This window comes from Ictidomys tridecemlineatus, chromosome 12 (assembly GCF_052094955.1).
Source record: "Ictidomys tridecemlineatus isolate mIctTri1 chromosome 12, mIctTri1.hap1, whole genome shotgun sequence".
NCBI lineage: Eukaryota > Metazoa > Chordata > Mammalia > Rodentia > Sciuridae > Ictidomys > Ictidomys tridecemlineatus.
Window position 1 is genome coordinate 102,769,742 of NC_135488.1, and position 1,153,433 is coordinate 103,923,174.

The 1,153,433-nt window shown below is 42.5% G+C and overlaps 14 protein-coding genes, 8 long non-coding RNA genes and 2 other non-coding genes across 61 annotated transcripts; 16 read left to right on the top strand and 8 right to left on the bottom strand.

Annotated features, from left to right (window-relative positions):
* The first annotated feature begins 76,462 nt into the window (after positions 1-76,462).
* Positions 76,463-202,812, top strand: Itsn2 (intersectin 2). Of its 10 annotated transcripts, none has more exons than XM_005322591.5 (40): positions 76,463-76,659; positions 98,630-98,693; positions 104,339-104,431; positions 105,957-106,020; positions 107,112-107,275; positions 109,407-109,613; positions 109,736-109,832; positions 110,733-110,872; positions 119,820-119,883; positions 120,554-120,691; positions 121,548-121,633; positions 122,297-122,559; positions 123,548-123,697; positions 125,412-125,552; positions 126,888-126,975; positions 133,027-133,166; positions 134,366-134,446; positions 142,707-142,843; positions 145,847-145,983; positions 146,936-147,033; positions 150,837-151,012; positions 151,372-151,513; positions 154,392-154,597; positions 156,838-156,902; positions 158,891-159,057; positions 162,208-162,253; positions 162,340-162,461; positions 163,500-163,596; positions 164,253-164,444; positions 186,931-187,052; positions 189,774-189,880; positions 190,698-190,881; positions 193,433-193,531; positions 195,255-195,422; positions 195,810-196,025; positions 196,537-196,658; positions 197,439-197,521; positions 200,655-200,738; positions 201,210-201,383; positions 201,890-202,812. In XM_005322591.5, exons 2-40 carry the CDS (start codon positions 98,663-98,665, stop codon positions 202,045-202,047), a joined length of 5,049 nt encoding a protein of 1,682 aa, XP_005322648.2. In that variant the 5' UTR covers positions 76,463-76,659; positions 98,630-98,662; the 3' UTR covers positions 202,048-202,812. The 10 variants fall into 10 exon arrangements, 9 of the variants coding, with proteins under 9 accessions (XP_005322648.2, XP_040127307.2, XP_077885703.1 ...); XM_040271373.2 differs by having other exon boundaries at positions 76,655-76,773; XM_078029577.1 differs by lacking the exon at positions 76,463-76,659 and adding an exon at positions 76,968-77,108.
* On the bottom strand, positions 189,731-220,675 carry Fam228a (family with sequence similarity 228 member A). 2 transcript variants are annotated; one of them, XM_078029595.1, is made up of 8 exons: positions 219,137-220,675; positions 216,929-216,997; positions 215,480-215,671; positions 212,493-212,580; positions 212,229-212,373; positions 207,246-207,384; positions 204,001-204,165; positions 189,731-190,008 (listed from the first exon to the last, which is right to left on the bottom strand). In XM_078029595.1, the coding sequence occupies exons 1-8, from the start codon at positions 219,221-219,223 to the stop codon at positions 190,006-190,008; spliced, it is 888 nt and encodes a 295-aa protein (XP_077885721.1). In that variant the 5' UTR covers positions 219,224-220,675; the 3' UTR covers positions 189,731-190,005. The 2 variants fall into 2 exon arrangements, with proteins under 2 accessions (XP_077885721.1, XP_077885722.1); XM_078029596.1 differs by lacking the exons at positions 189,731-190,008; positions 204,001-204,165 and adding an exon at positions 205,424-206,694.
* A 181-nt stretch (positions 220,676-220,856) lies between these two features.
* Positions 220,857-246,654, bottom strand: Fam228b (family with sequence similarity 228 member B). 9 transcript variants are annotated; one of them, XM_005322593.4, is made up of 10 exons: positions 246,509-246,634; positions 245,963-246,090; positions 240,547-240,615; positions 237,225-237,416; positions 236,509-236,589; positions 233,389-233,476; positions 233,144-233,294; positions 228,461-228,565; positions 221,147-221,230; positions 220,857-221,057 (listed from the first exon to the last, which is right to left on the bottom strand). In XM_005322593.4, the coding sequence occupies exons 2-10, from the start codon at positions 246,056-246,058 to the stop codon at positions 220,967-220,969; spliced, it is 957 nt and encodes a 318-aa protein (XP_005322650.3). In that variant the 5' UTR covers positions 246,059-246,090; positions 246,509-246,634; the 3' UTR covers positions 220,857-220,966. The 9 variants fall into 9 exon arrangements, 8 of the variants coding, with proteins under 8 accessions (XP_005322650.3, XP_077885714.1, XP_040127325.1 ...); XR_013429186.1 differs by lacking the exons at positions 220,857-221,057; positions 221,147-221,230 and adding exons at positions 224,932-225,492; positions 226,973-227,235; XM_078029588.1 differs by lacking the exons at positions 220,857-221,057; positions 221,147-221,230 and adding an exon at positions 224,932-226,470 and having other exon boundaries at positions 246,539-246,654.
* A 464-nt stretch (positions 246,655-247,118) lies between these two features.
* Positions 247,119-255,634, top strand: Pfn4 (profilin family member 4). Of its 2 annotated transcripts, none has more exons than XM_078029601.1 (4): positions 247,119-247,962; positions 248,558-248,695; positions 249,584-249,689; positions 250,857-255,634. In XM_078029601.1, exons 1-4 carry the CDS (start codon positions 247,846-247,848, stop codon positions 250,883-250,885), a joined length of 390 nt encoding a protein of 129 aa, XP_077885727.1. In that variant the 5' UTR covers positions 247,119-247,845; the 3' UTR covers positions 250,886-255,634. The 2 variants fall into 2 exon arrangements, with proteins under 2 accessions (XP_077885727.1, XP_077885726.1); XM_078029600.1 differs by having other exon boundaries at positions 247,119-247,278; positions 247,834-247,962; positions 249,584-255,634.
* A 1,868-nt stretch (positions 255,635-257,502) lies between these two features.
* Positions 257,503-265,362, bottom strand: LOC120885062 (uncharacterized). The gene is made up of 4 exons (XR_005727556.2): positions 264,957-265,362; positions 262,776-262,924; positions 262,578-262,657; positions 257,503-260,082 (listed from the first exon to the last, which is right to left on the bottom strand). It is a non-coding gene; the product is annotated as an uncharacterized LOC120885062 (long non-coding RNA).
* Tp53i3 (tumor protein p53 inducible protein 3) lies at positions 257,747-264,941 on the top strand. Of its 2 annotated transcripts, none has more exons than XM_021724647.3 (6): positions 257,747-257,901; positions 258,285-258,427; positions 260,537-260,804; positions 262,502-262,714; positions 263,560-263,756; positions 264,627-264,941. In XM_021724647.3, the coding sequence occupies exons 1-6, from the start codon at positions 257,892-257,894 to the stop codon at positions 264,807-264,809; spliced, it is 1,014 nt and encodes a 337-aa protein (XP_021580322.1). In that variant the 5' UTR covers positions 257,747-257,891; the 3' UTR covers positions 264,810-264,941. The 2 variants fall into 2 exon arrangements, with proteins under 2 accessions (XP_021580322.1, XP_077885720.1); XM_078029594.1 differs by having other exon boundaries at positions 257,780-257,901; positions 258,289-258,427.
* A 60-nt stretch (positions 265,363-265,422) lies between the features above and the next one.
* Sf3b6 (splicing factor 3b subunit 6) lies at positions 265,423-272,368 on the top strand. The gene is made up of 4 exons (XM_078029602.1): positions 265,423-265,604; positions 268,294-268,412; positions 270,990-271,128; positions 271,312-272,368. The coding sequence occupies exons 1-4, from the start codon at positions 265,575-265,577 to the stop codon at positions 271,399-271,401; spliced, it is 378 nt and encodes a 125-aa protein (XP_077885728.1). The 5' UTR covers positions 265,423-265,574; the 3' UTR covers positions 271,402-272,368.
* Positions 272,369-274,828: 2,460 nt separating this feature from the next.
* On the bottom strand, positions 274,829-285,415 carry Fkbp1b (FKBP prolyl isomerase 1B). 2 transcript variants are annotated; one of them, XM_078029604.1, is made up of 4 exons: positions 285,213-285,415; positions 281,490-281,537; positions 276,640-276,752; positions 274,829-275,479 (listed from the first exon to the last, which is right to left on the bottom strand). In XM_078029604.1, exons 1-4 carry the CDS (start codon positions 285,247-285,249, stop codon positions 275,435-275,437), a joined length of 243 nt encoding a protein of 80 aa, XP_077885730.1. In that variant the 5' UTR covers positions 285,250-285,415; the 3' UTR covers positions 274,829-275,434. The 2 variants fall into 2 exon arrangements, with proteins under 2 accessions (XP_077885730.1, XP_077885729.1); XM_078029603.1 differs by having other exon boundaries at positions 274,829-275,434; positions 285,213-285,409.
* A 1,828-nt stretch (positions 285,416-287,243) lies between these two features.
* Positions 287,244-314,748, top strand: Wdcp (WD repeat and coiled coil containing). 6 transcript variants are annotated; one of them, XM_040271368.2, is made up of 5 exons: positions 287,245-287,362; positions 295,546-297,346; positions 302,384-302,498; positions 304,674-304,741; positions 311,877-314,748. In XM_040271368.2, the coding sequence occupies exons 2-5, from the start codon at positions 295,565-295,567 to the stop codon at positions 311,985-311,987; spliced, it is 2,076 nt and encodes a 691-aa protein (XP_040127302.2). In that variant the 5' UTR covers positions 287,245-287,362; positions 295,546-295,564; the 3' UTR covers positions 311,988-314,748. The 6 variants fall into 6 exon arrangements, with proteins under 6 accessions (XP_040127304.2, XP_077885711.1, XP_040127302.2 ...); XM_078029584.1 differs by lacking the exon at positions 311,877-314,748 and adding an exon at positions 308,624-309,055 and having other exon boundaries at positions 287,246-287,362; XM_078029583.1 differs by lacking the exon at positions 311,877-314,748 and adding an exon at positions 292,715-293,180 and having other exon boundaries at positions 287,249-287,362; positions 304,674-306,490.
* Positions 301,464-301,948, top strand: LOC101963795 (large ribosomal subunit protein eL30). The gene has a single exon (XM_005322598.5). The coding sequence runs from the start codon at positions 301,549-301,551 to the stop codon at positions 301,894-301,896; it is 348 nt and encodes a 115-aa protein (XP_005322655.2). The 5' UTR covers positions 301,464-301,548; the 3' UTR covers positions 301,897-301,948.
* On the bottom strand, positions 309,059-322,406 carry Mfsd2b (MFSD2 lysolipid transporter B, sphingolipid). Its single transcript, XM_021724652.3, has 14 exons — positions 322,155-322,406; positions 318,574-318,699; positions 317,321-317,445; positions 316,704-316,827; positions 316,293-316,371; positions 316,078-316,208; positions 314,058-314,148; positions 313,822-313,943; positions 313,315-313,398; positions 312,984-313,064; positions 312,679-312,788; positions 312,247-312,390; positions 311,724-311,900; positions 309,059-310,281 (listed from the first exon to the last, which is right to left on the bottom strand). The coding sequence occupies exons 1-14, from the start codon at positions 322,239-322,241 to the stop codon at positions 310,257-310,259; spliced, it is 1,506 nt and encodes a 501-aa protein (XP_021580327.2). The 5' UTR covers positions 322,242-322,406; the 3' UTR covers positions 309,059-310,256.
* A 3,511-nt stretch (positions 322,407-325,917) lies between these two features.
* Ubxn2a (UBX domain protein 2A) lies at positions 325,918-363,572 on the bottom strand. Of its 2 annotated transcripts, XM_078029597.1 has the most exons (8): positions 363,434-363,572; positions 353,153-353,229; positions 348,788-348,841; positions 343,836-343,974; positions 338,272-338,378; positions 334,730-334,867; positions 333,025-333,183; positions 325,918-331,058 (listed from the first exon to the last, which is right to left on the bottom strand). In XM_078029597.1, the coding sequence occupies exons 3-8, from the start codon at positions 348,826-348,828 to the stop codon at positions 330,866-330,868; spliced, it is 777 nt and encodes a 258-aa protein (XP_077885723.1). In that variant the 5' UTR covers positions 348,829-348,841; positions 353,153-353,229; positions 363,434-363,572; the 3' UTR covers positions 325,918-330,865. The 2 variants fall into 2 exon arrangements, with proteins under 2 accessions (XP_077885723.1, XP_077885724.1); XM_078029598.1 differs by lacking the exon at positions 353,153-353,229 and having other exon boundaries at positions 363,434-363,568.
* LOC144369435 (uncharacterized) lies at positions 330,529-359,808 on the top strand. Its single transcript, XR_013429187.1, has 2 exons — positions 330,529-330,629; positions 358,439-359,808. It is a non-coding gene; the product is annotated as an uncharacterized LOC144369435 (long non-coding RNA).
* LOC144369433 (uncharacterized) lies at positions 360,582-365,373 on the top strand. Its single transcript, XM_078029599.1, has 2 exons — positions 360,582-362,993; positions 363,083-365,373. Exon 2 carries the CDS (start codon positions 363,156-363,158, stop codon positions 363,867-363,869), a length of 714 nt encoding a protein of 237 aa, XP_077885725.1. The 5' UTR covers positions 360,582-362,993; positions 363,083-363,155; the 3' UTR covers positions 363,870-365,373.
* A 3,530-nt stretch (positions 365,374-368,903) lies between these two features.
* Positions 368,904-508,685, top strand: Atad2b (ATPase family AAA domain containing 2B). Of its 5 annotated transcripts, none has more exons than XM_078029606.1 (29): positions 368,905-369,526; positions 389,245-389,396; positions 397,278-397,327; positions 397,689-397,842; positions 400,043-400,145; positions 400,951-401,059; positions 401,913-401,954; positions 403,123-403,239; positions 413,035-413,110; positions 415,655-415,753; positions 418,528-418,639; positions 420,539-420,654; positions 422,780-422,954; positions 426,186-426,274; positions 436,107-436,266; positions 440,184-440,274; positions 445,174-445,485; positions 448,034-448,169; positions 456,791-456,977; positions 467,588-467,773; positions 476,246-476,381; positions 478,167-478,363; positions 481,643-481,802; positions 494,303-494,425; positions 498,257-498,394; positions 502,075-502,758; positions 505,768-505,895; positions 506,219-506,347; positions 508,399-508,685. In XM_078029606.1, the coding sequence occupies exons 1-29, from the start codon at positions 369,311-369,313 to the stop codon at positions 508,438-508,440; spliced, it is 4,419 nt and encodes a 1,472-aa protein (XP_077885732.1). In that variant the 5' UTR covers positions 368,905-369,310; the 3' UTR covers positions 508,441-508,685. The 5 variants fall into 5 exon arrangements, with proteins under 5 accessions (XP_005322701.2, XP_077885732.1, XP_021580328.2 ...); XM_021724653.3 differs by having other exon boundaries at positions 478,167-478,348; XM_078029607.1 differs by lacking the exon at positions 401,913-401,954 and having other exon boundaries at positions 368,906-369,526.
* Trnaa-ugc (transfer RNA alanine (anticodon UGC)) lies at positions 410,882-410,954 on the bottom strand. The gene has a single exon. It is a non-coding gene; the product is annotated as a tRNA-Ala (tRNA).
* A 3,562-nt stretch (positions 508,686-512,247) lies between the features above and the next one.
* LOC120885058 (uncharacterized) lies at positions 512,248-526,883 on the top strand. The gene is made up of 2 exons (XR_013429188.1): positions 512,248-526,175; positions 526,552-526,883. It is a non-coding gene; the product is annotated as an uncharacterized LOC120885058 (long non-coding RNA).
* Positions 526,884-528,176: 1,293 nt separating this feature from the next.
* On the bottom strand, positions 528,177-807,908 carry Klhl29 (kelch like family member 29). 5 transcript variants are annotated; one of them, XM_078029609.1, is made up of 14 exons: positions 688,537-688,616; positions 688,044-688,232; positions 655,651-655,980; positions 589,004-589,145; positions 585,504-586,013; positions 549,719-549,857; positions 542,265-542,467; positions 540,836-541,095; positions 538,376-538,574; positions 538,034-538,216; positions 537,657-537,837; positions 531,614-531,807; positions 531,136-531,280; positions 528,177-530,330 (listed from the first exon to the last, which is right to left on the bottom strand). In XM_078029609.1, the coding sequence occupies exons 2-14, from the start codon at positions 688,140-688,142 to the stop codon at positions 530,147-530,149; spliced, it is 2,769 nt and encodes a 922-aa protein (XP_077885735.1). In that variant the 5' UTR covers positions 688,143-688,232; positions 688,537-688,616; the 3' UTR covers positions 528,177-530,146. The 5 variants fall into 5 exon arrangements, with proteins under 5 accessions (XP_077885735.1, XP_077885738.1, XP_077885737.1 ...); XM_078029612.1 differs by lacking the exons at positions 688,044-688,232; positions 688,537-688,616 and adding an exon at positions 807,306-807,908; XM_078029611.1 differs by lacking the exon at positions 688,044-688,232 and having other exon boundaries at positions 688,537-688,666.
* LOC144369437 (uncharacterized) lies at positions 539,006-543,280 on the top strand. Of its 2 annotated transcripts, none has more exons than XR_013429191.1 (3): positions 539,006-539,127; positions 539,492-539,577; positions 542,238-543,280. It is a non-coding gene; the product is annotated as an uncharacterized LOC144369437 (long non-coding RNA). The 2 variants fall into 2 exon arrangements; XR_013429190.1 differs by having other exon boundaries at positions 539,011-539,127; positions 542,259-543,280.
* LOC120885059 (uncharacterized) lies at positions 606,337-610,794 on the top strand. Its single transcript, XR_005727551.2, has 2 exons — positions 606,337-606,556; positions 610,337-610,794. It is a non-coding gene; the product is annotated as an uncharacterized LOC120885059 (long non-coding RNA).
* On the top strand, positions 633,790-636,792 carry LOC144369436 (uncharacterized). The gene is made up of 2 exons (XR_013429189.1): positions 633,790-634,159; positions 636,526-636,792. It is a non-coding gene; the product is annotated as an uncharacterized LOC144369436 (long non-coding RNA).
* On the top strand, positions 659,791-662,067 carry LOC144369438 (uncharacterized). The gene is made up of 2 exons (XR_013429194.1): positions 659,791-660,042; positions 661,522-662,067. It is a non-coding gene; the product is annotated as an uncharacterized LOC144369438 (long non-coding RNA).
* LOC120885057 (uncharacterized) lies at positions 662,102-673,836 on the top strand. 2 transcript variants are annotated; one of them, XR_013429193.1, is made up of 4 exons: positions 662,102-666,128; positions 667,304-667,644; positions 668,308-668,381; positions 669,266-673,836. It is a non-coding gene; the product is annotated as an uncharacterized LOC120885057 (long non-coding RNA). The 2 variants fall into 2 exon arrangements; XR_013429192.1 differs by having other exon boundaries at positions 668,308-668,377.
* A 227,757-nt stretch (positions 807,909-1,035,665) lies between the features above and the next one.
* On the top strand, positions 1,035,666-1,035,774 carry LOC120885148 (U6 spliceosomal RNA). Its single transcript, XR_005727655.2, has one exon. It is a non-coding gene; the product is annotated as a U6 spliceosomal RNA (small nuclear RNA).
* Positions 1,035,775-1,153,433: the final 117,659 nt, after the last annotated feature.

Consider the following 1,153,433-nt stretch of genomic DNA (forward strand, 5'->3'; position numbering starts at 1 on the left):
CACAGAAAGCCAAAAGGATGCATTGTGTTACCATTCTCCAGATCCCTTCTCTGTTCCATGCCCATTCCTCTAAAGGAAAAATGGGCCTTTGCTTCTCTTTCACACACAGGGAACCGAGACCTAGAGAGGATGAGTAGCTTGCCCAGGCTCTCTCCATTTTAGAGTGACAGAGGCAGAAGTCTGGGAGTTCTGGAAAGAGCCTGAGCTAACCCGAGTTCATATCAGAGCTCTGCCATTTAGACATGACTTAGTGATATTTGCAGTCTCCATGGGCCTCCTCTTCTTCCGTAACGATGAATAACAATGCCTACCCCATAGGATTATTCTATTCCAAGGACTAAATTACAATAGGGTGAAGTGGGAGAGTGTGTACACATTAGATAAACAAAAATAATAGTTTCCTTCTATCCCCAGAGTGGAAACAGCAGAGACAATTTTGTGAAGATGATAAGACTATTGGTTATTTTTAAAAGTCAATCTGAGGGGCTGGGGCTGCAGTTCAGTGGCGGAGAGTACTTGCCTAGCATGTGTGAGGCACTGGGTTCAATCTTCAGCACTGTGTTAAAAAAATAAATAAAATAAAGACATGCTGTCCACCTACAACTACAAAATTTAAAAAAAATAATCTGAAATCTAAGATCACACGCATAATAAATCAATATTTATGGTTAATTTAAAAGGCACTTCAACAATGTTAATTCTTATGTCTGGAACACACACACACATGCACACACATGCACACATACACACATACACACACAGAGGCACACGCACACATCTTTCCTTCCCCATTAACCAGCTTGAGGTGTCAGCCTGCAGAGAGGAGCAGACAGGGACCCAGGAAACAAGGGTGAAGAAACTCCCGAATCAGATGGGTTCTGAGACAGTTTTTCCCTTCCCTCGGGCTGAGATATTCTGCCATCTGTTTTGATTAAACCTTTCAAAATTCAACTTGTGTTTTTCCTTCCATTCCTTTGAAATCTCCTTTAATTCAAGACTCTTTAGGCTTTCTTCTTTCCCTTAACCACCATCTGGTGTTTCTATTAAAAAAAAAAAAAAGAAAAAGAAAGAAAGAAAAGAAAAGAAAACACATACAACAAACACTTAGAGTTCCTTGGAAGAAAGGTATAATGATGAGGATAATTTATTCCCATAGTGAGGCCCATTACTATTTCCATGGCAACAGACTGTGATGTTCTGAACATGGGACTCTGTGATCATCACAAGAACAGAATGGCAAAAGGCCCTGTTCAGACTCTTTGTCCTTATCGGATTCTTTGGGTAGTCAACTTAGTGGCTCCCAAGTGCCTGGGAAATTAAGTGTGAAGGACTTAGCATGGCATTCAAGGCCCTCTCAATCTGGTGCAATCGTTCCAGGCTCATTGTCCACCCACCCCAGGGCATGTGGGTCTCCGGCCATTCTCTATTCCATCTGTGCCCTGGACATATCACACACGCTCACACCCCCATGCATTTCCTTCTGCTGTTCCCACTCTTTATCGGATCCTCCTCTTTTTTTAACCTAATGAAATCCTCCTCAGTCTGAAGATTCAGCTCAAACATCATCTTCTCTATGGACTTTCTATGGCTTACCCAGGCCATAGCAGAACTCTGCTGTGTTCCTAGCATCTTGCTCAGACAGATATAATGACACACATGATTTTTGTATCATAGGTTTGATACCCTTCATTATAATCTCCCTCGTTTGAATTTGTATGAATCACTCTCAGATCCATATGTTTCATTTTTGTAGACCACCTTAAATATGTCATATGATTTCTAAATGATTCTAAGGGAGGTGTTTTGTCCCCATTTTCACCAAAGTTTAGAAAATAAAAGTGACTTTGATGGGAGGTATGTGGCAGAGCCAGAGCTCTACCAAGGGAATGAAAAGAATATGGACTTGGAGTCAGGCCTATTTGGGCTCCATTTACGGGCACTCTTTAAACCTTCCCTTCCTTCACCTATAAAATGAAGATAAATGAAATCATATGTAATAGATATTCAAGTAATGTTCATTTTCTTCCCTTCAGATTCTACTTTTTGGCAACATCTAGAAATAAAACCAATTTTTAAATTCTATTTTGTTTCTAAATTTTCATATGATGCTGAAACTAAGATGGGCAAGGAAATGAATGTCTTCAGCATCTTCCAAAGAAAAATTTCACCTTAATTCCCTCATCTGTAATCTAGTTTAATAAAAGAGGCAACCAAACAGAACTTTCGTAAAAAGCAAACGCTTTTCACAAGGACTGCAGGAAGCTCTTTAGGACAGTGTTCTGTACACAGTAAGTGCTCAGGATGTTTGCAATTACATCATCATCATCATCACCACCACCACCATTATTATCATTACTTTTTATATGACAGAACAATTGGCCCTGTGAGGATTGCAGAAATTAACAAGACAGTCTCATGGCTCTCTGCCTTCATGCTTTTCTTACCACAGCCTGTCTTTGGGCTATTGTCAGATGTGCAGTCATTTCCCTCTACAAGATTGTGAGCTTTAGATAGGGCTTCTGTGTCTTCTATGTAGCTCTTTCTGTTGGGTGGGCCTAAAACAAAACCTTGCACAGGAGAAGCCTTCAGTAAAATTTGGTCAAAAGAATGCTGAATGATGGTTTTCCAAAAATGAGCACTAATGCTGAAGTTAGACTTCAGAGCCTAGACTCTCTCACCACCAAGATGCTGATCTACAGTGGTGGCAAGGTGACTGGGAGGGACATCTTTGTGATAGTTGTAGACATCTATAGATTTTGAATAGATCTTTTGAATACTTTAGATATTTACATTTACAGCTTTTTGTAATCTTGATATGATCTTTCCTCACAGAACATTCCTAGATTAGGAAACAGACTCAGTTCCTAATCACTGGGGGATGGAGGGCGGGGTCTAAAAAATTGACTCCTAGAAAGCAAGTCAACCAAGTGTCAAGCACAGCCCCTGCTGGATGACCTGGTGGTGGTATCACTTGAGTATCCATTCAGGAAGTGTTTATTGAATAGTTTTTTCATATTAAGTCATGTTCAGCTAAGCAACATAATACTCCACCCTTATCTGTACAGGATATGTTCCAAAACTCACAGTGGATGCCTGAAACCCCAGATAGTACAGAACCCTATATATACTCTGTTCTATTCTATACAAACACATCTATGATAAGGTTAAGAACTTTCACCTTTTACTTAAAGAAAACACTGTACAACTTTTCTTCAGAATATCCAAAAGTACATTTGTCTTGTACTTTTGGGTCATTATTAAGTATTATCTAAGGGTTATCTGGATATAAGCACTGTAACAATCAATCCAGATGGCTATTAATTAAGTGACTAAGTCAGGTAGCATATACAGTGTGGATACTCTGAATAACGGAATGATTCACATCTAGACAGAATGGAATGCGAGAATGTGAATTTCCTCACACTAATTAGAATGACTTGCTATTTAGAACTTACAAATTGATTATTTCTGGAATTTTACATTTAATATTTTTGGACTATGGTTGCCTTTAGGTACATTAAACCATGGGAAGTGAAACTGATTAAGGGGTGGCTACTGTACAATGAAATCCTGTTTAGTGATTAGCACCCCTCCACCCCACCAAACCAAACACCTAGTAAATAGGATATTATTACCTTCAGCAAGGAGAAGAATGGCTGAGAGTTTAAGCGATTTACCCTGATAAAATGTCAGAGGAAGAATGTAAATTGAAACCCAAATTTCTGAGACACCAGAGCTCATATGCTTTCCAAGGTGCATACCTCCCACCCTGGGCTCCAGGTTCCAGGATAACTTGCAGGTGCCCTAAGAGGCTTTGCTGGTGATCACTTCCCAGTGACAGACACTGGCCAACTGCTCCATTTCCTTGCTGTCCATCATGTTAGAGCTAGGATTGGGGTTAGTATTCCCTCTGGACATCACTTAGATTGTGGTCTCTGGTCTGTGCTTGCTTAGGCGTAGGCAGGGCCTTCAACATTCAGGGTACAAAGGGTCACAAGAGGAGGTTCATGGTATGTCCTTTAGTACCTCTTCTTTTAGGGTTCCCTTTTCCCTTTTATTCCTCCCCACTACTGATGGGAGGGGCATTGATTCTGACTCACTACACACTTTGAGAGTGTCTGACTCATCTCAGTGCTGGTGTTCTTCCAACCCTGCTCAGTACACTGTGGGTGCCCTTCCCCAGCTGGCTACGATTGGCCAGGCCCATTCAGATGTGCTTGGTTCAGCCCTAAATGACACCAAGATTCATTAGTAAATTAGACACACACACAGAATCAAAGACTCCCCAGCAACCAACAGGGATTAGGCAAGTTTTGCACTGTGTTGAAGCCAAGATTAATCGGCAATACCATTAGAATTAATGAACTACTTTGCATTCAACCATATCGCTTATATTTATATGGGTTGTATATTTTAAAAAGCTTTTAATTTTATTTATTTAAAAAAAGTTTATAAAAGTTAACTACAGGGCTGGGGATGTAGATCATTGGTAGAACACTTGCCTAGAAAGTACAATATCCTGGGTTCAATCTGCAGTACTTTAAAAAAAAAAATAGTTAACTATAAATAGTAAGTATTGGGAGTTGGAAGTTAAATGTTTACATAAATTTTGAAAGATAACCAATAGTTAAAAGAAAAAAGCTCTCTTTAGCCAATAGTTTATATATCTAAAAATAAAATATTCATCTCAATTTGGGGAATTCACAAAAGATCCTACTTATCACAAGACATGGCTTGAATTCAGCTGCTTAAAGAATTATCCTTTTGATTGTTCCCCTATAGTAAATTACAAGTGTTTTCTCAAGTGTATGAAGGGCTCTAAGTTTATTTAGTTGTCCTTGATTTCTATTTTAGTCACCGTACAATAATTCTATTTCAAAAAGAATTTTGTCTTTGGTAGAATTCTGCCATTCTCTTTTCCTTCTTTCCTTGAGCCTGTTCTGGTTCAGGCTCTGGAGAGCAAAGCTTTCCTCTGCTTATTTACTGTCAAGAGTGCTTTGCCTCAGCCTCTGACTACTTATTTACTCTACCAGTAAAATTTCAATTTCCAGCAGTTATCCTCTTTTGTGAGGTAGTTTTAACATTAGTATCAAAAATGGTCTTGGGGGCTGGGGTTGCGGCTCAGTGGTTCAGCGCTTGCCTGGAGCCTGTGAGGCACTGGGTTCCATCCTCAGCACCATATAAAATATAAGTAAATAAAATAAAGGTATTGTGTCCATCTACAACTAAAAATATATATATTTTTAAATGGTCTTGGGCCAGGGTTGTGGCTCAGTGGTAGAGCACTACCCTATCATGTGTGAGGCACTGGGTTCGATTCTCAGCACCACATATAAATAAACAAATAAAATTAAGGTCCATCGACAACTAAAAAGCTGTTTTAAAAAATGATCTCATCCCGTAAAGAGTGTTCTGTATAATTAGCAATGAATAACTTCTTTGGGGGGGGGGGATGAAGTTGGCTTTAACTCTATTTTTAAGAGATGTTTGGGGCTGGGGTTGTGGCTCAGTGGTAGAGTGCTTGCCTCACATGTGTGAAGCACTGGGTTCAATTCTCAGCACCACATATAAATAAGTGAATAAAACAAAGGTCCATCAACACTAAAAAATATTTTTTTTTAAAAAAAGAGAGATGTTTGTTTGTATGTTTTGATGAACCCTCATCCAGAATCTCTTCTGATTTCATTTCTTTGGGTTCAACACCAAGCTTCTCGTTTTATACTTGATCTGGCACCTTCTTTTTTATTTACTGAACCCACTTAAATGCTTATTTGTAAAGATATGGCTATGGTGAGGAACGAAGATTTTCCTTACCTCCCTTGGCCATATCTTTAAAATGTTTCCTAGTAATTTGTGTTCTGCAAGAAATGAAACTGAGCCATGGTTCTGCAGAAACTTGATAATGTCCTCCCTGGAGAGCTCCTGATTGCTCAGCCTCCCAAGGACTGGCCACCCCAATCTTGCTTCAGTGTGGGCCCTCAGCATGTGTGTTTTAGAAGTATTTGGAACCAAAGAGTTTGGTAGGACAAAGGATGTTTTAAGGATTTAGAGAGAAAAGGAGCCGCCTACACTGAACTCAATCCCGTGCTGAAGTTATTGCAGTCTCTGCCGCTGACTCCGCATGTGTTCTGGCTTTTAGCAGGATTTTTCTCCCCAGCTTTGCTCTGAAACGTAAAGCCCCATTGCCCACTGCAAGTCTTAATGAAAAGCAGCTCATAAGCAAGTTACGTAACCTAATTGTAATCCAGGGATCAGCTTGGTTATATTATTTAAAGAAATAGCATCCATTTTCTGTGACCTGATTTAGAAAAGAAACACAAGGAAGAAAAAAAAAAAATTACCCAGTTCAGCACTTGGCTTCCTGTACTCATTCTAATGAGAACACTGGTAAATAATTCAAAAACAATGACTTTTAAGAACATTAAACCCAACTTAGCTCTGGATCCTATCTCAAAGCAGCTAAAGCTGCTTAGAGCAAATTATAAATCATCTTGAAAGATGGAGCTTATTTTTGCAGACAATTTAGTCATTTAGTAAGTTTATTTCCTCCTCAATTCAACACATGTGGAGCACTGACCATATGCAAGATGGGAAATGCTACTGGGAAGTTAAAATCTGGTTAGGTATAATAATAATGCATCAATATTGGTTCCTTGGTTGGACAAATGTTCCACAGTAACCTGAAGTGTTAATAACAGGGAAAATGGGAGAAGACATTTTAGAAGAACTCTCTGACCTATCTTTGTAACTATTCTATAAATCTAAAAAGTATTCCAAAATTAAAAGTTTATTTTTAAAAACCTGGTTAGGGAAACACTTGAGTACACAAATAGAAACACATTCATCCTTGTTGCCTCCTTTTTGGAAAGAAAACCAGGCCTGTATAATAGGAGGCTTCATAAATGGTAAGATTGTTCATGAACTTCAGGACAAAACTGGATTAATCATAGTCTTGATGGATGATCATAGTGAGTCATGAATCCAGGGGTCTAACTGGTCCTTTGCTCCTTACATAAACCTTATTTAATCGATTCACACTTTGTCAAGTATTATAATAATATAATAAACTACTCAAGGACCACTTCTCAACCAAGAGCTCGAAATCCACTGTGACTTACATTGACCTATTTATTCCTTCCCTGTGCCATTCTCCAATCTTCCCCCTCAGCATTGACTGCTCTCTTTAAATTTGTTTTTTTGTTATGCCCTTGCTCTCCTTTATATTTTTTAAACGTATGTGAGGGCCTAGGTTACACTAGATTTGTTTTTGAACTTATTATATGTAGTCCTCTGGGATTTGTTCTTTGGGCTCAACATTGTTGCTAAGGTTTATCAATAAGGTGATCACGGTGAATTCATTGTCACCGTTCTATAATCCTCCACAGTGGGAATGTACCATAGTTTATTCAGTCCTTTTCATCAGTTCTTCATAATTTTTTGCTGTTACCAATGAATTGCATCGTGAGTACTCTTGCATGTGTGTCCTAGTAAACATGTGATATTGTCCCACTGAACTTGAGAATTTATGAAACTGGACAGTCTTTAAACTGCACATACAAATCAAAGCCCAACAGTTAATTTACAGAAATTATGTTAAGCGTGGCTGGGGGAAAGAATGTAAATTTTTCATCATTGAGGCAAAGAAAAAAATGATACCTTAGTGTAATAAATAAATAAAATATCTTAATATCTATAGGGGATTAGTTCCCAGACTCCCCTCCCAGGATACAAAATTTGAGGATTTTCAAGTCTCTTATATAAAATGGTATAGTATTTGCATATAACCTGCGCATATCTTCCCATATGCATCTCTCAATTACCTATAATGCCTGATACAATGTAACTGCTATGCAAATAGTTATTCAGAATAGAGGTAATTTATTTTCCTAATATTTTTGATCCAAGGTTGGTTGAATTCACATATGTAGAATCTGTGCATATGGAGGGTCGACTCTGTATGCTAATTCATGTCAGCTAAGACTTGATTCAAGCTGGGTGTGGTGGCACATGCCTGCAATCTCAACTATTTGGAAAGTTGCAGCAGGAAGATACCAAGTTTAAGGCCAGCCAAGGCAACTTAGTGAGACCCTGTCTCAAAATAAGAAATAAAAAGGGCTGGGGATGTGGCTCAGTAGTAGAGCACTTGCCCACCATGCATGAAGCCATAGGTTTGACTCCAGCACAGCAAAAAAAGAAGAAGGAAAAAAAAAAAAGGAAAAAGAAAGAAGGAAAAAAAATCAACAAGACTTTAGGTTGAGAAATAGAAAGAAAATTATAAGCACTGATAATCATGTCATCACCTGATTATCACTATTGACTTTTTGAGATATATTCTTCCTCCAGACTATTTAATCTATATATGCAACTACATATTTATCTACAACATAGCCATAGTTATATCTATGTTTATATCAATATATGAACATGCTATAGACAATGTGAATTAGTGTAGTCAGTCAAAGGTAAAGATGGTTAGGTTATTTTTTAATTTATTTTTGGTAATCTGCCAGCTTTACAGTATTTATTTATTTATTTATTTATTTATTTATTTATGGTACCCGGGATTAACCCCAGGGATACTTTACCACTGAGCCACAACCCCAGCCTTTTTTTTTTTTTTTTTTTTTTTTTTTTTTAATTTATGTTTTTATTTTTATTATTTTTTTTTTATTGATTGTTCAAAACATTACAGAGCTCAAGACATATCATCTTTCATACATTCGACTCAATTGGGTTTTGAACTCCCCAAATACATAATACAGACTCACTTCTGTTACATACTCACATTTTTACATAATGCCCAGCCTTTTTTTATTTTTTATTTTGAGACATGGTCTCACTAAGTTGATTAGGGTCTTGCTAAGTTGCTGAGGCTGGCCTTGAACTTGTGATCCTCCTGCCTCAGCCCCCCCCCGAGTTACTAACCAGCCATCACCCCTGGCTGGTTAGAATACTTTTCCCCATTAATTTTTTTTAAAATTGATATATTTTATTTAATTGTAGTTGAACACAATACTATTTATTTATTTATTTATTTATTATATGGTGCTGAGGATCGATCCCAGGGCCTCACATGTGCTAGGCAAATGCTCTACCGCTGAGCCAGAACCTCAGCCCACCCCCCATTAAATTCTTAATTAACTCCATGGGACATACAACATTGGAGCAACTAAAGAGGATAGAAAAATGTGGTCCATAATTGATTTTTTATTATTTCTCAAAACAACTTTAGATGCAAACAGGGTACTCTGGAATAAAGATATAGAATTGGATTTAAGTGAAAAATGATTTCTCATTCCAGAAAATTGCAGGCATGTCTTCCTAAGAGAGGGTAGAAAATTTAATGAGTACAGAACTTTGGGGAAAATCCAGATCAATGGAATTTTCCAGACCATAGACGAGATAGCAATAACTCTAGTATTTACCCCTAAGCGTACCTTATCATATGAGCACAAGATAGGCTCTTTGGTCTGCCTTCTTTTATAGAGTCTCACAGATAGTGAGCCAATATGGCATACGGCTCTTGATTAAGAAAAAGGACAGAGCTATAAATTCACTCCACACACACTTACTAAGACTTACATGGAGACCACAAGACAGTAGGTCAGACAGAGGTGCCTACAGAGAAGAATTGATATTTACCATGGGTTAGACATTGTACTAAACACTTTACATGCATTATCTGATTAAACAACTTTCATCATTGAGGCGATAAATACATAAAACAAAGTTTATAGGCTAGAATTTACTTGAGGTCACAAAGCTAATAAGTGGCAGAGCTGAGAATCAACACATAGGTCTGTCTGACTTTAGAGTCCTTGCTCCAGGCTACTGAACTGAACTGTCTTAAAGACCAAGTAGTCAATGTAAAATAGAAGTTTGTACTAAATTCTAGGGAACACAGAAAAAGCAACAAATATCTGCGAGAAGAAAACCTGCATTGTCATTGTTGTTGAAACTGCTATAGCAACAACAAACTGCATGGGGTGGCTTATACACAACTAAAATTTCTCTCAGTTCTGGGGGTTGGGAAGATCAAGATCAAGCTTTTGATCAAGACCAAGATCAAGATGCAGGCAAATTCCACATCTGGTGAGGGTCCTCTGGTGAGGCTGTCTTGTCACTATAATCTCGCATAGTGGAAGACAGGAGGGATCTCTCTGGAGCCTCTTTATGAGGGCACTCACTGATGAGGGCCCTGTTTTTATGACTTAAATACCTCCCAAAGATTCCAACTTCAAAAACACTCAACTTTGGATATTAGTTGCAACATACCAATTTACAGGGCACACAAAGATTCATCCCAGTACTACAGAGATAAGAAAATATGAAGGGTAAACATAATATCAGTGAGTGTTGAAATGATGATCAATATCAGCATTGATAAGTAAATGAAAAAGATAAGGTGTCTGCACAGGAGCTCATTAAGGCTGCATTTTACAAGTAGCTTTCTTTTTGATATTGGCTACATAATTCAATCTTCTGTCATCCAATATCCTTATTTTAGTAGTTAATTGTAAATTGATACCATTGATTTATATTAGGCTATTTTGTGAGATTATTGATTACTGGTTCAGAGAAAGCAAAATGAAACATGTCTGATTTTTTGTTGTTGTTGTTTTTGTTCTGGTGACTGGGGTACATTCTAGCTTATAAGGCACTGAGTAGGTGCTGGGGTTGAAATAATATCCACTTATTTAAATTTGATTCAGAATGACACTTATAGGAGGAAAGCAAAGAAGATCCAACATATGAACAACTAGAAACTATGAAGAATGAAATGTTTATTAGTGACTAGGCCATAAAAGTCAGAGGGACTCATCTCTCAATCAATCTCTCTCTCTCTCTCTTCCCCACCCCGTCTCTCACATAGGTGGAAACCTTGTCCTGAGCAGCTCATGTGGCAAGCAACTGAGATTTCTTGGATTAGCCACATGCATAACATAGGAAGTGGATCCTCTAGCCCCAGTGAAGTCTTCAAAGACTACAGCCCTGGCATCTAGATTGACAGCAATCCTCCCCACAACACCCCCGAAGTACACAGATTCCTGAAATTTTTCATAAATTATGTGTGATAGTAAATGTCTATTGTTTTAAGCCACTACATTTAGGCATAATTTGTTAAACATTGGCATATAGCTCATATCTTTCCATAACAATGTAATGGTTAACATTGAACTTTGAAACTTAGACTACCTGTGTTCAAATCCTTGTTAGGCTACTTCCAAGCTGTGTGACCTTGAGCATGTAATTTAATTTATCTGTGCTTCACTTTCCTCAATTATTAAATAGGAGATAATATTACCTGCCTCACAAGATAGTTATAAGGATTCAGCAAACACAAACAAACCATTTTTAAAAATTAAAATAAACTCCAAAAAAGGCCTAGAAATAAAGGATGAACTGAGTCTACATGTCAAAAGGAAGATACAGGGCTGGGGTTGTGGCTCAGTGGTAGAGCGCTCGCCTAGTACGTGCAAGGCTCTGGGTTCAATCCTCAGCACCACATAAAAATAAATAAATAAAGGTATTGTGTCCAATCACAACCAAAAAATAAATAAATATTTTTAAAAAGGAAGATATAGAGCTAATATGATGACCAGATGGGCCAGATTGTATAGGTACTTGCAGGTCACCATAAGAAATTAAAGTTTCATTTTAAATGCAATAGGGATCCTTTGGTGGATTTAAACCAGAGAAGAAGAAGTGTATGCAGACTTGAAAAGCATTAAGTATGAAAATGAAGAAATGCTTTTGCTTTACAGTGCAGCCTTTCTATGTCCACTTCAGTGTGGCAGCTCTCACATTCTCTTCTTGCATAGAACCCCTTCTTCCATTTTTCAAAATTCTACCCATAAAGTGACAAGCTTTATGCTAGCTTTTCTGGTATGAAGATTTTGGGGGACTAAACATAGCATGTGGTTTTGGGATTAAGGGCATAAAATTAGCATCACCATTGTTTAATAAGCTTGTTTAGCCTAGCCAGTTGATGAGCCTGGGAAGTGGCAAGGTGATCAGAAGCCAGTTGTCATGTTAGAAGAAGAGATTTAGAATGATAACTCAGAACTGGGGGATGAAAGGGTAAGAGAAGGAGTTTTCAGAAAACAAAATTCAGTCCAGGCATGGTGATGCATGCCTGTAATCCCAGTTACTAGGGAGGCTGAGGCAGGAGGATCACAAGTTCAAGGTCAGCATGAACTTGTCTCAAAATAAAGTTTAAGAAAGGGCTGTGGGTGGAGCTCAGTAGTAGAATTCTCAACTAACATGTAAAAGGATCTGGGTTCAATTCTGGGGTTGGGCTAGGGGGAGAAAACAAAAGTTCTTGACAAGGACAAACTTTACTTTCAGCATACCCCAAGGAATCAAAGAAGGCGATTCTATGAAAGTGAGGGTGGTATAAACGGGACTAGAGGAAAAAATTCTGAGAAAGATCAAAGAAAACTTGGTGCTTTCCATCCAAACCTATAACTGAATGGGTTGAAAACCATTAGGAGATTCCCTGTCAAACATTTGTCCATTTTAACATCACTATCTATCTTATTCTTCTTTCAATTCTTTTTTTAAAATATTTTTTTAGTTGTAGATAGACTCAATATCTTTATTTTTATTTATTTATTTATTTTTATGAGGTGCTGAGGATTGAACCCTCAGCCTCACACAGGGGAGGCAAGTGCTCTACCACTGAGCCACAACCCAGCTCCAATTCTTATTTGTTCTTAAGTTTTATTCTCTAAATCTCAAATTATGTGTAACTTCCTGCAATGTTAAAATACTTACATGGGGTGTTTTGGTTCCATGAGATATTATGCTAATAGGAACCAACTCTCACTATGAATATATTAAAATGCTATAAAATAATACAATAATTTAATGACATAGTCAAGTCTGAGATAAAGAAAGAAGGGGGGAAAAAGAAGAAAAGAGAAACTACAGAGGCCAAAAAATGTGAACTGAAATCAAAGCAGTAAATTCCAGTTATACTATAGTAACCTGGAAAATAGGATACTGGATCTGGATATAAGGACATAGGGACGGAGGCTAGGGATGCAACATGAACACAGGGGAAGAATACATGGCCACAAACTTGAGAAAGGCAAAGGGTTAGTACCAGGACTCCTACTTAAGTCCCGCTTAACTCTTGCTAATAAGTTCATAACAAAGGAATGAAAAAACAAGTTACACCAATGGAAGTAGCAAAGTTGCTCTGTACCTGGTACAAGATGGATAAGGTCTCCAGTGGGGGAAGAGGAAGTCCAGACTGACTAAATGAGGAGATATGGTCCATATTTTCATGTCCTTGAGGTCTATTAATCTCCAAACCAGTCTAGGACCCATAACATTTTTCAAACTTTTATAGAAGAGTGACTCCCACCGTTCAGGGTACAAAGATGAAGAAAATACACCCTCCCTCCCCTAACCAAAGAACTCACAATATACATGAGAGTCTCAGACATGAACTAGCATGAGGGAAAGCTCATTTATACAACAATGGAAAGAATCTGTATCCTAAAAACTAGTTATAACAGCAAATCATAAAGAGACCACAATATTTAGGTTAAAATGATTAAGGAGTTGACAGGAAATGCATGATTCATAAAAGGAAAAAATTAATAAATTGGATATCATCAAGATGTAAAACTTCTGGTGGGGGTGTAGTTCAGTGAACAGAGCATGCATCAGACTCTGGGTTCGATCCCTAATGCCAAGAATCAACAAGAAAAACTTTAAACTGCTCACAACTTCTGTAAAGATGATTGAAAGATAAGTCACAGACTGGGAGGGAATTAAAAGGAATTAAAGAAAATGGGAAATGTGTGAGAAAGGTAAGAGACACAGAGGGCACTACATCTCTAACAGGAACTCCTGAGGGAGAAAACCAAGGGAGAGGCAATGTTCAAAAACATAAGAGGTCAAAATTTACTCAGGGAAAGAAATAAGTCCTTACATTGAAGAAACCAACAGGAAAACACACACACACACTCCACACAATGGTAAAACTATACAATACAAAATACCAAAAAGACAGTCTCAAAAGCTACCAGAGACAAAGGACATATTACCAAAAAAGAATAATTAGTAGACAGTCAGCAGATTTCTTAGCACCAGTAATAACATCTTAAAGACTAGGTTAATATCATGAAAGAAAAAGAGAAAATAACTATTTAACTTAAAATCACATTCAGAATTAAAGTGTCTTTTAAGGGCTGGGGATGTGGCTCAAGCGGTAGCACACTCGCCTGGCATGCGTGCGGCCAGGGTTCGGTCCTCAGCACCACATACCAACAAAGATGTTGTGTCCGCCGAGAACTAAAAAATAAATATTAAAAATTTCTCTCTCTCTCTCTCTCTCTCAAAATAAATAAATAAATAAAGTGTCTTTAAAAAAAGAGAAATAAAGACAATGTCATAGAGATTGAAATAGAGAATAAGGTTATTACTCACAGGCTATCACTGGAAGATCTATGAAGATCTTCCTGGAGTAATAGAAGAAAGAAATTGAAACCAAAGTGAAAAAATGAGATGCAAAAAGCAGTTGAGAAATAAATTGGTAAGCATATAGACCAAATATGTACCAATCTTCATTGCAAAAAGTACAATAAAAATATTGAAAACTAGTGGTTAGAAACAAAGTGCAAATAAAGTAGCAATCAAGAGTAACTTATCAAATGGGAGGATAGGTAAACAAATGAAAGAATATAAGGCTCTTGAATGTGTGGGAAAAGGATAGAATTCTTAATTAACTTTAAGCATTGTTAAGTTAATTGCACATTAAACATTAACAATAACAAAAAAACTCCTCTGAAAGTATAAATATAGAATCATAAAACTTCCCAATCAATAGAGAAGAAAAGAGGACTTTAAAAATCAAGACAATATATGATAGGAAAAAATACAAACAGAAAATACAAAATAACTTGCTAATATTAATACCAAATATATCTGGGCTGGGGCTAGGACTCAGTGGTAGAGCACTTGCCAAGCATGTATGAGATACTGGGCTTGATTCTCAGCACCACATATAAATAAATAAATTAAATAAAGGTCCATCAACAACTAAATATATATATATATATATATATATTTAAATACCAAGTATATGGGCTGAGGTTGTGGCTCAATGGTAGAGTGTTTTCCTAGCACATGTGAGGCACTGGGTTCAAACCTCAGCACCATATAAAAATAAAATAAAGACATGTGTCTACCTAAAACCCAAGTATATCAATGATCAAAATAAAAGAAAAAGATTACATTCTGGATTAAAAGTCAGCAATTCTCAGACTGGACTTAAAAAACAATCAAGTTGGGCTGGAGTGTGGCTCAGTGGTAGAGAGCTTGCCTGACAGGTGTGAGGCCCTGGGTTCTATCCCCAGCATCAAAAAAACAAGTCCTGCTATAAGCTTATGAAGACAAACATTTAGGAAAATATACAATTAAAAAATAGGTACACTAATATTATTATATAAACATTTATATGTATTGGTAGTGATTAAGAGCATTTGTTACATAAATAATAAAAGAAATGTCTTTGTTTTGTTCAGTGCTGTTTTTTTTCACTCTCTTGAACAATGTGTGGAATATAATAGATACTCAATAAACGAATCATTAATTTAGTTGTGAAGAAGCTCAGATGTTAGAGCATAGCCTTAAAATATGTGGATAACAACTTTACAAAAGTCAAGTTATTGATAAACTCATAATCACACTTGAACAATTTAATATTCTTTGCATGGGAAATAAGATCCTTGAATTTAGTTTAAAATACAGATGATGTGTATAATTGAGTTAATAAATTCAATGGACACACATAAATGCTATATTCAACAATTAAAGGGGCTGGGGATGTGGCTCAGCGGTAGCGCGCTCGCCTGGCATGCGTGCGGCCCGGGTTCGATCCTCAGCACCACATACCAACAAAGATGTTGTGTCAGCCGAGAACTAAAAAATAAATATTAAAAATTCTCTCTAAAAAAAAAAAAAAAAAAAAAAACAATTAAAGATTAATTTTTCAAGATCATTTATCCCATGTCATAAGGGAAGTCTTAACAAAGATTAAAGAATCTATATAGAGATCATGTTTTCTTGACACAGTGTGATGAAGTTAGAAATTAATAACAAAAATAATTTTTAATTTTTTTTTTAGTTGTTGATAGGCCTTTATTTTATTTATTTATATGTGGTGCTGAGAATCAAACCCAGTGCCTCACACATGCCAGGCAAGTGCGCTACTGATGAGCCATAGCCCCAGCCCCCAAAATATTTTTTAATGTTAGGAAATTTAAAAACATACTTTGATAATTCCATCTTCAAAGAAGAAATAATAATGAGTGTTAAATACATAAAACTGAATGGCAATGAAAATATCACTTCTCAGTATAAATGGGATAGAAAGAAATTACTACCTCAGGTATATATACATATTTTTTAAAATAATGAAAATTAAGAAGTTGTTTCTAAATCTAGACATTAGAAAATGAATCATAGAAGGTAAAAAGAAGGGATAATAAGAATAATAGTAGAAACTCATTATACGATAAATGAACTCTATAACAATACTAATCTTTTGAAGAGGCTAAGAAGGTACCATATTTTATCTATTTTTAGACACTTTTTTCATATTTTAGTATCTTTTTTTAGTTTAATTTTTTTTTTCGCTATAGGTAAACACAATGCCTTTATTTTATTTATGCAATGCTGAGGATCAAACCCAGGGCCTCACACGTCCTAGGCGAGCGCTCTACCGCTGAGCCCCAGCCCCAGCCCCAGCCCATGTTTTAGTATCTTTAAAATATTTTACAATTGATGGTATCTGTTTTAATCAGTTTTTTTGTCGCTGTAACCACAACAAGTAACTTAAAGGAGGAAAAATGTATTTGGTGCTCATGGCTTCAGAGGTCTTATTCCATTGCTCTGGGCCCAAGGTGAGGCAGAACATCACACCAAGAGTGTGGAGAAGGAATGCAGCTCAGAACTTGGCCACCTGGAAGCCTCCAGGGCTCTCACTGAGGAAGAAAATATAAATCCCAAAGACACACCCCCAGTGACCTGCGTCCTTGGGCTGCACCCTATCGGTCTACAGTTACCACCCAGTTAATCCATTGGAGTGAGTTAATACACTAATTAGGTTAAGGCTCTCATAACCCAGTCATTTCACCTCTAAACTTTCTTGCATTGTCTCACATATGTGCTTTTGGGGGACCTGTTCTATCTAGACCATAATAGTATCTAAGAATCAATAAGTTTTCTAGACAAATTTCTGGTAAGGCTGATTGATCTAAAGAGAGAGAGACAGTGCTAGTAAACAACAACAAAAAAATGCTTTAACCCAATTAGCACCAATAATTTTGAAATGACATTATTTAAATATATGTATATATGTTTCATATATGTATATGTATATGTATATGTATATATACATATATTTCCATTGAGAAGTGGAAAATATAGTAGGCCTATAATCATAAGAGAAACTAAATAAAGAAAACCACAAAGAAAACATGAGGTTCATATGATTTTATAAACAAGTTCATTTCCAGAAAATGAACTCAAAAATGAAAAGTTCATTTTATGAGGCTAGTATATCCTTGATACCAAAACCAGACAATGATTGCATAAGAAAGGAAGATATAAATCAATCTTAGTTAAAAACATAAATGTAAAAAAAAAGTCCTAAACAAAATAACAGCCATTGAAATCCAGGAATGTGATTTTTTAAAAATCATGACCAACCTGGGTTTATCATACAAACACAATGATGAATACTATAAGAAAAAAATCTATTTCATTTCAACACATTAATAAGTTAAAGAAGGAAGACCATGTGATGATCATCTCAGAGGATACAGGAAAAGCAATCAATAAAATTTAATGACCATTCATGATTTTTAAAACCACAAAACTCTTAGCTAAACTAGAAATAGAAGATTTTTCTAACCTTAAAAAAAATAGTATTTCCCCAAACCCTACAACAAACATTATAGTCAATAGTGAAATGTTACAAACATTTTTAAGTTTAGGGAAGAAAGGATGATTGTTACCACCACTTCCACTTAACATTGTATCAGGATCCTGTGCAGGACACATGTAAAATGTGTAAGAATTAGACTTATAGACATAAGACTATAATAACATATTAATCATAGTTGTTTTAAATTTTCAGTCTGACAATCCCAACATCTCTGCCATATCTGAGTCTGGTTTTGATGCTTGCTCTGTCTCTGTGAACTGTTTTTTTTTGTTGTTGTTGTTGTTGTTCGTTTGTTTGTTTGTTTTTATGTGTGTGTGTTAGAATGCCTCATAACTTTTTTGTTGAAAACCAGACATAATATACCGAATAAAATGAACTAAAGTAAATAGATCTTTAGTGGGAGCATTTATATTTATCTGGCAGGAGGGTAAGCTGTATTTACATTTTTCTCTGATGTCCTTGTTTCTGTTTCTTCTATTGGCTTTAGGTTTCGCTAAAATAGGTTTCATTAAATAGTGTCTGACACATGCAGACACACAATTGCTTCAGTTGTATTCCCTGGTGTTATAAAGGGGCTCAAGTGCTGGCAGGGTGTAGGGAAAGGGGAAGGAGTCTGTTAGATCTATGATTAGGTCTCAGAATTTTAGCGAGCCTGTGTGCCTGGGCTGTGACCTTCACAAGTGTTACTTGGTTTTGTTTCATTTTTGTTTTGCCTCCTTTAAATGAAACAGGAAGGCTAGAGGGAGATGGAGTTGGGGATTTCCCTTTACTACAACTTCAACAAGTGGAAAGATAGTGGGCGCTGAAATTGAGTATTCCCCTTCCCTTGGGTCACTTAATTTTTTGGTAAAATCTCACTTAGGCTCAGATAAATAATTTTTCTTGAGGGCAGACCTTTCTAGGAAGAACAAAATGCTCTGGGCATATGCCTCTCCCTGTCAGAAACACAGGGGAAATTTCTCTGGTATTCGCCATGAGAATATAGAGGACTCCTGGAGGTAAAACTCATGAAAGTGTAGGGGTTCCACTAAGGCTGGACCCCGCCACAGTTTTTAATTCTCTCCCACGTCCACATCAAGCCTCCAACAACTCATCAGTTACAGCCTTGTTTCCCAGCCTCAGTACTGGTTCTGAGGGCGGTTCCTACTCCTGGGCCTCCCAGGCCTCTGCTGGGGTAAGTTGGATTCTCTGTTTCCACCTTTCTGAGCCTTCAATTTATGAGGCAGTAGTTTGCTCTGCGGCCTCAATTCTCTAAAGAATGTTTTGAAAAGTGTTGATTTTCAGTTTGTCCAACTTTTTTCTTTTGTGGACAGGAATGATGACTTATAACCTTCCACTGCGAAGACCAAAAACCAGAAGTCTCCAACAAAACTGGCTTTATTCATAAATTGTATGATTGTTTATATAGAAAATCCAAAATACCCTATTACAAAAATTTGAGTAAGGTTTCCAAATTTAAAATAAAATATACAACATTCAATATCAGTATTATACACCAAGAACAACTGAATGGAAGGTGAAGTTAAAGATTCTATTTGCCAGGGGGCTGGGGTTATGGCTCAGTAGCAGAGTGCTCACCTAGCATGTGTGAGGCACTGGGTTTGATCCTCAGCACCACATAAAAGAAATAAATAAACAAAATAAAGGTATTGTGTCCATCTACAACTAGAAAAGAAATTCTTAAAATAAAAAAAGATTCTATTGCTGGGCCTAGGTTTGTGGCTCAGTGATAGAGTGCTTGCCTAACATGTATGAGGCACAGGATTCAATTCTCAGCACCATATATATATATAAATTAAATAAAGGTTCATTGACAACTAAAAAATATTTTTTTTAAAAAAGATTCTATTTTCTATTTAAAAAGTCTATAAGGTACCTCAGATTAAATATAACAAAAGATGAATAAAACATTTATGAAGAATATTATTTTAGACAACTTTTTAAAATCTAAATAAATGGAGATATAAACCATGCTCAAGGATAGGATACCTCAATATCACAGGCTATATAATGGAAAATATTAATGAATATAATGTAAATATTAATGGGTTTAAGGTTTTAAATGTCTGTATCAGGACACACAACCTCAGCTAAAAGACAAGTACCATGTTGGTCAGGGTATGGAGAAACAGGAACTCTAATACACTGCTGGTAGATATCTAAAAGGGCTCAATATCTTCGAAGAACAATCTAGTGTTATCTTGTGAAGTTGTAGCTGTCTATCTCCTAAGTCCCAACAATTCCACTCCATACTACTTGCCTTTATCAGTGTGTTTTTAATTTGCCTTTCCAATGCGAAAGAAATAATGAGTAAAATTGTTGGTGCTTTAGCACAAATCAAGGTAGAGATTTCAAACTATTCTGGGTCATTATCATATTCTTTACTGTCATGTGCTTGAATAAAAATAATGATACTAATAATTTAATTTTACTTAACTTTATACATGAAGCAATAAAATTAGTAAGAAATCTTATTAAATCCCAGACCCACTTTTGAGTACCTGTCTTTTCAATGTTAATATTCTGTGTAATGAAATGGGAAATGTATATAAAAGCACTCTGCACACCAAGGCATGAATTTTTCTCTCAAGGAAAAATAGTTGTGCAATGTTTTGACCTATGAGCTGAAGTAGCCACTTTTTTCATAGAATACCATTTTACTTGAAAGACTGACAAACCATGGTTATTCAGACTTGGCAGGCATTTTCTCAAAAAAATGAACAAAGTGAGCCTGTCACTTCAAGGAAAGAGACTGACTGCATCTGTTGCCAATGATAAATGTTCAGCTTTCAAGAAAAAAATTTGAATTTGGAGAATTTGTGTCCACCACCATGAACTTTATAGTTTCCCAATTTTTAAAAACTTTGATGATTAACTCTGTGGTGATATAAATAAATGTGTATTTTTGATATTGCATAATGAAATCTGTCAACATTTGTAAGACATGCATAATTCAGTGAACTAATGTTTTCCAAATGACCAAGAAAGATTAGTGGGTTTCATGTAACAGAGTACAATTACATTTATTTGATTTCAGATTCCACATTACAAGTAACCTTTAAGAAACTTGCTGGATTGGGGTTGTGGCTCAGTGGTAGAGCGCTCGCCTAGCACGTGTGAGGCACTGGGTTCAATCCTCAACACCACATAAAAACAAATAAATAAAATAAAGTCACTGTATGCATCTACAACTAAAAAACAAATATTTTTTAAAAAAAGAAATTTGCTGACTTTTGATTTAGTTTCCAAATTTATCTGAGTTTAGTAGAATGTTCCTCCCTTTTACAACTACATATCTGTGTGAGACCCATGTTTCTTCATATATTTCAACCAGACAACATATTGCAACAGATTGGATACGGAAGCAGATAGAGAATCAGCTGACTTCTATTAACAAAGACATTAAAGAGACTTGCAAAAATGCAAAACAATCGCCCTCTTCTTGCTTATTTTTTCCTGTGGTAAAATGTGGCTGTTTTTTATTTAAAAACATGTTACTTGTGTTAAAATACATTATTTGTGTTAATATACAGTAGGTTTATTTATTGCTATGTTTAAATGAATTAATACATGTTTTAAAATTTCCCAATTTTGATCACTATAAATATCAGTAGATATAATATACATAAACAAAAGCTATTTGGAGACCTTAATAATTTTAAAAGGATAAAGGATCCCAAGAGCAAAACTTTGAGAACTGTTGCCCTAGAGAGAAAAAAATCTGTCACATGTTCCCCCAAGAGAAACATAACACTATTCGTTGTAGCGACGTTGATGATTTCCCTCCAAAATAAATCACTTAATCAATAAGGGAATGAATAAATACCGTTTGATATCATCATATAATAAAATGCCTTTTTGAAGTTAACATGAATGTGCTAAATTTATTTGTATTTACTTTAGGTGGTTGATTCTGAAACATTTTGAGAGAAATAAAAATATGTTGCAAAAGGAGAGGTACAGAATGATACTGCTTACAGACATTCCAAAAACAGAGAGAAGGATGTCATTGCTTAGGGTCCACCCACATGCAGTAACAATGTACACACTTGGTTGTGGATACCCAGGAAGATCCATACCAATCCCATGATGGGGAGTGGGGAGTGAGGCCAGGGGAATGTGGGGACATTTTAAGTGTACACACAAACTATTTAGAAAAAGATGTAAAGTAAATGTAGCACAAAGTTAACTTTAACTGATCTGGGGCCATTGCCATTCATTTGAAAAATTCCAGGGTTAAAATATACTTAGTTTTAAGTGCCTGTGTGCATTTCTCTCCGTGAGTGAAGGTAGATCCAACTGGCTAGTCCTAGTGAAATACATTTCTCCACTCAGGGCCTGACGGGCCAGCTGCCCTGCTTTTTGCCGGCTGCTGGTTGAGCCTAATAAATGACTTGGGCTAGTTGAAGGGTAATGTCTTTTCTGGCTGCAAAGCTCTTGATCCTGGGTTCTCAGTCATGGCTGCAAAGGAAATTCTCCCTCAGATTTCTTACAGAACTCCTGCAGCTGTCAGGCAGGGCAAGAAGCCAGAATACCCAGGGAACAACTTGAACAGGCACCAGCATAGTTCCCGCTCGCTCAGTGCAGGACTCTCCACACAAAGTCTCCTGTTCCTTTTCCTTTTCCTTTTGAAGCCAGAGAGAAGCCTTTGATTTGTGTGGTGGTGATATCATGTCGCCTGCTGGGTGTAGCTGGCTCTGGGCGTGGAGGCACCTAATTCCCCCAGCACCCCCAGCGCTCCCTGGGCCTCCCGAGCCCCACTGGATAATTCCATCTTAGAGCTCAGATTATATTTTTGCTTTTAAATCCATATGTTGTGCTCCGAAGTAGCTCCGCTTCCTGGTGTTTTTATTAAGAATACCCCTGGCAATGGTTTTTAGACTTCATGGCCTCTGATAAGGAAGAAAGAGCTTGATATTCTGGTTTTGTTTCTGTTTGAAGAGTGTATGCCCAAAGGAATTGTATGTGTCCCAGATTCAACACAGCTGTTAATTAGAGCTGAGAACACTTGGTTGACCCCTATGTGGCTAATTGCTAGAATTGAGAAGCATCTCTAAGGGCCTCGTATGATAACAACTGAAAATTGTACTGAGCCTCACCTAACGCTTCTGGATCCAGTTCAGGACGGGAAGCAATAGGCTCCCTGCGGTTTCTGGCACGGGAAAGACAGCTATGTGCTGAAGGAGCAGTATTAAGGATTCTCTTCAGTGATTAAAACACCCACATTTCACTTTGGATGTGTGACTTGAGGCAGTGTGCTCGGAAGAGCTGGTGGGGGAGCTCCAAACTGTGCAGTGTAGCATGTGTGGCCTACTTTGGGGGCTTGAACTGCTCCCTAACATTGCGGCTTTATATCACCAGCATCACCACTACTTTCAAGTCAGATCTGTGTGGCAGGGTATAAGGGGACCCTGTCTTTGTGTGTGTGTGTGTGTGTGTGTGTGTGTGGTGCTGGGGATTGAACCCAGGGCTGTGTGCATGCAAGGCAAGCACTCTACCAACTGAGCTACATCCCCAGCCCCGACTCCTGTCTTAAAACAAGAAAAATGTATGGAAATCACCTGGCTCCCCCCTGGACCACAAGGATGGCAATTACTTCCCTGTCCCCTGTTGGTTCTTTGGGCAGAACACAACAATGGAAATGACTAGAAACAGAAAATAGACTGACGGAGCAGGTGAGAGCTGAGCTAAGTGGGAAGAAGAGGAGATGACTAACAGAGGAGCGAAAAGTAAAGCTGAGGGCTGGGGTGGTGGCTCAGTGGTGGAGTGCTTGCCTCGCATGCGTGAGGCACTGGGTTTGGTCCTCAGCACCACAAAAAAATAAATAAAAATAAAGATATTGTGTCCATCTATATTAAAAAAAAAAAGAGTAAAGCTGAAAACCAGAAAGACTGCCAGGGACAGTGGCCAGGGAGAGGAGAATGGACACAAAGAAATGGGAAGAAGAAGAGGCAGGGTTGGGAAAGGATGGATGAAACCAGCAGGTAGTGTTAACAGAGGTGACTCTTCCTCCTTTCTCCCCAGGCCCCGGGGAGAAGGAAAATCAGCAGAGCTGACAGTAGCGTTTGGCCTTCTCAGTCAAGAGGCCCAGAGCACACCTCAGATAGTTAGTGCTCTGGCTGACTCCATTCCCCGATCCTGGCCCAAGGAAGGTGGCCTGGAGCCAGCATGTAAGGAGAGACTCATGATCCTTTTTCCAGAAGAGGTTCAAACCATGGGTCCAATTCCAGGATGTGACAACAACAAAAAAAGCAATCCAGAGTCAGCCTTGCCCAGGGCCAGGTTGGGGAGAGACCAAAAAGGAACTGGAGGAAAAGAAATCAATTTCATTGTCCTTTAGACCCTAGATTATCTGTCAAGGGCACTCTGCTTCAGGGACAGCTGGGGACTCCACAGGTCTTGAGTCTCTAATTGGACCTTTCACATTCTCCTCCTTCCAACAGACATTTCTCATTAACAAACATATATGGAGTGCTCAGGCTGTGTTAAACAAGAGTAGGGGAAATAGAGATGGAAAACATGGCTGCAGTCTGCAGGCAACATCCTGGAGAAGAAGATCAAATGCACCAAGAATCCTACTGTGTAAACAGAAGAGCATCGTGTTAATAGCTAGATGGTGCAGTGGAGACTCAGTCTGTTGGAAATGGAATGGGACCAATGAGGGACAAGTAATTGGAGACTTCACGTGGGTGTGGGACTTGAGAAATGGAGACTCAGAGGATAAATGCAAACATAGAAGGGTTTAACTTGGATAAACTGATAAGGCTGATCTCCCTTGGTTGGAAGTTCATGGTAGAGAATGACAGAAAGTCATGGTCCTTTATTGTCATAAATGTACATGAACTTTTGTGTGTTGAGACTTCGCATCCAAGTTCTCCTAATGGCTCCCCACCAACCTCCCCCCTACTCCTCTGCAGTGGTAGAGATCCAGCCAGGGCCTTGCACATGCTCAGCAAGCACTCTACCACTGAGCTACAACCTCAGTCTGCACACAAAGCAAGAAATAATTAAGAAATAATTTTTAATTTCAGAATTGGAAAACAGCTTAGATTTTATCTTCCAGGCTCCCCACTTCACACGTAAGAAAATGAGTCCCAAAGAGGTCCAATGACCAACTCAAGGTTATGCAGTCATCTAGAGCCAGGACTTGAGACTTACTATTCTTCAGGCATTTAGTAAGAGCAACAAAGGACTTGTCAAAAATTTTATAAATGTGGTTTTCAATTATAAGGAATTATTGTTTTTCTCCCATGGTGCTGAGGATAAAACCCATACATTAAATTATTTTCTGAAATAGATATCTAAGCAATAATTTTAAATGTTTTGTTTTCTTATAATTAAATAAGCACATAATCATAGAAAATTTTAAAAATAAGCCAAAAGGTTAAAATCACACATAATTACAGCATCCAATTCATAAGACTTTTTAGTAATTATTAACATTTGTAATGGAAGTGCTGGGGAGTGATACAGACCAAATTATATTGTTTTATTGTGTGCATGTATGAATATGTAACAACAAATCCCATCATTATGTATGACTATAATGCAACAATAAAAATGTGGAAAAAATGGTTATTATTTTCGTCTGCTCCTTATATACAAGAAGTTTTATTTCAGAAGCAAATGTGTCTTGTCCCTTTAATGAGCAACATTTTAGGCAGGCTAATGTGGTAGGGAGAACACAAGATTTGGAGGCTAGGATCAAGGCCTATCCAGTCATTAATAGCTGTATGATTTTTCCCTAAGTCAGTTAACTTCCCCAGGCTTTGGTTTCTCATTTGCAAAATGATGGAGGTCCAGTGATCCACTTCAGATGCCTGCTCTGAATCTGAACTTCAAAACTCAAGCACTGTAAACTTGGAACAGTTATTTAAAACAAAACAGTATCTGATGTTTTAAAAGGAATGTAACAGCATGTTAAAATAGGCCTCTTCCTCTCCCAGAGTTTTGGCTGAGGCTCCAAAGCTCAGAACAATAGGTTGAAGTCCCCCCAGCCAGCTCCCACCTCCACATCGTGAGGTTCATGACTGTCTAGGCAGGACTTGCAAAGAGATGGCCTAGAGCTTATGCTGCCATGATTAGGCCTTGCACACATCTCCAGATTCCATAAGAGAAGGGACCCAAAGTCTGCCCTCTGACTTCACCGGAGAAAATGTATTCAGTAAAAGGCTCGCTTTAGAGATCTCAGGCGACAGAGAAAAGCCAGTGAGACCCAGAAGGAACAAGCTGCCCTTGTAGAAACAGTGGGGAGGATTGTGCCAGGTGGACATGAGAAACAGAGTTAGACTTGAGTCATTTTATATACTCTACCTAAGAGGCCCTTCTAGATGATTCCCACAGAAGAAACACAATGTGGGATGGTATGCTGGAATCCAGATTTTTTTCAGTCAAGTTTTTGTTGCTCTTACTAAATGCCTGAGAAAAACAACTTAAAGGAGGAAAGATTTATTTAGGTTCATGGTTTCAGAGGCTTTAGTCCATTGCCTATTCCAGAGAGGCAGAAACACCATGGCGGAAAAGCGTGGCAGAGGAAAGCAGTTCCCTTCATGGCCTCTGGGAAGCAGAGAGATCAAAAGGGACCAGGGACAAGATAATACCCTTCAGGGCACAGCCAGTGACCCACTTCCTGAAGCCTCCATCATCTCCCAATAATGCCATCGAATCAAGAATTCCTCAATGCATCAATCCATTGATGAGGTCAGAGCCCTCATACTCCAATCAATTCCCAAAATCTCTGCCTCTGAACACTGAAGCACTGGGGACCAAGATTTCAACACACGGGGGACATTCCAGATACACTCAGAACAAAGATAATAAGGGGGAAAATTTAAGATCCTAGCTCAAGTGGGCATTGTTCAGACAAAAGAATGCTGTGGTAGGAAGTCCAAGAGAGGAACAGTCTTTTAACAAACCCTCAAGCAAAGCACCCCACCAGAGAAACACTCATTAGATCTGCTACCTACCGAGACACTGTGATCACACCTGAGAGACTCAGAAGTCCTGGCCTCTTTTTTCTCTACTTCTCTCTCTCTCCTGAGCACAGCTTGTACCAGAGGAGGCGAAACAGAAAGAAGAAAATGAACATAACCCCTTCTTCACCATGTTTGCACTTCTGGGTAGAGTCCACACTAATGGAGGGAAGAACTTGGGAAAGAAATTCAAGTTTTGGGGCTGGGGATGTGGCTCAAGCGGTAGCGCGCTCGCCTGGCATGCGTGCGGCCCAGGTTCGATTCTCAGCACCACATACCAACAAAGATGTTGTGTCCGCCGAGAACTAAAAAAAAATAAATATTAAGAATTCTCTCTCCTCTCTCTCTCTCTCTCTCTCTCTCTCTCCTCTCTCACTCTCTCTTTAAAAAAAAAAGAAAAAGAAAATTCAAGTTTTGGTGTTAGATTGTACTGAACTTTTATTTATTTAGGTATTATGGATTGGCCCCAGGGGCTCTCTACCTTTAAGCTGCATTCCCAATCCTTTTTATTTTGAGACAGGGCCTCACTAAGTTGCTGAGGCTGGCCTTGAAATTGTGATTCTTCTGCCCCAGCCTCCTGAGTAGTGTGTATTACAGGCATGTGCCACCATGCCCAGCTGGACTGAACTTTTTAATACTTGATGGTAACCAGAAAACCATGAGTAGGGAAGAAAGATTTGAGAGAGCAGCTTTAAAGAGACAATCCTAAGACAGAACAAGTTACTTTCTGCTTGAACCCTCCCAAGTCCATCCTTTTAAATATATTAATTACAGGAAAAACATTTGGATGAGTTTGGGGAGGACTTAGTGCAAAGAGGTGAGAGACTGGTGGCTGTAGTCTAGAAATTAGGCATCAAGGCATTGGGGGCTGAGGATATGCCCAGGGTAAATCGGCAGAAATCTTAATGAATGCTTAGGTAGGGAAGGGAAGTGTGTGGCTGATTCATATGAGATTCTAAAGTTTTCAGCCTGAGAGACTGGAAGATAGTGACTTGATGGATAGCAATCCCATTTCTACTTTTAAATGTGACCACATGCTTAGGTCAACGATGCTGCATTTTTGGAACTCTTCAATTGAGTTCTGAGCCAATGACTTCTGAGCCAACTTATGAGTCATATAAAGAAATCAATCTCATTACTTTTCATTTCTCCTTTTTTTTTCATTTAATCCATCATGTAGCAAGCTGTTCCCTATGCATTATGTTCCATATGCTGTGCTGGTCACTGCTAAAAAAAATTAGCAGGACATTAGGTCTGACATTAAGGAACCTTATCTGCCCCACCTATTCCAGTTAAATATTGGAGAAACCCTGAGTTTTGTGGTCATAGCCCCTTTAATTCCTTTATGCCATTGTTCTTCATGTAAAAAGAACAGAGCATGGTGAATATTTGGTATGTACCATCATAAATATATGACCTTATCATATTTTGTCCATGTTGTTTTATATCCTGCAGAAGTTAGGCTGTTGTGACCACATGGTTGAGAAATTTGATCTTTGTCCAAATTTTCACTTTGTAAATGTAAGCAGATCCTCAAAATCAGTCTAAAAATCACTGGCAAAATATGTACCCAAACAGTCTACAAATGTGTTCTCTTTCTTTCCAACTTCCTGTATTCTCTCTCTCTCTCTCTCTCTCTCTCTCTCTTTCTCTCTCTCTCCCCCTGCCACCGCCTCATTGATACCACTCAGATTCAGTTCAATCTCACAATGATATATGTTGTGTGTGTGTGTGTGTGTGTGTGTGTGTATAGTTCACGAAATATCAAAGTTTTGTCCTAAGTCCCCTAAGGGATAGAAAAACTAGAAATGTAGTTCTTTCTTTTCAGAAGCCCATAACTTAGTTGGAGGAACAGATACATGTATAAACAGGTATAGGTGATGCAAAGTAAATAGTGAAGTGATATAAAAAAGAAAGCAAATTAACAAGAGAGAAATAACCTAAAATAATCCCCTACATTTATTTATTTGTTTGTTTATTTTTGGTCCTCAGGTTCAGAGATCTGAGTTGATCATGATCTTCAGTTTATTAACAAACATTTTTTTAATACCTACTATGTAACAGGTACCTTTCTAAGCACTGAGGATGTGCAGCTTTTATTCAAGTTGGGGATACAGTCAATAAACAAGAAGGTGTCTGACAATAATGACTCAAGGAAGAAATAAAAGCAGGATGATGGGACAGAAAGCTATCACATGGCTCCTTAGTTCGGATGGTCAGAAATGCTTTGTCTAAGGATACAATATCCAAGTGTGATCTGAACAACAGGAAGGAAGTCACCTCCAAAAGGACTACCAGAAGGTTGAATATCCCACACAAAGACGTGCAAAGGTTCCAGCTAGAATATGTTGCATGTACTGGAAAATCCAAAAGAAGGCACAAGCACCTGATCACTGGAGGCAAGGTGGGGATGAAGTTGGAGAAGTGGGTAGAACCAGATAACCCAAGGCCAGATTTTAAAATATAAAGTTTGAGTGATCCTTAAGTACTTTCTGCACACAACACACATGCGTGCACACACACACACACACACACACACATTTCCAAAAATGTTTCAAGTATTGGCAGAACAGATAGAATCTAAGACTTTGGAAGAAATAACATTCATTTGGATGAAGTTTAAAAACTCATATTCACATTTAATACTTAATTTGACTGGAAAAATCTAAAGAACAGAAGGCTATTTGCAAACTATACATGAACTTTAAGCTTTCTCAATGGTATTGCTGGATAGTCTAGAAAAGACCAAACTCCCTAAGAAAGATTTGAAAACAAGAAGCCCCATGATAGTAAGCAGGATGAGTAAAACAATTCCCGTCATGAGGATGAAGAATGGCTGTTTCTATTAGGCTGGAGTGTCTGTGCCACATTCTCATCTCTAGTTCGGGATGAGGCCCTGCTCCTATTTTATGTTGCATTTTTATCAATCTTCACTTTCACAGGTATCCTCTCTAGTATTTTTAAATTTTATTTAAAATTTTTCTTTGTATTTGTAGATGGACAGTGTGCCTTTATTTTATTTTTGTATGCAATGCTAAGGATCGAACCCAGTGCCTCACACATGCTAGGCAAGCTCTCTGCCACTGAGCCCCAACCCCAGTCCCTCTAGTGTGATTTGAATATATCCTCTGACAGGTGTTGAACTTTGAGGGACATACCAGTTGTTTCCCACAAGTGTGATTTTAATTAGCTAACATGGTATTGTTCTATGATCTTGTTCTGTGTCTTATTTAATTACTCAAGACAATGTTTTAAATGTCTACCCACATTTCTCTGTGTAGCTCTAATTGCCATATAACTGCTGCAGGGTATTTTGTCATAAGCATCCTTCACATTTTAGTTATCAGTTCCCATAGAGATGGATATAGTTTGCTACACACATCCTAGATGCAACGAACATCCTCACAAAGGTGACCTTATGGGCCTGAGGTAAACTTTTCTCTTGGGGATTGCAGGGCCATAGGATTACTCTCACTCTGCTTCTTTGTTAAGGCTGGATTTTTTTTCCCAAATGATACACTAGTCCATGGACCATTATATTTTCATAAATGATTTATACAGAATGCACTGAGTCTAAGAGACATATTGTGACATATTCAAGGTTAAACATAGATGTTTCAGAATCAAGATCCAGGTATTCTGATTCATCTCTAAACCTTTTTTTCCACTGGGAAAATGCTTTTCTGAAAAAAACAACACAAATGCAAAGTTTAGCAAAATTACTCTTTAAGGAGTATAACTGTCCTTCTCTGCCTCCATTCAACAATTACTTATTGAAAGACAGCTAGAGAAGACAGTTTTTCTTTTCCTTTGTGAAGTGAAGGTTTTATTTCCTTCCATAATTAAAGTACCTGTACCAAATAGGTATACACCTGAAGGAACTTACAATCTAATTTCCTTTCATAACCATGGCCAACACTGATACAGGTAACAGGTTCACCAAAGCTTTTCTATAGTTCTGTTTTCTTGCATCTGTGTTTCATGGTCTCAGAATCCTTCAAAATTGACAGCTTTACCAGGTTCCTGTTCTCTATTTCCAGAGACCACAAACTCCCTCACACTTCAGGTGCCAAATACCAGAATGATTCAGGAAGACATTTGCAAGGCTAGTGGTCAGCGCTCAGTGGGTAGCACTGTGAGGTTGTTAGTTTGTACAGTGCTTTGTTAGCAAGTATGGCAGAGCCATAAACTGGATCCATTTTAACTATGGTTGGTTATGCCCTTGGCTTTGACATAGTTTGACATAATTACTTTCTTAGACATGTGGTTCCCAGATGAAATTCATGCTATGATTTGATTTTTTTAAATGCAAAAAAAATCTAGCAGAAATTCATCACCAATATGTTAAGGAATTTGACGACTAAAAATAATCTCTCTGTAGAGTGCATTAATGTGGTGTGCAGATTTGAGAAAAGAGTGAACACATCAGGGAGTCTATATGAAAGAGAATGACATCAACAATTAACTGGGGGCCATCTTTTAACTGGCATCAAAAGATAATCCCACATACCCCCAAATACATTTGAATCTATTAAATAATAAATGATTTCAAATACTTAACTATAGATACTTGCTTTTGAATCAAATTAAATCCATAAAGACAAGTTAAAAGGCAGGGAGAACCACTATGGAAAGCAACATGGAGATTCCTCAGAAAACTTGGAAGAGAACCACCATTTGACCCAGTTATCCCACTCCTCGGTTTATACCCAAAGGACTTAAAATCAGCATACTACAGTGATAAAGCCACATCAATTTTTATACAGCTCAATTCACAATAGCTAAACTATGGAACCAAACTAGGTATCCTTCGGCAGATGAATGGAAAAAGAAACTGTGGTATATATACACAATGGAATATTACTCAGCGTTAAATAAGAATGAAATTATGGCATTTGCAGGTAAATCAATGAAACTGGAGAATAAGTGAAATAAGCCAATCCACAAAACACAAAGGCCAATTCACAATAAGGTGGTGCTAATTCACAATAAGGTGGTGGGGGATAGGAAAGAATAGAAATACTTTGGATTACACAAGGGGAATGAAGGGAAGAGAAGGGGAATGGGAATAGGACAGATAGTAGAATGAATCAAACATTACTATCCTATGTGCATGTATGATTTCAAGACCAATGTAATTCCACATCATGTACAACCAGAAGAATGAGAAGTTATTCTCCATATATGTATAATACATTCTACTGGGCTGGGGTTGTAGCTCAGTGGTACAGTACTTGCCTAGCATGTGTGAGAAACTGGTTTTGATTCTCAGCATCACATATAAATAAATTAAATAAAGGCCCATTGACAACTAAAAAAAAATTGAAAAACACATCTACTATTATATATAACCAATTAGATTAAATTTAATTTTTTTAAAAAGTCGGGGAGAATCTAGCATAAAATATGCATCTCCTTCTAGATTCTGAGATGGAAGCTGCATATGTGTCAACTCTAAACACAGTTAGGGGCACCTACTCTTTCCCCTCAGAAAATGGTTCTTCTAGTTCTTGGAGAAAGAGACCACTGAGTTGCTTCAAAAGAAGAAGAGCATCAAAGCCAAGAATTATCCTGGCGTAAGCAGGCAGCAGTGGGTAATGGAAGGCAGAAGCTGAGAACACTGACGTATTTAAATACTAAGACTCAAAGCCCAAGGCCATTATTAAGGCTCTAGGGATCTGGGGCCAAATTTGTCTGCAAATTTGTTTTTTCCTTCCATCTTGGTCTTAGTTTCAAAGTGTGGAAGGATTTTTTAATGTCCTGGGAAAGGCATGAAATCTCTAGTTAGCCCCAGTTTCCCCCCACTCCCAACTATTTTGTATCACTCCACCCTACTCTGTGATGGTCAGTTTAAAGTACCAATCTGGATGTGCCACGGTGCCCCAATATTTGTTCACACATTATTCAAGATGTTTTCTGTACACATGTTTTTTTTTCAATAAGATTAATATTTAAATCTGTGGGCTTTGAGTAAATTGATCTCCATCATGTGGGTGGGCTTCATCCAGTTGAAGTCCTAATAGACTGATCTCACCTAAAACAAGAAGGAATTCTGCCAGCAGACTGCTTTTACATTCAACTACAATTCTTCTGAGAATCTTAATTTACCTTCCTTCCTCATCTGATTTTGGCATCACAAGCCTCCATGACCACATGAGCTGATTCCTTAAATGAAGTCTCTGTCTCTGTCCACCCCACTCCCTGACCCCACCCCCGCTGCTACACAAACATATACCCTGTTGGTTTCATTCAGGTTATATACCCGGCCCCTGGAAGCTGTGGAATTTGCAGCCATTGTTCAAACAAGTATGCTGTTTTGGAAAGATGATTTTAGTCTGTGGTCCCAAACATCTATTTCCCATCCTTCATCCCACCATTAATTACATATCCCTGGGGGGGGGGAAAAAGAACTGACACTGTAGGTACATTAAGGCAATAATGCAGACCTCAGAACCTCGACTTTTAAGCACTTCAAAGACAGGGACGTACTAGAACATGAACTCCCTGAGAGCGGTGACAGGGTGCTGTTTGCTTATGTCTCCCCAGTATCAAACAATCTTTGGCACCTGAGAGACACTCGATAAATATTTGTGGAATGAACAAACTCCAGCTTCTGCTTCCTGTCTCTGCAAAGCTCTGAGCTTGGGAGTCCATTTTGAGGCTTCTAAGAGCTTTTCCTTCATACATATTTGCCATCCATCCAAGTCAACGTGCTTTTCATGTCTGGCAAATAAGAAGAGTCAGGAATACACCTGTATACTCTTAAAAAAATTTAAAAAAAAGCACATACATGAAGAAGAGTTGGGTTCAACACTAGGGTCACATAAAGCACAGAGAACAACACAGAGAAAAATACCACCTCCAGTTCTTTGATTAATTCTAAAAAGAGAGAAGGGCAGGCAAAGCCCAGAGAGGGGAACAGAACAGATGACAAGATTTCTGTCCTGTTGATCCTTCTCTTGACTGTTTAACTCAGCACGGTCCTGTAGAAATATGATGTTAAGTCTCACATATAATTTTAAATTTTCTAATATCACAAAAAGGTAAACATGGAACTAGTGAGAGTAATTTTTTATACCTTTATTTTATTTATTTATTTTTATGTGGTGCTGAGGATCGAACCCAGGGCCTCACACATGCGAGGCGAGTGCTCTGCCACTGAGCCCCAGCCCCAGCCCCGAGAATAATTTTAGAGATAGGGTCTCGCTGGGTTGCTAAGTGCCTCAGTTTTTGCTGAAGCTGGCTTTGAACTCACAATCCTCCTATCTCAGCTTCCCAAGGTGCTGGGACGATAGGCATGCGCCACCACACCTACACCCCAGGGCCACCCAATACCCTGTTCTGTGATTACAGATTTCAACTATAACATTTCCTTTCATGGTTCTAGGTTCCTCCTGCCACAAACCCCACCTCTCCCACCCAGACAAAAATCTCACTTGCTTTTTCCGTCTGGTTTTCTCCAGGGCCCCAAACCCATATCTGGCCTTCAGCAACATGCTCACTTCACCATCTCTGATGGGAGGTGGTGGGATTTTCCTCTTTCCCTGTCCCATCTCGGCATCCCTGGCATCTAGCACACTACCTAGCTCAACGAACGGCCTCACGTGAGGGTGGCTTTGAGGGACTTGGACAAGAGGGAGGTTGAGAGGATCCCTGTAAAGGTGAAATCACAAACGCCAGGCTGTCTACACGGGCTGCCTTCGTGAGCTCTGTTTTCACTTTTGAGACAAGCTCTCACCCTTGGGCTTTCCCCCTTCAAGCTGGCTTCTTCCAGGAAAAAGGAAGGTTGAGTGTGGGGCCCAGAGCCTCCCCCACAGTGGGACTCAGCAATGTCTGAGAAACCCAACTGAATCGACTTCAGGCAGAGAGAAGCGTCCAACTGTGGGGCTGGCCTGAGACCCAGGCAAGGTCTGACATCCATCTGGGAGTGGGCCCAGGCAGGGAGGATGCAGTTATGGGGTGGGGGGAGCATTCTGTGCAGGGCCAGGACACTCCTGCAGTGGGAGACAGCAGCTCATGGTTCAAAGGAACCGTCTTTGACAGCAGTGACAGCAGGGATCTCACCAGGCCAGTTCTACAATTTGGTTGAGATCAGCCTCAAGCCTGTTCTTCCAGCCTTTCCAATGCTTACATGAGCTACTTAATAAATTCCTCTCGGCCTAAACTAGTTAGTATGGATTCATTGTTGAAACCAAGAACCTGACCTAATTTTTGGTGATGACAATATCAGTCTTAAGGTTTTCCTTTGTACTGTTAACTGTATCAGAACCTCTGTTGTCTGATTTATCAGCTTTAAATGGAAAAAAAAATTGAACCTCTGATTATTAAAGATTGGGAATTCAACATATTATCCTGCTCAATTTTTATATAATTTGTTTCTGGCTTCAAATTCTGGGCAGCTGGCTTTCCTAGATAATTCCTGTAACTAGTTATAAACTCCAGATCTGGATTTGTTTTCTTTTTTCTTTCTTTCCCCCTTTTTTTTTTAGGTAACAACTTGTTTTTGGTTTTGATAGTATTATATGACATCAGGATATATTTGTTATTCCATTCTTTTTCATTCATACAATTGTAGGATTCAGTCTTTCAAGTACTTACTGATACTTAGAAAAATTGACCACACATTGGCCACAAAACATGGCTCAATACATGTACAGAATGGAAATATTACACACTATGTTTTCTGATAACAATGTGATTATGTTAGAAATGGAAAAAAAAAATCATAAAACTGGGAAATACAAGGCTGGGGTTGTGGCTCAGTGGCAGAGCACTTGCCTAGCATGTGTGAGGCACCAGGTCGATTCTCAGCACCACATATAAATAACTGAATAAAATAAAGGTCCTTTGACATTAAAAAAAAACTGGGGAATACACATGTGTGTTTAGAAATTAAGAAATAATCATTAAATAGTATAGCCTTTAAAGAGAAATTATAATGGATAAGTCAATATTTCAAATAAGAATGATAATGAAAATAAAACATTCAAAACATATGGTATACTTTTAAATCATTAACTGGAGGGAATTTTAATTTAAACTTTTCTCTTATTCTACATATTTATCATTTACAACATGAAGTTTTGAAATATGTATTATGGAACAGTTAAATGAACCCAACATGTGCATTACCTAACATATTCCAAATCTAGATTTCTTGGTGCCGAGTAGTCTGATTGTTCTCCCACAGAAAAACTGATTTTATGCCTGCCCTACCCGGAGGAAGAGCAGTGGAGAAGAAGAGACACCTTTCACCAAACTCAAACTCACCCTTGTTCGGCTGCTCATCCAGGCCTTGCTGTCTCTCCATGATGAAAAGATGGGAGACTACTCACCTTTTGCTTCTTGCTGGCTCCAGATCCTGGGTTTCTACAATAAAATATGATCCTTAAGCCTTACTACAGGATGTTGAGGAATTTCTCTGAGCTCTGTTTCACTATGAGTGGTGACCAACAAAGCCTCACTTTATATTACAGTGAAGATCCTGTTTCAAAATCTAAAAACCCCATAAATCGTCAAAGATCCAAAATATCAACTTTGTAAATATTTTTAAAAATAGACAAAGCAATAACAATTACAAGTAAAAAGGCAGATGACCAATTGGGAAAAATATTTACAAATTATATTACAAATAGCTGTTTTCCTAATATAACGAGTTCCTGAAAAAGTAATAAGGCAGAGACCAACAAAACCCAATAAAAAAACTGGGCTAATGGTATGGATAGTTTATAGAAATTCAGTACAAGAGAAACACTAAGACAAATGACTCAGACACATGAAAAGAAAAAAATGTGTTTAAAATCCTACTACTGAGACTCCTTTTTTATCTCTTAGCATGGGATAGACAAAAAGGTATGATAAACCATAATGTTGGGGCTAGGGTTGTGGCTAGCGGCAGAGCACTTGCCTCGCATGTGTGAGGCCCTGGGTTCGGTTCTCAGCACCTCATAAAAATAAATAAATAAAATAAAGGTATTTTTAAAATAAATAAATAAATAAACCATGATGTTGGCAAGGGTCTGGGGAAAGGAGCATGCTTCTTAGTGGGATGATAAATTGGTTCAATTTCTAGAAGGACATTTTGGTAAAATCTATATGGATTATAACTATACATATCCTTTTAGCCAGTATTCCAGTTATAGAGATTTATTTTACAGATAAGTCTTGTGCACACACAAACTTAATTGTGTGCAATTATACATTGTTTTTGAGAAGAAAATACTTTTAGATCATCTGAAAACAACATGAAGAATAAAATTTCTTTCTGAACCTTAATAGGTATGAAGGAAGGCTATCTATCCTGTGTGGTTAGGTAGGGTAAGAAGGAGGTTCAGATGGAGAGCTGGAGATCACACATTACAGGCAGATCTGGCAGGACTCAAAATGCTCAAATGCAAGTGAATTCTGAGATTCAAAATTAACAATAAGTAGTTCAGAACGAGCTTTGTGCAGGCCAGCTCTCCATACTCCCTTGGACCCTATTTGAAACCACAGAGGGGCAGAGGCAGCAGGGTGAGGAAAGAATCTTACGGCCCACCATCTTGGCACAGTGGCACAGGGTGGGGAAGAATAGCTGTAGTAACCAGCAGCCCTACAGTGGCAACACTTTCTCTGAGGAAGAGGAGAAGCTAGACTAGCTCACACAAACACACATACGATCCAATCAGGCTCATGGGGGCTCAGGCAGAGGTCTGGCACACTGCTCTGGTGCCTTCCCTGCAAATACTTCAGCAAACAGGTTGTCTAGGCAGCGGGGTCTCTAGGAGACACTATTGGCATTGTATTCCACTTGAATGGCGCCCCCTGGGGAGAGTATAATTTGGATGTTGTCCATTGGAAATATACAGTGTGTGTCAGCCCTGCAGGAAAAGGTGCCCTCATTCAAAGGTGAGAAAGAATCGAAAGGAAAACTGCACAGATCTTTTCAAAAACACAAGGTAAAAGATAGAAATCAAAGGGAGAAATGATTGGGAGATAAAGAACACACAGAAAGATCTAGCCACAAAACTGGTGAAAATCATGACCAAATAAATCTCCACGAACATTAGGCACCAAAGAAAAAATAATCTCTATATAACTAGCACTGAAAGCAGAGGTGACAGGGTTCAAAGGAAACATGACAATGCAACTAAAAATGACAAATGAGTTGGCATCTTTTTCTTTGAGATAGAATTACATGAAGTCTTAGATGGATAGCATGACAAACTTTTAAAAAGTAACCACGCCCAAGTAACCACCAGTCTGACATAGACATGGAGCATCACCCACACCCAGGAAGGCTCCTTCATGCCCCCTTCCAAAGGCAATTGCTGTTTTGATTTCTATTGTAATTTTATCTCTTGTTGAACATCCTGTAAGTAAAAACATATAGTAGGTCCTCTCTTTTATTCACTTTACAGCGTCTGTGAGATTAATCCACATTGCTTTGGAGAGGAACAGTTTAGTTTTTTGAATATTACATAGTATTCTATTATATGAACATGCTATGTTTTTTCATCCATGACTTATTACCATTTTTTAATTAATATGAACAAAAATTTAGTGAAAATTTTGTACATGCCTGTGGTGGATACAAGCGTTCGATTTTTGCTGGCAATATACAAAGGAGTAGAGTTTTTAGGTCATAAAGCAGCTAAGGCAGGAGGATCTCAAGTTCCAGACCAGCTTCATCAACTTTGTGAGATGCAATCTCAAAATAAAAAGGTAGGGGATGTAGCTCAGTGGTAAGAGCAACCCTAGGTTCAATCCCCAGCCCAGCAAAAAACAAAAACAAAAAACAACACAGGGAACTGGGGTTGTGCTAGCATGCATGAGGCTTTGAGTTTGATCCTCAGCACCACATAAAAATAAAGATATTGGGTCCACCTGTAACTAAAAATAAATATTAAAAAAAAACAACTCAGGGTGCAGAATGGTGTATGTAACATATTTCTTTTAAGCAAATACAAATGATGTCACACACTTAATAATATCTATATAGAGACTGATAAATATGGTTTCTTTTGTGTGTGTGTGTAGGTGTTGGCAAGTATTCCACTAACAGTAGCCACCTCTAGGGAGGGAGCCTCAGAAATGAGGGGTAGGAAGACTTACTTTTCACTGCAGATATTTTCATTTTGTTTGAAAAATTTTTTACCAAAGTATCCATTAATTTTCCAAGTATAATAAACACACCCACACTCACACACATTCCCAGCAAAATAGGGAGAAATTACAAACATGTATACCTTGGCCCAAAATTCTACTTCTAGAAATTTACTCCAAATATATACTTGCCCGAGTGCAGATTGACTTATGTACAAGTTTGTTCATTACAGCATTCTTTGTAAGAACCAGAGTTTGGGAGTAACTAAAATGCCCACCAATAGGACACTGTTGAAATCATAATATTAAAATTGAAGGATACGTACAGACTACCAAAGAGAATAAGGAAGTTCTTCTGTACCAAAATGGAAGTAAATCCAACATATCTTCAGTGAAAAAGAACAAGACGCCCTATTGTTGAGGTAAAAAGGGAAGATAATATGTACATGTATTTGCTTAAATACGTGTAAAATCACTCTGGAAGAACATATCAAAAGCATAAAATGAATCACCCCCGTGGAGGGGAACTAGACATATGAGAAATGGGAATGAGAAGGAAATTTTTTTCTTTTTTTTTCCAAATATGTATATACTTTTAGTTGTAGATGGACACAACTTCTTTATTTATCTTTTTGTGGTATTGAGGATTGAACTCAGTGCCTCACACGTGCTAGGCAAGTGCTCTACCACTGAGCAACAACCCCAGCCCCAAGAGAAGGAAAATTTTTGCATATATTTATTTGTATCCTTTGAATTTAGAGCCTTGTGAATGAGTATAAAACAAACTCTTAAGTTTCCCTGGTCTAGTGTTACCAATATAGCTGTGAAATACACAACAGAGGTGCTCATTTGTGAAGATAGCCTCAATCAATAACATAATCGATGCATTCCTTATCACATAAAGAAGTGGATATTACCATATGATTTACATCAGGCATGAAAATAAACTGAGCTGTTCCTAGGGAACGCTCCCCAGGGGTAAAGCGGTAAGCCACCTGTCTTAGGTTGACATCATCATGGCCAACCACAACAGGACTCTCATAATTCAACAAGGATGTTGAATGGCAAAGGTCTCCATGAGGAAAGCTAGTGGCTTTCCAAGGAACTTTTATGAAGGGGGAAATTCTTCACAGTTCTTTCCATCTCCAGGCACAAATAGCCCTCAGCCAATCACAGAGATTGTGGCACAACAGATGGGGCAGACTGGTGTTTCTGTTTCCCAAGAGGCAAAAGAAATGTCCAGGAAAATTCAAGCATCACACTCTACAGTCACCACTTTAAAATAAGAGGCTTAATGTATATCAATAATTTGTCAGTATTTCTTTGTGTGTTTGTGTGGTACTGGGGATTTAACTTGGGGGCACTCTACCACTGAGTTACATCCTCAGCCCTTTTTTATTTTTTTGTTTTGAGTCAGGGTCTCATGAGGTTGCTGAGGGTGGCCTCAAATTTGCTATCCTCCTGCCTCAGCCTCCAGAGTCACTGTGATTACAGGCATGTGCCACTGTGCCTGGCTATTTATCAATATTTCTAAATGTAGTCAAGATTATTTTATTCCATTACAATAATAAATAATTTAGATTTTAAAAGGAAACAAATATACATGCTCAGTTTGGAGGAAACTATCCACAGAGCACATGGTCATAATGATTAAAATGCATTAAGTATATAATTTCAAGACTACTGAATTATTTCATGTTGTATTTCATGACAAGTGGACATTACTATTTGAAGGAAAGACAGTAAAATGTTGGATATAATTAGTTATAAGTGCATTTTCTCTCTAAGTATGTTTCTTTTATGATATATTCAGTATCTGAGAATTTTCTTGATCATAAGATATTCTAAGCCAATGTGTAAGTTAGAACTCTTTTGGTTCCAAGTGAGACAATATCTAACCCAAACACTGACTTAAAACAGGATTATAAAACAAATAAATGTCTAGGGATAGAGGCTGCCATTAAGTTGGCTTAAAGGCTGAAATGCATCATCAGCGTGTCCCTCTTTCTCCCCTCCCCCTGCCTCCAGCCCCCAGCTTTGTTCACAGACTGGTTCCCACTCAAGCTATCAAGACTGTAGCAGCAGCTCTGGGACTCATATTCCTTCAGGAAAAAAAAAAAAAAAAAAAAAAAAGTTCAGCAGGACTGAGAATCTTTCCTCCAGAGTCCCAGCAACCATGACTCTTATTGGCTCTGAGTGAGGTTCCTATTCATCCATCAGCTCAGCCAAAGGAATGCAATTTTTGGATTGATTTAGATCACAATCTCTGTGCCTGAGCCAGGGTGTGAAGCCCCAGCCAAAGCCATCACACTGGGGAGGCAGGGATTTCCACAGAAGGGTGGCTGCATGGTGGGCAGTGAAGAGAACAGCTGTCAGTAAACAGCTGTAGCCTGAGATAATTGGTGTGCAATGGAAATCAAATAGGAATGAGGGTCGGCAAGAACAAGAAAGGAACACTGAAAGAAAGAAGGTACATTAATATTTTAAGTTAAAGAAGTCAATGTTTCTGGACTTGACATGTAATTTCGAAGAGAAAGAATAATTACTTTATTCAAAACTTAAAAAAAAACTTTTATAAAATTATCTTGAGAAGAAAATTTTATCCTGAGAATTACTGCAAATATGATTACTCTCATCTAAAAGCATGTCAGAAATGAAAGACAGTGCTGGGAATGAGCGGCTGTCAGTTCTAGATGGAATGTCTAATTTGAAAATGACTTATGCTTTTCCATTTAAGGCTCTAGTCTACAATATGTAAATTGAGGTGATTCTCACAATGCACATAGTGGTGAAGTCTGGGTTCGAAGCAGTGACTTTTAAAATAGTTTTATTGTTAATTTCTACATTCATCAAGTCTTTGATGGCAGGGAATTTAGTCCATAAAATCTTTTTAAGTCACTGCGGAGAATTAGTAATTACCAAAGGCGGAGAAAAAAACATTTCTGAAGAGACACTGGTCTTGACATAGGCCCCAGGGAATTTAGCATGCATAATTTCTCCTGAGCTCCTCTGGCAGGCACTATTGGTAGCCTTCCCAACAGCTATTTCCCACATCTTTCTTGCTTAAAAAAAAAAAAAATTAAATATGTAAGTAAATTAAAAGCCCTATTCTGATGAACAGTGTGCCCAGCTCTGGGTACATCAGAGTAAATCACATCTCCTTTTCTGTCAGTCTAGTGATGGGCACGTGATTAAGTTGTGGCCTTAAAAGTCTGCTGGGAACCTCAGGCTTTCCTTCTGCTTTGGGGGACTTTTAAAAGAAGAGGAAGAGAAAGCCCTTTGCTCCGCTCCTTCCTTCCTGCAGCAACGTGGACCTTTGAGGTCCACAATGTTCCGGGCAGCTTCGCCACCTGGTGGCCGGAAAGGGAAAGCCAGGAAACTGCGAACCTGCCCAGACCCATCTCCGCGGCGCACCACCCCGCGGCTTCCAGAGGTCAGTGGCAGACCGTGGGGTCCTGTGGGTGGAGCCAGTTTTAGTTGCATATTTTGTTCCTTTCAACGAAAGTGATTCTTAAATGACTTGGCTCCTCCCCGAATTTCTGATTCGTGGTTGCTATGCTAAACACCACACAGCTAAATTTTATGGAGATTAAATATTTGCCTTTCAGAATCTAAAACAAAAGAAGGACCAAGTTTCAAAAAATTCATTCTTGATGAACAACTGTTTCTTAAACCAACCTATTGACTCAAGTTTGATCCCGGGGTCTAAAAAGATCACATCAGACCCTCTGTATCATTTCCTTTGGAATGCCATTAAATACATTTATCAAGAAAACATTCCCTCGCAGCTGACACCTGCTCTCCTGTTTCAAATGCGACAGTGACATTTGAGGAGGAAAGTTTTGAGCTCATGAACAATTTCCACTCCAATTCACACCCAGACGCGACAGGCCGCTCCTGAAGATAGTAGGGGGCCTCATGAGAGATTGACAATATAAATGCAATGACAGGAAATTGGTAAAGGAAATATTTTTAATTCATTTAACTGATACAAAAAACGTAAAAGCTGTACGTATTAATGGTTACCTGGTAATGCTGAGTGTATGTGTACATCGTGTAATGTTTAAATCAAGCCAAACATGTTTGTCTCCTCAAACATTTATCATTTGTTTGTGGTAACAACTTTCAAAATCTTTTCTTCTGGCTCTTGAAATATATAGTACATTCCTGTTGTCTGTACATAAAGAAAATTTAAGTGTCAGATGAAATTCAACTAGATGATCTTTACAGTTCCTCTCAAATCTGAGAATCAAATGTTTAAAAGGGTATATGTCCCCATGGGCCAGGATTGTGGCTCAGTGGTAGAGTGCTTGCCTAGCTATGCATGAGGCACTGGGTTTGATTCCAGCACCACATAAAAAAATAATAATAATAATAAGTAAAGGTATCGTGTCTATCTACAACTAAAAATAAATAAATAAATAAAGAGTGTATGTCCCCAAAATCTTAAAAGGGAAAACCAAATATTTTTGTTTGATTCTGCCAAACTACTTATATAACCATCTACTCTCCTTAAATATTTGACATATAGAGGTTTTGGGTTGTTTTTTTTTTTTTCTGCCTTCTAACTGCCTTCTCCTTATCCTTAATATCATAAAACTCAAATTCTATCAGCTACCTTTGTACTAAAAGTTTTCTTGTTTACTGATGACACTGAAGATTTAAGTGAAATCCAACACATTTTTCTTAATCTTTAGCCTCCCTGGACTCTATTACCTCTGAGTCTTTTTTCCAACCCCTGCTTGAAATTGTCTTCTTCCTTTTGTAACCGTCTAGGCTTTTTCTTTTCTTTTCTTTTCTTTTCTTGGCAATCTTTGTAAGATATAACTGAATCATGGGGGGGGGGGGGTCTTCAAGAAAATTCTATCCAAAATCCAATCTCCATTACAAGAATATTGATTCAGTGATTAAAATGTGGGGTACCTTTAACCAAATACCTTATGTTTTTACAGTTTACATTTCCGCTAATCCCTTTTCTGTGGATTCTGTTGTGTAATGAGGGAGGCAAATGGGTAATAGATGCTGGTTAGACAATACAGTACAGTTAAATTTGGATCTTAAATTACTGAGGGTAAAAGCCTGGCATGTTTTCTAAAAGGTGATCAAAGCCAACTCCTTAAATAGAAAAAAAAATCCATTAACCATAAAACAAAACAGTGATAAATTAAGCTATGTTAAAATTAATAACCTCTATTTATTAAGACCCCATTAAGAAAGGAAAGGTGGGGCTGGGGTTGTGGCTCAGCTACAGTAGAGCTCTTGCCTAGCACGTGTGAGGGGCTGGGTTCAATTCTCAACACCACATAAAAATAAATAAATAAATGTATTTTTAAAAAGGAAAGGTAAGGTAAGCCACAGAATGGGAAATCAAATTTGCATCGAATATTATCAAAAAGACTTGTATCTAGAATATATAAAGAACTTTTACAAATCAACAAAAAATGTGGACAACCCAATAGATATTCTTGAAGAATTCTGGAAGTTTCCCTTCAGGGCTGCTTTCAAACATTTATTAGTCCTAATATGAAACCATCCTAGAAAAATGTCAGCCAGCTAAGGACTCTTTTCTCTTCATCTTGCTTTCCTGCCACTCCCATTCCCACCTCTCCCCTAGCTCCCTGCAGAATTACTAACAAAGAGCACATAGCTCCTGAGTCCAAGAGGAGAGTGCAGAAAAGATAAGCTGGCACCTGTGGCAGGTCCCAGAGGGAAGTCATTTAATTACTGAACTGAGGCTGTTTTTACAGTGTTTCAGTGATATTTTCACTGGGGGGTGTCAGTAGGTTGACCCCTATTTACTTCAGCTCATTAAAAGCATCCTTCCCTAATCTTTTGGCTTCCATAATTGCTGCTGAGAAGTCAGTGGTTCCTCTAACTATCGGTTTTTCTGAAGGTCAACTTTTTATCTCTGGTGGTGCTTAATAATTTCTTTTAGCCTTTGGCTTTGTTTCCCTATAGGGTGTCTATGTGTGGCTTTCTTTTTGCGTGTTCTTGAGATTCACTGGACTTCTTGTGTTTCTATGTCGATATCTAGAGCTGAAAAATTCTCAGTTATTATCTCATTAAATGTGGCTTCTGTCACATTCTTTTAGACCTCTTCTTTCAAGACTCCATTTGAGCATATTAGACGTTGTTATTCCGTTCTAGCTTTTCTTTGTTCATTATTTTTTTCTCTGTGAGTTTTCTTCTGAATGACTTCTTCTGACTTGTCTTCATGTACATTCCTTCTTAACCCATTAAGTCTAAGTTTTCTTTTTTTCTTGTGGTACTGGGGATTGAACCCAGGAGTGCTCTACCACTGACCTACACCCCCTGCTCTTTTAGTTTCTTATTTTGAGACAGGGTTTTGCTAAGTTGCTGAGGCTGACCTCAAACCTGTGTTCCTCCTGCTTCAGCCTCGCAGAGTGCTGGGATTACAGGCATGCACCACCATGCTCAGCTCTAAGTTTTCACTTCTATGAATGTTTCCACAAATTTGGCACAGGTGCATTAATATAGGGCATAAGTCATAATATAGAACTTTTGTTATTATATCAACTAATATTAATACCATAATTATAAATTATAAATTATATCTTATAGACTATATTTCAGTTTTTATAAGTGTTCCACATCTGGGATAATGGGACAAAATGTGTTAACTATGTCTAATTTGTTCTTAAATCCATCCATTGCTTTCTTGATCTAGGTTACTCTATTTTTTACTATTTGAATTTCTGTTTGGTTCTTTTAAAACTCAGGTGGGTTCTTATTTTATTGGTTTCCTTTTTTGGGGGTGGGGGCATGATACTGGGGATTAAACCCAAGGCCTATGCATGTGAGGCAAATGCTCTATTACTGAGCTATACCCTCAATCCCATTTGTTGTTATACTTTATAGTTCAGTTCTCTTCTAAAATATTCAAGCTTTGCTTTTATCTACTTAAACTTGATGAGCACAGTTGATTTACAATTTGTATCTGGAATCTTTGAGGGTCTGTTTCTGTAGTCTGTTGTATTCACTTTTTCTTGTTCATGGTGTTTTATTGTTTTGCATGCTTGGTATTTTTCCTGTGTCCTGATTATTGTATTTTTAATTATTTATAAAAATAATTTCTGGCTCAGTGGTAGAACACTTGCCTGGCATGCACTCTACCAACACATATAAATAAATAAATACATGAAGGTCCATTGACAACTAAAAAACTATTTTAAAAAAATAATAATTTGAGGGGGCTGGGGTTGTGGCTCAATGGTAAGCGCTTGCCTAGCACGTTCGAGGCCCTGGGTTCGATCCTCAGCACCACATAAAAATAAATAAATAAATAAATAAATAAAAATATTGTGTCCAACTACAAAAAAAATTAATAATAATTTGAGGAATTACTCTGATGTTCTCTTTCTCCAAAGAGAATGTTTATTGCTTCTGCCAGGCACTTGGGGGCATTAGCAATATAACATTACCCTAGTCAAGTTTTAGAGCTGGTTTGCCTTCAATTCACCCTTATTTCTAGTGTTTGTCCTTATAACCCCCAGCTCGGGCTATAAGGGGACTTGCCCCTGGTGGGCCCTACACTCCCACTTTTGTCCTCTGGGCCCTCAAGGTACCATTAAGCCTCTGAAGCACCTGATCTGGATTACTAAATTATTCTTAGGACAAAAATGCCTCCAGTACCAAGCTTATCACTGCAGATTTTCATCTTGTCCAGCATCTTAGCCTAGTAATTACTCACTACTTTGTCTGCTATTTTTAGAAGATGATTTTATATTTGGTCCCAGCTTTCTCCTTGTCTTCAGTGGGAACATTTATCTAAATTACTTCTCATTCTTGGAAGTGGATGTCTAATCTCAATTTTTCATCTCTTCATCTGATCCGACCTGTAACTCTTAGAGGAAGCATAGACACAGAGGAAAGAAGGAGCTGGTCTTGTAATGCCTTCTCCACCAGTTTCTTGTATGTATAGTGCAAGTTGCCTAACCTTTGACTCTCAATTTTGCGGATACAAATTAAAACTAAATCCCCTCCTCTTTAAAGGAGTTAAAGGGAATTAGTGAAAAAAATAAATCACCAAGTCCTAGAAGAACTTTTGTGCTATTCTCCAAAAATTATTTAGTTTGTGCTGACAAGGTAACAAATTTACAACCTATAAACTAAACAAAAATAATTTCAGTTGCCTAATTATTCCGACTGAGTCAAGATCTAAGACAAAATTTGACGGTACCAAACACAGGAGACATTTTAACTTGGGCTCTCTTCTCACTCAAGATGAAAAAATAAGAATTCCTTTGCTGTCAAACTTTATCAACAAGAGATGGTTTTATCCTTAGGAATCTTAAACTTCCAAATCAATATGGATATCAATGATCATAAGCTATGTTTTAGATAATTGTGCAAAGTTTAAAACATGGTTAATGTAAGAGAGAGTACTGTTAGTGTATTAGCCAGGATAGATTAGATTACGTTGCGGTAATAAACAATCCCCAAATTGTATTGCTTTGACTCATTGTAGTTTATTTTTCACTCACACAAAGTTGCAGGTACCATAGCTCTTCCCATTATCTCCCTTTAAAGTAAGTTATTTCCATCTTTTAGCTATGGTGTCTCAACATTTGGCCTTTGCTATTGCTGTGGCTAGAAAAGAAAGTCATTAATAACTAACAAGTGCTTTTCTCTCTGTGCTTTGTCCCAAAAGTGACATGTGTCAGTTCCACTCACAGTTCATTTGTCATAACTACTCACATAGACCTACCTAACTGCAAGAGAGCTGGGAAATGTGGGGGAGTACATGGATATTCAACGACTAATAAATTATAATAAATTATATCACTTCAGATGTAATTGAACTTCAAATGAACTCCTTGAAGTTTCTCCAACTAAAAGTTATTTCCAAAACAATATAAAAACCATGGTGTGATCTCCAGTATTTGAAGAAGCAGTCTCCATGCTGTCTCCCTCCTACAGTGGCTAATTTTTTAAGAGGTTCTTACAGCTTCAAAACATAAAGCACAGCGTGGAACTTCTTTTATTCTTGGATAGTTGCCTTATATTCAAAAGAAAGCAATAGGATTGATTGATTGATTTTTAATGTCACTTGAAATTATTTTTTAACTAATAAAACTAGTTATTTTTTAATTTTAACTTGAAATACACTTTTTTTCAACATTCTGAGTTTTTTTTTTTTAAGCCAAAACTGAAATTATACACTATAAGCTTCAGTCCTTTGGGGAAAAAAAAACCATCTGTTAAGATAGTTGGAGATATGGGTAAATTTTATGCATCTGGCTTATGTCACATAGGCTGTCTGTCTAAGGACCTTCATTTTTCTAGGCAATATAAATTAAAGAGTAGAAGCACCATTCCTCACATTCAATGGTAAAGGGTGAGTCCAGTTTCTTTAAATAATTAACATGAGCTTTCCATCATTAACACTTTGCTCTCCATATATAATTTAGTATGGCTGGGTTTTAGAGAAGTCTTTGGTAAGAGAATTTTGCTAAATTTGTTAATAATGTTTCCTTTATTGTGTTTATTGGTAGGAGATTGAGGGACTGTTGGTAATAGTTTAAATTTGTGGTTACAAAGTCAGATCCTATAGGCTCTAAACAGGTAACATAAATAATGAAACACACATGTGAGAGTTGTGGAAACAATCAAAACTTAGACCAAGCTTGTTTAAAGTGGGGACCCAGTACCAGTATATTGTTGTTACCCATGAATTTGGGACCAATGTGGCCAGATCTTCCTAAATGTCATGAGAAAAATAGAAAGCAGTAAAGGATATTTATGTAAGCTTTCTGATTTCTACATGTATGCAACAAATTTTTAAAAAATTAAAAATCCTGTGAAGGTCAAAGGAAACAAGTCTTTTGTGGGTCAACAGTCTGCCACTTCTGTTCTACATTTTCTAAGGGGTTTGGCAAGACAAATGTCCTGGTAAGTGCTGCCAGGGAAGCTTTGGCCAGGAGCCTGGTGGCACAGAGTTCCTGCAAAGGGAGAGCCCTTGGGGAAATGGGGAGGTAATAAGAGAGAAAAAGAAGAGTGAGGATGATGATTAAGGGAAAGAGAAGTTGAGGAGGAGGATGGCGGCTGAGAAGGGAAGGGCCTGGGAGTGGTGGGGGAGGAACGAAGCCTCTAGCTTTCTTCCTACTCTTTCCTTCCCCTTCTCTTTGATGAGAGAGAGAAACTAAGAAACTAAGAAAGGGAGAATTATAACATCACTAGGCTCTCTTAGAGGGTGCTATAGTTTGGATCTGGAATGTCCTTGAGATGTCCTTTTTGAAGACCAGAGGATCAAATTCAGGCCCTTGCACATGCTAGGCAAGGGCTCTACCATGGCGATGCCCTTTTGGCAGCTCCATCCTTCATATGTTAAAGGCATTCAGTGCCCCTGGGAGGTGGTGGGAGGTCTTCCAGTTATGGAGGGTGTGGCTTTGAAGGGGAACTGGGACTCCAGCCATTCTCTCTTTTTTCCAGTCATGAGGCAAATGGCTTTGCTCCATTGTGCAGTCCCTGTCATGCTAGGATGCCTCGCCACAGGCCCAAAAGCAATGGGTCTGCCCAGCCACAAACAGCAATCTCCAAATTGCCCTCTCGGTGTTAGTCAGCTTGACATCACTGTGACAAAATACTAAGAAAAACAACCTAAAAGAGAAAAGATTTATTTTGGCTCATGGTGTCAGAAGTTTCAGTCCATGGTCGGCTGGCACATTTGTTTCTGGGTCCGTGTGAGGCAGAGCGTCCTGGCTAAAGGGCACGGCAAAACAAAGCTGCTCACCTCACAGTGCCCAGGAAGCAGACAGAGCAAGGAAGGGGCAAGGGCGTGCCCCCTGTGATCCACTTCCTCCATTTATGTCCCATCTCCTATACTTTTCCATCACTTCCCTATGATGCCATCAAATCATGACTCCCTCAATAGATTAATTCACTGATGGGATTAGAATCCTCCTGATCCAGTCCCTTCCCCACTTCTGAACATTGTTGCCCAGGGGACAAACCCTTCAACACGTAAGCCCTTGGGGGACATTCCAGATCCAAACCATAACACTTTATAAATTGAGTATCTCAGGAATTTTGTTTCCATGACAGAAAGCTAACTAACACTGAGGTCAAGGACCAAAATATAAGGGGCAAAGATTAATAACAATAGTAATAGCGGTTACCATACACCAGGCAATATTCTAAGAGCTTTACCTGTATTTTTTCATTTAATCCTCATAACCACTGTGTAGTAAGACGTTTGGCCTCCAAACTGAAGGCCAGCCTTTATCCAAGCTCAAGGAGGTAACTAACCTATAGATATTTGAAATTTTCCAGGTGACAGGAATGTCTTTGTTATTATTGTGAGTCCCTTGGATCATGCCTGACAATTTTTAATAACAAGGCCACCTGTAGTGGCTCCCCTAGATAGTTTATGATAACAAGATGATTCAAGGCAGGGCGGCCATAGCAGAAAGATGAACGTGTCATTAGAACCCTGGAACTTTCAGTCATGTGATGTTGACCTGGCTTCCAGGGAAAGGAGAGAGACTAACAGTTGGGATCAATGAGGTAGGCAATAATTCAATTATTTGTATCTATGTAATGAAGCCCCAATAAAAATTTGGGATGTCAGAGCTCAGGTGAACTTCCCTGGTTGGTCATACTCTCTTACTACCATCCTATTTCATTGCTCAGTAACACATTCTGAGGATGATGGAAGCTTTGCCATATTCTTTGCTTTCTTTGACTGGTTTTAATTTGCATTCCGTACTCTAATAAATGACCATGAGCATAAAAGTTTTCAGGGAGCTTCATGAGTCTTCTAGTGCATTATCAAACCTGGGGATGATCACAGGAACCTCTGATTTTGCAGCCAGTTGTTTTGAGGGTGGCTCCAGGGTACTCCAAATTTGCTGCTGGTATCTGAAGTGAGGGCAGTTTGGGAGGGATTATGCCCTCTATGCTGGTTGCCAATCTCCTTCACAAGCCCCCTAAAAGATTTTTATTTTTATTTTCCCCACATTTTTATTGGTGTATTATAATTATACATAATGGGATTTGTTGTTACATATTTGCACATGCATACAATATAATAAATAATGTGATTTGGTCAACATGATTCTCCAGCAGTTCCCCTTTCCTTGCTCTGTTGGTCTCCCTCTTATTTTCATGAGATTCCCCTTTTTCCCTCTTCCTTCAACATATAATAGAAAACATGATCCTTCACTTTCTGGGTTTGGCTTATTTCGCTTAACATAATGCTCTCAAGTTCCAACTATTTTCCAGTAAATGTCTTCATTTTATTCTTCTTTATGGGTGAATAAAACTCCATTGTGCACATATATTATAGTTAAAGCATCATCCCGGGGTTTCATAAACTGACTTCCAGACCACTTATGTATTATTGAATCAAGCCTTTATTGAAGCACACCGGTGACGACTGACCAGAACATAAAGCTGTTCCTCTGATCAGCCCTGAACAATTGTAAGGATGCCCCTTTTAAGCCTGAAAACCACAAAAAAGGATGTTTGGGGGTCCAGTCAATGTAAGCAAGCCAAGTAACAGAAGCAGGAGAGTGCAGTCAGGCGGCCGGACTCTTAGCCAATCACAATTAGCCCCAGTCACCCCAGTTACAAAAACAGAGCCTTGTTACCCTAGCTACAGAAACAATGCCTCATTAGGTAGTTCCCTGATCTTAAGGGTTTCTATAGCAAAAGGAAAAGAACAACTTGCCCCAGTCATGACCTTTCTATTTGGCATAGTTGTTTTACAAAATGCAGTCACTTTGGCTTAACCATCACTCATACACCACATTTTCTTTATCCATTCATCTGTTGATGGGCACTGGGGATGGTTCCATAACTTGGTTATTGTGAACTGTACTTCTGAAACATTGATATGCTTGTATCACCATATTATGATGATTTTAGTTCTTTAGAATAAATACCAAGAAGTGGTTATTCTATTCCCAGTCTTTTGAGGAAACTCCATGCTAATTTCCACAGTGGTTGTACTACTTTACAATCCCCCCAACAGTGTGGAAGTGTTCCTTTTTCCCCATATCCTCCCCAGAATTTATTATTGTTTGAATTTTTTTGATACTTGTGTATGGACAGCATGCCTTTGTCTTATTTGTTTATTTTTATGTGGTGCTAAAAAACCATCGAACCCAGTGCCTCACACATGCTAGGCAAGCACTCTGCTACTGAGCTACAGCCACAACCTTATTGTTTGTATTTTTGAAGACCGCCATTCTAACTGGGGTAAGATGAAATCCCAGTGTAGTTTTGATTTGCATTCCCCTAATGTTGTTGTTACATATTTGCACATGCAAACAATATAATGAATAATATGGTTTGGTCAACATGATTCTCCAGCATTTCCCCTTCCCTTGCTCTGTTGGTCTCCTTCTAATTTTCATGAGATTCCCTTTTCCCCTCTACCTTCCACATGTAATAGAAAACAAAATCTTTTCCTTTTTTGCCATTTGTATTTCTTCTTTTGAGAAGTGTTTGTTTAGTTGATTTGCTCACTTACTAACTGGGTTATTTCTGCTTGTGCTGTTAAGTTTTTTGAGTTCTTTCTTCACGTCATTAATTGTTGCCTTTGTTGTGCAGAACCTTTTTAATTTGATGCCATCCCATTAACTAACTCTTGGCATTATTTCTTGATCTTTATGAGGTCTGATTGAGAAAGTTGTTACCTGTGCCTATATATTGGAGATTTGCTTTTCTCTAGAAGTTGCATAGTTTCTGGTCTAATTTCTAGGTATTGGATACATTTCCAGTTGACTTTTGCGCAGGGGGAGAAATAAGGATCTGGTTTCATTCTTTTACATATGGATAACCAGTTTTCCTAGCACCATTTAATTTTCTTTTTTTTTTTTTTAGTTTCAGGTGGACACAATATATTTATTTATTTTTATGCAGTGCTGAGGATCAAACCCAGTGCCTCACACGTGCAAAGCAAGCACTCTCCCGCTGATCCACAGCCCCAGCCCATAGCCCCATTTGTTAAAAAGTTATCTTGTCTCCAATGTGTGTTTTTGGCACTTTGGGCTATAATCAAATGAATGTTATCTCTGTGAGATTTATCTCTGTATTTTATTCTGTTCCATTAGTCTATGTGTGTGTTTTTCTGTTTTATATATATCTATTTTAGTTGTTGATAGACCTTTATTTTATTTATTTATATGTGGTGCTGAGAATCAAACCCAGTGCCTCACACATACCAGGCAAGTGCTACCGCTGAGCCACAGCCACCGCCCGGCCACAGCCCCCTATGTGTCTGTTTTTATTCTAGTACTGTGCAGTTTTTGTCACTGTAGCTCTGCAACATGATTGGAAATCAGGTATTGTGATGACTCTGACATTGTTTTATGCCTAGAAATGCTTTGGCTATTCTGAGTCTTTTATTCTTCCAAATGAATTTTAGGACTGTTTTTTCTAGGCTGCCAGTACTTTAATGGGGATTGCATTGAATCTGTATGTTATTTTTGTATTATAGACATTTTAACAATATTAGTTCTATCTACCCATGAACAAAAGAGATCTTCCCACCTTCTAATATCTTCTTTAATTTCTTTTTTCAGTATTCTATAATTTTCATCATAGAAGTCTTTCACCTCCCTGGTTATATTTGTTGAGTTTTTTTTTTCTTCTTTTCTTTAGGCTATTGTAAATAAGATAGTTTTCCTGATTTCTTAGCCTATTCATTATTGGTGTATAGGAAATTTTTTTTTGTATCCTGCTACTTTGCTGAATTTGTTTATTAGCTCTAGCAGTCTTCTGGGGCTTTTTGGATCTTACAAGTATAGGATCATATCATCTGCAAACAGTGATAATTGGATTCTTCCTTTTCTATTTTCATCCCTTCTATTTTCTTCTTTTGCCTAATTACTCTGGCCAGAATTTCTAGTAGTATATTGTGTAGGAGTGGTGAGAGTGGTCATTCTTGTCTTGTTCCAGATTTTGGAGGAATGCTTTCATTTTTCCCCCATTCACTATGATGTTGGCTTTTGGTTTGTCATACATAGACTTTATGATGTTGGGTAAGTTCCTTCTATCTCTAGTCTTTAGTGTTTTTATCAGGAATAGGTGGTGAATTTTGTCAAAGGCTTTCTCTGCACCTACTGAAATGACTGTGATTTTTGTCCTCAATTCTATTTATGTGGTGAATTACATTTATTGATTTGCATATGTTAAACCACCCTTGCATCTCTGGAATGAAACCACGTTGGATACGATGTGCACTCCTCTTAATGTAATGTTGAATATAATTAAGTAATAGTTTATTAAGGATTTTTGCATCTATGTTCATGAGGGATATTGGTCCATCATTTTGTTTCCTTGATACGTCCTTCTCTGATTTTGGTATCAGGGAGATACTGGTTGTATAGAATGAATTTGGGAGTGTTACACCTCCTTCTATTTCATGGAACAATTTGAGAAGCATTGCCATTAATTCTCCTACAAAGGTTTGGTAGAATTCAGCTGAGAATCCATCTGGTCCTGGGCTTTTCTTTGTTAGAAGGCTCTTTATTACTGCTTCAATCTCATTGTTTACTTTTGGTCTGCTTACATTTTCTAAATCCTTTTGGTTCAATTTTGGCAGGTCATATCTGTTTAGATATGTATCCATTTATTCTAGATTTTCCAATGTACTTAAGTGTAAATTTTAAAAACATCCAAGAGATTTTTATGATGAAGGAATATTCTAGACATGGAGAGGTTAAGTAACTTTCATGGTGTCATACAGCTAATAAGTGGGAAAGCCAGAATCCATACATGGATATTGTAACCATCATACATACTTGATTACTTTAAGCAGTAAGAACGCATAACCAGCTGCACTTAGTGGTGCACACCTATAATCCCAGCTACTCCGGAATCTGAGGCAGGAGAATCACAAATTTGAGACTAGCCTTTGATATTTCAAGCAAATGTTTTAGGGAATTCATATATTCTTTCATTCTAAAAAGAAAATACATGAAGAAACTGCATGGCTAAATCTGGTGACTGCATCCCTTATACTCTACTTTTGTGGCTGTGGCATCCATGGTAGCATTATAACTCCATCACAATTAATTTTTTAAAATATTTTCAGTTGTAGACGGATATGAGAACTTTATTTTATTTATTTAATTTTATGTGGTGCTGAGGATCCAACCCAGTTCTTCACACATGCTGGGAAGCACTCTGCCACTGAGCCACAACCCCAGCCCCTGCAAATTAATTTTTGAACAGCGAAAAATAGATGGAAGAACTAACTTTGAAGTACTAAAAGACACATAGACACATTTTAATGACTTTATGTCCACTTGTAAGTGATCTTACTAATTATTAAGAAGAGAAAAATATTGTAAAATCTATGTGTTATCTAGAAAATAGGATTTAAAAACTTGCCTGTGTATCTATCATACAATTTTAAAAATAAAGAATATTACATCACCTCTGGCCTTCTTTGTTCCCATTTCCTTCTTTCAAAAAAAACACTATCCTAAATTTTTGTGTTATCTTTCAATTCTTAGAGCTTAAACACTTGTATACTTATAAAATATATTTATTTAGTTCTGCGTGCTTTTGAATTTTACTTGAATAGTATCATATTCTATGCATTCTGTGACTTGACTTTTTTGACTCAAATTCATATTCCCAAGATTTATCCATGTGGCTGTAACTGTTAAATTTTCACTATTATATATTATCCCATTCTTTGAATTAAGCTATGATGCGTCATTCTACTACAATGGACATTTGCGTTGTTTCTCTAGTGACACTACAGTGTCACTCTGATTGGGTTATTCCATTTCCCCTAATGCACGTTTGAGAGTTTCTTTAGGACACGTATCTAGAAGTGGGAACTCTGGGTTTTTTGACATGCACATCTTTGACTTTACTAGATAATGCCAAATTATATTTCAAAGTTATTATCTCAATTTATACACCCACCAGCAAAGTATTCGAGTTTGTATTATTCTGCACAACTGCCAATGCTGGATATTATTATCAGCCTAATGTGAATGATGCTGAGCATTCTTCCATGTATTTATTGTGGAACTGGGTTTTCTCTTCTGGGTTAGCCAGCTATCCTTTATCAACTTGTAAAATGGAAAGGATTCTTTTGGTTCATAGCTTTGGAGGTTTCCATTTATGATTGGCCCATTGCTTTGAGCCCGTGGTGGCACATCATGTGGGAGCACATGGCAGAGGAAGCCTGTTCATCTCCTGTCAGGGAATCAAAAGAGATTAAAAAAGAGCAGGACCCCTCAGTCCCCTTCAAGGGTTTGTCCCCAGTGACCTAAGACCTCCCACAAGGCCTTACTTCTTCTTTTTTTAGTTGTTATCATTTTTTAAGTTGTAGTTAGACACAATACCTTTATTTTATTTATTTATTTTTATGTGGTGCTGAGGATCGAACCTGTGCTAGGTGAGTGCTCCACCACTGAGCCACAGCCCCGGCCCCAAGGCCTTACTTATTCTTAACATCTACCACCTCCCCAAAGTGTCAAGCTGAGGACCAATCCTTTAACACATGGGCCTCTGGGGGACATTCTAGATCCAAATTACAGGAAACTATATCCAAATTAAAGCAAACTTGATCCAAACTATATAGTTTTTGTCCATTTTTCTACTGCGTTTTCATCTTCATAACTTTTCACATGTGTACTTAACATATTCTCTTAAAGAAAAATATGCAATAGTAAGATGATCTTCAAACAAAACTTCATCCAAAATATTGGTATGGAATTTCCTGAAGTTTTTAGTTTATTCTTCTGCTATTCTGAATTTGTAAGTTTAAATCAGGAAATTTAAAACTATCCAAACAACTCATATATTACTAGAGCTTCCTTTGATTCCAAATATTCTTTGATATGGAGCTACATTTCTCTAGGAAGATATCACACTGGGATTACATGTGAGTCTCTTATGTTCACAGTGGGATGAAAACTAGGGTTAGAGAAGAAAAACTTTGGACAAAACCAAATATTGTGGGTGAAAACAGAGGAAAATATGATCGGAAAGCAGCTTGTCAAATGGAATGTTTTTAAAATTAATTTATTTATCTTATTTGTACATTATGATTATACATAATAGTGAGATTCATTATGTCACAATCATGCATGCATATAGAGTAATTCCATCCGTCTCATTCCCTCATATGCTCCCTTTCCCCTCCTTCCTCCCCTGGATCTCCTCTACTGATCTCCCTCTTACTATTATTTTACTTAGTGAATTGTGATTATTACTTTACTTAGTGCATTACAATATAATAGTATAATTGTAATAATATGTATATATTCATTATATGTAATGATATGTATATTTAATAATATTATAATAGTAATAATATGTATATATTCATTGTGTTATATTCATACATGAACATAGCATAATTTGGCAAATTTCCTTCTCCAATGCTCTGCCATGGCCTCTCCTCCATCTCTCTTGATTCCCTGCCTCTAACTGTCTAAATGGAGTTTTCTTTATGGACCTGATTTCTTGCCAGACAGAGGACAAAGCTTGTTACTAGAGTTTGGCAATGAGAAAAGAAGATAAACATTGAAAGTATCAAAATACAAATAACAAGCTTGGTGTGGTGGCACATACCTGTAATCCCAGCAACTTGGGAGGCTGAAGCAGAAGGATCACCAGTTCAAAGCCAGCCTCAGAAAAAGTGAGGCGCTAGGTAACTCAGTGAGACCCTGTCTCAAAATAAAATGCAAAATAGGGCTGGGGATGTGACTCAGTGGTTGAGTGCAACTGAGTTCAATTCCTAGTACCAAAAAAATAAAATAAAATAAAATAACAATGACTTCAGCTGTACAGCTCAATAAACATGTTTTTTTTTTAAATTCTACTAGTAGTTTTTGTGAATATAGACAAGCTGATTCTAAAATTCATGGAAAAGACTAAAGAACTAAAATAGCTAACACCATTTTAAAATGAAAGAAAAAAGTTGAAGGAATCTCACTACATAATTTTAAGACTCACTATATGGCTATTGTAATCAAGAAAAATACAATGAATTCCATCCTGTGTTCTAAGATAAAAGGGTTTTAATAAAAGAGAAAAGTTTTTTAAAGCTAAAAACTCTTATTTATTTAATTAATTATTTACATATTATCTCCACTGAGTTCCAAAATTTAAAAACAATTCAGCCAGACTACCAAAACAAATATGGTATTGAATGAATAAATAAAATATAAGTGAACACCTAGGGGTAAAACAATGACGTCCAAACCTATTAAAAGTAACATATGAACACACAGAGTGGAAGGCCTTCATTGCTCCCTGTGCAATGCAGATTTAGCTAACAGCTTTGTAGCAGCCAGCCACCCCACCCCCTCAAAAAAGAAGCAAAGTCAGTTACCTGTCCACAGTATTTATTAAAGATGTTCAAGAAAGAATATAGTTTTCTGATTCTGCAAAATGAGAAAAACTTCTCCCATTTAGGAAAACACAACCGTGTGGTCTCAGTGAGGATGCAAAACGTCAACAGCTGTGGAGCCAGCAGCTTTAGCAGTTGCAAAAAGTAGTGTCACTGGCACAAACACCAACCATTGGACACCAGGTATGGCAGCCCTGAGACAGAGATCAGTGACTGTCAACCCACAAGGGTGTGGCCTTCAATTGGCCTCTGAAGAAAAAGAGAAAGAAGAGAAACTGCAACCGAACACAGGTGAGATACTTATTAAACAAGGATCCAAGGGCTCTGTAGGAGGAGTCAGTGGTTACTGAATGGAAGGGAAACAAGAGAGAGACTAATATTCCAGGCCTCTGGCTATGCGCCTGGTATGTTCTTTTCTCACTCCGGTTCCCTCTCCCCCTTTTTTCTTTTTTAAATTAAACCAAGGGATACGCCTCTTTTAAAATGTAAATAGACCTTATTAGCTTATAGTAGAATTCTACTCTGATCCTCATTCTCAAATTCCTATTCCTCTTAGGCAACTACTTTCAATGTTTTTGGCTGTTTCTGACTGAGTTCTCCAACTCCCTGGGTATAAAACTAAAGAAACACTTGTAAATGGGCTGAATTACCCATTTCATGAGTTCCAAGTGGAGAACAAACAAGAATCAAAAAACCAACTGCATTAAGGTACAGACAGGATATTTCTGATACCCTGCTAAGCTCCCCAGAGGGGAAAGCAATACTTTCTTGACTGAAACAGCCACAAACCCCCATGCACAATTTGCAGTAAATAGTGGGTGTGCGTGCTCTCCTCTAGGGGGCGTGCAAGGACTTCCTCACACAAACCCTGTTGCTGGGGGGGTGGGGGGCGGGTCTTATACCGGTCAAGGACACTTTGGGGTTTTATTGCTGAGGGTGGAACTAAGAATGGAAGAAGCAAAGGGATTAAAAAGTATTTGCTTCTGCAGGGACTGACCTTTCTTCCTGGCGTTTTTTAGGCCTTTGGATTTTAAAAAGTGGTTCTTTGTGGTAGCCTGGGCTGGATTTGCCATGATTATTAAAGAAAAATTATTCTGACAATTGTTTAAAAATAGTAAGGCAGACTAATTCCGGGAGACTACCACAATGGAAGCCGTGCAGCAGGGCAAAGGGATCTGACTCAACTCTACAAGGACAGTTGGAAATTTATAGCCACCAAACTGTGTGAGGGGGTCAGTAGATGGAAAATTACCGAGACAGAGATTTTTGCTAAATGGACTTGATAAGATTCTTGCAAAAGGGCGAGTCATAAACTTTCAAGATGGAGGATGAAGAATTGGATCAGCTACCAAGGGTGACCAGATATCCAGGGAGGGGATTCTCTCTAAATTGACTCAGCAAGATTTTGCTAAAACTCACAGTACAACAAGGACAGGGACCAGGGTGAAGGACTCATCTAGAAGAGAGTTCAGAGGAGACCAACTGAAGTTTGGTCAAATGAGAGTTTTAGTCAAGCTTATGGAGAAAGGGGCTCTTTTTCTCCTGGTTTCCTTTTCCATTGATTCTCAGGACTGAGGGAAAAGCGTGGCCCTGGAGGTGAGAAACCCAGGAGACCTGCTTCCCCCACAGGCATTGGTACTGAAATCCTGCGTGGCCTGTGCAAGATGAGTCACATACATGTCTCATCCTCCATGTATGTTTTTTTCCCCAGAGATCTATGGGGGTGTCTACATTTATGGTTGCTGGAATATTTGGGGATCCAGCGTCCAATATTTCTCCTTCACACACAGGACAAACCTGGATGATACAGGTGTTCCTGGACTCACAGTGGGGTTGTGTCCCAATGAACCCATCATAGTTTGAAAATACCACACATCACAAGATGCCTTTAATAGTCTTAACCTTCCAAACATCAGAGCTTAGCAACACAGCACACCATGAAGTATCAGTTGTTTTCCCTTGTGACCATGTGGCTGGTTGGGAGTGTGGCTCTCTGCCACTGCCCAGGATTGTCAGAGACTGTTACGCTGCATTTCTCACTAATCTCAGAAAAGATCACAATTCAAAATATGAAGTAAACTTTCTACTGAATGCATATAGCTTTCATAGCTTTATAAAGTAGAAAAATTATAAGACCAATCATAAGTTGGGGACTGTGAATATATAGTACATACACATTCATTCCAATTTTAAATGTATGTCTAAAGTCTCTTTAATGTATTTTCCTAGACCTAGAATATAGATTGAATTGTACACCCAGCTTTAACTTAAGACTCCCCAGAATGTGTCACAAATAAACAAAAATTGAATGACCTAGAGAGTAATCCACCCTGAAGACTGTCCTGTGGGCACTTTCCCACCTGATACGGAAATGGAGAAGCCCTGGGTTGTGCCAAGGACCACGCCTCTTATTTCATCACTTGATGGAGACTGTATGACTTCTATAAAGATAAGAAAACGGTTTTGCCCAATAACTTGTCCAAAGTAAAACAGGTGGAAAGGCAGAACTTGGAGTTTAATTGAGGTCTGATGGCAGAACCTTAAAAATTACTCGTTATCCTTGAAACACTTGAAACAGAAATGGAATCATAACACATGCTTTGTAACTGATTTTCTCCAAATGATATGTCATGAATGATCTCCCCCTTTTTAACTTTCAAAGATACCTTTTCTAAATAAAGATTTTATACTTCTGAGAAAAGATGTCAGCTTGAAAAGTCATGGTGGATTTCTTTCCTTCTCATTCCAAAACAAATAACAAAGTAATATAAAGTGAGGGAAAATATCTGTCAATGCTAATAATGGAGGAGTGACAGACAAATATCAGATACTTTTGGAATTTTGCTGAATTTAGGGCAGATTGGAGTATTAAAATATTCAATAATGTTGTTAAATTTAACAAATAAAAATTCAAAACACAGGGGCTGGGGATGTGGCTCAAGTGGTAGCACACTCGCCTGGCATGCACTGTGCGTTGGGTTCAATCCTCAGCACCACATAAAAATAAAATAAAGATGTTGTGTCCACCTAAAACTGAAAAATAAATATTAAAAAAATTCTCCCTCTCTCTCTCTCTAAAAAAAAAAAATATAAAACAGGGACTATAGCTGTAGCTCAGTGGCAGAGCGCTTGTCTAGCATGTGTGAGGCATTAGGTTTGATCCTCAGCAGCACCACATAAAAATAAATAAATAAAATAAAAGTATTCTGTCTTTAACAAAATACAAAACACACAGTCAAATTTGAATTTCAGAGAAACAATGAATACTTTTTAGTATAAATAATTTTTAATGTAAAAATTTAGGACTGGGGAATGTAGCTAAGTGGTAGAATTATTTGTCTAACATGTTTGAGGCCCTGGGTTTGATTCCCATTACCACCATCAAAAGAAAGAAAGAAAGAAACAAACAAACCTGTATTTAGAGTTCCAATTAGTTTCTGAAGACCCAATGAGTTGTGTTAGCCCTAAGATCCAGGGATTTCATGTAATAATAAAGTTGCAGAAATTCTAGAGTGAAAAAATGGGCCCTCCCAAACAATGCAGGTAGAGAGATGAATGGGTGCAACTTTTTTCTGGAGGACAATTTGGTAACATATCAAAAGATTTGAGATATATATATATAATGATATCTAGGGATCTATTTTTTAAACTAATTTTTTATTTATATATGACAGCGAAATGCATTACAATTCTTATTACACATATAGAGCACAATTTTTCATATCTCTGGTTGTATACAAAATATATTCACACCAATTCATGTCTTCATACATGTACTTTGGATAATAATGTCCATCACATTCCATCATCATTTCTAACCCCCTGGCTCCTCCCTTCCCCTCCCCACCTTCCCTATCTAGAGTTTGTCTATTTCTCCCATGCTCCCCCTCCCTACCCCAATATGAATCAGCCTCCTTATATAAGATAAAACATTAGGCATTTGTTTTGGGGGGATTGGCTAACTTCACTTAACATTATCTTCTCTAAATCCATCTATTTACCTGCAAATGCCATGATTTTATTCTCTTTTATTACTGATGATATACAATCAATCAACAAATGTATGAAAAAATGTTCATTATCACTAGCAATTAGAGAAATGCAAATCAAAACCACTCTAAGATTTCATCTCACTCCAGTCAGAATGGCAGCTATTATGAAAACAAACAACTATAAGTGTTGACAAGGATGTGGGGAAAAAGGTACACTCTTATATTGCTGGTGGGACTGCAAATTGGTGCAGCCAATATGGAAAGCAATATGAAGATTTCTTGGAAAATTGGGAATGGAACCACCATTTGACCCAGCTATCCCTCTCCTATACCTAAAGGACTTAAAAAGAGAATACTATAGGGACACAGCCACATCAATGTTTTATAGCAGCACAATTCATAATAGCTAAACTGTGAAACTAACCTAGATGCCCTCCAGTGGATGAATGGATTAAAGATGTGAGATATATATATATATATATATATATATATATATATATATATATACACACAATGGAATATTCTAGGGATCTATTCTAAAAGTAACAATTACGTTCTTTAATGCATGGTTTATAATAGCAAAAAAAAAAGGACACAGCTTCAGAATAGGAAAATATTTAAATTATGTTATATACTCAGTCATTAAAAATGAATCCATAAATTATTTATTTTTATTGATAAAGATTTTCACCATATACTATGTTTAAAAAATAAGCTACAAAAATGTATTATAGTAAGATACCATTTTTATAAGAATATATATATATATACGCACATATCTATGCATATGTATATGTGTATGTATATATTACATGCATTTGTATGCATGTAAAAATGTCTGAGAGGGTATATACCAATATGATAACAAAGGTTTTATCTAAGTAATCCAAATATGGTTATTTTTCCTTTTTGCTTATATCTATATTATATTTTCTTCAACATGTACATTACCTGGGTGAGTTTTTTGTTTGGGGCAGTACTGGGAATTGAATGCATGCTAGACAAGTTCTTTACCACTGAGCTATATACCCAGTTCTACCTGGGTAAGTTTTCAAAACTTAAAAAAAAATCTGAGCATCTATTTTTATTAATTATGAGATTGTAATTATAGAATGGGCTTTATTATTATTAAGGATTTCTAGTTCAGATAAAAGCCTGGCTCTATGCTTCAAAACTGGGGCTAGAGATGAATTGGACACATACTCTGCCCTCCACACAGACAAAAGGTCACATTCCACGGTGATGTTCCTTTACTCCTAGTCTTCCTGGCTCAAAAACCCCATTTGCCAACCTACTTGATCTAATTTGTGTGTGTGTGTGTGTGCTGGGGTTCCAACCCAGGGCCTTGTGCATGTAAGGTAAGCACCAACTCAGCTATATCCCCAGCCCCTGTCAACCTACTTGAGATCTTCTCTCAAACTCATAGAGGCTGATGAACAAACTGAGATAATGCATTAATTTGTACTCAAATAATCATAGTCTGTAGGTCAGAATAATATTTCAAGCGTCACCAGCATTTTTCCCTGTGAGGTGACCTACCTAAGAAACCAAATTATGATTAGAATGTCGCTTGCTCAGCCTAGCATACTAGTGGCAGGTAGTAACTGAAGAGTTTAATGGAGGCTAGGCATGGTGGTGCATGTCTGTAATCCCAGTGGCTCCTGTGGCTGTGAGGCTGAGGCAAGAGGATTGCAAGTTTGAGGCCAGCCTCAGCAACTAAGCAAGGTCCTAAGCAACTTAGCAAGACCCTGTTTCAAAATTTAAAATAAAAAGAGCTGGGGCTGGGGTTATGGCTAGAGGTAGAGCGCTCACATAGCACGGGCAAGGCCCTGGGTTCGATCCTCAGCACCACAGAAAAAACAAATTATTTAATTAAAGAGATGTATCCAACTACAATTAAAAAATAAGTATTTAAAGACTAGGGTTGTGGCTCAGTGGTAGAGTGCTCTCTTAGCACGTGCAAGGCCCTGGGTTTAAAAAAAAAAAAAAAAAAACGGTATCGTTTCCAGCTACAACTAACAAATATTTTAAAAAGTAAGTATTTAGAGGCGGGAATTGTGGCTCAGTGGTGGAGCGTTCACCTAGCACGGGAGGGATCCAGGTTCAATCCTCAGCACCATATAAAAATAAAGGCATTGTGTAGTATCCATCTACACCTAAAAAATAAATATTTTTATTTTAAGTTTCAATTACTTCAAATTTCACCATTTTGGAGCAAGTCAGAGTCAGGGTCTATGTATTACATATTTCTTTTCCTTACTATCCCATTAAACATTGAGAAGTTGCAATACTAAGAATGGGAATTATGACCATGGAAAGAAAATTAAATCTCTTCAATGGAAGATCTAGCATTTGAATTAACCATTATACGAAAAATTAACTTCTGAAATCTTCACACTACTACCCTTCCAAAGTTAATGCAAGTCATTGGGCTTTAAAAAATAAGTTGCCAAACTAGTTATAATCACATGAATCAAGACACTTAAATACAGATAGGATTCTTAACACACACACACACACAAAAAAAAAAATAATAATAATAATATAATAATAATAATAAATATTTTTTTAAAAAAATAAGTATTAAAACATAAATAAAGGGCTGGGGTCGTGGGTCCTGGCTCAGTGGTAGAGCGCTTGCCTAGCATGTGTGAGGCCCTGGGTTCGATTCTCTGCACCGCATATAAATAAATAAAGTCCATTGACAACTTTAAAAATATTTTTAAATAAATAAATAAATAAATAAAAAGGGCTAGGATGTGGCTCAGTGATTAAGCACCCCTGGGTTCAATCTTTAGAACCAAAACAAACAAACAAACAAACAAAAAGAGTAGTGAAACCCAGCTAAAAAGAGAGAGGTAATAACTCCTCAATGAAAAAAATCTTGGCAATGGAACCATAAATACCACAAGTCTAAGATTTCTCTTCCCAGGATAGTGATTGGATGATGTAAGGATACAGGAAAAAACAAATTCAGCTTCTCCTTGTATACTCTAACGATACAAATGAGACCCTTCCCACACAGGTAATTATTTTTATTTTGTATTTTTATTTTTTGTGGTACTGAGGATTGAATCCAGGAGAGCTCTGCTATTGAACTACATTCCCAACCTCTCTGTTTTTTATTTTGAGACAGGGTCTACATTAAATTGCCCACGTTGACCTCAAGCCTGTGATCCTCTGCCTCAGCCTCCCAGTTGCTGAGATTAGAGGTGTGTGCTACCGTGCCCGGCCTACAAGCAATTAATTCTGCAGCAGATTCTCCAATGGACACCAGCTGGGGTTCTTCTAATTCCATTTAACTCTGACTCGTCTACCTGGAAATAACGTGAGACCCCACAGGTTGACCGCTCAGTCTCACAGTATGGGACACCCCACTTCAGATGCCAACCACAAGTTTGGGCTGCTGAATTTCTGACCAACTGATTATAAATTAGGGTATCAATGACTCTCCTTATGTTTAATTAATTTGCCAGAGTGGCTCCCAGAACTCAGGGAAACACCTTCTCACATTTTCCTGTTTAAAGGATATGATAACAGACACTGATGGGAGAGATACAGAGCACACTGTGTGGGAAGCAGCAGTTTCCATGCCTTTCTGGGCACCGCCTTCCAAGTACCTCCACTTGTTCAGCTGTCTAGACCCTCCTGAACTTGGTCCTCTTGAGTTTTTATGGAGGCATGAATAATTAAACCATTGGCCATAGGCAATCAACCCAGTCTTCAGCCCTTCACCTCTTCCCAGAGTTGGAAGAGTGGAGCTGAAAGTTTCAATCCTGTAATCATGCCTTGGTCTTTCTGGTGACCAGGATCCATCACGAAGCTACCTTGGGGCTGCCAGCCACCAGTCACCTTGTTAGCATACAAAGACCCTCATTACTCTGAAGATTCTAAGAGTTTTAGGAGCTGTATGTCAGGAATGGGGATAAAGACCAAATATATATTTCACAGTATCCCAGGTGGGCACAGAAAAATTTATCTCAGTGATTACCCTTTTATAAAAATATGTTCAGGCTAATACATTTCCATTTATTATATTTTTTTCTTTTTTGAAATAATAAGGGGTGCTCTACCACTGTGCTATACCCCTAACCTGCCGCAGTCTGGCTGGGTACAATTCAGGTGCCACTTGTCAAAAAAAACAAACTTTATTTTTAGAACCACACACAGCCAAACAAAACAGCTCCTCAGGAAAACCCCTCAGAGCCCAATTGCCACCACCGGCTTCCCACAAGCCTCTCCCCCAAACACACCTCACCACCTCCCCCAATCCTCCTGCTCTTGAGGCCGATTGGCTGGGTCGCATGGGCAGAGCCAAAGAAGTCCCCCAATGAGCATCACCACAGAGGAGCCAATCAGCTAGATGTGCTGGGGCCGCTGTGAGCCAATCATCAGCTGGCAGTCTGAAGGGCAGGGAAACAGCCCAATGAGCATCACCACAGAGGAGCCAATCAGTAGATGTTGCTGGGCCGCTGTGAGCCAATCATCAGCTGGCAGTCTGAAAGTTTGCTGGCAGCTGGAAGTTTGCTGGGGCCCCTTCGGCTGTGGCTCTCAACAGCTTTTTACATTTCACTTTCATCAAACATCAAAATAGTTCTCAAAGTTAATTATACTTAGATTCAGGGTTTTGTGCCAAATATCTAATACCGAACCATTAATTATTATTTTCCAAGTATTGAAAGTACAGTATAAGCCGTTAAGTGCATGTTAAAACCTGGTCCCTACCCCCATAGCTTACCATATAAATTACAAAACCAAATAAATCTAGATTATACACTACATCAAATGAAAGGCATGGTTAAATTTGAAAGGCACAAAATTCCAGGACCATTTTATAAACCTCTAAGAATTTACTACAATTCTTATCAGTGTTTGTTGGCTTGTGGGTAGAACTATGTATTGTCGTTTTAATCTTCTAACAATGCCATGGCTCCTGTTTAGGAAAGAACATTGAACTTAAGAGAATGCCCTGTGATCCAGCTATCCCACTCCTGGGTATGTAGTCAAAGTAAATTAAGTTAGCATCAAAAACAAATACCTGCACACCTGTGTTCATTTTGGTACCATTCCCAATAGCTAAAATATGAAATCAGTCTAGGTCCCTGCCAACAGATGAACAGATAAAGAAATATGGTATATACACAATAGAGTATTATTCAACCATAAAGAAGAATGAAATCCTCTCATTTGTGGAAAAATGTATGGAAGTGGAGGACATCATGTTAAGTGAAATAAATCAGACACAGAAAGACAAGTTATCACAGGTTCTCTTTCATATGTGGAAACTAAAAAAAAAAAAAGTCAAACTGAAAGTAGAAGAGAGATCACTAGGGACTGGCAAAGTTAGTGGTGGGGTCTGGAAGAAGAGTGAATGGATGTGATCAATGTGTGCTACATGGACATAGGGAACTATCACAGGGAATTCCACTAATTTGTGCAATTAATATGTGTTAATGATAATTTTTCAAAAATAAGAGAATGCTAGAGTTGTAATGCAATTTCAGAGAGTATAAATAGTTCATGGAAGGAAAAAATTCTCATAATAATTTTATTACTTAAATAAGAAAGAGTAATTTTAATGCTGACCATCAGTAATGACAAAAGAAAAACAAGTAAAACTAAAAAGCCATTTCCCTTGTAAATAAAAACCTTAAATGATTTGAAATAGAGTTTCAAGGAAGATACAGTGGAATTGGTATCTTCCTATGATGCTATGGCAGTCTTAATTATTTTTATAGAAACTATCAATAATTACTTTCATGCAAAAATTAAAGTTCTAAGAATTCATTCTAAGGATAGACAAAGAAGAAGGTATTTTAGCAAGCTTTCTGTCACTGTGAAGAATACCTGAGATAATCAACTTAAAAAGAGGAAAGGTTTATTTTGGCTCACAGTTTCAGAAGTTCCAGTCCGTGGTTGATTGGTCATATTGCTTTGGGCTTATTGTACTGAGTACATCATGGTGGGAGCATGTGATGCAGAATAGGCCTGCTCACCTTATGGTGGCTGGAAAGCAAAGAGAGAGACAGGGTAGTGTTGGGTCTCAATACCCGCTTCAGTGGCGTATCCTCAATGACCCAACTTCCTTTCACTAGGCCCTACCTCCTACAGATTCTTTTATCTCCCCATAACTCCAGGGACCAGGGACAAGTGTTTAATCCATGGGTCTTTGGGGGACATTTCATTTTCAATCTATAGCAGAAGGGAAAATGACATATATGAAGACTTTTTGTGAAATGTTTATTATTTACATATTTAGAAATGTTTATTATTTATAATAATAATAATAATAAAGAATCAGCCAGTATCAGGATACTCATTAAGTGAATTATAGTACTCCATTCAATAAGTACTCTGCACTTTTATAAGAATATAGAAAATATATCATTCTGAAAGAATTCTTATATGATGTAAAGTGAAAAAAATAAAATAAAATACAATTGTTACACTATCATTACAAAATATATATATTCCTAGAAGGAAAATGAAATAAATCTGATTGTTTGAAATGTAAAAACAATTCCTTATTTTCTGAAGAAAAAAGTGAATTTTGTAAAAAAAAAAAAAAGATAGTTAAAGCATGCTAGATGTGGGTAGTTTGGTCAGCAACTTTCTTAAGTACCAAAACAATGCTGGCATTTTTTCAGAAGATAGCATTGAAAATTCTTAGTATAGTAAAACAAAACAAAACAAAAACTTGAAATTATTTTTGGAACAAAGTTAGGGATGGACAGGTAGATGAATGTGTGACACATACAAATTTTCATTAAGTGCTTTTTGATGAAAATGTTTAAGACAATCTCTTAAACATGATGTGTGTTAGGGCTGGGAATGTTGCAGAGTGGCAGAGTGCTTGCCTAGCATGTGTGAGAGGACCTGGATTTATTACTCAGTGCCAAACACACACAAAAAATGGCAGTCTGAAATCTTTAAAAAATTCTTCCTCCTACAAATGAGTATAGTCAATTCTGCAAAAGAAGCCAGACATAGATGATTATATATTTTTGCTTATACTTTTATAAAAATCTAGGGCTGGAAAATTTATGATGTGTATACTTTTCTACCTGAAAAATATATAAGAAGAAAAAATGGTCAGTAATCAGATAAGATCATTTTGCAGAACTGAAAATCAGACACAGACATTAAGATTTTATTTTCTTTTTTAAAAAATATTTATTTTTTAGTTGTAGTTGGACACAATACCTTTATTTCACTTATTTATTTTTATGTGGTGCTAAGGATCAAACTCAGGGTCTTGCCCGTGAGGCAAGCACTCTAACGTTGAGCCAAACCCCAGCCCCAGATTTTATTTCCTTTCAACTGTCTATTTGGAACATAATGAAGCTTCTCTAAGTATTGTGAGTAATCTGACCTTCCTAAACTATCTTGAGTCAATGTGAGTGGTCATGAATGGCAAAGTGTTCATTTAATGAGTTATTAAGGCTCACACTGGTTAGACTACATGTACAACTTTAAGGTCATTACTGCTCATTCCTCTTTAAATGCTTAGGTAGATTGTCTTCTCTAGAGAGCAATCAGATTTCTTTCATTTTCCTTCTAGGAAAATTTATTCCTTAAGTGCTATTCACTTGTAAATAACATGATTAGCACTTAAAGGAATCTAAGACAAAAGACCGTGTAAGTCACACCCTGGCAATCCATGTCCAACACAGAGAATGTGGGCCTTCAGCAGAGGGAGGAATCACAAACACTAGGAGCGTCACACGGTGTGAATGTGAGGTAACATATTTTGGGTAACTGTTCTTTCAAGATAAATTATTTTGGAAGTTCATACTCATGTACATTTAATACAAAACAGAGAGGAGAAATTATTAACAGTTGTAATATAGTGAACAGAAGTATTGTAGATTAGAAAGAACATATGTTTTACAATTATAAAAATCAAGAATCAAATTCTAGTTTCTGAACTTCCTAAATGTGTAAAGATTAGAGAATATATGTACATTATATATACAAGTGTGTATGTATATATATGGCATATATATATATCATACAGACATTTACATATATGCGCACACACACACACACACACATGCCTGGCACACTGAGCAAATGATGGTGATGATAACTGTCAGGAGAACTGAATACTAGCCATTCTCAGTATTCAAGGCTTTGTTCAAGTAGTGGAGTTTCTCCGGCATTCAAGAATTTTCATTTACAAAAGTATCCCCCCCCCAATTCACCTGTTGTAGAAGGCTTCTAAGACCACCATTTGACCCAGCTATTCCCCTTCTTGGACTGTTCCCTAAAGACCTTAGAAGAGCGTGCTATAGGGACACAGTTACAACAATGTTCATAACAGCAAAATTCACAATAGCTAGACTGTGGAACCAACCTAGATGCCCTTCAATAGATGAATGGATAAAAAAAATGTGGCATTTATACACAATGGAGTATTACTCTGCACTAAAAAATGACAAAATCATGGAATTTGCAGGGAAATGGATGGCACTAGAGCAGATTATGCTAAGTGAAGCTAGCCAATCCCTAAAAAATAAATGCCAAAAGTCTTCTTTGATATAAGGAGAGCAACTAAGAACAGAATAGAGAGGAAGAGCATGAGAAGATCACCACTAAACAGGGATGAGAGGGGGGAGGGAAAGAGAGAGAGAAGGAAAATTGCATGGTAAAGGAAGGAGACTCTTGTTGTTACACAAAATTACATATAAGAGGAAGTGAGGGGAAAGGGGGAAAAAAGCAAGAGAGAGAAATTAATTACAGTAGATGGGGTAGGGAGAGAAGACGGGAAGGGAGGGGATGGGAGGGGAGGGAAGGGGAGGGGAGGGGGGATAGTAGAGGTTAGGAAAGGCAGCAGAATACAACATACACTAGTATGGCAGTAGGTAAAAATGTGGATGTGTAACCAATGTGAATCTGCATTATTATATAGGGTAAAAATGGGAGTTCATAATCCGCTTGAATCAAATGTATGAAATATGAAAAAAAAGAAGGCTTCTAAGGTTAAACTAATTTGCAAGCAATTGATTTTTTGTTCTTTCTTGTTCTTCTATATGTGTAGGGCATGATGTAATGTGGGACATGTTGCATCAGAAAAGAGGAAACTTAACTTGCTGGCTGCTACCGGCTTCCCAGTCCTGGGGCCACACGTGGCTAAGATTGCGCCTGGTGATTAGCCAGAAGGCATTGCCATAGGTTGTGATGAAGAATCGGACTACCTCTAGGATAGGCTCAGAACCCTTCTACCCTCATGGACAGCTCGTGTCTCCCATTACTGCTGGTAGGATGGGTATAGATGTAAATTCTCCCCACCCTGCTGACCTTTACCCTGATTGGCTCCTGTACATTATGTCAGCTGTGTGTGTTTTCTCAATAAACGAGATCCTGCTTTGACTGTTCTCCCTGGCGCGTCTGATTGTCCTCCAGCAAGGAGGGAGGGCTGGGTGCGGGCGGCCAGTCGACCTTTACCTTTCTCGGTTCCTCCTGATTGGGCGTGCTCCCCCAATCTCTCCCGCAGGTCAGGAGGGGGGGGGCTAAAAGCCCTGACATATATGGTTCTACTGAATTAAGCATTCCTAACCTAGAGGTACTAGAAAAGGAAGGGGGAACATATTCATTGTATACATGCAACAAGAAAGGAAATATTAGAAATGGCAAATAGCACCAAGCATCCAATCCTGATCTCCACCTGAACCTTATGCAGGAAATTCTCCTGATCTGGCCTCCTACCTAGGGCAGATGAGGATGTTGACCAACTCGAGGTTTCAGACTCCTCTGGACTGTAATTTCATAGCTCAAATTTTTAGAAGTTCATCTTGTTTTCTTAAGGGGAGTCAGGACGGGTCAAGTTTCAAGCATATAATTTAAACAATTGAAATGTGCTCATAGGGGCTGAGGGTAGAGTCCTTGCCTAGATTGTGTGAGGACCTGGGTTCCACACCCAGCACTGCAAAGACCAAAACAAAATGTAGGCTCACATTCATCTGTGGCTTACACTGCTATAGTGTTCTACCCTCTGGCACCAGAGCAAGGGCAAGTACACCATCTCTCACTCTCAAGGGCCAAGGGAAAGAACAGTTATCTTTCTTAAATTTCATTGGCTCAAGTCATTGTCTTACACAGAAGAAAATAGCAAGCAATACTAGAAATAAAAATGTTTGTCTGGCCAGACTGGTCCAAGCAGAACAAAACAATCTGGTCCACTTTGTGTCTTTTAAAATAAAACATTGTTGCTAACTGAATTTAGAAGAGCCTGTCCTGAGTTTCTCTGTGTAAAGGGAAAAAAGCTGAGTATGGGAAAATTCCCCAAAACAAAAGGCTGAGACTGATTTTACCTCTCCTTCTTCAATATCAACCAAGATTAGGTGATCACAAACAGAACTCTCTAGTTAGCAGGATTATTGTGAGGACAAAATGAAATAAAAAAAAAATAGTAGGGGATTGAAAGTGTAGCTCAGTGGCACTGCATGTGCTTGGCACCCACAGGCCCTGGATTCCGTTCTCAGTACCACACACACAAAGGTACTCAGTGCACAATGCTACCTTATCATTAGTTTGATTATTAAAAGGAGGGAATTGGTATCACTCCAGGTTTGTCTGCAGACAGCAGCCATGGAATAAACAGACAGCTGGGCATATATGCCAGACAGGAAGCATGTCTGACTCTTGAATCAGACTGGATTCCCTTTCTCTGAGCTACACCTGCCACACTGGAAGCCCCTGCTGCTTCACTCATGAATGAGCACATCCTGTCCAGGGCCTCCAGGCTTCACCCAGTCTGGCCTTTGGCTCCACCCTGCAGTGCTGGCCTAGGGCCAAGTCTGGGCTAACTTCCCCCTTCAGCTTCCCTGGCACTGCCTTTCCGGTACCATAGGCATCAGGCCAGAGTCTCAAGTTATGCACAACACAAGTGGCCCGAAGATGGGAGTACTCCTTTCCATGCCAGGGTAATTCCCTTCCCTTCTCTTTCCCCTAAATCACTCCTATTTTCATTTTTCTGCTTCTCTTCCAGCATAGGGTCCAGAATAGGGTAAATTCAACAAACTGAGCCAAGGACCAAGTTTGTACCATTGACCATTCCTGTGAATTAATAACATGGGAGGTTTTTTAATAACTATTTAATTAATTAAAACAAATATCCAATTAGTGAATTGACAACAGTTAAATGAAGGCCTAGCCCTTTTCCTCCACCCTGATCCCCTTACTCTGGCATGCTTTTCATCTGCTCTTATGATCAAATAATGTGGCAGCCTCAGCCTGGTTTCCCAGATTGACTTGAGTTTTTTATCCGCAAAAGATTATTGTCAGCACATCTGTTCTTTTGTCTGGGTTTTGAGAGGAAAAAGAAATCGAAAAAGGAACGAACTTCACTTTTCACCTATTTCTCAAAGGGGTAGAATCGATGTGACAGTATATAAGCATGTGTACGTGTGTTTAGGAGTGGGATGGAGAGATTGTGACTTTTTTTTTTTAACAGATTTAAACAGTTACCCTAGATAGAAAGCACAGAGACTGAACATAGATGGACTAATTCCTACCAAAGAGAGGTAAAAGCAGCACAGCTTTAAAAGGGGCATATTTTCATCAATCAGAGCCAGGTGTTTCTGACACTCCATGGTGGAACATGGCTAGACTATTGGGACACATGTAATATGAACCTCAAATGATATTGAACAGTTAAATACACATGCAGGGCTGGGGATATGGCTCAAGCGGTAGCGCGCTCGCCTGGCATGCGTGCAGCCCGGGTTCTATCCTCAGCACCACATACAAACAAAGATGTTGTGTCTGCTGAAAACTAAAACAAAATAAATATTTAAAAATTCTCTCTCTCTCTCTCTCTTAAAAAAAAACAAAAAACAAACCACACATGCAGTTGGAAAGCCAAGAAGAGATAAGGGAGAGAAGGGGCAGAAAAATGTATTTGAAGAAATAATGATTGAGGGGCTGGGGCTGGAGCTCAGGGGCAGAGTGCTTGCCAAGCATGTGTGAAGTACTGGGTTTGATCCTTGGCACCACATAAAAACAAAACAAAACAAAAAAAATATGGGCTGGTGTTGTGGCACTGGGTTCGACCCTCATCACCACATAAATGTAAAATAAAGATATTGTGTCCACCTAAAGCTAAAAAATAAACATTTAAAAAAATAAAGGCATGCTGTCCATGTACAACTATATAAAAAAACAACTTAAAAATGCTTGAAATTTTTAAAAATTTAATGAAAATCAGAAATTTGTATCATCAGCTGGTAGTAGGGGGTGAACAAGAGGAAGAGGTGGTGGCATTTGGAAAATACTAGGGAGGAAATTTACAGTTCCCATTTCAAGGCCTGCCTGATGAGAAGAGCAAGTCAGTGAACTAGGACAGTGGGTATGTCACCTATGTGAATCATGAATACCTAAAGACACTAAGAATGATGAGGGTTCTAGATGGAGAGGACTACTACTCCAGGTGCTGAAATTCTTGATAAACTGAATGCCCTGGAAGTTGGTAAAATATAGGGATTGTTAGGTTGGTTCAGGGATAAAGATAGCTGGTGTTAAAAAAATTAAAGAAGGACTTTTGCATGTGAGTGGAAATGATCTAGAAGTTGCAAGAAAAGCAAGCATGTTTCTTTGGTCATTTCTAAGGTCTGTGCTCCCCTCCTATATTCCATTCTTGTTCAAGAGAATTATCATTACTTAGGCCTACTTAGAAAGCTAAGAATCTTTTACTCCTTTTCTTCCCTAATTACTTATATCTAACAGCCAAATGCTTAATATTATCCAAATTCTATATACTTGTGGGGATAGATAATTGAATGAATCTTGTATTTGGGGCTGTGACAGAGTAGAATGGGATGGACAAAGTGGCCTCAAAGTTCTGAAGGAAACCCTGGGATATAGTTTTAGTGCTTGGTCTATGTACAGTATGCCAGTTCCTATCAGAGGTTATTATCTTTTTAGTTTATTTTAGAGAGGCGATTCAATGTTTTTTTTTTTTCTTAGTAAACATCTCTTCCTACAAATTCCACTTCTGTCCAGCCAAGGATTTGGCACCTTGATCAGAGAGAATGAGGACTCAGGGTGAATTATACCAGGTCCAGAACCTTGAAACACAAATGACATTGATCAATGATGGGAGGGAAATGGAGATTGGCTATCTGCCTATTAAGAATAAAAAATAGGTTTGATGTTACCAAATGGTTGGGAAAGACTCAGAGGTTTAGACCCTTGAATATGAGCTCCCAAAAGAACCACTACAATTAATTGGTGAAGACTGAAATGGAAATGAGACCATGTGCTCAAGAGTGGTTTGCTTGCAAAGGAGAACATATTGATTGGTCTCACCAGGAAGTGAGGGACCTCCTAGACTAATACCAAGGAGTCAGACCTTTCTAAGTCATAGACACTCAGGACTTGTCTGTCAGGAAAAACCCTGAGTGTGGGAGCGAGAAAAGCCTGTTCATCACTGTTGATGTTTGCTAAATTCCTCCCGAGAGTTGGCTGGCCAGTTTAGGTAGGCCTGGGCATTGCTGCCAGCCTTGCTACCTTCACCTGCCGCAACAGGAAAGAAATGGTAAGGAAGCCAGAGTCATTTGACCTCCTGCATCAAAGGAAGTCATATGGATATGAGTTTTGTACCTCAGACCAGTCCTGTCCCTGCTCTAAAAACCAACAGACATCTCTATTTTGCTCATTGGGAACTACTGACTCCTTCCTCACCTCAATCACAAAGAAAGCCTTTCTCTGGAGAGCAAGCTGTGTCAAGGGCAAGCCCCGGGCGCAGGCTGGTGGATCAAGTCTGGTCTTTTGGGAGGAGACCGGGAACTGGGAGCGGGTAAAATTCCGAGTTTGAGAGTCACCGTCCGGTGCCTGTGGGGTGGTTACTTAGCTCCTGCGGGCAGAAGGGTCTGGGGGAGGCAGTTCTGGAGCTGGTCAGAGTACGCGGGGAGTTGCTAGAGTGAGTGGGGTAGAGGGTTCTCCCCGTCGGCCCTTTCTGAGAGTTAGGGAAGAGGATGAGGGAAGGGCAATGGGTGATGCTTGGATACGGTCAAGTCCTGCAGCGGTGCCTGGGACCGGTTCCAGAGGCCCGGAACGGTCCCGTGACCAAGGGTGGGAGCCACCTCTTGCCAACGCCCGTTCCCCAATTCCCAGGGCATCGGTGCCCCCGGATCCGTGGCGAGACCTTCCGAGCGTGCGAAGGCTCCAGGGAGCGTCCCACGTAGAGAGAAAGGGACGAGCTGGGCACCGCCTGGCCCTTTCCGAAACCCTGGGGTCCACTGTGGCAGGAAACGCACCACCCAACCTCAGCATGTCACCTCGGGGAGGAGGAGCCAGGTGGGTCGTCGCAGCTCCAGGAAGGGCTGCCAGGTCCGAGGCTTCGCAGCCTCTCGGAGGACAGAGGAGACTTCGGGCAAGGCCCGCGGGGTCCGGCGCCTCGGGGCTCCGGGGGTGAGGAGCCGCGCCGGCCGCGTGGGGCTCCCGAGGGTGGGGAGCCGGTGCCCGGCAGTGCCCGGCGGGCGGGCCATCGGCTGCCCGGCTCGGCGCCCGCCTCCCCGCCCCCCGGCTTCCTGCGGAGGCCGCGGCCGCCATGTTGTTGTGGGGCTGAGGCGGCGCCGGCGGAGCCGAGCGGCCGTGACAGGCTGCGCAACAGGTTCGCGGGCGGCGGCCTTACGACCAACCGGGCGGCGGCCGAGCAGGGTCTCCCGGCGCCCGCCCGCACCCGCGCCGGGAGTGCTGAGGAGCGCGGGGTCGCGCCTGACGTGCAGACGCGGCGGGGACGCCAGGTGGGTGAAGCCGCTCACCCGGGCTGCCGCAGGGCGCGGGGCAGGTGCGGGTGCCGCCGCCGCCGCCGCCCGAAGCTCGGCGGGCCGGGCTGTGGCGGCGCGCGTCCCGGACGGCCGGGGCGGGGGTCGGGAGCCCGGGCGGCCCCCGCGCTAGGCCCCTGCCGGGTTGGCCGCGCCGGGCGGAAACCTCCGGCCCCGGGTTCCTGCCCCCGCGCCGCCGGGCGGACGCCGGGCGGGCCGCGACCCGCAGCCTGCTCCCTGCGGCGCGCCGGGCCCCAGCCGCGCGCGGCCTCGTCGGGCAGGTGGCGGAGGCCGCTGGGGGCCTGGGCGGCGTGGCCCCCCGGCTTCCGGGCGGAGGCAGAAGACCGGCTTAGGGGCACCCGCACGCTTCCTCGGGGGCCCATTTTATTTTGGCGGAGTGGGTTTTCCCCTTTGGTAGTGGTTGGTGCAGAGTGTCAGGTGAGCCGCATCCCGGTGCGTCAAAGTGGCCCGAGTCACGGGAGGACGACGGCAGGAGGATGCTGGGCGTCCGCGCTCGCCGGGAGCCAAAGTTGGGGAAGGTGAAAATCCGACTGGGGCGTTGCTGAGTTCCAGGGTCTGCCCGGGGCGCGGAGAGGTGTGATCTCTGAAGCCAGAATAAAGTTTATTGCTCATAAAAACGAGGAGGACGCCTGCCTGTGCCTAATGAATGGGTAAACCGAGACTGAAACTGCAGAGGGCTTTCGTTCTGCAGAAGTAGGCTCTGTTGGGTTGATGGGTCTTGTGCTTTGTTGCTGAACTATTGCCGAGAGCCAGTAGGCTTCGCTTGAAACGCAGATTCATAGTGAGTTAAGAATATTTTTGACAGAGCCAGCCTCTTGACGGTAGGAATTAAGGTTAGCACAGAGATTAGGGCTTTACTCCGTGCTCCTGGTCTGTTTTGCTAGTGTTGACCTGCTTGTGCAGAGATAGGCAAGGTGTGACTTGAAATTTTGTGTTGTTAGTCAGCTTAATTTAGGTACCAGGACTGTACGTTAAGCTTCTTAAGCCTCTCAAAGAAATTAATGGCCACTCTCTCCTCGGTGCGTGCGGGTAGTACTGTATTGTTATGCAGCGATACATCTAAAAAAAAAAAAAGTGATAAGACCTAGAAGCAACCGAGAAACATCACACAAAATCTTTATACGAATTAATAATGGAATCCTTCACAATTTGAAGTTAGTAGCAACTCTGATGTGCTCACCTTTAGGTTTGGAGGCCGTGTCTGTGATTGCCTTAAATTTTTAAAGTGGAAGTATTTTTGAAGAACACTGGGGTTAGGGGATGTGTATTGCTGCTGTAGTACTAACAAGCAGCTGAAAAGCTTGCATTTTTTACCCTTTAATACATTCAGTAAGTATTCCCTGTGTTCACTTTTATATTGAAAAGTAGACTGGTTTAGTTAGTTCAACACATCTCGAGGCTCAAATCCTGATTTCTCCCGAGTTTGAGGAAATATGTTAGGCTCATTCTGGGGATTTATGACTTAAAATTTTTGTATTTTCACAAAAATAGAATACACTAATTACCCATGCTTGACAGCTTTCAAGGTTTTCTTTATCCATCTCTTTCATGTTTTCCTATTTTTATCTTTTAACCTATGTAGTTAGTATATCTCTCTTTAAAAAGTGGAAAATTTCTTACATAACCTTAGGATTTTTAGTATTCTGTGTGTGTATACACATACATGTTTGGAGAAAGATAACTGGGGATCACCGCTGAGCTACATCTCTAGGCCCTCCCTAGATCCAGACAGGTTCTCACCAAGTTGCTGAGACTGGCCTTGAATTTGCAGTCCTCTTGCCTCCGGAGTGGCTGGATTACATGTGTAGGCCGTCACACCCCTTGGATTTTTAGTTTTAATATATCTTTAATATAGTGTTTCACAATTTTCTATCTTTTTAATAAGAGAGAACATTTATCAGCCATCTCTTTCAACTATACTTTCTTAAGTATTATAAGGTGTCTATTGTGGTTGTCATTTTTAAAGTACTTAACTAATTTTAGGCCCTGTGCTATTTTTTACATAATTATTTAAACTCATCAAGACCCTAGAAGTAATTATTGTCCTCCCATCAAATAAATAAATGAAATGTTAACCTGGAGTTTAACTGACTACGTCTCTGAGCTTCTAAGTATAAGAGCTAGATTTCAAGCCAGGATCCTTCAGCACCTGTGTCCACTCATCTTGGTTCAGGGAAAAAAAAGTTATATGAGCATTCAATAATTATTTATTGAGTGAATGAACGAAAGTACATACTAGGTATTGATAAATAACCAACATTTTTATACACTGTACTTATAAAACATTTAAAGTTTAGAAATGATTTAGAATAAGTTATTTACATTACTAAAATGTGAAATACTACCATTTAACAGTACATTTCCTTGTTTCACTTTTTAGTTTTTGGTATTGGTGATTGAACCCAAGGGTACTTAACCACTGAGCCATATTCTCAGCCTTATTTTTAATTTTATTTTGAGACATGGTCTCTCTGAGTCACTTAGGGCCTCGATAAATTGCTGAAGCTGGCTTTGAATTTGCAATTCTCCTGCTTCAGCCTCCCAAGCCACTGGGATTATAGGAGTATGCCACCACACCTGGCCTGTTTTTAAAATTTCTCATTTATGGGAAAGTTTGTGGAAAAAATATTTTGAAAAACAGGCCAAGAAATTGTGAAAGGCAGGATTCCACGTGTAAAGCAGAAAAATAAGAATGTTTAGAATTAGTTCTGCAGTTGCATAGATCTAAAGCAGAAGATGCATTAGAAATGCTCTTTTTCTGCTTGAGTTCATTTTTTAAGTTTGTACCACCCTACAGTTATTGAGCACAGACACTAAAGTTTGCGTTCTCTTGGGTAAAGCATGCATATATATATTCTTAAGAAAGAGGAACTTAACTGGTCTTAAAGGATATGAAGGCAGAGCGGAAGTTGGGGAGGAAGGGAGGAAACTGAATAGAACTAGGACAGTGAATACATCAAGAATTAATGTATTTTCACAATTCCTAAGAGGGCAGCCTATTTCATTTGAAGAATGTATAGTAGCATTTTGAGAGATTCAATTAAAAAGAATTTTACAACTACATCAGAACACTGAATAATTTAGTTGTTTACTGTGGAGCTAACTCAGTAGTGATTATGGTGTAGACATTTAGGGGTCTACTTCCAGATGGTAGACATTTAACTTGTCTTATTTAACCAACTGTTTTATGTTTTCTGGATTCTTTTATTTGTGAATGTATGTTTATTTTAGAAAAAGTATATGTAGTTTAGTAAAAATTTTGCATATTGTCATCATAACTATACTAGATGAGAATACAGGCTCTCAAATTAGACCTCCTACCCCTAGCCCCAATACTAAATAACCGTACGACCTTGGGCAAATTACTCTAATTCTCTAAGTTACTGTTTCCACATCTGTGAAATGGGGATAGATCTCATATCAGTGCTGTACGTAATGGGCTTAGTGGAATGACTGCTGCTTAGTGTAAGTGGGTAATGTTACCTGTTATTATTCCAACTTGCTCAGTCAGAAATTTCAAACTAATTTAGCTTATTTCTTTGTTTGGGGAGGGAGGGATCTTTGTTTTAGTAACTGGGAAAGAAATTAGCTTTTTGCCCTTCATTTTAATCTTATCAAAATAATCCATATAGGAAGTCTGGAAAATAGAGTAGCAGAACTGACACATATTCCCATCTCCTAACACCCAACAAAGCATCTGCCCATTTAGTCCCTTTAATTTCTATTACTTTGGATTATCACTTCAAAATTTTTAAATTCAGGTGAAAAGAGGACTTGATTAGAGAGACTGATGTTGGGAAAGAATAGTATCAAATTGTGCAGGTCCAAATAGATAAGGAGCCCGCTGGGTTTCCACTGACCCTTAGGAGGGCCCTGGTAACCTCTGCTTTGCAATTTCATTTTTGCTGAAGCACTGCCATATTTGAACACTTAACCACACTACTACCCCTTCTTCCTCAGTCTTCCATCTAATATGCCTTGTGGCGCTTGTAAAATGACCACTTGAATATAAGAATTGAGAAACTGAAGTTATTAAATCTCACAACTTATATGACATTGGTGCCTTTACTTTTTAGTAAACTTGAAACACTTTTAGGGAGTTTAAGTAAGAACTTCAAAGATTAATGAAATTTGTTGAGAGTGATATGGATGGGTTGGGAATGCAAATGTAGCATTCCTTCTTTAATCTTTTAAATTAAGTCCTGAAAATCCAAGTGATAGAAGAAAAGCCTTCTTACTAGAAGCATTTTAGGTTTTCCTTTGCTAAAGTTCTAGTGAAATGCTTATAAATGGATTTTTGTCTTGCTGCAGAGACAATCTATATTGGAAGGCATTCCCTGTCCTTCCATCATTCTCAGCATGTCTGGTTCTCATTCCATTGATTCTTTCTTAAAGTTTTTACCTTCTTCTTTCAGCATCCTGGTTCCTACTCTTAGGGTTCCACTGTGTTCCAGAGAGCTGAGTAACTTGGATGATTGAGTTGGAAAGAGCCATTTAGATTAGATACCCTGTAACTCCAAAGCTCTCCAGTACCTGAGCTTTATGGTCTTTATAACATGAGGTAATTTGCATTTTGAAAGAGCACATGCTGCAGTTTACTCTTAAATCTATTGTTGATCTTGTTCTTTTCATGAGGTTACTTTTTCTCGTCTTTATCTTCACTGATTAACAACAACAAAAAAAAAGGGCTGGGAATGTGGCTCAAGCAGGAGCATGCTTGCCTGGCGTGCTTGCCTGGCAATACGTTCGTTCTGCCCGGGTTTGATCCTCAGCACCACATGCAAACAAAGATGTTGTGTCCGCCAAAAACTAAAAGATAAATATTAACAAAATTCTCTATCTCTCTTAAAAAAAAAAGTCTTTCTCCCCTTTCTGCTTTAACTTTCTTTATTCCCAATTACTTTCTTTCCTCTTTAAAAGTTAAGACCAACAGAAGTTACTTACAATTCATGGTGTGGAATTCATTTGTTCATTCTCTCATTTAGCAAAAACCGAATGCTCATGTGTTAGAAACTGGTCCAAACACTGATCCTGTAACCAGTGAACAAAATATACAAAAAACTCTGCTTTAGTGGTACTTACATTCAACAAAGGGAGCAGAGACAATAATGTGTATAGAAATTAGAATTGCTAAGTGCCATGGAGAAAATAAGTGGGAAGTGTGGTAGGGAGTGTGTCTAAGTAAGGGAAGTGATTGAGGGAAGCTTTTTGTGGCCATAAAAATTAGGAATTCAAAATTAAAGGATTATTATGGATATTTTATGAGTAAATGGTATCCTTAGTGTAAAATCAGAAACTTAAGAGTATTTCAGAATACCGCATTTTAAGATAAATGTTTATTATTTTAGTAGTATTATTTGGTTTGTGCCCCACAGATCACTGAATATTTCATTTTTCTATTCACTTAAGCCAGATGGAAGAAAGAAAGAAAGAAAATCTCCAGGCACATTGTGAGCCTAGAATAGAGATTTTTCAAATGGTTTAAAATAGATGCTTTATTTTGATTTTTCCTAAAAGTGCTGCATTGTGTTTGTTTTAAAATTCTATTGATTTTTTTATGTGTACTATTTTTTATGGTGCTGAATAATAAATGTTCTGTGTAGAAAATTGGAAAGCTGTAGAAAAATTTAAAGAGCATAATAGTCACGAATAATCATATTATCTAGAGATAACTATTGTTATTTTATTTTATTTGTTTTGGTACCAGGGATTGAACTCAGGGGCACTTAACCACTGAGCCACACCCCAATCCCTTGTTTGTATTTTATTTAGAGACAGGTTCTCACTGAGTTGCTTAGCACCTCACCAATTTGCTGAGGCTGGCTTTGAACTTTCAATCCTCCTGACTCAGTCTCCTAAATTGCTGGGATTACAGGCATGCACCACCGAACCCAGTGAGCACTGTTAATATTTTCATAGATCTCCTTCTAGGATTTTTTCTTTGCAGATGATAGAATGAATTATATCATGTATTCTCTTATGTAGCTTACTATTTTTGGGGGGGGGCAGTTTTAGGGATTGAACCCAGGGTCTTAAACATGCTAGGCAAGTACTATACCATTGAGCGACATCCCTCACCTGTTGTGTAATTTACTTTTTAGCTTATTGGCATTATCAAAACATTGTTCTATTTCACTATATATGTATCTACAATATCCTTTTTTATTTTTTTTTGGTACTGGGTATCGAACCCAGCGGTGCTTTACCACTGGAGCCACGTCCCCATCCCTTTTTATTTTTTTGAGATAGTCTCACTCAGTTGCTGAGACTAATCCCAAACTTTTGATCCTCCTGCCTCAGCCTCCTGAGTTGGCTTTATGATATGACCCTGCTACTACTGAATATTTGTAATATCTAACATTTAGTAAGTATTTAGTATATCCTAGTTATTTTTTTGAGATACTATATGTATTTTTACTCATTTAGTCTTTAGCTTCTCTGTAGCAGGTATTCTGTTACTTACTTTACACTTGGGAAAATTGAGCAAGGATAGGTTTAATAATTTGCTTAAGATCACACAGCTAGTGATTGGTAGATCTAGGATATGATCTCAGTCTGACTTTGATGCTGTGCTTTACTATATTGTTCATCTAATATTAAGGTAGTTTCTATTTTTTGTTATTTTAAATTGTGCCATATTCAATGTCCTTGTAGCTGTATTTTCGTTCACACCTGTGATTAATCCTTATAATAAATTTCTAGTAGTGGAAATATTGGATTAAAAGGTATGGGTATCTCTAAGGCCCATGTAAATATATCACTGAGTTGTCTTTCAGAAAAATTCATAAGTATCAAAGTATGAGTAAAATCAGTCTTGTTTCGCCATATCCTTGGAAACATTGACTTAAAAAAATCCAGTTTTGACTATCTTTTTTGAATTTCTCTCTGAGTAATTAAAAAAGGTTCTGATTTTTTCATTTTTCTTGAGAAATACTGATCTCTGCCTTTTTCTTTTTTTCACTGACATGCTTATTTCGTTTATTTCTAAGATTTTTTGCTGTTTTTATGATGTTGGGAATCAAACTTAGGGCCTTGCACATGATAGGCAAGTGCTATATCCCTAGTCCCTAAGAATTCTTTATATATTAAGAGTAAAACGTCTAAGGTATAGGTTTTATCCCCCTACCCCCAAGTTGTTTCTTAGTTCTTTTTTTTGGGTAAGTGTGTGTGTGTGAATTTAAAAAATAATAATAGCTAACATTTATATAGTACTTCTTTAAAAAATTTTTTTAAATTATAGATGGACATAATACATTTATTTTATTTATTTTTATGTGGTGCTGAGGATTGAACCTAGTGCTTCATTAAATGCTAGGTAAGTGCTCTACCACTGAGCTACAACCCCAACCCTGTATAATACTTCCTATGTTAATATATACTAATTGTTTTACATTTATTCATTTAATTTTTACAGTTTTTCCTATGAGGTAGTGCTAGAGTAGCCCCATTTACAAAGTCCTTTGACATTGTCTTTTAAATTGTCAGACTTTCTGTGTGCTGTTGGCCATTTTTCTTTCCAATTCCTAAAAATCTCCTTCCTTCTTATAGCCAGCTACTGGATACCTGTTGATAGTCTTTTGTCACGCAGTTTAGGAGTCATTTCCTTGGGGATTGTTCATCTAATAATTTTGTACTTTCCTAAGGTGTCCTTCTTCTATCTTTTCTTCATAATTATAGCAGTCATATGGAATTATAACTTTAGGTCTTTTTCTTCTTCTGCATTCCCTTCTCTTATCCTCTGATGACACAGTAAAAAATTGTTGATTTGAGTGCTCATGGTGATGCTGGTGATGTCAAGAAGTGAATCAACCATCTTAGTATATAAATAGAAAAACTTACACTGAGGAAATAATATTGAAACTGGGCTTTGCAGGCTAGTGGGGGAGAAGGGAAAGAGGAAGAAGCCCAGAGACTAAACTTGAGTGAAAACAAGTTCTGAGAGGTTGTTTAAAATAATTTAGAGGATTACTAACCTTGCCTGTGGGAAAGTCTAAGGAATAAATCCTTTGACCCCAGTATATTTTCTGCATTTCAGAATGTTTGAATCTTCTAGGTTGTATATCTGTACTCCCATAAAACAGCTTTAAATTTCTCTTCTGATTCCCCCCTTTATTAATGTAATGGGAGAAGTTGGAGGGAGAGTTCTGACCTCATCTTGGTAAGATTCTGAAAAGCATTGGGAAGTTTGATGAATTGATAGGCTAGTCCACTAGAAGCCTTCACCAGAAGTCCCAGAGAACAAGCCCTGAGTTTTTAATCTTTGGGGACTTCAAGTTCCTTTCCTATCTTTTTCCAGGCTGTGAACACATTTGATTAGACCTCAACTCTTTTTCTCCCCAGTCTGTTTTGTTTCTGACTTCTGTTCTGGCTTTGATAAGAGATGTTCTCTTAATTTGCTAATTTAATTTTGAGATATACTTATTGCTGGTCGTGAAGAAGAATAAATGAGCACTTAATACATATTAACAATGTAATTGTCATTTAGGGTAAATTCAATTCCTTTATAAATCTTTTTCCCCCCTTTAAATTTAACTTTGTTTCTCATATGTAACTTAAACACTTTTATGAAAGCAATATATGCCAGTTGTTGAAACTTTGCAAGATAGTTAAAAAAAAAAAGAAGTCATTCCAAATCTATCATCCACCGACAATTATGTTTTGGTGTCCCCTTTCCTGGGTCTTTTTTATTTGTTTGTATCTATGTATATATTGTATACATATTACAATGTAACATTGTAGTAAGGAACAGTGGGTTTTACTAATTGGGATTTTAGTTCCACCTCAGCCTATTAACTTTGTAAGTATAACAATTTCACTAAACCTCAGGTTTTTTCTTTAGAAAGTGAAGATTTCAGCCAGGTGTGGTGACACATGCCTGTAATCCCAGCTACTTAGGAGGCAGAGGCAAGAGGATCACAAGTTTGAGCAGTGTTGGCAACTTAGCCAGACCCTGTCTCAAAATTAAAAATTGCTGGGGATGTAGGTCACTGATGGAACACTTGCTTATCATGTGTGAGGCCCTGGGTTCAATCTCCAGTTCTGGAATAAGAAAGTGATATCATAATAATACTTATCTTTGTTGTAGTAAGGATGAATAGGCAATATATTTGATATGACCATATCATAATAAATATAATAGTAATAATCAGGCCTGTCCATTGGTTAGGTTAACGAGGACTGCTGCTCTGTACTACTGTCTGAGTCAGGGGCACTATTAATCTTGCTTTTCTTTTCTGAAATAAAATTCAGTTAAGTCTCAAAAATTTGTTTTTAACATTCCCAAGGGCCTATGAAAATGTTTAGTGAGGCTTCATTTAAAGTGTGATTTATCTTGGGTCAGTCTTAACAATTAGTGAGTGCCTAAGGTCTGGAGACCCTCCTAGGGTGGCCCTCATAATGGTGTTATCAGTGATAGCAAGGGCTTGGCACTTGATAAGTATTGCTTTTTGGCTACTGTTTTTCTCATAATGATAAATATACACATTTAAATTCTAAGAACATAAGCAGTTTTCATGTTATATGTTTTTTTAGTTGTTTCACATGTGCTAGGTAAGTGCTCTACCACTGAGCTACAACCCCAACCCTATATAGTACTTCTTATATCAATATATTCTAACTGTTTAAAAAATTAGTTTTATTAGGATTTAATTAGGATTTATATGGATTTGATTTTACAAGGTGGTAGCGTTACACTTGGCTTAGTATATTCCATTGTTGGACACTTAACATTATTCTTATTTTTTTCTGTAATTACTAATGCTGCCATGAACATCTTTGTAAATAAGCATTTTTCATATTTACTATTATTTCCTTATGACAGATTAAGGAAATGAAGTTGGTAGGATTCTTTTCTTTTTTAAATAATTTTTTATTTGGAGATGGACATAATTCATTCTTTCTTCCTTTCTCCCCTTATTCCTTTCCTTCTTCCTTCCTTTCTTTCTTTCATTTTTATGTGGTGCTGAGGATTGAACCCAATGCCTCACACATGTGAGGCAAGCACTCTACCACTGAGCTTCAGCCTGGGATTCTTGGTTAATATTTTCAAATTACCTTCTGAAGAATTATTCTGATTTTTACTTCTTTAGGCTATGTCTACAAGCACCCAGTTTCTCTCACCATTGCTAGCCCCTGGGTATTAGCCAAGGTGTTTTTTTTTTTTTTTTGTGGTACCAAGGATTAAACCCAAGGAAGCACTTTAACCACTGACCCACATCCCCAGTCCTTTTTTTATAGTTGTTGATGGGCCTTTATTTTATTCATTTATTTATATTCATTGCTGAGAATCGAACCCAGTGCCTCACACATGCTAGGCAAGTGCTCTACCACTGAGCCACAACCCTAACCACCCCCCCCCCCAGTCCTTTTATTTTTTAATATCTTTACTTTATTTTTAATTTATTTTTATGTGGTGCTGAGGATAAAACCCAGTGCCTCACATGTACTAGATGAGCACAACCTAGCCCCCTGTCCTTTTTTAATATTTTATTTAGAGACAGGGTCTCACTGAGTTTTTAGGGCCTTCCTAAGTCTCTGAGGCTAACTTTGAACTCACGATTCTCCTGCCTTAACCTCTCTCAGACTCCTGAGACCCTGGGATTACAGGCATATGCCACTGTGCTCAGCTTTTTTTTTTTTTTTTTAATGTAAGTTTATAAGCAGAAACAAAACAAAACTTCGTATTCATTTTCTTTCTTATTAGTAATGTTAACATTTATTAGCCAGTTTTATTTCCTTCAGTAAATTATTTGAGGTCTTAATGTATTCATTATCTATTTTAATAGCTCTCTGAACATTAAAAATATTAATTGATCATAATAATGTGTCGTGATTTTTCCCCATTTGTTTACCTTCTAATTTTGTTTTTGAAGGAATTCTTAAATAGTCATATAGATGAATGTTTATTCTTTCCTTGTGTCTTCCTTGTATTTTAGAGCTTTAAAACTCTGAAAATTATCTTTGTTTCGAAGAGGCGATATTTTACGTGAAAGTGATGCATCGCTCCAAATTTTTCCCCATATTCATTTTGAGTCAAGTAAATAGTTTTGCTTTTATGTTTACACTTCATATCAGACAGATGGGAATAGGCTAAATATTGCCCCCCCCCTCTTCACAACAGTGGAAGCTGAGTCACATGCTATTGTTAGGTGTTTTTTCCCTTTTGTGTGGGTGAATTCTCACTAGTTCAGAGTTATTGACTGATTCGTCTAAAATCAGTTTAATTTATAGCTTCAACATAATTTTACTAACTGCTTCAGTATTAATTTATCATTATTTTCTTTTATGCCCTCTTGTTGATTATTTGTGGGCAAAACTGAACATTTATAAAAATCCATGCTTATAATTTGTGTTTAAACATCCTAAACTGCAGAGACTAAGTTGCAGAAATAGAACTGAGAATTAAATTTGTATAGAGACATTTATCTTCTTTGAAGCCAAATATTAATAGAATTTGTACTGAAAATATTAATTAAAAGTATGTTTTTCTCAAATATTTAAATGAGAAAAACATTCTTTTCTTTTTTATTTATTTGTTTATTTTTTTAGTTGTAGGTGGAGACAATGTCTTTATTTTTATTTATTTATTTTGCAGTGTTGCGCTGAGGATCGAACCCAGAGCCTCATGCGTGTGAGGCAAATGCTCTACCACTGAGCTACAACCCCAGCCCTATTTTTATTTAAAAAAATTTTTTTAGTCATAGGTGGACACAATATATTTGTTTATTTATTATGTGGTGCCGAGGATCTAGCCAGTTCCTCACATGTGGTATAGCCCCAGCCCCAGAGGAAAACATTCATTTTTGTATAAGTGATACGACTATGTTTGTTGGTTCAGTGAAATCGTGTTGGTTAATGACTAGTTTAATTAATATTGATTAACAGTTGTAATAGCCATCATTTACATGCACCTTCTATTTGCCACATGGTGTCTGAGCCTTAAAATAACTTGGCATTTAGGTACAATTATCCATATGTATAAATTAGCAAATTGAGGCTATATCATGGCTAAGTCCAGAAACCTGGGGGGAGTCATTGCACTGAGATTAAGATTCAAGTTGGTTGATTTGTTTTCAAAGTTTAAGTTCCATTGTATTAGTCTGCTTGTCCTCTGTGCAGTTGAAAGTATGCTCATCTCTTATAATCAAGGGTTTATGCTTGAAGAATATTTTAGTGTCTACCATGTGGTTGACTGCTTGGCACTAGGTATGAAGACGTTAATAGGAGCTTACAGTCTAGTAGAGGTAGGGCAGGCAGGAAACAAAACCTTTTAATGTTAGATAGTATTATATTAATGAGCTAAAGACAAGATGAAATGTAGCAAAGGGAGTTTTCATAGAAAAGGTGGCAGTATCATTGAGGAGGCAGGTAGTTCCACAATAGAGAGGGTACATGGGAATAAGATGGAACTGAGGTGGAGTGGGAAGTATTTTAGTTCTTGAAAGGTAGGGGTAAAACCTTCCATTCTGTCTAATCACAATGGAATGAAATTAGAAATCAATGATATAATAAAAAATAGAAGCTACTCTAACACTTAGAGACTAAATAATATGTTATTGAATGATCAGTGGATAGCAGAAGCAATCAAGGATGAAATATAAAAAATAGAGGCAAATGAGAATAGTGACACAACATATCAAAATCTGGGACACTATGAAGATGGTTCTAAAAGGAAAGTTCACAATCCTGAACTCATTCATTAAAAGACTAGAAAGTCTCCAAATAAATAACTTAAGATAAAATGACATCATAAGACTCTGGAAAAAGAAAAACAAATCAATGCTAAACACAGAAGATGACAGGAAATAATAAAATCAGAGAATCAATGAAATTGAAACAAAAATCAAAACAAAAGTTTGGTTCTTTAAAAAAATTAATAAAATTGATAAACCTTTAGCTATGCTAATGAATAGAAAGAGGGAAAAACTCAAATTTCTAAAATTCATGATAAAAAGGAAATGGACACCTCTGAAATACAGAGGATAATCAGAAACTATTTTGAAAAACTTATACTCCAATAAAATAGAAAATCTTGAAGACATTGACAAATTTCCTAGAGACATATGACCTACCCAGATTGAACCAGGAGGACATGGTAAATTTAAACAGATCAATTTCAAGCAATGAAATTGAAGATACTATCAAAAGTCAACCAAAAAATAAAAGCTCAGGATGGGATGGATTCTCAGTTGAGTTCTATGAGACCTTCAAAGAAGAACTAACACCAATCCTCTTCAAACTATTCCATAAGATAGAAAGAGGGAACCTTTCCAAACTCATTCTATGAAGCTAGTATCACCCTGATCCCCAAACCAAAAACACATCAAGGAAAGAAAACTTCAGGCCAATATCCCTGATGAACATAGATGCGAAAGTTCTTTTTCTCTCTCTCTTTCTCTCTCTCTTTTTTTTTTTTTTTGGTGGGGGGATGGGTACCAGGAATTGAACCTAGGGGCACTTAACCACTGAACCACATTCCCAGCCCTTTTTTCTATTTTATTTAGAGACAGGGCCCCTGAGTTGCTGAGGGCCTCATAAGTTGCTGAGGCTGACTTTGAACTCTTGATCCTCCTGCTTCAGCCTACTAAGCCACTGGCATTACAGGTGTGCACCACTGTGCCCAGCAAAATATTCTTAATAAAATACTCACAAATCACATACAAAAACACATTAAAAAGATAGTGCGCCATTGTCAAGTAGGTTTCATTCCAGTAATGCAAGCTTGGTTCAATATACAGAAATCAATAAACGTAATTCACCACATCAATAAACATAAATACAAGAAACACATGATTATCTCAATAGATGCAGAAAAAACATTTGACAAAATACAGCATCCATTCATTTTCAAAACAGTAGAGTGACTGGATTTTTTTTTTAAAATCATCAGATAAACTCTTACAAAGAAGCCTCAATATGAAATATTTAAAACTAGAGCTCCTCTCACTGAAGTGATTATTACTTCCCAACTTTTTACTCTTTTTCTTTACTCCATTTTTGTTGAACCTCCTTTAAACTTCTAGAACACTAGGGAGCACAGTTTGAAGACTGCTGGGTTCTTTAAAGTCTCTTAACTCTTAAGATTAAGTTAATTCTTCAAAATTACATTACTTAAATCACAATGTCTTTAGGAGACAGTAGGAGTGGTCCTATTGTAATACTGGCTCTGTCCTTCTTTCAACTAGTCACTCTCTTTGGCTCAGAAACTAACTTCCTTTGTAACAGTTCCTGTCCATTACCTGTACAGTGTCATTCATTCCAAGGACACTGGAGTTCACTCACTTTGTCACTAGTCTCATGTTAGGTAATTGTTAGACAAATATTACCTCCTTTGTAACATGTCCAATACTTTGATTTATTTCCCAAGTAGTGAGAGGTCTATTCTCTGGGTTCTCATAGTATTTCTCAAATGTTTTTATTATAATGACCCTTCATATTTGATGAATGAATGAAAAAAAATGAATGGGTAGATGGTGAATAAGTATGTACTCTGAATTTCTTCCTACTGTAGAAACTAAAGTAGAAGGCACTTTTGCTCCAGTCATTCTTATATAGAAGTGACTTTGATCTCTTTGGGAACTAGATGAAGCTGGAATAATTTTCTAAACTAATCTCAAGTATAGTTTTAGAATTGTCCTTGTTTACCTACCATGTGCTGGAGTGGAGGAAACACTAGAAAGTTTTATAAAAATATACCTTCAGGAACTTGACTGTGTTGCTTTCTTGAATGTCAGGTCTTTCCTCAAATTTAAAGCAAGCTGCATTTAACTAATATGATTCAAAGTATAATTGAAAAACCCAAACTTTCCTCATAACTCCCAAGCAAAAGCCTGCAGAATTCAATGAGAAATAAACTTCTGTTTTTAAACATATACTTTATACTTAAAAGAAGCAATCATGTTACAGAATAGCTATTTGCAGGAGACAGTTTGGTTTAATTTCCATGGCTCTGGTGTCTGTCTAGTTTTGAGGAAGCAGTTTGGAGTATTATCTGCTTTGCACCAGACCTTTCTGCATGTTAGTTTGGCTTTGCCTTGTTCCCTGCTTCCTTTGCTTTGTTTCCGTGTCAACCATATTACCCATCTACTCAGTTTATTTGTTTAGCAAATAAATCTTGTTTTCTCTGGGAAGTCTCATTTATGAACTAGTCATATAGAACTAAATAAGGAAAATGTGAAATGGAAATGCAGTGAGCTAAATGAGGTTAATATGCATTGAATTAGTATTACAGACATAACTAGGAGACAGTGACTAACTGCTAGAGAGGATAGAAGTCTTTTAAAGAAAAATGACGTTTGAGTTAGGAGTTGAAGAATCAGAAGAAAGCACTGTGACCACGATAGATGGAGCAGTTCTTTATGAAGGAACAGGGAGAGAAAAAAAAGAAAGGTCATCACTGTTTCAAGAAAAGGTTGGTGTACCGAGGACCAAAGAATCAGGGAAAGTGTCTTCAAGTGAACGTGTTAGAGTAGATTGGGGTGAGATTCTTCATACCAAGAAATTTGGACTTTAACTTGTATTCATTGGAAGACTTTACGTAGGATAGAAATGTTAATGAGTGTTTTAGGAAAAAACTAGTAGCTCTGTGGATGGGTCCTAAAAATGGGAAACTGTTTTAGGAGGTTTTTGTTCTAATTCACATTATAGCCTAGTGATCAGAATCTCCAAATGATGGACCTGGACATCTATAGAATTGGTCAATGTCCCAGGTGTTGTGATTGGGCAAGTTGGGAAATTGTTTTAAAAATAGGGCACTGGACATGCATGTTAGAGTTGTGGTTTTTGAGACTAGTTTTGCTATTTAATTTGTGAGTTTGTATAAGTCTCTTAGTTTTCTCTTCTTGAAAATTGTGTAGTTTTGTAGTAAATAATTACTATAAGTCATCATTTCTATAGTTCTCTGCTTCTGAAGAAAAATCTGACTGTAATTGAGCCACTTCTTATAATGGCTAAGATTTGTGCCACCCCCCCCCACCTTACTGACCTTTTGTAGATGATTTCCTACTTCTGTCCTAGCATTTCTATTTTTCTTAATATGAATACATTTTCCTAATTCTTCAAATTATATTTGGTGATTTCTCCAAATTGCATTTGGATTATATTAAATCAAAGCAGTCTCCTTTGCTTTATACCTTGGGTTGAACCCATGATGTTTTACCAATGAACTACATCTCCTGCCCTTTTTGTTTTTATTTGGAAATGGGGTCTTGAGAAGTTGCCAAGGTTGACATTGAACTTGCCATCCTCCTGCTTCAGCCTCCCTAGTTGCTGGGATTATAGAGATGTGCCATTACATCCTGCTCTAATACATATTATCTACCAAGTATATTTTCTTGGTTTCTACAAATGGTATGGCAGTTCTGTATTATTTTTTTATAGAGCAGAAAAATCTCCACATGAATATTCTAAATAGATAACTAGCACAGTTCAAATTATGATGACTGCAAACTTTCAAAAATGCCCCTAGTAACATGTCATTCCTTCTATAGAGTAGAAAAGGGTGTTTGTTGGACAGCCACCAGGCACGTAACCGAGATGTTGGTTACTCTTTTTCTTCTTTTCAGAGGATTATACCAAGAGGTAAGTTATCCCCAGTTTAGGTATGTGATTGATGTCCTGTGTGTTAGGAGACAGCCTCAACTTGTTTTTCTTTTCCCCTACAAAGAAATACACCAACATTAAGTTTACCTGTGCTTACAGGAACTTATGACCTACTCATCACTAATTGCTAACTCTGTTTAAAAGAGAAGAGAAAGGAAGTTTGTGGGCTTTAGAGTTAGATTGACATCGGATATCATCCTGGTGTCATGACTGAATTTGGGCAACTAATCTAACCTCTTAGCTTCATCATCTTTGAGATGAATATAATGTCATCTGACTTGCAGGGATCTTGTGAGGAGTATGAAATATTATTAACAAGGGTGTATAAAGCTTCTTGGACAGAACCTGGAAGGTATTGGATTCTGTGAATATTAAACATGACATGTGTAGATCAATAGAAGTGTGTTGAATTAATAGTAAATACTAATTATTAACTATTATAATTATGTGAAGTAAAACATAATTGTGTTTTAAAAATGTAAAACATAGTCTTATATAGCTATTGTATTTTTCAAAATTTTATTTTTAATTGCAAGTAGACTAGAATTGTTTATTCATGAGGTAATTATTCCACAGTGGGGCAGAGAGAATTAGTCTAAATATAACATATGCAGTGGTATGCTTTAAAAATTTAATAATTCCAACAAGTTATTCTATTATATATTTATTTATTTATTTTGTGGTACTGGGGATTGAACTCAGGGCCTCACATATTCTAGGTAAACACTCTACCATTGAGCTACATGTATTCCAGCATTTTGATTTTGTTTTGAGACCAAGTTGGGTGTTGCCAGGCTGGCCTTGAACTTGCAACCATCTTTCTTTAGCCTTCTAAGTAGGTGGGATTATAGGTATGCATATAGATGCCAGTGCCTGGCATGCTACCATATTTAGATATTATTGTGGTCAATTAGATGTTGTATACATATGTAATGTTACCAATACACATATGTATATGTGGAGAGCAAAATCCCACATAGGAAGCAAGGAAGATTCTGTAATATTAAGTACCTTCAGTTTATCATAAGGGATTTGCCCTTCCTGTCCATCATTTTCTGGTTAGGACCATGCCTGTGATTATTGAGCATTTACCGTATGGCACTGGTATACTCAAAGAATATATGGTGACTAGCTAAAGATTCTAGATAGATGACTTATAAATTTACACCTCCATACGATAGATTAAGGCTTTATGACCATGGCATTCTATTCCCCATTTGTCTTTCTGTTTGTTCAAACCATCTTTAGTAATACACTTGCTGACATATAGACTTATGTGTTATATGTAATACTGTTGGTGAATTTTCTCCTGTTTTAAAATTGTCTTAGTCACAGAAAGCTAACAAAAGAGAGGTGCTTGCTACTGCATGTTTGTAAATAGGTAGTTACTCTGCAGGTATACATCGTATTTTGGCTTTACATTGCTTTCAGTAATTTAATATTGAGGAAGTAAAAATGTTATGCTTGTTTGTGTTGAACCACAACTCCAGTTTTGAATCAAGTTAAAGCAAGCTTGTATATGTATACTCAGGAACTGGCTAGGACTGTCTCTCCCAAAATCCCAGGCTAGTAATCAGTACCCCAGCTCTCCAGGAACATGGTTTTATAGCACAAAAAGTTGCAGAAGGTGGGTGTCTTGAGTACTAACATATAACAGGATTTTGACAAGCATAATATAAAGGCAGATAGTAGGTTAATGATCTACATGGCATGATGATAGGTAGGGCATAAATTCAGATCCCAACATCAGAATTTATGCCGCTGAGGTTTCAAAGAGGGTTGTTATCTGGTCAGGGGGAGCCAGGACTTATAAGGCGTCAGGAAGATTTTAGAGAGGGTTCTTATCTGTCAGGGAAAGCCAGGCATGGGTGAGTTCAAGGCATTCCAAACAAGTTTAGAAATCAGAGTAATTTATAGTAAAACAGAAATTAACTTTTCATGACTTTGTGATGTGATGGCTTCCAGTCTTAAAATGGAGTTAGCCTGGGTTCATCAGTCTGTAGAATTTCAGTATTTTAGGAAGTTGTAGTCCTAACTTGGTTTATAAGACTTCCTTTTGTGTAATTTTTTTAGCTGGTCACACCTCAGTTTACCCAATCTCACAAATTCTGAGAGTTATCTCTTTGATTCCTTTTATTCCATAGTCCCTCATATCTGAAGTCAGTGAATTCTGCTTGTTTTGAACTCTTCACTGTTTCTCCAATTCATCCCATCTTTGTTCTTGCTGCCACTGTTCTAGATCTAGTGCTGGGTGTTGCTCTCAGCTCTTCTGTGATTGATCTCCCTGGTCTTGTGCTTTTCTTCATGTTGATTGTCAATCTTAAATATAAGTTCTTCTCCTTAAAACCATGTAAAACTCTTGTTACCTACAAGTTCAAGTCCAAGATTCTGAAACTTACGGTTATTCCCAACTCTTACTCATCCTTAAAGTTTCAACATAGTACCTTCTTTAGGAGTTTCAACTACCCCTCAACAGTTTTGGCATTATTTTTCTAAAAACAAGTCCAATACCCAGAGTTCACCTTTTAAGAAAGGAATGAAGAAAACCAACCCAAATATAGGTGAAGTTTCCTCCTACCTAGTAAAAGTAGACAGGTGAAGTCTAAGTGTGGTAACAGGTTTAAAGCTCCATTGCAGTAAAGCTTATTACATAAAGAAAGAATATACACTCTGGCAGGGAGGATGATATTATAATAGCAATATATAGAAAAGCTAGGAGTCAAAGGCGGTGCCATTCAAAAGTCTCAGTGAAGGTTTACTCACCCCTATTGCCCAGTCCTGGCTTATCCTGATATAGATGGATGTATCAGTCCCTGATTCCATTAACCATTCTTATGTAAGTTAAATCCTTTTGCTTATCACACAGTGATATGGTTAAAATGTAATAAATGGCCTGAGCACAGTGGGACATGCCTATAATCCCAACTACTTGAGGGGCTGAGGCAGGAGGATCACAAATTTGAGTTGAATCCGGGCAATTTAGACCCTGTCTCAAAATTAAAATAAAAAGGGCTGGGGATTCAGCTCCGTGGTAGAGTGGCCTCTGGGTGATTCAATCCCCAGTACTGAAGGGGGAAAAAAAAGATTAAATAGTTTGCCCTATAGGGAGAAAAACTGCTGCTAGTTGTCATGTAAATAAATGAATTGGATTTATGTACAATTTTTTCTGTTAGTCTGAGTCACTGAATACATATGAAATACAGTCGTATTTCTGCTCATTAAAACTGAGGATTAGATTCATAAGCAAACTGCATTCACTAAGATAATAGTACCTTGTAACACTTCCTGGCTGCTAGTTAGCTAGTTTTACTGGTGACACCATCTGTCATCATGTGTACCACTTTATGCCTGCTTTGTTTAAAATGGCCTGTGCAAATATTTTTCTTAGGCTTATAAAAATACTAATATTTAAATGACTTGGAGAAATGAATGAAATGCTAAGTGGTCTTTTGTTGCAGTATTGTTTTCCTTTTTTTCGGGGGGAATACTATGGTTTGAGCTGAGGGACACTTTACCACTGAGTTATATCCACAGCCCCCCTTTTTAAAAAAATATACATTTTATAGTTGTAGTTGGACACAATACCTTTATTTAAAAAAATTTTTATTTTTTTAGTTGTAGTTGGACACAATACCTATATTTTATTTACTTATTTTTATGTGGTGCCGAGGATCAAACCCAGTGCCTCACATGTGCTAGCTGAGCGCTCTACTGCTGAACCACAACCCCAGCTCCCCCTGAACCGTTTTTGTTTTTTTTTTTTAATTTTGAAACAGGGTCTCCCTAAGTTGTTGAAGTTGCCAAGGTTGATCTTGAACTTGTGATCCTCCTGCCTCAGTCTCCCAGGTAGCTGAAATTATAGAAGTGCCACATCTTGCCCAACTCCATGGTTTTAATTACCAAGCACATTACTATAAATTTGCTAGGCCTTCATTTTCCCTGGCTAGTCCTACCCTCAAAATCCATGAGACAATGCTGAATTTCAAATTTATTCACAGTTAAATGATGAAGTCAGATTTCATTCTCCCTTTCTAGATGTTATGCAAAATAACAAACCATTTATTAAATACACACTATATGTCAGGTAGTGAGTGCACTGGATTATGGTTAATATTTTTAAAATATCCCTGCAGAGTATTTTTATATAGATGAGAAATTTGAGACTTAAAAAAAGGTTAAATAACTTTTTCATGATCACAGCTAGGAAAATAGATTGAATTTGAACCCAGAGCTATTAATTTCTGGAGGCCCTTCTCTTACTAGTAAAGAATGCTTGCCCAGCACATTTAGTTATGTTTAAATAAATGTGTATTTTAATAATTATATTTGTATTTTAAACTAGTTACTTTTAGACTTTTTTTTTTGCAGTGCTGGGGTAAACATAGGACTTCACACATGCTAGGCAAGTGTGGTATCACTGTGCTATAGCTCCAGTACCCTAATTTAGACTATTTTTTTTTGGATATTTTTATTTTTTGGGATTTTTTTTTAAAGAAGAGTATTATGGATTTTCATCTATTTTTACATAATTTCCCTGAGATAAATTCTTACATAGTTATAACAGCACTTCCTCGCTCCTAAACTAAATTTCTGTAAGAATGTTGGTTCATACCAAAGGTCTATTTATTCAGTATTTGCTATTAAATATGTGGCTGTTTCTTTTAAATGGTTATGTATTTAAGGCAGCACCGTTATCCAACAAAATCTCCCACCCTTCCCCAAATGTAAATTCTGCCTGTTCAGCAGCAGCAGAAGCTCTGCATTGTTTCCCCTTAGAAGTGTGAACTGAAGGGGACAGACATTCCTACTGCTTATTGAACGTACTAAGCTGTGATCTGCCCTTGTTGTATTATTAATGGCACCATGTTTTTATGTTGCAGATGGATAAGAGCTAGCAAGAAAAATTCAGGACCATGATGGCTCAGTTTCCCACAGCTATGAATGGTAAGGAGCTTTGTGCTTGTGGCAAGATGAGTAGGATATGGGCTTTTCTTGGTAGAGATTTAAAATATTTGTGTAGATAATTTTTCTTGACCTTAGAAATATAAAATTGAAATATTCTTGTTGAAAATATTAATTAATAATTTATTTCAGAACACTGCATGTATCTCCCATTAGAATATTATGCACTACATTTCACATATCTAATAAGCAAGTTCTGCACTGTCATCTGGAATGTGTGCTTGTCATTGAACAGTTAAGAATAACTTGTCATTGAACAGTTAATGATATTGTGTTTTGTGCATAAAACTGGAGGACAAAAAACAGAGTGTTGTTAGGTGAAGAGTAAGGATGTTTTTGATAGTGTGATGATTGAAGACAGATGAAACCAATAAAAATTCATTTACTAATACACATATAAGATTAAGTTTTCCCTTTACAAAGCATTTTATATGCTGACATATATAATTGCTTAACATGAAACATTTTAAAAGAAAATGTGTAAGTAATTTTAGTAATGAAAACTTTTAAAGCTTATGTTCTGATTCTAATTTTTTCCAAATACAAATAAGCTACCCTTAATTCTTAAGTTATTGTGAATATTTTTTAGAGTTGAGAAAAATGTACTAGATTTTTAAATTGCTAAAAATTCTAGATACTAAGTTATTAATGTTGTGGTAAATTTCATTAGCTAACTGTAGGTAAATATAAGGTTATAGAGAGTAAAGTCAATTTTTTAACATTTAAATTGAAAACAATAATATTAAACATTTTTTTAAAAAAGAGGGAAGAATCACCATTCCATCATCTTCACAAAGCAATTCTGTTTTGATGCTACCATTTAGTGTAAGGGTATTGTGATTTTTTTTTTTCCCTTTTCAGAACTATTATTTAAGAATTTATGTAAAAAAAGTCTTTCATAAGTCCCTATTATTTTGGATTATCTGTCACCCATAGTTGAACTTAATTGTAAAAAATTATCTACAGATGCATTCTTAAAAGTTTTTTTAGAAAAAGGATTAATGTAAGCATTGCTTCCATTGTGGAAATGGTGTGGAATTATGGAGATTGGTGCCATAGATAAATTTTTAATATTGAATAATAATTTTTTTCCATAGGATGTATATATGTAAGTTTAAATTAAGGCAGTAATTTTAGTAACATGCTCTACTCAAGTTTGAGAATTTCCATGCCTGGTATGAAAGAGTTTACATTAAATACAGTTTAGTTATAAGTTTCAACTTCAGGTTTTACAAACAAAATGAACATTAAAAAAAAGCAGGATGGGCCAAGGCTATAGCTCAGGGACAGAGCACTTGCCTAGCATGTGTGAGGCCCTGGGTTTGAGCCTTAGCACCACATAAAAATGAAACAAGTAAAATCAAGGCATGCTGTCCATCTACAACTTAAATAAATAAATAAATAAATGGAGGGGTTGGGGTGGTGGCTAAGTGCTAGAGTGCTTGCCTAGCATATGTGAGGCACTGGGTCAATTCTCAGCACCACATAAATAAAATAAAGGTCTACCAACAATTTAAAAAATGTTATAAAAAATAATATTGGAAACAATTGAGATATTCAATAACAAAAGAATATCTTATGTTAATAATGGTCCAAAGTGTTAGCTTATTTAGAAGTATTACATAAGAAATAAAGATAGTAGTTGTTTCTTTTGAAGAATTGATAGCAACAGAGATTTGTACTTTCCTACTAAGCTTATAAAGTAAGTGAAGATTGGAAATAACTTACGTATATCTAATTTAAGTCCGGTTCAGGAGCTTATTGAAAACAACACTCATGTATAGCACAAAGGCTTCAAAAGTGGTATTTAGTCTTCTAATCAATCCTTAGACATAGTTTGTTCAATTTTCTGATGCTCAGAGCTATTGGGACTTGTCTGTAAAGTGTGCCTAGACTCAGTTGTTTGTCTTAATGCTTCTGATATAGTCCTCCAATTTTTCCATGAATATACTTTTGCTGAGATGAACTAACTCCTTTAAAAAATTTTTTTTGTAGTTCTAGATGGACAGAATGCCTTTATTTTATTTATTAATTGTTATGTGGTGCTGAGGATAGAACCCAATGCCTCATGCATGCTAGGCAAGTGCTTTGCCATTGAGCTACAGCCCCAGACCAAACCAGAGCCTTTTTATTTTATTTATTTATTTATTTAAATATTTACTTTTTGGCTGTAGTTGGACACTATACCTTTATTTTATTTATCTATTTTTATGTGGTGCTGAGGATCAAACCCAGGGCCTTGCACTTGCTAGGTGAGTGCTCTATCACTGAGCCACACCCCCAGCCCCCAGATCCTTTTTATATTTCTTTGGCTTACTACAGAACTGTGCTATTGTAGTGGCCTCTAGCCCTTCAGTTTCAATTCAAATTAATAAAAATAAAATAAAATTAAAAATTCAGTCTGCATTTCAAGTGCATGAAATAAACACATGTGGCTAGTGGCTACCATATTGTACAGTGCAGATATAGAAAATTCACATCATCTCAGAAAGTTCTTGTGAACACATATTCTTTCCTTAGTCTCTTTGCTTTACTTCTCATCTCCTTAATAGACTTACAAAGGGTGACTCTACTACTGGTGTCTTTTAAGCTGTCTTTAATCATGGTAGGCTTGCTTTCTGCTTTTCACAAATTTGATAAAATTGAAAATTCAAAGGGCATGATAGGTGAGCCTTCTGATAAATGTTGCTACCAGTTGATAGTATAGTGTGAAGTGTCTTATTTCAGCTTAAAATTGTGGAGTACTGAAGACTGATTAAGTGAGAAAGAAATTCTGAAGCCTGTTAAAGGGGCTGTATCCAAAATCTGGAATAGGGGAGGAGGCAGTGGCAATAGGGACAGCCAATGAATTTAGGAAGAAAACATATTTTTAGAACTTTATGTCCTTTTTAGAGCTCAATCTTTTCAACTGTGTAGTTAAGAAATTGCTGTGAATGGATCTGTAGAATCAAGTAGAAAATTGTACTGCATTTATAAGTTGTTTTCTTTTTTCCCCCGGTACTGGGAATTGAACCCAGGGTGCTCTACCATTGAGCCATATCCACAGCCCTTTTATTTTAAACTTTGAGAGAGGGTCTTACCACATTGTTGAGGTTGGTCTCAAAATTGTGATTCTTCCACTTCAGCCTCCTGAGTAGCTGGGGATTACAATTGTGTGCTACCATGGCTTGCACAACCTAAGTTTTTATTCTTCAAGTCCCTACACCATGTGGACCAGTATTCCATTGTATTTTAGAGATTTAAATTAGTATTAAGTCAACATGTATCATTCGACTGTTTAAACTAGAGAAAAATAACCCCTGCAGGCTATTTCTTTTTTCTTTTTCTTCTTTTTTTAGTGGACACAATATTTTTTTTATGTATTTATTTTTATGTGGTGCGAGGATCGAACCCAGTGCCTCACACATGCAAGACAAGCACTGTACCACTGAGCTATAGCTCCAGCCCCCGTGTAGGCTATTTCTGATATTTAGTTATTACAACATATAGGTAAGATATAACATGTTTTAATTATGTGCTTTCAGAATTATGTTAGAATACTGCCATTTTATCACCTGGCTGTGTATATTTTTATATGCATACAAATAAAAACAGGAATGACACTACTCCCTGTATAGAATCTAGCTTATAATAGTTGTTAGAAAATGTGGGTTTTTTCTTCTGCATTGATCATAAGAATGTTTAACAGAGCCAGTAGGTGAGAAGAGAATAAGCAACAGAAATCTTTATGAAAATACCACATTCTCAATTTAGAGATGAGTTGGGGGAAGGGGATAGAATATCAGTATATTCCTAACATGATTATCTGAGAATGTGAAGGGTTGTTAAGCTTTTAAAGGAAATATTAGACATCAGCCCCCAAACTTACGTGTGTCTGCCTTTCTCTATGGCCTCTGTATGGCTTACAAGACAGAATTTTTTTTACTTGAGTTGCAAAATAACAAACTTGGCTCTTTCAAAGAATCTAGTAATTACATATTCTAAATAAGAAAAATTGGAGTAACTATTTTTAAATAGGCTTTAAATTACATGTGTCTCCCAGTTTTGTTATTTCTGTGTTATTTCATTTTCTAGAAAATTCTTGGTGCATTGATATCTTTTAATATGGCCATTTGTTTTGAAGTGTTCAAATTTGAAGATTATTCATCTTTGTACCCCATAAACATTTGTTGAATGAATGAATATGAAGGAGTCAGGTAACTAATTGTTCTCATAAGGAATTAAGTGGTTAACATTAACAGGTAGGTTGAGTTGGCCATGTGAAGACAGGTAGCCAAGGAAAAGGAAGATGTAGTGGTACACAAGGTGTCGTACTGTGATAGGATCTGTGCTGCTGTCCTGATGCAGCAGACTGTTTTCATCTTAGGACAGCAGTAGTCAGTCATTGCCTGGGGATACACAGCCATGGATGTTAGGGCAGCTCAAACCTTCCTAACCAGTCTCTCCAGACTTAAAATAGTCTTAAGGTTTCTGACTAAAAAGCCTGTCAGTATTATCTGGCAAGAGTACCTTAACAGAAGGAAAAAAAATCCTTAAAAAAGTTGAATGCTTTACTTCTCTCTTTTTTTCTTTTGGTGCTGCAGATAAAACCCAAGGCCTCATGCATGATAGCACAACACTCTACCATTGAACTACACCCCCAGCCCTGACTTCCCTTGGGATAGGGTTGAGTAAAGAAACTTAACTTACTGGGTTGGGGTTGTAGCTCAGTGGTGGAGCGCTTGCCTCACATGTGTGAGGCACTGGATTTTATCCTCAGGACCACATAAAAATAAATAAATAAAATAAAGATATGGTGTCCACCTACAACTGAAAATAAAAAAGGAAAGAAAGTAATTTACCCTCCATGTGGCAGGCATATATTATTTATTTGTTTGATTATTTAATTTGGGGTGGGGCATGCTCATTATGTTGTCCAGGCTAGCCTTGAACTCATGGGCTCACGTTATCCTCCTTCCTTTTTTTTGGTACCTGGGATGGAACTCAGGGGCACTTGACCATTGAGCCATATCCCCAGCCCTATTTTGTATTTTATTTTGAGACAGGGTCTCACTAGGTTGCTAAGTGCCTTGCTTTTTGCCAAAGCTGGCTTTGAATTCGCAATCTTCCTACCTTTTTTTGTTTTTTATTATTGTTTATCATTATTTTTTTATTCTATATATTTGTTATTTGTGACAGCAGAATGCATTCTTAACAGCACCTCCCCCTCAGCTGCTGGGATCACAGGCGTGCGCCACCACACCCAGCAGTAAGGCTTTTCTTACATGTGTTTCTGCTTAGGTTTCTTTTTCACAGGTTAACACTATAAATGGTGGAGATTCTTTTCTAAGAATTTGTTGAGAATAGGAATAACATTTTATACATCTTTTTATTGTCAGGTTTAGCTTGTTCTAGTGAATGGTATACAGTAATTGTTCAGTAGAAGTTAATTGAGTGAGTGAAACTGTTAGGGCTGTGCTACTCATGGTTGGTAGAGCTCTGTTCTTTGTGTCACTCACAGGTTAAATGCTGTCTTTAAATGGATGCTTATGAGTCATAGTGCATTTTAGAATTGAGCATTCTCACATACACACTATTTTGAGCACTCCCACTTACACACTTTAATTTGTCTTTCATATATATTGTAGGAGGACCGAACATGTGGGCTATTACCTCTGAAGAACGTACTAAGCATGACAAACAGTTCGATAACCTTAAGCCTTCAGGAGGTTACATAACAGGTATATTTATAATCGTGTTTATAATTTGTTTTAGTTTACTTGTAAATTATGCTCCTTTTAGGAACTGATAAATTTGTATTGATAAAATTCTAGAATTTAAAAGGAAAAAAAAATAAGATAGTTTCTTATTTTTCCCGAAACTATCTTGATTTGTTGTTTTGAATTTGGCATATAGAAGATTTTTTTTCTTGACTCTTAAATGATAGTCAAGAATTTCTGCTTAATTATCTAGTTTTCACATCTTAATATTATATCTAAAAGTTTTCAGTTTATTTCTTAGATCCATTTCCTGGAGGGTAATCTAGAATTTTTTTTCTGGAATGCATTTTTATAATATTAGTTTTTTATCTTTGAGACTGTGCAAACCATTGATTGTTGATGCTAGCCCTTGTTTTATAAAAAAGAGATAATTTAGGTGTGTCTTTCAAATTGTTTTCTAAAAATGAAACTTTTATTTTTGTTCCAAAGTAGTATAGCTTTATAGACAGTAATAGTCATGATAATAACAAATATCCTTCTTCTTGAATTTGACTAATGCCAGATTTTGTGATAAATATTAGCTGTTGTTTTACCTTGACAATAGCCCTGTGAGGTAGATACTTACGGTTGGTAAAACCAAGACTTCAAAATGTTATGGAACCTGCCTAATGTTATAAAGATGGCTAGTGTTGATCTGTGTTTTGAAATCTTTCACTGTGACTTTGGGAATCCATCCTCTTAACCATTATAGTTTGTTATTTATATTTCTCCTATAGTGACCTCTTTACCTCGTCTCAGGATTCGATAGCTTTGCTTACAAGTCAATATTATGGCCTGTTATTGTTCATGGGTACTGGTGAAACACCCAAAATTCCCGAGTCAGAGACCAAAGAATTTGTTACTAATAGCACATATAGCAACATGAGCATGAGCATGTTTCTTTTGGATTATTAGTCCTATAAAGATAATGCAGAACACTCAGAAAGATGCTGGACATGTATTAGTTTTGTAGCAAAAGACAAACACTGAACTGAGGGAACCCATCATCTTGTAGCAAGCAGTAAAGCAGATTTGTTATTTGTCTCCGTGGGAGACATTATCTCATTCCTCAAGCTTGCTCACTTACAAGCACCATTCTGAGAAATGACCTAAGCATGGAGGAATTAGGATTTTGCATTCTTGTCACATACAAGAGGAAACATAGATATATGCAAAAACCATGGAGGACTCTCTCTCTTAATACTTTTTATGTTAAAAGTACTTTTTGTGTTAAATGGAAATATTATCCCTAATTGTGGAAAAATCTAAGAAATTATGTAATCTTACATCACTGGTTGATATGTAATATCACTTCAGTTGTGATTTATGTTCTAAAACATCTTCTTAAAGTAATATAAATAATTTCATATTTGTATTTCTACTTCATTTACTCCATGACTGGAATTAAAATTTTAATAAATCAATAATGTGTTCCCATTGTTATTCAATGGCACTAGAGGAATTTATTTACTAATGACTACTTGGTTTATGTTTTTATTATCTTCAGGTGATCAAGCCCGCACTTTTTTCTTACAATCAGGTCTGCCGGCTCCTATTTTAGCTGAAATATGGTAAAATTTCTTTTTGTTTTGTTAACAAATGTACTTATGTTTCTGATGGCCTGTTGTTTTTTATAATATGGTGTTAACATTAAATTATTTTTATGTGTACTTGATTATTGTTAAGAATATTTTTCAATTTTATTGAGCACAGGACAATTTTCTAATTTTATTAGAACTTTTTTTCAGCCCACAGGACAATTTTCTAATTTTATTAGAACTTTTTTTAAAAGTATTTTTTAGTTGTAGTTGGACACAATATCTTTATTTTATTTTTATATGGTGCTGAGGATCGAACCCAGGGCCTCACATGTGCTAGGTAAGCGCTGTGCTGCTGAGCCACAATCCCAGCCCAATTTTATTAGAACTTCTAAGGAAAAAAGATGTATATATTATCCAGAAATATTTGTTAGGCTAGGATTGTGGCTCAGTAGTAGAGTACTTGCCTAGCATGTCTTAGGCACTGGGTTCAATTCTCAGCATTACATATAAATTAAAAAATAAATAAATAAAAGTTCATCAACAACTAAAAAAAGATATTTTTTAAAAAGAAATATTTAATTGGGCAGAATCTCAAAATTTTCTTTCTCTTAGTTTGTAGTGGTTAAATTATTTTGTCATTTATAAACTCAAAAGTAGCCCTTCACCTTTTAAAAAATTTATTCTCTAGAATATATGGGGTTGTGTTTTCCAGTGTATTTACAATAAATAACAACCACTACCCTTTCTTCCTTTCCTCTTAGAATATTCCTATACTTAAGAGAATGCCAAGCACATAACATGCATTTAATAAACATTTGAACAAACAAATAAATTTAAAATGATTCTATTCTTGAATCATTTCTGTCTACCTATGGGAATTCATCATATAGGTCTCTATATTCTATATAGATAGGTAGTATTTTATTAGATGCTGTATCTGGTCAGTGTTTCTTAATGTATAGGGTTTTTCTTTTTGTTATTCATATATATTTTTAATTAAGTGGTGATCTACTTGTGAATGTGAAGTCCTGGTTTTTATTTTGTTAACCTTAATAGTAATGTTGGTTTTCTCACCACCACCCCTGCCACATACCAACCTGCCTACCTCATACTTCTTTTAGGGCCTTATCAGACCTGAACAAGGATGGGAAGATGGACCAGCAAGAGTTCTCCATAGCTATGAAACTCATCAAGCTAAAGCTTCAAGGCCAACAGTTGCCCATGGTTCTTCCTCCCATTATGAAACAACCCCCTATGTTCTCTCCATTAATTTCTGCTCGTTTTGGTATGTATTTATTAATTAAGTTGTCTGTATTTGATAGTTCACCTTGATTACTAGAATAATACTTGGGGATAAGAAAAGAATTTTTTTTAAACACAAAATGACAAACCCCAAACTCCCAAATTAATTTTTTATGTTTAAGATAAGAAATATTAAATTCAATGTCATTGCGAGAGTGTCCATGTGTTCCAGTTTTCCAGAATAGTTCTGGTTTATGCCTTTTGTCCTGACATCTGGTCTAGTCAGTGTCCCCTTTCATAACTCCCAGTTGGGTAATAATTATATGCTCCCTTTAATTATAGTTGATCCTAAATATTATTCTCATTTTCTCTATGAGCTCATCCAAGTAGAGAGTAGGATGGTGATTACCAGAGTTGTAGAGGGAGGAGAAGGGATGACGATGAGAAAATGGTCAGTGGGTACAAAATTACAGTTACAGAGGAGAAATAAATTCTGCTATTCTGTTGCACAATAGAGTGACTATAGTTAACAGTTTTTTATTACATATTTCAAAATAACCAGAAGAGAGGACTTTGAATGTCCTCAGCACAAATAAATGATAAATGTTTAAGATGATAGATATGCTAAATACCTGATTTGACCATTACACAATGTGTACATGTTTCAAAACATTATATTGTACCTCATAAATATATGAAATTATTATGTGTCACTCAAACATCAAATAAAACAAAAAAAAATGAATAACTTGAGATTCACTTGAAAGCGTTTACTTGGGAAAATAATTTTAAATTATAAGAAATTATTAAGTTTCTATTAGAAATTTCTTTTAAGTTAAGTGTTAATTAGCACTGGATGTGGTGGTGCATGCCTATAATCCCTGTAACTCAGGAGCCTGAGGCAGGAGGATCACAAGTTTGAGGCCAGCCTCAGCAGCTTAGTGAAACTCCATCTCAAAATAAAAAATAAAAGACTGAGAATGTAGCTTAGTTAGAGTGCCCCTGGGTTCAATTTCCCAGTACCAATAAATGAAGGAATAAATAAATTAATGTTAATTAACCAACTGAATTGAGGGCCCAAACTTATAGACGTTGTGCTGTTTACATATTCATCAAAGATATGTTGATATGTTTCCTATTAATTTTGATTATCCAATTTTTTACTATATATGAGAAGCACTCATTTTGAATGGAACATTCAGTTAGCTGTCTGTGTTTTATGTAAACTAAAAAATATTCTGCTATATTTTAATCAGCCGACTTTTTGCCTTACTTTGCCTTTAAAATATATATTTATGCTGGGCATGTATGTGCATACCTATAATTCCAGCAACTTGGAACTCTGAGGTGAGAGGATCATGATATAGAACTATATCTTTCCTTCACTCCAGATGTTAGATCTTAAATACCAATTACACTGAGATTTAGAGATAAATACCAAATCACTATGTGACTGTATTCATATCTTGGGCTTAGTATTTTTCAATTACTATACAATGTCTTCACTTTGCTCCTTTAAAAGAATTTTCCTTGAATTCTAAATACATTGCTTATAAAAAAATATGTGGCATGCTTTCTTGCAAATAATGCAAATGTGTAAGTGGGTTTCTAAAGTATTTACTAATTAGAACATTTTTGTTTGAGGAGTGTGTGTATATTTGTGTGTGTATTCGTGTGTGTGTGGGTGAGTCAAGTAACTTGGCACTTGACTTACATAAACTTAGTTTTTTTAATGTTAAGAAAAACAATTGATCACTAAAGTAGTCTCTCGTTGAGGGTACTAATACTTAATTGGAAAAGGCTGCTTAGGTTTAATCACAATTAGAGAAGAAAATCTTAACTGATTAGTAGGCATCTTCTTAGTTCATATAGGTCAGAATATTAGTTTTTAAAGCAGTGATTTACCTTTCTCACTTTTGATTCAAGACTGCTTTAGGGAATTTTTTTTTTTTTTTTTTTTTTTTAAACACAGAGCCTTGTGCATGCTAGGCAAGTGCTGTACCAACTGAGCTATATCCCCAGGCCTGCTTTAGTGAATTTTTACCAAACAAATATCTTAATTTGTTTAGTTTGCCCATGGTGTTCCTGTTCACTGTACTGTGAACTTGCTATTTGGCATGTGCTTTATATTTGACTTAGTAGCACTGGAAAAATGTATTCTCTTTTGTCTCTAGGGATGGGAAGCATGCCCAATTTGTCCATTCCTCAGTCATTGCCACCAGTTGCACCTATAACAACACCCTTGTCTTCTGCAACTTCAGGGACCAGTCTTCCTCCCTTAATGATGCCTGCTCCCCTAGTGCCTTCTGTTAGTACATCATCATTACCAAACGGAACCGCCAGTCTCATTCAGCCTTTATCCATTCCTTATTCTACTTCAAGTAAGTGTCTAATGAGTCAGTATTTCATGTGAAGAAACTATTGGATTTGTGTTCAATTAGATACACATTTCCTTCTTTGTGAGACTGCTTAGTGTGAACTTATGCCTTTTTTGTTTTTTTAGCATTGCCTCATACATCATCTTACAGTCTGATGATGGGAGGATTTGGTGGTGCTAGTATACAGAAGGCCCAGTCTCTGATTGATTTAGGATCCAGTAGGTATGAATATTTAACACTTAAACAACTTTCTTTGCTTTTAGTAAGGAATATATAATAAGCTCTGAACTTATCCAGGTTTTACTTTGTAATAGCCAAATGTAGTTATTTAAGGTAAATCTGCTACTTATAACTCACATAAAGTAAGTTTTTTTTATCTTCAGAATTATTAAATGTAGTGTTTTGAAAAAAAATGTAAACAAAAATATTCTATGTTTCAATCAGTCAACTTTTTGGCCCAAGATGTGTACTTTGCCTTTTTAAAAAGTGTGTATATTGGGCATGGGTACACACCTGTAATCACAGCAACTTGGAAGACTGAGGTGGGAGAATCATGAGTTCAAGGCCAGCCTGGGCAACATTATTTCAAAACAAAACAAAACAAAAATATATGTTTCTCAAAATGTCTCATAATCATTATACATTGTTAATTTCTTTCTTGAGTAGCTTCTGCTGATTGAGTGTCTTTTAAATTTTAGAAATCACAAAAGCATCACTTCTCTTAGAGGTCACTGTTAAGCTCTTCAAAGCAGTGTGAAAAGAGTGGTAGCTTTGACCCATAAGAACAACATTCCAGTCACAGCCTAAACGTTCACTGATTTTTGTGACCTTATTTTTTCTTAATATCACTGAGCCATAGTTTATTCATTTAAAAGATGGGGACAATAATATCTTTTAAGTTGGTTGGGAAGATAAGAAGTTATATTTGTAAAGGCTGTAGCATAGTACAAGACCTGGCACTTAGTGGCTTATTGGTATGTGATAGACCTTTGGAGTTTTGTACATTGTATGGTACCTGCTTTACTTAGAATTATTATATAAGATATGATTCTTATTGTTTATCTTACAAGTTTTAATTAAAAGTATTTAGTAACAAAACATTTTAAATTAATTTTGTTATAGCTCAACTTCCTCAACTGCTTCACTCTCAGGGAACTCGCCCAAGACTGGGACTTCAGAGTGGGCGGTTCCTCAGCCTTCAAGATTAAAATACCGGCAAAAATTTAATAGTCTTGATAAAAGCATGAGTGGATATCTCTCAGGTAAGCCATATACAGTGCTATTAGAGATGAGAATTAAATTATTATTAAATTATTTTATACAGATTTTTTTTTTTTTAAAGAGAGTGAGAGAAGGAGAGAGAATTTTTAATATTTATTTTTTAGTTTTCGGTGGACACAACATCATTGTTTGTATGTGGTGCTGAGGATCGAACCCGGGCCGCACGCATGCCAGGCAGGCGCACTACCGCTTGAGCCACATCCCCAGCCCTTTTTTTATACAGATTTATTTGAAAAACTGTAATTTGACTTTGTACTTTGTAGGTCAACTAAAGTTTTAATACTCCAAAAGTTTAGATGACATTTGACAAATAAAAATATTATAAGGTGTATGAAATTCAGAGATGAAATCAACTTGATTGCTTCTTCAAAGTTCTTACAATCAAGTTGAACATGTTAGTATACACCCAACCTTTTGGAAAAAGACCTGTCTCTCAAGTATATCAGCCTCATCCTCTAAGCTTTTCAATGCATGAAGGAACCTCAAGTCACTAGGTGCCATGTGTGGAATTTAGCCTTCACTTACTTTCCCTATTGGATCTTTCCTCTGCCTGCTCTTTGCAAACCTCAGACAAGCATTGTTCACCATCCTTTAGTGCTCTAACCCAAATGTGCCTATAAGACTTGGTCTTAGATCCTTGTAAAACATTTGAGTCCAGGCTAGAACATTATCCAAACTTTACTAAGTGAGGATAGTGAAGGGGATATACACAGAGGCTAATAGGCAAGCAGAGTTCTTAACCTCTGACTTTCTCACTCCCTCTTCACTTAGAAACTATGATGTAGGTCAGAGTAAAATAAATATTTAAAAATAATAAAGCTTTAACATGTCAGGGAATGTAGAATGGGAGAAATTAATACTGAAAGGCTCAGATAAAAGAGAAAGGGTTAGGATTTAGACAGAAATTGAAGATGAGGGCATTTGAGATTGACAGAGAAGAAATCCTAGGTAAAAAATACATGGACTAAACCAGCACTACAGAACTTAAAAATATTCCATATAAAAGATATAAAAAAACAAACCCAAGAGCTCACAGATGAACAAACCTCATTTGAAGAGTAGCTAAGCAAATGAGAAACAGGACCCAATTAAATATGATAAACAAATCAAAATGGAAGGAATTAATAAGCATCTCTCTGTAATAAACTTTGAATATAAATGGACTGAGTTCTCCAATGAAAAGACATAGGCTGGGGGCGAGCTTGTAGCTCAGTGGTAGAGTATTTGCCTAGCACATGTGAGGCACTGGGATTGATTCTCAGCACCACATAAAAATAAATAATAAAATAAAGGTATTGTGTCCATCTACAACTAAAGACATCATCTTAAATAAAAAAGACATAAGCTGGCAGGATGAATTAAAAAACAAGATCCAATTATATGCTGTTTACAAGAGATGCATCTTACAGGCAAAGAAAGCCACAGGCTGAAAATGAAAGGGTGAAAATTAGTAAACCATGTGAATGAAGCCCTGAAACAAGCAGGAGTGGCTACTCTCATATTTGACAAAGCATACTTTAAACCACAATTAATCAGAAGAGTCAAAGAAGGTCATACTGGTAAAGGGAAAAGTGCAAAAAGAATATATAAAAGTAATAAATATTCATGCCTGAACTGTGGGTTCAACTAATTACATAAAAGAATAGAGACACTGCTCAAATTAAAGCCTAAGAAAGACTCTAGTATAATAATAATATGGGTGATTTCAGCATACCTCTCTCACCATTAGATTAGGTCATCCAGATATAAACTTAGTGAAGACTCTTTGGACATGAAAAATTGTATACATCAAATGAACTCAACAGACATTTATAGAATATTTCATCCAATAGCAGCTGAATGAATACACTTTATTCTCAGCAACTCATGGAATCTTCTTCAAAAAAGACTATTTTAAATCACAAAGCAACTGTTAGCAAATAGAAAAAAATGATATAATTCCTTGCATGTTATCAGATCATAAAGGAATGAAATTAGAAATCAGCATGACAAAACCCTACAGAAACTATATAAACACATGTAGACTGAACAATACTGTTTTAAATGGATGATAAAGAAATCAAGGGAGAAATTAAACAATTCTTAGACTCAAATGAGAATAGTGATATAACATATCAGAACCTCTGGGGCACTATGAAGGCAGTTCTAAGAAGAAAACTTATAGTGTTGAGAGCCTAGATAAGAAAATAAGAAAGATCCCAAATAAACAGCTAATGATGTATCTCAAGGCCTTTGAAAAAGAAGAACTAACCAATTTCAAAATCAGTAGAAGAAAATAATTAAGATCAGAGCCAAAATCAATGAACTTGAGAACAACTACAACAACATAATACAAAGGATCAGTGAAACAAAGAGTTGATTTTTTGAAAAGATAAGGAAGATTGATAAGCCCTTAGCCAAACTAACCAAAAGAAAAACAGAAAACACAAATTAATAAAATTAGAGATGAAAAAGGAGAAATCACCACAAACATTCAGAAATCTAGGAAATTATTAGGAACTATTTTGAAAACTTACACTTCAAAGAATTAGAAAATCTAGCAGAAATGGGTACATTTCTAGACAAATACAATCTGCCAAAACTGAACAGGACATAGAAAATTTAAACAGACCAATAACTTATAATGAGAGAGAAGCAGTAATAAAAAGCCTTTCAAAAAAGAAAAGCTCAGGATTAGATAGAGTCTCAGCTAAATTCTATCAAATTCTTAAAGAAGAACTGATGCTAATATTCTTCAGATTATTCCATGAGATGGAAAGGGATGGAACACTTACAAATTCATTCTGTGAAGCCAGAACACTCCTACCCAAACCAGATAAGGACACATCAAGGAAAGAAAACTATGACCAATATCCCTGATGAACTTAGATGTAAAAGTACTTAATAAAATATTAGCAAATTGTGTTCAATGGCATATTAAGAAGATTGTTGTAACCAATGTGATTCTGCAATCTGCATTTGGGGTAAAAATTGGGAGTTCATAACCCACTTCAATCTAATGTATGAAATATGATATGTCAAGAGCTTTGTAATGTTGTGAACAACTAATAAAAAAAAAAAGAAGTTTGTACACCACAACCAAGTTGGTTTTATTCCAGATATGCAAGGAATATTTAATATATACAAGTCAATAAATATAACTAATCACATAAATTGAATTAAGGACGAAAACCACTTAGTAATCTCAATAGATGCAGAGAGGCCTTCAACAAAATTCAGCACCCATTTATGATAAAAATATGAAGAAACAAGGGATAGAAGGAACCTACCTCAACATCATAAAGGCTACAGATGAAAAACCCAAAACCAATCTCAGAGTAAATGGAGACAAACTGAAATCATTTCCTTTAAAGTATTGGATAAGAAAGGGATGTCTACTCTCACCACTCCTATTTAATACTAGTGCTAAAAATTCTAACCAGAGCAATTAGGCAAGAGAAGGAAATAGAAAGGATAAAAATAGGAAAGAAAGAAAACAAATTATCACTGTTTGTGGATGATATGGTCCTATGCCTAGAAGATCCAAAAAGTTCCACCAAAAGACTGCTTAGATCTCAAAAACAAATTTAGCGAAATAGCTGGTTACAAAATCAACTTATGAAAATGAATAGATTTTCTGTATATCAACAATGAATCTGCTGAGAAAGAAATCAGGAAAACAGTTCCATTCTCAATAGCCTTAAAGAAAAAAAAAAAGAAGAATACCCAGGAATAAATCTAACCAAGGAGTGAGGAGTGAAATACCTCTACAATGACATTCTTCAAACAAGCAGACAAAAACAGTCCTAAAGTTTATTTGGAAGAACAAAAGACTCTGAATAGCCAGCCAAAGCATTTCTAAGCCATAAAAGTAATGTTGGAGGCATCACAATATCTGCCTTCGAATTATACTACAGAGCTGTAGAAACAAAAATAGCATGGTACTGGCATAAAAACAGAATCATAAATCACTGGTACAGAATAGAAGATACAAAGATAAACCCACACAGATACAGTTTTCTGATCCTTGACAAAAGTGCCAAAAACATACATTGGAGAAAAGACAGCCTTTTTAACAAGTGGTATTGGGAATACTGGTTATCCATATGTAGAAAAATGAAGCTAGACCCTTCTCTCATTCTGTACAAAAATCGACTCAAAATAGATCAAAGACCTAGGAAACAGCCCAGAAATTATGCAGCTCCTAGAAGAAAACATAAGTCAACACTCCAACATATGGGCACAGGCAACAACTTTCTCAATAGGACCCCTAAAGCTCAGGAAATAATACAAACAAGTAATAAATGGGATGACATCAAATTTAAAAGCTTCTGCACAGCAAAGGAAACAATTAGGAATGTGAAAAGAGAATGTATAGAATAGGAGAAAATCTTTGCCAGCTACTCTTTGGACAGGATTAATATCTAGAATCTATAAAGAACTCAAAAACCTTGACACCGAAAAATCAAATAACCCATTTTTTTTTAAAAGTTTTTTTTTAAGAGAGAGTGAGAGAGGAGAGAGAGAGAGAGAGAATTTTTTAGTATTTATTTTTTAGTTCTCGGCGGACACAACATCTTTGTTGGTATGTGGTGCTGAGGATCGAACCCGGGCCGCACGCATGACAGGCGAGCGCACTACCGCTTGAGCCACATCCCCAGCCCCCAAATAACCCATTTAATAAACGGGTAAGTGAATTAAACAGACCCTTCTCAAAAGTAGAAACACAAATGTCCAACAAAATATGAAAAAAAAGTTCAACAACATTAACAATTAGGGAAATGCCAATCAAAACTACCCTGGATTTCATCTCATACCAGTCAGAATAGCAGTCATCAAGAAAATAAATAATAATAAATGCTGGAGAGGATGTGGAGAAAAAGGAACACTTTTACACTGGTGAGTGTGATTTTAAATGAGTACAACCATTATAGAAATCAGTATGGAGGTTCATCAAAAAACTAGGCATGAAACCACCATATGATCCAGCCATAACACTTCTTGGTATTTATCCTGAAGAATTAAAGTCATAATACTACAGTGATACATGCCTACCCATAATTATAGCAGCACAATTCACAATAGCCAAACTATGAAAGAGGACTAAGTGTCTATCAATGAGTTAATGGATAAGGAAAATGTAGCATATATACGATTTCTCTCATATGAAAGCTAGAGAGGAAAAAGGAAAAGAAAGGTTAAAGTGGGTAGGGATCTCATGAAAATCAAAGGGGTATTAGTAGAGGAAAGGGACCAAGGAATGAGAGGTGGAGAGGAAGGAGGGAAGTACTGGGACATGATAGTGACCAAATTATATTGTTATACTGTGTGCATGTATGAATATGTTACAACAAATCCCTTCATTATGTGCAACTATAATATACTAATAAAAAATGGGGGGAAAGTACGTGGCATGTTTGGAGAATCAAAAATAGCCTGTGGGGTTAGGGTTGTGACTTAGTGGTAAAGTGCTTGCCCAGCATGTATGAGGCACTGGGTTCTCAGCATCGCATATAAATAAATTAAAAAATAAAGATCCATTGACAACTAAAGGTATGTTTTTAAAAAATAGTCTGGAGTATAGGGTCTGTAATTCTGCAGTAGGGTAAGGGTGCAATGAGACTTGGAATTAACTGAACAAACAAAATATACAGTGTTTTTTTCCAAAGATACCTACTTGCATAAATAAAAACATTTTTTCCTTTTAAAGCAAGGGAATTAATTAAGCCCACGAAGTTTTGGATAGTGGGGCTGTTTTATTATTGTATTTCATAACTTACATATTATACTATGTGTTTTTACATATGCCTATTTTTACCTAAGTAAAATTTTCTACTTTTTAATCAAATGATATAAAACAAGGTATATTGTATTTTTCTTTTCCTGTCCTGGAGATTGAAACCCAGGAGAGCTCTACCACTTAGTTACATCCCCAGCCCTTTTTATTTTTCATTTTGAGACAGGGTCTTCCTAAGTTGTCCAAGCTGGCCTTGAATTTGTGATCTTTCTACTTCAGCCTCCTAAGTAGCTGGGATTATAGGTGTGTGCTTTCATGCCCAATTATCTGTATTTTTTAGATACATACTTTTATAAAATATTTTATCTGAAACTGGCCTGTGTATTGCCTAAAGCGGTGTCTTGGTGTACTATGTCATAATTTTATGACTGTTTTTTCTTAGTGTATGTGTGTATATATATATAAAGTAATGAAATGTTAGATTGTATGAGATGTGACATTGAAACTTAATTGAGATAAATGTCATGATTCCCATTTTTTGAAAAAATGAACTTCTTTGGACCCTACATTTTGCATTAAAGGAGTATCTTTTTCAACTTCAGAAGAGTGTGTTCATATGGGCTTTTCTTAGTAACATACTCTGCTGGCTGGCTGTGGCCCTTTATATTATTCAGACTTTGCTTGTCCTCCTGCAATATTTTTTTTTAACCATTTACATCCTCCTAGCTTGTGTCTGTTTGCTCTTTTGCCTAATGTGAGGGGATTTTCTTTCAATCCTCTTTGTCCAAGAGCTTAAATATTATTAAATCTTTTCAAGTTTGAGGCAGTCTTCCATTTGTATTAGAAGAATCCTGCTCTTAACACAAAGACCTCCTTAACTCTCATTTCCTATGTGAAATTTAGAGAGAATCTATGAGGTATATCCAGAATTTTTTCTTATCTGATTTCTCATAAATAGCCAGATTAAAAATAGAATGGAAGGCTGGGGATATAGCTCATTTGGTAGAGTGCTTGCCTTACATGCGCAAGGTCCTGGGTTCAATCCCAAGCACCACAGGGGGGAAAATTTTGAGTAGAAAATATTTAAAAGTTACATAATATGAACAATCAGCTGCAACTTATAATACATGGTAGCTTTGATTAGCAAGTCCTGTGTATTCAAAGTCCAGTGAACCAATGGGGTTAGCTCTATTTGTGTTGGCTTTGTAGTGGGAGCTGTTCCTAAGGAAGAGTTGTTTAAACTCATAATGTATGTAGAATTGTGTTGGATAGACCTTGTTTTAGACTGAACCCGAAGTCGAGACCAACTCTTCTGGTGCTCATGGCTTAGTCACCTAGAGGTGGGAGGTGAGGTACCTGCTTTACTGACTAGGAAACCATCCCCGGAGAAGCCACTATTCTATCCATAGTCTAGCAAGCCACAGACTAGCTTACTATCAGTGAATGCTAATTTGAAGAAGACAGGGATTTTTTGTTCTGGATTGTATTCCTGAGCTTTCTGTATGTCTTTTTCCTGGATGTGACTTTCTGTATCATGAAATCTATTACAAAAAAACACACTTTTGATTACTGAGGGAGAGAAAAGAATTTGAATATTTTATTACATACACTAAATATTCAATAAATATTAGTTATCATTCTCAGATGCTATCACATAAGTCCTCATGTACCTTAAATAGAGGAAAACTCTGGACTCCAACTTCATGAATTATTTTATTAAGCATCCATTTTCAAGGTATTGGGTATGCACTAGCGAATAAGCAGTCCAGGTTTTTGTCTTCTTAGAATGTAATAGCATTGTAGGGGAAACAGATGAGATAAACAAGCAAATAAAAATTATATTACCAGGGTTGAGACTGTAGCTCAGTGGTAAAATGCTTGCCTCACATATGTGAGGCACTGGGTTCAATCCTCAGCACCACATAAAAATAAATAAAGATAGTGTGTGTTCATCTACAACTAAATAAATATTTTTTAAAAATTACATTGCCAATTGTGATAGAAGATATGAAGGAAACAGGAAGTGTATTGAATGATAGGGTGGACTGGGAAGACCTGAGAAAGTGGCATTTTAAATTGAGACAAAGTGGGGAGGATATGAAATGACATGGATTTGTAGGACTTGATGTAGGATAAAGACGGGAGAGAAAGGGATCAGGGGACCTTTTGGATTCCTGACTTGAGCCACTGGGTGGACAGTGATGTCACTCATAGAGAAAAGAAGATTGGGGAGAATGATTTGGGGTGAAAACTGAGAGACATGGAAGATCATATGGAGAGTTTTATATGTATTGGTTTGAGATGACTGTAAAATATCTAAATAGGTAAAGAAGTATAAATTTAGAAGAGAGATTTGGACTATGGATATACATTTGAAGATCATCAGGTTCTAGGTGCCTGTTTAAAGCCATAGAAGTGGATGTGACTACATAGAGACAAAGTGCCCAGAATAGTTCCTTAGAGGGATGATATATTTACAGATCACTTAGGAAGAAATAGAGACAAAGACATAACCAGAAAAGAGAAATCTAAGAATGTGTTAAGGAAGTCATGCTTCAAATTGCATGGGAGTACAAGAGGGCTGAAGAACCTCTCATACTGTCTCTGCCTGGTGACTTTTTCCTTTATGTCAACTACTTGTGTGTACTGCTATTTTTTTTTAAATTTCTTTTTTAGTTGTGGATGGATACAATACCTTTATTTTGTTTTGTTTATTTTTTAAAAATATTTTTTTAGTTGTAGGTGGACACAATATCTTTATTTAAGTTATACTGAGGATCGAACCCAGTGCCTGACACATGCTAGGTGAGCGCTCTACTACTGAGCCAAACCCCAGCCCATGTACTGCTATTTTGATGAAAGAATATGGGGGAAGCACTTGAACTCACTAATTCTAGATTTTTGACTTCTTGGAGCAAGTACTGTGTTTGATTACTACTGAATGCTCAGTTTGTGGCACATGGTAAGAACATTTTGATATTAAAAGTTCCCAAGGGGGAAAAAAAAAAAAGAAATGTAGCATTAAGTAAATCACAGGGAAAATAAAACTTATAAAAAAGTAAAAAAAAAAAAAAAAAAAAAAAGTTCCCAAGATACCAGCAGTGTTATATTATTGTTGTAAAATTATATAACATATATAATTGTTATGTTTAGGTTTGCATAACTCTAAAGAGGCTAAAAAATTTTTTCTTTATGGTTTTCCCTTCAACCAGGTTTTCAAGCTAGAAATGCCCTTCTTCAGTCAAATCTTTCTCAAACTCAGCTAGCCACTATTTGGTGAGTTTATCTATTAATTATTATTTTAAACTATACCTCCTCTATTATAAGAAAGATATTGTTTCTGGAAAATTGTTTCTATAAAAGTTTGTAATTTAAAGATTCTCCATAAAAGCAGCCATTTGAAAGTTAATGTTGACTTTAAAACCAAACATACTTGTGCAAAGCATTGTTCTTGAGAACTTAGCATTTAATTATTTTACAAGAAAAGTATACTTTTCTTCTATATAATGACTTCTATGGAGAATCAGACAATATATCATTGTAGGTAAATGTGGTTAGGTAGATGAATTGAACATGACATAAGCCACCTTCTCACAATGGGTATTTCCCATTCTGTTTCAAAGTCTTCCCTCTTTTATGTTATGAAAATTAAGGGTTAAAATTAATTCACTTTTTTGTATATATTTTCATTTCACTAAAATATGATAGCCCATTCGTTTTATCATCATTATTCTTTTTTTTTTTTAGTTGTTGATGGACCTTTATTTTATTTATTTGTATGTGGTGATGAGAATCGAACCTAGTGCCTCGTGCATGCTAGGCAAGCGTTCTACCACTGAGCCACAACCCTAGCCTCCTCATCATTATTCTTTTAAAAATAAAATTTGTTCAAACAGTATTTTATTCCAAATGGACTTTGTAAGTATGAATTTCACATTTTCTTTAGGTCTCTGGCTGACATTGATGGTGATGGACAGCTAAAAGCTGAAGAGTTCATCCTTGCTATGCACCTCACTGACATGGCCAAAGCTGGACAGCCTTTGCCACTGACTTTACCTCCTGAGCTGGTCCCTCCTTCTTTCAGGTGAGTGTCTCTAAAGAAGAGCTATGGTTTTTCATTACTTGGCAGGTGTGCTTTTAGTTTGGGATTTGTTAGGGTTTGTTCTGTACTTTAAAGGATAGAGTTAAATATTTGTGCTGGCATTTGATTTTAATATCCAACGAGTTACACTGGAAAGGAGTACATATTAGAAGGTATGTTTTCACCATGTTACAGACAGGAAATTGGTAACTAAAGAGATTAAGAGAAACTTGCCTGGCCTGGGAATGTGGCTCAAGTGGTAGCATGCCTGCCTAGCATGCGTGAGGCACTGGGTTCATGCGTAAGGCATGGGTTCGATTCTCAACACCACATAAAAACAAAATAAAGACATTGTGTCCACCTAAAACTAAAAAATAAATATTAAAAAAAAAAAGAGATAGAGCAACTTGCCCAAGAATAGCAATTAGCTTGCTGGGTGCAGTAGCGTGTAATCCCAGTGGCTCTAGAGGCTGAGGCAGGAAGATCTTGAGTTCAAAGCTAGCCTCAGCAACTAGCAAGGCCTTAAGCAACTCAGTGAGACCTTGCCTCTAAATAAAAAGTGCTGGGATATGGCTCAGTGGTAAAGTACCCCTGGTTCAATCCCTGGTACCCCCCCTCGCACCCCCCCCCCCAAAAAAAAGAATAGCAGTTAGCTGAACCATAATTTGAATTCAGATCTCTGGCTTGAAGTCCATATACTGCTCGCTGTACATTGTAACTATAAACCATACTGTGTTTTAAATATCTTTAATAGTATTCTAAATATTAATTTGTAATAATCATTGGTAGTTTATATTATCTTGTCTGAAAATTCCCAGACTGCATGATATTAAATTTGTTTGTTATTTGCTTTTCTTAGAGGAGGAAAGCAAATTGATTCTATTAATGGAACTCTGCCTTCTTATCAGAAAGTGCAGGAAGAGGAACCTCAGAAGAAATTGCCAGGTATCATTGAATGTCTGAGTTGTATGTTTATAGTGAGTTCTTTAAAGTTTTACTTTGAAATGTAGATGCATATTTAGAATTTTTGCATTCTTTAAATTTCATATTACTATATGAGAAAACTATATGGTGAATGAGATGAATTTTGATGTCAATAAAATTTAGCTAGGCAAAATGAGAAGACTGAAAGAAGAAGAGACAGTGTCCAAGTTAGGGTGTTTCTCCCACTTAGGCAGAATTAGTGAGCAAACTTTGTGATGAAATCTTTAGCATTAACTTTTTTTTAAAGATATTAGTTGAAAGAGTACATACGTAACTGTTTTAAAATATTTAAAAGTTAATGAACATGTATCAAACAAAACAAAGGTATAGCCACACAACTTTCATTATCCTAGAAGAAAACTCTGAGAAAAAAAGCTAAAACAGTATTTAATTGACAAAGATAGTAAAAATTATTTTTCTCTTGGATGAATTCAAACATAAAATTTGGTTTTTTTTTTAATGAATATATTTAGAAGTAAATATTTTCCAGTTTACATTTGAATTAAAATTATTCTTAGGAGAAGTAGCCAAAGAATGAGAGCACACAAATGATCACAGGGTGCAAGTATGTTGAACTAGATTACAGGTCCTGAGTGGGGACAGCTGACAGTGTGCCTTCTTTAGTTACCTTTGAGGACAAGCGGAAAGCCAACTACGAGCGAGGGAACATGGAACTGGAGAAGCGTCGCCAAGCCTTGATGGAGCAGCAACAGAGGGAGGCAGAACGTAAAGCCCAGAAAGAAAAGGAGGAGTGGGAACGAAAGCAGAGAGAATTACAAGAACAAGAATGGAAGAAACAACTTGAATTAGAAAAGCGCTTGGAGAAACAGAGGGAATTGGAGAGACAACGGGAGGAAGAAAGGAGAAAAGAGATAGAAAGAAGAGAGGTTATTTTTAAGTTATTTTATTTCCTAAGAAATCTTTCATTTAATAAGAAATTACATTTCATGTAACAAAAACATGTTTTTTTGTTTGTTTGTTTTTTGCATTTTTATTGTACTTTTTCCTCTGCATCATTTCATTCTAAAAGATAGGAATCTCCCTTCCTTTAAGAAGGGAAAGAGGACCCTTTCATGTAAGGGCTTTTCAAGGCTGCTAAGTGTAGAGACAATCACTCTGCAGTTGATAGCTCAATCAAAAGAGAATTAACTGTCCTTCCTGAGTTCAGGGAGGAGCTAAGGATAGTGGTGAGCGAGGAGTCAGGCTGAGCCAAGACATTAGATGAAAGCAAGTTTAGGATTCAGATTTTACAATCTAAGGACTTGGAGGAACAGAAGGACAAGAGTGGGAAGGTGAGGGTCTAGAGAGAAATCAAGAGGGTGGTCTTGTGTAGGTGCTCAGGATAGTGTTATATGGGATCCCTGGGAGGACTGGCTGTGTATTAAAGGGTGAGGAATGGAGCACTGTAAATTATAGTGCACTGAAAAAATGTAAATAGATATTTTTTTTTCTCTATAGAAGAATAGAGATGTAATTATTCCTCTTACCATTTGTATTTATGAAGTATCATTTTTGCTCTTAAGAGAAAAATTCCTATATTTAAATGATGGTCCAGTGAAGCAATCAGTGATGGCTATAGCTCAGTGGTAGAGCCCTTGTTTTGCGTGTGTGAGGCACTGGGTTCGATCCTCAGCACCACATAAAAATAAATAAAGGTATTGTGTCCATCTACAACTAAAAATTATTTTTTTAAAAAAAGGTGATGGATAAAGTAGTCACTTTGGTGGGAGTCTTTAGACCTATTGATAAAGCTAGATTTGCCCACCTAATCTTTAGACACTGTGGCCTATGAAGTGCAGAACACTGTCATACCTTCAGTTTCTGAAAGTTGCAAAGTTTTTAATTTAAAATTTAACTTTAATTCATTATTCTCAGGCAGCAAAACAGGAACTTGAACGTCAACGTCGTTTAGAGTGGGAGAGAATTCGTCGACAGGAGCTTCTCAATCAAAAGAATAGAGAACAGGAAGAAATTGTCAGGTTAAACTCTAAAAAGAAGAGTCTTCATCTTGAGTTGGAAGCACTGGTATGGCTAAAGTTTTAGTGGAATTTATTTGAATGATGCTAAAGTTACCTGTTGAAAAATATAATTGTTTTTTAAAATCATATCATAAATAAATTTTGTTTAATGTAATTACTAGTTTTATTTTCAGATATGCTTTCAATAGATTTGACAGTATAGTTTACTAAAAAAGGCTAGAGATTCAAAATGCTGAGAATTCTGTTAAAATTTTAGTTTAGAGGCTGGGCAAGACATTTTCTTCCTCTGTGTCTCAACCTTGCCTATGTATAAAATAAAGAGTGTACTAATTCAGTAATTTTTAGCTTTCAAATCAGTCTCTAGAAGAAAGCCTACAAAGGATACTACCCAACAGATGGCTCTATATTTATCTGCTTTATTTTTATTAGCGTTTTATCTAGGATTTGGTTGGATAAAAGGATTCTTTTGAGCTGGGAATGTAGCTCAGTTGCAAGGCCCCAAGTTCAAACCCCAGGAAGGAGGTGGGGGAGTCTTTCTTTGTTAACAATTTTTAAGTCATTTTTTTTTTTTATCTAAATGGTCTCTTAAAATTACTTCCAGTTCTATATGCAGAGTTTAGAAAGGTCCAGAACCTATACTTAGACATATTGAAGATTGTAGTGTGAGCTCTAGGAAGAATACAGCATATTTAGTGTGTATTCCTCAAATATGAAACAATCTTCAGTAAAACTTCCATTATTTATGATTTTTAATCAGGGATCACATTTCTCTTCACTCTATTGGTTTGTTAGGGCTACCATAACAAAATACTACAGGTTAAGTAGCTTAAATAGCAGAAATTTATGTTTTTTACAGTCCTGGAAGTTAGCAGTTGAATATCAAGGTGTCTGTGAGTTTAGTTTCTCATAAGGTCTCTCTGGCTTGCTGGTGGCTACCTTATTCCTGTGTTCATAGTCTTTTCCTCTGTGCATGTGCATATCTGTTATGTTTTGTGTCTAGATGTTCTCTTACAAGGACACTAGTCAGATTGGATTAGGACCTGCTCATATTACTTCATTTGACCTTAGTTACCTTTTAAAAGATTCTTTCTCCAAGTATAGTCATATTCTGATGCACCAGGGTTAGGACTTTAAAGAATTTTGTAAGGGACACGGTTCAGCCTATAACGCCCCAACTCACCCTTCTTCTTAGGCCCCATTGAAAATTTCTTATTTTCCTCTCCCTCCTCAGAAAAGAAAGGGAAGAGGTTACTCAGTGATTAAGGAACGGAGTACTATTATAGGAAAAGAGAATTGTTTTCAAAAAGGTTCTCTTAGATACTGTTTAACTAGAGGAAATTAGACAATAATATTGAGAGTAGGAATAAAAACTCAGAGAAGGTAATGCTAAATGTTACATATAAACATTTATTCCTTCTCATTATTCTTTGAAATTGTCTCTGATATTAATATTTTAAGTATATGCCTAAGTGCTGAATTCAGAAAAAAACTAAGTATATTTGTGCTTTCTCATCTTAACATTTGATCTCTTATGCTCTGAGAATGATGTATTTTCTTCCAATACTTTTCTTGAGTTAACAGATGCAACTCTACAACATATTTCACTTAGTTTTAGACCTTTATTTCAGAGTGAGTATAAATAATAAGTGGCATTTAAAATTTTAACTAAAAACAAATTTTATTCTGGTAGAACATTTCCTTTTAGCACTTTATGTAAATATACGCAACCTTATACATATGTTTGTATGGTCTTCCTCCAGAATGGCAAACATCAGCAGATTTCAGGCAGACTTCAAGATGTCCGACTCAGGAAGCAAACACAAAAAACTGAGCTGGAAGTTCTAGATAAGCAGTGTGACCTGGAAATAATGGAAATCAAGCAGCTTCAACAGGAACTTCAGGTAAGTCCTTTGTTGATAAATTGTCCATAAATGTGTAGTTATTCACAGTTCTTCCAATAGTGTGATTGCAACTTTTGGGGTAAACCTGGTAAACCTGTAATGTCAATATACACAGCCTTATACATAATATCAGAAATCGTATGTCTCCTAAAACTCTGCTAGAATTTATATATTAATATTAATATATAAATATTAATATTCTGCTTAATATTTATATGTAAATGGACATTTACCACTTTGAGTTTTAACTCTTTCGTAAAAGAAAAAAAATGTTTATATATATTTGTTTTGGTCTATTCATGCTGTTATCAGAATATCTTAGACTGGGTAAGTTATAACACCAGAAACTTACTGCTAATAGTTATAGAGGCTGGAAATTTGAAGACCAAGGCACTGCAAGTCAATGTCTGGTGAGTTTACTCTCTGCTTTGAAGATGTCATCCTGCACTTCCTCACATGGCAGATGGGGCAGGGCAGCTCCCTTCCTCTTGTTTTATAAGAACACTAATCCCATTCATTAGGGAAGAGCTCTCATGATTTAATTACCTCCTAAAATCCTACCTATTAGCACAATTGCATTGGGGGTTAAGTATCAAAATATTAACTTTGGAGAGGACACCAGCATTCATACTATACCATACATCAAAGTAAGTTTATAGCTACCTTGAAATTTTGACATACTCTTTTTAGAATTGTGGCAAGAATGTTAAATATGTCCCCCAAAAACCTGGTAATTCTGTTCTTTGTGCAGTAGGGTGTGTGTGATCCAAGGACTATTTTTGCAGAATAAGGATTCTAAGAAGCATTCATCTCTAGATAGTCTTCTTACCCTAATTCTCTTACTGGATGGTCTGACAATCAGACTTTTCCCTGTGTCACAGCATATAAACAAAAGCCAGAAAACATTTCATGTCTATCTAAACCTGTTTCCCTTGTTCTCCCTGAATTTTTGGTCCTTTTTTGATAATCACACAGGCAGCACTCTGGAGTGACGTGCTCTGCCCACACATATATCTGGTACAGGTGGCAGAGGCACCCCTTATGCTCTGCCCACTGTCAACTATTAGAAAGTTAAAGATTGTAGACTTCTAGACACACCCTCTTGTTGTGGCTTCTTTATTGTCTTTTAATCTCATCCAGTTATAAATGGATGTTTAAGTGTTTGCTTTTTAATCCTGCATAGTTCTATTCTAGTTTGTTCATAAACTAGAAGCATGTTAGAATTATGAATTATCACTGTACTAATTTCATAAGTGATTAAATCATGTTTAAAAGTTTTCAAAAAGATTCTTAGGTATTATAACCTTAATTAGATATAATTTTTCTTTTTATAAGGAATATCAAAATAAACTTATCTATCTGGTACCTGAGAAGCAATTATTAAATGAAAGAATTAAAAACATGCAGCTCAATAACACACCTGGTAAGTCTCTAGTTTTGTTTATTCTTTTCTGAATGATTGTATCATTGTATGTATATGTATCACATTTTCCTTATCTATTCCAGTCATTGATGAGCACTTAGGCTGGTTGCATAGTTTGGCTATTATGAATTGTGCTGTTATAACCATTGGTATGCATGTATCACTATAGTGTGATGACTTTTTTTCTTTAGGATAAATACCAAGGCTGATTGTTCCATATCTAGTCTTTTTTTTTTTTTTTTTTTTTTAAATCAGAGATTGAACTCAGGGGCATTCAACCACTGAGCCACATTCCCAGCCCTATTTTGTATTTTATTTATTTAGAGACAGAGTTTCACTGAATTGCTTTGGGCCTTGCTAAATTGCTGAGGCTGGTTTTGAACTTAAGATTTTTCTGTGTCAGCCTCCCAAGCCTCTGGGATTATAGGTGTGTTCCATGCCTGGCATACCTATTCTTTTGATGAATGGTGAACCTCCATATTGATCCCATAGTGGGATCATACTAATTTACAATCCCACCAAAAGTGTAAAAGTGTTTCTTTTTCTCCACATCCTCTCCAGCATTTATTATTATTTGTATTCTTGATGACTCCCATTCTGACTAGAAGTATTATTATTAAAAAAATATCATTATTCTGGGCTGGGATTGTGGCTCAGTGGTAGAGTGCTCACCCATCATGTGTGAGTCCCTGGGTTTGATCCTCAGCACCACATAAAAATAAAATAAAGATATTGTGTCCAACTACAACTAAAAAATAAATATTAAAAAAATCATTATTCTATCATAAATAATATTTTTTCCAATAAATTAAATTTTCAAAATAATATGGAAAATATTATTATAGATAATAGAGCACTTTTGTGATAAAATGAAAAGTAATTATTGTATGTCTTCCTATATTGATATTTTTATTTTTTATAATTTAAATATCAAATAAGATATTTCATTATTGATAATGCTGATGTTGGACACATGGTTTATCTGAGAGTGTACAACTGCATCTATAAAACATTTCCTGAAAAGTTCAGACTCCAGAAAGCAAAGGCTAGGAAAAATCTAGGTTATACATGCTCAGGTTCTTATTTTCAGCCTCCCAATTTATGAAAGGGTAGAAAGAAGCTGGGAATATTGTACCAATTTCTTCACATGGAAGAAACACCAGAATAAAAAGTTTATTTTTGTGAACTATTCTTAGAATTGTCAGTTGCCTTCTACTGATAGGGTTTATTCATATCTCCTCTCAGACTGTCTTCTTTGCATCTGATTCTTTTCTGCTTAAACTATATTACCCCCCTAACTGGGCACAATTGCTCACATCTATAATCCCAGCAACTTGGGAGGCTGAGACAAAAGGATCACAAGTTAGAGGCCAGCCTCAGCAACTTAGTGAGACTCTCAACAAATTAGCAAGACCCTAATGAAAATAAGAAAATAAAAAAGACTGATGATTCAGTTGAGAGGTAAAGTGCTCCTTAGTTCAATCCTTTGTACCATAGTAATAATAATAACAACAGCAGCAGCAGCAACAACTATATTAGTCTCCTACTGTGTCCTTCCATGGATATTCCAAACGTAGTACAAGCCATCCCTCTTGAACTATGCAGTGAAAGAAATATATCATCAACATCATTGTTGTTGTCATTGTTGTGCTGTTTGTGCTGTGAATGCAGCAATGTTTACTGTATTTTATTTGGAACCTGGTAGAACTACTCTTCTCTGTGGAATATGATCCATTCAGCTTTATTTATCCATAGTCCAATTAAAAATACAAAGCTTTTGTTTGGGAGTTAAATAGTACCCTGTATCCTTTTGATTCTTCTCTTCATAACAGTTACTATTTATGATTACTGACTGTTTGTCAGATACCGTGCTAGGCAGTTTTCATGCATTATTTTTTTAATCTGTGCAACAACCCTGTAATATAGTAATTCCTATTGTGCAGTGCAGGAAAACTCAGCTTCAGAGAGACTAAAGAATTAATCAAGATTGTTTAGTGGTATTACTCAAATTCATGTCCATCTGACTCTAAAGTCACTATACTATCACATTGTCTTCCACTGATCTAATGTAGTGTTCATATACAATTAAATTTGGTATTAAAACATGCATTATTAGTGATGTCCATTGTTATGAACAAAGAAGAAATATTTAGCTATAAAATTTTACTGATAGACATAAAACATTTCTGAATAAAAAGACATTTTATGTTCATGAATGAACTTGCTCAGTGCAGAAGTACTATGCCAGTTCTCTCCTAATTCATCCATACATTCAATTCTATTCAGGTTTCTTTAAATGAAATTTGACAAGATACTTCATAAACTCACTTAAAAAAATTGTAGAAGATTAAGAAAGACTGGGGAAAAAAAAAAAAAAACATGGACAAACTGGGTGTAGTGGTGCAAGCCTCTAATCCCAACAATTCAGGAGGCTTAGGCAGGGGGGTCCAAGTTTGAGGCTAGCCTTAGCAACTTAGAAAGAACCTATTAAAATACAAAAGGGCTGGGCATGTAGCTTGTAGGACAGCACACTCCTGAAAATCCCTAATACCATTAAAAAAAAAAAAAAAAAAAGAACTGGACTTGTAGCTCAGAGGTAGAGTTCTTGCCTTGGATGTGTGAATCTCGGTGTTTAAGCCTCAGTACCACCAAAAAACCTTCTTTACAGCAAAGGAAAAAATCAAGAGCATGAAGAGAGTCTACAGAATGGGAGAAAATCTATACCACCTGTACTTCAGATAAGGCATTAATTTCTATGATATACAGAGAACTAAAAAAAAAAAAAAAAAACACTAGGGCTGGGGCTGTAGCTCAGGGGCAGAGCATTTGCTTAGCATGTGTGAGGCACTGGGTTCTATCCTCAGCACCACATAAAAAAATAAATAAAGGCATGCTGTTCAATCTACAACTATTAAAAAAAACCAAATAAAACAATAAATCAGTAAATGGGCAAAGGGACTAAACAGAAACTTCTCAAAAGAAGTAATATGGTCAACAAATACATGAAAAAATATTTAACATCTCTAGTAATTAGAATGGGAATTAAAACTACACTGAGATTTCATCTCACTCTAGTCAGAATGACAGTTATCAAGAGGCTGGGATCGTGGCTCAGTGGGAGAGCACTTGCCTGGAATGTGTGAGGCACAGGGTTCAATTCTCAGCACTGCATATAAATAAGTAAAGATCCATTAACAACTAAAAAAAAAAAAAGAGAGAGAACACAAGTCACAATAAATGTGAGTGAAGATGTGGAAGAAAAGTTTAACTCATACATTGCTCATGGGACTGCAAATTGCTGCAACCACTCTGGAAAACAGTGTGGAGATTCCTTAGAAAACTTGGAATTGAACCATCATTTGACCCAGTTGTTCAACTCCTTAGCATGTACTCAAAAAAAGAAAAAAATTCGGCATACTCCAGGGACCTCAATGTTGGTAGCAGCCCAATTCACAATAACAATGTTTATAGCAGCTCAATTCACAATAGCAAATCTATGGAACCAACCTAGGTACCCTTCAACAGATGAGTGGATAAAGAAAATATGGTATTTATACCCCAAAAGAATATTACTCAGCCATAAAAAAGAATGAAATGATGGCATTTGCTGGTAAGTGGATGAAACTGGAGTCTGTCATGCTAAGTGAAATAAGCTAATCCCCCCAAAACAAATGCTAAATGTTTTCTCTGTTATGTGGATGCTAACCACATCCGCCCACAGTGGGGGAAGAATAGAAGTCCATTGGATTAGACAAAGAGGAATAGGGAAGGGAGGGGGATAAAAAATGAAAGACAATGGAATGAATCTGACATAACTTTCCTATGTACATATGTGAACACACCACAGTGAATCTCACCATCATGTATATCCATGAGACTGGGGTCCTAATTAGAATAAGATGTACTCCATGCTTGTATAGTTTTTCAAAGTGCACTCTACAGTCATGTGTAACTAGAAAGAACCAATAAAAAAATTTAAAAACCAATAATAAAAATGGGCAATAGATACTTGCAAAGATGCTCTATGTTACAAATAATGGGGAAATGAAATCAAAACTACATTAAACTGTTATTATTATAATGGATGTTATCTTAAGAAATGACTGTGAAGAAAAGGGAACCCTTGTACTCTGTTGTTGGAAAAGTAAATTGGTGCAGCCATTTTGAAAAATAGGAAATTCCTCAAAAAATTAAAAAGAGAATGGCCATGTGACCCAGCAGCCTCACTTCTGAGTACATGTTTGAAGGAAATAAAAATCACTGTTTCAAGGAGATGTCTGTATTATCATGTTCACTGCAGCATTATTCACCACAGCCAAGATATAGAAACAACTTATATGTCCATCCACAGATAAATGGATAAGGAAAATGTGATGTGCACCAGTACACACACACCTCACATAAACCATGGAATATTATTCAGCTGTGAAAAAAGAAAATCCTCCTATTTGTGATACACATGAGTGCCCTTGGATGATATTATGCTAAGTGCAATAAGCTAGGCCTGGAAAGACAGAGACTGCATGATCTCACATGTGGAATTTAAAAATGTTGAACTCAGAAAAAGAGTAGAAAGGTGGTTATCAGGGTCAGAGAGTAGGGAAGATGTTACGTTGGTCAAAGGGTACACTCAATTAAAGATGAATAAAGTTCTAGAGACCTAATATATAGTATGATGACTAGCTAATAATAATGTATTATATACTTAAAGTTTGCTAGGGAAGTAGACTTTAGTGCTCTTTCTAAAAGAAAAGGTAACTATAGATGGATAGTAACCCTGGATATGATGTGATGGATATATTAATTTGCTGCACTGAAGTAATCATTTCACTATCAAAGCATCATATACTTTAAATAAAAACAGTAAATTTTTTAACATAAATGTTTTTATCCTTTTGCAGAGCAATTCTTTACTATCTAGTCTTATAAAACACTTAGACATGTGCATTAAAATGTGTGTACAGGGGTATTTATTGCAGCATTTTTATGTAATGGTAGAAAATTAAAAACAATCTAAATGATAATTGAAAAAGGAAATGGTTGCATTAAAGAGGGAATGGCCATAATGTAGACTAAGATGGAGTAGTTTTAAAGACTATTAGATCTGTATGTCCTGCTTGATGATATAACTTAAAAACAAGTTGCAGAGTAGTGTAAACAATATATTCCTACTAAAACCCATGGGACCAGGCGTGATGGCATATACTTGTAATCCCATGTTACTCCGGAGGTTGAAGCAGAAGAGGGCTGGGTACCCCTGGGTACAATCCCTTGTATGTCCAAAAAAAGATTGTGCACATATGTAAGAATAAGTGCTTACAAAGGGAATAAGCTGGGCTTTGAGCTGAAGGAAGACTTTTAGCTTTTTACTCTAATGCTTCATTTGATTTAAATTATACTTGATTTCTATATTTTAATACAGTTTAAAAATATACATTTGAATTGTAATTTTTTAATATAATTGACATTATAGATTTGTCCCTGGTTTCTCCATCCTTGTGTGAGCATGTAAAAAAAAAAATCATATAAAATAGAGACCCCTGTTCTTACCTCCTAAAATAATGTTACTAAATAATCCAGTTGGTAATATGTATTGAGTCCTTGCTGTGAATATTCCCCAGTTCTTGGGAACCTTATGAATAAATAGAAAGCTATTTTAGCAAAACATGTTATTAATTGAGTAATTGGTGTAGGCTGGATACTATGCTTGGGTTTTATTTCTATCACCACATTTAATGAGATGGATGGTGTGATGCCCATCGAGTAGAGAAAGATCTGAGGACCAGATTGGTGAAATACTTTATCCAAAGTAGAGTTTCACTTCAGTTCCTGGTCTTTTTGAGTACAAAACCAATGCTTGGTACCCATTTCCTCTGAGGATCTTCCCAGTATATGATCTGGGAAAAAATGACCACTGAGTGTTTTCTCCTTCACTAGTCACATAATATGGGTACATTCTATGTATTTCTAAGTTAGCCAGATAGTAAATGACATACTGGTAACAACATAGGAAATTCTACCAAATGTAACTGTCTGATGTTTGTATTTCAGATTCAGGGATCAGTTTACTTCATAAAAAATCTTTAGAAAAGGAAGAATTATGCCAAAGACTTAAAGAACAATTAGATGCTCTTGAAAAAGAAACTGCATCTAAACTTTCAGAAATGGATTCATTTAATAATCAATTGAAGGTATTTGTCCTCTATTATATTCATTTTGAGGTAGCTGCCTTCTCACCTTCCTTATTTTGATTGAATAGAATGAATAGCTAAAGCTGTTATTGCTATATGTTATTGCTATTATGTCATTTCATAATTTATGTTATGATTTTCAACTATACCAGAATTGCAAGATCATTTTTAATGTTCTCTAAAATGTTACATTGTAGCATAACAAATATGTCATTTACCATATTATTTACCAGTTTTTGATGACTTTGTTGTCTTTTTGTTGGCATCTATACATTTTAAGAACAATTACCTTTGTCAGTATTACAAAACTGATGTCAGTCAAGATGATCTCAAGCAATGTTCTAAAATGGAAAATATGGAAACTTTAAAAAATAGTTCTTGTATACATTTTAATTAGGATCCCAGTCTTGTAGTTGGATTAAAAAAAATAGGTCTGGTGGTAGCGGCTCTTTTAACATGGTAAATTATTATTATTTTTTTGTTAAAGTATAATTTGATTACCCTTTATGAAATAATGCAATGATCAAGCAGAATCTAGCACTTTTGCATGAAAAGTTAAATTCTTTATAGCCAGAAGAATGAGAAGTTATACTCTATTTTATGTATGATGTGTCAAAATGTATTCTACTGTCACATATAACTAATTAGAAGAAATTTAAAAAAGAAGTTAAATTCCTGATTCATTGTTTGCGTCAATGGCAGAGCAGATGTTCAAAGCACACTGAGTGCTTATCTTTCTGTGTAATGTTAGTTGTATATGAAGCCATATCTCTGAAAAAGAGAAAATAGAAGCTAAAAACCAGACTTTTAGCACAAAATTCAAATTTGGAAATAGTCTTAGTTATTATTTTGTTAACTAGGCATAAAGTTTTTAGAGCATAAAGTATATAGCATAAAAGTTATTTCTTTGTGTGGTTTTTATCTTGCTGACTTTATTTAAAATAACATTAACACTAATTATGGAGTAAACAACATGACAAAGAAAACACCATGGTGGCTTCAGTTAAGAAGGAGAAACTTGAGGTGAATAATGTTAATAATGTACTTTACACAGCATATCCTATATAACAATTTTTAAAGAAAACAAAATAACTTGTCATTGATGGTCAAACAAACCAGCCAAGTTATCTTCCCTACGTTTTTAATTTTTTTTAATTTGTACATAGTTTAACTGGCTTTTTGTCTGCCTTATCTTACAGTGTGGGAATATGGATGACTCTGTTCTTCAGTGCCTTTTGTCTCTGCTAAGCTGTCTCAACAACCTCTTCCTCTTACTTAAGGTTATTTTCTAATATCTAGCTCCTTTTTTTTTAGTTACATTACTATTTTCTTTTTTCTTTTTAACTAGACTATTCTTTGCCTTTAAGTATCTTTGTTTGAAATAACATACAATAAAGAATTTTTCTTTCTGCTTGCTTGAATATCCTTCTGCTGTCTTACTGCCTGTTTGAGTCTAATGCCAGAAATCAGGAAGATTACACACAGTTACCTTTCTCTTGAGGAGCCAACTGGTTCTCCTGCATCATCCCCAGGAGTGGGACTAACTCATGGGATGATTACTAATTCAACTCAAAGGAAAACAAGGGAATGTGAGATTAAATCACTTTCCCCATCACTGAGAACCATTGTTTAAACTTATACCTTCTGAAATCTAGGGTATAGTTACATGTATAGACTAGGCTGCATCCTACTTCTACTATAAGTAAAAGTTTTAAAGAACCACTAATATGGGGCAGTTTTACTTAGGTCTAGTTACCAGGCTTCATATTTAGATATGCTTGGACTCTAGCTAAAAATATTTCAATTATTTATGTAAGTTATTTGCTTTCCCATGTATAACACAACAGAGTATTAAAAATACTCAATAAATTCTTCTTTAGCATGATTTAAAGAAAGGTGCTTTATTTATATTTACTACTTGTTTACCCTAGTATATTTTGACTGCACATTCTACTTGGTACTAAAATGGGTGGAAACAGGCAGTTGCACATATATTATGCAGTGAAAACCAGAACATTGTAATATAGCTGATTTGTTACCTGAGCAAAGGTAGGGGACTTTGGAAAGTTGGCAGTAGCATCGTCCCCATTTATTAGCCTCTACGTTTATAGCATGACTGGCCAGATTATCTGGTTTTCGAATTTTTGCTACAGATTGCACAGAAACTTAAACCTGAATTTTTCTGTAAATTGAGATACAATGATGATTTGTGGACTGTGTTTACTCACATAGTCTGATTCTTTCAGTTCGCATTTGATTCTCTACAGGCCAGCAGATTTTTCTTGTCTCTTGTTTTACTTTCTTCCTTTTGCTTCCTGCCTTCTAGTCTTTTACTGCTTGTTGTTAATTTCATCAGAGGCAATTTAGGAAAATACAAGGATGAAAATATTCTGTCAGAGTGATCAGGAGACTTGACTGTGTTGTCATAGAAAGCAAGAAAAGAGGTCTTCTGTAGTCATTGTAAAATGATACAGAGTGATCAGAGAGCAGTATTGAAAAGTATCTGTTGACTGTCAACAAGGAGGCTTTGAAGACCTTGCTGAAAGTGCCATTTCAGTTGAGTGATAAGCAGAATGTGGATTGCAGTGGATGGAGAATGAATGGGAGCAGAAGAAGGATTAAGTGAGTAGGAACAACTCTGAGGAGCAGGAAGAGAACATGGAGTGAACAGAGAACTGGAGGGAGTTGGTGGTGGGAGGTCGGGGGGAGCTTTAAAGAAAGACTTGAGAGGAAAGGAGGGAAAGGGAGATGGAGATTGAAGTTAAAAAGTGGTGATAATTGAAAGAGCATGGTCCCTGAGGAAGTAGATATAGAATCCAGAGCATAGATTATAGGAATATCTAAAAAAGTATTTTCAGTGTTGCATACAGGGGAAAGATATATATGAATGCAACTAAACTCGTTGGTAGAGAGTAGAAAATTGACAGATTCAAGATTTAAAGTTAGAAGTGAATTGTACCATCACAAAAAAAATGTGTCTGGGTGAGTGAGGAAATGGAATAACACCTTAGACCTGAATAAGGGGGGTATAGATACAAGAAGTGTTGCTGATTTGAGATGGACAGCTGAGGGACTTCTGGTCTGATGGCTTGATGAAGCAGGGGTTTAGCTGATAGTGAAGAGAATGATGGAAGGTGAAAGATGTTTCAGGAAAGAGAAGTAGACATAAAATAGACATATAGAGTGAGGGTGGTGCAGGCTTGGTAGAGAAAAACAGTAAGTGTTTTGAGCTATGTTAGTTGCCTCTTTGAAGTTGAAGGTCACACCTAATTGTATGATTTTTCTCTGTTAATGTTCAGCTGCTTAGATATAAGCACAGAGAAGTCTAATGAAGTGGGTTTGGAATTTTAATAGACATGGGCCAAGAGGAAGGGACAAAGGAATCACAGATCTTAACATAAGAATTATGATAAAAGATGAACTCTGAAATATGAACCAGATATGATAGGAAGGGAGTGCTGATGAAGAGAAAATGATGGGGTCAACAGAATGGAGGTCTCAAGTTAAAAATTTGTTTAAATACCTATACCAGGTATAAGAAAAGATCAAAGGCTAAGAACTTATGCTTGAGAATTGGGGTGTTTATCAGTAGTAGTTCTGTTTCTGATGGTGATAAGACCTGGAGTTTACTAATGAGAATGGTAGATTAAATGGAATAAAAAGGTCATTGGTGAAGAGATAGCCTCATAATTGAGGATTGGGCCATGGGGGTAGGGGGCTGATGAGGATGGAACCCAAGCTTCACACATCCTAGGCAAGTGCTCTATCACTGAGCTACACTGCCAGCCCTAAAGTTGAGGTTTTGATTGAGTCATCTATCTATGTGTATATCAGATTTAAGAGAATAGTGAGGATGAGTGAATGAGGATCAGTGACCAGGTGATCAATAGGTGACAATAAAAACGAAGGGAGAGAGTGATATTGCTGGATAGTTATGAGTCTCAGAAAAGCATCTAGTTTATAAGAGTCTAGGAATGGCAGTGAGCCAGCAAGGAAAATGCTACAGTTTTTCCCTGGCCCTGATGTGAATAGAGTATGAGAGATCAGCTAAGAAGGTAAGGGAATTTCCATTCAGAGAAGACGTGTTCATATGAGATCCCCTGGTCACAAAGAGCAAGTTCCAGGAGAGTGAAACTGTTGGGGAGATTATGTGTGAGGAATTGAGTCAGATCATGGGATAAACAGAGATGTGACTAAGAATGACAAGAGGGTTTTGGAGGAAGATAAGTACTTTATTCTAATGCTGTGGCCCTTTGTGACAGTTGAGCATCTGGAGTGATTGATTTTTCTTTTAGGCTAATTGTAGTGAAAACAGAAGTATAACATTTAAAAATATTTATCTTAGAAAGTTATGTTTTATTTATTGACCGTGTAATACAGAATCGGTAATAATTTTTACTCTTTTAATCAAGTGATACCAAGACACACAGCAAAACCAGTAGGTTCAAAGGTGAAACATTGAACAGGCCATTATTCATTAAGAAAATTGAGGGGCTAGGGTTGTGGCTTGGTGGCAAAGTGCTTGCCTAGCATGTGTGAGGCGTGGGGTTCAATCCTCAGCACTACATAAAAATAAATAAATAAAATAAGAAAAAAAGAACATTTTTTTAAAAAAGAAAGGGGCTGGGCTGTAGCTCAGCGGCAGAGCTCTTGCCTAGCATGCATGAGGAACTGGGTTTGATCCTCAGCACAACATAAAAATAAACAAATAAAATAAAGGCATTCTGTCCATATACAACTATAAAAAAATTTTTTAAGAAGAAAATTGACATGTTGTTCAGTAGTTAGCAGTCAAATGCAAAGAAAAAATACTGGCCTAGAAATCTGAAAAAATGAGTTCTAGTCCTATCTGTGCCATTGGCTAGTTGTATATCCTCCAAATTTTGCTTTCTTCATTTATAAAACAAAACTCACTCCTCTTCCTTGTCTTTTTTGCAGGGTCTTATGATAATTAAAGGAAACAGCACACACACACAGAAGTGCTTTGTGAACTCTTAGGTGCTGTACAAGTAGTTTTGTTATTCAGGAAGAAGCTGTCCAGAATCTCCAAAATACCTTTAGTGTGTTGGCAAGTCATCACTGCTGACTTTGTGTAATGACTGGGAAAATGCTTTTCCTTAGGGAATAGAATCTGTCAACATCAGAATTGCAGCTTCTTCCAGTGGGCTAGGTCTTCTCCTATGCTCCCAAGGATATGGGATAACTGTTAGTTACATCACTCCAGGTGGCAGATGAAATTTTGATTTACGCAGGTAACAATAAGACTAGTTTGGGAATGAGGAACACTAGTCCTTTGGGTTGTAAATTAAAACTTAAATGAAGTATGTGCATTAGATGTTACAGAAAACATTTCCCAAACTCATAATGTAGTAATTAAGGAAGTATTTCCTTTCTTCCTTCAAAGATTTTTAGATTTGCCTTTGGAACCTCTTTTCTCCAAAATGGGATATAATAGGAGGAAGTGAGAGCCTAAAGAACTGCTGGGAGACATATAAGAACTGCTGGATAGAAATAGAAACATAGAAAAATAGAAACATGGTTTCTAAAGCACAGCCTCTTAACCATTTTTATGCCATGGACTCTTTAGCAGTTTAGCGAAATCTCTAGACCATTTGTCGAAATAATATTTTAAATGCATAAAATGAAATAAGTTGGATTGTTTTTTAAATTACAATTCATAAAATATTTTTAAAAACATTTTGACACATTTATATATATGTGCTTCTATATTAATAAATAACAAGATCTAGTGTTAGATATACCATTTTTGAGTCAAGAAATATATATGTATCAAGTTATCTATGAAATAAAAATCTGATTTTTTTGGTGAAAAATGTCACAAATACAACTAAGTAGTACTACTGTAGTAAGTTGCTTATATTTGAACTAGAAGAAAATCTGTATTTCAGAAAAAAAATAGTGAAAGTTAAGATTAATTTGTGTTTCAGTTCATGGACCTAAATTTTGTTTAAAAAATTAATACCTTAAAAACTAAGTAAATCAGTCTAACCAAGTGATCAAATGTAATATTATCAAAGTGGGACAAACCTGTGTTGTGTTTCTCCTGATGGTGCAGTATATCTGAGAAAGTCAACATCACTTCGATGCTACTTTTGCCAGAAATATGAGTCCAAGTGTGAGGAAATGGAGAAACCACATTTTAGTTTGTTCTATTAAACAGCTGATTAGCCCAACCATACTCTAAAGATGAGAATCTTGTAAAATGTGGAAAAACTCTTCCAGAGTAAAGGAAGCTAAAGAGCCGTGTTAGGAGGAGACGAAGATGTGATAGCTAAGTGCAGATCCTGGATTGGATCATGGATTTTTTTAAAGTCATTACCAAGGCAAATATTTACAGTTAGGGAAATTTTTTAATATGAACTCCATATTAAATATGTCATGTTTAGTTTCTTTAGTTTGGTACTTGCATTTACATTGTAGATATGTAGGAAAATGAAGAATTTAGGGTGAAAGCAATCAGTGTCCACAATTTAGTTAATTTTCTGTAGTTTTGAAAGTTATTAGAAATAAAAAGAGAAAATTTAGAGTTAGGAAAAACTCTCAAGTGTTTGTGAAACCTATAAAAATATATTATAAAGATATAAAGGTAATAGGTAAATTAGCCAAGGGCAAATAACAGTGTTGAGAAATGGAAAAGAGACAGAATGTAAATGAGCTGATTCTTCATATTTCATATCAAGAGTAAATAACTTTTTCTAATTCACTAATCAAGTTATACTAACAATAGCAAGTATTTATTAATGGATTTCTCAGTGGTGGCACTATTCTAATATTAATTTATTTTATCTTAACCCTATCACAGAGGTACTATTCTTGTTTACATTTTACATAGGAGCTAATTAAGAAAAAGAAGTCAGTCTGCTCAATGTCATACAAACTAGTAAACGGCAGAGCCAAAATTCAATCCAGACAGTTAAGGTGTTACCTTAAGTGGTTATATTAGAGGAGAAAAGTTTTCTACTTAAGCTAGAAAAAGAATAGCATGATATCAATAAATAAACCAAAGAAAGTAGAAGTAAATTAGTGAAATAGAAAACAAAGACATTTAATACAGAGAATCAAGAAAGCTAAAATTTGATCCTTTTACTAATAAGATGGGGTTAGGCTTGTGACTCAGCAGTAGAGCGCTCACCTAGTACGTGCGAGGCACTGGGTTCAATCCTCACCACCAAATAAATTAATAAGATAAAGGTATTATATCAACTACAACTAAAAAAATTTTAAAAAAGAATAATAAGATTAACAAACTTTTGGAAAGGCCAGATTAAAAAAGAAAAAGCAGAGTAAAGAAAATTAGGAGTAGAAAGGAGATATAACTACATATACTACAAACACTAAAAGATAAGACAGTATGACACAATTTTACATACACATACAAAAACTTAGGTGAAATGAGCAAGTTATAATTTTCCAAAAGTGACTCAAGAAGAAGCAAAATATCTAAATATTTCTGTCTATATTTAACATTTTAAATCTGTAGTTGAAAATGTTCCTTAAAAAAAGTATCCAGATCCAGTGATTTTACTAAAGGCAAGTAATTCCACTTGTATGTAGCTGTTTCAGACTACAGTTGTTTAACTGTTTACACTTGTTTAAACTTAATATTCTCCTTATTTATGATTTCAACCAGTAATAATAGCTAATATTTTTGAGGATTTAACTATGAGTCCTTTGCAGTTGTAAGCACTTTACATGTATTAACTCATTGTATCCTCACAACTCTGTGAGGCATATATAGATGAGGAAATTCTAACTTTCCTTAAAAAAAAAAAAAAAAAAAAAAACTGTTTCGTCATTGACAGAGCTTAATTTAAACCTCAGTGGTCTCAATATAGACTCATGCTTCTTATCACTAAACTATATTGCTTATCCATAGATTGTAGCCACTACATTTTTTGCTTTTTGATAGAATTTAGGGAAAAGTGCAACAAATAAAAACTGAAGCTGAGCACTGTGGAAACTTTGCTGTGAATGCATTATTTATATTATTGACTTACGTTGCAAGTGTTTTTGTTCACACGTTTTGGATGAAGCCTCTGGACACAACATATACTTAGATTTACCATTTTAATCAAGTTGAAGGGGCTGACCTATAAAATAGTTTATTTCTGGAACAAAAAGAATCTTGTTTGGTTTTGGTTTGGAGTTTTGTTATTATGCGTTGGTAGATACCAAAACCATTTTTTACTACAACATTATACCTAAATATTGTCTTGGTCCCACTTTCGCTATGAAGTTTCTTTTGATTACTTTTAGGTTTTTTGTTTGTTTTCTCTTTCCTCCAACCTTCTTGTTCTTCTCTCTTGTTATGGATTTTGTAGATTCCAAGCAAAAGAAATTCAGTTCAAAATGGATGAGCTAGTGAATGATTATTGAAAGAATATCAGGATGACTGAATTGTTAAAAGAGCTGCTGGCCAGGGGCAGTTCTAGTACACTGAGCAGTGTCGGTGTCCCTTATTCCCCTTCTCTCCGCTTTCATCTCTGGTCTTTTCTTTTTATGTACATTAACTTAATTCCTGCCGCTCATGGGTTTGCTTGGTAACCAAACATGTCCAGCTGTATTTTATCTCAGCTTAACGAGCCCAGAGAAAGGAAAGATTCTGGCCCCATTTGGTCCTTTAGACCAATCATTTTGTGCAGGGAGGTGAGGTACAGTGGTCATTTAGAAAAAAGTAAATGATTGACCCTGGGTAGGAATGGGAAGACAGATCTGCCAAAAAAAATGGGATGGGGAGGGCAAGGAGATCAGCTTCCCAAAGGAAGAGTGCTTAAGAAGGGGGAAAGAAAACAAGTTTCTGCTAAGGCACTTAACTATATTTCACATTTGATACTTTTCTCTGCTTTGAGATTATATGCTCTTTGAAGGGAAAGACTGTATACTTGAAAGTCAAGCAACTTGGGATTGGATCCCCTTTTAATCCATTACAGTACTTTGCATACAACAAGATGCTCAATAAGTATTTCAATTCCTGCTTGGAATACATTTCGTTATTTTGGCTTATTTTAGTCATGGTTTTAGGCAAACATTATCTTTTGCATTTTTAGTTTTGGACTAAATTGTTTAATAATTGCTTCTATGTTTAGTTCAATATCTTATTGGATAAAAGTTACTGATAACTTGATATAAAAAGCATAACCAAACAAAATTCCTCTTAAAATGTTATTACAAGCAGATTGTTCCACCACATTTTTAATGAATTGCTTTTTTACTTAAAATGACTTTCCAAATCATTTTGGAAACAAAGAGTTGTTTGGTTAAATAATCTGTGTTCCTTAGAAATGAACTGATGTGAAAGTAGGTAATTTTAACCTGTATTTGTCTCAGTGGCTACGTGGCTTAAATACTACTGTATTTAAGATTTTTTATCATCTAGAATATTTTTTAAAATGTTAAATCTTTTAAATTTAGTTTGACTTGCTTTAGGATTTTTGTCCTTTAATGCAAATGTCACATTATTACATTAGATAAAAATATGTAAATTATTTGAGTGTTGACTTATTTCCATTTTATCCTTAGGAACTGAGAGAAAGCTACAATACACAGCAGTTAGCCCTTGAACAACTTCATAAGATCAAACATGACAAGTTGAAGGAAATTGAAAGAAAAAGATTAGAGCTAATACAAAAAAAGAAACTAGAAGATGAGGCTGCAAGGTAGTATACTTGATAAATTTATTATACTGTATTGTTATTAGAATTCTGATTTTGTTGCCCATATCTTTAATTTGTCTGAAAATTTAGGGGTGATAAAAGGATTATGCTAGGATGCTAATCAGAGTCTAAGTTTTATGAATTCGATCCTTCTTATAGGGACCAAGTTCTCAGTAGCCAGTTTTATATTCCATTCCAAATACAGCCTTTGAAGTCAGATCTGGATTAGAATTTTTAGTCTACCACTTACTACCTAAGTGACCTTGATTAAGCCATTTTACCATTCTGAACCTCAGTTTCTCCATCTGAAAAGAGTCATTAATGCATTCTTGTAGGTAATTGAGTATTAAATAAAGTAATATAGCTAAAGAACCAAGTATATGCCTATAAATACATACAGTTGTAATTTTTTAGATTTAATTCTGTTACTCAAGTTTTTTGTTTTGAGTGGTGTATTGTAATAATGCATTTATAATCAAATAAATTTATAAAAGTGAAAAAAAGAATGAAGTATAACATCCTGCATATAATAAGCACTCGTTAATTCCATTTCTCTGTAGTTAATCTGTTACTTTGTTCTGACAGGTTATAAATATGAAATAGTTAACTCTCTCAAGTAATTCATGTAATTCTCTTTATGCCACTGAAATATTGAATCGTCATATATGGAAGCCTAGAACCATTCATTTAGAGACTTTGCATTTTTTTTCTGTCCATAAGATTCTATTTTAAATATATTTCTTTGTTTCTCACAAGTTCTCCACTGTGTGATTATTCAACAAATATAATCAACAAATATTATCTACTCTTCACTTTTCCTTAGTGAAGAGTAGATAAGTTTATGTCTGTGAAAGAGCTCATTACTAGGGAGGCAAAAGAGACACATGCTACCATTTAGCAGACTTCTATTCTTTTTTTTTTTAACTGTCTATTTTTATAGGGTTCCTCATACATGTTAGGGAAGCACTCTACCACTGAACCCCACCCCCAGCCCTAGTGGACCTCTATTCTAAATAGCTTCAAAATAACTTTGAGCACATTTTTATTGAGTGCTGCTGCTATGTTGCAAGTGGACACAATACCTTTATTTTATTTATTTTTATGTAGTGCTGAGGATCGAAACCAGCGTCTCGCACATCCTAAGCGAGTGCTCTACCACTGAGCCACAACCTCAGCCCCTGTATTCCTTGTAATTTTAATAGGGGATTCAGACAATTAACTAAATTGCTGTAATACTTTTTACTTTAATACCCACATTTTCATGGTCTCCTAGCCAGAGATAATAGAATAATATAGAAGTAGATATAGAGGAGTTCTTCATTTGTTAACTTAACATTACATAAAGGAACTATGTAGTTTATATAACTACATATAATCACTATGTCGGAATTTTCTTTTGATATACATGAAATTATCATTGATAATTATTCATCTCACAATTCTTTTCAGGCCAGTAAACCAAATTAATAATACATGTTTTCATTTCATTAGTAATACATGTTTCATATTAGTTGAAATTAAGTAAGGACTACAAGTAAAAGTACTGTCCTCATTTCATTCATTTTTCTTGCACATAATCTTACCCTAGGGTAGGAAAGAAATCAAAGAGAACAGAAGGACATGTAGGATCTAATTGATTCAGAGCTAGGTGACAGTACTACATTTTGGTTTGCTTGTTAATTTGCCCAGGTATGTTCCCTTCTTGTTCCAAACTATTGGTAATAGGTTCTCACATTGTAGATGTGGCATCTTTGCCTTTTGTCCCCTTTCTGAGGCATCTTCTGGCACTGGACCAATTTCTCATTCACTAGCTCTTACATAAGAAAGTTTACTAGAATTTAATGAACTTTCTGATGTTTTCAGTGTCCAACTACATATGTGGTAAGTACTCTGATAATGGTGTTCATAAGACTGTGGGAAGTTAGTAAAAGTCAGTAGATATCCTGGTCTTGGGATCGTGTCAGGGAAAGTTACAGAGGAACTGGGAAAGGGAATATTAGTTGAAATTAAGTAAGGACTACAAATAAAAGCACTGTCCTCAAGGGAGCCCCACATTTCAGTTATGGAAGCTTCTGGAAGAAGTATCCTAAGACATGATAGGGTATATAGGAGGATTTAGGAAGGGTTGAAAGGAAGCTAGTAGCAGGATACTGGGCCAGTACTATGAAGTATAAGACAGTTTGGGACAAAGAGAAAGAATTAATGACTAAGAGCCTACAATTTATGTTTTATTCAGGATTTCCAAATTCCTTCAGGAATAGACTGAGAATTAAGCCAAGATTCCCACTTTGATGGGGTATAAATGTACCCTAATCCATGGTATAGCTGACCATGGTCTCACCTGCCCCAAATAATATTAAAGTTTAAAGAATAATTTAGTGGTGTCTACTCCACATCTGAATACAGTCATAAAAATGCATGCAATGGAGTACTATGATGTGCATTAGTTCTAATGCTAAAATAATTAAGTCTAATCACAAATCATCTTGATTGTCATATGTCCCAGAAAAATGCACAGAAACATGACTAAGTGAGAAAAAAAATGCTCTATAAGCTAGTGTGAAAAACTTTTTGAAGGGAAAATATAAAAAATAAACTTTCCAGAAGCATTTCAGCAGTTGATGAGTCCATAAAACAGGGGCAGATAGTATAGTAGGAATGAAAGCTAAAAGGCAGTCCTTGTGAAGAATCTAGAGAAAAAGGTTCGTTTCAACATTTTTTTTTCTTTTTGGGGGGTTGGGAAGTTGAATGGCAAGAGGAATGGGAAGGTATGGAAAGTTGTTCAGTCATACTATCCAGCTCACCCATAGTTTTAAGTTTCCTCTTTTAATTGATTGGTTGGTTAATTGACTTCGCTTCATCCCTGAATCCCACTGTTTCTCCCCATCCCTGTAGTACTACTTTTTTACTAGTTCTCCAGCTACTTAAAGTAAGAAATGTTTTGTATTTTCACTGAGTACAAAAATAATTTTTTAGGACATTATGCAAACTTTCTTTTATTTAAAGGAAAGCAAAGCAAGGAAAAGAAAACTTATGGAGGGAAAGTCTTAGAAAGGAGGAAGAAGAAAAACAAAAACGACTTCAGGAAGAAAAAACACAAGAAAAAATTCAAGAAGACGAACGAAAAGCTAAGGAGAAACAATGTAAGGATATGGCTAAAAGGTTTGATTTTCAGAGGCAAAGCAATAAAAGCAATAATAAAAGAGATCTGATGAGAAACAAAAGAAGAAAAACAAACAGAAAGATACTAATCTTGGAGTTAGATAATCTTTTTAAAGTTAAACTTGGATGAGAACTATATAGAGATATTAAAACAGACTGAAGGTAGAAATCTGAACATAATGGGAAGAAAAAACAGCAAAGACCATGTCATGGTTTTCAAAACTGAAATAAATTGTTTTGAATATTTTACTCAACCAGTATAACTAAACTATTTTAGTGAAACAACAGTAAAATTTTAAGTAATTTTTTTCCGAAGATATACTTTGTTTTTGTTACACTTTGGAGTCTGTTCCTAAAATACCTTAATATTATATCCTCTTTCTGATGCATAAGCTTTGAATTCATATTAATGATACAGTGTGTTCAAAATTTTTACAAGTTAAAGCATGTATTCTAAAAATTTAAAGTAAAACATTTTTAATCTTATCAAGTCCAGTAAATTTGGAAATTCTTCTACTGTTTTTTCCTTTAGAACTATACTGATAAATCTATAAATCTTTCTTCAGCCAACCCTGTTTACTAGCTGATATTCTCATTGTGACACCCTTTGTGTGCTTTTCTTTTGTAATATTCTGACCTCAACACGTGTCCCCTTAGTCACCTTCTACTTGGCCTGCCTGCACTCCCACAGACCCACATGCGTACTTCAGACTGAAGCCGTCTCTCTGTTTTGCTGCCTCCCATTTTACTTCAGATGAATATCCATATTTGCTTTTTTAGTGGTTATAAGTAGTGAAGATACTTAAATCCTCACAAGTCTTTAGCAAAAGGATTTTCACAATACTTTTCTATTAGATTTTAAGAGCTCTTTATTGAATCATAGCAAAGATTTGAATACATGAAAACAAATTGTGATAATTTTCTTCTCTTTAGGTGAGACAGCTAGTGCTTTGGTGAATTATAAAGCATTATACCCCTTTGAAGCAAGAAACCATGATGAGATGAGTTTTAATTCTGGGGATATAATTCAGGTAGGAAATAAAGTCTTTTTTCCCTCTCATGAATAAACTAAATACATTATAATACATTGCTTTCTGTAATAATATTGATTATACTGAATTTTTTTTTTTTTTTTTTTTGGTAATAGGAATTGAATCCAAAGACACTTAACCACTGAGTCACAAGCCCAATCCCCAGCCCTTTTTATTTTTTATTTTGAGGCAGGGTCTAGCTAAATTGCTTAGGGCCTGGCTAAGTGGCTGAGGTTGGCCTTGAACTTGTGATCTTCCTGTCTCAGCCTCCTTTCACTAGTATTACAGGCATGTTCCACCACACCCAAGAAATATTTTAAGAAGATAAGTAACTATTGATTTATCATTTGGCCCTACAACATACCTTAGAGCTACATGGGACAATTATTATTACTGTTATATTCTAGGAAGGAAGCTTAGACTCACACAAATTGTATCTGTCATCACAATGCCAGAGAGGGATACAAGTGTGTGTCTTTTGATTCCAGTTTCAAATCTTGTGTTCTTTCCACTATGCCATATTGCGTCACATCATAAAAAGTGATATTGATTTTGTTAATTTAATAAATTAACAATAAAATATTGAGAAGCTGGTTGTTTTTTGGCAACTGTTGAAAGAGTTGAAGGTTTTAGATGCCGGCCATTTGTTCCTTGGAATAATAGGTCTTTATTGTATTCTCATAATCCACATAAAATGGATGAATAAGAGAAGATGCAGGGAATTGTGTTTGTTAGATCACTGTGATGCAATTCTAAAGTATAGGCTTTAGAAACACAAACTGGATTTTAATCTCTATATAGTATGTGAATTATGTATCAGTAAGACATTATTAAACAAAGAGTTGGGTTGCGGTTGTGGCTCAGAGGTAGAGGGCTTGCCTTAGCACGTTTGAGGCACTGGGTTTGATCCTCAGCACCACATAAAAATAAATAAATTAAATAAAGGCATTGTGTCCATCTACAACTAAAAACAATTAAAAAGAGAGAGAGAGCTGGATACAGTGATATACTTCTGTAATTCCAATTACTTGGAAGGATGAGGCAGGAGAATTGTAAGTTCAAGGGCAGACTATGCAACTTAGCAAGACTCTGTCTCAAAATAATTTTTTTTAAAAAGATCAGGGATCATAGCTCAGGGGCAGATTGTTTGCACAAGATGTGCTTGTTAAATCCCCAGAAATGGAAAAAAAAAAAAAGTTAAATATGTACCTACCATATGAATCAGCCATTCCACTCTTAGGTATTTTACTTAAGAGGATTTAAAGCATATATTCACTTAAAGACAAATGTTCTTAACCATTTTATTTGTAATAACTAAAAACTGGGAAAAACTAAAATGTCGAACGGAGGGAGTTAAAATGGTATATCCAATCAACGTAATTGCATAGGAATAAATCATACTTACTGCAACATGGATAGATTTAAAAATAAATACATTAAGAGAAAGAAGGTGACAAAAAGGATATTGTATGATTTTATTTATATAAAACCCTAGAAAATGCAAACTAATCTATGGTGACAGAAAGACCAGTGTTTGTGTAGAGACGTGGAAGGAGCAGTAGAGGAAGGAGGGAGGACTTATAATGGAGCAAGAGGAAACTTTGGGGAATGATAGATATGTTCATTATTTTTATTATGGTGATTTTTACAGTCACATGAACATGTTAGAACATGAAATTTAGCAAGTTAAAAGTGAAGTTTAGGTTAATTATACCTCAATAAGTTGTTTGTAACCAGGCACACTGGTGCACACCTGTAATCCCAGAAACTCAGGAAACTGAGGCAGGAGGATTGCAAGTCTGAGGCCAGCTTGGGCAACCTAACTAAGAACTTCAGCAATTTAGCGAGACCCTTTGTCAACATAAGAAATTAAAAGTTTGGGGATGTAGGTCAGTGGTAAAGTGCTCCTGACCTCAAAAATGTTAATGGATTCTATATGATTTTAATAGATGTAACTCTGTCAAATCAGTGGTTTGCAAAGGTATGGGAAGTAAAGTGGAAATAAGCAGATACATACTATGCTAGATGGAGTTAATGAAAAGGCTCCACAGACAAATGGAGGAGATTATATGTACATCAATAATACTGTATGAGGGGCTGGGGTTGTAGCTCAGTGGTAGAGCACTTGTCTAGCATGTTGAGGCACTGGGTTCGATCCTCAGCACCACATAAAAATAAGTAAATAAATAAAAGACATTGTGTTCATCTATAATTAAAAAAAGTTTTAAAATAATACAATATGATAATTCTGATTATGATGGTATATATAAGATAAGTTGCTGGGTTGAGGGCAAAATCTTGAAGGATGAGTGAAAGTTACAATTATCTTAGGTATTATATAATAAATTCTACCATAGATTAGTGAGGATGGGGTTGAAAAAAGTTCAGAAGTTTTTAGTGCAAGGCTAGGAGTTTGGCTGCAGAAGTATAATAGAGGTAAGAACCACACATTTTTTTTTTTATTTACAATGACTAAGTCATTGGTGGTAAGAATAATAGAAATACAGAAAAATTAGGTGAAGGATGGGCCAGGGGTGAGGAGGTGTAGAGAAAAGTTCAGTCTTAGACTTCAGTTGGAAGTTTCATGGGACAGCTAGTTGAAAATATCCTCCAAGGAGTTGAAGGTGTAAGTGGAAATCAGTTCTGAAGATAGAGCTGTAGGGTTAATTATTGCAGAGGGAACTGATCAAACTGAGGAGCAAATGGGTTTGTTAAAAACGTAGAGTGTGAGGCAAAAAAGCCAGTGATGAAACTTGTGTTAAAGGGACAGGAACCAAGAAGCAGAGCAAGAGACACTGATGAATGGAGGTTGTCTTACTAGGAGGGAAATATCTGGGAGAAGTGAAACTGGTAAATCACCTAATACATTTCTCTAGTTAGAGAACAGTATGCAGAGGTTTTTCTAGTTCTGTTAGTTCAGGAGTTCTGTAATAAGCTGGATATGGTAGCACAAGGCTGTAATCCAAGGTACTTGAAATGAGACAGATGGATCACAATTTAAAGACCAGCCTCAGCAACTTAGCAAAATCTGGTCTTCAAAAAATTATTTATTTTTATGGACCTCTGTTTTATTTATTTATTTATATGTGGTGTTGAGAATCAAACCCAGTGCCTCACACATGGTAGGCAAGCACTCTACACAACCCAACCCTAGCCCTCAAAAAAAAATTTTAAATGAAAGTAGAGGCTAAGAATGTAGCTTAGTGGTAGAGCATGTGCCTCAGTGGTGGCATACATGAGGCCCTGGATCAATCCCCAGTATTGTGGAAAAAAAAAAAATCTATTGGAAAATTAAAAGTTTACAAGAAAAGAAATGTAATCAGAACATTGCATGACTCAGATGTGAAATATTTACATAGTCATAACATAACATTAAATATAATTTAACCAAAAATTATGATGTAACAATATTGGCAGTGTAAGAGGGTGTAGTGAAAGAGGGGTAAATTTTAATTTTTCCATAACCATATCTTATTTAGAAATATAAATGGTAATAAGGAGAAACAACTAAATGGCATGTTACTGTTAGGAATGGAAGTCAGGGCATAAGGACCCTTGAAGTGGGGCAAGATTGTTTTCTCTCATAAGCTATTAACTGTTTTCATTTATTAATTTGGATAAAATCTAATTTAAAATAATAACTTGTCAATTCTTGAAATAGCAACCTAATTATTTAAAAATTCTTTAGCTATTTAGTTAAATGGATTTAATTCTGTAAAAGAGAATATTATACAACAATCTGCATATCTTTCCATTATAAATGTGTAGATTTCTAAGCACTGTTCACCTCTTTGTTTCTATAGGTTGATGAAAAAACTGTAGGAGAACCTGGTTGGCTTTATGGTAGTTTTAAAGGAAATTTTGGCTGGTTCCCCTGCAATTATGTAGAAAAAATGCCATCAAGTGAAAAAGCTGTATCTCCTAAGAAGGCCTTACTTCCTCCTACAGTATCTTTATCTGCTACCTCAACTTCTTCTGAGTAAGTTTTGAGCAAACAGTGGGATTTATATAGTTCTACCAACTAATGTAGTATGCTAATGTGGAGCAGGTCCACCTGATGCTTCCTCGTGTTGTTAATCCGGGCTGTACTCCCCCAAGAGAACCTTTTTTATTCCATATCTAATGCTGAAATTTTAAAAAGGAAAACATAGGTCAGTAGTTTTTACATGAATTCTGTTTTTCCACAAATTATGCTTAGTGTATATAATATACACTTGGATAGTACACTTGTAAATATAGTATGTATTAGGGAGACCATATTAGTCTATAAAAATTGATAGTACTTTATTAGATTTTTAAACAATTAAGTATACTTACATTAAAGTGTTACGTTTGCAGACCACTTTCTTCTCAACCGGCATCAGTAGCTGATTATCAAAATGTATCTTTTTCAAACCTAACTGTTAATTCATCATGGCAGAAAAAATCAGCTTTTACTCGCACTGTGTCCCCTGGGTCCATATCACCTATTCATGGACAGGTATGTTATTCATAATTTTTGTGTGCTTTATTCTTTGAATTTGCTTCTGATTCATATGAAACAGAATAAAGATTTTTGTACAAAAACATCATTCACTCATTTAACTAGAGTTTGTAGCATTTGGTTTCTGTTCTTACCATTCACTTAAAGGAGTGATTATTACCTAAAGGATTCTCATCAATGATTCATTCCCATAGTATCAAGTAGAAGATAAGCTGTTTGGGGCTTGAGGTTTTTTGTTGTTTTTTCTTAAATTTAAGTAGTTTGAGAACCCTGGAAAATATATATGTATACATATATAAATTTTACATACATACACATATATATGTACACACATATATATATAATATATACATATATTTATTTATAACTTCTGATTTAGATATAAACATTCAAAGTATTGATACATTAACATTGTTAAAAAGAAATTTCAGACTCCATTAAAATAAAGCCCTACAGATTCACTCAGGAACGTTTATTACATGATTATAGGTGCCAGCATTTTATTATGAAGTAGAAATTTAAGGAAAAATAAGTCAAAATACCTTTCAGTTAGTAATTCATAAATTAATAAGGGAGACAGATATAAATAAGTGTAAAATGTGACAAATTATATAAAGATATCTACAAATCCCTGAGGGGGAGAGAGCATGTTGTTCAATCTGTGTGAATTGGAGCAGTCTTCATGAAGGGAATGTATTTTAGTGGGACCATCAAAGATAAGCCAGATTTTACCAAACTGAAGGGGAGTTACTCAAGTGGAAGATCATTTTGAGAAAAGTCACTGAGGCACGTTAATGCACAGTGTTTGCAGGAAGCAAGAAGAAATACATAGTATAGCTGTAGTATAGGGTTCATGGAGAAGTGAAACTGGAGAGAGAGGTTGAGGTTTATTAATAAGGGAAGCATTTACCACCCTGCTAAGCAACTTGTCAGTGAAAAGCCAAGAAAGGTTTTTAAGAGAGGAGTTGAGGTATATGCTTAAGAAGGATAACCCTGGCAGTGAAGTAGAGGCCAGACTGGCAGAAAGGAGCAAAGCAAGGGAAACCGTTGTGGCAGGCTGTTAAGCAACTAAGTAACAAGAGATGCTGGTGCGAACCAGGGTATAGTCATGAAAATAGAAGAGGAGATGGCTTTAGAAAAGTGTTAGGACTTGACACGAAGTAGATCGCCAATTGAATGTGGAGAGTGAGGAAGATGGAGATAAAGATAATTCTTCAGAATCTTTAGCTTGAGCAACTGAAAGGACAGTGATAAGTTGTCTTCAGTAGGCAGTGGATGAGGAGTGGGTTTGAGGGGTTCTAAAAATGGTTACGTTTCAAACAGACTAAGTTCAAGGTATATGTAATAGACAACCTGGTAGAAATACTAGTAGGCATTTTGGTGTAGTACCTGGAGCTCAGGAGGTAAAGTTATCCTGAAAATACAGATTTGAGGTCTTGGGCTAACATGAGGTTATTTAAGGAAAGCATGTGGAATAGTGAGGGATGAGGGCTGGACAGAAGAGGAGCCCTCAGTCACCAGGGGGCATGCTTTAGGAACTACAAGGGTTTTAGTGATGTCAGCACTGCACAGAGATCAAGGAGAATAAAGATTTCTGAAGGAACTTTTTGTTTTGATGTCATTATCAATAACCTTTTCTGGAAGAGGTTCAGTAGAATGATGGTGCAGAACCTAAATTAGAAGGGGTCAAGGGGTGACACTGGAAAGCAAGTTGAAGACTATTTCTTTCCAAATTTAGAAGTAGAAGAAAGTAGAGAAGTAACAAAGGGAATTGAAGGCTGCAGAGAGGAATTTAATTTTACAGAATATTTTTAGAAAGTGAAGGGGCATAATGGAATATTTATAGGACAAGAGAAGAGGTTAACTTTATTAAAGGAACAAAAAATTTCCTTCCTCTGAGTGACAAAGAAAAAAGAATGAACATGAATTTGAACAAGTGAAGAACTAAAAAGCAGAGGGAGGTTGAGCATAACTCCATTTCCATGCCTGCTGGAGTAACTAAGTCAACTGCAGTTAGGAGGCACCGGAAGCTGGAGGAGAGAAAAGATTTGTAGTACCTCTTTCCCTTTGTTCCATGATATATATGAATGACAGGTTTATGAATACTTCTTTAGTACTCACTGTTTACCTTCTGTGCCAGTAATGATATTTCCTTAGATAGTAGGTATTCAAGAAGGTTACACATTGTTCTTTTAATTTGAAGTCAGTCAGTAAATTAAGATTATGTCACCACCATACCTAGTTTACTGTTAAAATAATAATTATAACTATATTATGTATGAGGAAACAGAAATCTTAGTTGCTGTGGTCTTGCATTTCCTTGTTTGTGGCTCAATGTTCATTGTGGCTCAATGTTCATAGCGGCTCAGTTCACAGTAGCTAAGCTATGGAACCAACCTAGGTGCCCTTCAATAGATGAATGGATAAAGAAAATGTGGTACATATACGCAATGGAATATTACTTGGCCATAAAGAAGAATGAAATTATGGCATTTGCTGGTAAATAGATGGAAGTGGAGACTATCATGCTAAGTGAAATAAGCCAATCCCCCAAAACAAAGGCCAAATGTTCTCTCTGATATGCAGATGCTGACCCCCAATAGACTAGGGAGTGGGAGTGGAGGTTCACTGGATTGGACAGAGGAATGGGGGAAAGTGAGGGGAGATGAGAATGGAAAAGACAGTAGAATGAGTTGGACATAACTTTTCTATGTTCATATATGAATACATGACCAGTGTAACTTCACATTATGTACAACCACAAGAATTGGAAGTTATTCTCTATGTATGTGTGATATGTCAAAATACATTCTACTGTCATGTATAACTTAAAAGAACAAATTAAAAATACTTGTTTGTGGCTTTATATTCGTAGGGACAGGTTGTAGAAAACCTAAAAGCACAGGCACTTTGTTCCTGGACTGCAAAGAAAGATAATCACTTGAATTTCTCAAAACATGATGTTATTACGGTCTTGGAACAGCAAGAAAACTGGTGGTTTGGGGAGGTGCATGGAGGAAGAGGATGGTTTCCAAAATCTTATGTCAAGATCATTCCTGGAAGTGAAATAAAGCGAGAAGAGTAAGCATGCCGGGTGTCCCTCGGGGTGTGGGTGTCGGTGTTCCATTAATGAGCCAGCCATGGTCTGACTGACTGTGTGATAAAAGAAAAAGTTCATGCTTAAGTTTGAATATCAGAAAGGTAATTCCTGGGGCGATAAGAGCATACTTCAGATGTTTGTGCCAGTTTTATAATATCTTTCATTCTACTCATTTCAAATTCATGAAGTTTTCAAAGTACTGTATTTAGAATTTTAGATGTGTACCTGAAGATCAACTAGAAAAGCAACTTTGCATTTCCTTGGAGCATTTCTCCCTTGTTTACTATATTTTTTCAGTATTTAAACAATTCTTTGCTTAGGTACTCCCCTTTACCAGATTGGGGCATTCCCTCTGGGCCTCTAGGGTTCCTTAACACTAATCTCTCCATTGCTCATACCTACATCCTTTTAAGTCATGAGATATGTTACTTATTTTTCAGCTTTTCTATGCCTATTAGTCTTAATGCATAGTAGCTACTGAATTCTATTAGCTCAAGGAATGAGGAAAGAAGAAAAAGAAATGCATTTTCAAATGAGCAAAACTAAAAACTAGATAGGTTAAGATCTCTGACCTTTAATTCCCAGTAAAAGTCCAATTATCAAATATCTTTAATACAAGGAAATAAGCACTAAAATAAAGCTGAGTTAACTATCTCTGTTTGGAATTTGATCTAAATAGAAAAGCAGTGTAACATAATGAAAAGGTACTGGTTTTGGAAATAAAGAGACTTGAGTTTGATTCTGCCGTTTTTTTGCCAGACAATAAGAAGTAACCTATTTGGTCTGCAGTTTTCTAATTGATTGATGAAAAGATTAACTAATCTTTAAGAATATTTTTAGTGCTGAAATTGTTTATCAACATTTAGTTCAAATATAGAAATTTACTGACGTGGACTTTTGGAAGCGTGAAATAATAGCACTAACAACAGTACATAGTTGACATCTGTGTGCTGTGTGTGTTACACCCTTTTTAAGAATTATCTTATTTAATTCCATAGCACTTGACAGAAAAGAAAATGTAAGCAAAAGGAGATTAAGTTTAATTGTGTTAGAAGGCATTTCTTCTAACTTTCCATTCAGTAACTGACCTTTTAAGTTGAAAGGTAAATCTTTCAACTTGAAAGCCTGCAATAATGAAGAATCAGCACTAATGAAGGCAGCCCCTCCAGTTGTAGCATGAGATTTAGTAAGGTTCCTTCTTTGTTGGCTTGAAAACTGCCTTACTATATAATTTACTCATGGGACCTGGGGAGCCTTTGTGCATCCCACAGGTATCTAGTCTTCAACATTCCGCAGGTATCTGGTTGACCAGTCTTCTAAATTTCTGAAAAGTTTCCCAGATTAAAATGGAAATTGTTACATATATTCTGATACTTTTAAAAATTTTTAAATATTTTTAATGTAATACATTCTAAACAACTAATAAAATTCATATATTGCCCTCACTTTCCTCTAAACCAAGCCAAGTGCCTTATGTGCTTTATCAAAAGACTTCCCTTTTACCGAAGTCCAGTTGTCTCAAAAGCTCCTTCAAAAAGGCAAAGTACCTCTACCTCACATTTGAAAAACTATAAATCATATTGAAGTTACTTTAGTGGATTTTTAAAAAAATTTTTTTTAGTTGTTGATGGACCTTTATTTTATTTGCTTATTTATATGTGGTGCTGCGAATTGAATATCGTGCCTCACGTGTACAAGGCAAGTGCTCTACCACTGAGCTACAACTCTAGCCCTACTTTAGTGTTTTTAAAACATTTAAGTTTATAATTAGGCAGTTCTTATTTCAGAAGGATTTTATTTATTTATTTATTTATTTTTATTTTTTGAATTTGAATAAAATAATTTATTTTTTATATCAAATCTTTCTTAACTATGTGTTTTCTTTTTTTAAGATTCTGTTTTATTTATTTTTTTATTAGCTACACATTACAGTACAATGATCTTGACAATTCATACATTTGAATCAAATGGAGTATAATTTCTCATTATTTATTTTTATTTATTTTTATGTGATTCGATTCTCAGTACCACATAAAAATAAATAAATAAAATATGAGAGCATTTGTAGTCTGAATATTAAGACAGTATTTAGATTAATTTGAGGAAGCTCCAAAGGAATTCACTGATGAAAACTGCTATATCCATCAAATCACCTTCCTTGTTTTTTGCTTGTGGTTTTTTCTGTTATTGTTGTTAATTTGTTTGTGTCTTTATTTGGCAGGCCAGAAGCTTTATATGCAGCTGTAAATAAGAAAGCTACCTCCACAGCCTATCCAGTTGGAGAAGGTAAGCTTTTGCCAATTCGTAAATCAGATAGGGGTCAGTTTAGCTACTGGCTAATTATTTAACTATGCACAATTGTTGTTCTCTTGTTTCTGTGTCTTTGGTATTAAAGTAGGTTAGAAAAGCTGCCCATGTCTACTTCATGTGAATATTGACGATATAAAAAATATGATTGATAGTACTTGGCATTTTTCGAAAGTCAGTGCTATAAAAATTCAGCCTAGATTGGCTCAATAAATAAGATTACAAATAAAAAATGTTTTGATGATTGATTATATAGGTATTTAGGAAGTAATGAAATTTCAGTACATTAGTTTATAATTAAACTGCATTTTGCTTAGTGTGCCAAATAAATAAATAGGATTTGAAGTCAAGGAACCCTTTGTTATAAATATTACAAAGAAATTTTTACTATAGTACTTTGTATTGTTTGGTTAAGAAATTTTGATTATGTTAATGGGATGAAAAATCAAAGATTGTCTACCCTAATTTCAGGTAATATTTGATTTAACAGCTATATAGATTTTATAAATGAAATATATTTTCCATTATAAAATTAATTGACTAGTTGAAGTGTATTTTATTTTGCTTAAAAAATAAATTTTAGGGCTGGGGTTATGGCTCAGTGGTAGAGCACTCACCTGGCATGGGTGAAGTACTGGGTTTGATTCTCAGCACCATATAAAAATAAATAAATAAAGGTATTGTGTCCAACTACAACTAAAAAAAATTAAAAATAAATAAGTAAATTTAATGGCAAATGAAATTTTATTCAGTAACCATTAAGTTGAATATTTTATTTTAGAGCCTGAAAGACACAATAATAAATAATATATAGTCTCCAAAGTGCTCACAATAGAATGAAGAGGATAAGCCTATAGTTATGATAAATTCTACAATGAGTGAACAAAAACTATTTTGAGAAGGACCTATGAATAGCAATGTTGCATCATCTTAAACAAAAAGTAGGATCTTAACATAGTGGCAAAGGAAGAAAAAGGACTTCTGGACAGAGGGAAGAGAATGAATCAAGTTAGGGCCATGAAGTTGAGGGAACTTTAAATCACCAGTTAGGCTGCAGCCATAGGTGTACTGTGAATGAGTGCTCTCAGACAGGCCTAGGAAAATAGTGAGGAGCATTTTGGAAATTACTTATTACAATTTAAACATTTTAGTTGCTTTTTGTTATATCAGCTAAGTTAGTAGCAGGAATGAATGTGAAGAGTAGATAGATTATAGATGGTGTTTCTCATCCTTTCTAGTATGATAAAAGATCAAATTGCATGTTAGCAAATATAAATAAAACTTAAAAAGAAAGAAAAAGACTTCTAAAGCATAGTCACTGTTTTTTCTAAATAATAACAATCACAGGAACAAGAAACAAAGCCAATGTAGAAACTTGGACATTTCCCTCAAGGTAATTCATTAATAGTTATTTGTTGAGCATCTGCTTGGAACCAACCACTATGCTTGAAGCTGGGTCATTGTGATAGGTCTTGGCTTCTGGTACCACTGTCTGCTAGATATTGGGCATTTCCATAACTGTATATATAAAAGAAAGAACAAAGAATTTAGCAGATTAAAATACATTTTGTAAAAGGAAGTTAACATTTTTTTCATATCTTGCTTGACTCCATTATCTCATATTGAGTAACTTAATCGTATTAAGCCTCAGTTTCATTGTCTGTGGATACTAAATAACTCTTTGTAGTTTTAGGTAATTCTTTATGATTAAAAAATAATGGTGATTATAACAAGGCTGTTGGAAAAAACTCATTGAAAAGCTTTATGTTAAATAATCTTTTACTAAGCAATTGTTATAACTTCTATTCCTTTTTCTATCTTCAGATCTTTTTGTATTGGGTTTTCTTAAGACATAGAGGTCTTTTACAGTAAACTTACACAAGATCCTAGAGATTAACCTAATTTCTTTTTTTTATTTCTATAAAATCAGAATTAAAATCTACTTCCTTTTGCTTTATTCCCTACAGAATATATTGCACTTTATTCATATTCAAGTGTAGAACCAGGAGATTTGACTTTCACTGAAGGTGAAGAAATACTGGTGACCCAGAAAGATGGAGAGTGGTGGACAGGAAGTATTGGAGATAGAACTGGAATTTTTCCATCAAACTATGTCAAACCAAAAGATCAAGAGGTATTAAAAACAAAATCACTCCATTCTTGTTGATCAAGATTAGTATTTAAAACAGAGTCCATATATGGTTTTGACCAGGCTACTTGCTTACAAGGAAACTACTCACACTAGCTTCAGTACCAGAGTTTATTTTAGGCATCCAATTAAAGAAATAAGAGGGACAGGATTTCATGAAATTCGAAGAACAAAAACCACATGTAGCATTAAGCCTCATGATCACTAAAAACAAGGAGTGGTTCTGGACTCTCAGCAAAGTTTACAAAGGACCACCTTGAAGGAGTCTGTAAATCTTTACTTTAAGACTCTAACATTAGTGTAATTCATCTTACACTCTGAAGTTCCTGCTTCTTTTCATCCCATAATGTTGTACAGAAGTTCTTAAGACTTTTTATATACTTAAAATTTTTTAAGGGCTGAGCACAGTGACACACACTAGTAACTCCAGAGGCTGAGACATGAGGGTCACAAATTCGAGGCCAGCCTTAGCAATTTAGTGAGGCCTCTGCAACTTAGCTAGACCCTGTCTCAAAAAACATAAAATAAAAAGAACTGGAAAAGCATCCCAGTGGTAAAGCTCCCTTAGGTGAAAGCCTTAATAAATAAATAAATAAGTTGCCAGGTCTGGTGGTACATGCCTGTGCCTATAAATCCCAGGAGCTTGAGAGGCTGAGGCAGTAGGTTCACAAGTTCAAAGCTAGCCTCAGCCTAAAGCAACTCAGCAAGACCCTGTCTCTAAATAAAACATTTTTAAAAGTGGGGTCACTCACTGGTTAAGCACCACTGGGTTCAATTGCTGGTACCAAAAAAAAAAAAAAAAAAAAATTGAGTACAGAAGGTTTCTTTTTAAGTATATCGGTTATATCTAGTGATATTTACCACAAATCGAAACTGAAATTATTTAAACATTTATTTAAACATTTACTCATTTAAAGCTATTATAAAATAACATAAATAATTCACTCTTTATGAAAAGCAACTGTATCTTTCAAAAAAAATTAGAAGAGTGGCATTATTTTATATTTTTGACAAAAATCTTCAATGTCTCGCCTAATGGTAGATAGCTAGATGCTCATGTGTCTGTGTTCAATCTGATGTGATATGTTCTTTTGATTGAAGTATGTGAACAAAATTCAACCTGATACCAAGAGTGGAGAAATGGAGAAGTATTTTAATGTTTGCAAATATCTGTGAATATTCTTCTTTGATTCTGTTACACCAAAACTTGACGAATGTTTATGTTTATAAAGCACCAATTAGAAAACAGTAAATAAATAGAAGACCAGTAGAACAGAGGAAGAGGAGCAGGGAAGGGTGGAGAGGAGGGAAAGTAGAGGAGGTAGAGGAGGTAATGGAGAAAATGATATTCATACATGTGTGAATGTGTCAAAATAAATCTCACTGTTGAAAAACTAGGGGTGAACCACAATATGACCCAGCTACCCCTCTCCTTGGTATTTTCTCATAAGATCTAAAATCAGTGTACTACAGTGGCATAGTCACATCAGTGTTTGTAGCATAATTCACAATAGCTAAATTATGGAATTGACGTAGATGTCTATCAGTAGATGAATGGATTAAGAAATTGTGTATACACACACACACACACACACACACACACACACACCATGGAGTTACACTCAGCCATAAAAAAGAGTAAAGTGGATGGAGAATATCATGCTAAGTGAAATTAGCCAGACTCAGAAACTAAAAGGTCAAATGTTTTTTCTCATATGCAGAAGCTAGAGTAAAATAAAGGAAAGAAAGGAAGGATAGGATAACATAAAGAACAAAATTCAGGGGCTGGGGTTGTGGCTCAGTCATAGAGCACTCGCCTAGCACATGCAAGGCACTGTGTTCGATCTTTAGCACCTCATAAAAATGAATAAATAAAAATAAAGGTATTTTTAAAAAAGAACAAAATACAAATTAATAGGGGCTGGGGATGTAGCTTAGTTGGTAGAGTTGTTGCCTCACATGCACAAGGCCCTGGGTTCAATTCCCAGCACCACAAAAAACAAACAAACAACAACAAAAAAAAAAAACAAATTAATAGACAAGTGAAAGAAAGTCTAGTAGAATAGGAGAAGGAGAAAGAGAGGGAAAGGAGGATGGGAGGAAAAAGGGGAAATCATGAGCTGAAATCAATTTCCATGCACATACTGAGTTTATCAGGGTGAACTTAACTCATGTATAATAAAAAATAAATAAAGCTCTAATCAAAACTGGAGGCAATCATAATTGCTTAATAGTATTATTGTGAAAACTAGTTTTTAAAATTTTTTTTAGTTGTAGATGGACACAATACCTTAATTTTATTTATTTTTTTATGTGGTACTGAGGATCAAATCCAGTGCCTCACACATTGTAGGCAAGCGCTCTGCCACTGAGCTACAACCTCAGCCCATGAAAACTAGTTGACTAGTGTGATCTCTTAGAGTAGTGCCTGTTATACAGTACTCAAAAAAATGTTAACATTCACTGCCATCAACTCTGTGTAATACTTTTACTGCAGCTGTGTATCCTAAGAAAAAAATTCTTTTTGATCCCATCCCTTTTTTTTCTTCAGATTTCTATAAAATAGGAAATACGTTTGGTCCAATTTATCTTTTAACATTAAACAGAAATCAGAGTTTGTCTACCCACGGTGTGGTATTTTTGTTTTTAAAACAGTTCAATTGGTATAAATGGTAACCTGGTTAAAAAAAAAAAAAAAGGTGCCTCTTACTCAGCAGGAGCTATAGGATGAGTCAGGGTCCCTAGAGAAAGCAGGAACAAACTCACACGTGTCTAAACATATCCAGGACACACGTGTTGTATCTAGTGGGCATTGATGTTAATCCCATTAATGACTGGGGTACACTTGGCCTAGATATTCATGTTTAATATTCAAGAAAGATTGAGATAATGAGCCCTTTTTGTTTGAGTCAGTGATGACATCACCCACTTGCATATTATATATTCCATTAACTGACTAGATCTCCTTGTTGGATTCTTTACTTATTTGGTTTATGTAAGGTTAATTATCATTTTGAGTTGCATTTAAAGAAAGAAAAATCCTGGGAATTAGAATTCTTTAAATCCCAGTAACCTTTGTACTTTTACCTCTGGATTGTTGGAAATGATTTTTTTTTAAATGTCTCTTTCTTGTAGAATTTTGGGAGTGCTGGAAAATCTGGAACATCAAACAAAAAACCTGGTATGTATAATAGTAAGCTTGAAAAATTACTGAAGTGTTTACTGTGTCATATCTTGAGTTCATAATTCTGTTTTTCTTCTTTTCAGAGATTGCTCAAGTAACTTCAGCTTATGTTGCTTCTGGTGCTGAACAGCTTAGCCTTGCACCAGGGCAGTTAATATTAATTTTGAAAAAAAATGCAAGTGGATGGTGGCAAGGGGAGTTACAGGTAATATTTTTAACATCTATTGATTTTATTACAAAAATAATGCTTGCTCATAAAAAAAATCAATAAAAATTTTGTATCACCCATAATCAGTACCAACATTATAGCATATTACATTTAGTGTACTATGTTTCCCTCTAGTCGTCGTCATCTTTTTTTTTTTCTTTTTGTAGCTGTAGATGAACAGAATGACTTTATTTGTTTATTTTTATGTGGTGCTAAGGTTCAAATCCAGTGCCTTACACATGCTAGCAAAGTACTGTCCTACTGAGCCACAGCCACAACCCTTCCCTCTAGTCTTTTGCCTCTACATTTTTAGTACAATTGAGTTGATATAATTATAAGTAATAATTGAAAGAACAATCTTCTCTGAAGACAGTTGTCTTCCAATAATGCATGCCTTACTAAAACCTCAATCACCTTCTTAAAGGAAAGCATAGCATCATCTTGGCCTGGGATAGGCCCAGGTGTAGTCTGCCCTCTAGGAGAAAGACTTGATTCAGGCAGTGTACTCAGAAAATAATGCATTACACTGTCCTCCAGTAATCTTAGGTTTTTGAAGCAGCAGTGCAGGGAAACAGAATTCAGACCTAAGTGAGTCTGTTTTTTTCTAAAAATGTCAACAGATGGCTGCAGCATGTTTTGAGAGAGAAAGAGCACTATTCTCTCAGTTCTAAAATGCCCTTACTAGTTTTTTAGGGTTGAATGATGAGCGGTATAACTGTATTTTTATATAAAATTAATAATGGTTATTAATGCAGAGATAAACATAGCTTCATTCTTGCAAATCAAAATCTTATGACTCCTAGAGATCAGTGGGGGCCCACAACTCCCATAAACTAAGACACTTATTAGTCAGAATATGCCAAGGATTTAGAGATGGTTACCTTCCAGTAGCCCAGTGCAGACACCTGACCTATCTTTGAACAAGATTAAATTATTTATTATATGGCCAAGATTTCTGTAATTTTTCAAGTTATGTCTCAGTGATTGTTTCTGATCTCATCTTTAAATTGTGTATTTCTTTTGCTAATTCCATAGGCCAGAGGAAAAAAGCGTCAGAAGGGATGGTTTCCTGCCAGCCATGTTAAACTTTTGGGTCCAAGCAGTGAAAGAACCACACCTGCCTTTCATGCTGGTATGAAAATGGATTAATTTGTACTTCATCTTGGAGAGCTTTGTTAAAACTCATCAACTTCTTAGACTAACTCTTTGGAAGATGAAAAATGTGTCCCCTCCATACATCTGCTTAAAAGTAACATGCCACTGATAACTTCCTTTCTGAAAAGTTCCATGTAGGAACAGCCAACTGCTCGTTGATAACTTAAGCCACTTTACTCCTTGAAATTTTTCAACATGGAATTCCTACACCATTGTACTTAAAGTGAAGCAGTTCTCTTGGATTTTTAACCAGAATTTGTTAATTCTTCTTTTTGTAAGACAAGAAATGTGGGTAGGAAGGTAGGAAAATTTTAGCCTATTTTAATATTGAATGTAGGGGTAATTAAAATTCTAGAAATTTTTGTTTTTGTTTTTTTCTCTTTCACATTTTTTATTGGTACATTTTAGTTGTATATAATCAGGGGATTCTTTGTTATTTATTCATATATGCACACAATTCAACAATATAATCTGACCTATATGACTCCCCAACACTTCCCTCCTTCCTCCTCTCCTCCCACCCCCTTGTCCCTTTTATCTACTGATTTACCTTTGATTTTCATGAGATTCCCCACTAGGAATAGTTTTGATCCTTGTAGGATAATTAATTTGTTTAATTATTATTTTTGATAGTATGTCAGGTGATTGCCATGTATGACTATGTTGCAAATAATGAAGACGAGCTCAACTTCTCCAAGGGACAGCTTATCAATGTTATGAACAAAGATGATCCAGACTGGTGGCAAGGAGAAGCCAATGGAGTAACTGGTCTCTTTCCTTCAAACTACGTTAAGATGACGACAGACTCAGATCCAAGTCAGCAGTGTGAGTAATATCAAATTATTTACCTCTCATCTGGTGTGAAAACCTTAATATGCAGTACAACATTTATTACTGCCCTAGATCAGCTCTTAAACTCAGCACTCACAGCAAATGTAGATTAATGTTTAAAGAAAAAGCAAAAGGAGACATTTTACAAGATCAAAAGTTACACTGTTTTAAATACTTTTTCCTAGCCTTCAACCTTAATTTTAGATTTTATCTGAAAAAATGTATAGGGGCTAGGGTTGTGGCTCAGTGATAGAACACTTGGCTAGCATGTGTGAGGCACTGGGTTTCATTCTTAGCACCACATAAAGATAGATAGATAGATAGATAGATAGATAGATAGATAGATAGATCAACAACTTATAAAAATATTTTAAAAAAAATTTTTTTTAAATGTATAATTTCTCTTATGGGTTCTTTGGTGTGATATCCATCTACACTGCAGCTTCCCTTCACCATCAACTTCTTTTTTCAGTGTCCAGTGCTCTTTTTCAGCTTAACAAAATATAGCAAGTAACTATTATGCCCTATCCATCTATTCAGAATTAGCCTTTTAGTGTACAGGTGCCATTAATTTTGCAACCTTCTCATTTATTTCCCAGATATTTATTCATCATCTAGGTTGGAAGAAAATTAAATAAGCTGTTTAAACTGTTTGCAAAACCCTCATTAGATGATTCTTTAGATAGCCACTTCATGCCACTGAAAAAAATGTATGAATCAAGGTTTGTTTTACTATTTTCAGAACAGTGGTCCAGACCTCAGAGTGTGAAATTTGGTATTATATAAAATTATCTCACTAGACTTAATGGTGCATGCCATGCCTATAATCCCATCAATTCAGAAAGATCTCAAATTCAAGGCTAACATGGGCAACTTAGCCAGACCCTGTCTCAAAATAAATGGGCTGGGGGTGTATCTCAGTGATACAACACCCCTGGGTTCAATCCCTAGTAACCATCCCCTCCCAAAAACAAAGCTGTATGTAGTGGTGTGCATTTGTAATCCCAGCAACTCAGCTCAGAAGAATCAAGTTCAAGGACAGCCTCAGCAATTTAAGCAAAACCCTGTCTCAAAAATTTTTAAAGGAGGGTGAGGGGCTAGAAATAGAGCTCAGTGGTAGAGTGCCCCTAGGTTTAATTCCCAGTACCAAAAAAAGAAAAACAACATCTCTTAGTAGTTACCTATCCTTTATAGTCGACAGTAAACACAGTATTAATAATAAATTAGTGGGGCTGGGGATGTGGCTCAAGCGGTAGCGCGCTCGCCTGGCATGCGTGCGGCCCAGGTTCGATCCTCAGCACCACATACCAACAAAGATGTTGTGTCTGCCGAGAACTAAAAAATAAATATTTAAAAAAAAATAATAATAATAATAAATTAGTGAATAAGCCATACTTGGAAATAAATTTTTACTTTTATAAAATGTATATTATTTTTCCCTATCCTTTCAATTTTTAATTTTGTTTACAAAATAAGTCATGATTTATATTTTTATCACTGTAGTGAAATAATTAAGATTTAGTCTTTCATTTTCTTTTAGCTGCTGAGAACACATATGTGGTAACTCAATCAAAACTGAGATATATTTGTGATCCAGTTGCACACTGGATAGTTATTCTTTACCACATCTGTGTTTTCACTGTAGAGCTTTGTAAAGATAGTTCTGATCTTGGGAGAAAGTATGCCTTTAGTAAATCAACTAAATCTTCAAATTTGGAAAGAGGAAGAGTCCAGGTTTCAGGAGAAGTGGTAAAGAAAATGGTAATAATTTAGATTGCCTGATGAATGGCCATTTTTAAGTTCTGCCAGTGATAAATTAGAAATCCATTTATAATTAGAATTACCTGCAGCACCTTTCTGGGAGCTGAGAGTGGTTGATACTTTGAGACTTAACTGTGCTGAAAGATCTTTGCTAGTGATCTCTGATTAATTTCATCCTCTCTGTACATTTAGCTTTTGTAGCATCTATGATCTAAAGTAATGTTTTTTAAAATTTTTGTTAGTTATTTTTAATCTCATTTTCCAGTGGTGAAATACTTTTTTTTCCAATTAAGCCTCATACAATGAGGAATATAAATAACAGATATAAATAACAGCTTATTCTAAAGGAAGGGCAGCATCATGTACCATTCTTTCCCTTTCTTTCCCCTTATTCCATGACAGTCCTTTCAGGTTCCCTTCTAGGGAAATTAACCTTTTCAGGAAGTTGTGACAACTTTTTATTCTTAAACAGCTTAATAGGTTGCCAATAAATTGTTCAATACACAAACGATACAGAAAATAGATAATCAAACTAGTTATCCATACAGATTACTTTTGGTCAGAGAATGCTTTGTGTACCACTCTTGTGTGGGTAGAACTGGCAGAGCTTCAGTCTGCCTGAAGTGAGGCCCCCATCTGTGAAGTTCTCTCGGATAGAACTTTCTATAGTGACAGAAAGAGTCTATATTTGCACCATCCAGTACAGTGGCCACTAGCCACATGTACCTTTTGAGCATCTGGAGTATGGCTAATATGACTAAGAAACTCAATTTTTAATTTAATTTTAATTAAACCTAAATAGTCACTTGTGGCCGGTGGCTACTGTATTGGGCAGCACAACTTTAGAAGACAACCACTTTCAAGCCTTCCCTGAAGGAAAATAAGAAATAGCAATTTTGAAACATAGAAATAAGAAAAGGCAAAGTAAATGACCTACACAATAATTTTAAAGGAACAAAATTTCTATGTGCTTCAGATTTTATTTTTTATGATGTTTTCAGATTTTATGTCAACATTTCTATTCATTGAAAAAATTTATTCATTTCATAAATATTCTTTAAATGTCCTCTACATACTTAAAAGCATTGGGAATATAAGCACAAAAATCCTTGCACCAATCCTTCAGTCCTTGATGTGAAATAGATTGAGTGGTGGAGAACAGACATTCAGATAAGTATAACAGTGGCTATAAAGAGTATTTATACAAATAGGGGATTTTCCCTAATCTGTGTTGGGGAGAAGGCATGTCATCATTGGAAGACTTCACAGAGGGCTTTTAATCTGGAACATGAAGGACAAGTAGTAACAGTTTGCTAGAAAGGCAGATGTTGGGGATGGGAGGAGGCACCAGTTATTTTCTTGATCATTTTATATATTGAGAGCTGGGAAAATAGAATGCTTGAGGTATTATTTCAAAATAGAAGAAACTTTGAAGTTCTCTTTGTTATAAATTTATTACAAGTAACTTAACCTTTTACCTTATTTTTGGTTGATATATATATATTTTTTTTTAATTTGAGCATATTGAAAAACTGAATACTTTATTGTTTTGCCTCAACTAATGACCAATAGTCATCATCCTTCCTGGAATAAAAGAGCTCTCAATTCTGTAATTCTCAAGACAATTCACAAATAGATTCTTCTAAGAAAGCTTCTTGTTTGAATAAAACAACCATTTAAATCACCTAGGAGACCAAAGAATATCAGTTTTGTTCACTTGCAATAATTGTTTATTAGAAACTTAAGAGTCATAATTGCTTTTTCAAAGATGAAAAATAGAGTTAACTGTATTGGTAGCTATGAAATTCACATTGAGTTTATATAAACCCATAACTTTAGTAGGAAATGGTTCAGAAAATGTTTAATCCTTAAAGTTAGGAAGTGATTTGAGACCTTTTTTACACTATCTAGATTTTAAGAAATGAATCATATGTCTATAATCTTTGCATGAGGCTTTAAGAGCTGGTTAAATTATAGATTACCACTTGTGTTTCTCTGGCCCTTATAAGTATTATTTTCATTTTATTATGTAACTAGAACATTTTTAAAGATTGAGATTTTTAATAGTTCAAATTTGTTTAGTTGATGTTGCATGTTATTATTAGTCAAATTTTTTCTCACCCACCTAATTTGCGTTATGTTCATTTTATTCCTCATTTTTCTTTTTTTAGGACCCAATGTTGTCTTCCAGTTGTGAAAGCACCCCAGAGACCCACTATCCAAGTTTGACTCTAGCGTGGAGTCAGGGCAGGCAGCCCTGATCAAATATCTCCTACACAATTCATTTACTTCGTTCGAATGTTAGAGCCACTTGTGATTATTTCTTTGTGTTTCTGATTTACAGTTAAAATTTATTTGTAACAAGTTCAAGGATAGTGGGTCTTTGTGTGGCTTTCCCTGCTGTTCACTCTGGCATCCTTTAGCATTTTTCTTCTTTTTTAATTTGGCAATTGTAGGTCATTAGCATGCATATTGAGTTTGCCCTTACATGGTGGGAGTTCAAACACACAAAGACCCACTATTTGCACAAACTATTCTCTCTGGTTTGGAATCGGCTGCCATGCTTTTCTAGTATTATTGCAACATGTATGTTCATTACAGAATTGAGGTGAAGTTTTCTTATGTTCCACTATTATGTTTAATCTAATCCTAAACACAATGAGCCCTTAATTGGCTCACTCGGTGATCTGCCCTGAAATATACACTGTATATTACTTTCTAATATGCCACTATATGAGTGTCAATATTCAGATTGTTGAAAGGCCAAGAACTGGAAATAACATTTTCTCTATTTTTTGGTGTAATTGGAGTGGGAGCAATAACATTTAGGTGGAGCTTTTCTTATCTCACAGAAGAGGAAAGTGGCCTGCTCTGGTGGGTGTGTGCTTAGTGGGCTGTGTATGTTTAGTCTGCTTCAACTGCCCAAGAATAAGCACTGTACTTTGGTAGTTCCTGTAGGATCTTTGTGTGCTCTGGGCTGATGAAGATACTGTATCATGAGCTGTAGCATTTAGTTTTTACTTCTTTATTGGTAATCTAAAAATGGATAATTTTTCAGAAATGAAAGATTCCCACATTGACTGTGAGACATGAAACCCTCCCTAGCTTAAATATCTCTAATATTTTTTAAAGTCAAAATTCACATTATCTATTTTAATTAGGTGACTACATGCCCAGAACACAAAAGGACGCTAGTTGGCACTCTTAAATGTATTTAGTAAGGATCATAAGGAATCCTTAAAGAGTGTAAATTTCCCCGAAGCAGGCATACAGGCTCTAATCAAGGACTCAGTGAAGGAAGGATGTTTAAGAGCTGGCATTCCTCTATGTTTGTGAAGCTTCTTTGAGGCTAGGAAATTGATTTTACCATCCCAGCTTCTCTGGCAGGGATCTGTTGTTCAACCACATTGACTGCTTTGGCGTAGGATTCTACTTCTCCTCGAGTGGAAACACTTCTGAAGTAATAGACATTATTATGAACTAGTAGATGTGAGAGTACTTAGCTGAAACAAAAAGAAATTTTAATAGACAGTATTATACTATATTTGAAAATCAATGAGAGTTTATGCAATTTTAAGTGTTTACAAACTGCAGTGCAATCTGTTCATGAATGTCTAAGTATTATCAGGAAAAATGTACATATAATCAGTCTTATTTGCTCACAGAGTTCTTTAAGAAAATCGAAATGTTTTTATACCTCCCAGTTTAAGTTAGAAGTATATTTTGAGTAATATTTATGTTAATGTGCCTATACATTATGAATGAATTATTTTAGTCATAAATTTTTTAAATCATAACTTTACAACACGAGAAAGAATCAGTAGTTTAGTTAAAACCTCACAAAGTTCAAATGTCTGTGTTCCCAGATATTTCACATTTTTGGAGTATAGAGAGATGTATGTGTGCTCCCTGAGATGGGGAGCACATGTTTGGCATTTGCCATCATCACCATATTTTATAAATACGACATTAATAGGAAAGCAATAATAATATCATTTTACAGGTAGAATAATATATTTGCCTGCAGTCACTAAAAAGAGACAGTGCAAAGACTGAGTCCTTGTGAATTCAACTGACTTTTCCAAATTATATGGATTACCTGGTCTTGCCTTTTACCTTCTGAACTTTCTAATTTTGTACTCTTGAGTTAAGTTTAAGGACAGTTACTTTAAATACTGACAATAAAAATCAGACCACTGTTAATTAACCACATTAGTTGCTCTTACAGTTTTTCCTTGTAATTTTGAATGGGGCTTATCTGATATACTGATAAGTTATTTCGAAGGTATTTCTGTATCTCAAATCACTTCACTTTTACACTGATAAATATAGATTATTAGGAATGACATTCAGGTGCAGCTTAACATCTATAATCAGTCTTAAAATAACGTGTTCATCGGGTACGTATGGATTAAATCGCATAGTGTTGATGAATGTCAGTCTGGAAAAACACTTAACTGTACTAACTGAAATATCTTTTGTATAGTTACTTTGTCATATATTTTTGAGAGAAAGCTAAAAAGAAAGGAAATTATATGACATATATAGTAATATATGAGACTTATTTAAAAGTGCATGCAATCCTTTGCAATACCTCATTCAGTCGTGTATTTGTTCTCTTCCTCATTCACTATAAGGCAGCTTTCAATTTGCTTAGAAGGAAAGAGGTTATTAGAAACAGAGTTTTTAAATGGGAGTACAACTGAATAAATTCGAACCCTGTAGGAGGAAAAGAATAAAAATACCTGTTTATATTTTAGTATGTGATAATTACTTTTAAAGTATGTAATTAAACTTGACCAGTTTTCCAGCCATGAAAAATCAGTTCTAAAACCAAAGCTGATTTTGAAAAAATTTAAAAATTAAAATCAACCCTATTCATTATATAGTTTCTCCAAAACTTTGAGTCCTTTTGAAATAATCCAACTATTTTAAAAAGTGTAATTGCTATTTTTAATGTTTCAAAATGCACTATGAATACTGTAGTTTAAAAGAAAGAATGTGGGAAAGGAAAAGTAGAGAAAGAAATGCCAGTTCCAGTCCAAAGCTTTATTTGCCAAGTTTTCTTAGAATGAATTTACCAAGTTATGAATTCTTGTAAATAAAATCTATAATGGAAATATTGAGAGACTTTTGCCTAAAGTGGCATTATTTGATGCTACTGTGATGCTACTGTAATGTAATAAATTATTAAATTGTTGCAAAGTGCTGTTTTTGCCTTAAATTTTTATTTTGTGTGTCTTGAAAACTATAGTATTAAAGGTATTGAGATTGTGCAAATGCTGGGCACGCTTGGCATGAGATAATCTGTTATTTTTACAAAATTGTAATATAACTATGCAAGTGTGTTTATTAAAAGGACACAAACTACATTACTTGTATTGTGTATTTCTTTTGAAGCATCCTTTAAAATTTATCTTTAATTGTTACATGTAGGTGTGATTAAATGTCTTTGGAATTTCTTTTTTTCTTAATGTAGTCTCTGGGTATAGGCCAGCAAATTGTTTTGTGTCACAGGGGCAAAATAAATTGAGATTATTTGATCTATGATAATCATACTTACCTCAAGCAAAAAGAAATTTTGATTTTAATATGCAGTTTAATTACAAAAATTAAAGGAAAAATAAAATCTAAGATATGGATAGACTTTCGTGTTACTGAACAATTTTTACTACAGCTTTTTTTTTCTAAAAAGGAACTTACAAATTAATACTGCAAATGTGAAGTAAGACTTTGTAGTAGGAATTAGAAGTCTATATAAAAGAACCTTCAGTGAATGCTTGGGGCCATCACAGTCAAACAAAATATTACACTTAAGTAATTAAGTTGGTAGTTCTATATGGCCTTGGGTGAAAAGAAAAATATGGATCAAAATCTAAACCATCAACGCATACCATAAATAACCTCTTCTAAAATACTTTCCTCATCCCTGGAAAGTTATCCAACTAACACGTATTGAGTATTTGCATGAGTTCAAACAGAGTACCGGGTACTAGAGATACAGAAATTATTGTGATGGGGTCTTAGACTTAGGTAGTGCATAGCTCTGTGAGGGAATCAGGTGCAGAAGCAGTTAATTAAAAAAAAAAAAACAGCAACAGATACTTACTAGCTCCATGGGAGTACAGAGGAGGAATACCTGATTCAACCACAGACTGGTGAGAGAGGAAGCAACTACCAGATCCCTATGATAAGTAGGGCAAGCCAGATTCTGGGGGCTGGAGGTGTGATCATAAACAGTTCAGTATTGCTAGAGGCAGTGCAAAGCCAGGACCAGTGGAAGTTGAGGCTTGAGAAACAGGCCAATGGTTAAATCATAGATTGCCTTGTTTTTCTAGGGAAAAAAAACTGTCAATGACTTGGTCCTGAATGGCCTGAAGTTCAGCCTGTGCATGGGGATTTTTTAAAGTTCCCCATGTTATTTTGACATACAGCCATGGTGGAGAAAAACCGAAGAAAGAGTTCTGAGGGAAAATTAGCAGGAGTTGAAGATCAGTGGAATGTGAGAGTAGGTAGAAGAGTCAGTTATTCCCAGGTTTGTATCTTGAGTAAACAGTGGGATAATGGTGCCACCAATTGCAGTAAAGAACCAGAGTTAGGGGAAGAAGATGAGTTAGGATTTTATTTATAAGGTGCCTGTGGGATATCTAGATAGCATTGTCCAGAAAAGTGGACAGATATAAATAAAATACACAGCATCAGAAAGACATCAGCTGATGGAATGGTATACTACCGTGCATACTGGTGGCTGTCAAACCAGAAAAAGGTGATGAGATTTCTTGGGGGAGAAGAACAGACCTTTAAGACCCACAGTTAGGGATGGAATACTGAAAGGAACAAATGAAGACAGAAAACACTTTCGGCAAGAATAGATTGTTATGCTAATGTCACCCCATTTTTAAAAAGTAATGAAATTTTAGCTGTGCAACCATTGCTAGTACCAGAAATGAAAAAGGTAAAGCATTCTCTTTTTTTTAACTTTTATTTTATTTATTTACCTTTATGTGGCGCTGAGGATCAAACCCAGTTCCTCACATGTGCTAGGCAAGCGCTCTACCACTGAGCCACAACCCCAGCCCCCGGAAAAGCATTCTTTATTGAGGACTTATTAGTGTAAGTACTTTTCTAAGATCCTTCAGTGTACTTCACTACTTTTATTGGGGTGGGAAGGGGGTAAATACTGGAGATTGAACCCAGTGGCACTTAACCACTGAGCCACATCCCCAGCTTTTCTTATATTTTATTTTACTTACAGACAGGTCTCACTGAGTTATTAGGGCCTCACTAAATTGCTGAGGCTGCCTTTAGATTTGCCACCTTCCTACCTCAGCCTGAGCTGCTGGGATTACAGGCATGCACCACAGCACTCGGCTCATGAGATTATTGGCTATTTCTATATCTTTGGAGAAATGTCTATTCAGATCTTTAGCTTATTTTCTAATGGAGTTATTATTCTGCATAATCACTTTTTAAGACTTTGGATCAGTTTTAGGTTCACAGCAAAACTACAAGGAAGGTTTATATATTCTCCACCCCCACAGATGCTTAGCCTTTCCATTATCTACATCCCCTACCTCAGCAATACATCTGCACTGACATGTCATCATTGCCTAAAGTCTTGGTGTTAGACACTCTGTAAGTTTGGACAAATCATAATGACATGTATCCACCATTATGGTACATTTCAGAGTAATCCTACTGCCCTGAGAATTCTCTGTGCTCCACATGGTCATTCCTCCCTCCCTTCTAGACCCTGACAACCACAGATCTTTTTGCTATCTCCTTGGTTTTGCTTTTACAGAACATTACATGGTTACAATCATACAGCATTTAATCTTGGCTCTTCTAGTAATGTGCACATGTTTCCTCCATAACTGTCATAACTTGATAATTCTTATTTTTGATGCTGAATAATATTTTGTTGTCTGGAGGTATCAGTTTGTTTATCTATTCACTTACTGAAGATATCTTGGTTGCTTCCAAGTTTTGACAATTATGAATAAAGCTACTATAAGTATTTTTGTGCAGGTTTTTATGTGGACAAAGGCTTATAGTTCCTTTGAGTAAATACCAAAGAGCATGATTGCTGAATCATAGTCTATGTTTGGTTTTGTAACAGCCAAACTGTTCCAAAGTGGCTGTACCATTTGGTATCCCCCTAGCAGTGAGTTAGAATTTCTATTGCTCTACGTCCCCTGTTTCAACAGCATTATGGATAGTGGCCATTATAATAGGTGTGTAATTGTGTCTTGTTTTAATTTGAATTTCTCTGAGGACATCTAATGTTGATAGCCTTTTCATATGCTTATTTTCCATCTGCATATCTTCTTTGGTAAGGTTTCTATTGAGATCTTTGGCCTATTTTAAAAATCAGGCTGTTTTCTTGTTTTTAAGAGTGCCCAGTATACTTTGGAAAATAAATGTCTTTTACACATATTTTCTCCCAGTCTGTGGCTTATCTTTCTTGACCATGTCTTTCACAGGGCAGAAAGTTTTAGTGAAGTCCAGCTTATCAGTTCTTTCTTTTATAGACTATACCTTAAAAGTTTTTACCAAACCCAAGGACAGGTAGATTTTCTCCTAAGTTATGTTCTATGTTGTGTTTCATATTTGGGTCTTGGGACAATGGTGCATTTTAGTTTTCATGAAGGATATATATGTCACTTGTTCAGCACCATTTGTTGGAACTATTTTTCTTTTTTGTTGGTGCTAGGATTTGAATCCAGGGCCTCGTGAATGCCAGGCAAGTAGTTTACCACTGAGCTACCTCCTCAACCCCTATTTGTGGAAACTAAATAAGCCTTGAGGTTGAGTAGTAGTGTCCTCAACCTTTGTCTTCTATAGTATTGTATTGGCTATTCTGGGTCTTTTGCTTCTCTATATAAATTTTAGAATTAGCTTTTAAATCTTTTTTTTTTTTGGTACGGGGGTATTGAACCCAGAGGTGCTTAACCACTGAGCACATCCCCAGCCCCCTTTTTTATATTTTGTTAGAGACAGGATATCACTGAGTTGCTAGGTGCCTCACTAAGTTGCTGAGACTAGCTTTGAGCTCTCGATCTTCCTGCTTCAGCCTCCTGAGCCACTGGGATTACAGGCATGTACCACTGAGCTCAGCTTAAATCACTTTTTAATGTTAGTCTTTAACAACAACTTATGAAGGATGTTCTTAAGGAAGACATTATTAAGGCTGTTATTAACAGGCAAAAATCACTTAGTCTTTCAAAGAGGGTAATAAAATGAGCACAGTGGGAAATAGAGTAGCTTTGAACCCTGGTTCTACCCTCTGAGCTTTAGCCTTGTCTGTATAATGAGGACAGAAATACCTACAGTGAGGGTTAGGCATTTGTAAAGCATTAGTTCATTGCCTGGCTCATAATAGATGCTAGAGATAATAATTAACATGTAATAAACATTTGCTGTGTACCAAGTGATGCAGTAAGCATTTTGATACCATTATCATCTTTCCTGGGGACTGGCTGCTCTTCCAAACTAGAAAAGCAGAACAATCATCAGTTAATTCAAGATGGAGGTGAGAAGAGGGTGAAGAAAATTAACTGTGTTAGATGAGTCCAGGCTATCCTGGAAGAACCTTCCACTGGATTCCTATGTCACCTGTAATTATCTGTTAGCCACCATGAAATCAGGATCAGGAAGTGGTAGAGAATGAGTATGTCCTAAATTCAGCACTTTGGGGCAGATTCTCCAGTTACTTAGTCATAAACAAGTTGAAAATGAATTGTATAATCATACCATTGGGGGAAATTAGAGGTGTAGTAGGCTTTTCAATAATACCAAGAGAAAATATATGGGCTTATGAAACTCGTATTGCCCCAGGATAGTACTGTGTAACTGGTGTACTGGTAGAAAGTGCTACAGTATATAGATTTGTAATTAGCTATTAGCTACATAGTCTAAGTATGTGCAGTAGAGGAGTGTATAAAGGAACCAGTTTCTTTACTTAGACACAAACAAGATTTAAAGGAGAGAAAGACCCCCATTGGTTTTTGCAGTGCCTTGGGCTATTTAGCATTCAGAAAAAAATATTCTAAATCCTTTTCCCTCCACAATTCATTTTGGCATAAGACGAGGTCAGGTTTATACACACTGTCTTCAGCAGATGCAGTATAAGCACCACTTAATACAGCTTGCTCTTTCCAAGTGGAAGAGTGGAATCCAGATTGCTAGATTTGAAGATCTGGTAGTTCTGAAGTCTACAGTAAGCCACTTACCACCAAGCTTCACGTGCTCTATTTATTCAGGAGGGGTTAAAGTTGCCTGCGTTATAAGATAGATCACATGTGGGTAACTATTTTTATTGTTGGAATTGAAAGTTCTATGTTGGGTAAACATGAAGAAAAATGTTTCATGACTTCTCTTCACAACAATCTAAATTCTGGGGCTAAGCACTTGCCTAGCACATGCAGGGCCCAGTATTTAAAAAAAAAAAAAAAAAAGGCAGCTTCATAATAAGAGTGCATTAATTCCCTCAATTGAGTTCGGTGATAGGACTCTGGCATGCTAGAAAGAGTACAAATACAGCTTGAACTAACTGCTCTAGGAGCCTGGGTCTATAGTTTAGTACTTCAGCCTTTGTTAACCTTAGGCATATAAAATTTTATAGTAGATTAAAAACTAAAAACAAATCCAATAAAATTTTTCTTTAACCCCTTGAATTTATCAACAGACTTGCTTTGATAGTTCTAGAATACAGTTTCCTGATAGCCATGTATCTGCTTTCTGATAGTCTATGGCTTTAAATTGCAATAAGAATTTGAGTTTAAGTGAGCAACATGGTAACTGATGACAAAAACAACAACAACAAATGGTAGTCATCAAAAGACACAGTAATTTCGAAATTTGTCCAAAGGAGCTGAGGATGTAGCTCAGTGGTAGATCTGTTCCCAGCACTACTGGAAAAAAAAAAAAGTAAAAATTTGTTCAAGAATTATTTAAATTTTCAAAAATAAAAACACAATATACAGGCTTTGTGGTATACTGTACTTAATAAATATTTGCAAAGTAGATAAAAGGCTATTATTCTTTTTTTTAAGAGAGAGAGAGAGGAGAATTTTTTTAATATTTATTTTTTTAGTTTTTGGTGGACATAACATCTTTATATTATTTTTATGTGGTGCTGAGGATTGAACCCAGAGCCTCACACGTGACAGGCGAGCGTGCTACCGCTTAAGCCACATCCCCAGCCCAAAAGGCTATTATTCTTTTACAAAATAAAATATCCAGTGCCCTAATAAAATTTCAATATAAAGGCAACCTGCAATATAAATGCACCTGGTTTAGTCATCTGGATTTACTGTTAAAATCTTATGTTTTCACTGAGCTTAAACACAGTACAAAACCATTATGTGCTACTCTGACTACTTAACTGAGTACACAGAGAATAGCATTATTCTAGGCCATTGCTCAGAATGGGCCAGCACTTGTCTGGGACTTATTACATAATCTGAACAAGCCTTCTCTGTTTTAGTCAGCACTTGTCTTTTGTCCTTCATCTTTTGGAATCTTCTAGATCTTTTCTCCTCTCCTAAGGATCTCTCTTTGGCTTCTTGTTATTGCTTGTACTATAACAGCACAGTGGTCCCCAGCTGTGATGGTGGGACACAGAGTCTTCATAACTTGTCTCCCTATCTTCATATTCTGCCACAGTGAGAGGGTCTTTTGGCCCAACCCACTGCTAATTATTTCTCTGGGAACTTTGAGCTGATAGTAACCATGATCTCTTATTTTTCTTCTTTGCCCACCAGAAAAAAAGTCTGTCAAGAAGTTTTCATCAGTGTCTGTGACCATCTCTTCTTAATGTTGCTGTACTGTCCTCTGAAGCTCAAGTTCATCTTCATATCACATCCTATAAGCATTTATTGATATAGGGGGGGGCGGGAGGTGTGTAGCCAATTATAAGACAGATAAAAATCCTGACCTCTTGGAGATAGCAGTTGAGTAGAGTGAAACAGAAAACAAGTAAAGTGAGTAGTGTTTAGAAACAGAATAGGGAAGTGCTGAGGGGGACATGGATCAAGGGATTTCATTTTAAATATATTCAAATGAAGCTTCTTCCTAATAGTGATGTTGAATCAAAGACCTGAAGGGAATAAGGGATAGCTGTAAGGAGCCAGGTGGCTGTCTGGAGGATCCTTTGAGGCAGAGGGACAGACAGCACAGGCAAAGGCTCTGCAGCAGAACTGTGCCTGTAATGAGAACAGCATGGCGGCCAGTGCAGGGCGGAAGAGAGGGAAGATCATTAGAGGGAAATGAGGAGGATAATTGAGGAGGTGGGAGAGATTATTGAAGTTTTTGTGTGCTGTTTGTAATAACGCTGGCTTTTGCTTGCAGTGAGAAAAACCTTGGAAGGGTTTTACTCATAGGAGTGACATGACCTGAGATAGTTTTAACAGGGTCACCCTGGCTTGCTAGATTAAAGTGGGAGGGGGGAATGATCAGAAGCAAGGGGGTCCATTAGGACACCAGTTCAGTAATCTGAGTATGAATGATGGTGGCTTGAATTAGGATGAAGTGATAAATGTGGTGAGAAGGTTCAACTTATGGATGTATTTTGAAGATAGAGCCAACGGGGGAATTGAATGTGGAGTGTGGTAAGAGAGGTATGAAAGATGTCTCCAAAGATCTTGGCCTGAGCCACCAGAGAGATGGTATTACCATTGACCTAGGTGGAAAATAATGAAAGAGGAGCAGGTTGAAGCAAGATGATTAGGAGTTGGCTTTTAATTGTTACCTTGATGTGCCTTGTAGACATCCAGGTATGTAGAGGTGGGGTATAAATTCTGGAGTATTTCAGTACATCCCAAGTCAGGAGAGTGAACTAGATCACCAAGGCTGTAAGCACACAGAGTTCCAGGAATTGAAGGAGAGGGCACTCAACATTAAGGTTTCAGAAAGGAACCTTAAAGGCTGAGCAGGGAGGTGGGAAGATATGAGAGAGTACTAACTAGAAGCCACCAGAAAAAGGATTTTAAAGAGGAGGAAGAGGACTGTGGAGATAGCTCAGTTGTAGAGTGTTTACGTAGTTGCATAGCACAAAGAGAGAGGGGGAGGGTATCACTCATCACAAGGATTAGTGGGTAGGTCAAGTAAAATGAGTACCTGTTACTAAAGGAGGAAACTACCTGGGATATTAGGAAGCTTCTCTTCTTTAAAGCATTTGAAAATAATGTTAAGTCTACATTTTTCTTGCTATATTTGGTAAATCTTTTGCCCATAGTAATACAAATTATTGATATTTGTTGAAACTGGTTCTGTGGATTCTTAAAAAAAAAAAAAAAAAAAGTATTTTCTTACACACACCTGTAATCCCAGTGACTCAGGAGGCTGATGATGCAGGATGATCTCAAGTTGGAGGACAGCTTCAGCAACCTAGAGAGGCCCTAAGCATCTTAGAGAGACCCTGTCTAAAAATAAAAAGGGCTAGGGATGTAGCTCAGTGATAGAGCACCCCTAGGTTCAATTCCTAGTACAAAAAAAAAAGTGTAAAGTGTATTTTCTTGTATAAGTGTTCATTATATCAAGGTTGTTAAAGGTGTTCAAATCTTTCAGTGTCTTAAGAATTTTCATTGATACAGATATTAAACTCCTATGATTATGGATATCTTATTTTTCTTAAGGTCAGTGAGGGTGGCAATAATTCTGTTCACTTTTTATTTTGCACTTTGAGGCCTTTCTGTTAGTTACAAATTATTACATTTTCCAGTTGAGTTATTGCTATTGCCTTGTGCAGATATTTTAAAGCCTAATTTGTTGCTGATGAAGGCTCCCTAGCTGCTTATTGAGAATTTATGTTCATATAGTTTTTTTTCCAGCTCTCTACTTCCAACATTTCTATTTTTAGTATTTTTAATCTAAAATCTTTAGTTTTACTGACAGATTCAAGCCATTTTCATTGATGAGGACAATTTAATACTTTTTATATTTGTCACATTATAATATTTTCATTTTCCATGCATTTTCTTTGTTTCTTTTGTTCTACCAGCACAGACTTCCACTGCATTGAGCAAGTTTCTTTATTTCCTGTACTGATTTGGAAATAGTGTGTTGACTATTCTGTCAGTAGTTACTTTTCCATTTTTACCATATGTTTGCCTTAATGAAGTCTAAATTTGATCAGTATCTTCTCATGATCAATGCAAACAGAATAATTCTCCTCTTTCAGATTACTATGGTTTGTATTTTAACCACTTTTTATTTATACCCACCAACTTAGCCATTATTATTTTTTTATATATAGTCAATGGTTATTTTGAATTTTCACCTATTACTATCTTTGCTCACCAGTCTTCCTTATATCTCATTTTTTCCCTTCCTAGTCAATTTCCTTCTTCCTGAAACACACCTCTTAAATATTTCCTCAGTGTGTCTGTTATTGGTAAGTGCCTGCTGACTTTGCCTGAAATGTCTGTTTCTCCCCCATTCAGGAATGGTAGTATAACTCAGTTTCTAGACTGACAGTCGTTTTGTTCCTCTGCACTCTGTTGTTGTGTAAAGGTGTACAGCCACTCTAATGGCTGTTCCTGTGTGATTATTTTGGGTTTTCTTTTCTGTTTAATCATTTTTTTTTTGCCTCCTTGGTATTCTATAATCTGAGTATGGATTTATTTTATTTTTTCTAAGCAGAAATAATTGTTCCTCCTTTAAGAAATTGTAAGGAGTTATATCATCAATTCTAGAAAAGTCTCAACCATTGTGATCTCAATATTACCTCACTGCTTTCTTTTATTCTCTGATATATGAGTTAGGCCACAGTCTTTGTCTTGTAACCTCCATTTTTTTCTATCTCTTTCTTTCTGGGCTGTTTTCTTTAGATCTGTTTTCAGATTTATTAATTCTTTCCTCAGATGTGTCCATGATAATATTTGTTATTTTTATTCCTTTTTCAAATCTGCCTATTCTTATTGTTAGAAGCCCTTCATATTGGTCTTATGTTAAACATATTTTACATCTCTTCTTATATTTTGTTATGTTTGGGAGGTTCTAATTCTCTTTTTTATTATGGTGGATTTGATCCTTATTTTGGGGGGTGAGGGTTACTTTTTTTTTTTTTGCTTTCATTCATCTTTAGGTTTTCTGTGGAAATCCTTGAGAACCAAAGTACTGAGAGTGATCCTCCAGACCAATCATACACATTCTTTGGCCAAGTACCCTCAGGGTATCACTAGCCAAAGACCAATTTTCATATTGATTCATCAGTTGAGGAATTCTTGAACTCCAAGATATGCAAGCCCAGCATTTCCTTCTTCACTCAGCAGAGACGGAAGCTTTCTTACCATCTCACTGTTCTGGTGGGAGGATTTTTTTCTAGTCCCCCCTGTTATCTTCAGTCTCCTGCCAGAACCTCTTCTCATTGGCCAAACCTAGGCAGAAGCCAACTAAAAGGAAAACTTGTCTTCCTTGCAGCCAGAACAAAGCAGGCAAAGGGGAGAAATGGATCTGGGGATAAACAAGACAAGAACCATATTATACCACTTAACAAATGTGGCCTGACCCCCGGTGGTCAGAGCTCTGTGCCTCGTCTTATTATAGACCTGTGTTAAGACAAAATCTTCAACCTCCCGTGGGAAACCTGGATATAATAACTATACAGATTAAGAACAATATGAGGGCTGGGGTTGTGGCTCAGCGGTAGAGCACTCCCTACCTCGAGATCCTAGGTTTGATCTTTAGCACCACATAAAAATAAACAAAATTAAGGTATTGTGTCCAACTACAACTAAAAAATAAATATTAAAAAAGAAAAATATGAGGGGCTGGGGTTGTGGCTCAGCGGTAGAGCGTTCACCTAGCATGTGTGACGCCCTGGGTTCGATCTTCAATACCACATAAAAATAAATAAAATAAAGGTATTGTGTACAACTAAGAAATATTTTTTAAAAAAGAATAATATGAGTTATATTATACGAATTTTAAAATGCAGATACAGGGGCTGTAGCTCAGTGGCAGAGCACTTGACCTGCACATGTGAGGCACTGGGTTCGATCCTCAGCACCACATAAAAATAAACAAATAAAATAAAGGCATGCTGTCCATCTACAACTACAAAAAAAAAATTTAATGCAGATACGGAGGTGTTGGGGTTGTGACTCAGTGGTAGAGCGCTTGCTAGCATGTGTGAGACACGGGGTTTTATCCTCAGCACCACATAAAAATAAAATAAATAAAGGCATGCTGTCCATCTACAACCACAAAAGAATTTTTTTTTTTTAATGCAGATACAGGGGTGGAAAGCATAGTTCAGTGGAGAAGGCATGCTTAACTAGTGGGAAGCCCTGGGTTCAATTCCCAGCAACCCACCCTACACCCCCCCCCAAAAAAAAAAAAAAAGAAAAATACCATGGAAACACAAAGGAGAAGCTAGTCTAGGGACCGAAGGATGGGAGAGGTTTCCCCAAAATAATATCCCTTTACCTGCACCTCAGAGGCTAAGTAAGTTGGTTCTATGTGGAGAACCAGGCTATGGATAGTAGAAGCAACAGGAACAGCAATGGCAGAGCCATGGAAAGTGTGTATGACCTCTAGGAGAACCAAGCCTCTGCCAGGGAAATGAAAAGATGGGTGGGGCCAGACTATAGAGACCCAGAGCCCTCTGCTGCTGAATTAGCACTTCTGTTTGCAACTTGTGGGAGCCACTGAATATTTTGTGAGGGAAGAAACATAAAAAATATGCTGGCTAGCTTAAGCTGCTCATCAGAAATTTAATGTGAATCACAAACACAGCCCAAATATAAATTTAAAATTTCCATCAATCACATTTTTTTTAAAGTAAGAAGAAATCAATGAAATTGCTTCTGATATTTAATTAGTCTGGTATACCCAAAATATTCCAATATATAACTAATATATTATTTATGCGATATTTTACTTGTTTTTGGAAATTGGTCTTCAAAATCCAGTGTGTATTTTACATCTATAGCATGTCTCTTTGGGCTAGTGACATTTCAAGCATTCAGTAGTAACTTGTTGCTAATGGCTACTGTATTGTACAGTGCTGGTATAGAGATGGCAAAGGGGTGTGTTCTATCCATAAATCCGTAATTCCTTAGTTTCTCAAGATTTACCCTCCCTTCCTTCAAAACAAGAAGGTTCTCTGGTCAAGTGTGGGTTGATTAAGTTGAATACTTCTTTAGTGCAGGACTTCCCAGAGCTTATTAAGCTAATGTGCATTGTGGCCCTAAGAGAGCATGGCCCACATTCATTTGATCTTACAGGACAGAAACAACCATTTCCTACTTCAGTATTTGCTAGCAGAGAGCCTGGTGGCAGGCAGAGAGAGAAATGCAGAAGCAGGCACCAAGGAAAGGAGAGTCACAAAGGCTGAGAAAGGAGGGTCTCAAGCCTCCCAAGAGTTGGTTCATCTGAGGTGCCAGTGCTGTGGGCAGGTAGAGGAGGCCACATCCAGGAGGGGTCATTGAGCTTGGCAATGCTGAGGTCCTCCTTGTCTAACTGAGAGCTGTGTCGAGTGGGGGAGGGGACAGGAGGCAGGATCAGAGCAGTAACAGGGAGCACTGTAGACCCCCTTTGTGACTTTAGCAATGAGACAGAAAGAGAAATACTAGGGAGGGATCAGGGTTGAAGGAAGGATGCTGTGTTTGTTTTAAATAGTGGGTCAGGAGAAACACCTAACCCTGTTCACGGCCTAAGAAGGAAGAAGTAAAGTGCAGATTGCATTATGAAGGGTCCTGAGGAGAGGGCAAGTTAAGGATGCTGGACTAGGACTCCCTCATCCCCTGACCCGGAAGGAGTGAGCAGCAAGTACAAGGGGCACTGCATCTTTATTTTTCTCCTGAAACTTGTTGTGAGGGGAGGGCAGGAGTCAGACTGGAAACCTGAACAGAGGAGAGAAGTTTAAGAGCCATGTAATGAAAAGCAAAGGCGTCACTAGGCATAGTGGACAAGGGTTGTCCTCGTGCTCATTGATGAACATATGTTACATGTGTTCCAACTTGGTAATGATCAAGTACCTGAGGCTTTTCTCATTGTTCCAAGCTATTATTCCAGAAGAGGCCACTATTTTAATATAAATCACTCTTTCCTGGAGTGTGATGCAAACATCCCATAGTACATAAGGCACTGGCGTGCAAAACAGTGCCCAGGTGGACCCATTTTATTTTAATGATTGTGTATTCAATGACTTTAAGAAACATAACAAGCACATTCAACTTCAAACATGAGCAAATTTAGAGGAAAATATTAAGTAAATAATACTAGAGCTTGAATGTAAAACCTAAATGACTGAAGTTTGTAAAACACCAGGTAAGAGCTGGGATAACTTTAGAAACCGTTCTAATTGCTTCCCTCAGTCATGACCAGTGCCTGGTGGTACCACAGGCAGCACTCTTTCACAGGTGTCTGGCCTTGTGTCTGGTCTTGCTATACAACAGCCCAGTTGTGCCAATTAGCCTTCCCAGCTCACTACACTCAGTCACACTCTGCAGATCTCCCTGACAAAACAGAATAAAATGCAGTCCCCATTAAAGCTTAATTTGAACATGGCAGAAACATTATGATTTCTTCTTGGTAGCACTACACATCACCTGCCGTCTTCAAATCCTCCCCAAACCACCCACCACACAGTGGGAGTAATTTTTAAAAATATGTTGTCCCCATCTACAGGAAATAGAAAAGCTATCTTCTTTAGATGTATAAGCTCAAATCCATACAAAAATATTATAAAAATTCAGAAGAAATCAGAAAAAGAAACTCCCTTTAAAAAAAACAGCGTCAAGGGGCTGGAGCTGGGGCTGTGCCTCAGTGGCAGAGCACTTGCCTAGCATGCATGAGGCACTGGGTTTGAGCCTCTGCACCACATAAAAATAAACAAACAAAATAAAGGCATTCTGTCCGTCTACAACTATTAAAAAAAAAAAAAAAAACACACAATGTTAAGATCCAGCCTGGAGGCACATGCCTGTAATCCCAGCAGCCTGGGAGGCTGAGGCAGGAGGATCACGAGTTCAAAGCCAGCCTCAGTAACTGGGAGACACTAAGCAACTCAGTGAGACCCTATCTCTAAATAAAATATGAAGTAGAGCTGGGGATGTGGCTCAGTGGTTGAGTGCCCCTGAGTTCAATCCCTGGCACTCTCCCTACCCCCGCCAAAAAAAAAAAAAAAAAAGTGTCAGGCTGAGGATGGAGCTCAGTGGTGCTTGCCTGGTATGCCTGAGGCCCTGGATTCAATCCCCAGTAACACACACACATAAAAAAAAATTTTTATGTGTGTGTTAAAATTTTTTTTTTAATGTGTGTGATCCTTGCATGTTCTACTTCTGGGGCTTCCCTGTGAGGTGTGTCTGCATCTGTCACAACATGCCCTCCATTCCCAAGGCCCTGCTGCCCTTCCTGACTGCTTCCACTACAAAAGAGTATCCACACTTCATTGGGTCTGTCTCCCATCACCCCTCACAGTTTTCTGAAACACACTGCTTGCTGCCCTATGTTGATGCTTGCTGGGTACTGTTAGAAGAGAAATTCCTTAGACCAATTAAACTTAGAGTTTACTTGTACAAAGAAATATAAAACCAGACAAAAACAACTCACGAGTTAGGTAGCTAGCAGAACGGGTTCTGACCAATAATGTGAACTGAAAGCATTTATAGAAGATGGAAGCGAGGCACAGAAGACAACTAACTGGCTACAACTCCATCAAGTTGTCAATTGATCATTGCTTAACTACCTAGTTTTTTATAGCTTATTTACTTAATTGACAACAGGGCCTCCTGCAGCCAACCAAAATTCAGTTACTGTGATTAAGTTCTCTATTGGTTTGGTCTGTTGGATGCCCAGTTCCAAGCAAGGACTCCCACACATCTTATTGCACCTATCTGCTTTTGCTTTTTGCCGGCAGAGAAGCTGCCTGAGCTATTCCTTGCCCCCTGTGCACAGACCAGCCCTCAGCTACTTGAGAATGATTCTGGAATATGTCAGTTCACAGTGTGACATTTAGTTCTGCTCCTGATGGGCCTATAAATTGATGCAAAGTGAATGCAATACCCCTCTCCCTCGTGTGAGGCTGCTGGGGACTTCCCTCTCGGTGACTCCGGGCTGGCTGCAGTGTAACCACAGCTAGAACTCCTGTGTTCCAGTGGCTTAAGGCAGTGGTCTTGTTGGGAACCTCTGGGTCCTGAGAATTTTAGGTTTTCTAACCTTAGAACTTTCCTCTGAGAAATCTAGAGACCTGATTCTCAGACATGTTTTTAACAATAACTAAAAGTAAGACATACTTTATATCCCCAAATACCTACATAATTTAGAACTTTAATAATACTTAAAAAAAACTGTGTACATGATAGTCTATTTAATTTTTTTAATGCTAGGCCTGACCAGCATTTTAAAAAATTAAATTAATAATGACCCAGTGATGGCAGTTTGGAAAACATTTCAATAATTTAAAAAATGTCTTGAGGTGGTGAGATTCTTCAGAAACTTAGTGTAGTTATCTCTTTGAGGCCTTTTCTAAAAATCCTTTAATCCTGTCATTGCTACTCAGAAAGAAATCAGGAGCACATTGAAATATCACACATGTGGCTAATTTACCACTTTGGCACACTGAGTAGTAGGTTATTAACTCAAGCAGTGGGTCGGTCTCTGTGTGTCACACTCTTTGGAAAGATTGTCAGCATAGCTTATTTCTGATAACTGTCTATTTCTACAAAGACAACCAAAATAATATTTTAAGCCCTACCCTGTTTTCCCACAGGGTGTGCTGATCTCCAAGCCCTGGACACAATGCAGCCAATCGAGAGGAAAAGACAGGGCTACATTCATGAGCTGATTCAGACGGAAGAGCGGTACATGGATGATCTGCAGCTTGTTGTTGAGGTGAGGGGCTATTGCCAGCTAGCTCAGGACCATCTGCTGTCTTTTGTAGGGGATGGCAGGTGTCAGTCTCAGGGCCTCTCCCACTTGGAAGCAAAGCAAGGCCTCACATTTTGTTTTGTAATGCTGGGGATTGAACTCAGGGCCTCGCTCATGCTAGGTATGCGCTGTACCAGTGAACTACATTCCTCCCCCCCCTTTTTTTGTGATACTGGGAATTGAGCCCAGGGGCACTCTAACACTGAGCCTCATCCCCAGCCCTTTTTTAATTTTAATTTTTAGTTTGTCTCTCCCTAAGTTGCCCTGGCTGACCTTGAACTTGAAATCCTCCTGCCTTAACCTCCTGAGCAGCTGGGATTGCAGGTGTGCACCATCACACCAGCTAGACCTCACTTATTTTTTTTTTAATATTTATTTTTTAGTTGTAGTTGGACACAATGCCTTTATTTTATTCGTTTATTTTTATGTGGTGCTGAGGATCGAATCCAGGGTCTTGCACGTGTGAGGCAGGTGCTCTACCAATAAGCTACAATCCCAGCCCTGTACCTCACTTTTGATGCACAGATTCACAGACAGTGGCAGGGACTTGCACAGCCTCAAAATGCCATCTGCGCCAACTGGGTAATGTTGGATTGAAAGTCTAACGAGGGTATCTGCTCTCTTCCAAGCTAGCTCATTCAGAGCAAAGAGAGAACAGGAGGGCACAGAAATGCCACAGTTTGAAGTGGTAGAACCAATCAAGGAAGGACAAGGGACAGAGTGGGTGTAAAGCTCCAAAGCAGACTTGACCTCACATTTTTACCTAACTATATTTACACTGCTGTTTTGACACCTGACATTTTCATCAACTTTGGTATTGCCAGAGGAACTACAAAACAGTGGAGATGTTTGCCTAATGTTTGTATCAGTTTAGAAAAATAAATAGGATCAAATTGTAAAATATATTCCAAATATATCTTCACTGTTGGTTTATATTTTTGCCTATTAATGTTACCAGTGACCTTTAAGCTGTCCTTGTTAGAGAAGCACTTTATAATGGTTTATATTGGATGAGGGAAAAAAAAAAAGATTTTGTTTCCATGGCTCTTAGTTCCCAGTAAACATGTCAAGGCACTTAGGCGAGATGTCTTAAACTACCCAAAGAGGACACATGCACCTCACACCTGTCATGATCTGTCTGCATCTGCCTCCCAGCAAGGCCTGCTCCACCTAAGTGCCCCTCAGTGCAGGTGCTCTGTTCCCATGGAAGTTCCCAGAGGCCTGACTGACTTATTCACTCTGCTTCCCTCGCAGAACCTGATACAGAACTGCTATATAGAGTTAAGAAACAAAGTGACATAAATTAATTTGTTGATAAAAGGACAGCTAGAAACCAAAGCCGTTCCTGTCCTTAGTGGCAGCCTCAGAGCAGAAAGACTGTCTTTCTAGGGTCAGTCTCATAGGAATATCCTGGCATCTTCAGTCTTCAGAGGGTATCAGTTCATAGCATTTATATCTTCATTCTGCGAATCCACATTCAACTCAATTCAACAAACATCAACCTAGTGCAAAGCACTATGCCAGAAAACAGAGATGAAAAAAGGAAGTTTGTGTCCTCAGGGAAGTCACAGTCCTGTTGGGAGGCAGAGTGGGATGCAATAAAGGCTAGCTGCCAAAAGAGGGGACCACCCCCAGCCAGGAAGGACTCTTCCAGCTGTGCTTCAGGAAGCAGAAGTGGGAAGGTATGTTGGGGTTAGGAGCCCAGAGGTTGTGCAGTATGGCCAGAGTGTCAAGTACCTGAGGGCCAGTTGGTGAGGTCAGAGGGGGCAGATCTCACAGGCCTGTGAATCTCTGGAAGGAGTTGCAGCTCAGCCCACTGCCAGTAGGGGAGCCTTTGAATGATTTCAGTGAGGAGCAGTAGGTCATGTATTTTGGAAAGATCACATATGAGAAGCGTAGTTCCAGATAACCATTCTATGTCCTTAAGATTTTAAAGTCATTTCCTAGATGTCGGATTTGTGTATTGGAAACTTGGACTTAGAATCAAAAAGAGCTGAATTTTTTTTTTTTAGCTGCTCCATGTTCTAGCTTTGTGACCTTGATCAAATGACTTGGTAAGCTTTTATTTCTACCTGAGCCAATTGGGAATAATTAATACCTGAATCTCTTTATCTGTATCATCTGAGAAGTTCTGTGAGAACTGTATACACACCACACACATGTGAACACACACATCTGCATATTTATACATATGGAATGCAGTTGGAGAGTGTTTTTCCTTCCTCTCAGCCAGCCAGCCTCTGCGTTCCACACCTGCTTGGGGATTAGTCTGGGGGCCCACTCTGTTTCTCTACTGAATTCATCACAAGCCATTCCCAAGAACTCTGGGATGCTCAATCCAACAGTAGTCATGCTTCCTCAGTTCTGTAAGATCTTACACTATGTAGATAACACATAGATACCCTGTGTTGGGGTCTATTTAGCCTCCATAATGTCCCTGTGAGATGAGTAGGAGAATCTCCTGTGATAGCGGTTGTTACCAGATTCACTCCTTAGAATCACCCTTGATAGAACCCAAATAGCAAAAAGTAGGGAAATTATGCAGTTTAACAATCGTAAATGTGCTTATTTAGAATACCATGATCTTACTAGTTTGAGTGTATGAAGACACTGTTTAATTTACAGCACACATAAGGCATGTATCCACCCTAAGGTTAACTTATTTATTCTATGTTTTGAACTTAGGTTTTTCAGAAACGGATGGCAGAGTCAGGCTTTCTCACTGAGGGAGAAATGTCCTTGATATTTGTTAACTGGAAAGAGCTCATCATGTCCAACACAAAGCTGCTGAAGTGAGTCATGAGCATCCGGGTCACTGCTGCCACACTGACTTTGTCACGCATCACCCCCTGCAGGGGCCACTTCACAAAGGAATCTTCAACTGTCTCTGCTCCCTCAAGCTTTGTAAAATGCCCAGTCACTGTAAAATACATAATTATTGAGGAAAGTCAAGAAATATAACAAAGAATATATTTGATTAAACAAAGACATGATTAAATCATTAAGCAAGTGCTATGTTAATATAATTCCAAAGTGTAAGACATCTGGCTCTGGCAGGAGGATAGTGAGAGTCAGAAGAGGAGCTGCCGCTCATGCCCCAGATGTAATCACCGAGTGTGGCAGTATCCTAAGTCCTGGTGTGAAATTCCACTGCTCAGGTCACTTGTCATCCTTGACACCTAGGGGAGAAGGGCAGTGGGGCTGGGCTCTGTCCCTGCTGATCTACCTCTGCCCTGGCCTCTGCAGCTCTTGTGCCCTTTTTCCCATACAGACAGTGACAGTGCCCTTCTTATTGGTTCATTTGAATTGGTTAGGATTTTTCAGAAGAAACTTCACTAAGAAACTGAAGTAAAACCGAAATAGGCCTAAGAAGCCCAAGTGTATAGACGTCATTTTTTTTCTTTGCTAACATTTCCCCTGGTTGACTTGGTCAGCAGAGCTCTAGAACTGCCCATGTGCCTCTCCTTCCTGCTGACCTTTCCCTCCCAGTGCCAGAGGTGTCCTAGGTAACTCTCTGGGTGTCATTATCTTTGGTCTCCCATGACATTCACCCTTTAATTGCCAGGGACATTCACTGAGAAACACAAGGTGAGACTATGTCATTTGCAGGGCCTTGCGGGTACGGAAGAAAACTGGGGGTGAGAAGATGCCAGTGCAGATGATTGGGGACATCCTGGCAGCCGAGCTGTCCCACATGCAGGCCTATATCCGGTTCTGCAGCTGTCAGCTTAATGGAGCTGCTCTGTTGCAGCAGAAGACAGATGAAGACTCAGACTTCAAAGAATTTTTAAAGGTAACTCCATCTGGGGCCTTGCAGGTGTCTTTTGCTGGGATAGTAGGCAGGCCAGCCCCCTTCTGAGCTGAAAACAGCAGTGTACTTGGCCCATAGGGAATCTCAGCAGTAGAGAAAGGGTCCCCATCTATTTCCAAAGAAAACACAAACATGGAGAGAATTTTCTGATAGCTTTGTGTTTGTTGCCTTTTCTTGGCACTGGGACCATGATTTTGCCCATTGAATAGCAGAGTATTTTGTTTCTTAAGCAAACTTATTTATCAGCTACTTGATTTTCCCAAAGAAAGATTTGTAGAGCTATTTGATTTTTAAATTGTAATTACATAATATTCATCTTTTCCAGAAGGAATATAAAATAGCACACTTAAATGTATAAAATGCAACAAGATATGGGGCTGGGGTTGTGGCTCAGAGGTAGAGCTCTTGCCTACCATGCATGAGGCACTGGGTTTGATCCTCAGCACCACATAAAAATAAAATAAAGATATTGCATCCACCTATAGCTAAAAATAAATATTAAAAACTGCAACAAGATAAAATAAAACTTACTTAAAATAAGCAGATAGCCAGGTATGGTGGCATGCACCTGTAGTCCTAGCTACTCAAGAGCTACTCAAGATGTGGAATGATCACTTGAGCCCACAAGTAAGGAACCAGCCTGGGCAACACAGTGAGACTGTGTCTCAAACAAAACAAAATAAATAGAAAAACAAACTGTGTCAAAAGATACCAGGAATTATTATAATGCATAAAATGCGTATTTGTGATCCTATACATATACCAGAAGTGTGCAAAGGTGTTATCAAAGTTTCCAGAAACTGATGAGAAGAGGCAAAAATGATCAGTTCTATGATGCCATGGTCATAAATTAAACACTAGAAGTAAAGTGAGGCTAGACAGACACCTGTAATCCCCAGTGGCTCAGGAGGCTGAGGCAAGAGGATTGCAAGTTCAAGATCAGCCTCAGAAACTTAGCAAGACCCTAAGCAACTTAGCGAGGCCCTGTGTCAAGATAAAAGAAATAAAAAGGATTGGGGATGTAGCTCGGTAGAAAAGCAACTATGCGTTCAATCCCCAGTACCAAAGTGGGAGTGGGGAGGTTAGAACTGTCCTCAGAAAGAGAACACTCCGTAGAGATAATGAGCCACCGACTACCTTGTAACAATACAGTAGTGAACTTTGTATAGCTGGTTGCTGGACTAAAATGTCACATTTGGAAAAGTTCTTTTCACTGATGCTGCTCAGTAATACAAACTATTAACTCCACATGTTAAAAGGTTGAGGGAAATGAAAGCAAAATCTGTTTTCTTGCTCTTCTTTACATTTCTTTATGGTTCTTGTTGTTCATGAAATACTGCATTTTGGGATCTATTATGGCAATAACCTGTATCCCAAAATATTACTTTTTAAAGAAGTAAAAACATGAAGATGCTTGTTATAGCAGCACATATAGACATCTATCCAAAAAACAAAAGGAGGAGCAGTTTTAATGTCCAGTAATGGGGAAAGATAAATAATCATGCATGTATTTTTCAGTCATTAAAAATGAATATTCTAGACACTAGCTACTCTCTTCAGGTGCTGTGCTGGTACTGGGAGTAGGAGCAAACAGGATTGGTCCTTGGCCCCCCAGCCTCCACAGCCTAATGAGGGACAGAGACACCTAAAACTTGATGCCTCTACCTGCATTGCCCAGTTCAAGTATGGTATATGCTAAAGGTGGCCAGAGAAGGGTCATGGAGAGGAGGGAAGGCATCCGGGAGAGAACCTAGCCAAGGGAAGCTGACCCAAGCTTGAGAGATGGGTATGAATCAGCCAATTGAAGAAAGGGCCACAGAAACAGTATCAGCAAGCTCACACCTTCAGCACGCAGCACACAGCAGGTGCTCGATAAATGGAAGCAATTGTTTCAGATGAAGTAGAGACAGTGAGCATGATGGGGTGAGGAATCAAGAGCCCTTCAGGAGACAGAGATGGGAGTCAGTGACATCTCCCAGATGTGCTTGTGGGTTGGTGGCTGCATGTCAAAGGTTGCTGCCAGCTCAGGAATGGAGGTAGAAAAGATGGCTTTTACAAGGGAAGATGACTTCATTTGGAGTATGTTGAAACTAACGTGCCTTTGGAACATCAGGTAAGGAGGAATGTCACATGGGAGGGTGGAACACCAGAGAACGTCTGGGTTACAGATGCTGGGCCTCAGCTGCAGGGCATCTGCAGTAGTAGCTACAGAGAGTGGGCAGAGGAGGGGAAGGATGCGAAGACCAAGGCCAACGGGCTGGGAAGGCAGCCAGGGGAGAGTAGTCTTAGAAGCAGAAGAGGAATGGCCACACAGGCTGCCAACGGCATGTGAGAAAGAGCCCGAAGCAGCCTCTGGGCTGTGAGTACATGGCTGAGGGATTTCAGCTGCTAACCTGATATGAATCATTTTGGATCCCAAGTTATTATAAGAAATTTGAAATCTGAAAGGTGGTCAAAGGCAGGGGTATGGCTAGGGTTCCCCTTGTTTGGACTGGGGCAATGAGTTCCTCATAAGCCTCTCAATTGTTTGCAGAAGCTGGCCTCGGACCCTCGGTGTAAAGGAATGCCCCTCTCCAGCTTCCTACTGAAGCCCATGCAGAGGATCACCCGCTACCCGCTGCTCATCAAAAGTGTGAGTGCCACACTGGGCGGTCTTAATCACACTGGGCTGTCCAAATGTCTGCATAGGACCTGTAGAGATTCACAGAGGCCAGACACTGAGGGGTTTCAGTGTGCCAACCTCGCCCTGCACATGTGTGACCCTGGAAAATAGGTCCACTGTCGCAAAGACCATGCTCCTGTGTCTCCATATGCATGTGCATGCATAGGGACATACACACGCAATTCAAAGGCTAAAGCCTAATGGGCAAATAAAAGAAGCATCTAATGTCATCCCACTCTCTAGAAACTGCCAAAGCAGCCCAGTCTCAGTGTGCTTATCTGGGTAAAGTGAAGGCCTCTCTAAGTGTGTAGCTGTGGGGACTTCCTTGGGTCCAGAGATTGGGCAGAGTCCCCTACCTCGGGCCCCATAACCTTGGGCCCCAGTCTTTCTTCTGAGATGCAAATTCATCTTCCAACTGAGCACCTTTACCCAGATGACCCAGACATCTCTAACTCAACGTAACCTGGACAAACTGGGATCAGCCCTCACTACATCCCTCATCAGCTTGCTGACCAAACATCCCTTCCAAAATTCCATCCATTTTTATTTTTGACATAAGCAGTTTAGGCATCTTGAAGCAGTACACCTTCAAAGGAGAAGGCAGACTTTCCAAAGGACTATTCCACAAAAAATCATTTATATAATTTACAATGAAAAACAGTAGTAATCACATAGGACTGATACTTCTATTGATTATTCCTCAGCTTTTAGTCTATAAGCTATGTAAACTCAACATAGACCCCATATTACAGATACCTATGCCATGGCTGGGGAGCTGGATTAATTAATTACACATTAATCCAGCTCCCAGCCCTGTAACTGAAACATCTGGGGCCAGATATGTTTCAGAATTCAGAAAGTAATTCAAATACCATAAATTTATTACACAGCAGCAAGACCAGGGCAGCACTTGAGACCAATCACTAACATTCCTACAAAGGAATACAGGAGCCATCAGGGAAAACAGAACAAGCAAACACATCTCTTCCATTCAAGTGAGGTTTGCCACCAACCAGTGCTGAATAAGAACTTGAGGCTTCCGGACTTTTTGCAGTTGGTCTTATAAACAAAGGACTGTGGGCCCATCAGACTACAGTGCGGGATTCTAAACAGTGGTGGTCTGCTGATGGGCCTTTAATTTCCAGAGACCCCACAAAGTTGTGCTGGCCTCTGTGAAATCACTTCAGAATGGACTGAGTGCACCTGCTGAAGGTGTGACTTCACTGCATTTCTCCTGTGGAGGGAAGTCATTGCTTTCATCAGAATCTTCAAAGAATCATTGACCCTCAAGATGTAACGAACCATTGCTCTTCAGCAAGTTAACACACTTGTCAATTTATATTGAAGGGCTCACCACCCTAAAGGCACAAGATACGTGACCAATTAAGGGTGGACGTAGGTCGGTACCCTTTAACATAAGGCCTATTACCAGACCCAATCAGAGCTACAGATCCATAGAGTATCTGTCGCCCCGTTCCACCACATTACCTGTCCTTCTGTCCCTAAGGGATGTGGACTGTGAACTTCTCAAGGGCAGAAACATGATGTTGTTGGCTCTGGTATCTCCAGAGACTGCCTGGCCCCACCCACGTGAGCAGGCAGTGACGCTCCGTGGGTCAGCAGTCGAGTGAGCAGCTATTAGGTGGCTGAAAGGCACAGAGCCTCCCCCAGGACACCGCCTGCTCTCTTCCAGATTCTGGAGAACACCCCAGAGAGTCACGTGGACCACTCCTCCCTGAAGCTGTCCCTCGAGCGGGCTGAGGAGCTTTGTTCTCAGGTGAACGAGGGAGTTCGGGAAAAGGAGAATTCAGACCGACTGGAGTGGATCCAGGCGCATGTCCAATGTGAAGGTCTAGCGGAGGTGAGGCCTGTGCAGCTCAGCCAGATGCCACTTGGCAGACACTGGGTGGGGACCCAGCTTCTCACCTTCCCCTAGTATGGAAAGTACACACCTGGATCAGGTGTGCAGGCACCACCCTGCGTTTCTTCTCGGTCTGTCACCTTCCTGTCTGTAGAGACGATCTGAGTTTTGTTCTAAGTTCTCAGCTGGTAGAACCAGTATTCCAAGATGTGCATGCGTGTCCATTTCCGCTGGGCCATGTGCAGGTCTCCTGTGTGGAGGCAAGATGCCGGCCACATCGTCTCCTAGAGAATCCCACCACAGCATCCTCGGCCCAGGACCTGGCCTCTCAGGGATGCTGGGATGGTTCTGGGGGACTTACGAAGTGACATTTTCTTTCTCTTTAAGCAACTTATTTTCAACTCCCTCACCAACTGCCTGGGGCCCCGGAAGCTTTTACACAGTGGGAAACTATACAAGACCAAGAGCAATAAGGAACTACATGGATTCCTCTTCAATGACTTCCTGCTGCTTACTTATATGGTCAAGCAGTTTGCTGTTTCCTCTGCCTCCGAGAAACTTTTCAGCTCCAAGTCCAACGCTCAGTTCAAAATGTATAAAATGGTGAGTACTGCCCACCAGCCACAGCACCACGGGCCCGGCCAGGCTTCACCTTGACCTCAAGAGCCTGCCCTCCTGGAACTCTTCGCCTGTTTCAGGTGGCTCACGCTTCTTTTGCCTGGAAGGAGTCCAGTGTGGTGGGTTTTCCTTGTCCACTGATGGCATCTGCAAAATCCAGCTTTGGATTTTGGCTTCCTCCTCGAATATTGACACCTGGTCCCACCTGTCCATATCCAGCATCTGGTCTCTATAAACAGCCTGACACAGGGCCAGGTGTCAGTGTGCAGAGGAGAGCCTGTGGCACTCAGAGCTCCTGTCCCCAGTTCAGCAACGCCTAATGCACCCCAAGTGTACACAATGGAGGCCATTTGTTTCTCCCTGGGTAAAAGACCTTAAACGCCAGACAGTCTCCTTTCTACTTCTCCACAAGGCTCTTCAGAACAGAGACTCTAGACGTAGGTGAGTGGAGCACTGGCCCATCTCATAGTGTGTGTTTTGGCCCTAATTCTTTCAGCCCATTTTTCTGAACGAAGTCTTGGTGAAACTGCCTACAGACCCTTCCAGCGATGAGCCCGTCTTCCACATTTCTCACATTGACCGGGTCTACACCCTCCGAACAGACAACATTAATGAGAGGTCAGTCCTGCCCATGTGTGTCCTGCCTTGACATCTAGGAGAAAGCCTGGACCTGTCCCTCTGCCGTGAACCTGTCTCCGCCCATGCTCACTTCCTACTAACTGTCCTCCCCTCTCTTACCTCACCCCACTCCACTCCAGTCCCACGGCAGACCCTGGTTTAGATGTACCGGGTCAGGCTCCTCCTACCACGCCCCTCCTCACTCCCCTCCCCACAAGCTTTCATGGTGGCAGACCCAGGGCCTCAGTCTCCACTGAGGTCCTATCAGGGCTGCCCTTGGGTGGTGGTCCATGGCCTTCACTGGTTTCTGAGGTCCTTCCTGTGCTGCTCAGCCTCAGTCCTCCCTGAACCCCACATCCCTCAGACCTGCACTCCGCTAGCCTGCTGTCCCCCCCGTCCCCATCCACAAGCCACTGGCCAGCCTTCCTGGGAGAGCGCCTTAGCCGCTGCCTCTGATGGCAAGCCGGTGCACCCCTCCTCCTCTGCACGGTTCTCGTGCTGTGCTGTCATCTAGGTGATTAATTTCGTCTTTAGCTCTGGGTCCCCAGCACCTTGCAAGGGTCTGGTGTTTTGTGAGCAGCTAAGAACTGTCTTTGGAAATATCCAATTCAACCTCAATTAGCAACCAGGTTTTTCATCTGAACTAATATCAGGTGTACGATTGGAAACTTGCTAATGCTGAGATTAGCAAGAGGAAAAAGAAGGGCAGAATGTGGGGCTGTGGTTGAGCCCCGGAGGTCCTGGGAAGTCCCCCATGGCTGTGCTCTGCTTCTCCTGCAGGACAGCGTGGGTCCAGAAAATCAAGGCAGCCTCTGAGCAGTACATTGACACAGAGAAGAAGAAGCGAGAGAAGGCTTATCAAGGTATCTGGTGGTGCCCTGGAGGGTTGGAACCAGTTGCCAGGGGAATGTGGGCAGGGGGAGTCTGGCCCAGGGGACACAAGATCCGCCTCTGCAGTGACAGGTAACGGTGACATGAGCTAGCAGAGCCCTGGCACCAGCCCTTCCCACTGCAGCTGTTCCAAAACTCCCTGAGCCCCCACCACAGACATGGGCACCGGGTACCACCTCTGGGGCTTCCCTTCTCCCTGCAGCGGAGACTATCCTTTCTCTTTCACCACCAGTTCTTCACTCCATTCACCACTAACCTCACACCTGCGGGACTCCTTCTGCTCCCCCGACTCCACTTCCTGGGCTCTGGAACACTGCTCCTTTGCCCACAGCTCAGTTCCACCTTGGCCTTCCAGGGCCACGTCCTGGGCTCTCAGTCTGCTCCTCCTCACTTCCACACCCTGTCCCAGAGCTGGGGAAATGGCTTTTTCAAGGGCATCAATGACCTAATCAGGCTTGGATCACTTCCTTGCTGAAGCTTCCTGGCCCAGAGGCTGAGGTTCTAGGCTCCTCCTTGCCTCTGGACCCCATCACTTCCCGGAGGTCCTCCTAGCCCCAGTCTTCTTTCTCCATCTCCCTCCCAGCTCTTCCTGCCCTTTTACCAGAGTCCGCCCTCCTGAGCACTCTCTCCCTGGGGACCTGCCTCCTCTCAGTGAGGTCCCGGCTGCCCTGTCCTCCAGCTCTGACACCACTTCCTCCCCCCACCCTGCTCAGCTCTCCCCTCCCCTGTGCCTGTTGGCATTTCCAGTGGGGTGCACAAGCCTCCTTCCAACAGTGGCTCCCCCTCCTGAGAAGCTCTGTGGACGGGAGCATTGCCCTTGACCATCAGACTGAAACCTGCCCTCTGCCTGCCCCCCAGCCTCTCATCTCATCAGCGGCTGAGGCCTGTCCTTCTCCGCCATCATCCTTCCCATCTGCCTGGGCCTTTCCTTTCCAGTGTCATAGACCTTCAGTCTCCCCCCAGGTAGAGCACAGGCTCCCTTTCCCCACCCATCCTCTTCATTTATGTAGTATTCTGTTTACAGAGCTGCTCTTAGCATGCTTCCCTTACTTAGGTACCTCCCCTTTTGCCTCTGAAATGGAAGACAAATTTCTCATGCTAAACTCAGGGCCCATCCCCAGCATTCCCTCCTGCCCAGCCCATCACCCACCATTTTCTAATCCTGGCCTGTGCCACTGCTGATTGACCCACTCACGGCACCCAGTCAGGCCTTCCGTGTTCGTGCTACCTGTCCACCCGAAAGGCTTCACCCACTTCAGCGTCCTTCCCCTTCTTCAAGACCCACGTCAGTCACTGCCTCCTTCCTGCTGCCGTAACCAGCCTGGAGCCCCCACTGGGCTTGCGCCTGTACCACACTCTGAACTTGAGTCCCCAGTTGCTCTGCTTAAGTCCCCTAAGCCACTTTTCTGTCTTCATGACCCTCAGCATCCGCAAGGCACCTCTCTTCCCTCATGTCCACTGGGGCTCCGTATTGGTCACAGTGATTGTGTTCACTCTGCTCACAGATCCTCACCAGCTCAGTGTGGCGCCTCCCCACTCCTGGCCCTCTGACACTCTCCCTCACCTCCATGTGAATGCCAGGCCCCTCCCAGCCACCCGTCCCAGCTGTGCCCAGACCTGCCCTTGGTCTCCTCCCCAGTGGAGGCCAGGGCTCCATCCACCCATGCCGCGCCCTGTCCCCACCTCACTTCCTCCTGCCTTCCCAGTCCTCCTGCCAGGCCCCTGGCACTGCAGTTGCAGCTCTTTGTGTTTTCATTCAGGTTTCCCTTATTTTTAAGTTCTGTGCTCCTGAAGGGACGTGTGAACTGGCTTTCACCAATTGAATGTTATTTTAGAGGTACTTTAAAAGCTTGCTATTGAAAAATCAATGAATCATTTCATAAAGCATATAATGATGTCTTAATTGGTCAAAGATGTAAATCAAAATTTTTCTTTTGAGTTTTGCTTACCCTCGATATCTGTACATATTCTGCATTATCCCTGTGTTCAATTCCTTAGACCTATGTCGATTACTTACTCTGTGTCAGGCTCAGTGCTACAAGTAACTGATTCTACAGAGAAGAGTAAGGACAGCCTCTGCCTTCAGGGGGACTGAAGGCACATTCTGAGGTGGAGAGAGATGGACCTTTCTTAGAGAAGGCATACATTCTTAGAGCTAAAAAAGAAATCAGTAGCTCACCAAGCATCCTGTTTTTGAATACTAACCTGCTTAACACCTGCTTAACTTCATGTTTATCAAGATGAGCCCACTGACTCATCTTTCTCCATATTAAAAGCATTCTGAGTCCCTCAAATAGAACCAGACCTTCAGTCAAACTGCCTTCTAAGCTATACTGTTTATGTACATGTAATTGGAGTTTCGGTGAATGGTTTAGACTTTGGTACCTGATGTTTACATTTTGGCCCTGCTTCTTAAAAGCTCTGAATGGAGTACATTATGGTCCTTTCTCAGCCTCAGTTTTTCTCATCTATAAAATGGGAAGCTACATTATTTTATGCAATTTAAATATATGTAGAGATCTAGCACATGCTTAAAACAGAGTAAGAATCCAATGTTATTTGCTATGAAGTGCTGAATAAATGACATGCATTATTGCTTTGTTAATATTACTACTTGCTAGGTAATTAAGGGTTAATAAAGGATGAATACAACAGTTTATGTACCACATGGCTCCTCTTTGGCAGAAGAGACAGATATCATACAGAATCTCAGACCCAGTAGGCTGTGGAATGCTCATAGTCAGAGTAGTGAATACATGGAGGAGGGAATGGGCCGGGAGGTAGCTATGAGATTGATGGGTGGTGAGGATGAATAGGATGAGGGGCAGGGACTGCAGGTAATGCATTCCTGACAGACAACACCGCCCAGGTGCAACAGCCTGTGAGGATGGAGTAGTTTCATGTCTGGTTAGAAAGACAGACTGTGAGGGCTGGGGGTGTAGCTCAGTGGTAGAAGTGTTCTTAGCACTCACAAGGCCCTGGGTTCAATGTCCAGCATCAAATGTTTTTAAAAGTATCAGGAGAGACTGAGGGTCCACAGCTCATCATCACCGCACAATCTGCATTCAAAGAGAAATTAATATAACTCATCTCCCTCTTTTGTAGCCCGCTCTCAAAAGACATCAGGCATTGGACGTCTGATGGTGCATGTCGTTGAAGCCACAGAATTAAAAGCCTGTAAACCAAATGGTAAATGCTTCTTTCACTCAACAGACATAGCAATGCCCTGCTCTTTGCTGGTGACCCTCTGCACTCTGAATGATGGGATGCATTTTTAAAGTAGTGTTCCCAGTGCCACAGAGATGTGATAATCCACTTATTGGACCAGTATTGTCACTCTGGCTCCCCACTAAGTACCAATGCCTGCCTTCCTCAGCGCTTCTGCATTGAAATGCACAACGCAGGTTGCACTGGCGTTGCCCAGGCTCATGGGGAGGGGGGTTGGCTTTAGAGCTCACAGTCGCTTCCAAGGGTTACAGTGAGGCTTCATGCTCGGGAACAGAGGCTGTACTGCCAGATCACAGAGCAGACGGGGTCTCTCAGGCAGTGGCCCTGCTGCGGTAGTCTCTAGTACTGCAGACCTGGTTCTGCTTGAGGACGGCCCTGTTTGTCAAGCATTTCACCTACCACGCTACATGTCTGTGGTTCATTTCTGTTTAGGAAAGAGTAATCCATACTGCGAAATCAGCATGGGCTCCCAGAGCTACACCACCAGAACCCTCCAGGACACACTAAATCCCAAGTGGAACTTTAACTGCCAGTTCTTTATTAAGGATCTTTACCAAGATGTGCTATGTCTCACTATGTTTGACAGAGACCATTTTTCTCCAGATGGTAAGTATAACTTGGCTTGGAGGTCAAAAGATGTTCCTAGTTTTCTAGAACTTAGGGTCTGTATCCAGGATGCTCAGCCATTCATACACCCCATGACTACTATGGGAAATGACACAGATTTGTGTCATCTCGTTTTAGCCACGGTGGATGCCCTTCCTCGGGGGGAGGGGACCGTGTCAGATGCATTTCAGGTCTTTGACCAGAGTCACTACCTGCACACACCAGCTAAACCCTGTGGGATATACTGAAGGAGTAGAACGTTCTCTGACCAGAGAGGCTTGGACTACAAATAGGCAGCTGCCCTTAGACAAATCTTTGTCATTGTACATGCATCTATTCAGAGTATCAAACAGCCATAGCCAAAAGAAGTTACTTGTTTTGGATGTAAAAGTTTTGTGAACCTCTTTTAGACACTTCTCTTGAGGTAGTCTTTTTTTTTCCCCCTGCATCTAATAGTTTTATAAAGAACAAAGACTTTGGACCTTTACATGATGTTTATTCACCAGATTTCCTAGGTCGTACTGAAGTTCCAGTGGCAAAAATTCAAACAGAACAGGAAAACAAAGGCCCTACCACCCGGCGACTACTGCTGCACGAGGTCCCCACGGGGGAGGTCTGGGTCCGCTTTGACCTTCAGCTTTTTGAACAAAAAACTCTCCCTTAGGGGATTGGGGAGGACAGCACCAGAGGCTCTGCCCTGAGACTGGGGCTAGAGAATAACAGAATGGGCTCTCCTGGGACTGAGGAGCATCACTCGGCTTCATCCATCACAAAGCCATGCAAGCTGGGGCCTGTATTTTATTGCACACTAAATTGCTAGCAATCTATGCAAACATGACCTTTCCTCTAAATAAACAAACCCCACAGCACAGTGCCTTGTACTAGTGTTAACATGTTCAGCTGTGTTTAGATGCCAGGTTTCCATTTTCAGGGCTATAAAAGTATTATGTGGAAATGAGGCATCAGACCAACAGATGTTACCACTTGGTGAATGTGTCTACCAGGGGGAGTGGTTTGGTGACACTGGACCATTCCACACATTGTGACCTCTGCTGGGTCACGGCACTCAGGAGGTGAAGGGTTGGGATGAAACGCTGCAGCCTCAGCACTCCCGCAGCTGATACTGATAGAGCGTCTACTCGTGCACTGAATAAAAACAGAAACTTGATCCTTTCCTTCCTAACTAGATTTTATCATTCTCTGCTATGACAATATAGATTGAAATATAAAGGGGGAAGCTTGATGTACTTTAAATACTGTGAATTCTAATAATGTGGAAAATATTTTTCAACTTTAATTTTCTGAAGTATAAATTATTTATGTAAATTCCTTGTTTGCATATTTCATAGGACATGCATCTTTAAGCTTTATCATTGCCAATATGTACAGAAGAGAATAAAAATAAAAGTTTATGAAGTTATCTTTCAAAGTATGACTGATTTATTTTCTACATGAAACACTTTTAAAAGGTAATTTCAGAGGCTGCTTATAGTGAAACCAAATTTCTTTTCTGGTACAATGGGGAAAAACCAAAGATGGGGTGACACTATGGCCAAGAGACCCAAGGCCTAGCTTGACTCTGCCATCAACTTGCTTTGTAACTTTGGTGAATCTGTGTTTCATGTTCCTGGGACAAAGTTTCTTCACTGGCCACAATGGAAAAATATAATTCAATATATTCAAATTTTTTTAATCCATCATTGACTCATTCCATGTATTGGTCCTGGACAATGATTGGATAAAACAGACAAAAAGAAGAAGAAACAGCATTTGGAATTGACAAAAACAACTGAACATTTTGCTCACTGACAGCAAAGTCTGGCAGGTCAGCACAGCCTCACTGAGCAAGCAAACTGCTGGCCATCTCTCAGGTTTGGAAAAATGCAAGTGTTGGTTCTGGAGCTAACTGTGGGCTAATGTCAGAATGCCTGCCATGTCCCTAATGATCGGGCACGTTTAAAACCAGTTCTAGGGTTTTTGTTTGTTTGTTTGTTTGGTTTTTAGCTGTAACTGCAGAACAATCCTCCTCTTCCAAGGACTACTGGGGACTTTAATTCTCACTAGATGAGCTGTGACTAGTACCATTTCTCCATCTTGAGACAAGTCAGGGTTCTTTAGGCAGATTTAGGACAGGGTCACCTGCCTGATCTGAGCAAGATGGCTTCAGTGACCTTGGAGGATAATGCCCGTCAGGAATGCACCCAGCAACTCCATCATCCTCTGGAAGGACACTTGGCCAAAGGGTAACTCCACCTTCCTAAAGAGGATCCGCTTGTTAGCCACCTGGCTTTGTTACCAAGTGTGTCAGAGGAGAAAGTGTCCCCTGGGGCATTACTGGGACTGACTTGGAGTGGGACACTATTCGTAAAACCTGGATATTGGCTCCCAGCCAGCACTGTGCCTCTCTGAGCATCAAATATTAGGGGATAATAATCCATCTTGCTATTAAAATTCTCAACTCAAGGTTCCTGTTTCATTACCAGAGCTCCATAAACAGTAAGTGCTACTATCTGGACATTTCTTGCAATATCCTTCCACTCCTCGAGGGGAAAACCATTTTCCCGATACTTTAACTATTGCAGGATATGGCAGACCGAAGTCCGTGAAGCTTTATTACCTTGTGCCAATGATGGCCTTGCCTGGCCATCCCCTGCAGGGAGGCCAGGTGCTTCCCCAGGACCTCGGCTGTCATCACTCTTCTTTCTACGGGCTGTGGCCCCCATCTCTGTTCATGATCCCCAGCTGCCCAGGAGCGGGGTCTCTGCTGCCGGGTCCCTAAAACCTAGTGACAGAAGAGAAGGACTGAGTGTGGTGTAAGGCCGTGGAGGCTCACTGGAGCAGGGGGACCCAGAATCCTGCCCCACACCCGGTCCTTCTGCCAAGCTGAGTCTCAGGGGGCTCTGCACCACCTCCTGCCTCGCTTGTCTCCTCTGCTCTCTGCGCTCTCCCGTGAGATCTCCATCCTCAGCTGCGTGGACCTTAGTGTGCAGAGACCTGCTGTCCACATGGGATCCCCTGCCACTGTGCTCAGACCAGCCAGGTGTTCCCAGCACCCTCGCATCCTTCAGTTAGGGACAACTGTGACAGGGTCCTAGCCTACAGATCAGAGGAGTGGCGTGCGTACCTCAGGCCTGGCCCACAGATGCTAGGGCAGAACTCATCCCAAATTGCTTCCCCTTTATGGTTGACATGAATGAGTTTCCTGGAAGCCAGGTGCTAAAGATGACAAAGGCCCATCAGAAGGCCCGAACAAGAGCAAACCTCTGTGTGTTTAAACCACTATCTACTGTTCGGTGACAGCAAATAACCTTTGCTACCATAAGAGTAGAGCGGACTAGTCACATGAAGATCTGAAATAAACAAGTGGATCATCACACCAAAAAGCTTCTATACAGCAAAGGAAACAAAAAATGAGGAATAGGAGAAAATACTTGCAAACTATATAGCCAATAAGGAGTCAGTATTCATAATACATGAGGAAATCATACAACCCAATAGCAGAAAAGCTAAGAACTCAATTTAAAAATGGGAAAGAGCTTGAATAGATTTGGGGTATTTACCCAGGGATTCTTTACCACTGAGCTACATCCACATCCCTTTTTATTTTTAATTTTGAGACACGGTCTCACTAAATTGCTTAGGGTCTCACTAAATTGCTGAGGCTGGCCTTGAACTTGTGATCCTCCTGCCTCAGCCTCCTGAGTTGTGAATAGATATTTTTTAAAGAAGACAAATGATAATAGCCATAAGAAAAGATGCTCAACATCACTAATCAGGGAAATGTAGATTGAAACCACAGTAAGATACCATATCACACCTGTTAGGTTGTCAGTTATCAACAAGTCAAATTAACAAGTGTGGGTGAGTATATGGAGAAAAGGGAACACATGTCCACTTTCAGTAGAACATAAACGGGTACAGCCGTTATGAAGAACAATATGGAGGCTTCCCAAAATTTAAAAACAGAACCTCTATACCGTCCAGTTACTTCACAACTGAGCATATATATTTGAAGGAAATAAAACCATGTCTTGAATAGATATTTTCACTGCCATGTTTATTGCAACATTATTCACAACAGCTAAGACAGGTAAACTAAGTGTCCATTGAAAGGTGAATTGGTAAAGACAAGGAAGTCCTATCATTTGTAACAACATGGATGAACTTGGAGGACATCATTCCCAATGAAACAAGCCAGTCCCAGAAAGATTAACACTGCAAAAACTGGTTGATGTGTGAAATCTAAAAAAGCTGAACTCAGAGAGCAGGTGAGAGGTGGGAAAAGGAGGAGACCTTGGTCAAAAGCTGTCCACTTTTAATCATGACGCTCTAGAGACCCACTGTACAGCATGGTGACTAAGTTATTAATACTCTATTATATACGGTTGGACTTCCCTATTCATGGATTCCTCATCCATGGATTTAATCAACTGCAGATCAAAAATATTTGGGGGAAAAACTATCTGTACTGAACATTTAGACTTTTTTCCCTGATCATTACTTTCTAAACGATACATCAGAACTATTTAAAAGTGCATTTATATTGATCTAGGCATCTTAAGTAATCTAGAGATGACTTAAAGTACATAGGAGGATGTGCATGGGGTATGTGCAAAAATTACACCGTCTATCTAAGGGGCTCGAGTGTCACATGCTGTGGGATTCAGAGCATCCTAGAAACAATCCCCACAGATACCAAGGGACAACTGGACCTGAAACTTGCTGAGAGAGTGGGTCTTAAGTGTTCTCACCACACACAGTCACAAGGTGGAGTGAAGGATATATTATTATGTACATGAAATCATCACCCACATTCAATATTTTAAAAAATTGAATGGGGGGGGAGCTCCTTTGCTCTCAAATATAATTATGCTCAGAAAGAGCTGATGAGGAAAGCAGTCTGGTAACCTGCCATCTAAGGAGAATTCATTTGGCTCCAGAGAGACTGGGAGAACAACAGGCTGAGGAGAAGCTGGGTCCCAAAATATCCAACCAGGTTTTCAAACTGGAGAGAGGAGATGGTCCTTGGCCCTCTGCGTGTGGCTGGTGGAAGGAGAAATCAAAGACGTGCCGCTGTCCACTCACACCAGGTCCTGGACCCTTGGCCTACGGCAGGCGCTTCCCCAGGGGCTAACCTCAGGCCTCAGGGCTGTGGGGGAGGGATGGGGGCGCAGGCCAGGAGCTGCTGTGCCCACCAAGCCGTGAGCACTGGGTGGAAAACTGATGGCAAAATCCCTGCATATAAAACACCTCTTAAGGCTGGGGCAGCTCTCCTGGCAAGCACGAGGCCTGAGGTTCAATCCCAGCACCACTAAAAGAAAATAAAGGTAAAATAAAAGACCTTTTAGATATTTAACATCTCATTTTGCTTTACCCCTTTTTGTATAAATTTCAGTTCAAAAAATCCCCACCTACTGTGGCTGAACTGAAAACAAGATTTTTGGTCAGGCTTGGATGTGAGAAGTGATCAATGGTAGAAAAATGGTGGGAGGATGCAGACTCATGGAAAAGAGCTGAGACCACCTTAGAGGGCAGCTCCTTCTGCCAAGGGTCTCTTGAAAGTGGGTTCCAAGGTCCCACATCTGCCACCATCTGAGCCTCATGACCCAAGGCTTTCCCACCCAGAGTGTCCCCCCAGCAGCAGCTCCAAGTCAAGGCAGCCCACTGTTTTTTGTGCATGGAGCCACTGTCCCCTTCTGCCGGCTCCTCTTTGCCCCTTTCCTGGGCTACTGCCCCCTCTGCCCCCAGGAGCCTAGTTTTGAGGGAAGGCTTTGCTGGGGGCTCTGCTTTTGAGGTGGAGAATACTGTTTTGGGGATGCTGCCAAATCCTGCCAGCCGGGCCCTGCCCCAGGTCTCGCTCACCAGACCCCTCTTCTCAGCCTCTTTGTTCTTGCGGAGCTGGGAGACACGGAACTGCCTTTCAAAAGCAAGCTGGCTGAGGTCGGTCGTCTTCTCCTTACCAAACAGACGCTTCTTTTCCATACAGAGAGGCCTTTCAGGACTTTGGAGAAAAGAAGAAACATTAACTCAGAACAAACTGAACTGTACCATTCTAAGGAATTAATTTAGTGAACTCTGTGTTCATTATAAAAAGGAAAAGCCATCGAGACATCAGTGTTAGCTGTCCCTCTGCTATGGATTGGATGAGACCCCTAAAGGTCCTTACTGAACTTATGTTCCCAGGTTGGTAGTACGGGGAGGTGCTGTGAGGCCTATTGGGAGGGTCACAGGTCTTGGGTGCATGTCATTGAAAGGGACCATGGGACCTTGGTCTTTTCCTTTTTCTCTCTCTGCTTCCTGACTCCTGATGTGAGCAGTTTGCTCCTACAAGTATTCTTGCCATGATGTACTTCCCTCAACAATGGCCCAAAGCAGTTGGGACCACCTCATCCTGGACTTGAACTTTGAAAACTGAGCTACGTAACCCTTTTCTCTTTGGAGGCTAATTGCTTCAGGTATTTCACTGTGATGAAGTGAAGCTGGCTAATACAGCTCTCAGTCTCTCTCTGCCCCCCCACACCCCTGCTGGCACAGTCTGCAGATAAGCAGGTGTCCTGGGACCCTTCTCCAGCTGTGGCTGAGGCACAGAGAGAGTTGTGATGAGGGATTAATACACAGCCTCCAGTGCTCAAGCCCAAAAGTCAGCAAAACTGGAGCATCTGCTTCCTACACCTGCAGAGAAAGCAGTGTGCACAGAAACAGAAATGAAGCAGGTTCACAAGAAGTGACAGTGAAAACCACATAGTCCCCAAAAGGAAGGGACTGATCTCTTGTCCCCCAAGCAGTCTGGCTTTCTGGCCTTGTCTTTCACAATATGTTGGTGCTTTCTAACATATGTACCTCCCCTGCCCCCCATTTCTTTAACTTGAGAAGGATTATGTTCTTTGTTAATCATATTGCTTCTGACTCATCTGACCACCTTGTGCTTAAGTCCTTTCTTACTTGGTCAGCTGTGTGAGGCACCCAGAGGGCTGTCACCAAAAGGCTGCAGGTAACCCACCCCCATCTCTTTTCTCCCTCCATTTACGTGTCCCCCACCACTCTCTAGCTGAGCACTGGGAACACAGCCCTGCCCTCAGGGGCTGGCTGCTGGGAGGGTGGGCCATGCTACTGTGGGACTTTCTTGCAGCACTGAAGTGGCCAGTGATAGAGCAGGGACACTCATGACCCCAAGGGTCAGGAGCTGTAAACATGCAGACTTGACCAGAGACTCCTGTGGATAATATGTATTTCTTTTCTTTAAGGAAAAGGGATTTTTGAGATGAAGCCAGAAAGGGTGTCAGGGCCCAGATGGCACCTCGTGTGCCTAATAAGGAGACTGCCTACGTTTGAGAGGGTTATGGGAAGCTACCAAGAGTTCTCAGCTGATTGCTCCTGAGACATCACTCAAGCTATTAGGCAGAGACTCTGGAAGAGACCAGATTAAAGAAGAAGGATCAGCTGAGCACTGCAACATCAGGGGCTGGGGAGCCAGAGAGGAAGAGGAGATGAGAAGTTAGGTTATTATTAATGTTCAAATAAAAGTGGTTTTAAAAAGGGCTGGGGATGTGGATCAGTGATAGAGCACTTTTCTAGAATGTATATAAGGCCCTGAGTTTGAACCCCAGCACCATGACACTTCCACTTGGTAGTGAGTGTCCAAATTTGCATTCTGCTGCAACAACTAGTGGGAACCAGAAAATCTACCCCAAACACTCATAACTGTAAAGCCACTGGATGTCTGTGGAAACAATTCCAGAACGGGGACAGGCTGTCAGGACTGAGCTGACACCCTCCAGCTAAGCCCTGCTTCCACACTTCCCTTGGAGCATTTCGAGTACCAGGGCAGAAACTGCCTCCTCTGTGCTCTGAGGATCTTTGGCGGGTTATTTTTCCTCCTGGGACCAGGTAGCTGTCCTCACAGTTAGGCATTTAATCTTGTTCTCAACGTCTCCTCCCGCAGTGGGCAAGTCAAGCTACGTATTTGAGTTAGGTTCCCCAGTGAAGTGAGGGTGGTGACTCTCCAGACCCCTGAGCACAGACAGCCCTCTTCAGAACGTTTTCCTATGAAAAGAACCAAATAGGAATTCTAGAACCGCACAACAAAATGGCTGAAAATAAGAACTCAGCAGATGGGTTTAACAACAGATTATCAGACACAATGAAAGAGATTTTAAAAAATCTAGAATCAAATATGGAGAGACAAAAAGAATAGAAAATTCACAAGAAAAGTAAGAGCCATAAAAGGTCACAGTGAGAAAATCTAAAATATGTTTAACTGGAGTACCCAAAAGAGAAGAGAGAGAGAATATAGCAGCAGTAACAATCAAAGAGAAAATGACTCAGAACGTTCCAAAATCAGCTAAAGACATGAATCTACAGACACAAGACAAACCATGAATTCCAAGTAGAAAAAGAAATCCACATCTGGAAACATCCCATAACAATACAAAAAAAAAATCAAAGAATGAGAAAATCCTAAAAGTATCCAGGGAAAAGAGATAAATTACTTTGAAAAAAACAGCAGTAAGACTGGCACTTGATTTCTTAATTAAAAGAGTGACAACAGGATATATGTTAAAACAAAATAACTTCCAACCTAGTATTCTTTATTGTGTAAAAGCATGCTTTTATAAATGAAGGTGACTTTACTGTCATGTATATCTAAAAAGAACAAATAAATTTTTTTCTTTTAAATGAAGGTAGGGGGCTGGGGTTGTGGCTCAGCAGGAGAGCTCTTGCCTAGTGCCTGCGAGGCCCTGGGTTCAATCGTCAGCACCACATAAAAATAAATAAATAAAAACAAAGGTATTGTGTCCAACTACAACTAAAAAAAAAATTTTTAAATGAAGGTAAGCCAGGTATGGTAGTGCACACTGTAATTCTAGTGACTGAGGAGGCTGAGGAAGGAGGATCACAAGTTCAAAGCCAGCCTCAGCAACTTAGGGAGGCCCTAAGCAACTTGGTGAGACCCTGTCTCAAAATGTAAAAACAAAAAAGGACTGGGGACCCATCATTATGCACAACTATAATGCACCAATAAAAAATAGGAAAAAATTGGAGGGAGGGCTGGGAATGTAGTTCAGTGGTAAAGCACCCCTGGGTTAAATCTTCAGTAATAGATAGATAGATATAGATAGATAGATAGATAGATAGATAGATAGATAGATAGATAGATAGATAGATAGATAAATGAAATGTGAAAGACTATTTACTATATAATTCCAAACATATGACACTCTGGAAAAGAAAAATCTATGGAGCTAGTAAAGAGATCAGTGGTTGCTGAGAATGGGGGCAGGGGATAAATTGGTAGAGCACAGATGATTTGGGGTATAGTGAAACTATCCTGTAAGATACTGTAATGAGAGCTGCACATCACTATACATTTGTTAAATCCCATAACATGGTATACCACCAAAAATGAACTGTCACATAAATCATGGACTGATTATGTCAATGTGCTTTAAATCCCATAACATGGTACACCATCAAAAATAAATTGTCACATAAATCATGGACTGATTATGTCAATGTGCTTTCATTGATTGTAATGCACTATTGTGGCAAAGGATGTCCACAGTGGAGGAAGACGTGTATCTGTGGACAGAGAATATAAAGGAACTGTCTCACTATTTTATGTGAACATAAAATTTTCTGGAAAACTAAAATGTATTATGTTAAAAAGAAAAAATAAAGGATAAGTAAGGATTTTAAAGCTAATAGAAGCTGAAAGGGTCCCCATAAGCAAAAACACACTTAGGAAAATTATAAAAATGATTTTTGTTTGTTTACTAGTTGTGAAGGATAAACTCAAGTATTTATAAATGATACAACTTGAGGCCTAGAAATACTTCTAGAAAAGATTTGCTTCAGAAAAGAAAGAACAAAAGTTATAGTGAAACAGGCCCAAATCTCCGTCATGTCAGAGGCCCTGTTAAAAGACTCCTAAAGCATAAGAAGTAAAATCAAGAATCAATAAATGGGATGGATTCAAACTAAAAAGCTTCTTCTCAGCAAAAGAAATAATTGATGAAGTGAAGAGGGAGCCTACAGAGTGGGAGCAAATTTTTACCACACATACCTCAGATGGAGCACTGATCTCCAGGATGTCTAAAGAACTCAAAAAACTTAACACCAAAAAAACCAATAACCCAATCAATGAATGGGCTAAGAAAATGAGCAGATTCTTCACAGAAGAAGATATACAACAAATTTATGAAAAAAATGTTCAACATCTCCAACAGTTAGAGAAAAATCAAATCAAAACTACTCTAAGATTTCATCTCACTCCAGTCAGAATGGCAATTATCAAAAAATCAAGCAACAATAAGTGCAGGCAAGGATGTGGGGGAAAAAGGTACACTGATTCATTGCTGGGATTGCAAAATGGTATAACCAGTTTGGAAAACAGTATGGAGATACCTTAGAAAACTTGGATTGGAACCACTGTTTGACCCAGCTATCCCTCTCCTCTATACCCAAAGGACTTAAAATCAGCATGCTACAGAGATGCAGCCACTTCAATGTGTATAGCAGCTCAATTCACAATAGCTAAACAGTGGAAGCAGCCTAGATGCCCTTCAATAGATGAATGGATAAAGAAACTGTGGTATAGATACACAGTGGAATACTACTTAGCCTTTTATTTTTAAATATCTTCATTTTATTTGGGATCTGTTATTTGTGTTTCATGCTGTTCTCTACATATACTGCCTAACACAAAGGTGATGATAGTAAAAACGAGAAAACCAGAAGTCACTAAAAAAAAAAAAAAATGACTAGTTACAAAACTTACATTAGGAAGTACCCTAAACTGCAGGTGCAACAAGCATTTGCTTGTTCATTTGGGTGCTCTCTCCGTACCTGAATGCCTTACTTTTCCTGGGTACCCCAGAGGCTTTATGAGACTCTTTCGGAACCACGTTTTGCAGAGTGAAAATGAACGGGGGCCATTTGGCGTGCAGTCTGTCCTTGGTTTCCTTGAGCTCTTTGGCGAAGTATTGTTTTCCTGTAGGAAAATGAAACATCTAAGTCAACACTCTTAAAAACAGCCCCAGTGGGTCTTGGGATGGAGCATCATTTGACAATTGGCAGTCTCTAAGCCCGAAGTCCCTGACCCCAGAGCACCTGTCTCATATCGACGGCTGGCTCTGGCCTCTTCCTCTGCCTTTTGCTGTCTTCGCAGCAGAGGACCACAAAACGGAGGGACTGGAGCCTGCAAAAAAAGTGACACTCTTTGAGACCCAAAATGCCTTAGTATTAGGCTGTTCACACCTGGGCAAAGCATTCCAGGCCTTTGTGTACCCTGAGAACAGAGGCCCAGGAGCACCCTGTCCACAGAGCCGGCAGAGTAGACAGCGGCTGCCTCCATGGAGCAAAGGGAAGGAGGTGGCCTGCTCCCTCTGGCGCAGTCCTGCTGTGGCTGGGCCACTCCACGCCACGCCCAGGCCAGGTCTTGACCTGGAGGGTCTCTCAGTCTAGAACAGACAGGTCACACACAGTGACCATCTAGTCTTGAGAGAAGCCAGCTCAGGACACTGCAAGAGCACAAGGAGCGCTCCAACCACCGAGGGGGAAGCCGCTGCAGAGGGGAACGTCTTTCTCCCCTCCTGATTATAAGCCTTGGGCTTTTCCCTGCAGTTCCTCACAACACTTAACCCAATGCTGGGCCCCAGGGTCTGGGTGCCGTGCCAAGCATCTCAGACAGGACTCTGCACCTAATAGAAAAAAAAGCAGGCCCAAACCTCCACCATGTCAGAGGCCCTGACTTCCTTAACAAGACTCCTAAAGCGCAAGAAGTAAAATCAAGAATCAATAAATGGGATGGGTTCACACTAAAGAGCGCATGACCAAAAGAACCTGATCTGGCTTGGGTTTCTGCAAGAAGCAAAATAAACCACGCCTCTCTTCAGGGTGAGACATATCATTAAAACAAACAAACAAAACAAAACAAAAAACCCCACAACTAACAGCAATATCTGATGCCTAATTCTGCTGCCCAGGAGCAAAACTAAAACCTGCATCTCGCTGTTTTAACTGGTTCACTGGTAGGATTCCAACTCTTGGCTCTTCTGGGCACCCTTCCTGCGACCCCACACACCTTCTGCAGAGGGGAGCCTCCTAAGTCCCATTGACTCTGTATAGATCCTGTGACAAGTCATGCTCCACTGTACACACTGTCCCCGGGCCTCTCTTCCTCTGTTGGAGGCCAGTGAACAAATGAATAAATGAAAGAGCAAATTTCTCACGCAGATACATTATGCAACCATCTAAGTTCTTTGGGTTCCTATTCTAATAGTCAGGGAAAGGCTTATTTGGATATTTAGCAAAGGGATAGAGAATAACTCTGAGAACTCGCAGGCTGGGGGGGGGTAGCTCGGTGATAGAGAACTTGCCCAGCATGTGTGAAGCCAGAGCTCCCTCCCAGCACACACACACACAGAAGCACTAAAATGACCAGGTTTTCCCAACTCCAGCACTCCTAAGGATAAATAAATAAAAGACGCCTACCGTGCTTTTCCATAATTTGGTTTCTTTCTCTTCCTATAGAAAGGATCATCATAATGATCCCTAGATACAATTTCTTTTAGGAAAACAACACACCTAAGAGCAAATCACTGTACAAGAACTGTTTGCAAGATTCATAAAAACCAAATAGCCAAATGCTCATTTTTAGATAAACACACAGCTTCAAAGGGTTATAAGAGGCTTTGGCAGAAATTTAGACTGCAGTGAAAGTCCACCATCTTTTACAAGGAATCATTCAGTTTTAGTCTGAAATCACCAAAGAGCCTTGTTTTGAGAACTTTCTGCTCCACAAGGCAGTCGCTCTTTTGGGTCATTTTAATCATGAGGAAGTTTATCCTTAGACTGAGGGTGATTCTGCCTTGTAACTTCCTGGTGCAGACGTGAGTTCACACGCCTGCCCATCAGTCACAGGTCTGCCTTGCATACACTTAGTATTTACTCCCCTTCGGGCCAGCTCCTGGGTAAACACCCACCTCTCTCCACTCTTCCTGCTATGAAGTGGGGCTGAGACTCCACCCTCTTCTAAAGGTTCTATAGCTGTGTGGCAACAGGAGTGACAGGGCCAGACAGGCTGGGTACAGCCTATTTCACCTGAGAGCGCGGATGTTTTGGTGGACGCCAGCTCACGTGGCTCACACTAAATCACAGACACTCGAAATCACTTGGACTTCAACATGTTATTTTTGAGAAGTGACTTTCCTGTGGTACACGTGTATGATCTCACTTCTGGACATAACTAAGATTGTGCACTTTGATCGTGCACTCATAGGGTATGTAGGTATTTAACATATATATCAGAAATGTTGTTCACAAACACACTTCAGCACTCTGACATCCCAACTAAACTGTTCTACATCTCAGTAAATACCTAAGGAGGGGGACCAAAAACAAAATGAAGAGTGGCTGGATATGGTGGCACACGCCTGTAATCCCGCTGCTCGGGAGGCTGAGACAGAAGGATTGCGAGTTCAAAGCCAGCCTCAGCAATGGCGAGGCACTAAGCAACTCAGTGAGACCCTGTCTCTAAATAAAATACAAAATAGGGCTGGGATATGGCTCAGTGATCGCTGGTTGCGTGCCCCTCGGTTCAATGCCTGGTATTCACCCACCCCACCCCCCCCCAAAAAAAAACAGAGTGAAAATACTGTAGATAAATTTGGTACTGCAAATAGGTGGGCTTAAATTCCTAAGGAGACTTCTGACCTCAAAAGTTAAAAGAAAAAAACATCTTCAAAGTAAGAAACCAAACGCATGTTGTTTTGTAAAGCCAGTCTGCAGAGCTGCACTGTTAGCCCTGTATCAATGGCTGGCTGACCACAGAGATTAGAGAGGCTCTCTCCTGACCCTGCGTGGACACATGACCCAGTCCTGGCTCATGAGAGCTATGGGAAAGCTGGGTAGGGGATCCCGGGACCCACTGCTTCCTGATCAAGAACAGGGAGGAGAAGAGTCACTAGCGCCTCCCCGCTGCAGCCGTAAACACCATCAGGCAAATGTGAGTAGGATGAGATGAATGGAAAATATGAAGAAATATTATGGATACAAAAATAGAAAAAACTGACATTTATTAAAAAAAAACTCGGTACCGTTTTATCTGTGGATTTTAAAAAACATTCAAAGTTCTCTCGCTTTTTTTTTTCAGCTCCTCTGTTTGAAGTTACTTTTCCCATAATTCTCTGTTGAATGGGCTCTGCGACATTCATAATCCATTTTCTGTGTAACATCTCTTTTCTTCTTTCCTTAAAAGTATCCAGATGCTGAAAAAATGTATCCAATCTCTATTGAATGCAAACAAAACAAATTATTAAGAGATTTTCCATTTATGGGGATTTGAATATGGGGTGAGGGGAAGACACACTTCTCTATTCCTGAGCTCTCCACCACAAGTCCCAGCACAAGATCCTGAGAGCACGGAGCAGGTAGAAGTCATAAACAGTCCTAAGGCACGCTGTGCCTTCATACTGACCTGCTTTTCACTCATTAACCAGATTAAACTGTTTCTAGCTCACCAATTTTTTTTTTTTTTTTGCTTCTTTTTAAGGATTTCAAAACATTTTCTGGTTACCCAGTCCATGTCCAGCCCTTATCATCAGAAAAGGTTGTGACTAAATTGGGAGAGCAAAAAAGAGCACCAAATTTGTTTAGACACCTCATTCCCATCTATAAACAGGCTTCCCACCTACCACCTTTGATGCCCAAATGAGAACATATGTGTATTTTCTTCAAACTGCAAACCACAATACAAATGTCAAAGTATTATTAGAACTCCCAATTTCAACCCCGCTCACTAAGATCAACCCCCCCTTAAGTTTATTAATTCCATAGTGATGACGGATGGTTACTCTTGAATACTAATTCGTTTTGGTGGTTTTAGGAGATACAGGAGAAGGAGGCAAGTTTCAGGAGGAAAGAATTTCTATGTAGTCCCAGGACCAAGAAGGGGAGCAGTTAGAACAATCCCTCAGACACATTCAAACAGGATTCAGGACTCTTAGTGATCCTGCAAGGAGGTGGCACAATCTCAGGTCTCTGCAGTATAAGGAGTGAATCAGAGAGCCTCATTCTCCCTGCAAAATGAGTCTCTTTGACGCGGTGCTACAGTTTGGACAGTAAGTCCTCCCAGAGAGTTGAATGCTCGTCCCAGCTGACAGCACTATTGGGGGTGGTGGAGGCGAGGCCTTACTGGAGGAAGTAGGTCATTGGAGGGTAGATTGAGACCCCTGCCCCTTCCTCTCTCTCTTTTTGCCCCCTGGCTGCTGTGAGATGGGCAACTCTGCTTCACCATGCACTCCCCACCATGAAGTCCTGCCTTGCCACAGGCCCAAAGCCATGGGGCCAAGTGACCACAGACTAAAACCTCTGAAGCTGGGAGCCACAATAAACCTTTCTTCTTTTTAAGTGGTTTATCTCAGGTATTCGTTGCAGTGAAGAAACCCGACTAACCCAGGGTGACACCAGCTCTCGGCCATGCTCTCTGCATCCCTCTTGCTCCCCCCAAGCACACTTAGAACACACCGTCTGTAGCCAGCTCTTACCTTCACAACATAATTTTCTCTAAATAATATTGCATGTACAGCTTCATCAATGTCTTCTCTAGCTAATACCTAAAATTACAGAATTGGAGAGGAGGAGGTTAATCCTGAAGAAACAAACCAGAATGACAAGTCTCAGGGTAGGTTACCCATAGCTTTAGTGTAAATCTAATGGCTGCACCTCAAAGCACAGTGTGTGACTTTTTATTAAGGAAAATTGTGAAAACTCATCATCTAGGTTCATCAATGATCAACTCACAGTCAATTTCATTTCATCCAAATCCCTACTCATTTTCCGCCCTCCACCCAGATGACTCTGAGACAAATCCTTGACATCAGGACTGGGCTTGTGGCTCAGAGGTAGAGCGCTTGCCCAGCGTGTGTGAGGCGCTGGGTTCAATCCTCGTCACCACATTAAAAAAACAAATAAATAAAGGCATTGTGTTCATCCACAACTGAAAATATTCTTAAAAACCCTTGACATCACGCCATTAAGTCATTTTTTAAGTAACAATAAGCTTACTGATTAAAGGGATCCTGTACAAATTGAAGCCTCTTTTCGGGTACTCATTCATTAGGTATGTTTTAAAGGGCCCTTGGCGTCTCCTATCTTGTGAAAGGTCACTTCATAGGTCAAAAGCACAGGGAGTTCTGTTGAGAGCAACACCTAGAGTCTCCAAGCTACTTGTCCCAGCTTCTGACTTCTTACAGACCTTGTCTCACACGAGGGACTTGGTTTCCATTATGAGTCTGAGTGAAGCTGATGCCTTAATATTCACTGTGGGCCTTTTCGTTTGGATAAGTATAAACTGGTCTGCAGTTTTGATTCCTATATTGCTAAGGAGGAAAAATGAAAGGGCAATAAAAAGCCAGTCTCTGAGCCTGGCACTGTGGCCCATGTCTGTAATCCCAGCGACTTGGGAGGCTGAGGCAGGAGGATCACAAGTTCAAAACCAGCTTCAGCAACTTTGCAAGGGCCTGAGCAACTTAGCAAGACCCTGTGTCAAAATAAAATTAAAAAGGACTAGGGATGTGGCTCATTAGTTAAGCCTGGGTTCAATCTCCAGTAAAAACAAAACAAAACAAACACACACACACACACACACCAGCATCTGGAAGAGATACACTGTCACCTGGAATAATTTTATCTAGTGAAAAATCATACAGGTGGGGCTGGGGTTGTGGCTCAGTGGTAGAGTGCTTGCCTAGCATGTGTGAGGCACTGGGTTCAATTCTCAGCACCACATATAAACAAATAAATTCATAAAGGCCCATCAATAACTAATAAAAGTTTTTAAAAAAAAAAAAATCATACAGGTTCTTAAAATGTGGTTATTCCATCTCTGGTTCTTCTTTCTGTTCCTGCCATTTTTGCATCAAAGTCAACTAAACCCCAAATCAAAATACCCCATCTGTAAATAAAGACATCTCAGAAAGGAGAGCTTTATTTTTATCCATAGTTTCATATCTTCATGTGAAATCTAAAATGATATTTGAACAGCTAGTTGGATAATCTCCAAAACGAGCTCTTTATAGTGTAAACGGAATCTCACTTCAAAGCCTCCTCAGACTTATTTTAAGAAGGAAACTGAAAACGTATGTAAAACAAACACGTTTCCCGATACTAAACTATAAATTTAGAACCAATCATTCTATTTGGAGAAGTAGAAATCTGACAACTGTCTTGGGAACCCCCCACCCACCCCCAGCCACCCCAGAGGAGGAGGAAGCAGATGTCACACACACTGTCGCTTGTGCTGTGCGGCAGGCTGAGCCCAGGGCGCAACCCCGGAGCCACCTCCCCAGCCCTTTGGATTTTTATTTTGAGACAAGATCTCTCTAAATTATACTAAAGCTGACCTCGACCTTCAGACGCTCCTGCCTCGGCCTCCCAGATCTCTGGGATTACCGGAGTGTGCACGGCGCCGGCGCCGGGTCAGGTTGTTAAACCACCTTTTTTTGTTTGTTAAAGAAATGGGCAAGAAAATAGGCAGAACTTTCCTTACAAGGAGGCCAATCAGAGGGCGGTAGAGACAACCACGCTTTGCTCACGAGGGAATCCTTACCGGACCTGGGTGCGAGGAACTGCCCGGGAGCCCCTGCGGGGCCAGCTGGCCTCCCCCGCCGGCCTCCCCCGCCGGCCTCCCCCCGCCGGCCTCCCCCAGCCCGGCCAGGTGTCCCGCCACCCCGGGCGGTTGATGGGCGCCTCACCTCCATGAGCGGCAGGGACTCGGGCTGGGGCCATCTTTTTAAGTTCTCTGGACTGAAATGTTCAGCGTAGTTGGACGTGGCAGCCATAGACCGGAGTCCTCGGGGGACAAGAGGCAAACTAGGGACGCCCGGGGCCTCGCCGCCCCTCTCCAGCGGCCGCAGGTCCCACCACGCGCCCGCCTGGTCCTGGGCAGTGTCCTGGTCCGGTGCCAGGAGGTCGCACGCCGCTCGAGGCGGCCTCTAACGCCCGCCCAGGGAATCATGGCACAATGTTTGGTCATGAATTCTGTCTGGTGGGTGTTTGTGCCATCCCCTCCCCCACTTGTTTCCTTGCTGTGTTTTATGCTGTCTCTGGACCTCGTGCCAGTTCGTTTTTGACGACTCCTCTGTGAATGAAGTGAGTGTTTCCCAAACTAACTATTTGCGGGAAGTTTCAGTGAAAGAGACCCTTGGGACTGTGCCCCACGCTGGTAGGGTTTTCCCTGTAACCTGGGATTTCCTGAGTTCCTTTAGCTTTTCTTCTCCTTGGCCAACAGGGACAGGCAGCCAGAGGACTGTCTGGGTCGTTCTTCTACCACTATCACAGGAGCAGACTCTTGCAGTCAAATGTCTGGCCATGAGATTCTTTGTTCGGGTCCCGGGATGCTGGGAGCTGGGGGTCTTGCCTCTGCCTCTGCACTGCAGGGTGACCCTCAGCGTGGGGAAAGCCCTTGGTCGGTGCATTCTGTCCCCTGCAGCCAAAGCCATCGTCTGTCTTTCCTCCTAGTCTCCTGCTTTCTGAAAATCTGGCAGTTTCAGGTAAACCCAGCTGTATGCTGCAGGGGGTTCAGAAGCCCCTGTTTCCCCCATCCCAGGGCTGTCTGATTTCAGCAGCCACTGACTGCTGCTGTAGTGTCTACCACCTCGATCGCCCTGCTGTGTCCACCTCTCTTCTTCCCTTACTAGCCAGGCGACCTTTGGCAAATGACGTCTTCCTTCTGTGCCTCTATTTGTACATCAGTAAAGCAGATATAATAATTCTTCAAGTCCTTTAAAAAGATCCCCTCTGCCTAAGGAAGGCTAAATTCTGCTCCCCTGCACTGTGTCCTGTGCTTTACCATGACAAGGATTGAAACTCCACATGAGCCCCAGGGTGATGTTCAGAATGCCAATCAGCAAGTGAGTAGTTAGGATGAACTTTTAAGTTCTCTAGAGAATACTGGGAAAACCTGGGGAGGATATGTGGATGTGGATTTTAAGGGTGCCTGTCCAAAGGAAACATACCTTAATTTAGAAACAATAAACGGGAACTCAATAAGATCACTAACATTTTTATTAGACCTTTCAGCAACAATTTTTAAAAATTTATTCATTTTTAAAATTTATTCTAATTTGTTATACATGATGGCAGAATGCAAATCATTTCATATTACCCATTTAGAGCACAATTTTTCAAGACACTGATTGTACACAAAGTATTTTCACACCATTCGTGTCTGATACATGAACTTAGGGGAATGATGTCCATCTTATTCCACCACCTTTCCTACCCCCTTGCCCCCTCCCTTCCCCTCCCTCCCCTTTGCCCTATCTAAAGCTCCTCTATTCCTCCCATTATGAGTCAGCATCCTCATATCAGAGAAAACATTCGGCCTTTGCTTTTTTGGGATTGGCTTGATTCACTTAGCGTTATATTCTCCAACTCCATCCATTTACCTGCAGATGCCATGGTTTTACTCTCTTTTAATGCTGGGTAATGTTCCATTGTGTGTATGTGCCAAAGTTTCCCTATCCATTCATCCACTGAAGGGCATCTAGGTTGGTTCCACAATTTAGCTATTGTGAATTGTTTCAGCAACATTTTTTAATTTCTGGGGAAAATACCTTTGCAATAACTGTCCATCCATGGTATTGCCGTCTCTTAATTGCTGTAGGCATTGAGCTGAAAAACGAATGATAAAAAAAATAAATTTATTGCAGATGTTTTCCTTAGAGATAGAACAGGATGTGTGGGCTCTCCTCAGTCCTCACCTGCAGGATTCCTGCTTGCAGGTAAACTCCTGAAGCAGCTGTCCTGTGTCCCCTTCCCACTGTATGCTCCTTGATTGCTGAGACCTTTGGAAGGTGACAAAAGGGAACAGTTGAGTGTGCTGCAGTGGCGAGGGGCTTGCGGTAGTACAAGCAGCTAAGCTGAGCAGAGGCCCTGGAGCCTGGTCCTGGCAGAGCTGAGTGATTCATCTTGCAGGCAGGTCTCCTGAGTCCCCTGCCTCCGCCTTGCCTTGCTCTATCTCGATTCGGAAACATGGAAATACTCAGGGACAGAGCCAGCCCTAGCGTGGATGGAGCAGGTCACCAATGCGTGATATGATTGGAAGGACCCCCAATGGTCCTGCTTTCCGAGGTCAGTAGACTTGGAGCAGTAATTTATACTAAGATGGTTGTGATTTAGAAAATACTAGATTCCATTCTTTGGTCAAACCTCTAGATCTCTAAACCCCACCTCACCATCAGCTGATGACCTCACGTCATTGAGAAAATGAGCAGAAATAAACCATCTTCCTTCACGGAATCCGCCCAGCTAACATCATCTCTATCCAGACTCTGCTTTCCTTCCTTCCACTACAAGGAAACTGAGTGCCCTCGGCTTTAGCCCAGGGGAGCCACCGTGAACCTCTGGAGAGTCGTTTTCTTTCATGGTGCTGGGGATTGAAACCAGAGCCTTGGGCATGCCAAGCAAGCACTCTACCAGCTGGGCTATATGGTCAGCTCCTCTTTCTTAGCTTTTATTCCACAGCCAGCCCATCCCCTGAGAGGAACCTGGATTCTGTCACCTGCACAGGCCACAGGGGGTGGGGATGCCACCTCTCTATCTGCTGCTCTTCCCGCCAGCAACCCCGCCCCAGCTTCATCAATTTGCTCTCCCGCTGGTGCATTTCCAATCATGACATCTGGCATCTGGTAAGAACATTGCCTTGTCCCCGACCCTCTCCAGCCACCAACCCATCTCTCCACTCCCTTGATAGCAAAATTCCACAAAAGTTTCACTGTCTTCCCGCCCTCACCCTGTCCTCTCTTGAATTCCCTCTCATCAAGCTTTCCTTCCAAGGACTCCACGGTAACTTCAGTGATAAAGTCACCAGTTGCTTCTCAGTCTTGCTGAATGCAGAGGAAATCCTCAGTCCTCATTTTGCTTGCCGCCTGGAGGCATTGTGACATGGTGGTGGTGCCCTCTTTTTTGACACCCCCTCTCTCTGGGCCTCTGCGACATCACGCTTTTCCTTTTCTTCCTACCTTGGTGGCCAGCCACTTGCTCCTTTCACATTTTTTCCACTGGCTCTGCCTCCTCCTGCCAGCCTCTAAATCTTGGAGTTCCTCGGGACTAGTCCTCATCCTTCTCCTGACATTCACTGCCATGTGAGCTCCTAATCAAACAGCATCTCTGTGAAGATGGCTCAAAGTCTCATCTCCACCCAAGACTGTCCTCCCAGCTCCAGCCTGTGCGTGCTGCTGCCCACTGCGTGGCCCTGGGGAGGTGGAATGGGCAGGTCACAAGTACGGATGGACGCGCACCTGATTCTAGTCTCTGAGTCTCTTAGGCAATAGATGCGATGTTCTAAAGAGAGGTGTGGAGACCACTCTTCAGGATTTGCAAAGTAGAGGTGAAACTGGTGTGGTGTTTAACTACTCAGCCACATGAGGGGTAGTCAAAGGTCAGAGGCTGGGACTGTAGCTCACTGGTAGAGCATTGCCTGGCATTTGTGAGGCACTGGATTCGATTCTCAGCAACACTTATGAATAAGTAAAATAAAGGTCCATCAACAACTAAAATATATATATTTTTAAAAAGATGGGCTGGGGTTGTGGCTCAGTAGTAGAGAACTTGCCTCGCACACGCGAGGTCCTGGGTTCGATCCTCAGCACCACATAAAAATAAATAAGTGAAATAAAGGAATTGTGTCCAACTATAACTAAAAATATATATATTTTAAAAAAGAAGTCAAGAATTTAAACTGAATAGGAGTGTTGTTTGTTTTTTTTTTATTTTTATATTTTTTTTTTGCAAAGAGTTGTTGGTGTTTTGCGAGCACTCCTGACAACACTTCAGGTGTTGGGGTGCATGTTTGCAGTATGTCATTTACTTAGAGCCCACCTAAGTAAATGGACCCAGGCTGTGTTGGCTTGGATCCTGCCTGAAGGAGCAAATCTCTGCAGAAGGAGTAGTGGGACTTGCATCAGAGGCTGAGGGGTAGGGTCATAAGCAACCAGCTGGAAAAGAGACCCTCAGATGAGAAATCTCCAGCAATAGGAGTTTTCTCTGAAGCTCACTTGAAAGTGTCCTAGAGGATGCTTTAGACTAAACTAGGTATCATAACATTAGAGGTAAGAGGAGCTGGGTGAGGTGGCACATGCCTGTAATCCCAGCAACTCGGGAGGCTGAGGCAGGAGGATCACAAGTTCAAAGTCAGCCTGATCAACCTATCGGGACTCTAAGCATCTTAGCGATATCCTGTCTCTAAATAAAATATTTTTTTAAAGGGCTGGGGATGTGACTCAGTGGTTAAGCACCCCTGCATTCAATCTCTGATACCAAAACAAACAAACAAAAAACTTTAGGGATAAGAGACTTCCTGCCCCACTACCTCTTTCCCCCCTCCCACTAGGACTCTGAAGAAGACTAGAATCACAGTGGCATGATGCAGAGATAAGAAATAAAGAGGAGGATGGGAAAGAGAGGAGATGTCTACCCCACTCTCCTGTCCTGTACTGCCAGCCTCAGCAGCCCAGGCCAGGGCGAGAACGGAGAGAAATGAAGATCAGCATTGTTGCCGTTAGACCAGAGAGGCCATCTTAACTACCTAGGGGAGACTTTGTAGCCAGAAGACTTTACCTTCTGAAAAGCCCAGGACAGGAGGAAACTACCCCAAACAGAACATGCTTAGGTGGCTGGTGAAGGAAACCTGAGTGGCTTTGTAAGTACACCTGGCAAAGCTCCTTCCATGTTGCACTGGAGGCCGGGTGCCCCGAACTGAGCCCCACACAGGACGGCTCTGCTCACACTTCTCTCTTCAGTGAATAGGTCCACAGGCCACCAGGCCCCTCAGGACAGAAATCTAGGAGAGGGCTGTCTTTGACTCCTGCTTCCCCCCACTCACCACGTCAACAGGAAGGAGCTCTGCCAGCCTGTTCACCTCCCGCTCCCCACGACCGCCCCGAGCTCCGGCCACCATGCTCCTCTGCCCAGTCCCGGCTCCTAGCTGCTCTCCTGCGCCTATGATAGGGTGTACAGCAGCCTTATTCTTTCGCTGAAAAGGTTGTTGTTTCTCCTTGGAGAGGCTTCCCATCCCACTTTGCCTTGTATTCCAGCTCCCTGTCGTGGCCTGTGACCCTCATACAGCTGGGCACCTGCCTCCCCCAGCCTGTCCCCTGCCTTTCCCTCACACTGTGTCGCAGCCTCGCTGGCCCTGGCTGCTTCCTGAACATGCCAACTGCAGTCCCGTCTCGGGCAGTCTCCTGTGCCGATCCAGGTGTCTGGCTCACTTCCTCAGGCTGCTGCTGCGCACGTCTCTTCAGAGCACCTTCCCTGACTCCCCTCCTGGCCCATCCCCGCCCCACAGCCCTGTCCTTATTACTAACTTGCAGGATGATACAGGGACTTTTGGTTATCGTCTGTCTCCCCATCGAAATGCAAGTGCCACTGACGAGAGCTTTGCTGCTTTGTGCCTCGTTAAGTCCCCAGCCCCTCCAACGCCACCTGGCTCAGAGCAGGTCTAGGTGCACGTTAAAATTTTGAGAGAGCAAACAAACACTGGGGAGGGTACTGAAATGTGGCAGTAAAAGGAACTGACACAAAATGAAATTTTAATAAATTTTCATGAGTTTAAAAAAAAATCCATTAGGGAGGAGGGAAATGGAAAGACAGGAAAGAAGTCAGCCGGACAGATCGCCAAGTGAGACACAGGCTCTTCACGTTTCTCCATCTTTCTTTTTTCTTCCACAGGCGATCCTTTGTTGAAATATTGTCTAGCTGGGCATCCTGCTGTTGACGTCATCTATGATACCCTCAGGGTGGCGGCCATCAACATTGCAGCCTACAGTCTGGCCAGCCCCCATGATCTCTTGAAGAATTCCAGAAAGTTCTCTAGCTAAAGGCAGAGCCACATCTGTTGGGCAAGTTTGATAATGTCATCCCAATTGATGTTACCACTGTGTTTAATGTTTTTTCGTTTCTTTCCGTCTCTCGAAGGTTCCTTGCGGGCTTTGATGGTCAGGGTAGAGACAGAGGGTACAGCCTTGATCTGGGCCTGTCTGAACCATCAGTTTCACAGTGATTCCCAGGCCCTTCAGCCACCAGCTAGCTTGGCAATGTCACCACCAACCTGTGGAAGACAGACCCAGGGGGCTGATCTCGGGGGCCATCAGTGCACCTCAGGTTCACAGACTTGATCTTGATGGGCTGAACTTGGGCAGCATGGCACATACCGGCTGGTGTCAGATTAAGGGCAACCACAGGAGTCGAACCTTGACCTCCTCTGAGCTGCGCGCTCACTGATGAATTCTAACTGGGAGGGGAGGAGGAGGAGGAGGAGGAGGAGGAGGAAGCATTTTGACCTCTCTAAAGCCACTCCCAAAAGAGGCAGGGGACAGCTGGTGGAGAGAACTGAGGAAGAGCTCGCCGTCCTGGAAGCGGTCTGGGCAAGGTCGGCAGGTTTCACTGGGGCTCTCCTAGGAGAGCTCTGAACGCTAGACACCTGTATTTTCTATAGTTTACATTTGGGGGCTTTTATTTTTAAATTTCACTACTTTAATTTAGTGTTGGTCCTTTGGAAAGTTTTCTGTCTTGATTGAATTAAAGGAACAAAACTTTGGCCTGGCTTGGGTGTAAGTGGCAAATAGTAGAGAACTGGTAGGAAAATAGACAGGTGGGACCTCAGGAGAGGGAGCCAGGGAAATCCCGCACAGCAAGGCCCCCAACAGACGGCGCCTCCATGTGCAGCTCTGCCAAGTTGCCGGGATGGAGCCGACAGCTCTCCGTTCCTTCTGAGCACAGGACACCGCCTCTCAGTTTCTCCTGTCCCACCCCCACCCCACCCCGACTAGAGCAGGTGTCCCCTGCCTCCTCTCCTCTGGGAAGCCCGCCACACGGTGCAGTTCCCCGCTGCTCAGACTGCGGTGCCTGCAATGGCTGCCCCGTGTGCTGCCCTGGCTCTCGCCCATCCTGGTCTTCATCCTTTTCTGCCTCCTGCTTGACATTTAAGGAAGGAAAACGTTCTTCAGAGTTGGCCTCTGTAGTACTTGGGTTCTTTCCCTCCTGATAACAGAGAGGTTCTTTTTCTGGAAAGGATGGCCCTTTGTTTCTGAAGGGAGGAACCAGGAAGGAAGGGATTCTCTTAACTCTCAACTCAATTGTAGCACATTACATTTTTTTTTAAGATTGAATTTACATGATTTTATGAAAAATAAACCCAAATAAATGGAATTACCTTACCCTAGTATTCTTTGCATCTTACCTCAATACGAACTCCCAGGTTCCCCAACAAGGTGATATTCCCCTTCTGATCTGGGTCACCCTCTGCTACAAGAGGTATTTGAAAACAAAATCTCTCTCTTTTTTTTTCCAATTGAGAGAATTTAGAATGCAGATATTGATTATCCTTAAAATCTTATCCAGACATGTTATTCTGTTTGAGACTGCAGCAGTCAGGGTACAGAGAGAGGCTTATTCCTTTGGACTCTGACATACACAAGTGATTCTGAATCGTTCTATATTTTAAGGCCTTCAGCCACTGAGCAAATAGGGCTTAGTTCCAGTACTTCCTTTATCCAGCGCTGCCTATTCAAGGAACAAAGCTGCCTCACCTCAGGGACTCTGAGAAGTGCACACCAGTTAACTCCATCTCTGACATCATCCGTTTCTATTTTTTCTTTTAATTTATTTTTTCCCGAGACAAGGTCTGGCTGCGTTGCTCAGGCTGCTCCTGAACTCTGGACTCCATGCTTCTGCCTCCTCAGCCTCCGCAGAACCACTGAGAGCCACGGGCAAGTACCCTGCCGGCACCAAGCCAGCTGCCCTAAATGCCCCCAGCTGCAGCCGCCTGGCATTGACAAACCAAGTTCCAAACCTATTCAGGAAAAGGAAGGGAAATCAGGGCTGCTTACGCTGGCACTTTTTGGAACAGGGACCTGTAGGCCAACCTCCTGCCCAATGAAATGTAAGCTCATTTTTCTTCCACTTTGTTTTTTTACAGCTTTGCTGGGTACAGTTTACATGCCACAAAAGCCACCCATTTTTAAGTGTAAAGTCAATGGTTTTCAGTATTTTCACAGAGCTGTGCAGTCATGACCATGATCTAATTTTAGAACATTTCCATTGGCCCAAAACCTCATGCCTATCCACAGTGACTTCCATTCCCCGCCACTGGCAACCACTATGCACCTTCTACCTCCATAGACTTGCCTTTTCTAGGCATTTCATATGAAAAATAATCACACAATATGTGGTCGTTTGTGATTGGCTTCCTTTGCCGAGTCTAATGATGTTGTATCAGTACTTCTTTCCTTTTTATTGCTGAATTATATTCCATCATATGGCTACTCCTTGTTCATCCATTCATCAGTTGAACCTTGAGTTGTTTCCATTATTTTATTTTTGCTATTGTGAACAATGTTGCTATGAATGCTCACATCCTGACATTTATATGGACATAAGTTTTTATTTCTCCTAAGGAGAAAGCTATTTGTTGAACTGCTGTGTCATATGGTAATCTAGTGTTTAGCATTTTAAGAAACTACCAAACTGCTTTCCAGAGTTGCTGTACTTTTTCACATTTCCTCCAGCAATGTCTGAGGGATTGCATTACTGTGAATCAGATTACTACAAGTTATGTAATTACATACAGAAATCTCTTTACTTTTAATTGCATAACTAGTTAACTAAGAGGATAACTAAGAGGATCCATGTTTCATGTGGTTGTAGGCACCACTTCTCTGCTTATGACATCTTTTCAGTCTGGATTCAATACTGTAATAGTTACCATCTTCCAAAACTCATCCCAAACCCTGTATACTGTTTCAATTTAACTAAAAATCTCCTAACCTTTAACAAGAGGTACAAGAGTTCAAGCATTTCCCCCATTTCTATACTTGTTATTTATGTTATTTATTCCTTAAGCCAGAGGAAAGTTGTCACCTCACCCAGACACCACGGTGGCAAGTGCCTGATGTCAGGTGGCACCGGAGCCTGGTGAGGCCTTGGCACAGATGCCAGCAATTGAAAGGATGGCAGGGTGACAGCACAGGCAAGCATTTAAATGGAAGGAGAGCAAAGCCGAGCAATAGCAGGCTTACTTGTAAGTGACTGACTTTTCTTCTTGGTATTCCGTCAGATGAGGCGCTCTTGCCGAGGGTTTCCAATCAAGACTACTAGCATTAACATTCACTTTCACTTTTAACCTGTAACCGAAGAACATGTGTGAGGATGTTTTGAAAACAATATCAGGTTAAATTTATGCAGAAATCATTGTTATACACTGACTGCTTGGTATCTGCTCAAAAATACCATTACTTAAAACTGGACAAGATTAATTAAGAGTTTCTGAAATCATGATGGGGATTGATCTACGATTCACTGAGGACAAAGAATCAGCCAGGCAAAATTTAAGCCACTCCCTATCCACTGGGAGCTTACACTTGGATAGAAAAAGAAGTTGTAAAGATGTGTCATTTACAAGGATAAACATAAAATGTTTTTCCACAGAGAGAATCAAGCTTTCCATTTCCCAGTCTCCCTTGCTATGAGGTGCCAGATGGGTGCCTTAGGTTCCTCCAGTCTTGCCCTCAGAGTTGATTAGAAGGTGGTTTTTGCCCTGAGTAGGGCAACTTGATGGCATGGATAAGATACAGATGTGGTATGGCAATGCATAAAGTATTTAAAGAGAGAAAGGATCCAATCGGCAAGACAGCAAAGTTGTGAGACCCTGTCAGAAATAAACAAACATGATAGGGGCAAAGAAGAAACTTTAAAAAAATTAAAATTTTAATATTCAACACCATGAAGAAAGAATTAGCAAACCGGAAAATATATCCAAAGAAATTACCTAAGGCGATACAGAATATAGAAAATATATTAGGAGACAGGAAATGTAAAGCATATATTGAGAGACATATATATGAGTATTCTGAATCCAGAACCAGAATGGAAATAATGAGGGGAAAAAAGCAATATTTAACGTGATTGTTGCTATGTTGCTGTGTTCCTGAACTGGTAAAACATATAAATACAGAGATCCAGGAAAAACAACATGTACCAGTCAGTTAAAGAAAAAGAAATCCATGCATAGACATCTGTAGAAAGAACACAGAATGCTAAAGACAAAGCAAAGTTCTTAAAAGCAATCACAAAGAAAGGACAAAAAATCAGAATGGCAGAAGACTCTAAAAAACAACAATAGAGGGCTGGGATGTGGCTCAGGTGGTAGCGCGCTCACCTAGCATGCATGAGGCACCACATAAAAACAAAATAAAGACATTGTGTCCACCTGGAACTAAAAAATAAATATATATTAAAAAACAATAGAGATCAAAAAATTATATAGCTTAAGCATTAAGAGGAAATAAATGTCAACCTAAAATTGTGTACTCAGTCAATTACCTTTAAAGAAAAATTGAATTCTAAGGCTGAACTTCAAGGATAAGGAAAATGGCCCCAGAAATATATAAAATGAGATGAGGCACATATGGATTCCTCCCTCACTGACTGTTAACTTCTCAGAGGACGCTTCACCTTGGATGTACCCAAAATGGAGATAATATTTAAATTAATAAAAGTATGAAATAGAACATTGAATGATTTTAAGTCTTTTTTAAATATATATATATATATTTTTTAATTTTTAATATTTATTTTTCAGTTTTCGGCAGACACAACATCTTTGTTTGTATGTGGTGCTGAGGATCGAACCCGGGCTGCACGCATGCCAGGTGAGCGCGCTACCGCTTGAGCCACATCCCCAGCCCAATTTAAATCTTAAGAAACTAATTCTTCTCCTTATTTTTCCATTTGTATCCAAGATCCCCCTCTTATCTCTTTTCTACTAGTTTCTATGAGGTGTCTCTCTTTATGCTTCCGTAACAACCTGTGCATGTCAGTGCTATTGCATTTGCCACATTATGATAGAATAATCTACTCAAATGTCCTCTGAATTAGATTATGGTTCTTTAAAGGCAAGTACAACTGGTACAACTGTATGCATAATTCTTTGATTGAATGAATTACTGTGGTGTTGTGGGTTGAACTGTGTTCCCCTCCAAAGATACATTCAGTTCCTAATCCCTTGTATATGTGAATGTAGTGTTATTTGGAAATAGGATCTTTGCAGAAGTAATGAAGTTAAAATAAGTTACACTAGATTAGGGTGGGTCCTAACCCAACACCAGATTTCCGATAAAAAGCAGAAAACCTGGACACAGACTCAGAGACAATCAGGTGATGAAGGGGGCAGAGGTTGGAGAGAAAGGCTACCAGCCAGGAATGCCAAGGACGGCCAGCAACCACGAGTAGCTAGGAGAACGGCAAGGGAGAGTCCTCCCCGGAGCCTTCGGAGAGAGCACGGCCCGGCCAACACCTTGATCTTAGACTTTTAGCCTCCAGAACTGTGAGAGAAAACTTTCTCTCGTGTTAAGCAACTTAGTTTGTGGTGATTTATCATGGCAGCCATAGGAAACTAACACACACGATGAAAACTCAAAACTTAAGCGGCCGGGGTGTGGCCCAGTAGTTAGAGCGCGTCTGCACAGAAACTGTTGTTATTACAGATCAGCCAGTGGAGTACAGATGTAGTGTCTGGGATTGTTAAGGAAGGGGAGATTAGAAGAAGATGTAAGAGTAGGCATGAGAGGGTTCAGTGCCGAATTAATTAAAGGGATTAGAAAAAGAGATAAAGAAGCAGCCAGGCCCAGTGGAGGACACCTGTTAATCCTAGCAATTTGGGAGGCTGAGGCAGAAGGATCACAAATTCAAGGCCACCTCAGCAATTTAGAGAGGCCTAAAGCAACATAGTGAGTCCTTGTCTGAAAATAAAAAGGGCTGAGGAGCTGGGTTGTGGCTCAGTGGTAGAGCTCAGTAGTGCCTAGCATGTGTGAGGCCCTGGGTTCAATCCTCAGCACCACATATAAATAAATTAAATAAAGGTACTGCATCCATCTACAACTAAAAATATTTAAAGGGGGGGGGGGGCTGGGAATGTAGCCCAGTGGTAAAGTGACTCTGGGTTCAACCCACTGTACCAAAAACCGAAAGAGATAAGGAAGAATCCTAATGTTTCCTATAATTAACAACACAAAAGAAGCAAGTTTAGGTGCATAAAATGATTAAAATGACTAGTCCCCCCTCAAGCACAAGGCAAAGCAACTTACCACTAGAGGCGTTTGAGGCCCTGTACACTAGCGGTAACAATAACCATAGCTGTATGCAAACTGATCAATTTCTGACAATATAGCCCAATTGTACACACCAATGATTGACAGATGCAGCACATTCATTTCTAGGGAAAAATATTAGTCTATACTATTCTTCCACTTCAAATATCTGGTATTCAGTCAAAAATTATAAGGCATGCAAAAAAAAGCAAGATAAAATAACACATTGTACAGAGATGAAAAAAATCCACAGAATCAGATCTATAAGTGATCCTAATCTTGGAACTATCAAGGAATTTAAAATAATTGTGATAAGTATGGTTAAAAAAAAAAATCTAGTGGAGGGGCTGGGGATGTGGCTCAAGTGGTAGCGCACTCGCCTGGCATGCGTGGGGCACTGGGTTCGATCCTCAGCACCACATAAAAATAAAATAAAGATGTTGTGTCCACCAAAAACTAAAAAAAAAAAAAAAAAAAAATCTAGTGGAAAAGGTAGACAACATGTATTAAACCAATGATGAATTTCAGGAAAAGTGGAAACTTTGTGGAATAATATAAAATGAAAATGCTAGAAATAAAAATCATGATATCAGCAATGAAGCGCTCTTTTGATGGACTCTGCAGTAGATGAGACACAGCTGAGGAAAGTCTCAGTGAACTTAAAGATATGTCAGTAGAAATCATCTAAATAAATGCAAAGAGAAAAAATAAGAGCTATAGTAATGTGGACATTGTCAGCAGTGGTCTAACAGACATAATTAGATTATCAGAAGTGAAGAAAAAAAAAACCAAATAGCAGACTGGGGCATAAAAAAAAAAAAAAACTGAGGTAAGAATGTTCTAGAATCTCCCCAAAATAGACATAAAACCACAGATACAAAAATCTGAGAGGGCTGGGGGTGTAGCTCAGTGGTAGAGTGCTTACCTAGCATGCATGAGGCCATGAATTCAATCCCCAATACCAAAAAATAAAAATAAAAACTAATTTCAGAGACCCTTAGGTAAGACAGAAACAAATAAACAAATCTAAAAACATCATAACCTAGTTAATGAAAACCAAAGATAAAGAGAAAATCCTGACCATACCCAAGTAAATATCACAGAGAATCAAGGAATTATAGATTTTTCATTAAAAATGAAAACTTTTAAAAATAATAACTATGAGGGGTAGGATTATAGCTCAGTGGTAGAGTGCTTGCCTTGTGTGAGGCCCTGAGTTCGATCCTCAACACCACATAAAAACAAATAAATAAGAACAAAGATATTATGTCCATCTACAACTAAAAAAATCTATTTAAAAAACAATAATAACTGAAAATATTTTATCACTATCTCAAGAAAAAAATTTTGCTCAGTGTGGTGGCACATGCCTATAATCCCAGTGGCTCAGGAGACTTGAGGCAGGAGGATCATGAGTTCAAAGCCAGCCTCAGCAATTTAGTGAGGTCCTAAGCAACTTAGTGGGACCCAGTCTCTAAATAAAATATAAAACAATGGCTGGGGATGTGCTCAGTGGTAAAGCGCCCTTGGGTTCAATCCCTGGTACCACCAAAAAAGAAAGAAAGAATTTTCAAAGCCTAGAATGTTCGTAATTTCTAGTATATCAGCCATTACCTGCTCCTTTTACAAAATTCACTTTCTATGTATCTTGTAGGCAGTTTCAGCCACTCATTTGGAGTCATAAAGTGCCTCGAATTAGAAATTATTGGGAATCTGGACTGGATCTTCTCAATTTCTTTAAATTCTTTCATTGTATATAGTTTGCCTGCAGGAAGACGAGTAATCCAAATTAGCACACTTAAATGCAACTGTCATTGCTCTTGGACTGTGAAACCACGTAAAAACTTGAAGCTGAGTACCAGTCTCACACTGAAGGAGAGTTCTTCTTTCATCATCCTTGTCACATTGTGCTTTTTTCAGAGGGTCACGAAACGGTGGGATGATAACCTACAAGAGAAGCGCTTATTTGAGGACTGGATTGCAGGTCTGAGGAGTAAACGTTTTCATCTATTGTAGGTTATCCACATATGGCTCTTATACAGAAGATTCAAGAATACAGTGTCCACATACTAATAGCAGGATCTATCTAGCTATCTATCATCTATTTACTATCTATCATCTACCTATCTCTATAACATATATCTATTATGTAGACCCTCTGTATATTTTTAACCATTACAAAGAGATGGGGTACTGTAGTACTTCTCTTAACAAGGCCCTATAGTCAAAAAGGCAAGATTAGTTCTTGTTTCAAAGTGTGGGTTCTGTTTTCAAAACTTCTTTTTTTTTTTTTTTAAAAGAGAGAGAGAGAGAATTCTTAATATTTATTTTTTAGTTCTCGGCAGACACAACATCTTTGTTTGTATGTAGTGCTGAGGATCGAACCCGGGTTGCACACATGCCAGGCGAGCGCGCTACTGCTTGAGCCACATCCACAGCCCCTTCAAAACTTCTTTTACATTATCATATATTCCTAAATTTTAAAATCCCTTTACTGTTCACAAAAGGAAAAAATGTATCCACATATTTGTCTTTATTCTAGCATCCATAATCACCAACATAATTAAAAATTATGCAAAACTTTACCAAAATGCTATTCAAAATGTAAATCATCTGGGCTGGGATTGTGGCCCAGCGGTAGAATGCTCGCCTAGCATGTGCAAGGCCCTGGGTTCGATCTTCAACACCACATAAAAATAAATAAATAAAATAAAGGTATCACGTCCAACTACAACTAAAAAATAAATATTAAAAAAATGTAAATCATCTGTTAACCACAATAGTAAAGCACTAGATCTATTTTAATGGCCAATGTTATCACATGACAGTTTTTTGTTTTTTTTTTTTTTTTTTTTTTTTTTTAAAGAGAGAGTGAGAGAGAGGGGGACAGAGAGAGAAAGAGAGAATTTTAACATTTATTTATTTTTTCTTAGTTCTCGGCGGACACAACATCTTTGTTGGTATGTGGTGCTGCTGAGGATCGAACCCGGGCCGCACGCATGCTAGGCGAGCGCGCTACCCCTTGAGCCACATCCCCAGCCCCACATGACAGTTTTATATAAGAAAACAGAATTCAGCAACTGTCACATTCATGGCTTAGACCCTAGTCTGAAATTATACTGGGTCATCTATGTATCTTTCTAGTAATAATCCTGGGATAAATAGAATGCAAAACATGACTTTTAGAGTTAAAATACACAGCGCTCAGACTGCCCTTTAAAATGGTGCTTTTACAGAAGTTATGAAGAGTGCTACTTATAAAGAGAAGACATCAACTTGCTATAAAAAGAGACAATATGAGCAATACTATCATTTTAAAGTATTTTTATATCACCTAGTGATTTATGCATAACAAATCAATTTTTAAACTTTAAAGAGAGAAACAACATTCTGCATAGGACTTGGCACATGCTAAGATAATAGAAAAATGGGATTCTAGTATTTGCTATAGTCTGAATGTTTGTGTCCCTTCCAAATCAAATATGTACAAATTCACCAGTGAGAAGGGCCCTTTAGAAGGTGTTCAAGAATAGCACCTTGATCTTGCACATCCCACTAAAGTTTTTGATGTTAATAAACAATATATCCAGTCTAAAGTATTTTGGGATAGAAGGAGGAACAAACTAAGATAGTATGAAAAAGATATAGTTTAAAATCTCAATATCTGTGTTCCTGATAAGTGTGTCTAAAACTCTAGTTCTTAAATTCTCAGTTTAATTTTCACCTATAAAATAGGGACTGTGGTATGCATGCACAGACACACACAATTTTTTTTAAAAAGATCTAGAATTCCAGAACAAATGTCAGCGGCTGAAAAATGTCTATGGGCCCAAAGGAGTTTTGGGGAAAATTTTATTTTGTTTAATAATATCCACCATTAGCCAAATGCTGGAAAATCGGACTCTGCTGGGAGTATAGGTTACACAGCCTATCTGGAGGACTGTCCAGCAGTATGAATCAAAATCATGCACACCCTTGAACTCAGCAATTCTACTTCTAGCAACTTGGCTGTGGGGAAAACAACAAGAAATATCAGGCTACAGAGATGTGCATCATAAGTCATTTATGACAGCAATACTCAAAAACAATCTATATGTTCAAATGGGGAATCTGCTAAAAGGAGGCTGTATGGTAAGTACATGATTAGAAACACATTTACACTCTGCTGTTTGCTGTGGAGTGACTTTGACACATAACCTATCTGTGCTTTGCTTTTGTCATCTGTGAATTACCTTATACAGTGGGAGATATTGAGAAAAAAAGTTCTAAGGCTTGGTTAAGGCTTCAGCGTAATATTGTGCAATGATTAAAGTTATGGGTTTCTATTTATTGACAGAGAAGCAATCCATAAATTGTTGCTGTAAGTGACAGCATATTGTAAGATCAAATGTATGACATAGTCTCATTTACTTAAAAAAGTTTCTTTTTTTTTTTCTTGATATTGGGAATTGAACATAAGGGCACTTAATCACTGAGCCATATCCCCAGCCCTTTTTTGTATTTTATTTAAGAGACAGTATTTTGTATTTTATTTAGAGTATTTTTGTATTTTATACATATATGTGTGTGTGTGTTTGTGTGTGTGTGCACATAAATATAGAAAGTCTAGAAGGATATACAGAAAAATGTTCATGAGTTAACTCTGGGTAATGGAATTATGACTGTTTTTTATTTTCTGCATTTGAAAAATCAATATTCTCATTGATCTATCGTGAAAATGGATTATTTGTGTATCAAATTTAAAAGTCTAAGGAATTTTTAAGCATTACCTATTACCCAATTATTATACAATATTTTCAAATTTTATAAAGTTTTAATTTACTTTGGCCTTTTGGATTTTTCTTAAGATATAGAGATGAAGAACTATTCTTAAACTCTTACTGCATTTTTAAGGAATCATTAAAGGACGAGTTATATAGTAGGGCCACTCAAAACAACCAGACACATACCATCAACACTAAAATGAGAAATTTACCTACTTTCATGAAATTGGGGTCTTCTTTGCTCATACAAAACGGATCATATTCTTTTGGATCATAATGTTGTATAAATGCATTTCCCTATAAGATGGAAATAAAACCACATGTAAGAATAAAAGGTACACAATTGGTTTTGAGCATGGCAGGACTAGAGTCAAACACAGTTTCATTCTTGTGCTTCAAAGTGGCATCATCAATGACAAATGCAATAAGAAAGAGAAGACTAAATTGGAAATTAAATTTAATTTATTCCAGTAGTAAATACATATAATAGTGATGAAAGGAATCTAGTTAAAATTTGTAAGATTTTAATGAAGCCTGTTGGAATACCAAAGGATTTGGAAATTTGTTTATAACAAACATCTGCAATCTTTTAAAAATGCAAAAAGAACAGAAATATTTAATAACTTTTCAACTAATCAAGTTTCAGAGCAAATTGAAAAATATATCCTAAACCTAGAGTCCAAATTTTTTAAATTGGCAAATAAAATAAACAATTTCAAAATGGTTTCCATGTACACAGTTAAATCCGGGCCTCAACCTCCTCCTCCATTCTTTCCCATGTCCTGGAGGTAGGAATGTTTTCTGCTGTCACAGGTATGTGTTGCACATACATAGGAGGAGAGGGAGCAGACTGCATGACTAGATAGTAAGCAAACAAAGACAATCATAATGTTTAAACTCAATGAAAAAAGCATTAAATGATTTCTTAGTACCTTTTTATTTACGTAGTTCAGAAAACTATCTAATTCCTCTTGTCTCCTTTTTTTAATCTTCTTATGTGAACAAACTTTGTCTATAATTTTCTTCTGGAGAGGATCTGCCACATGGTCAACCCATCTTTTATATAACATCTCTTTTCTTCTCGTATTTAATAAGTCATGATGTTGCAAATACTTATCAAATTCCTAGTAAACAGGGATAGAAAAGACAAACATTATCCTAAAACTTTCGATTTATGAAATTTTTAAAATTTCATAAATCTCAATTATTCCTAAAAATGACCCACACATGCTTTCATTAAATCAAATACCTATTTGGCTCCTACTGTTTGATACATACTGTGCTGAAAACAAGGAGTACAGGAATAATTGAGAGGACGTGTCTGCTCTCCTTGGGGAGACAAACTAAACAACTCCAACAGCAGAGGAGGACAGAGTAAAGAACATGTGTATATTTAGAATATCACACATATGGGCCACACAGTAATTGAAGAAGACATAGAAGAGAAAAAAAAAATTTTCTGGAGTCTTAAAAAATTCCTATTTTGGTGTTTCCTCAAGAAAATTAAACAGAATTACTATACAGCATAGCAATTCTATTTCTTATGTCACCAGACAGGGTTTTATGAAGGTCCCTCCTAGGGGCAGTGGGACCTCAACTCAGCCCAGGGAGGTTCTTAAAATGAATTTCAGGACAAATTCAAAAACAAAGCACAAGCAAAGACATCTTAGCAAAGAAACTGCAAAGCAGAGCAGGGTGTGGGTGCCCCTCACGTCTCAGAGAAGAAAAGGGACACACCCTGGGATGGGCCGCCCTCTAACAAGAGAAGAAAAGTGCAGGTTCCCGGGTAAGCCTTTGTGAGGATCAAATCCATGTCAATCGTTTGCTATCTGGGGTTCAGACCTTCTTGGTTAAGCTGTCTAGCCATTAAATCAGTTGTGGGCACATTGTGCAGGTCTTTGAATCTGGAGCCATTTAAATGGGTCTTGTTTTTGTTCTAGTTGATCTGGTACAAGCACATGCAGGAGTTTTTGCATCTAACTAAAGAGACAAGCATGGGGCTGGGGATGTGGCTCAAGCGGTAGCGCGCTCGCCTGGCATGCATGCGGCCCAGGTTCGATCCTCAGCACCACATACAAACAAAGATGTTGTGTCCACCGAGAACTAAAAAATAAATATTAAAAAATTCTCTCTCTCTCTCTCTCTCTCTTCCCCCCCCCCACTCTCTTTAAAAAAAAAAAAAAAGAGATAAGCATGGCTGGTCATGATTGTAGATCTGGGTCTCCCATCAAGTAAGGGTGTCCCCACTTCTCTCTCTCTCTCTCTCTCTCTCTCTCTCTCTCTCTCTCTCTCTCTCTCTCAGCCCAATCTCTCATTTAGCTATACACTCAAAAGAATTAAAAACAGGACTTAATTAGATATTTGCATACCAGGATTCATTGCCACATTCACAGTTACCAAAAGGTGGTAAGAACCCAAGTGCCAATCAAAAAAATAAATGGATAAATAAAATGTGGCATACACATACAAGGGAATATTGTTCAAGCATAAAAAGAGGTAAATTCTTGGGCTGGGGATGTGGCTCAAGTGGTAGCATGCTCGCCTGGCATGTGCCAGGCGCTGGGTTCAATCCTCAGCACCACATACAAATAAAATAAAGATGTTGTGTCCACCAAAAACTATATTAAAAAATTATTTCTCTCTCTCTAAAAAAAAAAAAAAAAACAGCGGGGGGGGGCGGTGGTAGATTCTGGTATAAGGTACAACATGGCTGAACCTTGAAAATAGCATGCCAAAGTGAAATAAGCCAAAGAAGGACAAATACTGCAGGATTTCACCTATGTAAAATATATGGAATAGGCAAAAATTGTGGAGCTGGGCATGGTGGCACTTGCCTGTTGGGAGGCTGAGCCAAGAGGATTAAATCAAGGCCAGCCTCAGCAAGTTAGTGAGCCCCTAAGCAACTTAGTGAAACCCTGTCTTAAAATAAAAAATAAAAAAGGGCTGGGGAATATACTCAGTGGTAAAGTGCCCCTGGGTTCAATCTGTTTTGTAGAAACAGAAAGTAGATTAGTGGTTACCAGGGGCTTTGGGAGAGGTAAAAATAAGTAGTTAACTGCTTATTGAGTACAGTATTTCAGTTTAGGGGTAACAAAAGGATTTGGAAATAGCAGTGATGATTGCAGAATTATTGTGAACATATTTAATAAAACTGATGGTACACTTAAAAGTTGTAAAATGGCAAATTTTATGCAGTACATATTTTGCCACAATAAAAAAAAAGTGATTTACTTTAAAAAAAAAAAAGATTTTCAAAGTGAGAGACATTTGGCCTGGGCCTTAAAGAATATAAAATTATTTGATTATGCAATAATAAAAAAGAATGGCAGAGAATGAGGAAGGAGAACATTCTATGAGGAAAGAGAAACGTAAATGCAAAAGTGTATTAGAACCTTTTAAAGAAGATGCCTAATTAGACCATAAACTAAACATTCTCACTAAAACCTCTCATCTACCTTTCATGTAACAAATAAAATTATGTGATTGGTAGCATCATCATGAAATCAAAAGGAAAAAAAATATTAGAAACCCTGAGATGTTCTCTGGGTCTAATACTCTTCAGTTATCCCCAGTGATAATTTCTTTTCTTTTTAAAGAATATGATAGAAAATTCTTGTGTGTGTGCGTTACTGCAATTGAACCCAAGGGTGTTTTGCCAGTGAGTGACATCCTCATCCCTTCTCATTTTTTATTTTGAGACAGGGTCTCACTAAATTGCTGAGGGTCTTACTATGTTGCTAAGGTTGGACTCAAAATGGCAATCCTCTTGCCTCCAGTCTCCTGAGTCAATGGGATTAACAGCTTGTGCCACCATGCTTGTCTAAAGAAAATTCTTAAAAATAGAGTGACAGTTTTATTATACTTTGCATGGATGTTCTCTTAAGCTCATCCTGCTACAGTTAAATCCAGTGCTCACCCATGCATATCTGAGTAATAATTAATAATCAACCAGGCGTTCTGATCACACTCTAAAAATTAGGTGATTCACAGTGACTCAGTAGAATCCTTATAAAATGAAGGAACAAGTGAGTAAGCAGATATTCTTCAGATGTATCTATTAAAGGAATTCCCCCCCACCTTGTAGGAAGAAAGAAATTCTATAAGAAACACTCCCAGGATCCCTTAAAGTTAATCCCAGTGCTAAAAAATGTTTTAGATTCTATTTTCTAAAATTCTTTACAGGGTACATTACATTGAAAGTGAAAAAAAAAGTTTAATTTGTTCATTGACATAAGTTTTGTAGCCAGTTCTTACCTTAATTATATACTTTTCTCTACATAAGATAGATTGAATAGCTGCATCAATGTCTTCTTTAGCTAAGGCCTAAAAGAACAGAATAAAATGTTGAATATCAACTCTTGAAAAATTAAATTACTGGTACTATCTGAACTCATTGACAGACATATGCGTGAAAGGTTCTGATTTTGAAGAAGAAAATTCAGTTTTTCCATTTCTCTCTTTTTTTTCCTCTTTCCACATTTTTTATTAGTACATTACAGGTATATATAATGATGGGATTTGTTATTACATAGTCATACCAGTTTCTCTATTTCAAATCGTATCTCCAAGTACCTTTTTAAAGAGTATTTTAATCTTTCTGCTCTTGATTAGAGCTTATTCTAAGGGAAAAAATAAACTCAGCTCTCAGGCATTTTGAGTCCCATAACAGTAAAATGGCTTGCCCAGAGTCACAAAGTAGTTAGAATCCATTTTTTTTTCACATCCAATAAAATGTTTTTCCTTTATGGTTTGAAATACACACAAACAGCTTCTATCAACTAGATAAGACAGACTGGTCTTCCAGCTTTAAGTTTTACAAAACCATCTAAGAATTTGTCAACAGTCTCATAAAATGCTTAGTGCCACCTAAGACAAGTGCTATACCTATAAGAAATACCACTAGTGTAAGATAATAAAAGGTCTTAGAAAGAAGTTCTATTCAATCCCCTGTTCTTCTTTCTGTTCTTCCATGGTGAACTCACCCACTAATTTTGTTTTTCAAAATTGCTTAAATATAAGCTAAAATAGAAAAACTGTTCATAAAATAAATCAAGGAAGAGTTATATTTTTATCCATTAACTTACACCTATTCATGAAATGTAAAATCATATCAAATGGGTGATTGGATCTTCTCAAAAAGAAAAAGATATCTTATTGAAACAAAAAGAAACTTGCTATCAATCAAGGTCTTCTTTCATTCTTTCAACTAATTTTTCCATGACAACAAATTATCTGAACTTTTATCAGACAGTAAGGATATAAATATAATTAAATTAGTTTATCATTAGTAAAGACTCTTTAGCTATCAAGTAAATATTAATAATAAATAATATTTTGTACACAATGCATATCTTCAGATTTTAAAGCAATATAATCTTTAGGGACTTGTTCATAACAACATTAACTTTTCCATTTTCATAACAAACCTTCCACAATTAAATATTTGCCATTAAATACAAAAGTTAAATCCTCTCATAATCACATAAATATAAAATATTCTCAGGGCTGGTGCATGTTCTACATGCATGTTCTCAGCATGTACAAAGCCCTGAGTTCAAGCTACAGCACCACAAGTTAAAAAGAAAGAAGTCAGGCAAGGTGACACATGCTTGCAATCCCAGTGACTTGGGAGGCTGAGGCAGGAGGATCACAAGTTCGAAGACAGCCTCAGCAACTTAGCTCGAGGCCTTAAGCAACTTAGAGAGACACTTTCTCAAAAAAAAAAAAATTAACAGGATTGGGGTATACATCAATGGTAAAGCACCCTTGGGTTCAATCCCCAGTACCAAAACAAAAAGAAAATATTCTCAGGTTAACTGGTGGTGGAAATAATTCTGTCCCGCTACTTTTTATTTCCAGAACAGATGAGTAAAATTTCATAATCAAAGAACTATCTTTTCTAATTAACCCCATAGAAGTTAAGGTCATAGGAGTTTCCTAGAAAATCCTGAGCTAAACCACAGTTTAAATTCAAGTGTGTCTGGGCTGGGGTTGTGGCTCAAACACTTGCCTACCATGCATGAGGCGCTGATTTCGATCCTCAGCACCACATAAAAATAAAATAACCATATTGTTATAGCTAAAAATAAATATTTTAAAAAATTCAAATGTGTCTAATTCAAAATTCATTCTTTCTTCTTTTTGCCTAATAGAATTACTATTCCTGTCGGATCTGTTGTTCTCGACTATGATGGGGGCTGAACCAACATTCTAGCTCCAGCCAAAAATAAGAAAAAGACATTGAAGACACTGGAAAGTGACCAAAAGCAGGGCCAATGGAAGGTAGTGAACACTTGGAAATAGACAACAGCCCTGGATGAACTTTCAGGTTTTTGTGGACTTTGAGAACAGCGATTAATCAGAGCTAAAGGAGGTAGCTAAAACTCAGAAAGAAACACATACACTGGTTCAGGAATTAGTTGAAGGCAACCATGTGAGCTGGGAGGTGAGAGGAGAAATACCTAAAAGAAAAGAGCCACAAATTCTTCAAATGAACTCTGGCCAAATCTCTAGCAGAGTCTTTTTGGGGGGGCACAGGAAGGTCCCAGGGATTGAACTCAAGGGCACTCGACCACTGAGCCAAATCCCCAGCCATATATATATATAATTTTATTTAGAGACAAGGTCTCACTGAGTTGCTTAGTACCTCGCGATTGCTGAGGCTGGCTTTGAACTCAGGATCTTCCTATCTTGGCCTCCCAAGCTGCTGAGATTATAGGCATGAGCCACCCTGTCTGGCTTCTAGCAGAGTCTTTCTTGATCTATATACCCACAGGGCAAACTCCATGCAGCCCACCTAAAGGTAAAAAAAGGACTAAACAGTAACTTTATTCACTACTAACCAAGGAAAGACAAAGTTTGGAGTTCAAGTTCAGCTAAATTCTTAAAAAAAAAAGTTCAATACCTACTTAAAAAAAAAAAAAGTTCAATATTCTTCAGAGGACTATAACAGAATCCAGATCCTCTATGATGTATCACTTATAATATCTAAAATAAATTGAGAATTGTGAACACACAAAGAAAGAGGAGAAGCAATCACTGGAGAACAATTCTGAGATGGCCAATACATTAGAATTAGGAGACAAGGATTTTAGGACGCTATTATAGCTACGCTTAAGAACTTAAGGAGGGGGCTGGGGATGTGGCTCAAGTGGTAATGTGCTCGCCTGGCATGCGTGCGGCCCGGGTTCGATCCTCAGCACCACATACCAACAAAGATGTTGTGTCCGCCAAGAACTAAAAAATAAATATTAAAAAATTCTCTCTCTCTCTCTCTCTCTCTCTCTCTCTCTCTCTCTCTCTCTCCCCTCTCTCACTCTCTCTTTAAAAAAAAAAAAAAAAAAAGAACTTAAGGAGGGCTGGGATTGCAGCTCAGTGATAGAGAACCTGCTTAGCACGTTTGAGGCACTGGGTTTGATCCTCAGCATCACATAAAAATAAATAAATAAAATAGAGGTATTGTGTCCATCTACAACCAATAATATTTAAAAAAGAACTGAAAGGAAATATGCCCATAGTCAATGAATAGAAAATCTTATCAGAGAAACAGAATTAAAAAAAAAAAACTAAGTAGGAAAATTCAATTATTAAATTTAGACAAACAAATCTGAGTGGGTTTAACAGCACATTGGAGATGACATAAAAAGAGTCAGTGAACTTGAAGAAACAGTATTAAAAACAATTCAGTCTTGTGGGGCAGGGGTTGTGGCTCAGTGGTTGAGCGCTTGCCTAGCATGTGCGAGGTGCTGGGTTTGATCCTCAGCACCACATATAAATAAACAAATAAAATAAAGGTATTGTGTCCAACTACAACTAAAAAAAATTTAAAATGAAAAACAATTCAGTCTAAAAAAAGTGAGAAAAAAATTGGAAAATAATTAACCGAGCCATAGTTGCCTATGAAACAATGTTGAAAGAGTTAACAAATGGGTAATCAGATTTGCAAAAGTAAGGAGTAAAAAAAAAAAAAATGGAACATCTGAAGACAAAAACGGCTGGATAAGAACTTCCACTTTCAGACATAAGAGTAACAAGGAATAAATGTACCCCTCCCACCCCAAATAAGTAAAAAATATTAAATAAATGAAACAGTCATTTTTAAGATATTGAACACCAGCCAATGAAGGATAGAGGCCCCTAAAAAGCAAAAACCAAAGAGCCCATGTGTCTCCCTAAACTGAGAAGGATCTAGGAGTCGGGGGGAAGCCCAGGAAGATAGTAGGGTACGTGGGGAAGACAAGCCACAAAAAGGCTCTGGAGATCTGCAAAAGATCAGAGCTACAGAAGGTCCCCCTGAGCCTTCAGACGAGTTTAACCCTATAAGCACGTGGGAAACCCCTAAAGAAACACTGGGGTTGGGGTGGACAGTGCTGAAAGAATTAGATAACCAATCCCAAGAGGTCACATAGACCCAGGGGTACTTCCTTTAAATCAGCTACAGTGCTAAACCCCACAGTTCACAGATCAAATCAAATATCAGTTAGAATACAAAAAACTGAAACTCTCAGATATTATTACCGGGAATGTAAAGTAATTAATGACTTTGGAAATCAATTTGACCCATTATAAAAAGTTAATTTCATTTACCATATGATCCAGTCATTCCTCGCCTAGATACCTACTCAAGAGAAATGAAACATGTGTCTGTAAAACAACATGTTCGTGAGTGCTCACAACAGCTTTATTTATAAAAGCCAAAGATGAAACAACCCAAATGTCCATCCATACAGTGGACAAATTGGGATATACCCATCTAATGAGATAACATTCAGCAAAAAGAGAAATCAAACATTGGTGAACTACAGAATAATTATGATGAGTGAAACAAGCCTGAGAAAAAGACTACATACTGTAAGATTCCATTTGCATTAAAAATGTAAATGCAAGGGCTGGGGTTGTGGCTCAGAGGCAGACTGCTTGCCTGGCATGTGTGAGGCACTGTGTTCAATCCTCGGCACCACATAAAAAGAAAATAAAGGTACTGAGTTCACTACAACTAATATATAAATATATATATATAAAAAATGTAAATGTAAATTAAATTATAGTGACAGAAAGCAAAGCAGTGTTGCAAGGGGTGAAGAGGTGGATTACAAAAGGACAGAGGGAGATACACACACACACACACACACACACACACACACACATCTCCAAACCCCAAAATGTACACTTTAAATATATGCAGTTTATTGTGTCAATCATATCTTAGTAAAACTGTTTAAAAAAAGAAATTAAAACATATCAAAATTTGGGTAAAGCAGTACTTCAAGAACTTACAGCTTTGTTGAGTTAAAAAAAAAAAAAAAAAAGTAGCTGGGTGCAATAGCACAAGCCTGCTCCCGAGGCTGAGGCAGGAGGATTGAAAGTTCAAGGCCAGCCTCAGCAACAGCAAGGCCGCTAAACAACTCAGGGAGACCCTGTCTCTATATAAAATACAAAATAGGGCTGGGGATGTGGCTCAGTGGTCAAGTGACCCTGAGTTCAATCCCTGGTACCCCCCCCCAAAAAAAAAAGAAAGAGAGAGGTCAACGACCTATATAATTCCACCTTAAGAGGCTAAAAAGTGAAAAAGCAAAGAGACCATTAAATAGAAACAGAAAGCAACAGAAAAAATACCATGTAGCACAAGCCATCGCCTACTGCACCCACCCACCTAAGAACCTCAATGTACCTCGGTGAAGGCAAGCTGTGGTTCCAGCCATTCTTTTGAGCTCTTGACTCTGGGAAGTGTGGCAGTTACCAGATCACGGCTGCCTACGTTTTTCATTGTGGCCACGAGTAACAGAGACCCTAGAAAAACTAAAAGTCGTTTAGTAATTAAAATTCACAGACATCATCTTTTCTGTTTAACAACCAATACTTTTGACTTTGAGCGGATGTGAAATGGGGTTTGAACACTAGCCAACCACGTTTTTTCTAACAAGAGGCTTCCCCACAAGGTGTGATTTTTTGTTTTAGACAAGCTCCCACTAAGTCGCTTTGCTGAGGCTGGCCTCGAACTTCCAATTCTCCCGCCTCGGCCTCGAGAGCCGCTGGGCCTGCACCGTGCGCTCTGCGCCCAGCCCCCGCAGGCTTTAGACGGCGTCTCCAGAGCCAGACGTTTTGCAGCAGGTGTGACTCTCTGAACTCACGCCCAACCTCTTCTCCTACAAGTGCCCCCAAACCAGCCAGCGGGCAACAGCCTGGCCTCGAGGGTGCCGTGTGCAGCGTTCTCTACCTTTTGTAGCCCTGTGTGCGAGAACCGCACCTTTCAGGCTACCGGCGCGCAGGCCGAGCTCCTTAGAGAAGGGAAGCTGGGGCTTTGGGCAAAATCTGCGAGTCCTCAAACTCCGAGAGACCACGCCTCCCCAGGGCCTGCGTCTGCGGCAGAGGCTGTCGGTAGGCGCACGGGCAGATCTAGGCGCCCTCTCCGGCACCTGGGGCGCGGGGCGCGCGCGGCCTCCCCAGACCTGGGCTCCGCGCCCTCGGCGTGCACCGGCCACTTGGCTGCGCCGCACCACGCTGGGCCCCGGGCCCGAGAGCCGCCCGCCCAGGCCTGCGGCCTCAGCCGAGCGCGCGCTTTGGAACGCACGGACGTTCGCTTCCAGTGTCCCCGCGCCGCAGCCCCGCGCGGCCCCTCCGCCGCGGAGGACGTCACCAGGCTGCGCAGGGGACGCCGAGGCGGGCGGAGGACTGCGAGACCCGGAGCCGCGCGACGGTCGCGGTTCGGCCGACTGGTCGTAGTCCGTGCTCCTCGGCGACAGGCGGCCGTCACAGCCAATCCCGCCGCCTTCGCCCGCGGCGGTTGACCTGCCCGACCTCGCCACGCCCGGCGTCTCTGTACCCAGGCGTCCGCTCCCTCAAGTCCTCGGTGCCTAGCGTGCGTCTCGGGGCCAACGGGGCTGGAGATTAGCCGCCCGCACCCCGCTCCCAGTCCGGCTCCGACCCCCCGCATCCCCGTGACCAAACTACTGGAAGGGAGCGGTGGGGAAGAGGCGTCTGCCCTCGGTATCCCCGCGGTGGATGAGTTGAGCTGCTGAGCACCGTCCAAGATGTTGGGTCTTGGGCGGGAAATGTTGGTTTAAGGGACTTTAATGTTGATTTAAGGGACTCCTTTTTACTCCCGGGGTGTTGATCAGTGTCTATCCTTGGCGCAGGTGCTGGTCAGCGGGAAGGGAACGTTGAGGATTCATAACTCATTTAGCTCCGTAGTTTTCTGTTCTGGCTGCTTTGGATTTCAGGGTTTTGGGTTTGGGGGTGCCACCATGTTGAGTTTGTTTTTAAATCCCAGGTGATTTTCATGCAAACATAACTGGAAAGCGCTGATCCTATGCGATTTTCCAAACAGCCTCATAACCCACTCTGTGTGAACAGTGATTTTCTATGGTTCTGTTTTCCTCCTTGAGGGGTGGATGATGGGCCACCATTTCCACTCTTCATTTTTTTTCAAAGTACCCACGCTGATATTAAAGCTGTAGGGAATGTTTTAGAAACATTTTGCATTCTCAGGCCTTTTTAAGAGGTAGCCAGAGTAGATGGCTTCATCTGTAGTTCCCATTTCAGATCTAAGGGAGCATGAGCCACTTGCAGAACTTATTGTTAGATAGTCTCCTGGGAACGAAGCATGTGGACAGCGCAGCCCTCATCAAACTACATGAGCGGAGCGTGTGTGTCGCATCGCCAGGATTTAGTGTAAGAAAAAAAAAACAAGTTTGGGCATAAGACTTTTAAATGAACTTTTCCTATAAAGAGCTAGCATAATTATATGGGGTTTATGGGCCACATAGTCGCTGTCATTCTACTTTGCAGGAGTAATGGAAAAACTAAAAGAATGGGTGTGTCTATGTTCCAATAAAACCTTTAGGGGAGCCGGAGAGGGGAGAGGGGGGTTTGCTGGGGATTGAACTGGAGGGCACTTGACCACTGAGCCACATCCCCAGGCCTGTTATTCATTCAGGAGATGAAATTCATGTCCATATTTCATTTAGAGACAGGGTCTCACTGAGTTGTTTAGTACCTCGCTTTTGCTGAGGATGGCTTTGAATGCACCATCCTCCTGCCTCAGCCTCCTGAGCCCTTGGGATTATAGGTGTGGGCCACCAGCACTGGCTAACACGTTCTTTATAAACACTGAAATATGAATTTCACATGTCACAAGGTGATGTTCTTTTGATTTTTTTCCCCCCAACCATTAAAAAATGTAAGAACCATCCCCAACTTTCAGATCACAAACAGGCAGTGGCTACTGGCATAGTTTGCTAACTCCTGGTCTATTTAACCTCCACAGCTAATGCCGAGTGATATCCGGACACTTGTGAATGGATTTGCCAAAAACCCTTTGCAAACCCGCAGAGAAGGGTTGTATTTCAAGGAGAAGGATTACAAATGCGTCAGGGCAGATGACTATTCTCTTTATGCTAAGAATGTGAGTGTTCAAAATTTGAAGACAGCTGTGTAAAAAGCTTAAGAATTTGACTCTGATTTTCTTTGTACTTCCTGAACATCTCCATAAAACAGATTAACCTCATCACTGCCTTGAACAGTCTAGTGCCAGGAAGGCATATCTGAAAGAAAGTACTATCAGAAAGCCTTGTTCGACAAGCATTCATTCCAGAAAAATCAACTGAAGCTCGCCTGAACTCTCTCTTTCCAGGACAGTCCATCTTCATACTCTACTTCTTCCTCCTTAAAAAAAACAAAATGATACTAGTTGATTATTTCTTATCATAAACGCTTAAGACCAGAAGTGTTGCAGATTTTAGAATCTTTCATATTTTGGGATATTTGCAGATATATAAGATTCCTTGGGAATGGTACACAAATCTAATCATGAAATTTATTTGTTTTATATAAACCTTCTAGACATAGCCTGAAGGTAATGGTATACAAAATTTCAGTGTGCCTGCAACTGTACTGTGACCTGTCACATGAGGTCCATGGGTAATTTTCCACTTCTAGTATTTAAAACTTTGGAGAATTTCAGATTTTGAAATTTTTTTTTTGATTAGGACCTCTTGGTGTTCTCTTACCTATAAGGAATTCAGGAGATGAAATTCATGTCCATTGGATGTCTCATATTATGAGTTCAGCACACTTCACATTCTAAACAAAATAGCCTCCTTTTACAGAGGAGGCAAAGCAACTGAGGCTTTAAAAGGATAAATAATTCCTCCATAGTCATGCAGCAGAAAATGGAGGTTCTAGAATTCCAGCCCAGAGCCAACGAATTCCAAGATGTATTGCCTCTGTGTTATGTCAGTTGTTCCACTGGGTTAGGACCTTTGCAGGGCTTTCTATTTTATTCTTTATCCAGGACAACAGAGGTGTGATTGTTGTGAAGACCCATCTGTTTCTTCTGGTGGCCACTTATATTGAGGGAATGTATCCAAGTGTCTGTGTAGAAGCCACAGAGAAACTGGGTAAGTTTGCCTCCCCATGCCTGTCATTAGTTCCTGTGTGTCAGGTCTTCTGAATACAAGTAACAGTGACCCAATTCAAACCAGGTAGGGGAGAAAGGAGGAATTTACAGAAAAGATATTGGGACTGTTGAATCACTGTTGAAAGAATAGTCACTGAGTCACAGGCAAAGCAGATGCCAGGAATGGGAACACTGCTAGGACTCTTGTCTCTGCTTCCAACTCAACTTTATTCTGTCCTGTTACAAACTACCTCTTTCATGGCTGGTATCAGGGCCAAGCCTCCCACCCTATCCCTTAATTTCTTCTCTTAGGACCCTGACTTGACAAGTCCAGGATCATATGATTTATCCCATTATTAATCAACTATGGAGGAGGGGTGGAATGAGGGAGCAGGTTAAAAAGCAGATAAGTAACTGCTGGCCCACCTTCTCTGAAGGAACCTTTTACAGAAAGTTACTAGAAGCCAAGTAGCCACCTTGTTGGTGTGCATATCATTCCTCGTCTATGTCTATACCTGGCCCCCCCCCCCAGTACTGAGGACTGAACCCAGGGCCTCATACGTGTTAGGCAAGCACTGAACTATACCCCACCAGTTATTATTATTATTATTATTATTATTATTATTATTAGTTGTACACACAATATCTTGTTTATTTATATGTGGTGCTGAGGATCGAACCCAGTGCCTCACATGGGCAAGACAAGCGCTCTACTACTGAACTACAACCCCAGCCCAAACACCCCAACAGTTTGAAAATTTTATTTTGATATAGAATCTCACTAAGTTTCCCAGACTGGCCTCAAACTTGCAATCCTCCCGTCTCAATCTCCCCAAGTAGCTGAGATTACAGGTGGACACCATTATACCTGGCTTTGTCTATACATTTTTAATATAGATCTAATAGAGAACTAAGGCAAAATTTGAGGTTAGTAAATAGCAAACTGTTCTGTGTTTTATAGTCTTCTAAATTTCAAATTCTTTTAAAAAATTATTGAAATTACATAAACACTCCTTTGAAATAGTAGACATGTCTTGCAAGGAAAGCCATCCAGTCATCCTTGTGTCTCCAGTGCCTCGCACATAGTAGGCACAACATTGTTTAAATAAATAATATGGTAAGATAATTTGCTATTCATTAATAATTACCAAGCTATGTTTTCTTTCAGGAGACTATCTAAGAAAAAAAGGACATTAAGTCATAAGAGGACTATAAAAGACAACTTTTTCATTTTAGAAGAAAACTATAGATCCCAAAGAAACAATGTCTTATTTTGTGGTTGGAAAACACAAGGCAGAAGATACCCAAAAAGAAGACTGAGTTAAGGGGGCAATTTTTCTTATTTCAATAGATTATCTTTGATTGGAATTACTTGATTAACTTCTTTTTCTTTATTGTTAGTTTTGTTTTATTTTGTTTTGTCTTGGCCATTGGCATGACAAAACAAAATGTGTGAGAACACTGAGAAAACTGTTGGGAGTTTTATCTCTATGAGGCTCTTGTACTCCTCACACCAGATAGACCAAGAATGCAAGGCCCTAACCACTCTTTATCTAGATGACTACTCGGAATGACACTGCAGCAAGCAACCTTAAAAAATGATATGTTTCCCTTCAAGGTAAAGAGCAAACTTGGTCATTGCTTGCTATAAAATAAGTAGAGTCCCTGAGCTCAACATTCCTCTCCTATAATGTAGTTTACTGAATTTGTGACATCCCTCTGGTCTATATCACCAGTGTGGGATCTAGAAGTAAGGGGAACTTAATGCCACCCAGCAATGGGCCACTAGTCAAAGTGTTAGATGAACATTCCATATTCCATCTGAAAACATTTGGTATTATTGACTATTGTGCAGGTCTTCTCAAAAATCAGGGATTTCTGACTCTACTTCCCTCACTACATCCTAGTCCACACTACTTAATAAGAAAAAATGGTCACTGAATGCAGCCTTTCCAAGAAAGGATTCATCTTCTTCTTGGTCAGTTCCTGGATAATGATCAAAATGATAAGTTAGGGGCTAGGGTTATAGCTGAATGGTAGAGCACTTGCCTCGCACATGTGCAAGGCACTGGGTTTGATCCTCAGCACCACATAAAAATAAAATAAATAAAGATATTGTGTCCATCTTTTAAAAAAAACTTTTAAAAATGGTATTTAAAGAAATACCATTTTGGAAATTTTGGATTTACTCTGACCATTCCTGGACATGATATATCTTTGTTTCTCCAAAAGGCAACCCCAGGACAGTCTGATTAGTATACTAGTATAACTAGACTGTTAGTATACTCTTCAGATGTTCCCTAGGGAGGGTATGACTTAGACCACTGGCCAAGGCAGAAGAGACCTAGGAAATTCAAGCAATTTTTAAAATTTTTTTTTTTTACTTATCAATGGACCTTTATTTTATTTATATATGCAGTGTTGAGAATCGAACACATGCTAGGCAAATGCTCTGCCATAGAGCCACAACTCCAGCCCCCAAACTTAATTCTTGATTAGCCAGCATGGACTGGCATGATTCTATATCATAAGGGTAATGACTCTCTAAAGAGCATGCTGTTTTCCAGGTCCCTCTAACTGTATAATACATGGGTCAAGTGGGGATATAATGGGTCCCTAAATTTTGTAAAGCTACCCCTGACCCTCTCATGTCTGACCCTTCCAAATAAAATGTCTGGGTGCAAGTAGGGCATGATTGGAGAAAAATGTAGGTATAGCAACTGGGATGGGATATACCAATTATATGGCCATGGAGGCCCTGGTACCTGGAAAGAGTACATCTTAGGCCTCCCAAGATAGGGAAATGCAGAAACGCCTTAATCCTTTTTTTTTTTTTCTTCTAGTGCTGAAGGTCAAACTCAGGGTCTCATGCATGCTAGGCAAATGCTATACCACAGAACTACATTTTCATTCCCTCCTTAATACTCTTTTTGTCCCCTCAACTTGGTAAAATAGTTATATGGTCTACGTTACTGACCTTGGTAAATAGATTGAAATGAAATCTTAGATCCTTTGCAGTTCTTTACACCAATAGGCAGCAAAGTGCAATATTCCAAATTCCAAAGATAGTGTGCTGGGGAAAATCGTGTTTTTTAGTGTTTATAAAATTCTCTCATTTTCAGGTTTTGTGTAACAGTTGTAACAGTCTTTCAAAGAATTTATTTCCAGTATCATTCCTTTTCTGAGTGTGGGTGTTAAGAGCCAGAGATTTTTTTTTTTCTTGGTCAGCCTTATTACTAGTCCAATTCGTTTGTTAATTCAGTTGCTTGATTCTTATTTTGGATGAAAGCTTACAATGTAAGGATTGTAGGGTGCCAAAAGAAAGGAAAATTCCAAATATTTTAAAATGTAATAACCTTTTCATTCTCTATTGTTCAAAAACGCATCATATGGCTGGACATGGTGGTGCTCTCTTATAATCCCAGTGACTCAAGAGGCCGAGGCAAGAGAATTGCAAGTTCAAGGCTATTCTCAGCAACTTAGCAAGACTGTGTCTAAAAAACAGAAAGAAGGAAAAAGGAAAAAGAAGGACTGGAAATGTAGCCCAGTGGTAAAGTAGCCCTGGATTCAATCACCAGTACTGAAAAAAGAATCCTATGAGATTCTTATAACAAAAAGGAGGGCTGGGGATGTGGCTCAAGCGGTAGCGCGCTCGCCTGGTATGCGTGCGATCCTCAGCACCACATACCAACAAAGATGTTGTGTCCGCCGAGAACTGAAAAATAAATATTAAAAATTCTCTCTCTCTCTCTCTCTCTCTCTCTCTCCTCTCTCACTCTCTCTTTAAAAAAAAAACAAAAAAAAAAAAAACAAAAAGGACAGTCCTTTTCCAATAAGAATGTCAACAGATTTTTTTTCTTTTCTTTTTTTCTTTTTTTTTTTTTTTTTTGGTACTGGGGATTAAACTCAGGGGCACTCAACAACCACTGAGCCACATCCCCAGCCCTATTTTGTATTTTATTTAGAGACAGGGCCTCACTGAGTTGCTTAGGGCCTCATTAAGTTGCTGAGGCTGGCTTTGAACTTGCAATCCTCCTGCCTCAGTCTCCTGAGCCACTGGAATTACAGGTGTGCACCACAGATGTTTTTTATAAATGATGTATGTCTGCAGTTCCAAGATATTAGTGAAAATATATTTAAAGCATGTGATAAGATAAACAGATATGATCAATAAAATAGCAAAAAATATATTGGAATTAACATTTTTACTTTTTGAATCCTCCTGAGTATGTAAGTGTAAACAAGGTGCACTAAATGAAAAAAAAAAGATATAATTTATAATCATGATAAGTCTTCAAAAAGCTTATTGGTATAATTCCAGAAACTGAGAACTTGAATGACACTTTTGACTGAGTAACAAATCCTTTACAAACTGGATGGTTTCCAAGTCTTCGCCTTTAACTAAATTGGAGCAAGACCTAATTAAGCTGTTAGCTAATAGATCATTGAAAATAATTTTTGATAGATCATTATATGGTTTTTATCATATAACTCAGATATTCAAAGAAGTAGCTGGCATTTCTATAATGGAATTTCTTATCTGATTTATGCAAACTAGGTTTCTCAGAGCTTGCCTACTCAAATGAAATATTGGAAGAGAATTAATGTTGAACTCAGTCCCATTGTAGCAATAACTATTTGCTATAGTCATAACTATATAACTATAGATATGACTATTTGTTTACTTTCTGTTTAATAATTACTAATATTTAAAATAATACATGTTTTCGTAAATTGTAGACTAATAATATTGTAATGATAAATAAATACAGAAGAAATTTAACTTTTAGAATCTGCTGGTTATAGGAAATAATTTTTTAAAATTAGTTTCAGTTTATATACATATTTTTGTTGAAGATAAGAATGATGGAGGGGGCGCTGGGGATGTGGCTCAAGAGGTAGCGCGCTCGCCTGGCATGTGTGCGCCCGGGTTCTACCCTCAGCACCACATACAAACAAAGATGTTGTGTCTGCTGAAAACTAAAAAAATAAATATTAAAATTCTCTCTCTCTCTCTCTCTCCCCCCCCTTTAAAAAAATAAGAAAAAAACTTTAAAAAAATGATCAGGGGGCTGGGGTTGTGGCTCAGCTGTATAACACTTGCCTAGCACATGTGAGGCACTGGGTTTCATTCTCAGTACCACATAAAAATAAATAAATAAAATAAAGGTACTGTGTCCAACTACTACTAAAAAAAAATAAAAATAAAAAGAATGATCAGTAGGCCAGGTACAATGGCACATACCTTTAATCCCAGCTGCTTGGGAGCCTGAGGCAAGAGGATCGTCAGTTCAAAACCAGCCTTCACAACTTAGTGTGAGGCCTTTTAAGCAACTCAGCAAGATCCTATCTCTAAATAAAATATTTTTTTAAAAGAGGGGCTGGGGATGTGATTCAGTAATTGAGTGCCCCTGGATTCAATTCCTGATACCAAATAAATAAATAAATAAAAGATTGACCAGTAAAAGCTCGGCATGGTGGAACATGCCTGCGATCTCAGCTACTTAGGAGGCTGAGGCACAAGGATTGCTTGAACCTACAAGTTTAAGATCAGCCCAGGCAATATATCAATATCTTGGCTTAAAAGAAAGCATAAAATGTAGCAGGATATAATTCTATGAGAAAACCTGCTGAGAGCCATAGCCAAGTAGGAATGAAGCATGGCATTTTTGGTTGAAAGGTGATGATAATGATTAAGATGTGCATTCAATTGGAGATTAGACCCCTGCTGTCCGCCTAGGCCTGCTACTTTGGAGCTCTCAAGGGACTCCTGGAGAGTTCCCATTGGTTGGGGAAGTGTGGTAGGAGGGAATTCCGGAGGAGGGATTTCCTGTTGGTGTAGTGTGTTCTGTGAGAACACTGAGTGCGTGGTTCGCGGGAGAATTCCCGGGGAGCATGTGTGGAGTGTGCTGGTGGAGTTCAGAAATAAAGTTTGTACCTGCTTGAGTGGCTCGTGATTTTGTGCCCAGCCAGACTGTGGCAAAAACCAGAATAAAAGTATGGGTACTACAAGAAAAATGAAAATATAAAACTTCCAACTGCTAAAGAAGAGCCTGTTTGAGTCTTTTTTTTCTTTTTTTTTTTTTATTGGTTGTTCAAAACATTACAAAGCTCTTGACATATCATATTTCATATATTAGATTCAAGTGGGTTATGAACTCCCATTTTTACCCCAAATACAGATTGCAGAATCACATCAGTTACACATCCACATTTCTGTTTGAGTCTTTAGTGAAGTCTTGTAAAGAAATCAAATTCCATTTTATACATTTAAAAGTGTGAAATAAAAAGAAAAATGAAATTATGTCATTTGAAGGAAAATGGGTGAACCTAGAGACCATTATATTAAATAAGTCAAAATCAGAAGGTTAAGGGTCCTGTGTTTTCTCTAATATGCAGAAGCTAGAAAAGAAAGAGGAAAAGAATGGTAGGGGCCAGGATCTCATGAAAATCCAAGGGAGATCACCAGAGGAAAGAGGGTAGGAGGTGGAGAGGAAAGGGGGAAGTGATGGGGACTAATCTTGGTTGAATTATACTGTTATATAGGTATTGGGGGCATGTACGAATATGTAACAGATCCCATCAGTATGTATAACTGTAACACCAATTTAAAAATGTAGAACAAAAATAAAACAAAAGTATAAGAAATTAAAATGTCAGTATTGATGACCAGAAATCAATATCTTTGGCAACTATTTAAGATGAAACATTTTAGATATCAACCTAAAAAATATAAGTGTAAGATCAGGCAAGGTAGGCAGTGACCAAAGGAGGCAGATTTAAAAAGTCCACCCAAGGAGACTTTATTGAGATATCACTCCCGTGAGGAACTCATCAGACCGACAGAGTAGATAGGAGAAGGGTCTGAGGAGAAACTATGTGGGAGCTTGACTGGACTGGAATTTTATGGGGGCTTAGGCAGGAAGGGAAAGGCTTGGGACAGGAAAAGGTGTTTTTAGGTCCCTTGTCCCACTGGAGTTGGTCAGGGGAGCTGGCTGAACTCCAGGATTGGCCAGGAGGTCTTGATGATTGACAGGCATTTCTGTCAGTGCCTGATTGATTTCTTTTCCATGCTGCCTGCTTTGTTATAAGTCACCTCCACCCACCTAACAATAAGAAGGAACACATAGTTTTTGAAAATTCTTTTTGTCTATATGAGAATTAAAAAGTGTGAAGAGCACCACCAGATTAAGAAGAAATACCTTGGCCCCTGAGTCATGGAGGATGGGTGCCCAGGAAGATGGCAAGTAGCTAAACAGGCAGCCTCGAGAAAACTGGGGTAGACCCAGGGGCCAACAGGCCAACTTCGAGTCCTTTCCTCTCCCAGAGCCTTCCCAAATCCTGGGTCTTGGGATTTGCTGGATCAGCCTCAGGGTAAAATGCCATGGAGACAGGGGAGGAGGAGCCCAGAGAAAGTCCTGCAGGCACAGAAGCGGGTATGGTACCCACAGTGAATTTCTCTGGCTTCCCCAGGGAGAGTGTTAGTCCTTAGGCTGTCCAGACCATGAATCACTGAAGCCAGATTTAAAGATAGGTAGTTAGTGTAGTTACAGGTCTAATATCAAGTAATGAATGAAGGCCATATTAAGAATGGAGTCCAGGAAAAGGAGAATTGAAAATGTTCTCAAGGAAATGTTAATGAAGCAGCTGTCCCTGGCCAGATTACACCTTTGGCCTACCTGTCTCCCACCCTTTGGGCCTTCCCCACCTACATTCCATCACTACAAGATACAAAAATGCAAGTGACAGGAATGCAGGAAATCTAAAAATAAACCTTAGCTATAAAAAAAGGGAAGAACTTCCCCTTCCATGGATTTCATCTCTTGAGTCCCCTTCTTCCTCTGGGGAGAAGTCTTTTCTGCTGTCCTTAATAAAGCTTCTACTTTCCACTCTACACTTGCCTCGGCATGCTTCTCTGGTGTTATACTTCAGCATTGGGGAAGCAAGGACTCCTCACTGGTAAACAGCGGTAACATCACCACTGAGCTACCGGGCCACCAAGCTAGGTCTTGGAACTAGAGAAACTACTGCCTCAAGGTGACTCAGCAGAACTTCACGGTGTAATGCAGGTTGCTTAAGATGAACAAACAGACAGCCCAGAACAAAGTCCCTCCCTGACCTGGGCCTGCTGCAGCAGGTTGCACCTATATCAGGAGGTGAGGCCCAGGCACCCCGGTTCTAGGAGGGAAACACTCTTGGCAGGATGGCTTCAGGTATGGCTCTCTTCCTTCTTAGCTTGTTGTACCCTCCTCTCTGGACAGTGTACAACTCCCTGGGAAGGCAGGCTGAATCTCAGGGAAAGGGCAGGGGCTGCACTGCACCACACCCTGGGCCACAAATTATGTCATACTGGCTAAATCTCCATTTCTTTAATTCCAAAACCAAGTAGCTGCATTACTTGTCCTCTTCATGCTGGAGAGGACTCAGGATGCGTAACCGCTGGAAATTTAGGGAGGGAAGTCACAGGTAGTGAGACATAAGGTGGCTGCAGTGACATAATAGGCCATGGGAGGCTGGTGTCAGGTGACCCTGATTTGATGAAGGGGCTTCTTTCACACCTGTCCCAGTCTCCTGCCTCTTCCCCATTTCTCCTCAGATAGAATGCTAGCTGTGTACTTCGACAACCCTGGGGGACCAGAAAATCTCTACATAAAGGAGGTGCCCAAACCGATCCCTGGGGAGGGTGAAGTCCTTCTGAAGGTGGCTGTCAGTGCCCTGAACCGCGCGGACTTACTCCAGGTATCGTCACTGGGGAATGGTAATGGGAGAGCTGCCTGAATAAGGAATTGACCCTCCAGCAGGTGGAGCCAGGTGTATCCAGATGGGTGGTTTGGGTTCTCCTCTAATCAGATTCCCGAGGGCTTCCAGCAACCCTCGATGCCTCACTGAGCTGGCCTTGGACACCCCATAGAACCCCACCTGAGGGTGTGCTGAGAGCGTCGGCATGGAAATCAGCAAGTAAAGAAACTGGTTCGTTTGGTGGCTGCAAGTGCCTCCACACTTGCAAGTGGATTCTTTTCTTTAACCCTCTCAGCTATCAAAGGAGACAGGTATTTTGATCTCCATGTCAGCGATGAGGAAACTAAGAATAGCCAGCAAGCGCCTTAAGCCAGAAACCTGGGATTCATTTGGTTTCTCTCTCTGCTCTTGCATCCATTTCATTAGCTTGCTCGGTGGTTTCCACCTCCACAAGAGATCTCAAATCAGGCCAGTTCGTCGTTTCGCTTCTGAAATGATGAGTCCTGGCCAAAGTCATCTTACCCCAGCGCTTGCAGCGCCCTCTGCAGTACATTCTCCAAATGGCAACTGAGGGAACAGACCGAGATCCCTATGCGCTTGGGATAAAATGGAAATGGCTTACCCCCAAGGGACCTGCAGCTTTGGAGGGCAGCACATCCTGCACCAGAGCTGGAGCTACTTCCCCTCCCCACAGCCATCCAGCCACCTTCACAATCCTTCCTGCCTCAGAGCTTAGTGTTTGCCTTTGTCTCTCAACCATTCTTTGGCTGTCTGCCTCCTTCTTTCATAGGTAGCTTGGCATTATGTTTATAGACCTTACCTTAGTCTGTATTTACATATTTATTTGTTGACTTCTTTAAAGTCTGTCTTCCCCCACTATATGTGAGTTCTAGCAGGTCAGAAGCCATCTGCCTTGCCTAGCACAGGGCTTGACACCAGGAAGCATGCAGTATTTGTTGTATGACAGATTACAAAGTAGAAGTTGGGTACAGTGATGATGCTTATAATCCCAGAGAAGTGGGAGGCTGAAGCAGGAGGATCACAAGTTTGAGATCAGCTTCAGAAACTAATCAAGGCCTTAAGCAATTTAGTGAAACCCTATCTCAGAGTAAAAGAAAAAGGGGGGAGGGGCATCTGGGGATGTAGCTCAGTACATCTGAGTTCAACCCAGATTGAACCCCTGATTTCAATCCCTAGTACCAAAAAAAAAAAAAAAAAAGAAAAAAAGAAAAGAAAAAGAAAAGAGCAGAAACAAAGTTTAAACCCAGATCCATTTGACTCCAAAGTCCACAGAGCTTGCTTTCAAGAAAGACGGAATCATTTGGGCACAGGAAGAAGCTATCTCCCCTACCTCCCCTGCTGTACCAGAAATAACACTGGATCCCCAAGCTAGGTTAGAATGGTTTCATGTGGAAGTTCAGAATCATGGGTAGCAGACAGAGGGCCTGTGCACATCTTTTTTTTTTTTTTTTTTTTTTTTTTGTACCAGGGATTGAACCCAGAGGCACCTCAAGCCAGTGTAAAACCAGAGGGACACAGGTTCCTTTGTTTGGACCCTGTTTGGCTCCAAGGTCCCAGATTTTGCCAAGCAGCCATAAACTGAGTGCCTCACATGCTGTTGGCTGAAGTCCTGTGCCACAGAGGTGGGCCAGCACCTGCACAGGTAGAGAGAACATGAAAGCTAGTTTGTATAACATTCACTGCTGCAAGATAAAATTCTAGCTAGAAAAGATCCTGTGGTAGCCCACTTTATTATACAAACTAAGTTCAGAGCAGGAGACACAGGGCTGAGATGGCAAAAAGTCCACTTGCCAGCCCACCTCTAACCTCACCCTTCCTCTGGGGCCCCACTGACTGCTGGACTGAGACTGAAACTAGGGAGACATCATCTTGGATGGCTTTCTCTGGGGTTAATTATTTAAGTGACCATCTCTAATAAGGTTCCTTACGACAACTGTTTTTTTTAAAGACTATCCAACTTTTCTCCAATCCCAAAAGACAATACTTGAATTCCAAGCAGACAGCTACCTTCTCCCTCCAACAACAAGGAGGGCTGATACTTGACCCCATGTATCAGACCCACTTACTTGTCTGTCCCTCTCTTTGCAGAGACAGGGCCAGTATCACCCGCCCCCAGGAGCCAGCAGCATTTTGGGACTTGAGGCATCAGGACATGTGTCAGAGCTGGGGCCTGGCTGCCAGGGGCACTGGAAGATTGGGGACTCAGCCATGGCTCTGCTGCCTGGTGGGGGCCAGGCTCAGTATGTCACTGTCCCTGAAGAACTCCTGATGAGCATCCCAGAGGGACTGACCCTGCACCAGGCTGCTGCCATCCCAGAAGTTTGGCTCACCTCCTTCCAGCTGTTACATCTTTTGGGTGAGGATGCCTCCTGCTCACTCCATGAGACAAGGCTCAGCTCCCCCAGGAATCAGTCTCCTCAAACTCCATTAGTCCTCCAGCCCCAGTGCCCTAGCTCCCCTGCTGTACCAGAAATAACACTGGATCCCCAAGCTAGGTTAGAATGGTTTGATGTGGAGGCTCAGAATCATGGTTAGCAGGAGACAGAGGGCCTGTGCACATCTTTTTTTTTTTTTTTTTTTGGTACCAGGGATTGAACCCAGAGGCACTTAACCACTGAGCCACATCCCCAGACCCATGTATGTGTATGTATGTGTGTGTGTGTTTATATATATATATATATATATATATATATATATATAGTTAGTTAGTGAGTGAGTGACAGGATCTTGCTGAGTTGCTTAGGGCCTCTCTAAGTTGCTGAGGCTGGCTTTGAATTCGTGATCCTCCTGCCTTAGCCTCCCGAGTCACTGGGATTACAGGCATGCTCCACCACTCCCAGCTTGTGTACATCTTAACACTGTGCACAGCAACAGTTCTGGCTCCTCAAAATCATGCTGAGCCAGTGCATCAGAAGGGGTTGGAGACATAGCTCACTGCAGGGCACTTGCCTTACACACTCAATGGCCTGGGTTTGACACCCAGCACTGCAGAAACAAAAAATTCAGAAGGGGCCAGTCAGTTACCTTGTTTATTCCTCCTCAATCCCACTGAGATCAGACAAGAGCTCATGTGAGAGAGCCTAAGAAAACTTGATCCCTGCCATCAGAGAGCTCAGTGTTACTTGGGACCTGTGCACAAAAATCAAACAACCATAGAGTTTGGAAAGGTATCCTGTCTCTAACTGAGATGGGAAAAGTTGGAGTGGGCAAGGGTTTTCAGAGGTGGGTTTGAGAACAAGAGGACTTAGTGTGAGTGGAATTGTAATATACAGAAAGCACATCAAGGTGGCCAAAAAAAGTATCAAGGTGAGGCCAGCTACTCCACTCAGAGGAGAAGGTGACTGTTGTGCAGACAGATTGTGGTGGTTTTGAATGCCAGGCTGCCTGGACTCAAAGGCAAGCCAGTGGAGAACCACTTTCCATTTGGGGAAGAAGTATCATAATGAGAGTTCCATTTTGGGAAAAAGAGCCTCGTGCCTCTATGTGGTGCCTGGATATGTAAGACCACTTGGAGGCCAGTTTCAGGCTAAAGGACTGGCTTCAGGTGGTGTCAGTGGGAATGGTGGCTATTCTTACTGAGTAGGTCAGACATGTGCATTTTGGTGTTATTTCATAAGTAAAACAGAGATTATGGATGTGGCTGCTAACAACCTTATTTTATATATATATATATATATATATATATATATATATATATATATATTTAGTTGTAGTTGGTCACAATATCTTTATTTATTTTTATGTGGTGCTGAGAATCGAACCCAGTGCCTCACATGTGCATGGCAGGCTCTCTACCACTGAGCTACAGCCCAGTTTCTAAAGGTCATTTACTACTAACAACCTATTTCTAAAGGTCATTTACTACTAACAACCTATTTCTAAAGGTCATTTACTACTTTGACCAGAGGGAATAAGACAAAAAAGAACTATTGATATGCTCAGAAAGCAAGAGATTAGGCATTTGGTCCAAAGGTCAAGTGATCATGGTAGAATGCCTATGTGTGAACATGTAGTAGTTGGAAAGTAGAATTGCTTCTGTGGTTTCTGTCACAGGAAATGTACAGGCTGGAGAAACTGTGCTAATCCACGCAGGGGCAAGTTCTGTGGGCATAGCTGCCATCCAACTCACCCGGATGGCTGGCGCTATTCCTCTGGTCACAGCTGGATCCCAGAACAAGCTTCAAATGGCAGAAAAGCTTGGAGCAGCTGCTGGATTCAATTACAAAGAACAGGATTTTTGTGAAGCAACACTGAAATTTACCAAAGGTAAAAAACTGCTTCTACAGTTCAACAGGAATTTCAGAGGTGATTAAACAAAAATCCTCACCAGATCCAAGGCTGCCAGTCCTCTCCATCAGTCTTGCCTCGGCTAAATACACTACAGCTGCTCTGGTCAAATTCTAGTATTCTTGTGTTTGACCACGGGAGACAGGCAGCCAGTACTTATTTAGGTCTAAGATGTTTTCCATGTGCATTCTTGAATGATATGATTCATGCATACTTTAGAAACTGGATAATCAGGCAGATTATCCTGATTATTATTCCCAACTAGCCAATCTTCAGTGAGTTAACAGGAAGCCTAAGACAGAGTACACTCATAGTAGGGTTTGTGTGGGAGCTTCCTAAATGAATGAATAGATGGGTTTATGTCTATATACCAAGACCAAATATGGATATTTTTTGCTAATTCCTTTTCATTTTTCATATGAGAAGAAAGGGACCAATAAAAACAAAGTTAGGAAGTCTGTGATTCTGATGTCCCAGTGCATAACTTCCATGTTAGCCTGCCTTATAACCTGAGGTGGCTTTCCTCTGTTCTGCTCTTGCTCACTCCTGGGTGAGAGGAAATACCAGGTTATATTGTTGTACTATTTCCTTCTTATGGTGGGTAGTGATCAGAAAAGATGAACTCTATTATACATGCTATGATAGAGTTCATTACCTAAACTCTATTCACAACAATGTTTCTATGACCAATGTTTCTAGTTCTATCATACATTTACCATTTGCATCTGTATTTATTTTTACCCATATATCTACAAACATACCATGGAATTGTATTCCAAGTTTTCTGTGGCTGATTAATATTACAAATCTGTTTCCTATGGAAGGTGCTGGAGTGAACCTTATTCTGGACTGCATAGGTGGATCCTACTGGGAGAAAAATGTCAACTGCCTGGCTCTTGATGGTCGATGGATTCTCTATGGTCTGTTGGGAGGAGAAGATGTCAATGGGCCCCTGTTTTCAAAGCTATTTTATAAACGAGGAAGTCTGATCACTAGTCGGTTGAGAAATAGGGACAAGAAGGTGAGTGAGGAATGAAAAGAAAATGTGACTGATCTATTTACCCAGAAAATTGTGCTTTGTTTACATTATACCCAGAATTGAAAGCCTACAAAGAAACCTGCCACCTTGTGGATAAATAGTTTCAGAGAACTAATTCACATCAGTCAACAGAAGCTTCTGCATCTTGAAAAGAGTGTAGCTAGTACTTTGTATACATAACTTTCTAACAGAATGGACAAAGCTTTGACCATATTAGGAAGACTTCTAAGAGTTCCAAGACTTTGTTTTCAAAGGCAGAACTCTTCTCAGTGTGCTAAGAAAGCTTATCAAGCAAGTAAGTCCCTAGCTTCAACAGATTATATGTTCCTACCATTTTTTCTGTATGATATTCTAACAGATGCCAACTTTGGGAATGTCTCCCACTAAAGGGATTCACATCTTTAGGGGAGAGCGAAGTTTAGCGTTCCTTTTGCACTGACACTACCTGAGTCCTGTCTGTGTCTGCCTCTTGCATGACACCTTTATTTATATATATATATATATATTTATTTATTTTTAGAGAGAGAGAGAGAGAATTTTTAATATTTATTTTTTAGTTTTTGGCGGACACAACATCTTTGTTTGTATGTGGCGCTGAGGATCGATCCCAGGCCGCATGCATGCCAGGCGAGCGCGCTACCGCTTGAGCCACATCCCCAGCCCGATGACACCTTAAGTCTTTACCTGGTATTGTACAGAGGTTACACATTTGGGAGCATGCAGCTACATAATGGGAAGTGAGCAGATGTGCTTTTTTACACGTAGGTAGGGCATTAAGGCTAAGCAGGAGAGGAAGTGAGAGGTTGGGTAAAGCCTCTGTCCAAACTCACAGTCTCCTTTTCTTTATCTTAGTACAAGCAAATGCTGGTGAAAGCGTTCACAGAGCAAATTCTGCCCCATTTCTCCAAGGAGGGACCCCAACGTCTCCTGCCAGTGCTGGACAGAGTCTACCCAATGGCTGAAATCCAAGCCGCCCATAAGTACATGGAGGCTAACAGGAACGTGGGCAAAATCGTCCTGGAATTGCCCCAGTGAAGAAGGGGGCGATGCAGGACACCCGTCACCCCGGGCTTTCCCAGAGTGAACTTGGAGAGGGTGCTCCTCTCAAGTCCTCCTCGTCAACTGATCGTGTAAAGCTGGTCTAAGTAAATAAAGAGTGGACTTGAAGGGTGGCGTACTCACTATAGGCAGCCACAGCTCACGGGCTGTGGCAGGAGTGAGGGGGGGGGCGTTCAGGCCCGTCACTTGATGCTGGACTGAGGCCCACACCACCGCTGGGGTGCCGGGTACGGTTACAGCTTAACCACGACACACACAGCCAGAACTACACACTTGACTTCGCGCACTGCTGAAGGGCCACGTCCGCTCCCGAGTCCCCTGCGCTCGGCTGTACTCCGACTACTCAACCAGGGCCTTGTCCTACCTAGCCTTCGCTGCCCAGACCCCGCCCCTCCGACCGGCCCCTTGCTACACAGAGCTGTCCCGGCCAGAACCCCGCCCCTCGTAGAGCACAAGCCCCGCCCTTTCCGGCTCATAACCCGGAAATGTCTTGGGCGCTCTCATTTTTACCTTCCGGTCTGTCTTGGATCTCAAGCTAGATTGATACTGGGAGAGTGGGATGCTGCGTCAGCACGTCTCGGCGTGAGGCTGTTGTATTCCGGCAGTGCTGTAACAGCTTCCGGCGGGATCTGGGTGTTAACACTTTACCTCAGAAGCCGTGTTGCGCTCGAAGGCAAACGCATTCCGGAGAGGTCCGGAGGAATTCTGTGTTTGCTGCGGTAACCTCTTCAGCCCGCCAAGATGGCGATGCAAGCGGCCAAGAGAGCGAACGTGAGTACCGTGCCATATGCGGAATAGGGGAAGGACTTCGCTGCTTGGCTTTTGGCGGCCTCGGTCAAAACGTCCTGCCCTTCTCCTTCCCCCAAACGGGGAAGTTAAGAATTTTCCATCGGGGGGGGGGGGATGGTGTCCAGGGCCTGTCCTCAGGGGGCCTGTGCCTGAACCACACTTCCGCCCCACCCCCTTTGGAGTTCCTCGTCTTCTGGCGCCAGTGACCGGTTGGCTCTGCAGCCTGTTGACTCTCCCCCAGGATCTGGTGTTAGGATCTTCTTTTTGGCCTAAAAGTCGATAGCATAGACTAGTAAGCAACTCTGTGGTTCACTGGCAACTAAAGCCCGGGATTCTCAGGTCATGAAGCTTTTGGGTCCTTCATTAACACATTAATCCAACAATTTTATTGAACACCTGTTGTGTACTTGGCTTTCGAGTTGGGAAGCAGTTCATCAGTTTTACTTATTGAATTCCGACTCTGTGCCGGACACTAGTCTTAGGTACTAGGGACACAGTAGTGAATAAAACAAAAAGTCCTATGCTTGCATTCTAAGAGAGTGGAATGTTATGGAAACATTTTAAAAATAAAACCTCAAGTAAAGATGAAGCCAGGTAGTTAACTTGATATGTTGAGATGTAGATTTTTGTGTGTGTGTGTGTGTGACTTTGATGATAGCAAATATTTCACTGGATGAAAACTTGGTTGTAGTAGGATGAAAAGAGGTGAAAGTTGAGAAAATGAAGACAACAAAGAGCTCTTTCCATGAGTCTTTGTTATGAATAGAGAACAGAGAAGTTGGGTGATAGTTTGCTTTAAAAAAAAAAAAAGATACATGACATGTATTTGTATTCCAGTGAGAATACTCCAACAGATTAGAAGAAACATGGTATGGAAGAAAGACAGGTTTTGAGTACATGAACGGATGGCATAGTAATAGAAGGAATGTGGATGGAAATAGATGAATGACGTTTGGTCAGTTCAGTGATAGGAATATAAAGTACTTACTATTTTATCTCATCTATTTTCTTCAAGAAGCAAGAGCCAGGGTCATCTCCTGGGATGGGAAGGGAAGAGTGTACAGTCCAACTCAGATGTGAGAGGGAATGATGGTTTAAGGTATGCAGAGAGAAAGTGTAAGATGGTGCTTAGCAGAGTGAGAAAACAAATCTCCTAGAGAAGTATATATTATGATTGGTGGTGTCAATTTTTGTACTTAACCTTGAATCTTGAAATCTAAAACCTTATTGTAATTTTTCATTTTATTACCATTGTTAGTTTGAAGACAGGGAATAGTATATTTTTTAAAAAATTTATTTATGTGGTGCTGAGGATCCAACCCAGTGTCTCACATGCTGGGCAAGCACTGTATCAGTGAGTTACAACTTCAGCCCAGGGAATAGTATCATAATCTTCTACTAATATGATACTTAGCTTAATGGTAAATATTTTTGGTTTTCAGTTTAATAAATACTTTTTGAGCAGATTTGTGTCTAGTATGTAATAGAACTTGTTAACTACAGAGAGTCATCACCATAGACCAAAGAGTATGAAGAATCAAGGAGAGTATACAGCAGGTCAAGAAAAGAAGTTGACAATAAAGCCCTGTGGAACAACACATTTTAATGTCAAAGAACACTGAAAATAAATAGCAAATCAAAATTAGGAGAAAATAGTGTCACGAAGGGACTAAACAGCAGTGTCAAAAGTCTCAGAGAAGTTCAAGAATTGAACACTGCAATTAAAAAGTCTTAGTAAATAAGAGCTCTTTTAGCAAAGCGCTGGGGTGGAAACTTAGGTTTGAATGTCAACACAGTAAAGAACATGAGTCAGTTAATATAGACTTTTTCTATATGCTTGACAAGAAAAAAAAGAGAAGATAGGATATAAAGAGAGAGAGAAAGCTGTTAAGTTCAGAGAAGGCAGAACTCTTGTCTTTTTTTCTTTAACTGTCTATTCTTAATATCTTCCCTGGTATAAACATAAAAAAGGAACTAAGTATTTGTTGAATGAATGAAGAGGGATCCAAATAAGCATTTTGTGTAAGGATTGGCATGAGCACCTGCTAATATGCGGAACAGGAGAAGCCATTGGGGAGGGAAAGCATGTAAAGACAAGAGAGATCATTGATATAAGAAGTTTGAAAAAAACCAAAGAAGGGTTACTAGTGGAAGTTTTATTGTGTGGCAAATAGGACAGTTCCCTTCTTTCCTATAGAAAGGTGATCTGAGGCTTCAAGGATTTTTGAGTAAACAATGATTGAGTTGGAAATCCTTGTTAAACTGTAGCGACCAAAAGCCTGGTTTTTGTAATAGCCCCTTTTTAGTTCCTACTAATGGTCTTCCCTTAGAATCAATGCTCTCTTGTTTTGCTGAAGATCATTGCATTTTTAGTAACATCAGATTATACTTCTAATTCTTGGCATTTTATTATTATGTATCATTGAGATTTTTTTTTTTTTGGGGGAGAGAGAGAGAGAGAGAGAGAGAGAGAGAATTTTTAATATTTATTTTTTAGTTCTCGGCGGACACAACATCTTTGTTGGTATGTGGTGCTGAGGATCGAACCCAGGCCGCACGCATGCCAGGCATGGCGCGCTACCGCTTGAGCCACATCCCCAGCCCGAGATTTTTTTTTAATGGTAGCACTCTTGCCCTCATTAAAATGACTTGTACATATTTTTCATTTTAGATTCGACTTCCACCTGAAGTAAATCGGATTTTATATATAAGAAACTTACCATACAAAATCACAGCTGAAGAAATGTATGATATATTTGGGAAATATGGACCTATTCGTCAAATCAGAGTGTGAGTCTTACTGAGATTGAAATGTCATTTAAAGAAAATGATTGCATAATCTATAATCTCAGAATTGTAGCTGACAGCAAGGCTGTACTTTGTATGTTGCAGTGATGTTGTCTGTTTTACAGGTGAAACTACTGAGGCCCTTGAGTCCAAGTATTCTTCTCATCTCACACAGTGCTTAGTGATAAAATCTTCTGGTTCTAAACTGAACCTCTTTACTTCACAGTACCATAGCTTCTGCCACGTAAAAGTCACAATGAAAGGATTTCTAAAGTTCTTGTATTTGGTCATATTTCATTCTTTTTTTTTTTTTTTTTTTTTTTAAAGAGAGAGAGAGAGGAGAGAGGGAGAGAGAGAGAATTTTTAATATTTATTTTTTAATTCTCGGCGGACACAACATCTTTGTTGGTATGTGGTGCTGAGGATCGAACCCGGGCCACATGCATGCCAGGCGAGCGCGCTACCGCTTGAGCCACATCCCCAGCCCATATTTCATTCTTAATACATTTTCTTTTGTGACCTGAGAGCTCCTTTTAAATGCTCACCATCACTCCAGAGAGAGTGAGTAAACCAAGAGTTGGCAATGTATGATCATTGATATTCATATCACGGTGAAAATGAAAGTGTTGTAAATCAGCTGTCCTTTTGGGAGATTTCACTTCTTGAAGCATCTAAGAGCTTTGGGTCCTCTCCACAGAATACATATAACATTTTGCCTGTATCTTGGGGTACATGGACTTTACAATGGTTAATCCTATTCTAGATACAGAGAATGGTATCTAAGGATCAGGAGTCAAGATTCTACTTAAGGCCTTGTAACTCTTTTGGTACTGGGATTGAGCACTTGCCTAGGATGTTTAAGACCCTGGGTTGCATCCCCAGTACTGCAAAAATAAAACAATCCTACCCTTTTTAGCTCTTAAGAAGATATAAGAGGAAGAAAGATAATTCCAGAGGCTCCAAAGGCTGTTCAAAGCCAGCCTCAGCAAAAAAGTGAGGCGCTAGGCAACTCAGTGAGACCATGTCTCTTGAATAAAATACAAAATGGGGATGGGGCTCAGTGATTGAGTGTCCCTGAGTTCAATCCCTGGTTCTCTCTCCCCCCTCCCCAACAAAAAAAAAAAGAAGAAGAAGAAGAAGAAGCTTCCCGGAAAACATACATATGAAAGAATTTATAGGAGATAGTAGATCTCTACCTTTCAAATACATATTAGCACTTGCTATATACCTGGCACTGTGGGAATGCAATGAAGTATAAAATAACCTTTGCCCTTAAAGAACTTAAAAATCTGTTTTTTTGTTTGTTTTGTTTTGTTTTTTGTTCTTTTCTTTTTGGCAGTTGTCAACTTCCATACCTGATTCATTCTTGAAAATGAGTAAGCTGTTAAAAGGGGCATGCACAAGGCCCTGGGTTCAATCCCCAGCACCACCAATAAAAAGGAGAGGGGGCATGGTGGCTCATGCCTGTAATCCCAGCAGCTCAGAAGCTGAGACAGGAGAATTGCGAGTTCAGAGCCAGCCTCAGCAAAAAAAAAAAAAAAAAAGGCGCTAAGCAACTCAGCAAGAACATATCTCTAAATAAAATACAAAGATGGGCTGGGGATGTGGCTCAATTGATCGAGTGCCCCTGAGTTCAGTCCCCAGTATCCCCCCTCCCCTGCAAAAAAAAATAAATAAAGAGTTAATAGTATTCCCAAGCAGTAAAGATCCTATAAAATCCTTCTTAAGGCCCATACAACCTAACAAAGTAAGCTCATTCATCGACACTGGCACCTTCTGGTCACCCCCACACTGTATACCTATTCCATTTCCTTTTTGTAGGAAGCATAAGCTCTGAGCAGGGCCTACACTGGAGTTCTGTCCTAGATCAAGTCTAAGCAGATACCTCCCCTTACCGTGGGTCTGTTACCTTTTCTTGGCCCCATGTAGGAACTGTGGCAGATGGTGAATCATCCCATAGTCTTAACTTTCATTCCATAGTTGTGTGGCTGCAGCCAGACAGAGGCAAGGAGGCATCTTCATTACATCAGAGCATTAGCAGCGTGGGATCTCAGTCCACTGTCCCCACTAACAAGCCCATGACTGTCTCCTGCATGCAATTCAGTACTCCTGTTGTTTCTCACACTTCCCTATGTCTCTCAGAACAAATTTATGAATTTAAGAGAATACATGGCAAGGAACACCTACACTAGAATCAGTCCTGGTATCTGTAAGTTCCAGCTTCCACTTCTAGCCACATTCCAGCATTCTGTCCTGGCTTATAGATAACTCACAAGTGTACTTATACCCCCATCTTAGCAGAAGCTGAGCCCTTTTTCTCAGCCAGACAGGGCTATGTAATGCATTAGGGTTTGGATTGTTTATAAAATGAATATATGAGCCAGGCACCATGACATGCTCCTGTAATCTCAGCAGCTTAGGAGGCTGACGCAGGAGGATCACAAGTTCAAAGCCAGCCTCAGTAACTTAGTGAGACCCTATCTCAAAATTAAAAAATGACTAGGGATATGGCTCAGTGGTTATCAGTTATCAATGTTTGGGTAAATATGTATTTTAGTTTCATTCAGTTTATCTTTGCAGGGGGAATACACCTGAGACCAGAGGAACAGCCTATGTGGTCTATGAAGATATCTTTGATGCCAAGAATGCATGTGACCACCTATCAGGATTCAATGTTTGTAACAGATACCTCGTGGTTTTATACTATAATGCTAACAGGGTAAGTACAGCAAAGTTCTTATCACATGATAAGAGAATGAATGTAGAACTGTACCTGGGAGGGCAATGAAAGGCTTGTATTTTGTTTATTTGGTTTTTGTGAGGTTTTTTGGCTGTTTCTTTGGTGAAATTCATTTAGCTGTAGATTTGTACCTGTTAACTTTGGTGCTTCCCATATTTCCAGGCATTTCAGAAAATGGACACCAAAAAGAAGGAGGAACAGTTGAAGCTTCTCAAGGAAAAATATGGCATCAATACAGATCCACCAAAATAAGTGTTATCTGCATTTTCACTTTGGACTAAAACCTTTTTTTTTTTCCTTTTAATTCTGATTATTGTGATTTCTCATTTGAGATTCAAAATTATTTGCTTGAAACTTTGATATATACTAGAATACGTTTATAAACTTGAAGTGTTTTGTAAAACATGTCATTGTTTCCTGTTGAACTTTTCCCTTCTGTTTGATATCAGGAAAAAACTAAAAAGTTGACCTATAGGAAAGATTGTGCGTGGGCCTATGGACTCTTGAGTTTCTTAAGAGCAGGGACCTTTTTATATTATTAGTGCTTACAGTGTCCAGTCTAGTGATTAGTCATTAAAAGAATTTGTTGTAATCTTGTCATTTATTGAAAATCTATTGATAATGAACTCTTCATTACAACAGTCCATATAGGCATCAGCATGTTTCTGGTGAAGAAACCAAAGTTCATCATCATGCTGGTTGTATGAGTAATATGCTTTCATAAAAAGCCAGTATAACAGCAACCAGTTATTAATCAGGACTACACATTTGAATAATACTTGCTTTACAGATAACCAAACACCTTTGACAGTATGGGTACCCTCGTCCCTAGCATAGAGGTCTCTCATAGCAGTGGCTTTTCAGGTGACCGCACATTGTTAGAAATTTGAGAGCAAGAAGCCTAGGACATGGTGATGTTACATGTCTGAGATTGTATTTAAGTAGCTTTTCATTTTAGTTATTAAGAATTTGTATATATTTTGGGTCTTATCTCACAGTATATCTTTGCTGTAAATAAATTTTTCATGTTTCTTTTATGAGTTCCTATGACATGGAAATAGTATGGTTATTACCACATTCATTATAGCTTGGCAGCTCGGGAAGACAGAGCTATAATTTTCTTCTTATGGTTTAGGCAGGGGCCAAATGGAAAAACATGAACTAATTGTTTTGTGTATAACTAAAACCTAAAATAAATTTAAAAAGTACATACACTAAATCATTTAAATGGACAAAGAGCATCTATTCTAATTAAATAGACTATACTTTTTTGAACTGTCTTTTCAAAACTCACTGTTGAAATAATTGTCCTATTTATTAATTATGGCTGAGTTTTTTGGTATTTTTTTTTTTTTGAAAGCACTGTAAGAGAAATAGTCATTTCTAAGAGGGGTGGGCAGACAAAAAGGAGCCACAGCTGTAATTTTCTTGTGAATGCCTTTATGAATTCCTTAGAAGTTTTGCAATGTATGGTATAACTTTATTTATAAATGTAAAAAGAATTTTCTGAAAGACTTTTTGTTGAGGGAAAACTGAAATTAGACTTACCTACTTAGAGTGTTAAGAATTTTAAAGTTTTCTTCTAATTGTTTGGAAATTCTGTAGTTAACAAGAACTTTCACTCAGTGAACAAATATTAAGTTCCTACTATGTGCCAGGTACTATGAACTGTGAAGCAGAAGCTGAGGCTATAGTTAACCACAAATCTTCTGTATCAGGCTCCTAAAGCTCAATTTTCCAAACTGCATTTAAGAGTGTAGTGGGTGATTATGTCCATGTAAACATACACAGGCACATGTGCTCAAGCTGCTTTTCTTTCTTCTAGGCTAAAGCTCTTATTTCTAAGAATTTGTATGAATAGAGAATTCATTGTTTGAAAACAACTGATAGGACCCAGATCTCATTACTCTCCTGTTTAACTTTTAGTGGCTCTCACAAGACAATGTCCAGACTCTTCAGCATCTGTATCTTAACATTCTACTTTTTTTTTTGGTAGTACTGGACAAGGGATTGAACCCAATGGTGCTCTCTATCCCTTAGCTACATCCCTAGTCCTCTTTATTTTTTATTTTGAGATAGGATCTTACTAAGTTGCTGCAGCTGACCTCAAACTCAGCCTCCTTAGTAACATTACAGGTGTGTGCCACCATGCTTGGCTCTGCAGCATCTTGTAAGAGCTCCAGTAAAATGGGTCATTTTCTCAACTTACTTATAAAGCTTAGCATATCCTCTCCAGGTTCTAGCCAATGGTGTTTGATTTTTAGGGAGTTCTTGGTGCATGTTTCCTTTTATCATCTAGGCTATAAATACTTTACATCTTTTATATGCAGATGTAGAGTGGGCACCTGAAATAGTCTTAGATGTGATTTTTAGTTATCCTGTTGGTGTGATAGCAAAAAATGCGGGTATGTGTTTTATACAGGCTGAACTCTGAGAAATTATCATAGGCATTTGCTCATCAAGGGTAGCAGGGAACCAAGACATTCTAAAGGCATTGCCCCATAGAAGAATAGGTACTTCAGCCTTTAACAAGTACAGCACCCTCTGTCTGGTCTGGTCCTACCGTGAAGGTGAGTTCAGGACTGTGGGTAATTAAAAGAAGATAGTTCCTTTCTTACTTCTTTTTCTTCATCCTAAATACCTCCTATTCATTAACTGCTAGGCCCTCAGCAGAGGAATTAGCCACAATCTCTTGGAGACAAGAGGGTTGGATGAAGTAACCAGGGTGACATGGCCCTGTATCCTATATATGACATTATGTGACATATATCAGTGTATTTTTGAAGGAAACTTCAGGGTACTGTTACCAGCCCCTCTCTCCTCCATGTCATCACTAATTATGGCCAAGAGCTTATCTCACTCTATGCCAACAAAAAGAACATTGTCCTCGCTTTCTCTGGTCTATAAAATAACCCACAGCAATACGGACTGATTTTAAAATCTAACCAGGGATTCCAGTTTGTTACAGGAAATGTTGATGGAAATAAGTAGTATAGCTGGGCATGGTGGCATGTGCCTATAGTCCCAGCTGTGTGAATAGCTGAGGCAGGATTACTTGAATCCAGGAGTTTGAAACCAGCCTAGAAAACATATCAAGACCCTGTCTCAAATCAAAAAAAGAAAAAGGAAACGAAGCAGTACATGTGGAAACAAGTTCAGAATCATATATCTCAGAAATAATTTCCCTAATGTAAGAGCAAATCTGGGATGAAACCAGCAGTATATGTGAAAATAAGTTCAGAATCACACATTCTTTTCAAAAGCATCTTCCCAATGTGAGTTTTGTATGGTTCCAAGCTTTTAATACACTTATATTTATTTAGATGCTGAAAATGTTCCCATCTAGGGGAAGGGAAGCTTATCCTTTTTACTCTAGTCCAAACAAATAGAAATTGTAAGATCATATGAAGTGCATAAATCCCACAATGGACTGCTTGGCTTGTGGGATTAGTTATTCTGAGCCTGTTAGATGAGTAATAGGAAATATCTACATTGCAGGGTTGCTTAAAGGATCAGTGATTTTATTTATTTAAAAGTATGCAGACAAGGCCCAGCATGGACAGTGCTCACATTGTATATTAAATGTATTACCACTCTCCTAACCACTTGAAACTCTCCTTTCTACTCTTTTCCCCAAGGCACTTGGCACTTCCTACCTACAAGAAGGATGGACAGGAAGTTGTCAAGCACAGAGCCTTTATTTTACATATTATTTCCAAAGAGGACAATTGTTTAAGTGAGTAGCCAACAGAATTTATAAGTGACAGCAAAGGTAACTGGCTCAAGTCCCTCGTGTACACCATGTACATTGCGTGTCTGAGCACCTTTTGTATCTGGCTTAAGTGAAGGTAAGGCAGTGTAGATTGTGCAAACAAGAAATCTGTGGTCTGTGATCAGAAATAATTACTACATGCATCACATAAAATGCACAATCTGACGTGTTGATTTGCAGCTGAAGTTTCCTCAAGCAAAGATGCACATGAACAATGACAAACACATATAGAGCAATTTGGGCAGAAAGAATGGATAATACCGAAGGGCAGTGAGGTTAGCACACTGATCAAGAGCCCCAAACAGGAGGAGCCATCCCAGTGGCAGAGCAGGCTAAGAGGGTGAGCAGCAGCCATCTCCAGCCACCTCGAGTTCCTTCCTGCCTTCACTCTAAGTTGAGCAGCTCCACGTCAAAGATGAGGGTGGCATTGGGAGGGATGACACCAGGGTGGCCTGTGGCTCCATATGCCACATCAGGGGTGCAGGTCAGCTTCGCCCTCTGCCCCAAGCTCATCTAGCAGGGATGGGGGCAGATGGGGAGAGGAGAAAGAGGACCCAGCTTGATTTAAAAGAAAAAAGAGATAACTATGGCATTTTCCCAAACCATGTTCATGGTAACTGAAGATCTGAGATGAATTTAATATATGGCATGTTGAAATTGTGCTAAGTATAACAAATATGGATTCTGCCTCAAAACTGCAGATATGACTATGGGACAATAATTCACAAAGTAGTCTCAAATTTATTAATTTAACAAACATTTCTAGTTATTCAATTAGAATATGGCCCAAACAATTTTATTTGCTCACTCTCATTCAAAGAATCATATTACTTATTATACACATGGGTGGCAAGGCAGCATATTAAAGAGGTTCAGGGATTAGAGGCCACAGCAAGATTGTGAGGGTGGAGAGGCCTACTGTGATGGAATGTAATATGCTTCATAGATAAGGAAGAAGAGCTTTAGCCAATGTTCATCACAATAGTTGCCTAGAACCCACTGGGCATTGCCAGGTAATCCTAGTTACCTATATTGCATGCAGATAATCCTAGTGACTCTGGGAGCTGAAGCAGGAGGATCACAAGTATGAAGTCAGCCTGGCAACCTAGCAAGATCTTCTCAAAAAAAGGGATGGGGATATAGATCAGTGGTAGAGCACCCCTGGGTTCCATCCCCAGTATTGCCAAGAAAAAAAAAAATGCACTAGGCATGAATGGAACACTTGGTGATTTTTTAATAAGTTGAATTTTGAATAATTAAAAACTTTGAGTAGATTGGCTAATAGTGTTTTATCAGTGGTTATGTAAGATGTAACCATTGGGGGAAGCTAGATTAAAAAATGTACAGGAATTCTGTGGTATTTTTGCAATGTCTAAGGTTGTTTTTTAAAAAATTAAAAGACAAAACCAAAATACCTTCTTGGCCTACTCCACTCTAACTCCTCTGCTGCCTTAGGCCTGGACAGTTGGTTCACCACCTCAGCTAGTAACAAGCAAGCCTAGGAGGATGTGCTTGAGATATTGCCCCAGTGACAAAAAGCAGGCATGTTGGCAACCAAAGGGGTGAGGACACAAAGCTAGGAGTGAACACTAGGTGGCGCTGTCATGCCCTAGCAGAGTAAAAGCAGTAGTTTGGTCTGTGATAGAGGTTGGAGGTGCTGAGCCCAGACCTTCCACCCCAACTCTTTAGGCTCCCTTTAATGAGTAGCCTCATCCTACCTGGGCTGCACCCTCTTCAAAACCTTTGATGACTTCCTGTTTGCCAATTCTGAACTTGAAAGGTTTGTTTCTGTCTCTGGATGAATCGAATTTCTTCCCATTTTGAAGCATTCCTGTCAAAGCAAGAATAGGGTGGAAAAGAGCTGTGGTGTAAGTTAACTCCCAGTTCAGATTCAACATATCTAAATGGAATTCTTATTCTGCACAAATCTGCTCCTCCAGTCCTCCTATTCTGCCCTCTTGCCCAAGCAAGAAACCTGGACACTTCCTCTGTCTCACCCCCATATACAGACTACCACCATGCCCCAAATCTCTTTCGAATCCATTTTCTCTATTCCTATTGTCACTACCACCTTGTGATCTGAGTCACCATTAAGTCTTACCTGTGGACAGGAACAACATCCTAAATGGTCTTTATGCTCTAATCCTACTTCTCTGTTCCATTATCTACTCCACAAGCAGATAGATTTTTTTTCTTTAAACAAAAGTCTGATCATCTTACTCCTCTACTAAAAATATTTTAGTAGCTCACCAGGGCAGACTCCATATGCCTACATTGCCTGCAGGCACTTCAAGATCTGGCTATTACCTACTTCATGACCATCTCTGCTCTCTTCTATCCATCCTGCCCTTGTGTCCTATTTAGGTCATACCATTCTCAAATGCCTCTGCACTTTACAGGTTTTCATGCTGTTTCCTCAGCCTAAAGTTCTCTTTTCTCAGGTATTCTAGCCTTAGATTGAGATCTCATCTATGGTTCCTAAGGTTTTCACAATGCAAAACCCAAAGGTTACATCATCCCCTGCTGCAGTGAACACTATAAGGTAACCTTGCTGATCAGTGGTAGCTTCCAGAACTGTCTGACACCAGAACACCCCAGTAGTGTCTCTAGCAGTTCAGAGTACTCCTTGTTCTCTAACTGCAGAAGCCTGGTCATCCCTAATGTATGTGTGTGGTCTCCTTCCAGCAGGCCAAGGCCCAAGAACTGCTTTTCTATTTTCACTTCTTATTGGTGATTCTCAAAGATCAGAGCTTCTGTACACAGTGCAATTCCACAACTCCATGCAGTCCCTGGACCACTACAAAATGTAATTTGCAACCACAGGAAGACCTGGCCTGTAAATTCAGACACTGGGTTCTGACTTTAGTCTGGCACTAACTCATTGTGTGAGGTGAGGCAAATCACTTCCTCTGTCTGGGTCTCAGATTTTCCATATTTAACACAGGAGGCTCTGCCAACTTAGTGTCTGAACATCTATAATTTTGCTTCCGAATTCAAACAATTTGTGTACTAGAGAAAGAACCTTATTACCTACCTTCTGGGTACAATAAATTGGGCTCTTGCCCTGAGATTTAAATGAGGCAAAAGAAAAAACCCTTCTGGTTACCTAGAGATATATAGAGAGGAATGCTAAGATCATCAAATACAAACCCACACATACATACAGGTGGCTTAGATATTCAAATACACAGAGCTACTTATGCATGCTCACATGCTCCTTATACACACACATATACACACACACAGGAGGAAATCCCTGATGGTCAAACAGATGCTAAGAAAATATTTAGATACACAGATTTACATACATTCACAGACACATACTTGAACAAATTTGTGGAAATGCACACACAGGCACACATTCCATTTATAGACTGTTTCATTCCCTAATCTCTCCAAGCTTCCTATAACCAAATCTACTTAGGACTATATATCTATTGCTGCAAGTTCAGACCAAATGACAAAATCTAGAAATAGGACTACATACGTGTGGTCACTCAGTCTGACAAAGATGCCACTGCAATGCATTAAACAAAAGATAATTTTTTGGATTGAAATAGTGATTTTGTAAATTACTGTTGCTGGATGAACTGTATATCCATAAGGGGGAAAAATCGAACCTTGATCCCTACCAAACCCACACACAAAAATCAATTCCAGGTGTATCATAGATCCAGATATGAAAAATAAGATTTAAAGCTGAGGATGGAGCTCAATGGTAGAGTGCTTGCCTGGCATGAGCAAGGCCCTGGGCTTGATCCCTAGCACTGCAATAATAGCAGCAGCAACAACAATAATAAATTTACTACAAGGTAATATGTAAAAAAAAAAAAAAAAGAAGAAGAACCTTCATGACTTAGATATAGACAAAATTTCTTGAATTGAACACAAAATATAAACCATAAAGGAAAAAAAACTGGTAACTGTGACTTCATTAAAATAAGGAATTTCTGGACTGGGGTTGTGGCTCAGTGGCAGAGCACTTGCCTCGCATATGTGAGGCACTCGGTTCAATCCTCAGCACCACAGAAAAATAAATAAAGATTGTGTTCATATATAATTTAAAAAAAATTTTTTAAATAAGGAATTTCTGCTTAAATGATCATGAAGAGAGTAAAAAGGCAAGTCACAGAGTGGGAAAAGATGTTTGGGATAGGTATATCCAAAATATATAAAGAATAGAAATCAATAAGAAAAAGAATCTAATTTTTTTAACACATTTTTTTTGCTTGCTTTTTGTGTGTTGGGGATTGAATGCAGGGCCTTGTGCATACTAAGCACATGCTTTATCACTGAGTTACACTCCCAACAACCTAATTTTAAAAAAGGACGTTTGAGCAGTCTAAAGAGGCTATCTAAATGTCGAGTAAGCACATGAAAAAGTGCTCAACTTCCTTATTCATCAGGGAAATGCAAATCAAAACCACAATGAGATTCCACAAGGCACCCCTAGAATAGTCCAGAAACAAAACCCTGACAATACCAAGTGTAGTGAGGGCATGAGGTAACTGGAACATTCGTATCCTGCTGACAGAAGTGGAAACTGGCACCACTTTAGAAAACTGCTTGGCAATACTGCTGAAACTGAACAGAGGTGTAATCCGGAACCCCAGAAGTTCTAGTTCTGGTTATATACTCAGTAGAAACATATACACATGTGTACAAATGTGCAATACAAAACAGTTCACAGCAACACCATTCATAGCCACTGAAAACCATAAACAACCCAAATGTTCATCAATAGTAGATGAGAGCCTGCCTAGTATTCACAAGGCCCTGGGTTCAGTCCCCAGCACCAAAAAAAAAAAAAAAAAAAAAAGATGGGATATGTACATTCAGCTGGGTTCAGTAGCATGTGCCTGTAATCCACTGATTCAGGAGGCTTAGGCAGGAGGATCATAAAGTCAAGGTCAGGCTCAGCAATTTGGCAAGGCCCTAAGCAATTAGCAAGACCCCTGTCTCAAAAAATAAAAAGGGCTGGGTTGGAGATGTAACTTAGTGTAAACCTTCCCTGGGTTCAATCCCTGGTACAAAAAAAAAAAAAAAAAAGAAAGAAAGAAAGAAAAGAAAGAAAACCCTGTAAAAGAAATCTCACAGACATAATCTTGCTTGCCTAACATCTGCTGGGTTTGATCCCCAGCACCACTACCACCCCCACCGGCAAAAAAAAAAAAAAAAAAAAATTGAGCTGTACATTGATTATGTTTTCTACTTTTTTGTGGGGGGGCGTGGAAGTTACTGAGGATTGAATCAGATGCACTTAACCATTGAGTCACATCCCCAATCCTTTTTTTTTTTTTAATTTATTTTTTATTTCTTGTTGAGTTGCTTAAGGCCTCACTAAATTGCTGAGGCTGGCTTTGAATTTGCGATCCTCCTGCCTCAGCCTCCCAAGCTGCTAGTATTAGTTTTAATTTTTTAAAGTTTATAAAAGTCCCATATAGTCCCCTGCTGTGTTTTATCAATCTCTCCCCATACCAGTCACTTGGAGCTGATGTTAGTGTTTAATGCACATTGCCTGTGAAAAGTACATATGTACTGTGAAAAGACTTTCCAAAAGGATGTTGTGTTTTCAGTAATTTGATAAATACTGGTCTATCTGCAACATGTAGAACAGATAAATCAATTCCCTGGGTCAGAGGGCCCAGAGGCCCCATGGTAATTAGGTCATATCACCAGGAGATAAAACAGCCCCAGTCCACTGACATCAGCGACAGGCAATGTAACTGTTGAGAAACAGCCGCACTGCTAGAACTAACCTGGTGCTTCACACTGGCCCTGAGAACTGCTAAAAATGGCCCCATCCAACATGTCCCAGGAATTTAGCTGGGCTTGCTGTATGCTAAGTGACTGTCACTCACTGAGTCTGCCACATTAGGAAGCAGGTCACAAAGCAGAGCTCTCATCCCCCTTGGAAAAATACCTGCTCATGATCTTCCTGCCAGCAATCCTGAAGAACTCATCTAGAATGAATGCCCCTTGGCCCACCTGGCCTTCAGATACATAGCATCCAGGAGGAGACAGCAAAAACATGGAGCTCTCCTTGGGGTTCCCCCAGTACTGGGAGACAAGCACCACCAACATTCTACCCCTCACACTGCACCAGAGGCTCCAGGTGACTGTCCTAACTACAGACCCCGTGAAAGTAGGCATGTCACACGGTTGGTGTCCGATAACAGCAGATTGAATTAAGCAGTGTATTTCTGAAAACAAGAAATTGTGAGGCCAACCTCCTCTTCTCGAATGATACTGTAGGATGAAAAGGGAGTCTGCTGGGAGTTTGGGGGCTCTCCAATCTTTCAGAGAGACCTCCAGCTATCAAGACAAAAATCAGGAAGGTCAGAGCACCACTCTGACCCCAGTGAGGGAAGGGGACTGGAGATGCTTGATTCAGGTATGGGCTGGCACCATGAGGGCCTTTGTGGTATGAAGAGAAGAAGACTGGTCACAGTCCTCCTTTGCGGGGGCTTCAGGCCTGATCTGGAGACAGACATCTCAGGAGAGGAGCTCAGAGGACCTTCCTGCCTTGGGAGTGGCAGGCTGGTGAGGCTGAGAGAATGAGGCCTACCTGTGTAGTGTACCACGCATGTTTGGCCCTTCTTCGGGAATGTCCTTCCTGCAAGGAGACACGAGGGAAGATGAAGGAGTAGGGTATTAGAAAAACTCACCTGTGACTTTCAAGTATGATTCTGACCATGTCCCCATCTATATCATGAGTTGGTCCTTGGCCCATGGCCCCAGTTCTAACTCTATGCCTTGTATGAGACAGAACTAATCACATCATCTTCTGGCTTGGAATTAAACCCTTTTTTTTTTTTTGGTACCATGAATTGAATCCAGGGGTGCTTAACCACTGAGCCATCCCATCCTTTTTTTATATTTTATTTAGATACAGGGTCTACTGAGTTGCTTAGGGCCTTACTAAGTTGCTGAGCCTGCCTTTGGACTCATAATCTTCCTGCCTCAGCCTCCCAAGCAGCTGGGATTACAGGGGTGCACCACTATGCTTGGCTCTGGAATTGAACTTTATGCCATTGGTTTCCTCAACTCTAATCTCCCTGCCTGCCCCACCTGCACACACACTTTCTTTGATTGATCCTTTTGCTTTCCTTCATTTATTCCAAGAACATTTATGGGTAAACTAGTATATGCCAGGCCTGGACTAGATTCCAAAGATATAGAATAATATATGAACTCATGAGGAATTTATGGGAAAAGACTCATAGATCCTAGATTATATAGAATGATGACTGTTATCAAGGATGAGTAAAATTATTCACAACTATTTACTGAGTACCTACTATGCATCAGGCCTGTGCCTGATTCTGGGATATAGTTCCCTGTTCTTTTGGAGTTTACATTCTAATGGAGGGAGACAAACAATACTCAAATAAACAAGGTAATTACGGATGGTGATAAGTACTTTAAAGAAAATATACACCCCTGAGTGTGTATATGGCTATAATACTAGCAACTCAAGAGACTGAGGCAGGAGGATCTCAAATTCAAGGCTAGAATAGGCAACTCAGAGAAACTCTGTCTCAAAAAATAAAAAGGGCTAGATATATAGCTCAGTGGGAAAATAAATAAATAAATAAAAATAAAAAAAGAAAGTAAGAAAAAAAAAACAGCCAGGCTTGGTGGCACACATCTATAATCCCAGCTATTCTGGAAGTTGAGGCAGGAAGATTACAAATTACTATTTGATGATAACTTGTCTCAAAAAGGGCTGTGGATGTAAACCAGTGCTAGGGCACTCCTGGGTTCAATTCCCAATACAAAAAAAAAAAAAAAGAGAGAGAGAGAGAGAAAAGAAAAGAAAAATAATCACAGTGATGAAATAAAGAGAAATATCATAGGCAATTTTAGAAAGGATAATCCAGGAGGGCCTCTTGGAGGTGATGACTTTGAACTGAGATTTGAGGGAAGGGGAAACCAGTGTACAGATGTTGAGGCAGGAAAAGATTGATGTATTTGCAGAATTGATAGGAGACTAGGTATTTGGATGGAGGGAGGGAAGTGGGAAAGAGATGAATCATGCAGCTTGTAGAGTCAAGTTCAATACTAAGTGCAACAGGAAACCACCAGAAGGTTTTAAGCAAGAGAATGTCATAATCTGAATTAAGATTTTATAAGATCACTCTGGCGGTTTTGTGGGGGATGGACAGTTAGGCGTCTGTTGCAATAATCCAGACAAGAAATCAATGGTGGCTTGAATTAAAGTGATGGCAGCTGACAAGAGAGTGAAATACATTGGAGACATATTTTGGAAGTGGAGCTGACAGGGCATGCAAATGGACTGGAGATGGGGGAAAAGGCGAAAACAAGAATGATGCTTGAATTTTAAGTTTGGGCAAGCGTGATGGGTGGTGGAGCTGTTTCCTGAGATGGGAAAGATTGAGGAGGAACAGATTTGTGAGGGTGGCAATCTTGAGATGCCTATTAGACATCTGAGTTTCTACTGCAAGTAGGCAGATGCAGAGTCTGCACTGGAGGCATAAATTTGGGTGGAATTTAAAGCTACTGGGCTGGATAATCAAACCTGAGAATAATGACTCTGCCAACATTTAGAAAAAAAACTCTTCGAACCAGGAGAAGGGAGCAACTAAGTGACTAAAGGAGCCAGGGAAAGCATCAGAGCAGAAAAGGGTTCAACTGGGTCTTTGAAGATGAGTAAGAGTTTGCCCGAGGAAGTAAAGGGACCTACTCTGGGAAAGGGGATAACATGTAAGACATGTTCAAAGGCCTAGAGTCCAGCCAGAGCCAGAGCCCTGTCTGTTTGACCGCTGTAACCCTAGGGTCTAGCACACAAGTACATGCTTCATAAATATTTGCTGAATGAGTGGTGTGTTTAACAACTTGCAAGCAGCTTGGCAAAGCTAGAGGAAAGTTGGTGGTGGACATAGGGACAGTACTGACAGAAGCTCTAGGGTGGAAGGTTAGAACAGCCCCTAAGGGCAGGGTGCCTGCAGAAGGAGAGCAAAGAATCATGACAAGATTTTCTGCCTGAGGGAGGGCCCTGGTCAGATATATTTTTCTCTCTCCTCTCCTATTCTTTTGTAGTAGTAGGGCCTCACCCATGAGAGGGAAGCACTTTGAGTTACATCCCCAGCCTCCAAACATGCGTTTTAAAAAGAGGTCTCAGGCTGCCGTGAAGAAAATGAGGGGAGTGGGTGTGAAGAGAGACCAGACTGAAGGCAGGGAGGTGAGACTGAAGGTGGGAGGACAGTTCAGAGGCTATGAGATGGGGGAAGGGTGACAAAGCTTGGAGAGATGCACCCTGGACCCCAGCACCAAGGTTCTCTGAGTGGTGAAAGAAGCATCAGGGATGATGCGGCTCATGGCTGGGACTTCTAGGCACCACTGCCTTTCAACAAGAGGGTGTCTGGAATCAAAAAGCCCTCCAATTTCCTGGGAAAGGGAACATCTAATAGAAAGTTTGCTTGTCACGACCTGCAGACAAGGAAGTTTTCGGTTTTAATTAAATTTTATTTAAGAATTGGCTATTCCTTACACACCCAGAACCAATTATTATTCAAGAGCTTAGGAAAGTGAAGGCTGCCTGTTCCCAGTCAGGGTACAGGAGGACCCAGAGGAGCACTCTTGGGTGGGGAAGGTGGTGGGGATCGCGAGTTCTGCTCCGCACTTGCTGACTCTGAGGGCTCTCTAGGCAGGTCACGCAGCAGGTCGGAGGTCTGGGCTGCGAGTCTTAAACGTGGAGGCCATGGCGGTGGACAGGATGGCCAGGGACTGAGTGGGACGGGGACGATGAAGTGTGATGCAGTGAAGTGGCGGAGGGAGCGCTTCCCCTTCCCAGACTGGCTCTGTCCCTACAGCTTGCCGCTGCCCGGTTCTCCCAGGGCCGCCAGACGGGAGGCCGGGTGTGATGGGGCGCGTTAGAAGGAGATGCCCCAAGCAGCAGGGAGCCCCAGGCAGGTCCTTCCCCGGCAGGTAGGGAAAGCGGAGCGGAAACCCGACCCTAGGAAGTCAGCAGTAGCGGGTAACTGAGAGGTTTCAGCCCCTGCAGCGGCAGCTGCGGCCCCCGGGGCGGTGGCGGGCCGCAGACCCCCGTCGCGGGCCGCCGCCTCCATTCCCCTAGGTGAGCGGGCGCGGAGGGGGTGGTGGCGAATCGCCTCCCAGACCCCCTAGAATCGCGTCTGGGGTCTCCTCCAGCCGCCAGCGTCTGGGCCCGCCCCTACTTCGGTCCCCTGCCGACCCCTCTGAATCCGACCCCTGCCCGCCGGGCTCCGCCCCGGGACCCCTTCTCCTCCCCGGCTCCGCCGCCCGGTACCGTCTCCCGGGGAGATGGTCTCGATCTCCACGCCCATCGCGCTCCCACAGGCCCCGCCTCCGGGGGTCCTCGCGGTTACCCCGACCCCGGCTCGGATTCGGCCCGGCCCCGCAGGCGCTCCGGCTCGCCTCCCTGCCGCCTCTGCAGAGCCGGAGGAGGTGCGGCTGGAGTCGGGACCTGCGCGGGGAGGGGCCACCGGGAAGGGGGCGGCGGGGTGGAGCTGCGCGACAAGGTGGGGTCGGCCGGGGCGGGGCCCTGGGGAAGCTACCCTGACGTGGCTGCTCCGGAGCCTGGCCCGGCTAAGGGTCACTAACTCACTGGCCACGGAGGGCGGTGAGGGTGCGAGACATACAGGCACCCGCACATCCACATATCCACCCATCGATCCATGCATTCAATACATATTTATTCAGCATCTATTCTGTGCTAAGCTGGGGAGTCAAGCTGGTCCTACAGTCCAGGAGAAGGCCGGCAATGAAACATTTTAATTAGATGTTCTCAGCGCCATCGAGTTCAGGGCACTATGGGAGTCTGAACCAGTTAGGCTTCGTGGGTTTGTAGAAGGACAGAGGGTAGGGAGGACATCAGTTGTTGACTCTGCCCCACCCACCTTGAACCCCTATTCACTATCCCGTGCAGTTCTACTCCACGCATGCACGTGTATTGGGTTCTCACTTTTTAAAGCCAAGATGCACCCTGGGAATACAAATTGAATTAAGACAGGATCCCTGTCTTCACAGAAACTGAGTTAGAGACGCTAAGGACTCAGCTACAGCATCAAGTAATGAACAAGGTGGAAGGAGTGAACAAATTCTACTCTTCACTTCCACCTAAAAGAAATCCAGGTATCTAGGGCTGGTAGAGTGCTTATTTGGCGTGAGTTAAGTCTTTGGGTACAACCCCAAGTACCTCAAAAATAACAGGGGGGAAGTTTACGGAATCTAGAAAGACATTGTCTGTCTTCCACACCCTCCCCCTTTCTTTTCTTCTACTGGCATCCAGGTCCTCACACATACTAAGCTAATAGGGGTTATACCCTCAGCCTCTAGAATTGTTTGAAGGAGGTAATATTTGCTTGAAGTTTGAATGAGACTCTTAAAAATGCCCCCCCCCAATTCTTGTATATATTGTTCCAAAAATTGATGGAAATTTTATTCTGTCAACTGGCTCTGGAAGGTAGGTACAGGGAGAAAAGCCTGAGCAAAGGTACCCAGAGTGAATCCTCAAGGTATTGGTCCTCCATTTCCCCAACTCCAATTTTCCCAGATGGCTAGATCATAGATATGGGTATCAGCATCCCTGAAAAAGAACTGACTGTGGTGTTCAGGAAAGATGATGGTCAACTGTAGCATGCCGATCAGGATCTGAAATTTCTTATGAGCTGCTCCAAGGTGTGGCTCAATCTTCCATAGCTGGAAGCACCAGCTCCAGGGGCTATGGCCATGGGCAGGTAGTTTGGAGTAGGTGTAGAACAGAGATTTGTAATTTGCATAGGCCTATAAAGCAGCTTCATTTGATACTCAAAATTTTGTTAAAGGATAAGAACAGTTTTCTGGGAAGATTTTATCAGATTTAAAAAGAGTTCCATGGGGCTGGGATTGTGGCTCAGTGGTAGGGCGCTCACCTAGCACGGGCAGGACCCGGTTAGATCCTCAGCACCACATAAAAATAAAGGCATTGTGTTGTGTCCATCTACACCTAAAAAATAAATTAAAAAAGAAAGAAGAGTGAAATTATTAAAAAAAAAAAAGGGTTCCTGATACCCTACGCCCCCAATAAAACAAGGTAATGAAACCATGACCTTAGGGCTCCAACTCTCTTAGACTAAGAGAACCGATGAGAAGTGGAGGAAGGTACTAACGCGCTTAAGGGAGATCCAGGCAGGCTTGGGTAGGTGGTTCCGCGGGAACCACAACTCCCAGCTACCCGTGCGGCAAAGCCTGAGCTTATTGGCCCGTGGGAAAGACCTTCTCCTAACGTGACACATTCAAAAGCCAATCGTTAGGGGAATTGAGGAGCCGACCTGGCCTACGCTCACCTATCAGAGGGCCGGGGGGCCGATGCTTCCGGTAGCTGTCCAGGACTTCTCACTCACGGTCTTGCGAGGTGCCCGGGGAGGTTGGTTTTTCTATGGGGCAGTGAGACCAAAGGTACTTTGTCTCCTCTGCTTCCGGGCTTGGCGAGTGTGGGGAGGTAGGGGTGGGCTGCGAGGGAGTGGGACCGGCGCTTGGTGGGCAAAGACGGGGAGGAGATCCCGGTGCGGCGAGAGGTGCGGAAGAACAGGGAGGGCCCCGTGTGAGGGGCTGGAGGAGGAGCACCGGGTTTAGACGAGGGAATACGTTTCTCGTGGTTCACGAATGATGTTTCTGAGACTGTCCTAAGGAAGTCTGGATTTTTTTTAAAATGCTTTATGCATAAAGATCTTTATCACAGCGTTATTTTTGTTTATTTTTGGTATCGAGAATTGAACTCAGGGGCACTGGACCACTGAGCCGTATCCCAGCCCTATTTTGTATTTTATTTAGAAACAGGATTCACTAAGTAGCTTAGCACCTCGCGGTGGCTGAGGCTGGCTTTGGACTCGCGATCCTCCTGCCTCAGCCTCCTGAGCTGCCGGGATTACCCAGGGCCTTACTTAAAAGCCACCGCGCCCGGCTCACAGCGTTATTTTTAGTAGAATAAAATTGGCCACGACCAGGGCTCTCCAGCGAGTAGAGTCCGGGCGCGGTGGTGCACACCTGTAATCCCGGAGACTTGGGAGGCCAGGATCGCGTTGGCAATTTACCGAGACTCTTGTGTCAAAATAAAAGTGTAAAGGACCGGGCCTGTATGAAGGTCAGTGAAAAAAAGGGTGAATTCAACAAATCATGTAATTTCACTTTATGGAGTGGCTTCCAAAAAATATTTATAAAACTTTTAATAACATAGAAAAATATAATATATAATCTTAAGTAAGAAAGATGTTATACAGCGTTGCACAGTGTTAAATAAAATTTTGTAGGAGCCATTGACGTGAACGAGACTCCTGCACTGGGCCCAACAGACCGAACTAGTTTAATCAAAGTAGCTGAGTTTTAGTTAATTGAGGGAGGCTCTGTAACCAATTTAGCTGTAGCCAATTACGTTGTCTCTATACTTAATTTCCCTTTTCTATAAATGCTGTCATGATGTTCTAAGGATTTAGCAGAACCTGTTCTGGTTCTAGGGACTGCCCACAATTTAATTTTTGTTCTGTTTATAGGAAATTTTTGTGGTGCTGGGGATTGAACCCAGCCAGGACCTTGTGCATGCAAGGCAAGCACTCTACCAACTGAGCTGTATCCCCAGCCCTGTTTATAATTGCTCAAATAAACTTTTTTCTTTTTTACTTTTTTTTTTTTTTAGTTCTGGGGATTGAACCCAGGGCCTTACTTAAACCAGACAAAGCACTTTACCAGCTCTTTTCTTTTTCTTTTTTTTCTTTTATTTATTTATTTATTTATTTATTTTATTGGTTTTTCAAAACATTACAAAGATTGCAGAATCACATCGGTTACACATCCACATTTTTACATAATGCCATATTAGTAACTGTTGTATTCTGCTACCTTTTCTATCCTCTACTATCCCCCCTCCCCTCCCATCTTCTCTCTCTACCCCATCTACTGTAATTCATTTCTCTCCTTGTTTTTTTTTCCCCATTCCCCTCACAACTTCTTATATGTAATTTTATATAACATTGAGGGTCTCCTTCCATTTCCATGCAATTTCCCTTTTCTCTCCCTTTCCCTCCCACCTCATGTCTCTGTTTAATGTTAATCTTTTCCTTCTGCTCTTCCTCCCTGCTCTGTTCTTAGTTGCTCTCATTATATCAAAGAAGACATTTGGCATTTGTTTTTTAGGGTTTGGCTAGCTTCACTTAGCATAATCTGCTCTAGTGCCATCCATTTCCCTGCAAATCCCATGATTTTGTCATTTTTTAGTGCTGCATAGTACTCCATTGTGTATAAATGCCACATTTTTTTTTATCCATTCATCTATTGAAGGGCATCTGGGTTGGTTCCACAGTCTAGCTATTGTGAATTGTGCTGCTATGAACATCGATGTGGCAGTGTCCCTGTATTACTCTCTTTTAAGGTCTTCAGGGAATAGTCCGAGAAGGGCAATAGCTGAGTCAAATGGTGGTTCCATTCCCAGCTTTCCCAGGAAATCTCCATACTGCTTTCCAAATTGGCCGCACCAATTTGCAGTCCCACCAGCAATGTACAAGTGTACTCTTTTCCCCACATTCTTGCCAGCACTTGTTGTTGTTTGACTTCATAATGGCTGCCAATCTTACTGGAGTGAGATGGTATCTTAGGGTGGTTTTGATTTGCATTTCTCTGACTGCTAGAGATGGTGAGCATTTTTTCATGTACATGTTGATTGATTGTATGTCCTCCTCTGAGAAGTGTCTGTTCAGGTCTTTGGCCCATTTGTTGATTGGGTTATTTGTTTTCTTATTGTTTAAATTTTTGAGTTCTTTGTATACTCTGGATATTAGGGCTCTATCTGAAGTGTGAGGAGTAAAAATTTGTTCCCATGATGTAGGCTCCCTGTTTACCTCTCTTATTGTTTCTCTTGCTGAGAAAAAACTTTTTAGTTTAAGTAACTCCCATTTGTTGATTCTTGTTATTAACTCTTGTGCTATGGGTGTCCTATTAAGGAATTTGGAGCCTGACCCCACAATATGTAGATCGGAGCCAACCTTTTCTTCTATCAGACGCATAGTCTCTGATTTGATATCAAGGTCCTTGATCCATTTTGAGTTAACTTTTGTGCATGGCGAGAGAAGGGGATTCAGTTTCATTTTGTTGCATATGATTTCCAGTTTTCCCAGCACCATTTGTTGAAGATGCTATCCTTCCTCCATTGCATGCTTTTAGCCCCTTTATCGAAAATAAGATAGTTGTAATTTTGTGGATTGGTTTCTGTGTCCTCTATTCTATACCATTGGTCCACCTGCCTGTTTTGGTACCAGTACCACGCTGTTTTTGTTACTATTGCTCTGTAGTGCAGTTTGAAATCTGGTATCGCTACACCTCCTGATTCACACTTCCTGCTTAGAATTGCTTTTGCTATTCTGGGTCTTTTATTTTTCCATATGAATTTCATGATTGCTTTATCTATTTCTATAAGAAATGCCGTTGGGATTTTGATTGGCATTGCATTAAACCTATAGAGGACTTTTGGTATATTGCCATTTTGATGATGTTAGTCTGCCTATCCATGAACAGGGTATATTTTTCCATCTTCTAAGATCTTCTTCTATTTCTCTCTTTAGGGTTCTGTAGTTTTCATTGTATAAATCTTTCACCTCTTTTGTTAGGTTGATTCCCAAGTATTTTATTTTATTTTTTGAGGATATTGTGAATGGGGTGGTTTTCTTCATTTCCAGTTCAGAAGATTTGCCGCAGTCTGGCTGGGCCCAAGATCACGAGCCACTCACAGCTTTGTAGATTCAAACAGCAATTCTTTATTCTCCAACTCACACCGGCCCTCTACAAACATGTTCTGAGGAAAATCAGGTTCTGCCCGCAAAATTCACGTACTCCACCAGGCTTTGAATCCCAAATACTTGGGGCTGAGGATGTGGCTCAAGCGGTAGCGCGCTCGCCTAGCATGCTTGTGGCCCGGGTTCGATCCTCAGCACCACATACAAAACTAAGATGTTGTGTCCGCCAAATACTAAAAAAAAAAAAAAAAAAAAAATGAATCCCAAATACTTTCTGAATTCCATGAGAACTCTATGGGGAACTCAGGCAGCAGGATACGCCCTATTCCCAGCAGGAATAACCTTAAACCTGGAACCACCCTAAACCCAGATTGTCCTAAACCAGGAACGCCCTAAACCCAAGGAGTGGGATACTCCCTAAAACCTGCAGGATACACCCTAAACCTGGATCCACCCTAATCCAGTAGGATCCTCCCTAAACCCGGATCCACCCTGGTCCTTGAGCAGGGTCACCTTTCTCAAACATACGAGCAATGTCACAGCGAATGTCCAAGGCAAGTCCATTTCCACGAGTCCTTCCTCTAAGCAACATGGGGTACACTGGCAAGGAAATTTCGATGCGTCATTCCTACTTGGCAATGGCCCTCAGCAAAGATTTGTCGCTGATATACAGGAATGCCTTTGATTTATGCGTGTTGATTTTATATCCTGCCACTTTGCTGAATTCATTTATTAGCTCTAGTAGTTTCTTTGTAGATCCTTTTGTGTCTTCTAGGTATAGGATCATATCATCCGCAAATAGTGATAATTTAAGTTCTTCTTTTCCTATCTTAATGCCTTTAATTTCTTTTGTCTGTCTAATAAGCACTTTACCAGCTCTTTTCTATTTTGAGATGGGGTCTTGCTAAATTGCTAGGCCGGCCTTGAAGTTATTAGTCTCTTGTTTCAGCCACACATGTAGCTGGAAATACAGATATATGCCACCATACCTGACTTCTTATAGACAACTTAAGTGAAGCACATATAATACTAAATTTATCATATTTCACCCACTTCTCACCCCCCTCCCCACTACTGGAGTTTGAACCCAGTGACTCTGTACTACTAAGGTACATTCCCAACCCTTTTTTATTTTTCTTTTAATTTTTATTTATTTATTTATTTTTAAAGAGAGAGAGAATTTTTTAATATTTCTTTTTTAGTTATTGGCAAACCCATCGTCTTTGTTAGTATGTGGTGCTGAGGATCGAACCTGGGCCGTGGGCATGCCAGGCGAGTGCGCTACTGCTTGAGCCACACCCCCAGCCCCCCTTTTTTTATTTTTTGAGACAGGGTCTTGCCAATTTGCCCAAGTTGGCTTCAAACTTGTGATCCTCCTGCCTCAGCCTCCTGAGGCACTTGAGATTAAAGGTATATGCCACTGTGTCCTGCCTCTTCTCACTTTTGAAGCATTTCCTACCTTCTGTATCTTTGGTTAGTGGGTTCAGCATTTTCCAAGCTAAAAATCTGGATATTCTCCTTAGTTCTTTCCTCCTCTCATATGCTATCTGATATGATCTGTTCCCTCTGTTTTAGAAGCATCTCCTGAATCTGGCGCTCTTTCTCTACTGAAATTGCTACAAACTTGGTTCTCTTTCAGACCATTGTGCCATTCCGACTATTTCATGGCCTCTGATGAAGCCTGTCTCTTTTTTCTCAGGTCCATCCTGCACATTGTCTTATGAATGTGCGCTACTTACCTCAGATTCCTCAGCCGGCCCTTTATGATCAAAGAGCTGAAGTTGGACAACTATATCCATATCAGATAGTATACAGCCTAAAATGCCTTGCTAATACATTTTGAAATAACTTTTTAATTTATTTTTTAATTAATTAAAAAAAGTTTTGGAGCCGCCAGGTCCTTATGCATGCTAGGCAAGTGCTCTACCACCGAACTACATCCCTAGCCCTGGGAAGAACTTTCTTCTTTTTTTTTTTTTTTTAAGAGAGAGAGAGAATTTTAATATTTGTTTATTTATTTTTTTTTTAGTTTTTGGCGGACACAACATCTTTGTTGGTATGTGGTGCTGAGGATCGAACCCGGGCCGCACACATGCCAGGCGAGCGCACTACTGCTTGAGCCACATCCCCAGCCCTTTTTTTTTTTTTAAATTTATTTTTTAGTTGTAGTTGGACACAACACCTTTATTTATTTTTATGTGGTGCTGTGGATTGAACCCAGGGCCTCGCACTTGCTAGGCAAGCGCTCTACCGCTGAGCCATAACCCCAGCCCATGGGAAGAACTTTCTATACACACTGAAGACTGTGGCAATTCTTCAAAAGTTTTTGAAGAAAAGAACAAAATATTCAGAGCTGTCCTTTCCCTCTTCCACCACTGAGCTACATCCCTAGCCTCTTTTTTTATTTTTACTTTTTAATTTTTGAGTCAGGGTCTTGCTAGGCTGGCCTTGAACTTTCTGTCCTACCACAGCCTCTGGAGAAGCTGGGATTACAGGTATGTACCCCAGTGCCCAGCAGAGTTATGCTTTGTAGAAAGATTAATCTGCCTGACAACACATAGCATTCAGGCTCTTTTGGAAAGAAGAGACTAGAATCAAGGACACTTTTCCTTGTTCTACCCTAATAAAAAGTGAAAGGTGGTCAGGTCCTGGTATAGCATAGGCAGAGAAAAGAATGGAGCAGATTTTAAAATTTATTATTAGGTTTCTGAGAAAAAAATGTCAATTTTTTTCTTGTTGTTAAAGATAAAGACAGTAAAATTTATTTTTCTAAAAACTTCATTAAATTTATTATCATGTTTTCCCCGGTTTATTCACAAGTTCTTTTCTTGTGCTACTCTGTCCACACACACTCTAATGACATTAGACTAAATTAGGTGGTCTAAAATATGTCAGATAAATTGCCTTTCATACATTTAGTCCATTAGGAATTTTTCTGTCCAGGAAAATGTATTATGCATTATTTATCAATAAAAGACTTTTAAAAATACATAAGTGGATATTAGCGAAAACCATATATTACAGAAGACCAATGGGATAGAGATTGCTGTTTTTGTCATTAGCAACGACAGGGGACTTTTTCTCCATTTAGCAAGCCACTGCAGAACCATTTAATCTGACATCATGTGTAGAAGCATAACAGACCAATTATTCTTAGTACAAGATCCTAAAAGCAAGCATGAAGCTAATAAAGAAGTATGAGAAGTCATTTACAGAAGAGTTAAAAGCAGATTACCAGGCTGTTTGGCAGAAAATTCATTTCTTTGGATTTAGAATCTGAAGACAGTTTCTCAAGTTCTGTCTTTGACACTGGCTGCTCAGTAGAATAGGCTGAAAGGATTCAGTGACAGGGATGGCATTGGTGGCTTGGTGAGTGTTGCTTTGGACGAGAAATTGGTAAAGGAGGGGATTAAGAAGTGAATGATGGGGCTGGGGCTGGGGCTCAGTGGTAGAGCACTCACCTGGCACGCTTGAGGCACTGGGTTCAATCCTCAGCACCACATAAAAATAAAATAGAGGTATTGTGTCCACCTACAATTAAAAAAAGAAGAAGAGGAAGAGGAGGAGGAGGAGAGTGGTAAAGAAATGACCTTTCCAAGTTAGATGATTCTTTGATGGAATTTCAAAATGTTCTTGGCAATTTTTCACTCTTAAATTGAAGAATATTTATTTATTTTGCAAAAGTGAAAAAGGACTTTATGTGGGGTCTTAGGAATTGCAGTTTGGGAAATGCAGGTTTACTTAGCTATAAATCAGTGTTTCAAAGAAATTAAAGAATAACATTCTTTTTGGGGGTTGTGTGCCGGGGATTGAACTCAGGTACTGGGGGATTACACTCAACCACGGAGCCACATCCCCAGCCCTATTTTGTATTTTACTTAGAGATAGGATCTCATTGAGTTGTCATTGCTGAAGCTGACTTTGAACTCGTGATCCTCCTGCCTCAGTCTCCCTAGCTGCTAGGATTATAGGCGTGTGCCACTGCACCCAGCAAGAATAACATTGTTTAAAGAAGAAATTAAAAAATATTTATTTCAAAGTGAATATTCATATTTTTAACTTATCCCAATAGTATTTCTTATTACTGATCTTATGTGTCATAAATATGTATGAACACATTCAAGTTCAAAGATCCTAGAATGATGGTAGAGTAGAGGTTGAGATATTCAGCCTTCTAAAAGGTTGAAATCCCATTAATGCCAATGTAGCCTAAGTATGAATTCAATAATTGTTAACATTTTGTTATATTTGTTTTATCTATCTATATATAAAATTTTTTTTCTAAACCATTTGAAAGCATGTTCTACATATCTTGAAACTATCCCAAATACTTCAACGTATATCCTCTAACACATTTAATAAAGATTAACAAGTCTACTGTCCCTTCTTTTTTGTGTGTGTGGTGCTAAGGATTGAACTCGGAGCCTCACACATGCTGAGTTCATGTTCTACTGCTGAGCTATATCCCTCGATCACATATCTTCTTAATCATAATTCTTCAGTTGTAAAAAATACATTTTTTGAGACAGAAAATTTTATATCCTCAATTCAAAATCAAGCCAAAGTTTTTACATTGCATTGTCTTAACTCAGCAGTCTCTCTCTTTAATTTTTGTTTTTATATTTTATTTTTTTGTAGTGCTAGGGATGGAACCCAGGGCCTCATTCATGCTAAGCAAATATTCTACTACTGTGCTGCCTCCCCAGCTCTCAGTAGTCTCTTAATTTACAACATTATTCCTGTCTTTTTATCCCCCTACAAGACTGACCTGGGTCCAAGTCAGTTATCTTAAATAGCCTATATTCTGGATTTTTAAAATTATTTTTTTCATGGTGTAACTTTCCTTCCTAATCATTTCAGATAACTTTTATCACAAAGGATGGAGTTGGGAAAAGGAAAACTGCTCAGGACTGGACTGAATGTGTTGTATCAAGCAATACACCCAAACCATGGCCTTGCCTGGACGGATGGGAATCAAGTATTTCTGACTGATTTACAGCTTCACAATGGAGAAGCCAAGTTTGGGAACTCCAGAGTCATTGGACAATTTGAACATGTCTGTGGGTTATCGTGGGCCCAGTCAGCAATGACTGACATGCCTACTCTACTTGCTATCCAGCACAAGAAGCATGTCACTGTGTGGCAGCTGTGTCCCAGCACTGTGGGGTCAAGCAAATGGTTGGTGTCTCAGACCTCTGAAATTAGAGAATCACTTCCTCTCCTTCCCCAGGGCTGTGTGTGGCACCCCAAAAATGCTGTCCTGACTGTGATGACTTCACAGAATGTCTCTGTTTTCCCTGATGTTCACTGTGACAGTTCCCGGATAAAAGTGGACATCAACACTCAGGGCCGCATTCACTGTGGATGCTGGACCCAGGATGGCCAGAGGCTAGTGGTTGCAGTAGGCAGCAGCCTTCATTCTTTTGTTTGGGATAGTCCTCAGAAGATTCTTCACAGGTCCTCCTTGTGTCCAGTGTTTGATGTGGACAGCTACATCTGTTCCATGAGAGCCACTGTGGATTCACAGGTTGCTATAGCTACAGAGCTTCCACTAGATAAGATTTGCAGCTTAAATGCATTGGAAACCTTTGATGTTCCACTTAGCGGTGAAGATACTCATCTGCCTACTTTTCCAGTTATTGATGAAATGCCTTCTGTGGATAAGGGGGAAATTGCTTCTGAATCAAATTCTGAAATATCAGTTTCTCCTTCCTTTTCAGAGCCCTTGGATCTAACTCATATACATTTCAACCAAGCTAGGTCTGAGGGGAGTTCTCTTATTTGCTTAAGACAAAAGAACTACTTGACAGGAACTGGCCAGGATTCTTCACATTTGGTTCTTGTGACTTTTAAGGAAGCAGTTACCATGACCAGAAAAGTGACTGTTCCAGGCATTTTGGTTCCTGATTTAATAGCATTTAATCTTAAAGCACAGGTAGTGGCAGTGGCTTCCAACACTTGTAATATAATTTTGATCTACTCTATCATTTCATCTTCTATGCCAAACATCCAGCAAATTCATTTAGAAAGTAATGAAAGACCCAAAGGCATATGTTTTTTGGCAGACAAATTATTAATTTTGGTAGGAAAACAAAAGTCCACTGATTCAGCATTTCTTCCTTCTTCAGAGTCTGATCAGTATATCCTTCATCTGATTGTTAGAGAAGTATTGTTGAAAGAAGAATCTTCAGCCACATCTAACAAAAGCCAGAGTGCTCCTTCTATTTGCAGTGCTCTGTTAAATAGGAAAAAGTTGATTAGAAGTCTTTCCCCAGATTTTTGCCACCAAAACAGAGGGCTTTTATTAACAGCTAATACTAATAGTCAGAATAAAAGGCCTGGAAGGCCCCTTATTAAAGAAATCAAAAGTCTCCCATCCAGTATCACTGATGATTCCATTGCCTTGGAAACACTCTCAAGGCCCAGCAGAACACTAGATCACTCCAGCACACCAAAACCTCCTGATGTGTTTCAAAAAGAGAACTTACAAAAGGAAAAGGAAACTTACCAGCTACCTAAGGAACTGGGAATTTTGTCTAGAAACCTGATTGAATTGCAACAGTGTCTTTCTGAACTCATGGATTTTGTACATAATGGGAAGAAATCCTCTCCAGTGTATCCACTCTCTAAGGATCTCCCTTATGTTCACATCATTTACCAGGTAATTGCCCCTTTGAGGAGCTACCACTTTACATTAAAGCTGCTGCATCCAGTGCAAGAAGTTTTAATGAAAAAGAGGTACTCTAACTGAACTTCACTAACCTGGGCATGTATATTACAAGCAAGGTGATAAACCTTTGCAGGTTAGCTTACCAAACAGATAGGCACACATAACCAATATATGTTGTGATTTTTATCTTGTGTTTGGTGTGAAAAAATGAATGACTACACTTTGGCAATTTATATGTAGGAAAAAAATTGTTATTGTGTTAGGAAAACCTTTTCCTTTTACAGTAGAGACATTCAGATATTCAAAAACATGGGATGGGTATAGAGTAGCTTGCCTTGCATGTACAAGGCCCTGGGTTCAATCCACAGCACCACCAAAAAATAAAAAATAAAATGTTTTGGATGCATCTCTATGTATACATATGCAAGTACATATTATTATTTAGGTGGGATTATATCATACATGTGGGTACTTTATTGTGGATACTTCTTTCCACATTGAATATGGCCCCAACCCATCCTCCCCATAATCCACTTTCACCAGCAGCTTAATGTGTATCCTTCCATGTTTTTCTTCATACTCATATAATCTAACACAGATCTTGTATACATAGATATATACTGTATGTGTGCAAGGGGTGGTTTGTCATTGTTTTGCAAAAATAGTCATATGGTGCACTCCATGCTGAGTATGCTATTTTTTTTTAAACATGTACACAGAATTTTTCTGAAGAGTATATATAGATAACACCTCAACCTCATTAGCCATTAGAGAAATGCAAATTAAAATCAGAGTGGACTATCACTACACTTCGAGTTAGTTTTCTGAGACAAAAGAATTTATTTGTTGCTTAGCAATATAGAGTTTTGTCATTGAGTAAGTACAATAGCCTATCTTGGTGGAAATTCAGTGTTTTTTGTTTTTTGTTTTTTTTAAAGAGAGAGGAAGAGAGAGAGAGAGGATTTTTTAATATTTATTTTTTAGTATTTGGCGGGCACAACATCTTTGTCTGTATGTGGTGCTGAGGATTGAACCTGGACCACAGGCATGCCAGGCGAGCGCGCTACTGCTTGAACCACATCCCCAGCCCGAAATTCAGTGTTTTCACTGGGTTTTATGTTGCTTTATATGATGAAAGCTAGATTGATTCTTAAAACCCAGAAGAATTTTATCAGGTTCTAATGGTCTCGATTTCACATAGTGGGTGAAATCATATATGAACAAGTCTTGGTGAAGTTTTCCTTAATATAATTGTGGTTTTTTTTTTTAGGTTCTCTTCCAAGATTTGTTATATTCTCTGAATCTGAGATTTTATGCTTTTTGTTATATCTCAGGAATTCTCAGAAATTGCCCCTGTGCATTCAGCTATCCCCTTGTTGATCCACATTCACTTTGTTTTCCATCAAGGGCCACTCCAAACAGTGCTGAAACAGTGTGTGTGTCCATTTGGTTTAGAACTTGTATTTGGAGGTGTAAATTTGAAGACTATGTATGTTTGTGCTTTTGATAGAACTGCAAGATTGCCTTTTAGAGATTTTCTTTTAGGGGCTACGGTTGTGGCTCAGTGGTAGGTAGAGTACTTGCCTAGCATATGTGAGGCCCTGGGTTTGGTCCTCAGCACCACATAAAAATAAATCCAGTCTAGGGACTGGGGTTGTAGCTCAGTGGTAGATCTCTTGCCTTGCATGAAGTGAGGCACTGGGTTCGAATCTTAGTACCACATAAGAATAAATAAATAAAGATATTGTACCCATCTACAACTAAAAAAAATATTTAAAAATAAATCCAATTTAAATATATTTTTTTAAAAAAGATTTTCTTTTTTAATATTTATGTTTTAGTTGTAGTTGGACAACTAAATAAATAAGTGAAATAATGCCTTTATTTCACTTATTTATTTTTATGTGGTGCTGCAGATCGAACCCAGGGTCTCTCACGTGCGAGGCGAGTGCTCTACTGCTGAGCCACAACCTCAGCCCCCAAAGATTTTCTTTTAACGTTACAGTGCACTATCTCACACCCATCAGCAACATATGACTATCCTTTTCCTCACATCTCTCCAATCTGATCAGTGTGAGGTGTTGTTTCACTTATTCATGATTAGTGAATTTAGTGTGTTTTCATGGTTTTTGCCAATTGAATGTGAATTGCTTGTATTTATTTTCCTTATTAGATTTAATAGATATTTGCAGCATGTTGATAGTGAAATCAACATGTATAAGCATCATATAAATTACTCTTTTAATACTGGTCAAAAAGAGGTATTTTAATTAGTGTTTACTTAATATTACTACTGTACCAACTCAAGGATATATGTTTTTCAAAGAATAGTTTAAAACTAAATTTTTAAAAATTATAGGTAGAATTTTAGGGACCTTACTTTCTGCATTACAAATTTTTGTTTTTTAAAATGGTGATTATATCTTCCTTTTATAATGACAAAAGTCAGAAAAAAAGCAAAATAATGAAAAGCATAGGACAGTGTCTCTTATAATTTCAAATGTTACATTTCATGAATTAAACAATTAGCTGCTTAGGACTTTTACAGTTTATTCATGTGACTTTGTTTACAAATGTTATTAGTATACATTTTTGAGTGGTTTGCCCTACCATAAATGGAGTATAATTTATCTTTTTAAGTTGAAATCACATTTCGTAGCATTCAGAAAATGAACTGTGAAAATTTTAATAAAACAAATTAGACACATAACTTACTTACAATACTATTCTTTAAATACTTGAATGAAGATATTATTTCAAATAATACATAATTAGAAGTAATTTTTCTTTATTTTATGTTTTGTGATTATGCCTTTGGGCTCTTAATGTGTTTTAAGTTAAGAGTGATAATTTTAAAATATTTTTTTATACTCTAGCTATATTTGAAACCATTTCTAAAGAAGATTAATTTGTAATGACTTTTTACATTTTAAAAATGATTTTCCTTTATACTTTTTCTAAGCTAAGTGAATTTTGACCACAGTTTGTTTGTTTTATTTGTGCAAATGCTCAGATATTTTACCACTAGGTCAGTCTTTCTTTGCATTTTCTCCACTAAAGCAAGTGTGAAGTTTCTTAGTTCTTTTTAAAACAGCCAGGGAATTGTTCTTCAGGATTGAACTGTGCTACTCTCCATCATCCTATAGTGTCATTGGTCACGTCCTAGGAAAGCCAGTTCCTAGAATTAGAGTTTAGAGAAAGAGGGAAAGTACCTTAGGGATTGTATTTTGTTCTGATCCTGTAGATACGTTAAATAATGCAGCAGAACTAAGAATACAAACAACAATAAGTGTTGATGAGGATGTGGGGAAAAGGGCACACTCTCACATTGCTAGTAGGACTGCAAATTGGTGCAACCAAACTGGAAAACAGTATGGAGATTCCTTGGAAAACAGGGAATGGAACCACCATTGACCCAGCTATCCCACTTCTCAGTTTATACCCAAGGACTTAAAAACAGCATACTATAGGGACACAGTCACATCAATGGTTATAGCAGCACAATTCACAATAGCTAAATTGTGAATCCAACCTAAATACCCTTCCATAGATAAATGGATAAAGAAAATGTGGTGTATATGCACAATGGAATATTACTCGGCATTAAAAGAGAATAAAATCATGGCATTTGCCAGTAAATGTATGGAGTTGTAGAATACCATGCTAAGTAAGCCAATCCCAAAAACCAAATGCCGAATGTATTCTCTGATATAAGGAGGCTAATTCAAAATGGGGATGGGGGGGGCAAGGGAGGAACAGATGAAATTTAGATAGGGCAAAGGAGAGGGAAGGGAAGGCAGGGGGCATGGGGATAGGAAAGTTGGAATGAGACAGACATCATTACCCTAAGTACGTGTACGGAAACATGAATAGTGAGACTCTACTTTGTGTACAACCAGAGACATGAAAAATTGTACTCTATTTGTGTATTATGAATTGAATTACATTCTGCTGTCATATGTAACAGAATAAATAAAATAAAATAAATTTTAAAAAAAAGAAATGAAAAGAAAAAGAATACAGCAAGAGCTCCTTAAGATTTATAACTGAAGTATAGTTGATAGTGATAATAGACAAGGATTTTCAAAAACTGTTTCACATTCTGTTCTTAAGAAATGTTAGCCCTTTCTAGCTCTCCAGCCATCTTGATGGCTGCTCTAGGTTGGGGGCCGTCCCGCATTTAAGGCAGGAAGATGGTGGCTGCAAAAAAGACGAAAAAGTCCCTGGAGTCGGTAAACTCTTGGCTTCAGCTTGTTATGAAAAGTGGAAAGTATGTACTGGGGTACAAGCAAACTCTGAAGATGATCAGACAGGGCAAAGCGAAATTGGTCATCCTTGCCAACAACTGTCCAGCTTTAAGGAAATCTGAAGTAGAGTACTATGCCATGTTGGCCAAAACTGGTGTCCATCACTACAGTGGCAATAATATTGAACTGGGCACAGCATGTGGAAAATACTACAGAGTATGCACACTGTCTATCATTGATCCGGGTGATTCTGATATCATTAGAAGCATGCCAGAACAGACTGGTGAAAAGTAAAACATGTAAAATTTTTCTTTAATAAAACTTGGCAGAGTGTGTTTTAAAAACACTGCAAAAAAAAAAAAAAACGGAAGAAATGTTAGCCCCATTTCTATTCTTTTTTTCTTTCTTTTTTTTTTTTTTTTTTTTTAGTTGTCAGTAGAACTTTATTTTTATTTATTTATATGCGGTGCTGAGAATCAAATCCAGGGCCTCAAATTGCTAGGCAAGCACTCTACCACTGAGCCACAACCCCAGCCCACCCATTTCTATTCTTAAGAAATGTTAGCCCTAGGGCTGGGGTTGTGGCTCAGCAGTAGACCGCTGGCCTATTATGAACAAGGCACTGGGTTCTATCCTCAGCACTACACCAAATAAATTAAACACATTGTGTCCAACTACAACTAAAAAAAGAAAAAAAGAAATGTTAGCCCCACTATTTTTGTAATAGTTTAGCAACATTTGTTTATTTGTTTATTTATTTGTTTATTTATTTATTTTGAAGAAACCTTGCTATGTAGGTCCTGTTGAAAGAAGAGCAGTGCTTCTCTGCAATGGCAAGCTAAGGCTCAGTGCAATTCAGCAGATGTTTGGCCTCTCTCTTGTTGAAATGCTGCATGGTAGGTTAAATTCATAACATTCCTCCCTTTACCATCCATTCTGTGGCTTCCACTGGTAACAGAAATGAGGTATACCAATCATTCAGTAATTTGCTAGTTAATTAATATCATTAATTGCCTAGTGTATAGCCAGCCTATTAGAGATAACACATGAAAATATTGGTTCTGCCCTTAGGAAACTTACAGCCTAGCTGGAAAATTTAAATGTACACATGATAAGACTAGAAAAGTTACAAAGCAATGTATAACAATGAAAAGGAAATCACATAGCAACCTCACACCTCACGTATACTTAACTTATTGCACTAAAATGTAAAAATCATAGCATTGCAGAATATTTCTTAAAAGAAGTTGTTCTGATATGGAGCAGGCATGGAGACATGAAGGACACTCTCAGATGGTATTTGATTGAGTAATACCCACATTAATCAGATGTAGAGCATGATTGTTATGCCTCATTTTATTTTTCTTTTAAACATAATCTTAAATGTTTTTAAATAGCCAAATAAAACATCATGTCACAGAATACATATATTTACATTGATTTAAATGTCCCAAGCACAATATAGCAGATTTTATTTGTTCATATAATTTAAGATTTACCTTTGCATAAGCATAGGAGCAAATATTAGTCTGCTAGAACAAAGGTTTAAGAAATTATTCAGACATTTTGATATTAACACTTCTATATTCTTGTTAGGCTTCATTCTTTTAACAGTAGCCAACACACTGAACATAGAATATCATTTTATTTTTTCCCATTTAACATTGTAGTATTAGCATTTTTCTCTTTTTTTGTTTTGGCATTTGCATTTATGATGTAGCTTCATAAATCACTTTTTTTAAAGTTAGTAGATATTCTTTTTTTTTAATTTTTAAGACAGAATGAGAGTGAGAGGGAGAGAGAGAATTTTAATATTTATTTTTTAGTTTTCGGCAGACACAACATCTTTGTTTGTATGTGGTACTGAGGATCGAACCCGGGCCGCACGCATGCCAGACGAGCGCGCTACTACTTGAGCCACATCCCCAGCCCCATAAATCACTTTTTTTTTTTAATATTTATTTATTTATTAGTTATTGGCGGACACAACATCTTTGTTTGTATGTGGTGCTGGAGGATCGAACCCGGGCCGCACACATGCCAGGCGAGTGCGCTACCGCTTGAGCCACATCCCCAGCCCCCCCATAAATCACTTTTAAAAATTGTTTTGCAGTATTAAGAATTGAACCTAGGGCCTTGCATATGCTAGGTAAGCGCTCTACCACTGAACTACATCCCAGCTCTTTGTTAAAATTTTGGAACAGGGTCTTGCTAAGTTGCCTAGACTTCTCTCCTGTCCCAGTCTTCCAAGTAGCTGGGATTTTGGACATGTATCACCATGTCCAGCTCATGATTCTCATTTTTAATGGATAAGTTAATATTTCATTCTGAGCTGTTCTGTATCTTATTTGTGATGTATTCTTTGACCCAGTTAGGGGGTTTTCAACTTTTCACCATTATAAATAACACTAAGAAAAACCCTCTCTGCATATTTTATGTTATTCTTGGGAGTGTAGATTTTCAGAAGTGAAATCACAGGGTCAAAAAGTAAGACACATTAGACTTAAAGGAACCAGAAAAGGTCCAAGCATGTGTTGTGCTAGTGGTTCCTAGGTTACCCTGAAACAAACCATTCAGGATTATCTGGGCAACTATATTCTAACTAGTCATTTCAATCTCCTTGAATGTCTACAGGTTATTATGGATCTACAAAATAATGAATGTTTCTCCATAGATTAACTGCTTCTCAGATTCAGATAGTTTCTTGAGAAACTGGTGAAGAGCACATAGATAAGGGAGAAAACTTCTACATACAACCCTTAATGTATGTGCATACACAAGCTTGTATATATAGCACTGGGTGATAAATGCCGGGCCTGGGTGAAAGTGTATGTCCTTTAACTCTACCTAAGTGACCAACTTTGGATGACTGTAAGTCACTGACATCCTCTTCCTGCCATGTAACCTGACCCTCAGTCCTTTTAGCCCACCATTCTCTGTAAAATCCTATGATGATAAGGCTTGATATCAACTACTGTATTCCACTAAAAAAAAACCCACCTTATTTGTTGTCATCATTCTCCTTATAGAATTAGATATCCTAAATTGTCTTTGTTTATTTTACTTCACAGATTCCCATTGGATTCTTCTCTCTGCTGATAGTGAGGGCTTCATCCCATTAACTTTCACAGCCACCCAGGTAATCATCGTGAGAGATGGCATCCTGTCCAGGTCAGATGTCTCCAGGGACCCTCTTTCTCACAGTCAGGATCCTCTTCCTTCACCCGAAGTCTTTGGAGACCTTATTGCCCAGGGTTTACATACCACTGGCTGTTCTAATCATTTAGACGGCGTGGCCTGATATCTGTTTGCAGACTATTTGCTGTATAGCTTTTCAAATGAGATCATGACAAGCAAGGTCGTTTTTGTACTGTGGACTCTCACTGGTGAGATTTGTACTGTCACTCAGGTGAGGCATTGCCATGGCTAGCTCTGCCACCTTTCTGCTTTTTCCTCTGGCAGAGGTACTCTGCTTAATAGCAGAGCTTAGTCATTGTTAGATGGCTCAGAAAGTGGTTGTTTATGTATTCATGACTATGGTTTTGCCTAAGGTCAGAATTCCCAGAACAAAACAATACTATGGTGCCAAGTGGATTGTTTTGTGGTTTATCTGAGGCTTTGTGTCCCTTGCCCAAAGGAGTGTTAAAGCTGTCTTAGGAGCACTTACAGTATACTTCAGTGCTGTTACAGTCTTTTTCTTGGTTTAGAGATGAGGGTGAGGAGTGCCACTGGAGAGCAGATGCTCCAATGTGTCCTTTTTAACCTAAACCCAGCAGGAATCAGCAGAGTGCAAAGGAAGCCAAAAACCTGGTTTTTGCTCCCAGGGCTGCCTGCAAAAGGAGGTTATACTGGCATTGGCCTTACCTTCTGGGGTTTAAACCTAACCTTCTTGCTACCCTAAACAATTCTGACTGGCAAAGGCCCAGATACTGCTAACCACTGACCCTAGGCAACTTTTTAATGGAATTTTAAGCAATTTGATTCCTGAAGGGTCCTTCTGAACTTGGGCTGATGCTACTAGTACAGTGCCAAGCACAGGCCAGGCCTAATACTTGTCACCATTCTTTTGTGTTTGTGTACAGGTGTGGTGCTGGGGACCAAACCCAAAGCCTTGAACTTGCTAGGCAAGTCCTATACTACTGAAACACACCCCAGCTCAACTTGTCACTTTGATTTTGATATCTTTCTTTTTTTTCCTTTAAAGTGTTAGAAACCAGCCTAGATGCTGAAAGTATTTCAGACAGTTGAAAATTTCACTGAGAATCTGAGATTGTTCTAAAAAGTACCAGTTTATTAGACTTATAGGTGAAGTACCAGCTTTGTATAGTGGAAAGAGCCTGAATCCCTTTGGGTGGATGTACCACTTTTCACTCCCTTCAGACAGAATCACAGATTGCAGGCATTTCAGCAGAGCACATTGATCAAGGTGTGGCTAGACAGAGCACATCTGCAGATAAGTTGTTTCAGCTAGAGACGCTCCATTAGCACATACATGGTTTCCCTCTTTTCCTTTAAAATTATTTAGAAAGAAAATATTTTGTGCCCTTGGGGACTCCTGTCTGTCTGTTACCATTTATTTAGATGGAGCTGGACAGGAAAGAAGCAAGGGTCCATTTTGTGGTTCACATGCATTAGATAGCTGCTGGGATAATGGAAGGAGAGGCCACTTGTCTGTAATCAGCAGCCTGAGAATAGTGGCTCAGGACTGACTTGAGGCCTGGCTCCATTTGCAAAGGAGGTATCTGGGGTGTGATGAAATCACAATTATTAGGAAATCTAAAGGAACCCCCTAGATAAGATCAGTATGAATGCCTCAGCCTCAGATGTGTGTTATAATTACCATTTCTTGGCAGAGTCTTCTGGGTCTTCAATAAAGTCACTAATTGTGTTTGTGGCTGTTTTGGTATTTTCTTTGCAGTTGTTAGTGGTATAGAGAAATGTTCTTGATTTTACATATGTGTATGTTGTTTTTGTGTTTCTGCTTCTTGTGAATATAGTCCAGAATATAAATTATATCTTTAAAACATCTGAATCCATGACAAGTCTTATACAAAAGATGTTTCCTTGGCCTCTGCTATTAGTGTAGTCATTGGAACAATAGAAAACAACCCAATATTTGTTGGCTCTGGTGTTAGGGGAAGAAGAGCTAAATCCTTTAAATTGTTTTTGAATATTATATTGAAAATATTTTGCAAGAAAAATGGTATTTACAAATTACATTTTATACCCAAATTTTCTCAATTTTTGAATGGGTATTATTTAATTCTTACAATTATATACAGAATAGGATAACTTATAATTAAAGAGCCCACTACCTAATTTAAGAACCAGGACATTACCAGAAACCATTTAAGCCCCCATATCCTTACTTAATCCTGACTCCATAGTACCAGAGGTAACTAATGTCTTTTGCGTGTGTGTGTGTGTATGTATGTGTGTGTGTGTGTGTGTATGTATGTGGTACTAGGTATTGAACTCAGGGCCTCATTCATGCTACATAAGCACTCCACCACTGAGCTACATACCTAAACTATTTTGAAAAATTAGAGACAAACTCTTGCAAAATTGTCCAGGCTGGCCTTGAAACTGCAATCCTCCTGCTTTAGTCTTTTATTTATTTTTTTTCATATATATATTTTTTTTAGTTGTTGATGGACCTTTATTTCATTTACTTACTCAAACCCAGTGGCTCACACATGCGAGGCAAGTGTTCTGCCACTGAGCCACACACCCAGCCCTGCCTTAGTCTTGTGAGTAGCTGGGGTTGCAGGTATGCTTCACTGTGCCCAGCTATCATTAACATCTTGATGGTTGAAATTATCATTTCTTCATTCATAAAAAGGAGTTTCACCACCATATATTATGAATTGGCCTAAAAATATAATGTTTATTTTTCCTTGGCTTTGAGTTTTATACAAATAGTATCATATTGTATGTAGTCTTCTTTGAATTGCCTTTTTTCATTCAACATTATTTCTAAGATTTAGTCTTATGTGTCTGGTATCTTTCACTGTTTAGAGTTGCCACAATTTATCCATTTTCCCATCATGGACATTTGATCCCTGGTTTTATTTTTGAAATTTAAGTCATATTGCTTTGAATATTATTGTAAATATATCCTTAAGCAAGTGTTTGAGGTCTTTCTAGTGTCTTTTATCTAGAAATAGAGTTGGAATCACAAAAGTATGTAAATTTAACTCTGATTTTTTAATTAGAGTTTTTTTAACTTTGTTTTTGTGGTACTAGGGGTTGAACCCAGGGATGCTGTACCACTGAGCTTCATCACCAGCCCTTTCTTATTTTTTTTTAATTTTTTAATAGTTTTTAAATATTAAAAATAGTTGTAGATGGACACAATACCTTTATTTTATTTATTTTTATGTGGTGCTGAGGATCAAACCCAGTACCTCACATGTGCTAGGCAGGTGTTCTATAACTGAGCCACAACTTTAGCCCCTCTGTTTTTCATTTAATACAGGTTCTGACTAAGTTACCCAGGCTGAACTCAATGTGGCTTAATTTTTGATAGCCTAGTAATTTTTTTTAATTTTTAAAAAATATTTATTTTTTAGAAGTAGTGAACACAATACCTTCATTTTATTTATTTTAATGTGGTGCCGAGGATAGAACCCAGTGCCTCGTGCATGCTAGGTGAGCATTCTACCACTGAGCCACAACCCCAGTATAGCCTAGTAATTTTAAATGGTATCTTACTATGATCCTAATTTTTTCTTACACACCAGAGATGATCTAGATATTTATTAGCCATTCAAGTTTTCTGTTTTACAAAATGCCTATTCATGTCTTTTGCTCAAATTTTTGTTATCTTTTTCATGTTCTAAGGACTTTTGTTGTTGTTGTTTTATGTATACATAATGGAGTTTACTTAGCCATAAAGAAAAATGAAATTATGTCATCTGTTGGTAAGTGGATGGAACTGGGGAACATCATGCTAAGTGAAATAATCCAGACCCAGAAAGTCAAAGAGCGAATGTTTTTTTCATTTGTCAATGGGTTTCAGAGGATCCGTCCACTGTCAGCTGACTCCATAGCTGTGGGCCTGGAGTGAGGCAGAACATCATGGTCAGAGGGCCTGGCAGAGGAAAGCAGCCCAAGACATTACAGCCAGGAAGCAAAGAGAGTGTGTGTATGCAAGCAAGGTTCTTTTTTATTATTTATTTACATTTAAAAATATTATTTTTAGTTGTAGATGGACACAATACCTTTATTTTATTTATGTTTATCTAGTTCTGAGGATTGAACCCTGTACCTCACATGTGCCAGGCAAGCGCTGTACCACTGGAGCCACAACCCCAGCCTCAAAGCAGGGATTCTTAACAGATTCAAGATGTCATTAATATTTGTTGCCAGTTATCTTTGTCCATTTTCTTTCTTTATGGTATTTTTTTTTTTTTTTTTTTTTTTTTTTTTTTTTTTTTTTTTTAAAGAGAGAGTGAGAGAGAGGGGGACAGAGAGAGAGAGAGAATTTTAACATTTATTTATTCTTAGTTCTTGGCGGACACAACATCTTTGTTGGTATGTGGTGCTGCTGAGGATCGAACCCGGGCCGCACGCATGCTAGGCGAGCGCGCTACCGCTTGAGCCACATCCCCAGCCCCTTTATGGTATTTTTTTGAACATTTAATTTTTTTATAACTCATAAGTTTTTATTTTTATTTATTTATTTATTTTTATTTATATAAAACAGTGAAATGCATTACAATTCTTAATTTTAATGAAGTCCTGTTTATCTTTCCTTTTTATGGGAATTTTATCTTTCACATTTATGTCTTTAATCAGTATTCTGCTGTTTTCTTCTAATAATTCCTTATCTTATAAATCTTAAATCCATTATGAGTGGATATTTTTTTTTTTTCTTTTGAGGTACTGGGGATTAAACCCAGGAGCATTCTACCACTGAGTTCCATCCTCAGCCCTCTTTTTTATTTTTTGAGGCAGGGTCTCACTCAGTTGCTGGTGTTGAACTTGTGGTCCTCCTGCCTCAGGCTCCAGAGTGGCTAGTTTCTGTGTCTTCAGATGTCCACTGGAGCCTCAGAACTAGAGTCTGTATGTCTGTCCTTCTGTTGGAATTTTGCCATCTAATCATCTTGGTTGGGCCTAGTATTACCGTAGAGAGTTGTAGGCCAGGCTGGATAGGGCTTCTTTTTTCCAGAAATAGTTGCTATTAGGATGATTTTCACATCAAAGGCTGCCTGGGGCTGGGTAGTCAGAGGTGCAGACCTATGTGAGAGAGTCTGGTTGACAGGTGAGAGATGCCATGTTGGGATTTTGAAGCCCAGACCAGTTCCTTTGGGAGACTCAGGGAAGATTTACTGAAGACTCCACACGCCAGTAAATGCTGTGTGCTCAACTGCTAGGTAGGTGCTCAAGGGCTGAGTCGGGAGAGGGACTTAAGACCTCTAAAACACAGGTTCCTGCTGTCCCAGCTCATGGGAAGTTCTCTCACACTTCCTTTTCTGGTTCTGGGATTGAATCCAGGGGGTGCTCTACCACTAGCTATATCCCTAGCCCTTTTAAAATTTTTTATTTTGAGACAGGGTCTTCCTAAGTTGCTCAGACTGGCATCAAACTTGTGATCTTCTTGCCTCAGACTCCTGGGGTTGCTGGGATTACAGGTGGGTGTCCTTCAAATTTTAAGCGAGGCTGTAGCTGGTCCTCCTGTAGAAAGGGAAAGACAAGGAGAAAGATGAGGGTCAGGTGAGCCTCTGCCCTGCCACAGAGCCTCCTGGAAGTCTGAGTGGCAGTTCCTTATCTTCCAAGCAACCTCCCTTTTCACAGCCCCCTTGAAGCTGCCACCCTCTTCCTCCATCTCCCACCAAACATTTCCCTGCCTGGCGGGCACTGCCTGGGTGAGGTGCATGATCTCAGTAGTACTCTTTTTCTTCTTTTTTTTAAGTTGTAGATGGATACAATGCCTTTATTTTATGTGCTGAGGTTCAAACCCAGTGCCTCACTCTACCACTGAGCCACAACCTCAGTCTTCAGTATTACTCTTTTGAATAGTCCAAGGACACCAACACTGAGCCGTGAGGAGCAGATGATGCCACTTACTGCCACCCTGTGTGGTGCTGTGTGTGGACACTTGCCCATGTGCTTTAAGTGTAGGATATCTGCTTGCTAATGAGTCTGCTGGGCTGGATGTGGTGATATGGTTCGTGCATTCCCTGAGTACCTACTTGGCCTCCGGTCGTATTCCTCTCCTAGGGTACAAAAATGGATAGAACAATAGTCCTAGCCTTCAGGACCCACACATTTTTCTGGGAAGACCAGACAGTGAGCAGACCTTCCCGGTGCAGTGGGACTGTGCTCTGGCAGGGGGAGGACAGGCTGGGAGGACTGCTCCATGGGAAGGAAGCGCAAGAGACTTCCGGGTTTGGCTATAGAGTGGATGTTGGTGCCATTCACTGAGACAGATGCAGGAGGAGTTGAGGGGAAGCAAAGAGTTAAGTTTAGGGCCCACTGAGCCTGACTGTCATGCTGTGGGATAGCAGGTACACATGTCCAAATGAGTGAAATATGTGGATGTGGAACTTGAAGTTCAAAGTAGAGGGCAGCTTTAGGAGCCATCAAGTATGAGGTGCTCTAGGTCACACAAGTAGATGAGGTATGAGGGGGATGGGAAACAAAAGAATAGAGGATCAAAGAGGGAACCCTCACATACCCCCATCTACTAGATAGTCCTAGGAACATCAGAAAGGGCGCCAGAGACCGAGGGTGGTGATGCAGGCCTATAATCCCAGTGGTTCAGGAGGCCGAGGCAAGAGGATTGTGAGTTCAAAGCCAGCATCAGCAAAAGCGAGGCACTAAGCAACTCAGTAAGACCCTGTCTCTAATAAAATACAAAATAGGGCTGGGGATATAGCTCAGTGACCAAGTGCCCCTGAGTTTAATCCCTAGTACCCCCCCAAAAAAAAAAAGAAAAGGCAAAAAAAATAAAAAGAGACCAGAGTAGAAGAAAATAGAGGACCAAATGGTGTCACTGAAGCTGAGTCTTCTAAAGGCAGAACGGCTCAGCTGGGTGCACAGCAGAACTATAGGCTGATGTTAGGTCATTCGTGTGTCTTCCTGTCTGTTTTGATCAGTGTACCCGGGCTGCCTACCTCCGAAGGCTTAGCTGGAAGGAGGTGTCCTGACTTGGCACCTTGGGAGTGGGGCCAACCATGAGGATGCACAGACCAGCCAGGATCATGCAGGTGGGCACAGCACCGATGAGGACTTTGAGGGTGACCACTACTTCCTCTGTCTGCTTGCAGGCTCCTGCCTTATATCCTGCAAACCTGGAGAAATACCACCCCACCCCAACAGTCATATCCTTCAGAGCCTGGGTAGGGGGCTCACAGATACCTACCCCCACACTCTCCTGAAATGTGACTTAATATTTCCTGGCCAGATCAGCCTAATGGTGGAGGAGGGAATGTCGAGGAGAGCAGGAATGAGTGCCAAAGGAGCCAAGAAGACTGGCAGCAGGGGCTTGGGAGGTGGTACAGACTCTAAGAAAGGCTCCAAGTCATGTGCACCAGGTTCCCCACACTCTCTATGGGTAGCCCCTAGTTGGGAAGAGAGGGGGATTTGCCCTCTTCCCACTGTTTTTTGTGCCTCTGGTATACCCAGCCCTGGACTGACTGCAGACTGAGGGTGGAGATGCCCAAGGCGCCAGCGCTTGAAAGTTTGGTGAAGAAAACATAGGATGCATAGAAGATGGTCTCTAGACCAGGGCCGTGCCGGTGCTGCAGCTGGAAATCATCCACCACATCTGGCAGAATGGACCTGGGAACAGGTGCATGGAGTTAGCACTCTTCATCCCGTTGACAGCAGCAGCCTATGGGCTCTCTGGAGACAAATGTGTCAGTCTTCTGTGCTCAAAACCAGGACAGACCCCCAGAGAGCCAGCAGTTTGTGTGCTTGTATTCCCCACCCCCACCATTCTCGCCATTGGTGCCCTTTAGGAGGATTCTAAGGAGGGAACTTGTGGCCTTTATCTCCTGCTCAGGGTGACCCAGGACAGCAGGTTGGCCCAAAGGAATGGATATCCCCCCTTCCCTTCACCCAGCCTACCATGGTAGCAGCAAGGACACAGCAGTGCTCACACCAGAGACAAAGGCCACAACATATGCCACAGGTGCTGTGGGCATAGCAGCCAGTAAGATTGCAAAAGGCACCATCATCTAGGGAGACAGACACACAGGCTGGTCCCTCCACCCACTATCTGGGCTTGTTCTTTCATTCCCACACTCTCTGCTCTTTGAGCCCTGGGCCTGGTCCACAGACACAAAGTCCAGACACAGATTGAGCCCTGCTGGCTTCAGGAAGCCCAGGCACGGTCACCTCCCCAGGCACCCCTAGCCTTCCTTCTCACTCACAAAGATCCCGAAGGCTGGTGTCCTCTTCCCAAATCTCTGGAGAACCCACTCCCACAAGGGGGTGCTCAGCACAGCTGAGACCTGTGGCAGACAGCAGCATCACAGCAAGGCCCTGCAGCCAGCACTCGACCCAGCACCTCAAAGCCCAACCATGATCTTGCCCCTGGTTTGAATTAGCGGCTATTAACCTCGGCTCTGCTCCCAGTTCCACCCTCTACTGTAGGTGACTAAGACCAAAGCCAACTACAGAATGTTGACTGTTAGAACAATGGCCACACATCCCCAGCTCAGGGCCTTAGGTGCCTGGCCTTCACCACCCAGGTCCCCTCACCAGGATGATGAGCACCAAGTTTTGGACGTGGTCGTGGAGCCGGGAGGCGTGAGTACAGAACAGGACCAGGTAGCTCTGCTCCACCTGAGGCGGTGAACGGGAGGTGGGCATATGCAGGGAATGGCAGAAACTCAGAAATCAGGGGCAGGGACAGGGTCTCAAGTCTGGCCTCTTTGGGATCTTGAGCTCAGATCACTGTCAGCATCATGCAGTCACCCCACAAAAGAAGCTTTTCCCCAACAGACAGAAGCACTATTCCTAGTTTATCATCACCCCCTGCACAGCTAAGACCAGTTGGACTTGACTAAACTTCAGGTAACATAAGAGAAAACCACCCCAGACACTGTCAGCTTCCTAGGGCTTAAGGCCCCCAATCTCCACCTGACTCTTTTCCCAGCACATTTCTCTGAGCCGAAGACCCACCCCAGGTTCCCCCCTACAAAACTCAAGCCGAAAGACTGAACTCTGGACCTATGCAAGAGAGGGGGATCAGGTGGCCAGAGATACCTGAACAGCAGTTGAGATGAACAGGAAGGAGACCACTAGCTTCAGATAGGGTGGGTGCCGGGCAGTGAGGCCCAGCCCAGCCAGGAAGCCCAGGCCTTGGCCTGAAGCAGAGGCAGAAGGATCTGCAACACAGGAAGGTGACATCTTGGCTTGGTAGGATTCAACACCAAAACCCACCCCCAAGAGGAGTCCTGCTTCCAGTTCTGGCCTCCCATTTCCTCGCAGTGCCTCCATACCTGGCTGCTCCTTCACCCCTAGGCAGAGCAAACCACTGCAAACGTGGTAAGTCACCACCACCACAGCGGCTGCAATGGAGTAGAGACGAGTCTGTGGGACAGGACAGAACTGGGCTGGGGGTGATGTCTCCAACCCAGGGAGGCAGGGCCGGAGTACTTCCCAGTGGAGCAGAGGAACCTCAGCTCAAGCCCCAGGTGCTGGGTCCCTCTCTTCCATATCACTCAGAGGTAGGTCTAAGGGCCCAGAATGGTCCTTCACACACATCCAGTTCTGCTGACCCTGTGCTTCCTGCCTGGAAAGGAGGCATTGATGCCACCAGAGGTCAGAGCATTCACTTTCTCATTTCACTTAGCAAACATACATTGCCAATGACGTCTGCATGCTAGACCCTGAGGTTATGATGATGAATAAGTGACCTGGCCCATCCATGATAGGGGACTGTGTGTGTGACAGATCTGTGGGTAGACATTTATAGCAGTGTGACACACAATGACCAGATGAACAAAACAGAACAGCACTACCTATTCAGGGGAAATACATAGGTAATAAAAATTGCCCTGGAAGGGGAGGGTGGGGTAGCTCTCCCAGGTGCAGTGCATACAGTTCAGCAGGGTACTGTGCTTGGAGTTTAATGCTCTCTTGTCATGGTCTTGAGAAGCTTGATAATTAAATTTTTTTTTTGTAATTGTAGATGGACAGATGCCTTTATTTTATTTATTTTTATGTGGTGCTAAAGATTGAACCCAGTGCCTCACACATTAGGCAAGCGCTAGGCAAGCACTCTGCCACTAAGCTATAGCCCCAGCCTGAAAGCTTGATAATTTTATCTGTGAATTTGTATTGATAAGTGAAGTCTGATGGGACAACAGAATGTGAGTTACCAAGAGTTTTGGCCTCTGCTAACATGAGCATCCACCTCTGCAGATGGGTTCTCAGCCTGTTGCTCTTACTCCTTATAAATAGGAAATACTAATTTAAAAGCAAACAAAAATACCAACATGAAAGGGTTCAGAGAACATAAAGAGGAGCCCCATAGCCAAGCCTGAGGAGGGGTGGGCTGTACCTAATCCTGAAGACAAGGGCTACCCATATTCAAACTCTGAAAATGTTCCTTGATGGGAGGCTGAGGTAGGAGGATCTCAAGTTCAAGGACAGCCACAGTAACTTAGTGAGGCCCTAACACAAAATAAAAAAGGGCTGGGAATGTGGCCCCCAGGTTCAACCCCTAGTACCAAAAAAAAAAAAAAAAAAACAAGAAAATGTCCCCTGACTCTGCTGCTGGGGCCAGTGGGGGCCTGGAGGAGGCTGATGTAGTAGCTGGGGTGGGGATGATGGGGACCTGGCCAGTGAATGGCAGGGCAACGTAGGCAAGCTGAACAGCTTCTAGGTTTGTGGCTGGAAAAGCAGACAGAGTTTATAGTAGTTTGGATGGTTCAGAGGGAGGAGTAAAGGTTTGCCTAGGGTTCTGGAGGATAACAGTGTCATTTGCTTAAGGAAAAAGGGAAGACATAGAAGATAAACATGATGGATAAAGTAGATGTGCATCCCCTAATTGCTGAGGAAGGACCTACTCTAAGGGGAGAGGAAGAAGCTTGTTCCCCGTTTCCACTTCTCGCTTCACACTGGGGTCAGCTGGTTGGGGTTGGGGTTGGGAAAGGGCCATAGGAGGACCATGAAAGCACAACAAACCCTTCTGCCCCCTCCCTGCTGTACACTTCCTGCCCCTTCCTGGTGTGCCCCTTCCTGGTGTGCCCCCTCAACAGTCCTTTGTCTGGTGGTAGCCTCCTCCCTCCAGGTGGCCTGCTGACCCACTGTTTTATGATGAGCAAGAACCCAGGGTTTAGCAGAGGGCAGTGGGCCTGCACTTGGGACTCATGCACTTAGCTAGGGGAGCAGGGAAGGAATGAGGGTGCAGTGAGCCCCCTGCCTCAAAGATGAAGAGACAAGGTGTGGAGAAAAGTAGCCCTGGAGGAAGGAAGTAACTCCGCAGAGGGGATCCTGGCCACCTTGGACACTCACGGCATCCGGGGAGATAGCAGCAGGCACTGGGAGCTCAGTGTCCACACAGTGGTTGGACCGGTGGGCACCAGACACAATGAACCCATGGACAGTGGCTCCCATCAGTGTCCCCACCATCTCCATGGTCATCCCTGGAGACAGAGCATGTGCAAGGTGAGTGAGCCAGTAGCAGTTCCCAGGGCATCGTCCTCACCCAACCCCAGGGCTGCACTTACGGTATGCGGTAGCAGAATCCCGCTCCGTGGGACTGGGAGTGAGGAGCATAGTGAGCGCTGTGTAGGGCACCTGGAAGAACTGGGGAGGCCAGCAGAGCTCAAGATGGCCCTCACCATGCAGATCACCAAGTAGAACCCCCACTTTGCCACACAAAGGCCCACAGCCATCCCTCCCATCCTGGTACCTAGGAATCAATCTGCTATATGCATGCTGGTTACCTAAGCTCAGAGATAGGGGCTTAAAAGCAGGAGAGGGCACCTGGCCCAAGTAGGGACAGCAGAGCTAATTTTAAGTGTCTAGGCACTGGTGGGGAGGTGAGAGCAGTGTGGTTCCCAAGCCCCCAGTCCCAGGATTGGCCACAGCAGTGAGGTTTCTCAGAACCAGGGCAGGAAGGGAGGATACCTGCTTACCGTGGCCATAGCCTGGAACAGGCAGTAGAAGGTGGTATACCAGAGGCCACGCAGGCTGGTGAAGGGGGGCAGGAACCACAGGAAGAAGTAGGCCAGGGCGATGAAGGGTGTGCAGCCGAGCATCCTAAAAAGCACACAGTGAAGCACCTGCAGCACCAGGTTGGGGACACCCTTCTCTGCCCCTGGGGTTGCCCTGGGCTGGGGCTCTCAGAGTGGGAGCCATGGAGAGGGAAGCAAGGAGTAGAGTGGAGAGTTGGGGACGGGGCATTCATTGCCGGGACTCTGACTGGGGCACGTGGGTGCTCAATGGTGCCAGTCCCAGTTTAAGAGCACTGGGGCACAAGCCAGTTGCACTTCCTCTGAGACCTTCCCTGGCTTCCACTGAGCCACAGGCCAGGTCTGGGAGCCCGAAGAGACTTGTCTAGTCCTATGTATGCCCTCTGCTAAGGAACAGCCCCCAAGAATGTCTCTGAACACGGCACACAGGCCGACCCCAGTGTACCAAACAGTCCAGTCTCATCCTCTAACCATTGGCAGGGTGTCCACTAACAAGCTGTGACCAATACCTCAGAGACAGGGGTAGGTGCCTGGATCCTAAAAACCAAAGGGCTGCTCACCAGGGCATAAGTCGTCCAGACCCTCTCCTCCTGCTTCTGTTGATGAAGAATCCAGCTACAGGGTCGGCAGCTGCCCCAGACACCTTCCCTCCAAACAGGACAAGTGACACGTAGGCAGCAGGAATCTGAAATCCATAGGGGAGGGGATTAAGAGCCAAGACCCAATAGAGCCAGAGAGGGTATCCAGGCTTGTCGGTCAGCAAGAAGGGGGACCTGGGAACATCTGGGGCTAAAGCCACAGTGGAAAATGCTGCTCAATGACCTCCTGCCCAAGAAACCAATCCAGAAGCTTCCAAAGGTACATCTGTGCTAGTGAAAAGGGTTGGGGAAGGAGCTGATTCCTGTGCATTGGCACTTTGCCATTATTACTGGGTCCAGTCACTTTTGGACAAAACTTGAGGTGCCTTCACCTGGAGGTGGCTCCAAGCAAGAACGGTGCACCTAGGGTGATAGAGGTAGCCATTTTTCCACAGTAAAAATGTTTGTTTTTCTGACTATATAAATGATGCAGTCTTTAGAAGAACATTCAAGTAATCCAAACAATAAGCAAAATGCATCTGAAATCCCATCATCTTGAGACAATTGCCAAAAGCATTTTGAAAATCATCCTTTCATGCATTTATGTGCACCTGAAGTTATAAATTTTATCTAAATGGGATCAGATCTGTGTCATTTAAAAAAATCATGAGTACCTTGTTGTTTTTTTTTTAAAACAGTTGTTCTTGCTTACCTTTTATCTTGCACCATTCCACCCTACAGCCAACATGAACAACCCGGTGCATATCCTTCTATAATTTTCTCTGCACTATTTTAATCACATACTGACACATGTATACTTATGCACACACGCGGTGCACATCTTTGTTTTGCTAAAATGGAGCCATTTTATATACTCTACAACTAGCTTTTCATTTTTGACAGTGAATCATGAAGTCCCTCCATGTCAACTGGTATAGATCTCTCTTGTGAATGGCTGCAAGCACAATAATTTTAATTATTTAATTTTAATTTTGTGGATTAATACCACTTACTTTCTAAGTAAGTGGCTTATATATTGTTGGGCATCCAACAATGTTTCTTATTTTAGCATTATAAACAGACTGCAGTAAACATCCTTGGGAGATTCACTAAATAGCATTTGGCTTTTTGTTAGGTTTGGATCAAAGGACTGTCATCAAGGATGGGAGGGTGAAGGACAAGTGGGCATGAAAGACCAGACAACCAAGGGGCCCCAGGCTACTGCCCACACTCACCTGTGCCACATCAAGCAGGAACAGCTGTAGGTAAAAGGCTATGGCGCTGGAAGCTACCTGGTTGGGGATCCCACCAAAGCCATAGCACACCTTCGTACAGAATGAGAGGCGACCAGCTCTGCTGACCTGAGGAGACACAGTAAGTCATCCCTACCCAATCTGCGAGTCATAAAACATCTCCCCAAGCCCCCGTGACTTCCATGGGCATCCTTGAGTTCCTATGATGTTTTTTAAAAAATACCTTGTTTTTATGTGGTGCTGAGGATTGAACCCACTGCCTTACACATGCAAGCAAGCATTTTACCACTAAGCCCCAGCCCCCTATGAGGTTTTGATGGTGTTTCTAGCAACCTCTTAGCTCCATCTTGTCCCAAAATGATCCTAATGGGAAGTGAGAGAGAATTTACAACAAAAAAAAATTTCTAAACCATGACCTCTAAACCTTTCCAGGGGGAAGTTCTTTCTTATATTTCCCCCCACACTTCCTGCTAGACCCTGCTTTAATTTATTGAATCAGCAATCAGAGTGGACTGTGAGTCAGGAGACTTGGGCTTGAGTCCCTTCTGTGCCATCTACTCTCTGTGTGACATTGAATAAATCACTCTCTCTTTTCAAGTCTTGTCTTCCTCATTGGCCAAACATAATATCCTTGCCAATTTCACAAGGTTGTTTTGATCAGTGAATGAGGCGGGGGCTTTGAGAACTGAGGACTTCTGCAAGCTAGTTCTTGAACCCCTGAAATCAGCTATACTGAGGGTATTTACAAACATTATAATTTAGAGTCTCTAACTGCCTTTTCTCTTCCTGGAGAGACAGTTTATCAGTCCATCACTGACACAATGTTTATGAGCAGAGAGTGTATGTATCTATCCCACAAGCCCAGAGCTATCCAGGGAGCTCCTGAGGATTTGACTGCCTACCCACAATCTCCCAATGGACGCCTGATAAGCATGAGCCTAGTGTGGCTCCTGATTTCCATCCCACAGTCTAGACCAGCTCCTAACCCTGTTCCTATTGCATTAAATGGCACCAGTCTGCTTAGTGGCTCAGGCCACATCATTGATTCCTTTTTTTCCACCCCCAGTTCCCCTGTCTAATCTATCATTGAGAGACTCGTAAGTGGCGTCTCCACTTCTGCATCTGTTCCTTACAACTTGACCTCCCATGAAACAGCTGATGTGGGTTTTTATATAGTCCAGTACTGGAAACTGGACCCAGGGGCACTCTAGTATTGAGTCACATCCCCCGCAAGTCACCTTTTTAAAAAATCTTGAGACAGGGTCTCACTAAGTTTCTGAGACTGGCCTCAAACTTACAGTCTTCTTGCCTCAGCCTCCAGAGTTGATAGGATTATAGGTGGGTGCCACTGTGCTTGGCTAGCCAGTGATTTTTAAAAACATAATTCAGATCATGTCTTCTCTGCTTAAAATCCTCCAAGAGCTTGCCATAACATCTTGAATGAAATGTCAAGTCTTCACCATAGCCTGTAGAACCCGTGCTGATCAGCCCCCACTTCCCTATCCTCTTCACTTCAAATAGCCCTCCTTCAGCAGGAGCCAGGTCCACCTGACAGTCCAAATGACCAAGCCTGTTGCTGCCTCCGGGCCTTTGTACTTCCCATTTCTTTGCCTATCTTCTGTGTCTTCCAAGAGCTGACTCCCTTTCATTCAGGTCTGAGTTTAAATGTCACCTCATCAGGCCTGGGGATGTAGCTAAGCTGTAAAGCATGAGGCACAAAAAAGGAAGAAAAAAAAACTTGTAAATGTCACCCTTTATATTCCCTGACGACTCAAGGTTCTCAAGTGTACTGTTTGGTATATTTTCTATTTATTCCCTAACAGAATGTAAGCTCTCTGAGAGCACAAACTGTAACTCACCGTGGTATCTACAGTACCTAGAACAATGCTTGATATATCGTGAGTGTTCAATATATATTCTTGGAAGCAGTGAATGGCTAGCAACAATTGGACGCTATTTCTTGCAAAGATGTTGGGGCTCCTCTTTTCTCCTTTGCTTGGAGATAGGAGAGAATTGGAAGAAGTAGAGCTTGCCTATTTTGGTATCTTGAACACTACAAGCAGGTTCTTCTGAAGGGAAGGTCGTCCCAGATAAAGGTTTATCATACCCTTTGCATACTTCCTATGCATGGGGGAAAACCACACTTGAGGCAGGACATGTTATATTCTGACATCTGTGTGAACATTATTTCAACTTCCAAAAAAAGCTAAACAACAGAATTCAACATGATAGCCTTCCTCTCCTCCATAATAGAAGTCTTGTTCACCCCTAAATGGGCCTAACAAGTTTTTAGAACATAAAAGGCCCTCAAGAAAAAAAATTGAATTATGGTTAAGCCGGGTGCGATGGTGCACATTTGTAAGCCCAGCTACTTGGAGGCTGAGGCAGAAGGATCACAAGTCTGAGGTCAGCCAGGGCAACTTAACAAGACCCTATCTCAAAAAATAAAAAGGACTGGGGATGTAGCTCAGTGGTAGAGCACCCCTATGTTTAATCCTCAGTGTGCGTACGTGGCTGGGGTGTGGGGAGGCAAAAAATTCCAACTGACACTAAAGATACAATCTTGGAGTCTTCAGGAAGACAGTTTTACCAACTTAAATCATTAGCCCTTCACAGTCCACAGAGTTTTATAATTAGGCAAACTAGCTGTGTGAACTTGCTGAGCTGTTGTGTCCTCACACTAAATATGCATCCTCCCACATCCTGTTAGGAGGATGCGGGCACTTCATTGACAGTTAGCAGTTGTTTCCCCCTTTTGCCCTTAATCTCAATCCAAATTTCTAAATTTCTCTAGAAAATAAGAATATTCAGCCTTCTCATTCACTTTTTTTTTTTTTTTAAATTAAAGAGAAGGGTTCTGCTATGTTGCCCAGGTTGGTTCTGAACTCCTGGAATCAAGTGATCCTCCTGCTTCAGCCTCCCCAGTAACTGGGTCTACGTGTGTGCCACCAAGCCCTGCTCTCACTTCTTTGTTGGAGGCCATAATTCCTGGCCCTGAAAGTAAGCACCAGGTCAAGATAGGGAACTGAGATGGTGGTCAAATGAAGCACAGAATACCTTGACTATGGGGCTGGGAACACATGTTGCATTCAATATCACACCATTTGGAGGTTCCTAACCTCTTGGGCCCTCAATCGCACCCCAAGAGCCGACTAGGAGGTCATCTCTGGGGCCAGTCTCCCTAAGGAGAGCCTAGTGCCTGGACAAGACCAGGGTTTGAGGCAGAGACTGAGGCCACAGGATCTGTCTGGACTCTGGGAAAGGGAGGCAGCCCTCTCACGCATAGCTCAAAGCCCTCCCTGCCCAGGAGACTTGTAGCGTGTGGACAAGAGCCATGGCCTGGCAATAAGACCCTCTGGACCTGCCCTGGTCCTGCTGAACTGTTTGAAAGAATCCAGCAAGTTATTTCACTTAGATCATTTCCCATCCTATAATCTTTGGGACACCTAATGTCCTCAGCCTCCCTGCTAGGTCAACCTGAAGAAGGGACTGCGAATGGCCATGCACAGCCTCCGCTCTCAGCCCGGTCCAGCCCGCTCCCTCTTGCCCTGCTTGGCGCTCACCGAGCCCATCTCCACCGTTTGCTCCCCGGGCTGGGACAGCGGCGCCTCTGCAGCCTGGGCAGATGGGGATCCAGGGGGCGCTGCCATCGTGCAGCAGTCCAACTGCGGTGGTTGTCCTGGATGTCATCAACGGCGGGAGTGGTGGCCTCAGCCCAGTGGGCGCGGCCGGGGCGGGGAGAGCTGGCTGTGTGCGCCCTCAGAGACGCAGCTGCCCCAAGAGGCAGCACGCAGGGAAAGCCAGAAACCCCGGAATTCGTGGTTTCATTTCTACCAGAGGAAACACAACGGACCAAATTCACCAGGCTAAGGCCCCGTAAGTCCTTCGGGACCATGTTGTGGATCCCAAAGGAGTGAGTGCTCTGCAGAGGGAAACCCTTCAGCTGAATCCCCAGGGATGAAAGCCAGCATATAATAATAGTTTATTTTTTAAATGAAGCAATAAGCCATCGCAGGGGAGCACGCTTGTAACACCAGTTAAAAGCAAGCCTGTGTTGAAGCTCAGCGCTAGAGTGCCCCTGGGTTCAGTCCCCAGTGTCACAATAAACAAACAAGAAGCAACAGAATCGACTTGCTCAGAGTAAGATTATGACTGAATAGGTTTTCAACCTGATTTGACAGTGGATGCCTGAAATGCACATTTTCCAGTCTCTCATGCAATGATTATTATGTCCCTGTAACCAAGTCTGGGTCAGAGAACAAAAGCAGAATGGTGTGTACAACGTCCCTGAAAGGGCCTTAACACAGAAGGGGCTACACAATGTGCAAAAACTGAAAACGTACCCCGGAACTTAATATGAGGTTACAATGATGAAACTCTTAGAAAATAGGAGCAAATCTTCACCATATTAGGGTAAACAACCGTTTCTTAGAATACCACAAGCACAAGCTGGATTATATCAAAATGAAAAATGTGCTGCAAGTAATTCCAATGAATGAAAAGAATGGGAGAAAATACTTGCAAATTTTCATGGATTTGTACTGAGATATATACATAGCTCATAACATTAGGAAAGCAATCCAATTTAAAAACATACAAATAGACAATAAGCACATAAAAAGATGCTCATATCATTAGGGAAATAAAAAATCGAAGCTACACTAAGGCTTTTATAATAAAAAAGACAGACAACAGGGGAGAATACAGAGTAACTAGAATCTTCAAACACTGCTGGTGGGAAGGTAAACCAGTGAGGCCCTTGGAAAAGTCTGGCAGTTCCTCAAAATGTTAAGCAGAGTTTTTATCAATTCCACTCCTCTGTATAACCCCTAGAGAAATGAAACATGTTCACATAAAAACTAGAACACAAATGTTAATTAGCAGCAATACACACACACACCTCTGATACATACATAGATATAGATGTATACACACATATGTAACATGTAAAATAAATTTGCCCCAAACTGGAAAAAACTCCAAATGACCTCAGGTTATGAGTAGATACATAAAATATGGTATATAAATATAATGGATTATTTCTGGGCAATAACAAGGAATGAAGGGTTGATACCTGCTACACCAAAGTGAATCTTGAACACATTATACTAAGTGAAAAAAAAGCCAGTCAAAAAAGACCAGCTATTGTGATTCCCTTTGAAATGCCTAGAATAGACAAACATAAAGAATGCAGATTTGTGGTTGCCTACTACTGGGAGCAGGGAGTAGCTATGAGGTTTCTTTAGGAGAGGATAAACATTTCCTGAAATTAGATTGAGATTACATGGTTGTACAATGTTGCAATATGCTATACTAAAAACCAATGATCCCACACTTTAAATGGGTGAACTGCATGGTATGTGATTTATAGCTAAATAAAATTATTTATATTTTTGTGGTTTTGGGGATTGAGCCCCGGGGTGCTCTACCACTGAACTATATCCCCAGCCCTTTTTTACTGAGACAGTTGCTGAGGCTGGCCTGGAACTTGTGAGGAGTTACTGAGATTACAGGTGTGTACCACCATGCCTGGCCAGTAGTCAACTTGTGCTGAGATTACAAATGAATGATATGGGAGTCTGATAATTTCCTGAAGTTATCCTATCACCCTGACCTACTGCTCTCTGGAATTTTGCATGGGAAATAAATTTTATTTTATAAGCAACTATTTTGGATTTTCTTTCATAGCGAAACCTAATAAAGGATGCATTACCTTATCTAGAGCAAGTCATTTTTTGTGCCTCAGTTTTTTAATCTAAAAAAATAATTTGTTTGCTTCATTGAAGTGGAAGTGCTAGCCAGGCACAGTGGTGCACACTTGTAATCCCAGCTACTTGGGAGGTTGAGGCAGGATGTTCTCAAGTTCAAGGTCAGCCTCAGCAATTTAGGGAAGCCCTAGAAACTCAGTGAGACCCTGTCTCAAAATGAAAACTAAAAGGATGTAGCTTGATGGTAAAGCACCCTTGGGTTTGACCCCCAGAACAACAACAGCAAAAAAAAAAAAAGGTGAAAATTTTAATCCCTTGGAAATTAGACATTAACTAAAGATGAAATTTCTTGAATAATCTCCTCACCCCATCTTTGGTAGTGAGGACTGAACCAAAGCATGCTTTACTACTGAGCTAAATTGCCAGTTCTTCAGGCAGAGACTTGCTAAGTTGCTGAGGGTCTTGCTGCACTGCTAAGGAATCACTTGCTTGTGATCCTCCTGCCTCGCTGCTGGGATTACAGGTGTATGCCACTGTACCCGCTTGACTAATCTACTTTTAGATACATAATTTTTATTATGCAGTTTTTGCATGTTTGGGAAGACTTTATTCACAGTACTTGTACTATTTGTGTGTACTAACACAATTTAAAAAAAAAACATTAAAAATTTTTTTAGTTGTAAATGGATAAAATACCTTTGTTTATTTTTGTGTGGTGCTAGGATGGAACCCAGTGCCTCATGCATGCTCATGGAGCGCTCTACCACTGAGCCACAACCCCAGCCTGTACTAACACAATTTTGAAAGAAAGCAGGTTAAAATCAATTTTTACTGCACAGAAACATAATCTATTTTTTGAAGTTCTGAGGATTGAACCCAGGACCTTGTTCATCCCTCGCAAGTGCTCTGCCATTGAGCTACATCCCTAGCCTGTGCACAGAAATATAATTAGACGGCATTTTTTCCTAATGGCTGTTATTCTACTTGAAGTGATGGTATGCTTCTGTAATGCAACTTTTAATTAAAAAGACAAATTAGATTTCAAGAGAGAAAATAGCCAAATAACCAAGGCAACTGCCTCTTAATTAAAACAAAAGGAAGAACTGACACACTGTGTTCAGTTAGCTTTCTGTTACTGTAACAAATACGTGAGATAAATCAACAGAGAGGAAAGGTTTGGGGAGGTTTCAGTTCATGGTCAGTTGATGGTTGCTTTTGGGTCCGGTGGTGAAGCAGTGCGCCTGAGTGGGAGAGTGTGGTGGAAGAGGCTGCTCGCCTCACAGCCCCTTCAAAGGCATGTCTCAGTGACCCAAGTTCCTCCCAGTAGGCCCCACCTCCTGAGAGTTCCACCACCTCCTAATAGCACTGGAGGCTTCAGACCAAGCCTTCAACACATAGAATATTCAACCATAGCACATCTGAAAGAATTCACACCAGAACGGAATCAGTGGTTCTCTCTGATCGGTTGAATAAGATCAGGAAATTTAAAGACCACTTTAGCATATCTGCATTTTATAATTTTCTATAATGAACACAAATTACCTGTACAAAAAAACACGTAAAACAAATGACAAAGAGCCAAACATTAATCTATGGAATAAGCCATTCTATTTGATGATTTAGTGTAATGAGCAATTTTATTTTTTTTTAACCTAGTTTCTACTTTGGAAGAGAAAGAATAAAGGAGAAACTCCTACTAACAAGCCTTCATGCTAGTTCAATTCAGGATACAAGATGATTTAAAGTAATGCAACCATTAAGTTGGTACTAAAAATACCACATTTTTACATTTCTGGGTATTAAATCAAAGCTATGTTGGTTAAAGCAAAGGCACCTAATATTTTGTTGATTCTCAAAAGTAAATGACTCAAACAAAAATGACAAATGCATCCATGTGTAGCTATTTTATAACAAATGTAAAGTACTTCATAGATCCTTTTAACGGACAGCATTTCATTCCTAAGAGAACAGTTCTTTAACCATTAGCAAAATATTGCATTCAAAATACTTTAAGGCACTGAAATAAACTGATACACCCATATTATCAATACACTGAAACATCATGAAAAGTACATAAAATAAGTTTTAACTTCAATAATGCATAGTCATTTAACTATTCAATCAAAAATTTTAAAATGAGAATATGCTTCTATATATTAGCCCTAATTATTTTCAAGAAATTGATGACGGCTTTGAAACAACTGTTTAGATATTTGCTTATTTTCAAGTTTTCCTTCTCTTGGCAAATCCAGTTTGTTTTCCAACCAACCCGCATTACGTATTCTGTGCATTTAATAATTTTACAATATACAAACATTTCAAGTAAAATGCTTTACCAGATGATTAACTTTTCACAAAATGTTTGAGATTATTATTCACATTAACACAAGTTTTCACAGTTAAAAAAATGAAGGTTATTGCTGATGATAAGTCTTTATAGGCACCTCTTATTGGGGCAAACACTATATGTATACATAAGAAAGTTCCATTTTATCTCCTGGTTAATGAATTATAAACTGGAAACTCCACAAGGTGTGTGTGGGGGTTTCCTGTAGGTATCTAACACTCTTTTTTTTTTTTTTTGGTACCAGGTATTGAACCCAGAAGTGTTTAACCACTGAGACACATCCACATCCCTTTTATTTATTTAGAGACGGGTCTCACTAAGTTGCTTAGGGCCTTACTAAGTTGCTGAGGCTGGTTTTAAACTTGTGATCCTCCTGCCTCAACCTCCTGAGCTGCTGGGATAACAGGTATACGCCACTGCCCCCAGTGATATATATATTTAACAATCTCACCCTAAGAAAGGCTGCTTGTACAAATATTTGGAGAATCATCTATTCATTTTAATTATGCAAATAAAAATACTTCATGATAGGCCTATATGAAAAATCTTACAGATTCCCGAACATATATGAATAATCATAAATTATTTCCCATATTTGAAAGAGAAGTTCATTGATTTCTTTTTTTTTTATAAGAATGTCATTATTTTTGTCTTATTAGAGAGGACTCTTAACACTGTTGTATGTTACTGACAGTAAATATTTATTTTGTATTACCTGCCCATTTCCTAGGGTAAAGGACAAAGGGAAAAAGGATCTCCTTTCTTCCTCTTTTTCCAATAAAAAGACCTCTACCATATGGACAGCTGGGAACTATGAAAGGAAGTGTCCTTAAAATAGACCACAAACTAGACAGAGAAGCCATGCCATCTAGTTATGTAAGTAGTTCTCTTTTGTTATTCCTGACCCTTTAGGAAAAAATCTCATTCAAATGATCCAGCCCTGTCTCATTGGAGTTACAGGAGACAAAGCACAGGATTATGTCACGATTACTTCAGGTTAAAGGAGGGAGGGCTCTCTGTGAGAGCAAACTGTGGGGCTAGAGATACAGCAGCTCTCTCTGGGAGTCTTCCACCGTCCATGGTGACATATGCTGGTTTTATTTTCTTAGGATAGAAGCTTAGTGCAGGATTTTCTGAGGATGGTACAGCCACCACATCCCTCATCATCACTCAAGATTTCAACTGCAGTGATTTGGGACCTACCCCAGAAAAATGCATCATGTTTGTGGTAGGTGGCAGGAGTGGGCATTTTTCTTTTTTTTTTTTTTAAAGAGAGAGTGAGAGAGGAGAGAGAGAGAGAGAGAGAGAGAGAGAGAGAGAGAGAGAGAGAGAATTTTTAATATTTATTTTTTAGTTCTCGGCGGACACAACATCTTTGTTGATATGTGGTGCTGAGGATCGAACCCGGGCTCCACACATGCCAGGCGAGCGCGCTACCGCTTGAGCCACATCCCCAGCCCGGCATTTTTCTTTTCTTCTTTTTTTGGTACCAGGGATTAAACTCAGGGTCACTCTATCACCGAGCCACATCCCCAGCCCTTTTTTGTATTTAACTTAGAGACAGGGTTTCACTGAGTTGCTTAGTGCCTTGATAAGGTGCTGAGGCTGGCTTTGAACTTGTAATCCTCCTGCCTCAGCCTCTGAAGCTGCTGGGATAGGAATGGGCATTTTTGAAAAGCCAAATGATTCTTACACTAAGGCTTGAGTATTATTGTAAACTATACATTGCTTTAAAGGACTGAATCTTAGAGGATCACTGGGGGTTCCTGAGAGCCATTCGGGGGGTTATGCTGTCAAAACTCTTAGTAATACTGAGGTGTTATGTGCTTCACCTCTCACAAATGTACGGTGGTGTCTTCCAGAGGCTACATGGTGTGTGCTATTACAGGAGTGAACGGAGAAGCAAAGAGGACAAGCTGTCTGAGGTTGGGGATATAGCTCAACAGAGGAGGGCTTGCCTACCACGTGCCAGGCCTGGGCCTGATCTCTAAACAAAAACTCCTCACAACAAAAGAGAATCCATCATTAAGTCAGACATAAAGGATATTTGCAGAAAAAGAAAATGCCACTTTCTCACTTAAATCTTTTTATGTTTTGGAAGTTATAATTATCATTATTTACTATTTATTTATTTATTTATTTATTTATTTATTTATTTATTTATTTATTTATTTATTTATTTTTATGTGGTGCTGAGGATCAAACCCAGGGCCTTGCACATGTGAGGCGAGCGCTCTACTGCTAAGTCAAAAAGCCTGTACTTTTTAGAGACAATCATACCGTTCACCAGACTGGACTTGAACTCTTGCTTGAGCAAATCTCCTGCCTCGGCCTCCCTGTGTGGCTGGGACTACAGGCACATGCTTCAAAGTCATTATTTTTAAGTAAATAAATTTGGTAGGAATTGAACTGAGGGGCACTCGACCACTAAACCACATCCTCAGCCCTATTTTGTATTTTATTTAGAGACAGGCTGTCACTGAGTTGCTTAGCACCTAGATAAGTTGCTGAGGCTGGTTTTGAACTTGCAATCTTCCTGCCTCGACCTCCTGAGTTGCTGGGATTATAGGCCTGTGCCACCATGCTGAACTAAATAAATATTTTAAAACTAAATTTTTGGAGCCAGTGCTGTAGTACATGACAGTAATCATGCCTACTGGGGAAGCTGAGGCAAGGAGGTTCCAGAGTTCAAGAAGTACCTGGGCAACAGAGCCAAATCCTGTCACAAAAATAAACCAATAAGTAAATTTAAAAACTTTGACTTTTTAGTATTCTGTTGATATATATATAACCCACATAAAACAAAAGAAAAGGTCTTGAGACCAAAAGCCTTACAGCATCCATCCAGCACTCTATGAACATTACTGTTGATATAGGCCACTTAATCCGCAGCACATTCAACATATACTCTGATATGATTCATTTGCCAAAAAGCTTCCTATGCTTACTTCTAAGCCAGGGGTTTTAATCTGATTGAAATTTTGAAGTTTAACTGGTTTTAGTTAAAAGCCTAAGATGTTTTGGTGACATTAGAATGTAATAAATAATCTTTTAATGTATACATAAGGGATATATGAAATAGAAAAACTGACTTCACGTGATACATTAAATTCCTACCCAGGCACAGTGGCACATACCTGAAATCCCAGAGACTTAGAAGGATGAAGCAGGAGGATTGCAAGAGGCCAGCCTCCAAAACTTAGCAAGATACTGTCTTAAAAATAAAAAGGGCTGGGAATGTAGTTCAGTGTTACAGAGCCCCGGGTTTGATCCCAGCACCGAAAACTAAACCAAAACAAAACACCACCCTGCTAAAAAAAATTAAAAACCATCCATCTATCCATTCCTAATTAAATAAAAGATAGAGGGTACTGAGGATGTGGCTCAGTAGAGCACTTCCCTAGCATTTGGACACACTATGTTTGATCCCCAGCATTGCAAAAAAAAAGAAAGATAAGTAAAAATAAAAAATTATACAATTAGAAGTACAGAAATGTGTGGATATGTTAATATTGACATTATATTAAGATACTCAATTTTATTCCTAAATAAAAATATAACTTAGATATCGTTGCCAAATTAATCTTCCTACACTTTCGATTATATCCCAGTTATAAAATAATTACATTGATGCCTTTAACCTGCCATGTATAATTTTTTAACATATTGCTATTTAAAAACTCTTGTGATAGCTAACATTTAAAATAAATACCTGCTGTTTGGAAATGTTTCAGTGATTAAAGCAGTGAATATTTTTATTTGTTTATACGATATTAATATTCTAAATGATATAGCTACTTAACATACTGTATGTTATGAATTGTTTTTTAAAAAATATTTTTAGTTGTAGACAGACACAATACCTTTATTTTCTTTATTTATTTTTAGGTGGTGCTGAGGATCAAACCCAGTGCCTCACACGTGTTAGGCAAGTGCTCTGCCACTGAGCTACAACCTCAGCCCTGATGAACTGGTTTTTGAAAGTAAGTATATTTTTCTTTTTGAGTAGCCTTCTGGAAAAAGTACATTAAATATAGCTTCTAGTCATGTTACTTCCTTAACTTAAAATTATTCAAAACTCTTTTCCTCAGAAGAGGGTTAAATAGCACTCACACCAAAAGTCACGTGAATCTGATGTGTCCTCTCTCCCATTTTTGCATGTCCACTTACAACCGTCATTTCTCTGCAAAATTTCTACTTAGTCTCTTAAAAATCAGTTCTATGAAAATTCTCTGAGAGGTTCGGCAGTTTTTTTGAGTCTCTGAATAATCACAGCATTCTGTAAATCTGCTTCTTCCACTGTGAGTGTCTCATCTAGCAATTTGAGGACAGGAAGAGCCGTTGCCAGGGAAAAGGGAGAACTTCTTTGAGATCCTTGGTATTTTTCAATGAAGTCTTTGATGTGGCTTACCCTGTAAAAGAGTACAAATGAAACCTTGAAATTAGCTAAATCTAAGGCAATAACAACTTGTGAAGCTCCTGGGTATGGAAAATATAGAATAATCAAAATATTATATGATATCAGTGGTCATCATTTGGGATTTTTTTTTTTTTTTTTTTTTTTTTTTTGCAGTGCTGGGTATGGAACCCAGGGTCCTGCACATGCTAGGGAAGGAAAAGATCTACTACTGAGCTACATATCTAGCCTAGGACTATCCTTTTAAAGGTTGACCCTATATATCTGACGGTAGGAAGGAATTACTATTAGTTTTCTTAGGTATGACAAGGGTATTATGGCTACATTTGAAAAAAAAAAAATCTGGGGCTGGGGATGTGGCTCAAGCGGTAGCGCGCTCGCCTGGCATGCATGCAGCCCGGGTTCGATCCTCAGTACCACATACAAACAAAGATGTTGTGTCCGCCAAAAACTAAAAAATAAATATTAAAAAAATTCTCTCTCTCTCTCTCTCTCTCTCAAAAAAAAATAAAAATAATAAATTAATAAATAAATAAATAAATAAAATAAGTTCAGAGCTGGCCTCATCAACTTAGCAAGAACCTGTTTCAAAAAATAAAACAGGTTGGGGATGTGGCTCAGTGGTTAAATGCCCCTGGGTTCAATCCCTGTCACCAAAAAAGGAAAAGGAAAACTATATATGCATTTTTTTCTCTTTCTTTTTTTTTTGCAGTGCTGCGAATCAGAGTCTTACACATGCTAAGCACATGTCCAACTAAGAGCTACACACTCCCAGCCCCTCTACTTTTAATTAAGATGAGAACCCCCCCTTTTTTGTGGTATTCGGGTAAGGGTGCTTTAGCACTGAGCTACACCCCCAGACCTTTTTATTTTTTATTTTGAGGCAAGGTCCTACTTAGCTGCCTATGTTGGCCTGAACTTGTGATCCTTCTGCCTCAGCCTCCTGAGTCACTGGAATTATAGGCCCCTGCCACCACATCCAGCCTAGGGTTGATCTTGAACTAGCAATCCTCCTGTCTCTGCCTCAGGAAACTTCTGTTAAGAGAGATAAGACTAAATAAGAATTACTTGATCTAATAATACTGGTTATCTTTAAGTGGTGAAATTTATATTGACTTTAATTTCTTTCAATACTTTTCTTATTTGCACTCTTTTACTACAATTAACAGGAAAATATATACATAATGCTTATTGTTTTCTTTCTTTCTTTTTTTGAGATGGGATCCACTATGCTTCCCGGGCTACTCTTAAATTCCTGGGCTCAAGTGATCCTCTGTCTTGGCCTCCAGAGTAGCTGGGACTTTAGGTATATGCTACCATTCCTGGTTTGCAAATGATGCTTATGACTGATTTTAAAACACATTAAAAATAATTCCTTTAAAACAGGAAACTAATCAAATGACCAGCATGAAAATTCTTAAAACAAATTAAAAGTATTTCATTAATGTCCAACAGTTTCCTTTGTCTTGACATATTAAATTTGGAAGACTATTCATTAAAATCATTCATTATGGGGCTGGGATTGTGGCTCAGCGGTAGAGTGCTCGCCTAGCATGTGCAAGGCCCTGGGATTGATCCCCAATACCACATAAAAATAAGTAAATAAAATAAAAGTACTTGTCCAACTACAAAAACAAAAACAACAACAAAAAAACCCTTCATTAGTTTTTTTTTTTTTTTAAAGAAAGAGTGAGAGAGAGGGAGAGAGAGAGAGAATTTTAATATTTATTTTTTAGTATTTGGCGGACACAACATCTTTGCTTGTATGTGGTGCTGAGGATCGAACCCGGGCCGCACGCATGCCAGGCGAGCACGCTACCGCTTGAGCCACATCCCCAGCCACCCCCCCAAAAAAAAACCTTCATTAGTTCTTAAAAATTACTGTTGACTAATCTTAAAAGAAATGAAATTTAAATTTGGAAAAAAAAAAAATCAGGCAAATACTGACCCGGAAGACTCACCTATGAGATGTATTGAATTTCTGGACAATCCTTTTCCCATTGGCTAACCAGATCTGTATATTAGTGATGGGCTCCAAGTTGTTCAGTGAAACAGTAGACAAATTATTTTTATTTTCAACTTCAATACTCTTTGCTTTAGAAACAATTTTTGGTGTGGCACTAAGAAAATCCAGACAACAAAGTCAGACACAAGTTTTTCCATTACTATAAAAACTTTACTTTTAGAAAGACTTTAACTATAAGTCATTAACTATTTCCCTAATAACAACATAAACATATACTAATTATGTCCATAATATATAATGATTCTAAGAATTTAATGAAATTATGAATACTTAATTAATATGTAAGCTTAAAAAGTGCTATATAAATAAACTGCTGCTAGTATTATTTGAATAGTGCTTTACAGTATAGTAATTTTACAGGGTTGATGTATCTATAGACTTTAGCTTTACCTACTGCCTAGAATAAATTTGTAAAAGAAATTACAAGTTCTCTATAGATATAGTTCTTGGGTTATAAAGGAAAAGGAAACAGAGTATTTTGAAAGACACATCTAGGTATTTTTCTATGTATGAATGAATATGTATGCACTTTACCATTTTTGTATTGTTTGGTAGGACTGACCCCAGGGGTGCTTTACCAGTAAGCTACATTTCCAGCCCTTTTTATTTTTTATTCTGAGATAGCATTCACTAAATTGCTGGGGCTGGCTTTGAACTCACGATCCTCTTTACTCAGTCTCCCAAACTGCTGGGATTATAGGCGTGAGCCAGCACGACCAGAGTGCATTTTACCAATCTTGATAATTAAAATATGAGAAATCATAAAAACCAAAGTGATCCTATATCTAACTGTAGTAATTCCATCATAAGGTATAGTTAGATATGATAAAAATGGAAAACTGAAATAATTAAAGCCTTTTGTGTCAATATTAACGTTATCAGACTTTTTCTTTTTTCTTTTTTTGGGCAGCACCATGGATTGAACACAGGTGCACTCCACCACTAAGTTATATCCCCAACCCTTTTGATTGTGAGACAGGGTCTTGCTAAATTGCCCAAGCTGCCCTTGAACTTCTGATTCCCTTGCCTTAGTCTCCTGAGTAGCTGGGATTATAGGTGAGTGCTATTGTGCCTAGCTTTCTTTTCTTTAAATTTTCTTTTTCAGTACTGGGGAAAAAATAGAATTGTAATATTGAAAAGTTAGCATGGGTACTCTGTAGCACTAATGGCAAAGCTTGGTGGTAAAAGGGAAAGTAAATGATTTATACAATTTTGTCCTAAATAGGCCAGGCTCTTTTGACCTGATAAAACCAGGAAAAGTCTCTGTGATTAGTGCCAGCCTATTTTAATATCACTAAAGTAAATGTGACTTAGGAATCTCCATAAAAACTCACATAAAAAACTCATTTCTCGGGCTGGGGATGTGGCTCAAGCGGTAGCGCGCTCGCCTGGCATGCGTGCGGCCCAGGTTCGATCCTCAGCACCACATACAAAGATGTTGTGTCCGCCGAAAACTAAAAAATAAATATTAAAATTCTCTCTCTCTCCCTCTCTCTCTCTCTCTTTAAAAAAAAAAAAAACTCATTTCTAGTAGGAGAAATGGTAAGTTATATACATGTGTCTACATGTGTAAAATAATGTCAAAATCAATATTAGTCAAGCCTCTGCTTATGGCAAAGGCAGATAATAGACACACTTACCTTCCCAGTCTGTGACCCTGTCCTGAGAAGGGTTGGAACACAGGCTTTGTAGACACACAAAGTTCACTTTTTTTATCTTCAACTTTAACATCCACCTCTTCTTTATCAAAAATTCCTTGTAGTTCTGAAGGTAACTCCCTTGGAAGGCAAGAAAACAAAATGATAAAGCTTCTAATGCCTTTTCTTTCTCTGAAAAATATTCTGTTTTTATGCCAAAATATTTTATGTAAAAGAAATAGACAGGGCTGGGGTTGTGGCTCAGGGATACAACGCTCGCCTAGCAAGCATGTGAGAGGCCCTGGGTTCGATCCTCAGCACCACATAAAAATAAATAAATAAAATAAAATAAAGGTATTGTGTCCAACTACAATTCAAAAATAAATATTAAAAAATAATTGGACAATATGTATAACAAAGAAGCATAATATATCTCTATAATTAAATAACTAAATGTATTTAAGTACAGGACTTGAACTAAAGTCTTGGCTTTGTCTAACATACCAAATGCCTCTATTTTTTTTTTAATATTTTGGTTTTTAGTTTTAGTTGAACACAATACCTTTATTTTATTTTTATGTTGTGCTGAGAGTTGAACTCAGTGTCTCATACATGCTAGGCGAGCACTCTACTGCTGAGCCACAACCCCAGCCCCCCCAAATGCCTCTCTTTTGAACCACATAAGCTATAGGACAGCAGGGACCACATCTGTTTTATTCATAAATATATTCCGATCCCAGGAACAATATCTGGTAAAAAAACACAAATATCTTTTTTGATGTTAACAATGTTATGGCACATACTTAATATATAAGTAATTAATTTCCATGAGGAGGTTTCCACAAAGGAAAAACTATAAAATAACTGATTTTTTCTAACAAATAACATAAATTCACTTAATATATTTTAATTGTGTACATTTATTTATTTATTTGGGTACTGGGGATTTAACCCAGGGGTGCTTGGCTCCTGAGCCACATACCTTGTCCTTTTTTAAATTTTGAGATAGGGCCTCACTGAGTTGCTGAGGTCTCAAACTTGTGATCCTCCTGCCTTAGCCTCCTAAATTGCTGGGATTAAGGAGTGTGCCAGCCCACTAGGCTCTTGTGTACTTTTATGAAATATACTTTCACACATATATAAAAGTTTTAAATTTTTTATTGAATTTTTTTCTAAAAATATGTGAATTAAAAATGTAAATGTATAAAATTAAGATGTGAATGTCTGTCAGTTTGCAAACCTTGGTATAGACTCTCCTAGATTTTCTCTATATTTATTATTCCATATAATTTAATTGTTTTTCCATTTGGGTTGAACATCAACTCAACGAATGGGAGAAGATATTTGTAATCATGTATCTAATAAGGGAATTGAATCTAGAATATATAAAGGGGCTGGGGATGTGGCTCAAGTGGTAGTGCACTCGCCTGGCATGCGTGCGGCCCGGGTTCGCTCCTCAGCACCACATACCAACAAAGATGTTGTGTCCGCCGAGAACTAAAAAATAAATATTAAAAATTCTCTCTCTCTCTCTCCTCTCTCACTTTCTCTTAAAAAAAAAAAAAATAGAATATAGAAAGAACTCTTCCAGGGCTGAGATGTAGCTTAAAAGGCCCTGGGTTTGATGCCCAGCAACACACAGACATATGGAGAATGCTGGCAACTCAGTAAAAAGGCAAATAATCCAGTTTTAAAATAGGCAAAGAAAAAAAAATGACAAAATTTGACCACGCATTTTTCCAATGAAGATATGCAGCCAATAAACCATTCAATATTACTGATCAATAGGGAAATGCAAATCAAAACTGGAATGATATACCACTCTACATCCACTAGGATGGCTATAATTTTAAAAAGCAGACACTGACAAAGGTTAGTGGGGATATGGAAAAACTGCAAACCTTATACAGTGCTGTTAAATGGGGCAGCCACTTTGCAATCCAGCTTGGAAGTTTTTTGTTAAATTAAACATAGAATTAACATTTCCAAGGAGAGACAGTGGAATGAATCTGACAGAACTTTCCCATATACATATATGAATATACCACAATGAATCTCACATTGTGTACATCCACAAGAAACTAATTTAAAAAAAAAAAAACTATGGGTAAATGGCAGAAAGATCAGAAGAGGAAAGGGAGGAGGAGATGGGGAGAGGGAGATATATTCCATGGTTTTATAATTATGTTAAGATGAATTCGACTGTCATGTATAACCAAAAAGAACCAATAAAATGATAGAGTGCCTGCCTAGAATTCATGAAACCAGACACAAAAGGCCACACACCATGTGATTCCATTTATATGCAATATCTAGAATAGGACAATCCATAGGGATGGAAAGCAGATAACTGGTTATGAAGGGCTAAAGGGAAGGGGAAATGGAGAGTGACTTCTAGTATCAAGTTTCTTTTTGTGATAATGAACATATTCTAAGTGAAAACTGTTGCACAACTCTGTAAATATATTAAAAATACTGAATTATACACTTTAAAGGTATGAATTATGGTAACCTCTCAACAAAGCTGTTATTTAAAAATACTTAAATTCTAGAACAGTCAAAGGTGTTTTTATTTATTTATTATGATGTTTTACTATTTTGCAATACTGGGGGTTAAACCTAGGGGTGCTCTACCACTGAGCTGACATCCCCACCTTATTTTATTTTGAGATAGGGTTGCCCAGGCTGGCCTTGAACTTGCAATCCTCCTGCCTCAGCCTTCCAGCTAATTAGTATTACAGGTCCAGGTCTGTGCATCTGCTTCCAGCTCAAATACATATAAAAATAAACAGATAAAATAAAGATATTGTGTCCATCTACAACTAAAAAAAAAAATTTTAAATCCCTTTTGAATGTTAACAATGTTATGGCACATACTTAATATATAAGCAATTAATTTCCCTGGGGAGGTTTTCACAAAGGACAAATTATAAAATATGTGTTTGATAGGAATTGAACACAGGGTCTCATGCATGTCCTCATAGATATTTTTGTAGTAGTAAAATTAGCCTAAATTTCTAAGAACAATTAAGTCTGTATACATGTATGTATATATCTGTGTGTGTGCATACCTATACATACACATATAAATAAATAAAATAAATAAGGGTCATTGTTGTGATAAAATAATTTGTAGATATATTGAAATATTTCACAACGATGTTCAGAAAATAAACATGCATATTGTTTATAAATCTATACACGAAAATGACAACGAAATTCAACAAAAATGTTAATAGAGTTACTTCTGGGTTGTTAAATAACACTTAGAATCACAAATACATTATAAAGCACAATTTCATAGACTCTAAAGACAACTAAACATAAGTATCAAATAACAAATAAGAGGTTGATGAGAATTTAAGTCTCTAAATTTTTTAAAAATTATAGTGTGGCTTTCTTAAGAAAACTTGTCTTATAAAAAATGCTAATTCACAAAAGTATCTGTGAACGTATAGTGGTGTATGATCAACATTAAAAAGGATTCTTCCATAGAATCCTTTAAAGTTGCCTAAAATATCCTTCTATTTACAAAGACTGCTTACCCTTTTTTGATAGAGTTCAGAAACTGCTGACTTGCACCATCAGAATAACTTCTAAAATCATCATTGACTGTAAATCCATTTTTCCATAATTTTATACTTACATCTACCTGCAAAGCAGTAAGAAGAAAAATGTATTATGTTAATAAAATGTAATAGTAATTTAAAAGTTCTTTGAAAATTTTTATCATTATACATTTTATATATTAAGAACTCCAAATGTAAAATATAAAAAATTATGTCTATACATAATTCATATGATACGAATTATGTTTCATAATGAAGATAATTTAAAATAAATACTTTTAGAATGCTTTACTACTGAGCTACATCCCCAGCCCTTTTATAATTTTTTTTTTTTTTTTAATTTTGTGACAGAGTTTCGTTAACTTGCTTACAGCCACTCTAAGTTGGCTGCTGGAATTATAGGTGTGCACCATCATGCCCATCTTTTAAAAAATTTTATGGATTTTTTTTTTTTTTTGGTACTGAGGATTAACCCAGGGGTGCTAAACCACTGAGCCACGACGTCCCAAGCTCTTTTTGAGACAGGGTCTCATTAAGCTGCTGAGGTCCATGCTAAATTGCTGAGACTGGTATTGAATTTGCAATTCTCCTGGCTTAGCCTTCCAAGTCGCTGGGATTACAGGCATGCACCACTGTATCTCATTTTCTAATTGTACTCTTAAAGAGACAAAAAGCAACGACCAATTAATCACTATTCCCTCATATATAAAATACTATTGTTAGACTATTTTTATCAATATTTCATCTCTTAGTGTTTTCTGCTTATAAGAACAATATTTATTTACTCATTTAGTCAAAGAAGCAAGGTAAGTCACTATAGAAATATAGAAAGGTTTAGAAATACAGCAGAATGCATGGATGCTTCAGGCTGAACACAAGACTGAAAAACTAGACAATATTAAAAGAAGACCAACATCATTTACATTTATTCAATTTATTATACATTCAATATATGTTTAATGAGTGTGTAATATGTAACAGACACTCATTAAGGTGCTGGGGGAAAATAATAATAGCATAAACAGTTGGCCTTCTCTATCTATGGGTTCCACACACATGCATTCAAGCACCCACAGATCAAACAGGAAGAAAATTTATATTTATAATAAACATGTACATTTTTGTCATTATTCCTTACACAATATATCACACAACAACCATTTAATAGTATTAGGTGTATCTAGAGATAATTTGAAGTATAGGGGAAGAAGTGAGCAGATTGTATGCAATTTGAATTCCATGGGATTCAAACTGGGTGTGGGAAGCATGCACCTATAGTCCCAGAACTCAAGAAGCTGAGGCAGAAGGACCACATGATCTCAGGGATTTGAGAAGACTCTGGATAACATAGTGAGACCCCATGTTTAAAAAAAGAAAGAAAACTGAAAACAGGAACTTAAGCATCCTCAAGGGGTCCTGGGACCAATCTTCTGCCAAAGATTTACTAAATACTAAGAAATTAGAGTATTGTTAGTATATACGGTGTGCAGGTACATGCCCACACACAGTCGTATGTATATACATACACATAGAGAACACTGTATACATATTCAATGTGTACCAGACACTGTTAAGAGGCACTCTCCCTATGTAACCTTATTTATTCCTCCCAACATCTATATAAAGTAGGTATTATTATCTTATTTTTATGGACAGAGAACCAGAAACACAGAATATTAATTAAATTATCCAGTGCTAAACAGCTGGTAAGGTGTGGAGCTGGGACATGAACCCAAAGAGGCTATGCCCAGAAGCCATATTCTTTCCTTTTCAAGAGGTTGAAGGGTACTAGGGATTGAACCCAGCTCCCTGTGCATGCTTAGTCTGAGTTCCACAGTGAGGAACACTCCCAGCCCCACAGCCTGTCCTCTTAGGTCACTGTACTTTACTCTTCTTTAATGCCTGACAACCAAACCACCAAGTCTCTGCTTTCATGTACTCACATAAGACTGAGAACAAATAGAAAAGAGCACATAAAAAAGACACTGAAGAGAAGAAATTTCAAAACAAAATCCCCAAAGTGATCATTAATATGATCACATAAGATGATTATTCAGAAAGGGAGTGGAAAGGAAAAATTCCAGGAACAAGAGAGGTCTTGAAAACTGAATACAACAGAAATGAAGTAAAAGAATTGAATTTAAGGTTCATAAAACATTAAAATAAAACAATAAAAGTGAAAACAGAAAAAATAAGAAATGAAGAGGCTCAGTCCAAGAAGTCTAAGTTGGAACATTTACAGACAGAACAGGTAACAGAGGAACAAAAGAGCAACGAGAAAATGTCCCCGAATGGTAAGGCACATTTCTGGATTGAATGAGTGGAAAAGGACCCACATCATGGCCCATAAGAACACCAGGTTACAGGGAAGACTCCAAAAGCTGGCAGGGAGCCAAATGCTGCATACAAAGGCTCAGGTGTTGGAATGCCAGTCTGTCAATCAAGTATGAACGCAGAAAAGAGGAAAATTCAGGCTTACAGGGTTTTAACTCATGCATTCCTCAGGTTCTCTTTTTTCACACACACTTTTGCCTTGTTTCCCCCTCATCTGCCACCCCTTCCTCAATCCCTCAGGCCAAGGACCAAACCCAGGGCCTTGGGCGCTAGTCAGGTGCTCTGCCTGAATTAAATAATCCCAACCCCTGACATGCCACCACTCCCCCACAACCCGGTGAGCCCCCCAATACTGAGGACTGATCCCAGGGGCATTCCCACTGAGCTACGTCCCCAGCCCTTTTCATTTTTTATTTTGAAATATGGTCTTGCTAAGTTGCTAAGGGTGGCCTGGAATTTGTGATCCTCCTGCCTCAGTTCTCCAGTTGTTGGATTACAGGTGCATGACATCAAGCCTGCCTCCACATATACACTTTATCATAAATCTACCGCAAGAATTTCTTGAGGTAAAACCTTATTAATTTCAATGAAAAATTTAAAAGCAACATGGAAGAGAAATATACTACAAGGTCATAAAAGACATAACAGTGATAACTGATTTAATCCCAAATTAACTATGATAGACTAATGAGACGAAGTGGTTCAGGAAGAGGGAGAAGGCAGATAATGAGAGCTAAATCCTCATTTCTTTTCTTTCTTTTTTTTTTTTTTCTATTTTTGTGGATTGAACCAAGAGTTTCCTATATTGTATCCAAGCACACTACCACTGAACTTTTTCCCAGCCTACTAAATCATTATTTTCTATAATAAAAAGTCAACGCACATAGTTTGACAATCTGAAAAAAATCAACAGCTATCATTATTAGTATATAATTAGAAACATAAAGCTCATACCAAAAGAAATAGCCAGAATTGTAAGTAGCTGTCTCCTGGAAGTGAACATAATGGTCAAGGAGGAACAGGTCTGCTATTTTTTGATATAAGCCTATCAGAACTCTTAGATGTAAAATTTTTACAACTTTTTTCCAACTTTGATAAAATTTTAAATCAATTTAAAAAGTGAATCATAATCAAGGTTTTCTTTCACAAATACTTTTAATATCAGACTTCAAAAAGTGAGCTGAGAGCTGGGGATGTGGCTTAAGCGGTATCGCGCTCGCCTGGCATGCGTGCGGCCTGGGTTCGATCCTCAGCACCACATACCAACAAAGATGTTGTGTCCGCTGAGAACTAAAAATAAATATTAAAAAAAAATTCTCTCTCTCTCTCTCCTCTCTCACTCTCTCTTTAAAAAAAAAAGTGAGCTGAATTTTCATAATTGTTACTGCTTTTAGTTAGCTGTGAAGTGTTATTTTTTTTCCTTTTTAAAAATATTTTTTAGAGGTTGATAGATCTTTATTTTATTCATTTATTTGTATGTGGTGCTGAGAATCAAACCCAGTGTCTCACACATGCTAGGCAAGCACTCTATCACTGAGCCACAACCCTAGCCCACAAAGTGTTATTTTGATTGAAAAATATATATGTATTTTTAAATCAGCCAGGTGCAGTAGCATATGCTTATAATCCCAGTGACTCAGGAGGCGGATGTAGAAGAATCTCAAGTTTGAGGCCAGCCTGTGAGACCCTGTCTCAAAAAGAAAAAAAAGAGTACTGGGGATGTGGCTCAGCTGTAGAGTGTCCCCAAGTTCAATTCCAAGTATCACAAAACAACTGAAAAACAAACAAACAAAAAAACCCCTAACCACCTTGTAATATAGATATGTAGTTAATCAAAGCAGCTATTATTTTTAAACATATTTTGTAGTTGTAGATGAACATCATAATTTTATATTTTTTTTTATGTGGTACTAAGGATGGAACCCAGTATCTCACACATGCTAGGCCATAGCCTCAGCCCTCAAAGCAGTTATTTTAATAACTTTTCCAGGATATTCTTTTGACATGTCATCAAAATTTAATAAGTGGTAATACCTCAAAATTTAGTTGAGAATTTTAATGTGAAACCTGAAACTTTTTAGTGTTTTTTTTTCATATGCTTGTTAAATTAAAATCCTTTAATATATGTGACACTTTCACTTTTTAACTCATGCTTGATTCTATAATGTTCTATACACTGGTCATCTGGATAATACTGATTCCTGAAGTTCATTATATGATAAAGCTATAGACATTAAAATGACACTGATCTCATCAGGAAATTCTGTAAATGTTGAGAAGTTGCCAAGTACATGATTGAAATGTTCCAAAATTCTTATTTTTACTACAAAAGTTGGTTAAGTAAAATTTTACCATTTGCACACAAATACTAAAAGTTGAATTCCTTCAAGTGCCAGGCTCTCTTTATTTATTATGAGAAAATACCTGCCAAAATCCCACATTTGAATAACTGTAGTCTATGCATAAATCATTCTTTCAGACAAAAATTATATGCCATGAAAAAGCAGATAGTTCAAAAAAAAAAAAAAAAAAGAAAAAGCAGATAGTTCAATCTGTACCTCAAACAATTGCACTTTTCCATATGATATTTCTGTATACTGCAGAAATACTTTCTGTGGGGCTGGGGATGTATGTAGCTCAGTGGTAATGTGCTTGTCTAGCCTAAGTGAGGGCCTTCTAACTCTAGCACCACCAAAAAAAAAAAAAAAAAAAACAAAACCACACAAACACACACACAGAATTGCTTTATGTTTATTTCACATTTTGTCAAACAGAATATTAATGATATATATTCAATGTTTGGGATTAATAAATCTTTGATTTGCTGGGTGTGGTAGTAAACGCATGTAATCTCAGCTACTTGAGAGGTTGAGGTAGGAGGATCACAATTCTAGGCCAGACAGGGCAACTTAGAGAGACTCTGTTTCAAAATAAAATTTAAAAGTTTTACTGTTTCATCAGGGTATTAATTGAAACCAGTGTTTTTTCTTTATAAGAATACAATAATTTCTACTTCAATTTGCTGTCACTGCCTTGAATCCTGCTAAGATTTGCATAATTTTACCCATCATTACTTCTGCAACATCTATGAAAGATCAACACAGTGTAGGTGGTAAATAATACCTTTACTATTAGGAAAACAGGGCTCCTCTAAAAGATCCCTATTTTGAGAAATACCAGAAGATTAAAAAGTAATAGACATTTACCTCTTTCTTCTGTTCAGTAGGGGACAAGCATTTGGCACCAACCTTCTGGGCTTCCTCAAAAAGGCTATTAACAAAATATTCACAATTTGTTTGTTGATTATCACTAAGAGGTTGATTGTTGGATCCTGTTTCAGAAACCCTAAGCAAAGAAAGAAAGAAAGAAAGAAAGCACTACTCATTACCAGAGCTCCAAAAATATACAGAAGTTCTTCTAATTATGGGATGTTGAACTGAGATGCTACCTCCAAGTCTGTGGTTCAGGTCCCCTTCTAAGTTAATATAAAATGTCACTAAGATGTAGACCCTACCACCTATCTCACAAAGTGGTTGTGAAAATTAAATGCAAATACATATAAAAGTCTGTAGATGGTCTATAGTTAAGTCCTGTACACGTATTGGCACACAGAAAGCTTACAAATATTATATCATTATAATCACTTTGTACTTTCTGATATCTGCTTCTTTTGTTCAGAAAGCAGTTGGTGCTTAATAACTAATTAACAAACACAAAGCCGCTAAAGCTGAGCAGGTAGAGTAGCTTAATTTTTATTCCTTTATATTATCTATTAAACTTTATCTTGTGGGCTGGGGATGTGGCTCAAGTGGTAGCGCGCTCGCCTGGCATTCGAGCGGCCGGGATTCGATCCTCAGCACCACATACCAAAAAAGATGTTGTGTCCGCCGAGACTAAAAAATAAATATTAAAAAAAAATTTTTTTCTCTCTCTCTCTCTCACCTCTCTCATTAAAAAAAAATAAACTTTATCTTGTGAATTCAAATGAATAAGAAATAGTTTATAAGAGGTTCAGAGTCGAGTGAGTGGAGATACAGGAACAGATATAATACAAAATGAATATAATAAGAGATATTTATGAAATACAGCTTAAAAAATCAGAGTTCTGGCTTCACTGAACAGGTGACAATGAGTTTCACATGTAAGAAACTATAAGGGGACAGAAAAAAAAAGGGTAGGAAAGGCATTATGAACAATTCTATCCCACAAAAAAATTTAACTTAGATAAAATGACTAATTCCTTGAAAGGTAGAATCTATTGAAATTCACTTAAGGAATAACAGAAAATCTGAATAAACTTGTGTATTAATGAAATAGAATCAATAATTCATAATTTTCTAAAACAGAAGCACACAGGGCTTGTATGCGTTCACTTATTAATTCTACTAAACAATTAAGGAAAAAATGATACAGATTCTCTACAATCTCTTCCAGAAAACAGAAGCAAACAGAAAACTATGAGAATGGCATTACCCTCATACTAAAACCACACAAAGATATTTATGAGAAAAGAAAATATCAGAAAATGTCTTTCATGATCATGGATGTAAAATCCCTCCACAAAACATTAACTAATTAGGTGGGTACTGTAATCTCAGGGACTTGGGAGGCTGACGCAGGAGGATCACAAGTTCAAAGCCAGCCTCAGCAAAAGAAAGGTGCTAAGCAAGTCAGTGAGACCCGTCTCTAAATAAAATACAAAACAGGGCTGGAAATGTGGCTCAGTGGTTAAGTGTCCCTGAATTCAATCCCTAGTACCCACCCCCCAAAAATTAACAAATCTAATCCAACAATGTGTTAAAAGGATTATATACCACAACCAGGTAGGATTTATTGTAGTTTATGCAAGTCTGATTCAATATCTGAAAATCAACTAATGTAATCTGTCCTTTAATAGGCTAAAGAAGAAAAATAATATGATTAAAGCCAATATATGAAGGAAAAAGCACTGACAACATCCAACACCCATTCAGGATAAAAGCTCCATGGCCTAGGAATACAGGAGACTTCCTCTACTTGCATTTCCCTGATAACTAGTGACACTGGACATCTTTTCTTGATGTGGTGGTGCATGTCTGTAATCCCAGTGACATGGGAGGCTGAGGCAAGAGGATCTCAAATTCAAGGCCAGCCTCACCAACTTAGTGAGGCACTAAGCAACTTAGGGCCTATCTTCAAATAAAAAATAAGAAGGGCTGGAAATTCAATGGTAAAGCACCCCTGGGTTCAATCCCCAGCACAAAAACAAATCAACAACAAAGACATTGGACATCTTTACATAATCATTGGCCATTTGTATGTCTTCGTTGGAAGTCCTTAGCCCATTTTAAAATCAGATTATTAGGTTTTTGCTTTTTTTTGCTTTTGAGTTGTAGGAGATAGTTAACCCTTTATCAGATACATGGTTTGCAAATTCTTCCCATTCTGTAGTTTGTCTTTTCATTCTGTCCATGTTTCCCCTCTTTTGCTCACTTGCTAATTCTACCTGGTTCTCTATAAATAAGAGTATCCGCTGTTGTCCAAATAAGTGAAGGATTTGCATCTATGTACACTTTGGTAGCACATACAATGAATATAGAGTTTCACTATTGTCTTTGAACTGTTGAACAGTTTTTTTTTTTTAAGAAATCAGTCTTGGGGCTGGGGATGTGGCTCAAGTGGTAGCACGCTCGCCTGGCATGCGTGTGGCCCGAGTTCGATCCTCAGCACCACATACCAACAAAGATGTTCTGTCCGCCGAGAGCTAAAAAATAAATATTAAAAAATTCTCTCTCTCTCTCCTCTCAAAAAAAAAAAAAAAAGAAATCAGTCTTCAACTTTTACCTACTGTTGTTTTTAACAAAATATTCATTGGGCTGGGGATTTGGCTCAAGTGGTAACGCGCTCGCCTGGCACGCGCGGGGCCCTGGGTTCAATCCTCAGCACCACATAAAAATAAAATAAAGATGTTGTGTCCACCGAAAACTAAAAAATAAATATTAAAAAAATTTTCTCTCTCAAAAAAATTCATTCATTCATTTATTCATTTATTGTGGTACAGGCATTCATTCTTTCATTGTGATACTCCAGCCCTTTTTATTTTGAGACAGGGTCTTGATAAATTGCACAAGGTGATCTGGAACTTGCAATTCTCTTGCCTCAGTTTTCTAGTTGCTGGGACTGCCAAGCATCTGCCACTCTGCACAGTTTAAACAAATCAATTTGTAACATTTAAACAAATCAATTGAAAAATTTAAACAAATCAATTTGTCACAAAAAAAGATTACAAATGTGCCAGGTGCAGTGGTTCACACCTGTAGCCCCTTATACTTGGGAGGCTGAGGCAAGAGGACCACAAGTTTAAGACCAGCCTGGACAAAATAAAGAGACCCACATCTTATAAATAAATAAATAATAACAGCAGCCCAAAGCAACCCTAGGCTCATCTCCAATAAACCTGCATGGTAGACAACACTTCATATGTGTTATCACAACTCATTACTAGGGGAATTAAGTGCATCCTGTGACTCCACTATCAGAGAACTCTTGAAAGCTTGTATATGATTTGCCCTAGGCAATGTCCCACGTATTTTAGCACCTTGTAACTCTTCATTGCAATTAATTATAGCCATAAATAAGACTATGAAGACTACATACTAAATCCTGTGACTCCTCCTAAAAAACAAAAATGAAACCTGAGAGTGGTCTTGTTCTCAGACACAATCTCACAATTATATAATAAATAATTAAATTTATATAAACCAATAAATGCCCAAATAGGGGGGATACAAATATTTCTTTGGTGTGGGGTATCTATCTTTTTTTTTTTTTTTGTACCAGGGATTGCTCAATCACTAATCACTGAGTCACATCCCTGGCCCTCTTTTTATTTTTAGACAGGATCTTACTAAGTAGCTGAGGTTAGTCTTGAATTTGTGATCCTTCTGCCTCAGTCTCCTAATTTTTTTGTTGTGCAACATGCCTGGCCAGTTCTGACTTCTTAAAATGTATTGTAAATAAATGAAATTTACCTTGCCAAGTTTTTAAACAATGAGGATAAGACAAAAATAAATATTTAACTTTAGATAAGTGAGAATAAACATCCTATATTGATAAGAGCCATAGACTTTGCACTTACCATTTACTGAGGGCCAATACATGCTAATACTTTGCTAAGTGTATTGTATTCTTTATGTCATTCTCATAAAAACCATTTAGATAGGTAGATATTTACATTCCCATTTTATAGACATGATATCGAAACTCAATGAATCTACCTAAGTTGCCCATAGGTCAAAAAAGAAATAGAAGGCAAAGATAGGATTTAAACCTATGTTTATCAGACTCCAAAACCATCATATTTCTACTATGTCTCCAAGATAGTATAAGAGGCTAATGAGGTAGTTAAACTTTTCACTTCTGAGAGGTAATGTGTGAATAGAGAGAAATTCAACACCTGTTTCAATTAATGAAAGATTTAGGGTTGGGGTTGTGGCTCAAGGGTAGAGTGCTTGTGTAGCATGTGTGAGGAACTGGGTTCGATCCTCATCACTGCATATAAAGAAATAAAATAAGGGGCTGGGGATGTGGCTCAAGCGGTAGCGCGCTTGCCTGGTATGCGTGCGACCCAGGTTCGATCCTCAGCACCACATACCAACAAAGATGTTGTGTCCGCCGAGAACTAAAAAATAAATATTAAAAAAAAAAAAAAAAAAAAAAAAAAAAGAAATAAAATAAGTAAAGGTCCATCAACAACTAAAAACAAAAAAAATTTTAAAACAAAATAAAAGATTTAAAATTTTATTACAATCTGTTCAGTGAAGATATGGTTTAAAAAACTACTTCAAAATATAGTATTTATACACTAACATTTAAAAACTATTATTGTTTTTGCCTGTGGCTGCAGGTATTGCTCAGTGGTAGAAAGCTTGCCTAGTATGTGTAGGCTCTGGGTTCCATGCCCAGAACTGGGGATATATATATATATATATATATTACTATAAGATATTTACTATTATATACATATTTTATGATTAGATAATTACCATTAGATATTTACTAAAGAAAATATACATACTTAAAACTTACTTTATTATCTTTGCCAGTGACATGTAATACAAATAGAGAATAATAATAACAAAAGCATTAACAAAGAAATTCATAATTTTAATTAACTTACCACTTCTCTTTTATACTTTCAAGATTATCTACTTCTTTCATTCTCTTTGTGTTACTATAAAAGTAAAAAAACAAAAGCAAAAGTTCCAATTTAGTATTTTAAACAAATCATTATTATGTATGCATCAATATATTTCAATATATAAATTATCAGGTAAGTCTGAAGTGGCATTAAAAGGGTCTTAGAAACAAGTGACCAAACTCAGAATTGTCATTTTTCATGTATAAAAAAAGCAATAATAAATACTAGCTTTGTATATAACTATCAAGATAGCCATCTCCCAACCCCTGAATAAAGTCTTTAGTATGTGTCATTTGAATAAAATTATCATATATATATATATATACACACACATATATATACTTACACACATATATACATACGTGTATACATATATATCTATCTACTCACATTTTTTTTTCTAATGGTACGAAGGATCGAAATCAGAGGTGCTGTACCACTGAGCTACATTCCATCCCTTTTTAAATTTTGAGTCAGAGTCTAACTAGTTTTTTATTTTGAGTCAAGGTCTCACTAATTGCTAAGGCTGGCCTAGAATTTGTAATCCTGCTGCCCCAGTCTCCTAAATCACTGGGATTACAGGCATGTGCCACCACGCCCAGCTGAAGAGTAATTTTTTATGTGCTAGTATGAAGAACCCTAGGGGAAAACAAGAGCTTCCAGCATTCAAATTATTAGTAATATTATGGGTTTTTTTGTTTTGTTTTGTTTTGTAGGTGGACAGCATGCCTTTATTTTATTTGTGTATTTTTTTTAATGTGGTGCTGAGGATCAAACCCAGTACCTCTCACGTCCAAGGCAAGCACTCTGCCTCTGAGCTACAGCTATAGCCCATGGTTGTTTTTATGAAACTATAGTACAAGGATAAAGGAGATGTCTCCACCAGGAGACTCTCAGAGGATAGATGGCAGTCAGTAGCTAGAGATATTTTTGATTGTCACAACTAAGGAATAAGAATACTATTGCCCCCACGAAAAAGAATTATTCTTAGGGGCTGGGGTTGTGGCTCAGTGGCAGAGCGCTTGCCTCGCACACGTGAGGCGCTGGGTTTGATCCTCAGCACCACATAAAAATGAATAAACAAAATAAAGATATTGCATAAAAAAAAGAATTATTCTGCCTGAAATACAATAGTGTTTAAGTTGAGAAACCTGGGATAAGGCAAAGAAGTAATTATAATTATTGCTGAAAAGAAAAAAAAAAATCAAGATTTTTTTGGTTAAAGAGATATATAACAATCAAAGAAACCAAGGAAAATTCCTATTATCTTAAATTTTAAATTGGAAATATCAATAACCTCCTGTATTTTTTTCTTAAAAAATTACATATGAGTTCTGTCCACCTGAAAAGGCCCCAAAGCAACAATCAATCCAATTAACAATGAATAACTCTGGTGACAGATGTATGGTCTCCTAATATCATTTCCCACTAAAAGGAATCAACTTTTACTAGAGAAAAGGCTGACTTCGGATCTGGGATAGAAAATGTGCACTGGGTACCTGATATACCTTGCCATCTTGGATTAGTGTCAAAGGGATTCAGAAGTCAATTTGAAGAGGTTTATTTCTATTGGCCAGAGAATGGACCAAAAAAAAAATTTAAAAACTTAACATGAATTGAAACACAAGTATGAATTCATAAGATACTCATTTTAAAAAAAGAACTTGTTAGTAGTCTTCTTTCAAGAATTCTAGAGTCCGAGTGAGGCACAGTGGTGTATACCTGAAATTCTAGTTACTCCAGAGGCTCAATCAGGAGAAGTTCCAGGCCTGTGTGGGCAACTCAGTAAGACCCTATTCCAAAATAAAAATAAAAGGGCTGGAGGTCGGGGTGGGGCTGGGGCTAGGTGGTAGATCGCTTGCCTAGCATGTGTGAGGCACTGGGTTTGATTCTCAGCACCACATAAAATAAAGAAAGAAAGAAAGGTATTGAGTCCATCTACAACTAAAAAAATATTTAAAAATAATTAAATAAAAGGGCTGAGGAGATAAAATAAAACTAAAAAGTCAGGTGGTAGAATGCTTTCCTTCACGTGTGAGGCCCTGGGTTTAACCCACCACCACAAAAATAAAATAATAATAATAATAATAATAATAATAAAATCTGGACTACTAGGATCCCAGCTCTGTGTATGTGGGGACTGAACCTAAGGGCGCTTTACCATTGACCTACATCCTCAGTCCTTTTTATTTTGAGACAGGGTCTCATTAAATTGCTGAGGCTAGCCTGGAACTTGCCACCCTCCTGCCTTAGCCTGAGTAGCTGGGGTTACAGATTGTGCCACCTGCTGCTGATGCTTTTTTTTTTTTTTTTTTTTTTTTGAGGTGGGGGTCTTGTCACATTGCCCAGGCTAGCTAGTCTCAAAATCCTGGACTCAAGTGATCATTCTGCCTCAGACTATTGAGTAGCTGGGACACAGGCACCTGGATTCCCAATTCTTTAATTTGAAAACTAATAAATAAGGGAAAGAAACAAATAAGCATCCTGCTGTACATTCTCAGTAACCAAAGAGTTTTAATGCAAGAAGCTGTCTTTGTAAATAACTCCACTTAATTGAAATTGTATAGAAATAGAACACCTCCAATTTGCAACTGTAATAATGGATCTAGACAATATCAATAACTGCTGACAGCACAAAAAAGAGCTAACCAAAAATAAATGTATGCCTCAGTCTACAATTTTTCACCACCCTTTATAGAGAATTCTTGCCCAAAATGTGAATCTGAATCCATTCAAGCCTCTAGATCTAACTACCATATTAGAGGAAATACAGGGTATAAAGGAACATAATCAGATGATATCATGAGGGAGGATTTAATCAAATATTTAGAATGTGGGAAATTCTGTGGGATAAATGATACACTTTCTTCAATATATATATAGTACTAGAGAGAAAAACAGGTGACGTAGATTTTTAAAAAGAAATTTATCAATGTATTATAACATGTGGATCATTATGTAGGCTCTCCCCCGCCGCATCCGAGTACCAGGGATTAAACTCAGGGGTGCTAAATCACCGAGCTTCATTCCCCAGCCTTTTTATATTTTATTTTGAAACAGGGTCTTGCTAAATTATTCAGAGCCTCCCTAAATTGCTGAGGCTGACTTTGAACTTGCAATTCTCCAGCCTCAGCCCTCATGAGCTGCTGGAATTGAAGGCTATAGATTTTATTTAATTCACCTGACCAAAGGAAAAAAGAAAAAGTATGGAATCAGGAACATATGAATATTTGTTGTGACTGGATATTTGATGTTACTGCAGAGTAAAAATTACCTTAAAATATATATATTTGGTTAGCCATGATGGCACACACCTGGAATCCCAGTGATGCAAAAGGCTGAAACAGGAGGATCATAGGTTTAAGGCCAGTCTCAGCAGCTTAGCAAGACCCTGTCTCAAAGTAAAAAACAAAAAGACCTGGGATTTGGCAACACATGTACACATATACACATTTGGCTGGGAGTGGCGGTGCATGCCTATAATCCTAGCAATTTGGAAGGCTAAGGCAGGAGGCCAGTGATACAGCAAATGGGTTCTCCATTATAACAACAAAATAAAAAATAAAAGTAAACACACACACACACACACACACACACACACAACCACTCTCTCTCTCTGTCTCTCTTACTCACACACTTAATGCTGAAGCAGAAGGATTACAATTTCAAGTTTAAGGCTAGCCTGGGCAACTGTCTAGATCCTGTCTTAAAACTTAAAAAATGTAGAAAGGGTTGTGGGTGTAGCTTAGTGGCAGAGTGCCCCTGGATTCAATCCCTAGCAGCATACATATGCGCACACACACCCACACAGACTTAAAGATAAATTTGTAAAGAGTAAAACTAAAAAAGCGTAATAAGACATATGGTTTACTCATGGCTTGAAGGTAATGTGGAACAGTTAGAAATTTTAATAGTACATGGAAGTGCTATGTGAAGTCAACACAGACAACAGTTATGAACTGCCCATTGGGAAAAATCAGCCTGTTCTAGCTAATCTGGAATGTTTGGGGTAACCAAACTGAGGAAAACACAACTAGATTGATTACAGAAAGAAAGAAAGAAAAAAGAAACACAATAACTTTTAAACATTTTAAAGTTGAACTTTAAGGATAGCAAACTGAGTATAGACTGGGCAATTTATCAAGACCCTGTCTCAAAAAATTAATTTATTTATTTATTAAGATTAAAAGGGTTGGGAAGTAGTTCAATGGTAGAGCACTTGCCTAGTATACATGAGGTCTTACATTCAACCCCTGGTACAAAACAAAACAAAACAAAACAAAACAAAACTAAAATAACTAAAAAGTTTTGGAGTGCAGCCCAGCTGGACATTGTGGTACATACCTGTAATTCCAGCAACTGGGAAGGCTGAGGCAGGAGGATCACAAATTCAAGGCTGGCCTTGGCAATTTAACAAGATCCTATTTCAAAATAAAAATAAAAAAAGAACTGGAGATATAGACAGTTGAAGAGAGCCTGGGGATTAAACCCTCAGTACCAGAAAAAAAAAAAAAAACATAAAAATGCCAAGTTTTAAGCATATTTAAGAATGCAGATCTGCTCATTAATAGTCACTGAAAAATCCATCAGATTCCACTCCAACCAGTTCCAGAAAGTCGGCACAGAGTAACATTCTATTACTCTCATTCCAAATCTTCAAAATATCTGGAGGTGATTTTAATCTGAGCCATTGAAAATCAAGCTGAGGATTCCCTCCGATATAATCTGTCTGGATAAATCCTGACCTCTGCTTCTAGCTTCCTGTGGCTAATGGAGCTGGGCCTGTAACAAGAGCCCATTTGGCAGAAGCAATGATTCACATTTAGCCCCTGTTTTGCTGGTACAAGCTGCTCCTTGTACCCTAGTTGTTACAGAGTTTGTTATTAACTAGGACATGAAAGAGGAATAGAATCTTGACAAAATTTAGATCTGGGAAGAAATAATGGCAATAAAAGGCATTCAAGATAGAGGAAGGGGAGGTGTAGCTCAATGGTTGAGCACTTGCTAGCATGCATGAGGTCCCCGGTATGATCCTCAGCACCTTAAAAAACAGACTTTTCAAGGAATTAAAGTATGATAGGGAAGTACGCTCTTGAAAGTACACTATCTAGGGCTGGGGATGTGGCTCAAGTGGTAGCGCGCTCGCCTGGCATGCGTGTGGCCCGGGTTCGATCCTCAGCACCACATACCAACAAAGATGTTATGTCCGCCGAGAACTAAAAATAAATAAATAAATATTAGAAAAAAAAAAAAAAAAAGAAAGTACACTATCTAATCCCAGCAACTCCAGAGGCTGAAGCAGGAGGATCACAAATTCAAGGCCAGCCTCAGCAACAGCAAGACCCTCAGAAACTTTGGGGAGACCCTATATCACAATAAAAAATAAAAAGGGGTGGGGATGTATCTCAGTGGTAAAGTACCTGTGGGTTCATTTCCCAATAAGCCCGGAAAAAAACTCTTTTATTTTCATTATGAATGAATATAAACTAAGTTTCTTATCCTTTTTAAGAGAAAATTATAATTCTAAAAATCAAGGAAAATGTGAAAGGAAGGAAAAAGGAGGCTTTGCAATGGGTCAGAGTGAGCTTTGGAGAACATAAGGTGGGGGACAGCACCGACAATGTTTCCAACAATGGTGACTGAACTTCACACTCTACCTTTTAGCTAGAGGTTAAAGCAGGAGTCAATAGAGCCACATCATCCACGGTGAGCACCAACAATTACCGCAAATTGGATGCCCCCATTATCTCAAGTGGGTAATTTTTGTTTCTGAAGACTTCTTAATTCTTTCTGTACTGCTCTTCAAGTCTATTGCTCAGACTTAATAAAATAAAGACTATTTCATTCAAAGAATCTTAGTTATATATACACATTAGATTTACAATGTACTGAATCAGATAAGTGGGAATATATATATATTTTTTCAAAGGACTGAATTTATTTATTTATTTTTTCTTTTTTTCTTGGTTGTTCAAAACATTACAAAGCTCTTGACATATCATATTTCATACATTTGATTCAAGTGGGTTATGAACTCCCATTTTTACCCCGTATACAGATTGCAGAATCACATCGGTTACGCATCCACATTTTTACATATTGCCATACTAGTGACTGTTGTATTCTGCTACCTTTCCTATCCTCTAATATCCCCCCTCCCCTCCCCTCCCATCTTCTCTCTCTACCCCATCTACTGTAATTCATTTCTCTCCCTTGTTTTTTTATTTTTATTTTTCCCTTTCCCCTCACATCCTCTTATACGTAATTTTGTATAACAATGAGGTTCTCCTTCCATTTCCATGCAATTTCCCTTCTCTCTCCTTTTCCCTCCCACCTCTCATCCCTGTTTAATGTTAATCTTTTTCTCATGCTCTTCCTCCCTGCTCTGTTCTTATTTGCTCTCCTTATATTAAAGAAGACATTTGGCATTTGTTTTGTAGGGATTAGCTAGCTTTACTTAGCATAATCTGCTCTAATGCCATCCATTTCCCTGCAAATGCCATGATTCTGTCATTTTTTAGTGCTGAGTAATACTCCATTGTGTATAAATGCCACATTTTTTTTTTATCCATTCATCTATTGAAGGGCAGGGAATATATATATATATATATATATTTTTTTTAATTTGCTCAGATTTAGAAACTTAGGTCAACATTTTTTTTTTAAAGAGAGAGGAGAGAGAGAGAGAGGAGAGAATTTTTTTTTTAATATTTATTTTTTAGTTTTTGGCAGACATAACATCTTTATTGGTATGTGGTGCTGAGGATCGAACCCGGGCCGCAAGCATGCCAGGCGAGTGCGCTACCGCTTGAGCCACATCCCCAGCCCGGGAATATATTTTTATAATATCAAAATATAACATCTTAAAGGGATTGTTGGGTTTTTTTAAATTTTTTAAACTTTATTTATTTCTTTTTATGGTGCTGAGGATGGAACCCAGTGCTTCACACATGGTAGGCAAGTGCTCTACTACAGCCCCAGCCCCTAACAGTGCTTTTAAAATGCAGTCATTAAAGATAATTGTTAGATATGAGTAGAATACTATAAATATTTTTGAGTCTGCAAGTGCTTATTACATTTATTCAATAAATAAAATTATACTTTCCCCCTGGTCAAGAATGAATGATAATGCACATTTTTACTTATTGGTAAAAACTAAACTAAAAAAAAAAAAAAACTAAACTAAAACCGTTAAAGGGTGTAAGAACAACAAGAGAGCTAAAATGCTTATCTATCCCAAGAGCAATATAAAAGGCAGTGTCCAAAATTAGTAACTCAAAAAAAAAAAAAAAACCACACTGTTAAGAAGTATAATTGTGAATAAAAAACAGCTATGAGTTCAAAGTTGTTTCTAGAGAAAAGGAATGAGAATATTTTTCAATTTTAAGACTTCTAACACCATCTGCCTTTTAAATTATGTAAATTTTTTTTAATATTTAATTTTTTTTAGTTTTCGGTGGACACAACATCTTTTATTTTTTATGTGGTGCTGAGGATTGAACCCAGTGCCCCGCGCATGCCAGGCGAGCTGAGCCACATCCCCAGCCCCCTTTAAAAATTATTTTGATTAAAATTTTTTTCAACTAATTTAAAAATATATTCAGACTTAATCAGATTTTTATGACCACTACTGTTTTTTCCCTAGACTTCTTTCTTCCCACCTCACATTTCCAAAACCATTTAAAAATGTCTAGGACTTGGGGAATAACTTTGGGATAGAGTGTTTAGCATTAGCAAGATCTGGGGGGTCCAATCCCTAGCACCACAAAAATATAAATAATAATATTTGTATTTCAAATACAAAGAATAGGGGGCTGGGGATATAGCTCAGTTGGTAGAGAGCTTACCTTGCATGCACAAGGCCCTGGCTATCCCTAGCACCTTAAAAAAAAAAATCACAACAACAAATACAAAGAACAGGGAAAGATAAATGACAACACCGACAATTCAGATTTAAGAAATGTTTACATTTTTACTTATTTCTTTTTGTGTAGTAAATAAAGCATTATAGATACAGTTGTGCCAAGCCCTGGGGATACAAAGTGAACAAAATAGAAAAAAAAAATCCAGCACTTGTGGACATTATGTTCTTGTGGGATCTCTACTTTCCCCTTGACATTTCTCCAACATTATTTATTTAGGTACTAGGGACTGAACCAAGGGGTACTTAACCACTGAGTCACATTCCCAGCCCTTTTTTATTTTGAGACAGGGTCCTGCAGCTCAGGGATGATCCTCTTCTTTAGCCTTCCAAGTCACTGGGATTACAGGTGTGAACCACCAGGCCTGGCTTTAACTAATTCAAAATATAAAATAATTAATAATGATATATTGTATATTTTAAACAAGCTAAAATAATTGAATTTTAAATGTTCTTAGCATAAAGAAATGATAATCATTTGGACATGTTGGATATTAGTTAGCTTGATTTGATTATTCCACAATGTATACATGTATCAAAACATCACACTGTATCCCATAAACAGAACACAACTTAGAAACATTTTCTTTAAATATGATCTTTTTTGTCTCATAAACACAGCAAGTTCACTACACTTTTTTGTGTACGTTATAATCATCCTTCAAGGCATTCAAGACATCCTCTTCTAGAAAAAACCATTAATGGGAGAATTATATACTCCCAAGGACCAAAGAGATGGTGACAGCACTAATTTAGATGAGAAAATCATACAGGGGAGGCATAATTTAGGTGGATATTGGCAAGGTTACTGAGTCAGTCAACCCCCCCCTTTTTTAAAAATATTTATTCTTAAGTTTTAGGTGGACACTATATCTTATTTTACACTTATGTGGTGCTGAGGATTGAACCCAGTGCCTCGTGAATGCTAGGTGAGCACTCTACCACTGAGCCACAGCTCCAGTCCCATCAGTCAACCCTTTGACACCAACATATTTTCATGGAAGGGCTCTGTACCTGGAATGTAAATCTACCTTGCAAAAGGTTTCTTTTAGAAAACATTTTATGGGGCTGGGATTGTGGCTCAGCGGTAGAGCGGGCGCCTAGCACAAGTGAGGCCCTGAGTTTGATCCTCAGCACCACATAAAAATAAATAAAAATTAAAAGGTATTGTGTCCAACTACAGATAAAAATTAAAAAAAAACACACAACATTTTATGATTCCTCCAACTATCCTTCAAGTCCTAGCTCAAGATCCATTTTCACTGAAAGGTGAAATATTAAACCTTTATTAAGGGGCTGGGCTGTGGCTCGGGGTAGAGCACTCGCCTAGCATGTGCGAGGTGCTGGGTTCGATCCTCAGCACCACATAAAAATAAATAAATAAAAATAAAGGTTAAAAAAAAACCCCTATTCTCTAGCACATTACTAATAATTTTCATAAGCCTCTAATAAATTGTTTTTATTTGTACTATAACAGTAGAAAATAATTAAAGTAGAATTTGGAGATTGTACATGTCATTTAACTTCTGTACCTGTTATTTAACTTATATATAACTGTACATGCTATTTAACTTCTCTGAGTCCCAGTAGCCTAATTTATAGATGGCTGTAATTGTCTTCCCCACAAGGTTTTTTGTTTTTGGTACTTGGAGATTGTTTTGGTGCTTTGTCATGGAATTACATCCCCTGTCCTTTTTATTTTGTGACAGGGTCTTGCTAAATTGCTGAAGCTAACCTTGAACCTCCATTCTTCCTGCCTCAACCTCCCATGTTGCTGGGATTACAGGTGTGAAACACCTTGCCAGCTTCATGTTTGTTGTGTGTAATGGGGACTGAACCCAGAGGCCCTTTACAACTGAGTCACATCCCCAGTCCTTTTTGATTTTGAGACCAGGTATGTATAAATTGCCCAGGATGGACTTGAATTTGAGATCCTCCTACCTCAGTCTCCTGAGTCACTGGGATTACAAGCCTGTGCCACCAAACCAGGAACAAGGTTGTTTTGAAGACTAAAGGAAATACTGAGAACTTTTTTCTCTTTTCTCACCCCTCTATTATAATCTCTGCTACAGGGATCAATAAAAAACATCCTCAGACTTCTAAATTCCATCCCTGGTATACCTTCCCCTGAAATGTATATACTTAGTGAATTTCCCACCACTATGTGTAAGGCATTGGTTAAGAATTAATGATAGAAGGATCAATATGAGGGCTGGGGATATAGCTCAGTTGGTAGAGTGCTTGGCTCTCATGCACAAGGCCCTGGGTTCAATCCCCAGCAACACACACACACACACACACACACACAAAAATAAATAAATAAATAAAAGAGAAGTATCAATATGACAGTCCTTATTGCCAGAATTTACAGACTAACAGGGAAAAAAGTGACTAAGTTACTAATTCCAAACAGGTGTTCACTTTGGCAGCACATACACTAATTGCAAACAGCACTGAATCATGAAGTTAAATTTAATTGTAACATGGAAGCAAAGTCACCATTACTTTAAGTGTTTCCTATCATAAAATTAGCAATATTCAAATGAACATGTAAATTTTTCTTTTCTTTTTTTTTTTTTTTAAGAGAGAGAGAATTTTTTAATTTTTATTTTTTAGTTTTTGGCGGACACAACATCTTTGTTTGTACGTGGTGCTGAGGATCTAACCCGGGCCGCACGCATGCCAGGCCAGCGCGCTACTGCTTGAGCCACATTCCCAGCCCCAACATGTAAAATTTATATAAATTGAAGGATGCTGAGAGCCATTGCCAAGTAGGAATGAAGCATGGCATGATCTAGGTCATTCGCAGTGACACTGCATGTAAGGTGACCTTGCTCAAGGACTAGGGCGGATCCCGGTTTAGGGCAGATCAAGGTTTAGGGCGGTCCCAGGTTTAAGGTGGATCCTGCTGGGAATAGGGCGTATCCTGCTGCCTCAGGCTAGCCCGCTCCTTTAGTTCTCGGGATTCAGAGAGTATTTGGGATTCAGAGCCCAGTGGAGAGTGTGGATTTTGCCCAGAATGTGTGTGTAAAGTGCCGGTGACAGTTTGAGAATAAAGAGTTGCTGTTTGAATCTACAAGGTGTGTGGTGGCTCGTGATTTTGTGCCCAGCCAGACTGCGGCAGAAGGAGCTTCTATTAATGTGTCACAGTTAAACCACACGAAAGAAACTATGTAATGAGGTATAAGGCATACTGCAGTGAATAAAATAAGCTACCTGACAAACATCCAACTTATCAGCATTAAGTTGGGCCTCAGAATGGACAGATGAACAAAAGTTCTTTCATTTTTCTCCCATCTTAGATTTGTATTGTATATTACAGTTTACCAAATACCTTCTCAAATATTATCCTACCTACTCCCAACAGCAGTGATAAAATCAGAAGACAAAGTACATTGAGTTTTATGAAACATATCCATTGAAAGGAAAATCTAGTCAAATAGATTTAGACTTTGTAACATACACATAATCTGAATTTTTAAAATTTCATATTATTGCACAGCCTGGCAATGCAGCCTGTCATTCTAGCAATTTGGGAAGCTGAGGCAGGAGGATCACAAGGTTGAGGAGACCCTGTATCTTTTTTTTTTTTTTTTAAAGAGAGAGTGAGAGAGAGGGGGACAGAGAGAGAGAGAGAGAGAGAGAATTTTTTAACATTTATTTATTCTTTCTTAGTTCTCGGCGGACACAACATCTTTGTTGGTATGTGGTGCTGCTGAGGATCGAACCCGGGCCGCACGCATGCTAGGCGAGCGCACTACCGCTTGAGCCACATCCCCAGCCCCCGAGACCCTGTATCTTAAAAAAGAAAAAAAAAAACATATTACCAATTTCACTTTTTTCCACTTTTTTTTTTTTTTTTTGGTGGCCTTAGGGATTGAATCTAGGGCTTCATACATGCTAGGTAAGTGTTCCACCACTGAGCTGCACCCCCAGTCCCAATTATACTTATCTTCATAAATATAAACTTCAGGCTACATGTTTTTTTAGATTAGGTATTTCTCTAAAGATATTATGCAACTGAAAATGCTATCTATATATAGAAGCTGAATCTCTCTTTAAGGATAAGGCCAGGATGGTATTAAACAGGAGGAAAAGAAAACAAAAATCACATTTCCCTGTGGGGTTTCTCTTACTCCGATCTTCTACGGAATGTGATTATGTGTCCAAGTCTCCAAGAGCAACCTGACCATGATAGAATCAGAACCGGACACTTTATTATATTGTATTATGAATTCTTATTTATTAAATACTAAATGGAAAACAAATTTTTTTGTAAGTTTCAGCTTATTTTACTGTAACCACTGTAATAATAATAATAATAAAACACATTTTTTCAGCTGGATGCAATAGCACATGCCTATAATCCCAGTTATTCAGGAGGCTGAGGCAGGAGGATTGCAAACTCTTAGCAAGACCCTGTCTCAAAATGAAAAATAAAAAAAGGGCTGGCAGGGCTGGGGATGTGGCTCAAGCGGTAGCGCGCTCGCCTGGCATGCGTGCGACCCGGGTTCAATCCTCAGCACCACATACCAACAAAGATGTTGTGTCCGCCGAGAACTAAAAAATAAATATTAAAAATTCTCTCTCTCTCTCTCTCTTCTCACACACACTCTCTCTCTCCTCTCTCTTTAAAAAAAAAAAAAAAAAAGGGCTGGCAATATAGCTCAGTGGTAGAGCTCCTCAGGGTTCCAGCCACAGTTATCACTGGGCTGGTGGTGGGAAACTATACAGAAAACGTTTAATTTAGGTAGAGATTGACAAGGTTATTGAGTTAGCCATCCTTTGATGCCAGGATATTCTCATTTCAGGACTCTATAACTGAAACGTGAATCTACCTTGCAAAGCCCATTTTGAATAAAATTTCCTTTAAAAATCTTCCATGATTCTTCCAATAAATGAATTCACTAACATACTGAGGGAAAAAATCAGCTAGGCACCCTTAAATTTACCATATTTTCACTGCTACAACTGTAGTCTCAAATACCCTCATCTCCATTCTTGTCCTAGTTCAATCCAGTTTCAGCACAGCACCGGGTGACCTGTCGAAAATATAAATCTGGGGGCTGGGGTTGTGGCTCAGCAGTAGAGTGCTTGCCTAGCACGTGTGAGGTCCAGGGTAAATAAATAAAGGTCCATCAATAACTAATAAAAAAATTTTTTAAAATTATAAATCTGATTGTCTTTCTTCTTTGCTTAAAACTCTTTAATGACTTCCCATTGTTCTTAGAATAAGGTCCAAATCCTTTGGGTAATATTACAGGAAATTCAAATAGATGTCTCAATACATTTGATTGGTTGGGAATTTCTGTATTAAAGTTAAAAAAATAAAATAAAAAAGGAAAGAAAAGAAAGAGCTGGTCCCAAATCATTAACATTACTTAAAAAAGCCCACACCATCTGTCTGTCCCTGACCTATCTTACTATAGTTCCCTTTTGCTTTCCGCACTCCAACTGTTGTAATGTGACCTTTAAGTTCCTGAAATGGCCAACTTCCTAGTGTTTGGGTAAGTCCTTTCCTTTGCTTGGACCTGTCCCTTTTTTGGAATCAGTTTTCACCTAATTCCTGCTTACCAGTAAAATCTCAGTTTAAAGATTACAATCCTAGTAAAACTCTACCTGATTTTCTGTTATGTTCCCTCACCAACATTTTATTATATTATCCCTTTTTAGCTTTCAGTTTCTATTTTGGTGTAGTGATATTTATTCGCATGATTATTTAACATGTTGTTGTCAGGTGACAATGTACTTTCTATAATTGTCACTATCATATTCCTAGCACCCAGTATATAATACTTACAAAACATTCAATAGCTAAGTTATTAAGACATTGAGTGTTTAGTAACTAAAGCTTACTATACTTAACTTCCTGCACACAATTCTTACTCATTTTTTGATCCCACCAATGACTACCACTTACTTTAGTATTATGCAAATATGCTCAATATTCACTGAATTTATTGTCTTTTAAGTAAATAAAATTTCAGCGTATTTAGAAGACACAATATCCACTTTAAAAGAGCTTTTCCCACTAAAACCAAATTACGATCAGGCATAGTTTATAGTACCATGTTATTCCTTCCTGCATCAAAAATCAATATAGACTAACAGTTTCCTGTGTTTTTAATTATCTCAAATTATGTACAAATGAACCAACCCTGGACGCCACACTGAAGTTCAGCATTCTTGACAAGACAAACTCTTCTAGTGTCGCGAGTGAAAAAGGAGAAAGGAGACACAGATTAAAGACCTTCAAAATGTCAGGTGAGTTGGGGGAGACGGGTGAAGGTGCCAATCACGGGATGCCCACCCAAATAACAAACATTCTGTGTTTCTCGATTGTGCTTTTGCAGCGTTTGCCTTTGGGAAAATGTCTTGATGGCACATAACTAGAAGTTTCTGAGCGCCCTTCCAAAGAACCGAGTGATGTGCTTCCCCTGGGTTCGCGAGCCGAGAGGCCAGGAGAGCGGGGAGCCCGGGGTCTGCGCTCACCTGGGCTGGGCAGGAGCCTCGCCCGGCCTCCGCGCGCGCGACAGCGCCCCTCCCCGGCCGCAGGCGCGCAGTCTTCAGACCCGGGCTCACCCCGATCCCGATCCCGGAGGCCGAGACCCCAGGGGCCCCGGGGGAGACGCCAGCCCACCCCGGCGGCGGGGGGACCCCGGCCCCCCACCCGACGGAATGCGTCTCAGCAGCAGGAAACTCACCTCTGGGTGCGGCCTCGTGGCCCGGTCCTCAAGCGTCCACAGCTCGCGGGCACCGCCCCTGCCGCTAGACTGGAGCCCCTCCGGGCTGCGCGTCGCCGCCCCAACACCCTTTCAGGCTCTGCGGGCCCGCAGCACCGATGCGGCCCGCCTCCCTCGGTGTCGCGGGGTGCCGCGCGCGTGCCAGGGCCGGCTCTGCGCTCTCCCGCGGAGCGCGCCGCGGGGGCGGGGCCGCAGTGCGCGCGCGCTCGGCGGCCTCCTCCGGCTGGCAGTGGGCGCTGCTGCTACTGGCCTCCTCTCCGGGTGCGGAAAGTTCAGGGCGTTAGGTGTGGGCTCACCTGAGAATCCGGCATCTATTACCTATCTCTTTCCTCTTCCACCTCTAGTTGAGTCCTTGGAGAGATTTCTCTGCATTCTGATCAAGTGGAACTTTTCATGAGACTTGTCATTTGCAGGGTGACCTTAAAGAATTCCCTCCACTCCTTTGTGTTTCTGAAAGGGCTTATTGCAAGGACTACCCTTCTTCAGAGGACTTAGATTCGGACTCCTGCATGCCCTCTTGGTTACTAGTGACGAAGTCAGACGCAGACTCTCAAATTCCCATTATTTACCTAGTAAATGGTTAGCTGAACTACTCAAACTCATTATCCGGGCAAAATACCAGCAGCCCAGACTTGCTCAGACTTTAGTGAAACAAGCTGCCTTTTGGCACCTAATCTTTTTTTTCTCTCTCTTCCTCTCTCTTTTTTAAAATTTTTATTTATTTTTTTTAGTCATACATGACAGTAGAATGCATTTTGATATATAATACATACATGGAATGTACATACATCAATCATATTGTCTATTCTATTCTGCTGCCCTTCCTATCCTCCCTACTCCTCCCCTCCTCTCCCATCCTTTCTCTCTATCCAATCTAATGTGACACACTTTTTTTTCCTTTTTCTCATTACAACATCATATATGTATTCTGTATAACAATGAGGTTCTCCTTCCATCTTCTGTGCAACTCCCCTTCTCCCTCTTTTTCCCTCCCACCTCTCTTCCCTATTTAGTGGTAGTCTTCTTCTCATGCTCTTCCTCCCTATCCCATTTTGAGTCACCCCCCCTTATATCAGAGAAGACATTCTGCATTTGTTTTTTAGGGATTGGCTAACTTCACTTAGCATAATCTGCTCTAATGCCATCCATTTGCCTGCAAATGCCATGATTTTATTATTTTTTAGTGCTGAGTAATATTCCATTGTGTATAAATGCCACATTTTTAAAATCCATTCATCTATTGAAGGGCATCTAGGTTGGTTCCACATTCTAGCTATTGTGAATTGTGCGGCTATAAACATTGATGTGGTTGTGTCCCTGTAGTATGCTCTTCTAAGGTCTTTTGGGTATAGTCCGAGAAGGGGAATAGCTGGATCAAATGGTGGTTCCATTCCCAGCTTTCCAAGGAATCTCCATACTGCTTTCCAAATTGGCTGCACCAATTTGCAGCTGGCACCTAATCTTTGATCCAGAAAATATCCTATCAAGTATGCTGATCACTGACTCCAAAGCCCATTCATGCCACTTCCCCACATGCAGATCTTTTTATCCTTGTTTGCTGTTCCCCATGAAGGAAAAGCCCTTTTCAGCCTGGCTGATTGCGTATCTCATGGTTAGATAGTAGTTCTCTCCTTTGCAACAATCTTTCTCTCTATTTTGAAATTATCTCTGCTACTGAAGTCTCTTTTTATGTAAATCTAGATTTGTTGCAGAGTTTAGAACCCAGGACCTCTGCCACTGAACTACATACCAAACCCCCAAACCCACGTCAGTACCTTTTTCATTTGACAGTTCAGTTCTCCCTATAGTAGTAATCCTCTTCCCTTATTGTAATAGTGTCTCTCCCCCCACCACCCATTGCAATAATCATTTCAAATAAAGTCTCCATTTGTCTAAATTGAGATTGGACCCCTGCCATCTCTACCCAGGTAAAGGCAACTTGTGATTCTTGAATTCTCTCTTGTTCCATGAGATTTGGGAATCCTACAATAAGTTCAACTCTCAAAACCTCTCCTAACCTCCTTTCTGCAAAAAAAAAAAAAAAAAAATTGAAAGCAGTTACTTTGATTCCTTTGGGCAAAGAAACATTTCTTTGAGCCTTTTGTCAGGGCTCTTCTGTTTTTAATTTTGTTCTTGTTTTTGTCCCAATACCTTGGATGAAGAGAGGATTTTTTAAATTTTTATTTTTAGTGGCAGGGGGACTGAGGATGTAGATTAGTGCTAAAATGTTTTGCCTAGTGTGTGGGATTCTCTCGGTTCAATCCCCAGTAATGGAAAAAAAAAGTATGTGGGGGGAAATGGAGCCAATTTGTAAATATTTTCGTCTTTGCAAGTCCCATATGGCCTCTACCACATTTTTGTTTTTAATTTTACAATCTGTTAAAAGGGTAAAAAAAAAAAAAAAACGACTCAGCTCATAAACATATAAAAAGAGGCTACAGCTGGTAATGGTGGCACAGGCCTATTATAATCCCAGTGACTCCTGAAACTGGGGCAGGAGGAGCACAAGTTTGAGGCCAGCTTCAGCAACTTAGTGAGACCCTAAACAACTTACACTAAAAAACGAAAAGGGCTGGGGATGTGGCTCAGTGGTAAAGCCCCCCTAGATTAAATCCCCAGAACCAAAGAGAAAAAAAAAAAAAAAGATCTTCCGACCTTTTATTACAGGACTGGGGCCTCTCAGGAAATTTAGGCAATATAAACTGAAAGGAAAGTGACCACAACACTGGGAGCAACCAAAAGATCTTTATTGCAGCAGTGCAACAAAGAGAAAAGAAGGAAGGAAAGAGAGAGAGAGAGAGAGAGAGAGAGAGAGAGAGAGAGAGGGAGAGAGAGAGAGAGAAAGAAGAGATGAACAGGGAGAGAGCAAGAGCAAGAGAGAGGAGGGCCTGGCAGGAGGGAGTTTTTATAGCCCAAATCTAATGGGGCCTCTGGGTCTGCAAGCTGCCTTGTTGGCCCAAGGGGGGTTGAGTGCTCAGCCTTGAGGGAGACTTGACACAAACAGGTGATAAAGGACCAGATAGAGGGGGGTTTGAGTGCGTGGGCTATCTTGCAGCCAACATCTGTTCAGCCTGCCCTGTAGACAACACAGTTCAGCCTGCTCTGTACCCAACACAAACACCCCCTCTCCCTTCAAACCCCAATTCTTATGATCAAGTCAGAAAGATTTCAGACATGTGGCTCAAATTAATAGGCATGAGTTTATTGAAGGGAAAGGAAAAGGGAAATGGGATACTCTTGGTACTTCTGGTTATCGGTGATGAGTTCTGCTTCCTCACATGTTGAAGTTTGAACATTAGAGAAGTGCGAGGAGGCAAGCATATAAAGCAAGGTTTATCTAAAAAGGGGCAACAGACTTCTTCGTGAAGGGATTAGGGGCCATAGCTGATATTCTGGTATCCCCAGAAGCAAGGTATTCTTCCTTTGTTCTCCTGCCCCCTTTTCCTTATCTTTCTCCTTCCTGCATACTTGACTAGGCTTTTGACTAGGCCTAGGAAATGCTCAGTGGGATGGCCCAAATGTGGCTAGGGGGATGGTGGCTTGGGGGACGATGGCTGGGGGAAGGGCAGGAAGGAGCAGCTAAGGACACATTCATTAAAAACCTTATAGCTTCCTGTAGGGAGGGGCAATTCCTGGGACAAGTTACCTCCGCTATAGGTTGGAGTAGGGGTAAGTTCTTGATAAGGGTGGAGGAATGGCTCTGGTGTCCAACTTGCTGAACTCACTCAAAATTGGCCTCTTTGATCGGACCTGTCTCAATTTACCCTTCTATACTGACTGCCTAATTCTGGTTTCACTCTGAAGTAGGTCTTCTCACTCCAGTTAATTGGGGACTCCAGAGAAGTTTTCAGAGTTCCACCTCTTGACTTTTGACTGACAGCAGGATGATATCAGACTTGCAATTCTCCACTGCATGGTAATGATAACTCTAGGTCACTTTTCATGCTAACAGGTTCTAATTGTTTTATTTATTTATTTATTTATTTTGGTACTGGGGATTGAACGCAAGGCTGTTTTACTACTGAGCTAAGTCCCCAACCACTTTTGCTTTTTCACTTTTTAATTTTGAGATAGGGTCTAGTGAAATTGCTGAGGCTGGATTCAAACTTGCAGGCCTCCTACCTCAGCCTCTCTGGTTGGTGGGATTACAAGCATGCACCACTACGCCTGGCTCTAATTGGATTCTTTTTTTTTTTTTTTTAATATTTATTTTTTAGTTATTGGCGGACACAACATCGTTGTTTGTATGTGGTGCTGAGGATCGAACCCGGGCCGCACGCATGCTAGGCAAGCGCGCTACCGCTTGAGCCACATCCCCAGCCCACTAATTGGATTCTTAATCATAAATTCTTATCGATTTTATGGTTGGGAGGAATTATCCTTATCTCCCAAGTTTGAGATCTGGTCTGCAAAAAGGGCCCCAAAGTTTTCAGGGTAACTTGGGTTCCTCTTATTGACATTATTCTGGGCCTGCATTTCTTCTGCAAACAATGGGAATGTGACAAAACATTGGGGAATGTGACAAATCCTGTCCAATTAAGACAGGCAAGGCTGCAGGTAAATTGCTTCTTAGAAAAAAAGCATGTGGTTGGTCAGCTCAGTGGCTGCATTTTATGGAATTATTCACTTAACCTCGTGTTCCCACCACTTACATCTGTCTGTCCCCTATCACTATGAACAGTAGGTTATCTCTAATGAACTCTGCATTTTTGAAATGACGACAATTCCTGCTTTAACACCAGAGCATTTCATATTGACTGTACAGCTTGTTTCTTCGTAAATTACATTACAAATTTTGATCTTTGGGTTCTGCTTTTACTTAATTCCTCTGCGGGAGGAAGTAGGGGACTGGTAAACCCGGTTCTTGGAAAGATTCCCGCCTTAGATCTGGTTAAGGTTATAGGACTCTGCACCAATTTGTTGAGAGAATTAGAGTTCTCGTGTATCTTCCCCACCCTCATTTCTTCTTAAGCGTATTCTGTGCCAGATACCGCGTAAACTTTTTTTTTTTTTTATTGTTAATCACAGCTGTCATTCTCAATTTTACAGCCTTGAAAAGTGCGGCTCAAGTTCAGTGACTTGCTGAGGTAGCTCTGGGATTCTAAGCCAGCGCCTTTTCGTCCTTATCAGCGATCCCCTTCCTCCCCGCGCCTATGCGGGCGGTTCCTAGCTCCATCCTGGCCATTTGGGATGGTGCGGGTGTATAGGGTAGTCCGTCCTAGACTTGGCGACTTGGATCTGGTCCCAAGTTCCACGCCGGAACTCGCCTCGCAACCAATCTGGCTTTTCCCATCCCCCAGCCTGGAGGCCAACGAGACCCGGGGAAACCACTGAGCTGCGAGCCCAGAGCGTCGCCATCCCTGGCCGCCGCGCGCTGACGCTGCGCCGGGGGCGGAGCCTGCTGGAGGCGAGGGGAGAGGAGGGAGAAGCCGGCGAGGGGAGGGCTGCCTGTCCTTGCAGCGCCCCGCGGTGGCCGCGGCCGGAAGCGGTCTCGTCGGCCCTGCGGCGCTGGAGACCTGACGCACAGAGCTCGAGAGCGAGAACGAGAGAGAAAGGGGCAGAAATGGCGGCTCCGCTCGGCTCCCGCTGAGGAGGGTGAAGCCGGCGGAGGGTCTGTGCTGCCGACTTGCAGCCTCGTTCTCGCCTCTTGCTGCCTGCCTTCTCACGCCGCTTTCCCTTCCTCTGCCCTGCTCTCGCCTGTCCTCGTCTGCGCTCCGGAGAGTTCGAGCCGGCTCGTCTCTCCCGGCCCGGCTCCGCTGGCCCTGACTGCCCGGCCGGCGGGCCGGCCTTCCTCTGCCCTCCCGGGCGCGGCGTGTGCCTCGTCCTCCTGGCTGGACCATGGTGAACACCCGGAAGAGCTCTCTGCGCCTTCTCGGGTCCAAGTCTCCCGGGCCCGGGCCTGGGCCTGGGGCCGGAGCAGAGCCTGGGGCGACCGGAGGCAGCAGCCATTTCATCTCCTCTCGGACCCGCTCCTCCAAGACCCGCGCTGCCAGCTGCCCCGCCGCCAAGGCCGGGGGAAGCAGTGGCGCCGGCGTCGCTCTGGATGAGGCCCGGGTAAGAGCGCGGCGGCCCGCGACCGGAGGCTAGCGAGCACCGGCCGGGCCGCCCGGGCTTTGTCTGGCCGGGTTGGGGGCAGAAAGCCTCCAGCGGAGGCGACCCGGGCGGCCGGAGACTCGGGGTGCGAGTGCGGGTGCGGTGGAGGCTGGCACCCGTAGAAGGGCCTCGACTCGAGCCCTTTTGCTTTGCCGGCCCGGTTCTTTTGTGTAAGAACAGCACTTGAGTCCGGTGAGAAGGCTTTGGAGGTCCTTTTCGGGGGCATTAGGACGATCTGCTTTCCGTGTCCTTGTCCTGTCTTAGAGGGGAATTTTAGAGGGAAGCGTCAGCGAAGGGCCGGGGTCCCTGAGTGAAAGGGCGGAGAAGAGAAGTGAAAGTTTTCTGCGGTGTCAAACCCTCTTGAAAGTGTGTCAACTGCCGCTGTCTAACTCCAGCTTACTCTTGAGTTTGGGGGTGGTTCAAGTTGGTGAGGAAGTGAGCAGAGCTCCAGTTGGCAGCCAGGCAGGGATGCTGAAAAAAGTTTGTAGCTGCTCCGGCACCAACTTTAAAAACAAAATCAACGCTATCGCCTCTCCAGGCAGGAGAGATCAGACATGATACGGTTGCTGGAGAACTAGCCAGCCAGCCAACCAAGGTTCTGGTAGGGACCGGAGCTTTCAGGTCACAAAAAGACATATGTCGAAAGAAACATGTTTAATGGGCACCATCATCCCAAAATTATATGGTTTCTGGGATGTCTACATTTTTTGCTAGAGGAATAGTTTACAAAATGTGAATCAACATCGTTGTTGTCATACACTTGCAAAAGTGACATTGAAGAAGATGATTCAGTTCTTAAAAAAAAAAAAGATAAGATTCTTGAAGTTTTATTGCTCACAGTGTGAAATGCTAAGCTAGCACAGAGATTTATCACTTTAAAGGTATTGACAAGTTTGTTATTATGAGATTGGTTCTGAATTTAGACACAAGTAAAATGCTTCTGTCTAGAGAGAGGCTAACTTGGCTAAAAGTAATTTTTATGGAAAATGCTTTTCATTTAAAATACTCCTTTAAATCCACACCATTTTGTTGTTGTCATGCAGGGAAAGCAATATTTAAGATTCTCTGGGGATTTACAAGATTGCAGTTTTTATTCCTCTTTGTGTTTCATACTGTTTTGACACTAACAAGGAATCTGAGTACATACAACAGAAATCTTTTACCATACTTCTATGAAATACATTTATTTTATCTTACAAAATGATTGTTTTGCTTTTATTTGCTAAAAGTCTGGAAAATATTTTAAAAACTTATTTAGCAGACTTTTTTGGATTTCACCCATCTCTGAGGCTGAAATAAGAAAACTAATGCGGAAGTTGTGCAAACTATTCAGAATAAGTATTGAGAAGACTTAGCTTATTGTGGAAGCTATTCTAAACATGCAAGTTTCTTGACTTACTGTTGCTATCATATTTTCAGATGATTCTAAGGAAAGATTTGCCTCTACACTTAAGTACAAATAAAATATTTAGAGCAAGCAAAGCATACAATTGTATCATGCTATGAATGACTAGTCTATTAGAGCATTGTCAAGACTCCTCTGAAGCAATTAGCTCATCTCTCACAGATCAGTTTGTGGTCCCATTTTTGAATTCATGGATATCATGCTGTCCTTACCCCCTGAGGAATAAGGTGAGGTAATTTGTCAAGCAGCTGTTATAGAGATGTTAAAAGGCAAGGAATCAATAATCTAATGTAGAGATGAACATTTGTTAGCTTTTAAATTGCCAGAAGAATGAAAGCTCTTTCTAGAAGTATACTTATGAACATTGTTTTAAGAACCTTTTTGAAGTGTTTTAAAAGGCCATAAAGAACAGGCTACTGAGGATTGACTGAAATACGTAGTTTTCAGTTTTAAAAAGATTTGAATTTAGATGATGGAATAATCTAATTACTTTCTCTGAAAGACTTTTTTTTTTTTTTTTTTGTATTGGAGATTGAACCCAAGGGCACTTAACCACTGAGCCACATCCTTAGCCCTTATTTATTTATTTACCTACTTACTTACTTGGTTCTGGGGATTGAACTGGGGTGCTTTACCACTGAGTTATATCCTCCACCATTTTTATTTTTTATTTAGAGACAGGGTCTCACCAAGTTGCTGAGGCTGGCTTTGAACTGGCGATCCTCTTGCTTCAATCTCCAGAATTGCTGGGATTACAGGTGTGTGCCACAACACCTGGCTTATTTTTTATTTTGAGACAGGGTCTCACTATGTTGTTTAGGGTCTCAGTAAGTTGCTGAGTCTGGCCTCAAAGTTTCGATTCTCTTGCCTCAGCCTCCTGAGTTGCTGGGATTACAGGTGTGCAACACTCGCCTAGCTTGGCTTGATGTTTTGAAACAGGGGTCTTGCTGTGTTACCCAGGTTGGTCTTGAACTTGACCTCAATTAAACCTCCTGCTTCAACATCCTGAGTAGCTCAGATTGCAGGCACATGCCTCTATTTCTGTCTTCTCTTAGATATTTCAGAGACTTCTAATGTTATAGTATGAGTGATTGGACCTTTAGAAGAGGATAGTTATAATTCTGAATTTATTAGGTTTAGGGATGCAGGGTGTATATTTCTTGGCTTTATATTCCTGAAGTGGATTGTTTTGAATTAGTTGTTCTTATCTGATTGGTTTTTATATTATAGGAGTTTAGCATTCCTGAATACTTAAAGGAATACTTAAATTCCTTAACATTAAGGAATTTAAGTATTCCTTTCTGGCATACTTAAAGGGACTTTCTTGAATATGGGATCTGGAATAGACCTTTGCTTTTGTCTGTAAAGTCTTATTTGATGGAGAATGGGGTTTCCCATGTTGTTGATTTAGAAGATTGAACCTTGTAGCCCTCTCTTATGCTAGACAATTGCTTTACCACTGTGCTACATCCCCCGCCTGAAGACCTTTTTTTTGTTGTTGTTGTTACTGGGCATTGAACCCAGGGGTACTTTATCACTGAGCTTTATCCTTAGCCCTTTATTTTTTATTTTGAGACAGTGTCCTGCTGAGTTGCTGAGGCTGGCCTTGAACTTGCAGTTCTTCTGCATCAGGTTCTGGAGTTTCTAGGATTATAGGCATGTGCCACTACACCCAGCAAGACCCTTCTTTTTGTAAGAAGAAATGTATTGCTCTTTTTCTGCTTTTGGGCTATATTCTTCACTCTATATTTGCTTCTGACTTTTTTCCTTCTTTCCCTCTGTTTTAAAATCATTTATTTACTATGTCTAGAGACCATTTCTTCTGCTTTTTAGAAAAAAGCCATATCACAAAGAGCTATTTGTAGAGTTTTGCGTTTTCCCCAAATGATATATGTATAGGATAGGGAAATAAACATATGATATGTTCTCCATGTTTTATTGAAACTATTTTCTTTTGTCCCCCCTAACTTTCCCTAGGGTTAAAGTTTTTTATTTTTGTTAATATTTTTGACATGAAAAAAGTTCTACCTAATGTATATAATTTGATGAGTTTGGTGAAAAGTATACACCTGTGAAACCATCACTACCATGAAGACTGCAGACATGTCTATCACTCCCATAGTTTTCCTTCCCCCCCTCTTTTATACTATTATTATTATTATATTATCTTTTCTTTGGTGGTAAGACTCTTAATGTAAGATCTACCTTCTTAGAAAAAAAGTCTTTTTTTTTTTTTTTTGTACCAGTGGTTCAACCCAGGGGTGCTTAACCAATGAGTCACATCCCTACCCCTTTTTTAAATTTTTATTTTGAGATGGGTCCTCACAAATTTGCTCAAGGCCTCCACTAAGTTGCTGAGGCTGGCTTTGAACTTGCGATCCTCCTGCCTCAGCCTCCTAAGCCACATGGATTATAGGCGTGTGCCTTCTTAGAAAATTTTGTATATACAATATGTATTCTTAACTGTAAGCACTATGCTGTGTAGTAGATTTCCAAAATTATTTATCTGGCATAAGTGAAATTGTTGCCTTTGACTATCACCTCCTCATTTCCTCAACCTTTTTCCTCCTGGCAATCACCTTTCTTTCTATTCTGCTTCTCTGAGTATGGCTGTTTTTGGTTTCACACATGAATAAGTTCATACAATATTTGTGTGTGTGTGTGTGTGTGTGTGTGTGTGTCTTAGTTCATGTAGCATAACGTCTTTCAGATCCATTCATGTTGTCACAAATGGCAGGATTTCCTTTTTTTTTTTTTTAAATATTTTCTTAGTTGTAGGTGAACACAGCACTTTTATTTATTTATTTATTTATTTATTCATTCATTCATTCATTTATTTTTATGTGGTACTGGGGATTGAACCCAGTGCCTCACACATGTGAGGCAAGCACTCTACCACTGAGCCACAATCCCAGCCCAGGATTTCCTTCTTTTTTTTTTTTTTAATTTTTTTTTTTTTTTTTTTAAAGAGAGAGTGAGAGAGGAGAGAGAGAGATAGAGAGAATTTTTAATGTTTATTTTTTAGTTCTCGGCGGACACAACATCTTTGTTGGTATGTGGTGCTGAGGATCGAACCCGGGCCGCACGCATGCCAGACGAGCGCGCTACCGCTTGAGCCACATCCCCAGCCCGGATTTCCTTCTTTTTAAAGGCTGAATAATATTCCATCACGCATATTTGTATTATATTATTTGTGTATATAGATACACACACATACCCTCATATACATATTCTTTATCCATTTATCCATTGTCTGGTATTTAGATTATGTTCATATTTTGGCTTTTGTTTGTAATGCTACAGTGAATGTGGGAGTACAGATATCTCTTTGAAATTCTGATTCCAGTTCCTTTGAATAAATAAGCAAGATTGCTTTATCATTTGGCAGTTCTATTTTATTTTTCTGAGGATCCTACTACTATTTACTGTGGGAGTTGCTCCATTTTGCATTCCCATTGATGTGTGCTGGGGTTCCCTTCACATCTTTATTTAACACTTGTTGTCTTTTTTTTTTTTTTTGGATGATACTCATCTTGTAAGGTAAGAGGTGATATCTCATTTGGTTTTTTGCTTTGCATTTTTCTTAAGATTAGTGAAATAGAGCAGATTTTCTTGAACCTGCTATCCATTTAATATGTCTTATAATGTCTGTTCAGGCCTTTTGTCTCCTTTTTCCCTGCAGCCCTGCAGTATTGCGGATTGAACCTTGGAGTGTTCTACCACTGAACTACATCCCCAGTCTTCTTTTTTGAGACAGGATCTCCTTAAGTTACCCAAGCTCCCTCAAACTTATCCTTCTGCCTCAATCTCTTGAGTAACTGGGACTACAGGCACCATACTTGGCTTGGCCAATAGTCTTTTTTTTCTTTTTGTATTGGGATTGAATTTAGGGACACTTTACCACTGTGCCTCACTCCTTTTTATATTTTGAGACAGGTTCTCACTGAATTGCTGGGGTTCTCACTAAATTGATGAGGCTGGCCTCAGATTTGCAGTCCTCATGCCTCAGCCTCTCTCAAATCTCTGGGATTATAAGCATGTAACACAGCACCCAGGTTGGCCAATAGTCTTTTAAAACACCCTTTGATAGATTCTTAGGTCATTAATTGTATGACTTCTAAATACCCACTATAGATAAACCCATAACCCTGGAAACCAGTTGGACAAGTGGTAGGGTTACCACTTGATATCAGAACCAAAGAGTCAAACCATTACTTTACCTAATAAAGAATGATCCTTTCTTTTCAAGGAGCCATTTCAGAAAAGTACCATATTATTTTGAATTGTGTTGGGTATTTCTTATAGGCAATATACAATGAAGTTTCACTTGTGTGCATTTTTAATTTCATTTCTGTGCAAAACTTATTTTTTCTTATTTAGATTTTTGATCTCTTAATAGGAACATCACACACACACACACACACATACACATATTTTTGGTATAAGAGATGAAATCCAGGAGCACTTAACCATTGAGCCATGTCCCTAGCCTCCAGTCCCTTTTTTGAGACAGAGTCTTGCTAAGTTGCTGAGGTAGGCTTTGAACTTGTGATGCTCCTGAATCACTGGGATTTCAGGTATGTGTAACTGCACCTGGAGTGGAATATTTAATACTTTTATATCTCCCTAACTGCTCTATTCCTAGGGCCTAGCCCAACATCTGACACATAAGATGCTCAACAAATATCTTGTGAATGAATGAATGAATAGCATATTGAGGAATTGACCCATTTTGTGAAAACCATGATGATAGGACTTTGAGAACAGAGGATAAATGAAACAGTCCCTACCTTCAGGGTATGCATATGATAAATTATTAGCGTGATAAATTGTTTCTGGGTAGGTGCCAAAATGATTAGAGATATAATCTTTTACTCACTGAATGTTTTGGCGGAACTCTTTTCATCTCACCTCTTTCTATGGGTGTTTTGTCTTGCTACATTGGCCAGGATGGCTTTGAGTTAGAACTTGTGGTCCTGCTATCTCAGCCTCTCTTGTAGCGGGTACTGCAGGTTTGTACCACCATCTTACCTAACTGGTTCACTGTTTTAGGGCTGACATGCTGCAGAAGTTGAGAAGTACCATTCACTATGTAGTCTGTGTGAATCGCATTCCCTAGAATTGTGCAGTATACTTGTATCACATGCTTCTCTGAATCCCCGTAAGTGACATGGTTGTTGGGATGAAGCAGGTGGAGAACAAAACATGGTAAAGTCTAGTGTGGGGGAGACAGAAATGTGTTCTATTAAAAAAAAAATTGAGGGCTGGGGCTGTAGCTCAGTGGTAGAGTGCCCGCCTTGCATGTGTGAGGCATTGGGTTCGATCCCAATACCACATAAAAATAAATAAAGATATTGTGTCCAACTACAACAACAACAACAACAACAACAAAATATTGACTCTTCAAGTCTAATAACTTTACATCTACACTTATTCACACGATTTAACACCCTTTCTTTGGCTGTTGCTTTCACACTCAGCTCCTGTTTTAGAGGGGGCCAGAAGCACTCTAAAATTGTTTTTTTTTCTAATCCTTATATTGAAGTTTATACCTATTCTTGCCTCCTTTTAGACCTTTAAGGTCTTTAACACCTCATTTTGTGGCAAATTTAGAATTAGGTGAAGAAATAAAAGGATGTTATTGTAGAGATTGGATAGAAACTTATGGTTAGAGGGAATTATGTGCCAGCCAACTTCCTTGCACATTCTATGGTTAGTGACAACTATGATCTGGTTTTGTGGTTCAAGTATTTGGGAGAGAATGATTGAAACAGTCTGAAAGTTTTGGACTTGAATTTAGAAATTTAAAAAAAAAAAAACTTGTCTGTCAGCCATTCTGTTTTGTTTTTTTTTTTTTGATAGGAACCTAAGTAATTTCAGAAAAATAGAGGAAAATTGAACTTTTTAGATTAACATTTTAAATTGATACATTACTTAAAAACGTTTGGCAACTTTTTCTCCTCTCAAAGTGGTGAAGATAAATCAATTACAGAACAAAATTGATCTTTGAAAATGTATATAGAAAGAATAATCTAGCTGGGCACAGTTGTGTACACCTGTAATCCCAGTGATTCTAGAGGATGAGGTAGGATTGCAAGTTCAAGGCCAGCTTCAGCAATTTAGCAAGACCCTGTCTCAAAATAAAAAGCATTGAAATCTAATTCTGTGGTAAAGTGCCCCTGGGTTTGATCCCCAGTACTGGGGGAGGGGGAAGATATAGTGTGAAACTGTGCCCTATTTTACAACTTTGTGGAATGATTGCTTTTTGAATTTTTAACTCTTTTTAAGTATGAGCATTATATACTGAAGAATTTTCAGTAAGAAATCTCATATTGAGAGGTTGAGATGGTAACAGAAGACACTGAATCATGTTACAGAATTTTACTAATGAATATAATGCAATTAATTTGTAAGTATTCATCTTGAGGAATGATCATAACTATAAATAATTTATATTAGGGATATAGCATGTCTGTGGTTTATATTTCACTGATGATATGACATCCAAGCATTCAGCATAGTTAAAAGCAAAATAACAAATTGAGTTTATCTTCTTCATCAAGATTTGTCTTCCTAGGTTAAAGAAAATAGTGGCTAATATGTAAGGGGACCATATGTCCCTGTTAGCCCAGGATAGTTCTGATTTGACTGGCCCAATCACAGATTGTGCTTGTTGTCTGGAAAGAATGATTAGTACTGTAAACGCTCTTCTGTTTAACATGTTTGGGTGATAGGTAACCTAGCCACTGTATTGGTTTATGTCATGTATTTCAAGTTGATGTAGGTGATACTTAGCTCTAGAAAAAGTTTTATTTTTCATCATTCAGTGGCTGTGTGTATATAGTCACTCCATCTAATTACTGCATAGTACCTCATAGAGTACATCCATTGCATTTTAACTACACACTTTCAAGTGATAGTTACTTGGATTCCTTCCAACTCCCTGCAAGTATTGCTACATTTAATACCCTTATACAGTGTCTCTTGTGGATTTAGTATGAGAATTTCTCTGAGAGCTATCCAGGAATGGAATAGAGAGTACATGTACTTAAATATTATCTCCAGATTTGCTGCTTTAGACTCCATTCTTAGTACTAGTGGATGAGAGTTCTTGTATCCCCCAAATTCCTGCTGATGCTTGGCATTATCTAGCTTATTGATTGCTTTTCTTAGATTATTAATGAGTTTGAGCAACATTTTTTTAATTTTTAAATTTTTTTGGTTCTGGATATTGAACCCAGGAGTGCTCTACCACTGAGCTACATCCACTAAGTTGAGTCACTAAGTTGCTGAGGGTGGCTTTGAACTTGTGTTCCTGCTTTAGCCTCCTGAGTAGCTGTGATCACAGGTTTGCACCACCTTTCCTGGCTCCATTGTCATCATTACTGTTGAAGTCTTTTTCTTTTGTAGGCATTCTATTCTCTTTTGAAGCTTATATAAATTTTTCTTTTCATTCATAAATTTTACTGTATTTCTCGGTATGGGCTTTTTCTCACTTCCCCCTCCCCCATCTTCTATCTTTCCATCTGTGGTTTTTCATTTTTTTCTTTGATTGTGGTAAATTTATCTTCATAATTTCTATAAACGATATTTCTTTTTCATTTTTTTTTTAAAGAGAGTGAGAGAGAGAGAGAGACATTTTTAATATTTATTTTTTAGTTCTCAGTGGACACAACATCTTTGTTGGTATGTGGTGCTGAGGATCGAACCCGGGTCGCACGCAAGCCAGGCGAGCGCGCTACGGCTTGAGCCACATCCCCAGCCCTTTCTTTCTTTTTCATTCCTTCTGGAATTCATTCTGTTCAGATGTTAGCACTTGGAAGAAAAATTTGTCCTTAAACTGATAAGGAAGCACATAGTTGTTAACACCTTTGATGGCATGCTGGAGAAATTTGCTGACAGTTACTTGGGCCTTCCTGAAGTTGACTTCTGTAGACCCTTTTGGTGCACATATGCTAACTGGCCCCCTTGTCAGAGGATAAAATCTTGATGTTACTTGATGCAAAGTTCATTTCCTTACAATTTAAGAACACCCTTTAACTAGCTTCTCCAGTGTATACACTTTGGATAATACACTTTGGATAATGAGTATTGTAGTTGTGTACTTGATTGTGGAAGGTCAAGGAATCCAGTTTAAAAAGTAAAACTGCAAAAAAAAGAAAAAAAAACAATAAAAAAAAAAGTAAAACTGCAGTAAGGAACTACACTTTCTCAATCAATGATTCATTATCAGAAATGGAAATGTATGCATAGAAATAGTTGGAGAAATGCATTAAGACATTTGCACAAATGAAGGAATCTGGCAGCACAAGTTCATGAACCTGGGTAGTTTTATGTTAAAAATTTTTACAGTATAGTAAATATTTAATTATTTTCCCCCAATTTTTATTATTTCAATTCAGTCTCCAAATTTATTAGATGGGAGAATTGGGAGAAAGTGATATTTGTCCAAGGACATGAAATTTTTAAAAAGTAGCAGTTCAAATGGAAGTGGTGTTTTAAATTGCTATAATCTAGTAACTACTCTGTGCCATGCACTGAAGATAAGAGTATGTAAGACCCTTCACCTCAGCTGTGTAGCAAAATATTTTGTTTTTATTTAAATATTGGGAAGTATGGCAATGCACAAGAAGAGGAGGAAAAGCCTTTCCCTGCTCCAAATCTTCTAGTTCATTGTTTCTAGAGGTAACCACTGTTAAAGCTGGATATTTCCTTCCAGACCATTGCACATGTTTGTATGGGTTGTTTATATTTGTACTTTTAAACAGATAAGGAATCAAATTCTATATGATATTTCTATTTTCAAGTCAGGATCTTGCTGTGTTGCCCAAGTTGGCTTCAAACTCGAGATTTTCTCCTTCAGCCTCTTAAGTTAGCTGGATTTACAGGCATGGGCCACTGACCCAGAAATATGCTATTACTGATAGTTGATTTTCTACTATCATGTACATTCTTTCATAAGTTTATCATTAAGGGTTTTCTAATATTTCATTGTATCTTTTTTTTTTAAAAGAGAGTGAGAGAGAGAGAGAGAATGAGAATTTTTTAATATTTATTTTTCAGTTCTCGGCAGATACAACATCTTTGTTGGTATGTGGTGCTGAGGATCGAACCCGGGTCGCACGCATACCAGGCGAGCTCGCTACCACTTGAGCCACATCCCCAGCCCCTCATTGTATCATTACATCATTATTTATTTAACCTTTATTGGTACACAGATTGTCTTTATGTTTTTGACATAATAAACAATGTAGCAGGAAATGACCTGCTACATGTCTTTCTCTTTCAGGTAAAGTGAGGTTTTTGAGTCAAAGAGTTGTTCTACAATGAGGCTAAATAAATTTGTTTTCCATTTTCCTGTACGGTTAGCACTGTTTTTTTTTTTTTGTATACTGGAGATCACAGCCAGGCCTTGCATGGTGAGCTCCGGTCTCCTCCTCTTATCTATTTATCTATTTATTTATTTTTGAGGCAGAGTCTCACTAAGTTGCTGAGGCTGGCCTCCAACTTGCAGTTCTCCTGCCTCAGCCTTAAGTAGCTGGAATTACAGACATCAACCACCACCATGCCTGGCTTCAGCACTGTTAAATTTAATATACTATGAGGCTGGTGTTGTGGCTCAGTGGCAGAGTGCTTGCCTACCTAGCACATGTGAGGCCCTGGGTTCGGTCCTCAACATCACATAAAAATAAATAAATAAAAAAAATAAAGACATTGTGTCTGTCTACAACTAAAAATTTAAAAACTATTTATTTATTTATTTATTTATTTATTTATTTTTAAAGAAAAAGTGAGAGAGGAGAGAGAGAGAGAGAGAGAGAGAGAGAGAGAGAGAGAGAGAATTTTTAATATTTATTTTTTAGTTCTCGGTGGACACAACATCTTTGTTGGTATGTGGTGCTGAGCATGGAACCCAGGCCGCACGCATGCCAGGCGCTTGAGCCACATCCCCAGCCCTAAAAAAAAAATTTAAATATACTATTAAGGCTGGTTTAAATTTTAATATGATTATGGTTGCTCAATCACGAATATCTTTAGTATCACAAAAATAGGTGCTTAATAAATGTTATTTGTGGAAGAAATGAATCACTGAAGATAATTAATAAATTTATAAAATTATATTACTCCTACAAAGCCTAACAAGTATCTCTTCTTGAGACGGTTTTATCTACTGTCAGCCGGTGGGTATAGTATTTATTATTTTCACAGCCTCACCTGATTCTTCTGTCTTAAGTCAGGGATGGTGCTGCAGTATGGGATTGGTTCTTACTTCCAAGTCAGTGGCAGTTTTCAGGATTCATGTCACTTTTTCATTTTAAGTAAGTAACATTTTCAAGTTAAGAACAAAACTAGACCAACAATAAAAAAAAAAAAATAAATAAATAAAAAGAACAAAACTACCCTCTAGAAAATTTTATCTGGAAGAAAACTGTATTTTAGATTATCATGGGCTGGCTGGGTTTTATTTTTGTTTTGATACTGAGGATTGAACCCAGGGCACTTTACCACTGACTTGCATTTCCAAGCCTTTTTTTTTTTGAGACAGTCTCACTAGGTCTTGCTAAATTGCTGGGGCTGTCCTTGAATTTATAATCCTCCTGCCTCAGCCTCCCTAGTCACTGAAATTACAGGTGTAATTCTCTGTGCCTATATTTCCTAGGATTATTTAGAAATACCAAATTAGTAATCCTTGCTCTTGGGATATTTGAGGAAAACTCAGGACATTTTGTGTGCTTGAAGTTTCAGGACTTTGTAGAATAGTGTTGGTCAGAGTTTTCTTTTCTGCTGTCATGGCAACCACTACCTCTGTGCATTCTTTTTATAAATGAAAGAAAAATCCACTACACTTCTGAGCTTTCTCATGAAAGCTGGAGTACTTTTTTTTTCTAGAGACAAAAAGACTGTCTTATTAAGGAAATTGGAAAAGATTGACTGCACCCATACACTTTCTGATGTAACTTTGGGGAAAATGTTCCTATTCTGTTTGTTTTTTCCTCTCATTTTTGTCTCTTTGAAGATTTTCTCTCATCAGTTAAAATTTATTTATTTATTTATTTTTTGGTATTGGGGAGTGAAACCAGGGGTGTTCCACCACTGAGCCGCATCCCTAACCCTTTTTATTTTTTATTTTGAGAGAGGGTCTCGCTAAATTGCTTAGGGCCTAAATTGTTGAGGTTTTCTTTTCAAAGGCAAGGTCCTAAGAAACTTAGTGAGACTCTGTTTAAAAAAAAAAAAAAAACTTGGATATGCAGCTCAGTGGTAAAGTGCCCCTGGGATCCTCTTGCTTTATCCTCCCGAGCTGCTGAGTTTACAGGTGTGTGCCACTGTGCCCAGCTTATTTATTTATTTTTTTTAGTACCAGGGATTGAACTCAGGGGCACTCGACCACTGAAACACATCTCTAGCCCTACTTTGTATTTTATTTAGAAACAGGGTCTCACTGTGTTGCTTAGCGCCTCACCATTGCTAAGGCTGGCTTTGAACTTGGGATCCTCCTGTCTTAGCCTCCAGAACTGCTGGAATTACAGGCATGCACCATTGCGCCCGGCCTGGTTTATTCTTTAAAATAATACTTATTCTTTCCTATGGTTTCTTCTCTTCTGTTTAAAGGAAAACATGTCATTTTATCATTTTATTTCTATTTTTATTTTTTGGTACTGAGATTGAACCTGGGGCGCTTAACCTCTGAGCGACATCCCCAGCCCTTTTAATTTTTTATGTTGACATAGGGTCTTACTAAATTGTTGAGGCTGGCTTTGAATTTGTGATCTGCCTGGCTCATTATATCATTTTTAAAAGAAATTCCTTTTATCTACTTTGTAACTTCTTTAAACTTTTTTTTTTTAAAGAGTTTTATTTTTTAGTTTTCGGCCGACACAACATCTTTGTTTGTATGTGGTGCTGAGGATCGAACCCGGGCCTCACGCATGCCAGGCAAGCATGCTACTGCTTGAGCCACATCCCCAGCGCTTTAAATTTTTTTTATTCTGTATTTATTTATTTACTTATTTATGTATGACAGTGGAATGCATTACAACTCTTATTACACATACGGAGCACAATTTTTCATACCTCTGGTTGTATACAATATATATTCACACCAATTCCACCAATTCGTGTCTTCATACATGTACTTTGGATAGTAATGACCATCACATTCCACCCCATGTCCCCTCCCTTCCCTTCCCACCCCTCTCCCTATCTAGGGTTCATCTGTTCCTCCCTTGCTCCCCCTCCCTATCCCACTATGAATCCGCTTTCTTATATCAGAGAAAACATTCCCGCATTTGGTTTTTTTGGTATTGGCTAACTTCACATAGCATTATCTTCTCTAACTAAACTTTTATTTCTCACTTAATTCTGATATTTCTAAGACTCTCTCTATCTACTTTCTCACCATTCACCCAGCTTTTTGAAAAAATTGCCCTCTTAGAGGGAACAGTGCCCTCCTAATTACGAGTACCCTAATTATCAGATTCTGTTAAGTTCTTTATTTTTTGTTTTGAGATGGGTCTCACTAAGTTGCTGAGAAGTTTTTTTAAATTGCTGAGGCTTACCTTGAACTTCTATCTTCTTGCCTCAGTCTGGTCTCCCAGTTGCTGGGATTACAGGCATGCACCACCATGCCCTTCTTTCCCTGCTGTTTTAGTGAGACATTATATTTTTCTCTGGTTTCTATGATAGATTCTTTGCACATTCCTTTAATGTAGGTATTTTTTTTTAAGGTTTTGACTTCTACCCCCGTGGTCTTTTTTATTCTGTGTATTACCTGAGATCCTTTCTTTTGTTATCTTGTTTCATGTCCATCTCTATCTGACTTCATCTCTGAGCTTCATTTCCCACAACCTGATAGACATCTCTCTAGGTTTTTGGCTAAATATTCCAAACATGTCTTTCCAAATCAGGCTTCAGGTTACACTTCTTTATTCGATAACTGTTCTCCGGCTATCCCTAACCACACCCCAAACAACAACCGTCTTTTGTACCTGTTTTTATTACCTTTATTTTGAATATGGCTATCTTTAATCTAGTTATTCTGCACTCTTGAACCAATTTCTTATTTTCTGTTTCTGTTTTTGTAATTCCTGATGAGACTGTCAATCATTTGGTCTGCTAATTCACTTATTTCCTTGACTTTCTTATTTTAAAATGATCTTAGATTCATTCTTTTTGTCTTTAGATTAAAACCCAAATTCTAAATTTCTGACAAATATGGATCTGGACATGATATCTTCCTTGAAAACCAGAGCAATGTAAATTGTTCTGTTTCCTTGTTATCAAGTTCTATTGCTTAATTTTATAAGATTTGTGGCAGAATAGTGGTCAATATTTGTGGTAGTTGAAAAGTATGCCTTAAGAGATACTTAGACTTGAGAAAATTATTTCTCCATATTGGAGAAAATGATCTATTTCAGAAAATGAAAGTTGAGGACAAACATTAAATTGGAATTATTATATCCTTTCATTGTACTTTTACCTCTTGTAGCATTTGATGATTTTTACTATTATGCTTGCCTTAAAAGTTATGTCATCCTTGAATCATGCTCTACTATTTTATGTGTTCTATTATTAAATTGTTACAAAATGTTTTTCCATTGCCATAGAAAACTCTACATTTTTTTAATAAATATTTTTTAGTTATAGATGGACACAGTACCTTTATTTTATTTATTTATTTTATGTGGTGTTGAGGATCCAACCCAATGCCTCACATGTGCTAGGCAAGCGCTCTACCACTGAGCCACAACCCCAGCCTTCTACATAATCATTTTAAATTCCACATCATTATGATGTCTTTGTCTCTACTAGTAGTTGTCGTTTCTCATTTTTGGCTAACAGAATTTTGTATAATTTATTATTAACTGTTGTTATTATAACTGTTTAGTAGCCCAGTAGATAATCTATTGAGGTCAAGTAGGTTCTCAATAAATGTTTGTTAAATGAAATGATTCCCTTGGTTTTAGATACCTTTCCTACTTATGGATTGTTATGACTTTGACACGGGTTACTAAATGGCTGTGGGTAGCTTGCATAATCTTTTTGAAATATCTTTGTCATGAAACTAGTAACGCCTTCCCTCAAAGGAAGAGTTAGGTTATAATTAGCTAGTAAAATGCTTTGAGGATGAAAAAATTAAGGTTGAGCATTTTGATCATCCTATTAAAGGTGAATTGTTATTATCAGGTGTAGATTAAAGCTTTCCCCAAAGTTGAAGTTAATTAAGTAGTACAGAAGTAACTATTTTTGTAACTATTTGCAACTTGGTTATTTGCTTTACTGAAATCCCTAGATTGCTTTGGAGAGAAGGAGCTTTTTGTAATGCAATTCATTCCTAGGTCTCTGTCATAGAGCCAAGTAAGGTGTAAAACCCTCTCATAATAAGAGCAGTAAATATGCCAGTACAGTGCAGCAGTTAGGATGATGTACCTCATATCATGCTTAAACTATGTTGTTTCCCTGTGGTTCTCAAATTTGTGCTTAAGCATCATTTGGAGGCCCTCATTAAAATGTTCTACATCCAGTGATTCTAGTTCAGCAGGTTATACTGCTGTGATGACTAATACAGGTGATTTCTAATTCAGGTAATTATATAGACAACAGTTTGAGACTAACTCCTGAATAGAACTTGATGTCCAAAGACTTACATACTGAGAATGTTTTAAAAATTGCTGGGCATCAGATATTTTACTATTTTGTTTTGTGTTTAATTCCATAGTATATAATATTTGTTTCCATAGTATGTTTGGGAAACTGTAGTACTTGCAGATGAACTATGAAAAAAAGAGTTTGATCAGATAAGTTTGTGGAAATATTTATATATAAATATTGTAGCTAATAGGGGGAAAGCATCAATTTAGGTTTGATTCTTCAGGATGGTTTCATGAAAGAATGGTATTGAAGAGATGGTCTTTTTTTTTTTTTTTAAAATATTTATTTATTTATTTTTTAGTTTTCGGCGGACACAACATCTTTGTTTGTATGTGGTGCTGAGGATCGAACCCGGGCCACACTCGTGCCAGGCGAGCGTGCTACCGCTTGAGCCACTTCCCCAGCCCCAAGAGATGGTCTTGAAGTGATTTTATTAGAAGGAATAATGTTGGCTTGGAGTATCTAAATTGGCAAAGGACGGATGTAGGTGTAACTGAATGGTAGAACACTTGACCAACACGCACTAGTCCCTGGTTTCAATCCCAAGCATTCCACAATAAATAAATAGATGGAGATCTAAAGTAGTTTATATATATTAATTTCTAATTCACAAATATACCTTAGCTTAGAATACATGATGTTGTTTTCTCAGTGACTAAGTTTTCAGTATGTTATATAATAATGATTTTCAAAGCCTAATGTGCACATGGAGCATCTGTGGATCTGGTTAAAATGGTTTCATTTTCAGTAGGGCCAGGTGTGGAACCTAAGATTCTGCATTTCTGTGTAGCTTTTTTGTGGTACTGGGGATTGAACTCAGGGGTACTCGACCACTGAGCCACATCCCCAGCCCTATTTTGTATTTTATTTAGAGCCCTATTTTGTATTTTATTTAGAGTTGCTTAGTGCCTTGCCATTCCTAAGGCTGGCATTGAATTTGGGATTCTCCTGTCTTAGCCTCCCAAGCCACTGGGATTATAGGCACATGCCACGGAGCCCGGCTCTAAGATTCTGCATTTTTAATGAGCTACAAGGCAGATGATGCCCATGCCATTGGGCATATTTGGAGTAAAGAATGTCTAGGATGAGTAGTTGTATTAGGTCAGCTTTAAGGCACATAACCTTGGGAGACTATAAATATCCTAGGGTAGAGTATCTGAGGTAGTATAAAGAAAACTGCACTGGAAACAAAAGGACCAAAGTTCTAGGGGCTTTTTTGATTAGTCATTTGTTAGTTATGTGGGCTAGACCTTGAGCTAGTTCACTTACTTCGAGCTTTAGTATTTACTCTCTTTTTTTTTTTTTTTTTTTTAATATTTATTATTTTTTAGTTCTCGGCGGACACAACATCTTTGTTGGTATGTGGTGCTGAGGATCGAACCTGGGCCCCACACACGCCAGGCAAGCGCGCTACGGCTTGAGCCACATCCCCAGCCCAGTATTTACTCTCTTAAAGGATGGTGTTGGAGAAAGCAAAGGCCTAGGGAATTGTATCATTAAAAAAAAGTCTTTTATTAATAAAGTATTATTACATAATTTAAAAATTTCATTTTTTTTGTACTTAACATTGAAACTCAGGGGTGCTTAACTATTGAGCAACATACCCAGCCCCATATTTTTTTTTGCCTTTCAGAATCTTTATTCATTCATTAACATTAGCCATGCTGTTTTTTTCCCCACTTTTTTTTATTGGTACATTATAGTTGTACATATTGATGGGACTTGTTACATATTTGTACATGTACACAATGTAACACTATAACTTGATCACTGTCACTCTCCAGCATCTTCCCCTTCTCTCCTTACCTTCAATCCCTTTGTTCTTTTCCTCTGCTGCTCTCCCTTTGATTTTTAGGAGATTCACTCCCACCTTTCTTTTTCTTTTTCCTCTCTAGCTTCCCTATATGAAAGAAAACACAGGACCCTTAACTTTCTGAGTTTGATCCCAGCCCTTTTTGAGATCTCACTAAGTTGCATAGGGCTTTACTAAATTGCTGGGGCTGGCCTCAACTCAGCCTCCAGAGTGGCTGGGATGACTGGCACGCACCTCCATGCCTTGCTGTTAGAATTTCTAATTGTCTCCCTGCCTTCCTTCTTTCCTCCTTTCTTTTTTTTTTTTTTTACTGGGAATTAAACCTAGGGCTGCTCTACCAGCCACTGAGCACACGCAAGCCTTTTTTTATTTTATTTATTTATTTATTTTTAGTTTTATTGATTTTATTTTTTTAAATACGTAACAGCGGAATGCATTACAATTCTTATTACACAAAGTACAATTTTCATATCTTTGTATATAGAGTATGTTCATACCAATTCATGCCTTTATATGTGTACTTTGTTTTTTTTGCATTATAATTTTTATTACACATATATACCACTATTTTTCATATCTCTCTTCATATATAAAGTATGTTGCCACCCAGTTAGTGGGAGAGATTTGGTCAGGAACAGAATATTGGTGAGTTATCAGAATAATATCTAACCAGATAAAAAGGGGAAAATAGTAACTTTACATTGTAGAAACTTGACAGATACCAACTTGACCAGGCCATCATGGCTAACATCCTTAGTGATAGGAAGGATATAGTATGCAAGGCATTATTTCCATATAGTCTTTCCAAAATGTGTACCCTAAATCTGATTATGAAGAACATCAGCTAGACCCAGAGAGAAGGGTTGTCTTAGAAAATGAGAGGTCTGTACTCTTACAGTCAAGACATGAAAGACGGATAGGGCAAGACTGAAATACTGTTCCAGGGTGCAGGGGAGGGAAGATCTGATAGCTAAATGCAATATATGTTCCTGGATAGGATCTTGGATCAGAGAGACATTGTTGATACACTTGGTAAAATTTGAATGTTTGTTGATTGGCTTTACGTTATACCAGTGTTGATTTCCTGATTGTGAGGATTAGTAATATAAATTGTATTATAATTTATATAAATATAATATAAGAGTATAATATAATGTATATAAATATAAATAAATAATATAAATATAATTTAAAATATAATTTAAAATTTATAAATATAGTGTAAAATATAAATATAATTTATATAAATTAGTAATATAAATAGTAATATAAATTGTCCTGTATTTTGGGAAGTGTACACCAGAGTTTAGGACATTTGAAGCATTATCTTATAGAAAGATATGTAAGTATCCCAAGCAGTCATACACCTTTTCTTGAAACTTAATTCAAATTAAAACCAATAAATGAAATATGTTTTTCTAGCTATAATTTTTTTTTGGGGGGGTACCAGGGATTGAACTTGGGGGCATTGACCATGAGCCACACCCCCAGCTATTTAGAGACAGAGTCTTATTGAGTTGGTTAGGGCCTCAATCTTCCTGAAGCTGACTTTGAACTCATGATCCTCCTGCCTCAGCCTTCTGAGCTGCTAGAATTATAGGTGTTTGCCACCATACCTGGCCTCTAGCTATAATTTTAATCTTCCTTCCTTTCTTGTTTCTATATTTATAAATAATTATATTTTCTATATTTGTAGTATGATTTGGTCAATACATACTGGTTGAAAAAAATACTCTCCTTAATTATCCAAGAATAGTAAGTATTTTGTTTCTTAATGGGAATAATAAATAAATTTTTAATGATCTTTTTCAGAAAGCTGAAGTTGATGGTAGTTTAAGTGATAGCCACGTATCTCCTCCAGCCAAACGCACTTTGAAACAACCAGATTCTGTTTGCAAAGACAAATCGAAATCTCGAAGTACTGGTCAGCGAGAAGAATGGAACATAACAACTGGACAGACCAGGTGAGAAGGGAGGATTTATTCATTGCTTTTTCATGAATTATTTGATGTGATTCAGAGTTGATATTAATGCTAATGTCTTAACTTCTAAGTCAACTAGTATCTTAAATACTTGTAGATATAAATTAAGCTAGTTTTATAATATTTTGTCTGTAAATTTATTTTCTCCAAATGTTCTGTAAAAGGTATATGTGTTATAAAGATATATAGTGTGTAATAGAAACTATTATTTTAATGGATCTTGAGTGGGCATTCATATTTATAGTCCTGAAAATTTATGACTAGCTTAATAAACCTAGTTTTATTTATTTATTTTTAAAAATATTTTTTAGTTGCTGATAGATCTTTATTTTTTTAATATGTTGTGCTGAGAATCGAACCCAGTGCCTCACACATACCAGGCACATGTACTACCATTGAGCCCCAGCCCCAGCCCCAGCTCCATAAATCTAGTTTTAATAATAAAACATATGATTAGATTTATATTTTTTAATGGAAAATAAATAAAATCTCCCCTTTCTAAGATTATTGAATGTTTTACTTGAATTGATATACTATAATGTAATGAGATTTCAATTATTATAAAAAAAATTTTTTCATGCATTATCTTGTTTTCAATTAAATTTGCTTTGTGTTTGGTTCAATATGTATCAGAAGAACTTAATTTTGCTCTGTTTCAAAGTAAATGGTAATAACTTAATGTAGGTTGGATAGGTGTGCACACAAATAAAAAAAGATTTTAATATTGAACTATAAATCTTTAGCTGTTGCTTCTCCAAAGTCTTTGATGTACAATTGCTGATGAAATACAGAGAACAAACTAAAGGGAAGTCCTTTGTTTTCATTCTTTTTCAAGTGTTTAAAGGTATCTTAATTTCATAAATGGAGGCAAATTCTGGATACTGTTGCTTTTTTTTTTTTTAAATATTTTTTTAGTTGTAGGTGGACATAATACCTTTATTTATTTATTTATTTATTTGTATGCGGTGCTGAGTATTGAACCCAGTGCTTCACATGTGCCAGGCAAGTGCTCTACCACTGAGCCACAACCCCAGTCCTGAATACTGTTACTCTTTAATCAAAATCTTGGTGTTATACAGACTTTGATGGGCTGTGTACATAAACTCTCTAAGGATTTATATTTAATACAGTATGTTCTATAAAAGATATTACTTTTAATTTTTAAAAATTTTCGTCAGGAGACTGAGGCAGGAAGATCCCGTGAGCCCAGGAGTTAACATAGTGAGATCCTGTCTCTTAGAAAAAGAGTACTGCTGGGCTGGGGATGTGGCTCAAGCTGTAGCGCGCTTGCCTGGCATGCGTGCGGCCCTGGTTCGATCCTCAGCACCACATACCAACAAAGATGTTGTATCTGCCGAGAACTAGAAAATAAATATTAAAAATTCTCTCTCTCTCTCTCTCTCTCTCTCTTCTCTCACTCTCTCTTAAAAAAAAAAAAAAGAAAAAGAGTACTGCCATTTAATTATACTTTATACTTAACCTATCTGTTGTAATATGTATTCTGCATTTATAAAATGAATGAGTCAGGCTTTTTTCTAGAAAAACATTTCTAATAATGTTTTTTTTACTAATGTTAATATTAGTGTTAGTATTTATTCAGTTGTACATATGCAATGTGCTATATTTTTCACAGCCTATCTGTCCAAAAAGGCTTTATGTAAATTGATTTGGATCCTGTTCTTTCATATGAAAAGTCTTCAAAATATATTGGAAGGATAGTTATATTTCCATTTAGGTATCTTACAGTTTGATATTCCTCCCCCCCCCCCCCCCCAGTGGTACTGGGGATGGAACCCAGGAGGGCTTTACCACTGAGCTACATCCCCAGTGTCCCCCAACCCCAATTTTGAGATGGGGTTTTATTAAGTGGCTTAGGGCCTTTCTAAGGTGTTGAGGCTGGCCTCAAACTTGCGATCCTCCTATCTTTGCCTCCTGGGGTTACAGCCATATGCCACCAAGCTAAGTGCTTTTAAAAAAGTATATTTCCATAAAAAGCTTAAATAATGAATACTAATTAATTTGTTTTTTGTTTTGGTAGAAAAATTATTGTTGACAGTTTACACAATTTAAGAAGTGTTTTTATTTTTTTATTTTTAAATTTTTTTTTTTAGAGAGAGAAAGAGAGAGAGAAAATAGAGAATTTTAATATTTATTTTTCAGTTTTCGGCAGATACAACAACTTTGTTTGTATGTGGTGCTGACAATCGAACCCGGCCGCATGCATGCCAGGCAAGCGCGCTACCGCTTGAGCCACATCCCCATCCCCTTATTTTTTTTTAAAATCTTTATTTAAAAAAATTTTTTTTGTTTTAGTCATAGATGACATAATTTTATGTGGTGCTGAGGATTAAATCCAGTGCCTCACACATGCTAGGCAAGCACTCTGCCACTGAGCTACAGCCCTAGCCCCCTAAGAAGTGTTTTTAGTTGCTTCATCTAGGAATATGAATAGTGCTGCCCTGTTAGAATAAAGATCTTTTGATGTTTTATTTATTTTCACTTTTTTATTTTTTTAAAAGATTATCCTTTTTTTTTTTAAGAGAGAGAGAAAATTTTTAATATTTATTTTTTAGTTTTCGGTGGACACAACATCTTTGTTTGTATGTGATGCTGAGGATGAAACCTGGGCAGTATGCATGTCAGGCGATCGCGCTACCGCTTGAGCCACAACCCCAGCCCCCTTTTGATGGTTTAGATGGCCTGAAAAGAAAATGTTATTTGACTTATTGCATTCAACACAATTGAGTTTCTTTTTTTTTTTTTTAATTTAATTTTATTTTTTTTTAAAATAGAGAGAGAGAGAGATTGAGATTATTTAATTATTTATTTAGTTTTCGGCAGACACAACATCTTTGTTGGTATGTGGTGCTGAGGATCGAACCCGGGCCACACGCATGCCAGGTGAGCGCGCTACCGCTTGAGCCACATCCCCAGCCCAACACAATTGAATTTCAAGAAAGACTTGTAGTTAAAAATATTTTAGATTTTGAGATAATACAAAAATCAGGATTATAGATTTTTGTAGATAAATATAACATCAGGATTTATTAAAAGTCTTGGATTTTTTTTTTAAGAGAGAGAGAAGTTTTTCATATTTATTTTTCAGTTTTCGGCGGACACAACATCTTTATTTTATGTGGTGCTGAGGATTGAACCCAGCGCCCCGTGCATGCCAGGCGAGCGCGCTACCGCTTGAGCCACATCCCCAGCCCTTGGATTTGTTTTTATGTAATGAACTTGAAATTTTTGATTTCTTTATTTTGGTAACCCAGCTCTATGAGTATGTAAGGTAAAATTATTGAAGTCCTTTTAGAAAAATAATTCGTTAGGAATAAGATTCATTTACAGGGAAATTGAATATGGGCAGGAATTTTATCAGCCTAGAGAAGCAATGAATCCTAAAGAAGTTTGCAAAGACAGCTAACTTCTTTAAAGAAATTATTCTTTAAAAATTTTTTTTGGGGGGGCTGGGGATGTGGTTCAAGCGGTAGCGCTCTCACCTAGCGTGCGTGTGGCCGGGGTTCGATCCTCAGCACCATGTACAAACAAAGATGTTGTGTCCGCTGAGAACTAAGAAAAAAATAAATAATTGTTAAAATTCTCTCTCTCTCTCTGTCCCCCTCTCTCTCTCACTCTCTCTTTAAAAAAAAAATAATTGTTTTTTTAGCTCTTGATAGACCTTAATTTTATTTATTTATATGTGGTGCTGAGAATTGAACCCAGTGCCTCACACATGCCAGGCAAGTGTGCTACAGCTGAGCCCCAGCCACCAGCCCTAAAGAAATTACTCTTAATTGTTGAAATAAGTTTTCTTTTTAGAGATAGGTAATTGGATGAAGATAAAGTGGATCTGGGGTTTTTGAATTTCCTTTTTCTTTTTTTTTTTTTTTTGGTGCGGACTGAACCTAGGGGTTTTTCACCACTGAGCTACAGTCCCAGTCCTTTTTAGTTTTTGTTTTGAAACAGGGTCTCACTAAGTTGCTGAAGCTGACCTTGAATTCGAAATGTTTCTTCCTCTGCCTTCAGAACAGCTGGTATTACAGGTGTGCGTCACCTTGCCTAGCTGTTCAGACATTTATTTAATCTGCAGCCTGCGTGTGTACTGTGTGTGTGAGTGTGGTGGTGATGGTTTTAGGAGAGGAGGCCTAGAGAATGATGTCTCTAGAATAACAGAATAACATACTTTTAAGATAGTCTTATTAAATATTTAATTTTGTCTAACAGAACAATTATAGCATGCCTGAAAATTTCCTTTTGTGGTAAGGTGATGAGGGAGTAGTGAGATTTGGCAGCAGTGACCACTATGTCAGTCTGCTGAGGCACATTAGAATTGAAAGGTGGTAGTGACTGTGTATGTTCTGTCAGAACTGGGACTTTTTATGAATCAGGGTTTATAACCCTCACAAATCACTAATTGCCTTGGCTTTATATGAGAAAAGGAAAATAAGAAATGACATATTTTTTTCTTTTGGTGGTGGGGATTTAAAGTAGGGCTTCACACATTCTGCCGTAGACCTATGCTCCCAGCCAGTAATGAAATTTTTGTTGGTGGTATTGGGGATTGAACCCAGGACTTCCTGCTTGCTATACAAGTGCTTTACCACTGAGTTATGTCCAACTCTTTTTTAAAATGTATATTTGTTTTTTAGTTGTATTGAACACAATATCTTTATTTTATTTATTTTATGTTGTGCTAAAGATTGAACCCAGGGCCTTGCACATGTTAGGCAAGCGCTTTACCACTGACCACAACCCCAGCCCCTTTGTTTTTATTTTGAAACAAGGTCTTGCTATAAACTACCTAGGCTAATCTCAAACTTGTGATCCTCTTGCCTCAGCCTTGAGCTAGTAATTTTTTTTTTTTTTTTTTTTTGGTACCAGAGATTGAATTTAGGGGCACTTAACCATTAAACCACATTCCCAGCTTTTTTTATTCTTTATTTTGAGACAAGGTCTCACTAAGATAATTAGGGGTTCGATAAATTGCTGAAGCTGGGTTTGAATTTGGGATTCTCCTGCCTCAGCCTCCCAATCCTCTGGGATTATTGATGTGTACCACTACATCTGGCATTAATGAATAGTATTATGTTGGTGTGCACTCAGATTGTTTAAAGCTGTAGAAAAAACTAATATAATAATCATTTAATGAAAGGCAAAACTATCTTCAATTAAAAATTTAGTAGGGCTGGGGGATTGCTAAGCATTCATGAAATCTTAGATTAGATTCCCACCAAATCATACACCCATGGGTGGTGGGGCAGGTAGAAAAAGAAAAACTGAGAAACAGATATAGGGGAAAAAAAATTCTCTACCAACCTCCACTTTAAAAAATAAACAAAGGAACCTTCATATCATAAATAATCTATGGAAGATTTGTTTAAGCAATGACCCTACTTGATTGCCTTGCTGTAAATGGAATTTAAGGTCTTGTGTATGCCCTACCACAGTCTACACCCCAAATTCCTGATCATATTTTTAGTGATTACTTTTGAGAACATTGATGTTTAAAGACTTTTTAGGCTCATACATTATTTCTTGGCAGGTCAACTCTTTAAAATCTCAGTATTTCCCTCATTATATTATCCAAGTATTTCATGTCCTTTTTCCTTCTTTGTTTCTCCTTTTTATAAAGAGAAATGATAAAGGAGAAATAACAGAGAAGTAGTAGTTAGTCGAATAGCATGATGAACTAACCCCCTTCCCCCCAGTCAGAAATGGAACCCAGGATCTTGCACATGCCAGACAAAGATTCAGCTATGTCTCTAGCCATTTAATTTTTTTTTTTGTTTTGAGACAAGGTCTCCCTAAGTGCTTAGGATGGCCTCTAATTTGCAATTATCCTGCCTTAGTTTCCCACATAGATGGGATTATGGGCATGTCCCACCATGCCTGAATAAGCTTTGTTTTTTAAAAGCTAATCTTTTATTAGCAACAAAAATTCCCAAAGTATGCATTGTCTTCTTTAGAGCAGCAAAAAATTCTTACTTTGCTTCTTATCCCAATGATGTTGCCATTGTTCAGAAAAATTTTTAGGTTTCTTTTGTGGAACGATTTTAAGGTCTGCATTTTATTGTTTTGAATAATTTAAGTGATCTAAAATATCAACTATTTGTCCTTGTGTCCAACCAAAATTTACTTGGCACCAAGACTTCTGAATAAACTGATAATTTCTGAATAAACTGAGTTAATGTTATATTGATTCTAAAACCAAAAAGATTTTTCTATGTGGTTTTAAGTGGATCTTACAAGGGTTCTAGAGAATTCCAGAAATGCATTGTGCAATAGCAACATTGTTAGAAATACATATTACATTAATTATTTTATAGTTACACATAAAAGGTGGTATATTAGGACAAGATTTTGTATTCCAGGGAGAAAGGGGGATTGAAAGGTTTTTTTCTTTTATTTTATTTGTGTGTGTGTGTGTGTGTGTGTGTGTATTTTAATATTTTTAGTTGTAGATGGACACAATACCTTAATTTTGTTTATTTAGTTTTTTTATGTGGTTCTGGGGAAAGAACCCAGTCTCTCATGCATGCTAGGCCAAGTGCTCTACCACTGAGCCACAACCCCAGCACCCTGTGTTTGTTTTTTGGCAGTCTGAAGAAATGCATACTTGTCTGCATTTTTTTTTAAAGAGAGAGAGAGAGAGGGAGGGAGGGAGGGAGGGAGGAGAGAGAATTATTTAATATTTATTTTTCAGTTTTTGGCGGACACAACATGGTTGTTTGTATGTGGTGCTGAGGATCGAACCCGGGCCGCACGCATGCCAGGCGAGGGCACTACCCCTTGAGCCACATCCCCAGCCCTTGTCTGCATTTTTGTTTATACCTGATATTCATGTTGGTTGTAACCTTTGCTGGCCCAGGGCTTTTATTATTATATATATTTATAATTGAAAATGAAGAGTGCTAGAGTAACAACCAAAAATGTTCGAATATTTTAAATAAAAATTTACATGAACCATATAGACTAGAAAAAAGTCATATGTATATATTTGCTGTTTAATGTTTTTCCCTTGTTTTTTATCTTAAAAAAATTGTATTTCAAAACTATTTTAGTTTGCATTGATAGCTCTTTATTATGTACCAACTTAGTTTTTGTTTTTAAAATCTCTGATTATACTGAGAATACTGTGACTTCTTAAGCTCTCATGTTTTGATGACCTTTTTAGTTTCTTTCTAATGGCATTTTTCTCTTCCTCTCCTGAAACAGGAGAATTGTAAAATGACATTTCTGAGAAGTCAGCAAAGTTTTCATTTGTCAGTTTAAAATGTGTAATAAAATGTTTCAAAGAAATTAATAAATAATATTGGTATTCAAGTACTTTTTTCCCTTACAGTTTGAATAAATTTGTTATAATTTGGAATGTATTTTGTCAACCAGAGTCAATCATTATTAGTTGTCACTGTTACCTACAGGTTCAGTTGAGTCTGTGCTACATGTTAAGCTAAGCCTTTTCACTGGAATTTTAATTCACAGTGTTGACAACACAGTGAATTCAGTTTATAATCTTTTATTAAAACTTTTTTTGAGGGCTGGGGTCGTGACTCAGCGGTAGAGCACTCGCCTCACACATGCAAGGCCCTGGGTTTGATCCTCAGCGCCACATAAAAAACAAATAAATAAATAATTAAGATAAAGTTATTAAGAAAAACTTTTCTTGAAATAATAAAATGACTCTTAGCTAGTATGCTATTAGTTGGTATGCTATCAATCTCAGTAAAAAATGTTATCTTCACTGTAAAGCATAATATATCACTAACATTTTAAAGATTATGAAATAATTCCATCAATATTGAATTTTTTGTTTATCTAAACAAATGTTGATGTGTTTGCATATTAAATATAACTGTGTTCTAGGTTAACTTCTCAGCCTGGTGCTACGTTACCAAATGGACATAGTAGCTTATGTGAGTATTCTGTTATGAAACTGGTTGGTATTGAAATTTTTATAATGGTGTTAGATTTAAGCATTAAAGTGGGGAAGAAGAGAGCAATTTAATACTGTGCTCTTATATAGTTGGAAGTGACCTGAATTTCAGACATAGCAAAAATGTACATAATCATTGAATTTTGAAAAATCAGTATAACTGAAATAATTAAAATATTATGATAGATTATAGAAGTTATAAGAAAATTTAGATTATTGAGTATTAAAGCCTTTTAAGAGTTCAACTTTTGTAGTCTTTTAAAAGTAATTGTTAAATATTTTTTTATTTTCTTCCTTTTTGAATTTTGTACTTTGAAATGGAAATCTCTCTCTTCTTGTAGCCCTTCGAAGCCATCCCCTTAGAGGGGAAAAGAAGGGAGATGGGGACCTTTCTTGTATAAATGGTGACATGGAAGTCAGAAAAAGTTGTCGTTCCAGGAAAAACAGATTTGAAAGTGTGAACCAGAGTTTGCTGTTTGATCAACTAGTAAATAGGTATGAATGTTTATGTAGTAAGCAATTTTATTTAATTATTTGATTTTAAGCCTGTTTTTACAAAAATGATTTAAACACCCTCTGCAATAAACACAATTCTTTTAAAACTTAATCTGAATTAACAAAGGCTGGCAGTGACTATAAGGGTTTTCGTAAGGTTAGTATATTTAATATAATGTGTATAATAGCTAAAATTTTCTTATCAAGCGCTTGTGAATAGATGATAAAACTAATTTTATTTAAATTTCAATACTGTAGTCCTTTGATTATTACTCATTTCACATTTGTGTTTTTGACAGTTTTCAAGCAATATTAAGCTTCATTACTGACAGTGAATGGAAAGCTGGGGGTAAAACTTAGTGATAGAATGTTTGTATAGCATGTGCATGACCCTGGGCTGGGTCCTGTGCACTAGGGGGAAAAAAGATAATGGTAGTTTTGCTTAGTCATAATTTTGAATTAAAGATGTTTTGAGCCCGAGTACTTAGCGTTGAGTCACTTAGCTGGTGAGTGAGTTTCACCAATTGTCAGCTCATCATCTATATTCACAAAACTAGTCTTCTCAGAAAATATATTGTCTTAGTCCTTTTTTTTTGCTATGCTAAGAGACTGGGTAAATTATAAAGAAAAGGAATTTATTTCTCATGATCGTGGGGGCTAGAAAGTCTAGCTGAGACTCTTGAGGGCCTTCTTCCTGCATCAGAACATGGTGGAGGCATGGCATGGCAAGAACATGCAAGAGAAGCAGGGAGGAAGAGAAGAGAGGATAAGGGGAAAGGGGGCTGAACTCCTCCCTTTTATAACTAATACTGTTGTAGTAATTACCTTAATCCATTCATAAATATGGTGACCCAGTGACCTAATTACCTTTTAAAGGTCCTACCTCTCATTTCTGTTACATTGAGGATTAATTTTTTAACTCATGAACTTTGAGAAACATTTAAATCATAGTGTACATCATTCTACTTAGCCTTTAGATAGTTTTACAATTAGTATGATCTCCATTTCAGAGGAGAGGAAATAATAATATAGAGATAAATTTTCATATGTTATTATTTGTTAGGCACTTAGATCAGAACCTAGGCACATAGCAAATGTTATGAGATTGTTTATAGTATAAAATAAAAATTGCTAAGATATCAGCGTGTATTTCTTGGATACCAGTGTTCTACTGTAAAATTTCTAAAAATATATTCAGTTAATCTTTTAAAATATATTTCTTAGTTGTCAATGGATTTTTATTTTATTTATTTAAATGTGGTGCTGAGAATTGAACCCAGTGCCTCACACATGCTAGGCAAGCACTGTATCTCTGAGCCACAACACTAGTTCCAGTTAATCTTAACTGTTTTAAACCTTTTTTTAATTGATTTTATTTTTTAAATACATGACAGCAGAATGCATTACAATACTTATTACACATCTAGAGCACAATTTTTCATATCTCTGTATATAAAATATGTTCACACGAATTCATGTCTTCATATATGTACTTTCATCGTTGCTAATCCCCTGTCCCCTCTAATTCCTAATCCCCTCCCACCCCTCTGCCCTATCTAGAGTTCCTCTATTCCTCCCATGCTTCCCCTCCCTACCCTACTATGAGTTCGACTCCTTATATGAGAGAAAACATTTGGCATTTGTTTTTTGGGGATTGGCTAACTTCATTTAGCCTTACTTCTCCAACTCCATCCATTTACCTGCAAATGCCATGATTTTATTACCTTTTATTGCTGAGTAATATTCTATTGTGAATATATGCCATGTTTTTTTAATCCTTTCATCTACTGAAGGGCATCTAGGTTGGTTCCACAGTTTTGTTTAAACCTTTTTGTTATTTTTTTTCTATACATTCCTAATAATATCTTCAAGTTGAAAGATTTTTACTTAGTTTTTGTTTTTCAGTCCCATGGTTCTGGTAATCAGTTGTTTATAGTGCCATTATGGATTTATTTATTTGGAGCCTTATAAACAAAAGCCTTATATTAAAATTTTAATAAGTACATTAAGATAGAAGATGTTCTGGTGTCATCTTTTTTTTAATGCAAATTGTCTTCTGAAACTAGTTATGAAAGTTATTAAATCATATATTACATATCAGAGATGATTTAATTATGCTTTGCTGAAGAGACTTTGACATGTATGATGTAGTGTGTGGTCTCACTATTATCTAAACTTTGGATTTATTATATAATTTTAGTACTGCTGAAGCTGTACTACAAGAAATGGACAACATTAATATCCGACGGAATCGACGATCAGGAGAAGTGGAACGACTTCGAATGTGGACAGATACAGAATTTGTGAGTACATTAGCTGTAGTAATCTTTTCATTTTTTTTTTTTTATAATTGCGATGAATAAGGAATTCGAAGGGAGAATGAACAACAGTGGGATTTTTTGAATCAACAATTGTTCTTTTCAACTTAGTTTGGAATTTTTTTGCTTGCTTTCTTCATTTCATTCTCTTCTTGCTGCAACCTTCCCTAAAAGACCCTTTATGCTTTTGCCAGATGAATCATCTTAAAGTTTACTTCTCTCACTGCTCTATTTTGAACATTTAATGGTTTCTGAATTATTCACTGAGTTAATTAAAAACACCTTGACCTTTGTAATCTGGCTTCAACTTTATTTTCTTACACATCATCGCCCAAATACAAACAAATCATTTTCCTCCATATATTTTACTCTTGCTAATATTTCTGGTTAGTGACTGATGTAATCCTACCACTTATTCAAGGTTCCTCACAAATGCTGCCTCCCTTCCACTCCTTAATAAGAGGAAGAATTTCTATTCTTTGGATTCTGGTGTACTCTTTACCTCTCTTTACAGCATTAAACTTGTTTTATTTTATAATTATCTTACTTGTCTTACTGTCACCTATTAGGGTACAGTTTGCTTGAGGGAGAAAGTATGTTTTTCATATTTTGTAAGTTTTTTTTCCATTTTGTCCTTTACAAATTCAGGAATCTCCATCCTCATAAATCTGTGCCTTATAAATAGGTGCTCAGTAAATTTTTATCAAGCTGGCATATTTCATTGGGTTGATATTATTTATAGCAAAGAATAAATGCCGTATTAATATCTGATGATTTCTCTCTTTAAAAGGAAAACATGGATATGTATTCAAGAGTGAAAAGACGAAGAAAATCACTAAGAAGAAATAGTTATGGGATTCAGAATCATCATGAAGTTTCTACTGAGGGTGAAGAAGAAGGTTTGTAAAGCACCTTATGAAGTAAATACTAGAAAGTTTAGGTGGGAGGGAAGAAAAATATTATGTACAAATTATAGTTGTAAAATATTGCTAGGGAGGTAATTTTTGACTTTTGAGGTCTATATTCTATAATTTGAAGTAATTTAAACTCAGTTGGTATTCTGGGTTTTCATTTCCTTCATTTGGGAAAATGCTTTTAACTACATTATAAATATTTATGTAATATATTAGTAATTCTTGGTTAGTGCTTGTGGGATCTAGTATGGAAGTGGTATTTGCCATAAGTTAATTAGCTTGTTAGGTGAGGCCTCTTTAGTATTTAGACACCTTCTAACTGCAATGTTAATTTGCTCTCCAGAGCCTCCAAATTTTGTTATTTGGATTTCAAAGTTAGTTATAGACTGAGGAGTAAAAGGTGAAATTTAGAGAAAGTGGAACTACTAATACTAGTGAAGTAGTCTGTATTGTTCAGTGAAGTAGTCTGTATTGTTCTTTACTGAGGCCTTTCTGGGTTTTGAACTGAAGAACCTAAACTGAATATTTTAGGCCTAAAACTGGGTACATGAAGAAAGCACATTGACTCCATGGATTATAATTGTTGAGCAGTGTACTATAGGGTTTAATTCCCCAGATATTGATCTTTATAGAAATGAATTTCAGGAGACTTGATGTACTATTGATATAGATTAATAGTACTTTACAAGGGAATCTTCCTAGTTTCACTGTATGTGTAGCTTAGATGAAGAAGAATACATTTATTTCTCAAATTCTGTGTTTAATACATTAGCTACTTTTGAAGAGTTGATATTTCTAATGAAGGTACCTTATTGAGCAAATATTATTGTTGTTACAGCTAGAACCTCTATATTGCTTCCTTTGGAGAAAAACAGTATAGGTGAGACAGATTTAAATGCGATTTTGCCTTTTCATTAACTGAATACATTTGTAGAGTTTCCAAAGTAAATATGCCATATATAGAATTTTTGCTCATAATGAATAATGTGTTATATGCAAGTTTTTTTTTCAGTAAGTAATTTTTTGAAGGCTTAGAAAACTTATTTGGGCACAAATATTTTATAGTATTACTTAGATAAGTAATATTGATTTGCTGATTTTCTCTACAACCTAACAGTAAAAATTATTCAAAACTTGAAATAAACTTTAAGAGACATGAGTAAAATGTAAAGTCCTTTGGAGTTTTACTGTTCTACTTCACTCAGCATTATTGGCAACTTTAAAAATTTTTCTATGCCTTAATTTGATTGTGTTGTATTAACAATTCTTGTGATAACAAAGTTAATCATAAAGTATATTGCATTTGGGGATGATATGCCTATAAATTTTCTTTATGCTTTTTAAACTATAAATAGATGCTACATCATAACTATAACCAAACCATTTTTTTAAAAAATAGGCTTTTAGGATTTATTGTACTTTATAATTCATTTAACTGCACGGATAGTGGATAGATGAATTATTGTGAGTTACCACTCATGTCAAGAACTAAACTATCATCAGTTCCGTAAAAGTCTGTTTTATACTTCCTTCCAGTTCCTGTCAGCATTTTCCTACCAAAGTGTGATTAACCCATGCTTAACTGTTGTCAACAGACCTATCAAATTATTATACTGCCAAAAAAATTTGTTCTGGCTATAATACCAGTGATTACCTTATAAGCCAATTTTTTTTTGATTACCAAGAGGTATTTGAGTCCAAATCATATTTGGTTTTAAATTATGCTTTGACTGAGCTTTGCTGTAGTTTGGAAAAATTTTAAGTCATGTTCTATTTTTTTTTATGTTTAAAAGTTCTGATGTAAATTTTTAATTTTTGCAGAAATCTGTATTATCATTGGTAGGAAAAGCAGCTTTTTTTTTTTTTTTTTACAGTTACCCAGGTTGATTTTTAATTGTATTGATTTATGCTATATAATAAAATGTTGACACTTTGAATGTCACCTGTGCAGAAATGGATAAAATGTAAATATTCACTTTTAGAGTGGGATCAATTCATAAGGATTAAAATAGTGCCTTTTTTATTCCTTTTTGTGTGGGGAAAACTAGAATCTCAAGAGGAGGATGGAGATATAGAAGTTGAAGAGGCAGAAGGAGAAGAAAACGATAGACCATATAATTTAAGACAAAGAAAAACAGTGGATCGATACCAGGCACCTCCAATAGGTAGGTGACTCTAAATAACCTCTTTATTTTTTATAGTTACATAGTTTATATTGCTCCACTGCTTTTTAAAAATACAGTATTTTGCTAGGTGCAATGATATGTTCCTGTAGTCCCAGTTAACTTAGGCAGCTGAGTTAGTTGGATCACTTGAGCCTCGGATTTCAACACTAGCTTGGGTAATGCAACAAGACGTGTCTCCAAATAAATAAATAATTAATTAATTAATTAAACAAATAAATAGATAAATAAATAAATAAATAAATAAAATTTCAGAATGGAATCTCTTATATGTTTTACATATCTTTTCCTATTTATATTTCCATGTACACATGCAACTAAGAGAACATTAAAGTACATGGTAGCAACATCGAATTACTTACAGCAAGTACATTTTATTTATAGAAGTGTAATATTTAATAACAAATTCTGCCCATGCTTTTGTATTATTTATAGTTTATTGAACACTTTTATTCATAATAGTTATTAGGTAAGCATCTCCATGTCCTAAAAGACGTAATAACTCATCCATGGTCACAAAAGTGGTGTACAGCTCCAATTTTGCAATAGTAGGTTGTCTTGTTTTTTGGAGAATTGTTGAAAGTTTGTCTTAATACTGTTGAATCTAATGATATGTAATCAGTTTTGCAGGTACTATTTTGTTGCCCTTATTCCAGTTCTTGGGAAATTCCATAATTATCGATCCTCTAATTATTATTATTTAAAAAAATTTTTTTTTAGTTGTTGATGGACTTTTCTTTTTTATTTATATGTGGTGCTGATATTCAAACCTAGTGCCTCATGCATGGTAGGCAAGAGGTCTACCACTGAGCCACAACCCCAGCCCTCCTTGTTTTTTTTTTTAAATGAGATGTAGCTAAGTTACACTTCCTCCTTTCCCTCAACCCCTTGACAACCACTTATATTCTTTCTGTCTGTGTAGATTTGCATATATATGATTTTTTGTCTTGCACTTAGTATAATGTTTCCAAGATCTAGATTTTTTTACTCAAACTTTTATGGTCTAGCTGGGTACAGTGGTGCATGCCTGTAATCCCAGTGATTCAGGAGGCTGAAACTGGAGGATTGCAAGTATGAGGTGAGCCTCAGCAACTTAGTGAGATCCTTTCTCAAAGTAAAAAATAAAAAAGGGCTAGGGATCTAGCTCAGTGGGAAAGTGGCCCTTGTTTCAATTCCTAGTACAAAAATAAAAATCTAGAACAGTGATTGGTGCTCTGGAAGGGGTATATCAGAGGCATCTCACTAGAATGTGCCCAAGTACGCAGACATCCCTCTATTCCACTGTCTCAGCCTTGTGACTAATGAGAGAGGTATGTTATGACAGACAGTTGGGAATCATTGTTCTAGAGTATTATTTTTTTTTTAAAGAAAGCTTTATACTTCAGTATAAATGAAAAAAAAATATAGTTCATTTCACGTATTTATAGAATATAATTAGTCAGGTTTTATAATATGTATATTCCTGTGGAACTGTCACTGTAATCAAGGTAATGGTCATGTTCATCACCCCCCTGAATTTCCTCATTCCTGTGTAATATATCCTTACTACTCCCTTTAAATAAACAAAACAAAACAAACAAACAAAACTTTGGTGGTGCTGGGAATCGAACTAGGACCTCACAGGTGCTAGCTAAGCTCTGTATCACTGACTTACATTTCCAGCCCTACTCACCATTTTTTATTTTGCTTTCCCCTCTGCCAGTCTCTGGGCAGCTACCTATCTGATCTGTTTTCTGTTCCCTTAAATCAGTTTATATTTGCTCTCATTTTATATAAATGGAATCATGTAGTATATTCCATTTTTGCCTTACTTTTTCAATTCAGCATAATTATTGTAAGACTTATGTGTTGTTGCATGTAACAATAGTGAGTTTCTTTTCATTGCTGAGTAGATATTTTAGTGTATGGATAGCACTGTGTGTGTGTGTGTGTGTGTGTGTGTGTATGTGTGTGTGTGTGTGTGTGGTGCTGGGGATGGAATCCAGAGCTCCCCATATGCTAGGAAAGCACTTTACCACTGAGATACATCCTTAGTCCTTATCAATTTTTTTTTTTTTTTTGTGTGTGTGTGTGTGTGCAGAATGTGAGGTTGAACCCATGATCTGGCATATGCTAGGCAAATACTCTACAAGTTATACTGAGTTACATCCCCCAGACTTTTTAATGCATTATTTTATCCATTCTTTTTTTTTTTTTTTTTTTTAATGGTACTGGGGATTGGACCCAGGGAAGCTCTGCTACTGAACTGCATCTCAAGATCTTTGTATTTTTTATTTTGGGACAACGTTTCCCTCAGTTTTCTAGACTGGCCACAAACGTGTGATTTTCCTGCCTCAGCCTTTTGAGTTTTTGGGATTACAGGTATGGGATGCTATGCCGCGTTCCATTCATTTGTTGATAGACATTACGATTGTTTCTAGTTTTGGGCTGTTATAAATAAAGTTGTTATGAACATTGTAGAAATTTGTTTTCATTTTTTTAATACTGAGGAGATAATGAGTGGATTTTGTGATTAGTTGGTTTGTGTGTGTGTGTGTGTGTGTGTGTGTGTGTGTGTACACGCTCATGCGTGCGTTCGCATGCACACTTCTGCTTATTTATTATTTTAGTGGTACTGGGAATTGAATTTAGGGTGCTGTACCACTGAGCAACATCCCAGCCCTTTTTTTAGTTTTTATTTTATATATATATATATATGTATATATATATATATACATATATATATATATATATATATTTTTTTTTTTTTTTTTTTTTAAGAGAGAGCCACATCCCCAGTCCCAGTTTTTATTTTTGAGACAGGATTTCACAAAAGTTGCTCAGGCTGGCTTTGAACTTGTGATTCTTTCTGCTTTAACCTAACAAGCTACTGCACCCAGCTTTTTAAGTTTAACTTTCTAAGAAATAGCTAAACTATTTTCCAAGGTGTTTGTGCCGTTTTTCATTAATAGTATATGCTCTATTTGTTAGAGATTTTAATTTATGTGAAACTTCTCAAGCAGAATCAAATCTCTTCTTGGAGAAGAGGTGAGTAGGTGGGATAGATGAGATCTTATATGAATAGTACCAAAGCATTACCACACCATGGAAAACACACTCTTAAAAATGTTAAACTATGTGCAAGTCTTCAGGATGGCACGAAACAAAGGTTAATGCTTCTTGGAGGGCTTGTCCAAGTGTGTAAATAATTGACTTTATTTGTGTTACATGACTAGTGACTTCATTGAAATCTTCACAATTCAGTTTTAGCTCTGGATTACTTCAGTTGACCTTTGTGAAGGTTCTATCTGCATGGAGTAGGTGTTTGATTTGACTTGTTTTAACCTGTTGGGGTTTTTGGTTTTTTTTCCACTATTTACAGTAAAATTTACTAAGAAGTAACGTGTGTTCATGCTAAGGGGATTAGTGTTGGTTTGGCTTCTTTTAGTCAGGCTTTCTGAACATTGAGATATGCTGAATCTGGAGCTTTTAATTCTAAAATCCTCTCATTGGCCCCCCCTCCCCCTCAAAAAAATAGTATATGCTCTTTATGTGTGCCAGCATTTGGTATGGTCAATCTATTTAATTAATGTAATAGGGATTGTAATTTTAGTCTGCATTTCCCTAATGATGTTGAACATATTTTTATGTGCTTATTTGACAATGGTATACCTTTTTTTTTTCTTTCTTTGGTTGGGCTAGAGATCGAACCTAGGGCCTTGTGCATTTGAGGCAAACACTCTACCAACTGAGATATATCCCCAGCCACACAATGGTATATCTTTGATAAAATATATGTTTAAATCTCTTGGACATTTTTTCAGTTGGGTTGTTTTTTATTATTTTTGAGATTTCTAATTGTGTCCGAAATACCTGACAAGAACAGTTTAGAAACTGGACGTGGTGGCAGAGGTTTATAATCTCAGCAACTCTTAATCCCAGTGACTTGGAGGCTGAGGCAGAAGGATCACAAGTTCAAAGCCAGCCCTAGCACCTAAGACCTTGTCTCAGAAACATAAAAAGGACTGGGGCTGTCGCTCAGTGCTAAAGTGTCCCTTAGTTAAATCCCTGGTACCCAAAACAAAACAAAACACAGCTTAAATGAGGAAAAGTTTAGTTTGGCTCATGGTTCCAGAGATCCTCCATTGTTGTGGGCCTGAGGTGAGGCAGAACATCATGGAAGAAGAGCATGCTGCTCTGGAAGCTGGGGTGGGGGGTGGCTCAGGGAAGATAGTGATTTTTAGGGCACTCCTGCAGTGACCTATCTTCTGTAGTCACATCTTATCTGACTACAGCTAGCACCTTGCACAAAAATCCTTCAAATTATCACTCCTTCAACTGGATTAATTCACTGAATAGATTATAGCTCTCATAATCTAATCATTGCACCTTTGAATATTCCTGCATTAACATAGAAGCTTTGGGGGATTCCTCTTAGCTAAACCATAATACTTGGATATTCTGGGTATTATATTTTTAACAGATGATTTGCAAATTTTTTTCCTAGCCTTTGACTTGGCTAGTCTCTAAATAATGATCTTTGAAGAATAGAAATCTCTAATTTTTAAAAAAAATATTTGTATTAGTTATTGGTGGACCTTTATTTATTTGTTTATTTATTTATATGTGGTGCTGAGAATTGAACCCAATGCCTCACACGTGCTAGGCAAGTGCTCTACCACTGAGCCGCAATCCCATCCCCAAATTTCTAATTTTGATGAACTTTAACTTATTTACTTTTTTATTTTGTTCTTTTTAGGTATACATGACACTAGAGTACCTTTTGACATATTATACATACATGGAGTATAATTTCCTGTTCTTGTGGTTGTACATGATGTGGAGTTACACTAGTTGTGTATTCACGTATGAATATACGAAAGTTATGTTCGATTCATTCTACCGTCTTTCCTATTTCCATCCCCCTCCCTTCCCTTCATTCCCCTTTGTCTAATTCAGAAGGTCTATTCTTCCCACTCCACCCCCTCCTTATTGTAAGCCAACATTTGTATATAAGAGAGAACATTTGACCTTTGGTTTTTTGGATTTGGCATATTTCATTTAGTATGATAGTTTCTAGTTCCATCCATTTACTGGTAAATGCCATAATTTCATTCTTCTTTATGGCTGAATAATATTCCGTGTGTGTGTATATACATATACATATATACGTGTATACACACAAATACACACACACACATTTTCTTCATCCATTCATTTGTTGAAGGGCACATAGGTTGGTTCCATAGCTTAGCTATTGTTAATTGAGCTGCTATAAACATTGATGTGGTTGCGCCACTGCAGTATGCTGATTTTTAAGTCCTTTGGGTATATATCGAAGAGTGACATAACAGGGTCAAATGGTGGTTCCATTCCAAGTTTTTGAGGAATTTCCATACTGCTTTCTAGGGTGGTTGCACCAATTTGCAGTCCCAGTAGCAATGTATGAGTGAACCTTTCCCCCATATCCTTGCCAACATTTATTGTTATTTGTATTCTTGATAATTGCCATTCGGTGTAGTTTTAATTTGCATTTCTCTAATTACTAGAGATGTTGAACATTTTTTCATGTAGTTGTATTTATTCTTCTGTGAAGGGCCTATTCAATTCCTTTGCCCATTAATTGATTGGGTTATTTGTTTTTTTTTTTGGTGGTAAGTTTTTTGAGTTCTTTGTATATCCTGGAGATTAATTTGTGAGGTGCAGGTGGCAATGATTTTCTCCTATTCTTCATTTCAACTTACTAAAAAGGGTGTTTTTTAAAAAAATTCATTTTATTATTATTTTTTAAATTGACAGATTAAATTTTATGTATTTATTGAATCCCAAAAAACGAAATGCTGAATGTTTTCTTTGATATAAGGAAGCTGATTCATAGTGGGATAGGGAGTGGGAGAATGGGAGGAATAGACTAACTCTAGATGGGGCAGAGGGGAGGGAGAGGAAGGGAAGGGGCATGTGATGGTGGAATGTGATGATCATTATTATCCAAAATACAGGTATGAAGACATGAATTGATGTGAATGTAGTAGGTATATAACCAGAGATATGTAAAATTGTGTTCTATGTGTGTAATAAGAATTATAATGCATTCCACTATTATATATAAATATAAAAAGAATCAAACTGTAGTAGTATGTTTTGATTTCTTGCTTTAAAAAAACCAGTTTTTTTTGAATTTTACAAATACTTGCATATATTTATGAGATACAATGTATTGTTTCTACATATGTAAATATATCGTAGTTTATTCAAATGAGGGTAATTATATTCATAACTTCAAGCATCCATAAATTCCTTGTGGTGAGAGTACCCAACCTTTAGCTATTTTGAAATTCACAATACATTAAGTATAATCTCTTTGTCACCCAACAAACAGGAGAACCTATTCCTGTTATCCAACGTAGTTTTGTCCCTTGCCTACCTACCTCACTCACAACTTTTCTGGTAGCCATATTTTCTGGTAGTCATATTCCATAACTTCTTTTTTTTAATATTTATTTTTTAGTTTTAGGTGGACACAATATCTTTATTTTATTTTTATGTGGTGCTGAGGACCGAATCAAGTGCCTCATGTATGCCAGGCAAGCACACTACCACTTGAGCCATATCCGCAGCCCCCATAACTTCTTTTTTAAATTCTACATATAAGCAAGATCCCATGGCCCTTGTTTCTCTGTGCTTGGCTTATTTTACTCAGGATAGTATCTTCCAATTCATCCATATTGTTGAAAATGATGGAATTTTCTGACTAAAATACATTTTAAAACAACTTATAGCTAAGGAAAAATATTTATAAAAATAAGTCTATGATAAAATGCAGTATACCAAAATAAGTGAGACATAATTAAATCATTATATATTGACAGTTTTATAGGTTTCAGTATTTACATAGTTCAATGCTAGAGTCCTTGCCTAGCGTGCCTCTTAAGAATGTGGATTTGATCCCTGGCACCATGATTAAAAAACAAAACAAAACTTATAAACTTCTATTTTTATATAGAATTCAGGGCCTGGGGATATATATAGGTCATTAGTATAGTGCTTACGTGACATGTGTTTGTTTGAGAATGTTGCCTGGTACAATATTCTTGGCTGGCAGTTTTTCTCTTCAGCACATTGAATATACAATCCCACTGTCTTGGTCTGTAAAATTTCTGCTGAGAATCTGTTGCTCAGTGTACCAGAAAGTCTATTATATGTTATTTGTTTTTTTTTTTTTTTGCTGCCTTCGGAGTCTTCCCTTTTCTTTGATCTTTGACAGTTTGATTATAATATGTCTTGGGATAGTTTTATTTGCATTGAATCTGAAGAAAATATTTGACCCCCCCCATACCTGGATATTTATATATTTCTCCATATTTGGAAAGTTTTCTGCTATTATTTTTTAAAATATGCTTTCTGCTCCTTTGTCTTTTTCTTACTTATCTTACTCTCTTGAATGTCAATGACTTTGTACATTTACTCTTTCAGTGCTGTCCAATGAGTCTTGTAAGCATTTTTTATTTTTTTCATTACTTTTCTTTTTTCTCCTTTTAGTGTATATTTTCAAATAACCTATCTTCAAATTCACAGATTTTTTTTCTTCTCGATGAGTTCTGTTTTGATGCTATTCCTTTTTTTTTGTTTTTGTTTTCTTTTTTTTTGGTGGTACTGGGGATTGAACCCAGGGCCTTATGTGTGCAAGACAAGCACTTTACCAACTGAGCTATATCCCCAGCCTGCATTTTTTCATTTGTTCATTGCATTTTCCAGCTCTAGAATGTGTGACTTTTTTTTCAATGATTTGTAAAAACAATATTTTTAAGTTTTTGTTGGATCTTTATTTTATTTATTTGTATATGGTGTTGAGAATCGAACCCAGTGCCTCTCGCATGCTAGGGAAGTACTCGTCTACTGAGCTACAACCCCAGCCCCAATGTGTGACTTTTAAAAAATTAATTTAATCTGTTCAGTTTCTTTTTCTGGTCACTTACTGTTCTCTTTATTTTTTATTTAAAAATTTTTTTTTGTTATAGCTGGACACAATACCTTTATTTCACTTATTCAATTTTATGTGATGCTGAGGATCTAACCCAGGATCTCGCACGTGCTAGGCGAGTGCTCTACCACTGAGCCATTATTAGTTCCCTTAAAACCACTCTTTTGATGTTTTGTCAGGCAGTTTGCGCATCTCTGGCACTTTATTTTGTCCATTTGCTGGTGTCATGTTTCTCTAATTATTCTTGATCCTTGTGGTTGTACATTGATGTGTGTATATTGAAAAGGTACTTTTGGAAATCCCAACAGACTGGCTATTCATGGCACCATCTTTCAACTGTAAACTTGTCCAAAGATTCTGGGTTGGCAGTGTGGGGTGTTTCCTATGCCCATGGCTGCTGCAGTTATTGCAGTGCCAGCAGATATCTTAAGCTGCAGACTGTAGCTCAGTGTTGGCCTGGAATACCATGCATGTAGGCTGGGGCAGTACACACAAAGCCCATGGCTGCTGAGGTTCTCACAACAATGGACCATGTTTAAAACCGCAGCCACTGGGACCTTCTTTTCACTGTGGATTACTTAGGGAGTCAGGCTTCCATAATTCACTGACAGTGTCATGTGCTAGATCTTGAGTCTGTTTCACGGTGGCTATAAATTCCCATCTGGTTTTGAGGTAGGTGCATAGGCTAAGTCCATATGAACTAGCCTGAACTGTGGCACGCCTGGTATTGGGGACAAAAACAAAATCCTAGGTTCACTTTGCTGTCCTTCCTCCAAGTGGATGGCATCTCTCTTCATGCTGTGCTGCCCGGGTTTGAGGGAGACGTGATATGGGTGATATAAAACCTTCCTTAGTACCTTTCTAGTATATATTTTCTTACTAACTAGGTACTGTGATCTCTAACCTGGGTTCCTAATCTTTTATGAAGGTGTGTTTATGTTTGAATAGTTCAAATTGATGTTTCTGTTGGAAATGGAAATAGCTCTATTTTGATCCTTCCTTCACAAACAAAAAAAAAATTTGTTTCTTTGTAGTTGTAGTTGGACACAATAACTTTATGTTATTTATTTATATGTGGTGCTGACGATCAAACCCAGGGCCTTGCACGTGCAAGGTGAGCGCTCTACCTCTGAGCCATAACCCTAGCCCCCTTAAAATTTTTTTTTTTTTTTAAAGATAGAGTGAGAGAGGAGAGAGAGAGAGAGAGAATTTCCAATATTTACTTTTTAGTTCTCGGCGGACACAACATCTTTGTTGGCATGTGGTGCTGAGGATCGAACCCGGGTCGCACGCATGCCAGGCGAGCGCGCTACCGCTTGAGCCACATCCCCAGCCCCCCCTAAAATTTTTTAATGAATTATTTTTTTGGTGTTGTATCTTAGAAATCTTTGTATAATCCAGTGACAGTTACTGATTTATTTGGTCCTGAGAATTGAACCCAAGGGTCCTCTACCACTGAGCCAAATCCCCAGCCTTTTTATTTTTTATTTTGAGACAGGATCTCACTAAATTGCTTAACGCCTTGCTGAGTTGCTGAGATTGGCCTTGAACTTGTAATCCTGCCCCAGATGTGTGGTCACTGCACTTGGCAATCACAATTATTTAAACTAAAGTCTATTTAGAATGTTTATTTGCAATTTCATGGTATTAACACAAAGCATTTATTTTTGTATACCTCCAGACAGATTTTGAAGTTGAAAACACATAACTAGGTCCTCTTCAGAATGTTAACAGAAGTAATTTATGTTCTTTGAATACATTAACTTATTAACATTTATTATTAGTTATTTCTATCTTATCTTATGTTTTTCTTTTAGTGCCAGCTCATCAGAAGAAGAGGGAAAACACACTGTTTGATATTCACAGATCTCCAGCAAGAAGAAGCCATATCAGGTAACTTTTATTTTTGAAAATGGGAAATATTTGTACCTTTCAGTGAGAGAATGAGACGCTAATGCCCGTCTTAACTTATTTTTTTTAATGTTTTTTAGTTGTTAACACACCATTTTATTTTTATTTATTTATATGTAGTGCTGAGAATTGAACCCAGTGCCTCACACATGCCAGGCAAGTGCTCTACCACTAGACTAAAACCCCAGCCCTAACTTATCTTTTTTAAGAAGAAATTTTTTAGTTGTAGGTGGACACGATACCTTTCTTTTACTTATTTATTTTTATGTGGTGCTGAGGATCGAACCCAGTGCCTCGCATGTGTTAGGCAGGTGCTCTACCACTGAGCTATATAGCCCCAGTCCCTTAACTTAAGTTTCTGGTTGTTTTTCTTATTTGAGTTATCCTCTGGAGTCATTTCTTAAAATCAGTACAACTTTGCCTCCACCAATCTCCTTATGTGCTGTTATTGACACATTACTACATTTCTCTACATAATAGGCCCAACATATGCACATGTGCGCGCGCGCACACACACACACGCACACACACACAGGCACACAGATACTTTGGAGAATTTCCTGATGAAGAAAAAGAAGTAGAAGAGGGGGCTGGGCTGGGGCTCAGTGGGAGCGCACTTGCCTGGCATGTGTGAGGCACTGGATTTGATTCTCAGCACCACGTATAAATAAATAAAGGTCTATCAACAACTAAAAATTAAAAAAAAAAAAGAAGAAGTAGGAGAGAGGATAAATATCAAAATTGCCAAAAATGAGTAGATTATTGTTGGTAGCTGGTTTTGTGAAGAGTTAGGAAACATTAAAAACTGATGCAAAATGCACTGAAAAGATTTGTGGTAGAGATCTTCTTTAAGGATCTTAAGGAAGTTTGGAGAATCTGGGTTACTGTTGATAATAGTGGGTACTGGAGTGGTGTGCAGTGATTCAGCTTTTCTGATTATGATTGGAGTTCTTTTTAATACATGAATTGGTACAGGGTTGGAATTTACACTTACAATGGAAGAAAAAGGGGCCAGATTCAGTGAGGTTGGAAGAATAACAGTGAAATAATAGGTCTTAAGTTGAGGCTGGACAGTACAAAAACTTATCCAAGAAAAGAAATGATAGATTGTGAGTAAATGGGTGCCTAGGGACAGCAGGCCTTGAGAAAGTTGAAAGAGTTGGTATGTTAGAAACTCATGTTCAAAGAATAGGCCATTACTTTTTAATTTTAAGATCATTTCTTGGGGCTGGGGATGTGGCTCAAGCGGTAGCGCACTCGCCTGGCATGCGTGCGGCCCGGGTTCGATCCTCAGCACTACATACCAACAAAGATGTTGTGTCCACCGAGAACTAAAAAATAAATATTAAAAATTCTCTCTCTCTCAGTCTCTCTCTCTCTCTCTCTCTCCCTCTCTCACTCTATAAAAAAGAAAACAAACGAGCATTTCTTTCCATAATGAGGTGATGTTAGCCTGATAAATTATCTAATTAGTCCATAGCACTTAATAAAGTATTTCTTTTTAAATTAAAAATGTTTTATATATTTTATTATAAGAAATTTAGAAAGGATAGAAGTATCTTTTTTGGGGAGGGGGTGCCAAGGGTGCTCAACCACTGAATCACATCCCCAGCCCTTTTTCTTTCTTCCCTCCCTTTCTTTCTTCCCTCCCTCCCTTCGTGTGTCTGTTTGTTTCTCTTTCTCTCTCTCTCTCTCTCTCTCTCTCTCTCTCTCTCTCTCTCTCTCTCTCTCTCTCTCTCTTTCTTTCTTTCTCTTTCTTCTTTTTTTTTTGTGTGCTGGTTATTGAAACCAGGGCCTTGTGAGCTGTATCCCTAGCCCTTTATTTTCTTATTTTGAGACAGGATCTCACTAAGTTACTTAGGGCCTCGCTAAGTTGCTGAGGATGGCTTTGAACTCAAGATTCTTCTGCTTCAGCCTCCTGAGTTGCTGGGAAAATTGTAGGCTTCTTATTTGGTTTGCTTTATTTTTTTCTCTGTAGCATTACCACCTTTATACCTTGTTAAATGTTAAATGTAGGAGGGCAAAGATCTTTGCTGGGAGAACGAATGAATTTTCTCCTGAACTAATTGTTGATATTATGTGCTTCCAATGTATTCTTTTTTTTTTTTTTTAATATTTAGTTTTTAGTTGTAGTTGGACACAATACCTTTATTTTATTCATTTATTTTTATGAGGTGCTGAGGATTGAACCCAGGGTCTCTCATGTGCGAGGCGAGCGCTCTACCACTGAGCCACAACCCCAGCCCTTCCAATATATTCTTTTTTTTTTTTTTTTAAAGAGAGAGTGAGAGAGAGGGGGGGACAGAGAGAGAGAGAGAATTTTAACATTTATTTATTTTTTCTTAGTTCTCGGCGGACACAACATCTTTGTTGGTATGTGGTGCTGCTGAGGATCGAACCCGGGCCGCACGCATGCTAGGCGAGCGCGCTACCGCTTGAGCCACATCCCCAGCCCCCTTCCAATATATTCTTAAAAGCTGTTTGTTATACTATAATGTTTTAAAACATCTTGCTCTCTTTGGACAGGAGAAAGAAGCATGCCATCCATAGTAGTGACACGACTTCTTCTGATGAAGAGCGCTTTGAAAGAAGGAAATCAAAGAGCATGGCGAGAGCAAGAAATAGGTCAGTAAATATTTTAGTATTTTTTCCATGGTAGAAAAAAGGAACACATTTAAAACAAAACAAAATCACACAGAAAAAGTTTTTTATGTATACTGAAATTTTGATAACATTGATATTCAACAGTAATTTTAGACTTTATACTTCTTAAAATGGAAATCTAACCTTGGGAAATGTTCCCTAAATTAATTAGTCTGTAAATACTTGTGATCAAGTAATTTGGGAGGGGAGAGGAAGGAGAGCTAAGAAGAGGCCAGCCTTTGTGAAAGCATCTGTCTATCCCTCTGCACTTTCCTTCTCATTCATATCCATTTAATTTGGCTTTTTTTCACACTCTAATGAGAATAGTGCTCAGAGAAAGATGCATTCTGATAGAACTATCTGAGGAGGCTTTGGATTTTCTTGAAAACTTTTTTTTTTCCCTTCCTTTCTTCCTTCCTTTTTTCATTGTTATTGGTTGTCTATAGTGATCTTTTCCTGACTCCAGTAATTGACTGATTATTACATGGCTCACTAAAACTTCAGTGAATTTTTGCGTAGGAAATAATCAAATCATTTAAAAATAAAATGATCAAATAATCAAATCATCAAATCATTTAAAAAAATTGTGTTAATTTTTGAGCTTATATATATTATAATAATAAAGAAAAATTATATTTAGAAAATGGACATTTAGCAGACCATTTCTATAATTTGGCCTTACATGTATATTGTAGAAATATCAAGTTTTTAGTTAGCAGATTTTAGAATCAGGTTTGGATTGGTGTAGATTGTATGCTAAAAAAACTCCTGTGTTTAAGAGAGTCTTCTGTCTTGCCTTTTGATTAACTAGGACAGCAGGTGCATGCCACTGTGTCTGGCTTAAGTTTAAATTAAATAATTCAAAGCCTGTTTAATCTGAATTCTTCTTTTTTTTTTTTTTTTTGTTATTTTGGTACTGGGGATTGAACTCAGGGGCGCTTCACAACTGAGTCATATCTTCGGACCTTTTTAGGTTTTAGTTTGAGACAAGGTCTCACAAAGTTGCTTAGGGCTCTCTAAGTTGCTGATGTTTAGCTTTGAAATCATGATCCTTCTGCCCCAGTCTCCTGAGCCGCTGGGATTATAGGCATGTGATGCTGTGGCTGCTTAATCTAAGTTATTCTGATAATTTTGGAGATATATTTTTAAGGTTCATGAGGATTCAGAAATGTCTACTTTCATCATAGAAACTGAGCTTTTTTAAGGCTCTTATGTCATTTTTGGGGGGTGCGAGTACCAGGGATTAAACTCAGGGGCACTCAACAACTGAGCCACATCCCCAGCCCTATTTTATATTTTATTTAGAGACAGGATCTCACTGAATTGCTTAGGATCTCACTAAATTGGGGAGGCTGGCTTTGAACTCAAGATTCTCCTGTCAGCCTCCCGAGCTGCTGGGATTACAGGGATGCGCCACTGTGTCTTCCTTTATGTCATATTTTGATTTTACATGTGGTAGTCCTTTTTTTATATCAGTATATTAGTATAATGAAATTTCTGAGACTGGGTTTTTTGTAAAGAGTAAGGATTTATGTATTCACAGTGTTGGAAGTTAAAAGAGTTAAAAGTGCAAACATCATGGTGCATGCCCTGATGATGGTTGCATTACATCATAGCACATGTTATCATGGTGGAAGCATATGAGACAGGAAGTCAGAATCTGAGACTGGGTACCAATTAAGATCTCACATGACCTATGTAAGGGTATGTCTTCTGAAGGTATGTCTCTGGTGACCAAAGGACAACCTTTTGTTACCCTATCTCAAAGATCCCACTACCCATATTACCACACTAAGGAACAGACTCCCAACACGGACCCTGGGAGATAAACCACACTCAAATCATAGCATTGCTCAAAGTTAAAAGAGAAATTAGATTACATTTACTTGGGATAACACAATCAAAATAATGTAGTAGTATAGGATTTTAGGTGGCTAAATATTTATTTTTAAATATTTATTTTTTAGTTATAGGTGGACACAATATCTTTATTTTATTTTTATGTGGTGCTGAGGCTCAAACCCAGTGCCTCACTTCGTGATAGCGAGCGCTCCACCTCTGAGCCACAACCCCAGCCCTAAATATTTCTTTTAAGATAGTTTTATTAAAGATAAAATTTAGTTCTAAAGTTATGATCAGGAATTGATTTTTTTGAATAAAAGGGAAAGTAATTTCTTAAATCATATAAACTGATGGGTATATCCTCAAAATTGGAGAATGAATCTTAAGTATTATAATATTGACCTTATTTTGGTTTTAAATTGTATAGGACATATAAATTTACCTTTATAGCTGATTAATATGAAATGTTAATTATATTAAGAGTTTTTTCCATATTGAGATAGTTTGACAAATAGAGTAGTATCTTATTTACCTACGAGTAACTCTATTTTTGGACAGTTGAAAACAGGAAAAGTAGTTTAAAGTATGCAATTATGAGAAGTGCAGTGGAGCACACCTATAATCCCAGTGACTTGGGAGATTGAGGTGGGAGGATAGCGAGTTCAAAGCCAGCCTCTGCAAAAGTGAGATACTAAGCAACTCAGTGAGACCCTGTCTCTAAACAAAATACAAAATAGGGCTAGGGATGTGGCTCAGTGGTTGAGTACCCCCCACGGAAACGCAATCACTTGTTATTTTTAGGTTATGCAAAAAGAGGGAAAGATGAAAGTGCTTAAAAAATATCAACTCAACTTATTTTGGCATTAAAAATGTGAAACCTTTAATGCTGTTAACTTTGATTTTTATAAATTCAGGTGTTTGCCTATGAACTTCAGAGCAGAAGACTTAGCTAGTGGTATTCTCCGAGAACGAGTGAAAGTGGGTGCAAGCTTGGCTGATGTTGACCCAATGAACATTGATAAATCAGTAAGTTCTGTAAATGTAAAAAAAGTTTTTCCTTATTTCTAAAGCAACATATGATATAAATAGAAACTTTTTAATATATGGCCACTATTAATGTTTTCATATGTTGTTAAACCTAAGAACCCTAGTCTCATGTGATGCTTATTTAGGTGGGTTTGTTTCTTTTTTCCATTTCAGTTACTAGAATGTAGTAAGAATGAAGCTGAAAGGATAGTGAGGGGCTGCATAAGCCATAAACAATTAAACTACTTATAAACTGATTTTAGGTGGCTCATTCTGGCTATGGTGTTGTTAAGCAACAAGCAAGGCTGGCATTACAGATACTGGTTTGGATGTCATTTGCAGGCTAGTAATCTGGAGTAATGGTAGAAAGTAGGTTTAGTAGAGAAAAGTAGATGGAGTTGAGAAAATTAAGGGTTGAATTAGATTTATGACAGGATTTGGTGAATTAAGAGGTATTGGAGAATGATAAAAACAAGTTGAGGTTATTACCCAGGTTTTTAGCTTAAGTGAATGGGTAGATTGGATGGATGATGGACGGCTTCATTAGCTGAAGTAGAGTATGTAAGAGAAGGCGTGAGAGAGATGGGAAGATGGTTTAATTAGTTTTAGAGATATCTGTGGTATACCACAAGAAGTAACTTGCAGGCAGTGTGTTGTTTGGGTTTGGCATTATGAAAAAAATCTATGGGCTAATATGCAGCTTGAAGGTTATTTTCCACTGTTAGTAGTTATCTTACTTTGGGGAGTACATTGGAGTAAGATTACTGTATAAACAAGAACTTATTTTTTTCTTGTTTTCTTATGCATTTCTATACAACATGTTTTAACTGATTCCCATATGAGAATTATCAAATAGGATTGCATATATATATATTTGAAAATGAAAATTATTCCAATCTGAATTTATAGATTAAGATATTCATTTAACTATTGAGGAATTTCAGTGTATAAATATTTCCAAAATCCCTAGAAAATAATACCTTTTCTCAGAGTACCTTACCTTATTATGTTCACTTATTTGGTTTACTAGCACCTTACTCTCTTGAATCTATTAACTTAAGATGTCTCTACTAATTAGAATAACATACTTCCTTATACATAGGAAAATTTAGCTTCTTTTAGAAGGTTTCTGTTATTTAATCTCTACTTTAATTTTTCTATTTTTACTTAAGGTTTTTCCTCTCATAGTAATATATTCATTGTGAAACAGTTTTAAGTACCATTACTGAATAAAGAAGCAGGGAAAGAGATCTACCATAATCCAGTAGTCAGAGGCAATCACTGTTTACATTTTGATAAAATTTCCTTTAAGCATTTTTTTCTCTACACATTTTTCTTTATAAAGTATTTTAGCTACTTAAACTATCATGGGTGAGAGGAACAATCTTTGTTGCTTCTTATGATTGATTGGTGTTACTCTGTTTAATTATTGTCTCATATCTCATACGTAGAAAACTTTCTAACTGGAGAAATTAAATATTAGAGAATATGATTTGTCAAACAGTTTTAGAGAACCATTGTAATAACCAAGATTTTTCGCTTCCTACCTATAAGCCAGTTTGTCCTGTAAGCCAGTAAGCCATACCTGCCGAGAAACATGAGATATATGATTTTAAAGGGGTTTCTATTAGAATATAAATATAACATCTGTTGTAGATACTCAGTGTTTAGGATGGGCACTAATCTTGCTCCCGAGTTAGTAGATTAAAGAGTGGAATTTGCCTGATGTGAAATGTAAACTTGAATTTTATTATTGATTTTATTTTTGTGTACTTATTTGTATGTACTGATGTTCAAAATCTGCTGAAGGCATGCATTTCTGAATCATAAAACTATTTTATAAATTTCAAAAATTCTCTGAGATTATTCTGTTAAAATTTTCCTTTTTCTTTCCCTAAGGTACGATTTGATAGCATAGGTGGATTGAGTCAGCATATTCATGCACTAAAGGAGATGGTAGTATTTCCACTTTTATATCCAGAAATTTTTGAAAAATTTAAAATTCAGCCTCCCAGGTATGTAAGATATTTATTACTGTTACTACTGTTAATTTATCAAATTTTAAGCAATTAGTAAATGATTATAATGTAAATATTTCTTGTGTATTTACTTGACATATTCTAGCAGTGAGGATTAGGAATGAAATTTTATTATTTTGGGGCTCAAAAGCTATGGAAGTAAGTGTGCTCTTGAAATTTCCATTTTAGGATTTAGGAGTCAGGCACAAGATAAGATTTTTTATGTGGTCCCTGAATATACAACTGGGGTGCCCAAATGGATTTTTCTGAATTTGGCTTCCTACGAGCATCGAATTTGATGCTATGTGTTGTTAGTCTTGCAAGTATAATTTCATTAAAGTGTTTCTTTGACTTGATGATGGGTAAGCTTGATAACTTATTTTTTATGATCAGATTGTGTCTGATCATGAGATGGTTAGCTAAAGTAATTCTAATAGCTAAACTATTAGAAAAGGCAATGAGAAATTATGTTAAATGAGCTTGGGTCGAATAAAATAATTCTGAAGATATATATTTAGATTGCTAGATTTAAACTGATAAATGTTTTCATAGAGGAAGTACTTTTTAATTTAGATTTCATTCTAACTTATTTTCTATGTTTTTAAGGATATGGAAAATTGTATTAATAGTCACTTTCTATTTAAATGGATTAAAAATTGGCCTTTAATTTTATAGTGACTTTTAAAAATCAAAATAGCAATTATTTGTCTTTTATGTGACTTAAATTTAAAAAATTATATTACTTTTTTTAAAAGCTATTAATGTAGTGTATCCTTGGGAGAAACTTAAATAAAACAGTGTTGTGAGCAGAAAATATGCTATCAAATTTCCCACCACTAAGATAATGGTATCCCTATTCCTTAGAGATGAATACTTTGGTATATTTTTTATAGATTTCTTTTATGCATATGTTATTTATATTTTACCTATATTATACAGCATAAACATTAAAAATATAAATGATATTATTCATTGATAGTCATGTGTAACTTTTTGATTTTCACTCTACAACATATTCTAGACAACTTCCCATATCAATAATGTGCTATTCTGGTTTTTTTTCAGTTTTTAAAATATTTTTATCTTAACATTTTTTATTTGTATTTTTTATTTTAATTTGTTATATATGACATCAGAATGCATTACAATTCATATTACACATATAGCGCACAATTTTTATTTTTTTATATTTATTTTTTAGTTTTAGGTGGTCACAATATCTTTATTTTATTTTTATGTGGTGCTGAGGATCAAACCCAGTGCCTCATGCCTGCTAGGCGAGTACTCTACCACTGAGCCACAACCCCAGCCCCTAGAGGACAATTTTTCATATCTCTGGTTGTATACAAAGTATATTCACACCATTTGTGTCTTCCTACATGTACTTAGGTTAATGATATCCACCTCATTCCACCATCTTTTTTGACCCTCCCTTTTCCTCCCACCTCTGTGCTATTCTTTTTGACACCTTACTAATTTTTTAATTTTATAGATGGAATAGCAAATTTAACTTTCCCTTATTTATTAAATAGCAGTTTTTTTCAAATTTTTGTTGAACACTTATTAAAGCTATCTTCATTCTCCTACTTAATAGAATTTTTTTTTTCAAATTTTTACAATTAGAAAACCATGCTTTGTTGAACACTTATTAAAGCTATCTTCATTCTCCTACTTTTTTTTTCTTTAAAGAGACATGGTCTCCTCGTGTTGCCCAGACTGGCATCAAACTCCTGGGCTCAAGAGATCCTCCTGCTCCAACTTCCCCAGTACCAGAGTCTAAGGTCTTTGGTACAACTTTCCCAATACAGGGACTAAATTTCTGTATAATGTATTCTAAGATGTGAAGTTCCTGGGTCATAGGGAAACACATTTAAAATTTTGCATTATCTTGCCAAGTTATCCTGTGTTTCAACCGTTTCTTACCTACCAAAGATTGGTACTTTAAAGACTCAACAAAGTGAAACTTTTTTGTATACTGGAAAAAAATTTATCAATGCTTAATAATTATAATATACATTAATATAAAATTACATGGGGGAAGAAATGTCCTTTTAAATTGGTTGTCAGTAGTGATAAGATTAATTTACTTTTTTTCTTTTTTAAAAATTCTTTATTTCTCTAGGGGCTGTCTGTTTTATGGCCCTCCTGGCACAGGTAAAACCTTGGTTGCCAGAGCATTAGCTAATGAATGCAGTCAAGGAGACAAAAAAGTGGCTTTTTTTATGCGAAAAGGAGCGGATTGTTTGAGCAAGTGGGTTGGTGAGTCTGAAAGGCAACTTAGGCTTCTTTTTGATCAGGTAAGAGAAATCACCTAAATGGAAAATATTTTTTTTAGACCATTAGTACAATTTGCCTGCAATTACAGTTACTGAGGAGGCATATTTTCTGAGCATTATCTGTAATTTAGGGTCAATAATCTGAAATTATATGCCTTAGAAGTACATTATTTCCTCATTATCTATGGGGGATTGAGTCCAGGACCCTCCAAGGATATAAAAATTTGCAGATATTCAACTTCCACATATAAATTAATGTAGAATTTGCATATAGCCTTCGTGCATCCTTCTATAGGCCGTATTTTGGTGGGGGGTACTTATTATGGGGATTGAACCCTTTACCCCCAAGCTACATCTCCAGTCCTTTTTACGTTTTAATTTGAGAGGGTCTAATAAGTTGCTGAGGATAGCCTCAAACTTGCATTCCTCCTGCCTCAGTCTTGCAAATCACAGGATTATAGACATGGGCCATAGTGCCTAGCTATACTCCTACATATCTGAAATCATCATTAGGTTATTTATAGTACCTAATACAATGTAAATGATGTATAAATAGTAGTTACATTGTATTGTTTAGGGAATAATGACAGTAAAAGAATGTGTATGTTAAGTACAGGTGCAGTTTTTTTCTTCAACATTTTAAAACACACACACATAAGTTATTATAAACATAATACACACATAAAGTTATCTCATATATTTATCACATATATATAAAAATAAATAAAGCTATTATATATATATATATAATAGCTTTATTTATTTTTTTTATATGGTACAGAGGATCGAATCCAGTGCCTCACCTGTGCTAGGCAAGCACTCTACCACTGAGCTATACCCTAGCCCCTTCTTTTTTTTTTTTTTTAAAGAGAGAGTGAGAGAGGAGAGAGAGAGAGAGAATTTTTAATATTTATTTTTAGTTCTTGGCGGACACAACATCTTTGTTGGTATGTGGTGCTGAGGATCCAACCCGGGCCGCACGCATGCCAGGCGAGTGCGCTACCGCTTGAGCCACATCCCCAGCCCCCCTAGCCCCTTCTTATACATTTTGATCTGTAGTTGAATCCATGGATATGGGAAGGCTTATTTTATTTCAAATCTGTTTTACTAACACTTTTGAATATTTGCGATGATTCGTAAAACATTTATTGAAGTTGCCAACAGGCATATAATACTGTATTAGGTGCTTTTGAGAACCCAGGATTTAGTATAATCATTAGATTATAATCAAGTTGAGGAAATAGTTCAGCATAAAATGTTGGGTATTTGTGAAAAAAGTTTCCCAAAGTAGTATGTTATTTATTTTCATGAGTTGTTAGTTTTGTTACTATATAACAAAATACCTGAGAAAATGTACTTATAAAGATTATAGGTTTATTTTGACTTTTGGAGGTTTCAGTCCATGATTGATTGGCTCCTTTGGTTGGAGGCCTCTGGGAAGATAGCAAGCACATCATGGCAGGAGTATTTGTTAGAGCAAAGCTGCTTACCTTATCATCTAGGAAGCAAAAAGTTAGAGAGGAAGAGGCCAATGTCCTATAGTCAATCCTCTTCAAGGACATGCCTCAGGTTTTGAGTATCTGGCACTAGATTCTACCTCCTAAAGCTTCCACCACTTCCTAAATTAAGCACCACCTTAGGGACCATGCCTTCAAGACATGGACCTTTGGGAAACATTTATCCAAACCACATCCAATTTAAAATTTGTTGCCTAATGAATTCAGTAATAAATGAATTATTTTAAAAGGCAGAGTGAGATGAATGAATGTTGTATAGGCTATCTCTACTTTTTTATACAAAACAATAACTTTAAAAATGTTATTTCCTAACATTCCTAACTGCAGCCCAACTACTTTGGGATACTGGGAGGATCACTTGAGTCCAGGAGTTCAAGACCAACCTGGTGAGACCAGGTTGAGACTCTGTCTCCAAAAAAATAAAAAAGTAATTATTTTTCTATACCTTATAGAAACTGGTCTTCATATAAATTTACTTATGGTTAAATTAATAAAGGAAGCTGATCATATTTGGCAGTTCAGTTTATAATGATTTTGTCTAAGCAGATAAATATGAAGTACAAAATGCTTTCAAGCATTTATTCAGCACCTATTTCTGAGTTGAGGTGTATGAAAGTCCTTTGTTATTTGTAAAGAAGTTCAAATGTGTAAGAATTATTATTAGTATCAAAAATTGTTATAATCTAGGTAGTAGATATAGAGGATAGGTAAGAATCTTCAAGGTGTTCAGTGTCTAGTGAGAAGTCAAACGTATACAGACTGAATACTTCAAAAGTTTAGTAAAAATTGAAAAATATAAATGTAAACATAGCCAGGTGTGGTGGATCAAGCCTGTTATCTCAGGTACAGGTAGGCTAAGGCAGGAAAATTACAAGTTTGAGGCTAGCCTGGGCAACTTACAGAGACCCTATTAAGAAATAAAATAAGGAAAGGGCTGGTGATATGCTCAGTGGTAGAGCATTTCCTAGTATATCCTAGGCTCAATTCCCACCATTGCACAAAAAACAACAACAACAAAAAAGAAAAGAATTGACTTAGGAGTACAGGCATATTATCCAATGAACTCATTTAAAAATTTTTGAGCTTTTTTCATCAATTTATGTTGGTGATTTGAGTATAACTTATTTTCATTCAAGACTATGGCCCTAAATCTTGTAGCTTTTTATATCTAAATTACTTTATTTCTATTTTATAGTTTTCTTGGTAAGTAGGGCTAGATGAAATGTTTGCTTTTTTAAAAAATATTGCTGATAGTTATGATTTTTTAATGATAGGAAAATATGTGGAAGCTAATTAAGATATATTGTTATATTAATAAAAGATATTAGGGCTGAAATGGGGGGTGCAGCTCAATGGTAGAGCTCCTACTTAGCATAGATGACAACCGGGGTTCCATCTACAGTTGTATTAAAAAAAAATTCAGTTAAAATTCATGTTACATGGTAAAAGGAATGTGTTTAGTGTACTATTTTTTTTTTATGTTATAAGAACACATTTTCATTTGAACATTTAAATAGGTATGGAAGAATAAGCAAACTGAAAACAGTAGTTGCTTATTCTTGGGACCTTATTTTGTGGTTGGGTGGTAAAGAGGTTTCCTTTATACCACATACTCTTTTGTAGAATATGCTGCATTTTGTACCATTTACTTATAGTACTTTTAAGAAAATACAACAATTAAATTTAAATATGAGAATAATATAATAAACAACATATATGTGTTTTTTTTTGCTAGGCATACTTGATGAGACCTTCTATAATATTTTTTGATGAAATAGATGGATTAGCTCCAGTTCGCTCTAGTAGACAAGATCAGATTCACAGGTATTTTCTTCCTAATATAACTATCTTGACTTCTTTTTATTCATTTATGTAGTATTTAAAATAGCCTTATTAGCATTTGGCTGAGTACTTCGAAGCTTACAAAGAATTTTAAAGTCTATTCTGTTTTTTTGAGGAATACTTCTTTTACTTAGCACAGGTGTCAGCAAACCATACTCTATGGGTCACATTCAACTGTCTGCCTGTTTTTGTAAATGATGTTGTATTCGAACACAGTCATATTCCTTCCTATGCATTGTCTATGGTTGCTCTGTGGTATAAGAGCAAAGTTATGGGTAGTTGTGACAGAGAGACTGTATAACTTGAGAAACTTAAAAATTTTACTGTCTGATCCTTTTTAGAAAAAGTTGCCTAATTCTGAATTTGCATATGTTTTGAAATTTATCCATGCTGTGTACACTAATATTTTGTCCCTTTTAATTTCTCAGTAATATTCTTTTGTGTATATATGTATGTATACTTCAATTTATGTATCTGCCATCTGATGGAGATTTGGATTGTTTTTATTTTTGATAATGGCAACATGAATATTCCTATATATGTTTTAGTGTGAACTCATCTTTTCCTTTCTGTTGGGTAAATACCCAAGAGGAATGAATGTGTCCTATGGTAAATATATTTAATTTATAAGGTAACAGTATACTGTTTTTAAAAAATGGTTGTACTATTTTATGTTCCCATAATGTGTAAGAATTTCAGTAGCTTCTCAAAGCTTGGTAGCAGTTTTTATTATTACTCTCTAACTTTAGCCATTCTAGTGGGTCCATCTAGGAGTGGATCCAGTTACATTTATCTGATAACTAATAATGAGCATTTTTTTTTTGTGCTTATTGCTCCTATTGCAAGAGTGTATTCTAAAAACAAGAGAAAAAAGTGCCAAGTCTCATTTAAGGGGACCTTTATCAGACCAGTAGTGGGTTTCTCAACAGAAACATTATAAGTCAGGAGGGAGGGAATGGGATAATATATTATACATCCTGGGGGGAAGAATAAAAAAAAGAATCCTAACCAAGAATACTTTATATAGTAAAGTTATTCTTTAGAAATCAAGGAGAAATAAAGACCTTCTAAGATTGAAAAAAGTGAATTTACCACCGTCAGACCAGTTTTCCAAAGAATGTTTAAGGGAGCTGAATATACAGAAGTGAAAGAAAGGTAACTGCCATCATGAAAACACACAGAAATATAAAACACACTAGTAGAGCATGAAGAATCAATCTTTATCAACACAGTAAACTACTAAACCACAAAGATGAATAGCAAGAGAAGAACAAAGGATATCCAAAACATAAGAACATTTAACAAAATTACAGGAGTCTTTTACCTAACAATAATAACCTAAAATGCAAACAGACTAGATGCCCCAATTAAAATTTATGGACTGGTGGAATAACATAAAAAAAGAAGACCCAAGATACTTTGCCTAGAAGCAGCTCAATTCATCAGTGGAGAGAGACAGAGACTGAGAGAGAAAGGTTGGAAAAAATAATCCATTTGAATAGAAATTAAATGGAAGCAGGCAGGAGTAGTTATACTTATATCAGACAAAATAAACTTTTAAGACAAAAAAGAAATAGACACTATATAATCATCAAGGGATCTATTCAACAAGGAGATATAATTGAGTGTATATGCACATAGCGCTGGAGCACCCAGTTTTATAAAACAAAGTTAAATCAAGAGGGAGGGACAGGCTCCAGTGCAATAACAACGAATAATTTCATCACCCCACTTTCATCACTAGACAGATCTCCCAGACAAAAAAAGCAAAAAACATCAGTTAACTCTGTTGTAGACAAAATGGGCGTGACATGTACAACACTTTTTATCCAACAGCTGCAGAATACACATTCTTTTCATCAGCATGTGGAACATTCCCTAGAATAGACCATATGTTAAGGCACAATGGAATTTTAAAGAACTTTAAAAAAATTGAAATCATATTCTTTTGATCACAATGGAATAAAATTAGAAATCAACAAAAGAAATTACACAATACGTGGAGACCGAATAATACAATTTTGAATAAACAATGCCTTACTGAGTTAAAAAAGGAAATTAAAAAACTTCCCAGGGTCTGGATGTGGAGCTTAGTGGTATAGTGTTTGCCTAGCATGTGGAAAGCCCCAGCACTGCAAGAAAAAGAAAAAATAACTTTTCTCAAATATGTTAAAAATGAACACACATCACACCAAAATCAATTGTCTATACCGAAAGCAGTACTAACAAGGATATTTATAGCAGTAAATGCCTCCATAGAAAAAATAGATAGATTTCAAATGAATAACCTCATAGTGCTTATGTAGGAACTAGAGAAGCAACAACAAACCAAACCCTTAATTAGTAGAAGAAAAGGTAAAAAAGATCAAAGCAAAAATACATGCAAAATGTTAAAAAATATATAAAAGATCAATGAAAGGAGAGATGGTTTGTTTATTTTATTGGTAAGAGATAGTTTTTGAAAAGATAAAACCAACAAACCTTTAGCTAGACTAACCAAGAAAGAGACTCAACTAAATACAATTAGAGATGAGAACAGAGACACTACCACAGAAATACAAAGCATTGCCAGTCACAGTGGCATATGCCTGTAATTGCAACTTTTCAGGAAGTTGAAGCAGGAGGATTATATGTTCAAGGCCAACCTTGGCAATTTAGGGAGACCCTGTCTCAAAAAAAAAAAAAAAAAAAAAAAAAAAGGATTGGGGATGTAGCACAGTGGGAGAGTTCCCTGAGATCAATCTCATATACTGCAAGGGAGAAAAAAAAAATTACAACAAAGAGAAACCCAGGACTGATGGCTTCACTGCTGAATGTTACCAAACTTATAAAGAACTAATGCCAATTTTTCTCAAACTGTTCAAAAAAATTGAAAGTGAGGGAACCCTTTCAAAATCATTCTGCAAGGCCAGCATTAGTTAGAAACCAAAACTAAAGATACAACAACAACAAAAAAACTGTAGATGAGTGTCCTTATTGATTATATGCAAAAAATTTCAACAGAATACTAGCAAATCAAATCCAATAGCATATCAAAAATATTATTCACTATGACTAAGTGTGATTCATCCCAGGAATTTCAGGATGATTCAATATATGCAAATCTGTAAACAGAGTTTATCATATCAACAGAATTAAGGACAAAAATCATGATCATCTCAATAGATGAAGAAAGAACACTTCATAAAATTTTATGATTAAAGCTTTTATGACTAAAGTATGATTAAAGCTCTGAACCAATTAGGTAGAGAAGGCTCATACTATACATAGTAAAGATTACATATGACAAATCCATAGCCAACTTCACACTGAATGGGGAGAGTTTTAATGTTTCCTCTACGATCTGGAAAAAGATAAGGATGTCTACTCTCACCTTATTTAACAGAGTACTGAAAGTTTTAGCCAGAGGAATTAAAAGAGATAGAAAAATAGGCATACAAATAGGAAGGGAGGAAGTTATGTCACTGTTTGCAGATTATATGATTCTCTATATAGAACAAACTAAAAAATCTATCAAAAACTATTAGGACTGATAAATGAATTCAGTAAAGTTGCATGATACAAAAATCAACATAAAAAAATAAGTAGCATTTTATACACCTTTAGTGAACTTGCTGAGAAGTAAACCAAGGAAGCAATTCCATTCACAATAGCTACAAATAAACAAAAATACCCAGGAATAAATGTAACCAAGGAAATGAAAGACTTCTACAATGAAAATTACAAAAATTTCAAACACCGTTGAAAGAAATGAAAGATAACATTAAAAAAAACACTCATGTTTATGAATTGAAAGAATTAATATTGTGAAAATGTCCATACTACCCAAAGCAATCTACAGATTCAGTTCAATCCTATCAAAATACACCTATGATATTCTTCACAGAGTGGGAAAAACTAAAATTCGTATGTAAGCACAAAATATTTCAAATAGTCAAAGCTATCTCGAGCAAGAAGGACAAAGCTGGAGGCATCAAGATACTAGATTCCAAGGCATAATAGAGTCACATTAGTTAAAACAGCATGATATTGGCACAAAGCAGATACGCAAGCCAATGGAATAGAATAATGATCAAGAAATAAACCCACACAACATCTACAGCTAAAGGATTTTCCACACAGATGCCAAAGTATGCCTTGGAGAAAGTACATCCTCTTCAACAAATGGTTCTGGGAATACTGTATGTCCACATGGGGAAAATTAAAACTTTATCCCTGTTTTCCACCTTTTACAAAAACCAGCTCAAGATGGATCAAAGACCTACATGGGGCTGGGGATGTGGCTCAAGCGGTAGCGCACTCGCCTGGCATGCGTGCGGCCCGGGTTCGATCCTAAGCACCACATACCAACAAAGATGTTGTGTCCGCCAAGAACTAAAAAATAAATATTAAAAATTCTCTCTCTCTCTCTCTCTCTCTCTCTCTCTCTCCTCTCTCACTCTCTCTAAAAAAAAAAAAAAAAAAAGACCTACATGTAAGATCTGAGACTACTAGAAGAAAATTTAGGGAAAACACTTCCAAGACATTGGTACAAGCAATGGTTTTCAGAATAGAGTTTCTAAAGTACAGGAAACAAAAGTGAAAATTGACAAATGGGATATACCCCGAAATCAAAAACTTCTGCATATCAAAGCAAACAAAGTGAAAATAAAAATAGAATAAGAGAAAATATTTGCCACCTGTTCATCTGACAGAAGGTTAATGTCAAGAATATATAAAGAATTCAAAAAACTTAACAAAAAGTACTAGTGATCTAATTAAAAGGGGGCAAATGATCTGAATAGACATGTTTCAAAAGAAGAAATACAAATCTCCAACAAGGAGCTGGGATTGTGGCTCAGCGGTAGAGCACTCGCCTAGCATGTGCGAGGCCCTGGATTCAATCTTCAGCACCACAGAAAAATAAATAAATAAAATAAAGATATGTGTCCAACTAAAAAATAAATATTTTTAAAAAATCACCAACATATATATTATTAGCCATCAGGAAGTGCAAATAAAACTATAATGAGATATATCACTCCACTTAGGAAGGCTAAAAGCAAAAATAAATAAATTCTGGCAAGAATGTGGAGAAAAATGTACTCTTATACACCTGATACACCTGATTATAATGTAAATTAGTACAGCCATTGTGAAGAACACTATGGAATACTGTTCAGAATAGCCAGACATGGTGGCACATGCATGTAATCCCAGTAGTTCAGCAGGCTGAGGCAGGAGAATCTTGAGTTAAAAGCCAGTTTCAGCAACTTATCGAGACACTGTCTCTTAAGTAATAATACCAAAAAATGGACTGGAGATGTGGCTCAGTGGTTAAGTGCTCTTGGGTCAATCCCTGATACACACACACACACACAAAAGAAAAAAGAAAAGTAGATTTACAATATGATTCAGCTATCCTACTGGGTACACATCCAAAGCAATAAAGTCAGTATATCAGAGATACTTGCACAACCATGTGTATTGAGACACTAGTCACAGTAGCTAAGAGATGGAATCATCCTAAGTGCTCGTTGATATAAGAATTGAAAAAAAAGAATGTGATACATGTACACAATGGAGTATTATTCAGCCATAAAGAATACTGTGAATGGGTAATTATGAATGTAATGCATTCCACTGTTGTCATGTATGAAAAAAAAAAACAAACACAAACAGTCCTGGGCTGGGGTTGTAGCTCAGTGGTAGGGCACTTGCCTCCCATGTATGAGGCACTGGGTTCCATCTTCAGGACCACATAAAAGTAAATAAATAAAAAAGATATTGTGTGCATTTACAGCTAAAAAACAACAACAACAAAAAAGAATACAGACCTGTTATTTACAGTAAAATGGATGGAACTGAAGGACATTATGGTAAATGAAATAAGTCAGATGCAAAAAGACAGATACTGTGTGTTCTCTTTCAGTATGAAAACTTTATAAAAAAGTTCAACCTGGAAGTAGGGCAGTGATTACTAGATATTACTAGATAAAGTTCAACATCTTTATTTTATTTTTATTTGTATAGACAAAGCTATACAAGTTATGTGCCAATGGGGAGTGTGAGAAAAGGGAGGTTGGACTTGATTAGTGAACATTGTGTGCATCTATGAAAATATCACACTGATCTCCATTAATATGTACAATAAACATTCTTAGTTTTGAAACTTGAAAACTTTTAATTTGGGGACTATGACAAGCATGATTGCTGTGAACACTTCTGATCATCATAGATTCCAGTCTATGATCTGGTAAGACAAAGCTGTACAAGTTATGTGTGTTAGAGAGGCAAAAGTGATACTGTTAACTTTATTGATGATAGCATTAGTGTGTGGAAATTCCAAAGCAATTTATAGATAATTATTAGCAAGTTAGTTCAATAAATATAAATATGAATTTTATATTTATCAATAATTGTGCAGATATGATATTGCTATTTACAATGTGATTTTAAAAAGAAGTTACTAGGAATGAATCAGAAAAATTCTCATGTCACATTTATGCAGAAAATAATAAAGCTTCATTGACAAAACATTAAAGAAAGATTTAAGTGGACAGAAGTATACATTAATCCGTGGATTCAGTACAATTATTTTAAATCATTTTTTAAAAAATTTGACAAGATGATTCTGAAATTTATGTGAAAATACAAAAGATTAAGAATAGTGATAGGCTGGGGTTGTGGCTCAGTGATAGAGCGCTTGCCTAGCGTGTGTGAGGCACTGGGTTCAATCCCCAGCACCACATCAAAACAAACAAATAAAATAAAGGTATTGTGTCCATCTGCAACTAAAAAAAAAGAATAGTGAAAAGTTTTATGGAAGAACAGTTGCCTACCAAAGCCTCTTATAGTTAAGATAATTTCATATTGATGGAAAACTAGACAAATAGACTAATACAACAGAACCTAGAACTGTAACTAAATGCATACGTATTGGGGTATGGGTGGTTGATTTTTCTAAGGACAATACAAACATGGGAAAGGAGCCTTTTCTATAATGCTGGGAAAATTGTATATAGATTTTTGAAACATAGCTAGACCTGTTTGAAGAAACAACCTACCTTCATACCATAAAAAGCAGTTAATTCCATTTGGGGTTTAGTTCTATATTTAAAAGGCAAAATAACACTTTCAGATAATGTAGGAGAGAAGGTTGGGCACAGGCAAGTAGGCCTTGAATGGCATGTTAAACAGTTTGGGCTTTATTTTCAACATAATAGGGGTTAGTTAAGGATTCTGATTGCTCACATTTTTTTTTTTTTTTAAACAACTTTTGGTAGAATTTAAGCTAGATTGTAATTCTGTTTCTAGTCATGTTTGAGACTATAAATTGAAAACTGCTGATAAAGTACAAATTGTACTTGAAATACCTATTTTTTAATTTTATTATTTTATTAATTTTTTTTTTAGTTTTCGGTGGACACAACATCTTTATCTTATTTTTTTTGTGGTGCTGAGGATTGAACCCAGCGCCCCGCGCATGCCAGGCGAGCCTGTTACTGCTTAAGCCACATCCCCAGCCCTGAAATACCTATTTGTGATTTGAAGATACCAAAGAAAATTTCAAGGTTAAATATGAACTTTACGATGCTCCTCCCCTTTTTATTTCTTGACACCTAGGTCAGAAATTTTCAGTTTTTCAGTTAGAAAAATACGAATCACAAATCTTTTTTAAATACAAACACTGAGTATCTTGCATTTTGATTTTGTTTATACATTTTTAAAACACAGCTAGAATAGTGTTTTTGGGAAGTTTGGGAAAGGAGACACCTGTGGCCCAAAATTTAAAAAATGTTTTTTTTTAATACTATCGGGCTTTTGATGGTTGGGCATGAAGGTACACTCCTGTAATCCCAGTGACTTGGGAGGCTGAGGCAGGAGGATTCAAAATTCAAGGCCACTCTCAGCAATTTAGCAAGACTGTTTTAAAATTAAAAACAACAGAGGGCTGAAGATGCGATGGAAAGGCAAGAGCCTCTGAGTTCAATCCCCTGAACAGAAATAGAGAGGAAGAGAAAGAGGCTCTTGCTATGTTGTTCAGGATGTCCTACAACTCCTGGGCTCAAGCTTCCCCTGCCTCAGCCTCCTTGAGTAGCTGGGACTGCAGGTACATGACATTGTACTTAAAACAAAAATAAAAAAACAAAGATGGCTTTGTTGAGATACATAGCTGTGTGTTCATAGCTGTGTGTTCATAACTGTGTATTCACTTATTTTAATTCATTGACTTTCATTATATCTACAGAGTTCTCTAACCATCACACAATCCATTTTTTTTTAAGTTTTTTCGAGAGAAAGAGAATTTTAAAAAATATTTATTTATTTTTTCACTTTTCGGCGGACACAACATCTTTGTTGGTATGTGGTACTGAGAATCGAACCCGGGCTGCAAGCATGCCAGGCGAGCTCGCTACAGCTTGAGCCACATCCCCAGCCCTCACACAGTTAATTTTATTGCCTTGGAAACTTGATACCCTTTAGCCATCACTCCCAGTCTTTCCATCATGCACTGAAGCTCTAAGAAACCATGTGTACTTTCTGTTACAGGGTTTGCCTGCTTTGGATAGTTCATGTAAATCGAACTTTACATTATGTGGCCTTTTATTTCTGTTTTTTCAGTTAGCATAGTGTTTTCAAGGTTCATCCATGTTACATTGTCTATTGCGTTTTTCTTCTTCTTTTTTAAAAATTAGTACTGGGGGATTGAACCTAAGGCCTCATCCATGCCAGGAAAGCACTGTATCACTGAACTACATTTCCACCCCATTTTATTTTATTTTTTTGAGGCAAGATTTCCCTAAGTTGCCAGCTGGCCTCAAACTTGAGATCCTCCTGGAATTTATAGGTGTGTGCCACCATACTTGGCTTCATTTTTATTGAGTATTATTTTATAATTTTATAATAACTTTTTGAGTATTATTATTCCACTTTTTGCATGTATTTTATTTATTAGTCGATAGACATTTAGCTTTTATTCCCTTTTTGGCTAGTATGAATAAGCTGATATGAACATTCATGTATAAATTTTTGGGGGGCATTGCTGGGTCATATGGTAACTGTTTAATGGTGAGGTGGACTGCCAGACTCTTTTCCAAGAGGCACACCACTTTTCCTTTTCATCACATGTTTGAGTGTTCTTCTTTCTCAACAGCCTTACCAACACTTGCTGCATCTGACTATAATAAGTCATCCTAGTGGGGTCAAAGAGCACCTTATTTGGTTTGATTTGCATATGCCTAGTATAATGATGTATCCTTTGTATATCATCTTTGGAGAAATGTTATTTCAATCTTTTGCCTGTTTTTAGGTTTGATTATTTGTCTTTTTATTGTTCAGTTGTAACAGATATTTCCAAATCTAGATCTTTATTAAATATATTGTTTGCCAATAGTTTCTTCTTTGGGTTTTTTGTCTTTTAACTTTCTGGATCACATTCTTTGAAGCAGAAAAGTGTTTAAATTTTTTTGCTTTTTATTATCTATTTATTTATTTATGGTCTTGGAAATTGAACCCTGGCCCTTGTGCATGCTAAACACGAATGCTGCTACTGAACCACACTCCCAGTTTGGTTTTCAGTTTTGACCAAGTCCATTTTATCTTTTTTTTTTTTTTTTTTTTTTTTTACTGCTGTGCTTTAACTTTTTGTTATAGTATTTTCTGGGTGCTTTCAAAAATGATTTCTGTAATCACTTGATGTTGTATTAATAGGCATTTGCAGTATAATCATTTTATTAACATTTAGGAGTGAAAAAAAAGTGTAATCAGCAGTATTTACAGTTTTTTTCTGTCATTTAACATTTTTCAAATTTTGTCTGAAAATTTTTTGCAGCTCAATAGTGTCAACCCTCCTTGCTCTAATGGATGGATTAGATAATAGGGGCGAAATCGTTGTTATTGGTGCTACAAACAGACTTGATTCTATAGATCCTGCACTCAGGAGACCTGGTCGTTTTGATAGAGAATTCCTTTTCAACTTGCCTGATCAAAAAGTAAGAGTTTTTGTTTTTAGTATGTTAATATTTATATGTAACTCAATTATAAAGTAAGAGTGTGTGCGTGTGTGTATACATAAATATGTGCACACCGGAACACACACCTACTCTGGTTGATATTTTATGAATTTTCATTGTTCAAATTTTTTAGTTAAAAATTTATAAACCTTATGCCTCCATTATTAAACAATTTATTTTTTTCCTATTAGCAATTATCATAAAGTTTATAATTTTTAGGAAGTAAGAGGAAAGTTTTTTTTTTTAACTATTTTTTAGTTGGTAATGGACCTTTATTTTATTTATTTGTATGTGGTGCTGAGAATTGAACCCAATGCCTAACACATGCTAGGCTGTACTCTACCACTTGGGCTGAGGCATAACCCCCGCGCAAGAGGAGAGTTCTTTTTTTTTTTTAATATTTATTTTTTAGTTCTCAGCGGACACAACATCTTTGTTGGTATGTGGTGCTGAGGATCGAACCCAGGCCGCACGCATGCCAGGCGAGCGCGCTACCGCTTGAGCCACATCCCCAGCCTAAGAGGAGAGTTCTTGATTATCTTATTGTAGATGCTTACTTACTCTTTTCTTTAGTTTTCCAGAATGTAGTAATTATCTTGCATGGTGATTTTGTGTCTCTAGTTAACCAAAATAGTTTTTATCTTATTAAGGACCCAGTATCCAAACTTTCATAGTAATAATCATATATTTAATTAAAAGCAGTATATGTTTTTCATTACAGTGAATTTTTTAAAAGAGTATGTATTATTGTATGGCTTTGATCTTAGCATTCTATGTGAACTGCCTGGTTTACATACATAGTTGTGAAAGGCTTTGTGATTAGAATTGTGAAGAACACTATAGCAAAATGAAGGCTCCCCTGTGTAGAACAGTTAATACATCAATTTGACATCAGTTTGCATAGTTGATACTTGTTGACTCAGATTTGTATTTGAGTCCAGGCAGTAAGATAACTTTTCTTTGTCAGGACAGGAAACTTATATGTCATTTTTGTTGCCCAGGTACAACTTCTAGGAAAGTGCCCCAGTCATAGAAGGGAGTTTAGTTGTAGGAGACAAGGCAAAAGTGGTAGGTGTAGTCTATTTTGGCATGGAGAAAACATCTATTTTGGCATAGAGAAAACATATAACAGTCTAAGCACAGAGTTTTGGCTGTACTAGTACAAAGGGAACACGTTTAGTTCTAAGAGATACAGACAGTGTCCCTACAGCCCAGGAAAGCTATTTCCTTGATTTCCCTTGTTTAAGAGTAAACAAGGGCCAGAGCAAAGTTATCTGATAAAACTTTTTGTGATGAAGAAAAATGTATTATTTCCATTGGCCATTGATGCACCATCTAGTATGATAGCTGCTACCCAAGTTACTATTGAGCACTAAAATGTGACTAATGTGACTAAAGAAGCTATGTTTATATTTTGTTAATGTTCGCTAATTTAAACTGAAAATTCCATTATGAGACCAATGACTTCCTATATTGTATAGATCTCAGACATAATTTTTGCCCATTAGTTTTCTAGCACGTCAAGGAAACTATTCTTTTTATTTATTTATTTTTTGGGTGCTGGATATTGAACCCAGGGCCTTGTTCATGCGAGACAAGCACTCTACTAACTGAGCTATATCCTCAGCTATATGTAAGACTGAAATCTAGCATCATTTTCTCAAGCTTGGGTCTTTGGAAAAGGCTGTTTCCCTTTTTCTCTTACATAGTATTTAAGGGCATGAGATTAGATGAGATTATCATGCCTTTTGTCAGTTAGGTAAAAGGAAGAATGAGGAGAGTGTGATATTTTGGAAGCCATTTGAGAAAAAGTTTATCAGTGGGGGCAGTGTGATTTACTGTGTCACATGATGCTAAGTCAAATCAGAAAAGGACAGAAAATTGGTCATTGTGTTTAACATTATATATAGATGGCCATTGATTGTCATGAGAGAAGTTTAGTAAGTGGTTGGTGTAAAAGCTTGACTTCTATAGAGTTAGTTCAAGAGAGAACTGGAAGAAATTGGTGGAAGTTAATATAGGTAAGTTTTTCAAAGAATTTTGTTAAAAAAGGAATCACAGAATTGAGCTGATGTTAGGGAAATGTCAATGAGAGAATGTCTTTTGTTGTTTTTAAGTTGAGAAATCCTCAGTAGAAAAGGAAGTTTTTATGATGAAAGTTAGAGGTAACCTTACTAAGCAAGAGAGGATAGGACTTAGTGATCAAGTGGCAAGAGTGACTTTAGACAAGAATGATTAGTTGATCTCTGACAATAGAGGAATACAAGACTTTTTAGATACACAGTCTGGTGGTGTGGAGAAAATATGGAAGTCTTTCCGATTGTTTCAGTATTCTCTGAGTTAGGAAGCAAGGTCATCAGCTGAACATGAAGCTCTGCCTTAAACTATGTGCCAGGACAATATCTTAATTAATAGCCTAGAGAAGGAAGTATTAAGGGTAGTAATAAGAATCTATTTAAGTCTCTAATTTAAACCAACAGGAGTCAGTGACTCTTATTATGCTATGGTTTTGGCAATAGAAAATCGTGACTCTGGCCATTTCACCAAGTAAAAGTTCAACAAAATTAGGTTTTGATTCTAGATTTTAATAATTTCATTAACTCTTCTTTACCATAAAATAGTAATATCTTCTATGTGCAACAACGCTTCATTTCTTTTTTATTTTCCTTTGTTGTCGTAGCTGTCATTATCTTTACATATGTATATGTATGTGTGTACTTGTGAATCCTAAAAAGTGAGAGGTTTGAATTTGCCTTAGGTGTCATTGTTGCTTAACAAAGCTCAGTGATTATATGCCTTAATCATTGAGTGCTGGGTATCCTTAATGTTACTACAGTGTCTTCTTTTAAGAGTCTACCCTTCTCAGAAATTTTATTAAGAAAAATAAGCTTAAAGTTAAGAGAAAAAGGTCATGTCAAAGGCAGGACTGTAGTCTTTCACTTCATAGATAAGAAGGTACTTTGTATTAGGGGAAGCCATATGACTTATTATTCTATATGCCTTGGAGATTAAAAAACATAATAAGCACCTCCTCGTTTCTTCATTTAAATCATTTTTTTTCTTTATGTCTTGATTTTAGTATAGTAAAAGAAAGGTGAGTCTGATTGGGTTATATAAAGAGCATGTTACTTAAATGTTTTAGAGACCTCATAATAACTTTCTGGTCTTAGATAATTAATTTTAGTATGTCAGACCTTCATTACTTATTTCATAAAATGAGGAGATAGGATAGATCTTTTTGAGGTATATTTAAGGTTACATTTTTTTGACATGTTTTTGATGCTCTAAGGGTCTAATAATAAGCAGTAGCTATGCTGCTAATGAAATCTGTTTAGATTCTTAATATCATAGGGTTTATAAGCTGTCATATAATATTTTTCTTGGACTTTGATTTTTTACTTTTTGTGGATCTAGTCAGGCAGATACTTCAAGGTGGAAGAAAATAAGTGTCATGTAGCTGGAACTCCTAACTTTGAACTTGCAATTGAATCTACGGCTATTAATTCTAGATTTGGTCCATTTTTTGAGCAAGATTTATCTTTATGATTTTGAAGTTGTTCGTCTTTTGGTTGTTGGACCCTAAATTCCATATCAAGTCAGTAAGATTGTCTTGATTATGATTTTTCATGTTTCAAGCAAGCACAGGTAGCAGTGTTGAGGAAATAAGATTGTTTTGGTTGCTGGACCCCAGATTCCTCATCGAGTCAGTAAATTTATCTTTTTTATATGATTTGTTTTGTGTTTGAGGGAATAATGCCTCAGGTTGACATGGATGTTAAGGTGTTTAAATTGCTTTTAAAATAAAAAATCATTTTTTGGTGGTATGGCTAGTCAAAATTTGTTCCAGCTAGTATATTTGAGGAGTTGATGGTATTTATTCATCTTCTTCTTCTTAGGCAAGAAAACACATCTTACAGATCCATACCAGGGATTGGAATCCAAAATTGTCAGATGCTTTTTTAGGTGAACTAGCCGAAAAATGTGTTGGTGAGTGCTACTCTTTGAATTCTTTGATTGTCACTGTTTATTCTGTTCAGCCTCCTTTTCCCCTTATGTTTGAAATGTGAACAAGTATAGTTATATCTTTGGTTGTGCAATAAGATGGCTCTGGCTTCATAAAACTTGAAAGTTATTTCATTCAAAGTTTCAACACTTCCAAGTTAGAATTTTAACTATCATTAGGTTTTGCTTAACAAAGCTCAGTGATAATATGCCTTTCATTGAGTGCTGGATATCCTTAATATTACTACAATGTTTCCATTTAGGAACTGACCCTTCTCAGAAATTTTATTAAGGAAAATAAGCTTAAAGTTAAGAGAAAAATGTCCATGTCAAAGGCAGGACTGCAGTCTTCCACTTCACAGATAACAGAAATGGGCTTATCTTTATTCCTATGGTCTGGAAACAAGTTGGGTGGGTTGGGTCTTCAAAGAAAACACTTAGTGGTATTTAGTAATATTTTCCCAAATATAAAACTTTCTTAATTAGTTTTAAATTCATCACAGAATGGAAGATCTCCCTACAGAGTGACTAGACACTACTATCCTAAAAGGATGGGGTGAGAGAGCATTTATATACACAGGAGATGGAATTCAGGGTTTTGGCTCTAATTAGGTCTGAAATAAAAAGAAATACAATGTTAAGGACTGGAGTATACACACAGGAATTTTTGCTTCATTAATTTTCTCTCTTTTTTTTGGGTCTGTTTTTCCCTCATGCTCTCAAAATATAAATTGAAAAAAAAATCTTTCTCCATGAACTTTTTAAGCATTATGAAGAAATCCCCCAAATAAGTTTTGGGAAAACTTTAAAGTTACCAAAACCAAAAAAAAAACATCTTAATTAAAAAAAAATCATTGTAATCCACCATCAAATAATTAAAACTTAAGTAGAAAATTAGTCCATTCAGTTAGCTACATCCGAATTATCCTCTTCATCCACAGGGACCTCCATCTCCGAAGCAACATCCCTCAGCTTTTGAACCACAAAGACCTCGACTTCTTCTGGTGAGGAGAAAACGTAAATCTCTCCAGCACTACTCCAGTTTTAAGCTTTGCCTGGTATAAGAGAGCATGCGCCAAACCCATTTCATGTAAATTTGGCTTGACCTTTGCAAAGCCTTGTGCTGCTTAATGGGAGAGGGTGGTATTTGGTAAAAAATCCAGTCTTTCCCCTTTTTGAAATTTGTCCCTTTTTATTTATTATATTGTATCATAATTCAAATCAGATTGGGAAATATTTGTAGACTTTTCTGTGATTCTTATCACAGAATGATCCTTAACTGAAATAAGCAGAAATCTTTAGATAATTTTGGAGAATCCCTAAGAGATAGATATTCTAAAATTATTTTCTATTATCCAGTCTACCATCTGGAATGTTAGAATATTATACCCTCTAGTTTAACTCTTTATCCCAAATATTAGAATCCTAGTTTCCCTTTGCATTTCCGTAGGTCAGTACTTCTCACCTTTTCAAGTGATTTATTGTAGCTTTTAGTTTCTTAAGTTTTAAAATTGTAATGAGAAAAATTTTTACTGGACTGGGTGGCAGTAAGTAAATACAGAATCTGCTTATATTGCCATTTTCTTTCAGGATAATGAAATAAAACTCCATTGTAATTAAATGACTTTTGTTTTTGGGTGTGACATTTATTCCATCTAAGAAACCAGTTCATATTTAAAAAAAAATCAATTGCACATCTTCAAATAGGAATGAAATAGTAATAAATTTAAAATCCATTATGAAATAAGTTTTTGTATCCCAAACATGTTTACCCATGTATTGGTTCAGTTCAGTGAAATTTATGCTTAACAAAAAAATATGCAGTCTTGGTGAACAACTTTAAAAGTAGCTGACCTCTTAGAAATTATAGATTTGTATACCTTGAAATTAATTCCCTGGCAGTTGGAAGTTTTTGCATGCATAGTATGTATGATTTTTTTAAAATACTAAAATATTTCTCAACATACACTGGTATGAAGAACATTCACACGATAGTAGGAGTTTATGATTAATGAAGAGTTTATCCCTAATTATATATCTCTATTTTAATATTCAGTGACAGGGCTAAAATAATGAAAAAGTTTTAATCGACTGTCTATATACTTCAGTTTGTTTGATGTTGTACTTACAAAAACAATCTCATAAACTTCTGTTATGGCCTTGTTTTTAGTCTAACATCTTAACAGCTGTATTTTTAGTCTTTCAGAAACTTTTCTGTCTTAATAGAATCTTCTTTACTATCCAGATATTTGTGTTCAGCATAGTATTAGAGATGTAGTATTAGAATTAGGATGGGTTTATTGTATAAAAACTTTTAACTCTTTGAAAGGTATAATGTCTTTTTGGTGTAACTGGAATGATTAGATCCTGAAATTTTGAATAACAGGACAGAAGGCCTAACTGAGACATGGAATCACCCTAAGTGTAACACATTTAGCTGTGGTTATCCTGTACTTTTTTTCTTTTTCTTTTCTTTCTTTCTTTTTCTTTCTTTCTTTTTTTTTTTTTTTTTGTGGTACTAGGGATTGAACCTAGGGCCTTATGCATGCGAGGCAAGCACTCTGCCAACTGAGCTATATCTCCAGCCTGCTGCACCTTTAATTCTAGAGTCTACTTAAGGAAGTGTATTAAGTCAGTAGTTATCAATTTTTTAATTTGTGTCAGAAGAATTTTTAAAACTTTCTCAAAATACACATTTTAAAATTTCAAGCCCATAGAGATTCTGTTCACTGTTTGTTGTGGGACTTGGGAATCTATATTTTTGTTTCAGTTTTATCATTCACTCTGATGAATATAGACCAGTAATTTTTTTTGAGGGGAGGGTGCTTATCCTGAGATTTATTATGCTTCTTAAAATACCACTTTATCTTTCTAATTATAAAACATTTTTATGTCTGAGACTTACTCATATCTAATGATTCATTTAGACTTAAAAATCTCTTCCATGTTGCTAAGAAGTTTATCCTTACTAATTTGGAGGAAGTCCATAACCTAGCTGCATTAGGTTTTACATGAACTGTAGAAAGATGCTTTAATCAGGTGACTGAATCACCCCCAAAGGAGTTTCTAGTCTAGTCCCAGAAGCAATATGCCACCCTGGGCAGCACTACTTGGTTAGACCAGTAATTCTTAATCACAAGCAAAATGAGAAGGTCTTTCCTATCTTTTTTAGCCTGTTGGTTATAATAATTCATGTGAAAATTTACTTCAGTGAATGGAATCTATTATTATTGCTAAGCTCTTTACCTGGAATAAATTAGGAAAAAGTAAACAATATATTGTTACGTATATACTTAACATTATGGCAAACAAATGTTATGGATAACATTTAACATTTACATAAAATGCCTTTTTGTGGCTGTTCACTTTTTTTGTTTGTTTGGTTTTTGTTTTAATTCTTTTTTTTTTTAAACCTTGGCACTTGAATAGGACAATGCAGTAATTTTCTAACTATGCATATACTTTTAAAGAAGAAAAAGATTTTTAATTGTTTATATTGTTTGAAGATGGTAGTTTTTTCTTTCTTTACTCTGATATGGAGGATAGAACTCTCATGTTTTAATCATTCTTGAATTATTTTAATTGTAACTTTGAGCAGATGATTCATATTCATTTTGTTGAACATAAAAAATGTGTATGTCAAAGGAAAATAATTTTTTCAGCTTTATTAATTGAGAAGTAGAAAATAAAATGAGGCTAGTATGGTAAATCCGATTATTCTGAAGACTTATTTGAGAGATAAATTGCTATCATTGTATAATATTGATGTTTAATGTGTTCATAGTTTTCTGAGTTGAATTCTCACAGGAAATATTTTTCCCCCTAACTCTGAATAAATTTTACTTTGTAATCACCATTTTTATTTCAGTATTTAAGTGCTCCATGAGGTATACCACTGTGAGGTATACTAAGGGGAACAAACCTGATAATATCCCTTGGGGCCAGTGTTCTATAAAATGTTTGAGTGGTTCCCTCTGCTGGCAGAACTGATAAAGGAAGCCAAGTGTAGTATGATATAAGATAATGTGGCTAGTTTGAATTTTACCTCCTTTTTGTGATGAAGACTTAACAGTTCATGTGTTTTTGTATGTATTTGTTGCTCAGATGAATTAAATGTTGTTTAACTGCATCATCCATTAAATATGGATAGTATATTATACTTCGTAATATATTATACTTTGTATTGATATAGCCTGTGACATTTGATTTCATTCATTTTAAACTAAATAGATATATAAAGAAAGTTAAAGCGGAAAATCAATTGAACTATTTTTTAACATTCTTATTCCATTTAATGCCCTTTGAGCTAATAGATTAATTATAATTTAAAGTTATAATTTTTAGGTAATTGTTAACTCTAGTGAGTTACACTTAGGGTTGGCAATGCATTAGCTGTTTTTGAAGTTTCTGCTTCTGTACTACTTTGCACTACCATTTCATTTATGTTTAGAGCATATAGTTTTAGAAAAAAATAATTTATAGGCAAGCTCAATGTCATGAGAACTAAACTAATGATTGACAATATTGATGAAAGATTGAAAAGAAGTTTTAATTCTTTTAAAACCTTTCCTGAATAAAGTTGTACATTTTAATCAGTGTTTTTGACACTTAATACCTGGCTTGTTTTGTGTTAATACTTTTAGTTTATCCTTTTGTTAATTTAAAATATTCAAAAACATTTTTGTCTTGAGTATTTAGCCCTCAATTCAACAGTTTTGTTAAGTGACATTAAATGGTCAGTGTTTATTTTTCCAATAAAATTATATATAATTACTGATTTAGTATTTTTATTACTTTGCATAAAGGTGTATATATTTACAAAATATATATGGGAACTTGGAAGAATAAACTTACCTTTGTTATCCTTCTTCTTTTGTGCATTAGGCTACTGTGGAGCTGATATCAAGGCCCTGTGCACTGAAGCTGCCCTCATTGCTCTTCGGAGGCGATATCCGCAGATATATGCTAGCAGTCATAAACTGCAGCTGGATGTTTCCTCAATAGTGCTCAGTGCCCAAGATTTTTACCATGCAATGCAGAATATAGTGCCTGCTTCCCAACGTGCTGTGATGTCTTCAGGACATGCACTATCACCTATTATAAGGCCACTGCTGGAAAGGAGCTTCAACAACATTCTAACAGTCTTGCAAAAAGTGTTTCCTCATGCTGAAATTAGCCAGAGTGACAGGAAAGAAGGTACTTTAAATAACTTTTTCATATTATTTAAATGAAATGAATATAGATGTAGTTTCTTCACAAGTGTGTGTAACTCTTTTATATTTGCCATGAACATATAAAATACATCTCCTTCACTGACCACTGTATATTCTAGGCCTGGCATATTGCCCAGTATATAGTATATTGCTTGTTGAATATTTAAAATGAATGAATGAATGTTCACTCTTGGATTATTCTAACCATTATAATGTAGGAGTGTTACTATCTTTAGAAAGTTGATTATAATATTAGTACCTTAGATTTGTTATTATAAAGCACTTAAATAAATAATCATTAATTAATTCTCATCACAGTCCTATGGGTTAGCTACTCTAATTATATAGAGGTGAAGACTGGGAGACTTTGGATAGTCATTTGGTTTACCAAGTAAATTCTGGGGGCTAGCTCAAACCCAGGAAGCCCAATTCCACAAACTATGTTCTTGCCTTCATCACCATTATGCCCCTGTGAATTCAATTCATCAAATGTAATTTGTTGGTAGGGCACTCTGCTGTATGCTTTGCTGATTGGAATGTAAAGCTATTGGTAAGAGAGTAAATTAGAACCTGGTTGTAGAGGGTCTTGAATTTGATTAAGCCTCAGATCATACTTTGGACACAAGATAAAAAGAGAAAACTGCCTTAAAAAATCAATCATTTGAAAGAAAAAATTAGAAATTTAGGTTGGCATGCTAATCAAAGTAAGATCTGTGAACTTTGAAGGAAAAGTAATGTCTTTTGGTTATCTTGATGCCCCTGGTTTGTGGAACCTTGTTTGGGATGTAGTTTGCACCAAATAGAAAATTCTATAGAGAATTATACTAACATTTGAAAATATTATATAGTAAAAGTCATGAATATGGTTCAATTAATTGTTCAGGAACTTAAATTTTTTTAGGGATAGACTTGTATGAAATACTCACAAAGTACTTAATTTCTTAAATTTGATAGATAGAAGGGAAAAAATATTTTAGTAAATATCTGTGAGCCAGGCACGAAGCCACGATTTGTATATTTTTTATTTCTGTTTTTCATAACTAGGAATGTGTATCTTTTTTCAATTTTTAAATAACTTATGTCACTTTTAGAAAGATCAAAAAATCTCACTTTCTCTTCTAAGAGAATATCTCCATTTGAAAATGATCATTTTTTGGAATATACTCTGCCTATAATTTTTTTCATAAGAATAAAATATGCTTTTGTTTCAATTAATGGAACTAATAGCATGTACCAGTAGAGAAGAGCAACCAAATTTTATTTAATTAATGGCAATTAATTTTTAGTCTTTTAGATGTATTCTGGTTTGTTTTGGTCTTTAATATTTTTTTGTAGACAAATATCCATTCCTTTTGAATGAAATTATCACTCAAAAAGTACTCAGTTAATTTTCAGATTAATTAAAACCTATGAGATCTCTGTCTGCACAAATCTGTATCTCATTTTATAAAGCATTCCTCTATTTTTTCCTTTATTTTGGAAAGCTATGATTTTTGTCAGTCTTTATTTTATTTTTGAGATGGGGACTTACTATGTTACTTATGCCATCTTTGAGCTCCTGAGCTTAAGCACTCCACTGGCAGTAGCTGGGATTATAGGTGTGCATCTATACAGCACTTAGAGTTGATTTCTGTCAATCTTAGTTCTCCCCTGTATCTACATACATTGCATTTTTCTCTGTTGAACAAATTGGCACTTTTTTCTTAAAAAAAAAAATCCTTTTAGTTATACATGGACACAATATTTTGTTTATTTATTTTTATCTGGTGCTGAGGATCAAACCCAGGGTCTCACACATTCGAGGCAAGGAGGCGAGAGATCTACTGATGAGCCACAACTCCAGCCCCCAAATTGGCACTTTTGATGGCATTTGTGTGAAATATAAATGTTAATCTTTCAGGTTGTAGTCCAGGAAAAGTTTTTTAAGTATTGCATTCTCAGAGGAATTTTAGTTCCAATTGGTCCACTGAGCAGTAGCCTAAGGCCCATAGACAGACTAATGCTGATGGAATGAGTACATTTTTAAGATGGGCTTGAACTGAATTCCTGACTCCACCTTAATTAGGCCATGTTTTCCTTGAAAAGTTGTATGCCGTTTAAAAAATAAGGGTCAATTTTTTCTTTGTTGTTACTTTTGTAAGTACTGTCCTTGACTCATCTACCCTATTAATTGAACCCAGATATAAAGCAGAATGATTTAGGTCCAGTTTAACTCAGTTTTCATTAGTAGGTGAGACGTGATGAGAGTGCTGCTGCTTTTCCAGATGTATTTTCGTAAGCCACATTTCCCAAATTATATCTCACAATACTTAAGTGGATAGTTTATAAAGTGAAAGAATTATATGTAATCCCATTATAAAGTATTCAGAATATTATAGTTTGTCAGTTTGCTGATCAATCTGTATTATTTGATAGATAACTTGTTAGTTAAGGTCACTTAATTTTTAACTCAATTTTCCTTATCTGGGTAGAGAACTAAAATTAAATCTTCATAAGCCTCATAATTCTTGTGCTTTTTTTTTTAAACACAGATATAGAAAATCTAATTTTAGATGATAGTGAAGATGAGAATGCTTTATCAATTTTTGAGACTAGTTGTCACTCAGGATCACCAAAGAAACAGTCATCAACTGCTGCTATACATAAACCCTTCCTTCATTTTACAATGTGAGTAATTCATATCAAATTTCCTTCAATCTAGAATGATTTTTTTTTTGCTACTTTACTCTTAGAATTACATTAATTTTTACGTCTTATAATTCTAGGGCTTTGTTTTTCTCTTGTTTGGACATAATTCTGGAAAACTTTTACTGTGTATGTTTTTTTTGTGTGGTAATAATTAAGTTTTTGGTCAAATACTTAAAGTTGTTTTTTCTCAAGCAGAGTCTTATCTGTTATTTTGCCCCCCTCCTTTTTTTAAACAAAATGATTGTGTGTGTGTGTGTGTGTGTGTGTGTGTGTGTGTGTGTGTGTGTGTAGAATGGGGAAGGATTACCCTTTGGAAATCAACTCGTGGGCCCCAAATTTTATTGCTTTCAGTTTGAACTAAAATGGTCAGAAATGAATTATTAACCTCATTCTAGAGCACTTTTGATAAGTTTCAGATGATAATTTATGAAATCCAAGGCTACTAAAGAGATTTTGAATTAGAAATTGCTCAGTAATTAAAAAACTTTTTGATTCTTTAAAATGTTATTGGTTTACACTTTTGTAATTTAGATTTTATGGCTTTTCTATTTACTTTTAGCTTTGAATTATGTTAAAGTAGCTTTTGCCATTTACTGTAATGGATAAACACTTTTAGTACAAATGTAATTTTAAATTAAGAGACCAAAAAGTTTTCAAATACTAATAGCATCATTACTTGCATTTACATAATTAACACCATAGTTGAAGAACCATAAACCTCCAGTCAGGTAGGTCTAATAGCACTTGTATTCGAAGAGGCTTGATTGTGTGTACTTCTAAGTAATTTTTTCTATAGAGGTATTTTGAACAAATTCAAGTCTTCAACTTGAGTCAAAGTTTCCCCATGTAGATTTTGGTGAAATGTTTTTGATTATTTGCATTGATGACTCTTTCTTTTTTCTGGTGTTTTAAAAATGGATCTAAATTATTTTCATCTATTCTTTTTTTCTTGATTTGACTTATTTATTTATTTATTTCTGAGATATGAACCCAGGAGTACTTTACCTCTGAGCTATATCCTCTGTCTTTTTTTCCCCCCTCCCTTGACAGTCTTGCTAAGTTGCTGAGGGTCTCAGTAAGTTGCTGGGGCTGGCCTCCAGCTATCCTCCTGCCTCAACTTCACAAATTGCTGGGTTATAGGTAGGAGCCTCCAGGTTCAGCTCTTGATATATTCGTTAACAGCATAGCATGTTCTGTTAGATTTTTCTTGTTTTCTAAGTTCTTTCTTTTATGTTCCTAGGGAAGTTTTCTTGGACTCTTCTAACATTTTATAGATCAATTTTATTAATTACAGGCCAGTTAAATAATTTTTAAATTTTTAAAACATAGTTAGCCTGTTTGTGTGTGTATTGTTTTGGCAGTCTTAGTTGTTTGGATTGGAATTATGTAATAGCAGGAGCTAAGGAACTATTAGAAGCCTTATATTTGCTCTTTAGTCAATAAAGAAATATAGAAACAGTTTTTGATGTTAGAAAGCTTCATTTCCAGTTTGACGTTTTATTGAGAACATTCTCTTCACTGATTTGATGTGTGTCACTAATATAACTCTTTAGCTTAGCTTTTCTAAAAGAATTGGTTTATCTTCTTTTATATAAGCTTTTCTAGTTTTTAAAAACTTTATTATCTAGATATTATAGAACAAGCTTTTTTCTTAGATATTTCATGTAAGTTAATATTTATTAACTTATATCTCTGTTCACCCACTCTTTCTTCCAACTTTTGTTTACTGTAGTAGGTGCTGAAAACACAAGCATGAATAAGATATAGTTCTTACTCTATAGAAGTTCTTGTTATTGGGGTTGCAAAGATTGCAATGTTACTAAAATTCTATGAGAGCAAAACTAATTATGTTGGAAAGTCCAGGAAAGCTTCACAGGCAACAGCGACATTTGCTCTCCTTTAAGTATAAAAGGATGAGAGTTAGCATCTGAGTGCTTATTACAGACTGGACATGTGCATTTGTGATATCATTTTATAGAAGAGGAAACTGAAGCAGAAATAAGTTAGTTGTTCAGGATTGTGCTAACAAATTCAGAGCCAAACTGTTCTATTTGTTTCCTGGGATCATGTTCTTTCCAAATTGGTTTCTACATTTTACAAATAGATATGGAATTGTATTGCTTCCTTGGGTAAATTGGGTATGATTTTTCACACTCTCCAAGAAGCATGCTCTTTTGAATAAAAACCACACAAAGGGTAGCTACACACAAAGGCCACACATAGGGATGTTTTGTTGTTGTTGTTTAGCATGCCAGATCAGTGTAGAAAAAGGTAATGGCAAGAAGACCTTAGTGTTGCTGAAGCTCTCCAGCCATAACAGCCTGGGTATTACTGGCGGGTTTCTCAAAGTAGTGTCCTAAATCAATGTTGAAACCTCTTTAAAAGATTTAAGATACAGTAGAAGTCAAGATAATTAAGGTCTCTCAATCTGGTAGAGAGGCCCTATGATAGAAAGTAAGTTTTCTTTGCTTTTTTGTATTACCAAAAGGGGATTAAAAACAGAGCTTTCTTAAAGTTTTTAAAATGAAAATAGCTTTGTTTTTTTTGATTAGAAAGATGATATACTCTGTAGAAAATTCAAGTAATAAAGAAGAGCATAAAGAAGAAAGTAAAAATTAAAGTCCCAGCAGCTGAAGGTAATATTTTTTCAAGTTTTGGTGACCACCCCTCCATGTACTCTATTTATAAATAGACCTACATATGATTTTATGCAGACTATATACTCCTATAAGGTGTTAATGTAACTTGCTTTTTTATCCACTATGCTGGGAATGTTATTTCATGTTCGTATGTTTAATGTAATACTCTAAAGATAACTGTGTAGTTTTAATTTTTGGATGTTCCAAAATTTATAGAATTAATAAAATTTGAAGTTTTTCATTTTCCTCTTTTATAAACAGTGTGACAATAGACGTCTTTTTGAGTATACGCCTTTACATCATTGTTTGATTCAATACTCAAGGTAAAGTTTAAGAATCGTGATCACTGTGTCAAAGGATATATATATTTAAAACCTTGATACAGATTGCTAAGTTGCTTTCTACAAAGATTTTACCAATTTACCCTCTTACCACTAATGTTTGAGAGAGTGGTAAATGTAATCTAATGTAAAAAGACTTTTGTCAATTTTGAACATTGTTTGTCCTATTTTTTTTGGGTAGTGCTTGGGATTAAACCCAGGGCCTCATATGTGCTAGGCAAGCAGTCTACCCTCTCCTCTGTTTGTCTTTTTAAGTCTTAATTAACCAGATAGTTGAAAATAATATTTTTTTTGTTCGTTCATTTCTTCTTTCATGTATTCATTCATTCATTTAAATATTCTGTATTAGTGCCTATTATATGCCAGATATATTCTAGGTACTTGGGATTTGTCACTGAACAAAATGGATAAAACCCCAACCCTTGTTTTACATTTAAGTAGAGGAGACAGGCAGTAAAATAATAAATGTTATATATATGAAATGGTAGAAGATAAGTACAATGAAAAAAATGCTGAGAATCATAAGAATTTAGGAAATCCTTGGGAGTAGGGTAAGATATAGAATATTTTTGAACATACATTTTGACATATTTTGACTTGTCAAATACAACTTCAGAAAAGGTGTGCTTTTACATCCCCTGTCCCCCGCAGTAGATGTGAGAATACCGATTTTTGCATCCTTTCAGTAATAATTAGTATTAGTTAATTTTTAATTTATCAATGTATCAGATAAAAAGATTTTTATTGTTTTTATTTATATTTTCTTTGTTTTTAAAGAGAGTGAGAGAGAGAGAGAATTTTTAATATTTATTTTTTAGTTCTCAGCGGACACAACATCTTTGTTTGTATGTGGTGCTGAGGATCGAACCTGGGCCGCACGCATGCCAGGCGAGCGTGCTACTGCTTGAGCCACATCCCCAGCCCTTTATTTATATTTTCTTAATTTTTTTCATCTGTGTATTAATGACTCCCATATGATTTTTGAAGCCTAGGTCACTCTTGAGTTTCAGACCCTGTTTAGCTCCCTATATCTCCTTCATTGTACCATTGGTCTTTCTGCATATTACTGTACTGTATCTCTGATTCTTTTCCTCTGAGGCCTGTAGCATCCATTGAGTTGTCCCAGCTAGATTTTGACACTATCCTTCACTTTCTTCTTCCTTTCTCTATCTAGTTAATGATGAAGTCCTCTTTGTCTTACCAAATAAGCCTCAGGTCAGGCTATTCCTTCTCACATATTCTGATGTTATTTTTATTTAGACTATCATTAAATTCTCATACCTGGGTTACTATAGCAGACCTTTTACTGATCATCTCTCCTCTCATTTTGCCTTCTTTCAAAACTGTTTTTCATCCTGATATATTGGCTTAGAGTTATCTTCTCAAAAAATATAGTTGTCCTTTAGTATCTTTGGGACCTTGGTTTCTGAGCCCCCTTCAGATACTTTAATTTGCCAGTGGTAAAGTCTACTGGGAAAAGAGGTGGTATTTGCAGAAAACCTAATGTTTGAGAGAGTGGTAAATGCAATCAAATGTATCCTCCTATATGTAAATCATTTCTAGATTACTTATAATTCCTAATGTATTTATAAATACTATGTAAATACTTATTATACTGTACTGTTTAGGGAATAATGACAAGAAAAAAGTATATACATGTTAAGTACAGATGCAACTTTCCCCCTCATATTTAGTTAAATCTATGTATATGGAATCCATGGATACAGAGGGCCAACTGTCTGAGGACCCTTAAAGTATGTATGTTAGTGCCTCATTGTTTTCAGTGCATGTTCCAGACTTTTAAAATGGCTGACAAAATCCATCATAGCCTCTCACCATTTGTCTCTCCTTCCCTTTCTTCTCTCCAACTCTAGTCCTTTACTTCTATGTTGCTTCAATATATGAGAAGAAACTTGCTTGTGTGAAGTACACCCGTTACCACAAAGGCCCACACTCATTTTAGCTTCTTTTTTTTTTTTCCACATCCTGTTTTTCTTTTTTGTAACCCACCCCTTCTGTCTCAGATCTGTTCAATTTCTGGTTTAGTAAAGCTTTTCCAGGAAAGCCTTTTGTGTGTCTCTAGACAGGGTCTCCCATAGTACTGTGTACTTAAATATTACCACTTATTCATCACATTGAATTATGGTAATTCGTATGCTAAGTACCATTAAGTTACAAACTCAATACTAACAGCGATATTGTTGGATGCCTAGGATCAGGACATTTAGCATAGTAGCCTTTCTACAATTGTTAAATGAATAAACATTAAAAAAATTACCTCTTTCTGTTTTCCTTTGCAGGCATCTATATCTTTTGCCCATAGAGGTTGTTGGGTTTTTTTTTTTTCTTGTTTTTTAAACTATGTACATACATTCTTTATTCTTTAAGAATAATTCCTGTTGGGGCTGGGGATGTAGCTCAAGCGGTAGCGCGCTCTCCTGACATGCGTGTGGCCCGGGTTCGATCCTCGGCACCACATACAAAGATGTTGTGTCCGCCGAAAACTGAAAAATAAATATTAAGAAAATATTAAAAACAAGAATAATTCCTGTTTATGGTAAATTCTTTGTCCTATTTGGTTGCTTGCCATATAGTTCAGATTATGTATTTTGAGTTACAAAAGTGTTTTTAGATTTCTGTGAATTAAAAATATATTAAGGCTGGGCATGTGGTAGAGCACTTGCCTAGCACACATGAGTCTCTGGGTTTGAGCTCCTGCACTCTCATATATACATACATACACACACACACACACACACACACACACACACACACACACGAGTCTTTTTTAAAAAAAATATTTTTTTTTTAGTTGTAGATGTAGTTTATTTTTATGTGGTGCTGAGGATCAAACCCAGTGCCTCACATGTGCTAGGCAGGCACTCTACTGCCTAAGCTACAGCCCCAGCTCCTGAGTCTTCTGTTTTTCTTACTTTGTTTTTGGTTTAGAATTCATTTTGTCAGTGCTTTGAAATGAGGATCTGAATCCTCTTTTTTTTTTTTAATGTTTATTTTATGATCCATTCTTATTGCATTTTTTTCTTTTATAAAATTAAAATTCTTTCAATTACTTTGACTTGTTTCCTGGTCTGCTTATTATGGTTCATTGTTCTCTTTCTTTTCATTGGTGTATCCTATTTTCTATTAATTGTTATTCTATGTTTCAATATAAGTAGCCTGGGCTTTGTAACCATATGATCCTGAATGAGAATATGGTCTCCTTTTACTTCTTTCTTCTCCTTTCTTTCCCTCCCCACCACTGCTTCTCATTCTCTTTCTTCTGCAGTTCTGGGATTTACACTTTATCCTGAATAAAAATTTTAATTCTGCCACCAGTTTGTTCAGTCTTATAACTAACCTCTCTGAGCTTTAGTTTCCTCATCTGTTTAATAAAATGAAACTGTATTTCATAAATTGTTAAGAAAATAGAGCAAGAAATCCATATAACATGCTTGTTACTAATACATGTTTGAGTGCTGTAAAATCATTAACATACTTTTCCAAAATTTTTTTGACGATCTTAGTTGATTGTTTTTTTTTTCAGATAAAATTCTTTAGGGATTTTATTTGAAATTGTTGTTTAAAATAAAGTATAAATGATGAGGAAGACTTTGTATATTTAGTCTTTGTGTTCAGGTTGTTTGTAATTCCTGATGTAATTAATGTTTTTTCCTCGTTTTTAAAGTGCATAATCTTATTCTTTAAGATTCTTTAAGATTATGGTATCAGGGTTTTCTTAACCTTTTTTTTTTTTTCTCTTTCACTATACTAGGCAAGTGTTCTACCATTGAACCATGTGTCCAGCTCCCTACTTCTTTTTATTCCCTTTTCATTTTGCTTTATTCTTATTGTATTACCTTAGAATTCCCACTGCTAACTACAATGACTAAATGTGTTTCATTTGTTACTTTAATCATTTTGTAGAATCTTCAAACTACAAATTAAGTTTGATTTAATATATTTTCTTTCTCTAGTGTATGGCTTTATATGTCATATATTAGAATAAGAACAGTTAGTTTATATTGTGACATAAACAAAATTTGCCATAGCTGCAAAAGCCTTCTTTTCTGTTATTAAAATTATGATGGTTTAAGACTACTCTTGACACTCTAACAAAATACTTTAGACTGTGCAATTTATAAACAGCATAAATTTATTGTTAACACTTATGGAGGCAGAGAAACCCAAGATTAAGGCAGCATTATGTTCAGTGTCTGGTAAAGGCTCAGTCTCTGCTTCTAAGACAGCATCTTGAATGCTTGTTCTCCATGGTGCAAAGGACCAAACAGACAAGCTAGTTCTCTTGAGCCCTTTTATAAGGCTCTGTCCTCATGATGTAATCACATTATAAAGCTCTACCTCTGAATACTTATCACTTATGATTAAGTTTCAATATTAAATTCATGGAGGGCACATTCATACCATAGAATTGGGAAAATAATGCATAGAATAAAATTTACTATTTTAACTGATTTTAAAAAGTCTTATATTTGGGATAATTTGCAGATCTCCCCACTTGTTTGAGAATTGAAATTCTTAACATTTGACCTTTGATAATTAATAACTAAATGACATAGTCTTTTCCACTCTTTACATTAATAAACACAGTATGACAGGATGAAAACCAAGGTACCTTTTCTTTCCTTTAGAATGGATTTTATTTATTTATTTATCTATCTATTTATTTATTCTACTTAGATGTACATAACAGCAGAATGCATTTTAATTCATCATACATAAATGGAGAGCAGCATTTCAATTCTCTGGTTGTACATGATATAGAGACACACCATTTGTGTAAATATACATGTACTTAGGGTAATGATGTCCATCTCATTCCACTGTCTTTCCTGTCTTCATAATCCCTCTCTGCCCTCCCCTTTGCCCAATCCAAAGCTCCTCCATTTTTTCCATGTCTCCCACCCCCCATCATAGATCAGCATCCACTAATCAGAGAAAACATTGGGCCTTCAGTTTTTTGGGATTGGTTTACTTTGCTTAGCATAATATTCTCCAACTCCATCCATTTACCTGCTAATGCCATAATTTTATTCTCTCTTAATGCTGAGTAATATTCCATTGTGTATATATACCACAGTTTCTTTATCCATTCATTTATTGAAGGGCATCTAGCTTGGTTCCACAATTAAGCTATTGTGAATTCAGCTGCTATAAACATTGGTATGGCTATGTCACTATAGTATACTGATTTTAAGTCCTTTGGATATAGACCTAGGAATGGGATAGCTGGGTCAGATGGTGGTTCCATTCCAAGTTTTCTGAGAAATCTCTACACTGCTTTCCAAAGTGGTTGCACCAATTTGTAGTCCCACCAGCAATGTACCTTTTTCTCCACATCATCTCCAACACTAATTATTGCTTGTATTCTTGATAACTGCCATAGAATGGATTTCATTCTTTAACATCTTAGTTATTAATTGTCAAAAATAGTCAACATTTTAGAATCGGAATTAATGAAAAATATGATTATACTAAAAAAGATAATAAAGTTTTCTTAATTTATAGTTTAATTCTTGTAATGTATTTTCCTATTGTTCTCACATTGATCTTCAGAAGGTATAGTTTTGAAATCACTATTATGTTTTTATGTGTATTACAGGTCACCATACCATCAGCCAACCTCTTACAGACCACGATTATTGCTATCTGGAGAAAGAGGCTCAGGTCAAACTTCTCACCTTGCTCCAGCACTTTTGCATACTCTAGAAAGATTCTCTGTGCATAGACTAGATCTCCCAGCACTTTATTCAGTCAGTGCCAAAACACCTGAAGAATCATGTGCACAGGTATGTTCATGCCATCTAAATACATTGCTTATGTATCTTGTTGGAATGTAGACATGGTGTATAGTGTTTCTAGATAAGTTTCTTTCTTTCTTTTTCTTTTTTAAGGATAATGATATAAACATAAACTTTTTTTGGTTATTCTTTATTATTCTTTTGTTTGGAGGGGTACTGGGATGAATCCAGGAGTGCTTTACCACTGAGCTGCATCTCGAGTCGTTTTTGTTTTTATTTTATTTTTTGCATAGTAGGGATTTAACCCAGGGGTGGTTTACCACTGAGTCATATTCCTGGCCTTTTTTATTTTTTATTTTGAGACATGGTCTTGCTAAGTTGCTTAGGGCCTCACTCAGTTGCTGACGCTTGCCTCAAATTTGGTGCCTCAACCACCCAACTCACTGAGATCACAGGTGTTTGTCGTTGTGCCTGGCCTTTTTAATTTTTTTATCTTGAGATAGAGTCTCACTAAATTGCTGAGGTTATCCTTAAACTTGTGATCCTACAGTCTAAGGAGCTGCGGGATTATAGGCCTGTACCACCATGCCTGTCTATTCATTAACATTCGAATATTAATGTAGAGGATCCTTTTGATGTGTAATATTTTTTAAAAATTAGCTCATTGTTTTTCTATTGTCACTTTCTTCCTTATTGAAATTTTAATATCTTGTTTCTGTATTTAAGCCTTATCGTAGAAAGGAAAATTATACTCAATTGGAGACATAAGGATTTAACATTAATATAAACTTGAGGTAGCTATTCAAAGATTATGGATATTGGTATCATTAGCTTAGTCTATTCAATATTTAATTTTCAACTCTTATGAAACTCTTATGGTTTATGAAGCAAGGTTCTAGTGTGGCTGTATTTCTTGAGGTTTTTATGTACAACCCCGAATATATTATAAGTGTATCATGCTGGTTCTAGGGGTGAAGGGAAATATTAAGTCTTTTGAGCCAAGGGACCATGTCTTAACTATTTCTATATCTCTGACATAGTGTCCAGCTCATAGTGAGTTCTTCTTCTACTGTTTTTGATATGGGGTCTCTCTTGTTGCCCAGGCTGATTAAACTGCTGGGCTGAAATGATCCTTGTGACTTAGCGTTCCCAGTAGCTGGGAGTGTAGGCATGTACAATAGCCCCTGGCAGTGAGTGTTTATTAAATGTTTGAAAATGATGCTTCTAATAAATAAATGTGAGAGAAAAATGTCTCACTATATACTTTGATACTTAGGCTACTTTACAGTGTAGATAACTGGAGAAGTAACACTTAAGAACATTTTACCCAGTTTTGTTATTATAAGTTGTATTTTATGAATACTCAACAGATACAGTATTTATTTGACTCAAACCATTCCCTACCTTATAGCAAGAAATATGCATCTGTTGCAGTTCATAGTAGTGTTGATTTAATTTCTCTTTTATTCACAGTTCTCTGGGTATGAACATCCTAGTAGCAGTTCATTACTTATAAAGCTCTGTTTAAAGATTTCTTTTCAAAACCCATGGCCTGAATAAAAAGCTGTATACCAGTATTTGCTCCCAGTTTGACACATTTAACTCATCCTGGCTGTGAGTGTTTTCCAATAATGTTGATTTATATGTTTGTTCATATTTTTTCAGTTTTGGTGAGACAAAATTATTGCAGATTTATGCAAGTAAGAATTATTCAATATTATTTAAAATAAGTCTTAAGAATTTACTAGGAAAATATAAATGATCAAAATTTACCCCGGAGAATAGAAAATCTAAATAGGCAGTAACTGTTGAAGAAGAAATTGAGCAAGTATCATAAAAGCACTAAACTTACACAGTTTCACAGGTGGATTATTTTAATTTAAAGGATAAGATTATTTCAATGCTAAACTATTCCAAAGCAAAGGAAGGATGAAAGACATGAGATGGACAAAAAAATCATTGATACCAAACCTTCCAAAAAAAGTTAAGGACCAGTTTCACTTAAGCAATAATTATAAGGAAAATATTAAAAATGGAATATAGTAGCAAAAGAGTTATATGCCATAAAGCATGAAAGATTGATCCAGACATTGAGAAATATCAATACTGGAAAGAGTGCATTAAAGTTATAAGTATTTGCCAATGATATGACTGTATATTTGGAAAGCTTACATTGTCAACTAAAAAATGGTACAAGACAATATGGGAGATCTGTAAGGCAGACACATCTATAGTTAATGTTCTAAAATTGGTAGGGTTTTTTTAAAAAATGCAAACCATAGTAAGTTAGAAATAAAATGAAAGTATAGGGCCCATTTAAAATGACAAATAAATTCACCAAGGAGTTAACCAAAACAACTAATATTCAGGGTCTAAAAGAAGAAAAGTAAAATTCAGTTGAAATGGACAGTTGAATAAATGAAAGACACTTTGTTTTCAGGTACTTTATTCTTCAGAGTATGGGTCTAACTCACATTACACAGGGTAAAATATCAGCTACTTTTCTTAATAGTTGTTACCTGGGACAAGTTGCTGCAACTCTTTGAGCCTTAATTTCCTCATCTATCAAATGAAGATATGACACTCAGTACAAAGGTGTTGGGAATATTAAAGTAAGCACATCGAGTAGGCTTGGCACATAGCGCTCAACACTTGTTTGCTGTAATCATGTATCACTACATACTGCTGCTATTGCTGCTGCTGGTAATACCAAAATGGGAAAGCTATGAATTCTTTTCTCAATTAATGCATAAATTAAATGTAATCACATTTATAATCCCCCAAATGTAGGAGAAACCCAAGAAGGACTCTGTGTTTCTTCTAGATGATGTATTTTTTTCTAGATTCAACATGAATTCTGGAGAAAAATGTAATGAAAAAGCCTAACAAGATTTTTTATAGGTATACTAATATACAGTAATAAGTGATTTGTATCTGTACAGGGATAGAAAAATTAAGTATAGAACAAAAGAAAAAATTCATACTGAGATGTCTGTAGAAATAATATATGATAATAATGACCTTGATAATGAATGCATTTCATATCAGTAGATGGAAGGAATGATTTATTTGTAAATGGTCTTGGAAAACTGGCTAGCTCTAATGGGGCAATGGAAAGACAAAATAAAACTGGATTCTCTACCTTTTTCTCTACCCCCAAATAAATTCTAGATTATCAGTAGGACTGTAAAAGTGCTAGGAGAATCACATATGCTCATTATCTTGTGTAACAAAGTAATTTCTAAGCAGTGTTCAAAAGCTAGAAAACATTAAAGAAGATCTGAAAAATTTTTACTTTGTATGATTTTTAATTTTGTATAGCAAAAAAGCATTCTTTAAATAAAATTAATAGACATAGGTAAAAGGTCTATTGGGGAAAAGGCATACTTGTTATATACATATTAAGAACAAGTTTTCTAAAAAAAAAAAGTGTTAAAATCAGTAAAAAGAAAGAATACAGTCTAACATAAGTTTGTAGAATAGACCAGTAGAGTAAAGGAAAGTGATCTGGGGGAGGGAGGAAGGGAAGAGAAAAGGGAAGCACTGGGGATTAAAATGGAGCAAATTGTGTTATTTGCATTTATTAATATGTCAAAATGAGCCACACGATTATATATAGCTATAATGCACTAATAAAGACAGTTTTTATATTGGCATCGTAGAGCTGGGCATGGTAGTACATGGTGAACTTGTGATGCTCCTGCTGCAACCTCCTAGTGTTTTGGGAGGTTGCAGCAGGAGCATCACAAATTCAAGGCTAGCTTCAGCTACTTAGTGAGATCATCAGCAACTTAGTGAGTTCACATTAAAAAACAAAAAGGGATTGGGGTTGTAGCTTAGTGGTAAAACATCCTTCGGTTCAATCTTTAGTACCAAAAACAAAACAAAAATTTAGTGAAATAGTAGCATGTCATGTAAAAAGGAAAAAGAAAAAGCAAACCCCCCCTCCCAAAAAAAGTCTTTTAGCTTCAATTGTAAGTGAAAATAAAATATTAGGTTTGATTTTTAAAAAATCCAGGAAATTTGATAATGCCAGTGTTAGAGATATGGGATACTTACACTTGTTTAATGGAAATGTTTATTTATTTAATGAGTTTGTAGTATAGTTTGGCATTATTTTTAAAAATTTAAAGTACATACACCTTTTGACCCAGGAATTCCATGTTTAAGATTTTTTCCTAAAGATATATTAGCTACAAGTTTTCAGTGGCAAATGTACAAGGATATTCTTCATAGCATTATGTGTAATTCCTCAACAAAATTAAATGTAAAACAAACTCAAACTGAATGTCCTTTACTGGAGGACTGCTGAAATAAATTACGGTATTTCTTGACATACAAAGAAATACTGTGAAGCCGCTAACAAGAAGGGGGTTGATTTATATGGGCTAATATGGGAATATGAAGGAGATATTGGTGATAAAAAGCAAAGTATCACCCCGAATTATTCGTAATGGTTGTTTTGGCTTAGGGGCAGGAATTTGAAGGACTTGGGATTCTGTAAACTTTGTGTGGACACTAGTTGGACATGTATTACTGAAACAGATGTCAGTGTTTATAACATTGCTCTGCATGTGGTGTGAGTATGGGGAGGTACAAATTCTGGAAATTTCTTAATGACATAAAAGTGTTTGCTTCTTTCCTTTATCTTAAATGGAAGAAGACTTATGTCATCTATAAAGAGCTATATTTACCTGTGATAAAGTGAAAGGGGAAAGAACCCTTCTTGAGATTCTTTATACTAGTCGATCTTGTTTAATTGTATGTCTATCTTTTAAAACCTACACGTACGTGATAGAGTTTCCTTTCTACCATGTGTCTCCGTCAGCTTTTGATTAAGATTATGATTTGGGGAGAGAGATATTATAGGAATTAGTGACTACTAGAGGGTTATTCTCATTATTCCTTAAAAGTTAGTGTGTAATAGAATCTTTTGGAAGTGCTTTTAGAAATTTCTGATTCCCTGGCTCCACACTCAGAAGTTCTGATTCAATGGATTTCAGTTGGGCCCTAGGCATGCATACTTTGTTTTTGTACCAGGGATTGAACCAGGGGCATTTTACTGCTACCAAGCCACACCCCCCAGTCCTTTTTATTTTGAATCAGGGTCTTGCTAAGTTGCTGATGCTGGCCTCAAACTTTCAATCCTCCTGCCTCAGTTTCCCTTGTTGCTGAGATTACAGGACATCATGCCTGACTCAGGCATTGTACTTAAAACATGCATACCAGGTGTTACTATTTTAGGTTTTAAGTAAATTATGTTTTGGGATTAGTACTTTAGCTAATCACTGGACACTAGTTGGACATGTATTACTGAAACAGATGTCAGTGTTTATAACGTTGCTCTGCATATGGTGTGTGTATGGGGAGGTACAGATATTACTGAGAATGGCATAATATCCCAAGACTAATGGAAAGCCTTGTTTTAGCCTGGCATATTTATGGTTGTTTCCCCCCTGCAAGGTCATAGTAATTTTGAATCCTATAACAAGGCAGGAGATGTTTGTACCTTATTGATTTTAGTACTTGAAAAAAAAAAAAAGCAACAACTTTGTTTTCTTTTTTTCTGACATCCTCAGATTTAACTGTTGTCTCCTATGTTATTTCTACTTTTGAATTAGGAAAAAAGAGACTGATGAGTGTGTTGTATCTTATCTTTTTCATTAATAAGTTTGATGGAATTAATCAGTCTCTGTTCTATCAAAACTTTGGAGTGTAGGTACTACATGGTATTATGAATAATTTCAAATGGTGAATAAGGTCTTTTAAAAAAATTTTTTTTTGTAGTTGTAGATGGATGGCATATCTTTATTTTAGTTGTTTATTTTTTTATGTGGTGCTAAGAATCGAACCCAGTGCCCCACAGTGCTACGTAAGCGCTCTGCCACTGAACTACAACCCCAGCCCAAATAAGATTTTTTTTAGTGAAAGTTTTAGTGTTTTTTGTTTTTGTTCCTCAGGAAGAGATTATATCTGGAAATTCTTAGGAGGGAATCCTTTTTTCTTGAGTAGCATTAAGGAATTAATCTATTTACCTATGTGTATAATTTTGTGTTTGTTCACAATTGGCTAGGTTTAACAGTACCTCCCTACTTTCTGTTGTCACAATTACTGAAATGCTTAAAGTTTTTAGGAAATGAAAATATCAGAAAAGAATTTAGGCAATTTAGTTTTCATAAAATGTTTGTATTACTGCCAAAGTATTTGTGTGTTCTATAACAGGCCGATTTTGTTCGCATATGAAGAGATTTTTCTTTCTTTTTGCTTTTTTGGTACTGGGTGTTGAACTTAGGGACACTCAACTACTGAGCCATATTCCTAACCCTTTTTTGTATTTTTCTTAGAGATTGAGTCTCTGAGTTGTTTAGGGCCTTACTAAGTTGCTGAGGCTGGCTTTGAACTCACTATCCTCCTGTCCTCAGCCTCCTGAGCCATTTGGATTACAGATGTATTCCACCACACCCGGTTGTTCTTTTTTTCCTGAATCCTGAATATTCAGAGTAAAGATGATGTATTCTTTTCACAGAAAATGCTTACTAAATCTTAGGTGAATGGAACATAAATGGAGTAAAATAGAATAAGTGGAATAAAGATGATGTGGAGATATTATTTATTTTAATATTTTGTGATAAAAAGATAAAAAGAATCAAACTTATTTTATTAATAAATATTTTAAATTTTTTAAATAAAATTTGAGAATGTTTTAGCTCCCAATTTTTACTTTTACCTGTGTTTTATAAATTTAATATGTTCATAATACTGTTTAACTGATTGAGACAAATTCTGGAAATTTCTTGATGACATAAAAGTGCTTTACTCTTTCCTTTGAAGCCTCTTTTTGGCAGGTGAAACTCTACTGGTTTTGAACTTTTTGCTTCATTCACATTTGGGTTTAATTTTTTTTTCTATATTTCAGTTTTTAAATAAAAAGTTTTATGGGGTTATAAACTCTGAACTAAGAAAATACACTGGGCTTGGAGTATATCTTGCTGGTAGAATGCTTGAGGCTCCTGGGTTCAATACCCAGCACTGTCTGCTACCCTCAAAAAAATGGGTGGGTGAAAATTTACTGGTTTGGTTTTGTTTCTTTTTAGTGCTAGGGAATTGAATCCAGGGCCTTACCTGTGCTAGGCAAGCAATCTACCACTGAACTATCCCTAGCCCCTGCACATGTTTATCTGATGGTGAAAACATTGGCTTCAAAGTTTAGCTTTAAGATGATTAGAACTTTTGTAAATACAACTGCAGTTTATATCATTGGTTCTTCCTTGAATGGATACTTCTAACTTCAGTGGCCTGATTTTTGCCTAAGATATTAATCTTTCAATATTCAGTAGGTGTAGTTTGTAATATTCTTTAAAAAATGAAGAAACTTAAACTAATTAGTTATGTAAGGGACTATGATGTCCAGGGCAAGAAGAAGGCCAGAAGAAAATGGAATATATTGTTTAAATAAAAAATCAAAATGAACAGTTCACGGACTTCAGTGTTCGTTCATTTTACTTGTGCAAGAGTGCTCTGGTCATGTCAGAGGTATTTTGAAACGGTTGCTTCAGTAATTTGGCCTACTATCTTTTTTTCTCTATAACAGTTTTTCTGTTTTCTACTACACCTTGCACATCCACCAATCCAAGACACCCTATAGGTGAGTATTTTTCTAGTTCTCAAATGGCATCATTTGTTCCCAGCCAGTTGCCACTTCATTAAAACTAGACTTTATTTTTCTACTCTGAATTATCTGGTTATTTGATTTCACAGAGAGTGTTCTACTCCACTACTTTAAACATTATCAGCAAACTACTGAAGAACTGTTTTTATATTACACCTCCCCCTCATTTGACAATAAAATTAAACTTTTTTTCCTGATATTTATCCTCTAGTAGTTTTTGAAGTGCTATTCTTGGACTCTGTTCTTTTTTAAATTAAAAAAAAAATTTTTTTTGTAGCTGTAGATGGACAGAATGCCTTTATTTTATTTGTTTATTTTTATGTGGTGCTGCGGATTGAACCCAGTGCCTTAGGCATGCTAGGCAAGAGCTCTGCCACTGAGCTATAGCCCCATTCCTCTCAGACTCTGTCTTTTTGAGTTTTTTATTATAAGAACTGGAAAAATAGGGGTTGTGGTTGTGGCTCAGTGGTAGAGTGCTTGCCTAGCATGCACAAGGCACTGGGTTCAATCCTCAGCACCACATAAATGTAAAATAAAGATTGTGTCCACCTAATGCTTAAGAATAAATATTAACAAAAAAAAGAACTGGAAAAATAGAACAAGCCAGTTACATATTTAAAGACAACATGAAGGTTTATTTTAATATTCTGAGATTACAAGTAAGAAATTAAAATAAAACTTATTTTAGTGATGCTTTTTAATTTTTCTCTAAGGATGGTTTCTACCTAAAGAATTAGGAGAAAAATTACAAAAATGTTCTCTGGATATAGTTATCTCATGTAGTTAGTTAGGTTAATTCTCAGTTCACTTAATTATACTGATGAATCAGAAATCCTAAATTTTTTTGCTTTTCTTTGTCTTAGATTTGTCTGATTATTTTTCTGTTTTAGGTTTTAAATATAATTTTAAAAGTCTACCAAGAAAATGATATTTTCCTCAAGGTTTTGGAAATAGGGAGAATATTATGTTCAGTTTGTTAATTTTGAGAGGCTTAATGAAAAGAAGAAAGAAGTAAAAACAAAACCCCATCTCTTTTCAAGCTGGTGATGCTTTTATCTAGTTCAGCCTTTTAATGTAGTTGAAACACTTATAGTACTGCAGTATTTAACTTCTGGCTCTGTGAAGTTCTTATTATCCCTTAACCTTCTTTTGCTCTGCTCATCCTCTCTCACACTTTGTAATGGCTGGATATTCTCTACATGTATTCCTGGAAAACCTAACCTAGAAGAACTGACATGAAGTCAAAATTCATTTTTTTAAAGGCATGTTTTCTCATTTCTCTTGCACCCTGCGCATGTGGTGACTTGCATAGCTGAATTAGGTGGTTAGGTTTATAAGTTTTTTCAATAAGCTATATAGCTCCTTATTCTTTTTCATAAGATCATTTTTCTTTCCTTGGGTTCTCCCCAATTTTTCCTGCAAAGAGTGGAGAACTAGAAAGCGACAAAATGTGTTGGTCACCATCTTCTTCATACCATGCCTGATTTGAGTGGCATGTAATAATTTTTTGTTTTTTAAAAAAACAAATATCTCAGTTGCCTTTGTGCTCCTGTATGTTTATTTCCTTTTGACAATATTGATGTTTGGTTTTTTTCTTACTTTTTTTTTTTTTTTTTTTTTGAGTAAAAATCCTTGGATTTTCATGATTCAGGATAGGAGAGTGTATGTACGGAAAAGGTCAAAACTTGAGACTCCTGAAGAAGTTGTACTGTGCAGCTGTTCTGGATTGGTGGATATGCAAATATTAAATAAGGGAACAAATATTCCTTTTGATATGAGAGATCATAACATCCACATCTCTTCAAATTTGGGGAGAAATTTTTATTTGAGCTTTGTTCATCTGGTTTACTACTGAATTGGCCCTGCATTTTGTTTTCTACAGCAGATCCAAACAAAGTAAAATATTATTTAATAAATCCATGTAAGTGGTAAGCTTACTCATTAAAAAATAATAATTCTTTTGATTCTTAGGGAATTTTCTGATAATCCTAATCATTTTTTAATGTTAAATTCTTATTTCTGTATCTGCTACATTACATTGGTGAATCAAAGTGTATTACAGTAAGGGAGAATCAGTGGGGAATTTTAGGAATAGAATTCTCACATTAAATTGGAAAAGGATAGTCAGATTTTTGCATTCATACCTAAATTTGTTAAAAGTAATGAAGAGATATAGTATTAACATTCAAGAATTTTTTGATGGACTATTGAGCTGTTGACTTACATGTGGAGGATTGTAGTTCTGCTTGGCAGTTTGCTAATCGCCAAACCTGAACCTTACTGGTATATGTTTGCAGAGTGTGACTGAAACTGTGATTCAGAATCTTTTTAATTACTGAGGAAAACTTCATTTTGTATTTTCGGACAATGAAGATATCTCAAGAGTTTTTTACTAATTTACTTATTGGACTTTAGAGAACTAAGAGTATTTTATGACTACTTTATGAAAGATTGAAGTTAAGGTTATGGGAAGAGGTGAATAAGTGTATCAGCAGGTAGTTCATTTTAAGTTCTAGGGTGGTGCATCTTGGCTAAAAATGTTTATTTAATTCATATATTGAGTGATTTTAGACATTGTGCACAAACATTTCAATTGTGTTGTCCTTTTCTTCTTTATGTAAAGCTGACTGATAATGCTCTAATGTGGGTGACTGGTTGTATGTTTATCTCTTTATTTGCAGCATATTTTATAGTGAAGTTTTGCTTTATTATCTCTACATGATATAGATAAGCAGAGTAATTTCATACTTTTATACTATTAATATATAGCAAATAGGAATAGTTAAGTGGCAAAAAATACCCTTTTTTGTTGGGGCAAGAGTATAGAAGCTTATATAAAGCTTGTGCATCATAGCTTGAAAAAGTTAAAATTGGGGACTGAAACTTAGTGAAGAAACAAGCCTGAGACATTTTATATATCTAGGCGTTGCTGGGTAGACTGTAGAATAATGAATTTGAGTTTTTAAATGCCAATTCTTTCCTTAATTAGATATTTCGAGAAGCTCGAAGAACAGTACCTAGTATTGTTTACATGCCTCACATTGGCGATTGGTGGGAAGCTGTCAGTGAAACTGTGAGAGCAACTTTTCTGACATTGCTACAAGATATACCATCATTTTCACCCATATTTTTATTGTCTACCTCTGAAACCATGTACAGTGAATTGCCTGAAGAGGTAAGAACTAATTAAATATTTTTTCCAATTATATTGTTTATATACAAAATGTCAAGTTTCGTATCCTGGTTATACTACTTATTAGCCATGTGAAACAGGCAAGTTATTTAATGTTTCAAATTTCAGTTTCTTTCCTTTTTAATTTATTTTTAAAAATATGGACACAATGTCTTTACTTTATTATTTTTATGTGGTGCTGAGGATCGAATCCAGTGCCTCACGTGTACGAGGCAAGCACTCTGCCGCCTAGCTATAACCCCAGCCCTCAGTTTTTTTTTTAGTATAGTAGTAATGTCTTCGTAAGTTTTGAAGATTGTGATGATTCATGCTTAGAACAGAATCTGACATATAGAGAGAGAGCCTTCTAAGAAAATCTTAGCTCTTTCATCATCTGTTGCCTTATAATTATTTTAAATTACCTGTGAGGAAATTTGGTGGGATTTGACTTTTTAGTTCTTTTATTAATAGCATCACATTAAGTTGTATATTATCTAATATGTATATTTTTAAAACATGAAATTTAGCTTTTGAGTTCAAATCAAAGGGAAAATCACAATTGATTCAGAAAAGAAATTGGTGTATCAACTCATGTGAATGAGATTATTTTTAAAAAATTGTCTTAATATTCTATGCTTATTGGGTCATCGAATAGTCTCCTTGAGAAGTGCTTAGAAATATTTTGCCTAGTTGACACAGTAGGAATGATGATATAAAGTATTTAGATGTTTTAATGTTATAATATAAATCCTGATTATGTTAAATTTTATGATTAAGGTATTTGTGTACTGACTTCTTTTATGTCTCAGCTTTCATTAGCTATTTTGCTAATATGAATTTGAATTATTTACTGCTCTTATAAGGAAGTATATTAAGTTTAGAAAAATTTATTTTTGGTTATTCAAAATCTGATAGTACATGAAAACCATTAATCAAAATGTTTATAATCATACAGGGCAATGAAATTTAGCAGTAAGAGTCAGAAAAACCAAGGTACTAACTTATTATAGTCTTTTGATCTTGGATAAATATATGAAGATAGAATAATCTCAAGTTTCTTATTTATAGAATGTGGATATTAGATAGTGTTGTTAGTATAAGCCAATGTATGGAAACTTATTTTTCAGATCATAAAGCTATAAAATGTTTAGTATTAGTATTATAAAGTATGAATGCAGTTGAAGTTGATTTGAAAGAATGGACTGAATCTGGACATAACCTAGGAACAACTTTTAAAGTTAGATCCTCTCTGTCAATTAGTTTTAAAACTTTATAAACAGAAAGAGAAAACATAAAAAAAATATTTGGGAAATTAAACATTCCAGTTGAGAACATAATAATTCCCTGGAAATTTCCTTCTATATTGTCTTAAAATTTTATAAAATAAGTCTTTTGAGCCATGCGTGGTGGCACATGCCTGTAATCCCAGCAGCTTGGGGGCTGAGTCGGGAGGATCATGAGTTCAAAGCCAGTTTCAGCAACTTATTGAGGCCCTGAGCAACTCAATGAGACTCTCTCTAAATAAAATACAAAAAAGGGCTGGGAATGTGGCTCAGTGGTTAAGTGCCCCTGAGTTTAATCCCTAATACAAAAAAAAAAAAAAAAAGACAACTTTTGAGTTTATTGACTTGCTACTGTTGCTTGCTACTGTTGTGCATGTACATATGTATTTGTTACTTTCGGTTTAATATTTCAAAGCTAACATTATTATATCATATACATTTTGAAAGTTACTATGTTTTCGGACTTTTAAAAAATTTTTTCTTTTTTTAAACCTTAATTTAATTAATTTATTTATATGTGGTGCTGAGGATTGAACCCAGGGCCTCACATGTTCTAGGCAAGTGCTCTACCACAGAGCCACAACCCCAGCCCGCTGTTGTCGGACTTTTCAATGGATTCAAAGAGTGTACTGGGTTGTAACTCAGTGGTAGAGCATTTGCCTCCCATGTGTGAGGCCCTGGGTTTATATCCCAGTGCCACATAAAAATAAATAAATAAAATAAAGATATTGTGTCCACCTACAACTAAAATTTTAAAAAATGTATTCTGACTAAATAAGGTTTTTCATTATTTGTTTACCAGTACCCTAAATTAGTATCTAAAATATTAGTAATTTACTAGCATCAAATCCTGAGAGTACAACTTTCTTTTCTCACTTTATGTTCTGTATATTTAGCCCTTATTAATCAAGTACTAATGTTACTCATATTTTGTGAAGTGAGTATTATGGAAATTCTCTGAGACTTCTGATCATATAACATGCTTTTTAATTGTCATTTTGTAAATCTTCTGGAATCAATGCTACTCTTCTAATCAGAAAACAAATCCATTATTCAAAGATGAAAGGAAAAGGTTTAAGGTTTTCTCAGCTTTTAAAAATAAAAAAAAAAACCAAAAGAATTATTTCCGGCTGGGTGTGGTGGTACTTGCCTGTAATCCCAGCAGCTTGGGAGGCTGAGGCAGGAGGAATGGGAGTTCAGAGTCAATCTCAACAAGAGCAAGGTGCTAAGCAATTCAGTGAAGACCCGTCTCTAAATAAAATAGAGGGCTGGGGATGTGGCTCAGTGGGCGAGTCACCCTGAGTTCAATCCCTCCATATCCCTCCCCCCTCAAAAAAGAATTATTCCCAGTGGAAGTAGTGCTTTGATAGAGAGCCAAAATGACAGTCTCATCTTTTAGAGCCCTTTTTACATTGTCTTGTAAATGTTTCTTTGTATATATCTTTCTCTCTTATAGTCCAGTTGTTCCCCCAAATAAGTTTATACTTTTATTCATGTTTATTTTTCAAATTGTCTTAAATATTTTGTCTATTTATGTTTTATAATAGAAATAATAGAATACTGTATTTAGGTAAATATTCTGGAGAGAATATTTTCAAATTTTAATTGATATGATTCTAAACTTTTTTTTGGGAAATCATTGCTTTAGATTAACTGGACTCACAGACTAACAGAAACTAATGGGAGTAAAGTAACTTGCCTGGGGTCTCACAGCTAGTATGGGAAAGTAAATATTTTACCTCAGGTTTTCCTAATTCCAAAGGTCGTGTACCTAAATTGCCTGACATTCTCTAAGACTCCATAGAAGTAGTTACTGGATGTTGTGATGCTGAGGAGTGATATTCATCAAGTTAAAATCATTGTTCATTCAGCAAAAATTTATTAAGTGCCTATTATTTGCAATGCAGTGTACTAGTAAGTCTGAATTTACTTAAGGCAGGTCAATCTCTGTTTTATTTTTAAATTTTTTTCAGTTGTTGATAGAACTTTATTTTTTTTTAAATTTATTTTTATGTGGTGCTGAGAATCAAATCCAGTGCCTCACACATACTAGGCAAACACTCTACCACTAAGCCACTACCCCAAACCCCAATTTCTGTTTTCTTTAGTCTTCTGTCCACAGTGTCTAACTCCCTAACACAGTCTCTGGATATTCATATAAACACAAACAGACCTATATATGCATACATATTTCTAGTACAGTAAATCTTTGTTGAATGAATGAATAAAATAGGTGAGAAACAAAAAGACATTTACTGCTCCACGAGAATTAAAGTTGAGTGGGAAGAGAGACATTAAAAAATTAAAATACAATAAATGTATTATGTCCATCTACAACTGAAAAAAATTAGAAATAATTAAAGTATAATAGATGTGCAGTTATAGTAATAGGACATATAAAAAGTATGATACATAAAAGAAAAAAATAAAAACTCTACTCTTAGAGTGGGGTTATGGTTCAGTGATAAAGCATTTGCCAAGCATGTGTGAGGAGGCACTGGGTTCAATTCTTAGCACCACATATAAATGAATAAATGAATAACTGAATAAATAAATAAATAAATATTAAAGGTCCATTGACAACTAAAAAATATTTAAAAAACAACAAAACCAAAAAATAGTCAAAAAACTCTACTCTTTTAAGAGAGAACATTTAAAAAAAAGAAGAAGAAGAAAGAAAATGTATGCTGGTGATGTGCTTCAGGAGTAGAGTACTTGTCTAATATCCATGAGGCCTTGGGTTCAAGTCCCAGGATGCAACAGGAAAAAAGAAGCAAGTCAGAGATTGGAGAAAATATATCAAATAGATCACCTATCTGATAAATGACTTAAATCAAGCACATATAAAAAAACTCTTAAAACTTAATAATGAAAAGACTCCATTAGATGATTTTTGACAAGGGTTTCAAGACCGTGCAATGCAGAAAAGATGGTCTTTTCAAGAAGCAGTACTGGGGAACTTGGATAACCACATGCAAAAAATTAATGTTGGATATACAAAATTAACTCAAAATGGATCAAAATCTAAATTTAATACCTGAAACTTAAAGAGTATTAAATGTAAACATAGGAGCAAAGCTTTAGGACTCTGAATTTGACAGTGAATTCTTGCATATGACACCAAAAGTACAGACAAGATAAACTAAGTAGGTTGGAACTCATAAAAATTAAATTTTTTTTGGCATCAGTGGGCGCTATCAACAGAATGAAAGCAGACCCACAAATGGGAACAGATACTTGGAAATCATAAATTTAATAAGGATTGAGTTCTAGGGTGTATAAAGCACAGCTTAACAATGACAAGCAAAGCATAACAAAAAACGTTAAAAAAATAAAAGTGATTCAAAAATCAGTGAAGAACTTGAATAGATATTTCTACAAAGAAGATATACAAATGGGACAACAAGCATGTAAAAAGATGCTCAGCATCTCTGGTCATTAGGGAAATGCAAATCAAAACCACAGTGAGACACCACTTCATACTCATCAGGATGGCTATTATTTAAAAACACACAAACTACAGAGAACAAGTGTTGGGAGGAACGTGAAGACATTGGAATCCTTGTGCATTGCTGGTGGGAATGTAAAATTTTGCAGTTGCTATAGAAGATACCAAGGCAATTACTTAGAAAATTAAACACAGCTTCCATATGATCCAGCAAGACAATTTCTGGGTATATACCCAAAAATGTTGAAAGCAGGGACTTGAACAGGTATTTATGTACTCGAGTTCATGGCAATATTATTCATAGTAGCTAAAAGTGGAAACAACCATAATGTCTATTGACAAATCAATGAATAAATAAAATGCGGCATATACAAACAATGGAACATTAAAAAGAAAGACATTTTGGTACATGCTGCAACATAGGTACCTTGAAGGCATTATGCCAAGTGACATAAGTCATTCACAAAATGATGAATATTGTATGATTCCTCTTTTGTGATGTTCATATGAGAATTTATAAATGGCTAATAAGCCTGTGAAAGGTGCTATGTCATTAGTCATCCAGGAATGAACTACTGCTGTAGCCCACTAGAATAGCTATATTCAAAAAGACAGATAGTGCCAAGTGTTGGCAAGGATATAGAGAAACTTGAGTCCTTGTACACTGCAGGTGGGATTGAATAATGGTACAGCCACTTTCCAAAGTTAAACATAAATGTATGGAGCGACTCAGGGGTTCTATTCCTAGGTATCTACATAAAAGAAATGAAAACATTAACACAAAGGCTCTTGTATGTGAATGCTCCTAGTGGTATTATTTATAATAACCAAAAAATGAACCAGCCTATATGTTCATTACTTGATAAATGGCTAATGTAATGTGATATGTACATAAAGTCAAATACTGTTCAGCAATAAGTAGAATGAAATAGTGATACACACTAAAACTTGGACAAACCTGAAGATACATGTGAGCAAGAGAATCTAGATACAAAAGATAACATATGATATGAAATTTCTAGAAGAGGCAAATCTCTAGAGACGGAAAGTTTGTCAGTAGTCATTGGGTTGATATGTATGAGTATAAGTGAGGATTAATTATAATTAGACATGAGGAAGCTTTTGGGGATTAATAAAAATGTTCTAAAACTGGCATGTGATATTTGTACAATTGTACAAATTTACTAAAAATCATTAAAGTGTTTAAAAAAAAAAAACTTGATGAGAAATATCGAATGCGTGCCTAGAAAACCCAGGAGTCTCCCAGAAAGCATCAGTTTCTAATAGCATGAGTAAGGGTTTAGGATTAATGTAACAAGAACAAGAAAAGAAGGTGTTCAGTAGAGTAGAGCAAGTGGATCTTTCCAGGAAAGGTACTAGAGAAAGAGATAGATTATTATGTCAGTGTGTGTGAGTGTGTGTACGCGTGTGCATGCACGCAGCCATATGCACACGCATGTGTGTTAGGAATATGACTTAATGGATCCCACTGTTGTGTACAGTTCACTCCACCAATTACAAAAAAAAAAAACATTTGAAGAAGGAAAAAATTAAAAGATTTCAGGAAAGAAAATAGCATGTACCAATGAGAAAGAGAGCATGGTTTATTCAGGGAATTATAAGAACCATTCTTCAGTATGAATTAATGTTGAAAATGATCAGAAGAAAGAGTATTTAAAACTAAAACTAAAGAGTATTAAAAAAAAAACCGTGACTCTTGAATAGAATCATGTTATTTCTGTTTACTTTTTAATATCCAGTCAATGTGTAAGCCCTTTCTGCTATATACTATGTAATGCCTCTGTACCCCTGCCCCTCGCAGAGTCTCCCCTGTGTGTTTGCTACCCCTCTCATAGCTCTTCCATCATGATATTATGTGCTTTCTTCTGAGACTCTAAGATCTTTGACAACAAGAAGCAAGCATGTTTTCTTCAATTTTATAATTGCAGTGTCTGGCATGATGTTTGGCACACAGTACATGCTATAGTAAATTTGCTTCCAAAATTTTCAAAGAAGGGCCAGCAAAGCATAGATCAAAGGGTTGGAGGGAAATGTGCATGAAGGTAGCCTACACAAAACACTAGAAGGAAACAAGTGAAATTTAAAAATCTTTTAAATGACTTGGATTTGAGTTGACATAATAATTCCTCCTCCAGATTTTAAATTCTGATGTCTACCTTTCCTTGTTTCTTTTCTCAGAATTTCAGAGCTGGAAAAGGCACTTAGGCTTTATGCACTTTGTGACCTTGAGCCAAATAATTTAAAATCTTTCTGACCCCAAATTTCATCATCTGTAAATAAAGGAATAATACATACCTCATTGTTATAAAGATTTAATGATGTAACATTTATGAAATTCTTGTGTTCACTTCATAGAATTAATCCAGTAGGTGGCTAGAAATGGCAAACCAAATAAATTATCCAAAGTTTACCACAACTGTATTGGCTGTATTGAGGTTAGAATCTGATATCTTGAATCCTAATCCAGTATTTCCACATTGTTATGGTTGGTACTTCTTAGTTCTTTTTTATTTGCTTTTTCCAATTTGACATGGGTTGGGTAACAAAATTAATAAGAATGTATTTACTCATTCAATACATGCTTCTTAAGAATTGTTATAGCTGGGCACAGTGGTTCATGCCTGTAATTTCAGCTATTCAGGAGGCTGAGGCAAGAAGATTGTAAGTTCAAGACCAGCCTTGGCAACTTAGCAAGACCATGTCTCAGAATTAAAAAAGGATTGATGATGTACCTCAGTGGTAGAGCACCCTTGGGTTCAATCCTCAGTACTGCCAAAACAACAGCAGCAACAACAACAACAAATGCTATATTCAATTGATAGTGGTATTATAGAAAAATAAATGAATAAGAAATGGTGTTTGCTCACGAGGAGTTTGGTGTCTAGATGGCAAAAGATAGACCTTCCAAAAAAATATAAACTGAAGTGTTAACTTAATGGTGAAAAATAAAGATGATGTAAAGAGGACTTAAATTGCATATCTCAGAATGGGAAAATCTGGGGTCAAGTCTTTATAAAGCAGGTAAACAGATGTGAGGTAGGTAATCACCAGGTTGAAGGAACTGGGGAATGTGAGAATGACTGGGTTTTTTTGCTTTAGAATTTTCATGGAAGGTGGTGTCAGAACACTCTGTGAAGAGGTCAGAGGTCTAGTTTATTTGCAATAGAAACAGGATTCCAGAGGATACAGTGAATTAGACTTGGTATAAAAAAGAACATAGGCTATGAAGTCAGTGGATAGGAAATACAAAGAAACATAAGGATAAGAGAAGGTAGCTTAAATGACCTTCTAGTTCCTATTGTAGATTTGAGTTAATTACTTTTTCAGCTCTTATGTAAAAGCTCTTCAGGGCTGGGGTTGTGGCTCATTAATAGAGTGCTCATCTAGCATGCATGAGTCACTGGGTTCCATCCTCAGCACCACATAAATGTAAAATAAAGATATTGTGTCCACCTATAAAAAAGCTCTTGAGGGTGTTGCCATCTGAATATTATCAACTTTTTGCTACAATCATTTTTGTTATTATCATACAACTCTTCCAGATATAGTATCATTTATTAGTGTTTTGGGTAACTGGACAATCTTCTATTCTTGTTCAGTTCATGAATGTTATATGAATATTGAAAACAGTACTGGAAGTTGAAGAAATTGCAATTTGGTATATGTGTGCTCTTAATTCTCTATATATTCAATGTCTTTGTGTGTGTGTGTATGTATGTGTAGGTTAAGTGTATCTTTAGAATACAGTATGAAGAGGTCTTGTATATTCAAAGGCCTGTTGAAGAAGACAGAAGGAAATTTTTCCAGGAACTGATTCTCAATCAGGCATCAATGCCACCACCACGAAGGAAACACACTGGTAAGTTCCTAAAGCTGTTAGGAAAATAAGGGAGCATGGAGTTAAGAACTACACTTTCTTGGAGTCAATTTTTTTTTAATCCTTTCTTTATACAAGTGAAGACAGTTTGTTAGATTATTATTTATTTTTAAAAAGTGGCCATTGTCTTTACCTGACAGATTGGGAAGTATAGCCTCATTAAAGCTTTGTTAAAAGAGAACTTCTCATCCCTCTCATCCAGATCCTCAGTTAGATTTCCCAGGATGTGAACTGGTACACTGTGAATACCAGGTGTTGTGCTAATGACTTTGTGAACCAGGGTAGGTTAAATTCGCTGGTTAGAACATTAGTCTTTCTTTGTTTATTTATTGATTTTTCAAATACCTATTTAGCAACCATTATGTAGCATTTGGCCTATCATAGCTTTGTTTTAAGCATTAGATTTTTCTTGGATTCAAACTCATAGCTTTAAGAAGGGTTTAAGAATATGTCAGATTTCAGTTCCTTATTTTAGGTAAGGACTGCATTCTGAATCACTCAAAAAGATTTCTTTTCCCATTTTTGAAGATGCATAAAGGAGAAGATTGGCTTTCTTAATCTTTCAGCCTCTTCTTTAAAATAGCAATTTTCCCGCTTTCCCCTTGTTTTTTCAATGTTTCTTGTGTCCTTGTAGGATATTAATTATATTTCCCATCCCTGCCAAATTTCATAATTTTCTCCCTTTTTGTTTTTCATTGGTTATATTATTTAGCATTTTGATAATTTTGCCCTTTTTTGGCTCCTTTCCAAATTTTCTCAGTGTTTTAATAATGAACGCCTATCCAGATTGCTATAGTTGTGGGTCTTTTTCTTCAAGAAACCTTGGGAAATTCATTATGTAAGTTATACTCTCTGATTATTGGTGTGGCTTCCTGTGAAAATAAATATCAGTATTTTAAATATTTCATCATAAAAATGATTCATTTTAGTCCTTCATACACTTAGATATATTTTTAGTTCCAAAACTCTGAATTTTTTTGTTTAAGGTTAGTGTAATTCTTTTTCTTTTTGAATTGCTTCTGTTGACTTTTGCTTTCATCTTAACAGCTATTTAGAAATTAGTAAAAATATGTATCATTTTAATCCTGAGTTTCAGTGTCATGACAGAAAGATTGTATTATGTTTAGGAAAGTTAATATTTTACCTTCTAAGAAGATTTCTGGTTTGTCTTAGGGTACATACTATTATACATATAACACTTTAGACTGGCTTCCCATCTCTTCAATGACTTTGGGATTCCTTTTTTAGTTTCTACTTTTTTTGTTGTTGTTCCTTCCTTAAAAGTGTTATTTACTATCCCTACTTTGTAGTGGTCAGAATATCAGGGTAAAAGGACCTGTCTTAAATTATAATTCTTTTGGGGATAGGAGGTATCAAAAAATTGTCACTTGCCCACTAGATTTCTCATATATGGCTCCTCCATTTCAAGAAGCCCCATATATGGCTACAAGGTTGGCTTAAGAAAATCTGTATAATATTTTAAGGTATTTATGTTAATTTGAAGTATTTTTTATAAGTTGTATGTAATTAACATTACAAATTATTTAAAATCATGTAATTTGTCCTTTAAAGGGGTCCTATTGTGAGTTATTTTATAAAATGAAGCCAAACTTTTTGTTTCTATTCAAATTTTTACTTGCTGGATTTGCATGGCTCACATATATCTAAAATTCTCCTTCTCTTTAAAGAATATTTTGAGAGGGTACCAGAAAAGTGATTGAGGTTCCACCCTGCTGGGATCTTAACATTTTTTTCTCTTTTATTTAGCTCTTTGTGCTATGGAAGTGCTTCCTCTTGCACTACCTTCTCCACCTCGTCAGTTGTCAGAATCAGAAAAAAATCGGATGGAGGACCAGGAGGAAAATACTTTAAGAGAATTGCGGTTGTTTCTCAGGGATGTAACCAAGAGGCTGGCCACAGATAAACGCTTTAACATCTTCAGCAAACCGGTGGATATTGAAGAGGTCTTGTTTCAGTAGTGTGCAAACAGTGAAGTTGAACTGGCTAAAAGAAAAAAAATAATGACATCTTTTTTTGGAAGGAAAAAAAGCAAAGGCATGGATGAATATTACCCCTAGCCTGTAAAATTTTAATCCAAGTGATAACTATCAATGTCATCAGCAAACATCTGGTGACTTTTGGATGAAATGAGTGACCAATTTGTATATGTCCTCTTAATTATTATTGATCTTTGTGATCTCATACTCTTTAAGAGGAGGATTAAAGGTTATTTTAATGAAATGTCCATACTACACTATTTTTATTCCAGGATAAATCCTGCTTTCAAAGAGTATATTAGTATTAACCAATTAGCACCAATTAATATTGGCATTTCCCAAATTATGTTTACCTCATTGAAAGAGGTGCCTGAGGAACCTGAAAATTTCTTTATCTTTCATATTTTGGAAATGCCTGTAGCTGTGATGCTGTTTGAAATTAAGCACATCTGATGCACCTAAAACTTTCTCTCCAAGGATTTTCTCTGCTCCCAGTGGAAAATTTCTCACTTTCTATATGTATTGTTTTGTGTGCTTGTGGGAGCATGGTTTGTCATAACGAGAAAAGGAATTTTCCATTTGGAATCTACTGTAATACTCTCGATTAAAAATTTTTTTTTTTAAATTTTATCCTGGGATAATATAGTGTGTGGATGAATACAATGTAATCTTTACTGGCCTTCTTAAAGTTCAGACTCCATGTTTGAACAGCTTTGGTGTTTTTAGTTTTTAAGTTTTTTTTTTAATTTCTTTTTTTTTTAAACTTGAATTATAAAATGATTCAGAGTTTAATGTTGCGTCCTAATTGTGAAATCTGTGCTTTTGGTGAGCAGATTCCTTTGGATCCATTACCTCATCTATGACTGTGAAGAATGAGTTAGCATTATCCTTCATTCCCCCACCCCTGGCAAGTCTAGCAATACCTATTTTCCAATTCATGGAATAAAGAGACTATCTAAAATTTTATTTGAATATTTTATCTGCAGTACATAGCTTTGTTAATTTGCTCTTGCAGGGTCGTTATTATTCTTACATTGCAACTGAGGAAATTGAAACTTTTTGGCAAGTGATATAGCCAAGACTTGAAAATTTTTTTGAAAATTCAAAGCCCACATTCTTGTATTTTAAATATATTTTTAAAATATTTTTTTATATATTGATGGACCTTTGTTTTATTTTATTTATATGAGAGTCGAACCTAGTGCCTCACACATGCTAGGCAAGTGCTCTACCACTGAGCCACAAACCCTGCCCCAGAGCCCACATTCTTTACGTTATATCATGGCTCCCTTATATCTTTTCCCACTAGAATAACAGGACATGCCTAATTTGCATTTTAATTAATAAATAGCAAATTATATTTGTGGAGCATTTTTCTCCTAGTGTGTTTAGATAATCTTAAAATCAGCAACCAGTTTGGAAGATTGTTTTAAATAAGCAAAGAAAGCCCTCTCCACTTTTATATTTGGATTCTGACACTTTTTAAAAGCATAAGTCAGTTTCCTCTGCTGGGAATAAATCAGTTTTGCTTTTGCTCAAGAAAACTCTTTTCTTTCTAATCAGAAAAGATTGTCAGATTTTAAATAATATCTGTCTGTAATAAAATGAAAGTTTTATAAATCATGGTAAAGCAGTGCAAGAGAATAGAAATACTGATCAGATATTAAGTTTATTTTAAGGGTTTGCTTCTCTTATTTTCTTCTTCGTTCTTCTCAGGTTCACTCTGTTGCTGGTTTTTGTCTGCTCTTAAAATTGAATACACAGGAATATATGGAAAGGATAGAGAGGGGAAAGCAGGCTAACACTGAGATAGCCTAAAGCATAAACGTTATGTGCTGATAATGAATTTAAAGTGTCTAAAAACTTTCTTCAATTCCAAAACAAACTGCAAGACTTCAGAAAAATAAAACCTTAGAGACTTTCAAGTTTAATATTAAGCATATGTGCCTAAATTACATAGGCTTTATTAAAGTATTACTATACTTTTTCTAGTGTTTTTCAGTAATTTCTACTTGTACACAGACCATGCCCGGAACCAAGAGTCCAACTATCTTCTGTGGCTCCATTGATGCCCTAAAAGAGATTAACTGGGGCTGGGGATTTGGCTCAAGTGGGAGTGTGCTCACCTCAAATACATGAGGCACTGAGTTCAATCCTCAGTACCACATAAAAATAAATAAGTGAAATAAAGGCATGCTATCTACAACTAAAAAATACAACTACAAAATAAATATAAAAAAAAGATTAACTGGCTTTTTAGCTCTAAGAGACTGAAAAATAAATTAATTCACACATATCCATACTTAATATTTGTATAAGTAATCTTGAAATTTGAAAAACGTATTTACAAATTATACATATGCATCTGTGTACACCTGTGTATCAACTTAAAAATCATGGCATTGATGCCATCTGAAACCATGAGGAAACCAACCCTAATTTTCACAGAGTAGAAATTGCCCTGTGTTCAGAAATCAGTTCTTATAGATACTCTTGCAAGATTGCTTTTATATCAAACCCTGTTATTTTATTTGATTTGAGATTTGCAATAGATAGGTATGTTGAGAATGTTTTCTTTTTTGGTTAAGAGATATAATATCTCTTATTTTGGGTTATCTCCCAGAAAATTGGCATCTAAAGCAAACAAGTTTTTATTTTTCTTTGTAGATTTGTTTATATTAGAGACAAGTCCAGCAAATCTTTCACTAATTATAGAAACAATACTGAGTTTTGTTATTTTATTGATTCAGAATGTTTGTAATGACTCCAAAGGAGTGGAAAATACTTTCCATGAAACAATTCACTGTATAAAACTACAAAAGAAAACTTTTGCTGAAAAATTTAAAAAGATTTACCGGAAGAACTTTGCATTTTATTTTCCTCTGTTTTTTTTTCTTTTCTTTTCTTGAGATAACATTTAATGATGTTTATTGGGTGCTTTTACCCATACATTCTCTTCTCAGATAAACCCAAGGATTAAAAAATAATACTAAAGGTATCAATGTTTCAAATTTCAAGATGAGCAACATTTCAGAGTTGATTTACATCTGACTTAAACTGAAGCTTTTCATGGAAAGTATGTTAGGGAATAAACTTAATAACATAAGTAGCATTAAATTTACTCTTATGTATACTTATTTCTTGAATATCTAGATTTAATTTTTGAAGAATTAGTACTGTTTGAACTAATAGATCATATGAAAATTTTAAATAATTTTCATTAAAATATTCTGGTTTTTTTTTTAGGTTTCAGATTATCTTGAAGTAATCAAAGAACCAATGGATTTATCAACAGTAATAACTAAAATTGATAAACATAATTATCTTACTGCTAAAGATTTCCTGCAAGATATTGACCTAATCTGTAGCAATGCTTTAGAGTACAATCCAGATAAGGACCCAGGAGGTAAGAATCCTTAGCATCAGGTACACTTTGATATTGGGATTTTCTTCAGATTAATGGAAAACTGAGCAAATGAGAATTCAATTCAAAAACTCTATTTATTTATTTTAGTCAGCATCAGTAGACCTGATGAACACAGGGAATTTTGAATTTGTGGGAAGCTACAGTAGGATAAGTTTATATGTCAGAAAACTTTTCTGTATAGAATGATACCTGTTCTATAGGTATCATTAATACCATTCTATAGGCATCATTAATGTAATTTTATTATTTTATTCCTAATCCCAGTTTATACTTAAATCTTGTTATTGCTTTCTAGGGAAGTTCACCAGAGATATAACTATAGTTAAACAAGATAAGTTGATAGTAAACAAAGAGGATTTTTATAGCATGAAAGGTTGTGCATCATGGGGAACCATATGGGGTTTGTGCCTGTTAAGTAATTGGATAAAGTGTAAGAGAGTGGGACTTTGCAAGGAATTGGATGCTATTAGGAAGTAGGATAATTTTGAGAATGGGATATTTTAAAATCCTAGACAGGAAGAAGAATGGAGCAGGGCTAAAGTTGTAATTGGTAAAGGAATAGCAGTCATTCATATTAATGCAAATAGGATTATGGTTAGGTTCTTTTTTTGGTTAGGGCAATGCTCATAATTTGTCTATGTTTAGACCTGATTGCAGAGTAGGCTTGCTATTGTCTTAGCCCATCACGATGATGCAACTGGCCTTGTCTGATGCTGCTATTTTGCAAAGTTGTTCATGTTTTACCTGAATACACAGAAGCCAAGCTTAGAGTGCCATGCCAACTCCCAGCTCTCAGGAGCAGTTTTTTCTCATTCTATTATTGAGAATTCTGTTTCTTTAAGACATCATACACAAGTAAAATGCTTCTTATTATTAAAACATGAAGTTTCTATCATCTAAAGATATTTTAAAGTACTTTTGTATTTTGGGGTAGTGAGTTTCAACCTAGGTCATGTATTAGAATGACTTGGATTTTTCCTGAATTTAGACCATGCTAGTAAGTTAAATATACTAATTCCAAATTGAGAGGCATAATAAAATGTTTGTCTAGCAGAATTTGGTATTTAACAGTTCCTAAGGTTTGTATTAGCATTTAACTCTTAAAGCTTTTGTTTGCTTACTTTGCTTTTTGAATCTTGATTTTATGTATCTTACAGAAAAACTTATGAAAACTAAGAACCAAAGGAGAAAAGTAGAATAATTGGCAATCCTATCCTAGTGTTATTCCTTCCCCTTACCCCACGAATGTATTGTACATCAAATATATACTGCATTTTTTTTACTAAAATGACTATATGACTTGTATAAAATTTGTCATTCCTTTAATATTTTATTAAACAGCTTATTCATTAATGAATATATTTATCCCATGTTAAAAAAATGAAATATAATAGCCAATACCCTATTATTGGCCATATTAGGTATTTTAGGTTTTTTTTTCCTGTAAAAACAGTGATAAATATTTTTACAACACATGTTTGGGGTACATATTTAATTATTGCCTTATAGTAAATTATTAAGAATGAAAAATTTTTGGATCAAAGAATATGTATCTTTTTTTTTAACGATTTGTTTTTTTGTTGTAGTTGGACACAAATACCTTCATTTTATTTATTTATTTTTATGTGGTGCTGAGAATTGAACCCAGGGCTGCATAAATGGGAGGCAAGTGCTCTACCACTGTGCCAAAATCCCAACCCCAATTATGTATCCTTTTAATGAAGATTTTCAATCTGTAATATTAAATTTTTCTCTTAAAAATGTTTTAAATTACTTATATGAGCAGCATGAAGAACAAACGAGAAAAGTAAAATAATTGGCAATTATTTTACTGTTAGCTAATGTAGCAGTTTTGTGTGTGAGAGAGGAATCTCCTTTAGCATGTATGTCATTTCGCAACAGGATAGGTTGTAAGAAATGGGCTGCATGCCAGCATACTTCCTCTCCTTTGCCTTGCTGGGGTCTTCTGTTGTGGACAGATTGCACAAGTGTCTGCATGGGGTTTTGAACAGTATATGAGAGAACTTGTGTGCCAACGCCTTCAGCCTGTTAGCTCTTTAGGATCTTAAGACTGTTGATGTTGTGTAGAATGGATGCCGGGATGTGGGCTCTGTATTTAGACCTGGACTTTAATCCCAGTTCTGCTGTTCCCTACTACCTTAGCTTTGATCAACTTAAATCCTCTAAATTTAGTTTCCTCATCTGTACAGTAATGTAATAATAGTATTCTTGATTTGTGGTGTTTATAAGGATTATATGAGAAACCATATTAGGTTCAATCTTATGAAATTGCTTTTAATATGATTTAATCTAAATATGTTAAGCTCACGGCATAATACCCAGGACATGATAAGTGTTTCATAAAGGTTATCAGTTAATATTTATGTTCTTGGGGCTGGGTTTGTGGCTCAGCGGTAGAGTGCTTGCCTAGCACGGGCAAGGCCCTGGGTTTGATCCTCAGCACCATATAAAAATAAATAAATTAATTAAAGATATTGTGTCCAACTACAACTAAAAAGTAAATATTTTAAAAAAATTTATGTTCTTGTTATCATCATTATTTAAATCATACTTTAAGTTTCCTGAATTGGTTCATTAGTAGGTACCTGTGTATACGCTCTAGAATGACCCCTTATACTTAGTAATTTTTATATTCCCTGGACTACACTTTAATTTAATCTTATTATGGAACAAATCTAGGGACTATGAAATGAATTTGAGTGCTTGAAGAGAGTCTTGAGGGTATTAAACCAGTTTTTCCCCGTAAGTAAGTAATTATAATTCCACTGATGTTTATATTACTTTTAAGGAAAGAGGCTATAGTTTCTGGTGCACTATAACCTTATATAATCTTATAACCTTATGTAGTTTTATAAATTAAGGAATCTTTAATTCTTTCATAATTGAAGAATATGCTAGCTCTATCTCATGGGTAAACATGATATATTTGTATCTTTCCTCCTTTATTCTTTCAGATAAAGGCAAAGAGTGATGCAATTCAAAAGCATTATTTCATCTCTGTTCAGAATTTTTTCCTATCTTTAGTCAAGAGGTAGTTTATTTCTTAGCAACAGAACCACTTGTTATGCACCAGAAAAACAACCTCAGGGTCTGTTGTGTAGCAAGTGGAAATTACATGAATGTTGTAGTACTTTTACAAGTTCCCATGAGTATTTGAAAGCTTGCAGTGTTCTATTTTGCAGCATACTTGGCCATTTGGGAAAAAACTAGCATATACATAGAAGACAAAAGCCAACATTTTGAAAGCTATACATGTTCCTAAGTGTTTACCCAGATTCTGTCCCTTAAGGATAATGTGAACAGAAATTAAATATGAAGTGAGGAAATGTACCTTGTATGTTATATGACCAGTACCAGATATTTGACCCTAATTGTCATCTTGTAAATATGGTAAATTAAGTTAACTGCTTACCATTTTTGGTTCTTGCAGTATATCCTTTTCCTACTCCAAGGTCCATTCTTACATGTACCATCATTTGACTAATTTTGCTGAAATTTCATCCCTAATCTTGTTGTTTTCTAAGAATCTTCTGTTTTGTATAAATTGTGCAATAAAGCCCCCAAATTCACAGTTTTAGAGCCCTCTGTGGTCTGATTTTAATACATTTCCAGCTTTGTTTGCAGCAGATGAATTTTATGAGTTCTAAAGCTTCAGCCAAATTCATTCTTACTTCTTTTAGTGAGAATGAATACCATGTGCTAATTGCTTAGCTGGGTGTTTAGAATACAAAGATGACTATGACAGTTCTTGCCCTTTGAGAGAGAGAGGAAATGCATATTGGTATTATGACAGATAAATAATATATACCAAATAACTACTATGTGGCAAACATTATTCTACAGTTTTTTTATTAGTCTGTTAGGGTTGCCATAACAAAATATGCCAGACTGGGTGGTTTAAACAACAGTTTTATTTTCTCACAATTTTGAAGACTGATAGTTCAAGATGAAGGTTTTGGCAGATTTGACTTTCCTTAAGATGTCTCTTTCTGGCTTGTAGATGGCTCCTTCTCTCTCTGGTCTTCTCTGTGCTTGTGTCCCCTTAGTGTCCTGATCTTTTCTTCTTACAGGATATTCATCAGATTGGATTAGGACTCATCCTTATTTTTTTTACCTTAGTAAAATTTTAAAAAGCACTATCTCCAAATATAGCCACATACTGAAGTCCTGGGGATTAAGGCTTTGACATGAATTTGGGGGGCAGGGGGATGCATCATTCAACTCATAACAATATAATCCCTACTATCTAGAAATTCAGTTATTTGTAATACAACCCCTACTATCTAGAAATTCATTAATTTTTAGAGATGAGAAATATACTTTTCTAATTATTAATGATTATACTAATAGATTATTAATAGAGAGATAGCATAGAGGTAGCAGTAATGAATAATGTCTTGAGGTGGCAGCAGATGATTATAATGCAATGTTATAAGGTCTAAATTAGAAATATATGCACAGGGAGAGTAGAGTTCAGAGAAGACACAACTTAGAGATGAGCAAGACTGGGACAGGCATTCATTCCAAGCCGAGGGAAGTAGGGTATTAAGGTAGAAAGAAAGCATGTCCCAGAATAGAGTGCCTCTGTGGAGCAGTAGAAACAATATCACTTCTCTACTCACTGACTTACCAAATAATTCTCTAAGTATAAATTGTGTTTAGGAATAGAGATTTACAGATGATTAAGTGAAGCCCTGGCCTTTAGTATCTGTTTTGGAATAGAAGTCAAGAATAGTGAAATGGAGGTTGGGAAGATTCAGTTGCAGTGGCTGCAGAAATTGAATTCAGAGGATTTAGTGACCAACCAATTAGATATGGATGACAGAAATCTAGAATTACTTCTGAATTTTTGGTCTAGATGAAGAAATCTAGAAAGGAAATCAATGAAGGAACTACTTTATAAACAGGATGCTAAGTCGGCCTGGGTGACATTTAATATACTTGGATAAAATGAAGATGTTGCATAGTAATGCTAGTTGTATTATCCTGATTCTGGATATCTGCAGATGTTTGGACTAGAAACATGGTTAATTATTAGTATAAGAGACTGAGTGAGAGGCCGAAGGCAGTTTGTTGGATGGGGAGAGGGGGGAACTGAGGAAAATATAGGTTTCAGTTCTCAGTATAAATCTCAATCTTCTTATTTCAATATCTTTGTTAAATGTATTGCCTTTTTTTTGAAATGTATACATTTTTTCCTTTTAAAATCAGTTTTATTGGGCTGGGGATTCAGCTCAGTTGATAGAGTGCTTGCCTCACAAGCACAAGTCCCTGAGTTCGATCCCCAGCACCATCCAAAAGAAAAAAAAATCTAAAGTCAATTTTATTGAGGTATAAATTATATACAAGAAAATATACCTAGCCAGGAGCAGTGGCACATACCTGTTATCCCAGTGACTTGGAGGCTGTGATCAGGAGGATCACAGGTTCAGAGCTATCCTCAGCAAGTTCATGAGGCCATAAGAAACTCAGTGAGACCCTGTCTATAAATAAAATACAAAAAAGAGCTGGGGATGTAGCTCAGTGGTTAAGGGGCCCTGGGTTCAATCCCCAGTACCAAAACAAACAAAAAAATCCAAGAAAGTACAGTTTTTAAAAGTTCGTTGTTTAAAAACCACACATAAAAAAATTCTGCTTTCTCTAAGGAATATTAAATGCTAAGTTTGTGAAATTTGTTCTGAGTTCCTTCCAGTTTTAGCTCTGAATCCCGTAGCTTGTAACTTTTCTGAGACACTCATTTCTTTTTGCTTAAAATAGTTATTTATATATTCTTACTGCTTGTTTTAGCTTGTCTGGAGCATGTTCTTAATTAGTGTGGCCAGTGAATAAATTTTATCAACTATTTGCTTATTAGATACGAACTCAGAGTCTTGGATTACATAGTAAATTTTAAATGGAGGTATAATGATATAATGCAGATTAGAACATGCATTGATATTGATAATATATAAATATGATTTGAATCAGTAAATACAGCAAAATTTTTATTTAAGAAATAATCTGCAGTGAAACATTATACCATGAAAATTGGTCTTTCTTAAAAATATTAATATTTTAAGATAATTTTACTGGAAAAAACTAGCTCTCTAATATATTTCTGAATTTTTGTAGTGAATTGAAAAATGAAAAGTTACCAAAATACAAAAGATATTGGTACATTGAAATAGTTACTACTTTTGGGAAAAAAAGAAAAGAAATAGTCACTACTTTTGTTAGTGATTTTATTAATTTTATAGATACTCACTGATTGATCCTAATTAGCCATTACTTTTGTAGATGACAATGCAGGTAGTAATAGCTTTATGTTAAACATAAGGGAGCTCAGAGAGGTTATGTAATTTGTATACAAATTCAAAAATTTGTGACAAAACTGAGTGGATTGAGATATCTCTTTTAACTTCAAGGCCAGGGATGGATTGCTTTTTGTTTTGTTTTGTTTTTTGTTGTTGTTTCTTTTTTTATGATTTCAAATTGCATGGATTTGGACAATCTTAAATTAAGAGATAAAGTCAAAACTGGTAAGTATGTAGCTTTCATTTCTGTACAATTTTAAAGCAAAGTGTGTCTGAATGATTCTCTGAACAGCTACATAGAAAACTATATGCATGTGTGCTTTCCAACCTTTATTTTATTCTTTATAAAGATCCAGGATACTCCTCTGTTCCTCAAAAAGTTTAAGAACCCAGAATTTTCATGGACATCCCTGCTGGTTTTAATATTCTTTAAGCTAATGATTCTATTCTATATACAATCTTAGATACTCTCATAAACTAAAATCATTTGAAAAGCATTATAATGATAGGCTCGTGGAAAAGCTTTTTTCTGCTGTCAAATGTAAATTTTTCTCTCTGTCAGTGTATCTCTCTAAAAGATGTTCTTTAAAATATATTCCTTGTCCTTCTTTGTACCCCTTAGAAATTTTTATGGAGTTATTCATTTTTCTTTCTTAACTGAAGGTGGGGAATGTTTTTGTAGTTTTTTATGTGTAGTGGCTAAAATTGGAAGCAACTTAAAATATTCTTTGAAAAATTTAATAATTTTGAAAAATTTAGTTACATCCTACTTTGGATTGTTGCACAACTATTAAAATTTGGTTTTCAAAGAATATTTAAAAGATATTGGGAGACTTCTGCATTTGGCCAAGATGGAATGATAGGGACTAGATTTCCCCTCTCACTTGAAGCAATGGGGGGAAAAATCCTAAACAAAATATATTTTAAAAAAAGATTTTGAAGACATTGAACATTAGGCAGCACAGGGTAGTGATCTCCAAAAGATGAAAAGCAAGTAAGATAAGTGCCGTGGTTGCCTGCACAGAATTTCCATAGTGTACTCAAGGAAGGACAATGAAGCATAGTCTGAAGTTTTCCCTGAATTGAAGAAACAGATTTGGAACTGTTGGAAGTTGAAAGTGGCTGGAGTTTGTGGTGGCAGAGTTCCAGAAAGAGGAAAGCTACACAGAGATAGCACTTGGTGTCAGCAGAACATCCTCTCGTGGTCTTCAACAAAATACTGATCAGCTCACATATAAGAAAGAAGTACCAGAGGTCAGAGGAAGAAAGGGAATATTCTTTGAAACTCACACTAGGCCAGCAATAGTGCAGCAAAGAGCTAATGAACTACCAAGCAAAGGTGTCATCAAAAGGTACAGAGTAATTTCAGAAGTGAATAAACAGAAAACCATAAACATATGGGACAAGCAGAAAATAAAGCAACCATATCAGTAATCCTGTAAATCATTAGAAGTAATAGTCTGATCTGTGACAAAGCTATAAGCAAACTATTGTCAGGCTGACTGCCTGTTTTTGTGATTGAAGTATTTTTTTTCTTAAATAGGAATACAGTGTCATTGTCATGGCTTTTTTTTTTTTTTTTTTTTGGTGCTGGAGATTGAACCCAGGGCCTTGTGCATGCTAGACAAGCACTCTACCAACTGAGCTATATCCCCAGCCCCATGCTCATGTCTTTACATCTTATTAATGTCTGCTTTTGTGCACAAACTCAGCTTTGAGTACTTGCCATAGAGACCTGATGTTCTGCAAAGCTTAAATCTCTTTTGTCTTTTGCAGGAAAAGATTGCAGAACTCTGGCCTAAATACCCCAAATACAGGCAGAAAGTGTCAGATTGGATAAAAATGTAAGACTTAACCATAGGTTGCCTATAAGAAACCCACTTTAAATGTAAAGTGCAAATAGATGTAAGAAAAAAGCATTTTAAAAGTATATTATGCTAACACCAAGCAAAGGGAAGTTGGAATGGTTATTTAAATATCATATGAAGTAGATACCATACCCAAGACTATTATTTGGAGAAAGAGAGCTCTTTCATAATTTCTTATTTTGTAATCATCGAACAGGCATAACAGTTCTAAAACTTTTTGCCTGTGATAAAATAGCTTCCAAATTCATGAAGCAAAACTGATAGAACTGCAAGGAGAAATAGAGAAAGTTGTTGTTAAATTGAAGAATTTAGTACCCCTATCTGTATAATAGAAGAGCTAGTACAGAGAAAAGTAGTGAAAATATAAAAGGCTTGATTGATGTGCAGACTTCAGTGCTCCTCTTTTAAATAATAGGATCAGTGTATAGAAAATCAGTGAAGATCATGAGACTTGAATAACCTTACGAACCAACTTGACCTAAGTGTCACTTATAGAGCACTCTATCCAGTGACAGAAGACATATACTTTCTTTTCTAGTGTACTGACTGGAATATTTATCAAGGTAGATCATGTTTTGGGCCATAAAACGTTAAATAATAAAAGCATTTAATCATACAAAGTATGTTCTCTGACAACAGTAGAATTTATTAGAAATCAATGACTGAAGGCTATCTGGAAATAAAAATATTTGGAAACTAAATACCAACTTCTAAATAACACTTGGGTAAGATAGCAATCAGAGGATAAGTTCAAAAGTTTTTGAATTGAATAAAATTAAGATATATTCACATTTGTGTGATGCAGCTAATGTAGTACTTTTGGGGGGTAGGTTAGCACTAATTAGCTAAATTAGAAAAGAAGAAATATCTCAAGCCAGTGACTCCAGTTCCCCCAAAGAAGAGCAGATGAAACCCAAAATGAAATACTAAAGATATGAAGTTAGTGATCTGCAGAAATTAATGAAAAACAAAAATAAAATATATAGAAAATCAACAAGAATCAAAGCTGGTTTTTTTAGGTCAGTAATTGATAACCCTCTAACTGGACTAATTAGGTTAATGGGAAAGAAGACAAAAATAACTGATAACAGGAATGAGGAGGTGAACATAAATATTAAAAGACCCCTAAGGGAGAAAATCTTTGCCACCTGCCCCTCAGAGTATTAATCTCTAGGATATATAAAGAACTAAAAAAAAAAACAACAACAACAACAACAAAAAAACCCCCACCATAAACAAACAAACAACAACAACAAAAAAAAAAACCCAACAACCCCAAAATAACACAAAAAATGGGATCAGTGTATAGAAAAATCAGTGGTCAACAAATATATGAAAACTATTCAACATATCTAGCAATTAGAGAGATGCAAATTAAAACTAAACTGAAATTCCATCTTAGTCCAGTCAGAATGGTAATGATCAGGAATAAAAGTAACAATGTTGGTGAGGATTTGGTGAACTGTAAATTGGTGAAACCTCTCTGGAAAGCACTATGGAGATGCCTCAGAAAACTTGGAATGGAACCACCATTTGATCCAGTTATCCTACTTCTTAGTATATACTCAAGTATGTATATAATCAGAGAGTCCCCCCCTCAACACACATACACACACAGATACATATACACAAAATTATAGAAGTTATAAACTGATTTATAGTAACAGAAAGGTCAGTGGTTTTCTGGGAATGGAAGGTTATAGGAAAGGTTGGAGGGAGAGAAAATAGGGGAGCACAAGAAAACTTTTGGTGGTGATGTATTCATTATCTTGGGTATAGTGATGATGTTATGGATGTATGTGACTTATATCAAAACATCAAATTATATACTTTATATATTTGCAGTTTATTATGTATCTATTGTATCCCAGGAGATTTAAAAAGACTTAGAGAAGATACAATATGGTAATAGTAGATAGATTACAAAATCATTGTGGTTCTTTCATCATAACAAGAATTGTTGAGATCTATATTTATTTGCCTATGTGATATTTCCATTGAGGTTTCCCCCCGCTGTACTAGGGATTGAACCCAATGGCACTTTACAACTAAGCCATATCCCCACCCCTTTATCATTATTAATTTTGAGACAGCGTCTTGCTAAATTGCTAAGGGCCTTCCTAAGTTGTGGTTTGCCTTAAACTTGTGATCCTCCTGCCTTAAGCCTCTCCAGTCGCTGGCCATGTCTGGCCATTGAGATATTTTTAGGCATCTCAAAACTGAAATAGTCACAACTTAAAGTCTTTTAAACTAATGTTTACCCTTTTTATCCCTTTTTCCTTCTTATTTTGTAGTTTTTTCCATCTTTATAAATAGTACTTCCATCCCCCATGTTTCATACAAGAAGCTAGGAGAATTAAATATCATCTTTGATATTTATTGTACTACCTCTTTTGCCTTATCACCAAAATTATCATTGAGAGCACTTTCCAAGTCAATAATAATTTCTTCCTTTATTATTACAACCACCACCACCACCATTGCCCCAGATGAAAAGGGCCTTGTGATTATGCTTATGGGTTTGTGTCTTGACTCTTCTCAATCCATTCTCCAGGCACAAGCCCAGAGTAAACATTCATGGATGTAAACTTGGATCCTGTTATTTCTTTGCTCACATCTTTTAAAATTATTTTTCATTGCTTGTAGGCTAAAATCTATATTTCCTTTTGCTTATTATATTCTTACCATATAGGCTACATTTCAGTTTCTAAAATCTCCTAGCTTTTTTTCACTCCAGAATTTTCTCCCATGGTATTGCCTGAACCTGCATTGATTTCTCTCTGGTCTTGCCGTGGCTCTTCTATGAATGCTCCATGTGCCAGCCTAAGGGTCTCTTCTTCAGAGAGGCTCACCTTGATTTGCCCAGTTGAAATTGTCACTCAAACTAATACACATAAGTTTTCTTCATAGCTCTTTTTTTTTTAAGAGGGAGATATTTACATGTATGTATGAGAAATAATTTGTTTTAACAGCACTTTCCTGTCTAGTATGAAAAGCTTGAAGGTTGGGACTGCATCTGTTTCTTTCTTTCTTTCTTTCTTTCTTTCTTTCTTTCTTTCTTTCTTTCTTTCTTTCTTTCTTTCTTTCTTTCTTTCTTTCTTTCTTTCTTTCTTTCTTTCTTTCTTTCTTTCTTTCTTTCTTTCTTTCTTTCTTTCTTTCTTTCTTTCTTTCTTTCTTTCTTTCTTTCTTTCTTTCTTTCTTTCTTTCTTTCTTTCTTTCTTTCTTTCTTTCTTTCTTTCTTTCTTTCTTTCTTTCTTTCTTTCTTTCTTTCTTTCTTTCTTTCTTTCTTTCTTTCTTTCTTTCTTTCTTTCTTTCTTTCTTTCTTTCTTTCTTTCTTTCTTTCTTTCTTTCTTTCTTTCTTTCTTTCTTTCTTTCTTTCTTTCTTTCTTTCTTTCTTTCTTTCTTTCTTTCTTTCGCCCTTTTTTCATAAGATTTCTACAATGAGTTGATAAAACTTTCTAATTAGGAATGTTGTAAATAAAAGATCTTTTTTAAAATATTTGTCCATATATAATGCCTTTAAAAGAAAAGAAAAAGAAGATGCTATTTTTGACTTTGGATTCTCAATACTATTAGCAAATAAGTTTCCTTGAGGTATTTTCTCACCTTTTCACATGTCTAAGTCGAACATCTCTAGAGGGCACTGTTGACATTGTCTTTATTCATGAATGGGGCCTTGTGGAGCAGAGATTCTTCTTTTTAGTGCCATTTTTATAGTTTACCTAGAACCATTTTTGTAGTTCTCTTCTTAATCTGCATATAGTTTATATACTGTCTTGGACACTTGAGCTTAAAGAGTTTTTTTTTTTTTTTTTTTTTTTTTGTGGTGCTGGGGATTGAACTCAGGTCTGAGCTCTATCCCCTTAAAGAGTCTTTCTGTATTTGTTAATAGGTCTCCCTTACTCAGGATATATCATATTCTTTGGCACAGTTTTGACCAGTTTTAACTGGTAGAGAAAATTAAGATTTTTCTGAGCTTTTAGTATGTATCTAGAACTGGGTGTCAATGAAGAGCCTCTGAATTCTGTTTATACTTTTATTGAAAATCATTTTTACTTCCAGAAGTTTAAAAAAAATCTATATGTGTTTGAGATAATGATTTATTTAATAGGTTTAGTACTTTGAGGTTCTAAAAGTTCACTTTTCACAGAATTATTAACTTCATTGTGTAACTTATATTTATTTTTTAAAATTTTTTATTTAAATGTTTGTGTACTTTTGCTTCTCTTTTGAAGATGTCCTGTGTTAATGTTATTTCATTTGTGCCTATAATAAATTTTATGACCTTTTTAAACAGATAAAATAATTAGACACAGAGCTTGTACCCTGAAGGACACTGCACATGCCATCATTGCAGCTGAATTAGATCCAGAATTTAATAAACTCTGTGAAGAAATTAAAGAAGCAAGAATAAAAAGAGGTAAGTTGTGAAAATAAACTTGCTTCTGAAGTCTTGCCTATCATTTCACACCAAGAGTTATTGAATGATATTTCTTTGGGAATTCTGGTATATGAAAATAATGTGTTTTGAAGTTTAACCTGTACTTAATTTATTTACTTATTTATTTCTTCTTTTGGTAGTTGTCAGTGGACAGAATACCTTTATTTTATGTGCTTATTTTTAGATGGGGCTAAGAATTAAACCCAGTGCCTCACACATGCTAGGCAAGTGCTCTGCCACTGAACTACAGCCCCAGCCTAAATATCTTTTCTAAAGAAGTTTATTTCAGTTTTCCTTTAATCACATAATATTTATACATATTTATGAGGTAACATAATGTTTTAATTCATGTATACACTGGGTTAACTCAGGATAATTAACATGTCCTTCACCTTAAACTTTTATGGTGATTACATTCAAACTCCTCTCTTCTAACTATTCGGAGATATATAGTGCATTATTATTAGTTATATTCACTCTGCTATACCATAGAACACCAGAACTTATTCCTTTTCTCAGACAATAACATTGTGCCCATTACTTAACTTATGATACTAATATGTATCATGTAAATACTCACGAATTTAAAAATTTTACCTTCTATGAAAATTTCAGTGCAAGTGCATAGTACAGAAATAAAGTGAAATCTCTTACAACTTTGTTGATCATTTATATCTCTTTTTAGAAGATTTAGGTATTAGATGTGCTTCCATATCTGAAGAGGTTTTAGTTTTCATCAGTTCACTGAGACCTTAAAAAAAATGTTTTAGGAATACTTTTTCTTCTTCCCTTTTGAAGCTTATGTGCAATTTTGTTCTTAGAAACACAGGATTAGCCAGGCACAGTAGTACACACCTGTAATCTCAGTGGCTTTGGAGGCTGAGGCAGGAGGAGTCCAAGTTCAAAGCCAGCCTCAGCAGTGAGACCCTGTTTCAAAATACAAAAAAGGGCTGGGGATATGGCTCAGTGGTTAGGCATCCATGGGTTCAATTCCCAGAACCAAACCCCCCCACAAAATTAGCAAATGTGATTTGTTTGATTTGTGTGCTTGAGGAACTTGAACTTTAATAGGAGAGAGAGAATATAAAGCAAAGCAAGTACAGGACATTACATGTACTGGTTGAAGCATGTGTACTGCACAGAGAAGAGAGACCTCCTGGTCAGGAACCCAGCATTTTGATTAGAATGTAAAGAGTGACTATAGGAGCATAGCCTCCAGTAGACAGGGGAAGGAAGGCAGTGACAGGAGGAGGTGTTCAAAGTGATAACGCAGATAAAGGCATAGAGGCATAAAGTAGCCTGGTGTATTGGAAAAACATTAAACTATTTGGTATTACTAAAAATATACAGAATACTAGAAAATAGGGCTTAAGAGGTGAACTGGCTCCAGGATAAAAAATTATGAAGAAACTCTTTTTCTATCTCTTTATGGAGCCCTTCTCTGGCCCCCTAATCCAGTATAGGTTATGGTTATACTTGGCATCATGGTGGGTCTTTTTTTTCTTTTTGATACTGGGGATAGAACCCTGGGGTGCATTACCACTGAGCCACATCCCTAGCCATTTTTATTTTTTATTTTGAGACAAGGTCTTGCTAAGTTGCTTAGAGCCTCACTAAGTTGCTGAGGCTGGCCTCAAAACTTTCTATCCTCCTGCTTCAGCCTCCCTAGCTGCTAGGATTTCAGGAATATGCCTCCATACCCAGCTATGTTGTTTGTTTTTTTTGCCATCTCTTCCTTATTGAGAATTTAAGTACTGTGGATGTCTTTTTTTTGTCCTAATCCAATCCCTAGGACAGTGTCTGGTATATAATAAATCTTCAGTAATTTGAATGTATCATTGTCATGCTAAGGAGCTTGGACTTATGGGATAAAGTCCTATAAGTCCTGTTTTTTTCAAAATGTGTGGATACACCGGTTACATGAGTCATCCTAGAGCTAGCAAATTAGATTTATTAACCCAAGGGGCTGGGGTTGTGGCTCAGTGGTAGAGCGCTCACCTGGCGCTTGTGAGGCCCAGGGTTTGATCCTTAGCACCACATAAAAATAAATAAATAAAGGTGTTGTGTTCAACTATAACTAAAAAATAAATATTTTTTAAAAATTAAAAAAAGAATATTAAGCCAAAAAATCTGCATTTTAACAAATTATTGATGTGGTTTTTGTGTTCCTGTAAGTTTGAAAATCCATTGTCATGGGCAGTAGAAGTTATCGAGGATGTTAAGCAGTGGAATGAATTGGTCAAATTACTTTGGTAGTAAGAAATAGTAGGGTCTCAATGTATCAGGGCAGGAAAATGAAAGATAATTTTCAAAGCTGTTGGAGCCACTTTGGGAAACAGTTTGGCAGTTTCTAAAAAGTTAAACATAGATTTACTCCATGACCCAGTGATTCTGCTCCTTGGAATTTACCCAAGAAAAATGAAAATATATGCCCACGTAAAAATTTGTACATAACTATTTGTAGGAACATTATTCATAATAACCAAAAGCTGGAAATAACCTAAATGACAGACAACTGGTGAATGAGTGAGCAAATTATAGTATATCCATACTACGCAGTAATAAAAAAGGAACAAAGTACTGGATACACAGTACAACATGGGTGAACTTGAGAAGCATTATGCTAAGCAAAAGAAAGCAATCACAAAAGACCTTGTATGATTCCTTTATGTGAAATGCCTAAAAATGGGAAGTCTGTGATGACAAAAAAATCAAGTGGTATTGTCTAGGACAGTCATTTAAAATTTAATTGCTGTGATGATTGTACAGCTCTATGCATTTGATAGAAATTATTTAACTGTATGCTTAAAAGTCAGGCTGTTTTTATGTTATGTAATTGTATCTCAGTAAAATTGCCTCGGGGAAAAAGCTGTTGGCATAGTCCAGGCTTTTAATGTAGTGCAAGTGGAATTAGACAAGCCGAACATAAGAGAGATGTCTCTGCAGGGGTAGAGGGCATTGTGAAGGGAAGAAATATTACTGGTTGGATGAGTAGATGCCTATACCACCAAGCTAGATTGAGAATATTTAAGGACAAACATTTTTTTTTTTTAATGGGAAAAGATAAACCAGTTATCTTCAATTTGACCTAGCTTTAGGATATCCATTTGGAGTTATCAGGTAGGCAGTAGAATATATGGGCCAGTAGTCAAGAGATCTTTGGACTAAAAATAACAGATGTGAGAATTATTATGTAACAGCGGTAGAAGCTGAACACATAAGTGAGGCTTTATGGGGAAAGGTGTAGAGTAAGAAGAAAAGAGTTTATAGGGAGTGCTGAGACACCGATATTTTAGAGACCACATGGAAGAAAAGATTCTACTAAAGAAAATTGATATGGAATGGTTACTCTTAGGAAGATAATGCAGGAAAACCAAACATACCGCAGTGTGCTGTGACAGGCGACAGATATCAGATTGAAACAATTTGTGGGACTGGAATTTAGTGGCCCAATAAATACTTATTGTACATTCTAAGATCGAAGAGATTATGACATTTAGACAAAGCATAATCTTATTGTCCCACAAGCATAATGTGAAATGTATCCCTATGTGAATTAAAATGAGTAAAATTAGGGTTCTTTTGGGGATTGAATGTAAGCACAGCCTGGCAGGTGTTTTATTTTTATGATTTTATATCTAGTTTCTTTCCCATCTTAAAACAAAAGACACTGTTTCCATCAGAATTACAAACTGTCCAACTATAATTAATGACTTTAAAATTCAGTTTTGTATTTCAGACTTTTTTTAACCTCGTTGGTTTATGTAGCTGAGAATATTTAAATAGGTATTGCTTATCTTCTGCTTGCAGGCTTATCGGTAACAGCAGAACAAATAAATCCTCATGGCACTGGAGCTCGGAAGACAGAAACTAGAGTTGAAGAGGCATTTCGGCACAAACAAAGAAATCCAATGGATGTCTGGCACAACTCTGCAAATAAATGTGCATGTGAGTATTTGAGACCATGTTGTCCACTAGTGGGAACAGCTGAGAATGGTACATATTTGTCAGGAAGCATAAACGGAAATGCAGCAGCTTTTCTACAGCTCTTAATCTTCTATCTTTCCAGAGGTAAAGTTGGTGGGATAAGATACTGTATCAGAAATATACTTCCTTAAACTTATTTTTCATTTTCTATACTTTTTCAGTACTTGCTGTTATAAATTGAGCCAGAGTTAAATGTTTTTGGTGTTCAACTTTGGTTTTTGGATTGAGATATGGAGGTGATCGACTTTTTATCTACCTTTGTCCTCATCATCCACATCTTGTTGCATGCGGTGCAGGGTGCTCTCTTAATTAGTAAGAAAAGAAAACTCATATGAAGGTGACTGATTTGGCAATAGGCTGTTGATTCTTCTGAAAGAATATTTTGTGCTCATTTTGAAAAATCTGCACACCCTTCATTATTTGTTTAGTTTGGTGTGATGTGTTTAGAGAGAAAATTCAGTGTTCTAGATTTTCCTCATTTTAATTATTTATGTTGGTCACTTTTTTGTGTGTGTATGTGTGGTATACAGGCCATGGGCACTCTACTACTGAACTACATTCCCGGTCCCCACTTTTAGCCTTTTTTTTTTTTTTCTGTATTCTTATGAGATAGGATCTTGCTGAGTTGCCTAGGCTGGCTTAGAGCTTGCAATCCTTCTGTCTCAGCCTCCCCAGTTGCTGGCAATATAGGCATGCACCATTGTGCTTGTGTGGTCTATAATATTTCTAAGTCAAATGTTAATAAACACCACATTTTTCTAGTGTAATCTTTCTGTTTTACTGAAAATAGCGTGCCCTGGAAGATGCCTACTGTTCTTCTGGTTAATGGTGATTATATTGCTCTGTTGACTTGAGAATGTGGCTCTGTGGTATATTCCTTGCCTACTAATGTATGAGACCTGGGGTTCTATCCCCAGTTTTGCAAAAAGAAAGAAAAAAAAAAACACCCAAATATCTGTTAACAAAGCTAGTTTTAATATGATCTTTCTTCAGTGGTATTGAAATTTGAATGAATGAGTCATACCCACTTTTTAAAAAACTTGCCCTCTTTGGATTGTATTCATAGGTCAATTTGAGAAAGGGCTTAAAAGTGCATTTAGTTGCCTGAAACTGATTAAAGCTATTTGGCCTAGTTGTATCTCAGATCGTGACCTGGATTGTATAATACTGCACTTAAATTTATTAAACTTTGAAATCCTTTACATTCTTTGCATTTTTATTTAAATATCTACTAATGAAAATACATTGAATATTTGCTTTAAGAAGTATAATTTCCTTAAATATTAAAAAATATTACTTTAATCTATAGATAAGAGTTTTGTTTTACCAGTAGATGGCATATGTGACACACTATTTATCTGTTTTACGCTAACTTACTCAAATCATAAATCTAAGTGTCCCCTAAGAGACAGGTCTTGGTTTCGGAAACAAGCTCAGTGATATTATAAAAATTGACTCTGAAGATTATGTTCCTAAATGAACTTTTCACACACAGCACCCTTGATAAAGGAAGTGGCATATGAAGGAGTAGATCCACCAGTACACATGCTCCTGCCAGGAATTGTGACGATACAGCAGAGTAAACAAAAATCTATATTCTTGTAGAGCTTATATGATCAGTTCTCTTTCTTTCTTTCCCCCTTCCTTCCTTCCTCCCTCCCTCTCTCCCTTTCTTCCTTCTTTTCCTTCCCAGCCTCTTTCCCTTCCTTCCCTCCTTCCCTTCTTTGTTTTACCAAAATTCTAGTAGTCCTTAGAAATAATGCATTAAGGAGGAGTAAATACCTCTTTTCTCTTCCAAAGAATAAGAACGTTTTCTCTATTATTTGCCATGATGAAAGCATTAGAAGTAAACTCATTTCAATGGCTCTCCTTTGATTTGTGTTCTATGTGTAAATAAACTGAGCTGGCTCTCAATTTGGTAGAGTTGAGCCTCTTTTTGCCCTAGAGTCCCATGGCTTAAGAAAGAGAAAGGGACCCTCTCATGCTTTTGGTTAGTTGGCTTGAGAATAGGAGAGGTTACAGTGTCAGTAGTGGATTGTCAATAGCAAAAACACAACAGCTCCACCTGTTGAGTTCCTAGTAAGATAACTGTCTTTCTTTAGTTTTTAATGTGAATTAGATTAAGTTTTTTCTAATTTTAGTGGGTTGGTTCAGATGCCTGTCACCTGAACCTGTGTGTCAGCTTTTAACAGAAAAATAATAAATTTTCTTGTTCATCCCAATTACCCTATAACTATAAATTATAAAAGTAGGAATTAGGGAAAACCATATCACTATAAATTATAAAAGTTGAAATTGGGGGGAAAGATGAAGAGTTCTAATGATACTGTAGTTTTGAAGGGAAAATAGTCTTTGAGCCAAATGATTAAATAATTTGAATTTTAGAGATGATGTGAGAAAACTTTAGTAGCTGTACTCATATTTATAACTAAATGTATCCATTCCTTATTAATAAGTTGGTGTCTTTACAGACACAGTAGGGGTTAAAGTAAAAGGTTGAAAGCAGTATATAAACATACTCTGCACTGCTGGAAGACTACAAGTCCTTATTAAACAGTGCGAGTAGTCCAGCTGGGTAGATTGCCTAATCAAACTACCTTTGACATACATAAAAGAAATAAAAATTTTGGGGTCCGTTATCACCTAAAAGCCCCACCTTTATTCACAGACCACATTGTAGTTTATATCATCTTAAGAGTATAGTCTTTACAACTTTTATAGATCTCACTTTTATATAACTGACTGAAGGTTTGTTTTTGATATTTTGTTAATGTCACAACAACCTTGATAGCAGAGGACTTGGTTTTCCTTAAGTAACTTTGTAAGTTCTTAGGTAACTTTGTAAGAAACTGATGCTGCCAGATGAACCATTTGTCTTAAAAGGAAGTTAGTAGTTGATATGGCTTTTGGTTTCTATCCACAATCATGTGTACTGTGGACGATTCCTTTTTCTGGAATGAGAGACAATGGAGATTTCTTTTTTTTTTTTTTAAATATTTATTTTTTAGTTCTCAGCGGACACAACATCTTTGTTTGTATGTGGTGCTGAGGATCGAACCCGGGCCGCACGCATGCCAGGCGAGCGTGCTACCGCTTGAGCCACATCTCCAGCCCCAACAATGGAGATTTCTTTGTGGGGATATCTGTAACTATTTTATCATGCTATTTTGGCTTTTGTGTTCATATCCCTTCATGGTTTAGAAACCATCTCTTGATCTTGCTGGCAAAGCATCTACCTTTCTGGTGGAAAGATAGGGCTGTGGCTCAAACTTCCTGGGAATCTTGGTAATGTGATCATTCCCCAAATGTATACATTATAGGGTTGGCCCCTAGATGTTTAAAGTTAGGAGCCACTTTAACATAGAATCTAAGGTAATAGAAAAGATTAGTGCTGAGTAAACTCAAATTCATACAGGAAGCAAAATTTTTAGTTTCCATTATGCAGAGTTGATCTTGACTTCATACCCATTCTGCTTATAGGTTTTAAGGATTAGTCAGCATGGATGTCAAGAGCCAAGAGTTTTTGTTTGTGTGTTAGACCAGTATGGGTTTACCTTCTTTTTGGTCCTTTTTAATAAACATATGTAAACTAGATATTACATTCCAAGTTATACACATTTTTTTCCTTCCTCATAAAATAGTTCGGGTACGGAGAAAATCAAGGCGACGATCACAGTGGGGTAAAGGAATTATTAAGAAAAGAAAAGTTAATAATTTAAAAAAAGACGAAGAGGATACCAAATTTGCGGACTATGATAACCATACAGAGGACAGAAAATTGCTAGAGAATGGAGAGTTTGAGGTAAGCACTGATTGCCATGAGGAAAATGGAGAAGAGACTGGGGACTTATCTATGACCAATGATGAATCCTCATGTGACATCATGGACATGGACCAGGGGCAGAGGCTAAACAACGGAGCAGGCACTAAAGAGAACTTTGCATCCACAGAAGAAGAAAGTTCAAATGAATCTCTGCTCATCCACAGCAGCAGTACTCTTAATCCAGAACAGACATCTAGGAAGGAGCCTTTTCTTAAAGGCAGCTGTCTGAATGGTGAGGCCTCCACTGACAGTTTTGAAGGAATACCTGTTCTGGAATGTCAGAATGGTAAAGTTGATGTCATTCCTCTCTGTGGTAGTGGAGATAAATGCAGTTCAGAACAAAAGATTGTCCTGGAAAACCAGTTAAAAGAAAAACCAGAAATTTCAAATGAAAATCATGGAGATGATCCTGAGAAACTAGAGGCACCAGAATGTAGCAGTACTGAGAAATTAGAACCTGGCCCTGATGTGGAGGTTAAAGATGCAGAATTGGATAAAGAAGGTAAAGCTAATATTTTAAAACATCTTCTGAAGGTTTAAACTCCGGAGTTAATTCATTGCAAAATTTACCTGATTTCTAGTAGTAGTAGTTGATGAATAATTATACTTTCATCCTCCTTTTGAGAAGAGTATGCACATGCACATTAAGTTTTGCTGAACTTTTCAGAGGTTTTAGAATCCAAAATGCACTGTTTTCATGACTGCTCACTTTTCTGTCTCTTGGGTGATTATTACACTATCCTAAGCGATATATGACTAAAAGCTGAGTAAATCCACAGGTGTTAGGAAGATGGAATTACAACAGAAGAATTACTAGAAAGGGTGGGGTGGACAGAGAAGATGTGGCTATAGCAGTATAGTATATTAGAAAGAATCATGCAGACTTAGATTAAACCATCACTTTGATTCATCATAATCATGTGACTTGGCACTAGTTGTTGATACTCCTCAAGCCTGGTTATTCGTCTTATAAATTAAACTTCAAAAATGGCCTTGTTACAGGCATTACAGTAAGTCTTTTATAATTATTGCCTCTTGTGGTTACTGGAACATGCCAAGGTTGGCTTATTCTAGGCAGTTGAATCTGAGAGATGTTTAGTATAAGAGACTCCATTGGTTTGTAACGCCAAGACTGGAGGAAAGACACAGAACTTTCACAGACAGTTTTACTTTGTTCCCAGTGAATTGGAGCATTCTGCTTGCTCCTGATTTCTTGTGACTGTATGGATATCTACCTTGTTCAACACATTTCTTCCTGGACAGGTCCTTTCCTAATATTAGGTTATCTTGAATTTGTATATTTTCTAAATTGGATAGAGTACACAAGGATTTGGGCCATGAGAGAACTATTTTTCCCTACCAATTTTTTAGTTTGTTTGTTTGTTTGTACCAGGGATTGAACTCAGGGGCATTCAGCCACCAGCCACACCCCCAGCCCTATTTTGTATTTTTTTAAATTTAGAGAGGGTCTCACTGAGTTGCTTAGTGCCTCACTTTTGCTGAGGATGGCTTTAAATTCACAGTCCTCCTGCCTTAGCCTCCTGAGCTGCTGGGATTACAGGCATCCGGCTCCCTACCAGTTTTTTAAGCCCTATAGTAGAATTAGGAAGTAGGAAAGTGTTATTCAAAGTCTCGCCAGTTTAAAAAAAATGGGTAAAAGGAGATTTGCTATTCTTAAATGTTCCTTGTTGAGAATTTTTATTTTTTCTCAATATTTAATAATAGAAATTAATTTTAAGAACAGTACTTATTCTGAACTTTCTTAGAACTTAAAAAGTGTGTTAAAGTGAGATTTAAGTAATGAATGGAACAGGGTGGAAAAGAGGGATAAACTTGCGGTATCAGGTAGAATGAGTACAGGGAGAGGAGTCCATTTTGATACTACTTCTCTAGCAATTTTAGTTAAGTTTGCTTAAATTAATGTTATGTTCAATCTGAAAGTTTTAAAGATATTGTTGTACAAAAGTGTGACTTGGGCTGGAGAGATAGCTCAGTGGTAAAGCACCTGCCTAGAATGCATGAGGCCCTGAGTTCAATCCCCATAATCACATAAAAAATAAATAACAACAATAAAAAAAAAAAGATTTTTTTTTTAAAAAGAGCCATTCATTTAAAAAAAAAAAAAGTGTGACCTGAAGTTTTCATTTGGAATTATCAGTACAGTATTACTTAATGCAGTGGTTTTTAATCTGAATTCTCAGACCTCTAGAATTCATGGATATAATAAAGAGGATCAGTATAGCTTTGAAAAAACTCCTGGAATATGTTAATTGGACTATCAAGCCTTTCACTTTTTTTTTTTTTTTTTAAATACCTGGGATTGAACTCAGGGGCACTCGACCACTGAGCTACATCCCTAGCCCTGTTTTGTATTTTATTTAGAGACAGGGTCTCACTGAGTTGCTTAGCATCTTGCTTTTTCTGAGGCTGGCTTTGAACTCTTGGATCATCCTGTCTCAGCCTCCTGAGCCACTGGGATTACAGGAGTATGCCACCGTGCCTGGCAAACCTTTCACTTTAAAGGCTGCTTGAAATATAAAATTTCTCTGATATATCACCATACATATAATGTTGTCAAAGGCAACACTTGGGTTCTTTTACTGTTTATTTATAGAGCGGGCTTTGAGGAGAAGAAGGAAGAGTTTAAAGACTTGTGAGTAAAAAGATCAATGGAGGACAGAGGAGGAAGTTTCCTCTTAATGTCCCTAACATGAGCCAGGTCCTGTGTGAACTTCTGAAACAGCCCAGGTTTTCTTTAAGTTCCTTCCCTGTCAGTCTCCAGAGTAGTCCTACTTTGGGGGACATAGTGTTGTTGCCTCCCTACTCCTCTAAGTGCCCGGAACTATGAAATTAAGCTTACTTACCCCAAATTTCTATTTTTTTTTTCCAGTCTGATTAGTCACAGCAACATATTTGGAGGAAAGTAATTAGGTTATACTAATTTACTACAAGGTAGGAAAGATTAGCAGCCCTGTTACACTTATAATGGGTTTATATTTTTATAAAAAATGTCATAACTCAGACCAGTCTCTAATAGAATTTTAGGCAATATAATAGAAAAAAATTTTTTTAAATATCATGTAATGTTGAGGAAAATATTTTAGGTTGGGAAGCTAACATGTAGACAAGCTGACCCCATTCAGTGTCTGCTTTTCTAGGTTGCTTTCTTCCTTTATCTAGTTTTGAAAGCTTCTACTTTTAAAATGATAGCAACCATGAAGAGAGTTGAAGGCTGTATATAAGTCAGTACATAGAGGCAAAGATTGCTTTTCTGTTCCTTTTAATGGATATGCTTATTAGACTGTATCCTAGTATGTCTTGGCTTTCATAGTTGTGTTTTAGTTCTCTTTAGTTTGGATTATGTATTCTTACAGAAAAAAAAAGTTATCATTTAAAGAATATAATCTTCCTCATCCCAGAAAGGAGGTGTGGTGGGTAAAAGAATTTATAGATGCATAAGACTTATTTTCTTAACTTGCTGCATTGCATTTCCCTTCCCCCTTAATTTTAGGTGCTTCTAAAGTAAAGAAATATCGTAAATTAATTTTAGAGCAGGCAAAAACAACAAGCCTGGAACTGGTTCCAGAAGAGCCGACAGAGCCTGTGCCACCTCTTATAGTTGATCGTGAGAGATTGAAGGTAAGCTTAGCTATTCCCAGTCAGTTCTAAAGGAATGGAAGGATTTTGAATATTTGTAGGCATTGAATAAAATTATTTTTCAAAATCTTCTGATTTAACCAGGGATATAATTGTCTCAGGGCTTCTACTAAAGAAGAGTTATATACATTTTGAGGGGTTGAAAGTATGGGAATGGTCCTGGTAATAACTAAGCCCTAGAATCTTCTAATCTCAGATCTCACTTTTATACTTTATGATGTTTGCTCTTTATCTATTTGAATATAATTGTTTCTGTTTGACCAGGGAAATCAAACTACTTTTTATTCTCTTGTAATTTTTCTTAGAAATTGCTTGATTTGTTGGTAGATAAAAGCAACAATTTGACAGTTGATCAGCTTGAGAGATTATATTCTCTTCTTAGTCAGTGCATCTATCGTCATCGTAAAGATTATGACAAATCACAACTTGTAGAGGTAAGTGCTTAGTTCATCTATGTAATAAATAAATATGTGCTGTTACATGTCCTGAAGAAAAGAGAAAAAAAGTTATTTTTCCTAAGTCTGTTGTTTTTCATTAGCTCAAGAAAGTCGTAAAGATTTTTAGAAGAATCATTTTAGGTTATAGTTTGAATAAAGCCTTTCTGTGCTGTTTTGTCTTTGAAAAGAAGTAACTTGGGGTTCCTTGTTGGTCAAAAGACAGAAATCTATGGTTTTGGGTAGTTGAATACACAGAATGTCACAGTTCTCTGAACATGTCACTTGGGCCTGTTGGATGTTGTGTAGCTCCGTAATCCTTTCCACTGCTCCCTAGGCAGTTATTGCTGATGTAAGAAGGTAGCAGGGTCAATGAAACCCATTTGCCACATCATTAATAGTTGGAAGAGAGCTAAAAGTCATCTCATCTAATCAAACTAGTCCTGTAAAATAGCCACATGAATCAGTACTTATATTTTTGCTTAGACACTTTTAGAGATGGACCATTCCTTTTTTTTTTTTTTTAAAGAACCATAGGGAAGGTCTTCCCTTATAAATGAGCTTCTAGCTCTATTCATATAATTTACATCATTAAACCACACTTCTGATTTTTGAGATCATTTGAGCAACTGTAATCCCCTACCTATACTGAATGGCTAAATGGTTTAGATTCTGTTGGTTCACTTGCTTGTTATGGTCTGGCTATTAATTATTTATTGAGTAACCTAGAGTGCCAGCTACTGTGCCAGGTATTTGGGATGTAAACTATGATAAAGACAAAGTACCTGTTCCCAAGGGTAATTTCTTTTGGTAAAGATATTAAAGATTTATACTTAGGAAATATGGCTGTTTCTCATGTGTAATAAAGAGTATTAGAATTAAAATGAGAACTTTCAAAATTTTTATGAGTTTCATTTTTACAAAACTATACTATGTTGTGTAATATAATAAAATGTTTAGCAGGACTGATTTTAATTGATCATACAGAAGAACTTGTTGATCAGACAATAACTTGTTAGTATAGCCTATTAGTTCTACAGAGATGTAGAATAGAATTTCATTGGAGCTATTTAAAGAGAGAAAAGAAAACCAGGTATCTTAGGTGTATTTGACATTTGCCCATCCTAGTGAAATACGCATACAGAGTACAATTATTTACATTTTTATTCTAGAACTTTTGTTCAGATGGTTGTGGTTTCACTAGCTTGAATTGAATCATCATTTTGCAGTGAAATATTTCAGAATGAGTTTTGAAATCTAGTTTAAGGAGAAAGGGAATTAATAGCAGAACCAGCAGTAATGGCTGCCACTCGTTCTGTCTCTCCCCATCACCATCCTTTTTTGGCTCTGGTTGGAGGAGATAGAGTGAGAACAGGGTACATTCTATTTCTTGGCATATGTTTTGCTGCACTTCATTTAATTTGCTTTGGGAGTTAATAGAATATAGGACTCAGGCTCTGAAGTGAGTCTGCTTGTCTTCAAATTCTGACCCTGCCACTTATTGGCTTATTTAGATTGCCCCTCTGTGCTTCACTTTCTTTATCTATGAAATGGGGCTCATAATATTATCTATCTTCAACCTTACATGTTATTGTAGAAATGAAGTTAAATAATATATAAAAATTTTTATATATTTACATAAAAATATATCTTATGTGTCTACTGCATTTACGTATTTATGTGTGTGCGTGTGTGTCTATTTCTTAGTACAATACCTGGCATAATTAGCTTTTCATTGATTGTTATTATCACCATCTTCATTCTCATATTCATATGACTTGTACCCTCTTTCTTATATTACTTCCAAGTTACTCATAGAGTGTTAACTAGCTTCATCATCCTCATTTGCCTAAATATCAAATAGGAGGTACTTGGAATTGCATAGGGCAGATTGTCTTACAGAGTAGCTGTGGTATTGTAATCAGGAAGATGTTCCAACTTGAACTTCTATCTCAATTTTTTTCTCTAAAAATTTAATGTGAATTTAATCCATAATGAGGAGTACCTTTGTCTTTCCCTTAATAGATAACAAGCATTTCTTTCTCTTACAGGAGATGGAAAGAACAGTTCATATGTTTGAGACATTCCTATGAACTTTTCAAGATGAGTGGTTGATCCTCTCCAATCTGCTCCTGACAGAGCAGTCTTCTGAGCCATTCACTTTCAAATTGCACCAATTATGTGCAGAGCCTTGGTGTAAAGTGCTCTCTCACTCATTCTCTCTCTCTGTTGAATTTGGTGCTATTGTCTCAGGTACCTGAAACCAACCAGCCTACAAGAACCAAACAGAACTTCAGAAATTTGTTGTATTTTCCACAAATAAAAAAATACAACCCCACAGCTTGGAGATTTTGGTGCTACAGAAACTGCTTTTGCTTCTGCTCCTCCTTTTCGTGCACTGTCTTCTGGAGATTCTCTTAGGGAGCAGACCAGCAGCAGGAGGAAGCTGGGTGGGCAGTTCTAACTGTGTTGGATTGTTTAAACAGTGGGCAACCTGTTTTTTGGGTTTCACTTTTTTCCCCCCCTTCTTTTTCCTTTTTTATCTCTTATCATATTTCCCCCTCTCTGGGTAATGGACTGAAGCCTGTTTTAAAGTTGGCTATGATATATTCTGGTGGGAAACTGAAGAAACCAGATGGAATTAGATTAGGCTCTTTAGAACTGCCTTTAATGTGCCTTTTTATTCATTTGAGAAAGATAAGGCTAAATGGATGAGCTCATTTGTAGCAAATAAATTAAAATATTTTCTTTGGTTACAACCTTGACAATAAGTTTCAATACTCTGTATCATTAAGAGACAACTAATGTTTTGGTATTGATGCCTGTCTTGTTCTCAAAGCTCAATCAAGACACTGAGTAAACCACATAATATACTAAAAATGGTAAGTTTTTCTGTTTCTGTGTAAGAAACATGTGATAAAACAATGATAAATAATGCACAGTCCATAACAAAAACTCACACACTTCTCCTTATTGCTGACAGTGATGACCAGAGAATGGATAGTAGCCATTCTTCTGTCAGTGGCAATTTAATAGTTCTTCGAGTTCCCAGAGAAAAATGATTTTCATGTGTAATAAATTGTTATTGTTTTGTTTTAAAGCCAGGACTTGCCAAATGAACAGAAAAGAGGAATTTGTCAGAGGCTCCATAAAATTCATTTTCTGTATAATTACAAGTGAGCTCTGGTATGGTCCTTGAATAACAGTATTAATGTTTGAATCCCTTCTCATAAGCTTATCTTCACAACTCTTCATTTTGGTTGGAATCTATTTTGGATCTTGTTGAGTGATTTCTGTGAATTTTACTTACCTGAAATTAATTATGGGTTACTAGTTTTACAAAAACTTTCTATAAATTTGGAGACACAGTCTAGGCAGTTGCAAAGAGGCAAAGGGAGTGCAGTAACATTTTTTATCAGATAATTTTTTTAAAAAGTGTAGAAAATTTTGCCGACAAGTTGGCTTGCTATCTTCATTTATTATAGCTGTTAGCTGCAGGTGTGTCTTTCCAATATATGCAACACATGTAGTTTGAGTTTTAATTAGGGCACATGGTCGTGGACTACTGCAGAGATACTGAGCTACCTCAGCTTTTTGTGTTTTAGTTACCAACAGTGTTTACAGAGTCCTGTAATCACTTTACCACCGTTTACATGCTGAAGCTAAGGTACTTGTCTCCTTGTCTCTGGCTGTCTGTAGTGTGCAGAAAGCACACTTTGGCCTAGGCTACTGCAGTAATCCCAAGTGCTTCTTTGCATTTACCTTTACATTTACTGCCTTCTAGTTCTAGCTTCATTTTTTTTCCTAAAATGCCACTTCTTTTCTTTATGCGTAGTCTATGAAGTTTTCATAATATTCAGTTTATCATATAATTCAAGATGATACCCATGTAGACACACTGTATTTTTAAGGTGGGCAAGTGCGATTAACGATGAACCATTTTAAAGGGGAGGTTATTTGAAACCTCTAATTTGATTATTGGGAGGATTTTCATGCTTTCTTTAGTATTTATTACCATCATACCAGTTCAAACTATTTTACTGTCTAATACATTAGCATTTTGTATTTTGATGGAAATTGTTACAGAATTTAAAGATTTGATGAAATAAGATGTAGCAGATTTTTTGTAGCAAGTTTCTGGTAAAAGGGTTTTTTGCAAGTCTCAGGTTCTTGCTGCACTATTTTTTTTTTTTTTTTTTTTACTATTTATTCCAGTTACTCTAATTCAGAAGCATTCTGTTCAAGTAACAGCAGCACTTGTGAAAGGAAAAAGAAACAACGCACATGTTCTTAGTAGATTACTAAATTTATAAAAGTTAATTAAGATTTTAGCCATCAGTGAGTTTGACAAGGGAAATTTATTTATGTCTGGCATTAAAATGCTTCCAAAAGATCAAGATTTTGTTTTTGTTTATCCTTCATGTAGATGGAGAAATCAGAGGCAACCTCAGTATAGGAACTGCCACTTTGAACAGTTTAGGTCTTAAAGAGAAAGCCAATTTCATGCCAGGGGGAGAAAAATGAGCTGAAATTGTACCAACTCTTCAGACTCCTTTTCCCCCTAAGAAAGAAACACACTACAACCAGTTTCACTTATTTTACAAATACCTGGTGGTTCTATAGTTTAAAGCAGCTTGTGAAATTATCCAAGTGGACTCAATTTTGTTTACCTTTCTGTAAGTTCTTAATTTTTGCTGTATAGCATTGGCAAAAATATGTACAAATTGACCTCTGTTCTTATTTCCTATTGTGAGCATTATAAATGATAAGCTCCAGTGTAAAATCTTGCTCTCAGATCAGTAAAATACATATCACAGCCCAGCCCAGCAGTAGTTCATGCTCAGCTGTAGGGACTCTGGGAGCATTTTGAAGATGATAGAACCACATTAGGGTTGAAACTGATGGCTGTGGAGTTAATTGTGTTTTTGAGCTTGAATCTTACCTGTGATTGAGTTTTTTTTAATGTCCTTTTATGACTTGATTTTTCTCATATGCCAATGTATTTGTAGGTTTACTGGATTTTACTTTTAGGGAGTGGGGTGGTCATTTCTTCCCTTTTCTGATTAAGTTGATTCAGCTATGGTGCTATTCAGTAGGTGTCTTCAGTGTCAGGTCCCGTAGCTGAATGCCATTGTTATTATAATTATTATTTGTAATCATATTGTAAGCTTGAATTTGGGCTTGTACTTGCATCTTTTGTATTTTGTACATTTGGTTACTTAGATTTGGGAGTCCTATTTGGTTTCAGTCATGTATGTCTACTTTGTAGATTAAGTAGACTTCATCAACTATGGTCTATTTTGGGTTTGTAGTTTAATTTAGAATTGTGTTAAATTGATGTTTTACATTTGACTTCATTTTACCTTAGTTTGAAGTAAATTATTTAATTTTTGAATTCTGGAATTTGAACATTTACTGTAATTTGTAATATAACTGCTGTGAAATACTTGAATAAAGATGATAAGAAAAACACAGTTTTCTTTAGCTTAATTATGATGACTGTTGGCTGCAAATCCTGTGCTACTTTTCTGTTGGTGTCATCTATTTTACAATTAGAGGATATAAATGTGTATTAAGTGCCTCGGAAAATCTTGTTATATGCTTCTTTTTGATTCTGAGTACACCTGAGGATTTTTTTTTTTTTTTTAGCTGAAAGCTTTTTCTGTTGAGAAAATGTGGTTTTAATTTAGTTGAAGATTGTCTAAACTAGACATCAAATTGAATGGAATCAAATGGATGACTTTTGAAATTTGTTTTTCTATCTGAATATTTAGATAAAGACCTGATAATTGCAGTTGAAGCTCAATCAAGATTTTAGAACTTTGGAGATGAAGTTAAGCTTTATTTATCCAGATTTAGTTCCCAAAGGACTCAAAACTACAGTAAAATCAGAGGTTAGTCTTAAAATATGTATTTCATGTTATCCCTATGCCCTAGCACCTGCAAAGTTATCTATTGAATATTTTTTAAAAATCTAAATTCCCTCTCTTCCCTCTACATTCATATGTTATGTCCCAGGTACTGTGCCAGGCATGTGGGACACACAGAGGATACCTTCCGTTTCTAACTAGCTTCTATTTGGCTAATGCAAAGTTGAATAAAAGTTGAATACTTTAATATTGTTTTTTATTCTTTTAAGAACCAATCCTGAAATTTTGTAGTTTGGTTGGTTATTGTAATAGAAGTCTCAATGGGAGTGCCTTAGTGTGTTATATTATTTTTACAAATGATTTTGAAGTTTTTGAATAACTACATGTACTTTTTGTTCTGTCTTATTTTTGCCCTATTAATTTTCCTTCCACTAGTCGCTCATGTTATAAATATAAGAACTCAGAGGGAATTAGATATTCTTTGGAAGATTTTGCACTGGTGATCCTCTCCTTCCCTTTTAGTAGCACAGTTACCTTCAGAGTGTTTGGAGGTGTTTGAGTCAGACTTTCTTCTTTTTTTGACTTAATGCTAATCATTAGTGCCTACTATTTTCCTGATTGCACCTCTTCTTCCAAAAACAAATAGTTGGTCTTTGTAGGGGCACTTAGGAGGAGGTAATATGATAGGATCAAAAGACCACACACCAAAGGTTTCAGGACATTGATTTTCTTACTGGAATTCTGGCCATCTAGAACTTATTCATGTTAGAATTTTGATTGACAAAAACAGCATAGCTTTTGGGAAAGAAATCCTACACTAGGCACTTCTTTCTTCCTCATTTCTGATGAGCTTCAAGCTGTTCAAGGTGAAGGAAGGCTGGATTGGAGGAAAAAAAGGTGGGTAAGACAGAAAATAAAAGCTCAATGTTTTTCTTAATATAATATCTTTTCTGAGTTGGACAAAAGTTATCTAAGCTTTGCCCCTACTACTCAATTGCTGGTGACATGGAAGTTATTTCTGACTGTTCAATTCAGGATTCCATTACAATGCTTTTAATATCATACAGATCCTGGGTTAATTGCTAAGGAGTTACTAAGTATTGATTTTAAAGGGCTGGAATTTTATGGGTTCTAAAGGTATGGGGAGGCAGAGATCAAAAGGTCAGTTTGGAAAGCTGAGTAGACTAGTTTAGAATCAAGGGTAAATAAAAGGAAGGAGTGTGGTGCAAGATAAAACTGTGTAGATAGTGTGGAGTTTTGTCATGGGGGATAAATGTAAAGATATTTGTACTTTATAATGTGACAAGCCTTAAATGTTTTTGAACAGCATCATGATGTGATGAAAATCAAATTAAAACTTGTTCATTTGGCAGTAATAAGTGGAAAATAGCTACCTCCTTTTAACAAAATATATTATACCTGCCTCGTGCCAAGTCTGTGCTAAGCACTAAAAATATAAAGATCAGTAAAATAGTCTCTGCCCTTGGAAATAACTGTTCAGTAGAAGAAGACATTAAGAAAAATTAAAAATAGATTGGGTAAGTGCAATAATAACAATGTAGTTGAGATGCTATGGGGTATAGAGGGAGAGAATTTAACCTATCCTGGGCTTTATGAAGGTTTTTTCTTTTCCTTTTTTAAGTACTGGCATTTGAACCCAGGAGCACTCTACCTCTGTGCTACATCTCCAACTCCCCCCTCCCCCCTTTGAGTGAGAGTCTGGTCTTGCTAAGTTGCCCAGGCAGCCCTCAAACTTGCAGTCCTTCTGTTTTAGCCTCCCCTAGTCATTGGGGTTACAGGCATGCGCAACTTTGCCCAGCTATGAAGTTTTTTCCCTGGTTATGGTATCTTAACAGCATCTTGAAAAATGAAGGAATCTAATAAAAAGTTGAGAAAGAACATTCCAGGCAGAGGAAGCAGTATAACAATATATACAAACATCAAGCATGTTAAGTTCAGGCAACTCTGGGCAGTTCTACTTTGCTTTAAAATAAAGTAGAAAAGAAAGTAGCTTTAGAAGTCTGCAAGGACTTCTTATTCCCTTTTTGTATTCCAGATGAGAGATGCTGCAGGCCCCAATTAGGGTGGTTATAGTAAAGATGAGAAAGAAATAATTTCTAAGAAATTTATAGGTAAAATCAGTAAGCCCAATGATTGGATGTTGGCGAAAAGGATAGAGAAGAGACCTAGAATTGCACTTGGGTTTCTGCCATGGTGGTCAGGTAGATAATAATGCATTACCGGAGAATGAATAGGAGGGAGGAACAAATCTGAAGTGAATGCAGTATTGGGCATTTTGACATCCAGGTCCAGCTGGTATTTAGGTAAATACTATCTAAAGCTTATAAGAGTTCAGAGCTGGAAGACTTAGGTTAGCTGCCTGTAGGTACTTATTCAAACTGTGAATACGAATCAGATCACTTGGACAGTACTTTCAAAGTGGAATGAAAATGACAAATAGAAGGACAGCAGCATCTAAGCTGCAGGTACAGGGTATTTTAGAATTGATGATAATCATATCATCTCAAAAGCAGGACAGCTAAAAGAATAGTGTCACAGAACTCAAGGTGGAGAGAATTGGGGTTAAAAACAACAGTATCAAATGCTCCAGTGGAGGCAGTAAAATATGTATTAAAATGTTGCCCATACATATAGCAGTTTGGTGATCTGTGATGCTTTAAGGCAAAAGGGAAGGAGTACACAAGTAGAGAGGGACATGGAGTTAAGGAAAGGATTTAGATGAAACTGGAAAACCTGAGTGTATGTATGTGTATACTGAAGGTATGGAGGTGATGGTGGAGGTGGCAGGATAACGATAACAGCTAATCTTTATTGAAAATGCACTAGATTCCAGGCTCTTTCCAAAGGGATTTATGTATATTAATTAAAAAGTAGATCAAACCTATGACTTAGGTACTCTTATTTTCCTCCTTTAATGAGGAGAGTTAATCACAGACAGATTGTTACTTGTTGAGGATCAGACAACAAGTTAAATAGTATAACCAGAATTTGAGCCCTGGTTTTCTGAAATAAGAGCCCAGTTATTTGCCATTTTCCTATAGTGCCTCAATAGGAAGGTGGAGATAAAGATGGAAAAGAGAAATGATGATTAGTGGGCCAGGAGTCCTGAAGAGACTGGAGGGGGTGTTGGTCTCAAATAAGAGTAAAGATATTTTATTCTAGAAGATTAGAAACTGGGGGAATAGAGGTGTTAAGTTTGGGGATAGGGTGTGCTATTGTTTTGTTTTGTTTTTTTTTTTTTTTAAAGAGAGAGTGAGAGAGGAGAGAGAGTGTGTGTGAGAGAGAGAGAATTTTTAATATTGATTTTTTAGTTCTCGGCGGACACAACATCTTTGTTTGTATGTGGTGCTGAGGATCGAACCCGGGCCACACGCATGCCAGGTGAGCGCGCTGCGGCTTGAGCCACAACCCCAGCCCCAAGGGTGTGCTATTGTTAATCTCAAAATTTTCCATCTAATATGTATTTACTGAACATTTTAATTGTAACATAACAAATGGAAAACTGCTTCAAACAAAAGGTATAGATTTGTATGGATTCATCTTTTATAAGATGCACACACTTTATTAGATAGCCCAGAAGCTCTCCTATGCTTCATTCTGATTAAAACCTCCATTTTTTCCTCAAATGCAACCAGTCCACATTTGTGATAATGACTTCTTTGCTTTTCTAAATTATTTTTATCACTTGTGTGAATTTCTAAACATTACATTTCTGATTTTCCTGGTTTTTTTTCCTCCTCCTCCTCCTTTGATTTTAAATCTCTTAGTCTACAGCTTCCTCAATCTCACCTTTTTCCTTGCCATTAATTTGTTGAAGAAACCTATTGAATTTCCCATAGTCAGGATTTTGCTGTTCTAATCCCTATGGTGAGGTTAACATGTTCATTTGACTATTTATTTCTCATCAATTGGTTCTTGGATGTGCTGTACTGTGCATTATGGTAGCAACTAGCTACATATAGCTATTGAACACTTGAAATGTGTCTAGTTCAAGTTAAGATGTGTTGTGAGTATAAAATTCATAATAATTTGGAAGATTTATTACAGAAAACTATGTACTATTTAATACTTTTTATATTGATTGTTGAAATCATATTTTTAATTGTTTCGCACCTAGTTTGTTTTATTATTTATAATGTGGTTACAAGAAAATTTAAAAGTATGTATGCCGTGCATTATATTTTTGTGGGTCAGCACTGATCTAGTGCCTTAATCGGATTCTGGTTTTACTTGATTTTATTATTGCTTTTCACAAGACTGCCATAGCATTAGTATTCTATGAACATGAGTTTCAACAGCCTAAATACTGACTTCAAATGACACTGGGATTAATCTGCTTTTCATTTTCCTGCATTTACCCTGATGATGTTACTTTTTGAAATAAAATTGAGTTAGATAGTTTTAGTTATTGTTTGAATTCAGTTTTAGGTTTCAGTCCACCCTCATTGATTATTTTTTGCAGTATGTAAAACATTAACATAGGCAGAGAAGTTAGACCAAGTGTCAGTGCCCTCTTACTTCCACTGTGTAGGTAACTAGTCTCATTAGTTTTTCTTTGTCTAGTTTTTCTTTTGCTAAAGTAAACAAGAATATGTATATTTATTTCCCCTCTTTTTTCTTATATCAAAGGGAGCTATTCTAGACAATTTTTTGCATACTTTAAATTATGAGACTTTTAAAAATAGTTTAAATTTTCAGAAAAATTGAATATACAGGGTTCTCTTTTATCTCTTGCCCACTTTTATCTCTTCCTCCACTTCCCCATTATTAACATCTTACATTATTAATGTGATACATTTATTATAACAAATATTGATATATCATTATTAACTAAAGTTTTCATTAGGGAATCAGTCTTTGTATTACATATTCTATGGGCTTTGATAAATATATAGTACCATGTGTCTCACTGCAGGATCATTTAATAGTTTCATTGCCCTAAGAATCCTTTGTGCTCCACCTATGCATTCTTTCTTTCCTCTCATTAGTAATCACTGATGTTCTGTGGGGTTTCTGTGGTGTTTTGTTTTTATTTTGCACTACTGGGGATTGAGCCCAGGAGCATTCTACCACTGAGCTACATTCCCCAGCCCCCCACCCTTTTTTTTTTAAGAGAGAATTTTTAATATTTATTTTTTAGTTTTCGGCGGACACAACATGTTTGTTTGTATGTGGTGCTGAGGATTGAACCCAGGCCGCACGCATGCCAGGCGAGCACGCTACCACTTGAGCCACATCCCCAGCCCAGCCCTTTTAATTTTTTAAAAATTTGAGACAGAGTCTCACTGTATTGCCAAGCTGGCCTGGAACTTGTAATCCTCCTCCATTAGCCTCCAGAGTAGCTGGGATTATTGGCATTTGCCCATATACCACTGACATTTTTATTGTCTTCATGGTTTTCCTTTTCCAGAATGTTATATACATAGAACAATACAAATATGTGGTCTTTTCAGATTTGCTTCTTTCACTTAGCAATATACACTTAGGTTACTTGATAGCTCATTTCTTTGTAGCACAGAATATTATCTCATTGCGTGGATATGCCATTCACTTATTGAATCACATCTTGGTTGCTTCCAAGGTTTGGCAGTTGTGAATAAAGATGTGAATATTCATGTACAGGTTTTGTGTGGGCATGTTTTCAGCTTATTGGGTAAATACCAAGTACTGTGACTCCTGGATTACATGGAAAAGGGTATGTTCAGATTTCTAAGAAGCTGCCAGACTGTCTTCCAGAGTGTACCATTTTGCATTCCCACCAGCAGTGAATGAGAGTTCCTGTTTCACATTCTCACCAGCATTTGGTGGTGTCTGTGTTTTGGGTTTTTTGTCCTTCTACTAGGTGTAGTAGTAGTGTCTCATTGTTGTTTTAATTTTAATTCCATATTGAATTACAAATTGAACATCTTTTAAAAATTATATATTTTAATTGTTAATGGACCTTTATTTTATTCACTAATTTATATATGGTGCTGAGAATTGAACCCAGTGCCTCACACATGCTAGGCAAGCGCTCTACCACTGAGGGCAATAACCACACAACCCCAGCCCACAAATTGAACATCTTTCCACATGTGAATTTGCTCTCTGCAGATGGTGCAGTATCTCTTTAGATCTTTTGCCGAGACCTTTTTGAGTTGTTTGGTTTTTATTGTTGTATTTTAAGAGTTCTTTGTATGTTTTGGATACCAATTTTTTTTTTTTTTAGATATGTGTTTGCAATTATTTTCGCACAGTCAGTGGCTTGTTTTTCCATTCTCTTAACAGTCTTCATCATTTTACTTTTAATTTATCTTTATTATATTAAGATTTATAACTATTTTTTTTTGGTACATTGTAGTTGTACATAATGGGTGTGTTGTTATATACGCTAACATGCACACAGTATATCAATATAATTTGGCCAGTATCATTCCTTATTATTTCCCCCTTTCTCTCCTCTCTTCTCTCCCCCTTAAACTTATAATTTATATAAACTATAATTTAGAGTTATAGATGGAATGCTTTTTATTTTTTAAAATCTAACAGTCTTTTAAAATTGGTGTGTTTGGGTTAGTTACATTTAATATATGTATTTTTAATTGTGCTTAATTTTGTAGCACATAATTTGGCATTCTAACTGCTTTCAGTGGCATTAACTGCACTTACATTGTTGTGCTACCACCCATTCCAGAGCTCTTTTCATGTTGTAAAACTGAAGCTCTGTACTCATTAAACAATAACTCCTCACTCTTTGCTTCCCCATTCCCTGGGGAATCCACCTTTCTATTTTTTAGAAAGGGGAGGTCCCAGGAATTGAACTCAGGCTCAACCACTGAGCCACCAACTCAGCCCTATTTTGTATTTAATTTAGAGACAAGTTGCTTAGCATATGGATAAATTGCTGAGGCTGGCTTTGAACTTGAGATCCTCCTGCCTCAGCCTCTTGAGCTGCTGGGATTACAGGTGTGCTCCACCATTCTACTTTCTATCTCTATGAATTTCATGACTCTTAGAGCCTCATATAAGTGGAATCTACAATATTTGTCTTTGTGTCTGACTTATTTCACTCAGCCTAATGTCCTTAATGTTCATCTATGTACTAGCACCTGTCCGAAACACATTCTGTTTATCCCTTCATCCTTCAGTTGATATTTGGGTTGCTTCTACCTTTTGGCTCTTGCAAATAATACTATAAATATCTCTTTGAGTTTCTGAGTTGTTGTCTGTGAGTGTGAGTGTGTGTGTGTGTGTGTGTGTGTGTGTGTGTGTGTGTGTGTGAGATATATCTTTTATGCATATATGCCAAAGTGGAATTGCTGAATCATGTGGTAGTTCCAAATTTAACTTTTTAAGTGTTTTCTTTAGCAGCTACACTGTTTTATATTCTCATTTACTGTGTACAAGTTTCTAATTTCTCTACAACCTCAATGACACTTATTATTTTATGGTGTTTTTGTGGGGGGTTGGGAGTAGTTAGAAGCCATCCTAATGAATGGGATTACCTTTAATGTAATTATTTAACTCTACCATTTTATTATCTATTCATCTCCTCTTTTTAAAATTATGATAATGATGGGTGGGGGTCGGGTAGAGGAAGAGGAGCTGGGGTTAGAACCCAGGGCTTCAGGCATGCTAGGCAAGTACTTTACCATTGAACTAAACCCCAAGCCCCTCTTCTGTTTTTTCTTTCGGATTAAATAGTTTAGTATTTCATTTTAATTTACCTCTTGACTTTTGACTGTATCTCTGTGCACTGCTTGTAGGGTTTTCTCTGGTACTTACACATACTTTTCACAATCTACTGAAAATTAATATTTTTCCACCTTGTGTAAAATATATGTTTTCTAGCCCTATATCATAGTTGCCATATGAGTTATGTTTATATACATTGAAAGTCCCATAAAATAATGTTATTATTTTTTCTTTCAACAATCACAAATATTTTTAAAAACTTAAAGGGTAAACAATAATTTATTATATTACCCAGACATTTATTGTTTCTGTTGCTCTTCCTTCATTACTGAAGTTCTAGGTTTCATTTTTTTCCATCTGAAGAATTTCCTTTGGCATTTCTTTGAAGAAGATCTAGTAATGACAAATTCTTATTTTTCCTTCATCAGTATCTTTATTGTACCTTTATTTTGGAAGGATATGTTTACTAGACATAGAATCTGGGTTGACAGTTCTTTTCTTTTAGCACTTTAAAATGTTATTTTATGGCCTCCTAGCCTCTATAGTTTCTGATGAGAGATTCATAATGTCAATCAATTTGAGCTCAAAGACTGTAAAATAACTTTACTTGGAGTCTTGAAAATTGCAGTTCAGGAGGCACAGACTCATGGTTCTGAATGAATGTTCCAAAGAGAGCCCTTTTTTGCAGGCCTTTTAAAAGGAAGAAGTATAAGATAAAGAAAATTCCAGGCAGCTTGTACAAGCTGTTTAAAAGGAAGGTGATTGAAGCAGAAGTTAACCTAATTCCAGGCTATACATCACTAGACATATATGATGGCTTGCCAAACCTATCTCTAGGTGACAATTACAACTGTAACATTCATTAAAGGAGGATGGTGGTTTTTGCAGACTTGGTCCAGTTCAGAAGTTCACATTCCTGAGTTCAGTTTAAGAGTCCATATTTCTGGGCAGCAGCTTGAGACATGCGTAAGTCCTGGTCCCTCAATAGCATAGTCTTTGTTACTTTTTGAAATGATTTTCTTCTTGATAGTTTCACAGGAGTCATTTGAATTATGTAATGTGTTGATTTTCTCTGGCTGCTTTAAGACAGTATTTTTTTTTTCCTTTTCAGCAAAAAAATCAGTCTTGGGTTTCTTTGAGATTATTCCTTATAGGATTTACTGATCCTTGTATCTGCAAATTTGTGAATTCTACCGAGATAGGGAATTTTCAGTCATAATTTCTTCAAATTCTCTATTTGCATCAATTCCTTTCTCCTCTTCTGTTGGGATTTCAGTTAAATGAATGTTAGACCGACCTCTCTCTCTCTCTCTCTCTCTCTCTCTCTCTCTCTCTCTCTCTCTCTCTCTCTCTCTCTCTCTCTTTTGGTAGTTGTAAACAGACAGAATGTCTTTATTTGTTTATTTATTATTTTTTTAATGTGGTGCTGAGGATTGAACTCAGTGCCTCACACATGCTAGGCAAGAGCTCTGCCCCTGAGCCACAACCCTAACCCAAATGTTAGACCTTTCAATATTGTCCTGCAAATCTCTGACATTTTAAAAATTTTTTTCTTCAACCAAGACTGGAAATGTCTTCATTGTTTGCTACTTTAAAAACTTCCTGCTTTTTTCCCTCTTTTGTTTATCATAAATTATTTTTATTTTTATCAAAATTTGATTATTTCAGCATCTGATCAATTTCATGGTTTGTGTTTATGGATTGCTTTTTCTTTTTTTAAAAATATTTATTTTTTAGGTGTAGATGGACACAACACAATGCCTTTATTTTTATGTGGTGCTGAGGATCGAATCCGAGTCCCACCCGTGCTAGGCGAGTGCTCTCTACCGCTGAGCCACAATCCCAGCCCAGATTGTTTTTTCTCTTGAGAATTTAATGTATTCCTGCTTCTTTGTAATTTTGTTCAAGTAATTTTGGATGAGGCTCTGGGCATTTTTAACATTTATGAGATTTTGGGCTTAGTTACAGTCTTGGGGAGAATGCTGATCTTTTTTGTTTTAGCAGACAATCAAAATGGGTAGGTTCAGACCAAAAGCCCTGGCCTACTTTCTGTTGGCTCAAAGTTGTAGTGCCTTTCTGTTGTATCCCTGTGGTAGTCTGAATAATTAGATGACTCCCCAATTAGATGTCCATGACCTATTTCCCAGAACCTGGGAGTATGTTACCTTACATGGTAAAAGGAACATTGTAGACCTAATTAATGTAAAGACACCTAGAACCATAAGATAATAAATATACTGTTGTAAGCCACTAAGTTTGTGCTAACTATTTACAGCACTCGGAGGAAATTAATACAGGTGGTCCCCTTGTGTACCATGAGGGGCCAATCAAAGGACCTGGGGATGGTCCACATCACAGTTCAGATTCAAAGCCTTTGCCCTTTTGGTCCTGGTCAGTTCTTCACAAGTGCAGCTCAGGATTTCATAGAGTAATTTAAAGGACCTCTTTTTCCAGCCTCCTGCTCTCTGGGATCCCTTCCCTGCTCTCAAGCTCCTTGAGCTTCTTTCCTGGTGGTCAGACTGGAAAGAGCCAAAAACTTTCAGGGATACTTTTGATCCTTGCCACTGCTGCCCTGACGAGACACAGTCATTCCTGGGGTTTTTCTTCTGGCGTTCTGGCTGGCTTGAGAGTAAGCTGGGAGGTGCACGGGCTAAAGGGGCCAATGCAGGAAAGTCCCCTCCATGTGCGTCATCCTACCCAATGTAGAGGCTTTTCAATTGATCAGTATGGCTTCCCTCCAGAGTTTTTAGCTGTAATCAGTGGTAAAGATGAACTAGAGTGTGCTTACTCCACTTCAACCAGGACCGGAAATGTCTTCATTCTTTGTTACTTTAAAAACTTCCTGCTTTTTTCCCTCTTTTGTTTATCATAAATTATTAACTTTTTTTTTTAACTGAACTGTATGTTATTTCTAGTTTATATTTCTTAAATAATTCCTAATTTATTTTACTACTTTGTGAGGTTTTCTAATCCTTATAGTTATATTGTTCTGTACTGTGGCTATGCTGTTCTGGATTATATTAGTCTTTTATTTCTCATTATAATAAGTCCTTTTTTGTGTTGAGATATTATAGTTTTTTATGTATTTTGTAGGCACGTATTTCTGGAGTGCCTTTATTATTCATATGAATAACCTTCTTTTAAAGTTTTTTTCTTGAAATACATTTATATGGCATTTTCCTTCAATGCTTTAGTTGCTCGTTTTTATATGAAATATCTTGAACTTTTAGAAGGAAGTCTGGTTTTATGGCTCAAGGGCTCTCTCTTCTGTTGCTTGTGGGAAGTGTCTTAAGTGTCTTAATGTGTGGCTGCTCACTTCTGCAATCTCCTGCCTTTCTTCCCTCCCCTACTTTTGTCTGGACCTCATTTTCCTTTGTCACTTTCATTCCTGTGTTACTCAGTTTAGATTCTCCACCATGTAATTTTCTTAGTCTGGAGTTGTATCCTGGATAGGGCCTTGGCCTGATTAGTTCTGAAGAGCGGGCAGGCTCAGTATCTACAATGTAACCCTTGCCTTCATTCCCCTGCAGACGGGCTGTGTAGAGCCCCTGAGCATTCCTGTGAGTACCTGGGGGTCTCAGCCCCATTCTGTTCACTTTCCTCTGCTTCCTTCCTCACACAGGTAATAACTTTGTACTAAATATGTTACTGAAATAAAGGTTATTTGGGGTGGGGAATCTCAAATTATGTCACATACTTAAAGGAAGCATCAGTTAAACTGTCAGCTCTGTAGTTTATCATACTTTAAATTTTAACAGATTATATATAAAATGGAGCAAAGAAAGGAATAACTGCCCATACTGTAAAAAATCAGTTTCAGATCTTTGGAATGTTTCTTTACATTTATTTTCACATTGTTTGAACTTAAATATTTCATCTACAGAAACAAAAAAGGAAAAGATCATCAAAAAGCCTTTTCCACCCACATTATCAAGATTTTATGGCTAGAATTGGATGAAACTTTGTCTGTTAACACAGTGTTAAACTAAACACAAGTATTAATTAGAATGTTTTTATGTTTTTAATGTGATACTTTAATGAAATATTAAAATTAATGTGAAAAACTTGAAGTTTTAAATATAGGTAGGACAAGTGATTATTATTTCTTAAAGCCATCTTAAGAAGATTATCCTGCCATTCAAAATCAATATAGTACAAAATGTCTAAGAGTCTTTCCTAGAAACTGTTAGGTCACACTTTTCCAACTATTATTGCATATGTGGGTTGAGTGTTTTAGCTAATATGTAGAATAGTTCCTATGTGTTCATTTCATTTTTTGTCCAATTTTTAAAAATTATTATAATGTGAGTAAGACTAAAATTTTGGGGGATTCAATTCCTGAGTAACATTTATGCTGTATTCAGAAAAATATTTTGTTAACTTCATAGAATACTGATTTTGCTGGGCACAGTGGTGTATGCTGTAATTTCAATAACTTGGGGGCTGAGTAAGGAGGATCCCAAGTTCAAAGCCAGCCTCAGCTACTTAGTGAGGTCCTAAGCAACTTAGTGAGACCTTGTCTCAGAAAATGAAAAGAGTGGCCTGGCACAGTGGCTCACGCATGCCTTTAATCCCAGTGGCTCAGGAGGTAAAGGCAGGGGGGATCGTAAGTTCAAAGCCAGCCTCAGCAAAAAGTGAGGTCTAAGCAACTTGGTGAGAATCCTATCTGATTATTTGAGCTTGTATCATAATTTAGAAGAGAAGAAAGATGGGGAGGGTTGTAGCTAAATAAGTTGGAAAAACTGCTACATTCACTTTACTAAAATGAATGTCATTCCATTTTTTACTATAGAGTTTATAGCAAGGAAAACCTTGTATATGACTATTCATAGCAGCATTATTCATTTTATCCAAATGTCTAATAACTGGTGAACATGTGAAAATCAGTTTTCATATTGTATCCATTTTATATATCTGTAATTAAACATTATTTGATCATAAAAAGAAATACTGATACATGTTACAACATGGTTGAATCTTGAGAGTACTATACTAAGTGAAAGAAACCAGGAACAAGATCACATATTCTCTTGATTCCATTTATATGAAATGTCCATTGCAGGCATATCTGTAGAGACAGAAAGGAGATTAGTTGTTGCGGGGGGCCAGGGTAGGGAGATGGGCAGTGACTGCTAATGGGTGCAGGTTTCTTTTTGGGGTGATGGAATGTGGTGCAGTGGTGGTGTTTTGTTAAAGGGCTATGAGTTCAACTGTGAATATGCTAAAACCACTAAATTGGTCTTGAATTTGCTATGTGATTTATATGTCAACAAGCTGTTACTAAAAACAAAAGGAGGGTTATAACATCAATTAAGGCAAGAAGAGATCAGGGCTTAAAATGAGACAGTTATGATAGAAAGGGACTGGGGAATGTAGGAGGTGAGCTGAAGAGCTTCAATGGCTAATTTTTTTTACTGACAGGGATACAAAATCCCCAGGGCTGAAATCCTCAGGAGACAGTACTAATGGCTGCTCCAGTACACAGCTTGAATTTGAGCAATTGCTAGCTTCACCAAGAACAGACTGTACACATAATAAATGAAGGCCCTTTAACAAAAACTGTCATCTGTAGACAACAGGGATGGCTAAAGCAATGCGCAAAATTGTGGCCTTGCTTATACTTTTTCATGACTCAAAATATTTTTTTATGATTGCCAGTAGGGTTGGCTAATGTGACTGCTGCTATGCACCAGTGCAAAGTGCCTATGGTAGGATACAGGACATGTCCTTGTCTGCAAAAACTCAACCCTACTGTGTGCATTCAAATAGTTACTTCTAAAGAGTACTATTTCTAAAGGAGGTGAATGCCTATTCATCCACAGAGGCCTCTGTTTTCCTACTGCACCTTTCTGAAGTAGCTTGGGAAGGAGGACGGAGCTTTGGTCTTGGAGTCATAGGAGCTAAGCAACTGCAGGGAGCCTTGGGGGCCATGTGGTTGTCACAGGCTCTCTGGAGTCTCACTATGCCCGATTGGAACACTGATGTACCGTAGACCACCTCGGCCTGATGTCATGGAGTCCTGTGAGCTCAGCTGTAGAATGAGGAGGGCCACTCCTGAAGGATATTTTTTCTTTTCTTTTCTTTTTTTTTCCTGCAGGATCATTTAGCATTAAATTTCATGGTGTTTATGTAGAGAACATGGAGCATACCTATTGGTTACAGGACAAGTCACTTAACTTTGCTTCCATTGTTTCCTCAGATCGATTGACCAGTTGTTCCCTTCACTTCTTAAAGACTGAAGACCAGGCCCTGTGCCTTTTAAGGTAGTTGAGGATAAAAAGTTATTAAGATTTGGTTAGAGAAGACATTCACAAGGGTCTTGGTAGCTCATTCCAGAGTTTTAGCACTAAAATACATGGCAACCTATTGTAATTCTCTTGGTTACTTTACTTTGAACCCTTTCTAATTCTTCCATTTTTTGTGATGATCTTCACAAAAGAAAATTTCTGGTTGAAAAATAGGGGAGAGATTACTTTTTGTTCCTTATTTTTTAAAAATATATGTATATATTTATGCAGGAGCTGGGGATGTGGTCTATGTTAGGACACTTGCCTAGTATGCGTGAAGTCCTGGGTATTAGTATTATAATTGTTTGCATTGTTTCCCCATAGTTTGTATTATGTTCTTATGATTGCCCAGAAATGGATTCACTGGCTCGGGATGAACATCCCTCAGACTCCTGATAACCCGGTGCCTGCCATCTTGCTGTTTTCGGACCTTGCAGATCTCACTGCTCCTCATCAGCACTTGGAATACCCCCTTTTAGGCTGAGAGAGTTAATTTAGTAGGTACAAGATATTATCTAATTATTTTGATTTTTATTATTTGGTAACTACAAATGTTGAACTTTTTGTTATGTATTTATTGGCCACATTTTCTCCTATGTAGATCTAGTACCTGTTTTTTGCTGGAATTATTTAACATTTTCTTATTGCATTTTGGGCTTTTTAATAAAGATTAATTCTGTATCATATGGTCTGCAAATATTTTTCCTGACTTCTTGTTTTGGCTATGTGTTTAAAAAAAATTAATGAAAACACACACACACACACACACACACACACACACACACACACACACACACACACTGTAAACTGTCTTCTGTTTGTGGCTGTTACAAAGGACTTTCTCAGCATTGTTGCCAGATCTCATGGTTATGCCTGGACACTCTTCATGGTATGTGGGCTAATATGGTGCACACACATCTTCTGTGATGAAATGTAATATGTTTACTAACCAGAGTTAAGTCTAAAGTATGCAGATTCTTCATAGGCTCAGAGAACATTTCCCTTCCTTTAGAGAAATGGGGTAGACAAGAAGGAACTAACAAAATAATTGCTTGATTCCCCCCACCCCCGGGTTATAATTTTAGCTCTGAATGATGGGCATCTTCTAGACAGTCTCCATCCTTTCCTCTAGGACTGCTGCTCCTGAGGATTTCATTGCAATTATGTATTGAGAAATGTGTGGCCCACTCATCATGAGGCCCCAGTCAAGTTCTCAAGAGAACCCCCGCTCTCACCTACCTGACCCACCTTCTTTAAGCTTTTTCTTTCAAGGAGGCACTGGATCTTGGTACAATTTCAAGATTCAGGATGTGAGACTCTTTGCATGGATGGCAATACTAGGAAACCTCCCTTGGTGAAGCAGTCTATTAAATCTGAACTCCTTTCCTGCAGTGAGCAATCCCATCTGGCAGTCTACCTTCTCTTCCTGGGAAGTCTCGCATGGCTGTCCATGGCATAGTAAATAGGTATGTGCAGAAGGTTCGAGGATGTATCCAGCCAATGGAGGAAGGCAGGGAGGCTACCCTGACTGGGTTTTAGGGTGAGAAACGAACGTTTTTCATGAAAACATGTGTTCTTAGGCTGATGGTTGGAGTTGTCATGTGGCTCTGGCACAGTTTTTAAAAAAAAAAAAAAGCCCCAGGCACAGGAGTGATACAGTGGGAAGCTGGCTTTGAGGCTTTTAGATGCACCAGTGTAATAAGAAGATAACTTACACTAAAGGAGTGGCCTCACAGTCTGTTCAGAGTGTGTGCATACCCTTTCCACTTTGACCTCCAGTTGTCCTTTACTGTTGGCTTCCTAGCTCCCTACATGGCCTTGCTAAGGAGCCCCATCTTTCTAATCATCAAAATCTGCATGAAAGTCTTAAGAGAACCCAGACTGCTGACATCTGAAATGAAGATCAGGCCTAGGCAGAGGTTTCATGTCACTGTGGCAAAGATAATGGCACACAAAGACATTACGTTGGCTTCCAAGTCTAGATCTATAAATATATTTATTATAATATAACAAGAACTTAACAATAAACATATACTATGTACAATACCATTACAGAGAACCCTGTTTTATATCATTCACAGAAATAGCCAGTTTTGCTCCAGTGTGATAGATGAGGAGAGAAACGGAATTTCAGTGTCATCTGTGTGGAGTCTGTTGACCGCTAGCACCTCCCTTGGAGGCAGACGCACACCAATGCTAACATTAGCCCTGCCCCAGGCAGTTAGGAATTTGTGCTCCAGTCCTTGGGTTCACACTTGCACCCTGTTTGACATAAATACTTTAAATGACATACAATGTATGTAGTTTTGTGCTTATTACTTTTTAAAATAATAAATAATATTAAAAACTGCATAACGAAGCTCGGTATCTTGTCCAAGTGGGAGCCACGCTTGTAGTGCTGGAAGTTGATGCCCGACATTGGAACTGGAATTTTGTGTCATCACATACGGAAGATGGAAAGCATGTCTTCTTTCTCCTTATAAAAGTTCTTATGATGACGTGATGGCAAGCTGACCTCCCAGATAGAAAAATGGTAAATGTGTATTTGGTACCAACTTCAACTAAACAGCGCGGTGGCGGCGGCGGCCTTCTTCCTGCCCTGGAATGGAAACTGATGACCGGGAGAGGTTTGAGGGTCTAAGGACTAGCTGGAAGGCCTTCTTTTGAGCCTCGGAGTGACTCCCCCACCATCTGGCTTCCCTTTTCTCGGGTTAATACGTGACAAGAAGAGTGATTCTGCTCATGCCCCTCGGGCCTCGGCTGTCATGGCTCGTCTTAAGAAGGCTGTCCCCATCCTGAGAGCTCTTGTGGCAGGTGCCTTAATATATAGCTATAATATCAAAAATAGTCTCCTGTGCTTTGTAGACATTTGTTCTCCCTCCCTCCCTCCATCCCTTCCCCCAGCCTGGGTCCCCAGCTTTACCTCATGGAGGGAGCTGGACTGGTGTCAGGAACCACATCCTTCTGGAACTGACCCTTCTTCCTCAGTCAGTGCCTCGATGAGGCACAGTCTTTACGGGGCTGTCTGGGAGTTACTTTTTCCAAAAATAAAGTGGGGGCATGGCCCACCCCAGGAGAGATCCTCTATTCTGCACATAGAAAAATGAGAGCAAATGCCCCCCTCTGGCACTACCCACAAAGAGCTTTGGGAATTCCCACATCCTCCCTCTTGTGGCCTCCTCTTTCTCTCAGTACTTAAAAATAGCCTTTTGTTTATCAAGAAAATGCCTTGGAAATCTAAATAATTCATATTGTTTAGGAGAAAGCTAGCACAGCCACCTTGTCCTCCTCCAGCAAAAACATGGTAGAAAAACCCATGAAGGACAGACGGCTCTCCCCAGCAGTCCCTGTGGCTGCCACCCCTGGCTCTGCACAGGCAGCTGGACTTCTCTTCGGTCCCAGTGGGGACCAGCAGCCTCCTAGGCCTCATGCTGCACAGTCCTGTCCCTCATTTTCTCTCGGCCACTGAAAGTGTAGATTGGTTAAAAAACAAAAGTAGGAATCAAAGTGATAAGGACACTTTGATCTTATTCCAAAAGAGCCTGATGCCTAATATTGTCATAGGATAACTGATCTAGGGTGGTTTAGGGATCAAGCTTGCTCTGTGGGAAGGAAAAAAACAGCTTCTCCCTCCCAGTTGAAAAATATGTGAAACTATTGCACCGGGCAGAGCGAGCGCCCCCATTCAGAGCAAGCGCCTCCCCAGGAACCAGCAAGCCCTGGCTTTTTCCAGGTTCCTGCAGCCTGGAGCGCTGTGCCCCATTCACCCAATAGGCGAGGATGATTTTCTACATTCAATGTAGAGAATATTCAAAAATGTTTAGCGCAGTGAGTTCCTTGATTTTGTTTTGTTGGCCTCTTATTGATGTTGCTGAAAAATTATCATTGGGTATATCATTTGCCTCACCAGAGTTGTCCACAGTTTTGTCACGGGCGCTCAGCTGATGTCAGCCGCTTTGAATATATTTCTTTATCACGACACAGCCATGTCTGAACACAGGGCAGGGCATGTGGGGTAGGAGGGTCCAGGTGTTGGTTGCAGGCTCATAGGCTTCCATGTTGCCCAGGGCGGGCCCCTCACTGCTCACGATGCCTCCAGTAGCATAAATCTTGCCATCAAGCACCACGGCGCTGTCAGAGGGGAGCCGGTAAAGAATTAGGCCTCTAAGCTTCCAACTTGGACCTGGAGATAAGACTCCAGACACTGAGTCTGTTGCAGGCTGCCTGCACCCTCTGGCAAAGTTTGTCTCTGCCCTCTGACCTGGGCTGGCACAAGACGCCTCGCCTTCAGGGACAACCAGGACATCCTGCTACACCTCCCTCCAAGCATGGAGGTGTTCATGTTCACTAGCCTCCTTCCCAGCACTGCCAGTTGACTAATGAGCCTGGGAGAGGAGCTGTCTCTTTATAGGTGCTCCGCTCAGGTCGCTGAGCCTTTATTGAGCATCTTCTTGTGTTGTGCACACAGAATCTTCCTGCTGCTTGGGTCAGGTTAGAGTTAAGGGCCTGATCTAATTTAACACTAGGCACGTAACTGGGAATCCTGCCTCTTGTCTTTGAACCTCCAGAGAGGCACAGGGATCATGTATGTGACTACAGCATCCTCCCAAGAAGCCACTTATCCCTGCAAAGCTCTGGCAGGCAGTTTTAGGGGATGGGGGACCTCACCTTTCACCAGGAAAAAGATGGCCTCCATGCCTCTAGGAGACATTTCATTTCTAATTTCAGCTGGAGCTTCAGGCTGGGGCTTCTGAGCCAGGGGCTGCTATGGCTGCTCTTGGATGCTCCACACCCTACTCCAGACCTGACATCTGTCTCTCTGCTCTGGGTAGGAGATTCCTTTGGCATTGGAATGGTGATAAATCTTGTGGTCACACCTCTCCTCTCATCCCCCATCTCTCTCCTCCTCCCTCACAACACCCATTGAGCCTCTTACCTGCAGAACTGGCGAGAGTGATTCATGTTTGGGCCTGCCTTGATGTTCCCTTTGTCTGGGTCGTAGATGGTGGTGGCTCTGGCATAAGCCCCACCCAGGATGAACACCAAGCCATTGAGGGTGACAGCAGGTGCATACTTGTTGTCTGTGAAGGCAGTAGGTCAGGCAGGTCATTTCATCCAACCCTTCCTCCCCTTTTTTTCCCAGCAGATGCCCCCTGTCCCCCGGGGAAGGAGCTACAAAGACTTCCTGAGGACAGGCCTGAGCCAGGCACACCTGGAACCATGACCAGTTTGCCCTTCTCCAGGTGCTGGGACCCCTGGCTGCACCTGGGCTTGGGGAGAACCCACCCCTGCCCCCCTCAGACTTGAATCTGCACAACTATTGGGCTCAGCCTGACTCTAGGCCTGTACATTAAGCCAGTGAGTGAGGTGGAGGCCCCACACTGGCCTGGGTTGAGGAGACTGCTGGTCCGCACCTATCATCGGGGATTCGATGAAGCTCCATGTGTTGCTCTGTGGAACGTAGGACTGGAGGACACCCGCTGCCCGACCTGCCTCGTTCACCCCGCCGAACACGTAGATCTTGCCTCCGCACACGGTGGCCGCTGCCGAATGTACTGCCTTGGGCAGAGGGGCCACTGCCTCCCACTGGTTGGTGATGGTGTCATACCTGTAGTGAGAAGAAGGGAGAAGGGGCTTGTGCAAGGTGGGGGTCATAGCCACCTGCTTCCTGCCTGCAGCATCACCAGTGTAACCTGAGCCTGTGACAGGGCTCTGGGGTGAGTCCCTTGAGACCTCCCAGGGTCACTCCAAACTGGCACTCTTGGCCTCCTCTGGAGCCTCAGTGGACCTCTTCTCTGCCTGCCCAACCTCTCTGCAGACTCCTAACTCTGCTCACTCGGGGCTACTGGCTGTGGCCCGCCAGCCTGCGCTATCCAGCTTCGTCCTGCCTTTCCCTGTGGCAGTCCTGCCCTGAGCATCTGCTGTGTCAGCAGGACGGCAAGTGGCATGAAGTGAGGGGCCACAGCGCATGCAGCAGGGACACCCAGCCGGTGTTCAGGTGGAGTTGGGCCTCCTGCAATTGTGATTCTGGGGTGTGCCTGGAAGGGGGATTGAGCTCCAACTGGGGGGAAGGAGCAGCTGTGGATGGGCTCAAGAAACAGTGCAGGCGAAGGGAAAGGAGTGGACACAGGCATTTGGGAGCATTGTGAGGTAGTGGCTGGAGTTTGGGGTAGATTAAAAGGCCATTTGTGCCAGACTCAGGGATTGTTTGGGCTTTGTCTGGAGGGTAGTGGGAGGCCCTGATGTTTAAGCAAGGAAATAACACGATCAAACCTAGACTTAGGAGAGATCGCTGTGTCTGCAGGGTGGAGAGTGAACCTCAGTGAGGAGGCTGGGAGGAGGAAGACTGGTTAGACGGATGTGTTACAGGAAGCTTGGTGAGAAGTGACAGTGGCCTGGGTCAAGAGCTAACAAGAGCTTAAGGAAGCGCGAGCAGGAGAGGTGGAGAGAGGGTAGGATCACTGTCAGGATGCCAGGGCTCAGGACGACACAGGGTCTGTGCCTCGGAAAACTGGACAGAGGTGGCACTACTGGCAGGACAGGACTGAGGTTGGGGAAGGAAGTGATTTCAGTTTTAATTGAAAAGAATTTAAAGTATTTGTGGGCCATAGGTTAGGATGTCACGTGGGCAGTTGGGTATATGGGTCTGAATTGAATAAGCACCTTTGGGATCACTGGTGAAGGTGGAAACCGGAACTAAGGAGTGTCCTGCAGCATTGTGAGTGGGTGCAAGACCGAGGACATGCTCTGGGTAGGGGGTTGGCCATGAAGAGGAGAGCTGAGAGGAGCCCTCAGAAGGGAAGCTGGAGTATCAATAGCCAGTGGTGTGCAATAAGAGGTAATGGGCTTTGGGTGTGGAGGGTGGGATGAGAGGACACAAAGTCTCAAGCAGGTCCCTGGTGTCCTGTGGTCAAGGGTGGGCACCTAGGCGAAATGAGAGGTGTAGAAGCAGTTATGTGTGGCTAAGTGGTAGAGACAGCGGGTGTAGACCACTCTGGAGGAAACTTAGCTGGGAAGAGGCGGGGAGAGAGTGGCACCAGAAAGGAATATGGAGTGGAGAGGGGGTTCTGTCAGTGGACCGCAATTGATGTTTACCAACCACTTCTCTGTGGAAAAAGGCTTGGCATGTAGCACTTGCTGATTTCTGTGATGTGAATCTCCTGCCTTCAAGCTACCCATGGGACAGCAGAGTAGGGAAAAGACAGACTGTGGCCACCACGGTCCAGACTCTCTTCCATACGGAGGTACCACTGCACAAAGAACCTCAAGAGTGGACAGTAGTAGATAATTAGGAAGCGATGAGTTTGGAGTAGGGATCACCTTTCTTCTTTATATATAATTGAATGTGTATATAGCTTAATTTGCAATAATAGCTGGGATTGACAACTAGTGCAGTTTCTGAAGTTTTAACAATTGACTCTCAATTGAACCAGCTCCAGCACACCACAGGTTTTGTTTTAATTTTGGAGACAAGGTTTGATTGTGTTTACATGCTGACAGGAAGGAGCCCAACTGGATAAGGAAAAATTAAATATGCAGTTGGTCCTCCATATCCATTCATTCCACATCCACGATTCAACCAACTGTAGATAGAAAATATTTGAAAAGAAATTGTGTCTGTCCTAAGCATGTACAGACATTTTTTTCTTGTCATTCCCTAAACAGTACAGTATAGCAACTATTTACATAGCATTTACATTGTATTGGTATGATAAGTAATGATTCAATTGTTTAAAGTATATGAGAGGATGTATGTAAATTATATGCAAAGACTATGCCATTTATATAAGGGGCTTGAGCATCTTCAGATGTGAATACTCTTCAGGGGCCCTAGAACCAATCCTCTGTGGGTACCAAGGGACAACTGTATAAGAAAGAGAGAGGAAGCTGGGTGTGATGGTGTGTGCCTTTAGTCCCAGCACTCAGGAGGTGGGAGGGTTGCTTAAGCCCAGGAATTCAAGTTCATGGCCAGAGCTGATGATGTAAGGCTTCTAGTATATCTGGCAAATGCAGACTGGATGCAGAAAGGGCAAGAAAGAGGGAGGCGTGATGGAACAAGTGCCACACATCTATAGGAGTGAGGGCAGGAAATCATGAGGTCTCGACTGATGGCTCCGTGTTCTCTGGGAAGCAGGAGTCAGAGAGGGAGAGTTGGTGTGTGGGCCAGAACTTTGAGGAGAGAGGTGTGGAGGAAAAATGCCTGCTCTTGAGAGTGGGGGACATGGCTAGCCAGGGACACCTAACAAGACTGCCTCACAGCATCTAGCTCTGGTGGAGCTGGCCTCAGTGTGTGGGGGAGCTAGTCCGCAGGGCGTGGGATTTTCCCCACCAGCCCCAGGGGAGGTGTGCAGAAGGCAAAGAGCTGGTGAGCCCATCTGCCAGACACCTGCCGTAGTAGCAAAGGTTGGAGAAGTGAGGGAACTTGAGCTCAAGACAGGGACACAGGGGCAGGGAGCAGCTGCAGGGAAGGGCGGAACCGGGAGTAAGCATCCTTGCCAAGGGATGGGATCTTCGAGGTCTTTCTTCAAGGGGCAGCTTCTTTCCCCCATCAGGGTCACTGTGAAGTGTTCCCTGGGGGCTGACGGCCCTCACAAGGCTTTTGTCTGACTCCTGCCGTTCCAGCACTAACTCCAGACCTTCCAGTGGGGTGGATCTACCACTCACCATGCTGTCCACTGCTCCATGTGTGCCTGGGCCCAAGGTGGGGCCCAGTGTCAGCTTCCTGCAGCACTAGAGTTGGTTTTTCCCGCATACTTTCCTGGGAAGCACACTGTGCCCACTTTCCCTGTGAGCCTCCTTTGGAGAGGACCTATAATGTGGTCAGAGCTCAGTGCCCCAGAAAGAGGGTCTTGCGTGGCCTGGGCCTCTGGCCCCGAGAGTAGGGGAGGGGACAGCCACATGGCCTACAGCACTGGGCTTGGTTGGATTTGAGAAGAGACTGAAGTATCTTAAAGGGCAGCAGGGCTGATTCCATTCAGCCACAGATGGATGATATGTGGCTAATAGGCAGTGAAGTAAGTGTCTTTTTGGACAGTGTCAGAAGTTCAGATATCTATTTTTTAAGCCAATATGGCAGAGATCCAAAGAACTCCTGCAGAAGAGCTGGGAGACAGAGGAAGATTATGTGGTTGTTAGTCCTCAGTCTTTCAGTATAATGGCACATTCCGACAAACACAAATTTCCTGAGAGCTTGTTATTCCAGGTGGCTGATTGCCAAGCCATGAGCCCTCCCGTCAGCTCAATCTGTCAGCTTCCTGCTTGAGAAGGATATGCTAATGACATGCAAATGACCCCGCCGAGTGAGGCGCTCCACTATCATTTATCCAGTAACCACAGCTACTGCAATATATTACTATAAAATATTAGACCCAGTTATTTATATAATGATGTAACACAGGTTTGTCTATGGCACTATTGTTTTAATCTATAATTATATAATCTTGCTCTATTCCTATAATACAGTAATGTAATATAATTATAATGCAACATAGATCTCATTCATTATCAATATAGTAGCAATTTGTACCATTAGTGCTTCCTGGGGAACAAAGCACTCTCATGTCTGTCCCCATTACACTGACCTTCCTATCACCCTGAATTCTCATCACTGCCACCATGTAGCACAGAAAATGACTGTCCCAAAGGGGCTACGCTCCTTGGGAAGCAGTAGGTGTCCCTATCCCTGCATCTGCCACCCACCTTACATATGCATACCACCCAGTGGTCTTCAAGTGTGCATCCTGTCCCTGCAAGGACAGCTTGCTGATCCTTGTCGGCTGAGGAAGAGCTCAGCACCCCTTGGGGCTTGGACTGCTTGTCCTCTTGTTCTGGACTGCTCCTCTACCCACCGGGGGTTCCCAAGGTGGGCTTACTCACATGGTGCTGAGCTGGGCTCAATCCCCCTCCTCACCCCAAAGGCTTGTACAGTCAGACTGTCCCCCAACTCCCTTTAGAGCTCCAGGGCCAGAGAGAAGTGGAGCTTGTCTCTACCTCTTAGTCAGAGCGTTTGATCCTCGAACAGATTCCTGAATTTATCAACAAGTATAAGTTTGCAAAATGAGGAACCAGTGACTTAGGAGATTAAAAATAGCTGACAAAAGCAAGCAAGACAGGGAAATGGATCCAGCTCAGTTTACTCCTCCATAGAGAATGTCTCCTTCTTCATGTGTTTATTACTGGGTGACAAATGATTGTAAGCTGATGCTTCTGGAAGGCTTGGGTCGCAGTGAAGGCCCCAGCGTCAAGGCTGGTCCACGTCCAACAGCAGTATTAATACCCCCATGACCACATAGGGATTCCCTATTATCTTCAAATCAATGACGATTAAGTGTCGTTACTGAGCCATCTCTGGGCTCCACTTGGGGGAGTTAAAAGCCCGCAATGAACATTCAGAGCCTGTCTCACTCTGAAACCACTGTGGCTGTAACATTTGTCAAATGTCCAATTAGCCACCAAAGGGGGGAATATATGAATGGGGGGGTATGTGTGGCTCCACAGGCAAAAGCTGTCACATGGGAAGGTGTGCTTTGTGGTGTGACTGATGGCGTGGGCCGGGGTGGTGGCCAGACTGCAGGAGGGATATGGGGGAAGGACTCTGATGAACTTCACTGTGACCTCCTGGATTATAATTTGGGGCCAGGTCAGCCTTACTTGTCACTCTCTGGGGCACTGGCTTCTCCAAAAGCAGGACGGGGCCTTCCCTTCTCATGCTGACTCATGAAGCTCCCCGCAGGTGTCTGTTCTCCGTGAGAGCAGTCTCCCTGACTCTGAGGAAAGGAGCTTAGTATTTCCCCCAGAGAAGCGCCCACCTCTGTCCCTTGTTCCTTTACCTGACCCTACACAAGTGCCTGGGGAGGAAATCAAATTGGAACTTCCAGCAGAGGGCAGGCTTACACACACATGAGTCTGGGCTCATTGGCTTACATTTTATTCTGGAGAATTCTAGAAGGTTGGCCAGACTGTGCCCCCAAATCACTCAGTTTATGTGTAGTGACCCTTCATTCCTACAGATTTCTGGGATGTGTGGGGTGGAGGGAGGCAGGGAGCTTCCTGGTGTGTGATCCTTGTTTGGTAGGGACAAGGAGGCACTGTCACTGGAATGTCCCAGTTTTGGCTATTGGTCCCAGCTTTGCCCCTGAATTCCAGCCAATCTCTAGGCTGGTGCTTATGGTCCAGGGAGTCCCCTGACTGTCTGGACAGTATAGCCAAGCTCATCCCATGCCTTTTTGTGACTGGGTCTTAGGTGTTCATCTTGTCTAAATGGGATAGCCACAGGAGTGCCTGCAGATGTCTTTCTGCCTGCTTCTAGCTCATATCCTGTGTCCTCTCCCACCATTGTTTGAAGAGCCTGGGATGGTGGCCTCTGGACAGTCCAGGCTGCAGAACACTGGCATTGGGTGGGTATTGGTGACTTTCAGTGACTGAGGGAATGCCCCCGCTGGACTGTGGCTTCCTCACCTCTCCACATGGTCCACGTTGCCTGCCACGCCAAGTCCCCCAAGGGTGTAAATCTTCCCATCGTAGACAAGGCTATTGTGCCGACAGCGTGGGACGGTCATTCTGGAGACCAGGTTCCAGTTATCAAGCAGGGACATGTAGCACCAAACATCAGCCAGCGTCACCCCTGATTCCATCCCACCTGTAGGCAGCACGGGGGTACAGAGAGCAGGCAGGGGCTAAGGAAGGGCCCCAGGTCCACAGGCCCACTCCCAGGGTCAGAGGGAGAAGGCTTCACCCGAAAGTGGATACCTGCGGGCCTTGGCCTCCCTCAGCCCTGCCATGTGAGCAGAGGTCAGCCCATGTCCAGTCCCCACCCAAGCCCTGAGGGGCCTCACCTGAGAGGTAGATGTTGTCCCCGGCACTCACTACACTGAAGAACTCGCGGTCATAGAAAGGCAGCGAGGCCAAGGGGTACCACTTGTTGTTCTGCGGGTTCCAGCAGGTGACAGCCACCAGTGAGCGCTGGGTCATCCCCACCATCTGACGGCCCCCAACCAAAACGATGACCTCGGCCACACCTGCAGGGACATGGATGGGCACCCTTGGGACACACCCTGACGTCATCACCATCTGTGCCTGGCTTCTCTCTGGGGGACCACCCAGAGCCGGCTGACCCCACAGCACCTGCTGCTGGCGGGGGTGTGGGGGTGTGGGGGACCGGGCGTGTCCCTCCATACCTGCTGAGAGGCGGGGCCGTGTCCGGGGCGTCTGCATCTCCTGGCGGGCGTGGGGCAACATGTGGTAGCGTTTGGCTTCATTGACCAGGTCCCGGCAGGCTTCTGAAGACTTGATCAGCTCCTCGTTGTCCACCACGTTGAGCAGGTAGCTGGGGTGGATGAAGGGGAGGCGGACAGCGGCCAGGAGCTCGGCTGCGTACTGCAGGGTGAGGGAGACAGGGATCAGACTCCCAGGAGGAAGCCACCTCCTGTAAGTCGTAAGGAGAGGAAGGAAACAAGAGGTGTGGAGTCCCCCAAAGCAGATAATTCCAGTCGGTGAGTGGCATAGAAGTGCAGGCACTGCCCTGTCCAGCCTAGACAGAGACCAAGGGACCCAGCGGCAGAGGCAGCGGCCTGGTGGCTGCAGTTGGCCCATGGTGGACCCTCCATGCAAGTCATCAGCTCCTCGTTTCCACACACACCAGCAACAGAACTCTCATGGTGTTGCCTCATCTCAAATCTGCTCTTGGACTCTCTCCCCTGTGCTAAAGGCTTTTCTGGACTGACTTGGATCTCCCCTGCTGTCTGGCACACTGCTCGCCACTCCACTTTGTTTCAGTCAATGAATAACTAGTGACCACTTGGTGTCACACATTAAGCTCACTACTGGGGACTCAGAGATCTGTGAGACTCCATCACTGACTTCAAGGTGTCCACAGTTTAACTGGGTGCAGTTACATAAAAGGCACTGCAGAAAAGGAGCCTGAGTGCGGGTAAGGCTGCCATGGGCACAGGAGTGAGAGGCGTCATGGAGCAGATGGTATCTGGGCTGGGTATGCAAGGACTGGTGACCTCTGCCAGGTGGAAGGTGGAGGGAGGCGGACTTTCAAAGCCCATAGAGGCATGGGAGAGTGAAAGGGAGTGGTGCATTCGGGAAGTAACAGGGGTTTGTTCTTGGTGGATGTAAAAGGCTTTTGTTGAGCTGTGAGTTTGGGGAGCAGCGAGCCTGCAGAGGTCCTCAGAGGCGGTCCTGTCTGACCTCACCCTGGCCTGACCGTGTATAGTCTCCTGCAAGTTGATGTGGGACTAATGAAGAATTTTAAAGGGAGAGAGGATGTGATCCAATTTGCTCTTTAGCACACAGTCTGTACGGTGGAAAACGGATTTGGAAGGAGCAAGACGGAGGCAGGGAAATCACTGCGGAGATGATCACACCAATCCTGGTGAGATGTGGTTGCCGGGGGGAGAGGGGAAATCATCCACCGAAGAGGGAGGAAGGAGGCAGAATAGAGCACCAAGTGGTCAATGAATGGACAGTGTGGGAGGGACCCAGGCCCTGTCTCCGGCTGTGAGCAGGACTGAAATAAGGAACATGGGAAGAGGTGTGGGATTTGGACCTGGTGAGTGAGATGGGCTTGGGGACACCCTGCTTCAAATGCCCAGTAGGTGACTGCAGACAAATGTCTGAAGTACAGGAAAGAGCTCTGGGCAAAGGACAGACTGGGGAGTTGTAGCAAGTTGTGGCAGTCACGTTATTAGCTGCTCAACCTAACTTCTTTCCTGTAAAAATAAATCTTGCTCCCTCCCTACCTGATCAGTCCATGAAGCTCATTCTCCTAGGCTCAATGACTGGATGGGTGTGGGGGAAACTCATCCCTGTCCACCCAATACACCCCGTCCATCCCTCTTGTCCTTGTCCTTCTTCTTGTTCCCAGTGAAACGTCACAGCCCTTCTCATCTGCCACTCAACCTCAGCTTCTTCTGGGGTGTGGCTTCCCGTCTTGTTCTTCTTGCTTGGGCCCTCACTTCTGGGCCACTGCTCCCCCTGCTGTTCTCTGGGTGCCTCCTGAACACTCCTGAGAGCTTCCTGAAGCTGCGCCGACACTTTGGTTCCTCATCCATGAGAACCAAAGCAATTCCCTCTGAGCAGGACCTCCAGCCAGGGCTTTATGGGGTGCGCAGAGACCCAGTGGCTCCTTGTGACTTGGGGCCTACTCTGCAGACACTGCATCCTTCCCTTGTTTCTTCCAGCTGTTCCCTCTGAGGGCCTTATATTCTCTCCTGTCATGCACGCAGTGGTCTCCCATCTCTTGTGTGGGTACCATTTGGTCTACTAGGTGCTTTCCACCCACTTGATAACCAGAGCATGGCTGGGTGCTCCTCCTGTGGAGTTTGATCTCCTGGGAGGCCCAAGCACCCTGCTCAGGCACCCACTTCTCCCTGAGGCCCTGTGGGCAGCCTGGGTCTCCTGCAAGGTGGAATGGCAGTTCTGAAGGACCCTCTGATGACTCACGTTCATCTCTAAACCTGTCTTTCTCTGCGGCTGGTATGTGTGCGGGAGAAGGACAGGGCCAACCTTAATCTTCCGGCTCACTTCCACCCCCTGCTGGTCAGGCAGGTGATCCTGGCTCTCACCTTCCTTCCTCCTTGCTGCAGAGCCCCCCAAACCCAGAGAGAAAGTGCAGGGATGGGCAGACCCACCTGTGCACGAGATGCAGGGTCCTTCTTGATCCACTTGATGACCGTCTCGTACACCAGCTCCTCAGCCTTGGTGTTAAGGCTATCATTGGAGACGTAGGCAATGAAGTCGTCCTTGGAGATGCTGAGGATCTCCTCCTGGGCCGCCACCTCAGGGAAGATCTGCAGCGCAAAGGCCTTGGCCATGTGGTAGAGCTCGCTGCACTGCATGGCCTCAGCCATGGCCAGCACACCCAGGCAGTTGCTGGCAGTCAGCTGCTTCTCTGGGGATGAGAGTGCACAACCACTGACCCCACGGCCCTGGAAACGTTGCCTCTTATTCTCAACCCCATCACTGTGTCTGCCTCTGAGCCCAGGTCTCCAGCACCCAGAGTCCCCAGAAGACCGCTTCCTGTGTCCCTGAGCCTTAGATTCATTTCCCAGGTCCTGGCAGAAGGAGCGAGGCTGTGGGGGTGGGGTGTCCCTCCTCACTGCGTGTGGAGGGAGGGTCAGGGCTGCAAAGCCTGGCTCTGGCCTAGGCATGGTGTCTTCTGTGACCCTGACAGTATTCCTGAGGTCACAGACTGCTTCCTAAGTCACGTCACAAACCACCCACCATCTCCCTCACAAGCCACCATTGGGCCTAAGCCTCCCCGAGTTTGACTCCCTAGAATCTGGAGTGAGTCCTGCCTTTTCTTCTGAGATCTGGCTAATGGCTCCTCCAGTCTAGATGTGTCTGGGTCCCAGGAGGCCCCTTAGTGTGTGAGCGTCACTCTGTGGCTGTGGCTCTTGACCTTTCTAGATTGCTGGGTTCCCCTAGCTGTCTTCACCTAACCTGCTCCCATTTGAGTCCAGCCCCTAGCTTTCTCTCTGCATGCCACACCCCAGGCTACAGGTTCTTTGTGGCACTTGTCCTTGTCCCTCCCTCTCCCTGCTCTCAGTTCAGCCAGGCAGCACCAAGCTTCAAAGTGAGCATGCTCTGGGACAGTGGCCTGGGGCATCCCCTGACACCTAGATGCCTGTCCTGAGCACTGAGGGGACAGTTCAGTTGTCTAGGACTGTCTGGGCATTTGGGGTGGCCCAGGCATTAATACATTTAAGGGAAAGCAAGGGCTTTGTGGCTGCTTTATTCAGGGCTTAGCGGTCAGGGCAGAAAGGACAGGCTTTCCTCAAGAACAGACTGTTTGCATGGCTTCTTGGATCACTGGTTCTCGCAGGGCCTGTTGGGGGCCAGGGACCTTGTGCTGCTTACAGGCAGTGACACAGAGTGCTCCTCAGTCCCTTTCAGGTTATCCAAACGCTCATGTGAAAACAGTTTGGCAAAATTCTCCCACAGCTAGAGTGATTTGGGGGCACACACAGCCGTTCCCTCTCAATAATCGCTGATTCTGGGGATTTCTCACATCTGCCCTCTTCGCCCCCAAAGTACGCATGTGCCCTGCTGCAGGCTCACCGAGAAAGGACACACAGACTTTGCAGAAGGTGTGGAACTGGAACTTGCTGGCTGCCTCCAGGAGAGTCTTGGCGTTGGCCGAGTCGATGACCAGGGAGCCGGTGTAGACGAACTCCAGCAGCAGCTCCAGCACATCAGCCTGCAGATTGGACAGCACCAGCTCCAGCTTCTCCCGGCCGCCCTGGCTGCCATCCTGCACCGACCTAGGCACAGAGACCAGGGTGTCCTCACCTGCCAGCCTGCGGCTAATGTGCCGCTTCCTTACAGGGTCAGATCTCCCTGCATACCTCGGTCACGCCCTTCGTTTTAGGACTCAAAGGACACAGCAAATGACACACCTGAACCTAATGACCTGACACGGGATCTGAAAGAGAAGAGTCTGACCAGAGGCGCCCAAAAGAACAGAAAACCCTGCTTATCACTACTCGGCATGTCCATGCAAAAAAAGATGCAAATCAAAAAGCATGAGCTGTGGATGGGGACGAGGACCAGGACTGGCCTCAAAGGGAAACAATACGTTCAGCCCCTGCTGGCCCTGGCGTCTGCACCAGGCTGACCAGCTCCACCGCCAGCGCCAACACCTAGGTGGCGGCTCCCTGCGGCAGAGGCTCGGGAGGCTCCTGATTGGCTGGCATCCCACCAATCCGGAGGCTCCCTCCGAGAGCCCAAAGACCGGGGCCCCAAGCGGTCCCCGAAGTCCCTCCAACCCCACCGCTTTCCGAAAACATATTGTTTCCTTTTAGGCATGGAAAGGAAGCCCTTCATGACATTGCTTTGAAACTGAAGACGAGACGAGATAGACGGACAGAATGGTTAGAGCTGGGAGGGGGAGAGGGAACAACCAAGGACTTCCGCCACAGACAGCCAGCAGCCATGACCTGGGGCCTGGCCCGGGGCGGGGCCCTCCTGCCACATGGAACACGGGGTCAGAGGTCAGAGTGGCCTGCGTGTAGAGTGTGCATCGGGCTTGTGAACTGGGGGAGCAGGGGAGGGACACAAATATATCAGTATGTTTATATCTGGTGTCTACAGAAATACAAAACCATTGCAAAGGCTCCTAAGGGCGGGCAGCCGCACCCTAAAGCCGGACCTGGAAGGAAACAGATAAGATGAAGCAAAACGACACCGACACAGAGGGAGGCCGGAGGAAGAACACCCCCAACGTTAGGTCAGGAGCAGGTGTCGCAGAGGCCATGGCTCAGCCACCCGACTTGGCTGCTCTCACCAGGCCAGGTCCTGCCTGGGGCTGTGTGGCTGGCAATGACTTCTGTGGCCCCACCCACTCACTTCCCAGGAGGCTGGGGGTCAAGACTCTTGTGACTGGTCCCTTGGTGCACCTGTGGCTGACGGTGGGGGTGGAGGAGTGTCTGGCAAGAGAGCCGGCTGGCCACAGAGAAGCTGGCGGCTGTGAGCCTGGGTGGGTGGGTAGCACTGGCCAGGAGTAAGGGGACCTGGGTACCCTGCTTTGCCATGGACAGGCAGGCAGCCATGGGCCTCTCAGGCCCTCAGCCTTCTCTTCTGTAAAACAAGAGGACTGAACTAAGATGACAGAGGTTGGGTGACACCCTTCCCATGTGTCTCTTCTCTACCTGACAGTTCCTGCATTTCTACTGCTAGCGCACATTCTCTCAGGTTAGGACTTGAAAACCCAGACACCGCCCAGCAGAGAGAAGGTTACACCGCAGCCCTGCTGTCTGAGCCAGTGTCGGGGATCCCTCCTAGGGGTACTGTACTGGGCCCTCCCCATAGAATGGCTCATCGATCAGGGGCTCCAGGGGCCTTTCTGCTTCTGAGCCCTGGGCAAGCCTGGGAAGCTGAGTAGGCAAGGTGCAGGCCATAGAGAATGGGCAGAGGCCCGCCCACGCCCAGATATACACAGTGACTCCTGAAGTGACTTCTCACAGCTAGTCTTCTGCTGTTGGGGTGTATCCCCTGCCTGGCTGGCTTCGCCAGGTATAAAAATAGCTGATGATATGCTCACTTGAAATCACAGAACTCCTGACTGCCCCGGGCCTCAGAGGCCATCTGGTCAACTTCTTGCTCCCAGTCTTTGCTGCCTCTGCCTTCATTCCTCCAAGCCATGCCTGGCCTTTCCTCCACCACCTTCCATGTTCTGTGGAGGTCACTCTGGGCCACAGCCCAGCAGGGCTGATGAGGCCAAAGCTCATCTTCTCTCGAGGCCCAGAGTCACTGCTGCCTCTACCACTGGCCAGCCCAGCTGTCTGCATCTGAGTCCCCAGGCAGGAGCTCAACTCAGTGAAGAGTTGGGACTTCAGGATGTGTGCGTGCACACACACACACACACACACACACACACACACACACGTGCACACACTCTCTGAAACACACATGACCCTGGCTGACCCAGAGAGGAAGGGCGCTGGGCAGATAAATAGCCCGTGGCCCTGAGGCTGGCTGGGATGGGGCTAGCATGCCTGCACTGAGTGGCACTGCCTGTGTCACCCACAGTGTGAGCCAGGTATAGGGATTCTGGGACAGGGAGGCAACTGCACAGCTGGGGAGCATCGGGCTTGTCACAGGGAGAGCGGGAGCTGAAGGCTGTCACTGGTACTGTCAGGTGGGGGATGCACCTGGCCATGGGGTGCATGCCAAGGCGCTGCTCCTATGGAGAGTGGCAGGCCACTGGGCAAAGGATCTGCAGGGAGTGGCTGGAGGCCCCAGGCCAGAAGTGTGGATCATCCCACTCAGCCACAGAGAGTCCCTTTGCAGTGAGGGGGAGGCTTTGTCCCAAGCTTAGCTCAAGGCCTGGAGGAGACAAGGCCCAGACAGCGAGGTCTGAGCATCTCCCTGGCACGCACGTTATGTCTACACAGGCATTGGTGTGTGGCCCAGAGAGCTGTCTGTCCCTGGCCCAGGAGAACCCAGGGTGCTGGACACAGCCCCTTCTTGGCAGAGCTGGGTCCGAGGAAGGGCCAGGAATGCCTCGTTCTAATTAGCAGGATGTTGGAAATCCCAGCACTAGCAGTGGACTCCCCTGGAATAGAAGTTGCCCTTTCCAGACCTCGGGGTGGCGTCCCTCATCCACCCTCACACAGCTCAGTGGTCAGATGCTTACACTTTGCACATTGGAACTGGGAGAGGGAACTGTGGGGCAGTTGTGAGTCGGAGGAGGGGAGATGGGCAGGTGAGGGACACGACTGTTCTGCCCTCTGATGTGATTCCCATCCTGCACCCTGTTCTGAGCTCCAGGGCACAAACACAGAAGGCATGCCCAAGTCGCACTGGGTTCTGGGGACTTCAAGCAGGCCCTGGCTCACCCTTTGGGAGGTGGTGATGGGTCTGGCTTCCCTCATTCTTCTAGCATGAGAGGTGTGAACCCCTCTTCCTGGTATTTGATTTTTAAGCCACTCTTGTCTATTCTACCAGAGAAAGAGGGCAGGTGCTGCTACCCACAAACACCCAGCTTCTTGGGGGAGGAGGTTCAGGGTGAGCATCCTGGCTGCTAGGTTTATATCTGTTTCTGTACCACTCCACATGTGGGGCCTCGAGCCAGTGTCTGCCCTCCCTTCCCTTGTCATGGCTGGAGAGGGAACGAGAAGCCCAGATCCTAGACAGGGGGCTTTGGGAAAATCAGCTTAGAAAAATGGCTAATTTGTTTATCCATTTTCATTCAGTATAAAGTGGGAATAGAATTCAAATGTCAAATATGCCAACAGCTTTGTGGGTGAGGATTTCAGTTGCCAGGTTTCAGTTTGCCTGATTCAGGACTCTGTCCCCACTCGTGTGTTGCGGGAGCCTTCCTCTGTGGCCATGGCTGTGCACATTCTCCCACAGCTCTACCCGGGGAGTGTGCTGGGAAGTGTCGGTGAGGGCAGAAGGAGGGACTCTGCTATTGCTGAAGAATGGTGCCATCCTTTCTGGTCCTCAGAGGATAAATGAAGGACTTCTCCATCATGGGTCAAAAAAGAAGAGCCAGGGCAGACCTGCAGCCTGCTCTTTGGGAGTGAGAAGCCCTAGATCTGGGAGGCCACCCCCAGGGTGTGTCCAGGGCTAAAGGAGGGTTGGATTCACAATTTCCCTCCTCATGGTCCAGAGTTAAGGGCTCAGCAACTTGTCCCTCAGGGTTTTTACCCCTGAAGTCTCAGGGACTCAGATGAGTCTACAAAGGGACGTGGGCAAGCCTAGGGTTCTCAGCTTTGCACTGAGCTCCTGACATCTTTCCTCTTGGAGGGTCCCCAGCCTCCACCCTCCCTGGGACCTCACCCTAGTCTGTGGGGACCTGTCTCCAGGGAGGGTTCTGTCTTCCTTGGGGAGGTCATGTGGCTAGTTTACGAGTGTTTGGAACACACACACACGCAGGCACGCAGGCACGCACACAGTCTGCATTCCTTCTTCCTGAGTCCCTGTTGGCATGGTCAGCCCCGGGATTTTGCTTTCCTTCTTCTCAGACTTTGCAGCTATGTTCTTGCTCTCTGGAGTAGCAAGTGGTTGATGATAGCTTTGGCATCAGTCCTCAGTTTGAAGTACAGATCGACTAGTAACTTAACTCTGTCCTCAGTCTCCTTATCTGTAAAGTGGGGATCCTGATAGTCCTGGTTCCTTAGGGTGGCCTCTCTACAGGGCTCCCTTGTCAGAGGAGGGAGACAAAGGGAGGGGAGGTGCCATGGCCTCACTGTGGGCATGGACATGTGAGGAGAAGCCTGGGCAGGGTGGGAGGCCTGGGACAGCAGAGTTGCGGGGATCACCTGCCCTGTCAGTGCTCACCAGGGCAGGCCAGCATGACCCCCAAAGATAAGCCCCAAGGGCTGGGGTTGCGGCTCGGTGGGAGAGCGCTCACCTAGCACATGCAAGGCCCTGGGTTCGATCCTCAGCACCACATAAACATAAATAAATAAAATAAAGGTACTGTGTCCAGCTACAACTAAAAAATAAATATTAAAAAATTCATTCTCTCTCTCTCTGTTAAAAAAAATCAATATTAAAAAAAAAAGATAAGCCCCAGGATACTGTGTCCCACAGATTGTCCCTACTCCTTCCCCTCTCAAGAACATAGCTCCCTGAGAGGGGACCCCTGGTACAGTGCCAAGGACAGAGCTAACGCCCCGCAAGGCTAATCCAAGCACAAAGGGGACTAAAGCAACAAGGGGACATCAGCTGCTCTGACCACAGACAGCGTGACGTTGCCATGAAGGAAGGAAATGGGCTTCCAGGGAAGACTCCGCTTCCCTCCCTCAGGAGGCTGTGGTTGGCCAACTATCATTGGCTCAGGCCAGACAAGGGTCAAGTTCAGAATGGCCACACACTCACACCGAGAGCCTCAGCCTCAGGGCTAGATTCAGCCTCCGCTCTGAGTGACGGGACCTGGGTGCTGAGCCCTACTCTCCAGCCCTGGGCCCTGTCTGGGTTCGGATCCATCTACCTGGTCACCTCCTATGCCCCTCAATTGGACCACTCAGGTGGCCTCCTGGCTGCTGAAGCTGCACCTGCCGGATGCTCAGTTGGTCACCTTCCCCAGCTCAGCTCCGACTCTGGTCTGTGGACCTGCCTCGTTCCTCTGATGCCCCTGACACCTCGCCCTCTCATGTCCAGAAACTTATGCCACTTATCCCACCTCATGACTGTCACCCTAGGGTCAGACTTGGACATCACTTGGCCAACATCCTTGTTTACAGATGAGAAAAGCTGCGGCCCGAGAGGACGTGACTAGCCTGAGGTCATGGGACAATGGCAGAACAAAGGTAGAACCCAGGTCTCCTAGCTCCCAAAGGCTGCCCTCTGTCCTCCAGTGGCCCGGAACACCTGTCCGTTCCCTTCAGGGCTGCGGAGGTGTTCCCCTGCTTCCAGGTGGGCATCCTGTCCCCACTGTCCCTGAGGGCTCCCACCTCAGACCCAGGCCAGGAGGTCAGAGCTAGCATGGGGTCAGGCCTGCCCACTCTAGCAACTTCTGGGGAGGCCACCTCCCCTGTCCCTAGCTCAGGCTCATCTCTGTCCCTACCGTCCTTATCTAGAAGGCTCTTTCTCTCCAAAAGTGTTCCCGCCTACCAGGGTCTTCTTCTCTGCTGTGTGGCAGAAGCTGGCTTTAACGTGCAGTCTTTGAAGGAAGTGAAAGACACCCCATAACCAGCCCAGGGATGGTACCAGCCTGCCCCCTCTGCGCTCCCCAGCCCATGGAGCAAGGCCAAGGCCCCAGGACGCTCATCTGTGACCCAGAGACCAGATGAGCCAAGAGTGGCGCACAAAGACCTCCCTGGCCCGAAGAAGCCACTGGATGTGGCCCTTCACCCCAGACTCGTGCCTCTAGCTCTTGTGCTTGGACAGAGAGAACCCAAGAACTGGGGGCAGGAGACCGAGTTGCCCCTGAGACAGGACGTCACAGAGAGCCTGCCCCTCCTGTGTGGCTGAGGGCCAGCGTGGCTGGACAGGCCTCGCACCCGGGCAGCCCACCCGGATCTACGCCAAAGGACACATGGGTTGGAAAGGAGATGCCAGCCAGTGTGCCGTCCTGAAACAAAACACAGTCGCTCTGGGGTTAGTTGGCAAGTCCAAGACAGCGTTGGGAAGCAAGCAGAGGTCTGTCCTCCCCCTCTGAGCACTGTCCCGGCTCAGCGTCCGCCCCGGAGAGGCTGCAAGGCAAAATGAGCAGCGGCATTAATCTGCTGATGGGTGAGAGAAACGTGGCGTGACGCTGGGCTGGCCCCCGCTGCTCTCCCTCGCCCAGGAGCTAGGAGGGGCCTGACTTCTTTGCAAGGGTATGAAGCAGACAAGTTTTTAAAAAATCAACATAATGAAAAAGAAAAAAAAAAAAACAAAAAAAGATGCTCACGCACCTGTGAAGACTCATCCAGGGAGAAATAGCCGGGAGGGGCTGGGGCCGGGCAAGGGAGGGCAGAGACTGAGAGACCGTGTTTAGGACACACCTGGTCTGTGCTCAGACAGCGCCAGTTTAGGCTCAGTGTGCAGGTAGCAAGACATGCGGCGTGGATGAGGCTTCCGCTATAGGTCTCTTCTCCCCTACTCGAGCTGGGCATAAGCAGCCCCTTGGGCGCCTCATGCTCCCCGGTGGGGATGGTTTGGTCTGGTCGATGTGCTCTCCTGGCATTAAGTTTGCCATCGACAGCAGTGACCATGGCTCTGAGGACCCTGAGCTCTCCCAGTGGGGGGCAGTGTGTAATGGTCCTTTAAATGGAGTCTATTGTCCTCCTAATCTCAGGGAGGGCTTGTGAGCCACTAGGAGCATGGGATCCTGGGGCAAGGAGGGGAGTTGTCTACTGCTGGCAGGCCCCTGGTGACCAGCAAGGCTGTGTGTGGGGGCTAGGGCAGTGGCTGCTCTGAGGCTGTGTGTGAGAGGACACTGGGAAGGAGGAGGAGAGATGGCTACTGGCTCTGTGACAGGGAGTCACGCTTCAGGAACCTGCAAGAGAGGGGAGGAGAAAAGCGACACAAAAGCGTCCTACAAAGGAACAGACCCGACCACAGCTGGAAGGAAGGCAAACCTTTGAATCAGGTCCTTGAAATACAAGCTGCAGGAAGCTAGAACATTTTGGTGGACTTCAAACTCTCTGCCTTCAACAACAATTTTCAGGTCTGTAAACGCTTTCGCTCTGCGTTGCTGGTTCAATTCCTTCAACATTTCTGCAGAACAGAGAAGACAGACAGGGCCACGTTCCCATTAAGAGTTTTTTTTTTTTAATTTTAATTTTTAATTTTTAAATTAAAATATTTTTTTCAAGAAGTAGAGAAACAGAAAATACTTGATATTGTTTCTTGGCAAGACTGGTTCAACACTGACAGTCAGAAGTCACGAACATATGCGTCAACAAGCAGCCACTGGGAGGGGCTACGTAACCAAGGGAATAACAACTTTAAAAAGCAAAACAAAAAACAAAAAAAACCCCCAACAAAACAGAACAACAAACAAAAAGAAAAAGAAAAAAAAACAAACCAAATATGAGTAAAGAAAATTAACCCCAGAAATTGAGAGTTTGGGGGGAAAGATTCCCATACTGACGATTGGAAACATAGAAAATACATCATCACAGACGACTCCGTACTATCGTTTAACTACGGAACAAGCTCTCCAAATGCCAATGGGTGCCGATGTCTTGGAGACCAAGTAAAGCATGGCATTGTGATGTAAGATGGGCTGGACATGGTTCAAAGGAAAAAAACCACAAAACCTGCAAAAACGGTTTCCCTTCTGTTAGACACTCACAGCCGGGGTGGAGGGTGAGCCTCCTGGGGAGGGATCCCCGGGCCAGCCAGTGAGGGCCTGGCGGGCACCTCCGTCCAGTCACACTTAGAGGGACTCTTGGGGGAGGTGAGCAAGCAAGGGACAGGGGCTCTCCGCACCCCCCCATTTTCTGGGCCAGCCTCTTAGGACTCCCGCTCTTGCTTGGGGGTTCAACGTTGGGAAGCTGGTTTGCGGCCCCTGCAGGTCCCAGGAAGTAGCCTCTGGGGTCTTCCCACCCAGGTGTACACCTACCTTTGCCTGGAATCTTGGCCACCTGGGGTTGGCACAGACAGAGCCCAGGACATGGGCTCCAGACCTGGGGGTGTTGGACGCTTCTCCCAGACCCACCCAAGGCTTAGGAGGGAGAAGGAGGGAAGAGCCTGCCGGCTGCCCCATTTGGTTTATTTATTTTATCCTTTTTCCTCTGCAAAAGTGAGGGCCTTCAGGTGACCCTCTCCCCACCTGCTTGCCCCAGGACCCCTGAACAAAGCCTGCCCTTGGCGTGGCTAACAGCTGCTTCAGAGGCCTGGTCCTTGGGTCAGAACAACCTAGATGCCATTGTGCAAGCAAACGGGAGATGACGGCCTATGGAAGCCAAGCCCCACTCTACAAGTCCCCCTGCACCCCTCCCCCAGTCTTCCAGGACTATGCTGAACCCCATTTTGTATTCAAGAATCTCGCTCTGGTGCACCTTGCTTCTGTTGCTGTTTACAGGGTCAAACATTGGCCACCTGCTGAGACTCCCCCTGGGCCCAGTCTGTCCCACATGCCATGAGCTCGCATGTCCCTGGATGAGCCCCTGGGCATCTCCGGGCCTCTGCTTCTAGACCTGTGAAGTGGGGACCAAGGCCTCAGCTTCTGCCTGCAGAGACTGGTGGAAATCATGATGGGCCGCTCCCAGGCTTTGGGCCTTGGCGGTCAGGCAGGCCGTCTTAGCAAGCACACGCGCTGAGGAGGAAGGCCGAGGAAGCCGGGCCCCAGAGAACAAGCTGCACGCGGGGACTGAGGTAGTGAATGTGCTCTCAGAGTGCCCCAGGCAGTGCCAGACCTCAGACTCCCGCCATTACAGGCTGACCTGGGGCCTTGGCAGAGTGCCCACAGGGGCATGTGGGGGGGGCCCTACTGGGGTCTCCACCTGGGGCGTGCTTGGACCTGGAGCAGGGGGCAGATACTCCAGACAGAGGCCAGCAAGGTACAGAGACCAAAGTCAAGGACGTGTGGCATGTGGGACACAGGCAGTGAACAGCTCGGGGAACAATGAGACATGCTACCAGGTGGCCAGGTTCCAAGGACGTAATCCAGGTTAATCTTGGGGCCTGCGGGAGCACGGGGGGTCTTGTGCAGGGGTCGTGGCGAGGTTAGATATGGGTGTCCAGTGATCCTACACAGCGGCAGGATGGGAGGCAGGAAGGACCCACATGGTGACTTTGGCCTTAGAGCCAGACCTGAGGGCGAACCGGAACTCGGCCTCCAGCCAGCTGTGTGGCCTTGGGAAGGAGAACAGACACCCAGGGCCTCGGTCCCCTCATTTATTGATGGTTAACGAGATGGCGCTTGGTAGGTGGTTGGCAGCGCTCCTGGCTCACTGCGGGAGCTCCGGGGAGCTCTTGCTGATGGTGATGACCGCCTGGCTCCAGGTGTGAAGGGGGTCCTGAGTGCAACAGTAACTGAAGGACAGAGAAGGGTGTCTAGGCCCCGGTGCTGTGGGAGGGGACTGTGAGAGGAAGCCTGGGACATCTAGGGAGGGAGGGAGGGAGTGGAGGCTGAGTCTAGTTGTGGGCCTGTGGGAGGAGGCGGAGAGGCAGGACGGGGAGGCTAGAGGCTGGGCTACAAGTTGAGGCCATGGGAACAGTGGTGTGAGCAGAGGCAGGACAGGGAAGGGACGGCTCAGGGAGGGCTCTGTTCATACATGTGGACTCCAAAAACAGCCCCCAATCAAATTTCCCACACCATGAACCCTGTGTATGGGGGAAAGAATTCCAGGCTGGGATTCCAAAAACCTGGATCCTGGTTCTTGTCTGGCCTCTTCACTAAGTGACTATGTGACCCTGGGCAGGTTGCCCGAGCCGGCTGGGCTCCTATCACTTTATGCACAAAGGGGCAGAGACTCCGGCTCTGTGGTCCCCTGGTCTCCATGCTGCAGTGAGGGCCAGACATGGCCCCATGTCTGAGGAATGAGGGGTGCGTCGGGGGCCAGGCAAACCAACGGTGCACTTGGTGCTCCTGTTGCTGGACCCACATGTTCTGCTGTTTTCAAGATCTTCCCTTCGGGTCAAGGTCCCAGCAATGACTCTGTCCACAGCCCACCTGCTGCTGCCCCAGAAACCCTGGGGCCAGAGTCAGGTGCCTGGAGATTCAGGTGCCACTGTCCTACCTGGGGGTGCTTTCTGTTCTCCCTGAGTCCCTTTCAGGAATCTGGATTTAATAGCTGGGGAAGATTATTCACTTCCAGAAGAATCTTTCAATTTATGAAAGTGCTCACCAGGGGATTCCTTCTCACAGCAGGCCCCGGCGCATTCAAAGTATCGATCAGTTGGTATGTGCCGCTGCAGCCTGCCGGGAGGGGCCACGTCCGGCTGTGCTTGTCAGAGGGAGCAGCACCCCCCCAGGAGGAAGCCAGGACCTGCTGGCCTCACATGCATCTTAACCTCCCCGTGCCTGCTGGAGAAACCCTCCAACAAGCAAGTCTTGGTGGGGGAGGGCTGGGTCTTCAAAGCAGGCTCCCTGCTCCTGCAGAAGTCAATGGCTCCAGAATCTGGAGGAGAGGACAGCCCAGAGACCTTTGGTCCTCCTCAGGAGAAGGCTCAGTTGGGCACCATGAGTGATGGGTCTGTCAGCTTGAGCTCACCTGGGGCCCGTACCCTTGGCCTCAAGATCCCCCCCACCCACGACTGCCATCAGAGAGTATTTTCTGGTCCCCTTGGCTTTGGGTGGGGATGTCCCTGCCGTGCCTGCGGGGTCCCATGCCCTGGCCTTTGCCATGAAGTGGCTGCCATGAGCCCTGCCACATAGTGGGGAGCTCCGTCCCTGCTGGAGCACCTGACAGAGAGCACTTGATTGACTGTCGTGCTCTTGGACTGGAGTCTCTGCAGCTGTCTTAGAGGATGCTCCTGTTTCTACCTGTCCCCGCCAAGCCACCTCCACAGAACCTGGCCATCAGCTTCTGCTTACACGAGCCCAGCAAGGCTGAGGGGGTTGGGGACAGCAAGGCACCTGTAAGGCCTCCTGCCACCCCAGATCCTCCTCACTTCCCGGGGCCCTTTACTCCCCAGTGAAGCCTCCCTACGTCCAGACAGGTGCCCTCACTGAGCCTCTGTTCCCCTGCGCAGATCTTTCTTGGTCCTTTACTGCCAGGATTTTGCCCAGGCCTGTTTGACTCTTTCCTCCCCCTGCCTGCCCCCTGCCTCCCCCCACTCTCCCATAGATTCTTGGGTTGCCTTCTATATAGCATGCTGTGTGTTGTGATTATTTATTTACATGCCTGCCTCTGGCACTAGACTGTGTTTTATTTATGTTTTTATCTGCATCACTCAGCTCAGGGACTGGCATATATAGAGCCCTTGTGGTCGATTGCAAAAATTCTTTCAGTTTCCCCCATTAAGGGGTGGAGGTCATTCTCCCCCCCCCCCCCTTTCAATCTTGGCTGGCCTTGTGATTTGCTTTGGACCATACAAGGTGGTAGAAATGACCTTGTGTGAGTGTGAGCCACAGCCTCAAGAAGCTTTGCTGGCTTTTGCTCAGTCTCTGGAGGCCCCTGCCATTGCCACCGTGTGAACAAACTGGGGACGGCCTGTTGGCTAGAGCAGAGATGAGTCATCCTGGACGGGTCATTTAGACTAGCTACCCCCTGCCAACACCAGCCCAGCCTGACCGAGATCAGCTGAGCCCAGCCCAAATCACCAAACCAGAATCATCACTGAAATACCATGGTTATTATTTGAAGCCACTAAGTTTTAGAATTGTCTGTCATGTGGCAAGGGCCTGATACAGAGGACCCGAATAAATGAAGGATTCAAGTGCTCCCAGAATTTTCCTGGTGTCAGTTTCTTCTTTGCTAGTTCGATTTCAGGCTAATTTTTTAAAAACTGTGTTAGAGTGTCCTATCTTAACCATCTTAAAGTGTACAGTTCGGTGGTATTAAGTCCATTCATGCTGTTGTGCAGACACACCTCTGGAACTCTTTTCATCTTTCCCAACTAAACATACGACTTCCCATTCCCTGCTCCCTCTAGCCCCTGGCCACCATTCTGTCTTGATGAGTTTGACGGCTCTGCATGCCTCCGACCTGCATTTATCCATTTGTGACTGTCTTACTTTACTTAGGGGATTGTCCCTCAAGGTTCATGCATGTTGTAGCACACATCAGAGTTTCCTTTTCCAAAAGTCTGACTACTATTCCATTGTATGCAGATAGCACATTGTGTTTATCCATTCACCCGTGGATGGACACTGGGGTCCCTACCACTCTTTAGCTGTTGTGTGTGATGCTTCTGAGGCTAATTCTTTCACCTAGTTACGGGCGTTTCTAGCCACCCCAGTTTCCAACCCGATTATAAGTGGTAGGTGTGAAATGGCTCTGTGGACCCAGAAGCAGGGGACATGAGAAGGACCAGGGACACCGAGGAGGGTCTTCCTGGGGTCAGATGCTTTGTTTAGAAGAGAACAAGGCCCCTGACAGAACCGAGACTGGAGATGAAGTTGCAGCCAAACTTCTGCATATTTTTCACCAAACGACACAAGTTATTTGTCAGAGACTAATGGGCCCGTTCCAGCTGGACTAGAAGGGCTGTTCGAGGTGGTAATAAAGAGGAAGAGATGTCAAATATTAAAAGGCAAAGAATTCCAGTGGCTTTGCAGCAGAGAAGTCCATTAAATCAGAGCCCTGAGAAAGGTTGTGTGGCCAAATAATTTTTTTCAGAGCTCAAGTAGGAATCTAGCGAGGTGATAAATGTTCCCAGTCCCATTGGTATTTATGACACATATTTGATAAAGGACCTGAAAAAATTATAAACTCAGAGCAGTTGGGAAATATACTGAGAAAGCCCAGCGAAGACTCTGTCATGAATTCCCAGAGGGTAATTCATCCAGGAGCAGAGGAGCCGACGTGGGCTGACATTGTGGGGACAAATGGGGGCTTTGCACAAACAGAGCCTCCTGCAGCGGATGCTCAGCATGGCCAGACCAGTCCGGGAGCACTGGGATGGGAGTCTCATGGATCGCTTCCCATGCTGAATGCTGCTCTCCTCCCTCTCCCTCACTCCTGACTTGATCAGATATGCATTTCTCCCCCAAGTTCTTCTCCAAAGAAGAGTTGGCCTGAGAATTGACCTTGAGGGCCAGGTGGGTGCCAGCTTCTAGGTAAGACAGAATGAAACTGCCTGCAAGCTGAATGCTCAGCCTGAGCTGGAGGGATATCGTACCAGCCTTGGCCCTGATCCCGTTGCTGGGCTGGGTGATGTCAAAGGTCCCGTGCAGGCAGACCCTCCTTTAGGGAAGGGAAACATGAAAGACTGACTTCTTGCTTGGACTTAGAGTGTTGATGAGGACACCTTCCGTTGTCCTGTTGTCCAGATGGAAACTCCTGCCATAACCTCACCAGTGTACCTCTCAAAGTTGTACAACACTGGGGGACAAGACCTGGTTCGTTAGCAGCAAAATGTGGCAACAAAAGTCATCTTTGCATCTACAGCCTTGACCCAGGGCTGTACACACTGGGTGCTCCATAGGTGTTTTCTGGCTGGAACTGAAGTGTACCCTCCAGTTGGAACATTCTTATGCCCTCTAAGATGACATAAAAGTCACTTGTATTTTTCTCCTTAGAATTGTTTAAAACTTTCATAAGATGAACAGAAACCTCCCTTGATCTTTCCTTGGATTTGTGCGTGTGTCCCTTACGTCCAGAGATTGACCAGAGACAGCTGCCAGCTTGGGCTTGGGGAAAGCAGGACTGGGAAGCCTAAACCTAGTAGTAGAGTCACCACAGTCCCTCTGTGACCTCCAGAGCCCTTTCCTCCTCTAGGGCCCACCAGTCAAGGAAGGTCTTGATCCCTTATTTCTGAACTCTTCACTATGGCTCATGAAGCTACTCCAACCCCCCCCCACTCCTGTGTTGAGAGTTGAGCCCAGGGCGTCCTCCGTGGTAGGCAAACACTGTACCACTGAGCTACAACCCTGCCCTGTGACCTGATTTTCCCTTTGTGTGTAGTTTCGTCTTCTCTTCACGTCCCCATTCTCGAACTGCATGCCCAGTATATCCTGTTCCTCTGCTTTGCTTCTCTCTTCCTGCCTTTTGGTCAAAATCTTCCCCTCCACTTGTTTCTTAGGCCCCATCCATCCCTCTGTCTTCCTGTCTCCTCTCTGTGCTGTGAGCCCCTGGAGGGCTTGCCTCTCTGGCCTCCGGAGCTTCTGGCATCACGTCTTGTACAAAAAGTTCCTCTCTGATTGGAATTCAGGATGGGTTGCAGACCACACGCAGAGGTGTGAGAGACAGTGAGAACATCTTCCCCTAAACAAGATCCAGGTGAATGATATGAAATGTCATAGTCGTATGGAGTCAGAGGGGCAGAATGTAAAAGTCAAGCCCCTTTGGACTTCAGGAGACACCTGTGCTAGTAACAGCAGTGATAATCCCACAATTGAAGGACAATCTACAGTTGTTAATGCATTGTCACATTCATTTTTTAGGTCTGTTTTGAGGAGAGATTTAATTATTCTGTTCAGCTCCAATAGCTTTGAAGAGCCCTAAATGGCTTTGGTGACCACTTCAGCAGTCACTGAGCACAGGTTCAGCACGGAGTCCCTGGGGATCTCTGTGGAACAGGGACCTTCACACCTGGTGGCCAGAGAAAGTCAGTCCTCTCCGCCTAGGCGGTAGGATCTTCCCAAACCCAAGCCAATACTAGTCACATTCATTGACAGACCTTGCCTAGAGGATAGGAGTCAAAGGCAATGGCCTCTTGGCCTTTGGGTAGAAATGGGGGTGGTGGGGGCAGAGTCAGGACCCTTGCACCGGCCCTAAGAGCCAGAGGGTGGTGTTGGTGGGGGGAAACCCCTTGGCTGAGTAGGGAAGGTCATGGGGCAAACTCTGAGGCTGCAGTTGGAGCAAGTGCCCTGACCAGATCAACATGAGCATCAACTGGTCCTGCCTGTGACCAGTGAAGAAGCTTCCATTTAATTCTTTCCCCTGTTTGGAGAATGGAGCCTGCAGTGGTGTAGTTATAATACTCTGAGCAGAAGAGGATAAAAATATCCTGGGGAGGGAGCTCTGGGCTGAGAGATCTCAGGAGAAGGATAGATCTTGGAAGAATTTGGTGATGAATGAGGTCAAGGCCCTTTGGAGCCAGGAGATAGTTGGGGCCAGACAAGGGAGCCACATTCAGCACCCTGGAGAGCTCCAAGTCCCCAGGAAGTAGGGAGAGCACTACAGAGGTTAGGGGCTGCCATGGAGCAGTTGACCAAGTCTATTCAGTGGCAGATTGTGGGAACTTCAGGTGATCTCATCTTCTCTATGCTGGGCACTTGGTGCATTCTGGGAATGTGTTCCCAGGAGGGGGAGCTGGCAATTTAATGAAAGACAGTTGTCAGGACAACTCAGAGACGAGGTGGGAGGAAGTTCTGTCAGGGGTGGAGGGGGAACTGGCAGGAGAGAGACACCAGCAGAAGGGGAAAGCTACGGGTCTCCTCTGCCTGCCTTAGCAAAAGCCATTATTTCCCAAGGATTCTGTGAACCACAGTCCCAACAGATAAATCAATAGTTTTAAAGGATTTGCAAGAATTAGTGAACTGGAGCTGGGAGTACAATCAATTCAGTTACCCAGGTAAAGAGGGAAATGAAATGGAAACCCCAGATGCTGGGGGCTAATATCAGCTCAGAACACTTTGAGTCCCACTGAGGGGGAATTTGTGGCCTGGGAGGATGCGGGCTGAGGAGGCAGGGGAGGAGAGCGAGTGTGTGTACATCTGTGTGTGCATGTTTCTCTGCCCACCTTGTGCCCTCCATAGTCTACTCAAAGAACATTTGTCCCTATTCTCTGGCCCAGCCTTCCTGACTGGGTCTGGCTTGGGCAACACACCTGCCTCCTGCTATTTCAGGGGAGGTGAAAGCCTGGGAGTAATTTCTGGGTTTTCATGCAACTAGTAATCTTTTATTATCATACAAGTAATCTCTATAATCATTATAGGAAAAGTAGAAAAATCCTACCAAGCACACAAAAAAAGAGAGAAAGTGGATTGTGTCCTTTGGTACTCAGTTTCCAGCCCTGCACAGTGTGGGGGGTTCAAGGTTCTGTGCAGGCCTAGGGGGAAACCCATGGCTACTGGGGAGAAGCCACCCCCCTCATCCAGCTGGGGTGGACCACTGTTTTGATGCCCCTGTGAACAAGGCATGGTGCCCCCCCACACCTGTTCTGCCTATCATATGGGCATGTGTGGTGCCCCAGCCTATGAGGAAGCACCCCAAAATTGGTCTAGGAAGGATTGACAGGTGGGCTCTACTGGCAGGACCCCACTCTCTCCTTCATATTATACCTCCTGAAATCCCAGCTTCCTGTGCCAATCCTTTCTTCCATGTATGTGTTCTTTGCCTGCAAAATTCTATTTTCTGATGTGTAGAAACATCTTTTGTCACAGCCTACATCTCCAGAGCCCTGGTGCAGCCGCTGGTGCACACCAGGAGTGGTCCAGGGTGCAGCCATGGACACTGTGGCTCCAACTGATGATCTACGATCAGAGACCTCAGGTCCAGGTGGGGAGGGCTGTTTGGGCACACGGGCCTGCACTCCGTGACCTTCTAGATTGATTTCCCTGTCATGGGACTTTTCATGCTGTCCCTGTTATCTCAGCTGAGCTCCTGGATTTAATGATACCCCTCTCTGCCTGGGTCACTTCCCTACAGGTATTTAGCTTGACAGTCTGTTTTTCCTGGTAAGCTGAATGCTATGGTTTGTATATGAGATATTCCCCAATAAGCTCATGTGTGAGACAATGTAGGAATGTTCAGAAGTGAAATGATTAGATTATGCTAGATTCTGAGAGCTGTAAAAGATTCAGTGGATTAATCCATTTGGTGGTTAATAATTTGAATGGAATATTAGGTGGTAACTGTAGGAAGGTGGAGTGTGAATGAAAGAAACTTAAATAATGTCTTTGGGGATTATATCTTGTCCCTGGGCCCCTCCCTTTCTCTCTACTTCCTGGCTGAGGTGAACTACTCTCTACCATGCCCTTCCGCCATGTTGTTCTGACTCACCTCAGACCCAAAGCAATTGAGTAGGCTGACCATGGACTGGGCCTCTGAAACTGTAAGCCCCAAATAAATTTTTCTCCTCTAAATTGTTCTTGTCAGGTATCTTGGTCATAGCAACCAGGAGCTAATTTACACAAGGAATCTACCAGACCCTATTATAAATGCCCAGTTCTACTTTTATAAACACGTTGGATGTAGTGACCCAATAGTTGCTGTGGTTTGCTGGTGGGGCCAGGCCTGTGTATTTGACTGTGTGCCTGGTTCTGGGGGCCTTGGCCTGGGGTGGACTGAACACCTGGGGAAGCCCCGCTGGTCACTGGCCCCTGGGCCCAAGGCTGGCTGGGGTGGGCACATTGTGGTGGGGGCCACTCCCTGCTTGGACACATATGCTGGAAAGCTGAGCCCCAGCTTGCTGGGCCAGTCTGTGTCTAGCATGGGTCACAGTGACCATAGGTGACAGATAGGCAGTGAAGGCATCAACACTTACAGAGCACCACAGTATGCTGGGTTCTGCATTAGTGGGGAGACAGAAGTGTCCTCACAGCTTGAATCCCTGTCCTCATGCAGTTTTCTTGTCATGACGGAAAGGAGTACACACACTGGAGCATGGTCACAAGAGTGTTGGAACTAGTAAGACCTCTCCATGGCCACTCCCCCAGCCTGGAATTCCTTCTTCAGAAAATACCTATCTAACCGGGTGTGGTGGCACGGGCCTGTCATCTCAGTGGCTAAGGAGGCTGAGGGAGGAAGATCAAGAGTTCAAAGTCAGCCTCAGAAAAAGTGAGGCACTAAGCAACTCAGTGAAACCCTGTCTCTAAATAAAACACAACACAGGGCTGGGGATGTGGATCAGTGGTCGAGTGCCCTGAGTTTAATCCCTGGTACCCCTCCCCAAAATACCTATCCATTCTGCAAGATCAGAGCCACCGTCTGTCACTGAGCATGAACCACTACCCTTGGCTTACCACTCTTCCAAGTCCACTTACTTATCTCCACATCAGAAGTTGCTCAAGGGCAGGGACCCCTACACCAAGCACCAGGTGAGGCAGAGAAATGCCTGTTTAATGAGTGAACAACTCTGACCAAAAAGGAAAGAGCCAGGACTCCTTCTGGCCCTGGGGGCCTTGAGGCACTCCAGCTATGTGGGGGCTCCTGACCAGCTGCGTCCACAGTCCTCTGTGGCACACAGAAACTCACGGAAGGTTCTCTCACACTGTAGTCACAGCACCCGACCAAGGCCCCGAGATGGGTCAGATACTGCTTGGCCTGACCTGGAGTGTCCCTGCCAGCTTCAGTTAGGGCCCTCCTGCCAACTCTGCCTTGGTGGTGAATAGTGGTGTAGGTGTTGTATCAAAGCTCTTTATTGGAAAGGAAGCCATTTCTAGGCTCCCTAGAGATTCTAGCGCTCTACTGTGAGGTCCAGACTGGTTCCTTCTCAGGGCAAATGCTGCTTTTGGTGGGTGGAAGTGAGTGGAATGTGCTGAGGGAATGGGGCAGGCCTGCTGGTCCAGGTGAGTGGAGATTACAACCAGACTATGGGGCAGGATTTTCCAGGCCAGAGGGTTTGGGAGCATCTGCAAACCAGGCTATCAGGCTGGCCAAGGTCCTAGATATGAGCCCTCCTGCCCCAGCAAAGGTGGATCCAGGTGAGAAGTGAACTCAGCCACCTTAGCTGACACCGAAGCTGCCCTCTAAATTCCCATCTGCTCCCCTCTGCTCCTGGAGCTTCTGAAACCCACACTACCCTCCCTCCTGAACTTGTGCAGTCAGGTGATGGCCCAGGTGTCCCTTTACTAAATCTGCAGCACAGCCCTGGGCAGCACCCTGCAATGGGGGCACCTACCCAGCAGGAGACCAAGGCCTTCTGTTTTCCTTCTGTTTCTGTGGTGCTGGGGAAGGGGAGAGCTCTTTAAAGCAGGGCCCATATCCTACTGTCCTCAGGGCCTGGCATAGCTCTGGCCTCAAACAAGTTTCAGGTCAAGTTTGAACGAGTGACCCAGGGAGGAGAGACATGCTCCTGGGTTGCAGAAGGGTGCTGTGCAGTGGAAGGCACTGAGCTGGGTCTTGGGTGGGTGAATCTGGGCCATCGGTCATGAAGGAAGAGCTGTCTCAAGCAAAGGCAGGGAAGGAAAGCACACAGTCTGGGGAAGCTGGCTGGGCGGCGAGATCACCGATCGGCGGTGAAGGCACCAAACAGTGAGAAAAATGTGATAGTTGGCGAAAACCACCTTGAAGGACTTTAGTCATTTCCAGAAATCCAGCATCCCTCTTCCCCCAGGCAGCGCCTACCAGGGAGAGAAGAAGCTAACTAAGCCTTCAGACCCTGTGCTTGGCTCTCTGTTGGCCTAGAGAGGGAAACACAGGGAGGCTGGCAGGGCTGGGTGGGCTTGCTCCAGAATCCCAGGTCTCCCAGTTGCAGGCACACACTTCCTGTGCACCTGGGCAGTGATGGACTCACCAGCCTGATAGTCACCTGGAAGGAGAACAGACAGAGCAGTCCCTGGCTCTCAGCTTTCTTGGGGCTGGTTGGAGCCTGAGGCTTACTTAGTTCAGAGCAGCTAGGTGGCAGGGCCAGAAGGAGCAGCCAGGACTCTGGATCCTCAGGTCTTTAGAGGAGGACATTGCAGTGGCCGTGATGATGCAGAAGGGCAAGGTGCCCGTTTGAGAGCCCACTGTGTGCTAGTTGGAATCAGCACTTCACACCCCTCAATGCATGTATGTTTTCAAGTGTTTGTGCACATGAAGGCTTGGAAAGGTGGCTTGAGGTGCTTGGTGCCACTGGCAGGAATCTGAGGCTGGTCTGATCTGACATAAGCTTGAGCTAGGGCATTGCTTCTCAATCTTGGCCTGTGCATTTAATCCCCCTGGAAGCTTTTAAAAAATGCTGATGCCCAGGCTCCATCCCCAGAGGCTCTGATTTGACAGTATGAGGGGTGGCAGGGATCCAGGAACCAGGATTTCTAAAGGCTCCCAGGAGATTTTAATGCGTAGCAAAGTTTGAAAACCTCTGGCCTCCAGTCTCTGTACTGCTGTTGTTTTTGCCTTTTTGTTCTCACCCTTGAAGTGTCCAGATCTGCACTCAGAGCGCAAGGACATTTACCGAAAAAAATAAAATTAAGGAACGACAGCTCGACAGCTCCGAGAGCCAGCAATTTATGCAAATGAATGCAAATAAATACACACTTCCATACATATGTTTATGCAAATATTCTCATGGTCCTTGCAAATCACTCACTTGCTGCAAGCAGCCACCTACGATTTCTTGGTGAGAACCCCAGGCAGGGTGCCTGGGTTAATGACAGGTGGTATCATGACCTCCCAGAACAATATCTCTATTAGCAAACTTACCCCAGAAGTCCCCCAGGTGACCTCACTAAGCCTGGCTCTGCCCACTGAAGTCCCCCTCCCCCCATGCACTCAGGCCTCAGGGCTTCCTCCTGGCCACAGGCCAGGAGGGGTCAGAGCAGCTGCCCAGTGGGTACTCCAATGCCACCAGCATTGAGAGCAGGGAGAGGGGCTGTGGCAGGTGCCTGAAAGCTGCTGAGGGGACAGTTATGATCACCAAGGGCTTTTAGCCTTGTGCCAGTCTGGGTGGGCTGGCACGTAGCTGGGCACTTGTTCTGCTTCGACAGGATGCCCCACCCATGCTGTCTGCCTGACCACAGCCTACAGCTCATTTACCTAATCAGGACACAGTGGAATTCAGAAGAAAGCTTGCCTAGATCAGAGAATGGCACTCTCATGTCTCTGCCTTGGTTTGTGCATCCCAGGCGTTGCTGAGCAGCCACAGTCTCCGCCACTCCCGGACACCCTTGCTGTGTTGCTCAAGGGGAAGTGAGCCAGTTCTGCAGCTGGCTGCTCCCTGCTCTGCTCCCTGGAAAAGCCTGGAGCTTCTCCCTTCCTGAGGACTCCCCTCACTGTGTCCTTCCTGAGGTTGGCACACTCCCCCAGGTGTTGTGGGGGGTGGAGGGAGCTTGCTAGGGAAAGAGCGTGGTTAGGAAGTGACTCCAGGTGGTTGGGAAGATCTACCTGAGAACTGTGCTCAGAGTTGTGGGGATCCTAGCTCAACCTGTCTCAGCCCTGGGAGAATCGGTATTTCTTAACAGTTGCTGCTTCTGGAAGGGAGACACCATAACCCTTTGAGATGCTGCAGGGTGCTGGAATGCGAGGGCAGGGTCTGGTTTGTTCTACCCAGTAGGTGTCAATGCATTTTTTTTGACTAATGGAAGGACTGAGTGTTTCCTCCATATTACCCACGCTTCATTATTTCCCCAATTATCCTGTGACTTTGTTCAACCTAGAGTGGGAGAGGCCTGTATTTACCAGGCACTCGTCTTCGGGAGGGCAAGGGTAGACAGTGTCCCCACTGGACCCCAAATGCAGCCCATATTGAGAAAAAGCAAATTCACTAAGCATCGCTCTCACTGTTGGCCGTGCTGGGGGTGGGAAGGGGGCAGAGGGCTTTCAACCCTTTCAGGCCACAATGGAAATTCAGTGCCAGTGTCTCAGTTGGGTACCAGAATTCAGATCAGGTGTGATTCTGACTCAGCAAAGACCTGTTACAGTAACCTCTGAAGCACAAAAGTCTCTGAGTCCCTGGTGACAACCCTCCCTCCAAGCCCTAACACACGCTGGGGTGCCAGGCCCAGAGAGAGAAAGAAGTCTACCGTGTAGTTCTGGGAGACAGGGCTCGGCCTCCCTGCCCTCACAGGCCACTCTCAGTTCCGGTTTGCCCAACTTTCCAAGAAGACAAAGAGTTTTCACATCCAGGAACTCCCCCCTCCCCCACAGGACCGGCTGGCTCCAGAACTCCAGAACAGATGCTCCAGAATCACTGCCTAGGTTTCAGTGAGGCCCGAGGCCTGGGAGAGCACCATCTCCCTCCTGCCCGCTTCTCCCTTGCTGGCTTGAATACAATATTAAAGGGCGATGTATTCTTTAATTATTTCAGGCTGACCCTTCACCTCCTCAACTTCCCTGAGCTGTCTGGGAGATTCCCTGTGTTCTAGTCTTTCAGCTGTGTGGGATGAGGGTCAAGGAGATAAAAGCACCTCTTTGGGAAGAGAAGGGTGCGTCATTAGCCCGGGAGCTTCCAGGCTGATTGGCTGTGGGCCCTGACAATGGGGTCTGTCCCATGGCAGGTTATTGGTTTGAGGGAGCAGCTCTCATACTGACCACAGGGCAGGCCAGCTGCGGGCATGCTCAGTGCTTCCCTCTCCCTGGTAGAAAACTGGCTGGAATGGTGAGGGGTGCTGAGAGAACACACTGGGGGCACTTCTGTGGTCAACAGGATTCACCTAGCTCACAGAAGACTAACCTACTCCATTTTTCTGGCTTCCGGCAGTGAGGCCATCTTACTTAGAGGGTCACCGAGAGTCTAGAGTTGACAGCCTAGACCAGCCCAAAGCCAAAACCCTAGACACCAGGCTAAGCTCAGAATTTACATCTTGGGCCCAGAGCTTATAATTCAGAGCCCCAAGTCCCAGCCAGAGAGCCCAGCATTTGACACAGTCCAGCCCAGTGGCTAGAGTCCTGAATTTAAACCTTGGAGCTCTGACAGCTGGGTAGAGTCCTGAGAATCCTCTCAACCCCAGTATGTAGAAAGTTCCCTTCGCTGCCTCCAGCCCTCTGACTGGCACCTGACAGTGTGCCGAGTATTAATTATGGTCAGGGCTTTTCAGCATGCAATAAAAAGCCTTTTAAAACGTTCCGATGGGAGGTGATTAACTCTATTAAGTGGCATTATGGATCTTCCTATCTGTTGCTTTCATAAACATAGTTGTAGGCGGAATGTTTTATTATGGACATAAAAATGTCCCACATTACAATGCATAAGCACATATTGATGTTATATTTCTTTACTATGCCACCGCCCCAATCCCCAACCACTCGGAAAAGAAACTACACGTCTCAATAATTTATGCTCCAAGTTTTAACCAGGATTATCAATGGCAGCTTTTGAGCTTTCTCTTTTGGCAACACAATAGATCATAGTAAAAATGCACCGACAAGCGATGTGTCCGTTTGATTTTTTCCACCTGAATCAGCAGCCCAAATTCCAGACACAGCAGTTTAGGGCAAGCCGCACGCTGAAGAATTTAAGTCTAAGCATTTAATCTGTTCTTTCCATAAATTTCTGCTGCTTGTGCTTTATAATGATTCTACCAGAGGAAGTTTATTTATATCGCAGATTTTCAGCATCAGCACATTGAGAACACAACGGCAATCGCTCAGTCAATAGCTTACAGCCATGTACAATATCACTCCGGAAATCAAAAGCCCATTTGAAGAAAAGAAGGCTCAGATTAAAGTCACTTTAAGACATCAATAACTTGGAACTGGCTGAAGAGAAGTTATAAATACCCGGCGTGCGCATATGCAAATAGACGTTGGCAGACGCGCCACCTCCGCGCGCGGGAACCTCCCGGCGGGGCCCGACCGCCACGTGACGGCGGCGCCAGGGGCGGGGCCCGGAGGGGCGGGGCGGGGCGGCCTCGCGTGCGCACGTCAGCGGCCTGGGGCGTCTGCGCTCGGGGATGGGCACCCTGCCTCTGCGCCTGCGCAGCCACCTCCTCCCCGCTGTCATCAGAGACGTGCTGGACTGGGGCTTGTGTCAATCAAGGGACAGAGGCCTGGCACAAAAACCCCCGAAACAAAAGAGGCCACTTTAAATGACAGCCATCCCTTTGACTCCACAGCGGTCATCTGTGCCCCGTGGCTCCTCCCTAATGGTCCTCAGCTGGGGGTAAGGGGTGGGTGGATACCAGCACCTCCAAAAGCCTGCCCCATGGTGCGTGCTTCCCCCCACAAACCCTTGACTCCCCTAATCCTCAGGGCAATCTCTATGAGGGATCGTACCCATTGTACAGATGAGGACAATGAGATTCAGAGAAAGTGATTGTCAGAAGCCATACAGATAGCACAAAACTGAGCAGAATCAAGCTCTTCTTTTTTTTTTTTGTTGGGGGGTGGGTGACCGGGGATTGAACGCAGAGGCACTCACCACTGAGCCACATCCCCAGCCCTGTTTTGTATTTTATTTAGAGACAGGGTCTCACTGAGTTGCTTAGTGCCTGAACGATGCTGAGGCTGGCTTTGAACTCACTGTCTTCCTGTCTCAGCCTCACGAACTGCTGGGAATCAAGCTCTTCTTAATTCAAATTTCTGCTTTCAGAGTTTAACTCTATTTTGCAGCTTCTTGTTTATCCTGGACTCCTTTTTAGGGGTTGGCTCAGGAAGATTTAGGGGTCACTTGAGAGGCCCAGCCCCTCACAGCACAGTAAATAGTGGTAATGTAGACAGAGGAGGGGTTGCAAGTGGTGAGGTTGGGCACAGGCCCAGGGGGAGGGGCCGAGGCAAAATCCAGGGGTGTCTGGAGCCAATCAGAGGGTCTGGGCTTCACACTTGAGGCACTGGGGGACCTCAGGTCTTTGGAAGGGATCAAGGCAAGATGGACCCACTGGGGGGTAAGGGGCTGACACCCCAGACAGGGCTGGTGAGCTCAACTTCCAGACCCCAGAAGCTGCAGTGCTGGAAACTGCCAAGGCCTGCGGCCCGGGGCTTATCTTGGCCCAAACCCACAATCTCTATAAACCCCTTCAGGAGAAAGCGGCGCACTTGATCGTTGCTCAAGAGCATGGGGTGACCCTGCACAGAGTGAGGATCCATCAAAAGGTGAATGACCTATGGTCAGTGGGCAATAAGAAGGTAATAAGGTTAAGACCTGCAAAAATTATCTGGACCACAGAGGATGTGAGAGGGCAGAGTATTAAATTACACAAACCCATAAAGCCAATGAATGAAAGAAGACAAATTTCTTCAGGGTGACTTTCGCCTAAAGACGAAAGACGCCCTAACATGGGAGTCATCTCTATTTCTTTTCTTTTTTTTTTTTTTTGGTACCAGGGATTGAACTCAGGGGCACTCACCACTGAGCCACATCCCCAGCCCTATTCTGTATTCTGTTTAGAGACAGGGTCTCACTGAGTTACTTAGCACCTCAGTGTTGCCGAAAGGCTGGCTTTGAACTCACGATCCTCCTGCCTCAGCCTCCCGAGTGGCTGGAATTACAGGCCACCATGCCCAGCTGGGAGCCATCTCTAATGTTGGCCTTTGCTCAAACTGTCTGGTCCCCCAGGTCCCCACTCTCCCTGATATGCCCGTGGCGCTGAGGGGTTTATGCTTTAGTTCTGCCCACAGCAGGGATCACTCTCAGCTGTGCTCAGTCATTGGCTCATTCATTCACACTGATGCATCCAACAAGTACTTATTGAGCACCCACTGTGTGCTGAGCACTGGGAATAGGTAATGATCAAAACAGACCGGAAGTCCTGCCCTGGTGGAGATAGAGGGTGTCTAGTGACTTGCCAGGTGTCTCCTCCTTCTCAAGGGCAGGTGCATCTCAGCAGGTGCATGAGAACGGGGCAGTCATGCAGAGAGGGCCTCACTTATGCTTTGGCCGCTCCCAGAGCTCCCAGCAGACAGCTTTCCAGAGCCTGGGCACAGTGACTCATCACCTCCCCTCCCTGCTCTTAGAGGCCAGGGTTGCTCATGGTCCCTGAGGTCCTTCCCAGGACAAGCGTCAGTCAGGGCACCTCTACTCCCCAGTGGGTAAGGCTGTATCCTTCCAGTAAATGACCTCATCTGGGAGAGAGAATCTGCCCTCATGTTCCTCCCCACGGCCCCCATGTCTGGAGGGGGCACCAAGCCAACTCCCAACCAGAGCTCAGCAGGGTAGGCCAGCCCTGAGTGGAGGAGTGGGGTGCACAAGGGGTGCAGGTGCCTTCTGTGCCTGGGATGCACTGGCTTTCCTGGGTGCCAGGGACTCCCCAGTGTGGGCTTTTCTCCTTCTCTCTGCCTGGGTGTGGGTGGGGGGAGGCTAGCCTGGGGTCTCAACCCTCAGCTCCTCTGTGGGCCCTAGCCACCACCTGCCCCCAGGAGGAGCTGGATTCTCAGGTACTGAGCTTCATGTCTTGGGGGCTGGGGGCGGCTACGTCTCCCACTTTGGCTGTGAGAACCAGTTCTTGTTGGACAGAATGTCCCTCTTTTCTGGAATGGTCCTGCCTCACGGGCCTCTGCCCAGGGCACATCCACAGCCGTCCCTGCCGCTCCTTGGGAGGTCACTCTTTTCCTCTTGGCAGCTGCAGGGGGTCTGCGATGGTGGTTGGGGGACCCTGATGAGGCCTCCCTATGGAGAATGGGGCCGGTGGGCAGAGCGGGAGGTGGGAGGGAGCTGGGGCTGGGCAGAGCAGTCCCTTGGCTAGACTGAGTGGGTGTCCAGCGCCCTCTCAGTCATGGTGGGGCCCTCCCCGCTGGGCTCTGGTGTAGGCCCTGTTCCCAGGACCCCCGGCTCTGGAAGAAGAATGAGTAGCTAAGGAGCTGGCGCGGGAAGGAGGTGGCAGAGGTTTTCTGGGAGAGGTGTGGTCTGAGCAGGGGTGTGGTGGGGGCATGATGGGCAGGCGCAGAGCTGTCATGCAGCGGCCCCAGGGGCTGGAGTGATTTGGGGGCAGTGAACAGGACCCCTGTAGGGTTTTGGGTAGGGAGGTCCTGGTCAAAGGGCACTTTGGAAAGACTGCTGTGTGCAGAGTGGAGAGTGGCCAGGAGGCCACGGGGGGTGAGGGGGTCACCTGGGGAGTCCTGAGGCCATAGAGTGCCTGACTAGACTGGGTGTGGGGCCTGGGGCTGGAGGAGGCTGGTTTTGGTGGGCTGAGCTGGAGGGTCATGGTGAAGAACAGCTCACAGGCCTCCAGCTCACAGCTCCTCAGCGCTGGGCAGTTTGAGTGTGTGTGAGGGCATCTCCTCTGATCAGGGGCCAACTGCTCATTTTCCAAACAGGGAAGTAGAGATTTAGTGGTGGGGACACGGGGGGAGGTTGACCCCAGCTAAACCAGGCCCCTCGTGTCCTCACATGGAATGTACACTTGCTGAGCATTCATGTGGCCAGATTGGAAGCAAGGCGTTGAGGATGCAAAGTGAAGGTAGGACCAAGAATTAGACTTGGGTAAGGACTGCCTGGTGTCCATCCCCACTCTGTCCTGACTGGTTGGGTACACATGAGAAAGGAACTTCATATTTCTGAGCCAACACTTTCTTATCTGTAAGTGGGTGTCATGATGGCACCTATTTTGAAATGTCGAGGGTTAAATGGGCCAATGCATAGGACATGCTTAGAAGTACACCCGCAGGGAAATAACCTCAACAGTCCCCCAGGGCTGTCAGGCACAGATTGCTCAAGTTGCACACTGCACAACTCCAGGGGGCGCCACTCACCCCACAGGCATCACAGTTTTCTCGAGTTACTCCGACAGTTTTCTGGTAGGTGGTAGGCACGGGTCTTGAGAAAAGGGTACGTTTTTACATTTCACATGAAGTTGCTAAATCGGCCAGAGGCGGGGGTGTTCTAAAGTCACTCACAGTCGGGTGGGGGAGACAGACATGAAAATAGCCCATCAAGATGCCAGCAGGGAGGAGGACGAGTGAAGGCTTCCCGTGCGCCAGGGTTAGCTGAGGTGAGGGCTCACTCTCCTGCGGCCTCAGAACTCCCTCTAGAAAACCATGTCACAGGCCCCGGGGCCTCCTGGGTCTCTCCCGAGGACCTGGCCCCCAGGCCCTCCACGGGGTGCCCAGTCCAAGACGGCACGGCCACGAGGCTGCAGCTCCAGCTCAGAGAGGCCGGACTCCCTTCCCTCCGCCCCAAGAGTGTGGGTGCTGCGTTCCTGTGCCCCTGCTTTCACTACCGCCACGGGCCAGGCAGGTGGCCACGCAATGAATGACCAGAGACCTCTGCGCCAGGCTCCCTCGGCTCAGCCGCGGTCCGGGCCCCTGGTGCCAACCTCCTCTGGGGCAGCTGCTTCCGAGGCCCTGGTCTCTAAGGGGAGGAGCAGAGGCCAGAGACCACGAAGGCAACCCGTGGCCTGAGCAGAGCCCACGGGAGGGGACGGAGGCTTCCTGAGCTGCAGGGGCCTGGAGTCTGCCCCTCTGCCTCTGAGGCCTCTGCTCCAGTCAGCAACCTGTGCTGACGGGCGGGTGTCCTCCCTCTCTGGGGTCCAGGGGCCAAGGGTGTTTTTGGAAAGGGAGGGGCCTTTCCGCACCAACAGGCTGGAGTTGGCTGATGAGGACCCCAACCCTTGCTGGCCTCGGTGGGGGACATGGGGCCCTCAGTGGGCATGCGCAGGGTAGGAGAGGCTAATTGGGGAGGAGGAGGGAGAAAGGGTGGGAGGAGACAGATGAGGAGGAGGAGGAGGGGGGTGCCGAGAGGCCAGAGGAAGGTGGCCTGGAGCCCAGCGGACTCTGCACTGCCCCAGGCTCCCCACCACCTTGTACCTCAGAGGCCTGGACCACCCCTGGCGCTTGCCATTCCTGGGGAGTTGGAAGGCTCAGGAGGCAGGATTCAGTGGGACCAACTAGGCTTCTCAGGTGACAGTGATGGCAACTTGGGAGGTGACCCTCCTCGGGAGGGAGGGGCTGCCAGTAGGGCCTCCAGCTCTCACCCAGGTCTCCTGGAGTCCCAAGCCTCCTTCCCAGAGAAGGCCAGAAGATTTTCCTGCTCTGCTGAGCGCCTTCAGAGATATCAGCACATGGTTAATCTTCCTTTCCTTCAGAAATGCAGAGTAATTTGCCCGAATGGGGATTTCTGCATATTTATACTAATGTCTGTGTTTAAAGCTTATGAGACAGGGAATTGCTGAGAGATGTCCATTAGCAATATATACAGACTGCAATTATTTCTTTATGGTGTGTGGTTTGACTGCAGAATATTTTATTTCTATGGATGTGGTGGGCTTTGCCTACTGTGTTTTCTGATGTGCCCAAAGAAATCAATAAGAACAGAAAAGAACTGAAAAGAGGCAAGAAGAAAAGGAGTGTGACCTTTTAGGATTCTGAGAGTCCTGAATACACTACTCTAGGAGCCGTCTTTGTTCTCAAAATTGAAATGCATGTGCGCCACGGGGGGAATTCAGTGCGTTTAAGGATGTGAGGAAAACTTGTGCATCTTCCCCAGGATGAGGCAAAGCTGTCAATTCACTGGGTCCAGGATGAGCCGGCAGGGGTGTCCTGTAGAACCCAGGGGCACTTTACCGCTCAGCCACATTCCCAGTCCTTTTTATTTTTTAGTTTGAGACAGGATCTCACTAAGTTGCTTAGGGTCTTGCTGAGTTGCTGGGACTGGCCTCGAACTTGTGGTCCTCCTGCCTCAGCCTCCTGAGCTACTGGGATTACAGGAGTGCACCAACATGCCTGGCTAGAAACAGGTTTTGATCTGAAATAAAATAAACCTAGAGTTTCACAGACCACAGATTTCTGGAATCTTCACAGATTCTGGAACAAGTCCAAGTTTTTGCTGTTTGAGAGGGACGTAGCTGTTCAGAAGCCATGATCTGAAATGGCAGTGGGAAGACAGGGAAAGACCAGCCCTTCTTGGGGAGTTCCAGCCCGGGGATGGCTCTGCTTAAGGATTCGGGCCAGGAAGCCTGGGAAATTCCTCCCCTCTGGAAGTTCCACCCATGTTAACCTCAGCTGCACCTCGACTTCCACAGGCTTCTCCTGGACTTTCAGGTGACATTTTTTTGTATCTTGTGCTGAAGGGTTCGGGACAGACAAATCCCCAAAAGACTTCAAAGACGTGTGGGACAGCTGGCCCTCTGGGAGAAGTCACCACCAGGCGATCACTCAGCCTCGGTTGTCATAAGACATGGAACTGTGGCAAGAGCCTCTGCAGATAAGAAAGGCTGGGGGAGGGGGAGGGACACCCACCGAGGACATCTGGCTGTGTGCAGTAGCAGACTGCCCAGGACACCGCTCACGTCACCCCGGGGATGTGCTACCTCCTGGCCCTTCCTTGGAGACTTCGCATCCCACTGTCCTCTCTTTCAGGATCTCTGTACTGATGAACATCTGGGCAGCTCCGTTAGACCGCAGCTGGCCTCCTCCTTGTCGGCGTCTGCCACGGCAGGTCCTCCTCAGAGCTGTCCTCCATCCGTGGGCCCTGTTCCCTCTGCGGAGAGGCACTATTCTTTTCCGGCCCCAAAATAGTTCCCTGAAGTAGACGCTGACTTCTCACTACCTTCTTGCACAGAAATCTCTTCCAAGAGGCGCTGGGGTCCAGAAGAAGGACAGATGGTCCCTTTCTTTTTATAATGCGGCCAGTCTTTTGAAATGAAGAGCTATAAACACAAGTTTGTCTTCAGCAGCTGTTCTGTGGGCACAACAAGTGCCACTTTGTGCTCTAAAGCAACCGTGAGCCCTGTGAGCTGGGGAGGAGACAGAAATTGGGCAGAGCCTGGGTGTGTGTGCAGAGGGCCTGGGGGCCACGTGGTGAGACTCCTGGGCAGACTGCAGAAGGCCTTGTGTCTCGAAGTCTGCACGCTTCCTGGAAACCATGTGGCTCATTTCCTGAGCCCAGGCACCACCCACCCTAGTGTGAAGTGGCCACTTCGGAAGTGCTGTACTCTCCAGCTAATCCTGAGCCCCCTGTCTGGAGGCTGAGGGCTCAGGTGGATCCCTTTCTCCCCAAGTTATGTATCACGGGGTCATCCAGGTCCTGGCTCTACTGACTAATTCGAGGACTAAGGCCTGTTCTCACTAAGGACGAGAATGGCTGGCCAGACGTGACATCTGGTGAGCTTCCCAGGAGCTGAAGGCTGTACTACATGTTGGCAAGAAGCCAATTTCTGTAGCTCCACGCTGGTGGCTCCTCATCCACTGGTGACAGAGACATGAGGCGTCAATAACTACTCCTAAATGGATGTGCGGCTGTTGGGTAGATTTCAAGAATTTCATTCATTTAAAAGGGCATAAGCTCAATTAATAGACCTCATTAACTTCAAAGATGTATCATCTTTGCTCGGAATTGGCTTCTTCATAGGATGACTGGCTCCATTAACTTTATTGCATTGGCAATACTTTGAAGAAGGCGTGGGAGGTGTAGCAACAGGAAAGAATCCCCAGGCTGCCTGCCTCCCAAGCTCCAGCAGCTTCTGTAGTGGCCGCTGCTCTGCCTGCAACCTCCTAGAGGGCCCAGTGCCCCTGCGGGTTTACTTTGGGAATTCCTTCCTTCCTTCCTTCCTTCCTTCCTTCCTTCCTTCCTTCCTTCCTTCCTTCCTTCCTTCCTTCCTTCCTGTAATCCATCTGTCCATCCATCCATCCATCCATCCCATAACACTTTTGGAGATGAGGTAAGAACCCAAGAATCACCTACTTATATTGAGAGCTATAGACACACGAGTCTAGGAGACATAAAAGAGCCACTTTGGGACTTGCCCATTCTTAGCCCAACATGCCTAGTGACAATACAGACCAACAGGAAGCGTCAAGGGGTGATGTGGTGGAAAGGGTATGGACATTTGAGGCAGGTAGATTTGACATTGACTCTCATTTTACCACTTGTATCTGGGCAAGTGCATTTCCACCCAATGACTCTGCCTGGCAGGGCAGCTTCCCAGGAATATATAAATGCAGAATAAATGTATATTGAATCCAAAGAGGCAGGTACCTAGGAGACACCCACTCCCCAGCTCTTGTGTCCTGGAAGGCAAGGCTGCATCTTCTGGCTCTGTCTGCCATCTTCCCTGAACCAGCCATCCCTGACCAACAGCCGGATGCCTCTCACCAGGGTCAACTTCATATTCGTGGGTGGTATCCTTACTACAAAGACCCAGGTTGAGGCCACATGTCTCCTTCTCTGCTTTCTGGGACCCCAGTGGCATTAAATTGGGAATCCTGATGGTAATGAATATCTCCATGTACAAGAAAGATGGAAAATATAGGAATTACTTCCGCATGAATCAGAATTTCTGAAACCTGCCTATTTCCATGGCCAGAAGAATCGGGAGCTTTCTGAATTGTCACAAGGCACTCCCCATTAGATGCCTCTGATGCCCTTGGCAACAGCTTCGGCCAGGTTTGAATAGAGAGCAAGGGATGCATGCTTACTGGGCCATAGGGCTTGGCTCTTGAAAGGCTCTGGACTCTACCGAACAAGCATCGATGGCTACTCAGCCACTATTTGTAGGGACCTAGGGGGCAGGACAGCTCAGGACAGTTCAGTAAGCAGGCCTTCCCAGAGAAGCCCTGGCTATGGGAAGTAATGGGGCCAGGGGGCATCATCCAGTTAGAGTTTGCCCTTGTCATCTTTCTCTCTCCCTTGGGGACAATGTCTCCTAGTCAAATCGTGCTCTGGGCCATTGCTGGTCCTGCCCATGTGACCCCAAGAAGGACTTGGCTCCTCTGTGAATGTGTGTGTCTTGTCTCCACTCTTCCTTCCGTGCAGCCATTTCTTATGGAGCTGCTCCTGAGCACAGAGGGCTCCTGGTGGGGTGGGGGGTGAGGGGTGGGCTTCTCTGACCCCAGTGACCTGGTGGCACACTGCATGGGGTGCAGAGGCGCTTGAGTGGGCCCAGCCCAGTCACATAGACACTGGGCTTGTCTCTATGTGATCCTCATCTCTCGAAGGACGGAAGGCTTCTAGGATGGAAAATTCCTAGCAGCAGATGAAGGAATTACTCAGGGCACCTGGGGATTGAGGGTGGTTTCATGGGGAATTTCTAGTGACAGTTTTGGGGGGATGTGATAATTTTAGTGATGCCTCTGAACCTCTGAGCTTTTGCTAAATGACCTTTTAGGCCACATCCTCTTCTGACGTTCCCTGGGTGGTGGGAGGGTGGAGGGGCTGGAGGGATGGGTTGCTGCCTGGGAGTCAGTTCCCATTCCCAGAGAGGCAGGTGGGGAGCTGCTTCAGAGAGCACGGCAGGGGCATGGGCCCCGGTAGGTCGGGCCGAGATATCCCCAACTCCCAGACTTCAAAAGCAAACAACTTAAAAAAACAACTTGGTGGAGATGCTGGGCATAATGGCCTATCATCCCAGTTATTGGGAGACTGATGAAGGAGTTCTTCAAGTTCAAGGCCAACCTGGGCAACTTAGGGAGACTCTGTCTCAAAAGAAAAATAAAAAAGGCCGAGGATGTGGCTCAGTGGTGGAGTGCTCCTGGGTTCAATCCCTAGTGCTACAAACAAACAAATAAAAATAGACAACCAAAAAAACCCTCAACAACCAAAGAGAGCCATCTCAGTGGAACAGTTAACTGGGCCAAAGGCAGGGGAATGATCTAAGATGGTGCCGTGTAAAAAGGAATGGCCAACAATCTCAGTTCTGAGAGGGGGATCCCCAAAAACCAGCTCAGTGGACAGTAGGAGTCCTGAGAGTTTTTTTTTTTCTTTTCTTTCTTTTCTTCACTTTGAAGCCTGAGGGTCTGCGTGTGCCTGTGTGTAGAGCAGTGTGTGTTTCAAACAGATAATCCACAACCACTGTAGGAAAGTTAGAATAGCTGCAGTGCTCAGGTCCAAGAAAGCGACAGTCGCTTTTCCCTGGGCCACCCATCCTGTCACCTGGTGTCCCTTTAGTAGGTACTTGACAAGCAGGAACATGACCAGGGAGCATACCCACATGGTGGAGGAGACTTTCCAGAGTGAGCAGCCGAGAGATGTTTGGTCTGCAGAAAAGGAAACGCTGCCTCTTCAAGAGTCTCAAGTGCCGTCATGTAAAACAGGGGCCAGTTGGGCTCTGGAGGGCCCCAGACGGCAGCCCCATGGAAGTTACAGGAGGATAGCTCTGGCCCATTTAACAGGACAGACTGTCTGGCAATTGGTGGCTCTTGCTGTGTCCCCAACAATGAGGGCAGATTCCTGCTTCTCCTAGCTGACTTCTGAGAGCCCTCTCACCACGAAGGTCCAGGGTGGGGGTACAGCGCAGTGGGAGAGCCCTCGCCTGGCACCCACGAGGCCCTGGATTCATCCCCAGCACCACAAAAGGAGATAGGAAGTAAAAATGAACTTCACATATAAATGATTCTAATGATGCGTGGTGAGCAGGGAGCAGAGTGAGCGGTTTGCAGGTAAACCATGGTGACGTTAGTGAGGGTAAGTCATGCACTGTAAGTACACAGTCCCTGTGCGGGGGTCAAGGGACGCTGCCAATGGGATGGACTTATGAACTGCGTCTCCTCAAATTCATATGCCGATGCCCGACCTCCAGTGCGGTTGTATTTGGAGCTGGCCTTTCCCGAGGTAATTGAGGGGGTCTAGGGTGGGCCCTGATCACAGGAAGAGACCTCCGGGATGCACCCGCACAGAGGAAGGGCCACGAGAAGATACTGAGAGAAGCCAAGGAGACGGTCCTCAGGAGAAGCCAACCTTGCCTTTGCCTTGATCTTGGTCCCCCAACCTCCAGAACCAGGAGCAAATATATTTCTGTAGTTTACCTGGCCCAGTCTGTGGCATCTCGTGGTGGCAGCCGCCCCAGCAGCTTCGTATACAGTCCCAACATCGACTTTTTGGAAGTTGGTGAAATATAATCTGCTTGCCTTGTGTGTAGACCCAGGTCTGAGGCACTGGGCCATGACAGCTGAGACTTCTTTTGGAAGAGGGGAGGTCAAGGCAGGCAGAGACCATTGGGCAAAACCAGACAGTTCACAGGGCTGCGCTTGGTCATCACCCAACTGTTGGGAGATTTAGAAAGTGAGCTGAGTAAGGTGGCGCACGCCTGTCATCCCAGAGCCTTGGGAGGCTGAGGCAAGAGGATTGCAAGTTTGAGGCCAGCCTCAGCAATTTAGCAAGGCCCTAAGCAACTTAGTGAGACCCTGACTGAAAATAAAAAAAAAAAACAAAAAAACACTTAGCCGGGGTGGCTCAGTGGTAGAGTGCCCCTGGGTTCAATCCCCAGTACTAAAAATAAATAAGTAAATAAATAAAAAAGGAAAGAACATTTTTGCATGGTGATGTACTGAAACACATGGGCTTCCCTCTAAGGTAGGGAGGGGTGTGTGTGATATAATGTGTGTGTGTGTGCACGTGCGTGTGTGTGTGCGTGTGTGCACGTGCATGGGTGCGTGCATATGCATAAAATACATATTTCTTTTTTTTTAAAGAAGAGAGTTACGCTAAGGAAGCAGTCAATGACAACTATTTCAATAGATGACAAGTTTTTGGCCATTTATTCTTCAAGCAATTTATATAATGTCTTATGTTCCTAAAATATCACTCTCGCATTATTTTTAGCTTTTACATTTCTAGAATAGTGAGTGTCCTCCTGAATGAAATGTAATTTCAACCAAATTGTTTCTCATTAAACTGGGTTTTGTGCCTTGCTTTCTTCACTTTTGCTTCATGGTTTGGGGCACGATGTGTCCTCCCAGTCCCCATCATGCAGGGACGGGGAGCTGGTAGGCCACACCCTTGCCCGGGGATGTGCTGAGAACTCGGGGGGCAGCCTGCTGAGCCTGCCTTCCCCTCACAGGGGCCGGACGCTGGCTGATTGGACAGTAGTTAGGCAGCTGGAAACTCATCATCACACACACACACACAAGGAGAGAGAAAGGTGGACAAAAAAATTCTGGGCCCTGGATGTGCCCCGATTTCCCTGTCAGGGGTCAATGGCCACCAGGTGTCTCCTACCCAGGCAAAGCCCCTGATGATCAAGAAGGTCTTCACCCTGCAAGACCAGGATGGCCTTGGAGACAGATGGACTCTGGCCCAAGACCCCGGGTCACTACCCACTGACGGGTGGCAAAGGAGGCAGCCCGGTAGCCCAGGCCAGCTCCTGGGTTTTGCCAAGCTCTCGGAGACAGGGACTTGAAGTCACGGGCTAAAATCGCTAGCTGACCCTGTGTGAAATCAGGACAGGCCGTGGGCCATCTGAGTGGAGTGTGTGTGCGACTCCACGATAGACCAATCTACTGAAAAAGTCCAGGGTCTCTGGTGCTTCGCTCGAGCTTTCTTCCCTAAGACCCGGCCTTTGCAGATCACCTCCTTCCCCTCGCCTCCTGCGTCACCGGGGCTGCCTCAGAGGCCCCGTCCACATGCTCCTGGTCTTCTCCAGTCCCTGTAGTTCTAATCACTCGGACCTTCTCGTCTCCCCAGTGCAGACTCCTCCAGGGCCGACTCCTACCTCTCTCCCAGGGCCTGGCAAATGTCTGGAACCCTGGGCATTGCCTCGGGGGCTCCTGCCCAGTAGGACCATGACCTGTGTGGGGCGCTCAGCTGGAACGCTGGCTGTCCCTTTTGCCCGACTCATGGGAGAAGCCAAGTGTGGGCTCTGCACACAGTAGGTGCCTCAGACTACATACATTGGTTGCTCAATAAATACTTGGTGGTGCAGCAGGGAGGGAGGTGACAGGACTCAAGCTCTTTTGTGGCCTCTGAGTGCCAATGACCATGAACCTAGCCTGTCACTTCTGGTTAGAGATGGAAGAGCTTGGGACCAGGGTAGCAGGTCCTACCATGGGTTAATACCTGGACATGTCCCCCCCCCCTTGCTCCTGTCTGAAGATCCCTTTCATAGCCAGGTACATTGGCACATGCCTGTCATCCCAGTGGCTCCGGAGGCTGAGACAGGAGGATCACGAGTTCAAGCCAGCCTTCGTAACTTAATGAGGCCTAAGCAACTTAGCAAGACCCTGCCTCAAAATAAAAACATGAAAAAGGGGTGGGTATGCGGCTCAGTGGTTAAATGTCCCTGGGTTCAATCTGTGGTACCAAAAGAAAGAAAAGAAAACTAGACGGGGGCCAGAGCAGGATCTGTAACCTCCAGGATTCTCAGCAGCGGTTGGAGGCTGAGAGCTGTGTGCACCTGCAGCACTGTGAGAAGAGGCCTGGGCGCCTCGCTCGGCCTGGGCGTCACTGAGTGGGGTGGCTGGGGTTCCTCCTGTTCCCAGGATGACCTGTCTCTGGGTGGTCTGGCTGCCTGCACCGCATCTTGCTGCTTTCCTGGTTCACTCACAGTTAAATGATCTGTTAACCTAACCGTTAAGCCCTGGACAACTCTCCAATTAATGAGGAACAAAACCCTGAGGACAGAGCGATGGAAGCGGGGAGGGCTCCTGAGCAGGGCTGGGCAGGTGAGGAGGAGACACTCCACGGGCATTTGCAGTGCCCAGGCTCGGACGTGCCTACCCCTGGGAGGGTGCGCGGGCTGGTGTGGGGCCGGGAGGGAGAGTTAGGGCGATGGTGGGCTGGGCTCCCTGGGAGGTCCTGAGCCCTGTGCTCTCTGGACCTTCGTTATTCCCTAGCATTCTTTAGGATTTACAGTAGCCGTAGCAATAATGACGGGTAACGTGATAGTGAGCCTACTGTGTGCCAGGCACTGTGTTAAGATGACGTAAATTATCTATTACTCACAGCAGGCCTGTGGAATGGCCCTATGTTATAGATGTGGAAACTTAGAGACACCAATATTTCTGGCACGAGTTTGTTGGGTTAGTGGGCAGCGGAACTTGAGTTCTATCCAAGGAGACAGTTGCCGACTCTGGGCTCCTGACCACCTTCTATGCTGCCAGCTATATGCTCCTGACCAGCTCACCCTGCCTGGGTAGGTTGGTCTGTAGAAATCAGAGAATTCCAATCACCTGATATGTTGATGCTGCCATGGAGCAAGACCCACCTGTTGTGTGTCAAGTTGAAGGTCACAGGGTGGATGTACATACAGCTCCTGGAATTATGGGGAAGGCTCCTGCAGCAGGCTGGTTCCTTCCAGTTGTTATGGTGATGGTGGAGGACCTTACAATTGGAAAGGGGGATTTTCTTCTGTTCAGAGTGGACCCCTGGGAACTAGGTTCTTTAAATATCATAAGGTACTCTCCTAAGACTCTGGAAGGCAAATTGGTCTATGATTTGTCACATTAACCTGGGCCCCTAAAAGACCACGGGCACTGAAGGATGCCCCTCATACTGGTGGTAGAACTAACAGTGAACAACTTTATAGGGATCATCTCACTCTAAGAACTCCTCTAAGAGGTTTATACAAAATAACTCGATCCTCATGACGGTAAAAATCAGATTCTAATCATGATCTCCCCTTTATATCTGAGGAGACAGAGGCAGAATTCCAGATCCGATGTGCTCTGGTGGACTTATGTTCCTAGAGGGGGGGACGGGCACAGGGACTGCACTTGGCAAACCGGAATGCCTGGGCCTCTGGGGTCCCGCACCGCCAATTCCTCGCCCAGTGCTTTGCCGCCTCACCCAACACACCCTCCCTGTGCACCGAGCCGGGTGCTGGGTTGGCTGTTGGGGTGAAGTGGCAATTGTATGAAGTCCTTGCTGGAACCATGCGGGGCTTCACAGTATAATCGGGGAGGGCAGAGCAATGGGCAAGCTGTCTGAGGGGTGCCACTATTCAAGGCACAGAACATGGGTAAAGACGGAGAGAACCCATGGCTTGGGGCGGCTCCTGGGCAGCCTGTGCACAGAACAGCAGACGATGAGGTGGGAGGCAGGCAGCAGCTGGGTGCCGCCGCTCCTCTGCAAGGGTGGGCACTGGGGAACAAAGAGGTGGGGACTGTTGGGGACATTCTGTGGGGACATGGTAGGACCAAGCCTGCACTTATAAAAGACCACTCTGGCTGCACCTAGGAGGCTGGGCTGAAGGGATACACCGTGGGCCAGTTAAAGGCTGTTCAGTGACTTTGATTCTGAATCCTGGATAGATTCATGATGGCACTTCTAGGACACAGGCACAGAAAGACAGGTCTGTGGGAGGGCGATTTCAGGGTGGCCTCGCAGGGGGGGGCAAACAGCTTGATGGCGCAGTCAGCTCCTTCCCAAAGCTGTGTGCTCTGGACAGGTCAGAGGACGGGCCAGGAGAGAGGAGGTCTGTGTTGGCCTCCATGCCTGGGAAGAGCAGTCCAGAATTCACCTGCCAGAGAGGTGGCACACCTCTCTCCTGTTCAGTGGCTTCGTCGGGGCTGCCAGCCTGGGAACGCTGCGCTGGGGAGGGCCCTGCCTTCCCACCCCACCTCAGCTGCCCTCTTTGCTACCTCCCAGACCCGGGGCCCGTGTCAGCAGCCGCGGTGGCAGATATTTTTTGGCATGAGCAAGCTCAGTTATGGCTTTGCATGGCCGGGTCCATGATTTCGTTTAATCCTCTAGAGGCCCGAGGGGGGTGGTTTGTCCCCCCATTTTAAAGATGAGGAAAGGGAAGCTCAGAGATCAGGACTTCCCCAGTCATCCAAGTATTCCTTATGCCTCAAAAGTATTTTTTTTTTTTTAACAAGGTCCTGTCTTGGCCACTTGTGGGAATCAGGGACAGCACCATGCCAGCAGGACTGGGGATGGACAGAGCTCTGTGGGGCGGAGGTCCAGGGACAGGAATAGGAAAGCAGAAACTGAAACCACAAGAAGGACTTATGGCTCCCCAGCCCCTGGGCAGGGAGGCAAAGTCCTGAAAATGGGCCTGCAAAATCTTGAGTCAGAAGAGACGTGTCTCCCACTTGGGTCAGCTTGGACTTGGTTTTTTGGTGCCGAAGCAAATGAGAACAGGTGCAGCCCAGCCCCTCTCCCGAGACGCAGGTAAAGCACAGCAGCCTTTCTGCTCTCGCCTCTAGGCCCAGGGCCTGGGCTTTCAGAGGTCTCCAGCTCCCTCTAAGCCACCAACAATCCTTCATGGAGGAAGGCAAGGGTCACAAGTCACCACACGCCTGGCTTCCACCCTTGCTGTGATTCCCAGGGACTCTTTTGGGTTCAAGGGTCCCCAGGAGCAGTGACATCAGATCTCAGGTTCTCTTGGGAGGCCTGAGTTTGGCCCCATCTCTCCCCAAGGATTGGCTCTGGGGTCTGAATCCAACTAGACCGACATCTCAGGTATTTCATAATAAGATTCAAACCGAACTAATTCTGTTTTCTTCCCTTATCACTTTGCACACATGAAATCTATTTTTAATTAGCTTTCAATATATCATCTAAAAAAAAAAAGTCCCACAGCTTGCTCCCACCCCCAAATTGTTCTTAGAGAAAGATTTATCTTGTAAGTTTCTTAAGAAAATCTATATGTGCTCAATGCATTTAAATAACACTCATTAAAGTGAACGGGCGCGCCAGCCAACTTCTCCAGTCACAGATGAGAGACAATCGCCTGACCTATTGCAAATCAAAAGGCATTTTGCACACCACCTTTATTTTTCAATTGGTTAAGTTTTAAATTAAAGTCCCAACGCCCTTTTTGGGAAAGCAGACTAATAGAGCCCTGACTGAAATTTTCGCTCAGTCGATTGAAAGATAATTACAAGAAACAAAATGTGAAATTTTAAATCAAGGCACTAATGAACTCTAAAAATACCAGTGGCCCATCCCTCTGGCTGGCAGGACCTGTTCTTCATGGAGGGGGATCTCTCCATAATTACTCAACCCCGTGAGAGGCCAGGTTGTCACGTCAAACAACGGTAGGCAGAAATCGCAGGGCCGTAATGAGCTAGATCGAGAGCGTTCTCCGGTGGATCTTATTATAATGCTGGGCAAGGTTTCAAATGGAGAACCGGAGAAAGGGAGACTTTTTTTTTTTTTAAAGTGGAATTCTAACTTGTGTTGATGCCACCACGCAGCGCCTCCTGTTCCCGCCTGGAGCCAGCTGTCTGTCATTTAGGAGTGTGAAATCAATTGGGTTTCAGAGATGTAAAATCCCTAGGGGCAAAATTAAAAGTGACCCAAATCCAAACCCACGTGGTCCCGTCAGGATTCTGACTCTCCCATGGCAAGTTTCAAAGATTTGGTTTCAAAATTTGGGCTTCTTATTTTAAAAAATATGGAGTTGTTTGACATTAGATCTGACAGACAAATTATAGCTTCAGCAAGAAAGGCTTTTAAGACTAGAAATGAAAGGAGAAATTACTTAAAAAAAAAAAAAAGCCCACTGAGGCTCAAGTTTTGAGGCTGTCTAGTGCGCGGCTTCCTGGTCCTTCCTCCTGCAGAGTGAGGGGATCTGTCGGCCCTGGAGGGCGGAACAGCCGGCTTAGAGGCAACCTAGGAAAATCAGTGTCATGGATGGGTCACTCATTCTCACTGGCCGGAGCTGGAGGATTGTGACCAGAAGGTGGGGCCATGGCCACTTCTGGGCCCCCTTCCTTCCCACCCTCACTCAGACTCACTCTGCCCCTGGGGCCTGGTGAAGCAGATCCCACTGGGCCCCTCTTTCTTCTTCTCTGCTCTTTGTAAGGCTTGGGACTGCAGGGGACAGGCCACACCCTCAGGCCCTGCACGGTTGCCACTGAGCACCTCTGCAAGGGTTTGCTGACCTAGTGGGCCCCAGCCCCAGCAGCCCAGCCCTATCCCCACCCCTGGTGTCTTCCCCATCTCACATGGCCAGGACGAGGACGTTCAGATAAACCTGTGCCCAGCAGCGTTGGTGAGGCGGATGGCAGCTCAGGGCTGAGCCCCAACGGGGGACTCTATTGCCATCTGGGCCAGTTACCAATTACACAGAACAACTCCATTCCTAAGTGCGTGCCTGGAACATGGCGAGCCAGCAAGATCCTCTGCCAACCTTGGGAGGCCTCCCATGCAGTGTGGGGAGAGTCACCCAGTGACTTGGGCACAGCCTCGGGGGACAGCCAGGACTCCCGTGACTCAGTGTGTCAGACTTGGTGGCTTAGGAACTGAGAGCTGCTTTTATTTTTTTGGTGGGGGCGGGGAGAGGGGATTCTTTTTAAAGGGAGAGGGATTTTAACCAAAACAATTCCAACAAAAAATTGATTTACTGGTTTTTTTTTTTTTTTTAAGATCTTAAACAAAGCAAGTTTACCAGAATTTAGATGTAATTTCCCATAATTTTGTCATTTAAAACTAGTGCTGATTTCCGAAACAAAGGCAGCCAAGGTTCAATCAGCTTGGGAGTGAAACCCAACAGAGATGTAGACGTGGCTTTGTGGTGGGGACACCTGACAAGACCTGGGAGCGCGGGTGAAGGAGAGTGGCTAACTGGTTCCGTGGCTCTGCTGAGAGGCAGGACGCCCGGGATGCGCTCTCTAATAGGAGGCAGAGATGCTGTGTCCAGACAGGGACAGGACCACGTCCAGGACCCTCAGGGGCCTTTTCTCAGGCAGCTTGGTTGCCCCAGTTGGGCAGGCGGCCCCCTGTGCACTCTCCTGCCTCCTCCTGCCCCCAGAGTGTGTGTGTACCAGGCTGAGGGCTGACAGCTTCCCCTCTGCCTGGAGCAAGAGCGAGGGCCTGGCCTCCAGGGCCCATGAACCCTGAAAGCGTCCCTCTGGCCCCCGGTCCTCTGTCCTCCCACACGTTCAGCCTGGATGGAACCCTGCACAGGCAGCAAGAGCGAGGCCTACTTCTGATGCCGGGTGCTCTGACCCTGCGGCTGGGGCTTGCACTGAGGACCATGATGCCATGGTGCTCCCTTCCCAAGGATCTGCCTCCGAGCTCCCTAGGAGGAACCCCCCCTGGGCTTGTGGGAAGAGGGTTCACTGAAGGCCAAAAGGAGCTGCTCTTTCCCAGGGTCTCACAGAGCCACCCACAGGTCCTTGAACCCCGAAGTTCAAGTGGCTTGGGTGGTCTGGGGTGGCGCCTGGCCTGTCTAAATGTCTTGGGTGCTGCTGTCATCGGGGGGCTGTGTGGAGGGAGCGCGCCCTGGAGGGTCTCAGAGAGTCTGTGTTCTGAGTGTCTGTTCCATGGGCCCCCAGAGGAGCCGTGATTCCTGCTCAGTCTGCATCTTGGCCTGGCCCTGGGGTCAGAGGGGAGAGTGGCCCAGGGCTCTGGACTCTGCAGGCTCTCCCTTCCTTCCTCCTCCTGTTTTCCTCATTTGCCCATGCAATGCCCCCCTTCCTTCCTGCCCTCCACACTTGCCCTTCGCCTGGCCTCCTCTGTCTGAGGCCTGGCCCTCCTGGGCAGGGGGAGGCCCCACTGCAGCCTCCAGCTTGGGGGAGGCCAGTGAAGAAGCTGCCACCAACGCTCCTGTCCTGGCTATGTTGGGGTGACCAGGCAGGGAGCTACAGACACAGGCACACAGGGAGGTGTGTGGGCAGCAGGACTTACCTTTGGGGTGCCCCGGGTCGGTGAACTCATATTTCCCCACGCCAATGGTCCGCAGCATCTGCAGCCCGTGGGCCGAGTCGGTTGTGGGGGGCCCGTTGGTGGCAGGGGCACTGTTGGGGAGAGTAGCGGACGGCTGGGCCGGCGGCGGAGGCAGCAGCGGCCCTGCCATGTGGCCGTTGCCCACAGCAGAGGGTCCTGGACGGGCCACCTGCCCCACACCAGGCAGTGTAGGCACTGCCAGGGGCTGAGGGCTGGCATAGAGGGCCTGGGCAGGCATGTTCACCACCACGCTGCTCAGCGGCTGGGAGGGTGGCTGTGGGAGCGAGTAGTGGCCCGCCATCAGCGGGAGCTGGGGCCCCACATGGGGAGGCAGTGAGGGGGTCACCCCGATGACGGGGGCCTGGACGTTCACAGCTGGGCTGAAGGTGGGAGGCTGGGCCACTCCATAGGAGTGTGCGATCAGGGCAGGCTGGCTCCCGGCGGCCACCGTGGTCACCCATGGCCCCGTGCCTGCAAGGGAGATAAAAGAAATGTTATCTGCTGGTGACACATTCACTCAACAAACACCGACTGCCTCAGGCCCTGAGCTGGGGGCTGGGACCACAGCAGTGGATGAGATACCTGGGTCCAGAAACTCACAAGCTAAGAATCTGTGATTACGGATCCAGGCCCTGTGCTTTCAGGGGGGTTACGGCTTGGATAGGAGGTGCTCCCCAAAAGCTCAAGTGTGAGACAGTGCAAGAAGGTTCAGAGGTGAGATGATTAGACAGCTTTAACATCATCAGTGGATGAATCCACTGATAGGGATTAACTGGGTGGTAACCGTAGGCAGGTAGGGTGTGGCTGGAGGAGGTGGGTCACTGGGCATGTGCCTTTGGGATTTTTATTTTGCCCCTGGTGAAGAGATCTCTCTGCTTCCTGGTTCATGTCCTGAGCTGCTTGCCTTGGCCACATCCTTCCGCTGTGATGTTCTGCCTCATCTTGGGCCCAGAGCCACGGACTCAACTGACCATGGACTGACCCTTGGAAACTGTGAGCCAAAGTAAATTTTTCTTCCTCTGTGTTGTTCTGGTCAAGTCTTTTGGTCACAGCAACAAAAGCGCTAACTAAAACGGGGATATGCACTGATGGCTGTGGGGCTCAGAGAAGGAAGAAGAGCTGCTTGGGAGAGGTGAGCAGCAAGCGACCGAGCAGAGAGGAAGAAAGCAGAGGCCTTCAAAGAGACCCGAGTTCCAATCTCGGCTCTACCGCTGACCAGCCAACCACCCAGCAGTTGCTTTTGTTCTCTGAGCTTCGTCCTTCTCGGTTAGGTCAAACTGGCAACGCCTACCTTCTAGGGCTACGGGAAGGACTGAATGAGGAAAATGTATAAAAAAAATAAAACCAGCTGAGTGTCTGGCACGTGGCAAATGTTCTATAAATGTTGGTGCTTCTCCCCGCTTTCTGGAGAACCCCTGGGGGAGGGAGGGGGGGAGAAAGCTACTTGGTGGGGACAGTGTGTGCCTGGCCTTGAGGGAGGACACCAGAGCTTGGAGCAGGGCAAGGTGCTCCCAGGAGGGTCTCTGGGTGGGGCACGTGGAAAAGCTGCTAGGCACAGCCGGCCCCTGGGGAAACAAGAGGAGCCCACTCTGTCTCTTCGGGAAATTCTGGCTGAACACAAGGGTCCAGACACACCTTTTGAGACGTGATACAAAAGGAAGGCCAGCCGTGCCCAGCTCAGGCAGAGCAGGGCTGATATGAGGTGACCCTGGGGCTTGCAAGTGAAGCTGTTGGACACAGGGACAGGGAAGGCCAGTCTGGTTGCCTCTGATGGAAGGAGAGCAGGTCTGGGTCTCGGTCGCCCAGTCGCTCTCTTGGTTTCCCTGGTTCCTCTGGCATGGCAGTGCAGACTGAGGCTGGAGAGGAGGGGTCCTGGAGGGTCGAAAGCAGGACTGGGAACTCCATCCCAGAAACCTCCCAGGATGGCGAGGCCGGGCAGGCGCCCAGATGGTGGGGTGACTCTCCAACACCAGAGGGTGCTGTCAGTGTGACGGTGCATGGTGAGGCTGGAGGACTCAGAGCAGGGCCTAGCCCTGGCTCTGCCCTTTCCTAGCTAGGTGACCTGGGGACAAGCCATTCCTGAGTCACTCTGCTCATTGGCAGCAGGCACGATAACACAACATCCTAGGATTGCCGCAAGCATTGAGACGGCACACAGAGCCAGGCACATCATAAATATGCAGGAAATATTTATGATTTTGATAATGAGAGAGGTTGGGGAAAACTGGAAGCCAAAAAACATTGGCGAAGTCGTGCTGGCAAGATTCTAAAGAATGGATCGCTAAGGGGGACTGTCCCCAAGCTGAAGCAGAGGAGGTGGCATCACAGTGAGTCAGCCTGGGTGTCTCAAGGCCCAAGCATGTCAGCCGAAGCTCACTTCTGCCTGGAAAAGTGCCTTAGAACTCCAGAGCCCAGCTGGTGAGGCCCAGGCAGCTCTGTGGTGAAGACAGAGGGGGAGTCCCTGCAGGGATTCATTGATGAAGGGTGAATGCTCCTCCCTTTAGGTCTCTGGTCCCATGCAGCAGGTCCTGATCACCACTTTATATGACTTAAATGACGGCTTGAAATCCACCATGACTGGGTCTACAGAGGATACAATATCATGAGGACTGGGAACAGGGCAGCCAGGAAAGCAGGGGTCCTATAGACCCAAGGAGCTGCATGGGGAGAGATTGACAGGGCCTGCCCTTGGGTCCCCAAACCCAGCTGCCTAAGCTGATTGTGAGGAGGTGAACAGCAGTGGCCTCAGGACAGTCTTGGGGTTTTATTGCTGAGACGGCCTGTGATGTGGCTGTGGGTTGAGCAGATGCAATCCAAGGCTGCAATGACTAGAGTGGAGGGGACATGGAAGGAAGGAGGTGCCCCTGTGGGCGGTCCTCATTGTGTTCTCTGTGCTCAAGGAGGATGCAGAGAGGAGCAATTGCCCAGAGGCAAAGGGACTGGAATCCATGGGTTCTGGGGCATGGCTGGAGGGGGGATGAAAGGGGTCTTCAGAGATCTGTGGGGCTGTTGCACAGAGGGATGATGTTCTGTGACTCCTGACGGGGAGCTCTGGGGCCAGTGGGAGGTGAAATGGAGGGCATCTGTTCTGGTCACAGCTGTCCAAAGGAGGACTGGGATGCAGTAGGAGGTGGGGAGCTCCCAGTCCCTGGGGCTGTGCAATCCCAGTTCCACTTACCATGGACATGCCAAGGCCTCCCTGGAAGGTGCCGCGTGAGGAATCAGGGTACCAAGGTTTGGGAATGACTAATCAAAATAACTGGAGCTGATCCAAGTCACCTCTGTGGTGTTTCTCGCACACCCTTGCTCTCCCACATACTTGAGTAGCAGAGACAGGAGCAGAAGAGCAGCAAGAGCAGGGAGAACACCACCAGGGACCCCACCCCCTGAGCTCGCAGGACCCATTGGGAGAGGCGGGCACCCAGCAGGCAGGTGTCCCTGCTTGCTGACAAAGTACACACCTGGATTGTCGCTCTCCCTCATCTGTTTGGAGGGCGGCTCGTCAGTGTCCCAGGGTGTGGACTGATTGATGGGCGTCTGCCCCCACCGGATGCTGGTCGCGAGTCCCTGGGACTGATTGTCCGCTTTGGAGATGCCAGGAGCCTGCGGAAACAGATGAGGAGGGTGAGCGCCGTCTGGCTTGGGTTGCTGGCCTGGGACCTGTTCTCCTGAACATACCCCCTCTGTCGACTGAACTTGGGGCCAGAGGCAGAGCCCTGGTCCAGCTTTCCAGCCCCACCGGGAATTGCAGGTTATCTTGGTAGAATCGCAGCAGCTGAGGCCACTGCTCCAGAAGCCCCAGGCCAGGGCCCCCGCGGCCCCTCAGCAGCCACCTGCTCCACCTGCGCTACCACAGCTGAGCGTGTTCTGGGCCATGGAAACCCCAGGCCTCGGTCATCGAGAAACCACCACAACACAACTGTTATTGACTTACCAGGGCCTGTGCTGAGCACCTACTGTGTACCCAGCCCAGCCCCAGAGCCACCAAGTGCCCACCTTTTGACAGGTGTCCACTTACTCAGAATTCATAATGCGATGGCCAACTGCTCTCTCTGCAAAGTGCCACCATCAGGTGGGAAGTGGGGGTCACTGTACATTCCCTTCCTGCCCCGACACCAGCCACTGAGGTGCAAATCCCACCCAGGAGGGTGGGGAGGGTGGGAGCTGAGGCCTGTTGGGACACAGTTCAGACCCTCCCCAGGCAGCGGGACCTCTGGCTTCTCTATAAGGAAAGCCATAGTTTAAAGTGAAAATGAGCCTTGGAATGGATTCCGAAATTAGGGTAGCACTGGCCCCCCTGAGTGAGAGCCTCACAATGGGAAATGACTGAGTCACCAAGAATCTCGTAGTCACTAAGAGTCATTCTTAATGAGGTGACAAAACGTTCACACTGCAATGTTCAATGAGAAAAGCAGGCCACAAAATGACACACACATGACCTCCCTATGTGAATGTCTCCGTGTCAAACAACATGTGCAGGAGGGGAAGGGCCAGAATGTCAGCAGGGCTGTTGTCCTTGAGTAGGGATAATGGGTAACTTCTGTTCTGTTTCTGGACTGTGCTGTATTTACCAAGTTTTCTACTATGGCCATTATTTATAAGCCAAAAAAAAAAAAAAAAAAAAAAAAAGCTAAAAACATGCTGGAGCAGCCAGGATGGTGTACCTGAATGTGAGGAGCCGTGGGTCTCTGTGGAGGTGGCTTTGGGAAGAACAGCTGTGGCTCCCAGGAGGGTAAGCAGAGCCCACCCAGGCATGGGGTGGAGCATGACGGGGATGATGGGCAGAAGTGGCTGCCAACCAGAGACAGTCCCAGACAGCAAAGAAGCCCCGAGGGACATCTGTAGGTGAGGGCTACAGTTCTTGTGGTGGCTTCTGATGGCACTAGGCCCAGTGATGTATGGTAGGAGGTTCAGCTCCCTGCTGGGCCCCTGACTGGGTGACTCCTGTGTCCCAGGTCAGGGGCTATGAGCCAGGAGGCCGGCCACACTTCTTAGGGCTTTGCTGAATAATGCAGATGGCACACGGTGACTGCATTAGGGCCTGCTGGGAGGAGCAGGAGCCACATCCCGGTAGGACCTGAGGCTGTGCTGAGCTGATTGCATTAAGCTGCACTTTATCTCTGGCCTGCATTTCAGATTCTCCGCTTCTGTGAACAGAGCATGAAACAAAGGAGGAGAGATTCTCCTGAGGAAAGAACAATTCCTTGGACAAGCGTCCTCATCAGGGGCCTCTGCCCCGTTTCTGTCTGTGGGAGCTGGGGGCCGGGGTGTGAGATGGGACTGGGGATTTAGCCATGCTCGCCAGCAGCATTAGGAACATAGTGTGGCTTTCCCAGCATTCTCCAGATAGCTTCCAATGTGTTCCCTGACAAGAGAAGCCAGCTTACTCCCTCTGCAGCCTGTATTTCCGAGGTCCTGGGGATTCAGAAGCACAAAGATTGCTTCTCCTGCAACCAGAGGCATGGGAAGGGGAAGAAGCCCCCCCTACTCTGGGGCCCTCTTTTGGGTCCAGTTTGAATGCTGAGACCCCAGCCTCCTTTCCCCTTCGCTGACAATTCAGAACCCCCGCCTACCAGAAGGGGGTGCTGCAGCCTGTCTTTGCTGTCGGGATCCCTTAGGCCTCCCAGGCAAGAGGCAGCTCAGGTTTTTAGAATCCTCCCTCGGCCACCATTTCTGCCCTGCAGGTTCGCCTGGCAACTTGGGGTGGGGGTGGGGGTGCCGGAAACTCACCCAGGAATGGCCATTGCTACCAGGAGAGGAGGCTGGGGTCTTCTCGAGTTTGGGTCACCAGGTTTTGCCCTCTTAAATTTCACGCTCCCATGTTTGCCTTACAATCAGGGGAGTTTCTGAACTGGAAAAATTGAGCACTTTTCCGTCTACACACATCACTCAAGCCTGCGGTTCCAAAACACTCCTGCCAGTTTGCTCACTTGCTCATTTTGTGTCTTGGTCTGTTCCTTCGGCACTGGACTCTGGTTCTGTGTCACGCACTGGCCAGGGCAGTGGGGACCTAGGTGACTGAGACTCAGCTCTGCCCTCAAGCGGCTGCACCAGTGGAGCAGAGAACTCCGGTGCACAAATGGTAGGAACGTGTGACACCTTGGACAGAGGCCAGGAGCTCTTGGGGGCAGAGGTGGGCCTAGAGTGGCTGGGAGGAGATCGCAGGGGCTTCGAGGGGCCTGCATGGCCGTGTCTTTCATGAATACTATGAGCGGTTTCTTTTTTTAAATGTATATGTGTGTATATATGTATATTTATTTTTTCTCTCTTTTAAAAATTTGTTATAATCTATCCATACGTGCATACAATAAAACAGTATAATTTGATCAATTTCATTCCCCAGTACCTCCCCTTTTGCTCCCCTCCCTCCCCCTGATCCCCTTCTATTTATATATATATATATATATATATATATATATATATATATATATATAATTTGTTCTAATTAGTTATAGGTGATGATAGAATGAATTTTGGCACATTATACACTAATGGAGCACAACTTCTCATTCCTCTGGCTGTGCATGGTGCAGAGTCACACCCGTAGTGTATCATACATGTATATAGGGTAATAATGTCTGTCTCATTCTGCCATCCTCCCCATCCCCACAGCCCCTCTCCTCCCCTGGCTCCCCTCTGAACAATCCAGAGTTCCTTCATTCTACAAGCGATTTCTTATGTACAAGAAAGCAGTTCTGCAGTGAGAAGAAAAAGAGTCTTTTTTCTTTTAGGAAAGATAAATAAGACTACTCACATTCCACACTGCGCTAGCAACATCTGAAACTGCAAGCAACTTGCAGTTCGGGGATTTAATTTTATTAAAATAATGAAATGAACATTCCTTCCACTTCTTCCAGAAAAGGCCTGGGCACAGGGGTATGTCCTATGAGGAGCCTGGCTTCCAGGTGGGCAATACATGGACTGGTGCATGTTGTCCAAGGCAGGGCTCCCACTTCCTGCCAAGGGCTCCAGGCCCAAAGTAAAACCAACCAGACCTCAGATTCTGGAGGTTTCTGGGATGAAGAATGGGTTCGTGGCTCCAGCTCTGAACTCAAGTCCTGCTACCCATTCTCTCCAATGGTTCAGAATCCCCACAAGTGGATCCAGGCTCCACCCCAGCCCGAGTGCCAGACCTCCCCAAAGGAGGGCTTCCCTACACAAAAGCCACAAAACCCAACCAGGACAAGGTAGCCCTGGGCAGGGGGAAGAAGGGGCTGAGCAGGCCTCACCTCGCTTCCTGGGAAGCCACTCAGACTGTACCTTTCCCTAGCATCCCTGGCATGGCTTCTGCTCCTGTGACTTGGTGGTGCTTGGCAGAGCAGAGGCAGACCCTCCCCCTGCCCAGTCCCACAGAGTGGCCCTATCTGCCCATCATCAGGCCTGAACAGTTCTCTCGGCTTCTCTTTAATGAGATGCTAATGGGATGCATCATTAACGCAGCAGCTTTTTAAACCCAAGCTCTTGTAAATTTTCAAAGGTCACATTTTTACGGTGGCTGACAGCATCCTGCTTCTTTCAGCGACTGATGAACACTAAAGACCCAGGTCCTTTACGGCTGAGGCTCCCTGTGAGGCGGTGGCACAGGCTGAAGGTGTCTGCTGGTCTTGGGGGCAGGGGACCACCCACCTGCAGCAGTCTCACAGGACATACGGGTGACATTTTACTAGTTTGGGGGAACCAGTTACACATGGACCACATGCAAAGATGCTGACAGAGGGGTTTGTGGGGGCTGACCCCTGGCCAGGGAGGCACGTGCTCCACTCTGCACCCACAAGTGTGCAATACCCACAGGGGAAGGCTCTTGCTAATTTGTCGACCCAGAGGGAGCACTTTTCCCTAGTTTGCACACAGTGCTATATAGGCTAGTGGCATCGAGGTGATCAGGGAGGTTGGAAAGATGACAGGGATGTAGACTCCTGGGGCCCTCTAGGCCTTGCTGATTCACCCTCCACTCCATGATCATCGCAGTGCTCAGCACTGCTGCTTGGTGAATGCTCCTCACTTTGGGAGGAGGGAAGTGCGCAGGTCACGGAGCAGAGACATAACATAGTATGACTCCCTTCCTTAAGTTTCCAGACTGTGCTGGGACCCCTAACACTACTTCCCTGGATGTTTCTGGAAGCTTCTTGGAGGCCTAGCTGACCCAATCCACTGACTGATGCCCAGAACCTATGGCCACCTCCTGTGCGCCTGGTATGGTGAAGGTGTGAGATGCTGAAAGGCGGAGGAGGGGGGAGGGGACAAAGCACAGCATCTTCCACTGTTTTCCCAAGACATCAGAGAAGTGTGAATTAACAGAGCCTGGAGGTCAGAGAGAAGCCTCCAGAAGAGATGGGCTGGTGTTGGGCCATGAAAGCTAAGCAAGATTCAGAAAGGCAGACAGCCTGGGGCTGAGGTCAGCACCAAAGGGTCCTGTAGCCACTTGTACATTTCCAGCCTACATACATCTGACAGGGTCCAGCTCCGGGCTCCACTTCTGGGGTCACATGGGTGGACAATGGTGCCTGTGCTCATGATCCTCTACCAGCCATCAGCCTGCCTTCCAGACTGGACCTGCCGGCTTTGAGGCCCTGACACTGTGTCAGTGTCAGAGTAGGCAGAGGCTGCCCCTGCTGAGTGCCACTGAGCATGACAGTCACCCTGCTAGCTTCATCCCTCACAGCTGTGAGCCCCTCCCATCAGGGCTCCCAGAGTCCTCTCTGCCCTTGCCTCAGTTTATTTCCATTCTTATTCTGGGCCAGAAGCGCTGTCAGACACTTGGGATCAGTGATAGTCATAAAGTCCTGCCCTGGAGGGATTCACAGCAAGCACAATCAGACTCCTACACCAGGGACACACGAGGACCACACTGAAAGAGACGGCAGGGAACAGACCCACAGTGCTGCCTCACTCCCACCTGGATAATAGAGGGACTGAGGCCACAGACAAGAATAGGTACAATAAAATCATGATGAAATGCAAAGGAAGACGAGACCAGGGAAAACGAAGAGTTACTGCTGCGCAGAAGAAAATTGCAGACATGCAGGCCAAGGGGCTCTTAGCCGTTAGCATAGTACTGAGCTTCCGAGCAATCAAATAAAAATGTGGGTATTCAGGCCTGTGACTATCTTGACAGGCAGATGTGCCACTATGTCACACACACACACACACACACACACACACACACACACATTTTTGGTGTATGCTGGGAATTGAACCTGGGGTATTTGTACTTGCTAGGCAAGTGCTCTACCTCTGAGCCACATCCCCAGTCCTCTGGCCTATCCTTTTAAGAGCTTCTGCATTGGTCTCTTGGACCCTGGAGACCAGATTAATTATTAGTGATCACTACCAAGTGACTGTCATCAACACCACCAGCACCACAAGTTCTCTGAGCTTCCATGCACAAATTTGTGAGATATTTGAAAATGTTCTTGTTTAAAGTCACTAGAGAAGGAAAAAAAAAAAAAAGAGAAAAAAAGCAGGGTGGGGGACAGTAGGATATGCAGTCTACTGTGTATATTGTAAAATAGCAAAAGATCAAGAAGTCATTGGTGTGTGGCTCTTGGCAGACACTCTGCTGTTCTGTCTGCATCCCTCTGTGTTCTGTGAGAGTAGCGTAGGTACTGGAGGGACTGTAATTGCGTAAATGCTAAAACGAGAGTAAGCACATCCTCCAGAGGGGGTGGTGGGAGTGGAGTGGCCTTGGAGGAAAGGCCTGGAAGCTGAGGCTGCAGCAGAGACAGCACCAGTGGGGAACCGGAGCTCACTGCACCCTGACCTCGCTCCACAGCCTCATTTTGGTCTCAAGACTCCCTGCAATATCCGCTCAGCTTGGGCAATCCTAGCTTTGCCCGGCCCACCCCGACACCCCTGCTCTGGATCTCTGGATTCAGCAGCCTCCTAGGGATAAGGGACGCTGATCTGGCCTGGGCCCTGCTGCGAATCTTTGCCTCGTTTTCTGATTGCCCCAGCACATTTTAAACACCCTCCGTCAGAAAACTCGCTCTGCAGCTTTCCTTGCAGCCGAGGCACAGGCATGTGACCTGCCACTCAAACACACTTGGGTGAGAGAGCGGCCTGGAGGTCAAGCGATCTCTGAACCTATGCCCTGCAGCGGTTGGTGGCAGAGGCCCACGGAGTCAGGAGCACATGGATGGGGGGGCTCTGCTGTCCTCAGCCCAGCATGAAGGGCGAGTGCTGTCATTTACTTTTTCTTCTTTCTCTGGAGGGTGACCGTTCCCACAGCTCTTCTGAGAAACCAAGAACAGGTGCTTGTACCTGGCAGAAGGGAATAGGGCTCAGGCCCCTCTACCCACCAGGCCTTGGGCTGCCCCCGGGAATCACATCACAGCGGTTACCATTGCCAGCCCTGCATAGTGGGCAGGCCTTCCCCTGCAGAGGGGGGACATTTCCCTTTATTTTTGCGTCTCTTCCCCTGCAAGGAACTTAGGGCCCTCCTGGTACCCAGGTTGACCTGTGGGGGATGGTGGAGGCCAGATTTTGGTGAATGCAGTCATATTCAGGTGGAGTGTGGGGACTCTTCACAAAAGTGAAGCCTGGAAAGGCAATTCTTATGTTATTAACTTTTTTTAAATATTTTATTTTTAGTTGTAGTTGGACACAATACCTTTATTTAATTTATTTATTTTTATGTGGTGCTGAGAATTGAACCCAGGGCCTCACATGTGCTAGGCGAGCGCTCTACTGCTGAGCCACAACCCCACCCCAAGGCAATTCTTATTGTAAAGGAATGGCATTCCCCTGGTGGAGCTCTGGCCTGGGAGATCTTTTGGCGTCTGGGACATTTTGATAGGCCATGGGTTTATACCTGGACTGCTGGACTTTATGGAGGTGGCAGCTGGTCGCTGAGTGCGCTGATTTCAGGAGCACGAAGGTACAGCATCCGACCACCACCACCACCGAAGGCACATCCAATGCGAGTGCACAAAAGTGCAGCTGGGGGACGTGTCAGGAATGCAGGTGTCTGGACCCTACTCCTAGAGGTTCTGATTCAGCTGGTCCGGGACAGGGGGACCTCAAATGTGCTTCTTTAACAAGCCTATAGTGATGCTGATGCAGGGAGCCCATGGCCTTAATCTGTAGAGCAATGACAGTCTTTAAGCCAAGTTCAAGTCTGGGGTCCCTAGAGGTTGTAGCTGCTCAACAGGTTCTGACTGGGGCAGAGTTTGGAGTCTTGCTTACGTGGCTCATGGGAGCCAGCGCCTTGGGGAGAAAAAGATTCTTATTCTGCACCTAGGTTTGGAGGGGTCAGAAGGATGTATTGACAGACAGCAATGTTCCCAATCTATGGTCTCCGGTAAGAGCAAACGACCTTTTAGGGTCTCGCCATTCCTGTTTCACGGTGGAAACTGAACTGCGAACAAGAGGAGACTTGCAGTTAAACCCCACTAGGTGCAGAGGGAGAATCTCAGGAGCCCCTCCTGTCCTCATTAACCAGGCTGCCCTCTCGGGACCCTGGCCCCAGGCTGGCACCCTTGGCCTCCCCTTCGGAGCCCTTCCATAATGTGCTCCAGAGCCTGGTGAAATTTCTAATAATACTGACCAATGATGTGTTAAATTGAGACACTTCTGGCTCGCACGCCGGAAACGGCATGATGGTTTAAAGGACCAGTGCTTACCTTTCTCTATCAATTTGCTGCTAAATTACTGCTTTCAGAGCAACTTATAGGAAAGTAATTCTTTATTTAAATTTTAATTTCAATCTTGTCATTTTAAATATATATTCAGATTCCAATCATATTAGGGAATATGATGATGTCTCTGGAGAGTAAATGATCCTGCTGGGAGCCTGGGTGGGGGTAAAGGATATAATGGGGCTAAGGGAGGGGCTGGGTAAGGAGGGAAAGACCCCCAGGGACAGCCTTGGCTAGAGTGGGATACAGAACTCTCCAGGGTTCCTCCCAGCTCTAACCCTACCCTGGGACCCCAGGCTTTGGGGACAGCCCTTAGGGAATCTGTAAATACTTTAAGGTGAAACCTCCAACCATTTCCTGTGCCTAGAACACCATGAGGACCCCAGCTATAAGTGGGTGCCAGGATAGATGTGATGGGGCTACCTAGACAGCCATCATCCTAAAGCTCAAATTTATCCACTGTCTGCCACATGTCAGGCATGGGCATGAATGCATTTCCTTCCACAAGGAATTCTGTGTTCATCCATTCATTTGACAGAGGAGAGTAAGAAGGCCCAGAGAGGTTCAGTGATACTTAGGGTCTGCCAGACTTGGGACTCTGACCCATGTCTCTTCTGTCTTAGTTCTTTTTTGTGTTGCTATAACAAAATATCTGGGCCTGGATACATAAAAAAAAAAAAAAAAGACATTGATTTAGCTCGCAGTTCTCTAGTTCAGGAGCATGGCGTCTGCAATCTGCTCAGCTCTCGTGAAGGCCTCATGGTGACGGCATCATAATGGCAGGGGTGCATGTGGAAGATATCACATGGCAAGACAGGAAGCCAGGGACTGGGGAGGGGTCAGCTCACTCTGTGACAGCCTGCTCTCCAGGGAACGAATCTACTCCTTCCTGACCCAATCCCTTGAGATAGCATTACTCCACTCAAGAAGCGGAGTCCCATGACTTAAAAGCCTTCCACTGGGTCCCCCTCTTCAGAGTTCCCGACTCACTACCCCACACTGGGACTCAGCTTCCAGCATGTGACTTTTGGGGGACAAATCATGTCCAAGCCATAGCACTACTAAGCCCCTCAGAAATGCCCAAGCTACACCTCCTCAGCCTGCTCCTTCTGTGGCTGACCGTCTCATCAGTGGGCTTAACATCCAGGCAGTGTCCACACCACCCTGTTGGACCAACACTTAGAACCCTCCCATGGGTGCCCACAGGGACACTGGACACTGCTTCCTTTCCTTTACTGTGTCCAGCCCAACTGGGTCACCTGCGCTGACCCAGATGGCACACTGGAGCCCGGAGCCGGCTCGGGTCCTCCATCATCTTGCTCCCTCAGACCCCAAACTCTGAGCCACCACCGATGTGCTCCCCTGATCTGGGCTCTCTCTGGCGGGGCCAGTCCCTCAGTCTCAAGCCAGAGATGCACAATCTGACACCTTACCCGCTCCTGGGCTGGTGGCACACTGCAGGGCCCACTCTTTTTATCCCTCTCTCTTTCTTTAGCATTTGATTCCTCTCTTTCTTTCTCTTATGAGCTGCTTTTGATTTCCCACTATGGGGGCTGAGAAAAGTCTTTCACCTGCCGTTCCAGAATCTATCAGCCTCTACCCCTTCCTCCGTGGCCACCCCTCCCTGAGACTGGGCGCCTGGGCACTTGCCTCTGCCCACTTCTTCCTTACCCTGCGTTTCAGTGGGCCCACCCTCTTTAGATGACCAAGCTCTGGCCATCCCCAGGTACCTCTCCCACCCGCTTACTCTGAGCTCCCTCCTTCCTCCTGTTTCTGTTTCCTCTAAGCTTTTCCTGGTTCTTCACCCAAATGTCCGGGCTCCTTCCTTGTTCTCCCGGCTGGTTCCTCCTGCCAAACATGGACAGGCCTCCGGGCTCCCACTGGGCCCCCTCCCTCTCTCAGGCCTGCGGGGGCCCTATCTTCTTTCATAATTATTTTCCTGATACGAAACACCAGTGCGGTAGCCACTGTCTTTGATAGAACCCGGCTTTCTATAGTATTCTGGAAGTATATTTGCTTTTCCCTTGTCCAACATCAAAGTCTATTCCTCGGAGACGTTTATGCTCAAAGTTGAGCACAGATGGCCTTCGCTGCAGACGTGCGCCAGCCATGGATGAGGCTCGCTTTTGCACCGCTCTCTGGCACGTGCCCTGTCCAGGCCCCCGGTCCCTTCCTATAAGCACTCTCCCAGTGGAGGGGCCCTGTGGACAAAGGAAATGATAAATCCGGCAGAACCTTACAACTCCACGCTTTCAACTTTCCTCTAACAACTTTCAACCGAAAACTTCTTAGTCCTATTTCCAAGTAACTTTTCATCCATTACAAAACCCACAAATTTTTCAAAGGGGCTTTGAAATAAGATCACCTATAAAAAAAAAAAAGCCCATCACAAACGAAAGTCTTTGAAAAGAAAGAGGCCCTTTCCTGGGCTTCGGTTCCCCTCGGATACGTTTTCCTTTCATTCTGTGGAAGGTGCAGGGCAGGCCTGGCCCTCAGGAGCCGCCTGTGATGTGGGAGGGAGTGGCCAGACGGACACACGGGATGAGGGGAGAGTGCCGGGCAGCTGCTGCGGAGCGGGGCCGGGCCTTTCATCCCCCTTCAATCAGCCCTCACGGTGCCCCCAACAGCCTCGCTCCTCGCAACCTGCCTGTCCTGCTCAGAGGCCCGCCACCTGCCTGTTCCCGTTCAACTCAGCAATGGTGACACACAGCTAGCTCCTCTCTATCCTGGCCACGGTCTTCATTCTTGTCCCCAAAGTGGGCGTGTAGGTAGGCGCGGCCAGGGTAGCTCCTGTTCCGGCCTTTGATGGGACATTTCCCCAAAGCCGGCCCTGCAGGCAGTGACTCTGAGAACACCCCTCGCCCTCCCCAGGGTCAGCCTCCGACTCTCAGTCACACATTAGACAGCACCTGCTTCCGGGATCCTTTGTCATGTTCACATTTGAAATCCGCAGTGAATCTGCGGAGGAAAAGCCCCCTGTCCCGGGCAGCTGGGCTAATTCCCTGACCCAGCCACCCACTGACCACTGATGGGGTCTGGCTCTCAGAGGCCTGGACCCAGTATTAATTCTGAACCGGGTTTCTGGGGCCTTCCTGGAGACAGCGCCCAAGCACCTCGGGAGGCAGCCCTCTAGAATGGCTTGATGAGGGTGGGAGGGCTGACCTGGCCTCCTGTCCCCCGCAGGGATTCCTGGGTCCCCTGCCAGGTGCCAAGCCTGGATCCACTAAGCCGCCCTGGTGCCTAGGAGACTTCCTAGCGGGGAGGAACTCCAAGCTTGAGTCCACACACTATCAAACCTCCCGAAGTCCCCCTTTCCTAGTTGTGGGCCTCCACAGAACGTAATTATTATTATTTTTTTATTACAAAGACTCGCGCCGGGGAGAGGCACCGGTCCTCAGCTCTCAGCCCTCTGTGTGTGACTCCACAGCACTGGCTCCGCGAGCAGGAAGTCAGCTGAAAGCAACTCCAACGCCCAGCAGCTCAATCCTGACACAGACATCCTCAGCGACCTCATTAGAGGCCTCACAAGAGAGGGGACTGTGGCAGAGTCACACCGAGGGGCAGACAGGACAAAGAGACAAACAATGCAGCACAAATGTCCTTGTGAGGCAGCTCCTCAGACAGAGCGGCACAGCCGAAGGAGCGAGGCAGCGGAGACAGTTTTATTGCAGGGACTTAAAGACTCCCCGAAGCAAGTCAGGGTCCCAGTGTGAGTCTCAGGGCCCAAGTCTGGGTTCCGTTGCAGTGTGGGGCTTGTAACTGGGTGCACCGACCAGCCTTGCCATGGAATATTCCAGAGGCATGCAAGGAAGGGCTCAGTTGACATTTCCTGGCTCCTGGACACTCACTCTGCTTTCTGATTGCCCAGTCTCTCCATAAAGAGAGCAATGTGTGGCCAGGCAGGTGCTGAGGGAGAACGGCTGGTCCAGCTCAGCTGTGGATCCCTGGGTCTGAGTTGAGGTGGTTAAATGATTTTTTTTTTTTTTTTTTTAAGAAATGGCATCATTCAGCACCAGCCTATCTCTTTGGGCTTTGGGAAGCGCGCGAGGCAGAGAGCGTCTGTCCACACTTGCAGGAGGCCCAGGGGCAAGAGGGACTATGTAAAAATCTTGAAAGGCAGTGGGTAGGGCAGGAGAAGCAGGCCCTGTTGGATAGACAGATGGACTTGGATTCCTTGGGAGTGACACTGAAGAAGAGCAGGAGGGAGTAGGCACACACGTGCCACTGTAGTGTCTAGGTCACTGCAAGGCTCTGGTTCTGCTCTGCAAGAGGAAGCCTCTCTGCTGACTCCTGCGGTGAGACTGGAGACTGCTGAGAGACGGCAGGCACGTGGGCTTCCTGTCTGAGGCTGCTTGCTGTGGATTCCAGGGTCCAGGAGAGGGATCCACTGACATCCCGCCCCCCTTAGCAGGCATCCATCTCCTCACTTGCAAGGGCAGTGCCGCCTGGCCACCCAAGCTTCATCTTCTCTGTGGGGCTCATCACCTTCAGTTGAATCATCTCTCCATCCATCCACCCACCCACCCACCCCTCACCCCGGGCCCACAGAGAAGCTTCCTGTGCTGGAGATACAGTCGTGAGTACTCTCCGGCCTCAGGGAGTGCACAGGCTATGGAGGAATTCCAATCATAATCTTAATAACTGATATCGATTGAACCTTCAGATGGGCCAGTTTACAACCCCTCAGGGCCTGCGAGTTCTTTGAGGCCAAGGCCTGGGTGTTTATTTCTGTTCCCCCATGTCTTAGTCAGCTTATGCTCCCATAACAAAATAACATACCAGGTGGCTTAAGCAACAGAAACGTGTTTCTCACACTTCTAGAGGCTGGGGCACCTGAGATCAGGGGTCAGCATGGCCGGGTCTGGTGAGACCCCTCCTCCTGGCTTGCAGGTGGCTGGTTGCCTTCTGGCCGTGTGTTCACACGGCAAAAAGAGACATGGACTTCCTAGAGGGGCACGAATGCCATCTCGAGAACCCCACCCTTATGATCTAAACCTCACTATCTCCTAAAGACCCCATCTCCAAATACCATCACGTTAGGGGATGAGGACTTCAACCTGTGGAGTTTCGGGGGGCAGGATTCAGTCCATGCACGCTGTGGGTGTTCCGAAACGCTGCCTGAATTGATCTATCTGCTTGAGGTTTCTCCGGCTCCTTCTTGTCCACCAGACCCTGGGGGTGTGTTTAGTGCAGAGAGACACCCAGAGACCTGACTAGCATACTGATCAGCTCTCCCACCAGCCTGAACTCTAATTTGCGGATGGTTTGCTTTTTTCCCCCCCCTCACAACATAATCTCCATGATCTCTAGTCTTTCTCGAATGCTGTTGAAAGGCTTGTTGTATTTATCTCCGGAGAATCCGCCGTGCCCCTGTGCAATTTTCCATTGTCATGGTTCATTTTAATTTCCTCTAAGGCTGTTGGCCACTCTCGTGTTCAGAAATAGCTTGTTCCACTTAATAAAAGCGCTTAAATATGCAGACAAGAGAAGTTTCCTTTGCTTGCTCCTAAACATCACAGTAAATGGAGAGGGTTCCACACCCTGCCTCATGCTGTGAGGCTGAGCCCAGATCATGTGGCTTCTCAGGAAGACCCAGTAAATGTTCAAGGGCATGAACAGAATCCAAGAAGTTTTGGTGAAAACCCAGGCAACCTGGATGCTCCTACAGAGCTGCCTCCCCCTGTATCGTGCTCTGAGCAAAAGTTTTGGCTCTGAGGCTCATTCTACCACTAACTGGCCTTGTGACCTCGCACAAGTCATTTGACCTCTCTGAGCCCCTGCTTCTCTCCTTCTATAAAACAGGCACAGTATTTCCTCCGTTGAAAGATGGGTTTCAGTGAAGAGCGGAAATCTCTTCCTTGCAGGGCTTTGCACAGCACCTGGCAAAAGTCAGGGGGCTCAGCAAGGGGCAGTTGTTTTTTGGGGGGATCCAAGAACATGAATAAACTAAGGAGCCTTGTCAAGAAGGCCATCGTGCTGAAGACTAAAATCTTTCTTTCACATTAGTTTCTCTGGTTGCTGCCACCAGAGAATCTCCCATAGGCAGTGGGTTATCAAGAAAGGACAAAGAGGTGGAAAGCAGGTTGGATCCCCATTCAGACAGGATGGTCCTCGATGGGGCCAAAAATTAGGTTGTTGCACCTTCTGGTGGTGGCTGGGCTGAATTGCAGACCAAGTATCCGTACAGTGGTGGGTTTGCTGACCCGGATGTCCAGGGTCAATGTCTCAGGGCATCTTCCTTTTGCTTAAATTACCACATTAATGACGAAAGAGTACAAGTGACAGGTGGATATTGATGTGGAAATGGGAGTGGGGTGGCCCAGGCACTGACTTAAATCTCTGACAAAGACATGCACCAAGGGCCTTCGTTTTGTTGGCTCGGGAAGCCTGTTCCTGTCTTATTCTGCTCTGTACCTGGTTCTTCCAGTACACGGAAGCCTCCCTGCCCCTAGAGAGCCCCTGAGCTCAGCTAAGGGAGTAGGGGTGGGCAGGAGGCTGAAGACCTACATGCTCTGATCCATGAATGCCCCAGAGACGGCCAGCACAGGCCGTCACTGTTAGAACCCAGCACACACAGCTCACCTGGAATACCACCTTTGCAGAGCTTGGGGATCACTCTGGGGGGCTACTGTCCCCTCCTACTCATCTATAAACACCCCTGAGTAAGTGAGTTCGGCATCTGCATCACGACCCCTTTCTATCGCTCCTGGGGAGCTAGTCTGTGGATCTAGTTGAGATCACACTTAAGCAGCAGCAGAGACGGCAGCTTCCCCCACCTCCACCTGGGCCTGGCCAGCCTGCAGCTCTTTCTCCAGCTGCTGCCTTCTCTGAACAACACCCCCACTCCACCCTGCTCTACGGCCCGCCCCCAAATGACGCACGCATTCCTTCAAGGTGCACACACGTGCACATAGGTGCCACGTGCGCTCCCCCACGCACACTGCACACAGGCCCATCAAGCCCCAGCCTGCCGTGGCTGCAGGAGAGCGCACCCTGCAGGGCAGGAGTAGCTGGCGGACCCCTGGCTTGCCCTGTGGAATCTTTTCTTCTCCAACGGCTCCAAAACATGGAGTCCCCCAAGGCCACTGTGAGCTTCCCTCCCAGACACTTTTTCCTAAATCAGCTTCCAATCTGACTCATTTCAGTTTTAAAACAAGAAAACATCAACAAACACGATGCAGAGAAACAGATGGTAACAATTACAGGCGGGAGAAAACAGAGCCCGCTGCCTCTAGAAGGGGCAGGCAAACAAGTTGTTCCCCCAACAGTGGTTCTTCCCCAGGACACTCCTGGGTAAACCTGGGGGGGGAGGCTCCCAGGGCCTGTCCCCAACATGCCACTAGAGACCTGAGATCAGCTTCCTCCCTGTGTTCGGGGCCAACTGTGACCAGCTCTGGCCACCTCACAGTACTGTGCGGAAGCCTGTCTCATCCACTAGACTGCAAGCTCTTGAGGGCAGGGCATGGCTCATCAGTCTGGGGGCCATCTGTAAGCTGGTTCTTGAGCCAGGTTGTTGGTTCAGGTCCAAGTTCTGCCACTGACAAGTGGGGAGAGCTGGGATGAGGCAAGGGACCTATGTGTGCCCTCCTTATCTCACCTCCCCAGAGATAATTCTAATACCCAACCATGGACCATCGATTGGTATGTGCAGAGGACTCAGCACCAAGCCCAGAACTGGTGGGTGCTGCATGTAGAACCTCCAATGGTTGCTCCTGCCCACATGGATGGCTGGCTTCTTTCCTGGTGCTCCTTAAAGGCCTGATGAGTGAAGGGTTGGGAGGCAGCCTTCAGCTGCCCAGGAAGGATGCACGGGCCATTCCAGGTACAGGTGCCATCCACTGAACCAGTGCTGAGAGGATAAACCCTGTTGGGGTGGGAGATTTGAGGGACAGGCAGGCAGGCAGGATGCAGGGTCCTGAGCTGCAGTTTGCTATGCTCCATCCTCCTGGACTTGCCGTCGTATGTCCATCTTTATGGTTGGAGTGGGATGAGGCTCTGCTCTCCAGCAGATCAGGTGGTGGAGCGTCAGGCAAGAAATTGAGTGCAACCCAGGGAGCCCAAGTGCCATGATAGGAAAGTATCCTACCCAGCCATGTGGTCCATGGTGGAGCAGAGTGCAGATCATCAGGATGAGGGGTGTGAGCTTGAGAGGAGGGGACCATGTGCTGTTCTAGGCATAGGAGCAAAGTGCCTCTGCGGGTCAGCGAGTCAGAACCACAGGCCCAGGGAGTGAGGGGCCAGAGTCCTGTTCCTTCATTACCGTGTCTGAGGTCTCCAGGCTCAGGCTCCTCATCTTCACTCAGGCAGTTTTGATCCTCTATGTCCCAGGCCTGATGAGGGTCTTGGAAGGATGTGGCTCCTAGCACAGCCCAGTGCCTCCTGCACTGCAGGAGGCTGCTGTGTGCCTGCCTTTTGGAAGGGCTATTCTGCAGGTGCGTGAGTCTTAGACACGTTTGCATAAGAGCGCTCACGCAGCAGAAACAGAGCCCTGCACACCTGAGGCCACCATATCCTCACACAGGCGTCCCCACCGGTTCACACCCCTTGTCTTCTTATGCACCCTGACAGAGGCTGGCACCCACCTCCACTGCTCCAACCCCAGGTCCTCTGCAGAGCCCCCCATCCCCTGGGGATGTGCTGTGGCTGCCATAAAGGGACATCATTCTGGATTCATCAAGCAGGCCCAAGACGAAGGAGAGCGGGCTGTGCTTTAGCCCCCTCCTCACCCCTCCCGGGGCGTGCCACCACCAGCTTGTCTGGAAGTGCCCCTAAAGTGGAAAGGGGTGGCGTTCTGCTGTGCACTGTTTTGGCAGCTCCCTCTGTTCAGCTTAAAGCATATTGACGCCCCTGCTTGTTCTCTTGGGGGGCTCAGCATCTTCACATTTCCCCACCTGGAGGAGTCTGTCCTGTGAGCATAAGAGCTGAGCACGCTCTTCCTTCCTCCTCCTCCTCCTCCTCCTCCTCCTCTTCCTCTTTCTCCTCCTCCTCTCCTCCTCCTCCTCTTTCTCCTCCTCCTCCTCCTCCTCTTTCTCCTCCTCCTCCTCCTCCTCTTTCTCCTCCTCCTCCTCCTCCTCTTCCTCTTCCTCTTTCTCCTCCTCCTCTTTCTCCTCCTCCTCTTTCTCCTCCTGCTCCTCCTCCTCCTCCTCCTCCTCCTCCTCCTCCTCCTCCTCCTCCTCCTCCTCCTCCCAGGAGCCCCACACACTCACAGCTGCTGCTTCTCACCTCTGCCAAGCTTCCCCAGAGGGCAAGAGCCTGGGATTCTGGAAGCCCGGCCTAATCTGGACAAGACCTCAGGTTCTTCAGCTCCTGCTGCTGCTATTGGGTGAGAGCGGGCTGAGACCATGAATTGGCTGTTTTGCAAGACCAGCTCCTTCACTGGTAAACACTGGTCCTTCCTGCGGGGGTTTGGGGGGAGGACAAGGGCTGGCTGTGCTTGGACCCCGTCAAGGCTGCTCCTACCCTGGGAGTGTGTGCCTCCAGCAGCTAGCCTGGGCGTGGTGGAACACGGTCCTGCTGGCTCCGGAAGGCAGGTTTTGTTCTAGGACTCTGGCTTGCCACGTGGATGGAAGGCAGTGGCAGCGCTGGGCCTGCAGGAAGCTGCAGTGCTCACCGTCCACGGGGCTCGTTTGGCCAGGTCATACAGCCGTCTAGGTGGTGTGACCTCTGTGCTTAAGTACTGGCTTTTCTCAGAGTTCTGGACATTCTCTTGCCCCTTCTCCCACCCTGGGACGGGATCCTGCTCATGCTGCTGGATTTACTGCTGATTTTTTTAGCTGTCACTTTGACATTCTAGACTCACATATCCAAACAGCTAGTGGCATCTCCACTCTGATGTTCTGCCTGTATCTCAGCTCGGTGTGTTGTCCTCAACTGGGTTCTGATCTCTCCCTCTCCATGTCAGAACTGCTCCCTGTGCTGCACCGTCTGTCCCAGAGCTGCTCCTGCCTGGCCCCAAGCAGGAACCCCAGACTCAGCTTTAACTACCCTCCCCCCCAGTCACCCTGCTGATGCCTACATGTCTTCTAGCAGCTGTGGCCACCCTGTCTGTCACATCTGCTTTCTGGGTCCCCCCGTATCACTTGTGGGCTCCACCTTAAACTATTCTACATGTTGCAAAAATCATTTTTCTGTGATTATTATTTTTCTAAAATGTAAATATGACCACAGCATTGGAGGATCCCCTAATCTAAGAGGTCAAGTCTGAACTCCCTGATGTGACCTGCAGGCTTCCCTGGTGTCACCTCTTGCCACTCCAGCTTGGCACAGTGTCTCTTCCAACACACCCATGCAGCTTGCCAGGTCTTGTCTGCAGCATGTGGCTTGTCCCTCTGGTCCTTGAGGGCTCAGTTGAGGTATCATCCCCTGAGAAGCCTTTCCTGGGTGGCTTTCTTCTCAGCGGGTCCCACACATCTCTGGCCATTCAGTACTCTGCACGGGCATCTCGGGATGCTGATTCCTGCTTGTTCATCTGTCCCTCCACGACACTGAAGTCCTTGAAATAGAGATGGTGCCTTAGCTCCACGGGAGGGCCTAGCACATAGCAGGTGGGAAGTAAACGTTTGGGGTGTGAACTCAGGGCCGTGACAGGGAAGCCTCTCTGCGGGGTTCTGAGAGGGCGGCCAGCCAGTCTGGACTGCGCAGTGGTGGGCCTCACCCATACCCCGGCTGTGCCTCCGCCTCTCTTCCTGGTGTGGTTCTAGGGCGAAGCAAATTTTGAGTCCTTCCTAATGCAGCTGTCGATAGGGAGTCCTGACACCAGGGATGGAGTTTTCATGGAGGGGAGGAGGCCGCCCCTGCATTCTCCCTCCCTGCAGTTTGTATTTCTAGACCTTAATCTCTGTCATCACAGACCACCTCCTATGTGGGTTCCACTGGACCCTGATCTAAAAGCAGCCTCAGTCCTCATCACTGGGTGCTCCGGACTCAAGAGGAGTCATGGCTGGGGCCTATTTGATGGGACCCATTTCCCTGATCTGTTTCTACCCAAGCCCGGATCACTCAGAGGCCCAAGATGGGAAGCAAGCTCCTGACACTACAGGAGAAGCCGGCTCTCAGCCCAGTGCTGCAGATGCCCCCTGGGGGACATACTAGACCCACACCCTCGCCTGATGTGGGGACAGTCACAGACTTGATAAACATGTTTTCATGTTTTCCTTCACTTTCTAGCAGAGGGTAAGCAGAGAGGGAGCAAGGGGCAGAGGCTGTGGCTGGAACCTTCCCCTACGGAGCCTGTGGCTGAAAGGTTTGTGCTTGGGGGAGAGACTGAGGGGTCCCAAGTCCTGGTGCCCTGGAGGGGAAGGGTCAGCACTGGCCTGTGAAGGGGATTGTTGTGTAAAGCATTCTCATTTGCATTCACACAGTCCACAGCCTCTGACGTTCTTAGTGGAGAGTCTGCAGAGCTTTCTGGAGACGCTGGCCTCCTTCTGAGCACTTGGGGATCCAGTGACCCTCTCCTTTCAGAGAGGACGAGGCTGATCTGGTCAAGCTACGGGTTCAGGAAAGATTTCAATTCCTGCCTTAGCTGATATCATCTCTGGATGTTTACTATAAGGAACTGGAGACTGAGAAGTCCTAAGAACAGTTGATGGTGCAGGTCCAAGGGCCCAAGACCCAGGAGAACCAAGGTGTAAACTCCTGTGTGAAAACAGGAAGGGCCAAACCCAGGGGCTGCCGGTTCAGCTCCGTCCCTGGCAGGGAGGGACCAGCACCTCAGTGTCACAGTTCAGCGGGCGGAGTTTCCCCTTCCCAGCGGTCACTTGATGTCCTGTGAGGGCCGTCTGATGACAGGCCTGGGGACGGCAACCTACTTTGCTCTGTTAATCTCAACCTCAGACACTTACAGACACCCTCGGAATAATGTTTGGCCAGATATCAGGGCGCAGACTCTGGTAGCCCAGTCAAGTGGACACATCAAAGGAACCACCACACCATGTAGTACAAGTCTTACAATTACATGGCCTCCCGTGGCAATTTTTATGTGAATCTGTGGTCTGGGCAGGGAGAGTCCAGGCAGGCAGGGGGGGGGGCAGCCAAAACAATAAGAATGTTAAGCAGGACTGGAGCATTCCTTCCGTCATGACAGGACTTTTCCTCTGGCTCTCCCTTCCCATATAGCCTGCCCACTCCCTGGAGACGCAGTGTCTGCCTCTTCCCTGCCTGCTCCCCCCCCCCCCAGCAAATAAAAGAAATCGCTCCCTCCCCAGGCACAGCTGCTCCCACACCTAGGTATCTGCTCCCTCCGCCTAGCTTGCTTCCTAACTGCTAAAACCACACCGGGCAGTGTCTTCCTTGCCTCCAGCCCCCGGGTGCCTCTGGAGGCCCAGCCTTCCCACGCTGCTGTTTTACGCATTACCCACAACATCAAAAATGTTCCACTGGCGGTTTCAAGATTCCTCAAAAAACAGATTCAAAACATCTTTCATACTCTCTGAAGAAGCAATATATCACAGGAAAAGCTGTAACCTTTAGTGTTGCTGATGCTATCCAGGCTGCGGGCTGGCGAGGAAGGTACTGCAGACAATTCTTATTCTGCGTGGCTGCTGCTTGGAGGTGCAGGGCCCGTCCATCCGTCCCCCCACCGTCCACACTCCCAAGTGAGGAAGCTGTTGAATTTCCAAGTATTTGCCTAATGCCCTTTTATATAACCTGAAAAGAGTCCCAGGACTTGAAGGCAATATTTTCCAAGAAACAGCCTTCCCCCATGAACACAGTAGCCCTGAAAATAACACCGCCCGTCTCTAAAGCAATAACCAGCCCTGCCCGGAATGCGTCTGCCTGCCTTTTTCCTAATACAGCCGCGAGCAAGGAGCTTTGCAAAGCCAGCTGGGCAGAGGGAGAGCTAAATGAATTGTTAAGGGCTTCCGATGACCTAAAGCCAGCCAGCACAAGCCGCAGTCGTCGAGAGGCTGGCGGAGACCTCTGTGTCCTGTGACGCCCCCAAGGGTCTGAATCAGGGGCTGCTGCCTGGCCCAGGCCGAGGCGGCAGGAGATCGGAAAACATGCATTGGCCGTTATTCATCCTCGTTTCTTTCTGAAGGTTAATGTTGTGGGCAATCACAGAGAGCTGAGAGGAGGGGACAAAGATAGGAAACAGAAGCCTTCCAGGAAGTGAAGTTTCCTTTACCTTTGGTAAATAAAACTGTGCTCCTGTTTTCACAGGATAGTTCTGTTTCGCCAGCTTCCACTTCAGAGGAGGCTGGCAAATATGCTGTGACTCCTACCAAGACAGAAAACTCGGAAATGGAGAACAGGAACAAGACAGAAGTTCCTATGTGCTGCCTGCCCAGATCTGAGTGGGCCTTACCATGAGTGACCCTGGGAACAGGGCCAGAGTCATACTGACCTGATGCAAACCAGGGAACCATCCCCTCATGTGCTCTGTGTCCATAGGCAGGTTGCTAGACTTCTCTGAACCTGTTTCCTGACAGTGCCCATCGTAAATAGTTCATGGGATCAATAAGGATGATGGACGCTAAAACCACATGCCTGGCACAGACCCACCTCCAAAAGTGATAGCTTTTATTATTCTCGTTATTCTAGAAAATGTCTTTGTGAGTTGTTTGCTTGATGATTGAAACCATGTTTCTTTTTAATAAAATCTTGATTTAAAAAAGGCCTGCGGGCACCTCTGTTTTCTTTATCCAGTGGAACAGGGAGTGTGTCGGGGACAATATTTAGGGACTCATTAAATCTCTCATTCTTTAGTTTACGTGGCTATGATTGCCTTTTCCCTCTCATCTCACCCTGGCTCCTGCTGTAAGAAGGTTAGTTTGGGTAAAATGGGAGTTAGCAACTTCGGCAGCCTCTCTGTCCTGGAACTGGAGGGTAGCATGAACGCCAGGCGGGGTGTGAACTTCTGTAGGGCTCACCAGGAGACAGAGCCGTCTGGTCCTGGGGCGGCCAGGCAGAGGGTGGGGGAGCCACTGTGCGGGCTGCAGCTGGGAGGGAGAAGGGTAGCGTGGGGGTGTGCGTGTGTGACCCAGCTAAGAGGCCCATTCTTGCCCAGGGAGACTGACCCTTGCAATCCCTAAAGAGAAGGAACAAAGGGCACCAAGCCTGGAAAAGCAGAGGTCACCAGGAACCCAATTCCCAAACGAGAAGCAGAGGGGGTCCTGTGGGACCCAGCAGCAGGGGTGGGGATATTTGCTTACAGGACAGAAAGGAGCAGAGGCTTGCCACATGAGGAACAGTGACGTCGAAGCGCCCCAGGGCTGGTGGGTGGGCCCAGTCACACTGATGTGGTCATTTTAATCCAGTGTCTTCAGCACAAGCCCTGTTGGTGCAGTGACCTACGGGCATGAAGCCACCTAGACCGGAATAATGGGTTTTCTCAGCGGGCCCACAGGAGCTGCTGCCTCAGCAACTTCCCTCCGCCCAGAACCCCTGGTCCAGACGTGGCTCGTGTGCCCCTTCGAGGGGTTGCGTGGCTGCTGGTAGGAGTCCAGCACCTCCCCAGGCAATGACCAACGCTGCTTTCTCTGGGCACCTCTCACAGCCAAGCACAGCAGACAGACATGGGCCCAGAGCTACAGGGAGGGCAGGAGAGGGCACAGCTGCCTGCTCCCGAATCAGGGTCACACACAGAGAGTCCAGTTTCAGAGAGCGTGGAGTGTGTTTACAAAAAGAGCAAGAGTCCCAGACGGTTCCTGTCCTCTGTGAGATGGGAATGATGCTGTCCACTTCCAGGCGGTGAAGGCGAGCTTTAGTACCTGAGAAGGCCTGGCGCCCCGCAGGCCCACAGTGCTTACCATACCAACAACGCCAGTGCCTTCTCAGAAAAGTGACTGGAGGGGACCCGGAGGAAGAGCTGAGCTGAGAAAGGAAGTGCATATTCCAGGGCTGAGCAACAGGGTCAGAAAGGACCTGATGGCCTAAGCAGAATTTTGGAGGAATCTGTTTTGATGGAGGCATGGCTGGCCTACATCTGCAGGCAGCAATGGACCCTGATTCCGGTCGTCAGTGCCTGGGCTCAGGGGCCCCTCAACTGTGCATGTGCACTGTCACAGCTTCTCACCTGGCTGGCTCTGCTGCAGTCACGTGGCTCCTCGCTACTTGCTCCATCACCAGCCCATGCCTGCCTCAGCCTGAGTCTGCAAGGTCCTTTCTTCTGCTACATGTGAGTCATCCTTTCTTATCTCCTTAGGTCTCAGTTCAAAGGTCACCTCAGTGACTTTGTTCCTGATCCTATTATTTAAAACTGCCCACCCAACATTCTTTATTGTGCTTATAAATATTAGGGTGTGTGATTCCAAAGAATGTGCCTTCTCCCTGTTTTGAGTAGAGTTTCCTGTATGTATCCATTAAGTCATATTATATTTTAAAATCTTGTCTGCTTTTCCTTATTACTTTTACTTTCTTTTTGTTCTCTTATTTAGAGAATGTGTTAAAAGTCTTCTACTATGATTGTGGAGTTAAAATTTTTTCCCCCTGTAATTCTATCAATTTTTGCTTCATCTATTTTGAGGCTATGTGCTACGTTCCCAGATGTGGGTAATTGCTGTATCTTCCAGGTGAACCGAGGTGGGTTGTTAAAAATAATTATGGAATATTCTTTTGTCTTAAAGTCAATTTTCTTTGATATTCATGTAGCTAGCGACATCTGATATTTTGCATGTTATATCCTCTTTTCTATTCTTCTACTTTTAATCTTTTTGTATATTTTTGCTTTTAATGTTTTTTCCCCCTCTAAAATAGCGTACAGTTAGAATTTTAAAATTTTTCTTTTGGTCGGAGCATAGAATCTGATGTAATGATTAGTACAGTCAGGTTTAAGTTTATCCTTTTACTTTCTGTTTGCCTCACTTGTTCATGCTTCCCTTTAAAAATCTGCCTTCTTTGGATTAAGTATTTTATGTTATTTCATTGTAATATCCGTTGACATAATAACTCTCAACCTTGACTTATTGAAACCTAATAATGCTTAAACTTGCTTCTTTGTCAGTTCAAGGGCCTTGAAGTAATCAAACGTCATTTACCACCCCCTCATTTCTTTGCTACTTTGCATTTACTTTTCTCCCTGTTGTTGTGTAGAGTCTCTTTTGCATTGCTTCATACAATTACGAACAGCCTTATTTTTATATTTTTATTGTTCTTAATTCCTTCCCTGAACTACAACTTTTCCTCCTTTGAATTAGTTTCCCTCTGCCTTAAGGATACGTTTTAGTATTTCCTTTAGTGTAGAATGTCTGTTGACCAATTATCTCAGTGTGTGTTTGTCTGAACATCTTTTTTTTATAATAAATATATATATATATATTTTGTAGCTGTAGATGGCATGCCTTTATTTTATTTTTTTAATGCAGTGCTGAGGACCAAACCCAGTGCTGCACATGTGCTAGGCAAGCACTGTGCTACTGAGCTATAGCCCCAGCCCCTGTCTGATCATTTTTTTTTTTAAACCTTTTTTTTTTTTGCTATTGTTATAAGGCTGTTTTCACATGGTATAAAATTGTAAGCTGGAAATTTCCTTAAGCACGTTAAAATTGTCCCTCCATTGTCTTTGGATGACCGATGTTTCTGCTGAGAAGTCAGTAATGTGTCTAGTTATTGTATCTTTAAAGTAATCTGTGTTTCTCCTCCACTTTTTAATTTTTTTTCTCTTTGTCTTTCGTTTTTATTCACCTTTCTGTGAAAACCTTGATGTAGATTTCTTTTAATTTGGCCTACTTGGAGTTTTAATGCTTACTGAATCTGTGACTTGATGTCTTATTTAACAGGTTGGTCTTGATGTATTTATTTAACGGCTATTGTCTTTTGAATCATAGCTTTTTGCTAATTTTCTTTTTCCTGTTTATCTGGACTTCTATTATATGTATTTTAGAGCTTCTTGTCATGACTCTAGTGTCTCTTAGCTTCTTTTTTCTGTATTTTTCTTGTATTTCTGTACTTAATGCTGGATGTTTTTCTTATCTGTCTTTCAGTTTGTGATTCTCTCTTCAGCTGCATTTGCTAAAACTACTGTTGAGTTGCTTAGGAGTATTGTGAGACTATTGACACTTGGTTCTTTAAAAAAAATAGTTTCTGGTTTTCTGCTGAAAACTCCAATTTTGTGTTTTAATTCCTAAACATGGTAAAGTGTAGCTATTTTAAAATAATCTGATAACTCCAATATATCTGAAGCTCTGTTGGTTTTATCTAGGGGTGGTTGTTAACATTGCCGTCTTATGTCTGGTTATTTTCTGTTGTGTTCCACATTCTGTCATCACATTGTTTTTTTTTTTAATTTTTTAGTTGTAGATGGACACAATATCTTTATTTTATTAATTTATGTGATGCTAAGGATTGAACCCAGTGCCCCACGCATGCAAGGCAAATGCTCTATCACTGAGCCACAACCCAGCCCTCATCACATTGTTTGTAAAATAATTTCATACTTCGAATGATGTTATCTTCCTCCTAAGATTATTTGTTTACTTCTGTTGGATACGTTAGCAATATGGGATCATCTTAATTCAGAGTGACTTGATACAGAGAGGCAGCTCCAGAGAAAGCCAACATGCAGCATTCAGAGCCCCAACCCACAGCAAGTGGAGGAGTCACTGTACCCACTGGCCTCTTGGCTGACTCTGGATCCCAATTTGGGCCTTTTGACACTGCAAGGCTGCTGCAAGGAGTCCTGCTCAGCTTGCCACTGCCCCTTCAGAACTAGAAAATAATCCTAGGGGATAACTGGCTGTAAACTTGAAGCTTACCTCCATGGGTCGCTTTCCTTCCCCAGATCCCAACTCAGTAGCATTTCACCATCTCATTAGTTCTCCAGTGCCGTCAAGATGGTGGCCATTACACATTGCCAACTTTTCTTGTTTTCAGTGGAAGGCTTGGGCTGAATTCCTTCATTGACTATTTTGAACACAGAACTCACTAGCACTTATTACCAACTAACATACTATATATTTTTGTTAAGTATTTTCTTCATTGTCTGGCTATCCATTAGAAGGTAAGCTCTACAAGGGCGGTAATTTTTGTGTTTTATTTACTGGTCTTTCCAAAGCATATGAAAGTGTACTTGGCACATCCTAGATGCTCAATAAATAGCTGGTGAACGAGTGCATGAATCTAGTTTTTGACTCCACTGCTACAAGGATTTATCCAACAAGCAAGATTTGGAATTTCGGCCTTTGTAGGGACATTTTGAGGTTCAAAAAGGAAGGGGACTTGGGCCACATCTCCATGGTGAGTTGGGACAGAGTCAGGGCTTCTGTATAGCACTCCAGGGCTCTTGTCTCTACTCCACAGAGCTAACCTTTCCTGGCCTAGGATCAAGAGGACCAAGCCCTGCATAAGCCAAAGCTGGAGTGATGACAAAGAACAATCTTCTCATGATATGACTGATGCAGCTGAGAATTCCAGGATCAGAAGCCACACAGGGGGCTGAGGGGAAGTAGGAAATTGAGGAGATGACCATATTTGCAAACTAGCGGTTTGTGCAGTCCATTCTGTAACCTTCTCAAGTTTCAAGCTCTGAGTGGCATTCTAGGTGAAAGATGGAGAAGACATCCATGAAGCTGTTCGGACAGCAGCAGACTCTACACAGTAGCGCACACAGTTTGGGACGAGAGAGGAAGCGGGGAAGTCACTTGTTTCTCCAAACCACACCAGAGCAAATACATCAGGGTGCAATTCAGCACTGGGAGGGCAGTGGGAATCGGGCCTGGCACTCAGGTCAGGCCACGGGTCCAGTAGCCCAGCAACTGCATCTGCCCACCCCCAGCCCAGGCCAGACTCTGATCCCTAGCATCCAGTAGAAGGCTTGCATTTCCAAATGTGTGAGAGAGCCCTTCGCTATGGTTTGGATAAGTGTCCCCTAAAGGCCCATGTATTAAAGGCTTGGTCTCTGGGGCGGTGCTTTGGGAAGGTGCTGGGACCATTAGGAGGAGGGACTTTCTGGAAGGTCCTTAGATCACGGGAACCATTCCCCAGAGGGGGCCGTGGGACTCCAGCCTTTCCCGTACTCTCTTTTCCTTCCTGGTGACTAGTGAGCAGTTTGCCTTGCCATGTGCTCCCTGCTGTGGCCACCGGCACCCTGACAATGGGCCCAAGCAATGGGTCTGCTTGATCATGGACAGGAACCTCCAAACCATGAGCAAGACCAAACCATTTCTCTTTGTAAACTAATGATCTCCAGTTTTCCATTATAGTGACAGAAAGCTGACGAATACAGGCTTCTTGGGCAGGGAGATGGCCAGCAAGGGATGAGGACTTTCCAGTGCATCCGACACATGTGAATCCTGAGGTTTACTTGTCACACAAACAACCTGATGCTCAGTCCACTCTCCTTTGCTGAACCTGCCATCCCCAAGTCACAGAATGCAGTAGTTCAGGCTGTGAGCTCTAGAATCAAACAGAATCCAAATGGAGTCTGACCGACGTTTGCCACTAAGATTAGTGGCACAGTCTTGGGCTACTTTAACTTCTTTGTGTCTCAGTTTTCTCACCTTTATATTGGGATGATAGACACTACCTCACTGGTTTTGTTTAGAGACTGACCCAATAAACATGCCAAGTGCTTGCTAGAGGTCCTGGAACATAGTGTAGATCTTACTAAGTATTTGTTGTCATGCCTGTTGTTACCTGTCCTGGATTTCTCAAATCTTTCTATTTCCCTTTTCCCCACTGCCATTGCTGGTATCTAAGCCACCATCTCCCTTTGGTTCTATACTGTACCCCCTGCTTCCTGCCTCCTCTTCCCACAACTAGCCAGTGGAGGATTTTGAAGCATACACCTGTTCACTATTTCATGAAAATCTTTCCATGGTTCCCCACTGCTCTCAAGATGTGCTCCCAACTGGCATCTCCAACTCCTCCTCTCTAATGGTTACCTTCTCCAGTAAAAAGATCCAACTACTTTCCAGTTTTCCAAAGTATCAAGCTTGGGTTGGGGATGTGACTCAGTGGTAGAACACTTGCCCAGCATGCGTGAGACCCTGAGTTCGGCTGCTAGTACCGAAGGAAAAAAATAAGTACCAAGCTCAGTTTCCTCACTGGGTCTCTCTAGGGAATTCTCTGTCCTCCATTCGTCCAATTCCACCTAGATATTTCCAGTTTACTCTACAGGTCTTGGCTTAGACAAAATATCCACAGTTGCCCCAAAGCATACACTGTCCACCAGTGCCATTGCTGGCCAGAGCCCACCCTGCCGTAATGGATGTATTACCTGTCTATAACCACTCCCAGACCACCAGAGTGGGACTCCATTTGTCAAATGAATGAATGATTAATGACCGATGTCAAGGGAACAGGTCAACAGAATTACAGACAAAATAGAACCCGGTGACTGACTTCAACTCCCAGTTGGAGAATCTTCCGGAACCAGTGCTCGTACAAACTTCCTTTGTAATTATTCTATTTCCATTTGTAGCACAGAGCTCCCTAAAATCCTGTAAATATTTTGTTTCCTAATTGCTTATCTGCACCTTAATCACATAGTAGTTTTATTATTATTGTTATCATTATTGTTATTATTAATGGTGATAAATAAAACAAAGCATAAAAGTATTTGCAGAAAAAAATTGTGTGATTTAGAATTTTTAATTAATATGAGTTGGGGTTTGCACCGAGTGCTGCGTGTGAGAATGGATGGGCCTCGGTGCCACCCCCAATGGCTTTGGTATCTAAATGCTCCATATTGTAATTTACATCCTAAGGGGTTCACAGCACTTAGAAAATCATCAATTCTCCAGTTATCTGGTTCCTATCAGCATTGCTTTCTCCAAACGAATGCATTTCAATTAGCGGATGTATTTACCAGAGCAAATGTGAGGTGTGTATTTTGTGAATTATAGCTTGAACTTTGAATGAAAACAAAACAATAAACCTTTCTGAGCGCCTATGATATTCCAGGCATTGAAGATAAGACAAAGAGGAAGAAGATTGGACCCTACGTCCAAGGAGACGGCAGTCTTGCTGGGCAAGAAGGATGTACACAAAACCCAAGCATTCAGCTGTGATTCAGGGCAGTGGGTAAGAGACCTCATGGGATGTGCGTGAGTTCCTGGTACAGATGGTACGCTATAGATATGTCCAGGAGGAAACAAAGCAAAAGACTGAAACTCCCCACGCAGATACTGCTTTTCTAATGTTTACAGACACCATTACACTCCCGTCTGCACACAGGAACACCTTCCAAGAGATTTCTGGGCCTGGCTTTTTATTCCCCATCACACCAGGAACGGAGATGGATTTTATCGTCTTTGGGTGGACACCAAAAGGTGATGCTTTGAGCCAACTGCCAACTACTAGAGATAACATCTAGGCTGGGACATCCTTCTTCCTCCTGTCCTGGGTCAATTCAAGGGGACCTGGAAGGAGAAGAGGGTGTGAGAGTCTAAACTGACCAAACGCATAAATTGTGGGGTGAGAAAACCTTGTTCACAAAAGAAATCCAAAGCCCTCTAAAGAATTAGACGGCAAGCCTGTGCGTGATAGGATGTGATTTGGTCTCAGATATTTGATTAAAAGTAACTTTTCCATTTGGCCCAAGACTGAAAAAGTGAAGTGGATCCCAGGTCGTCTTCCGCCTCCTTTTTGGCATTTCCCCATCCTTTCCCGGGGTTTCCCACCTCATGCCTCTCGGCCGACCCTACAGGGACAGAAGGCAGAAATTCTCCTGGGGGGTCAGAGTGACCTTCTTGTAAATCTTCATCCCAGCTTCCTGTGTGTTGGGGCAGTGTGTGGCCCCTGTCCGGGCCACTGGCTCCTTGTCTGGAGAGTGACGAAGCCCTGGGACGATCAGGATGTTTGCAGCCCCCTCGAAATCCACGTCAAAACCTGATCCCCTACGTGATCTGGGAGGTGACTCGCTCATGAGGGCGGAGACCTCATGAAAAGATGAGGACAGAGCCCCTCCACAAGGTGCTGAAGAGTCCAGAGTTGACCCCTTTACCAAGCGAGGGCCTAGTGAGACGGGGCTGTCCATGAAGTAGGAGATGGGTCCTCACTTCCCGGCACCCAGAATTGTGACAAATTTCCGTTGTTTAAAAGCCCCCAGTTCGTGGCGTTCTGTCACAGCAGTCGGTGGGGACTAAGACAAGCCCTAACTACTTCTTGGGCCTCTAAGATACTGGCACAGAGTCTGCCATGTGGCATCAGCTCAGTGGGTCTCGCGTTCCCTCCTCCCCTCCCTTACATGCCCACAAGTGCCCACTCTGTGGCCACACAGCCCCTCATCGAGTGACTCTCCTCTTCCCCTCTGCTCTTACTTCAGTCTAGCTTTAGGAGAAAAACTGTGCTAAAACCGACTCACATCAAGCAGCAAATGATTGTTCCCTCAGGAGGTTAAAACTGCTAATTGCATTTTATAAGAAAAGGAATTTCATAAAGTGAAGCTTTAATTGTTAAATTGGTCACGACGAACACAGAATTTTGGGCATATCCCTTAGATGCTTTTGGGCAGCGCCCCACACCATGCCTTAGATCCTCTGGCTCTAGGGAATTAAAGTTGGCTAACGGAAAGGCAATCAGAGGGAACCACAGGAAATCACACGAGGAGACCCCAACCAGAGACCTCAGAGACCCCTGCAGCTCCACAAAGCCAGGGAACAGGCTTTCTAGCCTTCCTCAGCTCCGACACCTACTGTGTGCAAGGCTGTAATGCAGAGGAAGTAGCTTCTGCTTCCACCACCTTCATGGGCCTCTAAGGAATGTTCTGGAATCAATTGCTCACTGTTTCCTTCTCTCTCTCTTTCTCTCTCTCTCTCTCTCTCTCTCACACACACACACACACATACATCACACGCTATCACAGGTTGACCCCTCACTCCCATATTTTCTAACTTGTCCTTTACAGAATATTTTCTTGAAGATTTGGAAAGTCTTTGCAATGCCAAAGTACCTGAGAAGACGAAAGGTTTGGATAACTTTCTTGCTTTTATGATAATCCTCTTTCTTTCAGGCCCAGAGGCTGGGATCCGTGTCAATTTTCACGGACAGTTCCGTCAGTAAGGATTTACATGTTCGGAAAACGTGACCAAATCTTGGTTTTGGTTAAGGTAACCAAAGGGCAAGGGACTCCTCCCTCCCTCCTGTCCCTCACCACGTAACAATCCCCAGGGAGCCAGGGACCCTCTGCCATGGAGGCCGTGTCTGGACCCCTTGAGGCCTCTCCAGCAGTGATTCAAACATGGGGCAGAAGTCACCCAGCAAGGGACAGGGCCCTGCTGTCCTCTCCATGCTTGAGGACTTACTGCAGGGTCTAGTAAGACCATAGGTGATGGTACTGGGGGCAGGTCAGGCTGGGCCAGGCCTCCTTCAAGCAGGTGGGGCTGGGTGGGGTGAGCTGACCACTAGGGAGGCTCTTGCTGTGTCTGCATCGGAGGTGCCAGTTCTGCAGAGATGAATTCTGCTTACCAGGCCTTGGCTGCAGCCCAAGGTGAAGGCAGAGGGCACCAGTCAGGATGGGTCCTCAGGCCAGGGGCCAGCCAGGGAGCAGAGAGGAGGCAGCCAGGCAAGAAGGGGGAGGCAGCGTTCTAGGAAGGGGAACCCTCAAACTTCAGAGGGGCGGCGTGGAAAGTGTACATGGATTAATGCCCTCCTTTCTCTTCTCATTCTTGCCAATTGCCCTAAAATGACCCACGGTGACTTAGTCTTCCCATTTTAGATGGGCACTCGGGACTCCAGGGGCCTGAGATCTCAGGGCATGTCCAGAAGGGAAAAGCTCCCAGTGTCCACCTCCAGGGTTCCTGCTACTACCTGGAAGGGACATCGTCTCCCAGGAAATCGGCCACTTTTATCCTGTCAATTCTTTCCTTCGGTGACACTTGTGTCCCAATGGGACCACTTATCAGCAAGCACTGTTAGCGGCAACACCTGCCTCAGTTTTGGAGAAGAGGAATTCGCTTCCAATTGTCCAGTGGTCTTTTCTGTAGACACTTCATGCTGGACAGCATCAGGGGCTCCTCTGGGGCTGTTCTAGCCCCTGGGTACTGAGGATCAGGCCCACACGAGGGCTGTCCACCAGGCACTCAGGCCTGATCCCATGGAACCGACTTCATCGTGTTGTGACCATCTCGCCACAAATCCTCTGGGCACCTCCTCTGGGCATGGTTCCCCAGGAGGAGAGGGGACAGTGACAATGTTGGGTGACCATGGGGACCCCCTCGAATGGCTCCTGGACTGAGCTCTGTGAGGAGTTGCCTGCAGGCGTTCTTTCTCTGTGGACTGTGTGTGAAGCTGCACCAGGGCGTCTGACATCGAGCCCTCAGGTCCTGGCCAGGTGGCTGCTCCCCAGGATAGGCACAAAGTGAGGCTGGCCTGGGAAAGGGAGGCAGTAGGGAGGGGACTCGGTGTGCTATGGCTTTTCTTGTGCCAGAACCACAGAAAGGAGAGTCTTCCTGGCTGCGCCTCCTCCCCCTCCCTCTTTCAGAAGTTCAGTTCTCAGAATTCTTGTTCCAAATGTCCCAGAGTCATTGAAAAGGCCTGGGTCTCAGACCCCACCTGCCATGCAAGTGCCTGGGTGTGAGACCCCCAAAGGCCCTTCAGTTCTGGGATCCAGGGGGTTTACCCTGAGACGCAGAATCAAGACGAGCCGGAGGTCCTGAGAATTCAGCTGTCCAGGGTCAGGCTGACCTTCAGGGCCAATGGGCCTGTCATGCAGTTGGGGTCCAGACCCCCTTCCATCCTGGTCTTCAGCATCTGACCCAGGAAACTCCTTGATTGCTGGTTGGAGGAGAGGCTCTGGCCAAACCCAAGGTGACGATGAGGGTTTACAGGTTGAGGCCCCAGCAGCCCTAGCATCTCCCAAAGCCTGGGGGTGTCCCATGGCTCCAAGGTCCTGAGCCTTTTGCTTTGCCTAGACCTGGGGTCTGCTCCCTCAAGCTCTTACTGAAGCCCTGGGGGAGGGGAGTCACCCAGTTGAGAAGTCCAGTCTTGCCTGGGACCTCACTCCTGACTGCCCACCATATGGCCAGGCACGGGGACTGCTGGCTCCTCCTCAGTGATTTTTCAGGGCCGGAGCTGCAATATCTTTCCCAAGAAATCAGACGGCTCCAGAGGCTGTGGAATTGGGGGCAGGTGGAAGCTGACCCAGGCTGGGCAGATCCCTCCAGCTTCCGGGTCTCTCTGAGCCAACTGGTACCCTCAGCCCGGACCTCCAGCTGAGCCCGGGCAGTCCCTGAGACCAGCCTCAAACTCGTCCCTTCCTCAACCCAGGAACTAGATCCTTGAGACAGAAGGTACCCAAAGGGTCTGAATAAACATTTTCACTTAGGACAACATCCTGGAGCTGTCCCTTGGCTGGAAGGGACTTTTATTTGCTTTTAAGTCATGGCCTTCCTGACCCTCTCGTGGCTCCCTAAAGGTACCCCCTGACCTCCGCCGGATCCAGGGCAGGGGGAGGAGGAGCTTGCTGGGTGGGAGTGGACTCGCTGACTCAGGGGCAGCCTTTGGGGTCAGCCAGGACAGAATGTCTTCAGGAGGCTCTGTGATCAGCAGCAGCCAGTGCTGTTACTAAGAAAAGCCCAAGGAGAAAGATCACACACGCCTGCCTTGCTGAGCCTGGGGCTGGGTGTGGGGGGAGGGGGCATGACTCAGGAGACACAGGGACCACGTCAAGTCCCACTGGCTGGCCGCTCTGCCGTGCCCCCTGATTTGTTAGTATAAAAAGTCCCTGAGCTCTGGTTGTTTTCAATTCTGGGGAAGTTGGGCACAGCCTGGCAAGCCTCTGGGGGCCCTAGAGCAGCGATCATTCTGCTTAGCAAGACACAGGAGGACCAGGGACACAGCTGGGGGCCCTTGCTGTTGCCCCAGTCCCTGGGTGAGTGAGTTTCTTCGTGGCTGTGACTGCCATGGCTACCACACTCTGCTCCTTCTACCCTGCCTCTGTCCTGGGCCATTTGCTTCTCAATATGGAAACAGCAGCTATTAACTGAGCCTATGTTGTTCCCAGGACCTTGGAAGGCTCGGTGTGCATGTGGGCATGCCCCATGAGAAGGACATCAAAAAATAACTTGCTAGGGTAGGGGTTGGAAAACCCTGGGTCTCACTGGGCTACACCAAGTCAGCCATTGTGGTGGGCTAGCCTAAGAACCTAACCACCGAGCTGCACTACCTGGTGGGGGAGGTGCACGCATGCTCTTTACTGGCACAGAGCCAAGAGTATCCCTCCCACCGTCCCTCTAGTGGTCTCACCTAAAGGAACCATTTCTTGTTCCAGAACCGCAGAAGCTGTAAGGAAATCCCAGCTTGTGGGGAACATAGTTGTGCTGTGAGTCTGGCTGGGTCCTGATTCTCCCCCTGGGGCCCAAGGTGGTCCCTGAAGGCTCTGCTGTCATCTTAGGCAGGGACCTAAAGGGGTCACTCACAATCACAACTATGGTTTTGTAAGACCCCAAACCTGCATGCTTTTGCATGACAGACCACTGAAGAGGGGAGGCTGGAATACATCTCCCGCTACAGGGTGGGATTTGCTCCTTTACAGCCCTGTAAATGACTTCATCTCTTCTAACTGCCATTAGCAAATAATTCATATCAATTCCCACGCCCAGAGTGCAGGCACTGAATGTAGATATTTTACTATCAAGGATGCTTTACTCCCAACCAAAGCCCATTTAAAGTGAATGTTAGCAGTTGGACAAATCTTGCATCCTCACTTGCTGAGCCCCTCAAGGCTTTGGAAGGTGTTCACACCCCCATCTCCCTTTTCCATGATTGCTTTTTATGTTGAATGTGGGTGTGTTCATGGTCAGTATGGCTCAGTGAGTGGTTAGGAGCCCTGACTTGGGGGTCACAGAGATCCCAATCTGAACTCCAAACTGTTTGAACATGTGCTAGCTATAGAGTTAACTTCTCTAGACCTCAGTTTTCTTATCTGTAAAATGGGAAAAAGTATCTGCTCCACAGAGTTGCTGTGAGGTTTAAATAAGAGATGTAAAGTGTTTAGTGCAGTTTCAGGAGAATATCTTACTTAACAAGGTCTCACATTTCTCATCTGGGGGCCATTTCACCAAAAGGGCAGAACTGCACCAACAGCTGAGTTGGCGGAGGAACAAGGCCCCCTTCTCGGGAAGGCCTGGGAGTCCTGCTAGGAGGTCAGCTTGGAATCCAGCAACGAAGATGCTTCTTAGACCAGAGTAGAGCCACCAGCACCCTGCACCCAGGTTGGAAGACCCAGGTCTCAGCCTCAGAGCCTGAGTCCCTAAGTCTCAAATCCTTTTGCTCTTTCTCCAATAATGTTATTTAGCACAGGCCCGTCTTTCCCCTTAGATCTGTGCCTACAAAAGAACATGGTGTTATCCTGACTGCCCGTAATTCATTATGCTGAATCCGTCTCCATCTGGAAGCTTATACAGTTGTTGAAAAGTTGTCACTATAACCTATTGTCACTGCAACCTTTTATGAACCAGCCTACATTTTTATGTCAAAAATTTATCTTAATGGCCTCACAGCTCTTACCTCCAATTATTTCGATGTCACCGACCTCCAGCTTGGGCTGTGTTCCAGCTAATGTGTGAGGACAAATTCCCTCTTGGTCCTACCCCAACCCTGCTTAAAATGAAAAGAAACCTTTCGGTAAATGTGGTGCAGTCCCTTGATTGACATGCATGTACACACGCTGCAAAATGCAGGGGAGGGTAGTGTCTTTGGGACACCCTGGGAGGCCATGGGATGAAGAACCTGGGCAGCTGCAGGGGACCTGGAGATGTTCTATGCGACGGTAACTTGGAAGGAGCATCGAGAAGGGACATGGAACCTAGGTGCCCAGCAAAGAGGCAGGGCTTGAATATCCCTTGTTTTAAAATCACAGACAGTAACACCCATACTCCCTAACCACAGAGCAGAAATGTGAGAGAGAAAAAAATCATGTATGCTATTTTTGCTGTTGTTTAGATGGGGTTTTTCTATGTTACCCAGCTGGCCTTGAATTCCTGGGCTCAAGTGGGCTTGAAGTAGCTGGGACTACAGGCCACCACGCCCAGCTTTTTCATGTGTGCTATTAAGAGTGAATACTGTACCCTCATTTGTGATTTCTCTTGTTCTGATTTCTCCAAAACACATGCGTTCTGTGACTGAGCCCCTGTACATAAAAGTACTTAAGTATAAATATTTATAATATAGGTCAATAATAATTTACTAAATATACATATTTGTATGTAAGATATAAACATTCATATTTTTAATGTTAAATATGTGATATATTTAAATTATATCGATTTTATCTTGAAATATTTAAAGATAAAATCAATATGATTTAAATATATCATTGACTTTGGGAGTCAATGATAACTGAAAAGGCAGCTAAGGAAATATACATTTCCTTCCATGACTTTTTTCTTGTATCACTGATGAGAAAAGACTAGTTCCCTCATTTGGGAAAAGAGTGGGCATTTTCTACAACCCCCTGTGAGGATTATTTTCTCTACTTAATAGAAGAGGAAATGGGGACCAAGGCATGCCTGGAGACTTAGGCAAAAGTGCGTCACACGTGGGTCATGCGTGAAGCCAGCCCAGCATCCTTGCTGGAAGCTTCTGAAGATTGGGCAGGATGCACTTTTAAACTCACTGTTCTCTGAAGTTGGAAACCAACATTGCCTGCTTCTCTGCCTCTGCCTGCACCAACATGGCTGCTTCAGTAACAGCACTCCTTAAATAGGAAAGAATGCCTGGAACAGGAAACCAGGGGTTTCCTGTGACCCACCTCCAAGCAAGCTCCATGCCAGGTCTGGCTTCCCCGTGCCCATGTTCTCTGCCCCCGCTCCCATGACATGGCAGACATAGGCACTCCACTTCTATACCCTCAATCCTAGTCGCAATATTGTTCATTTTTTTTTAAAGAGAGAGTGAGAGAGGAGAGAGAGAGAGAGGGAGAGAATTTTTAATATTTATTTTTCAGTTCTTGGTTGACACAACATCTTTGTTTGTATGTGGTGCTGAGGATCGAACCCGGGCCGCACGCATGCCACGCGAGCGCGCTAAGGCTTGAGCCACATCCCCAGCCCTGCAATATTGTTCATTTTGAGCCATCCAGTCCCCCATTCCAATTTTGGAGGGAGGGAAGCCCACTATGATGGAAAACCCTAGCTGCAAGCACAACCCAGTGAGCCTTGGCCTTGGCCGCCTTGGCTCTGCATGGACTGACTGCAAGTTGGCTCAATGGTAGACCCTGCTGTGCTTGCAAGTTTGTGCTCTGTTCTTGGAGAGGGGCAATTGGCTTTTTCTGTGACTGTGTAGAGATGGCTCCTATGTAGCCATCTCTGGTTGCAGGGAGCTCTGTGCCTCAGGGAAAGTGGGCACAGGTAGGAGAGGTGTGCATGCTCGTGCACAGCATGTGTGAGTGTACGTGCATGCACGCATGGACAATGAATGCCAACTGAATTTTCTCTTTTGTTTGAGGCAAACACGAGGATGTTAAACTGCTACAATTTGTGTTGGAATACAATAGTCCTGCCTACAAAATCTTGTAAGGTCACTCACTTTGCAAGTGGTCTTGGTAAATGAATATCCCTACCCCTCATTTTTTTTTTCATCATAAAATTGGGATAATAATACTTGCACCACAGGATTTGATACAAAATGTGTGCAAGGCACTCACTCATGCCTGGCAGGTAGTAAAGATTCAATAAATGCCAACCATCTTTACTGCTGCTCTTATTACCAATCTCTCATGGCTCAGTCTGGTGACTGTTGCTGCTTGTGATGCCATTTCCAAACCTCGAATTGCAGAGGGGCCTAGCCTCATCTCTTGCTGTCTTTCTGATGCCTCTGAGTCCTGCAGAACCAAGTGCTCCCAGGATGGGAAAGGAGACTTATTTCTAGTACCAGGTCCAGAGACTGCTCATGCCCACCCCTGCACCTAGAGGAGAACAGGCCCAGGGCCCTACAGAAGGCTGGGGGAATGGGGTAGGAAGATGCACTTGCTTTATAGAAGAGCCTACGAGGGCTCCCCACTTCCTGCCCAGCATGGTCAGCATGTTAGAGCTGGATGTTCATTTTAAAGATGGATGCATGGATGCACAGCAAGTTTACAATGGCATCTGGAGGAGTCCCAAACCTGTGGACTCTCCCTTGTAATGTCCCCCAGGTATTTGAGCCCCTGCCCTTTCCTCCCATTCCCTTCTGCAGCTCTGCCCTCCCCACTCTTGGCTGGGCACCTTCTGATCCTGCATGCTGGTCTTTAAGCCATCCTACTGCCCCTCACTCCCTCGGTCTGTCCGTGCCAGTCTCTGCCCTCCCAGCCTCCTTTAGGATGGCTACCATGTTTGCTGGGACAGGAAGTATAATCATAGATGGCCTTATCTTGTTCCCTGACCTTTCCTTTGCCTAGTTCTGTCTGTGGCCAGATCACAGGGTCCTTGGGGGCATGTGCTGGGTTGAGCAGAAGAAATGGTACTTTCATCAGGGAGGGCAGCAGGAGTTGCTGCCTCTCCCCAGCTACGTGACCTCAACCTCCTCATCTGTGCTGCAGGGAAAATGGTAAATGGATGCCAAATTGCACCTTGGTACAGGAAGCTTCCCCTGGAGACTTTTTATTTTATGTGGGTCTGGATTTTAGGGCCAGCCCATCTCCTAAAAGCAGGCCCCTGTACAAAGCAAGAGAGCAATGGAACTCTAAAGGGTGTTTTACTTCCTGTTTCAGTGGGAAGAGACTTCGCCATTCTCTCTCTTTGATTCTAAAGACAGCGCTGAGATTCCCTGCATCCCCAGGCACCTATCTGGCTGGTACAATCCAGAAGTAACTCTCATAGTAGTGCCAGGAGTAAGAAGGAAGAAAAATCTGAAAAATGGGTAAAGTTCATACCAGGAATCTCCTATTTATTTGTGTCCTCCTCCGGGAGACTGGTTCTGAGACAAAGAAAAAAAAAATTGCCTTTGTGCGCGAGAGACGGCTTTGTCCCCGCATCAGTCTCTCTGCCTCCCTCATTTAGAGGGAGATGCCGAGGATCAGAGACGTGCTAAAGAGGCACATTCCCACAATGGGGGTGTACCTCCCAAAAGAGCCGTGTTCCTGCTAACACAATCTCTTCTTCTGTCATGGAGAAGGATGACTCAACATGAGGTCTATTTTCTGTTTAAACTTAAGCCACAGTGTGCTAAGGACGGTGTGCCACGGCCCCTGGTAGACCCGTGTGTCTGCCAGCAGCTTCAGCGGCTCTGCTCCAACACGAGTGCCATTATGACACAGGCTCTTTGCTCTCCCCTGGGTCACAGTCACCAGGACACAAGACCTCTGCTTGGAGACCGTGTCTCACAAGGGCTGATTGGTAGCTGGAGTCTGGAGCAGAACCTGCACAGAATGAAGCTGGTGTCATTTAAATCTAATGTTTTTAATCTGCTAATAGCCCTAGGGATGGGATGCAGCTGCTCAGCTGGGCCCCAGTCGAGGGTGCCTGTGGCTCAGGAAGGGCACCCGTGTGTGAGGCGGCTGCCCTGCCCTGTCTCAGGCTGCTGCCTGGCTGGTGGGCAGGGGTGTTCTAGCATATGCAGCACAGTTCAAACCACGAACAGGCCCAGCTTCTCCATGGCAACCCCAAACAGCCTGAACATTCCAGAGGCTACGTTGGCAGCGAATGTGGACTTGGTGCCATGAAACGGTGTCCTCGTGACAAACAACGGAAGTGTGAAAACATCTGGTTGCTGCTTCTGAGGATGAAGCCAGCCCAGGGAGGGCCAGGGAGGGCCGCAGGGAGGCAGGGAGAGGGGTTTCCAGACAGGCAGCCACGGTGTACCGGTGGGGAGTGCTCCCTACCCCCAGGAGCTCCCCATTTACTGACTGGTCAGCCTCCCTGGGAGCAAGGAGGTCAGAAGGAAAAGTGGGAATGGATGGGAGAGGCTCTGAGGAGAGGATTCCATGCAGTTCCAGGCTGGATTGACTCCAACGTATCTGGGCAAGTCACCTGGCTGTACTGGGGGACATTGCTTCTTATGAGGACTCTTTCCCCCAAGAGATCAGGGTACCTCTCCTCCATTTGCATGTCCACGGTCACACCTCAGTGGTTGGTGGCCACTGCCCTCCTGTCTGCTCCTCCTTGAGCTTCTGTGTGTTCCACAGTTGGTCACACCCCTGCAGCCTCTGGCACCAGCCCTGGGTAGAGCAGGTACCTGACCCCTTTCCAGGCCTGGCGCATCTTGTCAGGGAACTAAACTTAGGGAAAAGTGATCACGAGAAAAAGCTGATGGGGAACGTCCACCAGGACATTCCGAACGCTCCATCTCTGTTGTGGTAAACGATGACTTTAATTTACAAAGCAGATGAATACTAAATCTTCATGAAATTAAAAACTATATTATTTATGTGAGCGGAAACGGAAAATGTTCCGTAGCTAGCAGCTATCCTGCTTTGTAGGAGGAACACTAAAATAATTAAAACCACTCGCGCTTCAGTAATAAATAATGATAATAAATAAATGTCCTGACCTTAAGCAAAAATATGAAATTAAAACCCATTTGGTATGTAAATGCATTCAGGACGCTAGCGCGTCTCCCGGCCCAAGACGGTGTGGAATGGCGGGAGCGTTCACTACATGAATTTTGAAAGGAAAATCAAAGAACAACAGAATTGTATGTGGATCGACTCATTATTCTACTTTAATTCCGTCTAATGCTGTGTGGAGCCTTGAGGCTGGGACGTTAATTTCCTGCCTTTTCTGTCTCACCAATTCCTCATGGAGACCGGAGAAGAACGTCACTCCTGGAGGCTGAATCAGGGGAGGCCAGAAAATGGCAGGAGACGCGGAGAACGGACACCCGGGAAGGCATTTCTAACATGTTTACAGAAAGAGGATGGGAAGCCGGCGTCGGCTGGCCTTGGCCGTGGCGGGGGGCCTCTTGAGTGTCTGCAGTGGGAGCCATCCAGGGGGGAACAAAATGTCCCTGGTCTTAGGTCCAGGTGGGAGCTGGTCCAGGGCCCAGAGGAGCCCGGCAGGAAATCTGCAGGTGGTCTTGACTTCAGGAAAATGCCAATCAGTTCCAGATGGGGACACCTCCACCCCTGGACAGCTGAGCGCCTGGCTTTACCAAGAAATCACTACGTGTTCCCTGAAGCCTGTGGCTCCCCTGGGCTCCCTGAACAAGGCCACTTAGGTAGACGACAGGGCCATGTGTCCTGCAGGAAAACCAGGTGCCGTCCACTGCTCTGCCTGATACCCTCATCAGCTAACCTTCCACTTTCTCCCTCCCACCTAGGACTGCGCACCCCGCTCCCATTCCGGTCCTGTAACTAGCTTGTGTGGTGGCTGGGCAGGTGGGAAACTGAGGCACCAGGGCTCACAGTGAAGAAGAGGCAGGAAAGGGTCAGAAGCCCGCTCCAGGCACCTCTCAGTGGGGAGGGGGCCCTAAGGAGAGCTTGTGGGCAACGGGCACCTGTTAACACTCCGGGCCACAGTGTGCCCTGATTCTCTTTGTCCCTTATGTTTAAAATGAGTTTCCTCTCTTGGAATTCGGTGCTTCTGAGCAGCACAGACTGAGATATCTACGCCCACGGGGGACATTGCCTGGGTGTGACACTGTTTCAGAGTCTGGGTTTTAAGTGCCAAAGGGACAGTAGATGGGGACAGGTTTCCTGGCTCACTGTGGTCCTGACCCCATATCCCCTGAGGAATCTGATGTCCTTCCATCACCTCTGCCCTTCACCACGGGCCGAAAGCAGGGCTGGGAGGTGCCACCATGGGAAAAATGGTCTCCTACAGTCTGCTATCCAAGGGGACCCTGGGTCTCCTGTATCTTAGGGAGAGTGAAAGGCCTGGGCACCTACTGAACCCACTTCATGTTCACTCTCGGGACATGACCCTCGGCTCTCCCAGGTAGAAAAGAGTGGAGAAACCCACCCATGTCCCCAGCGATTGGAAGGACTCCTCACTTTGAATCTGACACCAGACACCACTGGACAGTCAGTAGCCCCCAAGAGAGTCACCCTGACGAGAGCATGTTCCTCCCACCTGGGACGGCTGCCCCTCCTCAGACACCAGTCTTGTAACTAGCTTGTGTTGGACCGTCTCCTGCCCTGGACTCCAGGAGCATGGGCAGCACCCCTCCTGCCAGAAAGCTCTAGTCCACTCCAGCTCCACGAGGTGCTGAGTGTCCTTCCTTCCCCGGCTTGCTCATTTCTGTGTGAGCTCATGGCAGACACAAAGTCTCCCAGTGCTAGGTGGAGGTCAGCAGAGCCCCGAGAAGACCAGCCGAGTGGTCCAGAAAACAGTCTTCACCTACAAAACTGGGCGCGGGGTGTAGTTCAGCAGTAGGGCGTGATCTTGAGGCCCTGGGTTCAGTCTCCAGTACTCCAACCCAACCAAACCCTCCAGAGCCGAACGGTGAGAACCTTCCTAACAAAGACTTTCAGGTCAAGATCAGAGTTCCCAGACCAGCAGGCCAGCGTGAACACGGAGGAATGAGCGAGTAGATCGGATGGACTTGGGTTAGTCATCGGTTGTGTGTGTGGGGTGTACAGGAATGACACTGGTTTGGGACGTGGGTTCTGAGATAGCACACTCAGGAAGGCTGAGGAGTGACAGGCCATGGGAGAGGTGAAGGGCGTCAGGTGCCCTTAGCAGACAGAGCTTGGTGCAGGAAGTGGCTGTTGTAAGGGTCGGGAGTCCAGAGAGGGACAGGATGTGAGGGCTGTGAACGGAGTCCTGGCTCAGTCCTCGCCCCTTTCAGTCTACACGGAAAGCCTGGGACATCCTGTGATGCTCTGGACAGTGGTATGATGGGAGCGTGCCCTCCAACTCCCATGTTGAAACCTAACCAAGGTGATGGGATTACGAGGGGTGGGGCTTGAGGTGGTCAAGTCACAGGGAAGAGGCCCTGAGTGGGATCAGGGCCTTTATGAAAGAGCCCTGAAGGACCCTGTTTGGCCCTTCTGGCCTCTGCCATGTGAGGACAGAGTGAGAAGGGGCCATGCTGGAAGCAGAGAGTAGCCCTCACCAGACACTGAATCCACCAGGGCCTGATCAGAACTGTGAGCAGCAAGTTTACGCCATTTATAAGTGACCCCAGCCTAAGGCATTTTGTTACAGCAGCAGGAATAGATTAAGACATCCAGATATCCATGCAGCTCCCTATCACCTCTTCAAGTCTTTGCTCAAACATCACCTAAGCACGTTGCTTGAAATCCCAACACACCCACCTTCCACTCTCTCCTTTATCTCTCAGGCCCCTTTCCCCATCTGACCTTTACTTGTTTATTATCTGTCTCCACCCATGAGCACGGTAGGCTCCATAAAGTCAGAGAGATTTGTTTTGATTCCCTCTCTCCTTTAGTATCTAGCACACAGTAGGTTCTAAGTAAATATATAGTGAATGAATGAATAAATGAGTGGCCTCACCTCCGTCTCTGGAGAATAAGGACAATTCAGTTTGCTGCTAACTCAGGGCATATCTTTCTACCTGGAAGGCCAGGGCCATCAAAATCACTGAGTCCTAGAAAGGTTATCTGGGGCCTTCGACAACTTCAGACACGGCCCCTGAAATCCAGGGGCTACAGCCTCCCCGTGGGTGGGGATCTCAGACATAGTTGGCCATCCAGGGCTCTCGCATAGATCTGGAGAGGGATGCAGAGTCTGGGCAGCCCGCCTGGAGTGTGGATGGAATTTATGGCACCAAAGAGTCTCTGAGTTTTAAGGTCTTGAATAGCAACCCACGGACTTTGGCGAGGGCAGATGCAAAAAAAACTCCCGGAAACAACAACAAAAAAACCTCCAAAGTCAAACCCAAGCCTGCAGGAAACAATCTGGGGAGAGCTGGAGGTGGGGCATGAAATGGACAAAACACATGGGCCACAGCCTGAAGAAACAGCGTGGACAAGGGCCAGCCCAACCAGACAGGTGGGTTCAGAATGCTGCTTGAGAAGAGGCAGAAACTGCAGAATGTGGGCTTTCTTCGAGGCTACAGCCCTTGCTGGTCCCAGGGCAAGGAAAATATAGAGGATAGAAGAGAAAGGGCCACAAGGAGTAGAAAGGAGTGGGCCAGTCGTGCAGTTAGCCCTGCCCTAGATGCTATGGCTTGGACATACTCCTGCCCCCTTCGGGTTTCTGGCTGTTTGTAAAGGAGGGGTTTCAACAGGCAGACTCTCTTTAGAAGGGCTAGCTGGGCTTTCCCTGGTTGCCAGCTGCATGACTTTGTAGGCTGTCATCAAATGGCAGGAATCAGGATGTTGATTGTTGTTCAGTGCACAGCTTAGAAAGCTGAATGTGGCAACCCCACTTCTCCTTCCTTTATAGACACCATCACTCCCTTAAGAGCTGTTGAGTCTTAAATTTGGGAAGGGCCCTCAGAAAATTATTCTGGGTAACTGGGGAGCTGGATTTGGCTTCTAGACTATGTAACATCTAGAAGGCTGCTTGGCTTGGCCCATCTTTGCTCATTCAAAGTTTCCTCCGAGGCAAAGAGGAAAAGACTCCTTCTCTGCAGGTCCCAAATGTGTCTTCTGTCTGCTGACCCTTGTGCTATGACAGGAGTTCTTCCCTGGGGTCCTGGGGCCAGGGCTGCTCCACTGAAAAGGTTCCTGCCAATGATACCACCACATTTCCCATCTCCATGGCAGTATGCAGCAGGGCAGAGCTGGTGGGCAGGTGTGTGGGGTTCCAGAGTAACCCTGGACCCCAAGGCCCCAGCTCCAGGGGCTGCCTGATAGGCGCAGGCTGGCTCCTCCACTTGGACCTTTCGGGCTGCCCTATTAATAGAGCGGCTGCAAGCGCTGCCTCTTCCCGAGTTTCCATGTCACTTGCACTAGATCTGGCTGTCCCTGTGGGGACAGCTTCCTTGCAAAACAAACAGCAGAATCAATATTTCCTTCACCAGGGGAGGTCTGCAGACAGCAGGCCAGGCCCTCCTCCACTCCCACTGGCCAGGCCCACGCCCCGGGGCACCGAGGTCACGGGCCTTCCAGCCTCCACCTGGCCATTTGATTATATGAGACCAGCAGACCTTCACTGAGCACCTTCAACACGTCAGAGCCGGCAGGCGGCAGGAGAGAAGGAGGGATAGGATGCTTCCTGGGCCTCGGGGAAAACACGTGTAGCCAGCGACAGACGAAAACCCGGGGCTGCAGGATGATGTGTAAGTGGGACAGTCGGGGCGAGGCCAGGAGGGCCAGTGGCTGAGAATGCGGACCTCCAGGCCCAGCCCTCTCCATCACCAGGCTTGGCCCGTGTTCCCGGGGAGGGGCATCCCCACCCAGGGGCTGGTACGGGCTCCCGGCCAGCACAATTTTTCTTTGCTTCTTCTCTGGTCTCCAGTCCACCTGGCAGTCCAGCCTGGAACAAGCTCAGCCTTAAGCCTCAGTGCAGGAAAAGTCCCCCGGGGAGCTAGTTAAAAATGCAAATCCAGGCTGAGCCCTGGAGACTGGGAATCAATAAGCGCTGGTGGGAGAGGCCATGTCTGGGAACCTGCTTGTGAGGAAAGCAGGGGCTTAGGAAGCAGGAGTTCCCTGACCACAGGCTAAGAAGCTGGACTCTGGATGTGGGCCCTGGGGCAGAGGCCAGGTCAGCCCAGAAGAACGACTAAAAGGCTCCTCTGTATCTGCAGTGCGTGTCTCCAAGGCCCAGGTCCCACGGGGAGGCCAGGGCAGGCCCAGGGAGGTGGGAGGCACCGTGGGAACTGAGCGGGATGAGGAGGTGTCTGTGGCCAGCTCCCAAGTTGGGGGGGGTGGTCCTTTCCCACTGGGCAAAGGAGAAGTCAGGGCCTCATTCAGCCTCTTACCAATTCTGCCTCCTTCCGGAAGTCCACTTGGTATTCGCCTTTCCCAGGTGAGCGGTGGCGGGCCACAGGGAGCAGATCCTGCCACCTCCCACGGGGCACATAAGGGAATCCTCAGAACATTCTAGAGGTGCATGGGCCAGCCCAAAGTGCACAGCAGGGAGCAGGCCTTCCGGAACTGCAATGGTCACTGCGGCATTGGTGGGATGGCTGGGCCACCAGGGGACGCGGAGGACAGAGGGTGGGTGGGAGCCCATTTTAGACAACCTCCCACAGAGAAATCCAATAAAGACGTGCAACGCAGGCTGTTCCTTCTGGAGCCCCCGAATTGTCAGTCACTGGAAACAAAACCACTTTCCCTGAGCACGCGTCAGGATTCCGGCAGGAGCAGGGATAAGGACTCGGCTGACTTTAGACCCCGAACACGGAGCAGCTTAGCCGGCATGTTTTAGGATAATAAAGGAATCTAATGGAGAAGTGGCTCTTCCCTCCCCCAGAGCTCCGATTAAACCCTGGAACATGGGTGGCACGTACACCGTGGAGGACACAGCACAGTTAGAATTCTGCCAGCAAACATTCTAAAATATTCATGAAACATGGGACCAGGCCTGACTGTTAACACTGCAATGGTTCCCTCCAATGGAGTGACAAATGGGCGCCAAGCACTGTCATCTGTCCCTTTGATCTTTCCAGGTCCCGCCAGGGAGCAGGAGGCGGGGCTGGGAGGCTGCAGGGGGGGCCGGGGCTGCGTTCCCCCCGTGGCTTCTGTCTCCATGTAAGAGGGCGTGAGAACGCGAATCTGTTCAGACTCTGAGGCAGAATCATTGATTCTCCAAGTCTTCCTCCATCAAAAGTGATTAGTGGGGGGCCCAGGGGGTGGGGTGGGGGGAACCCACTCCGCCCCGCTAACCGGCTTTGTGAACGCAGCATTGTTACGTACACAAATCTCTACAAACGGCATGGGCAGAAAGCAAAAGAAGGTCTACAAAAATAGTAAACTGGCCTTCAAAAGAAAAATAAGGAGGAAAAGAATAAAATGAACTCGTGGCGTCCTCGGTGAGCAGTGTCCTCGGAGCTCCTCCACGTGCCGAGAGGAAGGCACGGTGCAAAAATTGCTGCAGTTTAACCGGGCGTCTAATTAAAAGGAGGAACTCGAAAGGCCTTTTCTTCCTGCTCTGGGTTTTGCTTCTTTCTGTGCAGGGATCAAAAGTACAGCAGTGTGAGGACGGAGCTACCCCCCCAAAACAACAGGAAGTAGCATAGCTGTTACTGATCCAGTGGCTTTTGTACCCTTCTGCGGGACAGCTGTGGCCGAGGCTTGCAGGGTGCCAGCTGCTGTGGCAGTGCTGGGTCCACAGAGAGGCTCAGACGACTAAGCCCAGCGTCCTGTGTGCTGAGAGAGAGGACCACCCCTTGGGCAAAGGCTGCGAGACACCGAGGGGACAGATATCCCAAGCACAGGGTGCTTTTCTCTCCCACCACGTTGGCAAAGTGGACATCCACTTATCCTTTTAAAAAGCCATGCTTTTAAGGACTTGGAGGATAGGGAGTGACTGCTTAATGGGTACAGAATTTCCCTTGGGGGTGACGAAATGTTCTGGAACTGGGTAGTGGTGACGGTCGCACAATCTCATGAATGTTCTAAAATGCACTAAACTGTACGTTTAAAACAGTGCATTTTATGTGAAGTACCGTCTACCACAATTCTTTTTTTTTTCTCGTGACAGTTTCCTCAACATCAAGGATTCTACAACATTTCCTGAGCCCTCGGTGGGGGTCCCCTAGAGGTAAGCCTTCCTGGAGGCTGGCCACGCACTTGGATTCTGCATGCTCCCGGCTCCCCAATGAACTTCAGTTGGAGACAAAGTCCATCAGGCCACATTCCAGCTGTCCCCTCCAAAGGTCACCAGGAATGGCTCGCCACAGCCTGTTTCCCGGGGCTTTGCCTGGTCTAATATTAAACTCTTTCCTGTGGCAGAGCCACTAGAATGCCACCCCTTCTTGCCATTGCTTTGAAGTTCATTTCTGACAGGGTGGCTGGTGGGCTTGGCATCGTCTCCTTCCTGTCACCCCTCGAAGCCTCCCGAAACCTTCCTCTTGCTTCCAGTTACATATGGGTCCCTCTTCTTGGTGAGGGAGTTCACCAAGCCAAAAATCTGGGGAGGCTGGCAGGGGTAGGGGCGGGGGTGGGAGACTGGAAAGCAGAAAGGGAGGAGGTGGAAATAGAAAGAGCTTTCCTAGGATCGGGCAGAGACCCAAAGCCCGATCCCTCCCTTGGATTTGAACTTAGCCACCCAGGCTTGAACTCCTCCTCTGAGCCCCCCGCTTCCTGGGACTGTGCGAATGTTTAGCTTCACCTCTGCACAGCCGTGCAGCCGGCCGTCCATCTGTTAACATGCTGGCCAGACCGGGGCTTGGTGGCACAGAAGTGACCCAGAAGTAGGTATAATCCTCTCTTCTAAATGTGCTTAATACCATCGATAATCTTGTCACATAAATCTCCCGGTTAGCAGTGAGCTGCAGCTATCACCGCCAGACTCCAAGAATCTTTCAGTAACGGATTCCACCTCCTGTCATCTCTCTCCTTTCTTATACCGTTTCAGCTGCCATGTTGCAGAACCCTCGGGAGAACCGCCCTGACCTCCACAGGTCGCCTCCCCAAGTAGCCCCTTGCCCGTTAGAAGGATCCAGCCCGGTCCTTCTTTCCTCCCTTTGGTCTCCGCGGAGGGCCTGCTCAGCGTCCTCTGGGCGTGTGTCCCCCTCAAGGCGGCTTCCTTGATGGGGCGTGGTTCCACAGACTTCGTCTGCTGCTTAATCTCCTTGTTTCCCAGGCTGAGTGTAACTTTAGACCAAAGCTGCTGCCTTCTGACTTTGCCCTCCTTAGTGATCCCTGCCACCCTGCCTCTAGGCTCAGAGTAAACCTGAGGAAGCCCTCTAGCATGGCCAGTTTAGGGTGACAACGTAGCCAAAGGCCACATGGGGCCCAAACTGTTCACATATTCCTCCAAAGAAATGAAATCCAAGTGGCTAACTCATTCCCAGGATGTGAATGACCAGCATGATCTTGGGCAGGCCAATGCTTTCCAAGCGTAGCTGTCCCTACATCTGTGTTCCTACATTCTAAACCCCAGAGGGCAAACCTGGGAGGGGGTGTCTTTCTCCAGGGGAAGGGTACACAGCATTGCTTCCAGTCCTTGAGTGCTCAAAGAGTAAATATCCTTTGAGCAGTGCTGAGGCCTGCCCCAGAATGGGGCTGGGCTGCAGCAGCAGCAGCAGCTGGGTAAACAAGTGGGCTGCAGGCTAATTTCATGCCCAGCCTCCAGGGAGCGCTGGGGAAAAATAGTGCAGACCTGAAAGGCCGACTGAGTCGGCTTGGGATGCCTGGGCTTCAGAAATAGGCTCCCAGGCCCTGCCGACATTTGGGTACAGTTTCCTGTTGGCGGGTGTATGGGTGTGCTGAGGCCTTCTGCCTGCAGAGAGGCCAGGCCCTGGACCACAGGAGTTGTTCTGGTAACTCTGAAATGACCTGCTGCAAAGGAGCCCGCCAAGCACAGTCCTGGAAGAGGAAGAGTGACCGAGTCCATAGACGGATACATCTTCCCTCTTTCAGCTCCAATGAGACGGAGAAGAGCACAGATGGCAGCCAAGAGAATTTTCTTCTGAATGAAGGACGGTGAGAAGAGGGGCGGGGCCTCTGCGGGGCGCTTTCGTTGGGCCTGTGTGGTGTTTTGATTTAAGGAATTTCCTGAGATATGAAAAATGGTGGTCTATATGAGAAATAAGAACTGCAATGCAGAAAAAGTCCATGTATAAAGACATGAATTGGCATGAACATACTTTATATATAAAGATATGAAAAATTGTGCTCTGTATGGGTAATAAGAATCGTAATGCATTCTGCTGTCATGTATTTAAAAATATAAAATCAATTTAAAAAAAAAAGAAATTTCCTTCCTGTTCTTGGAGTTCCCTTGAGGGCCTTCTTGGGGGGGAAAAACCAGCAGAGAACATCCCTCCTCGTCTTCTTCCTCCAGCAAAACAAGAGGCCCACCGTGGGCTCCCTTTAAATGAGGGCGTGCGGAGGGTCTCTGTGGTTGCCAAGCATGGAGACGAGGCCCCTCCATGTTCTGAGGGGACAGGTGTGCCCCCGTGACCAGAGGTACAAAACCAAGGTGTTGTCCAGGTGGCGTTTCTCCAAAGTCCCTACGGAACAATCCTCCCCTGCCTCTGGCAGCTTCTGGTGCCCCTGTCTCCTTGGCTTATGGCAGCACCGGGTCCCTGCCTCTTCACGTGTACTCTTCTCTGTGTGTCTACGAAACTCTCTCACCTTTCTCTAATAAAGACCGTCACCCCACCCTAGGCCCCACCCCGACTCAGGACAATTTCATCTCCAGCGTTCTCTTCATTATATCTGTCAAGACCCTATTTCCAAACAAGGTCCTATTTAGAGATCCCAGGTGGATGTATATGGCCAGGGTGGGGTTTGTGTGTATGTGTGTGGGGGCGCGGGTTACTCTTATCCTACCACATGGAGAGTACCCCCAGAGTAAAACCCTGCCTCCTCATTGACTGGAATGTGCCATGGTTTCGATGTGAAGTGTCCCTGGAAAGCTCATGTGTGTAGACAATGCAAGACGGTTTAGAGGTGAAATGATTGGGTTATGAGAGCTTTACCCTAATCGGTGCACTGATCCGATGACAGAGATTAACAGGGTGAGACTGTAGGCAGGTGGGGTGTGGCTGGAGGAGGTGGGTCACTGGGCTGTGCCTTTGGGGGTAGACATTTTGTCCCTGGTGAGTCAAGCTAGTCTCTCTCTGCTTCCTTCTGCCCTGATGTTCTGCCTTACCCCAGACATAAAGCAAAACAGTTGTCATCTGAGGACCAAGAGCTCTGGAACTGTGAGCCCCAAGTAAACTTTTCCTCCTCTAAAATTGTTCTTGGGTCTTTTGGTCCCAGCAGTGAAAAATTTAACTAAAACAGAATGTTTCAAAGAAGAGTGATTCCTGTGGAAGTGGCCTATTCTAAAACATAGCTTGAATTCCTACCTGGGTGGCATGGGGGAGCTGGGAAACCTCCCAAGTTCCTGGGCCAGTCAAGGGTGGGGGTGGAGCACTGAGCCTAGACCATCCATTGTGCCTTCAGTCTACAGACCAGGTTCCTGGCATCCTGATTCCTCGAAGCACCCCCTCTTCCCCTTCATGCCACCTCCCTGAGCTACAGGGACCTTGGGCCCTCTCACCACCACCCCACTCCTGGCAAAGTGCTGGAGCTTAGAAATGTTAAATAACAATAATAATAATAACACATCTGAACGTGACGCTTTAATAGGCCATCTGTCATTTTCCTACTTTATTTCTGAGCTTTTAAGAACGGTGCCCTTCCTGCACAAAACATCAGGGTGCATTTGTATTAAAAAATGAAACTAATTAAAATGTTTGAAAACCATAAACCACCCCACCATAAAACAGCGGCAGCCCTATTTTTTCAGTCTAAAAAGATTTTTCTTCCTTGTTTTGTGGCTTGCTCTGACCGGCAAGCTCCTGGAGAAGGAGGCACTGGAGGCAGAGGCTGGAGCAAGTGAGCTCCTGCTGAGCGAGGCTCTGGTTCCTTTGCCCTGGCCTGGCACCAGGGCAGCAGCAGAGGGCTGGAGGAGGCTGGAGGAGGCTGGAGGAGGCTGGAGGAGGGTGGAGGAGGGTGGAGGACACGCTTCCCTGAAGGTAATCAGGACTCAACCTACTTAGGAGCATTTTAAAGGTGGAGCTCAGGCGGCAAGTCCTGGCACTAGGAAGCAGCCCCATGGGTCTACTGGCACCACAGCGCAGCCCAACACGTGTGGGCCCAGCATGAGGCACATGCACAGCCACTGCCCAGGTCTGGGTGTATCCTTCATCATCAACAGGGTCACAGAATCGCAATCCAAACCAGAGGGGACTTTCTAAATCAACAAAGTGTGAATATTCGTTGAATGACTAAATAAAAGAGAACCCAAGCTCTGCAAGGAGGTGGAGAGAGGGGTGTGGGCAGGGTGGTGGGGACTAGAAGGAAGGACCAGCCATGCACCCTAAAAAGCCAGAGCTGATGCTGGCAGGGCCACAATGCAGGAGGTGTCCGACACCCTGGGAAGAAACCAGAGTCCTTATTGCTCAAATGCTTATGCCTTCTGTTTTCTAAGATATGTGTCCACATCAAACCTTGTATTTCATATCCTGTTGCCACCATCACCAGAGCTTATTGAGCTCTTACTGTTTGCCCAATACTGCGCTAGATTCCCACCCCCTGGAATTTCCTTAATTCACATTTAACTCCCGTGAGATAGTATTGTTGCTGTCCCCATTTTACAGATAAGGAAAATGAAGCCACAGAATGCCAAGGATGTAAACCCCAGGTGCCTATTTTGAAGGTCTGCGTTCTTTCCAAGCCATGGTCTGCCTTGCACAGTACCCCAGGGCCACACGCCTGCTCCAGCTGGACTCATCTGTGTCAGACTGGGTGTGGCCCGAATGCAGGACCAGAGGGGGCGGGAAGCAGGAGTGAGAGATAAGGCTTGGTGAGGTCAGTGGAAGGGGGATCACCAAGGGCCTCGAGTCACTCCATCTTCAGGGCAAATATGGAATGACCTATATGTTTTTTTAAAAAACATTTTTTTGAAGTCAGGGAGTGAGCGGATTGTTGGGGGTGGGGCAGGGAACCTGGGCAAGGAGGCTATCTCTGTTCCTAGGTGAGATACAATGGGGGCCCGGACTGTGGCAGAAGGAGAAATGGAGGGAAAAAGGATTGACTCCAGAAACACCTGCAGGTGGACCTTGGATACAGACGGGCCTAGATGAGGATGTGAGGGAGAGGGAAGAGTCTAGGTGGGCGGCATCTTCTGGTGGCCTGGCCCCTGAGCCGGGCATGCAGGGTGAGCAGCAGGTTTGGGGCTGAGGCTACAGAACTTGGTTCTGGCCTTTTGCATTGCAAGCGCCTGGTGGATATATAAGGGCAGACGTCTAGGGAAGAGAATTGGGAGCTAGAGGCGTGGACTTGGAAGGAATGAGTCTGAGTTCAGGTCTCATTTCCTGCCACTTAGGAGCTAGAGTTTGAGCAACCTTCTCCAAAGTACATGGGGACTGACTTTCCTCATGTGTAAACGGGGACAATGTCGGCTCACCACATGGAGTTGTTGAAAGAACTCAGACAAAATGTGTAAAGCTCTTGGCACAGTGCCTGGCCCTCCATAAATGGTTTACAAAACAAAACAAGAAAAGGACAATAAAAACACAACTATAACCACAGCCGCCAATAAACAGAATGTGGGTCGGAGCCCAGGACTATTCAGGGCTTGGGCTCTGGGTTTGGGATCGTGAGATGGAGTAGGTGATTTCTCATTTCATGCAAGCGTAGCGAGTGCTTTGCAAAACGCCTTACTTTGGGATTCCTTTAATCAGTGAGGTGCTACATGCATTTCAATATACATCTAATTTGTTTGTAGACAGTTGACTACTGTCACTGAGATGCCACACGGAGAACAAGAGGCAGCTACAGAGCTGTTCTGAAATGAGAATACACCACCGTGGCAAAGCGGAATGTGATTTTCAACAGCGCACAGCTAGTTTTTAGTGGATTTCCATGACTACACCTTCTACCCACAATTCAATTTGGTAATTCAACACATATTTACTGAACATATAGCAGGCAAGTGTGAGGTGCTAGCAGTTTAAAACCTAAGAAGATAAGGTCTTTTGTCTCAAGGACCACATTCCAGGGAGAAGACAGTCAGTAGAGAGAAGAAGGCCATGCAATGAAGGTCGTGGTCAAAGTAACAACAGATCACGCTCCTGGAGTACATCCTAGATGTTAGGTGTCACTGTAAGTGCTTTGCATTGTTAATTCATTTAATCTCCTCCATGACTCAAGGAAATACATGGCATTATTATCCCATTTTATAGAAGAGGGGATATGTAACTTGGTAGAGATCACATAGCTAAAAAGTGGAAGAGTCAGAATTCAAATCTGGGTCATCCGATTAGTCTGGGCTCCTAATCCCATCACTGTGCTGGCAAAGGAGTGTGCTAAGTACTCCTGAGTCTGGTGTGCACTCAGTACCCTGCTGGGATGGGTTAATGTGGCCGACTAGCCGACTGATGGTTCACCCTGCGTGTGAAGACACTTCTGCCTGCCTCTCCGACCCCAGCAGCCTCTTGTCTTGTCGCCCTCAGGCATGCCATAGGACAGAAGTCAATGGGAAATCCTGAACAGACACAGCCAAGTGACAAGGGAGAATCGTGCCAATTACCAATGACCAGTTCCTTCAGAGCGGTCCCTGAAGTTGGCCCTGGTCACAGGAGCATTTCTTCAGCTTGCAGAGTCCTTAGAGGGGCAGGGTCAGATATGGAGGAGATTCAAAGCCAGAGATGGGAGGTGGGTTGCCCTGTTCTGCCTGAACCTGCAGTGCTTCTTCCCCTGCTCTCCTTTCAGATTTTCCTTGAGGGCAGCCATTCCTTTGCTCCAAGCCGAGTTCTTGAATTTGTAACAGGAGACAGGACCTGGCTCCAGCCAGGAAATTCTGTTTGTCTTTTGCAGGGGCCATGTGGTGACGACAGTGTCTGCACTGCAGGAAGGAACCACAGCAGGCCATCCTGCTGATCCTCCATCCTGCAGCCTAGAGGAGCTCAACCCCCAGCACCAGGTGACAGAGTCCTTCAGGACAGGACACCAGGGCTGAGAAGCCCAGCTGAAGCTGAGTGTCATCTAGCCAGGGCTCTTGTGCCAGGGACAGGCGGCTGTGCTTGATCCTGGGTTTGCTGGCGCTCAAGTCTTTGCCCCCCAGGGGATCAGAGGTGAGTGCAAGCAATGCTGGGAAGGCTGCTGCCACACGGTGGTGCCACCAGAGCCTGCCTGGGCTCCAGCTGTGAAGAGAGGTTCCAGGGGTGGGAGGTGAGGGACACAGAATAGCTGGACTTGGGAAGGTTTTGCAAGAACATCACAGTCTAGTGTTGATGTGGCAGTTACTGATTTCAGCAGGAGGAAGCATAATGCTTGTGGAGCCTCCAGACCTGCCAGGTACGGACCTTCCCCTGGCCATGTCAGGTCGACAGGGCCCCACGAGTCCGGTGAGCGGACTGCTGCAATCTCAAAAATGGATAATCCCAAATCCTGAGCACCAGCTTCTTCCTCAATTATTTACAAGGAACACGATGTGGTACAAAGAAATCTAATTCATAACGTCTCTTTAATGCCTTTGTAACACAATATTCACAATATTCCCTTCTAATCTCAGCACATGACAAGTTGCCACTATTGAATTCCCATTAATATGAATTATTGGTACAATATATTTTGCCCAATATCATCTCCTCAGCCTAATATTGTGAGGGGATAAAATCACACCCTCAGCATATTTCTGATGGAAGAGGTGGTGGTGGCACAGGAGTGGGTCCTCTGCCAGGTGCTCCTGACTGGGGTCAGGGGTCCTGGGGTGGGGGGCAGGAGCCCTGGACCACCAGTGTGTCTTCCTCCATTGCTTTCTCAGAATCTGACCGGACTCCCAAGCCAAGGCAGTCTCCAGCCCAAACTAGGCAGGCCTCATCCCCACATTTCCAGCATCAAGAGGTCCCAAGCCCAACTCCAGAGCTAGACAGCCCTTTGCTGGATGTCGTGTCACCTCCTGGGGATTATATGAGGACGAAGTGGGTTAGCAGGTAAAAACCCTTAGAACTGGGGCTGCCTCTTGCTGAGCGTTCAGTAAGCACTAGTTTCAGGGATGACGAGAGCCATGATGCTGGTGGCAAACCCGCAGACATATCTAGGGTCCTGGCTGGATGGCAGTCCTGACTTGTTGGCTATGATGGCTGCTGAGGGCAGGGGGTTCCCAGGCTCCCGTGGCAGGGAGACCCACAGTTCTAGCTTCAGAGTTCCCGGGGGGAGGGCTGGTGCACACAGCCCAGCTCTTGGGGGTGTTAAATGACCTCAGCATTCACCAGAACCCTCCTGCTCAGGGCTGGGCTTCCCACTGTGCTTGGCAGGACCATGGGCCTAGGTGGCCCAGTGCCTTGTGGAGCTGCTGTCACCAGGGGAAGAAGGACAAATGGCAGAGCCTTTCTCCACCATCTGCTACCTGAGGAGTTCTGTTGGGGCTTCCTCCCTCAGCGACACTAATCCCACAGGTACCCAGAGTGCCTTCCTGGGGCAGGGCCGCCCTCCTGCCCATTCGTCACTTTCCCCCACATTCCCATCAAGCACATGTTGGTCCGTGTGAAGTGCCATTATTTGGCTGGCCTCCGTTCTTGCTCCTGTGACTGGCACTGCCTTTTCTTTTAACAGGAAATTTCTTGATGCGTCAACTCTCCCCGAATTTACACTGATATTCCTTCTCTTTCTTTCCATAGCAGAGCATTTGTTTTTAAATTTATGTTTGATTTCTAATTTTTTTCACCATGGTAAAATATACCGAGCCTATACGTCTGCCATTTTCACCATGTTTAAGCGTACAAGTCGGTGGCATGCATTACATTCAACGTGTCGTGTGACCATCACTTCTGTCTATTTCCAAGGCTGGTTCATCACGCCAAACAGAAACTCTACCCATTAAGCAATAAGTTCCCCTGGCTGCCCCAGCCTCTGGTAGTCTCGAATCTCCAGTCCGTCTCCATGGGTCAGGGCAGTGATGGCTACAGAGCGCTCCTGCTTCATGCTTCACAAGACCCAGGACAGCGGGCATTCTCACATCCAGCTGATAGGTGAAGGACATGAGTCGGAGAGGACTTCTGTGTTCAGCCTTCAGGTGGCTCAGCAGGTGTGGTGTGCAAATGGGCCCTGAACCCCAATCTCCAGTTTGCCACCCAAAGTAACCTCTTCAAATAAGGCCTCCACCTCACAGGAAGCGCAGGAAGACACGCCCCTAGGCAGGGGGTGTGTGGACATAAAAGCCAGAACCACAGTGCTCCTTCTTCCAGCTGCCCCCAAGCAGTGCAGAGCTTACAGGGGAGATGGCAGGAAGCGGGAGGAGCTCTGACCTGACACCCCCACTTCCCAGCGCAGGCGTCAACCCACTGAGAATGGCTCAGAGACAAACAAGAGGGAGCTGCTCCCTGGAGTCGGGTGGGTCCAAGCCACCCTGGCGATACCTGTGGTGAGTTTGGGTCACTTGGGACGGAACCAGGTCAAAGCAGGTGAAAGCAGCTGCTAAAGCTCAGTGGTCAGCCCTGCACTGTGTCTTGGAGCAAAAGAAGAGGCCCTCAAGAAGAAGAGGGGTGAGGCCCCAGCTCAGCGCTCCCAGGATCCTGCACCTGAGCAGAGTCGGTGCCGCTCCACCAAGGTTGTCTTTTAAGGAAAAAAGTTATCTGCCAGGAGACCTGTAGCCGGTATCTAGGAGGTGGGGGCGGGACCATGTCCTATAGCATCTTTTTAAAAAAATAATTATTTATTAATTAATAAATAATTATAATATCCTGCGCAGGATGCGCTGGAGAGATGGTGGAATGAGATGGACATCATCACCCTAGGTATATGTGTGACTGCACATAGGGTGCGCGCTACATCACAACCAGAGAAATGAAAAGTTGTGCTGTAATTGGGTACCACACACCTTTTGGTTCTCATGTGTGTGGTTGTTTCACACTGCTGATGGGTGTGGGGAATCCTGTAACTGTGCCCTTAGGTGATGTCACCAGCATGGGGGGGGTGGCTATTAAAAGTCTGTTCATTGCTCATTCAATAGGTTTTCCCCAGGGCTGTTCTGGACTGGGTCTTCACAGAGCCACATACCCCTGGGTGCTGGAACAAGACTGCCCAGGGGTGCAGCCAGCCCTGCTGGGTGGTTCTGGGTAAGGTACTGCATCTCATGTTTCAAGCAAGGGGAGTAAAAATAATGGCACCAGGGGTTCAAGAAGGGAGTGTTGACAAGGTGCTTTGTGATGACTGCATGTGCACCTTAAATAAAATCAACGCAAGCAAAAAGCTGCAGAGATGTTCATAGGCAAGTTGGAGAAAAATCTGGAATGCAGATCTTTGAAGGGTAATTTTGTGATACCAAGACCCCAAATGCTATGGGAAGGGGTCTAGGGCCTAAATATAGCAAGGGCTTTGGTGGTATAAAATCTGTCCTGCCAACCTCACGTGTTGTCATCTAGACACAGGTCCCAACAGTGAGCCCAACAGGGCTCCACTCAGGCTCACCCTGTGGGCCCTGTCTCCGTCATCCTCACCACGGGCAGCCCCAGCAATGCCTCACTTGGCAGCTCTCCACCTGTTCCCTGAGTCGCAGGCAGGTAAAGATGATGTCAAAAGCATCCATCTTCCCTAACCCAACAGAAGCGGCTAAGTGAATAACGAAATATTCATCTGAATGAAATCATTCATTCTGTCCTCAAACAGGTACGGAGAACCTCTGTCAGCTGGGCATCACTTGGTGCTTATTCATATGGAATTCACTGCCTAGTAAGGAGACAAATGAATAATTGCTTAAGTATCATAGAGTATTATAGTTTTTATAGTAGGGACATAAATGGAAGTGTTATTGGAATAAGAGAAATAATAGCAAAGAAAAATTTTTCCCACCAAAGATCAGGTAATGTTGGGGTTGTCAAGTGTTGGATGAATAGGATTTTTTTTTTTTCCTGGAGAGATGAGAAAGGGAATGCAAATTTTAGGAAAAGGGAGTAGTGAGTACAAAGGCCCCGGGGCCTGAGAGGTCCTCACGTGTTTGGGGAATTGTGGCTTGACCAGAGTGCGAACGGGGGTGAAGCTCCCCAGTGAACTCGTGGCTCAGGTCCACACAGTGATGGGGGACACCTGGGAGCTGGTAGATACTTGAACAGAAAAGGAGTTCCAAGAGGAAGGAAGAGGGAGAGAATGGACCTGGGCAGATAGCCAGCAACACCTGCCACAGGCTTGAAGGTGGCTTCCTAGGCCTGGCCCATTCTCTAGCTCTGCTCCCCCACTGAGAGCTTGTGACTCACGGCAGCCATGGTCACCTCACCTCCCCAGGCCTACCCTGTACCAACTGCCACCGAGGGCTGCTTCTGACTCACAGCAGGGATTCTTTAACTAGAGCGTCAAGAATCTGGATCTTGTTCAATGTCAGTCTGGCCCTGAGTTGGCTTAATCTGGAAAAAGGGGACTCTGTGCTTAGAGGGTTCCCACGTTCTGCCAGAGAAGCTTCTCTGGAGTCATCTCAAGACAGATGCTGTTCTAGGACTGCAGGGATGACCACGGAGGCATCAGTGGAGCTGCCCAGGGCTGGCCATGGGCTGGGAGAGCTGGAAAGTCCACTCTTGACCAAGGAAGGACCCCTCTGGAGTGGGAGGTGCCGGCCCACTCATCACAGTCAGTGGGAAATGGAGCCTATCGATGGCTCTCTGAGGACAAAAGAGGGTAGGAGTAGGGGACAGCAAATTTAACCTGAGACACTTGAGCATCAGGAGCAGGTCTCGATGGCCAACAGGAGTGTTTTCCTCAGGGCTTGTGGCAGACGGCAGCCACAACAGTTCGGCCACTGGCCAGCACCTGCACCTTGCTCCTTCCCCGGTGCCCTTTGCACGGTGCTAGAGGGGTGCGAGGTATTCAGCCACCTTCTCCTGGGAAAGCAGGAATTCTCCTCCCATCTACAGACAGGTGTGCAGCAGCAGGCTCTGAGTGAGTACAGATGTGCTGCCCCCACGCTTTGCTGAGTTCTCAGGGCTCTTTATTTACCAGAGAAAAACGGGGTTTCTGGCTGATGGGTTCTAGAGAGGCAAATTCACAGCATGCATCAACATGCCACCACTGGTTGAGACTGCAGCCCAAGTAGCGCATGGAATCCTCCTAAACCCTTTCTTTTATGGCAGCGAATGGAGTGGTGAAACCAGTCGGTAATCTGCTAAACTATCAGTTCCTCTCGGCAAGGACTTCTGCAGTGTCTCTTGGTGGCATTGTGCCTTGGGAGAGAGGGCTCAGGCCAGTGAGATGGAGTGAGTGGAACAGGGACAGGTCAGCCTGGGTTTGAATGACATTCCCCTTGCTGGCATGAAACCAACTCCATGGGATTGATGGGAACAAACGATAGTGAGGTGCATGAAGTTTTTCTATTTTGGTGTTTATTTCCCCAAGTTATTTTTAGCACTACAGATAGCTCCTCTAACAAATGGGCTGGGTTCTGCAAGTTCATTTGTAATTTGGCTGTTTAGATTTTGGAGTCTACTTTCCGTCTAAAAAAATGACGTTATAAATGGTGATGAGACTTCCAGACTAGTTCTCCAAAGCCTCTTTAACCCATAATGTAGCTAAAACACTGTCCTTCTACAATGAAAAAAAAATTGTTTAATTTCAACATGAGTAATTAAATGAAACAGAGAAAACCATTACAACAGAATAAGAAGTGGATTTATGTTGATCTTGAATGATGCTGTTTGCGGAAAACCTAGTTTAATTGGAGAAGGGGCCCTTCTGAGGGCGTTTTTGGAAACTGCATGGGATTTATCCTATTAGGGAGAAAGAGGCGGCAGACCATCTGAATTGGTGGCTAACTAAACATTTGTGTCACATCACTGGCTCCCTTTCCTGATTCCAGGCTCTTCAGTAACCAGATTTCATATTCCCATGTGTGTCCTCACAGGGAGAGATTCACTGGCCAGGGGCCATGAAGGTGGTCTCCTTGGAGGAGTGAGTTTTGATTCTAAATCTGTAAGTCGGCATATATCTCTTTGTATTTATGGGAAACAGTGGTGTCCTAGTTCCTCCAACTCTGGGGCGATGATAGGGTCAAGTGTAGCCTTAGGATTGAGGGACAAGTCCTGACCAACAGTAGGTTCTGGAAAGTAAAGACACTTTTGAGGTCTCCCAGAGCTCGCTGGCCAGCCTGTTCCCCAGCCCCACAGCCCTCGCCAGGTGTCCTCTTGGAAACCTCCCTCACGGTGCTCTGTGCAGATGGGACGAGTGTAACACAGCGGTGTGTACCGATTGATTCCCTGTACCTGGCTGGCTGGCCAGAGTAGTGGGTGGATCCTATCCCTTCTGCCTGGGACGTGTGAGCCTTGGCTGACATCTGCAGGGGAATAACTGTGTCTAAGTAAGTGTGGTGGAAACACTGGAGGGCACACTGGAAAAATGACCACCATCCTTCCTGTTCTTAGCTGCTTCCCCTTCTCACCGTGGTGTTGTAGCCTCTCCCATCCAGAGGCCAAGTCTCCTTAAATCTGACTTGGCTTTGCCACTTGCTTTGGCCAATGGGATTTCAGCCAACAAGCTTCAAGCCAAGGTTAGAAAAGCATTTGTGCATCGACCTTGCTCTCTTGCTGCTCTTGGAACCCTGAGCCGCCAAGCGAATGAACTGGAGCTAGCCAGATGCAGAATGACAGGCCACCCTGAGAACCCAGGCGCCACAGCTGACTGCCAGCCAACCACAGATGTGTGAGTGAGACTGTCCCCAATCATTAGGCCACTAGCCAGCACAGAGATGACCACAGACAAATGAGAGAACCCAGCAGACACCAGCTGAGCCGGCCCAGACCAGAAGTGACCAGCCAACCCACTGAGAGTTGTGATGTAGACAGCCGCAAAGCTTTGGGGCGATTGTTATGCAGCAAAGCGACTTATACACCCAGCCAGCTCCGGTCCAGGATGCCTTCTGACATCTTTGCTTTGTAATTCTTTGCTGTCTTTTGTCTAGATTATGGTTTATCTCTTATGAAAGTAGAAAAATACATAGTCTTCTCCCCTTGACGCCCCTCCTTAATCAGAAATTGAAGTTCCAACTGCTCAGGTCTATCCTCCTCCAACTGTAGGCTCTGAAATGGGTGCTTTGTAAATGTGACATTTCTCAATTTCGTACATAACTTTGTGACTGACAGATGAGTTTTAAGTCAATGAAGATACAATCCAAAGTGTAACTGCTACTTAAAGTACAGGCAAAAGCCATTAGCTCAGTGCTAACACATACAAGTTGTCTCACAATGTTTTATCACAAGGGATAATTTATCACAAGGGAAATCACAAATACTTGTTCATGGAGCAAATCTCAGCCTTCTGGATAAAATCGCTCTCAGTCTGGAAATTCACGGAACAGGGTTGGAATCATTCTCCCAACCAAGCTCAGTCAGCAGCCTTGGATTTTCACTGTGAATACAAGAGGAACCGGGGGTTTGCAAAACTCCTTTATCCATTCATGGACCCCAGAATCATGTGACAGCAGGGGGCGCTATGCATTGGGCCGTGTACTGAGTCACAAGAACCCCCTGGAGGTCCCAGATCTCCTTCCCTGAGAAGCTGAGGTCCACGGGAGAATCGCTGTCTCCCGAGGACAAGTATCCACAAGTAGCCCCCAGTGCTCATAAATGTCAACCCCCCGGGTGATGGTTGCTCTGTGGATGGAGCCAGCGGCTTTCCCTGCCCCTCTGGGCTCTCTGGGTCTCCGATGCGGGCTCTGTTGTTCTGCTTTCCAGCCAGATTTATTTCCAAGGGCTTAGCTCTGAGGGCCGATGGGAATGTTTCAGCTTGAGTGCTCCTGACCACGAAGAGGAAAGGGCCCCAATACATTTCACAGGCATCTGCAAGGAATCTGCAGAGTCCATTCTTTCAGGAACAAAATTGCATTTTATGAAGCCGTCCCTTTTCTGTTTCATCTGTCAAGCGGGTTTGCTGAGAATAATTTAAATTTCATGCAGCAGCAACTGCGGGGCACTGGTGCCTCCTTCCATCCACAAACAGGCCTGGCCACGGAGTCTTGCTTCTGCCTCTCGGCAGCACCCACCCTTGGGGACTTCAAGCTTGGAGTCCAGAGAGCCAGCGGGGAGCCAGGAACCGGGAGCTGTCCCAGCTCCTCAGCATTACCTCCTGCCACATTAGAAGGTCATGGGGACCTCTCAGGGAGCCTCTCTTTGGCCTGCCAGCACCAATCACTGGGTCAAGGGGCTGGTTTTTCCCAAATGCATAGACCCTTGGATAGACTCAATCTCTAGCTTTACTTTTTAAAATTAACTTTGGTTGACTGAGTTCTTGCCAAGCGGCAGATACTGTTTTAGACTTTTCTATACCTATTAAATCATCCTTCTGAGGATACTGTTATTCTTCCCATTTTATAGACAAAGAAACTGAGGCTCAGCTTTTATGTGGCAGAGCCAGGATTCAGTCCCAGTTCTGTCTGGCTCAGGAGTTTGAAGCTCTCACCAGCTGTAAAGTGTGAGTTGACATAATCTTTGGTTTAAATTTTCCCTCCTATACCATGAGAGGCAAATGTATCTATTTTCTGGCCTGAAATTCTGAGTCTGCTCTCAGCTAGGTGGATGAGAGATGGCAAAGCCACCATAATAATGCTGTGATCATGGTTACCATGGTGAATGCAAGCTGCCAGGCAGCCTGGGGTGGGGAGAGCTGGCCCAGGGTGGTTCTGCTTCTAACTCACTGGGTGGCCTTGGTAAATAGGTAACTTGCATTTTCCTCTGGGCCTCACTCTTCTGATCTGCAAAATTGGGGTCTGGACGTGTGGTTCCCTCTGTTCTTCTTGGGCTCTGGGAACTTGGTTCATGGAGGTCCTGGTAGCTCTTTTGACCCTCCTGGTGTCTTAGTGGCCCAGAAGTCTGTGCTTCTCCAACTAGCCTTTCATCAAAACATGCAAGACATGTTTAGGCCACAGAGAAATGAAGAAACCGAAAAATCAACTCAGGCCTGAGGGCAGCAGTGCCAAAAAGAATTGTCCTCACCTTACTAACCAGCCTCTGGGAGCGTGGCCAGCCTTCTCCATTCCAGAGAGCTGGATTGGCAGCACACACCCCAGTGCCGGGAACGAGCCGGCAACCAGGCCCAGGGCTGGCAGGGGAGGCTGATGGTGCAGGGTGCCAGGGGATGCTCCCGAACACCAGGGCATTTGCAGTTCATCCTATTCCTTGCCCAAGCAAAGGAAGAGGGATGCCAAGGCCCAACAGCACTAATCCCTGTCCCTGAATCAGCTTTCTTGGGGACCTGAGTCCTGGGGTGGTCCTGGCTCCTCAGGGCATGGGAGCCTTCACCAGGGAAGCCAGGCTGGTCTCTCAAGTGGCCTTGACATGCTCCGGGCAGCAGGGATACAGCTCTGCTCCACGTGGCTCCCTCCCACCTACCCTCTGCTAGAGAGGGGTTCCATCCTGCATGCCTCCTGGGATTTGCCCTGAGACAAGGGCCTCATGGCTGAAAAACGCTTGGAAATCTCCCCGGCTCACCTGGCTACCAGGTGTCTGACTCAGCTGCAGCTGTGGCCCTGAGCTGCCCTCTTCCCTTCTGCTCCTTCTTGCTTCCAAGTCACCTTGAGTTCCAGCCACTCCGACACAAGTTTCCTCCCCACCTGTGTGGGGCCAGGCTCCTGCTTCTTATCGGAAGACGGACCTTTTCCTCTTGGTGAGGTTAGACGGGAACACTGTCCCCACAGTTTGGTCCCATGGACCACACCTGGTGACAATGGTGATCTTGGTACCTGGAGAAGACCCACCACCTGCCAGGTCCTGTTCTGTTCTGAGCACCTCCACTCACACAGTCCTCACAACAACTCAGGCAATCAGGCACTGCCACCTGTTCCCATTTTACAGGAGTGAGGCCTGGAGAGGTTAGGTAACTTTTCTGGGGTTACACAGCAAACAAGCAATAGAATGAAGATCCGGGAAGTCTGTCTTCAAGGTTTGGCTTCCTGCATCCCACTTGGCCACCTCTGTCAATAACTCCAATAGAAGAGGCACTGTCAGTCATCCAGTTCTCACCATCCAGGCCACAGACTGCTTTTACGCTGTTCACCAGGGAGCACCCTGAGGGCAAGAGCCAGCCATTGGCTGTTTAGTGAAGGCCTGGCTGGTTGACCGGGGAAATGACCCAAACCGGGGCTTGGGCCTGCTTGTCATATAAGGTGGTCTTGGCACGGCATTAGACATATAGACTAGGAGGACAGGACTCTGGGTGGGCAGCAGCAAGGCCAGAATGGCGGGAGGCCTCATGGCGCACATCACGTGGCAGTGGCCTGGGGGAAGCCGCCCAATGGCCTCCTCTGCCCCTGCATGCAGTCCACCCCCAGTGCCCTGAAGAATCCAGGCATAATCAGGCACAAACAAGCCCCTGCAGGAATGAAACTGGGCTGCAGATGGTTACCCAGGGAGATGGAATTGATTCCTCTGTGGTCACCTCTGGCCATCCTCACAGGCCTGAACTCTTGCCCCCTCTGCCCCTCCTGGTCACGGGGCTCAGTCTTTGTCCAAGCTGTTGTTTTCTGTCTGTGTCGGGGACCTGGCCTTTCAGGGAGGGTGGATATTGAGCTGCTCTGGAGCCAACCAGGAGCCACGTGGGCAGGGCAGGGCAGCCCTGCAGAGAGCGGTCAGCCCTGACCCTTGCCTGGCAGAGCCCCAACCCCTGCCTCAGGATACTCTTACACTGTCCCCAAAGAGGCACCCATCTGGAGGGGACAGAAGCCTTTAAGTAGGCTGCTGGGTCCAGCCGCTCTCCCCCGGAGCCCTTGGGCTGGTAGCTCCAGAGGCTGCCCTTCTCCATATGGCCAACAGCTGGCTTTGCAGAGTGCCTGCCAGATGTGGTGGTTGGGCCGGCAGCTGGGCAGAGGTCACCAGTCTGGAGCAGGCCGGGGCCTGGCGCCCAGGGCAGAAGGTGTTTGGCTGGCCTGGGGGCAGAGTACCCAAATACTCGTTCATCTCCTCTCCTGTCCGACATTCCTCCCTCCCCGCCTCAGTGGGGTGGTGTTTTCATAACAGGAAAATAAAATCAATAAGGCACCGCAGCAAGATGTCAGCACCGCCAGCCGCCCTCCAACGGCTCCATTGTCTCTGGCCTCCGCCGGGCGCTGCAGCCAGCAGCACTCTAGTTATTAATGGGAAGCAGGGCTGAAAGGGGTTTTGAAAATCACAGAGACAAAGGCGCAGCACACCTGGGGCGCATCCGTCCACCACCACAGCCACCTCACAATGGCTGGGCCCGGGGTTTCCCGCCTTTAATTTCCCCCACAACTTTTGTGAAAGCAGAAAAAGAAAAGACCAGACACACACACACACACACACACACACACACACCCTGAGAGGGTTCCTGCGAGGTGGCTCTGAATGGCTGGCAGAGGCAATGTTGGCCTGTGGAGCCCCTGCTCAGCTGAAGGGGTGGGATGGATGAATGGGCTTCCTGTGTTGGCCACCAGCTGTCCCTCTGGGACTCAGGCAGCCTAAGGGGCTTTGAGCAGAGAGCAAGAGGGGGAAGAGCCTTGGCAACATCCGGGTCCACATTTCGTTTAGTACCCAGACTGGCTTCTGCGGCCATTCCCGAGGCTGGAGCTGTCTCTTCCAGAAAAAAACAGAACCTGGAGCCAATACTCCTGAGGCAACTTCTGGGGCGAGTCCCAGATCCTTGGAGCAGGTCTCATAGCACGGTGTGCCTCAGGATCCTCCACAGAAGGGCGGGCGTGACAGGAGCCTGACCTCACGGGCCAGTTGTGAGGCTCGGAGGAGACCCTGGGTGTGAGGATGCTCAGGGCCGTGGCAAACCAATGTTACGCTGTGACCCTGGGTGACCCTTCCTGCTGCTCTGGGTCTGTTTGCAAACCCCAGCCACTGAGGCCCCGTGGAGACTTGCAGGGCCCGGGTCTCCTATTTAGGGAACCTGCAACGCCACCCTGGAGTTCCAGTGCTATTTTACTCATTAAATAGCCTGAGCGCAGGACAATGAGCGCTCTCAGCACCTGCCTGTATTCCTACAAGTCAGTCGTGGAGAGCGACTTCAATAGAAAATAAAGTGCATGGAGTCCCAGGAGCCACAGCAGGCCACTCCAGGGAGGCCACGACTTTGGGGAATGCAGACTTGGGGGAACTGCAGGGCTGGCCTGGGCCTGCAGAGAGGCAGGGACCTCTGTGCCGGGCTCATGTCCAGAGAGGACACTAGGTCTTACCTTGGTGGTGACCGCGGAGGCAGAGCTGGCCACGAGGCTGGTGATGGCCTCGCTGTTGCCGGTGGTGCAGGGAGCCGGGGCGGTGGCTGGCGTGGGCAGCCGGGAGGGCACCACGGGCAGCGGCAGGAGGCCCGGCCGGGCATTGAGACTGCTGGCTGTGCCGCCACCGGCCCCTGAGGTGACACTGCAGATGCTGGTGGTCCCATGGGTCCCGTTGACACTCCACTCGCGGCGGTCCCAGCCCACCCGGTAATCTCTTTCGAAGCGGCTGTGGTGCCGGGACATCTCGGTGGGCCGCAGCGGCTTCTCGAAGGGAAACAGAGCCCGGACCTAGGGGACAGAGTGGAGAGGAAGGCGGTTTAGACAAACAGCGGCCCTGCTCCGAGGCAGGGAGGCAGCCAGCACCGCAGCATCTATTCAGCCCCTGCTTTGGGTTCAATGACGGGTTTTCAAACGTAGCTCATTTCAGAATCACAGCGAGTCCATAAAGCCGGGCCGTTCATTAGCCCCACTTCACTAACAAGGAAATGATTTGTCCAGATCACGTGGCACAAGCATGGTAGGCAGGGTTTGAACCCAGCCACGATTTAAAGTGACGCTTTTTTCACTGCAGTTCACACTGCTCTGAACGACACGGTGTGCACATCTTAATTGGGATTGGGATTTTATCCCTCCCCTTCCCACTGTGCAAAAAGATCCGCACGACCCCTCAGGCCACACATTCCTCTACCACAGGTAATGTGACCCACGGCTGTAGACTCACTTCATAGTGCAAAAAGCCCTGGACAGAAACCTGATTTGATCCTATGAGGTGGCAGGACACAGATGGTTCCCAATTTGTGGACGAGGGAGCTGAGGATAAGTGATCCCCTGAGGTCGGGGAACTAGAAATTGAGAAGAGGCCAGGACCCTTAGCCTTCAGACCCTGGCTCAATGCCTCTGAGAAGTTGACCCTCCAGGAGCTGAGTTTTCCTTTAAAACCACCACCCAGGGCACCTGGGCCCATGCACCCTGGCCCCTGTTCACCAGATCATCTCCTACGCGGCTTCCCAGTGTCTGAACAGAAGGCCCTTCAGCGTTGTCATGGAGACCTAGACACACCACGGCATCGGAAGGGCCATCTGCGTCACCGAGATTGCGTCTTGCTCAGCGTTACCATGACTTGGCTGGCTCCTGCCAACGCCACCCTGGTCAAGACAGAGGGAAAGACATGGGGAGGCTGTCTCGATCACAGAACGACAGTGGTGGAGGGGGGAAGGCATGACAGGGCACAGGCAGTGGCTTAGAGTTGGGATCTGCCCCGAATGTCGCACGCCCAGCCCTGGCCAGGGTTCAGGTACAACCCGGTTCTCCTTGGTTTCATTTTCCAACCACTTCCAGTCTGTGGTGGGTTTGAGCTCCTGGAGATCAGATCTCTTGGCTCCTTTCCTGTCCTGCCAATCAAGCTCTGGAATTGTTGGCTAGTGGGTGGACAGGCCACTTTACTTTTTAAGTGTCTATAAAACCTGATCCTCCTCTGCCTTTGCACATCCTTAGTTGCCCATTAGTAGGGCCATGAAGCCAGGGCCTGGCCTAGGTCGCCTGCTACCATACTTTACTTGTGGGGTTGGCCCAGCTCTCCCACGCACATGAGGCAGACCCGAGTCTAACCTGCAGCCTGGGCTGAGCCTGCAGCCCACCTGAGGCGGAGCTGATCATCACCTGCGAAGTTGAATGCGGGCTCACCATTTAGTCCAGTGTTGTGCTTCCTGGCCCACACGATGTCACAAAAAATCTTAAAAAAAAAAATTAAATCAACTCCTCCTTTGACCACCCCTTACATACTTTTTCAGGGGGACTTCTTGAGAGAGTTGTTTAAATTTGGTTCCAGTTTTCTTCCTCCTGTTCTGAATGGACACTGCTGTGATGTGCCGCTCACTCTGGCCCCTCTAGGAAAATTGTGCTTTCTGAGGGCATGAGCCACCTGCTTGCTGAATCCAGTGGCTGTTCATGCCCTTGTCCCCCTTGTCCCCCTTGGCCCTTGGCTCTCTTCATGTGCTGTAGCTGATCTCTCTCTCTTCCTGAAACCCTCTTCTGTGGTTTCTATGGCATCCTGCTTGTTCCCAGAAAGTCAGGGCTCCTCGGGTAACACATTTCCCTCTATTCTTCTCTGGGCTGAGCTCATGCAGCACCCCTTCCTTACCTAGGACTCCCAGGGCTATGCTTCCAGCTCTCCTCCTAAACACCTCCCCACGATCCTGCAGCCTGCCGCACACCTTCACTTGGCTGTTCCTCAGGCACACAAACACGTGTCCCCCAAAGAACTCATTGATTTTTGGCCCAGACATCCAGCCGCAGGAATTTCCTGTTTCAGAGAGGCCAAACTGTCTCCCCATCTCCATCCCCTATTTGTCAATAGGTCTTGGGTTCCACTGCCCCGGTGGCCCTCAACTCTGGCCCCAATCCCTCATACATTGTGTCCCACAAGGACTGATTCAATTCTCCTGCTGGCACTTCTTATACATTCTCCACCCACTGCCTGCCTGAGTTTTTACAATCACAAGTCTGATGAGGATTTACTTTCCCACCCTTCAGGATAAGGCTCTCGCTCTTCCCGTGACCCAGAAGATGGGGCTGGTTCATTTTTCTACACACCCTCTTACTCTCCCAGCCCAGAGGCGATGCCCACCCACCCAGAATGCCTTAGGGATCCTGCAGTCCACACACCCTCTTTCCGCTCAGGGTCCACGTCCATGCTACTCCCTCCCCCTGGCTAAGGCCTGTTCTAAAACAGCTCAGCACCAGGTCTTCCAGGTGCTGACCCTGTCCACTCTGGTCAAGTGAGAGGCCCTTCTCTTAGCCACTGAGTGTTGGGCGCCCACCATCATCCCAGCGTCTATGCCTACTGTATGTGCCACCTTGACAGCAGGTCCGGGTCCTTACTGTCTTTGCAACTCAGCACACAGTGGGTATCTGGCCTAGAGGGGTGCCCAGCACAGTTGTGATCAAACATTTCAAACATTTATCGTTTCTTAATTGCTGAACATTTCCAGAAAGAGCGAACATGTGGAGACCTCAGACACGGAAACCTTGAAGCTTCTGACTCACGATTCTTCATAGGCACCAGAGTGGGAAGATGTCCTGTCTTCCTAGGAAATCAGACTTGAGCCTCCAAGGACGGCCCTGGAGGAGAATTTCTGCACGTTGAGTGTCCGCTGGACCTTACAGCTTGGGTTATCTCCCAAGATTCACCACCAAGGCACAACTCTTGTTAACTGTCCCTGTGTCAAGGACTCTGCTTCCCTAGGTTAGATCCTAAATGGACAAAGTTGATGTTACGTATCCACCACACATGTCTGTCCAGTCATCAGGAAGACCACTCCCAGCACAGCACTTGCAGGCAGGCTGGGCTAATCCACCTGGATCTGGCAGATAATGAGTGAGGACCCTGGGGATGGCTTCCAGATCTGGCTTTTTAAAAGCATTCTATGGTGCTGTAGCTTGTTTGCCTGCCTCAGGGACCTTGAAGGCCACACCTTCCAGGCAGAGCTGTTATCTCTCAGAAGAGGTCTGCCTCCCACTTCAGGCTTTGCCAAGTTGGGACATGGGTCTTCACTCTATGAGGCACTGAGATCGAAGTCTGTTCCCTTGGCACTGCCTCGTCTGGTCTGACGCTCCGTCGGTCCCTTCTTTCCTACAACACAGCCTCACAGGTGAACCCCTCTCCTCCCAGCTGGAGATGCTGGGCAGCATTCAGGGTGGCTGTGTCTGTCCCGAGACATGCTAGACGCAGCCCGGTGTGCTTGGGATCAGGTCCCCTGGCCCCAATAAAACCTCAGATGCCAATAGCCCTCTCGGTGGCTACTGGGGACCACCTTGTGGACATCTCCATGGCTCTACTTCCTCGGCTCTATTCCAGCGCTCAAGGTACAGCCGGGCCCCGGCAACCCACATGGCCCTCCCCGCTCAGCCCACTGCCATCTTTTCCATCTCCTTCAAATGCCAGGGAGGAGGTGAAGCCTCTGGCAGCTGGAGGCCACACAATCTGGTTTCAGTCTCATTAAACGTATTCAAAACAAAGGTCAACGGCTTGCATGCCAGTGCTCGGGTCAGACTTCATTCCTCAGTTTAATTTTCCCTTTCAAACGAATGAAAGAAATGTGTTGCACGGTTTACTCTGAGCGAGACGGCAGAGCGCCAGCTCCAGAGGTGGCAACCTAAGTATTTCCTGCTGGGCGCAGAGCCAGCGAGTCACAGAGGTCCAGTGTGCGCACACGTGTGCCCCGGGTGGTGCCGGGGGAGGCAGAGGGAGCGCACGTGCGGTGGAAGGAAGCCCTGAGTGGACGAGGTGCCTCCAACCAGACGGGGGAGGCAATTAGAGACTAAAACACAGAAAAATGCCCCCTTGTCCAGGTGAGCACCTTCCGCTGGTGGGCTGCCCGGGAAAGAAGGGAGGGGGTGCGGGCAGCAGCTGTCCCTTGGTGTGGAGAGGACAGTTAGAGAACCCAGGCTTAGCCTCTGTGTGGGTAGCGCCCCGCCAGGGCCTTTGTACCTGACATGCACCTGTGGAGAGAAAAAGCCCTGGAATCCAGAAACTCTGGTGTTGGGACAGAGGCCGGCGTGGCCTTGGGTACCTACGGGTAGAGATGGTTGTGCAGGTCCTGGGGGGACGCTGAAAGGCCTCCCAGAGATCAGTATTTTATCAGGGCAACCTGGCTCTGCGTTGTGGGATCCTCTTTTCAGAAAACCGTTTCTCCACTGCAGTCTGTCCTGTGAACTGTCCCAGGAATGCTGGTCTGTGGGAGAAAGGGGGGGAAGACTGAGTCCTTCCCGGGGGAGGGTGGAACCTCCTCTTCTGCTTCCTGGAGTCTCATGTGTGTAGGGCCCACCAGTGCAGAATGGGCACGTGCCCATGATCACACATGCTCATCCTTGCAGCAGCCTGTTCAGGGACGTCCCCAGGATGTGCCAGGAGAGGCCGGAGGCTGGGTCCTGCACACAGCTGGGAAGCCAGGTCAGGCCTTGGATTCTCCACTTCCTTTTCTTTGGATGCACCTTTCTTCCTTACAGAATTGGGGCATATATAAAGACTGGGGTCAGCACGTCACTGTGATGCATTCCCGATGGGCCAAAGTGCCTCCCTGAATATTTAGACATCCATCCTACTGCGATCCAGCCCCCAGCTCACAGCTACCTGCAGAGGCCTCTACAAGCACAGGCCCACGCCCAAACCTAAGGATAAAGTTCCCCAGTATCCTAAAATGCAAAGCACCACACTGACTAGCTCTGAAGAAAAGAAGCCCAACTACCTGAAAATTCAGGTCATCTCTCAGAAGTGTCCCAGAGGCCACTATGTGGGTGAATCTATTAGCATCCCAGTCCCCTGTGGGAAGGGTCTTTTCCACTTCCAATGCTGGCCTCTGGGGAGGGTGAAGGGCCTGTTCTTGCTGCTTCCTCCCCTCCTGAGGAGTGGTGCACTCCACTCACCAGGAGTGGATGAAAGTCAGTGGCTTCCCTTCTGTTGGCAGGGAGAGCCAAGCTGTCACTGTGGCTAGCACCACTAGAAGCCAGGGTACCTGGGATGTGCAGGAAGGAAGGAAGGGCCACCTGTCCCTAGACACTCTTCTATTCCCTTGGAGGAAACAGCTCATTAAGGAGAATCAAATGGAGAAGACAAAGTAGCCTTGGTCCCTGACCTCTAGCCTTCCCAAGATTTCACCCACGGTCTGTCCCTAACCCCTGATGTCCCTGTTGCTCTACTTCATCTGGAAAATGGGATCCACAACACCGTCTGCCCCCGGGATCACTGTTGGGATCAAGCAATGCCTGCTGTGAACCCTCTGCCCGGGCTGAAGAGCTGTCATTGGCTAATGGTCCTATCCTCTCGCTCAGGTGAAAAGGACAGGCGGCAGTCCCAAGGCCAGCGGGAATGGGCCCTCCCACAATGAGCATCCAGGGGACTGTCGAGGAGGCATGGTTCTGCCTGGTATCTGCAGGCACACACAGAGCTACTGAGAGCCCCTGTGCCAGGCAGCCGGAGACCTCGTCGGATGGTTTCACCTAGTCACTAGGAGACGCCAGATAGCAGGAGGAAGGTCAGCCCCAGCTAAATACCCATGTCATGGGACCTCGTGTCATTAACCCCGGAGCCAGCCTTGACGGATGGGCCTCATCCAGCAGCTCAGGGACATCACCATGGCCCCGGCTCAGGTTTGGGGAAGGTCTGAGCTCCCCGGGCCTGAGGACAGCCACGCGAGGGTAATCAGCTGACTTCCAGGCTCAGCCCCAGCACCCAGCAACGTCTCTGATGTTTTACCAGCTGGCCGCAGGGCTCTGTCTCCTGGACACTTGCTAGACACCCGATCAGCAGCCCTGCTTTGCAGATTTGCCTGGAAAACCTTCAACATGAATAATTCATCAATAAATAATTATGAATCACAGAGTGTTTGTGTCATCCATGTGGGGCTGGAGCCCGGGGACAGTGTCCATGAGTCCAGGGCACTGGCCCTGAGAGGCCCTGCCCAGGAACAGGCTGCTGTGTCCACCTGAACGTGTGAGCAGAATGACTGTGGTCTGGGTCCAGCGACGCGCTGTGTGTCGGGGATGCGGGCGATGCCCACGCGTATTAACATGCGCCATGTGTATGCGCTGCACACAGGATCACAGGTGGCTAATGACCCTTTCCTCGTTCTTATCATTAAGACATGCCGAAGGAGTGGGCTGCCGGCTGTGAGGCCCCGAAGGCGTGATTAATCCACAGGAAGGCAAGGGAGCCCGCGCTGCCTCCAGACAGGGGAGCCGAGGAGGCTGGCTGAGGAATGAGCCGCGGAGTCCGGGCCTGGCTGGAAAATGGATGATTGCCTCATTTGGGGGAGACGTGCTGCCAAGTCAATTGGAACAGCCTGTGCCCATCTTTATTATTTTCGTTTCCCTCTCTGCATCTTTTAGCTTTTCTTCTGGAACAAAACATTACGCAGCGGCCAGAACACCATCTTGGCAAATGCAGCACAAAGGAACTCTCCGCGTGCCTCTGGAGAAGCCGGCCTGGTGTGGCTGTCGGTGGGAGCTGGGGATGCCCCTGGGGGATGCCCCTTGCTTCCAGGGGCTGGTTAGCCCTCACGGACCCTCATCCCTGCAGAGCCCCCAGAAACTCAGAAGACTCCCTTCCGCTGAGGCTGAGGTGGGCTCCACCTGGCCTCTTCACGGGAGGCCTTCTCTGACCGACCCTCTCTTCCCTGCGCCAGAAGCCAGACACAGCGATGGACTGGCATATTCCACTTTCCCATGTAAGACTGGACTCTGCTCCTAATGTCAGGGTCAGCTCTCTCCCTCTGCTTCCTCCACTGCAGCAGACGAGCACAGGGCTGGCCAGACCAAGGGGACTAGCCCTTTGCGGCACAGAGCGTGTGGCATGGCGGGGTGAGGCTGAAGTGAGTGAGGAGTATGGTGTCAAGATTTAAGAAGGGCTTGTCCTTGGGGCCCACCTGCACTCGCACAGCCCTGACAGGAGCCACTCCTGAATTCTGATATACCTGCCTGGCCCGAGTCCTGGCCCTGCACACTGCCCTAAGAACCAGTGAGCTATTCTCCAGGCAGGGGGAGGCCTCCAAGTGGATGTGAAATGTGTGGGTCACACACAGGTGCCTGCTTTGGCTAGGCCCCATGTTTAAATCCTTTGGGTCAGCAGAAGCCAAGGAAGCTCTGGGGTACCAAAGGTAGTGCCAGCTCCGCCTGCCCCTCTGCTGGGGTGAGTAACCTGTGGGGTGGTTATATCTTTAGTTCCCTTCCTTAACATATCAAGGGAAATAACCCAGCAAACTGAGATCTCCCTCAGTGGACTGGTCCCCAGGGAGTGGGGAGGGAGCCCCTGTGTCACTCGTCCAGCAGTGCTGATTTATGACAGCTGTCTGGCCTTAGGGGGGCATAGCGCTGCTCTGAAAGGGCCCTCTGCCTCCATATCACCCTGTCCAGCCACAAGGGACCTTGTGTGACTCTCTCCTGTCATCATCATCAGGACCACCCCACCATCAAGGCCAGTGGGAAACTGTCCAATCTGGGTGCCAGGCTGGAGTGGCTCAGCCTAGCCCTTGGCTTAGTAGCCAGAAGTTTCCATCAAGACCTGCTACAGGCTCCAGGGTGTGGAACCAGCCAAGCAGCCTTCCCCAGGCCGGGAGAAGAGGGGAGCCAGGGATGTCACAGAGGCAGTTAGGAACCCGAGCCATCCCTCTGACCTCTGCTTCCACCCCGGGACCCCTAGGTGACCCAAGGTTTTGTAGCAGAGGCTTTAGGGTATCATCTTCGTTGCTTGAAAAAGACGGGGAGCTTTCTTTCTCCAATGCCAGCTAACTGCAGAGTTGCCCGGCCTGAGTCTGTCCTTGGACTTGGAGGGAAATAACCCAGCAAACCGAGACCTCACTCAATAGACTGGCCCCCAGGGAGTGCGAAGGGAGCCCCTGTGTCACACGTCCAGCAGTGGTGATTTATGACAGCTGTCTGGCCTTAGGGGGCCATGGCTCTTCTCCTCCGCACAGTTCTTATTAATTTATTTATTTTAGCTGCTTTATTGAGGTTTGATTGGCACACAAAGAGCTGTAGATACTTAATGTACACAACTTGATGTGTTCAGAGATCTAATGTGCATGCTCAAAACCATCTACCCATCGCTATCCAGGCCACCAACATACCTGTCACATTCAAAAGTTCCCTCTGCCTTCTTTTTTTTCTTTTTTCCTTTTACAGTAAGAACACTTAAATAGGGAGGGATGGAAAAAGGCTACAAAGTTTCAGTTACGTAAAAGAATCAACTTCTGGGGATCTACCCCAAGACAGGACCAAGATAACCACTGGGCATTTGCCATATGCACTTCTCCACGTGCTCAGAGGCGAGCGCCCACGGGAAGTGCTCATCCACATGGGTGTCTTTCGAAGCCACCACACGTTTGCTTGACAGCATCCCAATGGTGTAGGCAGGGAAACATGGAATTTTGTAAGTAAGGAGGAGGAACAAAAGGAAGCTCAGGGACGGGGACAATGATCTAGTTCTGCGTCCTCAAATTGAGGTGGGTGGGCCAGCAGTTCCTACTACCTGGGTGCTTGTTATCAATGCAGATCTCAGGCCTCACCCCAGCACCCTCAAGTCAGAATCTGCATTTTTAACAGGTTGTAGTTTGAACACAGTCTGAGATGTGGTCGGGGCTCCACCCAGAATCAGGCATTCCAATACGCTGGATGGCCCTGGGGGTCAGGGTATTTTTTGGAAAACTCATATTCTATAATTACAGGGCTTAATACATGACCTAAAATGACAAATGTTCAAAATGCTTTTCTGATGATAGGTTGCAGGAAAGATGTCACCGATTCCTTTTCTGGGCCCAATTTCTCTCACAAAAAGCAATCTCCCTGCTTCAGAAAGGTGGTATCCCATACCTGTTTGAGATGAGCAATATTAAAAGAACAAGGCTCCCAGACCCCTCCTTCCCATGAGCACCTTTGCTTTGAGACTTTCTGGCTGTGGGTTTCGATGTAGTGATTTTTTTTTTTTTTTCAAAAAAGCACACGATTCAGAGACTTTTCTCACGGGACTAATTGACTAGGCATTTGTGCTATTGCTCCTGGTGTAAATCATTATAATGGTGATAATGAAAAATAAAAAAGATATTGGAAATGACAGTTGGCAACATAATATCAGCATAAACTGAGGGAAGAGGGGAGGCGTGTATAAATTAGGGACTCGTAAACAACAGGATCGATGAGGGAGTTATGGCGGGTAGGGTTTGATCATTTAGATGAGAATTAGCTAGAGTTATCATTATGAATAACCATGGTTGGCTCCTTCCGATTCCTTGTTCTTGTGGCTCCATGGAGGATGGAGACCCTGAAATTGGAGCCCTGTGTCCCGACAGTCCTGCAAACCCTGGATCAAAGTCTTTGGAGCTGAATTTTGCAGTTACTTCCCTCCTCCAAGTGGGCCTCCCAGTGGCTCAGGGCTGCCTCGCAGACATGCCTGATTATTCTGAATCTTGCAGAATTGACTAATTCAACCGGCTCCCGCTTCACAGGAAATGGTGTTCGTCAGTGACCCAAGCTGATGAATGAATCCTACTCGGTGCCTGGAGCCAGACCCAGCAGCAAGAGCTGCAAAGAAGAAAGACTGATGCGTGCTCTCTATTTGGCTGCCAAAATGCTCTTGCAATTTGCTTTCTTCTAGACAAGAGTCTATTCAAAAGTCTATTTGGAAACATTAGGGAACGGCCGTCACATGGCCGGCAGATCATACTGCCTGTGACAGGATATTATCTTCCTTGGGAGAGACTCGACTGCTCTTTTATTTCACCAAGTAACTAGCGTCTGGGCTGATGGCTGCAGAATTGCTCGGAGGGCTGGGGACATTAAAATCCCTGTCCAGAGCAAATGCGGAACCGACAGCCACTTCAGCACGCAGGATTTGTGGAACCATCGCCCGCATTAAGTGCTAGCATCCAGCTTTCGTCTCCTCTCTGGTGAGACCTGGGGGGGGGGGCTTCTTGCTTATCCAAATCTCTGCCTGGGAAATCACAACTTCTGACTTCCTCTTCTGAGACCCTACCCCCTTGCGTGGGGAATTCACACCTGCCTTTCCCACCCAGGCAAACCCTTAGGCATGCCCTTGAGCTAACTCATGTTTGCTAAATCACAGCAAGTGCAATGACCATGTCCTTCCCCATGGTGACCCAGCTCGGTGCTAGACACTGAGGGGCAAGTACGAACAGGGCACGGCTGGTTCCTGCCTTTGGGGACCCAGCTGCTCAGGAGGACAGTGCACAGGGATCAATATAGGGTACGAGGAACATGGAGCTGCTGGGGAGGGAGCAGCCAGTGTGGCTGGAGTAGGCAGGGAGGGTCAGGGTGGCTCTGGAGCCCTAAGGCTGTGCAGCGAGCAGCCAGTGTGGCTGGAGTAGGCAGGGAGGGTCAGGGTGGCTCTGGAGCCCTAAGGCTGTGCAGCGAGCAGCCAGTGTGGCTGGAGTAGGCAGGGAGGGTCAGGGTGGCTCTGGAGCCCTAAGGCTGTGCAGCTTCCTGAGGCTGCATTAATTTTAGAGAGGAGATTGTGTTTAGTGAGAGGAAATGCAGAGGGAGGGAAGTCCCAGCTCCGGGGCCAGGCATGCAGAGAGCAGAGACATCTCCCTTCCACAGAGGGAGCGTCCCCACCCCTCCCAAACTGTCATTTTGGCTTTGGGAACCAAAGACCCACATTACTTGTAGGGGCTTCCGCCGGGAGGAGCAGTGAGTCCCAGGGGAAGAGTGCTTTGGGCCACTTGGGAGACAGACTTTTGTCCCCTGTCTTGGCCATGAGCCTCTTGTTTTGCCCACACTCCTGCTGACCTCAGTACCCAGTGCCAGGCTGTCTCGAGACCACAGGGGCTTCTTTGTCTTTGTGTCTATCTTGATGTACTTGCTTCACATTTTCATTGTCTTGATTCCATGTCCGTGTTTTTAATTTAATTAAAAAAAAAAAAAAAAGGCAGCCCAGACCAGAGGGCAGCCTGTTGCGAGGTTGCGTGCTTTGTCACCACCCAAGCATGCAAACGAGGCAGCCTCTGTTGACAAGTTCACATCTCCAGTGCAGAGCTGGCTGTTTGAACAGCTTGTGTGCAGTAATTGAAACATAGATTTTTGTTGCCTTTCTGTTTATTTTTAGATTAACCAAGCAGGGATACTTTGCTTCCAGGCTGCCACTTCCACCCCTGACGAGCAGCCTGGGACCGCGGGCCCCAGGCACACCAGCAGGAATCAGCACCGTTTCCTTGGGTCCTCCCTTCCCGGACTCTCCTGCCTCCACCTGGCTCTGAACAAGGGGGACCTTTGCCATGACCCCCAGGGCTCAAGACAGGGAAGCTGAGGGAAGCAGGCTGCTCCCCAGTTTCTGGGCTTGGAAGACTTCCTGCGGGACCCTCAGGGCAGCCCTGGAGGCAGGCTGGGCAGTCATCAGCTACCCCTTCCACCGCAGGCACAACCCAGCCAGTGAGCGCCAGAGCGGAGGTGAGCGAGAGCCTAGATCTCCATTCCTGGGGCTGGGGGCCCCAACAAACAAGGGCCAATGGCTCAGAGATTCAAGCAAGGCCTGCTTTCTATTGTGGACACTTGACCCCATCATGGTTGCCTCAGCCTAGACGGGTGGGTGGTGCTACCGTGATGAACTAGCCCCCGGGTCTCAGTGGCTTCGGCCATGACATTGCTTCCGTTCTTGCTGTTTGTGCACTGCTGGTCAAAGGCAGTCCTCCTCCTGGGCACTCTCTCTTCAAGACCCCAGCTGCCAGCGTGGTCACCCCCGGGCACTGCTGGCCACTGTGGAAACGGAAACTAGGCTTAGGGGCTCACACACTGATTCCTAAGGATTTCCCTTGGAATGGGTGCCCATCCCTTCTGCCCTCATGTCACTGGTGAAAGTGTGCCCCATGGCGACACCTAACTTTGAACCTATAGGGAAGAGAGACCCTATCAGGTGCCCAGAAGGAGAAATGGTTTAGGGGAGAAGAGGGAGAGGTGTGTGTGTGTGTGTGTGTGTGTGTGTGTGTGTGTGTGTTTCAGGATCCCTGAGCTGGGCCGAACCCTCCTCTGAACTCTGTGGTACCCGCCAGCTCAGCAATCGGCACACTCTCTTGACATTATGTCATTATGTCATTTTTATCTTCCACCCCACAGGGCTGGCAGCTTCTTTAAGGCCTCATCCGAGACTCTTGGGCAACAAGAACATGGCATTTGACCTTCTGCTGTGAGTGAGTGGTGGACCCTCCTCCAAGAAGCCTTCCTGGTGGCCCCAGGCCCCCATCCCTCCCAGCCCTCATCCTGCAGGCTCCTGTGTGCCTGATCACATACCAAGCTCAGAAAACACAGCACTAGCCAACCCCACGGTTTCCTGGGTGGAAGTCCTACTCACAGCCGTCAGTCACATCCGCTTCCCACAGACACTTGTGCGGTCCTGGCTACACAGGGTTCAGCCCCAGGGTTCTCCCCAGGGAACAGGGGAGGGAGGCCTCTGGAGGACTGGGATGACAGGTCGGGGCCTCTGAATGAGAGCTGAATAGGCCAGCTCTCAGCCCCAGCAGCCCCTGGGAGAGCGGGGGAGATGACCATCTGCTCTGGCTCAGCGCAGCCCAGGCTGCAGGCACAAGCCGTCCATTTACAGAGGGCGGGCCCACAGCAGGACTGATCCCACTGTCTGGGGCTCAACAAAGAGTGCTGCAGAGATCTGACCTCGGGTGGGAGGGAGGAGGGGAGACCAGATAAAGCCATGGCCCCTGCCTGAGGCTGGGGGACTCTGGTGTCAGATGCCAGCCTGGTACCATTGGACGTCCTTCTGGGCTAGCATAAAAGGAGCTCAGTGTTCCTCCTGTCATAGGAGGGGACCAGCCTGGATTCCTTTCTCTGGTCACACAGGAAGTGACCCATGCCCAGGAGCAGCATGCCAGGCCTCCCCACTGTGCTGCGCCAGGGCTTCCTGCCTTAAAGTAGGCGCCTGGTGGATTCCGCTGTGATCAGAGATAAAGACACCCTCCCTTTTCTTGCCATGGTGCTGGGCCGTCCTGTGAACCCTGACATTCATTTAATCTGCATGACAATTCTATGAGGCAGCTCTATGGTGACGATCTCTATTTTCCAGATGGTGAAACTGAGGCACAGAAAGGTCAAGCAACTTTCCCAAAGTCACCCAGCTAAAAAGCGGTAGAGACAGAATCTGGGTCCGGGCAACGTGGCTCTCGAGTCCCGCTCTCGCCTACCCCCATCTCTGCTGGTTCTGCTCTCTGCTGTGTCTCAGCTCAGACAGTCCTTGACCTCTTGGGGAGCTCAGCACATACCGAGTGAGTGAGTGAACACCGAGACCCACCTCAGCATAGTTCCCGAGCCCAGCTTCACTCCCAAAGGGGGAGACGTGCTGGATCGGCCTTCTGTTGCCCTGCTACCCGCCATGCCCACCACGCTGCCCACTGGTGGTGGGGGCAGCAATAGTTCAGAATGAATTCTCCCTGGGTTTTAAAGTGGTTCCTTTTGCCGGTGGCTCTCAGGGAGAGTTCGGTGGGGCTGGTTGGGCAAATCAGCTCCTTCTGAACGTGGTCAAGACCCACATGTGGTGTGGCCAGGCTCCCACTCTCCCTGTCCAGCACCTCCACAGAGTCCTGGAGCGTCTAGAGGGGCCCAGAGCCGAGCCCACCCCACCAGCACAGGGTGGGCAGACTCGACAGGCTCCTGCGGCCCCAAGCATCCAATCTGCAACCTATCGGCACCAGGAGCGCCAGGAGGGACTGCCCCCCACCCAGGAGCGCACATATCCGCAATGCAATTCCTTCGAGGAAAATTACTCAAGCAGCCATTTATTAAAACACAACTGCTCCCGAGGAGCCTTTCGGCAGTGGAAATACCAAATAGCTTTGAAGCTCCAGCCGTCCCCGAAACCAATGAAGCAGGCTTCTAGGCACTATCTGACTTGTAATCTGCTTGTTCTTTCCCCATCTGGAAGGTCTAATGAAATGTTACACTATGAGGAACACGGAAATAAGGAACGTCAGAGGTGAGGGACATATATTTAATTTCTTGCCTTGGCCTGTTATTTGCATAAACCTCAAGTGGGGGAAAGAGAAGAAAAATGGCAGTGTCTGAGCCTCCCAGGGGCAGGGCGTGGGGCTTGGAGGGTGACTGCACCTAGCACGCAGCCCAGGGAGGGGCACTGCATCTCCATCTCTGAGGCAGAGAAGACTGGAGCTCCCGTGTCCGTGTCCTCCTCTTTCTTGGGGACCATAGCTGGACAACTTGATGGAGTCCTTTGGTTCCACCAGGGGCCATGTTCTTGTCAGTGTGCACAGAATGGGTGCACACGCGACTTGGTTCCTTCCAAGCCTGCCTGGTTAGAGCAGGGGTGTCCTCTTCACCCTGTCTTTTCCCTGCCTGCTTCAAGGACGACACCACGGAAAGAGCCTTGGTCCCTGTTGGGCTAATGTAGGGAGCCCAGCTCTTTCCCATTGGGCCACCCCAAACTGTAAACTGAGAAAGACAGAAGCTCCTATTTTGGATGAAGCCATTACAATTTGGGATTCTTTGCTCTAGAGTTAGCCTACCCTGATTTAGGCAATCTTAATTTTTTAGATGAGGAAATACAGACCAAGAGTTGAAAGTGACTTGCCCCAGGTCACAACAACCCTAGATCCATCCAAGAGGGTACTGTCTGACCCTAGGTCCATCCAAGAGAGTATTATCTGAGCTTAGATCCATCCAAGAGAGCTCTGTCTGAGCCTAGATCCATCTAAGAGGGTACTGTCTGAGCCTAGATCCATCCAAGAGAGCACTGTCTGAGCCTAGATCCATCCAAGAGAGCACTGTCTGAGCCTAGATCCATCCAAGAGAGCACTGTCTGAGCCTAGATCCATCCAAGAAAGCACTGTCTGAGTGGTAACTAGACATGGTTCCTCCCAGGTGCAAAGCTCAGGCAGCTGTTCTGAGTCCATCTTCCAGGTTCAACTCCTCAGGTCCTAACAACTTATATCTTGGCCAGGTGAGGATTCAGGATGGAAATTGTCACCACATGATTGGGTTTTTCCCTGCCTCCTTCCTGGGGAGAGAATCAAGAGGGACCGAGGCTGGACACTGATTCCCAGGGGACTGCTTCCTTCCAAATGCTGACAAGCCCTAAGAACAGCACGTGCTTTGCAGAAAAGGTCAGGTCCAGAAAGCAGGAGACTCAGCAATTCCCTGAATAGCCCAACCCTGAGCGCAGGCCGCCTCCATCAGAACTCACAGGCCCCACAGGAAATGAACAAGAGTCCAGCAGAGAGAGCCAGAGACCCAGGAGGAGGGCCTCCCGTCAGACCAGGGGACAGCCAACAGGCTAATCCCTGCGACGATTGCGCCCTCTCATCCGCAGAAGCCGCCCTGGGCATCCAATCTTCCAGTCGGGCGGGTCTAATGGGATTGAAATAAGTCCTCTAAATGCCCAGCTCATTTTTGTTCCTTAATAAACACATGCATAGAGAAAGAAGCAATTAAAGCAAGGATGAGGAAAGGAACAACCAAGGAAGAAAGATGATTGCCAAACTCTGAGAGGCTGTTTTAGACAAGAGATGACAGGGATGGAAAAGAAAACACTGCCTCCCAAGACCACGGGTGTAGGACAATGTCATACCAGGCAGTCTGTGCCCCAGCCCCTCCCAGGATGAATTCTTCAGTTTGCGAGTCAGTTCCAGCAGCCGACCACCATGGTCACTGCCAGAAACAGGAGCTTCTGGAAGATGTATCTAGGCTCTGGACGGGGGCCCAAACTCCACAAATCCTTTTGCATGAAAAGAAGGCACCAGTCCTTTGGCTTGGACCTTTTTCTTTTGGTGTGTGTGTGTGTGTGTGTGTGTGTGTGTGTGTGTGTGTGTGTGTGTTTGGTTGTGGCTTTAATTTTTTACAAGTCTGATGTGTCTTCAGTTGCAAATGGCTTGAGTAAGAAGGGTGGGTGTGCTATTCCTGAAACCAGGAATCCAGGAGAGCTGCGACCTCAGTCACCCAGAAGTATTAGCTGTTCCTGACCAGCTCCTACTGTCTGGCTAAAAAGGGGATGAACAGAGCTGCTGTCTGACTCGCAGCCCACCAGCCAGGCCTGCATGGCACTCAACTTTGTGCCAGGGGCTGGGAGGGGCTGCACAGGTGCGCCTGGCCAGGGACTGCCCTTGAGGGCTGGACCATCCCCAAGGGGACATTGGACCACAGACAGTAATCGGCTTCTGCTGAGCAGGGGTGTGAGTCCCCTGAGATCTGGGCCTGGTTCCCCCATCTTGCCTTCCCTGAAGCTGGGTGGAAAGATTTCCATCTTTCAACCATTGGCTCCCCACTCCCCCTCCTCCCACCGCCCATTGGTTCACTCCTCATCATTAACACACCAAATGCTGTGGAGCACCTGATTGGATACTTTGCCAAGCACATGGTCAATTACTGACAGAAGAAAAAGGTGAGAAAGAGCCAACAGAATCCAGTTGTGAAATCTGTTGCCTGTCTGATATCCATCACCCTTTCATTTGATGATAGGATCTCCCCCATGTGAACCCATGCAATATGGTTGGGGGGGTTCTGACCCACCAATAGGGCAAGGACATGACCAGTTCAGACAAGTCAGTGTGTTCTGTCCCCCTGGACAAAATGAGGGAGCCAAACAGATCCAGATCCCTGGGATCTGATAGGAACTCAGAAAACTTTCCTGAAGACGGTCTGCTCTGTGGCAGAAGAGAACAGAAAGAGCCGGAAATGAGAAGATAGGGCTGGGGGGCTGGTGTGACCACCCGCGGAAGTAGGGAATGCAGAAAAGGAGGTAGGTTCCAGAAGAAAATGGAAGATTTGCTTTTGGATATATGGAAGTCGAGGCAGGAGGACGTTAGGACAAACGTTTCATAGGAAGCTAGGAGTTGGACACACGAGGTTTTGGAATCATTGGGGTTGAGTGGAGAATCAGTCAAACTAAAGAAAAAGTAAGGCGAGGCTTGGACTGTGCAGAATACGACCATGAAGACGCTGGAAGAAGAGAAAAACGAGAGGCAACGCACCCGGGAAGGACTCAGAAAGAGGCAGTTGAGGGCAGTGCAGTGTCATGGCTAGGATCATCCGTAAAGGCCTCGTTTTTCTCACGTACAGAGAAGTTTTTGAGATAAAGACATTATATCTCTCAATGTCCAGTCTTAAACAGAACAGAAACATTTCAGCCATTTAAAAGACAAAATACTCTGAAGCAAAATTCGCAAAATGCTGAATAGAATGTGACGTCACAGAGACACCCGGGCTGTCCAACAGCTTGGTCCCCAGGACTGAAGGAGTCAGCGTCCCGATACTCCTGGGCCTCGGGCTGCTGTGCTTTCCAAGTGTGTAAGTGACCTAGAGTTTAGCAGGTGTCACCTCTGATCAGCTTCACTATGATCTGAATATGTTTTTTTCCCTCTGAATCTCATGTTGGAATCTGACTGTGACTGTGGCAGCGTTGGGAGGTGGAGCCTTTAAGGTTGTGCCTTCCTTCCCTGTGGGACCAGACTCCTTACCTCGGGAACAGGCTGTTATAAAGCAAGTCTGAGCCCTGTATTTTGTCTCTTCTGCTTATCTACCTCGCAGTGACACAGACGCCCTCACCAGAAGCTGAGAAAACACCAGTGCCATCCTCTTGGACTTTCCTACCTCCAGAATCATGAGCCCAAATAAACCTCATTTCTTTATCAATTACCTAGTCTCTGGTATTTTGTTAAAGCATCAGAAAATGGGCCAGGACAAGCTTCTAGCAAGAGTTTCTTACTGTTATTATCCTTCCCAGCCCTTCTCCTTACCCCTGCCAGGTCAGAAATTTGCAGAATTTATAACCCAGATCATCAAACTTACAGTCAATTTGCGCTTTTTTAAAAAAAAAAATAAATTAAAAGAACGATTCTGAATTAAAGTCTGAGAAATGGTGAAGAAAGAAGAGGATTTGGGGTGCATGCATGTGGGGGTCCCTACTTATGCTGTCAATCTTTCAGAGGTATTATCTGCTATTTTCTCAATGTGGGCTCTGAAACTTTGGGAGATTTGACTCCAGATCGGTGAGCAAGGTGGAAAAGGCAGCGCCCAGATAATCTTGCCACCGAGGGTCTCTTATTTTGAAAGAGAGAAATGATACAAATTGTCCCTTTGTCCCAAATTCTGAGGACCAACTCTACACTAGAGGTAGCCTGGCTGCAGCCCAGACAAGTAACACAATGTCCCCCTTCACAACCAAGATCATTCCTCATGTTCGCCCTCCTCACAGCCGTGAACACACCCTCTTAGTATCTGAAATACACATTTCAGTTGTGCTCCAGCCTCCTGCATGCCAGAGAGCACCTGGGATCTAGATAGCAAGGAGTTGACAAAGGGTGACAGATAATTTCCTTGCTGAGGGTCTAGGTCAACTGCTTTTAGATATCTAGGTAAAGATACACAGAACAGCAGTGGACCAAGTGGAATCAGGAATCCAGCTTTGCACCAAGGTCACTGGCCTCCTTGCAGATGAAGCCGACGGCTTGCATCTTTCTCAAAGTGTGGTCCCAGGCCCAGCAGCTGACGCCGCAGCAGCTCTTGAGAGGTGGTTAGAAATGCAGAGTCCGCGGGGCCGTGCTGCCTTCCCCACTCTACCATTCTGTTTCAGGACGGCCAAAAGACTCCTGGGCCGGGCATGGTGGTGCACGCCTGTAATCCCAGCGGCTCAGGATGCTGGAAGCAGGAGGATCGACAGTTCAAAGCCAGTCTCAGCAACGGCAAGGTGCTAAGCAACTCAGTGAGACCCTGTCTCTAAGTAAAATACAAAATAGAGCTGGGGGTGTGGCTCAGTGTTTGAGTGACCCCAAGTTTAATCCCCGGTGGCCCCCCCCCCCCGAGCCAAAAAAAAAGGGGGTGGGGGAAAGACTCCTGGGCCAGGTGTTGGAAGAAACCTGGGTTTTAGCCTTGTTCTGTCACGACTGGTGGTGTGAATTTGGAGGTGTCATTTCTCCTCTCTAGCCTCTGTTTGCCCCAGTGTCACATGCCCAGAGGGTATCAGAATTGTAGCTTCTTGCAAGCAGCCAAACTCCAAATGCCCCAAACCTCAGCCAAGAGCCTATGAAGCAACGCTTCCCAAATGCTCAACCGAGACCTCCTGCTTCCTTCAGCCCCACAGTTCTGTGCTCCAAATTTGGCCCACAGCTGACTCCTGGTGTATCATATGGCTGTGTCTCTGCATTCTGAGGCTAATGCAGCTGCCACGCTGCTGGCCGCGAGTGGCTCAACGGGACGCCTGCTCTGGGTCTGCTGGAGACGTCTGAGTGTGTTCCACAGAACAAGTTGTCCTGTTCTGTGGTCCAGTGCCTGGTTCTGCCCACTGCGGGAACTTACAGCACAAACCCCATCAAGGAATGACACTGGCTCCTGCCTGAAACCCCAGCCACTTGGGAGGTGGAGGCAGGGGGATCCAAAATTCAAGAGCAGCCTGGGAACTTTGGCAAGACCCATCCCAGAATAAAATAAAGGGCTGGGGCTCAGTGGTGGAGTGTTTGCCTAGGGTGTGCCAAGCTCTGGGTTCAACCCCCAGCTTTTCAAGGAAAACAAAAAAGAAGTCCCTTGTCCTTCCCAAAGGCCTGTAAACGCCTTTTCCTTCTCCACAGTGGCATGATTGTGTGGCGGTACCGTGGGGAAGGCCAGAGCCTCCAGGAGGCTGCAGCGTTTGCTCATGGGAGTGGTGGCAGCAGCAGTCACCAGCTGAACCTGAGAGCCACCTACAGCTCTAAGAGGAAGCTCAGAACAAAGACAGAAGCAGAGATTGAGGCCAGATCGCAGGAAGGTGACACCAGAGGTGGACTGGTGTGGGACAGGAGCACCGTCTGAACAAGTCTCTGTGGAAAACAGAGACAGAAGGAACCAGCCGTCCTTTCCCCAGAGCAGGGAGAAGGGTGGTGTGTGGGGTGGTGCGGGTGTGTGTGTGTGTGTGTGTGTGTGTGTGTGTGTGTGTGTGTGTGTGTGTGCACTCTTTTTCACAATTTCATTAGGTAAGAGGAGAAACAAGAGATCTGTCTGAGAACGTCACTGTCTTTCCGTACCGTGTGTGGCATGTATTGATTGACACCAGCCTTGGGGTAAACAGTGTGCAGTCCTTTCCAGAACACGGGCGCAGGCATTTTAGACAGGTCCTCTTTGTTCTCCTAAAGGCCTGAATGCCGTAAACCTTGATGGAGTGATATTGGGACTCAAAAATCAGGTTTTGTTTTGCCAACACAAAGGCCACCCAGCCCCCTTCAGCCTGTTGCCCCCAGGGCCTGCCTTCCTCCGTGCAAAGCACTACCCCGGTGAGGGGCAGTGAGGGGCAAGGTCACTCATTCAGAGAACACAACAAACATGGGCCCCACGTGAAGGTGGCAGAGCAGCCTCTTTTAACCCTCCACCCTGTGCTCAACGGGGCCCAGCATGGCTCTGACAGCACGGGTACCCGGCTCCCTGCTGTGACAAGTGCCCGCGTGTCACTCTGAATTACAGGCCAAGAGCCAACCCACCCTGACAGCCAGGCTGCCATCCATAGAATGTGCTCTGATTTCTGCAGCTCGCAGCCCCTTGGGTCTCGAGGACAGGGTCACCCCAATTATGATGCTGGGAGTCGCCGGAGCGATAAAGTAAGATTCACCCCTCGGTCGTCAGGTGGAGGCCAGCCGCCGCCCGAGAGCCAACAAGAGGAAATCACATTAACCAGTGGAGTGACTGTGCCTTTGTCTCGACAAAAGGACCCTGGGCATTCAGGAAGGACACTTGTCACTGAAAGGGGCGTCACTCGGAGACAGCCTCTTTTCTAAACCTTTGTCTTAAGGATCAGAAACGAAATCCTTGGCCCGACAGGGCACATGATGTCAAATTTTACAGGGGGCTGGAAGGCAGGCTCAAGACGTGGATTTTCACTGGGGTGGAATATATATATGGGGAATGTCACCGTCCTAGCCATGTTAAACGTTCATGTCAGGGGCACTCATTCCCGGGCACAGTTCTCCATACCGGGCAACCATCACTGTTACCCATTTCTGGAGACTTTGCATCTTCTGGAGCTGAATGTCCTCGCTTAGTAGACTGTACCCTCCCTCCCCAGGCCCTGGCCACCGCCACTCTGCTCCCATCTCCATGAATTTGATTTTTCCACGTGCCCCATGTCAGGGAGATCAGACAACGTTTTTCCTGCTTATGTCACTTTAGCCTAACGTCACAAGGGTCATCTTTGTTATGATGTTTATCCGTGAATATTTATCCTTCCTTGCTGAGGCGGGATGATATTCCTAGGTGTCTCTGTGCCACATGTGTTTATCCATCCATTCCTATACTGATGGAAAACCGGCTCTTTCTCCCTATTGGCTTCTCGGATGGGTGCACCAATCTCAGAGTGGCTTTGAGTTTCACACTGATTTAAAGCTCAGCCCCTCTGGTGGGAGGAGACCCCACTTCAACCCCTCCAGGCTTGACTCTGACGTCTTCAGCGGCAGGCCAGGGCGGGGTCTCAGGGGAAGACGGGGAGGTACCTTATGCACTAGGCCCAGCTCAGGACCGAAGGGATTACAGGGGCTGTCCAGGAAAGGACAGGACACGCTGGCTTTAGCCTCCCACTAAAGAGGCAAGACCACAGGAAGACCAGAACAGGCCCCGGTGCCCAGTTTATCTGCTTAGACTGCACTTTTTTTTTCTTTTTCTTTTTAAATAATTAATTTTATGGAGGTATAATCTGTATAAGGTGACTGTTCAGATCTGGAGCATAGTTGATGAGTTCTAACAAACATATGTACCCACCACCCCAATTAAGAAAGATACAGACTGTTTCCAGAAGGTTCCTTTGTGCCAGACTGCATTTCCATAGCCTCTCTTATAGCTGGCTGATGCGCTGCAGCTCCCAAGGGCTGAAGGGCTGAAGAAACCTGTTGGTGGTTCAAAGCTGTGAAATCCAAGATGCCTTCATCTCCAAGTTGGCCACAAAAGACACTTTTTAATTTCTACTTCTGCAACTGATTAGCCACCCACAGTAGCCTGGCAAGGGAAGGCTTGAAGCCCTGGATCCCAAAGCAGATGAGGTGACCTCAGCTTCGCTCAGTAACTCAAAACACATTTACTCTACAAGTTGGGCTCAAACTCTCTTTCTGGGCCACGCATGGGGCTGGGAAATGCCTTTAGGAAGTGGTTCCTAAAGGTAAGAGGTTCTGTGCGGCAGGGGACATTCTGAGCAGAATAGAAGGGAGAACGACCTCCAGGCTGGAACACAAGTTAGCATCTTGGGATGCCTCAAAGAAACCCGTGCTCTGGCTGAGGCTGATAAACAAGGTGTCTTGGAGATGGGGTTTCCAGCTGGCCATTTAAAAAGCACGCACAAGATTTCGACAGAAGACTGGGGAGACATGGGGTGTCAAGAAAGACACCAGGAATAAGAACAATGATTTCTCGAATGCCTATCAAGTATCAGGCATTGGGCTAGATGTTGTGGGTACACGGCTTTGTTGAATCCACAGGGGATGCTGATGAGGTGGACCCTACAGAGAAGTCCTACTAGCACAGTGTGGCCAGTGACATCCCAGGTTCACAAAGCCCGAGGTCTGGATGGTTGCCAAGTCCCACTCCACGTTGTCCTGTGTACCGTGCTGGGGGGAGAAGTGCGCTAAAACGGAAGAATTAGGTGCTGTCCAGTGGGGAGGTGGAAGGGTCTTACGGCTACCCTGGTGGCATTCCAAAAACTGAGGTCTTTCAGTGACGGGTGCTTTCTCAGTTTGTTCAAATTTTAATTAAAATAGCAGGAGCAGTATTACACACACAAAAAGACCTGTGAAAATGCTGCCTTGTGTACACACAGATTTCTCTTTCCTTTAATGCCCTAGGAAAATCTCATGTATTTAAAATAAAGTTAATTAGGAAAATTGTTTTTTTTTCCCTCCTAAAAGCAGTCTTATTTATATAAAATAGCCTAAACTAGGTTCACAAAGGTTGAAAGCAGAGTTGGTTTGTAATTAGTATCCTGACTGCCCATGAGTGTGGACAGCGGGTGATCATAAGGAAATTCTGTTCTTTCCATTTCTGTAAATGCCCTCAATTCTTATTTATACAGCTGGCCTCTTGAGACAGGGCAGTCCTCAGACTATCACACACGTTGTCTCCTTTGCCTTTACCCAACCAGGCCCAAACGCACCTCCCTACTGGGAGCACCCAGGTCTCTCTGGCTACTACCTGCTGGCCAGGGCACAGGTACCCAAGAGGGACACAGAAGCTGTGCCCATGCTCTGGACTCCCTGGCCTGCCGCCTAACTCCTGGGAGAAGCTCACATATTCTCTGACACCAAAGGCCACGTGTCCTGCTGGGCGGGGAACCTGGCCCAGAACCTGCTGACTGGCTCCCCAAAGTGGGGAGAACCCCAGCCCACTTTTTAAGTGAGTTTTCATTTTCCTACTCTCTTGAAAGGAGCTCTCTGAAAGATGGATACCCCTGGATCCAAGGGTCCACATCACCCCACAGACGCTGGAATGGCCAGTGGGCAGCCACAGCAGAAGGGACAGTATTGTACACATGTGTGTACAACTGCACCCACACCCATGTGCCCTCTTACACACTCACCCTACACACACTCACGTACACACACGGTTTCTCTGCTGCCTTTGGACAGCCATGCCTGCGGCGGGTGTTTGTCTTCTGCCCAAGTATCTCCAAACCACTCTGTGCCTGGGAAGGACTGGCCGCTGGTTGGCAGAAAACCTCCTGAGCTGCCAGAAGACCTGCCATGCAGCACCTCGCTTCCTGGGCTCAGGGGTCTCTGAGCTGCAGAGACAGAGAGGGGCCCTCCCTTGCTCCCGGGACCTTCTTACTGCCAGCTGGGTCCCGCCTCTGCCCACGTGCACACGCAGCTGCGGGGGCTGCCTCCCTTCTCAGCAAAAGTTCAGCTCTCTGCAGTTGGCACCTGGAACCAGGCCAAAGCTCCTCTTTCCCTCCCAGGGCTCCTCCATTTGCAAAGGCCTACGAAAACAGCCTCCCAGCCCTGAGCCTCCTCGCTGAGCAGGGGTGGGGTGGCTGACACTGGGCACACGCCTCCTTCTGCCTCTCGGGCCACCCACAGAACCTCTAGACTTGTTGGGCTTCCCTGCCCCCAGGCCTCAGTTCCAAATTAAGATGATCCCACGGTCTTGTCACTACTGTGGTTCATTCTTGAAAGGAGAGTCTCATTCAGCCTTGAAAGAAAATGAAATCGAGATTTGAACATTGGAACGAGACCGAGGCTAACCCTGGTGATGTGATCCCTCCAACACCCGCTGGCAATGGCCTGGGTCTCGCCCAGGGCGCAGGAAGCAGCTTGTGACACAGAGGGTGTGTGGGCCCGCCACACGCCGCGCAGGCTCCCCAGACTCCGTTCCGCTGTGAGCCAAGCACACCGCAACCCGAGTTACTCTGCCTGCCTGCCAGGGAGCTGCTGCTCTCTGGGTTCTGCAGGCGGAGGCCGTTACAGGGAGCTAATAGGGTTTTAAATTTGTTTTTAAATTTTATAATGCAATTGATCAAATTCAGCGTCTGAGCACAGCACTCGTGTTCAGACCAGGAGGCACATGCCACACTGGCCCCTGATCGCCCCCACCCTACTCGAAAGGAAAGGTTAACCCTTCAGGTAACTACCTGGCTTACCAAATGGCACAGCTTCTGGCCTGTTTTGTCACCTTGCTGAGGTCCCTTTTTGGGGTGCTACCAGGGAGTCACCATGACTTGGTTCTGTCAGGTCCACGTCTGTTATGGGACATGGGGAAATGCCCCTGCAGAAAAGTGAAGGTGAACAGCACAGCCCGGGGATGAGGGACGGCCGTGAGCTCATTTCTGCTATTTTTTCCCAGAAGGATTTCCTTTAAGGACGTGTTCGGCTGAACTTAGGATCATTATTGTAACTTGGGATCAGTTGCTGCCAAATTGGAAATAAGTGAGATTTATGGGACCTCAGCTTTGTGAAGAACGTCTCAGGTGTCAGGACTTGTACCAGATCGTCCCTATAGCCAACTGCAGTCAATCTTGCCTTTCTATTAAGCTTTAATGAGCGTCCTCAGTTCTAGGGAAAGTTCCGGAACAGTTATTGCTGGCTAGTGAAATCTTACTGGTCCCAGAGCAGGCTGCGATAAAGCAGCTCTTTCCTGGTGGCTTTGATGGCAGGGCCTTCAGCTCACTAGAGCCATAGAGCCCCAGTGTTGAAGGGTCCCTTGCCTGGCACCAGCTGGCAGAACACCATGGCTGGCTTTTGTCCTGATGAGGGACGGCAGTGTTGAGCCTCAGGATCAGACAGGCCTGAGTTTGTCTGCTTGTGCAATATCCAGGGCAAAAAGCTCAGCACACACGTTTTTAGTTCACAGAGCCCCTAGTGGCTGGGCTTTGGCCCCAGAGGTCTGGCTCCCATGTGTCCATGGCATTGGGTCACAACTTATACGAGGTTTGTCTGTACTGGTAACAAGGAGCAGAAAGGCTTTCAGCCAGGCTTCTACCTGGTCCTGAGACAGTCCCAGCTCTTTCTGCACCTCACTGAGCATCCTGGAGGCAATCTGTACATTACACTTGTTCAAATGAACAGACCCCAGATAGAAAATCCCCCCTTCTTAGAAGCCACACACCCAGTGAAACACTTTGTACTAAACTCTTGGGGGACTTTTGCCCATGCCTGTGCCTTTCCAGACAGAGCTCAGTGCCCTGTCTGCATAGCTTCAGACCTCTGACTTCTAACTTCCTGCCAGAAAAGCAGAGGTGGCCCTGGCTCCCAGAGCAGATTCAGAAACAGATGCTAAGAACTGGGCCCAGGTGGGCTGCTGAGTGGGCAGGGCGGGGCTGGGCAGGGCCGAGGGAAGGGCTTCTTAAGGTGATGGGAGTCTTTTTGTATTCTAGGGCTCACTGGCTTCCAACTTGCTGCTTACTGCATTGAAAAATATTCCACACGATGGAGGAACTATTTTCCAAAACAAAATGCTAGTATTCATCAGGAGGCGCGGGCTGTGCAGTGTGAACAATTCACTTTCGTTAAGTACCATATGGCCGCTGGTAGGAAAACGCTAACATGTTTCAACAGTACAGCTGGGGTAGGGCTCCTTTATTCACCGTGCAGATGGCTCTAATTGACATCTCTCCTAAAACAGGTCTCCAGCATTTCTGCAGGATCATTAGAGTAATTAGTTATTAAATACCATCACCACTTTTAGAGAGGGGGTCTGATCTTTGGCAACATTCCACTGCGATGGAACTGACAGGCTGGGTGGGAGGCAGAGCCTGGGGAGGGTCCACGGCAGGACATGCTAGTTCCTCCGTCTCAGTGGCAAAGGCAGAGGAGGACAAGCCTATGCTAATTCCTAGACAACTCCCTGGAGAGAGCCCTGGCGGCCAAAGAGCTCTGCACCAGGGTTCCGGAGCTGGTTCAGCGTCTTAGCTGTGTGACCACCTGAGGTCCTTGATCACCCAGCCTTGATTTGTTCATCCCTTAAATGGGGAAACAGTCACAGCCCTCAGTGCTCTGCAGGGTTGGGGTTACGCAGTCAGGAGCACATGGAAAAGGGCCAGGTCTATGCTCTGCGGTGAACTGGTCCTGAGAGTTATTTGAGGCCCAGCTTAACCCATGCTCACCACTTCGGTAAGAGAGAGGCAGTGGCCTCTCAGGACTTGGACACACCTGAGATGCAGTGCCTGGGATGTGACAAATGAGCCTTCCTTATACTGTGACCAGAGCCCAGTCTGCAAATGCTGGCTACCCAGGCGGCCTCAGGAGGCTGTCCTGATGGACAGGCCCAGAGGTCAGTTTAGGAATGGGAGGCCTGGCCCAGACTCCATGACCCCAGAATCAGGCTCCCAGGTGGTGCTAGTCCAAGCTAGACACTGTGTGTCTCTAGATTATAACGACACTGTTCCTGAAACTGGGCCCTGACGATGATCAAGATATACAAGAAAACAGCCCCAACATCTGCCCTTGCTCTCAAGTATGCTCATCCTGAGCCTATGCTTGGGGGCGATAACGTTGGAGGGACGAGAAGGGGAGGAAAATGAGCAGACTGACCCCTTTCTCATGGGTCAAACATACAGGGATTCTGAAAAACCACATGGTGGTGTCCACAGTGGTAGCATGAACCCTAAAGCCATTTGAGACTAAAAGGAGCTCTCCACCCTAGTTCTATGTACTTGGGTCCCTGATCCAGCCACAGGGGATCCAAAATTCATGTTAGGTATTTATCTCCCAACAGTGGTGGGAGGAAGGGATGTATTGGAAGGTGTTGAGGTTACAAGGGCTCCACCCTTTCAAATGGATTAATGTCATCGTGAGACAAGGAAGTCACTGAGTGAGCGAGCTCCTGGAAAAAGATAGGTTTCGCTCCCTCCCCTCTCTCTTTGCTCCCGTGCTTTCTGCCATGGGATGATATGGCAAGTGCCAGCACCTCGGCATTTGACTTTTCAGTCTCTGGAATCATAAGAATTAAATTTCTATTGTTTACCAAACAACTAGTTTGTGGGGTTTTGTTACATCAGCACAAAACGAACTAAGACACTAGGTATTAACTCCAAAGAAAAGTTCTTAGAGACAACAGGCAGGCACGGGTTAGAGGCCCATGGGAATCACGTCCACATCAGACACTTTGGGGTCCACTCAGTCACTCCAAGGCTCAAGTACCTGCCCTGCCTCAGCCAGCCTTCAGACTCAGCTCTCCCTGAATATTCTGGTCACCACACCACACTTGCAGACAGCCCTTTCTCAGTGGCCAACGACAGCACTGCAAATCACACTACTTTTGCAGAAAAGGATGGTCTGGGGATGTGTGCCCCTAGGATTTCTTCCAGAAAGTAAATACATGTATCCAGGGGTAATACGGTTTAGGAAATAGCCTTCACTTCAAGCTCATTCCCCATTGATTGAGGGTTAATAGCATGGCATTATTAGTTTAATTTCACAGTCTAATCAGTTTCCTGCTTTATTGATCGAAGGACTTGGAGCAATTGTAATTTTGTGAGGCTGAAAGGTAAAACTGTCAGCTAAGGAAATAAAGCCAGGTGACTCTCTGAACTCAGAGGCCACACAAGGGAGCCCCTGGCCTCGTCTTCCAAACAGCTCACTTGACACGGGCCATGACACTCAGAGGCCCCCTCTGTCTCCCACAGGTGAAGCTCAGGAGGGCCCGGTGTGTCCCAATCTCATGCAGTGAGTCACTAACCAGTTCTGGAAATGAAGACCAGCCTTGGAAACAGCACTTTACCCCCGTGACACTCAAGCCCAAAGACACCTCCAGTGCCATTCTGAGCCCCCAACTAGCCCGGGGCCTCATTGTTAAACACCCTCTGTCAGCAGGGCCCCATCTGTGCAATGGAAAAAAAATTTTTTTTTGTCACTTTTTCAAATCAGAATAGAAACAATTTTTAGTCTATAATTATCATTTCTTTTCTCAACAGACAAATGTTTCCTTTTAAATTGTAGGGCGGAAAAGCAAAGAACAACATTTTAAACCAAAAAGAAAGACTAAAATTAATTTCCTCTTTACAGAAAAATAAAGTACAACAGCTCCAAGAAGCCAGCCTTTTTCTTTTTCCAAAAGAGCAACAAAGGCAGCATTGTATTCATGGCCACGGTTAATGTCCATTTTTGAGAAGCCAGTCCTGGAGAGACAGTAGTGACGGGGTGTGCGGACAAGTTTCTGGAGTCAAGTGGGCCAGCGGCACAGAGGCCTGGCACCCCTTTCTCCCAGAGGGGCCTGCTCCGCTCTTGGTGTCTGAGTTCACTCTGTATCAACCGCTGAGGTCCTCAGAGCCGGCTTGGGATTTATGGTCCTGGGGCTCAGGCTCAAGGCCTGGGCTCTGAGGAACCTTGGGATGTGAGTTCACCAACGGGGCCCTCAGTTTCCTCCTCTCTACAATGGGAGGGCTACTTGTTTTACAAGGTTGCTGTGGGCTATTCTGCCGCTCTCACCGGTCGGGACTAAGCAGCTTTTGTCTCAGCAGCCTCTGAGAGCCACTCAGATGCTCTCTAGGCCACAGACTCTCTGTCCTGCTAGCAGGCCACGGAGTTGCCGACACATGCGTGCACAGGACCGGGTGGCACCCCAGCGCCTGCCCTCAGCCACTACTTGATGAACCAAGGGCCACCTCCAGGGCTGTGCTCGGGGGACTCCTCTGGTTCCATGGGAGGCATAAGCGTGAGCCAACCCTGGAAGAGAGGAGAAATGGGTCCTATTTAAGGAGCTGAAAGAAGTTCTGTGTGGCTGGCGCCAAGTCTACTCAGGCGATGAAGCAGAAGGCAGGAAGGAAGCAAGTTTGCTCTGGGTGAGGAGCGTCCAAGGCCTGGGAGTCCAAAGGAGAGTGGTTTCAGAACAGGCCAACGAAGGTCCAAGGCCCCATCCCCGCTCCCAGTCCCCAGGCTCCTCCACAGGGAAGAAGGCATCACACGTGTCCGCAAAGGCACCGTGTGCGTGGTCACTGCTCATCTGACTAGTGTAGACCTCAGCATAAAACCCTTCAGGGACTCCCCAGTACCCAGAGCTGTGCTGGTAAGTGTTTCACGCCTGGCTTGGTGGCTGGGCCCGAGGAGACGGAATCAAAAACACCCAGACCCTGATGAGCAGTGCTCGCCAGACTCGGCTGTAGAGATCCTCCCACTGCAACCATTTTCACGATGCCACCAAACGCGGGACTGGAAAGAGACATTAACAACAGGCTCCCGATGCTGGGCCAGGCCAGTTCCAGCCCCCGCTCATCTCACCTGAGCAGTTCACTTGTGAACTGGGGGATGAAGATGCTGCTGTAAACCTGTTGTTGCTGCTGCTCTATGATCGGGGGGACCCCACGATGTTCTGCTGGGCAGAGAGCAGGGTGACTGGCCATCAGATCACCACGCTCTTCTGTCTCTGCTCTGATCATCAGACACCTCCCCTGACACTCGTGGTTTTTCACACCTAGTGCTACCTGGCACCCTCCGGGCTTACCTCCCGTGTCCCTGCAGAGCCCTCTGCACCAGCCTCATGTCTTTCTAGGTTCCTGGGTACAGTGTGGATTGTCCCTGTTTCCAGCTGAGTGAAAATCTCGAAGCCCCTCTGCTGCCCTCGGCAGTCCCTGGCCGCACCTGTGTGTCCCTCAAGGCTGCTCTCTGCTCCTCCTCCTCTGTGACTTCTCCTGGGCATGTCCTGGCCACCCTGCATCTGTGGGTGATGCACTACTAAGTGCACATGGGCATGCCCCAGACTCATTGCACACTCTGTGCACCTTCCTGGTAGAAGGATGACTCCAGAACTTTCTAGACTCCTCATGATGAGCTCACAATTCAAGATTCTTCCTGACTTGTCTTTCCTACAGGCCTTTCCCTGCCTCTCAAGGAAGCAGAGGAGGGCAAGCTTTAGTGTCCAATACCTGTGCTTCTCAGGACAAAATGGCCGAGGGCCCAAGGATCATGGAGGCGTCACTTGCCATGGTCAGGCCAGACCAGAACCATGGCAAAGTTGCACTGGGAGGGAGCTTTGTGCTGGCCCCGGGCTGCAGTCAGACTTGGGGCTGAGACACTGATCACTGTACTGAGCCCAACAGGTGGAAAAGGCAACTGGGCATCCTGTGCACCTGATAGCTTTCTAAAAATAGCTGGCCGGTCGGTGGCTGGCTCTGCAGGATCTCTTTGGGTAGGTCAGGGGCTGGGGCTCATGGCCCACTAAGTTTCAGAGAAGGGAGGCAAGTCCTGGTTCCATACCTTACCCTTCCTAGACAAAGCCAATGCCCTGCCTCAGCTGGACATGCAAGACCCAGACAGGGTCCAGGTCCTGGCTGTGCATCGATATCCCCTCAGCTCTGTCTCAAGCCTGGCCGGGAGGAACTGTCCATTGGCTGCTGGTCATGTGGGAGAGGAAAGGAGTTGGGGCATGAGCAGATGCCAGAGGGCCCTGGGCACAGCTCCTTCTTGGCCAAGGGACCCGAGTACACAGACATTCTTCTCAGACCAAGGCTCTGACAGCATTGAACAGAAATGTCATGGTCTGTAGCCACGTGGTGGAGCAGAAAACAAGGAAAGAGGAAACAGATCCTCTGGGCCAAGCCCCAAAAGTCGCCTTTGCCCTCCCGACCATGCAGCTTCGGGACAAGCAGTGGGCCACGGAACAAAGGGAAAGTTCTTCTCTTCCAGGCACAGACCCGGCCCTAACCCGTATCCTCAGAGCCGGGTCGTCTTTGTTTCTTTTTGTTTTTTGTTTTTTTCCTCCCTCCTACGTGTCTAGGCAGGAATACTTAGCTCCCAGCACCTTGAAGTCATGCCTTTGGCCTCCCTTCCCGGCACCAGCACCATGGCTTACCTGGGTTGCTCAACTGGCTCAGAGAAATCGTTAAAAAATAAATCACATTAATCAAAAGCAACAGTATGTATTCTTATGAGCCAGAATGTCATCAAATTCTGGAGATCACTCAGACATCCAGCTGAGAACCAAAGTCTAAGAGAGTTTGGATAAACAGTTACAGGAAGAAAACCTACTTTCAAGTAAGATCTCCAGCAAATGTCAGTGGCCTCCCTTCCCACTTAGAGCAAGACTCCCATTCTGCTGAGAAGAGAAGTGCAAGGCTTTTGTTTTCCACAACATTTTTATACCAAATGCCCTCCTCTCCCTGTGAAGTCCTTCAGCAACTTTGGGACTTTTAAACCCGGCTTTCTTATTGGAGACTTGGAAAGAACACACAGCACTGCTTGTCCCCAAAGGGCTGGCGAAGGCAGTGAAGAGAACCCACGGAGACAGGGAGGTCCCCCCTGCCGCCTGGTCCTTCCACTGTCCCCAGCCCCTCTCTGAACTGAAGACCACAAACACCTGTGCACACATTCCTCCTGGGACCGGGCCGAGATCATGTTGCTGAAATGTGACGCCCTGCTCCCTCCTGCCAGCCATGTGGCCACCCTGGCACCAGGGCCCACACAGTCACCCACCCGTGAGCTGCGAACATCCGTCACCGTGACTTGCAGCTGCTTCTCCCCTCGGCACCTCTGGAGTCCAGGGCAGGTCGGCACAGCATCTCCGGGCCTCATGCCTCCGGAGCCTTCTTCAGCACTCGGAGTCAGGGAGGAAGGCCCCGTGGGGACCGCGCCCCTGCCATCTCTTCTGCCCTCCCTCCAGCTCTGGGTTTGGTGTAGTGGAAAGAGATGCAGATGAGAGCTGGGCACTTGGGGTAGGGCGGACTCTGACACTTTCCAGCACAGACCCAACATGCCACCTCCCCCTGAGCTTGGCCTTCTCTCATCTGCCTCACAGGGGTGGTTGGGGATAAAAAAAAAAAAAGCCCCGGATGGGGAGGAGCTTCAGAAAAGTCAATCTTGTAACAAATCCATTCTTGTTACAGAGCCACACCGAGGTGTCCAGGCAAGCCCCCCAAAGAGGCAGGAGCCTGCCCCACGGACCTTCTCTTTATAAATAAGTACTTACTTCAAGCTTCCTGCTTCCTCTTTGGTAAAAGGAATTGTAGAAGCGTGCCAGGCCCGAGCAGGACAAACAGTGAATAATCGCTTAGAAGACAAGCCTGTTGAAATGAGACTTTGCTGGGGACAAGGTCGGCTGGCAGGCTTGGCCTATAAATCACTATGCTCTCCTTGGCGTATTGGCTCTGCAGAGATGAACTTGGCTGGACTCGGACGTTTCATAGCTCCTACGACTGTACTCTGCACACAGTAGGCTTTTGGCCATTGTTTGGTGGACCGAATAACTGAGAAGGCAGCTGGACAGGAGAAAGGGACAAAGCTGTGTCCCCCCTCAAATTGGAGATTGGATATGTGAAGCCCAGGTAAGGGAAGAAATCCAAACCAGTCAGTCCAAGCTCCAGTCTCCACAGGATGGCAGCTCACCCCGCCAGCCTCAGCTGAAAGGGATTCAGGGGGAACCCACGGAGGTTAGAATTAACACACTTCCCGTATTATGCTACAGCAGCGATAAGCCTACAATCTTAGGGTTTTCTTCACGAGACTCCAGCATTCTCTGGTTTTCCTTATCAGCACCGACAAGAACCCCCTAGTTTAGCATTTATGTCCTTCGCTTTAGAATGGAGGCTGGATCCTAGGAGGTTGGGAAACTCTCTGGGGCACATACCTGAGCTCCGTTATTGTTCTCCCCTCTGCCCCAGCCCACATGCCCTGAGTTACCACTGACTGGCACCCAGGGGGCATGTGTTGGGATCTGGAAATTTGCTGAATAAAGTGTAAACTGGTGCTGGAAAAGGACCCAGTGGAAGTTACAATGCCTCTGCCTTCCTACCTCCTGCGGTTCCGGAAGCTGTGCCCCTCCCCCCAGATGCTAGGGTTCTGACCCAGCCCTCCAGATCCAGCTGCAACACTTGCTCATGTGGACAGACCCTTGGGGCCTGCAGTCAGCATGGCGAAGTTGAGTCCACAAAAGTCCACATGTTCACAAGGGCACTTGTCACCTCTGTGGGTGGCTGGGGAGAATGCTGCATGTCCATCCGATGGTAGATGGAACCACGTGATGGCAGATTTGGCTTCAAGATGGTAGATGACTTTACTTCATCTGAAGCATGTTGCCGCTGGACTTAGGAATAAGAACTAGATGTCTGGACCCAGGGTGTGGCTTCCCTCCCCAGGGGCTGGATCCTGAGTTTCTAATCTGGTCCTTCAAGACCTTGGGTGCCTTCGGTGCTACCAGCCCACTCGGTGGGAAGAGAACCCCACCTTCCTGCCCCACTTGGACATTTTTTTTTTTCTGATTAGACTTCAGAATAGGTAAAAGTTTTTCCTCAAATCTTCCCAGAAATAAGAATAGACATCCTGGGGCCAAGGGTGTAGTTAGTGGTAGAGTGCTGGCCTAACTCGCATAGGCCCTGGGTTTGACCCCCAGTGCTGGAAAAAAAAGAAAAGAAAAGAAAGAAAGAAAGAAAGAAAGAAAGAAAGGGCAACAAAAACCCCCCAAACAACCATCCTTCCTTTATTCCAAAATATAACCAAAATTCAAGTAGCCATCCAACAAAGCCTTAGAGCAAACCTGAGGACATCACAGTGCAGAAGCTCAGTGTTCACAGAGGAGCCCCAGCAGTCTATTTCATGGCCTATGAGAGCTCCTTTGCACACAATTCTAACAAGCATGTCGGGTGTGTGTGTGTGTGTGTGTGTGTGTGTGTGTGTGTGTGTGTGGAGAGGTGCTGTTGTTTCAGGAAAGTTTAGTGGATGAGAATGAGGGGAGGCAGAAAGACTGAAAAGCAGGTGCATAACCTCAGCCAGAACCAGGAGCTTTGGTCATTTTGTTCAGGGGCCAATGGCCTAACTAGCTCTATGAGACCAGAGCACTGACCTGTAGCTGCAGAACAAACACCACCCTCAGGGCTCAGGTCAGTTTAACGCACAGGCTTTGGAACCCAACTGTGCCTTTTATCTTGGCTCTGATATTTATCATCTGCATGTCCTCAAACAATCTGCTTAAACTTTTCGGGTCTGATCCCTTCCAAGAAATGGGGAAACAAGTGATTCCTCCTCTTAGCTATGGGAAGGATGCCTAGAAGGTGTTTAGTGCCTGGGCTGAGCGGAGGATGCACCCTTCATCCAACATGCCTTGGGAGAAGGGCGAGAGTAAGTGGCTCCCTCCAGACAGATTTATCCAACAGTTGAAAGAAAAGAAGGTTAGGGTTTGATGGGATTAAAAGCCAAAGAGAGGAAGACCTAGAGGAGAAGCCAAAGGAAGCAACTGTGAAGGTGAGGAATGCAGGCAGGCACAGCCCACCATCTCAACAAATATTTCCCAGGTGCCAAGCACGGGGAGGGGCTTGGTGTGTTTGATCTAGCTTTGCCCTCCTGGCTTGGCTGCCGCTATTATAAACTCCATTTGCAGAGGATAGATCTTGCACAGGAGTAAAGACCCTCTTCCAAGCTGACATAGTTCATAAGTGCTATTCAGACACAGAATTGTCTGCTCCAAAGCTGGGTTCTTTCTCCAGGTAGGGTGCAAGAGAGCAGCCTGGCCTGAGTAGCCCTGGAGCTCACGCCTACCCAGCTGGCCCTGATGCCAGCAGATGGGCCTAAGGGCAGGCCACACCTGTGGCTTCAGCACACTCCAGCACACTGGACTCTCAGATCCTTTTGGGAAGGGGCATCCATTCTACCAGAGGTGTGTGACATGGATAATAGAAAAGAAAAACTACCTGAAGATTTCCAATGCATGAACGTCTGTGTGGGAGCAATCTGTCCTTCCATGTGCAGGTAAGGCTAGCCATCAGGGTTTGGGCCCAGAGCCTGCTCCCGGGGTCCTTCAGGCTTGTCAAAGGGAGAGTCCCCTGGGGGAGCCCCCCTGCAGCAGTCCCATCTCACCTCACTCCCTACAAACATCTCACCCAGGCTCTTTGCCCTACATACCAGGCAGAAATGGGACAGCATCACACAGGACATCCTAACCATCAGGGCTGTGTCTGAGCTAGGGATAGCCAAAGAAAAACTATCTACAAATATGGAAATACTCTGCCTTTGTAAAATGTGGGCAGCAATCAGAATTTGTAAACAGAGAAAAGTGACAATTGTTGAAACCCTACACGCATCCTGAACTCTGGTTTATGATAATGTAACATTTCCGGCAATAATATTCGGAAGGAAAGAGAGATGAAAATGGATTGAACTTTATTTGAGGATCGCAGCACTGTGACTGTGGGTCCTTTTGCTAAAACACAGAAGTATCCATAATGAGGATTTGTGTCGTACTAAGAAGAAACGTATGAAAAAGTGACCTTAAACTTGAATATGCTATGAAACAGGAGTAGTCCCCTCCCCTCCTGAAGTATGGGGTGTGTAAGTAGTGCACGGGATGAAAAGGCTTGTGTGATTCATCACCAGCACCCACCCTTCCCTGTGGGTTCTGATGGTCTCAGGCACAAGGAGATGTATCAGGCAGTGGCCTGACCTTGGCTTCTGGCCAGGGGTGGGGAATTCTAGGAGTCTGCTCCTGGATTCTGGCACAAGCAAATGGCTGCGAGTTTTGTTCTTCCTCTTTCCTTGCACCCTGCTCTGAGAGCCTTGCTTTTGCTTTCAGTAGTCAGAATTCAGAAAGCCAGATGGAAGGGCCCCCTCAGCTCCTTTCCCTGCAGCCTTCCCTTGCCCAGGTCAGGCAACTGAGGTCCTGGGAAGCTTGGGTACTTGCTCCAGATCCTGCAAAACTACCGATGTCAAACCTGACAAAACGACTCAGCATACATCCCACCAGCACCCCACTTCTAGCCTTGCCTGGGCTACAGTTTGTTTAGCAAGGGCCTTACCACCCCGGAGCTGGTCCCTGACTACATGCAACGAGGCTGAGAGGTCTTGAGCTTCACCCTGCTCTGCCTGCAACTGCTTACCTGGCTTCCCTCATAGGTGGATGACACCCCAAAGGGATTTATGCTGACACCCCCCCCTGCTGAAAGTCCCCACTTGGAGTGTCACCCCGTTCTGGACTAGGGTCAGGTTCTGTTGTGGACAGGCCTGGGCTAGGAGGGGTGGCAGCAGTTGCCTGGAGACCATGGTGCACTGGCCAGCGGGGTACTAGAGACAGCGGCATTCTGGGGCTAAGCTAGCAGGTGAGAATGCTCAGGAGGAGTGGATGTGATGGGGTGGGAGCTGTGGCCAGGGCCCTGGAGGGGTCTCCAAGGCTGGCAAGGGGGAGCTGGAGCTAGCTGCAAAAGTGTCCTGGGCAGGGGCCCAGCAAGTGGGTGGGCACTGGCCTGAGGGCAGAGGAGGAACAGGTCAGGCGGTCAGGGTCAGTATCCCCAGGGAGGTCCAGGCCTGTTTAGTGACCGCAGCTCCTGCCGCCGCCTCTGGGTATAGGCTCCAGGGAGCCCTAGAACAGTGCTGAGCCTGGAAGGTGCACCTCAGGCCACAGTCTGTCTGTGCAGGATCCCAAAGGCGAGCACGGTCTCCACATGTAGCAGTAGCCTTCCCAAGGCCCACGGACCAGGCCCTTTATCTGGCCTGGGGACTGCCTGGGGCAAGTCACTACTGCAAAGAAAGTGTTTCTCCAAGAGCTCAGAAGGACACAGAACACTGGCTGCATTTGATGCCTGGTCAGGGCATCCAGAGCCACTTTCTTGGGGGATGGCCACCTGATTTATGATATGGGGACAGGAGATAGGACTTACTATGGAGGGCAGAGTATGGCTGTGACCCAGGACCATGGACATGTTGGGTGGGCAGCTGTCTGCTGGGTCCAATGAGGACGAGCGCTGAGCACAGACAGAGCTTCGTGGATGGCCGAGAAGTGTCCCAGGCCTTGGTGCAGGCCAGAGGGTGCCAGGATGCACCCCAGGAGAGACAGTGCTGGGGACTGGGCGGAGAGAAAGCCCACATCAGGACAGAGGACACACAGAGGCTCCCTAGAGAGATGGCAGGGCCTGGACCTATCTTGGCAGGATTTCTGGGTTGTCTTTCGGGGCTAAGGAAGTGGCAGAAACACGGGCCAGAGTCGGAGTGCTGGGCTCAGCCGACAGGCAGTCAGGCCTGAGCGTTGGGGCCTCCGATGTAGCAGTGGGGTTTCCGCCTCTCACAGCTGTGCCACCTAATTTCTTTGGCCCAGATGCTGGCCTGCCCCAGAGGGCCACTGTGCTCTATCTGGTCCCAGTCTGCCAGGTGGGCTCAGCTTTTATGCCTTACTCCAAGTACGAAAAATAAAAACGGGTCATAGGAAAAGCCCCTGAGAATGTTGTACAACTCAAGGTCAAGGTCATGTGAGAAAAGGGTTAGAGGCATCTCTCGTAGTTCCTCCATTCTGGATCCTCACAGCGGGGCTGAGGATTTTGACTTGAGGCCAGAGCTTACACAAGCTAAATGGATGCGCCTCAAAGTCATGGGTGTGCTGGTAAAGAGACACATGGCACCTGCTCTTCAAGAGTAATAGTTAAAATAGTATTTGTAATTCCTACTTCTAAGCTACCCTTTATTGATCATTTATTATGAGCCACACATTATCTCATTTAATTCCCACAATAACCCTGCAAAATACAAATTCCTATTGTCTCCATTTTATAGATGAGAAAACTGAGATAAGGTAAAAAATAAACTATCCACGTAGTTGCTGACAGAAGCCTAATCAAAACCACTCCCCTCACTCTCGCATCTCAGTCTCCTCCTAGGGCTCAGCACCTGGAAAGCCAAAGTCTCTCCAGAGGAAGAAGATGTAGCACTGATGTGCTCTTCCAATGGAGGGAGTGGGGAGCTGGTGTGTCCACTCAGGCCTAGGAACCAGGGCCCCTTGGTGGTCAGCTGGACACCTGGTATGGGCTCTGATGACGCACAGAGACTCAGACATGGAATTCCCTTAGGAGAAAAGTAGAAAACCCATGACAGTCCTGTATCTGCTCTGCTGAAGAGAAGGAAAGAGATTTTGGAAAGACTGATGATTTCTAATTTCATATGAACTAGGTTCATTTACATTTTTTTTCTGTCAAATTGCTATGTGTCTAAGTTTCAAGAAAAAAGAAGTCAGCAGATGGGAGGCCCCCGGGCTAGAGGAGAGCGACTGAGCAAGGATCCGACTCTGCCGTTCAACTCAACAGTGGCCTGAGAAGCACACGTTTTCTGCACGAGCCTTCTCTCTGGGCTTTGTGGCCTCCGTGCTGTGAAGCAGCTGACAGAAGCCAGCCCCGTAGTTTCTGTGCCACACCTTGGCAGCCAGGCTTCTGCTCCTGGTATGCTGGTCACTAGCCCAACAAAGCCCGTGCTGCTTCTCGTTCCCTCGAGTCAGCTGTCTACTGGCCTTCGATCCTCTTGAGTGGACGCTGAACACAAAACCTGGTCTCGTCTGCACAGGGGCCCTCTACCCTGCCCCACCCCTTACCAGACCGGGAGGGCTTGGGGAGCCGGGGCATGTCCACTAGACCCTCCTCAGCCTCCCAAGGCCTAGCCTGGGCCTAAACCAGAGCCCTAGAGGACCTGCTGATTGGCCAACCCACCTGAGGGTCCACATCCCAGGCCCTTGTTCATAAGCAGCGTGAATTCCCAAAAGTCTGCCATGCAGTTGGCTGTCTGAGAAGGTACTTTCCTGCACAGACAAAGCTGCCCCCAATCGTGGGGCGCCCAGCCAGACCATGGCAGCCAACACAGTCATAATCTAGCTTGCTGAGCCGTGGCACAAAAACCCAAATTGTGTTCATTGTCCCCTGAGGTTCTGCAGTTTGGGTAGGAAGCACCTGTTTGTAGGTGTTGACGGTGAGCTTGACCTGTGTGTGTGTGTGTGTGTGTGTGTGAGAGAGAGAGAGAGAGAGAGAGAGAGAGAGAGAAGATAGAGAGGGAGAGAGAGAGGCTTGTTAAAATAGATGTGGAAATCCTGACACTTGGCCCTGCGCAGTAGTTCAGTGGGCCCCGTGGGGCAGATCAGCCGCCCAGTAGGTGCTCTTGGACCAGAAGTGAGGGTCTCCTGAAAGTGGAGCCCTGGGAGGGCTGGAGAGGGGGATCCAAGGTCACACTCAGGTTGCAGGCCAGGAGTCTCAGACAACCCTCCTAAGCACTAAGGGACATGGGGGATGCTGCCATCCAGCTCAGTGTCTAATTAATGCTAGGATCTGGGTGATCAGACTAGAACCCGTAGCTTTGGAATCACGAATGACCCATTCATCTCCTTAATAAAGCAGACTCGCCAGTCCCAGGCTTTGTGGGGTAACTACCCGTCAGCATGTCATCCGGGCTCCTCCTGTGCTCGCGCCGGGAGCCGCCACTGAGGAGTGAGTGCTCCGGGCTCAGACACCGTGGAAGGCTGCAACCCCTCAGGCTGAGACTTTGTTCTGAGTGAGGACTCAGGTCCTTGGGGAGACAGGATGGCTGGGGAGGCACTGATGGACGGCGTGTCCCCTATAGTGCACGTCCATTGGGGAGCCATCTTTGAACTTGCTTTAAGCCAACACACAATTGCGTGCGATTTGGTGCTGAAATAAACTCTCTGATCCTCTTGTGCTATTTGAGTATTAGTGTCAGTTCCATTTGGAGCCTCATTCATGGACGATCTACAGGCCAGGCATTGTGCTGGGTGCTGGGGCTATTAAGACAGACTATGCAGTATTCCTGCCTTTAGGAGGAAACAGAGGAGTTATTACAGAGAAACACAGGAGTTGTGGGAGGAGAGACACTCCCCCAGCCCCTGCAAGGCCTGTAGGCACAGTTAGAATCGGCTTTTGGAGGCTGATGGGGACTAAGTCAAGTCCAAAGAGGGAAAGCCAGGTAAAGAAGGGGTAAGGATGTGTGTGTGGGGGTGTGTGTGTGTAGAACACATCTTTTGTGATTAAAAACAGGTAGTAGTGGTGTGCTCAGGAATGGGGAGGGACTTGGGCAAATAAAGCAAAACAGGCAGAGGTGAGTGGAAGAGGTGGGGGGCAGGGAGAGACCAAGACATGGCCCCAGACACCAGCTCCTAGAGTGTGAGGATGGTGGCGGATGTTGATGGGCAGTTCAGAAAGGGCCTACTGAGAATCAATAAGGACCTTCCCAGGGGCCAGGATGGTAGGAACAGGGAAGAGGGATGACTTGGAGAAATATGCAGAAGGTGAAGTGCTGACAGTTGAGTGACTCTCGAGTTCATTCATTCAATAAATAGTTCTGAGGGCCTCTGTGTGCTGAGTTAGTGCTGGGGTCAGGGAAAGAGGCCTGTCCAGGATGAACCATGAGTTGCAGGGACTCGAGTTTTGAGCTTGCGGGATTGGGGGCGTCGGTGGGGCAGGAGCTGGTGGAGAAATTCTGTGGAGATTGAGAATATTAGAGGAGGGAATTCAGGGGCCGTCTTTGATGGTAGTGCAGGAACTTGAAGGATCGGCAGGTCTTGCCCAGGTAAAATCGACACGAGTGAGCATTCCAAGTCGGGGGAGCCCTGAAGCAAAGTAGCCAGGACAGATGGAGCAGGGCCGATGTCAAAGACACCAGATCCTCTTCTCAGAGGCCAGAGGTTCTGAGTTATGAGAATGACAGAGCCCCATGCCCAGTCGTTACCCCTCTTGGCAACAGCACCTCAAAGAAACCAAGAGACGACGTCCTCAGTTGACTACCTGACGCTCTGCTGAGACCCAGGCTGCATGGTCAAATAGTTTCTTCTCAAGTTTTGCAACAGAGGTGCCAAAGAATCCCTCCATCAGCTGTCCTTGCACCTCTGCTGTCAGCCCGTACCCATGAAGCCCAGTGGGCTAGAATGAGGGAAGACACTTGCAGGGGCGTCCAAGGCAATTTCTAGGGAAAACCATCAGCCCAGCTGGGCTCATGGCTGCCTGCCCAACCCGCACTTGGCTCCCTGAGGCCATTTAAGGGCTCTCTGATGGAGCACGGTGGCTCCAAGTCTGCCTCCTGTTTGTCCTCCCCTGCCCAGGTCTCGGAAGGTGCCAGGAGGGTTCCAGGAACAAGGAACACGGAGAGCCTGGTGTGCCGCTCCCCATACGAGAAACAGGCAACTCCCCAGCCCCACTCCCTGGCAGCATAATTACACATGTCTCCCTCCTTACCAACCCTTCCTACGCGCTGCATAAAGGAATACAATTTCTGGCTGTCCAAATTACAAGAGACCATAACGCACAAAAGCAATAAACACAGGTTCTAACAGCAATCAGATACCACTTATCGTAAACAATGGTTTTTGTGATTTATTGCGTTTGAAGCAGGTTCAGCATTACTCCTTAGAAGATTTGGTTATTCTTGTTTTCAAGCAGCGTTGCCGGCAGCTAGCTGACGTCAGACAAAATTGCCCAAGTGCAGCAGATTTTAAAAATAGGGCCAATGTGGTGTTAAGATAATAATAATAGAAAATTGGGTGGCTGTGGACTACAAGCAAAAGTCTACAGATGAGGCCTTTTGGGATTTGTAGGTTCCCCTGGCAAAACAAACCCAGGTATCCTCAGTGGGTCCTGCCCCCGGCTCCTCTCCTGTTCACTTTCTAAGGCCCAGCGCTTCCCATTCATCCCTCTGTCCTCTTGTCCCCTGAGTGACGTGGGAGGGAGGAGGAGACTTGTAACCAGAGTGGGCCCAGAGATAGTCTGCGTTAACCCACCAAGCTGTTCAACGTACCCACTCAGGCCTCAGGTAGCTCTGGGAGTCAGACATGGGGGAGTGCAGACAAGCGAGTTCACACAGTGCATTTGAGCCCAGAGGTCTGCAGGGATCATTCAGAATGAAACCTGCCTTGTTCTGACCTACGTGGTCCCTTCTCCCCTGCACCCTGTTCCCTGTGCAGGGCACAGAGGCCTGGAAGCCAGGTACCGACGTAGAAGGTAAGGATGATTCCCAGATGAGAGCGGGAGTTTTCAAGTTGGGTTCAGAGAAATCCTAGGATTTCAGGTGGGTGTTTTAGGGGCTCCTGAAGGGGCCACTTCTGCTCCAACCAGGGAGCCCTGCTTTTGTTAAATTGTTGCTGGCAGGTTTCTATACAATTGTTTAGGAAAAAGAAATTGGATTAAAGAACTAATCCACAAATAGGACTCAGCAAGTTCTGCCTCTGACCTTTCCCCTCTCCCTGATTCAACGCGCACCACGGTTTTAGCAGTGCAGGCTGAAGCTGAGCCCACTCCAACAGGGTGCGGCGCGGGATCCCTGAGAAGAGACGTGCTCTCCGGAGGTGTCACCCACTCTCCTGGAAACCTTGACGTGTGAGGCCCATCAAGGGTAACTGACCTGCACCATGCCACTCTGGCCATGCTCTCTGGCCCTAGGTCCTGTGCCTCCAGGGACCTGGTTTAAGGGAAATTGTGGCAGAGTAAAGAGTGTGCATCAGGAGTGTTTCCTCACAGGAAGCAAAGCCCCTGCTGAGCAGACAGAAAAGCACAGCACGTCACCGTTGTCACCAGAGCAGAGCAGGCTGTTAGTTCCTGGAATCTCCAGGGGCTGGAAGAGACACCCTTTAACTAACATGCAACCCCCCTGGATTGAGAGGAGTCTGCAGAGCCCTGTGCCTGCGGATGTATCATTTCAGTCTGGGAGGCAAAGCTCTCTGTTCTTGGCTTGGAGCAGAGAGCAGAAAGCTCACTGAGCTATACAGATTGCGATAAGGAAAATGGATTTGTTAGTGACTACTCAGTCCTCCGAGAGCAGCCATGATATCTTGATTGAAGTAAATGCGCAGAACATCACTCATCCAGGTGGAAAAAATATATATTGATTGCTAACATTTATTGCATATTCCAGGCACTATGCTAAACTCCTTTCATAATTAATCTATTTAATCCCCTGCAATACTGTGTGTTCACTATTCTTATTATCCTTCTTTGAAAGATGGGGAAACTGAGGCACAGAGAAGGCAGCTCATTTGCCCAGGTCACCCAGCTGGTGTGTGGAAAGCACCTCCAGATTCACAGGACGCACTCGGGCGTCTGCCATCTCCATGCACGTTCTTTTCCACCGTGAGCCCTGACATATTTCTTGCCGTCCGGTCTCCTGTCATGTCTGTGTTGGCCAGGATCAATACATGTATAAGAAGACGGGTAGGATGAATGCCACTTAAAACAACAGCAGCAACACTCACCTGTGGAGTCAGAAGTCACCAGTGGCGCCCAGGCCCTGCTCAGCTGCAGTTCACCTGCTGGTCTGCCCACCTCCTCCCTCCTCCGCTCCTCCCTCCCGAGACAGGGCCCGCTCAGCCCCCAACCAACAGAACTTCCAAATCTCCCAGCCGCAGGCCTTTGTGGATGTCAAGGTGTCAGGCACGGGTATCGCATGCCCAGACAGCCAACAGACACTTCAGAAAACACAGACTGCGTTTTTTGATAAAGACAAAAGCGATACGGCTCAAAGATGCTCTCAACACCAAGATACATTTTTACACAGGTCGCCGCATCCTCCAGAATCTTGCCCTTGCGTGTTTGTAACGCTTGGCCCGGATGCTTTCCGTGTAGAGGAGACGTGCGAACATGGCCCTCGGGAACTCTCTCCCCACCTCTCCCCACATGGTAACCTCCTTCCTCCTCCAGGTACCTAAGCCTCTGCCCTCCAACTGGCTGGGCCCTTGATCACGTTCTGCCTGATGTTTTCCTACTTGTCTCGTGTGGGCTTGTTTCCTCCATCACAGGGCCTTGAACTGAGGCCATGGTGTTCTGTGCACAGCAGAGCCTGGTGGGCACCAGAGTCTCCTGCAGAACTCACATAGTTGTGTAAATGACAAGTCCTGGGCTGCACTTCTAAAGGTTTTGCTTTGGTGGTTTAGGAATTCACATGTTTTATCAAATGCTCTAGAAGCTTCTGAGGCCAGTCGACTTGTCAGCCCTGGGAAGGAACCAACCCTGTGGACCTCTGACCTTGGACAATCTAACCCCTGGGATTGTGAGAAGATGCACTTGCTGTTCAGACCCTCGTCTGTGCCACTCTCCTTCTAGAGCTCCAACCCTGTCACTGTCATCGGCTGCTCACTAAGCTCTGCCCTCTGTGCCCGATGCCACTCAGCTCACACCACCTCCTCTGGGAAGGTGTGACCGCCCTACCCATTCACAGTGACAGCTCTGGGCACCAGTCCCCAAACCTCTGGGTACCAGACAGGGGGCGGCTCAGCATTGACCAGAACAACCAGCGGCCCCGGTCGGTCATGGTTCCTGGTCAAGACTCCCCACCTTCTGGACAGTGTGGTGCTCTTCAACTGTCCCCATCACAACTAGTAGGAAGGCGCTATTCTGAAGGCAGGATGTAAACGCGATCTCCTGTCATGGAGCACAGGGCCTCCCTTGGATAAAAGGTCTTTGGGATGCTCTCAGCTCTACCTTCTTCTCATTCCCCCAGCTCCTTGATCCTGTTTTCTCCCAGGGGTATGGGTGACCGTGCAGCCATGTGATTAACTCCACCGGGACTATAATCTCAGGAAGGAGCAGAATGGAAATCATTTTTGGAATATAAATCAAATAGGATTTCAGTTGAAGTTATTTAAAAGAAATTAATTGACTTGTACTCGCCACAATACACTGATAAGAGTTCATTGTCAAGTCCGCCAGGAGTAATGAAAAAACAGTTAATAAAATCCAGCTGTCAAAAGCAGCGTGCGGGGCTCTCTGGAGACGCCCCACAGCCCCCGGGTCACAGGGGGCGGAGAGCGCTGGTTTGCAGGGGCCAAGCTCAGGCTTTGCTGTATTTTTCTCTTGTGTGGGATTACTAGAGTTTTAATACCCTAAGATTCTTAGGGCTGAGACTTCTTCCCAAGCTGCTTTGTATTTCTGTATAGCACGGTGCACATATTAAATCACAACCGAGGGAAGGATGCTGGCTAGATAAGGATGTTTTTGCATTCAGTAGTTCATTTTCTTTTTCATTTGAAAGGCCTTCTAAAGAGATATTTCTCCTCCCCCTTATTGACTGTAATGACCTTAAGGAGGAGGGAGTGGCAATATTTAATTAAAGACATCATCGGGCTCCTCTCCCGCGCTCTCCCAAATCCGTGGATCAGAATAAGTTATGAACTTATAAAAAAAAAAAAAAACCACACACACAAAGGTAGGGGAAGGGCAAAGCCATCGCAGACTCTGGACCCTGCCACCAGCCCCATCGCCCCACCCTCATCTGCACACTGCAGCCCATGAGGGTGTGACCTGCCGTTCTCACAACAGACGAGAGTCCTTGCAACACAGCCAGAAATGAGGATGTCCCCAGGACTCCACCAGCTCCTGTCCCCCTGGACCCAGAGCAGCTGCTTCCTGCCCTTGCCCTCTCCTTGGCTAGAGAGTCAGAAGTACCCATTATCACACATTCCAGGCCTGAAGGAGCTGAGAGGCCCTTTATTTCTACAGCAGAAACCATATGCCTAGCACCATACCAGGGGTGTCCAGGACAGCAGTTCATGTGATTCTCACGGTGGAGGGTCAGAGGTCAACTTTTCATCACCTGTACGGAACAGGTGAGAGAAGAGAGGCACAGAGAGTTTAAGTAACTTAACCAAAGACACCCAGGGAGGGCCAGAGCCAAGAGTAGAACCAGCTCCAGCATGCTGCTGTTTGCACAACTGGGAAGGGGCTTTCACTGCACTAGGCTGTGCTTTATGTTAACTGTCCCTGCAAAAAGTGACAGCTGCTGGGAAATGATTTCCTGGATGACTTATTTTGAGTCCATGGACCATGGGAACCCAGGATGGGATCCTCAAGTGGTCACACCCCAGGGGTCTGCACGGAACACACTCACCCAAGAGGCATTCTGTCAATGCTTCAGGTTTCACCTTCAAGGTGGAGGGACCTGCGGCAGAGGCCTTGTGGTCAGGTTGTAATTTAGGTTCTTCTAGAACCTCACTGCTTCTAAGCAAGGGGCGAGTCTCATTCCCTTCTCTTGACTTGAGGTGGGCTCGATTCTCTTGTAACTGACAGAATAGAGTGTAAGTGACAGGTGTGCTTCTGATGCCAGGTCCTCAGAGGCGAACAGCCCCACCTGCCGCCCCGGCAGCATAGCTCTGTTGGAAGGCCAGCACTGTCCAGCCACACGAGTGAAGACACCTCTGAAGGTCCTGGACCTCTGCAGGCAGACCCCCGCCTCCAGCGTACCCAGCTGAGGTTCCAGGCAGGTGGAAATGGACTGTCCCCACTGTGTTCCGCCTGAAGTTCTGACCCACAGAATCTGGGACCATATGAAATAGTTCCTTGCGCCCCTGAATTTGGCAACAGCTGGACTGGGTGCTGAACCATGCACCACGTCCCTGGTGCTGGCTACTGATGGCTTTCAACTTGTCTTCTGCATGGCTGTCCCAGCCCAGAGCTGAGAATTAGGTGGGAAGCTGAAAGTCAGGTCCAACAGAGATTGGACAGACAGACGGACAGTGCTGCAGGATGCGGCCTGCTGCTCTGGATGAATCTCTAAATTCCCGAAGGTGGGCCCAAGTGCGCTGGCCCCTCCAAGCCGCCCACAGAGCCACGTCCTGGCTCCTCAGTCTGGGTTTCTTGAGCCAAGTGCTGGGTGAAGTCACACTCAGATCAGACTTGGAGAATGTGACGTAAGGAAGGCAGCCTCAACCCTGTGCTCTGTGAAGTCAGCAAGGCCGAGTCCCTGGTGCTGTGGGATCCCCCAAAGCAAGTTGCTGCTGTTACGCTTGTAAAGGAAGAGCAGGAAGGACAGATAGATGTGTGTCCTGCTGTCACACAGCTTGGAGTCTGGGGCTGGCACAGAGCCCCCAGGTGGAGCTAAGAGAGGGCGACCTGTGATCTGGTGGGTCAGTCGTACGAACAGGCCCTGGGATGGAGACTGCTCCCCTGCAGCCGATTTCTTCTTCACCTGAACCATCCTGCAGGTCTCTGCTACCTTCCTGCCCCTTATGCCATGGGATTCCGACACTCACCGTGCTCACAGGCAAGGCCCTGTACCAAGAAAGCTGATCTCCTGCACAGAAGTAAGAGCAGCAGTGTGCCCTGTGCGGCCACCCACACAGCCTCACGTGACTTTGCCCAGGACCTTGGAGTCAGTCCTCTGCTGGCTTCAGTCACAGCTTCCCCCCATTCCACAAAAAGAATGTCAAAGACGTGAATGTGGAAGATTCTCTAGCTTCAGCTCTGTGTTCTCCCTTCCCTAAATCCTGTTCTGGGAAGCCCTGGAAGGGAGATGTCTTCCACCCCACAAGGGCTGGAGGCCAGGGCCTGGCAGGGCTGGACCCACAAGGCAGGCTTGAGGTGCTCGGCCTCTCTCCAGCTCTCCTGGGTCCTTAAGCCCACTCTCCAGCTGGACCCAAGAAAGCAGCAGCCGGCGGTTCCCAGAGGAGAGGAGAGTGTGCGCGGGGGTCAGATGCTCAGTTCTGGGCTCTTCTTTGCATTCAGCTTTCTGCTGCCCTCCGTGGCCTCTAGTGCCACGTCTAGCACTAGCATCGTCTCAGCAGCCACAGAGAAGGAAATGGCCTAGAGGACCCACACTTAGGCCAGAGCGGTCAAGACCAGAGTGTCAGGTCCTTGTCCTTGACAAGGGGTAGAGTGACAAAAATTAATGAGGGACTGCTGCAGGATTGAGGGCAAACGTCCCACTGTCCCTCCCCATGCAGAGGTCCCCTGCTCTCTGCAAGCAGCTATCGGTGTGCAATACGGGCCTGTCGTAGTGATGTAGCATGTAGCTCGTGGTGGAAGGTCAGGACGCAGCCTTCCCGTTCCTTCAACCTCCCCAGGGGCCACTGCTGACAGTGGGACGGGGCCTGTGAACAAAGTCGAGGCTGCGGGTCTGTAGGAAAACCAGCCCAATCACGTCCATCCAATACGTTTGGACCCGCCCACCACTCCCAGGGAAGTTTGCCTGTTTTCTCATCATTTTCTTAAAAGAGAAGATGAAAGGATTCCAGGGATTCTCAGCCCAAAGTGCTCCTGTGGCTGCGGCGAGGCTGGCACGGAGCTGCATAATGAAGCCCTTCCTCAGGCCCAGCCTGGTCCTGGCGGCCGGCGGCCGGCTGTGTGAGGAGGGGCAGGCTGACCTAATTAGCCAGGCCAGGAGCTGCCTGGCACTGGCAGTGACATCCTCTTCTGAGACCTCCAGGCCCGAGAAGTTGTTCTGGAACTGGGTCAGGTGTCCTCGGAAGCCCAGGTGTTTAGGACGCAAACCTATAGCACACACGGGCCCCAACTGCCCTGGCTCCCTCCTCAACCCCCCACGGCCCCTCCTCAGGTCTGTCCTGGGAGTGCGAATGTGCCACCCGCGGACACGTGCCTTCAGAGCACCCAGAAGCTTTCGTTTTGTTCTCTGGAACTTCCTGTAGGTGGCTTTTCTGGAGATATCTGGGGGGGACTTGGGTAAGAGACCTGGGCTGGGTTTTTGGGAGGCCTCTGTGGGTGTGAGATGGGGCATCCTTGTGCCAGTTGCACTGAGAGCCACCCAGGCAACCCAACTGCAGGGTCTACCTGGAGAAGCAAGGGGAGGAGATCAATGGCAGGGAGGAGCAGCACCCTCGCTGGGGAGGGGAGAGGGACTGAGAAGCACTGAGGTGTCTGCAGGAAAGTGGCCAGCTGAGCCCCGTGTCCCATCCAGGGGACGGAACCTCTGAGCACAACCCTGGGGGCACACCTCCTCGGAGGTGATGGGAGCATCACGGGGGCTGTGGACACTCTGGGGCAGGGTCCTTGGATACTCCGAGTTATGGAGCCCCGATTCTCTCCTCAGTGCCAGGAGCCTCAGTTTCCCCACTTGCAAAGGTGCCTGCAGCAGCAGTAGGTAGACAACAGTGTGAACCACACTTAACCTCAAAGGGCCGGAAATGCTCAACCACCACACATGACAGTCCACCCGAGGGAAGACAAGGCGTCCTGGCAGAGGGGAGGGGACCAAGGGCATTTGTTCCCAGCAAAGAGGAAAGGCAAAAGGGTGTTCTGGAAATGACCGTGTCCTCGTGGTGGTAGGTCAGCACATCAGCCACCCAGAGCTCGCCCGGGGAGCTGTGGGTGGGCTGCCTGGGAGGAGACCAGGTCGTGGCCACCACCAGCATAGGTTTCCAGCCACGTGCCAGCCCAAGGACAGCCCTCCCTCCTGGAGTGTACCCAGAAGCCATGGTCCTCACAGGAATGGCTGGGCCTCAGCTCTAGCCACTTAGACTCCTAGCTCCAGTCTCCCTGGATGGAGACACTGTGGCCACCCTAGGGGTGGCTGCTGGGGCTTCAGAGCGTCTGGCCATCTTCACTGCTGGTGAGATCACAGTGTCCTGCCTGGAGCTCCAGGCTCCTCACCCCCGGGGCTAGGACAAGGATAGAAGAAAGAGCCCCCAGTGGGTAGTGGGAAGGCCAGTGTAGATGCCCAGGTCACTATCCCCTTCCCAGGAGCTCCTCCTTGTGCCTCGAGGTCCTGCTGTGAAAAGATGTGGCTCATAAGCCTCCGGAGTCCTCACCTCTGCTTGACCTTTGTCCAAATGCGAAAATTCCAGATGTCTAACATCTGTGTCTTTACTTTTTAAAAACATTACATATATATTTGTGTGTGAGGGAGGCCTGGGTGTGTGGCACATGCCTGTATTCCCAGTGTGACTTAGGAGGCTGAGGCAGGAGTTTGAGTCCAGCCTCAGCAACTTAGCAAGACTATCTCAAAATAAAAAATAAAAAGGGCTGGGGATGTAGCTTAGAGATGGAGGGCCCCTGAATTCAGTCCTTAGCATGGAAAAAAAAAAAAAAACAATTTTGGATGCAAAACACTTCTGAAATGTATCAGGCCTTGTCTGTCCCCCGCACAGAGTTTTTGGAACATGCCTTCACTGCCCCTGATGACCTGGAATTGTTCTAAAGGACACTGACACTGGTTGAGCTGCCTGGCTCCTGCAGGGTGTCCCAGTGCTTCCTTGATCAGCCTGACTAGGCCCTCAGGAAACACCTAGAATGCAGTTTGGCATCTGCTCTCAGCCTGTGAGAGTGCTTTTCTGTGGTCTTGCCAGCCCGTGGACTCACTGGGGCTGGAAGGAGAGGCTCCCTGCACAGGAAGGGAAGACACAGCACATGTTCTATAATTCATAGACCCTCCTCGGTGTAAGCAGAGACGGCCGGTGGGCGGGACTGTGAGCTGGACTGTGAGCTGGGTCAGAGATCTTCTGTCCTTTTCCTTGATCTTTTGCTGGCAGCTGCTTTTGCTTAGGGTCTGAGGCTTCTTTTCTCCCCTATGGCCTTATTTTATCCCCCAGGGGCTGGGTGGGAGCCAGAGACCAGATGGAGGGCAGCTTCTACCAAACAGTGAAGGGGACTCCAGGCCAGGGTTCCGCATCCTGGATGACCCAGGCTGCGGCAGTCTTGCTTGTCAGACGGTGGCAGCAACATTGATAGGTGCAGGCGAACCACACACAACCGACAGAACAGCACCAACATCGCTGGGCTTTTCTACATCTTCCAGTCCCAGTGTCTGAAACCCACGAAGGGTTTCCAGTCCGATCAGCAGTGATCATGGCAAATAGACAAGGACCAATGGAGCCACAGGTGGTCACGCTGGAAGTGACCTTAGTGGCCATTTACTCCAACCCCCTGGCTCAGATGAAGTGACTGAGGCACAGGCAAGAGAATGACCTATCAAAGGTCAGAGCCACATCAGAGACAGAGCGAGGAGCCCCAGCCCAGGGCAGAACCCTGCATCCGCCCGCCTGCCTCTGCCCTTCCCTGCTGCGGTCCGACTTGTTTTAATTGCTACATCTCTCCTTCGTATGCCCTGGGGTAATTTAATAAAGGGTACAACTGTGACATTCAAACAAAGCACACACAGTTTAAAGTTATTTTTTTCTGATTAAAATCCTTCTGGTGAAAGAGGAAAATAAAATTGTGAAAAAGAGAAGCACAGAAAAAAAAAAGGAAGGAAGAATGGAAGAAAGAGGGAAGAAAAGAAAAAGGAAGAAAGGAATGATAAGGTCAGCCACTTCACACCTAAGCCCTGGTGGGATTTGAACCAAATCAAAGCCGTCAGCTGCGGAGGGTCACAGGGGAGAGGCCCAGGAGGAGCTCAGCCTGCAGCCTGGCTGCTCCATCGGGAAGTGTCCACGGTGGCTAGCACAGTGCCCCTGGCAGATGAGCTGGACAGGCCATCAGATGAGAGGGTGCAGGTGGGAGCCTGGTACAGCCAGAGTAAGAACACGCAGTGGTCAGCAGCAACGTGGAGACACGACGCACATCATCCAAAGAGATGAGCAAAGGGGCCAAATGGTGGTCTGAATACCCACTGACCGCCTGAGGCTGGAGACCCCAGCTGGAAGGGCTGAACACAGACGGGGAACAATGGGCCAGATGATGGGTCTGCAGTCTTATTTCTTGGGGGTCAGGAGATGAAGGGACACAGAAGCCAAAGCCATCCCTGTGCTCTTCCCCCAGTGAGTGGTGCCCTCCTGAGGTGCCAGGAAGTCTGGGGTCAAGGAAAAGGGAGGTGGTAGGTGTGGGGGAGCTGCTGAAAAAATCCACCTCCCTCCCAGGAGCAGCGCCCACCTGGGAGCCCCAGAGCTCCCCGCAGCACCTCAGGAACACACTTTGTCTTGGGGCAGAATTGTGTTTGGGGCTGATGAAGCAGGTGATGAGTGGGCCTCTCTCGCCCTCTAAGCTGGAGTCCTGCTCAGCAGACACAACCAAGCCAGCCTCCTGGAAAAGTCCCGGAGTGAGCTTCTTGTCACCCATTGTTGTCGGGGTCTGGCGAATGTCTGAATTCCAGGTGTGGGGCGAAGCAGGGGACGCGACTTCCCAACCTCTCGCTCTGAACCAGGGCCCCACAGCCTGGGACGTTTCCCTGGCCTGGCGACTGCAGTCCCTCCGGGAGGAGGCAGCCCTTTTCAGTTTCAAAATGCAGGTGGTATTTTAAAAGACCTCACCACATTAAAAATGCATGTTAAAACAAACCATTCAGTGGCGGCCTCTGGATGGGGCTTGCTGGGAGGGTGGTGGTGGTGGTCTTCTTGTTCCTGAGACGGACATGGGTGACAGAGGTCTGCACTAGTCCGTGCAAAACTGGTCGAACTGTACGCCTAAGACCCGGACGCTTCGTTGTACAGGAGTTATGTTAAAAACGCTACTAGAGAGAAGCTTCAGGCAGTCAGCGCTGGTGAAGAATGCCCGATCAATTGCCTTTCCAGATAAGGACAGCAACAGTTTAAAAAGCAAAACATTTTCCGTTTTACTAGTTTGAAAGAAAACTAAGATACTATAGCACTTTAAAGCTTCAGTAAATAAAGAACACTCAATTATTTTAAACTCTTTAAACCTGAACATCAGTGATTGGACTGAGTGATAAATGGATCAAGCATTTTAACCCAGAAGTCCTGCCCTGGGTGCCCACACTGCAGAGCCATGGCCCTGGTTGTCTATGGCTGTCTCCATCCCCCACCCAGAGGATCTGCCTGTGTCCACACCACCTTCAGCGGTGGCTACAGTTAGGTTTGATTCAACTTGGATGGGCCCCTGCTACACCCTGCTGCAGCACACGGCCTAGCAAGGAACAGACCCTGAGATCCCAATCTGAACGGGGAGAAGCTGGCCTGAAAGACCGTGCTGGGAAGAGCTGGAGATTTCTGACTTGACCATCGGCCACTCAGAATCTCCAAGTGACTCCTTTGTCCCAGATCTTCACCATGACCCAGTTCATCCCAGGACTGCCGCCCCAAACGACTGCAGGAAGCAATTTCAGCTCATCAGGACGCTCATCAGCTCTCCCCAGGCTGGCCAGCGCTCTCACAGACAGCACGCCCGGGCCTGGAGACGCTGCTCGGCAGACAAACAGATGCTATTTCCACTTCTGTTCTCGTTAAACAGTAGCATAATCATGATTTATCAAAATATTCAAATCTTGAAAAGCATGGCAAAGTGCAACCTCGTGAACTGAACTTGAAAAAGCTACTCACTCCATGTGCATGATTTGAAATCCCGATTATTTTATTTTTTTTTAATTGAAGAGGATGTGAAGTTGGGAGAAGCAACCAGGTTTTAAGAGGCTTTTTTTTTTTTTTTTTAGAAAAACTAAAAACTATGTTTCCAAATTCATGTCCAGTTTATTTTATTTTTAAAACTAAACCTAGACATCAACTTTCAAAGCATCCAACAAGTTTTTAAATTAGAGAAAATTGTGTTTAAAGTGGCTTCTGAGACACAGTCATTGTCCAGCACCTAAGTATTACTGTTGCTGTCAGAGAGCCTGTTTCCCCAGCTGTCTGCTGGGGGAGGGCAGGCGGTTGGTGGTCAAGGGGTCTCTATATATTGAGGACAGTTTTCCTAACATTAGTCCTGATTGTCAAAACCACAAAAGTAGGATCTAATAAAATGAAACTGATGGGCAGCACAAATTCGTGAGATTTAAACACAACAAGGTTATACCAAATTAAGTGAAAGCATGGCAGTCAAATGTTCTCCAGGGCTCTGATAATTTACCTGTTTTTTTTTCCCTCCCCATTTTTTTTTGGTTTGACTCTCGAAGATCCCTCTGTACTCTTTCCAGACTTCTGAAGTCCTCTGCTTGTCTCATGTTTCTCCTTTCCCACAAAGCCCTGCTGGACTCCCTGCCTCTGCTTACCTTTGCTAAGAACACACCACCCTGTGCCCTTTCTTGACCTAGCGACCCTCCTTGACCCTGTCCCCTTCCCTGGGGATGCTCTGAAAACCTCACTCCTCTGTCCCTCCCTGGCCATGCTGAGAATTGTTGGGAAGAGCCTTCCCTTCAAGGCAGGGAGATTCTCGGTCACTGTAACCTGGCTCGGGGAGGGCTCGGGACCTGCTGTCCAAGTGGGCAAGTATTCCCAGGTGCATGGGGAGTGTCGTTTAAACCAATGACTCTTGCAGTGCTAAACCCAAGGCAAATGAACTTCAACGCACTGATAACCTGTCTACCCTAGCAAAAGTGAACACCCCCTGCTCATGTGTTCCCCCATCTCAGTGGTCAAGGACTCTATTTCCTGAGAATGAGCCTCAAGGATTAAAGTTCAAGAACCCAAAGCACTGCAAAGATCCTCACAAACACCGTGATGGCTGTGCCGTCCTCACACCCCCCTCTCGTCCCCCAGGAGAGATGGATCTCAGAGGGCCTGGAGACTCTGGATCTCAGAGTCGTATTTGACTTCTCCAGGACTGGGGACAGGCAAGCTGCTTTAAGCTCCCAGAGGCTGAGGTTCCGTTTTTCTCTTCCAGGCTCTGACTTGCTCCAGCAGCCTCTCTCCTTCCTGGCATCCTTGCCCAACCCCCAGAAAGAAGTTTGACTGCTCAGATGGGATGGAGATTATGGTTACCCAGAGCCAGGATACCTCCTCCAGCCCCTGAACACCCAGCCATTGCTTGGGTTTGCCCGCTCTGAAGTAAGAGAATACATATACATCCCAGTCGTCTTGACTTCCATCAAAAGGAGAAATTGCCCCAGTTTGCCCACTTCCTGTGAGTGGTGGCCAGGGGCCCCACAATTCCCTCCCAATCATCCCATGGAAGGGAGTCAGAGGGCACGTTCAATATGCTACTCTCCAGCTACAAGAGACCCCACCACGCTGGGCTGGAGTGAGCCTATAGCAGCAAGAAATCAAGTGGAAAGTGGGTAGCCAGACAGGATGTCAGTGAATAGGTCCCCCAAATCCAAAAATAATAAAACCTTGCAAAACCATTTCCTTGGGCAGCTGCAGTAGAGGAAACTTCATGCTGCAGGAGAGAAAAGGGCTTTGGGGGAACCCTGGTGTGACCTCCTCCTAAGTCTAATGCAATTCTCACAAGCACTAAAGGGAACACGCTTGGTCGAAGGGACCTCTGTAGGCATTCAGCCCATTCAGTCTGATTTTCAGGATAATTTCTCTCTGAGAGTTCTGTATGCTCTGTCACTTTGAGCAATAGAAAGGGACAGAATGAAAGATCTAGAGTCTTGGGAGGCACAGAGCAGGCTTACTCGGGCTCTGCCTGGAGTCTTCTAGGGTTATTCTGCCTAATACAACGCCTACTAGCCAATGTGACTGTTTCAATTAAAATTAATTTAACTTAAATGGCATTAAAAATTTAGCTCCCCAGTCACATGAGCCACATCCTAAGCACTCGATAGCACTTGACAAAACAGTATAGGACTTCTCCATTACTGAGGAGGTTCTGGGCTGTGGACAGGGCTGTTCCATGACAGGGCTGTTCCAGGATGTCTCTGACCTTTCTGAATTTCCCAACAGAGGAGGCACTGAGCAAACCAGGTATTGGCCAGAGCAGGGCCAAGTCCTTCCACTTTGCTCTCCAACTGTGTAGCCCTTCCTGAGCCCTAGAGGAGGGGCCTCCTCTGCACCAGGGGATTTAGCCCCAGCTTGCTGCTTTGCAGGGCAGGCAGGGGAAGCACCAGGCAGCAGCCTCGGGCCTGGCTGGGCTTTTACTCTGATCTGCCACAGCCACCTGGACATCAGTGTACCTCACTGGGGCCCCAGCCCCCTAACCCCAGGTCACCGAGGTCAAGGTAGAGGGCACAGAATGGAGTTTGTAGACGGATTTCAAAGGAGGGAGATATACGGTTGCCCAATTCCAGACGTTCTGGTTTTTGTGGAAATTCTGGCCTCCTTAACCCAGGGATGACTTTTGCATCCCAAAACCAACCAACCAACCCATTCTGCTCAGTGTTTGAGACTGAGAACCCACAGGATCTTGATCACTATCAGTGTGTAATTTTTATATTGAATACTAGAAATTTGCTATGAGAGTAGATTTCTGGTATTTTTAACACACACACACACACACACACACAAAGGGTAATTAAGTGAGATGATGGATATGTTAGTTGACTTGACTACAATAACCCTTTCACTATGTACAAATATCAGATACCTGTAAAGTTAAAAAAAAAATCCTGGGATTCTGGCCTGAAATCCTGAGTTCTGGAGCAATCTTTGTCCCAGAATGCTCTTCATTCAGTGCAGGCACCTCCATGGTTGATTCCCTAGATCTCAGTGCAGAGGAGACAACCCACTAGTAACTACCTTGTGCTCTCAGCTCAGGGTCCCCTCATGTCATCTGCACGAGCCTCAGCCTTTGTCCAGCCTCTTTCTAGGCCCACAGTTTCGTTCTCCACAGAGTTTCAGGCTACATGTCTTTAGGACCTGGCAGAAGGTGCTCTGGGGCCAGGGAACCTTCCCTGACTGCCCAGCCCTCCCTGCCTCTCCCTTCACAGCCCCTACAGCACCTGACTGGTCCTATCAGGTGATTCCTGTTTACCTCTGTAACCTGGCTCATCACAGGGGAGGGATTAATGCTGGACACCCCACAGCCTGTGGACCTGGAAATGCTCTGGGGGTCACGGTAGAGGGAGCTCAAGCTCTCTGCTTCATCCAAGGGGCAGGGCTGGGTAACTGCTGGCTCCAGGAACTCTGGCTCCCTCCCTAGTCCTAGTAAGTCACCTCCCGAGTAAGAGGTGACTTACTTTCATCTTGTGTTCAAGTAATTACAGCTGCTAAGAAAGAAACCAACCCAGCTGGAATGTGCAAGGCTAAAGGGAGTCAGGAATTTCGTACCAAGAGCGACAGCGCGGCTGGGCAGAGGTGGCTATGATTGGACATGAAGTCATTTCTAAAGGGCTCATGGTGTTTCTTTCCCTGCCCTACAAGGGCCTCATGATTCTTCTATGGCTGCAGAACAAATATAACTGTGACTTATGTTTCCCAATTTACGGAGCTGATTTCATGTGCTTTCAACAGGAATATGATATTTCTGACAATCACAATTCTTTTAGATACTGTGTGGTGTTTGGAGGGCAAATGTCCCATCTGCCATACACCCTGATTCGTGTGTAGGACCTTCCAGGTATGAAAGACACTCTCATAGAAATGCAAATGGCAGCATGTAGGAAGGCAGAAGCCCGAGCCCCTGGGTTTGCATTCAGTCAATAACCTTCCTGGCAGCCCTGCCAGGGAAGTCAGGGGAAGAGGGAGAGACGGAAAGAAATGCACAAAGCAGAGAGCTCCCTGGTCTGGGCTCTGGATGCCCTGGGACAGCTCTGGCCCTCCCTGCATGTCGGAAGCCCCCTGAGCCCTTGCTTGCTGCCTCTTGAAGGGGGAGGTGTTGTGGCTGTGTGCTTCCTGCATACCTCTTTCCAAATTTAAGTTCTTGTAATGAACTGAGCAGGAAAACCGGTTGTTTCAACAGTTTGGTGATGTTCTAGGCCTTAGATTCAGAGGTAGAATGGAATCATGCGTGTTTGTCTCATTGTTAGGTTAGAAAACAGATCTAAATGTTTCGTATATATTTTGAATTTCTCTAATGATGTACCAAATTGTTTGTGGTATCCAGGGCTGTGAAATCAAATTTCTAAGATCATTCTGGCTGTGGGGACTGCTATGCAGACATCATGGCAGATAGGGTAAGCTGAAGAGCTGCTTAGCATCAGGTGTGCAGCTCACTGCCCCAAGACCAGCAGCGAAGCCCAGGCAGTGGGACACAAGCCGCCAGGTGGAAAGATCACTCACCTGAGGTCATGTCCTAGGTGACTGGCTGCAGCTTGGGCAAAAGGAAGAGTGGGGCCAGCAGAATCAGCAGCAGCTCCTGGATTTAGTTTATAAGTAAAAACAAGCAGTGGGGGAAGAACAGCTGGTGTTGAGTCTGGTGCTGGGATTAGTCTGCAACGCTAATCACAAGAAGTGGAAAAAATTAGGAGGTCCTGCCTGCCAAGGAGGTTTTCAAACACATGCGTGTGTAGCAGTCGCGGCGGGATTAGGCTCTCCCAGTGCCAAAGAAGTAGGTGCCCACAGCCACAAGCCAGAGCCCATTCCTGGGCAACACACCCGGAGCCCCAGTTCCACCGACACAACCTGAGAAAGGCCATCACCCTGTGGGAGCCGAGGGTGCTGCGGAGGTGGTATGCCTCTGGGTCATGCTGCCAGAGCTCCTTGGCGATGTCCTGGGAGAAGCCGGGACCAATGGGGAGTGGGAGAGAGAATATGTCCCTGGTCCCAGGGGATATAGCAGAGTTGACAGGTGCACTCGATGTTGCCCAGGGCAGAAGAGAATGAGCATGTACTTTATGGGTTTATGTGAGATGCTGTTCAGGACTTCACAAAAGCAAAGGGTGAAGCCCAGACAGACAACGGAAGAGAGTGGCACCCCTCTGCAGCACACTGCCACGTGCTTCCACCTTGAGCCGTTGCCTCTCACCGTGGCCTCCTTGCAATAGCAGTTCTCAGAGCACAAGAGCCCCAGGGACTTGGACTTGGGGCTGAGGTGGGAAGGCATCCGAGGAGATGAAACAAGCCTCCTGTCTCCCAGAACCAGGCCAGAGCCAGGCCAGTGTGAGACCTACATGAGTGGGACCCTCATGGAGCTGGGAGTGGAAGGAGGTGGAGAAGAAAAGTAGGTGACAGGTCACCAGAAGCCATCATGGACTAGATGGGAGCAGAGGGAGATCTCCAGCTCCAGAGTCACGACAAGGAGTCACCCACTCTACTGCCAGGCCTTCGGGTGAAAGAGACTCCGTTCTCAGCCCTCTCCGGAGAAGACTCAGCAGTCTGCAAGGAGGTCCCTCCCGTCCTGGGTCTTGGACAGGTGCCCGATGGATATTCATGACAAAGCACGGTTCTCGCAGCAGCCGACTGGGCTCATTTAGATTTGGCATGCACGGAGCTGGAAAAGATGCTCAGCCTGTGGCGCTGCTGTTCCCAAGAAGCTTCTCCTTAAGGTCACAGGGAAGCATGCCTGCCGAGGAGCGACGGGGACAGATGTTCCCGAAGTCCTTCTTCGCCTCTCCGAGCTCCCCCAAACTCTCATTTTGGTGTTGCTATTTGCTTCTACAAAATGTGGAGCTTTTCAAAAGACATTCAATTTCCTTTGTTGCTATTCGGTTGCCATAGTCAATTAAAATCTATCAATGCCCCTGAATAAATTTGTGCTAGGTGAAGAAAGAGCCTCGGCACAATCTCTCGACATGATCTCTATTACCTTATGTTACTTTAATAGCTAGAGTAATAGTTTGTTATTAATGGAATTAAGCAATTTAGTTCAGGCTTCCCAGAGGTCTTATAAGACAACTATTATAATTTGTATTCTCAGATTTTCCATTGAGTAGATGCCATGTGTTTTACATTACTTGCTAATGTTTCGAGAGATAGCAGTAGTATATTTAATATCTGGCTTTGTTTAATGATTCTAAACCTCTTTCAATGTAGGTAAGTGCTGCTGGAATTTTGAGCAGTTTAAAAGTCTACACTGTACAAATAATTATCTTGAATATTATTCAGCCCAATTTCAATTTGTACTTCTACTTCTTTACCTATCTATCCTGAAAATTTGACCCCAAATGTGTTTTCCAGTTTTCTCAACAAAAAATGATCTCCTTTCCTCCAGAGAAGGCCAGAGAACAGTGCACATGCTTCAAGTGACCACCCAGACAGACGCACACATGTGCACGCGCACACACATGCACGCCGCACACGCCAATTTAGCATGTTTGAATAGAGTCATATTTAAACTAAGATTTCAAAAATGTTTCTCGATGGTTGCAAAACCTGTTTTTAGAAGAAATAAATGTATTCACTACATTATGAAACAGCTTGAGAAAACAAGATCTTACAATGTACACCATCTCTGTATTTAAATAGTTTCATTTCTATTCATGAGCTCCCTGATTAGATACATGGAAAATATCATCAGTAAAATATGAATAATTCTGACAAATTAATAGCCGATTTTTTAAAAATGAAAATATGTGTAAGCATCTCATTCTCATTAGATAAAGCCGCCATCGGGGCTATATGAAAATCGTGGCCTGCCTAGCCATGGCACAAATCCCTCTTAAGCAGCAAGCAGCAGAGAAAGAACAGCCCCCAGCCTGGGCCCTCCCGGGAGCTGAGCTGGCGGGAAAGGGCAGCATTATTTGCAAGATTGGGTTGGGGCAAACACAGCCTGGTGCTTGCACAAGCGCTCTACTTCGTGCCATTCCACGAGGGAGGCAGGGCAAAGGCGATGGAGCCGTGAAATGTTGCACAAGAAAGGACCTTGGAGATCATCTCATCCAACTGCCCATTACGCCCTGGACTATTTCCATGGTTGAATACCAGGGAAAGATGAACGCGATTCCCCGAAGGTTACACACTACATCTGGGAGAGGCTGGACTTGAATTCTGGCTTTGGGGTCCAGAATTCAATGCTGTTTCTACAGACGGCATCAAGATGAAATATACGTACTGGTTACCTGAGTGCCTGTCATGTGACAGCAGCTGCATGGGCAGAGGGGACAGGCACATTGACCAAAGAAACGGTCCCCAGCTCCGAGAGAGTGGGAGATGAAATGCCGTGCTGGAAGGAGTGATTACTTTGAATGAGGAAGGCTGGTCTGCACTTGGCTCTATCATCTCCTTGCTACGGGACCTTGAGCATGTTACTTAATATTTTTGAACCTTAATTGGTTCATCTGTAAAAATGTGAATAACTCCTGCGTGGCAGGGTTACTGCAAGGCACTCAAGAGGTTGAGCTAGTTAGAGTTCTTTTCTTTGACACCAGCTCATGTGAAAGGAGGAATACTGGAAGCGGTCAGGAACATCGAGAGAGCCCCAGGGACTCACCATGATTTGCTCTGCCCCTCTTGCTCCATGTACCCCTTTCCTTGGGACATCATCTCCCTTCTTCCTGCCTTTCCAATCAGTCTTTGAAACTCAACTCTGTGATGCACAGAGGCCCAGAATAATTGCTAGAGTTTTGCATCTGCATTACCATGGGGTTAAAGGGCCAGCCCCAGGTGGACCTGTCTCGTTTCCTTAGTTTCCTAGTTCCCACTCCAGAGGAGAGAAATATGATTATTTCAGCTAATTTCTTAAAGTCAGAACCAGTGGATCCTGTGTTGCTGGCCAGCCAATGGAAGCACATCCTTGGCTTCCGGTTTCTGTCCTGATATAGTCAGCTGAGGCTGGAGGGCTGGGTCATGTGTCCTACCATCAGACATCAGGGTGGTGGGTGAGCTGCAGGTATTTTCAGCAGGTGGGGTGGGCAAGGCTGGCAACCCCAGTCATGTCTAACACAGGAAGCCCTCAAAGGTTCATTTCCTCTCCTGCACTAGCGGTGTGGACAGCACAGCAGGGAGCAAAGGGAGGAGACCTGGTGGGCAAGTCCAGAGAGGGTGACGGGAACATCATTCCAGGCAGAAGAAACAGCACAGTGAAGAGGTCTGAGGTACTAGTGTGTGCTCGTGTGGTGTGCATTCAGCACAGGGGAGGCACAGGAGGGTCTGTACTTAGCCTGCAAGGACTGGGGAGACTGGCCATGTGACTGGGGGTGGGGAGAGTCTGCAGAGTGGACAGGAGGGGGAAAGTTGGAGGCTGGGAGACCTCGGCAGTTATCCAGGTCGGAATTGGGGAGAGCTTGCTGAAGGAATCCAAGAGCAGCAGGGACGGAGGGGAAGGACAGGGAGGGACGATTAGCAGACAAAGCCTGAGGGGTGGAGACGGACAGGTGACTAGAGTCAGGGTAGGGGGTGTTGCCATTCCAGAGGTGGGGGGTGGGCAGGAAGAGGAGTGGGCTTGAGGACATAGCATCTGAGGGGCATCATGGTGGAGGGGCAGGTGGACATGTTGGACAGAACCCTGGGGACAGATCTGGGAGTCACCAGTTTATAGGTGAGGGACAGGAGATCAATAGCACCTGAAGGGCTGTAAGAGAGTGATAAGGGATTCAACTGCTCTGCTGGGATGAAAAGCAGCCACCTGAGAGTAAGCGGATTAGGAGCTGGCTGAGGGCCCAGCTGGTGGGCGCCTTGACCAGTGGGCGCTATCAGCTCTGGGACTAAGACTGACATCCCCAGCCCCTTCAGTTTCCTGAGGCCACTGTGGACCCTGCTATTCCTTTCCTGGAGGGCCTCTGCCTCCTCTCTGCCTTCTCCCAGCAGGAGTAAAGAACAGCTGGAGAAAATCCTCCTGGCCCCCAGGCTGCCCTGAAGATCCGTGCCCGTCCATCTGTGACTGCAGGCATGAGAACAAGCTCAGGGGCTGCTGTCACCGACATGCCCACCTGCAGGGTGCAGGGACAGGAAGACACTGTCTGGTCATTGGAATCTTCTGTCCTCTTAAGGGCAATGGGCTTCCATAAAGCAGGGATGGGGGCTGCTGGTCTCCCCAGGAGCTGGGCAGTGCATTTCACCCTTGGATCTGATGTGAAGAAGGTGGGAGGGTGAGGCCCCCTGGGCCAGCCCATGGTGGCCCTCCTGACCCTACAGGTATCCCTGTGACCCAGTTCTGGCATGAGGGGTTTAGGCTGGGAGCCCGTCCATTTAACCAGTCCTGAAAGGAAGGTGGCGCACAAACTAGCATTAATATTGAACGCCTGCCGCTGTGTTTACTTTCATAAGTCCCAACTTCCCATAAATCCAAGTCAGAATCAATCATCTTTTATGGAAGTTATTAATGGCAATTCCATTATTTAAATCCAATCAATGAAGCACCCTCCCTCCGCTGTATGGGAGCCAAGTACTTTCGGGGGAGGTGGTGGTGGTGGTGGTGGTGAGGGGGTTTGACCAAGTGATGGAAAAAAAAAAAGTCCAATGACCTTGGTCACATCTCAGTATTACATTAGATAACTGCTTAGGAAAAAGGATTTGGTTTCTCTCCATTTCTCCTCCAGAGTAGGAAGGTTTTAATTCCGATGGCCCAAGAAAAATAAAAATCCTTCTCTTGCATTCATTATGTGCTGTCCCAGTGCTGTCAGGGTCACTCAGCGTCACTGCTTTTTAAACTCAGTGACCTAGCTGTCGCGATCTACCGCTTCCCAGTCAGATTTTTTAAAGCCATGAATCCAAATCTTCCAGGAACTGGCTTCAATGGTCCACAAAATAGTCAACCTTTAGCAGAAAGAAGTATGCATGGGGGGTTTCTATTCCCAGAAGTAAAAAGGCACAAAACAAGACAAAAGCTGACTGGTCCAGGAGATCAAGAAGCCAATGGAAACTTCCAGAGCAAATATGAACCTGCACAGGTGCCTTGCTAGGGCGGTCCGCCTTCCCATGGCTGCTTATGAAGCGAGTGAATGGACTAGGGATGGGAACTCCTGATTCACCATCAGCTGAGGCAGGCTGGGAAAACCAGCATAAGTCATGTGCACAGGGGTGGATAACTAAGGGCACTGTCCTTTCAAGCCCAAACCTGGGACCTGGCGTGGATGAGCATTCTGACACCACCTGAAAGGCCTTTTCCTCTTTTCCTCGGTGACTCACTCCTTCCTTTAGGACTAGACAGCCCCTCCTTGTGACGCGCTGGCTCCCTGGCCAGACCTAGCCTTGCCATTTTCAACTGTGCTGCTCCAACACATGCCCTCGTTCCCTAGCCCCTCAGGGGCCACGTTGGTGCTTGTAGAAGGGATACTGTCACCAGCATGGCCCCCTTGGAATGGAGTCTTGTCTCATGCATTCGCCTGAAAGCTGTTCTTGGGGGGAGGGAGGAGAGAGGCTTCCTTGGGGACAGATTCAGCGGGACAGGATTCTGAGAACGCTTCAGCATGGCAGGAGGTACACTGGGACTTGTGACTCACCCTGCCTTTGGAGGCGGCTGGGGACTAGCTGTTCTCCATTTCCACTCAAAACAAAACAAGGGAAAATGGGCTTAAATTGCAGCAAGGGAGATTTAGGTCAGATAGAAGGAAAGCCTGCAGGACTCTGGGAGCTGATGGAATTTCTTTCCCTGGAGATCTTTGGGAAGAGTCTTTAGTGACAGGGACGATTCATCCCCAGGGCTTACTGTGGAAGGAGGAGGAAGGCAGCCGGCCTCACAAGTCCTCCCTCCCCTCTCCCTGACTCCAAGCCTGCCATGACTTCTCTTCCAAGAGCATCACTTAGCGCCCGCAGCACCCTCCCTGAGCAGGGGAAGACGCAGTGCTTGTGAACACGTGCGTCATCCTGCATCTTTTCTTGGGGCTGTCAGAGGTCGTACTTTCGGTTATAACTCACAGAAATGCCATGCTCTCTGCCCTGTGACACAAGATTCACTCCTATGGCCGGCGCCGAGAACTACCCTTACCCCTGTTTAAATAATTGTTTCGTTCTCTGTCAGTCTGCAACCAAAGCATTCAAATCCTGACCTGATGGGCAGGAGCTGCTGACCACAGCTCCCCGACCTCCTTGGCACCAGCCAAGCCCCAGAGGAAGAGAAAGTACCAGCACCTGGAGCAAGACCCTGATGGTGGATTTGGGGACATGCCCCTCCCTCTTCTTTGCAAGAGGTAGAAGGTTTCTATCGGTCCCCAGGTGATTTCCACAGGCAGGCAAGGTCAGAAGCACTGCCAAGCCTGGAGGCAGATTTGTGGCCTGCCTGCAGCTCAGGTGTGGGACTTTCTAGATGTGGTTTCTTGCAGGCGACACTCCCTGCTCCATTTCCTCTCCTGCACTTGTTGTTCTCGCTCTTACTTTGATTTATGGTGTCTTAATGTGTCCTTTTAAATCCCCTGCAGTCCTTTCTGGAACTCTGCTAGATTAAACAGAACAGAAAACTTACGCTGTTCCCTTCCCTGGGCCCAGCTTCTGCCCCAGTACCTACCCCTCTTCCCTGGCCCCGGGAGCTGGGTCAATGGCCTATGTTCTGGGAATCCCATTTGGGGGAATTGCAGCCAGTTCTGCCAAGAGCCCTCCAGGGCCTCAAAGCAGAGGTTTGGTGAGTTCACAGCATCTATGTGCTGGAAGGAGACTGGTGATGGCCAGAGTAGGCTGTCAGTGTCATTTTCCCATGGATGGCCATGCTACCCTTCTGTGCCCTCCTGATCTACTCCATTTAGCTCTGCACCAAATAGCATGCAGAGCTGGAGGGCAGAAGGCAGGGGATGCTCGGGGTGGAAGGTCCCCCCATCCTGGAAGCAAGGAGCTTAGGACCAGGGCAGGGGATATGTCATTGTGGAAGGCTGCCAGTAAGTCAGGGCCAGACCTCCCGAGAGGTGAGTCTGTTTGAAGGGACAGGAGGATTCCAGCGGTTCTAGAAAGCAGCAAGTGACCCACTCACCTGCCCATGCCCTGGCCAGTCCTGACCACTCTGCTGACTGTGGGAGGGGAGGTTAAAAGGCCAGAAGGGGCCTCACCTCGGGCTGGCTACCACAGTTATTGAGAAATGAGCATTCCTGAGAACCACTGTGGCCACTTCTAGCACATCGTCCAGCCGCAGTGGTTTGTGCTACATTCCAGATTGTGACAATCATGGGGCCTGGCATCCAGCAACCCCACCCTGTTCCTTAAAGTCTCAACTCAGAGCAGCTCTGGTTGCCTACAAAGGAGTACGGAGACCTTTTGAGACTCCAGGCCTGGCAAGATTGCTGAAGCATGGATGCCCGCCGCGTCTGCTGGGCCCCCACCTGGGAGAAAGAAGATGAGGGTGGAGTACGCCCTGGCATCCTCCAAGTCTGGAGCCCCTGGGGGGCCTCAGAGGAGGTCTCTGGAGGAGTGCTGGCCTTGGTGGTAGGGTGAGGGTGTGAGTGGAAGAAGGGCTGCTCTCAGCCTGCAGCCAGGGCTCAGGGGATCTGGGTCAAGGGCCCCTTGGCCAGGATGGAGTTCCCAGGAGAGCACGACCAGAGACTGCAGTGTCTCCGTGGCCAGCAGAAATCACAGGTCCACCGGAAGATGGAAATTCACGGTTAGCATCTTGAAGACACTGAGCCTCTCCTGACCCTCCCCAATGCCTTTGGTTTGGCCTCCAAACACCACTAAGAAGCCTATTGACCTAGCTAATTGGCCGGTCAGACAGATGAAGCTGTGGCTGTGCCTTTGTGAGCCTGTCTGGGTAAAGGAGGTCAGAGGGGGACACAGGCTTCCAGTGCTCACCGTCACCCTGGGGAGGCACAGTCATACAGACAAAGGCTGGAAAAGTGAAAAGACACTGTGGATCATAGTAGGGGGGAGTGGGACACATTGGCAAGAGTGACAGCTGTCATATCATACGAGCCTTACTTCCACACCCAGGGTTTTCTGATGAAAAGATCCTGGCAAATCATTTAGCCCATCTAAGCCTCAGTTTACTCTTCTGTAAATGGGACAGCAACGTGTCTCTGTTGGCAGGGTTGCGGGGAGGACCCAGGAGAAGGCACATTTGCAGATTGCTCAGCACAGCCGTTGATGCTTGGCCCTTGTCACAGACACTGTGCCTGAGCTCTGAGCTTGGGAGCTTGCCAATGCTTTGGGCCAGCTGGTGGGGGACAGCTTCAGAGTGGAGGCAAAGCAACACCAGAGGCCAGGAGGAGCTGCCTTTCAGGCCAGAGCTGATCATTGTGAGGCCCTGGCCCCCGCCAAGCCTCATTCTAAATGGATTATTGTTTATTGGCGGCTTATCCCATCTCTCGGGTTATGAATTATTTACCAGATAATGACTTCATAATTGTTAATGAGAGATGCCCCAAGGACGTGCTGACATACCTTCTGAAGCCACAGTGCTAATTGTGGAGTCCCAGAAGCTCCCATGTGGTCATATCCAGAGTGTCACTCTTACGGACAGGCCTGGAGGGCTCTCTGGGATTGGTCATGATCTAACCCCCTCATGATACAGAAAAACAACAGGGAACCCAGTGAGGGGCAGTACACACTTCCAGGTCTCAAAGCCAGTTGGTGGCAGCCCCAGGTGGGATGGGGATGCCACCTGATGGCCATCTGTCACTGTCTGGGTTTAGGCTTCTGGGTCACTCTGTGGGCTGAGCAGTTCAGGTCCTCTTACGGGTTGTGGGGCAGAGAAAATGGGGTGTGATAGGTGCTTGGAGATTCCTCTCCAGACAAGAGTAGGACCCGAGCCAGGGTGGCCTGTAGGAAATTGGAACAGGATAGAGTACAGTGGCTGTTCAGGATGAAAGGGGCCACCTACCTGGGAGCAGAAGTCCCCTGCTGACAGAACACATTCTGACTATGGAGGGCAGGAGGTGGACACATGGACACTTCTCTTGGGAAGTGCATTTGGTTCTGAAGAGGGCAAGAATTAAGTCCATGGGTCTGCTGGGGTCCTTGCCCATGAGGATAACAACGGCAACCCTGTATCGGCCACACTTGGGGTGCTCCTCCAGGCGCTATGCTATGCTAACTCTCATCCCCACGACCACCGCGTGAGGTAGCCATTATTATAACCCTTATTTTGCAGATGAAGAAACTGAGGCCCAGAGGGCTAGAAGCTGTGCTGCTGTCGCGTGGCTGAGAAGGGGCAGCACTGGGAAGAGGATCCAGGAAGTCTGGTTCCAGCAACTGAGCTCCTGACCACCGCCCTCTGTAGCTCACTAGAAATATTTCCGGGATGAATGAATGAACGAATGTGTGAAGGCCGCAAGGTCCCTTGGAATGTGGCATGCACTTTTTAAACCTGGTGGAATGTGAAATTGAGCATAGTGAGACCATGGTTCTAGCAAGGTCTGGGGAGGCTGTTTTCCTCTTAAACTACAGACTGTGCTGGAGCAGTTTAAAAGAGAGCCCTGGCTGGGTACACGGTGTCCCCAGGGGGTGGTGGCCTTGGAAGGGCAGGGTTAGTGCGTCACCCACCCCTACTGCTCTAAAGTGGGCATTGCGAACTGCTCTCATAGTGTGGCAGCCCCCTGGGCATACACATTAGACAGGCTGAATGAACTGCTTCCCACCATTCGTCCATCCCAGGAACATTTGCAAGCCTTCTTTGTGCCAAGCCTTGGGGAGGGGCCCAGAGACTGAGTCCTAGTCGCTGCCCTCCAGAGTGTTCTGTGACAGGAGGGGAGTGGGTGGAGGGCTGGGAGCACAGCCAGGGCTCCCGAACTGAACTGAACTGACGTTGCTGCGTGAGCTCTGCTCAGCTCTGTAAGGCCGCTTTCCTGGCCCTGGGGTGTGCCCAGGAGTTGGGGGCTGAGCCCGGTGTACCCTGGAGGCTAAAAGGACAGCACCAAAACTCAGTGCCAAGTGGTGCTGGGAGAGTAACAGTGTCAGGGCGTCCCTGCAGGAGGAAGATTTCCCACGGGAGTACTCTTCCAGGAGACAGAGCTGGGGGAGGCTTTTCTGCGAGACTCCGCTTAACAAGACAACCTGCTGACTGGGGAGTGTTAGCTGAGTCTGGATGGGAGCAGAGGCCAGGCAAGCCCCGCTGGCCTGGGGCAGATTTTCTTCTCTGATCCACATACAACAGTGGCTTCAGCTCAGTGCATACCTGCACAAGATGGCAGAGCACTCCGAAGGCGTGTCAGAAAGCCTTGAACTGGTCCTAAATAAATAATCGCACTGTTTATTCTGGGATGGAGAGGCAGCACACCTCCTCTGCGCGCTGGGGTGGCGGGTGAGATTCTCAGGCTGGCTGACAGGGTTGCTTCAAGCACATCCTGAGCACTGACTGCAGAAGGGAACCTGGAAGAACCTGCTTTGACTTCCATTTCCCACATTCAGCACCTGCCTGGGTACCTGAGGAAGGATGGGGGGCAGGTTAATTGTTGCCTCCTGTGCTGTTATTATACTATTTTGTAAAAGCAGAAATATGCTTTTAATGATTTTTGTTGTTGTTGTACCTTATGAACCAGATGCTTATAATTAAATGAGTTGCTACAAATCAAAGGAAGGGCCCACAGGGTTGCTAGGCTGCGTCTTGTCTTACATGGGTGAACTTGAGTTCCATGAGTGAGGCTTAAATCTCCCCCCTCATCTTGGCATCCAAGCGGGAGCGAGCCGAGTGGTCTCCAGCCTGACACGGCAATTTGGTTCCAGCTCCTTCAGATGTAAGCTCTGGGTCAGGGATTTTTCCCTCCCATGGTCACTGCGCTCATCCCAGTGCCTGGCATTCTAGTAGATGCTTAAGAAATATTTGTTGAGCAAATGAGTGATTCTTCCATAGCACTTTGTATGAAGTCTTCCTGTTAGATTGATCATACATTATTATAAGAATGTTTCGTTTCAGGTCTCCCAACTGGAATAGAAGTTCCTGGAAGACAGAGCTTTTGTCTGAATTCTCTGGCCCCCAGATCTGGAATAATACACGACGTGGCTGCCAGTAAACATTACAAGGAATGAATGAATGTTGAGACAGCCTGGGTTCCCTAGGTGCTGGCTATCCTACAACAGCCTCCCCCGGCCCCGTGTCCTGGTACTATATGTCTGAGGGAGTGGGAGGGAGGAGAGGAAGGGGAGAGAAACTTATGATTAGAAGACAAAAGCTCAAAGTATTTTCAAGTGGCCTTTAAGCATCAGTAAATGAGATCATCTACAAGAGACAGAAGTCCACAAGTTTTAGGAGCGTGGTCACTCAAAAAATGCACCCGTGGTCCTTTCCCTGAGCAGAATGCTGGCAAGGCTGCTATTATTAGCCTATTCATTGTTTTGTGCAAATCAGAAAGAGATGCCCCTCCTGGACAAAGCCCACAGAGCCCAGGCTGGGAGTCAGCCCCCGTGCCTCCCCTGCCAGGTGTCTTTAGTAGGGGACAAACTCCCAACTGTTCCTGGCGGCTCTGGCCACTGGGGCAGGTGCAAGGTAAGGAAGGAGACAGTCTGCTTGGAAAATCAAACTTTGCCACAAAAATAAACTCAGAGGTTTGTGGATAAGCTATTTCTGGCCCAGGTGCCAAATGAGGTTCTGCAGGCAGAATGAACTGCCGCATGCCCTCCACTCACCCTGCCAGCAGCTAGGTGGGACTGCTCGTGTGCACACTGGTCCTCAGCTCCTGGCTTCCGGAAGGGGGGAAAGTTTCACCCTGTGCATCTCCTGCCTTCCAACCACTAGCTCCACTTGCTATTGGGTGCGGGACTGAGTGGAGCAGATCAGGAGGGCACAGAAGGGTAGCATGGCCAGCCACGGGCAAGTGACACTGTGACAGCCTTCTCCGGCCATCACCAGCCTCCTCCCAGTCCCACCTCAGCACATAGATGCTGTGAACCCACCAAACCTCAGCTACGAGGCCCTGGAGGGCTCTTGGCAGAACTGGCTGCAATTCCCCAAAGTGGGATTCCCGGAACAGAGGCTACTGACCCAGCTCCTAGGACTTGGGAAAGCTAGCAGGTGGCCACCAGGGCAGGAGCTGGGCCCAGGTCCCAGCTAGGGAAGAGTGCAAGCTTTCCATTCTGTTTGTTTTCACCCAGCAGAGCTCCAGAGAGGACTGCAGGGGACTTAAAAGGATACTTTAAGACATCGTAAATCAAAGTAGGAGCAAGAACAAGTGCAGGCGAGGAAATGGAGCAGGGAGTGTCGCCTACATGAAATCACATCTAGAAAGTCCCACACCTGAGCTACGGGCAGGCCACAAATCTGCCTCCAGGCTCGGCTGTGCCTCTGACCTTGGCCGCCCCTTGGAATCGTCTGGGGAGCTTCACAAAAATACAAACGCCTGGGCCCCGCTCCCCGAGATCTTGATCTAATGGGGCTGGTGTGCAGCGGGTAGGAGGATTTTTTTTTTGGTCTCCCTTAGTGACTTTAACACAGACGTGTGGTTGAGGGTTAATGTTCGGAGGACTCAGAAGGGGCAAACAAAGACCTGATCCATTATGATCCTCAATGTAGGAGATGCCAGGACGGTTGCTTGGGAGAAGAGAATGTGGTGAAATGAGAGACACTTCCGCTGGAGCTCTAAAAAGTGACAGGATAAACATGAGCTGCCAGGAAGCCCTCGCTGCGGGCCCAGCGCTGAGATCTGCGGGGCAGCAGGTGCCCCAACAGCCCACGGAGCTGGAGTGGGGTCAGAGACAGGGCTGACAGCACAGCACTCTCAAGGTACCCAGCTTGGGGATGACTTGATTCAGGGCCAGACTTGAGAGGAGCTGACAGAGTAGAGGGAATCACACATCATCCAGGAATCTCGTTTTGTAAAATCTCTGCAACTTCCACCTCAGTTCCTCAAGGTGGAGAGCAGAGGAATTTGGTCACACCTTGAGTTGAGTCGACAACCCTTCCTCCTCGTGAGAACACTAAGGGGAATACCAGGGGGGAGGACCCACCCAGTTCCTCGTGCACAGAGGGCCAAGCACTGCTCTGCTGGCGGGCCCAGGAGGCTCTGCTACTTGCTCAATGCCGGCCTCCACTCAATCTCTCAGTCTCCTCCTGAGTGGTAGGAGGGTCGTGGTTATTCCCATTTTACAGATGAGAAGACTGAGGAAGGTTTTATGGGGCTTGCACAGAATCCTGGGTGGATTTGGGACTAGAAGCCAGGGGCCTGCCTCCTATTCCAGAGTCCCCTCTTCCCCACTGTCCGTGAGCACCCTGCAGTTTTGTGATCTCTGGGAGGAGAACGATCATCTGGTCTTACAATGCATGCACGCAGGTACCTGGCCCCGCTGAGGGCCTATGGAGGGCAAAGGGCAGTCCTTGTCCTCAAGGAGCTGAAGGTCTGGGAAGGAAGAGAAGCCCCCTGAGGAAAGGAGACAGAGACTCAGTCGCAGCAGGCGGAGGCCAGAGGCCTCCCTTTGAAGGGATTCACAGACAGCAACGATGCAGCTTTGTTTTGGACAGGCTGAGTCTAGCATGGAATTGGACGGGCAGGTGACAGGTGCACAGGGACCGAGATGCCATCTGGGAGTCAAGGCTGGGGACAGCTAAGGAAGAGGGAGTAAGAACAATGGCAGAATGGAAAGTGGAGGAAGACCTTGAAGCAGGCACACTCTCACACTCATGGGAGCCAGAGCGTGAAGTCCCCATGAGGACAGTGACAGTGGCCGGAGGTCCACATACCCAGGAAACTAGGAGAGAAGCAATTTGTCCATGTGGAGGTAGACAGGGCCCTGGGGTCTCAGGGACCCTTCAATGGAAAGAGGTAAAGGGCAGCAAACAGGCAGCGGCCACAGAAGCTGCCTGGCCAGGGCTGCCACCTGGCTCAGCCCAGCTGAGGGACTGTGCCCTGCCAATGGGCGTGGACACATGGACTTCTAAAGTGCCGAGAAGTCCAGAGGCTCAGCAGAGGAGGGGACTGCAGAGGTCCCCAGGGCAGGCCAGGAAAGGCAGCAACAGTCAGAGGATAAGCGGGCAACTGAATGTACATGGTGTTCAGAGCCGCACTGGGAGGTCTGGTGGCCACGTGCACCGAGGCCTGTCCTGGGGTGGGAGCCACGGCAGCAGGATGGAGATGGACGAGCAGCAGGATGGAGATGGACGAGCAGCAGGATGGAGATGGACAAGGTGGCAGCAGAGACGAAGAAGGCCACAGAGAGGAAGAAGGCCTGGAGGTCTCAATGAAGCAAGGCTGTCCTGGTCGGGAGGGAAGTGTCGCAGAGGACAGGAGTGTGGTCAGAGAGGACACCTGCAGATCGATTTGGGGGAAGCGAAGCTGCGGCAAGTGAGGAAGCCCAAGGCGCGGCACAGGGAACAGCTCCAAGTCCTGCTGTCTCTGGAGACATGGCAATGTCCTCCGAGGATGCAGGACACACAGGGCATTTTGTTTGCTGAGGGTAGGGGCAAGGGGTCTGGACAGGCAGGACTGAGATGGTCCCACGGTCCCAGTGACGGAGGCAGGGGAGGCTGCACCTGGCGACTCCTCAGAGCCAAGGAGCCTGGCACCCGCCTTCCATCTGTCCCGGGGGCTGGGGGTCTGCTGGTACCATCCTGGGAGCAGCCTTTGGTTCTGCCCTGAGACCTCTGCTTATTGTCCCCTGTGGTGCAGAGTTAGATGTCACCCCTGCTGACTGGTTTTAGGGCCCTTTTTGGTTACTTGGGTGATTTTCGTTCACCAGACATTTCTGACAGGCAGATAGCTCCCGCCATGCTTTTGCCTGGACTGGCCTGTTTTGCAGCAGGACGCGCAGGAACCAGTGAGCTGGCCCAGTTTCCACAGTGAAGCGGTAGCTGCTTCCACTGGTCACCAGGGGCCACAGTGGGCCACTGCACCTTTATATCCTCCCCAAAATCAGCGGAAGTCCAGCGCACCTCGCACTAGGCCATGGGGCATGGGTGCTCTCAGGACAGTCCTGCCTGTGTGCAGGGGTAGGTTTCCTCAAAGTCCAGAGGGCGCTGGGGGAAGAATGGAGGGCAGAACACAGAACCCACCCTCCAGGACCTGGCCAGGCGGTAGGGAAGACAGACAGGCATCTGCAGCGGGGACCTCCGTCTGATGCTCACAGAGTGCACCCTGTCAGGCGTGCCCGCTGAGACCACCTTCAGGACGCCCCCATCAGAAACCTATTCTCATCCAAGGTTGGGATGAATGAGAGCCATGTGTCACTCTGTGTGGGTATCAGGGAACAGAAGGCCCCAAACCAAGAGTCATCGTCGTTTAAGGAACCAAAGCTCATTGCCCTGGGGCCTCCTATCCCCTTCCTCCCTGCCACAGTCACAGCCGGTCCCCCAGGCAGCACAACTCCCAAACCTTTTCTCAGATGCTTGCTCATCTCTGCCCTCTTGGAGCTGGGAGGGCTACTGTCACCAAACGCAGGCTTCACTGTCATGTTTCCAACTCCCCTTCTCTGACCCCACAGTCTCCAGGGCCAGGGATAATGCATGAGCCCAGCTGCCCCCAGTCGGTGGTGCCATTAGGCTTGTGCCAACAGCCCACCAGATCCCTAGGTCAGGAAGCCATCTGTCCTCCCCTGGCCGCCCCCACTGGGCTTCTGGGTGGCAGCTGGCAGGAGGCACAGTTGGGTGGTGGGGGCTTTTCCCTTTTGGCAGCTGATCTAGTCCCAGTCTGGAGCCTCCTTCCACTTCCTGCTGACAGCCTCGGCTACCCCCAGCTGGATCCCAGAGCTGCACTGTCTCCTTTCTGTACAAGGTTCTGGGAGAGATGGGCTACCCTCAGCCTCACCGTCTCTGAGTCCAAAGAGGAGGCTCTCTGATCAGCAGAGAACCGGCACATAGAAGACCCCTACTGACTTTCTGCTCTGCTCTGATGCAGAGGAAAGCTGGGGCGTAGGTCACAAGCCGGCCACAGGCAGATGCCAAGACGCTTCCTGTCAGCATGCAGCAGTCCTGGAGCCACTATGGTCTGTGCCACCCAGCACTGGGCCTTTGTATTCCTGCAGACGTGGCTTTGGCCCACGGACTTCTTTCCTTTTTTTTTTTTTTTAATATATTGGGGATTTAACCACTGAGCCATATCCTCAGCCCTTTTTATTTTTTATTTTGAGACAGGGTTTCACTAAGTTGCTTAGGTCCTTGCTAAGTTGCTGAGGCTGGCTTTGAACTTGTGATCCTCTTGCCTCAGCCTCCTGGGCTGCTAGGATCCATAGACATCCTCCATTTTTTTTTTTTTTTGGTACTGGGGATTGAACTCAGGCCTCAGCCTCCTTGAGCTGCTAGGATTACAGGCATGTGCCACCTCAACTGGCTTGGGATCCATAGACTTCTAAATGCTCAAGTGCTGCAAGCAAATGTGAGGCTGGGCCAGCTGAGCCCCAGCTGTCTTAAGTCCCTCTGTCCATTCCCCCACGATCTTGGTTCATTCCAGCTCCTCCCCCTTTGGCAGTAAATGGGGTGAGCATTGGCAACTCCAGCTGCAGGCTCCGCTGCTTCTGTGGGCACATTCCGGGCCTGCTGGTGTTAGAGCAATGCACATTCTTTACATAAGATTCACACCCTTACAAGGTAGGCCAGATTCTCCAACCAGGAGTGGTTGCCTGATCTTGAATTTCAGAATTCACAGTAAAACTATTAGGCCAGATTTAACCCAAGAAAATAATCAAATGATTATGCAAAGTACATGGGCAAAAATGTTTCTTGTGGTATTATTTGCTACAGCAAAATATTCAAAACATGCAAAATGTCCATCATTTGGGCATCAAGTAAATTATGCATATTATTGTATCCATATAATATGAAGCCTTGAAAAATGATGACATAGATCACTATTCACTACTATAAAAAGGTGTTTTCACGTGTATGGTTGAGTCAAAATAACATTTTTCTGAGGAGTGCATACAGTCTGATCCATGTATGCATGTACATATAGGCCTGTGTACACACTAAGATGATTAGTACTTCTTTTGTGTGTGTGCACACTGAGGCTTGAACCCTGGGTCTCATGTATACTATGTACTCCTTCTAACACTGAGCTGCACCCCCTGCCCTCAGGAAGCTGTTATCTTTTGACAATGAACAAATAATATCTTAAAAACCTTTTAACGATGAGCAAATAATAAGTGGATCATACACCGGTGGTAAAAATCTTGCCAACCCAAAGAGTGAGGGCCTGCCGTATTTCTCCTCTTCCCCAGACACTCAGTGTGCGAGGAAACAGGCAGCTGAGCCCAGGTTGGGCGCTTTTCTTATTCCAGGGGAGCTGAGCAGAGACCTACCTTGCGTCTCTGGCAAGCTCAGGATTCGTCCCCAGGATGCAAAAACCTTGACGGCCACCAACACTCAGCCAAGTGCGAGCATCACGGGGAAGCCAGACGGTCTGGAAAGAGAGGGAGAGAGAGTGGGGTTGGGGTGGGGAACAGGAGTCACTTTTTGCAAAAAGACCTGTTTGAATTCCAGAGTCTTGGATGTCCCCACCCTAAATGGATGCTAGTCTCCACCTCGGGTTTTTCCCAGATGCTGGGCCACCTCCTGGGGATCATCTCTACTGCTGTACCCTCAAGATAAGGGGGCACAACAGGCACAAGCAGCACCTGAGAGGAGAGGTGTCCCTTCTCTGTCCCCCAGCCAGCCAGCCCTGATCCCCATCACTGAGCCATTAACACTGGATAAGAGGGAGAACAATGGCATTGCCTTCCACCTAATCCAAACAAAGAAACTCCAGCCAGGGGGAAAAATAAGAAATTCAGGTCGTTAATGCTGAAAAGGACACAAACTTGAGAATTACAAAAACAAATCATTACTTCTTTTAGACAATGGGCAAGAAGACCTTGAGGAGGCGAAGGATGGGTTCCTTAGAGAGAATTTAAAAATATATATATAGATTTAATACCTAGTAGAAAGGGGCTATCTATTATGGGGAGGCAGGGCCATTCCACGTCTGCTCTTTCAAATGTAATATATGAGAAAGCCATCGCCAGGCTGGGAAATGGCATCCTCCCCTGCAAAAACACGCCACTGTCATTACCTGGGAATCAATATATTTTTTTTTAAACGGAATGTATCATTATCAATTGATTTTCCTTTTTCCTCTTGGCCCTCCAGGGTCCTGGGTAGCAGGGGAAAGCTTTAATGTGATATGAAGGATTTGGACAGGTAAGTAAGTTATTGTAAACTAATTCCACCTCATGGCCAGCTTCTCTCTGACAACGCCACACGGGTCTCTCTCAGGTCCTCTCCACCGGAGCTCTTTCAGCTGCTACTGACAGGGACACCCGTGAGCCATATCAAATAGCCATTTGAAAGCTGGAGGTGGCAAAAATATTACTTTTCCCAAGGACAGAGTGTTCTCTTTATGATTAAGAAATAACCTCTGTGGGGAGGCAAAGTAAGCCAAGGTCACCATTTAATTCTGACACGGAGCCAAAGTCCCAGGTTCATTTCCTGCGCCAAGCCTGTGTGATGCATTCGGGGACATAGATCGCTTTGGCCACAAGGTATTGGCAATGCCGGCGATGAGAAGATCAATATATTTCTGGGAAAGATCTTCAGCAGATAGGTGTTGGTGAAGAGAGAGGTCTGGAAGAGGGTGGTCAAACCATTTTTAGGTTCTTGTGAATCTCATTCATTCATTCATTCATTCAATAAGCACTTATTGAGTGCCTGCTGTATGTTAGGCCAGGTTCATACTGGGAATGCATGCATGAATGAAAATATTCCCGCCCCTGAAGAGCTCATATCCTAGTGGGTGAAAACATACAAAGAATGGGAAACTTAGGATAAGTGAAAATTCTAGAGCACATGAGAAGGTTGTAAGCACTAATTGTAGAGATGAAACAGAGCAGGATGGGCAATGCATTTGGGGGCTTGGGGTGCAGGGTAAATAGGGTTAGGGTCAGCCTCCCGAGTTAGAGTCATGACAATTGCACCCACTCTTTTTTGAAGGGTTTTGTTACATTTCTGAGGAGAATGTGTATATGAAGAACTGAGACAGAAGAAAGCATTGATTCAATCTAATGAATCAATAAGAGAATTTGGGGAAGGTGGAAAAGATTGCCTAAACATATTTACAAACTGGAAACTATAACCAAAATAAGCTGAAAAAAAAAAAACCCTATTAACTCTTCTGAAGAATCACCACAAAGATTACTTCCATAATTTTCATTAAATAGAGAATCTCAGTGGCCGGGAGGTCCTTGCACGTAGAATAAGGGAATTCTCCTGACTGGTCCGAGCTTGGTAAGTGTCCCCCTCCCCCAATTCCCCTGGCTTCTTAAAAAATATGGGTCATGCAGGTGTTTGGGGCAGGGGGAAGGGACAGAGCAGGTGCCTCAGGGGAACACGACTGTGTGTTCCAGCATCAGCAAGGAGGCCACTGTGGCCGGGCCAGGGAGCTTCCAGTGGACATGAAGCCAAGACCTGCGTACCCAGTCTGCAGAGGGCCGTGGAGGCCACCGTGGGGCCTGTTAACTGAGAGCAGAAGTTCCTGGTTACCAAGCTTCAGAAGGGGCTCTCAATCTCTCGGGACAAAATTCTCAGAGGTCAGTATCAGGTTAATCTGTGATCCTTCTCCTCACCCCCCTCTGGCCAGCTAATGCCTGCATCTCAGATTGGAGCCCGACGGTGCTGAATGAACCCAGTACAGGCCAGCGGGAGCTTGTGGGGACAGTGCTGCGGAAGGACCACAGGGCAGTTTACAGCCTGCTGTGGGGACAGCAGCCTTCCTTCCTCCTCTGAGGCCCAGAGGCAAGTTCTAGAGATCACTGAAACAAAAACAAACCACATGCAAAGCTGGGTTCTTTGGGACCTTCTTCAAATGTGCTAATGCAAAGGTCCCGACACGCATGGACTCGTGGGCCACCACAGGCTTGCCGGATCGATTCTATTTATCCAGGTCTGCTTCCGGGGCTCCAACCCTGTCCTGTGTTCTGGGAGGCCCACCTGACCTGCATGGAGGCCATCACTCAGCTCTGAAGCTCTCTGACTGCTGGTTAGGGTCAGTCCACACAGGAAGTAGCAGGGGATTGGGGGCTGGTGGTGGGGGCTGGCTACACATTGTCCTCCTTGCCTTCCTCCCTGCTATGTCAGCCTGGCTAAGTCCCTCGACTGAAGGTCATGGGCACAGGCTGCTCCATTTGCCTTTCTCTCTGGGTTCAGTCATAGCTTCCTCCCCTTACCTGCTTAGGCTGAGGCAGAAATCACCCCCATCTCCATTTATCAGCCTCGGGGTCCTGCCCATTGTGGCTGCTTTATACTGTACCTGCACTTTTGTAACTAGTTCTTTAATTTAATTCTCTTTGAATGACATATTTTTAAGGAATATGTCTATTTCCTTTTAAGACCCCCAAATGGATACAAATGTAGAGAGGGCTGAATGCAGGACTCTGGAACCAAGTAGACAGGAACTGGAATTCCGTAACACCGTCACTTAGTTTTATGACACCAGGCAAACTATTTAATTCTTAGGAATCTCTGCTTCCCGTTTTTCAAACTAGAGAACCGGGTCCATGAATTTTCCCCTTGCTTCTCCTCAGTAGCATCACCACCTTGGTACTGTCACCCGGCACTCCTGTGTGGTGACACCTTGGTCCACACCAGCCAGAAACTCCTCCCTGGAGGGTATCTACCAGTTTTTAGCGAATGTCCAGCCTTTATTATTTATTTTTTCACATCTTCCTTTCTTGCTCTTTTTGCATCCTCTCAACCTCCAATTCTTGCAGTTAGATCCTCTGGGGCTTCCTGGGGATTCTGCGGCCTCCTCGGCACCCATCGCATGGCGGTGGACAGTAGTAGATCCATGATTCAATCTTTTTCTTCTTAGGAGCCTAGAAGCTACCTCCACTCACCTAAATGCATTCTACTCTAGCAAGATGCTTGGCACTTAAAGTGATTTTTAAATTACGAGAACCCTGTTTCTAGTAATAATTTGGTTTCCAGGTTAGTGTTATAAAACCCTTATGTTTCTAATGACCATGGTCCGGGAATCTCAGGAACAAGCCCAAGAAATCACAGCGGGTGGGTAAGTAGGATCTTCCATCTCCAGGTGAGATGACAAGACCTTGGGACTTTTTTTTTTTTTTTTTGGTACTAGAGATTGAACCCAGGGCGCTTTACCACTGAGCCACGTCTCCAGCCCTTTTGATATTTTATTTTGAGACAGGGTCTCACTAAACTGCTTAGGGCCTCACTAAGCTGCTGTGATTGGCCTTGAACTTGCAATCCTCCTGCCTCAGCCTCCCAAGTTGCACCTGTTGGGACTTGAGTTTTGACATCTCTGATCAAACTGACCCTTTCCCTTCCATTAATTTTGTCATCAAAGGGCAGCTTATGTCTTAAGGAAGACAAATTTCAAAAGCCAAAGGATACAGGACTCTATTTTTTAAAAAAGCAGTTTGTAATCAGTCACTAAGTGTGAAAGGGGTCTTATGACACTGAAGAGATGCTGATTGACCCTGACAAGGCATTAAGACCCACATGTAAGTAAGACTGAATGGGCTGTTTGGGTTAAATGCTGGGAAATCTTCAAAACTGAACTCAAAGAAAAATTTTGAAATCTGTTCCAACTCAGTGTAAGTAAAGATGGTTCCTGACAGGAACCAAATTGATTAGAGAATTATAAACAAGGGTCCCAGGATTTTTTATGTCTCTATAAAAGACTCCAGTTTTTTTTTTTTTTTGGAGAGAAACTGTCTACAGAGAAGAAACCAATTAGTGCAGTCTCCAGTTTGATACGGGATCAGAAAGCAGCCCTGCCCGACTCAACCACACTGCTCAATTATGGTTCCAGCGCCCAGCGGTTGAGCACCCCTCAGCAAACTGGGAAACAGGCTCTTTCTTCCTTGCAAAATAAAAGCAAAGGAACTGGAGGCCACAAGCTATAGCCCAAGCGTAGTCCTCAGGCCCTTCCAGTGCAGGGTTCCCTAGCGGCCTTGGCCCTGGGCTTCAGGGTCTGTTCTCAATGCATCCTGCAAGAGGAACACTTATCCATACTCTCTTTTAAGACAGAAAAACCGCCCACCCAAAAAAGTCCGTCCATCAACTCTGGGTTCACTGAAGCCTGCAGGCATCTTGCCAACACAAAAACAAACGTGCTCCGAAGGTTTATCCATCAGGTTCACGACAGTTCATAGGCTTAGGGGTCCGGAAGGCACTGCTTTTAAAGGGGGAGAGCCCACCCAGCACAGTGCAGGTTTCCCATTTCCATTAAGGGCCAGAACTGGTCTCTGCTGAGATCCATTACTTGTTTTCAACTGCCAGGGATGCACCGCCTGGCAAGTGTACCGTGGCCCGTATTCATCAAAGCAAGACCACGTCGGCAGAGGCCACGGCGCCTGACACAGAAACCACAGTGGAATTTTGGTCAGGCTCAGAGTTTACCACGTGCTCACTCACCCTTTCTAACCAGTCTGGGATTTGGTTCCTTTTAGTATCCCCATTTTATAGATGAGGAAACCGAGGCCCACGGCCAATAAGCTGTCCAGACAAAGTTTTAATGAGGGAGGCTCAACTGGGATTCCCGATTTTGAGCCTCCACTCCATGCTTTTGGTCTGGATTCTCAGGATGCTCTGTTCCTGGGGACCCCATGGTGAAGAAATGAGAGCTGTCCTGTGTTCGTTTGTAGTCACCACGCTGAGCTGAATAGAGGCACCTCATCCCAGTAGGTTCCTAGTGACCCTCCCCGTTTCTTAGCAGCAAGATGTCCTGGTGGGATTCAGGTTACCAAGTGACCCCTCACCCTGCACAGAACCCCTGACAGCAGAGACACTTCAACGCACCCCTCGCTCCTACTCGCCACAGACCTCTGCCAGCAGTGGGCCCTGCTCCCAAATTCTCCACAATTAACAACTAGTGTTTCTCAATTTTATTTGATTATTGCCCCCTTCAGCCCACACAAGAAAAATTAAGTTCAATGACATTTCGATTCTCCCCAACAAGAGAAATTAAGTTCTAGGCACCAAGATTTTGTTGGAGCACTTTGGAGGGCTACAAATGATGGTGATAGCTAAGATGCTCCACCCTTCACCCAAACTCTAGGGACCAATTTTCACTTTCTTTGGGGGCAATTCTCTGCCCTAGCTGCTCCATTGAGACTGCATGCATGAACTGATTGGCTTTCTCCAAAATCTGCTAGTTCTAAACCCTGATCTCAGGGAATGGCACTGCTGAGTTTCGGTCATTAAAACCTCAATTCTAGCCAGGCACGGTGGCGCACAGTTGTAATGCCAGCGGCTTGGGAGGCTGAGACAGGAGGACAGCGAGTTCAAAGCCAGCCTCAACAGTGGCGAGGCTGCTAAGCAACTCAGTGAGACCCTGTCTCTAAATAAAATACAAAACAGGCCTGGGGATGTGGTTCGGTGGTCAAGTGCTCCCAAGTTCAATCTCTGGTACCCTTCCCCTCACCACAAAAATCCAATTTTTCCTTCTCCCTCTCACTCCTGCCAAACGCACAGCATTGCTCAGAAAACGGAGCTGATTTATCAGTTCTCTCTACTTTCAACTACTGATGCCTCAGGGGAGGCCTCTTGATCTCTCACCTTGCTATGGACAAAACTGTGCACCCCAAAACTCCTATGCTGAAGCCCTAACTCCTAACATGGCTGTATTTGAAGGTAGGGACTTCATGGCAGTTACCAAGGTCAACAGGTCATAAGGATGGAGCCCTGGCTCTACAGAATGCTCAAACTGATGTCCTCATGAAAGAGGAAGAGACATCAGGCAGCTGCCCCCCGCCCCCCCACCCTGCCTCCTGGCCTCCTTTTGAGGTCACGGGGGCGTCTCTCTGCAGGCCACGGAGAGAGTCTGCATGGGAATCTGCCGTGATGGACCCTGACTGGGGACTTCCCATCTCGGGACCTGTGGACACGTTCCTGTGGCGAAGCACTCAGTCTCGTGGTATCCAGTGATGGCAGCCTGAGCTAACGGCAGGCTTTACGAAGGTGACCGTTCCCCAAGTGGCTTCACTGTCACTAGAGGGATTGTGCTAAACCCTAAGAGTGGTCACAGTGCTCCCCAACCAAGATGCACTCGTGGTCCTGGATCCTGGAGAATCCAGGCAAACTGCACGCTTCCCCGTGTCCTGTGGCCCGGATACCCCAGCTCTTCCTCGACATGCCGCCTGCCAGCCTCACCCCCTCTCTCACCTACCTTCAGGGCCTCTCCTCCTCCAAACGTCTCTTTGGAAGTTTCCCTGCCTCTCTCTGGAGTCGGGAGACTCTTTAGGCAAACTCGTGGGGACTGTCACAACAGGAGCACATGTGTCACCCACGGGGCCATCTAGATGGGCCAGCCTTGCTCTCCTAATCCTCTCACTGATTTGGGGCAAGGAGAACATGGAAATAAGGAAAATGGGGTGCCTGCAGCCTGAGGAAGTCCAGAAACCCAGATTGAAATATTTCAGAAACAAAATTGCAAATGAAAGCCCCCAAACCACTTTCCTTTTGCACAGCAGACTCCTTAATTAAATTAACTAAGACCGCCCCCCCAACCTGGTTGTGCTACTCGGTGCCAGCGCATGTCCCCACCACTGGTTAGTTCAGATCTGCCTGTTCCCGGATCAGATCTGGGATGGCCCTTGTGTTTTCTTGAAAGCTTCATGATGCCGAAGGTGCCAAATCAATCTCCTCTAGCCTGACTCGCCCACGGGGGCAGTGAAGGTGTCACCAGAGAGCATGCAGCTGGCATGTAGTAGATGTTCAGTAAAGCTCTGCTGAATGAAGGCAAATGGCTACAAGATGCAACTCATCTTCTACAATTTTTCTTTGAACATCTGGCAGATATCCACACCAGAGTTTCATGACTGGAATACAAACTAGTTAAAAAAAAAATCAGACATTGCTTCCAGATTTCGCTCTTATAAACAGGCCTGCATCCTCCCTTTAAATTGCAATAATTCCTTCCCAGATGTTGCTTCTCCTTCAGACCCATAAATTTAAGCTTTTCATGATGACGCTTCACATTTGCCTGAAGCTGCGGGCCGTTCGCAGCTCTTCTGCATCTACTCTGCCTCATTAGACCGCCTGGCGAGTCCCGGGGGTTGGGGCAGCGCTGACGTCCCTAATTCTCTGACAGGCAGGCCAGCTGCTGCTCTGCCAAGCAGGGCCAGGGTGGGTATGGCTTCTCGTCTCTTTCTGGTGTGGAGAGGTAGGCAGGGTCTCCTTCTCCAGTCCACCTGTTTCTCCACGTGGGGTGATTCCCATGGCCTGCTCCCACCACCGTGTGGGCCTCCTGGGTGCTGCCCCTTTAAAACTCTGAAATGTGGACAAGTCTCTTCCCTGGATTCTCCCTGACCCTCCTGGGGCCAGGCTCTGACATTTAAACAAGACTTGCAGAGAGTCTCGGGGAGTAAAACCAAACAACAGGCCAGGAGGTGGAGGAAAGAAAGCAACACGTAGCTGGGCAAGAGGGTCCCAGCCTGTTCTCCAGGCCGGATGCAGACCCTGGCTAGGCCCTCCCCACTCCATGGGGCAGATATCACCTCAGCATTGGGGATGCATGCCTAGCCAAGATCCTGCTTCAGGTCTGGACCTCACAAGCAGAGCCCGGAGAGAGTAGGACTTCTTTTCCCTATTTGGGTTTCTTGCCTGAGGTCTGCCTTTTTGCTGGTCCCACGACCTGTACCCCACATCAGAAGAGCCCTCTATCCAAACCACAGCTAGACATGTCATGGAGCTGGAGATGGTCATGGTGGCAGAAGGGACAGCCACCCCTCCAGCCCATTCCCAGGGTCTGGAATGAGCCAGTCTGGCCGTAACTGCAGATGCTAATGCTCAGGGTCCCTCGCCATCCCTTGCCTGTTGGGGCCTTTACCTCTTGACAGCTGTGAAGAGAAGTGATGGGGGGAAGTGGCTTCACGGGGGAACATCAGGTGGGCTGTCGGCCTCTCTGTGCCTTTTGGCCTTCACAGAGATGCAGAGAGGTCTGCGAATCCGTTTTCCTAAGTCTGAATTCCGGAGCTGGGCTTGTGGCCTCCACGCACAATCGGAGCTTCATTTTGAGTTTCCCTCTGTGTCTGACCCCGGTGCAGGGCTCGGATCGAGCTGTGCAGTGGCACGAGCCTGGGAGACATAACCCGAGAGGCCTGGGTCTCCATCAGCTCTGCCATTTAATGGCACTGACCGCACCTGTCTCCCTCACTGCCTCCCCTGCCTCAGCCTCCTCTGCACCATGGGGAAAGTATCACTAAATATTCAGGGTTGTTCCAAGAGTTCAATGCTCCAGGGTAAGAAGAGTGCTTACTCTTCAGTGCTGAGTCTTCCTGCAGCCGCCACCAGGCCCCCAGCTTCACCTGCTCCCCAGCAAGCAGCAAACCAAAGTCCAGAGTCAACAGCGGAGGCTTCTGAGGCTGTATTCCCTGGGCCACCTCTCCTCTCAACCCGAGCCTTCCGGGACAGCAGCTGAAATCCCTTTCTTGGCCCCAAGTGGGTCTGGAGGCCCTGCTTCCTCACCCAGGGAAGAGCTATTTTATTTGAATGGATCCGAGGCTGTCTGTGCACACTCTGAGGAAAAAATTTTGTGAAAGAAAGTCTGTGGAGATTATAGGACATTTTCCCCACATCTGATGAGTTATCCATTTAAAAATAAACCACAGACAGGCATGTTTCTCCATACCCAAGCAGAAAGCAGTTATTACCAGGAATTTCTGTAAGTACTCTGCTTTTCTTGGCCAATGTAGAAACAACCTAGGAACTGAAAATAGAAGGAGAAGCTAACTCCGTTTCCCCGATCTCTACCGACATGTGTAGGTGAGTGGCTCGGTTGTGCCCTGGTTTCCTGTGCCACCTGAACACCACCCACCTGTGCAGGTCGGGGTGCCGCTTAGTGACAGGGCACTTGCCTGGCATATTCAAGACCTTGGGTGTCATCCCCAGCACTGCAAAAATGAAACACCCCACCTCCCCAATAACCTACGAAACTATGGGTCACCAACCTCACTGCTATTTTGCAAAATAAAGCAGTAACAGAGGCCCCAGTCCAGGGCAATCGGCGTGAGTGCATCCAAGGCCATTGGCTGGCATGATCTCTGGTCCAGATGCAGGCAGGGAAGCCAGTAAAAATGAGGGTGCCTGGCAAGCTCAAGGTCACAGAGCGTGTCAGTAGGAGAGCCAGGGTGAGAACTTGAGTTCCATAGCTCCCTGGCTACGGTCCTGTCTTTCACCTGATGATGTTTCCACACGTGAACTGTCACCAAACAGCTTCTAGGAAAGCCCCCCAGAAAGGTTAGGTAACTTCTCCCAGCCCAGGCTTCCCTCCTGCAGAAAGTCCCCCCCTCTCCCCTCTCTAGTGAGCATTAAATCAAATATTCCTTGCTGCATTACTTTTCAAGCCTGATGTTTCTAAATCCAAAGACGTCTATAAATAATACATACTCATTTATATGTACATTTAAAAGATAAAAAAAAAAAACATAACAAAGGTACCTGTAGATTCTTGTGAATACTAATGGCCTCCTCAAAACATAGTGGAAGCAAATGGCTAATGAGCACAGGTAACCACAGGTACCAGTTTCCCTCCACTCCATCTCAGGTCCTCGCCCAGTACACGAGGGCCTCCGTTCGGATCCTTCTCCATTCTCTGCTTCTTCCCATGGTCACATTCAGCCATCTGCTCCTTCTTTTATATGTGGGACTGTGTATTTTTTTTTTCCCTCTTCAGTTTTATATGAAACATTTAGCAATGAAGTAGCAAATAAAAATACTACATATCTTCTAGAATTCATATAAAATTGTACTTGGCTTGAATGCATCTAAAGGTTGATAAAAGGAAACACATAGATGCTTCTTAAAGGCCTATTTATATTTTATTACACATTGCATTCCATTGAGAAAATTTAGAAGTTGATGTGGTTCTCTCTGTCACAAGCCGGTGTGGCGAAGATCACCACATCCAGAGAACATTTTTCCTTTGGAACACAATGTACTCTCCTTGCAATTACCACAATGGACGGAAATGGCCCAAGTCATCCATCAGGGCCTGCATTAATCTTTGGAAGGAGGGGTATTTTTTTACCCCCCTAAGAGAGTGTACTCTTGGCATTGTCTACCTACCCATCCTCCGCTCTGCTCGATGCCTCTGCTGGTCCTCACTCCCAGTTGAGGACCTGGAGAGACACCTTCAGATCTGAGCCAAGCGCTCAAGCTAGCCTCTGCCCCATCCCCCCACCCCCAGAACAATGGGTTGCACAAAGGGCAGAGTTAACTCTGCTGATGGGACGGATGGTGGCCCAGGGAGAGAGAGCTCTGGGCTGGAGGGGCCAGGAAGGCTTCCTGTCAGAGCTGAAGCTAGGACCTGGAGGACCGCAGCACCTGGAAGACCAACAGGAAGATACTCAGAGGGGTGCGTGTCTGAGTTTGGGTTCCCCCCAAGCAGAGCCTGAAATCAGGATTTGGATGCAAGTGGTCTCCTTGGGCATTGATCCAGGAAGCACAGTGAGGGAGTAGGACTGGGAGGAAGGAGAAGAGCCATGGAGGGTACATCAATGAGTGGATGCCATCGTGGGAACCCAGGATTCAGTCCTGCTGGGGACCCTGGAGTCCGTGTAGCGCATCCTTAGACTGACCACCAAGAATAAGGAAGCTGGGCATTTTTTTATTCATCCCTTCAGACCTTTAATTGATAGGGGGTGCTCTGGGGGTCTTAACTCTCCACATCTCCAGCCTGCCCTCTGGGTGGGCGAGGCCCCCCCCCCACATACCCACAGAGGCAGGAAGTGGGAACTGGTGGCAGGTGACCCTTCAGTGACAGCAGGAAGCCAGGGCTCCCACGAGCACTGGAGTACTGCGGGGGACGACAACTTCAGTGCGTGTCCTGACCCTTCGGAGGGAGCAGGAGACACAGGCTGCTTGCCACAGTTGGAAACCTGGAGTTGGCCCGGGCCCACAGTAGATGCCCCGTCAAACGTGTTGGTAATGGGCTCATCTGCTCTCTGTCGGCGGAGCAGCAACCACACATGAAAAATAACACTGAGGAGCAAATTAAGTGATCTGTCCACAAGCAGCCTGCTTAGATGAGGAAGGGCTGCTGTTGACAAATCTATTAAAATTATGCATAAATTATCTCAGGGCCCATACATACATGTTCAGAATGAGGGCATTGATTATGGGCATTTTAAAATACAGCCTGGATTAAATCATCTTGTCTCACTTGAACGGAGGGCTGATATTTAAGAAGAGAGGTGGGAAAAAGAAATTATGCCTGTCAACTTCCTGACCAAAAGAAACACTCAGACTTCTCATTTTTTTTTTCCCCCTGAAAACATTAAGACTTCTGGGTGTTGTCAAGGTCCTCTACAAATGGGTTATAGGACATAGGAACCCAGACACCCTCAGAAAGGGAGATAGGAAGCTGGGCACTGTGGCACATGCCCGTAATCCCAGCAGCTTAGGAGGCTGAGGCAGGCAGATTGTGAGTTCAAAACCAGCCTCAGCTATGGTGAGGTGTTAAGCAACTCAGTGAGACCCTGTCTCTAAATAAAATACAAAACAGAGCTGGGGATGGGGCTCAGTGGTGAGTGCCCCTGAGCTCAATCCTCAATACAAGAAAAAAAAAAAAGGGAGATGGGAGATTGGGAGTGGCCAGTGTGCCTCTCTTTTCAAGTGGAACCTGGTTGTGGTTTGAGGAAGGTGACTTATTTGGACAGTGATTTTGGAAGCTCAGGTAGGGGCCTGGGGACGTGAGACAGTATGGGAAGGAAGCCAACCTGGATGGTCCTTAGAGGGAGCAGGTTACTAGCATGAGCAAGCAGGCCAATCCCAATGGGGGGGCTCCGGGGGGCAGGGAGAAGCACATTGCAGAGTTGTCCTACCAGAGGGGCAGGGATGCGGGACTGTTTTCTTCCAATGCCCATTTGTCACTGGCTGAGGGCTGCTGGTAGGGAATGAACTCCTTGGTCCTGCAGGTCCATCCCAAGCGGTCAGTCAGCAAAGGCTCAGAGGAATGTGGGGAAATGAGCCCCTTCCAAGTGCAAACACACTGTGCTGGAGACTCATAACCTCTGATTACCTGGATGGGATTCAATTTGCCACCTTCAAAAGTCTAACACAAACAGACGACCCCCCACCCCCGTGTAATCACTGAATAATATTATAATCATTTTGCATGGAAATTGCATTATTTCCCTGATGGAAACATAGGCTTCGAACCTCTCGGGGCTTCACCGGCCACATTCCTTTTCAAAGTATGAAGTAGCAGGTTCCAATTATCTGGAAAACATTTAAAACAGTAGCGGCACAATGCCTAGTATGACCCAGATGGAGAGAATGCACGTTTTCCAGGACAGGCACCTTGATTAGTGACTGTGATTGTTAAACACATTTCAGGTAATATAGTGATAATGGACATTAATAGTAGCAATAGTGCTGAAGTGCTGAAATATAATCATTTCTGATTATATTACTATTTCCTTTTGTGGAGCACAGCGCGTATTTCCAAATGACTCTCTGCTCATTAAACTATACAAAAGCCCAGCAGCAGGTCAGGAGAAAGGTGGTCAGAAGGGGCTCACGGTTCCTGGTGTTTGGAATGTGGGGAAAGGTGGGCCAGAGTTCTCTTGGGGGGGTTGGGATCCAGCAGACCCAGCCTCATCTCTGTCACCTGGGTCCCTTGGGGACCCCTGTCTGTATTCACAGACACTGGCAACCCAGTAGCCAGCAAGAAATGTTCCTGTGTATAACATAACAAGAGAATGGGTTTAATTTTAATTAATTAATTAATTTCTTGCAGTGCTGGGGATTGAACCCAGGGCCTCACACAAGCTAGGCGAGCACTTTATCATTGAGCTACACCCCCCAGCCCACGGATTTACAAAACATTTTTTGTTTTTTCAGATGAGGTCTTACTATGTCACCAAAGGTCCTGGACTCAAGTGATCTGCCCACCTCAGCTTCTCAAGTAGCCAGGACTACAGGTATGTCCCATAGTTCCCAGCAGCTGATAGGCTTTTAAGCGAGAATTTTGCATATTGAATATTTTTGTCTATGCAAGATGCATAGCCATCTCTCTCCTATTCCCCATCATCCCTCAAAAACAAGGCTGCCTCCTATTCAACCTATCTACTACATCAATTAATAGACTCTCCACTGTTGAGAAAGGCATCAGTTTAGTGAACATAGATGTGGCATTATTCTTGGGATTATAAGTTCACAATTTTAGTGTTTGGATGTTGTTAGAAACACTTTAAAACCAACCCCACCAATGGTTAATTGCGGCAAGAGATTGCGAATATTCACCTATGAGGAAAATGGAAAGAAGTTTAAAAAAAAACCAGAAAACAACTGCTTCAACTTGTGGGAATTGGGACCTGTGGCTTGGAATAAAATTTTCGGGCAAAGCCTAATCCTCCGACTTGAAAAGTGCGTCTCTTGGATGGAAGTGAGGATCATGAAGCTCTGAAAAATTGTCAGAAGACTCAGAAAACTGCTCTAGTGGTGATTAAAAAAAAGAAAACAAAAACAAAAACATACAGAGAAATAAACACACACAATGGAGGTGAAACTACATAGGACAAGTGTGAATCATGACTCATGAAAGAGAAGCAGAAAAGACAAATTTATAAATCAGCACTCTACGTATGTGATTTTAAAAATATGTAAGTAATTAATTAAACAGTACAAATACACAATGTTTGTATTGCATCTATATTCCAGAATTCATGTATTTGGGTTGGCTAAAAAATATTTTAAAGACCTTTTCTTTGGGAAAGTGGGGAACTGCTTTGTGTTTAGGCATGGAATTAATTTTCTTGGGCGGGCAGTTTTTTGCCATTCTGGCAGAGGCCTCATTGATCCACAGATCAAGGCTGCTAGGGACACGGGACCGTCCACCAATCCCTTCATTTTGCAGATGGAAGAAATGAAGTCCAGGGAAAGAAGAGAAACATAGAAGAAAGCGAAGAAACTAAAAAACCAAATGGTTTCTCTGACTTAAGGATGCTGATCCATAATATGCTGTGTGTGGGGGATGGGAGGATTAAATGAACTCTAGCTAGGGCAAAGGGGAAAGGGGAGGGAGGAGAAGGGAGGGGACATAGGGGTCGGAAAGATGGTGGAATGCGATGGTCATCATTATCCTAAGTACATGAAAGAAGACACAAAGGATGTGACTCTACTTTGTGTACAAGCAGAGATAGGAATTGTGCTGTGCATGTGTAATACGAATTGTAATGCATTCTGTTGTCACATATAACAAATCAAAATTAAAAAAAAAAAAGAAATCAGAGCTGGCTACTCCACAGACTCCCCTGTGACAGAGGTCAAGACCTAGGGCTCTGTATCTGTCAAGTGGGGACAATTTGGGGCTGTGAACTCAACCTGCAGTGGGCCCTGCTAGCCACGGTGTGCTAAAGGTGCCTGCCTTCTCTTTGGGGAGGTGCTCCCTCCAGATCACAGTGAGCAGGTATCACGACTTCAGCCCTGCCAGAAGCCCAACCCTGCTGTAAAAAGAATTAAGACGCATTTATTTAGAAGCCTACATAGACACGAAAATGTGCCTCGGCTCTTCATTCTAAACAGGAGGAGCACTGCTGAAATTTGCCAGATGGGATCATCCAGCCCCACTTGTCAATCACTCCTGGCCTCCTGGAGCAACAGATCTCAGCAAAAATCTCTTTTCCCACTTTAGGGCTTGTCAGTCCTGGGCAGGGAGGGGCTGTCACATCCAACCAGGACCTCCTAACAAATAGGAGGGGCAGATGCTGTAAGGAAGACCCTGGAAAGCAGGATCTGGGCCAGCTAATGAAGCAGCTCTGGGAGTCAAGACTTCCTTTAGATTTTAGTTGTCATGCAAAACTATCCCCTCCCCACCAGCAAAGAGGAAGGAGAGGGGTGCGTTTGCTAGTGAGATGGTGTGTCCTCCGGGAGAAGGCAAAGGGTCATACGGGGTAGGAAGTGGAAAGAAGTCAGCAGTGCCCTTGGAGGTCCCAGGCAGGCCACAGTGAACTTGATTTCCCACTAGCACCTTCCCTCAAGTGCTTCCCTGTGGATGGGCCTTTGCAGCCAGAGCGGCCTGAAAAATTAACAGCTACAGGAGAACCGCTAGACAGGGAGAGCTAAGTGGCTGCCCTCAAGGCCATACCCCTTAAAATTGGAGGTGGAGAATTTTTGGAGCAGTCACGGGAAGTTCGGGAATTATGATTGAGATTCTGTGGATGTTCAGCTCTGATCCCAGAGGCCAGATCCAAAGGCTGTCTCAGACTTGTTTATGTGCCGGCCTAGAAGGAAGTCCTGGCGCCTCCAGTTACTAGTCGTAAGATGTGAGGCAAGCTACTTGACCTCTCTGCCTCAGTTCCTCAGCTATAAAATGGGATAACAAGTCTCTCACCATAGGGTTGTTGGGAGATTGAATGAGGTAAAGCAAGAAAGTATTCAGAAAGGCACCCAGCGCACAGTAGGGCCTTAGTCAGCGGTGGTGATGATTGTCTGATTTTGCCTGCCATGAAAATGGTCTTCCTAAAACGCAAATCTGGTTTCCTCTTATTTGAATCCTTTAGTGGTTTCCCATTGAATAGGTAAAATCCAAGACGCCTGGCCTGGGTTCTATGGCCGCAGCCCTACTAGAGCAACTTCTGCCCTTACGGCCATGGTGCCTCTGCTCTAAAGTACTGGAGGCTCCTGAACCGGGCACCATATGCCTTCTACCTCCATGCCTGTCCATCCTGTGGCCTCTATGTGTCCTGTCTGCCCTCAGCTTCTGCTTGGCCACTCTACCATGTGTGTTCAGTTGCCCATCCTCTGAGCTCCGGTAGTTACAATATACACACATTTATCAAGGCTCTTTGCATCCTAGTGATTCTTTGGGCCAGATAATTTCTGTTGTGGGTATCCTGTGCCACACAGAATCTTTGGCAGGGTTTCTGGCCTCTAGGTGCCAGTGGTACCTCTTCTCTGTTAAGCCAAGACAATCAAAAATATCTCCTGACATTTCCCAATGTCTCTGAAGGATGAGGACGGGGATAAAATCATGTATCGTTCAGAAGCACTGCTCTAGACCAAACTATAAACCCGTGAACCTACAGTCTACTACACCTTACTCTCTATCTCTGGGACCTATTCTAGTCGTTGGCTGGCTATCCCAGAACCCTTGTTTGCTATTTTGCAAATGTTGCTGTGTTTGATATCTTGTTTGCTAAACCAGAACCCTTCCACACTGGTGGTCACCCCTTGAAAGCAGGGATCTTAATCAAGATATTTAAGGATTAGTATGTCCTGGGAATCAACCCATCACAGTGGATGCACTGGCTCATCAGAACAGCTGCTGGGACAAGTCCCACCACACCTGGGTAAGCGGGCTGGGTACAGGCTCTGCTTGAAACACGCTCTTCCGCGGCTTCCATGACAGAGCCGTCTCCCATTTCCCTGCTATTTCTTCGTCTGCTTTCCGGGATCACCCTTCTCTCCCTGGCTATTCAACAATGCAGCTCCTGAGGATGTTTCCCTAGAATTTTTTTCCCCTCTTTTTAAAACCCTCTTCTGTTCCCCGAGGTGATTGGATCCCTTCTCAAGGCTTCGATTCCCTCCCCTCCATATGCTGATGACTCCTCAAAACATCTTATCTCCAAACCCACTTTTCCTCGGAGCTCAGATCTGTACATCTCACTAGCTTATCTGACACCTCTAATTTCATGTCTTAAAGGGAACTCAACCCATCACGGCCCTTTCTCTGACCCAGACAGATCAAAACAAAGACACATGGGCTTCCCCGGAGCTTCCTGTCTGCGTAGATGGCTCTACTAATCACAGAGCTGCCAACCCCGACACCTCGGAGCCACCTACAGGCTCTCACCCTGTGCACGCCTCCACCATCACCCCTCTGACATATCCTCTTTCTGCTGCATCGACTGCCACTTCCCCCTCTTGCAAGCGCTTTTGCTTGGTCCCCCTGAATCTGCTCTTCCCCCATCTGCTGGCATGTTGCAGCCAGAGAGATTTTTTTTTTCCAAAATACAAATTTGACCCCATTTATCCTCTGCTTTAATCCCTTATGAGTCTCAGATATAGACAGGAGCCACCCATGGCCTGAGGAACTGGCCACCAGTGCATGGACTGGCCACCACTTTCTTCTCCTATTCTCATGTCACTGTTCTCCTCTATGCTACACCTACTGGCCTTCTTTCAGTTCCCGGATGTTCCATTCTCATGCCACAGGCCCCTTCCACATGCTGTTTCCTCTTTCTCTTCACCTGGTTAATGCTGGTTCAGATCCTAACTCAAACATCAACTCCCGAGAGAGCCTTGCTTGACCTGAACATATGCCATACCTCTCCGGAGAGCCATAAGAAGTGTCCACAAATGTGACTACGTGACTAGTTTCTGCCTTCCTTGCCTGGAGTATAAGGACCAGTTGAGTTTAGCATGGTGTACGAGTCCAGGGGCTAGCACACCATGGCCACTGGGCCAAATCCACCTATTTCTTGCTAATTTTTTTTTTTTTAGAACAAAGCTATATCCATATCCATGTGTTAATGTGTTATTTATAGCTGCATTCACCCTATCAGAGCTGGATAGTTGCAACAGGAATGATACGACCCTGAAACTCTAAAACATTAACTTTGCAAAATGTCTTCTAACCCAACTCTAGTCCAGAGCACCAGTGCCTAGCAGAAATTTCACATGGATATGTTAAAAGAACGAGTTAGGGGGCAGGCTGAAGAAATGAGCTTCTCCAGATCCCTGCAGTCTGCTGGGCCAGCGGCTCATCTGGGCCCTCTCTGGGGTAACACTGGCCGCCTGAAGACCCATACTGGAGTCCCCACAGCAGCTGTCAACATGTCAACCCTCATGCTCTTCCCCAGAAGTAGGAATTCTGAAATTTTTCTTTGGGTTCTCAGCCCATGGGACATTCCAGGCCAGGAGAGCGCCTTTCATCTGACTATAAGAACCTCGTTCTTCCTGTTTCAGGCCCTGGGAAATTCCTGTTGGGAGCGGCTGGTGTGGGGCCCTGTCACAATCCTCATGACTGCCCTAAAGCCCTAAAGAAAAGGGAATTTCAGAGCCACCTCTAACTTGGGGAACCAGTGTGAATTCAGGGGTCCAAAGAAATCACAACCACACAGCAGAGTGCTGGGTGGGGAAGGAGCCCCCACCATACCAGGCTCCCTCAAGTCAAAGGAGAATCAAAGGGGAGGAGCTAAGAACCCCTCACTGTCCCTCCCCTAGGTCCCTCCAGCTCCACGCCCGACTCAGACCTGTGCAGAGCCCATGTGAGCTCAGCCGTGGCAACTTGGTCCAAACTGGTCACTGTGTGCGCACAAGGGATATTCTGTCCCTTATGCTCCCTGAGGGCAGGGCCTACTTTTGCCTCCTCCTGTCTCTGTCACAAGCCCCCTGGTGACAGGAAGGGACAGGACCAGGCACACAAGGGGATCTCGGCAGAAGCCTGGGGAAGGGCCTTGGACTACACCCACACTCCTGCCACCCTGCCCTGGACACCCAAGATGCTGATGGCCACCCTGCTGTGTTCCACGCAGGCCTGCTTCTGCAGCGGCCTTTGGGTGACCTGGGCTGACCTTGCTGCTTTCTCCCTCTGCCTGCTCTCTGTCGCATCAGCACATTCTGAGCCAGCCCAGGAGCACGAGGAACGCAGCACCCATCCCGGGATCCTGACCTCTGCGAGGGACACTTCTGGAGCTGCATCCTGGGGAATTTTCAAAGTTAGGAAGAAGCTGCCTGCCCCCCCCCCTTTTTTTTTTTTGATGAGGGAAGACTCCAGATTCTCAGTGCTCATAAATAAGTTGTCAAATATTCCCTCAGCAGCGGCAGAGCTGCATCAGGCTGAAGCGTTCAATGTGGCAGGAACAGAAATCGCAGCCTGTGCACTTACAGCAAAGCACAAATCGCCAGGAACCCGCGGAGCTGGCGCGGGAAGGCTTCTGGCTCCTCGCGCGGGTGCTAGACGCACGTCACGTGGCTTCACTAGGGAAGGAGTTTCAGATTTAGTGCTCAGATGTTTTGTTAGGTGCCATGGGAGAGAGAAAGAACCCTCCAGAGCAAGGCCAAGCCACTACCCTGAGGACCCCTGAACACACTCTTCCACCTGGGTCTTCCCAGGTGCCTGGCACAGCTCCATGAACACTGGCTGTGGGGTGGGGGTCTGAGCAGGGCCTTCTTGGGAGGTTGCCCCTGCTCAGTCTTGCTGCTGTCATTGTCCCACTGTGCCAAAGGCTTGGGGTCTGGGGCTTCTCTGCTTCGGCCTCTTTAGCTACAAGAACTGGGAGAATGCTGGTCCCTAAAAACACACACAAATCTGCTTAGAAGAGGCTCTTTCAACACTGGCTTGGATTAGGCTGTATTAGTTTGCTAGGGCTGCTGTAACAAAATACTACAGGCTCCATGGTTTAAACAACAGAAATTGATTTTTTTTTTTCACAATTCTGGAGGCTGCAAGTCCAAGATCAAAGTGTGAGCAGGTTGGGTTTCTTTGGGGGCCTCTCTCATGGCTTGCAAGGTGGCTACCCTCTTGTGTTCTTGCCTGGTCTTTGTTCTATGTACTCGCATCCCTAGTGTCCCTCTGTGTGTCCTCTTTTTATAAGGACACAGATTGGATTGGGGCCCTCCCCTTTGACTCATTTAACCTTAGTCACCTTTTAAAGACCCCATCTCTAAAGATGTCACTTCAGCATAGGAATTTGACAGTTACAGTGTGGCTCATAACAGTATTCGATTGACAAATGAGTCAGAGAATTGAGGGGGCCAGGAGGCCACTCCCTGTTGACACTGTTTTCAATCCCTCCATGATAAAATTGTCCACCTGTCCTCAGAGAAAGTTCTTGAGCAGAAAGTTGAGCCCAATTCATTACCCCACATATCTTACCTTCATTACCCCACATATCTTACCTTCATTACCCCACATATCTTACTTACATTCATGGATAGCCACTTCATTATTTTTAACAAAGGCATTCACCAAAACCAGATGGACAAGTCAACAACAAGGACAATATAACAGTGATGATCAACCAGCCAGCTACCTACCAAACCAACACAACGGCAATTTTAACTTAAACTCGGTTCCAGTTGAAAAATATTGTTTTCGACGTGAACTGTAACTCTGAATTATAATGCAGAACAGTCATAAAATATATTTTTAGCTAACTTTTTTATAGAGCTTTATAAATCAGCCCCAAGAGGCCACACACCGAGTGGTCCAATTTTATGAGGGAACCCAAACGTTGTTACTGATTATGTAAGAGACTGACGTCAACAGCTCTGCCAGGATCAGGACCCAGAAGAGCAAACTTTCACGAAGTATCAACAGAGGATCTTATTTAATTCCGAATAATGAGACTACAACTGCAGAGATTTCAGACATGAGGAAAAAAACAATAAAAACACATGGGTCCCTTCCCAGCTTCTGTTTTTACAAGTTGTCAAACTCAGAACAAAGCCCTCTGACTCTTTAATTGAAAGGCTCCATGCAAGTTGATTCCAAGTACCCAGGGGAGCAGCCGCAGCCGACTGGACACTGGGCACTGGTGGGATGTGAGCAGGAGGCACTGCGAAATATTTATTGGAGTTAAAATAAAACAAAACAAAAACAAAAAAACCCCACTTCACTATAGAAGAGACCTGGGCAAGCCAGGAGAGTAGAAGACAATGCGAGAACAGAGAAACTGCAAAAAATCACAGAGAAACCTAGGAGCAGAGCCTCCCAGCCTTCGAGAGAGATTGTGTAAATGAAATAACGGAATCATTATTCCATTTTCTGATATGATTATATGAGGAAACAGAAAAAGCTGACTAAATAACTACTCTAAAATGTATAATCTGCATCTTTAAAAAAAAATAAGACCAGGATTTTGTAAAGCAAGTAGAGCGAGGTTATACAAAACATCAAGACTCTACATTTTCTAGACAAATTTCAATGGAGTCTGCCTGGAGGTTTAAATAAAATCCATCCTACTAAGCATAACAATAAGATTCTTTAAAAAAAAACAATTACTATATGAAATAAAGAACAAACATGCTTGTTTAATCCTTTCCTAAGCTCATCCTACAACATAATCCACTAAGTCTCCCTACTATGGGGATGGGATAGGAGGGAGGCTGAGCTGGGAGGCTAATATGAAAGGCTGCAGCTGGTGGAGCATGAAGGCCCTGGAGTGAGGTTAGGGATGCTGGATTTTGTGGCCCAGGTTGGGAGGGCAATAGAAATCTTAAAGGAAGAACTGATTTAAAAGATGTGTCACAAGTTAAGAGACCCTAACAAAAAAAGTAGCCATCCGCTCAAACAAACAAACAAAAAACCATGAAACTACTGGACACTAAATGAACTCTTCAAAGCAGGCCTAGACCTCCAACGTGCCCTCTTCCATGGACAGAAGACAGCAGATGGACCTTGGTCCCAGGTGTAGTAGGGCGCATCCCTCTGGTTTCGAATGCTGTGAAATTCTGTCGACATAGAAGTTCTCCTCTCCTGCAATTCCAAAATAGCTTCTTTTAAAAAGACTAAATGCAGGTTAAATGAAAGCGCCGTTGTTTGCCGAGTATAAGTTACCAATGAGGCTGATTTTTTTTTTCTTCAAAGAAAGAAAAAAAAAACACCCAAATCCCAAGTCCTTCTTATTTTATGATGTTGCTTTTTCTAAATATTCATACAGGCTGACCTTTTCACGGCACAGCCTGGAATGGAAACATGCTTGTAATAAATGGCGTTTCGTTTCTCTAGCTTAATTGAAACAGGGTCTTTGCCACGAGTCTGGGACGCTGGATTCCATTTCTCAGTGGGGAAAGGGCCTCCACATTGTAGGCAGGGATGCCTCTTCCAGGTAGGATCTTACTCCTGAGTTTCCACAGGGCAAAGAGGAGAAGGCTATACATTGGAGAATCCCCATTTTCAGTAGTATTTCTGAAAAACCTCAACGTGGGACACCCACTCTCAGACAAGTCTTGAAGTTTCACAGAGATCCTGCCTCTCAGCCCTAGGCTGGCCGCTGTGACATTTTTCTGTCATCATACAGCACAGGGAGCTTTGGAGACAAAAGATGGCTCCCCAACACGAGGACTGAGCTGCTGAGGGTTTTCTCAACCAGCGGATAACGGTGGGCTGGGAGTGGACACTGTCTGGACCCACAAGTCAATAAAAGAACACTGCAGGCATAAACATTTTTAAAAATTTCACTTTTACGTTTTTTTTTTTTTTTACAAAATGCACACTCCTGTAAAAGGAGACAACATAGCTCTTGTTCTGCAGAATTTTACAGCCTCTCAGGGGACATGGAAACCCAGACATGGAAAAGACATAAAAATGCACAAAGAAACCACAGTCCCAGTGTAAATGGAGCGGTTACTCGGAAGCCCAGCTCCAGCGCATGGGGTGCACCGTGTGGGATCAGCCTTAGGGGTCCTCCAAGCGCCCACTTATTCTTACAAAGTTCTGTTCCTCTGGTTGTGGGCAGAAGGATGCTCCAAAAGGAAGCCAGTAAGAGGTCTATCCTGTGACCTTCCTGAATGTGTCTGCATCATTTTTCTAGTTGATAATGTGAAACGCTTTGCTACACAACGGTACGTAAGAGACACTGCTAAAAACAGGAGTGGGGTGGAAAACGCCTCCATCCACGAGGGCTGTGGTCACACTCACCCTCCTTCCAAACTCTGAGTAACAATATTAAGGGTGCCTGGGGGTGGCTGAGGGCACGGGTGGGCCAGACGTACCCTCCAGGTGATGCCCAACTTCCTACCCAATAGCGGCCCAGGCCAGCAGGTGATTTTTTCCTGGATCAACAGCCCAAGAAGGAAAATGGACTAATGTGCCAGACCCAAGATCCTCTGCCCCAAGCTGGAGGTCACAAATGGACACTCAGGGCAATACACTGCTATCAAGAGCAGCTCAGGGGCCAAGGCAGTGGCACAGCTGCTGCCACTGGGAGACGGGGGTGTGGGGCAAAATTCCTTCCTCCCTTAAAGGCACAACTTCAGCCCCAAAGGGGATACATAGGACTACCCTGGGAAAAGGGGTGGATGCAGGAGCTTCTAGACCTGGTGGGAAATTGCAAGGCACAGGCAGGGCTCCCTAGTGTCCAGGACATGGTGCATCCCGTATGGGGAGAGTTGAGCGAACCGCAGGAGATGTGTGCTGAGGAGATGAAAAGGGAGAGGCAGGGTCCCCCAAACAGAGCTACAAAGGGCTCCCAGGGAGGCCACGCCAGAAAGATGAAAAGAACTCGCATTTCCTGGGTCCTTACTATATCCCAGGCACAGCTCAAAGCCTTTCCCTGCACTAGCCCAGTGACCCATGAGCAGAATGAGCATTAGAACTCTTTCCATATTAGGATGGGGAAACAAGCACAGAGAGGTTAAATCATTTGCCTAAAACCTCACAGCTACCTGGCTGGGGAGCTAGGATTCAAACCAAGGCATCTGTCTTCAAATACTAAACTTAAAAAAAAAAAAAAAAAGTATGCTAAGGGAAACAACCCAATCACAAAAGACCACATATTATATGATTCCACTCACGAATTACGTAGAATAGGGAAATCTGTAGACTGGGAGTAGTGGTTGCCAGGGGTTCGGGAGGGAGAAATGGAGAATGACTGCTAATGGGTACAGGGTCGAAGTGATGAAAATGTTCTAATATTGGCGGTGATGTCGCTGGACACACCTGTGAACATATTAAAAACCAGTGAATCGTTCCCCTTAAGCGGGTGAATTGTGGTATATGAATTATATCTCAATAAAACAACTGTTATAATTCCCTCCTTATTTAAAACAAACCTCCTGAGAAGCCACCCAGAGAATACACAGCTCAGCTCCCCGAAGGCCCCTGGAGAGAACGCAGCTTTGCTTCAAAGGGAAATGGATACAAACGAGACCCTGGGAGGAATATCCGTTTTCTTTATAGAGTGTTCCATTGTCAGAGCTGCTAACTGACCCCCGAGGCCTGGAGCCTGGGGGACAGCCCCCCACGCTCGGCACAGAAGGGCTGAGGCCCCAGGACACCAGGGTCCAGGCTGTGCGAGGCACCGTGGCCTCCTGATCTGTCTCACAGCGCAGCTACGGGGGCGTCGGTCGGGCCATTAAATATGAATTAAGAAGACGTAAGGCGTGCAGGCCGGAATCTGAGCTACAGGAAAACAAGCCTGACCCTTCACACCATCCTGTGAAGCTGGGCGGACATCCTGGACTGGTGGCGGCACGTCTGGCTCAGTGGCGCGGCGCGGCGACCCGGGAAATCTTGGGAGAGTCGTGTTCTGCCTCCGCGAGAAGCAGATGAAAGCTCCAGTACAAGGCCAGCCTCGGAGTCGCGAGCAACCCGCTGCATGTTCCCCCACTTGTGTTCTGAATTGCAGAATTGTTTTCCCTGGTATTTGTCACATTGAGGACACGAGGCTTTTAATTGGCCACGGAGCGTGCTGCTTGAGATGTCAAAAGACTGTCTTTGTTGAGAAGCGGCTCTGTTAAGTAGAGGCCCCGCAAGTTAATGGCTGTGTCCCTGAGTCAGCTGGGGAGGCCTGACGGGCACAGAACCCAGCCAGCCAAAGCAACAGGCGATTTCCTTTATGCAGAGCCTTGCTAGGTAGCCCCTGGTGGCTGAATTCTGCAGTAGATTGGACCTGTGAGCTTCCAGAGGGCATGGCCCTCCGTCTGTCCACCCTCCACCCAGCCAATGACTTCTAAGGTATGGACCGAAGTACACGGGCTCATTGGAGAGCATGCATATTGTGCCAAAGGCCCCCTTATAAGGGAGAATACTTATATCCATGGCCTCAACTGATGGCCTCCCTGCCCCAAGCCCTCTGTCTCGTGACTCTTTGGTATCCTTTCCAAGGTAACCTTGAGCATGACCATCTTACTGGCCCTGAGAAAATGCATGTGCATTTTTTACTCTCTCTTTTGTTTCTTAGGAATTGCTATCAGAACATAACGGCCAGGCTTGCTGGCTTATCCATAAGAGATCAGCCAGCTGACTCCACACAGGTGAGACACCCCAGTTAAGATAAGTGAGCCACCAAGTGACCCACAGATGATCATGGATGCTAAGAACAGAAGAACCAGCCAACTTACGGGCAAGATGAGCAGTACTACGTGTTTGTTGTTTAAGTCAGTGAGCTTTGGGGTGTCTTGTTATGCAGCACGGCTGTATCAATAGCTAACTGATACACTCAGTCAACAGATGTTAGGTGAAGATTGTTGATCCCAGCCTCCAAGGGCTTCAGAGTCTAGCTATAGACTCCACAATACACATATTTGGACTGGCTGTGGACCTGCTGAGGGAAGACAACTTGGAGAATACAAGTATGTCACGGATATTCAGTCAGCTGGCATGAACTCAAGGGATAGGGGAGGCAGGAGAGAGGCTGAGTCTTGATCCAGATTTTCAGTCTCTTCTAACAATTTGGAAGCTTCCAGTCCTTTCCATTAATCTCTGCTTAAATAGGCGGGCAGTTTTCTGCTTCCTGGCATCCGAACTGCAGTGGATTCGTGAATACATTTACCTCCACGGGCCTCAGTTTCCTCATCTGCAAAGGGATAGGGACAGCAATTGCCTCAAGGGGCTGCACAAGAGTTTGACCAGTTTACCCAAATTAAGCACTTAGAACAGTGCCTGATGTACAGAAAGTTTTAATTTTATTCTTTTAGATTTGCAAATCCAGATACCTGCTGGTGTCAAGCCACCCAGAGTCAAAAGACTCAGGTCTATGGGATATCCAGTTACATTCTGATTTGGGGACATGTTTTCTAGGCTTTGTACCTCTCTTGTGGATCTTCCAGGAATGGGGGAGCCCTTAGTGTACTAATTGGGCCTGAGTATTTTCAAAGGCTTGCACTTCCTATCATCTGCTCCCCATGTGTGGGCATTGTGTAAGTAGGAGCTATCCCCACTGTCACATGGGGTAAATTTACAGACCTTGAGCCTCTGGTTTTCTCCAGGCATATAATCTCCTAACCTAGACTTTGGGGCCAGATCAATAAGGAATTCAGATTTCCAATGCTATTCAATACCCCACATCAGTCACAGTAACATTTCTATGTCAAAAGGTATAGACATTCAGAGATACTGGGATAAATAGGGGGCTATGCGGGCAATTTAGCCACCTTAGGCACAGGCAGGGCCCAGGGATGGGAGACAGGAGCAAAGGAGACTTAAGGGGCAAAAGGCAGGCCAGGCTTCTTCCTCCGGGTGGTGTGGCACGGTTGGAAGGGTTGCTGGACCTCCAGGGAACCCAGAGGGGAGTGAGGCGTGCATCGCGTGCAAAAGCAAGAGACCAGCTGGAGTTCAGTGAACGCCAGAGTGGGCTGGGCATCTGGTCCCAGGGGTGATGTAGCACTCACTCCAACACACACCCATGTCGGCAAAGAGGAGTGAGGGGTGGACGTGTTTAGCAAAGTCAGACACCAATGCCTCAGGCCGAATGTGGTCACCGAAACCCTTGTCTGAACTCCTCTTAATAAATATCCATCTGCATCTAGAATGATAGAATTTAAAGAATGAAACCTACTTGACCTGGAAGCAAAGGTGTTTTTCTGCAGCAGATAAACTTGCTCATGAGTAGTTAATTTGAAAAGCGCAGTCACTCCAGCCTGAAACCAAGGACTGTGCCTTGTTTACATATTTAAACCACACAAAGCCATCAGTCTCCTGTGGTACCCTTCCTTCCTTCCTCCCCTCCTCCCTCAATCTCTCTCTCTACTCCAAAACAGCTTGCAGAGATGCATACAAATAAAAAAGAAAAGTAGTGTCAGGAAATCAAGGTAAATACGGGAAAAGTGAGATAAAACCAGAAGTGAAGAATGATCTAATGAATTCTCAACACCTTTGAGTTTCACAGGGCTTTTTTTCTTAGCTTATGTCTCAATAAAGGACCCCTGACCTGTCACTACAGTGTTGCTCATCAAAAGCAATTTCACAGGGAGCCAAAATAGTATAGACTGGCTCATGGTACCCTTGGAGTCCTGAGCCACCCAGGAAAGGCTCTGACAGCACGGACCTCCGAGGTCCCCAGACCCATTCCTGAAGATGCTGTTGCCCTTAACAAAGCTGTTGGTAGGGTTTGGGTTGCAGAGAGTCTGATATGTTGTCAATCACAGATCTTGTGGCATGGATCGCAGCTACTCTTTCTTGCAGGCAAAGTGTACAGTTACAGGTTTTCCGCATCTTGGTTGGGCTGGCTCTGGACAGTGGAAGAACTTGACAGGGATGCCCTGTCCCCAGAGGTAGGTCAAAGTGACCTTCAAGAATTTCAGGCCTGGGGTTGAAGTTGTGGCTCAGGGGTAGAACGCTTGCCTAACACGTGTGAGGCCCTGGGTTCGATCCTTAGCACCACATAAAAATAAATAAAATAAACATTTTGTATCCAACTACAACTAAAAAATATTTTTTTTTAAAAAAAGAATTTCAGGTCTGATAGATCAATGAAACAGAAATGAAATTTGGTAAACAGACCTAGGTACATGTGGAAATTTGGTATATGATAAAGGTGGCCCCTCAAATCTTTGTGGGGTGGCGGGGGGATGGATGGCCTTTTGGAAAAACATCACATTGAATCCATATTTTATAGAGTTCATGAAAAAACCTCCAATTGGATAAGACATCCATTGAACAATAAATTATACATGTGCTAGATGAGAACATACATGAATCTCTTGATAACAAAGGAGAGGAAACACCTTTCTAATTATGATTCAAAATATACGATTGATAAATTTGCTTACAAAATTGATAAATCTGTCTCTATCAAAGTAAAATAAGATGGATACGTGGCAAAAAAAAAAAAAAAACATTTAAGAATAGTTAAGAGACAAATGACACAGGAAATCATTTGCAACTTAAATCAGAGACAAAGACCTAATCTCTGGGAAAACTAGGAAAAGATCTCATAACCGGGAAGGAAAAAAGCCAAACACCCAATTGGGGAAAATGAACAAAAGACATAAACAGTTTACAGGAAGAGAAAGAGAAATGGCCCTTAGACCTGTGATAAAATGCACAACTTTACTCGTCATAAGATAAATACAAAACTAAGTTGGAATACCACTTCTCAAACTCATCATATTGACAAAGAGCCAAAAATCTGACAAGTGTTTTGTGGTTGGGCTGCGGAGACGGGAATGCTAAATGGCATAACCCCCAGAGAGGAGAACGAAGCAAGGCCTGACAACATTACATCTGTTTTTATCTTTCCACCTATCAATCTCACTGGAAGGCTCACCTCCACATGGATGCAACAGTGTGACACTAGAGATTACTCACGGCAGCACTGTGGGTCACACGAAAGACAGGAAGTAACCCAAGTGCCAGTCGATAGGGGACAGGCTGAAGCCACTCTGTGCAGCCCCCCCAGTGGAGTGTTACCCACAGAGGAGGAAGACGACCCTGTAAGGTACAGCACGCAGAGCCCGCCACTCCTCTCTGTGGAGGAGGGGAGATGTCCGTAAATATGCAACCTGCCGTTTTACAAAAGGCTGCACTGGAGAGAGGAACACTGGCCAACCAGTCACCTCTGTAGGGGAGCAGGATGGATGTGACAGGATGGGGTTCAGATTCCTACGAGGTTACCTTATCAGGTAATTTTGACCTTCAGAACATGCACATGTTTCACATTGTGCAGAAAACAAAATTAATCCAAATTTCAGTTTGACAAAATACATATATATATTTTTAAAAAGTCCTAAAAGGTAAGGAAAAGGTGTAGGTGAAGTTTGAACTGGGGGTATCTATTTTGACACACAATTTATTAAATAAATATATTTCCTAGTTCTAGCCACTCAAAGGTCCTAGAATGAGAATCTCTAGTGCTTAGATCTGGCTGTCAATTCTGCACTAAAAAGAAATGGGGTTCCTGAGGAAAATGACTGATTCTAAATCCAAGAGTGCCAACACAAAGGTCCATCTGGGAATACTGTGCCTAAAAGCAACGGAGAGCTCAAAGGGTATGCGGCCTTTTCTTGGCACAGAAATTTTAACTAACAAAGGTAGAAAGAATAATAGAATTAGAAAAAAGTCACCATTTTACCTCCACAGAAGGTTATCAAGGTCTGCAAAGGCATCAGGTGAAAAGTTACTGGGAAACAGCATGTGCCCCACGTGACAAAAATATAACACCCCCCGCCCCCCAGATACTTGCTGCTATACTGAGCATCACAATGACATGACTTCATGATCATCAGTTTAATCAACTTCACCAAAGGGGCGCTTGCCTCTCTGTGCATCTGGATGTGACGTCATATGCAGGACATCTATTAAAGTTTCTTGCTGAACGTGTACCAGCTGACTCTGCCCAGTGTTTGGACAAAAGTTCCAATTGACAGGAGACGGGAGAATAGAGGACCAGTCAGACACTACTGCAAGGAGAGAACTGGGCCCATCTAGGAGGTGGCACACTCTACAAGACAACTGGCCTGATGGCTTACAAAAAGCCAATGTCAGGAAAAGAGAAAAAAAGGGCAGAGGGTTGTTACAAAAGACCATTACAACTAAATGCAAGAGATGAACAGATCAAAAACATTATGAAAATTGTTTTGGTCATGGGGAAATTTGAATGTTGATTAAACATCAGATGATTGTGGGGAGTTATTAATATTCTTAGGTGTGATGACAGCATTGTCCTTATATTTATGACATGTAGGCTAAAGAATTTAGGGGTGAGATGTCTTTTGAACAGTTCTTCAGCAAACACACACACACACACATACACACTTTCCTAATTTACAGGTATGCACGTACACATTTGAGCAAATATAGAAAGATGTTAACAATTATTAAATATAGGAATGCACTATACTATTCTTTAAACTTTTCTTATGTTCAAATGTTTTCATAAAAAAAGAGGGAAAGGATAAGGAATGTTAGAGCAGCGTAACACAAGAACCCTGGAGCGGTATTACATTCCACAGGCAGTGCCCAATTTTAGCTTGGAAGAACTATAAAGCAGAGATAACTACAAGTCCACTTTGACCAAAAAAATTCTAAGGCATCCACAAAATATATAATGTTGGGTTTAAAAAAAAAAAACTTCTGAAGAAACCCTAGTGTTATTCTGGCTTGGATGGTAAATGGTGACTTTGGTGACTCCCAGTGAAACAAGGCTCTGTGTTCATGAATTTGCATGACCCTCCCCACACACTAACACTGGGGTTGGGCATGTGCATGAGTTTTCTGCTGCTACTAACAAAATACTACAACCTTAGTGCCTTATAAAATGCTAATTTACTATCTTACGGTTCTGGAAGTCAGAAGTCTGAAATGTGTCTCATGGGGCTAAAAATCAGAGCACTGGCAAAGTTTTTTTCTTCTGGGGAATCCAGGGAAAAGCGTGTTTTCCTTTTTATTCCAGTCTCTAAAGTCTACCTGCATTCCTTTGCTTGTGGTCTATTCCACCATTTTCAAAGCCAAATGCTGCATTATTCTAACCTCTGCTTCTTTCGTCACATCTTTCCCCCTGACTCCCGTGTCTTTTCCACAAGGACTCTTGTGATGCAAAATCTCCATTGCCCGGTAAGGTAATTAGCCACAGTTTTGGGGGATGAGGGAGTGGGCATCTTTGGGGGGCACACCGTGAGACTGTGCTGGCCCATGAGCATCAAGCATGCAGAGACTTGGTAAGTGCATCTAGGGATTGTCCTCTTAGGATCTTTTTTTCTCAGAACTCAATCACCAGGCTCTGAAAACCCCAACACAACGTGGGAGGTCACATGGAGAGGAACTGAAGCTCTGGTCAAAGCTCCTGTTGAGCTCCAGCCAATAGCCAGCTCCAACCTGCCAACCATGTGAGGGAGCTAGGTTGGAATGGATCTTTCAGCCTCAGTCAAGCCACTCTAGATGACGGCAGGACAGATGAAGCTTTGCTAAACCCAACCTACAGAATCCTGAGCATTCGAATAAATGTTTCTTTTTAAGCTGCTAAGTATTGGTGAGGATTTTTGTATAGCAATATATAACCTGAGACAGGTTGTTTGCTATAAGCCCATTAAATGCTAGGCATATATACCAAAAGTGTAGACTTTGGTTTAACCAAATTATCCAGCAACCCTTGTTTATGGTAGCAGACAGCGGAGCCTGTTGTCTCTTAAGCCTTTGTTTTTGAATTTGTGAAAACAAAACAAGATCATCCACATAAAAGACAAAGATTTCTTCCTTGTCTTCCTAGCAAAACAGATACCCCGAGTTCATCTAAAAGGGGGATTAAATCAACACAGTCTACATTAAATTGAAGGAAGTGCCAGAAGACTGCAGGCAGTTGCAATCTCATATATCAAGAAATCAACATCAATCTCCTGGCATTAATTCTGGTGGCATCTGATTCAGGTGCTGGTTTGCATAGACTTGGCCCATTTACTACACACCATGCCCACACATTCCACCAAACCAGGCTTTCAATCAACCAGCAGCCCGGCTGAACCATAGCACAGGGGATTGATTTTCAGAGTCTTGATCTTGCCATGAGCTTTTGCTACACCGGCTGGAAACCAGTTACTTTCTGCTCTGTGGGAATTTGTGTTTGTGGTTTCATTATTCTTGGAAAATATGCTTAAAAATCACTCATCCTACATTCCCTTCTTTCTGGTCTACAATGCTCCTAGCAACTGTGAGGGAATAAACAGACCCAGCTTCTAGTCGGAGAAACAGCACCCAAGTTTAAGGCATCTTTTTAATTTATCGCTCCAGGCATGAAAACATTGACCTAGCAAGACATGGGCTTAAATGGTGCCCTGACAGCAAACAGCAGAAATCATTTTCATTTTCTCTATGGCTGCAGAAACCTGGCTGCATCTCCGAAGCTTTTTCAAGTTTCCGTGTAACGAACTTGACCTGAGACCCTCACAATCAGCCAGGCTCCTCCTCTTGCTCCCCAGCGCCGCACGCACACCTGTGGCTTTATACTGCCAACAACGAAAGCCACCCAGCGGATCCGCACCTGTGACTCATCTGCTTTTATCTGCACTGCGCTCCGTGCCTCGATCCACAGACAACGAGGAAAGGCAGGGTTATTCTGATGCTGGAGCACAGGCTGCCGCTCAGTGTCCCAGGCTATTGCCACACAATAAGCAGCATGTTCACCGGAGGAAAAGCTGGCTCTTGACTGTGGCTCTCCAACCCCAGCTCTCAAGGACTAATGGTAAACTCCTTTGATGAGGAGGAAAATAAACACAGCTGTTACATCTCTTAAATCCATAGGTGCTCGGTCCATACTAGATGCTCGGTCCATACTCACCCCAAGGGAGTACAGGAAGGTCACTGTGCACTCAGAGCTCAGCCATCTGAAATAAAGTGACCAAGTGGAAAGACCTAGGAGAAACCCACCCGTGGACTAAGGAAGGGGCCATCACAGTGGCTCTTTGCTTTATTTTGAGAAGTTGTAAGTTTCTAACCTCCTGCTTAGAAATAGCAGGAGGAGGAGATTCCTAAAAACTCCACAACTGAGGGACAACAGCTGATAGCAAAGAAGGGAAGGGCAGGGACCGAAGCAACCGCTTTCTTCCTTCCTTCTAAAGGAGGAGACCCAGAACTAGCCAAGTAGAACAGCCTGGGGGCCATTCGGTGTGGGGGCACATGGACCTGAGCACCTTAACCAGCCCCGAGGGACCCGAGGAGGAGGGAGAGTTACAGCTCTTCAAAGCAACGTCCTATCAAACTCTGGTTCCAACATGTTCTACTTCCACTGCTTAAAAAGGCAGGAGGTGATGTTCGGTGGTCACTATTTAGAAAGCTTTCCATCCAAAAAGAGTTAATTTAAGTTTGGGCACTTAAATGAATAAACCTAGTGGAGTAGAAAATTGATTTACGTGCAACAGCAACTCATTTCCCAAACTTGGGATTTGAACTTGACTTCTCCTTCACCATGTCACCCACGCTGATTCCCAAGGCCTAGTGGTTCTTTGTCATGCTCACGATGACTGTCTGGTTAAGGACAATCATATCCCCCTGGACATCGTGGCTCCCGATGGCCTGGGCAGCCCAGTCCATCCTCAGCTTGACAGAACCATCTTTCCCAGAGTGCTTGTGATCCATGGCTCAGGTGCCCAGAACCCCAAATGGCTCCTGCTAACCTGGAAGAGCTGCATCTCAGGATGGCCTTCAAGGTCACTCCGAGTCGGACTCTGCCTTCCAGTGTCACCTCCTAACACCCCCAGCCTCCCAGCAGCACCCATGTCTCTATCTATGTCATTGGTCACTCTATTGCCACTCCTCAGAGCACCTGCCCATCACAGATGCTGATGTGTCCCCTTCCGAAGGCCACACTCAAATGCTGCACCTTTCAAGGTGCTTTCCCCAGTGAGTCACCACAGGTGCCTCGTCCTTCTGTCACACCCAGCTGAAGCCCCTCGCAAGCTTCAAGGCATAGTGTGGCCTCGACAAGTTCCCGAGTAACAGGGAGCTATGATGATGCTTCCGCCAGCTCTGAGAGAGCGCAGATGGCTCTTGTTAATGTCATTGTCACTGGCCAGTCCCGGTCAGACCTTCTCCCTGCTTCCCAGAACCTCCTGCAGACAGGCGGTACAGAGCTACCGACATGCGCCTCCCTCCCCCAGGCCTTGCCGGGCACAGCCTGCCTCTTCCACACGGTGCCAGGACGCGGTGCTCAGGTCACAGCTGGACTGACAGCCAGTGGGCCTGAGGGGGACGGGGACTTAATCACAGTAAGGGCCCAGCCCAGCCAGGCTCACCCCATCGTGGGTGACTATTTACAGTATGTCAAAACCTGCCCCCCTGCAAAACCACTTCATCTGACCCAAATATTTGTCCTTTTGTAGAGAATGTGTATAAAATCCCAGTAACTGGTTCACTAGAAACAGCCTGGAGGAAAGAATCTCAGACTCTCCATTTCTTTCTTTCTTCCTGTCTAAAAGGCATGAAATCGGGAGGACTTGGGTCCACTCTGAATTAGTGTCTCCATCCACCTGGGTTTTAATTAGGGCTGCGTTCTTGACGGGCGCCCGGATGAGGGGAGGGTTCAGATGAGGCCTCTCTCTCCCACAAAACTCTGGCTCCCAGCTTTGTCACGGCACGGGGGTCCTGGCCCTGGACGATGACCCACTGTCTTCTAAGCGCCACATACTCACACACACCGCAGACACACCCCTCGAAGGCAGCTGGAACCCACTGGTGGGAGCACTGGTATTGTCCATCTTTTTAAAGGCACCGTTATTGCTTTTTTGAAAAACCTGACTAGGGAATCTGTCTACCTCCACAGAGGGCCCTTTAGGGCTCCTCTCTTGCCATCTGCTGCTGGGACTGCAGTTTATTCCCTGTCCCATGTCCCATAGTTGCCAGGACACCTGGACGGCAGTGCCAGGTGAAATGGGGGTCCATGGCCTCTGTGCTTACTGCTGCCCCCTCCCCTAAGCCACACTCCCTCCTGGGAGCCGTGGTGCAGAGCAGTCAGAACAACGGACCTAGCTTGTTCTCTTTCCCACCCACCCCCATCAGGGAGACACCAAATGGCTCTGCAGCCACCCTAATGCAGGTGCACTGGTCACTGGGTAGAAGGACTCTGGGATGTGCTTTGCAGCCTCTGCCCAGAGCAGGGAGGCTGTGGATCCACCACAGGGGCAGACAGGTGCTCGCAGACCCTGAGACCCACCAACAGCAGGCACTGGCCAAAGGGTAGCAGGCCTTCTCTGCCTTCATTAGGCCACACACTGGAAATCAGCAGGGGATCAGCCCCAAGCCCCTTACGGAGGAACCCAGCCTCCCTCACCATGCCCAAAATAAACCCCAAATCTGTTCCTGTCTCCACATCCCCCCACTCCTGATTACTCTTGGAAGGAAATTGCAGAGTGACTGCAGCCTGAGGGGTCCTGAGTGCCCTGGCTCCAGCAAACTTTGACCTCTTCTTAGGCCAGTGCCCCAGACTCCCCTCCCCCCCCCACACTGCCTCCTCCCCATCACTGGCCACACCAGCCCCTCCTGCCCCTCAGCACTTGCTCACCTTGTCCGGCCCTGGTTTATTCCGCTGCAGCCTCAGCTCACACACGTCTCTCAGAGAGGCTTGCAGGACTCCCAGCCCAGTGGCTCCCCACTTCCTTCCTCCATCACCCCATCACACCACCCTGTGGATTTTTATAGTGCTTATCACAATCTGCAATGATTTTTCAAATTTACATGTTTCTTATTTAGGAACCACGTCTCCTTTCCAGAAATGCAAGGACAGGGATCTTGTCTAGTGCACCACTGAATCCCCAGCATGTGGCACCGTGGCTGGCACGTAGCAGGTGCTCAGTAAATATTTGCTTTAACAAATGAATAAATACGCTTTGCCATTTGAAAAATAACCTGTGAAATAACTGGAGGTAACTGGGCAAGGGCACAGATATGTGCATTGTTCACAGGGCAAAATTTGAAAATAATTTAAATAGCCAACAAAAGAGGATTGTGTCAATCAGTGCTTTGGCATGATTAATTATTGAATGCTATTTAACACGGATGAGTTAGATCTTCAGGCACTGATGTGGAAAGGTGCCTAAGACACTCTAAATGACAAAAGCAGGTTGCAATATGCATAAGCATGGTTTCATTTATGGCGACAAAAAAAAAAGCCCTATAACACTAAATAGAGTGTTTACATGTGCATAAAACCTTAAATGAGAGAGAGAGAGAGGAAAATTCAAGGAAGAGTGATCTGGAATGGATTCCCAAAGTTTGAAACTGTGGTTATCTCCAAGGCAGGTGTTATTATGAGTTATTTCCATTTATTTCTCTTTTGTTCATATTTTCTGATTTTTAAATAATGAACATATATATATATATTGCTTTCATAATAAGAAAAACATAAGAGTATGTTTGAAATGAAGAATAATCTCACCCACATTCACATCAAGGACAGAGGGAGAGCTGCAGGTGGGGAGGCTCAGGGTGGGGGTGGCCTGAACTAGAGAGCTGTTGGGAGTAATCATTCTCTCCCTGTTTTGAGCCCACTTTGGAGAAAAGACCCTTGTTAGGTGCTAAAAACAGAGGCCCCCAGGCACGTTTCCTCCCTGTGGACGGGGGCTTCCTTCCACCATGCTCACTCCACCACGGTTGTCCACCCTGAGCTCTGAATGCAGGGTCCTACATGTCGATGAAGGACCCACCCACCAACTCTGGGCACCTGCAAACTTAGCTTCAGACCCAGAGAGTCCTAAGAGCTGGTGGGACCTTGGCCTCCGTGGATGCCTGCAGGGGACAGTCCTGGGCTGCACGGTGCTGCATCTGCTCATATCAAGTATGCATTTGCTCAGTGTAGGGATAGCTGGGAAGCCATTTTCAGCAGTGAATGTGAATCAACTATAAGACAAACAAAAAGAAAGCAAACCTATGGCTCTCATGAATCGATTCAAAATGGAGTTTATAGGGACAAAGTGCTGTGTGACCAAAAACAATTCTCTTTGTCTCTGGACCTCAGTTTCATCGACTGTGAAATAAAACTATTAGATAAAATGTCCCCCAAGTTCTAGTAGGGCTGACAGACGGTGGCTTTGGAACCTAAGGGTTATTCTGCAGAAGAGACTATATTACTTCCCAGGTAAATTACACCATCAGCCACAGTAGCACAGGTTATCAGGAGCTCGGCAAAGAGCAAACCCCTGCAGGCTGGCTAGGCAGGTGGGCTTCCTGGGGGAGGTGACGGCTGAACTACGCCTTGAAGAATGGTGGGCTTAGGTAACTGGGAATAGTATTTGGCACGGATGTGGTCCGGGGTTCCTCTTAGGGAGGAAAATAACTGGGTGATTCTCCAGGGCTCTGGGCTGATGGCAGGTTTGTGAGTACCAGCATCAAACAGACTTAAAGAGCACTCATCATATCAGGTAGCCACTGGAAACGATGTCCAGGAAGCCAAATGGCAACGCAGGGGAATTCTTTTAGGATGTGCAGGGAAATCAGGATCCAGCACTGGGCCTACACAGGCCTACCCTGTCTGCGGTGGTGGTTCTCGATGTGAGGTCCCCACACCAACAGTGTCAGTGTGGCTGGGAGTCTGTCGGAAGTGCAAGCTCCCAGACCCCACCCACGTCTATCTACCAAGTCAGAAGCCCTGGAGGTGAGGCCCAGCAGGGGTGAAACTCCAGCACCTGGGCAGAGCAGAAGAAGGGGAGGCTCTGGAGCCCCACAGCACAGCACGGCTTGGAATCCCAGCTCTAGCCACCGAACACACCCGGCAACTCAGTTAACCTCCAGTGGGGTTTTCCCCCTATAAAATGGGTTCATTGACCCCTATCCAGAAAGAGGACGGAGATGAGGCAGTTAATAGAGACAAAGCATCTGCGATGGAGCTAAGTGTGGAAAACAATACTGCACAGTATACATTGAAAAGTCACCAGAAGGAAATGTACGACTCCACAGCAGGGCGGTGGGGGAGGTGGCCTTGGTGGCGATTCCCTGCCCCTCATCTCTGTCTCCTCAACTTGCAGAATGGCAGTTGCATTCCTTGGAGAGCCACAGAGAAGCACTCCCACAGTGCCGTGAGGCCTCACCACCGAAGCACTGCTCTGGGGCTGTGGTCGTGGAGCAGGACGTGCGGCAGGTGCTCTGTCATTAATCCATCAGCAGTGACAGCCTGCCACGCTCCATCAGGGTGTGACATATTTCAACACCAATCAAGAAATGAGCTTGCGAGCGTGCTGATGGCTAATCAAGGCTGCACACGGGGACACACTCTGGCTCGCTTGTTAATGGCATTCTGCATTAAACTGGAGCCGCCCAGGTGTAAAATAGCTACCCTGATCGGAACCTCTGTGAGCAGGGGAAGAAGGGCAGACAGACAGCTGATGGGCTTCCAACATTGTTTCACTTAAACTACAACATGCCAGAATATTCCTCAGAACAGCTTCCAGTGTTTAAAAATATGTCACAAAACTGACATCAAGGACCTCGCTCATTCGCTGACAGGATTTTACATTTTTATCTTTAAATATTTCCCAGTAGGTGAATTACCCAAATTAGTCAATAATAGAACCCAAAATGACTATGTTTAGCCAATTGAGTGTGACATCAAAATGCCTGACCGCATGAGCCATCTTTCCCTCAAAGCCATTTTAATGTGACTGTCCGCAGGGGCTGAAAGGTTGCAATTTTGCAGCGATGATGGAGGGCCACAGCAGACGGTTATAAACGAATAAACATGATGTGGGCACACAGAACACACCGCCCCCACAAGCTCCGCCAGGAACGCAAAGTTACTGCTAATACCCCGAAGTTTTAAAAATGTTACTTCCACCCATATCAATTTTTCATCAAGACACATCATTCAAAAGCACGACTTCCCACTGGGCTGGGTTTTGCCGGCAGCTCAGGTTAAAGAAGGCATTCGGTTCAGAGTGACTTTGGACAGATTTACTCATTTCCTGTGACAACGGCCATATTGTCACGTTCTCCTCCATTTTGGTGTAACTAGAGAGAGCTATAACTATAGAGTTCAGCCCCGAAGGAACCTCTAAATGTGCTACCCCTTTTGGAACTGGGTCCTCCGGTTTTCTGCTGTGTCCTTCATGGGCATCTTCCTGTGAAGTTTCAGGGAACCTGAACTCCAATGAGGTTCCTGGTTTGGGAGAGAGAGTGGGGTCCTCTGGGTATGAAACCCTAGCTCAAAAGGCACAGGTACGACCATGGTAATGACTCCAGTCCCTATTGCTCTGTAAAAACGTGATGCTATTTTTCTGGGTAGAATCACAGATGACCTTGGAAGACATGTTCTTTCTGAATGTTCTGAATATGGTCCTTTTAGAGGTGAGATTTCCTGGCCCCTCAAGGACACCCTCGCCCTCATGGCAAACTGTATCACCCCTGCTACAACACAGAAGCTTCCAGAAGAGCCATCAGTGGTAGCTGGGACCTGCTGTGCACCAAGATCTTGGCACACAGAGCTGGCAGCCCTGCCCTTTGCTGTCCTGGTGGCGTCTGTAAGTGGTGCATTTGGGTCTCAGGCGGTGCTTTCTGTGGGATGTCAACAATCTGCAGCCCATTTGTAGATGCGTGCCTGAGATGCTAAGAGGATATGAATACTCTCAAGTGAAGACCAGGGGAAGGAGACACAGTCGCTGCCTTGGCGGCTACTCACAGTAACGGGGAGGGCACCCTTGTCCGCACGTCTGAAAGGCTGTCCTGTGGCAGGTGGGCCAAGAGACAGAAAGAAACAGAACTGGGGGGCAGAACTCAGTGGAATGGAGGCTTCCCCCCGACCAGGCTGCACCTGCTGGAATTGACAGTGTGGTCCTGCCCCTGGAGGTGACCAGCGATGGCCCGGAAGTCACTTGGCAGGGGAGCCTGTGGGGAGTTCCGGAGAAAATGATTCTATAAATAATAGTACCTTGGATTGATACATTTGAGGATGGGCTGTGGCAGGTCAACCAGCTGGAATAGATACAAATAAATGTTCCCACAGGATGGGTCACAAAACACCTACAGAGCCCTGACCGCAGTAGTTTCTGCTATTGCTAAGCTAATCCTCTGCTCCAAACATACCCTTGGTCCTGCTTCCAGGCTGTCTCCCACAGCCTGGCTGTCTGTCCCTCGAAAGAGCCTTTCCCATGACCCGGAGGCCATCTCCCCATGCTCAAAGGAATTTTCCAGGGCCCAAGAGGGTGCCATCATCCTCAGTGATTAGTTTCCTCTTAAATGCACACATACTTGACCTACACCCCGTCTCAAAGATTCCCAGAAGGAGGCGGCACACTTGGGTCGCTCCTGGGATGCTTTGAGGCCCCCGGCAAGCTCTTCCCACCTCGAGCCCTTGATTTATCCCCTATAAAAGGGAGACAGCTGGCCCCGGGTGACCAGTGTGCTGGGTCCTTCCCACTCTCACAAATGGTGCAGGGGATGAAATCCTGCCCGGCTGTGACTGTCTTGCCAAGTCATGTGACAGCCAGTTCTCAGAAATGACTTCGCCTGCACCCAGTACACCAGATCTCATCTAAGGCAAATTGGCAAAGCCGCGGAGCTGGGGATCGGCCGAAGGATGCTCCTCTCAGAGCCACTGTTTGGGGAGACACCGCTTCCTCCCGTCAATAGCTTCAGCTCGCTCTTGGCTCCTACAACAGGACAGACACAGGATAGGGGTCGGGGTGGTGTTCTTTGTAGGATGCACTTTTCATTGGGAGTGTGTTTGAGGAAGCAGCCTCAGTAGGTGTTTTCACATCTAGTGAGCTTTGGGTCTGGCAGGTGGTGGGCCACAGGGTTATCTGCTAGAGTCCAATAAGGAAGCCATACCACCCCCACCACCTGCCCATGCCAGTATCCTATCCCTGTGCTCCCTTCTCTCCCGTCCTCTCTTCACTTGACCTGCTCCCTACTGTGAGCCCCCGGGTTTTGTGTTTCTAGACCAGTATTTCTAATCCTGGTTTTGACTAATGAACTCCTTTCACAGTAATCTATAATTTCATAAAGCCCCTACAATTAAAAAAGTCATTTTATCATTTTTGCATGGCTTACGGTAAAAAAAGATTTTAAGTTAAATATTTTATATGAGTATATTATTCAAAGATTATATTAAATGAGCATTAAAAGACAATTTTTAATAATGTTCATTATATAGAAGGACATGTTTCAACATTTTTCCCTCTTAACAAGTGGCATATAACATTTCATTTCCTTTAAGCCAGTTATGCAAGGAAAGACAGATTAGTTGACAAATAAAAAAAAATGACACTTTGATTCTGGGATCAACATATATTTAAAATATAATTGAAACTTAATTAGGTGCATCAGCGTCAAAAATAGGCAAAACTGCTTTGTTGTGACCTGATCTTTAGAATCCATGCATTTTGAGCTTCAGAAAAATCAACTGCAGAATTTTTTTTTTGGTGGGTGGGTTCCGGGGATTGAACTGAGGGGCACTTAGCCACTGAGCCACATCCCCAGCCCTATTTTATTTTATTTAGAGACAGGTTCTCACTGAGTTGCTTAGGGCCTCGCTTTTGCTGAGGCTGGCTTTGAACTTTCGATCCTTCTGCCACAGCCTCCTGCCTCAGACGCTGGGATTACAGGCGTGTGCCACCGCACCCAGCAACTGCAGAATTTTTGCAATGTTCATATGTTATCTTAGTTATAAGATTAAAGCAGAATTCAGAGATTTGAAAGTTCTTTTTCCAAATAACACATTGCTGGGTTGTAATTTTTTCCAATTAATAAAAAGGCAAGCTGGTTACCTCTATTATTATCCACTCCCCTCCTGTACCCCTTTCCCTATTTCTCTCATTTGATGTACTAAAGACATTTAGATGACCTAAATAAGAACCTGAATCAGGTGACAGCAACTTATGGATCTGGTAAAAATAAGCTTGAGGTGAATTTGCAGAATTATCATTCTTAGGCTTCTATTAACACGGAGTGTCTTAACATAAACGTTCTTAATGTTTCCTGTCTTTGTCTCTTTGTAAAGCCAAAGTGGTTCACTATAGTTATAAATAAAATTATATATGTCAAAATAATAAAGACACTGAAGAGCACGTAGCAGTCAAAGTGAAACAAAGTGATAGACTGCCTGGTGACTGAGTGTGATTCCCATTAGCTGTGCATTTGCTCACGAACACGCACACATACGCAAGTGCATGGGCACCCAGAGGCCCCCTAAGTTCCATTTCAGGGGAAACTAAATTTACTGTGTTAAAATATGTACTTCAAATAGGACGCATTTCCTACTTTGACAATATTAACCCCCAAGAACTTATTCTAGAAGTATTGGTTGGGACGATGACCCTCCTGAAGAAGAGATAGTGCTGTCATCAATAGAAAAGCAGCGAGAGTGACTTTGTCCTTCAGGGAGCGGGCAGAGTGTCAGGACTGTGGTGGCTGTGAGGGGTGGAGGGCCGCACAGGCAGGGAGTGAGGGGAGAGGGGACCCATCCGTGTAGTACCAATGGTAAGCAGGGCAGGGGAGAGGTCTGAGCAGTGATCTATCTCAGAAGTTTCTAGAAGGTGAGAGCCTCTAAATAGGACTTGAAGGATGCACTTTGGGAATGTGATATCTGGGATCCACTGCAACCCAGTCAACCTGTGACAGGTTGGGGGAAGATGTCCTGCTGCTGTTTCATATGCATCTGTAGCAGCCTCGGTCCTGGGGCCCCACAGCTGTGCTGGGGTGACCTGGCTCGGATGTTCTAGGTGGAGGAGGCCCCCTGAGCTCGAGCCATAGCTCCAGAGGGGCTGGTCACATACTCCCGCTCATGACAGATGAGTTTTAATGGAATGCCTATGGGACCCCCCCGGCCTGCTCTGAGCCTGGGTCTCTTTGACCAACCCCTACAGCAATAGACTCCCAAGATGTAGAGGAATCAAACACTGCAGAAATCATGGAGGCCATTTCCCTCTGAGGGAAACATGAGTCCAGAGTTGTTCTTTAAGTCCTTTGAGAATCTGAGAGGAAAAAGCATCCATTGTGCATCTGCTTAGGAAGTTCTCCCGGAGCACGTGAATATAAGAGCCAAGGAGCAGCTGAGGGGCCAGGGCAGGAGCCCTTGTGTGAAGAGAGGTACCTGGAGCATGAGAAACTGGCCCAGGAGGTCAGTCGGTCAGGCTGAGCATGCTGCGGACAGCGCCTGTGGCGGCAGGCAGGTGCCTCAAGGCCCCAGAGGAGGCCTGCCCACCCCTGCCCAGCAAGGCAGTTTAGGAGACTCACACAGCCTCTTACATTCCAGAGAGAAAAGAAATAATAAGTAGGTGGGCCAAAAACCCCTCCCAAGACCAAGCAGCTTCCCCAGGGCCCACCTTCAGGCCCAGTCAAACCCAGGACCTCTGCCGAGGCCTGCAACCCCACCCACACACCCTGCCTACTCCACCCATACCCAGGAGGCCCTGACCCTGGGCAGAGCTGGAGGGGAGTGTCAGGGTCCCCGTAGAAGAGCCCCTCACCATCAGCCTCCAACATGTTCTCACCCCTGGGTCTTTCAGTGTGGGCCCTCCCCTGCCAGGCCCCAGTGCCAGCTCCCACCCACCTCTGACCCAACAGAATGAGGCCATCCCAGGCTGGGCCTTCCTGTCCTCAGCTCTCCCATACATCCCCAGGCCCAGGCTGGGCACCAGGAGCAGCGACACTCCTCCTCTCTGGACATGCAGCCACTTCTGGAGCCCACAGGCCTGCGGCCTCCAGTGCGCTCCGCTTACCCCTCTGCGGGTGGCTGGGGCCTGGTGGAGCCTCCTCTCTCAGATGCCAGCCCCAAGGTCCTGAAAGGCCAGTCAGCCAGACCCATTCATAGGCTGCTTTTGTTGAATGACTTGAGTTTTTCATTTTCTAAGAAACAGGGACATAAATGGCTTGCTGGCATTTTACCGACAGAGGTGTGGGCGAGTGACTGGATCCCTCGTTCCTGGCACAAAACAAATGGGAAATGAGAGGCTTCTGGAGGAGCACGGCGTCATCTGTCAGGGGCTCAGGGCACAGCCCCTGCCTGCCTACACACACACACACACACACACACACACACACACTCACACTCAGACAGAAAGACACAGGGACACATTCATACACACGCACCCACACAGGCATGCCCAGGCACACTCAGACATACTACAGACATTCATTGTTGTGTAAAAACCTCCTCCCTAACATTCAGGCCGAGCAGAATATGCTTTGTACCAGAAATTATTTGTATTCTCCCTTGAGGAGCAGGGAGCCAGGCAGAGGGCAAGAGGAGGCAGGGACTGTAAGAACCTGATCTCCATCTCCCTCCACCCTCCAGGTAAGCCTGAGGCTGCCCAACCTGCCTGACCCCATGCACTGCGTGTCTGGAGGGGGAGCACACAGCGTCAGCAATGAATAAACCACAGGCCAAGATCCAGGGCCCCAGGTGGTGCCACGAGACAGCTCCAGCAAGTGTCTAGCAAAGAGCGGAGCGCGAAGGCTGAGCGGTTCCAAGGACCTGGCAAAGGATAGAAAGAACCGGGGACAGAGTCACAGGGTGTGCTCAAGCCTTGGTTGCACCCCTGAGTGTCACCAAAACCTTTCCAAGTCTCAGCTGCCCTGTGTGTAAAGACAGAGTGGGAGGATACCCACTTCCCAGAAGGCTGTGGTGAGGACTGAATCAAAGGAGAAATGTGAGCAGAGGTATCTGGCCTGGGGCTTGGTCCAGCCTCACCATGGTCACAGGAGAAGGAGAGACCAGGCAGGTCTTCTTGGGCATGGGATTCATGCTGGGAATTGGAGGTTGGGGAGATTTAGGGGTGGGGATGGCCAGAGGATGAGTCTTACACTAGAGCTCATGGTGTCTGCCCTACCCAGAGCCCCTTGCTGGAGAAGGGCCCCCGCAGTTCCGTTCCTCCAACAAGGGGTAGACACAGGTGGGACCAGAGGTGGGCCTGACCCCAGAGTGGTCAGCCCACAGTCCCATAAGCACTCAAGGAGACCCTTGGGCACAAAGAAATCTGCCCCAGTGGGGCAGCGATCATTAGCGAAGCCCAGTGTTCTCTCTTCCCTTGGAATTTTTTACCAGATACTACACATTAACCATCAGTGGGCAGCAGCAACAACATAACTAAGACATGAAAGGAAAAGCTGGGGCTGAGAGCAGCTGTCACCTTGTCCGCAGAGCCCTGGGATAAAGACGCATGAATGCCCACAGGCGGCAGAGGGATACCAACAGGATGATCTGTCCTTGGAGAGGCCAGACCTGAGTTCCTGTGGGATTCTGCTGTGCACAGAACAGCCCTTGTTCTCTGACATAGCTTATGTGAGTCTCTGACCCATTTGCTAAAAAGGGGCCTCTGGCAGCAAGAATTTCAGGTGAGAGATGGTTGTAATGCGGAGTTTGAAGATAGCGCGGGACCTGGGTCCTGAGAGTCGTGCTGGGTGAGTTCGAGCCGTGGACGGCTTTGAACTGGCTGAAGAATTGGCTTTATGTGACAGATGCTGGGGGGGGGGGGATCCATGACCATGTAGTGGGCATCAAGTCCCAAGGGTTCCCACTGGGGGCGAGGCGATGGGTTACGTGGCATGGGCTGACCTGTGAGCCCCCGACTGTGCCTGGGTAGACACAGAACCCAGGCTGGTCACGCGAGGAGCCTGCATCTCTGTGTGTGGAAAAATGTGCTTTCTGCACGTGTTCCATGAGGTGAAAAGATTGAAGAGTGTGATCTAGCCCCTGTGATGCATTATAGATGACGCCTCGGAGTTCCTGTGGGGAGAAAGAACTTGCAAAAAGTCACCCAGGCAGTCAACAGCCGAGTGGGGACAGGAACTCCTAGTCCTTTCCTCTCCTCAAACTACCTAGGAGCCAGTCACAGGATCTCCTGCAGGGAGGAGGAAGCAGCCTGGCCCAGCTCAGCCGCCTGGAATGTGCTGAACCCGGAGCTGGACCTCTCATTAAGGCCACTGCTCTCCTCAACACTTGGTTTGCTCAACATTTTTCTGGGAAAAGACAAATAGAAATCTATTCTGAATAGAGCAAAGACATGCTTCTAGAAGGAAATTGAGAAGACGTCCTGAAAATAACGTGAAACCCCAAGTCCAGAGTGACCAGAGGGAGATGAACCACGCACAGGGCGGCAGGGATAGAGCAGAGGGAGCCTCGTGCAGTCGCTCTGGCCCAGGCTGGGGCCACATAGAGTGTGGGCATGGAGAGCAGCCAGCCGACTGACCTGTGGCTGGGTCCCTCCAGCTGAGGGGAGCAGCGGGATGGTGCTTCATCTGGCCTCTGCCTTCACTGGCTCCAGACAGGGCAAAAATGGTGCGAGAGGGTGACAGTAGACAGGGAAGCAGGGACAGTTCTGAGCGGGGTGCAGCAGGCCCTGGGTCTGCTGAGCTGGGACTTCCAAGTCACAAACTGCACTTTGTGAAGCTGCGCTTTTTGGGTGAACCATACCAGCCTGGGACTCTAGTAGCTAGTTTTCTGACTCCATCCATTTTAATTTAGCCAATAGGACAGTCTGCTAGTGTTCAAAAGGAAAGTCCACTTACTACCTGTAGATTCCTTTACCCTGAAAAATGCCATTAGGCCCTGCTAGAGCTTAGATCCTAAGTGGCCCCTCCAAGGCCCAGGTGTTCAAGGCTTCGTCCCCTGCGTGGTGTTTGTGGGAGGTGGTGGAAACTTCAAGAGGCAGAGCCTAGTGGGAGGTCTTTTGGCCATGCCCTTGAAGGGGATACTGGGACCCACGCACCTCTCTTCTTCTCTTTTCAACTTCTGTCTCAAGATGAGCAGTTTTGCTCTACCATGTGCCCCCCGCCATAATGAGCAACCTGTCCTAGGCCAATGTCAACTGGCTATGGACTGAAAAAGTCTGAAACCATGAGCCAAAATAACGCTTTTCTCTTTACAAGTTGATGATTTCCGGTATTTGTCATGGTGATGGCAAGCTGCCCAACACAGGCCCCTTGTGGGAATGACGTTCCAACAAGTCAGACCTAACCTGGGCACTAAGGGGCAGGGACACAGGGATTAGTAATTATTAAGCACAGACCATGAGGCCAACCCTCGGCTTTCCTTTCTTTCCTTTGTAATCCTCACAACGACTCTCAGGTAGGAGACATGGCTGTCCCTGTCTCACAGATGAAATAGCTGAGACTCAGGGGTTAGGCTGCTAACGGAGTCTCGAAGGAGCAGAGCTGGCCTCCCTGTTCTGTTCTGCACATTACTGTAGCTGCTGGAGTCCACGCTTCCCCACCACCCCACACTGGTTACTGTTTAGCGCAGGGCTAAAATCTAATCAACAAAGAAAGCTCCTGTGTCAGCAACAGCCCATGGAGGAGAAAGTGAACATTAACAAATGCCTGATTACTGTAAACTAGCTCAGAAATGCCAAGGCACTTAATCATACTGAAGCCTAATATTTTGAAACCACAGCATTCGATTGGCTGCCCCTTGCCACTCCCCGTGAGGGCCCTCTAGAGGACACAGGGGCAGAAGGGGGAAGACATCTACCTCTAGATCCAGTTGAGGACTGACAGCCTTGGGACATACCCCCTCAGGGTCTCATCCTTGTTCTCTCTCTGCATATTTTCTCTTGAACAATGTTCTGTTCTTAATAAAGTGGTTCCCAAATCCACATGTTCTACTGGCCGTAAGATCCAGAGGGTCATCTCCCTGGACATCCCACAGGCACCTCCACTTCAGTCTCCTAAGATGCATCTCAGCCCGTCTTCCCGCTCCATCCCGTCTCTTCCTCGCCTGTGCTCCTATCTCATGGCTAAGCCAGAAGCCTGAGAGGCTTCTGGAACCCTCTTCCCTCCGCCCCCCAGCATCCAGTGCTCCCAGGGCCATGGCCCCTCTTTCCTGACGCTGCGTCTGACCTCTCCTCTCCAATTCCCGTCAAGACCCCCAGCTGGGTTCGAGGCTCCATCTTCTTGGATTTGGTCAACAAACCCCCCCACGACACACACCTCTGAACCTGTCCTTTCCCATTCATTTTTCCATCTGTAGGGAAAATGAATGGGAAAGGACAGGTTCAGAGGTGTGTGTCGTGGGGGGGTTGTTGACAAATCCAAGAAGATGGAGCCTGAACCCAGCTGGGGGTCTTGACGGGAATTGGAGAGGAGAGGTCAGACGCAGCGTCAGGAAGAGGGGCCATGGCCTGGGGAGCACTGGATGCTGGGGGCGGAGGGAAGAGGGTTCCAGAAGCCTCTCAGGCTTCTGGCTTAGCCATGAGATAGGAGCACAGGCGGAGGAAGAGACGGGATGGAGCGGGAAGACGGGCTGAGATGCATTTAGGAGACTGAAGTGGAGGTGCCTGTGGGATGTCCAGGGGAGATGACCCTCTGGATCTTACGGCCAGTAGAACATGTGGATTTGGGAACCACTTTATTAAGAACAGAACATTGTTCAAGAGAAAATATGCAGAGAGAGAACAAGGATGAGACCCTGAGGGGGAGGCTGGGAGCCCTGGAGCCATGAGGCATATTTAGTTGGCAACATCCTGAGACACTCGGCATGGCCAAAGGGCAGCAGTGCATTCAAAAACCAAAACCCCCAGATCTTCCAGGAAGAGTTTCAAAAAAATTCATGGACCATGGATCTACTGATGCAGAGTTGGGAACATCCTGAAAAACAGGACATGAACCCCACAGGGAGAAGGGCCCTGGAGTCTCTCCCTGGACCGTAACTCAGCAGCACCCCTTGTGTTTGCGTGAGCAGATCCTGGACTGGACACTGGTCTCTGCCACCAACTCACCACCCAAGTAACCCTGGTCAGTCATTTGCCATTTCCAGGTGAGGATAATGAAGCTTAGAGCTGGAGAGGACAGTGCAGCCTGTGCTGTCCGTCATGACAAAGGTCAGGGGTGAGGAGGGGGTGCTCAGCAGACCAAATCCCTCCAGGTGGTGGCGCTTCTGGAAGTGGGGCTCTGCAGGGTGAGGGCTTCGGAATACGGGACCCATCAGTGTTTGGGAAGACGCCACCTTTTTCCAGCCTACAGGTGTAAACAGAGAAGAAATAAGCGCAGCTCCCCAGAGACTGGATATCCCCAGGGGCCGATTACTGCTGTTGTGTACCTCCAGCGGGCCAAGAACGGATTCCAAGGTGCCCTGGGTAATTTTGGATCTGCCTCTAAAAAGCTGTTTTTAGTTTTTAGTTTGTTTGTTTGTGGTATTGGGGCTTGAACCCAGGGGCACTCTATCATTGAGCTACATCTTCAGCCCTTTTCATTTGGATACAGGGTCTTGTTAAGTTGCTGAGGCTCACCTTAAACTTGCTCTCCTCCCCAGTCTCTAGGATTATAGGCACGAGCCACCGCCCCTAGGCCTAGAAAGCAGTTTTGATCAATTTCGATCTTCAGCCCAACAGCGTCACTAATCTCTTATTGACTGCTGATTATGCATTTTATCCATGTTTTCTTATTCACTGCTTACCACAACCCCGAGGAGTATTATTATCTTTATTGCACATATTTTTATTACCCAGAAATGGAAGCCTAGATGCTTATGTCACTCCTATGAGTCTATTTGCCTAGTAAGTGGCAGCCCTGAGACTTGATCCCAGGTGGTCTGGCATGAAAGTCCCCGTCTTTTGTCATGGACTACTAAACTTCCAAAACATCTGGGGACAAATGATCGGTGGCTGGGTTCATAGTCTGCAAAAGTAACAATAACATTTTACACAACAAACAACTAGTCACCTTTGCTTCATGAATGAAAGAATATTTTTAACACCTTCCCACGGTCAGACACACACATACACACACTCACACACTCAAAGAGGGAAGATGCAGAACGCCCAGTGGTTCTATTTGGCTCTTGACACCTGCCCGGGGTCCAGGAATGCCCTTCCCCCCAGAGGTAAAGCCGACCTTCCACTACAAGTTAAAAATGGCAGCCTGCTTGCCTCCCTTGTCTCAACCCTGGACTTGAGGACACACACTGTGTCCTGTGACACAGAGGAGGGTGGTGGAGCAGCATCATTGAGGCAGCAGTACCCACCATCTGTGGCTGTTGTTTTGGTGGCACAGGCTGGAGGTCTGACCAGCAGGGCAGTAGCAGGGTCTTCCCTAGGTCAGATTGGGCACGACTGGTAGTCCTTCTTGGCCATGTGGATTTCGAGCCTGGTTCTCCACCCTCCTGGAGGCCCTGAGCTGCCTATTGTCCTTTAAATAATCTCTTTTGTCTGCTTCCATTAGCCAGGATTGGTTTCTATCGCTTGCTTCGAAGAATCCTTATGGATAGATCATAATCTTAGAATAAAGGACAACTTCAAATGGAATGCATTTAGTTCTATGAAAAACTCACAGTGTCTGTATTTTTGCCATTTGGCTGCAGACCAGTCGGAGACGGGCAAGGTTCTGCAGACTGGAGTTTGGGACTGCCCTGTTCTGCTCCTCTAGGGGGCCATAAAACAGAATCAGGAGCCCCTGATAAAGGACGAAACCTCACCGATGGCTCCCCATGCCCATTAGGAAAGGCTAGAGCTGTCCCCTCCTGCCCCATTCACCGTGTTGCTCTCCCTCCTTGAACCCTGCCCTTCAGCTGAGATGCTTCCACCCCACCAGCAGGACAGTCAGCACAGATCCACTTCTCACTGTCACTCAACTGCTGTCCACTCCTGCTTCCTCGGCCATTGGTGACCTCTGCTCCTTCCGAGGTCTTATAGTCTTGCTGTCCGTGTTAATTCCTTACTTTAAATTTTTTTCTTTCCCAGAAAACTCCTTCCAGAACCACCCACGTTGCCCTCCCAGTCTCCCCAGCCCTCCACACGGGGGACTGGCCCTAACTAACTGGAAATTTTGCTCATTCATTTGAGATCCACTTTGCCTTCTCTTTCTCGGTGAGATGAAGAACAACTCATCTCTGTCCTTCACAGGAGGATCCTTCAAAGACAATTAAGTCCCTCCTAGGCCTCTTTCTTGCAAAATGAAATTATCCCTAATCCTTTATCTTTTCTTCAAGAGTTCTGTTTTCCAGTCCTTTAGTGGAGTGGACTCCATCCGGGGAACAACACAGCTGGGAGGGCGGAGGGACTCACAGATGGCTGCAGAACAGCAGCCTCTTCTCAGATCATTCACCATGGGAAATTACTTTGCTGTTGACCAAAGACCACCTCAGCTCACCACCTCCTTGCCTGGTGCCATCTTACCCCAAAGTAATCTAATCTTCCTACCAAACCTGTGAGGAAAGAAGGAGAGACCATGTAAAGGGAGGGAGGGTGGCCAGGGACAAACTAAGAGCCTTATGCCAAGGACAAACTAATGCCAAGGTCAGCACCGGGTTTCGGTGGGGAGAGATGGACAGTTTAAACAAGGAGCAAATGGGGAAAAGCAACAAATATTTCGAGACAAATACTATCCAGCCATGAATCTAGGGTCCTCTCTATGAGGTCAATGGTCTCTTTCAAGGTAGGCACCAGGTCATTCTTTGTTTCCGCAGTGGTGTTAGCTCAGTCTGGCATTGGAGAGGGAACAGGGAGGGGGAGAGAGAGATGGATCTTATCAAACGAGTGGATGATTATATGAAATCTTAATTAACCTGTCCCTGGTAATGGCAGTCCTAGCTCAACAGAGTGGAAAGGACAATATTGTGACAACCACGTCTATGGATCTGGAATGACCAGCCCTTTGCCACAAAGAAAAAAAAAATTGTACAGCATATGGGCATCGTTAGGACAGAAACGGAAGGCCTGGTACCACTCAAGCATCTCCACACTCATAGGCTAGCCCACCGGTTGGCTTCTGCACTGAGATGGGCCTCCTCTGGCCAACTCAATGCCCCTGTGATTTTTCAGATGAATCATATTTACTTAAAAATGAACCCCAATGTGAGGCTGAGGAGCAGCCTAGATCCTGTGGGTAGCAAAAGCCTCACATCTTAGATACATCCCACAAGTCACTGGGCCCAATGCCTCATAGTGTTCAACCAGTTCATTACATGCATCCTAGGCCTCACCTTTTCCCCAAATGAAATCGAGAACTGCAGGCATTTTCTTGAAGGCAAACAAGAAAATTGCCCAAAGAACCAAGTAATCTTCAAATGTCAAAAACATCCAGTGCGTGAATCACGCTTAAGTAAGAGCACAGGAATTTGGCAAAGTGACAAGCAGTGGTTTACGACATTAAAGGTGACTTGGAAACAGTCAAACAGTCAGAAGCAGAGAGAGAAGGGTGCCCGAGTCAGCCCAACCCAGCCATCTCCCTCGACAGGCCCAACACCAGCCATTTTTCCATTTGTGAAAGGGCACCAGGCTGTGAACCTCTTGAGGAGGAGATAAGTGAGGCTCAGAACCTCACGTGACCACCTGCCAGCCACATCAGGCTTGGTGAAGGCTTCCTGCAGCACTGGCCTGACAATGGTATCCACCATCTTCAACTACCAAACAAATGCAAACTGATTTGCTTCTGAAAGAACCTGTGAAACTCCTTTGTCCAAGTCCTGCTGCTTGGAAAATCTTTCAAGATGCTTCTGGTCCATGGCAATTTCTTCCCATTCTCAAAGCTCCATCCCCACTGTAGGGATTGGGCAGGGTGTCCAGGGCCCCTTTCTCTCGAGATAGTGATCCTCATGTCCCACGTCCTCTCCTCAGCTTTGCAGAAAGACTCGGTCCAAACAGCAGCACAGGCCCACTTATAAACATGGGTCAGGCTGACTCCTCCCCTCATTGGCTGTCCCTCAGTGCTGACAGATAACTGGGCTGGGTATCCAAGAAAGAGCTGATGGGGTACAGGTCTTGGGATCACCAACAGGGCTGGGATCTGAATTCAGAACAATGGTACGGACTTGTTTGTATTCATCCTCTGAAATGTCTCCACTATTGATAAACTATGAGGAAATCCAGGTGTGGGTGACTGGTCACTCAACAGCCCCATGATGTCCTGGACCCTGGAACCATGCAGAGGTGCTTGAGGACACCCAGCCTACCTGTCTTAGGTCAGAGCCCTGTGACATTTCCTGAGGAGCCCGGAAGTGAGACACACCTGAAGAGAACCAGAGGTCATGCCAATAGAAATAGAAATAGACCCAGAGGTCAGGCCAATAGAAATGAATAGAAAAGAGTCATAACAAAAATGTTGGCTCCTCCAAAGGTTATTAGATTGGACCCAAGCACTGGCCTAAATGACTCAGATTAAGATCTGGGTTCCATTTTGCCAAAAGAGCCCAGGGAGACCCTCAGAACCCGCCATCCAACACTGCTGATGTTGGGAGTTGCCATTTTCACATCTGGGAAGCGGAGAAGGCAGAACCAGCGGTACCTGTTAAAATCCCAGTCCGAGTCTTCATTTCCCAATGCAAGAAGAATAAGGATATTTTTGTCTCATTTCATCTCCTGACAGCAGGAAGGGATGGGGCTGAGAAAACTCTTCTGGCACGAACAGCAGAAGGAAATCTGGCCGACCTCACACTCTCTTCTGGAGGCCCCGCTTTATCTGGACACTGCTCATCTTGGCGCCTCCCTCCCATGTACAGACCCCATGACTCTTCACCTGGCCCCTCCACCTTACTCTGATCCCACAAATGCACACACCTTTCCAACACACACACACACACACACACACACACACACACACACACAGTATTCCAGTTGTGGAAACCACGTAGACTCTTCAAATACCTCCTGCTGCTTGTGCCCCAATTCCCCCACTGCCCTGCCCCCACCCAAGGCTACCTGGCCCATGCCCAGCCCTCTCCCCACTCCACTGAACAGGCCTCCTTCACCTGACCTCACAGGAATCTTCTGCATGCCTCTTTTTCAGTCTTCGTCACGCCAACATTATAATCCCATCTGTTTTATCTTTTTCTCCTTCTACGCTAGAGGTCCTCCGGAGGCCGATGGCCACGTTTCCCTCACCACTGTTACCGATGCTGCAGAACCCGGCGCACAGCAGCAGTGTGAAACATATTTAGTCAATGAATCAGTACATGAATGATCTCGAGTTTAGGAAAACCATTTTCAGGGCTGGGGCTGGGGCTCAGTGGTACAGCCCTTGCCTAGCTCCTGTGAGGCACTGGGTTTGAGCCTCAGCACCACACAAAAATAAATAAATAAAATAAATGTTAAAAAAAAAAAGAATACTTAAAAAAAAAAGAAAAAGAAAACAATTTTCTTCTTGGCCGGCCCAAGGAGCAAAATGATGGGACAATGCCTCTGAAAGCTCATGGTTCAGCACTGAGGAACCGTGGGGAGGAAGGCAGGCTCCAGGGGAAGGAGGGGAGGGGTGGGAGAGACTGCCTGGTTCCCTCTCTGCACTCAGTGACGCCCCTCAAGGGGACCTGCCAGAGTGAGCAAGCGTATGTAGATGGGACTGTTCAGGCATGCGGCCTCTGTGTTTATGCCCCTTCAATCGCCTTCAGCTTTGACTGTGGCGGCACATGGTGCAGGACACACAAGAAGTCCCCTCCTCCATACCTGGCCAGAATTGACAAGGGGTCCCAAGAGGACAGGGGCCAATAGCTTGTCCCTAACCACCAACATTTTTTCTCCCTGGAACTAACGTGAATGATTCCTTAAAATGTGCATTTCTGACCCCAATCTCACCTTTAAACAAGAGCCACATACCTAACTAGCTACCTGCCACCTGCTTCGCCATGTCTCAGGACCCTTACACCTGGTTCCAAACAAAACTCCATCTTCTCCAACGTACCTGACCCATCCCCAGCATCTCCAATGCCTTTAATTGCAACCCCTCCACTCCGGACACATCCTTTCCTTTGTTTCCCCACCTTCAACACCCCTCCGCCCTGGCTGCCCAGAGGTCCTCTCACTGCTCGTCGGCCTGTCTGTCTGCACCATGGCCTTGGTCCCACAGCTGCTACTAACTGTGGCCTGGGTTCCTGTAGTCCTCACTAGCTACAGCCCATATTCTCCCTTAGCGCTCTTCAGGAGTACCCATATGGTAGCAAAAGCCATCTTTACCAAACCACCAAAGTCAATCTGTACTTTTGCAATAAAGACAAAGACCCCTTATGTCACCGACAAGACCCTGCATGGCGTCTCCCTGCCTCGTTCTCTGGTTTCTTTCTGGCTTCCTCAGTTCCAGCCTCCCTGGCCTTCTTGACTTCCCTTGAAGGTACCATACTCTCTCCTACCCATTTTCCCTTCCTCGTGGAACCCACCATTCCTGCCCCGCCCTTCCTTTTAAATCTGAGAGTTAACAATTCTTTTAAATCCCAGATCAGTCACCACCTACTCTCTGAATGGAAGATGAGACAAGGTTCCCTGCAACAGCACAGCCTAGCTTCCTTCATGGTTCCCGGACTCTCTGATAAACATCTGTCTCTCCCACCAGATTGGAAACTCCATGAGGGGAAGAACCAGGCCCATTCTCACTCACTGTCCAGTTCTAGCACCATGTACAGTGCCCAGCACGCGGGCAGCACTCAGGTATTCGCTGAACCAACGAGTAAGGGGTTGGAGTTTTATGGAGGGACGACATGCTGCCTTCCAGTCTGGTTTCACAGGAGACGGTTACAACACGGAGGAACTGCTGATGGCAACATATTCCTTCCGAGGAAGATTTTTTTCAAACGGGAGAAAAACAACTTTCTCAAACTGGCATAAAAAGCAAAGAGTAAAAGATGAGTTGTTCGTCCAACAGAGGAAATGCACACGATCGGTACATTCACAAGCCGTCTGTGTGGGGACGTGGGGAGATTCCGCCCCCACCTCCAGCCATATGCTAGAGAGAACCGGGGTAGGAGAAATCCTTCCTTTCCCCATGACTGAGCGAGAAGGCCTGCATTTGGAGAAGATGACAACGTGATGGGAGCTGGGTACAGCTGTGAGACTGAAGTGTCTCGACACTCCAGTTGTTTTTCTGGTCGGCCTTTCTCTTCTCCCTTGCTCACTTTGTGGGGTTATCTTTGTACTGTACCCGGAAATCTTGGGTGTCCCCCCAGGAGCCACAGTGGGGCAGGTAATGTCGAATTGTTTCTTCACACTCAAGTTTGGCTGTTGGTGTACAGCTGGGCCAAGTGAAGCTCAAGGTTCTCCCCAATCAGTCTGGGGCCTATGTCTCCAGTGAGCGCTCAAATTATTATTTATGCTCAGTTCTTCTCACTCCACCCACAAGGCAGGGCTGTGAACCCCAAACACTTAAATGAAGATTGCTCTCCTCAGCCCTTGGGGGCCACCAGGCCTGTCTCTTGCTTCCGAAGAGGCCTAAAAGCAAGCATTATGGATGCCGAGACTGTAGTTCCAAGTAAATTATATCATCAGGACTCACATTTAGAGTCAGGAAGAAATTTCATTGAAATGGCATATAAGACATAACGAGATGCCATTTTCCTCCCAATCAATGAAGATTCTTGAAAATAATATAAACTTTCCTGGATACTATGGGCTGAACATACAATCATTGAGTAAAATAATCTGCAAGTTTTGAAAGCCTCGAAAAACAGTTCCATCCATAAGAAAGGTCAGTAACCTGGCAAGATGTAAAATAAATACACAGGGGCTGGGGTTGTGGCTCAGTGGTTACACGCTCGCCTAGCATGCACGAGGCACTGGGTTCAATCCTCAGCACCACATAAATGTAAAATAAAGATATTGTGTCCACCTGAAACTAGAAAATAAATATTTTTAAAAAATAAAATAAAAATACAAAAATTAACAGCTTTCTTATCATTAATAACTCATTCGAAAGGAAAGTGGGACAGACAGATCTCTTTCTCCCTGCAACAACTAGGAATGGCGTCTTTAAGAACAGTGCAGAGCTCTCAGGAAGAAAACCACAGATGTTTACAAAGAGATATGAAAGTAAACTCAAATAAACAGAGTGAGTAAATGAAGAACACATTCCTGAATGAGAAGACTCAATATTGTAGGCAGGATGTCAATTCTTTATAAATAATCAATTTATAGCTATCATCTAATTCAGGCAGATATTGTGTAAAGTGAACTCAACATGGTATTTTTTTTAGCTTGGAAAAAATGATTCCAAAGTTCATCTGGGATGCTAGATGTGCCAGAGATAGTAGTCAAAAAATGTCCTAGAAAATAATAACAGAGATGACCTGTACTACTGGATTTTAAAACACAAAAGTAAAGTGTCTGTAATTAAAACAAGGTGGTTTAGTACTAGGTCAGATGAAGCAGAATAAATAGCCTGAAAACACGCTCTAGTTTACGAGAATTTAGTGCATGAGAGATAGTGTTTCAAATCAGCAGGGAAAGAAAGATCATTCACTAAACAGAACTAGAAGAATGAGCTATTAAGAAAAAGTTAAATTCCTCTTGTATCTCAGAACAAAATGAGAGAACAGGATAAAAAGTCGAATCTACAAAATGAATCGTGGAACAAGCAGAAGAAAATGCAAATGAACAGATATCTAAAGCCAGGAATGGGAAGGATTTTTTAAAGCATAAAAACAAGAGGAAACATCAAAGTGGGAAAAAAATAAAATAAAACAAAAACCAAACACAACCGATGAACAGGACGTGCAGAATAAAGGCTTCTACGTAGCCAAGAAACCATAAGTGAATTTAAAAGACAAATGGCGAACCTGGGAAGATATTTCCAACATTACACCAAAAGGTTAATATCCTCTTATGCATAAAGAGCTCTTACAAATCAATAATAAAAAAGATAAATATAAATAGAAGAAGAGGCAAAGGACAGGAATGTCGATATACAAGAAACAAATGCTGTGGTCCACTGGTAATCAAGAAAGCACAAATTGAGGCCACAAAATACCATCACTCACCTACCCAATGGGCTACAACTTAAGGAAAAAAATTCTATAGGCAGAAGTCGGGTAAAATGGGTGTTTCCATGCCATTTGTGGGAGAGTAAAATAGCAGAGTCTCTCAGGGGCAACACAGACCAATATCTTCAGTATATGTCCAGCTCTTGTGTGGTAATAACCAGCTCCAGGAATTAATTCCAAACAAATCATCCAAAATGTCCACAGACATTTGTTCAACAACATCTTGCTGCCATGTTATTTTATACTAGCAAATAACTGAATTATCTAAATATCAAACCACAGGAATTAGTTAAATAATATATGACACATTAATATAACAGAATATAATGAAACACAACTTTCTAAGATAATGTTTCTGCATAAGTAATGACAAAGGAAAATCAATACAAGATTAAGGGAGGGGGGAAGCCGGAGACAAATGATATATGTGTGTATGTAACGTGATCCCAATTCTGCTAAAGTGACAAATAATAGATTCTAAAATGTTAATTGTTTTTCAACTCTGAGTAATGAGATTATAACATGGTTTTCTTTTAAAAAATTTTTTCATAAAGAACATTACTTTTATAATTGGAGAGTTATATAATTTTTAAAAATGGGGCTGGGGTTGTAGCTCATGGGATAGCACTTGCCTAGGGCATGTGAGGCATGTGAGGTTGATCCCCAGCACCAAATAAAAACAGATAAAGAAAATAAAGCTATCTTGACCATCTACAACTAAAAAGAATATTAAAAAAAAATGGTAGGTATCTTGTCCATCTACAACTGAAAAGAATATTAAAGCCTTGGAAATTCTGTTTCCAGAACTCTATTGAAACATGACATCATACAACTTTCACCACCAGCCTATGAGCTTGGTAGTCTTATTTTCATTTGACATGTATAGACAGAGAACTCGGTGCATAGTGTGACATGCCCACTATTACCCTCAGAGCTGTGTCTTGGCAGATCTGTCTGATACCAAAAATGTGAACAAAATGATATAGAAGAATAACCACAAGAGTGTTACAGGAAGAAAAATTTGCAGCCACGGGAGTTCACCAGGGGATACCACACAGCCATTCGACTGCGATGGTTAAGCATGATTTTTAATAACACAGGATAATATTCATCATACACTCAAGTAAAAAAAGCAAGATGCAAAATTTCATGGGTAGCCTGTTCCTAACTATTACAAAAATGCAAAGCCAGAAGAAGATTGGAAAAAAGTACAATAAAATATTAACAATAGAAATCTCTAGATGATAGGTTATTAGATATTATTACTTGGTTATGTCTAAAATCTTTATATGGGGATACTGCTTCAGTTACCAAAATATATTCCACATTAACTTTAAAAAAAATGAATGTGTCACCTATTCTAATCCAAGCTCCTCTAATACCTACCAGTTCTTTTATATATATATATATATTTCTTTTTAGTTATAGAAGGACAAGATAGCTTTCTTTTCTTTCTTTTTCTTTTTTTTTTAATGTGGTGCTGGGGATCGAACCCAGTACCTCACATGCCCTAGGCAAGCGCTTTCCCACTGAGCTACAACCCTAGCTCCATAACCACCAGTTCTTTAAAGCCAAGTTCAAGGCTTATCTCCCCTGTGAAGCACTCCTTGATTTGCCCAGGCCATACTGCTCAATCTCTCAAAGCAAGTGTTCAAAGAAAAGCTTTGACTCTTGGCTTCAGAAACTCTCACATAGGTCTCTAAGGACATCATGGCTCTTGGGCTGGGGTTGCAGAACCCTGGGGGGATGGCATGCCTCCTCCTGCTCTCAGGTCTCCTATGCTGTGGCTGTCAACTGGGCAGGTTGGCAGAACTGGTGCCCACAGAGATACCTGGCGGCTGCGTACAAATCTGAAGGTATCATGAGCAGGACTTGTGGAATAGGGCCTGCTGGCCTCTGACCAGAACCAACTCAATAAGAAATCCTCATAGTCCACCAGAACCCAGAAAACTCCAGACAATGTAGCCAATTTTACCCAAACACAAAATTAATTTCCCTCTCCAATATTCTGAGGTTATATCCTTCCTAATCTGGTGATACATATGTGTTGTTTTTTAGTAGAGGGTAATTCTTTAATGTCATTTAACACACGAGTTTGTTTTCATGGTTCCCAGGTCCATAAAATAGAGGACATTATGAATTCTGAGAAAAAGAGAATTTGAAGGATTTATTACCTTAGTAACAAATAATGCTGATTCCAGTTGAAATCAGAGTATCAATTTGTTACTCATCAGAGAAGCGGGCCTAACTGCTCAATCCAACATGGCTATTCTTTTCCTTATCACCATTGTCTTTCTGCAGAGCATTTACCGTGACGTACATTGCCCTCTAGAATGCGTTTGTCTCCCTTTTTTTCTGTCAAGTCTCCTGATGGAGGATGCGTGTTCCTTGAGGACAGGCTTAGTCTGGCTCAGTGTGGACAGAGGGTAGGTACTCGGTAGGTATAAAGGAAGGAACTTGGATCTAGAGAACTGATGGGCTCATTGTGCTGTTGGGCTCTGGTGGGTCTGAAAAATCTTAGAAAATCAAATTTGGCCTCCGAGTCATGGATGGGGGCAGCTATATACTGGCATGGGGTATCTTGTGCCTGGAGACAACTCTTGTGAAGGATTCCATTGGTCCCCAGTCATTGTGGGGATAAGACATTAAAAACCCAATAAGTAAACACAGAGCAAAATTCCTGGCCTGGCCGGTAGCGTTGGCTCCCGCATCGGCAGGACACGTTAAGTGGAAGCAGACGACAAGGACTCAATGGCAAGCAGCTCTCCATGTCCTCCTTCCCTTCCCATTAACACTCTCCTCTCCCCAGGCTTCTTAGCGTCCCTTTAAAAACAAATCATCTTTGCAGTAGTTGATGAGAAAATGCCCTCTTGTGGGCGTGACAGTGGGCCACCTCAGTAGCATCGCAGTCATCTGAAAATGTGGTTACACAAGAGAATCCCTTTATTAGATTCAAAGATTCTTTTTAAAGTCTCAAACCTCAGCCCTTTGTTAAAGCGAAAATATGCTTTCCAAGAGACCGCTAAGCAGTCCTCAATTCACTCCTGCACGTCGAAGTTAGCGGTTTCTGAAGATCTTCAACAGCATCGTCAGAAAGATAATTATTCTCTTTTCTAAACTTCTGTGCAATTTGATAATGACTGGGTGACTTTTTTTTTCCCCCCTAATCATCACCCAGAATCTGCCTCCTTTCTGCTCCCAGGAACCCATCACCTGAGATTGACGGGCAGCAATTGAAAATAATAAAATTATGTAAGATGAGCTTGTAATCACCTGCATTTCACAGGAAGCAAAATGCATTTCGCTCTGGCGGAGGTACAGAAAGTTTCTTCCTCATTTTAAATCTGTATCAGAGGTAAAGCCTTCTATTAAAACACAATTCTCTGTACGCTTACAGCCTCTGGCAGACTGCCAAGGGGACTATCATGGAGCTATTGCTGCAGAGGAGCAGGCCATCAAAGGCATGGAGGATGCTCCTGAGAAAGACGATGCCAAGGCTTCCGAATTCTTGGGAGGGCTCTGCCCACACCTTCTCCCAGTTCTTCTGGCCTGGCCCCTTTGCAAATAAAAACATATACAGACGTGCGCACTCATGCGCATGCACCCCTCCACTTTCTGGGAGGGGCACCAGGAAGGTAAACATCAAGAAAATTCTTCCTTGTCTTTTGCTCTCTCTTCTGCGCGCACGCGCACACACACACACACACACAAACACACACACACACACACACACACACACACACACACACACACACACGAGTTTCATCTTTCCCTGACTTCTGTCTTTTTAAAAGTGTATTGTTGTTTTCATCGGTATTATTAAATTTCACACTCTGAAGTCCAGGGCCTGGTTAATTGTGGCCTTTTTACTGGATGTAACTTACAGGTACATGCGACCACTTGGGGGCACAGTTATTTGAGAATGGTGTTTCACACGGCAGGCTTTTACATTTGAAGGCTGGCTTAGCCACTTTTTTAAAAGACCCCAAGAAGCCCAAGTTGGGGCAGATTTCCGAGAATGTTTTTTTAAGGGCAGTCTGAGATTCATTGTGAGGGAGATTTTTTAAAACTCTTTTTTTATTAGTTAATTTATTTTAATTAGGTATATATGACAGCAGAATGCATTTTGATTCATTGTGCACAACTGCAGCACAACTTTTCAGTTCTATGGTTGGACATGATGTAGCGTGGCGCCATATGTGCAGTCATACATGTACCTACTGATGTCCATCTCATTCCACCATCTTTCCTCCTCCCCTGCCCCCTTCCCACCCCTCCCTCCCCTTTGCCCCATCAAAGTTTGTGAGGGACATTTTGTATAAGGGATTATGTGAAAACCATTTTGCTCTTCTCCCCCTTTTAAAAACTGGTTGTTTAAAATTTCTTCTATGTTACAACCTGCCCTTTTTCTATTTCTGTTAGTATTAATGTGGGCATGTATGCAAACACATATTGCTCTCCCTGGGAGGGGAAAGAAGTAGCAGAATTAACCTTGCTATTAATATTAGGTTTCTTTCCCTGATTAGGTAAATCTTATTTTCCAAAAATGAAAAACACCCTGATTATTTTTTAAGAACTGGAAAATTTAAGAGTACAAAGATGACCACAGTTAGTTAACATGATGGTGTATTTTCAGCCTTTTCTCTATGTCCTCTGTTTTTATATGCTTGATCATATAACATATATTTTCGTCTCTACTTTCTTTTAGTTAACCAAGTTTCCTTCTTAATTAAAAATTATTACCTCAAATGACCAAACTTATGATAAAGTCACTTTAGGAACTTTATTCTCAACCTCCAAAGAAGTTTTTTTTTTTTTTTTTTTAATAATTTTCCTATGGTTTCCTGATCAACAGAACCACCAAAGAACGATGTTGAGGCCAGTGTCCCTGTGGCCAAGCACATATCAGAGAACAGGCTCTCCCCGACACAAGCCAGGCTGTGGGGTTCAATGGCAGTCAGCCATTGGTGGGGATGGGGGAGACAGAAGGTAACCTAGGAGAGGGAGGAGGGGCCTGGGAGCCAAACAGAGGCTGGGCTTTCACCAGGGACCCCAAGGTTTTAACAACATGAGGTTAGTGTCCTGGAAAGACTCTTATCTTTCCTGGCTCAGATTCAGATGCACAGTCATTTCACGCCCTAGTGCAGGGATCCCTTATCAGGTCAGATTTAGGAAATCATCACTATTTGCATGTGACAATAGCCAACAGGGCCAGAGAGAAAATGCTATGGGGTTGGCACTCTTCCACCCAGAACAGCTGGAAGCAGCACTGGACTCTCCAGAGACAGTCCCTCACCCAGAGGTCCTTGCACGGTTCCCTGACACTCTTTCATGTGCTGGGTGGTTGGGGTCCAATTCCAGCTCTGCCTGGCTAGTCCTAGACATGGCATCCTCTTCTCTGTGCCTCACAGGTTCAAACTGTAAAATGCGCCCAGCGTTGGCCTACATCTTTATAGGAAAACCAGCAAAGGGATATAAACAAAAGGTGAGGCAATCACTTCCCCCTGGGAGCTCCCGGTCAGGTCAGCTGGGACTTCCAGGCAGCTGTTACATCGGGAGCCCCAAAGGTGCCAGGAAATCCCAAGGAGCAAGGGGACTGCCACCTAGGAAGCTGTGAGGACCGGCAGGATCGGAACTGGGTAGAAAAATTCTAGAGCAGGAAAAGGAAAGAGGGGAACTGAGGGTGACATTGGCCACCAGAAAGGAGTTGCTTGGAATTAGTGGGCAGTCCTTCTGCTTAGCAGTGCACCATCCTGCCAGTCCAGCCACTTTAGGGAGATGATTCACTTAGAGAGCAGGTCTTTTCTCCATCCCAGGTCTCCTGTGCCCATAGGTAGGTGGGCAGGACTCATAAGGCCCCTACTTGCTGAGCTGGGCCCTTGAGCTTCAGTTCCAGACTAAAGTCACCAAAATGACTAAATAACACGTCATCCAGCCCCAAGGCTCCAAACCAGAAAGGGAGAAGCAGAGCTGGGGATGTATTTGTAACCCAGAGAGGCTGCTCTACCCTCCCCTGCCCAGGTATCTGGTTAGTTCTGCAGGTGACCTTCTGGGCTTGGGATGGATGGGTGCAGCAGGCTATCATCTCTCAGGGACAGTGACCTATACAGCCATCTGCCAACTCCCTGTCCCCAGTGCAAAGTCAGCAAGCAGCCTCCTGATGGTGATTTAGCTTCCTGCAGGATGGCCTTCAGGGAAGAAATCTGCTTAATGGCAAAACAAGTGTCTGGTCTACTGGTTGTCATTCTTCCCAGGAAAATCAACGAAACGCCTTTATCTGGAGACCTTCACCTCTGGGTTTGCCGTCATCCAATGAGTCGAATAAGAAAGTAGTTGGGGTGGAGAGAAGGGGGATTGATTAGAAAGGGGCTCAGGGAACTTTCTGGAATGATGAAAATGCTTTTCTATCTTGTTTTGGTTATACAGGTACATGCAATTATTAAAAATCTTTTGTGAACTGAACATTTAAGTCTGTGGGTTTCATTGTACTACCTCAACTATTATAACTTAAATAAATAAATAAATAGATGAATAAATGCCCAGCATGGGGTGAGATATACAGCAAGGGCCCTATAAGAACTGTTGAATTGTTGAATGCATTTTTTTTTTGTCCTAAGTGAATTTTACAAAGAAAAATCAGTTGGGGATATGTTTGGAAATGTATTATCTTTTTATTGTGATAAAATACACCTACTATAAAATTTACCATTTTAGCCACTCTTAAACGTACGATTCAGTGGCATTAAGTACACTTACACTGTTGTGTAGCCATCACCACCCTCCATCTCCAGACCATCTTCTTCCCAAACTGAAACACTGTAGCCATTAAACACAAACTCTTTCCTGCAGCCCCTGGCAACCGCCATCTAGCTTCGGTTTCTATGAACTTGACACCTACGCTAAGTACCTCACAGGAGTGAAATCATACAGGAGTTGCCCTTTTGTGCCTGGTGTATTTCACTTATCCTTATATCCTCAAGGTTCAGAAATGTAGAGGTTTCTTCCTTTACAAGGCTGGATAATATTCTAATGCATGTATGTATAGACTGCACTTTGGTTCAACCATTGATGGACACTTAAGTGGCTTCCACCTTTGGGCTATCGTGAATACTGTGCTACAAGCCACCCGGGCTTCTTTCAGTCCCACCTGTCACTTCTTTGGGGGTGTACCTGGATCGTGTGGTAACTCTGTTTAGTTTTTTTTGAAAACTGCTATAGCAGAGGGTTGCACCAGTTTGCATCTCCACGAGCAGAGCACAAAGGTTCCTGCTTCCCCATGTCCCTACCAACGCTCACTATTTCCTGGTTTTGTTTTTTTTTTTTTGCTCCATTCATTTTCAAATAGTCATTCTAACGGGTATGAAGTGACAGCTTATTGTGGTTTTGATTTGCGTTTTCCTAATGATTAGTAATGTTGAGCATCTTATTCAAGTGTTTATTAACCATTCATATCGTCTTTGGAGAAATATCTATTCAAGTTTTTTGGCCATTTTTTAATTGGTTCATATGTTGCTGAGTTAAAGGTTTTCATTGTAACTGTGAAGGTCTGGGAACCAAGTCCTGCTCTCCCTCACACGTTCAGTCCCAAGATATAAATCTGATGTCCCTTCTTCTCCGCTCCACCCCCAGTGGCTCATGGGTCACACCCAGCACAGAAGCAAGGGCCAGACAGGCAACCATCTCCTGCTTCTCCTAGGACCAAGGAGCCCAGACCCGGCCCAGGTGTTTACTTCAAAAATCAAAAAATGCTTCTGGAGAGCAGGCATTCTGGGAGGCAAGCAGGAATAAAAACGGCGACAGTTACAGCTCTCAAATTGTGACTTCATCGTTCGGTGAGTGTCCGTCCCCTCCTGCAGCCTCCCGTAGGACTCCTCAGAAACACAAACCCCATTTTTCTGTTTTGCTTCATTTTGTTTTGGTGTGTGTTGAGAGTGTTTTCTGCAGAATCAGATGGAAGCTTTAAATTCCTAGGCGGAAATCTGAGCAGGGCCATCCTTCTGAAATCCCCTTGTCACTCAGAGATGTGAGGGACAGCACAAAAGGAGCCGCAGGGTGCTCATCGCAGCCCTCCTCTGGAAACCAGGGCTGTGGCCCTGCCCTGGGATGTGGCCACACAGCAGCAGCATGAGCTGCCCTCTGGATGTGGCTCTGCCTGCAACCCTCCCCTCCTGTGTCCCAGTCCCTGGTGCCTTCCAGGTCTCACCACCACATCCCCTCTCTCCAGACAGCCCCGTCCCCTGCACCACCGGACCTCTAAACCTAGGGGTGTCACAGGGAGGTGGCAACTACACAGAGAGCGCCAAACTGACTTCCATGAAACAAGGTTTTCATGAAAATCATTTTTTCTCCCCCGAGGGAAGAAAGAAGAATCACATTTTGGTGGAAAGAGGCAGTTGCCCCACGTCTTGAGACACAATCCAGGAGCTCCTTTTTCCCAGCATGTGGCCTGGTAGATCCAGACGCTCTGACGCTTTTCCTCGGCACATGGAGGCTTCACCAAGAGCTATGTTCGTTTCACAGTTTGAATATTATTTCAGTTTTGATGATTAAAGCTGGTTGGAACAGCATGAACCGAGTAGATTACAGCAGTCTCCTCACTAGAGGGACCAGCCAGCCACTCACGCTGCAGGTAGCCTCCTGGTCTGACCAGCCCAGCTTCCAAATGTGGCACTCGCACTTCCCAAATTTTGTGGCACTTTGTTTTCGTTCAGAAAACCTGTGTGTGGTTTTCTGAGGAAGGTTATTTGATATTTCTTCACATCACTCCAATAAGCTAGATCAATGATAAAATAACCTAGCTTTGTCCCAAGAGGCCAGAACAGTGCCGTATTGCAACAAAATGGCCTTTAGATGGACGTGGGTGGGTACACTGCGAGGTTCCTGAGTGAAGACCCTGGATTGCAAGGGTTAAAACAAAGTGAAGAACCAAAATGACAATCATGTTCTGGGCAGCAGACACCAGGCAGCTAGCCCTGCAACCAGTGGATTAGACAGGAGTCGGCCCACCTGTTCCCCCAGTGGTGGCAAAGTCACCCTCACTGATGAGGGATTCCAGTCCCTAGTATTCTAAAATCCCTGGCCAGGCTTTGTGAAGACAACTGCATCTATGTTTCCACTGGGCTCTCGACCCCTATCTTTGATGAAGGTTCCAGTTTTTGGTTTTTATTTATTTGCAATCTCTCAAGAACTGAAGTGAGGGCCTCGCCATGCATGGGTAAGGCACAGCTCACACTGTGTACAACTCTCTTGGTAACTTACCACGTGAGCTGGACACTGCCCGGTCTATGCCTTGTTCACGGAGAGGAGGCCTGGACCATGCTCTTGGCTGCCAAGGCAATGTTAAAGGCAATCCTAGTTTCTAAATGCTCACTCTCAATTTATCTTGGCCCAGACTGGAACAGTGTGGACTGGCACCAGTGTGGGACTGTGCCTGGAGTACCACCGTTTTCTACTCCTCTCTGCTGGCTTGGAGAGACTGGCCCCAGGGGCTGTAGCTGCAGCAGTGTTCACAATGCAGTTCTCTTTGTTCTGAACTGTCTTATAATTTCTCAGGAAATTTCTGGACCTATTATTATCCATGGGTTTCCTGGTTAGACTGGGCAGTCCCCAGAGGATCCTGTTAATAAATACCTGACATGTGCCAGGCCCAAGGCTAAAGATAAAGACAGTCCTTGCCCTCATGGATCACAACTCCGGAGATAGTCCAGAAATAACCACTGGTTCCCACAATTCGGCATGTGCTGGCATCGTTTTAATCACTTTGCAAGCAGGAACTGAATTTAATCTTCAAATATTCAACTGTCTTATATTCAAGTGAGCACAGCCCTGGGAGCTTTCTGACTACCATGAAGAAGAAAGTCAGTGAGAACTAAGACTTGTCGAGAAACTCAGAATTGAGCTTCTGCTCAGTTTACAAAGACGATGGCAGTCAGTTCTAGTGTGAAGGTATTCGGCATCACGCTGACGGGTCTCTGTTTCTTTGCATGTATTTCACACCTTCAGAGAAGATTAGATGGACCTTGACTTCCTATTGTCACCTGTGATAGTGAGCAATGTGGCGAACCCTGGGATTACCCTCTTATTTTAATAAGCAATTTATACACCACATAAAAGGGCATCTGGTTTTCTCTTTCCTCCATGGGCAGTGTGAAGGATAGACTTTTACATCCCCGGCCCCATCACCCATGTTAGTGGGTCTGAACTTGAGTAAATGCTTTGTCATCCACAAAATGGGAACCATGCCGCCCAGGTCACGGGGTGAGCCACAGACAAGATGTCACAAGAAAGGGAGTGCTCTTTCCACGGTGTCTTCTCCGTCAATGTGTATTGAATCTATATTCATTTAGAAGCTCCAGGGGCTGGATATGTATCATTAAGGGTCCCCGGGAAGTGAAGTGCAGCTATGGTTTTGATCCTAAAGTGAGTGCCTACAGCTGCAAGATTTGAAAAGAGATGGTAAAAGAGAAAGGTAAAATTGTTTCTTTTTTAAAAATCCAAATTTCCTCTATTCCCCATCACCTCCTAATATTATTAAATGACCATAAGGAAAGCATGAATGTTCTAACAGCTGAGTCTCTAATCTGGTCTAAGCCTTTGACTAGCGTTTGCTCTTCACAAAACAGAAAGGCAGAGTCTTCCTGTAGGTCTTCCCTCACGGCCTCTGCTCCTCAAACTGCTTCTCAGAGCCTCGCAGGGATGCCTTAAGGACAAGGAAGCCTCGTGTTTGATTTTACTTTCCTGTAGAAATAAGCCAGGGAGGAAGAAAGGGGAGGAGGTGTAGCTGGATGGACGGGCCCACAGGAGAGGCCTGGGCCTGCTCAGGGACAGCAGCCTTCTGCAGCCACTTCTGGGTACTTCCTGTGCAATTACTTGGCCACACCGTCACGGTGCCTTTCTGCCGCTGAGTCTGGCTGGACCTGGGTTGCAAGGATTAAAACAGGGAGTGTTCCTGTGGTGTGTGCTCCAGGCTCAGTTCATACTCTCTACCTGTCTCCAGAAACAACTAATGTCAAGAGTAAAAACAGGACAGAAAATGTTGGCAAATATAGTGTTACTGCCCCTCAGTAGCTGTCTTTGTGATTTCCAAGTGTTTTATATTTCTTTAAAATGATGCTTCTGTGAAATACCACAAATTTTAAAATCTACTTGGAGAATGACACCTTATAAGTAAGCATGTTCTAAAGACGGACTTGGTGTCGATTCTCCAAAGTGCCACATGGATCCAAGTTATCACTGGAATGACGCGGCTCCAAGAGAAAAATTAGTCTTCAAAGTCTCAAGTCATAAATCCTAGAAGATTCCATTTAGATTAGTTAGAATTCATCAACAAGCATATTTAATAGAGGGAGCCCCAAATATAGCATCTAAAATTCCACACCATGACAAACCCAGAACATGTAACTACACAGCTACTCAGTGAAAACAAAAATCCACTCAGTAAGCTTTGATGTTTATTACTTGATACCTTCTCTAGGCATAAATGTTTCCAGGCTAACATTTTTACTAAAGAATCCTGGGACCTGACATGTAAAACCAAACAAGTCCAGGTCAGTTTGGGTAGGTCTGAATGCAGCTTTACCCTTTCTACATTGTTTTTAACTCTTGGATTTGCTATTTATTTACTGTGTTGGCTCAGTACAGAAACAGATGCCATTCAAGCATTTAAAGGTTTTTCCTCTTTAGTCTTCCAGGAACCAGAATAAATGGAAGCAGCTGGGTCAATCCAAAAAGTACCATGAATGCTGGTCAGACCTGGTTAATATTCTAAAGTTCACATTCCCTCTTGGAATTATTTTATATAAAGTGTTAATTAGCAGTGATAACAAAGTATCTCGTACATAACAGGCAGTGTAAAGTGGTAGATGCACTGAGACCCAGTCTGGAGTATCAGAGAAACACACACACACACACACACACACACACACACACACACACACACACACACAAACAGTTTGATAAAACTGACGGATCTGTGTTCAAACCCAGCTGTACAACGTGGCTAAATTTGTGGCCTTGGGCCAGTTGATTACCTCTGAGCCTCATCTTCATTTGTAAAGTGTGGATAATCCCTACCTCGCCGCATAGATATGAGGATTAGAGATAATATATGTAAAGTACTAAAATATAGTGGGCAGCCATAACTGGAAGCTATTATTATTATATTATTGGGGCTTGATAAAGGTTTGGTGATTGAATAATAGGTAGATTAGCTGACCTCTAAAATCCATGACAATTCTAAAATTATGATACTAAAAAAGAATTAAAAAGTTCATACATCAAATCAACTGAAGGATAGTTTTAATGGTTGGAATTGTGATGCAAATCTCCTATGCTTTCCAGAATAAGCAGTGATAATGAGACTCATTGAAGACATATGTATACATACCCTGGCATACCATAAAACATTTGGCAGGCTAGGTGCCCACTGCTGCTGAGATCTCTAGGGGTTGCTGCTTCCCCCTCCACTGATGCTCCCCTAAGCTCTCCTTCCTAATGCCCTTCTCTGGGATGCAGGCTTTACTGGGGTTCCTTCTTCTATCCTCACAACCACCCTGGACAGTACTATAATCAACTTCATTTTCACAAAACCAAGGCCTAGTGAGAAAAAGATATTTCCAAGGTCAAAGTTACTAGGCACCAGGGCTGGTGTTGTAGCTCATTGGTAGCGCACTCACCTAGCAAGTGCCAGGCCTTGGGTTCGATCCTCAGCACCACATAAAAACAAATAAAGGTATTGTGTCCAACTACAACTAAAAATAAATATTTTTTTTAAAAAAGTTACTAGGCACCAGTAACCGGACCTCAACTCTGACCAGAAGACCCTGCTGTTACCCATTCTGTGATATTACTGCAACACAGGAAAGTCCTGAAGCAAAGCATAAGTGACTGGAGAGACTTGCAAGGCAATGCACACACAGAAAAGGAAGAACAAATTCCAGTAACATCCACTGCATTCATCATTTGATGTCCTGTTTGACTGCATTCCTACCAAGTCTCTTACAACAAAAGACCAGCATTTGTTGGTGTTAAAAGTCAGAATATAGCAATCCCCCTTCTGGGTAGATATCCAAAAGAACTGAAAGCAACATTACTCACAATAGCTGAGAGGTGTAAGCAACCTAAATGTCCATCCATGGATGAATGAATGAACAAAGTGTGGTACATACACACAATGAAATATTATTCAGCCTTTAAAAGGAGGAAGATCCCATTATATGCAATAGCATGTGACGAACCTTGAACACAAGATGCTAAGTGAAATAAGCCAGTCACAAAAAAGACAAATAAGGTGTGATTCCACTTACGTGGGATATCTATTTCAGATGAATTTATAGAAACAGAAAAGCGAACAGTAGTTGCCAGGTTGGGGGGAGAGGAGAATGGGAATGGATGTTTATGTAGTCTACTTTAAGTACTGCAAGAGGGAAAAATTCTAGAGACGCATTGCATGGCGATGTGAATAGTACTGCTGAACTGTAGGAAGAAAAATGATTAAGATGGTAAACTTTGTTTTTTTTTTAAATGAGAATTTAAAAAAGAAAGTGGCAGAGTACATATGAATATGCACGTGTGTGCTTCATGTGTCCTAAAATGGGTCACTGATTTAAAAATTTCAAATGTCTATAATAGAAATTATAACAATGGCCACCTGTGGGGCCAGTGGTAGCCTTTCAACATCGGGGGAACTGTCCTCTCAGCTTAAACCAGATCCCTGGCTGTACCCATGCTCCATGGTTCTTGTTCCAGCTTCTGAGTCATCATCTACCCCTGCAGCTCAAGAGCTCCACAGTTGTCTGAACCATTTGAATTTTATGCAGCAGCTAACTGGTCCCGCAAGAAACAAGAATTCCCCACCTTTCCACCCTGAAGGAAATATCTCCAAACAGTGAGGTTCATTTCTCAAAAGAATTCTGTTTCTACTTCCAGTGATAAACTTGCCTCCTCTTAATTTGCAGCCTCAATTTTGCTATTTTCTGACCTCAGACTTTGGGAGACAAGTGTGTATCTGTTGTAGGAAGAACTACAGACTTTGATTTCAGGATGGTCCAGATCTCATCACTTCTGATCCAAGGTTTAGGTAAAGAATTCTGACACACTTTTGATTCTTAACAAAAATTATTAAGACCATTTCTCAGTTGAATTTGCTGCAAATGAAAGTACTTTCCAGGGATTATGAACCCATTTTTTTTTTTTGCATATTAGGAGATGAGCCTAGATTTTTTTGAGCAATAATCAAATGACCAGATCTTCTGTACAAAGTAGAAATATCCTCCCACTTCTAAACATTTACGACTGTTATGTACCTAACACAGTAAAAGCTAATAAGAAAGGCCTGGGAATATCTGCTTAATCTGTCCACAAAGAGATTTCTTTTTCTCTAGTTGTCTTATGTGGTAACTGCTTGGTTTGTCCTTATCCACAGCAACCAAGGACTGGATTTCTCATTTACGGTGTTTCTTCCTCCTCCTACCCCCAAGTAGGCACTTAGTTGACTGATTATAGAATCACAAGGTTGGTTATAATTCCATTTCTTCATCTGACTTTGAACTTAAGTGTTCCAATTACTTTGCCCGATCCTAATAAGTCAGTAGCGTGCTAATGCTTGCCTTGATATTTCTGAAATATACAGGCTGTGATTAGCATGGGATTGCATCATTAGAAAGCCAAGTTGAAAGCAGATGAGCAAAATTATCACTTGCATTTAAGTAAAACTGTCTGTTCCATGGACATATAATGTTCCTGAGATCCTAGGGACAATATGTGCTGTGACGAAATGCATATTACATTTGGAAAACCTTCTGATATCCCTGAACCTTCTGGCGTTGGTCCTACTAGAAGAGAAAATATCCTAGAAGGTAAGGCCTGCTCTAATACACAGCCTTGAAGTCTCACCAAGCCAGACAGAGTAGAGGACACAAAGAATCCTTGAACTATAATGGGGTTAAGAGGAAAAAAAAGAAGGAGGAAAAACTTATTCCATTATTCCATTCTGCTGGATTGAATTGACGTCACCGGTCCATAAAGCAAGAAGGTTTTACAGTAAACCTGCAGGAAGAAAAAAATTATAATAACCCATGCGCGCGTACGTACACACACACACACAAAACAAGATGCTAAAAAACTACATTAGCATTGATGGTATTATTTGACTCTATCAGAAAAAAATTTAACCCCTTTATATCTGTGTGTATCTGGGAATGGTGTAAACTTTTAGAAACCATGGGGGCGGGGGGGGGGGGGGGGGAGGAAACGCTTTAAACTAGGAATGATTCACAGCCAAATCAATTGATAAACGAAAGGAAAAAAAAGATGGCACAACTGAAATTGATGCCAAAGATTTATAAGGTTGACTAAGTAAACAAAAACGGAATGGATCACCATGGAAATGCATGAATATTGAAATAGGCAAGATTTGAATAGACTAATGATATGCCTCACTTAGACTGACAGGTGTTGATAACAACTGTGACACTCCATCCACACTTCTAACATGTTTATTCCTAGAAAACAGGGGCTAGATTTAAAGGTTCCTTTGGTAATAGCTTATAAGTGAAATACAATTTCTAATCTTAAAGGGACTGATTCAATTCTCATCTACTTGAAAAAAACAAAAAAGATTTTATCCATTTTGTTCCCGGATATGAGGAGCTGCAGTTAGCAGAAGTCATCCTCTTGGGCTCTACTAGTCTTTGTTTCAATAAACCTCTCACAAAACTGAATTCTGGTCTGGCTTATCTCCCACACTGAGTGCTAGAAGTATGACCACCCCTCATTTAGAAACATAATTAAAGAGACACAACACTGAGTTCCCACTCCCCATTACATACTGTTGAAAACCAATAACCCTTAATCTATTTGTTACCATGGCTACCATAGGATATTTTATTTCAGTAAAACTCTAGGTATTTCATTTGGATTGTTGCTCACAAATGAAAGTTGGAGACCTATAAATTCTCATAACTGCACTAGAAATGGAGAGACTGAACAGAATAAAATGTTTCTTGATCATGGACAAATATGGTTTATAAGATGCTTGTGCAAAAAAGTTATTAAAATTGGTCCAATGCATCAACCTATAAACCAATTTAAACGTCACCAAATTCATATAGGGTTTGAGGGTACATATGTGAGAAATTCCCTGATTTACAGCAAGGTGATACATCAAATGCACTCCAGAACAATGTATGGGACTGAGACTATATTCTTTGGCAGCACACAGTTCCATATCTTTATAAACACCTATATGGTGTGATTAATCAAATACATGCATTCCAACCAACCCTTTAAGTATTCACCTATGAATAGGGAACACATTTTCTATAAGTGTCAGGATGAACAATCTACAAAATTGTTCAACACTCTCCCACTTAAAAAATTAAAAAGTTAGTTTACAATTCCTCTTTAATTAAAATAATCAGGAATGAGGTGGGCTAATTAAATCTCTTGTTATTCATTCTAAACTGAAATAATTCCTCAAATCTGCCCTCCCAAGGCTAAGATGACCACAAGGCTTAGGAAAGAACTCTATAGTGACTAGACAAATGACTTTAAAGAGACCGAAATTAGGAATAAATACAGCTGTAATCAGGACAGATCTGTCACTGCAAGAGGAGTCCGAATCCCAGCGTCGCTCAGTTGGTAAGGGTCTTGAGCCTGCAGCAGTGGAGCATGAATGTCCCCCGAGCTGATGCGTGGAAGTTTCGAGGGCAGCGGCAGCTTGGCAGCTCGGTGTCCTCAACGTCTAGTCCCTCCAGCGACGAGGTCTCGCCTAATGCTACATAAATACCTGCTTCCACGATTTGCCTGGGGCGCGCCACGGCGCAAGCACCACAGGGAGAGAGGGGAATGTTCGCAGAGTGTCACGGCTGGCAGCAGCGGCAGCTCTTCACCCATCAGCATCCCTGGGGACCCACAGGAGAACCTGCCAACTGACCGAGTCTGCCGTTCAGTTCCAGAGCCCAGGGACGACAACTGGCTTCTCAGCAGGCGGACCTAGGCATCTGAGACTCGCGCTTTGCCACCACCCCCTCCGCGGAGACGGCTGGCCGCAGGCAGGCAGCGCGTCCCCGCCTTCCCCAGCCAACGCAGACCCGACCTGCTCTGGTAGCCGCCTCGGACCTCCCCAGCTCTTGGCTCCGCGCTCGGGCCAGAGGCGAGCATGCCTCTCCCTTGGGGCCCGGGGCCGATGCTGCCCAGCGCGGCCACCGGCGCGCGACCGCAAATAACCCTCGAGCTCTCTGCCTGCTCCAGGCGACGGAGATCGGGACGTGAGCCTGTGGCCAGCCCGCATCCCCCGCGGCAGTCGGGGCACGCGTCCACACTCCCACACTACGCATCTCCTGGTCCACTATCCCACACATAAACAACCCCTCCTTACCCGACACCACCTTCTCGCCCCTCGCCACCCCCGAAGCTATCCTTTCCGCGCGACCCCCCACCCCCCGCAACGCGCTGGCAAGGTGTCGGGGGAAGTGTATATGTGTGTGTGTGTGGAAGGGGTTACAACAAAATCTGTGCGGGTTCCCTCTCGACGGTTTTCAAGCTCTTCTACCTCCAAAGTTACTTGGGATCCAGTGAAGAAACCCGGTTCCCCAATGTGAGGTCTGAGGACGCGAGGGGGCAGAAACCACCACCTGTCTTCTCGCTGCACAGCGGCGCGAATCTCCCCAAAGGGCAGAACGCGCGGCCACCCCAGGGACCAGCCCTCCACTGTCTCTTGGCCCCCAGCCCGGCCGGGGCCCTGGGCCGCGCAGGGGGAGGTGGCCAAGAGAGGGGCGCGCGCTGCCGGGCCCAGCCGGGGGCTGCCGGGGCCGGGGGTCCCACTCCCTTCCAGCATCTCCCACTGCCGAGGCAGCACCCCCAGGCAGCCCCCTGCATACACACCCGGGGGCAGGAAGTTTTTCCCCCCTTTTTTCCCCTCTGGAGCAGCGCAGGCGCAAGGGCTCCTGCAGCCTTGAGAGTCCAGACGCGGGAGGCTCCTGCCGCCGCTGCCAGAGCCGAGCCAAGCGTTCCGGGTTCCGGGGCCCCGCTCCCAAGCCCGACCCGGCCCGAGCAACCGCCAGGACCCTGGGGCCCCGCGCCGCATCCTTGGAGCCCCAGTCTGGCCCGACTCTTACCTGCGGCCGCGCCGCTCCGGCCCCGGCCCGACGAGCAGAGATCCCGGGGTCGCGGGTGGGCGCAGGAGGGCTGATGGATAGGGGACGGCGCCGGCGGGTAGCGGTAGCTGGGGCCGCTCGCGTCCTGGCCGAAGGAAATGGATCCAGGTCCACCTCCTCGCGTTCCTGCTCTCCTTCTTCTCTCCCTTTTCCTCCTCCTCCTCCGCCGCCGCCTCCCGGCAGCCCAGGGAGGATGCCTGGGAGAGGGAAGTCGGTCCTTCTGCCTGTCAGCCTGTGCGGCTATGCGCGGTGCGGCGCGGCTCTCATCGAGGCGGCGGCGGCGGCGGCGGCTCCGGCAGCATCGCCCCCGCCCTCTCCCCGCAGCCGCGGCGGCCGCGGGGCTGGGGCTGGCTCCGGGCTCGGGGCTCGGGCTCCGGGCGGGGGCTGCGCTCAGGCGCGGCGATCGCCGGGGCTGCGGGCGGGCGCTGCGGAGCCGGGGCCGGGGCTGGAGCTGCGGCTAGATCCGCGGTGGCGGGGACGGCGGCGGCGGCGCGGGGGTTGGCGCGGCCGCGGCGCGGGGACCATGCTCCCTTCTGGCTCGCTCCGCTCCGGGTACCGTCTGCTTTAGCTGCGAGGGAGGCGGGCTTCGGCGCGCAGCCAGGGGCGGGCGGAGCCAATCACCGGCGCCCGAGTGGGCGGGGGCGGAGGGTGGGGGAGGCGGGGCGCCCCCGGCCAGGCACCGCGCGCGGCTCCCCGGGCCCAAGGGATCCCCGGCAGCGGCGCGCCGGGCCGGGGCGGAGTGCCAGCGGGTGTGTCCATCAGTCCGTCCGCCGCTCCCGCCCCCTGCGGTGGCTCCCGGCTCGCCGGGCTCCGCGGCCGCGCCCGACAGACGCACAGCGCGTGGCCGCGACTGCTGGGCCCGGGCCTCGGGCTCCCCCGGCCCAGGGTTGGAGGACCGGGACCAAAGCGAGCTCCCGGTCTGCTCTCAACACCTGAGGAAACCGGCAGAAAAGTTTGAGAAAGAAAAGTCCAATCTTCTTTCCGCTTCCTCCCTCCCTGTGACACCGCAGCCCAGGGAAGGAGCAGGAACCGTTTATCTCTGAAGGACCACAGCTAGGCTCGCCAGTCCTGTCCCCCAGCCCCGGGTGTCAGCCCCGACTCCTCAGTGTACACGAACTTTCCTGTTCACATCGACCCTCCTGCAGGGCCACAGCTCCACTCAGGCCCACTAGTGTCTCCTGCCTACACTGACACTCCACCCACCCCAGCTGGCTCTGTCTGTCTCCACCGCCTTTTACCAGTCGTCCCCTGTCCCTCTACACACGCTGCTCAATCCTAAGAGGAAAGTTTGGTTGGAGGCCTGTGGCCACCCCCGTAAGGGATTTTCCACTAAGAGAGAACATTTCCTTTCCGCACCAGACTTTCCTCCCTGCTAACTGTCTAGGTCTGTTTTTCTTTTCTTTTCTTTCTTTCTCCCCCCCCCCGCCCCCCCCCCCGTTCTAGGTCTTGCCCCTCTCCTTGCATGCCCCGTCCCCACTTGGTTTTGAGTTTCAGAGGAAAGGTCCCTAGTTCTCCTCCTACTTCCCCCTCCCACCTTCCACCCTCAGCTGGAAAGTAAAAGCCGGTGGGCCTCATCCTCATTCCCATACCCTCCCTCCACTTCCCCAGGAAAAGTCTCTGAGCCACCAGGTCTGTTAGAAATTGGGGATGGGGGATTCAGTAAGATGGGCCTGAACTGAGAGGGCAGGTCTGGGGAGACCTCTGCCAGGACGCAGAGGAAGAACTTGCCATGAACCCCTGCTCTCAACTCCATCCTGTGATGTCTGATCCAGAGCTCTGCTGTCCTTGGCTGTAAACCCAGAGCAGGGGTTGTGTCTCCTTTAATATCTTGTAGGAAGCACAGTACAGTGTCGTGACTGATAAATAATAAATAATAATAATCTACTGAGGGTAGCAGGAAGACTGTCAGTGAAAAGGAATGAGGACACCAGGGAAATGGCCCTTTGGTGTTAGAGTAACTGCGTTTCCTGGGAAAAAATCAGAGGGTGTGTGCGGCTTGGGGGTGGGGAGGGCACAGAGCGGAGCCCTGCAGGAGGAACCCTCCAAGACCGTCTTTAAGAGAGGGGCAGAGGCTCCTCAAAGGGGGATAGGGTGGGGGTGGGGAGGATGACTCCCAAGGGTCCAACACCTGAACTAAATGATAGATGTGGCTTGAATACTAAGCGTATAAAATGGTGAGTGAGAAGTGAAAGAAGAGAGGACGGATAGCTAACTGGAAGGGTAGGGATTATTTGACACTTAAAATAGTTTAAGATCTGGCAGTTTGGGATAATCATAATGTCTTATGATAATTTTAAAGCTTGGTCAAGAGAAAAGAGAAAGAAGAAAATCAAGAGAAAGAAGACAATCCTTCATGGGTTCCTCTCTAGGGGAAGGTAGAAGGATTCTCTCAGTCGCCATGCTGGCATTATCAGAGAAGAGACAAGGTGCAGAATCCTCATCCAGAGGGAGGACTTTGTTTGGTTACAGTGATGCATAGGGTCAGAATCTGGAGTTTGCAAAAATCTCCAGGTTTAAAGCTTGTTAATTGCTCATGGGGGGTATCAGCTTATCAGGGAGAATGAGAAAAACTGAATTAGAATTACTGTGGGCTTGTCTACCCTCTCCTCACCCTACCCTCTTTTCATCCCGAGAGCCTGAAGGCAAATAGGATTTCTAATGTCAAAACCAGGTCTTCCTTTTCCATGGGGTTCTGCCCAGCTAGGAGCTGTTTGATGTGGACATTGCTATTTATAAAAGGTCTACTACGGTCTTCGCATGAGCTCCATTTCACCTGGAGCATAGTAGTTCACATCCATCTCAATGCACCTAGGGGTTTGCTAACAACATAAGCCAGATCTGTGTTGCACGAAGGATCTCCTTTCTCTATGCAGAGATCTTGTGGTGTCTGGATCTTTTCTGGGTTATTCACTCCCTACTCTGTGCCCATGGGATATATTCCATGTTTGGCATCCATGTCTCTCATGCTACATGGGTCTTGTTGGGTATTGCATATGCCATGGTCAAAGATTTCTCCATGAAATACACGATCGGTTCTGTAGGGTGCACTTCAAAAGCCACCACTCTCTGTTGTAAGTCCCAAGATGGGCTTTAGGATCAGGATTGAAGTGTACACGCCAAGGGAATGGGTTATGAAGGAGTGGATTCATAGTAAGCAGAGATGAAGATTGGGGTGCTCCACAGCATTATTTCCTGCTCAGAACATGGGCCATTGTTTGTGCCCTCAAGCGGACAAAGACTTTGTGCTGGGAAAGCCCTACTGTCATCTAGAGGAAACCACAGCAGGACTGCCTGAGGGTGATATACATGTCTGTCCTGGCCAAGATGGACTTTCCCCCTGATTTTATATTCATAGCAATAATCGCAGCAACGTGATCACTTTCTCAGTGGCTACTGCATGCCAGGCACTGTATCTGGTGCTCTTATTCATCATGTCTGGTCAAGGATGGAGCAACCTGTAAAACAGCTATTATCAAATTGAGTCTCAGAGATGGTCAATGAGCTCCTACAATCACATATCAAGCAGGTGGTGGAGCAGGAATTTGGGCCTGGTTAATTCTAAGACTTCTCTTTGTTCATCACATTCAACATACAGATGCAGTGTCTTTAGTCGTTAGGCCAGCTCTGTCCCCTTGCAATGGACATAGCAGATACTGATTATGCCTTTATCAGCAGCCAGTCCTGGACCCAGAACTGGGAGTCAGTCTTAGACTACAGAGGACTCACGCAGAAGAGGGGCAAGCATACCTTTGATTGCTGAATGTACAGGTCACTTGGAAGAGTGGAAGCCTCGTCAGAAACCCTCAGGTTGACAGGACATCTGTTTCTAGGAGCATAGTGGATATAAACAGAGCGACGACCTGCCTCTGTGCTGGTTGGGGTTTTGTGCTTCCTGCTTTGTTTTTCTAATATTTTGTTCTGCTAAAACCATCCCCATTTGGCATCAAAAACATTAATAACTCCTACATGACCCACTGTCCCTCCAGTGGCTAATCAATCCATAAAAATCGATTTAGCACCTACTGTGTGTCCAGCATTTCAACCCTATGACATTGTTAAAATAGGAAGAAGTCACAGCAGCTGAATTTTCACCAGGACCACTCTGCTCTGTGATGTGTACAAAGGCACATGCCAATCATTTAATCAGCCATTTACTGAAATCTTCCTTTGTGTTCACCCTGTGCTGGGGATTCTCAGGAAGACAAGGGACAGTATCAGGTGGTTTATACTCTGATCATTTTTACTCTGCTTATTCCCCCAGAAGGGGTCGAGGCCTCTGAAGGAAATACTTGGTTCTTGTTTTTGACAGGGGTTAAGGCAACAGCCGAGCCATAGAGAACTATAACTTAGTGCTCACTTATGAGGAAAGGACTCCAAGTGTTGGAGGGTCAGGGGACATCCACAAGATGTAGACTGTTCAGGATGGCTTCCTGGAGGGGCCAGGTCTCAGATAAAGACGAGGAAGAGCTTTCTATGGCAGGCAGAAGGGCCCAGTCCAGACCAAGAGGCAGGCAGGGCTTTAAGAGGTTAGGGGAGATAGGACCACTGGATTGGGGGACCCATCACCATAAGGTAGTTTCTAAAACATGACTTGTCTTTAACAAGTCATGTTTAACAGTCATTTCTCAATCAAATGTATGGAAGATGATATGTCATGAGCTTTGTAATGTTTTGAACAACCAATAAAAAAACAAAACAAAACAAAACAAAAAAACTCAGTCATTTCTCTGGGGTGAAAACGAAAGTGTAATCCCCTCTTTTTGCCGGAATCAGTGAAATATTAGATTCTGAGACTCAGAATGAAACTATTGGTGTCTTTTTTTGGCATTCTCAATGGCAGGAATTCAGCACCTTTTTTTAGTACCACTTGTTTGCAGGTGGCAGGAGTGCTAATTAGACAGAGCCACTAACAATTTTCCTGGGTGGTTCTGACTCCCAAACTGGCAGGAGACACTGCATGGGTGTTTTAAGAGAGTGACTTCTACTCTTTCCATTGATAATGTGACTTTTCATCCACAGGGGGTTGGAGGAATGGATTCCGTGGTTGCTCAGTACATATTTATTGGTCGATGAATTGTTTATAGTGATCAAATGTCCACTTTACTTTAAATAAGAAAGTATAAAAATAAGACCCAAGTGATTGGTAGCAGAGATGGTAGGGAAAATCTAATTGCATTTTGGAGAGTTCTTTCACTGTCTGAGGAAGGTTCATTAAGGATAAAATTCTGTCGAGAGAAGATTGAGCCCTGATAGTTCTTGGCATTTATGAGCTGTTTTGAAGAATAAAGAGGTAAGGGGCTTGTCTCTCCTCACTCATCTCCAGAACCTATTGGGGCCACGATTTTCCATTTCCCTCTGAGTTTTCAGCAGGACCAAGGGCTGGATCATGGCATGAGTGTGGTCACTCAGTGACCATCCACCCAGGGTAAATGACTACTTGGCCTTGATCTCTAGGAGAGGGTCCCCTGCAGCCCTCTGCTCTTCATCTGGACTCTGGCTCCTATGTGTCACGTCTCCATGGACTGTGGAGGGAGAACAGCAGGAGGCAAGGGGACAGCAGTGAGGAGACTTGGGCAACAGATCTCCTATCCACCAGCTATTTAATGGTCAGGGCTAGGTCCAGAGCTCCATCTCAGGAGTGTGTCCCCATGCTCCCAAAGTGGAGGTAGCCTGTCACGTTCACAGGCCAAAGGAACACATTCTCTACTCTCCCCACAGATGGAAGTGTTGAGAGTCGAACTTCCCCCAGCCAACAGGGTTTGAGATAAATCTCAGCTTTCAATGTGTCATGTCCACTGATTTCAGCTATTTAGGGTCCCTGTGAATATGGAAGCCTGTGTGGCATGTTCATGTTGATCCCCACTAGGATGTGTGAAGCCGCAGCCAGTGGATGCAGGAATGCCAACAACATTGTGTGGAGGCTCCACCCAAGGAAACCAGGGTGACAAGGTACTTGATGACTTAACCAGCTACCGAAAAGCAACAGGGCCTCCACTCAGGGCGCCTGCTGAATATTTACTGAGGGTCTTAAAATAGCCCAAAGTCTGCGATACAAGGCACCATCTGGTCCAGGAGTACCTTGCTGTAAGAAAATATGAGATGAAAATTCAAAATTACAAAACAGAAGGCATTGCTGGTTTGCATCCCAAAAGGAGGCCTGGGCTTCCCCTAAGTGAAGCTCTTCTCTTGGATGTTTAAATCTGTGGCTGATTTGCTAGAAATTCCATTTACATACAACTGCTCAGAAACATATTATTATTTTTTTTTCCAGGCCTGTCAATTATCTACTTCCAAGAAGTCTCTATCAACCTACAGGCTGAGATATGGGGCAAAAGAAGGACGTTAGGATTGAAACAGAACAGACAACAACCAAAGGGAGATGAGAAAGATGCTCCAGGTCACAACTGTATAAAGGAAGCACCGTTTTTGTCATTTAACAGAGTACTTTGAATAGGAATTGCTTACATGTTGAACCCTTACAAGAAGAGGAATGTACTGTTGTTGAGATGAAAGGTTTCAGCTCTAGAATTTTGGAAACAAATGCTACTAAATATGGAAAAGTGAAAAGCTACTTACCATAGGCCTGTACGTTAACATTCCTCACTACTCTCAAATCTTTGAAAAATATTTACCAGAAGATTTTCATTTAAAAAAAATATAAATCAACACCTCGATCCTTTATAGATTTGCTTATTGCAGATTCAGGAAAAGGGTGGCAAAGCAGACACATTTCCTTGAGATGGTTGTGAAATTGCTTGACAGCAACAGGTATCATCTCACCAATGTCTAAGCCATAGCTTCAGGACAATTTCAAATTAGCTAGAGTTCTGGCTAATGTAAAATTTCACTAGAAACAATCAGAATTGAAATATTAGAATAGGCAGGGTTGGAAAAGCTTGGGAGGAAAGACTTGGAAATAATCAGAACAATGTTTGGAATCTGAGATATTTGTATACCAATCAACAGAGTAAATCCAATTAAACTGAATGTAAGATTTAAAAATGGTGTCAGATATGACCTAATCATTATCATCAAGGCTGTTTTTACTGGGAATCAAGAATGACATGTGGCAGTCAATGTGTATGTGTTGTTCAAAATCAGAGAACTGTGAGTTGGGGTGACAGTACATTAAATGATGTGCTAATTATAAAAATGTCAATAATAGATATTCATTTAGCATTTATCATATGACAGGCACAGTTTAAAACATTTCTTTTAATCCTTATAACCAAAGATGTGGAAATCTGTGAATCCCGAGAGTATAAAATTTCAATGCAGACATAGGGGGAAGGGCAGATGCCCTTGATCACTAGAGGGTCTGATTCATTTGACTGGATGGAAGATAAGGCTGGCTTATTGCTGTCACGTTTCCAAACCAGAATGGAAGTTGGGCAGTATCTCACACTAGTTAGCTCTGGGCATTCCTGGCTGTCAGTTGCATCTCTCATGCTACTGAAGTCAGACCTTAAGGGGACTGGCAGCTAAGATTAGAATGAATGACAGAAACTGGATGGGATTAGCCATTTATTGCTGCAGAAGCAATGTCCCCCAAATTTAGCAGCTTAAAACAAAAGACATCCTTTTTTTTTAAAAAAAAAAAAAACAGTATCAGGAATCCATGGGCAGTGTAGCTGGGTGGTTGTGGCTCAGGGATTCTCAGGAAGCATCAATGAGACATTAACTGAGGCTACAATGAGCTCAAGGCTCAGCTGGGGCTAAAGGATTCACTTGCAAGGTCCTTCACGGGGCTGTTGGCTATAGACTTCATTTTCTTGCTGTGTGAGTCTCTTTATAGGGCTCCTTCAAAACATGGCAGCTGGTTTCTGCTTGAGTAGCAAGTGGTGAGGGTCGGGGGGGTGGGGGAGCGTGTGTGAGAGCGCCAGCCCAATCTTGTGAGACCACAGAGTCGAACTTCAATTTCCTGTGAGAAGGGACACACACACACACACATTGTGAATACCAGGAAGGGGTATCACTGGACACATCATCTTAGATTACATGAAATACAGAGAGTGGAGGAATTGACACAATTGGATGTCTTTCCAGGACTTCAGAAATTTAGGCTTTTGGATGTCCCTAGGAAATCAGGGGAGATGAGATTTCAAGAGAAGATGGCTCAAGAAGGTGGGAGATCTTTTCTTGCTAGAATTCTTAATCAATCACTGACAATGCCCCTAGAGAAGAAAAGTAAGATGAAATCAGAGTGGCCACTGAGGAAGTCCATCTTGGAGTACAGTGGCAAAGGGACCAAAATACAGTAGGATCACCCAACTCTAGTTTGCTAATTAGGTCCCATTAATCAAGGCAGCAACATTGTAAGGATAACAACAAAAAGCTATTCTTATTTAGGCTGAACAGAAAGTCAAGAAAGTCATTGATTAGGGATTGTGGTAAGTTGTCTGACACTAAGGGCTTCTGTGGGGTGGATGCTAACTTAGTGCTACCAGGTATCAGGCAAGATTCCAGGTGCCAAGGTTAGAAAGATAATTAAGAAAAGGTCACTGTCCTTGAGGATCTCCCACTCTAATGGGAAGGCAAGCATGTAAATGATCCACCATTCAGCATAGGAGGTTCAGCCCAGGTAGAAGAGAAACATTGGGTAAGGTACCATCAGTGCTACCTGGGAGCAGGTGGGTCAGGAGAAGAATGGAGATTTGCCAAGTTAGCAACAGGAGAAAGGACGGAGAAGACAAGAGTCTCTCAGCCCAGGGGTGTGGAAGAGCATGAGGGCTGGGGAAGCTCCTGGTGCTTTATATGATTACAGCAAGGCAGAGAGGTATCATAGTGAAGACTACAGGGGCTACTTGGCAAGGAACTGCGGGTGTCTGCACCAGAGGTGAACAGAGCATTGTTGCTCAAAGCAGGGCCCCAACCTCATTTAGGAGGCTTCTGAAAATGTAGATTTCTTAGTCCAACCCTATATCCTCATTGACTATTTTTCACCATGACATTCTCTCTTCTTCTTGGGATATACTACATTTCCCAGGGCCCTTTGCAACTAGACTACATTCCCCAACATCCTTTGCAGCCAGACTACATTTCCCACCATCCTTTGGACTATAGTGTTTTCTATCCTCCTTCACAGTTAGGTACACTCCCATGACTGAGTTCTAGCACAGTGGAATATGTATGGAAGTAACCTGTGCCATTTCCAGATCTGACCCATTAAAATTTTCCCTTCACCTTCTCTATACCTTCTCGTGTTGCTGCAGACAAATAGGGATGCTAAAAGTTGTAGATGGCAGATCATGAAAATTGAGGAATTTTGAGACTCTGAATTATTATTTGGAGATAGTCATGCACCAATCTGGACACTCACTTGGGGGCTTCATAAATTCCATAAATGAGCCACAGTAGATTTTTGGACTTGTTTTACCATCTAGTCTTTTCCTAACATAGCAGCTGACTCAGCCTTTGGGAAGAGCTTTGGAGAATCTGCCTTCTTTTAAGAAGCAAGTTTGAGAATCACCGATGGAGGCAAAGGAGATCCAGCCACTCATGGGCATGAGGCAGACTGAGTACCTTGATGCTCTTTGCATTTTAGAATGGGAATGAGGGGAAGCAGAACTTTGCCTCCTTCATCTTCACCAAGGTGAATACTGACTAAAAAAGAAAAAGAAAACCTGGGAAAGGAAAATTGAAGTTCAGGATGAATAAAGAGTTTCTAACAGCACCAAGCTGCTGTAAATGCACTCAAGACTCTTGGCCAGGACAAATTACACTCCAGGGAGTAAAGAGAACTTGACGCTGAAGCTGTAGAGCCTCTACTGATAAGGCTTAAGGAACATGGAGGCTGTGAAGAGAACTGGAATGGCGGACATGGCAAAATATAGCTCTGATTAGTGAAGAGGGGGAAAGACTCTGCAACTGCAGAAGTGGGGATGTCCTATCCATTCTCATTAAGTTCCCTGATCAGAATAGTTAACGCCGATTTGTGAGCATATGAAAAATAGAGTAGAATTCTCTAGAAGCCTGTGTGGGTTTTTTAAGAGCAAGTCACAACTGGATAACTGAATTCCCAGTTTTGTGGTAGGCTTGCTAGATTATTATGTCAGGGAATTGTGTAGCTATGGTAGAGGAAAAGCACACCTCATCTTGGTATTTGTCGGGAAATCTCTTGGTAGATTTGTGCAGAAAGGGAAGTACAGTGGGCTCTCCACACTTGCAGATTCAACAGACTGAAGATTGAAAATATTTTGGGGAAAAAATGGCATATGTACCGAACATGTATGTCTGTCTTTTTGGTCATTATTCCCTAAACAATAGAGCATAAATTTACAATTTACACAGCATTTGCATCACATTAGGTACTATAAGTCATCTTGATATGGTTTAACTAATACAGGAAGATGTATGTAGGTTATATGCAAATGCTATTTCATTTTATATAAAGGACTTGAGTATCTGTGCATTTTGGAATTTGCAGGGGTCCTGGAAAAAAATCCCCTAAGAACACTGAGGGATGACTGTAATTTCAGTTGCAAACTAGTATGTCTAGTCAGAGAATTCGGAATTGTTTTATGGCGGTACTCAAAGATGCTGATCAAAGTCATTGTGAAAGTAAATTTCTAATTAAAGGCCACAGTTGAAGTCCCACTTGAGATTTTTACTAGGGTTGCAGACATAGATGATTTAGTTAATACTTAGCAGATTTTGAGATGGCACATAGAAAATACTTTGGTGGACATGACCAGGCCCAAAGAACAGAGTGCAGTGCTAAGCTAAATGTCCTGGTGTGAGATGAAACAGAAGCAGTAGGATCAGACACCCACATCCAAACAGACCCTATGGAGGTCAGGGCTGAGAGGCACTGGCTGCACTCTGGGAAAGAGAGGAGGTGGAGTGCCCAGCAGCGCAGTACCAGTCAGCAGTGCTGTGTGGCTGCTCGCGGCCCCACGTGATCTCAGGCTGAACTGAGGGAAGCAGAATGGGGGTGCTCTCCAGGACCCCCGGGATTGCCAAACCTGGAAGGTGGTATTTGGTTTTGAATTCCCTTTTGTGAGATGCCTGAAGGTGTCCAGAGGACGATGATCAGCCTGTCACCGGGAGGGAATACAGAGTCCTGTCATTTGAAAAATATTTAAAGAACGGAGAAAGGCCTGGTGGATGGGAAACTGAGAGTTCAGCCTGAGACGCCTCCAAGGTTAGCTGAGAGCGGTATGCTGTAATCTGAAGGGATGTCGGAAGTTATCTGGGGCCCAGGCTTAGGAAAAGGCCCCAGATTTCATATCCCCCTGAGAATGATCTCTCTGTTACCATCTCCCGGCAGTCCAGAATGGGTGGGCTGCTGGCAGGGCAGGGGCACCTGTCAATGGAGGTGGCAGAGTCAGGGGAAGACAATCCCTCATGGAATGGACAGAAGAGAGGGGACAAGAGAACCACTAAGGACCCTCCAGGGAGCAGTAGCTGCTATTACTAACTGGCTGCCATTTGTGAGAACTGAAAATGTGCCCGGCTTGGTGCTCAAGCAGACTGGAAAGCCCTGCTTGGTTTGCCTTGGCTGCCGCAGTGCATCTCGATGAAATCAAGCACTGCCTTGCAGTTCTGGATGGAGGAAATCCAAAAATCAAGGTGGCTGCAGGGGGAATCCTTTCTCTCACTTTTCCAGCCTCAAGAGGTTGCCCCCATCCTATGTGCCCTTGACCCCTTCCTCTGTCTACAAAGCCAGGGGCAAAGCATCTCAGAATCCTCCTCTGGCCTCTGTTGCTGCCATCACGTCTCCATCTCTGACTCTGACCCTCCTGCGCCCTCGCAGAAGGACTCCCGTGATTGCACTGGGTCCACCTGCACAGTCAGGGTTCATCTTTCCACGTCAAGGTCCTTAATCACACCTGTGGAAGTTTCTTTTGCCAGTTAAGGCGATCTAGTCCAGTTTGGGGGAATTTGGTGATGACATCTTGAGGGCATCCACTATTCTGCATACCATCAGCCCTTTATTGCTTCATTTAACCTAATCCCTGACTGTTTGGAAGAGTTTGGCATCCTTTCCACTTAAATGAAGAAATGGCGCAGAGAAGTTGAGTAAACACACAGCATTGCCACGAGAAGGTGGGACTGGGATTAGAACCTTATTCTGACCTAAAAGCCTGGCCCTGAATCCCTGTGAGTCTGCACTGTGCATGTTGTCATTATTCTTAGAGCCAAATAATTGCTTTCCTTTAATGGTGTTAATTTACTGGTGACTCTATTGTAGTTTATTTTTTCTAAAATGTAACATAAGTCCGACGTGTCTGGCTAATATTAAATTTAACTGGTCTCCCCGCCCTTGCTCTCTCCTCTTAGCATCTTCAGCTAACAGCTTTTTCCCCTCCCGGATTTTGTCACCTTGGGCCTTCTCAGCTACGGGAGTTTGGAGCAGTGTTATTTTCTGAATTCAGATCTGACAATCTTTGCAGACTAAAGGTTACACAGCTGCAAAAGTTTGTTTTTAACCCAAAGTAACAGAGTTGTCAGGGAGAGTGCAAAAGGATTCCAGAAATGCAGGTTAAAAACCCAGTGATTCTGTAAGGCAGCGGCGGCAGCACAGTTTGTGACGATGGCCTTTGGCTTGGGGGACCAGGAGTGCCGGCCCTGGCTGGAGTCTTTGTGGCCCGCACTGCCTGTCCAGGTCTCCAGGTCAGACCCTTGTGCTGGAACATTCCTTCCCAGTTGGAATGTCTCTGTCCTCGTCTGCCCCAGTGCAGGGCAGAGAGAGAGAGAGCAAGGCCAGGGCCTCATTCTGTGGATGGAGACTCTGAGCCTCAGAGACTGGTCAGGGTCACCAGCCAACTCGGGACAGAAATTGAGCCAAGTCGAGAGACTTGGGTTCTCTTCTGGCTCTGCCACTAGTGGGTCTGGGACAGAGTGCGCATCTGTCTCTGGTCCTCCTTCCCGCCTGCATCACCTTGTCTGAAGCCACAGGTGGCCCTGTGGCCTTCCCACCCTCTGCAGCTCACTTCTCAATGCCTGTGGCTTTGCCTTGCTGGGTCCTGGGACAAAGCTGAGCTGTGTGGTCGGCTGGACTGGTCACTGTGGCACTAGGAAGTATTTGTGGGCACCCGGGGAGTGGGCGAGAGTCCACGGGGTAGGGGAAGGGCTCACCCGGCAGTAGGGTCTCTGAACCCACTGTGGTGGTCAGGGGTGGCCACAGAGCAGTGCAGGGGCTCCCACCCACTGGGTTCATATCCCGTTCCACTGGCTGACCCTCCTGAATGAGTGGTTTCTAGAAGGTTCACCCAGCAGCACCATGGCAGAGTTGACCAAGTCTGTTACAGGGTTGGTGCTGATGGAGCACCTAAAGTTCTAGAAGGGAAGGGGGTCCCATATTTGAGAACCTTCTTTACTGCAGGTGCTGGGCTGGGAAAGCAGAGCTTACTGAGCTCCTGTTCTGTGCCAGACACTGACCCAGTCCTCAGAGAGGGGAAGGGCCATGTGCCTGTGGGTTCAGTCTGGACACAGACAGGGTGGTAATCAGTGAAGACAAGAGGAAGTCTTAAGAGTAATCGGTATCGAGTGAGAAAGTACCAAATCTGGGAGTACCTAGCCACTACTTTTATGTCAGAACTCTGGTGTTAGGGTATGAGAGGTGCCATTTTTAGAACATGTCCTGGAAGGGGATGTTATTTCTTAAAACTGACATCCGACTGCTGACCATTTTTCATTGCTCAACTTGTGGTTCACTAAGACTCTTGAATCTTCTTTTCCTATACTTGGAGCTAATTAGCCTTTGCATAGTTGCCATTATTCCCTGGAATGCTCTCTTCTCAACACTCAGCATCTCTCTGACAAGATGGGAGAAACAGAAAAAAACTTTCTAAAGTGTTCAATTGATTTTTTTTAAATAAAAAACAAAGCTTTACTAAGTGATAGTTTACATACCACCAAATTCATCCACGTTAAGTGTGCAACTCAGTGAATTTTTAGTAAATTTACCCAGGTGTGCAACTGTTATCACAACCAGTTTTAGAACATTTCCATTATCAGAGAGAATAATTTAAGGGCACAGCACAATGAATGTGGGTTTATTCAACCTACATGAGCATGCATTTCTGAAACTGTTGTACTTAAGGAAATCTGTCAGCAAATTTTGCTTCATGGTATGCTTTTGCAAAAAAAAAAAAAAAAAAAAAGCAAAATGAAGCAGAAGGAAGAACCTCAGTGCTTGAAATCTTAAAAAAAATCATTATCTATTTTGTGGATAACTTCATTAATAAATGGATTATTACAAAAGTAATTATTTTAGAGATGGCAAATGCCATTAGCTAATGCCATGTTTTTGTCTATTGGGACACATACAAAATCTTTTTAATTTGCTCTTCAAAATCACTTACACCCACAACACCACTTCAGTCAACGAAGTACATCTAGGTATGGGCAAACCTTAGTTACCATGGCAAAACAGCTTTACCTTCTTTATCTTTTTAATTTAATTTATTTATTTCCAGTCAGATTTTCCTTCCAGAATTCTCTGTTTAGGGGAAGGACGTGTGTGCCTTGCCTGGCACGGAAGGTCCCACTTACTCATGCAAGACCTGAGAGGTGAAGAGGAAATTCAGTAATGGCTTTTCCTGTGGTTCCTGTTGCAAACACCATTCTAGAAAACCCCGGGTCTTAAAGTTCCACATCTGTGGCTGGCTCCTCTGTTGAGCAAGTCAGGCGAGCTTGGGTGGATATCTTGGATGTGGCTTTTGGGTGAGGTCAAATCCCCTTCCTCTTTATCTTACACTGTCCTCCTAGGCTGTAGGGCAATAAGATAATTGTTCATTCCCAGGCAAGAGGGAAATCCTCCTTGCAGTCAAGGTATAGGAAAAAGCATGCTCTTAGGTCGGAAGCTGAGAATGTTCTCAAGTTCTGTTTGGAAGAGCATTCAAGGGGTAAAGATTGTGCTGCTATCTCCTTTAATGAGAAAGAGACAAGATACCCAGAAACAAACATGCAACACCGACTGATTTAGTATTTATTTGTAAGTTTAAACAAAGTTGAAGTTATCATACAGTCAGAAAAGTGCAGGAGCATAAGAGCACCGCCTGATTTACGTTTTTACACAGTGCAAAAACTTGGATCAAGATAGAATACAGTGCCTTACAACCCCCAGGCTTCTCGTAGATGCCTCCAATGTGTTACCTCCACAAAGTGACCAACATCTGTCACCTATCACAATTGATTAGCTTTGCCATCTAAATGGAAACACACCGTATGCACCCTTTCCCACTCCATCTTAGTCATCTGTGAACCCTGTCCTTGTGGTTGACTGTAAGGGTCGTTCAGTTTTTACATTGTTGTATAATAATCCATTGTGTGAGCATACCTGTTCTATTTTGGCTTGTTATTATTGATGAGCACTTGGGTATCTTCCAAATTTTTATCTGTTAGTGAGAGTGTCCCCTTGAACTTTCCAGTCCTCAGACAGACATCTGTACTGTGGTAGAATAGCTGGATCATGGGAATGCAATATTCAGCTTTAAAGGATTCCACCATTAGGTCTTTCTAATTCTTGTATCAGTGGTTGCAAGTTTGTGTGCAAATGCGTATTTTGAAGAATTTGCCTATTTCATCCAAAATTGTAAAATTTATTGGCACAAAATTGTTCATAATATCATCTCATTGTCTCTCTGATGTTCTAGTGACAACATTTTTTTTTCAATCTTTATATTAGTAGTTTGCCCCTTCTCTTTTCTTGATCAGTCTTTGTAGGGATATGTGAATTTTATTAGTCTTCAAAGAATCAAGTTTTTTGTTGATTTTTTCTCTGTTGTATATTTTTCTATTTCATGTATTTACTTATATCATTATTATTTATTCTCATCTACTTTAAATATGATGTTTTCTTCTAGCTCCTTGATTTTCTGACATTTCCCCGCCCTAAAATATACATTCAGATGTATAAACTTTTCTTCTGAGCCTTGTATAGGTTCTATTCTCCAAGTTTTAACATGTTGATTCTTCATTATTATTCAGTTCAGAATATTTTCTAATTTCCACTGAAATTTCTAATTTTTATTTTGATTTTATTTTTTCTCCCAAAACATGGCTGATGGAAAAGCGTTCAGTAGTTTTCAAACACGTGGGTGTCTTAAATGCGTTTCCTATTGATTTCTAGTGTATTTCATTCTCCAACAGGACATACTTCATATGACTTCAAACTTGCTCACTTATTCTGTTCAATGTTCCTTGCACTCTTGAAAATATCATGATTATGTAATTCTGCTGTCTTTGGGCTCCACGTTCTGCATATGTCACCGGAGTTGAGTCTCTCTATTGATCGTGTTATCCAAGTCTTCATCTTTCCTGGTTTATTGTCCAAAGATTTGTTCTGTCAGTTGCCCGACGATGTACCCAAGGATGTCTGCCACCATCACGGATGGGCTCTTCCTCTTAGCTGGATTGGCCTTTGCTTCGCGTGTTTGAGGCTTTGGTTTTAAGAACTTCAGATCAGCCAGTCTTCCCGCTACTCTGGTCCTCTGGAAGTGTTCGTCTTTGTCCTGGGAGGACGTCCGCCCCAGGCCGGGCTTTTCCTGGTAGTCAGCTCAGGGTGTTTCCATGGAATGTGGTCCTATATCCTTTCGCGTTCAGTTTCTCTGTCTGTATGAAACAATGTGTAGTTGGATTGTGTTGCTGTGTTTTTCTTGTTTGACAATCTTTTTTATTTTAATTGGAAATTGAATCCATTCAATTTAGAAAAAAATTCCTTGTATTTTAGTGCGATTCTATCATCCTCTTATTTGCTTTATATTTGCTCAATTTGGTTTTGGTCCCCCCTTTTGCTTTTGCTGCCTTCTTTTAATAAAGTGTTTTCCTCCTATTAGTCTGTTAGTTTTAAATAATTCTTTCTTCTCCTCCTCTTCCTCTTCTTCCTCTTCTCCCCCCACCTGCCCCCCCCCCCACTGGAGATTAAACCTAAAGATACTCTACCACAGAACCACATCCCCATCCTTTTTATTTTTTTATTTTGAGACAGCATCACACTAAGTTGCTTAACACCTTGCTAAATTGCTGAGGCTGGCCTTGAACTTGCAATCCTCCTGCCTCAGCCTCCTGAGTCACTGGGATTATAGGCAGGCGCCACTGCACTTGGTGTAGTAATACATTGTTTTATTTTTTGTTCAGTGCTACCCTAGAGCAGGGATTGTGAAACTTTTTTTTCTGTAAAGGGTTAGATAACAAATACTGTCGTCTTTGAGGGTCACCTACGTCTCCAACTTTCCCTCCTGTTCTTCCTTCCTCTCCCCGACCCTGCTCTTCCTCCTTTTCTCACTAGTTAAAAAAAAAATGTAGGAACCATTCTTAGCCCCCAAGATATACAAAACAGGCTATGTACCTAATTTGGGCATTGGTGATAGTTTACTGACCTCTGCTAGAGATTTGCCATATGTCTTAAGAGCATCTACCTTTCCATTAATAATTTAATATCCCCGGATAATATATGCACCCAGCAAAACTTTAATTCCATTTACCCAATTCTCTTCCTGTAGTGCTATTTTGGTTCTTCACTTTATGTCTCTATGTATTTGATGTCCCACAAGACAATAGTATTTTTATTGTTTTATGCAGTCTCCACTCATTAAGATTTAGTCTCACGTCTGTGGTTTTCGGCACTCTGTTGCTTTCCACATTACTGATCTTCTAACTGGGATCATTTTGTCTCAACAACTTCCTTTACTGTTTCTTTTAGTGTGTATAAGTCAACAGCACATTTTCTTAGTTTTTATTTGCTTGACATATCTGCTTTTATTTTTCACTGGATAGAGACTTCTAGACGAGGAGTTGTTTTATTTCTGCATTTGAGCTTGTCTTTCTGTTGTCTTCTGGCTTCTGTTGCCTGTGTGGAGTGGGTCTTCTGGTAGCTCTTTAATGGATCTTTTTTCTCTTCTCTAGCTATTTAAAAATTTTCTCTTGTCTTTGGTTTTTTTTTTTTTTTTTTTTTGGAGCCTTACTAAAATGAGCTTGGGAATGGCTTCCTTTGTTTTTATATGTTTGATTTGTTGAGCTCCCGAATCTGTGTGTCAATGCCATTCTTAGTCTTTTTATTCTTTCTTGCTACATTTCCTCTCTGCTCCCGGCTGGGATTCAAGGTCAGCATGTGCTGGTTTCCACTGTGGCCTCATCTCTCCTAGGCGCCCCCCACCCTCTCTGTCTCCCTCCCTCTGTGCGCACCACGTTCAATCCTTCCTCCTCTGCTTGTTTTTCTGTGGACCTCTCTTCTAGCTTGCCTCTCCTTTCTTCTGCTCTCCAACCCATCCGTTAATTGTTGTGGTCAGTCTTAGTTCTGGCGTTTCTATTTATTTCTTTTTAAATAGATCCTAATTCTCCACCTTTTATGTATTTTTGAAAATATTTATTAATAGCGATAAATTATTAATCAAAGTTAAAATATTAATTAATTTTAGGTATTTAAAGTCTTTGGTAATCAGGAACATCTATTTATCTCTTTTTTTAAGCCGGTTTGTTTCATTTTGTGTTTCCTGGTGTGGCAGGTAAGGCTCTAGTGAACACCAGATATTGGGAATGAAAACGTGTTGAGGCTCTGGACAATGCGGCCTTCCTTTACAGAGGACTTTTCTGTTCCTAGCAGGAAGGTGAAGAGGGGGCAGATCACCTTGAGCTAAGAACTGAGCTATTTGGAGACTGGATTTGAGGCATTGACTACTCTTTCCTCTTAGTACATAATCCCTCCACTGCTCCACTGAAAACCTGGGCTAGGTACCAAGACTGTCCTTGGTGGGAATTCAACATCAGCATTTTCCTCCCCGTCACTTGGAGCTTGCCCCCGACTCGGACCCGCTTCCCAGCCCTTTAGGAGCTGCTCACGGCTTAGTGTCTTGGCTTCCTGTCTGTCACATACAGTGTTTAGGAATCAGAAAATCCCTCAAGGAGAAGCCACACGTAGAGCAACTAGCTTAGTTCGACATGGTCTCTTTCTCCAGGATAAGGGTCCCCAGGATTCTGGATGCCTTGGTAGTCTTTTTTTTTTTTTATTATTATCTCTACATCTTCTTTTTTTTCCCATTTTTTTTTATTTATTAGTTGTTCAAAACATTACAAAGCTCTTGACATATCTTATTTCATACATTAGATTCAAGTGGGTTATGAACTCCCATTTTTACCCCCAAATACAGATTGCAGAATCACATCGGTTGTCTTGGTAGCCTTGAACTCTAGATTTTGTCTGCTAAGACTAGCAAGACTGCAGTGGTTCTAGACCAGTGCTCCTCTTGGGGACTGGCAACCGCCCCGAGGGGAAGCCGTGATGGAAATGATGGGTTTACTCCCTGCATTGCGCTCTTCTCTGGGATCTTGGCCCCTGAAGTCCTGGCTGTCTTTACGACTCTCTGATGACTCCTAACAGCTGTTTTCTGCAATATATTTAGCTTTTATAGTTGTTCTCTGCAGGACAGTTAACCTGACACAAGCTACTCTGTCACAGACAGAAGGCAAAGTCCCCAGAGATTTATTTTTAAAAGTGGTTTCCAGGACATGTCCTGAGGCCATCGCACATTCAGCTGTATATCCTACAGCTCCTGGAGGCATCCGCAGTGTATTTGTGGGGAGGGTCTTTTGGTGTCTTCAGCATAATCAAAAATATGTTAGTAAGCTCTGCCGAGCAAGATTTGTAAGTAGTAACTACAAGTGTCTTAAAATCGAGACTGATATGCCAAATATAATCATTCTTAATCAGATCACTGTTTACTATAATGCTAACTCTATGAAATAAAGTCTATTTCCCTTATATTGTTGTGATACATTTAGTTTCAAACACACAACACACAATACACACACACACACACACACACACACTCATTCACTCTTTCTCTCGCTTTCTCTCTTTTTCCTTCCCCTGGATCTGAGTGTATTCTAACCCCCCTGCTTTGGGACTGATGACTGTGGTCAAACACCTTTTAGTCCCTGGTTCTAGCATCTTCATTTGAAATAGGATGTAGGGGTGGGGAGAGGCAGGACCAGGCAGGTTTATGGGGTCCTGTGGCTCTGAAGGCCATCTGTTCCTGATGACTTGGCTCGAGGACTCTGGGTGGCACTTTAGCCTACTTGAGCAATGCGTCTCTACTTGGGGCTGCAGAACCTCTTCTATGTTGACCAGTCTTGCATCTGTGGGGCCAGTGCTCAGTGAGCAGCGGACTAGATTGGAACTGTGTCCTTGCACAGGCAGGAGCCTCAGGCACTGGGCCTCCCAGGACCTGCACACCAGTGTTAAATGAAAATGAGCGCAAACATTTCCTGTTGCACTTGCCCCCCTAAAACCTGCATCATCCAACTGGTTCAAATGGGAATTTCAAGTCTAGAGGTGGCTACTTCTCAAGTTTATCCAAAACACTCTCTTGATGTGCCTAAAAATACTGTCACATAAGAAAAGCCTGAAGGAACAGACTCTTCCTTTGCCCAAGTTCAAGTCTTGGGTTCAGAATCTGTCTCTGCTGTTCTGGGGCCTGTTTTCTCCCTCTCCCTTGCTCAATTCTGTGTCACGGGCCACACATTCAGCCTGAACGTCCAGGTCTGCTGTCAGTTGGCTCCTGGCTGGGTTTGCCCAACCAGCAGCTCTGGAAGGAGAAGGGCAAGAGGGAGAAAGAAGCCAGTGTATTTCTTACCCTTCCTCTTGGCCTTGGATGGAGTCTTTGGCAAGGCTGTACCTTCCAAGGTCCTATCTCCTCCTGGATGGACTGGCCATGGTGTCGGCCTCTGCTGGGAGATCCCAAACCTGGGCCCAGGCGACTCTGGCTTTTCTTTGCTTTTCCAGCCAAAGAGGCGGCAGTAGCTTCCCGCTGTGCTCCTCTCCAGGGCACCTGGCGCCCCCTGCTGTCTCCCACCTTTCTCATCAAGTGCAGGACCAATAACCGCTATTCAATACCCTCCGTCTGAGTTCTCCTGCTTTACCGTTTACATCTTGGCTGATTTAACTGGTAAATATTGTTCTTTGAACATGCTTTACTCTCAAACATACACAATTTAAGCACCATTGAAACACATTTGCCTCCATTTCCTTTATTACCTCCCAAGATAGCATGATTCCTCATCCAATAAGATTTCCTGAGACGCTGGCCAATACTGTAGGTGAGTGCAGTTCTAAGGAACACAACCGTGAACGAAACAGCCAACGTCTCTGACCTTGTGGAGCTCACAGCTCTGTGGGCCACACAGCCTCAAATCCTGGCTGAAGCGGGCTGAGAAAGAGACAGAGGTGGTCTACTCCTCAGCCCTGTGGCTTACTGGAGGCCTGGTGAATACTGACAGGGTACTTTACTCACAGTGCCTCAGTTTCCTCTCCTTTAGAGGAGGACTCAGCTGTCCTACTCATGTTACCCGCAACCGCTTGATCCGTCTGTGAAGAGGCTAGTGTTGCTCGCTTCTCAGAATTGTTTATGGTGAAAGGCGTTGTTAGTAGGTAAAGGGACAGCTGCCCAGGGAACAGACTCAAATCAAAGGTTTATTTTTAAAAGCAGCTCCCAGGGGAGCACCACTCAGCGCTGCCGAGAGTCAGGTGGTAAAGTTGAGGGCAGCCTGGAAATGGGACAAGAAGGGCTGAGGTCCAGGCCTGGACAGAGATGGTTGCTAGGACAGCATTCAACCACCAGGTTAGGGTTACGCTGCTGTGGTCAGGAGGAGGCACACTGTGGAGCCCTTGTCCCTTCTTTGCTCGGCCCAAATGTCCCTCTGCTCAGGGAGGGCTCACTGGCTTGCAGTCCGGGTCTGGTCTTCCCCTAGCCTGCCTTCCGCCATTACCTGCCGTTACTGTGATCACTGCCATCACCCGCTTCTTCCTCCTCCTAACATTCATTGACACCTTCAGGTTCTGGGGAGCAGCTCACGTCTGGGGGCTTATTTAATTTTTCCACATCAAGACCCAAACTCCTAATAGTTCTTTAAGTCGTGTGTGTGTGTGTGTGTGTGTGTGTGTGTGTGTGTGTCTAAGCCTGTGTGTATATTTTAAACTTTAATGTTCTAAAATTGTCAAAGAATCAAGAGTGGGCTGGGGTTGTGGCTCAGTGGTAGGGAGAGCACTTGCCTAGCACATGCGAGGCACTGGGTTCGATTCTCAACACCATGTAATCAATCAATAAATAAAGATAGTGTGTCCACCTACAACAAAAATATTTAAAGATATGCAAGATTAAGCTATGCTGAGTATGATTTTAGCAATGATTGTGTTTTAATTTTTTTGCAAGTTGTGATTCCACATGAAGTAGGAGATACCTATGTTGGCCCTAGTCAGAGTTCAAAGGGCATAGATTCGTCACCTGCTCTTTATTCCCATTCTTGAGGCTGTAGGTGGCAAGTCTATTGACACAGCACTGTATGCTCTGGACCCATTTCCTGTCACCCTCTTACTGCTTGACTCCATTCTGCATCCTCTGGTGGCTCTGTCACCTCTTTGGATTCAGATTTAAATGAATCATTTACCTGTATTTTATTCATAATTTTTAATCATTCTGCAAACAATATTCTAACAACATTAAACAATTGCAGAATCTAATAAAAACCAGTCTTAACCTCATTGGAATCTCATTAAGAACAGGGCTGCTCTTTTTCACTAAATCATTAAAGATTATTTTGTCTGCCTTTGTTTTGTTTGCATTGCCCAGGAGAGTAGGGGAGTATTTGGAATCATGGGATATGGATCCACCCATTCAAAAACACATTTTTATCCACTTTCCAGAATTTACAGATGAATAAACTAAAGCCTGAAGAAGGGAGGGGACTCATCCCAAGTCACACATTGAATCGTGGCAGCTAAGGACTGGAGTGGTGGCCCCTGCCCTTTAGTTCTGTGTCTGCCCTGTGATATCTGGGATGTGGTGCACCCCCAGATGATAGATGATGAGATGCAGCCTCCCCAGGATTTGACATGGTCCTAATCCCACCCACCCAGGCTCTCCTATGTCAGTGTAGGAGGGTCCCTTCCAGGTCTCTTCAGCTCTGCCACAGGTCCTAAGCAAAGGCCTCCTGTGTCCCAGGCACCCAGACGAGCACAGGATATTCATCTACTCTCATGAACAATGCCCCCATCGGAGTGACCCATTTGGTATATGGAGAAGTTCCCAGGTCAAAGGAAGAGAGAAAGGGAAGGCAGCCCAGGCAGGAAGCCTTTTCATGATTTATCAACACACACACGCTGGCATCTCTCTTTCTCTCTTGGAAAAAAACCCACCGCTAATATTAATAATTATGCCAGCTTTTGTATAGCACTTTGCAGTTTACGATGTGCTTTCGAATCCATTATCTCTTCTCATCCTGTGCTGCATGAGAAGGGAGAAAGCGGGAGAACAATGGGGCTGGCTTCTTTGGGGAATTAGATGTCTTTGTTTCCTCTAGGAGTCAAGTCTGCAAAGGTGGGTGGGCGCTGTCGCAGAGGGTGATGCTGACGTTATTTTTGCTGAGAAATGTCCAGCAGAGATCAACCCTCCCCAGTTGCTGTCTTCCCTTGAAATCTTTAGCAATTTTCTCTGGACCATAAACTGGGTGGTCTACCCTGGTTTTCCTGCCTGGGACTTCATTTCTCTTGGATTGAATAGTTGACTGATCCTTGCAGGTCACTCTGCTAAGGACCAGGTTTTGTCCTTGCACCTGTGGCTGCTGCCAGTCCTCCTTCGACAGAGCTGACCCCTGCCCCCACTGGAACAAAGCTGCTGCCCCCGAGTGGACTTAGGGAACTGCCATAAGCCAGAGAGTCCTGCTGCTGGGTGTGCCTATTCAGAACAGACCTGCAACTGTGGAGGGGCTGAAATCTAACAGTCAAATATTGGTGTGTGCAGGAAAATAAAGCTTTTTGAATTTTCCAGAACTGGTTTGATCTTGCTTTCTTGCTGATGGCAGGGAAAATAGCATTTGTAACAAAAGCACAAATACCACCCCCACCACGCCCACCACCAAAGCCGGTTTTTAACCTTGACAATGGAAGGTAGCCTGATTTCTTCTACTTTAGAAGAGCTCCCTGCACCCCACACTCCAGGAAATAATGAATCAGTGAAAATCCACACTCCCTTTTGAGGTCTCTGACTCCTTCTTCAAGTAGGTTTCCACACTCCCCTGCCCTTCTGGCACGTTTTCCCCAAGAGATTTTCTGGGCTCAAGACAACTTGATGTCTCCTGGCTTTGATGGGCTCCTCCCGACTTGTCCCCAGGGCAACTCGGTCCTCCCTGGTGGCATTGCTGAAATATGCACTGCTGCTGCTAACTTGTAATCTATTTCCTTGGCCCAGGGCAGGCATGGTGAACGACCCTGGGGGCTTAGCATTAGGTAGCTTCTTGGTTTCTTTGTGGCATTCTTACTTAGCATAAGAGGAGATGAGGAGGTGGTGGCCATTTCTAACTTACCACCTTGCATCATGCAGGACATCTTTCCCCAAAGATGATTTTTCTGAGAACCCTCTTATTTTCCTGGGTTATGCCTGGGAAGCCAGGAATTATGGGCAGTCTGCTAGGATTTCCTTGGGAACTTGTCTGGCTGACCCTATCAATTTCTATCTTACCCCCAGAGGTTGCAACCCCTAGAGAGAACCAGAAATTCATATCTGACCTCTTTACCTTAATTTTTCCTCTCCCCTGTCTCCTTCATTTGCCATAGAAGGATGTTCTCTTTCATTTTTCAGTTAATTGGGAGCATATTTACATCATATTCTGCTTCTATGCTCTGTGACTTCCTTTGATGCCTTCCTCCACTTTCGGTGGGCAGTAAACTTTTTGGTCCAGCCTGGCAGAAGGGATACAGGGCAAAGAAAAAGGAAATCAAACAAACAGAAAACTGGATTGGTCAAATTACATTTCCAGAGTATAATTCTAATTTTTCCATGTCATTTCCCAAAGACCATGGTACTCGATGACATCAGTGTTGGCAAAGAGCCCCTGGGTCACAGTAACTCAGTCACCTTCCTGGAGCGAGGTCCCTAGAGGCCCAGCCCTGTTAGGTTGGGCCTCCTGCCCTCTCTGTGTGTCCAAGCAGGTCTTTCAGCCAAGCTACATGAGTGACCCCAAGGTCTCAGGCCACGGAGCTTCCTTGTGAGCCCACTTAAACAGAACTATTTGCCAAAAATTGGCCTGGTGAGTACTCCCAATAGAATTTTGGCAAGTGGATCAGGTTGCACATTTACATTTACTATCTTAATTTCTGAATCTTTTTACATGCCCTCAAACAAGGGTATCCTGAAGTGCACCCTTTAGGAATATTTTTAAATAAAATAACAAATTTTTGTTAATTTGGGGCCAACCCTTCAGTAAATGGATAAGCAGCAAGGCGGTTTGTGCCCTGTAATTTGTGCACTCCTTATGGTCTTTAAAAATAAATATAAATAAGTGACTGGTATAAATGCCAAGGTTTTATGAGAAGCAGTTATCCTGGGGAATTGGATTTGGGACTGGAGGAGGGGTGTATGCTTTATTTTGGAATAGAAATTCAAAATCTGTGAACCTACCCTTTCCCCATACCTCCAGACCCAACACTTGGCACAGGAGGGTGAAGTATGAGTCCAGTGAATGGCATTTCAGCTCAACCAGCTGAAGAGGGGACCCTATGGGGACCCTTGGGTTTGGAGGGGGAACGTGGAGTAGGGACAGAGCTCAGCCGGGGCCGTTGAGAGGCTCCTGGGGGTGCAGGATGGAAAGGTGTAGGCACAGGCTGTAGGCAGTTCAGATCCCACCCAAGTGCAGAGCCTTTGCTCTTCTCTGCCCTCCTCCCCGTGCTCCTCTCACTGCATAGCCTACTGGGTTCCCCTTCCTCCTGCATCTTGTCTACGCGGCTCTCGCTGCTGCCCTCCAACACCCAGCCTTCTGCTGTGGTGTCAGGCGCAGGCCCCCTCGCTCCTCCCCACCCCACATCCCATCCTCTGAGTCCTGGGGGATCCTCTCAACTCTGGACTCTGTGCCCTGCTCTGCGGTTGCCCTCCCTGCCCTGCACGGGGCATCCTTCCCCTCCATGCCCTGCCATGCGGGATGGGAGGATTTGGCCCTTGGTGCGCACAGCCTGGCTCTGCTGCTCTCGCCACGTGTGCCCTTGCCTTAGCCTCCGTTGCTTTTTGGTTTTCTTGAGAGGAGGCCTGGGAGTTCCTGGCGTCTCTGTTCTCACGTTGTCCACCTTGGGTCGCAGCCCATCATTGCGATCAATGACTGACAACTGGGTGATGGATGGGATCTTTCTCTCCCTCCATAAACTAAAGCCCAACTGACACCACTTGGTTGATATCTGAATCGTCCTCATCATTCACAAATGATTGGACCTTTGGCCAATCCTTGGAGCAAAACCTGGTTAAGTCCTCCTCTCTGAGTGGAGCCCATGCTCACTGCCCACTCTCCCCCTAAGACAGGATCCCTGAGGCCGAGAGAAGAGGCTGAGTCACCTGCTCAGAATCAGCAAAGGTTTCAGCTCTCTTTACCTCTTTCATCTCTGGGATTTTTCAGAAGTCTTTTATTTTTACCCAGGTTTTCTGGTAAAATCATGAAAAGAATGTGATCATGTCTCAGAAAGAGGCAATATGCCTGCCATCTTTCCTCAGTGGACCCAGGGCAAATTCTTTAGTAAACGATGATTTTTCAAAAAAAAATAAAATAAAAATCGGGAATTATTCTGTAGTTATTATCATTATTTTTTGGGCAAAACAAGTTTCTTCTATTAGCGGGATGATGTTAACGATGATGACGATGACGACCGCTGGACGAAGACGATGGGCGTGGTCAAAGTTGGTTGGAAATGCTTCCTTCTCCCTTGTAACTGAGTGTGAATGCATGGACACTTCAGTCTCCTGCTTTGTCCTAGACCCTAGTGTCACCCCAGTCTCTTTGCTGGTGGGTCATACCACAGTCACCTGGGGCCATGCAGTCTCACTGTTGGACAGGAACACTCTTCCCCACGTTGAGACTTAGCCCACTTGCTCTCTAGTGTCAGGCCAGCTGCCTAAGTCTCCTTCATTGTGATCATAAGGTCAGGGACCATGCAGGCTTTGTGTGGACACACACCCCTGGCTGTTTCCTGCATCACCCCTTCTCCACTCTCCCATCTCAGTAGGTGGCACTCTCATTTATCTGCTCCAACCAACCAAAACCTAGGAGATTCTTCCCTCCTGTGACTCTTCCCTCTTCCTGCCCTCCTCTTGCCCTATAATGAATTCGTCACCATTCCTATCGACTCGACTCCAGAGCAGATGTCGAGTCTCCTTGCTTCTGTCTACCTTGGTCCCATCGCCCTCGGCTTGACAGGCAGCCCCCATCTCATTTGGGCTTCTTGCTTCACCTCTTGATCTTTGACTCATTCTCTCCCCAGCCGTCTTCTCAAAACTGAAATTGGACTCCATCACTCTTCTTGCCAAGACTTGTCACTGAATTCTTATTGTACTTGGAATAAAACCTGAGCATGTCTTGATCTTTACAGCCTGACTCTGTCTTGTGCCTCCTCCCCTTTCCACCCTCAGCAGCGTTCCCTGTTCCTGGGCCACACTAGGTTCTTTTCCACCCCAAAGCTCCTGCCCATGTCATTCCCTGGTGAAGGTGCCATGAACCGCACCTTCCCTCTGACCACGTGACTGGCTCCTTCTCAGGGTCTCAGTTTCGAAGCCACCTCTAGAGTGAGGACTTCTTTGGCCACTCCACATGGGGATGCCCACTGTCCTCTTGGATATTTTCCATCCCAGCTCTGTCTTAGTTCTGCTCACAGCACTCTGCAACTTAGAATTATTTAGTTATCCACTTGAGTATGGCCTGGCTCTGCCTGGTCCATGAGGTCTGTAGAGGAATGTCTGATCAGGCTTGTTCACCGTGGCGTCCCCAGGCCTGCAGAGTTCTGGGCCTGCTGTATATGACCTGTGATATGGAAACTGAAGACACATGAGATGGGGTTACCAATACTGCTCCGTTTACCATCCTGGGTTCAGAGAGCTCCTGGGGAGAAAGTGCTGTGTAGATTATGTGCCTCCTAGAGAATCATATCAGTGATGTCAGAGGTTAACTGGGTACAGAAACAAGGATGCGGTGGAAGGTGCTAAGCTTGATCAAAAGCAAAAGAGCAGCTCTCCTAATTTTAGAAGTCTCCAACCCAACAGTAGTGACAGTGGGCCAACTATGCAATATATGTTTCTTTGTACTGTTTTTTTGGCCTTGGCTGTAAGAAGCTTAAAGATGAACATGGGACTCAACTGGTCATGCAAAAATTAGCTCTTTTTTTTTTTTTTGGTTAAAAATAGATAATGTGGGGTGGGAGTTATAGCTCAGTGGTAAAGTGCTTGCTTAGTACGTGTGAGGTACTGGATTTGATCCTCAGCACCACATGAAAATAAATAAATGAAATAAAGGTATTGTGTCCATCTATAGTTAAAAATATGAAAAAATAGATAATGTTATGTTGAAAATACCTAGCATACAGCCCAACATAAATAAGGCCCCCCAAAATATGAACGTCCTATGAGTCATCTTAGATTTTATTGTATCTTTGCCATTTTTTGTTACACAACCTTTTACTCTCTTAGGGTACAAGGAAAGTATCAAACAGTTTTGATTTTTAATATTTTAAAAGTAAAATTATTTAAAATAGCTAAAAGTATGGATATAACCCAATTGCCTATCAACTGATAAATGGATAAATAATACGCATATGTATTCATACAATGGAATATTATTCAGCAAAAATAAAGACGAGTACAGATATATACCACAACATAGATGAATCTTGGAAATATCATGCTAAGTGAAAGAAGCTGGTCTTGTAAGAGTGTGTTGTATGATCCCGTTTTATGACATGCTCAGGATAAGTGAATTCATAGAGACCGAAAGATTATTGGCTGCTTCGGGCTCCCAGGTTTGGAGGGAATGGACAGTGATGGCTAATGGATGTGGAGTTTCTATTTGGGGTAATGAAAATGCGCTAAACTTGATGGCGGTGATGGATGTACAACTTTTCAAATACACGAAACAGCATTGAATTATATTTTCAGTGGGTGAATTCTAATGGTATATGAATTATATTTCAATAAAGCTGTTAAAATTAATAAATTAATTAAATTAAACTAAGAGCACCCCTGGCTCTCTGGTGATAGCATGACTGAGCAGGCGGTGAGAGGGGCTTTGTATCAAACGCCAACTTTGATTAGAGCTGGATCCTTCCTCCCTCCCTCTCTCCTTCCCGCTCTGCCTCCCATGCTGAAACCTTTTCTCAGCATTCTTCTGGAACCCTGACCCAGAGATGAATTACCTGTGGCCTTTATCCTCCATGGGCCATGCTTAGGTGAAGCAGGTAGAAAAGAGGTGTGTAAAGGGACAGGATAAAGGGGACTGCAAGTGGCTCATGGACACTGACTGGGTATCACAAGGCTTTGGTGAGAATGTCTTAGGGAGGAGAAACCTCTTCTGCCACAGCAAATAAGTGTTTTATTTTTTCCTTCCCGTATGACTTCAGTGGATAATCACTCTGTGGGATGCTGGGGGTGCAGAAATGAATAAGCGACTAAGTCCCCACGGGGCTAAGGTCGGGGCATAGGCCTCAACTATGGTAGCCCAGCAGGGCAGGTGCTGGAGGCTGGGAAGCTGTGGGGTGCAGGGGAGGGCTCTTCAGGCAAAGCCTCCTGGGAAGCTAAAGCTGGAAAAAATGAGACAGGGCCCAGCTCTGCAAAGCAGCTCAGAGGTCTGTGTTTTGTACACAGCTTGATTTGGGGCAAGCCAGGAAGCTTTCCCGACCTGTCATCGGCCTAACCAGGGCAGAGTGCAGTGTGGTGGCCTCTCCCAGTCCAGGGGAATCTGGCTGTGACTGCTGGCTGAGAGTGACTTTGAGGCTGGGGTGGGGGGACCTCTCCCATCTGGCCCAAGGAAGGTGCTGAGCAGTGACCCTCCTCCCAGGCTGCCTGGTCCTGGCAGGAGAGCGACTTGCAGGCCCCGCTCCTGACAGACGCTGGGCTCTGTGCGGGACGTTGACCACTAGAGGGAGCACCGCGTCGTCCTCGTCACCCGCGCTGGGCTCTCAGGGCCGCAAAGCTTGGGCTGATGCCAGGGCTTTGGGGGTTCCTGGGAAACTGGTTTCCTCTGCTTTTGCCCTTGCCATTTAAAGATTTCTCAGAAGAAGCTGGACCCAAGAATCCTTAGCACTGCTTGGCACAATTTGCAGAGCTCTTTTTTGGGGGGTGGGGGGAGTGGGGGTGGGGCCAGGAATTTGGGAGGCAGTCTCAGGCCTGTGCAACCCTGGGGGTGGGGTGGGGAGGGGGTGCTGGGCAGGGCAGGGACTCCTGAAGAGAAGCTGACCTTTGCTTCCAGTACACAAGGACCACAAAAATGGAGGAGGTCATGTTTCCCTGTGTACAGTCTCAGGGCTGCAAGGGACAAGTCCCTTGGTTTTGGGCGATGGTTCAGTTCGGTGCCACCCTGGAAAAGCAGTTTAGTGCGTAATAGGATGAGAGGGGACAGAGGGGTGAGGACAGGGCAGGCTGGTAGGATGTGCTGGCAGAGTTAGAGACATGGAAAGTGGGAGAGCTGGCTTGAATGTGGGACCAGTGGAGCTGAGGGGCATGGAGGGTGGTGAGTTGGGGGCCAGCGCTGGGATTTGTCAAGACAGGCTCTGCTGTGGATTCTTGGCAAGACATTAGATAAAGGCAGAAGAAGATGACTTGTGGATGCCCCTGATTCCTGGCATGAGAGGCTATCTCTGATGCTAGCTGTACTGGCCTCCTGAGGTGGCAGCTCCTTTTGGGCTCAGGGCTAAAACTGGAAATGTACGGTATCCAGAGAACAAGCCCTGGTCATTGGCCTCCACTGACATGGCCACCAAGTTTTTGGACCATATCCTAGACCTCTTTTGACCCAGGTCCTACTATGGGCGGCAGCAAGCTTGAAGCCTATTTTCTTTCTCCAGCAGTGACTCTGGGGTCAGGAAGCCAGACCCCTTCACAAACACCGGGTGTGGGTAGTAGGGGTGCAGGGCTGTGCATCAGGGCCTGCCCACAGCTCCCCCCCAGAAGCTGCAGGAAGATGGTGCCCCATCTGCAGCGGGAGTGGGTCAGAGTGGGCCTGCTGAGGCTCCTGTCACTGCTGCGGTTAATGCTGGTGATTACCATGGTTACCTGGAGGCTGGGAGCTCTGACAGTCAGAGGCAGAGCAGGAGAAGGATGGCCTTGCAGCCTTCCCGGTGGGCACATTCTCCTGGCGAATGTAAGAGCTTGGGCCAGAGAAGCCATTCCGCCAGGTTCAGCACGTCTACTCATCATCCACTGCCAAGTGTGGGGAGGTTTGGGGGCACCCTGTCTTGAGCACATTCAGTGAGGGGAGCCGAAGGTCATCTGGACCCTGTCCCCACTCTGCTCTGTCTTGAGAAGGCAGTAAAGGAGGAGCAGATATCAGGCTGGGCCTCAGAACTCCGAGCAAGAAGAGAGATGTGTTTGGAGAGCACAGTGTGCCTTCAGCGCAGGTCCCTGAGGGCCTGTGTGGCTCTCTGGTCTTGTGCTTATGGTGCGGTGAGGCGGGTTAGGAATTCCCGCTCTCTTTTGGATGCTGGTTTCCCCATCTGTAAAATGGGGTTACTGATTACTAATCCCCCACCTACTCACATCGTTTAAGAGGATTTTTGAAATGAATAATTTTGCATATTGAAATGACCCAATGGATTTCAAGTCTTTGGAGGAAAGATCTCATTTATTATTATCACCAACTAATTGAGTGGAAATTCCATTTACCTCCTTTGCTATCTCTCCAGGGCTTCATGAATGGAGAGTCACATTACCTCTGTGGGCTGGGGGTGGGACTGCTGAGCTGCCCAGTCCTGGCCCTGGAGGTTCCTGGGGGCCTGGAAAGGCCAGGGGGCTTCATCTGAGCACTGAGGGGAAACTGGGTCTAGAGGGGGAGTGGTGGAGCAGGAACTTCAGGTCGTAACGTTACTGTAAAAGCCTGAAGGTTGGTTCTCAAACAGGGTTCCTCACTGCAGCAAGAGAAATGGAGGAGCAAGTGGGTGGACGTACTTTTTTTTTTTTGATACATAGTTATTAGGTGTTCACTTTAAAAATGAGAGAATACAACTGCGGGCTGTGGCAGTGCCTGAAATCCCAGCGGCTCGGGAGGCTGAGACAGGAGGATCACAAGTTCAAAGCCAGCCTCAGCAAAAGTGAGGTGCTAAGCAACTCAGTGAGACCCGTCTCTAAATAAAACACAAAATAGGGCTGGGGATGGGACTCAGGGGTTGAGTGCCCCTGAGTATCCCTGGTACTCCCTCCCAAAAAATAAAATAAAAATGAGAGAATACAGATGCTAAAAAAAGAGAGCATGAAGAAAAAAGTCAAATCAGTTCCATTACATTGATAAAACTTGGACACTTCGTTTTTGTAGTGTCTAATATAGAAGGTCTCCATGAGCATAAAAGGGGATGGACACACTCAGAGACCATGAACTTACAAATAGGTGCCACACATTTCCCCCATCTGCACACCAATAATACTCTCCCATTGTACACATACATAGCATATTTTAAAATATAGGATTATACTAAACATATTGACTTAGACCTTGTTTGCCCCTCCTGAAATGCAACAATGGGATTGTAAGTTGAATGGCTCCTTTGATCCTCTGAAGTCTGCATGTCATTCAGCTAAGTCAGGAGACCAAGTCACGGAGGGGAAGGTTCATGGCTTGAGGCAATGACAGAGCCCCTTTGAGGCCAGGCAGGAGAAGAGGCAAAGAAAGGCATAGAGTGACACAAGGCTCTCCTTACCTCTGCCCTCTGCAAAGGCCAGGCTTGCACCTTGGTGTGGTTCCAAATCATTGCTGCCATTTCCCAGAGGTCCTTGTGCCTCAAGGCTGATCACCCACTACCTATTGGGGAAGATCTGTATTTGTATCTATATCCATATCGACGTCTAAATCTGTATCCACCTCTATATTTATACCTGTCAGGTGAGCTTCTCCAGGCTTCCTGGTGTCTCCTTGTGCATCCAAGTGTATACCACTCCAGGGCTCTAATTGTCCCCGGCACTTCCTTGGCTGGCCTTGTCTGTGCTGACAGTTCCCTCTTATCTCAATACTGAGACTTCGCCATCAGGCTGTGCCTTCAGGACTGCCCACTTCCACCCATCCTCTCCATGTCATCCAGGCCCCACAGTGGCCCGTGCTGCTCTGGTACTAAGTGGGGAGAAGACAGAAGCAAGCGATCCTGGTGTGGCCCTAGTCCACCAAGCAGGTGGTCTTGAACAACATGACGATGAGATCTCGCAGAAGCAGGACATGGACCTTGACCTCCTGGGTTGGATGAGGTCATATTCGAGGGGTGTTAGACTGCAGGCAGGTGGCAGCTCTGCAATGCCCACTAGGATGGCATTGAGTTCCCTAAGGTATGGCTTTGCACACCTGCTACTCATCATCCAGGCTCTATTCCTAGCCACTGGACTGGCTGCTTCGGAAAATAAACTGGCTTTGAAACATGGCCCCTGAAGACTCTACTGTTGAATTTTTATGCTTTCTGTACCTTAGGTGATCTCCCCAAGGGCTGTTGTTTAAGTGACTTATGGTTTAAGTCACAGTTTCTCTCGGCTTGTGTAAAATCATGGCACAAATGCTGCAGCCATGTTTTTTTTTTTTTTCTGGAAGGAAAGCTGGCCAGTTGGCTGTCAGGTTGGATCAAGAGAAACTGGATTGGGACAGATGTAAAGTTCTTCAGTTAGGCCTTCCCTCCACAAAGACCTGCACTCATACGTGCACAGGAATGCCAGAGACATGGCTCAGGATCCAAGTGACATCTCAATACTGAGACTTCACCATAAGGCTGTGCCTTAAGGACTGCCCACTTCCAAGAGTCCTCTCTGTATCATCCAGGCCCACACAGTGGGCAAAGCTATCCTGGTGTGGCCATTACCTGCCAAGGACGCCAATGGCTTCCTGCCATACTTAGAATAACCTCTGTGTTCCTTTCACAACCAGCCAGAGTCTCTGATCTGCCACCGTCTCCTTGTGCCTCAGCTTCGTGAAACATCCCAGGTTCATTCTCAACCCCTGCCCAGCCAGAGTCCCTTGAGTGCCCCCACCCCCACCTCCTTGGTCAATCTCTTTCCTGTGCTTCAGGTCCCAGACGAGATGTTACCTCCTAGGAGAGACCTTCCCTGGCCACCATATCGGAAGTAGTTCCCCTGCCCCAATATTTTTGGCCTTTATTTTGATTTATTTACTATCTGTCTCTACAAGTAGCCTTCACAGGAGCTGGGACCATGTCAAATTTATTCACCGTGGTACCTACTGGGATGCAAGGTGAGTAATAAGTGTTCCAGAAATAGTGGGTTGATGACGACAGTTTAGCCCCATGTGTAAGAATGCTCTCGACTGCAGGCAAGTCCACCTGAGTCAGATATAACCTGTCAGTCTTTGATTGATGTCCCGAAGCTCTGGGCACAGTCCTGGGTCCACAGAACAGTAACCCAATCACAAAATGGTAAACACGCTTGGTGAACGTGGTACTTGATACCAGGGGTTTTAAGGAGTTGAAACTCGGTGTTGGCCTTTCACTTGGAGCAGGGGAAGGCTTGGGAACCCCCAAGAGCTGGTGTGGATACCTGAGGCATTGCCATCTGTGCTAGGAAAAGTCTGACTTTGTGTGTGTGGAGTTTCCTCAGAGGAAGTGAGCTCCCCGTCCCTGGTGATGCTACTAGAAACTCCCCTTGTGGAGGAGGAGGATATGGGACTAGATGACAGCTAAAGTGGTTCTCGCCCTGAAATGCTCACACATCTAAAAGTGACTTTTAAATGTCCTTGTAGGGTAGCTCCAGCTACTCAGGGCAGGTGGGAAAAGCCGGTGATTTTTAGTCCAAAGGGTCTATTACTTCTTGCCTCCTTGAAGCAGTTTTCCTGGCCCTGTAAGTCTCTCTCCCTCTGTGCCTCCCTCCCTTCTCTGGTAATTGTGGCAAACTGGATTATTACTGAACAGATATTCACTCAATATTTACTCTTTCTTCCTCTTCAGGATACTGGACACTTAACTTCCTCACACACTTGGTCTGGGAACAAACCAGTGTACAGAAGTGAGAGTGTCCCATGGCCTAGAATGCTCCCGCTTGTCCTCTGGGGCTCTCATTCCCATCACAAGACGACTACCCTGCGTAGCCATGGCTCCACATGGAGAGGAAATGGCCTTAGACCAGCTGGGTTCAGCCGACCCCAGCCAAGCTGCAGACCGTGAGTGAGAAGAGATAAATGCCTCTTGTTTTAAGCCACTGAGATTTGGAGATTATTGTTACACAGCCTTATCACAGCAAAACCTGACTGCTGAACGTTCGTGGTATTCTTTCCATGTAACTACTCCATTGCTCAGGCCTTTTGAAGGGGAATCAGATAAACAGGAATCAAGTCAACAGTTTCCAATTTTTCCCCTCCACACTCCTTTCTACGGCCTCTTCCTGGAGTGTGCATCTTCCATGTTTGCAGGACAATCTTCCCTATTTAAAAAAAAAATTCCACCTCCTCACAGTAGGCTACTTCTGCACACTCTCAGTCCTGTCTGTTGCTAACAAGGGCTGTTTCTGTGCTGGGAAGATGTCAGGCTTAGGAGGAGGACTGAGAAGATGGAGTTCAGGGAGGCCAGGAGCTTTTGAAGCTGCAGCAGACGGGGAGAAGGCTCAGCCGGCAGGGCCCTCCAGCAAGCACGGAGAAGAGGAGAGGCTGAGCGCTCGTGCATCGGGAGGGTGTTGCAGACCCAAACTGGGATGTTCTCTGTGATGTCAGGTGAGCCATACTTAAGCACCTCTACCTCCCACCCACCCAGCACCGACATGCTGGCAAGTGGCCTTCTAAAATGCCTTTGACTCTTATCTCTCTTGCCTCTCCCTCTGAAATGAGATCTCAAACAACTGAGTGGGGTTTGATGCAGAGAACAGTAAGCAGATATAGGTTCAGGCAGAAACAGAACAGAAGGAGTCAAAAGCCCTGGAGAAAAGCATGAATGGGCTTGGAGAGGACAAAATAAAATAGCAGAGACATTTATACGGGGCTCCCCTACCTCTCAGAACAAAACAATTATGAGATAAGAGAGGCATGGATGGGAGGAAATTCTTTCATTTTTCACATTGCAAGCTACAGAGATCCAATAGCCTGTTTATGAAGAACAATAAAGAAGATACATGAACTCAGTAAAGAGGTTGTTACAAATATATCGGATGGTTTTGAAAGGCCAGGGTTTTCTCCCGCTTTTGGATAAAGCTGTCAGCTAAGTATTAAAAGATTTTTTTTTTTTTTTTGCTTTTTTTTTTTTTTATTCCGAAAAGCAATAACTGGCACCAGCAGTTTGTTACAATTGGCAGAAAGAGTTATCACTTTTATTTAGGATTTGGAAATGCAATCAAAGAGGGGCAGATTGGAGCTTGAATTAAATGAAGCTTAAACAAGCAAAAAGAAAAATCTCGGCTGGTCTTTTAAACAAACAAACACAAAAATCACAGCTCCTCGTTGTTAATTTCAAGCTTTAAAGAATCTGACACTCACACTTGAGAAAAGGGTGCCAAGCAGAGTGGTTGCTACCTTTTTTTTCGTTGTGTACTGAATGTTCTGATCATTTTTAAAAGTAAAAACTCATTGTGTTTTGGAAACTCTTTGGTGAGACCTGAGCAGCTTGCTGCCTGCAGAATCACAGTGAAGTTTCCTTCGGTTGGCTGTAGAACAGATGATTTCTTTCTAGGATAATTTAAATAAACGCAAAAGCTGGGAGGCCAGTTCTGTTGAGTTCTGCTTGTTTTCACATTTGCCCTGTCTTATAATTCTTGAATGTCCAATTGGCCCCCTGAAGTTGTGAAAGTATGCCCACCTAAAAGTCGCCCTCACATGATTATTTCAATTTTGTTTTGATTCATCCTGATGCAGAAAGCCTTCATATTATCTGGTAAATTCCCTTGCCTAGCTCACAGCTCTAAGGCTCAGGTGGGAAGCAAGATGTTCCCCTAGAAGACAGAAAGAGATGTCACAAAGTATTAACCCTGCATCCCAGGGATTTAATCATTTAACCTCCAGGCTTGGGGACTTACCTAAGACTCTTCAATTCCAACAAGCGTGTCACTCTTGTTTTAAAGCCCAGAGTGAATTAGAAGTGAGGCGAGGTCCTTCTGTGGGTGGGGGCAATGACCACCAGAAGTGACTGTTTGATAATCAGCAGAAGAAACACTACTAAAACAGAGAAGAACTCAAGTTGTGTCCGGTAAGAGGAACAAATTGCATTTCCTGAATGAAAATTGCATTTCCTAAATGAAACAATGTGATGATAAGGGGTGTATTTTCAATACATAACATTTTATAGAGGCAGTGTAGTTCTACTTAGTTAAGGGATAAGTGCTTTGGTCTTGGGCCTCCACACGGCGAGAGAAGATCAGGGCTCCTCAGCTCTGTCAGTGATGCCTCGCTCTGGGTCCTGCCTGGCACCGAGCTCCCTGCCTATCACCTGTCTGGGACCAGGCCTAATTGCTGGTTGCAGATTTAGAACATCTCTCTGGCCTCCAGCAGTTGAGTCTGAGGGACTTTGGTTCTTGCTGTCTCTTGGTGTCCATGCTTGACACATTGTCTCTCATCAATACAGATTGAATGGATGGATGTTTTCTTTACTCTTTGGTGTTGAACAGAAATAATTTCAGAAAGTTTTTTTTTAAATAGCTAAATTTTTGTGAAAGTGCTAATATTAGGAGAGAAAGTTCAGGCTTTGTGAACATGCATAACTCATCCTCCCAGATCCCCCCTTCCCCTTCAGGGTTAAGTGGTGCACATGGGAGCATTCTGTCATAGGAAAAGATGGGGTGCAAGGACACAATGCAAGTCACATCTCACTCCCCCATTGGAGCAATGTTCCAACAAGGAGTATATTCCTTATTCATACATTTTATAGAGACATTTGATATTTAACACCTGCAGTACATCTTGGTTGGAGTCGGATAGACATGAAGGCGAATCCCGCTTCTTCCAGCCAATGGCTTTGTCACCTTGGCCAAGTCCATTCATGTCGCTAGGTTTCAGTGTCCCCATCCACTAAATAGGGAGAAATACCCGTCTTGCAGGGATGTGGTGAGAATTCAAGTCCACAAGGTATGTAAAGTGCCTTGTGCATTACCTGGCACAAAATAAGTGCTCAATAAATTTTAATTTCCCTTCTCCTTTCTGCAATCCAATCAAGCATTATGATAGATGTGTTTCCTGTGCAGTGTAAAGCTTCTTAAAGTGCATATAAATCAATTAAATAGGGCAATGCCGTAACTGATCACATAACATTTATTTAAGAGATCCTGGGGAGAGAGGGAGAAGATAGGGGCCTGCAGAAATCTCTGCAGACATCCTGGGAAATGACTGCTCAGGCAGGAACTCCTGAGACAATACATGAGCACTCCCTGCTGTAAATTATCTGAGAAAGGGCAGCCTGGGTGCTGGAAGTCAGAAGAGTGAACCTGGTGGTTCTGGTTGCGGGGAGGCCCCAAGAGGAGAAGGCAGAAGGGTGCGAAGAGTCACCAAAATGGCCATCCTCCTGCCATCCAAGTGCACCTGGAAGGCGAAACTGATGGCCCAGGGTGAACTTTCTCATCACTACTCATGTGTCATGAAAAGGGGCACCTTCCCAGGTACCTATCCCCCTACATGTGCTTAGGACGTGGGGGGGGGGAGACAGGGATCCTTTGGAATGCCAGTATTGGGGGTGGGGGCGGGGAGAGTGTGCGCAGGGTGTGACACAGACGGATTGGAAACACATTAGGGTTTGTAATGAGCCGCCGTGGAACACCTCAAATGTGACTCAGATTCTAGGTAGTCCTAAAATAAACCTTCGACCATCTTCGCCCCCCCGCCCCCAGGGCAGGTGGATTCCATTTGCTCATGCGCAGTTCCTTGCTTCCCTGCCCAGCGGCTGACCCATGCTCTGCAGTAGAACTCAGAGGAGGCATTTCTGAGAACATCCAGCGCCTAGTGTGAGGTTGTCTCTGTCACTCCTTCCTGAGGTCAGGCTCAAGAACTTTCTCTTCACCAAGCACCCCTGCTTCTCCTTGTTGGGCTCCCCCCAGAGACGAGACAGCAGCTGTCAAGGGAGGGTAGAGCTCTCACGTTGCAGCTCCTGAGTGCTGGGAGACAGTTCTCTACGGGCTTCTGGCATGTCTGCACACCTGTGCACAGAGGCCCTGATGGCCTTTGTTCTAGACTCTTCCTTTGGGGATATTTGTATAATGTACAACTTTGGGAGATATAGTGCCTCCCTCTGGAGGTAAGAGGTATTTTTTTTAAGAGAGAGAGAGAGAGAGAGAGAGAGAGAGAGAGAGAGAGAGAGAATTTTTAAAAAATATTTATTTATTTATTTATATTAGTTTTCGGCAGACACAACATCTTTGTTGGTATGTGGTGCTGAGGATCGAACCCAGGCCGCACGCATGCCAGGCGAGCGTGCTACCACTTGAGCCACATCCCCAGCCCAGAGGTATTTTTTATCATCCAAACCAGTACAGATAATATTTCCCACCAGATAATATCTCCCACCATTTCAAAGGGTTTGGGTTTTCGAAGCTTGACATCCCTCAGATGTGAAGTGAACCCGCTGTTGTATCGCATCTATCTAGGACCCTCCCCACGGCCATCCTGGCAGGCACAAGGGGTCCATGAAAATGTGATACTTGTGCTGTTTGCTATATTCTGAGTAATGAAGTGCTTTGTTTCGGACCCAGGAGTCTCATGTCTTTCGCCAACATCCATAACACTGCAGCAAGCTACCTCATTAACTTGCAAGTGGGACAAAAATCTAGAACCTTCCACAGCTGTGGACAGTGAACTCCTCTCCAAAGAAGACTAGCAGCTGCCCTGGATTGAGAGCAAGGCTGGACCTATTTTGTAGGAGGCTACTGTTGTGCCTTTCTCTCGGGAGCTCTCACATGCTCTCTGTTGCCACCTCCTCTCTCTGGACCTCCCCCGTTCCTCTTCTTTTTAGGATTGTGAGGTGACCAGGAGTTTTATGTCTCCTCCTTTTGCCTGGGGTGGGGTCTCTGGGTTCCAACGTGCTCTGGAAGCCTCTGATCTACAAGGAATACTTTGCAAAAGGATTCCTGGGTCTGACTCCTTCCCCGCTCTCCTCCCCTCGGGAGGGATGGCCCAGTGCTTCTTTTCTTCTTTCCCATCCATCTGGATGGGCCACTTTCTCTCGTGCCTGCTCTACCTCTTATTCATCATGTTTTGGATTTTGGATTCACTCCTGCTCCCAGGAAGAGAAGAATGTTCCAGGGATTCCAGCACTAGGCGCTGACTCACTGGGGACCCTGCCAAGCATAAGGTACATTCAGGTTCCTCTCAGTTCTCTTTATGGCCTGCCTCAGTGCCTGAGTGCCTGTCTTTCATGCTAATTAGAGTGGGAGCTTCTGCCAGGCAGAGCCTGGAGGACCTGCCTACTCTTACCTGCCTCTGCCATCCTCCACCCAGTCCCCAGCACTGTGCTTGGCACACACTGGGGACACATAGTGGCTCAGATGACCAAATGAAATGGAACCAGATACAGAGCTATTCTGGAGAGGGTGGCTAGAACGCCCCTTGCTAGTTTCTTCTTTATTTTTACCCTACATTTCTATTCTTCTGTGTCACATAGGCTCTTATCTGCTGTTTCGGTTGACAAACACTATTCCTGTAATCATGGTTCATAAATCGACTAGTTATGGACCTAGTTACAGTGACATTGGATGATTCTCAGAGCCCACATTTTAGGGAAGCAAGGGAAAAAGGTGCAATGAGACAGGCCCTCACAGTGACACAATGAGGTATCAGAGGAGCCCAGAAGAGAAGAGGTCATCGCCTCACATACTTATAATTTTGTTGGAGTGAGAACACTTAAAATCCAACATTAAAATCAGCTGGGGAGGCCAGGGGAGGCCTCCCGAGAAGAGGGAGGCTTGTGTTGGGTCCACCAAGCATTGGTTGATAGCAGACTGGAAATCCCTGAATTTGACTAGATATTTGCTTCTCTAGGGTAGAAAGACTTATGGTGGCCTTGAATGGTGGACCTGCTTGCACTCCTCAATGTCTGAAGACATATTTTTGGACTTCCTTTCCATCGCTAGACCCTTCCTCAGTCATCCTAAAGGACAGATCATTGCATTACTCAGTTATTGCCATGAAGAGCATACATTTTACCTGTTTCAGGTGATAAAAGTTTCTCCTTAGACTATCACGGGCCCCTGTATTCTTTCATTTATTCACTTATGCATTCATTCATTTGACTCAGAGAATATCACTTAATGAATGCCTGCTCTGTGCTGGACCCTGTGCCAGCCTGTGCCAGGGGCTGGTAGACAGTGGTGAACACAAGGATCATGTCCCTGCTGGTGGAGAACTTGCAAGTTAATGAAGGAAATTAATGAGCAATAAATGCAAACAATAATTTTTTGCAGGAAAAGATCAACGTGCTCTGGGAGCCAATACGAGAAGGACTTTATTAGGTTAAGTGGCCAGGGATAGATAGTCTGGCTGTAGCCGTGATATTCCTGTAGAGCTCTAAAAGGTGGAATTAGCCAGGTGATGAGAAGGAAGAAAACACTTTGGGCAGAATATGACCTACTGGGTGCTACGACACAAGTATATAGTCAGATATGGCATAGCTAATGGCTGGGATCCACAACAAAAGTGGCAAATGAACTAAACAGAAAAGGGAAAACCTCAGCTCCTGAGGAGTGGGCTCATCTTCATCTTTAACTGAGCTTCCAACTCCCTAGCTGGCCCCAGGTTATGGCTGTAGTGGGGAGATCAAGGAGCGGGCACACAGGGATGAGAGAGGATGGTGGGGACTTTTGGGTGGCTTTCCAGGCCACCATGACCAGGGGTGATCTCATCCTGTCCCTCTTATAGTAGGCAGTGTGACCAGTGTTTTACCTAAGTGGACTCCCCAGACTTAGTTTTGCCTGGATGAGGCTTCCATTAAGATGGCCTCTGCCATGGAGTTCAGAGGTCAAGTCACCTATGTCAGCGTTCCGAGGGTGGAGGCACAAGCCACGGAGTGCAGAGACTGTGGCGCTCTGGAGAAGCTCGTTTAGTATTTTCTAGCATATTCACAATGGAGCGAGTGGTCTGTGGTGCCAGGAGCATGCTCATCTGTCAGTTTTGACAATGCAAGAGAGTGTCTATAATGTATGCTAAAAATAGGCTGTACCAACGATGGGGCCCCGATGGCAGCACCAATGAAGTCTTAAAATTCTGCCAGACCCCCTTCCTTTGGAGATGATTGACAAAGTCATTTTCTGTTGTGCTTTAATAAACCCAGCAATCACACACAGCAGTGAGCCTTTGCAGCCCAATCACAGAGCTCAGGCACGGTCCCAAGGCCTTCTACCCAGACCGTGCACTGGGATGTCATCTCTCACTGGGTCATTTTTAGGATGGGAGAGTCCAAAAACAAGGGCGGTTCTTGATCAGCAAAGAACACCTGGAACCCAGTGGTCTCCAGTTCTAGGTTTATTATAATCATCCATGCCTGATGGAGGTAGGAGCAGAGAGGATTCAGCCAGGGAAACTGGGTGCCTGAGTCCACATTAAACTCTCTCTCTCCACTAGAACCGCAGTCATAGCTACCATTTTATTTATTTATAATTGACAAGTAATAATTATATATATTTATGGGGTACATTGTGATGTTGTATGTATACATTGTAGAATGATCAAATCAGGCTAATGCATCATCGACTCACATACTTAACATTTCTTTGAGTTGCGAACATTTAAAATCCAATCTTTAAGCAATTTTGAAATACACACTACATCATTATTAACTTTAGTCACTGTGCAGTTGATCACCAGAGCTTATTCCTCTTCACTCAAATGATATATCCTCTTTCCCGGACCATTTCCTATCCCCTCAGTCCCTGGAAACCACCATTCTTCCCTCTACCTCTATAAGTTTGACTTTTACATTCCACATTCCATATGCCCCTTTTTAGATTCCATATGTGTGTATTTGGTGCTGCTATAACAAAATACCTGAGGCTGGGTGATTTATTAAAAAAAAGAAATTTATTTTCTCACACTTGTGGAGGTTGAGAAATCCAAGAACAAGACACTACCATGTTTGGTTGTCTGCTGAGACCTGCTCTCTGCTTCTAAGATGGTATCTTATTGCTGCATCTTTTGGAGAGGAGGATCACTGTGTTCTTACATGGAGGGATGCAGAAGGGCAATCTGATCTAACACTGCTTGAAATCTTTTTTTTTTTTTTTTAATTTTTAAATAAGCGAAGCCAAGCCTTTTTCCCAGAGCTGTGGAGAGGAAGCCAGGGTGAGCTGGAGTGTGGGTTTGGCAAGCACGAGTCACAGCTGGCACAGACACCTGCTCCACACAGCTCTGCAGCCCCGAACCCAGAGCATTCACTATCCGATGACCTTAACCTCCTAATTCCCGACAAGCAGTGAGAAAACGGAAGTGGAGTGGACCTGAATGGAAGTTCAGACTGGAGGGCTAACCAGTAGTACTTTTCCAAACCCCAATTAGCATAAATTTGGCAAAATAGCATCGACCCAAGTGCTATATAAACTTTTAGCCTGGCACACACAAGCAGTAACCCCTGTCAGGGTCCCTCGGGGCCCTGTGAGAGTTCTGTTTCTGTTTTTCACACTTAAAGAATTTTTACTCTTTTCACTCTTGCATTCCATTGTCCTGTGAATTTCTTTCTTCAGATTTCCAACACGAGAACCTGAGAAGAAGTTGGCGGTGAGCCGCTGGATCCTGTTACAACACACTGGAGGGCATGGCCCGTCATTGAGAGCTCAATGCAAGCTGGGTGCGGTGGCGCTCGCCTGTAGTCCCAGCAGCTTGAGGATGGAGGATTGCAAGTTCAAAGCCAGCTTCAGGAACAGTGAGGTGCTAAGCAACTCAGTGAGACCCTGTCTCTAAATAAAATACAACATAGGGGGGCTGGGAATGTGGCTCAAGCAGTAATGCGCTCGCCTGGCATGTGCGGTGTGCTGGGTTCCATCCTCAGCATCACATAAAAAAATAAATAAATAGATGTTGTGTCCACCGAAAAATAAAAAATAAATATTAAAAAAAATACAACATAGAGCTGGGGATGTGGCTCAGTAGTCAAGTGCCCCTGAGTTCAATCCCTGGTACCACCGCCGCCCCGCCCTCCCAGTCCCCAACAAAGTTGCAAAGTGCCACTTGATTATAGTGGAGAAGCATCCGGCTTACTGGAAGCAACCCTTGGAGTCGGTGCTGGTAGGCATCCCCGGCTATGATTAGCTGCTTACACTAAACTGGGCTTCCTTCACTGCAGACTTGCAGCTTGTGTAGACCCCATCAACCAATAGAAGCAGAGGATCAATTTTCCTCTCAAACTCCTGTTTCATGAGGGTCTTAATCCCATTCATGAGGGAGGAGCTCTTGGGGCCTATTCACCTCTTAAAGGCTCCACCTGTTAATACTGTCACATTGGCAACACCTGAATTTTGGAGGGACATATTCAAATTATAGCAAAGAATAAATGTGATCACATGGTATTTGTTTTTCTGTGCCTGGTTTGTTTCACTTGGAACACTGTCTTTTAGATACTTCCATGTTGTTGCAAATGGCATAATTTCTTTTTTTTTTTAAAGAAGGAATAGTAAGTAGTCCATTATGTGTATGTACATATATATATATTTTTTTAAATCCCATTCGCCTGTTGATGGGCACTTAAGTTGTTCCCACGTCTTGCCTATTGTGGGTAATGCTGCAGTGACCGGGGTGGGGGGGTTGCAGATGTCTCTGTGACACACTGACTTCAATTCTGTTGGAAAAATACCCAGAAATGGGATGGCTGGATCATATGGTAGTTTTTAGTTTTTCGGGAAACCTCTGTACTGTTGTGCATAATGGCTGTGCTAATTTACACTCCCACCAACAGTGTACAAGGGTTCCCTTTTCTCCATATCCTCACCCACGCTTTGTTATCTTTCATCTTTTTGACAACATAGCTCCATTTGTTGAGGGCTCCCTTGGTGCTGGCCCTGTGCCCAGTGACTTTTAGACCAATCCTAAGTCCGAGGTACAAATAACATCTGAGGAAACTGAGGCTTCTAGAGGAGCCCGAGGGGGAGTTAGCCACTCCTACATGTGTGGAGGGGCAGTGAGGTCTGTGTCAGCGAGCTCGAAGTGGGATGCTGATTTCTTTCGCAGCTTTAAAGTTGGGAGCAAGAGGATATGGTAAAAATGCTACAAGGGGGAGAGAGGGGTTGGGGATGTAGCTCAGTGGTGGAGTGCTTGCCCGGCGGCTGATACAGAGCGGCAACCTAAAGATTTCCAAAGAATTCTTGCACATTTTTTTGAAAGACTGATGAAAACACTTGTTTTTAAACTTAGTCACACCATCCCCAAATCCCTGCAGTGTTTTGGATGTAGAAAGGGGAACAAACTTTACTTTCTTTAAGTTAGTATGAGAGAACAGCAGCTCAGGCTGCTTGAGCCCTAGCACTGCATAGGACCCAGGGAAGCATGCAGTAGGTGCTTAAGTATTAGTGACAATCATTTGAGCCACTACTTAGGGACGTACATCTGCTCCTGTGCGTGTTTCCGAAAGGCCAGTAGCTCTGTCTCAGTCACGGCCTGGCATCCGTAATATCCCAGATACTCCTTTTAAGCAGGTGTTTATGATCTGGGATCAGTAGGGCTGCATGAGTGGGTTCTGATTTCATAAGGGACCTGTTTACTCAGAGGCTGTCACTGCAGGCCTGAGGCCCCTGGACACTGAGGACAGGAGTTTGAGGCTGGGATACATTGGCCAAAGCTTCGCAGATGCTCTGAGCATCTCACCATCTCAAGCGAGTCAAACCTTCAGCATCTTCTTTAATGAGTTTTTTGGCAAGAAATATTGAAAAGTGGCCCTTTTGCTGGCTGAGGGGAAAATACAGCTCTCCTTCTTCCCCTTGTTTCCAGGAGTAGTTCGTTTCAGGCAGCAGGAGGGCCAGGCCGACTCTTTCCGAGGCCAGATTTCCTGCCTTCGCCCTGGGTTTGTCTGACGGCCACAGATCGAGGCCTGATTGGAACTGATCTTCCCCCAGGCGCTTGGCGCCGGGCCTATTAGGCTGACAGTCTGTAATGTGTCAGGAGAGGCCCATGTCAGGCTGCTCCCTGGCCAGCCTTTCTTCAGCCCCTCATCTGCTGTATTCTGGGTGCTCCCTGACACCCACAATATGCTGACCTGTGCCAGTTTGAACGGAGGCCACTTGGCGGGCAGGACTGAGGCTGGGACAGTCCTCAATGACCTCTGAATCTAGGGAGGAGGCCTGGCCAGTCCCAGAGGACTCTAATTCCAAACAGAAGGGCCTCTGCTGCATCCTGGGCTGCTGGGCTCCCTTGGTTCCAACCTTTCTGCCATAGGCTCCCCTGGGAAGGTTTCACTGGGGGCACCCTACCCATGTCCCCAGCTCCCGCAGGATCACTGGGCTCAAGCTGTCCGTCAACCTTGCTAAAAAACCAGTGTGTGCTCTAGCTGGGCCCAGGAGAGGATGGGGATTGGCAGGTGTCAGGAGACCTGCTTTCTGGTCCTGGCCCATGCTGTCAGCTAACCATGTGGCCTTGAATGTCCTTCTGGGCCTCAACATCCCCATATGTAAAATAAGAGGCTTGGGCTATAAAATTTGCAAGGGTTCTTCTCTCTGACATTCTAGTTCCTTCTCACCCAGTAGCATTTCTCTGGCTCCTGCTCACAGAATCCAGCATGAAATTAATTATACAGTTGATCTAAAAAAAAAAAAAAGGCACATTGACCAGCATCATGCCTCTACCTGGACCTCTGAGCACAAATACGCCTTCAGACGTCCCTCCTGCCTTCCGGAAGTCCAGGATACTAGGGTGCACATCACTGCCCCATCCTCCCCAGAAAACTGACCCAGTTCATTCAATCCTATGAGGCATGCTGACTTTGAACATGGCCCCCAATGGTTGGACTCTGAGACGGCAGAGATGAGAGAGGGACCATTCACCAGTCACCATCCCTGCTTTACCTGGGAGGAAGTCCCAGTCCACCAGCCCTTGCTCATGGGGCACATTGCTCTTCGAGACTTTGGAAGCCTCACTCTCAATTCAGGATACTTTTGTATCCTGGGGCATCTTGATAGAGGTCTGCTAGGGCACAGGTTTGAGGTCTCTCTATGGCTTCAGACTGGACCAGATAATTATTCAAATTGACCAAAGTGATCAGGATCTCCTCAGAGCTGGTTAGAAATGCAAAATCTCAGCCCCCAACCCAGGCCTGCTGAGTCAGAACCTGCACTTTAACCACATGCACGTGTACACCTACAGTTTCCAAGCCCTGGATAGGCCCCTCTCCCCAGGCCTGAGGCTCAAGGCTCCAACAGCCCCTCCACAGCCCATGGCCACTGTTTCCCTTTCAGGTGATGCGCTTGTCCTTGCTGTAGGTGAGATGCTCACGTCTCCAGGCTCTTCTTAGATGCCAGGGCTGGCGCTGACTCCCTCTGCGCCTGTCTTTGCTGAGTTTGGCGGGTGTGGGACTTTCACACTCATTTGCAGGAAGGCTTGTGAGGCTCTATGCTGATTTGACTAAGGCTGAAGAGATGCAGCTCTGCCCTTCCCTTGTAGACATGCATTCACACACGGACTCACAAACACACACACACACACACGGACTCACACACACACACACACACACACACACACACACACACACACACACACACACGATGGTGGTGGTGGGGATTATACACGATCCCTTAAAAAGAATCTGTGGTTGGGCTTCCAGGGGCATCTGTGAGCCCTGAGTTAACATGCAGAATTCCTGTGTTTGGACATTTTCCTGGTGAGAGTGGGGGTCTTTGACTTTTCTAGATTGTGGAAGGAGTCTATGACCTTAGAAGGCCAAAGAATCCTTGATTTTGGTCCATGTCAGCTTCTGGGATTTATTTAACACCTTACTGTTGGAGACAAATAAGGGACTAACTGGAGGGTGCTTATGAAAACAACTCTTGGGCGCCGGTTAGGCATGGCTTTGCTTTCCTCTCTCTGCTCCTCCAAATTTCTCTTTGTTCTTCCTATTATCTCTATCAAGGGCTATTTTCAGGGCTGATTGGAAACGGAGAGTGGGCCTGGCAGTGCAGTGACAGGAGAGAATGTTTGCCGGAAAAAGCAAGGGCTGTCGTTGATAGCAAAGGCAATTAGCCCTCAGAATTGGCCCATATTCCTTCCTCTCCTTCTTTTTCTAAGTGAACCAGTGAAGCCATTTTCTAGAAAATGGCAAAGAGCAGATTCAGGCCTGCAATTTCCTTGTCTCTGCCCAGATGGATGTTCTGGGACAGCAGCCATGTCACTGTGCTCTGGACTGTACCGGGCAGCCTGGTCTCAGGGTCTGATTGTCTATTCATCTCCCAGGGTTTGGCTGTGCTGTGATGGGGCACCTCTGGGGTCACCTATCTCCTGTGGTTGTGAGGCTGGCCCCACTGCATAGAAGTGAGACCGACACTTGCCTCCATCCCCTGCACTTTTAAACCACGTGACTACAGGAAGGACACCTACAACATTGACATTGTGGCCAGAAGCACTTCCAAGAGATCACGGCCTGGTTTTTGTTCCTCAGTTTCTCATTCCATGGTGACTTGATTTCTTGTTTCTGGGTGGAGGTGGCCGATTTCATCGTCTTGAAGGCTGAGTTCTCTACCTCTGAACTGTGGCTCACTCTAGAGCAACTCTTCCTGACAATTGCCAATACCAGCCCCCTAACTCAACTCAAGCTCCGTTCTCTAGCTTGTCCATTGCAAGGGGAGATTTGGCCAAAATAGCTTCTTTATGTCAGCCAAATGGCTTTTTTTACTTCTCCAAACACACCTGTGATCCTTACTCTGCATCTTTGCCAATGTGTTGCAACCTTTCTGACCTTCCTACTTTATCAAATTACAGGCCTGTCAAATCCCACTTCCCTAACAATGAGAGCCTCTCTCATCTGGAGTGGATTTGTCCAACCTCCTTTCAGGCCTGATTGTTCTTTTACTTAGCAGGGGACTTCCAGCTTCGGGACCCCTCATTTACTTGAAACATAGCCCATTCCATTGTTGGGAAACCCAGGTCATTAGCCATGCTTACGTGGAGCTGAGAGCTGCCTCTGAGTCTTCTTGCCCTGTCTTGTCCTCTGGGATTGCATAGTGGTTAGGAGCACAGGCTTTGGAGTCCATTGAGTGGGGTCGAAATTTCTACTCTCATTCACTAGCTGTGTGATCTCAGGAAAATCACTTCTCTAATCATGGGTGTTCTTGCTGTTGGGGCTAATAACCTTTTTCCAAAAGGTTGTTGTGAAAATTAAAGATCTTGGTGGCACAGGGTGGGCGTGCATTTGGAAATAGCTCTTGTTTTACCTTCTGCCTCCTTTACACTTCTCATTTTGCTCTACATTGCTCATATTGCATCTAATTTTTCACATTTGTGTCTGGTCCATTTGCTAGACTGAGCTCTCGGAGAGGAGGCCAACAGCTTTGTGGTTGTTCTTACTCCATTACCCTTAGGAGGGCTGGGTGCATCATTTGTTCTCATCAGCGGGTGGTTGAATAACAAAACCCTGGCTCCATAAATGGTCCAATTAAGGCAGCCTTGCAAATAGTTCAGATTCAGCCTTGATTAGCCAAACTTGGTGGGTTTGCACTACACGGGACGAATTATTATTAACCAAACCACTTCTTCTCTCGCCAGATGATCTTGAAAAGACTCGAAGGTAGAACCCAATTCCCTTAAGAAGGTAAGGGGTCCTCCTGGACGCTCCTGAAAAGCACTGATTCCAAACTGTGCACCCGCCCACCAGTCAGACTGGTGGCAGCTGTTGGCACTGCCAGTGTGGAAGGCGGGAAAAGGACTTTGGGGTACAGCCACTGCCTCCCAGGAACCTGTATGGGACGTCCTGGGAGCTGTGGAAGAAATACTGGAGGTAGGCTTCATGTGGGGCCTTGCTCACGGTGGCATCACAAGGTCACACAGGCTGTTCTAGAAGCAGTATAGAAGCTGTCATAGGAGTGCACCGTGTATGCTGTGGAGCACCTCAAAGGTGCCTTTCTGGGCTGCTGAGATGCAGAGGAAATCAAACTCCAGGGGGGGCTGCCTGGAGTCTGTTCCTGTCCTCACAGCTCTTGCTGCTGGCTCTCCTGCAGGCCCTGGGTTGGCTCTGCCATGCTTGATGTCCTCTGCTTCCTCCAGTGCTGAGGTTTATGGTCATCTGAGCTTCTGGGGCTGAACTACCCGCAAGAGGAGGCTGGAGTTTCATTTCCATGTGATCAGGCTAGACTGCAGGGAAGAAGAAAATGTGGAGATTAAGGACTGACTCCTTTAATGAAGAAAACGAATGTTTCCTAGTTGATGTGCCACCCAGGCCTCTTGCAGTGAGTGGGTTTGTATTCAACTAAAACATTTAATTTTATTTATTTATTTATTGCAAAGGAAATTGGATGGTGGGAACATTAAAGGTGGAGGAGTGAAGCGCATAAAGCCGAACTCCCAGCAAGGCACAGCCTTGAGCAAGAGCTGCTCACAAGCCAAGGAGAAAAGCAGCTAATTAAAATGTGGCTCTCCCTGGGTTCCTGGATGTTGCCTTCCAACTCCTTCCCTCACAGGATCTCCAAAAATGAAAAGGGAAACAAAACTCCCATCGGGCAGACGTCCTGGGGACTAGCCGCGTCCACAGCCCTCACCTGTTGTGTGCCAGCCTGGGAATGGGCTACTCGTGTTTGCAGTGACACTTAGCCTGGCCCTGATGGCAGAGCAGCTGGGGAAGGGCTTTTTGTCCAGGAAAGTAAAAGGACACCAGCCTAAAGGATGGGGACCCTGAGCCCCAGCCACATTCTCTCCTCAGAGCTGGAGGTCTTGTCAGCTGCAATAGCTCTTCTTGTGCCAAGGGGGAGCTTGGGAAGGCTGGAGAAGCCCTTCTGAGGGTGTGAGATCATTGTTCAGGACTCCATGGAGACGAGGCAATGAAAGCATCCAGGCCGGTCAGCAGGAGAAGACCTGGAGACCAGAGTCCCTGGAGTCTGGGTGAGCCTGGCGAGTCCTTGCATCTCACCAGGGGGACAAGAGGAAATGGTGGCACAGTGTGGCAGCTGCCCTCCATTCTCTCTCCTCACCCACCAGTCAATGGAGAATCCTTGGGGGAACTAGTGGGGAGTGGGTGGGCTGCCAGAGGGAGGGCCCTGGAACTTTGAGTTGCTGTTTGGGGAGAACCAGCCAGGAGAGCAAAGGACTGCTACATGAGGAAAATGAAGAAACAAGTGCCGAGTCCCTGGGATTCTGAGTGGCTGTTTACAACTGTTAGCGTACCCTGCCTAAGACAGTGCTTACTCTGCGTCTGAATTTAGAGGTGATAATCTGGCCTGGGGATATCATTCATTGATTTAACAACAGTTGGGTGCTAAGCAGGCAGTGGGGCCAGCCTGCTGAGCCAGACAGACAGTGGTAGACGGTCATTCAGAGGAAAGGGGGAGGGCGGTGGGGGTGGGGAAGAAGACCCGCCAAGTTAGGTGACCACGCTCCTGCTACAGATTTGAAGAGAAAGACATTGACCTTGCTTTGTGCAGCTCCAGGTCTGTACTTGTCAGCTGTGGGCAATCGGGGCTGGGCAGAGTGACAGTCTGACCATCAGACTTCAGACTTCACACGGTGTCCTTGGAAGACGTCACATCCCACACCCAGCAGGTCGCTCTGGCTTCTGGGGCATTGGATCATCCTGAGAGGCTGCTGGAGAGAAGGGAGGGCAGCTTTCTCCGTTTCTCAAATGATGAATCCCCTCGTCTCACCTCGTGGCTTTTACATGGGCAAGAGAGAAATGTGCATTAAGGAAAGAAATGACATTATATCCTCGGCGTGCTTGATGGGAAGTGGTAAGGGCCGGCAAGGGAAGTGTTCCCGGTGGTCAGCTGGGGACCCTGCTAGAGGTAGTGCTGGCAGCAGGCCTGGGAGGTGTCAGCACATGTCCCCACCACCCCCCTGAGCTGTCCACTGGATTCTCCCAGGGCCACCTTGGAGGTTGCAGCACATGCATCTTTAATTTTTTCAATTAACAACAATATAGAACAAATGGAGTGGAGTTTTAATTATTCATAATTCATTTAGGAATAAAATCTTTGTAAACTAAAGAAAGGGAAGGGCCATATTACCTTCTCTAGAAAAAAAAAAAGGAAAGCAACAAAAGGGAGAGAAATCTCTCATGGAGCTGATCCTCCTCAGCTTTCCCCGTGGTCTGTGAGTTAGAGACCAGAGGAATGGCAGGGAGCGGGGTGCTTCCTCAGTAGCCCAGCCACTAATGCACTCTGTAACCCACAGACCATCACTGTCCCCTGCTGTATCCACATGAGTTATTCCTGATAAAAGTCTTGAACTGACCAAGTCACTGACACAGAGTCGTCCTGGATCCCATATATTGACAAGTATTGACAGAGAACCTTCAGGTTGTGCACGTGCTTGGGTACCAAAGCCCCCTGCCCACTGGAGCACACAGGAAGGTCACCCAGGGAGCACATGCACCTGTACGTACACATGTGGCTATGCATATGTGTGCATATGCATGCACCCACACACAGTCGAGAATAGTCTAGGATCCTAGGTTGGGAGAGGCAACTAGGTCATCTTGAGGTCTACTTTTATAATGTAAGGGTCCAAGTCTAGAGAGGGGGCAGCCAGGAAGGATATAGGAGTCAGAAAGTCCTGCTTCTGAATTGAGCTTTGATAAGGAGGGTTAAAATAAATGTGGGAAATAAGGGAAGGCATTCCATGTGGGAACATCAGAGGCAAGGTGCAGAGGTGGGTGACGTGAGACTGACACCAGAGGGAGGAATAGCCTTTGCAGGGTAGGAGGTGTGGCCCTGTGCTGGGATCTTGGTCTCCATCTCTTCCAGGCTTCCCTGCGCACACACTGGCTCAGCCCAGCACCACCTGTTGCCTCACCTCCCCGCATCCTCAGCCTCCAAGCGTCTGTTCCAGGCACCTCTCCTTTGCTTAGCCTCCTGAGTGACTCCCTGTCCTTTCCAGGGTTAAGGGTGAGCATTCACAGGGAAGCCCAGACCTTCTGTGTCCCAGGTCTGCCCACTCTTGCCTGTCACTGCCATAGTCCCCAACCAAACTGGACCCCACGGTTTTAACTCTCCTCTCCTTTTGCCACTCCACATGCTGATTCCTCTTTGGAGGCAGAACACAAATGCAGATAGAAAGGCCTGGATGGGAAATGGGATTTTCCCAGATGTCCTTCAATCATCGGCTCAGCCCAAAGCTGAGGTTGAGTACCCCGCAGTCTAAGATGGAGATTGCCAGCAATCGGGGACCAGATGTCTCCCTCAGAGGGGAACACACCCTCATCCCAATAGTCAGCACCCTCCTTACCCTCATAAGACCCTCTGCCTCAGTGGAGGCAGGAAAGATACACACACACACACACACACACACACACACACACACACACACACATTTCTCTCTCTCTTGGAACTTTTGCTCAAGTTGACAAAGAGTACAGGATCTGTGTCCCAGAAGCCAAAGGAGATGGTCTCCAAGAGGGTGGTGGGTGGAGGGTGGGTGCTGATGTCTTGGTCCTCAGAGATCAGGACTGCAGAGGGCAGCCAGACACGTCTTGGAAGAACTTGTCACATGACCTGTCAGGTTTTAGGGTCTACCTGACACAGGGGCTGGCTCCTGATTCTGCCTGGAGATCTCTGAGGCCAGGGCTCAAGGATGGGGCCTAGGAAAGTGGTCCGTAGGAAGAGGATGAGGAGAATGAGGATGGGGGGCTGTTTCCTGGGGGTCTTCTGAGGGTAGGATGGCTTGTGTGTCTCCCTGGGAAGGATGCCTGGGCCTTTGGGCTGCCCAGGTGCCTCTCGTGTGGTTCAGTGATGCTGTCTGAAGCAGAGGTGGGGTATGGACCTGCTGATAGGACAGAGGGAGCTGTATTCAGTAACGAGGGAGCTAAGGTGACCCTGTACACAAGCACCACCTGTCCCTGGACACATGTATGACAGCCACAACCAGAGGCCAACAAAAACAGATGGAGGAGGACAAGACCAGAGACTGTGTGAGGAGACACCTTCCTCCCCACCCGCCACCTCCTCTTCTGGTCTGGAAGAGACAGAGGCAGGAAGGGTGAGAGGGAGGCCCAGGCGCCCACCCCCTCTGGGAGCCATCAGCCTATCTACTGGGGTCTTTAAATCAGATGAGGGCCTCCGGAATGGACCAGACTCCTAGTAACTAAGAATGTACAGAGAGCAGTCTTTCAGGATGTCTTTAAATGACAGGCAAGGCTTTTGACAGAGTAGAGTTAAAGGTGGTGACTGAAAAAAAAAACACACCCCACAAACTTTTGTGATTATACGAAAATAAATAAAAACTGCTCAACTAACGGTAGGAACCCGCTGAAATGTCCTGGTGAAGCTGCAACAGATGTTCACAGCAGGCACCTGTTCTGATTGGTTGGTGCTGCATCAGTTGTTAAATATTCTGACCATCACCCCTGTAGACAGGTATAATCGTGACGGCAGGAAACATTCACCAAGACGGTTAAAATAGAAGCAACCACAAGTATAATCAAACAATCATAATTCCAGGAAGAGGTAGTAATTATTCACAGACAAGCTCCGGACCTGGGGAGTCATGGGCAGGATCACAGAAATGGTCAGACTTGAGCAGCTCTTAGCTCAGAACACAAGCTCAGCAGCAAAGTTGCAGGCTCTGGAGGTGAAGCAGAGAGGCAGGGGCAGGTGCACATCTGGATGGGTCCCAAAGTCACTAGGAAGAGCACAGACAAAGCCTCAGACTCCGACACATGCAGCTTAGCCAGTCTCAGAGACAGAAACCAGACCTGCCAGCCTGATGCTTTTGGGAGAAGGTATTTGAGAGGTTCGGGGAGACAACAAAGGAAACCCAGAGCTGCTTGTCCCACCTCCCTAACTGGCCTGATTCTGAGATGCCAGCATGTTCGTGCCTACCAGTGTGGACAGAAGTTTGTGGGGTGTTGTGGTTTGCATGTGAGGTGTCCCCCAAAAGCTCATGTGTAAGAACAATGTGAGAGGATTCAGAGGGAAAATGATTGGGTTGAGACAGCCTTAAACTAATCAGTGTATTGATCCTCCGATGGGATTACTCGAGTGGCATCTGGAGGCAGGTGGGGTGTGGCTGTCACACTCCTCTGCTGTGATGTTCTGCCTCACCTAGAGGAGCCCTGAGGAATGGAGCCTGTGTCTATGGGTTGAGATCCCTGAAACCGTGAGCCCTCACATAAATTCTCCTCCTCTACAATTGTTCTGCTCAGATCTTTTAGTTGCAGCAGAGAAGAAGCTGAGACACGGGGTTCCTTCCTGCCTTAGGCCCTCTGTGGAGGGGCAGGAGGCCCAAGGTGAGATGTGGGTAGGCAGGGGCCTTGCTGTCCTTGTCACACATCACTCATGGATGTGTGTGCAGGCTCCCTGTGAGTGGGTAATGGAGGGCTCTCAGGCAGAAGCCACCGCACTGAAGGGCTTCTCCACAGAGCCATTCCTGGTGTCCTGAAGAGATGTCAGGGCTCACCCCGGCCAGGGCCTTGAGGGATTTCTTTTCTTTCTTTTCAATACATATTTTTTAGTTTTGGTTTTATTTGTTTATGTGCAGTGCTGAGAATTGAACCTACACATGCTAGGCAAGCGCTCTACCACTGAGCCACAAGCCCAGCCCTGGCTTGAGGGATGTCTGTGGAGGCATTAATAGAGATGGGAGAGCAGAGCGCAGTGAGAGAGATCTGGCCTGGCTACCCAGCAGGGAAGGTGGGCACAACTAGTGCAGCAAATAAAACGTCCTGGGTTCCGTTGCTCTTATCGAACTTCCTCTCGCTTAGACAACCACCTCTGTTCTGCTCCAGTTAAGATTCTTGGTTTCTCCGGAACGCCCCCCGTACTTTTCTCATCCTGATAGCTCTGGATTTTAGTATTTTGACTTAGAGAAAATTCTGTATTCCTGTTTCTGCATGTGCGTAGAGGTCCTGGGTACCAAATCTTTGTCCTTGTACTGCTAAAGAGCTTTGTATTCCTGGAGCCCCCTCTGCACACAGTTGTAATCAGCCCTTTTTGGTGCTGGACTTCTCTGCCTTGTTGGTGCAACATCGAAACATTTCACACGCGAGGACTCTGTGTCCATCGGATGAATGCCTGCATGCAAAAGCTACAGATTGGCATCTAAGCCCACGGTATAGTCCTTAGGCCAATAGGTCATCATAGCAATTCTTTATACATGCCATGATTATCTTCCACTAGTGTGACACCATCAAAGTCTTCCAGTTCAACCCTTTCACTTCCAACACTGTCTGGATTCGTGTCCATGAGGGTCATCTGTGAATATAAGAAGAATATAAGCTTCTCAGAATGTCTTTTCTATAATCGGAAGTCACGACCTGACTTGCAGAAGGGGAACAGTGGGGACTTGTGCCTTTCTGTGCATTGGTCAGCACAGCAAGGCAGGAATAGCTAGGGTTTCCCAGAGGACCCTTCGTTCTCCCTGTACACAGGTTCTATAAGTTCTAACAACAATGCCCTTTGAGCCCGGAGCTTTTCTAAGGAATCAGAGGAATATTTATCCCAGACAGGTTCTAGTGTTGGTGAGCCAGTGAATGCCCTGAGCATGCCACTGAAGGTGGCTGTGTCCTGTGGGACTTTCTCAGGCATTTTAGGCCCAGTCCAGAGGGAAGAAAACCTTTGCCTACCTCGCTTGCCTGTGGACCATGTCCCAGCACGGATGGCATGACTGGGAGGTGGACCTCAGATGACAAACTCTCTGAGCTGAAGAACCTGAGGCAGCTGGGTTCCCTGTCCTCCATCCTTGGCATGCCCCTGTGTCCTCTGTCTCTGGCACAGAGTGGCGCCAAGCGGGCGAGGAGAACCCCAGGAATCCTCAGCACTCATTCTTCTCAGCTGAATCTCTTGTGATGATCTCAGTCTTTTTCTCCTCTTGGTTTCCAAGATGTTCCCTTGAGAGGTGCCTCAGACTATGCAGTGTTATTTATTATATTGATCACCCATAACTTCCCCCAAAGGCTCAATGTGGAGGGAAGTGACTGGTCCTAATGGCCCAATTAGGTTTATTATCTTCTGGCTCCTGATGTAATGTTTCTGCCGCAGCCTCTGCAGCAAAGGGAAGGAACCTGGGTGGGGAATCTGGAGCTCAGACGTGCAGTCCTCCCTCTGTCACCAGCTCCCTAGGTGACCTCAGGTGGGATTTTCTTCCTTTTAATCCTGATCTCTTAATTCCCAAAACATAAAGGACATGGATGGAGTCTTGGGGCAGTGGATGAAATGTTTTATGTAGATTATCTCATGGAAATCTCCTAACAAACCTGTGCTGTAGGTTCTATTAGTATACCATTCGGTAGATGAGGAAACCGAGGCTCAGAGACATTAAGTGACATGACTGAGTTTTGTACAGCCGGGAAGTAACAGGCTGGGTTTCAGCCTAAGATACAAGAGTTAGTGCCAACACTCAGAAGCCCTCCTCTCTCCTGCCTCTTCAGCTACCCTTCAGGAGCCCTGCCAACCTGGTAAGAGAGACAGGCCATTGTTGCAAATTCTGACACTATCCTGGCAACTCCTATGTTTTAAGTCAGACACACAAATAAAGGCCCATCTTTACTTATATCTGTAAGTAAAAGACTCCACTTAGCCTTTACAACATGCTATCTGGAATTCGGAATCCATTTGTATTAATATTACATTTGTACTTGTATTCCTTGAATCAGTGTAACAGTCGTTCTTATAAATATATTTTTATTATCTGGCAGGACTGGTTCCTTCTTGTGCCTTCTCTCCTTTTCAGTCCCAGTCTGCCCTGCAGGGGCTGCCACCTGGACCAGCCCCCCAGAGAGCCTGGCTGGAAGTTACTTCTGTGGTGGTGGGGGCCATGGAAACTTTTAAGTACGGGCACTTGCGGATGATCACTCTGGGGGTTGAGAGGAAGAGACTGGAATAGGGACGGCGACAGAAGGGAAGAGGCAGGGAGATGGACTTGAGACTCACTTTGGAGGTAGGAGCGCTCAGGTCCGAGGCATCCTTCCTTGGAGGCTTACTGTTGGTGCACACTCACGCTGGGCTGGCTATGGAGGGTTTCATTGTACTTTGGATTCTGAGAGTCTGCGGTTCTCCTTCTTCACCCTCTTCTGCTGTCTCTCCCACTCCATTTGATGGTTTAAAAATCAGAAACCCAGTCCAGGTGCATTAGACTTGGGACTGTGCTTGGGTTGGGAGACTTGGCTCACTACCTGTTTGTCCTTTCACTGTGTTTGACCCCAGGATTGGTGCCTCTTGAATTCAGTGTGCACATGTGTCCACATAAGGGTGGCTTCTCAAACTGGAAGAGAGTCCCCAGGAAGCCCTGGTGACTGGTGGTCACTTTGACAGTCCCAGATTTGGCACCCGGGGCTCTTCCAGGAATGGGCAGCTGCTTTGTCCAGGGTCCCTGGAGACTGGGGAGCAGGGTGGGACCAAGGGCTGCCAGGTGCACTCTAATGATTGTTTTCAATGAAGAATTTTGGACTCCATGCTATACAATTTTCATCCTTTTTGCAAAATGGATGATAATTTGGGTCTGTCTTGACTGCTGGTTTTGCATTGCTAATATTGGTAGGAGGAGGGTTTTGCCCAAGTTCTCTTAAAATATGAGAATTTCAATCCAAAATATGTGAATTTTTAATTGCAGTCTTGGCAGCCCTGGGTGGGTTTTGTGTGTAGCATCTGTTCCTTTTACCCTGTCCCTCTGGAGCTTCTGCCTTGTGTGCCTTTTCCTTTCGAGCCCTTTCCTGGACTAGGGTTGCCCCCGTTTTCCTCCCTCCTCCCTGTGCAGAGCTTCCCCCAGCAGCAGGGGACCCAGCTCTGCCTCCTGCCCCAGGGCAGGATCAGCAGCTGTGCATTACCAGTGTTTCCATTACCAATGCTATTTTCCAGAGGCTCCTAACCAAATCATACACATTTGTTTGGGCTTGGAACCTGGCCTTCTGGGCAAGGTCTCAGACCGGGCAGCCTTGCGGTACTGTGTGAAATCTCATTACTGTCAGCTCAGCCATTTTCCTGGTTGAGAAACTAGGCAGGGAATGGGTTCACATGCCGCTTAGTCCTCATGTTTGCATTGCAGGGGCAGCAACTGTTCAAGAAACGCCCTCCTCTCCCCGGGTCCTGCCCACCCTGCTAGTGATCAAACATGGAATACGCTGGGGTTGTCAGGAAACCTGAAAACGTACCTTATTTCCCGAGCTCCTTAGCTTTACACAGCAACGTGGGCTGACATTTAAAATTAATCTACGCGGTAAAGTTATTAACGTTCGAATGTTAGCACTGGAATATCCACAGTGACCTCTCCTCCCACGCTGGTGTTTGTTTGATGAGGATTCCCAGGCTGTGTCAGAGGCGAAGGCAACGCAGTCTAACTTGCTTTTTATTAATTCTGATACTGGGCCTCGCCCTGGGAGAGCTCTAAATGCTCCGAAGGAGGGCTCTGCTTTCTCCAGGCAGTAGCCAGAGGAGCCACGAGCCAGCTACAGCAAATGCCAAATAGTCTTCGTCTACCCAGAGCGACAGTGAAGACCCAGAGAGAAGCCAACAGGCTTTTTAATAGCTGCTGGGGAACCATAGTTCTGGGCCTGAACTGAGCACATAGATTACCGCAGTTGTCGAGCAAAATCTCACACTCACATATTCGTGTGTCTCTGTGCTACTTCATGTCATGGCTGTTGCCATCAAACGGCCAATATCTAACCAAGGTGGTCAGAGGAGAGGCTGGTCCATCTACCTGTGCCTGTCCCCATCATGGTATAAAGTACAGAGGTGTTAGCTTCTGGTGACAGCGTGGATGGAGTCATAGGACAGACCAAAGGGAGCATGCTCACTAACTTCTCTGGCATGCAAGACAGTGAGACAGGAAGGCTATCCTAGCAGGTGGAAGAGCATGGATAAAAGGATGGTGGGAGAAAGCAAAGGGGATGTGGAGCCCACGGTGGAGTGTGATCTAGCTAGAGCAGGGGAGCTCAGGGGAGGATTACAGGAGGAAGAGAGTTTTGCAAGAACCAGTTCATGAGGGACCCTTTCTGCCAGTCTCAAGTGAAAAGTTCCAGTGGAGAGTCTTTGGAGGCATTCTTAGTAAGCAGACATCATGGCCACATGGCACTTTCAGAGGATTAATGAGACATCAGGTTGAAGATGGACCGAGGAGAGGCACAGGAACCGGTTCTGTCCAGTGCGACTTCTGGTTCTTGAGCTTTCTCCTGACGTAGTCTCTGAGTCCCTCAGCCTTCTGCTTTCTTTCTACCTCTGCCACTCATGCCCTTTGTCATTCTTTCTCTGCCTGGCCCTAAAAATTAGTGTTCTCCAGGCTTATCCTCTGAGGAGCATCCCTCTCACTCTGCTCCCTCTCCCTGGTGGCCTCGCCCACTCTGAGTCACATGCCCCTTCCTGTGCTGTCGAGGGGAGCTCCTCCTCTCTTGCCCACGTCCTCTTCTGAGCACCAGTTCTCTGTCCCCAGCTGCACATCTGTCTGGCCCACGTCTCCTGGAGGAGCCTCTCTGGCAGAAGCAGAGAGTCCACGCCTGCAAGCGGCCTTGGAGGGCTCAGTGCTTAAGACGATGACAAACTCACTCGGGTTTAGAAGGTGCCTCATCTTTGCTCCTCCTCTGTTCTCTTTCCCTTTCCTTTTGAATTCTTAGTACGTCTTGCATTTCTATCACCATCCCTTTCATCCTATTTCATCTTATTTGTCCCCCTTTCCCTTTATCTCTGCCCATAGACACCCCTGTTGGGCCCCAAAGCAGGGGTAAATGTCAACTCTTCCCAGAAGCTGATCTCAATTCACTGGTTTTGTCTTGATCAGTTACAGGGGAGGGCAAGTACCTGGAATAGACCTGTTCCCTGGCCTGTCTCTTCTCCAGGGTGGGTGTTAAGGCTTTAGGACTCTGGAGACCAGACCATCTCCCATATATAAGGAATGGATTTTTATCAAGTGGAGGTCATGTCCAATGCACATCATGATCCTGTGAGGTAAGACTCTCAAACCCAGAGGGAACCCCTAGGCCTACAGAATGGGATCCTTCTAGTTTTGAGGCAGAAAGAACCAATGACGCTATAAGGGTAGGAAGCAGAATGCTGCACACCGGCAGGCAGGCCAGGAAGTGGCAAGCAGCAGATCCAGACAGGGCCTGTGGTTCCCGGTGTGCCAGGCCGAGGAGAGAGACCTGGTGTGGCCCAGGGTTTCTGTGCTTGCGAGAGAGTTTCCAGGGGTGAGGAGAGGATCTCCTTCCTGGGTATGTTGGATTTTTGGTCTTAGGTTCCCTTTGACTCCCTCCATATCTACTTCCTTTGTTCTGTTAAATTGTAGTAGGGTGGTTGCAAACTCAAGTGTGGGCTTAGAGAAGCCAAGGGGAATATTAACCGCCCTGGCCACACCAGTAGCTTCTGGAGGTGGCATGTGGTGGGGCTGAGGGCGTGGTCCTGGAGGAAGGCCAAGTTGGAGGCTGGTCCCACCTCCCATGGGTGCCCTCTTGGCTCTTGCTTAGAGCAGAACTCGACAAATGCTGGGTGTGTGTTATGTTTGGGTGTGAGGTGTCCCCCCAAAAGCTCAGTGTGAGACAACGCAAGAAGGTTTGGAGGAGAAATGATGGGGTCCCAGCCTTAACCTAGTCAGTGAATTAATCCCTGTTGGGATTACTGAGTGGGAACTGGAGGCGGGCTGCGGGGCTGCGGGGCTGGGGGTGGGGGGTGGGGGGCTGGCGGAAGTGGCTCCTGGGGGGCGTGGCTACGGGGTCTGTCTTCTGGATCTGTGGCCTCGCGCCCTCGGCCTCCCTCTGCCGCCTGAGGTTCAGCCTCGCCTGGAGCCCTGAGGCAGGAGCCAGCGACCTACCTGTGAAACCGTGAGCCCTTAGATGCACTTCTCCTCCTCTAACTGTTGGGGTTGGGTCTTCCCGTCACAGCAGCGATACAGCGGGCGGAGCAGTGTTTTTTCCCCAGGTGGTAGCCTCCGCGTCTGGCACTCCCTGTGGAGGCTGCCTCTGAGCCCAGAGCTGGGCCCCAGCCTGTCTCGGCAGGCCCCACAGACGCCTTTCCTCTTCGTCTCTCTCCCTTCCTCTCCGCCCTCCATCTGCATGAACACACACTCACTGTGCAGTGAACGTAATTTCCCAGATGGAAAATGAGGGTCCTGAGGGAAATGGAGGTCTCTGCACTTTGGCAGGTGATGGCCGTGCGTGCGTGTGTGTGTGAGTGTGAGTGTGTGTGTGAGTGTGTGTGTGTGAGTGTGAGTGTGTGTGTGTGAGTGTGAGTGTGTGTTTGTGTGTGTGAGAGAGTGTGTGTGTGTGAGTGTGTGTGTGTGTGAGAGAGAGAGTGTGTGTGTGTGAGTGTGTGAGTGTGTGTGAGTGTGTGTGTGAGTGTGTGTGTGAGAGAGAGAATGTGTGTGAGTGTGTGAGTGTGTGTGTGTGTGAGTGTGTCAGTGTGTGTGTGTGAGAGAGTGTGTGTGTGAGTGTGTGTGTGAGTGTGTGTGAGTGTGAGTGTGTGTGAGTGTGTGAGATGAGAGCAGGAAACAAGTGCCCGAGGGGTGAGTTCAGTGACCAGGCTGGGGGGCACAAAGCCCTCCGCTCCCCCTCTGGTTTGCCTTGGACTTTCTGACTTCTTCTCTCATTGGTCCCCAGGCCCACGGTTGGGACAGGGTGCTTTGGGAGGGGGAACTGCCCAGCCTATCTCCATTGACATGTTCCGTTTCTGCTTAGTGACAGGCTCAGGGTGGCCCGCTGGGTCATGGGTGGCCCTGCCTGCTTTGTGAAGACACTGCCCATGACCACAAGTCCCAATTCTTTGAAAAAGGAGATTTCCTTGACCCCCCCCCTTTCCTCCTTCAGTGTTGAGCTGTATAAATGGCAAGGCCCCTTTAAAAAAAAAAAGAATTCCAATAGGAAGAAATATTATTTTCCTATCCATTTTCATGTTGCTCTGGAAAACATTCAATAATAATAGCTTTACAGCTTTAATACTTAAGGCGTTAAGGTTTCTTCTAGAGTGCTGTGACCAAGGAGTAAAAAATCCCATTTTGTATGAAGATAAAATTATTCGAGTTAGCATATAATATGTATTAAACTCAAGATGTGTTTTTATGTTTGAATACACACAGGAACAGACAAGCAGGCTGTGAGGTCTGGAATCTGCCTTTGGTCACCCGTTAGTGGGATTAGCAAGGTCGTGGAGAAGGAGGGCAGGTGGACCTTGATCTCCGTTTTAGGCACCATCACCCATTCAGAGACCAGTTTAATTCTGAAGTTTTTTTTCAAAATATTCACTGGCTGCTTCACAGTCCTTATTTATTTATTTATCTGCTTATGGAGCACGGGAGAATACACAGGATCGTGTGAATCCATGCATTCTTACCCAGACATGGAGATGTGTTAATTAGTTATTTAATATGGCTTCAGTTATTTCCCAAGAAAAAAAATCCACAAACATGACAAGTAATTGCTATTAATCTTAATTATTATAATAATCTTCCTATAAACAATAACTGTCTGGCTACCCTGTCACGTGCTTATTTCATTACTGACAAGAGAGAGATCTTTAAAATCTCATGATAAATTAATGCTTTTAGCATTAGCTTCAATATACAGGCCATTGGAGGAAGAGAAATGATTTCTCAGTTTATAAAAATGTCCAAAAAATTCTCTATAGCTCTAATATTCTGGATTTCTCTTCTTAGCATAACTCTTAATTTTTGATTTCCTGTCTTTCACACCTATTCCCCATTTTGACTTTCTGTTTAAGTGTTTTTTTTCCCCCTAATTGACCAGAGTGAATGCATTTGTCTGTTTTGTAATGATGTGTGCAAGAATCTTCAAAAGTTGTAGTGATGGGTCTCAATGATACAAGAGACTGTGTTTTTGACAGGTTATTATTATTATTATTTTGCTTCAGGCCACACTATGTCAGGCTTAGTCCTGTCTGAAATAACTGGGAGGACGTGTTTATGTAGGCGTCTGGATTTCTTTTGAGTGAACAGAGAGGCTTAGAAACTTTCTTCTGAGGTACCCAGTGAATTAGTTTTGGAAGGAGGAAGAGAGTGTATGTTCGTACATGTTGACAAGTGCCGACTCCCCCCAAATCACACTAACGACCTACTGATCAGCAAAGCTGAGTTAATTGTTTACTGTGTGTGTGTCTTAGTTGGGTGGCTGTAACAATTATACCATACTGGGTGGCTTAAACAACAGGCAGCCTGAAGGCTGCATGTCCAAGATCAAGGTACCAGCAGATCCAGGGTCTGGTGAGGGTCCTCTCTTGGGCTTGCAGATGGATATCTTTTCGTTGTGTCCTCACATGGCAGTGGGCAGAGAGAGGAGGCGAGTTCTTGCTGCTCTCTTCTTAGGAGGGCACTGATTCCACTCAGGAGGGCTCCGACCTCATGACCTACTCACCTCCCACAGGTGTCACCCTCAGATACGGCACACTGAGAATTTTAAGGGGATGCAGACATTCAGCTCATAGCACCATGATAAGAGAGCACCAGCAGTCTTGCCGAATCTCAGAGAAGGGCAAGTTGGAACGTTCACTGAGACTGTTAATCTGGATTGCACTGGAATTGCAATCTCTGTTAGGACTAGGTAAGAGTCACGATCTGATAGTTCAGAACTGGTGGCCATAACAAGGATCAGTACTCATATTGGAGGAGTTGGAGGAGAAGGGTCCCAAAGGTCCTGGGGTATGAGCTGCCATTTGATATTTCCTGTTCAAGAATTGGTGAGTCTTCTGGCAAGTTCGTATTTTCAACAACTTTTCCTCCCTGGGCAAGAATTTCCTGAAAAGTCAACTCTTGTTAATATGAACTGGATGGTTTGGTTCTTCGTATGTATGTAATTCTTTATTTATGCTGTTAATTATTTTTATTCATCTTTTTATATTTACTGATTTTTGTCCTTCCATCACCACAGGCTGCTTCCTGTTTTGTCCTAGTTGTTAGTGTAGCAGTGACTTCCCCTCCCAACCAAACGCTCTGAAATGCAAACAGCAACTTCAGCAGTTCTTCACCTTGAGCCATAAAGTCAAATTTGACCTTTGAAGAACTACTTTCCTGTGCAAGTGAAAGCTAGAATTGCCCTAGTGGCAATTTATTCATGGAGATCCTGTTTTCTGTCTTGGAGAAACTTATGAGGGATGCCTGAGTATTTCCAACGTGGCACCAAGTGGTTCTCAATCAGTGTGCCCTAGGACCCTCGAGAGGGAATTGTCCATACTCACAGGTGAGCAGCCAGCATAAAATTAACCTTTTGTGACAGGCTGCTCTGATGAACTGCTTGGGTCAGATGACACAGCATAGAGGTGATAGAAACTGTTGTAAGAGTGACAGCATCATCTCATGTGTTCACTGTAAAATGCAAAACTTTGCCTCCTTCATGTATAAGAGGGCAAGTAAGTGACCCACTCAAGAAGTGAATCAAAGGCTACAGTGAGTGGTGTGATAATTTGTATGATATGTGGTCCCTTCAATCGTGCTGGCAAAAATTCTCACATTAGAAAGTTTGCCGTAAATGCCAAATCAGAGAATGGACTCTGCTTCAAATACTCTGTCAGTATATTGGTTGGGTACCTCTAGCTCTTGGCAGATACTGTCCAAATGTCAGTGGATTAACACAGTTGGCATATTTCTCACTACAGAACAGTCTATTTTGGGTGCACCAGGTTGGCAGGTAACATTCCTCCAAGTGATGGTTCAATTTTCCATCTTAGGCTCCACCGTTGCCTAAGACCTTGGGGTCTTCCAGTGGCAGAAGGGGTAAAGGAGAGCGAAAGTGAAAACAGCCACTTTTTATCGCCCCAGCTTGGAAGTCGTGCACATCTGTTCTCTGTATATTCCTAACAAAGTGTGCAAATACACCTAAGTGCAAGAGTAGAAATACCCAAATGCAAGAGGGAAGCTGGGAAGTGCAGTCCCTGACCTGATAGCTGCCTCCCAGTGGCTGCTCAGCATTATGGAGGAAGCAGCTTGAATTGGTGGACTGCTGCTTGCCTCTGCCACAATCTCACCCCATGGACACTCAAAATCTCTGCACACCCTTTGTCCTACACTTGGCCATCCTTACTTCTCTTTCCAAAGTCCAATGCATGCATCAGCTCTAATTCCTAGAGTTTGAACCATCAGTTCTGAGTGTGGCTCAGTGTGACCCAGAAGTCACACACCTTGCCCTGTCCCAGCCTGTCACTGAGAGTGATGGAGCAGAGGCAGAGTCAACACAACCAAAGCTACAGTCACAGAGGAGAGGAGTGGAAGACACGGCCGCCACAGGTCCATCGTGGGAACTTCCGCCCAGCAAGGGAAGTTCTTCCATGAGCCCCGATTCTGTTCTCTGGGAGAAACACTTTGTCCACTATCCCCATTGTCCTGGCTCCATTCTCTGGAATAATTTTCCTTGTCTATTTTCCTTTTTTGGGCATCTCTGAAGCTGGTAGTATTCCCTTCTTGCTTGCTTCCTTGTGGTGCAAATGGAAGGGTTAAGTTTAGTTAAGATCTATAAGCTTTTTTTTCTTCTTTTTTTAAGGCCAGGATTATAGTTTTTTCAGCAATATGATTTTGTCAAAAACTCAACAAGCATCTGATCTACTTGCATGTATATAACTGCATGTGTCCTTAACTTCATCCATAGTTCTTGCCTAAATAATCATGTGATTAAGCCAGCCTTATTTATTGGCTTATTTGTCTTCTTCCCTCTGTCTTTCAGTTTAAAGGCAGCTATCTTGATATCATCTGAAACAGGCTTGGGTGGGAAGAGAGCATCCTTAATTTACTCTTTGCTGTGGAATCGAGTCCTTCTGCTTAACTGAGAAATCTCAACGGGCCTCAGTTACTCAAAGCACTTCCAGTCTTATCTTTCATTGTCTGGTTCAGCTGTTGGGCTACTTTCTAGACTCTCTCTGTTGCCTTTCATTTTTGTTGTAAACTACCCACTGTTTTTCCTAAGTTCCCCCACTTTTTTTTTTATTCCCTTGTTAAATTCTGGCTCTTTCCAGCCACATTCCCTAAGCCATATACTCAACAGGCACATGACCTGCCTCTCTGTAGTGGCAGATGACAGTTCTGAGAGTTTAACTGATGCATAACGAGGGTCTCCATCATTCCAACCTCTGACATCTATTGCTTTACCCTCTGCTGTCCCATCACTGGGAGGATAGCACATAGATTTTATTTTCACTATGGTGGCACAACACTTATTTGCATTTGTGTGTGTGGGTCCAAGCTAAGTGGGCATGCTCTATGTCACTGTTCCTGACCTCCCCAGACTACAGCCATATCTCTTGCCTGGGGATCCTCTGAATCCAAGTTTCTTGGCTTATTGTGATCTCTCAAATGCTCTGAGAGCTTTTCTGATGAGTGTCATTTTGTTATTAGCCACAGATTATGGGCAATTTTTCAATTGATCTTTGTTGTTTACAAGGTGCATCATTAATTAATACTACAGTTAAATATTGAGTTCTGAACATGAGTGTAGACAAAGACCGTGTGTGAGCAGTTCAGACAGCCCAATTCTGGCTGACTGCATTTCCATGGGGACCGATTGATTTTAACATTAGTCCTGGAAGCACATTCATAAGGGGACAGGTTGCAGCAGCTGCTCTTAGAGCGAAATCAGGTGGTGCTCACTTTGTATGTCATATGGTACACAATAGTATTAACCTTTTTAAAAGTAAATTCTGAGTGTGTCCAGTTCAATGGATATAATGCCACTTAATATAAAATAAAACATTTATATTCCATGTTTTATTATGGACCACCCGTCGCTAAATGAAGCAGGGGTATATTCACATGAAAATGTTCGGTGTTGACATTTTATAGTTAGGCGAGAAGGGTGTCTGGTAAGGTCTAGCCTTATGGTAGAATTTAATATCTTCTTGAGTCCACTTAGTTTAACCAGCCAACCTCCAAATCCTGCTGAGATGGAATGTTTGTTGACCAGAGCTACCTGGGCGAGGTGGAGAGATTTGCATTGGTCAGGACAAGCTGTGCTATGCTGTGGCATCGAGTCCCCTGTCCAAGTGACTTACCCTAAAACAGTTCTATTTCTCATTCAGTCACAGCCCACTGAGGGGTGAGAGCTCTTCTGTCAGCTCTGCCTCAAGTACTAACTAAGGAGCTGACTTCTTATAGTACTGCCACCTTCACCACATGGCTTCCAGGGACACTGGAGAAAGGGAAGAGAGAGGGTGGGCAATTGTGTAGGGGGTTTTATGGCCAAGAATGCAAGCCTTGTGCAGCAGTCCCCTCTTATTTGTGTTTTTACTTCCCACAGTTTTAATTACCTGCCATCAGCTGTAGTCCAAAAACATTAAATGGAAGGTCACAGATATAACAACTTATAACAACTTTCAAATTGTGTGTGTTCTGAGTACCATAGTGAAATCTTGTGCTATCCCACTTCATCTCACCTAGAATGTGAAGGTCCTTCGTTCAGTGTATCTGCATTGTATATATTACCCATCCGTTACTCATTCAGAGGCTGTCTATTATTAGATCTAGTGTTGAGATACCACAGTGCTTTTTGAAGCAATCCTTGTGTAGTTGCCTATCTGAAGTGAAATCTGCTGGTTGTGGGATTGATTGGATGTTGGTGTGGTGCAGTGATAGAACACTCCGAGGTTTTTGCTCTGAGTTTCTGGGACAGAGGTTGAGGGCTGCTTTTGACTGAGGTAGAAAAGAGATAGAAGGGTCTATTGCACATAAACCCTACTCATACCTCTCCTTTAACCTCAGTTTTTTTTCTTTTTTTCTCATGGATACAATTTGACCTGTTTTTCATCTTGACTCTATTGTGAGCCTGCAAAGTGTCAGTCTAAAAACCACCAAGAGTGTGGGTTCTGCAGGCTTGCTGGATTTTGCTTTGCCTGCAGCATGAGTGGGGTTAAGATTTCCTGTGCTTCCTTTGGGGGAATTAGTGCCCTGGTATGCCATTTAAACTCCATTTTAGTTTCTAAAGGATTCAGTGGAATTGTCAGACCTTATCTTTGAGCTTAAGTTTTCTTATGTAATTGAAATATTGAACAAGCATTTACCAATCAGTCTTCCTATGGGTGAGAATGAAAAGTCCTTTCTTCCTGGTAATATAAATGAATAAATGGTTAATGTAACACATCCTTGTTTATTGTCCAAGGTGGATGCATTATAGCTGTCTGCTCAGAGCACTCTGAAATGAAAATGGGGTTGTTTGGTTATTATTTGGTGACTTTGAGTCTTCTGGTACCTAAGAGGATACTACTTACCTTTCATTTTCTATCATTTAGACATCTGTGCAGCCCAGGAGAGGTGGATTTTAGTGGAGACCACCCTGAGGGAAAGTACACTGTAGTGGCATTTCATTTTTTTATTTTTTGGTACCAGTGATTAAACGCAGGGGTGCTTAAACACTGTGCCACAACTCCAAACCCCCCCCTTTTTTTTTTTGAGACAGTGTCTCCCTAGGTTGCTTACTGTCTTGATAAATTGCAAAGGCTGGCTTCAAACCTTTGATCCTCCTGCCTCAGTCTCCTGAGCTGCTTGGATTATAGGCGTGTGCCACCATGCCTGACTATGGCAGCCCATTTGTGCTTGATACCCACAAAACAAGCTGGTATTTCTGTATAGAGAGCTCAGACTTCTGCCTTCATGAATAGGTCGTGAAGTGCCCTTTGTGGGTCATAGGTGGGGGCTGATGGAAAAGTACCAAAGTAACAGTGGTGGATGGTGGGACTTGGAGTCATCTGCCAGGCAGCCTACTTGTGGCCTAGGGCTCTGTTTGCACTGAGCCTAGGTGTACTGCCTTGATCTCACTGTGGGTTGCTGCTGGTCCTACCTGACTTGGGAGGTCTGACAGAACCCCGCTTATCATGCATGGTCCTGCTCTCATGGTCTTCTTGATGTCCCATGGTCACATTCTTTGACTCAGTCAGGGCCCACCATCATGCCAGAACTAGTTTTTTAGTGGTGTACATCCTGAGTGAGTTGGAATGCCCTGCTTGAGAACCCCAGGGCTCACACTGTGATTGTCTTATTGGAACCTGCATCAAAATTCACACGCTGTTTTTCCTTCTATTCTAATGGCGACCTATGAATCCATGTCAGGTCCCTATATATCAGTATCAATTTGGACTGTGTTCATGGTCTTTGAAATGTCTGGGTATTCCCCTTTCTCCAAAGCATGGCTTCCTTGCCAATCCTTCTTTTTAGGGAATTCTTACTGAATAAGCCCATCGTAAAGTTTCAGGGTCCTTCCTTCTGGGGATTTTTCATTATTCAGTGGTCTTTGGGCCTAAGAGTTGAACCAGGTGTAGAAATTGGTTAAGGGACCCTGAATTTTCATCAGGGCAACTTCCTCCACCCTCTTGATCATCTAGCTTTATATTCTTTTGATTGAATAAATTAAGCAATATTCTTATCTGTTTTATCCCCCAGAACACAGAGGTCTCAGCTGATCCCATTCCAGGCTGCTTGGGGAGTGAGTGCTTCTGTCATAGGAAGAGGATCTGGGTGGCATGCCACAGTGCGGACTGTAACCCTTCACCTTGGAAAGGCAGCCAGAGCTATCTTGGAAAAGATTTGAGCTACTCGCTTCTGACCGTGCAGCTACCCATTTCCATAGTAGGTCATTCAACTTTAATGTGAATGTAAGTAGATTGATCATATATATTTTCCTTTTCTCCCTTTTGAAACACTGCTAAAATGACACTAAGGGAATAAAAGGGTTATTATAAAGCTATGGGGAGAAAGCAAATAGAAATGGAGACAGTAGTGGATGGGTGATTACAACAAACACTTGGAAAACAGAAATTGAACAGAGTGGCAGCTGAGTTAAATAAGGAGGGGAATTAGAATTTAAGTGTCTGCAGGGGACGATGCCAATGAGAAGTGCACCAGTTTACTCTTTAGGAGAAATGGTTTAGGAGCTGAGATGAAGGGCCTCAGGGAGGAGAGGGATGAGCTGGGGATCTGAAGATAGAGGTTGGTTGACAGCCATCTATGAAGGGGTTGGAGCCCAGGACCATTGTTTCTCCCTCATACAACCACGGGCCACTTGCTGTCTTAGCAACAGAGGATATTGACAAATAAGGTAACACTGTCAAAATAAAGTGACCGATTATTGATTTAATAACGTATAACACAAATTTCACTGGAGAATGGGAGAAGGAGAGATGAGAATCTGGTGGCATCTGGGCATTAAATCCTCATATAATATAATGGAAAATTAGTGTATGATGTCTAAAATTAAGACATCAAAATATTTGAAGAGGGCTCGGGGTATGCTCAGTGGTAGAACGCTTGCCTAGCACCATGTGGGGCACTGGGTTTGATCCTTAGCACTGCATAAAAATAAATAAATAAAATAAAGGTATTGTGTTCATCTACAACTAAGAAAAATTTAAAAAAAGAAAAAATATATTTGAAGATTCATATCAGAAGCAAGCGGTGAGAGACGGCAGCGTTGTCTCTTGAGGTAGGACTGGTGGATGAGGAGAGGTGTGGAAGGAGACTTTTGTCTTCATATGCATTAGTTCTACATAAGCTTCATATGGACCATGGGCATGTATTATTCAGATACATCAGCTTCTGTTAAAAATAAATATTATAACCACTTTTCTCCCTGTGATCTCTGTGTTCACTTATTCATGCAGCATGTCAGTCTTTATTCATTTGTTCAGTTACTAAATAAATATTTCTTGAGCTTCTTTCTCTTCTTGGGAAGAAGTTGGGCAGGGGTGGGGGATGGCGAGGTGGATTGTGGCCTTCACATACTGTGAGGTTTAATCGCAGAGCCCTGGACCGTCAGGGCTACGATCGACGGGAGTTCAGGGAATGGAGCCACCAGCTCTGGGGAATTTTTTTCAGAGTGGCTTCCAGAGCTGTAGGTCCACCCCAGTCTTTTTTTCATGCCAACTTGAATGTGAAACTCCCCTGGTTGGAGGGTCTGGCTTCTGCCTGGGTTAGTGTCTTGTGCATTTGCCTGAGCAGAGTTGGTTGAGGGAGACTCTGGGCACCTCTTGGCACCGCCTGGAGCCATTCTCAGATTCAGAGAGTTGCCGTCTCTTGACCCCTGTTTGTGGTGGGTGTGGAAAAGGCCCAGGTAGAAGAACAAGAGGAGAGGGGGATGAGATGACAAGGACCAAGTTGGCTGAGAGGGGGGAAAGAGAGAGAGAGAGATAGAGAGAGACATAACTATGAGTAGAAGCCACCACCAGGAGACTGCCAGGGAGGAAATAAAGGGACTTTGTTTAGACATTGTTTTCAAATACTGTTGAAGTGCTTTCTTCATTTTATTTTCCATCTTGATGGAAATTTCGTTATTTTTTACACTGTCACAGAACAAATGGAACTGTGACTTAGAGATCACAATGTATATAGCCATTTCGATGTACTTTTGACAATTCTATCACATTTCTGACAGGCACAGTTTTTTTTTTTCTCTCCTGGAAAATTGGGAGGAAGGAGGCTGGCTCCCTGGGTTCTCTGCATACGCCCAGGGCTATGTCCAGACATTGGGGAGTAAGCAGAGGCAGGGGTCTCTCTGGGGAAGGAGGTGGTCAGCATCAGTTTCTCACCAGTAATCCCAGTCTGACTGCAAAGTCAAGGTGGTGATAGAAGGAGAGGAAATCAGGCTCTGCTTGGCAGTGTGAAATGGAGGAGTGGACAGTGGGCAGCCGTGCTCTCTGAAGAGGAGGGCCGTTGTGGTTTGAGCCTCTGATAAATGGACAGAGGTGTCCTAAGTGGCCTTGGAGTCTTGTTTTCTGTCGATTGGGCAGGTGTGAGGCCTGAAGCGGTAGTGGGGAAAGGCCTTTAGGCAGGACTCCACTTTCCTATCTGCCCATGTCCTTGACATGGGTGACCTACTGGATCATCAAATCTATAAGGCATTCCCGGGTCACCCTGTGCCATTGATGGGAACCCCCTCACTGCAACCCTCACACACTCTGTGGCATGTTTCTACAAAGAGCAAAAGTGCCTGAGCACTAGAAAGGTCTCCCAATGTGCTAATCTCCCCCTCTCCTGCCTCCTTGAGCTCTCAGTGGTGCGGGGAGTTGGGAACTGGCTGAGGCTTACAGAGGTCAGTATGCTGATTTCCAAATCTGATTTCTTTGCACCATCTGAATCCATGGCAGGCACAGGCTGTGTCTCATCTACCTCTGTGTGTCAGGGCCTGGAGCCTCTGGCCTGGTGAATGACTGAGCGAGTGAGCAGATGGACTGAAGTCAGGCACCTGCCCCTCGTGAGAGAAAAGATAGTCCAATTTAATTTCACCTGGTTTTTACATCCCGTATTCTGTGTTCAAAATCCTTCAAGCAGCCTCCTGACCTGTGAGTTGGTCCCTGAGGCCTGGAGATATCTTTCTAAATGCCAGGATGAAATAGCTTTTCCAGGACCCCTGGAGGGAGACCAGACCAAAGTACACAACCCAGAGGAAACCCAGGCTGGGCCCGTCCATTCTGAGCCTTCTGCAAAGGATGGGATGGGGTGGTGAAAAATGGCTTCTGGGCCTAAAGAGAAATGTCTGATGTCCATGATATAAATGTAGTTATCTGTCCTGATGATCTGGCTCTTCTACAGTGGCCATGTTGTGACTCGTGGAGATCATTACCCATTGGAAGTGCTTCCCAGGGGGATTTATTCCACATAAGACATACACAGGGAACCTATTAAATAGCAAGCAGTGTGCTCCAGGCTCTGTGGGGCTTCCCAAGAGTCAAGGCAGGACATGTGCTTGGACACCTTCTTGTGAGAGATGGCATAGAATGACTGAACTCCGAGGCTCGAGAGCCAGAGTTGGGTTCAAATCCTGGCACTGACCGTGGAGAAGTGACTTTAACCCTTCCTGCCCTGTTTTCTGCGTTGTAGAGTCATTTTATTATCATGTGGGGTTTTAATTTTTAACCACTTTTTATTGAACTATAATAGACATTCAAAAAAGTGCACAGATAAGTCTTTGACTGATTGAATTTTCATTGTGTGAACACACCCAGACAAACAACACCTAGTCCAAGAAACAGATGGTCACTGGCACCTCTAAACCTCCCTCATGCCTTCCCATCCCCAAGGTTACTACCAACCTGACTTCCAAATTCATAGAGGGTTGGTTTTGTCTGTTTATGAACTTGTTATAGATAGAGTCAGACAATAGGTAGTCTTTTGTGTTTAATTTCTGTTTTTTCAACATCATGTTTGTGAGATTCCTCCAGATTGTTGTGCATAATTGTACCTATTCATTCCCATTTAATCTGGGAAGATTCCAGTTTCATACTGCTGCCATTGTAAATGCCTTTGGTGCTCTTCTGCACCCACTGTGTTGGGTATATTCCATTCCATCCCTGGGTCACAGACACGTATGGATTCAGTGTTAGTAGATGTTGCTGGGCTGTTTTCCACAGGGGTTGCAAATCAGCAGTGAGGGGGTTTTTCAGCTGCTCATGTCCACACCAACACTTGAGATTTTTTGTTTTCATTGTAGCTCTTCTGTGCAGAGTGGTGCTGCATTGGGGACACCATTTACACTGCCACAGTGGAGGTGTTTGGAGAATTGAGTATGTCAATATATGAAAAGCACTTAGTACCTGCACAGAGTGAGCACTGTGACACTGTGGGAGATCAGAATGTTCCTGGGGGCCACCTCCCCTCAAGGAGTTACAAACCCATTGGTGGACCCCCACTTCCAGTTTAGCTGTGACATCTGGGGCTTAGAGTGATGAGTGATTGAAGCTGAGGTGCTCAGAACCGAGTGATTGGGTGAAGAGGCAGATATATTTTCCCAGATTTTCTTAAGGATTGGTTTACCCAGAAGTATTCCTTCCTGCACTCCCACCTAGCTCAGAGCTGGGCCGAGAAGGACTGGAGCAGGTGTGGAGTTATGATTTAGGGCTTTTTTCTAATAAGAGTCTCTGAGCTCCAATCAGCACTGAGCACAGGGTGTCAGAGGACAGCTCATCAACGTCTTATTTCCTGATGCATCTCATGCTGCACTGACACTAGGGGTTGGGAAAGGATGGGAAGAGGGCACCCTATTCCTGTGGAAGCCACTCCTGGAATTGAAATGGCAGCCCTCCTCCCCGGAGTCCTTCCTTAGGTTTCAAAGACATTCATTTCACCTGACTGGCCTGCGCCCAGACTAGTCTCTGTTACCGCGAATTCCCTCCCATCCGCGTTGGCTTCTGCATTCTCCCAACCTCTGCCTTGTTCAGACCCAGATGGCCTTGTGCCTGGACTCTTGGACAACCCTGGCTGCCTCCAGAGCTCTTTCCTGTAGCACCTGGACATATCTGTTTGCTAGGGTTCCCCCAGCAAAGCACCATACATGGGGGGCTTAATTATAGAGATTTATTTTCCTGATCAAGGCACAGGAAGGGAGGTTCTTCTGGGACCTCTCTCCTTGGCCCCCAGATGGTCCTCTTCTCTGAGTCCCCAGGCCGTCTTCCCTCTGTGTGCGTCAGTGTCCCCATCTCCTCTTCTCAAAGACACCATTCACGTGGGACTAGGCCTTGTTTTACCTCGGTCACCTCTTTAAAGTCCCTGTCTCCAAATGAGGTCGCAGTCTGTGGAGCTGGGGGTTTGGACTTCAACATGAATGTTTCCTGTGTGGGGCGTGGGGATGCACAATTCAGCCGGATTTCCCGTCTGCGCCATGTGGACGCCTCCCTCCTCTTCCCCGCACGTCACTGAGGACCAGCCCCAGCCTCAGCTTCCCCCAGATGGCTTTCCAGAACTCTCTAACACACTGCCTCCCTGTCTCCGAGCTCCAGTGCCTTGCACCAACACTGTGCCCACCTGGCCCAGAGCACCTGCTGCAAGTCCTGGTGGTCACCTGCACTGACATTCTGAAAATAAAGGGGGCTTCTGGCCTCTGTGTCCCCGGGCAGCACTCACAAAATCCTTATCCCTCCGTAATTGTGGCTGCCACTCACTGAATGCCTACTATGTGCCAGGCACTGTAGCAGTGACTTTACACACATGGACTCCTGTCCCTAGAATATAAGGTAAGCATAATGACCCCCTTCTGCAAGAGAAACTAAGGCTCCAGGTTAAATGACTTCCTCTAGGTCATGTGCTTGTAAGGAAAACAAGTTGTGACTTTTTGTATCTGGCTCCAAAGCCCAGTATTTTCTACCACACCAACAATCTCCAGTGAATAAAATGGATATATAAATAATGATGGGAGGGGGTGTCACGTGGTGGAATACTACACAGCTGAACAAAAAGACAAACTGCAAATTGTCCACTATGTTTAATGGTTGGACTCACAGTTTTTTGAGTTTATGATGGTGCAAAAGTGATCCACATTCAGTAGAAACTATACTTCAAGTTCCAATCTTTGCCTGGACTATGGATATCTGGAATAATTCTCTTTCTTTACACTGGGTAGTGGCAGTGAGCTGTAACTCCTAGTCAACTACATGATCACAAGGGGGAAAAATGGAAGTCTGCAGTTGCTGTGTGGCTACGCTGTGAAATATGCTAAAGCAAGTGTACTAAATGCATTTCTGACTTACAGTATTTTGAACTTATAAAGGAGTTAACAGGAAGTAAGCTTATCATAAATTGAAGAATGTCTGCACTGTTACTAAGATGAGCAAAGGAAGTCAGACAGAACTGGTCAGCAGAGAAGTCAGTGCATATGAAGTCCAAGAGCAGCAAAGATAACCTACACTGATATAAGTCAGAATTGGTTACTTCTGGATTAGTGATGGGGAGGGTTGACTTGAAAGGAACATGAGGGAGGCTTTTGGGATGCTGGAAATATTTCTTCTACATCTGGGTGGTATTCATCCAGGCACTTGTGTGTGTAAAAATTCATTGACTGCAGCATATATGTATACCTCAATAAAAAATTTAAAAACATCTCAGGGAGGACATATGTAGTTTTTAAAATATATTCAATATTATAATTTCATATTTGGAAACCCAAAAAAACCTACTCTATTCCTTTTGAAACACAAACTTTCAAAGAATTTTCAAGATGTATATGTTTCTCCAAAGGAGACATATGTTTAAAAGACTGAGACACACTGTACTCCACCGATCACATTCTGCCCCAGTTTCTCACGTTCCTCTAGTGCTAGTCTCAGGCATCTTTGAGGCAAGGTGCCATCTCTGTGTGGCCACAGCATGGGGCCTGCTTAACACTCAGGAAGGATCTGGTAAGTGATGCTCAAACGGATCCCAGAAACTGGCCATCTCTGCTCTCTAGAACTCATATTGTAGTGAAGGAACAAAGAAATCTAGTTCCAGAATGTTCTTCCCAATCTTGTTCTTCATGCAGCCACATTCTGCAATTCAGAAAAAGAAGACAGCAGCCACTGTAGAAAGCCCTGCTCTGAAACCAGGGGTGACCGCTGAGCTGGCCTGACTGGGCACTGAGCTGCTCAGGGTCTGATTCCACCCCAGTAATTATCTACAATCTCCCCAGCTGGTGCCTCTGCCCCCTGCTGGCAGTTCACTCTGCAGGCTGACTCCTAGCACTGAGAAGCTGCTGGAAGTTGCTCTTGCAGGCAAGGGCCTTTGCTGTTCTTAGAACAAAGCCTTTAATTTGTGCTGCAGAAGTTTAACTTATTCACACTGTCATTCCCATCATGAGCTCCAGGGGGCGAGGGTGGGCCTGAACCGTCTGTGTTCTCCCCTGCATGTAAAGGCCCCAGCACAAGTCCTAGGGCTCAGGGGGTGCACACTGGTAAGTTCACTCCCCCTCTCTCCTGGGAGAGATGAAAAAGATTGACTGCACAGGATTTGGCATCACTAGCCAGCCAAGGCACTGATTTTTCTAGAAAACAAACTGTAGGCCTTGGGGTTATTAAGAAGATGAAGAATCTTTGGTGGGGGATAATGCCAAGCCTGTTGAGGAGCCATGTCATGCTGACCACTGAAGAGGAAATTCAGAAGCTATTTTTCTGTCTTTTCATGGAGTAAAGTATGGGTGTGTGGCCCCTGCCTGCACTCAGTATTTTGTATCCAATCTCGAGAAACTCCTAGAAATTTCCTGCCCAGCCATCAATTTTGAATCACAGATGAAAAACAAAGCGCGCTCAGGTTCCATGTGCCCCCTGGATAGTACAGACTCTTGCCTTCACCACAAAGAGACCTACCTTATCTTTGTCAAATTCTGGAACATTCTAAGGTTTCTACTTGTTACTTTTGTGTCACTCTTTTTAAAGAACCTTAAGAAACTTCAGAAACCAGGCAGAGGCTCACGAATGTCAAGCCTATGAGGACTCTTGATAGCTTTCCATTAAGACCAGGAGGACAGAGCCTCCTCCATGATTACAGCAGGGGCCATACGTGATCAACTGATCAGGCTTGGAAGGAAAGGAAGATGGCAGGCAAGAAGAACCTGTCTGGAGAGGTTCAAAGACTGTCAGAGTACAGAATCCCTGGAGATCTTCTAGCCCACCCTTTCTCCCCCATATTTATAGATGTCCTAGAGAAGGGTAGAGATCATAGGGAGGAGTGGGCTGGCTCAGTCTTACTCCAAGCCAAAGTTAGTAGCCAAGCTCAGGAGTATCTCCTTCTTGGAATAAAGCTACAGGGAAGCAATTAGGTCTATGTCACTCCTTCTCTGTTACATAGTTTTCAGAATGAACTCTGCATCTCTTCTGCAGACATCAGTGGGAAGCTCAGTGTGAGGCCAACTCTCATGCTTGGGCTCACCGACACTCTACAGAAGTGGCCCCTTCTGCCATGAGACCTGCAGGCCACCCAGCAAGCAGAGACAGCTTTCATAATTGTTGATTGCAGTGTTCATATTGCTGTAATTACAACTCCCGTTTGCATTCCTTCATGACCATACAGAGGCATCTCCAGCAGATGGGTTACAGAGGTGAAACGACATGTTTTCTATCCTCAAAAGTCCTTAGTCTGGCAGTAGAAGCTGTACCTGATAACCATACAAGAAGACTGTGGGGACTGTTGCCAGGAAGGGCCCAATATCCATGAGGATACATAAGAGGGAAATTTCTCTTAAGCAGAAGACATCTGGATATATGAGAAAATAAGAAGGAACCAGCCTCCTGGGACAAGAGGACTGTGAACCAAAAATAAGGAGATGAGAAACTGTAGGACATGTTCAGAAAACAGCAAAGAGATTTATTTCACTAGCCAAAACATGTGGAAAGGAGAAATGGAAGACAGGACCATCAATGAAATGATCTATCATAAGACAAGAGGACCTTGAAGGCCATGCTGGAAGCTGTAGGCAATAGGAAGCTATCAAGGAACATAAATGAGGGGCGGGGGCAGAGGGTTAGGGTGACTTGTGTGAGCTTCACCTTCAGAAGAAAGATCTGGAAGCTTAAGAATCAAAGGCAGAAAACACAGAATTCCCACCTCAGAGGGGAAAAGCTCTTCATGATGTCTATTCATCAGTTTATCCTTCTCTCTTAAAATATTCAGACTCCTTTCTCTCTTCTGGTTCTTTCTCCTGGTATCACCAATAGTCAAGTCTATCACTTATATTTTAAACATCAGATTTATATAACTTCCCACCCTTCCCACCCTTTTTTTTTTTTCCACAGGCAAGCTACTGAAAATGACAGCAAATCTCTTAAAATGGATGATTCGGTTCACACTCCACTCTTAAACAGGGTTCACCATAAGATGAGCCTTTGGGGTGGGAATAAAATATTCAAATCTTAACTTTTATTTATTTTAACTAAAAATATGTAAGTAAAATTATTCAGTAACGCTCCATCATAATTCAAAAGTAGAGTTCAAAACCAAAAAATTCATTCATGTAAAATCCAGGGTGATGTTCTTGTGAGGTTAATGAAAAACAGCATTTTAGACTCAATTTGTATTATTACCAACGATGATAGTACTTGACGAAAAGATGTATTACCTGCAAAGAATATCTGCAAACTTTTTTTTTTTTTTTAACCAGAGATTGAACCCAGAGGCTCTTACCTACTGAGCCACATTCCAAGCTCGTTTTATTATTTTTTATTTTATATTTTGAGATAGGGTCTCACCAAGTTGCTTAGGGTAGCTTTGAACCTTTGATCCTCCTGCCTCAGCCTCCCAAGCTGCTGGGATTACAGGCATGCACCACTGCTTCTGGCTGTAAACTTATTAATAGTGCCAATAGATGCCAGAAGGCAACAGATTGTTATTTTCAAAGAGCTGATAAAAATAAAAAGTGATCATCCACTTAGAATTCTATACCTTGCTAAGTTATCACCGAATAAGTGTCAAGACTGAAAGAAGTTTCCACTAGCCAACCTTTGTTAAAAGAATAATTTTCTTCCTTCACACATAAAGAGTAAAAGTTAAGAGGGGCTGGGGATGTGGCTCAAGCGGTAGCGCGCTTGCCTGGCTTGCGTGCGACCCGGGTTCGATCCTCAGCACCACATACCAACAAAGATGTTGTGTCCACCGAAAACTAAAAAATAAATATTAAAAATTCTCTCTATCTCTCTCTCTCCTCTCTCACTCTCTCTTTAAAAAAAAAAAAGTTAAGAAAAAGGAAATTGAAGCCGGAATTATGAAATGTAAGAAAGGGAGAGAGAGACCTGAGCAGAGAGCTAGACTCAGAAATGTGGGATTGTGGAAGACAAGTTACCAGAGAGTTTCCAAGAGTTTTAAAAGCAGAATAAGGATTTGGCCAAGGGGAGGGCATTTCACAGGGGTATTGAGAGTGGGGGTGGTTGGTGGGAGAGTGGACGGGAGATGGGAAAGCGTGATGGAGTGAGGCGCGAGAGGTCTCTTCATATGTTCATTAGATCAGCTTTTAATCAGGTCATTCAAGCCATTTGTATCTTTACTAGTTTTTGTTCTCTTCAATTTTTGTTCTCTCTTATTGAGAGAGTTGCTTCTGACTTCTATTGGAACTGTTAAGAAGTTTTCTGATATTCACTGAGTATAAACCTAAACAATAAGAATGTGAATATTAAAACTCACAATGAGCCAGGCATGGTTGGTGCCTGCCTGTAATCCCAGCAGCTCGGGAGGTTGAGACAGGATTATTGCCAGTTCAAAGCCAGCTTCAGCAACACTGAGGCACTAAGCAACTCAGTGAGATCCTGTCTCTAAATAAAATACAAAATAGCTCTGGGGATGTGGCTCAGTGGTCGAGTGCCCCTGAGTTCAATTCCCAGAACCACCCCCCAAAAAAGAAAACTCACAATGAATTCAGAGGTCCTAAAAATTAAGATGAAACCAAAAATATTGGACCAAAGAAACTTGTGATGTGGAACTATTAAAGCTTTCTAAATTCTTTACTTTTCTCATGAGAATTATAGAGCTACTGATCAACTTAGTTGGGTAAAGCATACATGAAAGAGATTTTCAAGTAACCATTAAAATTAGGTCAGTAGAAGAGATAAGGAAGAATAAAGAAAATGCTACATAAAAGTAAGAAAGGAGGGGAGAAAATCAAAACAAAGAAAAAATGACAGCATTAATCTAAATATACCAGTGAACACAAGAAATTAAATGGATTAAGTTCAGTCATTAAAACCCAGATTGTCAGGTTGCAGAGGAAAACTAAATCTAGTCATGTGCTGTTTACAAGAGGTGCATTCCAAACGAAAGGACAATTACAGTATGTAAAAAGATGGAACATAGATATACCAGATAATGCCAACCAAAAGAAGCCTGACTAAATTGGAGTTGCAGGGGAAAAGTATTATTAGAGAGGATGTTCGCTACCAAAAGAGCAAAAGAAAATGTTCCTCATGAGGATCTCATAAATCTATGCTCATTTGCACCTAACAGTAAAATCACAGAAGACATAAAGCAAAGATGAGAATTATCAACCTAAATTGACAAACCAGCAATCACAAAAGGAGGTTTCAGCCACTCTCTCAATAAGGAACTAACTAAAAGAACAAAGTTAGTGAGGTCATAGGCGGTTTGGACGACCTGATTGAAAGCTGATCTAATGAACACATGGAGAGAGCTCTCGAGCCTCACTCCGTCACACTTTCCCATCTCCCGTCCACGCTCCCACCAACCACCCCCACTCAACACCCCTGTGAAATGCCCTCCCCTTGGCCAAATCCTTATTCTGCTTTAAAAACTCTTAGAAACTCTCTGATCATGGCCTTCTATGACCCTCAGTGACTATGTCCATCCGTCTATCTGTCTCTGTTCTTTTAGGATTCCCTTCTGGTGTTTAGTGCATCTACTGGTGTTCACCAAGCTTCTGTCCCCATCTCTTCTCATCCCATTCCCCACACCTCCCCTGCAAACCTGTCTCACACCACGAGTTTATACCAGCTGCATAAGTGGAGAAGGCAAAAGTCTCACTCAGGAGCTAGCATAGATGCAGGTACAGCCCACATACCACCTCAGGAAGCATCCTGGTGGGTGTGGGGGACTGGAGATGGATAGAGGTTAAGAGGCCTGGAAAGGTGACAGTCTCATCCCAGATTCAGGGCAGGAACCATGTTACACTCCTCATCTTTATACCCCACTCCATGCCCAGCCTGTCACGGATGTTGGTTGCCTGGCTGAGCACACCACACGCTGAGTTTTGCCTGTCCTCTAGAGAGCTCCAGGAGTAGTGTCCTGGTGGAAAGTTACCTTCAGTCTCTGAGCATCATCAGGGGCTTCTGACTCAGGCCACGTGCTCTGCCCCCAACAAAAGCCACCGCTTCCCCATAATGCCCTTCTTAGACACCACGTTTACTGCTGTGTGGAACCAGAGCTCTGTCTTAAGTCAACAGGCACCATATCCCTGCCCACTCTTTCCTGGACCTACCTCACTTCCCCCATTTTGAGTGCAGAAACTCCCCTCCGTCCTCCACCCCACAGCTGCGAAGATGCCATCAGTACTTGAGAGAGACGGGGGCCCGGGCACCTTTTGCATCAGTGACAACAGACCAAGGAAAGCAATCCTCTGGCAAAGCAAAGTGGCCGTTTTCAGACATTTCCTAAGCACCTAAGCCAAACCCCAGGCTGCTGAAAATCTGTCTCCTGTCTTTTCACATTCCCGCGGCAATAGAAGTTCATTTTCTCATCATATACTGTAAATTACAGGCTGAAAAGGTGGGTCGCGTCTGACTTCAGCCTATAAATAGCTGGTCTTCCTTCTCTTCCTCCTAGGGGCGGTTCTCAGTAGTGGCTTAGCTCAACACATCCCAGCAGAGGGACAAAAACACAGGAGCAGAATTCAGATCTCCCTCCAGTGAGCCCAGGGGCAGAACCTGTAGTTCCTGGTGCCTCCGCATCGGAGAAGCCCCTGGCCAGCGCACACGTTTTTTTTTTTTTCCTATGAAGCAACATCTGGGTAAATCCACTTCTAGTCTCTCTTCATCTCTCTTACGCACCCCTTCTGCAAATAGCTCCCAGCACTGCCCCGGCATCTTGTAAAATAAAAATCAAAGCTGAGCAAATAATTTAAGACTCATGTTTAAACCTTTCCCAGGTCCCTGAATTCATTGCCTCTTAAAGTGAAAATACCTATGCCAGGGGCTCCTTGAGCTTCTCGGGGATGACAGCGCTCCTCCTCCCACCGAAGGAGGATGAGGTTCGGCAGTTAAGGAGCCCCTCCTGGGCCAGGCCAGGCAGTTTCTAATCAACCAACGATATTATTTACCACCGGCCACGGGCCTGACACCAAATAGATGTCGATGTGAATGCAGACCATGGCTTGTGTCCTTGAGGAGCACACAGTCAAGAGGAGTAGAGACATTCAGTGAAATAACAGAGAATGGAAGAAAACTGGGATTAAGAGTTTGACCAAGTGGAACAGACGGGAAGATGCTGGGAGTCTGATGAGTGCAGCCCACGAAGACAGACGGCTTCAAGGGGGAGCTGGGATGGGGCTGGCAGGCTTTGGAGAGACAGCAGAGATTAGAGGAGGTACGTAAAGCCAAGAAAGGAGCACCAGCAAAGTAAGAAAGCAAAGGAAAAATCATGTTTGAGGTGTGCCACCTGCAGAAACATGCGAAGTTCACTCCTTTGTATGTTCAAAATGCTGCAAGTCAGAAATGCATTTAGTCCACTTGCTTTAGCATATATCACAGCATAGCCACACAGCAACTGCAGACTTCCATTTTCCCCCTTGTGATCATGTGGCTGACTAGGAGCTATGGCTCCCTGCCACTACCCAGTGTGGAGAAAGAGAATTATTCCAGATATCCATAGTCCAGGCAAAGATTGGAATTTGAAGTATAGTTTCTACTGAATGCGGATCACTTTTGCACCATCATAAACTCAAAAACCTGTGAGTCCAACCATTAAACATAGTGGACAATTTGCAGTTTGCCTTTTTGTTCAGCTGTGTAGTATTCCACCACATGATGCCCTCCATCATTATTTATATATCCATTTTACTCACTGGAGATTGTTGGTGTGGTAGAAAATACCTGGCTTTGGAGCCAGATACAGAAAGTCACAACTTGTTTTCCTTACAAGCACATGACCTAGAGGAAGTCATTTAACCTGGAGCCTTAGTTTCTCTTGCAGAGTGGGGTCATTATGCTTACCTCATAGTGTAGGGACAGGAGTCTGTGTGTGTAAAGTCACTGCTACAGTGCCTGGCACGTAGTAGGCATTCAGTGAGTGGCAGCCACGGTTACAGAGGGATGAGGATTTTGTGAGTGCTGCCCGGGGACACAGAGGCCAGAAGCCCCCTTTATTTTCAGAATGTCAGTGCGGGTGACCACCAGGACTTGCAGCAGGTGCTCTGTGGCAGGAGCCGCCCTGGGGGAGGCACGGTTGGAGCAAGGACACAGAGGTGCACAGGCAGAACCCGTGGGAAGGCCAAGGCCAAGGCCAAGGGGGAGCCTGGTGGGAGGGGAGCTTCCATGCCCTGGGAGGTTCCAGGGAAGAGGAGGAGGGCACAGCAGGATGAACGGCCGAGATGGTGCGCAGGGCCAGGTGGGCACGGTGCTGGTGCGAGGCACTGGAGCTCAGAGACAGGGAGGCAGTGTGCTAGAGAGTTCCGGAAAGCCATCTGGGGGAAGATAAGGCTGGGGCTGGTCCTCAGTGACGTGCGGGGGAGAGGAGGGAGGCGTCCACATGGCGCAGACGGGAAGGTCTGAGCTCAAAGTGGACGCAGGTGAAGCTGGAGCAGTCCCTCCCTGATGCCCCGTGCGGCCACCACTGCTGCTGTGCCTGAGGGGTGGAGCACCCACTCGGTGCCAGGCCTGCTTCCACATGCGTTAAGGTATTTTCACTTAAGGATCATCTGGTTAGAGGAGGGAGAGCCCATGATCTCTTCCACTCACAGCTGAGCAGAGACTGAGCTTCAGGGAAACCCTGGAGCAACTGCTTGAGTGTCTGGAGCCTTTCCGCTCAGGTTACTGTGCTGCGCAGAGCGATGCGCATCCGGCAGTTTCCCCACGCCCGGGACGGCTGAGCCAGTTTCCCTGGGGAGATGTTTTCAGGGGTCTCAGCACCTCAGGACTGGGGAGCCCCACGGTGGGGTGGACAGTTGGTTCCAATCAGTCGTCCTGGGGGGGCTGTGGCTGTGAAGGGGGAGGTGCTGGGCCACTGCTGTGTTCCTGAGGTGCAGGAATGATTTCCATGTTCTCGGTAGAGACCGGAAGCCAGGCCTTGAGTTTTCTGTGCTAGCAACTCTGGTCTGGGTTGAGGAAAGAATCTGGGGCAGGGTGAGTTACGGCTGACTTGTGCCCCCACCCAATTCACATGCTGAAGCCTAAACCAGTACCTCAGAATGTGGCCTTATTTGGAGTTAGGTTCTTTAGAGATGTGGTTTAGATCAAAGGGGGCCACTAGGGTGGGCCTTAGTTCAGTATGACTGACATCCTTCTCAGGGGAGATGGGGACAGAGGCACACACAGCAGGGAGACGGTGTCAGGATGCAGGCGAACACAACCATTAGGGCCTCAGAAGGAGCCAAGCTTGTTGATCCCTTGACCTTGGACTTTCAACCTTCGGGACCATGAGAAAATGAGTTCTGTGGCTTAAGCCCCTCAATCTGTGTTACGTGGTGATCGCAGCCCTAGGAAACTAATGCACGTTGTTCATGTTGTCTGAGGCTCAGGGCAGAGCCCTTAAGTCTTGATGATGACCATGCTAATCATCATCAACGCACCTCGATGTCGTCAACGTCAAGAGGCCATTTTTGTAGGTCTTGAACATGAACAAGGTGACGGGCTTCTTATCGGCAGAGCTGCCTTTCCTTTTAAAATCCCCACCACTGTGGAGTCCCAGAGAACATTCACTAACAAGCGCTGCCTGACGACACTAGTTCTCGGAGAGATCACACAAATATGAAAGGATCAGCCTTCATTCTCCCGCTCGTTTCCTGGGAAATGTGTGTGACCCTTGTCCTTAGCCTTTGGCCTCGGGAGTGAAGTGGTGGAAGGAAGACCTACAACAGGCCTCAGGTTCCTTCTTCCAAACACACTTGAAAATGAGATGTGTGTGTGGACTCCAGGGGCAGCCAGAGAGCCCGCCCAGGAGGAGACAGATCATGCAGATACACGTCCAGGGACAGTCATACATGTCTCAGCTTCGGATGTGTCTGGGTGAGTTACAGAACCAATCGTCTTGATCCAGGGCCCAGCTCTACTCGATTAGCAGAAGGATAATGAGGAGGGAATGGGTGGGGGGCCGTGGGGGAGGGGGGCTGCAGGGAGAACACGGGGTGGCCTGGGGGAAGGTGAGGCAGGAGATGCGGTGGCTGTCACCTGATTGAGGAGAGTTATTCTCCAAGCTTGGTTTCTGACACCCCTGGGCTTGCACGAAAGGCTGGAGTTCCCTGGGGCGGCTTCTGAACAAGCCCTCTCCTGGGTGAAGTGCCCTCCTTCCCAAACACCCCCTCTGCCACCCCAGTTTCCCCGCTCTGCAGCCCCCTGGACAGAGGCGGGACGGTGGCTGCCCACTGTCTCAGAGATGAGTGCAGCCCAGGTGGGGGGTGAGGAAGGATGAGGGCGGGCCTCGCCAGGGCCCTTCCTCCAGTGGGGAGTGCCCAGAGCGCCTGGGCGCCTCGGGCTTCCTGTCTTGGTCTGCCCTTCCTCCTCTCCGCTTCCTTCTGCAGTGCTCCTCTCCTTCCCTCCCTCCCTCTTCAGTCACTGCCTCTTGGCTCTCGTCCTCCCTTCCTCGCCAGTCTTTCTTATGTAGCGTCCGTCTTTCCTTCTCTCTCTATCCATCCCCTTTCCATTCTTTTCTTCTGCAGACTTTTTCTCAATGGTGTGGATGTTTCCTTCTCTGAAGGGTTAGCATCCGCCTGGGCCACTGCTGGGCTCTGGGGAGGCCTAAGAGAGAGGCACCGTCCTCACAGAGCCCAGGCTCTGCAGGGAACCCCCGTGAAGTCCGCGGTCACCAGAGGATGGGCGCACAGGGTCTGCAGGAGGTTCAGGGAGTGACCTGCTTGTTCTCACTCAGGCCTGAGAAACAAGATAAAAGGGCAAGGCAGATGGAAACCAAAATAGCCCTCAAATAGCTCCTATTTGACAATGTAATATATATATAAAATTAAAAAAAATTTTTTTTGATAACAGGGATTGAACCCAGGGTTGCCACATCCCCAGGTCTTTTATGTTTTGTTTAGAGTCAGAGTCTTGCTAAGTTGCTCAGGGCCTTGCTAAGTTGTGGAGGCTGGCTTTGAACTCATGATCCTCCTGCCTCAGCCTCAGCTGCTGGATCACACATGCCTGGCTGTAGCTTATATCTTGAGGGATGTGGGCTCTGGCTCTGAGTCTGTCTAGCTGCCCTACCAGTCCCAGGCAGGCTGGGCCAGGCAGGTGTCCCACTTGCAGCAGGAGAGCCTGCACCTGGGTAAAACCCACAGCCAGGAAGAGCAGCCGTGTGCAGAATGGGCCTTTTTTGCAGTATCGGTGGAGTGAGAGGCCCCGAGCCCGAGGCTGGTTGAGGCACACTTCATTAGAAGAAAATGGGTGTGGGGAAGGAGTAGCTCCTCCAGAGCCTCCCGGTGCACCACCACTCACAACAGAAGTGTGTGTGTGTGTGTGTGTGTGTGTGTGTGTGAGTATGAGTGAGATAAGAGAGCAGAGTGCATGACAGAAGAGACCAAACCTAGTATAGGGATAAAAAGAAGGCTTATCCTCATGCACCGGAAGTGATATTTCGTTGGACACTTCAAAGATTGCTACTTACCTCGATGTGATTAAAAAAAAAATCCAGAACAAATTAAGCACACTAATTTCTCTCCTTCCGTCTCTAACCTTCTTCTGTATAAAACAAAATTCCAGGGAAGTCTTTCACTCAGTTATTCTGTCAACAAATATATGTTTAACGCCTCTTAGATGAAAGCCACTTCACTAGGTGGGAGAAATAAAGACTGACAGGAGGTGGCTTCTGCCCTCCAGGAGCACGTAGATCAGTATGCCAGGCGGGTTCCGCTCAGAAATAGCCGTAAGAAGGGATTGTTACTTGCTGAGGAAGCAGGCAAGAGCTCTAAGTGAGCTATGTCAGGCTTTTATAGGGTTCGTATGGGGAAGAAAAACTTCTTGTTAAAGGGAGGAAGTGGCATTTGAGCCAAGCCTCGAATGGCAAGTAGGCTACAAACCAAAACAGGTTCTCCCCTGGCCTTCCCAGTAGAAGGAACAATATCACAAAGATATTGTGAAGAAGGAATTCTCAGGATTTTGTCAGGATCAGTGAGCGGTTCAGTTTGTCTTATATAATAAGGTGTTAGAAAGTCAGCTTTGAAAAAGAGGCGAGGTCCAGGCCATAGGTGGGACACCGGCAGACTAGAAAGCTTCTGCAGAGCAAAGGAAACAGCTCAGAGTGTGACGAGACAGCCTGCAGGATGGGAGAAGTTCTCTGCCACCTGCTCCTCAGAGCATTCATATCCAGAGTATAAAAGAGCACAACAACCTTAAGACCAAAGAAGCAAATACCCACAAATAAATGGCAAAAGAACTAAACAGACACTTCTCAAAAGATGAAATACAAGTGGCCAACAAAAATCCGAAAAAAATGTTCAACCTCTGTAGCAATTAGGGAAAGGTGAATCCAAATCACTTGGAGATTTCACCTTCTCCAGTCAGAATGGCAATTATCAAGAATACAGATAATAATAAGTGTTGGTGAAGATGTGGGAGAAAAGGTACATTCATATTGCAAATTAGTGTAACCACTCTAGAAGGCAGTATGGAGATTCCTCAAAAAAACTAGGAATGGAACCACCAGATGATCCAGCTATCCCACTTATCATTTTATATCCCAAACATCGAAAATCAGCATACTATTTGGACACAGCTGCATCAGTACAGTTCACAATAATCATATTATGTAACCATCCTAGGTGTCCTTTAACAGAAGAATGAATAAAGAAAATTTGGTGTATATATACACAATGGAATATTACTCAGCTATGAAGAAGGATGAAATTATGTCGTTTGGTGGTAAATGGATTCAACTGGAGGCTATAATGTTAAGTGAAATAAGTCAGATTCAGAAAGTTAAAGGTTGAATGCTTTCCCTGATATGTGGAAGCTAGTCTAAATTTAGGGGGATGAAGAGCAAGGAAAATAAAAGAAATGAGGGAATTTCAATAAAGTAAAAGGAGAGTCAGGGGAGTGGAAGAAGGGATTGAGGGAGAGGGGGGATGGACTGGAAAAGGGAAAAACAATGGAATGAATCTGAGCTAACTTTCCAACGTATGTATATGACTATACTACAGGGACTCTCATCATTATATATATCCACAAGACATTAATTTTTTAAAAAATGTAAATAAATAGATAGTAGAGGAGAGGAAAGGGAACACAGGGAGTGAAGAGGGGAAGGGCCAAGGTAATTACTGGGGACTTAATTGGAACAAACTATACTCCGTGCATTTATAATTATATCAAAATAAATCCTAACGCTGGGCATGGTGGTGCGCACCTGCAGTCCCAGTGAGTTGGGAGGCTGAGACAGGAGGATCATGAGTTCAAAGCCAGCCTCAACAATGGTGAGGTGCTAAGTAACTCAGTGAGACCCTGTCTCAAAATAAAAAAAATACAAAATAGGGCTAGGGATATGGATCAGTGGTTGAGTGCTCCTGAGTTCAATCCCTGATACCCACCTCAACTTGCAAAAAAAATCCTTATGTATAACTATTATGAACCAATTAAGAAATGTGTAAAAAAAAGAAAGTCAATATAACAGTCCATCCACAACACTCTGGGTAACAGTGGTAATTGTGAAAGTTGCTAAGCTGGAGATGACTTGATCAGGTGAATATTTTTGGAACAATCACTCTGATTGTATTGCTGTTTGGGTTGTGGGGAGCAGAACTTGGATAGTCCAGGTGAGAGGTTCGATCACCCGCAGGGGGAGCCAGGGTGGAGCTGGTGGGTAGAACCTAGGGGCTGGCCCTATTGCAGGTCTGTACCCAGCAGTGCTCTGAGGCCTGTGAACAGGAGGGGGAGAAACAGGGAGGGTCTCACTCATCACCTTTGGGACTGGTCAGGCAGATGCAGAGGAAGCGCAGGGGTGTGAAGGGCAGGCTCTGCTGAGAGATGGCGGTGGGGTGCTAGCAGGGCAGGAGCTCATGCCAGATCCTCTAGGATGGGACTAGGCAGGTGGAGATCTAAGCTGGTCTGCTGGCCCGAGGGTTCACGAGGTTCCGCAGGAGAACCAGGGTTTCTGAGTCTCTCTGTTGGGCCTTGCTTCATCTTGTCAAAATTAGGTTCCACTGAAGGTGGAAACAAGAAAAGAAGACTTGGAGAGAGACCCTTCAAGACAAGACAGACTCCTTCCTGGAGAAGCCCGTCAGAGCAGCCTCCTGAGCCCTTGCGTGTGGGTCTCTGCTCTGGGACAGTCGCCGCCCTCTGGGGCTGCCAGCACTTCTCCATTAGAGCTTGGACTTCCCAACTTTCTGGTTCTCAGAAAGAGAAAGGCGCTTATTAAGTGAAGTGGTTGCCAAGTATATTTTAAGATGAACAAAGCCTAGATCATTTTTTTTCTCCCCACATACCATACATAATTGTATGAAGGGCAGGATTTATTTGGTTGGCATTATGCTTTTTCCCCAAGCTTAATTACAGTGTTAAAAAGGCAACTACAACTTGAAAGGAACAAGCTCCACGGTCCTGGAGACCAGCATGACCATTCTGGGTTTGAAACACAATTTCTTTGTGAAGGGAATTAATTGTATATGAAACTTTGGGGCTTATGTAAAACACATTTTTATGAAAATAAACTTGAACAGTCATTAAAATGAATAGTTGTTTTAAATAAGACTCCAACTGCAGAGTGGTGCCAAGGAATTTTAGATGCCTCCTTTATTGGCTTTGTTTTGAGTTCCACTCTGCACTTACTAAGACAATATCAGGGCCCTGGAGGTAAATCTTAGCTTATAGTTGGGAATCAAATATATAATTCCAATGATAGATTATTAGGGGAGGCAAGGAATTGAAAAAGCTTGTATAGTAGTTAGGTCCAAATAACTTCATGAATAAGTAATCCTGTGTTGGAAGACTCCAGAAGGAAGTGTTGGTGCCTGATAGTTTGGCTTCAGACCAAGGAACGGATTATGGAGCTTGGCCTTGTGGCCTTGAGACACTCCCTGGGCAACCTGTAAGCCAGAAATGAGAGGGAGGCTGCCTCCTTTTTCTTCTGTCAGGACAAGCATGAGCCAGCTCGGGTAAGAGATCTGTGTGGCTCAGGGAGAGTCTACAGCTGACGGCACAGGCCACTTTGAGCTTGAACCATGTACCTCTCTGGGGTTCACCAGGGTGAGAACATGTGGGCGTGGACTTTGGAAGGCCAACAAAGATGTGCCCAGAAGGGTGGGAGAAGAGATTTGGGTTGGAGAGTTCTGTTCTTGGATACTCCACACCTTTCTCTGTCCCTGCACCCTCCTGTTGGGAGGTGGGCCTGCAGCAATATCACTGAGCACTACCGACTGCTCTGGGGCACACAGGAAGTGACATCCTTATTAATTGATGAGGACGTGAGCTCTTGGTCCAGTCCTTAGGAGAGCACCTCACTGATTTCCAATCCCTTTTCCCCACAGGTGATCCCTGCCCCTCTAAATCACTAGCATTTCTCCCGTCCTCGGGCCATGGTCCCTCCCGACAGTGAGACCCTTCTAGTTATTTAGACAAAAGCCTGCTTGAGAGGGAAAAAGACCACTATTGGAGTTGTATGTAGGGAGGTTCAAGAAGGGGGTCTCCTCCAGCTTGGCACTGAGGCCCATGATGTCACTGAAGGGCCGGGTGCCTCATTCCAGTATCCCCAATGTTTCCCTCCCCCGCCAGAACTGTCACGGGTTCTCAGCAACACGATGCCTCGTCCCACAGAGCAGGGCCCTTCCCTACTCACTTCTCTGATTCCCTGATTCAGACCATTGCTTATGTGCTTTCAACAGTGACCAGTAGCAATCAAAGCCTCTGGGATGGTGGTGCAAGTTATGTAGTAAGTGGAGAGAGGGAGGGAGGGAGGGAGGGAAGGAGAGGGAGAGCGAGCAGCTAGGTGATCCCTGCCAGGCAGCAGAAACCCCTGGGGGAGGGCTCCTGCAGCTCCAGGCACAGGGAGAGCTGCCCTAGGAGGTCATGTTGACTTTGCAGTGGGTGCTGGTGCTCCTCTCCTTGGGCATATTTTTATTTTTTTGCCAACTGGCCTCCATCCCTCAGCATAGTGAAGGTGTTTGTAGATGATGTGGGATGGCATTAGACACACAGATCCCAAAGCAACTGCAGCCAGGACCCCTGGAATTGTAAAGCTGCAGGGTGGCTCTCCCTTGCCCTTAGTGTACAGCGGATCCCTGCATCTCCAGGAGCAACTCCTTAGCCTGAAGACAAGGTCAGCTCCGTCCTCTGCATCCCATACGGAGGGACCTGGGGCAAGACAGTGAACACTGCAGTTTCATGGAAAGACTTGTCAAATGATTTTTTTTTTTTTTTTGGTGTAAACACTTTTAAACCTCGGAGTTCTAAAGTGCATTTTGGTTTGGCCCCCAAATGCATGGCTGGAAATGTGGGGTCTTGACACCTTCCCTTCCTTTCCAATGGCATGGCTCAGTGAATCAATTCAAACCCATTAAGATTTTCAGAATGACAGGAGGAGAAAATCCTCCCAGTGAACACTCTTAGGACACTGTGACTGAACACCATTTCCTTGAACCTGGACCGTTTTCTCATTTTTTAAAATCCCATCAATTGCAATCCCTCCTTGAGGCCGAGTATCTGCTTTTTACATTCCTATTTCTTGACACAAAAGCCTATAGCAAAGGCTTGTAGATACATGAATTACATACTTGTTAGTAACACTGTGTGGCTCCGTGTTCAAGAGGTAACCTGGAAAGGGTTTGCAATTTTTCTGGGTTTGTAAATCTAAAGAGGTAATTGTCCTTCAAAACAGCAGGGGTGGAAATCAGGGGCAGGAAACCTGGCATGGAGACCTGGGCTCTGCTTCTAACAGTCGTGTGATCCTTATTTGTAGCCTTCTCGGGCAAAATTGTGTGTGTGTGTGTGTGTGTGTGTGTGTGTGAGTGATGTCTTAAGCAAACTCTTTTTCTGTAGGAACACAATTGAATTTTTAAAAAAATCTAAATGAAACCCCTATTCTCCAGGAGCACATCTGTTACACAGAGTGGAACCTATTTCATCAATACCGTTGCCTGCAGAGCAATGAAGTCATTCCCATCTAATTCCTAAAGCCAGAAATAAGGATAACAGGTCAGTATTAAATATTAACTTTTTTTTTTCACCTTTTGCTGTTCTCTTCCAGAGAACACAAAGAACACTGACATATTTTCCGGAGCTCAGGTGGATAGCTAATGGACTGGAGAAGCTTTTCAACTCAACTCAAAGAGAAAACTTAATTATGGTCAGGATTCAGTGGGTTAACTGGATAAACAGGAGCCTCCTTATTTCATAGCATCTGAGATGCTATTGATTCTAAGATGTATCATCATTCTACACACCTTTAAGAAAAAAAGGCTGCCAATTACTGTGGTCACAGTGCTCTATAATTTCAAAATATTAATTTATACTTATTGAAAAATTCTTTAATGCTTATTTAGACACTTGTGCATATATTAAACTAGAAAATATAAGTGAAACGGATTGGTTGCAATATTTTCAACTGTTTTCACAGGACAGTTCTTCCAAATGAGTATCTGGTGTCTGGTAGTCTGTATGGTACTTTCCTGGCCTCTGTGACACCAACAGCAGTGACTGTGACCATTCCCTCCCCCATCACTACACTCTTGATCTGGGGTTTTGACTTCAGTCCCTGACATCCATTTACTTACTCCATGGCTGGTGCTTTCTTGATCTTATGAGAAAGTAAGGACTCAGAACTCATTAATTTCTCCAGAAGACCAAGGTTTGCAATTAATTGTCTCACCTTCCTGCTAGAACAACACCCGGGGTGCTCACATGTGGGCAAGAACAATGTCATGACCTCTGCTCTGCTTGAGGATGATTCAGGATGCCAACACCAGCACCACTCGGCTACCTGGTAAGCCACTTCCTAATTCCTTCCTCTCTAGTCTCAGATGGTCACTATCTGCAGAACAGTCTGAGGTTTAACTCGTCCAGTGAGATACTTGGATAAGGATGCCTGATAGCCTAATGATTAAATCCTGTGTGTTTATCCCATGGAAAAGAGAAGAAGATTTTTGTCTTTGGGGATTAATAACTGTACCAAACAAGTAGCAAAATGTGGTTTAAGAAATCATCAGACTTAAATTGCACCCCTCCAGAAAGTCTTACCTAGCACCGTAGCTGTGCTAACCCAGTACCTAGTTCTTAGCTCTGTCACAGCACATTCCACACTCTATGGCATGGTCTCTATTCATGTGCTATCAGGATCTCCTGGAGAGTAGCAACCACATCTTATTCATCATTGTGGCCTCAGTGCATTGTGCAATGCCTAGACTTCAGTAGACTTGAAGTGAACATTTGATTAAAGACGGAGGATGGAGAGAACAGGGAAGGAAGTGCTCAGGGGCAGGGAAATGTCAGCCAGATTTAAAGGTGATGCAATTGTGCTGTTTGGCTGAGACGGAGGGTTATGAAAGGAAGCAATGGAAAGTTGGAACACGAGGGAAGGCTGGTGCCAGGCCATGAAGGGACTTGAGGACTACAGAGGGGACTTACTTACTACACAGAACTTGGCAAAGACTTATTTCAGAGCACCTGTGTGTGATCTAACTTGGATGTTGAGTAACAGATGACAATGTGGCCAAATGAATTGGTCACTATTAACCATATACAAGATGAGGTTATCCAAATAGAAAATCTGCTACACCTGACACTCAGTAAAGCAGGTTGCTGTTCACAGTGGCATTCATTCATTCATTCAAAGTTCCCACTAAGATCAATGACTAATGACCATGTACCAGGCATTGAGGACACATGGAATGAAGAGTGCATAGTACTTAGAAGGAGACAGCAATGTCATAGGAGAGACAGTTCTGTTCCTAGCTACAGATGGAAATGTGGATATGTAAATAAGTAAATTATATGTAGGACAAAAATATCTGGGGTTTGGGGTGTTATATTTAGAGCAGTTTGGACATACAAAGGAGAGAGTGATGCTCTTTTACATGGGTGGGTCGAAGGAAATTCCACATGGCCAAGGTGGTTCTTAAAGTATCCATGACCACAGCAGAGATAATCGTGCTCTATACAAATAGTTCCCACAGAAGAATGGTGTCCCCAACAAAGGGGCATGGAAATGATCCAACACAGGGAATGCATGGTTTCTGCCACCATGATAAAGACATATTGAGAACAAGCAGCAGGAGCAAGAAAACAGCAAACCCCAATTTATTTGTCTTGTTTAATCTACCATTTTCCAAACTTAGTTGACCAGCTGACCCTTTATGGCAGAAAAGCTATTAACAGCTTGATATCTTTACACCTACTAATATCTCACACCTACTAACATCATAGTTCAGGAAGCACAGGTGATGAGGTGATGGCCTGATTTGGGTGGAGGTTCATCTGAAGACAAAGGGTCTTGAAGTCCTTTCGATATTGTGGATTTCTGCTGTTATTCGCTCTGATTTTCGTCATTGGTGTCACATGGATTGTGTCTTTCAGTATCCAAAATTCTCATAACACCCCCCCCCCAAATATATATATAGCTTCTGCCTCAAAAGTCATGTAAGTTGAATGGGAGTGACAACTATTATTAATTACACTTGTGAGATGCAAATGATGCTTATGAAATAATTTAGAGACTGAAAAAAGACATGCACACTGGACTCTGTGACCAGGGAGTACATCTAGTGGGTAAGAATAAGGGCTTCTAAGACACCTAAGACAGTTCTGATGCTTTCTTAGGCTTTGGTTTTATATTAATTTTGGTACCAATGCAGAAATCACTTGTCAAATTACCTGGAGATGTTTTCATCTTAGTAGCTGAATATTGCAAAGCTCCCAGCACAAAGGACCCCTATTGTTATAATGAAAAAGTTCAACTTTAACTGAACAATAATAAATAAATGCTCACCAATAAACTTATTCAGAAGGATCTATTGTGTATGAAAGGTTGGAATGACTTCAGCTTTTTTTTTTAAAGTTCGTTTTTGATTAACATGTATTAATTGTACCTATGAATGGGGTTCAGTGTGATATTGCATCACGCACACACATATGGTGCACACTTATCAAAGCAGTTTCCTTTTATTCATTCCTGGTTCCCTCCTCACTTTTTCCAAACCCTAGGAATCATTATTCTGCATGACTTTGGCTATTTGATCATCAGTATTCTGGATAGGGACACCCTGTCAAGCATATGTGTAAAGTGGAATTTCATATACTGAACCTGGATTTCCAGTTTAGCCAGACATTTCCCAGCGTGCAGAGCTCTGCGTAATTTTGTTCCATCTGCATTTATTGCTTGAGTGTCAGAAAGCATAAAATATGGCCAAGGACATCCCTAGTCTTTCAGATGCTCAGTCCCCTCCTTTCAACTCCAGGAGGAGACATGGCAGAGTTCAGCAAAGCATCATAGCCCATGACCAGAAAATCATTACAAGTGATTGCTTTGTGATCCTGGGAGATGTGGTTTCAGGGCTGACACAATTTCCTTTACGTGTGCTTGGGTAAAGAGGTTTTGAGAGGCATTTGTTAAAGGAATGAGTGAGTGAGTGAATGAATGCAGGCCAGGCCACCTCCAGCAATGTTCAGATTTGAGTCTTTCTAACATCTGAGGGCAGATAGGTGGATTTCTGAGTCAGGGCAGCAGTCTCCCCTTGATTTCCACACTCCTTGTGAACCTGATCGGATGCTATTCAGTGAATCCTCAGGCTAGCCAGACCAGAACAGAACACCTTTCCTTTCACCCTCCTTCCACTGTGTGCTCCCCTCTGCAGCCCTCCAGCCAAGCCCTCTTGCCTGGGAAAGGTGCCAAGAAGGAGGAGTGGTGAGCAAGCCTCTGAAAGCATCTGAGAGTAATGAGAAAAACACATCTCGCTGCACACTGCTCCTTCTGCCTGGCTTTGCCTGTGTGAGCTTGTGGGAGAGGCTGGAAAGCACATTCTTTAAAATCCTGGCCCTTAAAAGGAATGCAGTTTGCACTGAAATGCGAGCTTGGCTGTGTCCAGCTGTGGGACAGTATTTTTTAAATTGCTGACTTCTTGACATGATCACCCCCAGCCCCTTCCTTTCCACTCTGGGGATGGTTCATAGGACTGATGAAACTTCAAGCCCTTACTCAGCCAAACTGTACTGGATTTTTAGCACAATTTAAAAACTTGACAAATTGTATTTCTATCCTTCTTCTGTAGCCTCCTCCCCCACAACTCCCTCCTCAAAATCATGTCTTATCCGAAACCAGCGACATTAGGAATCCCAGTACGTCTTTCCTCGGGACCCTGGGGTCAGCCCAGTCATATCCATTTCTCTCCACCTTTTAAAAAGCTGATCTGAGGTCCACCTCCCTCACCCAGAGCAGGCTGGGTCAAGCTGTGGGTGGCTGAAGGATGAGCTCACATTCTGTCCGGTTGCCCGGCTCACAGTTCATCTTGCTAAACTGTCACTTGCTGAGTTAAATCTGAGTTCCTGAAACATCATTCTTCAGTTATTTATTTTCATCTTTGGATACTCTAAGCATTGTTCCTTTAAATGCATGCCAACTTTGTTTGGAAAGTTGGCTCTGCTCACTTCTGACCTTACAACAGGCCCCCTGAGTTTAATTGCCTAATGTGACTTGAGATTTGATCAGAAATTGTCTCTTCTCTTTCCTTGCACTTGGAAAAACACACTGTGACTTCTATAGACAAGGAGTTTCTAACCAGATTTGTTTAACTCTTGTCCTAGATTTCTGTAGACAGACTATGTGCGTCTGTGCAAAGGATGAATTGATGATTCCTCCCATGGCTTTCTGAAAGGAAGTGTTGAGCAGACATTTCCATAGATGAATATCCATTGGATATCTGCTAGGGTGGATGTAGACAGTGGAGCCTCCACTGAGAAGCTTCTTTTCTCAGTCATTTGCTGGGGTGTTCTACCTCCTGGCACTGCAGTAGACCAGGGAGTGCTAAGGAAGGATAGCTTTACCTTTGGGGGGTTTCAATCCCAGTGGAGGTAAGATGTTCGTACTCATAGTCAAGTTACAACCCAGCAGGACAAAGGTATCATGAGCTGAATGTCTGGACTCTTGAGAAGGAGGTATGATGAGAATGAAGCAGATGTGGTTCAAATGCAGTTGTGTTCCACATACTGACAGTTTGGTTATTGTCGAACTGCATATCTGATGACCCTGTGAAGTAATGTTGCCCAATGATGCCGTAGCCATCTTGGTTTGGGTAGGCACACTCGACGATGCCCACACAACATCATAATTACTGAATGCATTCTTTCTCAGAAGGTTAAACAACAAATATGCCTTGTCACCTGAGCCCTGATCCTGGGCAGAGCCTTCTGCAGGGCCTGGAGGGCATAGAAAGGTGATGCCTTCTCTCTCTGTAGCCTCAAGGGACTTTAAAACAAAAGGGAAGAACAGAGGCCTATGCAGAACTTGGTGACTACTTGTCCAGAGAGAGACATATTCCAGAGACTTTGAGGTGTGTCTGGCTATGGTTGTACAGCAAGCCATCAGTTATCTGCTCCCATGACGTGGAGGAGTGATGATCCTTGGGAGTTAGGAAGGTTCTAGAGAGTCTCCATTTCCAGCCACACTTGGCAGGGATGACCAAGAAAAGCTAGCAATCACTGTGACTTTGGTGACCACTTTCTGTACTTGTACCACTCTCCAAACCAGATTCTAGCCATCTCTGCTTTCTCTGTTCCTAAGTGACTTTGATTTTCAATATAGTTACAAGTGTCTTGGGTCTTTTAATGTAATGAAATAGCTTTTAAACAAGGGCAGAGACACTGAAAAAGAGGGCATGACAGATTTTCACCTTATTTCCCTAGCCATTAGCCACTAGTCCTTGCTTGTCTGACCACTGGAGCACTGCTGGGGGAAGGGAGGCACCTCTGCAGGAGGCGGGAAAAGATGTTAGGAAATTGCATTCCGGAGTCTGAACCTTGAGCTCCTTTGGGTTTTCGGTAGGAATGGCTTTGTGTCCTGATGCTCAGAGTGGACTGTCATAGCTTTAGTTCTCTCTGATCTCTCTAGATGAGTGGAAATCTCCAGGTTGCAGGGCCACTCGGTTATGTCCCATGAATGTCCTCTGAAGGAATTCATATCTTCTCTCTTTCTTATGCCTTTTTCCTGCACATGTGTGCACATACACACAGACACAAAAACACCTTCAGGGGTGCATCATAAGGAATGTGATGGACATTTTGCAAAATCATGCTTGGAAGGCTTATGCAGAACTGTGGCGAAGACTTGGTCTGGGGTTGGGAGGTTTCTGTTCTGGTTTAGGTTTTTATCCCAGTGTGGCTCTGGGCAAGTTATTTCTGCTTTTGCATTTTATGTTTCTCAATTTCACTATTAAGTGTTTGACATTACACTTTCTCAGAGATTTCCATGATTCAAAGAATCTCTCTTTCCATCTTATTGGTCTCTTTTGATATGATGAGGCAAGGACTAGAGTTTGACATGGAACAGATCTTAAGTTCCACTGTGGCAAGTCATGTCTCTAAAGAGCTCTTGGAGCCAAAGTTGAAAATTGAATCAAAATATGCTGTTCATCAATCAGCGCCAAGGAACCCGTGGGACCCAGCGTGCAGAACCTCATTGGGCTGAGCCATGGTTGAGGGACATGAAGGAACCAGGGCCACTATAATGCACATGCCTGCAGGGTCCTTCAATTATTCTTGGTCCAATTTGTACAGGTGGGCAATTCATTTAAGAGGGGTAGGGTTGAGTGCATTTGGCCTTTTATGTTCCATACTGCAAAGGAAGAAAGCACATTTCCCTTTAATGGACAGTATATTCTTCTTCCCTAGTGACCTTCTAAGTGCTCCAGAATGAAACATACTCAAATCAAATCCACAATGAAACATTTAAAATATGCTTGAACCAAACCTTAGAGGCTTTCAAATAAAGGTGGGGACACAATAGTTTCCATAGGAAGTTCCCAGGGACCAAGGCGGGCTCAAGGTAGAGGCAGTTGAACCTTATGTAATTTTAATCTGGAGGCCCACTCTCAGGTACAGAAATGAACTCACTATGCCCACTGAGAAGGTGTAAATCAATCTTCCTCTCTGAGAGTCAAGAACAGTCATCCAAACTGACGACCTAATTATAACCACTAAAGATGTTTTGTAGGCAAACTTGTGAGTCCTAGGGGGAAGCGTCTCATTCAGGCCAGACCTCTCAGTCAGTGCCTCCTTCCTCTGGTTCTATGGCCAACAACTCTTCCTGGGAACTAATTTGGAGTTTCTAAAGTTTGAAATTGACCCATTGCAGTTCTCCTGTCCTAACTAGGAATTTTCCATCCATTCATGTAACCAAATAGTAAAAACATCCTGAGCATTTACTCTGTGCTAGGTACTATCTAGGTGGTAGGGATAAGATGGCAAAATGGACATTTGTAGGTTTCCTACTCAGGATTTATTCCCCTCTTTCCTCTGCCAAAAGGAAATTTCTGATGGCTGTGGTTTAGAAGGGAATTCCTCTTACTCCAGCTGGAGGTGTGGGCCTTGACATGGACCATCCTTCCAGCAGTTGGTTATATGATTCAGTTGGTGAAAGTCTGGTGACTTAATTCAGGCCAATTAGAATCAGTAGTAATCACCTAAAGCGTAAGAAATAAAATCAAGAATTAATAAATGGGATGGACTCAAACGAAAAAGCTTCTTCTTAGCAAAAGAAACAGTGAGGTGAATAGAGAGCCTACAGAATAGGAGAAAATTTTTGCCACATGCACATCAGATAGAGCACTAATCTCTAGGATATAGAAAGAGCTCATAAAATTTAACATCAAAAAAACCCAAGCAACCTAATTAATAAGTGGGCTAAGGACCCGAACAGACACGTCTCAGAAGAAGATATATGATTGATCAGTAAATATATGAAAAAAGTTCAATATCTCTGGTGATTAGAGAAATGAAAGTCAAAACTACTCTCAGATTTCATCTTATGTCAGTCAGAATGGCAGTTATCAAGAATACAGACAACAATGATTGTTGATGAGGATGTGAAGGAAAGGCACACTCATACATTGCTGGTGGGGCTTCAAATTGGTGCAACCACTCTGGAAAGCAGTATGAAGATTCCTTAGAAAACTTTGAATGGAACCACCATTTGTCCCAGCTATCCCAGTCCTTGGTCTATATCCAAAGGGCTTAAAATCAGCAAACTATAATAATGTAGCCACATCAATGGCTAAACAGTGGAAGCAATCTAGATGCCCTTCAATAGGTAAACAGAAAAAGAAAATGTGGTATATATACACAATGGAATATTACTCAGCAGTAAAAGAAAATAAAATTATGGCATTTGCAGGTAAATGGATGAAGTTGGAGAATATCATGTTAAGTGAAGTAAGCCAATCCCCCAAACCAAAGGCTGAATGTTCTCTCTGATAAGTGGATGCTGATCCATAACAGGGGAGTGGGAGCATGGGAAGAATGGAGGAACTTTGGGCAAAGGGGAGGAAGGGTGCATGGGTACAGGAAAGAAGGTGGAATGAGATGGACATCATTACCCTAGGTACATGTATGGCTGCACATATGGTGGATGCTAAATTGTGTACAACCAGAGAAATGAAAAATTGCACTGCAATTGTGTACAATGAATCAAAATGCATTCTGCTGTCACATATACCTAATTAAAATAAATAAATCAAAAAATAAGAATCAGCAGGAGACATCCCAATGTCTTGTTTGAGATTAGACCTATGGACCTTGTTCTTCCTCTGTATTATAAACAAGAAAGATGCCCATAGCTATGGGCTACCATCTGGCAACAATCAGGGAGAGCCTGCAGAGTTCAGAGCCAATACTAAGAAAGTTTAAGTCCTGCTGCCATTCCTCAAGCCTTTGAATCAAGCTTTGGCTGAAGCCACACCTCATTCAGTGCTGGAGGCCAATAAATTCCTTTTAATGTTCAAGCCAGTTCAAGTTGTGTTCTGTTACATATAGCTGAGAATGTTTTAACAGATGAAGAGTCGGTATTTGTATAGAAGTTAAGAGCTTGGGTCCTGGAATGGATCTGGGACCAGACTTCTTGGATTTGAATCCCAACTCCATTGCCCACTAGCTGTATGGACCCCTGGTGCTTCAGTTTCTTTGCCAGTGAAGTGGGTATAATATTTCTACCTCATTGGATGGTTATAAGGACAAAGTTAGAATATGAAAGCACTCAAAAAAGTACCTGGCACATAGCGAGTGCCACATAACTTTTTAAAAAGAGGGAATAAAATGGTGAAAAACACTTTCTCTAGAGGAGCTTGCAGTTTCCCTCTGGCAGCTACCTCCATGTAGGGATGGGACCAGATAGTGACTGTGCCAATCATCACAGGGACCTCTAATCTGAGTAAAGAGTTCTTAGCACTTATTGTAAGGGCTGCCTGAGCAAAATGCAAATCTTTGCTTTCACTTAAAGCCATCAAGGAGCTTTATAACTATGTACATGAGTAATATCACTTTCATCAAGAGTGGCAGCTATTAAGCTCCCTTATAACAATGGCACAGTAAGTTTGTCACACCAGTGCTGTCTTTTGCTTGCTCTGATATTGTTTGTCTGACATACAACAGACTCTCTCTTGTGCTAACTTTATGTCATTATGGCAGCATAAATACGGTACCAAGGTCATGTGATGGTAGGCTGTCTATAAAGACAACTCAAAATTGCTGTGTTTGTCCTATGACTTGGTGAACTTACCATAGAAGTTGATATACTTATGTGTATGCTTGATATGCTTGGGTGTCATCATGATAGATGGTACTGTCATTTTGGCACAGGGTATCTGTCTGTCAAGAGATCATTGTCGTATTTACCCATTATAACACAGGTGGTCTGTTATGGTGACCATGTGTGCCTATTAGTAGCACAGTGTACCTGTCTGTCGCTGTGACACCAGGGACTTACCATGTGTCATGGTATGGTGCACCTACTGATGCTGGTGATAGGATGTCTCTGGCTGTCCCAATAGCACAGGGCCCCTAGTGCTTTATTTTATGTGTTTGGTTTCTCAGTGGCTCCATAGATTAGCTCCTGGTCAGTTCTGTGTAGTTTATGACTACCACCTTGTAGGTTGTCTTCTCTAATCAGCCAGTGTCCCAAATATTTGAAATGTTCCTGAACTGAGTTTTCTCCTTCTCATCTGCTGAGTCTGCTCTTTTTGACTCAGAAAGTAGCTCATCGTATTCTCACTCCAATCTCAAGTGAGATGTGCCTCTCTTCTCTTCTAATTCCATATACCAATGAATCACCAAGTCTTACGGCATCACTTTCTAGCCGTCCCCAAACCTGCTCCCTCCTCTTCATCCCTCTACTCTGCAAGGCCTATGCCCTTGGCCTTCCTGCCTCCAGAGGGACCCTTGGAAATTTCATTCTCAATCTTATATTCGGATTGTTTAATGCAGATAAATAATGTTAGCCCTCTTTTCCAAGAGCTGAAAGTCAGAAATCACAATTTATCTTTTCCAAATACAGAAAAACCTCACAGTCCTAGGTTCGGTGGGATTTGGCTCCAACCAGTTTTTATTCCTTTACTCTCAGCACTTTCCTTTGAGCTCTCTATTTTCAGCTTTTCACTGTGTGGCCCTTTGTTCATGCCATTCTAACCATCAGTTCCTCTGTGATGGTGAAAAATGTAGGTTTTGGAACCAGGTTGCATGAACATGAATACTGGCCCCACAGTCCAAGACATTTGTGATCTTGGTAGATTAATTAACCTCTTACTTCAGTTTCTTCATCCATAACGGGAAAAACAAGATAAACTATAGGTTGTAATGAATATTAAATAAGTTAATTCATATAGAAAATGAAGATTAAATAAGTGAATTCATATAGAAAACTTAGAAACCTGCCTGACCCCTACCAACTACTCACTTGTTAGTTATTATTATTCTTTTTAATCCTCCTGGCTCTATCTAGAATAAATGAAGTCTTCCTGAATATCCTTTATCAAATATTTTCTAAAGACTCAAGCCAGACATTGAATAGAGCTGCTCTCATGCATTTGTCACACTTTGGCCTTATTTTATTGTTATTGTCATATTGACTCATAAACTCTGAGGTATTAGAAGTAAAAAAAAATATCTTTTAGGTGTTTTATTCAGCATCCAGAACAATGATTAGCACAGAGTAAGTGAGAAATGAATATTAACAAGTCAATCTATGATTAAAAAGTTGCTTCTTATCATTAAAATTATAGACTCAAACTTTTGGATTAGCTGGAAACATGCGACTCAGAAGTTCAGGGCATGTGCAGAGACTCCCATAGGTCCCCCAGACAAGGAGGGATGATGTGCTAAACAGCAGGAATGAATACTGGTGTAAACAACCAAGATGGCAGCCCTGGTATGTGCCAGCTCACCTGTGATGGGGAGCATGCTCTGATCTATAAACGAGAACTCTGACTTAACTGCTTTAAGCAGGAAGGGACTCACTATCCCAAATAAGAACTTTGAAGGTAAGATCACTCCAAGTTAGCTACTTAGGTAACTTAACTAGACAGTGGAGGACCTAGCTCTTTTTATTTTCCTGTTAGCTGTTGTTAGAAAGTGGAATTGGCTTCACCCTGTTCCCCTGAAGACTGCCTCTTAGCAGTTCTTGAGACAGAACAAGAGAGGGTGCACTTCTTTATATCTGAAAGAAAAAACTTACCCAGAAACCCTAGCAGATCTCATCTTCCTGTCATTGGTCAGAATTTTGCCACTTCATGTTGGCTTCAACCAGTCAGAATTTATCCAAGTCAGGAAGAGAAGGAATGAGTCACTGGAACAAAATCTTGCCCATCATGGAAGAACAGGACATTGGCTGCTGGGTCGGCAACCATAACATCTGCCATATCTCTGCTACATTCCTGAAAAAGATGTTGTGCCTATTCAAATTTTATGCTAAAAACAAAATATCTCATATTCACATGTAAATATGATCCAAGTATGGGTCCGGTCAGCCTTTGGGTGGCAATCTCTGCATTAATCTAGAGGTTGTCTGGCTCAATAATTCCTAAATTGTGAAAATCATTCAGTCATTTGAGCCTTCTGGGTAATTGCTTATGAGCTGAGATAAACAAGATAGACATACATTTCCTCACATAAAACCTATTTTGGCACATGACTATAGCCCCAACTGCTCAGGAGGCTGAAGCAGGATTGCTTGAGTCCAGAAGTTCAAGGCCAACTTGGTAACACACCAAGATCCTGTCTCAAAAAGTAAATAAAAACCAACCAAACAAAACCCCCAAACTGGGCTGGTCGAGGTGGTGCATGCCTGTAATTCCAGCAGCTTGGGAAGCTGAGGCAGGAGGTTCATCAGTTCAAAGCCAGCCTCAGCAACAGCAAGGAACTAAGACCCTGTCTCTAAATAAAATACAAAATAAGGGCGTCAGTGGCCAAGTACCCCTGAGTTCAATCCCTGCTACCAAACAAAAACAAAAACAAAAAAACAAAACCCCCCACCAAAACAACAACAAAAGTAAAATCCAAAACCTCTTTCTACTGACTATATGACTATACAGGGCATAGAAACAAAATTCTTAAGCCTGGTGTATCTTAAAATTACTTGTGTGTCAATCCTTCAATAGCTTTCATTGTTTATAAGAAAAACAAAGCAAAAAAAAAATTAAAAACTCAGCAAAACACCAAGGCCTTCTGATTGGGCTTCTTGTGACTCTCCAGCCTGGTACCCTCACTTCCCATAACCACCCAGCTTTGTAGCCACCTGGATATACTTGCCATGTATTGGACACATCATGTTCTTTTATTTTTCTTTGGGCTTTCTGCTCTTTGTCCATCTGTCAACCTGACTTATCCTTTGAGCCCTAAGTCAAGTGTCATCTTTATCAGAAGAATGATCTTTTCTAGCCCCCACCCCTTGCAGGTCTGTTTCTCTGTCCGTGTGTGCCCTAGCTTCAAGCCTCCCTGGGTTAGAGCCAGGATCATGTTTTGCTATAACTACCCTCTCTCCTGGAACCTGAGCTCACTAAACTGAAGGGGCGACTGCTATTCTTTGCTGCCTGGTTCTTACATAAACCAGGCACATAATGGAGTTTGGAGTGATAAATAAATGATTTTAAATATCAGCTTAGGGTTTTCTTCATAAATTAGTGATAACTTGATGGATGTGTTACTTTTTACTCTCCTTCAAGACATAGCCCAATTTGAATCATAATCTGATCATTTATGAATAGGTTTGCTACTTGCAAATGGGCATACTTGTGCATATTTACCTTGACATATATGTACTAATGGTAGCAAGAGCCATTAGCGAATTCATTATTTTTGAATCCAGTAGCACTTCTACTGCTAAGGTTAATTATTGATTTGTTTTATTCTGTGATTAAAGCCATTAGCCACTATTAGCAAATGATGATGTTTATGCATGTTTGAATATCAGCTGGGTTGCATTTCATAGTAGGGGCCCAGGCTAAATGAGTACTTTCTGGACCTGACATCTAGAATGGTGATACATAGATTGCTGAAGGTAACGAGTGATTTGTCCTTGTGACAGAAGAATAAACAGAACTGATTGCCTTCACTAATTATTCTTCCTGAGCACAGACACTGGATGGAATTTACCTTTAGTTAAAATTGGCCTTTGTCCTTATCTGATTTTGAATGACCAGAGACGTCTGAGCAGAAGTTAGAGAGAGTCTGAGAAGTCCCCTGGCTCCAGTCACTGCAGACCTAGCTTTTAATTTCCCTGGATCAGGGGGAGTAGAATGGGCTCATTTGCTCTTTGAGATAATTGGGAGTGAAATTTGCATCTCAGAGCTTGGCTTCACCTGGGCATAGCTTTTTCCAATGAGAGGAAGTCATTGCTTTTTGGTGCCCTCTCTGAAGGGGTCATGCCTTTTGCAGATGTGTGCTAACTGCTGAGCGTTGGGCTGAATGTACCTGGTGCTAATGGAACTGAGTTTCTGGATGCAGGGGCATGCTCAAGGGAGTATCCCTTTCCTCCCATGCCCTGTGTAACCTGGGAAAGTAAATTATTGTTACAAGTACCCCCAAATCTCAGAGACTTAGTATCTCACATCCAGTGTATTGGTCATCCATGGCTGTCTCAGTGGGGGCTCCTTCCTTCTTGTACCTCTTCTATTTCCTGGGGCTTTAGAGCCTTCCCAAGTTTTGTCTGTGGCCTTGCTTGTAGAGTAGGGAAAGAGGGGAAAGACTGTTTGGAACATTCTCTAGGTTGGGCCTAGGTTGGAGAAGCATCCATGAATTCTGCTCTTATTCCCACCGGCCAGAGCTGGCAGACCCAATTGCAAGGAAGGGCAGGAATGTAACTGGATAGCTCTGTCTTGGAAAAAAGAGAATCAGTTTAGAAAATAACTTGCCAGTGTCTGCTGGAGTCTCCTTAGGTTCTTTCTAGAGGGTGAAGACACTAATGCATAGAGTACTTTTACACATGGTCACTTTCTCAGCCTATCCGCTCTTTGGTGTCTTAGGGAATCCTTCAGCTTTCTGAAGGACATAAAGGCAGAGGAAGTAGCTTGAGGGCAGTGACCTCCCGAAGCCTGAATTCCTCGAGACCTAAGGACAAGCACATGCCCTCCAGCTCTAGCATGGTGTGGGATCCACAGTAAATATTTGTTGAGTGAATGACTGGCTGACTGAATGATTTGGGTGAACCTAAGGTTCCTGTCATCTGACTCTGACATATATTCGTTTTAGAAGGATCATCTCTTTACCTTTCGCACAAGCCTTCCTGATTGTTATCTACAGTTCATCTTTCCCAGGGAGACGGTTCAATTAAGACACCTCAAAATGAGTCCATGAGTCGAAGGCACAGCCGACTGCACTCTGATTAACTTCCTATTCATCAGTCACAGAGATATATGATGGGAATTACCAGGGCAGGCAGGAAGGAGGGCAGCCATGCTGGGGGAAGGGAGGAAGCAGCTGGGAGATCAGGATTTTGGGGTACAAAGAAGCAGATTTGGGGTACATCTGCAGCAGAAAGGGGTGAGGGACTCCAAGAGGAGAAATGCTGGCACCTAGCATGAGATAGCATGTGGTCTTCTAGAAACTGTCTTTCTGATGCCTTAGCACTAGAGAGTCTGAACTTTCTCTTGATGTGAGAAGGAAAATAAAAATTAGACGGCGGATGAAGAAGGCAGATAACAAGCCCGATTCCCTGGGAGTTTTTTGGGTCCTGCAGACCAGCCTCCTTGCTGTGCAATCCTGGCAGCCCCTGCAAAGCATGAGGGGTGGTGCTACTTGTCCAGAGAGGCAAGTGCTCCCTTGTGGATGTTGGGACTGTTGCAAAGACCCCCCTCCCCATTTCTTCCTTATTGTGTTAGTTTCGGGGGGTTCTTCTGGCTTCTGGCAGTTTTCTGGCCACATGGTGCCCCTTGGCTTGTGAATATATCACCCTAATCTCTGCCTTCCTGTTCACACGGCCTTCTCCCCTGTGCCTGGGTCTGTCTTTATGTGCAAATTTACTTCTGTACAAAGACACACACCTATGGATTCAGGCCTACCTTAATTACCTCATCTTAACTTTCTCATTTGCAAAGACTCTATTTCCAAGTAAGGTCACATTCATAGATCCTGGGAGACAGGATTTCAACATCATTTGGGGGGACACAATTCACCACACAATAATTACCAAAGACAAGCAGGAAATAATCGCATGCTGCCGAAGCCTGAATCCTCTCCGTAGCCACAGCTCTTTATCCCAGTGCCCGACAGTCATCCCTCTTGGATCTCCTCTGAGCATCCACAGCAGAACATAGAAAAATTGAGATCTTGCCCTCTTCACCTGTAGTCTGCCCCTTTCCCTGTAATCTCTGGCTCTCCCACCAGTCACAGGGTCCAAGCTCAGGAATATGGACCTCCGTTGTGATCTCTCCTGACTCTTGCCTGTTATGTATGTTCAACGGTCCATTATGTCCTGTAGTTTTTCCCTCCCAATCTCTCTCCAATCCTATGGCAACTTTCCTAGTCCTGTCCGCCAGGGGTACTGGGCCAGTCTTCTAAGTGGCCTCCTTGACTCCAGTTCTGCTCAGTTGCAGTCCAGTAGGATGCGTGATAAAGAAAGCTTTCCATAGTGAAATTTGCTTAAAACCTTATCTTGAAATTTCTTACAGTTTCCCCCACCTTATTTTTGGAATAAATTTTAAAAAATCTGTAATATGTTTTTTGTGGCCCTTTCTGATCTATGCCATTTGCCCTTCTGGTCTCATTTCTGCTCATTACTTTTCTCCAAGCTGTAGCAGTTACAGCTGCCCAGATGTACCTTACTCTCTCTTGCCTCATCTTCAGAACTTTACATGTGCTATTCCTTCTGCAGCAAGTACCTTTGCTCCACTTCCCCTTCCACCAACATTAATAAGAGTTTACACTTCAATTAGATCTCACTAGCTCTGTCAAACTTCCCTTTAGGTGTCAAGAGTGTCCCCCATATTTCCTTGCCTTGTCATGGTAGTAGGTAGGGTGGGAACTGAGCCTCACTCATTCTTGTATCATAAAGTCTAATAGCATCAGAGCTCGCTTTGCAGGCCTGGGAGCAGTGCAGCTATAAAGGCCCTGTGCTCAGATGGACCCTGCCCCTGGGATTTGATGCTATGTGGTTGCTGACTTGAATGTTTTAATAATACCATCTTTGAACTTGTGTTTTGCAGTGACACAGAAGTCCACTGATACAATGGTACATGCACTAGGGGTCCCACCTTTCCATCATACCCCAAGCATGGATTCTCTTGACTCAGAAATTTCTGCTACCCTCTGTGCCCAGTGAGAGCTTGTTGGAATGTGGCACTGAGCCACCTGGTGGGGGCCCAGGTACCTGTGAGGGTCTACACTTCCCCCTGAATACCCCCAATGTGTGTCCATTCCAGTAAAAAGCAAGTTTTCTCTGTTACTTGGCTTTGGCTTAAGAACTTCTGTTAGCCTTACTGACCCTGCTGGAATTATGTTGTGATCCAGAGAGATCAAGAGACAGAGCAAAGAAGAAAGAAGCATTTTCTACTTTTGGAAAAGTGACCCTAGATTTTCATGACGCTACAAGTCCTGCAAATTATGTAGTGAGCTCTGCCTGGTATATGGTATATGCTCAAAGGTAGTTGAGTTTTAATCCTCTTAAATATCTCTCGAATCCACCCCTGTCCCTTCCTTTTCACTACTATGACCAGAATCCAGCTCCAGGCTCCTCCCTAAGACTGTTTCCACAGTCTGTTGTTCATCCTTGATCTTATACCTCAGATGCCCAGTAGAGGGCTTGGCACAGAGCTTGGCCTCAATAGGTAGATGATGAATAAATCAACTTACTAAATAAGTAGGAAACAGTTTTGAAAGTAGCCAGTTGCTCCTTCTGCAAGCTAAAGTGCCTCCCAGATATACCACTGATAAATATCCTTGGGAATTATTTCATTAATTCTGAATTCTGGCCTTGTGTAGGAGGTCATCAGAGCCTTGGGCTGATCCCTCTGGGTGGGCGCTGCCCTGCTTTCACCTTGGGAGAGTCCAGCTGCAAGTGGCAGATGCACAGCTGGAGGGCCACAGAGACTTCATTGGTGGAAAGCTGTTTTAAGGCATTTGAATGACCGGGAGGCAGAGTTTATTACCAGAAACAAAAGCCAATTAGGTCTTCAGTGGTATTTATTACGTGCCAGATTTAGATAATGACAGCTTTGCTGAAAGAGCAAGATATCTGACCCAAGAGATTACACACACACACACACACACACACACACACACACACACATACACACAGAGGGTGTCTAGAAAGAATGGAGTTTGGTTTTGGCTTTACTTCTCTGTCTGGGTTTACCCAATGAGGTGTGGTCCTCTAGGAGGTTTCCTGAGGATGTGTGAAGTTGCCCAAGTTCTGGTGGTATAGTCTCTGCCATTTTGGCTTTGTTAATTATTCATGTAGTCCGAAAGGTCCATTGAGCTAATTTGGCTTTGCTTTCTGAGTCCATTTGGGTGGTTATAACAACAACAACAACAACAAAAACACAACAACAAAACAGTAACTATAAACAACAGACATTTATGTCTTACAGTTAGAGAGGCAGGAAAGTCTAAGATTAAGGCACCAGCAGACTCAGTGTCTGATGAGGACCCATTCTCTGCTTCCTAAATGGAACCTTCTCAGTGCATCCTCTTGTGGTGGAAGGGACTAGCTAGTTCTCTTGAGTTCTGTTTTATGAAAACACTAATCTGACTCATGAAGGCTCTGCTCTCAGATCTAACCATCTCTTAAAGTCCCAACTTCATAATACCACCACTTGGGAGTGAGGATTCAACACATGAGTTTTGTGAGAACACAACTATTCAGACAATAGCACCCTCAGAGATCCATCTAAGTAGAACCTATGCTCACCCAGCCGGGCAAGCTTACATCCTTTAATGCTCCAGAGTCTCTTACTGCTAGGCAGCTGTCAGGAAATCCAGAGCCATGATGCCCACAACTGCAGACATTTCTGCAGCTGTATTCTGCTGTTAATGTGTCTGGTAGTACATTTAGTGGTCTTCATAACAACACTGGACTTGTTTTTAATCATAGCAGGTATGGTTTTCTGTGGTTCATGCAATTTAAACAGAGTTTTGCCTGTCAAGTATTGTGTGACAGTTGTCATTCCCATGGAAGGCAGGCACAGCCAGTGTGTGGGAGGGCTTTTAATGGTGTGTGAGGTCACTGGCCGGGTGGCTCATGGTGAGAGTGGTGAGATCTGTGTCTTGGTCATTGTGGAAGGGATAAATCACAGGTGATAATCAATGGGTGCTCACTTCTATGACTAATAGGAGATGGAATTAAGAAGCTACAGTCAATCTGGGAGTTATTTTCAAGGTCTTTTTGGATCTATTCTGCACTGACACAAAGTCTACACTTCCTGAAGGCTGCTCCCAGCTCATGACTGAGCATGACTCAGAGGCCAAGGCAGCTCACCCCAGCAAGAGGCAGGACTGCTCCAGTAGATGGCTTGGGTCCAAGGCTTTCCAATGACCTTGCCTAACTTTTCTTGAGACAGCGCCTCAGTCCAAGGCTCTTCCTTTCTTAATCCTCCTCCCTTCTGTCCTTTTGGAGATGTCAGATCTATTTAATGGGCTGAAGATCTCCCCCTCATTCTTCTGCTCTCTCTTTCCAAGTCTGTTTTGATATCTGCTTTTCAAGAACCTAAATGAATGCACTACCCCTCACTGTCCTCAGGAATGAGTAAATGACTTTTATGCTTCAGGTTAATGTTGTTCGAGAGGTGGAGGAGGCAGTGTTGGAGAAGGGGGGACTGGAAAGGGGCCTTGGGTTTTGGTGTCTATGAAAAATGTAGAAATTGACATTGCCTCCCATGCCAGCCCAAGGAGGGGAGGTACAGAGGCCTTACTACCAGCAGCAGGAGTGTCTGTGGCCTGTATTCATTTATAAAATCACGGTGAGGAGTGACCTGAGCACAGATGTGGTGATGACTGAAAAGAGTAAGGACCAGAATCACAGATCAGCAAACAAAACACCCTTCCTTTTCCAAGCACAGCAGAAGCTCCAAGCATTTAAGAACAAACATACTTCGCAAAGGGGAGGGAAGCTCTTAAAATGATAGGCTGGGTTAGCTCCCATCCTGGTTAGTTGAGAACGAGAGTCAGTTAAACACGATGTGGAAAGATAAAGTAGTATTACGTTTCTTACATCTAAGTGTTCTAGAAGTCCTGACTGAGCATGTACGTGGTTACCAGAACAGGTTCTTCAAGCGTGGCTAGGAAGAAAGCAACGGAGTCACACCTGTTCCCTCCAGTAGGGACTGAGGCAGGAATTTTAGCCAAATGTGTGAACCGTGGGATGGCAATGGTGCTGTACTGCTTTGTGGGAGGAAGTCCAATCAAGGAAGAGAATGGTTCTTGGAGACTGAGAGTAGAAGTCAAGTCCCCGAACACTGACTGACTGAGGACTCTACCTAGGCTGGCTCCTGGACGTCATTGCCTATGTGTGCAGAAAAGGCATGGAAGGACCAGGGGTCGGTCTCCCCAAATGGAACTTGGGGGCTCATCAGAGCACAGATGGGGCTGGGTCTGTCTTCAGGTGAGTCCTAGAAGGGTATTGTGAGACATTTCTTCTCAAACTTTTCAACTGATGTCCCCCCAAATAATGCAAGGGACAGCTTGCCTCAGGGCTGAGGGTAGACCAGGAAGCAGCCAGCAGCACAGTGTCCACTTCATGACTTCCCATTTGACTCTCACCTATTTGTGTTTAGTTCAAATGACAAAATGATTTGGAATAACTGGACATAACTCTCTTTGAGATGGCTCACACTTTAATTTGAAATATAGTATCAGCCCTTAATTTTTTTTAAATGCTGAAAATCCCACCTGCAATACCACCAGCCAGGCAAACCTTGCTAAATTTTAAAAAGAAAAAGCCACACATGTATGACAAGTAGCAGGGAAAGTTGGAAATGAAAGTCAAGTAAGTCCTTTCAGGTAATCTTAAATGTGAAATGGTAAATAGTAGGGAAAGGACAGTTTCATGGAGAGAGAGCCCGAGATTTCTTGGGGGTTCTTCTGGGGGTTCAGCCTAGTAATGGTCAACATATGCCTGCAAGGAAACATCCCAAGGCCCAGAAAAGACCACCAGAAAGGAGCAAGAGGACCAATGCTAGATCACATGGGGTCCAGAATGGACTGCATCCTGCTAACCAGGGAAAAATTCATGGCAGGGTCAGGCATCAGGCAAAGTGTTCAGCTTGTTAAGTATCCAGTTATTGCTTCCGTGGTGGGCCAAAATTAGCCCTTGGTTAAAGGCTACCTTAGTCCTGCCTAAAATAATCTTAAAAGAAATCCTTGAAAGGATCAAGCTGTTTCCAAGCAATTTAACTGGGTCCCAGGGCAATGCTCAAGAATATTTAAAGAAATACAAAAATATCAAGTACAAAACAAAGTAAAATTCACAGTTTTTGCAACTCAACACCAAAATTACCAGGTATGCAAAGAATCAGGAAAATATAGCTATAATGAGAGAATCAATCAATCTAAACAGACCTGGAAATGACACAGATGTTTGAATGAACAGTCAAGGATGGATGTTAGAAATGTGCTCCTGTGTTCAGGAAGAAAGAGCAAGTATTTTCAAGCAAGACCTCTGGGCCAAGTCCAGTCTGGAGCCTGTTTTTGTGTGATCTGAGGGCCAGGAATCAATTCTTTCTCTCTCCCTCCCACCCACAGACCACCCTTCCCCTTTTCTTCCTCTGTCTTCCTTCCATCCTTCCTTGCAGGAAACACAGCATTTATGGCCCATAAAGCCTAACATATTTACTATCTGACCTCTTGAAGAACAAGTTTTCTGACTGCTGTGAATACCAGATTGGAAAAAGAAAAACATGAAAAAGACCCAAGTTAAACTTGTAAAGATGCAAAATACAGTATTTGATATAAAAAGATACTGGGTGGGAATAACAGCAGATATCACATTGCAGAAAAAAGACAACTGAATTTGAAGATAGAGTCATGCAGACCATTTATAATTCAATACAGAAATACAGAGGCTGAAAGTAGACTCAGAGCACCAGCAAAATGTGGGAGGATTTGAAGGAGTCCATCACATCATTGGAGTTCCTGAAACAGGGAGGCTCAGAAAAATATTTGCAGAAATAATGAAAAAAAAAACAATTCTTTTTATTTGATAAAAAAAGATTAAGCCCATAGTTTCAAGATTCTCAAAAAAATCCCAAGTACAAGCACATAAAGAAAACTATACTACAGTGAATAAAAATCAAAGTACTCCAGAGCAGTGATGAAGAACATCTCAACGTAGCAAGAGAGTCTCAGGCACACCAATCAGGCTGATAACAGACTCCTCAATGGAAAAAAAATGCAATCCAACAGATAGTAGATCAAAATGTTCAAATTACGGAAAGGAAAAAACATAGCTGATTTTTATATACACAGCAAAAATACTTTTGCAGACATACAAATGCTTAAGGAAGTTATTGCTGGCAGATCTGAACTACAGGATAAGTTAAAAAACAAAAACAAAAACAAGTCCTTCAGGCAGAAGGAACATAATGAAAATCTGAATCTACTCAAAGGCATGAAGAACATGGGAAATGAAAACTATGTGGGCAAGATGTAAATAAAGACTTTCTCTTATTTAAGAAAACTCCTTAAAAGGTAATTTTATTGTTTAGAATAAAAGTAATAAAATCTTATTTGGGGGTTTATAACATATAGAAATAAAATAGTAAAGAGCCTGGGAGGGAAGGGGAATATTCTTATATTATGTATGAAGTGATAATATATTACTTGAAGTGATAATACTCTACTTGACAACTGTGATAAACTTAGGATACATGCTATAAAAATAGAAAACAACCCCTAAAAACCAGATGAGGGTCACAGCTAACTATGATAATGAAAGGAAATAACTATAACTATGAGAGACAAAATAAAATCTCAAAGATACTTTTTATAAAAAATTCACAAATACATTAATAGCAAAAAAATAGAGAAAAGATACTCCATAGGAACTAACAATAATCAAAAGGAAAAGGAAGTGGCTATTTTGTGTAATATAAACTAGAATAAGCAAGGTATCGGTGGTAAATGGGATCATTTACTATTGAAAAATAGGAAATAGTATCAATAGAAAATAACAAAAAATCTTTATGTTTCTAAAGTTGAGCTTTAAAATACAGGAAGCAAAAATTAATAGAAGCAAAATAAGTCAATAAATTATTACAATAGTTTGAGATTACTCCCCCTTTTGGTACTTGATTAAGAAGTAGACATAAAATCAGAAATGATATAGAGGAATTAAATAACACTGTCAACTACCTGATTGACATTTATAGAACATTTCACTCAAAGAAAGCAGCATAGAAAGTCATTTCAGGTGCACTTCGAACATTTTCCAAGAAAAACTATAAAATGGGCCATAAAATCCATTTAATTTCACCAAATTTATATTCTGGGCCATAAAACAAGTCTTGTTATATTAAAAATAATTCAAATTATGCCAAGAATGTTCTATGACCAGATCTGATTTAAATTAGAATTCAATCACAGTAAGACATCTGGAAAATCCCTAAATATTGAGAAACTGAATAACACATTTTAAAACATTCATTAAGTCAAAGAAGAAATAAAATTAATTAGAAAATATTTTGAACTGAATGAAAATGAAAATATGATTTAAAAATTTTTGGAGTGCACCTAAAACAAAACTTAGAGGGAAATTTATAGTACTGTGAATATTAGAAAAGAAGAAAAACTTCAAATCAACAACCTAAACTGGAGACTGTCAAAATGTAGCAGATGGGTCAAATCCAGCCTACTGCCTGTTTTATTTGTGAATGAAGTTTTATTGGAACCCATTCATGTCATTCATTTATATATTGTGGATGCTTTCATGCTACAATAGAGGTGATTAGAGGTATGAATCTCAAAGCCTAAAATAATGACTCTCTATTCCTTTATGAAAAGACTGGCTGACCCTTGATTTAAGCTTATATATTGAAATCTGGAAAAAGAATAGAAAATGAAAGCCAAAATAATTAGACAAAAGGAAGTCTGAAGATAAGAGCAGAAATAAATGAAATAGAATGAAAAATAATAATCAATGAAATTAAACAGTGGTTCTGTAAGAAGATCAATTAAAATGACAATTCTGAAGCCATATGGAGCTATAATAAAATATAAAAAGTACAAATTGCCACTAATTCAAAGGAGAGAGTGAACATCTTTAAAGATTCTACAAATATTAAACTGTAACACAGGAATAGTAAGAACAACTTTATGCTGGTAAGTGTCACAATTTAGATAAAATGTGCAGACTCCTCAAAAGACAAACTACCAAAGTTTATTCTAGAAGAAGTAGATAATCTAAAAAGCTATTTATCTAGTAAAGAAAGTCAATACTTATATTAAGGGAATTCCCAGAATTCCCTTAAAAAATGGTCAAAATCGCTTCATTGGTGATTCCAGGGGTGCTCTACCATTAAGCTACACCTTCAGTCCTTCTTTTTCTTAATCTTGAGACAAAGTATCACTAAGTTAACAAGGCTGCAACCTGAACTTGTGACCCTTTTGCCTTAGCCTCCTGAGTAACAGGGATCAGAGGTGTGTGCCACCATCCCCAATGAGTCCAAGAAAAGATAATAAAACCAATTTTGCACAAATCCTTCCAAGAAATTATAGAAGAGGGAGCACATCCCCACTAAACCTATGTGCCCAGTATCATCACACTGACAACAAAATGAGAGATAGATATTTATATGGAAAGAAATTGGCAAACCAATATCCTTCATAAAAATGGATGAAAAATTCTGAATTTTAGCTAGCTGACTCAACAAAGAATTATGTTCTGTGACCAAATGAAGTTGAACTACAAAATGTAATGTTCATTCAATATTTGAAAATCAATAAATGTAATTCATCATATTAAGAGAATAAAAACAACAAAAAACTCTGAACATCTAAGTTAATACATTAATGATATCATTAATGATATTCATGGAAAAAACTATGAAACACTGGAAATAGAAGTAACCTATAGCAAATATGCTTAATCCTAGAAGAATTAATACTTTCCACCGGAGATTGGAAACAAAGAAGAAATGTCTGTTCTTATATGCCATTGGCATTGCATTAGAGGAGCTAGTTAGTGCATTAAGCAAGAAAAAGAAATTAAAAGTATCCAAATTTGAAAGAAAGTAGTAAAGTGTACTGTTCACCTACTTGAAAAATTTTATAATATTATTCCATTATGGTAGTTTTAAAATTTGAAACACATAGGGATAAATTTGACAAAAGTTGTGCAAACTGTATATTGAAATTATAGAGCATTGTTGAGAGCATTAAAGAGGACATAAATAAATGGAGACCAAGGGTGTTCAGTAATGAATCAAAGACACAGTAGTTTTAAGATGACAGTTCTCCTCAATTTGATGTGCAGATTCAACATAAAAGTCCAATGAAATCCCAGAAGTCTTAATCTTCTATTAATTTATTAGCTGATTCTAAAATTTATACAGAAATGCATAGGATTTAGAATACTCAAAAATTTTGAAAACTACAAGCAAGTTTGATTAAAAACATTAAAAAGCTATAGTAATCAAAAAGTATAGTAATGACATAAATATATGCATTTAAATACATGGAACAGAATAGACAGCAGATAAATACATGTCCCTGTACTTGATCAATTGATTTTTTAAAATAACGGCTCAAGCACTCGATAGGGAAATGGCTAGCAATATGAGGGGGAAATGACTATTTTTTTCAACAGATGGTGACAGAATAAGCACAGTATGTGGAAAATGGATTTTGACCCTTTCTGCTTATGATATACAAAAATAAATTTGAAGTGGATTATAGACCTAAATGCAACACATAAACTATAACATTTTGGAGAGAAAACATAAGAGAAAAATCTTAGTACTTTTGGGCTGGCCAGGATTTCTAGATGTGTCCCCAAAATAAAAAATTATAGACATAAAAATCATAAATTTTTAAAAGGAAAAGCTTTTATTTTTAAAAAAGAAAGGCAAGCCAAATGAGACTTTAAGAAAAAGTTTGCAAAATATATTCTTACAAATAATTTTTATGAATAAGATGTGAAAAATCCTCCAACTCAATTATAAAAGACAAATGTCCTAATTAAAAAAACAGGCAAAGAATTTGTGCAAACTCTTTACCAAAGAAGATATATGGATGGCCCATGAGTACATGAAAAGACCGTTCACATCATCAGTCATTACAGAAATGCAATTAAAGCCACAGTGACATATCACAACACACCCACTGCAATGGCTAAAAATAAAAAAGACTATTAATTGTTGGCAAGGATAAGGAGCAACTGGACTCTTCCTAACTACTGGAAAGAATGTAAAATGTTATAGTCATTTTTGAAAAATTTGGCAATGCTGGGGATCAAGTCCAGGGCCTCGCGAATTTGATGATTTTGTAATATGTGGACACCTATCATGCAACCCACCTATTCCATTCCTAGCTTCTTATCCAAGAGATATGAAGGTACACATCCACACAAATACTTGTCCAGAAATGTCTATAGCAACACTAATAGGAACAACCCAAAAGATTCTTGATATTATTTCCTGATTATTGGAGTTCTTTGAGGAATTCATTGTCTGTGCCTATATGTTGGAGTGTTTCTCTTATATCCTTTTGTACTAATTGAAAAATGTCTGGCCTTATTACAAGTCCTTTGATCTATTTTGAGTTGACACTTTTGCAGGTTGGGAGATAGGGATCTATTTTCAATCTTTATATCACATATCTAGTTTTCCCAGTCCCAGTTATTAAAGAGGCTGTCTTTTCTCTAACATAAATTTTTGGTGACTTTGTCAAGAATCAGATAGTTGTAGCTTTGTGAATTTAACTTTGTGACTGTTATACCACTCCATTGGCCTACATGTCTAATTTTATGCCAGTAACAAGATGTTTTGTTATTCTGGCTCTGTAGTATAACTTGAAATTGGGTATTATGATGCCACCAGCTTAACTCTTTTTGCTCAGAATTTCTTTTTTTTCTAGGTATTTTATTCTTCTGTATACATTTTAGAATTTTCCCCCTTAGTTCTGAGAAGAATATCATTAGTATTTTGATGGGAATTTCACTGAATCTGTAGATTGCTTTTGGTAGTATTCCTGTTTTAATAATATTAATTCTGCCTATCCATGAACATGGAAGGTCTTTCCATCTTCTGGTGTCTTCTTTGATTTCTTTTTTTCAACATCCAGTGATTTTCCTAGTAGAGATCTTTCACTTCTTTGGTTACATGTATTCCTAATTACTCTATTTTTTTTAAAGCTATTGTGAATGGAATTGTTTTTCTTTCTCAGCAGATGCATTATTGCATATAGATTTTCGCATGTCGATGTTATATCCTGCCACTTCAATGAGTCTGTTTATTAGTTATATAAATCTTCTGGTGGAGCTTTTAGGATCTTTTAAGTATGATTATATTATCTGCATACAGGGATGTTTTGACAATTTGACTTATTCCTTTCCTATATGTATTCTTTTAATTTCCTTCTCTTGCCTAATTGCTCTGGCTAATGTTTCAAATACTGTATTAAATAAGACTAGTGAGAATGGGCATCCTTGTCTTATTCTTGATTTTAGAGGAAACACTTTCAGTTTTTACCTATTCAGCCTGATGTTGGCTTCTGGGTTTGTTATCTATAGCCTTCAAGATGTTAAGGCAAGTTCCTTCTATCCTAGTTTCTTTGTTTTAAAATATTTTAAAACTTTAAATACTTTTATTTTTTATTTTAATTTTTGTACTGGGAATTGAACACAGGCGATTTAACCACTGAGCCGCCTCCTCAACCCTTTTTATTTATTTATTTCTTGAAAATATTTTTTAGTTGTTGATAGAACTTTATTTTATGTATGTATTTATTTATATGTGGTGCTGAGAATTGAACCCAGTGCCTCACACCTGCCAGGCAAGTGCACTACTGATGAGCCCCAGCCCCCTTTTCATTTTTTGATACAGGGTTGTGCTAAGTTGCTTAGGGCCTCACTGAGTTACTGAGGCCAGCTCTGAATTTGTGACTATTCTGCCTTAGCTTCCTGAGTTGCTGGAATCACAGGCGTGCACCACCATGCCTAGCTTTTCTTTCTTTTTAACATCATGAATGGGTGTTGAATTTTGTAGAAGGCTTTTTCTGCATCTGTTGAGATGATCAAGTGGGGAAGAAATTGATTAAAATATTTTTTATGCACGTGAAAATATTCCAAGATGAAACCCACTATTCTATATAACTATTATGTACCCCCCCCAAAAAAAAAGAAAAAAAGAGAAACAACCAAAATATCCATCAGTATAGCTAAATAAGTATATCTTTGTAATAGACTACAAACTCAACAACCAAAGGAATAAATGACTGGTACATAAAACAACATGAATGAATCTCAAATTTTCCAGAGTAGAAGATTCCAGACAAGAATGAGTATATGCTATATGTTTCCATGTATGCAAAATTATAGAAAATGAAAACTGTGTTTTGTGTGTGTGTGTGTGGAGAGAGAGAGAGAGAGAGAGAGAGAGAGAGAGAGAGAGAGAGAGAGAGAGAGAGAGAGAGAGAGAGAACATAACTGGAGGTGGGGAAAGAGTGAAGAAAGCCTGGCACAAAGGGCATGAAGAAACTTTTTGGAATAATGGAGGCATTAATTATCTTGATTTTGGCAATGGTTTCTAACGTACATACATATGTGGAAAGTTATCAAATTGTACACCTTAAATATGTTCTGCTTATGGTACACCAGATTTACCACAGTAAACTGTAAAAGAAGCAAATTGCTACTGTTAAACTGAAAACAAAAATACCTGAACCAAAATTGAGAAAACTACAGAGAAATGTAGAGAAATCAATAGCCATAAATTGAGATTTTTAACATCCATAGCTTGGTTATTGATGGAACAGTCAGTAAGGATGTAGAATGCTTGAACAACAATGTCATCCAAATTGACCCTATTTGACAGCTTTAGAAAAATTCTTCCACATCCTCTGATTGCAAATGGAATAGTCCCTAAGCCATTCTGGATGATAAAACAGGACTCAGTAAATAGCAAGGGTTTGAAATTAAATGTATAGAAAATCCTCTAGTTTTTGGAAACAAGATTATACTTATAAGAAACTGATTGGTCAAAGAAGAAATTACAAGAAAAATGAGAAAATATTTCAAGCAAAATGACCACTAAATTATAAATAAACGAAATGTGTAGGATGTAGCTAAACTAATTTGTAAAGGGAATTTGTACCTTTGAATGCTTACATTGGGAATGAAGAAGTGTTTAAAATCAATGATTTAAGCTTCTACCTAAAGAAGCTAGAAAATAAAGACTAAATTAACATAAAACTAAGATGGAAGGACATAAAAGAGATTAAAGCAGAAATCAATAAAATAGAAAGCAAGCAATAAAGACAACCTAGAGAGCCAAACCTATTAAGGACAAAAAACAAAAACAAAACCAAAAAAACCCCACAAGAGACAAAAAACAAACAACAAACAAACAAAAGCCTATAGGCCAATAACCTTACATACAAAGGCACAAAAATCATCAGCAAGTTTTCTGCAAATCAAATCTAATAATACATAAAAAGAACCAATTATGATTAGTCCCAAGAATACACAGTTTTTTAACATTAGAAATCAATGTTGGGCACAAGGTCATCAGACTAATAAATTCCCACATTGTCTTACCAAAGGATGTAGAAAATGAACATCTATTCATGATAAAAACTGTTGACAAACTAGAATTTAAAGGGAACTTTGTGGTCTGTTAAAAGGAATTTATGAAAAATTGATAGCAAAACCATACATTAAACATTGGACATTATATACTGAAAGATCAAATACTTCCTTTTCTCCAAGGAGCAAGGCAAAGACACCCACCCCCTTCCTTCTATTCTTCTTTATTGCATTGGTCCTAGTCAGTACAATAAGGTATGAAAAAATGAAAAGAATTGGAGAGGAAGAAGTAAAACTGTTGAGAAGATGTGATAATATATGTGGAAAAGTCCTAGAAATCTTTTTTTTTTTGAGGAAAAAAAAAGAAACTAGAGCAAATGAATGAATTTAGCTATTCCATAGGTAAAAAATTAATTTTACCTCTGTATTTTAGCAAAAAATAATAAAAATTAAAAGGAATGAAACTATCATTTTACTTAAAATTAAACTTAAGAGATATAGTAAATGGAAATATGTTTAATATAAGGTGTGCTAGGTCTTTACACTGCCTAATAAAAAACATGGAGCAGATAAATGAAAGAAGACCTAATAAATGGAGAAATAGGCCATGTTAATACATTAAAAGACCCAGTTGTATTAAAATGTTTGTTCTGGCCTGAACCCAGACCCAGAACCACCCCTGTCAACCCATAAGGGAGCCTAGGCCCAGGTCAGGCCCAGGACTACCCCTACAGACCCGTGTAGGAGCCCAGACCCAGGTCAGGCCCAGGACCACCCTACCCAGGGTGGACGATTACGCTGAGGTTCCCCATTTACTAAGGCGTAGTTCCCCCAGCCTTCATCTTGGAACATTGCCATAGTCTTCCCCAGGTTGTAACCTCCACCTTGGGAGAACAGACAGGGTCTAGAGGCAGCTGCCTGCTGCAGCATGGCATACCACAGCACTACATCTCTGAATAGGCAGCCCAAAGCCATTGTAAGTCCTGCCCTTTCAGCCCCATCCATCTTGAGTCACCCCACTGCTATCTTGAGTTACTTCCACTACTGCTGTCACCATCTTTAGTTATAGTAGCATCCATCTTGGGACACCAGCCAAGGGCTGGAAGCCCAACACCAACGTAAGGCACAGATAATCTTCAGGGACCCTACAAGATTGTAGGGTAAAAACTGCTATACCTCAGATCTACACTGCAAGAAAGGAAGACACATAGACAACATGAATAAAAAAGGGAAGAAAGTGCCCCAAACAAACTAAGGTATTACAATAATAGAATCCATTGAAAGCATAGTGGATGAAATGTCAGAGAAGGAGTTCAGGATGTACGTAATTAAAATGATGTGCAAATTAAAGAATGACATACGAGAGCAAATACGGACAAAAATTAATCATTTTAACAAAGAGATAAGAGACAAATACAGGCAATCATTGCTCATACCAACAAAGAGATAAGGGAGAAAATACGGTAGCAAGAGAGTACGTCAAGAAAGAGAGATTCTGAAAGAAAAAATCAGAAATCCTTGAAATGAAGAAAACAATAAACCAAATAAAAATCTCAATAGAAAGCATCACCAACAGACTAGCTCACTTGGAAGACAGAACCTCAGATAATGAAGACAAAATACAATCTTGAAAATAAAGTTGACCACACTGTGAAGATGGTAAGAACCCATGACCAGAACATCTGAGAAATATGGGATAGCATCAAAAGACAAAATCTAAGATTAATCAGGCGCAGAGATTCAAACCAAAGGAATGCACAATCTCTTCCATGAAATAATATCAGAAAATTTTCCAAATGTGAAAAATGAATTGGAAAATCCAATACAAGAAGCTTACAGGACACCAAATGTAAAAATTACAGCAGATCTACATCAAGGCACATTATAATGAAAATGCCTAGCATACAGAATAATGAAAAAATCTTAAAGGCCACAGAAAGAGGAGTAAGATTACATATAAGGGGGAGAAAAATTTGTATCTCAGCAGATTTTTTCAACCTAGATCCTCAAAGCCAGGAGATCCTGGAATAATGTATACCAAGCTCTGAAAGAAAATGGATGCCAACCAAGAATTTTATATCCAGCAAAATTAAGCTTCATAGTTGATGATGAAATAAAAATCTTTCATGATAAACAAAAGTTAAAAGAATTTACAGTGAGAAAGCCTGCACTACAGAACATTCTCAGCAAAATATTCCATGAGGAGGAAATGAAAAACAACAATGAAAATCTGCAAAGGGAGAAACTACACTGAAGGACAGGCCAATCAAAAGAGAAACCAAGTCAAGTTAAAAACCAAAAATAAGCCAAAATGACCAGGAATACAAATCATATTTTAATAATAACCCTGAATGTGAATGGCCTAAATTCATCAATTAAAAGACATAGACTGACAGATTGGATTAAAGAAAAAAGACCCAATAATATTCTGCCTTCAAAAGACTCATCTCACAGGAAAAGACATCCACAGATTGAAGGTGAAAGAGTGGGAAAAAACATATCATTCACATGGACTGCGTAAACAAATAGGGGTTTCCAACCTCATATAAGATAAAGTGGACTTCAAACCAAAGCTAGAGAAAAGGGATAAAGAAGGATATTTCATACTGCTTAAGGGAATCATATATCAACAAGACATAACAATCATAATTGTCTATGCCTCAGACAATGGGGCATCTATGTATATCAAATAAAACCTTCTTGACTACAAGAATCAAATAGACCACAACACAATAATACTGGATGCCTTTAATACACCTCTTTCACCATATCTTCCAAACAAAAACTAAACAAAGAAACTATAGAACTCAATAAAACAATCAATAATTTAGACTTAACAGACATATATAAAACATTTTATCCATCAGCGAGCAAATATACTTTCTTTTCAGCAGCATATAGATTCTTCTCCAAAATAGATCATATATTATGCCACAAAGCAAGTCTTAGCAAATACAAAAAATAGAGATATTACCCTGCATTCTATCTGACCATAATAGAATGAAATTAGAAACCAATGATAAAAAACAAAAAAGGAAGCTACTTGAACAGCTGGAGACAAAATAATATGCTATTTAATGACACATAGATAACAGAAGACATCAGGGAAGAGATTAAAAATTTCTTAGAGGTAAATGAGAACTCTGATGAAATGTATCAGAATTTCTGGGACACTTTGAAGGCAATGCTGAGAGGGAAGTTCATTGCATTAAGCTCATTCACTAAAAGTATAAAAAGTCAACAAATAAACAACCTGTGATTACATCTCAAAGCCCTAGAAAAAGAAGAACAAAGTAGTAGAAAACAGAAAATAATTAAAATCAGGGCAGAAATCAATAAAGTTGAAACAAAAAAAACAATTAAAAAAATTGACAAAACAAAAAGCTGGTTTTATGAAAATAAATAAATAAAATTGACAAACCCTTAGCCACTCTAATAAAAAAGGAGAGAGAAAAATTACTAAAATTTGTGATGAAAAAAGAAATATCATAGCAGACATTATTGAAATACAGAAGACAACTAGAAACTATATTGAAAATTTATACTCCAGTAAAATAGAAAACCTCGAAGACACCAGCAAATTTCTAGAGGCATAGGATCAATCCAAACTGAGTCAGAAGGACCTACACAATTCAAACAGCTAAATTTCAAGGAAGGAAAAAGAAGATGCCATCAAAAGTCTACCAACTAAGAAAAGCCAGGGACCAGACAGATTCACAGCCAAGTTCTACAAAACCTACAAAGAAGAAATAATACCACTAACTCCTCAAATTATTCCATGAAATAGAAAAGGAGAGTACCCTTCCAAACTCATTCTGTGAAGCTAGTATCATCCTGATACCCAAACTAGGCATAAACACATCAAGGAAAGAAAATTTCACACCAATATCCCTGATGAACATAGATGCAAAAATTCTCAATAATGACAAATTGCATACAAAAACATACTAAAAAGAATAGTGCACCATAATCAATTGGGGTTCATTCCAGGGATGCAAGGTTGGTTCAACATATGGAAATCAATAAATGTCATATCACATCAACAGGCTTAAAGAATCATACTATTATATCAATTGATGCAGAAAAAGCATTTGACAAAATACAGCACCCTTTCAGGTTCACAACACCAGAAAAACTAGGGATCATAGGAACACACCGCAACATTGTAAAAGCTATCTATGCTAAACCCAAGGACAACATCATTCTAAATGGAGAAAAATTGGAAACATTCCCTCTAAAAACTAGAACAAGACAGGGATATGCCCTCTTTCACCACTTCTATTTGACATAATTTTTGAAACTCTAGCCAGAGCAATTAGATGAAAGAAGTTAAAGGGATATGAATAGGAAAAGAAGAACTCAAACTATCATTATTTTCTGATGACAAGATTCTATATTTAGAGGATCCAAAAAACTCCACCAGAAAACTTCTAGAACTAATAAGTGAATTCAGCAAAGTAGCAGTATATAAAATAAATACCCATATATCAAATGCATTTTTATACATTAGTGATGAATCCTCTGAAAGGATAATTAGGACAACTAACACATTCACAATAACTTCAAAAAATATACTTGGGAATCTATTTACCAAAAGAGGTGAAAGATCTCTACAATGAAAGCTACAGAATACTGAAGAAAGAAATAGAAGAAGACCTAAGAATATGGAAAGATCTCTCATTCTCTTGGATAGGAAGAATTAATATTGTCAAAATTATACCACCCTTACTACCCAAATCTCTATATAGATCCAATGCAATTCCAATTAAAATCCCAACATCTTTCCTTATAGAAAAGAGAAAGCAATCATGAAATTCATTTGGAATAATAAGAGACCCAGAATAGCCAAAGCAATCCTTAGCAAGAAGAGTGAAGCAGCAGGCATCACAATACCAGACCTTAAACTATGCTACAAAGCTATAGTAACAAAAATGGTATGGAATTGGCACCAAAATTGACATGTAGACCAATGGTACAGAAGAGAACACACAGAGACAAACCCACATAAATACAGTTATCTCATACGAGACAAAGGCACCAAAAGCATACATTGGAGAAAAGAGAGCTTCTTCAACAAATGGTGCTGGGAAAACTGGAAATCCATATGCAACAAAATGAAAATAAACCCCTATCTGTCACCATGCACAAAACTGAACTCAAAGTAGATCAAGGATCTGTGAATTAGACCAGAGACCCTATACTTAATAAAAGAAAAAGTAAGCCCAAATTTTCATCACATATGATTAGGCCCTGACTTCCCTAATAAGACTCCTAAAGCACAAGAAACAAAATCAAGCTTCCTCTCAGAAAAAGAAACACTCAATGAAGTGAAGAGAGAGCCTACAGAATGGGAGAAAATTTTTGCCACATGCACATCAGATAGAGCACTAATCTCCAGGATATATAAAGAGCTCAAAAAACTTAACACACTCACACACACACACACAAAAACCCCCAAACAACCTAATCAATAAATGGGCTAAGGAGCTGAACAGACATTTCTTAGAAGAAGGTACACAATTGATCAACAAATATATGAAAAAAGGTTCAACATTTCTGGTAATTAGAGAAATGCAAATCAAAACTGCTCTAAGATTTCATCTCATGCCAGTCAGAATGGCAGTCATCAAGAATACAAACAACAATAAGTGTTGGTGAGGATGTGGAGAAAATGGCACACTCATACATTGCTGTTCATACTTCAAATTGGTGCATCCACTCTAGAAAGCAGTATGGAGATTCCTTAGAAAACTTGGAATGGAACCACCATTTGACCCAGCTATCCCACTCCTTGGTCTATACCCAAAGGACTTAAAATCAGCCTACTATAGTAATGCAGCCACATCAATGTTTATAGAAACTCAATTAATAATAACTAAACTGTGGAAGCAACCTAGATGCCCTTCAATAGATAAATGGATAAAGAAACTGTGATATATATATACACACACACACACGCACGCACACACAGACAATGGAATATTACACAGCATTAAAAGAGAATAAAATTATGGCATTTGAAGGTAAATGGATGGAGTTGGAGAATATCATGCTAAGTGAAGTAAGCCAATCCCAAAAAACCAAAGGCTGAATGTTCTTTCTGATAAGGGGTTGCTTATCCATAATGAGAGTGGGGTGGGGAGAATGGAGGAAGTTTGATTGGGTCTAGGGGAGGGAGGGAAGGGGAAGGGGTTTGGGGATAGGAAAGATGGTGGAATGAGAGGAACATCATTACTCCAGGTATGTAGGATTGCACATGTTGCGTGACTCTACGTTGGGTACAATCAGAGAAATGAAAAGTTGTGCTCCATTTGTGTATAATGAATCAAAATGCATTCTGCTGCCATGTATAACTGATTAGAATTAATAAAAAATATTTTTTTTTAAATTGGTAATTTCAGGGGCTGAGGTTATGGCTCAGCAGTAGAGTGCTCACCTTGCATGTGCAAGGCCCTGGGTTCGATCCTCAGCACCACATAAAAATAAATAAAAGTTATTGTGTACAATTTCAAAAAAAATAAATATTTCAAAAAATTGGTAATTTCAAAAAACCCCCCAAAATGTTTGTTCTTAAATTGATCTATAACTTGAATATAATCCCAATCAAATCATACCCTTCACTTTTTTTAAAAAAAATGACAAGCTGATTTTAAAATTACATGAAAATTCTAAGGATTTAGAATAGATAAAACCTTTCAAAAATTAGAACAAAGTTGGAAGACATCCTACTTAATTTTAGGACTGATAAAGCTATAGTTATCAGAGTCATGTATTTTTTGTTTGTTTTCATTTTTTGCTTTTGCTTTTCTTCTTAGGGTAGATAAAAGAATTGGTGGTACAGATTGTCAAATCTTGTAATAATCCATATACATGTAGCAAATTGACTTTCATTAATAACGATGATGTAATTTAACGAGAAGGGGAAATTCTGTTTTTTACACAAGGGTGGACAATTAATTTGTACATTAAAAACAATTTGTAAACCTTAAGCCTAACTCATGCCACACTCAAAAAGCTATTCAAGATGTGTCCACACCTAGAAGCACAGGTGAATACTACCTAGCTTCTAGAAGATGGAGGATATTTTCTTGACTTCATGGTAAGCAAATTTTCTTCGAAGAACTACCTAAAGTGAGAAAAAAAAATCGATAAATTGGACTTCATTAAAATTAAAAACATCTGCTCTTCCGAAGAAATTCTTCAGACAGTTCAAAGGAAAGCCACAAACTTGGAGAAAATATTTGCAAAACAGTTTTGAACAGATCGTTTCCAAGGGAAGGTGTGGGAATTGCTAGTAAGCACATTAAAAAGAAAAAGAAAAAGCTCAGAATTAGTAGTTATCAGAAAAGCACAAGTTAAAATTGTAAAGAGATACCACCTAACAATCACTAGCTTGATTAAAATTTAAAAGTCTAACAATGTTGGAGAGAATGCTGAATCTTGAGACTGTCAAAATGATGTAACCACTTGGAAAACTGAAAAGCCTTTTCTTATGGAGATAACATATATCAACTACGTTATATACCAATCTGTCATTAGGTATTTATCCAAGAGGGAAGAGCATGTATAATAATGTGCTGGGGTTGTGGCTCAGTGGTAGAGTTATTTGCCTAGTATGTGTGAGGCACTGGGTTTGATCCTCAGCACCATAAATGTAAAATAAAGATATTGTTTCCACTTAGAACTAAAAAATAAATATATTTTTAAAAACGTGTGCATGGTAACTTCATTTATAATAGACAAAAGTCAACAGGAGAATATATATATAAACACATTGTGGGATATCCATGGAATACTATTCAACAATAAAAAGTATAATATATGCAACACAGACAAATCTTTAAAACAAATTGAAAGAAACAAAACACTTATGAATCATTTTCAAATATGTCTAAGCAGCTGGCGAAATCAAACAATGGTTGCTTCTGGTGTCTGGAGAACTGACTGAAGGAGGAATGAGGGAAATTTCAGGGCGTAGTGAAAACATTCTATATTTTTTTTACTTTTTTTTTTTAAATAATGATTACATGGGCTTACACATTTGTCAAAATAGATCAAAATTAATCAAATGATTAATTAAATATACTTAAATATACTTTATGACATGTAAACCACACCTCAATTAAAAAAATAAATTGCTTCTTCCATCTCCTTTGATGACCTTCATCTTCAAAGATAACCACTATTAACCATATAGCTTATATTATTTCTTTCTTTTATAAATCTTCTCCTAATTGGTATGTGTACACACACACACACATATATGTATGTGTGTCTGTCTATCTACCTATCTCTTTGGCTCCTGTATTAGGGTTCTTCAGACAAAACAACCAATTGGATGTGTATGTGTGTGTGTGTGTGTGTGTGTGTGTGTGTGTGTGTGTGTAACACATATATATGTATATATGTATCAACCTCTACATATTCATATACATCATATGTATGCATATATGGGGAGAGAGATAATGAGAGAAAAAGAGGCAGGGGAGAGATACTGAGATTATAAGGAATTGGCACATGTGACTATGGATGCTGAGGAGCCCTGTGATCTTCCTCTGCAAGCTGGACTCCCAGGAGAGCCAGTGGTATAATTCAGTCTGAGCCTCAAGGCCTGAGAACCAAGGGAGCTGAGGGTGTAAATCCCAGTCTAAGAGCAGGAGATGAGCTGAGATGTCCCAGCTCCAGAGTGCACGTAGGAGCCAGAAGAAGTGAAATTGCCCTTCTTCTGCCTTTTGTTCTATCCAGGTGCTCCAGGGATTGGAGGATACCCTCCACATTGTGTAGGACAATCTACTGAGTCCACAGATTCAAATGCTCATCAATATGGAAACACCCTGACAGACATACCTGGAAATAATGCTTCATATAGGTATTCCGTCCAGTTGACAGAATCAACTACTGCAGAATCCATTTAAGCATGCAAGCTCAGTGCTCATGATGGTCCACTAGTCACAACTCCATTCATCAAATTTTTGTGATCAAAAAAAATTTTTCTTTTTCGTAAGGGACTAATGGGCCTTGTATTCTCTGAAGTATTGCAGGCCTGTGAATGCATGTCTGACACCTTTCTACTTGAGCAACACCTTGCTGAGGCCTACAATGTTCAGATCACAGTTTTTTTTCCCCCCACAGAAATTCACAGTGTTCTATTTCATTTTCTAGATTTTAATGTTGCTATAAAGAAACAGGAGGCTGACCTTATTCATCTGCCTTTTAAATAATTTTTTTGTTATTGCTTCTTTTTCAAATGTCTAAGGAATTCTATTTTTTTTTTATTCAGCAACTTATCAGGATCTCCCTTGGTGGTGCTGGTTCTGCATCCAATTTCCTACAATTTGATATATGTGAAATGTTCTTCCAATGTACAGATTCAATTCTGCCTTTATTTAAAGAAATATTTTTTCCTAATATAGCTTTAATTATTTTGTACCACCTTGGTCTCTACTTGAGGGATGCCAGTTACCCCTCATTCTGTTATTATTATGGGGATGATATCTTTTATCTTTCAATTATTTTAACATATTTGTCCCAAATATAGGGGGCCTGCTCTCTCTCCTTCTCCCATATTGTGAGCTCCAGAGTGTCTGACAGGAGATCTTGCAGATAATCTAGGATTATAAGATAAGGCCAGGACATCGCCATATTATTTATAGATAGTTCCTGCCCCTGCCCCAGGGACCCAGCCTGCGCTCCAAGACTAGCCTTCCAGAGGCAGCATAATAACCGTGGGACAGCCAGGTTTTCCTTTGTCTCTCAGCCTGTGGTTTTAGTTCCACTTCCCCCCACACATCCTTTCTGCCTTCTTAACAAACTCAAATCTCAAAGGGATCCAACATTGCTCACCAAGCCTCCTCTCCTAGTTCAGGGCTCTAATTCTTTAAGCCTAAATCCTCCCTTGGGTTGTAGACCTCAAAAAAGCTATGGTAACTGAGAGGTTTTCTTGAATCCCTGACGGTACCCACGAATTGCCTGGCTACACTAACCACTCAGCCTCCTTCACCTCTCAGCCTCAACCTCTGTGGCTCTGTTATAGTCAGTTTTTTCACTGCTGTGACTAAAAGACCTGACAAGAACAATTTTAGAGGAGGAAAATATGATTTGGTGATCACAGTTTCAGAGATCTCAGTCCATAAACATCAGGTTCCTTCTTCAAGGATTGAGGGGAGGCTGAACATCATGGCAGAAGAGTGTGGTAAAAGGAAGGGCTCAAGACATTACACCAAGAGGCAAAGAGAGCCTAAATTCAACATATCAAATATATGCCCCCAGAGACCCACCTCCTCTATCCACACCCTATCAGCCTGCAGTTGATACCCAGCTAATTCCTGTCAGGGGATTAATTCACTGTTGGGTTGAGGCTCTCATAGTCCAATCATTTCACCTTTAAATCTTCTTGCACTGTCTCACACGTGAACTTTTGGGGGATATGTCTTATCTAAACCATAACAGGCTCCGATTCCTGCAAAGTTCCTGTCCTTGACCTCCAAGAAAGGGCCGCAGGAGAGCTGCTCTACTTCCTAGGAGTCCATGCCCCTTGCCTGCCCTAGAGGGTGCCCTTCTTCTTCTCCTTCCGGGTTTTCCTCACAGGAAAAGTTCCTGCTGTGCAGGTGACTCCTCTCACTTTGAAATGAGCTGTGAGTTTCTAGTTTATTGGAAACCTCTAACATTTGTATGGTGCTTGATAAAGTGTTAAATTGGGGAAGGAAACACCCATAGACACACTGAGAGCTTTCCTGTTGAGGTATAATTGCTTTTATCACCTTTATGGAAAAAGGGATCATCAGTCTAGCTACTTGAAATGTACTTTCCCCCTTTGATTTATTTTAAGGATCATTGGGATTTTAAAATATCCCTCACAATAGTGATTTCTAGCATTGGCGTTATGCATCAAGGAGTAGAGAGGGTGGGTGGACTTCAATAGCTTCCTTCTCTCAAGCTGAAATGCGCCTCTTTCAGGGAAGGAGCCTTCTCCATCTCCTGTCAGTCAGCCCCTGTGTTTTGATGGTGCAGTGAATTCTTGGTTTTCTCACTATACCCAACCCCATCGTCCTCACCAGGGAGTGAGCTGTTCATGTGCCTGTCTCTCCATCCACTCGGCTGATGACGGGTGGACACCTGTGCCTAATTTCATATTCTTACCAGCACCCAGAATTATGTAGGGCACAGAAGAGCTCCTGATGTTTGGTGAATGCTCAATGGCTTTTTAATCATCAGGGAAAAAAGAAAAAAAAAAAAAGTCCAGGGGGCGGGGAATCCTCTTGAAATGCTCAGGCTGCCACGGACGGGTTACTTCAACCCAATTCCTGATGCTTTTCCCTTCGAAAAACAAAGCTTTGTTTCTGATCAGTGGTTTCAAAACATAAAAATCTCAGCCAGTGTGGTCGGTCAGGCAGTCTGACCTTCAGACTGAATATTTCCTCCTTTGTATGGTTGGCTTGTTTGAAGCGCAGTCCAAAAGGGAATGGAATGAGGATTTTATGTAAGGTTCTGCTGATCCCAATTTGAGAAGGCCTTTCAGACCACTGGATGACAGAGCCTGGGATATTAAGTGTCACTCAAAGGTAACTTGCAAAGAAGATAGATTACTATTGCTAGATAAACCGTAACTTTTCATTTTAAAGCTGTGCCACTTGGAAATTCTCAGCCCCCATGTCACTGCAATGTATTGCATTGAATAAATGGTAATTTTATTTCTCATAGGACATTACCAAATTTTTGCCTGACCTTTGAGAAGAACAGCTTTTAATTTTAATCAAACTATTTCCCTTTGAACTTAAAGGAAAGGTTGCTGATTTGCTCTTCTTAAGATCTTCACAAAGAGACCTTTCTAGGAGAGCCAAAGGTTGCTCACTATCTCTTGGAGTAGACCTCATCTTGGATAGTAATGAAGTGGAGACTAATGGGAACAAATTGATCTCTTCATAATTTGTCAGGCAAAGTGTGGCTAGCTGCAAATTTCATTATCAGCATCGTTCTGGAGGAACTGTTAAAAAAAGTTAGCAAAAGTCAGTTTCATAAAATTCCCTTTCAGGCTGGGGAGGATTTCTAGTTGTCACTCAGAGAAGAATCTGCTATAATTCTGTGGTGTTGCAGCAAATAAAAAAGTGATTTGTGAAGTTACTTTCAACTTCCTTCGAAATGAGGGAGAGCCTTATTCCATTTTCTGAAACTGAAATATGATTTAAGCTAAGAAGCAGCATTAAGAATTGCAGCTTGAGCCATTAACACTATGATGTAGCTGCACATTTATTGACATGGAGAGATAGCCGCATTATGTTAGGGTAAAAAGTGGGTTACAAAATAGGATATAAAGTATGATCTTATTTTTGTTTAATAGGAAAAGTCTGGAAAGACACACTTGCATAATCACAATAAGAAATAACAAAGAAGATACACCAACAAGAATGAGCAAAGCATGCAAACAATTCATAAAGAAGTGAAAATGCAAAAAATAAGGGAATATTTTAAAATTCACTTGTAACCACAGAAACAGCTTAAAATGATAATGAGATACTTTTACTTTTGCATATTAGTTTGGCAAAAATGCTTAAAATAAAGGCATATCCAGGGTTGGTGAAGGAGAAGACAAAAGGCATGTCTAAACACACTTGGTGGCAATATGTTCGGTACATACTTTCAATTCACAATAGCTAAACTGTGGAACCAACCTAGATGCTCTTCAGTAGATGAATGGATAAAGAAAATGTGGTATACATACACAATGGAATATTACTCAACATTAAAAGAGAATAAAATCGTGGCACTTGCAGGTAAATGGATGGAGCTGGAGAACATCATGCTAAGCAAAGTAAGCCAATCCAGAAAAACCAAAGGCTGAATGTTCTCTGATAAGCGAATGCTAATTCATAATGGGGATAGCAGGGAGCATGGGAGGAATTAGACAAACTCTAGATAGGGAAAAGGGGAGGGAGGGGAAGGAAGAGGGCATGGGAGTGGGAAAGGTGGTGGAATGAGATGGACATCATTGCTCTAAATACATGCATGAAGACATGAATGGTGTGACTCCACTTTGTGTACAACAACCAAAGATTTGAAAAACTGTGCTGTATTTGGGTAATATGAATTGAAATGCATTCTGCTGTCATATATAACAATTTAGAATAAATAAGAACATACATATTTTCAAAGCCCTCTGAGGTATAATTAACACAGGGAAACCTGAAGATGAGACACTCTGCACAGTGCATATGAGGTATAGGCACCTTAAATTTACTCTGCATATTCACTCATGAGGCCATGGCCACAAAGACTGAACGCTGCCTGGCCTCCTCAAGAGCTTCCTGCTGCCCTTTGAAATTCTTCCTTCACTCACCTTCACATCTCACCCTCTATCCCGGCAACCACAGATGGGCTTTCAGTCATTATGGATTAGAGAGTATTTTCTAGCACTTTATAAATGCAACATGCCCCCTCTCTTCTGTTGGATTTCTTTCATTCTGCATGATTATCTCCAGATCCATCCATGTGACTGCATGTGCCTCTAGGCCATTTCTCTGTGTAGCTGACAAGTTCTCCACCATATGGATATTACCACAATCTGATCAACTGTTGATAGGGATTTGGGTGATTTCCAGTTTCTCACTATTACAGATTAAGCTGTTATGGACATTTGTGTACAAGTCTCTTTGGTGGAAATATGCTTTAATTTTTTCTTTGGACAACTCCTAAGAGGAGAATAGGTAGGGCATATGGAAGGTGTTTTTAAGTTATGAAGATATTCCCCAACTGTTTTTCAAAGTAATGGCATCATTGTATATTCCTGCCAGCATTCCACTTGTACCAAATTCTTATAAAAAAGTGGGAGCCTGGTGTGGTAGTGCACACCTGTAATCCTAGAGACTTGGGAGGCTGAGACAGGAGGATCTCAAGTTCAAAGCCAGTCTCAGCAACTTAGTGAGGCAGTTAGCAAGTCAGCAAGACCCTGTCTCTAAATAAAATACAAAAAATGGACTGAAGATGTGGCCCTGTGGTTAAGAGGGCCTGAGTTCAATCCCCAATACAAAAAAAAAAAAAAAAGTGGGATAGCCAAAGTGCCTCACAATCAGAATTTCTATTTCCCTAATAACTAATGATATTGACCACAGTTTGAGTTGCCGATTTGCCATCTGTTTATCTTTTTTCAGTAAAAATCTTTTTTGTAGCTCATTTAAAAATCAAGTTATTTGTCTCATTATTATTATAGAATTAATGTAATTTTCATATGTCATTTCTGAGATATGTTTTGTAAATATGTTCTCCCAGTTTGTGACCTGCCTTTTCATTCTCATCACAATGACTTTTGAAGTTTTTATTTGTATGAAATCTGATTTGCTGAGTTTTATATTTATATATTATATATTTTTGGACACATTTAACAAAACTTTTCCAAACCTGGGGGTACTAACATTTTCTCCTTATGGTTTAGTGGTTTTAGCATTTACATTTAGATGTATGATCTATTTGGAATTAATTTTTGTAAGAGTTGAGTTCTTTTTAGCATATTGCTATTTATTCAATATAATTTATTGAAAAATATTAATTTCCCAATTGAATTTCTTTGGAAACTTTGTAGAAAAACAATTGGCCATATACTTGCATAGCTACCCCTGTATTCTCTACTTATCTAAATTTATCTACTTATTTAAGTTTCTGTCTTTATGCCCACACTATACTGAACTGATTATTGTAGCTTTATAATCAGCATTGATTGTTCCTCTTTTTAAAAGTTGTTTTGGCTATTCTAGATTTTTTGATTCCTGTATAAATTTTAGAACTACCTTCATGAGGTGGTTTCAAGACTTATGGTTTCATTGAGAATGGGCTGAATTTATACTTCAATTTTGGGAAAATTAACATCTTAACAGTATTGTGTCTTCTGACCCTTGAAAATGTTTTATATTTCCATTCATTTATGCCTTTTAAATGTCTGTCAGTAATGTTTTGTAGTTTTTAGTACATGTGTTTTGAAAACCTTTTGCTGAACTTATTATGAATTTCATGTTTCTGATACTATCAATTTCATATTTTTGATGCTATAATTGATATTATTGTTATTATTATTACTGGGGATTGAACTCACTGAGCCACGTCCCCAGCCCTATTTTGTATTATACTTAAGGACAAGGTCTCATTGAATTGCTCAGTTCCTCGCTGTTGCTGAGGCTGGCTTTAAACTTGTGATCCTCCTGCCTTAAGCCTCCTGAGCCATTGGGATTACAGGTGTGTGCCACGGCACTTGGCCAAATGATATTATTTTAACATTTCTATTTCTGATTGCTGTTATTACACATAAATAAAATTCACTTTTATTTATTGATCTTGTATTTTTCAACCTTGTTAAACTCATTTCTTTGTTCCAGGAACTCTTTTGTTTAGTCTGTAGAGTTTGCTACATAGATGTCATCAGTCAGTACAGAAACTTTTCTTTTTTTAAAATTTGGATTTCTTTTTCTTGCCTGAATTCACCGTACAAAATCTTTGTTAAAGCATTGAATAGAAGTGCAGAAAGCAGACATTCTTTTTTCTTTTTCCTCATCTTAGGGCAAGAACATTTAGATTTTGACCATTAAATATGATCTTATCTGTAGTTTTTCCTTACATATCCTTCATAGTTGATGAAATTCTAGTCTCCTTTTTTTTTTGGCTTGGGTTTTGAGTATTTGTTTGCTTTTATAATAATGGATGTTAGATTTTGTCAAATCCTTTTTCTGAATCTTTTGAAATGATCATATTGTTTTTCTTTTTTTACTAATCACAACAATAAATTGTAAAGATTAATTTCTAATGTAAGCCAAACTTGCAATTTGGTGATAAAGTTTACTTAATCACTTAATGTGATTTTAAAATATTTTCTTAAGTTCAGTTTTCCAAAAAATTAAAAGATTTGTATCAATGTCATGAGAGATACTCATCTATAATTTTCCTTATTATAATATTTATACCTGGTCTTGGAAACAAAGTAAAACTGATCTCATAGAGGCAAGACATTCTCTGATCTGCAAGACTTTGTGTGAAATTGATATTATTTCAACTTTAAATATTGAAGACAATTCACCTTTATATTCATCTGGGTTTAAGCATTTTGACGGGGAGAAATTGTGAAAGGTTATCAATGATAAATTCTATTTCTTTAACAGATATGGGGCTATTCAGGATATCTATTTCACCTTGAATAAGCCTTGATGGTTTGTGTTTTATTAAAAAAATTGTTAATCTTATTTTATCTATGTTGTCAACATTTTTAGCACAGGTTTTTTACAATATTCTTTTCTTATACTTTTTTTTTCCCCCCAGAATTGGGAATTGAACCTGGGACACTCTACTGCTGAGCTATATCCTCAGGTCTTCTTGTTTCTGATTTTAAAAAATCTTACTAAATTTCTAAATTTTTCAGACTGGCCTCAAATTTGCAATCCTCCCAAGTAGCTGGGATTATAGGCATGTATCACTGTGCCTGACCTACATATGTGTATATACATGTGTGTGTGTGTGTGTGTGTGTGTGTGTGTGGTGTGTATGTATATTTACACACATTATATAGTATATTGTTATAATATCAGTTATTGAGAGAGGAGTACTTAAACCTCCAACATAATTGCTGATTTGTCTATTTCTAATTAACCTTTGTCAAAGCTTTCTTCATGTATTCTGATGCTCCATTATTAGGTTTCATAAATGGAGTCTTTTTATGTATAACCATTCCTTTGTTTTAAAAATCTACTTTGTATGATGTTAATATAGCCTCTCCAGCTTTCTTTTAATTAATGGCAGCATGGTATGTTTGTTGCTCTCCTTTGAGTTTTAATCTTTTGTATGTTTGTATTTAAAGGGAAATTCTTGAGAACTACATACAAGGTGTCATCATTTTTTATTCAATCATATAATCTCCGCTTTTACTTGCAATGTTAGACCATTTATATTTAATATGATTATTGTGGTTAGGTTAATTCTATAATCTTATTTTTGTTTATTATTTATATCATCCATTCTTCCAGCTTTCTTTTTTCTTCTCTCTTTTGTATTAATTTGATTTTTCCACATGATCCTATTTCCTTTGATGACTTATTAGTTATAACTTCTTAAGTTTTTGTAGTTGTTTTAGGCTTTACAATAGGAATAGATAAGAAATTATTGTAAAGGGAGAGAGAGAGAGAGAGAGAGAGAGAGAGAGAGAGAGTAAATATTTCAAGCTTTATAGGCTTAATGTTCTCCATTACGACTACTCTGTAGAATGGACATAGCATAGATAAATAGGGGTAAGAAAATACACAGATGTAAATAAATGGGTATATTTTCTAATAAAATGCTATACAAAAACAGGTGGCAGGTTATATTTGGCTCATGAGCTGTAGTTTGCAGACTCTTGTATGTAGTACATGTTCCTAAAATTTCACAGTCTACTTAGAACAAATCAATCAATTCTTATATAAGAATCTTACAATAGTATACCTCCATCTCCCTTTCCTAGTCTTTGCACTATTATTATTTTACCTCTATGTTATAAATTCCATGATAGAGCATTATTGTTATTGCTTTATAGTCAGCAAAGGATTTTTAAAAATGCGATATAAAGAATAATTTTTAAATGTTGCCTGCTATCTTTACCATTTACCAGGCTCTTAATTCTTTTGTGTAGGTACAGATTTTCATTAGTTTTATTTTTCTTCTGCCTAAAGGTATTTCTTTAACATATTTTTTACTAAATGTTTGTGGGTGATGAATTCTTTTAGATTTTTGTGTGTGTGTGTGACACAAAGTATTTTGTTTTTACTTTTGAAAGTTATTTTAACTGATTATAGAATGCGAGGTAGACTTTTTCACTGTTGTCTTCTGGCTTTCATTTTTTTCTAAGAAGACGCCTGCCATCCTCCTTATCCTGTTCTACTGTATGTAATGTGAGTCATCTGGATGTTATTAAAGTTTTCACTTATGTCTGTTTTAAGTAACTTGATTACGATGTGCTTTGGTCTAGCTGTTTTCATTGTTCTTATTTTTGGCCTTTGTTGATTGTTTTGGATCTTAGCTTAGGTTCGTTGTTTGTAGTTACATCATTATGAAAAACTTGGGGCATTTAAAAAAAATTTTAGACTCTACTGACTCATTTTCTTTTATTTTGCAACTAAACACATATCAGGAAGATGGCGGAGATGAACTAGGCAGAGAGAACCCATATCCTCAAAGCACGGGAAGGAGATAGCCAATACAAACAGAATTGAGGGTGACAAAATAAGTGCTTTAAGACTCCGTACTGCATAGTCTGAGCTGGGAGAGAGTGGAAGATAGGTTACCAGAGGAGAAAACAAGAAACCCTAACCTGAACCTGCAGATGGAGGGCGGGAATCAGAGACACAAGTTGGGGGTGTGTGGGCATTCTCTTAAGCTTGCCCATTGGAAAAGTGTTGAAAAGACAAGAGAAAAAATAAAATGCAGAAAGCTCCTTAAAACAGCACAGAGCACTTAAAAACAAATTGTGAAAAGAAAGCTGAACGCCCTCCCCACCCCTACCCCTGCAGCCATCTTGTGGAACCTGCCACTGACCAGTCACCCTTTTAAATTAGCAGGGCATCCTATCAAATTAAACCAGAGAGAAGCCTGCTGCAGAGGGTCCTGTTAAGAATCCAGTCAGAAAGAACTTCTGGAAGGATGGCTACTAGCCCTAGAGCTCAGAAATCCCCTCCCCTGCTTCTTGGGGGTAAACAATGGGAATAGAGACTGGTGGCTTCTTGGGCCAGGGAAGTGCTGCCATCTATTCTGGCTCAGCCTCTGTGACCCAAGCAAGGATGAGAAGCTCAGTGCAGGCTTGCTTGGCTCTGACAGAGACTATGATGAAACAGCTTTGCCCCTGAACAAAGGCAAGTTCATTCACCAGGCTCTTACCACTGGCACGGGTTGGGAGTAAGGTGAGCACTGTGGAAAGCCTAGGGACAGTCCCCAGGATTTCAGCACATACCAGAGGGAAGCTGCCTGAATATCCAGTGGCATACAGAACCAGCAGGAAATTGCCAGAGGCTGCATAGCAGAAAGGCCCAGATACCAGCCATGTTAGGTGCACAGCCTGAACTGTGGTTCCAACTGGAAAGTGACAGGGCATTATTTGGATACTTGTAGGACCTTGTACCAGACTTATTAAGCAGAGGGAATCAATGCCCACAATTCACATCCTGGGGTAGTGGAAACTGGAGTCTAGATGAACCACCAGAGACCCTTTACTACAGCATCTCAGAGAGCAGAGGCAACAGGTGGAATACTACTGCACCACAGAACACCTGTAGAAAATCCACAACCAATGTTCTGGCTCACACAGACAGCTACCAGGACCTTCACGACCACAAGAAGAATCTAGAAGAGGGGAACAGGTACACCAGTGACCCACAGCAAACACAGGGGCACTTCAGAGTCTACAGCCTGAACTTCTGCAAAATTAGAATCAGCCAACTTGCAATACCAGACCCTCCAAGACTATAAACAACTCTAATGTCAACTTAGATCATCCAAATAACTCCTTCTATCATGATAATCATTAGCCCAGTAAATAAACTCCTTCACTTAATGATAATCATTAGTCCAGTAGCCAACATTGTACCTCTAACCTATTTGAATGTATTTCATCTAATAATTTAAAGCATTAATTGGAATCAATCTTCATATATCTGTTTTCTTAGTTCTAGTTTATACCTACTCTCTTCCCCCCACTCATACCCTTGCACTACCCACTACTACCTTAAATAACACCTATTCATACATTTCTCCTTTCTATCTTAGTGTACATTACCCTTTTATAGCTTCTCTTTCACTTTTTCCTTACCCTGTTTGCTCAAGCTTTCTTCCTCCTCCTTTTAGCACTCACTTAAGGATATAGTGAATTTACTAAATTTAACTACTGATTTTTTTAGTATAAAACATTGTTTCTTAAAGCAGAATTTTATATATATATATATATATATATATATATATTTAAAATGTCTTTAACAATCTTTATTTAAAGGAAATGGAAAAACTCAAAGGGTATTTTACTCAAAATAAGTGCTTCAAATTAACTATATGGTATTCTTTTTATTTTATTTTATTTTTTATTGATTTAAAAAATAAATGACAACAGAATGCATTACAATTATTTTTCTTAAGAGAGAAAGAGAGAGAGAGAGAGAGAGAACTTCAATATTTATTTTTCAGTTTTCGCTGGACACAACATCTTTGTTTTTGTATGTGGTGCTGAGGATCGAACCCAGGCTGCACGCATGACAGGCGAGCGCTTGAGCCACATCCCCAGCCCCATTACAATTCTTATTACATGTATACAGCACAATTTTTCATATCTCTGGTTGTATATAAAGTATGTTGACACCAATTCGTGTCTTCATACATGTACTTTGGATGATGATGTCTATCACATTCCACCATCCTTGCTAATCCCCTGCCCCTTCCTTTCCTTCCCACCTCTCTGCCCTATCTAGAATTCATCTATTCCTCCCATGCTCCCCCTCCCTATCCCACCATGAGTCAGCCTCCTTATATCAGAGCAAACATTTGGCATTTGTTTTTTTTTTGGGGGGGGGGATTGGCTAACTTCACTTAGCATTATCTTCTCCAGCACCATCCATTTACTTGCAAATGCCACGATTTTATTCTTTTTTTTTAATACTGAATAAAATTCCATTGTGTTTATATGCCACATTTTTTTTATCCATTTATCCACTGAAGGACATCTAGCTTGGCTCCACAGTTTTGCTATTGTGAATTGTGCTGCTGTAAATGTTGATGTGGCTGTGTCCTGCAGCCAATATGGAAAGCAGTATGGAGATTACTTGGATAACTACTAATTTTTTGACCCATTCAATAATTTTATTAAAGGTTTATACCAGAATTTGAGAAACTGCAGAGAACAATCACAACAAGTTTTTGTTCCTACAAGCTTCAACAGTATGAAGGTTGGCTCAGAAATAATTACAGTAAATTGGCTCAGTGATATCCCTTAAAGTATAGCTGATATTGGGATCAGCAGAGGTCACACATAGAATTAAATATCATTATCTAGATATCCATCCAACCCAGGGCTTTGACAAAAAACAAGCTCACATACTAGTCCTTCACTTATAAGAAGTCAGAATTATACAGACAGATGGGAACATACAAACATTATGAAAAAGACAGGGAACAAACCATCCCAAACACCCCATAATGCTTCAACAACAGAATTCATCAACACCACAGTGGAGAAAATGTCAGAGAAAGAGTTTAGAAAATTCATAGTTAAACTGTTCTAAGAGCTAAAAGATGATGTCAGGAGTAAAACCAGAGAGAGAATACAGGAAATGGGAAAGATCACTTCAATAGAAAGAGATTCTGAAAATGAAACAAACAGAAATCCTTGAAATGAAGAAATCAATAAAACAAATTAAAGCTCAATGGAAAGCATCACCAGCAGACTAGACCCCATGGAAGACAGAGTTCAGGTAATAAAGACAAAATGTGTAATCTGGAAAATGAAGTTGACCATGGAGAAAAGATGCTAAGAGACCATAAATAGAATATTCAAGTAATCTGAGATAACATTAAAAGGCCAAATGTAAGTTTCATTGAGATAGATGAATCCTCTGAAACCAAAGAATGCACAAATTTTAAATGAAATAATATCAGAAAATTTCCAAACTTTAAGAATGGAATGGAAATTCAAATGCAGTAGGTCTATAGGACTCCAATTATACAAAATCACAGCAGATCCACTACAAGACACATAATTATGAAAATTTCTCACATACAGATTAAGGATAGAATTTTAAAAGCCGTAAGAGGAAAATGACTGATCACACTTAGGGTGAACTAATCTTGATTTCAATTGAGATAAAAATATGAAAGATCAATGAAATAAAGAGTTGGTTTTATGAAATGATAAACAAAATTGATAAACCCTTAGCAAAGCTAACTAAAAGAGAGAAAAAAACTCATATTATCAAAATCCAAGAGGAAAGAGGAAATATCATCACAGATGCTATAAAATCCAAAGGAGAATCAGAAACTGTTTTGAAAATTTATACTCTGAAAAAATAGAAAATCTTAAAGATATGAACAAATTCATAGAGACATATGATACATCCAAACTGAACAAGGAGGACATAGAAAGATTAAACATAGGTTTCTAGTAATGAAATTGAAGCAGCTATAAAAAGCCTTCCAACAAATAAAAACCCAGGAGAGGAAGGATTCTCAAGTTCTACCAAACCTTTAAAGAAGAACTAATACCAATCCTCCTCAAATTATTCCATGAAACAAAAAAGAGGAAACTCTGCCAGACTTTTTCTCTGAAGCTAGTATCACCCAGATACCAAAACCAGACAAAGACACATCAAGGAAATAAAACTTCAGGCCAATAGCCCTGATGAACATAGATGCAAAAACTCTGAAAATATTGGCAAACTGCACACAAAAACACATTACAAAGAGACTGCACAAGTGGGATTCATCCCACCATTTGACCCAGATAACCCACTCATTGGTTTGTACCAAAAGGGCTTAAAATCAGCATACTACAGTGACACAGCCACATCAATGTTTATAGCAGCACAATTTACAATAGCTAAGCTATGGAGCTAACCTAGGAGCCCATCAACAGATGAATGGATTAAAAAATGTAGTATATATACACAATGGAATATTCCTCAGCTATAAAGAAGAATTATTTTATGGCATTTACTGGTAAATGAATGGAACTGGAGACTGTCATTATATTTGAAATAAGCCAATCCCAAAATGTCAAAGGTTAAATATTTTCTCTGATATGTGGAAGCTAATCAAAAATAATGGGGGGAGGGATAAAATAGAATGAAAGATAAGAGGAGAAGATAAAAGGGAATGAAGAGAAGGTTGTAGGAATGGGATAGGAAAAGACAGTGGAATGAATCTGACCTAACTTTCCTATGTGCATATATGAATATACCACAGTGCATCCTTGACACGCTAATTAAAAATAAAGTACAAGTAAATAGTAGAAAGATCAGTAGAGGGAAGAAAACAGGGGATGGGAGAATGGAAAATACTGGGGATTGAATTAGAAGAAATTATATTTCATGCTTTTATAATTATGTCATAGTATATTCTATTGTCACGTATAACTAGGCAGAACCAATTAAAACAAAAAAGTTGACTTTCCTATTAAGAAAGTTTCAAATTGAATTATAACATAGAAAGTAGGAAGAAATAAATAACTCCCCAAATGAGTATCTCCCCCAATTTTTTTCCTAAGGAAAAAATAGTTTTTTAAAAAAATATATTTTTAGTTATAGGTGGACACAATACTTTTCTTTATTTTTATGTGGTGCTGAGGATCAAACCCAGTGCCTCACGTGTGCTAGGTGAGTGCTCTACCACTGAGCCACAACCCCAGTCCACCATTTTTTTCCTAAGGAAAAAAAATAGGTTAGGTTACTTAAAATTTTACTAAAACTAATTCTTTAATATTTTTTCATTGTTTTCCTGTTTCATTTAGTTAGTTTCTTTGGCTTTTTTACACATTCATAATTTTTTCCCCCTGTAATTTTTAGTCTTCTGTTAATCCCATCCAGAAAATTTTTTATTTCATAAATTACATTGTTCATCTATAGGAGTTCAACTTTGATCTTTTAAAATATCTTCCATGGCTGTAGTAAGCTCAGACTTTCTGTGCTTTCTTAAACATATTGAACATGGTTAAAACAATTGTTTTAATATCCTTGCCCTCTAATTCTATCATCTGTGTCATTACTGGATGTTTTCATCTAATTTTTTTCTCCTTTATTATGGGTTATTTTCTCCTTTTTTCTAGCAATTTTTAATTTTATCCCAGACACTATTTATTTTTACCTTATTCTATGCTGGCCATTTTGTATTTCTATAAAAATGTTTAAATTCTGGGACACAATATAATTATTTGGAAATAGTTTGACCATTTTGGTTTTTATAAATCTTTTAAAGGTAAATCCATGTTATGGTTTGAATGTGTCCCTGAAAGTTTATGTTTTGGAAACTGAATCAGCAATGCAATGGTGTTGAGAAGTGAGGCTTTTTTTTTTTTTTAATGTGATTAGGTCATGAGACCTCTGCCTTCCCTAATGGATTCATGTCACTATCTTGGGAATGGGTTCATTATCTCAAGAATGCAGTTGTTATAAAGACGAGCTCCATCTTTTCTTGCTTTCTCTTGCCATGTGATGCCTTCTGCCACATTATAATGCAGCAAAAGGCCCTCAACAAAAGCAGCCCCTTGATCTTGGGCTTCCTAGCTTCCAGAACCATTCTGTTATAGCAGCTTGAAATGGACTGAGGCAGATCAGTGTAGGCTTCATCCAGGCCTGATTTTGCCCTATTAATGAGGCAATCTCAATGTGAACACTCTGCTCACTGCACCAGTGGTTTCAAAGTTTTCCCATGTAGAAACACAAAGTGTTTCTGACTTTGTATGAACTCCTCCCATTGTTCCCTCTGCTTTTTTGGGGTGGTTCTCTCTCCAGTCTTGGGTAGTTTCCCACATCTGATCTTCACTGAGCTGAAGACTTTAGGGAGGTACTCAACAGACTTCTTTTTCTGTGTATCTCTCTTCAGTCCTCTACCCTGCAAACTTTAGTTTCTGTGGCCTTCTGTGACCAAGTTTTGCTTACTTGCTTTGTTTCTTCAATTCAGGTGGCATTGCATGATGGACTCTCTTGGGTTTATTTTTCCTGTGCTACTGTTCGGAAGCTTTATCTACACGCCAGCTAGGGTAACTAGAGGGCTTATCTAATTTCCTTTCACTCTAAGGCCACTGTCCTGCTCTTCCTCATGTCCAATGTAGGAAAACCGTTGTTTTGTATTTGTAGTCATGTAGGTTGTTTTTGTCAATGATGGACTCCTATTCCAATGTGGTCCATCAGATGATAATGGAACTGAAATGATCCTGTTGCCTAGTGACGCCATAGATATTACCATGGTCATAATAGCTCATGGTATTCAGTACAGTAACATGCTGTGCAGGTTGTAGCCTAGGATTGAAAGCCTGTACCATGTAGGCTAGGTGAGTGGTAGTCTGCACCTTCTAGATTTGTGCAAGTTCCCTCCGATATTCACACAATGACAAAAGCACACGATGGCACGTTTCTTAGAACCTATCCCAGGGATGAACACATGATGACTGCATTTTCACAGGTTTTTTTTGCCCCCTTGTTTCTGATGGGAGGGTACAGATAGTCCTTGTTACTCCATATTGATTGAAGGCATAATTCCAATTCTAGTACATATCTTTTTGGTTTACAATTTAGAATTACATTTTAAAAAGCTCCAATGTGGACAGAATCTTTCCCAGTGACTTCAGTACTTGGAATTATCCCAGTAATATAATCATAGATGTGCTGAAAGATAAAATATGGGAATAATAATGATGATAATAATAACAGTTGTTTTTGTGGATTCTATCATGTACTGGAAACTTTTTGTGTTTTGCATGAAGTATCTAAATGAAGTATCTACTATCTGTATTAGGCATTATTTTCACCCCAATGTTTTAAAAAAGAAAACTCAGTTTATAGAGTTTATGCAACTCACTCCAATAAACGAGATAATAAACGAGAGAGAGAATTTGAGTCAAAACACTCTAATCTAGAATCCACATTTTCAATCACAAACTTTGAAGTATTGTTTATATCATTTGGAAACATCTTAAAATTCCAACAATAGACAGACAATTTTTCTAGTTTACATTTATGTGATAAATTTATGCAAGCATTTAAAAATGATGTAGAAGAATATTTGAAAAAGACTTTAAGATGTATCATAAAACAACACTGGTTATCCCTAGTGATGAAATCACAAGAAAGCTTAATTTTCTTCTTTTTTTCCTTCCTTATAGTTTTCAGATTTCTTAACTTTGTACATAAAGAAAAACAAATTATATACAAAGAGGATGGTAGCCCTGGGTGCTTCCATGAAAATTAGCCATGAATGAGTTCTAGAAGCTGGGCTTTTGGCCTACATTTTTTATTTTTATTTTTTGGGGGGTACCAGGAATTGAACTCAGGGGCACTTGACCACTGAGCCACATCCCAAGCCCTATTTTGTGTTTTATTTATAGACAGAGTCTTTCTGAGTTGCTTAGTGCCGCGCTTTTGCTGAGGCTAGCTTTGAGCTCCTTATCCTCCAGCCTCAGCCTCCTGAGCCACTGGGATTACAGGTGTTCACCACCATGCCCGGCTGGCCTACACTTTTGGTGTTTGTAGACTTCTTTTTCTTTTCTATCTTTTAAAATTTTATTCCACCTTTTGTGGTCCAGTTCATTATGATTCAAACTCTTCAGGGAGTCCTCTGTTATATTTACCACCATTTTTCTGACCTCAGCAGCTCATAACAGTCTGGATTGCATCATTTAAATTGGTCTAATGATGGTCTCTGAATGGTGTTCTTCTATTCCATGTCTGATTGTGAACTCGATGTGGGTAGTGTCAGACTCCACATGATCAGGCCCTCTGTTCTCTAGTCTGGTGTTATATTGAGCACACGTGATAACAATGATCCCTCACTAAGGACTACATAGTAAAAACCCCCCCAAAACCCCCAAAACCTTGTTCTTGGTGTTTTGCTCCTTCTCCTGTTCAGCAAGCCCTACACACGATGGTGGTAGTGACAGGGGAGGGCAGGTCTTCTTGCTCCTGTTTCCCTGGGAAGTGACTGATGCCTAGGTTGGGAAGCAGCTTCCCTGAATACAGCAACTAGCAAGTGTGAGAGCAGGGGTTAGAATACAGTTGTCCCCAGTGCCAGCCATGGCTCTTTTCTGTAAAGGCTGAGGGGATAGTCATGAAGGTTAAGTGAGGCTCCAGTTCCCAGGCTGAGCCTGCTGTCCTTCCCTTCCCTGTCTGATTCAGCTTCTGGCCCAGCTGTCTTTGGCTGCTCTTCCTTTGGCTTGGAGGTGTACACCTGACCTTGGAGGCCAGCTGTGCTGCCCTGAAGGGTTTATTTTCTCAGTGGATTAGGAGACACCAAGTGTGCACCTGTTCTTGAAGATTAAGCATGGCTTCTGCCATTGACTTGTCTCTGGGCCCCAGGAAGTGAGTTCTGAATGTCTCTTTGCCATTGCTGGGGTACTGACTGGAATGCCATGGGTCTTTTAGCTCGTGCCTAAGTCAGGGGGTGTGTAGGTATCCTGGGCAGGGTGAGGCCCTCCCTCTCTTCTCTTCAATGAATAAAGAGCTTTCCTATTGGAAGTTCCTTCACGAACCTTCCACTGTTAATCCCACACATTGTCCAATGTGGCGGCACACATTGGAGTTAATCAACTTTAGAGCTTAAGTGGGTGCTTTTTCAAGTGGTGTGTGTGTGTGTGTGTGTGTGTGTGTGTGTGTGAGAGAGAGAGAGAGAGAGAGAGAGAGAGAGAGAGAGAGAGAGAGAGAGAGAGAGATGCTTCTTGTACTTACCCTAGAAGACTGGACAAGCTGGTAGTGGCCAAGGAAAGGCACTGGGGCTTCGGCCAAGGAGATAGCTCCAGCCAGAAGCAGATGTTTTAATTACAGGGTGAGTTTTACTGGCTGCTCACCATTTTCCCTTTTCTGAACTCAGCATAGGGAAGGACTACATTCATTGACTGCTTCCTCTAGGAACCTCAGTCTTTCTGTAACTGTAACTGCTGTGGTCTGTGTTGAGACTCTTTTTATTTTGGTTAATCCTATTTTCCCCCTCCTCACTCTCTGAATAGCCCGTGGTCCTTCTGGTTCCCAAAACTGCTCCGCTGTTCTTTTCCCTTTGTGTATTCTGGTCCTACACTTCCTTGGTTTCTTGGCTCAAATTTCTGCTTCTTCCAGGAAGCCTTCCTGGTAACTCTTCCTGCCCTTCAACATTTTCCTTTCCAGAGCACTAAGTTGGGAATGTTATTTCACCTGATTATAACTTTATTATTACATGGCTTCCTTTGTTGGCTTCTTTCATGGGCAGGTGAATATGTCTAGGTAGGCCTGAAGTGCTCAAGGTCATAAGTGCTCCCTGTAACCCAGCTCAGTGTATCCACAGGTGGCTTTGATGGCTTGAATCTTTAAAGGATTTTGGAATCCCTTTCATTTAATTATATACTTTTCTCATATTGCAATAGTTCAGATGAGAGATAATGAGAATGCTGGTCATGAAGTAGAGGAGAAGATACTTAGAGGGCAGCACAGAGAGTGCTCACAGTTCATGGATACTGAGGAATGGAGGAAGGGAAAGTCTAGAATCATACAGATTTGGGCTTAAGTTGATAGGAGGATATAGACATCATCCATTAAGATAGAGAATTTAGGAAAAGGAGGGTGTGTATGTTCTGCATAAGTGTGTGTGCTATGTATATTCCGTGTGTGTGTGTGTGTGTGTGTGTGTGTGTGTGTGTGTGTGTGTGTGTGAGACCAGGGAGATGACAGTTGTTTTGGATAGCTTACAGTGTAAGCACAGGCAATCCAAACCCTCCCTTGAGCCAGGGAAGATGTGGTTTAGGCTCCAGCCAAGGGAGTTATAGATTGAGAGTTGCTCCTCAGAGACTCTAGCTTCTTCTGTGAGTTAGCCAGGAGAAGAAGCCAGCGTAATGATCCCAAGCCAAAGTCTTTAGTAATGCTGAGAGTCAAGTCAGGGAAATCAATGAGTTCCTTGGCATCACTCTGAATCCCCATGCAGGTCATCTTTGGCAGGCTGATCATGGCTACTGGCCTCAGCTATATAAAAAGATGAATTTTTCCTTGAGACAATCAGTCATATTAATTTTAATCTTATTAAAAACTGAAATATACTTGAGAAAATAAATGTCATTGGATTTTACAGGGTCTTAAGAACAGATACTATAAAACATGCCTACGAATTTTTATTCTGGTATGTTCTATCTCGGATGGAATATAGTACTTTTAATAAGAGTTGAGTTACCATTTCTTCTGAGTCTCATGATTGAAATTCAAACAACTCAGCAATCATTTCTCTTACCTCAATCTAATTTCATATTGAAGAAGACAATGTTATCTGGAGGGAAGGAAAAATACATAATTCAAGTTTAAATTTAACAGGGGATGGAAATTTGGAGATGAGAGGGACATTGCCAAAATGTGATGTAGAGCAGCTGAAACTTTATGGGCTATGGCCAGGCCTGTCTGCTGACAGGGGAAGGTGGCATGTGGCTCCATGACACACTAGGTGGGGAAGCTGGTGCCCGGTACCACAGGCACTGCCCCTGGAACTCCTAGGACCTGCACATGTCAGAGTTTGAGTCTCCAAATTATAAAAGCAACCTCTGTGTATTCACTTTGAGATTCCTCAGACATATTGTGAATCACTGCTCTGGAACTTTTCAGCCTTATGAGCAAAAGATGTCATGTGGGAATGATAGCATTCCTTAAACACAAAAGCCAGAGGCTCAAGGGTATTTATATCAACTTTATTTAGAAGAGCATAAATTTATGACCAAGCAAAGTAAGCAGCCCCAAGGAACCACAACCACAAACCTGGTCAAGTTACTCCATGTCCATGGAGTGTTACATGTTTTAGAAAGAGAGAAGGCTGAGCCCTAGAGGGATGTCATCTTGCCCTTGGGCAGGTCCTACCTGATGTTATGCAGCATGATATGGTCACTGCTGTTCAGTTATGTGTGACCTCAAACTTGACGATGTCTTGATACGCAGAGGAAGCCAGGTCTTCAGGGGGAGTATCCTGGCTATGCCCATGTAAGTAGAGACCAGATTGTATGTGTACGGTGGCAAATTCCTACATGGTTACTGCAGTGCTTGGGCTCACCACCCAGGGCAGTCCCTTCTCTGGACAATGCTTCTGGAAGGATGGGTAATCACCCAAATCTGCTTGATAACCAAGAAGTTAAGAGCCAAGGGAGAGACTACCTGGCCCCTGGCTGAGTGTAATAAACCATACCCAGATCACAGAGCAGGGAAACTGCCTGGTTTGTGTCCACAGATGCTCTGACCCTCTCCCTCAAGCACACGGTGGGTTTCTGAGCTGTCATGCTTAGTCCTGGCTTCCTGAGGCTACCCGATTGCTGGAGTCTTCAGCATCTCAACCTCCAGCTGACAGATCATGGCTTCCTTTAGCTCTTCCTGGTGAAATGACTCATTTGGTTTGTACCAGGAAGTTCCCCTTATTTACAATTGCAAAATTAAGGATAGGGCTGGGGATGTGGCTCAAGCGGTAACGCGCTCGCTTGGCATGTGTGGGGCGCTGGGTTTGATCCTCAGCACCACATACAATAAAATAAAGATGTTGTGTCCACTAAAAACTGAAAAATGAATATTAAAAAATTCTCTCTCTCTTTAAAAAAATTAAGGTTAATCTGATCCCCTTACTTTATAAAGATTATAAAAATGTAGACCATTATCACATGAAAACTGTATAAATTTGGAAAAGAAATAAGAAACAGATAATTCATGAATAAAGGATAGCCTATTTCATGTAGAACTTTCTCACAGCTGTAAAAATTGTCCATGGATGGATAAGGGGGGATACAGGTGAAGGAGAAGTGCAAGCCTGATGTGAATAGGTGGTGGGATTTTGGGTGCTGTTATTTCTCCTGATATTATAGCTACATTTTCATCATAGATGAATCAAAGGCACCTTGGCCTTCAGATTCTTGAGCTCCAACTGGCTCTCCGAGCACATTCAGTCCATTTGGGTCAGAAGTCAGGGGGCTGGCCCTGGCCAGAGGCAACCTCTCCTTGGATTTCACCTCTGTGAAGTCTATTTTCTGCCTAATACAAGGAGCCTGCCCTGGCCAGCCCTGCCACAGGCACTGCAGGTCCTTGGAGTGAGATTTGTGAACTGCAGCACGAGGACTTGCAGGCTCTGAGGTCAGAACGCGGAAGGGTCAGGTGATTGTCTCAGGCAGGTGCTCAGGCTTGAGCTCCTCAGAAGGGAGATCATGAAAGAGAAGTGAGCAAAGACTTTCTGGCTCCCAACCCCCCAAAGGAGAAAGACGTTTTCCTGGCAGTCCCATCCATACTTAAAAAAAATCTTTTTCTTTTTCTCTTTCTCTGGGGGATCTTTCTTTTTTTCCTCTCTCTCTTCCTTTCCTGTGCTTGGCTCTCTCAGCAAATGAACCCTTCATTGACTTACTTGACCAATGTTACGAGGCCAGCGAAAGTGCATTGTAACTAGAGGTCTGTGCAGTGTGGAGTGTTACTCAGGTTTATTTTTCTGGCACAAATTTTGAAGGTGCTAACAAAGACATTTGTTTATGAAATTATTAATGTAGAATTCTGACCTGAGGCTGCTTATCAAAGAAGTTGGGCAAAACAGAAAAACCACCATGGCACATTAGAGGTTTGGGCAAATATTGATGAAGTAGGTGACTGACCCTGGAGATGGGCTGTGTGGGGGATGGAGGTCACAGCACAGTGTCTAGGGAGCAGGACTGGGGCAGAGGCTGGGCTCCTGTTTGGCGTTTGGTGAGTGGGACCTTTGGCTAAGTCTCTTAACCTCTTATTGCTTAGTATCCTTGATTGTAAATTGAGGGGGGTTAACCCGGGGGTGACCTCCAAAGTCTCTTCTGGGTATAAGACTTGTGACTCATGAAACCCTAATTGAGATACTTAATTCTTTAATTCATGTTTTTTCATCATAGTTTTATTCAAAGATCATCCATGGGGATGTGAATCACAGAAAGGTACGCATCACTTTGGTATGATGGGTCAAACTTAGAGCTGGGTGTCCAGGGGAATGTGGGGTGGGGTGTATGATGTGTGTGTTTTGTTTTCTATTGAGAGGCCTGGCTTATAAATGGAAATTATGAAAGTATACTCTGGGCTGAGTACCCACAGCATACAGAGAATTTCATATTCTATGCCTGATCTGCAGGCAGGATGACATCACAAGAAAGATGGACAAGGTCAAAGACAAAAGCAAGCTGCAGTAAACAGGGCTCCAGTTTCTGCCAAGAGAAAGTTTGGCCTCTCAGGATGCATAGAGGGCCTCAGCCCATAAAAATGATCACAGAAATCTAATTCAAGTACTTTTCATGGATCGGAGCATGTAATGTCTCCTCACAGAAAGATCTCCCTAGAGGAGAGAAACTGGGATGAGGTTCTTTATTTTTATGCATTGTGGGTCCTCTGCTGAAGAAAGCCAATGAAGTTATGGGGTTGGTTAAACTTAAATTGTGGTTAGGAATTGCCCACATATGAGAACATTAACTGATGATTCAAATTCCCTTGTGTCTTGCTACGGTAACCAAATGGGGCTTTGATGGACATGGCCCACTTTCTGATACATTTCATTGCATGTTATTACACGACCATGTCTGTACTTCGTATATGATGCTATATACAATAAAATAGTGAAAATTTACATGCAGTCTGGTTCCATGTGTCCATAAAGTGTTAGCTACTATAAGTTGGTATGCATACATGTAACACACACACACACACACACATATATATACATATATATATGTATATATATTATACAGTATTATATATACTATAAGTTAAAATATAATAAAATTTAGAAAACAAGGTTGAAGTCTTTATTTATACTGAATAGCCGGATTACAGATTTCAGTTTGCCATTCTTAACAGCTGGTGTTGAACATTGCAGGGTCTCTGGCTGAAGCTACACATTCTTTGCCCCAGGCCCATGTTTGCATGTGGACGAGGAAGGGCCATTTCTGTCTAGACTGAGGTAGTCCAGATAAGCCTTGTTTTTCAGAAAACCAGCTCAACTTGAGGCACCAACATGATGCCCAGAATCCATATCATGGCATTGTTAATATCTTTGGGTAGCACAGCATTAAATTTCCTTCAACATTATTGAGAGATAGCTATGACGATGCCTATAGAGGATTTCAAACAGACGCAAGTCATTGCCCTTGCCCTAAGGAATTCACTGGCTGTGAATTCTGGAGGTTGCTGTGGACTTAAAAACATATTACATAGCTTTAGTAAACAGAATTAGTAGAGGGACAAATCTAGCTGAGTGGTCATGGGAGAAAAGAGAGGAGACAAGGTCTTAATATATTGTGGAATGGTGGCCTTATGACCTCTGATTCCTTTGGTGGATTTTGCAAAATGTTCATATTAGGAGATATGATCATACAAAAAATCTTTTAATTTTTGTTATTATTTATTTCTAAACAGCCTTGGGAATACAAGAACAAAGACTGTAAGAGTTGATAGAATGTCTGCAAAGGACAGAAAACAGAAAATCTAAACGTTTACCAAGCACCTGCCATGCCAGGTACTGTGTGTGTGCTCTGGTTCAATCCTTGTAATTATGTATATGGCATGTGTGAGGTATGTATTATTATCCCCTTTTATAAATTAGTCATTAATTAGGACAGCAGCCAAAATGGAATGCATGGTTGAACAGGTTGAGAGCTGAACTGTCAAACATGATGCCTTGGCTAATTGGCAGGTTGTTGATGGAGATTATTTGGCTGGTGGGTCTTGCTAAGCTATGCATTGACTTTAGCTTAGAAGAAATGTCTGGTGAAAACAAATTTATCTGAAGTAAACATCACAATATTATGTTTTAAATCTCATGTATAAAAATTCAAATATAGAGTACACATATAATTTCCCCCCTTCTTTTTAGGTCTCTTTGATTTTAAAAGTGCTGTAACAATCACAGTCAATTTTAAAGTGTTGATGATAACAATACCGTCCTGAATTTTTATACAGACTTTTTATTCCAAGGACCTTGAAGTGCTAAAAATGTTGTCATCCATATAGGCAAACCTCGTGAATATCTAATTTAGCAAATGTCAGTGATAAATTCTTCTGGTACCATTCTCCATGTCTTTGAATATATTAGAATGCCCTGGAAATAAGAATGTTTATTCTACAGCAATTGACTGCTGGTAATACGGTTAGTTGGTATAATTCCACTTGTATTTACTGTTTATCTTTTAAATAGCTGCTGAGATTAAAAAAAATCCTTCATATTTGCTTTCTATTTTTAAAGTGGTAGGTATTACCCACTTTCTAGTGCTTTATCCGGGTGGTCTAAAGAATCACCAGTGGTCTTACCTAACTTCATCCTCCATGCTGCTGAGCATCCTTTCATTAACAGAACTGGAAGAATTCAAGCAAATTCGGAATTTTAAAGACCTAACACCACAAGGACAGCTCTTGTGCAACAGGAACCAGTAGAAACCACATAAGTGAGTGAAGGATCTTGGTTCAGGGAACTGTGACCTCCCTGGGAGCTGCCAAGCCCACCTGCCCACTCACTGGGCAGCCTGGCTAGAAACTTCTGGGAGGAGACCAAGGATGTCCTATGTTTCCTGCAGATGATGAAGTTGTTCCATTTCACTAAATAACTGTGAGCATTTTAATCTTTGCTCTTTATTTCCAAATTTCAATGACTTAATTACCTAAGACTAAACTTTGTCCCTGATAGCAGCATTGCATTTAGGAATCAGTTAAATTCCAGGCAGGGTCACTAAAGGATGGATGCAGATGACGGGCTCCCCAGGAGCTGGCAAGTGGGTGCCAGGCCTCCTGACCCTGGGGAAGAGTCCGGAGCCTGGTGTCCAGTGGCCTGCCTTGCTACCCTCCCCTGTTAGTTGTGGTGTCCAGTTTCTCACCCTTTTCCTCATTGGTGCCACCACTGCCCACAAGTCCTTCCTCTTGCTGTGAACCCATTGCAGGCCTTAAACCTTCCCTGCGCTTCAAGTCCCAACTTAGAGCACTTTATTCACAAAGCCACCTCTCATTGCCTGCTTTCCCAGTGCCCAGGGATGACAAGAACTCCAGTTATGTTTTGGAAATAGCTGTTTGTCTCTCTCTCTGAAGATAGCTCTCTCTAGTATCAACTGTTTTGGGGTCTCAGCCCAGACAGGACGTGAAGATAGAGACCTGTGTAGGTGACATTTGAGGATGGGGTTAAAGTGCAAAAGTACTTGCAACATAAGGAGTGGGGGAGGGGGCACATTAGCAGGAATCTGGCCAAGCCCTAGTGGCTTGTTCAGTGGGCCTCAGTCCATGGGACATCCACAAACAGTGGTCAGTATTGGAACAGCAACCTGGGGCCAAGTGATCCTCCTATAGTTGGCCTTATATTTGTAATCCTAAAGGGAGGAGACTCATGCACTGTACAGAGGCCCTGATCCACAGTACCTTTTCCAGGCAGACTTGGGCCCCTCTTGGTAAATGTCATGGCTAAGACACATAAGGATGGATGGGGATTGTGTTCTAGAATATTCCAAAGCATTAGGATATATGGGGACACATTGTATGTTAAAGGATTAGCTGTAACCATAAATGTAAATAAACCTGGGTTATCCTGGGCAAACTAGGTAGATGATCACCTGACCCAGAAGCAATCTATTGCAATGATGGTCCATAGCTGTCAAGTCTCTCTCATCTACAGCCAACCCTGCTGCTGTCCTCTGTACTGGACCCTGCAGGTTCACATGTCCCATGGTATGGAAGAGGAGATGGAAGGAGGGCTTGCAAATAGTGTCCTGGATGGTTATAGATGTGCACCCACCTCCATGGCCCACCAGTGCTCCTTTCAAAGTCTTGGTGCCCTGGTGGTATGCTATGTGTGCAGCATGGCATGTTCTGGAATCTCAGGTCAGATATGATGCCCCGGAGACACTGGCCCCACAAAGAGTTGTGAGCCCCTTAGAGCCTGGGCCTCAAATTATAAATGCTGCAATTCCTGCGTGCCTTATAACTTACAAACAGGGGTCCCCTCTGCTGTCCACTGCCCTGCTCACCAAATTCATCTCTGGCCTAAAAGTAGCACATAGCCTTTTCTCCCAGAAGACACCCTACCCTATAGGCTGTCTGTCACTCTGTCATGCCCTGAATTCCAACCATGCATGGGTATTCACGCCACCGGAGTCATTTTCCAAATGAACAAATTGTGTTTTCTTCTTCGTTGAGTCTGATATTTGAGCCAATCTGTGCAGCAATTTCCTCCTCTTTGTTTTGCTGACCCTGAGCGCTCTCTCGGCCCCACCGTAATTACCGGCCTCTCCTGCCACTGGGAGTGTCGCGTGTTCAACCACAGTAATGATTTTGCTGCACATGAAGAGAAAAAGGCCTCCATTCCAGGGCTTTGTCTCCCTTTCAGATGTTGGTTACTTAAAAAGTTTGCTTCAGAGTATTGAGTTGGAGAGCGTATCCTGGTGTCCCGTGGGAAATGATGGAGGTGGCACCTGTGGGTGCTCAGCAGTGCGGCATTCATTCACCTGTGCAGCACTCAGTGCTTACCTGTGTCTTCCATCCCCTTCTTTCTTTGTGTCCAAGAGAAGAGGGCCACCCAGAAGCTGTGGGGACAGCAGCACCCACAGACAGGTTCATCTCAGGTGCCTGTCCTTTATCATTGCTCTCCACAAGTTTACCAACATTATGCTTCTGTCCTTGGCCTGTGAAGGGCACAAAAGAAAAGGTCATCTTAAAAAGCAAGCCCCTTCCAGGGAGAAGGAAAAGGGTGCGGCTGGGTATGAAGGGCCTGGGGTAGGCTGAGTTTCTCCCAGCCTGCTCTTCTTACCTTCCGATCTATATCTAGAAACTCCTTTTAGGCCTGTTTTTCTATCCATGTGTCTTGCTGTGTGCCCATCCCCCCATTCCTCAGCCCACACATTTATTAGGCACTCACACTATTAGTGATGTTACACCTCAATTACATTCTTCCTCAAATTCCTGTGTTGAAGTTCTAATCCTCATTATCTCAGAATGTGGCTATATATAAAGGTAAGACCTTTAAAAGAAGGTTAACATAAATGAGATCAACTGGTTGGTCCCTAATCTAAGAAGAGAAGATTAGGATAGAGACATTCATGGAAAAAAGACATGTATGAAGACATGGAAGGAAGGTGGCCACATACAAGCCAGGAAGCGAGGCCTTAGAATGAAATCAAATCTGCTGAGCCCTTGATGTTGGCCTTCCAGCCTCTACAACTGTGAGAAGTTAAATTTCTGTTATTTAGGCCACCAATCCGTGGTACTTAGTTATGGCAGCCCTAGAAAAACTAACATAGTGGTCTCTTTCAGTTTCTTAGGACACAGGGATGAGCAAAGCCTAGTGGGGGACCCTTAACCTTAAGAAGTACAGGCAACTTTGGTTGATAGGTGACTCCCTGATTTGTTTTTCCTTCCAATCATTCAGCAAAGCTTGAGGTTCTAACCCCTAGTATCTCAGATACTGGCTACATGACTATCAGCTGGAGGCCCCAGGATAGATCCCCGCAGGACAGAGTGACCAGTGACATGTGGCTGTAAATGGATTCTCTTGGTGGTTCAGCAACAGAGGAATATAAGTACACCCTTGGGCATTTCCCAAGGACTTGCAGGGACCATCTGGTGACATGCTAGGGGGGAAAGCAATGACAATGTATGATTCTAGTTTATACTCACAGGCATGTAAGGCTGGGCATGTTGGCTATATGATCCGTGATTCAGGGATGTTCCTGACATTACCAGAGTCTCATGCTTCACCTATAATCCCAGTAGCTTGGGAGGCTGAGGAAGGAGGATTGCAAGTTCAAAGCCAGCCTCAGCAATGGCGAGGCCCTAAGCAACTCAGTGAGACCCTGTCTCTAAATAAAATACCAAAAAGGGCTGAGAATGTGGCTTGGTGGTTGAGTGTTCCGGAGTTCAATCCCTGGTACCAAACACAAAACAAAAAACAAAAAAAGTCTGTGCTTGAATGTCCTGGTTCTGCTGGGACAGTCAGAGAAGTAAGAAACCAGGCTTATCCTTAGATGGCTCTGGCCATCTGGGTTTCCAGTCAGAGGAGGGGAGACTTGCCCAGCAGAGGCTGGGCTCAGGTTTCTGGACAATGTGCGAGTGGGTAAGTCGGCAGCTCAGACCTGAGCTGCTGCAGGAGGAGGTCAGAGCTGAGGAAGATCAATGTGGGCTAGAGCAGTTCATTTAAGTAGCAATTAGTTATAATTAATCAATTATGTAATTGAGTAGCACTTAATTATTTACTGCCTTGTTCAGTTTTCCCACTGCTCACGAGTGTTGGCTCTGTTTCCCCAGTCAGAGCCCAAGCTCCCTGAGAACAGGGACTGGCTCATCCATCGGTGTCAGGCGGGGCTGGGGTCACATTCCCACACTGAAGGGCACTGAACTGAGGAAGCAGAAGTTGTGGGGAAAACGGCTTTGGGGTCAAAACAGCATGATTCTGACAAGAGATGAATGTCGGGTGAGTCGGTGGAGTCAGTCGTTGGAATGAATACACAACAGTGAGGAACCAACGGAGCTTGGGAATGAATGGGACAGTGACATTCGTAACTCTGGGACATCTGTGTACAGTAAGGGGAATGTCCCAGGAGCTACCCTGTGATAGAGCTGTAGACCTCATAGGGACTTCCCGAAGGGCCCTAGGCTGATCTTTTTAGCCGAACCCCAGCAGGTGGACCCCGAGACATAGCGGGAGGGATGGAAATGATCATTCAGCCTCGGCGGCTGTCAGGATCTCATGGTACTATTCTTTGGGAATAAGAGTTGCCTCATTGACACCAGTTAAGAAATCAAAGATAATGTAATGAAGAACTTTCTGAAAACTAGTGTAGGGTGTCGCAGGATTTCAGGTTTATGGGAAAAGAGGCACTGCCAAGCTCAAGCCAGATGGCAACCAAATGAGTCTGAAGCTCCTTAGAGGACCAACTCCCATAGTTGTTGCTTAATGGGATCCTAAGCTTTGTGGGGGCATCCAAACACAGCCACCTTCTAAATTCCAGGTTTCCATGGCTGGCTCAGGTCTGGCTCATTTGCAGAGAACGATGGTGCCTCCTTTCTCTCCATGAGGTCAGTGCTGTTATTACCTGTATTCACAAATGGGGCAGAACACCCCAAGACTTGCAGACTGATTGCTTTCATTAACTTTAATTGGATTCTTTCGCACTTGGAAAGAGAAGTGTAACCAGGGTTTAATTGGAAGAACATCTCAGACCCAGGGTGACACAGGATTGTAAACATTAAAAGTGCCACAGCTGTGTTGGTGGAAAATGTTGAAGTTACTTATGGTGTTTGTGAGAATAGCTCCCAGACTTGAGACTATTTGGAAGGTCTGGGTATGTCAAATTTGGGGATTATTTCCATGGCCGTTTAGAAAAAAAAAAACAAGTGATATGACATCAGATATTTTTGCAGTGACATTACAGGAGGTCAAACATTCCATCTCTGACACGGACCTAAAGAAATCTACACAACCCAGGAGGCCCTCAGTGTAGAACCATTCTCTGAGCTGGCATTGGGCCACATGTGAAGACTTTACAGTTGGATTCCACCTTGCTCATCCTGCTCTCCTCTCTGTGGTGTTACAACTATTGTGTCTTGCCCGGGATGCGCTTCTCTCATTTTTTCCACAAGGCAAACTCACTCGACCTTTAAGACCTGGCTTTTATGTCTCTGCTGGGAAGCCTGGCCCAGCAGCTCCAGGAGGGTTGGTCGCTCTCTGCTCTGTGTTCCCACATAACTTTGATAATACCAGGAGCTCTCAAGTGACTCAGGTTGAGCAGGGACAGGAGAAAAAGGTTCACAGATTAAGGAATCCAAATAACAGTTCAAACAGTTATTTGCAGGGGGATGGATGAGCATCTTAAGGAGTTAAATTGGGACCTTGGTGTTCAATATGTGTTTGTTAAACATTTGAAAAAGTAGGATGATGAACCAGACCCTGTTCCTGTCTCACTCAGGTCAGCAGGAGTTGACCCTGTCCTTATGGAGGTGGGTGCTGGCTCTCAACCTGCCCTGAGAGAGCCTGCAGAATCCCACAAAATGGGATTCTCAGTGTCATTGCCTTAGCCGTTGGTTCCTTTCCTGCATGCCTGCTCTGTCCTGAGCACCATGCCTGTCCTGAGAGGGCACCCAGGCTGTTTGCCATTCTTCCTTTCTGGACTTGCTGTTGTAGAACCTGTGCCTAGGTTCCTTCTTCTCTCTGGGGTGGCAATGTCTGACTTCTCCTGGGGGCATTGTCTTTACGTTTCAGGTAGGAGTGCTAATGATGGAATCAATCGTCACTCCCTGCACAGAGGTGATAGAGGCCACTGAATCATTTTATGAGTTATCTAGTTACTGCTTGCAGGTGCCGAAGGTTCTGATCTTCCTACAAACCCTCGATTTGATTTTTGAAGAAACGTCTCAAGCACGTTTCCACGCTCAGCCCTCCAGGAGCCCACTTTCATCTCCCTGTGCTCTGGAGTCTCCTCCCCTGACCTGCACTGGCTAGCCGGCCAGAGGAGGGCCTGACACTCACCTTCTCCATACGCGCCGAGCGCTCCTTGTAGAGGCCAGTGCTCCTTAGGTGCAGAGTGCAACCGCAGGTCACTGATGAGGATCTGCTTTCCCCTAAAGGTTGTTCTTTGATTTCAAAAATAGTCTTTTCTAATTCATATGAAGAATAAGACAGCCACTTGGATATTTTTAAAAAGGATTTAACTGTTTCAGCAGAACTCAGCTGGGGCAGATCCTAGGTGGGAAGAGAGATTTAACATGCTGGGCCAAGGGCGTGAGCATTGGCTCCCATCCAGGTCTGTGGATACAGAGGTCCACCTTTCTCTGTGCCATTTTGGAAGCACAGGAGTGACACACTGGCAAATACTACCGGCAGGTATGGAGCATGAAGCCATTAAGCATATGAAATGCTGCAGATCCCAATGGAGTTGTGCTGCACCTGCAAATATACACACCGGATTTCAAGGATCTAGTACAATAGAAAGATTTATGTCTGAAACATGTTATTTTTTTATATTGATGATACACTAAATGATAGTATTTTAAATATATTGGGTTAAACAAAATATACTTTAAAATAGACTTCACTTGTTTCATTTTACTTTTTTGTAAAGGTTAAGTAGAAAGTGTAAAATTCTCTGTGGCTCCCATTCTTTTGCGATTGGAGAGTACTATTGGCCTGAATTCTCTGACACACACGGACGGAGAGGGTAATAGGGAAGGCTGGAAGGATGAAGGCTGACCTTGAGCTGGCATCAAATCTTAGAAACCTGATGGGCCCGAGACCTGGAAAGACGTGCTGTGTATCTTCTTAGGATAAATATCTTTTGGTAACGTGTCCTGAAAATGATGGAGTAAGTTACCTTTGGAACATCCATTCCCTCTTCAGATCTGGGATGGTGTAAAAGGAAGCATGCCTTGTCAGGAATGGGGCCTTCTTCATCCTATTCTGGAAGAGACGTGAGCTGACTGCCTAACTGGGGCTTTGTTATCCTGACCTTTGTTGCCAGTTGGAGTTCCCTCATTGAGACAGTCATCCACAAGAACTCCGGAACTGGCTCTTCAGGGCAAGCTGGGTGGAATGGCCACAGGATGACTAAGGACATTCACACTGTGAAATAAGAATTGAGCAGTGTTTACTAGCCAAGTCAACCTAAGCATGAAGATGTGCAAGTAACTCTATTCACTGCCCATTTCAGGGTCTGATTTAATTTCCAGTCGCTTTTTTGGAGTGAAATTGAGGAATCTCTTAGAAACATCTGACTCAGGGAAGTCTGTCCCTCAGGGTCCCCCTTCTTCTTTGTCTTTCACTGCCATGGTTTTATTTCTATCCCATGAGACATCGTCTTCCGGCTTCATGCTGCTCCATGTTCTGTGCTCGTCTGTGCCAGAAAAATCGTTCTGAGACTCCTTGGCTTCCTCAAATGTAATTTCTCAGGGTCACATTTATGTTGTGTCTTTATCAACTGCAACTACTACACTGGTTCCTCGTCCAGGCAGAACTAGCATAATATCCTTTACTCAGTAAGTGATCAGCAAAATGTCTACCCTAGCTGTTGGCTGTGGGATTAAGAGATGGATTTGTTGTCTCCCCTGGTTTGCACGCTCTTTAGTTATGCTGTGGCAAGGCCAGGAGTTCCAGTCAGCCCTGAATTTGGATGGAGGTTGAGGAGATCTGAACAATTCTCCACTGCACAGAGTTATGGACACAGTCATCCTTCTTTGCTCCTAGGTGCACAGGATGGGCAGTTACCACTCAAGTTATGGTTTGGGAGGAATTCTGATAAACTTCCTATTAAAAGGATCTTTATTATGGATTTTCTGCAAACATCCCCAAACCCAACAACATAGGCATTATTTTTTTTAGTAGAATTGTCCCTGATAGAGGTCTAGACTGGGGTGAGTAATGAACACCAAGTGTGATTAGGAATTCTTTTTTTTCCTGTTCAGACAAACTTTAGGGGACCAACTGGTAGATAGAAAAAGGAGCCCTCGATGGGTAATTCAAAACAAAAAGTAATATTAAATCTTAAAATAAGTGTAAGAAGTTCCAAAAAATTCTCATTTCTTCCATGATGATTGCTTGCATGGTTTTTAAAGTATTTCCAATACTTATTTTGGTGCTTCTGGTTGTGTCTTACAGTGGCTAATGGGTTCTCCATCCAGACTATGAGGTGTGAGGGGGAGTTAACTGAGACAGATAAGCATCCAGAGGAAGCACTGAGAACTTCCCTGTTGGTCTCTGGCCCCTGCATTTCAGAGCTCTGAGGCTGTGGTCCTGTCCTTCACAGTTTGGGTCCAGAGGAAGCAAACCCCTTGGTGTGTCTTTCTCTTTTTATTTCATTTTTAGTGACGCACGTCAGAATACCTGTTAAAGATACAGTGCTATCAGAGAGCGGTCTACCCTGACTCTCATCCTTATTTTAGAGGGACATCAATAAATACAGTCTACAGTGAATTGGTGATGGGGTCCAGGACTTGGGGACCTGCTCAGTCTCTCATTAGCATAGAGAAAGTCCATTCCTTGATGCTCCTGGAGAAGTGCTGGCATACGGCTGGCACTCAGTACATTTTTGCTGATTGAAAGAATGAATTGGTGAACGATTTTACCTACGATGGTTTCAAACCCGACGACATCCTTCTCTACCACACTTTAGGAGAGCCAAACCTTTTCATACTTGTAATAGCAGACTAAATTTCTTGAAATGATAGTGGATGTCAAATGTTTATTTATCCATTAGATTTTTAGAGCAGCATCCTTCATCCTAAAACCTCAGGGTGCATTCGAATAAAATTACAAATAATTAAAATCTTTTGGAAAAAACCATAAAAACCTTAAAAACAAAAAATGGTATTTTATGGTTAATAAAGCTAGACTATAGTCATGATTATAATGCTCTATAATCATGTATGTAATTATTACATAAATAATATATAATCATCCTAATAAAACATGCCATTTCAGCCACTCCTTCCCCTGAAACTTCTCTATTTATAGGCCTGATGTGGTTGGCAGGGGGGAGAAGATAGATTTGGTGGGGGGCTTGAAGATTAAGCACAGTATGAGACTCGGAAGGGCCTGCGTGGTTTACTAATTTAAGAGAGACTGCATCTGAACTGAAAAGCAGCCTGGGGGTGCCTTTAAGGGAGATATTTGGACCCTGTGTGCTGGTTCTTCTCCTGCATCCCACCTCCCCCGCTTCCAGCTTGAACCCTCATGCCTGCTGCCTCCCCCAATATCGCCTGTCCCCCAAAACACACACGAGGAGCTCCTTCCTCTTCTCTGCTTTTCCTCATGCAGTACTGTCTCTGGAGAGCCACTGTTCCTCCGGTAACCACCAGCTCCCATCACGGTGCTTGTCCCTGCAGGACAGATGAACACACAATCTGGTGACCTCTGGTCATTGCCAAATTGTCTATCGATGCCATCTTTGCTTCCATTTAGCCTGCACTCCTCCAGAGGCAGGGACAGGGCATGGTTTCTCTTCCCTGCATCTTGCTCAACCTGCTGTTTGTCCCTGGCTGAGGGCCTAGTGGGTTAAAAAAGGCAGTCAGAGGTCATCAAGGGAAGGAGACACACCTATTACAATAAGTGGCACGTTCCCTCAGGCAGTGGTTCTCATACTTGAGAGGGTACAGAAACAGAGTCTGCTGCAGGGCCGGTTAAACCCGATTTCTCACCTTCCCTCTCTCCCATGCCCCTAGAACTCTGATTTGGGAAATCCAGGCCTTGATAATTTGCCTGATGAACAAGTTTCTAGGCAGGGCTGATGAGGGGACTAAACTTTGAGAACCACGGGTTTAAAGAAAAACCCTAAGAGCATAGTTTCAAGACTGATGGTTTCCAACGTGAAAATAATAGTTATCTCTTACAGCTGTGTAGCATTTTGCTATTTACAGGCTGCTTGTTGAATGCTGTTTACAACATTCTTGTCTAGAGGTTGAGAGACTTGCCCAAGACCCCCCAGCTGACAAGCCGGGGAGCTGGGGCTGGGGACCGGGTCCCTTTCCACCATGGCCCACTGCCTCCTCGAGCCACTCCAGAGTTTTGTTCTTTTTGGATGAAGCTTGTGCTGCTGGCTTGAATTTCCCAGGGAGCTCTTCATCCAATGTTGCAGGCAATGGAACAAAATGTTCAATAGCTTCCAGGAGGGTTGATTGCTCCATGGGTGCTGCAGAATCCATCATTGTAGGCTCTTTTCTTTGATCGATAAAGCACACTCTTCCCTCACTGGAAAGGAAGCCAGGCAATAATTTGCAAGATGAAGCACCCTCAAGTTTGGGCCCATCTCCCGTGCTGTTAGCAGCTTCGTCATCAGGACACGCAAGGCACACTGAGTTGTGCTATTGCTCACTGGTCCTCATTTAGAGGATCTATGCAGTGAGGTCTCTCTGACCTCAGGTCCTGGAAGATCCAGAGCTGCTGCTCAAATAATTCACATGAGTGGAGCAGCAGGAGATTTGTGCTCTAAATCTGCACAGCCTGTGCCCAGGTCCAGGAAGTGCAGGTTACCCCAATCTCCAAAGGCCTCAGGGAACAGAGGGGACAAATATATTATTGATCTCACTGTCCATTTCCACCTGCACGTCTCATTCTGACCTCTTTCTTTCTAACTACTGTTCACTAAAATTGGTATTCATTTTTGTAGTGAGATAGTCTGTTTGTAACAGATTTCTCTATACTATTAGGATAGAAACGCCATCCTTGGCAGGCTTTCCTCCATTATATTCTTTCCCAACAAATTTTCATGGAACTTTCTGAGGTGCCCATAACCCTCCAGGTCATGGTAGCTGCCAAGTTTTTAGATCCTGGAGTGACACTCAGGAAGAAGAGAAAAACCGAAATCTATGTTTTATTTCATGGCTGTATTTTGTCTTAATTGGAAAACACCAGTAGTGAGTGTCTCGGAGACATCTGTATTTTCAACAGTGATTCTCATACTATAGAAAAAAATCCAATCAGCAGCTTCTGTGTGAAGAGAGCTTGGGTTGAAAATAACTTGAAATGAACTATCCAGTCTTAGACTTCCATTTTGGAGGGGATTCACACGTTGTTTCCTTGGCATTGATCATATCTAGGACTCAGAGGTGGCTTTAATTGTCACTGTCACACTGTCTCATCTCGCTATTCCTGGTGCAATGGATGCTGAGCTGTTCTGGCTTGGGCTTGGATGATGTCTTTTTTAGGGCTTGCTTATCCTTGGTGCTCTGCAGGGAGCTGATGATCTTTTCACGAGATGCAAATGCCTCGAGCACCACCATACACAGGACAGACAACTGATGACCTTGTGGTGGCTGGTGTCCTGCAGAGGGTGAAACCCAGGTTATCACAGCTTGGTAATTGGCCCTGATCCTGAGATCTTCATCCTGAGCAAATGCAGGCATCAGGGGGCAGTTATAGATCAATGTAGGGACACTGGATGCACAGACTTCAGAAAAAATTCCAAAATCAAAAAATGGATTTGGGTTTAGTGTGCCTTGTATATTCTGGTCTGGTTATGAATAATTTAGCCTTCTCTATGCTGAATAGACTATATTTAGAAAAGCCTACTTTGCTTATAATATGTCCCATCCTTTTATGAAGACGCATAAAACATAAGAGAGCTGTAAGAATTAGGGGTGACTTTATTTTGTGGGAGCAGGAATACAGCAATGCATTCATCTGCAATTTCATACTACTAGGTACCTGGGTGAGCTAAGAGCAGAAGTGCTGGGGGTACACATGGCTGAAAGCCTGCAGGATGTTGGACAGGCTACTCTGCCTGTATATTGGTGGCTTCTGTATGGGTCACCCATCTAAGAAAGAGGATGGGGGTAAAATTTGAGGACTACCAAGGGGTTTCACTTCTTGTTGCAGGCTCAGTATTCTTTTCCTAAAAGAATAGCACACTCTAATTAAGAATTTGAAGGAACAGTTTTTCATGTATTTGTTGATTGATTGTACATCATCTTCTAAGAAGTGTCTCTTCTGGTCCTTGGCCCATTTATTGATTGGGTTACTTGTAAATGTTCAACATCTCTAGCAATTAGAGAAATGCAAATCAAAACCACTCTAAGATTTCATCTCACTCCAGTCAGAATGGCAGCTATTATGCATACAAACAACAATAAATGTTGGTGAGGATGTGGGGAAAAAGGTACATTCATACATTGCTGGTGGGACTGAAAATTTGTGCAGCCAGTATGGAAAGCTGGAGATTTCTTGAAAAATTGGGAATGGAACCACCATTTGACCCAGCTGTCCCTCTCCTCGGTCTATAGCCAAAGGACTTAAAAACAACATACTACAGGGACAGAGCCACATAAATGTTTATAGCAGCACAATTCACAGTAGCTAAACTGTGGAACTAACCTAGGTTACCTTCAATAGATGAATGGATTAAAAAATGTGGCATATATACACAATGGAATATTACTCAGCAATAAAAGAGAATAAAATCATGGCATTTGCAGGTAAATGGATGGAGTTAGAGAAGATAATGCTAGTGAAGTTAGCCAATCCCAAAAAACCAAATGCTGAAAGTTTTCTTTGAAATAAGGAGGCTGATTCATAGTTGGATAGGGAGTGGGAGTATGGGTGGAATAGATGAACTCTAGATAGGGCTGAGGAGTTGGAGGGGAAGGGATGGGGCATGGGGCTATTAATGATGGTGGAATGTGATGATCATTATTATCCAAAGTACAGGTATGAAGTCATGAATTGGTGTGAATATACTATGTATACAACCAGAGATACGAAAAATTGTGCTCTATATGTGTTATAAGAATTGTAATGCATTCTGCTGTCATATATAAATAAAAAATAAAAAAAAAGAATTTGAAGGAAGTTTAACAGACTCCTATAAGAAATGTAGCAGGATGAAGGAAATCCTCACAGGGTAATGCAGGCCTCCTCTGCTAGCTTTCAAAGGTAGGGAGTTCTGGAAAGAAAAGGCTGTATAGACTGGTTGCTTAGCAGGAGCTTAGACTTCAGTTTGGGGTAGTCCATGGTGACCGTACAAGTAGGGGACCAGGAGGACAAATACCCTGAGGTACTCTCCTCTCTCTTTCCATCTCTTGCAGTTTCTCCCATTGCCTGAACCCATTAGAAAGCTAGAAGCAAGGGAATCCATGATCTAATCCCTATAGGTTTCCTCCTAGGGAGAGAGGAGTGGAGAGGGGACCTGGAGGTCCAAATGAAAGATTACAGTACACCCCATAAACACCCTTCAAACAGTTGTGCCCAGAATCAGTGTCCTGCACTGCACTGTTTCCAGAAGGCTTTTATTAACTTGCAAACGTCCACATTGGGAACATGACTCACTTAACTATTAGTTAAAGGTCTGGGATAGTCCACCAAGTTGACCGGCTAACACCTGCCTCAGGGATGGAACACAGGACAGGTACAATCATGGGTAAGGCAGACAATAGTAGCAATGACCCAGATTGGAGTGATTAAGCAGGAAGGGATCCTGCTCTGGGCTCTTTGTGTAACTGTTCTGGCCACCAAAGTGGTGGGGAGAAGGTGAAGGCTATGGAATGGAAGATGGACTGACTGGTTTTGCTGTGGGACTTACTCAAACCCATTGCTGACTGCTAGAAGTCTCCTAGGGCTTCATTGCCAGGTCAGTTTTTCAGAAGGTGGGACATAGTTTCCTGTAAATAGCAATGCTATGAAAGCTGATTAGGATTCTCCACTTCTCCTCAAAAGTCTATTTAAGTGATGGGTGGTAAGTACAAGAGTGTTTGTTAAATTGTTTTCTCTTATTTCAGTGTGTTTGAAATATATCACATGTAAAAAGAAAATAAATTAGCCAATCAGTTTGATATATGAGCTTCTGACCTCTCTGCTTGGTAGGGGGAGTCTGTGGACATGAGAGAGGAGAAGTTAAAGAAGGAGAACTCTCCTTCCCCTTATTTTTCTAGACAAAACTTTGACTCAGGGCAGATATGTTCTTGGCTTCCTCCCATGTTCCCTTCTGCAATATCACCCAGCTCCCACCCCACCTGCTGCCCTGTCTGGTCCAAGTGACAGTTCCATCCTCTCCCAGCACCCAGCCCCACCCATTAGTCAGTACTCTGAATGTAGCCCCTTCAAGGTTCTCCCCCTTCAAAATCACAATAGCTGGTCTTGGGGAATGGTTAGAAAGTATTCCCATTATCTATTGACACTCAGTAAAATATCCTAAAACTTAGTGGTGTAAATAACCATCACTTTCTTTCCTTGTGTTTCTGTGGGCCAGGAACTTGGATAGAGCAAACATCTGGAGGAAGCCAGATGTTTCTTCATGTCTGATTTTGACTGGAAAGTCTCATGTGGTCAGGGGCTGGCTGGGGCAGCTCAAGGGGGTCATCTACTTGGGTTTTCTAGTTCTGGTCCACATGGTCTCTTTATGAGGCTAGAGCTTGGCTTCCTCACAGCAGGTAGTCTCAGGGTATTTGGACTTACTATGTGATGTCTGCCTTCTCCCAGGGGGAATGAAGCTGCCGGTCCTTGTACAGTTTAGACCAATAACAGCAGAGGCAGAGTCACTCTGCTATATGCTACGTAGATCAAGGCAGGTCCTGTGGTCAACCCACATCCAAGGAAAGGGAAAGAAATGTCACCTACTGGTTATAGTGTTGTGTATGTCACAGTAGGAGAAGCAATGGATGATGGCCATCTTTGGAGACGGTCTTTCCCACAAAGGATACAAGCTGATTTCAATTTATACCAGGATGAATGATCAATAGACATTAAAAAAATCTGCAAATTCTTTAACACTCCTTCCATAGAAGAGTGATCCTTTCTCCTTGGACTCTGGTTGGTGTATGGGTGTTTACTAGAATGCAGTGGAAATGACTCTGGGTGCCTCAGGTTATTGAGAGCCACAGTTTCTTCCCGGTTCTCATAGGAAGAGTTTTCAGAGTTCAGTCCACCATGGGCCTCCTTGCTGGAGAGAGGCAGCTGACCTCCAGCCAGTACCCACGTCCGCTTCCTTTAAGTGAACAGGCCACTTTGAATATTCAGTCCCTTTGAGCTTTCATATGGTGCAGGTCCAGCTGACATCTCCCTACAAGTATACAAGAGACCCCCAAATAAGAACTGTCCAAGCTCTTTCCAAATTCCTGTGCCACAAGATGGTGAGTAAAATGTAGTGGTTATTTGAAGCCATTACATTCTGAGGGGATTTGTTATGCAGCAATATTACCAGAACACTTCATAAACCTCCTGGAGCTATTTCTATTTGAGGGATCAAAATTCAGCAGTAAAGTAAAAATTTGGGGGATGAGGGAAAGATATTGGAGATGGGGGGTTATAAAGTGGTCTGATTGGCTGTGACTAAGAGTCTAACTTCCTCCTGCTTTCCACTGGCAAGATGACAGTCACTTCCCTTTCTGAATCCAGTGCCCGCATCTGAAGACAGGGCTATAAATACCTCCTGAGTTCTGTGAGGCTCACACGAGGTCACATTCAAGAAATCACCTGTCACATTGCCTAGTATGTAAGGGCCCAACGATTTATTGAATGTGACTCTGAGAACATGTTCATTCCGCACGTATTTATTGAGCAAATAGTTTGTGAAATCTTGGGCTAGGTGCTGGGACTTTGGAAGTTCTTAGGACCAGAGATCGTCTGTGTTGCTTGATTATTTTACGTCTACTTGCAGTGCATAGAAGGCCTCCTCCAACCTGAGGCTGAGGACCCGGGCAGAGTCATGCTTGGGGGAGGAATTTTCCTTCCAGACTGATGACTTTCTCTGGACTCTAATTGCAAAACATGCAGGAAGCAAAGGGCCTAGAGGGCCCAGGAGTTCCATGTCAGGAAAAGTTTGGCTCAGTGATTAGCAGCTTGGGGCTGTAGGGGCTGAAGGTGGGGCCCAAATCCCAGATTTTCTACTTATTAGCTAATTAATTTGGGGGCAAGTTATTTAACCTCTTTGGGTCACCATTTCCTGGTCAGTGAAACAGTGATAATAATAGTAACTGAACTCGTGTGATTATTGTGAGTCTTCAAGCTGAAGCGTTAGGAACATTCTAGTATTTAGTGTAGGGCAGCTCAGCTCTGAGGATAATGAAGGATAATTACACTTGCCCTTGAAAACTTGGCACAGACAAGTGCAGGCAAGTTCTGGGGCCAGGCTGTTGAGGCCTTGAGTGGGGCAGGGTGGGGCATGGGCATTTTCTCCTACAGACAAAAGCGAGTTTTTAAAGCTGGAGAATGGCAGGATCAAGCTCCTTCTCCCTCCCTCCCTTCTGTTCCCTGTGCCCTTGTTTTCTCATTTCCTCCTCTCTCCCCTCCTTTAAAATGATGACAGTATGTTCAAGTTGTGCAAATCAAAGGAATAGATTAGAAACAGGAGAATGAATGTGCTTAGCAGACCCAGGAAATCTCCAGGGGATTGGAATTGATTACCCAGAGTGTAACACACAAAATGATCATTTTTCTGCATGTGCTGAGAGATGGGAATGTAGTAGAGGGTTGGAAGTCCTCTCTATCCCACCCCTCTTAATTCCATGTATTTTCTCCTTGATGGAATGAAGTCATGGTGTGAACAGACACAAACCAGGCCGCCTTTTGGAAGCCTCTGGAAGGGTTGGTGGCAGAGAAAAACCAGGACATTCTTTCAGTGTGTGTAACTGCCTTATTTAATTTGTAAAGGACTCTGCCTGTCCTGGGAGATGCTGGAACCTTGCAAAGTTGCGTGGATGAAGGGATTCAGGTTTTATAGAATGCCACCAGGACTTATGAAACATACACTGATGCCTCTCCCCAGATGAGGAAGGATCTTTTTGAGTAGTCTCTGGCCCCACATGATACTGTTGTCATTAGGGCTGGTTTCCTGGCTCTGGACCTTAGCAGAATTTAATAGGGACGAAAATTACTTCCATTTTTGGAGAACTCTGACCACAGGATAGTTGCAGCTGGAGGGTGCATTGTAGGCCAGAAGCTATTGAGCTCTGTTTTGTAATTCACTTTTCCTGGGAATCAGGATCCATAGGAACCTGGCTTTAGTGGACTCAAGTCACTGTGGGGGACGAGATCACCATTTGTGGTTAAGCTCCTTGTCTGTCCATCTGAAAGGGAAGATTCTGATTTCCACCTGCTGTCCACCATATTTTTCTCACCATGAAGGTTAAGATTTATTTGAAGAAAGAGTTAAAGTAAAATGAACTGCCATTCTATATGATGCCTTGGCTTGTATTAGAAAAAAGCACCCCTCCAGGGCTTGGGTAGCCCATTAGGCTCATTACTTAGGAGTAAGTAAGGCCTGTATTTTACACTTTTAAACATTTTCTGGCCAGAGAAAATTTATACAATGCCCAGCTTGCATAACGAGATGTGGCAGCCCTGTATGAGGGAAAAATTCATAATATTAGGCTGAATCAGTGCTTTGGAGCAGGTGGTCCTGGATGCCTGTCCTACTGAGTTCTTTGGATCTTGAGATTAATTTTCCATATTTCTCATGCAGTGGTTCTTAATCTTACCATGTACCAGAATCATCTGGAGGGATTGTTCAAACACTGATTGCTAGCTCCTAATCACAGAGTTCTGATTTGGTAGATCTGAGGTGGGGTCTAAGAATTTAGATTTCTAAGTTCCAAAGTGGTGCTGATGGTTCTTGGTCCGGGAGCTGCATTTTGAGAACCATGTCTCTGGAGACTAATGAACTGACTCAATGTTCTACTTCCATGCACTAGCTGCTTGGCTTGCTCATCAAAACCGAGGATGTTTTACCATTTTGTGGTACAGGTTGGTCTTGAATATATGGCTTCACTGAAACTTTCTGGAAGAGGTTCTTTCTAGCCTTTTTCTTAGCAGTTCCCCATACTCCAGGATCCCAGTGATGAATGTGGAGAGTCTGTAGCATCTCAAGCAGCACAGAGTGGAGTGGAACTGGTTTTCTTGCTTCAAACCCCTTAGGTCCTTCTTTCATTCTCTACCAGAATATTGCTTCTTGGACTGAAACATCTCCTGCTTGATTTTAGTCTAGAGAGCTATTTTTTTTATAGTTTGCAGAAAATAAGCTCTGATATTTTTTGTTAAGTGTAAAAAATATAAAATATAAAACTCAGTGTGATAGGAGATTGTGCTGAAGCAGATTAGTACTCAGACAACTAAAACACACCCACACTGATGCAAACACACATGGCACACACTCACAACCATACAAACACACACACACAACACACACACCCATGCAAATACACATGAAACACACACCAGTCCCCTCCCCCCCCACACACACGACATGCAAACACACAGGATGCACACACCCAGTTCCACATAAACACACCATGGCACACACATCCATGCAAACACATATGATACACCACCCAGTCCCATGCAAACACACACACACATGACTCACACCCACACACATGCAAACACACATGATACACATGTATACCCATGCAAACACAAATGACATAGCTTTCTTTGGTGACATCTCTGAGTCAGGTTGAGTGAGTAATGGGCCTTCTGGGCATTGATAATGGAGTCAGTAAAACTTGGACTCACCTGAATTTGGTTATTGATGTTATAATGTTCCCTCTGGGCCATCAAGGAGTGAAACTGGGACACTTTTTGCAGTGTCATTCTTGGAGCTGTTGGAGTTTCAGCTCCTCTGTGGTCTTGGCCATGGCTTGGCACACTTTCAGAAGCAGATGGCTTTACCACTGGCCCTTGTAGGACCACAGGACATTTTTTAAAAGGTTGACCACCAAGTCACCACATCTCGTTAGTAGAAGCATTTATTTTATCTGTGAGAATAACTGTCCTTCTTAGCCTCTCAATCTGTCACCTGTGCAATGATTTATTACCTTCTAAAGCCACAGTAATTGTATAATGATGCAAAAATAATGACAAGCCATTCTGATAAACTTTATTACCTGAAGCATCTTGCATTCAAACTGCATTCCAGCATGCACTATAGGATTACAGAGCACACCCACAGGGCTGACAGCCACAGGGAGGGCAGCTTCTCGGGGCTGAGGAAAGCAAGGGGAAACAAATGGGATTTGAGCTTCCTGAATGGAGTCTGAGAAGAACTGGTTTGATATGAGTTGATTCCATTTGGGGCATACATGTCAAATTGAACTACCTACATTTTTTAACCCTCAAATGCTGTATTTACTTAACTGCTTTAAATCAGATATACACACTATCTCTTAAAAGTCTTTAATGAAATATCTATTCAAAATGATGTATATAAATAGTGCGTGGTTGAGTTCCCATTTTTATCTTCAACTCACACTGTCAGAGGCTTTCCTATTTATCAAATGACTAAGCTTCCAGCACTCATGTGGCTCAGACACATCTCCTCCTGAGCAGAGAAGGAAGGCACTACCCAATGTTCTAGTGCTGAGGGTGTAAATGACTGTGAAGGCGATGTTACAAGTAACTTCCAGATTTGCTTCTCATTTTGGAAAAATATGTGAAGTTAAAAAGTCTTTCATGTGGAATTGAGCATTGAGAGACAAAACTATAATCAAGTATGTCTGACAAGAGGTACTTCCAGTTACTAGAGCTTGCCCTGATGTGGATCTGTGGTTGTAGGGAAAGTTTCCAGTTATTTTCCTGAATCAGAGAGTAACGAGTCCCATGTGTAGCTGACCGAGGAGGCAAAGACAATGGATAGGTGTGCTCTGCTGTTTCCCTGCTCCATCATGGTGACTTGCCAATGTCCACGGGCTTTTATTAAGGGTTCTCTTGGGAATACACAAATAGGCTTCTTTACTTGGTAACATGGAGGCATCAGGCTGTGGGCCCTTGCTAAGTTCACTCCTAGAATTGAAGGAGTGACCGATGGGCCCCCAATCAATGGCTGCTCCTTTCTAGCTCGGCTTGCTTCTCTATTTGCAGTTTTGTTCTAGCGGGTCGAGCCGGGGAGGGCTGCCTGCTGGGGAGGCAGGTATTGTGGCCTGTCTCAGCTCCTTTTCACGCACTACCATTTTCCTATCTGAATATTTCCAGTGCTCTGGGGGTATTTGTAGTATCCTAACAGTAGTATCGAGCTGGGAGTTGCACTAGGGGAAGTGTCTGCCACTTCAACATTTTGGCTACATCTGAACAAGTGGGGATTCACTGAGGTCAGCAATGGTTGGGTGATCAATAAAGCATTTCAGTGAAAACTCCATTTCTGCCTCCAGCAAATTCCCAGCGTTACTTTGCCTTTGTAAACAACATCTTAAGGAATGCTGATTGTAAATCACCTCTGATGCACCTTTACACCACTTGCACTGTGTGTTCCTCCTAATAATTTTGCACAGAGACAAGAAGGAATCATTGGGCCAGTGCAGATGCTGAGCCCCAAGGATTAAGTTGACTTAGGTTAGGTCACAGAGAGTTTGCTGGGGGCAGATTAGACACTTTTGGGCTCCGGCCCTGCTGGGCATAGTCTTGAGCACCTCAGTTAGCTTTGGGTTCAGAAGCTTCCCTGACCTGGGTCTGGGGCCCTCCCACTCACCTGGGAGCAGTGTTCACTGGTGGGTGGGCTGCAGGCAGCTACACGCTCACTGAGATTATCAGGGTTGAAGGCTTACATCATTCACTGTCTGGGCAGGCTGGCTGGTGATCACATTTTCCTCTGGATCTAATTACCTGAGAAGAAAAGAACACTCCACTGTAAATCCATTGAACTGCCCTCTAAGTAGCCTACAGGCAGATGTCAGCCCAGGATGGGCCTTGCCCAGGAAAGAAAAGACCAAGAGTGAATGGCCCACTGTGTCATGACCTAATGCTGACTGCATGGGTCTAAAACACCAGTTCTGCCGGTTTCTCACCAACCATGAGAATAGCACCTTCTAAGCTGTAGTCAGTGTGGCAGAGGACTTGGTGATGAACAAGGAGGGGCTGGAAAACATGGACCCATTCCTGGGGACACCCAGGGGAACAGGAGCTGGTGAGCACATGGCAACCTTGGGACTGGCCCTAAGTTTTTAGGAGCATGACTAAGGGTGCCTCAGGGGTTCTCTTGCCCAACCCCTGATAGACTTCCTGGGACAGCTTGTGTATTCCTGCACTGGGTCAGGCTTCCTGAGGCACCTTCTCACCTGCAGAGTGACTGCTGGGACTCAGTTTCATGCCTGAAGTGAGAGTCACTTACTAAACTACCAAGTCATCTTCTGGGAGTAGATGGAAGGGAGTTATTAAGCAGCATGAACAGGTACCAGAGCAGGCCAAGAACTGAACAGAGGACAAAGTCTGTTGCTAATCTTCTATGGATAGAGAGGGTAGGCACAGAAGGCAGGGTAGGGAGTAGCATGTTTTTGACCCCCTCAACTAGGATAAAGGGTCTGCGTACGTACTTAGACTCAGCACGTTCTGTTGCCACTTCCTAGGCTTACAAGATCTGATTAAGTTTTCAGGAATTCGATGAACTGATTGATGTTTCCTTAGTAGCCTTTGACTGGCCATGGTGAGGATATTTGCACCATGAACATTGGGAATGCCACCAGAAACCAGCTGTTGAACAGTTACCAGCATAGTATTATGTAGATTTGCTCCAAAGGTGGATTTTTCTTAGCTCCACACTAGAAATCTCCAATGTTCCTAAGATGTACATTCACATACTTCCTGTCAACTTCCAGTTTTGGTGTGACCTACCTAAGTTCTCCTTTTTTTTTCTGCTCTGGCAGGTGTGCAGCAGGCTGCCATGGTCTGCCCTGCAGGGTGGGAATTCTGTGTCCTTTCAATTAGGGGAGAGACCGATCGACCTTCAGGTGACGGCTGCTATGCCTCTTGGTGCTGCTTGTCAGACACGTGCAAAGCTGGTCTGACCTCCAGCTTCCCTTGTTCCTCTTCCCACACACCTGTGTTCTCCACCCAGCCCCGTAGCTGATCACTGCCATCTGCTCACTCCTCTTCCTTGCTCTCAGGGCGGGCCCTCTGCTGGGCCAGCATACGTTGCCCAGGAGCCCACTGGGCTGTGTCACTAACTGGCATTTGTTGCATTTATTTATTTATTTATTTATTTATTTACTTACTTTAAGGGTTTAGTTGGTCTAAGGGATGCCCCTAGTTTAACTTCATCTTCTTTGGCGCTCAAACAGCGAGCATGTAACACTAACTCCCATTTTGGGGTGCTCACCGTGCTTCAGAGGGGTGATGGACCCGAAGGGGCATGGTCACCAGGGAGCATTGTCTCAAGTGTGCTTGTCACAAGGACCCATGAAGCAGGCTTTGCTGTTGGTTCCATTTTGCAGAGAAGGAACAGCGGGCGGCTGTGTACAGCTGCTCAGTGGTGAGAAAGGGTTCCAGCACAGGTCTGGTTGGTTTCAAAGCTCAGACTCTTTATTCTATGACAGCTCCGTCGCCCCACCCTCATAAAGGAGATGCCACGAGGTCAGGAGCGAGGCAGAGCATCTGACTCACCCTAAACTTGCAGTTTTGAAAGCCCTCAGAGACCAGCGGGTTGTGGTGGTCCACTGAAGTTTCAAGGGTGATTTTTGCGTGTGGTCAAGATGGACACCAAGTAGGAGAAACAGTTTCTAGATAATTGCTGGCAGTTTGTATTAGTTTCTTAGGGCAGTTGTAACAAAGTCACACAAACTGGGGAACTTAAGGTAACAGAAATTGGTGTCTGACAGTTCTGGAATCCAGAAGTGTAATACTGATGTACCCACGGGGTTGGTTCCTTCTGAGGGCTGTGAGCAAGACTGTTCAGGCCCCTCCCTCAGCTTCCGGTGGTCTGTGGGCCGACTTCGGCATCCCTCGACTTTTAAAGTATTGCTCTAATCTCTGCTTTCATCTCCCATGACTTTCTCTCCCTGTGTACATGAATCTGAGTCTAAATTTCCCCTTTTTTATAAGGACACACACCAGTAATACTGAATTAGGGCCACCCTAATGATTTTATCTTAATTATTGTATCTTCAATGACCCCATTTCCAAACAAGGTCACATTGTGAGGTCCTGGGAGTGGGGCTTTCCACAATGGATTTTAAACACAGTTCAACCCTTGACGGGGTTGTTCCTATTAGCTCTCAAACTGAGAAAAACCATTTAAGTAAAATCTTTGTTTTCTCCCATTTCTTGTCTTTTTCTACACTGCAAATTCTGATCAAAACGAGGCAGCTGCGTGTTCTGGTATCTGAACAGATTCCTGTCTCCTTCCTGACACATGCAGGCGTGACCTCCTCAGACACCCAGGAGCTTTCTCAGGCCCAGTCCCCGGGGGTGGAGGGATCCACGTGTATGGGCGAAGCTTTTCCTTCCCCCATTATCCGAGCCGGATAATGGGGGAAGGAAAAGAACCTGGGGTTTTCTTCTTCAGTGGGTTTTATTTTGGTTCTGCTGATCCAAATATTCCATGATCACTCAGCGCAGATGAAGTGATTTAGTCAGCCTGCAAACGGTAGGACTAGTGACCGTTGCTGATTGGATGGTCAGGATCCCCGCTTAAGGGGGCGTGGTCCCACTGCCGAACACTCCCACAGACTTAGGTGGGGTGTGGCTACTTAGAGGACGGAGGGGAAGATTTGGCAGAGGGGTGATGCTGGTGGAAACCAGGAAAGGAAGGGGAATTGCTTAGCTCTCTGGTCCTGTTTCTCTTGGGCATGTCATCCCAGTGCCACCTCTTTCAGGTACCCATATTTGAGGCCTTGGCAGACCCTCCAGCTCTCCCCTACCCATTAGCAGATGTACTTTTTCCATCACAGGCTGAAAGACTTAGGGGCCACTTGGTGACTCCCCAAGTTCCATGAGAGACTAAATATTTCTCCTGAACTCCCAGAATGGAATTTCTGTTTGATCTCATTGTTTATTCACCCATTTCTTCACTCATCCAAGATCAAGACTGGCCAAGAAGTGGGTGGATTGGGGGAGAGAAGAATGTTCTGGACAAAGAGACAAAGGGTCAAGGAGTCACGGGTGGTAGAAAATGTGTCATATACCCAAAATGAAAGAAGGTGGGTCTGGCTGGAGGGTGGAGTGAAAGGGAGTGAATGCAGGAGATAAGTGGGTAAATATTTGGCCCCCCCGTCAGCTGACAAGACCAGCTTCACCCTGAGAGCATTGAAGGGTCTTGAGTCTGAGAGTGAGACAGAAGACACCTCTGGAAATAATGTGGAGAATGAATGGGATGGAGGTTACAGGTTAGATCAAAAGATGTTTCAAGGAGTTGTGAATCCAGATGTTCACTTACTCACCAGCTCCTGAGTGTCCTCTCTGGATTTGTCTTCTCTGGAGTGGACAGAGGGAAGCTACCAGAGCTGGTGGGACTGCTCCGTCTTTCACTAGGATAAAGAAGCTATTGGATTGGCCTGCTTAGGGTAGAGCCTTGCATTTTTCTCATTCTTAAAAAAAAAAAGCAACAAAACAAAGCAAAAAGCACTGGGGATCAGGAGGCTGTCAGCTGCGGTTCTTGCTTCACAAGCAGAGCTTTGTTTGAAGAAGTTTCAGAGTGCAAAAGTCAGATTGAATACAATGGAGACACAAAATGAAATTGCTCTTTACAAGAAATACAGGTGCAATAAAATGGAAATACACTTGTTTTAACACTGCAAATGTCCTGAGGATTTCTAAAGGCTACTGAGTAGGTTAAGCAAAGGTGGAGTTAGGAAAAGGGAGAAGGAAGGCTGGTGGTGTGTGGTTGGTGGGGTTGGTGGGTGTGTCCCCACTGCTGTCTTCGGGAAGTCTAAATTGTACAGACTTGATGGGAGTACTCTGAACACCAGTTGAAAACCCACCCTGGGATAGAGGCTATGCTGGGCACAGGGGCTGCTGCCTCTTTCCTCTTCATCCCAGTTCTTGCCTTTGCGGCCCTTTGCATCACTGCCATAGTCAGACATAGTCTGTGCTCAGCCCCGTGCACTTCACAGATACCCCTCATGCCCTCAGGACCAGAGATCAGGCAGAGAGGAGTGAGAAACAGTGTTCTACACACTGCGTCTGCAAAACGAGAGCATCCCTCCATGAAACAGGACTCCTTAGTATTTGTCCTAGGCTGCTTTCTGTGACCTGGGTGAGTACTTCATATCAAGTCAGCCATCAGTTAAGAGGTATTCATTAAGTGCCTACTATATTTCCACATTGCTGTAGAGCTAAGCTGGCAATCAAGACTGGAGCCGCAAACTGGCAGTTTTCAGGTGTAGAGTGTTTTGTTTGACTTGAACGGTGCAATTTATTTATTTATTTTAGTCTAAATGCCTTTAGATGGAGCGAGCACTTGTCAGTTAATCATAGTCATCTTACACTCAGCTGTTCCTTGCTTGCCATTTGTGTGAGGAGAAGAGACCCATATATATGAAAGAGTTGCGTCCCTTCCATTCAAGGTGTCAGCCAAGGCTCTAGGCAAAGCGTGCCTGAGACGGCAGGTGCCAGAGAGAGCCGCAGGGAGAAGCCGGGAGGCTTGCAGGCAGCACGTTTGCTCTCTGAAGTCAGAATGGTTAAAGAGCCATTGAACTTCTGCTTGTGCTTGATGCAGCTTCTATTTGCCAGGGCTTTGGACTTAGGTCCCCAGACAAGTTGGAGTTTAGAGGAAATAAGTGATTGGAATGACTAAAGAGGATGCTTTCAAAATGAATTTCCAGTGTTGGGTCTAAATTGAGATGAGGCCGGGGCGGAGACCAATTACTCAGCCCGGAGATTCTCTTCCAAGCTGACTTCATCCTTCCTCTGATTCACTCTCAACTTTCTTCTCAGCTGGAGGGAGACGGGAGGCGGCCTTCTGAGCAGTTAACTGGGCCTTCCACTTCCTGCTCATCGATCCTCCCATCCTGTTATTCATTCAGTCTTGAAACAGGTGTGTATCGAGCGCCTACTGTGTGCCAGACATTGTCCTAGATGCTGGAGATGAACAGCGGTGAATAAAACAAGCACAAATTCTTGCCCCCAGGGAACTCACATTTTAATATATATGCAGGGAGGAAAAAGAGGGGAGCCATAAAATAAATTATCAAGTTATGTGGTAAGTTGGAAGATAAAGGCAATGGGAGTGGGAGAGGCACTTGCTATGGGGCTGGTAGGGAATTTGTGATTGTAAACCGGATGCTCAGGAAAGACCTCATGAAGGTGACATTGAACCTAGGCCCTGAAAGAAGTAAGGGATAGTAGTGCAGATATTGGGCAGGGGAATTCTGGGCACAGGGGTGATACAGGGCAGAAACCTGGAGGCAGGAATAAGTCTGCTATGCTGGGTCTGAATAGGCCAGTAGGATGGAGAAAGGGAAAGGGAGAGTACTAGGCTGGAGAGCCCCTGGGGAGGACCACGTAGGCCTTGAGATGTGTGATTTTGGTTTCTGTTCCGAAGAACACAAGAGCCACGTCAGGGTTTCAAGTGAGGCGTGCCGTGACCTGGCTCACCTTTCATTAGGATCATTCTGACCCACTGGTGGGGCCCATACTGGAAGCAGGGGTCCAGTGGAATGTACTGCATTGGGCCAGGTAGGTGACAAGGACAGCTTGGGCCACAGGGGTGAAGTGGTCATTGGGAGAAGTGGCTGGATGATGGATAGATATGGCAGCAGAGGGACTGTGTGTCTGACTCACTGTGGTCTTTCTAGGGGGTAGATAGGTAGGTTGGGAATGCATTCTGTCCTCTCTGTGCCCAGCACCTTCCTGTGCCTCAGAGCAGACAGTGTCAACCCAGTTAGTCCTCTGGCATCCTGTTGAGGTAGAGTTGGATTTTCTCCTTCTACAGAAATTGAAGCCCCAAGAAGTGACTGACTGGCCCACATAGCTTATGAATGGCAGGAGTGAGGGCCCCCTTGCACCAGACTCCTCGCTCTCACCCAAGCTGAGGAAGGTTTAGTAGTTTCTAGTTCCAGAGAAAGATGCAGATGCTTTGCCTGGATGAGGTCAGCTGTGACTCACTAAGGCGGGTCCAAGGATGGAGCCCAGATGGAGCCTTGGAGGTCTCCCGGTGTGTCCATGTGCTGGGCGGGGCCATAGATCAGGGCTCTCCTGGTGCTTCCTTCTGTCCCCACCTGACCCGAGCTGTGCCCAGGCTCTGCAGCTGGGCCTTGAGCAGGCTCCTCTGGGTCCTACTTTGTTTTCAGCCTTGGAACTTCACACTTCAACCAAAGCCTTTAAGTTCTTTTGTGACAAAGTGGACTAAGACCAAAAAAAATGAAGGCCGATTTGGACCCGCATCTGAAAGCATACATGTGACAGAAAGTGGAGCAGATTTTCCTGTTGACCCAGAACAAGGTTCTAAACCTTGTGCTTGTTGATAAGAATGGCCAACACTGGGTGCAGTCCTAGTCCTGCTGTCACCAGGTCTGTCCCGAGCCCCTCCCTAGTTTCTGTATGAGAGGGGACCGGAGGAGAGAGAGAGCATGCGCTGATGTTGTTATAGTGCCTCCCTCATCAGGAGAGGAGAATCCCTCACCTTCCACTTTCAAGTCCCCACCTCAGGTGAAGGGCCTCAAGAGAATGGAAGCGGCAGCAGCTTGTGTTCTTCCACCTTAAATACCTGCGGATCCACAGACTGGCTCTGTGGCTAAAAGGGCAGAAGAGGAGGGACGTCATCAGGGAGGGTGGTGGGAACACAGGGTTCCCACAGAGGAGACTAGATGTCTGGGTTTTGCTGTTTGGGAGCATGAGTTTCCCCGGGGCTGGTGGGTGATGTAGCAGGTGGGTGGACATGAGGTGTCTGCTGTTACAACCTGCTGGTGGTGGGGGGTGGACTAGAGAGCATGGTGGTGACAAGAGCTGGAGGTGGTCCCCCATCTCAGGGAAGTGTGCTGGGGAGGGGAGTGGCCCTGTCCAGAGCCTCCTCGGTGGGAGCTGAGACCATCAGCAGAGTTGAGTGGCAAAGCTGGCATTTCTGCTCTCTGCTTTTTTTACTCCCGAACCAGAGTAACTGGGCCTGGAAGGGGCTGGAAGCTTGAGGGACCAGAGTTCCCCAGAACTCTGAGCAGCCATGGGTCCCTGTCATCCTTGCTGGGAGTGGAGAGGGACAGAAGAGATTTAAATTCAGTTTGATAGTAAAGATTTAAACTTAGGTGACTTTTAATAACCAGAAGTAGCAAGTAGCTATGACATTTGGCGAAGGACCTGTTAAGGGATGGGAATGGAAGAGGAGGTGAGGCTTGCTTCAGGGCTCATATCCTGCCACATTGAGACACATTTTCTAATTATTGAAATGGAACTAAGGAAACTAGCCATCGTTCCAACCAACCCTGCTCTGACCGGCATCACCAGCAAATACGCCTGGATTGCTTCATGGTAGGGGCCGCCCTGGACCTGGAGGACCTCCTGCCAGGGCGCAGGAACCAACTGGAGAGGCTCTTCAAAAACACGGAGCGAGCACACATCGATTAGTTGAATTAATAAAGTATCAAGGAGAAAGCCAAAGCAAAGCTCTCGGAAACAGCTTAAAATTGGTAAACTCTCCAAGGAGGAGAGCAAGCAGTGTCCATCTGACATGAGCCTCGTCCACTTGGGAGAGTTTCCTGGGGAACCCTTTGATTGTGAATTTTATAGAATATGTAGAACGATGACAGCCAGCGGAGGCGGCCAGATGCCCAGACCTCTGCTGTCAGAAGGCATTCCCAAGCAGCAGGGACAGGCCCTGAAGATCTCAGCAGATAGCCCTTCCTATAAAAGCTTGAGGAATGTTTTTTTTTTTCTTTTCTTTTTTTTTTTTTTTAAGATGGAAAACACATTCCAAGTTCCTCAGTTCCCTTCCTTCCTCCCAGGATAACTGGATTCTTGGCCTATTTTGTGTTCTGGCCACAGCATACATATTTTCACACGGACATAATTATAGTTGCAGATGAAATTTTGGTCTCTTCTTTAACTATGATAGATTTTCAATGACTCCTCTTGACTATAGGATATTCTATTGTAAATTCCAGGCACGCTGAGCTGAGCAGACCTCACATGGTTATTTTATTCTTAAGGTTATATGTGGTGCTGCAGTGAGTGTCATCATCCACATGGGTTTCCTCCTTCTGAGTAGTCTTATGGAGATCCTTTCCAGAGAGGGGTTCCAGAGTCAGGATGGGTGGCTGTTGCTGCCCATGGTGGCCCTTCCCTGTGGTGACTCTTATCTACACTGTGTGCCCTGGGGCAGGAACATTCCTGGAGGTGTGGATTGAGTGCTTTGTGATGATTCCTCAGTGCGCTGCACAAGGAGATGCTTGAATATTTGCAGGCAATTTGTTGAGCAGGACAAGTGCTTTGAAGAGACCATTTGGGTCTAAGGATCTGGAGTTGAACAGGGTTGACTTTCCATCTTCAATATAGGCATTAGACATCTCTTCCTTCCATCCATGATTATCTACGGTTAAGCTCTTAGGAGCTCTCTTATTATTTATCACATAAAATCCAGTGCCCCCTTGGTGAAAGACCCAAGTCACTCACTCACTTTAAATCTTCTTTCAGAAGTGACTCCTGTGTCTGGACCTGTGGGACGTCTCACGGGGTTGGAGGCAGAGATGGAGGATGATGAACTCCCGCTTAGACGACCTTCCTGGTGTCCTCTTGAGCTGCATAGTGGTAGTCAGACACACCTAAGCATTGATGTGAGCCAGGCACTTTGTAAATTTCATCATCCCATTTAACTTTCGCAACAATCCTTTGAGTGGTGTGATTGACAGAGGAGGAATGGGAGGCACCCAGGTGAAGTACTCAGTAACTTGCCCAAGGACACATAGCTAATATGTGGCTGTTTGGGGCCAAGAAGGTAGAAAGTTGACCAAGACTGAGCTTCTGACACTAAGTGGCTGCGTGTGTGTGTGTGTGTGTGTGTGTGTAAGATTCATGAATAGATAGATAAAGCAAATCTGATAATGGCACTGGGAGCTCAGAGGGAGCACCCGCCCTGATTTGATTGAGGAGAGAGTAGTCAATGAGGGTTCTCCAGAAGAGAAGAGGACAGCTGATTTTTAAGGAGGAAGAGGAGTAAGCAGGAGAAGGTTACTTTGTGATTAGAGAGAAAAGGATTACCCAGACAGATGGGGGCCCCAGGCACTCAGAGCTGTTGCTGTGAGAGAATGGGGACTCATTATTGCTGAGATATAAGAATATGGTGAAGTCCTTCTGAGCTGGGAGAGGCATGTGGATGAGGAGGGATTCTGGGTCTAACTTCACACTCGACTATGCTCCAGTCTCTGGGGTGGTCAGGCAGGCTCCCAAAGCATTCCAGCAGTGGGGAAGGTGCAGTCATGTCTCCTTTTTCTTGCAATGAACACTTGTTATGGTATGGAAGTTCACTGCATTTTCTTATTCTAAGATTCCATCCATCTTATGTACCAACTTGTGTCCTCTCCAGATTCTTATGTTAAAACCCTAACCTCGAATGTGACTATGTTTGAAGACAGGCTTTTAAGGAGGTAAGCAAGGTTAAATGAGCTCATCAGGTGGTGCCTGATCTAACAGCACTGGTGTCCTTAGAAGAGGAGGAGATGCCAGGGCTATGCACCCATAGAGGAAAGGCCATGTGAGGTCACAGTGACAACCAAGGAGAAGGGCCTCAGGAGAAGTGAGCCCTGTCTGCACCTTGACCTTAGACTTCCAGCCTCTGGAACTGATAGAAAACCAATTTGCGTGTAAGCTTCCCAGTCTATGGCATTTGGTTTTGGCAGCTGCCCCTGCAGACTACTATAATTCATTTAAGATGTATCTTTGCTTTAATAGTAATTTGGGAGAGGAAAAAAAGAGGAAACACTGTATAAATTCAAGGATGTATAATAGCATCAGTAAAAAATGTAGAAAACTAAGAAAATATAGAAAACACAGGGGAGAATAAAACATACAAAGTTGAAGTATCGAAATCAGACATGAAACCAGCTAGGACCATTGTATTGTTTCATATCATCAGCCTAATTACACCAATATGCATGTTGTGTGTAAAATTTGTGTCCCATATCAAGACCTTCTCCCAAACTTCAATGGATACATATCAGATATCATATCATGTCATATTATATGTTCTTAACTTACTTAATTTTTCTAGCATTATTGGATATTTATTCTGTCCGGCTTAGGCATTTTTCCTTTTTTAAATGACATTGCAGTGAAGATCTTTTATAGCTATCTTTATCACATCATGGATAATTTCCCAAGAGGTAATTCCCAGATTTGGAATTAATGTGACAGAGGATTTAAACATTGTAAACACAGGGAAAAAATCGTCATTATTTATTATATATTGGCAAAAGTTTTGAGTCTTTCTTTTCCTAACTCAGACCCTTGATTTCAGAAAGGATGTGACCAGCAGAGTTAAAACAACACTATAATTTTTCTGACCTGGATACAATAGGCGAGTTAATGCAATACAAACAGAAGGGGATTTTTGTCTTTTGTGTTTATGTTGATTTTAAGCTGGATGGTAATGGCCACCTTTCAGAAACAAAAAGTGATACAATGTGCAAGAGACAATTCCAGAGCACTGGAAGTTGGATGGGCACCACAGTGGAGCTCTGGGTAAGGTGTGGGCTTGGGTTGTATCATACAGGAACCTGCTGCCACGGCCAGCTCAGGACCCCTGTGCAGGAGACAGAGTGTGGTTCATGTCTGATCCTCACTGGGACTGGCCTGAGTAGTGGCAGATCCCAGTGCTTGCGACCACAGGCTGGCATTGCCCTCTGAGCTCCTGGGCCTCACTTCTCATCCCCCGCGCAGTTGCTGGCTCTGTGAAGGCAGGGTATATAAAGTGTGCAGAGGCCTCATGTATGAGGGCCTTCCTCACTGCGGGTGGCAGACACCTTTGCTTCTCTTCCTGGGATGCTTGATCTGAACTTCTACCCTCCCATCCAGCACCAACAGTGTTTTGCAAAGAATTAACATGTGCCTAATTTCTGGATTCATTGAAGTTTTAAGTTAATGAGCAAAAAGGTAAACCTTTGAGTTTTATTTGGACCACGCTTTGCTTTAACCTTGTCCTTTGGTACAGTAGCTCTAATATAGATCCATATGTCACACACATTGCTGTGACATTGTTTTCATATAAACATATTTGACACCCCATTTGACAATGTCAGCCTTCACAGTGGTTCCTCAATGCATTTGGCAGTATCAGCCTTTAAAATGTTTTCACAATACTAACATGTAAGCACATCTGACAAGATCAGCAGTTGAAATGTTCCACAAAACTGTTCATTCACAGTTCCAAACACCAGCAGCTCCTGTTCCCACAACATCCGCACACAGTGGCTGCTCATTCATTTGGCACAATTTCCATTTTCTTTTGAGAATTTAGGAGACATCAGGTGCTGTGATAGGCTTTTTTGACCCTGAGGACAAAGATAATTAAGATTTAACTGATATTTTCATAAAACTCTTAGTTCATCAAAAGTCAAATAAGCACTAACCAGCATTTATTGAACACTTACTATGTGTCAGGCATTGAGCCAAAGGATTGTCATGCAGCAACTTATTAAATCCTTCCCAACCAACCTAAGATGTAGGCCAGATCAACCCCATTTTATAGTGGATGAACTTGAGGTCCTAGATGGATAAGCTGTTGGAGCGCATGAAACTAGGAAGGGGAGGAACTGGGGATTTGAATCCAGGCAGTCCATCCTGAGGGCTTTTGGCATTTCCCCCCTCACTGTGTTCTAGTGGTTGTGTGATCAGTATTATAATAGTGTATGAGCAAAGTAGAGGAACCATCAGCTGTCTAGGGACGTTGAAGGAAAGCTTCAGGAGAGGAAATACTAGAAGGGACTTCAAAGGTTCAATAGGAGTTGGATCAAGTAGAGAAAGTGGAAAGGTGCAAGATTGTGCCTAAAATCCAGGTGATACTTAAGAGCCAAGACTGGTTAGGGAATGGAGACAAGCGCAGTGTGTGAGAGAAAAGCAATTTGGGGAAGGACTTTCAATGTGTCAGGGAGGAAAAACTTTACCTCTGTCCTCTTAGGTTCAGTGGGTGGTGTCTTGTATATTAAACTAACAAGAGGCAGATTAACCGGAGACAAGGCACGCCATTTTGATTGATAGTGATGTAAACAGGAATTTGCAGAAAAGAAGTGAAAATCAAATAATTTTAACGAAGAAAAGAGGATTGGGGTTCCCAAAGATAGGTTGTGAGGAAACGACTAGAAAAGGAGTGTAAGATAAGGGTTAACTTAGTAAGATCTGTTTATGGAAACTCATTTTCCCATCAACTTTCTCCTCTAGTGAGGAGCACTGGCCCTTTCCCTGCACCAGAGTGAAACCCCTTCCCCAAGGGAAATTTGTGCCCTGCCTCCAGGCAGGTAAGGGGAAGATAAAGAACTCCTCTCCTGCACCTGTAGATTCCCAGTGGTTTTCAGCTCAAATAATCCTTTTGCCAAAGTGGCATATTTTGGTGTGGAAAATTCTGTTCCCCTTCAAGTGCCATGCTAAGGAATTTTGGTTTTACTTAACATCAATGAAGTGTTTTAACCCTTAAGTGACCTGATCAGATTCGTGTGTGTGAAAACTCATTCTAGGTGCAGCTGGAAAAGGTGGAGAAGGGGAGATATGGAAACAAGAGGCTGACCCGTCTGGGCTCCACCCTGTGAAGAATAAAACCAGAGGTAGAGAGAGAGAGAGAGAGAGAGAGAGAGAGAGAGAGAGAGAGAGAGAGAGAGAGAGAGAGAGAAAGAGAGAGAGAGAGAGAGAGAGAGAGAGAGAGAGAGAGGATCCTGCGCTGGGATTCCCTCCCTTCTTCCCATCCTCCTGAAGGAAGTTGGGGATTTCAATTTTCCTCCTCCTGGGCTGCTGCTGTTGGGAGGCAGCTCCATCTGTGTGGGGTTTATCACTGTGGCTTCCCAGATGTGGCCTCCCAGAGGCTCTGAGCTCTTCAAAGCCCACCTGGGGGTGAGTGCAGCCCCTTCTTGGAACCTCTCCATGGATCTCAGCAGAGGCTGCTGCAAGAAGCTGCCTCTGCTTTGTGAGCTCTTGCCAGTCCTCCGAGGCCTGTTGGCTGAGCACTGCTTCCAGGGTCCTTGTCTCTGCTCTGTGAATGTTGCTGCTTGGGCTGCAATAGACACTTCACCTTTGTTGTTCATATTAGAGCCGGGGGCTGTACCACAAATACATGAACAGGGGCAGGAGGAGGAGAAGTCCCTTTGCCCCTTCACCACACAGACAGGCAGAGAAGAAACACCCCTCTCTCATTCCTGGGCAGTCCCGGGCAGCTGACCCTTCCTTGTCCAGTCTTCTTGCTCCACACCTGTTCTCCCTTTCCCCAGATTCCGGGGAGACTAAACACCCCATTCAGCTCTCTTTGGACCAGCTGCTCCCCTCCCCAAGAGGATTTCTCTCCAGAGCTGGTTATCATAACTTAATGATGTTCCACCAATAAGGGGAAGGTAATTGATTGTTAAGTGAAAATATAAATCGTAATTGAATCCGTCACATTTCAGTTTTTCATTATCCTGTGACAAGTCTCTTAGTGCCTTGGCAAGGACTGTGGGATGGGGGAGGGATGGAGAGAGAGGAGGAGAGAGGTTGCCTTCCGTTCCCATTTCCAGTGTGATAGTGGTAGGTGTGACTTTCCTGATTGTGGCCTGCCTCAGGTGAGTGTGCTTCCAGGTGCTCATGCTCACCCATGCACTGGGTCAGGCGAAGCTGTAGTAAGGAACCGAGGTGGGGAGATTGCAGGCCTGTACCTGCAATGTGTAGGTCCAGTTTGAGCCTCAGATTTGTATTTCCAGCCTCTTCCGGGGTGTTCAGTTTCTTTAACAAGCTCATGCTATCACAGGCATTGTGCCGGGCATGCTCACTGTTTTGATCTCATTTAATATTAAGGGGAAAATAGAGCATGGTGGTTAGGAAGTGGAATTGAGAAGCAGGCTGCTGGAATTAGTCTTGTCACGCTGCCACCTAGTAACTATGGAGCCTTGGGCAGGTTACTAACCTCTCTGTGCCTCCCTTTTTCTCACCTGCAAGATGAGGATAATAATAAATATTTACTCCTCACAGCTACTCTGAGGATTAGATAAAGTTAATTTAGATAAAGCACTTAGAGAAACACATGGCAAAAAACAATAGCTATGAAAAAGTACTCTTGTTATTCTGTTCAAAAGCAGTCTAGTGTTAGCATGAGCCCAGGGGCCTAGGAGTCAGAGCCTAGGCCAAGCTTCTGAGGGTCAATCCCCAGGGTGGCCAGGGTGAGAAACACAGCCTGCATCTCTGTCTCTGATTTCTTCAGAGGGCTCTTGTGGAATGAGGGCACCTTCCAATAGTCCTCTGGGGGAAATGGGAAGGGAGGAAGGGAAAGAAATTTGTCTATAGTCCCCCCCTCCCCCCCACCCATTCCTGTCTTTTATTGATCAAAATTGTATCCCTAGGGCATTGGTTTTCCTGGAATTTCTAGATTGTATTATCCAGCCCTTCCAGAGAGCTGCTGGGAGACACACCAAAGAGATCCAACAGTTTCTCCATTTCCTGAACCTGTTTCCCCCGCCCCCGCCCCAACTAAGCAGTATCTCCATCTGCCACATGGAAATGTTCAAAAAATGAGTTAGATAATATCTTTTCATATTTTCAAAATGTTCAAAAAATGAGTTGGATAATATCTTTTCATATTTTCATCCACCCATATTTTATTGATATTTAATTTACATAATATGAAATGCTTAAGCTCTTAAGGGTTCAATTTGATGAATTTTGACAATTGTGTATCCTTGTGTAATTGCCACTGAAAACAACACATAAAGGTTTTCTATCATTCCAGAAACTTCTCCTTCTCCCATTTCAGTATTATCTGCCCAAGGCAACCTCATCATAATTCTATCATCTTAGATCAATTTTACCTGTTCTTGAACTTCATATAAATAAAATTATGCAGTAGATATTCTTTTGTTTCTGGACTACTTTACTTAGCCTCATGATTTTGAGAAGCATCCGTCTTATTGTGTGTAGTGGTAACTTGTACCTTTTCTGACTCAAACTCTCAGAAATATTTTTCTGTGTTTTTTTCTTCTTGGAGCTTGATAGTTCTAGCTTTTGTATTTGGCTCTATGGATCTTTCTTGAATTAATTTCTATGATTAAAAGAGGTAATGGGTGAGATCCTTTTTCCTTTTACAATTTAGCTACATAGTTGTTTCAGATTTTCCTTCTCCATTGAATTGATTTTGATTATAAAAATCCAATGAGTATATAAGTGTGGGTTGATTTCTAAGCTCTGTATTTAGTATCATTGTTCTGTTTCTATCTTCATATTAATACTATATTCTTTCATATTTTAGCTTTATAATAAGTTTTGTAATCAGGTAGTATAAGTCCTCTTAGTGCTACTTTAAAAATATTGTTTTAAAAGCCCTTGCCTTTCTATGCCATCTCATATTCAGCTTGCCATTTTCTCCAACCATACTGAGGCTTCCAATCTATGAACATGGTATATATCTTTTCATTTGTTTTAGTCTTCTAATATTGTTTCTAGCCAAGAATTGTAGTTTTTAGTGAAATATTCCTGTACATCGTTGTTTGATGTATTCCTAGTTATTTATTGTTTTTGATATTATTTTAAAGATTTTATTACTAAATAAATAAAATGGTAAATAAGGACAAAGCAACATATTATTATATATTAGTATCATATATTAAAATTTTTCTAAATTTGCTTTTAGTTCTAACAGTTTTTGTTGATGCCATGGGGTTTTCTGTATGCATAAGCATGATGCTTGCAAATAATAACAGATTTACCTGTTTTCCAATCATTATCATATATTTATCTATCTACTTATCTGATCATCTTGCCTTATTATATTGGTTGAGGCTTTTCGAACAATGTCCAAGAGTAGTAAGAGAGGGCATTTTTGCTTTATCCTGATCTTAGGGAAAAATCAAATCTATGTTTCATTTATAAGTATGATTTTAACACCATATATATATGATTTTTTTTTTTGCAAATGTCCTTCATGAGGTTGAGGAAGTTCTCTTTGATTCCTTGATTGCTGAGAATTATTATCAATGGATCTAAATGTTGTCACCTTTCCTACATTTATTGAAATTATAATGATTTTCTCATTTATTTGAACGTGGTGAATTAATGCTGTTTGAGTTTTGGATGTGGTGAATTAATGCTGTTTGAGTTTTGGATGTAAAACTTAAAAACATGGGATAAATCCCACTTTGTCTTGGTGAATTATATTTATGGCCAAATTCAATTTGTTTATTTATCTTAAAGAATATGTGTGTTCATGACTCATATACTATTGTAACATCTTTCTTCCTGAAATATCTTTGCAGTGGTTTGATATCAGTGTCATGCTGGCTTTAGAAAAATGAGTTGGTATTTTTCTCCCTCTTACTTCATTTTTCTAAGTGTTAAAGTTTATTACTTTTTTCTTAAATGTTTAATAAAATTCACATGTGAAAATAAATTTGTGATGAATTCGGTATATTTTATAGATATGGGCCTATTTATATTTTCTAATTCTCCTTGTGTACATTTTAGGTTGAATTTTCAACAGTTTTCCCTTTTAGCTAGCTCATTAAATTTATTAACATAAAGTTGTACCTTTATTCTATTTTCTTGTCCGTATGATTTATGGAGATATCTCCTATGTTATTTCTTATATTGGCAGTTTGCCATTTGTTTTCTCCTTTATTTCTTGATCAGTTAGACTGAGGAACATAATATCAGTATTAATGTTTTCAAAACCTAATTTTCGGCATTGTTGATTTTTTTATTGATAATTTCCATTGGACTATTTGTGTCCTTGTTTATTATTTCATTTCATTTGCCTACTTGGATTTTAATTCATTCTTTTCCTAGCTTCTTAAGGTGATGGCTTAGATCCCTGTTTTACTGTCTTCCATCTTTTCCTAGTACAATTCTCAGAGCTATGCATTATCCCTCCAAGCACTGCTTCATTTGTATCCTACAAACTTGAAATCATTGTCACTCCTTTTGAAACATTTCATAATTTGTAATTTCTTCTTTGATGCCTGAGCTATTTAGTAGATGCCATATAGGTTCTAAATGTTGGGAGATTTTCTTGATATGCTCTTGTTTTGGAATACAACTTAATGCCATGGTCATTAGAGAAAATACTCTTTATACCATTGAGTCTTTGAAATTAACTGACACTGTTTTCATGGCCTACTATATAATTTTTTGGAACATACCTTGCATACTTGCAAAATGTGTATTGCAGAGTTTTTGGCACACTGTTTTATAAAAGTTGCTTCTGTCAAGTTTGTTGATTGGATTGTTTATAGATTCTATGTGTTCATTGTTTTTTCTTCAATTTAATCTATCATTTATTGAGAGGGGTGAATTTAAAATTTTCATTTATTTTTTGAGGATTTGTCTGTTTATTCTTATTGTACAGTTACCTTGGCTCCAGATGTTTTGAAGCTATTTTTGGATCTTTCACATTTAAGATTTAATTGAACCTTTTATAATTATAAAATGTCCTCTTATATATCCAGGAAAACACTGTGTCTTGAAGTCTACTTTATCTTCTATTAATTCAGTTATGCTAGATTTTCTATGCTTTGTATTTCTATGGCATACAGTTTTCCATATTTTTACTTTCAATTTATCTGTGTCTTTATGTTTAAAGTATGTATACTGTAGGCAAAATAAAGATTGTATCCTTTTTAATAAGTTTAATTAATATACTTATTGATATGGTTGATTTTAAGTCTATCATGATGCGATTATTTTGTATTTTTCTATTTTTGTGTGTGCATTTTTCTCCTTTTCTTTCTTCATTGGTTTGTATGAACAGAGAGGCATTTTAATACTCTATCTTTTCTATTGTCCTTTTAGTTATACTTGTGTTATTTCAGGAAAGATTGGTCCAGATATAATACTATTCATCTTTACCATATCACTGTTTACTTTCAAAACATATATTATTTCATTGATGTAAGAAATTTACAAGATTATTTTTCATAAATCCTTCTTGCTCTTTGTTTTCTATATTTTTACTATGCATGTTATACATCTCATAATACATTTTAATATGGTCTATAGATTGCTAAAAATTCTCTGTGTGTGTGTGTGTGTGTGTGTGTGTGTGTGTTTAAATGGGGGAAGGAAAGATAGAAGAGATGGGAGAATGAGAGAATTTAGGAAACAATTAAAACTATTCACACATATTTTTATGTTTTATTATCCCTTTTTTCCTTCTGAAAAGATGCATATTTTTTCTGATAACATATCCCACAGCCTGTGGTATTTCTCTTAAATTTCTTAAAACTGCATGTTTGCTGGCAAAAAATTCTCTGATTTTGCTAAACTGGAAAAGTCTGAATTTTATATTCATTTTCTAGTAATTTTTTGCTGAATATAGAATTCCAGGCTGGCAGTGTTTCTTTTTTTTTTTTTCTTTTTTTTATCCTTTACATAAGTCATGACATTGTTTTCTACTGATTAGCCACTATTCGTGCTGGATTCACAATCTTTTTTTTTTTTTTTTTTTTTTTTTACCTGCAAGTGGTTGCTGAGCTTTTTGGAATTTTGAGTTGATCTCTTTAAAATTGTCATAAAATTCTTGGCCAATGTCTTTTAGAATATTGCTTTTGCTCCATTCCATCTTTTAACTTATTCTGGGACTGTAATTTCATCATCATTCATTCAGTGTTGTTCCAGAGATCTCAGATGCTCTCATCATTTGCTATCTTCAATCTTTTCTCTAAACATTTTAGTTTTGATAATTTCTATTGTCTTGTTTTCAAGTTCACTAATCTTTTTCACTATATCCACTTTGTAACCCTATCAAATTAGTCATTCATTTAGGAGATTATATTTCTTATTTCCACTGTATTCTTTTTTATAGCTTCTGTCTCCCTAATCAATTATTTATTCTTTCACTTATTATCCACAATTTCTTACAGATCCCTTGGCATATTTATTATAGTCTAATTTTTTTTTCAAATTCAATCTATGATAAATCTAATCTCTGGACTTTCTCTGGATCTGATTCCATTGCTCTGTTCTTTGACTCTGATCACATTTTCTTGCTTCTTTAGGTGTCTCCTAATTTTATATATATATATATATATATATATATATATATATATATATATATATTTTTTTTTTTTTTTTTTCTAGCCCATATACATATGAAGTGCAAGAAATTTTGTCCCCAGAAAAGGGCAAGCCCCTTTTACCATCATGTTTGTCATGTAGAAGGATGAGTTAATCTAATATATAGTTGATATGGGCCTGAACTGTTGCAACTTTGGGTAGATTGCCTTCATGTTCAGTTTTAAATGTTTTGGGGATGTGATTAAGGTTCTCCCTGTAGCAGTGCCAGAGAGCTGAGAGGAGCTGACATTCTGGAGCACTCTTCAAATGTTATACAGTTTTTTTTAAACAGTGGGAGATTGCCCTATTGATAGCCCCCTTCCAACTTCTGGGGTCACTGTAAAGAATTCTCTAATCTTTCTGGTCCTGTTTCTACCTTTCTATTCCTTGAGGATTCTCTTTCTGTCAAGGTACTCCACTCCCAGCCTTGGAGAGCTGCTGCCGTGTACATGTGAAATCCCTCAGAGCCTTGAAGGGATTTCCTCCAGCTCTGCTTCCTGTTGGTTCCAGCTTTTAGTCCATGTTGGGCACCAGATGAAATCTATGGTGTCTCAGGGAGATTTTTATCAGGTCTCTTTACTTACTCTTCCCGACTTGCAGTAGGTCACACTGTCTTGTTCTTTGGGAAGGCCCCACAAGCCTTGAGAGGGATCTCTTTCTCTTCCTGGCCCCAACATTTAAGACACTACTTCTGTCTACTTGGTATAGGTCAGTGGGACAGATTTGGGCCATGTGTGCTGAGTTGTTCAGTGGAAGGCACATCATGGACCTCTGTGTCATCAGCTCACACAGGGCTCTAAAATGCTTGGTTGGTTTCTTCTTACTTGTCTGTGCTGAATTCTTCCTCCTGCCACTCCACAAAGAATGAGAGTAGCTGTGGATCTCTACTTTCTAGGAAAGGGCTTATCGCTTTCTGGAATTTAATTCATTTAGGCTTATTGACATCCTCAGTTCTCTGATGGACTTAAAAACTATAATTTTATAGCTTATCTGTCTTATAATGTCAGGATGGGAGTGATGCTCCCTTGTGACTCTGCATCCTAAACAGACATTCATATTTCATCCATCTGCTCTCTAGAAGACTTCACTGGGGCAATAGCGAGTTTCGTGTCTGAAAAGTGAAAGATTACTTAACTCAAACCAATGGTCGTTTTCTTCTTCTGACATCTGAAAATCCATCTATATAGAGGCAGATATCAACCTTCTTAAATAAAGGTTTTCACTTTTCCAGATCATTGCTCCTACCATTTGGAAAGCAATATTGAGAGGCATATTAATTTGAATGGGTTGATTTTTTTGGCTATGGGGCATTTAATATAGCAAGAATTTCTCCCTGACTGGGAGCAGTGCTTTGAGCAGCACAGTAGAGGCCAAGAAATTCTGCTGATGCCTTTCTGCTAAGGTGAGGCAGTCTCTGGAGAGAGGAGGAGCACAGTTTCACAAAGTATAAGGGCACTCTTGAGGCCATCTTTTTATTATTACTTCTGTGGTCAGTGACAACTGGAGTGGATGATCCCCAACATTATTTACCCCATTGACATAAGAACACCTTCTACTCATTTTTTTTTTTTTAAGACTCAATCTGCTTATTTTTGAGTTTAGGGGCCTATTTATTTCTCTTCCTAGTACCTCGACATCACATATTGTTCTTTGCAAGGAGTGTTAAAAAAGCACTATGCCTTGACAAACTTCCTTGGGAGTGGGGCAAAAGGGCTCAGTAAATAAGAAGGTGGTGGCAATGTGCACCCTGTCAAAAGTCACAGCTACTGCAGAGTACTGCAGTTACTGTGAACCTCCGAGTTTTATTAGGTGGGTATGGTCACAATGCTAAAGCTTATGTGTCTGCTCTTATGGTATAGTGTCTTGGGGAGATTTCTTTTGCTGTGACAAAATACCTAAGAAATTAACTTAAAGAAGGAAAGATTCATTTTGGCTCACAGGTTTCGAGATTTCAGTTCATGGTCAGCTGGCTCCATTGCTCTGGACCTGAAATAAGCAGAACATCATGGCTGCAGTGTGTGTGGCAGAACAAAGCTGCTCACCTTGTAGAAGCCAAGAAGCTGAGAGAGACAGAGAGAAAGGGTGCCCTTCAAAAGCACATCCCCAGTGATCTGCCACCTCCCAGTAACATCACCAGGTGGAGACCAAGCCTTCAACAAAGAGCCTTTAGGGATATTTCAGCTTTAAACTATAATGTACAGTTTATAGTAATGTTTTTTAAAGTAGCATTATTTATTTTTATTTATTTATTTTAAGTGGTGCTGAGGATCAAACCCAGGGCCTTGCACATGCAAGGCGAGCACTCTACCACTGAACCACAACCCCAGCCCAGTTTACAGTAATTTTAATCAATAAAGTTCAGGATGTAGATCTTCACACTCACAGATATGACCATGCACTCAGGAGGATGTGTGCTGGGACCCAAGCAGGCTGAAGAGGCCACCACATTGTGCTCCCCTGTTCTTTGGCTCTTAATGTCAAAGCTACCCTTGGTGCCTATGATAATGAAGCAGGAAAAGCTGACCGCAGGGCCTATTTCTAGTGAAGGGACAGAAATATTCTTTTCTTTAGTTCATTTGCGTTTAGTAAGATGTCTAAACAGAACTATAAAAGTTAAAAATGAATCAGATTTCCCACAACTTTTCCATAAAATCATAATTGTTCTGGAATTATTAATACAACATTCTGATATAGAGCATGAACTCTGATTCCTGTGTTGATTTTTCTACTGGATCAAGTGATTATCAATGTTATTACAAGAAGTTGTAGATTTTTACTTTTCCTGAATATTTAGGAAGTCATGAGGAAACAATCAAGTATATTTCTATTTTATTTGTTTTTATTCAGAGATTCTTTCTTGGTAATAGCCAAAACCTGAAAAAAGTCCTAATAATGTCCATCAGTTGATGTTTCTTTTCAATAGATATGGTCTTAAGGAGTTCTTCTTGTTGTCACTTGCATGTCTAATACACAATGAATATAAGACTGTTGACTCTTCCCCAAACCTTCTCACACCTCTACTTTCCTTTTTTCACCTGACTTAAAGCTACCAGTCTCAGCACCATTTTTTAATGTTTTTTTCTTTTATTTTCCATATTCAATTTCCCACTACTATTGGCTTTATCCATATCACATACATCAATCCACCTAAGATGTGAATCCATGGGTGTGTGGTGCACGTACATATCTGTGCATGTATAATATAATCTAAGTATGTATGTGTTAGTCAGTTTTCTGTCACTATAACAAATCCCTGAGATAATCATCTTACAAAGAGAAATGTTTTTTTTTATAATAATGTTTATTTTATACCTTTATTTAATTTATTTTGTATGTGGTGCTGAGGATAGAACCCAGTGCCTCACACGTGCTAAGCACTCTACTGCTGAGCCACAGTCTCAGCCCGAAAAAGTTTATTTTTGTTCATAGGTTTGGAAGCTATGATCAGTTGGCCCTGTTGCTTTGTGCCTAGGGTGAGGCAGCATGTCGTGGTGGAATTGTGGGATAAAGTGAAACTGCTTGTCTCATGGTCAGGATGCAAAAGAGAGAAAGAAAAAGAGGGTGGTATCCCAATGTCTCCTTCAAGAGTACAACTCCAGTGACCCAAAGACCTTCACTAGGCCCCACCTCTTAATGGTTCCGTGAAACTTCAGTAGCAACACTCGGGGGAATCAGCCTTTACCATGTGGACCTTGAGAGATTTTTCTAGATCCAACTCCAGCAGCATGTATGTATGTATGAATATGTGTTTTATGCCTCTCTCTGCCCATCCCACTAGAATGTGAGTTCCGTGAGAGCAAGGGCCTTGTCTATCAGTTTTGTATCCCTACTGCTTAGAGCACTTTGACTAGCTGAAAGAACTTTGAAAGAAAACATCTGAAACTGCAGCTGGGAATTAAATATCTTCTACACAGGTGGCACCATGCTTCTGAGAGGCAGAATTATTTACTTAATTTCACTGGAGAAATAAGTTCTTGGTTCAAACAGATACTGGAGAGATGTCTGGTAATGATAAAGATCATGAATTTAACATTCTTTGGACCAAGTTTGCCTACCGATAACCCATAGTCCTTATCTGGCCTGTACAGTATTTTAAAAATTTTGAATTACTTGACAACATAAAACAAAATAGATTTTCTGTATCTCCTGAAAGTCTGAATTGTCTGGCGACAGGGGACTTGCATCCCTATCTAGGAACATACTAACATGCTGCCTTCCAGCTGGGTCCTGCTCTCCAGTTGGCCAGAGAAGGGCCTGTCTCAGCCCATTTCACTTATTTACATTATCTGCCTGGCTCCAATGGGCCTCTGAGATACAGATCCTGGCCAGTATGGATTTCTGCAGACCATTCTTAGGAGCAGGCAGGTGCTTCATTTACCACCAGCCTCGGCTCCATCTCCAGCTCTAAATGGGCACATGGAGATTTGAGAGCTAGTGCTTGGTTCCTATTTGGGCCTAGCCATGTCCTATCCACAACCCAGTATCTTTTGTGTTCCAGACATTCCCAGAGAATTATTGGGAATTGTTGAACAAAGAGTGAATGGCTAATGTTAACTAACCACAGCCTGCACTCTTAGAGAAATGACTCCACATTCAAGTCCTGCTTTTTTAGGTCATCTGCTGAGGACTATATAGACAAAAAGAAATCATGGCCCAAGTCCCATGCCTTTCTTGGGCACGTATAGCCAGAACATTTTCTCCTCCAATTCCCTGGACCAACACAGAATTAGCACCAGGTATATTGGTCTTTGAAATCAGTCCTTTACCCCCTTAGCGGTGGTCTTGAGAAGTTGGAACCCTTCCAGGAAAAGCAAAAGCCTACCCAGATCAGAAGTGAGGTGTAATTCTTCCTGTGTTCTTGTTCTTCCTTATAAAGCTATGTGGCCAATTTCCTGGAGATTTTTACATTTCTCAAGGGTGGTGGGAGGTCATACTGTATAAGAAATTACTCCTGAAGATGAAGCTGTGAATCAGAATTTCTCTTAATGTTTACACAGCCTTACTGCATAGCTGTAGGGTCCAGGAGATTTCCCTTGGGCTGGAAATGCCTATTCATTTTGTTATGTTGGTAGGTGATTGTTAAGTCATAGAAGGAATACAAATAGACAACACAAAACCAGCACAGGCATAGCATAAAGTTCAGGTTCCGATGGTAACCTCCACATTTCACTCAGTGGTCACTCTCCGTTATGTTCTTGTTCATCCAGTTGTTGTTCTAGAATGTTCCAATGATCAATGTGTTTAACGCCTGTCTGGGAGACTCCTGTAATGAACAAAGGACATTGGCTGCAGAGGATGCCACTTTCTATGATTACAAGCAATTTGCTAGTTTTCTCAGAAGAGGAGCTTAAGAGGATTTCGTGAAATGTCTGCTTTCAGAATCATTAATTATTGATTAAACTCCCTATTTTCCTTTGGGCAAGTTCTGTTAAAAACAAATGGTGGGGCGAATGATGGTGCTGACCACTGGGTGATCATAGGGTGGCCCAGCCTCAGTCAGTCTGCGTTGTGTTCAATTTCAGGCTTTTTGGAAAACAGAGCTGATGGGGAACATTTGCCCATCCTGGGTACCTGGTTTCTGTGACAGCTGTTTGTTTCACTGCTGAGGCTCATTCTTTGTGTTGATTTCTATTAGTGAATTTATAAATACAGCCCCAGGAATGCTACCTGTCCCTCAGCTCTTGAACCATCATTAGGATCCAGAATGGTGAAGTCTTTGTAGAAGTCACCTTGGTTCAGTTGGGAAAAAAAAAATTACTGATGTGCTTTGAAAAGGTAAGAGTTTGAGGTTTTTTTTTTTTCTTTCTTTCTTTCTTTTTTTTTTTATAGCTGAATAGGATTTTAAGAAAGCAGAATTATAATGTGGAGTGAAAAGAAAAGCAAGAGATTGGGTCAGAAACTGGGTTATCAGTACAATGCAGAAAGGGAAAATAAATGCTAATAGACTGCACATATGCCCTTCCCGCTAGATTAGAGACCAGAAGGGCGCCTGCTGAATGCAGCCCATTGTGTGGCCGAACAGAGCAGAGGGTCTGGGCTATTATCCCCTCCTCGGCCCCTTGTGCCACAGATGGTTCTTCTTGCTTCTCTTATCGGGGCTGTGCATTCAGTCTGTAGCTTGATCTCTTCCTCACTCTTCTGCTCATACAAAATGGACTGATCTGCTGAAAGAGAGGGGCTAGGAGAGGGGCTGTTCCCGGAGGAAAGCGGGGGGGGGGGGGGGGGTGTGTGAAGACAAAGCGCCTGGGAGGCCTGGTGCAAAGACTGGGTGGGAGGAGGATCCAGCAGTTCTGTGAGGTGTGGGGACAGCTGCCTTGCTTTCCTGAGACCTGGAGCTCAGCCACCTGGAAAATGGCCTTGTCCTTTGGGCTTTGGATAGATGAAGCTCTTGGGTGTTGAGCAAGCAGGGCCGACTCTCCTCCTTTCCCCAGGGACATTGAGCTGCTGGGGCCAGTGTTGCCAGCTGCCTTTGCTTCTCCCTTCTCGGAAGACCCGCAGCGAGGCTTTTGAACAGGCCAAATGGAAGTGCACATTCAGCAAAGGTGAGCAGAGGCCAAGGACAGAGGCCTTGAGGACCACTCCTCCTAAGAGAGCCCACCTGGAAGGATGGAAGGGGTCACCCTCAGGGCTCGATCCAGAGCTTGGCTGGGCTGACTACAGCTTCCTCCTGACCCAGATCCACACGAGACCACGTGACTGAGTTCACATTCGAGGCTCTTCCACCTACTGGCCATGGGGCCTTGGGAAATTCACCTCCCTTCTCAGTTGGCTGCTTTCTCATCTTTAAAATGGTGCAAATTCATGGCATTACTGAAAAAATGAGTTAGTTCATAAGAATGTCTTTGAACAACATCTGGCTTGGAACCCAGTATCTTTAAAAGTTAGCTATCATCATCATCATCATTTCAACCCTATGGTCATTATCTCTACTAACACTGCATAGAATCATCATGGTGACATATCCACTTTATGAGACATCATGGTGCAATTGAGAGAACATAGACTTTGGGATCAGGCCATTTGAGACCTCACTCTGTATTTGTGCGATTTTCGGTGTGTTACTTATTTCTCCAAGCCTGGGTTTTCTGTCTGTGGCATGGGACTATCAAGTGCAATTGTTGGGAGGATAATTAGATAGTGAATATAAATTTCTCAATGAGTGGGAGCTGTTACTATTTTAGCCAGCTTGTGCAACCATGTATAGTGTATATATGTATGTGCCTGCCCACTGCTAGGGTCTGGCTGGTCAGTTTCTGTTATGTGTGGGTTTTGTGTGCATGTGTAGACTGGTGTGTGTATGTTTGCATGTGTATGTATATGTGTGTGTGTGTGTGTGTGTGTGTGTGTGTGTGTGTGAGTGTTGGTGGGTGCTTTAGGTCTAGAGCTCTGATTCTTAGTCAGGTCCTGCTCATGGTGTCTGTGAACCTTCAAGCAGTTTATGTCTCTGCTGGAATGCTTCCTGGTGCACCTTGAAGTCCCCAAATGCAGATTTCAGGGGTGAACCTTGATCAGTGAGTTAAGAGCCCTGAGGTAATATTGGCTCCCTATTAACAGAAAACAAGGAATGGTGCAAGGTTCTTCACCCCAGTGTACCTTCATTCACCCCTGTAAGTCAAGGACTGGACCAGAGGACCCTCAGATCCCCCAGCACCTGCTGTTCAGATGAAGTGTGTCCTGTCCTCTGAGCACTTCTGTACTGTGCGTTTTCAATGGAGGCTCTGGACATCAGAGCAAGCCTGGGGGGGTAGTCTGCAACTGCAGACCAGGCTGGGGCAGAGAGGCTGGCAAGAACCTATGTGGGCAGAGACAAGGCAAGGACCACAGAATTCCAGGTCCCAGGTCATTGTCCTGACACCCCTTCCTTTCCTTTGATGTGCGACAAGGTATCTTCATCTGCTCAAGTAGTGGAGGGAAATCTAGAGGGAGAGTCTGAACTTCATCAGGTTCTGGGTGATGTCCCTTGGCCTGGTGGCTCACCCCTGACTGGTGCTGCTCTGGGCACTGTGTGGCAGGGCTCCACACTTGATCTTGCAATGTTACCTGTACAACCCCAGGGAGCAATACTCACATAGTCATCTGAAATTTATGTCACCATTATAAGAATTTCCAGCAGATGGCCATAAAGGGTCTTGAGAAAGCAAGGCCTGACTTTTCTAATTTGCATGAGGTCACCATGTCAGCAAGCAACAGGCCTGTGAGACGTGTCACCTCCTGCTGCATCCTCAGGCCAGCCTGCTTCCTCCATCGCTCTCTAGCCCTCCCTGTGGCCCCTTCCTCCAGGTCCCCTGTGACAGCATCCCTCCCCTTCCCTTGGCTCCCTCTCTTGGCTTACCTCTGAGATCTTTACTAAGAAACGTCAGGGATCAGACAGGTAAGATTAACATGCAGAGTAGGAGGTGCACAGAAACAAGAAGCTGTATTTTGCTCCCAGGCTCAGCTTCCCCCTGAGACTAGGGATGTGAAGGGCCACTCCCTTGATAGCTGCATGCCTGGTCTCCTCACTTCCAAACTTCTTAGGCCAAGTTGGGATAAAGCATGAGAAAGGGCTTGAGGCTTGTATAAATATTAGGTGAGAGATGTCAGGAATCCTTCAACCTATCCACTTCCTCTCCTGCTCTCAGTCAGTAATGCCATTTTGAGGCCTAGCATTGTGGACTGACTGTCTTCACTGAGGATTAAAAAAAAAAGCATTATTTGTGTTTGATGATTTATTCTAACATCCTCCAACCTTTGGTATTAAGCCCCTGCTAAACATCAAGTTTGTCATGCAAATTGTGGTCAGCACACACAGATGGCGACTAAAGAAACCCACCTACCCACTCGGAACTAACTGGACCACTCTTTGACCAATGAAAACAAAATCCAGTATAAGGACCCCTTTTAACATAATTCCATTCCCCCCAGGTAACTCTGTCAAGGGCTCCTTTCCCTGTACTAGTTAATTCTCACAGGCCAGCTTCTGATTAAAGGATGAGATTTATACATTGCAACCCCTGCTTTCCTGCTCAGCTTTCCATTCCAATTAGGCTCCCAAGACATGAATCTCTGGGATGATCCCTCTTCTCAGACCGAGAGCCCAACCCTAATGAAGCTGGACGTCTCACCTTGTGGTACGGTGGCTCTGCAGGGAGACCGCCTTAAAGGACAGAGCCTCTTTCCTACCAAGAATGGTCAACAGCTTGTATCCATCAAACGATGGCCTCACCTGGAGGGTGCAGTTCATGGGTCTGCCTGAATCTCTTCTGCCTTTGATTTTTCATAGGGTCACTTGCCAGAACAAAACCTGAGGGACAAAATTTCCCAGCATTTTGAATATATTGGTACATAGGTGAAACAAATCAGTTTGAATTTTCCCTACATTTTCAATACTTTGTTTCGGAATAATAATAAAAAAGTCCCTGAAGCAAATACTATTTTGAGACTAATTTCTGGAGGCTTCTAGCAGCAAATCAGTCTTTTTTCTTGCTGTGATGTTCTTTTTAGTCTTAAAAAGAAATGACTTAGGGGAAGATGATGGCTTTTATTCTTCAAACATTGAGCAGGTGCCTTCAGGAGGAATTCTTGGATTCTTTGGTGGCTGCAGGGAGCATAGCAGGGGGAGACAGGCAGAAGACGCATATGGAGATTTGGTCTGGAAAACAGAAGACTTGAATTCAGCATTCCTGACCACGCTGTACAGTAGAACCACTTGGGAGTTTTCTTTTTTTAAGATCCAATTCCCTCACCCCTCCCTAGGTAATACTGATTTAGCTTATCTGGTAGAGGGCATGGGAATCTGTATTTTTGTAGGGACTATTCTATACCTAGGGAATCAGAAATACCACAGGAGAAATGTGGGAAAATATATTTGTAAAAATTGTCCCCAGTGATTCAGAAACAGCCAGGTCCCTGTGCACACACAGGCATTTCCCAAAAGTAACTGGCTATTTCCAGATACTCCATAATTTTGGGGCTCCCTTCTTAACTACAACACCCTGTCACTCACTAGAGGAGTCAGCTGGTGCCTGCATAGGTGGAGCTTCACCTGGTTGAAGGCTGAAGCTGACTGAAGGACTTCAGAGTCCTCTTCTGACTTTGCATCCGCAGCTGGAGAGATCATCTTTGTCTCCAAAGTCATGGGTCTGATGGAAAACCACGTTCAGCATCACAGGCATGGTGAACAGAAGACAGGTGATTGGCAGAAAAGGAAGAGGCCAAGGTGGAGTATCCTGTAAGAAGACCTCTTGCGCTAGTAGCTAAACTCTGAGAGTAAATTATGGACTTTTCTGGATTGGAATTTTGTTTTACAAAATCTTTCTGGCTCAAGCTCCTTGAACATTCTTCTCCATATTTCCACTTAGCCATTCATGAGAAATCATCTCACAAAAATCCTTTCATGAATTTTGCAACCGTGTCAAGTGTGGAGCTGGGTGGAATAAGGAACCAGGGGACCATCAATAGTAATCTCTGTACAGCTGAAAGCCTGAGCAAAGTCTTAGCCTCATGAGATGGGACCAGGCCCTAGCCTGGTCCTTGAATTGAGGTTAAGTACTGGTGGAGCCTGGGTCTCTGGAGGCCCTCTGTCCATCTTGTAGGGTCATCTGTTCACTGACAATGACCTACACTTCAGTGGGAGGGAGTCAGCAAGTTTTCACCCATAGGAGGAAACAAGAGAGCTTAATTTAAACCTTAAAAACAAAACCCCACCCAAATACTTAAATCCAAAGACGTAAGTTTGGGTCAAAATTCTGTTCCAAAAAATTTTAGCTATATGCTAAACATCCTGGATAAGTAATCATTTTTGATCATCAGAATTCGCATCTGTTGTATTGGGGTAATAGTGCATAAATAGATGGTCAAAAAGATTAGGTAAGATTATGTTCAGTGCTGTGTAAATGATAAATATTATGGAAATGTGAAGAATTTTTATGGTTACCTAAAACTTGTTTCCTGCAAAAATTATAGAAAGCTAGCATCTGGTTAAGAGGATTCTGTAGAATGTTCTGGACCTTTAATTTTCAAAGCCAAATCTATATATCTCTTTCTTTACCTTCATCCATGTGAGTCATAGTTATTAGATTCTGACTGTGGAACTCAGCACTAGGGATAATAAGAGAAACTAGACTAGATCCTTGCCTTTATGGAGCTCATAGTCTAGTGAGGAAGAGAGATGAATAAATAAGTAAATCCTTCGAAATTGTATTGTACACTTTGGCAAGATGAACACCTTGGGCAAAGGAGAAAATGATTCAGGATAGGTGTGGGAACCTATCAAGAAACACACTTACACTGGTCCTTGAAGGAATTCTCCAGGAAGTTATAGAGGACTAAAGGACATTTCCAGCAAAAAGAGAGCAGATTCTTCATTCAGATTACAGAAGGAACCCATGCATGTGTAGATTATGATTTTTTTGCCTGAGGAAATGGGCAGAGTTTTAACAACCCTGAGTTAGGAAAGACCATTGGCACTTGTAATCTTCACTTCAAACAGCAAGAGGACTTGAGAGGGAGTGGGGTCATAGAGGATCATGGCAGTGAGAAGAGTTGATTGTGACAAAACAGCATTCAGCACAGAAACCTGTAAACTTCTGTTCTTGTGTCCAAAATCTCAACTGCTCATGAATGGGTGGAGGAGACAACACTAGGGAGAGAACTGTGCTCAAAAATCCAGTACCTAGGTCCAGTTTGATGATGCAATCTAAATCTAATTTGCTCTCAGAAGTCATTACATGAGATAATATAGCAACCGGTGCACATTTCTATCACATGGACAGCTAAGAAAACTGTAGGTGCTTGGGGCCATTTTCAGATTGATCAAACAAAAATTTTTAGTGGTTATATCCAAGTACAGGTCTTATTCAAAACCTTCTCACATGGATTATAAGGTGTAGCCATAATGGAAAATCACAGCTACAAACTGAAAGTTACTAATACAATAGAGCCTGCCCACAGGTGTCCCAAGTCAACAACTCTCCATTCACTAATATATCCTTGCCCCAGACTAAGCGGCAATTGTTCACCCCAGTATCTACTGAGGAGACAGGGTGGGATGATTTTGTATGGAACCACCTCTTGATAGAGAACTGGAACTTTCTATCAGTTGCTGATATTGTATATTAAGATCTCCTATTATAATTGTGGATTTGCATATTTCTCCTTTCAATTATAACAACTTTTGCCTCATTTACTTTATACATTCATCATTGTTATGTCTTCCTAATAAAATGTCCCTTTTACTTTCATAAAAAGAATTCTCTTTATCTCTGCTAGTGCTCTGAGTCTTAAAATACAGGTATGATATTAATATAGCCACTCATCTTTTAGGATCAGGCATTGCATGGGAAATATTCAGTTAGCCATTAGTTTTCAACCTATCTGTCCATTTACTTCTAAAGTCCATCTCTTACACACATCATATGGTTGGGTATTGCTCTTTATAACCATTCTTAAATTTTTCTCCCTTTAACTGAAGTGTTTAGTCCATTTATGGTTAAGGTAGGTATTGATGTAGTTGCAGTCACACCTAACATTTTGCTCTTTGTTTTATGTTTGTCTCATTTTCTTTTTGTTCTTCTGTTCTTTCCTCAATTATTTTGGGTTAACAGAATATTTGATAGAAGTCAATTGCAATCGATGTCATTGGTTTTTAGATATATCCCTTTACAATATTTTTTAGTCTTTTTTTTTGGGTAGTGGTTCTTAGGGACAATTTTGTTTGTAAGAGGAATTTGGAAATGTCTGGAGACATTTGTGGTTACCACAACTGGAGAGTGTTACTGGCCTCTAGTGGGTCTATAGAGAGAGGCCAGAGATACTGCTAAATATCAAATAATGCACGGTCCCCCCACCTCTAGCAAAGAACTATTTGGCCCCAAATGTCAGTAGAGGTTGAAGATTTGTTCTGTGAATTCTAATATACATCTTTAGTTTTCAAAAATTACATAAGGTTATCATTTCCTTTATGTAAAGAACCTTTAAATGTATCCTTCATTCTTTATGTTATAATCTTTGCTTTACATAATATATGTATTTTTAAAAAATTAAAATAACAAGTTATTTTATTTATTGACATATTGCCTATTTCTAGTGCTCTTCATTCTTTCTTGAATATCCAAGTTTTCATCTGGTATCATTGCTCTTGGGCCTGAAGGACATTATAATTTTTTTTCTTTTTTGGTGAAGTTTTCCTGGTGATGAAGTGTCTTAGTTTTGTTTGTCTAAAAAAATGTTTATTTTACTTTTATTCTTGAAGAAATTTTTGCTGGATATAGAATTCTAAATTGACAATTGTTTTTCTTTTCATTATTTTTTATTCTAGTTTGTTATATATGACAGAAGAATGCATTACAACTCATATTACACATATAGAGCACAATTTTTCATGTCTCTGCTTATATATGAAGTATATTCACACCATTTGTGACTTCATACATGTACTTAGGGTGTTGATGTCTATCTCATTCCACCATCTTTTCAACCCCTTCCTTTCCCCTCCCACCCCTCTGCCCTATCTAGAGTTTGTCTATTCCTCCCATGCTCCCCCACCCTACCTCACTATTAATCAGCCTCCTTATATTAGAGAAAACATTTGGCATTTGGTTCTTTGGGGATTGGCTAACTTTACTTAGCATTATATTATCCAACTCCATCCATTTACCTGCAAATGCCATAATTTTATTCTCTTTTATTGCTGAGTAATATTCCATTGGGTATATGTACCACATTTTCTTTAACCATTATCTATTGAAGGGCATCTAGGTTGGTTCCACAGTTTAGCAATTGTGAATTGTGCTGCTGTAAACATTGATGTGGCTATATCCCTGTGGTATGCTGTTTTTAAGTCCTTTGGGTATAGACCAAGAAGTGGGATAGCTGGGTCAAAAGGTGGTTCCATTCCCAGTTTTCCAAGGAATCTCCATACTGCTCTCCATATTGGCTGCATCAATTTTCAGTCCCACCAGCAGTGTATGAGTGTGCCTTTTCCTCCACATCCTCATCAACACTTATTGTTGTTTTTATTCTTGATAGCTGCCATTCTGATTGGAATGAGATGAAAAGATAGCCTCTTCAACAAATGGTGCTAGGAAAATTGGAAATCCATATGCAACAAAATGAAATTAAAACCCTGTCTCTCACCATGCTCAACTCAAAGTGGATCAAGGATCTAGGAATTAAACCAGACACCCTTTGTCTAATAGAAAAAAAAGTAGGACCAAATCTCCATCATGTCAAATTAGGCTCTGACTTCCTTAATAAGACTCCTATAGCACAAGAATTAAAATCAAGAATCAATAAATGGGATGGGTTCAAACTAAAAAGCTTTTTCTCAGCAAAAGAAACAATCAGTGAGGTGATGTAGAGCCTACATTTTGGGAGAAATTTTTTACCACATGCACCTTGGAAAGAATGCTAATCTCTAGGATATATAAAGAACTCAAAAAGCTAAACACCAAAAAAAAAAAAAACACCAAAAACCAAAAGACAAAAAACCCAATAATAAATGGGCCAAGGAACTGAACAGACACTTCTCACAAGATGATACACAATCAGTCAACAAATATAAGAAAAAATGTTCAACGTCTCCAGCAATTAGAGAAATGCAAGTCAAAACTACTCTAAGATTTTTTTTTCATTATTTAAGAATAAGATCATGGCATTTGCAGGGAAATGGATGACTTTAGAGAAGATTATTCTAAGTGAAGTTAGCCAATCCCCAAAAAACAAATGCCGAATGTTTTCTGACATAAGTGGGGTGACTCAAAGTGGGATAGGGAGTGAGACCATGGGAGGGAAATTACCTCTAGATAGGGAATAGGGGTGGGAGGGAAAGGGAGGGAGAAGGGGAATAGCTAGGACTGTGGAAGGAGACGGTCATCATTACACAAGATACATGTATGAAGATGTGATTTTGGTGTCAACTTACCTTATATGATAAATGGTGGTATAAAGGTGTATTAAGAATTGTATGCAAAAAAATAAGAGAGCTCATGTATAATGGCATAATATATAGTTACAAAAAATTGTGCTGTGAATGGATAATTATGAATGTAATGCACTCCACTATTGTTATGTATGTAAGAAGAAAAAAAAAAAAAAGAATGGTGTACCACTGCAGCCTACTTTGGTTTTCATGAAATACTGAGAGTCATGAAATTTTGTTCCCCTATGTGTGGTTTCTTTTGGTTTTCTAGCTACATTTAATATTTTCTCTTTATATTTGGTTCTCAGCAGTTCAACCATGATTTGCATAAAAGTAATTTTCACAATTATTCTTTTTTTTAAAAATCTTTAGTTGTAGATAGATAAAATTTATTTATTTATTTATTTATTTATTTATTTATTTATTTATTTATTTGGTGCTGGGGATCGAACCCAGTGCCTCATTCATGCTTGGCAAGTGCTCTACTACTGAGCCACAACTCCAGCCCTTCATAACCACCCTTGAGGCTAGCTGAGCATCACCCCCAGCTTTGTTGATATATAATTGTTGCATAAAAACTGTATATGTGAAATCTGTACAACTTGATAAGTCTAGACACATGCATATACTCAGGATACCATCACTCAAACAAATTATAAACATATCTATCACCTTGGAAAGTTTCCTTGTGTCCTGTCCCTTTTACCCTCTTCAGATTTGCTCCGCCCTCTTGTTACTATGTTGCCCAGCAGATCTCGACAGTTTATTCATCTTGTAAGAGTGTAACTTTATCCCCCTTTGAACAATGCTTCATTTTCCTCTGCCTGACTGCCCTGGCAACCCCTCTTCTGTTTTCTGCTTCTAGAAGTTTGACTATTTCAGGTACCTTGTGTTAGTCAGCTTTGTAGTGTATGACCAAATACAACTTTGAGAAGGGAAAGTTTATTTTGGCTCAAGGTTTCAGAGGTTTGATTCATGGTTGGTCAAGTTCATTGCTTGGGGACCGAGGCTAGGCAGAATATCGTGGCAGAGGAATGCTATTCAGTACATGTTTTCCAGAGAAGCAGAGAGGGAAGAGAGAAAGGGGCCATAGGGAAGATGGCCTTTGGTTTGTGTTCACTATTGACATGGCTAATAAAATCATATCCAACTGAAAAAAATTGCCTTCCCAGGCATACCCACAATGAACCACCTCCTCCAGCCTTGTCTCACTGGCCCACAGTTAACCATCTAGTCTAGTCAAAGCAGGAGGGACTAGCTAGGTTACAGCTCTCCTAATTCAATAATTTTACCTCTGCCTAATTCTGTGTCAACATAGGAGCTTTGGGGAGACACCTCATATCCAAACCATAATATACCTTATGTAAGTAGAAACATGTAGTGTTTGTCCCTCTGTAATTGACTTATTTCACTTAGTGTAATGTCTGCCAGGTCCATCCATGGGCTTGCAAATGGTAGGATTTTCTTCGTTTTAAGCACTGAATAATATTCTGTTGTATGTATATATGTATATTTCACATTTTCTTTTTTTCATTCATTTGTCCATGGGCATTCAGTCTATTTCCATAAATTGGTTATTATCAATAATGCTGCCCTAAATATGGGAGTGTTAATATCTTTTAGAAATCTTGATTTAATTATTTTGGAAACATACAGAAAAGTGGATATGTGGTAATTCTTGCTGGTTTTTTTTTTATGTTTTGAGGAAATGCCATTCTGTTTTTCATTGCAGTCAAACCATTTTACATTCAACAATATACACTAGTTCAAATTTCTCCATAAGCTTGCCTGTGTTTGTCATTATTGTGTGGATCTCAGGTGTTTCCTAAAAGCTCATGTGTTAAAGGCTTGATTCCCAATGCAACAATGTGTGGGCATGGGGAAGCTCTTTAGGGCAGTGATTGGATCATGAGGGCACTGATCTCATCAATGGATTAATCCACTGAGGGGTTTATACTTGAATGAAGTATTGAAAGGTGGTAGAATTCACAGGAGGTGGAGTCTAATTGGAGGAAGTAGGTCACTTGGGTGTGTCCTAGAACGGTAGATCTTGTCCCCATTCCTTCTTTACTCTCTTTCCCTGTCCTGGCTTGAGGTGAACAGCTTTTCTCTGCCATATCTCTTTGCCATGGTGGTCTGTCTCAGCACAGGCCCAGAAACTATGGAACCAGACAACCATGGACTGAAACCTCTGAAATTGTGAGCCAAAGGAAATCTTTCTTCTTTTAAGTTGATTTTTTTTTCAGTTATTTTGTCACAACAACTAAAAGCTGCCTAAAATATTTAGGATTTTTTTTAAAAAAAAATAATAGCTATCCTAATGAATGTCAAATGATATTTTGTTGTGGTCTTGATTTGCATTTACCTTATAGTTGGTAATGCTGAGCACTTTTTCATATATTTACTGACTATGTGTGTAAATCTTTAGGGAGATGTGTATTCACATTTTTGCCCATTATTTATTTAAAATTTTTTGGCTATTGGTTAGTAAGCATTCCTTATATATTTTATAAATTAATGCTTTGTTCAATACATGGTTTGAAAATATTTTCTCACATCCTATAGTGGACTTTTTTCTGTATTCTTTCCTTTGCTGTACAGAATTTTTTGTTTTGATGTAGGTTGTTGAGTTTGAAAAGTCAAATTTATGTTTTTGACCAAATAGGAAAGATTTTCTGCAATTATTTCTTCAAATTGTTTACCATCCTCTTTTGTTTTTTCTTTTTTGTGGCACTTCAATTTTAGGAATGATTTTTTTATATTGATCAGTGAGGATTTCTTTATTTTATTACTTTCCCCTCTTTCCTTAAATTGGATAATTTCTTTTGATTTATCTACTGATTCTTCTTTTGTCTTACATGTACTAGTCAGTGCATCTAGTTACATATTTTATTTTTAACAGCTTTACTGAGATTTCACTGAAGTATAATAAGATGCACATATTTAAGGTATGTAATTTCTAAATTTTACATCCATGTACACCCCTGAAACCATCATCATGATCAAGATCACGGACACATTCATCATTCCTAAAGCCTCCTCATACTCTTTTGTAAAATCTCTTTTTCATCTCTTCATCAGTCCACCAGGAAGCTGCTGATCTGCTTTACATTTTCTGGAATTTGATATAAATGGAAAAATGCTATCTATTCTTTTGTTTTCTGTATCTTTCACTCACAATCATTATGTAATTCTTCCATGTTTTTGTGTGTGGAATATTTCATTCATTTTCAATGCACAATTGTACTCTATTGCAAGAATACATCATGTGTTTTGCATTCATCTATTGAACACTTGATTCTGGGGGTTTTTGGCGTTTCACATAAAATTGCTATGAACATTTATGCACAAGCCTTTGGATAAAAATAGACTTTCATTTTCCAGGGGTAAGTGAAATAAGTAGGTGCATGTTTGGTGTATACATAGCATGTGCATTTAACAATTTTTAAGAAATAGAAAACTGTTTGCCAAAGTGGTTGTTCCATTTTACGTTGATTGGGTGTTTCTGAGAGTTCCTGTTGCTCTGTATCTTCACCATCATCTGCTATGAGATGGTAATTATTTTCAATTTTAGTTATTCTGGTGGATATGTAGTGTACAACCTGTAATTTGCCTTCCTGTTCTCTTAACAGTGTCTTTGATAGGTGAAAGTTTTTTACTTTAGATAAATTCTCATTATCATGATTTTTTTCCTTTTATGGATTCTAATTTTGATGTCATATTTAAGGTATTTTTGCTTAACTTAAAGTAAAAAAAGATTTTCTCTAATCCTTTTTTCCAAGAGTATTATAATTTTAGATTTTATATTTATTTCTATGACCCAATTTTTGTATATGATATGATCAATATGATTTCAGTCTATATGATTAACAAATTGAGATTAATTAATTGATAAATGTATATGCATGTCTAGTTGTTAGAGTACCATTTTTGGAAATATTATACTTTTTAAGTTGATTAATTTTAAATGTTTGTTACAAATCAATTGAAAATTAATGTGTGAATCCATTTCTGGACTTTATTCTGTTATATGTATTTGATTATCTTGCTGCCTATATGATACTGTCATAATTATAACTTTAATCTATATTTGGGGTCTGGATGTTCCCCAAATTCCCATGTATTAAATCTTGGTCCTTCATTTGGTGCTATTGCAAGGTGATGAAGGGAAGCGGGATCTAGTAGGAGACTTTATGTCATTAATGATATGTCCTTGAAGGGGACTATGGGACACTGGCTTCTCTCTGTTTGCTGTCTTGCGATTATGAGGTGAGAAGCTGCACTCTACCACATGCTCTCTGCCATAATTTGTTACCTCACCTCAAGCCCAGAACCAATGGGATCAATTAATTATGAACTGAAACCTCCCAAACTGTGAAATCAAATAAACATTTGTTTTTTTTAAGTTGATTATCTCAGGTATTTTTTTATAGTAATGGAAAGCTAACTAATATACCTTAAAATAAATCTTGAAGTCAGGTAGTATTAAGTTTTTCAACATTGATCCTCTTAGTTATTTTGGTATTCTATGTTCTTTAAGTTCCCATATGAATTTTGGATCTTCAGTCTAATGCTCTCCCAACTGAGCTATTTCTGCCAAATTCTTGAATTAACTTGGCAATTTAAATCTATTTCAATTTTGATTGGAATGGTGTTAAATCTATAGACAAATTTTTAAGAGCATTGAGATCTTAAAAATATTGAATTTTTCTACCCAAGAAACAATAGTCGTCATTTATTTAGGTTTTCTTCAATTTATTGTAGCTATATTTTGTAGCTTTTAATGTATAAGTATTGCTTTTGTTTTGGCAAATTTGTCTCTGAATGTGTCATAGATTTGGTTGTTATTGTAAATTATGTAGTTTTTTAAAATTTAATTTCTGTTTACTTATTGTGAGCAAATAGAATTGATTTAAAAACATTTAGCTCATATCCTATAACATACAAATTGTAGTAGGTTTTCTTTTTTCAGGTTCCATAGGATTTTCTACATAGGTATTTGCAATACCTGCCCAGTGAATATAGACATCCTTGATTTATGATTATTTGATTAGTTTTTTTGACTTTGTGATGGTGTAGATGCTACACACATTCGTTGAGTAGAAACTGGATTTCAAAGTTTGAGTCTGGTCTTTTCCCACGCTGGTGAACCTCAGTACTCTGTGATGCTGGATAGTGGCAGTAAGCCTCAGGCCTCAGCCATGCACTCCTGAGGGGAAGCGATCAGTACTCCCAGGTGCTGTGCTGTTAGCTGCAACATTTCATGGGTTAAGTATATTAACTGCATTTTGTCTTATGATAGTTTAGATTTACAAATTTTTTTTGAGGGGGCATTACCCTATCACCAGTCAAGGAGTGTTTATCTTTTTATTTCAGATAATTTTAGTTTTCAGTTCTATAATTTCATTTGGTTCTTTTTTATAGTTTCTTTTTCTCCTTCTATTTTCTCTTTTTATTTACTTGGTGAATATTCTTCTCTATGTCGTCAAGCATAGTTATAACCATTGATTTAAAATTCATTCTCCTCCCCCACCACCATTGTCAGCATGTGGGATTATCTCAGGGTCAACCTCTATTTTAATGTTTTTAAATATATCTAATATTTCAAACAGTCTATAGTTTTGTCCGCAGGAGGGGGTTGTCCACTAGGAGACACTTGGTCATTGTACTTCAGGAGCGGACTGCCTAGTTGGAGGGAGAGGAGTCAAACACAGGGAGGAGCCACAGAAGGACTCCAGAACGAGGGCCTGACTCACCCATGTATTTATTTATCCAACAAACATTCTTTGAGCATCTGCTCTGGGTAGGACACTTCTCAAGGCACGAGATAACATAATGCTGGCTGAACATATGTATTCTATAATCATTCTAACTAAGAGATAATTTGGAATAAGTTGGCTTCAGAAGGGATTTAGGGAAAAAAACCCAACAAAACCAGGATTAGTTTTCTCGAAGAAGGGATAAAAGTGGCCTACATTTGTGCTTTCCAATATGGTCCCTCAGCCACATATGGCTACTGAGCATTTGAAATGTGATTGGTCTGAAGCGCAGTGTGCTGTAAGTATAGAATACACTCCAGATTTTAAAGACTTAGTATGAGAAAGGAATTTGGAAGCTCTCATTTATACTTTTTAAAAAATGTACTGTTTTGGATATATTGGGTTGAATAATTATATTATTACAACTAATTTTATCTATTTATTTTTTACCTTTTAGAGACACTTGCTAGAAAACTTGAAGTCACATATATGTCTCAATTTCTTTTATTGGACAGCAGTGGGCTCAGCAAAATTTTTCTTTAAAAGGTCAGATAGCTAGTATGTTAGACTTTGCTGGCCATATGCTCTCTGTTGTAACTGATGATCATCACAGTGCAAAAGAAGCGCAGATGATACAAAAATGAGTGACTGAAGTTATGGTATGATAAAACTTTATTTATAGACATTGATATTTGAATTCAGATAATTTTTATGTGTTACAAAATTTAATTCTGTTCATGAAATCCCCCCTCCCAATGATTTAAAAATATTTAAAAAATGTTTTTAGTTTGCCTGACACAAATAACCAGGTGGCAGGCTGGATTCAACCTGTGGGCAATTGTTTGCAATACTGGGTTTAGATCATTATTTTGAGGGACTCCAGGAAAAAAAAAATCCTTAGAAAGCATCATGTTAAATAAAACTTGAGGAAGACTGAATCATTGCTTTCAGTTCTTCATTATACCCTGCATTGCAATTACATATCCATGCCTTTTCCTAGGTGACTGAAGTTCCAGGTACCAGAGGGCCTGTACTTTTCCCTCCCTTTGGTATTGGCTAATGCAATGTAGACAGAAGTGACTGTGTGCTGGTTCCAGGTTGGGGCTTCAGAGGGATTGTGTGTTTCCATACCCCTTCTTGACATTTCTATTTTTATCTTAAGGCAAGTTTCCACTGGATTTTGTTGCCATTTTAGCCTGCCTCCTAAATGAAGCACATGTTAAACAGAGCAGAGTCCAAATTTCAATTGAGATATGTCAAGCACAGTTGATCTGCAGGTTGAAGCAGTTTCCTAGCTATGCCCAACACAGATCCATAACTTACCTAAATATGAGAGAGAATAATATTTGTTCTGTGTTATGAAGATTCTGTGATTGTTCATTACACAGCATTTGCTGACGACTACAAATTCTATTTTCATTTTCTTTTCCTCTATCTAATTTTTAAAAAATCTTCTCATCTTCCTCCATCAGCAAATGCTGGGCATTTACCTGCCCATTGGAAATGACACCATGGCTGCTGCATTCCTTCTAGGCATTTGCTTCTAGGATTTTTCAGCTTCAGCTAGTGTTTATTCCATACTGACAATGGGAGAAAGACGGCCTGTTTATCTAGACACAATTGAATTTAGAAATGACTCAAATCTAATTTTACTCACTTCTCCATTCCCAAGTTACTCTTTCTGCTTCCTTTGGTTGTTTTTCAAATCATTTCCCGCTGTTTATTTTTAATTTCTGTTTTATTTTAATTATTTAATAGGTGGCATCTGTGCAGCGCCTGTCATTCATTGAGCAGTTTGTTTTCTGATTATGCAATCACAAAAGTACTTAGTCTGCTGCTTCACTGGTGCCACCTTTCTCCAGGCTGCAGACCACAGCGTTCTGCCTTCCTCCTGAGTACGCTGGAAGGACAGGATCCTTGGAGGTCACCAGGGTCCTCTTCTAAGCCAGGACCCAAGCTGTGCCTGAGTGTATGAATGGCAAGTCAAGTGGCTTCTCTTCTTCCTGTTTGTGACTAAAAGCATGCTTTCTTACATGTCCCCAAGTAACACAACAAGGATGACCTACTCAATGACTGGTGTTAGGGACCAGTGCCCAAACTATTGGTCTTCCCAAGCCAGATCGTCTTTCCATTCTGGGCTGGGTCCACTGGATTGTTGATTCAAATGTGGATCCATAAACAAATCTATAGAGTTTCTGCTCAGCTCATCCCTGCACATCTACTCTAGAAGACATGTCAATTCTGAGCCAGGGTATATGGATTCCATAGAGAGTAAGAAGTTAAAGGAGATGGAGAAGAGACTTCTAGAGAATAATTAGCGAAATAATAGCAACAGCACGAAAGCTATTATTCCTACATTCCCAAAGGATGTTTACCACCTTCACAGTTTAGAATGAGTCCATCCCGTGGTTTCTTTGACAACATCATCTAATTTGGGGTCCTTGGTTTCCTCATCTGTAAAATGTTTTTTCCCTTGATAATACAGCCTCTTAATGCTTTTCTTCCCAGGCACTGGATGAATCTGAAATATTGTCAAATATATAGTTTTATTTTTTTTCTATTCTACTTGTCTTCCTTCTATTTACTTTTTTTTTTTTAAATTTGATGCTTTGTAGATATACATAAAGGTGGAATTCACTGTGGTCTATTCATACAAGTGCACAGAATAATTTGATCAACTCTTAGAACTTGAAGAAGGGACTAACATCTTGTCAATACCTTGTGTGAAATCTGTTGTCGTTTCTGAGTTATTCCTGGGGGTCCGTTCCTTTGGATTAGACACGGAAGAACTACTCCCCGGGTAAGTATTGAGATTTCACTTGTCGCTTTCACCTTAGTGAGATCAGGGTGTAAGAGGCAGTGGCTGGCTCCTTTGCACCATCTGAGCAGGGCGTACCATGGGAGCAGGTGGGCAGTGTGTGTGGGGAAGAGCATGAAGCCAGAGAACTGGCAATGCAGACATATCTGACTGGATTATAAATGAAAGAAGAACACAGTAGGAGGAATGAATGTAAGGAGCTGTTTTGGGCTCTAGAAGGTTCCTTGGAGCCAAGCAGTAGGGTTCCCAGAGAGACCAGAACAGTCTGCCCTGAAACAGACTGCAGCTGAGCTGGGAAAACGATACCCGGGAAGCAGCGGGAACCAGAAAGAGGGACTCTTGCCTGGGCTCCCAGCCTCCACTCTTGGCTGTGCCAGGCAGCTCTGCGGAGCAGTCCGTGTGAACATTATGCAACTTGCATCAGACAATGGCTCTCCCTGAAGCCCTTCTCCCATCCCACTGAGAACAGAGCCAACGTGTGCTTCCGGTTGTCTGCAGGCGCTCCTCCATCAAACTCCGTCTCATTTCTTTCTTGTCTCCTTCTTTGCTCACTGTTTTCCAACTGCTCCAGCCACAACTTTGTTCGTTTAATGCACCATGTAAACTCCTGCCTCAGCCTGGCCCTAGCTGTGCCTCGCCCCAGGGACTTCTCTTTCCAGATGTTAACATCACTCATTTCTCTACTTCATTTAGGTCTCTGCCCAAATGTCACCTCCTCAGACCCTCAGTCACTGTCTATCCCTTCATATGACTTTAATTTTTCTTCAAAGCATCATGGCCTCACATTGTGTATCTTCTTATTTCTTCTTAGTCTGTCTCCTCATTAGAACACAGACTCCTTAAAGAAAGTCTTGCCTGTCTTGTTCTCTGCTGTGGGTCTGGTGTCGGGAACAATGCCTGCTATGTGCACATTCTCGAAAGGACTGAATGAATGGGTGAGCAAGTGACTTGAGTGTCTGGTTGTAAGATACAGATCATGTACATTTAGGAATCTGTGGCTCATTGAAATTTCAGTTAGCTGGTTGAACACTTGCATAGACAGATAGCTGGTAGATAGAATCTAATACTCAGTGTTACTGATATCATACAGAGATAGATGGTATGAAAGAATGAAAGGAAGAGATCATTGTAAGAGTATTTTTCTACCTATGACACAAGGAAATAGATGACAAGCCAACCTAAGGAATTGTTTTTGACTTTCAGAGGAAAGAAATGCATCTCTGGCCTCTACAAGGTTTCAATAAGAACCCATAAGTAGGGCTTATTAGAGAGCTTTCTTTCTTTCTTTTTAAAGAATTTATTCATTAAATAAAGTCAGTGAACTCTAATGCTCTTTCACGATTCTTGGCCATTTCTCACCTCTCATTTTCACCGCAAAGCACCATAATTTAAAATTCATGTTGATCTTGGCTCTTTTTTATTGTGTTTCTTCTCTTCTAGCTCCCATTATTTGTACCTGGAAAAAAAAATTCTTTAAACAGCAACATCAGATATTGGTATCAGTTCTAGGGTGGGAGAGGTGGCAGGTGCTTCTCCACCAGATTGGACTTTATTCTTGTAGAGACGCTGGCTTCTAGCAAGTGTAGTCAAGGAAGGCTTCCTGGAGGAGGCAGGACTTGATGTGGAAACTGACAGACATCTCCTGATGGAAAGAGAGGAAGGGAAGAAAGTTAGGAACAGCATTGCCAGAAAGAGGCTCCCAAACCCAGAAGCAGCAATAGTACCCCTCCTCTATGGCAAGTCCTTTCCTGGGCCACTCTGCAGAGAAGTGGGAAACATGACACAGCCCTTCTCCCACCTCGTAGCACTGAGCTTCCTGAGGAGTCTCTCTGTTCAAGGGAGCAGGCCCCTAGGTTCAGAATGGCACTTTTTGGGACACATGTCCAGTGAGCACTAGCATCTTCCCAAATTCAAGTCTTTGGAGCTGTCAAAGTCCTGCCTCCACCATCTGCGCCCCTGCCCTCCTGCTCTAAGGAGCAGGAAGGGAGGAAAGACACGAACCTGGCAAATTGGATAGGAGTGAACCGCAGCCAAGTTGGTTCAGATATGCTCAGAAGTGAGCTAAGGAAGGGGGTCTCAGAAGTGAGACTGGGGTAAACGGGGAGCAAATTGCTGAAATGAACATCAAAAGTAGATGTTGTTTAAAAAGGCATGATAATAAAAACTATGAGTGTCTGCTCTCTCCAACTGTCACACACTTAACTGTACTTGGAATGAACATGTGCATTGGATCTGGGAGTCTTAGGGAAAGGGCAGTGGTGCTGATAAATGAGCCTATGGCCCAGTTTTGTGAAGAGGACATACTTTCTGATACTGCTAGGTACCTGCAGCTACTGGATGACCAAGATTAACTTAGTCATTTAGTCTCAAGACCTATAGAAAACAGAGAATAAATATTGACCCTTGCTCCCTAAAAGGCACAGACTTTAGCCTTATTGAAGGAACTCTTCTCAAAAAACTATCATCTATACTGCGTAGGTATAGGCATACTATTAAATCAGCTGGTTTGTTAAGCTGTTTAACCAGGTAAAGAATATTAAAATATTTATCTTGGTTTCTGTAATTTCTCAGAGCTGTAAACACCGCAGAAGAGAACTTGTCAATCATCTTTGGGCTGCTATGGATGAAGGCACTGGGTGGAGACAGCAGCCTGTAACTCAACAAGACACCTGAACACTCTGGGCTCTCTTGTGACTTGATGGTATTTCTCAGAGTGGATCCCAGAGCGGACTCAGAGGCAGCTTTCCCACTGCGTGTGTGGGTGGACTAATTAAGCTGCTGGGCTCCGTGGAGGAGTGTCACCAGTCCCTTCCCTTGTGTGGCTATGGAAGGCGGAAAGCTCATTTGGGGATAGCCCGTGTCATACGGTTCATGCCAAGAATCCATTTGTTTTTCTGCTCCAATGATTCTGTCAACTTTGGGGGTCTCTGAGGAAGTGTCTTATGAAGAGGGTTCTCCTGTCTGCCGGGGCTCTGAATAAGTTACAGATGGCAGAGTAAAAGTGGAGGTCAAATTTATCACTGCTGATAGCAAAGTTGGAGGTCATGGTTCTATTAACCAAATGGGTTTGTTAATTTGAAGCCCCAGAATCAGGCGACTCATCCACCCAGTCCAGACAGTGGGGCAAGGCTTCATCCTGAGGAAGGGCTCCCAGGTCAGAATTTTGGGAGAACACCTGCTTTCCGTGGGCTGGCTGGCTCTCATAGCTAGTGAAGTCAAAGCACCCTCAGTCATTCTTCTCAAATTCACTGATACAATGAGTTGTGCGGGAGAGGGAAAGATCAATGTGTCTCAATTACGTAGTTCCCTCCACTAGAAGCTTCCTCCATTCTTAGATTCCTTGTAGAGCAAGCCTCCGCTGGCTGGAAGACAAGCTCTCAGCCATATCTGGTCAGTATACACCTCCTTTCTGTCCTGCAGCCTCCCCAGTTCTTAAATCAGACAGAGCTGCTTCATCTTTAACCTACTGTGTTAAATATTGGTGCTCATGCACCAAACGCAAATAGAGGGATACAGAGCAGGAAGGTAGCTCTTAGCTCCTCTCTCCACTGTGTTTCCCGAGCCGTCTACCGTGCGACGGCCTGATATTACCTCCCATTTACGGGAAGGTATCAGTCTTCTAAGGGACCTCCTGGAATTCTCTCTCCCACACTGTAATTCACCCTGCACGCCATCACGGGACTAATGTTCTAAAAACACTACTCTCCCCAAGTCACTCAAACTCGCTGAGCCTCCATTTCCTCATTGCAAAATGGATATGCTTATGTTTTCCCTGCCTGCTTGCCTCACGTTGTTGTTGAAAGGATCAAAAGTAAGAATTTTTGCATCTATGTTCATCAAGGATATTGGTCTGAAGTTTTCTTGATGTGTCTCTGTCTGGTTTGGGTATCAGGGTGGTGCTGGCTTTATAGAATGAGTTTGGCAGTATTCCCTCCTTTTCTAGTTCGTGGAATACTTTGAGGAGAATTGGTATTAGTTTTTCTTTAAGGTTCTGGTAGAAGTTGGCTGACAATCCATCCGGTCCTGGGTTTTTCTTTGTTGGAAGGCTTTTGATAGCTGTTTCAATTTCATTACTTGATATTGATCTGTTTTTCTATATCCTCATGGTTCAATTTGGTAAGTCATATGTCCCTCGGAATTTGTCAATATCTGCAAGAATTTCTAGCTTATTGGAGGATAAGTTTTCAAAACAGTTTTGAGATTTCATCTTATGCCAGTCAGAATGGCAATTATCAAGAATACAAGTAACAATAAATGTTGGCGAGGATGTGGGGAAAGAGGTCCACTTATACACTCTTGATGGGACTGCAAAGTAATGCAACTCATCTAGAAAGAAGTATGGAGATTCCTTTAAAAATCTAGGAATGGAACCACCATTTGACCCAGCTATCCTACTCCTTGGTATATATCAGCATACCATAGTGACTCAGCCACATCAATGTTTATAGCAGCACGCTGTACAATAGCCAAGCTATGGAGCCAGCCTAGGTGCCCTTCAACAGATGAATGGATAAAGAAAATATGGTACATGTACACAATGGAGCATTACTCAGCCATAAAGAAGAATGACTTTATGGCATTTGCTTGTAAATGGATGGAACTGAAGTCTATCTTGCTAAGTAAAATAAGCCAGTCCCCAAGAGTCAAAGGCCAGATGTTTTCTCTGATATGCAGAAGCTAATCTAAAGTAAGGGGGACTTGTATAAAAAATAGAAGAAAGATCAGAGGAGCAGATGAATGGAATTAAAGGAAGGGAGGAGGGATAGGGTAGGGAACGGCAGTGGAGTGAATCTGACTGAGATTTCTTGTGTACATATATGAATCCCTCTCAGTGATTCTCACCATAATGTACATCCACAAACACTAATTTAAAAAAACAGTAAGTAAACAGCAGAAAGATTACCAGAGTAGAGGGAGGGAAATAGCAGGAGGGAGGAGGGGAGGAAAAGGGGAAGTATTGCGGACTGAATTAGAGCAAATCTTATTCCATGCTTTTATAATTATGCCAGAATGACTCCTGATGTTATGTATGACTAAAAGGAGCCAATAAAAGATATGGGACACTTTCAAAATAAGTTCAGAAAAGCCACGAGGGAAAAGTGCCTGTCAATGGGATGTGTTGTGCATGAGAAGGACCAGTCCACCTGGGGTCCACCCTCCCCCTGTCTAGATCAGGTGTGTGCCACTGCCCTGCATGTTCCCAGCCTCTGCGAGCAGGCACACTCCTTTCCCTGGGTTCCTGTTTCCTTTCCTGTCTGTCCTTCTGGGAAGCCTTCCCTGACCGCTCCTGTTCTCCAGATCTCCCTCTTCCTGGTCCTGAAGTTGGAATAAATGGTTCAGTTGTGGCTACACTCTAAAATGAAAGACCCAGACAGCTTTTAAATGATATGGCTACCTGCACTTCTCCAATTTCAAATGAATTGAAATATCCTGAGGTGGGGCCAGGCTGACTGTGTTTCTTAAAAGCTCTTTAGTGGCCCTAATGTCCAGCCAGGGTAAAGAAGCCACTCAGCCCTGAGTTGTTTGGTCTCCTGAGAGCACCTTCCCCCTAATTACTCGGAACGCTCCATGAGCAGAGGCCCTGCCCGTCTCCTGGTGTCTTCTGCGGTGCTTTTTGTCTCTCTAGTACATGTCTTGCTTCTATAGACTGAATTATCAAATTTGCTTCAGGACACATTCCTCTGCCCCCTCCTCCGGACCCCCATGTCTGAGCTCAATAACCATTAGTCAGTCCTGTGGGTGGCCATAGCGTGAGTCCCATTTCTGCCCATTCGTGGAATTTAAATACGTCACGCATGCTTGATGGACTGGTGGGGGGAGTCACCAAGAAGACCCTCCATTCCAGCAGCCAGTCAGCCTCCTTCTTGAGATAGGTTTCATTTTGTGGGAGCAGGAGTCAGGAAGAAACAGAAATAAGTGCTTAGAATCAAACATCCGAAGCTAACATTAGGAGCCACGGTGAGTGAGGCCTTTTCATGGAAAAAAAAAATCTGCTCATAGGAGTTCAGGGCCTGGGTCCCTCAGACAAGTGTCTTCAGGGGTGACAGTACAGATTCACACTTAACTAACAGTGGTCACGGACCTCCCCGCAGGGGCTCCGAGCCCACGGTTCCCTCTTTGCCACCAGCACGAGGATAGGGGGGTTTCTCAAATCCCTCTGGTGACTTGATGGTTCCAGTTATGGAAGGCAGCCATCATCCCTCAGAGCTCAAGAAGGGAATTTCACCAGAGACACTCGCAATTGCATTTATTTCTCACATACCACTCACCTGTGGACACAGGAGACATGGAGCACGTGGGCGATTGGAGTGGAGCCCACTCCTCTGCTGGGCCCCCGTGGGGGTTGACCTGGGTGTGGTCATTCTTTCAGCCTGACCTGCTCCACGCGCCCTCAGGTGGGCCGTTTCATCTCTGCTGTTCTTCTGTATCAATTGCAACATTATGCACCAGGTCTTCAGCTTTCTCAGAGACTTCTGGAGCATCTGTTGCATTTAGTTTCCCTCCAGGGTCTCTCTGGGCTGTCCTTGATGCTGTGGCTTCAGGCCTCCTCTTTCCTGGGTGCTTGTTTTCTGAGAAACCTTGCTCTGACTTGTGAACAAAACACCGACTTGATTGTATTGTTCTGCTCCTGCTGGACATTTAGTATCTTTTCACGGATACAAAAACCTCTGGCTGTCCACTGTACTCCTATCCACCCTCACCTATCACTCTTTAAATCTCACTCCTAATCAGTCATTTGGCATAAACTCAATAGCAGGCTCCACTTGACAGCTTCTTGCTGACAGTGACTCAGGCAGCTTAGAATGTCAATAGTGTCTGCTCCGGATGTCGTCCCTTATCATACTTGGACCCCCCTGTATCTAACGAGTGCTTGAGTTTTGAGGATTTGAGATCAGGGTCTAATAGTGAAGATGATGCTATGGACTCTGGAATGTTATAGTTGAGTCCAATGTTTGTTCACTAGTAGGATTCAAGCATATCGGAGTGGGTCGGACAAACGTTCCTTGGTTTAGTGAACATTTCCCAGCGTTGGACTCTCAGTCTCCTGGTGACTCAAAGATTTTGGGCTTGTGTGACACTGCCATCAATACTCTTCATTTGTCCTGGCGTTGCACATGTGGTCTGTGATAATTACAGTATATGCCACCTGTCACATCCCAGATGTATGAGGGGTGGCACGAGAGCATTTCTGCTTTTGTGGGATGCTTTTCAAAATTCATTTATTTCAATAATTTCTCCTCCCTCTCTCAGGGTCAGTTGTCACATCTGCGGAGACTGCACTGCTTGCCTCCTGGCACTGGGGATTGTTGAGGACACCTGGTTCCTTCCTGTTCGGCACAGAGGGAGAGGCATGGGGGTCTGTGGGCTCAGCAGCAAGCATCTGAGTGTCATGGAGACGTTTCAGCAAGTGTGCTGGGGAGACATATGCTGAGAGTTATTTTTCCAGAGTTGGGAACAGAGCCAGAGTGCTTTATTTCATTCATTCCTTTGTTCAACAAGATTTAGGTTACTAGTGTGCATCTTTCCTTGTTTGGAGAGCTATGTGGGGGGTAGGGAAGACAGAGTTTTATAAGATCTCTTCCCTCAAGCACGGGAGGGAACAACACACACACACACACACACACACACACACACACACACACACACGAGGGAGAAGAATGCAGCACCAGATGCTCATTAGGCTGGGTGAGGGGGCTGTCAGAGCTGACCTCCGGAAGTTGCCATGATTGAGTCTTCAGCCTTATATTCATTCACAGGCTGAGCCTAACTGGCTTAGCTGTGAGCATTCAGCACAAAGAAGGAAAAGGAATATTCACGCTTACGTTGAATACCAAGATCTGAAAATGGAGAAAATAGAGGTCTATCTGTTTTGCATCAGTGTTCCAAGACTCAGACATACTTTATTGAATGCCTTTTGAATGTAGCCTATGGTTTCTGGGGCTCTGGCCTAGAAAAAGATATATTTGCTGCAAATAAACATTCTTTTGGAAATAAAAGCAAGAGCTTCATCTATCCAGTGCCATGGGATTTCAGCTTTTTGAGGGAACAGGAAGAGTCTTCCATCCATGACTGCACGGGCAGGGACACTGCTGGGCAGGGACACTGCCGGGCAGGGAGGTGTGGAAAGGAGGAACTCACTCCATGGACTGAGATTTGGGTTCATTACTGATTCATGTAAACATTTCTGTTTGGTGTGAGGGAAAGAGGTCTGGATGCTGAACCCAGCTAAGATAAGCTATGCCAGTGGGTCAGGCAAAAGGGACTTTAGTTGAAGCTATGCCAGTGGGTCAGGCAAAAGGGACTTTAGTTGGCAGCCTTATTCAGTGGCTCTTGTACTCCCCATAGGGTACGAGTTTACTAGGGAAATAGGAAGGAAGAGGCCAATTTCTTGGGCTGCATTTTTAAATGGACCCCCACGTTCTGGGAAAGTGCTTGTTTTGGTAGCATAGACACTGGAAGTGGAAGGATCTAGGGAAGATGAGCATGGCCCCTGCACAAGGATGGCATCCACCTGTCCTGGAAGAGATAGAGGTGAGCATTCTGTTCCTGGCACTGGGAAGTAAGTCTCTAAGGGGTATCTAGTTTGTGATCTTTTATTCAAGTGTATAATCTGCTTGCCTCTATCTTTGGGAAATTACTTCTATTTAGTGCATTTAATTGCTGAAATTGCTGCGGATTTGCTGAATTTAAAAAAAAATTCATCATGAAAAGATTGACAGTAAAATGTTTAGCAGGTGAAAATAATCTTCACAGATTCACAGACCCACTTCCATCTTGATAAAGACTGAATTTGAGGCCCAGGAAACAGCTGAGAAGCTATTGATTTTTTTTCCTTTGTCCATGGAAAGAAAATAATCGAAACCATAACAAACATAGGTGTGCATTTTTGAACAACTACAAAGTGTTAAGCACTCAGAATTTTACATCAAATAGAACAAAGATGAAGAATCTGACCCTGACTCCATGATCTTGTGCCACCACTCATGGTACCCATGGATGTCCATCCAGAGAGGTGAGGAGAAGTTCCAGAAGGATTCCTTCCAGGAATCCCTCTGTCCTGAGGGGAATCCTGTAGGGCTTTCTAGTTTTCGTTCATGGGTACAGATGAAGGGGAAGCCGAACCAGAGAGATTATGGAGGCAGAGCCATCACTGACCTTGGAGCCTGAGAAAGTTGGGACCGTCGAACAGCAGAGAAATGACTATGGCAGAGGCAAAAAAGGAGGCCGTGGAAACTTGGCTCCGTTCCCCAGCTGTGACGCCTGACTGCTTCTAACTCTGCATCTAAGGGCATGTTCCCTTCCCATTTACACTTCCCGTTACTTGAACTTACTGACCTCTTTCCAGAAAACATCTGTATTGTTTGTTACAGCAAATCAAAAACAGTGACCTGTTCACTCATTCATGCTTTCATCAGTTGCCTGTGGTGGGGATATCACTGTAGAGGGCTTAAAAGAAGAGCTGTGAGCCGAAAGGTCCAACCTTCCTTAGGATTGATGTCTACTGCAACGGGCATGCAGGCATCTGTCAGCGCTCTGCAGAGCTGCGGACTGTGTCCTGATGACACTGCTCCCCATCTGGTCAGTTGTTTATGGAGTCCCCTTGATGTTTGGAGAAGTCCCACTGCTGAGCAGGTATTTGGAAATGTGTGAGGGGCCTTTGATCTTTTATTGTCTTCTAGCTTAGTCATGCCTAATTACATTTTGAGATGTGCATTTTTGAGTTATTTCTTTTAGCCTCTCCTTTAATTTTATAGTTAGGATATGATATCTCTATTTTTCCAAAATTATGTGGATAGGCTATCTTATTGTGACTTTCAACAATGCACGTAGGAAGGATATGGATGGGTCCCATACATGAAGAATTGTCCCTTGTTCTTCCTGAATCTCACATGTCTCAATGGACATTGAAGTGGATGGAAAGCATTTTGATAATTAGCAGAAACTGGATCCTATCTGTACTACATATAACTTTTGTTTTGTGTGTAATTCTGATCTGTACTGACTTTGCCAATGACAGTGTCTACTTTGTAAAGTGAGAGAAGATTATGTTTCATTATGTTCAGGAATTTACTGAAAATTACTGGAATCACTCTGATCACATTATCACCAAGGGCAATGCTGCTCATAGTATTGGAATTGCCCTATAACATACCTGCAAAAATCTGAACTTGTAGCTAGTTGTCTCATTCCTGATGAGCCTATACAAAGGCATAAAGCGTCTGGCCACTTCATGTTTTAGGCTAGTCATTCCCTTGAGCATTTGAAGATTGAAAAATGAATTTTATATATTCTTCTCCATGTATTTTTTTCCACTGCATTATATTTAAGACATGATATTGGCATTTGTTTTTGCACAATTTTGATAAATGTCTCATTTATCTAAGAATGCATGTATGTTGGAAAATGAACTCAAGTTGTACTTTGTACCAAAAGTTGCTCACCATTTTGAAAAACCAGCCTGAATCTTTAGGCATCTCATTCATGACAATTCTTCCAAATAGAGGTGTGACTATCTGATATTTTTATTGTTTTCTCGCTTAGCCACACCCATTTACATATTGAGATGGGTATTTTATTACAAATTATTTCCTTTAGCCTCTCCTTTAACTCAGAGTTTTCAAAAATCATGTGGGTAGACTGTCTTCTCCATGACTTTCACTTGAGGTTAGCAAGAGGGCATTGCTAAAGCCAGCTGTAAAAGAGGAGCATCCACTTGAATAGGGCCCCGAAGACAGGCACTGCAGAAAAGCTCTGTGCCATCGGTACCTGGTGCGAGGAAAGCACAAGTCCATATGCCTCAACCCCTTCATGGTGCAACGTAAGCATCCAGGTTTCTGTGCCAGGTTCTTTCCCTAGAAAGATACATGACTTGATTCAAGGCCAATGTGCTAAATACCAATTGGCTATTTGTTAATCCATCAGTTGGTCTAAGATTCAACTTCCTTCTAAGTGCTTTCTCTTACGTTCAGGAGTTCTACATCCCTTGTGCATTTTTTTTCTCCAAACACACTACTGCATTTGCCTTACCATTCTCTTTTTCTCTTTTTTTAAGCACTTGTTCCTTGGTATTTACAGGGGGTAGCTTCCAAGAAATCCAAAATCCAAAAATCCATGTATGCCCATATCTTGTAAAATGGCATAGAACCAAAATATATCCTGTGTACATCTTCCTGCATACTTTTCATCTCTAGGTATTACTTAATATTATATTTCATATTTACCTTACCTAATACAATGTAAATACTATGTAAATAATTGTTGGATTGTATGGTTTAGGGAGGAATGACAAGGAAAGAAAAGTCTGTGCTTGTTCAGTACAGATGCATTTTAAAAAATATATTTCTGATCCATAATTGGTAGAAAATTTAAGACTATGGAGCCCTTGGAGTGACTATGAGTCACCTGAAAAAATATGTTTCTTTTTCTTTCCTAATACACTTGAGATTAAGAGAAAAATGATACCCCTGCTGCTAAGTACTTCAGTGTATGTTTCCTGAAAACAATTCACTTACATGTTAAGCCATAGTATACATCTTGCGAAAATTAACATTGAAAATTAACATTGAGTATTGCACTGCCATTATACATGTCACCATGGACCCCATTCACAGATCTCCTTGTCCCAGTGCTCTATATAGCACAAGGAACCAATTCAAGGTTCCTCAACTCATTAGGGTATCATTCTTTTTAGTCTACTTTACCCAAGGGATTTCCTTGTCTTTCATGACCTTGATGATTTTCCAGTATAAGCCTATTACTCTGAAGATTTTCCATTAGTTTAGGGTTTTCTGATGTTTCCTCCCCAGTAGGTTAAGGTTGTGCATTTTTGGCAGGAATGTTACAAAGATGATTCTGGTTACTTCTCATTTTGGAAGACACACGATGTCGGTTTTTCCCTGTGTGTATGTATGTGAAGCCAAGACCTAGTCCCCGGGTGGTGGAGGGAGTTCTAGGGGGGCTGGCACAGCTGAGGAGCACTGGGCCACAGCAGCAAGGAGCCCTTCGTGCCAGTGCAGACCTGAGATGCAGTGAACTAGGGCTAAGGCAAGCCAGGGTACATCCACCTGTCACCCCATGGTGGCTTGGCCCAGGTGGGTGTTGGCCAGACTCTCCACTAATGCCATAGCTGAGAACCTTCCAGTGTCCATGACTGGAGGACCTCAAACTCCTGCTTCCTCCTGAGTGGGGGATGGGATGGGAAATGGAAGCGGGGCAGACCTGAATGGGATGCAGGATTAACCAGTAGCATTGGCAATTTTCAAATCCTGATTAGCATAAATTTTAACCAATAGTGTCAGTACTATTCCAAACCCTGATTAGCATAAATTTGAACCAGTAGTCTTGACCCAAGTACTAGATAAACCCTTAGACTAGCACACTCAAGGGGCAATTACTATAGAGGGTCTTCTCTTCCCCACCCCTCCTTGGAGTTCTGTTTATATCCTTCACTTTTGAATAAATCCTCCTCCTTTCACTGGGATTTGAGATAAGAATTTGGAAAGCAGTTGGCGGTGAGCTCCTGGTTTTATTGAAACTCTGGAGGACATAGTCCCCTATTTTAGTGCTACAGCACTGAGAGCTGCTCCATGCTACTCAATATCAGTGGAGAAGAATCCGTCCCTTGCCAGCTGCTGCCCTTGGAACTGATGATGAAACAGAGATACATCTCAAATTATGTACCTATATATGTATGCATGCTTGTATTTCAGTGTGGACTCATGGGTTCTTTTTTTATTCAGTGAGCTATAACTTTTTTTTTTTTTTTTTTTTTTGAGTGCCTTTTTTTTTTTTTTTATTGTTGGTCGTTCAAAACCTTACACAGTTCTTAATACATCATATTTCACAGTTTGATTCAAGCGGGTTATGAACTCCCAACTTTACCCCGTATACAGATTGCTGTATCACATCAGTTACCCTTCCATTGATTCACATATTGCCTTTCTAGTGTCTGATGTATTCTGCTGTCAAAAAGAGCATGCTACAGGGACACTGCTACATCGATGTTCATAGCAGCACAATTCACAATAGGAAGACTGTGGAACCAACCTAGATGCCCTTCAATAGACGAATGGATAAAAAAAATGTGGCATTTATACACAATGGAGTATTACTCTGCATTAAGAAATGACAAAATCATAGAATTTGGAGGGAAATGGATGGCATTAGAGCTATAACTTTTTAACGTTATTTATTTTGATGCTCGAGTTGTTCCCAGTTTGGCTTCTGGGACCTCTGTCAAGTTGGACCCTCTGTCTTTTGCATTGTTTCTATCATTCTGGCACAAAATGGTCCAGGCTTGCATTTTCATAGACTCAGCTCTATAATCTGTCATTCTTCAGGAATCCCGACTCTTTAGAAACCAAGCCCTGGTGCTGGATGGATTCATTGCTCCTGGTTTTTCATGTGCTAAGTAGGTCTTCTGAGCAGACACTAGAATATCTACATCTATACATCTCCACCTGTCTGTATCCACATTGAAGTACAAATATAGTTATCTATTAGAAACCATAGGTACACATCATTTCAGCCTCATATGGTTTATTCCAACCTCCCCTTTCCATGTATGTACCTCCATCCCCAATGGTGAGAACCTGGTTTGTACATTCTCAATCTACTTATTTTCTCAGTCATTTTGTATGTAACTAATTAATCTCCTGACCATCTGACCACAGGAGCCCTCTCTTCGGCCAGGCACTGCCAACTCCTGCTGCTCCTCTCTTAGAGAGGGATTCCTCCCTCCTCCAACCATGAGAGTTTTCCCTAGACTGATGTTTCTTAGAGCAAATGTAAAGGAATTCTATTACCTATAAATTTTGTTTTAGGATAATAAGGATAGTATTTTGTAATGATACATCTATATTAAGTAAATATTTTAATGACATATCTTATCTACTTTTATTTCAGTGACAACCTCATACTTGTTTCTTACATATCATATCTTCTACCTGGCTTCAAATTACCTCTATAAAGTGACTTTGTTTTGCCTTTTCTCTAGAATAATAGTTTTGATGGATACGAACACTGTGCAGTGTTTTCTCTGAATGCTTATTTCTCTCCTGGTATTCAGGGTTGATATAGGAAATTGACTTGAATCTAAATTTGATAGCCCTCTTCTTTAGAGTGTAAGATTTTTCTCATGTTTTTGATGTTCTGCAATTTGACTATGGCTAGGTGTAAGCTTATTTTTATTTTCCCTGTCTGATAAGTAGAGGACACTTTGTTTTCAAGATTTCTCCTTCTCTAATTTCTGGAAACTTCTCTTCTGGATATTGTTTTGTACCATCCCTCCCTTCTCCTGGAATGCTCATTGAACCTATGTTGTGCCTCTCAGTTTAGGTTTCACCTTTGCTAGTGGATTTTCCATTTTTTTAAAAACTCTTTCTCTCTGCACAGCATTTTGCATGAACTTCTCAAGACTGTCCTCGCCCTCATTAATTTGCTTCCACTTCTCTTTTCAGGCTAGAGTTTATCCCATGATTGATTAAAAAATCATTTTTATCTATTACTATAATTTCCATTTCTAAGATTTCTCACTGGTTCACTCTCATATCATTTTCTTGCTTCATTTTTATCTTTTAAACAGGCTTTTGCTCATTTAAAGGATGTTATTCTTTCATTAATCCACCTCGACACAGTGACTTCCACACTTGTATAAAGGGAACTGGATTGATTTTGTGTTTTCACTCCTCGTTTTGTTTGCTTCATTTTTACTGTTATATTTTTCGAGGGTTTGGATTTTTGATTTATGGCATTATTTTCAGGGGTGATTTTATTTGTTATTTAGTGATCTCTCTGCTTCTCTTTTCTTGTAAATGTTTACTTCTGAGTAGTTATCACATAATCCAAATTCCTTTTGCTGAATAGCTCCTATCATAGTTGTTTTGGTTACCTGCCCAGTTGTAAAATCAGAGAAATTATTGACCCTGCCTCTGAGCCAGTGAGTGACTTGGGTGGTTGCTGATCTTGGGGCTAGATTTGTATTTCTTTACCTCTGTCGGGCCCTAACGTGTTATAGGGTATTCTAGGTCATTGCCTCCTGGAGTACTTGGGGGCAGTTCTTACTGCCGCCTTTCTCAAGGAATGCATGTGTGCAGGGAGTGGAGGCTGGGAAAGTCCATCCCTTAACTTTAGACAGTGAGACTGACTCTTGTCCCTACGATCCCAGAGGAAGTGAACTCCAGTTCCCACCACCTTGGTCCGAGTCTGGAGCTCAACAGTCTATGTTTTGGAGTTACTATTATGTTTCAGATCCATTAAAATATTTACTTGTTTCAGAGCCTGGCAGTAATTTTATTTTGTTTTGTTTTGAATATATCATTCAAATGTTTGGAGCCAGGGTGTCAGTGTCAAGATGTAAACTTAGAGAACTATTTTGATTGAAAGTTTCCTATTTTTATTATGCAGAAGTAACATCCTACCAGAGAAGAATGTGTTTTTTAACTCCTAGAAGCTGTTGGCACATAGTCTCAGGTTAGAGCTTTGGGAGAATTTATCTCCATCTCTTGCTGAATCACAGTCTCCAAACACACTACTAACTGGGACTTTGCTTTTCTCTCAGTCCAAGAACTTTTCCACAGCAAGTTGATGCCTATGGATGCCTTTCAGTGTGGTTCACAGTGTGAAAGCCTCTCCAGAGTGTTTCCCATTTGTGTTGGAGAATTATGGCACAATCACACGTCTTCTTAATTTTAGAGGGAAATACAGAGATGTATAAATTCAGTATTCCTCTCAACCAGAGTCCTCCCACATTAGTGATCCTTGGGAAGGCAATTGGATTTTCAAAAGCTATGAAATAGTTGCCCAAGGCAGTCTTTTTAGACCATAATGGGCAATATGACCCTTGCTGACATCTACACAGAGTTAGAAAGTTTTCTTATTATTAAGCCCAAATTTACCTCCTTGTAACTGTTACTGTGATGGCATAAATGACTCTCTGACGTGAGAGCTGTTCAGACATAGTAAAATGTTCTGTTTTACACTCATGAGTTTTCTTTTCTTTGGGTTAAATCCTATTTCCTTCAGCACTGGCCCCGGTAGCTCATATCTCTCATTATCTTTGTTATTGCCTCTTGATGGATGTTCTGTGTCTTCTTTTCTTTCTTTCTTTTTTTTTTGCTTTATTTTTTCCATAATTTTTATTGGTGCATTATAGTTGTGCATAATGATGGGATCTGTTACATATTCATACATGCACACAATGTAGCAATATAATTTGGCTAATAGCATTCCCCAGGATTTCCGCTTTCCCTCTCTTTTCCTCCCTCCCTCCCTTCCTTCCTTTATCTTTCTTTCCTTCCTTCCTTCTTTCTTTCTTTTGATGTAGAGTGGGTGTTTTTTTTTTTTGCAAGGAAATGGGCAATTCTATAATTTTAAAAAGATAAGAGGGGAGGGTCAGTTTGATATTTTGGTCCTAGCTCTTCTCAGCTGGGAAAGGATTCAGTTGGTTCCATGACTGGCTCCATGGGCTAATTGGATGGAGTGATCCCATTTGCTCACGGCATGGGTCACATAGCCATACCTCCCCAGACATGTTCCGAATCCTAAGCTTTTGCATTTAGTCAGGTAAATAAGTTGATGCAATTCTCCAATCTTTCCTTCGCACCTACTTCAGCCTGGAAAGGGTTACTTGCAAACCACTTGCATAGACAGGAAAATGGTGTACTGATTGCTGAACAGGTGGTAGGGGATACAGTTTCATTTTCAGATATAATTCTATTTATTTTGGGTCTTTTGGCTTTTTGCTGAAAGGTGTTTTATATTATAATTTCATTATGGAATGATTTTGATTTCAAGGCTTTCTAGTCATTTTGACTTTTATTTTTTATTTATTTATTTTTGTTTACAGACTGGGATAGTACTCCGAGGCTGTGTGAAGATTAGGCAAAAAGCAAACAAACACAACAGAACCTGTGATGTGGTTTGCTAAACTGAGGCTATTGGGGAATTTAAGTGAGCCTATGTGTAAAGATTGTGCTGAATAGTTCAGGGAAATATTTTCCAAAGAGTGCTTCATGAAATACCTTAACCTTGAGAGATACTCCATGAATAAAGGTCTCCAAAATGATGTAATTTGGAAATCACTTCTAATATGCTTTCCTCTTGGAGAGAACTTTTCATCTGATCAGTGGAAGACATTGAGAGGTCTAGAAGTTTAAAAAAATATATATATATATATGTGTGTGTGTGTGTGTGTGTGTGTGTGTGTGTGTGTGTATTTTAAATTTCTCATTAAATATTTACTATGCTTTGTTTGGTCATAAAAATCCTTGTAAAGAAGGCTGCATTACCTATCGACATCCTGGAAATTTAGCACTCTTTTTGACACACTTGTCCCTCTATTTGCCAAAGCTCATTGTGCTGTGTGTGCGCTTGTGAGTGTTGTGAGGTTTGTGTTCATTCACAAGCATGCCGGATACTGTCATGTGCCATTGCAGTCTCGGAGACATTTGCTTCCCTCTTGCTGGGTTCATCCTATAGGGAATATCACCAACCTCCCAGCAGTGTGGTCCCTGAGAAAGATGTCATCAAGCAGTTCAGTTCAGGAAGCGGGAAAGAGCACATAGGAAAGGTATCATCCAAATGAAGTGGATGGAGTTAATTATCATGCTATCTATCTTGTGGAGCTTTTAAGTGAAAACTTATAAAAATGACTGATGTGGGTAGCTAGGGAAAGGGTATGTTTGCTGGAGGCAACCAATTCAGTAAAGGGAAGAAGGAAGCAATTAATGAATTAAGGTGGATGGAGTGCAAGTGTGTTCTATGTGTTGGCTAATGCACGAGGGAGGTGTACTGAGAAGAACAAAGGGTCTGCTGTTGAGAGAGAGATTTGGAGGGCAGATTGTGAAGGACACTCAATTCTCACTGCAGAGTCTGAAAAACTCACAGATGGCGTTAGGAACCTTCTTAAAGATCTCCAGGGAGGCTATGCTAGGATGCAAATTGTCTTCATGGACCAAGGCCCCTATGTCTACTGTCAGCATATTTGAGCTACTTCCTGGCTTGAGCAGAGGCTATAGGGATGGAGTGTGGTCAGTTTGGGAGAAGAACTTGGTGATTACAAGACAGAAGAATCTGGCTCAATTCAACTGCTAGGATCATCATGGCTGGGATCAGGTGTCTCTGAAGGTATACTTCTCTCAAGGCTTCATAAAAATTGGCTTTCCCTACCGCCTAGAAACAACAACAGGGCTGTCAGTGAAGTTCTTAGCTGGAGGCTACCCAATCACCATCTAGTCATTAGGAGATAAAAACTATTGATCATTATTTATCTGATGCTCGTTGGAAACAGCAGGCCTCCTGCTAATATCTTTATCCACTTCTAAGGCTGTCAGCCTATTGACTTTTTTTTAACCAGTTGATTGGAGTGTGAGGTGCAGAAGAAATGACTTTAACCAAATGATGGGGAATTTCATTATGAAACATCTGCGGAAGAGCATGAGCAACTGGCACTGATTTGTCAGGCTGCTGAAAGGCAGGAGGTGGATATGTGGGTTCTTTGTGTTTGCTTATGCTCTCTTCTCTTGAGTAAAATCCAAACACAAAGAAAATAAGAATGAAGAGAACAAGATTTAGCAAATGACCCACATAGCCACGTGACCCCTTGGTTTGCTCACGTGGGCAAGGAGTTATTAGTAGGCACCAGATGTCATCTGCACTAACAACAGGCAGTATTTGGTTTCTCTGCAAAGGCTGCAGAGCCCCTGGGGTATGTGAAGCACAGAGCAGACTGAAGCAACCCTTGATCTGTGGTTTTCTGCAGCAAGCTCTGTACTGTAGCCACCTGCAGGGGATTCTTAGATGAGCAAGCACACAGGAACTTCCATGACACATGCTCTGATTGGAAATATGGAAGTCTTTGGCAAAGCAAAGGCCAGAGGTGCATAAGGTGCCCTTATTCCTTTATAAAACTGATGTTGTATCATTAGAATGCAAAAGTAGCCTCATGAGGGAGATGACTCAGTGGAAGACTCATCAACTAAATAATCAATGATAGTAAATGAGGCTTCTTGGACGTATGCTCATGCAGGTAGAGGAGCAATCTTGATGTCATGGTTTCCAGTCTTGGGGAGCTCACTTTCTATCTGGGTGATGAAGACACAGTCACGTAGACCTGATGTAGATTGTATGTGCAGAGATAGTCAGGGGCGAGAGACACCATAAAAGACTTTCTCCAGGAGATAGGGCTTGTTTTGATCTTGAAAGGACAAATGTAATCAATATGCGTGTGTGTGTGTGTGTGTGTGTGTGTGTGTATACACATGTATATATACACACACACACTATATATGTTATATATACATGTGTATATACACACATATATAGGGATATACACATGTATATATAACCTATTTATGTATTTACCTTTAAAACACGTTTCTTATAGGAAGCACAAGTTTGGTCTTATTTTATCAAATCTTAAAATCTCTGCCATTAAAATACTTTCATTTTGAAATAATTGGAGAGTCACATATAACTCTATAAGAAATGATACAGAGATATTCTGTGTCTCCTTTGTCCAGTTTTCTCAGTAATATCTTGTAAAACTATAGGACAATATCATAACCAGGATATTAATGTTGATGGAATCCATTGAATTGTTCAGATCTCCATTTTACTTGTACGTATTTTTGTCTGTATGTGTGTAGTTCAATGCAATTTTGACACATGTGTAGTTTCATATACTTACTACCATGGTCAAGATGTGGAATATTGTTCCATCAATTCCATGGTCCTTGAGTTGCCCATCCCCTCCACTTCATCTGCCTTTAACCCCTGGTGATTAGGAAGCTGTTCTCCTTTTCTCACATTGTCTTTACCAGTAAGTAGGATGATCTTAGCCATGAGTTTTCTGTAGATGTTCTTTATCAAGTTGAGATAATTCTCAATTTCTATGTTACTGAGAGTTTTCTTTTTATCACGTATGGGTTTTAGACTTTGTCACATGCTTTTTCTACATCATTTCATTTTATCATATAATTTTTCTTCTTTAGCATATTGGTGTGTGGAGTTTCATTGATCAATTTTTGAATGTTGATCAACCTTGTTCCCTTTTAAGAAGTCATGGTTCATAATTATCTTTATGCATCATTGGATTTGATTTGCTAGTATGTTGTTGAAGATTTTTTTGTTTAAATAAATATGACCTGTTAGTATGCAGTTTTTCTTGAGTTGTGTTTGTCTGGTTTGAGGAATCTCTGCTTTTTAGTTGGAGTGTTTAGATACTTTACATTTACTGTGATTATTGCTATGTTAGGTTTAAGTTTATCACCTTCATATTTCTTTTCTATTTGTTCCATCCATTTTCAGGTCTCTTTTTCCTCTTCTTCTATCTTATTTTGGATTGAATTATGTAAAAATTTTCTATTGCATATCTCTTTCTTAAAAAATAGATCTTTGTTTAGTTATTTTAGTGGCTTCTTTTAAGTTTATAGAATACATCTTTAAGTCATCACAGTCTCCTTCAATTATTTTATGACACTTTGGGTATTGTAGTGTGTCTTGCAAACCATTGCTTCACATATATTGTTTGTTTGTTTTATTTTAAGTAGGAGTATAAAGGTTCCTCTTACTCTATCTTAGGCAAAAGTAGAATCTCACACTGTTGTTTTGATGTAAATTTTGTAGATTTCATGTCACTGTTAAAGAGTCAGTCCTTTCAAGAACATCTCTATTGTGGTCCAGAGAGAATTGCAGCATCAAGGCTGTATGGAATGTGTTAGGCCTTTTCTTTTTGAAAGATCCAGCCTATGCACTGGGAGCTACTGCATGCCAGTGTTTGTATGTGAGGGTAGACCTACACTCCAGGAGGTGCTCTGCCCAAGGGAATTCTGTTAAATGTGTACTACTGTCCATTCCACCTCTATCTCTGTAAATGAGAATAAATCTAGGACCATGAAATCTCACATTTTACATGTACCAAATAAACAACTCTACACCTAAGGCAATTAGAGAGAGTTAGAGAGGAGAAAGGGCATTGAATGCTTAAAGAATCATACAGCCTTAGATTCTGGAAGGTCTTTGAGAATAATCTGCTGCCTTTAGGAAAACAAATTACTCTCATCTTAATTTTACATATTCTGGCAACTCTGAGTGTTTGGGGACTTATCTATGGTCCCTTAGAAAGGCTTAGCTCTCCCTCCAAGTACACCAGACAGCTCTTGGCAATAGTGGTCTGCAGCCTTCCCCCTCACCCTCCCTATTCTGTCTGTGGTGTATGTCCCCACATCCAGCTCTGCCTGTTCCCTGACTAGCTGGTGGCAATCTCTAAAGCCTTTCTGTGGACTCTGCCCCCCTGAGTGAGGATAACCCTTATTTCCCTCTGAAGTTTCTCTGGGCAGCCTTTAAAGCTATACAATTAAGAATTTCCCTGTTCATTTTCCGTCCCCTTGTGGTCTTGGCCTCTGATGGCCGATGGATGGCTGTATCATAACACTCCCTCCACATCATTTGTCATGTCCTGGCACAGTGACAACAGCATCTCTGTTTCTAGAAGGCCAGGAGCTAGAAAGTCAGGCAGGGAAACTAAATAATTCTCACCCTTAGGACATAGTTCCATCTTTGGAGAGTTGCTGGTCACTGAAAGCTAATGTGAAACCAATGAGTTTTAGAAGCACGGAGCATTTCTATCAGCCTGGCATGTGACTGTGGAGGCTTTGTTAATGCCTGGTCTGAGAAAAATGACCTGGAAACTCAGTAGAGGTGGGGTTCTAGCCTCTTCCCCAAAGCAAGGAGCTACAGTGCTCGAGTTTTCCAGTGAGCTGCTGTCTGTTGTAGGGAATTCTCTGTCACCAAGAGAAACTGTAATTAAGGGGATGAAGGGTTTGACATGGACATAGAACATCATAATAACAATGGCATTAACAGCAAACACTTTTTTAAGGATTCCATGTGCTTGGCCTAAGACTTATGGGGATATAGGTTGAGCATCCTTAATACAAAAAGCCTAAACTCCAAATGTTCCAAAATCCAAAATGTTTTGAGCACCAATACTATACCATAAGTAGAAAATGCCACACTTGATTTCATGGGATGGGTCATAGTCAAAATGCAGGCACAATAAAAATATCATATAAAATTATCTTCAGGCTATTAGGTGTACTTCATGTTTTGACTGGTCTCACGCATGAGACATCTCATTATGTATATGTACATATTCCAAAATATGAAAAATAATCTGAAATTAGAATACTACTGATCCCAAGCACTTTGGATAAGGGATGCTCAACTGATACCATATTATTTTAGTCTTGCAACACTCTTGGAGGTAGATGTTGCTACTATCTCTGTGTTACAGATGAAAGAAGATAAATGACTTATTCTAGGTCACTGAACTAATGAGCAGTAGAACTGGGATCCAAATTCTGTCATTCTGACTCTTTTTAAAATTTTTCTTATTTTACTTGTTCTAATTAGTTATACATGACAGAGAATGCATTTTGGTACATTGTATACAAATGGAGCACAACTAGTCATCCCTCTGTCTGTAGGTGATGCAGAGTCATACTGGTTATGCAATCATTCATGTATATAGGCTAATAATCTCTGTCTTATTCTGCCATATTTCCCATCCCACACCCCCCTCACTCCCCTCTGCCCAATCTAAAATTTCTCCATGTTTCCCTAGTCCTCTGTCCCCATTATAGACCAGCATCCTCTTATCAGAGAAAATATTCAGCCTTTGGTTTTGGGGAATTGACTTCTCTCTCTCTCTCTCTCTCTCTCTCTCTCTCTCTCTCTCTCTCTCTCTCATATATCACATTTTCTTTATTCATTCATCTGTTGAAGGACACATAGATTGGTTCCATAGTTTAGCTATTGTGAGTTGAGGTGCTGTAAACATTGATGTGCCTGTGTCACTATAATATGCTGATCATTCTGACTCTTATCCTTAATACCATATGGCTTATGACTAAGAATATAAAATTCCTCTTTATCAAGTAAAAGTGAGAAGTGAGGCTTTAGGCAGGAAAAGGGTGGGTTTCAGTACAGGAGCAAAGAGGAGGAATGCCTTTGCCCACAGGATGAGTGTGTGGTTTTTTTCATTGGTACAGACTTGGTCCTACTGGGATTTCTGTGGGCTTCTCTACTTTTTCCAGCCTCTCTTGGTTTACGTTCAATGTCTGATGAATTATCACTAATTAAATGTGGGTATAAATAATATGGGACAAGTTGAATAAGTAATCACATGAATTTCATCTTTCTTTTCCTCTGAGGGCTTTTGACAACCTTAAGGATAACCTCAGAGTTGTAATGAGGTGGAATCATACCAGAGCAACCTAGATCCCTGGGTCAGCCGTGGGGAGAGAGCTGCCCAGGGGACCAGTCAACCCATACAGAAATTGGACAGTGCTGTGAACTGAATTATCCCCCAAAATTCATATGTTGAAGCCCACATCTCCAGTGTGTTACATTAGGAGAGAGGGTTTTTAGAGAGATCATTAAAATTAGATAAGGTCAAAAAGGTGGGGTAGGAATCTGGTAGGATTATTGCCTTTATAAGAAGAGACAGCAGAGACCTTTCTCTCTTATGATATGTGTGCACTGAGGAAAGATTGTGAGGATATAATGAGAAGGGGGCCATTTATAAGCCAGGAAGGGAGCCTTCACCAGGAGACAACCCTGCAGGGCCTAGGTCTGGGACTTCCAGTCTCTAAAATTGAAAAAATATATTTCTGTTGTTTCCATCCCCTCATCTCTGCAAATTTGTTTAGTTGTCCAAGCAGACTGAGTGAATAAGATGTTAACTTGCATTACTTGCATTGCCTTAATTCACTGATATTTCAACTTGTTTATTACCATAGCAAAGATGGACCTACCCTGGTTAATCTCTAGGAACAGATGACCCAACTGCTTTGGTCTTTTCTGTTCAAAGCCCCTTTCTATGGGAGAGGGAGCCTCAATCAGGTCTTACGAAGATGTTTCATGAGCAGCTAGAAGGAACTTTTTTCCCAGGTATTGTTCAGCTTTATCCAGTCTTTAGCAGGCTCCATGGGGGAAACAAGAGAAGTACTAGGGGAAGGGGCGGGGGTGGGGGAGTGCCTTAGCTTTCTAACACATAAATAAAGAGATATCATTGGGTGATCTCTTGGGGCTCTTGAACCTCTAGAAGACTTGAGATTTGTAGTCGTGTACTGAAATATAAAACAAGACATTGTTTTGATTGTTTAGAGTTTTAACAGATGCCCAAAGTGTGGGAAGTGTAAATGCCACATACCTCACCTCTTAAAGAGATAAGCTAGTCATCTCCAGGGTACTTTGAAAGGAGGTAACCTGAAACTCCTTTGCCAGCTCATCACCCACTTCCAGGGCGTAAAGGAAAAGAGCTAGGAAAGAGGAGGCCACAAGTTAGGATCCCTTTGGGGAAAGGTGTCAGTACCTGGTGAGCTGTCTCCCATACCTGAGGCCCACAGGGAGGTAGAGGCTTCTCCCTCTGATCAGGAGATTCAGGTGTGTTCTCGGGAGCTTCACGTGTGTTCTCAGATTTTGGGGGGACTCAGGGACTGGGTGGTCAGCTTGGGTGGAAGCAGCAGAGAGGAGAGCATCTGAGCTTCTGTGGGAAAGGGCTGTCCTTCCAGGGTGTGGCCAGACCCAGGGGTGCAATTATTGCAGAGTGAGGATGTTCTGGGAGGAAGAGATCTGCACAGGGTCCAGCTGCCCAAGGAGGCCATGGAGAACTGAGGGGTTGAGGGACACAAGGGTGGGCTTCACGATGCCAGGGACTAGGCAAACACCCCCAGTCTCCAGAAGCATTGCTCTTACAAGGGAATACAGGATTGAGGTTCCTGTAGAACACGGCAGGGAGGAAGGGCTTAGCTTCCAGCAGTCCCATAGTCCAGTGGCCTTGGTGCTGGGTCACACCTTGTCCCTCCAGGAACTCCTTGGCAGACTCCATTTTCTCCTTCCTCCCCAGTGCACTGCTACATGGGGCCACAAATCAGCCTTGGGAGTTAGGGAGGAGGGAGCAAAGGAAACGACTGACTTCTCAGACTGGTCAGGCCCTGCACATTGAAGAGCTTAGAATCTTAATATCATGTAAGATTGGAGGAAAACTGTCCCCGCCAAAGAAATCGGCTACTCCTAATCTGAGAGCTAATGAAAGGCTGGAACACTTGTTGGCTATTCATTCAAGACCAAGGAGGAATCCATCTATAGAAGGGGTTGAAAGGAGTTTCCGTGGCAGCATTCAGTCTTTTTGCTCGTACCCTACTGAGTCTGGTTCATTCAAACAATGTGTGGCGTTGCACACGGTGCCTTGCTCTTCAAAAGCTGTCTGTAGACATTATCCACTTGACCCCTACCTGTCTTTGGACTAATTGGACATCATGATCTGCACATAACCTCTTTGAGACCAAATGTCAATCAGACATCCTCTTGCTGGGCCTCATATTTGGACACTGCCACACGGACTGAGCTCTGTGGAGCTACTAGTTCTCAATGCCCTTGGCCTCCTGTTTAAAGGATTCTGTCCACCAGAAGATATAGAAGGCTCCTGGGTGGTGGGTGTTCCTGATATCATGGAAGCTCACCCTATGTGACCTCCTTGGATGCTTAGTGATGAGGCTGTTGCTACCCATTTGTCAGAATTGTTCAAGGCAGAAAAAACACTGCTGCATTAATAGCAATGTTTTGGGGGTCACTTGTATCCTGAGCATAATGACTCTCTTACTAGTAGTCTGTGAACTCTGAGAAGATGGAGATACAGCTTCACCCATGCCTGCTTTATCCCCTTGGGTGCTCACTGAATATCTATTAAGTGGAATTCACTGGCAAACTATCATTTGTAGGTGGCAAGAAAGATTGACTTGCCAAAAAAAAAATGTATTTAACAAAGAGGGGCTTGAGCTCTATTTTTAAACTCTACTGGAGTTGTTTCATGACCTGTGTGGATCCATAGAAATTCCAGGTGTGAATCCTTTTCTAAAATGTCTTTATTGTAGTTATACATAATAGTGCAGTTCATTTTGACATAATCACATCTGCATGGAATGTAATTTGCTCCATTTCAGTCCCCAGTTCTTCCTTCCCGCCTCTCCTCCCTCACCCTATTTCCCTCTCTACTCTACCCAAGTTCCTTGTTTTTATTTTTATTTTATTTTTTTGATACATGAAGATGGAATTCACTGAGGTACATTCAAGGAAGGAACTGTGGAATGAAATTGGCCAAATTAATTCTATATCATTGCTGAGCCCCATGAATGATAGCCCAGTGTGACTGTGTCCCCCAGGGACAGACATATGCATCCTGACTGGAAAAAGAGTGGGGAAGTTGTTGATAGGTTAATGTCCTCTGTAATTGCCTTTTTGCCAGGTAAAGAAAGAATTAGCCCATTGGGGAAATAGAGGCCAGATTGGGGCATATAGGCTCAGGTGTTCATAATTCTGGGTCAGCAAGGACCCTTGATATTCCAGAGGAGAGAATCTTACAAGGGCTGGCACTGGTGATCAATGGTCCCCAGCAGGCCAGGCGGAGAGCTGTGGAGTTTAACCCAAGCACACAACATGTCAGAGAATGATTTTGAATGACGTGATTTTCGGGATCTGCTGCATGCCGCGGGTGATGCTTTCTCCCTTGATGGGGTAGAGGCAGCTCTCCTCAGTGTGCAGGGGTTACATGTGTGACCAAAGCTGCCTGTGCAGGTTTGCACCCAGCTGTGCTCAGCGCCCAGCTTGGGGGTGCGTGAGCCATTGGAGACAGGGTAGCTGGCAGTCTGCCAGGGCACATGGCTTCAGCTTTAACAGGGTCAGGCTCTGCTGTTTTGCTTGCCTGCTGCTCCTGATCATTTTTCTCGTCTGCCTTTTATTTTCCCCCCAGACCTTTTGGTACCCAATGATTTTTGATTAATTTATTTACCATCGTTGGGTGATTGATGCTGTTTGGTGCTGGTACTTTGTAACTTTCCAATTCTTCTAGTTGTCAATGTGACAGCTCCTTGATGATGAATTAGACCCTGTCCCTTGTTCCTTCCATTCTCCCTGTGTGCCAAGGCTCTTGGTTTTCAACAAATAAAAGTATTTCTCAATGCAGATTTAATGATTGAGGGTACCCAATGAAATCGGGAAAGATCTATGATACTTTCCTGCTCTTTTACTTCTACACTGAAATTTAATGTGTTGTGTTTTTTCTTTATGTGTTCTATTTTAGATTTTGGGAATTCTCTTTCATTTTTGGACTTCCACTTTTGGTATTTTCCTGCTCTTCTGATGTCTCCTTCTGTGACTGGTTCACCTTACTTACCTTTTCAACTTCTGTTCATCTTGTTGATTTAGATCGACTCACTTTCTTCTCTGTGATACATAAGTTTGGGATGATAAGAAAGGGACTTACATATAAGCCCTTACTATTTGTCTCACAATATGAAATGCACTTTTCTATTAAGGTCATTAAATATTTATGGAGGATTTATTATGTGCCAGAAAACTCCTAGAACCTGAATATAAGGTAGTTATATTTATTTCTATTTCATAAGACAAGGAAGCTGAGGCTCTGGGGGAGGTAATCAATAGGTTTTAAGTCATACAGATAGGAAATGACATGGCAAGGATTTGAGCCCAGTCTTTCTAATAGATCAATTGTATTATTTTCCATGACACAACTTTGAAGATGACCAAGGACAGATGAAGAAACTCTTAGATCGTCAAAATTTGGAAGAAATTGTATTAGTTAATTATGCATTTCTATAACAACAACCCTGAGGCAGGGTAACTTACAAAAAAGGAAAATTTTGGTTTTGGTTCAAGTTTGATGGACTTATTCTTAGAAGAGTCTCAAGGAGGTACAAGACATCACATAGCAAGAGACTGGGAATGTGTGTGTGTGTGTGTGTGTGTGTGTGTGTGTGTGTGTGTGTGTGTCTTCTGGTCCCTCCCCCTTTTAAAAAATAAAGTCATAAGTATTAAATCATGAGGACTTCACCCTAATGACCTAATCTCATCCTAATCTCCTTCAAAAGGCCCCATCTCTGAACACCATAACTGGAATAAGTTTCTACCCTCTTCATATTTCCTAGTGAGTATGAAATTTCAATGCATGAACTCTTGGGGAATATACTCAAACCATATCCAAATCATGGAAGATCCATCAACCTTTTCTACACTAGGTTGTTCTCAAACCTAGGTAATTAGGTATCTGATTGATCAGCTACATAACATCTACTTGGAATGCTTGTTAAAACACAGATTCCTGAGGTCTTCCACAGTTGCTAAAGAAACCTAGACTGGCCCAGAAGTCTGTATTTTAAACGTATTTCTATGTTGTTCTGACTTTCCACCAGCTTAACAAACAGGTGCAGGCCTTTGCTCAGCTTCTTGAGAGATGACCATCCAGCCTCTGGGGGTGGGGGAACTGCCCATGCAGTACTTGCCATTAGTGGGCATCCCTGTAAAATTCCGGAAAATTCTTCCTCACATTGATTTGCCATCAGTGTCTCTTAACTGCAGTCGGTGACACTTGTCACATAAATGATGGGCACTGCTTACTGAGGCTTACCATGCACCAGACGTGCTAAATGCCACTCAGGTACCACTGCCACTCTCAGAAGTTGATATTTTTATTGTTCTCACTATGCAGATGAGATCATTTCATTCTGGAGATATAATAATCTGTTCCTCCCATCTGTTTTGAGTCAGTTTTTTTAGATATTTGCAGGCAACATTCTTTCCAATACCTCTGAGTTTTCATAATTTAATATAACAACAGTAACAAATGACCAGTTATGGACATTTTCCTAAGGCTAGGTGTTAACTTTGCACAGATGAAGATCTTTCTTCATAAGGATCTACAATCTAGTGGGAACATCCATGTGACCTTGAACTCCAACCTGCTTTTGCATGTAAGCCTTGCCTCTTTAACTGGACTTTGAGTCCTTGTTGGGAAAGCCTGTAATTCTCCCCCTTTCTTCCCTACAGTAGGAAGGATTGACTGTGAAACAGGGACTCAGTAAAGACATGTAATGGATGGATCTCTGAACATATCATGGAGCAGATCAGGTGACTGAACACAGAGGAGGTTATGATGTTCTTCTTAGATTCTTGAAGCCAGTGCCTTTGAGGTAGCTCATGAATTTCTCTGGAGTTCCTGTAGTTGTTATTTGGGGGTATATCTCCCTGGGCTAGTATAGATGCCTGTGATGTCCTAACCAGGAGGGAATATAACATAGTAGATAAAAATGCAGAACATTATAAGCAAGAATATGGTGGGCATCTTATCTACACACTAACGTCTTTCATGATCTCCTTAGTCTATGCCTTGACTTTGCCCACATGCTAAGTGGAAATACCCATTTCTTATTAGTTCTTGTGGCTGTGTAGAAGGAAAGTATTAGCTAATATTAATGTTCTACAAACTCCATGGTGACACTAGCTGCACAAATATAGATCTTTTTGTTTTAAACAAGTGATTCTAAACAAAACCAAGAAATATTAAATTATGAATTTATAGAAGAGATAAATTACAGAGGTAGTTATTATTTAAATTGCAGAAATATTTCTCATTTTCAGCCCAGGGTTCCCCTATAAGGCAATCTGTCTTGTGCTTTTAAAAAAGTAATTCAATTTAAAAAAAAATTTGATTTGCAAGCAACTTTTTAGAAACATTTATCATGTAAAGTGAGACATCATCTGACTAAATTAGAGAATTTACCAATATATTTTGGCTTTGGATGAATATCATTTCCTCCAAGAATGTGAATATTGGCAAATTGAGTCTCATTTCTCCTTTTCTTGAATGGAGACTCTCCAAGTCCATTTTGAAGCATCTGTTCTGAGAATTAGTAGTCTTGGTGGAAATACTTGGATCCATGCTCTTGATCAGTCAATAAATCAATCATGACTCCAGTGAATTTAACTTCACAAGGTCCCAGTATTCTTATCTGGACAATGAGATTGTTGAAGTCCATGGTCTCATCCAGCTTTAGAGTTCATTGCTAAAAGAAGTGATCTGAAATCACAAAGCACCAGAGTGGACAAACTCTCCAAAAATCAATGCATCAATGGATGTATGAAGTCTTGATTTTCACTTCTTTTCAACAGATTCTCAAAAATTCCAAAGTGATGCTCCAGGCTTATGTTAAAGAAAACAAAAGCAGTACAGAAAACCCTTTCCCTTCTTTGTGGACTTGACCTCTCCTTGCCATTTCTTGCATCTTTAAGTCTGGTAGGAAAAGATTGATTCTATGAATGGATTGGGCTCTTGCCGACTGTAATACAGAGTTAATCCTGGGAGATCACTAGTGTGCCTTTTACGTTCTGATTTTTGCGATTGCACATGATAATTGCAAGAAGTGAAGAGATTCCTGGGCAGGGTGGCAGCTCGTCCCCTTTCCTTTCCCCCAGTTCCCCACCCAGGCCAGCTCCTGCCTTTGCACTGGAAGCCGGGTCCTGCTCCAGTGAGCTCAGGCCTCACACCAGCCTCTGATGCCTTGCCTCCTGCCCAAGCCCTGAATCATCAGAGGTACCGAGAGACCTCTCCAGCTTCGCGTTCCTGGCAGAGGTGTTGTTTCTTCCTCAAAGTGGAGGGGAGAGTTGCTAAGGAACACCATTAACATGCTGACAGCACAACAATCTCGTAGAGTTTTGGCCTCAGCCAGTTGACTCTAATCAGAAAATCATTTTTAGAAAGATTTGTCGGTGTAAGAAAACAAGCTCCCAAACTAAATTAGGATCTGGATTATTTTCCTCTCTTCTCTCAATCTGCAGAGCCATCACGATTTGATGTGTGTGGTGGATTCGTTTCTGCCTCACGTTTCCGTTCTCGGCTACTGTATCTGTAAGGAGCCTGGTCGTTTTGTTTGGATCGGCTCTTTCGGAGGTTGGGTGCTTGTCTCTCTTTCCCTCAGATTGGTTGGCCATGTTGGCAGCCTAGGCTTCGGGACTCTTTAATCTGATTTTCCCCGGCCACCCCCAGAAATGAATTCACTGTGTGTCTCTAGGAAATTAAGGTAATCCATTATACCATTGTCTTGCTATCGCTGCAGCTGGGATGACCGTACTTAACCCACCTTTGCAGTGTACTGAATGGCCTGTCAGGGTTTCTTGTTTCGAAGGACAATTTGAAAACATTTTAATAAATACTCCTTAACTGGATGCCTTTAAAAATACACGAGGTCAAATGGCAAACTGCCCAGTAATCACTCGTTCTGCAAACAAGCTCGCTATTTATCACTCCCCCTGTGGGTGCTGCTCTCTCCTCTCCCTTCTTCCACATCATTCTGTTTCCCCAGGGACATGTTACCTGTGTTTGGGGCAAGAATCTTTGGGAGAGCCTAGAATTTGGGTTGCTACAGAGCAGATTCTGCAAACCCGACCATCTCTCAGGTGGGAATGGGGGAGTGCCCCCCCTTTCAGGGTTGTCCACAGACGGAGCTGAAGGACAGAGATGCACAAATGACCATGTGGAGCTGGACTTAGGTCATCCATTATGTGCTGGTGCTTTCATTTCCAATGCAATTAGGGATCTAATCACACTCAGCGAAGTCCACCTGTGCATGTCAGACTGATTTACTCATAATCACTCATAACCTCACGAACCATAGGCCTGAGGCCTGCATGGGATTCCTGGGAAATGGGGTAAAATTCATGCATTTTATCTTCTTGCCTTCTCTTCTATGAAGATACAAGGGACGCAGACATTCTCTGGCTTGGGGAAGGTGCTTACCTGAGTGCAATGTGAACCCACGGTAGGGATCAGAAGTCAAAGTCAAGGCCAATCCCTTGTATTCTCACCCAGAGGCTTTAGTTATCTGCATTGTTTCCTGTTGCTTAAACACACACACACACACACACACACACACACACACACACACACGCACACACAGTCAGAATCCACTAACCTGGATAATCTTTCAAGTGCAGTTCTCCAGTCTTTCTGTGGAGAGGAGAGACACCCTCACTGAGTGGCCCATCAGCTCAGTCATGGAGCTCAGTTTCTCAGATTCTCTGGGGTTCATATCCCAGGAGTTGAGAATACAAAATGTGTCTCATGGGAAAGTCAGGGTGGACCTGTTGCCTGGGACTGCTTGAAGCAGAACAGGAGTGATTTCTGTATCGCATACTTTTTCATTAATAACTCATCTAAACTCATCTTTCCCCAGCTCCTTTCTAGAAACAAATAATAGCTCTTTTGGAATCCAAAAATATTAAACATGTACAAGTGAGGCCATCCCACTGAAGTAGTGTGGGAGATGGGGGATGAGGATCTTGCTTCTTGTTCTTTCCTTGTCTACCATCCCCTAGGTGGACCCCTCCCCCAGAAGCTCCCCAGACCCTTCTGTGAAATCCTAAGAATCAAGAAACTGATGGTGCTTTGACCTTGAATTTCACAAATGATGTCTCTGATGCTCAAAGAGATGATTTAGTCTTGCATTACACCTTGCACATAGGATATGGCCAATAAATAAATCAAACACCTCAATCTTTTGAACTGTGAGGAAGAAGAGTTACACTAAAAGAGCCAGAAATGTGCTGTGGATATAGATTTTTGCCTTCAGGTCAAAGGGAAAGAACTTTTGCTCTCCTGTTAATTTTCCCTACTCCAGGATCCCACTTCCTTCCTGGGTTCTCCTGCTGTTTATACAGCGTAGCTGGGCCTGGGATGAGCCCACAGGAAGGGACTTTCCTTTGGTGCTAATGCAGGAAGGAACATGGCATCGATCTATCTGCAATTATAAGCTCAATGTGTTGCTCTTGAATTTTTAGAAAAACCAAAGGTACTTTGCAAGTGCAATAGAGCTTCCAATTAGGCATTTAAGTTCCCCATTTCTATTTCCCTAATGACTTGACTTGCTCTCTTGCTTTATGAAATGAAAATAGCTTTATTTGGGCATGAGAATGCCGCTGATTGCATGCCTAATGTGCTTTTGCAACAAGTTCCTGTCTGTTCCTCATATATGCAATGGACAAAATAATACATTTTCATACTTTTCTCTCCTACATATTCATGTTCATTTCCTGGAGAAATGACCATAGCCTGCAGGCCTCTGCTGACTGAGGATGGTGCAGTCTAAGTAGAAATGTCTGGAAGGCGGGGGTACTAAGCCTCCAGAAGGAAAGCCATCCCTATGGCCTTGTTTGTGGACTTCCAGAGTGCCACGGGGTGGGACATGTGACGGGTGCTGGGGCAAATCCAGCAAAAGACTTGGCCAGAGATAGGGAGAAGGGAAAAGTACCAAAGGACATTTGATGTGCATTAAGAAAGAAGTAGGAAGAACCTCTCTAGATCCAGCAGAGGTTCAGCATCAGGGTTAAGTCAGAGAAAATAAAAGATGTGCCTCTTTCCAACATCATCTGTATACGGCACAGGGCTGACCCTCGTTTCCAGGAAGTCAAAGTTATCCCTTCCTTGGATTATTGAAAGCTCTGCCTAAATCTTCACTGTCCTTTGAGCCCTGTACAAGCCCAAAGCCTCCCAAGCACACCCCAGTCTGAGCTCTGCATGCCTATTGACCCTTTGAGTCAGCACCACAGCTCCCACGGCACTCCCCCAGGTAAGGCCAGGTCATCTGGTATACTGCTGGGCCCAGGCTAGTATCTCAGAAGGCTGGTCACTGGACTGTCATGGAGTAGAAGTGCCACATGGGGAACACTGGAGCCAGCACAGCCCTTTCTACCATGGTGGCCAGCAGCAGCAGCAGTTTGGGAACAGCCTAGTCCGATTTCCTGTTGCTGCTGCCTGGTGGGTCACATGGATTGTTACCCGCAGTGCCACAGCCCTGGGGTATGGGGTGCTTTGCAGAGTGAGAGCCATCTCTCTCTGCTCTAGTGTGCAGCTGCTCTTGCTTTTCTTGTCTGAGGCACCCTTGATTAGATCTGAGATTATAAAGAACCTTGGCCGTGGCTGCAAGACCACTGTGACTAAAATGTAGAAAAAGGAAAGGAGATCACACCTGGTTCAGCTCCTTCTCTTATTTCTGGGAACACTCTGGGCCTTCCTTAAAGCGCATTACCTACTCAGCAGCGCTGGCTGGCTGCTGATGGGAAGGCCTGCTTTACAAGTCTGAAGGAGACCTCGAGGTCATTGTGTCCATTCCCCTGTCTTCAGGCAGGATTAGAGATAAGCTGCCCCTGCCAGAGGATAATCTCTTCTACTTGTAAAAGCTTCCAGAGCAGTCCTGAATCTCTCTCGAGACCATTCATTGCAACTTTTAACAACTTTCACCATCAGGAAATTCTCCCCCATAGCTATCCTAAATCCCTTATGCTGGGGATTAAGCTCTTTTTCTTATTCTATCCTCAGTAGCCACTGCCAAGACTTAGCCTGCACTGCCTAAGAACTCTTCTGATACCTGAAGATTGGATGAAATCCTGCCTGCCTGTCTTTCCCCAATGAATAATCCCATCTTCTTTTCCTCCCAGGCTCTGCTTCGGGCCTGCTTATCACCTCGGAGGCTGCCCTCTGATTCTCTCAGAGTGCCAGTCTTTCTGTTGGGGCAAAGAGTCTAGTAAGTTTTTGGCCCATCTTGGAGGTAGTGAGAGTCTTTCTGGAACTTGTGGCGTGAATACCACCTTATTATTTATGCACCTGAGTGGGGCCTGTGTGTTGTGACAGTCCTACTTGTGGTCACCTTGATTAGCTGGCAGTCTGTTCTTGTTTACTCCCATTGGATGTTCAGGGCAAGTGTGTCTCCTCAATCCAACATTGCTGCCCTGATTCATCTGCACCAACACTGGTCACTGCCCCCACGGAATATCAGGTGAAGGGAGAATGGCGACAATTTTGAATGCCTGTAACTTTGGGGGCAGCATTTGAGACAGTAAGTAACCTGCAGATACAGACATGCTAGCTTCATTGAGTGGGGGTGCTCATGTCCCTCCAGTGGAGACCAGGATTGGGCAGAATCGCCTCCTGGGTCTGGCTTATCTTTCTCCCTCCCCTTTTCTACAACTTTTCTCACCTACTGGCCTTTCCATCCCCTTTCCACAGGTTCTAGGCACCTCATACCATGCTCTTCCTGTGCTGGTGAGTCCCTCTATCCCTGTCCACCCCTTCTCCTGCATGCTTCGCCATAGTTCTTCCCCATCCCTGGCTAATTCACATTTTCTGTGTGCAGCAGATCCTTCCACACCACCCAGCAGTCCTGAGGGATCTGCAGGTCAGCACTCACTCTCTCCTTACTAGGTGGGGACAAACATGGGTGAGACAGCCAACCTCCTTAAGAGAATGTAGTAAGATATGGCATAGAATTGACCCACTGGCCCCTAACAGGAAATGAATGTCAAAAGGAAAATCTCTGAAAGGTGCCAATGGGACAGGTGGGCATTCAGTGCAGAGGACCCTAGTGGTCCCTGGAGGTCACATGTGAGCTGGGCCTTGGCACAGGTGGATACTGAATAGATCTTGGGCAGAGGAGGCAAGATGAACTTAGTTGACTTCAGTTGCCATTTTACTCTTTTCACACCTCAATCCATTTAATTCTTTCATTCTTCCATTTCTAGAAGAGACCATTTTCTTCCCATTAATAAATAACAATAACAAAATATGCAGTGAGCATCTGCTTTGTGCTGGGTCCATTCTAACCCACAGGTTTCCAGGAATGTGCTATGGATGCTGGAGAAGCGTGATTATGTTCAGGTGTGTAGGATTTCAATTCCCTTGGTCCCTAGGCTGCAATTGCTGGAAATGTGTGAGCTGGCCACAGCTCCTGGACACTGGTCATCTCTAACTGCTGAGTAATCCTCCTCAGTTATTCCACACTGTGCTATGCGACACTGTTTTCTGCATGTAATCAGCATTCCAGGCCGTGGATTGCAGAGACAGCAGGCAGGCAAAGTTGTGTGTAGGCGGGCTTAGGTGGCAGAATTCTAACATGGCCCCTACAGTTCCCACCCTCCGGTGGCCCTCTCCACAGATGCCCCCGGTGGCCCTCTCCCCTCGAATATCATCACAACTGGGGACGTGCTTAGGTTGTTATATGGCAACGTTGACCTTACTGGTGCTTCTCCTGGGTGTGCCTGACATAGCCTGGTGATCCTTTTAAAGAAGTGAGCTTTTCTTGGTGGAAGATACTCAAAATGTGAGAGTGACTCCGTGTGGGCGCAGTTCTCTGCTTCTGGGTTTGAAGTTGGAGGAGACACTGGGCTGGGAAGCTCATGGAGGCCTTAGTCCTATGACTCCAAAGAACTGAATTCTGCCTTCTATGGTTTGAATATTTTTTTTCTCCTCTGAAAACGCATGTTGCAACTTAATCTCCATTTTGGGGTAGTAACAGAGTGGAGACTAAATCCAGGGATGTTGTTTGGAAGTGGGACCTTTGGAAGGGGATTAGGAAATCGGGATGGAGCCCCATGTTTGAACCCTGGGGCTTTATAAGAGGAGGAGAGAGCACAGGAAGTTTACATGTGCTGCCTGTCTCGTGCCGTGTGATGCTCCCCGTCACCTTCGGGCTCTGTCAGCTAGAAGACCATGACCTTGGACCAGAACCATGAACCAAAATAAAACTGTTTCCTTTATAATTTACCCTGTCTGTGGAGTTGTATTACTAGCAACAGAAAATGAACTCAGACACTTTCACAACCACACGAGCTTCCATGAGGATCCCAGGCTCTGAATGAGGATGCAGCCATTCAATGTCTTGATTTTTGCTTTTCGAATCCTGAGCAGAGAACTCAGCAGCTCTGCGTCTGGACTTCTGACCTAGGGAACTTTGAGGTCATACATGGGCATGGTTCTCAGCTGCTCAGTTTGTGGCAATTTGTTTTGCAGCCATAGGAGGTGAATACACCGGAGAATGTAGAGAAGAGTAGACATGAAAAATTTAATTGTGCTAAGACTTGTGTAGATTAAAAGTCAGAAATGCCATGGAGAGTGGACATGGTGGACACTTTAGAAGGGGGGGGGTCACAGGAGGCCTGTCTGAGGTGCTGCTTAGGTTGAAGGACAAAAAGGATCTGGCCTGATGAGGATGAGGAGAAAGAGACATCCAGGCAGAAGGAACCACCAGGGCAAAGGCACTGAGGCTGCGACGGACCTGGTGTTTCTCGGATTCGCAAAACCAGGTCAGTGTGGTTGGAGCCCGTCGCCGAGGGAGGGCTTTCTAGATAGACATGGAATTTGGGGTTTATTTTTAGTGTGGAAAAAACCAAGGAGAATGTTAAGCAGGGGGAATGACACATCTGAACAATCTGATCTTGTTTTTCTTTTTAAATCGACTTAATTTTGAAATTTTTGTTCCTTTTAGTTATACACAACAGTAGAGTATCACTTGACTTCTTTATACAAACTTGGATTACAACTGATTCTCATTAGGATCCTGGTCTTACAGATGTACGTCATGTAGAGATTCACTGTGGTGTACTCATATAGGTATATAGAAATAAATGTCAGAATCATTTCACTGTCTTTCCTATTACTGTCCCCACCTCCCTTCCCTTCAGCCCCTTTGTCTATTCTCCTCCTCTCTTGTTTTGTGTTAGCATCCACATATCAGAGAGAACATTAGACTTTTGTTTTGGGGATATTAGTTTATTTTCTTTAGCATAATAGTCTCCAGATCCATCCATTTTCTGGCAAATGTCATAAACTCATTCTTTTTTATGGCTGAACAATATTCCATTGTGTATTTATACCACATTTTTTTATACATTCATCTGTTTTAGGGCACCTCGGTTGGTTCCATAGCTTAGTTATTATGAATCAAGCTGCTGTAGATACTGATGTGGCTGTGTCACTATAGTATGCTGATTTTAAGTCCTTTAGGTATATACTGAGGAGCGAGATAACTGGGTCAAAGGGTGGTTTCATTCCAGTTTTCCTGAGGAATCTCCATACTGCTCTCCAGTGTGGCTGCACTAATTTGTAGTTCCACTAGCAATGTAGGAGTGTACCTTTTCCCTCACATTCTCACCAACATTTTTTGTTACTTGTATTCTTGATTGTTGCCATTCTAAAGGTAGTGAGATGAAATCCCAATGTAGTTTTAATTTGCATTTCTCTAATTGCAAGAGATGTTGAACATTTTTTCATATTTATTCTTCTGTGAAGTATCTGTTCAATACCTTTACCCATTTATTAATTGGATTTTTTTCTTTTTATGTTGTTTTTTGATTTTTTTTATATACCCTGGAGATTAATGCTCTCTCTGAGGAGCAGGGGGCAAAGGTTTTGTCCTATTCTGCAGGCTCTCCCTTTGCACTCTTGATTGTTTCCTTTGCTATGAAGAAGCTTTTTAGTTTGATATCATCCCATTTATTGATTCTTGATTTTACTTCTTGCACTTTAGGAGTGTTGTTGAGGAATTCGGTTCCTAAGCTGATATGATGGGGAGTTGAGTCTACTTTTTGTTTTAGTAGATGTAAGGTTTCTGGTCTTAACTTTTTGATCTACTTTGAGTTGAGTTTTTTGTAGGGTAAGAAATAGGGTTACATTTCATTCTGCAAATATGGATTTCTAGTTTTCCCAGCAGCATTTGTTGTTGAGACAACATTTTCTCCAATGTATGTTTTTGGTACCTTTGTCTAGTGTGAGATAACTGTATTTATGTGGGTTTGTCTCTGTGTCATCCATTCTGTTCCATTGGTCTTCATGTTTGTTTTGTCACTTACCAGGCTGTGTTTGTTACTGTAGCTCTGTAGTACAGTTTAAGGTCTGGTATCGTGAATCACTTTTCTCACTAAGGATTGCTTTGGCTATTCTGGGTCTCTTATTTTTCCAAACGAATTTCATGATGGCTTTTTATATTTCTATGAAGAACATCATTGGATTTTTAATAAGAATTGGGTTAAATCTATTTAGTATTTTTGGTAGTATGGTCATTTTGGCAATATTAACTCTGCCTATCCAAGAACATGGGAGATATTTCCATCTTCTAAGATCTTCTTCAATTTCTTTCCTCAATGTTCTGTAGTTTTCATTATAGAGGTCTTTCACCTCTTTTGTTAAATTGATTCCCAGTTATTTTATTTTATTTTTTGAGGCTATAATGGATAAAATAGTTTTCCTGATTTGTCTTTTGGCTGATTCATCATTGGTGTATAGGAACACAATTGATTTGGGGGGTGTTAATTTTATATCCTGATACTTTGCTGAATTTGTTTATGAGTTCTAGAAGTTTTCTGGTGGAGTTTTTGGGTCTTCTAAATATAGGATCGTGTCTGTAAATAGTTTGAGTTCCACAGTCTAGCTATTGTGAATTGTGCTGCTATGAACATCGATGTGGCAGTATCCCTGTAGCATGCTCTTTTAAGGTCTTCAGGGAATAGTCCAAGAAGGGCAATAGCAGCCCTTCAATAGATGAATGGATAAAAAAAAAGTGGCATTTATACACTATGGAATATTACGCAGCACTAAAAAATGACAAAATCATGGAATTTGCAGGGAAATGGTTGGCACTAGAGCAGATTATGCTTAGTGAAGCTAACCAATCCCTAAAAAACAAATACCATATGTCTTCTTTGATATAATGAGAGCAACCATGAACAGAGTAGGGAGGAAGAGCAGGAAAAAAAAAAGATTAACTTTAAACAGAGACATGAGATGGGAGGGAAAGGGAGAGATAAGGGAAATTGCATGGAAATGAAGGGAGACCCTCATTGTTATACAAAATTATATATAAGAGGTTGTGAGGGGAATGGGAATATAAACAAGGAGAGAAATGAATTACAGTAGATGGAGTAGAGAGAGAAGATGGGAGGGGAGGGAAGGGGGGATAGTAGGGGATAGGAAAGGTAGCAGAATACAACAGTTACTAATAGGGCATTATGTAAAAATGTGGATGTATAACCGATGTGATTCTGCAATCTGCATTTGGGGTAAAAATTGGGAGTTCATAACCCACTTCAATCTAATGTATGAAATATGATATGTCAAGAGCTTTGTAATGTTGTGAACAACCAATAAAAAAAAAGAAAAAAAATAGTTTGAGTTCTTCTTTTTATGTGCTTCTTGTCTTTAAGTCTATTTATGTGGTAGATTACACTTATTGATTTCTTTATGTTGAACCAACCTTGCATCCCTGGAATGAAACCTGCTTGATCATGGTGCACTATCTTTTGAATGTGTGTGTGTGTTTTTCAATGCAATTTTCCAGTATCTTATTGAGAATTTTTGCATCTATGTTCATCAGGGATATTGGACTGAAATTTTCTTTCTTTGATGTGTTTTTGTCTGGTTTTGGAATTTGGGGATACTAGCTTCATAGAACAACTTTGGAAGGCTTCCTCCTTTTCTATCTCATGGAATAGTTTGAGGATTGTGTCAGTTCTTGGAAGGTCTGGTAAATCTCAGCTGAGCATCCATCCAGTCCTGGCTTTTCTTGTTGGTGGCTTTTTGATGGCATCTTTAATTTCATTGCTTGAAATTGGTCTGTTTACATTTTCTATATCTTCCTGGTTCAATTTGGGTAGGTCACATGTCTCTAGAAATTTGTGGATGTATTCAAGATTTTCTATTTTATTGGAATGTTTCTGATTTTCATCTGTATTTCAGAAGTGTCTGTCATGATATTTTCTTTTTCATCAAATATTTTAGTAATTTGCGTTTTTGCTCTCTTTTCATTAGTTTGACTAAAGGTTTATAAATTTTTATTGATTTTCTTCAAAGAACCAACTTTTTGTTTCATTGATGTTTCTGAATTTTTTGGTTTCAATTTTACTTATTCAGCTGTGATTTTAATTACTTCCTCTGATCTATTTCTTTCAGTGTTGATTTGTTCTGTTCCCCCCCACCCCAGGGACTTGAGATGTAATGTTAGGTTATTTATTTGGAGACTTTCTAATCTTATAATGAAAGAGCTCAGTGCTGTGAACTTTTCTCTTAGAACTACCTTCATAGTGTCCCAGAAATTTTGATGTTTTGTCATTATTCTCATTTATGTCTAAGTATTTTTTTTAATTTATCCCCGATGTCTTCTCCTAGCTATTGATCATTCAGTAGCATGTTATTTAGTCGCCAAATGTTAGGGTAGCTTCTATTTTTTAAATATTTTATTGATTTCTAATTTTATTCTGTTATGACCTGATAGAATGCAAGGTATTATCTCTGTGTTTTTTTATTTGCTAAGCATTGCTTTGTGGCATAAAATATGGTTTATTTCAGAGAAGGATCTATGTGCTGCTGAGAAGAAAGGGTATTCATTCATTGGTGAAATATTCTATATATATCTGTTAAGTCTAAATTAATTATATACTTTAGTTATATAGCTTCTTTGTTTAGTTTTTTTTTTTTGACAGTCTATCCATTGATAAGAGAGGCATGTTAAAGTTACCCAGAATTTTTGTGTTTGGTCTATTTGATTCTTGAAATTGAGAAGGATTTGTTTGATGTATGTAGATGCTCCATTGTTTGGGGCACAAATATTTACAATTGTTATGTGTTGTTAATGTAGTAAGAAGTATTCTTACTTGTTCCCTTCTTTGGTTTGAAGTCCACTTTATCTGATATGAGGATAGAAACCCCTGATTGTTTACAAGATCCATGTGAATGATGTTTTTTCCTATCCTTTTACCTTCAGACTACAGATGTTTTTGCCTATGAAATGAGTCTCTTAGAGATAGCATATTGTTGGGTCTTATTTTTTAATCCAATATGCCAGTCTATGTTTTATGATTGATGGATTTAGGTCATTTATTTTCAATGTTATTATTGGGAAATAATTTTTATTCCCTATCATTTTGATTTATTTCTGGTTTTTAATTTGAATTATTTTCCCTTTTGATTTGGGTACTGTAGTTCATCACTTTGCTGATTTTTAATTTTATTTTTCATTTATTCTTCATGAAATATTTTATTGTTTCATAGCACAGGATTTCTAGTTGTGATGTCTTTTTGTATTAATTAATTTATTTTAATTAGGTACATTTGAGAGAAGAATGCATTTTGATTCATTGTACACAAATGCAGCACAACTTTTCATTTCTCTGAATGAAAACTACACAACACTAAAGAAAGAAATTGAGGAAGACCTTAGAAGATGGAAAGATCTCCCATACTTTTGGATAGGCAGAATTAATATTGTCAAAATGGCCATACTACCCAAAGTGCTATACAGATGCAATGCAATTCCAATTAAAACAACAATGTTATTCCTTATAGAAATAGAAAAAGCAATAATGAAATTCATTTGAAAAAATAAGAGACCCAGAATAGCCAAAGCAATCCTTAGCAAGAAGAGTAAAGCAGGAGGCATCATAATACCAGACCTTAAATTATACTGCAAAGCTGTAGTAACAAAAAAGGGAATGGTATTGGCACTAAAATTGACATGTTATGTTGAACAATGGTACAGAATAGAAGACACAGAGACAAATCCACATAAATACAGTTATCTCATAACTAGACAAAGGCACCAAAAACATACAGTGAAGAAAAGAGAACTTCAACAAATAGTGCTGGGAGAACTGGAAATCATATGCAGCAAAATGAAATTAAACCTATACCTCTCACCATACACAAAACTCAACTCAAAGTGAATCAAGCATTTAGAAATTAGAACAGAGACCCTGTGCCTAATATAGGAAAAAGTAGGACCAAATCTTCATCACATTTGATTAGGCCCTTGCTACCTTAACAAGACTCCTAAAGCACAAGAAATAAAATCAAGAATTAATAAATGGGATGGACTCAAACTCAAATCTTCTTCTCAGAAAAAAAATCAATGAGGTGGAGAGAGAGCCTACAGTTTGGGAACAAATTTTTGCCAAATGCATGTCAGATAGAGCACTAATCTTTAGGATATATAAATAACTAAAAAAAATAGCACCCAAGAAAACAAACAACCCAATCAATAAATAGGCTAAGGAGCTGAACTGATATTTTTTTTTAGAAGAAAACATACATTTGATCAATAAATATATGAAAAAATGTTCACTATCTCTAGTAATTAGAGAAATGCAAATCAAAACTAAGATTTCATCTAATTGTGAATTCTTTTAACTTTTGTTATGGAAAGTTTTTACTTCATCAAACTGAAGCTTAATATTGCCAGATCTCATATTCTTAGTTGGCATTCATTGTTTTTCAGGTCATGGTATGTGTTATTCCAAGACCTCTCAGCTTTTAGGATCTTGGATGAGAAATCAGCTGAGATCTGGGTTGGTTTCCCTCTAATAGTGACCTGTCATTTTTCTTGAGCAGCCTTTAAAACTTTATCTTTATTCTGTATGTTGGGTATTTTCATAATGATGTGCCTTGTTGTAGGTCTGTTGTATTTTGTACATTTGAAGTCCTGTATTTGTATATTTTAAGCCTCTTGTATTTGATTTTCCATTTCATTTTTAAGGTTTGGTAAACTTTCTGATACTATTTCATTGAAAAAATTGTTTATTCCTTTGGTTTATACCTCTGAGGCTTCATCTATCCTGATAAATCTTAAATTTGGTCTTTTCATGTTACCCCATATTTCTTGAAAATTCTCTTCCTGTTCTGTTAACATCTTTTCTCCATGGTCAACCTTATTTTCCGGATTACATATTTTGTCTTCATTATATGAAACTCTATCTTCCAAATGGTCTAGTATGATGGTGATGCTTTCCATTGAGTCTTTAATTTGGTTCACTAATTCCTTCATTTTGAGAATTTCTGATTGGTTTTTCTTCAGGATTTCTATCTCCTTATTGAATTGCTCTTTCGCTTCTTGGATTTTCTTCCTGATTTAATTCCTTATGCCATCTTTTGCCTCACAGATCAGTTTAACTAGGAACTTTCTAAATTCCTTTTCTGACATATCCTTCACTGTGATGTCGTTGGATTCTGTTAATGAGGTATTTTGATTTGTTTGGGATGATTTGTTCCCTTGCCTTTTCTTGCTGTTTGCATGTATACGCATTTATCAGTAAGGATCTGAGATGGCAGAGATTCTACTCTTTGAATTTAGAGTGTTCTTGAAGATTTCTAGCACCTCACCTTTTTTTGAGGGGGGGATTAATAACAACAACAACCAATACAATCAATATTCACCTTTAAACTAAATGCTTAGTTTGTATTTTGGCATCTACAATGTTAATTGGCACTATAAACAGAAATGATATAGTAGGCAATTGCCAAAAGTAGAGATTTTTTTTTTTAACAAAAGGGTTTGATAGTTCAAAGAGGTTAAGAGGGAGAATGCAGAGGAGAGGTAGGATGTAATAATTGAGAGGGAGGATGAGAAAGAGCAGTGGTAAAGAGTTAAAGGAAGAATGAAAGAGAACAATATAATTTGGTAGTTCACAAAAGAAAAAAGGGGAGAGACTCAAGGGAAATAGAAGAAATATAAAGCAACAATAACAACAACAAAAACAAAGACAAAAAATATAAAACAAAACAAAGGTATATTAACCAAATACCCTAGTCCTTAGAAGACAGAGTCAGGAAAATAAGTACCTTCAAGAAGTGCTAGAAATAAGAGTGAGACAAAAATGTATATGTACAAATGTCCCAAAACCATTCAGTACACAAAATTAAATAACAAGCTTCTTGATGGAAGATTAAGGAATTGTTTATGTTGCAATGGTCAAAAAATTGTCTTTAGTATTTTGTCTATAATAATATATGTTGGTTGTTAGTTCCCAATTATCTTTATTTCCATTTTTTCTTGAGGTATGTATTGGATGCTGGAGAGTAGTTGGGGGCTGTTAATTCTTTTTGTGGTGCTAGTCAAGTCACCTGTTCTCAGCTTCCCTTCTCAGTGTGTGAGGTGGGGGTTGGATACTCACAGTGAGTATTGCTGGAGAGTTCTGTGAAAGGGGTTCCCAGAGGCAGAGCTCCTGGAGGCAGGGTTTTGGTCTAGCTCACCCTGGCACTTCAAGGAATGATGTTTGGTGAAGCTTTTAAATCAGTACACCTGCAGAGCCCAGCTGTTTCTGGTTCACTGTGGGTGTCAGTATTGCTTGAATCCCCCCTGGGTTCCAGTGAAGCTGGGGGTGCCAGTCCTTTGCCTTCAACCCATGGCTCTGGTGTCTTGGCTACCTGGGCTCAGTCCCAAAGTACAAATTCACTCCCCCCACCCCTGCCTGCCCAAGTCCCCAGGCATCCCCAAACAATGAGACTCAAAGAGTGAAGGACACCCAGGATCTGTAAGGTCTGAGCATCTCAAATTCCCCTGGGTGCACAGTTTCCATGCCCAAATTTTACCTAATTTTCAAGTCACACTCTGGGATGTATGGCAGGCCTCTTCCAGGTCAGATTTTTGGACCCGGCTAGAGACTAGAATTACGCAGGTTCTGAGTGCCTGGTTTTAGACCTGCATCTGCAGGCCACCGTAGCACAGTGGGAAAAGATGGCGGCTGTCTCTGCTCTCTGCAGGTCACAGGAAGACAGGCAGTGTCCATCTCACATGAAAACAAAGTGAAGTTCACCCACTGGATGAGCTGGGCAATGTCCCCAATCATCATCCTCTTTGCTTCAAGATGTGCCTCGGTGCCATTCGAAATGTGGGCTCTCTCATTGTCTCTCTTCAGCCTGCCCCCGGTGGATCCACTTTGGCAGTCCTGCTGATGGTGGGTTTTTTATTTTATTTTTAAAATTTTATTCTTTTCAACCTCTGAGTCCCTAGGCCTTTCGGAGAGTCCAGTATTAAATCCCAATAGGATTTCTTTCTTTTTCTTTTACTTTCTTTTTTTTTTTTTTACTTTTTCTTTTTTTTTTTTATGACCCTCACCAGACACCTCAAAGAAAAGCTGTTTGTCTGCTCTCCTGGTCCCATGCCACGGAGCAGTTTGGAAAGTAACCTCCTCTACTCCACCACCTTGACCCCTCCTGATCTGTGTTTTCAAGAGATCCCTCTGGAGCCTGTCTGGGGTTTGCACTGTGGCTGGGGAGATCGGGGAGTCTGGTGGAAAAGACATTCCATCGTCCAAGGGAGCGCTGCTGGGGTCTAGGGCCAGGAAGGTAGAGGAGAGATGAGAAACGGAGACTCAGATGGTTTTTCTCTATCCCTTCTTTCCTCTATTTATTTTCTTTTTAGCCCACCCCTGTTCTCCATTCCTTCTCTCGTACAGTTGTGCACCTCCCTCTTGTTTTCCGGGTAAGGATACAGGGTGGCCTCATCTGATCACAGTGGGAGTCCCGTTCCTCTTCCTGCTCAGGGCTGAGCAGATAAGATGGGTGAGTTCTCCACAAACATAAGGCCAGGAGCAGGGACACTCCTCAAGGCCACACTCCCTTGGACCTGGGGCAATTCCAACCCTAAGACTGGCAACTCCAGTAGCACAGCCCAGGCCATGCCAGCCTCTGGGTGTGGAGGGCTCTGATCTCACAGTGCTGATGGTTTTCCCTTTGGACCTCAGTATTATCCTTCCCCAGAGGAATTTGAGGGTGGAAACTGTACCTTCTGTATTAGTGTACCTGTTCCCCCTCCTATTCCGCTTGCTTTGAGCATGGGAGGTACTTGGTAAATGCCTGGAGATTAATGATGGCAGAATTTGTTCTCCACTAGTGTTGGTTGAACTGACTCTGGTCAGAAACTACCATGGGTCAATTTATTTATTCCATCACTATTTATTGAACATATACTGTGTGCCCTACCTTGTTGGAAGCTGTAGATATCCTGATCCATGGACTGAATGTCTGTGTACAGCCCCCTGATTTACATGGTAAGACTCTAATCCCCAGTGGGATGGTATTAGGAGGTGTGACTTTTGGGAGATAATTATATCATGAGGGTGAAGCTGGGATTATAGCCCTTACAAGAAAAGAAAGGAGAGAGCTGGCTTCCTCTCCCTCTGCTTTGTGAAGACTCAAAGAGAAGGCACCGGCACACCTGGAATATGCCCCTCACCAGACACCAGATCTGCTGGCACCTGATCTTGGACATCCCAGCTCCAGGACCCGGACAAACAGGCGCCCAGTCTGTGGAACCTTGGTATTAGCAGCCTGATCTAGCTCAGACACCATATCCAGTAGACAGTCAGTGTACCTTTTCTGAGGAGCTAAGATTTTTCAAGTAAAAACACAGTGAACCAAAGAAAACAATAACGAATGGAGCTCAGTGCTATGAGGAAAGTAGAGGAGAACATGAAACTTGGTCTTGGAGACTCCCCACAGGGCTAACCCCGAGTTTTTCAGGTGTAATTTAATGAAGAACAAATGTATGAGTCAACAATTCCCCTGCCCCTGGATTTTCTGTATTCTGCCCCTTTCTCTTCTCTGAGTCTGCTTCTCCTGTGAGGAGGACAGTGAGGGTGGGCAGATGTTGGGGGAAGGGGCTTCAGGAGAGAGGAGCAGGATCCAAGTGTCTAGAGCCGACTGGCTGCACAGGGTGGGGTGGCCGCGTTAGGGCAGAGGCGAGACGGGGAGGAAGGTGGACTTGGGGGCCATCCAGTGCAGTGCCGGGCTCCCAGGAAGGAGCCTCAGCACCAGCAGGTGGAAGACTGTGGGAGACGAGGGACAGCGGTCAGCACAGGGCCACCTCGTCCATCTTCTTAGAGGAAAGGGGACTTGGGGCCAGCTGTGTATATGTGACCTGTACTGTGTGTTCTGTGCTTCTCATGTGTGCTCTGTGCTGCATGTGAGGCTCTGAGGTCAGGGACACCACTGGTGTCTTGGCCATTGCCCCTGAGCAGCGTGCAGAGGGCAGGTCTCAGGACATGGAGTCTGGGGCAGGAGGTGAATGGCAGAGCAGGAGAAATTTAAATGGAGGGCAGGAGCCCTAGGTTAGACACTCCATTGTGATTTGTGTAATTGTGATGCCTTAGGCCAGATCCCCAGGTGAAGGGTGTGAGAAGGGGATTCCTGGGAAAGTGACTTCCTGAGGGAGTGCCCTGGGGTTCCAGGGAAAACCGGGAGGACAGGAGAGCTAAGGCTGGGTGGGCATGGTCTCAAGGGCAGGCCGGGTCCCCTGGTCCCACAGCGAGCCCTGGAGTAGGATGTGGCCCCGTGTTGGGCTCTCCTTGCCCAGCTTTGTCCAGGGCACTGTTGTAATTTCCTCCGATGTCCCCCAGCGGTTTCCAGGGCTGTGTGTGCTGACTTTTCTTTATCTACTGACATCGTTCATTGGTTCATTCATTCAACAATATACACGGTGGCTGACTCTTCCTTTGATTCTTGCACTTCTAGTTGTTTTAGGACACATTTTCTGTAAATTCTGAACAAGTCACGGAGAGCCAAAGGATTTTATTCTTTCAGCAGCGCCAGGAAAACACCCTTTGTCTTTGAGTGTCTGCTGGTCCTCTCTCAGCAAGGTCTTCTTGGCATTTGCGCCCCATCGGAATAAGTTTCCAAGTCTCAGTGGGGTGGCAAATGAAGGGAACAGGAGCCCTGGCTGCCCCGGGAAGAAAGAGCCTGAAGGAGGGGAAGGGCGAGGGCGGGGCAGGCCACGTCCTGGGCAGGCTTCTGGAGTCTTCCAGCTGTGTGTGGCACGCGCTTAGGATGGGAGAGGTAAAGAATCCATAAGGTTTGTGGGTGGGTCTCACCTGTCCTTCACGAATCATGGCAAATTCAGGTTCCGGATTGGTCCATTGAGGCCAAGGCCACTGGGAGGTGTTACCGTGGAAACGCCCACTCAAAGCAGAGAGGCCGTTTTTTGGGGTTTGAGCATCACTTATGTTCCGTGGGTGAGACTTAAACTCATTGTCGCACTTTGTATGGTGTCAGAGAGAGGTCGCCCTGTGTCACTCTCTACCCCAATGTGGACCTAGAGCCCCTTTGTGTACCAGGGAGACGTCTGGCCATTTATCTCCAAGCTCCTTTCCAGGCCCGAGAGCCTCTGTGAATGATTCTGAGGCAGATGATTCGGGACATTATTGTAGGCCTGAGGGGACGTATCTGCAGGCCTGTCAGGAAGTTCTGTATTTATCCCCGACTTGGATGATGGAATGGTGGCAGGCTGCCTTGGTTATAGGGGGAATGGACACAAGGTTGAGAGAATCTGCAACTGTGTCAGAACCAAGACTCACGAAGCTTGAAAGGCTGGAAAAGGGACCAAACCCCCAAAGATAACATGCTGCATTTTTTAAAATATTTTTTAGTTGTAGATGTACACCATATCTTTATTTATATTTATTTATTTTAGTGACACACTCCCGATCGCGCAAATACAGACCAGGTAATCCTGGACCATAAGCAGTTTAAGTGGGAAGACTTAGGAGTTTTAGCTCAGGATACACTATATTTCTTTATAAGTTCAATAAATATTTAATGAGTCCCAGGCCCTGACCCAGAAGCGAGGGACACAGCAGTGACTAATATGACATCATCCTCACACAGCTGACGTTCTAGTACTGTCACATGTTGAGATCCGCAATCTATAATATGCAACCCAAGTGACTCGGTCACATGACTGAGTTGGTAATAGCAAGTGGCAAGAGGAGAGAATAAAGGGGTGCAAAGGGGTGCGAAGAGGCGGTGAGGTGCTCTTTTACATGGGGAGCTGGGGAAGCCTCTGTGAGTCCAGGTTTGTCCTATTAGCTATTTGACACGGCTGCTAAAAAAACAAAAACAAAACAAAACAAACAAACAAACAAAAAACCCACGGAAATCCTGGATTCTGTGGATAATTTGTTCCACCAATTAGAGCGACCTGTTTGGAGGCTACCATTTCCCTAAGTACAAGGACCCCCTCCACCTGCAGGCTCAGCCAGTCTGGGTCTTTCAAGAAATTACCAGCCAGCCTGTCTGACCTTGGCCTCATTTCAGTAATTCTGCGTCTCTGCGTCTCTTGTGAGCCATTGCCCAGGTGGGGTGCCCTGTCACTGACCACCTCCAACATCGCCATCTGTGGTCACACTCCAGATGTTGCATCTGGCTGGATTTCTTCTGGCCGCAACACGGGGCCACCCACAGTGCCCACCCAGCACATGCCCAACCTGACCGTCCACTCCCTTCTTTGTTTCGAAGCCCTCGGCTGGCGTTGGCTGCCAGAGAAGACTCAAAGGGAACATTTTCTGTTTTATTAATGTTCATCTTCCGAAGTTTGCCCAGTGTGTGGGATAAATGCTAATTTTTCTAGGTGGGAAAAAAAGTTTTCTCCCTAACTTCTTGCAATTTTATTAATAATGTAGCAAATGAGACAACATATTCTGAGGGCTTAGTCAATCCCGGGGAGGTGGCCTGGGCCTCTGAGCACCCGCATTGTTCCTCCTGCTGGCTCTGTCTCTCTCTCAGGCGGGTAGCTGCAGCACTGAAGAGCAGAGGGCAGGGAATTATGCATGAGCAGAGAGAGGAGACGCTGACCTTCTGTGTTTAAAGGTTAAAATGATTTCTTGGGAAATGGAGCAAGCTCACTAATCAGAGGCTGTTCTGAATTTTTCTGCAAAAATTAGAAACTCTGGCTCTCTTCACGTGCTGTTTGCGAGGACATATGCATAGGCACTCATCAATAAGGCAAATTCAATCCCAGTTTATTGACTACCTACTATGTTCCAAAGTCCTAGCCTGAGTTAGGTAAGAGGGGACACAAAGAAGGACATCAAAAGCCTTTGGTCACCAACAACTCTAATTACAAGAACACACAGTTGATCAGCTTTCAGCTTCATGCTGCTTAAAAGGAATGATAGTTTTTCTTATGCCAGGGATTTAGTAAAAGGCAAACACGATCAGGGCGCATCATGGGGTCTGTCTGGCTTCCACACCATGGTGCAGGTGGGAAAGCCAGGCTCAGGATGAAGGTCAAGGGCCCTGAGACGTTAACCATTTTGTTGAACTGAAGAGAATCAGGATAAAGCCTTAGGACACAAAGTCGTTAACTCATCCACTCCCCCAGTCAGCCAGCCCTGAGTGCGTCCTCTGTGTCCAGAACTTGTCTGCCCTTGGAGACAAAGACAAGCAAGACGGGCTTCTCCCTTCTCAAACACAAGCCCAGAAGAGAGAGGAATCTTTTTCTCTGCTGTATTCCCAAGATCTAGGGTGGAGTCTGTAGAAACATCATTATGCTCGATGAATGAATGCATGAGTCTGTGGTAGAGAGGGTGACAGAAAGGGGGGCGTGAAGATACATGTCACTGTGTCTTGTGGTTCTTAAATAGTGTGTTTGTGTGTGTGCGTTAGGGCACAGCGGGGCACGAAAGAGAGACTGGTTTTCCCTGTTGGGTGGAATAGGATGTGAGAAAAGACTTCACAGGAATATTGGATTCTTAGGTTCAGAAAACTGAAATTAACTCTGCTAGATTAAGCAGAAAAATGAATTTATTAAGGAACAGAGGCTTACAGAACTTTTAGGAGTTGATTCCGTGGACCTGGAAACCATGTTGAGAACTGCAGGGCAGAGCTGTGCAGCCTACCGTTAGCTGGCCACAGTGGCTTTCCCTGCCACCAGAGCCTGGGGGGTGCTCTACTCACAGCAGAATGCTTCTGGGCGGTGCACCCTTCTTCAAGCTTCTAGTCTCAGATTCAGAACCTCTTTGGGTTTCTGACTGGGGGAGGCTGAGGTTACCTCCAGAGATGTACACCCCCGTTTCAAGGGAGGCTGGGAAAGTGAACATCTGTTTATATTTCTTTCCCCAAAATCAGAGGTGAGGAATTTGTGAAACAGGGAAGGGCATCCAAAGGTGTCAGATGGTCAAGAAGAAAAGTAAAGTGTCACAGTAGGACAGACAGTCTTACTCTGTAGGGGACAAAGTTGGAGATGCAGTAGGAGCAGTTTGTGTACAGCGTTGTGTGCCTTGTTTAAGAGTTCGTATTTTTTAATATGAATATAGGAAAATTATGTCAGATTCATTTTACTATCTTTCCTATTCTTGTCCTTCCACTTCCCTTCATTCTGCTTTGTCTACTCCTCTGAACTTTTATTCACCCCTCTGCTGCTTGTTCTGTGTTAGTATCTACATATCAGAGAGACCATCAACCTTTGGTTTTCTGGGATTGGCTTATTTTCACTTAGCATGGTAGTCTCTAGATAGATCCATTACTGGCAAATAAAGTCACCCTTTTTAGGGCTGAGTAATATTCCATTGTGTATATATACCATATTTTCTTTATTCATGTATGAATACACCACAGTGAATCTCCACATCACATTATGTACAACCACAAGATGGGGATCCTAATTAGAATAAGATATACTCCATGTTTATATAAAAATGTCAAATAAATAAAAAGAACAAATTAAAAACATTTTTTAAAAAAGTTATTCTTGTCCATAAGCAATTGGGAGCCACTGATGGGTTTTAGGCAGGAAAGCCACATGGTCATGGTCAGAATTGCATGTCGAAATGATGACCCTGAAGGCAGAGTGAGAGGAGGGGGTGGACTGGACATTGAGGAGAGTAGCTGAAGGGAGTGCTCTCAGGGGGGAGGGTCCTGGGCAGGGCGGAGGGTGCTGTCTTGAACGGGGAGGACTTGCCTTTTCCTCAGAGCTGCCGGGAAGAGATGAAGCCCGGGGCGTACACAGATGCACTTTTGGATATGGGTTTGGAAGTAGAGGAGCTCATGCCTGAAGGACTCACATTTTCCAAGTTCCTTTGACCCCAGACCCACCTTCCTGCCTTTTCTGTATGTGGCGACTTCCTTTCCCTGTTTGACTTACTTGGGGTCAGCAAGGAACTTTTCCTCAAAGGGCCAGAGAATAAATGTTTCTGGCTGGTGTGCTTTGAAGTCTTTGTCTAGAATTCTCATCTCTGCTGCTCTAGAGTGAAAGCAGCCATAGACAGTCCGCTGACGAAAGGGTGAGGCTGTGTTCTCGTGACCTTTATTCATTAACACCAGCCAGGCGACGCTTTGCTGGCCCCTGATCTCGCTGGCTCTGTCTCATCCTGACCCCTCTGGGACATGCTCCCGTTGCACTTTGTGCTTTTCCTTCAGAGGAGTCATCTCAACTCTAATTAATTATTTGTCTAATTATGTGTTTACATGGACTCCCGTGTTGGTGCTAAGGCAGGGGCCGCACTTGACTGGTCTGGCGGCCACTGCGAACGTCACTGGTAGGGAAGCTTGAGTCCTGTGCTTGCTCTACCAGGCTCTGTTCCAAGTGCCTTTCATTTACCAGCTCATTCAAAGTGCCCAGCAGGAACTACAGGTAGACACTGCTGTCAGGCCCACTTTACAGATGAGACCTCTGAGGCTCAGAGAGGCAAAATAACTTACTCGAAATCATACCGCTGGAAATGGGAGGGCCCAAGATTTGAAGTTATTCAGGCTCTGTTGAGGGACCATTTTATTATGACGTCCTTCTGGCTTTTGGTAAGCTTCTGGTGAAGAGCGAATCAGGTGAGTTAGAAGGTAGTGAAGTAGAAAGAGGGCAGAGTGAGATGGGGTGCTCAAGGACAACGATGGGCGCCTGGTATTGTCCTGGGTGGGGAGGAGGGAGCAGACCGCAGCAGGTGGCAACTTTGCCCTGTCTCTGGGGAAGGACCCAGGAGTGGAGTGGGGCTGCTTCCCAAGCTGTCACTCTCCCCTCTGGGTGTGCAGCAGCGTGGCGGGGGCACAGCCGGCTGGGGTGTGGGTGATGCAGGTTGGGAGTTTGCCAAGAAGCTGCTGTGATCAGAGCAGCGATGTCGTGGACAGTGCTGGGAGCCCTGGCCAGGCGGCCCTAGAATCAGGCTCAGGTCTGGGCATTTACAACCTTGTGATACGGACTCCTTGCCTGGTCTGGGCCTTGGTTTTCTGAAATACAAAATGAATCCAAGAAGACCCTTGAAGGCAAAGTCATCTGCAGTACCGTCCTGTAATAGAAGCTCCACATCCTGGCTCTGCTGTCTTTCCAGAGCTTTTTGACCTCGGGTCCCCATGAGAACAGTACGCTTTGAGAAGATGCCCCTCGTGCTTCACTGGGGGACACTGCCTTCCTGGCTCCAGCCAGAGTCCTCGGCTCTAACCAGGCAGCACTGAGCACAGATGACTTCCTGCCTGCTGGGTGCTGTGGGCCCATTTGGATGTTGTCCCAAGGTGTGTGTACAGGCGTGCATTGGGAGGGGTGTGAACACTGTGCTTTTGCTTTTGCTCTCTGTGCAAGTGGACACGTTCCTATGTGTCTGTGAGGATGAATTTATGTCGCCCATATACAACCCTCAGCTCCTGTGTTTGAGACGAGTTCCTCTCAGGATGTTATTGAGAAGGAAAAATAAACAGACAACTGTGAGGCAAAGGCAGTCTTTGGAGCGTAGGGATCATGCTGTATGACAAACCCAGGGATGGAACAGGTTGTGAAGAACTGAAAGGATAGGTGACATCTAGTAAGATGTAGATATCATTTTGGTAAATTCAAATATATACATGAGATAATGTAGATAATTGTTCAAGTCTTTTTTTTCTTTTTTCTTTTTTTTTTTTTTTGGTGTGTGTGGTGCTAAGGATTGAACCCAGGGCCTTGTGCATGCAAGGGAAGTGCTCTACCAACTGAGCTAATTCCCCAGCCCGTAGCTGTTCAAGTTTACAGCAGAGGAGAAAAGGCTGAGTGACTGTTCAGGTCAAGAAGTCTTCAGGGTTCCATTGACTGAAAGCTCAATAGAGGGTGAAAGACTGAGATTTGAGTTGAACCTGTCTCCTTCACACTCCCAGAGCCCTTCCACCCAAGATAATGCAGAGATTTCCAAGTCATGCAATTCCTGACAGTGGTTTCTTTCCTAGGTCATTTTCCCTTGGCAAAGAAACTGTTTTGAGTCTAGAGATCCAAAGTCATACAATCTAATGAAAGATTTCCTGTATCTCTGAAAATCATAGTCTCCAAATTAGCTATGTGATCTTTGACTGAATTGGTCAAGGCAAGTGTGAGACCTTGGAAGAGTGACAGTTCTTCTAATACTCTGTACCAATCAAGCCCAGAAAGGTACAACAGTGCATTATTGTTCAACCTAGATGTCTGGGAAGAGCCGAGGAAATCAAGCAGATGCCTGTTGGGAGACAGTTCTTCATGAGTCTCCTGGTTTGTGCCCACCTTTTGAATAAGAGGCAGTGACAATTTTGTTGTGGACCAACATTTTAAGGGTGCTGTATTGTTGCAATAACTTTGGAAGATAGAGATAGGACATCATTCTGGGGGAAGGGAGCAGATTGGTTTCTGGACTAGGATAATAAAAATGATATCTCCTCTTCCAGGGCAGATGTTGGAAAAATTTTCTAACCTCTAATGGAAGTTTCTGGAGCTCAGGTTTTGTCAGCTATGACATAAGCTCACAGTGTGTACCATGTTCACCTCAGCCTGCCTTCCTCCTGACACCTTTGAGACATGGGGAGCAAGGGGAGCAGATATAAAATGGAACTCATGTGTCCTTCAGTGCCATGAGTAATAACATCCTTTGTCTCTGACCCTTTGTCTCTGGCTAGCATCTATGGAATTGTGGCAGGTTAGCTTGTTGGATTGTAAGCAGGTAAGATCTAAGACTTTTCACAGTTCTTAACCATAAGAAGATTCCAAATGCTACATGAAGAAGAACCCGTGGAAAGGAAGTTTAATTGAAGGAAGAAATAATAGTCACAGAACAGCCAAGAATTGTTTTCAACTCTTTTAATGGATCATATGAAGTAGCACTTGGACTTCTGTGCGACTTCAGCAAACACTGGGACTGGTGGACAGAAATTTCATGGTGACTGGTCTGGTTGGCCTGAGGGGAGAACTTTCTAATATGTGGAGCTATGCTGCAGAATCCTGAGGTGTTTCTAGATAATTTGTTCATCAGCTCTTGTTGGAGATGCTTAGAAGGGAATTCTTGACTGTGTCCAAGAGTGGAATTAACAATCCCTGAGACCTTTTCTGTTTTGTGTTTTTAGAAGTTGATGCTTCCAGTGTTTAGCAATTTGTCAGCTCAGAGACTTGAGTTTGAGCCTTTGGTCTCAGGTGAAAATGTTCCAGGAATCTGAGTGCCTTGTCATCAATTCCATGACCTTGCGTCAACGCTGGCTTGGACTGACGGGAAACAGAGGGGAGGCGGGAGCATGACGGTGACACCAGGGACTCCCCTGTGAGTGAGCCCCAGACTGCTGCCCCATTCAGCCCTTCCTATTTTATCACCATCAGCAAATTACAGCTGAGTGTTGTATTTGCAGAAGTAATTAATGAAACATAAGGTTTACTCTCTGACTTTTATTTGTATATATTTTACTTTTTTCATCCATTTTTGCATACTATTATTGAAAACTGACATTGCACTAAAACATAAAAGCTAACAAAGCATAGTCCATTCCTTAAAGAATTATTCATCTTTTATTTGAAAAGACAGGATCAGTACACAGGAATATATCTCAAATACATGCGTACGGTTTGAGTGTATGATGAGATATAAATTCACGAGATTGGTACATTCACAGACATTGCTCTTCCCCCAGAACTCCAAAGAGCATGCTGTTGCTACCCTAATCTCCCTTCTGAAATAAAGGAAGGAAGCCAGACTCATGGGCCAGATGAAGAAGAGGTATTTTCTAGGGAGAGATTGAAGAGTCTGCTGTTGGAGTATCTTGAATGAGAAAGAAATCGACAAAAGAATTTTAACAGACATATCTATAAACTATGCATTTGGGAACATTGTGATATCCTTTGAAAGATGTGAGTGGAGAATAAAATTTCTTTTTCATTACTTTGAGCTTGCTTCTTGAAATTAACCCTGCTTAGATAGAAGCTCCTGGTTACCAATGATGTATGTAAGGTTGAACAAGTATTGTTGGGTAGACCTTAGGAAAGGAACTGGAACCTCATATCCAAGGTTGGTAGTAGAAGCCAGACAGACAGAAGGGATAAGAGAAGACATATATAGCGGAGGGCTAGGGGACAGAGTGTAGAAAAGAAGAGGGAAGGTCCACAGGAGAAAAGCCCAGGACCTTTCCAGAGTCAGTGGAGATTTATATAAAGGAGAGTTTGGGGATGGAACGTGGCCCTCCACTTCTCTGTGGCCTGCCCATTATATAACCTGTGCTTCCTACAATATACTGCCCACAGGGAATCAGACTGCCCCAGCGTTCAGTGATGGTGGGTCTTTCTTGTCTTCCTGGAATTGTGATCCATTGACTAATGCTCTACCCGTCTCTCTTCACTCTCCCCAGCTGCGGCTCTGGCTATAAGAATTCTTGTGTCCTGTTTTCATTCTTATAAAGTTTCAAGTCTGACATCGAGGACCTTTTTCTAAGTGACAAAGACAGAATTACAGAGTCACATAGATGGATAAAATATTTATGATGAACCTGGAAAGTTAGTTTAATCACATATATCTCTTTCCTCTCGTGTATTAATTAACCTGATAAGTCCCCCACCTTTGTTCCCTTTGCTGTGTCAAAATTTCTCAGAATAGGCATGTATGTGGAGACAAGCTGAGGGGGTGTTTCAGATCATCTTAAAGGAACAAGCTCTACATATTTCATGAGTATAGAAGATTCATCACCAGAGAACATAATTATGGTGATTTCATGGTAAACATCCATTATTATGTATTAGAAAACTGCCCTGAACTCACTCTGCTTGGTCACTGAGAACTTGCAACAGGATGAATCAGGTTTGAAGCCTTCAGCAGGAAACCTCAGCTCTGCAATTAGTATGTACTAAGTCATTTCCAAATTGTGAGGTTATTTTATGCCAGAGAATGTAGATACATCGGGAAGAAGTGTCAGGAGTTATGATTCTCACTCATAGTCCCAGCGACTATAATAAGGTAAACCAACCCCAACCCCACATTCTACCTGCCACTCTGATGGTCTGCTGCAGATGAATCTTAAGAGCTTAACCTCTGTATTTTCTTTATATTTAGATACATCAAAGTTCCCTTAATTGCCAAAATATCTTTGGAGTTAGTTTCCCCATGGAGAGGTGGTATTTTACATTGGTGATTTAGTTCTTGATCAAAATGAAGCAATGTTTGCCATCCTCTTCCAAGAAACAAAGTCACTGAATTCAGGAGGCAGCTATGAAGCACGATGGGAAGATCTTGGGGCAACAGTAACCAACACTGTCCCTTACTTCAGGTTTCTGCAAGTGTGGTGCGAGAGATGTGCAATGTGGGAAAGCAGGGTATGCGTGACAAAGCCCCAGCTGTGATCAGCCAGAGGCCCGTGTGCATGGGTGGATGATGGCAGGATGCAGCAGAAGCAGTTCAGGGGCTTCTTATGCCAGGAGTTCTCAAGCCAGGCCTCTTGTGAAAACCTCCCTGGGGAGACTTTCAAAAATACCATCGCCAAGTTCTACTTCAGACTGCTGTATTTTTAATAATTTATGCCTTTGAGTGAATTAATTCAATTAGATTGCTCTCTTTCTCAACTCTAGTTGAGACCCCTGAAGAAATGCAAGTTTTGTTTGGAGGAGTTAATTAATCTTATAGCCTGGATTAATTAATTAATTAATTAATCATTTTTATGTTATTTTCTCAGGCATTGTGCTAGCATGAAGACACAAGGAAGTTCTGGTGCCATACTTTGAAGAGCTCACTCACCAGCAGTGGTTTGATGGTAGGCAGATGATAAACCAATGTTTTATGAAATGGGTCTGACATCAGCAAAGTTCTCTAGCCAGAGAGAATCCCAGGCCCTTCCAGCACACTGACTTTTACAGTTACACCTTCATCCTTACAATGATCCTTCCCTGGGGTCTGGCAGGAGTGTCTAGGTTCAGACACGGTGGGGAGAGGGAGGGTCTTTCCCCATGTGGAGCAGATATAGGAAGTCATGTTCTGAAGGGGTGATGAGGCCAATCCCAGGAACTTGATCGTGTGTTGAAACCAAGTTTGGTATCAAAGAGAATGGAAGACAAATAGGAAATTAGTAAATGAAATGGCCTGAACTGGCAGGCTGAGGGTCTGGGGATTACCCTGGAAGGTTTGCTTTTAAGAGTTTCTCCTAATAGCTAATGTGGGCTTGTCAGGTGTATTTTAAAAACTGAAATAGAATGGGTAATAATTACCACATATGTAACACTTTTCTTTAATAAAAATGCATTTTATATTAAGAAAGCAAAGTGGAAACCCACACAATTGGATTAAAATAAAAATTGTGACTATATTGATGTTTTTCTTTTGCTTCATTAAGTAAATGGAATTATGAAGTACCAACATGATGTGCTTACTTGACTTTTCTGCATACAGACAAGGAAAGGGGAACTCTTATTATTTCAATTACCCTTGAAAATATTTTAAGAATATGTTAATGTACTTTCCACTTGGTGATAGGGTACGGTGAATATAATGGAATGTATGTTTCCCTGAACCTTAAGAGACTCACTGTTTGATGTTTTAATTACATACATACTATGTTCCTTTCTGATTACATCACATAACCTCCTTGAAGAGTCTGTGAATTCCATGAGAAGCAGTATACGTTTCCTATGTCTTGGTTTCCCCTACAAATGCTCGATCATTGGCTTAAACATTAGCAGTGAGCCATGAAAAATCATGAATCAGATTGGAATGACAAAGGAACACCAATTCCTGAGTTGTTTAGTTTTCTGATGAATGAGGTTCCATGGATGCTTGCTTATGAAGGGATGGTGATCAGTGGAAGAGGTTGCAGCTAACATATTAAGAATAGAAACTGTAACACATTAAAAATAGAACTTCTTGGCGTAGACATGAGGAAGGCCTCTGGAAGTCAGTTTATGAGCTGAATGAAATGTGTATCTTCCTCTATTAGAATGCTTGTCTCTGAAGAGCATAGATTACATGATGAGCATGGATTACAAGAAAGGGGAAGAGAGAGCTTCTGTAGGAAATATACATCAGCTCAGTATTTTGGCTCAGCATTCTTTTCCTGCTAAAGAAAGACAGGACTAGGGCAAAGCAATGTCCACAGTAGAGTGATTTTATATCTGATCCACATCGCAGGCCATACTGTGCAGGGCTCACACATACACTTGGATATGCACATGCGCACGCACATACACACACACTCTAGTACACTCAAGCACACTCACACATCACAGGCACATTTTCTCTCTAGGGTGAGTATAGGTGATTTGTCTTTGGGGCGTAGGCAAGAACCACACTGTGGAATGGCCTTTATGAATCTGTTTCCTTGCAAGAAGAGTTTAGCTGTTACATCTAGTTTTGTTCACTTGAAATGTAGTGTTTGAATCTGCCCTTGTATTTTTCTGATACAAATACAAATGTAGTTTTTGCCTGCATGTGTAGAAGGTGGGAGGCCATGGAAAGTGTGTGCTTTCTAACTAAATCCCAAAGCAAAATCACATCAACGGATTCACAGACAGCTAGGGACCCTCTTTTTTTTCCAAGAAAAAAAGAGTGGAAAAGTAAGTTTTTCCACTCTTGAAAAGATGAAAAAAAAAATGTTTAGAAGCGAAAAATCATAAAACAAAAATCTCTTATCCAAAAATGTGACAAAAAATTCCTGCAGAATATTATAAGCAAATTTACTTTGGCATTAGTCCCATTTCAAATGATCACTTGGCCCTTATAGCTTTGCCTCCTTCTTTCTGTTTTTGTTAAATCAAGACTATCCCTTATCCCCATCATATCCAGGGAAAACTTACTGTGGTAAAAAGAAAGGGGTCATCAAGTGTCTGACCACCAACATTCCAAAGGGTTAGCTCCTCCAAATCAATGCCAGTGCTTATGCAATAGCTTTCCAAATAATTTTTAAAAAATGATGAGCCACTCCTAAAATATGGGAGATAGTTTATAAGAGCAGATTACTTTGCAAAGAGAACATCTAGTGATTGGAATTTATAGGAAGAAAAACTAAAATATAAAGAAAAATAGGTTTGAGATTTCTCTAATGTAGAAAATATGGAAAAGATTAAATTCAACTTCTGAGAGGTCAAGTGAATCAACATAGCACACAAAGCAACTAGTGATGAAATATCTTATGTTTTATGGGTTTGGTATAATGCCCAGCAAACCAAATGTGCTTAATAAATTTTAAATGGTATCAATTATTCCCTGGCTGCTGATAGAGAGTTAATGTTATCACTTTGGGAAGCCTTATTAACCCTTTAACTATGGATATTTCATTGAGTAAAGAGTGGGAAGGGTTCATTAGACAACAGTGACATGGTGGAAATAATCTTTCCTCCCACGGTGAACATATGTCTCGTCTCTCATCTGGATAATCGATTCTAATATTATTAAGCACCAGCCCAATAAATCTGCCCTTGTATTTTTCTGATACAAATACAATATACCTACCACTGCTCGATATCTTTCATATGTGAGGTAATAAAACTGATTCAATATGAAATCTTGTACTTTACATGTAAATTGGATTGCTATGGGCCATTAGACTCTTTACATAAACAATATATTTTGTTTAAAAGAAAAAAAAACTGTGCTTGGTTTAACATTCTGAAAGTTCATAATGTGCAAAATCACATTAACAGAGTAAATGGTGTTGGGAAGGAATCTGTGCTGTGGCTGAAAGAGGCACCAAGGAAAAAGGAGCCTTAACTTCCAGTAAGACAACTTTTCTCCCCTGGGTGGTTTTAACAAGATGGCTGCCAACAGGTGAAAGCTCACTAATGTCAGATGTAATTAAAAACCTTAATTCCGGAATCATTCTCTGCAGCATTCACAGTGTACCTTGCCCAGGGGCTGAAGCAGAGAAGCCTAACCAAGGCAGCAAATGATTTGCCTGTCCTGGAAGACAGCGATGGCTACACAGAAAGGTGATGACATATTGAGGCCATGTCCAGCAATGCAATATGATGTCACAGGACCCATTTCTGATATTAGATTATAGCCTTCATCCTGCAAGGTCAGTATCTCATTCCTTGGCTTATTTATGTCCATTATGTACAAAAATCTGCAAACCAGAATTCAGTCCACAAGCCTTACCCAAGTGTACTGCGATATTTGCATCTTGGCCTCCTTGTAACACCAATCCTCCTGCTCTGCCACAGCTGTCAGAGTAATGGCTTTTTTCCCTTTTTATCTGGGTTGGCTTTATTCCCAGATTCCAAATGAAAGAGACAGCATTTTACTTGACCACCCCATTCCAACCGTTAAATACTGTGCCTTCAGGCTCCGATGCTCTAATGGTCGATTAAAGTTGATAACAGTCTGTCCAATTTCCATTTTTAACATTCAGTCTGCTGAAATTGTAATATTGTGAAAATCTGAAGTCTTCAGGACCTGCCTAAGAATCTGTCTGGATGTCAACACATAATAATAAACAAGGAAAAAAATAGTATTGTCAACAAACCTTCACATTTGCAGAGCTTAGGTGGGCCACGTGCCCGGCCAAGTTAGTGTAAAGTTGGGGTAGATGTTAGATCAATTGGTCTACCAAATGGGGTTTGCAGTAGAGCCACTCACAGTGTGGTTTGCATCTGCAGAAGCCAAACATTCTCAAAAACTCTTTAAACCACCCAACAACATGTACATTGCCCTCCCTACCTGCCTTACCAAGGGATCAGTCTTTCTTGGTCTTACTAAGAGGCTTCCTTAGCTTGTTTGGCAGACATATAACTCATAGATCCTTGATTTTGTTGCTTGGGATGAAGGGTCGCAGAGATACAAACCTAATTGAAATATTTTCAGAAATCTAATTTCTCAGTGGATTGGAATAAAATAGTTTGAATCTTTTTTTTTTCTCTTTTTGCTCCCCAACAAACAGTGAGTTTTCTTGAGCTTTAGAAAAACAGAACTAAAACCAAAGCTTCAGAGATGGATTTGTAGACCAGTAGAATTCTGAGATAAGCAGTTTGATCCCAATCTTCTATGTGATGGGAAAAAATAATAACTTCACCATGAGCCCTGCTCCCTGTATTGTAGTCTGCAGTCTTCACTCAGTTCCTTTCATTGTACTAGTCGGCTTGCCTTTCTTAGCCATGCTTGGATTCTTTCTATGAACCTGAATGATCTCCCAGAGTTCTCATCTTTGGTAGGCTTGTCTCATTTTTTTCAATCAATTGCTCAGCTCTAGGATGCTTTTTTCATGTTGGGGAAGCAATTGCCCATTTGCTGAGCCTTTGCTGCTAAAGTAAGTGCAGATGAGTCCTCCAGACTCTGCCAAATTTATCACCACCGATAAATATGACATTTCTGTGAATGTGGCTTCAATCTCCCTTTCTAGCCAGGTTGAAATGAAGACTGGGGAATTTGAAGGGCCAAATATTTGGTTCTCTATGTTATTATCATATCATAGAGGCTGTGCTTCTTTTTTTTTTAGACAAAAATCTTTATACCTAAAAGCGTGGATATTATTGCTTAAACACCAGACCAGGATTTATTCTACCTCTGCCCAATAATAGGAACCCTAGCTCTGGCATACTTCATCCCTGTTGCTGGGGGAATTCTCTTGAAGGGACAGGGGCATTCACATTTTCTCATAAATAATGGACTAGAAGAAGAGCAGGTAGAAATTAGCATTAAAAAATTGTTGTGACTAGAATTTCCTTTTCTACTGTTTTTGGAGTATGGTAGCATAAAGACTTATCTTTATTGTTTTTTTTCTTCATGTTGTTGAAGATGCTGGTGTTCTCTGTTGATTGCTGGAATGATTTTGGACTTCATGGTGACCGTACTTTAGACTTACTTACTCAAGGTAAAAGAAATACTCCATTTCCCAGCACTGTTCTCATTTCTTATAATTAGCTATCAATATTTGCCTAGTAGAAATTTTAGATCATCAATTTTCTGCCTCCAAAACTTCTCTTTTAGTTGCATGTTTGCTTTAGTCTCATGGATTTTCTTCTGTCTCTCCAGAAACTCACAATATCAGCAGTTAACACCTGAATAGAACTTACAATTTACAATGATTAACTCATTTCATCCTTATGACAACTCTTCGAGTAAGTGCTAATGTTCTTCCCATTGTACAGATGAAGAATCTGAAGCACAGATTGGTTAATTGGTTATGAAACTTGTCCAAGTTTGCATAAGCTTTCATGGGGGGAAGTTGAGGTTTGAATACAGAAAGTGTGATTTGCGTATCTCCTGCTTATCCTGTGGTTGAACTTCTAAAAAGCTCCTCTGTTTTCTAGAACTTTGTCTGGGATGAGCGGCTGTCCTGAGATTGATGTTGGAATTTCTGAGTGATGGTGTGGATCTCTGTGTGCCTCTGAGTTGTAGTACTACTCTAGTTTCTGTTGGGTATGTTCTGCTTGTGAGGTTTTCTGACTGATTATCCCTCCACATTCCTTGCAGGATGTGAACACTGGCTTTGGTAGGAGCTTTGTGTTTTGTTACTTCAAAAAGTTCAAAACCCTCTGGTTTCAATCCATTTTGAAGTGTCTTCTGTGATTCTTTAAGGTGATGCTTGATCATGCAAAGTGAGTAGGAAAGAGAAATTACAATAGGAGTTTGGAAGAAAATAGAAAATAATTAGAATAATAAGTAGAAGAAAGCAGGGATAAAAAACCTGTTATGCAATGTCTTCTGAATTGGGTAATTTATAGGAAAATGTTTGAAAAGCTTTCAGTGCTCTCTGGTGGGAGGTGTCATTATTATGATAATTTTTGTATTTGTTTTATTATTCTCACCTGGGGATTCTAATTTCTGCCAAGGTTGAACACAAAAATAAATCAGTAAGTAGACTGGAAATCCTGAAGACTCGGGTGCTGTCGAACAACCGTGGGGTGGGGGAGCTGTTTCCTTGAGGCTTCTTCCTTTCTAGATCCAGGGATCATTCAGTCTGGTTCCCAAAGGATCAATCAGAAGCAGAAAGAAAAGATCCACCTCTGTTAAGATCTGGTGAGGGGAAGGTCCAATTCCCAAATCAAGGCCAAGCTCCATCAGTTCAAATTATAGGGAAAAGATACACGCCACCCAAACAGAACAATTCCAACCTGGCAAAGGGTTAGAGAGAGCCAGAAACACTCTTGCAAATACAGCAGAGAAAGAGGAGAGGCTGGAGGAAAAAATAGGCCAAGTAATAAGTGCAAAAGGGATTGAAGCTAGTAATGACTCAAAAATGGCTGAGCTGCCGAACCTATTTAAAAATCCTCTTAAAAACAGAAGCAGAGAAGAAAAGAAACATGGACAGGAGTGGCACCGGGATGACCTTGAAGAATAATTAAACCAAAACCAAGTGAGGGGCTATTTTGCAGCTCAGAACATAGAGAAATCAGTATTGGATGGCAGGATTCCGAAGGCATTAAGGGAGCTTGTGCTCTCTAAGCTAATTAGTTCACACACTTACAGTTATTTTGGGGAAAACTAATAGGGATCTAAGGATGCTAAGAAGAGAAGGGAGAGTAAAAGGTGGTTTAATCTTGAACCAAGACAGAAGCCTTATGGAAATGCAGTTCAATACAGCTAATGTCAACACGCAATGGGGGATGTGGAGGAGGGACCCCAGCATCCAGAGGGTAATGGGATCATTGGCAAGAACCATGATTGATTTTTTTTTTCCAAGAACAAAGCTGGTCCAACAATTGATTTTTTCTTGTGCACAGGAATTGGCTGAATTTTAAAAGATAGCATAAATCTTTGAACTTTGCTCACACATTTGGCACCGGGGTTCACATCTCTTATTTCAAAGGTAGGGTAGCTTTGCTGAATGGTTTCTTACCACATGGTTTGAGAGTGGCCGAAAGATCACAGCAAAGGTGAGGTAGATGTCAGTTTATCTAGCTCATGGTTAAGTGAATAGTAAATAATTCAAGTTAATGAAACTTTCAGGTGAATCTCCATTGGAGAATTTTAAAAGATTCTTTGGGGATGTGAAATCTTGAACAATGAGATCAGGAAGATGGGAAATAAAACTTGACTAACAGTAAATCTAGATACTGTGTTAATAGTGTCACTGCATTTGAGAAGATTCTTGCCTTGCATGGAGAATTGAAATGCATAAGTTCTCGTGTTCCTTACATATTTGGTATTTTATAATTATAAAATTATGATAGTGGTATCATAATTTTTGAACAGGGAGGGGAGTGAGCAAACAGGTTATCTGGAATTTTATTTGGAATACCAAAGGAGGAGGAGCTATCCCTGGATATGATAGGTCATAGACTCCTCAATACTCTTCTTTCTTTATCTCACATTCTGCCTCAGTTCTGAAATTTAAAGTATTGTTTCTGTGGTCTTGGTGGTCTCAGAGTCTTGTACCTTTAATCCTATAACTATGATGCATCTGACCTATAACTATGATGCATATGCTTATTATTCCCCAAATGAGCCTGACTTCTTTGAGGCAGAGTCTACTCTGAGAGTGTAGTACCGGTGAAATGTTAAGCCTATAGAGACCCAAAGAAATCCATTATCTAGTATTGATACAGCTTGATTCAGAAACCCTCACAGTCAAGGATGACTAAAACTATAGGATGATGATTGAGTGGAATGGAAACATAATCAACTTGGATGAAATGAAAGACAAGGTCACAGATGACATAGAATGTCCTGGCTCATGACACCCCAAGAATCCTTGTCCCTGTATGATGTCATTGCCTTGGAAGCTCTTGAAACAGTCTTTTCCATTGTGAGATGAGAATATTGAAGCCAACATCAGCTCTGATACATAAAAATCTTGAAAATTGTCATTGATATACTTACAACAAGAGGAAAGGTGAATAAATGGAAAATCAGCAACTTTTCTTAGACTTCTCAGAAAATGAGGTTGCAGAGTAAACCATCACTTTGGAGATATCGGTGAACACCAAAAAAAATCCCAGCTGAAATCTGCTTATCTGGGTAAAAGTCATAAAAGTGGTAAATATGATGAATTTATGGAGGTTGACTGTAGACTAGTGTAAAACTGAAAACCCACAGTCTTAGGGGGTGTCCTATATTTCTATGGGTTTTACTTCTATGAACCCAAACAAGTTCTCACAGTGAAGAATCAAGAGAGATCTCATGACTCTGGCAGGTGGAGATGGAAAGTTGCCTTCATGAAATCAATCCAAAGTATCCTCCATAAAACAGGCTCTTTTCCAGGGATAAAGACTTACACAGTGACTTATCTCATCTGGATGGAGAGCATTTATTTGACTTCAGAGCCACTAGACTTCTTGTCTAACCAGGGAGGAAAAAAGGTTAAAAACAGCTATGAATGTCACCACCCAGGGACACAGACTTACCCAAATCCTGAGATTTAGTCATAATATTATTCCTTCGTATCTTATTATTAAACTAACAGGGCTCCAATATAACATTGGATTAGAGCTGAAAGAGCAAGATGCAGACTCCATCCAAGACAGAACAGATGGAAAACCCAGAAGACAAGAGGGGAGATGAAAACAAGGTGGGCTTTGAGGTCTCCATTATCTATAGATAGAACAAACATTAAACAACAGGGTTTAACTTCTAGCCAGGTTAACGCATAACCTCAAATTAAAAGCCAGTTTACCTCTGGTACTATTATCCTACATGGTCATTCCTGACTTTACTAAACACTACAAGACATGCTGAAAATCAAAGAAAAAAATAGAAAGAGACAAAATTAGCATCAGAGCAAGTACAGCAGTATCAGATAACATGTAAGAACAGAGAGGTGGACACATTAAGAATCAAAGGGAAGTGTAAATAAAAAATACTGTAATGCAAATGAAGAATGGCCTCCGTGGGCTCATAAGTAGACTGGAGGCAACCAAGAATCAGTGAGCTTGAAATATATCAATAGAAAATTTCCAACCTGAAATGCAAAGAGAAGAAAGAATTAAAAAAAAAAACAGAGCAGATAGCAAAACCAAGGACCAATTTCAAAAGGTGAACATGGACCTAACTAGAATACCAGAAAGAGGAGAATGAAGAATGAGAATGAAGCTAAATAAATATTTTAAGTGACCAAGATACTGAACTACAAACACATGAATCCCATAGAATATCAAGCAGGAGAAATAAAAAAAAATTCTACACATGGATATATATTTAAACTATAGAGAACCAAAGAGGTAGAAAAATCTTGAAAGAAGTCAGAGGAAAGAAAATGTCCTCTTATTTATAAAAGAATGTGGCTAAGGCTATGGCAGACTTCTTGTCAGAACTACACAAGCAAAAAGAGAGTGGAGATCAAATGTCGAAAGAAGAAATACCAATCTACAATTCTAAACCCAGGGAAATTATCCTTCAAAATTGAAAAGGAAATAAAGACTTAGGAAAACAAATCTGAGAGAAATTATCATTGATAGAGCTTCTCTGTAAGACAAGAAAAAAGTTAAAAAGTTGTTCAAGGGTAAGAAACATTATCTAGGACAGAAACCCATAAAATTCTTTATGTCTGATTCTTAATTGATCTTAAAGGTAACTACATGCTGAGTTTATGGCTTCTGGATAAACAAAGTAAATAACAGTGATGTTACAAGAGACAAGAACGAGGAATAGAAAATACTGTTATAAAGCACCTTTACTGAATGTGAAGCAGTACACTGTTATTTGAAAATAGGATTAGATTAAAGATGTGCCCCTTGAACTCTAGGGCAACCACTAATTTTTTAAAAAGAATAATTGATCTACAAAGAAAGAAGATAGACTTGGATCATGTAATAAATTTTATTAAAATCAGAAAAGTCACAGAAAGAGGGGACAAAAAATAAAGAACAAGTGTAATGAATAGAAACAGTTACAAAGATGGTAGATATTAATTCAATGGTATCAATAATCACGTTATGTGTCAGGAGTCCAAACATACAAATCTAATGACAGAGCTTGTCAGACTGCCAAAAAAAAAAATCAAAACAAACAACAGCAACAACAAAAAACCCCACTCAAATATACTTGTAAGAAAGCCCTTTTCAATATAATTACTATGATAGTTTCCAGCAAAGGAAATGAGCAGGAAGAGAGAGCCTAAAGTGTGCGAGATCTTACAGAGCATTATTATCCAGAATATATAAAAAACTCAAACTTTAAAACAAATAATCCAATTATTAAATGAGCAAAAACAACTAATAAGACACTTCTCAAAAGAAGAAATACAGTCAACAAATATGTGAAAAAATATTTAACACCTGTAGCAACTAGAGAAATGCAAATCAAAACTACATTGAGATTTCATCTCTAGTCATAATGGTAATTATTAAGTATATAAATAATGTGTTGGTAAGGATGTTGGTGAGGATTTCAGGGAATAGGTGCACTCGTACATTGTTGGTGGGACTGCAAATGAGTGCAAGCACTCTGGAAAGCAGAGATTCCTCAGCAAACTAGGAATGGAGCCACCATATGACCCAGCTATCCCATTGCTTGGTATGTATGCCAAAGGATATAAAATCAGCATACTATAGGAATACAGTCACATCAGTATTCATAGAAATTTCATTCTCAATAGCCAAGCTTTGGAACCAACCTACGTGCCCTTCAAAAGATGAACAGATAAAGAAAATATGGTATATGTGCATAATGGCGTATTACTCAGTCATAAATAATAATGAAATTATGGCATTTGCTGGTAAATGAGTGGAACTATAGACTATCATGCTAAATGAAATAAACCAGATCCAAAACATCAAATGTCAAATGTTTACTCTGATATGCAGAAGCTAGTCCAATATAAGGCAGGGAGAAAGTAAGGAAAAAAGTGCATGATTGGGGATGGGATGGAATGCCATTAAAATAGAAGAAAGATCGGTGGACTAGATGAAGGATATTGATGGGGAGGGATGAGGGTTGGGATAAGGGAAGCATAGTGGAATGAGTTTCACCTAACTTTCCTATGTACATATATGAATATTCCACAGTCAATCTCACTATTATGTACATTCACAAGGCACCAATTAAAAATAAACTAAGTAAATAGCAGAAAGATTAGTAGTAGAGGGAAGGCCGGGGAAGGAGATGGAAAGGAAAGCAGAAAGTACTGGGGAATAAATTAGAGCAAATTATTTTCCATGCTTTTACATTTATGCCAAAATATTATGCATAACCTAAAAGAACCAATATAAAAGTAAAGGGATGGAAAGGATATACTATGTCAATATTAACCAAAAGACAGCTGTAGTAACAATAGCAATTTCAAACCGGACTACAGAGCAAGTAGAATTGTTGGGAATGATAAGGGACAGTATGTAATGATTAAAGAGTGAATTCTGCAAGAAGATGTAATAATCATATTGCAACTAACAAAAGAGTGCAACATACATGAGGCAAAACTTGTAGAATTTTAAGCAGAAATGGACAAGTTAATTATGAAAATTGGAGACTTGACCACTCTTTTTCGGTCTTATTGAAAGGTCAAGCAGGTTTTGATTTGCATTTCTTTAATTGCTAGTGATGATGAACATTTTTTCATGTATTTGTTGAAGATTTCATCTCGCTCCAGTCAGAATGCCAGCTATTATGCATACAAACAATAATAAGTGTTGGCGAGGATATGGGGAAAAATGCACACTGATCCATTGCTGATGGGACTGCAAATTGGTACAGCCAATATGGAAAGCAGCATGGAGATTTCTTGGAAAATTCGGAAAGGAACCACCATTTGACCCAACTGTCCCTCTCCTCGGTCTATACCCAAAGGACTTAAAAACAGCATACCATAGGGACAGAGCCACATCAATGTTTATAGCAGCACAAATCACAATAGCTAAATAGCTGTGGAACCAACCTAGATGCCCTTCAATTAATAAATGGATAAAAAAATGTGGCATATATACACAATAGAATATTACTCAGCAATAAAAGAGAATAAAATCATGGCATTTGCAGATAAATGGATGACGTTGGAGAAGATAATGCTAAGTGAAGTTAGCCAATCCAAAAAAAAAATGGCAAATGATATAAGGTGACTGACTCATAGTTGGGTAGAAAGAAGGGAACATGAGAGGAATAGACGAACTCTAGATAGGGTAGAGGGGTTGGAGGGGAAGGGAAGGGGTATGGGATAATTAATGATGGTGGGTGCAATGATCATTATTATCCAAAGTACAGTTATGAAGACACAAATTGATGTGCATATACTATATATACAACCAGAGATATGAAAAATTAGGCTCTATATATTTAATAAAAATTGTAATGCATTCTGCTGTCATGTATAAATAAAAAAAGAAAGATCAAGCAGGCTAAAAATTAGTAGGATATAATAGACCTGAACAGCACCATCAACTTGATCAAACTGACATTTATAAAAGAGCCCATCCAATAACAGTATTATACAAGTTTTTCTCAAATTCACGTGGAACGTTCCTCAGATAGACTATGTTCTGAGTTCTCAGAAGTACCTTCACAAGTTTAGAATAACAAAACTCTGACCAAGTATGTGCTTAGATCACAATGAAATTAAACTAGAAATCAATAACAGAAAAACAGCTGGAAAATACATTTGGAAACTAAACAAAATACTCATAAATAACCCATGAGTGAAGAAGTCTCAAGAGAAATTAAAAACTGCTTTGAACTAAATGAAAAACAAAATCAACTTTACCAAAATTCGTAGGATTTGGTGACAGCAGTGCCTGGAGGGAAGTTTCTAGCATCCAATGCTTCTGCTAGAAAAGAATAACAGTCTTAAATCAATAACCTAGGTCTTGACCTTAGGAAACTAGAGAAAAAAAGAGCAGAGGCTAAAACAATTAGTAAAAATTAGGGCAGAAATCAATAGAATTGATGACAGGAGAACAATAGCAAAAAAAAAAAAAAAACAAACTAAAACCTGGATCCTTGAAAATATCAATAAGATTGATAGAACATGTAGTCAGGTTGAAAAAGAAAGGTGGGGCAAGTCATCAAAATCAGAAATAAAACAGGGTGATTCTATCAACATTAAAAGAATAATAAATCAATACATGTAGAACACTATGCCCACAAATCAAGGTCTCAGAAAGATAAATAGATAATATAAATAATTCTGTATCTATCAAAAAATTAATACTGTTTCAAAAATAAAAGAAAGCATCAGGCCCAGAAAGTTTCACAGGATGATTCTACCAAGTGCTTAACATTGAAATTGTACTAATTTCCCACAACCTCATCAGAAAAGCAGAAGAAACACTTCTAACTCGTTCTATGAGGCCAGCATTACCCAAATAACAAACCAGATGAAGGGATTATTAAAAAAGGGAAACCCCAGGTGGTTCAACACTGGAAAAGTAATTGATGTCATCCAATACATTGAAAGATGAAGAAAAATCATATGATAATATAAATTGGTATGCAAAAAAGCACTTGATCAACTTGACAATCATTCATGATATAACCTGTCAGTAAACTGGTATTAAAGAAAAACTTTAATTGGATGAAGAATAACTACAAAAATCCTAGAGTAGACATTATCATGTGACAGTGAGAAACAGGATGTTTTCCATACCAAATGAGAACAAGTCAAGAATGTCCGTCCAGGCTTATCTCTATTTAACTTTGTATGGAAGTATTAGCTAGTGCAGTGAGACAAGAAAAGGAAATAAAGTTCTACATCCTGGGCAGAAAAAGAGAGAACTGTCTTTGTTCACAGATGACATGAATCCCTATGAAGAGAGTTCTGCAAAGAGTTGAAAACCAAACTGAAACCTTCTGGCTAAGAAGTGAATGTACCAAAGTCACAACACGAGTCAAATGCTTTTTTATATATCAGCAATGAATAATTGAAATTTTAAAAATCATTTGTAGTAACACTCCAAAATTAAATGCTTAGGTATAAATACAGAAAAGTATACAAGATCTATACATGGAAATCTATAAATAAAAGATGTTCTGTGCTTATGAGTTGGAAACACAAGTTGGGGGCAAATTAAGGAGAGGGATGAGATTAAGCCATTTTTAGATCCTCAGGCCAAAAAACCAAAACCAAAACAAACAAAAAGCCCTTTAATTTGAGGAACTGAATTTTTCGGCCTTTTTAACAAAAACAACTTAAAAAAATTAGTCAGTGAATTGCCTTATTTGTTAAAAGGAAATGCATGCTCAGGGTGAGAATTTCAAGCAGTATAAAAGGTTATGGAAAGCAAGCTTTCTTTTATTTTAAGAAACAGCTACAGTTATCAATGTTGAGTATATTTTTGCAGAAGTGTTTAAACATACACAATCTTGTCAGAAGGTACATCAGTGTGTGGCTAAGGATGTTAAGAAGAATGCTGACTGCCCAATTTGTGGAATCTTCATAAGCCATACGTGTATGTTTTACTTTTTAGTTCGAATCATTGTAATCTCAGAGTTAACGAATTCATAGTTAACTGGTAAATACTAATATTATAGTTAATCTCTACAATTTATGGTTTCTATTGTCCTCTACTCATGTTGCGTGAATAAATCCAAGAGTGGTATCGGGATTGAGAAGGCTTGACCTGTTTTTCTAAGGTAAAAACAATGGAGTTTTTAGGTGTGCGTGTGTACAAGGAGCTAGGAAAAGAGAAAATCTCTAGAAAAGATCCCTGTGGACATCACTAATCCAGAAAGTTATTAGGAGTAATCAGAGCCTTAGACTGCAGCAGGGCTTTAGAACCTAGCATTGTGTTTTGAGGCCTGAACCTGTGTAATTTTTCAGTTTGCTTATGCTTGGGGAAATTCTGCATCATGAAAAAGATCTCTGTCTCCCCACTTGAAGTCTCTTTGTGTTCTTCATTCAGCAATGTGAGCGAGAAGTGAAAAATGACATGTTCAGGAAGTGCTAACACATTCTTATAGTCATTATTTTCATTGACAATAATACCTGGTCTTCAGAAAAACCCATTCTGTCTTTCTATTTACCATGTTTTAATTTTTTTTTTTTTTTGCAAACCAAACCATCATGAGCATTTCACACTTAGGAAATCAAATTGCATGCCATTTTAATGAACTTAACGAATCAGTCCTGTCAGGAGGAGTGGGATATGCAAGAATGAACCGTTTGGCAATACTGGTGCGTGACAGTTGCCTTGACCATTGTCATGATGGGGACTTTCTCCTGGGAATTCTGCATGCTCTGTGGTTGAAGCAAACATGAACCTCTTCTCTCAGTCACGCCACAAGCATTAGTGTGGGGCCCTCAGGCACAGTACTCCGTCCGTGCTGAAGCTAAGTTTGGAGGAGAGGAAGGCACAAGTCATTGGAGAACTGCTTTCTGATGCCCTGAAGACTTTACACTGACCACTGAAAGAATCTTAAAAGCATTAGCTCAACAAACATCAAGTCACGCTTCAAAAGCAGGTAGTACCTCAAATGGTGTGGGAATCTGGATGTAGAGAGAAGCTTGGGGGATGTGGTTGGAAGACACCGCACTGCACAGGGGTCCCCAGGGAAACTTTTATTTTGTGATTGTCAGGCTGTCCTCAATTCTCTATTCAGAGGCTTCCAGTAGCAAGGTCGTGTTCCCAAATGCTCTGCTTTTGGAGTTTAGCCAGATGTGGCCACTAGCTTTGCTGGGAATTTGCTCAGAATCAGGTGCCCTTTGGCTTAGTGACATTTCCTGGAACGTGGCACTCTGTCTATGCAGTCACATGCAGCCACTGACAGGAAATCCAGGGGGATTCTGATGGTTCTTGGATTTTACCCTAACAGGCTTGAAAAACAGTATGCCTGTCTTTCTAGACGATGCTGGCCTTCATCTTTCTGCTTCTCTTGTTTTGGTGAAGATAATATAATTGTTATTTTTGGTTCTCATCCTTTCTCAGAGGAGTTATTGTGTTTTCTCCGCCTTGTAAAGAATGCCTCCTCGGACTGTTCCGAAATAGCATGATCTGAGGCCAGTTGTCCATCATGTCTGTGGATGTGTGCGAGGGCAGGCTCCGTGAGTCAGATGCCTCCCGTCACCAAATGAATCACCAGGAAACCTTATTAGGAATTTTCCAGTGACAGGCTCAAATATATTTACTTGACATTACTAGGTTCTTGTGACTTGAGCTGGCTCGTCTCAGAAAGCAGAAGGGTGATGTTGAGCGCTGCCAGCTGTCTTTGTTTGCCTGTTCTGGGGAGCTCACGGCTGTGGGAGCATTAATCTGTTACCAATGCATTTGTATAGTGTAAAGTTCAGAGTGGGAAGGGAGCTTGATGCATGTAAGCCATACTGCAGCTTCCAGGTGGGAGACTGCTCCTTTCTCCACACTAAAATATTAGATAAGGGCCTACAGCTTAGGTCACGCCCACACTGTGCCAGGCAGAATGCTTCACCCTTAACTCTTAACATGTGACCCTCACGTTACTCCCTGTCTCATAGATGACAAAACTGAGGAGAAGCATAAAGACGGCTGACTTAGTTAATTTACCTAGTACACAAACATGAGAATGAGCGGCAAAGTCACCTATACTCAGTCTCCAAGGGAGATGTCGAGTTAGTTACTTTTTGGAAATGCTCAATGGAGGTTCATTTTAAAGAGCTCAGTTCAGGCTTATTATCCTTAAGAAGGGTGTGCTGCATATGGGGTATAGACTGATTAAATCATCACTGAAGCTGTTTGAGGACTGAGAGGCTTTGATTCACTCTTCATCTCTTTCTCCTTCCTTTAAAAGCACAATAATTCACTAACTTTTTATCCACCATCCACAATCCCATTAAAACATTTGCCATCAAAGTTTCCATTTTTATCTGCGGGCTCATATACAACCATTATTTCTGTGTTTCTCAAATTGGACACTTGTTATTTGCCTCCAAACTGGTGTTCGTGTATGATTAAGCTGTTTTTGCATGTTATAAGGTTACCCTGGGAATTGACGTTTTCCTGCTCTGTGACATCAATAAAACTCAGCTATATTCAGTACAAACACAAAGAGATGGCTTTGTTGTTCCTTCACTAAGATCTTCACCCTTGCACTAATACAGTTTGATTAAGACAAGTTCAGCTCGTGCAGCCTTTTTCATGTATCTCTGTGGGCCTTAGTTTTGATCTCTGTAAAACAGGGATTGTTATGAAACAGATGGGTCCCATCAGCTCAGTGCTGTTGTGAGGACAAAAGAAGATCTATCTATCTATCTTCCTTTCTGTCTGTCTGTCTATCTATCTATCTATCTATCTATCTATGAATAAATGTGCTTTCAGAGAACTTGGGATATATACTGTTTTAGGGTCTCATTGGCAATGGTGCCATTAGCCCTTCTCTTGGGCTCCTGCCTTTTCCTACTTACACTCCGGACTCAGATACATTATTACATCTCTCTGAAGCCTTCCATGACCTTAGGAAACTAGAGAAAAGTATTAGTTTGCCAGGCCTGCTGTATCTATCCCCACAGCCAGGAAGGCCTACACCATAGATGTTTACATCCTCACAATTCCAGGGGCTGGAAGTCTGACGTCACAGTTCTGTAAGGTTGCTTTCTTCTGAGCCCTCACTCTTTGGCTTGTAGATGGCTGTTTTACCTGTGTCTTCACATGATTGCCCTCTGTGTGCATCTGTGTCCTGATCTTTTCCTGTAAGGATATCAGCCATTCAGGGATTGGGGGGCCAACAAAATTCAGATGATAACACTCCATTACTTTCTTTTTTCATTTCCCATCTTTCTAAGATTCTCTTGCTGTGGGTTTCACAGCATCCTTCATTTTCCCCCGCCATGGCAGGTACCACTGCTATAATTTCTTATTTACTTGTTCACATTTCATATTAGACTCTACTAAATCAGACTAGATCCCTTTGCTGTTCTCTTCGTATCATTCCTTCCTGAGGCCAATGGATCCCTATAAACTCTTGAATATTTGTTGTGATTGAGTTCTTATACTATGTGAAGTAAAGCCAAATATTTATTCCCTATTTATCATGTCTCAGATAATTGATATGCCTTGCTTTATGTAAAAATAAGGAGTTCTGTGAGGTAGATACTGTTGCTAAAACCCTTGTTTTATAGTTGAGGAATTTGAAGCATAGGGAGGTGGAATAATTGACTTAAGGACAAAGAGGACATGATACTGGTGAAGGTGGGACTTGAACCCAGGAAGTACGGCTTCTGAGCCTTCATGCTTAAATACAAAACTGAGATATTTCTTGGCAGAGCAATAGTGTGTTTTATAGTTTTTCCAGCTTTTCTGAGCTTGGCCTATGCCTCTGTGTAACCCATGTCCTAAGTAAAAGAATTTTTCACAGTTGTATCAGAGTGACAACATGGAGATCAAGCAAGTTGTGGGGAGAGATGCAGCAGAGGGATTGAGTTTGGAGTCAAGTCAGAAGGAAGAGAAACAGAACAAGAGCTGTAAGTGGATGCAGCCTAGGTGAGAGGATCCCATCCACCCACTCCACCTTCAAGATGATCGGCTTCCATGTCTTTACAGTCTTCAAGCCCTCCTCCTTGTTCATCACTTGTGATTTTCAAATCAACTGATGTAAGCTGAGAGGTGCTATGACTTGTATTTTATTAATAAGGTAACGGTTGAGAGTATTTAAGTACATTGTCTAACATTGCCTGGATAGTCACTAGAGGGCTCTGAAATTAAATTTGAATCTTTCTGCCTTTCTGTCCCTGGGGTTGAGTTTAATATGGAAAGGGAATAAAGAGAGAGCTGCATTTCATGAGAATGTCTACAATAAGGAAGGAAGTAGAAGAAGCATGATCTGCAAAGAAGACTGAAATGCACGGGTGAGAAATGTTGAAGGAGAACAGGAACATTCTGGTGGCAGAAACCAAGGAGTAAGAGAATCTCAGAATTGAAGCATTACATATAATGACATATGTGGATACTTCATACACATGAATGCTTCAGTACTTGGCAATTACAATACCCATGGTCACATTCTACAGTAAGTTCTCAGGTATGGTATGACTGTGTATTAGTCTACATCCAGACGTTCTCTTTGAATGAAATTTATCTTTTTTCTCTAGAATTCTCTACCAAATTTCTAGATGATTCCTCCTCCTCCTCTTCTTCCTATTCCTCCTCCTCCTCATCTTCCTCCTCTTCTTCCTCCTCTTCTTCTCCTTCTCCTCCTTCTTCTTCTTCTTCTTGCTTTTGATTGTTTTAGTTCTCTCTGCCTGAAACATATTACTCTTTGCTCTTTCCTCAAGATGATCAGGTCCTTTATAGCAAACATTCTTGTGACACCAAAGCGCATGTTTGCTTCTGCCTTCCCTCCTATATCCAAGGCCCTTTATTGCCATGCAAGACTATTATTTTAAAACCTCTAGCTCTGAGATGTGCCATCTTAATTTTTATCTCGACTTTTTCCCCCTGCAGTCCTCCCATGAACTAGAATTAAAAATTTAAAAATGTGTTTTAGAAATATGCCTATAATTGGATATGAGATGTTTTCTTCTTTGTACCCTTGCCTTTCTTCCTCATTCTAATCTGTTTTCTGACTTTGCAAATTTTTGTGCTGTGGTGGCTGCTCTGCGAGGTAGTCTAACTAGTCAGGATGGGTGTGGATAGGTGGAATAGCAAGTTTGCAATAAGGTAATTGAATCAGGACAGGTTAACAATAAGTTATTTGTGTAGCTGCTAACAATTCTTGTGGATTCTCATCAGAATTGAATTGTATTACTGGCCTTGCTTATTTTCTGGGATGACAGCAAACTCACTTGAAGAAGTGCTGTCCTGGTTAACTTCGAAGATAATTAGGAAAACCATAAGGTGGAAGAACACGTGGTTTTTATGTTTGTCTCCATATTTGTAGAATATCTTACTATAGTCAGAAATTTAGTAATTTAATTTTGATACTGGAAGTTATTCAATTATTGGACAAAGTGGTTCATCCCAGTGATGATGTTCAGAGCTGTGAGCATTCTCTGTTGCCTTGACTCATCCTATATGTGAAGATCTTCTTCACCTCGTTTTCAGATTCTGAGTCAGGAATTTAGCTTTGGATAGACAATGTTGCTCTCATTAAAATATAATTTGCCCAGCTTCTCAGGTTTTTTTGATTTCTTTATCATTTTCAAAGACTAGTCTCCATTTTTTTCAGACTATGTAAATCCTACCGTTGTTTCAGCTCAGTTGAGATGCTACCTGCTGCCAGAAACCTTCTCTGGCGATGAAAGTCAACAGTCCTTCTCTGTGTTCTGATAGCTCTTGTCTCTAGCCAGGGTCTAGCACATATTGTCAATGTGTTTTCACCATGCTTACTCTTTGCTACTAGATTATAAGCTTTTCAAGGACAGTGGCTCTGCCCTTTCCATCTTTGTATGACCAGCAGATTTCTAGCACAGACGTTTGTTTGCAGTAGGTGTGAAATAAGTGTGTGATATTGGTTGATTTATGAGTATATTCTATAATACAAGACATATGGAGTTCATTGGCTTGGTGCTTGAGTGTCACCACCCCCACACTCACCCCTTTCTCCAAGTTATCCTCTTGGCCTGGCCCAGCTGAAGCTGTGGAAAGTAGATAAATCACCCAGCTCCTAGGTCAGACAGCTCAGAGACAAATGAACACAGCAGGTCGTTGCCACTATAATGATGCAGTGGCTGTGCTGTTTGCCAGTTTCTGGACAACAATAGATTGCCTTCCTTCTCTTAACTTTAATTCCATTTCTCATAAGCCTGAAATTGCGCTTGCTATTTTCCAACTACTTCCCCCCCCCCTGCCCTAGTTCATGTCAGTGTTTCCTTAACTAACATTTTTATGGCTTGAAAATCAATTCTGCACCAGATATAAAGACATACTCTGTCTCCGGCCTTTGTTCTCAGCACTAGCCTCAGCATGCTCCATTGGTACAGTGCTGTGGCTTCAAACCCACTTGCAGGTTTCTGGCCTCTGATTCCTTTTCATTTGAACATTGTTTAGATCTGGGTTGAATTTTACAGAATATATTTTCTTCCTCTCTTTTCATAGTTTTACCTATGAATCTTTGGAATTACAAAATTGAGATGCTATTGTAAGCTTCATCTATTTTATCCTGTTCAATTTGAAGGTTTAAGAAGAGAGGAATATTATGGAATTAAAGCAGGAGGTTTGAAAGAGATATCAATAATTCCCAATAGACAGGCTCAGATTAGTACTCAAGACCCTTCATCTTCTAGATTCCGATTACTTGTCAGGTTTCTTTTATGCCAGTCGCAACAGGCCTTTAAATTCAGCACCACGGACAGAGGTGGTGAGGATGAGGACTAGGAACCATCAGGGAGAAACTCTGGCATGGAGGTTCATCCAGATAACAAAGACTCACTCTCAGCCTAAGGGATGGCATTATTTAGGAGCACATACATTGGAAGTGGAGCAGCCTCATAAAGGACACTTTTGTTGCCCTGAACCATCGTCTGAACTGAGGTTATATTCACTTGAATTTTAGTTTTATATTTACTGAGTGTATAATTTTGGGCCTGCTACCCTTTCTGAGGACCAGTTTCTTTACATGTAGATTTTGGAAACTACTTAGATGATGTAGAGTATACTTCTAAGCATTGTGTTTGAGCTCTGGCTCTGCTCCTTACTAGTTTTGGAACCCAGGAAAAATATTTAAATTCTCTATGCCTGTTTTCTCACCTCTTATGGGGAAAAAGGTACTTTTTTCGTAGTGTTGATGGAAGCACTAAGTGAGATAAGAGATGTAAAATTTTTTGGTGATATATTGGCATATGGTTAGGGCTAAACTAATTATTACTAAAATTACTTCATAAGATTATTATGAAAATTAAATGACAAAAGATATGAAGAATATTGGATGGGGACTAGGCATGTAATAAATTCTGGTTATACTTTCTTCTCTACTCATTCTTGTCTAAAATCGTCCTTTAGTTCCTTTGCATTCGTGTTGCCCTCTAAGCTTTATAAGCATTCTTGGAACCCCTTTACACCTGTGTATCTTTAAATTAGTTCATCACTTACTGTAGGACAGGGAAGCATAATAATTCTGTGTGCTAACAGTGGGTAGAGTAGGCCAGAAAAGGAAGGGTAGAAACTTGTTATACTCTTTTCTGGTTTGGTGAAGAGGTAAACCTATGGCTTTGAGTGCCTGACTATGGACTTTGGGTCTCCTAGTGTGAATGATGGGGCACTATTCAAAATTTTATTTTGTAGTTTTCCATTCTCCAGGAGAACAGCCTGCTGTTAATCTGTTTCTATTTAGAGAACTAAATTATAGGTGTCCTTATGATGATATACAAAGTATTTTGCATTCACATATCATAGCTACAGGTCTGTGATTTTTCTGTGTGTTACTCTGGAACCTGGTCTAGGATGGAAAGGCATATGAATGATATAGATAGAAATTCAGAAACTGAGCCCAGTGGTCTATAAAATCTCACCTATAACCATGAGTCATTTTGCTTCAGTCATTCATTCATACCTTCATGCATTGCTGTTAACCTAATTTACATTCAATTAGCAACTATTGATTATTTGCTATGTCTAGACATAATGTTAAGGATTATAGAGGAGAAAGAATTTAATATGAGGGTTGACACTAGACATTTGGGGAGACAAAAACATGAAAATAATTAATTAAATAAGTCAATAAATATTAAGTGTTGAATATTGTGTCTGTCAAATAATTGAGATTTAATATTTGTTAGCTGAACTTATTATGTTATTGTTATTTATGCTATAGAATTTAGTGAATGACTCTCCAGATATGGGGTTTAGAGGAGGAGAGAGAGAGATCGCTATTTTGGGGGGTGTGAAAAGAGATATTTCTGGAAGCAGGAAGAATTTGAGATGGGTCTTGAGACATGGGTATAACTTGGTCTTGGATGGATAGAAAGTGTGTGGGTCCAGATGAAAAAATACAATGTGAACTAAAAGTGGTAGGGGACAACCATGAATTTATCACAGAGAATAACGAGTACTTCAGGGTACAAGTATACTTATTCCAAAGAGTAGAAACATTATATACAAATATTGGGAGATGAGACTGGGAAAGTGAGTTAGATGTTTATCTTGGTGGCTTGAGTGCCTGACTATGGACTTTGGGTCTCGTAGTATGAATGATGGGGCACTATTCAAAATTTTATTTTGTAGTTTTCTGATCTTCATGAGAACAACCTGATGTTGATCTGTTTCTATGATTAAAAAGGAAAAAAAACCTGACAAGTCAAAATTAGTGCCATGCCTCCTATCCTATTTAAGGAAATTTTTCTGTGAGAATTTCAAGTCCATAAACTGAATCCACTTAGCCCAAATTTGGATTATGATCTCTTTGTTTGTGATTTTCTGTTTACAGATGCAGCCCTATCTTCCTAGGGCACAGCAACCAAACTTAAACCATAGTGCCGGAGACATCAGCAACCGGGGGAGGGGGAGCATCTGGTGGTGATATTTGTGCTAAATTCATGCCAAGAGACTCCTATTCTTGTGGGATAATTAGTATTTCACTTCTATTTTGTTTTCTTATTTGGGAGCTGAAACTACTGAATACACATAAAAATTATGTTTATTTCTGTCTTATTTCAGTCTCCATCATCTGCTTCTGATGAAATGGGATTCTATGCAGATGAGTGGTATTAAAGGGAGTGATGTGGGAAATAAGACTGTTCCTTTTCCTGTTTTCTCTCCTTCCTTTTTGTGTTAGTCAGTTTTTCGTCACTATGATGAAAATACCTGACAAGAACAACTAAAAGGAGGAAAAGTTTATTGCTCTGGGTATGAGGTGAGTGGAACATCATGGCGGAAGGGCATGGTGGAGGAAAACTGCTCAGCTCCTGGCAGCCATACAGCTGAGAGAAAGTGGACATGGAGCTAGGGCCAAAGTATAACCCCATGTGACCCAGTTCCTCAAGTCACAGCCCACCTGCCTAGAGTTACCACCAGTAATTTATTCAAATTATTAATCTATCAAATGGATTAATCCAATTGATGAAGTTCTTACCCTCATAATCTAATCCTTCCACATCTGAACATTCCTGCATTGCCTCATGAACATTTTAGGGGACACATCATATCCAAATCATAACATCCATCTTCTCTTCTCTTCCTTTCAATATATACATATACATACAAATAATGTGGAGCTGAAGGGAGGTAAGTTTTATAAGAAAGTCAGCTGTGGCCAGCAGTTGGGTGTTTGGCTTAGTCTTTAGCCTCTGGTTCTATCGATAGGGGATAGATAGACATGATTAGTTGGGAACATGAGGATAAAGGAATAATTTTATAATATGAGTCCACTGTGCTGACCCCACACATGCTTTCTTTCTTAAAAAGCAGTTTAGCTGCAGCCCTGACTTGCTTAATTCTACAGGATATGTTACATTCCTCAGCATACTACCTGTTAACTGCAGAAGAAATTCAGGCCCAAAATGCTGATAAGAAGAACACAAGTTACCCTGAAGTGGGGGACTTTTGTCTCTCACTTACACAGCCCATACTCCAGAACTCAGGAAGATCAGGATAATTACCTAACCATAAAATCTGTAAAAAAATCAGTCAGCATGGGCCAAAGTGACCTAGAGTTGTCATGCAGTGCGAACTTGAAAGGTTCAGTCCTTCTGTTGGACCTAGGTGGAAATGTCTGGAAACTTCCCTGGGACCCCTAATAAAACTGTAGGGCATGAGGGGCATGTCATCCCTCTCTTCCTTGAGAGTGTCCCCTTTCCCCACCTTCTAATAAATTTATGTGTGAGCAACATGTCTGAAATCTTTCTGGCATGATTGCAAGAATCTGGATTTGAAGAGGGAGCCTCCATGCTGCCTGGGTTTCTGGGTAGGCCTCATGCCCTGTAACAATGGAACTGACACAGTAGCCTCTGGTATTCTTTCAAATCCATCAAAAGTAGTTTTCATGTTGGTTTGGCAAGTGGTGATTATGAGGTAGATCTTAAAATCGACTAGGACAGCCCAGCTGTGTCATTGACCTGAACATTTCAAAGGGTGTATAATAATGATTAGGGTGAGGTATAAAGCAACAACAAAAAGTAGTTGAATTTGAGGAAGAGCTTTGACAAGGAATTGAGCCTATTTCAGGTCCCTCTAAGCAGCTGGCCTTATCAAACACAAGTTTGAGTTGTCCTTTTTGTGAACTGTGGCACTCCAGAAATTATCTCTCTTTGCAAAAGAACAACCTTCTTTATTTAATCAACCAATATTCTAGCACGTCCTAAGGACTGTGCTGGACCTCAGAGAGATAAGACAATGAATCCCCGAGCTCCTGGAGGTCACTTTGTGGAACATACAGGAATCATCTTAGAGGCTTGATCTTCAGAGGATACAGCCTGCTAATTGTTCTCAATGGATTTTATTGGAACACTTAAACCCAGAGATAGGAGACAGGTACCCTCATTCCTGTGATTCAAAGTGTCAAGGTGCCAGACCGTAGCATGTGAGCAGATTTAAAGAGAGGATGAGGAAGGAAGCCTCCATCATAGGATGGGTTTCTGGGGACTATCCTCTTCAGTTGTTTCTTAACTGTTTTGAGTATAATAAAATGCAGTGGGAGACAAGAAGACAGAAAAGACAAATGCCAAAAGTATTCAAGAAAGGCTTAATGGATTTTTAAAGAGTTAAGTTGCCCTCTAAGTGGTGATTATACAGTAGGTTGACATTGGATTGACTACAATTTGGGTTGAGATAACACAGTTCCAAGAAAACTACCGAGGATGACAGGATTTGAGAAAATTTGCCTTAACCTCAAGAGTCTATATCCTATGGATTTCTCTAGTGTTTATTTCTTCCTGCCCTGATTTGGCTTTGCTACTGGTACAACCACTGGTGTCTTTCTTTGACTCCTTCACTGTCCTGTCTCCTACCAAAAGCCACATCCTAGGGTATCCCAGCACCTGTGCTTGGCTCTCACCTGACACAGTCCAGCTTTGTCACACGGGCTGCAACACAGACAGTTCTGTTTCCACCAGAGATCATGCAGCAGCCTGCAGCTCTGAGGCCTCTGTGGGCAAGCGATGAAGAGCTGGGCCTGCTGGCTCTTTTGTTTGCATACACCACATTTGAGATGGGCTATCATTAACCAAATGGAGAGCAGCTGTGCTTACTGAGAAAGTGTGCTTCGTCAGATTTGTGGACATGTCGACTTTTTTTTTTTTTAGCCAGAATGTCTGGCTCTTGAGGGCTCAGGAACATGAGAATCGGCCTCAGTGGGTATTCTAGAAGACCCTCCTTCTTTTTGGTGTTATAACGCCTCGGCTGACCTAGTGATGAAGCTGTACATTCTTCAGTTGGAGGATCATGCCTTTGGGATGAATAGAGCTTCCCTGTTAAAAGGCACATCCCACTAACAAGATCTACCAGCAAACACTTCCCAGCCAGGGGCCTCCTCTTTATTGTGAATTAAGGGCTGGCAACTTCCTCTTGTAATTAATCAAAGAGCTGAAAAGGAATCAAATGATGGAGATACAAGTCCAGAGCAGGAATCCCCTGACCTGCAGGACACCAGGGACGAGAAGATTTCTTGATGTGTGTATAGGACACACTTTGTGGCTGCAGATAACCACAGTTATTTCATTCCCATTGCATAGATACTACAATTTATTTCTTTAATCAATTATTTATGGATATTAGATTATTTCCAAGTTGAAGATGTTGTGATGCTGATTTTTAAACATATGTTTACATAAATGGGTGCATACATTTCTTTTGTGTATATATCTTGGGGTAGAATTTGTGAGTCATAGTGTATGTAATTATTCAGTTTTGGTAAGATCCTGCCAAATAGTTTTTTCAAAGAAGTTTTATCTTTTAGTACATTTCTCAACTGTGCTGAAGAATTGAAGTAAAATTTTGGTATGATTTCTCTTTTCCATTTTAGCCATTCTGAGGGTTGTACGGTGGCACTGAGTTATGGCTTCAATTTGCCTTTCCCAGGCGACCTTGTCCTGTGACCTTGGCCATATGGGTGTCTTCTTTTGTGAAGTAACCAGGGTATGTCTTATGATTTGGAGGAGTCCTTATACCTCTAGATTTAAAGCCTTTGTCAGACATGTGGATTGTAGGATCTCTTACCAATCTGCGACTTCCTTTTCACTCTTTTAATGGTAGTATCGAATGATGGACAGAGTTCTTACTTCTAATGCTGTCAACTTATCAATCTTAGTATTAGTGCCTTTAATGTCTTAATTAAAAAGACCCTATTCCAAGGTCAAGAAAACATCTCCCATTTCCCTCCAGGAGCATTAATTTCATCATTTATACCAAGATCTGCAGTCCATATGCAATTTTTTTTGCATGTAGTGTAGGGTAGGGTTTGAGATTCAATTTTTTACAGGTGGATATAAAATCAGTCCAGCACAGCTTATTGAAAAGACCAACATTCCTGCCCTGTTACTGCAGTGGCATTTTTGTGCTAAGCCAAGCGACTGTGTACATGTGGGGCTGCATCTGGATTTTCTATTTTGTTCCATTGGTCTGTTTATGTCAACTCTTGTGCCAATACTATATTCTCTTAATTGCTAGAGCTCATAATAGGTGTTGGTATCTGATATAGGGGATATCAGGCTTCTCTTGGTTATTATTTGCCTGGTTTATCTTTTTAATCCATTTACTTTCAACCTTTTTTTCAATTTTTATCCATCCAGCCCCATGAGATTGCCAAAACCTCTGCTGTTCCTCTGCTGCTTATCAGTGATCCTCTGCCAGGTATGAGTGTCTGGAATTGGCTATCTCTCCCAGTGTAAACAGGGCCAGCTCACCTCCCTCTGCTTTGCTTTGCTCAGGGGTTGGGCCCTTCAAGTCTTAATTTATTTTTTTCCTCTTCTCTTCTTCTCACTCTTTCTTTTCTCTTTCTTTCTTTTCTTCTCTTTCTCTCTCTTTATTTCTTTCCTCTCAGAAGCTGCATTGCTTTGCTCACAAACCATTCCATCCAAGCATGCTAGCTGGAAGCAGGTGTCCTAGAACCCTTCTATTTTTAATTTGCAAATAAAAAGTGGACATTTTATTATAAAATCAATCAGTGCAATTAACCATAATATTAAACAAAAGAGAAAACACATTATTATATTAATAAATGAAGGAAAAGATCATTTGATAATATTCAACGCTCATTTGTAATATTTTTACCAACTACGTCTAGAAAGAAATTTCTTCAATCTGATAAATATTTAAAAAATTATTTGTTAAAGTAATACATAAAATAACAAAATTGTACATATTGTGGCATATTATATGTTATTTTGATATATGTCTACATTGTATAATGTTTAAATAGAGTTAGACTCATATAATTTTTATGGTAAAAATATTCATGGTACATTACTGTTATCTATATTTCTCCTACTATGCTATAGCACACCAGAACTTCTTTCTCCTGCCTATGACTTAGTACCCACTGAGCAGCCTCTTCCTACCTCTTCCATCCCCTCTTCTCCCCAGCCTGGTAACCACTTTTCTACTCTTGATTTCTATGAGATCAACTTTTTGTATGCATCATTCTGTGATTAACTTATTTTACTTATTGTAATAATCTCAATGACAATCTGATACTAAGAATCTGATGCACATATCCAACATTTCTCTCCCCTTACATTTGCTCCATTTAAAGTTGGAAAGAATAACATTGGTATTTTGATTGGGATTGTAATGAATCTGTAGAGTGCTTTTGGTAATATGGTTATTTTGACAGCATTATCTGCCTATCCAAGAAGATAGGAGATTTTTTTCCTATCTTTATAAGGTCTTTAATTTCTTTCTTCAGTGTTCCACAGTTTTCATGGTGGAGATCTTTTACCTCCTTGATTATATGTATTTCTAAGTATTTCTTTAGATTATTGTATATGGAATAGTTTGCCTGATTTCTTTCTCAACAGATTCATTATTGGAGTATAAAAATGGTTAATTTTTAATTTTTATATGTTCATCTTATATCCTTCCACTTTGCTGAAGTTATTTGTGAGCTCTAGTCATCTTATGGTATTTTGGGGTCTCTATATATGGGATCATGACATCAGCCAACAGAGATAATTTGACTTCTTTTCCTATTTGTGTCCCTTTAATTTCCTTCTTTTGCCTGGTTTTTCTGGTAGAGTTTCCTGAACTATATTGAATAAGAAGAGTGAGAATGGGCATCTCTCTCATTCCTGATTTTAGAGGAAATGCTTTCAGTTTTTTTCCATTCAGTATGATGTTGGCTTTGTATATAGCCTTTTTAATGTTGAGATAAGTTCCTTCTCCCCTTAGTTTCTTCAGCATTTTTAACAAAGTGGGTGCTGGACTTTGACAAAGGCTTTTTCTGCATCTATTGAGATGATCATGTGATTGTTGTCCTTAATTCTATTTATGTGGTAAATTACATTTATTGATTTGCTTATATTGAACCAAACTTGCATTCCTGGGATAAAGCCCACTTTATCATGGTGTACAATCTTCTTAATCTCTTTTTAAATGTGCTTCACTAATATTTGATTAAAGATTTTGCTTTTATTTTCATCAAGGATATTAGTCTGAATTTGTCTATCCTTGATGTGTCTTTGTGTGGTTTTTGGTATCCAGGTGAAACTGGTTCCAATGGAATTCTTCACAGAACTGGAAAAAACAGCCCTAAAATTCATATTGAAGAATAAAAGACTCAGAAAACCAAAGCAATACCGAGTAAGAAGAGTGATGCTGTAGGATCTCAACTTGTACTACAGAGTTATAGTGACAGAAACATATGCTTTTGATATCAAAACAGACATGAAGACCAATGGAATAGAAAAGAAGACAATGACAAACCCCATAAATACAGTCATCTGATAATCAGCAAAGGTGCCAAAACATACATTGGAGAAAAGGTAGCCTTTTAAACAAATAGTACTAGAAAAACTGAATGTTTACAGGGAGAAGCATGAAACTAGATAACGGCCTTTCCTCCTGTACAAAAGTCAACTCAAAGCGATCCAAGCTCTGGGAGTCAGACCAGACACTTTACAACTACAAGAAGAAAACATTCGGTCAACACTCCAACAAACTGGCATAGGCACTGATTTCATTACAAAGACCCCCAAAGTTTAAGAAATAAAACCAAGACTCAGTAACTGGGACAAAATGAAATTAAAAAGCATCTGCACCCAACAAAAGAAAAAATTCACATAAAGACAGAGCCTTTGTCAGCTATATCTCTGATATAGAATTAATATCTAGAATATATGACAGACTAAAAAAAAATTAAGACAATAAAAACCCGAGTCGATAAATGGGCAAAAGAATAAACAGACATTTCTCAAAAGAAGAAATACAAATGACCTAAATATTTATTTTAAAAATGCTCAACATCCCTAGCAAATCAAAACTACACTGAGGTTGCATCTCCCTCCAGTAGAATGACAATCATCCAGAATACAAATAATAATAAATGCTGGCAAGGATATGGGGGGAAATGTATTCTCACACATTGTTGGTGGAACTGCAAATTAGAACAATCACTTTGGACAGTAGTATTGAGATTCCACAAAGGACTTGCACAGAACCACCCTATAGCCCAGCTATCCCATTGCTTGGTATTTATCCAAAAGAACTAAAATCAACATACTAAATTGTTATTGACATATTAATGTTTATATCAGTGCAATTCACAAAAGTCAAGCCAGGAACACATGAATGGATAAAGAAAATGTAGTGTTCACACACACACACACACACACACACACACACACACACACACATATACTGGGGCTTTACTCAGCCATAAAGAATAATAAAATTATGACATTTGCTGGTAAATGTATGGAACTGGAGAATATCATGATAAGTGAAATAAGTCAGATAGTCAAAGGTTGAGATTTTTCTCTCCTACATGAAAGTAAGAGCAAAGTAAGGGTAAAAGGCAGGGGAGGGGGATTCCATGAAAATAGAAGGGAGATCAGGGGTCTAGAGGATGAGAAGGACTGGCAAAATGGAGAAACTGTGGGATGAAATCGACCAAATTATGCCATGGAAAGAGTGTACATCGGCCTGGGGTTGTGGCTCAGTGGTAGACCACTTGCCTGGCGTGTGTGAGGCACTGGATTTGATTCTCAGTATCACATAAAAATAAATAAAGGTCTATTAACAACTAAAAAAAATGTACATATGTGAATATACCACAGTGAATTCTACCTCTATGTACACTATAAAGCACCAATTAAAAAACAACAATAAATAAATACATAAAAAGGAAGACCAGTATAATAGAGGAAGGGGAACAGGGGGAGGGAAGAAGGTAGGGAAAGTGGAAGTATTGGGAATTGGAATGAAGCAAGTGAAATTCCATACATGAATGGATATGTCAGAATGAATGTCACTACTATACATAACCATAACACACTAATAAAATCATTTTTTAGAAAGTTGGAAAGCAAACAAAGATACTATTGACATTATAGTACATGTTGGGAAGGTCCTTGCTGTTGAAGTAATACATACATACAAAGATACACATACATGTGCATACACATATTTACACACACAATTGTAAAAGGGAAGATGCAAAACTGTTACAGTTTTCTTATAAAACCTATATTTGGGACTGGGGATATAGCTCAGTTGGTACAGTGCTTTCCTTGCATCGGAAGGCCCTGGGTTCAATCCCCAGCACTACAAAAACAAAAACAAACTATAAGGATCAACAAAATTTGATGTCTGGTTATGAGAATGTCTCCCACTCATGTTCAAGTTTCCTGATCATGAGACGATTCCACTGATACTATCATGAGTCCTACTGATCAGGCCCGACATCCCTCTGCCCACATGCATTCTTCTTCACAAGACCAGGAGAGGCCAGGCCACTCTGGATTGCCACGAGGTGTTTGATGGGACCCTGCCACCCTAGCAGAAAAAGGTGGATGGTAGTTCCTGCTGCTCCCGAGATTGTGCATCTAAAACCTTTGAGAAAGTCTGCCTGCCTGGCCTAACTCAGTTCATGAGGTTGGCCAGAAGTGCCAGTCAATGACTGCTGGACTAGAGTAGGCCAATGTTCATTACTGGACTAAAAATCAGCTAATGAGGCTATGGAACTTGTCCAGAAAGAATGTGGAGAAGATATTTGGCAAATGCACAAAGGTTCTCAAGATCCATGAACCCCTGGTCTGAGTCCAGAAAAGACTATTCTTCTAAACAAAACAAAGCAAAACAAAAAACAAAAACAAAAGAATGCAAACAAAGTACTAGAAGCAATAAGGGAGTCCATTGTTATTTCCAGCAACAATATAACATATGTAATGTTTGTCCTTATTGGAAGTAATGAAATTGAAGAGTGCCTAAGACACAAAGGGAATAAACAATCTATCAAAGGACATATAAGAAAGCATTTTTTAAATGGAAAAAAAACATATCAGTGGGCACTCATTATTGAGATACTTCACCCCAAATTAATCTGTGAATATATTATGTGACACTGTCCCTAGACAGCTCAGGTGACATGCTACAGGGAAGGGCTGACACTTGAAGACAATGAAAAGAGGAAAATGGGGAAAGAGGCAGAAGCAGATTTTATAGAGGGTCCAGAGGAGTGAATCAGTGGCAGTGAATGACAAGGGTGACAGCAGGAAGAGGCAGAGGCAACAGATGAATTTGGAACCACCTCTATGGATGATGACTCATGTCTGATCGCAGGAGACCTGCTGAGCCATGTGGAAGGCTTGATATACTGGATGGTGAGAAGGATGTGTATGTGGCCACATACACATCCTTCTCCCCATCCAGTATATCAAGGGTCTGATGGCGCAATGGGGTATTCCTTGACAAATTCAAAGACACCATGCAGCATTTGGGGTGACATTCCAACTCTCTTGCTAATCACACCCGAAGTGAGGAGTGACAGTTCTAACATTAGAAATAACCAAGCTTCTCATCTCTTTTCAGCTACCACCCACTACTACAGTGGAGGGTCTTGGAGGTTCCAGGGTTAAATTGCAACCCATTTCTGATTTAATAATAATTTCAGTAATTTGGGATCCTATCTTAATATTCAGTTTGGAAATAAACCTCTGAGACACTGCCTCTCCTTTCATCTGAGTACAATAGAGATGGCAGACTGCTGTAGTCTGTTCTCTTTTAAGCCCATTTTTATTAGGTGGGGGACATTGTGGCAAGTTTACCTTTGCAGTTGAAATGTGCCTTAGTGGGAAGAAAATGCACATCCAAGGACCCATCCCCACCAAGGAAGGTAGGATGGTCTTGTTCAAGGTTCTCCATGGGAGTAGACTGCAGCCAGCAAGACTCAGAATGGAGGATCCTCTTCTGGGATATAATCTGAACACATATCACTAGTATCTTTCTTGGGATCAAATGAAATCACTACGAAAAAATGAATTGTACAGTGACCATGTAGAGTTGGGACTCTTAAAGATGAGAAGATGGAAAGAAAAGGTGAGATGCGATGTATCTTTTCTAACGTCTTATTTTCATTTGTTAATTAACTAGAATTAAATAGTTAATGCCTACTAATAATGAATTCTTACTATGTGTCAATACCCATAGTGGGGTAGGGAGGGTGAGCATGGGAGGAATAGACAAACTCTAGATAGGGCAGAGAGATGGGAGGGAAAGGGTGGGGGAAGGGTATTAGCAAGGATGGTGGAATGTGATAGACATCATCATCCAAAGTAGATATATGAAGACATGAATTGGTGTCAACATACTTTATATACAAACAGAGATATGAAAAACTGTATTCTATATGTGTAATAAGAATTGTGATGCATTCTGTTGTCATGTATTTAAAAAAATAAAGCAATTTTTAAAAAAGGTATGCCTTGAAAAGATTTATACATGAAAAAAATGATCTACTTTTCTGAATATCAGTTGCCACATTTTTAAAAAATTAGAGAGAAGTGAGCAGCCTCCTTGGCTAGTCAAGCTGTCTTAGGAGTAGAGGGTTGGTCTCTTGAGTTACATCTCAGGTATATTAGTTGGCTTTTTCTGGAGTGATGTTGCTTCTCTGAGAAGTATTCTCCAGTTTATTGCTCATGTGTCCCCATCCCCACAGACCAGCAGGCTGAAGGGGTTATCATTGGAGGCGAGTGAGTGTTACAAATGATCTTGGCTTAGTTCAAAAGTGAGAAAGCTCCGAGGACATTTCACCTTGGCTGCTCAAGCTGAGCCTAGAAAAAGTGACCTAACTCCATGGTGAGGAAGAAGGGATCGTTGGCTGAGGAGCTGCTAGAGCACGTTGTAGCATCCTCGACAGCACATAATCACTTCTTGGGTAGAAACATAGAGTTACTGGAAGTCTAATTATCTCCTGCTTGTTAACAGTCCTGGCCTGTGTCCTAAAGACTTGGCAGTTAGCGGGAATTCAAGACGAAGACTGTTGCTGAGTTAATGTGGGCTGAATCTTGGGGGCTGAGGGGAGAGACCCCAAGGAGCCTCTCATTGTACCAGGAGGGTATAGAATGTCATACAAAAAACATTTAGAAGGATATCTGAAAGCCATTTCCTGTTCAGAAGATCATGTGTGTGAATGTCCCTCCATGCGGCATTTCTGAATATGGTCCTCTTGGGTGCTGCTGCGGACAGAAGCTCTGTCTTTTCTGGATAAGATGTAATAACAGCTGGAGGTATCCACCTTCATTTCCAATAATTATCTCTTATCTAATTCCAGCTCCAGCTTCTGTTCTGGTTTCTCCAATTGACATTTGGATGAAGGAACCTGGTAGTGGGCAACACCTGAGAGGGAAGGAGACAAGATCTACCAGGGAGCAACTCATTCCTGGAGAGATGCGGCCCTCCATGTCTTGCTTTCTCTGTTCCAGATAAACTCTTTCTACCCTCATTCCACCCTGGATTTGGAGCAAAGGGGGGAACTAGTCTGCTTATTTTCCCCCCTTTAACACTTTTTCCACAAGTTACTTCTTATCCTCAGAGACAAAGAGAACGAGGGTGAAGGGAAAAGGTCTTTCTTTCCACAGTAGCTGTTGTGGGTGCCAGCCCACAGTGCTCAAGGAGGCATCAGGGCACTGAGTGTCCAGTGACTGGGCTGACAGTTGTCACTGGATAGAAACTAGGCAGGGTCTTCCAAGGCAATGAGTTTGTGTGCATATGCATGCAGCATTTCTCTGGCTAAAATTCCAATTAATTTGTATAAAAATTGATTTTAGAAAGGTTGTCTTTGTTGGAAAGACATGCATATATGAAAAGTGACACTCTCATGGCTGAAAAGTTTCAGAGCAAGAACAGGAAGATATCAGGTCTGTAGGCGTGGGTAGAGATCTCATGGTTTTGAGCAGTTAGCTGAGGTCGGAGGAAAACGCTGAGTGAGGTGGCTAAACCTTTTCTGATTTAATAGAATTGGCATTTCTGCACCAGACTTGTGAGGAGGCTTCTTCCTCTAAGGTGCAAGCCTATAATTTGGGATGTATTGTGGGCTGGTAAACAGTGGTACCACATATATGGTCCCAGGGTCCAAACAGAAGTTTATATATGGGTGTGGGTCAATGGAGAAAAAGATTCTTATTTTTTCCAGTCAATTAGAACATTTTTTCCAGAAGAGATTAAAGTCACAGACATGGCTGTGATTGTTGCCTTTCTGCTTTCTGTGTTGCGTGAGCACAGAGGTACGGGACAACCTGGTGGAAATGAACTAGAGAAAATGGTGGGGTCACTGATGATCTCAATTGGCCTCTGAGAAAAACAATCTGCTTGTGGCTAAGGTACACAAAGGCTATGGACTAGCTGCGAAAAAGGCTTTGGATGTCCACCTGACTTGCAATCTGGGAGCTTTCCTGGAAGGATTGTTTTTGAAATAAAAATTTTGGATAAATTAGAAGGAAGTCCTCTGATTAAGAATGGAAGTAAGAAGCAAATTAATGAATGAAAAAACAAATCTGAATTAGTGAAAGACACACCAAGCATATCTTAGAGTCTTTAAAAATGTGCTTTTTAATGATTATTTATTGCAACCTTTCAGGTTTGAGAAATGACATTCTTTGATTGTGGAGAATTCTGAGCATAAGTAAAAGTAGATGGACTCTTTCACTGAACATGCTTGTGCTCTTCACTGCCTAGTCCTGGTGGTGATTTAACCAGGCCAAGTCCATCCCCCCCCCACATCATCCATGCCCTCTTACCTCCTCCCATATTCTTTTTTGAAGCAAATCCCATAAATCACATTGTTTCCTCTATAAATATTTCAGCATGTTTCTTGTAGAAGACAAAGTATTGTTCTTCTAATAAACAAGATGAAACTTTTGCTCATATGTCCAAGCCGATGGAGACACAGACTATTTGACCCGTGAGATCATACTTCAAGGGACTCAGCTCTCCTTAGAGATTCAGACCCACTAGCCCTGAGTTTCTAACTTACATGCGTATATGACAAACTGAATGGACAGCAATGCTGTGTGAAACAGCCCCTCTGTTGTGAGGGCTGCTCCTAAGTGAGTGCAGGGTGGTCGCCATCAGGCTGTATTAACTGGGTCATTTAGCTCCAAGCAGACTGGAGTTACTAACTATAGAGGAGGAGAGGAGAAAGGAGGAGGTTTAATATCACCAAGGGAAAAGGGATGGGCTCTCGTTTGAGACATGCTTTCATTGCCTGTAAAAGGGCAGGATGGGCCTAATTGGGAGTGGAACCACACAGAAGCAATCAGCACAAACAGGCCAGTGTATTTTCCTGCTTCAGGAGCCTGCACACAGGCTTGGAGTGTTACTTTTGCAGCTGGACAGAATCTTAGGTCTTGCATGGAAGTCTGCCTTCCCTTCTGCCTTCCAGGGCCAAGGTCAGCTGTAGGGAGGGAAGGGGCAGGAGTGACAGTCTTCCTAGGAGGGGCGGAGGCTGTATTAAGCAGAGCTTGTTCAGGCTCCTTTCCCCCAGCACATGCTCTCAACAGGCCAGTGGTGCTGTTTATGTTTTTGCTTTACAGTGAGCATCCTGGGGAGCCAGCAGGCCAGAGAGCAGGGGTCACAGAGTTGAGATGCAGTCCAAGGACACGCCACTGATGTTGGCTTAAAAAATGATTCCACACTCTGATTCTTGATTTCCAACTATGAACAAGGCTCTGATGGGACCTGCAGGCATCCTGCTCTAGGCTGAACCCCTCCTTGGCTTCTAATTGAGGCCAGTTCTGTGATGAATCCATGCCTGGAAAATGTGGGCGTATCAGGCTGTTAATGATGGGATGAAGCCCCCACTGGAAAGCAGAGACCCTCGTGCCTCTGTGCTCTGGCTTTCTGTGTGAGAGAGTGCTTCAATCAGCTGAGCTCTCACCTAGGGAAAAAAACTGTCACCATTTCCCAGGCCTGCAGGGAACGTCCCATTATAAAGCTCTCTAAGCCACCCAGAGAAGAAAAAGAAAAGAGATGGAGGTCGGAACGCACATGTTGGAATCCCAGATCTAATGCTGGTTAACTTTCCGACCCTTGATTTCTCACCTGTAGAAAAGGACAGTAGTAGGGGAACCTGCAAGTCTGTTGTGGGTGTCAAATTAGATGACGTCATCTTTACAATCCTTACATGTTTTATTATTTTGTTGTTGTCATTATTATTTCAAAAAATCATAGATTTACACATCCAAGAGAACAGTGGTCTGAGTCTCTCAGTGGCATGACATCACCACATCTAATAGCCAAGTAAAAAGGAATATTTCAGTCCTGCTCTTCATTAGCTGGTGTAGTTTTAATGAAGGACCAATCCTTCCTTTCTCCTTCCCATAAAAAAATGTGTAAAGATCTTCTGATAATTGGTTATAACAATACTAATGCTAAATCCATCCTCGTTTTGATTTCCTGGCCCCCAGCCAGTTCTTCCTGAGTGGGCTGGCTGCAGTTTTTCTTTTCCTGACTTTCTTTTCCCTAAGGACACAGAATGTTCACAAAGTACAACATTTTCCTTTATAAAGAATCCCCCCTCCAACAAATCCAAGGGTTATTAATGGATTCTCAGTCCCTCCTGAAGTCACTGACCCAAATAACCGACACAATTTTAAAGCCAGAGAGTCACATAAAGGCCTTCAAGTTTGGACCTGCTTGTCCCCTTGGATCTTTCTGTTGTCCTTGAGCATGGAGAATATCTTTAGAAAGTCACATACTGGTGTTTATTTGAATGTGATGCTGTATTGTGTTATATTTTCTTGCCAACTTGATGGTGGGGATTAGAAGTAATTGAAACTCATTTATGAAATACTCAACTATTCCATGGTAGCTTCTTTCAAAAAGAGTTCATTTGTTTGCTTATTCAACAGTTTGTTGAGTGTCTACTATGTGCTAATCCTTTTGAAAGTATAAAGACCAAAAGCTCAGGTTCCTACCCACAAGGAGCTTAAATTTAGGAGCAGGTAGGAAAAGCAGAAGAGGAATAAAACTTGGGGAAGGCCAAGGGAGTGATGGAAATCCAGGAAGGATGCTTCCTTGCTCAGCTCAATTCTTACTGTCCCATATCCTGGATGGACACCTCTTTGTGTTCCTCCTCTGCCCATTGCATTTGACCTCACTTCACAGTCCACTGGAACAGACGCCTCTCAACAGGAGGGAGGGGGTGCTGGGGCCACCTCCTGTCTTTTCATGCCATCTGTCTCATCTGAACTTTCTGTAGCACAGAGACTGTGTCTTATGACCTTTGGGTGTCTGTCCTGAGGGATTCCAAAGCTTTTTCAGGAATGTCTCTGGGAAGAAGGCAGAGGGTTACTGAACTTTGTAACCATCCCCCCTTCCCCTTTTCTTCTCTCTTTTCTTTCCAGCTGGCAAGACTGCATAACCAGAGCTCGGAGTCCTGATACTGCAGGATTGTTAAGAACTTTCCGAATCCAGGACCGTCCTGAATTTGACGGAGGATTTGGGAGGACATGGATCCAAATGGTCTATTACACTTGCATCTCTTTGGGCACCTGATGTGTCTCATCTCTGTGCTTGGCTAAGTTGAACCACACTGGAGGTAGAGTAGGAAAGAGGGGCTGGAGGCCCTCAGGGTTAATAGTGTACCTGGGGAACCAGCCCTCCTTTCTTAAAACCACGATGGGCAACACATGGGCGCATCTGACTTCACTCTGCCTTTCTTGTCCTCTGCTTAGAGTTGGTGACTCTTTCACCTGCTAGCTGTTAAGTCACTCAGTCTTCCTATTCTTCCTCTTGCTGCCACTTTAGCCAAGATTCATCAGGTCATTGCTTAGATTATTTCATAGAGTGTGAGTTGGAATATTTGTCTAGAATAAAAATCGGACTGATTGATTGGTACCATGTCTAACAGCCACCTGTGGATTTGTCCATAGGATGAAAACCAACATCTCACTGTGTCTTCTGATGTCTTTCTTCACTTTCTAACTCCTATTCTCCTCTCCAGCCTCCTTCCCTCCCTCCCCAGCAAGCCGTATGATCCTGAACACGCCCACCTGTCTTTGCAAGTGCCTGCAAACCAGCTTGCTCTTTTGTCCTTTCCTCTTTTCTATGTCTGGAAACATGAGCCTGTGTGACCTAATGTCATATGCCTACTAAAGACACCTATAGCCAAAGCCTGGGTCACTCCCTCATGTGGCCTTTGGTGCCAGCTTGAATCACCACATTTGGTTATCATGACATTTATCTATTTATTTATTTTTAAATATTTTTAGTTGTCAATGGACACAATCCCTTTATTTTTATTTACTTATTTATTTTTATGTGGTGCTAAAGATAGAATTCAGTACCTCATAGGAGTGAGGCAAGTGTCCTACCACTGAGCCACAACCCCAGACCTAGCTTCGTATTTAAATGTGCATTGTGATGAAGTATTAGGCTGAAAGGGAAGGAATTACTGTCTTATCCATCACAAACACTTTGGCACCAAACTGGATGGCTCTGTGTTTGTTAATGGTTAAAGTAGTAAGGAGCTTAGATCTTAAAAAAAAAAAAAACTCTCCAGGTTTGAGTCCTCTTAGGTTCATTTATTCGTTTATTTACGCATGCACGCATTTACTCCTTGTACAAACATTCACTGAGTACCTACTATGTGGGAACTCCCTCTCTCTCCCCCTCTCTCTCTAGGCAGCAAAGCCTTGATTAAACAGACATGAAAGAGAAGCAGCTGCCAATCTTTCCTCCAGGAAGCTCTGCTCCACAGGCCTTCATTTAAGAATCCTGGGGCTTCAGTTTCCTTTCGTCAGCTTTTTCCTTAATGGCCAAACTCATGGTGGCAGTGACAATGGATTCTGCATTAGTATTAAAAATTTATTCAATAAATAATGGATTAGAACCTCTGTTTAATAATTATTAATGCACTGCAATTTCAGTTGCCCAAATCTCAAGATGTTTTAAACATAACTAATTGAAAATACAATTAACAGCAACTCGCTGAAATAAATCTGAAAGGCAGAACACCCTTGAAAACCTCAGATTCTAACAGAAAAAATTCAAAATCATTCCCCCCCCCATACTGCCCCAAGATGGAGAGTTGATGCTGCGCTCCAGAGAGAAGGGCGGTGGTACTTTGTAAGGTAAGATTTGGGACATGAAGATGGTTTAGTGGCAGCTTCTCTGCAGCTACTAAACCTCAGGTGACCATTTCATTATGCCCAGGGACAGGGGCATTTGTCTGGCCAGTATGCTGTGCTCAGACACTTATATCAGATAGGTCCTGAGAGAGGCTTATTTAGTGATCTCATTGAAGTCCAGACTTGGGTCTGGCGGTGAGCTGGGCTGGACATTGCCTGAGTCAAGTGTGTTTCAGAGATTTGGGATTGCAGAATCTAACTGTGCTCAATTCTGGGCCCTGAGGCTCCCTGTTCCTTTCTGTGGCTAGTTCTGTTCACCCTGACCCAGTCAAATCATGCTCTGGGTCTTTGGCCAGGGCTTAAGAGAAGGGCCCTTTTGACTTTATTCCTTCAACAACATCAGCAAAGACAGAATATGCATTGAGGCATTCAAAGGTTGGGCCTGGTATGGTTGTTGGGCTTTAGAATCCTAGAGGGGCTAGAAGAAAGGCACCAGGCTCTGAGATGGGCTTAACATGGGCAAGCATGTATCCTTTTATCCCACTTTTGGTCTTTTTTTAAAAAAAATCTTTTATTTTTATTCTAATTTGTTATATCTGACAGCAGAATGCATTACAGTTCATATTACACATATAGAGCACAATTTTTCATATCTCTAGTTGTATACAAAGTAGAGACACACCCTTTGTGTCTTCATACATGTTGTCTTTCCTACCCCCGTGCTCCCTCCCCTTTGCTCTCTCTAGGGTTCATCTAATCCGCTCATGCTCCCCTCAACAACCCCATTATGAATCAGCATCCTTATATCCTAGAAAACATTTGTCATTTGGTTTTTTGGGATTGGTTAACTTCACTTAGCATTATAGTCTCTATCTCCATCCAATTACCTGCAGATGTCCTGATTTTATTCTCTTTTAGCTCTGAATCTGTTTTCTAAGTCAGGACATTTGCTTTTGCACCTGGGCACACTTGTCTCCTTGCTTCCATCAGGACTTCAGAGAAGTTTTTTGGTGAGTGTTCAATGAGACATTATAGGGAAATTAATCAACAGCAGGGCTGGCCAGCGGTGGGCACGCAGCACCTGTAATTCCCCAAATCCCCTTTCCACTCTCAGTCTTGTCTACTGCTGCTGCATGGTTAATTCATCCAGGATTCCAAACACTGCAGTGGGCATGCTTTCAGCAGAATAATACAGCTACTGAATGTATGGATGTTATTCCTGTAGAACAGAAGGTAGCTAAAAGGGTGACTTCTCATTCTTAGGGTCACTCTGGAGGGCATCTTGACCAAAGTTTGAGGTATGCAATGTGAATATATTTGAAAGTACCTGAAGAATCAGGCTGGTGCATTAGGCCTTCACCTTAAGGTGGCAACAAATGATTTTTAAGATAGAAATTAGCATGGATTTTAGCTTGATCTATGAGCCATGAATAGGGGTTCTTGAACTTTATTGAGCATCAGGATTACCTGGAAGATAATAAAACACAATTGTTGAATGCCTTCTCTAGAGTGTCGGATTCATGAGGTTATGGGATGAGGTCTGAGAATTTGTATCACTCTCAAGTGTTCAGAGACTGTTGATGCTGCTCATTGAGGGACTAAGCCTTGAAAAACACTTCTGTTGTGAATATCCCGGAGGCTGGTCAGCTTGGAAATGTGAAGATGTTTAGGAAATTGGCATAATGACCTACCTGTATAATGATGCCAGCCTGATTTAAAGAACTGGAGACATACAGAGGAACAGTCAGCAAGATTTGACCATCAAGTGGACAAGTGGGAAATATTGGAGAACCTTCCAGGATATTTTCTCCCTGGGGTTCTGAAAGATGATGGTGAATCTCATGGGTAAGAACCTGGAGCAGAGACTTCCTGGCCAGAATGGAAGAAAGCTATTTGGCTGACTCTTCCAAATGTTCCCTGGTGTGGATGTAACTGAAAATTTGAGGGCTGGCAGCTGCTTCTTAGATATGCCCTCTGAGTATGGTGGTCGCTACAGGAGGAATATTTCTAGGAGATGAGTACAGAGATACCTTGACTAGGATGAATGAGGTAAAGTGTCTGGTTCTTAAAATATGTGCACACTTTGCCTGACTCAGTGTCTGAGTATCTTGCTAAATTTTGCACCCCAGTCTCCCATGGCTCCCCCAGTTTCCAGCTATTGTGATACTGTTGCTATTGCTTTACACCCGGAAGGAACCTGTTGGGATCAGTGAATGGAGGGCTATGGATCCCAGCTATAATGGAATCCCATCGTTAGCATTTCAGTCATAATTGGAACAAAGTCAGATACAGTCACTCTTTTGCCAGAGGTTACTGTACTCCTGTGTACGTCTTACACTGATACAAATTTGGTGCCCACAGGAATGCTGAATGGTACCAGGCACATGACGGGAGAGCCTTACAAATCTGTAGATCTTTTGGTGGATCACATGAACCCCCTTTCCCAAGGCATTAACAATAGCTGGTATTTCTGTAGTGGCTAAGCTAATGGACACAGACAGCTGTTCCATAGAAGGGCAAAGATTGAATCTTAGAGCCTCTTTCTTGGACCTACTCTTCTGTGTTGTTTGTTTTCATGTCTGTTTTATTTTAAGGACTTAATGTATGGAACTCCATCATGCAACCAAAGCAATCCAAGTTTAATCTCTAAGCATTCATCTCCCAAGTTCAGATTTTTCTTCCCTCTTCTCAGCTGGTGCATTCCCCAACTTCTGAATGTCTAAAAATACCCAGCGTGGTTCCCTCTACAAAACACCAGCACCCTGCCAGCTGTTAAATAAATAAACTCGAAACAAAAATGCTGTAGTTGTGAAATAAGATATATTTAATTAAATAAAAAAGGAAAAGCAAGTGCTATTACAAGAACATAAAACTGTAAGGCATAAGATAAAAACTAAATTACTACAAGGCAGCTCGATCCAATCTAATCCTTGAAGATAAAGATGAAACCAGAAAATTGCATGTATTGAGAAATCAACATAAGCCCTGAGCAAATATTAACTAGAGATCTATAAACTGGTTGATAATAAACAGTACTATGAACATTAGGATTAGGGAAGGAAATGGAAATGGAATCGTATCAGTGAGGGGGACCTGAGATCCTGTCCACCCTGCTTGGAGCAAGCATTTGGGTGATCCTGGTAGAGTGGCTTTTCCATTAGTTAATTTCAGTCAATCGGAGAGGAGAAATGGAATGATGAGAAAGTACCTGGGCAAGTTTCTTTCTGTCATCTTTTGAAATTCTGAGATTGATGTGATCTCATCTTACCAGGCTATAAAATGGAGCCCAAAGATAAAATGTTTGCCTTTTACCATGGGGTTCTAACTTAGCTATTGACATGATTTTAACAGTGTATTTAAGCGTGAAGAATGGTCCAATTACATGGTAAGTAGCCTTTTTTTATAGTTCTAATAAAGGTCCATTTATACGTTTATACTGACAACTCAGTTCTTCTATAGGGTATTTTTCAAGTTGCCTGCTGAAAGAGGATGTTTCAGGGCAATTTTTTTTTTTTTTTTTAAGGCTGCTATTAGCTTTCAGAGCTGCCGTGTGTATAGAGGCTGGGCCTTCCAGTGAAGTCAGCAGCAGCAGCTGGAAAAATCAAGCTAATTCACAGGTGAAGATGTCCTCTTTGTCAGAGATGCAGGCTCTGGGATAAAGAAGCTCCTTTGAGAGCATTCATGCATGTCCCATCCCACACGGGGAGCTTCTGAATCAGTGTGAATGGGAGCTGGGGGCGGCTCTGGCAGGCAGGGACCGCGGTTCTCACATCTAGGTCTAGGGACAGCCCGGCCTCGGAGGAAACAGGAGGCCCCTTTGGGGATGGAGTTAGTGTTCTTAGGCCCCTGGGGATATAAGTGACCTGGGGGCTCTCAGAAACATAGGTTTTTTTTTTTTTTTCCTTCTAGTGAAGACTCCAGTAAAAGTGTTCCTGACAGCAAAGCGATCCCTGTGTGCTCCAGCTCTCTGGCAAACTCCACAGCCTCCAGAGTCGGGATCCAGATTTGAGGCTTGTCACTCTTCCTTGTGTCTCCCCCTCTGGCCACCAGCTCCCTGAAGACAGGGACCTGAGATAGGTTGCTAGGGCTTCCTTAATGAAGTTCCCCAGACTGGGTGACTTAAACAGCAGACGCTGAGGTTCTCACAGCTCTGGAGGCCAGAGTGCTGCTGTTGATGTTGGCAAGGTCTCTTTCCTCTGAGCCCTCTGTCCTTGGCTTGTAGATGGCTGTCTCGTCACCGTGTCTCTCCTTGGTGCGTGCTGGTGTCCTAATTTCCTCCTCTTATGAGCACACCAACCCACATTAGGATTAGGGCACACTCTAATGACCTCATTTAACCTTAATTACCTCTTTAAAGAATACCTCCAAGTATAGTCACATTCAGAGGTTCTGAGAATCAGATTTCAACACTTGAATTTTTGTGGGACATAATTCAGCTCAGAACAGAGCTGCATCCTAATCTTTATTTGCACTGGGAGTATAAATACATCTGCTTCTTCCCTTCTTCCAGAAGTTTGCTCAATATGGGGGGGCAATAAACCCCATATATACACCCATTCTGTTTCTAGTGAGCAGGAGGTAAGGTGCCCTTTGTAGGAGTTTCTGTTGCAAGATAGGCTACTTTGTATTTTCAAGGATTCTACACATGGGATTCTCAACCCTGCCTGGTCTCCATCTCCAGAGCTTCTCATCTAATTGATCTGGGTTAAGGTCCATGCATGATCACTGTTCAAAGATACCTAGTGATTCTAATATGTGGTCAACGTTGAAAAGTCACTGTTCTCAGGGTCTCTGGGTGCATGAAAGGAGACCCCAAGGCTTTATTTGACGAGTCATTTCTGGTGCATTGGTAAACCCCTGGGTGTGGTGGGGATGAAGGAGAGAAGATCTGTAGCTGATCTGGGTAAGGATGTACAGGGGCTTTTCATGGTGGTCAGGGGAAAATGTGTGTTGATTTGGCCTCAGCTTTTCCTAAAACCTGATGGACTGTGATGAAGTGATCATGGAGACACACACTCTGGACTGGCCATCAGTGGGGGTGTTGCAGGGTGAGGATCATGTACCAGCAGAGCCTCCGAGATGGTCCTTGCAGGTTGCAGGGTTCCATGAAATGCTGAGACCAATCTCTAGTGGGTAGAGTGTGTGGAGAGGTGAGCACTGAAGGAAGGAAGAAGGATTCTCTTTCAGAAGGGGTTGACCAACGTCAGTGATGGAAAACAGCAGTAGAAACTAGGGCGTGCTCATGGGAGTATCTCCTGGGAAGAGCTTATTAGTTCTTTTGGATTTTTGTCCAATCATGTTACATCTCACTTAAATTTTATCACCCTGACATGGTTTCTCAGAGCTCCCACCAACCTTTCAGTCTGTTCCTGTTGTCAGTGCTTCAGAACAAGGTGGGAAGCCGTAGAAAGAAGGTATGTGGCCCCCTCGCCCTCCCCTGCCCTGAGGGTACAGGGGAGGCATGTGGTATCAGACAGTCATTCCCCTCTCTAGATGCCCTTTTGAAACCAGTGGGGGCTTTATAACACCTCTAATATGTGGGTCCAACTTGGACCACTTCTGTCATTCTCGGGGTGGGGCCCACACTGCCAGGACTGAGAACCTATGGTACAGAGATGGATGGTTGTCCTGGAGCTCCAGGTAGGAAAGGCTCAAGACCTAGGACGATTCTGAGAAAAATGTGACGGGGGTCTGATAAACCTGTGTCTCCAAGTATACCAGGTGACAATGAGCTGAGATACTTGGTGGGAGTGTGGTCGGAGGGCTGACATGCCCTAGGACCTGGGAAAGGGCTTAATCCTCAGCAGATGTGGTTTCTATGGTTACTCATCTATCCACTGGTGTTATATACTTCTCAGGAATATATATCTCCTTCAGGTGATCACCTCCACCAGAACTAGATGGTGGAGATGGGAGATGCTACATGGGAGCAAGAGGTGGGTGAGTGGTGGGTGGACAGGCAGCTATTACTTAGAGTATCTGCCAAAATTCTGGACAGGTATGATGGAGCAGAAATAGTTAAAGCATAGAATTGTTCTTTCTTACATTTGTTATGTTGCACTCAGATACCTTCAATTCCCCTCCTCTACTTTCAAACTCAACAGGGACTGACTGGCCACAGTCTTTCTCATAGGTCAATATTTATTGAATATTATTGTTCAGCATATGGACTTCCAGGAAACCTGCACTTGTGAGGATAGAGTATATCCACATGAAAATATAAACTTCCACAAGAGTCTATGGGCTTTGGGAGCAGCCTGCTACATCCCTGCCTGGGTGCAGGTGCTAGAGGAGGGATTATTCTGGGAGAACTGGAAAGAAGCAGGACTCATGCAGAGTTGGGGCCTTGCTCTAAGTCTTACAAGTTGAAGATTTCATTTGGCCTGAGGAAGGGAAAGAGTTCTGGTGGAGGCGATCACCTGAGGGAGAGGCTTGGTGTGTGTTATGGGGAGTGGAAACAAAGTTGTGATACAGAGCCCGATCCCAGGGGGAAGATGGAGGTGGGTGAGTGGTGGGTGGACAGGTGGCTGTTACTTGATAACCTGGTCATGTGCTGCTGAAGTCCCCCAGCCACCATCTCTACAGTGTTATGATAGTAATAACAGAGAAGCTACCAAAGATGGATCTCTGAGTTGATGAACACCAAGTCGACACAGGTTTCTAGGATGGCGCCATTGTGCAGAAATCAAGGGGAAGGAGGATGATGGACAAGAGAGACTGCCTCATTTGAGTAAATGAAGGGTGGGAACCCAGACGAGAAGTGAATGATTTCATTCTAGACTCACAGCTTTCTTCCAGTATTCCTGTCTTTTCCACAGTCTGTTTTTATGTGACCACATTCCTAACCTATTTTAAGGAGTCTTAGTTTCCAAGTCATTAATTGTTGTCTTGCATTCTTAGAGATTTTCAAGTTTTCTCTTAATCCCTCCTAAATCCTGTGCATTTTGGAGGTAACCTGGAGAGGCTCAGAGTGCCCTAGAGATGTTGATAAATCTCCAAATACTTTTCTTATTGGAGGAGCTTTCTCATCATCCACCCTTGCACTTAATTCATTTAATTCCTGGGCGTCTGAGTGTTGACGCCCTGGGTGCAGGGGCCAGGTACCGACGGAAACTAAATCCAACTTCATGGAAGACAAGTGAGCTCGGCAGGAATTTCTATTAAGCACATTATCAAGTCAGAATACAGTGAGGAGAAAAGGAGCTGTGGCTTATATAGGATGGAATCGTACTTAACTGATAAGCTTTTAAAAAATCACCCTTTATAGGAAAAATAGCAGAGGCACAAAATTACGTCCAACAAGGCTATGCTAATCACAACAAAGCAGAAAAATTAAACGAAGAGGAAAACTCTAAAATTGAACGTCTAGGTCACAATCATGATGTGCCAGGAGTTTTTACAAAAGTTACTCAGCCTGATTGTTCACTGATAACTTTGTGTCCAGGCAGGGGGTGATACAGGGACCTCGGGTGGGAAGGGGCTGAGCCCATGATACAGGGAAGAAATAACTGGATAAGGACTGATGAGTGACAAGCTTGTGCCTGTGCACACTGTCCCAGCCCCGTCTTGACTGTGTCTTCCTCTGATTAATTGAGGGCTATGCCATGGGGCATCACAGGGTGTCTGTTTTGCTTGGTGAAGATGCCCAAACTAGAAAAGAGGGTGACAGAGGAAGAGCTGGCACTCATTTGGGTGGACACACAGCTCAAAGGGTGATTGAAATGAACAGTGGGATGTGAAGTTGTGAATTTCAAAAAGCACTGGGAGGGAGTCTTCAAAAAGCACTGGGAGGCCCTCTGAGGAACAGAGGGACAAGGAGATCTGTGCCCACTGGGAACACCTCACATCTAGCACCCACAACAGAGGCTCCTTGTCCCTGGGATTAGGGTCAACCTGGAGGCCTAGTGCAGCTTACCACCTGGATGACTTAGGCATGGGACAAGAAAGGGTGCTTGAACTGACATGTGGGGTTTGGGATGCAGGCGTGGGAGCCGTTCCAGACTAGGTCTGCTCTGGAGGCTGCTGACCCTGGAGACAGAGGGAGGGTTCAGACATGGGCAAGGAGCTTCAAGTAACAAAGAGGTCTCACGCCCACTTGGCACACCTCTCACCCTCCAGTGTGCTAAGGTGGGCGTGAGACCTCTGATTCCACGGGTGTCTGGGGCATGACTGGGTTGTGTGTGTGTCACCTGGAATGCAAGGGCTTAGGTGAGCCTCCCCAAGGGCCATCTGCCCTCCCTCCCTTTCAGTTCACCGAGGCAAGTTGGAGGGGGCTCTTGCTTTTCATGATGCTGCCCTGGGCTGAAGGTCTGTCACATCAGAATAAGCAACAAGGATAAAATTGTAAGAGGGGTTTTACTTTGTGAGGTCCCTAACAAAATACTACAACCTGAGTCGCTGAACAACACAATGTGTCCATGGCCGGGTTGGCTCCCTCTGAGGGCTGTAAGGGAGAATCTGCTCCATGCCTCCCCCCGCAGCTTCTGGTGACTGCAAGCAGGTTTTGGTGTCCTTGGCTTGTGGATGCAGCCCTTGCCCCATCTCTGACTCCATCTTCAATTGGCCTTTTCCCTGTGTGCTTGGCTGTGCCTGCGTCCAAATTTTCCCTTTTAATGAGGACACCAGCCATATTGGATTTGGGAACACTTTAGTGATCTCATCTTAACTTGCTCAATTGAAAAGACCCTATTCCAAATTAGGTCATGTTCACAGGTACTAAGGGTTGACACTTCAACGCATTTTGCCTCACAACAGAGGGCAAGGGTGTACTGGGTCATAAGTACACGGGGAAGAATGCAAGTTTTAGAGCAGAGGGGTTGCAGCCCTGCAGCATGGTTTTCAGGGCTTCAGGGTTTCTAGAGGCTGTTTCACAGAGCTGGTGTGAGGGTGGTGAAGTATCCAAAGACCCCTTGGTTTTTGAAGAGGATGCACACACAGGTTGTTATGGCTCTAACTCCATCACCTACATATTCATAGAAGAGAGCAGTTCTATTCCTGGCCCCTTTGTTTTCTCAGCTGTGAAATGGGTTGAATAAATAATGCATAGACTGGACATGTGATTCTATAGTGTGGCTTGTACAAGAAAAGGGTAGCTTGTGTCTGTTGACCACAGGACATGTCTGGGTCAGGGGCCTGGGGGTCAAGGCTAATGAGGAATAGAAGACCCAAGGAAATTCAGATGAGGAGAAGGGAGATGGGCCAGAACAGCGAGGTTCAGGCAGGGCAAAGGAGATGTTGTAGGCTTTGCCTTTGGTGTCTCCAGAGGATGGTTCCTGTCTCTGTCCTGTCCTTGGGTCACCTTGACTGTGACTCCTGGGGTCCCATGTAGAACACCTTCTGCAAGGCCAGGGACTTAAGCTTCCCAGAGGTGAAGGGCGGTCTCTTTTAGTTCTGCTAACCAGTTCTGGATTCTTCTCTTTGGTAGTTCTCTAGTGGACACATATATATTTACCTTTAGTCTTCTGCCCTTAATAAAGGGAGCTGTTCCCTGGAGGTGACATGGATGGCCAGCCCCCTGATGGTGGAACTATCACAGACTTTTTGGTCATTGTACTCTGTGCCTCATGGTCTTTCCGTGCACCAGTGAACATTTATCTTATTTGTGAACATTTATGTTCCTTTGGGATTTCTCCACTGACCCTCAGTCCTATTCTTGGTCATTCCCATTTGTATCACTGTTCCCAGAGTGACTTCTTACTCAAAGGCCATCAACCTACACCTTCACGGTAGCTCGAGAGAGGAGGCAGCTGGTTAATAAAGAGAGCTATGGCTGGTGATTTTTCTTTTTCGTCTTGCTTGGTTCTGAAGCTGAAAAAAATTGCGGCATACTTCAAACTTGAGCAGTGGCTGTGAATGTATTCACTCTTGAATTCATCTGTGAGGTCATTATACGCAGCTTTGATGTTACAGCAAGACTACCTGGGTCGTTTTGTTCCAATTACTCCGTGCAGAGGAGGACTTCGGTGCTGCACGAAGGTGCCCAACTTTGATGTCTTGTGGTGGTGCCCCTCATTGGGGGCTGAGGCATCAGGAGAGACTCTGGGGCAGCTGGGGCAGGTCCAAGCGGTGGGGCTGTAACCGAGGTGCTCTGCCCACTTGCAGTGTGCCGGCTGTCTCAGCCCTGAGGAGCTCGGGAGGAGAAGCCGTAAGTGCGGCCCTATCAAGCACATTTCCCATTGCATCACCGAGGATTTGGAAATAACCTCATTTTCCTCAATTAGGAAGATGGAGATTGTAATAGCTGTACTTTGCTCTGCTCAGCCGTCTTTCATGTCTGCATCGCAAAGTGCTCTGAAAGCATGATTAACGAAGCTTCCCAACTCCCCAGCCGGGCAGGCGCCCACCGCCTGCTTCAGTTGAGGCTAAATGGTTGAGGCCAGCTCCCTGGGTGAGCTTAGGGTAATGGGAGATCCTGCTGACCCCCCTCCAGGGCAAGGACAGTTGCTGGAAACCTCCCAGGAGGGGTTGGGAGGGAGAGGCAGCCCAGAGCAGGGGAGATTGCTGGGCTGGAGGCTGGGCTCTTGGAGCCAGCCCAGCTGCCCCCCTGGCCTATTATCACAGCATGAATCTGTTGCTAATGCAGCCCCCCATCCCGTTCGGGGTCTCAGGGTCATTGCTTGAAAACTAGGATTTTGATTTCTCAGGTCCCTTCTTTCCCTGCCATTCTGAGTCGGTGGGGTGCCAGGTCACGAGGTGTGTCTCACCTTGATGATGGCCCTGCTCAGAACCCAGGTGTCCCTCATTTGCTGTGGCCTATCATGCCTCCATCTTCACAAGCTCCCCATCACTGCAGGGGCCTCTGCTCATAGTCCACACCCAGTATCTTAATAGACTGTGTCCTGTTCAAACCGCCCAGGACCAGTTTGGTCGGCTGCACAGTGGCCTTCCCTCTTTGCTCTCCTCTGCCTTTCCTTTGAGCATAAATATTAACTCATTCTGTATTTTCGCCAGACTGGGCTGTTCTCCTCTGTCCCTTGGGAGTCAGACCCCTCCTCCAAGACCCTCCAGGTTCCTGCAAAGTCAGGTTGCTTATTCAGGCATTAACCACCCAACTTGTGGTGCTTTTAGAGCTTCTGTCACCTGGTTTATGTATCCTGGCTTCTCACCTTTCCTGTTGGAGGGAGAGGCAGCCCAGAGCAGGGGAGATTGCTGGGCTGGAGGCTGGGCTCTGGAGCCAGCCCAGCTGCCCCCTACCTGCTGTGGTAATCCCTCTCCCCTTCCCATGATAGGCTAAGAAGTGAATTCTCCTGTGGATTCAGAAAGAGGGCTGGGATTCTTCTCATGAGTACCATGTCTCTTAATGGACAGGGTGTTGAATGCCTTTTTAGGCCCTTTCCTTTCTCCAGAAGGTTCCGAATGGTTGAAGATGGAGGAACGTAGGTTCTGGATAGATGGAACCTAATTTAACTGAAGAAACAGGCTGGACACAAAGAATGAGACTCCAGAAGAAAATAGAAGGTAGCAGAGGGTCCTGTCCTTTCTTCTTGGAGAGGAAATTTTAAAAGATACTAGACCTGCTTTTTATTTCTTCTAAATTACTTTTTATTACTTCTAAAATGCATTTTGAACAACAATTTCTAGTATAGCGTAAAGATGATTTTCTACCAGTGTTTGGAAATCCCAAGGGTTTCCCAGATGAGAAACTTGGCCAGGTCAAAATGTGTCTTGGAGAAGAATGGCTTGGAAAAATCCTCATCTTATCCTAGAATTCCCAACCTGTCTTCTTTGCCTTCCCATGGACGAGACTTGTCCTCTGGAGGGGAGCTTGCTGTGGGCCCAGATTGTCCTGCTAGAAGGCTGTCTCTCAATTCCTTAGTCATGGATTTCTCTGGCCACAAAAGCAGTTCTGGAAAAAAGCTGCGTTTTGTTGCAAAGGTTTTCAAGTGTAAAAAGCACAATAAAACTTAATTCTATCCCTTTTCTGGAACAAACAAAAAGAAAACTGCTGAAGTGGAAAATTTAGAATGGGAAATATAGGACAGCTATTAGGCTAGAGTTTTAAACATTGGAAAGAATGCCTTTGAGTACTCTGCATGAGTGGGCCGGAGGGCCCGCCCCTCCGTCCATCAGTACTGGGTGGACATGGGTCTCACGGGCTCTGCTGGCCCCGTGTGAGCTACCTGTGTTTGACCTTGTTGCCAGTCAGTCCTAACTTCCTCTCAGCAGCTCTCCCCGCCCTGCCCTGACTCCTCCTGGACTCAGTGGTGTTGCCTTTTGACTTAAGCTCAGTCCTGGTTAACCCTTACAAGTCCACAGCAGCTACAGAGCCATTCCTAGGGCCCTTCTAGCACCCAGGATCCAGGGACTTGGTCACTAGCCATGCGCTCAGTGTCTCTGCACTAGGTCTCCTTTGCTGCCACTAACGTTGGGACAGTGATCCCCAGGGGCCACCCTGAGGTGTGGTACTTGCCTGTATCCTGACTCCTGAGGTTTGCCCCTCTCTCCAGTTTCAAAAGACTCAGCAATTGTCCTCCTCCACCCTTTGCCCAATGACCAGAGTCTTTGCTGGTGTTTCTCACCAATGCAAGGACCCATGAGCCATCCCCTCTTGAGTGTCCCAGCAGTTTGAGCTGCAGAGAGGGATGGCTGTGGCAGAAAGCATAGGCACTGGGGAGTTGGCAGATCTCTAGGGGGACTTCTAATGGGGAGAAGTTTGAGGGACAACACTGTCAAGCTACCTGGCAGCATGAGGAAAGGTGGGGAGGAAGTGAGAGATAGGAAGGGAGACTGAATGCTCCACCTGGTTATGACTCAAGGATATCATTTTTATGACATTGTGATAGAGTCCTTTTGCATGTTCAATTAACAGACTGAGGGGCCGGGAATTTTCTTTCATCTCTTTAGGATATTTATTTTACCCGTCCGATTCGTATCACCTGGCATATAGCATTTCGTAGCCCATCATCTCCCAAACACCTGGGCTGCTCACTTGTGCCCCGGGAGCATCACACTGCTGACAGAAGTGAGCAGCTAACCATCAAAGATGTGCCTTCCCTACCATCACACTGCCCTGCTGCAGGAAGTGTCTGTGCAGCAGGGGTTACGCTCGCCAGCACCCTGGCATTTCACAGGGGCCCCATGAGGATTTGCACATCTTGGAAATATGAGTGGACTTAATGAGCATCATGTCTGGGCCAAGAGACTTAAAAAGTCTTTCCCCATCTCTTATCTGATTGGAAAAACCATGGAGGGCTTGGAGTGGGCAGAGCCATGAGCAGAAGGAGCCTGGGTCCCTGAATGGGCATGACAGGAGCGTGATGAGAAGTGCCTGCACTGGACCTTGGCATGAGTAGGAGAGAAACCTTCACCTTCATTGTGTGAAGGCCCTGGGCACCCGGGCGAAGTTAGGGCTTAACTGTTACAGTAACTGAAGTGGATGCACATTGGATGCGGTACCCCAAAGGGTTTGGGGCCCTAACCAAAAGTAGGCCACCCAGTCTTAGTCAGGGTTTTATCTCTCTCCTTTCTCCTCTTCACTAGCAATTCAGAAACTGCTTCTATTGAATGAGACGGTTTTGAGAAAAAGTGATGCAGAGAGGAAGTGGGTGAGGGGAGTTAGTGAAGGAATTTCTTCTCTGGGCTCTGTGAGGTTTTTTTTTTTTTTTTTTTTTAGTGATTTCTGGGTCTCTGGAATTATGAAAGTAATGGAGTCATGAATATAATTACCTCTATTCTGTAATTACCCAGCAAATATCATATGAATACATAGGGGGTTTGAGTCAGCAGATCTGGCAGCTGCGGAGTTTGATTATGATGATTTAGCTGTTGGGAAATGCCAGGGATTAATTTTAGTCATCAGTGTAGGAACAACAAGGAGAAATGGCCCCAAATTAGGAGAGGACAAATGCAGGCTGCATGGGGAGACCACTTTGTGACTGTGAGGTCAATTAGACAGAGGAGCCCCCTCTGGAGGAGGCCCACCTCCCGGAGCCGCACTTGCAGGGCCAGGGCTGAACTGAAGACGCCTTTGCACCCTGCCGCCTCCCCAGGCCACCTCTCCTCTTCAAGGACCTCACAGTGAGACCTCTGAAGGGGACAGGTGTGTGCACCCTTGAGCTCTTTGTCTTTGGCCGTGCTTGTTCCCTCCGGCACTTGCCCTAAGGTGCAGTCAGCCCTGGTGTTCCCATTGTACAGAGGCCAATGCAGATCCTAAAGGAGCAGGATTTTAACCATGGCACAGTCAGTGGTATTTTCTAGGTTAGAACCTCTCCCCTGTGCCTTTTCTCTCATTTGGAACTGGCTTTAGTGAGAAGCATGTCCCCAATTATGGTTTTCCAGGGGAAAGGGACGGTTCCTTTTCTGTCTTGTTTTTCATGGTCCTCAGAAGAGTTTCATGAAATTATGTGAGCACTTTTGCAAATCAGATCCTGCTGTCTCAGAAGCGGGGTGGAAAAGGTCCTCTGCAAACTTGAGGTCTCCCTGTCATCCTCACTTTGCTGTGACTTTTGTTCACTAGGTTCCATTAGCTTGGCTCTGGACAATGTCCACCCCCACAACCTTGGGCACAGAGGGGATGGTGGTACCTGGGCTGGGGCCAGAACTATCCTGCAAATTTTCTATTAATCTCATTTGCTCTTTTCTCTGTTTGCACTGGGACTCAGTTTTCACCATTTATTGCCCTGAAAATTCCCCAGAGATGGAGTTATTCAGCTTCTGATCCGCAGACCGGGTCAAGAGCCTTGGGGAGTGAAGGATGGTCAGGGCTGTTTGGGGCTAAGGCTGAGGCAGAGGGGAGCCGCCCTAGAGGCCAAGAGGACAGAGCTCACAACAGGTTCCATCTTGCCCGATCCTGCTCCCTGCATTGCCTTTGAAGGCTTCAGGGCAGTTTCTTGCCTTTCTAATGGAATAAGTAAGCCTCTCTCTGTTTACCAAAGGCCAGCCAGGCAAGCCTGTGTAGGGGACAGGGTATCCCCTCCTTTCTCTGAGGGATATGGGGCTCTGACATGAGCGTAGGAAGCGTGGGCTAGGCAGGTGGAAGGGATGGGCTGCACTCGCTCCAAGGTGGTGGAGGGTGGTGAAGACACCCCTGGCATATTCCTATTCCCAGACACAAGCAACCCCAGGACTCGGGAGTAAAGCTGCCCTGGGCCATGGCTGTGTCTACAGACACCTTCTAGGTGTGCAGAATTGTCTACACCAGATGCACCCCTAGACACTGATCTACACCTTGCCAACACACAGAAACCTGTCTCATATTGCCACCCAAACCATGGACTGAACCACATCCTTAACCTGGACTTTGTCAGTAACCCTACAGTTTATCACTCTCTAAGGTCTGAATTCAGAATGAAATACTCCTTTTGATTGGACCTCCAAGCTCTTTCCCTGATGCTGACCTGAACTCTGACAACTCTGAACTCCAAATGCTAACTGCAAATGGATCTCAACAGCTTCTCATATCCAATCCAACCTTGAGAACTATCTGGAAAACTGGTCCCTGACACTAACTTAAATACCAAACTGTACTAAAAATCAGATTTCTTATCCTAACCTATAGACTACTCCTACCTCACCTTGACCTTGCCAATGTCAATTTAAACTGTAATTAAACTTTAAACCTAGCCCACCTGGAAACATGTTTTAAGACCTGGCTCTTCTCCATCCATCATCCTTCCCCTACTCTCCTGTTTCTTTGGGCTCCCTAATGCGGAGACCCATGGAGGCTAGAGGATTAAGTCTTCAACTGTGAACAATACCATTGTTTTGGTTTCTAAGGTTAAAGATGAGCTGATCTTGGGTTATATATATATATTGAGGACAATATGAGAATCTATGTGTATTAAAAACAACTCTTAGCTATCAAATTGCCATCAAATTTCAGGTTCTTGGGACGAGGGAGAAAGTTTTAAAATAATTATGTGTGGTGGTGGAGGGGGAACAGGTGTACTTTTTCACTTGAGTTCATTTTCTTATCATATCATCATCATCATCATCATCATCATCATTTCATCATCATATCATCATCATCATCATTTCATCATCATATCATCATCATCGTCATCATTTCATCATCATATCATCATCATCGTCATCATTTCATCATATCATCATCATCGTCATCATTTCATCATCATCATCATCATCGTCATCATTTCATCATCATCATCATCATCATCATCATTTCATCATCATATCATCATCATCATCATCATCATCATTTCATCATCATCATCATCATCATCATCATTTCATCATCATATCATCATCATCATTTCATCATCATTTCATCATCATATCGTCATCATCATCATCATCATTTCATCATCATCATCATCATCATCATCATTTCATCATCATATCATCATCATCATTTCATCATCATTTCATCATCATATCGTCATCATCATCATCATCATTTCATCATCATCATCATCATCATCATATCATCATCATCATTTCATCATCATATCATCATCATCATCATTTCATCATCATCATCATCATTTCATCATCATCATCATCATCATCATATCATCATCATCATTTCATCATCATATCATCATCATCATCATCATTTCATCATCATATCATCATCATCATCATCATTTCATCATCATATCATCATCATCATCATCATTTCATCATCATATCATCATCATCATCATCATCATCATCATTTTTGTTTCTAATACCTTGAATAGATCTAAATCATTTAAAATGAAGTGATGAGCCCAATGTGAGCCCAATATTTTACTAAAATTTTCAGCAAACGCTGCTGTTGGAAATACAGTGGCAAAAGCAACCTTTCTGAAGGCCAGTCAGTGGAAGATGGTACAGGAAGGAACACATGTGAAGCATAAATCACATCTTAGCATGTTTATTTTAAGGTGCGACAGGGAAAAAAATGAAACCTTTGGACTTAGGTGGCTTTATCATAGTCAAGCTTTATTGCTAGCCAGTGATGGACAAACTCATTCCTTTATTCACAAATTCTTGTACCATTCTCTGCTGTATCTCAGGCACTGAACAGGGTAGGCATCATTCCAGCCCTTGAGGAACTTAAATGTTTTTTTTTTTTTTTTTTTTGAGCAAAGTTAGATACAGTGAAGGAGAAAGAGGGTCCTGTGGTCTGGAGATGTGAAGAAACCATTCTGGAAATGAAGGATGAGTAGGGAGTTACTCAGTGGAAGATTGGGGGGTCAAACAAAACTCTTTATAGTAGGGGGATTCAACTTTTATTGGACAGTAATATTAGCAGTGTTGTGACTTTACCACCAATTTTATTTCAATTCAATAGAATTATGTATGGTAGTTACTAGACCTTCATTGGATTCTGATAGTAAATGTGTTCGTAAAGAAGCACATATATTGTTACTACATCACAATGTATTTGTAATGAACTTTATATTTTGGAGCAGTTTTAGGAGCAGAAGGTGTGGGGATTTTCCATCCACCTCCCACCCTCTTTATAATACATAACCTCCCCCATTCTTAATCCTGCACCAGAGCAGCACATCACAAATGTAGCTGCGATATAATTGGTTTCCTTTGTGTCCCTTTGCATATTATTTTATACATTAAAAACATTCTGAACAGGATTCCAGGGTACAAAAATTGACCAGCGCACCACAAGTGTGAAGATAGCAGGCTGGAGAAAGGTTTGTTTGCTAAGGCAAGATCCCTCCACATGGAGAGGCCTGGAGGGTACCTGGAAGCCCTGATTGCATAGAGGGAAGGATGGCAGCCCCTCGGGGCAAGGTTAGAGTCAGCCAGGAGAGAGTGGCAAGGTGGGACTGGGCCACTGTGAGAAGTGGGGTTGCCTCCTGTGACCCAGGGGAAGCAACAGTGAGTTTTAAAACAGAGACTAACTCATGATTTAGCTCAAAACCTTAAAAGTCATGGTTACTTGTGAGAAAGGGAATGTCGGGCTGCCAGAAATGAAGCAGGGACACCTGCAACTTAGACTGGGGTGATGACAACTGCGAGGTGGAGAAGGAGATGGAGTGAGTTAGCTGTATGGTGGAGTTGGAAGCGTGTGGCCCTGAATGCCATGTGGGAGGTGGGAGAAAGAGAAGTGTCAAGGATGTTTCCGAGGCTTCTTGCCTATGTCCCAGGAGATGATGCTGCCATTGTCTGTGATAAAGAAGACCAAGGAGGGGCGGGTGGAAGAGCAGTGTTCGGCTTTAGACATGTCAATTGAGATGCCTGCGAGGCGTCCAAATGGATGTGTCAAGGAGGCGATTGGATAAATGAGTCTGGAGCTTACGCGAGATCCGGGTCGGAGATATGAATTTGGAGAAGGCAAGGTAGAGATGACACAGTCAGGGAGATGAATGGAGCTGCCGTAGGCGAAAGTGAGATGAGAAAAGGACCCGAACAGCTCCATGGAACTTCCCAATTGAGAGATGGTGTAATAAGAATGGATTATTGCAGCGTTAGTGGTGATACAAACAGCCAGCATTTATTGAGGACTTACCAAGTGCTAGGCATTGTTCAAATTATTCTGCATGTATTTATTCCTTTATTTTCACAACAACCACACAAAGTAAACTAAGTCTTGAGAGTTAAAGGTTTTGCCCTTGACACAGTTAATAGGTGAAGGAGCTCAGGGTATGAACTTAGCAAAGTGGCTCCATAGTTTTTCCCCTTGACCTTTGTGGGGTCGGGAAGAGAATAGACAGAGGAATCAGGAGGTCGCAGGAAAACCCGGAGTTTGACATTAAGAAAGCTAAGAGAAGATTGTGCCAAGATGGAGGAGGTGGTCAGTGGGGTCAGACGAAGGCGGAGCAAACAGCAGCCAAGGCAATGTAATTGGGTGGTGGGAGAGTGGAAGAGGACACTAATCAGCATGGCGTGGAGAGACAATGAGCTGAGGATGTAGAGGTGGCATGGTTCTTACCTGTCCCCTGCAGACATATTTTGCATGGTGTTTATAAAGTTTGGAGAAAGCATACATAAGGCACCTAGTGCTATGATTAGCATACAGCAGGCATGTGATGAATGTTAACAGTTTGAATGTGTATCTACATAAATCTTGAGGAGCGGGAACACAATGGTACGACATTTAGTGCAGCAACGTGTAAGTGCCGGCACCAGAACAGGTTCAATGAGACATTCCAGGATTAGCCAAACAAGCTCTTCCCCCTGGGTGAGCCAGCAGGCTGGTGTCGGATGAAAAATATACCTGGGAAAAGCAAGAAGGTTCTCTGTGTCACAGGCTGTGGTAGTGCACACCTGTAATCCCGGCAGCTTGGGAGGCTGAGGTAGCCAGCCTCAGTAAGAGCCGGGTGCTAAGCAACTCAGTGAGACCTAAAAAAAAATACAAAATAGGGCTGGTGATGTGGCTTAGCGGTCGAGTGCCCCTGAGTTTAATCCCCGCCACCTGCCCCACCAAGAAAAAAAGTCCTCTGTGTCCTACCCTCCTTGCCCAGTAGGCAAATGGGGAGGGTGGAAGTTATCCGCAGGAGAGATCTCTGGGGGTGGATGGGTAATGCACTTCCCTGGAGAGGAGATGGGTAATGCCCCAGCATCCTCATTCCTGCACAAGGAATCGGGGATCTGGGCAAGGGCCATGGATTTGTCCTCGACCTTGGCGGACTTTGAGCACAGCTGTCAGTCATGCACACCCTTCCTCACATTTAGCAGTGCCTCCCCTCACAGGGCTGAAAGCAATTTGCAAACAGAACGGGGCATAGCTCATCTGTCCTCCCCACTCAGCCTTGCAGCCTGCTGTGACTGATAGCTGGAGCCATGGGAAGGAGCCGGAGGACCTGGTATGGCTGAAGGTGGCTTGGAGAGGTTCCCACAGAAGTGACCTGGGGGAGTTCAGAGTCAGAAAACGGAGTCAAGGCGAGGGCATCTCTTAGAGTTCCTGGGAGCAGCTCCCTGACCCTTCCCGAGACGGGCAGGCGGATCAAGGGCCTCCCTCACCCTGGATGCCTTCCCTTCATCTGCTCAGGACCCAGCCCATCTCTCTGCCTTCAAAGAGGCCACTGTGGATTTCTTTGCTCTGAGGCTAAGTGGCTGGTGAGTGTCTTTATATTCTCTTGTGGGACAGCCCTCCCCAGGGACCAGGGGTCCCTGGTGCAACTTTGCCTGGGACCCTCACTTGAGCCTTAAGCCTGAGGCAAGCAGCAAGACAGACCCCTGGGGCCACCTTGCACAGGCCCCCAGATCTGACTGCAAGTCCTAGGCTAATTTGGGGTGCTGTGTGGCTTTCTGAGTCATTTGGCACTTGCCCCAGTTTTTCTGATATTAGCACATTGCTCTTCAGTAAGTATTCCTTTTCACACAGTTTATATAAAACCTTCTGCAAAAGTGTGGAGTGCCCTTGCTAATTCCTGCAGTTACTAAGTGCCGGGTGGAGTTTTGTGGAGAGGTGAAATGAGGTGAGCCTGCCTGCGGCCGACCATGCAGGACTCACAGGCAAGCCAGGATGTTGGTCGTGAGGGGCAAAGGGGAAATTATGCTCTACTTTCTACCTGCTATTCCCTCTTTCTCTTAACCTCTTGTTTGGAACCTTGTTTTCTTGCAATATTCCTTTTTATATTTTTCAATTAAGTCAAATATTGCTTTATGTAAAATTAACCATCTTGAAGTGAAAATTTAGGGAATTCACAATGTTGTGTAACCACTGCCTCTATCTAGTTCAAAAATATTTTTCTCACCCCCTCAAAAGAAGCACTGAGTAGTTACTCCCCGTTCTCGCCTTCCTCCAGACCCTGGCAACAAAAATTCTGTGGCTATATCTATAGGTTTACATAGTCTGGATATTTCACATAAATATATGTGACTCTCAGTGCCTGAAGTCTTTTGCATAGCATAATGCTTTTGAGGTCCATTCAGGTTGTGTTGGTTTGTGTATCAATACTTCATTCCTTTTCATAGCTGAATAATATTCCTTTGTGTGCATATATTGCAATTTGCCCATTCATTTGTTAAGAAACACTGAAATATTTCCACATTTTGGCTACTGGGAATTGTTCTACTGTGAATGGTTATGTACAAGTACTTGTGTCAGAATGTCTTTTTTTTTTCCTTTCTTGGTTCCTCCCCTCCCAATTCTGATGAGTATGTAAGTAGAAGTGGACCTCTGGGTCACATGGTAAGTCTTTGTTTGACCTTTCATTAATGACCAAGTGTTTTCTACAGTGGTTGGGCCATCTTGCATTCCATCACCAATCTTCAGTCGTTTTATTTTCTAGTTAACTCTTTTGCAAAGAAAATGACTGAATTTTTCCCATGTCAGGTGCATTGAGGGATCTCATTCGTTGTTTAGCTCAGCACTAAGCTTCATAAGCTCTAAACCATTATCTTACTCATTATTTGTTCATTTACTAATTTATAGATTCAGTTAGCAGTTATCAATATAGTTTACTGGTAATAATCTTGGCTCTGGATTCCAGTCCTAGATCTGCCATTGTTAGGTATATGATTTATAAAGCTATTGCCCTTTCTGTGCCTTAGGTCTTTCATCTGTAAAATGGGTATGATGATGATTGTGTTAGTTTCCCATCACTCTGTGATAAATCATCACAGGCTTGGTGGTTTAAAATAGCACAGATTTATTACTTGCAGTTTTGGAGGCCAAAAGTCCAAAGTGGGTCTCACTGAGCTAAAATCTAGTGTGGCAGGGTTATACACTCTTTGGAGGCTCTAGGAAAGAATTTGTTTTTCTGCCTTTTCCAGCTTCTAGGGGCTGCCCACACTCCTTGGATTAGATTTGGCCCACCCAACTAATCCTCACTAACCACCCAACTCAAGGCATTTAACTTACTCATATCTGCAGAGTCCCCTTTTGCTGTGTAAGGTGACATTCACAGGTTCTGTGAACATCTTTGGGAGGTCATTGCTCTGCATGCCAGGATCATACCATCTCATTTCATTATTTTAAAGATAAAATGAGATATCCCACACAAAGCACAAGTCCTCAAAAACGTTAGACATTGCTGCTGCTCCTACCAACAAAGACAGAAACTGTATTCTGGCCAAAATTTGACAAATCACCCGTGAATGCCCTGGTACCTTGAACACAGAGACTGCCCTTTTCTGTACGTACCTGGGGACTCTCAAAGACTCAATGATGTTGCCTTCTAAGAATAAATTGCCTTTTTCTCTGTAAGGACAGAGTCACTTATCAAACTCTCTATGTCAGAGTCTTCTCTGGGGTTCCATTTCATTCAGATCCATCTCTTTGGGTACAATGAATCTGAGCCTTGAAGCTCTGGTCTGTCCCAGAGGTCTGACATGTCTCCCTTGTCTCCAAGTTAACAAATCAGAAGTTCTGGGTCTCTGGGGCGACACACGGAGACCCGTGAACCTCAGACTGGGAGATTGCTCCATCCAAGGGAAGTCCATATGGCGCTCGTGCTGAACTCTGAAAGCCTCTGATTACTGTATTAATGGACTTTTAATCGTGCCAAAGATTTTGGTTGTAAGGAAGGTGCTATTAGGTGGAGGACCATCTCATTTTTTTTCATAGTCAAGGAGATGAGTCAGAGGATGAAGATGGCATGAGGACAATAGTCTTCAGACACCAGGACACCCATATGATGCAGCCACTGGTCACTCTGGGGCAGTGGAGATGTCTGCTCTTGCTGTAGCCAGTAGCCTCTCTGACTTGTTGCCAAACCCCTCCTGGCTGGGAGACATGCAGCTGTTCCTGGGCCCCTCGGCAAGAGCAGGATTCCTTCCCTGTGTGTAATTTAGAGGTGTGTGAATGAGGCCAGATCCCTGGACGAGGAGGCAGTGGGTGGGAATGGGGAACAGATCTGGCCCAAGTGAGAAAACTTGATTTTGTTAATTTGCTTCTTTTGGCCTGAGTTCCTCAATCTGGAAAAGGTGGGTGGATCAAAGATCTCACACAAACCCAAGCAGCTTCTATAATCGCATAACAAGATGAGCCAAAGAATTTTTTAAGTAAATGCTTCTCCCATGATTCAGTTTAAGATCCTATCAACAAAGTCAAACTCTTGGATTTTGACTCAGACTATGGAAATGTCTGGATGGTACCCTGCCCACTCAGGTTTCCTCATCTGCAATGTTCAGAGAAACCCCAGCTCTCCTGAGTTCCTCCTCTTATCCACACCCTGATCTTGTCATAACCAAATGACCCGCAGGGATCTAGGAGCCTCCAAATTTCCTGGGGTGGAGAAGAGAGAAGTATACACTGATGAAGTGTTTTCCCAGAAACAGAAATAAAGCAGCTTTTCTGGCCTTTGAAGTTGCAGGAAATGAGAACCAGGTGCCGAAGCCTCTGATGCTGAAGTGGGACTTTAAGTCCTACCTGGGGGCACGCCTTAGACCACAGAGGACCTGGTGCTGAACACCAGAGTCTCGGGAGGCTACCCTGGAGTTCAGGACTTACCGGGAAGAACCCTTTGGATATTTTATTGGACCTTGAACTTTGAAGGAAAATTGGAGAGTTCTGGAATGAAATGGATCTTTCTAGCAGCTGGAATATTATACTCAAAAAGCCAAGCCACATGGGCAGCAGGAAGTGATCATGCCAGGCTCCTGTGTGGGAAGAAGGGAGAAGTTGGAAGGTGGAAGACAGGCAGAAGAGGTCACATGAGCAGAGGCATGGAGTAGGCTCTGTCTTTGGGAAGTTTTAAGCTTCTGGAAGTTTCTGGAAGGGTCGGGGTGCCGAGCCTGGAGGAGTAGGTGAGGACAAGTCAGGGAAAACCTTGTGGACCAGGAAAGGTGTTTGAACTTGATCTTGTGTGTGTGGGGAGGAAATGTGCCAATCAGGGACACACCACGGTTCACTGAGAGTACACCAGCCATGCTCCTTGTCACCAGGGACATACTCTCTCTCTATCCTGTTTTCACGGCTGCCTTGGGCTCTTCACTCCAGGAATTGTCACTTCAAGTTGAGAACAAGCAGAACAACAAATTCTCAAGAGGAATCTGCTTTTCCCAAGTGTTGTTGGAAGAGTGGAAAGAAAAAAAACAAAACTTGACACAAGATATTTGGGGCTTTGGGCACAGACAGTATGTTTTGCACATTGCGGCAGGGCATTGGGTGTCCTGTTGATACTTAATTACCCCTGCATGTTTTCATGAATAATGCTGAGGTCACAGCTTGTTGGTGACAGGTGCATCTCCAGCAATGTCTGATGGTACCTTTCCCCCTCCCTAAGTATTCATTTAAAAAAACAACAACAACAACAACAAAAAAAACACCTCAACTGTGACCTGAGCAAGGGCTTCAGGAGCAGCCAGGAGAATGAAGCAAGAAGTCAGCTGCTACTCAGTTTTGCTGGCTACAGGGGGTGTGGGCGTGCAGAATCTGCAGGGGTGGTAGAAGCAGGACTCTCTTGACACAGTGGCCTGTGGGAACAAGAGTATGGTGTGGGGTCCAGGAAACTTCTGTGTTTAGCCACACGTCCACTGCTGGGTGAGAGACCTCGGGATCCTCTCTCTTTCGCTTTCTGGACATCCATTTTTCCAACTGAAAAGTGTCTCATCAAACGGGATGTTGTCTTCTGGCTTCAGGATTCTGTATGGTCACTGAAGGGCTCATCTCCCTAGTCCAAGTCCCTCCCGGTGTCATCTTACACAATGTTGATGGTGCCTATTATTTATTTCTGAAGACCATTTGAGCCCGAGATGTAGTCTGAGTATAATCCTTACAAAGGCAATTAGTAAGAAGCAAAAGTCGTTGAGTCGTTGCTGTGTGGACTGGGTAAAAATATACTAGAAACCCGGATGAAAATGCCTTTTTCAAGGAAGCACTGAAGTCTTCCTGGCTGCGGGGGGAAAAGGCAGGCTCCCGTCCTCTGCTCAGGAGCCTTGTGCTATGGGACAAGACCAGCAGAGTGAGAGGCTCAGAGAGCGCTAGAACGCAGCCATCAGCAGCAGCTCTTCTGAAGACATGCGAGCTATTCTGCATGCAGCTTCTGCTTGTTTCCCTTCTGGAGGTTCCCATTTTCTTTGGCAGAAATGAACAGATGTGTCTCAGAAACGGATGGAGGATGATGAATTGAAGGTTTGCTTAGGGCACCTTTGAGAAAGTGGAGAGTGTTCAGAAGCCTGAGCCTCCCTGCCCCGCCCCGCCCCGTGAGAGCACCTGCCCTTCCCTGTAGGTGGGACTCCAGCCTCTCTGGTCCCCAGTGGATGCCAAGCTGCAGACCTCAATCCTCTCGTGGCCCTACACAGTCACCTCTCAGAGCCTCTCTGGGGACCCAGTGCCAGGCTTCTGTGTTACTAACTCTCTTCTCTCACTGATTTAGAAACCCTTTGGGGTGCCTTGGGAGCCTAACTTTCCTATTCCAAAGCAAGCTGAGAAATCATGTACCGAATAGATATTCCACACAGCGACCTGTTGAAACCAGAGAAAATAAAAACTCAGCTTGAAAATGAGCAAGTTTCACATTCTGCAGCTGCCTCGTCAGAAACCCACGTCTGCTGCCTGAGCTGTGGCAGAGATAGGAAACCGTCCTTCAAACAACTACGGTTCTGACTCTGCATACATTTGGAAGCTGCTCTGGGAGCTGAGGGCTCTGAAACCCACTCCCTTTCCACTGCATGTGCTAGAAGCTCACATTGAGAATAATGCAAGTGATCTGGGCCCTCAGACACTAGAGGGAGGGAGCTCATGGCGTGCTTGAAGCCTTAGGCTCACGTATGTGTTTAAGTTAGCGTTGGGGATGATGCTAAATTAAGAGCTCAGAGTATCGGCCCTGCACCCATCCTTAACAGCACATTGACTTCCACAAGTTGAAGGGGTTCTTTACAATCTAATCAGGATGGGGGCTCTCCTGAGGAGGTCAGGTGTTCCCACACTCAGCTTAAGATTTGGGCATTCAGGAAAGCCTGTGTCTAGAGATTATTAACCCCTTCCTCGCTATTTCTTTGGCCCGCTGACATTTCCCAGCCCCATCATTAATTTCCTTTCTGTCTAGACTAACTCTGTCTCTCACTCTCATCTTGTTTCCTCTCTGAAAATTTCCCTGTGTTTTTCCAATCCAGTAAGTTTAGGACTGTGGACTCAGGAAAGCTCACGGCTGATAGGGCCTCAGAGGACACTTCACTTACCCTCTTCTGCAAGCACATGAATTCCTTAGAAATCATCCCTCACTGGCGGCCCACTGGGGCTTGCCTGTTGCTAGTGAGGGGCAGCTTGCTACCTTTTGTAGAGTATATGACTTAGGAACTTTGGTTCTGGAAACCAAACAGAGCTAGGTTTGAAATCCGCTCTGCCACTTACTGATTGGTTGTCCTTCTGCAGATTTTGCGGTTTCCCTGTCTCAATGCCTGCATCACTGAAATGGAGTTAATGCTCATATCTAAGTCAGAGGGTTGTTGACCTACCCTTGGGTTTAAACCACAGTTGACTTTTAAAGGCTCATATGGACAAGAGAGATTTTTAGGGATTTTTTTTTTCATTTCTAAAGAAGTCAAGATTTCTGGATATTTGAACTGTGAAATCAAGTAGACATCTACACAGACATTGCCACAGACACATGCTGCCCTGTGGACAGTTGATGTATGGAGCATGGGGCTGCTAGAGCTGCTGTAGCAAAGAAGAACAGACCAGGAGGTTTAGACAACAGAGATGTATTTCTCCTTGGCTTGTCGATGGCTTTTGTGTCCTCGTCTCCTCACATCATCTGCTGTGTGTCTGCTTGTGTTCACATTTCCCTCTTTCCTAAGGACAGCAGTCATGCTGGATTAGGGCCACCCCCATCATGCAATTTTCATCTGATTACCTCTACAAAGACCCAGTCTCCAAAGCTCACGTGCAGAAGTACTAGGGGCTAGCATGCCAACACCTTTTTTTTTTCCTGGTGCGGTAGGTAGGGAGGCACAATTCCATTCCACCTGTGGCACCGAGTAATAGACGAGGTACCAGGCTTGGCATCCACAGGACTTGGAATAGGTCTGGATTCTATCAATGACTGGTCGCCTGACTCTGGCTGAGTCTTTGGCCTGGAATTTTCAAAGCTGAGGCAAAAGCAGGCTGACTGGGAGGAATGCTGAGGTCCCTTCTAGCCCCAGAGTTCCAGGGTTCAAGTGGCCCATTGGTTTCCGCAGTGAACAGAGAGGTTCAGAGGGACATTTCTACATGTGGGGTTCAGTGAGTGGGGCATCTTGTGCTCTCAGTTGCCCTCAGGCCACACCATCTGGGCTGCAGAAAATGGACAGCACTTTGCCGTGTTCTGGAAGAGTCCTTCCTTCCTTTTACATTCTGTTTAAAACCCTTTTGCTTCGGGAATACAGTGCTATTTTCGCTACAGTGCTGTATTTTTAAGGCCTTAAAAGCTCCATAAAACAATGATTTGGGGTAAGGTAGCTGAGGAATTCAGGGACTCTAAGAGCTTATTTGTGGTATTTCATAAAAATAAACCAACTTTTACCTTTTATGGGAATAAACATTTTCAACTGAGAGAGTTTCAGTGTTTTTTCTTCCTCTACTCTAATTCTTAGAATAGTCTAGAAAAAAAAAAGTGTCCCCAGTGGAGTCCTTTGTGCATTTCTGCCTTTTGACATGCTCTTGAAGTCATTGCAAGATGGTTTTATTTTTGTTAAATGATAGAGTTTAAATGTTGATCCATTTCAGCAGAGCACTGAAGCCATCAGCATATAATTGCATTAATATTAATTCTCATTTCAATGAGAA

Excerpts from the sequence above, each read along its gene's own strand:
- Itsn2 (XM_005322591.5), top strand. The coding sequence starts at position 98,663 with ATGATGGCTCAGTTTCCCACAGCTATGAATG. Across the intron at positions 120,692-121,547 it reads CTGGTCCCTCCTTCTTTCAG|AGGAGGAAAGCAAATTGATT; the intron begins GTGAGTGTCTCT and ends TGCTTTTCTTAG. Across the intron at positions 123,698-125,411 it reads ATCTTGAGTTGGAAGCACTG|AATGGCAAACATCAGCAGAT; the intron begins GTATGGCTAAAG and ends GTCTTCCTCCAG.
- Fam228a (XM_078029595.1), bottom strand. The coding sequence starts at position 219,223 with ATGGCTGCCACGTCCAACTACGCTGAACATTTCAGTCCAGAGAACTTA. Across the intron at positions 212,581-215,479 it reads TAAAATCCACAGATAAAACG|GCTCCAGTCCCTCCGTTTTG; the intron begins GTACCGAGTTTT and ends CTTTTTTTGCAG. Across the intron at positions 212,374-212,492 it reads CAGCCGTCGATATGAGACAG|GAAAACAATACTTCGCCAAA; the intron begins GTGCTCTGGGGT and ends ATTTTCCTACAG.
- Fam228b (XM_078029588.1), bottom strand. The coding sequence starts at position 246,058 with ATGAAAAACGTAGGCAGCCGTGATCTGGTAACTGCCACACTTCCCAGA. Across the intron at positions 240,616-245,962 it reads CACAGCTTGCCTTCACCGAG|GCCTTAGCTAAAGAAGACAT; the intron begins GTACATTGAGGT and ends CTGTTCTTTTAG. Across the intron at positions 233,295-233,388 it reads TCTCCTTCAGTGTGAGACTG|GCAAACTATATACAATGAAA; the intron begins GTACTCAGCTTC and ends GTCTTCCTGCAG.
- Pfn4 (XM_078029600.1), top strand. The coding sequence starts at position 247,846 with ATGAGCCACTTGCAGAACTTATTGTTAGATAGTCTCCTGGGAACGAAG. Across the intron at positions 247,963-248,557 it reads TCGCATCGCCAGGATTTAGT|CTAATGCCGAGTGATATCCG; the intron begins GTAAGAAAAAAA and ends TAACCTCCACAG. Across the intron at positions 248,696-249,583 it reads ATTCTCTTTATGCTAAGAAT|GACAACAGAGGTGTGATTGT; the intron begins GTGAGTGTTCAA and ends TTCTTTATCCAG.
- Tp53i3 (XM_021724647.3), top strand. Across the intron at positions 260,805-262,501 it reads CCAGCTGTTACATCTTTTGG|GAAATGTACAGGCTGGAGAA; the intron begins GTGAGGATGCCT and ends TTTCTGTCACAG. Across the intron at positions 262,715-263,559 it reads AACACTGAAATTTACCAAAG|GTGCTGGAGTGAACCTTATT; the intron begins GTAAAAAACTGC and ends TTCCTATGGAAG.
- Sf3b6 (XM_078029602.1), top strand. The coding sequence starts at position 265,575 with ATGGCGATGCAAGCGGCCAAGAGAGCGAAC. Across the intron at positions 268,413-270,989 it reads CCTATTCGTCAAATCAGAGT|GGGGAATACACCTGAGACCA; the intron begins GTGAGTCTTACT and ends TTATCTTTGCAG. Across the intron at positions 271,129-271,311 it reads TATACTATAATGCTAACAGG|GCATTTCAGAAAATGGACAC; the intron begins GTAAGTACAGCA and ends CCATATTTCCAG.
- Fkbp1b (XM_078029603.1), bottom strand. The coding sequence starts at position 285,249 with ATGGGCGTGGAGATCGAGACCATCTCCCCGGGAGACG. Across the intron at positions 281,538-285,212 it reads GACCATCTCCCCGGGAGACG|GAAGGACATTCCCGAAGAAG; the intron begins GTACCGGGCGGC and ends GTCTCCTTGCAG. Across the intron at positions 275,435-276,639 it reads TTGAAGAGGGTGCAGCCCAG|ATGAGCTTGGGGCAGAGGGC; the intron begins GTAGGATGAGGC and ends CATCCCTGCTAG.
- Wdcp (XM_005322599.5), top strand. The coding sequence starts at position 295,565 with ATGGAGTTGGGAAAAGGAAAACTGCTCAGGACTGGACTGAATGTGTTG. Across the intron at positions 297,347-302,383 it reads ATGTTCACATCATTTACCAG|AAACCTTGCTATGTAGGTCC; the intron begins GTAATTGCCCCT and ends TTTATTTTGAAG. Across the intron at positions 302,499-304,673 it reads TCTTGTTGAAATGCTGCATG|ATTCCCATTGGATTCTTCTC; the intron begins GTAGGTTAAATT and ends TTTACTTCACAG.
- LOC101963795 (XM_005322598.5), top strand. The coding sequence starts at position 301,549 with ATGGTGGCTGCAAAAAAGACGAAAAAGTCCCTGGAGTCGGTAAACTCT.
- Mfsd2b (XM_021724652.3), bottom strand. The coding sequence starts at position 322,241 with ATGGCAGCGCCCCCTGGATCCCCATCTGCCCAGGCTGCAGAGGCGCCG. Across the intron at positions 316,209-316,292 it reads GGATTCTGCTACCGCATACC|GGATGACCATGGAGATGGTG; the intron begins GTAAGTGCAGCC and ends CTCTGTCTCCAG. Across the intron at positions 311,901-312,246 it reads ATCTCCACCCTCAGTCTGCA|GTTTGCAGGATATAAGGCAG; the intron begins GTCAGTCCAGGG and ends GTATTTCTCCAG.
- Ubxn2a (XM_078029597.1), bottom strand. The coding sequence starts at position 348,828 with ATGAAAGAAGTAGATAATCTTGAAAGTATAAAAGAGAAGTG. Across the intron at positions 343,975-348,787 it reads GAAAGTATAAAAGAGAAGTG|GGTTTCTGAAACAGGATCCA; the intron begins GTAAGTTAATTA and ends TTCTTTGCTTAG. Across the intron at positions 334,868-338,271 it reads CTGAACTCTATCAAAAAAGG|GGAGTTACCTTCAGAACTAC; the intron begins GTAAGCAGTCTT and ends TTGCCTTCCAAG.
- LOC144369433 (XM_078029599.1), top strand. The coding sequence starts at position 363,156 with ATGTGCTTCCCCTGGGTTCGCGAGCCGAGAGGCCAGGAGAGCGGGGAG.
- Atad2b (XM_078029606.1), top strand. The coding sequence starts at position 369,311 with ATGGTGAACACCCGGAAGAGCTCTCTGCGCCTTCTCGGGTCCAAGTCT. Across the intron at positions 426,275-436,106 it reads AGACAAGATCAGATTCACAG|CTCAATAGTGTCAACCCTCC; the intron begins GTATTTTCTTCC and ends AATTTTTTGCAG. Across the intron at positions 478,364-481,642 it reads AACCGGTGGATATTGAAGAG|GTTTCAGATTATCTTGAAGT; the intron begins GTCTTGTTTCAG and ends TTTTTTTTTTAG.
- Klhl29 (XM_078029608.1), bottom strand. The coding sequence starts at position 688,322 with ATGTTGGGTCTGTGCTGGAAAGTGTCAGAGTCCGCCCTACCCCAAGTG. Across the intron at positions 589,146-655,650 it reads CCTCCGCGGTCACCACCAAG|GCTCCTGGCATCTCCAAAGC; the intron begins GTAAGACCTAGT and ends CTGTTTCCGCAG. Across the intron at positions 586,014-589,003 it reads GAGGGAGAGCGACAATCCAG|GCACGGGGCCATGGGTGACC; the intron begins GTGTGTACTTTG and ends TCTCCCTTGCAG.